The sequence below is a fragment of the Diabrotica undecimpunctata genome, chromosome 8 (assembly GCF_040954645.1).
Source record: "Diabrotica undecimpunctata isolate CICGRU chromosome 8, icDiaUnde3, whole genome shotgun sequence".
NCBI lineage: Eukaryota > Metazoa > Arthropoda > Insecta > Coleoptera > Chrysomelidae > Diabrotica > Diabrotica undecimpunctata.
Window position 1 is genome coordinate 66,259,691 of NC_092810.1, and position 1,006,581 is coordinate 67,266,271.

The following is a 1,006,581-nucleotide window of genomic DNA, read 5'->3' on the forward strand; positions in this document are numbered from 1 at the left end:
CTCAAGTATCCCCTATTTGCTTGCACTAGTTCAGTGCTAGCTTTATATCTGCTATCGCCTCGTTGACTACTCTAGTTAGTAACTCTTTCACAGAGTTAACTAGGCCGTCTTGGTGTTGTCTTGAGATAAGGATGGTGTTTTCCTTATCTTGTGCTTTTGTTGTTGCTGCCTGGGCGTATGATGGGCCGCCGGGAGTGATTTGTGGCCTTCTTTGCGCCGTTGCGTTCTGTCTTTGTTGGGGCTGCTGTTGACGTCCCCATGTAGGGCATCTTGGGCATCCCCTGAAATTTGCTGGGTGCTGTCCTTGGCAATTTGCACATTTTGCCTTTTGATCTTTGGGCAATTGGCAGCTTTTGCTGGAGTGTTCCTCTCCGCATTTTACGCAGCGGGGTGCTTTAAAGCACGCTCTCTGCGCGTGATGGTAGCCCTGGCAGTTGAAGCACTGTGTGGGCCCTGTTGCTTTGCGTAGATCCTCTATTTTAATTTTCATGTGCATCAGGTTAGTGATGCCTTTTAGCTTTTCGGCGTCCTCCCTCTCCACCGTCATGACAAACATTGGTAAGTGTCTTCTGTCGCTTTTTCTTGAAGTCATGTTCTTAATCGACACGACTTCTATATCATACTCATCTCTGATGGCCTCGAACATCTCAGTCGTGTTCGTAGTTAGAGGTAACCCTCTCAAAACCATCCTTGGTTTGATGTCTTCTTCTAATGGGAATGCAATCCATTGAATTGGATTTTCTTCATTGAATTTTTCAATGATTTTCACCATTTTGCGATAGTCCTCGGGGTTCTTTGCTTGGATGAGTGTTTCTCTTCCACTTCTCGACAGCTTGTTCGCTGTGATGATTTGTTGTTTTTGTGCAATACTTAGTATTGCACCTGTGTATCTCACACTCTGTAATTTGATTACAGGTGGTTTTGCCCAAGTTTTCTTGGGAGCAACTTCAATGTCCATCTGTGACGGAGACGGAGGACGCCGATCAGCTTTAGCTTCACCTTCCTGATGTTGTTTCGGAGGGGTGAGGGGTGGGAAATCTTCTTTTCTTCCTTTTGTTGTTTTCTCTTCTTTTTGTGTATTTTTTGGGATTGTTCCCGTAGCTTCGGCTTGAGTATTCTTTGGAATGGCTCCTGTGGTTTTTTGCTTCTTTTTGCCCTGAGTTTTAGGGTTTTCCTCCGGTTTTGCCTGATTTTTCAGGTTGTCTTCTTGTTTATTTTTCTGTGCCTGGTTTGCCAGGTTTTCCTCGGGATTTTTTGAGTTCAGTTGGTTGAACTTCTTGTCCATGTGTTCGATGATGGACTTTTGAGAGGCTACCATTGTGTCTTGGAGCTCTTGTATCTTTTTCCTTAAAGATGCAATTTCTGCATCTTTTTCTTTTAATAGTGTCCTTAATGCAAGTAGTTCGGACTTGTCGTCCTCGCTACTTCTCTGTCTGGTCCTTTTTTGCGTTAGCCTTTTTGGCGTATCGTCGTCGGTAGTTTGTGGTTCTTCGCGGTTTCCCTCCGCTCTGTCTTTTGTCCTCTTCTTCTTGTTTTTGGGACGTTTGAATTCCCCTTCGTTTTCTTGTTTTTCGTCTTCCATCGGCAGTTCCTTGAATATTTCGTAGTTTGCGCTGTCATCATCCATGGGGGGTAGTGCGTCGTAGATGTTACAGTGGAGTTTCCTCTCACTGTAACCATATGGGGTGGGACTGGGGGGTGCCTTTCTGTCAGGCGGGGATCGAGAGCGATCCATTTTGGGGGACGGATATCTTAATGTGGATGAGGGCTTTTTTGTCATCCGTCTGGCCCGTTGCCAGCACGGTTTCTGGGTGCCACCCAGTGACCTCTTTCGCGGTAGTTCACGCTTTAGACAGAACTAAAGCGGGGATCCTCTTGAGTTTCTCAATTCTCTGACCCTGGGGCCGTGTCTGCCAGATATAGAGTTCTAAACAACTATATCCCACAGTGTCATCCCAACGGAGGCACAGAGAATATCCCGACGGGCAAGCCCGTATGCTTTTTCGCTTTCCTACGCCTCAATTTTGGCCTCCGTGAAGATCTGATTTAAAAAACAAATCTCCCCGGCTAACCTAGTTGTGACGTAGGATTTTGCCTCTCTTTTTCAGGCCTAGGCGCTGTTAACGCCAAGTCTCCGCTACCGTGCTTACATACACGGCACGAACTGATAAGTTCGGCTCGGACTTGGTCGCTGCAGCTCCTCGGCGGTGTCGCTAGTCGCTCTTCGGCACGTCTGCTGTGTTCGACTGCTGGAGTCGAACTAACTACTAACTACTACTTCCAAAAAGTGTTACTTTTCTTTGAATGGTCAAGACATACAGGTATGTGAGAAATTTTTTTGTAAGACACTTTGTATATCAGCGTCGTTAATACAGGATGTTGTAAGAAAAACTGATATTCTAGGCTGTGTTATGCAGATACGGATAAAAGAGGCAAGCATACACCGCCAAATAAAACAAGCAGTAAAACCCGAAAAATCGTGAAGGCTCATATTGAGTCTTTTCCAACCATGTGCCCACATTATATTCGCCAAAGTTCAAAGCGTAGATATTTGGACAAAAATTTAAGTATAAGAAAAATGTACCAACTTTTTATAAATGACTGTGAGCAGAAGAAACTGGAAGGTTTTAGCGAAATTACATATCAAAGAATATTTTCTAACGACTATAATTTAAGCTTTTTTGTTGCTAAAAAAAATCAATGTTTAGTTTGTAATACATATGATAGGGCTAATCCAATTGACAAATCGGATTTAGAAGATAGTTAAAGAGAACATCAGAGAAGAAAAGAAGTATGTAATCTTAAAAAACAAAATGATAAGAAAAGATCTAATGAACAACGGGATTTTGTTTCAATTACTTTCGATCTACAGCCGTACTACAGATTAAAAGTGGATTGACTGGAAAACTATATTATTCTCGAAAATTATGTGTCTACAATTTGTGTGTATTTGAAGCCGCATTACCAAATGCAGCTTACTGTTTTGACTGGTCAGAAATTAACGGTAGCCAAATAAGTTCTGAAATAGGAAGCATTATACTCTACTACTTATCAAAATGTGTTCCAGAATATGTAAGTAAAATAAGTTTATTTTCTGATACCTGCAGAAGACAGAATCGTAATCAGCATATTGCAGCCTTACTATTATAGGATGTTCAAAACATAGACCATTTAAATATTATTGAACACAAATTTTTAGTCTGGACATTCCTATATGGAAGTTGACTCTATGCAGAGTAATATCGAAACCGCTAAAAAACACAGATCTATCTATGTGATGCCAGATTACTTGTCTGTTTTTCAGAATGCAAGAGGAACTAAAAATATCAAGGTTGATGATAAAAAAGTATGTATAGAACCATACAAATGTAAAGAAGTTAAATACTACGACTTTATGATTTAAAAAATTTGTCACACACTTTAATTAAAAACCGGACAAAAGACCAAAACAGCGAAAAAATAATGTGGTTGAAGATAGAAATAATGAGATGCGTAAAAGGAGGGACAAACAGAATCTATTTTAATTATAACATGTCAACAAGCTTCAATTATTTCCTTACTGATACTGCACAGCAGTCAAAAAGAAAAAAGCACGCCAAGTTATCAACTAATACAAGCAATCTTGAAGAACTTAAACGACTTTATGATGCACATTTGCCAATTAGCATAGCAAAAAAGAGAGATTTGGTAAAGCTATGGGATAAGGGAGTGATACCAGAGGAATATCACGGGTGATATCGTAATTTGAAAACGGGAAATGATGTAACAGACATCTTGCCAGAGCCTGCTTTCAGTGACGAATCGGACGAGGAAGCCTCATAATAATAATATTGTTATTATTATATTCGAAATAAATTTGATTTTTTCTATAAAACTGCCTATCATTCATATAATAATAACTATAACTACACACAGATGTTAACAAAATTTTCAGGGAAAACCAGTTAAATGTCATAAATATCGACTAATACCTTAAAACATTGCTATTACCTAGTAAAAGCCTCATATCTCGATCACAAAACTGGAAAATATTATACTTGGTTTATTATATTTGTGTTAAATATGTTATTTGTAGAGTAATTGATTTATTTAGATTTAGAGGTAAAACCAGGTAAATGATAGCATTTCCAACTTAAATTTAGGATTAGTCAGATAGGTGCCTTAACTTTTTCAAACTAATGATAGAATATCATTTCAGATTATATGCATCTTTCACTAGAATACCTAATATCAAAAACAGGCTGACTGCTTAATTCACAATAAAAAACTAAACTTTAAAAACGTTTTTTCTCGATTTCGGTATTCCGACATTTACTTTTCGCAGTATACCGACGATATATATATATATATATATATATATATATATATATATATATATATATATATATATATATATATATATATATATATATATATATATATATATGTTATATGAGAAAATATTAACCTTGAACTAGCTTAAGTTCGTCGACTTCAGATTTCATCATCCCATTCCCATAGAAACCGCTGAGCACGCATTAGAACTTTGTACGAACCGTTGGCCAACATTCATGGGAACAGCAATTCAGCACTTCATACCAAACCTATAAATTACCATTCTCAGATGCCGGAATCACTTTTAGCTGCAACTTCGACCAGTCCAGTTTTTAGTCATTTTAAATTAATTTAATTTTGTACTATTATTTAATATTTAATTTGTAACAAATAAAGTTCTTTTTTAAAAAGTCAAATAAGTGATTAGTGATCTAACAATTGGCGCAGTCAGTAGGATCCGGTTAACGTTGCTAGAACACGTGTATACTCACTGGCAGCGGCGGATTCTCATCCCTTAACGGAACAAAGAATCTACGGAAGTCCTCACTCCTGTGACCTACGGAAGGAACACCTAGTGAAGCCCCTGGTAGCCGAGCAGAGAGAACAAGACAACCCTTAAAGAAGAAAGCATCTCCGAACAACCTCACTCCTGTGATCTACGGAAGGAACACCTAGTGAAGCCCCTGGTAGCTGAGCAGAGAGAACAAGGCGTCCCGATGTTCTTCTTTATGTAAGTGGATTTTGAATCATCTCGTTAATAATTTTGTTATAATAATTTACGAAATTGACTATACTGCAAGTCAATTAATCAAGATACATAAAAGAAAATACAAGTTGATTATTTAATATTTGAAATTATTGATATTTCTTTACATACTATTTTATACTGATATTTAATTGACATATTTTTTTTACTTGCTATATTTTGGTATATTTTTCTCTTGATATATTTTTATTTGGTATATTTGATACATTTTTATTGATATATTATTTGATATTTTTATATTGATACATTTTTGCCCTCTATATACCACCACATTTTTTTCTCTCCCTTATATACTGATACATTTTATATTTCTCCATACTTCTATTTTTCATTTTCGTTTAAAAATATCTCGAAAAATGCCTGAGACACGTTCCCAGACTCAACAAGAAATCGAACCATACAAGCTTTCGGAAATATTTTCTATTATCCCAGAATTTGAAGGCGATCCGATTTCTCTTTCTACATTTTTAGATGCGTGCGACTGTGCTTTTAAAATGGCCACAGGCGATCAGCGCGTTCTATTAACGATTCACGTAAAAAATAAACTCAAAGGTAAAGCTGCACAGCTTATTAATTCTAGAAAACCAATTTCTTATACAGAAATAAAACAATTACTAAATCTACATTTCGGAGACAGTAGAGACCTGACCTCCTTAATACAAGACTTACAAAGACTAAGACAACTATCTAACGAATCTCCTCTAACTTTCTTTAACCGTTTACAAGTTCTGAATGCAAAAATGCACGCCTCCATCCAAGTAGCAAATTTATCCCCAGATCAAAAAACTGCCCAATGTGACTTAATCGATACCATGGCCCTAAACACACTTTTAACCGGTTTAGAACCTCGTCTAGGACAAATTATTAGGGCTAGTAATCCAAAAGATCTCATTGAAGCAAGCAATCGTATTAGACGCGAACTTCAATTGTCATATTTTGAAGAACAAAAATCTAATTCTAGATCAACTATTCCTAAACCCTCTCAACCAATGAGAAGACCCTCATCTCAGTTTACAAAATGTACAAATTGTGGCCGCATTGGTCATCTAAATAGTGAATGCCGCTCTTCACGTTTCGTACAGCCAAACAAAACTTTTTCTAGACCACTCGGTTACCAAAACCAATATAATAATGGACCTAACAACTATCAAAACAATCAGAACCCTAATAGGAATCAATATTCCTCCAACAATCCAAATTTCAACCAACAGAGACCTTCCTTTTCATCTCAAAATCAAAATCAAAATCGTCCATCTGTTATTCAAAGAAACCCAAACTTCCAAAGAGCACATGTTTTAAACGAATACCCTGACGAAATGACGACTAACTATTATACAGACGATTACTATACAGATAATTATTATAATACCGATAACTATGAAAACTATGAAACGGATTATTATACAGAAAATAATCCGCAAACTGATAACTTTTACGAAACCAATAACACACAAAATTATCAGGATTTTCTTGCACTTCAGAATCAAAATCATCCTCCCAATCATACGAACCCCTCAACGGATATTACGAATATCCAAGAACAAATCCAAGCACTCAACTTAGACAACTTTCATCCGGATCTCAATTTTCCCGAACAGACATTCATGTAACCCCATTTCATACAATGAGTTCCAAAAATTTATATTACATTAACGATGCTACCAACACTTTTAAACTTTTAATCGACACAGGTGCTGGAATCACTGTTTTTAAAGAAAACACAGCACGCAATTATCATAATAGATTTCCTGAAAACGTTACTATTCAAGGTATAACCGATCAAAAATTGTTAATAACAGAATCTGTCCTAATTCCCTTCACTGACAATAATCCTCACAAAGTCTTTATTTTCAATTTAGACATTGATTTCGATGGCATAATAGGCCTAGACTTTCTAGATCATTATGAATGCGTAATAGATCTTAAATCCCGACAGTTGCATACAAATTTTAAAACTGTCACCCTTCACAAAGTAGGACACGAGACAAACACACCTCCTAAAGACAAAACACCGACACACCCCACAGAAATAAGACAAAACGAACCTAAAATAAAAATTAAATCAGATTCTAAACAGGAATCAAATTTAAAATATCAAAACCCTATAAATGAAAAATATACTATCGTAAACAATCGAGATCAAGACAAAAATCTTGAAAGACCAGAGAGAAAACGAATAAAAGGAAAAAACAGAATTACCATTGACAGCCGGACCGAACAAATATGCAGACTAAAATGCAACTTATCAAATACAGATGCCATATTATCAGCTCAAGAAATAGAAAAAGTTAGATTACCTCATGCATTAGTCCATGTAGATGAAAATGGAGAATTCTTAACTTCCGTACTAAATGCTAATGCTATGCCGAAGACAATCGAATTTTCAGACATTTCAATCGAACCTTTCAAAAATTCGGAGACAATCCTATCCTACAACGGAAATGATTTTGAAGAACCCGTAGTAGATAGAACACGAATAATTAAAGAACAACTAAGAATTGATCATCTAAATTGCGAAGAACAAGAACTAATTCTAGATATATGTACTGAATACGCAGATATATTTTATGTCGAAGGCGACAAACTGACCTTCACAAACGAAATCAAGCACAAAATCGAAACAAACAACGCTAAACCTGTCTTCACTAAATCCTATAGATATCCTCAAATACATAAGGAAGAGGTAAAGACGCAAATTAATAAAATGTTAGAAGAAGGAATAATCCAGAAAAGTGTCTCGCCCTGGTCGAGTCCAGTCTGGGTCGTACCGAAGAAATTAGATGCGTCAGGAAAACAAAAATGGCGAGTTGTTATTGATTATCGAAAACTCAACGAACTCACAGTACAAGACCGTTATCCTCTACCACAAATATCAGAACTATTGGACCAACTAGGAAGATGCCAATACTTCACAACACTAGATTTAGCGTCTGGATTTCACCAGATTGAAATCGAGCCACAAGACATCCAGAAAACGGCCTTTTCCGTCGAAAATGGACATTACGAATTTGTTCGCATGCCATTCGGACTAATGAATGCTCCATCTACTTTCCAAAGAGTAATGGACAACATCCTCTTAGGAATACAAAACGAAAGATGCTTAGTGTATATGGATGACATAATTATCTACTCACCCACTATTCATGATCACATGTCACGACTAACAGAAGTTTTTAAAAGGTTACGAAAAGCAAATTTAAAAATACAGCCAGACAAGTGCGAATTTTTAAGAAAAGAAGTAGCATATTTGGGCCACCTTGTAACAGAAAATGGTGTAAAAACAAATCCAGCTAAAATATCTTGCATCAAAAACTTCCCGGAACCAAAGAACACCAAAGAAATAAAGTCATTCTTAGGCTTAGCCGGTTACTATAGAAGATTTATTCCAAATTTTGCCAAAATTTCTAAACCACTTACGAAACTACTTCAGAAAGACGTACCTTTTATTTTTAATTCTGATTGCAAAGAAGCCTTTAACGAACTCAAAAATATTTTAACTTCGGATCCAATACTTATATATCCCAATTTTGAGGAACCATTTTTACTAACAACTGACGCTAGTGCATTCGCGATTGGAGCTGTTCTATCACAAGGCCCTATTGGAAAAGATTTACCCATAGCTTATGCCTCCAGAACATTATGCGGTGCCGAAACAAAATATTCGACGATAGAGAGAGAACTATTAGCTATCGTATGGGCAGTCAAACATTTTAGACCATATCTTTTTGGCCGAAAATTCACCCTGATTACCGATCATCGACCCCTTACATGGCTTTTCTCGATAAAAGATCCCGGAAGCCGATTAGCGCGTTGGCGCCTAAAACTCGAAGAATACAATTATAAAATAGAACATCGCGCAGGAAAAATAAACAGAAATGCAGATGCCCTCTCAAGGATAAAGATTAACCATTTCAAGGATTGTGCAAACTTTCAATCAAAAATCTCATTACATGCATCGAATGAAGATGACACGGAAACTCAAGAAAACGAAGACGACGATGAAGAAAATATAGAAAAAATGTCCGAAGAACTTGACAAGTTTATCGAACTGTATAGAACTAAGTCAATAATCGATTATTCTAAAATTGAAACATCGAATACGGACTTATTAGACAAATCCAACAAAAATATTGTTACATTTTTTTGGCAAAATAAACTTGAAGAACTCCACGAGAAAATAATGAATGATATATTCGAAGAAAACATGGAATACAGTAACCGAAGAATTAATATTGTACACAGCAAAACTGTAAAAGATCGAAAATATTTTATTATACCATTACCGTTTGATCCCGAACGAGTAATATCACACTTGTTTCTTGTACTTTTTGCAAATAAAGATCAATTCGATGAATCAAAAATATATTGCGTCGAAAATAATCTCGAACTACCTATCCTAGAGATATTTTCTTATATTTTTGCTGACAAAGAATTAAAATTAAGAATCTGTCAAAATATAATTAAAACAGCCAGCGAAGACGAAATCCCTCAAATTTTAGATCATTACCATTGCGGTAAAAACAACTTACATCGAGGAATAAACGAAACTGTCAGAAGAATAAAGCAGAAATACAATTGGAAGAATTTAACAAAAGATGTAGAGAAATTTGTAAAAGCATGTGAAATTTGCCAAAAAGTTAAGATTTGCAGGAAAAACTTAAGTGGACCACTAGTCATAACAGAAACTCCAAAAACACCATTCGAAAGAATAAATATGGATATATTCGAATACCCTACTAGGAACTACGCTTTAACTATTCGTGACGAATTGACAAAATTCACGCAAGCCTATCCTTTGGAAGACAAGAAGGCAGTAACAGTAGTCAAGACACTCCTACTCTTTTTTCAACACTATGGAACACCACTAAGAATTCATTGTGACTGCGGTCGAGAATTCGAGAATGCTATAATCAAAGATCTATGCGAATTATACGACATTAAACTAACATTTTCTAGCGTTAACCATCCACAATCTAATGGATCTATAGAAAGGTTTCATGCCACACTCTCAGAAATGATTAGAGCAAATCAAGCCGAGAACCCAAACGATCATCCCTTCACTATACTTCCTTATGCAATAATATGCTATAACAACACAAAGAATAAGACCCACGGTTTCACACCATATGAACTTATATTTGGGCACACTGCAGGCCGACCACCAGAAACTCTATACAATCAAAAAACACTAATGAGTAAATATATTCGAGACCTGAACAATCGCATGGAATATTTTTATAAAGTAGCCAGAGCTAAAACAGAAAGACAGAAAGAAAAGGCGAAAGTAAGATTTGACGAGAATATTTCAGAACGAAGACCTGATTTTAAAATTGGTGACAAAGTTTACGTAAAAGAATCCCAAATTAAATCAAAATCGGATAATCTTTTTAATGGACCTTTCGAAATTCAAGAAGTTTTTACAAATTCCGCAATTATCCTTAACCCCAAAACTAACCAAACCTCTAAAGTAAATTTTGACAGACTGAAACCTTATTTTGAATAATTTTCCTTTACAGATTCTATGGACTCCTTCCTATCGTCCAATCCCAAATTCTCCTCACTCCAATTAATAACACAATTGGAATATTTTTTCATGAAAAAGGAACTATACGAATATCTAATGACAAATGGACTTTACTTGTTTACAAAGAATTATTACCTATCAAAACTACAATATCCAATAATGACAGAATTTTGGAAAACCTGTTAGAAAAATTTATTAACGTGGATACACCGAGAAAACTTGCCTTTCAAGCCGAAGTACAGACACATGTTAGTCTGCTAAAACAAATCTCAAACTCTGTTAATTTAAAATATAAAGAAATAACCTCTGACACAGTACCTTATAATAAACGCCTAAAACGCGGTTTAGTAAATGGTATTGGAACAATCTGGAAATCTATTACTGGAAATTTAGACGCCTCTGATGGCGAATACTTTAATAAATGTATAAATAAGATAAATTCCGATGAAACTCAAATTGAAAATCTCCTAAAAAATCAAATATCTGTTACCACTTCAGTTATAAGAACTTTTAACACTACAATTCAAAAATTGCAAATAGACGAAGAAACTTTTAACAAAGACTTAAAAACTATCGAGACTACACTTCTGGACATTAATAATGACATCTCCTTTTACCAAGCACAATTACAAATACTAGATTTATGTGAGTCCTTAATGGAAAGCTACGTATTTTTAGAAAATTATTTAAATGATATACTAAATTCTATCACATTCTCTCGCCTGCAAATTCTACATAGTTCTATTATTTCGCCAATAGACTTAATGGACGCATTAAAAGAAATCTCACAGTCATTACAAAATAACGTATTGCCTCTACCCACTTATATGTCAAATATAGCTCAGTATATTGACATAATAAAACTGCAAGCTTATCAGCTTGATTCAAAAATTGTTTTCGTTCTCGAAATTCCGTTAGTTGATCCCGAAATATTCACCTTGTATCAATTATATTCAATACCAATATTAGATAATCAAACTGGTTTTCATCATTTACTTTCAACTGTTCATAAATACATAGCGCGAGATGATGATTCAATTTCATATGTTTTACCCATGGACACCGAAAAATGCAAACAAATCAGTCAAAACCAAAGAATGTGTACAGACATTCTTCCGTATCCCATAGACACAGATGCTATATGTGAAGCCCAGCTTTTGAAACCTCTCAGCAACTTACCAAAAACTTGCCAGATGTCCATGCTTTTGGCACAAGGTTACAATGTACAAGAAATTGACCGAAATTTATGGTTACTAACCATTTCCGATCCATTACCAGTAACAATCAAATGTGCAAGGAAAGACGTCACTACACAAATAATAAAAACAAATTCAATCTTAAGATTAATTCCCGAATGTATTGCATTCATTGGCAGTACCAGAATTCATGCTAGAGACCAAATTGAGAAATATACAAATATCACGTATAGAAGTCACCCAGTTAACGTACCCTACAGATGCTGTGACCATTTTGAGACAAAGAGTCACCTATCAAAATTGAAACCACTAAAACTCAGTAAAATCAACGTAGATGACTTAAATATTGCACAACACAAATTGGACCAATATTCAGAAGAACTGGACCATATTATGAGCCAATCATTCATTGAGGAACATCTACCCTTATTCACTATATCAACCTTATCCCTGATTATTATCCTAGTTATCTTATACCTTTTCTGCAAATACCGAACCAAAATATTCCCAAAAATTGCAATCTCCTTGTCCCAGGATCAGCCTCCAACTCCACTACCACGCAGAAATTCCATTAGACAGAAACTTCAAAGCTTAACCTCCTTCAGAAGAAGACCCAATGTCCAACAGGAAAGCGAAGCAGAAACACCAATTACTCTGTAAAAGTCAAAGCAATGGCATTGACTTTTCACTAATAAGGGGAGCTGTTATATGAGAAAATATTAACCTTGAACTAGCTTAAGTTCGTCGACTTCAGATTTCATCATCCCATTCCCATAGAAACCGCTGAGCACGCATTAGAACTTTGTACGAACCGTTGGCCAACATTCATGGGAACAGCAATTCAGCACTTCATACCAAACCTATAAATTACCATTCTCAGATGCCGGAATCACTTTTAGCTGCAACTTCGACCAGTCCAGTTTTTAGTCATTTTAAATTAATTTAATTTTGTACTATTATTTAATATTTAATTTGTAACAAATAAAGTTCTTTTTTAAAAAGTCAAATAAGTGATTAGTGATCTAACATATATATATATATGGTTTTCTACCCACTTTAAATTTAGAATTTTGTATATATATATATATATATATATATATATATATATATATATATATACAAAATTCTAAATTTAAAGTGGGTAGAAAGTACAAAAACTTTTCAGTTATGTAATAAATTATGTTTTATTTCTAAAAAGAAATTTTCATTTGTTCGATTCTTTTCATTTGTTCGATTTAGATTATGAGCGTTCCTATAATATTGTTCGTTCACATAATATTGTGCCCGGCAGTAAATAAGAACCGATTACACGAACTAATAGGAATCTAAAATTTTATAAGCATTTTATTAACAACTATTCAGTATTATTAATCTATGGAATATAAAATGTTATTTACGCTGGTATAACCTTTCATGAATTTACCCTATAGCCAGTAAAATGTACCTATTCATTTATTTAAAAATATCTATTGTGTCTGATGCAAATATATGGATTGTTCAACATGTTTGCAACCATTTACGTAGAAACGGTAATAAATTAAAATTAAAAACATAAAGTAATGAATAATACTTTTTGGAGGTTATTTATCCTCAATAATCAAAAAATTCATTATAGCTATAGCTTTTATTGTACATACACTTCAGAATATAAAATTGGTTAAATGTTATACAGTTCACAAAATAATAAATACTGTATATAAAGACGGTTGCGTTTTGATCCAATTTGAGTTTCTTACCACTCCCTAACACGTGTTTCTGGGCCTACCCGTCATCAGAGAGAGTTTGTAAGAAGACTCAAACCAAATCAAAACGCACCGACTACTCTGGCAATTATAGAAAAAATAATTACCAGAGTATGCTACTAGAGACCTCTAGTGAGATTGCTATCGATACATAGTGGAATATGGAGCGATGCTATTAATATAAATATTCCCAGCATCGCCCTTAATGGCTGGATTAAGCGTGAGTATACAATTTACTTGAATTGCTATCGACACATTTAACTTCAATAAATACTGTATACTTTTAAATAAATATCTAAAACAAACAAACTAAACGCAAACATTTATACCTTTTATTAGTAAAAACCAGAAATCGATACATTTTAACAAATAAATTCTTAAACAGACCATTCACCTTCCGATTTTTAGTCCGACTAGTGGTCCAACTTCCGCAGTTGGATCTGAAATTGGACCGTGAGTGGGCTGGTTGGATTAGTTGGACAAAAGTGGTACGAGTCGGAACATCTAGAGGGACGACTTAAAGGTCCGACTTCCGACTGGCAACGAAGTGGGAGTGTTTATTGTGAAGTTGGAAGGCTGATGACAGGTCGGATCGAAAATTTTCTCAGTCAGTTGACCTTCGGCAGCCTTTACGTATGAGATTTTTATGAATTAGTTTACGCAAAGATCCCTAGTTCGCAAATATTTAATAGAAAATAAACTTTTTATTGCCCGAAAATTACCCCTATTAAAATACACGATTCTTCATCATCATCTACTTTTTGGTATGGCAAATCATTTTCCTTTCTGTAGATTTATTTCGGACACTCCTACACAGGTATAATTTCCAACACTCCGGATTGGCTACAGAAGAATTATCAACAAACAACGAAAATTAAATCATAGTTGTTTTGAAATTAGAAGTAACTGTTTCTTTATGTTGTTTTGAAGTTATTTTCTTGTGGCATCTTATGCAAATTTACTATTTTAATTGGAAATAAGCCTGAATATTAGTTAGAAATTAAATTTAATTGACGTTTCGACTTCAACTTCGGAATATTTTGATAACGCTTTCTGAAGTGGAACGTCAAATACATTTAATTTCTAACTCATTCTTCTTCTCATGGCGCCGACTCTTTTCGAAGGTTGGCGATCCAAATGGTAATTGTAGTGTTGGAAACTGCCGAGCGAAAGATTTCTGCGGATGAGCGGTCGAACCATCTCTTCAGGTCTTTTAGCCACGAGTTCTGGCGTCTTCCTACTGATCTTTTGCCCTGTACTTTACCTTGCCGTATAACTTGAAGTAATTGGTATCTTTCGCCTCTCAACACATGACCCAAGTATTGCATTTTCCTCTCTTTGATTATTCTTAGTAATTCTTTTTGTTTACACATGCGACGAAGTACCTCAACATTAGTAACTCTTTGTACCCCTGGAATTCTCAGCATTCGTTTGTATATATACATCTCAAAGAAATCTATTTTTTTTTCTATTTCAGAGTCCATCGTCCAACTTTTACAGCCATACAGTAAGACAGAAAAAACGTAACATCTGATCATTCGGATTCTAAGCTGCAGACTAAGGTCTGATCTTATAAAACATGTTTTCACGCTCATGAATGCTTTTCTTGCTTATTCGAATTTACCTGTTCTATTATTTGACCATTGACATACACATGTACGTTTATTGGTGTCTTTGAAAACACTTAAGTTTTAGTTTTGGAAACGTTTAGATGTAAACCAAACATTTCGCTGTGGTGAACTACCGCATTTATTATATTTTGTAGTTCTTTTGCGTTTCTTGCTATTGAGATGGTATCATCAGCATATCTGATATTGTCTATGCTGATTCCGTTAATCTTAATTCCGCCTTGGACCTCGTCTAATGCTTCTTTGAATATGGACTCCAAATATAAATTAAACAGTAGCGGTGGTAAGACGCAACCCTGTCTCACTCCTCGTCGGATTTGTATATCTTCGGATGTTCGTATTGATAATTCGCAAGTCTTGTTCGTCAACTCCAGTTGTTCTCAGAATTTCGATCATTTTTTGATGGTTAACGCAGTCAAATGCTTTTCCGATAGTCAATAAAACATGCATATACATCTACATTCATGTCTCTGCATCGTTGCGTTAACACATTTAAAGCAAAAAGAACCTCTCGTGTTCCCAATCCGTTTCGAAATCCGAATTGAGTGTGACTCATCTGGAACTCGCACTTCTTGTAAATTCGTGTATGGATAATTCTGAGAAAAGTTTTAAGGACATGAGACATCAAGCTTAATACTCGATAATCATCGCATTGTCAGGAATTCGATTTTTTTGGTAATGCTACGAATGTTGATTTTAGCCAGTCTGTTGGTATTTTACCTGTGTCATATATCTTATTGAATAGTGCTATTATTAAGTCTAGGTTTTTACTTTCGTTATCTGCAATTAGTTTTAATATTTCGACATTGATATTGTCTGGACCGGTGGCTTTTTCATCTTTCTGAGATTTCACTGCATGGATCACTTTTTCTTTGGTTATTTCTGGGCCTTTTTCATTTATTCGATTATCTGCGGATGGTGGAGAACAAGGTCTATCGTCGTCAAAAAGAGTTTGAATGTATTTTTTCCATCTCTCTAGTTTGTTTTTTGTACTCATAATTATTTCGTTATTATCATTTCTTAATATTGTTGCTTGTCCCTATTTGTGTCAACCTGTCATGTCTTTTACTTTATATGAATATTAAAGGTGTCGTATTTTTCCTGAAGTTGTTTGATTTCTAGGCATTTCGTTGACATACAGTTTTCTTTCGCCTCCCGTACTTTTTCTAATGATTTTGTTGATTCGCTTGTATTCTATTGGACTTGTTTTATGTATTTGTTTTACGTCCATGAGGTCCATGATCTTTTGCGTTATCCATTCTTGCTTTTTGTTGTGTTTTGTGAACCCGTTGTCTTCTTCTTGTATCTTTGTTATTTTTGTTTTTAGAGCAGTCCATGTTACTTATATGTCTGCCTGTGCCAAGTTTTCGATCGTTTTTATTTCTTCCTCAAGCTTGATACTTATTTCCTTTTTCTGTTCAGGTTTCTTCAGTTGTGAGATGTCTATTTTTCTTGTCACTGTTTTCTTTTTGACTTTGAGAAATGTTTTTAATCTAAAATCCATTATAACTGGATTGTGGTTGCTATGTATATCAGCTCCAATGTATGTTTTCATAGATTGTATGTACTCCTTAAAGGTGTTATTGAGCAAAATGACGTCAATTTGATTTCTTACAATTCTGTCTTTTCTGTCTGCGGGTGGTTTCCATGTGTATAGCATTATAGGATGTTGTTTGAAGAAGGTATTGGCTATTACAGATTCTTTTCTACGCAGAATTGTACAAGTCTATCTCCTCTATTATTCTTGGTACCTAGACCGTATGCTCCTATGTGGTCTCCTTCAGCACCACGACCAATTTTAGCGTTAAAGTCACCCATGGTCATCGTTATCTCACCTCTTTTTGTCAGTCGCATTATTTCATCTATGTTGTTATAACATTTTTCGATTTCTTCGTCTGACTTGTCACTTGTTGGAGCATAGACCTGAATAATATTTAGTTTTCTGTGAGCTGTTTGTAATTTCAACATTGCTACTCTATCATTTAGGGGGATAAAGTCTGTGACTGATTGAGCAATTTTGTTCGACACTAATATAGCAGTTCCATATTGATGTTCTGGGTCGGTTCCACCTGAATAGTATATGTATCCATGTTTTGTTTTTTGTACTTCTGATCCATTCCATCTTACATCACTCATCCCCAAGATGTCTATTTTCAGTCTTACCATCTCGGCTTCAGTGTTTGCCAGTTTCCCGGACATAAATAAGCTGCGTACGTTCCAGGTGGCGATGCGTACTATTTGGTCATATATTTGTATTTTCTTTCCACTTTCTTGGGTAGTTGACGGGCGGATTCTTCGCACCCTCTCCCCATTTAAGGGATGCCCCGGACTCGTATTGTGGCTTCTAACGCATATTGTGGCTTATTTCCAATTAAAATAGTAAATTAACTACAAGATCACTTTGTACCTGATATTTCCTCCCTGTATAAAATTTGCTTACAACATCGTTGCATTAAGTTATGCAAATAGAGTTATGCAAATCCAATTAATGAAAGAATGCGAATAATAGAACAAAATGATTATATCGAAAAGATGGTCAATGATATTAAAGGAACGATTCTGGCAGTAAACAGGGAAGTTAAAACACAGATCAGAAAGAGAAAACATAACGAATGGATGACGGACGAAATTATGGATCTAATGGAAAAGCGAAGACAAAATAAACAACAACGTAATCAAGACAAATACAAACAGATACACAAAGAAATTCACCAGAAGGTTAAGAAAGCAAAAGAACGTTGGATGGTGGAAAGGTGCAACGAAATAGAACAATTGCAGGAAAAAGGAGATAGTTTTGGACTACATAAGAAGATCAAAGAAATATCGAATATACACAAAAGCCACCACAGAACAAGAATACGCAACGACAGAAACGAATACATAGAGTCAGAAGATGAGATAGCAATGGCGTGGAAAGAATACGTAGAAAGACTTTTTATTGACGAAAGACCAACACAACCAACGCGCAAACTTCCTTCCGAAAACTTATCAGGGCCATCAATAATGCGAAGTGAAATAGAATATGCAGTTAGAACCACAAAGATGCATAAAGCAACAGGTCCAGATGAAATGAATATAGAAGCAATAAAACTAATAGACGAGAAGAATATCGAAATCTTGGTAAAGCTGTTCAATAGAATTTATGATACTGGTTACATTCCGCGAGAATGGCTGCAGTCATCCTTTGTGATGATCCCAAAAAGAGCTAATGCCACAAAATGCAATGAACACCGCTTAATCAGTTTAATGAGTCACTTGCTGAAACTCTTCCTTAGGATATTACACTCAAGAATGTACAGGATACTAGAAGAACTTAGCGGGTCAACACAATTCGGTTTTAAGGGAGGACTAGGAACAAGAGAGGCAATTTTATGTTTGAACACCTTAATACAAAACTGTTTAGATCAACGAAAAGATGTCTACCTCACCTTCATCGACTACGAGAAGGCATTTGACAATGTTAAACATGATATCATGATGGAACTACTACATAGGGCCAACATTGATCAGAAAGAGATCAGAATTATTCAGAATCTATACTGGAACCAAATGGCAAAGGTGAGGATTGATCAAGACCAATATACGGATGAATTTGAAATCCGGAAAGGTGTCCGCCAAGGCTGCATACTCTCTCCGATGCTTTTTAATTTATATGTTGAAAATATATTTGCGGAAGCATTAGAAGGCACTGAATTAGGCATTAAGGTGAACGGCATACCAATTAGCAACCTACGCTATGCGGACGACACAGTGATTATAACTGATAATTTGGAAAATCAGCAGTTATTACTTGATAGGGTGAATAGCATAGGTAAAAAATATGGCCTCAAAATCAACATTTTGAAAACGAAATATATGGTCATTAGCAGAAACCCTCTAGAAAACCCGATAATATGCTTAGGTAACGATCGCATAAAACGCGTGAAATCTTCTAAATACCTTGGCACCACAATCAATGACCAATCGGATCCCCAACAAGAACTAAAAACCCGAATAAAAATGGCAAGATAAGCTTTTGTGAAATTCAGACCGCTCCTATGTAATCAAAACCTAAATTTCGAAATACGCTACAGAATGGTCAAGTGCTACATATGGTCCATCTTGCTTTATGGCATGGAAACGTGGACTTTGAAAAAAACATCTATCAATAAACTTGAAGCATTTGAGATGTGGTCATTGAAAAGAATGATGTGCATACCTTGGGTGGATAGAGTTCGAAACGATAACGTCCTTAAGAGAGCCGGCGTGGAAAGAGAACTCTTTGAATTAATTAAAAAACGCAAGATTGGTTACCTTGGCACATATTGAGAGGAGCAAAATATGAAATACCACAGTTAATCCTACAAGGGAAGATCGAAGGTAGGAGAGGAGCCGGCCGCAAACAATTATCCTGGCTAAGGAATATTAAAGAATGGACAGGAATACACAATACAGGCGAGCTGTGTCACGCCGCCAAGAACAGAATTCTAGTAATAAGATAGTCGCCTACGCACTTTGGTGTATGGCATGTTAAGAAGAAGGTATCTTTTTTGGACATGAGTAGACCAGCTTTTTCCAGCAAAAGCGAAAAAGTGAATTTGTCCATTCTGTTGTAGTTTTGTAATCATCCTCATCAATGATATTGAGCAATTTCGTGTCACAATAGTTCACACTATCAACAAATAATTTCTTCATCCAACATTTTTTCTTATTTTTTGCAAATGATAAGGATAACATGCACAATGCTGTTATTTTTCTCCTCCTTATTAATTTTTGAGTAGTGTTTACTCGACACATTTTAAGCAATGTACAGCATCGTGGAAACAAACGTGACCGTGAGTGGAGACGAATATCCAACTAGTAGTCCTACTGAGTGGGACCACAAGTCGGAACGTGAATGCCCAGCTTTTCAAAGCACGTAAAAGTGTAGTAAAAAATGTATTTAATAAAAATCGATTAACATACATAAATATAAGAACACCTACTCATTTAGTGATGATAATATTTTTAAAGCCTTTTGCTCATCAGCATGCAGACCAATATGCAGGCCAAAAAGTAAGATATTTATATGCGTATGCATGTCAAATATGCATGTTATTCTTTTGGTGCCTATTCGTTTCGAATATTGGCGATCATTCTGGCTATAATTATTTTATTAACTGATGCTCGAAATCACAGCCACATAAAGTTACATAAGCCGTGAAGTAAAAAAGGCAACGTCGCAACATATGATTAACGTAGTCCTATGAAGGAGAAATATGGTGGTCCGTTTCTTAACCCGAAATATTTTAAATAATAATTCATGGATCTCTTTTTAACATTGCCCAAATAAGAGAAATTTTAATTAAATTTAATAAAAGGAAAATATGAAATAAATAAGTTAAACCTGTTAATAATAATATTTATTTTCCATACAAAGGTTAGAAATGTATAGGAATAGTAAACATTTATAAGTTTTAAAATCCAGAGTTCTAATTAATTGTAGGTAGTATCTAACAGATTAACAGAAAATACGGGTATGTACTCAGTATATAAGCCATTAAAAAACGCATACAGGAAAGTCGTAAATCAATCATTTTGAATTACAATATTCTTGTAAAGTATAAAAAACACATTTAGGGAGTAGCCATGATTAGGTCGGTCTTTCAGGAAAAATTTTTAAAATCTTGCGAATCAAACAAACAGTTTCTAAAATATAGAAAGGGGAAGCTTCACAATTCCGTGATTTTTCTAAGTAGCAATGAGTTATGTTTTTGAGACCAAATAGATAACGAATTGCTCTTTTTTGTAGTTTTGTAAAATGGTATCAAATTGGGCTGTTGTACTAGAATCCCAAAAGGAAGCTTATATCCAAGATGCGACTCGAACAATGAAAAATAAGCCATTTTTGCAGATGATTGACAGATCTTATTGCAAAGCAAGCTGAGGCTAGTTTCTTACTTCAGAAATCAGTATGCAAGGACCCTTTACAATTACTACCGATAAGAATACCTAGTAAATATTACAGAATTAACCATATTGATTTGGCGGTCATTTAAAAACGGACTGAGTCGCTCCTTAGCTACTATCTTATCCACATTAAAGCAAGGTAAGAGTTGGAGTCAGACCAAACCTTTATTGTAAGTAAATCAGCGTTTATAATTGAATGAAGAGTTGAAATATTAGAGTTGCTCCAGCTAACACTGAAGAAAAATCATTGTTAGTAGAAAGAATCAGGTTGCCACGATGAGCTGAACTTTGACAAAAAACATACCTAGCAGTTGTGGTATATAAAAAATAACTCGTCAGTCTTATTTCTAATAGATTGAATATTAATAAGAACTGAGTTAGGGTATTTTCCAGTTGAGACCATCTTTCTAATTTACCATCTGTCACAATCCATTTTAAATCGTTGTCACTTAACAAATTTTCACCTTTATACAGCAACTTTTAAATTTTTAGAAATTTTAAAACTAGTTAATATCTTTAGACCAATGTCATATGAGTCACTACACTCTCGAAAAAAAAAATAAATAAAAATATACACTGTCATTCGTCACTTTTTGATTCCAACTCATTTAAAGTAATCTTCATGCTGCATTTGTTAATAAAGTTATCAAAGGAGTCTATTAAATCTTGTTTGAGCAAGTCTTTTTCCAGTTGTTCCAATTTGTGGTTTTCTCTATCAAAGTGATATTGTCATCTTTCACATGGATCACTTCTGTCTATAGGTTTAGAAATAGACATATATGCTGGAAGATTGGGGAAAATCTTAGGAATAGCATTTAATTCCAATTTTGGATATTTTAGTTTTTCAGACACAATATGGCTCTCTTTGTCTTTCCATGTATCATGAAGTATAATATCTTCAAAATGAAAATGCTTAGCACACACTACAGAAGATTTTGTTGGGGTATAATTATCTCATTTGATAGCTTTTAACCACTTATCACATAATTGTTTATCTTTTGGGAAAGAAAATGTGCTTACAGTAGGCCCTTCCAACTTCAGAATGCTTGTGTAATTACTTTTACATCAAGGTACACAACAATGTCTTGGCATCTGCAAATAAAAAGAACAATATATTTAAGCTTTTGTGGCATTTCAACTATTACGATATTAACCGGAGAATAAATCCTCAGTTGTCGCAAAAACTGTGGTTTCATTGTCCAAAGGGTTAATATAACAAAAGAATTAAAAATTACCTATATAAATACTGAGAATAATGATATTCCACACCTAACCTAACAATGTTTATACTTACATTTGAGCTTATTTCAACCTGTAGTACAATATCAATAATTAGTCGAATAAACAACTAACTTAAATAACTGACTAGATACATAAAAGCACTTAATATTAATTTAAAAAATATAATATACAAATAGTCATCAATTCTTTGTAATCAGCTGTCTACATTCAAACAGGACTACCCTTAGATGTTGCCAAATTTCTACCTCATGGCTTGTAACTTTAGGTGGCTATGTTGAAATAGATTAGTTGTTGTTGTGGAGAACCATTTCCTTAGGTTGTATAACCATGATATTCTTCTTCTCACAATTCCTCGCTTTCTGAATACTTTCCCTTAAATCATTATTTTCAGTAATCTGTATGTAATGCTGTTTCTCATTATGTGTCCGAGATATTCTAACTCTCCCCTTTTACTCTCAGACATCACTTCTCTTTCTTTCCCCATTCTTTGTAGTACAGTCTCGTTGTTTATCTTGTCCCTCCATGATATCCTTAGGATTCTTCTGTGTAGCCACATTTGGAAGGCTTCAAGTTTCTTCGAAGGCTTAAATACGCATGTTATATGCATTTATTTAAACAAAATATGCACTTCGTTAACTGTTTGAATATATTAATTTTATAAAATATTAGTTGTTAAGCTAGTTATTATAAAATAGACCAAAACTTTAAAGCAATTACTTTAATTAGATAAATGCATATACATGGTTATTTATTTAAAAAACAATATGTAATGAAAAAGAATATATGTGATGATATTTTTCAAAATTTTCGAACAAAAAGTTATGTCGCCTATCTGTATACATATACAGTAAGCTCCACGCTAGTAGACACACGGGTACGTAATCGCTAGACTTATTTGAAGTATTGGGGTAAACCGGCCTGTTTTCACATGTGACTTTCAGTCGCCGCTCACAGATGGCGGCGGATGGCGTTTCATTTGTGACTGATTTCTGCTGAGAAGGACGTGGAAAGCGAAACTGTTCAAAATTATTTTACTATACAAAAAATTTGTTGTATTATTTATTTATATTTATTAATTATTTTATATTTTTCGAAATATATTTTTACTTTGAAAGAATTTTGTTGTTTCTGTTCCAAAAACTAAACACATCAGAAAGCTTATTTTCGTATTGTTTTGATTAATTACTTATTGTAATGTATTATAAAAAATATATCACCTTAAAAATATGTCTTGTTTATTGAAATAATATAAAGTGCACATATTTTACAATACAAACTTTTAATTGACGCCTTTTAAGAAGTTTCAATAGTATATTAGAGTAGAATTGTTTTTCTGATAAGATTTATGAGAAAAAAAATATCAAAACGAAACAAATCTGTGATGTTTTAATACAAATACTCGACCTGCAGTGCAATAAAACTAACTAAACTAGTTTTGCTAGGCTTATTATTTACTTTTATGAACTGTTTACTTCTCGGCATAAAAGTAAGCAGTGCAATAAGGGGAAGGATCTAGGACTGTATCAGCTCAATATGCCCGTGTGTCTACTAGCGTGGCTCTTACTGTATAGCCCAAGCTGCAGAAAAAACCGTGCATTAATTAGTGAATTTTTAAAACCAGCACAGCGTTATAAAGGGCAATGCCTGGAGTAACCTTCAAGTGTTTGCAAAACCAAACTGTTGGTTTTAATTTTTTTATGGCACTTTTAAGGTGCAAAAACGGTGTTTTTAAATTATTTTTATTGTAAATCAACGTTTTATGATAAAATAACTACAATAATATGAAAGTATAAAAATCTTTCATTTAAGCTACGTTACATTAAATTTGATCCAATAGTTTATGCAAAATTAACGATTGAATGTAAAAAAATTAATTTTTCGCCATTTTTTATTTTTGACATACCTTTTGTAAACATTAATTTTTTATGAAAAAAGTATTTTAAATTACAAGCTATTTTAATTACAAATTTAATTGGACTTTGTAAGAGCCGATCGGCCAATTCCTTTTCGAGGCACATTTAATTGTTTATAAAAAATTTTAATTGTTTATAAATTGTGCAGGTCTAGAATTTAAAAAAAAATAGAGATCGAATATATAAACGAATTCTCGTTTTGGTTGATTAAATTTTTATGTTGGAATAAAAATATTTGCTCAAAAAATTGTTCTACCCGTTATTTACTTTTCTTTCTTCAATATATGGGTACCTTTTGCGTTATAAATTAATTAAGCTACAGCACCGGCGCTCTCTATACATTAAACATATTTTAACTTATTAATTCTTATAGCTGAAATCAAGATTTAAATAAAAAAAAAGTTTTCTATAACAAATAGAAGTGGAATTAGCTTAATTTGTTTAAAAAAATCTCATCTGCTTTGTTTATAACAATTAAGAATTAAAATCGGCGCAATTCAATAGTTAAAGGCGTATATTTTATGAGAATATAATGTTTAATTAAAAACACCACTATATATAGTTAAAAAACAGTAAAATTGACTGTTTTTTTCGAGTAGCCGAATTGGCTCGATGGTGGAGAACTCTTCTCCAGTCAACCCGGCGAGAAAAAATTCGGAACGTCAAATCCAAGGCGCTCGGAAAATTTATCATCTTCTTCTTCTTCTAATGGCGCTACAACCCTTTGTGAGTCTTGGCCTGCTTAACAATGTTCTTCCATTCTGCCCTGTCGGATACTTTCCTTCGCCACTGCCTGATGTTCATGGTTTTAAGATCCCTTTCTACGTCGTCTATCCATCTTTTACGGGGCCTTCCTCTTGTTCTGTTTCCTTGGGGCTTCCATCGCTGGACTACTTTTACAGCTCGATTATCTGGCATTCTTTCTAGGTGACCAAGCCAGTTTAGTCTTTGTGATTTTACAAATCTGACAATATCTGCGCTCTGCATTAGTTCATCCAGCTCGTGGTTCATTTTAATTCTCCACGAACTATCGCTGCATTGGGTTGGTCCAAATATCTTCCTTAGTATTTTGCGCTCAAATATTCTCAGTTGATTTTCATCAGTGGTTGAGAGGGTCCACGTTTCACATCCATATGTGACCACTGGTCTAATTACTGCTTTGTAGATTCTCAGCTTAGACTCACGATTCAGTAACTTACTTTTCATTAAGTCTTTGTATGCATAAAAGAACTTATTACCGCTAAGAATCCGTGCTTGTATTTCTTGACTGATGTTGTTGTTGTCATTTATTATTGAGCCTAGGAGGTAAAAGTGGAGGCATATTTGTAGGTATGGTTGTCTACCTTCAGATTCTCATGTTCATTCGATTTTGTGCACTCCATATATTTTGTTTTGCTTTCATTTATATATAGACCAAACGTAGCAGCTTCTCGTTTCAGTTCTATAACTTTTTCGCTCAATACCCTTTTGTTGCGGCTTATTATGGCAACATCATCCGCATATGCGCATATTTGCATAGATCTTGTATTAATACAGCCGTTTGCATCCAGTTTTCTAACAACAGCTTCTAAAGTTAGATTAAAGTGTTGTTGATAAGGCATCCCCTTGTCCAACTCCATTTTTAATCTCAAAGGCCTGCGTCATATCTCCATCTATTCTCACCATAGCTTTGGAACCCTCCAGAGTCATTCGTATAAGTTTAACCAACTTATTGGGTATCCCTAACATAGATAGTTGCTTAAACATCTTTTGTCGATCTACTCCATCAAACGCCTGTTTGAAATCGATATACAAGTTGTAAATAGGTATGTTATATTCAACACATTTTTCATGTATACCTCTTAACATATGTATTTGGTCTATAGTTGACCTCTTTGGTTTGAAGCCACATTGGTATTCACCAATAATCTCCTCCGAAAACGATTCCAGGCGGCTATATATAATTCCTGATAATATCTTGTAGATGACATTTAAAACTGTTATGCCCCTATAATTTTTGCAGAGTCGTTTGTCTCCCCCTTTGTACATAGGAAGTATGATTCCCACTTTCCAATCTTCTGGGATGACTTCTAGTGTCCATATGCGGTCGATTAGTTTATGGATACGCCTCCATAGCGCATGTCCACCATTCTTTATCAGTTCTGCAGTTATTCCATCTGTGCCAGGTGCTTTGTTATTTTTTAGATGTTTTATGACGTTTATCGTTTCTTCCAATGTTGGTTGCTCAACTAGTTGTTCTGCTGTGTGGTGAATTATCTCTTCATCTTCGTTTTGTTCTTTTTCTGGGTTTAACAGCTCTTGAAAATGCTCCTTCCACCTTTTCATTATTTCCTCTTTCTCGCTGATAATTGCCCCATTTTTGTCCTTGCAGACTGTTGATCTTGTTATGTATCCTTGGGTGCATTGCTTGATTTCCTTGTAAAATTTTCTAACCTCTCTTCTGTTATTATAATCTGTAATTTGTTGTATTTTTCTATTTAACATTTCTCTCTTTTTCCTTCTGCATATTTTCTTTGCATCTTTTCTGAGTTCTTCATATGCCTTTCTATTCGATCGGGAATCCCTTTGTAGACATTTCTGTCTAGCTATATTTTTGCTATTTATTACTTGTTGGCAATCTTGGTCAAACCATTCCTCGTTTCTTTGGCTTGAGGTTTCACCTAATGTTTCCTTTGCCATATTTGTAATTGTCGTTTTGATGATATTCCATTCTTCTTTTTAGGATTTTTAAACATATATGTATTCCATTTTCTTTGTTTGGCGCCTTTCTCTTTTCTTACCATTGATATTTTTGTTTTATCTTCGATATAACCAAGAAATGGTCCGAATCGCAATTTGCGCCTCTATATGTTCTAACATCTGTTACGGAGGTTGCCCACCGCTTAGATATTAATATGTGATTAATTTGATTAAATTTATTAGTACCAGGTATCATCCAGGTTCCTTTATGAATATTTTTATGAGGAAAACACGTACTAACAACTCTTAGTTTGTTTGCCATTGCCAACTGTGCCACTCTCATACCGTTGTTGCTGGTAATATCATGTAAGCTATGCTTACCAAAGGATTCTGCATATATTTTCTCTTTTCCCAGCTTCGCGTTTATATAACCCAGAACTATAACTGCATCTCTCTTCTGTGCGTTTTCACATTCTACTTGTAGTTGGTCATAGAATTGGTCGGTTACTAGTTCATCTGCTGCTTCTGTTGGGGCATGGATATTAATAATTGTAACATTATGAAATTTTCCCCTTAGACGTATTTTGCATATTCTTTCATTAACTGAAGTAAAACCCAATACTGACCTGCGGCATTTATGGTTTACCATAAAACCCACTCCAAAGTATCTGGTGAAAAGGGTAAACTTTGTTGCTAAACTATTCACATTTAAGAGAGGCGTATTTGAACACCTAATTGCTTCAAAATATTTATTAAGGACCACTGAAGCAATAAAACAATTAAAATGTATTTTTCCTTCGATTTATTTATAGTGAACTTAAGGGCTAATTTAACATTGATAACTATCGCAATTCTGATAATACTACAAAGAGTTATACAAATATCATTAGCTTTACAGTGCTGGGAGGCAGTAACAGAGATACATAGAATTGAGAGAAACAAACTGATATACGTTTAACAAAAAACACCGGGTTTACAAGCGCATTTATCACTTACGCACCACGCACTTTTCGGGATCACACCCCAGCCCGTCTTTACTTGCCGAGAGGCAAATTAGCACTGTCTGTCCTAAGTTATATAACGAGGGAAGGACGGGTCCCTGATGTAGGGAATCAGTCGCACACACGTTAACACGATAGCTGACGACCTGAGCGCACAATTTGATAAAATAACTATACTATTACAATATTATACAGGTTGTTTTTACAACATACTGCCCCCCGTTGAAGCACTAGCTTTAACATTATAAAAAGCATTAAAAAGAAAAGAGTACATAAAAAAAACAATATGAGTAATAGTATACAAATTCATACAAACAACGTATGAGTAAAAGTACTAAACCTAATAACATTAACATAATCCTTCACTAGGAAGGGGACACAATTTTGTTATCGTGCGTTTGAAAATCCCATCCTTAGTTTTAACAGATGCAATTCTCACTCGGCCATCTTTACCCGGAAAGACATCCATCACTCGTGCCAATGACCAGTAGAGAGGAGGGAGATTATCTTCTTTAACTAATACAAGGTCATTGGGTTCTAAATTTTTGAATGAGAGAAACCATTTTGGACGATTTTGAAGTCGATTCAGATAATCAGTCGACCACTTTTTCCAAAAAAGTTGCTGGAGCTTAGAGAGATTTTGCCAGATGCTAAGTCTATTTTCCGGGATAGATGTATACTCCTGGTCGGGTAGCGAGGTGAGAGACCTTCCAATTAGGAAGTGACCAGGGGTAAGATATGTGAAATCGGAGGGATCATTAGAGAGGGCACAAATGGGCCGAGAATTAAGTACGGCTTCAATTTGGGTAAGCACGGTACTGAATTCCTCGAATGTAATTTTGAGATTGCCCAACAATCTATAGATATGATGTTTAGCGCTCTTTATAGCGCTCTCCCAAAGTCCTCCATGATGAGCAGATCATGGTGGTATTGTTTTCCACCGAATTTGAGAGGAGGCTAAAAATGCCTGAATAGAAGAGTTAGTTTCCTTATTTTTCAAGAAATTATAGAGTTCGAATAACTGATTTTTAGCCCCAAGAAAGCTTGTCGCATTATCAGAGAATATAGTCTGAGGGAGACCTCTTCGACTGATAAAGCGCTTGAGAGTAAGAAGAAACGCTTCTGTTGTGAGCCCACTGACTAATTCTATATGAACCGCACGTGTGGACATACAGACAAATAGAGCTATGTATGACTTTATCAAGGGACTTTTACGAAGTTTAGAGGCCTTTATTAGAAAGGGACCACCAAAATCCAAACCTACATGAGCAAAAACTTGAGCAGAGCATAAGCGTTCCTTTGGTAAATCAGACATGATTTGAGCTAAGGGTTTGGCATTAAACTTAAAACAAACATGTCATTCGTGGACTATCCTCTTAATCTCCCGTAGACCATTCAAGGGCCAATATCTAAGGCGAACTTGAGAGAGAGTATTCTGAGGACCTGCATGATGGAGCCTAAGATGTTCTTTTTTGAGAATTAGACGAACAACATGATTTTTCGAGGGGAGGAGGAGAGGATATTTTTGATCAAAGGTAACTTCGGAATACCTAAGACGTCCACCTACACGGAGCATTTCATTTTTGTCAAGAAAAGGAGCCAATTGTAAGAGAGACTTATTAGAAATAATCGTATTGCCTTTGAGATCAGCGATTTCTGAGGAGAAACTTGAGTTTTGCAGTAATTTTACAATTTTCATTTCGGCATTTTGAAGTTCAGATACTTCAAGTGCACCGGATAATTTTTGAGTGCCAGACCTTGCGTTATTAGCAAATCTGAGTACATAAGCTATAGTCCTTACATATTTCGTGAAAGTGGTGAACCTTTCAGAAAGCATGACAAAGAAATCAAATTGAGCACTTCGAGTGTGAAGAACAACTTTTCTTCCTTCAGGTAATTTATTAGAATTAAACTTCTGACTCTATTCAGACAAATTTAGATCAAATGTTTGCAAAAACTGAGGACCGTGAAACCAAAGAGTGGAGTTGAGTATGTTAGAGGGCATCATTCCTCTGGAGAGGATGTCAGCAGGGTTGTCTTTAGACTTTACGTGTCTCCAATGAGAGTGAGAAGAATTTTCTTGAATTTGAGCTACCCTGTTGGCGACAAATTGATTCCATCTGGAGTGATGTGATCTGAGCCACGCCAAAACTATCTCAGAATCGCTTCACATGTTTATAGAGGTAATAGAGGGCAATTTATCCTTTATGATATCAACCACCTTTGTGGTGAGCTTGCTAGCCAATAAAGCACCCATAAGTTCCAGCCTTGGAAGCGTTATGGTCTTTAAGGGAGCAATACGACTTTTCGAAGCAATGAGAGAGCACGAGACATTTTTTGATTTGTAGATAACCCGTATATAACAACAAGCAGCATATGCTTTCAAACTTGCGTCAGAAAAAGAGTGAATTTCAATAGAAGAAATTTCATGACATGAGAAAAGACATCTGGGTATGGTTATGTCTTTGAGAGCAGCGAGATCAGTTATAAACTTCAACCATTCATTTAAAATATTTGAATCCACGGAGTCATTCCAATTAATTTTAGAAATCCAAATTTTTTGCATAATAATTTTAGCAAGAACAGTTACGGGATTAATGAGCCCTTGTGGATCAAAAATTTGAGCGATAATAGAGAGTACTTCCTTTTTTGTGTAATTATCCTTTATTGATAATTGAGGTACAGAAATTGAAAATGTATCGATACTGGGGTTCCAACAGAGACCTAAAACCTTATTAGAAGCATTCTCTGGTGAAATAATATAGGCAGAGTTTGTAGAGAGAGTAGAAACATTTTTGAATTAGAGCACCATTTATGAAGAGAAATGCATGCCTTGTTAAGTAGGTCAGTTATCTCATTATGAGCCTTAAGAAGAGTTTGCGTGTCATTGGCCCCATATAGAATGTCATCTACATAGCAGCCTGTTAAGAGAGCATCGGAGGCCAATGGGTAGTTGTTTTGATGAGTTTTAGCTAATTCCATCAAACAACGAGTACTTTGAAAGCTTGCGCTTTTTGTTCCATAAGTTACGGTTTGAAGCTCAAGACATTCGATGTCCTATTCTGGAGAATCCCGCCAGAGGATATTCTGCAGTAATGTGTGATCAGGATGAATTTGTACCTGCCTGTACATTTTTTGTATGTCGGAAGTGAAGACATAGGTATACAATCTAAACCGAAGGAGAATGTCGAAAAGTTCAGGCTGAAGAGTTTTTCCTTACAACAGGATGTCATTAAGAGAATAGCCACTGGAACTTTTCATGGAGCCATCAAAAAGCACCCGTAATTTGGTAGTTAATGATTCTTCTTTTATGACAGAGTGATGAGGTAAAAAGTATTTATTTTCTAAGTGCACATTTGTGAGAGAAAGAGGAACCTTTTTGGCATGTCCAAGAGAAACATATTCATTGATGAATGCTTTATATTGAGAGTATACATTTTCGTGTTTTAAGAGTTTATTTTCTAAACTAATAAACCTTTTTCTAGCCATGTTGTAAGAATTGCCCAGCATTTTATGTGCTGTTTCAGAAATGAAAGGAAGCTTTACCTGAAACCGACCAGAAGATAGAATTTGAGTTGTTTCAGTGAATATTTGTTCAGCCAGATCCTCAAAGGAGGAGATTTTAACAGAGGGGGTCACTTCTTCGACTTCGAAGAATTGTCGAATTATATTATCGAGCTTATCTTCCTCAGATGTGGACTGGACAAATAAAGAGACATTTGACTGTGTGGGGGACAACTGTGAGCGATAAATTCCTTTGTAAAGTGCGTAAGGAGGTAAAGAACCAAACATAATGTACCCTAAGTGTGTGTTCTGGAGAACAGGGAGTCCTTTACCTAAACGTATTAAACCATCCGATAACAATTCGCTATATATGTTACTGGCAAGAAGATCTATATTTTTAGGGACAGAGTAGGTGGGATCTGCGAGAGTGACTGTAGAGGGGATATTCAATTTACTTCTGTTTATGGATAACTGGGGGAGCCTACAAGTTATGTTGTCTAAAATAGCACAGGAGATTTTGAAACCATTACCATTATTTTTGTATGGAAAAATTTCTAGATCGACCATTTTGTTCGAGAATGAACTATGTTCAGAGATGGTAGAGATTTGTAACCTTTTGCTGTAAGGAGAGAGATTTAATTTTTGAACCAAATCTTTAGAGACAAATGACGACTGAGATCCACTATCTAAAATACATCTAGCGTGTATGGGTACGCCATGCTTTGAATAAATAGTGACTAGAGCGGTTGCCAGCAGAACATCCTGCTTTATTGATAGAGCAGAGAGAGAAGTCATCACATTTGAGACCTGAGAGGTTTCAGATTCAGAGAGAGAGAGACAGAATTACTTGGACCGGCTTCACCATCAGACCAAGTGTTTTGTACATTGCGAGAGGTTGCGTGATTTTGTCGTTGAAAAGATCTATTAGGAAAAGAGCTATTTTCATGGTCATTGTGCAAGAGTGTATGATGCCTTTTCTTGCATATACTACATGAACGTTGAGACGAACAATTTTGAGAAAAGTGTTTAGTTCCTAAACAGTTGCGACATAGTTTGTTTTCATTAACAAATTTATACTTATCCTGTAAGAAAAGATTAGCAAATTTTGTGCATGCATAAATAGTGTGTGTAGCATTATTACAAAATACGCATGTTTTGGAGTACGAGTTATTTTTATTACTTGCCGAAGAGAAGAGAACCGTTTTAGAGTGAGTTTTAATAACTTTTTTATCGTTATTATCTGAGGAGTTTAACTTTTCCATAATGTCACACTTTTTTTCTAAAAAATCAAAGAATTGATTTAGCGTGGGAATATCTTTTGACCCTAACTCGTATTTGAAAGACCGGTGAGTGGTAAAGTCCACTTTTTGCAAAAATATTTTTATTAATAAGAGATCCCACTGCTCGATGGGTACATTCATATTTTTTAGCGCGAGTAAGATCTGTTTTGCGGTGACCAAAAATTCACGTAAGGCTTTTGCATTAGTTTTGACTAAGGATGGAACTTTCAAAAGACGCTGTATATGCAAACTAATTACGCACGATTTGTTTTCGTACCGATTTCGAAGAGTGTCTAACGCGATTTGGAAATTTTCTTCTAAAACTTGGATGTTTTCTACCAACTGGAGAGGTTCGTTGCGTAGAAAAGATTTGAGATAAACAAAACGCTGGACGTTGTTGAGTTCCGGGTTATTAATAATTAACGTCTCGAAGAGCTGATAGAATGCACTCTATTCTGAGAAGCATCCTGAGAAAGTTTGAATTTTAATTTCGGGAAGAGTCACTTTAGCACTAGCTAAACGTGGAGAAGTGGAACTGGACTGGTGTGAAAGAGGTTGGAGCATCTCCATTCTATGTTGAAGACCTGCTAGAGTTGAGAAGTATTTTTCTTCAATTTACACGATACACGAGAAATAAAAAATTTTAGAGTCTAAAACACAGCTTAGTCCACCCCGTATAATAAACAAGAGTCTCAGAAAATAATGTCTGTACGAATCCTGCGAAATATAAACTCGTCCTGTATAGTAATAATATGCGTTCGAACTTTTGAATGTCCCTGTACGCGTGATTATAAAAATATATCTTGGAACGAACTCACCAAATAGAAATGAATCGTAAAAAATCCATAGTCACATCACATGTTTCTTGTCAGCAATTCTACTTGATACCGGCGAAGAGCGATAAATCTAAGAATGTTGAGATAAACACTTCAAACACTTGCGTGGTTTTTATGCAAAGTTCTATTTTGTGAAAAGCACTTAGTAATGAGTTTTATTTTAATTTTTGTGGGAAAAGAATTAAATAAGAGAACATTAATTTGATTTATGAAGATAAATCGGAAGAGGAATTGCGATAAACAATATCCGGCTCGAAGGACCACAAATGGTGGAAAGGGTAAACTTTGTTGCCAAACTATCCACATTTAAGAGAGGCGTATTTGAACACCTAATTGCTTCAAAATATTTATTAAGGACCACTGAAGCAATAAAACAATTAAAATGTATTTTTCCTTCAATTTATTTATAGTGAACTTAAGGGATAATTCAACATTGATAATTATCGCAATTCTGATAATACTACAAAGAGTTATACAAATATCATTAGCTTTACAGTGCTGGGAGGCAGTAACAGAGATACATAGAATTGAGAGAAAGAAACTGATATACGTTTAACAAAAAACACCGGGTTTACAAGCGCATTTATCACTTACGCACCACGCACTTTTCGGGATCACACCCCAGCCCGTCTTTACTTGCCGAGAGGCAAATTAGCACTGTCTGTCCTAAGTTATATAAGGAGGGGAGGACGGGTCCCTGATGTAGGGAATCAGTCGCACACACGTTAACACGATAGCTGACGACCTGAGCGCACAATTTGATAAAATAACTATACTATTACAATATTATACAGGTTGTTTTTACAACAGTCTCCTTGTCTTTCTGCTCCACAGTAGTACATACTGTATTCTTTTTTATTTATGCAACCATGCCCTTTAAATTTGATTTCTTGGAGAGCTGCTATGTCTACTTCGTACTTCAATAGTTCCTGTGCAATACTTTGCATTTTGCCTGCCTGCAGCATGGTTTGGACATTCCAGGTTCCCAGTCGCAAATCCATCATTAAGTCCTTATTCCGTAGCTTTGGTCGTTGTCCGTTGGTCCGTCCGGTTAGTTCATTGTTCGTAGCATTCGTGATAGCTGAGTTTAAGGTGAACAGGTTATCGGCCTATTGCACCCGAGTCCAGTGCCAGGGCTGCTGGCTATAGCTTCTGAACACGCTATGCTTTCTCCCTTCCTCGTCCGCCCTGACCCTACCTTCCATTGGGGTTGGTTACCCAATCTTCAATAGGGTTGCTCAGGTTTACCGGGGTTCACCCGTGTGATCAAGATCACACTTCTTGGAGGTGAGGATAGGAATTGAGTAGGAGAGGCTAGAGATGTTATCTGGAAGCAACATCTTATATTGCGCCTCACTACTCCTTTGAACCCCGGAAAATGTATCATATCACTGTTAAATATGGAATTATAATTTTTTTCGCATGGTATCTGCAAAAGAATATTCCTTCAGTATGTTAATTAAATAATTTTTAGATCGAGGGAGATTTAAAGCATTTAAATGTGTAACAAAATAACAATGAAACATGTATATTTTATAGTTTTCTGATAATTTTAATGTAATTTAAAATATTTAGGTTTACTCGTTGGTATGATATTATAGTAATATTTTCTTACAATTTTACTGCATGCTGAGCAAAATATTTTTGACATATCTACGACCAATTCTGGATATATCTTGACCATCGCAGACACATTTGCCTTTTTCGACATTTTATACTTTTACTTTGTACATTCCAAAGTAACTGTTCGAGTTTAAAACATAAATTACAATAAAATTTTCATTACCTATATTAATAAAACCACTTAACCACTATCACATAACTCAAAACACAACAAGAGACTCCAGTAGGCTATCTCTTGGTAATTTTTACTTTCTATTTGCAGATACCTATTTGGGAACTGTATAAGGATAATATTATCTTGGAACGATTTCCGAAGTGAAAAATGAAACGTCAATAAACTTATTTTAAAATTAAATTAAAATAGTAATTGTATTATTTTGAAAATATCACGTATGAGGGTATTTGAACCATGAATTAACAAATAAATTTGTTTTTTTAACCTATTATATACACTTTTTTTTTAATGTATATGCAAAATTCAAAAGAAAATACAAAATTATGCAAATGCCTATGTATATGCAATTTTGCATATTTGACTGACTCTGCTCATCAGTAATTAAATTTTGTTTCTTCTGTTCTCTATGAAATTATACACCCTAGCCTCCACGAATGCCCCTACTAAGCTCATTTATACTCAACTTAGAAGATCGTTCTCAAAAGACAAATTAAACAAATTAGGTTTTTATTATTTGGTAGAGGAGAAGGTGGGAATATGGCCCCTTAATTGGTTTTTCGACTAGAGATTATAAACAATCAACATTTTTAAATTTTAATTTTCGTCCACATAACTATTAGTCTAATACCAATACAGTATTATTAAAAAATATAAAAAAATCAAGATCTAATATAAAAAAAATTATTCTTGTCAGTACCTAGGATACTGTGAAAAACAAAAACGTCACTCACAAAAATCTATCGGCAGAAATCGCAGATATAATGTTTAATTTGCTGCACCGGCACATTCATTGTGTGCCCACAAAAGACAGCTATGACCCTGTACTCAAGATTCCCCTCTGCTATTACTTGAATAAGACTCATCGCAAAAGATGCACACGGCGTCGTCCTTATTAGGAATTGAACCCTGTGAACTTAGTTCGTAATCTGTATCCCTCTTCAATATTGAAAAGATCACTTTCTTCGGTGTCAGAATCTTCGACGATAATACGTTTCCGAACTTTTTCCTGGGCTTTTTTGCAAATTTGACCTCGTCCTTGTCCCTTTTCGCGTCCCCTTCCGCGTCCACAACTCTGTTTACGGTCTTCAGTTTTCTTAAGAGATTGTTCTAATTCAAATTTATAAGGCAATTATGTAATTACAGTGGATTTTTTTGATTTTCTTCCTCGATTTGAGGTTTTTATTTTAGGATTGGGTATTGGTGAAATTTGATGGGGTAGTATAAGTGGGGATATCCTCAACCTCGACACGGCACGTCCCATATGGCTGATAGGGAAAGTTCCTGCAGATATGCAGGACAGGTACGAATAAGGCATTGCCAAATAAGTACCCGCGGATCAACTGAGGATATGACATTAGGCAGCAGTAATGTCATTACTGGATTAAGGCTGTGGGAAGTAAAAATCCTGTAGGCTTAATTCCAGATACTCACAGGCGACACTCACATCATGAGTTAAGCGGCTGTGATACTGCGATCTTAGGGCACTCTTTTGTCCTGGAGTTTGAGAAATCGGCTTCGAAGGCGGAGGAACTAAGACTTTTAGTGAACGGCATAAGGATGCAGAAGGCAAGGAGAAACCACTGCATTAAAGACTTCTTGTAAGTATCTCTAGTACAATTATCATGGTGATAAAAAACTTTAAGATTCCGACTACTGATCATGAAAATCGGAATTCAAGATCCGGCAGGGAAGGTAAATCTAGCTCAAACCGTGAGGCCTTCCAGGTCGTTATCAAGAGAAATCCTCACGAACCAAACTACATTCTAGATGATGGATCTCTAAGAGTATTGCGAACAGCCATAAAGATAGGTACATGGAACGTTAGAACAATGTACGAGGCGGGAAAAATCTATAATGCCATTCAAGAAATGGAAAGACTCTCGATTAATATTATGGGAATAAGCGAAATGCGCTGGACAGATACGGGATACCGAGTTATAAAAGATCACAAAATATTTTACTCAGGAAATCTTAAGAACGAACATATAAATGGAGTGGGCCTAATTATGAATAATAAAATCGCCAATTGTGTCAGTCACTTTGTACCTGTATCAGAAAGGATGCTCTTAGTTCAGCTAAACACAACTCCCATAAAAACAAACATTATTCAAGTATACGCTCCTACAGCGGACGCCCCAGAAGAAATTATAGAAGAATTTTACAATGACCTTACTAATATTGTCAAAAGGATTCGGAAAAACGAAATAATACTAATAATGGGAGACTTTAATGCCAAAGTTGGCAAAGGACAAAGTGGAAATTTAGTGGGATCCTTTGGTCTAGGGGAACGTAATGAACGCGGAGACCGTTTGATTGAATTTGCAACTGAAGAACAGCTCGTAGTGACAAACACCTTTTATGATCTTCCTCCAAGACGACTATATATGTGGAAATCTCCCCAGGATACTCCAGATCACACAGTACGAAATCAAATAGACTATATTCTTATTAACAAACGATTTAGAAACTCTATAACATCTGTTAAAGCGTACCCGGGATCCGACATAAATTCGGACCACAATCCACTTATCGTCAAAATGAAACTTAGTTTAAAGAAAGTTCAAAGACCAAAAATTATGAAGTACGATATTAACCAACTGAAAAATAAAACAGTAAAGGAAAAGGTACAAAAACGCCTAAAAGAAAAAACGTGGGCTCGTACAGAAAAACCATGGGCCCGTACAGAAACAGATAACACAGATGTAAAACTAGAAAATTTGCACAAAGTAAGTCAAGAAATAACAGAAAAATACTTAAAACCTGAAAGAACAAATAAAAGGAATGGATGACGGAGGAGATTCTATGTATGATGGAAGACAGAAGAAACGCTAAAGATAATAAGAATTACTACAACAACATAAATATCTAAATAAAAAGGGCTATTAAAATAGCAAAAGAAAATTGGTTTAGCTCGAAGTGTACAGAGATAGAGTCATTACAACAAAAACATGATTCATTTAACCTCCATAAAAAGATTAAAGAAGCGGCAGGCTTATATAAACACAAGAACACTGGATTCCTGACAGATAATCAGGGAAACATAGTACTGGAAATAGAGCATAAAAGAGATATTTGGATCAAATACGTGGAAAAAACTTTTGAAGATATACGAAGTAACACTGGTATTACAACAAACACCAATTGCGAATCTGGACCACCATTTACAGTCGAAGAAGTAAAATATGCCATCAAAAGCACCAAAGATGGTAAAGCAGTAGGCCCTGATAATTTTCACTCAGAATTCTTAAAACTTATGGACTATGATGGCATAAAATGGTTGACAAATATATTTAACAGTATATATGATACGGGCGTGGTTCCCCAAGAGTGGTTAGTGTCAACTTTTATAAATCTTCCAAAAAAACCCAATGCGAGAAAGTGCGAAGACTATAGAATTATAAGCCTTATGAGCCATTTACTTAAAACATTTCTAAAGGTCATCCACAAAAGAATATATACAAAATGTGAGGAACAACTAACAAGAACACAATTCGGATTTCGTGATGCTCTGGGAACACGGGAGGCCCTTTTTGCTGTACAGGTGCTATTTCAGAGATGCAGGGATGTGAATTGTGATATATACGTATGCTTTATATATTACCAGAAGGCATTTGACAGAGTAAAACATGACAAATTAATGACTCTAATGCAAGAAATTGGAATTGACAACAAAGATCTTAGAATTATCAGAAACATTTACTACAATCAAACGGCCAAAATCAAAATAGAAGACCAGTTAACTGATAAAATTGCAATAGAACGTGGAGTACGACAGGGCTGTATTTTGTCTCCATTGTTGTTCAATATTTATTCTGAATGGGTATTTAAGGAAGCTTTAGACGGTTGTGCGAAAGGAATACTAATAAACGGTGAATGGTTGAATAACATTAGATATGCAGATGACACTATAGTTTTTGCCGATAATCTGAATGACTTACAGATATTAACAAATCGCATAACAGAAGTCAGCAACAGATACGGACTAGCTCTTAACATAAAGAAAACCAAATTTATGACAATTAGTAAAAAACCAATACTAAACGCTCAACTTACAATCAACCAACAGAATATCGAAAGAGTCGAGCAATATACATATCTAGGCACCAATTTAAATAGCCAATGGGACCACTCAACAGAAATTAAACAGCGAATAATAAAAGCAAAAGCAGCATTCGTTAGAATGAGAACTATTTTCAACAGTCGAGACATATCATTAAAAACAAAATGCCGTCTATTGAACTGCTACATATTCACAGTTCTGCTCTACGGAATGGAAGCATGGACACTGACTGTTGCATCTATGAATCGGCTCGAAGCTTTCGAAATGTGGTGTTATAGGCGCATCTTACGTATATCCTGGGTTGACAGAGTTACTAATGTGGAGGTCCTGCGTAGAATGGGGAAAGAATGTGAAATTCTCATGACCGTCAAAACTAAAAAGTTGGAATATCTAGGTCATGTAATGAGAAACCAAGAACGTTACGGCCTTCTCCAGCTGATTCTCCAAGGGAAAGTAAATGGTAAGAGAGGACCGGGAAGAAGACGCATTTCCTGGCTTCAAAATTTGCGAAATTGGTATAACACGGACTACCACTGAACTGTTCCGCGCTGCAATAAGCAAAGTGAAGATAGCCGTGATGATCGCCAACGTCCGGAACGGATAGGCACATTAAGAAGAAGTATAAGTGAAGGGTTTACAGCTGATGATGTTTCTGGTTTTGAATAGAAGACAGAAGGCTTTATAATTAGCAGTGTTCCATTCTCGTTAGATGATTTGGGTTGAAGATATACTAAATCTGATGTTGACCTGCTTGGAGCACATGACTTCAGTTGAATTGAGGATTCAGGAACAGTGCATGAAATGGGTTGGAGAGACGATTCTACAGTTAATGTAGCAGTTTCGACAGACAGCTTAGGTGCGTTCATCATCGAAGAAGTTGTATTCGATGATATATTTTCTTCTTCCATTTGAAGCGCTTGTGACTCTGCTAGAAAATCAGCATCCTGAAAAATTTGAGGATTGAAGGGATATATTCCAGTCGTTTTTAAACCATTTACTGCGATCTCAGCTGTTGTACATTTTAAGTAAGCTTTACCCAATAACTCAGCAATATCATGAGGCTTAAGCATTCTGTCAGAATGTAACAGAAATTTTCTTATTTTCTCACTATAATGAGATTTAAGTGCACCCATAAATGTTTTATCAAGCGGTTGCAGCCTGTGCGTAGTATAAGGAGGCAAGCTGATAATGGTGACATGCTTTTCACGAACAACTTCTAGAATATCAACATTTTCAACATAGTCTAATTAATCCCTGTTCATAAATAAACGGCCTTAATATAATTAATTTACTATTTCCCTTAATAATGCGTAATTATTTCAATATTTTTAATTCAGTCTCTAGTCTCTCTTCAAGCTTCTGCTTGAACAAATTTAATCAAATGTATTGTTGCCTTATGAATTTTAACTGCTTGCAATGTCCCATTTAATTTTGTATTTGAAGACTGACAGTTCTTAATAAATCTATGACAATAAGCCCAAACCCTTTAAATCCTAGTAAAGTTAGAAAATGTATTACACCTTATAACAGAAACCGTTAAAGTACCTACATGATATTTCTTCTTCCTTTCGGGTATTTCTTGAATATTATTGACTAATGATTTTGGCTATAGATTCGATCCGAAGGATCTGAATGGCTTATTCAGGTCCTTCCCACCATAATTTACATTTCAATAATTGGTCTGGATCAATTCCCCGGGATATTACGTCAGCTAGATTGTCCTTAGAAGAAATGTGCCTCCATGATGGCACTGAAGATAATTTTTGAATCTCTCCCACTTTATGCGAAACGAATGTTTGCCATTGACTGGGCTCCCCACGTATCCAAGATAATAAAATAGTCGAATCACAGAAAAATTGAACCTTATTTATTGACATTCCCATGACTCCTTGAACTTGTTTGACCAACCTTACACCCAGTAAGCATCCACAAAATTCTAATCTAGGTAAAAACACCTTTAGTGGAGCTACCTTGCTCATTGCACAAAGCAAATTTACTTATTTATTTCCATTTGTAATTGTTGATTTTATGAATAAAACAGCCCCATAAGCCACTTCGGATGCATCTGTAAAGCAATGAAGCTCTATTCCGACGTTGTTTGTACAAGTTGCTTGCCGACTAATACTGATCTTGCTAAGCTCATCTATTTAACTTCTGAAACGTACCCAAACTGTTTGTATATCCAGCGGAACAGACTCGTTTCATGTCAGATTTAATTTCCAAAGCTGCTGCATGATTAACTTTGCTCGAATAACAACTGGCCCAAGCAATCCCATTGGATCGAATATCCGCGCAATTGTTGACAAAATAATCTTTTTTGTTACTCTTATTTGTGATTTATCAGTATTGATGCTATACTGTAAGGTATTCTCGTTTGAGTTCCATAAAACTCCTAATGTGTTTGTGACGTCCTTATCTGAAAAATAGGGTTCAGTATCTACACTTGAATCCCTCTCGTCGTTTAAAATTTCCTTTCGATTCGATACCCATTTTCTCAATTAGAATCCGCCCCCCTTGACGATATCTGTAATTTTAGCCTTTAAATTTTGAACGTTTTCAATTGTATCAGCACCTGTCAATAAATTATCGACATAAAAATCTTTTAATATTGTTTTGCTTGCTTTTCGATATATGTCCAAATTATCAAATGCGGTTTGAGAAGACATTTGTAGATTTCGATGTTCTTGTTTAACTTGCACTTGCCTAGTCATCTAGTCAATGCACCCTATGCATCTAGTCCATATCTGCACCCATTACGACGGAATGCTTTCGAAACCTTAGAAGAATATCAAACAAATTGTCTTGTATTTGCTTCCTAAAATTATTATTTGATTCTGAATGCGTTGGATACCCTTGATAACGCGATTGATTTGAAACATTAGTGTGAGTTAACTGATTGTCTAATTGTGCCCTTGAACCATATTGTATATGATGAGAATAGTTCCTGCTATTTGCTCTTGATTTGAAATGATTCTCAACTCTTGGCGGTTGAGCTTGTGCCCTAGTGTAATTTCCTGTAGCTGGTGTCCTTGCATTTGTGCGAACTGTTGAATCATGGGGGAGAGAATGATGTTTCCTCCTACATGATTTGCAACCTCCTAATTTACAGTCTGGTACCTTGTGTCCCAGCTGTAGACAATTCCAACATGATTTTGTTCTTTTGACTTTTGTTCGTTTTGCGCCTAATTGCAAATTAATAAATTTTCTACAAATATATGCATTATGTCTTCCTTCGCAAAATTGACATTTATCCTCCATGGCTACAAATGATCTACTATTGCCTACCTTTACCTTGTGATCTGTGAATGTACCTTTAAAACCTTATTTGTTTGCCTCCATCACCTCAAGCATTTGACATTTTCTTTCCAAAAAACCTTGAAAATCCACCATTGGGAAGAATTTATCGTGTAATCCTTCCGTATGCCATTATTTCCTTGTAATTGGGTCCAGCTTTTGATCCAAAATATACATCAGCAGAATATCCCATTTTCAACATCTTCCTCCAATGATATCAATGCCCGAAGATCCTTTCTTATTGTATCCAAAAAGTTCCTTAATTGAACTCCATCTTCTTTACCTAAATTTGGAAAATTGTACAGTGAATCGATATAACTCATTGCAATTAACCTTTTGTTTTCATACCTAGATTTTAATAGGCTTCATGCTTCCTCGTAGTTTCTGTCTGAAACTTCCAGGGAACGTATAGCACCTGCGGCTTCGCCTTTTAATGAATTTTTTAAATAATGGAAACGCTGGACATTTGTTAAGTTTTCAATATTATGTATCAAAACATTGAATGTATTGTGAAACTCGAGCCACCCTGTATAAGACCCCTGATAATTAGAAATATCTATTGTAGGCAATTTGACGTTTCTATCTATGCGCGGAGATTGAGGAAAGGTTATATTTTGCGACGTCTCACCAGCTGAGACAGTTTCACTAATATTTAATTCTTGTAATTTAACCTCCGCCCATGCTATTAACCTGAAATATTTTTCCTCGAAATCCTAACGTTCATTTTCAGCGTTCTCAGAGTCATCTAAAATGATTTCTATTTCGCTTTGAATGTCATTAAATTCCCTCCACAATTCCGGACACTTATCTATCCTGTCCGGTAATTGCGCACCCTGTTCTTTAATGTACTTAAATGTAAATGTTTCAAACCTAGATAATTGACCTTTGACCGTAGCCCTTTTTTTCTGTAATCTATTTAATTCATTTCGCAATTGTTTCCTACCTCCCCCATCTACCTCATGTACCCACATCGTAAAAATAGGTATAAACAAACTTAAAATGCATTATTAATAAATCAAATGTTTATGTATTCGTGTTGAAACCTGAAATGTGTGACCATTTTCTTACCCCTGTATGTTCTTACCCCAAAAACCTATAAATAACTGTTGTAATTATATTTTGATATTAATTAGCCACAGTAAAATGATCGTATTAAAACCTTAAAATGACTGTTTTACTTTTAAATAACGAAGCTGACGTGAAATAGCTTTTTTTTGTTGAAAATGCCCTAATAATATTGTTAAATAATCGTACTTTCTCTTAATTTCGCTTATAATAAATTCAACACAGCAAAAACACAGAAAGTCAAGTAAGAAAATGTATATAATTATTAGAAAATTAAGGTACTTACGATTTTTGCGATGTATTTGCTCATGTATGCATAAAATTCAACTGTATTACCTCGTGATACAATGCCGGCTTTTTCTTCCAATTAATATAACCAATATAACCACGCTCTGCTACCAAATGTTTGGGATGTTTTCCTCGATTTTTAAGCACACAATATTTTTATCGTGTTTATTCGACTATACAACTAAAATTGGATTGCACAAAATAAAAGACTAAAAAAAAACATTAAAATGTGTTGAGTGTCCGAGAAATGAATGTCATTTTGCTTTGGAGGTCTGTGTCTTACTCATACCTTTTTATGCGTAGCAATTTGGCGGTCATTTCGTCTCCTCTTCCCGGACCCTCTTCTAACTGTCACGAAGAATCCAGAGTCGGGTTCGCAGTTCCGCGGCCTACCCACGTTTAAAATAAAATAAATGAATACAGTTAGGACGGAGTCTTAACAGGACCTGTCTAGTCTAGACGATTCTACACTGTATAATACCACTTATGCTGTGTGACAGATAAAGCAGGTGTTAGAGATAACTTAGTAATGGCGCTCTAACTTTACGAGGGTGCGTAGAAACTTGTCGAACGAGTTGACGGTTTGCTGGGAGATTTTGATGGAATTCCAGAATAACGGGACAAACATATATAAGGAAAATTTTGTGTTCTTAGTGTTAGTGTTGGCAGACTAAATGAATTAAAATAAGTGTTAAATGACTGCAAATAGAAACTAAAAAAATCGTCACTTATAATACTTTGGGAATAACAAATATTGAACATATATTTTTAGAGAATTGCAACATGCTTAAAACACATATACGTATGTGTTTTGGATTATGTATTATGGCATCACAAAGAAATCAGAGAAAAATAATTGAAAGATGAATATCTACAAACAACATCATAAAAATTGTGATAAAATAAAAGAATTTTTAAATCTAGTGTTCGAATCAATTTATTCAAACACATAAAACTTGGTCTACTTCTAGTGAATAGTCGAATACGCGGTATAGAAAAAATAACAATCAGATTTAAAAAATACTTGGGTCTAATATTTATTTATAGTACTTTAGGCCATTGGGAAAAGTAAGATTGACGGTAAAATGAATCCAGTTCGTAACAGAATTTCTTGACTGAAAAACTTACGGCAATAAAACATGCGGTATGATACAATCACAAAAACACTAAGAAGAAGAAGAAGAAACGGGCTTTTGTATAGTAAAATTTAATTAGGAGATATATAGAAGTTTGTCATTTGCTGACTTTTACTGAGTTGTATACTCTTTATTATTTTATTTATTTACCTAATTTCTTTAAACCCCCACAGGTTTTATTTATATATCTTAATGTTCGCAGCTATTCCTAAATAAGACACTAGAAAATTTGATAATAATTTAGAGATATATACATTTAAAAATGAATAATACTAGCTTTATCTTAGCGATAATGACTTCTGCGAACTGTTGCGTATGCTAGACCTTTCTTATTAGTAACTGATAGTCGTAAGTCAGTCCAGTTTTTGATGTTTCTTAGTTAAATCGTCTGTTGTCTACTAGGACCTCATCTACCTTTAGTATTATCATACATTATCAGCTGTAGGAAGTTATATCTGCCCTCCCTATTGATCTGGATCTGGTGTATGATTGATTAGACGACTAAGATATCTAAATCTTTTTACTTCCTCGTTAATTAATAAATGTATTACGAGAGGGTTTTTTGTCGAAATAATCCTTGATTTTATTTTCTTTTCATGGACTGTGATACCATATGTTTCTCGTTTTAATACGATTCTATCTATCACAGTTTGTAGATCTTTCTAATATATGCCATGTGAAACTCGTTATGGATCACTGAAGCCATCAACGATACTAATCCCAAAGACAAAACAGCTAGGAAAAAACATTGGATGACTGTAGAGACTCTCAATCTTATAGAAGAAAGACGAAAACTTAGAAACGGCACCTAAAATTCAAAACAGAAAGAAATAGAGATATGCACCATAAAAAAAACACTTGTGCAGAAATGGCAAAAATAATTATATTAAAAACATATGTCTACAACTAGAGGAACATGCTGACCGCCAAGAATCTAGAGAACTTTTCTAAAAAGTCAAGTATCTAGCGAGAGAATTCAAACCGCAGACACAGATTATCAAAGATAATAGTGGAAACACCATAACAAACCCAGACGGTATGGCAGAGGTGTGGAAATAATATTGCGAAATACTATTCTCTAACAACGACCCAGACAATAATACAGGGAAAAGAAGATATGAAAAAGAACCTCAAATAATAAAATCAGAAATTAAGGCGGCGGTTAAAAAGCTAAAATTTAGGAAAGCAGAAGAATAGGATGGAATAACAGCTAAAACACTCAAAGAAATGGGAGAATTAGGGACGAAGGTAATGCTTAGAATTTGAATTAAAATCTGGAATACCGGAAAGTGTCCAAATGAGTGGGGTAAACTCACGGTTATTTCCATATATAAAAAAGGTTCACCGACAGATTGCAGTAATTACCTTACAAAAGTATTGATATTACATGCGAGCAAAGTACTTCTAACCATCATCAATGAAAGACTAAAATCAATTCTTTTACCACAAATTCCCCAAGAACAATGCGGATTCATCCCAAGTAAAGGAACAAGAGAACATATTCTTAATATTCGTCAAATTATCGAAAAATCTCGAGAGTTTAACATAGAAATTTTTATGCTTTGTTATATATTCTCTTACCACAAATACCCCAAAAACAATGCGGATTCGTCCCAGGTAGAGGAACAAGAAAACATATTCTTAATATTCGTCAAATTATCAAAAAATCTCGAGAGTTTAACATAAAAGCATATTGATGCTTTGTTGACTATTCCAAGGCCTTCGATACCGTAAAATGGGAATGGCATATACTTAGAGAAATGGGTACGCCAGAACATCTAATCTATTTATTGCAAAAACTATATTCAAATAATACTGCTAATGTAAGTTAAAAATGTGGTTTCGAAAAACTTCAAATTAAAATCTAAACATAATTATGCGTTAAGTTTTTGAGGAGTGGCAAGGTGAAGCAACGACAGAAAGAAGAAAAATCAAAAACCTACGTTATGCTGATGATACTGTTATATTCGCGTCATTACCAGAAGAACTGGAACAAATTATAAATAGGCTAAGCACGTTGTGTACGGAATATGGTTTGTAAATAAATATGCAAAAAACCAAAGTGATGATCATCGATAGAATCAGAAACCATCCAAGTAGAGATAAGAAATATGGCAGGTTACGAAGTAACTAGGCTAGATTCGTCGACGTATCACAATTGTTAGATTGGCAACAGCCATACACAAAATTTGAAAGAACACTGACGTCACAAAAAACATAAAATTACGCCTTGTTCAAGCATGGATATTTCCTATCGCCACCTATGCTTCAGAAACTTGGACAATAAAAAAAGTATTTGGTATTTGAAATGTGGATCTACCGTAGAATGTTGCACATACCATGGACCGCCCATCGCACAAATAACTCAATTCTAGCAGAACTTAACATAAAAACTAGACTCATCACAACTATCAACCAAAATATACTGCGATATTTTGGATATATAACTAGAAGAAGGGAAGGCATGGAGCGAATGATAGTTGAAGGTAACGTAGCAGGTAAAAGATCTAGAGGAAGATCTCCAGTACAATGGTCGGACAAAATAAAGGTGATGACTGGTTACTCGTTCTCCGAAGCAAAACAACACGCACAGGAAAGAGATAATTGGACAGAAATAGTCAAACAAATTACATGACGCTACTACATCCTTACGAAGGAGAAAAGATAAAAAAGAGAAGAGTTCAGTAACTGAGATAGTGGGTTCATCGCTAAACAGAACCACAGAGAACTCAACGAGTCCCCCTGGATAAGACCCCGGTTAATTGCGATATCTTCAGTTTCAATATTGTTTTCACCGGGTATTTGAAGGTGACTTTCATATCATTGACTTTATATGTTTACAATATATCTATTAGCCATGTATAACCCTTAGCGTATCCTTTCTGTTGAGGCTCTATGATATTGTTTAGAGAACAGTGTTGGTAGATACGCTGGGATACACAGGATGTGACCGATTTGACCAAGTTTTAAGACCGGAAGTAATTGGCTGGTACTTGGCTGGATCTTGGGTGTTATTTTGATCCTTCGGTATTAGATAAGTGGTTCACTGAGTAAGAAATGGTGGTATTTCCTGCGAATTAGAAATATCACGATTATTGAATACTGTTAAAAGCTCGTGGGCACTGCAAAACTTTTTTAGCTAGAAGTTTTAAACTCCTTCTGATCCAGGAGATTTCCAGTTATGAAGATCTTTGATAATGTTCGAGACTTCTTCATTGGTGAAAGGTTCATGGGAATATTCCTGTAGTGTTGACAGTTGTTCGTCGTGTCTTTAATCCATCCAGCAGTATTGTTATGAGTAGCTGGCGTCGAAAGTTGGTTTCTCCAAAAAACATGAATTTCTTCTTGGCTTGGGTAGGATTTATGGTAGGATTTATTTTCATTTTCTACAGTGAAATTCAGTGTCCTATTTCATTGCTTCCATACCTTCCATTATTACTTGTAATTTATTATTTTTTGTAAATTGTAATAAACCTTATATATTTTCATAAAACAGTCATTTCAGTGATTCCTAGGACACTATATTGAGTCCGTTTATCTTTTATAGGATTTTTCTTACTTTATTCATGTTATTTATGTTTCAAGTGTCATTTTCGTAATGAATCGATTTTTATTATTTTTTATTTTCCATTGGAAATGTGTCCTAGTGGTCTTCTCAGGTATTCCTAACAACTTTTGACTATTTAGGATCTGCTTCAGACTAGGGTCTAATATTTAGGGATAGTTATAATTTCCAAAGTTATTAATTAGGAATTTTCATTTAAATTTTATATAGACTGATTGATGGATTCAACTGTTCCTTGATGGAAATTCATTTTATGTAACAATGAAACACTGAAAACTTTGTTTTCAAAACTTCCACAAAATTTATTTTAAACTCTTATCACTACAGCTGTTTCGGCTGATTGCCTTTCTCAAGTGAAGTTTCTTCACTTGAGAAAGGCAATCGGTCAATTCCTTAGAAGAGTCAATTCCTTAGGACCTTTGGACAGAAGAGTTTTCTTACACTTACCAGTTCATTGACACCAAGCTGTTAGCTAAGTAGGAAATTTCCTATACCGACAATCACTCATGACATTTTAGCTATATCTGGTTACCCTTACATAGTTTAGCCTGCAAATTGATGAAGTGATTAGAATGTTGACCAGTTGTTTAATAGTGCAGATATTTCAAAATTAAAACATGCTACCTCTACAAAACTCCCTTCCAGCTAATAAATAAACACCAAAAATAAAGTTTAATTTTGCATATAATAAAAACACTTTCCGATCGTTAATAAAAAGCTTATAACGTTATAGAATCCTATTAAAGCATGTAACTGGTTGTTATTTAACACGTTATGGCCACGAACAGTATGTGAACGGATAATATTATGTAAACGTGTGATGACCCAAATATTTAATAGGGTAAAAAGCACATTACTGTTTAAATATAAAATAGTACCATTTCAAAATAATATCCTCATATACAGGGTGGTCCTTAAGTAATTGTACAAAAAGAAACAGTAGATTCTACACTTTAAAATATTACGATTGAAGCCAGCTTGCTTTAATAAAATGTTGATATTAACCTTTTACATGCCAACGTTCCCATTTTGGGAACATACTTATGGGAACATATATATATATATATATATATATATATATATATATATATATATATATATATATATATATATATATATGTATAATTTTAGATTGTTTACGTCAGTTTTAGTTTTAAAACCAATATTGAATAAACCAACCTATAATCTACCAGAATAACTGCAATAATGATTTTTAGTATTTTTTCATGATTTATGAAATTTACTGTTTTTATAAAATTATGATCTTCAACTTTGAATTTCATTTTAAATATAATAAAAAGATCTTTTTTCAATATTTTGAAAACCAAATTGTTGAAACAGACATACGAAAGAAAAAATGAAAAATACAGAACGTGGTAAAACATCGGTGGAATTTCAATGACTAATATCGTGTATTGCCTCTCCTTGCTCTAATAACCTCTTGCAGACGACGGGGCATATTTTCAATTTTTCTCCGGATTACATATTGTGGTATGTTATTCCACTCTCTCACTAACAGATCCTTAAGCTCCTGTGCGTTGTTAGGAAGAGGTGTATGGGTTTGAATACGTTTTTTCAAATCGTCCCAGAGATGTTTGATGGGATTTAGATCCGGAGATCTAGCTAGCCAGGGTAACCTCGTAATTCCAACCTTGTCCAAGTATTGCATAGTGATCCTGGCAACCTGCGGTCGCACGTTGTCCTGCATAAAAGCTGCGTTTTCTCTAAGCCCTGCCATGGTGGGCATAACATGTTCTTCCATAATCTCCGTAATGTACCTTCGTGCAGTTAAGGACCCATTTTCGATGAAGGGTAATTCTGTGCGGAAGTCGGAAGATACACCTCCCCTAGCCATGACCGAGCCCCCACCAAATGGTATTCTTGGAGCAATGCAAGCTTGTGATCGTTGACCAGTTCTCCTCCAAACTCTTACACGTCCATTGGATCCAGTTAGGCAGAAACGGGATTCATCTGAGAATAACACTTTGCTCCAATCATTAATTTCCCAGTGCGCGTATTGTCGAGCAAAAGCTAGTTGTGCAACTCGATGCGCACGGCCAAGTGGCGGTCCTGTAGCCATTACTCGAGAAGATAGTCCAGAAGAACGAAGTCTTCTCCAGACTGTTGCAACGCTAACATTGCAATTTCGTACTTCCTGTAGGCAATTTCGATGCATAACCGCAGTTGAGGTCCGGTTTCGTAAAACCTGAAACACAAGGAAACGGTCATCTCGTGCCGTGGTCGTTCTTCTTCGTCCAGGGCCAGGTCGTCTGGTTAGCAAACTCGTCCTCTGAAAGCGTTGAAGCACTCGTTGAACCATAGAAAGGCTTACGCAACAGTTCTTGCGACTTGTCGTTGAGTGTGACCGTCTTTCATAAACGCAACAATGCGTGCCGTTTCAACAACTGTCAAGGCATTTTTGGCAAAAAATAAACAATAATAAACACTAATAATGACACTAATAAACACTAATCGTGGCAAGAATAAACGTTTGTTTGTTGCGTTTGAACAGAAAGTCGAAGCACAAATGAGACATTTAAAACAAGCGGCAGTTACAGGTACCGTTCATTTTGGGAAGTATATAGTTTTCCGCGAAATCGGCATTATTGGAATTCTTTGTTACAAAGGAAACCGCTAAGCCGACAACAATTCTCAGAAACATACATTAGTTTGTATTTGTGTTATTATTATTTACGATAAAGCTCGTTAAAAATGAAATAACAGCGATTTTCAAGGTGACCCGGAATTTATGATCGCGAGTGTATTATACATACAATGTCATATTATCCTACTTTGTAAATCGATGTAAAGTGGATTATTCAAATTACCTTATATAAACTAAACAGTATCTTCACTTGGATAAATATGCCGCGTTATATTAACAAATATAAACAATAACAAAAGTAATATATATATATATATATATATATATATATATATATATATATATTGTTATGATTGTTTATTTTGAGTTCAAACTTAGTTTATTGAGCCAATAAAAAAGAATTAGAACTTATTGGTTATCAAAAGTAAAATAATCCTTATATTACCTGTGTCCGATGGATTCAAAAGATTTTCTAGTTGTCTTTTATCGGGATAGAGAAGAAAAGGATAAGAATACAAATATATTATATTACAAAGATTTACGTTTCTTTATTTTATATGAACGAATAAAACAATTATTAAATTCTGTCGTTATCTTATCAATCAGCATACAAGAAAATAAATCAAATTATTATGATAATAAGATTATAAAGCTACATACATTTATATTACGTGAAAAACCAATTTTACTTAAAATTTTCTTTACTTGAAAAAGAAACCACAAAACTTTAAACTTTTGATTAGCCTAACAAAAACTTCAGTTCTTAAATTTTAATGCTAATGACCATGATGTCGAAACGATCCTTCACAGATATAAAATTAAATTGTACAAACACTTACAGTTTATTTTCTTCTTGAGTTGTATGTTGGAACATACCCAGAAAAGTCCAGTCTCCTCAAAGATGTGATCTCCCCTCTTTGGCACCTCGGCTCTTTCTTTACGTCTCTGCAAACCTCCTTCAGACTACACAAAAAACACCTGATTCACTTCTCCAAACTGCGCTACTTATTTATGACACCAGGACCTCCTTTCACATATACTTTATAAAATGCCCACGGTAGATACAAGGACCTCTTTTAATCTACTTGTGATCTCCTTCTTCAAACTATTCACTTCTTTTCGTTACGCCGGTATCCAAACTCACGAACCACACCCTATCTTGAGAAAAAACGACTGTTTCCTTTCGATGACCAAAATATGACTGACTTCTCCTGTCTCATCATCGACTCCCAAATTCCCATTTAAAAACGACCGTCCATTGAACGTGACCATTTTCTTACTGTCCTGTTCTTCTTCTTTTTCCTCTGTGATTTTCATCGTGTTATTTTTGAAATCTATCACCACATGTTTTTCTGCCAATTCATCCACTCCTACGATCATATCATGCAACATGTTTGGCATCACAACACATTATAGTGCATAAAATTTCTTATCCAATCGTACTTTTATTCGTATTCCTTCATTTATCTTTGCCAAAGTCCGTTTATTGGCGCCCACTAAATTTACCTTGGGAATTTTGTAAATCAAATTCGTTAAATTAACTTCCTCTATTAGTTTTCTGTTGATCAGTGTACTTTCCGATCCAGTATCAATCATAATTTTAATCGGTGTCTCGTTGATAAAACCATCTACAAATTTCAGATTTGCTCCACTTATTTTGTCCTTATTTTCTGCCAATTTAATAAATTCCTTCGGGTGACAAAAAATTCCTGTTTGTTTCTTTGTCTTTAGTGAGCGCCTTCGTGAAAAGACGCTTGCTGTTCTTGTTCGCTTCTACTTCTGTCGCTTTGTCTCTCATCCTCATATTCCTCTATGTGTGTGTTGTTGACCGCTCTTCTATTTTCTCTTAGTCTCTCGGATCTGTATCGTTTTCCGCGATTTTCCGGTTCATTCGTTCTATTATTATTTCGGTTTTCCTGATATGTGCGATTGTTGTTTCTATTCTGGTTCTCTCGATATCTGTTTTCGTTCCATTGCCGATTTCTTTGTTCATAATTTACTCTTCCGTTGTCTCTACTTTCGTTTTCCCTCCTCGGGACAAATTCTCTTCTTGTGTACTCTCTCCTAAAGTTTTGTCCTCTATCTCTATAGTCTTGATTTTCTCGTTGTCTATAATTTTCTTGCGTTCTCCTCATTTTTCTTTCTCTTAATTTTGCTTCTCGTATTTGTAAGAATTGACATAAACTGTCAATATCTTTGTAGTTTTGTAGGGTTATGTGATCTTCTAAGGTATCTTCAAAATGTCTGGCTATTAGTTCCACTAGCTGTTCGGACGAATAGTTGTAATGTAAGTGTCTTGCATTGTTGTATAGTTGTAGGGCATATGTTTTTTCTGATATACCTATACTATCCTGGTATCTCCCATTTTGTAATTCCTTGTTTATCTCTATCTGTTGTATTTTCCCCCAGAAATAATTCAGAAATTTTTGTTCAAATGTTTGCCAATTTTGCAATTCTTCTTCTTTGCTATCAAACCATAAACTTGCCTCATCTTTAAGATGGTTCCTTATCGTTTCCTTTGCTGTTTCGAAATTACCGATATGTCGTACTTTCTTTTTTAAATTGTTAATGAAAATTACTGGGTGTAATTTTTTTACGTCCCCGCCAAACTGTATTTTTATGTCACCCGGACTTTGGATGAGTACTTCTCTCCTGTCTCCCGTCTCTCGTTGTTTTCTGATATCCTCAATTTGTTTTTCTATTTCTTTCTTGTCTTCTTTCATTACATTTTCAAATTTGCTTTCTAATTCCTCCAAATTATCTTTAATTCTCCTTTCTTGTTCTTTCATATCATTTTTAATTTCATTAATCTCTTCTATTTGTTGTATCAGTTCTTTCTTTATCCCCTCAACACATCCTTTAATTTCCTGTTCATAGTTTTCCAGACGCTGCTCTATATTGCTCATTGTTTGTTTTGTTTCATCCATTATGTGTTTTGTTTCCAGTTGATTTCTATCAATTTTCTTTGATGTTTCAATTTGGTTTTTCTCTATTGTTTGTGTCTGTATTTGCATCATTGCTAATAATTTTTCCAGCATCCCTGTTTCTTTTCTTTCCTCCATTATTGTAGCATTTCCTTCATTATCCGATCCTTCATCAATAATTGTTTCCTCTTCTATCTTATCCTCTTTCCTTTCTTGCGTTTTGCTTTGACTCCTTGTGGTCGACATGTTCGTTAGATTATTTATCCCCGCCAAATATGAAGCTTTGAAATTTGTGCAATAATATCTCCGCCAAATATGAAATTCGAGTAATGTTGCAAAGACGAAAACTTTTCCTCTTATCCCAAATGCAATAAATTCAAATAAATGCAATAAAATTTTAAAACTTTTGTCAGTTGTAAAAATCAATCAAATATCATAAATTATATCATGTAAAAATTTGTACCTAGAGAAATTTGAAATGTAATGTCATAAAAGCAAATATTATAAACTTTAACCATCGGCAAATAAATTTTCAATCAATCTGCTTTCTTTCTCTATCCGTTTAAATTTTAACTAGAAATACTTTCTACGCCTTACACGTTGGGGGCCATCTGTTATGATTGTTTATTTTGAGTTCAAACTTAGTTTATTGAGCCAATAAAAAAGAATTATAACTTATTGGTTATCAAAAGTAAAATAATCCTTATATTACCTGTGTCCGATGGATTCAAAAGATTTTCTAGTTGTCTTTTATCGGGATAGAGAAGAAAAGGATAAGAATACAAATATATTATATTACAAAGATTTACGTTTCTTTATTTTATATGAACGAATAAAACAATTATTAAATTCTGTCGTTATCTTATCAATCAGCATACAAGAAAATAAATCAAATTATTATGATAATAAGATTATAAAGCTACATACATTTATATTACGTGAAAAACCAATTTTACTTAAAATTTTCTTTACTTGAAAAAGAAACCACAAAACTTTAAACTTTTGGCTAATGACCATGATGTCGAAACGATCCTTCACTGATATAAAATTCAATTGTACAAACACTTACAGTTTATTTTCTTCTTGAGTTGTATGTTGGAACATACCCAGAAAAGTCCAGTCTCCTCAAAGATGTGATCTCCCCTCTTTGGCACCTCGGCTCTTTCTTTACGTCTCTGCAAACCTCCTTCAGACTACACAAAAAACATATGATTCACTTCTCCAAACTCCGCTACTTATTTATGACACCAGGACCTCCTTTTGTCAACTTGATGCCGTAAGAATACTTTCACATATACTTTATAAAATGCCCACGGTAGATACAAGGACCTCTTTTAATCTACTTGTGATCTCCTTCTTCAAACTATTCACTTCTTTTCGTTACGCCGGTATCCAAACTCACGAACCACACCCTATCTTGAGAAAAAACGACTGTTTCCTTTCGATGACCAAAATATGACTGACTTCTCCTGTCTCATCATCGACTCCCAAATTCCCATTTAAAAACGACCGTCCAATCAAAAAGCTTAAATTGTGTTTACTATGATATTGGAAAAGCCTAATTTCGGTTTCAGAGAAAACTAAATAGCTTACTTTAAAATTGGTTTTTTTCAATACATCATTTATACATATTTCAAAAGATTAGAATATGGTCATTTAATACTCGACTCTACAAACAATGAAGAGATTAACTTACAGGTAAAATGTCTTCTAATTCTAAACAAAGGTTTTTTGATAATTTTGTTTGCAACGGAAACAGGTCGTTTGCCAAACAAATTTCTATTCTTATCTACACTAAATCTTATCTTAAATTAATATATACATTTTTGTTTATAATGATTTCTTAAAATTTTATTTCGATGGATTTTTTTTATTTATTTTTCTTTGGTTGGAAAAGAAAAAGTATGACAATATACACACACTCAAAAATGTTTTGCATAATGTAATATTTTCAAAATTATCCACCAAATCTGGTGCCCTCTTTTTTTTAACAAAATACTTTCATAAAATTTTCAATACAATACAAAATTTCTTAAAATTTTATTTCGATGGATTTTTTTTATTTATTTTTCTTTGGTTGGAAAAGAAAAAGTATGACAATATACACACACTCAAAAATGTTTTGCATAATGTAATATTTTCAAAATTATCCACCAAATCTGGTGCCCTCTTTTTTTTAACAAAATACTTTATTATATATATAAAATTGTATGTTTTGAAAAAAACAATAAAAAAAACTTTAAAGGATTAACAATTTATTATTATTATTTATAATATGTATTATAAATATATTTTTTTAAATTTGTACAGATATAGGAACTAATACTTAATATGCTGTATTTCCACCTCTTGCATCAATGCAAGACTGAATGCGATGTCCCATGCTTCTTATAAGTGTATTCATATAGTTCTGGTCCATGGTGCCCCATTCTTCAATCGCTGCTATTCTAAGGTCTAGCAGTGTCCTTGAGGGTGGCTGCCGGCACTGAATTTTTCTTTTGAGCATATCCCATCCGTGCTCAATGGGAATGAGGTCAGGTGAGCAAGGTGGCCATTGTAATTTGACGATATCTTCTGTCTCTAAAAAATCTGCCACATGTCTCGTACGATGGGGAGGCGCATTGTCGTCCATAAAAATAAATTCTGGACCAACAGCTCCCCGCCACAAGCGTACAACAGGCCTAAGAATGGTATCAATATAAATTTGTCCATTCATGTTACCAACAATTGGAATTAAGGGAGTTTTATTATTTAGCATGATGCCGCCCCAAAACATTATGGAGCCTCCTTGATATGGGACTCTTTGGACAGCTTGGTTAAGTCTATCCTGTCGATTTGGGTGCCTCCAAATCCTAATTCGGCGATTATCCGACAAAAGGCTTATTTTGTTTTCATCAGAAAATAATACGTTTCTTCATCTGTTGTCATGCCATTGAAAATGTTCATTGGCCCATTCCAGTCGAGTCCTTTTCTGCTATAACGTAAGCTTTGGTACAAACAATGGTCTTCTTGTAAAAAAATTCACTGAATGGAACCTGTTTCTAATAGTCTGATCGCAAATTACAATATTATGAGCTTGCTGGAGCTCTCTTCTAATAGCTAGGGCAGTCATAGAGGGGTTTCTCTGGGCAGTTAACGTTAAATAGAGTTCTTGGACGTTGGTAGGAATTCTGGCTCTTTTGCTTTTTGGACGATCGCTAACAGAATTCGTCTCTCGATATTTTTTCACAATCCGAGACACATCACTCTGATTAACTCCAACCCGGACAGCAACGTCGACTTATGTGTAGCCTTCCTCAATCAAAGTAACGATTCTAGCTCTGTTGAACTCAGATATCACTTGTCTATTCATATTGTTCACTACAAAGTGAATAAAACGCAAACCAATTTTTACAAATATCGGTTTTCGAAAACTGATGAACGCAATATGAATACTGAGAATCTTTACGCCGATTAAGAAACAAAAAACAAGCAATAAAATACATTAATTTAGTAGACAACACAAAGTCAGTGCAAAAAATTTTAAATGAGAAACGTTCAGTGGCATTACAGATAATATGCAAAACATTTTTGAGTGTGTGTATATATAAATATATATATATATATATATATATATATATATATATATATATATATATATATATATATATATGTATATATATATATATAAAATCTAATGGATTATATCCTACATCATTAAAAGATGTTCTGAGAAAAAGCTCCTTATATTACAAAGGATTGTAAACATCGTAATATTGTGCTCCAAAGCTGCCGCCTGTACATGTGTGATCGAAGTCGACAAAGAATCCGAGGTAGACTTGAACAGACTGCATTGGAAATATAAGCACCGAGTTGAACGTGTTACGTAAACCTGCAAAAATGACTTACACGCCGAAAATTAAAAAAAAATCCTTGTAGATAAAAAAATAATTTTGAGGACGTAAAGCTGCACAATAAAAAATATTAGGAGAGGAAACTTTAGGGAATGGGAACTAGAAAGGAGTACACCAGTTAATCAAATTACATCCTATATTTTTTTAAGATCTGATGTGCGTAGCGAGCGGAAATTTTCACACTGGCCATAAATAGCAGTCAAGATTTAATGTAAAATATAGAACTCCTTTATAAAGTGTAACAAAAGGCCGGAATTCGATTGAAAGATTTGACGACCAAGTTCACCTGAAGAAATGAATACTACGAAAGAAGGGGCATTCATAAACCGATCTCTGAAGTTAGACGTACACTGTTTTTGCTCTGAATATGCTATTAAAGATAATCTTTTTTTTCTTCACGCATAGTCTTTAAATTAAATAGGATAACTTTCGTCTACCTAATTGTATTCTGCATCGGGTTGAAAAAATTATCTATGACATTTGTTTAGCCTTTCAGCGATCACGTGACATGATGGTACATAAAGTATAACGTCAGACCAGCAGTCCGCAAATCTAGAAAAGGTCCAAAAAACAAATATTTTCAGAAAAACGGTCTGAGAACTGGTCGATTCGCTAAATTATAATTAAAATAGACAAAAAAAAATGTTTACACACAAATTTATTATAATTTGTATTTAAACTCATACTTTGAAAATAAAAATTATCAGATATATCTTTTTCTCATTTTGAGTACTATAAAACACAAAAACACTAATTAAACAAATAAAAAACATTTATTTCTAAGAAATTAAACAAAGACTAAATAAAAAACAAATGTTTGAGCTGCGTAAAGTACGAGTAGATACATAAATGAATTTATAACTTGAAAATAAGTCAATCTTCGCTGCTGTCTTCGGAAATATCATCTTGTAGGCAGTCGGAGCAAATGCATTTTGCGTGTTCTAGGCATACAAAAAAAAATCTAGTTGGCCTATTTTTTTGTCTACTACAGTAAAAACAACGACCTCGACAATTAGGTTGTGGATTTGGGGCTGGAACAATTTCTTCTTCAATATGGCAAATTTCTTTTATTCTTGACCTAATTGATCTAGGAATACGTTTATTCAAACATCGACGTTGTAGATGATCGTTTACTAGTTTTATACCAAGAGCTTCTAGAAAATGTCTTCTATGCGTTTTATCTATCTCATTAGATTTATATTTGTTTATTACAAATGAATTGATACCAGCTACATTCATTGCAGAATAAAAAAAGACCATAGGCCATCGGCGAGTGGCTAGAGCGCAATTGTAGGCGGCACACATTTTATCAACTAAATCTACTCCTCTTTTGGATTTATTATAGTCAATGATGATTTCTGGCTTGCCCGTTAATTTGTCTAGCAAATCGTCGTGGTGCATCGTTGAGAGCAAAATAATGTTTTTGTTTTTTCTTGGGATATATGACACAATCGTGCATTTTTCTCTAAAACCAAACATACTTGTTTTTTCTGGTCTCTTAGGATCAGTAAATTGAAGTGGAAGCTCTCTTTTGTTTTTTCTTATAGTGCCTATCATATTCAGATGATGTTCGTTCAAAAGAAGATCGGCCAAGCTGAGGCTCGTAAAAAAATTGTTCATTGTTACATTTCTGTGAGAACCAGATATAGGACTGCAGAGGCGAGGAATGAGGGAAATATTGCTCGTATCAACTTTATATGGGTCAGGTGGCTGTTGTCCAACGTATACCTCTAGATTTGCGGTATAAGGAAACTTTGCGTCTACTAATGCGTATATTTCTATGCCGTATTTATTAGGTTTATTGGGCATATATACCCTAAAGCCACACCTGCCACGAAAAGCTTCCAGTTTTTCGTCTACCGTTGTATATGCTGATAATAAAAAATGTTTAGGTAAATTTGAATTAAACGAATCGAAGAATTCTCTCACAAGTGCCAATTTGTCATACTTTTGCCTCTCTAATTGTGTTCGTTTATCATCAAAACGGATGTGTCTGAGCAAAACCTTGAACCGTGCAAGGGACATTGTCAATCTAAAAATCTCTGGCGGTGAGCCGTTTGTCCTAAAGAGATCTTCAGCATTTCTGTGGTTATTTTTGGTTACTCCAGCTATATATAAAATACCCAATAGTGCCCTAAGTTCTAAAATATCTGTTTTCTTTGCAGATTTATTACTGAGATTGTAAGAACACAGTTCAATAAAGATATTCGTATTGTCTACAATGGTTTGCAAAATCTCTTCACTAAAAAAACAACTCCAAATCTTTGATGCGCTTTTCATATCTCGTACTTCCCTAGTTACTCCAGAAATTTTTACCTTAATTAAATTGTCACTGCGAGTTCGTATTCGGCGGTTTCCTACATGTTTCTTCCATTTAGTTGTTCCATCCTTACCAATGAAATGCAGCACTCTTTGTGGAACATCCAAGACTTCTGAGATTGGCTCTTCAATTTCTTCTTCCATATCGGTGTCGTGGTCCTGGATCTCTATGAAATCTCCTTCTAAACTAGCATCGTCATCGTCAGGTTCAACTTCTGATTCAGAATCAGAGAGAAATTCCGCATGAAGCTTTTCAAGATAAGCGTGTTGCTTTTCAAAACTCATTATTAGAAAAATCTGTAAAAAAATAAGTTTATATCAATCAATTATACAGAAAACACAACCAGTAGATCACTCCCAATCTTAAATTACACAAATATTTTTTATTTACGCTAGAAATAAAATAGTTTCAAATTTAATCTTACTTGAAGATTTGTGACAACTTGTATAACGTGCGGACTCACGTTCCGCAGTTCAATATAACAGCGGAACTAAATGCACTACACAACTCTTACAACTGTACTGAATAGAGTATCACCTCACTTGAAGCTAGCGAGCACGCCACGACCGAGATCCTAATTAATCGTCAGAAATCGAGAAATAATTCGACAAGCTAACTCAAAGTCCGCACGATAACTCTAAAAGGTTAAAGAAAATAAGAAATCCTTTTTTACGCTCTCTTTCATGTCCTAAAGAGTGTTTAATTTGACCCAACTAAAAAACTCGTTTTATTTGGAACTGATTTTAATTGACACTACATTAACTAATTTCGAAATTCTACTTTTCTTTGTTAATAATGTTTATTGTTTTAATTATCGCACTAGTACTTTTGTTACACAAAATAATGAAAACCTAGCATAGAGTGAACTTTAGTCAACTAAGAAACGTGTCCGAAAACAAAGTTTAAGTGCAAATTAAAACTTTGAACTTTAATATTGTTTCCTTCGATGAGGAGACTCAATTAGTTTCCGAGAATTTAAATTATGGGTAAATTTTATAGATTTAATTTGTAGAACGTGCCTTTCTCGCAATGAAATTGTCTACAATTAAGGGCGTTATGTGACTTTAAAACAAATTATTTCCGTTCATAAATATCATGAAAATATGTAGTCGTTATTTTATATCCCGTATTTTTGAAAATGCTATAGGCGAGGATTAATCCAGAAATAAAAACATCATCAATAAATTATACAAATATAGAATAGTATTTGTTGTTAAAAATTATAACATTGAAAAGAAGAAACTTTGCTCCATCTTGACCCATCAAAGAAGAGTTTCATCCCTTCTTTGAATTCATTGTCGCTCTGGAAGCATTGGATACTTAAGAATTCTTTACTTATACTAAAATAGAAGTAAATACTATATAAATTAACACTCCAACTACGACATAAACATCCAAAAATTATCACATCATTACACGATAGAGCCCGAATGACAATCTGATAACAAAGACTTTAAATCAAAATGACTACTTGTCATTTATAAACAAGAAATTTAACAAGACTGAAGAAAGGAAACAACAAAACACCACAAGCAATGTAGAAACACTCACAAGAATGACTCAAAAATGACAACAATACCATATGTAAAGAACTTATCAGAAAAATTAAAAAGGATAGGAAATAAGTACATCACAACAAAAGTCAAAACAACCAACACACTAAGATCTATTATTCAAAACCAAAACCAACAACACACAAAAAAGATCAAAGAACTGTATCTATAAAATAGACACAGAAGTTTCAGGATAAAAGAGCATAAAACATATATCAAGAACGAACAGAGACTTCGACAAATCTCAGATATGAAAACATACCTGGAACAAGGAACACAGACTACAATGGAATGCATCAATAGTAATAAAAGAAACATACATGAAAAAGCGAAAAATCAAAGAAGCAGCTCTAATCCTAGTTAATGAAGAAAAATGTGTAGCAAACCCAACAGCAGAATTTAGAGTCTTTTGTTACCAGTACTAAAAGAAGAAGTCAACAGCCAGAATATACCAATGCTAGCGGATTAAAGGAAGCCGCAGACATCATCTACAATTATACATAATACATATGCAATATAATCACAAAATATACAAACTTATAATCTACGTACGACACACAGTATGCAAACATATATAAAATAATAATACAGACAAAACAAACAGAACTTGGTATTCAGAGGGTAAAAACATCAAGTGAGTCAATGGTCAATTTTAAAAAAGATAACCTACTAAATACTTTTATGTTATATACATTTTCCCGTAATTTATTACAATAATATTTTTTAGAAACGATTTCCGGAATGGAAAACGAAACGTCAATTGTATTTGCGCTGTATTACTGCTGTAACAGAAGGTTATTAGTATTAAAAATACAAAAATAAAAATAAATAAAAATTAAATAAAAAAAATTAAATATAAGGATAGGATATTTTTTGGGTCATTTTCTGTTACTGCGTACATTCGACTATTGCATGGCTACCATTTCTTCACTGTTCTTCTGAGTTTTCTCTATATCAAACTAGCTTCTGTCTTGGCTGCCTATGTACTGGCCTTTGGTTTTCGTCATATTCTGTCAACTCTCTTAATAGTCTACTAGGATGGTTCCTGAGATTATTAAAAATCACCTGAGCTTTTTCGTTGATTGTTCTCAGGATTCTTTTTTGTTCCCTAAATACGTACCTTAATGTAACGTGCTTGGGTATATTTAGAGCCTCTCCGATTATATGGTTCTGGACTATTTGTATTTAGTTTCTGTTCGATTTGCAAGTGTGTCCCCATGCGGCCGAGGCGCATGTTAGTGTTGGTAAAATTATACAGTTTGCCATCCTAATCTTTGTTTTAAATCTCAGTTTACTCTTCCGACCTATCAGAGATGACTTCTAATTATTTTAGTTTTCTGAACCGTTTGTTTGACGTGCTCTGTAAACGTCAGCTTTTTGTCCAACGTTACGCCTACATATTTGGCTTAATTTGACCATTCGATTTGCGTGTAGAATAGAGATAGAACCCCATTTGATCCGTCTTTTATTTTTTGGTACATCACGATATGTCTTTTGTCAGGGTTGACAGCTATCTTTTACTGTACACATCAATCTTATAGTTGGTTAAGTTTCCTTTGTAAATGTCTTGTTGCTAGATTTGGGTTGGTACTGCTAGCAGCTATCGCTGTATCGTCTGCGTATAGACTTAGCAACGACCTGGGTTCGGTTGGAGTATCTGCTGTATATATGGTGACAACACCGCTGCCTGTGACACACCAGCCTCTATGGCTCTAGCTTCGAACAAAGTTGGCCCTATCCGAACTCTGTACCTCCTGTCGGCTAGGTATGAGCAGAGAAGACATATAGCCATATTGGTTCATTTTATACAGCAAGACTTCTTACTGGACTCTGTCAAATGCTTTATACTGACATCTAGAAAGACGGTTGCTGTATATTTCTTTTTATTGAACCCTTTCGTGATATATCCTGCTAGACGCAGTACCTGAAGTTTACATGAGTGTTCGGATCTAAATCCTAACTGTGCTTCAGGTATAGTTCCAATTTTTTCTAATTCTTTTTTAACCTAGCTAGTATGACCCGCTCTACAATTTTATGCAGAGAGGTTCATACTAGCAAAATGTCATAATCGTACGATGTGGTTGATTAAATTTATGTACACTATTGCTTTTGCTGGTAGATTCTCTAGAGCTCTATTTGTAGTATGGTCCGGTCCTGGAGCTTTTTTGGCGTTAGTACGCTTGATCAACTGGCTGACTTCTTTAGTGGAGGTGTGAGTAATATCTATGGTGTCCCCTTTTCTTTTTATTCGTTTATTACTTCCGCTTGACTTCTTCTGCGTACACAATTCCATTTTCTCCATGTAGGGTAGAATTGGTTTCTTATTAAATATAAAAATTTTATTTTAAATCAAATTTAATATAAAGTTTAGTGCACTAAAATTTGTTTAAAAAATCCGTTTATTTATCGATTTCCAGTCAATAATCACGCCAACTTTCAGTCAATAAGCTGCTTTTTTTGTCACTATTTACTATTCACACGTTCACTTGTATTCACAAGTAGAAATAATCCTTTAAATATTTAAATTTTCAAGAGGAAACTTGAAAATGCGTCTAAACACTTTGACGGTTTTTTGACAATGCGTTGATTAATATAAAGCTTCGCGCTAATCTACAGTACCGCCTACTGAACCTTTTTTTTTTAACGTCGCAAATAATTTTTGTGTTACTATGGTTAGTTCTATTGATTGTCACTTTGACCAAATAGAAAAATCACCGATTTTTGCGTTATTCGTTAAATTTTGTAAACGTCTGTGCTTATTGTCGCACAAAAGTACGAGTATTTCATCTATATACGTACGAGTATATGTCTGATTTCAAAGATCCCTCAGAATCGCATTTTCCTCCAGATATTTTGTGTACTGCAAAGACTATAACCGAAGGATTGTTGCCTATTAAGTCCACTGCCGTTACGAAGTTTTTGAGCTTTTGACTATTACACTTTTGTGCTTAGGTGTAAAAGTGTCCCACTTTTATGTCTATGCGCAAAAGTACCATTATTATATTGTCAATCACGTCACAGATTAATACTTTTGGGACGTTTGAAAAAAATTATTTTTGGATGATTAGGTAAGAAGTGAGAATAATTTTTTTTAATTAGCAGCTAATTTGTTTATAATAATTAAGAAACATAATTGGTCGAATTAGTTAAATCGAATGGAATGTAGAATCGATTATCAAATTGATAATAGAATCGATTACCGAATCGATTGTCGAATCGATTATCGAATCAACTATCGAATCAATTATCGAATCGATTATCGAGTCGATTACTGAACCAATCAATTATCGAATCGATTATCGAATCAAATTGAATGACTTATTGAATCAAATCAAGTCAAATCGATTACCACATAGAACCGATTATCTAATCGAATGGATTATCGAATCGACTCGATTATTAAATTGAATCGATTATTAAATCTAATGGACTATAATATCGTATCGAATCGAATCGAATCGATTATTCGGGATCATGGAAATGGAAACCAAACAGAAGGAGGAAATGAGGACGATAGAAAGAGGACGAAAATCCTAGATTACAGTTAAACATACAAATAAAATCAACACTGGATAAATATTTCACTGAAGAAAATATATATGACAATAAGATATAGCGATTGGGAAGTGGTAAACAACAAATAGAATGTGCCGTGTAAAGCCACTGATAAGAAACTAACTAAGATAAGGTAATTTTGACTTTAACTGTTTGCTTTAATTTGTATTAAGTGAATGATGACGCCTGTAAAATCACTGGGTGTGACGAGCCAATTTTCATTTGGCTGAATTTTCTGTACAATTCAGAACAAAAAATATATCTTTGAATAAAAATACCATTTTCTCTTAACGAAATATTATCTATCGCAAATAATTATTATTCCGGTTTGTCAAACCTCGAGGTAATTGTTTGTTTTTCGTTTTTATTTTAAAATCGTGTGTGTGTGTGTGTGTGTGTGTGTGTGTGTGTGTGTGTGTGTGTGTAGTTTCATTTTATGACTAGAGACATAATCTATTAGCCTATTATGTTTTGAGTTATTAATTAATTTTTTTTTAAACAATTGTTATAGAGAGACCCCGTACCTAACAACAATAAAATCTTATCTTCTATTGACTTACATATAAGTACGTACCTACGTTAAATTTTTTTTATTATCATTATATTTTTTTTATTTATTTTTTTTTTTATTTTTTTTTATTTTTTTTATTATTTTTTTTTTCTTAGTTTTTTTTAATGAAAGGAAAATATATGGTTTTGCTGATTTATTACATACGCCTAGGGGTCTATCAAGGCGATTTGCACAACACAAAATTAGACCACGGATAGAAAGGTTAACAACTGGGTTAAAACAAAGGACTTATATAACTAACTTTTTATGTTTGAAACATATACACTGTTACCATAATATATTTAGAAATTAAATTTCATTTCACGTATGTGGCGAAAAATTATTTCATATATATGCAAGTTATTGGTTTTTATTAAATCTGATAAATTAAAAGGTCTTTTAATACGAATTTTTTCCTTATTGATATACTCGTATATATTTATTATAAATTGGTTTATACATCGTGTATTTAATCAGCAATTTTAAACTAAATGCTCAATTGAGCCTTCTTCGCCACATTCGCAATATGGAGTTTCAGCTAAATTAATTCTAAATTTATGTAACGGAGACAGAGCATGGTTAAATCTTATTCTACAAAGTATTCTAACCATATCTATTAAAATTTGAGTTTTTGAACCATGTTAAGTACTCTATTTTTGGTTTTATATTTTTATAATATAATCCTTTGTTGGATAAATTGTACAATGTTTGCCATGAATTTAACATTTTTTTCCTTAGATGAGAATTTAGATCTTCAATTACATATTTATATTCTGATTCTTTAGATGGTTCATTATATTTAGCAATTTTGTCTACTATTTCATTATTTAATATTCCACAATGAGCTTTTATCCAACAAAACATTACATTAGATCCTCTTAATTTTATTGTACCCACCAGGTTTATAATTTCAGAATAATTAAATCCAATATTGTTATATTTAGAAATATTTTCAATTTTTTTTATTAAACTTTTACTATCAGAGAATATAACGTAATTAGATTTTGTTCTTGAGAAATTACTAATATATGTAAGTGCTTCTAATATTGCTATTAATTCAGCGGTATATATCGAGGTTTTAATATTTAGATCTACTACTGTACTAAATTTTCGATCTGGATCGTAAAAGGCAGATGTAACCTTTAAATCTGATTTAGATGCATCCAAAAAAATATATGAATAATTAGGGAACATAGACTTTATGTCAGCTTGGAACATGCTATTCCGGATATATTGTGGGAATTCTGAGTAGTCTCTAAGATATCCTACTTTTATGCTGTCCAAGTGTTCTAATTCTATTTTAAAACATGGTAATTCTCTTGAAGTCGAAATGTCCTTACTAAGTTGTATCCTTACGTATTTGTACGATTCAATAATAGGAATTGTAGATTTTTTTTGCCAATATTCCTTGACTAGATCGTAAATACTGAGCTCAAAGCATTTTTGGACTACCGGACTTTTCTTTGCGTACATTTTTAATAAAAACTTCTCCGTTAAGTAATCTCTTCTGAAATTTATTGGAGGTTCATTGCATTCTACATTTAAATTTGAAATGGGTGTACTCTTAAGTGCACCTATACTTATTCTTAAGACTTTATTTACTAGCCTATCTAATTTCTTCAGGTGAGTCTTCGCTGCTTGACTATAAAAAATTGACCCATAATCTATTATTGAACGAATATAAGCTTTATAAAAGGTAAGCGTAACATTTGGATCAGCTCCCCAACTTGTATGACACACTAATCTTATTGTATTTAATCCTTTTTCTGTTTTTGTTATTAAGCGGCCTATGTGTTCGTTCCACAATAACTTCCTATCTATTACCATACCCAAATAGTTAATGGATGATTGAACCTCAAAATTAACGTTATTGAATACTATAGATTGTGGTAATCTATGTTTTTTGGAGAATATACATGCCTGGGTTTTCTTTGTAGAGATGCTGAGTCCTATATTAAAATAATACTCTTCTATTGTCGAAAACATTTCACTCATTATATTGATACCTTGATCGATTCAACTTTAGGTACATATATACACACATCATCAGCAAACTGTAGAACATTTCCTCTTGTATTAATTTTTTTGTGTAAGTCTGAGGTATAAATGAGATATAGTAAAATACTAAGGATGCTTCCTTGCGGTAACCCGAGATTAGAAATTCTTGGATCCAATAGTTCATTATTGATTTGAAGTTGTAGGTTCCTATTTGAATACAATTTTATTATTCTTTTACCAGAGTCACTGGGTATTCCTATCTTCTCCATTTGATGATAGAGGATATTTAATTTGATATTATCATATGCACCTTCTACATCTATGAATAGAGATACCAGGGATTTACGTTCAGAAAAGGATATATTAATGTCTAGGGTAAGGTTAGCTATATTTTCTGATGTCGATCTTAGTTTACGAAACCCATATTGTGTATCACTAATTTTGTTATTTTTCTCTAACCATAATTCAAGTCTTCTCTTTACCATCCGTTCGAATGTTTTTAAAATACACGATCCTAACGAAATTTTTCTATATGAATCCGCTGAGTCTATATCTTTATTTGTTTTTAAAATCGGTATAGTAATACAGCATAATATAATGGACATTGTCTAAGCCAGGAGCAGTATTTAGTAAATTCATTTAACAAATAGTTTGAATTATTATTATTCACTTTTTTAGGATGGTTTACATTTAAATTTGGTGAAACCCAGGGCGGAGCTAACTTATTTAAAAATTCTTCAGTCCAATTATCTTTCTTTACTTGATTTTTGGGACATTATAAGGGTTTTTGATTTTTTAAATTTCTTTCCAAATTTCTTGGACCGGAGTATTTTTATTTAATTTATTACAAAATTCTCGCCAAGAAGCTTTTTTACTTTTTAATATTGTTTTTTTCTTAATTGCCTCTGCTTTCTGATATTTTATGTAATTTTCATATGTACTATTTCGTTTAAATTCTAAAAAAGCTTCTTGCTGAAATTTTATAGCTTGTGCACATTCTAGGTTCCACCATTTTTTATTAAACTTACTATTGATCGTCATTTTTTTCTTAGGTATTGGTAATTCACAAGCATCATTAATTATATTGATAAATGTATTATATATGTTATTAATATTTTCATCAGTATTTATATCTTTGGTGTCAATAGTTTCAAGAATCGAAGAAAATAACGACCAATCTGCTCTGTTCACGTTCCATCGGGTTCTCTCATTAACTATTGTTATATTATCAACATCGCTTTCAATTATTATTGGAAAGTGATCAGAACCTAGAGCTACATTTTTTACGTTCCAATCAAAACAGGAAGATATGTCACTGGAATATATAGTTATGTCCACAGCTGATTTATTTCTAGTGTATAATCTAGGTATTATAGTTCTGGCTCCATTATTTAAAAAACATAACTCACAGTTTTCTATTGCTGTTAATAGACTAAGTTCAGCCCTATCATTCTGATCGCAACCCCATGCATTATGGTGACAATTAAAGTCTCCTGCCACCAAAAATGGTGTACTTAAACTATTAAAAAACTTTTTCCATTTACTCTCTGATACGTTTAAATTTGGTTTTACATACACTGAATACATATTAAGTACTTTTTTTGATTTTAATTTGACTGTTATTGATATAACCTGATTGATTTTATGATGATTTGGATGACCCGTGAACTGAATATATTTTTTAGTTAAAATAGCTAATCCTCCGTAACCATCATCTCCATCTCTCCGAAATATATTATAACCACTGAAATTAACACCTAGCGTTCCACTGTACAATTTTGAACTTATTCATTATCTGCGAGAATACGACTTAAATTATTTTTAAAATAGTCAAACATTTTTATATTGTCTAAAGTTATTGAGTTATTTTTAATACATGTTTAAAAGTGCTTATAATCATATCACAGAGTTTATTTTAAAGTTTTTATTTGAATTTGAGCTCATTGTTGATTGGGAATAGTTAGGGATATTTCTATAATTTTGATATACCGGTTGACTACTAGTAGATGGAGATGAAAGAATCTCCTTATGCTCGTCAGAATATCCTGAACGGGGATAATTAGGATAACTTTCTAAATTTCGTCTGCGTTTAACTGGTACTGAGTAATGAGTGCTTCTATTTACATTCTTTGTTACCGTTGCGTAAATATGATCATATTTTTTATTAGCCTCACTATAGGATAAATTTTCTGTGACCATATATGTTTTAATTTGTTTCTGACGATGAAATTCTTCACAATTTTTCCTATGCGTTGCTTCATGATTTCCTTTGCATAAAATACATGATGTCAATTGCGAATTACAAGAATTTGTTTCATGTTCATTGCCGCATTTTCCACATCGAACTTTACCTCTACATTGTGCATTAACGTAATTGTACCTCATGCATTGTCTGCATTGAATTAAGTACTCGTGGAACATATATGTCTACATCGTAAATAATTTTTTCTATTACTACCTGTTTAGGTATCATTTGCCCCTTAAAAGTAACAATAACTGTCATTGTAGGGAGTAACTCACCATTTACCTTTCGTTTTATTCTCCTTATTTCATAAACTTTTAAATTATTTCCATATTTAGGTTTAATTATGTTTAATAAATCATCATCTTTGATATCCTTGTCAATACTTTTTATTACACCTTTTTTGTATGTAAAGAAAGTGGGTATATAAGCCTCGTAATTTTTTCCTGAAATACTTTAGATTCGACTAATTTGTTGGCACTATTGAATGAATTTAATTCGACTTTAACTTTATTTCTACCAGTTACAAAAATATTTAAAATGTTATCCCTGATCTCCGGTTCTGCGTTTAAAATTAATGTAGCAGTAGAAATTTTATGAAACTTACCTATGTTTCCTTCTTTACTTTGCACAAATACATAATATGGACCTCGGTCCGTTGAACTATATTTATTTTTTTGTTTTATTATTTTTTCAATACCACCTGTTTCGTCGCTTTTTCCATTTCCGCTAAAGTCCATATTCACTTCATCTATAATTATACTTTTTCCATCAGGAGGTTCATATCTTCCGTCCGAATCCCCGATCATAACAATCAAAAAAGAAATAAACAAACACTTAATGAAGACTCGTTCACGCACTGATAAGAACTTTACCTGACCACTGCCAAAAACGAACTGAAAATTTTGAAAATCTACCCATTGTTAATTGTACAGAAATAAGTCCAATAATTTATTTTAGATAATACAATGTTGCTTAGGATATAAAAATACAAAGGTGTACCTGAGAAACATTTAGAATTATTGATATTGAGTTTTATGGCATTATTTAAACGATCATGTTAGAGTACCTACTCCACTAACGAAGAAGGCAGCGATTACTGTAAGAGAGATTCAAAACCTATTAAAAAATACAGATTTTGGTGATATTACCAACATCCTACTCAGTATATCCTGATTGACTTTAGAAAATACATTGTTATTCAAGTTTTCATTTAACATTTTATTCGCACGCGGAAAAAAAAAATTTTCAATCTAAAGTATATTGAAAATAGCGTAGTTTACTGGTATGGGAAAAACAAAAATTTAATTATCCCGGTATGCTTGTGTGGCCCAATTTCATCAGAATAAATGTGTGCTGTGAAATCATACTAAACGTTCATCGGGCGGTTGTCCATTTGTCACTATACTACTCACCCAATAGCCGACAAATAACATTCATGACTTTATTTTCAATGCCGCAATTTGGGTTTCAACTGTTCGCGAGAGAGGTTTTTTATGGAATCGCGGCGTGTTAAAGTACGTGGATTAATGTTCGGTTTTATTAAATTGCTGATTCATCTAAATTATCATAGGGATCCCCAGATCTGCACGAAATTGTGAATTCTGACCATTGAATGGGTTTTAACGAATTTTAGTGCGGTAGACGGTCAAAAAATAAATTGAAAGGGGAGACCAGAAATAAGGTGGAGAAAAAAGGAGCAGAAAGGAGAATGGAGGTAGGTCCAACTAATTCTAAAAAACAGAGCGATAGACACAAAAACAGAATATACTCTTACTGCAACGAAAGGAAAAAAAGATCTCTCAGATGAAGAAAATACTGAGGACGTAACTGAGACAAAAGTAGAAATGGACAGAAAATAAAAAAGAAAAAAGCGAATCTAAGTATGGTAAATGAAGAAAAAGACGAAAAATAAGAACACCGAGGAAATCAAAAGAAAATGCAAAGGAATAAGAGAGTTTCAAACGTAGAAAATTTATAAAAGGATAAAAATACTTTTCAATTCCAATAAGGATAAGAAAAAGAAAGTAGCATCAAGAGGCCAAGAGACCCAAAAGACAAAAAAGAGGCCCAAAAGACGATCAAGAATAGAACTAAAAAATCAGTAAAAGACAGGAAATTTTCAGGGCAGCTTTGACAGAAACAGAAAATCATAACCAAAAACAAAATGGCCACAAATTCTATTTTCAAAAAATAAAATGGGAAGAAGCACAAAATAGAGGCGTAGGGGTTGCCTTCTATAGCGATGACGAAGAGTCTAAAAGATTGCCGGGAGACGCAGACACCAATAAAATTCAAGACACCCTGGCGAAACGGACATCGATGCAAAAAATGTTAGATCTATTTGGATTTTAAATTGCTGTATTTGATAATATATTTCGGATTGTAGATAGTTTAGTAGAATGACAGTCATTTATAAATAATAAAAAATAATGCGAAAATAAATTATGAAGATAATGTACGCCGCTGAAATCCATAGTATGACCAAAAATAAAGAGGAAGACTTTAGAGTATTAGAAAAAATAAATCTAGATAATAATTAGAATAATATTAATTAACAGAAAATAATTAGCATAAAGATCATGATATAAAACAACCGAGGGCAAAATGGCTAGAACATGGACAGCAGGATCTACTATGGTAATATTCTCAATATAGGAATGGAGACTAGATGGCAAAACAAAGAATGCGAATGCTCATTAGCGCGGAACCCAAAAATGATGAAGGACCCCAGTAATGCTGGTGTACCATAATCAACAAGAACTTTACGAAGAAAAATTATTGAAAAATCTAATTAAACTAATTTTACAAGGCAAGATAGAAGGTAAAAGATGTTAAGGGCGCAGAAGGACATCGTGGTTGAAGAACATCAGACAGTGGGCAGGAATGACTACCATACATCTATTTAGAGCAACTGTCAACAAAGTTGTATGGACTAACGTGATTGCCAACATCCATAGAGGATAGGCACCAAAAGAAAAAGATCGAAGGAGTCACAGTACACAACATCCAAGCGCTCTATGATTTCGATACGCGATTTTCCTTGCAAAAACAATAATCGAATCACCGACCGATATTGCTCTTTTCCCATTTTTCTAAAATCAGCGGACACGACTGCTTTCACACGCGTTCGAAACAAAACTACGAGTCCGATTCGGCCGAAATTTTATCATTAGTCATCTACGAGAATGTTTTACACGATAGATTTCTCTTGAGAATAGTGGCTCCATGGGGCGGAGAGGCTAAGTACTTATCGGACTGTCTACGTGGTTGTCACACTTCAGTGTATCTTCTTTTTTATGCAGCGAGCATATGTAGAACTCGCGTATTCTCGCTACATATATTATTATTTCTTTTTTTCATATTCGCACTATTAGTTGATATATCGTTCTCTGCAGTTGATCTCTTCTCAACAAAATTTATTATTTCTATGCATATGTCATTTTTCCCAGGATTTCTGTTATTTTTAATTTCTATTATTGCTGTCACAACCTTCTCCACTGTAGGCTGCCTTTTAACTATCTCATTTTCTCTCACTGCCCAGTTGACTATTGCTTCGCGCTATACCTCACCATTTAATATCTCTTTTAAGTGGTTTTTTCACTCCATCATTATTTCTACCAATTCACTAATTAAATTTCCGCCATCGCTTTTCATATACAGTAACTTTCGTAACCTTTTCCCATCTTTCTAATTTCTTTGTTTTTTGAAATTTTCTTCTATCTCTTTTTATTAAACTGATTATGACACCTACCCCTTTTTCTTTCTACACAGGGCTTTAAGTTTTCCTTGAACCATTCTTGTTTTTGACAATCTCTATTGTCTCTTAATAATTGTTGTTTGATCTTCTTCTTTTCCTTTGTTATCGCCTGATACTCATCGTCACACGAATCTTTGTTTTTACTTCAGTTGAAATTAAATTTACAATGTCCAATCTGCAAAAATTGTAGACTTTGAGATGGTCCTTTTAGATATTATGTGTTATAAATTTATTAGAAAGCGGTAAATAATTGGTAAAGTGGTATACAATAAAATTTTATAAGTTGTACCTACTTTTCATATTTAATTTGATAAAATGTATTTTACAGAAGATTATACAAATATTTTTTCTTATGATAAAATATATTCCAACTTTGGATATTACTTAAATAACATAAATTTTTGAGAATTTTATTCATTAAGTCTACTAACTCTTTTTAGCAACAAACAAAACACCACTTTGTGCACCATTTCTGAATATTCTAGGTTTTAAATTGGTTATAAATAAAAAACCAGAAATAATTATTAAATATATTTAAATATTAATTAAATACTTAGTTGGAGATGGGATTTCATTGTTCCTGTTTACTTTTTCGCCATCAAAAAAATCTGAATACTTTTTCTGTGTTGCTCGCTAAATTGCTGTGCAATATTACTAGCATTAGTAATGTACTCTCATTTTGCAGTTAACACATTGGCTGCCACAAGTATCACCGGCGATCCTCACTAACATATCAAAATTGTGCTATTAGGATCACCGGTGTTACTTGTGCGTATTTAACTTTCAGAATTATTATACCGGTCGACACTGTGAAGACGCTCAAATAGTTTTACTGTGACACACTAGCAACCCATAGCTTTATATTCTTTTGTTAGGTGCGATAATGTCGTAAATAACTTGTAACGAGAGTTGATAATAAGGACTTATAGAAACGATTAGTAGCACTCATTATCAAGTTTTTCTACGGAATTAGCAGTTTTTTTTTGGTGAATTTGAAATTATATGAGGTAAGTATATGTATTTTATTACATTATTATATTATAAAATATTACAGTATCTATTTTACAGAAACTTTAATGTTTTTGTTTACATTTAATTAATGAAAAATGGTGCTAGTAAAGTTACTTTTTTTAAAAATAAAATTAAAGACAGTCAAGATTTCCTTTCACGCAAAAATAGTCTATGTATCTGTTGATACGTATTTCGCTTTAATAAAGCTCATCAGAACAGTTATTCATAGGCTTTCTCAACGTGAAAATTAATCTTTTCCTGTCTTTGTGAAGCAACGATAAAATGGCTTCGAAACGGACGCAATAGCGACATCTGATATTAAATCCGTAAAATAGTTTCGAACCACAATTCAGATAACTGCCTTAATCTGAACCTTCTATAAATGCAAGGTATAACAGACGCTGATAAAGATGTTAATAGAGACATGGGGAATCTAAAATTTGCATTCCACGACATTTCTCCTCAGCTAAGCAGAAATCGTTAGCGAATTGGTTTCTTGTACTCATACAGAGTAGATCCGAATAAAAATAAAATTAAAGACAGTCAAGATTTCCTTTCACGCAAAAATAGTCTATGTATCTGTTGATACGTATTTCGCTTTAATAAAGCTCATCAGAACAGTTATTCATAGGCTTTCTCAACGTGAAAATTAATCTTTTCCTGTCTTTGTGAAGCAACGATAAAATGGCTTCGAAACGGACGCAATAGCGACATCTGATATTAAATCCGTAAAATAGTTTCGAAACACAGTTTTTTGTGTTTTGTTAAAAGTTTACTTTATTTTGAAATTAAACCAAACAGTTACCTGGATTTTCACTAAAATACACTGAAAAAGTTCTGGGATTACCTTCTCTGCCACGCATAAACTGCACACTTTAAACTGTGGAAAAAATATCTCGAAACGAACCTCCATGTCCTCTGCTTAGGACATGGAGGCCTGAAATGGGCGGCACTAGACACAAACTTCAGACTGGACTTCTTAAAAAAACAGGAAACTGGAACTCAGAATTGCTGCAGGCGACACAAATCTCTTAAATACTTTTTTAACCTCCTCTGTAACTACACATACTTCACAATTTACTTTACACTGCTACTACACATTTCCACGAAAATGGGCAAAAACAGAAAACTTTATACGTCACTAAAATATTCTTTGATATTTTAACAAATACGAGGGAATTTCAATACATATCCAAAGAATTTTCAAATGCTACAACCGCTATGGCTTGAAACTGTCTAAATTATGTAATCCTGCAGGTTATACTTTAAAAATGATTACATATACCGGATAACTGGCTAATAAAGGGCAGGATTTATCGGGAAAAATTGAACTAGATTTATCAAAAGACTATCTACAAAAAGGGATAGTAGTACTAACCGATAATTACAACACGTCTGCGCCTTGGGCAAAACAATTATTGGATGGTAATAGTCACTTATTAGGGACACTACTTAAAACAGAAAATATATTCCAGAAGATACACCTTCAGCAAAATTTAAAAAATGAGAGATAATTGGAAATGACCATCGTGATTGCATTGTAATAGGCAAATGACACGATAAACGTGATGTCCTCTTCCTGACGACTAGACATGGAATCGACATATAAGATACAGATAAACTTAAGAAAGATGATGCAGCTATAATTAAATCTAAAGCAATTATAGACTACAACAAATGTAAAGATGGTGTTGACTTGTCAGATTAACTCGCAAGCTATTTATCACGTCTGAGACAAACTATTCGGTGGTACTACAAAGCTTCAATTAGAGTTTTATTGAATACATCTGTCATCAATAGTTTAATAATATATGATTCATTGAACACACTAAAACAGCAAGCTATCTTATTACTACTGTAAAGCATATCCTTGTTACATTTGACACCAAAACTACAAGCAATAGGAAGAAGAGAAAACGTTGTAACTAATATTACACTAAAACAGATGCAACAAAAGGAAGTTCTTCTTCTTCATGCGTCATCTCCTCTAAGAGGGTTGGCAACTATCACGACAATTCGCACTTTCGATCCGCTGCTCTAAAGAGGTCAGGTACAGCCACAAAAGGCAGTAAAGGAGCTCAAAAGTTGTTTCTACATTTTGTAATGTTTGCGAAAAATTTTACTGTGTGACATGTTTCACTAAAAAGCATTAAATTGTTCAGATCACCGGTGTTACTAGTGGCACATCATACGTGTGTAATATGTGTGCCATTAGGATCACCGATGATCTTGCTATTTTTTTTTAATTTGTGAGAATGGAAACTTACTTTGTATTATTAACCATTTGTATAAATAAACATTGTTTTGTAAGTATTTTTCACTTTGGCACCTGGGGAACTTATCTAACACTCTTTTGGTGGCAGTTAATGCGTTAACACTGTTTTCAGTTAGTTGTTTACTTTAAAGTTTTTATATTTTTCGATATAAACTGTATTAAATAAAATTCTGCATAATATTGCCAAACACATTTGTTAAAATATAGGCGTAACCAAACTTTACTTAACAATTCCAAACATTAAATATCACGCCATTTAGTATAGTGACTAAGATACTGCCAGCCCATATAAATATGTCACTCCGTGGCCTCTCTTAATTACGATATTTTCGATGGCTACATATATTATCATTTTATTTGATGTTAAAATTTCTAAATATTCCTAAAAATACGTTCTTTTTAAACCTCAATTACACAAAGGGTTTTATCTCATATTTTAGCAAAACCCCAGAAATTTTTAAGAAACGTTGAATGCAGTCTTGTTTTAAACATCTTACAAATTCCAGTAAATTGGATCTGTGTCTGTGTCTACCCATTGTTCGATTCAATTTCCCATCCCATCAGTACAGTCTATTGATTGCTCGGTGTTTTTCCTTAAAACAAATCCAATTTTCTTCAAAGGTGTCGTTTTCCAACCACTGGCCGCCAAAACAATCGGAACATTATGTGGAATATACAGGGTGATCAGTTTATATTTTAGGTTTTGAGATTTTCGTTGTTAGAGGAGATACAAAAGGTAGTTTTGTGAGAAATTTAGGGACAGGGTATGGCTCTATATTTTAAAATTATTTTTAAATATGCGGGATGCAATATAGGTTAGATAATGGACATCTTTTTTCGTAATCAAATACTTTATTATTTTATTTTAAATTTAAATTATTTGCATTTTTCCTGTTCTGTTGTTCTGTGGTATAATAATTATTCTTTTTTGTAATAGATTTTAAAGCGCGTTGTGCGAAATAAAAGTGTTAAACATTTTTACCAGTGTTTATTCCGATTTTTGAGGTAATAGTGAGAAATAAAATCCAAACTATACGTGAAAAATTGTATGAGGACATAAACTCTCTGCAGTGCAAAGAAAATTGGCAAAAAGTGACCTGTAAGTAAGTTTTAAAACATTTTATTGTATTCAAAACAAAACGACATTTAGAAATTCCAGTTCTTTTAATAACAGATAAGAAGACAAGTCTTGATCAAATTGAATGCGACGTTGCCGGTTATCCAAAAAGTTTCAAAAATCCAAGAAAGGAAATCCGCTAATTAATAATATTAACTAAATAAACAAAATTTAGAAGAAATAAAATATTTAATAAATTTAAATTTCATACTCAATTATTGCTTGAGAAGTTCTAGAGCTTCTGACGGGTTGACCGGAGAACTAGAACTTACCGCTTGCTATAATATAGAGTAAAAAATACATAAAAAAGAAATAAAAATGGATAGCGATGATGACTACACCTCAGAAGACAATAAAAAAAGAAGTCGAAAGGAAGATGATGAAGATATTTTCAACAAGAGCAAGAAACTTACCAGAACACCAACCAAACAACAGAAAGATGAAAACAAAATAGATCAGCTTTTAAAAATGATGCAAAATTTAACAGATCAAACAAAACATCTAACAACGGAGGTAAAAGGAATAAAAGAAGAACAACGAGAATATAGAAATGACCTCAGAGAATTAAAAAAAGAAATAAATGAATTCAAACAAAGTAACCAACAACTAAAAAAGGAAAATGATGAAATGAAGCAGGAACTAAAGATAGTGAAAATGAAGGTAGAACAGCTCGAGAAAGAGAGAAAGGCTAACAATGTTATTGTCCAGGGTCTACCGATGGATACAAATAACCCAAATGTAGTCAACGAGATTATGGCAAATTTCGTGGAAAAAGAATTAGGCATTAAAGTAGAAATAGAAGATGCTTATAAAATAGGCGACAAAACATGTCTTGTAAAACTAAAAAACAGAAATGAAAAAATTAAAATCATGAAGAACAAAAACAAACTAAGGGCATCAAAGCCAGAAATGTACATCAATAACGATCTAACGCAAGAAGAGATGAAGATCCAACAAGAAATACGGAAAATTGCAAAATTTCAACAAGAAAAAGGTATGAACACCAGAGTAGGTTATCAAAAATTAAATATTGACGGGGCTATATGGAAATGGAACAAAGAGAAGAATGAACTGGAAAAGGCAAACCAAGACACGCCAAAAAACCGATAAAACAACAAATATCGTACACACAACAAAAAACGGAAACGAAAATGACAAAGGAAAAGGACATGAATAGATTAGATAAGATAAAACAGACGAGCAGGAAAAAATATAATAGAAAAATGAAAAAACGCGATGAACTAAAAATAAGTACGTGGAACATCAGAACAATGCTTGAACCAGGAAAAATGCAGGAGATTGTCTCAGAACTAGAAAGATACCAAATTGATATTGCAGTGATTCAAGAAATTAGATGGGCAGGTCAAGGAGAAATAAATAAAAAAAAACTACACACTACAGTATTCGGGACATGGAAAACAAGGTCAATATGGAGTTGCTTTCATAATTATGGGAAAAATAAAAAATAACATTATGCAATTTAAACCAATAAATGAACGTATGGCTTACCTGAGAATTAACGCCAAACCATTTAATATATCAATCATAAACGTATATGCTCCAACTGAAAGTGCTGCTGCGGAGGAAAAAGACAAAATGTATGAGGAACTTGAACGAGAAATGGAGAATTTACCTAGAGAAGACACAATACTGGTAATGGGAGATTTTAACGCCCAAGTAGGTAAGGAAGACTACATTAACCAAGTAGCAGGTAAACACACATTACACGAAAAAACAAATGACAATGGTCAAAGATTATGTAACCTAGCAGCTAGTACCAATATGATTATCATTAGTACAAATTTCGAACATCCTAAATACCATAAAGTAACATGGATTTCCCCAGACCAAAAAACATGGTCCCAAATAGACCATATTCTGATTACAAGAAGGAAACAAATATCGGTTACGGACGTGAGAACTTACAGAGGTGCGCATGCAGACACAGATCATTTTATGGTGACTGCAAAGGTAAAACAAAAAGTCAAAAGAACTCTAAAAAACACGACAATGAAAGACAAATGGTACGTAGAAAAACTGAATGCTCCAGACATAAGGATTAAGTATGCTGATGACATGAACAAAAAACTAAAGGAACAGTGTAAATATACAAAGGATATAGAAACAGAATGGAGAAATTTAAAAAAATGTATAAATGAAACAGCGGATGTACACATAGGAATAAAAAGAAACAAAAAAAAACAAGAATGGTATAATGAAGAATGCCATAACATGCTAAAAAAGAAGATAGAAATTAGACAAATGTGGATAAGAACAAATAGACAGGATTATAGGGAAGAATACAATAGAATAAGGAATGAATGTAAGAAAAAAATAAGGAAAATTAAACGTGCCTGGTTAGATGATAAGATAAAAGAAATAGAAAAAGAAAGTAAGAACAGAAACACAAAAGCATTTTATAAGAAAATTAGCGAGCAAAACAAAACTTTTAAAGGAAAGATAAAAGGCATAAAAGATAAAAATGGAAAAGTATCAGAAAATGATGAAGAGTATAAAGAAATTTGGACTCACTATTTTAAAGAATTATTAACAGAGCAAGAAGATCAAGACCTAAATGAAAACGTAGAAGAAGAGACAATGATGTTAGGAAACCAGCTAGAAAGACCAACAAAAGAGGAAGTTGAGGAAATTATAAATAGCAGCCGTAATGGTAAATCTTCAGGATCAGACGGGATCAATATGGAACTTATAAAATATGGTGGTGAAGAATTAAAAGAAAAACTGTACAATTTAATAAAAGACATATGGGACGAAGAAAAAATGCCGGAAGAATGGAACAAAGGACAAATTATCACGATTCATAAAAAAGGAGACCAACAAATGTGTAATAACTACAGAGGACTGACGCTATTAAACACAGCATATAAAATTATGTCGACCTTAATACATCGAAGACTGACCAACGCTATGACGAATATCATAGGACACTATCAATGCGGATTTATTAAGGGAAAGTCTACAACAGATGCCATACATACAGTTAAACAAATTATGGAAAAAGCTCATGGATATAAAATAGAAATTGAACTGCTTTTTATAGATTTTCAGCAAGCATTTGATACAATAAAAAGATCAAAATTAATGGTAGCTCTGAAAGAAATGGGAATACAAAACAAATTAAGACGATTAATAAAAATGACAATGAGTAGAACTGTAGTGAGTATAAAAACTCAAGTAGGAGACACAGAAGAATTTGTCATAAATAAAGGGGTTAGACAAGGAGATTCGTTATCAGCAACCCTGTTTAATCTTGCCCTGGAATACATCGTCAGGAAAATAAACAAAGGTACCCTTAGAACTAGAGAAGGACAAATAATAGCATACGCTGACGATATTGTGCTAATAACAAAAAATAGAAAAACAATGGAAAAAATGTTAAATGAAATGGTAACAGAAGGAAAAGTAATGGGATTAAAAATAAACCAAGAAAAAACAAAAATAATGAGATTTGATAAAAACTTCGAAAACAAAAAGGTTAGACTAGGCGAATACATTTTTGAAGAAGTCGAAAAATTTAAGTACTTGGGAATATTAATAACAAACAATGGAGAAAGAGAAACAGAAATCAAAGAAAGGATTATTACAGCAAATAAGACCTTCCATGCAAATAAGAAATTACTAAAAAATAAACTATTGAGTAAGAAATCGAAAATGAAGGTATACAAAACAATAATTCGACCGACGATGATGTATGCAGCCGAAACCCTCAGCATGACAAAAAAACAAGAGGAAAACCTTAGAATACAAGAAAGAAAAATACTAAGAGCAATACTGGGACCAATAAAAATAAATGAAAATGAATTTAGACAAAGAACGAACCTTGAGCTACTGGAAGAAATTAAGGAAGATATAGTGTGTAAAATAAAACAACAAAGAGCAAAATGGCTAGGACACGTATGGAGATCAGGATCAACTACGACGATATTCTCAATATTGGAATGGACACCAGCTGGCAAAAGAAGACGTGGAAGACCAAGATCTACATGGTTACAAGAAGTTGTAAATGATCTCAACAAGGCGGGCATACGACAGTGGAAAGGAAAAACCAGAGATAGGACACAATGGAGAAAAATAACTGAGAAAATTAAATAAGGAACATGAGGACTGATCTACCTCAAAACATAGATCTAGAGAGTGTAAGCGGCGTAACCCCTAAAGGGGTGTTTAGCCACATATATATATATATATATATATATATATATATATATATATATATATATATATATATATATATATATATATATATATATATATAATAGATTTTAAAGATTTTATTCTTATTTATAAAGATTTTAAATATTTAGACACGCATAATTTTTTTTTAATTTGGCACCTTGTATACTTTAACTTTGAGAGCTGTGTAAAAATTAAACTGTGAATAGTTCTAAAGCTGTTTTCTTGACATGTTTAAGTAAAATATTGTATTTATATAGAATTAAACTACAATTAATTGTATTAAAAATTTCTGATTTCCGGATTGGAGATCGAAACGAAAAAAAAATGGATATATATATATATATATATATATATATATATATATATATATATATATATATATATATATATGTTTGTTTTGAGGTTTCCGCGGGAGCTATATGTGCTGTCACTATTTTTCCGGGTTTGACTCCGCGTTGTAAAATGCTGGTTTTCTTGAAAACCATTGTTTTGGCGACGTTTCGGCAAGGTCTCACTTGCCATTCTCAAGCCTGGTGGATCTACTTCTCGTCGTTACTCGATTAGTACTTCTAATCGAGTAACGACAGTTACTCGAGTAAGTAACTTAAGTAAGTAACAGTACTAATCGAGTAACGACGAGAAGTAGATCCACCAGGCTTGAGAATGGCAAGTGAGACCTTGCCGAAACGTCGCCAAAACAATGGTTTTCAAGAAAACCAGCATTTTACAACGCGGAGTCAAACTCGGAAAAATAGTCACAGCACATATATCTATATATATATAGATATATATATATATATATATATATATATATATATATATATATATATATATATATACAGATTCGGCAAATTTTCAACTACCGTATACGTTATTCAGTATGTGGAACAAAGATAACACTTAATTGTTTGAATAGAAGTGAGAGGCAGTCATCATCTCGACGAAGTAGGTATGACTTTTAAACAGTGTTGCTATTATTTCTGTTACATCTTTCCTTCTAAAATTTTAGTCCGATACATGAGTCTAAAATAATATTTAAATCCACTACAGTTCATTGTAGAATAAAAATTAATATTGTCCCAAAAAAATTCAAATAAAGTAGCCACGTAATTGTTATTTTCTAATCGATTTTATTAATTACTTTATTAGTTAACAAAGAACAGTGATTTAAGTAGTTTATGTGTGGCAACAAAGCATTATTCCCCTGAAAAGTTTAAAATTTTAAGCAACGCCTTCTTTTACAGTGCGAAGCGGCATAAAAATACACCGATGAGTGATGACCGACAGTAATTATCAGACATTGATGGGGTGCAGTTCTTTGCATAAAATTATTTCGTCGCCAACTTTTCGTCGGTAAATCTTTAAGAAAAACTCAAACACTTTAGGTATTCGAGTTTTAAATGTAATTTTTGTAGATTTTTAGCTGTGGTAGCTAGGAAATAAAACAATAATTAACTTAACAAACATTAACTAAATATAAATATTATTTTTATAAGAAAAAAACCAATCAAAAAAATTATTCTAAATAATTAAAATTAATGGCATTTTTAAAAAATCTTTAACCAATTAAATGTTCAAACAAATCACCATTTTAAGCTAAACAAAATCCGAATCTATCAATTAAAGCAAGTCTCATTGCATTTAGCTGATTTGGTTGTACTCGACTACAAAGTTGAACAATTTTTTTTTTACAATTCTGCTAAATTGGTGGCTCGTTCGAATTCATGCCGATATAATTTTGATTTTAGCATTCCTAAGAAATAAAATACCAAAGGTGCTAAATCTGGTGATCTAGGGGGCCATTTTATTGTTCCTCGTGTAGAAATTATTCGTCCAGGAAATGTTTGTTCCAAATAATTTGTAACTTCGATTGCATTATGTGCTGGGCAACCATCCTGTTGAAACCAAACATCATCGAAGTTGACCGCAAGGTTTCGAACTGCTGGAATAATCTGATTGCGTAATAAATCTAGTTACTTTTGTCCATTCAGATTTCCCGTAATAAAAAATGTACCAATTATATTATCGTTATAAATGCCAGTCCACACATTTAATTTCTTTGGGAATTGTGTTTTCACAGCAATACTCAAATGTTTCTTTTCCCTAGACCAATAGCGGACGACAGATGGATTATGACGTTTATGGATTGTGAATGAAGATTCATCGGAAAACATTTTTTAAAAAGTTATTGTTTTTAAAAAGCAGCAATAAATAACTGTATTATTTCTACAATAGAATGGTTCCCATAATACCATTTCACCATTTGAATCTTTTCTTTTTGAAAATACAGTAGAACCTCGATAGGTCAAACCTCAATAAATTAAAAACCTCTATAACTTCAAAAAATTATATGTTCCCTTCCCATCGGAGCCCAAAGCCTCTACAACTTAAAATACACAATCTCGATAACCTAAATAAATAATATCAATATTGGCCCTCAGTAACTTAAAGAAATGTTTTCACAATCCCTATAACATAAAATTGTTTACCAATGACAGCTGAATAGCTTACTGTATCATAAGTTTTGATCACTGTTCTAGAAACATCGATTTAGGTACTGTGTGATACCTTGCTTAAAATGAGTTCAAAAAGAAAATTAACAACGCTAACATATGCTGATAAATTAAAAGCTATAGAAGCAGTGAAAAATGGATTCAAAAGAAAAGAAGTTGCGGCTCTGTTTGGAATACACGAGAGTACATTATCAATCATCATAAAAAAAGAAACCGAACTATTGAAAAAACAAGAATCAGGAGACAAAAATTGCCGAATTCCCTAATTTGGAACAGTGTTTGTTTACGTGGTTAAAACAATATCGAAACAAAAACATCAGTATCAGTGGACCCATACTGAAAGAAAAGGCTATAGAGTTCGCTAATTCACTAAAAATCGATAATTTTAAAGCCAGCAATGGCTGGTTAGAGAATTTCAATAAACGAATGATTTAGCCTTAAAAAAATGTGCGGCGAAAGTACGAGCGTAAGCAAATCAGTCTGCCAAGAATGGAAATCTGACTTGCATAATGTAGTGAATAATTATGATCCCAATGATGTTTTTAATGCTGATGAAACTGGTCTGTTTTTTAAATGTCTTCCTGAAAAAATATTAACATTCAAAAATAAAAAATGTCATGGAGAAAAACACAGCAAGGAACGACTTACGATTCTGCTTTGTGCAAATACTACGGGCACAGAAAAACTCAAACCTTTAATTATATAGGTAAGTCAAGAAAACCTCGGTGTTTTGCAGGTTTAAAATCACTACCCTTGGATTATGAAGCCAATAAAAAAGCATGGATGGCAGCAGAACTGGATGAAAAAATGGATGAATAATATAGATTAGCAAAGGGCAACTTGAAATAGAAAAATTGTTCTGTTCATCGACAACTGAACAGCACACGGAGACATACCACCATTAAAGGCATCAAAGTACAATTTCTTCCACCAAACACAACATCACAACTTCAACCTTTGGATCAGAGTATCATTAAAAATTTTAAAACATTATACAGAAAAGAAGTTGTTAGAAGAATGATAGCTGATATGGAGCAAAATACGATTTCTTCTATCAATGTTCTTCAAGTAATGAGGATAATGAACAAAACATGGCAAAACGTAACACTCCTCACAGTGAAAAACTGCTTTAGAACCTGTGGTTTTTCTTCAGAACCTCAAGAAATCATTTTGAAGAGGAAGATAATAATGATCCTGAATAATGGAATAACAACATGTACTGTATTTAAAGTTATAAAGACGATGAATTTAATGACGACCCACAAACTTCATCTAAGAGCATATCAATCAACGAAGCAAGAGTGCTATAACGACTGTACGATCATTTATAGAGCAGTGTAGAAACATAAAAGATAACGTATTTTCTTCGCTATGTTATTTAAAATCAAATCGATTTAGAATCTATGAATTGTTTAAATCAAAAGAAAATCACAGACTTTTTTTAGTAGACTATACCTTTAATTATTGCTTTAACTTTTTGTAACGAATATAATAAATGAATGTAGTGTATAATAAATGCCTATATTTTAATGAACTTCTGACCTATATTAATCCATCACAACATAGACCCTTGATAACTTAAAACCTGTATAACTTAAAATATTTGGTTTTTCCCTTGGAATTTAACTTATCGAGGTTCTACTGTATACGCTTGGCATGTTAATTATTTGTTTTCAACCTTTTACCACGACAGCTAAAAATCAAAGAAATAGACCTTACCTTATTGACCTTAAACCTGCTGTACAGATAAGGACCGCCTACTCTTTTGAGGGGAAGTCGTAGAGGGGGCAAATGATTTATACTATTTGTCTGTCTACTGAAGTGCGATATTTATTTAGCTCACGCTGTTGTCGCATCTCAATTTCTCAATTCAGTATTCTTTGTTAATTAATGAAGTAATGATATAATCGTTTAAAAAATAATACTTACATGATTACTTCATGTAAGGTTTGTTGGGGCAATATTAATTTTCATTCTACAATGAACTGTAGTGGATTTAAACATTATGTTACACTCATGTATCCGACTAATGTTTTAGAAGGAGTTATGTTACAGAAATTTCGCAACACTGTTTAAAAATTAGACTCGCTACTCCAAGTGCGTGGATTGTGTCTCACTCGTATTCAAACAATTAAGTGTTATCTTTGTTCCACATACTGAATAACGTATACGGTAGTTGAAAATTTGCCGAATCGGTATATATATATATATATATATATATATATATAGATATATATATATATATATATATATATATATATATATATATATATATATATATATATAAAATGTAATTTTCATTGCAATCAGTTGTGTTTTAATCCAATTTAAATACAATATTTAATTAATATTGTTAATATTATTGTTAATAATTGTTAATAAAAAAATAAATTAACTAACTTGATTTTAGCTATACAGGGTTTATACAGATATGTCATATATAAATAACATTTTTTTTTAAGAGTACCTTGTAAGTAATAATTAATACCATATCATCTAAACAACATTAATAAGGGATTAGAAATGAAAATAATTTGTATATTACATTAAAAAAAATCGTCATTTTTTGTCAGTTTATAGAATGGTCTGTATATTTTAATAAGAATTTTAATTATGATTTTCTTTTTTTTTTTAGCTATATGCGGGTCCGGTTTCCCTAGTCAGTTCCATGTTATTTATATGCACATAAATGTTTTGTATTAATTCTCAAACAAAGTCTTCATACATTTACAACTTTATTGTAAGTTGTGATACAAGAAAGCAAGGTAGTGGAATATTAAGTACTATAAATAACATTCAAATTAATTTAACAAACTCTTCTAATCAGGAAGATGAGAGATAAAAAGTAAATTCTTTATTATTAACTGCTGAGCATAGTAAGCATGTCTTAAATCTGAAAAACTCGCGTATCAATACTAGTTTAGAATTTGAAACAAAAATAATGACACCTACATATGTCATTTACGAACAAACTAATTTCTACTTATAGAAATAAGGTACCAAATGTTCACAGTGCATTACATACTTAAGATACATCGACAGCGGAAACTTCTACATGCACTAAAGGTATAAGTTCATCAATAAATTCGTCTGTTAAAAAAAAGAATCTTCTTCTTTAAGTTCCATCTTCTATCGAAGGTTGGAAATCATCATGGCTATGCGGACTCTGTTGACTGTCGCTCTAAAAAGTTCTACACTACTGCATTCAAACCATTCCCTTAAGTTCTTAAGCCAGGATATTCTTCGTCTTCCCACATTTCGCTTTCCTCGGATTTTGCCTTTCATAATAAGTTGTAATAATGCGTATTTTTGCCCTCTCATCACATGTCCTAAGTACTTAAGTTTTCGTCTTTTGATAGTTAATATTATTTCCGCCTTTCCTATCCTTCTAGTTACTTCTACGTTTGACATTCTTTGAATCCATGATATTCGTAGGATTCTTCTGTAACACCAATATTCAAGAACGGCCAACTTATTTAGATGGACTTATTTTAGTGTCTACGCTTCCAAGCCATAAAGAAGAGTAGAGAACACGTAACATCGAAGCATTCTCAGGCGTAGTTCTAACCTTATATCCTAACAACAAAGAAAGAAAGAAGAAAAAAAGAATACTCAAAGAAAAAATCTGGAAAGGGAGAGACAAAGGGATTCAAGTGTTTGAAAAATAAAGAAACTGTGAAACTCTAGCCAAGAATATACTAGTAAAACTGAAAAATTGACAAAAATGAGAGAATTGGGACCTGGATGTAACGATAAATGTAATAAAAAATGCATATCGAAATTATCTGAAAAAGATACGAGTCAATTTATTTAATAATTTTTGGGAAATAGCTGATCATGACAAGCAGAGCGAATATTTATGTAGATATGTTCTCAGACAAGTTTCAGAAGAACCTGGACATATGAATATAATTTGCAGTTAGCACAACACCGACTCTAAGTTGTAAAAAACATTTTTGGACACTTTTAACATAACAGATATGTGGTTAACTACGCTATTCAAAAAAATTTATAGTCAGGATGCTGTAGATGAAAATATTAAAGATTCCATTCGAGCGCATATAAACTCTATTCCAGCAAAAGAATCCCGATACTCAAGAGAAAAACAACTAAGATATATTATGATGAACGCTTTCCAAATTGTATTTACTGTATAATGAATGGATGTTTATCCATATCCAGAATCACACATGAGATAAGCCAGCCACCAAAAGTCAGTATCGACACATATTAAAAACTGAGTCTAACAGGTTGACTGCCAGACGGTCGTATACGAGCGAGAGTTTAATAAGTACTTCATGCCACGAAGGTCGTATACGACTGATTTGATACGGTCTGTGATATGGTTCCTGTTTTGCCAGAGGTCGTGTAGAGAAGTAGATTTATTGCAGTATTCGACTGCCGTGGCATCGCATATACATATCAGTTTTCATTTTGGCTGAATAGGGGAGACTGAAATAATATTGAAATTTTGACATATCTTTATTTCGAGTAAAAAATATAAAACTGTAAAAAATATTCATTACAAACTAAAAGACATACCAAAGTTAAATAAGAACATGAAAGAAATAAAAAATTATCGGTTATTTGGAGTATTTGTTGAAATAATCTAAACAAAGGTGTGGTTGACCTTCACAAGTGTCACAGTAAGTTACTACTTATTAGACCCAATTTTTTGTTATGTTGCCCCGCATCTTCTCTTTATAACAACCTTTATAGTATTTCTGCATTTTATCATATGGTCCTTCTTTTTTCACCAAAGTAAGAGTTTGCATCGATTTCCTTGTAGTTGGTATTTGTTGTTGTTCCCTTTTGGAATCATTCTGTGACTCAATGTTGTCTTCATAAGTTAAGAGCGACTTTATTACATGCTCTCTAAATTCAGTTATTTTTATCTTTTTATCCGCTAGTTGGTTGAAAATAATGTGAGAATTTAAGAGTGATGTATCAAGAAGAAATTCCACAGCGAGCTTCCTGTACCATTTCTGGTATATGGAGGTTTATGAACAACATCACTTCGTCCCTAAATTGATCGAGTTTCAGTAGTGTATTTAGTAGATAGTAACAAGACATCTCTTTTATCCTTCTACTGCAAAACGCAGATGCCTCTCTCGTTTTCCAATCCAAACGTTTCCCTTTTTTCAATTTTGTATTTATTACTTCTTTTGGGTTTCTGTGATAATTTACTCTTAGCATCCCAATATAGTGAGTTTCCTTATCAGTAAAATGTTAGTTAACTCTAGGCTTATATAGTAGTTATCCGTTACTACCGTACGTCCTAAATTAAAATGGCGTTCTGATAGGTTAATCACTACATTTGTTGGTACAGAAGCTTTACCTTTATTTTTCTCCTTACCTGCATATATTCTTATATTTCACGTGTAGCCATTGTCACTACAAAGCTTAACTCCATACTTATACAAGGCTTAACTTCGTACTCCGAATTATTTACATCTGAAAAAATAATATAAACATATTATGATATAAAAATATGAAAATTATATCTTACCTGAACGTTCATTGCTTTCCAAAACAATACCAACCATCATTTTACCGCGACTTCCCATTTTATTTTAAGAAATAATAATTGTTTTTACTATTATCTAACGCTAAACATAACACGAGCACAATCAACTTACTTATCTTACTAACAATCAAACCTCTACTGATAAAGTATTGGTCAAAACAACCAATTAGCAGAATAATGCTCAACAAGTCTCATCATGAACAGAACGACCGCCCGACCGACCGCTTGGTACCACGGGAATAAGTTTGTCGCCTACGTCCCGGCGGCGGTCGTATTCGACCGCTGACATATTTTTTCAAAAATTTGGACTAATAAATGAAATTGGTAAAATATTGGCCCTTTCCGACACGGCGTACACTGTAGTACATATGTACTATATACATATACTTCAAATGCTAGTAATGGGCTATTTCCGAATCAACTCTCTGTAAGTCATGCGGCACACTGTAGTGTCGTATGACAAATTGCATATAAAATCGACGCATCACATCAAAACGTTTACCTTCTACTGTTTTGTGTAAAGTGACCATTCTTAGTACAGTGAATATCACGTTGGTGTATAACTTCAAATTAGTTATAAGTGTTTCTGGAGTTTTTTGCGTGTTTATCAAACTGTTATATTTTTCTCGAGTCTATTGTAATTTCAGGTAAGTTATGAATTATTGGTTTCTTAGAAAACTTCTAATATTTTGATAGCATGAAGGTTTACAAATATGTACTTTACAGTGTACATGATGATTGACAGTCGGTACTGGAAAAAACCGTTAACTGAGAAGGAACTTTATGAAATCATCAATAAACCGATTTAGAGGAACTAGATATGAAAGAGGATAATTACTTTGAAGATCGTGATATGCAGTGTAGGGGTAAGTGGGACTCTTCTTAGTTTTTTATTCCTTTTTCTTTAGCAAAATTGTGTGATATTAGAGTACTGTTGTTTGTAGACGAGAATGAATTGGTGGAAGGTGATATATGTGAGGAACCAGCAGAAGCTGCGCTGATTGAAATTGTGTCCGAATTACGTGATATTCAAGACACGCCAATGCAAGAAATACACACATGTCAGACAGCACACGAATTTGCAAGTGAATACCTGAAGCCACAAAATTTAATTGAAAAAAAAACAGATCAGTTGGACAAAGGGGATCTATGAAATGTCAAAAAATATTCAGTTTTATAAAAGTAAGAAACAAGAAGTGATAAGTTTACCCAGTCCAGTAGAAATTTTTTACCAGTATTTCACGGATGAGCTCCTCAATATCTGAGTAGAAAAAACAAACTTATATGCTGTTGTTAGCTCTGTGCCAAACTTTCCCGCTACAAACATTGCAGAAGTCAAGACATTTTTTGGAATTCTGTTAATAATGGGTAATTTGAATTATCCGAGAGTCCGAATGTACTGGGAACAAAAATTTGCAGTATCTCTAATATCTGAAAATATGCAAGTAAACAGATTTTTCAAACTACGAAATACGATGCATTTCACTTCCAACGAAGATCAACAGCCGGAAGACCGACTGTGGAAAGTACGCCCCCTTTTCAATACCATAAGAAAAAGATGCAGGCAGTTGGAACCGGAGGAGGTATATAGTATCGATGAACAAATGGTTCCTTTTAAGGGTGCTGTGAATATTAAACAATACATTAAAAATAAGCCGACGAGATGGGGTATAAAATTATTCCTATTATGTGGGATAAGTGGAACAATATATGATTTCATCGTCTACCAAGGTGCAAATACAGAACTGAAGGCAAAGTATATGTTGTTTGGCCAGTCTCCGGCTGTAGTAATGCACCTATCCGAGCAAATACCTCCAGGAGCACAACTTTATTTTGACAATCATTTCAGTTCTTATTGGTTATTTCAATGGTTGTCAAAGAATCCAATATATGCCGCTGGTACAATTCGGTTGAACCGCTTTTCTAAACCACCTTTTACTATGTGCCAAGAGAATAAAAAGAAACTTACCAGGGGTTTCGTCGAGAACGTTATCTGCAGAAAATCTGGTGTTGTACTAACCAAGTGGATTGATAGCGGAGTTGTTACTCTGGGTTCCAATTTCGTTGGAGTAAGTTCTTCTGATGTATGTCAAAGATGGGATAAGAAGATAAAAGAGTATATTGAATTGACACACCCCAAAGTAGTTTCTCTTTATAACAATGGGATGGGAGGTGTTGACAAGTGCGATTTTCTTATTTCTTTGTACAGATCGTTTATCAAAACAAAGAAATGGACTGTTCGATTAATGTCACATGCTGTTGACATGGCTGTCACTAACAGCTGGTTGGGATATAGAAAGCAATCATAGGAGCTGAAAATACCTCAAAAAAATGTCATGGACCTTATACATTTTCGACAACACGTTGCTGAGGCACTTATTTTGGCAGGAAAAATACCCAGCAAAAAACGGGGGAGACCAGTTTCAAATAATCCTCTACATTCTCAAGGTAGTTCTCCTGTAGGTAACGCAGCAGGTCCTTCTGGTAAACAAGTGCGTCCGATTGAAGATATTCGTTATGATAACTTTGGCCATTTACCGACTTTCTGTGACAAAATCGCTCGTTGTAAAGAAAGCAACTGTGGATCAAGAACGTATATTCGTTGCACAAAATGTCAAGTATCATTATGTATTGCTCGAAATCAAAACTGTTTTACAGATTTTCATACCAAATAAATAGTTTTTGTCAATTACAGTCTTATAAATAAAAATGATTTCATATTGATATGTGTCTGTTAATCATTGTGTATACTGCAGTGTACATGACGTAACTTCAGAATGTCAAATTTCACAAATTTCCTGAGGAGCTTAAAAATTGTAGAAAAATATTTTTAATAATCGCTAAAACTTAAAAAAAATTATATATCGTTTTAAAAAATTCGTGTCGGAAAGGGTTAGTAATGGAAGTATTTCAGTTGGTTACCAGTTGCACTTTTTTCATCTTGGCACCACGGACTTTTCAAAACATTTTTTGTGGCAGTCAACCTGTTGATATCGGCTTTTTGCACCGAAAAAAATTCAGTGTCTCACTTGTAATCTACATAACACCAAAGCAGAGAAAGACTAAATAAAAAAGGAATATGCACTCTGCCGAAATAACTGTCGTGATAAGATATAATAAATTTTGTGGAAGTTTTGAAAACAAAGTTTTCAGTGTTTTATTGTTATATAAAATAAATTTTCATCAAATAACGGTCGAATCCATCACTTATATATTTAAATATTTTTAATCACATAATTTAAACTGGACTTTAAATAACAAAATTTGTTATTCACTTAAAAAAAGGTTAAGTAAAATTGAAAAAAAAAGAGACGCTTTCTAAGGAAACTGCAAGATAAACATAAACGTATCTTTATCTCTATACATTCTGGTTTATTTCATCGCATGTTGTATGAAAATCAATATTATACATGTACTGTACTCGTAAAAGTCTTATTACCTTATTTCAGGAACTTGTTCAGAAAATATTCTCTACTTGTGTATGATATGCTGTCATAGCTTGATTTTTCATGCTTGTATTTCTCCCGCTTCCACAGAGTTACTGCTTTAGACAGCATCCAATGTCTCATAAATACTATCTGAAATGAAATGGTGAGTACGTTGAATACGTAAATTGCAAAATAAGCTTTTAGAAGTAAAAGTTGTATCAGCTTTTGGGTGCTTTTGTGCTTATGCATTGATTACAATATTAAATAGGTCAATAATATTTACTGATACACTTATTTTTAGAGTCGTTTATCATTTGGTTTTATATTATGAGATAAAAAATAAGTTAAGCGTTTTAAAAATGTTTATTATTATTAAAAAAATAATTATTATTTAGCATATTCTTTGTTAACTTTAATATATTTTCCAAGAACTTCTCAAGTTATGTATACCATTCTTAAAAAGATTATCCAAAATACATTAGAATCACATCTAATGCGGCAATAATTTCTTTATTTGAATGAATAGATGTTCACGAAGACATTTTTTAAAGCATACGAATAGATTAAAGTCATAAGGAGATTGTTCTGGTCAGCACATTGTAACGTTTCGATCAACCAATTGAACGTGACTCCAAGCTCCGCTTGGTAATTGTAAGCAACCCCAATAAATTATAAATATTTTTAGTAGCCGTTCCAATCCTATATAAGCCGATACAAATTTTTATTCGCTTTTTTTTTCAATCATATCACTACAATCATTCTTCAATGAAACTTTAGTCACACAAATTGGTTAGTGTCTTAGCCGTATACACGGGTAAGTATCTTTTTCTAGATTTAGGCCTCTGTTTTTTACTTGTTTTCTTTTTCATAGCAGATACTTTCTTTCTAATAAAGCTGAAAACATTTTAACTTTTATTTTTTTTTATATATACCTGTATTACCTTATTTTCTTTAATATCTTATTAATAAAATCTTTTCCTATAAATTTATTTTTATTAATGCCACGCTGTTATCAGAGATTTTGCTGAGATTGTTTTTCTCTGAATACTCAGCTTTATTTCTGATCGGGTTTTTCTTTTGGGAGAAAACTGATGTTTGTATGAATATTCTAGCCACTACCTTGGGAAGCAAACAACAGCCAACCACACTACCTTGGGGAAACAAGCAACATCCACTCATACTACATTAAATCCACTGATGCATCAGAATACAATCTGAAACCCATTTACCAATATAAGGACAAAAATGATTACTATAATCTAGACCAACAACCCCCCTTAGCCCAACCAACAACCACCGACAGCATCTAACATTCACAAAGATCGGAACCCTTCCTGTAGAACTGCATGACTCCTTCAGAACGAACTAAAGCTGAATACTTTTTTATACTTAAATTATTTTATACCGGCAACCGGCAGAATCTTTGAGTCTCAGTTTAAAAATTAATTTTTGTTTCACATTCATAATAATATGAATTCTGTTTATTTTTATTTAATATATATTATTTATTATTAATTATATATATTTTTATTTAATATTTAATATATATATATATATAAATATATATTTAAATATATTTATATATATAAATATATATATATATATATATATATATATATATATATATATATTGAAATGATTTCAATATGTTAAAAAGGATACAACTTAAATGGATTTTTATATGAGTTTGTTGTTCATGAATTTCATGGAGCCATCACAATGTGGGTTCGACTCTGAAATAAAAGAGAGAAAAAGATTAGTAAATTGTTAAATAAATTAATTTTGACTTACCTGGTATAGTGTTAATAATTTCTGAATAGTATAGTTGCCTAGTGTATAGGTGAATCGTCTAAACCTTAAAAAGAACAAAAAAAGAAGAATTCTTAAAAAAAAAATTTAAACATAGAAATTTTGAAAACGTCAGAAAATAAACTGTCAAGCAAGTCTGTGGGAGCTAAATTAATAGGGGTTTTGTTAAATAAGAAATTACAATGATGTGGAGATGAAAATAATAAATTGTATTAGCATTGTAATAGAATAAGTTTTATATCTGAACATTTTTTTTTAAATTCCCAAATTAGATGTGATTAAAGTGATTATGAGAAATTAATGTGGATTGACAAATGTGTCAGAACAGGACAGTTTTATGGTTTAAAAAAAAATACAAGAAAAAAAGAAAAGAACGTTGGTTGCTGTTAGCAACGAATGATAGATTTTGGGGGAGGCCGACAAGAAATTTTGAAAGGAGAGTCCTGAAATTGTGGAATAGGTCGGGAGTGTTTTTTTTAACTCGTCTAAAGAGAATTTTAGTTTTTCCACAGTTTCCACAGCAGAGATATCCAGAATTTGTTCCAGAGAGTAAGAGAAACAATTTAACTTATAAATTATTATTGAAGTACAGAAATGTCATTTAAATTGAGAAAATTAAAATTCATAAATTAACATAATTGCGATAGGCCTTAAAAAAATTGAAAATATTAATGATCATTAAATTAAAAATAGAATAGTACGTACCTTAACTTCCGAAGAGAGGATTGATATTCCAGTTTCACCAATTATTTTGCGAGTAGGTAGTTTTCTTTAAATAAATCAGAACTGTTTTAAAGTAAGGTTGGATAATAATTTTGGGGATCATTTGAAATTTTGATTATATTTGAATGCAAGTTAAAAGTCAGCGGAATAAAGTGTTCATTTTCTTTTCTTTATAGTTCATTTAAACACTTTATAAAGTTGCAATATTTATTTAGTTTTTAGGTACTTGTATAGAGTCTCCACATTTTGTAATAAATTTTTATTGTCACGACTCTAAACCACATTAAGATTTATACGATTCCTATTTTTGTAAATTTTTAAAGGCAACCCAAGTTGCAGACGAATTTTATTGTTTATATTAAATTTGTTCAATATTAATAAATAACGTGCTTCATTTGGGTTAATTTATCAAAGGTCTAAAGTAAATTTTGGTTTAATTTCTTTTTGAACTCTACCAGGAGACTACAGAGTCGACGTCACACAGTGACAGATTGCTTAGAACACATAATTGAGCTAGCTGAGGTATATATTAAATTAAACAACGAACCACAGATTTTAAAAATTACAACATTTATTATAAATAAAAATAAAATTATAAAATACAACTTTTTCAATTGACGCTAACAACGTGGGGCCTCTCGGAAAACAGAAATAAGGGTGTTTTTAAGCAGATTTATTAATATTACACAGATTAGAGTAAAAATAAATTGGTGTGATTAGTGTTGCAGAGATTCTGGGGCAGTTAAAGTTAAATTTGAGAATAAATAGATATTAGGATAAAATGGCAGACCGAATGACTTTAAGAAATGGAAAAGAAGTCGTACCGAAAGAGAGTAAAGGAGAACAGGTATTAGAACAGGAACAGGATATACAGGTAGATGAAGAAAGCAGAGGAAGGTCAGGAGAAGTTGTAGTATATTTAGAGCAATGCATACAAGAAGCAGGACAAGGTGATAGAGAGGGAAGTCCAGCAGATAGTTTGAGAGAGGAGTTGGATGAGACAGTGAGAGATAGACGTGATGAAAGTGAGGATGAAAGTAGAGTGCAGGAGGAGAGACGCAGGGAAGGAGATGTTGGAGAGTCAGGGATGACACAGATGGATATGAGGCAAATAATGCGGATGCTACAACAGATGGATCATAATATTAGGGGGGATATGAACAAAATGGAAAATAATATTAAAGGAGAACTTAGGGGAGAGTTAATTAAAATGAGGGAAGAAATCAAAGAAGAAGTGAAGATAGTCAGGGAAGAGATGCTACACATTACCCAAGGTTTAGAAGAGAAAGTAGAACAGGTTAGAGGAGAAAGTGAGGATTTTAAGAGGAATGTACAGGAGGAGATATCCAGAGAAAAGGCCATAATTAGAGCGGAAATAGGACAGGAAATTGGGAGCAGATTTGTAGAATTGGGAACATCCATTCAAGAGAATTTACCAAGGGAAATAAACAAAGAAGTTAATAAGCAGAATAAAGAGATTGTTAGGGAGGTAGAAAGTGTTAAAAGGCAAACTCAGGATCATGAGGAAAAACTTACCATTATCAAAAACAATATAAAGATGGGATTGCAGAATTTGGAACTGGAAATTGGTAGGCATGCAAATCAGGCGGAAAAGGGAGATAGAGTATTACAGGGACAAGTTGAGGAATTGAAAGAGAAATTTAAAAATGCAAGTGAGGAGATTCAGCGTTTGGAATCAAATCTAGGACAAACAAGGGGAGTGAGTACTGTGATGCCGAGTTATAATGATGGGGGAATTAAGTTTGACGGAAACCTGAATCACTTACATCCTAGAATATTTGTAGATATCATCAAAAATAAGGTAAAGAATGTAAGGGATCCGATAGAAATGAAATTGAATATTCGAAACATGTTAGTGGGCATGCCATTATTATGGTTTTGCAATAATGAAAATTCCATAAATAATGTGCAGGAATTAAAGGCCAAGTTTATTAACTATTTTTGGGGAGAAAACTAACAGGCTAGTTTCAGGGAACGGTTGTATTTTGGGAAATTCAATTATGAAAAAAGTACCAACTACAATCTGTACGCAATGCAGTTATTCCAGACAGCACAATACTTAGAACCGGCTATGCGAGAAGAGGAGATTGTCCTATACATCGCCAGGCAATATAACCATAACATGGCGGAAACAATAGCTCTTCACAATATAAAGACGATGGAAAGTCTGACAGGATATCTTCAGAGGATTGAGAGGAGTGTAGGGACGCAGAATCGAAATGGACAAGAGCAAGGGACATATAGGAATAACACAGCAAATAGACAGGGATATGTGAATCGAGGGAATAATTATAGGGAAAGAGAATTTGAGAGACAAAATAGAAGCAGGGATTTTACAAATAGGGGAGAGAATATGAACGATGCCAGGAGAGATATCGGAAGATATAACTGGGAACGTAGACAAGGGAATCCAAACAATGATAGAGGGAATAACTAAAGACAAGGAAATGACAGAGGCAATATTTGGAGACAGAACCAGGGAAATTATCCACAGGAGACGAGAAATATAGAAGCTTACAGAGAAGGGAATCCAAGATATAATAGGGGGAAAATGAGGAGAGAAGACAGGTGAATGTAGTTAGAACAGAGGAGAATAGGGGGGAAGCAAGTGTTGATGCAGAAGGGAGAAATTTTGTTTAGACCGCTCCTATGTGCATAATATTGTCTACTTATCAAAGTATGAACATCCAAGGGAGTTTATTAGAGATACTGGGGAATTAAATAAAAATAATAACACTAATACTTTAAAGTTTATTGAAGGGTACATACAAGATTCAGTATACAAGTTATTATTAGATACAGGATCAGAAGTAACTCTAATCAACAAAAACATTGTAAATAATTTAAATAAGGACAATATTATGGTGATAAAAGCAAATAAATTATCATTAATAGGGGCGAATAATAAAAAATTATATGATACTAATAGTTCTATAATCTGTAATGTAAAATTGGGAAATAAAATGTATGAAATACAAATGTTAGTGGTAGATCACTTAAATTTTGAAATAGTATTGGGCAATGATGAAATGGAAAAACATAAAATGATTATTAACTATGTCAATCAAACTTTACAAATTGATCAAGAATCTATTAAATTTTGTAAATTAAATAAAGAAGAGATTTTGAATAAAGAAGAATTTCAGATTTGTCAAGTAAACAGTTCAGAAGAAATTATTTTAGTGCCAAAGGAACATGAAATGGAGATAAGAAGTTTGTTAAAGGAACATCAGAGGTTATTCAATCAAGAGGTGTGTGTGGCAAAACAATATGTACATAAATTGGAAATGAACAAAGAAATCAAGAATTATAAAATGAAGACATATCCCATTCCATACAAATTAAAGAATGAGGTGTACCGAGAGCTGGATAAAATGCTGAGGGATGGAATAATAGAAAGAAGTAATTCTCCTTATATTAGTGCCATCACATGTGTAAGAAAAAAAATCAGGAGAAATCAGGATATGCCTGGATGCTCGTAATATCAACAGCTATACGAGAAAACAATATGAGAGTCCAATGAATGTTGAGGGTATTTTTGGAAGAATCACTAAAGCTAAAGTTTTTTCAAAGTTGGACCTTCGGCATAGCTTTTGGCTTATTCCATTAGCCAAAGAAAGCAGATGTTATACAGCATTCATGGTGGATGGTATTGTGTACCAATTCTGTGTGGTACCATTTGGACTCCAGAGTTCATGTGCAGCACTGGTCAGAACTTTGCATTCCATTCTGAACAAATATGAAAGGTTTATTCTCCACTACATAGACGACATCTTGGTATTTTCTGAAGATGAGTTGTCACATCAGGATCATCTAAAAACATTAATGGAGGAGTTAGAAACAGCAGGTTTAAAATTAAATTTGGAAAAATGCTCTTTTTACCAAAAAGAAGTCAAATATCTAGGATATGTGCTCAATACACAAGGAGTCAGTATGGATCCAGAAAGGATACAAACGATTCAAGAATTTGCCACACCACATAATCTCAAAACACTCAGAGGTTTCTTAGGAATATTGAATTATTTTAAACGATTAATTCCAGACCTAAGTAGGATGGAAGTGCCACTAATAGAACTGTTAAAGAAGAACCAGAAATGGGAATGGACTCCAGAAAGAAATACAGCTTTTTTACAATTAAAACAAATTTTTACAACTAATTTGCAAGTGTATCATCCGCAGTATGATAAGGAGTTTATACTAAGAACGGATGCATCATGTGAGAGATTAGCTGGAGTGTTGTTACAACAACAAGAAGAAAAGGAAGTTGCTATAAGTTTCGTATCTAGGGTAACCAAAGATTTTGAAAAAAAATATTCAGCAACGGAACTAGAAATGGCAAGTGTGATCTACTGTGTTACCAAATTAAGATTTTTTTTTGTTAGGAGCACATTTTGTATTGGAAACGGATCATTCTGCTCTGACAACTTTGTTTAAAAACAGGTTTGCCAACAACAGAATTCATAGATGGAGCCTTTTGTTACAAGAATATGACTTCGAAATTAGACATATTCCAGGCAAGTCAAACATTGTAGCAGATGTACTAAGCAGAGAAGCACAACAAAGAAGTGAAGGAAGAAAATATCAAATTGGAATCAACAGAATGAAGAATGAAGAAGGGCTGTATTCGTTAGAAAAAATCTTGGAAGATCAGAGAAGATTGGAAGAAGCAGAAAAGAAGAGAGCAATCAATATCAATGGAGTATGGTGTAAGAAGTTGGAAACCATAGAAGTTTATGTCGTAACCAAAGAATTAGCAGAAGAAATCATGAGAGATCTACATGCCGAATATGGTCATATAGGGAGCAGAAAATTATGGATGTTGTTTAGGGAAAATTATTATACAAGAAAAGATATATCCATGGCTAAAAACATCACTAAAAGTTGTACCATTTGTCAGTTAGCAAAGGAGAAGAATTTCCACAATGTTAATGTAGCAAAATCCATAGTTGCAGAGAGACCTTTAAAATTAGTTGCTATCGATTTTGTCACTAATTTAGCCATAAGTGAACAGGGTTGCAAAAATATTTTTATAATAATTGACATACATACAAAATTTGTAAAGTTATATCCCAGCGAAAGGACAAATGTAAAAACCGTAAAATACTATCTAGAAAAATACATAGAGGAAGTAGGTACTCCAGAAACAATTATCTTAGATCATGCCACATATTTTGAAAGTTCAAGATTAAAAAGAGTTTGTGAAGAAAAGAAAATCCAATTAAATTTCATTAGTATCAGAAGACCCGCATCTAATCCTGCAGAAAGATACGTCAAAGAGGTGGTAAAATTCTTAAGAATTTTGTGTGCTAGACAACATTATTTATGGCAGGAAAATTTGCCACAAGTTGAAAGATTTTTAAATGAGACACCACATGGAATCACCAAACAATGCCCATATTTCCTAATGTCTGGAAAGTATCCAGAAAGACCCTGGGAAATCAGTAATACAGGGGACATTCAAGAAGTAATGAAGAAGGTGAACCAAAATTTAATAAGAAATGCTAATCGTTATGTAAATAGAATCAATAAGAAGAGAAAGAAAAGAGTTACTTTTGAAAAAGGGGAGAAGGTACTTATCAGGTCACTACAGGTGCCTAAAAGGGATGAAAATCTCTGTGGAAAATTACTTTTGCCATTTGAAGGACCTTATGTCATTAGTACTGAACATGGGGTAAACAGTTATGAACTAAGATATCCAGAAACTAATAAAATTAGAGGGATATTTAATATAGAGGGAATTTATAAGTATTATGAATAAACATACAAGGGTAGGCAATATTATGACACGAATTTGGTATTATAAGATATAAGTTTTGTAAATAGAAGGATAATTAATAAATAAGCATATCTTGAGATAAATTTGATAATTAAATAATTTATTAGGAACAGATGTACAGAATAATGATGAATTTATATAAACAAAAAAGGTTGATTTATTTTCAAGTAGATTTATAGGAGTTACAAGTATAAATAAATGAGCAAAATACTATGGACAAATCGATATTTTGTAGAAATTGGGAAATAGGGAATATTATAATGATAAATAGTATATGCGGAAATAAGATGAAAAATAAAATTATAAGAAATATTGAAATATGAAATATAGAGAGTTATATGTAGAGATGATGAAATGAATATTATATGCGGATATAAAAAGAATAAATAATAATGCGGCAATGAATAAAGATACTTAAATAGTATATGAAATAGTATATAGGGGAACAATTATAAGAATTTCTACGAAAATAGTACAAGAAATAAATAGTACAGGAAAAGAAGTAAAGAAATTGGGAAAGTACTTGGAAATTTGATTCTGAAGTTGATATAATTAGTGAAAGATTTGTCGATTTTGTTTGGAGAATTCTGTATTTGTCATAGAGTAAATTATAAAAAAAAAATATTCAAGAGATATGCTTATTAATAAAAGTCAGTTTATTGTTATGTTAATATTAATAAAATATTTAAGTTTACCGGTAAGAATTTAGATTTAGTAAGTGCTGATAGTTAGCACTGAACAAAATCCAAATTGGGGGGAAGTTGAAATGATTTCAATATGTTAAAAAGGATACAACTTAAATGGATTTTTATATAAGTTTGTTGTTCATGAATTTCATGGAGCCATCACAATGTGGGTTCGACTCTGAAATAAAAGAGAGAAAAAGATTAGTAAATTGTTAAATAAATTAATTTTGACTTACCTGGTATAGTGTTAATAATTTCTGAATAGTATAGTTGCCTAGTGTATAGGTGAATCGTCTAAACCTTAAAAAGAACAAAAAAAGAAGAATTCTTAAAAAAATATTTAAACATAGAAATTTTGAAAACGTCAGAAAATAAACTGTCAAGCAAGTCTGTGGGAGCTAAATTAATAGGGGTTTTGTTAAATAAGAAATTACAATGATGTGGAGATGAAAATAATAAATTGTATTAGCATTGTAATAGAATAAGTTTTATATCTGAACATTTTTTTTTTAAATTCCCAAATTAGATGTGATTAAAGTGATTATGAGAAATTAATGTGGATTGACAAATGTGTCAGAACAGGACAGTTTTATGGTTTAAAAAAAATACAAGAAAAAAAGAAAAGAACGTTGGTTGCTGTTAGCAACGAATGATAGATTTTGGGGGAGGCCGACAAGAAATTTTGAAAGGAGAGTCCTGAAATTGTGGAATAGGTCGGGAGTGTTTTTTTTAACTCGTCTAAAGAGAATTTTAGTTTTTCCACAGTTTCCACAGCAGAGATATCCAGAATTTGTTCCAGAGAGTAAGAGAAACAATTTAACTTATAAATTATTATTGGAGTACAGAAATGTCATTTAAATTGAGAAAATTAAAATTCATAAATTAACATAATTGCGATAGGCCTTAAAAAAATTGAAAATATTAATGATCATTAAATTAAAAATAGAATAGTACGTACCTTAACTTCCGAAGAGAGGATTGATATTCCAGTTTCACCAATTATTTTGCGAGTAGTTAGTTTTCTTTAAATAAATCAGAACTGTTTTAAAGTAAGGTTGGATAATAATTTTGGGGATCATTTGAAATTTTGATTATATTTGAATGCAAGTTAAAAGTCAGCGGAATAAAGTGTTCATTTTCTTTTCTTTATAGTTCATTTAAACACTTTATAAAGTTGCAATATTTATTTAGTTTTTAGGTACTTGTATAGAGTCTCCACATTTTGTAATAAATTTTTATTGTCACGACTCTAAACCACATTAAGATTTATACGATTCCTATTTTTGTAAATTTTTAAAGGCAACCCAAGTTGCAGACGAATTTTATTGTTTATATTAAATTTGTTCAATATTAATAAATAACGTGCTTCATTTGGGTTAATTTATCAAAGGTCTAAAGTAAATTTTGGTTTAATTTCTTTTTGAACTCTACCAGGAGACTACAGAGTCGACGTCACACAGTGACAGATTGCTTAGAACACATAATTGAGCTAGCTGAGGTATATATTAAATTAAACAACGAACCACAGATTTTAAAAATTACAACATTTATTATAAATAAAAATAAAATTATAAAATACAACTTTTTCAATATATATATATATATATATATATATATATATATATATATATATATATATATATATATATATATATATATATATATATATATATAACTATAAAAATAAAAGTTTCTGTAGGAGGGATACTAGGAAAAAGATTTTTTACGTCAAATGAAATTAATCTGGTGTTGTTAGGTAACTGAAAAAAATGTATTTTATTAACTAGTTCTATTGTATTTTTTATGGTAAATTTAGGTGAAAATTTAGTGTTCTAAAATAATCTCTAACAGTTTTTTTGAAAGTTTATATGACGGAGCTGTATAAAAAAAAACTAGAGGTCTTATTGGGTGATCCGGTTTGTGTGGTTTAATGAAAGAGTATAATTTAGGAGGCTGTGGGTTCATGATATTGAGGTATTTCTGTTCTATTGGATTTACTATTGATTTTGAATTTTCTAACGCTAGCTTAATTTGTTTTTGATACTTTTCTGTCGGATCTTTGTGTAACGTGTCAATATTTTGATTATTTAAAAATTCTATTGTTTTGTTATTATATTCTATTTTATCTATAGCAATAGTAGTGTTACCTTTGTCTGCTTTTGTAAACACTATGTTGTTTTCTATTGATTTATTTTTAATTGAAATGGCTGGTTTATTCTCTTTGTAAGAGGAATTTTTGGTTTCACTACACACATCTGTAATAGATTTTGCAATTATACTTTTTTCGATATTTTTAGCAGTTTTGTTTAATGCCACTTTACATTCTACACCTAAATATTCTAAAGTTTTCTGATTATTGTATTGGGGCAAGTTGTGTTTAAATCCTTTTTCTAAAAGTTGTATCTCGCTATTACTAAATTTAGTATCTGTTAAATTTATAAACCTATTGAAAAAATTATGGTTCGAAAAACTTCTTGTATAATGAATATTGGGTTTTTACTATTGCAAATTAGATTATTTAGTTTCTTACACTGTATTGAATTTTTTATCTATTATATTATCTATATTAATTCTCACGTTAGAATCTAGGATGTCAAATTCTAAATTATTTAATCTATAATTTAATTCTGAGTGACATACCTTAAGATAAACAGCTACGATATCTCGTTTCTTGTATTGGTATTTTCTGTCGTCTTTCAGCAATCTGGTCTGGCCGTGATGTATCCCTTTTTGTGCGGCAGGGCTGTGGTTCTTGGTTTTTAACTGAATATATTTCGGAAACACTTTATTTTGTAAACACATATTTAAAAACCAGATGTTTGTATCGCCAGTCTACGTTTCAAAAGTAATCTTGAAAACAATATGGTCAAAAGTCCTGTACTGACTTCTTTTAAATAATTGATGGATTCGACTGTTACATAATGGAAATTCATTTTATGTAACAATAAAACACTGAAAACTTTGTTTTCAAAACTTCCACAAAATTTATTTTAAACTGTTATCACTACAGCTGTTTTGGCTGATTGCCTTCCTCAAGTGATCTATTTTTGGAATGCGTTTACACTTTATAGTCTCTAATGAAATAAGGTGAGGAGGGGAGAACTGTTTGTCTCAAGTTGGTCATTCAGAATTATATCTGTGTTTTCTAATTTGTTGATTTCGTAATTATTTTGGATGTGGAAAATTTTAAATTCGTCATTAAAAGAATGATTATGATCTAGAAGGTGAAGTGCGTATGTAAAATCTGTTTTTCTATTATTGAAAGCCCTTTTATTTTCTGCTATTCGTTTATTAAAATTTCTATCAGTTTGACCGATGTAAGTTTTTGGCCAGTTGCCACGTTATTAAACTTAAAAACAAACATGACTTCTCCATATTTCATAAACCTACCCATACTGACACGACTATTCACAATTCATCATCCCATCCCACACAACATAAACTGGCATCCTATCATAGTATGTTACATAGATTAACATAAATTCCGATGTCAAAATACAATTTTGAGACAGAATTAAATACCATTAAGCAAATAGCAGTAAACAATGGATACAACGAACAAACAATTAAACAAAATGTTAAATCAAAAATTACACAGGAAAGCCCTGAAATTAGTATTTCCACCACCAGATAAAAAAACCCAGTACCTTTTGCTTGATTATTGACAATACGATTGAATGACGAATTTAAAATTCTCCACATTCAAAATAAAGGCCTTAAGCTATCTTTGTTAGAATCTGTGGAAATCAACAAATTAAAAAACACAGATATAATTCTGAATGACCAACTTGAGACAAACAGTTCTCCCCTCCTCAATCTATTCAGTTAAAGACTATAATGTGTAAACACATACCAAAAATAGATCACTTGAGAAAGGTACTCAATACTTACCAAAAATAGATAATTTAAGAAAGGAACTTTGACCGAAACAGCTGTAATGATAATAATTTAAAATAAATATTGTGGAAGTGTTAAAACGATAAAACGAAATGGAACATAGAAGCCCTACAAACACCAAATAAAGAACTGGATTATCAAGTGGCAATAAGCAACAGATTCCAAGTGCTACGAGAGGAAGAGCATAATGTAGAGTTAGAACAAGCATGGCAGCAAGTGGCATCAGTTATAGAACAAGCAGCCAAGGAAACCATTGGCAAAAAGAGGACTCGCCTAACGGAAATGGTTTGACAAAGCATGCGAGGAAATTCTGAAAATAAGAATGAAAAAAAGATTGAAAATGCTACAAGACCCCACAGATGAGAACAAAGCAGATTTTAACAGAACAAGAGCACAAACAAGGCGACTATTCAGAACTAAAAAGAGGAGCTACCTAGAACAGCCAATCCGGGAAATGGACAGAAGTCCATTGTCTCAAGTTGGTCATTAATTATATCTGTATTTTTTAATTTGCTGATTTCCATAAATTCTAAAAAAGATAGCTTTGTCTGTTTTTCTAATATTGAAAGCCCTTTTATGTTCTGCTATATGTTCTGCTATATGTTTGATAAAATTTCTACCAGTTTGACCGATGTAAGTTTTTGGGCAGTCGCCACATTTAAGTTTGTATATACCGCTATGTGATTGCTTCTTCTTTTGGCGGCTCTTGTTGTTCTTAATATACTTGTTTAAGTTGCTGTTTGCTCTAAAAGCTGGTAATCTTTTTTTCTTTTTTATGCGTTTGGCTATTTTTGTTCATATTTTTCCTGTATATGTATTCGAGTAAAACGTACTGAGTTTTTCTCTGGTTCGCTGTATCCATTGTTTACCCTTATCTCGAAGATATATTTTGACATGGGAATTTCTATTAATCTATGTAACATGCTATGGTAGGCAGCCAATTTATGTTGTATAGGGTGGGATGATGAATTGTGTGTAGTCGTGTCAGTATGGGTGGGTTTATGAAATACGAAGAACTCATGTTTGTTTTTAAGTGTGATAATTTTTAAATCTAGAAAATATATGGGATGATTCTGTTTTGTTTCTATTGTGAATTTAATATGACTAAGGAGTGAATTAATATACGATGAGAATTGGTCAAGTTGTTTGTTGGTTCCTGTAAAAAATACTAGTACATCGTCTACAACAAAAATAGCCAAACACATAACAAAGAAAGGAATAACACCAGCTTTTAGAACAAATAACAACTTAGGCAAATATATTAAGCACAACAAGAGCCAGAAGAAGAAGTAATTATACAGCGGTGTATACAAACTTAAATGTGGCGACTGTACAAAAAATTACATCGGACAAACTGGTAGAACCTTTATCAAACGTATAGCAGAACATAAAAGGGCTTTCAATAATAGAAAAACAGACTCTACGTACGCACTTCACTTTCTTTACCATAATCATTCTTTTAATGACGAATATTAAATTCTTCACAATAACAACAAATTAAAAAAATACAGACATAATTCTGAATGACCAACTTGAGACAAACAGTTCTTCTCCTTAACTTATTCAGTTAAAGACTATAAAGTGTACACACATACCAAGAATAGATCACTTGAGAAAGGCACTCTGATCGAAACAGCTGTAGTGATAATAATTTAAAATAAACTTTGTGGAAGTGTTGGAAACAAAAGTTTTCAGTGTTTTATTGATGAGTTTATGTCTATTAGAGGTTTTAAACTAGAGGTTTTATTAGAGGTTAATTATTTAAAATTTATTATGAATTTATTATTTTAAAATTTAGTTTATTTTATTTACGTTACATTAAATAAATATTCGTAATAATGTTGCAAAATTTAGTTTTAATGTAGTTTTCGATGCAACGGGAAAGATTAAAAATTGACACTAGCAATACTTTCAAGAAACACTTTTACTAAAAGTTTATACTTTTTCACAGAAATAGAGTTCATATGAAAAAAAAAAAAAAAATCATGGATGCCCGAGTTATCCAGCGAAATACCTGTCGAATGATGCCACACATGGTATATTTTCTATTTAAAATTAAAGGCTCGTGAAAGGGTGCAAAATCGAACGAATATTGCCAAATATCAGGGTATATCCTTTGGGAGACCTCTATATTAGCTATAACTGAATAAATAATTATCTGAGTAAATATTTATTTACTGTTGTCATTCTGTGCTTATTATTATTACATTTTATGTAAAGACTAGTTAATTTAATTTGGTAGGAATCGGATTCTTGGTACTTTATTATTCCTTTAATCTGATAAAAACTTATTTACTTTATTTAATGTATATTATTACTTTTTTACCATAATGAAATTATTAGTGATAATCTAATGAAATGAAAGTGAATTTGTTTGTATCCTACGATGGTTTAAGCGAGAAAATTATTACACATATTGAATTTTGATTTAATGCATAAAATTTTATTGAAATGAAAACGGAGAGCTTCAGACTGACCTCTGCAGTATAAACGAAATACGTAATAATAATAAATTTTTCCCCCACAAGGAACAATACAAATACACTTTTGAAAACACTAGAGGATAAAGATCTATGATATATTTTTATATCATGTCATTTATGTTATTTATATGATATGTATTTATTATGAATATTTTGTCGAAAAGAGAGTTACACCCCTCTCTACTCTACTCTCGAATCTTGGATGTAAGAGCACTAACATCAGCAGAAACAAAAAGCGATCATAAATTGCTATTGTGAAAAATCTGAATAAAATCACATATATGTGATAACAAAACACCACAATACACCACAAAGATAAAAGTTAGGAGGTTACAGGATAACTCCACAAGATACCCATTCCAAAAAAGAATAACCGAAAGTAATGGAGTCGAAGAAAGCTGAGCAAAAATTAAGTCTAATATCTTCCTAATCTTTCTAATCTTTCGTCTAAGCCTCGGCCAAGGAAGTTCTTGGTAAAAGAAATAAATAAATTGTTCCCAAGGCGAAGAAATCCATTGTTTTCTACAAAATTGAAGAAAAAATGTAAAAAAAGCTTACTTGAAATACAGTTTAACCAAAACACAAGAGGCATACCATAATTACAAGGCAACAAGAAACGAAACACATACACTTGTAGGAAAAATGAAAAATGATCACTGGAATGCTTTTTGAAAGCAATTAAACATGATTTTTATTGTTTACAAAAGGAAATAGAGAAGTATCTCCAAATATTATAAATAATATAAAAACCTCTAAAAAAATCTAATAAAACAACAAAATAATAGTCCGAATATATAGACAACTTACAGAACCTATAGAAATAGGCAGCGGAATAAGACAGGTGGACTCATTGAGCCATGTTCTTTTCAATTTAATCATGGATGAAATCATCAAAAGCGTTTACAAAGGAAGAGAAAAAAGAAGAAGAAACAAAGAAGTAAGAATACTCTGTTGCAGATGCAGACGACGCAATATTGGTAGCTCAAGATAAAGATACTCTGCAAAAACTGGTCCACATATTTAACATAAGAGCAAAAAAATTTAAAATGATACTCTCATCTCAGAAAAATAAAACAACAGTAATCAGCAAAGAACTAATCAGATGTAAAATAAAAATTGATGGCATCAGTATTGAACAAGTAATGGAAATAAAATACCTTGAAATTACACTGTTCAACTATGGAAACCTGGACAATGAAGTAAGAGATCTAGTACAAAAAGCAAATAGACTGACAGGATGCCCTTAAGTCACTATATGGCGAAATACTTATATAAAGTCAAGAATGTATAAAGCCAGTGTAAGATAGCCAATAATGACATATGCCTCAGAAACAAGACCCGACACAGCCACAGCACAAAGGCTACTGGAAACGGCAGAGATGAGAGTTCTGACAGGAATTACAGAAAACACGCTGAGGGTCGAAAGAGAAATGAAGATATTAGAAAAAAAGGTAACGTACAGTGTATAAACGAATAGATACTAAATAGACAAAAAGAATTGAATAATCACATAAGCAGAATGGAGGAGACCAGTGCCGTGAAAATTACAAGAGATAAATCACCAACTGCCAGAAGAAGTATCGGACGACAGTGCAAAAGATGGAGTGACAACCTTATCGTGGCATTAATCTACCAATGAATAAGCATAATTGCTTATAAGGAGGAAGAAGAAAAATAATTTTTAATGATAAGTAAAAGATACCAAAAATAACTCGCTAACGCAAGGAAAGTATAGGTTTTTATCCTAGATACCCATAAATCTTAAACAGCTGATCAATAAGCTCTCAGTAAGCCGGGTCAATCTTTCAAGCATTTTAGTTTTTTTTGCTTTTTTACTTCCATGAGGTAGAGGTTCCAAGAACACATATAAGCTAATCCAAGATAAAAAGAGCATGTACCTATTTAGCTCCTAATCCATCCTACTTAGTCTATCCTAAACAATTTTGACGATATTTAGTGCTTTTGGATTTCTAGTCATATGTTACTGACAATGTTAAATTTTGTTCACGTTTTGTTTTTGTCTCGATATTATGAGATATTCTCATAATATCGAGAATATGTTCAATTTCGGAAGACATTTTTATAATTTCTAAGATATTTGCTGATCAATATCTGCTTCAGATATTCTACTAACCTGTGTTCATTGTTACGTAATTTAAAATAAATAATAAAACCAAAATTAAATAATTAGTAGATATATTTTTGTCATAATTATTAGAGGAACCATTTTTGTACCAATAAATGTATGTTGCTAAAGCAATTTTGTTGTAAAGTACAAATTAAAATAATATTCCATATCTATAACGTAAGAAAACTAACCATTAGACTAAATATGCTCTTTCATCATGATTTTTGATCTTTTTAGCTTCTTTTCCACCACCCAATTCATCTCTGAAACCCTTGTGACTTTTCTTCTTTGCTGGATGTAGTCCCTTTTTATTTTTTAATCTTCTTTGCCCATCCATCAATAGCAGCAACTATTTATTATCCTACCTTATGGACAGGGCCTGTTTACTATCTTCTATCTATTATTGTTGTATTTCTTCAAAGTTTTGGGCGTGGCCCTTCATCCCTTGGATTTCCTCTTTAAGTTTTTCTTGTCAAGTTATTTCAACCTTCCCCACTCCCTTGATTTTCTTACATTTTCTTTAATTATCTGATATGTCTAAAAAATGTACTAATAAGTGATTATTTCTCCATCAACGACGCCGACGTCTACTTTGTCACCATTCTATTTATTGGCATCGTTGACATTGTGACGTCGATTTGTGTATAGGATTTTTTCCTGACGAATGTTGCCTTGCCGTTGTTAAGTATTAAGTAGATCTTGCCCCTTCCCCTGAGTCTTTTTCGGCTACAAGCTTCCTGAACTCAAAATAATTTTCCGAGTATATCCTGTGATCCTGTGAGCTACAGATTTGACAATGTGGTATATTTTTGAACATCCTAGACCATTTAAGCTATTAATCTCTTAAAATCTTTTGCTTACATTTGTATCGGGTATGCCTAAAGAAAAAAAAATGAAAAATATGGGTGGATGCGATTGGTTATACAAGGGAAAGTAAAAGGAAAAAGAGGATCAAGAAGACAATACACATCCTGGTTGAAAAATTTAAAGCAGTGTTGTGAAAAAACAAAGATAGAACTCATCAGAACTGCTGCAGACAGAGTACAATGGGCCGTGATAATCGCCAATGGTCTTTAAAGTATGCAGCACACGAAGACGAAGGTGCCCGAAGGCCCGAAGTGTAGATATGTTTAGCAGCATATTGATGGATGCAAGACTGTCATAACCTTGCAGTTCACCTAGTCTATCAAGACCTTTCCCTGTTCTACCAGTGTAGTAGCCGCTATTCTACTAGCTTTGACTACCACTGTATCTCAGTCAAAGTGTCCATCGTTTCTATTGCGAATTAAAATTGATTCTCCCTTTCTTGATCTTACTATGGTCACCAGCGCCTTTATGATTTCCTCGTCTTTCGATGTTTGGTCAACGTCCTATATTAGTACCACCCTTTCTTGAAATTTCTAGTCGATATCCAGTCCCGTTTTCGATGCAATCTGCATTGGTAGTTTCTGATTTTACTTCTGGCTCTTATCAGCTTCAGATGTAGATCTGATTGTGCCATCTTTTTTTATTTTCTTGAAGTTAACTCCATTGTTTTTTATGTCCACCTTCTGCCTGACCTCTTTTATTAAGTCAATGTTCGACTTCTCGCCTCCTTTGGTAATAATATTTCCACTTCCTATCCTTCTTATGGGATTTGGAACCATCAGTGTAATTTCTGCTGCAGTATCCTACAGGATGGATTTCAGAGCGTTTCTTAGTTTTACATAGTCTGCATTTTTCCAACCACATAGTAGAGATGGTAGTTTTTTGGCTCCTTCCCCTCCCACATTTTGGAGATAAATCAATTTAGGGCATAGCTTGTTTTATACCTGCTTTGTTCACCTTGTTATCTGACTAGTTGTTCCACTCCTCTGTCACTTTGTACCAATTTTGCGATGTAGCTGTCTACTAGTTCAACTTTTCCAGTTTTATCGCATATTTGTTTTCTGCTGGCAATGTCCCTTCTCTCTTCTGCTCTTATCTTTTTAAAGCTATCCTCCGGCCACTCTTCGTCCATGTACTTTGGATTTTCTTCTTCACTCATTCCTCTCTTTAAATAAGCGACAATCTGTTTCTTCATTCTTTACTATTTCCATTACGAGTATCTTGATCTGTCATGACTTTGACATGTTGTGTAGGGCCGTGACCGCAGTAACTAACATTAATACGCACTAACTACTGTAATCCTTTAACTAATATGATTTTACACTATTGTTATGTTTAATGTATGTAATGAGACTGACAATAAAATTTGTAGGTAATTATTAATTTAAATATTTAATAAGACCTTAAAATTGTTAGTATAGAATTAAATGAGAAAATATAATATTTAATATGTACCAAAATAAGATCTGTACTTAGAACAGTTGATAAAGTGCCTGTGTCACTCCATTGAAACGCCGTCAAACAGTTGTTGTCTTATGTGAAACACAATATTTTGTTGTAAAATGCGTCTGCTCAATATGGACCATACATGCTCAATTGGGTTTAAATCTGGCGATTGTGCAGGTCATGGTAAAACCTCAATTTAATTACCTTTGAGGAATGTTCGCACGACTCTGGCAGTATGCGGACGCGCATTGTCGTGCAGTAATTGAAATTGTGGACTAGTATGTTGTGCAAAGGGTACCACAATAAGTTGGAGAGTAATATTGCCGTAGCCTGTTGCATAAAAACCGTTCCAGAAAAATGAGACTGATTATTCCACTAAGGGTGATGCCACTTCATAGCATTATACTCCCGCCTTACTGCTTATGAACCTCCTGCACGGTGACCAATCGTTCAGCATTACCAGATCGTCTCCAAATACTTGTCTGTCTTGAATCTGGTGAAAATCCAAATCGGAAATCATTTGTGAACAAAGTAGAGGCTCACTCGCGTCTAACCCAATTTGCGTGTTCTTTTACCCACTAAAGTCGATGAGCGCGATTTCATCTGGATAGCACAGGCTCTCTCAGAGGTCTTCGAGAATTGTAGCCCACTTCATGCAGTCTATTTCTAATGGTTTGGCCATTTAGAAACACCATATAAGTCTCTTTTAGCCTCATTTATAATTGTAATGCAGTTACAGTGCGTTCTCGCAAAGCCTGCAACTTAATAAAACGTTTTTTAATCTGGTTATTTATCCTTGCAGGTCCTGTATGACATTTAGCAACATCACTAGTTTCTCGACACCTTAGTTAAAAAAGATTAATTAGACTTCTGTGAGAAAGTCATTAATTTCAAATCATCCATATACAACAGATAATTAAGCTTCGCCACAACAGTATTATTATTTTTGATGCTAAAACCTGAGTCAGTGGAGTTCAGTAGCTGAGATAGTGGGTTCATCGCTAAACAAAACCAAAGTGGACTCAACGAGCCCCCCGAAAAAGCTTCCGATTAATTGGGATATCTTCAGTTTTGATGTTGTTTTCACCGGGTATTTAACTTTAAGTAGTCTTTAACTCCGTCATTATATGCTTTAAAAAGGTCACTATATTATCATCGACTTTATTTATTTTTAATACAGTGTGTCAATTTTTAAACTTATAATGGGAACAATCTTACGAACAAAACCTGATATCGAAAAATGCTTGAAATCGTTTCTAGAATAGTAAGGGGGAACTAAAATGACATGAAAGAGAACTCACCCCTATCAATCCCCTAGGCCCCACCTACCACAACGAAAAAAGTTTTATTTTAAAACCCCTACTTATGATACAACATTGAAAAGACTATAAAAAATGTTATCCGATGGTATAAATAATAATTATATAAGGTGAAGCAATAATTGTGAAACTTTGACTTAATGGAAAATTTAATGAGGTTTTTGTTGATTCTATTGATGACCCTGTATAATTATTGTTTAATAATTTTACAGGGTGTTAGGGTGTTAATATCTATGACTTTTGCATGTGTACTGCTATCTCCCAGACTATTATTTTTAATGATAAGTGCCCGTCGGAATTTTTTTTGTTAAACAAAAACTTAATTTGCCGTTTTTGCAAAATAAGTTGAAAACATCTGTTTTTTGGGTTCTGTCAGATTCAATAATTTTTGGTTTATTTGAGAATTTTAAATCTCATTAGTTTTCATCATTTGTACGATCGGTACTGTCAGTCATCTGTAGTTATCACGATGTTATACAGTATACAAGAACGCGTGGAGATCATTTTCATATTTGCCTTCCAGAACCAGTGTTATTTACGAACAGATCAAATATTTCATGAAAGGCATCGGGACAAAAATGTAAGTTAAGTGTACGTCCGGGATTTAGTTGAAATTTTAGAGAAATAGTATCAATGCAAAATAAAAAAAGGTATGCCCCAAGATTACTAAATGAAGCATCCCAAATTGAGGTCCTTGGAAATTTTACAATAGAGCCTACTGCATCAATACGTCAAGTATCTGCAATGACAGGACTTTTACATGAGTCGGTTAGAAAGGTGTTTAAATTACATAAGTTTCACCCGTACAAAACACAATTTCTTTTAGGTGATGATGATCCAGACCGACGAATTGAGTTTTGTGAACTCATGACTGAAAGAATTTGCGTTGAACCGAGAATGTTAAAAATATTTGTTTTACTGATTAATGTACTTTTATGCTAAATGGTAATGTAAATAAACAAAACTGTCGGTACTGGAGTGATGTAAACCCGCATCGATTCAGAGAAGGTCGCACTCAATATCCTGAAAAACTGCATGTTTGGGCAGGAATATTATGCGATGCTATACCTCTTGTTCATACCAGGCAATTTAGATGGCGACATTTATCTTGATATGCTGGAAAATACCATCGAACCTTTAATTGTGCATGAATTAGAGAACCAAAGGAACGATCAAGGTAACCTAGCTCTAGACGGAGATTTGCTGCACTTCCAATAAGATGGAGCACCTTCTCACTATGCAGCCCAAGTTAGGCACTGGTTGGATACTAATTATCCAAACAAATGAATTGGAAGGAGAGGTCCTATTGAGTGGCCACCGAGGTCACCAAACTTACCTCTACCTGACTTTTTTCTATGGGGTTACCTTAAGTCAGTTGTTTATAAAACTCAACCTGCGTCACTTGGGGAATTGCGAGAAAGAATCCCGCAAGCATGTCGCGCAATTACTGGAACAACATTTGCCAAAGTTTGTGCAGAATTTGAAAATAGGCTGTATTATTGTTTACAAAACAACGGAACCCACTTTGAACATTTACTTAATTGACATTTTTAACAAATTTGATGGGGGTGAGTTCTCTTTCATGTCATTTTAGTTCCTCCTTACTATCATAGAAACGGTTTTAAGCATTTTTCCATATCAGCTTAGTAAAGGAGCAGCAAGAGAACGAGCGCAAAATCGGTCATTTTCCCATGTAAATCTCCATAAGAAATTCTAAGGTCGATTCTGGTCATTTTTGTCTCTTTTTGTGGTGGAGGCGCGACGGCTCGTCGGATCGTGACGTGAAGGGTATCGTTGGAAAGCGGAGGGGACGGGGAACACGTTGAGATAGAAAACAAACGCAAAGACTGTGCCAAAACGGCGCTATATCGTATCTCCGCTGTTATTGGTTCGATTGTGACTTACGAGGGCTCGTTGGAATGGGGAGAGGGTAACGAATATGTTAACACAAAAATCAAACGCAAAAGTCAATGCCAAAAGGACACTTAGCTTGTAACGTTCAAACGGCTTAACGTACAACAACGTGTGAGGTATCGCTGGAAAGGGGGGGTGATAGCGAATATGTTAAGATAAAAATCATATGCAAAGACTGTACCAAAACGGCATTACGTCATACCTCCATTGTTATTGGTCAGATCGTAACGTACGAGGGCTCGTTGGAATGGGAAGAGGGTAAAGAATATGTTAACACAAAAATCAAATGCAAAAGACAATGTCAAAAGGACAATAAGCTTGTAACGTTCAAACGGCTCAACGTACAACAACGTGTAAAGTATCACTGGAAAGGGGAGGTGGTAACGAATATGTTAAGATAAAAATAAAACGTAAAGACATTACCAAAGTGGCACTAAGCTTGTAACGTTTAAACGGCTCAACGTACAACAACGTGCAAGATATCGATGGAAAGGGTAGGTGGTAATGAATATGTTATGACAAAAAGCAAACGCAAAGACTCTGCCAAACGACGCTATGTCGTATCTCTGTTGTTATTAGTCAGATTACTACGTGTAACACGTTAAATGAAAGGGGAGGTGACGGGAAATATGTTAAGACAAAAAAACAAAGACAAAGACATTGTCAAAACGGCATTACGTCATATCTTCGTTGCTATTGGTTCAATCATGACGTACGAAGGCTCGTTGGAACGGAAAGGGAAAATACGTTAACACAAAAAAAAAACAAAAGACAAAGACATTGTCAAAACAGCATTATATCGGTTCTTTGTTGCTATTGATCGAATTTTAGCATAATAGACGTTGAAGGAAAGTGAGGCTAACAGAGAAACAAACATGACAACATTGAGAAAATGGCGCTAAATCATATCTTTGTTGCTATTGGACATATTTTGAAGGGGGTTCCACGTCCATTTCAGTTCATCATCTCGTCACACCACCTGTTGACTACATCCTTTACCTATGCCCAAACCATCTAGCACCTGTCCTCGTAAAAAGACACTTCTTCAGTCTCTCTCTCTCTCTCTCTCTCGAAACAAAACGAAAGGCGACGCTGAAAATGATATAACGTGCAACAACGTGTGGGGTGTTACTAGAAATAGAATATGGTTATTTAAAGAACGTATACCATTCTAAGAGTATGACCAAACCGACAAACGTCCTTAATATAATCTTGTTCTTGAGATATAGCCCAGTGTAAGTTTTAAAATTGACACACTGTATATCTATAAGCCATTCATGAGGTACTGAATCAAAGGCCTTCTTTTTTTGGTATACGCCTGGTTGGAAATATCCGAGTCAATTATATGTCGTTCTTTGCAGCCCATCGAACCCTTAGTTGGTAGATACTCTGGACTCAACAGGATGAGACAAATTTGCACAAATTTGGAAGACAACTAATTGGCGGTACTTGGCTGGATCTTGGGTGTTATTTTGATCCTTCGGTTTTAGGTAAGTAGTTTCCTAAGTAAGAAATGGTGGTATTTCCTGCAGATTAGAAGTAACATGATTAATTATTACTGTTAAAAGCTTATGGACACTCCAAAACTTCTTTAGCCAGAAGTTTTAAACTCCATATGGTCCAGAAGATTTCCAGTTCTGAAGATCTTTGATAATGTTCAAGACTTCGTTAGTGGTGAAAGGTTTATAGAGAATATTACTGTAGTGTTAACAGTTGTTCGTCGTGTCTTCAATCTATCCACCATTGTTGTTATGAGTAACTGGCATCGAAAGTTAATTTTCTCAAACTCATGAATTTCTTCTTGGGTTAAGTAGAATTTATTTTCATTTTCTATAGTGGAATTCAGTTTCGTATAGAAAGTTCTCTGCATGCTCAAAAAGTATATTGTCGGATTTCCGGTTGTAACTAACTTTGTATTTCCTTACGCGACCTGAATAAAAGGAGAGTTTTTGTTTTAATGTGTCCAGGCAGTGTTGAGCTGTGTTGTTTTCTGGTTCATGTTGTGGGTGTGAATAATATTTATTATATTATTATTATTATAATTTCGTAAAAGTTGTTCAAAATTGAAAACTTCGTTCAAATATGCAGTCGCATTTTTAATAACCGACACGAAGAGAAACATTTTAACCTAAGATTCTTAAGATGTAAATAACAAATTTAGCAACAAACGACGAAAACCGGGGACATGGATTTTAAAATTATGATTTCGCAGTCGAAGATTCTAAAAAATCCTTGAAAAAAAGGGCAGTTTCGATCCAAAACAAGTTACCCTCCTGTAACGTCCACAAATATGACTCCAACAGGATGGTGCCTAATGCCACGTTAGGTTAGGTTTAAGGCAATATTTATAGTAGGATTTTTTCTTGTGGGGTTCTTTAAAGGAGAAGGTGTATCTGCAAAGGCCATTTACAGACGTTGCTGTTTTGGAGAAAATCATTAAAGAATGTGTCTAGATTATTACTTCGACTATGGTTAAAAGGGTATTGAACAACTTTTGTGATAGAACAATTATTACCTGTATTAAAGGGTAGTGCGGATATGTTGAAAGTTTAGTGAATTGAGGGAACTAATAATGTTTGTTATATCATAACAAAAAAAATAAATATTAATTAAATTTATTCAAATGCATCGCAAAACTGTTACAACGTAGATATTCCTAATTGAAAGGTTATCAACTGTTTAATGGTAACTAGATTTATTATAAATTTTTAATTTGTGAAAATTTACTTAATAATTTCTAAACGGAACGGAAAGATTATCATGTTTGTACTAAATGATAAATGTTAGGTATAGGTAATTTCGAGATAAACTAAAAAAAATTCAATTAGAGGAATCTAATTGCATATTAAAACATAGTTTTTAATTCTAGACAACTTTTCATCATAACAATTTTCAATATTACGAAAAATTAAGGTACTTTACTCTTGAGCGCAATTCGTATTTTATGACATATCTCGTAAAGAATTATTGATAAAATTTGGTATATGGTGGTTGCATCTTAGGTTTTAGACCATGCGGAGCTCTTTATATAATAAAAATATAATGTATAATAAAAAACTAAACCTAATGGTTTATTTTTATTGTATTCTATGAGTATTCAAGAACCCGGTCAACGTCGGAGTGCTGTAAAAACCAGAGAAATGAATGAAATTAAACACATTTGTAGTAACCGTTATGCGTTGAAAATCCTCTTTATTATTGCTCTGATGTTATTTTATTGTAAAATAAGCAGAAAAAATTTATAAGCCGCAAAAGAAAATGTTTTCAACAATTTTTAGTTATTTTTGTTTATAACTTTTTTTATTTTTAATCTTAATAAAAAGTAATGGAAATAAAAAGTTGTAAAAGATTTAATTTGCTACAAATAATGTTTTACACATTTTTCTGTAGGGTTGCTAATTTACGAGATACAGCACAAAAACCGTTTGCCCCTCTTTTTCTAAGATAGCGACCAGGGGACAAGAGTGACGACCCCAAAAACTTAAACTTAAACTTATACTAACCACCCACACACGCCAAAAAAATAAAAATGCGTCCTCTCAAAAATGTAATCCTCATTTAACTTTTCAATGGACTAAAAAATTGATAACGTACTGTCGATGATTCATGATTTTTACCTAACATGAGATAATTCGAAGTTTGGAGACTGTTAACTGTTATGTTAGGAGAGATAACTGTTAGGAGACCTAAAGGTTGGAGTAGGTTCTCAATTAGACGATGGCGTGGTGGAACGGCACGGAGAAATAGTTAAAAACCGTTTAGGGGACCGCTTAATTGAGTTCTGACAACTTTTTGGTTTAGAAATAATGAATACCCAATTCCAACATAAAGATGTTCATAAATACACTTGGGAACGACCTTCACTCCAACAGAAGTTGATCATAGACTATATAATAATGAGACAGAATTCAAAATTTAAGTGCCAAGACTGCAGAGTAAAAAGAGGATCTAACTGTGTGACCTACTTTCTTTGAGCTAATCTTTTGTGCCCCTTTAAACAATACTACAAACAAAACAATGAAAGTGAGAGAAACAATACTACACAGTACAAAACGGAGGGATATAAATTACATTTTTTATTCCAACCAAGTATTAAACATCTTTTTTAATCTAGATTAGAAAAGGAACTAAATGAGATAGAAAAAAATATAGATGTAGAACAAGAATACAACAACCTCAAAATGATAATAAAAAAATTGCTTATGAAGTATTACGAACAGAGAACAACGACAAAAAACACCACGAACCACCATGGATGACAGAAAACGTAAAAGAAATGATACAAGAAAAAAATAAAATATATAAGAAATGGCTAACAAATAAAACATCTAGCAATAGAGTAACATATCAAAGGAAAAACGAAAAAGTACGCAATCAAATAATAAGAGAAGCAAAAATCAATTTATGGGAAAAAATGTGTTCAAGTTGAAAATTTAATTGGTGGTTCGCAGACTAAGGAAGCATAGGAAACTATCACAAACCTAAAGAAAAACACCCATAACTCCTTAAGCAACTCAAATCCGATAGAAAAGTGAAAAAATCAATAAAAAAATTTACTCCAAGAGTTCAGATTGGAATATATGGGAGAGGAATACAGTATTGAGAGACAAACAAAAAGTAATATTATTACTACTAACAACGAGGTCCGTACTGCGTTAATTAAACTGAAAAACGGGCGATCTCCAGGACCTGGCAATATAGCTGTAGAGTTACTTAAAGCAAGAGGTCTACTCCTAATAGAACAAATAACTTTTTTGTGGAATCAATGCTGCCAACAAATTAATCTGAATGGAAAACCGCTCACCAAGTGTCCATCTCTAAAAAGGGTAATCGAAAATATCCTAACTGCTACAGAGGATTAAGTGTCCTACCTACTTTCGGAAGATTGTTTGAAAGGATAAATGGAAAAATACAAGATGATGTAGGACACCTAATTAGCGAAGACCAAAGTGGATTTACGCCTGATAGATCATGCACTGATAACTTGTTTATACTTCAATAATTAATAGAAAAAAGAATAGCGGTTGGAACCGAAGTACATCGACCTAGAAAAGGCGTATGATACAGTTCCAAGACTTAAATTGTGGCAAGCTTTACAACAACTCGGCATTACTCCATACCTTTTAGGAATAATCACAGAAGTATACATGGATAACACTACTTACCTAAAAATAGGAAATAGATTATCAGAGCCAATAAAAGTAACTAAAGGACTAAGACAAGGATGCAGTATTACTGTTTAATTTATATATTGAGGCAGCCTTCCAAAACTGGAAAACCACTGCCAGGGAATGGGAATCCCCATAGGAAATGACGTACTGTTGTACCTAAAGTTTGCGGATGACCAAATCGTCCTAGCTTAAGATTCTTAAGATATAGAATTTATGATAAAGCGTCTATACAGAGAATATGTAAAATAAGACTACAAGTGAGTATGAAGAAAACAGAATATTTAGTTATCAATTCAGATGCAAGATTTAAAGTGTTGATAGACGGGGACGTGGAAATCAAACAGTGGAAAAATTTAAATATTTAGGTGCACTCATTGATAAAAACGGCTTGGGAAAACCGAAATTAAACACCGAATTAATCAGGGACGTAAAATTGTAGGATGTCTGAACTCCTTATGGTAGGATCACAACATTTCCAAAAAGAACAAAAAAAAATAGGGCAAACCATGGTTGAATCAGTTCTTTGTTATGACTCTGAAATATGGACAATTAATGCAGACCTGAAGAGAAGATTGTTGGCAGTTGAACATAAATTATTTGAGAGGAAGTATTAGATCATCATGGCTGAAAAGGAAGACCAACGAATCTACAAGATATAATATGAATGCTACAGAAACTGTCATTGACAGAATAGAAAGAAGAGGTTTAAAATGGTTTGGACACCTATTGAGAATGGCTGACAAACGTTTGCCCTCAAAAACTTCACAGACGGAAGCCTCCTGGAAGAAGAAAAAGAGGTAGACCTCGACGCTCATGGAATGAAAGAATTAAAAGTGCGATGGAATCGAGAGGTTTGGGGGATGAGCATGCCTTGGACCGGGAGGATTGGCGGAGGAGAACGGGAATACGGCGATAGCTGTCTGCAAAATGTATTGTATTTACAAGTTGAATCCTGTAATATATATATATATATATATATATATATATATATATATATATATATATATGTATATATATATATATATATATATATATATATATATATATAAACTCGAAAACAACTCCAGCGATGCACAACCGCGTCTAGCCTGATACTTTGGCCATTGCGGCCAAAATCATATTAGTTCCCCACTTATTCTGCTTCTGAAACTCATAGGCACCAACCTTAGTCAATGAATTTATACCATATTTGGGGATATATTTAGCAGGGAAGTGTGGAAATTTTGATATATGGTGTATAAAACAGTTTTGAGGTTTACTGCTAGACAGGTTTTGGTTTTCATAAAAATATATCATTCGGTATTATTCCATTGGTATAATCATTAAAAAAATTCTAAGTGTGGTTTGATACAAATATAAATGTGTAAAATCAATATGCTGTCAATATACATTAGTGTTAGAATACAAATACTAAATTATTCATTTCATAATAAAAAAATATACTTAATAAATGTAGAAAAATAACAAAACTAAAATAATCCTGTTACTGGTTGGTAGGAAGCGTTTTTATAAAATATGACCGTAAACAAGTGCACATTGTTTATTAAAACTTTGTCAAAATGGAATATTTCTTCTATTTCATTAATAAAATCAAAAGATACATTAACACTGAAAATGTTTTATTTATGAGAGTATGTTTCTAGAAACACGATTATAAGCTATTGTCTAAATTTCTACAAAAAGAAGGAAGGGGATTCGTCATTTTAGCTTAAGTAGTTATAGTATATTTGAAAAATAAGCTGGAGTAAATTCTCAGAAAAAAAAAACTAAATTGTTAAGCTTATTGTAGTACGTATGATTTTCGTACAACGTCAATATTTTAGCTTATTTTACGTTGGGTTTGAATATTTAGATAGAAATTTTTCCACGTCACATGGACTATCGTAAAATTTAGTTACCTGCTATTGTTAGAACAGTACGCTAGGGATTATACATCTGGTCATAGACGTACTTTAAGGGAATTACATTATTTGTTTCGGTTTATTAGATATTTAAACCATTCAAAACAAATTGTATTTATATAAATCTGTTTATTTTAGTAACGTTATTTATGGTTATTTTAATTTTAATTTTAATAACAAGAAATAAAGAAACTCTTAAAATAAATACGTATTTAGTTATTTTTCTTTTGATAGTTTAGATAGAAAAAGTCGATTAGCGAAAGATGGTTTCCGATAAATGTGAACGCTATTTTAAATAGTATAAATTTCGATTTTGTTTGGAAAACCAATGATTAATAAAATGGTTAACTGTCTTTAAATAGTCATTCAATAATATCAGAATATTTTTGTTTAGTCGATTATAAGCAAGTGAAGAGATCTGATACAGTTGTTTTTTGCAAGAGTGAATAGTGAGTTTATAGAATATGGAATTAACTTGTGATTATACACCAGTTAAAAAATTAAAGTTGAGTCATTTATCACTTAACAAAAAGAGTGTTATCCTCAATGTCTACAATTATTTTAAACACAATCCTTCCAATATTGTTTTTAGTATAGTTGAAATTTCGTCTAAAGTAATGGGATATTCAAAATCAACTGTATATAATATTTTAAAAGAGGAAAAATTTGCTGGTATAAATCCACCCAAACCGAGAACTGGAAGACCAAAATGGTCGAAAGTGAATGTGGATGAATTTTTCAAAAATGCAGTTCGTAGAATGGCCCTCTCATTTTTTTTTATCAAAAAAATACCAACTTTAGATAAAGTTTTACAAGCCATTACCGATGATCCCGATTTAACCACAATAAGTAGAGACAAACTTTGGAAAGTTTTGCATGAGTTAAACTTTAAGTATGAAAAAGTTGACAGACAGTCAATGCTTATCGATTCCGAAGAAATTAGGTGTTTAAGACGAGACTACCTCAGAAAAATAAAAAAAATGAGAACAGGAAATAAGAACATTTATTATTTAGACGAAACGTGGGTCAATGAAGTGCATACTGTAGGGAGAGTTTGGAAAGACAAAACTATAAAAACATGTCGACAAGCATTTCTGGAAGGATATTCAACTGGTTTCAAGGGACCAACAGGTAAAGGTCGACGATTAATTGTTACCCATATAGGTAGTATGAATGGATTTCTTAAGGAGGGTTTACTTTTGTTTGAATCAAAAGAGATTACACGTGATTACCACGAAGAGATAAACGGAGACGTGTTTGAAGAATATTTCGAACAGATGATTGAATTCATACCTGAAAATTCAGTTATTGTGATGAACAATGCAAGTTACTACTCTAGATTAGTTGAACGTTTACCTCTAGATTAGTTGAACTACTCAATGGAGAAAAGATCAAATTGCAATGTGGTTAACTTCTAAGAATTTAATCTTTGACGATACAATGACAAAAGCAAATGAGTTATTAGAGCTTGCTAAAATTAATAAACAAAATTATAAAAAATATATCATTGAGGAGATAGCCAAAAAACAAGGAATTAAAATACTTCGCCTTCCACCGTATTATTGCGAGCTAAATCCGATTAAATTATTATGGGGCAAAGTTAAAGGTAACGTTGCTAGAAATAATACAACTTTTAAATTGTCAGATATTACTAATCTTTTTCATAAATCAATATCCGAAGTCACGACTGAACATTGGCAAAAATGAATTAATCACGTTATGGATATTGAGAAAAATATGTGGGAGCTTGATCATATAATAGATAGCAGTATAGAACCTATAATAATTCTTCCCGGATCGGATAACACTTCGTCTGAAACATAATATGAGGAAGCTTAACTTTAAAGTGTAGCTCAGAAGTTTAGTTTATATTTGAACTAATTACCGTTAACTTCATTGTTTATTTTTTATTTATTTATTTTTTATTTCTAATATAATTTTCAATATTTCCAATATTATTAGTATTAGAATATTATTAATTATTAATAGGAATGCATAAAAACTTACAGTTTTTGTGTATGTATTTTACGTTTCAGTATAATTTATTGTATTTTATTATTTTATATCAAGTGTATGTTTCACAATTAATAGAATTTTTATTCTTTTTATGTGTATCTTTTTATTTTAAACCAGTATTGGATTGGATTAATTTCTTTGTTCTAAATATCCAAATAAATTTAACGCAAACTTTTCTTTTAAGATTACGTTTTAGTAAGAAGATGTGCACGCCTATGTATTTCGAGGTTCAAAGATTAAGATTCTGAGAATTTACTTTAGCTTATTTTTCAAATATACTATAACGTACATAGATGCTAAATCCAACAGAGGTTAAATAGCCCAGGGAAATAAGCTTTTTTCGTGATATTCGTCTGGCCAGGCAAAGGAAAGTTGGTTTGAGTAGTATGGACCTCTATAACAAGAACCGATATGTTTCCTGGAGTCAAATTTTTTATTAACACGAATTAGTTATTAACACATTAAGGTCAAAAAATTGTAAATTTTCGCTTTTTTCGTCTATCAGCAAAAAGTAAAGCATTTGAAACAAATTTGAGAGTAAAAAACTTATAAGTCATATAAAAACCCTCAAAATGGTGTTAAATGCTTCTATCGTTATTTGTTGATTAGAAAGTTGCAAAATAAGTAAAAAAATTCGGTTATAACTAACTAACTAAAATAACCTTTATATTGCATATAATGTTGAGTCTTGTGGTGCTTAAAGTATAACAAATCTAAAATTGATCAATCATTAAAAGTTATTTAATTTGTTTATATCAAATTAAAATTTTTTGCAATATAAGTCAGAAAATTATATAGTTATTGTAATTATACGAGTAGCTTCCGAAAGAACAAGATTTAATCTATTAATGTTATTTAAAATATGTCCATTTATCCTTAAAAACAATTAGACTAATTTTTTAACTAATGCCTGCAAGAAAATTATTTTTTTGTATTTAAAAAGCCTGCATTTTTTTTACAAATTAAAAAAAAGTTAGTCCTTTTTTTAAATTGAGAGTGGCTTTGTTAATAACAACTAAGATATATTATTAGTTCACAAAGCTTCAAAAACGTGGTCCTTAAAAACTGCCGATTTTGAAAGACAGGAGCGGGGGAGGGGAAAGGAGCTCCTTTTTTATGAACTTCGGCGTATCTTCCTTTAATTTGGATGTATTTTTTGCATATATTACAAATATGTATTATTTAAATAATTAAATTGTTAAATAAACTATATAACTTGTTTAAACAATTTTTTGTTAGTTTTTTATTTTTTTTTAGTAATATTAGAGGTCACACAAAACTCATTCACTAAACTAGACAAAATCACTAGTTCTTCTTCTTACAACTAAATTAGAGTGCTCCTAGACAAACTAAACAACACCTCCTGATCACGAGTATTGCACTTATGGTCATTCAGATAAAAGAAAGAAAACACAGTCTGCTACTGAGACTAAAATTGGTCAGATCCTCTCTACTAAGTCCGACTCACCAATTGACTATTCTCGTTTTAAATATCCAACTAATTTGTGATATACTAAACATCGTCATAGATATGCTTAGAAGGACAAACAAATTCACTCTTCAGTTCAAGCAAAAGTCACTCGAAAAATACTACACATTTACTCGAAACGACCGAACAAACAAAAGTTAAAATTCGATTATTCTGTAAAGCCTGTCAAATCTATTAAAAATAAATGCAAAAAATAACAGTAATAAATAGTGTTATACCCTTTAAATAATTGTAATATTAAACAAACACACGTTATTAAAATGTCTACACACTTAAAATTCATATGTAAAAATTCACTCTAAAAATATTTGTTTTTATCACCAATTTCTACAATAAATAAGTCAATATACTACAATATATATGAATAGACCACAATACCTATAAAATCATTCTATTTGTGTGACACTATCAAAAGGGAGTTTCATCGAACTTGAAAAAAGAAATGGCAAAAGGGAAAAGAAATCTGTCTTACGTTGGTAGGACTACTTGTAGGCAAAAGAAATAAAAAAAAATTGCCACTTTGACCATAATTTGTCAGATTTAAAAAAGTTGACACCTAGGGTACCAGTTGTAACATTAAAAATAGGCCAGCGCGGTTAGGCATCCAATGTAACAATTTAAAACACGCCCCACGTTGGTCTCTAGTTGTAATTCGCTTATTGAGGGCTGAAAGGACAATCACTGGGCTTGGAGGTAGGGTAAGCAAATAAATTGAAACGGTAATGAACGGCTACTCGTGTTTTGGTTGGATAGCTAGGTCGTGAATAATTATTCCTTTATTTGGGGAGGACTGGGAGAAATAAATACGAAAAAGAAATCAAAAAACTACCGACCGAGATGTCCTAAGCAAGACTAAACAAGAAGATTCCTAAACTATTTAAAATTAGGACGCCGTTTAAAAAAATCGCAACTGGTTTGTTTTTAGTTTTGATAAAACGGTAGATCTAATTTATATTCTTATTGCAATATTTAAGCCTTATTGACATTGTATTAAATGTTTCATCAATTACCAATAATACTGTCCAAAGAATTCACAAATACTGGCCACCACATTATTTTTTCAAGACTGTTGAAACATTGCCCATATAACGATCATATTGTGTGAAAACTTTTGGCTGCATAACTTGTATATTTTTCTCTTCCTTTCTGTTATTATTCTTCATAGAATTTAAAGGTTTTGCGCTGAAGACATTACTGCAAACAGTTACCACAGAATTATCATTCCATAGTAGGTACTAATGAATTTTTTGATTTTCTATAAAAAAACTGTATCGTATGCAACTCGTTTATTTTTACTGCTACTTTTACTACTTTCAACTTTTATGGTTGCTTCAACAGATACACCGAAATTTGTAGCCAATCCTTATTAACAATAAAGTTTTTCGTTTAAAAAAATCTTGCAGGAATCTGTTTATCAATTGATAATTTGTGGGCGAGATTCCCTAATGCAGTGCATGTTTCTTTCGTTGATTGTAGTTATAAAAGGGCATATTTATCATTTTTATTTAGATTTAAACCGTTAGAAAAATATTGCTCTTATTTGACTTTGTAAAACTTGTTCCAGGTCATACAGTTCTTTACAGTTTTTATACCCATATCTTGTTGGCTACTCCAGTACAGTTAGGCTTGTGGTAACGTATTATATCCGGAACATAAAAGAATTCTAAGAAAGTTCAAAAGTTTCTATTTAGTAATTTGAAAATCTTCACGATTACTGTCATGAGTGTATTTCCTGTAAAATTGAGCACTAAACAAATTACCTCATTTAAAAAAAATTAAGGTTTTGGATGCTGTTTTCCCAGAAGATCATGTAATGTTTTCTTATTTTCGGAATTATCCCAAATCCGCGCATAAGTGTATTCAATTGCGCGAGTTGTTTCTAGATTTAGATAATAGACGCTCTCCATTCGTTTCTAAAATCTTTTCATGTAATGAGTTTCTGCAAGTTGAGTGTAATAAGTTTCTGCAATATCATACGAAGCTCTGGTCTCGTTAAGACTGATATCCTCGTCGATGTCCGTTTCATCGGTAACTTCCTGTAGTACAGGAGAGATATATACGGCATGAACTATATCTAAAGGGTGTTTTTTTAGAGGTATAGAAATTTAAGTTGACAATACTTTTTTAACTGGCGGCCATTTTGACAGCTGTTAAGTGATTTATGTTTAGTTTGGTTTGACATTTCAGCATAAATATACTGACGCCTTAACAACACTTTTTCTTCTTCTTGATATTCAATTAGATATATGACACAGGTAAAATACCATCAGACTGGCTAAAATCAACATTCTTAACATCACCAAAAAAACCCAATATCTCACACTGCGATGTCCATCGAATATTAAGCATTCAGAATCATTCATACACGAATTTACAAGAAGTGTGAGTTTTAAATGAGTGACACTCAATTCGTATTTCGAAATGGATTGGGAACACAAGAAGCTATTTTTGCCTTAAATGTGTTAACACAACGTATTGGAACCAAACAGCAACAATTGAAATAGAGCCCACATCATCCGAAGATTCACAAATGCGACAAGGTTGCGTCTTATCACTACTATTATCTAATCTGTATTCGGAATCTATATTCAGAAAAGCATTAGACGAGTTTCAAGGTAACAACAAGATTAACGGAATTAGCATAGACAACATCAGGTACGCTGATGATACCATCCCAATAGCAAGCAACTCACAAGAACTACAAAATTAAATAAATGCGGTAGTTTGTCATAGCGAAATGTTCGGTATAGATCTAAAGGTTTCCAAAACTAAAATTCTAGTATTTTTAAAGATACCAACAAATGCACATTTGTACGCCAAGGGACAAATAATAGAACAGGTACCATAAAATATTTGGCGGCAAATACTAACAGCCAGTTTAATCCAAAAAAAGAAATCCTGTGAAGAATTAAACAAGCGAGGAAAACACTCATGAACATGAAAACATTTTTTACAAGATCATACCGTAGTCTAGAGCTCATAATTCTAATGATTAGATGTTATGTTTTATCGTATAGCTGTGAAAGTTGGACAATGGACTCTGAAAGAGAAAAAGAATTAATTTGAAATGTATATATATATATATATATATATATATATATATATATATATATATATATGTATATATATATATATATATATATATATATATAAATATATATATATATATATATATATATATATATATATATATATATATGTATATATATATATATATATATATAAATATATATATATATATATATATATGTATATATATATATATATATATATATATATATATATATATATATATATATATATATATGCTAAAAAAAGTAAAGTTCGTGTAACCTTCTGGCTAAGGTCTAGTGTTAGGGTTTTCAGGTCGCGCAAGCGCCCCTAACATGACTTAACGACTACTTTCGTAGCCGGGACCGACGGCTTTACGTGCCCTCCGAAGCACGGTGGCAGCTCAGATAAATTAGATATTGAAAATTTTGTCGGTGCCGGGATTTGAACCCGGGCCCTCTAGCTTGTTAAGCCAGTGAGCTACGGCTGCCACTGACGCATGCTGAGAATTATATGGCTACAAAAAGTTACTAATGGTGGGGTGCTTCGGCGCATGAGTAAACAAAAAGAATTACTTAGCATAATCAAAGAGAAAAAAAATACAATACTTGGGTCATCTGTTGAGAGGAAAGAGATATAAATTACTATAAAACATATTCGAAGGTAAAGTGTAGGGCAAAAGATCAGTTGGAAGATGACAGAACTCGTTGCTAAAAGACCTGAGAAGATGGTTTGACCGCTCATTCACAGAAATATTTCGTGCAGCAGTTTCCAAAGCTACAATGCCCATTTGGATCGCCAACCTTCGAAAGGAGATGGCGCAGTAAGAAGAAGAAGACGGCCGGTCTATCGAGGAGTAACCTCGTCCTTCAAAAATCAGTATAAACATAAACAGAAAGATTCTTTCTTATTTTCTGTGTAAATATCTAGGCAGAATTAGACCGATCGAAAGAGCAATTTGCTTATTATAAACAGACGACTAAAAATGTTTATATTATCAATCTCAGAGACGCAAAAAGGTTAAGAATATTTTTTGGTGTTTTATAAAATATGGGGTGAAACGAAATTGATACAATTTTGATTTTGATTTTATATGGTTATGATACTTGATAGTTATCTTGATAGTTGATAGATAATTAATATGGTAATTAACTATTGCATTTGCTATTATAGGTAATCATTCATTTCATTTGCTATACTAATTGGCGGGTGTTGGGGAAAAGTGATATAAGTCGAAAAATGTAAAAAATGAGTTAAACATAGATACCACTTTCAAATGCATGTATCTTTGATAGGGTGAAGTGATATAAGTCAATTTAATAAGCAAGCAGGTGTTATTTGTTTTGCCTCCATCTGCCAGACAGGAAAAAAAATTATATAGAAAACTGAAATAAGTCTAGTTATAATAGTCTTCCCTATATAATTTTATGATTAATATTTGTGAATAGTGATACAAGTGCAAGTATATCAAAAGTTATTGGTAAAATATGATTGTGAATAAAGGTATATGTAAAAATATATCACTATTCTCATTAAAAAATATAGGGGAAAACATTATATGTTGACATATCACAAATGTTTTAACTCCAAAATTGAAAACTGATGATATATGTTGAGATATACTAGAAGTTACGGCAATAGAAATTCAAACTGTGCAGTTTTAGATCGACTTACCTCGCTTTTCCCTATTAAAATAATGACCGCTTTGTTCCCGCTCAATCGACTTGTCTGTCATTTGTGGTTTAGTACTACACGTGTGTTACTGTTGGTTTTATCCACTTTTGTTTTGACCTTTTAAATGAGTTTTAAGTATTCAAGAGAAATGTAATAAGTAGTGTAGTGATAGTATACCTCACCTAGTTGTAATATAACATCAATTCCTGTTCGAGATTATTTAGTAATAGCCGTGAGAAATAAAAATTAGAGGTTATGGCATCTCAAAGAAGCAAATTGATTTTCAAACTGTTGGAAGAAGATAATGTAAATACTGGAGACCTCCAAGGTAATAATTGTTTATTTATCTGTAGAATAATAATTAAAACAGTAATATCATTATTTTTTATACGACATACTAGATTAACATTTATTTTTGCGTAAAAGTTTTCTAGATGCAACTCAACTATAACTTGGTGAATATGCCTATTGTTTTTGGTTAACTTTAACCAGTGGCGTTACTTTAATTTGTATCTCTAAAAATTTTTAAAATTAATGTATGTAAAAGTTGATGCTTAACTTACATACTCAATTCCAATTTCAGATTTCTTATCATTTTATACATAAAATAATATATTTTCGGTTTTCTCTACAGGGGACCGAATTTCCATAAAAAGTAAAAACCAATTTTGGCGTGACAATTTCATTTTTCTGGAAAAAAAATTGACAAAATTTATTAGTATTTCAAAAATTTGATATTAATCTGGGTTTTTAGATGAAAATTCCATGATGGGCAATGCGGGTGTTTTCCTTGAAGAACCTGTCTTAGCAGATGAAGATAATATATCAAGTCCTGTACCTTCACTGTCCTTTTGTGAACCGAATGATCGAAAGACTTTGGAAAAAGTTATTGATCAAGTATGTGGGATTGATGACGACGACAAAGGTTATCTGGAATATCCAGGTAATGAGGAGGCGTTTGATGATAGTGACGCGGACCCAGATTATATACAAGAAAGTGATACCGACTCCGATAATGACATCCCAAAGAAAAAGCTGCAAAAAATACAACAGCACTTATTGCACATGAGTCGGGAAGAGAAATCTTAAAAAATAAACCTTGACGAAAATCGCTAAAAAATGAAACTAGGCTAATTCGTGAGGAACGAAAGCAGAACAGAAACCTTGGGTTATCGTACATCACGAACAGTGGGAAGGTTATAAAAGCACGGACATGTCAGGAGCTATTAAGTTGCCGCTTAAAATGCAAAGACAGGATAACTGAAGAAAAACGACAGGAAATTTTCAAAGAATATTGGTCTTTAGCGAGCTTTAACAAACGCGTGTCTTTTATAGCTAGGCTTATAACAACAGACGGAAAGAAAACCACAAAACGTAAATTAGAAAACAAAAAAACATAAAAACAGGCTTCTGAAGAATACAAAAAATGGCTACCTCACGAGAAAACCCCAGTATCGAAATTCAAATATCAAGAAGTATTCCATTCCATGGAAATAAAAATCAAACAGCCTAAAAAGGATACCTGCGCTACATGCGATAAATATCATATGCTCCTGAAAACAACTAAAGATGCACAAAAAATGCAATAAATTCAAAATCTTCTTGATAATCACCAACAAGAAGTATCAAACGCTTATGAGGCTAAGCGTATAGATAAAAATACTGCGTTAGAAAATGAATCAAAAATCATTTATACGTTTGATTTGCAACAGTGTCTCCCCACACCTGATCTTTAGACTTTAATAGCATTCTATAAAAGGCAGTTGTGGACCTTTAATTTAACATTACATAGATTTAATGATAATCAAGCAATGTGTTTTATGTGGCATGAGGGCGTAGCTGGACGGGGTGCAAATCAGTTTGCGTCATGCTTATACAAGCAGATTTCACATATTTCACCTGAAATAAAAGAGATCACCTTATATTCTGATACGTGTGCAGGACAAAACAAGAACTCTTTTCTACCTGCAATGTTCATGATGGTTTTAAAAGAGAATCCCAATCTATCATACATTAACCACAAATTTCTCGTTCCTGGTCACACCCACATGGAGTGTGATTCAGATCACGCAATCATAGAGAAAAAAAAAAAAAGAAAAGATATCCATGTTCGATAGAACACCCAAGAGACTGGATGAATTTGGTAAGATTATGTGGAAATAAGCGAACTTTTTTAGTTACTGAAATGTGCAGATCGGATTTTCTTGAGTTTTCTTCTTTGTATAAGAATGTCCTTCAACAAAGAAAAATTTACAACTTAGGAGAAAAAGTCATGTGGAAACAAATGAAATGGTTGAGATTTTCACAGAATCCTGGTGTCCTTGAATACAAAAGTAGCTTAAATGTAGACGAACCATTTAAAAGCGTATGTTTTTTAAGAAAAGGTAATACGTGGCCTAAAAACATAAAAATTCCTTTGTCATATAAAGGTCCCAATCCAATAAACATCGATAAAAAAAAGAACTTGTTAGAGCTATTGCCTTATATTTCAGAAATATGTCATGATTTTTATAGAAATTTAACTACGAAGGAGGATATACCAAATATGTTACCCGCGGATGAAAATAGTAGTGACGAGGAGAGTGTACAGACAGAAATTGAAATTTTTAAAAATTAAATAAACTTTTACGTTGTATTTGACCATAAATGTACCCCCTTAAGTAAACATAAAACTTTTCAGTTTCACATTTTTTTTGTTAATAATTGTGAAAAGTGATATAAGTCATATTTTTTTTTTAAAAATTGTACAACTAGTTCCTTTTTACTAGTAGATCTATTTTAATCATTTTTTTTGTTTATAATTGTGAAAAGTGATATAAGTCATATTTTTTTTTAAAAATTGTACAACTAGGTCCTTTTTACTAGTAGATCTATTTTAATCCAACAAATTCAAAGCCATTTCCAAAAATTGTTTAACGAAAATACCTTATTTGTATCCGTAACAACAATATTAAATTTAAAAAAACTATAATTGCGTTTTTCTCGAAACTTAAAATTTAGACTTATACCACTCTTCTCCAACACCCGCCAATTATCTACTTAATTTGCTATGATATTTGTTTCCATTATTTGACATGATATCTGACTATTCTATCTGTTCATGTTTATGTGATTATTTGGTGTTATATTCTGCATTTAGTAAATTTGACCATTGTATTCAATTTCTTTATCTAATATGTATATGTTATTTGCTTATTCTACTATATGTGTGATATTAATTTTTTAAATATATTTTGGTTTAGTGAATATTACTTTAGTTTTATTTAATGATATTTGCTTTTTTCTTTGTTTTGTAAATATCCCTATTCTCTTTTTTGGTATCTAAACATTTAAAAACAATGGCGCCCTTTTCCTTATGAAGAGCTGTTGTTTTCCCTATTTCCAATAAAAAAAATATTCATGCTTTGTCTTAATATTTAGGTGCCAATAAAATAAACATTTTTTATCATCAATTAGGTCTGTAAGAGTAAGTACATGGAATTTTGTATTACTGATTGAATCTTTATTGTAAGTAATTAACTCATTACATAGTATTATATTGAAACACATTATTAGACAAAAAATAGACTGACAACTATCTGAATTATGCATGTATTTTAGTTTCTCAATATATTTGACGCAACTATTTCTTATGTCTATTTTACAGAGGTTTTTACTCGTTTGGATAGCCCAATTATTTGCTTTATTAGATCTGCTTATTCTAGGAGAAAATAGGCACCAGAATTTATACCGAAGTTTAAATAAAAAATAATTTAATAAACTAAATGTGTACTCACAAACTGATATGTACGGATCTGAAGCTATTATCTTGTAACATATTTGCTTGTTGGTATTGTTATTATCCCTGTACCGACATTAAGTCCTGATGTTTTAGGCTTTTTGTTAGTTATCTCATATATTATTCTTAACCCTACGCGCTCTGGTCCTAGGGACCGACATTAAAATAAAAGCATTCTCTTTAAGAGACGTTGTAAACACTTTTAGTTATAAAAATATATTTTCTAGTAGGACAATAAAAAGAGTTACTAAAAAATAATAAAGAAAAATATATTAGATATCGAGAAGACATAAATTATAATAAAATATATTTTAAAATCCAAATTTTAAATTAAAAACGTCGCTTTACTAAGAACGAAATAAGGTGAAATAATGAGAACGTATAAGTAAATATTGAGCATGATTGCATACAATTTTTGAAATAACAATCATGTACTACAAAATTTATAAATACATACATTGTTTATACTTTCGGCGAAAGTAAGAAGACAAATCATAAAATGTTACCATCTAAATACATTCTTCTGATTTATTTTTTTCTTCTTCGTGTGCCTTGCGCAATAATTATCGTGCGTTGGCTATCAAATTGGCTATACTAATTTTGTTGATGGCAGCTCGAAAAAGGGCATTCTCTCACGTTTTTAAGCCAAAACGTTCGTCCTTGACCTGACCCTCTTTTTTCATATATCTTGCCTTGTATTATTAAATGAAGTATATTATATCCCTCTGGGTAACACTTAACATGGCCAAAGTATTCCAGTTTGCGATTTTTGACTGTTCTGATTGTTTCCGTAACTTTTCTCATCTGCTGCAAAACAACCTCGTTACGAACTTTATCTACCCAAGTTATTCGCATAATTCCTTGATACACCCAGATTTTAAAGGTTCCAAATTTTCTTAGAAGTGTAGGTATCTGTTAAAGTCCAACCTTCGACACCATACAAAAGAATAGAGAACACTGTAGCGGTTATATTGCCTACCACATAGAGTATTACTTATAGGGGGTTGAAAACTGGGGATAGAAATTGCTGGGCTGGGAATAGGGTCCGCAAAACAAACCGGAACGTTTGTGAACGGCTACTCTTGGTTAGTTTGGAGAGCTGGGTCGTAGGTCGGTGAATAAAACAAGGGGACTGAAATGGGGTAACTACGAAAAGTGAATCAAAAGGGTACTTACATGGGTTTCCTGGACAAAACAACACAAGAAGGTTTCTAAGCTATTTAAAATGAACGCCGCTTACAAGAATCTTCCTGCTGGATGGAAAGATAGGCTTTTCTTACCTAAAAAAATACATCAAAAGGGTTAGAATCTTTTTAAAGGAAATAATACATATAAATGATAATAACAAAATACAAAAATGACTTACAATGGTGCTATTGGTTTACAAAAAATTTTAGACGTTGGGGACACTATAACAATTTAAATTATTCTTAGGCGATATTTTGTAGCGGAAATAAATTAGTACAAATGAAAAATATCTTTTTAAATGGAACTTTTTTAAATACAAAACAAAACAAATTCAAAATTTATGGTTAGGTATGTACTAACCAACTAACTGCCATATGTCAGGATTAAATTTTAAAACTTTAGTTAGCCACTCCCTAATATTTATAATTTTACTTATTACAATTTTTTAACTTGTCATAAAAGCAATTTATTGATAAACAATGTCTATTTTTAATTAAAAAAAAATTATTAAAAAGAGTACCTGATTTCACTGTATACTATATCTCCTTTAAAAGTTTTGTGGCTGGAACTGGTTTTCTAAACACTACAAAATAACACAAAAATGCGTCTCACGAGCTGCAAACTGGTCTGGAATGACCGGGGACACCAAAATGAGGATAGAAGCTGGGCACTGAATCATTGGACTTCGGGTTAATTAACTGCAATCTTCAAAGCTCAGCTTTTCAACACTTTATCGAAAACATGTGGACCCCTTATATCGTTGTAACACCTTACAAATCTTCCATTTAGGACATAATACAACACATATAACTTTCCACAAACAAGATCTTGCGGCTTTCTGAAGATTACACGCCGAGCTCCTTTCCCGTCAAAATTTCAAATCTAATTTCAATTTAACTTTACATAAACCTTCACACTGCTACTATAATACACATTTTCCCATGTCAAAAGAAGAAGAACGAAAAAACATTACGAATTTGAAGAAAAATTCGGATTTCAATAAAACCAAACGCTTTTAACAGCCGCTTTACCGAGAGTTATAATCTTTAAAAATGATTCGCCCAACTCGGTATAAACAAAGCATATAAACGGGAATATTTCTGCATATTTGACGCGAAAAATATCCTAAAGCGGCATCTCGATCAAAGAAATACCGAAGAAATACCCATCTATGTTATATAAAGAAACTTTAAAATGTGTTTATTATTAACTCCAGCGATGCAAAAGGATTGAAAATACAAATGGTATAACACAACATCTTATTAAACAAATTTTCTGTCTCCACATAATATTTTCTTTATCTTAAAAAATGCAGCTCTGGCTTTCTCTATACGTATTCTTATTTCTTTGCTTATATCCCAGTTCTCATTTAGATTACAAACAAGATAATTAATATTGTTAGTTCTTTTCAGTTGTTCTCCATAAGCGGTTACCACTTCCGGTTTTATTGGCGTTTTACTAACAACGATTACCTTTGTCTTTGTGGTATTTAGCTTCAGTTCATATTCATTACACGTTATGGTAATCCTATCAATGAGATGTTAAAGTTCTTCGTAACTATTTGCAATTACAACCGACTCATATGCATACCTCAAATTATCAATATTGATGCCATTAATTTTGATACCACATTCAACACCACCCAACGTTTTATTGAAAACGAATTCCAAATATATGTTAAATATTAGTGGAAACAAAATGCAGCCCTGTCTTACCCCTCTTCGTATTTGAAGCTCTTTAGAATAATCCTGACCAATCATGATGTTTGCTCGTTGATGCTAGTAAAAATTTTCAATGATTCTATTATCTCAGTATGTTTGACTTAATACAAGGGCTTCTTAAAGTCAATAAAATACATAAGAACTGAATGGCCAACATTTCTGCATCTCTGTCCGATTACCTAAATACTAAATAGTGTTTCTATGATTCCAAGGTTATTGCGGAACCTAAACTACGTCTCACCAAGTTGTTTTATTTTTGTGGACATCCTTGACTGGAACATTTATAGAAAATGTTTTAAAACATGCCTCATCAAGCTGATGGTTCAGTGATAACTACATCTTTTCGCATTTACTTTTTTAGTTATCGTCACAAAACTCCACAGCAGCCAATCCGTTGGTATATAGCCTGTTTCATAAATTTTATTAGAGATATGAGGAAGAGATCTTTTACCTAAACTTTCAAAGAGCTTTATTATTTCTCTTGATATTTTATCCAAACGAGTGATAATCAGTTTGCCGTCCCTGTCAACGATGTTATTTGTATGTTTTTTATACTAACTCGTTACTTCTTTTATTTTTTATACATAGTAAATTCATCATTATTTTTTCCTATTTTGACCTCTTTAATTTCTAAACATTTAAAAAGGAAAAGACAGTTATAATTTGATTTCACGTACAGGGCGCCTGCGCATTCGCTTATACGTATTTCGGTCTAATAGGCCTCATCAGAACGGCTTTCGCAGACGCTCAGAACGTAAAATAAATCTTTCTGTCTTAGGAAGCAACTCTAACATGGCTTCGTATAGACGCAAATAGCGACATCTGATAATAAAATCCATAAACTAATTTTCGAAACCAAATTCAGAATTTCGCTTTTATCTGTGCCTTCTAAGAATTGCAAGGCAAAACAGACGTTGATAAAGATGTTATTAGAGAAATGGGGCATTCAAGACAGAAAAGATTTATTTTCACGTTCAGAGCGACTGTGAAAGCCGTTCTGATGAGGCCTATTAGGCCGAAATACGCATAAGCGGATGCGCAGGCGCCCTGTACGTGAAATCAATTCTTAACGGTCTTTTCCTTTTTATTCCTTATTCCTATTTGTACGAGTACAAGAAACCAATTCGCTAAGAATTTTGCGTGGTTGAGGAGATATGTTGTGGAATGCAATTTTTAGATTCCCCATGTCTCTAATAACATCTTTATCAACGTCTTTTTTGTCTTGCAATTCTTAGAAGGCACAGATTAAAGCGAAATTCTGAATTTGGTTTCAAAAATTAGTTTACGGATTCTAAACATTTGTTTTGGAAGTATCTTTCTTTTGTAGTTCGAATTTTAGTTCTTATTTCCTTATTAACTCGTTTATATTATGTTTCGATGTTTTGATTCTTACATTTGTGTCTTTTACCCATTAGATTAAAAATCTCATCGTTCATTCACTGTTGCTCTTTGTCGATTGTTATATTTTAAGTTTGGAGTTGAACTGTTTATAATCGTTTTGATTTGGTTCCAATGATTCTCGATGGATTATGTTGTTCATTATTCTCAAAACTTCTCGCTTAATTGTTTGCAATCACTTGACTGTTGTGTCTAATAAAATTCATATCCAGTTTGTTAGAAGTTCGCTGTTGTTTTATCCATTTAAGCTTTAATTTTATTTCGGCCAACAACAGACTGACTGTAGGCAGATGGAACACCGGCAACAGGAAAAGTTTTTACGGATTTAACTACATTTCTGTAGCGCTCACTGATAGTTATGTAGGTAATTTGATTTCTTACGATATTACTGCTGGAGATTTTCATGTATATAATCTCCGTTTAGGTAGTTTGAAAAAGGCACTCATTATACATATATTATACATATATTATATTCTTTGCAAAAATCTGCAAAAAAAACTCTCTCTTCATTTATATTTGCATAATAATATTGCATAATGTTGCATAATATGTGTAGAACTTTTTAAGTTTGTCTAGTTTTTCTTTCTGCTGTCAGTGCATAAACTTATTACGTATTAAATCTATGTTTCTGAGTTTATTTAAGAAAGGTAAATTAAATAATAATCTTAAATACGCTAAAGACACTGATAAATTATGCGATATAGTCTTTTCAAGAGTTTTTGGATTGCATAAAGAAGGCATTAAGAGAATAGAGTGTAAAACTAATGTCTCTAAGCAACATTTTTTGATAATCAACAAACACACTTTAAACGGCTACAATACAGAACAACTAGATCCAAGTAAAGAGATCAAGTACATAATTGAAACAGCTCGCATAATTCTTGTGTGACCACAACTTAAACTCAAACTTACGCGAAAGAATGATCAAAAGTTATATTTGGTCAAGAATATCCTACAAAGCCTTCTTAGGCCGCCACTTCTCGCTTTCTGTCGTTGATTATCAATCCCAATTTATTATCACATGGATTTATAATTTCGATATACTTAAAATACATTGTATTTCGTTCTTGGGGAAATAGACAACTAAAGAACTTTGCATTTTTAGCACCACATTTTAACCTCAATTGTGCGACTCACAACAAACTTATATAAATTCAAGTATTTCTTAGTGATTTGTAGTAGCTGCACCAAACTGCTATACTTAAATTCACATTCAGATGGCAGCGTTATAAAGATAGGCCTGTGCTTTCTATATGTCAGAAATAACTGTAATGTTGTCAAAGTTTTAAATCATATGTTATGAGCCGGCTCCTATAAAAGAATTATAATTTGTATATATATAAAGAACAAATAAACTAGGAAGTAGGTATTGTGTAGATTGTCTTCAGGAATTTGGTCTTTTCGGTTTTATAACTTTTCTTCAAAATTTTTTGCAATTCGTGGAAAGAAAGTAATTAGTTGTATAATCCGTTTTTAATATAAATATCCTTTTAATGACAACAAACTTTCTCTACCTGAATTTACAATTACAGACATTAAAAAATAAATTTATTTGTTTATATACTATATATATATATATATATATATATATATATATATATATATATAGTCATTAAAAGGGAGTGATGTCAGATGTTTGTGTCGCGTTAATGCCAAAATGGCTGCAAGTGTAATAAAATTAAAAAACATTAATGTGGGTAATGGCGAATGCAAAAAAACATTGTTAAATAGTTTAACCTATTTTTAAACAGTATCAATGATACAAGCATATAAACAATAGTGTTATTGTATGATACAAGTATATAAACAAGTAGTGGATGGTTTTTTTATGGACAACATTTCTCCAACCCTTGTAGTAGAAAAACCCTACTAAAAAAAATTAATGAAATGGAGCATCTTCCGAAATTTTCTAAGGTTACATTGAGAAGACGTACGTATTGTACGACATGGGTTTTATAAATGGCAAGCAGGATATAAATTGAATATTAATATAAAAGAAAAAAATAGTCGCTTAGAGGCGTCACTTTCTCAGAAAAATAGAGAAACTGAGCAATCAAGGAGCCACTATCATTTATATGGACGAATCGTGGGTTAATACTGAAACAACCAATGGACAAGTATGGTAAGATACAACAATAAAAAATAGACGATAGGCTTTCGCAAATGGACTTACCAGCTTACCACATGTTTAAAATCACCGAGCGGAAAAGGACAAGGATTTGTTTTAGTCCATGCAGGAAACAAAGATGGATTTGTTAAAGGTTCTGACATGATTTTTCTTACCAAAAAAGTTGTTGAATATTACCATGAAGAGATGAACCGAAATATATTTGGGAAATGATTTGAAGACATGTTAAAAAACGGAATCTCCCAAAAAATTAAGAGAACGTAATTGTAATGGACAATGCATATTATCATTCTAGGAAACTAAATTTTCCTAAAATGATAAACGTCAATCCCAAACAATATTGGGTGCAACGTCAAATTAGGAATTGACTCTATAAAAAAGATATTTTATTTTCAAGAACATTACTTGAAAAAAACTTTTGAAAACTGCTCATGCATTTTGAAATATTTATGGCAAATACAAAATTGATTGTATTGTTGAAAAATATAGAAGTCACAGTGACGAACAATACCACGTAGTTGTCCACATCTTAAAACCTCCACCTTATCACTGTAAACTGAATCCAATAGAAATGGTGTGTCGTGAAATGAAATGATACGTGTCTTCTAGGAATTTGAGTTTCAAACAAAGCGCAGTTTAAACATTGACTAATGAAGTACTTGAAAAAGTACAGAATCATGGACATTGGAAAAATTACCTCAACCATGTTGTAAAATTGGAGAATAATTTTTGGACAGTAGACAACATGCAACATCACATTGAACCTATTACAGTTTCATTAAAATTTTAAATTTCTTGGAAGATGAACTGGATTATGAAAATTATAATAATTAAAAATTGTATTTCTGGAGTGTTCTCTTAAACCACTATTATTAAGTACTAATTAATAAATCTTCACTAAAGGTAAATATGTACTTTAAATTATTAATGTAGTTAAATTATTTTTATGTGTACTAACATTATGTGTAAATGTATAAAAACATTTTATGAATTAGCACCATTTATTTCATACCCGAATATTCTATTAAAAATTTTAACTTAGTCTTACCTTTGTTTGTATCCTGCTTATTTGACAAAAGTAGCAAAATTTACAACAGCAGTAGAATTGGCAACGCTGTTATCCTATATCCGTACACTGCCATCAGAATGTGATTTGCACTAAGATAAATTTGTTTTTTTTTCTGTTTTAAATAAATAGGTAACTCTACATAAGCGTATTGTTTATTCTCACACGCTCGCTCTTAAAGTAATTACCCATGGAAATACAATATATCCTTTATCCTCTCATTGCAGTTTAATAGAAGCTGTATACTATTATTACTACATTTATGGTACATGATTTTATTGGTGTAATTGGGATTGAAATGTGAGGAGTGGCAGAATGGGATAGAATTTTACTGAAGGTATTTTAAAGGCTATATAAGAAGTTTTTACATGAATTGGAAAATGTAGTGTCGTTTTATTTGTATTATACCTTTCTAAAATCGATAAGAAATAAAACTAACTTTGAAAAATATCACATTTATCTGGTTCGGAGCGAATATCCGTAGAAATTTATAGCCCGTTTTTTAACTTATTCGAATTTCTTGTTATGATTACTCTGTTGTGACGGCAAAATAGAATATAGAGTGCTTATTTTCTGTAGTTCTGTGTATTTTACTTTTCTATATATAAATTTTCACATGTATTATTAAAAGTGAAAAATAAATTTGTTTATATATACATATATACATATATATATATATATATATATATATATATATATATATATATATATATATATATATATATATATATATATATATATATATAAATACCTTCGAATTATCGGGTAAAGTGATCTGTAATGAAAATCTTTCTTTTTTCTGAGATACTCAATATTTCGCCATTTATAAATTATTTTTTGGTCGAAATAATCACTTCTAATATATATATACATACATATATATATATATATATATATATATATATATATATATATATATATATATATATATACATATATATATATACATATATATATATATACATATATACAAAAAACGCAGTTTATTAGGGCTGCAGTCAGTAGGTTTGGCCGGGATGTTATAGAAACACTCTTTTTACTTTTGGTCGAGCTTTCGGAATTCCTTTATTCCTTCTTCAAGACACTGTAATTAGAAAGAAAGTGTAAATATTTACAACATATCTCAAATTATCATTACAACTTACTAGTCGCTGAGATTATTTGTGTAAAGCTACGACATTCGACATTAAAAACACACATATAAAATATAACATTTAAAATAATGGACAAAATACATTTTAAAATTTAGTTGAAAAGTTAAAATTTTGTTCGTGACATCTTTTAATGGTGTGTTTTGACTGATCCATAGAGAACAGAAAAAAAAACAAAACAAAAATAGTGTGGTTTAAAAGGTAATTGGGAGTTCTTGCTATTATATTAATGGAAATAATATTAAACCTGTCTTGATAGTATGCAACATGTTTTGTATACAGGTATATTATGGTGTGTATATGTAAAAGTAAATCTTTATTTTATTTTTGATGTTTTGTCAGTAAGTAACAATAAATGTTGCTCAATTTATCTATGTCTGACTTTTTATTTATACAAGACGTATAAACCTGTAAACCTACTGACTGCAGCCCTAATAAACTGCGTTTTTTGTTTATATCGACAGTCAATAATATCCAGTATTTCTTGTATATATATAATGGAAAACTATAATGCGATAATTGCATTGCTCCTGTAGTGATCCTTTCCCTAGTTAATATGCTCCTTTTTTAACTTGGCTGCACCGTACTGAAGACGACCCATAGTCAAAAATACGTATATACGGTTGCCTTCCATCGATATACCATTTTTGGTTTTCTGTTTTGCGAGACATGCCATTACTTTTTACTTTATATATATATATATATATATATATATATATATATATATACATATATATATATATATATATATATATATATATATATACATATATATATATATATATATATATATATATATATATATATATATATATATATATATATATATTGTTATGATGTATTGTTTGATTGAATGATGAGCAAAGAGTATTTTTAATAATATAGGGTTTTTATCGCGGTTCTCAAAGAATTAGTTTGTAAGTACTTTTTTAAATTATCTTTATTATAACTATTATGAAACACACATATATATCTAACCTAGCCAATGTAAATTTAAAATAAACTATCTTTAAATTGATATTCTTATAAAACTAATTAAATTCTATAGACAATGTAAAATTTAAACAAACTATCTTCAAAATTGAAATTGTTATGACACTAACTAAATTATATTAACAAAATTTTGTACCTTTCTTTCACTGAATGCCTAAATGAACTGTTTTCCACTATATAGATTCTAATCACCACTGAACGTCTTCGTACTTCGGTTATCCTTGTTTTTGTGAAATCACTTTTTCCAATTATCAGCTTCTACCAATTTAAGATATATTTTTCTTCACCAGCATTTATAAACCACCAAGCAAACCAGCAAAACAGCATTTATATTTATTCTTCTTTTCAATATACCAATATCCAATTATTATAAGTTGATTTATACTAATCTCCAATCATAATATAATTTTAATTTCTTCCAATATCCATCCAATATTCTTCTAAAATATTTCTTACTAAAACTTTTCTGACTGCACTATCTTGAAAATTCTGAACAATTGACTTCACTAACTTAATGAGTCTATCTTCTACTAACTTTCATAATAAACTTGCCTTTCTCACTGACTTTCATAGTAAAAACTGCCATCTTGAATCCAAATCACGGGTATTTATATCTTTTCAATCTTCCAGAACCATCTGGTAAGAAGTCATGTTCGATTTAGTTCTATTTCTTCTATATGGATGTTCTTGAAAAAAAATATATGTTGGATCCACAGACATCACCATTATTTCCAGAATGTTCGACCGTCAACAAAGGTCAAATTCTGCATTCTGGAGAATTCGTTAATGTTCTATTGATAATTTTGTTTACATTTAGGCTTTTCAGATCAGAATAAACATTTAAATCATTAAATATATATAAATTAAACATTTTAAACTAACATTATTATTATAACCCCACTTTATATTCCTAAAATGTCACATGGAGTGGAGGGTATAGTGTGTTGCCTAGTCACATGGCTCACTTAAATATATCTACAAAATCATAACTACTAAAATACAACTTTTTACAATTATTATATGCTAATTTCTTAAAAATGCCCTCACATAAATAATTTTTATTAAATTCTCTAGTATATAACTTATTAAAATAACCAAATATCTAATATTATCTAATGTGTAACTTTTAAATTAATTTTTTAAATAATATCATTTCAATATATATATATATATATATATATATATATATATATATATAACCGTATATAAAATAGATTCATAGAATCTATATTATTCTCAGTTCCAAATGTTATGGTACCTAAATGCTGGTCGCATTTCACCGACAGCGACTGAGAAGCTTAAGAGTGATAACTTCATTATATAATTTTTTTTACTTACTTACTTACTTAATCAGTGGACCCATTTGTAACTTTCGGTGTTGGGCCGTTTACAATACAATTCATTAAATTACAATATTTGACAGTCTTCTGAGGTGTCCTAGCTCTTAACGAACTTTCTCCATTCCTTCCTATTGGATGCCATCTGTGTTGCTTCCTGTCAAGTCTTACCCTTACTCTGCAGTATCTGCGAGATGTCACTGTTCCATTTTTTAATGGGTCTTCCTCTTCTGTTCTTCCCTATTGGTTTGGTGTCCCACACTCTTTTTACTTGTCTATTATTGTACACCCGGGTTAGATGTCCGAACCATGCCAATTTTTTCTCTTTGATTGACTCGAGTATCGGTTTGATTTTGAGGCTTTCTCTTATTTCTTCATTTCTGATTCTATCAGTTCTTTTAACTCCTATCGTTCTTCTGAGGTATTTCATCTCTGCTGCCTGAATTCTGCTCTGATGTCTTTTGTTTAATATCCAATTTTCTGCCCCATATGTCACTTTAGGTCTATATATTGTTTTGTATATTGTCATCTTGGTCTTTGTTGATATTTCTTTGATATTAAGGAATCCTCTATTTAGTGCTTGGAATAGTTTTCCTGTGTTTTCCATTCTGTTGTTAAGATCATCCTCGATGTCTCCTTTGTTGTTGATTACTGTTCCTAAGTATTTGTATGAATTTGTCTGTATTATTTTTTGTTGGTCTATCATTACTTCTATTTGATCTTCCGTCCCTTGTTTCCTTGATATTTTCATTATTTGAATCTTTTCTTTGTTTACGTTTAAGTTGTATTTGCTTGCTTTTTGGTTCCATTTCTCTAAGTTGTATTTCAACTTATAATTTTTTTTAAATATCTATAATTCAATTTTAATGTTACCTAATGTTTCAATTTTAATAAAGTTAAAATCAAATTTAAATAATATACTGTTGGAAGTACATCATATGATCTTTTTGGTTCTATCTGTATATGATGTGATATGTTAAGGTTTCCGAAATAAAGTTAAATTTGTCAATATTCGACAACCATTTATTTCACGTTTAAAAATTATCTAGGCGTACTATTTCCCTGTTTTACGAATGGAATAAAAATGTAAATCTACAAAACTAACTCTTCGCATGAAATTTCCATCAGCTATCGTCATTCTCCGAACGCATAATAAACAAAAAAACAATCTACCTGCTATGCTAACAAACAATCTATCTGCTATGAAGTGGTTTATTTTGGTTTATAAACATGGTTATTGTATGCGTATGAAAGGTGCGTTTTACTGTTTTGACATCCAAATTGTGTTTGGAGTTTTTTGTGCATTACGATTTTGAACTTTTTTTGAGTGAACAACCAGACTGTGTACCTGCATAACGTGATTTATGGATTAGTTGTGATGAATTTGTTTTCGAATGCAGAGTACGCAGACATTCTGTTTCTCTTTGGCTGGAGCGGTGGAAATGTATCTGCAGCACGTCGAGAATAAGCGCCGTTACCCTAACCGGCGACTTCCCCATTTAAGTGTCTTTATTATCACATATCGACGAATTAGTGAAACTGCTAGTGTTAACAATCCTGTTTCCAGTATTAATCCTGGACGTTACGGTCCTGGTATAGACGTCCAAATTTTGCAAGCTGTTACGAATGATCCTAGCGTCACAAGCGTCAGAAAGGTTGCTCGACGGTTAAATGTCTCGCGAAGTAGTAACAAATTTTCACAACCTGCATTACTGGGCACATGGCCCCATCTACCGAAAGAAACATCTTTTCAGCAATAATTTAGTGTCAACGTTTGGGTAGGAGTTATCGGACGAGAGTTAATAGGACCTTACTTTTTGCCAGGCAGGTTAAATAGTCAAGTGTACTTAGACTTTCTAGAGAATAAATTACCACCACTCTTAGAAGATTTATCCCTTGCCCTCAGACAAAGAATGGTGTACCAACATGATGGATGCACTGCACATTGTGCACGTGCTTTTACGGCTTGGTTCAACAATCACTATCCCAGTAGGAGGATCGGACGAACTGGACCGATTTTGTGGCCTGCTAGATCGCCCGATTTAGCAACCTGTAACTACCACCACATTTAATGAAAAGAATTATCAAAGCAGCTGACATAAGAAGGGCAGAACTGAGGTTAAAAGTAACCAAATTAGAAATACGTGGTTCTCATTTTGAACAACAATGACTGTTTTCTGAAGTCTATGTACATACTTAATAAGGCATAATAAATGTTGCAAAAAGCATGATGTATCGTTGTTGTGTTTCATTAAGAAGGTTATTTTAACAATGCATTAAGATTCAACGAAGGGTTTTTGCAATCTGAGCAAGTAATAGCAAAAAAATTTTGCAAATGGCGTCCCCTATTGTCCCTTAAAAAATTTCCATCGACCTACCAAACACCCTGTATATATATCTATTTTTATATAGATATATATCTATATATATATATATATATATATATATATATATATATATATATATATATATATATATATATTGGCATAGACTGATAACTACGAAAGTAGATTATTCCTAGAGATGTATTACATTAACAAAAATAAAAACATTTTAATTTATAAAACGGACTCTGGGCAGTTAAGTAACATATATTGTAATATATTGAACAACGTTTATAAATATTCAAAATAGCCAACATTCGCCTTAATAACAACTAACCTTAATAATTCATCAAATAAATATCATTCTTCTAACGTTTCTTTTGTTGTTATTTTTATTTTTCATTTAAGTAATTTTAAATTTTTATCGTATTGCTGTAACGAACGTGCTTATGACAATTTAATCTTGACATTCAAAATTTCAAATACTTCAATTTCAGTTTTAATTTGTGAAATCTTTTAATTTCTGTAAGTGTTTTTAAATGTATTTGTACGCCATTTTTTGTAATGTTCAAATTGTTTCACAGTTTACTCCTGATGAAAACATCAAATAAATAGAGACATACTGAGTATCTTAGAAATAAGAAAGATTTTTATTAGAGACCATTTTACCCGATAATTCCAAGGTATTTATAAATTAATTTTTGGTCGAAATAATCACTATATATATATATATATATATATATATATATATATATATATATATATATATATATATTTATATACATATATATATATATATATATATATATATATATATATATTTATATATATATATATATATATATATATATATATATATATTTATATATATATATATATATATATATATATATATATATATATATGTATATATATATAAAATAAAGTTTTATTTTGGGGTTGCAGTCATTAATAGGGCAAGAAAGTGAAACTCTTTATCTAGCTTTCGCAAAATTTATTTGCTTCTTCAGGATATGCTAAAATATGGTATCAGTAAATACAATGAAATTAAAATCAAATAGCATTGTATAAAACTAGTATAAAAACTTAAAACATGAGGTTAATCCATTAAATTTTCAAATTTACAAAACATTAAAACTTTACTTATCTAGTTATGTAAGTACAATATTTTAATTTTATTTAATTTTGTACAAATTCATTATGACATCAATGTCATTTACTTTCTTGCCCTATTAATGACCGCAACCCCAAAATTAATCTTTATTTTACATAACGTGTCAGTCAATAATACCTAACTACTTTATATATATATATATATATATATATATATATATATATATATATATATAAATATATATGTATATATATATATATATATATATATATATATATATATATATATATATATATAAATCGGTACCTCGGAGGTAAAGGACACTATGTCCATTTTCTTACTTTTTCAGAATTTGTAATCAGTAAATACTCAAACGTTTCTTGTATTTAACCAAGATTAATATATTATTATTGTGGTGTGTATAATTGTTTTTATTTCCATGAAGTGTTATATACCTGAAGTTTACTTTTCATTATTTAAAATTTTTTTTAAAAATGTGTAGTTGGACATAGTGTTGTTTACCTCTAACAACTTTTTTAAATAATGTGGCATTGCATGTTAGGGTCTCTACGAAATAAACAATACAAACACATTAAACAGCCTATACTATTATTTTATTAGAGGTAAATATTATAATGCTTTAATAATTAAGTAAAATTACGACAAGTTTCCAAATTGTTAAAGATGCTCCATATCATCTTCATCTTCTTGTGGGTAATCGTTTGTGGCTACATCGCTATGTGTTAAATTTTGATAAAACGTATGACAAACTGACGGAACAAAAGGCAGTAGTGTAATTAAGTCATTGTACTTTTGTTTTGTGATTGGTAATGGGATTACTGAGACTTGATTTAATTATACCTCATGAAGTCCACTTCATACATATTTTGATTATTGAAATTGGTCTTATAAAAGAGTTTTCCAATGTGTTCTTGTTGGACTTGTAGAAAACCACATGTTGACAGTAGAACAGTGTCCTTATTAACATTCTTTTTTCTACTTACAAAAGGAGGATAAGGTGACAATTTCTTATCGAAAAGCGTTTTGAAGTTTTTGAAATCTGCAAGTTCCATATTGTGCACTGTGTATTTACCTGATGTTTGCCTAACTAGTTGTTGACAGTCCCATGCTGTTAAAATGGTCAAATTGAAGAGTTTCTTTCTTTCTCTTTCGATTAAAGCATGAACACTGTGTGCTTCTATATGTGTGTGCCCTTTCAGTAAAAACTTTTTGGTGATCGTCTTTATTTGAGGGTACGTACGCAGTATCCAAAAATAACACATTATAATACTTATATTTTTATTTTGTCCATAGCAGTTATCGGTCCAAAGAGTGATGTCCTCTAATTGACTACCTGGAATTGTATTATCAGCCCGTTTCAAAATTGACGAGGCAATTTCATTTGCACCTTGGGCCCCTTTCGATTCGTCTCACATCATACATTGTACAGACGAATCACTAGCGTCATATAATGTAAAATTTAATGTCCAATGCTTCCTTTTTTTAGAAACTAATACAATTGTTTGTTAGCGGTGAAGGCACACATTTTTGCAAATCACCAGTTAGTACTTTGTATTTTGGTGACTCTTTAGCCAATATAAAGTCCAATTGTTTTAAGTTATACCGAGTTTTAGATTCAGTTAGGTGAGCATCATGATCAGCCTGTATACTGCTTAGTTGATAGTAAGTAAGATTATTTTTCAATTGAGCGGTGAATGTACTGCATGTATCGAAAATGTCTCTTTCGGGTGGCTTAAACGACAGCTGGAAGTCTTTATTAAAAATATCTGCGTACAACCACTTTGTTGCTCTGAGCTTTGGATCTACATGTATTTCATTGCATTCATCAATGTACAGTTGATACATCTTTTCTATTGTAAGTTCTGTGCTCAGATAATCTCTCTTATTCCTTTCTCCGGAATAATGACTCTCATACATTGGGAATGTTTTAAAATATTGATGTAGGTATACTATTTATGGTTTCGGTAGGAGTTTTATTGATTGGCATGTGTCTACCTCTTTGATCAGCTTTTAAACATATTTACTACTACTAAATTAGATATACAAAGTGTGTTTAAAAACATAACCTTGCACACCTTCAATCGCTGATTGTTTACTGTAAAATGGTAGGGCAGTGTATTATTTTTAGATTTGGTAGAATGTAGGTTAGTATGCTATGCAACGAAAGCTCTTGAAAGCAGGACTGACTGTTGCAAAGAAAACGAAAAATAAAGAAGACCGAATAAGTGAAGGAACAAAACGGTTGATGGAAAAGAGACGCACATTTCTAAGCGAAGGAAAGCGAAACACCAATGTTTTCAAAGAATTGAATAAACAAATAAAGAAGGAAGTAAAGGAAGATTTAAGGATCTTGATATTTATATATTTATATATTCTCAGAAATGGTATGCATAAATAAATATCAATGCGTTAATAAAAAAACTGATATTGATAAACTAAGCAATATCTATATTACATTCTGTCTTACGAAAATTAATACTATAATTTTCTAATATTAGATTTTCTGACTATAAATACTATAATTTCAAAAAATTTAAATATTCATATTTGGCGCCACTTTGTACGTAACCATAATAACAATCAAGAGCTAGTTATTAACCACAAAAAATATAATAAACAGAAACGAGTGTCTTTCTGACATAAATTAAACATCAGTATAATAATCAATGTCATAATGAATTTATACAAAATTAAATAAAATTAAAATATTGTACTTACATAAATATATAATTTTAATAAGTTAAGTTTTAATGTTTTGTCAATTTAAAAATTTAATGGATTAACCTCATGTTGTAAGTTTTTATACTAGTTTTATACAATGTTATTTAATTCTAATTTCATTCTATTTACTGATACCATATTTTAGCATATCCTGAAGAAACAAATAAATTTTGCGAAAGCTTGATATTGGAACACAGAGTTTCACTTTCTTGCCCTATTAATGACTGCAACCTCAAAATAAAACTTTATTTTATATATATCTATATATAAATATATATATATATATATATATATATATATATATTTATTTATACATATTTATATATATATATATATATATATATATATATATATATATATATATATTAATACTGGAATAAATCCGAGAACTTCGCCATCAACTTCTGCCTTATAATATAGCCTTTCATCGCATCTCATATTATTTGAAGAGTAAACATTACATTCGTTCTTTGTACATATAAAATGAGCAATAGCGAAAAACGTGAAAACGGGAAACTGTAATCCGCCCCTAAAATGAAACAGATCGCAGATCAAACGATACGCACGTCCAACGGAGCCTTTTATTTATGGTCTATAGTAACGCTGTCGAAAATACGAATTTTATGGACGTTAGGAGTAACTTTATATTTAGGGTACAATTTTTACAGGTTCTAAAAATAATTACAATTCATGTGAATAATAAATTTAGACAAACTAAGTTTTGTTTAAATAATTTTGGAACAAATATGTATAATTTGACAACCTAAATTATTGATATGTATGTATGTATATGTATACTTATTTAAAACTAAAAAGACTTCAACAAACTTTTGTGCATGTACCAGCAGGCATAAACGTTTTATTTTATGTTTAACTAGCGCAAGACATATTAGAAGTTTCTAATTACGGACATCATTTATGTTTTTTACAAACGTGGATTGGATGTAAAAGCGAATTTGCTTTTTTATTTTTATTTTATTTATTTTTTATTATTAGTGCAACGTAAAATCACTGTTTTTGAATTAGCCACTAAATAACCGTTGTCGATGGGTTCTGTTTAAATTTTCATGAATAGACCGAATGAATCAGAAACAACTTAAAACGGGATCCTATAACATTCAAGACACAGAAAAAGAACAATACCATGCATAAAAGGATTATCGGAAAAACTAAAAGGATAGAAAATAAATTTAAAACAACAAACACATTGAAATCCGTTATATATATATATATATATATATATATATATATATATATTGTTATGATGTGTTTTTTGTTTGAATGATGAGCAATGAGTATTTTTAATAATATAGGGTTTTTATCGCGGTTCTCAAAGAATTAGTTTGTAAGTACTTTTTTAAATTATCTTTATTATAACTATTATGAAACACACATATATATCTAACCTAGCCAATGTAAATTTAAAATAAACTATCTTTAATTTGATATTCTTATAAAACTAATTAAATTCTATAGACAATGTAAAATTTAAACAAACTATCTTCAAAATTGAAATTGTTATGACACTAACTAAATTATATTAACAAAATTTTGTACCTTTCTTTCACTGAATGCCTAAATGAACTGTTTTCCACTATATAGATTCTAATCACCACTGAATGTCTTCGTACTTCGGTTATCCTTGTTTTTGTGAAATTACTTTTTCCAATTATCAGCTTCTACCAATTTAAGATATAGTTTTCTTCACCAGCATTTATACACCACCAACCAAACCAACAAACACCATTTATATTTATTCTTCTTTTCAATATACCAATATCCAATTATTATAAGTTGATTTATACTAATCTCCAATCATAATATAATTTTAATTCCTTCCAATGTCCATCCAATATTCTTCTAATATACTTTTATAATCTTCAATAATTATTTGTGTATAATTATAAATGTGCATTAAATATATGCATAATTTTTAATCTTCATTTAACTCACTATATTAAACAATTGGACTATCTCCAACTAACTTTCATATTTCTTATTAAACTGCTTGACTGACTTACTAAAACTGTGAACAATTGACTTCACTAACTAATCTACTAACTTTCATAATAAACTGCTTGACTTCTGACTAAAAACTTCTCTTGAATCCAAATCACGGGTATTTATATCCTTTTGGATATTCCAGAACCATCTGGTAAGAGATCATGTTCCAATTTGTTCTATTTACTTCTATATAGATGTTCTCGAAAAAAATATCTGTTCGATCCACCGCCATAATCATTATTCCAGAATGTTCGACCGTAAACAATAGTCACACTCTGCACTCTGGAGAATTCGTTAATGTTCCATTGATAATTTTGTTGACATTTAGGCTTTTCAGATCAGAATAAACATTCAAATTAGTAACTAACACTCTAATTTAATAAAATACACAATTCAAACAATATATTATTATAACCCCACTTTATATTCCCAATTATTTCCTAAAATGTCAACTTGGAGACAGAGTTTGTATAGTTGGTTGCCTAGTCACATGGCTCACTTAAATGTATCTACCACATTATAATTACTAAAATACAACTTTTTACAATTATTATATGCTAATTTCTTAAAATGCCCTCACATAAATATATTTTTATAAAATTCTCTAGTATATAACTTATTTAAAACAACCAAATATCTAATATTATGTAGTATATAACTTATAAATTATTTTCTATAAACCCTAATCGTATCAATATATATATATATATATATATATATATATATATATATATATATATATATATATATATTATATTATATATATATATATATATATATATATATATATATATATATATATTTATATTTGGTCAGGCTATGCAGTGGGGTATCTACATTTTAAAATGCACTTGCAGCCTATCTTCCATGCTATAACATGCTGGACGAGCCATACAGTCTGTAGCCATCACCCCGAGGTGTGTGCGGGAACACAAAGTGTATCAATATTCATACGCTTTTTTAACTTGTGGATGTCCACTCTTTTCAAGTAAAATGTGTGCAATCTTTTCTATAAGCCTCTCTTGGCTAACTCTTGTTTCTTTCGACCCCGAATGGCTATTAGGTTGTCGAGGGCAGACGGATCACTATATTTCTTTCTAATACACATTTTAAAACTCGCCAACACGCTTTGCCAGCGCAAAGTTTGAAGGCAAAATTCCCCTTCATGATGGATACATCAAGTGTACGGTCCTTAGTCCCCGGCGGTTCCAATTTCCCTGACAAAGGTGGCGGTCAGAACAGAGTTGGAGCAGACGGTGCTAAGACCGGAAAAGATCAGGCCACCATAGAGAATGACAAGTGCATTTGTGTGCCTATAATTTACAAACTTTATCAACAGAAGCATAAATGATTGAATTGAACAAAGAACAAAAACAGATCAAATAAGATATAGTCGGTATAACCAAAGTTAGGCGTTGAGGAGAAGACCAAATAATACTTTAAATCCAGAAATATGTTCCATTTCAGAAAAAAAGAAGAGACATCTATCAGCAGTTGTTTTTTTAATCCATAAAAAATGAGTACCAAACATAATTACAATAACAAGTGTATGTACCAAAGTCATGTATCTTATTATTTAATTAAATCCAAGATATAAACTTAAAATTTTACAGGCTTACGCACCAACTACAACCTAATCACATTACGAAGTTGATCAATTTTATGAAGATATCAGAGCAGCTATAGAAAACGAAATGAGAAGGGTAACAGAATACTTGATTTCTTACATCAGCACAATTTCTTTGTTATGAACTCAATCTTTAGAAAGAATAAGATATAGAATAATAACATATAAGAGTCCGAACCAAAGATCAAAAAAGGAGATTTATTTCATAATATCAAATCGGAAAAATATAGTTCAGGATGTAACAGTTTTGAATAAATTTTTTAACAGGAAACGCCAAACATTCATTAGATCAAAAACCACTTTTAACATTAAAGTCGAAAGAACAAAAAGGATCCTCAAAAAGAAGAGGGGAAAATAAATGTTCCCAGAAGATGTAACACTTTATAAAGGAAACATAAGGACTAGTTTGGCTACACATGACTTCTAAACATGTTTACCAAGCTTATGAGCTACCTTCCACTCCATGCTTCTGGGTTCTTTACCACATTTTTATAATATTCGAGGGAAGTGTCAAACAAATAAACATATTTTCGCCCGAGTCTTAAGTAGCTCGTAGGTAATGAACTAGTGGCAGATGCCTTGAAAGTAGCTGGAAAAGGATTATGGCACGTCCTTGCCAAATTATTCACTAGAAGTATCCAGGAAGCAATCCCATCAACTCAGTGGCATAACACAGAAATTATCCTACTTCATAAAAAAGGCGATGCTGCATATAGTAACATATAAAAGTAACATTTGCTATATATAGTACATATAAAATAGTTTACAATAAAAATGCGGAGACACTAAAAACTGTAATCAGAATTAATGTGCCTACAGAGTATCATTTAGAATGAAAAATAGAGTTACTTACTCATTGTACTTTTACCATTTACTAGTAAAGTAAAAATGATTAATTTTTTATTGCTGGCAAATTAATCGTATGAACCAAAACATTTACCTTTAGAAAAATATACGATTGTTGTCAATATTTCATTAATTTTTAAATTTAATACCCTTTGTTACGCAAATCATCAACATTTTATAAGATTCCTTTTTATTAAAACGTCCTATTCTCCAGCAAACTAGGTATATACATTTAAATATAGTCCGGGATCCGAGGCCTATTTTCACCATTTATTACTAACAAGCTAATTTTCGTGAATAGCTTCATTTTGACGAGACGCTCAACTTTTGTCCTTACAACAATTTTCTGTCAATATCACAAGACCATTTTTTTATTAGTAGGTAACTGTACGACAAATGCATCACGTGACATGTTTTTTTTTATTACAGTATTTTTTTTTATCCAAATAAGACAATGTCCTTTGATTCAAATAAAAAACAGGTATGTAACCTGTTTTTTAGTTCGACAAGAATGGTCGTTTTCGTTTTTCTATTTACACATAAATTGAAAACATATTTCTTGAAACTGTTTGCTTGTGTCATGCCTAAGTTAAATATTGTGTTTATATGCGACTACACTACAATATATTTTTTTTATTGACTTTGGATCGCTTGATCAGATGAATACAGATTCTGTAAACACTTATGCACATACATATATAGATATTAATAAATCAAAAACAAAAAAAATGCAAAAAGAAAGTAAAAACATTAAATTGACTAGTAGGCTAGTAGTAGTGACTCTTAATTTATTTTATAATGATAATTAAATTTTTAACTACAAAAATTTGACGTTTCGGTTTCCGTTTCGATGATTTAACGTTTTGATGTTTAAGAACCATTTTAGCAATTTAAGACCAATTTATTCCTAATAATAATGTCAATCCATTTTCATTATTTGCCAAAATATTTTAATTGACATAAATATTATTATACTGCGCAATCAATAAAATAGATCATTTAATATTTTAAAGGTAAAAATAACAAATCTATGTATATTACTAAATTGTATTTAGTACAAATAGAAAATTATAGGTATAGCACGAGATTGTTTGTAAAAAATAAAGGCTTTTTAAAGTTTATAAAATGTATTGTAGTTAAATGATTTATAGCGCGTATCACTCTTACATAGGTACTCAAAGATACATCCCTCGTACAGATATAATAATAATCGATTAAAAATAGTATAAGTGGATTAAAAATAGTATAAGTGGATATTGAGGTCTTTAAAACACGCGCGGTTTTTCGAGCACAACGGCGCAGCCGGAGTGACCAGTTATCCGCGAATACTTTACGCTATTTTTTTTATTGGTGCACTTTAAAATCATGTATTATTACTACAAAAAATATTACTGAAATAAGAGCTAATAACGAAACATGGTGGAATTTGTCATGTACATCAGTATACCTTTCGTTGTTACAGAATTAAGAAAAACAAAAATTAATCACAATGTGATAGATTAATTTTTGTTTTTCACAATGTGATAGATTAATTTTTGTTTTTCTTAATTCTGTAACAACGAAAGGTATACTGATGTACATGACAAATTCCACCATGTTTCGTTATTAGCTCTTATTTCAGTAATATTTTTTGTAGTAATAATACATGATTTTAAAGTGCACCAATAAAAAAAATAGCGTAAAGTATTCGCGGATAACTGGTCACTCCGGCTATAACATTAATTGTTATTACTGGTTGTATATTGCTTAAAAATGAGTTCTAACATTGATTACTTAAATAGTAAAGCAGAATCGAGGTCAATACCGCAAAAATATTGGCAACTGTGGCGACTAGTTACGTTGAAGGGAGTATTACCAATACCAAAAATGTTTCAAATATTATTGGGAGTGCCATTAATAGAAGTACAAACCCATTGGCTTCCGAGACTGTCGGTAGTATTATTGTGAACAGTATTTTCTCTGATTTAAAAAACAGAGGTATAAATATTTCAAACAATACCATCTGCACTTTGCACATTAATTTAAAAGATTAAGATTTTCAAATATTTGAATAAAAAAGATTTCGACACATTTGTTAGTAATATCTTATTCATCCTTTATTTATTTGACGTTACTCTTTTTATTTACGTTACATACAAGGTATGTACTCCTGTGAGGTCAGATCAATATTTAAAACTTTTAATATTGCTATGGTAACTTTAAAACACGCGCGTTTTTGGAATGTAAATTTAAACACGCTGAGGCGTACTTTAAATAAGCAAAATGGTGCACCAATAAGAGAAAATATTTATTTTCGTATTTGAAAAAAAAATTATTTTCGCATTTCTTTGTGAAGTTATACTTCTGTACGCGCGTTCAACGTTGGAAATTTGTACGGGAGTGAATCGGCAAAATCATTACATAATAGGTAAGATATAAATAAGAGAGAGACAGAAGATGTATTTTCTCTCTCTTTCTCTCTCGAGAATAAAAATGTTCATTTTGTAAATATATTTAATATTTATTAATATTATTATTACTTTTCCATTGTGTTCAGATTTGTCTTGAGCCTCGTTAGGCATGTTAAATAATAAATTAAAACTTGTAAATATCTCAAGAAAGTTCAAATGTGTGCTTATATACACAATAAATAACAATTAAATTCTGTATCTGTCAATGTCAGACAAATTGACAGTTGTATCACGAAACAATATTTTTATTTTATTAATATTATTATCATGGTAAATTAAACATATGCGTAAGTAAGTTACGTATATTGTCATTTTTAAATACTTATGAATATTGCGTTTTCATTTGTTTTGTAATATTATATTGAATTATGTTACAGTGTATTGTATTTTATTTTTATATTATTAACAAAATAAACAATGGATTTTACTGCAGAGTATGTGTAAATTTTTTTTTTGCATTTAACTCCTTTCATACATATATGAAAATAAAAATATACATTTTCAACAAAATATTTACTCAATCCTTCGTTTATTATACTCCTATTACAGGTCAAATGTTGTTTATATACAGCAAACGATGCACTATATACCTATATACCTAATTATGTTTCTCTTTCTGCTCTCTCTTACTTATAGCATTACATATGTAATGATTGTGCAGATTCACTCCCATATAAATTTGTAACGGCGAACGCGTACAACTTCTACTATACCTCTATACGCGTATTTGTAACGCTTATAGAAGTATAACTTCTACCGGCAGTCCCACTGGACTGCCACACCCATTTTTTTTAATACAGGATACATTCTTTTTTTTATCTTAATTATGTTCACTGGTAGTTTATTTTTATTTATATTCCTAACCTACTCTAATGTGCGCAAAACAAATTGTGGTGAAAAGGGCCTACTTTAGCGTCTATATTCGTTGTTAATACACACTGAGCCGTTCAGTGTGACTCAACTCCAACAGCAAAATGCAGAAAATAAATTTATTTTTAATTTCATGAATTTCAAATATGTATTTATTTGGAGGACCTGGATAACGTACCACGCAATTTGTAGGACAATGTGGGTGTTAAATTATATAAATATTTTTACTAGTGGGTACTAATTATTTTTCATGACCTCGTTATTGATACATGCTGACTCTTTGATAAAACCTTGCATTTTGTAGGACAAATATTTCGTCGTCTAATTTGGATGAGTATCTTTAGAATTAATAAAAAAAAAAACGGTTAGTAATACATTTTTAAGAGTCGTCAAATCTACATATTTCATCCCAGCTACCCCTGTTAGCTACCAAAAATGCTAATTGTTGTAATAGAAAAAGTTAGGCGTCTTGTCAAAATGAAACTACTCACGAAAAATTAGCTTCTTGTTAAAATATTAATAGAGATTGAAAATGGGCACGAGATCCCGGACTAATACACTCAGGTACAGGAAAAATAGCCACTTTAAAGTTTTATCAAATTTTGATCCGAATGAAGTCACTCCATTTAAATTGGCGTATAATGGCGTATGAAGTTAAGTTATTTGTAAAATACAACTTCTAAGTAAAACTATCCTGTATGCAAACTTAGTTTTTTTCGTATATAATATTTTTTGATTAAGTTTGATGTCTTGCTTGGCTTTTAAGTTATAAATTACTCGATAAAGCGTTGAATTTTTGTTTGCACGTAATTAATTTTGAGAATAATTACGAAACAATTAAAACCTTAATGACAATGAGCTTGAATTATGGCTTCCAATCTCCGTACTATTCCTCGAAATTTGATTCTAATATACTCTGGAGACATAATACTCTTTTATGTAGCATGTTCCATTTTGCTGTAGGATGGTCTTTTGCGACTTAATATATCTAGATAGTCCCAGACACGCTCAATAGGGTCTCCATTTGGAGATTCATGCCAATTTATTTTCTCTATTCTAAATTCAATTAATTATTCTGTAGCACACCTGTTAAAATGTGGTCTTGCAAGATAATAAAGTCATTGCATATAAGGAGTTTATATGGGATAACGTAATCAACTAAAATATCCTATTATATCTTTGTGCTGTCAGTGGTTTATTTTTATCAAATACCGAGTGGATGGAAATTGGACGCAAAATCCTAATTCATTAATAATACAATTATTGGAATTAACTATTAAACACATTAAAAATATTAAAATCAAGTTGTAAATTAGTGAGTGTCAAGATAGGAACTAAAAGTATTATAGGATATAAGTAAAACTACGTGTTTTAGCTAATATAATCTCAACTTCTTTCCCTGGTCGAGTCTGTATTTTGTATAAAATCGCCAAAAAGGCGTAAATATGTATCCCAGTGATCAATTCTTGATCACTGATCAAGAAAAAAATAAAAGAATATATAAAATAAACTAAAAATTTAATTGAAAGAATCTAAAAATCTTTGATGAAAAAATTAAACAATATTAAAAAATAAATTAAAAAAATAAAAAAAAATAATAATAAATAAAAAAAAGTAGGATAATTAGGATAAGGAATATTAATTACAGGAGATTATGATGTAAACTAAATAAGTACAATTGGTGTAGATATCGGCGAATGAGCCTTAAAGGGCCGGCAGTCATATAACTCCAAGGAAAAAAATCTTAAATGGAAAGATTTAGTGGTAGAAAGATCTCTCAGTATGAGAAATTAAAGAAAATCGTTCGTCTAATGCGTAATATTGGACAATAAATTTTGCTACCTAAGATATTTAAGATATATAACACAAAAGATATTTTTTCTGTCTTTTATTGGTAATTTTTAATATTTTTTTTGTTTCAGGTAAGTAAACAACCATCACAATCGCACGTTATCAACTATATTAGTAAGTATTTTATTCTGTTTTTATCGGTAATTGGGAGTTGTTCTAGTCATTTCAATAGTATTTACTGTCATTTTACAGAGCTATATGCAAATTATATAAATATTTGTATATAGAACTAACTTGCTTATTGATCAGAGTGAATGATCAGATAGCAATAATCATAAGATTCCTGTTGGAGTTTGATTAAATAAAAAAAATATTCAAATTAACCTGAAATTTGTAATTTTTATTGGTAAGGTTGTTGGGGTTTTTCGTCGTATTCTTCGGCTTTCTACCTTTTCTTTTATAAATATTGTTCGGAAGCTATTTTCTTGTGGTGTTTAAAGTAGATAGGTAGGTACTATTTTATTGGGCGTAAGCCACAATTATTGAAGAATAAACTAAGTTTATTGACGTTTCAATTTCCACTTCGGAAATCGTCCTCAAAATACAAACATTAGTAAATAAATAAATTTTGTTTTTTGTTACTTGGTAAAAAATTCTTGTAATAATTTATTTTTTTCTAACCTATTTATATTAAAAATTTAGACATATTGTAAGATATTTCATTCGATTACATGAAATCAACTTTAACTTGAGAATATCCGTCAGAAAAGAATCATAGCATTTAATTTAAAAAAAAAGACAACCATATGCCATGATGACAGTAAAATTCTTTTGTTAGTGATTCCATAGTAAATCATGAGGAAAAAACCAGGAAAAAAACCTAATAATACTATCCCGACATGGTAAGTATTTGGTATTACGTTTAGTTTACTCTAAGTCATACTGACTTACTAATACTGATATTTTCCTTTTATTAACTTCCTCTTTTAATATGGGTATATATTATATATAATATATATATTTTATACACAAGGAATAATACAAAGAAAATAGCAATACCATACATAAAAGGATTATCAGAAAAACTTAATAGGATAGGCAATAAATGCAACATTTCAACAACATTCAAAACAACAAATACCTTGGGATCTATTTTGTCTAAAACCCAACCTAAAAATGAATAAGAAAGAACAAAGAATTGTATTTTTAAAATACCTTGTGAATGCGATCAGTTTTATTTAGCTGAAACATCAAGCCCATTAAATATTAGAATATATGAACATCAATCGTATATTAAAAATAGAGAATTTAATACATCTCAAATATGTAAACACGCAAGGGATAATGAACATAGGGTTCAATGGAATGATTCAAATGTAGTCCTAAAAACAACGGATGGTAAAAAGAGAAAAATCAAAGGAGCGACTCCAATTATGGTAAATGAGACTAAGTGTGTCGCAAATTCCTTGGCAGAATGCAGTAGGATCTGGTTACCCATATTAAAAGAGGAAGTTAACAAAAGGAAAATACCAGTATTAGTAAGTCAGTAACATACCGAGGATACATAATTTACGTTGTTTAAATAACAAACATATAACTGTCATGTTATTAATAATAATTTACTGTCATCATGGCATGTGATTATCTTTTTAAAGACAAATTACATGCTATGATTTTTTTCTGACAGACATTCTCAAATTATAGTTGATTTCATGTAATCGAATGAACTATGTTACAATAAAGTCGTCCCAGGAAGGCAACTCTGCAATAATTAGCAATATCATTTTAAAGTCGTCTACTTTAAAATGTATAATATATGTCTGAATTGTCCATATGAATGAGTCAGATAAAATTAAAATATTAATTTGTTAATGTTTGTATTTTGAGAATGATTTCCGAAGTGGAAATTGAAACGTCAATAATCTTATTTTAATTTTCAATTGTGGCTTATTTCCAATAAAATAGTATCTTCTTTTCATAAACTATTGCATAGGAGTTTGTAAATTGTGACCTCACCATATTAATAAGAAATTTTACTAGAAAATCGTTATCCATTTTGACAACAGAACACTGCAAGTGAATATCATTAAAGAATGAGAAAGGGAAATACAAGGTTTATCAATCTTATCTTATTTTTTTTTGACATATATACCAACTTTAATACCAAAATTGGTTAAGTTGTTTAAGCAAAACACAGAAATTAGGATTGCCACGAGAAATATTAAAACGTTAAACTGTCTGTAGACCAAAATAAAGACTCCACTGCAAAGTATGTAAAGGTCTAATGTGATTTACTCCACTCCGTCTAGCACGTGTGGTAAATTTTAACAAATGGTAAAAAACGTGTGGTAGATTACCTTCTCATATAAGTGATATTAACCCTTTAATCGGCAAAATAGAAATCAGGGGTTTAACTTTCTGAAAATTTTGGTTTCGGGGTAATTTTGGTACGCGAAATACGAATGAAAAGTCAATTTCTCGATATCTTTATTGAGTTAGCCACAAAGTGAAAAAGAAGAATGCCGCCCATATCGCCGGTATATCGTTCTAAAGAGAAAAATGAACGAGTGCTTTTTTGTTGCTTATAAAAACATTTAAATTTTTATTGATATAAACTTGGTAAAAAAATTAATAGATAATAACTAATAAATGAAATACACATTACCGACGGACGTGGTAGTCTTTCCAACAATTTTTGGCACCGGAATAACATAAATGCAGTTGACATTTCGGGCAGAAAGTGTGTGTTTCCAATTTCTTGCAGTATTTGCAGGACTTTTTACGGCCTGGAATCCATTCAGGAACATGATCTACTCCATCGTACCGTACGTCTTCAACAGGATGCGCCGCCTTTGTACCAGCATTAGTACTATTAGTAGGGAGCGGTGAGTTTGAAGGTCGACCAATGGGTCTTTTCTGAACAGAAGAGCACAGACCTTGAGCAATTTTCACACGAAATTGGAATAGTCTCATATTTTTTTCTTGTGAAGCTTCTTCTTCTTCTCTGAAATCTGTTTTCTTGGCATCTTCATTATATGATCTGCGATACAAAATGAACGCATTTGTGACAGCCATATCCAGAAGATGGTAAAATATGCGTGTCATTGCATCCATTGTTTTAATGCGCAGTCCACTTTGTCCCAAATGAGAGTCCATGAGGTCAACTCCACCCATATGCGAATTATACTCACGAATTATTTGGGGGTAGTCAACATTAATGTATTCTTTCTTTTTTTTTTGTCGTAACGAGTCGTTTTTGCTATCTGTTTGTCTAAATTCAATTTCCTAAACGGTTTGACCCCAACGTAAGTTGAACAAAGTTTTACGTTCTTGGTGTCTTTCCAGAGGACAGTGGAAAGATTCACACCATATGCACAACCCATATACTCCACTGCATAACCTCGTTCCGCGTCTTTGATTTCTCTATCTGCATCAAGCGGAAGTTTACAATTGGGAATTCGATTTGCACATATTGTCCCCAGCCCAAAAATTCCACGAGCTCGTAAATAAACTAGAAGAGGCAAGGATGTGTAAAAATTGTCACAATATACAATATGGTTTTTGAAATTTGGAATTGTTTGTGACAACCGAATAACAACGTTGCTGGTAGCTCCGAGGTCTGGTGTTCCTGGCACGATGATGTTATCTCCAGCACCATTATATATCTCAAATTGGTACGAATATCGTGTGGTATCGCACAGTACAAACGACTTAATTCCCCATTTATGGGGTTTGTTCGGCATGTACTGGCGTAAATGGTGCGCCATTTTTGTCGAACACATTTGCTCGTCAACACATAACCGCGCATTCTTTGGAACGGAATTGAAGCGTGCATTTAAAATATAAACAACTTTCCTGATTCTAAAAAGCGAATCATATCAAGGTTGTCCTTTTCGGATACGTTCTACTTCATTAGCAAAAACAAACATATCTTTTTATCCGCTCAAATTTCTTTAGTGGCATACACTGAGGAATTTGCCTAAATCCGAATTCTCCCCAGTGTGACTCCATATTGGGATAACGAAAAATGAACATGTACAATAGAATTCCGACGTATCGTCGAATCTGCATTGCATCAACGTTGAATTGTGTGTTTATGTCTTTCAAACGTGCGTTCCGATTGGTTTCACAAACAACCAGGTCGATCAGTTCATCCGTAAAAAAATAACAAAAATACTCCATTGGTGTCTTCAGCTTTTTTACAGTGTAGGGCAATGTAGTGTTTCCTCGAAATGCGACTTCATTGACATGCAATTGCATTGACCTTTTTCGCCATACAATTTTCGTAAACTCAGCTGAATTTTTGTCGATCGCATCCAAGCCTGAAAACAGAAAGAGAAAAAAATAGGATTGCATTATGACTTTCCGTGTTTTATTAGCATACCTGTGCCAGTAAAGCCACCCGCTGATGGTACTATTTGCGGTCCCGTAGCTTCTACAGTTGGTAACGGGGATCTGGGTCTTTTCTTTGGTTTGAACTTAGTGGTTGTTGCTAGTTGTGTGGAAGTTGATGCAATTGGTTCTTTTGATATTAACGGTACGGGAGATACTGAAACGTCTATTTGAGTATCCGGATCAGTTGTTGAAACTTCTGGTATTGTAGTGTCTGGTGTTATGAGTTCCGGAAAAGTTAATGTTGCTATTTCAATAGTAGATATATTTACATGTGGTTCTGAAACACCCACTAAACATTCACTAACATTAGTGAGATTACTTAGTTCCAACGAAAGGTTCATGGAGAGATCCAAATCAATGATATTTTCACGTAAACAAGGAGCAATCATCTCATCGTTCTCGGCTGTGAGCACATCCGCCTTGTAGTCATAATCCGGATCGGCTATGCTATCATCATCATCTTCATAAACTGACTCGTCATCTGAAGCAAGATTAGAGTTCAAGATCTCGTCGATTTGTTCATCGGTTAATGTGGAAAGATCGTATTTTGTTCTTTTTTCCGCTTCTGTCAGCTCGTGATACCTGTTCGCACCTTACTGTCTTCGTGTTTGAGATCTATTCTTTTCCATGGTCTACGATAGAAAGAAAAAAATGTATAAATAATACAAATATGTACGTGTAAAGGCGGGTATTGGACAACTAGAACTATTTTATTTTACGGTTCGATTACACGTGTTCCAGAGCAATAATTTGTATGTACGATTCACTTGCTTGTTTCTACGTAACTGGCTATATCTCTCAAGTAACTGAACCTACAACTTTTAAACCGTTACCGTTGGTCGACTCTATTCTTGCCCAAAAGCGGTGTAGTCGATGTGATAGCAAATAAATTTTACATTTTAAAATAATTCGGTTATTTTAATGCCGGCCTTATGGCTGGATTACCGATTAAAGGGTTAAAAGAAATGTCAAATCATGTGCATTGACAGCGCATCTGATCAATAATGACCATGTTTTCATTTTTCAAGAAGCAACAATTTTGGAAAGAAAAATTAATGTACGTAAAAGAGAATTTAAAAAATGGTGAGGATAAAAAAATCAAATTGTATTAATAAGATATTTGACATTGATTATTTAAGCAATATGTATAATAACATCTTATTAATTATATAAATTTGAATAAAGAAGAAACAAAGGACAATTAAAAAAATTCTATATAGTAGTTGATTCCACTATCTATTCGTATTGGATTTTTTAATTTACTATTACTACTAATTTTACATAGAGATTTGTTTATGTCGTTTTATCATGTTGGTTTAAATTATTTTCCCATAATTATTTTCCCAGCCCACCGATTTATTGTAGCAGTCAAACGACATGTGAGTGATGTCCAATTATTCACATCGAATAATTATTTTATTAAAATGTAGTGGTAAAATGTTGGTGTAGTGTGAAAATTGTATTATGTTTAATTGTTATGCTTTTAAAATATTCATCTTCATCAAAGTGAATGGAATCAATTTGTAATCAAGTTTTTTTAAAGTTTTATCTAAATTAAACATTCTCATTAAAGACATCCATTTTATCTATATTTGACATGGACTTGTTTTATGGTGAATCAGTTCAGATCCCTGTTTTTTATTTTTTCTTTCTCGAAACCCTAATATTAAGATGTTAAGCAACTCAAATGTCGAACCCACCTGTATGAGTAATAAAAATGATAACTAGGATTTTGCTACCGCGTATAGGCGGTATAACCCTAGTACACTTACACACTGTCTCATGAGAAATAAGGAAATGTAATTACAAATAATCTTCCAACCCGTCTAGTCTGTAAGTAAGATTAAGGGCTACAAACCATTTTGACGTGATAATTATATAAATATAAACGAATCTACAATTTATACAGTTCGCATCTAAAGTTTCCTCTATCCATACCACATTCTGAACTAGAAATAATTAATACCCTCAAAATATTCATTTTAACTATAAACAATAATTGCCGTATATTACAGTCTGAACTTATAACTATTCTTGGGTATGGTTCTCTTTTCAGAGCCTTCTTTCAGTGCGTCATTAATTATGACGTCATATAATGTATTAGATGTTTCAAAAATTATTTCATGTATCAAGAATTATTAACGAATCTGACAGATGCCAGGGTCGTACTTACCCACAAGTAAAAAACTAATGGCATTAAACTGTACTTTTACAAACAAAACTTTTCCGTTAAGAGCAGAAGCCGTTCTCTCACCCAATATGTAGCTTCTTTGAATTTATAATAATTTTTAAACTGTTTGTCGTTTGTCTCGTGTTGTGTAAATGTATCAGTTAATGTTTATGATATTCACCATATTGTTGAATAGCCTAATTTTGGCGAAATGCGCCTAAAGATGCTCTAGGAGCTAAAATACTTGGGCAAGATTTAATAAAAACTGTGCTCGATATCTGCCTCTTATTTGATTAAAGTTCATTTATTTGAGCATTTACCACACGAACAGCAGAAATTGGTAATAAAGTTTGTCCAGCTTCCTTTTCGATTTGAAAATAGTTAAGTAATTTTAGTATCAGTACTTATTCCTTTTCCGTATATCTTGGCATTTATAAAATATTTTAAGAAACAAATCTTCTTTTTCTTCTTGTTCGCGTACCATATCAGAATTATCCGACGTTGGCGATCACCATTGCCAAGGCTTTTCGATCTTCTGCAATTATGGAATAATTGTCCTGCATTTCATATAGGTGTCCATTCACGAATGTTTTTTAACCAAGAAACTTGTTTTCTTCCTACACCTCTACGGCCCTCTATTTTGCCTTTAAGGATCAGTTGTAATATTTTATATCGACTTCCCCCTACTATATCCCAGATAAGACATTTTGATATGTTTAACAGTCTTTAGCAGTTCTCTATCTTCATTGACACTCCTTAGTACTTCTTCATTAGTTTTCTTTGCTGTCCAAGGTATCTTTAGCATTCGTCTATGAACCCAAATTTCTAATGCTTCAATTTTGTTTATAATCGATACTTTTAGCGTTCACACTTCTGCACTATACAAAAGTACAGACCAAACATAGCACTTAACCATTCTTTGTCTTGGTTCTAAACAATGCAATTGTTTATTATTCAAATCAATAAATTCAATTATCGATTATTGTAAAGAAATGAGTTCATTTTTATAAAAGTAGTTTTAGTCATTGCTATTCTATGTACGTTTTATTTCTATGTCTGGATCTAGTTGGTCCGTTATCATAGTATCACACTGGTCTGAGTAAACATTGAACAATGTTGGCGACAAAATGCAACCTTGTCTGACTTCTCGTTGAATGGAGATTTTATCGGTGTAGTTATCTCCAATTTTTACGATAGCAGTTTGATTCCAGTACAAATTTGTAATGACACGAATATCTTTGTCATCTATTTCGATACTTTTCAGTATTTCCATTAATTGTACATACTGTACTTTATCGAGTACCTTTTCGAAGTCCACGAAACATGCAAATACATCTTTTTTTTGGTCACGGCATTTTTGTAATCGGATTTAAGCGCAAAAAGTGCCTCCCTGGTTCTCATAGCATTTCTAAAACCAAAGTTGGTATCTTCGAGATCTTCTTCGCATTTGCGTCTAATTCTGTTGTGAAGTATTCTTAGAAAAATTTAAAGAGTGTGGCTCATTAGGCTAATTAATCGATTTTCTGAGAATTTTCTCACATTGTGTTTTTTAGGTATTGCGACAAAGATGATAGATTTGAGCCAATGTGTGGGAATCACTCCGGTGTTATATATTGAATTAAAAAGTCTTACTACTACTTTTATGTTATCATCCTCTATTAGTTTTAGCAACTCAGTTGGTGTATCATCTGGACTACAAACTTTTCTAATTTTAGCATTATTTATAGCGTGTTGTACCTCGCATTTTATAATATCTGGGCCGTCAGTACAGTTTTGGTAGAATTGGTCAATATTATTCCTGTCATCTTCAAACAACTCTGATATATACAGCTGCCATTATTTTCTTATTTCGTGCTCATTTACAATAATTTTGTTATTATTGTCAACGAGTACAGAGGGAACTAGTTTTTTAAATATGTTACTTATTTCTTTTCGTTTTTTGTGCATATTAAATAAGTCGTGTTTAGATATTACATCTTCTATTTCGTCGCACCTTTCTCTCATCCATTTTTCTTTGGCTCATCTCTTTTTTTATTCTTCTCGGTAGATATCTATATTCTGTTTCATTAGATTTTATCAGTCGACATAGTCGATAAGTTTTTTTTATAATCATTGTTTGTGGAGATTTCATTAACTTGGTTTTTAAATTCACTCCATAGTTCTTTTGGATATTCTAGTTATTCTCCGATGTTTTTTATTCTATTGTTAAATTCTTTTTTAATGTTATGTTTTATGTTTATATTGTCAAAGTTAAGTACATTGGTTTTTGTTTGTTGTCGCTGAATTCGTTTTAATCTTAGTTTAATATCTGCTACATCTGCTACAAGTGCTACAATATCTACCCCAGGAAATGTAGTGACTTTTTTGACGGCATTTCGGAAACGCTCATTTACAAGTATATAGTCTATTTGATTTTTTGAGGACTCAGGGTTATTGCCATCATCAAATGGGGCTTTCTAAGTGTATAGTCGTCGCTCGGGTAGTTTATACCAGGTATTTGCAATAATCATATCGTTTTCTTTACAAAATTCATACAATCTCTGTCCTCCTCGATCGTAAGGTTGTGTAGACCATAAGGACCTGCAGTCTGACCTCATCGACCTTCCCCAATTTTTGCATTGAAGTCGCCTATACTATATAAAATTTTGTCTTTATTAAGTTTCTGTAAGATCTCTTTGATCTGATCATATAACTTCTCGACTTCATCGTCATATTTTATATCTGCAGTCGGAGCATAGACTTGAAGAAACAAATAAATAATCCAAAACACAAAATAATGCACAGCGCTGTGAAATAATTTCAAATACTGACCTGAACGATAACGATCACTTCACTCTTTGACACTTCGAAAGGATGGCAAACTTGAATAAAGTTTTACGCCGAGTGTTCGTAATTCGCGTAATTGATTGGCTTTGGAAAGTGTGCATCTTAAATATCAACGAATCAAACGTAGGTAAGGAATAGACCGCTTATGTATGTAACGATGCAATAGTTGTCTATTTAATCACGGACCTACTGCTTTTTGCTACACTACTTTCCTTGTGATCCCATTTAAAATTATCTTAAAAAATATCGTGAAATCACTGAAATGTCTATTAAAAGGTGCCATAAAACTTATGTTTCCAAACATTATGGGCTTTAAAGTTTTATAATCGAGAAAATATATTGACCTCAGCTTTAGACGCTGACTTTATAAAAAATATAAACAAAATGCAAATAAGTCAAATTTAGTAATATGTACTTATGCACATTTTTCCTGTGAAGCGAACTCTATGAAAGAAAGTAATTAAGAACTGAAGCAATACCACAGTATTTAATAAAACATTATAATAGATTGGCGTGTATTTTCTCTTTATTTTGTGACTTTAAATCAGAGCAAAATATATTTATATTAATCTGTAAATAGCTCTGTAAATAGATAAGCTCTACATACCATTTCAATGTCACAGTGGCAACAATAACTTGGAATGCGAATGGGTTCGAAAAAGAATAAATTTCGAAGAAATTTATTTTCCAACACGACGAATTCTATATATTTTAAAGTTAGTTCTATTGCTTATCGATTTTAGAAAGACTATACAGAAAACGAGTAAAAAGGCAAGTCACATTTGAAAGTCTGCAAAAATATGCTTACACCAATGTATACAGAAATTACAAACTATTCAAAATAAAATTCTCTTCAAAAATTATTGATACTATTGGAAAGTATTTAAACAAAATGGAAAATGGTTCTATATTTTAAAGAAACGTTTAATATCAAAATTAAATTCAAACTTGACATAAAAGTGGTTATTGGAAACTTATCAGAATAGTCACGAGTAAGCTAGTTAAATTCTAATTATTCGTTTTTCTGTTTTTGCAAAAGTTAAAAACACGTTATGTAAATGTGTTGTATTTAAACGGTAAACACTGGTAAGGTGACTTTTTTTAAATACATATCGATAAAATATTTTGGCATACAAAATAATAATAAACACATCATGGCATCCTCATCTACGTCAACTCAACCTAGTTTTTCACCTGACACCAGACCCACAACCTCGACAACCTTAAAGTTACTCCTCCGTAACCAGACAACCAGACAAGGGATGATCTCAGCGGAGCTGTTTCGCAGAGCAGTCAACAAAACCATGATAGCCTTGATGATCGCCAACATCCGGACCGGATAAGGCACTGAAGAAGAAGAACCAGACAACCAACCGCTAATGTTTTTCCATAAAGAAATCAAGCAATCGAATTTGATGCAATTGAAAACACCAAAATTGAAGATTACCTTCACAGTTTAAGTCTAATAGTTCGACCAATTAATATTATTTTGTCTTAAAGGCAACAACAGAATATGCATTTACTTAGCAAATGAAAAATTAGTGGATAACTCCGTCGAATATTCACTCCAAGCCAACGACTAGTACTCTCTAATATGTCCGTCCATTCTGAATTTAATCTTAGAATCTGAATTGCAAACACTTGGTGTCACCCTTTTGTTACCCTTATCGTTTCTACGGATAGGAACTTTAAGTCCTAAATTCCAGCATATAGTAAACATCAGGCGGCAAGCCTATATATCCCCTTTAGGAGACATCATTTAAAATATATTTATATTTAGATAACCAAACTTGCCAAATATGCAAAAATCCAAGCATTTAACAGAAGACTGTCCAGCAAAGGTATCTGTATCAGGCGACACAACTTCAATACCTCACAATACAGAAGCAGGTAAGAACTTTATTGAAAATAGTGACAATCAGGTGACTAAAGAAGTAACTAGTGACATCCAACAGAAGCATATCCAACTTAACGAACAAGATGTGTAACATGAAACATTCAGTACCAAACTCCTAACTATAATCGGTTCACAATTTGTCGATAGCTCACTACAAGTTTAACCCTAATTAGAGAACTGAAATACAGAGATGGTAGGTAATACGATATAATAGTAAAAACCAACCTGAAACTGACGGTTTAAGATGTTATCGACTAACCCACCTTGTACCTAAAGGAATACAATACAGCAGCCAACCTTATAATCCGATTATGAAGGTATTTTGAATGGTTACAGATGACCGACCAGTGTCGTAGAGTATATGATTGAAACATTTATTTGAACTAAATAAATATATTTTTTAAATTGTACTTATGTAAATTGTATTTTTGTTTTAATAAAACTTCTTTATTTTATTTAAAAATAAAAAGTTTCTTGCCATTTGTAAAAGATACATTTATTTAATTAAGGGAAAAGGCGCCAAATGTCGCCTGGCAAAATTTTCAATGTGTTTTAAATGTATCCATTATTTTCGAATCCGGAGAAAACTAATAAATATTTTTGAAAAATTTAAACGCAGAATGAAAGATTACATTATTACTAAGGGCAGAAAGTCACTGAAAACTTCTACAATGTTTATTTTAATATGTTATGTAAGAGGGGTGAAAATAAAGGAGAAAATATAGTATAATTTTTTATTGAAAATATTGTATGCAAAAGAAACTTTTTATTTATTCTAATAAATATTACATTCTGCCTTTAAATTTTTCAAAAATGCTTTTTAGTTTTCTCAGGATTTGAAAAAAAATGGATACATTTAAAACACATTGAACATTTTGACAGGCGACATTTTGCGCCTTTCCCCTTTAATACCTTACGATTACAACTACTATTACTTACCTTATATAATTACGATTAGAAAACTATTCAAATTCAAAATAAATAGGATCAACTTCGGAATCCGAGTCGTCTTGAGAGTTAATAATTAGCGGTTGTGTCTCTACGCTCGCATCAATTATGTTATCAAGATCCCACTTTTTTTGTTCTTCTTCTATTACATGTCTTACTGCATCTTTCCAGTTTTGTTTTGTTATATGTTGTAAAGACTCGTATAACAATTCACGTACAGCTTGTATTTTATATGACGTATTTTTTTTAGCCACATAACTTTTCATTTGTGCCCAAATGAGTTCAATTGGATTTATTTTGCAGTGGTAGGGTGGAAGTCTAAGGACTGTGATGTTTCGCCTTTTCGCCATTTTGTCAACTACGTATTTCTTGCACTTAGATTTGTGTTGCCAGGCAATTTTTAAATGTTCTGCTTTTACCATTCCATCTTCGTAAGGTAGATACTTATTCCGCAGCCAGTCAAGAATATCCTGTTTCTTCCACGCAGTCGTTGGAAGTCTTTCTACTAGTCGTGAATGATAAGGTGCATTATCTAATACTATAATTGAATTTGGTCGTCTGTGTTCAATCATCTGCTCAAAATACTCTTCGAAAACATCAGCTGTCATCTCCCCGTGATAGTCTTTTGTGCTTTTGGACTGAAATTTCAACAAACCATGCTTAGCAAATCCTTTTTCACTACCAATGTGAAAAATTAATAATCTACTGCCTTTACCAGAAGGTGGGGAGATACCAGTAGACCAACCTTCTATAAAGGCTTGCCTGGAGCTTAATATATTTTTATCTGACCAAATTTTTTTTAGAGTATGACCTGAGTTTACCCGCGTTTTATCCTGGTAGAAGATTGACTTTCCTTTAGCCCGGAATTTTCGTATGTATCTTAGGTAATTTCTTCTCCAACAAATTATCTGCCCCCGGTCAATCAAAAGTGATTTTCGGTCTGATTTCTCCCACCGGGAATTTAATTCTTTTAAAACTTGCCATAATTTAGTTCGTCCGATATGAGGCAAATCCGGGTCGTCTCTAACTTCTTGTAAAATTTTGTTTAGGTTTGGTATTTCTTTTTAAAAAAAAATCCATGAATTTTCCTTCGAAGACCATTTTTGGCAAATTCGTCAATTTCAATAGGCTTTTTCCCTCTCTTTAAGTGTTTGTTTGTGTTTGGGTTAGCTATACCGTGTTTTTTTCTTTCTGATAGGAACCTATATATAGTTGACTCCCCTACGCCAGTCATGTTGGCACAACTTTCCACTATGTTGCGAACAGTGTTTGTGGGATTCTGAAAAACCAGAGCATCGTTAACATTCAGGACAATAGTCTTCTCTCTTGGTGAATAGACAGACTTACTGACTACGCAACAGTACCGGTGTAAAACTTGATGATGTTGGTGATAAAGCCATCACAAACAATCCAACAAAACAAGCACGAGCGAAAGGTATGTATATGTTCGTTGGTATATGGAATAAAAAATCACTCACGCACTGCATATAATTCGCAAAAGAAATATTCGGGACGCTAATTACTACCGTAGACGCGGAAACACCGACGAGCCGTAAATTATATGCGATCAAAAACGTACTAAACAAAAAATTCTTTCCGTTCGTAATAACTTCACCCTTTCAAGTTAAGTTTCGAATATAAACTGAACAGACGAGGCACGTGGCTAAAGCCGGCATCTTTATACCCATTATATTATTAAAAATCTGGGGAATTCCCTCTTAATTATCTTGCAACGAATAGTACCTTCGGATATGAATTCCATGTTTTCTATTAAAGTGATTAAACGCGAAGATTAGTATTGAAATATCCAAAGAGATAAGGTATTCTTATTTACAAAATTGGTAATGATTAAATTCTTATTTTTATTAATATAATATAATAACTGACATTAGCCGTGAAAGTTTTAATTGTTTTTTGCTAAATATATTGTTACAAAAATATTCTATTTTTATAAATTAAAGGTAGTATAATCGGACCAGCTCTTTAAGATTTGGTTTAAATCCAATATATACCCGGAGAGTGGGGTGGGTAAAATGTTATGGCCCAATTTTATCGGATAATGCCGCGTGTCAGACCATTAGCCATAACCCAGCGGAGGTGTTGTTGTCACCTATCTATGGTTGTCACCTGTCAAGAACTACACTTTATGTTTATAGTTTAAATTTTTATTAAATAGTGAAGTTAATTGTAACAATGCTTAGAGCAAATAATATGGATTGTTACAATGACTTGAATAACCCCAGCGTATATATATATACCTTAGGTGTACACTACTTTATCAACGGTAAGTTTTGTAACTTAATATTATATCACACCGTTTGTATTTTGTGGTAATTTATTCCTACTAAGTTTCTAACACTAACTTAACTAAATTAAATAAACCTTGTAATCTATACCCCTAATTAATAACTAAATATCTGCCTTTACTTATGATCTAACTTAATCTAATTATACTTTAAACTACTAATTATAATTTAAGGTTACTTTTATTTCAGATATCAATAGTTTCAATTATCTAAACGTCTGGTGGAAGAGAAGGTTATTATAAATACATCAGTTGTATGTAACCACAGATAAACTATTTGAATATGTGACGAGTATTATCCCAAATATGATAAGGTAGACAAGATGGTTGCAGGGAAGGTAAAATGGTTCATTCTCACCAAGTTTATTGTTCACTTTCCTTCTTAGGGTCTATAGCTTGGTCTTCTTTATATCCAATAACCCTACAATCAGCTTCTGGAAGTTGTAGATCCAAATGACGAACAGCTTGTATGGATGCCAATAAAAGGTAAACAGCAGATAGAAGATTTGAAGGAGGAGACGAATATAAAATAAAAGTATAAGGTCTGAAAGTAAAAGAATAGTCTTAGAAAGTGTTTAAGTTGTGATTGATGGAATAATAGGTCTTAGATAGGACTTACCGTTGATGTAAGGTGACCTTAATGTAAAATATATCTCAATCAAGAATTTAATCCGCTATAAGCGCCTATTTTACAAATAGAATTGATTCCTGATCCTGTTGAGGTGAAATTGAGTTTAAAATCCAGAAATTTCCTGTATATTCAGTACCCTTGGCACATGTGAACCCAAAAATCTCAACTTTTTTCCTCAAAAAAAAAACAACTCAAAAAAACCCACAAATCCAACTTTTAAACGAACTGATGACAAGATCTCCTGTCTCCAACCTATTAGGACCAACAATTCAAAGTAGAACTTTTAGTTCCATGAACCAATAAATTGACCTTTAGAAGTTGATGTCAAACAACCTGTAAGAAGAGGCTAAATGTCATGTCACTCAAGATAAGCATACCATGCCATTAACCTAACAGGTGACAGTTTTGATAAAGAAAACATTTGATAAGAAAACAATAACCTAAAGAAGAACAATTTGAAAAATACATGAAGATACTACCAGAAGAAAAATTAATTAATATTAAGCAATATCCTAAATTAACTATAACTAAGTAAGTTTTTATAAAATAAATTCAAAGCCAATTTATTGTCTATTTTATTTCTAGTTTCATTGACCACATAAGGAAAATAAACAAAGGAAATATTAAACCTGTAACAATATTAGTATTAAAACATTATTAATATTATATATAACAGTATTAAAACATTATATTATTATTTAATGAATAAACACCTCAGGAACGCCTATGATGATACAAATTTTACGACTGTTTTATGACTTTGAGGCACATTTTGTGCTCTCAACAATTTGTGAACGGAGAATAATCAGATAGAAACAGATCCCGTGGCAGAAAAACGAGAGTTTCTAAGCGATCTACACCGTCCCCAACTTTTTGATCAGAACATATTTTTAAATTACCAAAAAACAAAGAGAAAAAGACAAAAATAAATTAAAATAACAAACCAAAAAAGACACTAGAGAAAATGCTGAAACCAACAGAAGAATTATTTAGAGAAAAAAATTCCAATTATCCTTTAAATTTTAAACAACTAATAGATTTCTTCGAAAACTGTACATAATCTTTAGACTCTCTAAGCATTGCAATGAGGTATACCAATGAAATTTCTGAAGTCACAGATCTACCGACATAAAAATACTTAAAACCAAATGACCAAAAAATAAAAAGTAGGTGCACCCGGCTAAGAAATAAAATTCTTTGACAAATTAATCCAGACTTTCATATCGAGGTAGACAGCGACACCTCTACGGACACATATTAATATAATAATAACAACATTCATTAGTTTAATTCAATGGAATTTAAATGGGTATTATCCTCATTTAGAAATATTGCGAACACTAATCTCAACATACAGACTAATGATTCTATGTTTACAAGAAATTTATTTTAAAAACAACACTGCACATAAACTAAAAAACTTTAATTCTTTCTTTTACAATCGACAACATGCTCAAATAGTCAGCAAAGGAGTAGCGATATACATAAAGAACGATGTTAATATCACAGCAATACCACTAGAAATAAACATCGAGGCAATTGCAGTCAGAATCAAAGACGTTACTAACTAGCTTATCCGTATGCAACACATACATTTCCCCCAACCCAGAACTTAACCATAACGAAATATTGGACCTCTTAGACCAAATACCTAGTCTATGACTAATTTTTGGAGACTTCAATGCACACAATCCTTTATGGGGTTTAAAAAAATTAGCACTGCTTGGTAGAAAAATAAAATCGCTTCTGAAAAAATGCGACCTAAATAAATCTACTAAATGATGGGCAAGACACCCGTTTTTCCATAAGAATGGGCGAAGGTTCTGCTATCATCATCATCATCAACAGCTATTCCAGCTAATCGTCAGACATCGTCGGATGTAAGCCTCCCTTAGGTGTGTCCATTAATTTCTGTTTGTTGTTTTTGGTACCCATTCGTGACCAGTCATTCGCTTGATGTCATCAGTGCATCGGGTTTGAGGTCTGCCTCTACTTCTCTTGTTTTCTCTTGGTAACCATTCAATAATTCGCTTCGTAAAATGATTGTCTTCTAGTTCCATTTTAACATGGCAATCTCTTGGATTACATCTGTTACTTTTGTTCGTCTTCTTATTTCATATCATGCATTGAGACCATTCACAGGGCATGGTCTCATTTTGCCAGAAAAAAAGTAAAAGTTTATGCAGTGCTTGTAGCAGGGCATCGCCACCATTCTAGAGCTCACTACAAATTTGATAAGTTTCTAGTGATTTATTACTTTTAAGCTTTTTAATGGCTTGGGCAACATCTTTAGCGGTTGGTGGTTTTTTATTTGGGTTAAATAGATTCCAATCATTTCGATCTGCTACGGTGTTATCTGATTCTTCAACATAATGGCCGGTAAATTTTGCGTCGAAAAATTCAACCCATCGGTTCAAGATTGCGCCCGTATCACTTAGCATATTCCTTCTCCATCCTTACAGCTCCCTATCTTTGGCTTAAACTCTTTACCCATTTTGTTTACACTTTTGTAGAACTTTCGAGTGTCGTTTTGATTTCTTAGCCATTCTATGTTTTCTTACTGCTTTTCCTCAAATTGCATTTTTTCTTCTATGTAATCTTTTTTCTTCCCTTCTTAGGGTCTAGTATTCCTCCATTGCTCTTCTTGTGCATCTAGCTTGATATATCTTTAAGTATGCTGTATTTTAGTTATCTATTACTTCTTGGTACTCTTCGTCAAACCATTCGTTTTGTTTAACTGGTTTCTTTTTGCCCAATATTTCTGATGCCTTCTCAGTTATTATGTTTATATATTTGTCCATAATTTTTCCACATTTTTGTCCGCTTTCAGGCTCCCTATTTCCTCACTCATTTATCTCCTATACTCGATACACTCTATATTCTCTATAAAAAAGACATGTCAGCCTGGAGCAAATTTGTTACGATCACGCAAACAAAAATTGGAGCGTTGACTCTTCTACACTCTACACTGCTATATATCTTTATATACTACATACAAAACCCTAGTACGTTTCAAACTTGACTACGGCTCAATCGTTTACAACTCCTCCAAAAAAACGTACTTAAAACAACAGATGTGATTTAAAATACATGTCTTCGAATTTCCTTGGGAGCACACCACACAAGTCCAATACAAATCCTGTACTGAGAGACTGTATAGATCATTCTTACGTTCAGAAGACAATATCTAAGTCTTTTTTATGCCGCTGCAGTATCACATAATCAAGATAATCCAGTTATACACAACGTATTCGCTGACCGCTTTAGAAGTTGTTTTTAAACTTAAAATCGAACTCATCACCCTTTCTGTTATCGCATACAAACTTAGTTGTTAAAACTAGCTATTTTCCAGACACCTACTCCAAGATAAATTAATCAAGAATTTTTTAAAATATTATGCAAATACGGTCGATGTTTCAAAGTTTACATAGATGCATACAAAAACGAAGACGAAACCGGGGCAGCAATCTACTCATCAGAATACACAGCAGCTTACAAACTACCTTCATATACAACAACGTTCTGCACAGTAAATTAGCGGTAGAAAATTCAAAATCAATATTAAATTCAATAAAACAGAAGTAATTTAATATCATGAACCCACAGCCTCTTACATTATACTCTTTTATTAAACTACATAAACCTGATCACCCAATAAGACCTGTAGTTTTTTTTATACAGCTTCGTTATACACTAAATAAAATATACACTGTATAAATACTGTTTATACACTGTATAAACTATAAAAAAACCGTTACAATTATTTTAGAACACACTTAATTTTCACCTCAATTTACCGTAAAAAATACAATAGAACTAGTTTATAAAATAAAACACTTTGAATTAACTAAAAACTAACTAACTAACTCAAAATTAAGTTCGTTTAACGTCAAAAACCTTGTTTCTAGTCTTCCTCCTACAGAAACTTTTGTTCTAGTAAAAAACCTTTTAGACCATAATATTACAAATCCAATGATTACGTCTGAAATTTTACATCTTTTGGAAATTTGCATAAGCCAGGACTACTTTAAATTTAATAATCAAATATATACAAATAACAGTTCAGGACTTATAATGGGTAATCCCCTAAGCCCATTGCTATCACATATTTTTATGGACCATCTAGAAACAAAGATTTCAAAACATCCCATATTCAAATAGTTTTGTATTGGTGGAGATACGTAGATGATGTACTGGTATGTTTTACACGAACTAACAGACAACTTGACCAATTCTTATCGTACATTAATTCACTCCATAGTCATATTACTGACACGACTATACACAATTCATCAGACCATCCTACACAACCCAAACAAACTGCCTACCATAGCATGTTACATAAATTAATAGAAATTCCCATGTCAAAAAATAACTTCGAGATAGAACTGAATATCAATACGCAAATAGCAGTAAACAATGGGTACAACGAACACACAATAAATAAAATGTTAAATCAAAAACTACATAAGAAAGAGCTGAAATTAGTATTTTCACCACCAGGGAAAAACCCAGTACCTTCTGCTCGATTACATATACAGGCAAGATATCAACAAAAATAGCCAAACACATAAGAAAAAAGACATAACACCAGCTTTTAGAACAAACAACAACTTAGGCAAATATATTAAGATCAACAAAAGGAAAAAAGCAAATACACAGTGAATACTTAAATGTAACGACTGTCCAAAAACTTACATTGGTCAAACTGGTAGAACTTGCCTCAAAAGTATAGCAGAACATAAAAGGGCTTTCAATAATAAAAAAACAGACTCTACGTACGCACTTCACCTTCTAGGCCATCATCATTCTTTTAATGACGAATTTCAAATTTTTCATATTTAAAATAAAGGCCTTAAGCTATCTTTATTAGAATATATAGAAATCAACAAATTAAAAAATACAGACATAATTCTGAGTGAACAACTTGAAACAAACAGTTCTCCCCTCCTCAACTTATTCAGTTAAAGACTATAAAGTGTAAACACATACCAAAAATAGATTATTTGAGAAAGGCACTCTGGCCGAAACAGCTGTAGTGATAATAATTTAAAATAAATTTTGTGGAACAAAAATTTTCAGTGTTTTATTGTTAGATAAATTGAATTTCCATCAAGTAACGATCGAATTCATCGCTTATAAATATATAAAAAAGTTCATATTACTTTTGAAACACATTATATTTATTTCTTTATTTATGCTATACAACCAATTATTATTATTATGTACAAAATAAAACCTGTCTAACAACTACTTTGGTTTGCATTTGAGTCATTAAGGTACTTTAAAACCACTTTATATTTACGCTGAGTAAATAATGCAATAACTAAACAAATAAAACATATTATCGTTTTCCTTATAGAAGAGGTTTATGAAGGATATATTTAATTTACAAAACGAATTTTCGAAGTTTGACATCCATAAAAGTTTGAATTCACAAATTCACATAGCCATACAAAATTTTGAAGTTTAATTAAACTTTTAATGAAATACGGCTGGATTATTATACGAAAGGAATAATAGAAAACTGTAAAATTAAACAAATTTATGTAGCAAGATTCTAAAACTACTTCTTTTTGGCATGTTTAATTTAAATATTATGTTTGTATGGGATTAAGCCACAATTATTGGTTGTAATGAAAATCACATTTTTAATTAACAGATATTTGACGTTGCGATTTCCACTCCGAAAATCGTTTTCACAAAAGATTATTATACAAATTCTGAGAAATTTATAATCAAAGTTTCTTGTTATTGGTCATAACCAATAAGGAAAAATAAAGTAAAATCGCTCAGTGATATTAAAAAGAGCTTGGATATTGTGTATGGTGACTCTATTCCTTCGATAGCAACCGCCAAAAATTGGTTTAACGATCTTCAACGTAGTCGCACGTCGGTTTTTGATAAGCCACGCCTCGAAAGCCCCGAGAAATGGCTACCACGAAGGATAACATGACAAAAATCCACAATCTCGTATTGTCAGACTGCCGGCTGAAGGTGCGCGAGATAGCTGAGACAGTGGGTATCTCAAAAGACCGAGTATGTTATATCCTGAATGAAATTTGGGGCATAAGAAAGCTGTCAGCGCGATGGTTGCTGCGTTTGCTCACTTCGGCCAACAAGCGCAATCATAAAACCAGTTCAGAGCAGTGTTTGACGTTATTCACGCGTAATCCAAAGGAGTTTCTACCATCTCCTCGTCTAGTCACCTTCGATGAAACATGGATCTACTGGTACACACCAGAGACCAAGGAACAGTCGAAACAGTGGACGGCACCCGGCGAACGTGCTCCGAAAAAGGCGAACACTGTCCTATCGGCCAGATAGATTCTCCAGATTTGTCCCCGTGGGACTTCTTTTTGTTTCTAAACATGAAAAAGGCACTCGCTGGGCAGAAATTTAAGTCGAATGAGGAGGTCATCGTCACCTCGGAAGCCTACTTTGCAGACTTTGAGAAGAAGTATTTTTCAGATGGGTTAACGAAGTTAGATTATCGCTGGGTCAAGTGAATAGAAGCTATGTAGACTCAAAAGTAGACTATGTTGAGAAATAAATCACAACTTTTTAAAAATTTTCTTTTTTCTTTTGTAGGATAAGTACTTATCGGACCACCCTAGTATATTTACTTTCTTTATATATGCAGTCCTTGGAGAGTTTATTATACATGATGGTTAAGAATATGCTACCATTGAAATTAGATGTTCAAAATAAGATGATGCATTCTATCTGTGCAAAGTTAGTGATGGTAAAAGTAATGACTTTTTAATCACCCCGCGAACGCTAAACGTGATTTATAATCGTTATTTTAAACGGTGACCGTGATCATCGTTCTTTTAATGACAGTAACAGGTGGTCACAAACTAAACAACACGATAGTCATCATTCTGGTTTGTATCAGGTAGTGTTCTTATAACATATTGCTGACATTGAATGGGTTTAACTAAAGCTCATAATTAATTTAATTTATAATAGTAAGTTAATAATAACAATACACTTTTTTGAAATAAAACTGAAAATTAAATCTAGAATTTTATTAACATATACATATGTACATATATGCAATAATATAAAGCCACATAAAATTGTTTAGAAATATAGTAAAACGTAAAAATAAAAAAAAATTTTAACAATTATTAATATTTAAAATTGGCATTTTAAAATAATAGTAATTGTGTATTCTTGTTACCCAACCTATTTCTTGTTTCACTCACAATTTGTCCAGCTTTACAGAAAAGTCTTTCCCAAGAAATCGATGAACCTAGAACACACAATTTTGCTTCAACTATAATAGATAAATATGGATAATTAAATTTGTGATTTCGCGACCAGTTAAGTTGATCTTCAGATCTAGGCAATATTTCTTCTTCTAAATACCTTTGGATCTATTATTGTATTTTTGTATTGTATTTATATTATTATTTCTATTTATCTTCTAAAAGACTTAAGTAAGAGGGCGAGTTAAGTTTAACAGCACTTAGGCCACAATTGACCCATTGTGCATCCTCCCAGGGAGCTGTCACCCTTAGCTCATCGTCCATCTTGCCATTTCTAGAAAGGTGGACAAGTCACCAGGAGACATATCTCTCATGTGGGCAGGTGTGGGCCAGGACTAACCGAACGCGTACTCTCCTATTAACGATAACTCTGGGAATTCACATAGGACATGCTCTACAGTTTCATCTTCTCGTTCACACTTCCGACATAGAGGAGTGTCTGCTAGCCCTAGTATGTCGAGGTGTTTGCTTAGTTGACAATGACCAGTTAAAAAACCAACTGCTAAACGTAGGTTCTTCCTGGCCTTTCCCAAGTACTTCTTTGATGTTGACTCTTCAAGGTTACTTAGAGTTACCCTGGCAAGTTTACATCCTTGCCCTTCTTCCCATCTTTTTACGGTTTACGTATGGGAGTGACATTTGACAATTTCCGCGATTGTTTGTAGTTCCGCAATGCGGTTGCCTTTATTCCTATTGTGTCCTTTAACCCACCTCAGGATAATGGTATTACCATCCGAAGCTGAGAGTTAGTGACTCATGACACTCCATTACTAAACCTGTTGTGACACGTGATCTATTCAAGGTTATCAGCGCTTGTCTGCTATCTATGCAGATCATTATAGTTTTCCCTACTATACTTTTTTGGGTTATCTCTTTTGCGGCTATGGAGATGCCAGTCAGTTCTGTCTGAACTACGCTGAAATTTTTGCCCATACCCTACTTTATTCTTAGGTTCAGTGATCTGGAGTATATCCCGCATCCTGAGCCTTCTTTCATTTGGGAGTCATCGGTTATATGCAATAGGCATTTGCCACGTTTTGTCTCCAAATACTGTCTTGTTTTGATTTTCTAGGATTGCTGCCTGTAGCAGTGGTAGCGCATCCAGGTCTCCCCGCCAAAAACGAGTTCTCAATTGTCCCATTCCTACATCAAGGTTTGCACCAGCTGAGCGTAGTTGCATCATTGTCACTAGCGTCACCTCTTTGAAATATATTTCTAGAGGAGTGATGCCAATGATCAACTCCATTGCAGCAGTTAGTGTTGTTTTCACCTGTTATATTTATGCAAGCCATCCGCTAAATATGGTTTAGTTTGTTAATCGCTGTTACCTGTAGCAGCTAGCAGGTTTGCCTAGTTCCCCAGGGGGATCGTTCACGACCACATACAAACCCTGTGGTCATACAGTCATCGACACGATTACCTCACACCTTAGCTTGGGTAGGCTGCTTCTTGGTCGCTGAAGCAGTTCTTCCATTCCCAATCTCTGGAATACCTGATAAAGATTCGCAGATACCCCAGAGAACTATGTGGTGACAGGAACTGTTCTAGCATGGTCGTTTAGATTTAAAAAAATTTTAAACGAACATTTGGCTTCATTTAGATGGTTCTCCACTGAAGGCAAACAAAGCTCTGATTTATTGCAATCTATGCAAATAACGTGACGCGATACCAGCGATACCGAAAACTTTTAAAGGGCCATATGTCACCAAATTCCAAAGTTTGAGACAATTATGAACTTCTACAGGGATCATTGCATGATTAGTTGGGCGGGTGGATTTGTATGGCGGAAATATTTGATATATTATTTTTAATTTATGTTTTAATGAAATTGGAAATGGGGGCTCATTGTGTTATTATTTTAAATGGAAAATGAATCTTCGTATCTACGAATATGAACATTATTTTCTGCAGAAATTGTGTGTTTTTTATTTTGTTTTGTTTTTTTTTTTGTTAAGTTAGTTTTAAATAATGAGTAAAGTTTATAGTAGATATATAATAACATCGGTAATATACTACTACATATTGAGTTGTAAGGTATGAACTATAAACATCTGTATTTCTTATAAACTCTAGGTCATCTGTTATATTTTAAGAGAACTGATGAAGCTTTAGAAATATAAAGCGAAATGCCTGAATGACCGATTAAACCTCTGAATTCACTAGTTGTTAAATACTTTAGAATATAAATTGACGCTCGTAGTCTTTACAATATATATATATATATATATATATATATATATATATATATATATATATATATATATATATATATATATATATATATATATATATATATAAAGTAGTTAGGTATTATTGACTGACACGTTATGTAAAATAAAGTTTTATTTTGAGGTTGCAGTCATTAATAGGGCAGGAAAGTAAAACTCTTTGTTCTTTAAGCAAGCTTTCGCAAAATTTATTTGCTCCTTCAGGATATGCTAAAATATGGTATCAGTAAATACAACGAAATTAGAACTAAATAGCATTATATAAAACTAGTATAAAAACTTACAACATGAGGTTAATCCATTAAATTTTCAAATTTACAAAACATTAAAACTTAACTTATTTTAAAAATTATACAGTTATGTAAGTACAATATTCCAATTTAATTTAATTTTGTAAAAATTCATTATGACATTGATTATGTTGATGTTTGATTTATGTCAGAAAGACACTCGTTCTGTTTATTATATTTTTTGTTGTTGATAACTAGCTCTTGATTGTTATTATGGTTACGTACAAAGTGGCGCCAAATATGAATATTTAAATTTTTTGAAATTCTAATATTTATAGTCAGAAAATCTAATATTGGAAAATTATAGTATTAATTTTCGTAAGACAGAATGTAATTATAGATATTGCTTAGTTTATCAATATCAGTTTTTTTATTAACGCATTGATATTTATTTATGCATACCATTTCTAAGAATTCTCTTTTATTTAATTGGTTTTCTCGTCTTAATATATTAGTTTCATTGAAATTAAATGAATGATTTTTATTAATTGCATGATCTATTAATGCACACGTATTTTTATTATTTCTAAGGTCACTTTTATGTGATGTTAGTCTGCCTATTAGATTTCTAGATGTGTGTCCGATGTATGACTTATCACAATTTTCGCATGGTTTGATATAAACTACATTTGAGCTTTCCATAATGCTAATAGGTGATTTAGTTTTTGTATATAATGATGCTAATGTTTTAACATTTTTAGTTGCAATTTTAATATCAGAATAGTTAGCAAAGACTTTAGTTAGTTTGGGTGTTAATGTTGGTATGTAAGGTAGTGATGTGAAAGTAAATTGAGATTGCACGATTTGTTGATTTGGTTCTCTTGTTTGATTCATGTCAATCATTCTATTATTAGGATTGTTAAATAAAAATTTGTTAATTATTTTAATTAGGTACGAATTCTCTAATAAAATGTCTTTAAGTTCTAATAACCCTTTGTTGATGTTATTGATGTGTGATAATTTGACTATTCTGTTTTTTAAAGCCAATATCAAATTTATTTTCATATGAGGTGGATGTTGTGAATGATAATTAATAAATCTGTTACTAAATATAGGTTTTCTATACCATTCAGTGCTTAATACATTTTGTGCATTACGTTTGATTTTTATATCAAGATATGGGATGCTATTTTCTATCTCTTTTTCACATGTAAATTGTAAATGTTCACTATAATTATTAAAAGTTTGTAAAGTTTCATTTATTTTGTCTGCAGGTAAAGCAAGTATTAAGTGATCTACAAATCGTTTGATAAATGGGATATGAAAAGGCAACTTTTTTAAAGAATCTCTTATTAAATCGTCTAGTACATAATTACATAATATACACGATATACTTGAGCCCATAGGTGTGCCAAAAATTTGTTTATAGAATGCATTATCAAAAATCAATACATTAGAATCAAAAATGAATTCTAAAGTGCTTAAGAACGTTTTTTTGTTAATTTTACAATTTATTTTGATTTTATCCCAATGTCTGTTTATACTATCATTAATAATATGTAGTGGTAAATTAGTAAATAAAGATATTACGTCAAAGCTTACTATTATATAATTATTTGGTAGTTGATAGTTATTGATAAAATTACTTAGTTCAAAGGAATCTTGTATAGAGAAAACTATTATCTAAGTTATATGACCTTGTAAGAATATCATTCAAAAATTTTGCTAATTTACTGTTTGGTGAATTAATTGAACATACAATTGGTCTCATTGTTAAGTTAGGTTTATGTACTTTTGGTTGTGCATAAAAGCGTGGTGTGACAGAGTTATATATAGTGAGAGTTGAGGCTTCTTCTTTAGTGATCATTTTTTTATTTTACAATTCGGTAACTATTTTGTTAGCTTTCTGTTGCAAGGTACTTGTGGGATTGTTCTGTAATTTTTTATAATATTTAGGATCATTTAAAAGTTCATAACTTTTATTATAGTAATCATCTTTGCATATTAAGCATATCCTGAAGAAGCAAATAAATTTTGCGAAAGCTTGATTAAAGAACAAAGAGTTTTACTTTCCTGCCCTATTAATGACTCAACCTCAAAATAAAACTTTATATTATATATATATATATATATATATATATATATATTTATGTATAAATATATATATATATATATATATATATATATATATATATATATATATATATATATATATATATATATATATATATATATTACCAAAATGCAATTAATAAATTTAATTTCTGTGTGATTTCTAAGTGATTTTTTGTCAAATGTGTCATTAGCATGTGACAATGGATGTATAATATTTAATATCATTTTAATAGCTTTAATTAAGATTATGAACAACCCTATTTAATGCATATTTGATGGTTGTAATAAACCATTAGTAATTAAGTATGCTTTGCATTAGGTTATATTCTGAGTAGGTATATTAAAATCGGATTTCCAACCATCCATTATAGATTTGGTTTATATTTCTTACACATGGGGATTTTCGTCTACCCAACTGTGTGAATTGTAAGAGATTTTTATTTCATCCCCTGTAAATTGGGCGTCGTCAGTAAATAGGGTCATATACAATAAGCGATTATTCAAAATTTTTTCTAGCAAATGGTAATTATTGTGGGATTTCTTCTACTAGATGCAATTGTTGGACTTATTGGATGTGACAAGGATGTAAATTATTATTTCTTAATACTCTGTCAACTTTTTGAATAAGAAACACCTAATTTTCTGCTGACTTGCCTCTTACTTATTTATAACAAAAACATTAAAATAGTTTAAGAAACAAATTAATAATAACGGTAGCAAACAAAAAGTCAAATTATGTACCCAAACAACGAAAATGCCGTTATATCTTCGTGGAGAAACAAGTGCCAAGCGAGTTTGTGCTAACTATTTAATGATAAAAACAGAAGCCCTATTGACAGGTAAACATTAATATTATTTATCTATTTAAACACAATCGTCACAATCTTTGTTGGATTCTCAACTTCCACAAAACATCACCCTGTCAAACTTCCCAGCTACAAGTTAAATCCATAGAGCCATTAATTTTATTACCTCCAGAAAGTTCAAAGAAAAATATTGACAATTCACCCAAACAAAACTCTACTCTTTCTTACACAGAATCTTACTTTAAAAACACACTACTTAAAACTGTAAACGAAGATGTTTCCTCCAGCTCAAAATGTACTGAAAACGAAATGCTCTTTCCTGAAAACGATCTTAATAAAACTCTAAATATCTCTGTTATACCTAAAATTACGAAAACAAAAACAAAAACACAAAACGAAGTCACTTCTCCACTGATCAAGAATAAAACCAAGATTCCAAATTAAATCTCTGTCACTCTTGAATTAATAAAGGACTGTATTATCAGCCATTCCCCATCTTTTGCTCTAAATTTCTAACAACTTTGTCTAGATCATGACTCTATTGGAATTTTATTAAATATATAACTAACTTGTTACCCCTAACTGATATCTTAAGTCAAATCTATCCGCTCTTAAAAAAATCTCTAAAAATACAAATAACCAAACTTACAAAAAAGTCCTCAATTACATCAGCGATAAAATAATTTCAGATACCGATAGTGATATAACCCAATCCTAATTCCTTTCGTTATATTTTTAGTATTTAGTAACATTCAGCTTGATTATTTAATGGAATTTAAAAGGATTGTTTTATCGATGAGCAATGTAAGAGATAACTATCAACGAACTCTCAACGATCATTCTCCGCATATAATATGTCTACAAGAAACAAATCTTAACCCCTTTAAAGGTACGTTTTTACTGGAGCGTCTGGAGATCATCGCTGAGCGATCGTCGCTAAACCATGATATTCTTCTTCTCCCAATTCCTCGGTTTCCAAATACTTTGCCTGGAAAGATTATTTTCAGTAATCTGTATTTAGTGCCGTTTCTCATTATGTGTCCGAGATATGTCTCGATGGTTATCTTGTCCGTTCATGATAACCTTAGGATTCTTCTTTATAGACACATCTAGAAGGCTTCAAGTTTTTTCTCTATCCCTTCAGTGAGTGTCCAGGATTCAACTCCGTAGTATAATATCGAGAGGATATAACATCGTAGTAGCCTTACTTTTATCTCCAGATTAAGGTTATTTCTTTTAAAGAGTTTGGCCATGTTGCTGAATGCACTCCTAGCCTTCTTTATTTTTCATTTTACTTGTTGTGAATGATCCCATTGTTCGTTTACTATTGTTCCAAGATAGGTAAACTGTTTTACTCGGTCCACTGGAGTATTCTTGATAAGCAGTTGGACGTCTCTAATTTTATTTTAGCTGATGACCATAAATTTAGTTTTTGATATGTTTACTTGTAGTCCAAATGTTTCACTTACTTCATTTACTTTGTTTATTAGTTGCTGTTAACTGTTTAAACTGTCTGCAAAAATAACGGTGTCATCTACATAGCGGATGTTGTTTAGGCGTTCTCCATTTAAAATGATTTCATGTTCGCAATTTTCCAAGGCTTCACTAAATATTTCCTCTGAATATAGGTTGAATAATATAGGTAAAAGTATACATCCTTGTCTAATGCCTTGCAGAATTTGGATCGCTTCCATCGGTTCATCTCCAAGATTTGTTCTTATTGTGGCTGATTAGTTCCAGTATAAATTTTGTATTATACGCCGGTCTTTATTATTTATTTGGGCTTTTGTTAGATCATCCATCATTTTTCGGTGTTGAACTGTGTCAAATGCCTTTGGTAGTCCACAAAGCAGGTGTAGATATCGCAAGTCATATCTCGGCATCTTTGAAATATTACCTGTATACTAAACAGTGCATCTCTGGTACCTACGCCTTTCATAAATCCAAACTGTGTATTCTCTCTTCGCATAGCTTGTATATTCTGCGATTAGCCTATATTCTCCGCACTTTTTCGCTCCCAATTTCTTTGATAACGTAATAAATTCTGAAATTAGCCAATCTTTTGGAATATTGCCTGTGTCATAGATATTATTGAAGATTTTACATAGTATTCTTATAGATTCATCAACAAGAAGTTTAAGAAATTCAGACTGTACTCCGTCTGGTCCTGGAGCTCTTTCTTCTCTTAGTGATATTATGGCTGCTCTTATTTCTGCCACTAGTATAGGTGGTAAATAAATTTCGTATGTAATTTTTCTAGATATTATCAATACTCTCTTTGTCCACGATTACCTCTCCGTTGTCATTAACAAGTTTACTTACTCTTTTGTTTTTACATTTGCCTGTAATTTCTCTTACCTTTTTATGCACGTTGAAGTCGTCATATTTACTTTGTAAAATTTCGATTTCTTGGCATTTTTTCTCCAGTTTTTTTGTTTGCTTTTTCTGATCTTTCTTTGTATATCTCGTTGTAATGTTTTATACATAGAGTTATTGTTCTTGTTTTTCCTTTTTTGTTTTATTAGCTGCTGAATATCTCGTCATCGATGTCTTATTCTTACCTTCTTCGTTCTTCATAAAATTGATTTTAATGTCGTCTATCGTTTTATTAAAAAATTATATCTGCTCTTCTGTGCTTTCCGTTGTATTATTGATTTCTTTGGTATTATTTCCGAGTGTATAATTACCGAACTTAAATCTGACTTAAATTGACGTACATCACATGTTTGTAACATGCACTGATACAATATTTTTTCCTTAACTTTTTAAAAAGTTTTGAGACGATTTATATTCTAACTTGTGCAGAGGGATATTGCAGTTCAAACAAAAATTGCATAAATCCTTTGCAAAAGCTGGTTTTCTTCTGAATTAAAAAACAGTTCTGTAGAATTTGGTTGCGAGTTTTATTTTATTGCTTATTTTAGCGAAGTGAAGTTTTTTAATCTTTTGAATTACGTGGAATTTCTTTTGGTATGGAATTTGAAATCAATGTTTTCTTAAATAGGTACCTACCTACATTAACGAAGTTTTTAGACCTCTCGCATTTTTTTATTTCTCCCGTGTGAATTCTTTTATTCCAAGTGAAATTGGAATGACGGTTCTCTAACTAGGATTTACCTTCTCTCAGGGAATCATCAGTAATATATCCGTCTCTAAGCGATTCCCAACTAACCACTCATTTTTCTTGTGAAGTTCTACGACAATCCCATTAAAATTAATATTCTTTTACTCCCCATTCTAAAAATACGTATACACGCAAATGGAAAATCGAGTCAACAGACTATTGTCCATGTGTCAAATTTGTAAAATTTATATTAGTTTTCAAAAACCGTATTTATGATAAATTTTTTCTATGGTTACAACGAACTAATTATTTAATTTTCTAATAGTCTGGCTAGTTGGCTCTGCCAAAGCCATTTATCAGGAAAAGAAACGAACTAATTTTTTAAAACCAGAGCTGAAATTTAGTATCTGAAGTAATGACGAATAGAAATTTTAGTCAAAACTAGCGGACCAACTCGACATCGAGTTTTTTAAATGAAATTTTTATTTTGTGAGAAAAATTAAGAGATAAATACAAACAATATAAGCAAGAATATACATAACATTCATCAATAATAATGCAAGTAAAAAGTGTATTAAATATCACGAAATATTTCGTCGAAAACAATGTTTTTTGTTACAATGTTATCATTTAGCAGTTAATTTTGCATGCTGATCACGAATCCGGTATCAGATTTGCTCTATCTTGACGTTTTATGCGCGTTTCGGGTCACTTCCGGTGTCGGATCGCAACCGGAAGTACATATTTAGATTCGTCTCGACGAGACCTTTCGATCCATGTATACATTGTGGGGTCTAAAACTTAAAGTAAATTTTAACTTCCGGTCATCTCAAAACCGGAAGTGAATTTTTGTACCAAAAGTCAGTATATCTTGACAATCTCATACGTAATACTAATAATATTCCGAAAAAATATTTTAATTATCTAATATGGTTTTTGAGTTAAGTGGTGGACAAGAAAATGGCTTAGCGTTTTAGAATATAAGATTCACAACTCTCCCTTTATATTATTAAACACTGAGAGCAGACACTTTTTAATGGTCACTTGTTATTTTCATACGAGGTAGGAAAATGTACAGTTCCTTATGACTCACACTGCATATATTACGAATACGAATAAAATGATATACAATAATGTAACACGATATATTTTTTACTTTAGAAGTATATTACCTGGCGAACATGTCATTAGGAGTGTGGAAAGTAAGGTAAAACTGTCTAATATTAACCACCGATCACATGACAAAATATGTATTGATAGGGTTATTTTTATTTTCAGAACGATTTTCCGAAGCATGTTATGTTTTAGAAATTCTAGGAACTTAAAAAATATATTACATTTATTAATAGAAAATTCATTATTTGATGTTGACGAAATGAATTCATATTTAAATAAATTGTTGGTAGATTTTCATTTGTCAGTCCTCTCTATTTTCCAACTAATTTGCAAACAGCTTTTCCTTAATATCTTAGCACACAATATAATACAAAGCTTCACAAACTAACCCCAATTTAATTGTCGCCACCATTATTCGTCTCAACGATATTCTATTGTCAATATCCTAGTTTCCAGATCTATTTGCCTAGAATAATAATAGAGACTGACCTTAATGACGTAGTTGTAATACTTTGTAAAATAGCACGAAATAATTTATTTAAATACAGTCCGTTTATGCTATTGTTTTTTGATAAAATTTGAATTATTATTAAAACATTGTAAACCTATTTTTAAGATATAATATATGCATCTTCATTGGTAAATGATGGACAGTAGTCTGGATCTAAGAAAATATGTTTGTTCATATTGTGCATATGTACCAGTTAAAAATTGTTATTATACATTGTTTGTTTTATACATTATGATATTAATATATTAATAATTTATACGATCAAGCAATTCTTTCTAATATCTTTTACCTCAACCTCAAGTACTAATGTCTATTAGTTGAGGTTCTATTTGTTTTTTTAAGCTAATTTTTATCCTTTATTTATTATAATATGTTTACAAAAAAACATTTAACACTACAGTCCATCTAATTTACATACCGTTGCACGTCATCGGCGTCATAGCCCGTGACGTCACATGATAGACTTTTTTAGAATCACTTTGCTGAGTACACTGGCATTATAGCCACTAGACATATTTTATTATAACGCGTAGAAATAATATTTAAAGATTTCTATTAATGTTAACTTAAAGAAATACACAATAAAATGTTTCATTTAATTTGTATAAATGCATTATAAAGCGTTTTTATGAAGAACATTTGTTCGGAACACACTGTAACTGTAATCGAACAAAGGTGAAATTTTGGCATAAATTGGTAACACGTATTTGACAGTTGCGGTGTTGACACTTTAGTTTTGTTTTTATTATTTACTATTAATTAAACTATGTTGTTTTTTAAACAAGCGGCTTAAATTGTTTTTAACAAGATTATTTTTTAACTCTTGTTTTGTTTTTATTTATTTACATTAAATATTAATTTATTTTGATGTATACTGTTGTTGTACACTTTTGCAATAATTATGTGACCTATTTGATTTAAAATGGATTCAGGAATTTTTATACTTTGGCAACTATGTCAACTTCGATCTCTGACGTAGATAATGACGTGCAACGGTTTGTAAATTAGATGAACTGTATGTTTATCATATAGTAGGATAGGGTAAGCTCGTCCAGTGACAAAAATTCCTTTAATGTACAAATAAGTACAATTATTTGTAACACAGACTATTCCAGTCATCACAGACGAAAATGCCACTTAACCTCTAAAAATCATACGAGCAAGCTGAATTTTGCCGAGAATATTAATTTTGGGACCCAAAAAAGATGCAAAAAAAATTTATTACTTTTACCTGCAGGCTTTCCCCTAAAATCACCTCGTAGGGGGGTTAAAACGCAAACAAATCGATTTACCAAGAATCTGTACTCCGTAAAAAAAATAGTACAAATAAAAAATGTAGCTGAGATAATTTTAAATATAAATATTAATTGTCGCTTTTCATGTAGAGTGAACCGCTCTCTCAGAAACATCGCTTGAAGCGACCGTCGATTTTGAATGTCGGTTACGTACGCTAAATCAATGTTCATTAAAATTTGTATCAGCTCAACGGTAAAAATTCGATATCTTTTGATCCAATTATCCTATTGACAGAAATCACGCTGCGTTTTAAAGGTAAAGAGTTTAGCCTTTGTATTCTGCTGCAAGTAAACTTATATTTTATAAAGGTGTTAAATAAATAAACGTGGCGTGATTTTTGCAATTTTTTATGATTTTCATGAGATCAATACAATCTATTCCTTCTATTGACTGGCCACTATAAAGTTTCGATAACTAGAGCCTAACCTTCAAAACCTTTAGCATGAAATTTTAGTTTTGAGTTTTGGCAACAACTTTGACGCATTTTTTTAAACCAACCAAACTTCTGCTATAAACTACACACAAAACCATCTTCTTTGAGGCGTTTCCCGTGACGTACAATCGCTCGAAATCTAAAAAATTAAATTCTGCGTTTTTATTCATATTTCAAATGCCTCATATTTATTGCTACTACTCAAGATTGAAATTGTTTGTCATAGGTTTTAAAGAATAATCTCTAAAAATAGAAATTTTGCTACGACTGGTTAACGAAAGTAATTAATTTTATTGATCTCACGAGAATCTTAAAAATGCCAAAAATCATAATACAAAACTGCATAAGCAAGCTGCGCTCTTTACCTTTAAAACGCATCTTGATTTTTGTCGGTAGGTCACTTGGATAAAAAGATATCGATTTTTGACTTTGTATCAGTCGAGCTGATACAAATTTTATTGAACATTCATTTCACGCACTTAACTGACATTCAAACTCGACGGTCGCTTCAAGCGTTAGTTTTAAGAGAACGGTTCATTCTACACAAAAAGTACTAATAAACATTTTTGTTTAGAATTATCTCAGCTACATTTTTTATTTAAAACATTGTTTTCTGTTACGTACAGATTCTTAGTACATAGATTTTTTTGCGTTCTTACCTCCTTCAGGGTGTTTTAGGGGTAAGCCTAGGGGTAAAAGTGGTAAATTTTTTTGCATTTTTTTGGGTCTTTAAATTAGTATTCTCGGCAAAATTCAGCTTGTTCATATGATTGTTAGGGGTTAACCCTCCGACGACTGGACTATACAGATACGAAAAAAAAATTATTAGTATTACAAAATTAGCAAGATAAATAACAGAGATCTATTACATTTTTAAAAATGTTTTTACTTAATAGAAAAACATATTCGGTAATTGTATTGCGAATTCAGTAGTTAAAAATCCACTTAAGCACCCACATAATTGATTGAAGAACAGTCTGGTCTAGAAGATTTCCAGTTAGTAAACTCTTTGATAATATTTGAAACTTCTTTAGTAGTGAAGGGTTCGTACTGAGCAGTAACGTAGTGTTGGCAGTTGTGCGCCGTATTTTCGATCCATCCAGCATTGGTATTAATAGCAGTTGGTGTGGAAAGTTGATTCTACTCAAACTCATAAATTTCTTCTTGGCTTGGGTACGATTTATTGGCACTTTCTGCAGTTAGTTGGTTAGCATTATTTTTTCAGCTCTTCTGATTACTTTTCTATTTGTTGTTCCTCGAACATATTCCGTGATTTGACCATTAGCCCTACGTAATGATTCAATTTTCCTTAGCAGCCGTTTTTCCCAAGGTGCAAGTCTGTTATCTGTCCTTCCGATATTAGTACCCGTCGTGTTCTGGTCTTAATGCCCATAACATTAGCAATTGCTGTTGCTACATATTCCAATGTATGGGATTCTACGACATAATTGGGTAGGAACAATTTGTAACAGTACACCTAGTTTCTTACAAGAGTTTACTCTTGGTAGTGGTGGTCTGCTAAGTGGGTTTGTTCTATTAAACTCTTGTACGACGCATACAATTTCGTTAACCAGGCTAACGCGCAACTCGTTGTTGTTCTGCTTTATATTATCTGGTTGAGTTTCTTGTATGAAAACCTCAGGAATTAGCTCTTGTATTTCATTAGGGGCTTGATTTCCAACTACCTCTTGATTATGAATCTCCCGTTCGACTTCGTTTCTGATGGTATTGCTTCTAGTCTCTGGGATAAGATTCTGGGTACTCTGCAAAATTTGGCAAACAGGTTTTGTCAATAGCCTTTTGTTTCTTGATTTAGATTTGTCACTTTTTAATAAGAGCGCAAAATATTTTCATTCATGGACACAGTCCATTTCATGCGCTTCCTCGCTCGTCCCGTTTGAGTGAGTGCTGGCTGATGTTCCAGCTCAGCAACTTCAGCGAGTGAGCTCTTGTTGTTGTTTGGAATATAGAACCCTTTACAGGAACCTTGGAAATACATTATCAAATCCCGCTGCTTTGTACAACTTAAATGTTTCTAAAGCCCATTTGCTCATAGGTCTCAATCGAGGTTACTCATTCAACCCTAGTTGGGTTATATTTAAGTGCATAAACTTAAGTAAAAGTTTAAAGTTGAAAGGTGAAATTCGAAACGTAGTGGAAAGAAATCCACTATTCATTCTACTTGTTCATAAGTTATTCCGTCCGTTAAAATTACGTATTAATATTTATTAAACTTTTTTCAATCTTCTTAATATCTTCAAGCATTTCTGTTTACTTGGTATTGAGCATTATATTTATTGTGCTGTAAAATTTCCTAATGGTAAAGCATGTTTTATACAGCGAATTGCGGTTTACTCTATTTTCGTTCAAATAAAGGGTCGTGTTTCAACGTTTTAGGGAACAATAGGGTAATTAAATTCTACGAGTCGTTTATTTACATTTTATGTTGCCCTATATTTGTAATTAATAAGTCTATATTATTAATTCAGTAGCAATATAAGATTTTTAGTGTCTATATTAAAGTATTTATCCACTTTAGTCACTTCACTAACCAATATAAAACAAAGTTTTATATGCACTCTACCTACGCGATTGTATCGATATTTACCTATAAATATATCGGCCAGATATATATATATATATATATATATATATATATATATATATATATATATATATATATATTTCATATAAAAATGCGTGCACGTCATTCAAAATTTACGACGTCACAATCCCACAGCGTTGCCAAAACATCAGAATAGTTACTAAGTGAGGAATTTTTAAAATGTCAACTATTTGTCAAACTACTATATTAAAAGTAAATACACTTAGTTCTAAGATTACTGCAACACACTAAAATACATAAGAAAACATTTTAATACAAAATTATATATTCTAAATTTTAAACTTACATCTTTTAGAGCATTAATAGTAAAAACGTCCCGCCATTATTTCTTGTTCAAAACTATCTATGTTATATGAAAGCTTATCAGCTTTCTACAGACTATTTAGTTGTTTTGGCATAGCACAATCACAATACACAACAATAATTAGTTTTTAAAGCTATTAATCTAAATTTAATATGTATTTATCTATTATGATCAAATTGTGTAAGAAATCAAAACATAAACAAAATTCTTTATCTAAAAAAGCGACAACACTATAAACAATTTTGCCATACGCTGAAGTGTCAAAAAATTTGAAGTATTCCTATATCAGTTGCGTACAATTGTCTAATATATTTAATTAAAATTATTATTTTGTGGAATATTGGACTTATAATATTAATAATAACAAATGTTTTGGTTATTTAATCAATATAATTCTAAAATTCCCAATATAGTGATGATTATATTTTTCTGATTATTATACCATGTTGACGCCTATGAAAGATCGAGCAGTTCCGTATGGGTTTCGTATTATTAACTGTGTTAGGAAAATTTGAACTCTAAAGTTGACGTTCTAGTAATTTTAATTATAAGTGACGTCACTTTATACAAATTGTAACGTGCACGCATTTCTTATATGAAAAATACTATATATAGTATTTTTCATATAAAAATGCGTGCACGTCATTCAAGATTTACGACGTTCAGAACCACACAGCGCGCAGCGTTGCCAAAACATCAGAATAGTTAATGAGTGATAAATTTTTAAAATGTCAACTATTTGTAGCACTATTAAATAACAGTAAATATACTTAGTTTTAAGACTACTGCAACACACTAAAATACATAAGAAAACATTTTAATACAAAATTATATATTCTAAATTGTAAACTTACCTTTATTTAGAGCATTAATAGTAAAAACGTCCCGCAATTATTTCTTGTTCAAAATAATCTATCTTATATGAAAGCTTATCAGCTTTCTACAGACTATTTAGTTGTTTTGGCATAGCACAATGACAATACACAAAATATTTAGTTTTTAAAGCTATTAATCTAAATCTAATATGTATTTATAAATACAATTTATTCATATATAATATATTATGATCAAATTGTGTAAGAAATCAAAACATAAACAAAACTCTTACTCTCAAAAAGCGACAACACTTTTAAAAATTTTGCCACACGCTGAACTGTCAAAAAATTTGTAGTATTCCCATATCAGTTGAGTACAATTGTCTAATATATTTAAATAAAATTATTATTTTGTAGAATTTTAGACTTAAAGAGTTATTTCATAAAATTTATATTATTAATAATAACAAATGTTTTTGATTATTTAATCAATATAATTCTAAAATTCCCAATAAAATGATGATTACATTTTTCTGATTATTATACCATGTTGACGCCTATAAAAGATCGAGCAGTTCCGTATAGGTTTCGTATTATTAGCTGTGTTAGGAAAATTTGAACTCTAATAGGTGAGTTAAATATATTGTCTTTTTACCATTCAACAACAACATTTAACGTTGAACGAGATGAATAGAGCCGTGAGCCTCCTTCAAGCTGGTATGCGACAAACTCAAGTTGCTGACCAGCTGGGTGTCTCCCGAAGCGTCGTAAGTTGTTTATGGCGTCGGTATAGAGACACTGGGAGTCCAGCCGAGTAACATCCAGGACGTAGTCGCTCTACAACCGTCGCTCAAGACCAATATTTAATTTTAAATGCCAGAAGGCAGTACTGTGAGGAATCATCTCCATGAAGCCAATCTTCGTAGTCGCGACCACTGAGATGTCTACCTCTATCTAGAGGCAATTGCGCTGCAAGATTAACCTAGTGTCAAGAGTTTTAGAATTGAACTGACAATGACTGGGCCACAATTTTATTTAGTGACAAGTCTAGATATGGATTTTATCCAGATTCTCGTCGGACAAGAGTTTGGAGACGACCCGGAAATGGAAAACGATTACGACATCTTCAAGAAGTGTATGCGTACAGAGGTGGTACATTAATGGTATAGGGCGGAATCATAATTGACGGAAGAACTGACCTCATTTTCCTACATGGCTTTCTCACAAGTCAGCAATATTTGGAAACTATTCTTGAACCTGTTGTGCGCCCGTTTGCTGCTGCTGTTGGAGAAATTTTTTTACTTTATGCATGATAACGCTCGACCACATATTACACATATTGTAAGAAACTGGTTGGATAACGAGGGTATTGGTGTATTGCCGTGGCCAGCACAGTCACCGGACTTGAATCCCATTGAGTATGTATGGGACATGCTCCAACGAAGAATTACTCCACATATGGGCAATATCTACAATGAGTTTCAACTAAAAGAGCTTCTGAGAGAACAATGGACACAACTCAAGCAGACATTAACAATGTGATTCGGAGCATGAACAGTAAATGTAGAGCTGTGATAAACCAACGTGATGGCCATACTTTATTTTAAGTTTATATTTTTGTATTTTTGACATTTTATGGTGGTATGTGAAACATGGGTGATCTGTAATATATTTTTTTTTTGCTCCAATTTTCTGTTTTATTTTCAATTTATGGTTTTTGACATATTAAACAACAATTTAAACTACAAATTTTGTATTACTTTTTTTAAGTTGATTACAGATAAACAAAATACGTCTATTTATAAAAATATCCCTAGACTTTTGCGTTGTATATATATATATATGTATATAGATATATATGTATATATATATATATATATATATATATATAAATATATACACATACATATATATTTACATATATATTCTTTATTATTTACAATAAACTTAGTAGTTTAACATGTAGTAAGTAACATGAATACAAAAAAATGGAAAAATCACTGAAAATGATAAAATGTAAATCATAACATTAACATTAGAAATAAATAAAAATAATATAGTAATTTTGTTGTTAGAAATGTTTAACAAAGCATGGCAGGAAGAAAGGGTACAAAGAGATGGGCAATTAGATATGGTAGTGCCGATTTACAAGAAACGAAATATCAAGGACTGTAACCATACCAGTGGAATTAATCTAATTAGCACTATTAATAAATTGTATGAAGGAATATTGGTAAACAAATTCAGAATTATTATTAAACCAGAACTGACACAATTTCAGAGCGGCTTTCTAAAGAAAATCATTATGGAATAGAACTTATATTCACTACAGTGATCTAAAGATAAAATTGGAAATGTTTATATAATATTAATTAAAACGACAAACTGATAGATACAGAAACATACAAAGCATTTATAAGCAGGCAGTAAACTGTTGGTTCTGTTGGTTAAAATCTGCTGTTCCAGATGAATTACCAAGCGAGCTATTAAAGTTGGTGAATGAGAAAAACCTAGACCTAATAGTAGAACTGTTCAACGCTATCTATACCACGGAAATCATCCCTAGAGAAATGTTGACATCAGCATTTGTGTGTTTGCCAAAGAAAGTGAATGCCAAAGAGTGCAGTGACTATCGAACCATAAGCTTAATGTCACATACCTTGAAAATTCTGTTGAAAATTATCCACGCCAGAATTCACACTAAACTGGAGCTGGATATTAGTGACACACAATATGGGTTCCGCAATGTTTGACGCAGAGATGTTTGGATGTTAACCGTCCTCTTTACGTCTGTTTTATAGACTACAATAAAGCGTTTGATAAAGTAAAACATGACCGGCTCATTGAAATTCTAAAAAATAAAAACCTAGATGAAAGAGATTTAAGGCTAACAACAAATCTTTGTTACAATCAGCGAGCAATAGTACGAATTAAAAAAGAGACATCTGAAGAAATGAAAATAAAGAGAGGAGTCAGGCAAGGCTGCATACTATCACCTCTATTATTTAACGCTTATTCTGAAGAGGTAATTCGAGAAACTCTGAAAGATGAAACAGTCGGCATAAGAGTAAATGGAGTCTTAGTTAACAACATCAGATATGCAGATGATACAGTAATAATAGCCGATAGTTTACAAGACCTGGAAAGACTCATAAGTAAAATAGTAATGTGTAGTAGGAAGTACGGATTCTCGCTCAATATTAAAAAGACGAAGTTTATGGAAATTTGTAAAAACAACCATAATACTAACGAAACCTTGACAGTAGAAGGCCAGCAGATCGAAAGAGTAAAAAAGTACACTTACCTAGGAACACTTATAACAGAAAATAATCACTACACTGCAGAAATCAAAGTCAGAATCGAAAAAGCACGTTCTAATTTTATAAAAATAAAAAAGGTTCTATGTGGCAAAGATTTAATATTAGCTCTTAAAGTACGCCTAACAAAATGTTACGTATACAGTGTACTATACTATGGAGTGGAATCATGGACGTTAAATCTAGACACAACGAGACGACTTAACGCCTTTGAAATGTGGACCTATAGAAGAATTATGAGGGTTTACTGGGTAGATAGAGTTACGAATAATGAATTACTGAGAAGAATAGATAAAGAGAAGGAAGTTGAACTTACAATTAAAGAAAGAAAGCTACAGTATCTCGGACATGTGGTGCGGGGCGAGAAGTATGGCATCCTGTATTGAAAACAACAATATTTACAGGAAACGAATATAAATCTTAAAGAATTATTTCATGTCGCCAATATTCGTCCAAGTAAAAGTAATAAAGAGAAGCTCGTACATTTAAGAGCTTTTGTCTTTATATAAAATATAAATATATAAAATAAGGTATATATATATATATATATATATATATATATATATATACAATAGCACTAAAGGCCTTAGAGGCCCATGGCTTAAAAATTTTCGCTTTCCTTTATGTACTGAGATCTTCTTTGGCTCGATATGTGATTTTTCTCCATTCTTTCTTGTTATTCATTTTTCTTTTCTGGCCTTCTAGTCCAATTTCTTCCATATCTTTTTCTACCTCCTGATTCCATCTATTTTTTGGCCTTCCTTTTCTCTTTTTTAAAGTTATAGTGTAGTTCAGTACCCTTTTTGGAGTCCTCGTGTTCGACATCCTTTCTAGGTGACCTCGCCATTATAGTCTCTGTGCCTTTATGACTCCTATTATGTTAGGTTGATTATATAATTTCTTTAACTCATCATTTGATCTTCTTATCCATAAACCGTCCCTAATTATTCCTCCATATATCTTCCTCAGGATTTTCCTTTCCCATATCTCCAGTAAATTTTGTTCATTTTTTGTCATTGTCCATGTCTCACTGCAGTACGTTACTATTGGTTGTATAGTTGTTTTGTATAACTGTATTTTTGCCTTTCTTGATGAAAACTTGCTTTTCAACATTCCACTAAGAGCATGTACACTTCTATTGCCTACCATTATTCTAGCTTGTATTTCTTCTTTAATGTTAGGTTTGCGTGATATTATTGTACCTAGTTATGTAAATCTTTCTACCATTTCGAATTCGTATGATAATCTTTCTTCTACTTCTACTTTAAACTTTTGACCATCCCTGAACTGATCATCTGTCCACTGCATACATTTTGTTTTAGTTTCATTTATGTAAAGTCCCATTTTCTTTGCTGCTTTTACTATTCTCTGTACTATCTCCTGTAGCTCTTTTTTTCCTCTTGCCAGCAACACTATATCATCCGCAAATGCCAAAACTTGGTGTCTTTTATGATATAGGAGTCCTTCTCTATGATTTCGCTTCTCGCATTATTTTTTCTAGGCATAAATTGAAGAGTAATGATGACAAAGGTTCGCCCTGCCTTAATCCTTCGTTTACTATAAATTTGTCCGATACATGATTGTTTAATTTGACTCTGTTTTCTGTATTCTCTAAAGTAAGATGTATCATGTTACTCAACTTTCTGCTAACTCCCAGTTCCTCAAGGGTCTCTTTTAATTCCTTCCGTTTTATTCTATCGTATGCTTGCTGGAAGTCGATGAATAGCGCTATCGTTGGTAAGTTGTGTTCATAGCTTTCTGCTTGTAATTCTCTGATTATGAATACTTGGTCCGTTGTGCTTCTCCCTCGTCTAAATCCGCACTGATATTCGCCTATTATATTTTCAACTTCTTTTTCTAGCTTATCTTTTATGGATTTTGATAGGATTTTATATACGGTATTTAGTAACGCTACTCCTCTGTAATTACTGCATTCTGTTTTGTCTCCTTTTTTGTGTAATGGGCAAATAATGGCTTCCTTCCAATCTTCTGGTATTCGTTCTTTTATCCATATCTCCTTTATGATCTTGTATATTCAATTATTTAGCAGTTTTCCACCATATTTCATCATCTCTGCTGTTATGTTATCCCTTCCAGGGGATTTGTTGTTTTTCAGATTTTTTATGATTTCCTCGATTTGTTCTTTGCTGGGTGAATTATCTTCTATGTCTTCTAAGTGTTCGATTCTTGCTTCTGCTTCCATACATTCTCTTTGGTTTGACTTATTATTGCCATTTAGTAATTCATCAAAATACTCTTTCCATCTTTCGGCAATTTCTGTTTCCCCGCTTATATTATTTCCTGCTTTGTTTTTAATGAATATGGGTTTTTGTTGGAAACCTTTTTTTTTTCATTTCTAGTACCTTAATATAGGTTTTTTATTTTTTTATTTCTGTAATTCTCTTCTATTTCTTTTAGCTTATTTTCTATGTGTTTTCTCTTCTTTTCTCTCAGCACCCTCTTTACTTTTTGTCTTTGCTCCCTATATCTATTCTTTGTCTCTATTATTTCTTTCGTGATCATTTCCATCCTTAATTATTTTCTTATTTCTATTTCTTTTTGGCACTCTATGTCGAACCAGTCTTTCCTCTTTTTATTCTCTTGTTTATTACATTCTTTTGCTGCTTTGTTCATTATTTGCTTTATTTTTTCCCATTTGTTCTCAGTTTGCTCTTCTATTTGTATCTTTTTTAGTTCTCTTTCCATTGTTTCCTCGTATATTTCTTGCTCTTTCTTTGTTACTAATCGAATTGGGTTATGTATACATTTCTTTTTTTTATTTTGTTTTTGTTTTCTGGTATCAGTTGCTTAATTTTGATGCCCACCATGTAATGATCTGAGTCGGCGTCTGGTCCTCTGTATGTTCTTATCTTCTTTATACATTGCTGTTCTTCTTTTTCAATAAGCACGTGGTCTATTTGGTTTTTAGTCTTTCTATCTGGCGATATGATATCCATGTTTCCTTGTGTATTTCTTTTCTTTCGAAATATGTGCTCATTATGATCATATTTTTTTCTCTTGCGAAATCTATCAGGAATTGTCCGTTCTCATTAGTTTCATTGTATTTACTATATTTTCCTATTGTCGGTCTAAATACTTCTTTCTTCCCTATTTTGGCATTTGCGTCGCCTAGAATAATCTTCATATCATATCTGGGTATATTTTCGATTGTTCTGTTTAATTCATTGTAGAAACATTCTTTGACATCATTATCTTTTTCTTCTGAAGGCGCGTGAATATTTATGAGGGTGATTTTTTGGTATTTTCCCTTGAACCTGATACTACATATGCGGTCTGATACTGGTTTAAACTCTACTATTGCTTCTTTTAGCTCTTTTCTTATCATAAAACCTGTGCCTAACGTTCGATTCTTTCCGACGCTGTTAAAAAACATTGTATCTTCTATTTCTAATATATCATTTCCCAGCTGTTTCGTCTCCTGTAAAGCTACTATGTCAAAATGGAAGTTTTCGATTTCTCTCGCTAAGTGTTTAAGTTTGCCTTCTCCATATGTGCCTCTTACATTCCATGTTCCTAAAAGTAAGTGTTCTTTTCGTAATGTTTTCTTGTGTTTTGGTCCGGTTATCATTTTTTTCCTCTTTTTTCCTTTTTTTGTATTATCGCTAACCTTGTTCTGTGCTTGTTTCGTCAACTTTATTCCAGTAGTACATTTAGTTGCTATTTTTTTGATGTTTTTTTACATATTGCGCCTTCTTTGTCATTCCACTTCCATTCGCTGTCATTTACCCATATTTTTTTTACTCCAATCTTGACTTCATTTCCTTTATTTCTTTCTTCTTGAGCAATGTTCCTAATTGTTTTCTGTATTTCTCGTTCTTTTATGGTTGCATCTTCGTTGATATATATTTTGTACTCTTTAATTTCTTTTAACTTGTGCTTTTTTGTCATTATTTTTCTTTTTCCTTCTTGGTTTTCCAATTCAATTAAGCATGTTTTTTCGCCTAACTTGTGAGCATTCCTTATTTTAACCTCTACCCCTATATTTTGTTTGATGAAATTATTGATTGTTCCTTTTAACCCTGCTTGCTCATATGTGTCTATCTTTAGGCCGTACATAACTATGTTATTTATTCGTCGGTGTTTTTCCATAACTTCCATGTTTTTTGTTATTTCTCTGAGTTCCTCCTTGATCTCTATATTTTCTTGTTTTAGTTCTGAATTTTCTTTTCTCAGCTCTCTGTTTTCCATTATGAGCTTTTCTATCGTTTCCTTGCATTCTTTTTGATTTCTTTTTATTTACTTAATATCATCGGTGAGGTGGCTCGCCATTATTAGTAATTGATCAATTTTTGTTGCCTCATTTTTTTTCTCTGTAGTTTTTGTTGGTGTTCTCGAGAACTTCTTGCTCTTTCTGAAAATGTTATCTTCTTCCTCGCTGTCTTTATATCTGTCCTTCCTTTTTGCCCCTCCTTCTGAAAGTGTATCATCACTGTCTAAATGTTTCATGTATTTGTCCATTTTCCGGCGCCAAACACTGTCTTCCACCTCAACAGTTCAGAGAAGACAGCGTTTACCGTATTTATTTTATGTTTATTAACCGTTGTTATTTTTCTGTGTCTACCCCGAAAGTCTACCCACAACGGCAACGTCGCAATTTCAAAGGTCAGAGTTTCGTTTCTATGTTTTGATGTTAATTAGGCTTATCAATTACAGCGATCTTACTTTTTATAGGGCCTTGGTGTTTTCGGATGTAATCTCACCGATTTTAAAGTTTTTTCTTAGCACTCTCCTTCACTTAATGTCTTATATTGTTCACTGGATATTTTCAATAATTTATTTCCCGTTACAACTCTCAGAAATTGAGTTTATTGCAGACGGCAAATAAAATATTTGTTTACGTTTTGGTTACCGTGTTGCCAATCAAGGTTAATCAAAATAAGGTATATTATAATATTAACTCTTTCATACATAGTTCTACATATATACATATTATAATTCTTCTTGAGCATTGTTATAATATATATGCATATTTCTATATAATTAGGTTTCATAATAATGAAATACACGTGCACAATGAAAAATCATGCAGATGTTATCTAGTATCAAGTGTTACTAGACCTTGTAAAAAGTGTAGTCAAGGTCTGAAAATCTGCAGTAGAATCACGCAAAATTACAGAGAAATATTTATAAATGCATAAATACACAAGTTTATTTAGCAAACGCGTTTTAATGTAAAAACTAAGCTCATAATTAATTGCAAAAATACTAATTTTTAAAACAAATCGCTATATGAGTGATTCGCTAAAATACACGCCAATTTCGAGGTAGGGATATTTAATTTAAAACATGGTTTAGAATTACTTCATTTTTAAAAAGTTTTTATAAAATAAGCTATCCAACTTACCCGTGAACCAGCAGAGATCATTTTCAAATATTTTACGAAATACGGAAATTTTGTGACTTCGGAGTTGACTAAATGTCCACGGTATTGACGTAATTCTCCGTTAATTGAAATTATATTCGTAAAAATTAAAGAAAAATTGGTATGCAATAAAACTATACAAAACACTTCCATTTTGATATAAACTACTACAGAAAAACACGAAAAATATGCAAAATATCAATTGGGTCGGAGTTGATTTAGACCGGCCTAAGTGTAGACAAAACTTTATTTTGAAAATAAGGATTTATAGCGTGAACAAAGGAACATATTTCTAAATATTAAAATGTAAAAGCCAAATAATACGGTAGGTTGTACCTGAAATTAATAGACTTCTAAACTAAAGAAAATCTTGCAACAAATAATGATAGGTTCATAAAAATCAAAAAACAAATCTTGAAATAACTAAATTAGCTAGGTAAATATATACATATCTTTGAGGTATTTAAGATATTTTAAATTTTAACATGCATTTTATTAAATATACAGTTACATCAGCAATAATGTCATTTTAATATTCAATTTTATTTATGTGTATAATCTTTTAATTTCTTTACTCCCGATGAAGCTATTACTTAATAATTTATTGTTTTTTAGTCGAAATAATCACGTTAAATATATATATATATATATATATATATATATATATATATATATATATATATATATATCAAATTTGTCATAAATTGGTAAGTGATTCATCCTAATTACTTGTAAGATCTACTGATTTGGTCTCAGGAACTTTTTCGTCTGATTTTGACTTAGCAGTCAACCTGTTAAAAATAAAAATAAAAGCAAAAATAAGTAATGAGGACACTTCCTAATTTCACTAAATATCCATATTTCCAGGTTTATATCTTAGTACTTAAACCATCCAAAGAAATACATAAATTAAAAGGTATAAATATACATCTTATCGCTTGTTAAAATTCAGACCGGGAGTTATTGGAATTTAATTATAAATGACGGGCTCAATTTAATTTTAAAAAGTTGTACCTTTCCCCAAAGCAATGCGGTATTTAGTTAAAGCTTCGCAGCAGCAATCTTCCGTTTTGTTTTAGAATGGCAATATTTATTTATAGATTTTTCCAGGTTTTCCAGCAAATAGCTTACTTAATGGGATATTTTATTTCCTCAGAAAATTGATTTCTAAACTTAAATATTAAAACTGAATATTTTCTTGATCGAAAATTTGTGCACCGTCGAAAATTGTTGTTTGAAATTTTTTAAATTGATTTCATGAGATTTCATTGAGAATTCATGGAAATTTTTATATTGTCCACACCTATTTTTTAAATAAAATATTGCAGCTACTATAGTCTGCTAGTCTGCAGACAATATGTCTACTACTATTTATGGGAAGTTATAGAAAAAATTTATAATGAATATCTAGTTAAAAGGTAAAAGAAATAATTAATTCTTAAAAAAAAGAAATTATTTCTTTTACCTTTTGAAATGGACTCACACAAGCAACACATTCATGATTTGAATATCTAGTTGTTTAGGCTTCAGTTTAGATTTTCATATGCAAAAGTTATTATTAAATAATGCGACTTTTTGTGAAATAAATATATGTCTTGTACTCTATCCAATCTAGCCTTAGAATACGTGGTACGCTATACAAAACTCTAATTAACCCGTTCACTGATTTAGATTCACCTTCCACCCGATAAAAACTCTTATCCATTTTATTTTTGAAATGTTAATTTTGGGGGTCATTCAGCAACTTCCTTAAATGACCAAAATTTTTAGACGTCTTTTATAAGTTAACTTATTATACAATTTCCATTTATTCATAATGCATAGAAATCTACACTTGCACAATTAAGCCTAGCTGAGGTAAAAAGAACGATCAAAACTCTAAAGAACAAAAAAGCAGAAGGTCCCGGCGGAATACCAAATGAATTGATAAAAAACGGATCGGAAAAGTTATTCCGTATGATACATAAAATGTTTGAGAGACCACTGAATGGAGAAGACTTACCGGCAGAATGGACCCAAGCATATATGACATCAATATACAAGAAAGCAAATAGAAAAAACTGCGAAAACTATCGCGGAATCAGCATTATATCGTCTATAGGTAGACTGTATGAAAAGACCATAAAGGAAAAATTAGAAATAGATATACAAGATAAAATCGGAGAAGACCAGGCAGGTTTCACAGCGGGGAAAGCATGCTTAGATCACATTTACACGGTCGAACAACTAATAGAAAAAAGAATGGCCAAAAATAGATCCGTCCATCTGGCTTTTGTTGATCTTAAGAAGGCATATGACTCAATACCTAGAACCAACCATATGGGAAGCAATGGAAGACATCGAAGTTCCACGAAGATTAATAAACTCGGTAAAAGCACTCTACAAGAATAACGAAGTAGCTATCAAAACGGACAATAGAATAAGCAGTACATTTAAGACGACAAAGGAACTACTACAGGGTTGCTCCACATCCCCCACCCTATTCAAAATATTACTGGAAAAAACCCTGAAACCATGGAAAAGAAAGTGCGAAGGAATGGGTATAAAAGTAAGGAACAAATATCTATATACGCTAAGTTTTGCCGACGACCAAATAGTGATCGCACAAGACGAGGATGACCTCAGTTTTATGATGAGAAAACTAGAGCAGGAATATACAAAGAATGGGATGGAAATAAACGTAAAGAAAACTAAATACCTAACAACGGAGAATACAGAATAAAACAGTTGGAAATAGACGAAGGTAAACAAATCAAAGAAACAGACAAGTATACGTATCTAGGTTTCGTAATATCAAACAAAGGAACAACGGAGGAAGATATAAAAAATAGACTAGGACAAACAAGAGACTGCATACGAAAATTAAACCCGGTACTATGGGATAAGAACATCAGCATGAAAACAAAGAAAAAAATATATAATACCATGACAAGAAGTATCCTCACTTATGGGTGTGAAAATTGGACAATAAATAAGAAAACCAAAAACAAAATAAGAGCAACAGAGATGGAATTCCTAAGGAGAAGCTGCAGAGTAACAAGAAGAGATAGAATAAATAACATGGAGATTAAGAGGAGAATGGTAATGAACTCCGACATAATAGACTACATCGAACAAAAGAGGTTAATCTGGTACGGACATGTTAGAAGAGCAGACCAAAATCGGTGGATAAAGAGAATAACAGAGTGGAGCCCGATAGGAAGAAGAAAGAGGGGCAGACCCCGAAGATCTTTTAGAGATGAAGTGGACGAAGCAATGAGTAGAAGAAACCTACAGGAAGGGGACTGGCTGAACAGGAAAAATTGGAGAAAACGGTTGAGTAAAGGAATACAGTGAAAACTGTGGAAATCCTTGTATATATATTATAATGCATCTTCATCATCATCATCGGCTCCACAGCTCCAGATGATTCTTGACCCTGTTTATTAGTGTTCACCGTAATTTGGAATTGTTTCCCATTGTCTTATTCCGCTCAGATCGATTGTTACTGCATGGTTTCATCTTTTTCTTAAGCGACTAACTGAGCTTTTATTATTGGCCTTTCCTAAATCTTTCGCCACTCAATCTAGTATATGTCTTGTTCATTTTATTTAGTTTTGTCTTGGTATGGGGTACTATATTTTGACCTTCATAGATTGTCTGGAGTTCCTGATAATGTTTTTTTCTCCATTACCCTATTGTTTCGTCTGTGCAAGGCCCAAATACGGTCATAAACAGCATTCATGTTGTACTTCCATACGTTATTGTGAGGCGAATTATGGTTTTATAAACTTACTCTTATTTTTGCTGTTCTTAAGGGCATTCTTGATTTAAGTACCATTTAGGGTATAATGTCCTATTTCTTGAAATAATCCTAGCTTCCACGTCCTTTTCATAGCTGTGTTAGGCTGTTATTATCGCCCCCAGATATTTTAATTACAGAACGAATAAGTTATATTTATTTTTAAATACGTTTTCTCTACAGAGTCTGCAGTGGACTTTACAATTGTGGGCAAATGATTAAACACCTGTAGCCCGTATACCCTGGGCGATTTAAATTTAATGTTACCTTGTGAAAATGGTATATAAAGTTTACTACAATATCTAGTATTTAAATTATGCATATCCCCACTCGTTTTAAACTGATGTAAGTTATTAAAAAAAAAACACATAATTCAAAAATGTGTAGACACGCCAATGTTAAAATTTTATATTTTTTAAAATATTCTCTACAACTAGTTAGTCGGGAGACACAAGCGACACAACGCAATATCTTGTTTTGAATGACGAAAATACCATTTACATAACCAGAAGTACCCCAAAAACATATCCCGTATCTTAGCCTGGACTCAACGAGTGCATAATAAATCATAATTAGCTGATTTTCGGTCAGAACATATTTTAAATTTTTAATTAGATAGTTAATGGAATTTAACTTCGAAACAACCGCTCCACAATGCAACTTCCAATCCAATCTTTCGTCAATCGTTATTCCCAAAAACTTGCCTGACGACACCGTAGCTATTTGCATGCTGTGAAAAATAAGCTGAAAATTTTCCAGGTATTTTTGTTTATTGTAAAAATGTATAACGTTTTTTCTGCATTAAGATGCAACGAGTTATCGCAAAACCAAGAACATAAAGATGAAAGAAAATCATTACATTGATGTTGTACGATGTCGTTAATGTAGACTACACAAAAAAATTGGTCCTATTACAGATCCTTGGGGAACACCCATGTTTGTAGTAATAAGACTAGATCTACAACTGGTCACACAATCCGCAATCCTCGTCTGCAGGCTCACATATTGTTGTCTATTGTCTAGAAATGACATAATCCACTGTAAAGAATTTCCTGTAATACCTATCTGTTTTAGTTTTTTAAATAATATTTCATGGTTGACACAGTCAAATGCCCTACTAAGATCACAAAATATTCCAATAGGACATTCGCCTGCATTAATCAAACTGGTTAAATTATCATAAAATGCATTAACTGCCGTATTAGTAGATTTATTTTCTTGAAATCCATGTTGATTTATAGTTATGATATTATTGTTTTTGAGATAACCATTTAATCTCTTTTAATATCCATACTCAAAAACCTTTATATTAAATATACTGGGAATTGTTATAGGCCTATAATTGCTGACCAGTTTTGGATCTCCTTTTTTAAAAATGGGAACTACTTTGCCTCTCTTTAAGTAATTAGGAAAATCCCCATTGCAAAAAACAAATTGGTGAGATAAGGACTAATTATATTATAAAAGGTAAAACCTTTTTCACCAAAAATGCAGGTATCTCGTCAAAACCACTAGAGGATTTGTTTTTAAGTTTACTATGCAGGAGTTCGATCTATTCTTGTCCAAAAATGGGTACAACTGAAAGAAATTTTCATGATCTGTAATAATTGACTGATTGTCTTTGTCTACTGTATTATATGGAATTTTCGACACGATATCAATGGGTGCAATTTAAAAAAATGTGATAAAAAAGCATGCTACCTCTTGGGGATCTGTTATTACATTATTGTCATCATACATTAAACAAGTATTAGCATTGTTATTAGCACTTTTTGAAAAATCATTGACAATCTTCTATGTGATTTTATTGGGATTATCAGATGAAGTAATGATTTTCTGGTAATAATCTTTTCTTGTTTTGGTCAAAAGTTTTCTATGTTTTTTCCTTTGTTCTTGATAAAAATCTCTAATAATTGGTACTGCCCTTGATAAAGCGTGTAAATTTCTTAATTCAAAACTCGACTTTCGCACTTCATTATTAATCCATTTATTTTTAGTTGGTTTGATTTTTTTCCTTGTTGATGGAAAGCTATTATTAAAATGATACAAAAAGATATTTATAAAAGCTTGAAATGCTAGATTAGTGTCTAAGATTCCATAAACATTATTCCAGTTTTCGTTAATGAGGTTAACGATAGAGTGGTTTATCGATTCCTCACCAAATTGTCTTTTTTGTATAAAGTATGACAATTCCGTTTCAAAGTCATGTTCCACTAAAACACAGTGTTGTCAAGTACACATGACAAACTGGAGTTCGAGAAATTTACAAATACATTATCTAATGTTGTAACGCTGGTATCCCTGACTCTAGTTGGCCAATTAACAAGATTAAAATTGATATTAAAATTCAGAAAACATTGAGTAGATTAACATGGTCGTTAATCATATTTCTGGTATCTACATTAAAATCACCACATATTACAAAACTTATATTTGGTTTATATAAATAATTTAAAATACGTTCTTCTTCTTCTTCTACGGCACTACAGCCCAAAATGAGCCTTGGCCTCCTTTATTTTTTGCCTCCACCCTTGTCTGTCTGTGGCTGCTCTTCTCCATACACGGACTCCTAAAAGTGCTTGTGCGTCGCTGCTTACTGTGTCTTCCCAGCGCTTTCTTGGCTTTCCAACTGGTCTCTTTCCCTGCATTCTGGCGTTCAGTGCTCGTTTTGGTAGCCTATCCTCTCCCATTCGTATCACATGTCCGGCCCATTGCAATCTTTGTATTCTAATGAAGTCTGACAGGGGTGTTTCCTTATACAGTTGATAGAGCTCGTTGTTATATCGAATTCTGAAGATTCCGTTTTCCCTCACAGGTCCTAGTATTCTCCTCAGTACTTTTCTTTCGAATGTGTCGAGTTTGTTTTTGGATGTTTCTTTCAGGACCCATGCTTCGCTGCCATAACATGCTATTGGCCGAATTAAAGTTTTATAGATTCTCATCTTTGTATTTCGGTGGACACTTTTAGACCGAAATATATGGGAGAGGGCAAAATAAGCTTTGTTTGCCTGCGTTATCCTTTTTCGTATTTCTCCATCCTCTGCTCCATCGGCATATATTTCTACTCCCAGGTATGTAAACTTTCCAACCGTTTCAATGTCATCTTCATGCATAATGTTTTGTGGGATTATATTTCTTCTCGTCTGTACCATTACTTTTGTTTTTTCTGTGTTAATTTCCAGACCTAGCCTTTTCGTTTGTGTTTTTAACTCTGCGTATGCTTCCTGTGCTCCTCTTGATGTTCTACTCATAATACGTTCTTAGGTTATTCAAAAAAATACTGAAATCACCAGATTGTCTTTGAAAAAAGTAATACAATATTTAGAATGTTTATCAACACAATATTGCTTTATTCTAGAATTGAGTTTGTTATTAAAATTAAGACCTTTTCGAACCCAAATTCCTACGCCTCCTTCTCTTATTGAGTTACCTCGCAAATAACAACTTGCTAGGATAAAACCTTCAATATTGACGTTCCCAATGGAATCATTTGATTCCCATAATTCCGTTAAACAGATAATATTTATGCTCTTATGAGAAGTAAGTTCTAAAATAATATCAGACATTTTATCACTATTTACGCTTTGAATATTTAACAGCATTAAATTTGGATTAAAACTTACCCCTGATTTTGAGGTTGCCCCCGTAGGTATAAAAAACTATTTACACAAGCGTTCATAGGCCAAACTACAGGATTCATTGCCTTCTTGAAGTATTCTTGGTGTATCCGTACTTTGAAGGATGCATATAATTCAGGATGACGGGAATTTATCCCCTCACAAATGACCTCTGGAAAATGAGGCCTTAGATGCTGTACAATAGAAGCAGCTGTTGCAGTTGGTTCTATTATGTATACGTGGAGATCCACGAATTTAGGAGTACCTTTTATCGTGGTATTTGTACTTGTGCCTACAATAGCTGGTCTCTGTCTTCTGCTTCTCTGACATACTTCTTCCCATCTGCCGTTGTCTGAAGAGCTGCCTTCTTCTAGGGAAACGATTGACGTCATTATTTTTTTCGTTTTTCGTGGTAAGATCATTTTTCTTATTGGACGGTTGAGGAATCGATGTAGAGACGGTAGTTGACTCACATTTACCTTCTTTTTTTTCTGTAACGTTTCATGATTGTTTTCAATTTCACGATTGTCTTCTTTCTCCGTAGATTTGCAGACATTAGTATTATGAGGTTTAACTGTTTTGTCTGAAGATTTGGCAACGTTCGAACTAGAAGGTGCATTTGAAGGAATATTTGTCGATTTTAACAAATATATTATTTCATCCTGACGTTGGTTACCTTTTGTAAGTTCACTGTTTAAAGCTATCAAGTATTGACTTTCAATATTAGCACGTTTTAGATCACATATTAGCTTAATAATTTCTAACCTCAACTCGAGAATATCACTGTTGATCACACCATTTTCAGCGGACTTATCAGTCTCCCTATATTCCACCAGTTGTTTGATACTTTCACTCACTTTTAACGAGTCTGGCACCTTTTTAGGTATTAAAATTTCTATTAAATCGGACTTTTTAGACGATCTAGTTCTTTATAAACACTCTCGTGAAACGCCATGTTGCCAGTCTCAACGTACAATAACTTCAATGTACAATGACTCTCGTTCATCTTTCGTTGTTTTGTCGTGCCACGTATCCTATCCAGCTCCATTTCATTTGTGCAATTCTTTCAGTTACATCTTCAACCTTTGTTCTGCTTCGACGTCCTCATTTAGCATATGTTCTCCCAGAGGAACTCCTAACATAGCTCGTTCGATGACCATCTGTGTTGTTCTTATTGTATCGACTGATAACTCTGTACATATCATGGTCTTCATTCCATAGGTCATAACTGGTAAAATACCTTGATATTTTGATTCGACATCACTTTGTTTCATTTAAATTTATTTTTAAACCGATTTCCTCAGATTCTTGTTTAAGCTCCTTAAGCATGTAGATTTGTTCCTCTATATTGTTGCTCATGAGTACTATGTCATTAAAAAATCTTAGATGAATTAAAAATCTGCCATCGATATAAAATTCCGCTTTGTTCCCAATTTAATTTCTTGAACACATCTTTTAATGCAAGAGTAAATAATTTTTAAGAGATAGTGTCTACCTGATTAAATACTTTTTCTGTTGTTATTTTCCTCATTGCTAGACCTTCTGCTACGTCTATTTGCATAGATAAATTTACCGAGAACTTTTCTTTACAGATAATTACCCCAAGAGCAAACTGGATTTATCAAAAATAGAGATACTCGAGAACATCTAACATAAGACAAATAATAGAACAGCCTAGGGATTTCAATATCCACATTTGTTTTATAGATTCTCGCAAAGCGTTCAACAGAGTCAAATGGCAACACTTATGGTAGATACTAAAATAAGTAGGCGTACCACACCACTTAATTTCCCTTATAACTAAACTATAGGAACACACTACTGGACAGTTAAAGTGCTCGACTTACTCCCAATCGAATTCCATCCAGAAAAAGGTATTAGCCAAGGATTTATACTATCTCCACGATTATTTAGGTTATTATTACTATTTAATAAAAATGAGAAGCATTTTATGAGAAGAGTGCTTGAAGAGTGGGAAAAGGGCATCTCAATAGATGGCTGAAACCTACGTTTTGCAGACGACACAGCCCTTCTTGGAAATAGTCAAGAAGAGTTATTCGATCTTATACGACTGGTTAAAAACGAAAGTCAAATACTTGGTCTGCACTTAAACATATCCAAGACAAAGATTATGATAGTGGATAGACTACATAACAATCATCCACATAACCACTATTGACCAGTTTTAGGTTGTAAGCTCATATTTATATCTGGGATCATTGATCACAAACACAGGATCACTACAGAAAAAAATAAAACGTAGGTATGATCTAGCAAAAGTCGCTGTAAGAAAGATGGCCAAAATATGGAACAATTCTCAAATTTCACAAACTCTTAAAATGAAGTTGATCAACTGCTTAATATTTCCGATACTGACATACGAATGTAAATCTTTTATACTAGGACAAATTATACTCATTCTGATCGTTTCTTCCAAACCATTTATGCCTTTTTCTCTTAATTGATCTACTGATTTTAGGTTAGATTCAAGATGTTTCTGGTAGTTAGTACTGTATTGCACAAGTTCTTTAGTAGTTAGGGTTCTTTTTTGCAAAATTTGTTTGTTTCTTTCTAATTTTTTATTGATTACTATTTTTTTTTATTAATCTGTGGTCACTTCCCGGACTGAATCTACTGATTATCAATATTTTACTTCTGTTACTAAATGTTTCTGGTTGGCTCAATGTACTACATGTAATCAATTTCGTTTTTGGTTTTCCTGTCTGGGCTTATTCAGGTCCACCTTCTATTATCTGCTTTACTAAAACATGTGTTTATACCAAATTGGATTTGCTCCTGTGTGTATGTTAATAACCTCCATCGTAATTCCTAGACGATATGTTCCTCTATTTGGTATGTTACCGGTATTCTGCTTCCCTACTGTGGAGTTAAAATCTCCCAAGATTATTTTGAAATGAGCTCCTTCTGTCATTGCCTTGGAAATATCTTTATAGAATTTCTCTATTTCTTCATCTGTTGATTGACTAGTGGGAGCGTATACTAATTATTTGGATGCTGTACCTTTCTAATAGTTTAAAAAAGAATGTGTAAGACGGTGTATTAAATTTAAGTAAAGAAAATAGTCACATAGGTAATACTTTCCTCATCCAAATGCTCAACAAACTCAACAAGGATTTAATTTGGCTAGGTGCCTTATTATTCTTGGCTTGCTGTATTGGCATTCTGACTTTTCATTTTTAATAAATAGTATGTGGTGTATAAAGAGTTTTCTCCGGTCCTTGCATTGTTGTTCGTTCGTAGTTACAGATATTTCCCTTGGCATCTGTAAGTTTATTTTTTTTTTATTTAACATCCAATGTTTATTGCAATCTGTCTCATTATAAACAATAAGCAATATGTATAATTTATGGCAAATCTCCAGGCTAAGATTTGATTTTCGACTCATGTACCAATACATTTTCCTGTAGATTAAGCTGAGTTAAGGTAAGGGAGCATATTTTGGTTCTTCAATTACAGAGGTACATTTACGATTCTTGTGTTGATTGAAACTGCCGTGTTTTTGTTGGAGGTCTTCTATTTATTTACAGTAATTATCGAGTTAATGTTCTTTGACTTGCTTTGTTTTTCTTTGTATGAGATTTTTGACTTAACGGTATTTGTTAATATTATTATTTTTATATTTTCATTTATATCCATTCGATCCCAAACTCAAAATTGCAAACAAACTCCTTTGCCTGTTTTCACATTGAGTTTTGTATGTCATACCAACATTCATTTTGTTTTGGTTTGAAGTTTTCGTTATTTAGTGCATTTATTTTTAATTTGCCCTAATATAAATTCGTGCATTTGGGGCCTTCTAAAGTTTTTTTAATTTTGTATTCTGGAGCAGAATGCAAAGCGGGTACAAAGATTTCAGTTTATGTCAGCGCCGAGATAAGTTAGTCTATCTTGTTTCGTATTAGTTTGCCTTTATTTGGTTTAACTTAAGGAAATTTATACGTGTACAGACGTCTTTGTATGTTATATTTTTGGGATGACAAAGTCTATTTCTTTCAGGATTGGATCAGATTATTACATTTTTGAGTTCTTTCTCCAGCGGAATGGAAGGAAAGTCTCCTGCTACCGATACTTAAAAAAGGAAACTCGAGAAATCCTGAAAATTATAAAGGCATTAGTCTGATGAATAGTACATTAAAATTGTTAACGGCAGTCATAAAAGATAAAATCGAGGAAAAAGCGAACATGGCAGATGAACAACAAGGCTGCCGGAAGAACCGCAGCACAATAGACGCAATTTGTATTATCAGACAAATAATAGAGAAGTCTATTGAATATTGAAAACCAGCATACATGTGCTTTGTAGATTTAAAAAGTGCTTTTGACAGGGTGAAGCGAAATGACATCTTAAATTTATTACAATCCGAACAAATAGACCATCAGATAATAAGAACAATTAATGAAATTAACAAGAACAACAAGACCAGAGTTATAATGCTAACAGGGGAAACAGAATGCATAGAACTAAAAGGATGAATCCGCCAAGGAGACTCGCTCAGACCATTGTTATTCAATATGGTGATGAATCAAATAATTCACGAAGTAAGAAAACCATACGGATACCACATGGGAGCGCATAAAATCACGATACTATGCTATGCCGATGATGCAGTACCAATTGCTGATAACGAAGACAACCTAAAAAGGCAGCTCCACACCTTCGATATCACAGCAAACAAACTTAATATGAGAATATCAGTAGAAAAAACCAAATGTATAGTGATCAGTAAAGAGCCGCGTAGATGCAAACTAGAAATAGACGGCAAAATTGTAGAACAAGTAATGAAATTCAATTACCTAGGAGTAGAGAGGGATATAAGAACAGAGACCACAAGGCAAGCATCAAAAGCGGCAAGAGTAAGTGGTTACCTCCGAGTAACCATATGGAGAAACAAATATCTGACCACGGAAAGCAAAATGAAAGTATACAAGACAACAGTAAGACCATTCCTAACATAGGCAGCGGAGATAAGGACCGATACAAGAAACACGAAACAACAAATCAACAATATCAAAATAAAAGTATTAAGATCAATAGCGGGCATATCATTAAGAGACAGACAAACCAACATAAGTATACGCGAACAATGCAAAATTCAAAATATTAACAGGTTGATAAAAACAAGAAAAAAAATAACTGGAACGAACATGTAAACCGAATGGGACCAGATAGATTAGCGAACATCTGTAAAAACAACAAGCCGTATAGCAGAAAACCCGTTGGAAGGCCGCCAAAAAGGTGGAAAGATAATGTACAGTCAACAATGACTAAAACAGAATAAGAGGCAGACAAACAGGAGTAATCCTAGTCGCGCGAAGAAGAAGAAGAAGAGTTCTTTCTCTCAAACTAAAGTTTCCGGTTTTGTTGTGTGGCTATATGGCCAACTTTTTTATTAAAACCTACATAACTATTGTTATTTTGTGTTTATTTGTGTTTTTGTTATTACTTCTTCTATTTGGTGTAAAATTATTTAATTCTCTGTTTATCTTTGTCTACAGTGGAGGCATAAACTTGGTTAATGGTTATATTTACATGTTTTGCATTTCACTGTATTAGCACTACTCTGTCCAACAGTGGGACGTAATTAGTCACATATAATAATATGCTGTTTTATAAATATTTGTACTACATTTCTATGTATATTGTCTTGCTATCCGCAAGAATAAAATTTGGCCATCTATTCTCACTCACCATTGTGATAGTGATATCTAGTTTGTCCGTTTTAAGGCGCAGAGTTCTCAATTTGCTATGCTCTATTTTCTTTCTACAAATTTTTTACATTAACTTATTTACAGGAATTTCACTGGATAACGACCTGGGAAGTCCTGTGGTCTCATTGCGCCTTACGTCACCTGCCGGATCTTTCATTCCATAGCCCATGATAACTACAATTTTTCCATTACCATGACGACTATAATAAAAAATAAAATGGTCGGTGAATAGTTCTCGTTGCCTTTCCCTACGCATACTTTAAACCGTTGTAATCTAATGTAATGATTGATGCCTTAAAATATCTGTATTAAATTTTTCCGAAGTATACTTCTCCTATTTAACACTAGAATGGGTCAGCGCCGTCAATTTGACGGTTGCGCTCAGTAAAATGAAAATATCTTTTTTTAATGTTGTTAAAGTTCATGACATTTATTGAATTTTAATAAGTTTTGGTTTTTTATACGCCACTGAAAAATTATGTCAATTCCGCTTTTATATTTTATAATATAATGACTTATACCTAGAAAAACCGGCACCGCCATTTTGAAGGCATTATGTTTTCTCACGTTCCTTAAATAAATTCTTGGTAATTCGAATAGTTGTTTATCACTTCGGTAGGGTAGCTTTGTTTTGCACCTTTTTTTCATTCCGGATTCAGCTTTATCAGTGTGCAGACCTAAATAGTTTTGTTTTGTTTAAATTTATTTTGTATTTTAATAAGAGTTCGCGTAAATTCTTAAAAAAAATAAAATTCGTAAAAAAATATCAGGTGACGTGTCAAGTTAAGAAAGTGACAATGATGGCATGGTTTTCCTTGATGGTTCCCGTCGAGATAATGATTTTGTGCCGGTGTAGTTGGGTTCTTCGTCGAGTGAATCAGAGTCAGATAAATCTGTGCTTGAATTACCTATTCCAAATATATCCACTGCATCATCCAGTGAATACAGTTCGATTCAACAAATAATTATGCGAGGTTCCAGCATACGTGGTAGAATATTTAGAAAAGTTGGCCGTTCTACACGTAGCAGGCAATAATCTACTCCATACAATTCAGTTCCTGCTTTGAGTGATCTTCTAATATCCAGTGAGGAACAGATTGGACTTGTGTTGATTCCAGCAAAATAGGACGTCGCAATCAACAAAATGTTCTAAGAGAATGTCCGGATCCAACAGCTTCTGCAAAACGATATGCCCAAGAGAATAATGCGCTAAAGTGAAGTTGATTGCACCAACAATCAACTAATGAAACATGGAGAATTTCTTTTCCAAAACTAGAAGCATTTATTGTTTTGCTTTATGCTTGTGGTATCTAAAATATGAGTAGCTTGGATATTGATCTATTGATGTATGAGTAGGAATAATGAGTAGGAATACAAGTTTGCGTTAGCATCGGAAATTTGAAACAAATTTATTTAAAACTGACAAATGTACTATATTGCAGGTGCAAACTTGACCGACGACGAGCAGCTACTTGCTTCTAAAACTCTCTGTCTATTTCTTCAGTACATTGCAAATAAACCTGAAAATTTTGGCACAAAATTTCGGCTCTTGGTGAACGTTTACAGCAAATACCTTTGTAATAAATTTCCGTTTTTGGGAAAGAATAACGAACGCAAAACTCAGTCTTTACCAAAACACGTTATTCTAAAACTGGCTCAGCCATTTATAAAAAAAGGGAGAAATATTACTACCGACAACTTTTTTACATTTTTCTCATTGGCAAAAAAATTGAAAGACCAAAATACTAGTATCGTTGCTACGACACGGCGTTCAAGAAAAGAGATTTTTTTTCGAAAATATTCGAACCCCTCGTTATGAGTCGTTAATTTTAAGGGCGTGCAACAACACAACCCTTACTGTCTACCAAAGAAAGCCGACAAAAAATGTTATGATCTGGAGTACAATACATCCACAGGCTGAAATTGGTAAAGATGATAAAATCTCCCTGAAATAATTTCTTTTTATAACGCAACAAAATTTAGTGTTGGTATAGTTTTCGATCCTGTCAAACCATTGTCAGTGAAATCTAAAGGCAAGGAATTCCTATTCATCATTATCCAGCCTTCTGCGTCCAAATTTAAGCCTAGGCCTCCTTTAATTTTTTTTTCAGTTTTGTCGTTCTTGAGCTTCCTGCGGCCAACTCCCAGCGATTCTTTTGACGTGGTCTGTCCATCGTATAGGTGGTGTACCTCTGCTTCTTCTGTTTGCTTCCTGGTCTATACACTATAATTTGAGTTTGGTTGCTGTGGCTTGGATTAAAAAACTGTTTCTTTATTGTAATTCATTACTGGAAGCATAAATTAATCGAAATTATTTTTTTTTTCAAATAACTTAAAGATGTCTGATAAACTTTCTTATGTGGTCCCCATGCTAAAGTGATTCTTCTTTGCAGTTCAGCGATTTAATTGTCCGTGGCAATTTGGATTTCATGACCCAAGTATTTATATATGTGAACTAGTTTTATTTTGTTGCAGTCGACTTTTGGATTTTCGCTTGGTATCAGATTTATACTGTATTGTGTTTTTTCAAAATTTATATTTAAGCCAACTTCATTATAACATAACTCAGTAAACAAAGTTCCAATTTTTTTTAAATATCCGTTATCAGAACTATATTGTTCACAAATTTTAGGTGAAAGAGTATGTCGCCGTCGATAGTGATTCCTTTGGCGTCCTACTCCAATTGTTTAGATACATGTTGTTGGATGGCCTTTTTTGCGTACTAGAATGAAAATAAAAAAGTCCACTGTACCATCTTGTAGGTGTTTCACTTTGGTGCAGACGTTAAAATATTGCTTTATATTCTCTAAAAGTCGGTCTCCCCCAATCATTGCGGCTTCTATAACGATATTATGTTCTCCGTGAGCAATATTCTTATTTAGTCTATGTCTTACATACAGTAATTCCAATTGTGTTATTCAAGAAATTCCAATTAATATTAAACAAATGTGGAAAAGTATGACTATTGAAGAAAACATTATTTGTGGTAATTCTTGCTTGACACCAGTATGTGTGCAACAATATTGAAATAAAATTTGGTTTGTGTATTATTGTGTACCTATATATATATATATATATATATATATATATATATATATATATATATATATATATATATATATTTCCACAGAGTTGCTTTTAACATTAATGAACTCTCTTATGTAATAGATTTTGTGAAACTTCTGTTTTAATATATTATTAATTATACTTTCGATATAGCACTTATTTATTTATACCAGCTATTTATCTATAATTGATATTTGTTGTAACGGTTAATTTTACTAATACAGAATTTTATCCTTTTTTAAGAGTGGATCTTTTTCCCTAAGCAATAAAGAATAAGTATATAGACTATACGGCTCTTGTGAAGTGAACACATGAAGTTTATTTCAGTTTACTTTTGTAATTACTATTGAATGACAATTAAATACAATTGCTTAATCGAAATTATTACTGCTTTCGACCATCAGATCTGAAACCATTTTCAACATGATATTGTCGTTAATTCATATTCTATAGTATATATTAATCTATTTTGACAACAGCTTTTAATCTAGTGACCGATACTAATTGGGGTTCATATTCATCATAAATAAAATACACAGTATATGTAATCCATAATAATATTTCCCGATTATACTGTTCTGTTTTGGGTATGAATTATAAAATAAAATATACGTTATAACTCTTATGAAGTTGACGAGTTTATATGACATTTGTCTGAAGAAATGTATAGTTTATATTTCTATTAAAAAATCTAAAGTATGCATATATTTTTTAAATTTTATTCGACTGCAAATTTACAATCTGTCCTATTGTAACATAACTTGGCCTGGAAGGAATTTGGTAATTGAAGAAAGGAAAAAATAAATAACGCCACCTTCTAGTTTTAGAGGAACCAGGAAAAAACGACACATGACATATAAGAAAATTGGTTTAAGAAAGATACTAAAAAAATGACAAATATGCTAAAATTCTCTTTAAAACCAAAACGTATACATACTTAAAAAGAACGAGAAGCAAAAACACTGACCTTATATGGTCGCTCTACATTCCTGTCAAAATTATCTTAAAATAAAGAAGGATTATGAGATAAATTAAACAGTACAAATTTGTTAGCAACCAGCTGATTTTATTACAAACTCTAACATACATTTAACTGGACATATTCGATTTTATCTTATAAACAAATGTCCATTCCAAATTAATTTTTGTTTAGGTATTTATCTATTGTTAATTATTGTATTATCTCAAATTTTGTCTTAGTAATTATCATATCATAACATGCAGTGATGAAAATTACCGCTTCTTATAAACTACATACAAGTTGTATGTTGTACATAAAAAACAAAGGTTATTCAGAAACAGTAAAAAAATAGGAACATACCCTATATAAAAAAAAAACGAAGCGCTGCACTGCATTAAGTACATATAAAAAGAACTGAAAATAAAACCAGGTATATCTCATTCATTCAAAATTAGAAAATATTCAGTATGTCAATCAAATATTTCAACCTGTTTTGACAATTTATAAATTAAGTTAAAAAATAATAAAGAATTCTGCTCTAACACCATTTGGATCTAGTTGGCACTACTTTAAACACTTACTTAGATGCTAAATTGCATCTCTTTATAAGAAATTATTTAACTGTGTACATTTATCAGAACTCTGATAAAATTGTTCTCATCTTTTACGGGCCAAGTACTAAAATGCCGCCGATATACGAACTCCCCATTCAGTTCGAACTCTCGACCTGAAATGACGCGAATTAAAAAATTCAAACTCTACGAGAATGACTGGAAATTCTTTAAGTGCATTTTATTTATTCTCTGCGTGGATCGCCGGTCCATTTCACTTCGAGAAGTCAGCATTTATTTTAAAAACTTCTACTTGAAAGCAGCACTCAACAATTATAAAAAGACGCTTGAAGCTGTGTAGTCCAATATTTCTAAAACATAAAAAGATAGAAACTCTTTTCGATTTTTATGATTTACAGGTTGAAAAGAAAATGCTACACTATAAAAGTGCCAAGCAAATAATATCAAATTTAGGGAAATCCAGTCATAACACTCCAGGTATAAATGTAAAATTATATTATAAGATCAGTAGGCCAATGTTTCTTTGGTCTTCTTATTTCCTTCACTGGTTCCTCGAGTCGATTAATTTGTTAGTTTTGATGTTTCGGCAGTTTCCCAGAATAATTTATTGGGACGTTTTGTATTTCTTCTTACACTATAAGCATATTCAAATTATTATTATTCATTTTTTGCTGACATAACTATCGTTTTTAAATTTTTAGAAATAAATCATGAAATCAACAGTGCTTATAAAACCAAAGATGTGCCTCGGATAAACAGGAGGGATGTACTGAATTCGACCAATGCAAGTAACCGAACAAAGCATCAATAATAAGGAAAATATATGAAGTATAGCTAATTGGAACATGAAATTCCTGAACTCAAAAGAACAGGAACTGACGGATGCATAGACATATCTGCTATCCAAGAAACGAGAAAAAAGGTCAAACCATATAAGACAACTACCTGATATTATACAAAGACGTACCAAAGAAAACTAGAGTTAAGGAAAAACTCTCTAGTCTAATCAATAGAAAATTAATTTGTAACGATAAGACTCCCAAAGAGAATTAAACTACATATTATAAAATAATACCCCAATCAACTATGGGAGTTTATCGTCTAAACTTCGCCTAGCTCAGTCTCTCAAGTGTGAATCCGTCTTGTCTTAAACTATAAATTAAACAATAAAAATTCAGTTGGTAACAAATAAAACAATGAAATAACTAATCATATTTATTCAACATAAAACAAAATATTTAGTTTGCAAAAACAACCTTTACTAAATCTTTACAATAAACACATTAAAAATTTATACCTATAGCATCTATGAGTTGTTTGCTTCTATTAAGATGTTACCTCCAGATTATGTGGGTACGTCTTGTTCTTGTCTCCAGAGTATGTGGTTAGGTTTTGTTGTTGCCTCCAGTGTATGTGGGTGGGTCTTAAAGACAGCTGCAGTTATACATTATTCCATAAATTCCATAAATTATTCAAATTATTTCATAAAATATTAGATAAACTAAAATATAACACAGATTGTATTAGAGAGACGTCAAAGGGGGTTAACTTTCTTGCCAATTATTTTACAAAATTACAGTTAAACAAATAGCAGATGACAAGGATAAAATGAAATAGAATTAATATTAAAATTAGTTAAGTTTTGTAAGATTCCTACATGCATAAAATTGAAAACGTAGCTTTGAAACAACTGAAGTTATAAACATTGAAAATACAGGATAAAGTGAAATAGAATTATTATTCAAATTAGTTTTTGTAAGATTCCTACATGCATAAAATTAAAAACGTGGCTTTGCAAGAAGTGAGGAAATGAATATTGAAAATACTGTCAGAATTATAAAATACAAGTTACAATGAAAGTACTCACCCCAAGAGATTTCTGCAGACCATAAAATGAACCTTCTTCCATATTAACTTCTTTTATAAATTTCAATTACAGACAAAAAAATATATCCCACAATTGGCTGTTCTTTCTACATACAACAGAATATTTTAGTTTATCAGATAGAAAGAGAGAGGGCGAATATTTATTCTACCGGACAGAAAGAGAAAGGGCGCCAACTATTTTTTGAAGAAAAAATAGTAAAAAAGAAACTGAAGGTTAAGGAATTAATAAATTAATAAAGAAATTAAAATAAAATAATTATTTAAATATAAATTAATAAAAATGTGACGTTTATAACGTTACACACTCCTACCACTCATCAGAAAAATTTCGAACACAACTGAGAAATTTTTCTCAAAGATAACAAGAACACAATCAGGTATAAGGGTGAAAATACATCAGAATAAGGAATATACGCCTTCAAAAATAATAGTGAGAAATGCAATAGTCCTTTTATTAACGAAATAAATGTCTTTAATCTTACAATATAAAATTTGCAACATAGCGAGAGGGATTTTATTGCAAATGTTTGATTTAGTTGAAAAAGATGTCCTCATTTAAGCACATCGTACGCCAATGGAGTAAATATATTAATTTTTTTTTTAATACTGACGAAAAACAAAAGACTACAGTATTTTATTCAATAAGTAATGTATGGTATCTTACAAAACAATTTTTTTCTTTACTTATAGAGATACAAACATTGCATTTGTCGCATGTCATTCGTGATTTGCCCTTACAACTAGGCAATTTACATCTGGATGCATTAGGTTTGTCATCGTGTATGGACTAATGTTGAAATACATCTAGTCGTTCCGGAACAGTAGGCAGACGTCCTCTTTTCTTGTAGACGTTGTCATGCTTTTAAACAGAACTTCTGAAACATATGATCTGGAATTTGAAAATCTAGAATTCTTCTCTTTTCAACCTCTAAAGCAGCAGTCCTTTTTTATACTCTATCCAAGCGTTGGCACGTAATATATCAATTGCACGGGAAAACATTTTTAGAGTCCATTTCCTTGTTCTAATAGATATTCTGTACAGCGTTATAAGGTAATAATCTTATTTACGCCTCCCATTATTGTAGCTTTCCATAAACTTAGGTCATTGTACTCGAACATATTCTTTGAGAATTTGCTTCTGAAACTCATCAACTCTAGCTTTTCCAAAAACGTAAATGTGCCTTTCTCTCAAATATTGCAATATATTATAATTACTTAAGTAGTTGTCATAGTGCAGCTGAAAATTAGAAGCGGTTATTCTTTTTGATAGAGCCGTAACAACAGAGCCGCTCAACCCAAACATCAGCGATTCAGTATGTTGCATTTAATTCAGTAGTTGCCTCCTGATATAATATGAATTTATACAACAGTGCTTCCGCATAACACAAAGATTTCATGCCATATAATTTTATGTTTATCTGTCCTTGACATGGCACCATCTATTCATCTATGCAGAGTTGAATTTCTAGAGGTAAGGAAAGGCACTGTTTTCCTATACAATTATATAGGGGCCTCACTTTCCACAGTTTGTCGTTATCAGCAGGGTTGTGTTCATTAATGTTAACAAAATTTAAATTTTGGTGAAGTTTAAAGAATCTCTTGACAGGCATGCTATCAACAATCATAGGAACTTGTAGTTTAAGTTGAAGCATGTTTAAAATTTAAAGTATTCCTCTTAGAAAATTACTTTTACGCCGCCTATGTCCATATACTTTACTAGACCCATTAAAAATAGCCCTTAAGCAACAAGCGATTTGTCACGCCTGCTCGCAACAAGAAACTGTGTCACAGTATGTTGTCCTTTCTCTCATTATCTTTCGTTAGCTAAATAGAAACTCTTCCTTTTAACAAAGACGTTGGTTCCTATTGTCGAACAACACAGCATATTTTCTAAGAAAAGCTGAGATGTGACTCTTCTATGAAATAATCTTTTTAGACAGGAGAAAGTACGAAAGATAGGAAAGAAAACCGCACCGGACTTGTCAATTAAGTACTGTTTGGCACTCTCCAGCGAGTACTCCCAACTCTGTTTTATCCCTAGTTGGTCTAAATATCAAAAATCGAATTCATTTTCGTTGTGTTTCCTGTTGCATGCGGTTGTGTTCATCAAACGGTGGTAAGTCTAATTTCAATTCACCATTATCCATCTATCTTCATAAAGTGCTTCCTACAGTAAATTTTCTCTCTTGTCGTTGCAGGCACGTAGTCAACTCTGTTTGCTGATCCCTTTTGACGCACTTTTCTTTTGTTATCTGATTCACCGACGCTGCTTTAGACGTTCTTTCTCTTTGTTGCCTGTTCGACGCTCTGGCTGAATACCTCAATAATACGCCAACCTGTACTTCTTTTACAATACCTTCACTCATCTGCCACGAGCCCTCATTGTGCTACACCCTACGTTTATGGTATTAATAAAACCAGAAGTAACACTACCTGAGGACGACTCGTGCCCATTCTATTCTGTACTACATAGTAAGTAGTGCCTATTTACATCAAAGCGAAAGACCGAATTGTTTGTGTAAAAGAGTTAATTGAGAAATCTCAGATATTTAATTTACGACTGATATAATACCTTCTGTGCTGAAGAGCCGCCTGGGATAATTTATGCTACTGTATGGAGAATTATAACTTTATTTTTTATTAGTATTAAGTATATATATTTTTTTGTGACATTTATCAAAGAAAGCGTAATGATCATTATTTTTTTAGTATGTATTCTCAAGGGGCAATATTTAATTATTAGGTTCATTCACGTTAGTTTGAGAATAATCATTTCGATATTTAGACTTAAAAACTACTAAAATAATTTCTTTTAACTCTCTTAAGAATATTACAGAATATTACTAGTATCATTTATTTTCGTTAGCTGTACATAGTAAGGTTTATTAAATACATTTTTTTTTTATTTAATAAAACTCCAGCAGGAATCTTATGATTATTGCTCATGGACGTATAAACACATACGTCCATGTTATTGCTATCTAATCATTTACTATGATCAATAAGCAAGTTTGTTCTATATACAAAATATTAAATACATGATTATATTTTTTGTTTCCATAATATTTTAACTCTTATTAATATAACTTTTTTTGATCAGATATTTGCTTATTTTTTCTTTCACCACATTTTCAAATTATTCATTTCGATTGTAAGTAATATTATCTCTTTCAGGTACCTATTTTATTATTTTATCTTTATGCATGTATATGTGTTGTAATAATTGGTGATTACCGCGAGATATAAATACTCCTTTCTCTATATTATTTGTTTGGCTACAGTATACCTTATTTTTTTCGTATTATTCTCGTTGTCTTTTCTTATCTCCCTCGTGTCCGTTAACTTTCTCTATTTCCTATCCACAGATAGGGTGGCGCTCTCAATTCTCTTTTCTTTTCTTTCTCTTCCGTACCTCACTCTTGTATCTCTTGTATTTTAGCTGCAAAGAACACTGACCAATATACCTCTACCGGACTGAAATCCGAGCCCAGTGCCGTTTAGTGGGTAACCTCCACTCTGCCCATAAAGAGGCTACAAGGTTCCCAGTAGCATCTTATTCTAGGATAATGTAAGTCAGCAAATGTTTTCATTTCCTCAGCTAAAGTGGAACAAAAACTATTGTCTTTTGTGGCAGCATACAAATTAGTATACGTCGCCATTTCTTCATAAAAATCATCAGTAAAATATTAAAGAAAAATTTGAAAGGGTCCTTCAAGTTTAAAGACGTTAGAGTATTATACATATCTGGGTATGTCATGTTCTTTTTCCTCTTGATATCTCTTTTTTTATTAGATCGTTATTTTCCATAAAGTCATCTATTCTCTTTATTTTACTTTGTTTTCAAATACTAGCCTGTAGTTTTTCTTTAACTTATAATAGAACTTAAAATACAATAGAACAAGCTCTATTGCTTCATATTATTACGTTCATTAGCTTGTTCTTCCCAACCACTATCTTCGACTTCGTCACTCATATATTCAATATCAGATAGCCCTTCTTCGATTCCACCGCAAAAGCTCCTTGTCGGTTAAGGACCTTCTTGAACTCATTTGTCTAGTCCTATTCTAAAATGTTAAATTTTTTACACTGTGGAACAAAAAATCAGGTTATATTTATCTAAAAATGAATTTTTCCGTTTACTCATAATGTCCACAAACGAGTACACGCTTTTCAGAAAATCCCTGGTAGCTAATTGTAAGCAAAACCGCTAATAACAATAGTTTTTAACAAAAAATCGACTATTTATCTACACTATGTGACATATTGAATACCAGTTGTTCACATGTACAACGAAAGAAACTCAAATGAATTGAATTGAATTGAATGAAACCTATATTTCAACAAATTATATTACGCATACATATTTTACCTACATAAGGAGCAGTATTAGTATAGCTTTGAGAATACATCCCCCTAAAATCTTACACGTGCGTATATTAACCTTTGTGGAAACAGGAAGGGTTCATAAAGTAGTAGTGGGGAAAATACGAATGATTAATTTAATATTCAACAAGAACCTGCAACCAGAATACTTTTCTTTTTTTTGACTGGGTTAAGAACTCGGAGTAAGTTTTTGCCGCATCCGATATAGCTCTCTATCTTCTACGATCTTACGCTTCCATTTCTTATTGTTGTTCCTTAATCCTAGATAAATCGGCTTCAACATCATCCTTTCATCTTTTTTAGGAACCGCCTACTGATCTCCGTCTGATCTCTCAAAACACACTCTCTTTAGCACTCTGTCTTCCTCTAATCTTACCACATGACCTGTTCATCTTATCCGGTTAGCTTTTATATATCTGACCGTGTTTACAGTACCAGACAGAGTCACCAATTAGGCATTGCAGTGCCTTCCCCACTATTCTATCAATTTATCTCTTTGGCAGCCAAATATTATTCTGAGAACATTTCTTTTAAATTCCAGCAGCTTATTTATTTCTCGCTGATGTAGAGTCCATGTTTCACTTCCATGCGTAACAATTGGTAATTGGTAATTGGTTTCATACGTAACAATGAGTGAATAATTGACATGTATAGTCTTACTTTTAATTGTCTTTTTAGCAGCTCAGATCTTCATAATGACGATAGCGGGTATATTGCTCTATTCTCCGCTGCTATCCTTGCTGAGACCTCTTCTTTTATGTAATTATCATCTGTGATTACAGAATATATTATAAAAAGTTGACAACCTACAAGACGCCTTAATAAAGTACTTACACAAAAGAAGACTTATAGAAGCAATAAACAGCCACCGATCGACGGAAGATTATGTAAATACGAAATAGAAATTCTACAACAAAACACCTTCGTTTATTAAGAAAGTAAAAGAAAAATGCAAAAAAAGAAAAAACTATATCTGGAACACATGAGTAAAAGACACATGAGATTCCTATTAAAACTGTAAGGGAATTTACAATGAAAGAAATAGACGAATAACCATAAGACTATAAGACCAATACTTACATACATGGCAGAAATGAGATCTGATATATCCAAAACACAAAGCATGCTAGAGATAGCAAAATACGAATACTAAGAAAAATCACGAGAAACACATTAAGGGATAAAAGAAATGACAAAATCAGAACAGCATGCAACTGCATAAGCAGAATGATAGACGATAGGGTAGTCAAGATAGTAAGAGACAAATCGCCGTTGGGTAGAAGAAGTATGGATTCGTATCGACCACGAAAAATATAAAGAGACAATATAACATGAAGGCATAATCCAAAAAAGCAGAAAGAGGGAGCAGAATTGCCTAACAAAAAGATAAAGGAAGAAGAAGACTGATTAAATAACTTCTATGTTTCATGATTTCACAAAGCCCCAGAGTTACACTCCATAGATCCAGATTGGCATAATAATATCCTTAAGGTACGTCCAAGATGACCGCTTGTTTTCGGAGTCAGACAGCCGGCGCCGATCCTCGCCGAGTCGGTATGGAAATAATCCTTTGTAATAAGGCGGGCATGAGTGTTGATTTTTATTCGTTTTAAGCACAAATTTTTAAATAGGTCTAATTTTTTCCACTTTTTATTTTTATAAGTCAAAAAATATATAATGTAAATATAAAACTACGAAAAAATAGTATTTACTTACCTTAACGTGACAACCAATAGCTCTTCTGTCAGAATAGGGGTTTTGTGGTAGGTAATTCGCCTAGTTATTTGTAAGTCTATGTCTAATTTTTAACAAAATAAAATAAAAGTGGCAGATTACTTTCGAAATATTCGAAAAAATCGGTTTTCATTGGCAAGTAATTGCGGAAAAAGGGGTTTGTACTCCCCGTAAATATTTTAACTTATTAATTGCATGTTTCCCTTCTGATTTAATTTGTTAAAACTTTGTTAAAACATTGTCACTAAGCAGCAACAGAGCTGCAGCCTGTCCTCTTGTTAGTTTTATGCTACATTGATAAGTTAATCTTACCCACCTCTCTGAGTCAGGCAGTCTGAGTCAGAGAATCTGAATCTTACTTCCAGCTTTACCAACGTTCCTCTTGGACGTATCCTTAAATACTAAGAGTTCATTTCCCATTTTCACTTTTGATTTACGATCTAGCGACCAGTATATTTAACGCAGTTTAAGATTAATTTATTATTTTATATTATTATTTTAAGATTAAGTTATTTGTAAACGGTTTGAGCTTTAAATTGTATTAGTAATGTTCTGGAGATTACTAAATAGATGTTTACTAAATAGTTTATTACAATTCTTTGCTGTATTTCTAACATGTAGATTACTAACAGAGGAGAAATTTCAATCTCTAGACTAGAGTTTAAAATTAAGGCGATTGTTTACATTTACATTCCACTCCAAGAGTTTAACGCTGGATTCCAAGCGAAGTACTTAACTAAAGAAAACATTATGAGGGCTTATGAAAATATTTCAATATTTGTATAAATAGAGATCAACTTCGTTTAATGTCTGGTTTAATCATACCATAAAAAATTTACTATAGAAAATGTATATTTTATTAAAAATAAAAATGCTAAATCAAAGGTTATTAAAATATACCTTGATTCATCTGAGTATAAATTACAAATCACTTATTTCAAACCTATTCTCATAAAAGAGGGTAACAAATTACTAATAACTTTGTCTAGTAATTAAATAGTATCTTGTCGTTTTCGAGCAATTTATTAGAGAATACTACCAACTACAGTAAGTTAAGTAAGGTAACTGTACCTTTTACCGACCACTTAAGGTTTTCCTTATAAGCAGATTCAATAATAAGAAGAATACATTTTTATTTTTCTTTGCATAATTTTTAAAGATAAGTTTTAATTTAGTCGATTCAGCTAGTAATATAGAAACAATATTATCACAGTTTAATTATTTTTTAAATGTTTTAATAATTATGTACAATTTCAATAAAATGCTCCCTTTACCGACCGGCTTGAAAAAAACTCAATTATCACCGACCGATTTTTTTGCTATTACCAACCACAAGTACCTAATTACCGGACATTTCAGTCCTATCAGCGACCTTCTTGGGGAACTACTTATTTAAGTAATTAACAACATTACATTAACTTATTTATTTAAAAATAATCATATCTACTGGATCAATTGAAAAAACAAACGCAGTTGAAGATTTTAATACTTAAAAAAATATAAATTCATAATACAACAAATAAAAAGTTACACAATATATTGGGCATGTATAATAGATTCAACTTTGGTATGAAATCATTTTATTTTTTTATTAGTATATTTTTTATTGTATCCATCTCCGGGATTGCATTGATGCCCCTTGTATTCACGGGTTTTGGATAATAAATTTTTTTAAATATTTTATTTCCTGAATATGATAAAATATCCTCTTTCTCAGGCCATTTCGAATGTGAACCACTTCTTATCATAGTTTTCACTTCTAGTCCCGTACCGTCAAAGCCAAGACTTACTCCAGGAAAGTACTCTCCTTCATAAATAACAACAGCATATTCTTCCTCTGCAAAATCTTCCGTTTTAGTTTTTTGCTATTATTTTTAATACGACAATTATGGATCCTGTTTTTCCAGGAAAGTTTAAGAGGCCTAAAAATAGCAACATCTAGTGGTTGCAATAGATGTGTGGAGTTAGGTAGAAGAGCAATTAGTATAATACCTTTACTTTTGCAGAACTCAGTTAGACGAAGCGTTAAATGTGAAGAATGGCCATCTAGAAAAAGCACGACAGGTAAAAGAACGTTCTTTTCAACAATTCGTTTTTTATAGAATACATTCGTAATGAATTCATAAAAACATTCTCCAGTCATCCACCCAGAGTCTGAATGGCCAATACCCCAGCCCAGAGGCATTTTTAAATGAATACTGGCTGATACTCTTTTATAGGGAAAAAGAACAGTAGGTTTCACAACTTGTCCTTTTCCCGAAACTTTCAAAAGTACCGTGAGGCATTCTTTCTAGTCATTAGCGATTCTGGTATAAACTTTTTTCGAACCTTTTCTTACGATTATGCATTTTTCTTTTGGTGATAGAAAAAAAGCGGATTCATCGCAATTAAAAATTCTTTTTGGGTCTGATAGAACTTCTTCCAAATTATTTGTTTTTAAATAGTCTGAAACTCTATCAAACCAACCTCTTACACTTTTTCTGTTATATTTGCCCAAAGTTTGGTCAGATTGTGACATACTCGATGAGAGAGCTGGCGAAAAAATTTTCGTAACAATGGCGACCTGGAATTCCGTCTTTAAATTTATTTCCTCGTTCTAGACGGCGAACTAGTTCTCTGCAACATACCCCAACAGTTGATTTTTTGTTACAGGAAAACCAACAGTTTCTAAATATAGAATCCAATCTACTATGGTTTATTCTTCAGCTGCAGTCAGGACACACTGGGCCCCACTTGTAGCACCTTCTTCATATTTGTTATGAATTTTATCAACTAGGGTCCTTTTTGGAATTTTAAATTCTCTGGATGCTTTTCCAAACGACATTCCATCTCGAATCGAATCCAATGCTTGCTGAAGAATTTCATTGGTATAGTTTTTTCGTTTTTCAGACAGCTCAAAATTTTTCTTGAATATAGAAAGAAAACGTTCATAATATTCTCGGTCGGTAATAGGTCACAATATATATTTTTTATACTCTATCACCGACCGTAAAAAAGATATTATTTTAGGAGACTACTTTTAAATATTTTAAAATTCATATATTTCATTCACGTTTAAAACAATGAAGTACCATGAACATGATTTTTGTTTCCCGTTCAAAAACAGACTATTGGAAATATGACACTTAATATATTATTCTATTTGAAGTAATTCTTCCAATAAAATACAAAAAATATATTATGAATAATTGTATGCTAAAATATTTTTAAAATTTCACAATTTTCAATGACTACATTCACCTCATTCCGACCGCCCGGTCGGTAAAGGGTTGATTTTGAGTTTTAAAGCACCTTTTACCGACCGTTCTTTAATTGCAAATAAATTTTAATTGAAGAAAATAATTAACCAAAGAACACATTGAATCTTTAAAAAACGTGGTTTTGTTCAATTTCTTGTTATAAAAGTGCAATACTAACCTTGATATATTAACAAACGCTTAATAATGCCAACACACATGCACAATGATTCTTATAACCTGCCTTATGGAATCTTGCAACACCACTGCGAAATCCGTTAAAATTTGTCAAATTTGGCATTAGTCAGCGGCTGAATTATGTTTGTAATGTTGCTATATCTATGTTTTAATAAACGAAACTATTACAAGTTTCAGTAGTTATCTAGACTTTTCATAATGCGTCTAATACTAAAAAAATTCATTGCGGTCGGTAATAGGAAATGGTCGGTAAAGAGTACAGTTAAGAAAACCGTTCCGAAATGATTCTTGAGTATGGCTCAGTCGTCATTTTAATTTGCAAGGAAATTGAAACTGTGGTTAAAATCATAATCAGAGTTGCATTAACTCATAATCACCTACTTTGTATTCATCTAAATATTTAAGCAATAATAATAGTAATTGTAATTTATATTCCTTTGTATACAAAGATATTTATACAGATACAATTTATACGACCAAGTTCGATATCTCCGTTATCAGCAGAGTCCTAGACACAATATAGCTCTATGTTTTTATTTTTTTTTGATATATAACCGGGTATACTATAGAGAAAAAATGAATTAAAGTTTTGTTTTCATTTAATATTCTGTTGAATTAGAATCTTCCTTATATTTTTTATTATGCTGCTATGAGGCTTTACTATTTTAAAAAGAGGGCTTTTCAAGTTACTCATAGTCACTTTTAAGTGAAAACGATAATGAATTCCATGTCTCGGACAATTAAAAACGATACAATAAAAGTAAATTGTTAATTGGTAAAGAAATTTTGATTATAATTTGGCTTAACTACTGGTGATCAATTTTTCAATTTTATTTGTTATACAGGGGGGCACTAAAGTCACTCATAATTTTTTATATTTTTTAAATAAAATATTCCATAAGATACAATGGCACTACGCCCAAATCGAGCCTTGGTTTCCTCCAGACTCTGCCTCTTACCTTGCCGGTCCCGCGCTAATCTTCTCCAGATTCTCACGTGTAGCAAATTCTGGGCATTCAATGCCACTTCATCCTTCTACCTTTTCCATGGCCTTCTTTTGGTATTGCACCCTGCATTTTATTATCTAGGGCTCTTTTTGACATTTTTTTGGTCTTTATTCTTCTTACATAACCAGGCCATCGATGTCTCTGAAGTTTAAGGAATTCTAAGATCGATGTCGCTTTGAACTGTTGGTAAAGTTATGGTTGTACCTAGATCCCCATACTCCGTTTTTTTAATAGGTCCAATTATCTTCCATGTGACGTTTCTTTCAAAGACTTCTAGCTTTCTTTTTGTAATTTTTGGCATCACCGATATCTAGCATCCATAACATACTATTGGTATGATAATAGTTTTGTAGATCCTGATTTTCGATGTGTAGTGTGTGATTTTGGAGCGAGTGAATAATTAGGGCTTTCTTTTACCAGTCTTCTTTGAATTTCCGATTTTTCTATTCCATCCGTGCTTAATACAACTTTCAAATATGTAAAACTTATTACAGTTTCAATATCGTTCTCCAATTCAACTGTCCACTTTCCCCTAGCTCTTGTCTGTGTTTTCTATGTCATCGCCAGAGGGGCAATATGTATTGATTTATTTGTTAGGAGTTTAGATCTTCCTATATTCAATTGTTTTATTACATATTTGAGAAAGGCAGGTTGAATAGTTTTGGTGTCAGCTCATTCTCTTGATTTAATCCTTTAACTATTGAAAAGTTCTCGGTGTGCTTAGTTTATTCTGACAGTTGCTGTTGATGAGTTCATTGTTGCTTTTACTAGTGTATTGTATTTTTGGGGATGTTAAAGCTATGCTATATTTGATATAACTTGTGTCTATAAATTGTCTCGTAGGCCTGTTTAAAATCTATAAATATATTATGTCGTATTCCCACGATTTGTTTAGAATATGTTTCACTGGGAATAGCTGGTCAATTGTAGATCTTCCTTTTCAGAAACCAGTTTGATATTCCCCGGTAATATTTTTAGTTAATTGTTGAAGTTTTTTGTTCATTATGTAAGTAAAAACTTTGTACGCTTAGTATATTAAGACAGCTATGCCACGATAATTCTCGAATTTCAGGTTTTCCTCTTTTTTATAAATAGATCGTATGATTTCGGTTTTTCAGTCACTAGAGATTTATTCATTCCAAATATTGTGTATGGGTACCTATATGAATTGGTTATCCTAAGTATTTGCCACCTACTTTATAATTTTAGAGGAGATGTCAATATCTGCAGCCTTGATATTATTTTTCAGTGTCCCATTTTCCTGCGTTCCTAAAAGGGTTTGAAAATAGGTTTTCCACTGATTTTATTTTTATTTTAGATCAATGATTATCTGCTGTTCTTGATTGCTGCATGTATTTGTTTGGGGTTTGTACCTTTTTCCTAAATTGCGTAGATATTAGCGTAAGAGAAGCGTATAGCTTTTCTTATCGTTACTTTGAAGACTTTTTTTAGTTTTTTGAATATTACAGTTTTCATATTTATTCTTCTCTGTTCGGCATATTTTATCGGCATTCCGTCTTTCGTCTTCGTAAATTGGCTCTTCTTTCTCTGGTTCTTATTTCCATATATTTCTTGTGTTCTTCATTTCTTTTTTGTACGACCTGTTTACACTCGTCATTGAATCATTCTCTTTGTGCTTTTTTCTTTCTTGTGCCTGTGATCTCTAATAAAATAAGTTATAAAAAATTTGCCAAAAAGTACGTCACTTTGTCTTTATTGGTCAGGAACAAAGAAACGTTAGTCAGCCTTAGCAAATATGTTAGCAAATATTTATTCGTGTTTTAAGTGGTAAGAAGATTGTTAAAGAAATTAAAAATAATAAAAAATTGTTAAGTATAAGCCATATTTACCTTACTTAGCTTTTTCTCCACGCCATAATTGGCCAAGAAAGGTAAAAAATGTTAATTTACATTTACAGGATTTGATTAACCAATTAAAACTGAATATAATTAATGATTGACCAACAAAAAAATGTGTAAATGCAAAACTAAATTTAAACTTGAAGTAAAAAAACTTTTTCTTTTTCTTTTTCTATTTCCTTACTAGGAAATTCTGCCTGTTTCTGTTTTCTTGGATTGTGTCTTTATGTTATTATTGTCTCTCCATTTTTTCGTGGTCAGCTCACACTTCTACCCAACCGCGATTTGTCTTTTGCTATCTTAACCACTCTATCATCTATCATTCTGCTTATATGATTATTCCATTCTATCCTACCCTTTCCACCTTGCATGGATTTCGTCACTTATTTTTCGATCTCTCAGTGTGTTGTCTGTAATTCTTCTTAATCCTCGCATTTCCGTTGTATCCAGCATCCTTTCTATTTTGTTTGTATTAGATATTGTTTCTACCATTTATGCCATTAATGGTAGTCTTCATTAATTTACAAAGCGACTTGTAGTCGCTTTGTAAATTCTTGTCCTAATTTCCATTCTAATGTGTTTTCTGGGCTAAAATGACCATGTTTAGCTTCTATGGTGTTATTTTGAGCTTTTTTGGACCAATCGTTTTCTTTATCACGCCCTCTTGCTAGTATGGAATCGTCTGAGAGGATCGTAATTTCTTTATTTCCTATCTATGTGTATATTGCCTTTGTCAGTTGTTCATCTATTCCGGCCTGCATTTTGTTGCCCTTGTATATATTTTTTAATAATATCTAATGGTTTGTCTATTGTATAAAAGATAAATAACGTTCTTACCTTACTCCGTCTGCCAAAGGCTTTTTTTAAATAAATCAAGCAAAAGAACAACAGCTGATTATACATATTTTAGTGCCTTTTCTATGATTTGCCTTATAACAAATACTGCGTCTGTAGATAATCTTTCGGTTCGGAAGCCTTGCTGTTTATTCTCAAGTGATATTCTCTAGTTTATTCTTTTCTTTAAAATTGTTGTCGTTAGTTTTATCGTAGTGTTTAGTAGATTGAATTTCCTATAGTTTTCCTGTTCTTGTTGTCCCCCTTTTAAACATTAAGATTAGTACGTTTATTTTCTATTCTTTGAAACCTTATTGTGTTATTTTACTTTGTTGATGATGACGCGATAATTGATCTGTCATTGATCATTGATCTGTCTTATAATTCGTAGAAGTCATGTTTTAGATTTTTTGAGAATCATTCCCAGTGGTTATTTTTGGTTAATCTAACAAGTCTATGTGACATTGCGATTGTTTTTAGTTTTCGTATAAATATGGTGTTCTATAATTCATGTATTTTAGATATGCTTTTTTTTCTTTGCATTTTCTTTTATTTTCTTACAAAAGCAAGGCTTTTGTTGTAGTAGAATTGCTTATTCGTATTTAGAGGCTTTTTGCCAAAAGATTTCTTTGCAGCGTTTAGAATATTCGTTTTCATTTTTAACCAACTCTCCTGTATCTACCCCATCGTACAAGTGTAAGCACTCATCCATCCGAAGAGAGCTTATGTGACATGCAGTGCATGTAGCCTCAATTAGACAGTTGACTTATTTGACCTCAATATTGTAGGTGTTGTGAATAACGGAACTCACCTTGCGAGACATGACATATGGAGGATGTCGATGATAGTCGGGTGTGCATAGTTTTCGGTTAAGTAACAAGTAATTTCTTTGATATTAATTAAAGTCCATTTTATTAATAAAGCTGTATGATTCAATACATATCAGTAGGCAAATACCTATGTTTTGTAGAATCTTTATAAATTTAAATATTTTGTTAACATTTTATTTGGTTATTGATTAAGGTTGATACTTTATAAACAATTTAATAGCGAAAATTGATTTTATTTAAAGAAATAATTTACACTCAATAAACGTAAATCTAATTAAACATAAATGAAGATTGCTAATTTCAGCATTACCATTTTAACTTTTCTTAATGATTAATCTCTATTCCAGAACATTTTCAGTTCATCCTACAAAGGTCAAACGTAATTAAAAAAAGATCTAAAATAGCCCCTGACAAATTACTTCTGTCAACATATCCTAATTACGTAAAGCTCGATTCTGCTTAAAACACAAAGAGAGCGTAAGTTTCATTTTGCTTCAGTGTCGAAGATGAATTTTTTTTAACAAGGAAACCTACTAACAACTCTCTAAAATTATAAATCTATGTAATATTATTAATGTTATAATAATATTATCAATATTGCACAATTATTATTTATTAAGTGGTATCGTTCTAAAATCTTACTGTTAAATTAACAAATGATTGTCGTCAACCTTCACACCCGTAAAAAAATCCAGTTTTTGTAGATCTGTAAACAGCAATATAATAATTTTAATAGGGAAATAGTAGGGACGAACCCTACAAAAAGTTTTCTTTTATCTGTTTTTTATATTTTTATGTCAAACATGTTGAACACAAATCCAAGAGTTTTGAAACCCCTTGGTGTTAAAAGATTGAATTTCTCAAGTAATAAAAATATTAAGTTAGAAAACTTCTTTTCTTAAATTTGTTAATTAACGCACCCAAAATATACTTTTTTCAGAATTAACGAAAACAAATTCGGATTATTCGAACATAAATGAATTCTCCAAACAAATATCCAAAACGTTATACGTTTTGGAGATTATACTCTAACAATAGAAATTCCTCAAACTGGTCAAGGAAGTGATAAATTTTATTGATCTCAAGAGAATCGTAAAAAATATCAAAAATCGCGACTTTATTTGCGTTATTTCTGGGAGAATAGTGCATTTAACACAAAAAGTGTTAACAAACATTTTTGTTCAAAATTATGCCAGCTACGTTTCTTGTTTGAAACAATTTGTCTACGGCGTATAGATTTTTGGGAAATCGATGTTTTTCGTTTTCCCCTCTTACGAAGGTGAGTTTTAGGGGAAATTCTGGGGATGAGAGTGGCATATTTTTTTGAAGATCAAACATTGATATTCTCAGCATCAAAAGCTTGTTGGTATGATTTTTAGAGGTTGTGTGGCATTTTCGTCTCTGACGACTGAACTACAACAAACTCTCCTTCCAACTTGCAACAATTCAGCCGCAGGATTCGATAACATCCATCAGTCGTCTGTACCTGATTCGATCCAGAGTAACATCTGGCGTGACTTTGACGGTATTTATGTTTGTCAATGCGTCTTTCAATACGATCTACATGGCCATAACCTTAATTTATTATTCCTCATCTTGCCCATAATTGTCATAACTCGCATTATTTTCTTCATTCTTTTTTTTTTTTTTGGCTTGGACAATTGTCATTCAGCCAGTCACAATCAGCATGAGCTTTATTTTCGAATTTAAATATGCATATAAATATTTAAAGAATTAGTGAAACATGATTAATATAATAATAATAATAATATAATTATTCCGTACTTAGCTAATGTACATACTATGTTAATAAATACTATATTATACCTTAATTATAATTCAGTTATTGACAGACGTGAAATACATAGTGTATACATCTTACAAATAAAAATATCTACCTACTATGTTAATAAATCCAACTATGGTAATATATATTTTTTTTAATCACTACGTTAGGACATAAACCCGATTCAACACCTCGGAGGTTTAGATCCTCTTAGTGATTGTTTTACTATATTTTTATTTTTTTTTTATTTTTTCTTTTTTTTTAATTTTTTTTTTAATATTTTTTTTATAATCTTTTTTTTTATTTATTTTTTTTTAATTTATTTTTTTTTTAATTTATTTTTTTAATCTATTTTTTTAAGTATTTTTTTATATTCCTTTTTTTTTAATCTTTTTTTTTATTTTTTCCAAACATAGGTTACAAATCTAATTACAGGCATACTTTACTATCAGACAAAAAGTTTATCAAGCAGTCAAACATTTTCTTTTCATTAAGTGATAATAGAAAGAGAATATTAACAGGAAGTGGGATGTTCTTGTCCATCATTCTTTTAATAAGGTTGTTGGTGTGTTGTTTATACTTTTGACATTCAAAAAATATGTGGTTTAAGTCACTTTTAATCTGACATTTTTGACAAATATCGGAATCTAATATATTTATTTTAAATAAATGTCCAGGATAACATGCATGATCAAATCTAAGTCTACTGATGGTAGTTATATATTTGCGAGGGAGGATGAAATTGTTATACCAAGGTTTTTTTGGAATATTTGGTTGTATCAAACTATATTGTGTTGTTGAAGTACTACAGTACTTTTCCCAGTGTGCTTTCCAGTTGTTCATTTGTTCAGTTCTTGAACAAGCAAAAGCAAAAAAATGATGGAATTTTTAGCTAACTGGTCTACGTGTTCATTATATGTAAGTCCTGAGTGTGCTTTGATCCACATCAATTGTATTTTTTGGGTGTATTTATTAATTTCAAATAAGCATTTTTTAATTAAAAAAATGTATGGATTAGAAGTAATACATGGTAGTTGCGGTTTTTGAATAGCTGTAAGTACAGATAATGAATCAGATAAAATTACTGCTGAACTATAGGATGCAAATTTAAAATAAATTAAAGCTTCATATATGGCCGCAGCCTCGGCACTAAAAATAGAGAAATTTGTGGGCAGCTTAAACATTTTTTCTATAAATTTATCTGGAATATAAAAGGCACAACCAGTACCCTTTGAACTTTTAGATGCGTCTGTATAAATACAAACAGATTTTTGCCAATTTGTTAGATAGTTGTTTAAAACAATACGACTTATTAAAGGGTTCTCATGATAAATAGGTTGTATTATATGTACTTGATCCAGTAACTCAAAGAAATCTTTAAAATTTACCACTTTATTTGCAACTGTAAGTTCAGTATCTTTATTTGCAGTATTTCGAAATGCTTCGCATAAGGGTGGAGAATTCTTGTGAGTCCAATATTTATTTGTTAAGTCGAAATAGTTTAAACTACTAATATCTTTATATAAACAAGTGTTGTAACCACGAACTTTAAGGAGAAATTTTTGACTGAGATATTCTCTTCTAAATTTACTGGGCGGTTCCATTGTCTCAACATAAAGTGGTTCAATAGGGGTAGATCTCATAGCACCCATGCAACACCGCAAAGCTGTGTTTATAAAAACATCTATACGGCCTAAAATATTGTTACTAGCGGATCCGTAAAGTACAGAGCCATAATCTATAATGGACCTGATATAAGAACGATAAAATAGAAGACATGTTTCAACATCAGCACCCCACCAAGTTTTTGTAATTGATTTGAGAAAGTTTAGTGCTTTATTACACCTATCAAGCATAAAATCAACATGCAGTTTCCAGGTCAGTTTTGTATCCAAAATCATACCCAAATATTTTATCGACTTACAGAGGGGAAAATAATTATCATTTAATATTATTTGTTCTCTTTGAGGCAAGTTATGTCTAGTGAATATACAAATGTTAGACTTGTTGTTTGCCAACTCAAAACCATTTTTTCTAAACCACCTACAGCAATGTTCATGAACACATTCCAATGTGTTTAAGCCGTCATTGTATTTTTTAGATTCAGTATAGATACAGAAGTCATCTGCATATTGTATTGTATTAAATTAAATTTTTTCGATACTAATATTATGAAAATCGGCTGTGTAAAGATTAAATAGAAGTGGACTTAAAACTGAGCCCTGTGGAAGACCCGAACTATTAAAACGTGGTCCAATGAGTTGATTGTTTTCCATCCTAATATATATTTTCCTGTTTAAGTAGAAATTGACAATATTTTGGGCAAGCAGGAAAGGTATTTGGAACTGTTGAATCATTTTTTCTTTTAGCATATCTAAATTAACACTGTCATATGCACCTTCAATATCCAAACATAATAGTGTAACATACGTATTGCGAGAATATGCATTTTGAATGTGAGTTACTACGGTAGCGAGTGCATCCAAAGTACCACATCCTTGTCTGTAACCGAACTGAGAATTTGGAAGTAGTTTTTTCTCACTTAACCACCATTCAAGCCTTACTTTTAGTATCCTTTCTAATACTTTAAAAACACAAGACATAAGTGAAATTGGTCTGTATAATTTTGCCAGATTCGGATCCTTCATTGGCTTTAAAATTGGGATTACAATAACTTCTTTAAATTCATCCGTACCTGCACACATAAATTCGTTAAATATTTCCAATAAAAGATCTTTAGCGATTGGAGGAAGCAGATCAAGCATAGGATACTTAATGTGGTCATAACCAGGACTTGTGCTAGAACGATTATTTAAAACATAGCTTAGTTCTGTCTGTCTAATTGGTTGAAGTAAAAAGTGGTTTTTGTCGCTTACTATTTTCTTAGGTTTATTAGGCATAGATATCACTGTTGGAGGAGCAATTATATCAAAAAACTCTTCTATCCAAATATTTTCAAAAGATTTTTTTTTTGTTGGTGATTTTCTGTATAACTTTCTAGCTTGAGTCCAAAGTACTGATGATGGTATTGATTTATTAAGAGAAGAAACCCAATTGACCCAGCTTTGTTTCGCAATACTTTTTAGTTGTTTTTTTGTACTTGCCATGTTTGATTGGCATTTTATATAGTTCTCAAAATTACGTTCTTTTTTATAATTCATGAGTGAATCTTGCCGGTTTTTAATAATAGTGTCACATTCAGAATTCCACCAAGGTGGCGGGTTTCGAGTTTTTGGCTTAAAAGGTTTATATTGTGGTATTGCAATGTGAGCAGCATAATTTATACTATTAATTAAATGTTCATAAATGTTGCTTGATGTGTTATTTGGAATTTCAGTATTTTGGTTAAAAAAGTTTTGTACTAAAGAAGTATATAAAGGCCAATTAGCTTTTTTGATGTTCCATTTATTTTTTGGTAATATTTTTTTTTCTGTTTCGGCTTTAATGCAAATTTCCAACTGTATAACAAAATGATTTGATCCTAGCGTGTCTGAAGAGATAGACCATTCAGTCTTACTAACAAGATCCGGACTGCAGAAAGTTACATCAATCATTGAGTAATTTTGGTTAGGTTGAGTTAGCATTGTTGGTTGTCCATTATTTAAAACTGTAAATTCAAGATCATCTGCCATTTTAATCAGCTGTATTCCGATTCCATCATTTGTACTTGAACCCCAAATAGTGTGATGGGCATTAAAATCACCTCCTATTATAATTGGTTTTTGTAACTGGGAAAATATATTAATCCAATCATTTATCGTGCATCTTATTTTCGGGGCTCTATATAGTGACATAAAACTAATTTGACTATTTCCATATTTAATTTTTATAGCACATAACTGTATTTCGTTATTGTAATTATTATTTTCAATTTTTAGTTCAGTAAAACAAATTGATTTATTTATCAGTATAGCAACTCCACCATAACCATCCAACCTATCATTACGAACAAGATTATACCCATTAAAATCATATAATACATTTTTTTTAAACCATGTTTCACTAATAAGAGCTATGTCTATTTTGTTAGTTACTAAATATTGCATCATACTATTTTTATTTGAGACAGCAGAACGAGCATTCCACTGCATTATTTTTAACTTAGGTTGACAAGACATTTTTTTATTTAGTATTAATCAGAGTACCCTCCAATACCTGTTCAATATTATTGACTATTAATTGTTTATCTATAGATCGTATATCATCAAAAGTTTGTATACTTTGTAAAAGCTGATAAATAAAAGTAGAAAGACTTTCAGTTACATTTCTTTTAATTTCAACGTTTTCATAATTTGGTACAATTCGATTAACAGGTAAAGGTTTATCAGGTCCAAAAACAAAAGGAAACATTGGTTTCTCAGTAGACGACTGTGTAGTTGGTGAATTGACTTTTCTTTTTTTATTTGTTTGAGATTTCGTAATATTTAAATCAGTGTGAGTAAAAATAGAATTTGGCTTGTGTGAAACTTGTTTAGATACCGGAATAATTTTACTAGTTGTAGGCAAACTAGGAAAATCTTTTTCATATTCTGCTAAACATTCAAAGGAGTTGTTACTTACAAAATTTGAAAAGGATTTTTCACAGTAATTACGTGCTTCTACAAAGGATATGTTATGTTTAGCCATTATATTTTTTATTTTTTTCTGTTTTCATATTGTGGACATTTATTAGATATCGACAGATGGTTCCTACTTTTACAATGAATACAAAATACAACTTCTCTATTACAATTATGATCTTTTTCTTTAATTTCACTACATTGAATACACCGTTCTTGTGTACTTTTACACTGTTTGGATACATGTCCAAATCTAAGACATTTATAACACTGAACGACTTTTCCAATATACTGTTCAACAGGACAAAATACCTTATTAAAAGAAACATAATTTGGCAGAACGTTGCCTTCAAATGTAATAATTATTGTCTTTTTATCTATGAATTCAACTTTATTATCATTAACAACTTTACGTTTAGTTCTATATATATTAATAACTTTAGAAGATGACTCTATAGTATTTATTAAATAATCTACGTCATACTGAGTATCTACGTCCCGTACTAAACCCTTGATTTCCAACAAATGATTAGGTATGTACGCCTTAAGATTTTCCAATTTTAATGCTTGATTATTTACTAAATTATTTGCTTCCAGTAAAGACTTTAACAAAACCTTGATGCGATTTCTACCTATGCTTTTAATTTCTAAAATATTTGTAAGCTTTAATTTTTTGAATAATATGTGACCAACAGTCATCGGATGTAATCTACCTAAATTTTCAACATTTACTTTTTCAATATAAACCCAAATATTTTTAATATTATACTTATCTGAGCGTAAATTAAAGGTTTTCTTTTCCGGTTCCATGACAGCACCTACACTGTTGACATTTTTTATGATCATGCTTTGATTATTAGTTATTTTTAAATGGTCCTCACTATTATCTACTAACATTTGCGTCAACGAGGACGTCCCTGCACTAGAGTCCCCCATTGGGGGAACAAAACATAAGTTTACAACCGTAAAACACTTGTCGTTTAACTATATGGTCAAAATTAAAATCCTAATTATACATAAAAAGTAAATCACAATACTAATTAGAAAACCGACTGGTTTATTATGGTTTTTGCACTTAAATTTTAAATCAATACTGTTTAAAATTATTAAAAACTATAATTTTTCTCGGAGAACTTTTAAATTCAAATTTTCACTTTGACAGTTATTTGACGTGTACGTTCTTCATTCTTAACTTGATCAATTCGCGATATGTCTTACACACATCGCAACATTCTCATTTATATGCCTGTATAGCCTGCCATATAGCCGGTTCTTATTTTATACAAAAATATACGAAAATGGTTGCGTTTCGATTTAATTTGAGTCTCTTACCACTCCCTAACACGTGTTTCTGGGTCTGCCCGTCATCAGAGAGAGTTTGTAAGAAAACTCAAACCAAACCAAAACGCACCGACTACTCTGGCAATTATAGAAAAAATAATTACCAGAGTATGCTACTAGAGACATCTTTAACTTCATTGGTTCTTATTTTCCTATGGCAGGCCAACACTCTGTTCGATATAGGTCGACTAGGTAGATAAGATTTTTAATACTTTTGCCTTGAGTCGATCGAAAATTCGAGAGTCGCACAAGTTTTGTTAAAGTGAGATTATGTGTCAGCGGTTATACTTCCAGTGCTGCTGATCACAGAACTCAGATACTTAAATTTTTCGACTTTCTTAAGGTCCTCATCGTCGATGCTGATTGTGCCATTGGTGTCAGAACCACATTCCATGTATTCGGTCTTCTTGATGTTTAGTCACAACCCATACTTGTCGAGCTGTGTTTTCCATTGTTGAGTTTGCTGCTGTAGTTCTTGCTCGGTGGTGCTGGCGAGGAAGACATCGTTTGCAAAGAACAGGAAATGTGGATATATATATATATATATATATATATATATATATATATATATATATATATATATATAAAGAGTAGAAAAAAGAAGTACTTGTGACTCGTTTGGAAAAAATATATAAATATGTTTTGGATGGGTTGGAGTCAATAAAAGGGGATATTGGCTAACTATTTTTTATCTTGAGCTTTCAATTGTGTTTACAATTATTTTCAAGAGCTGCTAAAAAATACAAAATATCTTACAAAGTGGAACTAGAAAAAAAAATTATATTAACTCAACAAATAAAATTAGTTTTATTAATAAATTCCTGCTAAACATATTTAAAAAAAACTATTTTAAAAATTTTCTTATCTAATAAATGTTTCTTAAGTTTTGTAATATAATTTGGAAAAACTTTTTTAACACAAAAACAATTGAATTTATAAATAAGTTAGAATTTTAACAAAAAAGTCTTCTGGTTGTGTAAAGCAGTACAGTGAGCACCACTGTGTATATTTCATCGTAACACCATACCATCTGTTTCAGCTAATATGTACAATTTCATGCCGAACTTGTGTCGTTTTTTTTTTAAATTGGTGAAAATACAGTCTTTCTCGCCACAGCCTCATGGACTCATGACTCATCCAAGTATTACGATTTTCTAGGGTAATAAATTTCATCCATTCGTTTATTGAATTAATCTTAAATATTTTTAATTTTATGTAAACGATCACAACAACCAAGATCTCCCTCATGACAGGCATTTGTTAAAAAGTGAAGACACCTCATAATGATCATGAATCTATTTCTGCTTATGTATTTTTGTAAACCAGGAAGAACAAACAGTTAATTTTTTTCCAGTAGTCTTGTCACCGATTAAATTGTACATTTCCCATTTGAAACCACATGCCAAAAATAATCTTTAACTCTACTAGGGAAAGTGGTTTCCACCCAGTTATTCTGGATTTTTCGGGAGTAGAATGACTTAAAAAAATTCCTATGCATAAATATTTGTTTGATCTACAATGTAATTTAGCAATTCATCAGAATGATTACCAACAGGTGGTGGTACACGAAAGTCAGGTATTTCAGTGAAATCAATTGTTTTTAAATTAGAAGTACTATTCCAGTCTGGAAATAATATTGTTTAAGGGATATCATCAGTATCGTCGCTAAAAGCATTATCAGGATCATTTACAATATCAGCCTCAACTCTATCGTTGTCAGCATTATCTTTCGCCCCCGACCAAGAATATTCTGATGAATCTACTGGATCTTCCTCTAAACTTTCCCACAATGAATTTATTAATTCTTGAAGCTGCTTATTCATAGGATCATCACATCTCGTTCTGTACGTGCACGCTTAGAACTAGACGGTCCTTCAACGTTACGATCCATAACTATACAACAAATCACAAAATTCCGAAACCGCTAATGCACGTATTTATTTTAGAATATATCTGAATGTCCAACGAAAACAGAACTGACTCTAACGATAACGAAGGCCAGAGCCATGCTAGTTGAGGAAAGTCACCTATGCGCTCGACGCACATGGTATTCCGTTGGTCTGTGACGACAATAGCCGATGGCGCACGTTGTGTGCCGTTGGCAATTAAAGTGTTGAACTCATGTTTCTTTGTAGTTCTTCCATTTCACGACTTATTTGTTTCATCCAGGCCTCTTTTACTCGCGTAACTTCGTATTTTATTGGTCGATATATTTCTCTATATCGAGTCTCGTCTTCATTTTTCCAATTAGCTACTTCTTTGTTGAATAAGGTCCACGGTTTTATCGGTCACTCAATCCTTTTTCTGTATTGGGTATTTTTTTGGTTTCAAAATTTGGTTTGCTATGATGACCATGGCGGAATGCATTATATCTAGATTTTGGCCAATGTTTTCTTGTTCAGATCTTTCTAGTTGTTTATTAATCTCACAATTTATCTTTTTATTTTTGAACTCATCTGCTATTACGGCATTTCTTATGAGTCGATTATTAGTTTTCTTCAGAGTTGTTGGAGCTTTTTTTTAATTTTAGTTTGAATCCAGCACAGAGCTAATTATCGTTAGTTGCTGCGTCTGCACTTGAATATATTTTTGCAGATGTAATACTATTTCTAAACCTTCTACTAATGATAATCTAGTTAATTTGATTTCTGACGATCTTTCCTTCTTGATAAGCTGGATATTTCCAGGTATATAGTACAGGTCTTTTAGGTTGCTGAAACAAAGTATTTGCTAGATCATACATTTCTCTTTTTGGCAAAACTGTATTAGTCTGTACTCTCTTTCGCTCTTTTCTCAAAGTCCATACTTTTCGGCTATATCTTGTTCGGCACCAACTTTTACGTTAAAGTCTTATATAATAATAGTAGCTTCATGTTTTTTTTGCGCTCCGGAGAATTTGTTTAATTTGTCTGTAGAATTGCTCAATTTCTTCATCTGATTTGTCAGCTGTTGATACATAGACTCGTATTATATCAGTTATTTATTTTGCAGCTGTATGATCATGATGCGATCATTGAAAGCAACGAAATTTCAAATACTGTTACGAATTACTTCATTGACAATTATTGCGACTCCGTTACGTCTGGGCCCTTCTGACTTTTTCGAGTGGTATTCAATGCATCCATTACTCTCACTAAGTTTGACTCTGGCCATTTCGTTTCGCAGATACCTAGGATCTTAATTTTTAGCTAGTTTAGCTAAAGACTTCCACGACACGGCGTTTTCGTGGGACGACCAACTGGGAGGCTCAGTGGTCTAGTTGTGATCTTCCCCCCATGCCGAATCTTGGATTCCAAAGTCCATAATCATTAAATGTATGTATAGTTTCCTTATCTGCTAAGGAAAGCTGTACTAGGGATATCCACAAGGATATTAATATAGTAGTTTTTCCTGGCCTTCTACATCCAGATACTGTTGACCATTTCTTTGTTCCTACGCTTTTAACATCGATTTCGCGGTCTCAGGACAACAAAGTGCCCTACCACGGACCAAATCATCTACCCAAACCCGTTGGTCAGTAAGTGGGGGATTGCTTATAACGGCAATCATTCAGTGAGAAGTAGCTATAGAAAAAGTGATAGAAGTAAAAAATAGTGACTTGTCTGCTCTCGGAAACCTAATACACATTCGGTGTCGAAAAAAGTAAGAATTGCTAGGTGAGGCCTATAGAGAAGATTTAAGATATTTTATTTAAGTCAAGTTAAAGGAAAGTAAAATGTGAAAGCTCTCATGACACGCTAGATGTGACTTATGGGGGTGTGAATATTTTTCACCTTTTGTTTCCGCTCATACATCGAAGTGTTAAATACAGACTGTATGGCTTGTCCACTATGCCATAGTATAAGACAAGATGCATGCCCTTCCATATAATTCGAAGCCCACATACCCCGACACATAATGACCTGACTAGTTTTTTCGAGACTAAAAGATTAAAAAAGGAACACGAAAACGCATATTTCTGTTTATGCACTTAAATCAGTTTTAAACCTATTGGGAGTTTTTTATATTAGTTACAGTTTCATAAAAAGTTAAAGATAAACTTAAAAGTAAAAACAAATAATATATGTGTATATATATACCCTTAACTTCCCCCCATATCAACGGCTCTGATACCAAAAGCTACTCAAAGATGTAGGTTACATAATTCATTTGCATTGTGGTTATTTAAAAGTTTCAAGCTACGTGCGCATTTTTTGTAAGTATACCAGACGCGGAGCTTTGAAGAAAGCTTTTCTTCTGATTAAATAGTGTTCCTTGGCAAGCATTGAAATTAACTTCTTTTTTGTGAATCGCCGAGTCTATTACATTCTCTGATACTATTCCAGAATCCTGCGTTACAAATATAGATTTTATCTCATAAATAGCATAGATATTATGAATATATATTTTATTTATTTTAATTCTTTTTATATATTGCATTAAGCATTTGAGGAAACGCAGTGTAATAATATTTCACATAAATCATGACAAAAAGTTAAATATGAATATAAGAAAAAATGGGAAGGAATTAATAAATATTTTATTCTACTTTTTTTAATAAGCTGTATATATATATATATATATATATACATCTATATAAATATATATATATATATATATATATATATATATATATATATATATATATATATATATATATATATTATTATGATTGTATTCTTTTGACTTTCATCTTAGTTTATTGAGCCAATAAAAAAGAATTATAACTTATTTGTTATCAAAAGTAAAATAATCCTTATATTACCTGTGTTCGATGGATTCAAAAGATTTTCTTGTTGTCTTTTATCGGGCTAAAGAAGAAAGGATAAGAATACAAATATATTATATTACAAAGATTTACGTTTCTTTATTTTATATGAACGAATAAAACAATTATTAAATTCTGTCGTTATCTTATCAATCAGCATACAAGAAAATAAATCAAATTTTTATAATAATAAGATTATAAAGCTACATACATTTATATTACGTGAAAACCAATTTTACTTAAAATTTTCTTTACTTGAAACAAGAAACAAAAAAACTTTAAACTTTTGATTACCCTAACAAAACCTCAGTTCTTAAATTTGAAAGCTAATGACCATGATGTCAAACCGATCCTTCACAGATATAAAATTCAATTGTACAAACACTTACAGCTTATTTTCTTCTTGAGTTGTATGTTGGAACATACCCAGAAAAGTTCAGTCTCCTCAACGATGTGATCTCTTCTCTTTGGCACCTCGGCTCCTTCTTAACGTCTCTGCAAACCTCCTGCAGACCACACAAAAAACACCTAATTCACTTCTCCAAACTCAGCTACTTATTTATGACACCAGGACCTCCTTTTGTCAACTTGATGCCGTAAGAATACTTTCACATATACTTTATAAAATGCCCACGGTAGATACAAGGACCTCTTTTAATCTACTTGTTATCTCCTTCTGCAAACTCTTCACTTCGTTTCGTTACGCCGGTATCCAAACTCACGAACCACACCCTATCTTGAGACAAACGACTGTTTCCTTTCGATGACCAAAATATAACTAACTCCTCCGGTCTCCTGATCGGCTCACAAATTCCCATTTAAAAACGACCGTCCAATCAAAAGCTCAAATTGTGTTTACCATGATTTTGGAAAAGCCTAATTTCGGTTTCAGAGAAAAACTAAATAGCTTACTTTAAAATTGGTTTTGTCAATACACAATTTATACATATTTCAAAAGATTAGAATATGGTCATTTAATACTCGACTATACAAACAATGAAAAGATTAACTAAGACAGGTAAAATGTCTTCTAATTCTAAACAAAGGTTTTTTTTTGATAATTTTGTTTGAAACGGAAAAGGGTCGTTTTCTATTCTTATCTACATCAAATCTTATCTTAAATTACTATATACATTTTTGTTTATAATGATATCTTAAAATTTTATTCCGATGGATATTTTTATTTATTTTTCTTTGGTTGGGAAAGAAAAAGTATGACAATATATATATATATATATATATATATATATATATATATATATATATATATATATATATATATATATATATATATGTATATACTTACAAGAAAGTAAGTAGTTGGATCAGTTACAGGTTTGTTTCTAATTTAGTAGCTATACATTCGAAGACTACGTGGTTCATTTTTTGTCATTTGTCACATGAAGGTCTGGAGGTAGGATCCCAATGGTTTATCTTTTTGTTACAAACTCCGTGGCCGACTGGAATTCTGTTTAAATTGCACTATTGATGGCGAGGGAAAAACAATCTGTTTGGTTTGATTTTGATATTTTCTGCTAAATTCAATTTTCTAATCTCTTGAGTAATTTACTTAACTCACATATAACACAGAAGACAATTATTTCGGTGATATCCTTGCATGCTTGATAATTACATATAATTACTGGGTCAAAGACGACTGCGACCAAAATCAAGACACCGCCAACAAGGACCGCTACTAATTTACTAATTTGACCTATTTCCCATCTAAAGACTACTGGAATAAAATGACTTCTACCCAGTACTTTAAAACTGCATTACCTGTTGTTTCAAAAATAAATTAAATTTAAAGGTTCGATGACATGCATGTAATGTTTAACGTTTTTATTAATTCAAAAATGATAAGATTGTGGTCGCTGACAGTTACATGTTCTACAACCCTCCAGTTTTGAACAAGATTAGCTGCCTGCACATTTGATATCGTGACATCTATATTACTGGCAGCACCTGCTCTGTTCTGGAAGGTTGGCAGATTTCCTGGTCTATTGAAGTTGATGAATCATGTCCTCAAGTAATGTGCCCTTCTCATCCGTATGTGGTGAGTTCCACAATATAGACTTCGCATTTGCGTCTACCACGATCACAACCCTCTCATTTCTATATGCTATAGATATTGCCCTTATTTTTTTATATAAGGTTTAATGTCATCGTTGAACTGACAGTAGAGGTTCGCAATTATAATTTTACCAACCTTGGTTAGTAACTCGACGCAAATGCAGTGCTCACCACTGAACTGTTTTAGTAGGAAGAGTTTCATCTTGCTGTTGAACAATATTGTTACTGCCATGGGATTATTGCCTATGCTCGCATTTTGAGCTGTAATGGGCATAAACTGTATTTTTCCCTGTCTTGTATACGCTTCTTGTAAACAGACGATGTCGATTCGCTCTTCTTCAGCGTATTTTCTGATTTCATGAAGTACTGTTGTACTTCGCATACAGTTTATTTGCCCAATTCTAATATTCACGAATGTCGTGTATGAATCTGGCTCGGTGGCCATTTTTGAGTACAATCTGCGGCCATTCTCCCATAGGTTTTCACGAAGTTACTGTAGACTTCTTCCAGGTCAAATGTTTCTCCCCTCCTACTAAAGACCTTATTTTCGCTATTGACAGTGTGTACGTTATTTTTCTTCCTTCTAAAGGAAAGTAGTCGAAGTCAATCTCGAAATCGCTTTGATGGTGTTTTCAATTGTCCTTTAGAGTGAGATGTATTCTCACGTGTTGATTGTTGTAAAAAATCTACACGATCGAATTCACATCCCATAATCTGTTTTCTGGATCAACTAATCCATTAACATCTTTTGTGTGGGACAATATTTTGCCTCTTTATTGCAGTTTGGTTTGTTTCTGCTTTTGCAAGGTACACAAACCTTAGGCTGCCCAACTTGGTCACAATTTTTCTTGTCGTGGGCCCCCCCACAATGTCCACAAGCCGTCTCCCTTACGCAATGTTTCGATACGTGACCAAGGTCCTGGCACTTCAGGCACTTTGGTACCACGATGTAATCTCTCGCGTTGACAGCGCTAAACCCTATGTAGACCTTTGATTTGATCAAAGTTGCTCTTAGGTCTGAGGATACTTCAGCCACATAGTTACTGTAGATTTCCCCTTCGGACCAGTTTTAAACCTGATTCTAAACGAATCTTCGAAATTTTCCTTGCTCATGTGTTCAAAGTTTTGGACTCGTATATTCCCTACGACGTTCTCTTCTTTTTCATTGCTTGATATGTCGTATAGAATTACCATTGGTCTTCGTTTTCTCAGTAATTCGCATTTAAACAACTTTTTGATAATTTCATTATTTTTAATTTTCTCTAGATCTTCTTTTCTGGTGGCTTCAATGATAAGAGCCTTCCCAACCGTTTTCATTATGCTTATACGTATTTTGTATGTTCTTGGATTCAGCACTTTTGTCAGTTCTTCCTGGACTTTTCGTCCAGTTCCAGCCATTTCAGAGATGACGAAGAAGATGTTGTCCTCTTTCTTCATCTCTATCTTACGCTCTGTATCAGATCTTGTGGTCATTGCGGGCTTAGCCGCAGCTCCAGCGTACGATGTTCTTTGCACTGATTTTTCTTTTCTAAGTCTATCGGTTTCTTCCGTTAAAATCTTGCACTGACCTGCCATATTGGCTAGGTTCATTGCTATCGCCATGACTTTTGCCTTTAACCCCTCTCTTTCAGCTTTGTTTAATCTGCACGCCCTGTCCATATCGTTATCGATACAATCTATTAGTCTCTCAAGTTATCCTGATACGATGACTTTTCAGCCAGATTAGAACTCAATGTGAGATTCAAATTTGAGCAAAAGCTCTCCTCATCCTCTCCTCCCTGCGTACCAGATACACTCGGAGATACCCTACCGCTGCCACCGTCAACGTTAAAATTAAATAAATATTAATTAAACTATCCAAACTACCACCTGTCCTTAACCACAAACTATTTAGTGTGCTCTTAGCCCTACCTCAGAGCTTATTGCGGGACGAACCCGACTTATGGATGAGGAGTGGTTTCCCGCCCCTAACCACGTGGAGGTGGCACACTTGGAGTTAAAATAGCGTTTCTACCACCACAAAAAAAAAATTAAAAAAAATGATTCCCACTAGGAGAATTAAAAATTTCTATACGTACTTACCATCTCTTTAACCACTTGTTGCTTAGGCCACTCTTCTACTATGTTAACACTCTACTTGTTAACAAAGGCCCTAACGGCATGGGGAAGTCGAAAGAACAAAAAAAATTCTAAAAGGAGCTACCACAAACTATTAGTAGAACGATGTTTAATGATTTTTATTGAGTTTAAAGCCAATTGCTAGTTTTTATTGTAAATTAAGTTTAGTCATTTTAATAAACACAGTTATTTAAGTTAAATGAAGTCATGCATTAATATTGTTCAACAGTTATATTGCATGAAAATGTTTCAATGTCAATCGTCAAAAAACGTATATTTTTTCAGAATTCCCATGTGAACTCCTAACAAATGCTTCATCCCAACAATACATTTCTCTCTTGTCCTGAATGTGAATTCTGACAAAATAAATTTACCAGCAATGGAGTGACCGCACACGTATTTACAAAACGGAAAAAAATCCATTTGCTTTGAGTAAATACAGTAAAAGGTACAACCAGGGACGTGCTAAGTCTGATTTCCCTTTAGATTTAAATTTTAAATGGGTTGTTGCAGTTTTTTATCATAGACGAAGCGACCCGACGCGACGTTATACAGTGATGGATTTAGTTAATAACTAAAAAAATAAAATAAAACAAAGGACATATAAAAATATTCATGCTTTAAAATGAATAAAAATAAATTAATACTTTAATACTTATAATAATTTATGTATAGAGGATGTTACATTTGACTGATAATATCCAATTTTTAGATTATTAAAAAATATACAAAAAAAGTTGTTAACAAAAATTGTAGGCATCTTTAAGTTTAATGCACTGTCTTGCAAAATATCCTGACAAAATTAAGTTTATTTTAAGTAAAATTAAAATGTATTATGAAAACTTAAATTCTCATAATTTTTATTATGTTTTATAACAAACCATAATTATTTTTTCCTCGAGCTCAAATAATCATTTTCGTTTATCAGGCCTTTCCCTCAATCTATGTCAACCGTCAGGTGAATATCTCATAAAATAAGACTCGTCTGTAGGGTTTTTTAATAGTAATGAAACATCATATTTCATAAGAACTCAGGTTATTTTAATCAGAAATAATAATGTATATTAAAAATAAACACAAATTTGAAAACTTACAGAACTACACAGTTATTGGCCATACAAATATAGTTATTGGCATATAGAATTACAGTCATTGGCCATTTATAAAATTCCTAATTTTCTTTTTTTGTTCGTGCAGGTAAGGCACACAAAACTATTTAAGTTTTCAATTTCTTGTTGTTTCTTTGCACAAGTACCAATATGGTAGCCTCTAACACAAAATAGACATTTTATTCCAACTTTTTATTTAGATATATTATAGGAACAAGAATAACACAATCCTGTATACAAAATGTTATTTACAGGTGGGTTGGTGTCGTCTGATTGTTTCACCGTTATATCTGAGAGAATTTGTATTTTTTCATGTTCTGGATATCCCTTAGTTTCAAAAAATAACTTTCTTTTAGCCGACTCACCAGCACGTTTTTCTTGGCTGGTTTCCAAATTTGTACATTTGCTTTGGGATATAGTCCTCCAATGTGATGAATTCATATTGTTGCAGGCATCAAAAAATATGTTATCAATTGGGGCAAATTAAAGTTTTCCTTTACAGAATCAGTAAATTGGTTTCGTGACAATTCTTGTTTTTTTTTTGAGGACAACAACATCTGGTATATGTACTCTAACTCCACTTATCAAAGTAGTGCTTTTAATTGTATGATCAATAAGTGTATCTGCTTTCAAAATATTTGTATCTGCAATATCAACTGTATTTACTGTAACATTTTCCTTATTCTTCACAACAGTTTGACATTTTTTGCTCCCGGAATTGACTCCTGTGGCAATTTTTTTTATTACTTTCATCTTGATTTCCCTGTTTTTTTTACCTTTATTGTTTGCTTTTGCGTCAATTCGCTTTTGTTTTCGTTCTAATTTTATTTTCTCTTGTTCTGCCTTTTCTTCAATTTTACACCTCTCTGCATTTTGACGATCTGTTTGCTTTTTGCCCTTTATTTCTGGGGTTTTTGGCCAAAAAAAGAATTTGTTGATTGTGGTGTCAATTTCTTTAGTTAATGAGTTGTCCTGATTAACTAAAAGCAGATTATTATTGGATGTCGATTGAATATCTTTTGTCATTGTATCTTCTGTGACATCTTTTATATTATATGTAATATCAACGTTTTCTGGAAGTTGAATTCAAAAATCCGAAAGTAGATTTTCTTCTGTAATAACAGAAATATCTTGTAAGTTGCATATGATTTCATTGCCACCTACAGGGTTAAGTGTAATATCTGAAGATATATGGGTTTCTGTGATGATAGAGGTATCTTGTATATCATTTGTGATTCCACTTGTCTCTGTGGTCTGAATCGTGGGTAGATCTATGGTATTTTGAAATAAATTAAATATATTAAAGAGCAATTTTGAATCTCCACTTAGTTCTTCGCAATTATCCAAACTTTGAAATTCTAATATTTTTGCGGCTCCAACTGTGTCTACAAAATCTTCATATGTTATTGATTTTGTCATAGAAATACTGTGATTAATATCTTCATGCGGGTTTTTGATCTTCCCTAAACATTTGGAATAGTCTATTGCTTCAGGGTTCCATGGATACAATCCAGATGCTTTAAAGCCATTAATTATGGAATCTGATTTTAATTGACTAATGGCTGTGTTTAGTACCAATGCGAAATTCTCTTTGGTAACTACTGAATTCGGGTTTTCGCGTCTAAACTTTAATACTGCTCGGTTTCAATTTGCCTTTAATGGTTTAAATGCAGCAATATCTGCAGGTTGTATAATTCTGGTTGCATTGGGATATAAGGCCACTAAAATAATTTGTAACTTTGAACATAATTCACTAGTTTAAATAGTTAAGTGAGTTTTATGTCCATCAACGAACAAAATAACTGAAAAATTAGTGTTTTTCGAAACTAGGTACTTAAATAAGACGTTTCCTATGTATTCATAGAAGTTTTCATTCTTCGTCCATCCCGTATCGCTACATCCTATGCCCCATTCTCGTGAAACGGTATTTAAAATATTGCTAGGAATTCGTTTATAAGGGTAAATAATCATTGGTGCTATTATTTCTCCACATGCTGTAAAGGTAAACATAACCGTCAAATTAACTTTGGAGTGATGCTCTATTTGTTCCCTTTACAGCCAACACTCGTTTATTTTTGGGACATAAGAGGAAGCAGGTTTCATCACCATTTAAAATACGTGAAGGGTCTTGAAGAATATCAATGTAACCTTTACGATGCAAGTATTCATGAACACCGGTGAACCATTTTTTTGCTTCTGGAGTTCTCTCACTTAAATCTGGCTGTCGTTTTAAAAAGGATTTATACCAACCTCTTCCGGGCCGATTGTCAGTAAAAGGATTTGCACGTGGATTTGCGTCAAGAAAACCTTTGTCTTGGCATCTTATGATCCAATGCTTTAAACGATTCTTTTCCTCCAAACTAAGAATAGGATTGAGACCAAGGGTAGTTTTTTCATTAAATTTTTCACTTGCTCTAAACTGCAATGTTGCTCTTGGCACATTAAATTGTTCAGCGGCTTTTCGTTGGCTCATGCCATTTTCGATGGCCTGAAAAGCAGACTGAAGATCTTGTTCTGTATATTGTTTGTGATACGTTTTATCTTTCCGGATATTTGGCATTTTTGATTCTAAAAATAAAAATCATTTATTAGTAATAATGTTAGCTACAATACAGACGTTTCAAATTTGATTCAATATGCCCACATTAGCATTAATTTTATAACAACTAAAACGATTGTAATTTTATAAATACAAATTCGGACAAAAAATATATTCTTATTACACATTACAGTTATTGGCCACCCTGTGGTTTAGTGATTGGCAGTCGGCCAACCACTGGTTATTGCCTTAAAAAATAAGAAAAAATGTTTAAAGTATCTTATATTGGACCAAACTAGGCTGAAAAAGTCTAAATTATAATAAATATTTTAATTCGAAGTAGGTACAGTAATTGGCCGGCAGGCCAATCATTATAACACGGACATATTTAAGATACAGTGCTTGGCCACTCAAATTTACCGCCAAAAATGCATAACTTAAATATTAAAAAAACTGATAATGTAAGATGTACCCCACTAAATCGCCATAAAATATTAATATACCCAGATATGGTTTTAAAATTATAACATTTACATACAAGTAAAAAACAACAATTAGCAAGTGCACTTACATAAGTTTATATACATTTAGATATGTTAGTTCCATGTACTATTAATATAAATTATATATTTATATATAATTATTTTATATATTTATATAAAAAATATAAAAATTAGTTATTGTGTATAGGTAGGTAGTTAAAGAATTGTATCAAAGACATGCCGTGTTCTTTATCCTTTTTTAACTTGTTGTGGTTTCTATGGAATTGTTAATCTACATATAAAGATCCCTTTTCCAGTAATGCGAGCCCATGATAAGGGATATTATTGCTAGTGTCAAAGTCGCGGGATATTTTAAACGCTTGAAAATACCACTTTTTAGCTGTTGCAACTATCAACAATAACTAACTCAACAGGCGATTGTCAAATATAACCTCGTGAATAGCCTTCCTTAACAAATTCTTTAAAAAACTTTTAAACCTGGATGCACCTGTTAAGCTTCAAACAACACACGCCGTAACAACTAGATAATTTTAACTGAGAGAGATGATAGCTAGACCCAGAGCTGGCTAGCTGGTAGATGATAGCTAGACCAAATATACAGCAATGTTGCCAGATTTTAATGCAAGTAAATTAATTTCCTTGTATTTTCTGAAAATCTTAATATTTCGGATTTTTGTGAAAGTGGCCAATCACTAGTGACCGGCCAACAACTGTACCCGTTACCCTATTTCAATCTGCATGATCACGAGAGAATTCCAAGCGTTGTCTTTGATGAAATACGTACAATAAAGGGCCTGTAGCAGGTACATGAGATAATAAATTTTATTTGATTAATCATATGTGTACGGTACCAGGTGAAATTATGCTACGATAAATATCTGCCCGTCTTATAGCCAAAGTTGTAACAGTAGCTGTTTGCCGAACCTTGACTCTTAAACTCTAAGAAACTGGTCTTTCGTGGCATTTGTTGCCATTGGTCTTCATGTCCCGTTCTTCTTGAGTAAAAATTGGTTTCTCGAAATTTTTGCAAAGGATCGGATATTGTATTTTGCAGAACTCCATTTTTTCGATATACTGAATGGAACTCTCATAATTATCTGTTATTAAAAACACTTTTATTTCTTGAAAAACAATAACAATACACCAAAATGAATACACTAAATTTAACAAGCAATATTTTATAAGTAAATCCTCGATTTATTCAGAGCAGTTTAACAAAAATTTTTCAGCTACAAAAAATAAAAAACCTTATTACTAATAACCCCTATATAATAAACATATATTTAGTCAGATTTAGCCCCACTTTAGACCCAGCTATTTTATGTTATCTAGCAGGTTTTTGGAAATAACACCAGTAGTAGATAGAATAATAGGTACTGTATGGATATTTTCCATTCTCCATTGTCTCCTAATTTGTATTTCTAGATCTCTGTACTTTGCGATTTTTACTACTACTACTATCGGTTCACAGCGTTCTCCGATGCCTTCCGACTCGTAACCGCCATTCTTCTCTATTTAACCATAGGCCTGGAGGGATTTCTCTTTCTTCTAGTTTTTTTTCAATTCCCTTTCTCCAGCTTCTTCTCGGCCTTCCTCTTTTTCTTCTTCCTTGTGGTGTCCACGTCAAAATCTGTTTCGGAATCCTGTCATCTGGCATTCTCTGTACATGGCCGTACCATATTAACTGTTTTGTTTTTATGTCATATCAACTATTGTATGCTTGACTTCCATCATTTCTCGTATTCTCTCATTTGGTATCCGATATCTTCTTAATTTGCCTGCTGCTCTTCTCCAGAAGTCCATTTCTGTTTCTAGTAACAGTTTCTCTGTTCTTTGTTTCATTGGCCAAACTTCACTGCCATATGTGATTACACTTTTAAGTATGGTATTGTATATAAGTTGTTTATTCGCTTTAGATATTGGTTGGACCCACAGAATGCCGTTCATCATGGATATGGCTTTTCTACCCTGTATGTTTCTGTCTTTTATAGCAGCATCGTGTGTTCCATCTTGAGTTATCTTCATACCCAGGTACTTGTATTCATCACAGTGTCTAATTTTTACCCCATCGTCTAATATAATGGACTGCTTTGTCCCTCCAATACACATGGTTTCAGTTTTCTTAATGTTGACTTTGCGATTTTTTCGTTGTATTTAACATGCAAATTATTAGTGTTAGATATCGCCACATAAATAAGTGTGGTTTGACTTGTAAGTTTATTAACTAGTATGAGATCCGGTTTATTATGTGCCACTGGTTGGTCTGTGAGCACAGTGCTGCAATTGCAATTCAATTTTTAGTTGGAATAGCTTGATTCTGAATGGCAAGTAGCTATAGGAAACCCTTAGTCCGGAAAACATCTTTTCTAATTTCAATCAATAGTTCGACGCTGTATGGTCGACATATTCTTGGCTGACCTCATTGAGATGTCGCCCATGTAGAGGAATACTCGTCTAGGTGCTGGATACCAGCATTAGTAGCTTAAAATGATGTAGCTGTAGTACATTAATTTTTCTAGCTTAGTTGGGTGACTTATGCACATTTCTTGTTCGCTCAGTTAAAGCGGCGTTGCGTCATTCACTCCGTAAGTTGCTCGATGTAAAGTAGATGTCTCAGCCTGCACCAAAAAATAAGTTTTAAAATTAGCAACCTGTTTATCTAGTTGCTCACCTATGTAAATAAGTCCTCTTCCCCCTTGACATCGCGGTAATGTTGTTCTCTCTACTGCACTGAGTGGATGGTGTTTTTGCGCCTTTGTGAGTAGTGTTCTTACTTTCCGCTAAAGACTCTCTATATCGGTTTTTGACTAATTTATAATACGAAATGAGTAGCTAAGTGCGGAATAGGAATTAAAATATAACCGATTTAGTTGTCTTACTCTTCGTACAAACTCGGAAAATAGTTCAGTTTTTATTTCTTAATGGTCAATTTTTTGCGCTTGCTTTACTCTGAGATATTTGTACATATCATTTTTACCCATTGTCTTGATGTTTTGGCCATCTTGCATATCGAAACCTCCGGGCTGAACCTTTCCTCTGACTATATTAAGTATACGGCACTTGTCTATTTCAAAGTGCATACTGTTACCGTTTGAGAATGTTTCTACAGTTTTTAGCATCTGAACTACGTGGTTTCGACTAGATTATCATCGACTTTATGTATTTTCAATATATCTAAAAGTTATTCATGCGCCACTGAATCAAAGAACTTCTTGTAGTCAATGAAGGCAGTAAAGAGATTCTTTTTTTTGTGTATGCCTAGTTAGAAATGACTGAATCGATAATAAGTTGTTCTTTACAACCCATGAAGCCCTTAGCGCATCTCTTCGGTTGAGGCTCTATGATATTATTTAAAGCATAGTATTAGAAAATACCCCGGGCTACACGGGATGTGACTTATCTTGTGTGTTATTTTGATCCTTCGGTATTAGCTAAGTGTTTCCGTGTTCATGCCCTCAATCCATCCAGCATTATTGTTATGACTAGCTGGCGTCGAAAGTTGGTTTCGTTGGTTGGTTGGTTGGTAAATGTGCGATGACTTAAGTTTTAATAATGACGAAACATGAGATAAAAGTACTTTTAAATTAGAAGAAGAGTAGAGAGTCGAAAGATTAAATCAAAATTCTATTATTTGTCTTTCTGTAAATTCTTGCCTTTATCTACTTTTTGGCTTTAGCTACTGAGAAATCAACACAACTATTACTAATTTTTCAAGATTCACATTTAACTCAACGGCTGGAGTAATTTTGGAGTGGAGGAAACAGAAATATAACTGTTGGTATAATTAACCTAATGTTAAATAAGCAAATGCTTATGTAGTTAAACTTCAACGATAAATACGTTTAGTAAACACTGCAGGAATTTGTGGATTGTACGCTTAGATCGGAGACAAAATTCAAATAAAAACTTTGTTTTTATCTTTATTTTCATTTTAATACTTTTGTTTTGTTTCAGGTATGTTTATGATTATTGGACTCAACTCATCAACTACATGGTGTTTCTGAAAAAAGGATGCTCTACATCACGAAGAACTCATCGACTTACCTACTTAAAGTATAACTGATTTACATTATTGTTAAAATGTTAATGTTTTAATAAAGACAAAACTGTCACCGCCTGACAGTAGAACACCTACTCATATAGTGTAGTTATTATTATGTTATAAAGAATAGCACGTAATATAAACATTAATTACAAGTAGATACTAAGTTTGCCGAATGAGATCAGTGCTTGATTTGACTTTTTAAAAAATGATTCCAGATTATATCAGGAGTATATTATAGAGTAAGATTCCAGGGCCGCCAGACGTTACTTATTTTCTCACAAGTAAAATTATATAATAACGTTATTAGTAGTAATGGTACGTGATTTCACTACAGCTGATTTAGTTACCGTGATTTATAAATCACCGATAACTACCGTTCCTTGTTAACGTCGATAACCGTGATCAGTGACCAGATATATCAGATGTCAATTGACGGTCACCGTCGCACAAAACGTGTTTACATAATAAATATTGTAGCATGTTCCAATAAAACGAGCGGTTCTAATTTATGTAAACATATTTATTTATAAGTTTACAGTACGATTATATCTTCTCAACTAAACTTAGCTTATATCATCGCTACTTATATATATATATATATATATATATATATATATATATATATATATATATATATATATATATATATATATATATATATATATATATGACTCTGTCTGTTGAGATGGTTGTTGCTAGAAGATTGCGTATCGGTCACACCAGATTTACACATGGTCACCTAATGAATTCTACACCTAAGCCAATTTGTCACTATTGCCAATCTCCACTAAGCGTTCTACACATCCTTGTGGACTGCCCTCATTACAATAAACGACGCCAAGAACTGGGCATGAGCGACATCACAGATATATTATCGAACCAGAGCCAAGTCATCACAGCTATCCAGTTTATGAAGCTAGAAAACTTACTAAATAATATATAACTATAGTATATTATAATATGTAATTGTACCTTATATATAATTGTATCCACGGTGCCTCGTGCTAATGGCCGCAGCTGTCACAAGCACGGTAAATTAAATAAAAAAAATATACTGTTCTTGTTAACATATTGTGCCATTTTTGTGACTTTTTAATGTTTGTATAAATTTAAAAAACTCTTAATGCGTTTTTTTAACTGTAACTTTTATTTTATTTATTAAATGTATTTTGTAACACCTCAACATATGCAATTAACATGGTTTGACATCTATATATGACTTTACAATCATTAGAACTGAAGAAGTGCAGAAACACTGCACGAAACGTTTTCTATTAAAAGATTCTTCTTCTTCTCATTGCGCCGTCTCCTTTCGAAGGTTGGCGATCCAAATGGCAATTGTAGTTTTGGAAACTGCTGCGCGAAAGATCTCTGCGGATGAGCGGTCGAACCATCTCCTCAGGTCTTTCAGCCACGAGTTCTGGCGTCTTCCTACTGATCTTTTGCCCTGTACTTTTCCTTCCAGTATAACTTGAAGTAATTCATATCTTTCGCCTCTCAGCACATGACCCAAGTATTGCATTTTCCTCTCTTTGATTATTCTTAGTAATTCTTTTTGTTTACACATGCGACGAAGTACCTCAACATTAGTAACTCTTTGTACCCATGGAATCCTCAACATTCGTCTGTATATATACACCTCAAAGGCATCTATTCTTTTTTCTATTTCGGAGTCCATTGTCCAACTTTCACAGCCATACAGTAAGACAGAAAAAACGTAACATCTGATTATTAGGATTCTAAGCTGTAGACTAAGGTCTGATCTTGTAAAAAATGTTTTATTGCTCATGAATGTTTTCCTTGCTTGTTCGATTCTTGATAGGATTTCTTTTTTTGGATTACACTGACTATTGATATTTGTTCCCAAATATTTTATGGAATTTACCTGTTCTATTATTTGACCCTTGGCATACACCTGTACGTTTATTGGTGTCTTTGAAAATACTAAAGTTTTAGTTTTGGAAACGTTTAGATGCAAACTGAACATTTCGCTGTGGTGAACTACCGCATTTATTATATTTTGTAGTTCTTGTGCGTTGCTAGCTATTAAGACGGTATCATCAGCATATCTGATGTTGTCTATGCTGATTCCGTTAATCTTAATTCCTCCTTGGACCTCGTCTAATGCTTCTCTGAATATAGACTCCGAATACAAATTAAAGAGTAGCGGTGATAAGACGCAACCCTGTCTCACTCCTCGTCGGATTTGTATGTCTTCGGATGTTCTGTGCTCTATTTCAATTGTTGCCGTTTGGTGCCAGTATAGTTCTGAGATAATTCGCAAGTCTTGTTCGTGAACTCCAGTTGTTCTCAGAATTTCGATCATCTTTTGATGGTTAACGCAGTCAAATGCTTTTCGATAGTCAATAAAACATGCATATACATCTACATTCATGTCTCTGCATCGTTGCGTTAACACATTTAAAGCAAAAAGAGCCTCTCGTGTTCCCAATCCGTTTCGAAATCCGAATTGAGTGTCGCTCATCTGGAACTCGCACTTCTTGTAAATTCGTGTATGGATAATTCTGAAAAAAGTTTTAAGGACATGAGACATCAAGCTTAATATTCGATAATCATCGCATTGTGAGGAATTCTATTTTTTTTGGTAATGCTACGAATGCTGATTTTAGCCAGTCTCTTGGTATTTTACCTGTGTCATATATCTTATTGAATAGTGCTGTTATTAAATCTAGGCTTTTACTTTCGTTATCTGCAATTAGTTTAAGTATTTCGACATTGATATTGTCTGGACCAGTGGCTTTTCCATCTTTCTGAGATTTTACTGCATGAATCACTTCTTCTTTGGTTATTTCTGGGCCTTTTTCATTTATTCGATTATCTGTGGATGGTGGAGAACAAGGTCTATCGTCCTCAAAAAGAGTTTGTATGTATTCTTTCCGTCTTCTGTACTCATAATTATTTCGTTATTATCATTTTTTATTATTGTTGCTTGTCTCTTTTTGTGTATATCTGTCATTTTTTTACCTTTTTATGAATATTAAAGGTGTCATATTTTTCCTGAAGTTGTTCGATTTCTAGGCATTTTGTTGACATCCAGTTTTCGCCTCCCTTTCGCCTCCCTGCACTTTTTTCTAATGATTTTGTTGATTCGCTTGTATTCTATTGGGTTTGTTTTATGTTTTCGTCTTACGTCCATGAGGTCCATGATCTCTTGCGTTATTCATTCTTGTTTTTTGTTGTGTTTTATGAACCCGATGTCTTCTTCTTGTATCTTTGTTATTTTTGTTTTTAGAGCAGTCCATGTTACTTCAATGTCTGTCTGTACCAAGTTTTCGATCGTTTTTATTTCTTCCTCAAGCTTGATACTTATTTTTTTTTCTGTTCAGGGTTCTTCAGTTGTGAGATGTCTATTTATCTTGTCACTGTTTTCTTTTTGACTTTGAGAAATCTTTTTAATCTAAAATTAAAAGATTGAAATAGTTTTTTCATTTTTTATTTCTTCTGGACCGATATCCTCATTTCAGTGAGATTTTAATCTCACTCACATTGTGTATTAAAATTAGACGGTCGCACTCCTTTCAATATGTATATATATAATATATATAATATATATATATATATATAAATAATATATATATATATATATATATATACTTATATAATATATAAAATAAAATTTTATGCTATGAATTAGGTTTGTCTGTCCTTGCATCCGTCTGTCCAGTCTTAGATTAAATAAAATTATAATAGGCAGAAAAACTGAAGTCGAATTCTGATTCATTACTTAAAGTTATGGCAAAAATTGTCAAAATGGAAATATTCGTTACCGTTGCTAACAAAAATGAATAAAAATGATATTTATAACTCGCAAACGACGACGATAGATACACTTATTTTGACAAAAATTCAATGAGCAGCGTGCAAAAATACGTCAAAAAACATGTTTCGGTTAACTACAGTCGCGGTAAGAATTTTTGTTGACTTCCGGTTATTTCGATACACAAAGCTTTGCTTGCAAAGGAAAAATTCGCACATCAAAATAATTTTCGCACCGATATAGATTTTTGCCTTTTTTTTTAATTTCAAGATAGATTTTCGAAATAAAAATATCGTTAAATATTTAATGTTTTTATTTTCAAAGTTCAAAAGTAAATCGAAATTAGTTATAAAAGTTTTTTTTTGTGTCGCTATTACAAAAAGAAAGGATCTACAAAAGAACGAAAAACAGTAAAATTATATTCCAAAATTTCTCACTACTTTCTATCGTTAAGACATTTTACAACGAATTTTATAAAAAGTAGTAGGCAGTTTATTACCCATAAAAGTCGTGGCCCGGAAACATTTTTATGGATAATGTTTAAGACTGAACGTAAATTTATAGATACACGACAAATATTTTGTCCTTGTTAGCTGATAATGTTTGGATTTATATGAGTAGGAATAAATTTAATGTAAAGTTTAATTAAAGAAAATATATGATTGGAAAATATAATCAAAAGTATCCATCAACTAAGAATATCAACCGATGTTTTATTTAATAAATCTCTAAATTTTTTATGTAGTAAGTACCAACGACAAAACATTAACATTTTTTTCTTTAAGGTTTTCATTTCTGTAAGTTATTTTTTAATTTAATAATTATCGTTTATTATTATTATTATATATATATATATATATATATATATATATATATATATATATATATATATATATATATATATATAAATGTATATATAAGTTATAGAGCGACGCCTATGGGTTTATTCAGGCCATGGACTCAGGAGTGCTGACATTGTCAAAGACATTGAACTTAGGAGTGCTGACGCTATGTTTCGTAATATTGTGAATTGTATAATTGCAAATGTATAATGTTTTATTTTAACTAATATTTTATTCAGTTTAGAATCTGATTTTATTGTAATTAGTTGTTTTAGCTCTAATAAATTCTTTTTTTAAAAAAGAACTTTTGGCATTCCCAAATTTGAGTGGCGCAGTCAGTAGGATGGTCAAACGGGTTTAACGAATATAAATTCGGTTCGTTTCAACGATTTATTGACCTTAATTCGGAAGTGTTATATTCCTGTGGGTGGATTGAGTAGCCCTTTATAACAGGAATCGTGTTAAGTGGACTTTTCGAGTGAATATCGAAGATACCTGCCTAGACAAACCTTCTGAGTGAACCAGCTTACATGGAGTGGACAATTCTTCTCTGGTAAGTGCTTATGTCGTATAGAGAGCCTAAAATTCTAATAAATTCTGATTCATCAGACTCAGATTCTGACTCAAAACTCCCTATTAAAGATAATTTTTGTTCTTATTCCTCCTTAATAAATAATCGTACTTTTAATTTAAATTTTTACTCAAAAAATAAAAGAAAAATGGCAATCCCACAATTAAAAAAGGAATATCTTGACATGATTCCAGATTTCCACGGAGAAAATACATTACTTCCTAGATTCGTGGAAATCTGTAAAAAATTGATTAATAAATTTTATAATACAGTTGATTCAGATGATTTTTAGAATGAATACCTTATGTCTAGCATATTAGCAAAAGTAAAAGGTGAAGCTGCTATTAACATTTCAGCATGTGTAGTTAGGACCTGGCAAGATCTTAAAGATGCCTTGCTAAATACATACGCTGATAAAAGAGATATTTATACTCTTAGTATAGAAATGTCAGAATTAAAGCAAAATAATGAAACTCCCTTTGAATTCTTCAATAAAGTCCAACATCTTTTGAATTTACAAATATCTTTAATTACTACACGTTCTAATGACCAAGAATTATTAATTTTATCAAACTATTTTAGAAATTTAGCCCTACGAGTATTATTACGTGGTCTAAAAGAACCACTTGGCACCTTCATGCGAACTAAAAACCCTAAAGATTTAAATTCTGCACTAAGTATTTTAACTAACGATTTTCAAATTTATTTAAATGAAAATAATTCTTCACAATCTAGGCAAACAAAGCCAAATTTTCAAAATAATCGTAATCCAAGACCAAATCTTAACTTTCAACAAAAATTTCCTCAAACGAACAGATCCTTTACATTCAATGAACCTCGACAAAGAATTCAAGCCCCACCTATAACAAACTCCACACAATTTCAACAAACAAGACAACCATTAGCATCAACTTCTTTTTCAAATAATAACAGAGGAACTAATATTTTTACAAATAACAGAAGTAGTAATGTCTTTAAATCAAATCCAAATCAAAGATTTCAAGCCCCAACTCCAATGAGTACCACTAGTCAAAATACTTTTAGACCAACAAATTTTGGAAATCAAAGACGCTTCAATAATACATTTTCAAGTCAACCACAAAATACCATAGCTGAGGAGCTACATAATATTGGCGATACCGAGGAAGTTGAATTATCTAATGAGAATCATTTTTTAGAGAACAAAGCCTCGGAAAATCCATAATTACTCAAGTTGAACTTTTAAATCTGATAAATAACGAAAGTGAATTGCCGTACATTGTATTTCCTGAGCATAATCTTAAAGTACTAATAGACACTGGGAGCACAAAATCGTTTGTAACCCCAGAAGTCGCTGAAAAATATTTTAAAAATTCAATTTTTCGTAAACCCTTTCAAATTTCAACAGCACTTGGAGCAAAACAGGAAAATTACTGTACTGAAATTCCCTTATCGAAAATTTTTAATATTAAAAATAAATTAAATTTAAGTTATTGCGTTTTTAAATTCCATGACTATTTTCACTGCTTATTAGGCCTCGATAATTTAAAAAAATTAAATGCAAAAATTGATTTGGCCAATAACGTTTTAATTACTTCGCAGAGTAAGATAAAATTGAATTATTATAAAGCCGGGAACAGTGGCAACACGAATTGTATAGTAGTGCCGCCACGAACCGAGCAAGTTATCAGTTTAAATGTTGAAAATATAAAAAATGGCGATGTAATTATACCATATACACAAATCGGTAAATTAGAAATTCCGGAATGCCTTACGACGGTAGAAAACAATAAGGCTATTTGCACGATTTTGAATTCTTCTGAATCTTATTTTAAATTGGATGTAACTTCCCCAATCATGGTGGAAAAGTTCGCTGAATACGAACAAATTTTAAATCCAAATTTTAATTCCATAAATGCTGAAGAATTCAAATTCGATATTTCTAAAGTTCGAACAGATCATATGAATTTTGAGGAAAGAAATTCAATATTAAAGTTAATAAAAGAATATTCCGATATCTTTCATGTCGAAGGTAATCAATTAACTTTTACTAATAAAATTAAACATACAATAAAAACAACAAACGATATACCAGTATATTCAAAATCCTATAGATATCCAGAAATTTATAGGAAGGAAGTGCAAAATCAAATCCAGAACCTGCTGGATCAAGATATTATTAGACCTTCGGATTCCCCTTGGTCCTCTCCTATATGGGTGGTCCCAAAAAAAATTGACGCCTCCAAGAAACCTAAGTTTAGAGTCGTAATAGATTATCGACGTCTTAATGCTATCACACTTGGTGATAGATACCCTTTACCTAACATTAGTGACCTATTGGATAAACTTGGACGGTGTCAATACTTTACGACACTCGACCTCGCTTCAGGGTTTCATCAAATCGAGGTGGATGAACGCGACATTCAAAAAACTGCATTCAATACAGAAAATGGTCACTACGAATTTTTGCGAATGCCTTTCGGACTCCGTAACGCCCCAGCGACATTCCAACGGGTTATGGATAATATCCTGAGAGGTATACAAAATGAAAAATGTTTGGTTTATCTTGACGATATAATTATATTTAGTACAAGTCTTCAGGAGCATCTAGTTAATTTAAAAGAAGTGTTTCAAAGATTAAGAGAATCAAATTTCAAAATTCAAATAGATAAATCTGAGTTTTTAAAAAAGGAAGTAGCATATCTAGGTCATATCGTAACGCCAGAAGGTGTTAAGCCGAACCCAGACAAAATAAAAGCGATAAAAAATTTTCCAAGTCCCAAAAATACTAAACAATTAAAAGGATTTTTAGGACTTTGAGGTTATTATAGAAAATTTATTAAAGATTTTTCTAAACTTACTAAACCACTAACTACTCGCCTGAAGAAAAATGCTGAAATTAATGTAAGTGATTCAGATTACATCCAATGTTTTGAAACTTGTAAACAACTTCTCATAAATGAACCCATATTACAGTATCCTGACTTCTCCCGTCCTTTCAATCTCACTACAGATGCTAGTAATTTTGCGCTAGGAGCCGTACTTAGTCAAGGAAAGATTGGATCCGACTTGCCAATTGCTTATGCAAGCAGAACTTTGAACAACTCAGAAATCAATTACTCAACAATTGAGAAAGAGTTACTGGCAATAGTATGGGCTGTCAAATATTTTCGCCCATATTTATTTGGACGACGCTTTACTATTATTACTGATCATAAACCACTACAGTGGTTATTTTCATTGAAAGATCCCAATTCCAAACTAGCAAGATGGCGCTTGAAGCTAGAAGAATATGATTATGAAATCATTTATAAAAAAGGATCTTTAAATACAAATTGTGATACATTATCCAGAATAGAGCTAAACGTCAATGAAACAAAAAATTTGGAAAACACAAAAAATATTTTTGAATATATGGAAACACTTAATGAACAAGCTCAACAAGATCTTAATAATGAACCAGATACAGAATCGCTGATTGTTGAAATAGATGAAGATAATAGACAAGAAGAAAATCCTGATGATGGTGAGACGATACACACCAATGTAGAAAATCCTACCCCTGGAATTCCTATTTCTGAAAACCCTGTAAACACGGGAATTAATCAAATTTTTATATCTGAAGTTAATTTTAATCCTGCTAGTCCCACTATAATCAAATTATTTGATAAAAGACAAAGAATTCTTGTCCAATTCTCAAAAAACAATTTTGAGCGTGATGTTATTGATTTTATTAAAGAATATACCATACCCAAAGTAAAATATCACCTTTATTTTGAAGACCCAGTATATGAGAAATTTAGCGTTGTTATCCAAAAATATTTTAAAAATTCTCAAATATCATTTATTAATTGCACTAAGAAACTTATCGATGTTCCTATAAACGAAATTAAAGAAATAATTCAAAACTATCATGAAGGCAAGCAAAATCATAGAGGTTTAGATGAAACGGATAACCGAATTAAATCATTATATTATTGGCCCAATCAACGAGCGTCTATACAAACTTATATTAATGAATGCGAAATATGCCAAATAACAAAATATGATAGGAATCCCATAAAGCCAATATTTAGCATTACTCCTACAGCAATTAAGGCATTTCAGATTTTACATTTAGATTCCATAACTCTTGAAAATACCAAATTTCTAACGATAGTCGATTCTTTCTCTAAATATGCCCAACTTTATAAACTTAATTCTGCTCAAGGTATCGAAGTAGCAAACGCTTTGATTAGATTCTTTACACATCATAGTATTCCAGAACAAATCATTTCAGACAATGGTACAGAACTAAAAAATTCAGTCATTAAAGACTTATTAGCATTACACAAGGTAAAAATCCACTTTATCTCCTCCCAGCATCCAGAATCAAATGGTATAGCTGAAAGATTTCATTCAACTATTATAGAACATATCAGGTTACTAAACAATCAAAATGAGTATAAATCCGACCCAATAGAACAAAAAGTAAACTATGCATTATTAGCTTACAACAGTACTATCCACGCCGTAACAAAAATGAAACCCCATGAACTAGTTACAGGACATTTAGACACCAACTCCCCATTTAACATTGACCTAGAGCAACAATTAATTAATAATTATATTTCTAATCATAAGGATAAAATGAAATTACTATATTCTAATATTAACAAAAAACTTCAAGAAAATTAAGCAAAAGTTATAAATAAAGCAAATGAAACACGCGAGGAATTACCAAAAGAAATTCCTACCGAAGTATTTGTGCGAAACAGACAAATAAAAGGAAAAACTAAAAATAAATATCAAAAAGAAAATATTAAATCCATTAATAAATTTAAGAAAACAGCAAAACTCATTAAGCGGCATAAAAATACTACCGAAAACATTCACCTTTCAAATGTAAAACGACCTAAAAGGAAAACTTATATTTTTCCAGGTTCGTCACAATCGGACATACAACAGCCGAAATAAAGGATATCACCCACAACCTAGGAATTCTACCTATAAAATTAGGAACCGCAAAACTCCAAAAATCTAGTCATACATTTGTACATTTTTATAATTTAAAACCACTTGTAACTGAATATGACAACCTGAACAAGCAATTTGAGTATCTTAAAAATAACATTTCTAACAGCGAATTCTTTAGATCGGAGACGTACAACTACGTTAATATTATTCAATATATCAAAAATAGCATACAAGAAAAATTTAGCGGTCTAAATATTCATATTAATTTAACAAGAAGGAAAAGAGGCTTGATTAATGGCTTGGGTTCAATAGTAAAAGCAATCACAGGTAATTTAGACGCCGAAGATAGCGAGAAGATAAATTTAATACTAGAACATTTGAAAACTAATCAACTAAAATTAGAACATCAGATACTTAATCAATATTCTCTCAGTCAACAAATCATAGATAACTTCAATAAAACCATTCAAGATATTCAAACAAATCAAATAATCCTTAAAACAAAGATTTTTGAAATAAAAGACATTGTCGATTTTCAAACCAAATTTGAGAACGTTATTTATCTAAAAGACATGTTCAATGAACTCATTATCACATATTATTCCATACTTGATGTAATGGAAACTGTAGAAAATTCTATTACTTTTTGTAAGCTCAAAACCTTACACCCTAGTATTATCAAATCTAGTGATCTATTTCGAGAGTTACAAAGAATCTCTTTATTTTACAAAACACAATTAATTACCATTTGAATTAAAACACGAAAATATTTTAGATTTTGAATCCATTCTGGAAATCACCTGTAAAATAGAGGAAAACCAAATTCAATATTTTCTGACAATTCCTATCGATTTTGAGAACATCTTTGATCTCTACTATTTATTACCTATACCCACACAAATTGAGTCAGAATTTGCAATAATAATACCTAATACAAGATATTTGCTAAAAAATAAAAATACAATAATACCTCTCAACGACATCTGCACCCACGGTAAAATTTTCCAATGTTCAAGCCGTCTACAAAATAACCAAGAACACATATGCGAAAGGGAAATAATCTTACAAGAAAACTCCAGTAATTGTCAATATATTAAGGCAGACATCCAAGGCAATCACATCGAAATCATACCAGAGATGAACCAGTTTTTGGCAATATTTCCTATGGAGGAAAAATTAACTTTCAAATGCTCTGAAGGAATTCAAATTAAAACACTGACAGGCATCTTTCTGATCGAAAATACACAGTGTACAATCCTTTTTAGAAACCAAGAATTGTTGTTCCAAGATCGAACCTTTGGACAACCAATATTAATCACCGAGCCGAAATTAAAGTTTAAAGAATTAAACGTTTCACCCATGAAAATAACTTTGAAGAATTTAAAATTTGAAAAAAATCCCACAAACAGAATCACACCCATCATGGAACAAAGAGAAAATTACCACATTCCCAGCATTTGGACGATCATATTATATCTTGCCATCGTTGTAATAATCATCTACATTATTTATAAGAAAATAACGATAAGAACAAGAAAAGAAGACATAAGAATGTTAAACATACAGGACCCAGACGATTCCAGTTCGAAAATTCACCTCCCACAAGGAGCTTCAATCTAGGGGAAGAGGAGTTATAGAGCGACGCCTATGGGTTTATTCAGGCCATGGACTCAGGAGTGCTGACATTGTCAAAGACATTGAACTTAGGAGTGCTGACGCTATGTTTCGTAATATTGTGAATTGTATAATTGCAAATGTATAATGTTTTATTTTAACTAATATTTTATTCAGTTTAGAATCTGATTTTATTGTAATTAGTTGTTTTAGCTCTAATAAATTCTTTTTTTAAAAAAGAACTTTTGGCATTCCCAAATTTGAGTTATATATATATATATATATATATATATATATATATATATATATATATATATATATATATATATATATATATATATATAATTGCTGATAGAGAAGGCAATTTTAATTTTAATTTTGATCTATATATGTCACGTTTTTTATATATAGATAATGCCCAAGAACAAATAAAAGGTACATCATGTGCTGGCGGTGAACTATCGTATATACTCCAGTAAATGACAGTATTGGAGTGTTATTTTTCTCGCCAAGACGACTTGGCAAAAATTTGGATTTAGTTTTCTCCTACCATCTACTTCACATTTGGACTTGACCCCAGAGTTGCTTTTACTTAGGGGGTTGTAATAAAATTGATAATTTTTATTTTGATCTATATATGTCACGTTTTTTATATAAAGATAATAACCAAGAACAAATAAACGGTATATTAGGTTCTGTCGGGGAACTGCCGTATACTCCAGTTATTGAAGTGTTATTTTCCTCGCCAAGATGGATTTGCTTAAAAATTTGGATTTAGTTTTCTCCTACCATCTACTTCACATTTGGACTTGAGCCAAGGGTAGCTTTTACTTAGCTTCTCGGGGATTAAAAGAATAAACAATCAAGATAAGTCCGGAAATAGATAAACTTACTAATTCTAGGTTACTTATTCCGTAGAGTTTGTTTACTTAGTCAATACTTAAAAAAAAACCTACAATGAAGTGAAAACCTTTTGCCTTTGTAAAATACTATACAATTTTAATAAAATTTTAAAATTATCCAAAATAGATTTATAAATTTTCAGAACGTTTTCGATCTAATCAAATCATTATAAGTGAAAAACGTGTGTAAAGTAGTTGGAACTAGCCACACAATGAGGTCAGATGACCCTTAAATTACATCAGAGTAACAAATATAATTATTAAAACACTAGATTAATGATAAGGGATTACATGTTTTTAGGGAGCGTACAATTTCCCAGCTCGAAAAAGGGTCCTTACACCCTTAGTGGCAACAACCAACTTGTAACGTTATAAACACATCTTTATTAATTTATATTTAAATAAATATTTTATTTTAATTTATTTATTAATTTATTAATTCCTTTACCTACAGTTTCGTTTTTACTATTTTTTCTTCAAAAAAAAATAGTTGGCGCCCTCTGTATTTCTTTTCTTTCTCTTTATTTTATGTAGAATATATATTTGCCTTCTCTCTTTCTCTCTGTGTCCGGTAGACTAAATATTCTGTTTTATGTTGACAGAAAAGCTAATTCCACCATAGCCATACATCCTATGACATCTGTGCTTCATTTCAGTCTTCCACTTACTTTCTGTCAATCAGCTTTTCTGACATAATGGGATATGTTTTTTGTCTATAATTAAAATTTATAAAAGAAGATAAGAATTATAATAAGCTTCATTGTATGGTCTGCAAAATTCTCTTGGGGTGAGCACTTCCATTATAATCTATATTCTATAATTCTGACAGCATTTTCAACATTCGTAACCTTACTTCTTTCGAAACCACGTTTCCAGTTATATGTATGTAGGAATCTTAACAGAATTTATTAGTATTAATAATTACATTTCATTTTATCCTTGCCATCTGCTATTTGTTTCATTGTAATTTTGTAAAATGGCAAGTTTATTGGCCGTATTCAAGCTTTATTGGCTGTATTGTTGGGTTTATTAGCTGTATTAAAGATTTTATGGGATATTTCTGAAACCATCTAATTCGGAGGCCACACAATCACCCATCTATGCCATAAGTACCGCCAAATTTATTTATTATAAAGCATTTGCAGGGTTGATTGTTTTTTTTTTATTTTTTTTTTAATAAATATGATTAGTTAAATAATTGTTCTATTTGCTATCAGCTAAGGGTTCATGGTTTAATTCCTAGTTTAGGACAAGACCAATTCACACTGGAGATACTGAGCTAGGCAAAGCATAGACGATAAGCTCCCATGGTTGATTGATGTATTATTTTTATAGTAGAATTTCAATTCTCTTTGGTAGTCTTATCGTTACAAACTATTGACAGAAGGAATTAAAAATTGTTATGAAAATTTCATTTTTCAAACAATTTTTACAGTTTAATTTACATTTTATACGATTTTTACCTAATAGGGCTAGCTTTCGCCCCTTAATAATAAAAAACAACTAAAAGCACAATTTCAAATTTTTATGCAATTCGGTGGTGACACGGAAAATTACACTGTATCGTCGTATTTCATGTTCATTTACTGGCAATACTAATACAAGATTTGTCGAAGTTAAAGATGTGCAATAAACACCAATTGACTGCTGTAGAACAGACGGTTTCCAGAGAAAAAGAAAAAACTGCTATCAGGTCTATGCAACAAGGTTCCTTTTCTATTATTTGTTATCACAAGATGACAGTCGTTAATATCTTTTAACGGATCTTCTTCTATAGCGTATATTATACTGCAGCCCCAAACGTAAATACGGTTATTAAAATCAATCACCAATTGAAAAAGCTTCAACGTATTAAAGAACTTTTCTCAATAATTTGTTATAATTTTAAGATCTGGTTTGGTATATCGTCGTTGGACTGCAAAACTTTGTATTTGCACGTTGCAGTAAATTTTTGTTTTGTTTATTTACAGTCGTCATGTATCAGCAGATATACCTGTAAAACTGCGTGAAGTTATCATAGTGTTGTAAAATATTATTTCATTATTCTTAATTTATTTGGTTATACTGTACTCGTTTAAGCACTGCAGCAAAAATGGCCTACTAGTGACATATCTTGCAAAAGAGTGGTACTCCATGTATATGTCCGATTTTATTAGGAAGTGTTTTACTAGATTTTCGCAATTTATACCCTAGGTGGATTCTGCTGGATAATTTAAGTGTTTGCCATTTTGTAATTTTGAAATTTTACTTAATTGTTTTATATTTATCAACTTTTATTGTAGGAAGGGTAAGTACTTGTCATGTTTATTTATGAAGTATAAGAATCTTTTTATTATTGTGGTTTTTATGTTACAAAATAGACATGTACTTATTTGGGTACAGTGAGTTTGTATGAGATCAATTATGTTTATTTGGGCTTTCAAGTTCAATATTTTTATTGAAATGGATTTTCAAGAATTGCTGCCTATCAGTCCCATTGGATTTTATGGAAAATGGTATAAAATACTCGCTTTAGCTTAAGATGACCTAGCGAGTTCCAGTCATAAAGTTGTACCAGTGTTAGTTATTCCTGAGGTTGACTAGATGAGGATAAACTTCAGACTCTCAAATCTTTCCGAATAATGTTCCCGGAGAAATATCCCACTCATAACATGAGTGATGTCTCTGATAACGATGAAGAAGACAATAATTTACTGGATTCCGTAGATTGCCACGAGAGTGCAAGTATTGATGTTTAGATAATGATCTTCAGGTTGTTATCGTGACTAATACAATTTCAGGAACCGTTTCCAAGAAATTAGAAATACCTACACTTGGCAGATAATTTGCAAATTAATACAAGGGACAAAATATATAAAATTAGGCCTCTGATCAAATTTAAATGCCCTTAAAACATTGTAAAATTTGGCATACACCCCAAAGACAGGTCAATTGATGAAACGAGGATTTTGTAAATGATTAAGTATTTGGATTTAGGGAAAGTCAGTAAGATTTGGTAACAAGGACTGGCTGCTTAACAAAACAAGTCAACTGCTTTTTATAAATGAAAGGACAACCATGTAGTCACAATGCCATTAATTTAAAATATTATTAAACCACTTTCAAAAGTAAAACGTTGGTGTTTTATGGCAAAAGGAAAAATTGAGGTACTCCAACCGAAACTTTTCTCAGCATACAATGCTTGAATGGGTGGTGTTGATCTCTTTAACCAATCGGTTAGTAACTACCGAGTCATTATACAAAGTAAGAAATAATGGTGGTCTCATGCTCAACTCACATGCTTAACTCGACTCTTGTTAACTCGTGGAGGTTACAAATATTATCTGGAAATAAGGAAATGGATCTTTTGGCTTTTTAACAAGATGTAGTACTTCATTGTTTAAGAACTGTCGGAAAATCTATTTATTCTAGAAAACGACTAGGAGGATCTGAACCAATTAGTCTAAACATGGTCTAAGCGCTCATTTTCCAAAGAAAAGAGACACATAACTTCGATGTTGCTTATGCGATTAAAGACTACGTTGAACTTGTATAATAAAGTGTGAAGTTACTCTGTGCTTAGAACGTAATTGGTTACAGGTATAGTTTGTAATTCTCGTTAGATTATAATACATGATATACCCAAGGATTTACCTATATTGTAGAAAATAAAACATTTTCATTTATACTCAATGTTTTATATTTTGGACTCCCGATCAGCCCGTTGTACTCATATAAGTACAACTACTTGTTGCTAATAGTTCAATCTTTTTATGTCAAATAATACTTAATTTTTGCTAATCCAAGTTCAACAAGGACTTTAAAAAAATGTATTATCAAAATGTATTATGTATTATCAAAAAAAAAAAATGTGTGATCAAATGGGTTAAACTCGTATTATGACACTAGGAACAAAATCTCGTATTTCACTCAGAGACAAACGAAAACATATTAATCCAGACCAGGGACCATTTTTAAAATAAGGGACATTTTTAATTGTTAGAGTACAACGATACAAAAAAAAAAAAGAATTTAAAAATGCAATGTTGAACTCATAGTGGACTTATAAAAATATCAGGATAATAAAATCCCAGAGTATCTAAAAACTGCAAACTTCAGAAGATATGATACCCTGTTATCATTTTACATTTCTATTATAAATCCTGATGCAGTTAAAAATTTTATATTCATGATTGGCTTGGCGCGCACACGGGAAACAATCTTAATTTTTTGAAAAAAAAATGGCACGCCACTGAGATTTTTCAAATTAAAAATCACTTTTGAATCGTTGGTTTAATTTGTGAGAAAAAATCTTTTTTCTTTTGTTTTCATGTGAGGCACCGTTTTTATGCAAAAAAAATATAACATCTTAATGCGTATTTTTCATGGCCTTAATACATTCTCAAGAACTATCTATGTAATAATATTAAATTAGATTAATAATAGAAAGTACCACCAACAAAATTTTAAATCGGCGCAAAGCTACAAAAAATGTTAAAAATTACCTCACTGGCAAGTGACACAAAATTCAAATCTTAGCCTCATTGGTGGTCGCACTAGTGCGAATATTTCTTATTTACTTATGAAATTCTAAAACTTTGTAGAAAGGTAGCTTTGGTCATGGCGATCAAAAGTTTTTAGTGTGACAAGACTCGAAAATCAATTGTTTTTGAGTTAAAGAGCTTCAAAATGTCATATTTTCGTTAATTTTTTAAAATGAAGCATTTTTAAACGTAGGTATCGGCATATTCCACCGGGATATCTACGTGGATATACTACGCAGGATATTCCATGTTGTTTTTAACGGGAAAACATTAAAAAAAGTCACTCCGATACCATATTTCTGTTTGTTGAGATTCAGATGCTGTATATTGAATGTGTGGGATGGTAGATACGTTTCTAAAGGCATGATTTTGAAAAATGGACTAAAAGCCGATATTTTGAAACTCTATAGCTCAGAAACAATAGATTTCTATAAACTTTATTATAAAACAATTTTTTCTTCAAGCACCAGCAAGAAGTTTTACTACCTGACTTGACAATGGCAAGTGCGACCTTGCCGAAACGTCGCCAAAACAACGGTTTTTATCAAAACCAAAATTATTTAACGCAGAGTCAAACCCGGTTTGCCGCAGAACCGCAGATTCGGGTTGAACTGCTTCGATTTTCACTGCCCGAGCTTTCGACATCCTCTGTGGCGTATTTTACAGGGCTTTCGGGGCATGAATCACCTAAATCCCTAGACTGTTCACTAGTCACTGCACCACTGTTACTGGGTACAGCGGACTAATTATTTATATCGTCGATAACGACGTGCAAAGATTTCTGACTGCGGGATTTTAGTTGGAAGGTAGAGCGTGCGATATTTTCTTCATAGACATGTCTTCATTTTAAAGGTAACCGGGTGCAGTCGTTTCCTTTATTAAGACAGTTTGTCCGTTTCTTAGATAATTCTTGGTTTATAGAAGCGGATAGGGGCAATGGTTCTGGAGTTTCTTAATTTTACACTGATGTCGGTTGTCCGTACTCTATTCTTGCCGATTTACGAATCTACATGCGTTCATCTGTTGGTTTGTTGAATTTTTCACGTCATCTATATTTTCCTTTCTGATCCCGACGATTTATTTTATGAGTTTCTATCTCCGTCTCGTTTGAATTATTGACGTTATATTCACCATAATGTTAACTTTATAATACTTAACATTTTTTTTTCCTTTTTTAAGTTTCAGAACGCCAGATACTTATTTTGTATATTCAAACGTATTTTCTTAAAAACGGATGTTTCTTTTTTTTTCATTGCTTATATTTTGATGTCAGCATCTACTGTTTAATCTGATTAACGCTATTCTGCTTAGTGATATTCTTTCCCTGATGCTGTATTTATACATTCCTGATTTATAATAAATCATATCATATCAAAACTTGTCTTATTTACGTTATGAAGTTTCTTGTAAAATCGAAAAAACCTTTACCGAAGTTATTTTTTTACGAACGAAAAGGTACACCAAGTGTTAATACACAATATAATGTAAGAAAACTTAAACATTTATTTATTTAAACGTACAATATCATCATTTTGGTAAAAAAAAAACAAAAATGGATAACGCAAGTTTTGATCCGTCAATTTAAATTTGGCAAGTTATGCTACAAAAAATGAATAAGAATCCCACTGGGTTTATGGAGGAAGTTTTTTTATTGTTGTTTAAAGACATTATTTCAAGCAAAATATGTATAATATATTCTAAACTAAATTCTTAAGTCTTTACCGTCTAGTGTTCTCACTGGCTCACAAAAATGGTCCTCGTCAAGAACTTCTTCAGAATTAGGTTCTATCAATGGTTGCGCTATTCACTCTAAAACATCTTTAAAGAACTTTAAGTTATTTTTCTTTGTTTTCTATTCCCTTCCAAAATCCTTCTCCAATAAATTGTTTACATCCGTTAACTTGGTAGGTTTTACTGGTACACCCATTGGAATAACTTCTGGAGAAAGATGCTCCAACTTTTTGCCTTTTTTTAAAATTGACTTGGGTATTCCAGTGTCCGAGCAATAGAAAGGTTCTCCCTGAACCATAACATTTCCACTACAATTTTTTGTTAGTATAAATCTCTTGGCATCGAAAAACTTAAAATGCCAGGAGCCCACGGGTTTTAGAAAATCACCAACAGCAGATTTCCCGAACACCCTATCAGGTGGTAAATATGAATGTCCAGGAACAGGAAAAATGATTTCTATAGTTTTAATGTTAGGTGGTGCAATCTTAGAAAAAAAGTAAGACAACATAAGTATCATTGTTGAATTCCGATTTTGTCCACCGCATCCGTCAGCAGACAGTCATATGTCCGAATAAGACGACAAATCAGCTTGTCATAGTGCATGATAAACTGCTGAAGAGATTTCATTTGAACCTTTCTTATGTTGATGTTCCATCCAAGTATAAATATGAACGTTTTCTTTAGACATTTTTGCTCTGGAAGATCCTTGAACCAGAGTAAAGTTGTAGGTGTATAACTGTCTGCTGTAATAGGCAATTTGGTCAGGGACCTTGGGATTGACCAAATTCTTTTGACAGTCAAATGCATAAATTATTAAATTAGGATCTAACTTCTTACGTTTGTCAAAAAAAAGCATTGGCTTTTAGCTTATGTACCGTTTTCTCTATCAAAAGGACATTTGAAACAAGGATCTGTTACTGAACTTCCAAATCCAATACCGTACTGTCTTGAAAATATGTGATGAAAAAAAGTTTTTTTTACCTTAATAGTAGCATCTTGGTTGTAAAGCCTTCAAAGTTTGGATATATTTAAATCACTAGACAAATATTGCCGACTTGATTTTGAACGGCAGTAATGGCTTTCGACGCCTTTCAAACTTTCCAGAAATTTTCTAACGGCCACTCACTTTTCTTCATATTTTTTGCTTATGCGATCACCATCACGTTTTTCTCTGGGCATAAGTCCGTTTTCAAGATGTTGCTTTGCAATTCTTTGGACACGAGCTTTAGAAATATTAAGAATGTTTAAAAATGTTTTTTGGCAAACCTGAATATTAAACTTCTCGCAATCAGATTTTTGCATAAAGTATTTTACACATACGCCTTTCCGACTGCTATTTTATTTTTTCTATCTATCTCGCTTTGGCTGTGAACATCTACAAAATTTTAATATGTATGCATTTTGTTCAATCTTGGCTTTCTCTTGATAAAAGTTACGATGAAAATTGTAAATGTCCCGATTACTTAATTTCATACATCTATATGTTTTTCCGTTATGATTGCACTTCGGATATACTGGCAATCTTGTCGCAGAATGCCTACAAAAAATTAAAATCAATAATTTATTAATAATTTGTTAATTTTAGACAAAGCTACAACATACCGCTCACGTTTTAATATTTCTCGTCTCCACTTTGATTTGTCTCCAACAACTTTTCTACTTCTAACTCTCTCTGCCGACTTTATTTTTTGCTCCATGTTTAGACCAATGAATTTCGTATAATTTCAAAAAATAGAACTTGAATAAATTTATCAAATAAAACAAAAAACAATGAACATATTAGCACACTGCACAGATAAACGTTTGCTAATATACTGCCTCAACAACCGAATAAAAATAAAATTGTCAGTTTGGATCACGTGCTTCATGTTTCCAGCATTCTTATAGGCTGCGTGGATCAGGCGAGTTTTGACACGTAAGATGCAGTGGATAAGGCGAATTTTGCGCTGACAGCAATATTTTTCCGTTGAAAATTAATGGGATAAAGCAACATTTGTTACGGAAATATTACTGTAAGAGGAGCATATCAACCTCAAGAATATGTTACCATATTAACCTTATTTTTCGTAAAATTTCGATAAGGCGAGTTTTGCTATGAGACGCCTCTATTTATAATTACCCCAAGTTATCTATAGTTGTCATATCCTTCTCATTTTAAACTTAAGAAATCGATTTGTTAATTGATTTACGTAAAAGTTAAGGTAAAGGTAACTTTAGTTACAGAACCATCTCTTCTCAAAAATTTAAATTTATATAGATATTTTACAAAAATAGCTTTGTTCCCTCTGTCTATCCTTGTGCTCTGTTCGTAAATAACACTGGTTCTGGAAGGCAAATATGGAAATGATCTCCACAAGTTCTTGTATACTGTATACCATTGTGACAACTACAGCTGAATGACAGTACAGATCGTACAAATGATGAAAACTAATGACATTTAAAATTCTCAAATAAACCAAAAATTATTGAATCTGACAGAACCCAAAAAACAGATGTTTTCAACTTGTTTTGCAAAAACGGCAAATTAAGTTTTTGTTTAACAAAAAAAAAATTCCGACAGGAACTTATCATTAAAAATAATAGTCCGGGAGATAGCATTACAAATGCAAAAGTCATAGATATTAATACCCTGTAAAATTATTAAACAATAATTATACAGGGTCATCAACAGAATCAACAAAAACCTCATTAAATTTTCCATTAAGCCAAAGTTTCACAATTATTGCTTCACCTTATATAATTATTATTTATAACATCGGATAAAAATTTTTATATTCTTTTCAATGTATAAGTTTAAAAATTGACACACTGTATTAAAAATATATAAAGTCGATGATAATATAGTGACCTTTTTAAAGCATATAATGACGGCGTTAAAGACTAAAATTCACCTTCAAATACCCGGTGAAAACAACATCAAAACTGAAGATATCCCAATTAACCGGAAGCTTTTTCAGGCTGGAAGGCAATAGTAAACGCGGCAAAGACTCACGAAGAGTTGTAGCGCCATTGATGATGATGAAGATGATGATGATTTTTCAGGGTGACTCGTTGAGTCTACTTTGGTTTTGTTTATCATGAACCCACTATCTCAGCTACTGAACTCCGCTGACTCAGGTTTTAACATCAAAAATAATAATACTGTTGTGGCGAAGCTTAATTATCTGTTGTATATGGATGATTTGAAATTAATGACTTTCTAATAAGAAATCGCATTAATCTTTTTTAACTAAGGTGTCGAGAAACTAGTGATGTTGCTAAATGTCATACAGGACCTGCAAGGATAAATAACCAGATTAAAGACCGTTTTATTAGGTTGCAGGCTTTGCAAGAACGCACTGTAACTGCATCACAATTACAAATGAGGCTGAAAGAGACTTATATGGTGTTTCTAAATGGCCAAACCATTAGAAATAAACTGCATGAAGTGGGCTACAATTCTTGAAGACCTCTGAGAGAGCCTGTGCTATCCAGAGGAAATCGCGCTCATTGACTTTAGTGGGTAAAAGAACACGCAAATTGGGTTAGATGCGAGTGAGCCTCTACTTTGTTCACAAATGATTTCCGATTTGGATTTTCACCAGATTCAAGACGGACACGCATTTGGAGACGATCTGGTGATGCTGAACGATTGGTCACCGTGCAGGAGGTTCATAACCAGTAAGGCGGGAGTATAATGGTATAGGGTGGCATCACTCTTGGTGGAATAATCAGTCTCATTTGTCTGGAACGGTTTTTATGCAACAGGCTACAGCAATATTACTCTCGAACTTATTGTGGTACCCTTTGCACAACATACTCGTCCACAATTTCAATTAATGCACGACAATGCGCGTCCGCATACTGCCAGAGTCGTGGGAACATTCCTCAAAGGTAATGAAATTGAGGTTTTACAATGGCCTGCACAATCGCCAGATTTAAACCCAATTGACCATGTATGGTACATATTGAGCAGACGCATTTTACAACAAAATATTGTGTTTCATATAAGACAACAACTATTTGACGGCGTTTCAATGGAGTGACACAGGCACTTTATCAATTGTTTTAAGTACAGATCTTATTTTGGTAAATATTAAATATTATATTTTCTCATTTAATTCTATACTGACAATTTTAAGGTCTTATGAAATATTTAAATTATTAATTACCTACAAATTTTATTGTTAGTCTCATTACATAGAGTAAACATACCAGTAGTGTAAAATCATATTAGTTAAAGGAGTACAGTAGTTAGTGTGTATTAATGTTAGTTACTGCGGTCACGGCCCTACACAACATGTCAAAGTCATTACAGATCAAAATGGAAAACAACAAAGAAAAAACTTAGGAAGATACTCGTAACGTAAATAGTAAAGAAAAGGGACGTAAATATTCTATCAGAGAAATTAAATATAGAAAAAAATATAAGTAAAGGATGGTAAGGAGGAAAAAAGAATGAAGAAACAAATTGTCGCTTACTTAAAGAGAGGAATGAGTGAAGAAGAAAATCCGAGGTACATGGACGAAGAGTGGCCGGAGGATAGCTTTAAAAGGATAAGGGAAATTGCTAGCAGAAAACAAAGATGTGATAAAACTGGAAAAGGTGAACTAGTAGACAGCTACATCGCAAAATTGGTACAAAGTGACAGAGGAGTGGAACAACTAGTCAGATAACAAGGTGAGTAAAGCAGGTATAAATCAAGCTATGCCCTAAATTGATTTATCTCCAAAATGTGGAAAGGGTAGAAGCCAAAAAGCTACCATCTCTACTATGTGGTGGGAAAAATGCAGACCATATAAAACTAAGGAACGCTCTGAAATCCATCCTGTAGGATACTGCAGCGGAAATTACACTGATGGTTCCAAATCCCATACGAAGGATAGCAAGTAGAAATATTATTACCAAAGGAGGCGAGAAGTCGAACATTGACTTGATAAAAGGGGTCAGGCAGAAGGTGGACATAAAAAACAATGGAGTTAACTTCAAGAAGATAGAAAAGATAGCACCAACGCAGATTGCATCGAAAACGGGTTTGGATATTAACTAGAAATTTCAAGAAAGGTTGGTGCTAATATACGACGTTGACACAAACATTGAAAGACGAAGAAATCATAAAGGCGCTGGTGAAGATAGAACTGTTATATATTTACCTCCTAGCCGTTGCCTGTCTTGTGTTGTAATAAAGTCGCTATGAAAGGCACCTTAGCGTGAAAAGTATCTCTATATTATGTAATCTCTTGTTGGTTCTAAATATTCACTTTAAGTTGGTTAGGGCCTTGAATGGAACGAATGAAAATATGGTTTCTTCTCAATCTAATGATTCTTGTGATACTGATGTTTACATTATATTTTTAATTTATCTCTATGTGAAGTACTATTTTGTTACCAAATGCAATAGGTCAATACATCATTAATAAATTCAAGTAGTCAAATACATTATCGTGGCTGAATGGATCAAGTTATCCAAAGCCATTAATTAAATAAAAAAAAAATTACAAAAATTGATTAGTGAACTTCTATTAAGAATGTATATACAAATTTCTCATTTTTTCATTAAAATTTACATTAATAAATTCGAATAATAAATTCCTTTTTTGAATTTCCACATTTGGTTTAACATAATTCAACATTGTTTTTATTTTTAATATTGTTAAACTTTACTATGCATTAGGCTGACATTTATTCAATCGATAACGTTTTAATTTAATTAGAAACTCAATACTTTTTAACAAGTTCGATCTATGTTAAAGTATATGAGGTTACCTTTTAGTTCACGTAAATCTGTTGCTAGAAATAAAACCCTAATTTGGGTCTAAAGCGGATCTGAGCACTTCTAAGTATATTTATTTTTCCTTTTAGACCCTAATTTTTTTCTCCTTTGAAAATCTAGATCCGTTTAATACAATGAAATTCGAGTTTATGGAGCTACAATTTTTTCTTTTTTCGTTCATTTGATATTTTCGAAGGGCAACTTATATATTCTAGGGTGGTCAATAAATTATTTTTAAATTATTACAACTGGAATTTATGTTTGCAATATTATATTATTTTGGCTTAAAACACAGTTAGTTTCTAATGGTTGGAAATATTTTATGAAAATATTTTACCAACGTCACTTTTATCACGATTATCACTTTTTATACTTAGAGTAAATGTTTTTTGTTATTTTTTTAAATTTTAAAAGTGATGCTTGGAATGACACTAAATGCTTTTTGGATAATACTGTTAAAAATTATTACGAAAAATAAATTAAACACATCAACATTAGATGTTGCGAGCCAAATGCCCACATAGGCCTCCCGTAAATAATTCTATTGCATCCGACCTTCAGCACTTTGAATCCAGTTGAGCTGGATACGCTTGATGTCCCACTATCTTGTTGGAGGACATTCTTGATTCCGATAAGCATCGTGTTCAAGTCTCCATTCTAAAATTTTCTTGGTCCATCTTCCATCTCTAACTCTGGAAACAAGACCCACCCAATTCTATCTCAGCGTTGTTATTCTTTAAAGCGCGTCCGTAACATCAGGTGTTGTCCTAACTATTTAATTTAAAACTCTCCTGGGTTATATTCAACATTGACCTCTATATTGCTTTCTGTGCCACTTGTATTTTATTAATTACTTTTATGGTAGGGGTCAATGTTTGTTCTCCATACGATAGAACTGGAAGTGCTTACTGATTAACGACCTTCCTTTTCAAGCACATGAAAATATCTGATCTAAGGACTTCCCTCAGTTATCGTTAAGCTCCTCATGATAGTCCTATTCTTCTATTTAATTGATATTTAATTGTTTCTTCGTGATTTATTCTCGTAGTCTATATACTTATAGGTATATACTTGTTCAATTTGCATGCCATCATTTATCATGTTTATGTCAGTTCAAGATTGGTCATGTATTGTGTTTTGGAAAAGGTATTTTTAAGGCCAACTCTTGTAGGAATATTTGTAAAGAGTGAAACGATATACCTAAAAACTTAATCGAAAGTAAGATAAGGTATTGTTTAAATTTATTCTTTTTATTTCGTCGAACTTCTTAAATATAACTCTATCTTACCTTCAGACATTTTAGTAAGTTTCGATATCGTGCCATTTTTTACACACATTAATGTGCAACTAAATACTGTATCCAGTACGATTACTTATCTCGCATTAAATATTGTATTTCCAACACTTATTTCATCTTCCAAAATCAATTCTACAGACAAATAAATGGTGCCCCAATGGGCTCCCTACTATCTCCAGTAATTGCCAATATCTTTATGGAATATCTCGAGACCCGAGCACTATACACATTAATGCTCACACCCATGAGTACGGTATTTTGACGATATATTCGTTATTGCTTTGGTGTATGGTATATGCTTTGGTGTAGTTTCTAACCCATCTGAATAATATATATCCTAGTATCCAGTTCACGGTGACGATGGAAACTGATTTATCCCTACCGTTTCTCGACGTTATCATAAAGAAAAACCAATCCCAAAGTTTTCATCAGTCTGTTTATTGAAAATCCACCCACACTAATTGTTACTTACATGTCAACTCTAATCATCCACCTTCAAAAATTAATTCAGTTATTAATTAGCTTGTCTTCAGATCAATATGCCTTTGGGATGATGCAAGTAGACCCGCTAAGCTTTTTAGTTTAAAACAAGTCTTCATCCAAAAGGGTTATCGCGAAAATCACATCAATAGAATTATCCACAGACATCAATCTCCCACTCAACCTTAACCCAAAGACTCAGGCCCTCATCATACGAAAGATTTTCTTCCTACATCAAAGGTTCCACGGACAAAATCTACAAACTTCTTAAATCAAGAGGAATAAAGACAAACATTGCAAATGAATAACGGAGGTCATGAAATCCCTTGTGCAGACTGCGTCAATCTTACAATCCTATATAGGCCAAACAAATCGTAGAATCTAAAATAGGATTTATAAACATTTAAACTATATCAGCTCTGTGTCAACACCATCTTCATACAGAAAATTGATTTTTAAAACTACAGAACCATAGCTCCCTAAGCTTCGCCAAACGCTCCCTTCAGCTTAGCCTAACTTCAGTAGTGTTGTCCTATCTTTCCTCTGACAGTGATACTGATAACAGCTTGCAAACGACAATGCAAGCTTTGGATCAGATGTTGGATCACATTCTGTGGAAGATTTCTGTCACCAATATGTAGCGAAGATCTCGTAAATTTTTGGAAGCCGGTACATGACTTCGTAAATGTCTCTTCGTTTTATCGTAAACATGTTCTATGGAATTAATATCTGGACTGCAAACAAATGGTTTAATTTGAACCTCGTCAAGATACTCAGTAAAACTATCGGAGCAGTGTGGAGCCGTGGTCTTCACCACGAAAACATGGTCTTCTAGAAACTATGTCAGGTATCTATGCGCAGTGAATGTCCCATCCTAGATAAAGACTAGCTTTGTGCGAAGTCAAACGATATGCCTCCCCATGCCATAACTGGCCCTTCACCAAATGAAAGTTGCTCGGCAATACATGCTTGAGTATATTATTCTCCTGAACATCGCTACACTCTTACACGTTTGCCTAAGCCCATAAGACAAAATCTTGATTTATGAAAAAACAATACACTACTACAATCCTCTATTATCATAACCAAGTGTTCTAGTGCAAAATTCAATCTGGCAATTCGTTATTCACAAAAACGCGCCGGTCCAGTTACTTTAGCTCGAGAAGCTATATAATAATAAAAGGGCTGTAAAGGGCAAAAAATAGAAGACTATTTTTTATTAATCGAGCTTTCAAATGTGTTTATATTCTTTTTTAAGAGCTATAAAGAAAAGTAACCGATAAAGTTAAAACAAAAATAATAAGTTGAGTAAAAAATAACTCACCAGATAAATCTAGATTGGTTAATTGAAACTGCTAACTTAAATAACTATTAACATAAAGTTTTATTAAGATTAAGATTTTTATTTAAATTCTGAACTTCTGATCTTTTATTTAAACTATAAATACTTTTGCTTATAGATACCATTTCTAGAAAGGTCCTTTTAAATGTATTACATTAATTGCACAAAATTTTAATGTTGTCAAAATCCATGATGAGGTCTTTGGACATCACATGCTTTCTTCTTCTTCAAGTGCCCTCTCCGCTACGGAATTTGGCAATCATCATTGCTATTCGTATCTTTGAAGCTATTGCTCTAAATAATTGGTTAGATGTGCACTGGAACCAGTCTGTTAAATTGCGCAACCAAGATATACGTCGTCTCCCCACGCTTCGTTTGCCCTGAATCTTTCCTTGGATAATTAACTGGAGTAATCGGTACTTTTTCCCTCTCATCACATGACCAAGATATTCCAACTTTCTTCTCTTGATGGTGATCTACAGCTCCCGTTCTTTGTTCATTCTTCGAAGAACTATACTATTTGTTATTTTGTCTGTCCAAAGTATTTTCAAAATTCTTCTGTATATCCACATTTCGAAGGCCTCTAGTTTATCGGTATTGCTCTTGTTTAAAGTCCAAGTGTGTACTCCGTACAGCAGTATCGAGAAGATGTAGCATCTAACCAATCTCATTTTCAGGTTTAAGTTAATGTCATGACTTCCCAGAATGTCCTTCATATTAACAAAAGCAGCTCGAGCCTTTCCAATTCTAGTTTTTATTTCTTCTGTGATGTCATTGTTGTTATTAAGGCTTGTTCCCAAATATTTATATTTGTGCACCGGTTCGATTTGGTTATTGTGAATGTACAGGTTTGCATTAAATCTTTGTTTTTTTTTGAGATAATCATGAATTTCATCTTCTTGACGTTTATTGTTAACCCTTTATCTTCACTAGCTGTGACTACCTTATTTAAAATGGCTTGCAGGTCTTCTACTGTCTTCTTTACTGTCTTCAATCTCTTCTTCCTTCAATGCTTTCTTCATAATTTCTTCCGAATAGAGATTAAATAGCACTATTGACAGCACACATCCTTGTCTAACTTCTTTTTTAATTTGAATTTCATTTGTTGTGCTATTTTCGATGCATGCGACTGCCTTCTGATTATAGTACAGAGTAGATATTATTCTTACATCGCAAGTCTCTTACTGTTTAGCTTCCAAAATCTCTGAAAGTGGGTCATGCTTGACGTTATCAAACGTAATCAATGTAATCAATAAAACAAGCAAATACATCTTAATTCACATCCCAACACCTCTGTGTCAAGATGTTAAAGGCAAATAATGCTTCACGAGTTTCATATCCCTCCCGGAATCCAAACTGAGTTTCTCCGATATCTTCTTCCAATTTTCTGTAAATTCTATTGTGAATTATTTTGAGGAATATTTTTAAGGTATGGCTCATCAGACTGATCGTGCGATGATCACTGCACTGCTTAGCATGTGCCTTCTTGGGAAGAGGGACAAAGGTTGATCTTAGCCATTATTCAGGAATTATACTGTTTTCATAAATCTTGTTAAATAAGTCTACTAACAAGTCACATGCTTTGCCAAAGCCGAAAAATGTTTCTTGATTAAGCAATCACTTTTGTGGGAAATAATGCGACTAGACAAATTCCTCCCAGTTTCAACAATATATACAACCTCACACTGAGTACAATTAATACTGTACAATGCAATAATTTTCTCTAACTTATCTATAGCATATTTGGTATTAGAGTACAGAGATATAACGGTTTTGATGTTTTTTGTTGCTATTTTTACATTGACGATAACCTCTAATATTTTTATTAACTTTAGGTCTAAAAATGATGGTATGTAGGACACTGAATGATAATAATAGATGTTGTGAATAAAAGAAGTAGTTCTGAGATCTCACAAAAGATGGTGTCAGATTATTCACATTAACTATGTTGAAAAAAAGCATCCTGAGTAGCATATGTGGAGGGAAAGAGTTCTCAATCAAAGTATTTTTTAATAATAGAAGATCTTCCTGTAGGTAGTCTGGATGAGATAGCCTTGTGATACGTTCTGTTAATCCTGTTATGAGGTTCATTTTCATTTCGATAGTATGTTGTAAGTAATAGTTGTTAATCCTATTACTATACATGGGTTTTCTAAATCATCTGGTTTTAGCACATTGTTTGTAATTCTAACAATTCTTATATCAATGAATGGTAAAGCATTTTTTACCTCTTTCTTAACTATGAATTGTATATGTTGATTGTGGCTCTTAAAAATGTTGACAGTTTTATAAATTCTAGCTCTTAGAAGTACCAAAACCACATCATCCACATACCTCTTCATAAAAGGAATGAAAAAAGTGCAATTGTTAACGCACTTATTTATTACATCAGTCATGACATATCTACTCAGAATGGGTGAAAAATCCGCCCATAGGGTTACCAAAAATTTATTTATAGAAAACACCATTAAACCTAAAAATATTTGAATCAAGCACAGTTTTGATGTGCAGGATGATGTGGAGTGTTTTGAAATGTAAAGAATCAATATTGTTGTATGTTTTAAAATCTTATTTTAATGCTTTTCAACACTGTTTATGATTAAATCTAAGGAAAAATTGGTGATAAAAGGTGTTACATAAAAACTAACTAACAAATAGTCAGATGGTAATTGAAAATTATTGATAAAAGAACTGAATTCTAATGAATCTTTAATGTACATCTTGTTACTAAAACAACATATTCAAGCATATTTGAAGAACAATATATAACTTAATAATCTTTAATTTTAAAAAATGTTAAGAAGCTTAGTAATATTGATTATAAAAGAGGGAATAAATCAATATACTTATAATTTTAATTTTTTTGACCACTTGTTCTTTATTGTTTTAGTGAAAGAATTTTATACTGTATAATGTATAAAAAAATATATTTGAATATTATAACAACTCATAATATAAAAGCAATATATAAATTATAAATTCTTAACAGTACCAGCTAGTAACTGACGTGATAAATTACGCATCGTAAAGTATATATCGCTTATGACAACTAACCAACAATCAATACAAAACAGGTTAATGATTTAATACACGCAAAACATATATCATAAATAACATATAGAACTATACAACGCAAAAAGCATATCCATTCAATTCAATTAAGTAAAACTGACGATAAAATGGAGGGTTTTATACTGTTCATGTTGTTGTTTGTACGTGAGCTTAAAGAATTTCAATGTTTATCCTGTTCATTGCGCGATATAAAACATGTTTTATGATGGTATTTAATTTAAAAAATTAAAACGATAACAAGGTGCATTAAAAATGATGTAGTTTAGAAAAAATATATTAAATTGAAACTGTCGAGTACAGCCGATGTTTTGTGATTAATAGGGAAAAATAACATTTATTAAAGAAAATTATTAAACAAAAATATTCCCAAGAGATGTTTTTGCATAATCACTTTCATGAGCTACCCCAAAATTAGGCTTAAGAAGTCGCGCAGGCGAAAAGTTGTTCAAATTTTTTTAAATAATTTTTTTTAAACAAATTGTAAAAATAAAATTTTTTAGCCCGAACAATTTTTTTTAAACTTTGGATCGTTCTGAATAAAATAGGTATCTTTTATTTTTTCTGTAAATTATTAAATTTTCGAGTTATAAATAATTTAAAACTGGGAAAAGCGCAAAATTACGATTTTCAAGGCTTAAAAACACACGTAAAATAATTATTTTTGAAGCTATTTCACCAGGAAGCTAAATTTAAGTTCAAACCCTTTTTTTGTCATTTCCCGATAAGTATTTTGGGCCTATTTTATTTTAAAACATTGTTTTTTAATCGGTAATGAAGCGCTTATGACAGGACGGGCGATCGGGCTGCGACGTGTATAAAAGAGAGAAACAAGGCACACATTTTGGATGGTTTAAATTCTCATTTTCAAAATTAGCCCCTGCCCTGCCATACACGTGTCATTATCAATTAAAAAATCAATGGTTTAATAGTTATTTATGCACCAAGAGTGTTATTAAGAATTATGCCCCGAGAGCACTAGAGATATTGCTCGATGAAGGTTATCATTCAGTAAAACCAGTGGTTCATAGAAAATAAGCAAATATGTTTTGAAGGTGCAGTAAAATAAAAAGTAAAAACATCTCAATTTTAGTTTTTATGTTATGTGAAGTGAAAAATAAAATTTGTACGTACTGGTGTTACTGGACGAATGCGCCCATCGGATAATATCCATCCCTTGAGCCAGAGACCCTCTGGCTGAATTATGTTGCTCGCTCTCTGGGAGTTAGCATCTTATCAAGACCCTTGGTACATTAATAACTATTAAACCAGATCGCATAATTAACTACTATTAAAGCGCTCGCAGCCTACTGTCATATACGCTTTATTTACAATTAAAGCACAGTGTTTTAAAATAAAATAGGCCCAAAATGCTTATCGGTAAATGATAAAACAACATTTGAACTTATTGCAATAACATTTGGCAAAATTACTAGGAAAATTCAGCAACCAAATTAAACCCAATATGCCAAAAGATAAACAGCTCCTTGAATAATCCGACAAGTAGACGAGATCAAGTAATTATAAACCGTTTTAGAATTGGTCATACTGCTGTCACACACAAATTTTTAAGCAGTAAAGACTCACCACCAATTTGCAACAACTGCTCCACTTCATTGGCAGTTAAACACTTAATGACTGCCCACGTTTCCATAATCAAAGAAGAATTCATGGAATTTCAGACGACAGTAAAGTCATCCTGACAGATAAAAATTTAAATATATTAAATTATTGAAGGGATTTAAAATTGTATTATACTATTTAATGCACATAATCATATTAAAACTATTGTGTTTCTCATCCCGCTAATAACCCTGCGTGGTGGATGTGGAATAGGTGTTTTAATTAAAAAAAAACGTTTGAACTTAAATTTAGGTCCTTGATGAATTCAGAAATAATGTTTTACTTTAGTGCCTCGAAAATCGTAATTTTGCGTTTTTCTCAGTTTTAAATTATTTCAACTCGAAAACGATCAAGTTTACAAAAAAACTACAAGAGACCTATTTTGTTTAAAATGATTAAAAAAATACCAAAAAAAAATACTTGAAAATTGATTATTAGAATTGTTTAAAAGAAATTATTGTTTAAAAAAAATTGAACAGACTTCTTGAACCTTATTTTGGGGTATCTCATAAAAGTAACTATTCAAAAAAATCTCATGGGAATATTGTTACGAACGAACCCGAGCTTTTCGCCTTGACTGGTGTAGATTTTACATTAACTTAATAGCTCTGCCATTATAGGTAATAAAATACAAAATGTAAAAAATCTATTATTTTAATTAGCTTTGCTCTATATTTATGCTTTTTTAATTGTAGCATGTTTATTATTATCAAAATGATGTTCTTTTGTTTCTTGGTGTCTTTAACTTTTTTGCTAGCGAGTATGTTGTCCAAGTGCACCTTGTGTAGTACAATGTCAGTATTTTGTAAATAGATGTAAATAGATGTATGTATTTTTTTAAGTAAATAGATTGTGTGGTGTCTTGGCCATAGCGATAATTTCTACTCATTGGTGAGGGATGTACACTTTCTTGCCTTTTTCGCTCGTTTAATAATAGTGAAGTCTTATCTTATGAAAGGAAGCTGTGTGCAGTCGTTATGAACTTTTGTTTAACGGTAGTGAAATAATCAGTAAATAGTAGGTACTGTATAACAGCGATCAAGCCGCTAGTTGTTATTTTGGCATACGCATCTGTCAGACCAGGGATTAAGAGTTTAATTTAAGCGAAAACCAGTTTTTATTTGTTAAATAAACATTATTTTTAGTTTTCTGACAGCAGCAAAATGTATTTTGTATTAAATAAATTAGATAAAAATACATAGCTCTTATTGTGTAAATTACTTTAACTCAAAACTAAATATTTTTTTAACCAACCCGTATACATAATCTGCGTTAATTATCATTGACAAGAAAATTAAATAAACTTTTAAATTGGCTATTCCATTACGTCATCACTCATAAATGGATAATGTCATTGATATATATATATATATACACTTCATCTAATTTTGTTAACGATGTACGTCATTGGCGTCATAGCGTGTGACGTCACATGATGCCAACACGAAATATTTAGGGTGTAGGTGTGTTCTTTTTTAGAATCACTTTACCGAGTACACTGGCATTACAGCCACTAGACATATTTTATTATATACGCGTAGAACTAATATTTAAAAGTTTCTATTAATGTTAACTTAAAGAAATACACAATAATATGTTTCATTTAATTTGTATAAATGCATTATAAAGCGTTTTTATCAAGAACATTTGTTCGGAACACACTGTAACTGTAATTGAACGAAGGTAAAATTTTGGCATAAATTGGTAACACCTATTTGACAGTTGCGGTTTTGACACTTTTTGTACATTATTATTTTAAATCTTAAAGTGAATACCTCTTGTTTTATATTTTTAACTATTTAATAAAATCTGTTCTTTTTAGAACAAAATTAGTGTGTTTTATTTCAAAAATGTCATGTAAGAATTTAAATAGTCGTTGTAAAGAGTATATTAATAATTATGTGACCTATTTGATTTAAAATGGATTCAGGATTTTTTTATACTTTGGCAACTATGTCAACTTCAATCTCTGACGTATATAATGACGTAAATCGTTATCTAAATTAGATGGACTGTATATATATATATATATATATATATATATATATATATATATTGTTATGATGTATTGTTTGTGAATGATGAGCAATGAGTATTTTTTAATAATATAGGGTTTTTATCGCGGTTCTCAAAGAATTAGTTTGTAAGTACTTTTTTAAATTATCTTTATTATATCTATTATGAAACACACATATATGTCTAACCTAGCCAATGTAAATTTAAAATAAACTATCTTTAAATTGAAATTTTTATGAAACTAATTAAATTCTATAGACAATGTAAAATTTAAACAAACTATCTACAAAATTGAAATTGTTATGACACTAACTAAATTATATTAACAAAATTTTGTACCTTTCTGTCACTGAATGCCTAAATGAACTGTTTTCCACTATATAGATTATAATCACCACTCAAATGTCTTCTTCTAAGCTTCGGTTATCCTTGTTTTTGTGAAATTACTTTTTCCAATTATTAGCTTCCACCAATTTAAGATATTTTTCTTAACCAGCATTTATAAACCACCAAGCAAACCAGCAAACAGCATTTATTTTTATTCTTCTTTTCAATATATCAATATCCAATCACCAAAATATCATTTAATTTTAATATTCAATTAATACTTCTTCCATTATCATCATTTTTACATAACATAATTTTTAATCTTCAATATTATTTTCTTCATACTGTTTCTTAATATTGATTTAACTTACTATATTGAACAATTGTAACTGATTGACTGCCTCTAACTAATTTTCATACTAAAAAACTCATAACTGATTGACTAACTGAATGGACTTTCTTACTAAAACTTTCTGACTGACTCCCTGAATCCATATCACCGGGTATTTATATCTTTTTGGATGTTCCAGAATTATCTGGTAAGAAATCATGTTCGATTTATTCCATTAAACACATATCTGAATTTTCTGGGAACAGTATATGTTCGATCCACAGACATAATCATTATTCCCGAATGTTCGACCATAAACAAAGGTCAAATTCTGCATTCTGGAGAATTCGTTAATTTTCTATTGATAATTTTGTTGACATTTAGGCTTTTCAGATCAGAATATACACTTAAATCATTAACTTAACATTCTAATTTAATAAACTACACATTTTATTATTATAACCCCACTTTATATTCACAACCATTCCTTAAATGCCACTTCAGAGTATGTATATCTGGTTGCCTAGTCACATGGCTCACTTAAATATATTTACAACATTATAATTATATAAAAAAATACTTTTTATATGCTAATTTCTTAAAAATGCCCTCACATAAATAATTTTTATTAAATTCTCTAGTATATAACTTCTTAAAATAACCAAATACTTGTTATATCTAATATTATGTAGTATATAATTTATAAATTATTTTCTTTAAACACTAATCATATCAATACCCCAAAATAATATTTAAAATAAATAATTTACTTATTATTTTTTTAAATATTAATTTTCTTGTCCACTAATTTAATTTCTTATTTAAAAATTTTTCTATTAAATTCATCCCTGTTCGCTGTCTATGTCAAACTGTCATGTCAAATGGAAGTTTGTGTGTTTTATGTTTGTGTTTACATTTTAAAATGGATGTTAGGATACAAATCTAGGAATTATTTCCATTCAAAAGGCTTTCATCCATATAAATTGGTAAGTTTTACACCTTATTATATTAGAAAGACATTTTTAGCAAATCATTTATAAAATCTATTTAGTATCTAACCCCAAATTATGATTTTTAGGCCACAAATAATTTCCATATGTACAAAATTCAACAAGTATGATGTCAAATTTATTCACAACAATGAAATCTACCATCTATTTAACAAATCAAGTCTATTGAATAAAATGGATATATTAGTAAGCTGGTAGTGTTATTATTAGTGTTATACTTAGATCTGGTATCATCCTTTTATAATAATTAATTATTCCAATGAAACCTCTTAAAGTTCTTAAATTGTGTGGTGTTTTATATTCCTGAATGACCTGTGTCCGTTCTGGATTCATTTCTATTCCCTTAGTATTAAGTTTATAACCTAGATATATTACTTCTTTTTGAAAAAATGTACATTTTTCTTGATTTATTTTTAGTCCAACTTTGTCTAATCTATTGATTATAATTTTTAGGTGTTTCTCATGATCTTCAGCAGTTTTAGACAAAATTAATATATCATCAATGTAGTGAATTACAAAATGTTCATATTGATCCAGAATATCATGAAGATATCTACATAAAGCACTGCAAAATGATTGAAGTCCAAATGGTACTACTTTGAATTGATATACTACTCCATCTATCTGAAATCCTGTATACTGTCTACTTTTTCTTTCTAAAGGTATTAACCAGAAACTATGCTGTAAATCGATTTTAGTGAAAAATGACATTCCTGTAATTCTTCCTAGTATTCCATCTTCTAACATATTATTAATCATTCTGTTTACTTCTTCTCTGTATTTATATGGTATTGGGTATGATTTTGTTTTAAAATCTTTTTCTTCTTTAACTTTTATACTATGGATATAATTTTGTGCAATTCTATTTTCTTTATTGACAAGTCCCTTGTGTTGCTGCAATATGGAAACGACTATTGATTTATATTCTTCAGGGCGATTTAAAACTTTTATCATATCTTCTTCTTTACAAATAAAATTATTCTTCATTATGTACTCATTATTCCTTACTTCCAATTTTACGCACTCCACCTCGTAGGCATCCATCTGCTTAAAATTTCCATTCCTTATATATTCACTACAATAATTATTCTTTACATTCTTTAGGGACATTTCCCTATCATCAAAATATATTTCTTCTTCATAAACATCATTATTTTCTTTTAATAATATCCTATCAACTCTTATTCCTTCTTCCACCTCATCTTTCTGCATAAATTTAATTATTTGCCCTTCCAAAGTTACCATTTTTTCTTCAAAATCTATCTTTACTTTCTTCTTTTCCAATTCATCATTTCCCATTAATATATCAACACATAAATCCTTGACAATAAATCCTTGCATATTAATTTCTTTATTAAGAATATTAATTTTAAAATTGGCTAGTTTATCAATTTCACCCAACTTCTTATTATTTGCACCAACAATTTTAATTTTTGGAATTTTTTATTATATCTGATAGTTTTAATGTATTAAAAATAAAATTCTCCGAGACTAAAGTACTTTCTGAACCAGTATCTATCATAATCTTAATCATTTTATTTTTGGCCAAAGCATTTATATAAATTAAATTAATAGATTCAATAATTTTATCTTCATCAAAAGAAATAAATTCAGAAGGTTTTTCATAATAGCAATGGCCTAACTTGTAATTCAGAAAGTTTACTGAACAAAATTCTGATTATTAGAATTGTTAGATTGTATCTGACCACTTGGATCTGATGTCCTATGTCTTTCCCTACTATGACTTCTACTCACATTTTCTTGCCTTGTGCGATTTCGTTCCCTGTCTTCGCAGCTCCTATTCCTTCGAACACAATTTACCTGTCTGTTATAGTTAGGTCGCTCTGTATTTCTTCTATTGTTAAAATCTTGTCTATTATTATTAGTACTGTTATTAAAATGTTGTCTATTATAATTACTGTTATTATTATTAAAATTTTGTAAATTATTACCATATCTATTATATGATTGTCTATATTGTTGATTATCATTTTTATTATATTGAAAGTTATTATTGTTTTTTCTGTTGTTATTATTACTTGTCATATTGCCTCTTTGTATTCTTTGAATAAAATTAATAAAACTATCTATTGTTTGAATATTTTGTACAGTTACTGTTTGCACAACATCAGCATCAAAATGTCTAGATACATTTAAGACTGTTTCATCCTCTCTAAGTGCTGGTTCTAAATATTTTGCAACTGTTATCAGTTTCAATGCATAATCTACCATATTTGATTTTAAATTGTGATTATACTTTCCAAAATATAGAATTTCTCTAAACTTGGCTTGCTCCAATTCACCCCAATAATAATTTAAAAATTTATTTTCAAATGTTTGAAAATTATCTAAATCATTTTCAATACTAGCAAACCAAGTTGCTGCATTGTCATTTAATGTCATTCTAATATAATCTTTAATATCATTAATATTATTCACTAATCTTAATTTATGTTTTAAACTGTTTATGTATACTCTAGGATGCAAATTTTTTATATTACCAGTGAATTTAATCCCAGTCTCATTTGTTAAATTTAAGTAAGGTCTCCCTATGTCTCTCATTTGTGAAATATCATCTATTCTCTGTTCCACATTTCTTATTTGATTACTATTTATTTGGATATTTTGTTGTATATCGTCTAATTTTTCTTCTGTGTTTCTCCTGTCTTCGTTAATTTTTACTTCTAAGTTACATTTCTGCAACTCTATTTTCTGTTCTATATCTATCTTATTATCTTGAATAATCCTCTTTACTTCTGTCCTCTCATTGTCTATCCTTTTCTTGTAGTCATTCCGTATACTTTTTATTTCATTTGCTACTTTTTTCTCTGCAGCTTCAAGTTTTTTATCCATTTGTTTTTCCATTTGTTTTACAATTTTATTATTATTATCTTCTATTTTCTTTTCTAATTTTCTATGATTCTCTTCCAATTTCTGTTACATTTTTTTCATGTCTTCTTTGACTTCTTTTGAATTCTGTTCCATTTTTTGTTCTATTTTTTTCATGTCTTCTTTGACTTCTTTTGAATTCTCTTCCATTTTTTGTTCTATTTTTCTCATGTCTTCTTTGATTTCTTTTGAATTCTCTTCCATTGTCTTGTTCATCTGCATCATTAATGACATCAAAGCTGCCATATTGACATTTTCCTCTCTTTCTGGATTCATTTCTGCAGTATCTTGTGGAACTTGAACTAAACTCTCCTCTTGTGTAGGTTTTGTTTCTACTTCCTCATCTTCTTCATTCTTTTTGCTTCTTGTACCTTTCTTTCCTTGAGACATTTTGAGACTTTACTTGTTCAAATATAATTAAAAATAAAATCTATTTTTTTTTCTTTCTACTGATAATTAATTTAATTATATGAGAGCACTTATCTTCCCAAACTAATTCTTTTAAATAGAGAGCCCCGCGGTGGGCGCCAAATTTGTTATGATGTATTATTTGTGAATGATGAGCAATGAGTATTTTTTAATAATATAGGGTTTTTATCGCGGTTCTCAAAGAATTAGTTTGTAAGTACTTTTTTAAATTATCTTTATTATATCTATTATGAAACACACATATATGTCTAACCTAGCCAATGTAAATTTAAAATAAACTATCTTTAAATTGAAATTCTTATGAAACTAATTAAATTCTATAGACAATGTAAAATTTAAACAAACTGTCTACAAAATTGAAATTGTTATGACACTAACTAAATTATATTAACAAAATTTTGTACCTTTCTGTCACTGAATGCCTAAATGAACTGTTTTCCACTATATAGATTATAATCACCACTCAAATGTCTTCTTCTCAGCTTCGGTTATCCTTGTTTTTGTGAAATTACTTTTTCCAATTATTAGCTTCCACCAATTTAAGATATTTTTCTTAACCAGCATTTATAAACCACCAAGCAAACCAGCAAACAGCATTTATTTTTATTCTTCTTTTCAATATATCAATATCCAATCACCAAAATATCATTTAATTTTAATATTCATTTAATACTTCTTCCATTATCATCATTTATACATAACATAATTTTTAATCTTCAATATTATTTTCTTCATACTGTTTCTTAATATTGATTTAACTCACTATATTGAACAATTGTAACTGATTGACTGCCTCTAACTAATTTTCATACTAAAAAACTCATAACTGATTGACTAACTGAATGGACTTTCTTACTAAAACTTTCTGACTGACTCCCTGAATCCATATCACCGGGTATTTATATTTTTTTGGTTGTTCCAGAATTATCTGGTAAGAAATCATGTTATGTCATGTCATGTCATGTCATGTCATGTCAAAAAATACTTTTTATATGCTAATTTCTTAAAAATGCCCTCACATAAATAATTTTTATTAAATTCTCTAGTATATAACTTCTTAAAATAACCAAATACTTGTTATATCTAATATTATGTAGTATATAATTTATAAATTATTTTCTTTAAACACTAATCATATCAATATATATATACATATATATAAATATATATATATATATATATATATATATATATATATATATATATACATATATTATATATGTATATATGTATATATGCCAACAGATTATAATTTAAAAATAAAAATTGACCTGTTTCGAGTTAAGCCATATAAAAGTGTCAAAGTGTCCTATCCCCGAAAAAATTAAGTTATTCTATAATTTTTCCCCACATTGTATATATAATTATGTATAAAAGAAAGAACATATGTAGGAGAAAATGGAAACAATAAACTATAGAGCGATTCATAATGCCAATCAATATTAAAAAATACGCGTTTACTCATGTACACATCCTAAGATATGTAGATGAGAGAAACTCACAGACGTGGAAAAGATAAATTGATGGGAAGAGGGAGCTTACAACGTAAATGAGAACGACTAACAATTATTAGAAAACGTGCGTGCAGATAAAGTAATAGAGAAGGTGCCGGACTGTAAAATCAACACTAAATAGAAGGAAATATTTAACTTTTTTTCAATGTAACGACGTCATATCTCAGAAAATAATCATACAAATAAAAATTGTTTATACGTAGGCAATTAAAACGCACCTATACTAAAAAGAGAATAAAACTAAATACTTTTATATCGTATTAAAGATATGCCCATAATCTATTTTCGCTAAAAGCAAAGAGCTTCCTGATGGAGGATATTGCTTACCATAAAATGTTAATGGTGGCAATAAAAATTAAGTCAGTACATTAACATTAGTATACGGCTGTTGTATTTTGGAACAAATATTTGCCTTTACTGAATATATTTCCTTTATTGCTTTTCTTTTTTATACTATTTTGTTGTTTTACAACTTTTTTAATTCATATATTTTTTCCTATGTTTAAAACTACATTATAAAATTTAGTTTATATTTATAAAATCTAGGGTGAAAGGGAAAAACTGTGGTTTGGGGTAACTGTGGCATCCATTAATGTTTTTTTTATTTAACAAGATATTATAAAGTTTACAGTACATACTTGTTTAATCTTTATGATAGTAACTAGTGAAAAAATCTTGAAACATCAGCTACCAAAACAAAAATTCAGTTAGCAACTAAAACTCTGAACGTGATGTTTTGATCTAAGTAAATTGCGTAATAGTTAAGTTAAATTTAAAAAACTTGGTTTAGTACAGAAGCATTTCTAATTTTTAATAAATGTTTCTGAAAGTAAACTTGAGGTGCCATCTAGCGCTGAGTAACACCGAAGTATGAGAAGAATAGTTTGGTAATTAAGAAGGGGTCCACAGTTACCATGACATGACACATGATGGGTGCAACTGTGGATGGCGTTACGGGGGGAACAGTGGTTCCAAAAGTTTCTAGGTTAGTTAGTTTATAATTTATTCTTTGGGTAAAAAAATGCCAAGAAAATATATTAAAAAGACTACCAATTGTTGTGTCGGAAGTAGGTATTCAATAGAAGCATATGAACTGGCTATAAGAGATGTGAAATCGGGAAAATATTTACTAAAGAAAGCTGCAGTGGAGCATGGCGTACCAAAATCGACACTCGGATTAAAAGTGAATGGGCGGAAAGATAGACCAGCGGCAGGTCATGCACAAGGTAATAACAAAATTAGGTACCTACTAGATTTTACTTTTTAAGGCAATGAAAATCTTATTACCGGTGTTATTGGAGGTGGTAGAACCACCTTTACTAAAGAAGAGAAGACATTTTAGCTTCTCAGATAAAAACTATGAGTAAGTGGGGGTTGGACTATCTCGCAAAGAAATACTCAACACTGTAAAGTTATATGTTCAGCAAATTAATCTGCAAACGCCTCTTAGAAAGAGGAAGCCTGGTGCAGATTGGTTTTTGAATTTTTCAAAACGCAACCGACTTTCTATTAAGAAACCTAAGATAGTTGAAGCATCACGTGTAAGACAACAAAGTGACCCATTTGTTGTTCACGATTTATTTGATCAACTGGAAACTATTATGAATAATTTACTACTTCAGCAATACAGATATGGAATGCAGATAAACGGCTTTTAATTATGACCCCAGCCGTACTAAGGTTGTAACTGGAATCGGAGAAATAGCATGAAGGGAAACTGCAGGCTCAGGATGAAAAACAACAACAATTTTGGCATGTATTAATGCCAACGGATCCATATTGCCACCTATGATCCTCCACAAGGGCAAAAGGTTATAGTACAATATGTTTGGTACAGATGATTATCCATTGGATGACTGAACAAGTATTTTTTTATGGTTCAAAAATGTTTTATTGAAAAATTGCGTTGAAAGGCGTGCTCTTTTGATTTACAATGGTCATATTTATCGCACATTTTATCCGAACTAATTGCGTTGTCTATGGCAGAATATGTGACTATTCTTAAATTACCGCCACATACTTCTGCAATATTGCATCCTTTGGAGGTGTCTGTTTTCAAGAGGCTCAAGTATTCATGAGATGCTTTGCTAACAGATTGGCAGTGCAAAAATTTAGGAAAACAGGTAACAAAATGCGAATTTTCCAACCTTTTGCGAAAAGCTTGGCGCGGTATTCGAGAACCTGTTTTAGCGAATGGCTTTAGAAAAAGAAATATTTTTCCTCCAAATCGAGATTCTATTAACAAAAAAAAGTTTGATACCGAAAAGTTAAAATAATATTATGAAGAGAAAAACATTCCTGACACTATCACTGACGAGAAAAGTTCTACGGTTGAACAAACTACGATCTTATGTAGAAGCTCTTGCAGCTCTACTACAGAAAGCCAGAATTGCATTGATTCAACTTCGATTGCATCCTAGGAGAACATTCCACTAGCAACGGTGAAACCCCATATCCGAAGCTAGACTAAGGGAAGAGGAAAAGAATAGATGTTGCTGAGGTAATCACAACTAAAACCTATTTAGAACACCTACAGTTATCAAATACTAAGACAAAAGCTTCGAAGAATATATTCAAGAAACAATCAAAGTTAAGTAGAGACGACGAAAATTCCGAAGGAGTCGTTTATGCAAAGAGTGATGACTCATAATGAACCTCCATATGACAATATGAAAGAAGGTGCGGAACCTTATGTTCAAAAACCCACTGACTACAATATATTACCAAGAAAATATATCGTGGTGCGAATAAACAAACGAGCAGTTACTTATTCGAGTGATAATCAAATGTTTGAAACTATGCGTGGGAAATAACTTCAAATTTCGTGAGAAAAACGAGCTTCGCTTGTTCGCTTATGATAAGATATTAGGAATACTGAACGACCCAAAACCAGAATATGAAAACATCGTTACGTTTTGTGAGGATTTAAGGAGATTCAAAAATATTGCCTAGCTGTTTGTTGTTTTATGATTTTTAATAAAAATTTTCGTTTCTGCATTTTTAATGTTGCTTTAATTTTAAATCACAGTTACACTTTTCATTATAATAAATACAAAGTGAAGTTTACCAAGCAGACCACAGTCTCCCAGTCAGGGTCCACAGTTACCCTAAATTAACGGGTAAATGTGGACCCTTACATGTAAAAGAAGAATGTCAATTCTCTTTTTTCTCAATTTATTTTTCAACTTCTATTGAAGAGATTTTACTAACAGATTACTAAAACATATCTACAAACAAAAAAAAGTGGTTTGAAACCCAACTAACTTCATAAGTAACTTCAAAATAAAACTTTTTATATTCCGTCATACCCCACTTCACCCTATATTTAAAAAAGTGATAAAATTTTATTTCGAATATTTTATTTCACGTAGACCTTATTGATAGCAATTGAATATCTATTTGGCAGTAGTTGCCAGGATTGTATTATTAAAATTTGTAAATATGATTTAATATATATATATATATATATATATATATATATATATATATATATATATATATATATATATATATATATATATATATATATATGATTTATAAAATTAAGTGGTCTTTATTACAATTTGGATATAAAAAACACAACTTTTGTCTTTACTGCCGTATAAATTATTTTAAATTTGTTTAACAGAAAATAAACTGTCATTTAACCCTTAACTGGGGAGGTGAAATATTTATATGAAGTAAGGGACTGGGGTCACTTTGACCCCAAGAAAAGAATAATATTGTAAAAAGATGAGAAAAAAAATGGCAAATTTTGCGATGTCTTAACTAGTATATATAGATCAGTCTGGTTAAAAAAAAAGGTGGAAAAATGTTTCGCAGATATCTGAAGCTTTTAAGACATAGGTGGGGGATACTAGATGATGAATAGATAAAAAGATACTCCTAGTTTTACCTTCCTTTTTTTTTAAGCAATAATTTATGGTCACAATTTGATTTTTTGTCTATAAATTTTTTCCCTTATATTTAAAATAAATAATATTTATGTCATTTTTTTATGTCAAGAATATCTTTATTTTCCCGTTTTTTTAATTAAAATTGATAAATAATTTACAGAGATATTTACAAAAAAGCAGTTTTTTTGCACTAATTTATAAATTTTATTAATTTTTTTATTAACAAAATAAAATGGTATTTATACATTTAAGCATTAAGGAATTACCATCTTTTAGATTTGTGCAAAATTTCCCCCCGATCGGTCAAATAGTTTAAAAGTTATTCAATTTGTTTATCCCTGGGACTAATTATTTAAACCATTGAACTTGCCCTATGAATGATGCTAGACACATTTAACAAATTTCATAGGATTCTTTAAGACTTATAGCATTGTTTAAATAGGACTAGTTAGTCAATCCTTATGGAACAAACGTTTGATTTTTATTCTGCCGTCATATGGCGGCCTCTAGTCATAAATTTAAAAAACTATTAACAGAAACCTAATTCTCAGCAGGATTCTATTCGAGTATATTTTTACCTGTCTAGTAACTAATGCAAACCTGTACACGGGTACCAGATTGTAAAGAAAATATAAGACTTTAATAAAATGTTTATTGTTATTATCGTTGTATGCGTCTTGTGAGAGATAACTTGACTATTTCGAGCGAATATTTCAAATTGTTTTTCTACTTTGAGACTTGATAAATCTAAACCGGTTAGTAATCTATTTAAATGAAGCAGTTAAATGCTGCCTTTTTTTTAATTTTTATTAGTTTACCAGATATTTAATTTGGTTATATGATTTGTTAGAAAAGGATTAAATATTTAATTGAAATAGTCTCGACTGCTATCGTCTTAGAACACTCATGCGGAGGTTTATTTTTTAGTCAAGACTTGAGTTTTATCATTGTTTAAAAAAAATTCTTTTTAAACAATGGTTTTATGTATGTTTCGAGAAAATTAAATTTTCAATCTTTTAATCTTTAAAATGACGTTTGAAAATATAGTAAATTTATGGGTATGGTTTTTTGATAATGATTTTGAAACAAATAAACAGATCGATATGCCACAACAAGAGGCACCACATATTTAGGGACAAATTAATCTATGTGTTGGGATAAAAGGAATAATAATAATTAACAAAACTTTAATAAATGGTACCCTTTATTTTATTAATTTATGTATTTTATAATATACACACCATTTCTGTATTTCTGTTTACATAAATGAGAATCTTTTTTCAATCAACTCGCCCGATCTGACTGTTTATGCAAAAATTAAATTCGCGTTATTTTAATAGTTAGATAACACTTACCAAAATTCTAATATCTACACCATAGACAATATTAACAAAATAATAATTCAAGGTAAAAAAACAAAACAAAATTGTTTACATTAATAGTTATAGAAATTGATTGTAACATTGTTTTCATGAACTAAAATAAGCAATGTATGAGTTGGATCTATGTATGAACCAGCAATACTAGTTTAAAAATATTAGATCGATGTTTAACTACAATGGTATCAAGTCCAACAAACGTTATGATAGCAAAGTCTTCAAGAAAAACTGCAGCAGAAAACTGAGTTTGTGGTTTTGGTGCAGTTTGTACAGATTTTGTCCTAATCTTAACCAGTCTCTTTTTTTAGTGCTGTTATGCGAGTTTTCAGAAGATTAATCCATATTCGAGACGTATGTAATCTCCTTTAAAGTGTGTGATAATTATGAAATCTTTTTTTCTTGACCAATGGTGATAACGGCATATCTAAAAAGCTCATCAACAAAATCGTCAAGTTCAGAATTATCACTGTGCGAAACAGTATTGGCACTGGTTGATGGTTGTTTTTCTATTGAATACGTATGAAAAACGCGTGGTGTCGTTAACGAACCTTCTTCTTCTACCTCACTATATTTTTTTGGTATAGCAGTACTGGGTAAATATTTTGCATTTAGATATTTTTGGTCAAAATGCTTACTGCATAGATTTTTTTTTAAATCGGGTAGCTCCATACTTTCCAATGCAGTATTACCTACAACAATATTATTATTAACACAACTGAAAAAAGCAATTTAATTTCTGTATTCAAAATATAGATAACTTGGCAGTTATGCCAATATATGTTTATATCTATATATATATATATATATATATATATATATATATATATGTATATATATATATATATATATGTATATATATATATATATATATATATATATATATATATATATATATATATATATATAGATATATTATATAAGAGTAAGAAAAAAAATTTTTAGATAGGAAAAAAAAAAGAAATTAATTACTATTTAAATGGGAATAAGCCACAATTAAAGGTTAAAATACGTTTATTGACGTTTAAATTTCCACTTCGGAAATCGTTTTCAAACATGTTTGCTTTTTAGAACGATTTCCGAAGTGGAAATTGAAACGTCAATAAACGTATTTTAACCTTTAATTGTGGCTTATTCTCATTTAAATAGTAATTAATTTAAAATGCCACAAGAAAATAGCTTCAGAACAATATTAGGAAAAAAAAGATCCCATATCACTACCAAAAACAAATTTTTGATAGTCCTATGGGATTTAGTCATGGATGATGTTATCAGTGATTGTATCAACAATTTTACACTTTTTTCATTCCTTTTATTAAAAGATATGTAAATGATTTAGTTTTGGCACTTCCTAAACACAAAATTAATGAAATAGTCAACATTTTCAACAATAATAATCAACATATACAATTTACAGTTGAGGAAGAGGTAGATGATTCTCTAGTTCCTTAAAGAAGGTTTTAAGTCCAGTGCTTTATACAGGTTGGTGAATTGTTTGCAGTCGATAAGTTTGGTATGGTTGATTCGTAGTCTCCTAATAGTCGATGCTTCTCTTCTAGTTATGAAGTCTAGGGAGAGATGACCAATAAAAGATTGAAGTTTATGAAAAGTTGTTTTGCTCTTTTGCTATAAGTTTTGTCAAGTATCCTCTACTGACTTTTTAAAAACCAATTTCGAGATTCGTTAGTTGAATTGGGGTGACTTCAGTCACCCCATGGTTGGTAGTTTCTTTGGCAAAATTATCTGCTGTTTTATTACCAGTAGTTCCGGTGTGAGAAGGCAGCCATATGAGAGAGACTTGCATCGTAAGCAGAGAGATTTTGGTATATGTCATGAATGTTTTGAACTAATAGGTGGTCAGTGAAAATTGTATTGACTAAATGGATATATGAAAGTTAATCTGAACAAATGGCAATATGTCTGTTTTGATGGGAGATGCATTTAAAAGCCAACAGAATACTATATAGTTCACCTGTGCAAACGTTGCATATTAAGGGTAACCGAGATGATCTTACAAGTTCATGTTTAGTGGTTTCTGCGCAACCAATACCAGTGGTAGTTTTAGAAGCATCTGTATAGAGAATTAAATTCTAAAAATGCTTTCTTTATAAGAAGGTTAGAAGATTCAAGTTTGTTAAAAATGGTGAGTGAGGTATATATTCAAGGGAGATCTTTAGCCCAGAGGGAAAGTAAAGTTAGAGGAAATGAACTAGTCTGAAAAAGGTCAATATTTTAAAGTAGTGGACAAATTAATTGAGGTATAGGTTTTATGATAAGGTGTTGGTTATTGTTAGTGGACGAAGACGCCATTGTGGCAATTAGGGAATGAACAGGATTAAATGGATTTGCGGATGTTGATGCAGCATACGAAAGTAGAAGTGATTATCGTCTTAGGGTAGGAGAAAGTTCATTAGATTCACGGTATTCTCAATAGGACTAAAGCGAAAAGCGCTCAGACCTAGAAGTAGTTTTATCGGCACCCCATTTGTAGCATTTTATTTTGAAGTCCCCTCGTATATGTGTTAAATTAAATCCCCTTATATATGCATTATAATAACGAAGAATTTTTTCAATGTTTCTTAGTTCGTATCCTTCAATTTAAAACCCAAATAATCTTTTTCGTTCTTTTTAGGTCGCCACCGCCGATAATAAATTATTTTATTGTTTATTTATGTCACAGGCGCAAATTCTTCGATATTTCTTTGTTCAAACCGCCCGATATTGCGTTTTCAAATTAATTTACGTCTTAATTTCCGTTGTGTTTAGTTTATACCCTAAGTGCTTTGTTTGTTCTAAGTTTTGCGAGCAATTTTTAAGATAATTTCGTCACTTTCGTTGGAGCCGCGGTCAAGAGCGAACTAACCCCTGAGTGCCCGTTCGCACAAGTAGCGTTTATTTTGCTTGCCCTTCTCCACCCCCAGTAGTTTCTTCCCCCAATTTTCTACCCCTGGTATTAATGCCCCCTATGGCAGGCAAAACATTTCGTTACACATTGAAGATGACTGAGGGTTTTAAAAATGTTCAAACTTTTAAAACAATTGATTTTAAGTTCAGAGATTTGATTCTTTCAATTTAATCTGGAGTCAAACATAAAACCGAGAATTTTACATTAATTAACAACAGAAAGTAGAGAATTGTTAAATAAAATTTTGGTTAAGGGAGTGAAAATTCTTCTGGAAAATTTTACTAATTTGGTTTTGTTCTCAGTGAGTGATAATCCTAGTTCGTTAGATCTATCTTGAAGTAGATTTACTACTCTTTGTATAAGTTTATATGAGGTTGAGACCTCACCAGGGTTGAGTTACCAGTATATATGATAACATTTGCCATGTTATTATATCCACTGGTAGCTTTAACATCCTAATATATAAGACTAAATAATGTAAACTAAATTGTAACATATAACTTTTAACGGGTTTTTACCCAGATATTTAGCGGCTCAAAACATGTTCACCTAGACACTGATGATGGAATATAGATTCCGAAAACCTTTTGTCTTCATGACATAGCCCATTTGGGTTTTTTAATTTATATACCTTTTATAATGGATTTTAACAAAAAAATTTTTTGTAATGATTTTTCTTTTATATTAGTATAGATTAGGGCAAGACCTTTCATTAACGATTGTCAGCGGTATGTCAGTGGTAAATTTACTGGCTTCATTTAGAGGGTCGTTGGTGCCTAAGGAATTTTCGAAAAATTTTTCAAGATAATTCTAGAAAACCCTAATTTTTGTGTTTTTATAGGATTTGAGTGCAGCTTTTAGTTCGAAATAGTTTATAGAAGAGTTCGGATAATTGGTATCTTGTGAAACTAAGGATGAATAAGGAAAGGGCGAAGGAAAAAAAGGGTATATATGGTTAGGTCCAGATTTGTTCCAAAACTTTTATTTTATCAAGTATAACCTTTTGATTAAAAAAGGGATTGGATATTTTAAGGTTATTTTTTATTAACAATTTTTTTTTTCAAACTAGACTTGGGCTAGTATTTGAAGTACATAAAGTTTTCTTACTTAATTAAATATCGTGTCTAAATTTGGCAAAAGATGAAGTAAAAATATACATAGAGCAGGAAACTCATGATATATGCCTATTGATCATCTGATGTTCCGTATTTCTTAGGGACTGTTCGATTAGTGAATGCGGGATGGAAGGAGATACATTTGAAATAAGGATACTTTTGGTCGCAGAAAGAAGCCTGCAGATAAAGATGACGGTGAAATTAATTATGACGTTCGGTGTATTAGTTGATCAACGATGTCGGTAGAAGTGAGGAAAATGTAGATTCGATTATTCGAAATTTAAAAGTAATATTTTTTGGATAAACTATTTTACCAATTCTTTAATATATTCAAATAAAACAGTATTCAAAATGGAGTGCATGACAATAACTTGTCCCCTTTTAGAAAACGAACGGGAAGGAGGTCTAGAGACTGCGGCAACGACATATGATTTTGGGTTGAAACTGGAGTTGTTTTGTGTAAATGTAAATATTTAATTGCTGTTCATGATGTGTAGTTCTGGTTACCCAGACCGTAACACAATACCTAAACGTGAGTACCTAAAGGACCCTCTCCCAAACCGGAAAGAAAGAAAAAAAGGATCTCACCTATTTCTTGGGATTTTCACTGGTTTTCTTTAATTAAACCAATATAGCCACAATTAAATTCGACTATTGAAATATAAAACCAAATTTGATACTCGTTTTCTTATCACATTGTGATTAAAGAACTTCGCTTCGTATTGTTAACTCTTCGATGAATTAATTTATCTGTTTAACACTGTTTAAATCTTTAAAATCCATTAGGAACTTTAGAAAGGGTGTTTAACCTTTGACAGTTATTTGATGTTTTTTGAATCGATTATTTGAAGCTTTATTTATAAACTTCAACATTTTATTAAACTTATTATTAAAAAAACGGTTTGCAAAAGTGCTTTTTAGCTTCTAAACATTTATACTACTTTTGATATTTTTCATGTCATACGGCTGTACGTAGGCTCAATAAAAAGCTGGCGTAAAAGCACAATTAAAAAAAAAACAGAACTTTCTTTAACCACTAACAAGAAACAAGCTGAGATATTGCAGCGGACAGATCTCCCTTGCAATTTTCTGTGGCGATATTTTACGAGTACCATTATTTTATTGTTTCAAAACTAATTTACTTCTTCACTGTGTATGCTATTGATAAATCGAATTATAAAAATTAGATATTCTTTTACAATGTTCAATTTTCAGCTCTTAATGTTAATAAACAATGAAAATATTTGCAATTTCTTAAACAAGAAAAAAAAATGCTATTTGATTTCCTCTGGGCCGTAGAAGGTTTTGGTTTTTTTTTAATGTTTTTTTTATTAGCTTTATATTGAGCCTACATACAAGTGTATGACATAAAAAAGTCAAACTTATTAGAAATTTTTATATGCTAAAAATTTGTTACTCTTCAAACTGATTTTTAAAAACAAATTTATTATATTCTTGATGTTTTTTTTTTAATAATTTAAAACGAAGCCATAAAAAATCGATTGCTATTTACAAAATATCCCTACAGTGAATGTTTGGACAAGTACAGTTGTTTAAATATAATCGGTAATCAGTTTTAATAAATTTAATTCAAACAGTTTTAAGTTCTCTCTCATATAATAATGAATAGTTTGGTAATTTGTCAATGGAATTGTAGATCGGCTAACTCTAATAGAGAAAATCTTCTCCACCTACTAGAAGACCAGAAAGTTAATATCGCATTATTATCAGAAACTAGATTTAAACCAGAAAAATATATTAACTTCCACGGATATAATATTGTCAGAGACGACCGCTTTTCAGCAACTGTCGGTGGTGGCTCGGCAATTTTAATAAACTCAAATCTGTATTATGAGGAAGTCACCATGAAAGTCGAATTATTAAACGTCAATAAAGTAGCCATTAAAATTAAGTTTAAATTATTTACTGTCACATTTGTATCGATGTATGTTCCCCCAGGAGAAAAGTTATCGTTACAACAGTGGAACAATTTCATAACATCTATAGGAAGACCGTTCATAATAGGAGGCGACTTCAATGCTCATCACATTGCCTGGGGCTTGGACAATCATACAGATATAAAAGGCAAAATCTTAATGGACTGTATAGATGATAATAATTTGATATACAAAAATGATGGCTCTCCTACTTTCTTTAGGAACTTTTCGAAATCGGCAATAGATCTGACCATTTGTACTCCTGACTTAAGTCATCTGATCACTTGGAAAACACTTCAAGACCTATTCGGTTCAGACCATGCACCTATAAGGGTCGAATTAGAGGATCAACCAACTCACATATATAACCCGTATTCACAAAAGTGGAATTTAAAGAAAGCCGACTGGAAATTATATGAACAATTTTCGGAAGATATCTTCTCTCAATCTGAAGATATAAATTCATATGAAACATTTTTGCACACTATAAATACAACTGCATCCTACTGCATCCCCAAATTTAAAATAAAAAAACCAACTTCCAGAGGAAAATACTGGTGGGATTTAGAATGTGAGGAAGCAGTCAGAAGAAGACGGGAAAGTTTTTGTATATTCAAAGATCATCCAAACTAAGAAAACCTACTTAAGTATAAAAAAGATGATGCCCACGTGAAGAAGATTACTAAACAAGCTAAAAGAAATAGCTGGAGAGATTATGTCAGGTCCTTAAATAGGTCGGTCCCTATTAAAGATGTATGGTCAAAAGTTAATAGACTAAAAAATAGAAAAACTAAGAACAAAGTTCCTATAACACTATCGGAAGCTTCATGGATAGAAGATTTCCACCAAAATATCACTCCACTGTCTGCAGAATTAGTAATTCCTGACCTACAAGTGAATGCGCAATACGACTATCCAGAACAAATCCGCTTCTTAATCAAACCATTTTCTGGCACTGAACTTTACTTTTCGTTAAAGAAAAATTCAAATTCAGCACCAGGTGCTGATGAAATCCATTACTCGATGCTATCAAATCTTTCAAAAATTGGTAAGACTGTGCTTCTGAATATATACAATGAAATTTGGTCACGCCGCATAAAGATTCCTGACGATTGGCACGTTTATACTATTCTCCCGATCTTAAAACCCGGAAAATCGTTAAATAATTGTGATTCTTACCGTCCAATAGGACTGGCTTCATGTATACTTAAAACATATGAGAGATTAATTAAAAACCGTTTGGAATTTTGGTTAGAAAAGAACGACCTATTACCAAAAACTCGGTTTGGTTTTAGAAAAGGTAAATCCACACAAGAAAGCCTGAGTCACTTATTGATAGATATTTATGGTGCTTTTACTTATAAGAAAGCAGTTAGTGCTTTGTTTTTAGATATAAAAGGGGCTTATGACAATGTTAATCTCCACATTCTATATGCGAAAATGTTGGAAATAGGAATACCTGAAACTGTAACATGGAATATCATTAATTTGTATGTTAATCGATCAGTACACGTTAGATTAAATGGAGATAAGTCTAACACACGGTACACATCTTTGGGACTACCACAAGGTAGCATCTTGAGTCCTCTATTATATATTCTGTATACTGCTGATTTAGAAAATAAACTTCCTCAACATATAAAAATCTTACAGTATGCTGATGATGTTGCAATCTATGTAGAAAATAAGTCAATAGATAAATGTAATGAGCACCTTAAATCAGGATTGAATATTATAGAAAAATGGGCGACGGATAAGAATTTAACAATCTCGGAGAGTAAATCAACCATTGTTACTTTTACCAGAAAACGATATTCTCCTCCAAACCACCTACAATTTGATAATTATAAAATTCATTATAAAACTTCAATAAAATTTCTTGGCGTATTCTTAGACTCAAAATTAAATTGGAAAGAACACACAAATTATATATTGCGAAGAACGGAAAACGCAATGAATATCATCAAGACTGTAAGTGTCAGTAATTGGGGAGCTGACCCAAACATCTCAATATTACTGTACAGAAATTTAATGAGATCGATCCTAGATTACGGATCTATATTTTATGGCTCAGCATCAAACGCTGTACTCCAAAAAATCGAAAGTATAAAAAATAAAGCACTTAGGTTAAGCACTGGTTATCTTCGTAGTACTCCCATATTAGTCATGGAATGTGAGCTTAATGAACCTCCACTTTCATTACGCAGAGAATTCTTAGGTGAGAAATTTATAGTTAGAGTGGCAGTTAACAATAAACTGTTGTTAAATAAAATTGTACAACTAACCACTACATACCTAACTCATCATTACTGGGAAAAAAAGAAGCAGCTTTTAGTTGTGGAAAGTTTTCTCAACGTTTCTAGTTACATTGACGACATACACCAAATGGAACAAACCCCATCTCGAAAATTAAACTATGAAGATTATTTATCTCCATTTAACTGCCATTTAAGTAATATTCTTGCCACAGATTTTCTTACTAAAATAGATCACCTTCAGTATGTACAACATCATTGGGGGAGTTATCAAAAATTATATACAGATGGTTCAAAAATGGACGGCAAAGTTGGATATGCTATATTCTACCCCCAAAAAAGTATAAAGATAAACAACAGATTACCTGACAAAATGACAACTTTTACAGCTGAACTCGTAGCAGTCAAAGAAGCCTTCCAAATATGTATGAATAAAAAAGAACTAAACTATGTTATATTTACAGACTGCCAAAGCATTGTACATAAACTGAAATATAATTTACATAATTTTGAAGAAAATTATATCATCAGTGACATCATAGCTCTGAATAGTGAAGCTTTTAAATCGGGCAAAAATATCATATTGTGCTGGATAAAAGCACACATTGGTATAAAAAACAACGAAATAGTAGATGATCTGGCTAAAAAAGTAACAATGAAAGAATCCACTCTGCAAACCTATCAACTTCCTATGGGTGATTTAATATCTGTAATCAGATCTCTTAAACGCACAAAATGGCAGGGACACTACAACAATTCAGACAAAGGCAAATTTTATAAAAGAATCCAACCCACAATTTCCGTCAAGACATGGTTTAAACAAGTTTCCAACAGAGGCTTCATCAAAACTATTTGTAGAATAAGAAGCAATCACTGTATGACTCCAGTATACAAAAGCAAAATAGGACTGACAAATAATAATGAATGTATATGTGGGGAGCTAGCTGATCTACAACATATGCTGTTAGAATGTCCTTTACATTTTATTGAAATATCAAATTTTTTTACCAAACTAGTTCAACTTAATGTTCAATTACCTTCTAATCTAACACATCTTTTGGAGTCAAAGAATCTAGATGTATATAAAATTTTATATGGTCATATTAATTGTTTAAATTAAAGCTCTGACAAAAAAAAAAACAATAAAAAAAATAATAAAGAATAAAAAAAATGGAGAACATAATAAAAAAAAAATAAAATAAAAAAAAAAGTTACTAAGAAGATCTAAACCTCCGAGGTGTCGAATCGGGTTTATGTCTTAGCGTAGTAATAAAAAAAAATAAAAAAAAAATAAAAAAAAGTAAAAAAAAAAATAAAGAAAAATAAAAAAAAAAGATACAAAAAATAAAACAGCAAAAACAGAGTAAACTAGTAAGTAAGTTTCTAACATTACATGTCTTAACTCTCAATACAATAGTTTTAAATTTAAATACTAACAATATCTTGTGTAAAGAGAGAACTCAAAACAAATTGACTGGCCAGTTGGTTGTCAAAACCAGTGCCAATAAAACACACACACACACACACACAAATATAATCGGTCTCCTGGATAAACAAATTGAATAACTCGTAAACTGTATGGTCGTTCTGTATGACATTTAGCACACTTTAAAAACTCATTAACTGCCATAATTTTAAATAGTTGTATTACATATCGTTATGCAAAAAGAAAGTTATTAACATTTATAAATTATACTTTAAAAATAAGGGTTTTTAAATTATCTCGGTCAATTCTTTATGTATTTTATTTATAAAAATATCAATATTAGAGAACATTTTATGATCTATAACTTTTATTTTAACGTTTTATGCGCATAAACTTTTTTCACTTTTACGATTGTTAAAAAAAAGCAAAGCAAAATTAGCTGAAGTCTTCACATAATTGGTCATCAGCTACCCCTCATATACCTTTTAGAGACTTTAAATATCTGTTTATGATTTTTTCAGCTTTTTTAGAGTTGTAGATCATAAAAAGTAATGTAACTTTTGAGAGTATCCAAATTAAATACAAGAAACTATTTATCGAAATAGTTGCAAAAAACCTTATTTTTGCAGTTATTTATAAATTAAAATAACTCTTTTTTGTGCAAAAACATATACATAGCTCCTTGAAATTATGGAAATTAATAAGTATTACAGTGCGCTAAATATCAATCAGAGCAAATATAGTTTATAGGTTATTTAATCTGTTTATAAACATTTATATCTTTGATATCGTTTATGCCACAAACTTATATAGAGGCTAATGAAAAACTGATGAAAAACACACTTTCTAAAAAAAAAGAATCTTCTATGACCATTACGAGCCAAGAGAGCATTTTATATTTAAAACCAAAGCATTTTATTCTTAAAATCATACTTCCATTGTCTATTAACAGTAAGAGCTGAAAATTGAAGGGACTCTAAATGAAGATCTGAATTGTGCGATCCAGCTTACAGATGGCATATGCGGTAAAGAAGTAAAAATTTATGACCCGTTAAAATGATGGTATTCGTAAAATACCTCTTCGGGAAAAGTAGAATAGAGAACCATCTGAGCTCCGTTTTTTTTTTTTTTAGATTTGAACTTTTTTAAATAAATCGCGCTTGTAAAATTTGCAATATCTTGGCTTCTGTGGCACGTAAAACATAATTTTTTTTTAACTGGGGTAGGCTCAACAAAAAATTGTTTAAATAATCGCTTTCCATGATAAACAAATCGTCACTATTTTTACTAGGTACATTACGTACCATTATGCAAAAACAGAGTTATTAAAATTTATAAATTTCTGCAAAATCGAGGGTTTTTGCAACTATTTTGGTGAATTCTTTATATATTTTAATTAGAAACTCACAAAAGGAAGAACTTTTTGAGATCTACAATTTTTATTTTAACTATTTTCTCTAAACTGGATTAAAAAACGTTTTGTAACCAAAAGAATGACCTCTCACTTTTTAAAAATTGTTTAAACAAAAACAAACCAAAATACCTGTATGTCTTCACAGATTTATTATTAACTAACCCCTTGTATATCTTTAGAACCTTCAAATATCTTTATAAGATTTTTACGTGTAATCAATGATTTTTTTACAGATGGACTGGTGTATAAATTAGTTCTCCGATAAAGATGAACTCCTTTCTACTTTTCAATACAATAACTAAAAATAGGCAGCTAAAGAAATACATATTTAAATATCTAATACTTTGTTTATGTTTATTAACTTGATATTTATTCACTAATTTGTTTTTCCGAAGTTTATTATATCATAATTTATAATACCAACGAAAACGTAAAATTCAAATGATGAATGAAAAAAAAAACATTTTTTTAAGTTAATTACGTAACGGAAACGGTGTAAAATAAAAGAATATTAAAAAAGTTTCTATTTACTTACCAGAGTGTAATATCCATGTTTGACAAGCCGAAAGATTTTTTTGTCGGAAATCTGAACATTCTTAAACCATGAATTTGGTATGGTGATAAACCACATTTGTAATAACAACAAATATTTCCAGCCATCTGTAAAAAACCATTTATTTATTATGGAAGTAACATTATTTTAATTTAAAATCACTTTTTTCAAATATTATCGAATGTATGTATTATCCGCTAAAATTTATTTCTAAATACCTAATTTGTTCATTTCTCATACAAATGTTTTTTGTTTTAAACACAGAATTAAAATGTTTTACTTACCTCCGACCAAATTTTTGTAATACACTTCCAAATAAAATAAAATATTTAAATTCTTTAAACTTATTTAGATATAGGAAGATTTAGAAGCCACAGTACGTTTACGTATAATTTTAGTTGACACGATATTTACTAGTTGATAGTAATAACTCTATTTTAAATCAATACCTTAACTGATTCATGATCTGTTTTTTGTTAACATTTTTATTTGTAAGCACACCTGTTGCTACTATGTCAGTGAAATATTGCAACGCTGGTGAATTTAATTCAGTGGATCAAAAATGGACGTTTAGTTTAGTCCTTAACTTTTTCACATAGCACCATCTAGTATAATGTATACCAAACAAATAATGGTATATTAAAATCTATTGAGACAGAAAGAGTGGTGACATCTAGTGACTGTCTCAATTAGAATCAAACAAATTTATACATTGCGTTGACTAACTAGTTCTATTTAAACAATGCTTATAGTATCTCAGAAGTTAAATGCATATTGAGTTTTGATCGAAATTATTTACAAAATAAACGTTTAAAAAAGGGGTATGTTTTTTACTTATAAACAATTGTAATAACTTCTATATTTTTCAAGCTACAGACTTGTACGTACAACCATTGGATAGATGGTAAGACAGCTCACATTAAAAAATAAAAAACCTTCTATGACCAATAGGAACGAAGTTGGTGACTATTTTTAAAAAACTCATATCTCCATTGTTTATAAACATTAAGAAATAAAATTTGCACAAATTTTGAATGAAAATCTAAACTTTATATTGAAACTTATAGCTATAAAATTTATCTAATTTTTCGAAACGACGGTACTTTCGAAAGATCGACGTAGGAAAGTGGAGAGGATCTTTTTCAGCTCCGTTTTTTTTTTGGCATCGGAACTTCAAATTGCAACACGTAGGAAAAATTTACATTATCTCGGCTTCCTTTGCAGCTGCAAGCCTCTTTTTTATTCTGGGGTAGCTCGTCGAAATATGAATAACTACATAGTTTTCACTGGCCGGAAAATATGGGAAAACTCGGAAAAATTGAGTCCATTTGAAATTCACCCTAAATACTTACTTTTTTTTAATTTGCTCAAATAGTCTGTCGCAGTATTAATAATGATGACATAATTTTCACCCCCCCATAAATCTCGGGAAATCCCGGAAAATCAACATATGTTTTTTCATTTTATATCAATGATGTAATAATACTTATATATTTTATAAATTAAATTTCAGGTAATTTTTTACACATTATATTATTATATTCCTTATATTAATTATAATTGTTTGTATTTTTATAATTAACAATATTGATTTTTATTCTATTTTTCTTACAAATATGATATACAATATTAATCTAATCTGCCTTACTGCTTTGATAAAATAAGTCGATTTTTTCATCACTTGCCTCATTAAATTTTGCAATTTTTATTGAACTTTACTTTTTTTATTTTCTTTACATACATTGATTTAAAAGTTAAAAATTGGATCATTTATTCGACTTCACTGTCAAGTCTGAACCTTTTTGTTGCAGGTTGTTTGTCTTCACTTATTAAGTCAGTCGTTCCATACATTAACATATTAATGGGCGATCTTAATGCCAAGGTGGGTCAAGGTAAGGTAGGAGAACAAGTAGAAAAATATGGGCTTGGAAACAGAAATGACAGAGGAGATCGATTGATTCAATTTTGCCAAGTGAAGTCAAGTTTGCGAAGTGAAGACTTCGTAATAACAAATACCTTTTTCAAATTACCTCCTCGACCGTTATATACATGGACATCTCCACAACATACCAAAGAAAAAATAGTGAGAAATCAAATAGACTACATTATGATAGCAAGGAGGTATCATAATGCTGTTAAATGTACTAAGACGTACCCAGGAGCTGATATAGGCTTATATTGCTCATAACCCGGTAGTTACTGTGATAGAGGCGAGACCAAAAAAGATTAGAAGACCACACAGAAAGGCACTAGATTTAAATAAACTTAGAAACAAAAATATACGACAAGAAACAGGAGAAGAAATAAATGAAAACCTTCGTTCAGTGCAGCAACAAATTAACGATACAAACAACGTTAACCAAAAATTAAAGTACATAAATACAGCTATACAAACAGCAGGAAAGAAACATCTTACAAAAACAACAACAAAGAATAAGGGGTGGATGACACAAGATATACTAGACTTGATGGAACAAAGAAGAAAGATAAAGAATTACCCAGACAAATACAAAGAAATAAATAAACACATAAAAAAGAGAATAAAAGAAGCCAAAGAGGAGTGGATTAAAGAACAATGTGAAGAAATGGAAACCTATGAGAAAAAGTACGATGCGTTCAATATGCACAAAAAAGTAAAAGAGATAACAGGAAGCATAAGGAAATGCCAAATAGGTAAACTTAAAGGCAAAAATCTTATTGTAGATCTAGAGAATAAAATAAAAAGATGGACAGAATAAACCTGAATGAACCTGAATGAATTATTTGAAGACGATAGAAACAACTTAACTCAGATAATCAATGCAACTGGGCCAGACATATTGAAAGAAGAAGTAGAATACGCAATAGGAAACGCTAAAAATGGAAAAGCAAATGGACCTGATGAAATTCCTACAGAACTGTTGAAGCTTTTGAATGATGAATAGGTAACCATAATATTAAATTTTGCAGCGAGGAGCTAAAACAGTTTCCCCTCCACTTTCCTATGTCGATCTTTCGAAAGTAACTTCGTTTCGAAAGGCTTTAAGTTTCGAAAAATTGGATGAATTTTATAGCTATAAAATTCAATATAAAGTTTAGATTTTCATTCAAAATTTGTGTAAATTTTACTTTTTAATGTTTATAAACAATGGAGATATAATTAACAAAAAAATTGTCGCTAACTTCGTTCCTATTGTTCATAGAAGGTTTATTTTGTTTGTTAAATGTGAGTTTTTTTAGCAGGTATCTAATAGTAGTACGTACAAGTCTGTAGCTTAAAAATTAAAAAAAGTTATTACAATTGTTTATAAGTGAAAAACATACCCCTTTTTCCAACGTTTATTTTGTAAATAATTTCGATGAAAACTCAATATTCATTTAACTTCTGAGATAGTATAAGTCTTAAAGAATCCTATGAAATTTGTTAAATGTGACTAGCATCATTCTTAGGGCAAGTTCAATGGTTTAAATAATTAGTCCCAGGGATAAACAAATTGAATAACTTTTAAACTATTTGACCAATCGGGAAGAAATTTCGCACAATTTTAAAGGACGGTAATTCCTCAATGTTGAAATGTATTAATAACATTTTATTTTGTTAATAAAAAATCAATTAAATTTATAAATTAGTGCAAAAAAACTCCTTTTTTGCAAATATCTTCGTAAATAATTTATCAATTTTAATTGAAAAAACGGGAAAATAAAGATATTCTTGATATAAAAAAATGGTATAAATATTGTTTATTTAAATTATAAGGGAAAAAACTTATAAGGAAAAAAGATAAAAAATCAAATTCTGACCATAAATTATTGTTTAAAAAAGACGCAAGGTAAAAATAGGAGTATCTTTTTATCTATTTGTCATCTAGTATCCCCCACCTATGTCTTAAAAGCTTCAGATATCTGCGAAACATTTTGCCGTATAATCGATGATTTTTGTATAACCAGACTGGGCTAATAATAAATGTATTACTGTGAATATTTTTTATAATTTATATTTTGCAAAGAAAAGTAGAAAAACTATATCAAACTAAAAAAAATAACACATATATTTTAAATAACTGAAAAAGTAAGAAAATATTTAAACAAATCAAAAAAACTCGGTAATAAACAAAACCCACTACAAACAACATATTTATAATAAAAAAGTGCAATATGAACTGTTATAAAATGGCGAGTCGTTCACAAGCGCAATTAATACACGTATTTTTTGGACATTTACCACAAACTAGATTTCACATGAACTGCAGCAAATAGATGACTTCTTGGCTTTATTTCTAGGACATAAATAGTACCTTTTGCGTTTATATTGGGTGATATCAATTTGATCAAGCTGGAGAGTGAGTGTTTCTTGAACACCAGAAATTCTTCTAATTGTTGTTCTATTGTGTTCTCCAGTGTATAAAAATAGCCATCTGCCAACGATGGGTTTTTCTATTTGACAAATAGTTGGAACACTTTTGGTTCAATATATCCACTGCACTCTTGGTAGAATTGTAAAACAGTATAATATCTGGTTTATCTGTAAGTATTATCGCATATGTTATCATGGTGTTGTGAAGATACAAGAATAACTGCTTTTTCTTTTTTTGGAACATAAGACACAATTGTAACAGTAATTGTAATCCAAAAATAGAAGATTCAACATCCTTTTTTTCTTTTTTATAGAACCTGGTTAGGAATTTGTCTTTTTGAATTTTTTAAAGTTCCAACAAACATCAAACTCTTCTCTTTCATTTCGAACAGACTGTGCAGATACACTCAATTTTTTGCCAGATTCGGATAGACCTCGACCATCGCTACTTTTTCACAGTAAAAGTAAGTAATATGAATGTATGTATGTATGTATAAATGTACACTATGTTCAATTATGTACATTCTCAGATAGTTTGGATAACTTCTGTAAATATTTTATCAATAGCTGAAGCAGGATTTTATTGTTTTTTTTTTCTGTTTTTTGGAAGTTTTATCATCACATCGAATTTTCTCACTCAATATACTTTGGAAAATGTCACGTTTAAAACCATCTGTGGAAAAGAGGGACAAAAGTATTTGTGGGAAGATATGCTAATACTACTGAGAAGTAAAAGACTAAGAATACCTTAAAGTCTATTCTATCGACATTAGTTAATCCAGGTCTGTTCGAATCTTTTAATTTATTTCAGTATAAATGTAGCTGTTGGTTGGTATATGTCCTAATTTTTGCAATAAGTATATCTGAAAATAATAGTGGCCACCCCTCTAAGGTACCATTTGCTCACGATAAATGCAAAAAAGAGTAAGAGCTCGTGTTCTAACATTAGCAGCTGAAGCTTTTTTAGCCCATTTGTAACAATAGCTGCAAGCCAAGTTAGGAAACTATGCTGATCGCCAATATCCGGAACGGATAGGTACCGTAAGAAGAAGACAAATAATTTAAGACTATCGGCAAAATATGTCAAGGATATTGCCTAACCAGAAATGTAGTTTTCATTCAATTCTCCTCTTACCTTTTATTCTACCTTTTAGTAAAATAGAGAGTATTGCTTAAGTAGGAAATCTCGTGAATTTCTTATTAAGTTGCCCAAATCTGAAAGTAATCTTTGTTTTTTCTTTTCTTTGTATTTATTTTAGTTTTAGTTATCATGCTTCTGTACTGTGTAACAGTGCCTATGTGCCAGATTTAACATTAAATAACCCGTAATCGTCGAAAAGTCTAAAAGCAAACAACAGTGTTGATCCCGTCACCTACAAAATTTTCAATTTATAATTTAACTGAGCTGTCACCGTGCTTCGGAGGGCACGTAAAGCCGTCGGTCCCGGCTACGAAAGTAGTCGTTAAGTCCTGTTAGGGGCGCTTGCGCGACCTGAAAACCCTAACACTAGACCTTAGCCAGAAGGTTACACGAACTTTACTTTTTTAACAACAGTTTGTCAACTCATTTCCATTATTTTAATCTATAGTGTTGTCAACGTCATTTACCTTATTCAACAGATACTAAAAATTCAGTGTGTTCAGGCCAGTAATTGGAAAAACAATTTATTTATGTCTTTAATGTCGAAACAATTAAAATTTATTGAATTAGTTTACAAATAAGGAGATTTTGTCTCTAAAATATTCTTAAAAAAATAGATTATCTAAAATCCTTAATGGGACAAATTCATTATTAAATTCAGGTATAAGGAAGATGTCAAAGTAAAATATTCAAACGAGGTATTTTTAAAACAAACGAATTGAATTTTTTAATGAGGAAATGAAAATTAAAATATTTTAAGACGTCAATTTGCTTTAAAGTCGTTATTGCTTACTTACAGTAAGATTTTTAAAACACAAGATTCCTTTTATCCTATTCATTAAAAATTAAAATAATCACATTGATTCAGGAGGTAAAATGACTGCCGCCTGGGGAAAATTTGTAAAATATAATAACGAAGGAAAGAAATGGTTTTTCCAAAGTCTATTTTTAAAATTTTTATTTATACTTTTATATACAAATAACAAATCAAACTTCCTCCGTTATTTCTTGTTAAGTTTATTTCATTTTAAGTTTGTTCTATTTCGTTTTATGAAAATGTTGAGAACAAGAGATGCCCTATTTAGCATACACGTGGTATTCCAAAGATGAAATATGAACGGTAAAAATATGAACTATGTGCCTGCTTCTTTGATTATAAAAAGGCATTTGACAAAATTTATTACAACAAAATTATGGAAGTGGTAGTGAACTCTAACAACTCTTCGAGGTGTTCGATAGGAATGTATATGGCCACCTCTCATATTCAACATGTACTCAGGGGCAATTTTCCAAGAAGCCTTAGATGGCAAGGAAGCGGGAGTACTGCTAATGGCGAGCGAGTAAACAATTTTAGATATGTCGATGACACCGTCGTTTTTGTCGACACTGCTCAGTGATTTGAAAAATGGCCAAAAACATGGTGTGAGTGGCGGATTTTTAAAATGGGGTCTGGGATACTGGAAATCCTAGATACTTTTAACAAACATCATTTTGAAAAGTAAGAATAAAAGTTTTTTTCTGTACAGCAATAACGAGACCTTTAACCGCGTGGAAAAAGTTATGGGACAAAAAATTGCAGGTGTTCCTGTTTTTTTGCTTCGTTTTGTGAATATATTTTTGTCAAAAAAAATTAATTTTGAATTTAAAAGGTGACATTTACATAGGAAATTTAATTTTGAACAACTTTTTTGTAGATGTATATCTACGAAAACTGCATAGAATTCACCCAAATGCCCCCTAGTGTATAGGGACAAATTCACCCCTTTCTCAAAAACGCACCCCTTTAAATGCTAGAAGTTCGCGGTTTTTTTATATTTGGGAACCCACTGACTATATTAAACTATAAAACTTATTTAGCGTTGTAGTTCCTTTTACCAATATTTTTTAAAATATTATCAATAGCCTGTAGGTGGTTGCTTTATTGTTACAGGCATACTAATTTCTATTTTCCTGCTTACATTATGGTTTTATATATGCTTGTTCGCATAACTATTAACTTTTGCAATTAATATTTTGAATTTGTATAATCAACGTTTATTTAATAATAGCTTGATAATATTACTGTATGACAATAATATTACTCATATTTCAATATTTCAATTACGGTTTATACAGCGCAAATACTTCTCCTCTGGAGCATCGTTTGTTCATTTAGTGGAAATATCACGCGAAGTTGTGGTTTACAAACCGAATACTAATTAGGAAGCTTTTTGTCGCCTATTATCCAAGAACTAATTAATGAATGCAATTGTCTTTTTCAAATAAGAGGTAATTGGTTTTTCGTGTTAATTATCGATATCATTTTTTGAGTTTAACCTTGTTTATGCTGTTTTTTGTAAACGTTGTGCATTTGTAAAGATTATTTGTACATAAACAATTCTAGTTATTATCATGAATTTTTATCGCAAATAGTAAGGAAAATCGTGCTGTGATAAAAGTAAATGTTTAGTATATTTCACGAATTTGCCAATGTTTTAGATTCTCCCTAGACACTCGACACTCAAAGATTTTACTGTACAGCATAAGAGGTACGAAAGTAAATTGCTCTAATAATGAAAAGATAAAACAGATAATTTCTAAATTCAATTTAAAAAAAAATCGTTTATAACCTTTTCCTCCGGAATTAATATATTATTAATATATAATTAATAATTAAAATGCAAAGATTTAGATGTTTGAAATATATTTTTATTTCATATTTACCTGAAAAATATTAGTTATAGTATTGTTTTTTATACAACCAGATTAGTTATTACCTAGAATTTAATGTCGTTCTAGTCAGTCAGCTCTGAGAGATTAACATAAGCATAGATATTTATTGAATCTCTCTTAGCCCGTACTTGGATTTTTAACCATTTGGAGGATCTAATACCTTACTTTAGTGATATTTTCACTCCAGTTACAAATTAATGGTATTCTAATAAGTTTGTCGTAGTAGTACTGGTGATTAAAAAGAGTTTGTATTTACAGCGAAAATGACGAGTCGATTTTTAGATATAAATCAACTAATATTTAATTTGCTCGCTTATTTTACTGCTGGAAAAGGTAACGAAGGTCCTTTGCAACCAGTTCAATCCATACATACACGTGTGTGTGTCTGATGTATTCTGTATTAGTAGGACAAGTCAGTTTTAAAAAGCAGAAAATATTTAAGTGTATCTTTTAAGTGTTTACTTCCCAGAGTTCACCCAATTGACTAGTGGAAATAATCAACAAACAAACACAAGGTCAGATGGGCTATTAAATCTTTTAAACCGTATTCAACAATCTTAATGAAAACCCACTGCACCAGCGGTAATGGGCAAGAACAGCGGAAGATGCTTTGCGCAGACTGCTGTTGAAACTCGAAAGGAGTTTACACCAGAAAGAAGTCGCCCTTACTGCATTTTTAGACATCGAAGGTGCATTAATAATACCTCTATCAAGTAAACACATAGTGTGCTTATAAGAAAATAAGGGAGAAAATTAATAACACAACGTGCAACTAGATTATTAAAATGCCGTAGATCAGAGCATAATACACATATACGTATGAAGCTTCTATAAATCTGCGGGCAACTAAGAGTGGCATTAAGGAGATGTATTGTCATTAATATTATATAATACGGTTGTTGATGACCTGATTTATGGGCTTAGCACATAAGGATAGGCTTACTGCTCAGGCTTACTGGACTGAGTCAGCTAAAATTATCTAAGTATGAACTAGAAAGAACCAATGAGGTCTTGTATCTAGGGATAAACCCTTCACTGGCACACTCATATTAACTACATAGCCAACAGGGCTACGCGTCTCTTCTGATACTGCAGGCGAGTTGTAGTTTAAACGAGGGAGTTTAAAACAAAGGTAATCTTGTGCGACCTCTTTTGCCATCCTACAAAGACAAATGCTATAACAGAAGCATTGCATATTCCAGTAACAGCATAAGAGGTATTTTCCCATCTGACATTAGCTAAAAAATCTAACAATAATCAAGCTAACAATACTTGAAAGCCGAATTGTATATTAAATAGTTACAGAATTTCTACTTAAGGAATCTATCTTTCAGATGTGATGAAATCAGAACTAATCTTTATTAATAAAATTAACAGAAGTATACCATCTTTTAAAAGTCCTAAAAGGAAACGAGGAATTAATATGGTCCATTAATAGATTTTAAACTGCTCATGGCGCTGGATTAGAAATCTTTGAGCAGATATGTAAGTATAACAAATATTACAATCTAGGTCAATATACTGTGTAATTATTTCAAGAAGTTTTCTCTTTGATGGTCTGCCTACATGAAATCATGGATATAGAGCCCAAAGCAAAGATCATCAACATATATACGGATAGCCAAGTGGCCATTCTAGCTGTGAAGAACTTGCTCACCAAATGAAAACTGGTAAGAAACTGCAAAGATTTTCCCAACAACGTATTGAAAGACGATACAGTGACTTTATTATAAGCCGCGGGTCATGAAGTGGTACATGGAACTGAACGAACAGATTTGTTGGCAAAACAAGGCTCGAGAGAAATCTTTGTAGCCCATTGAATCCTTGTGTGATATCACCAAAGATTCTACAAGAAATGAGATTCAGGCGTCACTGATAGGGAATCATCAAACGAAATGGAAAGCCACTTAAGGGAAGATTTAGACTAAGAAAATAATCAAGAATGCTAATACAAAAGAAAAGAAACACCATGCACATCCTATGTGATTGCAATGTGCTAAGTGATATAAGTCAAGTATTCACTGATCAACCAGGTACTGAACCAAACGAGATCCTAAAACTACCAATAAGAAAGTGAGGCCACAAGACTTATTGCAGTTTAAAAAAAAACGGTATATAGCACAAAGGTCTTAGAGTCAAGTGCCAGAGATTAACGTGTCTCGTCTGAATTCATACGAAGAAGATAATAAATCCAAAAATTTTAGCACTGACCACAAATTGAACCATACAATCATCTTCGAAAGATGTTAAATATCTTGGATTTATTTTTGATAGGAATCTTACGCGAAATTCTCGTCTTGCAAATATCACCACTCAAGTAACAAGAGCTCTGTTGGCATGCAGTGGGGTGTGTCAAAACGTAAAGTATAAACCTAAAGAAAGACATTGGTCTTCTATAATGATTGCCAGAATTACTTAAAATTTTTATAATTCCCTTTAATTACCTAAATTAAAATGATATGAATATAATACTAAACCTTTGAAGAGGCTATATATATATATACAGGGTGGTCCTTAAGTAATTGTACAAAAAGAAACAGTAGATTCTACACTTTAAAATATTACGATTTAAGCCAAATTGCTTTAATAAAATTTTGATATTAAGAAAGATACAGGGTTTTAAAGTGGAAATTTAAAATTTTATTTTTCGATATAATAAATATGTTACTAAATATAGGTTTTCTGTGCCATTCAGTGCTTAATACATTTTGTGCATTACGTTTGATTTTTATGTCAAGGTATGGGATGCTATTCTCTATCTCTTTTTCACATGTAAATTGTAAATGTTCACTATAATTATTAAAAGTTTCATTTATTTTGTTTCATTTATTTATTCTATAAACAAATTTTTGGCACACCTATGGGCTCAAGTATATCGTGTATATTATGTAGTTCTGTAGTGTAACTGTGGCGCGCTCTTAAGCGTGTGAGAGAAAAAACGAATTTCGAGAACTCCGTGGCTCTCCATCATGTGAGCTATATGCCAGTAGTGGAGTTGCGCAAGATGGTAGAAGCGGTCTTTGCTTCCACCACAGGAACTACCGTTCAGATATTTACTACGGCTATGCATCGAGAAAGGCCAACGTACGGTTTCATCGTATCCAAAAAGAACACGACCTACTACCAACTTTTGGAGGGAGTAGAGAAGGCCGTAAGAAAAACGGAGGCAAGAAGGGCTATCCGCAACTTGCGCAGTACCAGGGACGGGAACCTCTTAATAACCATGGACAAGGACCAGGCGGCGACCTCGATATTAAAAAAGGCTTTCTCAGATAAAGAAAGTGGTTTCACGGCGAAATTGGTGGAAACCGAAAAACAGACAATCATTTACTTAAGGGGAATGACGGAGAGTACACAAGAGGAGGTAATAAAGCGGGCTATAAGACAAGAAATCGGCAGGTGGGAACCTAGTTTCGCCATTAAACAGATACTCCCGATGCGGAACAACACTAAAACAGCCACGGTCGTCCTTACCGCACAAGCAGCAAGGAAGATTTTAGACCTCGGACATCTGAAGGTAGGACTCGTACGCTGCGAGGTGGAACGCAGATACATAGTGAAGAGGTGCCAACGCTGCTGGAGCTACCAGCACGATGCTTCAAAGTGTGATGGTCCCGACCGCACCGGACACTGTCATAGGTGCGGAAAAGAGGGTCACACCTTCGAGGCATGTAAGGAACAGGAGCACTGTGTCATATGTAAAGATGGACACCGTATCGGCAGTAGTAAGTGCCCAGCCTTCCGGGAAGCTCTCCAGAGAGCTAGACAGGCCGAACACCAAGGGAACATCGAGGAACCTGCCCCCCACAGCCGTGTACCAGCCTTCCCCAAAAACGGTGGCTTTGGCGGCTTGAAGAACAAGGACACTCAAACCAGAAAACAAGGCTCACGGACCCATCCCCCTTTGCCGAGGAGCTAAGAAGAGCAAGCGATCAGGTCTTTAAGGAAGTGACCCGTTTAATAATTAATTTAAAAATTTCGCAGGATAATTTAAAAAACGGTTAAAACAACGCAATTTATAAAGATATCCACAAAAATTATGACAAATTAAGATTTAGTATTCTCATTAAACGTCCTCATAAACCAGTTTGGCCAAACAATATCACAAAAGGGGTATTTACTTATTGCACTAATGAGTAAGACATGCAGTAGATATTAGAAACAGTTTTACTAGTTTTATTACTTAACTGTTAATAGCTCTTGGAAAAAGTTCTAAAGAATGTCAAGAAGAACAACTAGCAACAGGTTTTTGTGCTTAAGATTCGATTAATAAAACGTTAATTTAGCCTACAATATAACTATTGCATCTGACGGCTAATTTTCACTAAAAAAAATTTAAGATCTATAATTTTTGTGTCATAAAGTCCCGAGTTTTTTTATAACAAACATAAGATTAGCCTTATTTCTAAATTCATCAACAAATAAATAAAAATATACACACGATATCGCTGCTTTTTATTTTTATATTATTTATGTTAAAGCAGATAATTATAGATTTTATGTTTGCTGATTTCTATTTTGATGGGAACGTTCACTAATAATGGTAAGCATTATCGAACAGAGTAGACAAGCTTATAAAAAAATGTAGCTAGCGTGTTAAACCCAAATGATTTTCCCCTAATTTACTTTTATATAAAAATAGCATATGTTACCGTTCTATTCTTTTTTGGTTCTTTTCTTATAATAAATTTATTTTTCAAATGTACTTCTAGCTTAACTGTTTCAAATATTCTCTTGTTTTCTAATTTAATTTAAGCTAATATTACGCCCTGCTAAATAAAACTTTATTATACTAGCTTAATTAATATGAATATTCTATAAGCTTAATTTGGAGTAAAAGTCCATTTATTTCGATGTTACTGAAAAAACCTATGTAATAAAAGTAAAGAGTGTAATTAGTAGTTAAATCGTTAATAGCAGCGGTAAAATGTATTCGTCAATAAACTTTTGTAAAGACCAGGGTACAATTTAGCCAATTTATGATATTAACAATTGTTTTCTCAACCCCTTTTATTTAATCACTATTGTAAACTAAAACTGTTTTTAACAGAAATTATTTATAAAACAAATATAAATAACCAATAGAGCCATGACGTAATTTGTGTACATTCTTTGCATCATAAATGGTAACGCCATAACATAATTTTCAGTTTACACACACACACACACAATCACGCTAAGCGATCAACCCAACCTCTAGGAACATGTGTATACCATACTAAGCATGGGATCCACATGTCCGAAGATCAAACCGGTCACACTTCGCTAGTCGAAGTGGTACCTATCTGACCCCCAGGTTTTTCCACCACCCCTCCTCATCGTGTGACATACGTGAGGAGGCTTATGATCTTGAAAGTTACTAGAGTTGCCTTGGGTAATGAGACAACTCCCGTTTTTAATTATTGTGGTTATGCCACCTAACTGTAGGGGTAGCCACATCTAGGCTTTTCTCCCTAATTACTTTACTGATTCTATAGATTTTACTCTAACTGCACTTCGGGACTTGAGTCCCTAAAACAAAAAGAAAAAGTAGCGTGTGTGTTCCGTCCATGTAGTCGACAGCCTGAGCTGTCGACTTCATGTTCGGAAAGAGTGTGTGCTCGATCACTCAGCCGCCGATTTGGCAAAATAAATTTTGTTCTCCTCGCCGGCTGGGTGTCCGATGTGGGTCCGCACACCTGCCTCCAGGGTCCCGACCTCGGACAGGGTTGCCCCTGTCCGAACTCTGAACCTTCTGTTGGCTAGGTATGATCCAAGGAGGCATGTCATCGCCTCGCTGTATCCCATGGTGTTCATTTTATAGATGAGTCCATCATGCCAGACCCTGTCAAATGCTTTACTGACGTCCAGAAATGCTGTTGCCGTGTACATTTTTTCGTTATATCCTTTAGTTGTGAATTCTGTGAAACGTAGAACTTGTAGTTCACATGAATGTTCGCTTCTGAATCCAAATTGTGCTTCTGGTATGGTGCCTAGTGCTTCCGATTCTTCATTGAGTCTTTTTAGTATAACTCTTTCTGCTATCTTGCTTATTGATGATAATAAGCTGATAGGTCTATAATTTTGCGGAAAAGTGCCATCTTTCCCTGGTTTTTTGATCATAATTATATGTGCCTCCTTCCATCTGTCTGGGAAATATCTTAATTTGAGCATGTTGTTTACTATGTTCGTTATATAGACAATAGCTTTGTTGGGTAGGTTTTTGAGTGCCCTGTTTGTGATGTTGTCAGGTCCTGGGGCTTTTTTGGCATTAGAGAGTTTGATTAGCTCTTTAATTTCCTCGGGAGATGTATGAGTTATTCCTATTCTGCCCTTTCTTCTCTTTAATCTTCTAGCTGTTCTTTCTACCTCTTCTTCGAAGTCTATGTCTTCGTTGGGATTTTCGTTGTTTCTGCATGCTCTTTCTAGTTCGTCCTTTAGGACTTCAGCTTTATCTCTCTCCGTATGAACAATCCCGTTTTCTCCGTGTAAGGGAGGTATGGGTTTCTTGTCCTGTCGGAGTATTCTCGATAGTTTCCAGAAGGCGGATTTGTTTGGGTCTAATTCTTGGATATAGTTGTCCCAGTTTTCGCTTCTATGTTCTCGTAGTTGTCTTTTAACTTCCCTGTCTAGCTCATTTGCAATCCTTTTATCTTCTAGAGTTCTAGTACGGTAGGCTCTTCTTCTTTTTCTATTTTTTTCCTTTATTAGGTTTTGTAGTTCGAGACTAATATCTCCGAATCTTCCTTGTTGTCTGGTAATGTTTTCGATTTTTGAGCTGGCATCGATAGCATTATTTATGGTTGTTTCTAGTTTAGTTACACTGTCTTCTAGTTCTGTGATGTTGTTTATTGTTGGGATGTTACCGATGTTTTCGCTAAAAACCCTTCTGAAGTTTGACCAGTTTGTAATCTTCTTTTGGTGGGGCTGCAAATAGTTTAGTTCTATTGCACCCAGGGTCAGGACGATTAGATTGTGCGTTGAATCGCCTTCATTTAGAGATTGTATCTCGTGTTGTTGACCCACGTTGTGTAGGATTGCAATGTCTAGATGTGTTGGGAGTTGTCCGTGAAAACAGGTCGGTCCTGTTGGTCCGATCACGTAAGTGTTAGGTCTGTTTTCGAGATGGCCGCAAAGTCGTCTCCCGTTGTTATTGGTTGCTCTGTCGAACCATAGGGGAGATCTCGCATTAAGGTCTCCTATAATCACTGTGGGCTCTTCTGTATCGAGGATTAGGCTCAAGTCTTCATCGAATATCAAATCGTTAGGTCTGACATAAGCTGACACTATTTTTAGTGTTTCGTTGTTGGCCTTTAATCTGACTAGCGTGGCTTCCATTGTCACCAGTCCATCTGGTGTTGTTATGTGTTCATGTTCTAAGCCTTTTTTAACTAGTATGGCTGTTCCTCCTGATATCGCTCTGTGGTCAAATCTGTAGATATCGTAGCCTGGAAATTTGGTTTTCTTCCTTTCCACTAATTTGGTTTCTTGAAGGGCTACGATATCGAGCTCTAATCTGTTGATCATCTCATCCAAGAGGTTGAGTTTTTTGAAAATTCCACCGGAATTCCAGGACCCTATGCGTAGATCCTCCGTACGGTTCGCTAGCATTGTCGGTGTATTTCTCCGAATGCAGTCATCATTTTAGTTGCACGGTCCATCATGGACATCATCTCCATCATCTTCTTATTGTACTCCGTATGAAACGAAGCAATAAGTGTGGCAGCATCATGCATGGTAGGAGCTGCTTCTTCTGTAGTTGTTTTGGCAGCTTGAGCATAGCTAAAGCCCGTTGTTGTTGTTGCTGGTGTGATCGGTTTGCTCGCCGGTTTTACGGGGGCAGGGATCTTCTTCTTAGGAGCTTTGGAGCATCCTCTGTAATTCGCTGTGTGTGCTTGGTCACAGTTAGCACATTTTGGGGCTGTTTCTTTGCTCTTTTCACAATCATTGCTGAGATGGTTTCCTCCACACTTTACGCATCTGGAGATGCAGTGACAAGCCTTAGAACTGTGGTAGTAGCCCTGGCAGTTGAAACATTGTAGGGTGTCTTTTGTCATTTTGAGTTCGTCTTCGAAACGAACTCTCATGAAGCACAAATTTGTGACTCCACGTATTTTTTGGATATCATCCTCTTTGAGGGTGATCAAGAAGAAAGGCAAGATCTGTTTTCCTTCTTTTTTAGAGTACATGTTGCTTACTCTTGTAACGTCGACATTTTTTTCCCTTAATTCGTTGAGAATTACATCTGTTTTTGTATTTGCAGATAGCCCTTTTAGTATGACCCTCTTCAGTTTTTCGTTGTCGATTGGGTAGGCAATATACTCTACCTTTGGTGTGTACTCTTTGAGTATTTTGACTACTCCTAGGTAGTCTTCCCTTGACTTTGTATTTATTACTATTGTTCTACCAGATCTGGCGAACTTGTTGTCAGAGATAATACCTGCTTTTGCCGCTTTTTGCAGGATTGCTTGGTGTTCTGCGACCGTCTTTAAGATGATCGCAGGAGGTTTTGGTTTTCTCACGTTAACCTCAGCAGGTTTTTGAGGGGTTACGCTGTTTTCTTTTTCTACTTGGGTTTCTTTCGGAGATTCCAAGTTTTTGTGGGCTTTTTGCTCACTTCTTTTTTGCAGATCTTTCGCGGCTCTTGTGAGCGCTTCGTCGTTTCTTTCTTGTATTTTTTGCGTTTGTTTTTCAACAACGCTTATTGGTTTTTTTGGTTTTACTGTCTCACTACTGTTTACTGATTTCTCAGTAGCGGTGCCTTTTTTGTTTTTTTCCTTCTTTTGGACTTTTGTCCATCCTGCTTCTGATTTCTCTGGTTCTTTTCCTTCTGTTTTGCGTTCTTTAGGCTTGGCTGCACCCCCAGATGTCGAGGGAGTGGCTTTCACCGTCTTGCATGGGGTTGTTTCTCGGGGCCTGTGAGTTTCCCACAAGGCCTGGTCTCTTTTCTTCTCGACTTCTATTAGCTTTTCGTTCCTCTCGGTCAGGGCCATTATGTGGCCGACCAGTTTCTTGATCTCTTGGTCCTTCTCTTGATTCTCCTTCCTTAACTCAGTCATCTGAGTTAGGAGATCCTGGATTTGGGCCTGTGCCTGTTTTTCGCGCTGCCTGCTTTCTTTCTGGAGTTGTCTTATTTGTTCGGTCAATAAGTCGACCGATTTGTAAAGACCGCTTTCGTCTTTATCCTTTGTAGATTTTTTTGGCACTTCTTCGTCGGAGTGTTCCGCTGATGGCCTTTGTCGTTTATGTTTTTTGCCTACCTCCGGCTCGGCATCGTTGCTCGTGGAGATGATGTCCACTTTGGGGGCTTTTTTCATTTCAATGAAATCTAGTGGGGGCGGGTCTTCGGCGCTTGGAGCTGCGTCAAGCTTGGCGTTCAGTTCTACGTCCGTCTGAACGTTCAGGGCTACGTCCGACTGGACGTTCAGGGCTTCGTCCGACTGGACGGTTGATTCGGTCGACTCGGTGGCCGGGCTCAGCTCCTCGTCGGGGGTGACCTCCATGGTGGTAGAGACGCTATCGTCTGTATCCACCTCGCTGTGGTTTTCTTCCTCATTTGGTACGAACGATTCATCATCGGAGGTATCTTCCATTAATTCGGAATCAGGGGATAATTTGGATGTAAAATTATTATAAAGCTTAATCGCTGAAGCGACCGTAGGGGTGAGTGACTCGGGATAGTCACCATCTTCTTTTTCTTGTGATGTCACCTGCGTGACATCACTTTTTTGGGGGGGAATTTCACTCATCTTGCCGTAAGGCAGTGAACATAAGTGTTCAAAAGAAAGTAGGATTTTATTACACAGAAGACTCTGTTTTTTTCGTTCCGCCAAGCCGCTGCCTGACGGTTTTCCTGGGTGTCGTCCCAGCAACCTCGCGGTAGTTCACTCCCTGATTTCTCAGGGAGGGATCCTCTTGAAGTTTCTCTCACCTCAGAGGCAGGGGCCGTTTCTGTCCGACTTAGAATACAAATTACTAAGCCTTACAGTGTCATCCCTGTCGACCCACTGAGGTGAACCCGTATATTTCGCAAACGCGAAGCTACTAAAAGTCTCCGCGAGGAGCCTATAAAGGCAACCCCTCGAGGTTTAACTTAATAATAGCCTCGCATCCACTCTTCACTTATTTGAAAAACAAGTGCCTGTGCCACACACGGTGTCTTACGCACCGGGAGCTGATAAGCTCCGTTGACAACAGGTCAGTCGTCCTCACCTAAGCACACTGCACGTCCTTACCGTCCGACCACTAGAGCCAGACTGACTGATACTGATTAATTTTCAGTTTCTAAAAAAACAACGGCTTTTAAGTTGCAGTCAATCCTGGCTCCCACTTACTTTTACATTTAATATTTTTGGTGTTTATTGGAGATTTATGATTTAACGCGATATTCGTAAGGTTCTTCTGTAACATCAAAATTCAAAGGCGGCCAATTTATTGACGTTAGTCTTTATTTCTAACGTTAAAAAACAATTCTGACAAATCTTTCTTCATCCTGTGCGGATCCCAATAAGGAGAGGGTAAAATTTCTTTATTGAATTTTTTTTAAATTGTAAATATGAAATTAACAACATTCTTTATCATGTAAGGAATTATTTTTGCGGCTTAACTATGTATTTTATATTAATTACTGTTTAATTAATTGTTTAATTATCTATAACTACTGACAACTAAATATTGGAACACTTTTTGCCTCACGTTTTCTAAATTTTAGCAGCCTGGCACAAAGAAGTCTTTAAAATCAAACATACGAGTAGGTAGAGCGGTGTCAACAAATTGTCACGCGTCATTTGAGTATGAATAATTAAAAATTGTCAGTTTTATTACTAGTAAAATATAATAATGGCACGTAAAAAACTTACTGACCAAAAAGTTTGAGAAATTATTATTCATCAGTACCATAAAGAGAAAACAGTGCGTGTAATTTCTAGTGAATTGACTGTAGCGATAACTACTACTGTGTTTAATATAATTAATAAATATGATAGCAATGCCATTTATGATGTTCGCAGCGAAAGCTCAGGCAGTTGTTTAATGAAGTAAAGGCATTTAATTAGAATATGTAAGTAGGGAAGAAGAACTACACTACGACAAGTAACTACTCGGTGGAATAGAGAAACTGGGATAAATGTTTTTAGAACATGCTGTCGCAAATATATCCACAAAAGTGGTCTTAGTTTTTATAAGGTATGTGTGATAGGTTTTTCTTTGCAATAAATTTTTTTTTATTTATTCGAGTAGGCCAAAGAAATACCATTGATGACGGAAACTCAAAAAAAGAATCGTTACATTTGAGCTAAATTAAAACTTTCATACACCAAACATAACAGGGACAAAGTTATCTATATTGACCACAGCAAATTTAATGTTTGTGTGGGAGATTATCGAATCCGTGTGATTCGGAAAAAACAGAAGCATTTTGCAAAGAGGGCCGCAAAAGGACTGTGAAGTTTTCAAAGGGCCTCACGGTGTGGGGTTGTATGTCGGCCAAAGAGTTGGGAACTTTGCACTTTATTGAAGGCATAGTAAATACAGCCAACTGTCAAGATATCTTTAAACATTCGTTTCTACCAGGTGCGGCAAAGTTACATTATCCATCCAGAGATTTTATCTTTCAGCAAGACTGAGCCTTATACCATACGGCTAAATCTATCAAAGAATATATGGAAGAATATGACGTTAAAGTTTTGTCACATCCTTCTAGTAGCCCGGATCTTAATCCAATAGAGACACTTTGGCACAAAATCAAACAACATCTAAGAAGTAATCCTCAGCGTACTTTGCAACAACTACGTGCTAAATTGCAAGAAATATATTATCGTTTTACCCCTAAATTCTGTGACGGCCTAGTTGATACAATGCCTAATAGAGTTCAGTCTGTTATTCAAGCTAAGGGAGACGACGTTACGCCTTATTTTAATTTATATTTGAATTTGTAAAAACCTTTTGTTTCAATACTTAGTTGTTCGCATTTTGTATATCAAACAATTAATTAAATAGTAATCAACATAAAATATATAACTAAACTGTAAAAATAATTCCATACATTATAAAAAATGTTTTTCTTGAAAATTGTTAAATTTCATATTTACAATTAAAAAAAATTTAAATAAAAGAATGTCAGTAAATTGGCATTTTATTTCCAAAATAACTGCTTGTCCCAACATATAGTTATTAGGGCTCTATGATCACAGTATTTTTAAAAATCTTCTAAATACCCACTTCTAGAAGTCATGCAACCTTCTCATAGCAACTTTCAGACCATTTACTATTATAGACCAACTTTCCTGCACATTTATATAAAATTAGAATGCTTATCAACTCTCTTTGTTCATGTGATAACAACTCTACCGCAGACTTAAATCATAAAATCTTTAATTGTGAACTTAATCATCCGGCAGCCACGTCTCGTAAAGTTATATGAGTGGACACACTGCGATAAACTCTACGATAAACTCATAAATAAAAAAACAAGAAAAAGCGTTCTTTTTAACAATGTATTGTACGACTAACATAATATAACAACTTAAGCGCAAAATAAAAAAAACAAGTAGTCAGTTTTACAAAATTATCTTAACAAAGAAAACGTTTACAATAAAAAAAATTCTCACAAAACAAACCAAAAGAAAAATACCTAAATCCAAAATAATGATTGACTGATACTGACTGATATAAACACATATTGCACTGCTTTTTTTTCTCACTGTGATTTTTGCAAACAAATTGTTGGCATCAGTTGCATAAAACGTCCACTTCGACTTGGTGGGTTTTTGGCAATTTGAAAAGGCAGGAGAAATTTAACTAATTTAACTAAGAATATGCTCCTTTTTTGTGACGATATATTTGGCTTAGTGTAATTATAAATAACTTCGGAACTTACTCCAGCTAAATCTAGTATGCGAAAAAATATTGCTAATGGTCATCTCCTGGTAAATATAGAAGAAGGCTAAATAATAAAAAAAATATTACTAATATACTGCAATTAATGAAAAATTACCAGAAACTAAACTACAATAATGTATCTCTATAAGTTCCGCACACTAAACAGTCATATTTTCTTGCTTCAGACCTTTACCGGTAAATATAAGAGCTCATGAGACATATGTCTTTACCTTATCTGGCGGATTCTTGGGTATCTCTTGCCAGATATGCAGCAACTAGTTACGATATTATATAACTTATATTAATAATAATATTATAGCTTCCACTAATTTTCCGACAAACATATACAGCTTAAACGCATACTCACGTGTACCGAGTGCCATTATTACTGATATAGATAACTTCTAATCCTTGTGAGTCGTGATATACTTGTCGAGTAAGTACATATACTACGAGATGAGACACGCGAGAATTTGTGCCGTCTGTACCACTAATTTTTAATTATCTTTCATGTCTTTCACAGAAGAAAAGATACTCCTTGTACCTTCTTTAATGACTAGATTACAACTGTCTATTAATGTTTTCTTTTTATGTGACTTGGGGTAGAAAAAGAAAGGTGGTATCTGACATCACAGATATCGGGAATACCCGTCTATTGTCCTAAGGTACCCTATTAAGGTATTTACAAAGAAAAAGAATATCGTAGTCTCCTGAAATTTAAGTAAAAATTATAAAGGTAAAATAATCTTTAATCCTTTAACTACCCTGTGCGTCATATCGACGCACACGACTTTTGTATTAAACGCCATGTGCGTCGATAAGACGCACACATAGTATCATCAATTTTTGCTTTGTGTGTCTAAAGCGCGCACATGATGTTTTCAATTGTCCTGGTGTAGTAGAACTTACACTAGAAATGGCTTGTAAAAATAAAGATCTGTTCAGTAAAAAAAATTTATTTTACATTTTTCTCACAAAAAGTTAATAACGAAAAAACAAAGGAAATAAATGTAGTCAAGCAATCTTGTGAATAGTATAAAAACAATCTTGGCAAATATGTGATTTTTCGGGACATCCAGGGCATATTATATTTATATCGAACAGTCTTGGCCATTTTTATATTACAATATATTATACAATAATTTCTACCTTGCTCTCGAGAGTACCTGGTATAGCAGCTCTTACAACAACTTCTAATGACTTTGCCCTGTTTCTCCGCTACTTCTAGCTTATGTCTGATGGCCGGTAATGTCTCTGAAATATTACGATCGTCGCCAGCATTAGAATAGTGGAGTAACTGACTGCATAACCTTTCTCTACATTTTACTACAGATAGTTTATTTTGATGGCTCTTATTATACAGAAACAATGATTTGACAACCGTTGTCCCCAGTAAACTCTTAATAGTTACTTTTCTATACCATTTTAGAACCTTTCGGACAGCCGAAGAATAGGAAGTACCCTCTTTATCCACAACATTGAAAACAGCGAAGTTCAATATTGATAGTTTAGGTTTATAATAAAGATAACAAAGAAAGTATTTTTTAAAAATTAAATGTAGCTGTAGCAAAGCACTTTCTTTCACTCGTTAGATTTTTACTATGCAGATGTGACTCATAAATCTGTGTTTCAAGCAATGTTGGTTTAGATTTGTTTTTTTTAATTGTGACATTTATCACATTGGTCCTTTTTGTGAACGGAAAAGCTCAATTTAAAATGTTTGTTAATAATATCACGATATTGCCTTTCCGTATAAGCTATAGAGGAGTATAACTGTTCGCCAAACCATACCTTGTATAAATCAAGTAATAAGCAATGGAAATTCAAATGGCTATCCAAATAAAGGTTATCACTTTTACTTCGTGTATAATGAGATTCTACGGGTTGAATGGACTTGATGTGATTACAAACACTTTTGACAACGTCTTCGGTTCATACCTTACAATGATTGTGATGGCATCTCTAATCTATTTATATCAAACCGCTAGTAACGTCTAGTTTTTACAAAGCAGTGTAGACAAACTGTTCACTTATAAAGAAAGTATTTAAAAACGTACTTTTACAAACAGATATAAATTCGTCCTTATCACCTCTCTTTACTTTCAGTCTATAAATGAGAGTAACATTGCGCCTTGATACTGTATTAGTAAAAACCCTTCGGTTTTTTTTGTTTTATTACTAAGTAAGCTTCAAAACTCCATTGCTATTTTTTCCCTCTTACCTAAATTCCAAAATTTATTGAAAGTGGAAATCCTTTCATCGGTAATAATTTTTGAAGAGCCTTTTTGTATACAATTTTCTGGACACATCGGTTTTAATGATTTCGCAAACTTGTTTAACTTAAAGGAGGAACTTTATTGAAATCATTATCAACTGTATCTGACAAAAAATCCATAATTTATTCTATTGCACTCTTGTCTACATCCGATGGCAGAGGAGATTCTGGAAAAATAAAATGAAATTAGTTAAATGTAAAGATTTTTTGACACGTATAATATTGTAACTTTAATAACTAAACGAAGTAATCTATGGCAAGTAGTAGATACGATAAAAAAACAATATAAAACGCCAACTTAAAACATCGTATTATATACACACGACATAATTTTTATTTATTTTCCGGTGTAAAATATCTTAATTAACGCACACGACATTTTTTTTAATAGCACAAACAACGTAAAGTATAGTTAATAACTTACGATATTTTTCGTCGGTAAAGATCAAAATTATTACGTTTATATTAAAATACTTATTTTACTACAAAATATCAATACAGAATAATACATACCTTCATTTTTTTTACTTTCTTCAATTAAATCTTCGCCCCGTATATTATCTGTAATAGAACATACGATTGTATACTTGGACAAAAGTAAACATACGGCATTTTACATTCTAACTTTTGGAGGACTTCTATTGAAAATATTGAAATTTTAATTATTGCAGACGTTAGTTTACATGCTTAAGCTATGGTTTGTTAGAACAGTAAGCGACGCATAACTCACAGTCAGTCGAACGCCGCACACGTTCCTAAAAATCAAAGAAATGGTTCTCTATGATAACGGTTTGTTAGGTTCTGCTGAGCTGCGCGCAATGCAGAGCGATAGCCGTGTACGTCGACGGTGTGCGCTGGAATCAACTGCGATTTGATTTGGACGCAACCGTTCAGCTGAGCTCACAGCGTACACATCCATACTGAAATTATAATTGTATTTTTATATCGTTATTATTATTGTCATAATTACGTAATTACTCAATTTTCTTCCGAGGAAGTTGAAAGACTAGTGGATCTAATACAAATTGTAAGACAGTTCCAAATAAATCCCTGGAAAGTCTAAAATATTCTCGAAATTTTTCCTCGTTTTAAAACAATCTTTCTTCCACTGTTAATTTAAAAGCACCTTCTGTATTAAGGTACGAAAAAATTTCGTTTACATTTTTATTTTTTTTATTTAGATTTGACGTTATCAACTCTTCTTCTTCCTTCTCTTCTTGGAGTAATAAAGAATTTATTTTTTAAACGTACAACCTTTGAAAGAATAAACGTGAACTTAATTTCTAAACTTATTTTGTCGAGCGCGACAGAATATATCGCACCCTCAGTGCAAGACTGCAGTAACTCAAAATTTTATGAAAATGAAGTAATCATGGAATTCGATTGTAAACATGCATATCTATCCCCTGTAAAACTTTAGTAACTTTCAAATGCTTAACCGGCTAAATATTACAACAACAACAGTTTAACTATTTTGCGTTTTTGTACATAAGTTCCGTGCAAAGCTGTTGTAATTCTAATGTAACAGAGTTACAACAGTTTTGCACGGAACATTGCAATGGTTTCGATAACAAGCAATGAAAGGCGCGAAAAAAGTAAAATATTTGTTATTTTAATATCTATATCTGTGGTGTTTAATTTTAATATACAGCGTGTCTACGTAATCCATTAACGGCCCAAACAATAAAGAAAGGTTTACGAGACCAATCTATTCATGTAAGTTTTATGTCCTTTGTGTGACATTATATTTTCCATAAAATGGGTGCGATGTCGTTTGACCATTTATTTATTAGATTGGATTAAAAACACATAAATTAAGACTAATTATTTACAGCCAAAAAGTATTTTTTCTTATGAAAGGAAAAACAGTTATCTTAAAACTTGTGCATTAACAATACTGACAGGTTAAAAATATCTATTCTCAGAAAACTTGTTCTATAAAAACTAAATCCCAAATTGTATTAAATCGTCATGTAATTTTCCGGGGCGATTGTCTTATCATATTGTCCCTCCGTAATTCCCAACTTTTACTAAGGTAGTGAATTTCAATCCTTTTGTTAATCACTCTACTCAAGTTAGCCTGATTTGCATATTTTTATTATAGTCCTTTTGTTTTGAATTTAAATAAAAATATTGAAAAATTTAAATGGCCAAAAAGAAAGATTTGGTATACTTATGCTATTCGGGTATGATACCAGAAGCCCACCATAGTTTTTATAAAAATATTTTGGCCCAAGATGATATACGAGAAGAGGACAACAACTAACAGAAAATGTGTCTACACTTTTTACAATTTTCTCCATGCAAAAGTGTTGTAACTTTAAAATTCTAATACTAAATGTATAGTGATTAACAATTTTCTCCGTGTAAAAGTGTTGTAACTTTAAAAGTCTAATAATAAATGTGTAGCGATTAACAATTTTCTGCGTGCAAAAGTGTTAATATTATTTTATTTAAATTTCTATTTTTGGTTAATGTAATATAGGCTGAAAAGCATGCAAAATCATAATTAAATGATAATTTTTCTTAAAACTTGTGTCTTATTTCACCGATATTAGAACGAAAATAAACAAAATCGTCTTTATCTCGAAACTTACTTATTCTGACTTACTGCAGTCTTGCACTGAGGGTGCGATATGTATGCGAACTACTCTAACAAACCGACTCACCCAAAACTGCCGTGAATCGCGTACAACAGATTCTGCTGTACGTGTATGCTGTGCGCTGAGCACTGTTTTAACAAACCGTAGCTTTAGAAGTATGAAAATGAAAAAAAGTGAAAAACCCAAATTTGTTGGTTACGATACTTTACGTAGGAGGTGTATATTATATGCTTATTTGGTTTGTATATTGTATATACAAACCAAATAAGCATCTGCGGTTACTAGCACTCTTTCTATTGACAGACTAAATAATTGAATATCTTTCTGAAATAAAGAGATTCAAATAATTTAAATATTTTACATCGTTAGGTATATAGTGGTTCATCCGCTGAGTCTAAACATTATTATTAAAAGCAAAAATATAATATTCTACTGTTATAATCTAAAGTAACCGCAAGAAAACATATTTTCTTACGCGCCGTAAATTGAAATAGTGTGAAATAAAATAAATAATAAAACTTTAATCAATTTAAGATATACTGGTGAGGCAGCGGTTTTATCAAAGACCACATAGGACATAGGTCATAAAATGAAAAATAGAGAGCCGCAGAGAATCTGGCTGTATGCAGTATTCCCCTTTGCAAGATGAGCCCAGTCTGGTTAAAAAAAAGGTCGAAAAATTTTTCACAGATATCTAAAGCTTTTAAGATATAGGTGGGGGTTACTAGATGACGGATAGATGAAAAAGTACTCGTATTTTTACCTTCCCTTTTTTTAAACAATATTTATGGTCACAATTTGACTTTTTGTCTATAATTTTTTTCCCTTATATTTTACATAAACAATATTTATATCATTTTTTTATATCAAGAATATCTTTATTTTCCCGTTTTTTAAATTAAAATTGATAAATAATTTACGGAGATATTTGTAAAAAAGCAGGTTTTTGCACTAATTTTTAAATTTTATTAATTTTTTCATTAACAAAATAAAATGTTATTAATATTTATTATTGTTATTATATTAATGTTATTAAATTTCACACTTTAAAAATTCTTTAATTTATTTATCCCCGAGGCTAAATATTTAAACTATTGAACTTGCTCTATTAATGATGCTAGACCCATTTAGCAAATCTCATAGGATTCTGTAAGACTTACACTATCTCAGAAGTTGATTGCACATTGCGTTTTCATCAAAATTATATACAAAATAAACTTTTGAAAGAGAGGTATGTTTTTTTACTTATAAACAATTGTAATAACTTCTATATTTTTCAACCTACAGACTTGTACGTACAACCTTTGGATAGCTGGTAAAAAAACTCACATTAAAAAAACCTATGACCAATAAGAACGAGGTTAGGGACTATTTTTTAAAATTCATATCTCCATTGTTTATAAACATTAAGAAGTAAAATTTGCACAAATTTTTAAAATTCATCCAATTTTTCGAAACTTACAGCCCTTAGAAACGAAGGTACTTTCGAAAGATCGTCATAGGAAAGTGAAGGAGATACATTTTTCAGCTGCGTTTTTTTTTTCGAGATCGGAACTTCTAATTGAAACACGTATGAAAAATCTCGGCTTCCATTGCAGCAAGAAGCTTTTTTTTAATATGGGGTAACTCGTCGAAATATGAATAACTACCATAGTTTTCATTGGTCGGAAAATATGGGAAATGTCGAAAAAATTGAGTCCATTTTAAATTCTCCGTAAAAACTTACTTTTTTTTAATCTGGTTGAAATAGTCTGTTGCAGTAATAATAATGATGATTATAACTAATATAAGAATATAATGTGAAAAAAATTACCTGAAATTTAATTTATAAAATATAGATATAAAATGAAAAAAAATATATAAATTTTGATTTTTCGGGATATTTCGAGATTTCCGGGGGGGGGGGGAGGGGTTGTGAAAATTATGTAATCAATATTATTATTGCGACAGAATATTCCAGCCAAATTAAAAAAAAAGTAAGTTTTTACGATGAATTTCAAATGGACCAAATTTTTCCGAGGTTTTCCATATTTACCGACCAGTGAAAACTATGTAGTAATTCATATCTCGACGAGCAACCCCAGATTAAAAAAAAGATGCTTCTAGCTGCAATGGATGCCGAGACAATGTAAATTTTTGCTACGTGTTTCAATTTGAAGTTCCGATCTCGAAAAAAAAAACGGAGCTGAAACAGTTATCCCCTCCTATGTCGATCTTTCGAAAGTATCTTCGTTTCGAAGGGCTCTAAGTTTCGAAAAATTGAATGAATTTTATAGCTATAAGTTTCAATATAAAGTTTAGATTTTCATTCAAAATTTTTGCAAATTTTATTTCTTAATGTTTATAAACAATGGAGATATGATTTTTTTAAAAATAGTCCCTAACTTCGTTTCTATTGATCATAGTTTTTTTTTTAATTTGAGTTTTACCTGCTTTCCAATGGTTGTACGTACAAGTCTGTAGCTTATAAAATATAGAAGTTATTACAATTGTTTATAAGTAAAAAACATACTCCTTTTTCAAACGTTTATTTTGTAAATAATTTCGATGAAAACACAATGTACATTTAACTTCTGAGATAGTTTAAGTCTTAATGAATCTTATGAAATTTGCTAAATGTGTCTAGCATCAATAATAGAGCAAGTTCAATAGTTTAAATATCTCAGGGATATCTCTATTAAATGTCTCAGGGATAAATAAATTAAATAACTTTTAAACTATTTGACTTATCGGGGAGAAATTTCGCAGAAATTTAAAAGACGGTAATTCCTCGATGTTCAAATGTATTAATAACATTTTATTTTGTTAATAAAAAAATTAATAAAATATAAAAATTAGTGCAAAAAAACTGCTTTGTTGCAAATATCTCCGTAAATTATTTATCAATTTTAATTTAAAAAACGGGAAAATAAAGATATATAAATAAATGGTATAAATATTGTTTATATAAAATATAAGGGAAAAAAATTATAGACAAAAATCTAATTGTGACCATAAAATTATTGTTTAAAAAAAACGCAATTTAAAAATACGAGTACTTTTTCTTCTATTTCTCATCTAGTAACCCCCACCTACGTCTTAAAAGCTTCAGATATGTGCGAAAAATTTTGTCGTGAAATCGATGATTTTTGCATAACCAGAATGGGCTAGATACCTTATATCTCTTAATGGAAATTAAAAGCAAAATTTTATTTAACATTATAGCTGAAAGATTAGATACTATTATTTATTCTATCTATTCACATTTTTCCTTTGATCTCCATCTATTGTTTTTTTTTTGTTTTTTTTTGCCTTTATTATCCTTTTGGTAAATTGTTTTGGTTTTTTTTTGATTAGATACCAGCCCAATCGCTTTCTTTCAATTTTTTTTAGTAGATGTTCTTGATTTAGTTTTTGTCTAATATCTTTATTTCTTTATCTCCTTCCAAGATATATATCATTGTTGCTATATATCTAAATAAATGTTATATATACTGGCGTTGTATTACTTTTTTATCCACAGTAAAATACTGAGACGAGCGTCACGGAACTAGGATCACAAGATGGTGTGGTCAGGGGTAACGATACTAGCGCCGCAAGATGGCCTCAGCACGGGTAGCGTCAAACCCGAACTGACTTTCACTATATCTGCAAATTGTATGTTTTGTTCTTTGTTTAAATTTAATTTCAGAAGATCTAGAGGATTTTACAAGATTTGTAAATCTCTTCTGCTGCTTCGTTTAACTTATTAATAGAAAGTAACTTAGTATTCTCTTATCTGTTTTCTTTAGTGTTTTTGTGAATATATTTATGTTTCTTGATAACGGAATGTTTATAACTGAGTTATTTAGATAATTAAAATTTTAAACTTTAAATATATACTATAAATTTATTTACCGCAAAAGATAACTTATGATTTTCAGTTGAAATTTGCATTCTAAATGCACCGCACTTTAAACTTTATGACTAGGTTAGTTTATTTAAGTTTCTTGATAACGAGTTTTTAATGATCGAATTATTTTACTAACTAAAGTTTGAAACTGTAAATACATACTATAAATTTATTAATCGGAAAAAACACGCAAATACTTCTGGTTTCTACTTGATATCTGGTATTCTTAATGCACAGCACTTTACTATAGGTTACTATATTTATTAGATTATTATATATATATATATATATATATATATATATATATATATATATATATATATATATATATATATATATATATATATGTATATATATATATCGAGAAAAGGAGTACGACCGTCAATATTCTGATTGAGAATTCCTATCCATTCTTCCTCATTAATAAATACCTTTATTTACAAAGCTATGGTTCCTCTTTAAATGACATACCCAATGGTGACCAGCTTAGAAGAATATCAAATAATTCCATTAATAACACTGTTCTGCCTAATACTGTACTTGAGACTTCAACCACCCATTACTCATCTCTACCTTATTTTCCTCAAGTTACTGAAAAACTTACTAAACTGTACAAATAGAATAACGTACCTGTTAAAATTGCAGTTAAGAATGCTAAGACTGTCAGAAATTTGTTTTCTAAAACAAAAACACCCTTGTCCCTTCTGGAATAAGTAAATGTCATCTATCGTATAGCTTGTGCTGAGTGTGACTCGTGCTACATCGGTCAGACTGGGAGATCACTGAGAGGGCGTCTTACGACACACCGCAGTGATATCAACTTATCTAAGCATACTTGTGCACTTGCCCAGCATGCTATTAACACTAAACACAAAGTGGACTTTAATGAAGTTAAGATTCTTGGCAATGAAGGTAATCTCGTTAAAAGATAGTTTTTGGAAATGTGTTCAATACTTAAACACCCTAACGCTCTTAATAAGAGAACGGACATTAGTAACTTGAGCCAAATTTATCATGCATTAATATTGCAGAATTAGGCTTAATATGTTGTTTACTTTAATATTGTCCCCTAAGGTGTATGCTTTATCATATTTTCATATTAAATAATTTCAAATAAAAATAAAATAAACAATATTTTTTTACTTTATTTAACTTAGATTCATTCAACTTACATTTTATTGATTATTTTGTCAATGTTACATTTACATATGTGTAATAATTGTTTCTGATCTAATAGTTAATAAAATTTTATAATTAAATTTGATTCATAGAATCTTGATTAATCTGTTCCAAATGTTATGAACCTTGGACTGTTGGAAGTTGAATCAATCTTCACCTATGGCTGGCTATCCAGCCACAACGTAGACTATTTTTAATATATGATATTTTGGATTGACCTCACGTGTTAGTTCATTGTCTCTCTTAATCAATCACTGGGGGAAAAATGGTGATCTTAACCACCTTCATCTTTCATTATTTGGTTTTACTGACAGGTTTGTCACCCAAATTTTTCATATTCTTTAAATTTACCGCTCTATTGCACTAGAGATTGGTAATTCGCCTCGCTGTTCTGTCATATTTTGACCCCAAGGCCACCGTCTGTTCTCGTTGTTTGGCTTGGGTTCTACTTGTTGCTACCATTTAACCGGCAGCAGCTAAGAAGCTGAGAGTGGTAACCTCATTATATTTTTAAATATTACTAAATTTCAATCTTAATCAATTTAATAATGTTACCTGAAGTTAAAATTTAATTTAATTAATAATACACCGTTGGAAGTGCATCTTATGATCTTGTTAGTTCTCTGTAAATTAAAGTTTTTTACTTAAGCTTTTTTACATAATTTTTATGTACATGTACAATTACCACATGGTCTTTTGCTGTGCTAAGTTAGAGTTAATTTGTAAACTGTATTTAGTTTCAATTAATTGTGTATACAACATAATCTTATAATGTCCATTGTCTTAAGCTTCTTTACATATTTAATATCATTGACTGCTATATGTATTTTTAAGGTAACACACTTATAATAACTTTTATATGGATGTTTGGTTTTTCATATTGTTCTTTTTAGATGAACTGATGATGCTTTATGATTAAAAAGCAAACGTCTTCAATAAATAGATGAAGTAGCCACCTTTTTTGTCTTTTTTCTCTCCACCTTTTGATCGAAAAACCCACCACTCTTCGAATGATCCTTAATATATGTATATAAATATATATATATATATATATATATATATATACATATATATATAATGATAAACCCTTTTACCTCAAGGTGTCAAAGGTAATGTCTTTAGTTAGTTGCATGCACAAATTTTCACCATTGATTCCTATTCTTTTCTAATTCCACTTATGTTTAGGATTAAGGTTACATTATGGTCCCATGTTTTCATTAGCCTGCCGCTTGGTCTCTTAATTTGTCTTCTCACTTTCCATACTTATTTTACTGGTCTTTCTTTATTCATTCTAATTATGTGTCCATACCGTCTTTGTTGGGACTTTTAATTTTTTTAATAATTGGTTGGACCTTAAGACATTCTCTAACTGCCTCATTTCTATTCCTATACAGCCTGGTTATGCCCATTACTCTTCTAGAATACTTTATTTTTATGCTCTGCATTTTCGATCTGAATTTATCAGTAAGCGTCAAACTTTTACTACCAAAAATTAAAATCGACACTTATTTCAGTTTCTTCAGTTCCTCTGTTCTTTATTTGTACTCCAAAGTATTTGTAGCTTTCCACTTATTTAAGTGTATTTCGTTAATTTTGTGGACGGCCATAGCTCAGCGGCAAAATACAGGCTTTATAAGCCAGAGCGTACGAGTTGGAATGTCGGCACCAACAACGACATTTTTATTTCTAAAAATGATACAAACTATTCCGGGCTTCGGAGGGCACGTTAAGCCGTCGTCACTAGCTAGTTGAAGTAGGTTAAAGATACAAATGGCTCCGGAAGGTATCTGAAAGGATTTCTTAGTTTTCTCTTAGTAATCCTGAAATTTCGTTTCATAGTGCAGGGTTTTATGCTTGTAAATTTCGATTACAGGTTGATTCAGACCAAAAGTCACTGTCAGAGATGGTACAGTTAAGATTGCTTCAGCGGTTTTACAATGGGTAATTCACACGTACGGGCACGGTGCAGTCACAGTCACGGTACAGTTAATATCACTGTCCGTTCAGTCGCTCCGCCAGAAATTAAGACTGTGACTTGATCTTGACTGGACCGGACCGCCGGGTTGGTATGAATAGGACATAATCAGTCAGCCACCAGTTTTTAGTTGTTGTATCATATTTTCGTCACTTCTTTCGTTGCTCTCATTATTCATGGAAGCCGAAAAATTAATTTAGTGAGTTTGTAAAGAAATATGATTTATCACATCCAGTATACTGTTATCCAGCAAAAAATAAAAACATGGCATAGAATATATGTATTACAGAGAGCATACAACATACTGCATCAATGATTCACACTAAATTCCACAATAATTCATGTTTTGACAGGTTCAGAAATGTTCAGTTTTTCGTAAGACAATAATATTTGTTCTTTCAATTGACAATTTTCTTCCAGTTTTGTTTTATTGAGGTTGCACTGTATTTAGTATCTAAATTAAATAATCAGCAATGAAAAATGGCAATTTAAAAAATTGTTTTATATTACAAGTGATATTTTTTTACATGCTTTACAACTTGATCGACCTGAATGTAGACTGAAGCAGAGTATATTATTATACCCCTCTAGTAAGGTAAGTGTCGGAGAAAAAGTAGGGAGAGAGTTTCTAGCGCCAAATAAGTTCGGAATCGGGAACTAAAATATTTAGCGGCAAATTCAAAATGTAGGTTCTGAATTTAAGGCGGGAAATTCAAAAAGAATATACTGAATTTTATGCGGGAAATTCTAAATGTTCCGAATTTTATATTGAAAATAAATATAATCATAAAATAATAAATAAAAACTTATTCTACGCCAAAATATATTCTCTGTCCAAAAATGTAGTATACACTTACGCAATTTTATATACCATAAATGTATAACATATCAGATAGAGACATATGTTTTGGTACAGGATAAGTTTTTATTTATTATTTTATGACTATATCTGTTCTCCATTACATTAAAATATTAACATAAAAACAGATATTCTTAAAAATTTATTTATTTCTGTAATTTATAAATTTTAAGGAATCTCAGAGGTATAATATATTATATAGATCTAAGTCATCACTGCCATCGTGGTGGTCTTCACCTGTATCCCTGTATAGGAATCTGTGTTCACGAAACTAGGTTCCTTTCTGAACTTAACCATCTATTCACTGCAACCTACAAAATGATATATGGAATTACACCCAAGCAAGCAACCAAAATAAGTAAGCCCTATCTGCGGAGACTTGCATATCCATATGGACATTCAGGCATACAATTCATTGAGGTGAAAAGGATTGGTCCTAGTAAATTAGGGACCACTCCTTCGAGCCCCAATGCTCCCCAGGCTTTCTTCCACCCCCCTCCACCCATACCACGCTGAGGTGCTATGGGAGGCTACTTTCATCTATATATTTACTGAATAGTGCAGAGCAGCATGAGGTGCTTTAGTCCTGCTTTACTACTTGTATGTGTGTGTTCATATCTGAGTGTGTGTGTGTGTGTGTGTGTGCACATTGTGTGTATATGTTAGAGCTTTATTATTTATCCAATGTATTTTATCCACAAACATATGTAATAATATGTGTAAAATAAAAGTAAAATATGTAACTATGTACAATAAAAGGAAAATATGTGACTATGTCCTTAGGCTCCCTGATCACCAAGGAGAACGTCATGACGGAAGAAATCAAGCGAAGAATAATCCTAGCAAACAAATGCTATTTTGGACTGGGTAGACATATGAGAAGCAGAAACTTAAGCCAAAAAACAAAAATAACCATATACAAAACCCTTATACAACCAGTGTTGACATATGGGTCAGAGGCATGGACCATTTCCAAGGCAGATGAAAATCTCCTGCTTATATTTGAACGAAGGATCCTGAGAAGAATATTTGGTGGCATCTGTGAAAATGGTGTTTGGAGAAGGAGGTACAACTACGAGATATATCACAGATATAAACATATATTTGGTGGTAAAGACGTAGTATCCTTTATAAAAATAGGAAGACTAAGATGGGCAGGACATCTGGCAAGATCACAGCAGAACAACCCTCCTAGAAGAATCCTTATGTCACAACCTGTGGGAAGTAGAAAAAGGGGTAGACCAAAACTCAGATGGAGGGATGGTGTAGATGAGGATGGTAGACAAATAGGCGCAGCAAACTGACAACAGTTGGCAATGGATAGAACTGACTGGCGTAATAGACTTGGGAAGGTCGAGGCTCTTTTATAGGGCTGTAGCACCAATGATGATGATGATGTAACTATGTATAATTAAAGTGAAATATGTAACTATTTAAATAAAAGTTAAATATGTAACTATGTATAATAAAAGTAAAATATGTAACTATGTACTACAATGGGGAGTGAGACAAGGACACACCATTTCTCCCAAACTGTTCACCCTTGTTCTATTTATACTTTTATATACTTATAGGTACTACTATATATTTATACTTATTAGACATTTTTAAGAAATTACAATGGAACGACAAGGGTATAAACATCATTTCTACTTAACAGCACAAGGTAGATACAGATGGAAGCAATTGTGGAGAGGAGCAGATGGAAAATGTTTAATGATGAAGATATTATACGTAAAACAATCAAAAGAAATTTAAAGATTCCATATGAGTCCAGTAAATAGAAAACACAAATTTATTTGTTTACAACAAAATGGAAATATGAGACTGTAAACAGAAAAGACCCAGAGGCAGACCTCCTATGAGATGGACAGATGATCTGAAAATGACTGCCGGGAAAAATTGGCTACAAGTAGCGTACAATAAAAAACAATGGAAAGGAAGACTTGAAGAGGCTTATGTTCAGATGTGGACGTGAATGGCTAGACGAAGAAGAAGAAGAAGAAGAAACAGAAATTATTTACAAAAAAAGCAGACACATTTTTTGTAAAACATGTATACAATATAAAAAGCATAGAATATTATTAATGAAGAAGCTTTTCAAAATAGATTGAAGAGAACTATAACATACAAATTGTACAGTTTTATACTGGAAATAATTTAATTACATTTATCACCTGTACTTACAAAATTAATTTCTCCTAGTTTCATATTTTCTATGAGCAATTAATTTCATACGATCTATCCTAGTGCATTCTAGTTTACGTTTAAGGAAGTTAATAAATTTCTGGTCTCTGTCATTTACAATTGCATTTACATTTTTACACCACATATACAAAGTCGTATAAATTTACATATTTCCGTCTTACTACACTATCATAGTACCCTTTTATTTTGTTCCATTTTAATGATCGTGGAACAATTCAAGATGATTACAACAAAGACAAAACAAAATTAAATTTGCAATGGCGTACCAACACCATTATTCATTCTTCATTATCTTCACTTCAATTTCAATTCATTCACGGCACATGCGTCTCCCGCTATGTCATACCCTCACCTAGAGTGACTGTAGCGCCGCCGCCATTACGTACGAGTGGAATCGTAAAAACAGACTTCCCCGATGTCCTATCTCTCTTGCACTACTATTTTTTTTATGTAGTATGGACTGACGGTGATCTACCCGGATAGTGTGTAAATGGGTTGACTTGACGGTGATTTGACTGTGATCTGATCTTCCCGTGACTGATGGTCTGAATCAACCTTAGGTGTTTCTTATTTATTCCAAATATAACCCGATCGTCTGCGTATGCGCATTCTGAGATCCACACCCTTTTAGATTTCTATGTCCGACATATAATTTTAGTGTTTCTGTTCTGCTATTCTTAATTATGTCATTCAAGACGATGTTAAATAGTATTGGGCCTAGAACTCTTCCTTGACGTGAACCCTTAGTTACTATAAACTCCTCGGATTTCATATTATTGGTTCTGACCCTGTTACTATTAATGCTTTTTCTAAGTCAATAAAGAATTGGTATAACACAGTGCTTGAGTTCCGTGCGTTCTGTATTAAAATATACACGATAAAAATAATCAAAAATAGACTGACCTGGAAATGGAAATGGACACGAAAATGGCAAATAGAATTATCTACCTACAATGATTAATTAAATATCGACATAAAAAACGCAGACTTGATTGGATCTTCAGAGTTTTGGCACACACATATGTAAATCACCTCTGAAAGCTGGGAGTCAATCTGTAACAATAAAACTTACAATTTTTTTTTGTAATAACTTAGTATCTCTTGTATCGTACATACATAATAACATAATAACATAATACGTTATTTTCGTATATTACCTATATGTTGCCTATATGTTAAGATGTCTGCCAATGTTTTTTGCCCATAAATCAGAGCTCTGTTCATAGCAAATGCATATTTGGCAAATACGATCCTGTTAACTGTCAAATTTGTCTCAAATTACATGCAAAAATTCTCGATTCTCAAATAAATCACGTCATAAGGATACTTTACAGTTAAAAGAAGGCTGTGAGAAGTACCTTACCATAACGACATCTAACACAAATAAGAAAGAAATAGTAAAAAAATGTTTGAAGAAAACAAAATATAAATGTTTATTTATAAACCTATTTCTAAGCTTGAAATTCTAAACAAGCAATTAAAAATAAAAAACATTTTGTGATACATTTATATAGCAAAAATGAGATATGGAAGGTTAGATTAGAATCTCTAGTGGTACATTATTATTCGCTTAGTAAACCATTTAAAGTGCCGCATTGTATTTTTAACCCTAATATGCAAATTTAGTGATAAATATCTCTTTTTATATCGTTACATTATTAAAATTTAATTCTAGGTTCTGTATCAGCGACTTCAGCTTTTATATTAACGGCCATAAATATTTTATGACATAACTTGCTGCCTCTTTATAAATTTCATGTTATATCCAAATAAAATTTAAACCAGAGAGCTTTAATAGAAATTTTCTTACTTAGTCTTTCATAAAAGCTTCCTGAAATTTATTTACAGTCTTTATTTATTAAATAATAAATATAAGGATTTTTCCAATCTTTTTAAGCTCATTTTTTACAGCCTTCGGCTATTTAATTCATATACTCTTATTGCACTTTAATATTCTTTATAACCTTTATACACTGTGTGTCAGCCAAATGGAATTAGCTAATAAATAAATGAGGGACTATTCGAAAAAACGGTCGAATACGTCGATTAGTATTTATAGTTGCGCATTTTTGAAGTTATACTTCTATACGCACGGTCGGTATTGGAAATTTGCATGAGAGTGAATCTGTGAAACCATTACATATGTAAGATAATGAGTAAGAGAGAGACAGAAGATATATTTTCTCTCTCTTCCTCTCTCGAGAATAAAAATGTTCCTTTTGTATATATTTAATATTATATATATATATATATATATATATATATATATATATATATATATATATATATATATATATATATATATATATATATATATATAATATTATATATAATATAATATGTATTAATATTATTATTTATGTGATATGTTTTGTATTATTTAAAATTAAACGTTTATAATTATTTTAGTCTTTTGTATTTCAAAATAATCACTGTTTTACCGAGAACTGTCAATTTTGAAATCTGTTGGTGTTATGTCTAATTGGCAAATCCTTTACGTGTTTGGTCCATACGCTGGTGGTTGTGAGTTCGAATCCCAATCATGAATTTCCTTTTTTATTTTTGAAATATTTAAAAACCTCACGTTAATCTTATTAAATATATGTAATATACGCAAAAAACATAAATTTTAAAATAAAATGAAAATTTACAACATAATCCGAGTTGTTGGTTTTTTATTTTTATCTTCGTAAAGTAAGTTTATGTATATTGGCAGTTTTAAATACTTATGAATATTACATTTTAATTTATATTGTATTATTATATTGAATTATGTTGCAGTGTATTTATTGTGTTGTAATTTTTATATTAATAACAAAATAAACAATGAATTTTACTGCAGAGTATGTGTACAATTTTTTTTGCATTTAACTCCTTTTATACATATATAAAAATAAAAATTTATATTTTCATTATAATATTGATACAATCCTTCATTTACTATATTCCTCTTACAGGTCAAATGTTTATATACAGCAAACCATGCACCATATACCTATATAACTAATTATTTTTCTCTTTCTGCTCTCTCTTACCTATAGCATTACATATGTAATGATTGTGCAGATTGACTCCTATATAAATTTTTAACGGCGAACGCGTGTATAGAAGTATAACTTTAACCGGCAGTCCCACTCGACTGCCACACCCGTTTTTTTTTCCATTAAAACTTTTTATAAGGCGTGTATCAGATAACGGTGGCCAATACCAACTTGCTTATTTTTAGTAAAACACCCTGTATATTAATTAATTTTTAGATTACTCAGATCATGTTAGACATTTTGTTAATACAATGTCCTGTACCTATTTTTGACTGCTTTGGAAATATTAAGTCAAATTCAAAAATTCACATTTAGAAAAGAAAATTATCCGAATTTGTCGCAAGTCGCTACAACATATTCAAAAACTTCTAAATAATACAAATTTAAAATGTCAATGTAGAAGATGTTCAAAATGCTCCGCACGAACGTCTTGGCAACACCCTAACCGTGAATAAAAATTCTTCTAACGTTACTCAACATCTCAGATGTAATCGATCTAATCGCAAGCGTTACTCGTCTTCGTAAGTCGAAGACGAATAACGCTAATAAGGGTTTAGTTTTTTATACAAGACTTTTTACATATTCCCATAAGAAAAAGTCTAATGGGGTCAAATAGGGGGATCGTAATGGTTATTTCATCGATCCTAGCCTCCCTATCCACGGATTTGGAAATATTTGGTTAGGGTACTACCTGACATGGATTTGGTAGTGGTGCTCCATCTTGTTGAAACCATATCATATTCGCTAGAACTTGTGGATTTCCTGGATCAGGATACAAGTTAGCCAATCAGGATACAAGTTAGCCAACATTGGCACTACATATTTTTAGAGCAATTTTGCCGATTAGCATTACTGTGAAGAGTAAAAGAGCACTGAGCATCAGAAAATAAAACATGTTCTAATTGGATCACATTGGTGTCTAACATTGCCATCATTTTTTCACAAAAATACGTTCTCCTGTCAAAATCATTTTCCATGAGCTCTTGAGTGAGTATAATTTTATAGATATGCATTTTGTTTTCTTGTAATCTTCGAATAACCGATGAAAAGCTTATATCGAGTACTGATGCTTCTTTTCGAACAGATGTATGTGGGTGTTCCTCAAACATAACAGCCAATTTGGTATCCTCACTTATTACATTAGCAGCTTCTTTTTTACCTTCCTAACATGGCACAGCTCGTGGAATTGCTTCTCTATTTTACTAATTGTTGCTTGAGATATGTGCGGCAAAATCATCTATATAATTGTAATCTTGTGCATTTCTGTTAAATGGACCATTTTTCTGGCTTGCGGTTAATGAAATTCAAATGACTATAGCAGTGACAGCTACTTCTGTCATGAAACAATAAAACATATCAATAAAAAGAAATGCTTAAATAGTTTTTGCTTACTTAATCCTTACCAAGACCTAAATGGGCAAGAAGTATTAAGACAGTGTAAAAGCAGAAGTATTAAAACAGTCAACGATAGGTATAGGATATTGTATTAAAAAAATGTCTAAAATGATCTGAAGAATCTAAAAATAAATAATATACACTATACAGGGTGTTCTATTTATAATAGTCAAGTCAAGTCAAGTCAAATTTATTGATCACATGCGACATTATACAAAGTACATGTATGAGACAAGTCAAAGTTACAGACATACATCTTAAAAGTATATAAATTAATAAACACGATAAAACATACTTAAAAGTTATTTTTAGAATATTGCTCTAGCTCACAAATGTATTGATGTACACACCTCCGAAAGTTTGGCTGATGTAAATTCATTCGTATATCTATTGGTAATTTGTTAAAGACTTGATAACTTATGGCTGCATAATGTGTGCTACCTTCCAACAAAACAGAACGATGTTGTGGAAGCATAAAGTCTCCGAATCTTGTTGAATAAACATGGTTAAATTGAAATTTATTAAATTCATAAATTTTGCTATGTAAATACATTATACACGAAAATATATACAGACCAGGAATTGTAAGAATATTGTTTTGTCTAAAGATGCCTCTACAAGAATCTCTAAATTTCATTTTATACATTATCCTAATAGCTCTTTTCTGAAGTACGAATATCTGCTCTAATTCAGAGGTACAACCCCAGACTTCAATCTCATATTCGGCTATTGAGTAAAAATGGGCAAAGTATACTGTTTTTAATATTGATGTATGAAAGCAAGCATGAATAATAAGCAAGTTGGTATTGGTCAACTGTTATCTGATACACCCCGTATAAAAAGTTTTTATGAAAAAAATGCGCAACTATAAATACTAATCGACGTGTTCGACCGTTTTTTCGAATACTCCCTCATTTATTTATTAGCTAATTTACTCCATTTGACTAACACACAGTGTATTTTTGCTGTAGGTTTACTAAAAATCTGAATTTAAATTTTGTGTTTCAGGAGTCACACATCTTACAAAGATTCTGGAAGATGACGGATGCGAAGCTGTTGCTGTTGAACAGGTAAACTAGAAATATCTTATTTTATGACAATGATTAAAGCAACTTTATAGTTATTGAATTTCAATATCGATAACTATTGTTTTATAAAATTTCATAGAATATATAGCATAGAAAAAAATAGAACTGTCAATTCGAAAACTATCTTCAATCCTGACTTCCCGGAGGGAGTGTAGTGGTCATCGTGATGTCATGTATTGTACGTCTCCAAAAATCTCTATCTCTGGTCTTTTTACTCATGCATAGGTCTTTTGATAACGCTGTAATTTTGTCGATCCATTCTGTTGGGGTAACACTGAAGCTATTTTGTGGCATCTTAATGCAATTACTATTTTTATTGGAAATAAGCTACAAGTTTAAAATAAGTTTACTTTTGACGTTTTGTTTTTCATTTCGAAAAACTTTCTCAAAAGACAAACATTAAAATATAAAATAGAAAATACAAAAATGTTTTGTGTTTTGAGAACCATTTACGAAGTAAAAAATAAACGTATTGTAATCTTAAATTGTGGCTTATTCCCAATAAAAATAGTAATTTTTTTGGATGTCTTCCTGGTGATCTTCGGCCTTCTACCTTTCCTTGGATAATAAGTCTTTTCATGAGTCAGCCAGAAGCAAAATGTTTATTGAATCCGCCAATGCGCTCCAAGCAGCTGAACTGGTTTCGCCCTCTATAGGTTATTATATCATCACTATAAGATTTAAAATATTAAAACCTGCAGTAATACAATCCAAAATTTGCAATTAATCGTAAATATGATCCTTATAATATTTATTTATATATAAATAACGTTCATCATCATCATCTTGGTGCTACAGCCCTTAGAGGGCCTCAACCTTCTCAAGCTTTCTACGCCATTCTATTCTGTCCCTCGCTTGCATTTTCCAATTGCCGACTTCGATCTTCTCGGCATATTGTGTTACCCCGTCCATCCACCTTAGCTTTGGTCTACCCCGTCTTCTCATTCCTACGGGTTGCGCTGTTAGAATCTTTTTTATCATGTTTGACTCAGGGGCCCGGGCTACATGTCCTGCCCACTGCAGGCGGTTTCTCTTAATTATAGTGGTAATATCTTTACCACCAAACGTATGCTTGTAGATATTCTGCAGTTCAAAGTTATATCTACGCCTCCATACTCCGTTCTCACAGACCGCTCCGAATATCTTGCGTAGCACCTTTCTTTCAAAAATGGATAGAGCGGATTCATCTGTTTTCGTTAGCGTCCATGCCTCTGATCCATATGTGAGAGCGGGGACTATCAGTGTTCTATACAGCCTTATACGAGTTTTTTGAGACAGACGTTTGTTAGCTAAGTACTTTGATAGACCATGATAACACCCGTTTGCAATTATTATTCGCCTTTTTATTTCCTCAGATGTGTTATTATTGGGGTTAACCGATGTCCCTAGATATATGAACTCTTTGACTGCTTCGAAGTTTTGGTCATTGATGATTAAATTTGTGTCAACATTTCCAGCTCTTGTGTTTGTGTTAGTCGCCATGAATTTGGTTTTATTTTGATTTATCTGTAACCCCATTCGTTCTGCTGCTGCTACTAGCTCGGTTAGGATTTCCGCAGTTCTCGCCCTAGTTCTTGTTATAATGTCCACGTCGTCTGCATATGCTAGAATTTGGACTGATCTATTAAATATTGTTCCCCTGCTATCTAAATTAGCGTCTCTTTTTCTCTAACTTTTTCTAAGGCGACATTAAAAAGTTGACACGCCAGCGCATCTCCCTGCCTTAACCCCCTATGTTTTTGAAATGGGGTTGACGAGTCGTTTTGAATTTTAACTGCTGATAGCATCTTCGCCATTGTCACTTTTATCAAACATATGAGTTTTTTTGGAATTCCCAACTCATTCATAGCGTTGTAAAGACTTGGTCTTAAGACACTGTCATATGCCGCTTTAAAATCGACAAAAATATGATACATATCTATGTTAAACTCTTGCGCTTTTTCGAGGATCTGTCGTAGTGTAAAGATCTGGTTAATGGTTGAACGTCCACGCCTGAATCCCGCCTGATATTCTCCTAGAAACATTTCAGTATAAGGCTTTAATCTCTCGTGCAAAATATTATAAATAACGTTATCGTAGTGTTTATGTATTACAAATATATTTATTGACAGTTTAAAATTAAATATTATGTAATTGATGGATTCGACCGTTACTTGATGGAAATTCATTTTATGTAACAATATAACACTGAAAACATTGTTTTCAAAACTTCCACAAAATTTATTTTAAACTCTTATCACTACAGCTGTTTCGGCTAATTGCCTTTCTCAAGTGATCTATTTTTGGCATGCGTTTAGACTTATGAAATAGACTATAGTCTCTTACGAAATAGATTGAGAAGGGGAGAACTGTTTATCTCAAGTTGGTCATTCAGAATTATGTCTGTGTTTTTTAATTTGTTAATTTCATAGATTCTAATAGAGATATCTTAATGCTTTCATTTTGAATGTGAATAGTTTAAAATTGGTTATTAAAACAATGATTATTATCAAGAAAGTGAAGTGCATACGTAGAATCTATTTTTCTATTAGTGAAAGCCCTTTTATGGCATTCAGCTTTTTATGGCTAAGAAGTCAAAAGAAAAAGAACTTACACAGTGGTGATTACAAACTTACATGTGGCGATTGCCCAATAACTTACATCGGTCAAACGGGTAAAACCGTTTTAGCAAACGTATAGTTAAAGACAAAAGTGCTTTCAACAATGGAAAAACAGATTCTATCTCACGACTTCAATCTTAGTTACAATCTACAATAATCCGATTGCGATGACACTTATATTAATTGGTTAATTTGTTCCCTGTATTCCTGAGCAAATAAACATCTTCAAAAAACACCTTCACTTTCCAATACCATTTAACATTTATTATTCACAAGCTTAATATCACTGATGATATAATTTTTTTCACATCTTTAGAAGGGGCTTTAGATAAACTAGATTTATTGTATCGACCTCCTCAAGATGCATTTTGTTAACCGCCATACCAATTTCCTCTTTCTTTTACTAATGTCTATTTTGGCTTTCTTTCTTTTTCTTAATCGTCCTATAACACCACCAGATTTAAACTATATCACTTTTTTAAATTTAAAATATCTCTCTTATATAGTAAGGTGGTGGGGGTTCAAATGAGGTAGTGATGCGGATCGTAAGGTGTTGCTTCCAGCTAGCACCTCTAGACTCTCCTACCTAATTCGTATCCTTACCTCCAAGAAGTATGATCATGGTCACACGGTTGAACCCTTGTAACCGTAGCAGTCCTATCGAAGATTGAGTAACCAACCTCAAAGGAAAGTAGGGTCGGGGCTAACGAGGAAGGGAGCTTACTGGTTAACGGTTTCTGGCAGATGAGCTGGTAAGTAGAATGGCACTTTTTTTCCTAATATTGACAAAGCGCTCATAAAAGCGGATGAACCATGATTCGTCAACGGCATAAAAATGCAGAAGACAAGCAGAAACCACTTCATTAAAGATTCCTAGGAATATCTCAAGAAAAATTACTAATAGGCGGTCAAAAATGGCTCCAAGTGCCTGGGGTCTCTTAAATGTGAGAAGGGCGTGAAGAATCTCGGGGCAAAAAAACAAAATAAATAGAAATCGTATTACAACATGGAATGTAACAACATTATATAAAACTGAAAAACTCGCAACAGTATCACTAGAAATGAGCAGATTTAAAATATAGGTTCTTGGCATTAGCGAAGTAAAATAGCCCAGTACTCGACAATTGTTTATCATGATTAAAAAAACACTACAACTGTGTTTCTCTAACTTTTATCCTATATCCTATAACAATATCAAGCACCAACAATAATGACATATATTGATTCTATTTATGTTTACATTATCTAACGAAAAACACCAAAAACATGAAGTCAACATAAAAATGGATGACTTTGACGCCAACGTCAATACAAGGAAAGTAAAAAATATTATGAGGAATTATAGTCTAGGAATAAAAAATGAAAGAGGAGATCGATTAGTACAATATTTTCAAGAGAAAGAACTAGTCATCACAAACATCTGTTTTCAATTACCACCAATAAGACTTTATACATGGAGTGCACACCAGGAGACAACGAAAATAATCTGATAAGAAACCAACTCGATTACATTCTTATTAACAAAAGATTTAGAAAAGGGATTAAAAGCATGAAAACATATCCTATTGCTGATGTAAGACTCCGACCATAATTTACTTTTTGCCAACGTAAATATATAACTAAGAAAACAACAGAAAAAAGTAAAATTAAGACTTGATTTGGCAAAGCTGAAGGTTGAAAAATGTCAACAACAAATAAATGAATTAATTGTACCAGCGTTCACAGAAGCTTCAAAAAAAGATATTAGCAGTGCCTGGAATGGAATGAAGGCGGCAGTACTTAACGCTGGTGAAACGTTTTTTGGTTGAAAAGAACCAACCAAAAAAATTACACTAGATATTTTAAAGCTCATTTAAGAAAAACAAAAATACAGAAATAAAAATAAAGAAAAATACAATCAAATGAAGAAACTAGTAGAAACGCAGATAGGGGGAGCTAAAGAACGCTAGATGGATAAAAATTGCAAAGATATAGAAGAATTTAATATGAAACCCAATACATTTAACCTACGTGAGAAATTGAAAAAAAATACGGGTAATACACGGAAGAGGATACCACAAGTTATAAGAAACTCCAATGGAGACCTCCAATGTTAAGACAAAGAAAAACAACAAACTTAGGAGAAACACATCAAGGATTTATTTACAGATAATAGGGAAGAAATAAATAAAATTTTAGCAACTAATGAAAATATTTAAATTCTAATATCAGAGGTGAAACAGGCAATTAAAAACTCAAAAAGTGGTAAAGCGTCAGGTCCTGATAAAATTCCAGTAGTAGTATTAAAAATCCTGAATGATACAAATAAAAAGTGACTAACTAAATTATTTAATACAATATACCTGAGCCCTTAACGGGCTCTGGTGGTATAACAATCTTAAAAATCAAAGAAAGAAGTCAAATGAAAAACTGAAAATTTTGTCAAAAGATCAGATGAGTGGGGCGATTATCGCATAGCTGTAAGCAAAGATAACACAGAACTGAGAAGCTAAAAAGTGAATCATGTAAAAAGGATTGCGCAAATAGAGAACAGACTGCAGAAATGTCAAATCTCCATAAAGTTATCTCCAAGAATCATCAGATAATTAAATCCTGGCTCCATAACGAGTCAGGCGAATATATTCCGAATGGTGAACACTCTGAAAGAACTTTTTGGAGTGCACTTTTCCGAGTTTAAAACTAAAGACTCTAAAAAAATATTCGATAAGCACATTAGCAATGGTGTTTTGGTTGAAAGTCCTGCACATTAGGGACAGTATACATATAAAGCAGGATCTTCTAAAAAAAGTAAACTTATGCTGGGTGCATTTATCAATATAGAAGTAGCATTTGACAACACTTTATATGAAGCAATCACAAGAACGATTTGTATAAAAGGAATAGACAAAAAAAACTGTAGATGGATAGACTACACGCTAATGGGCCGTGTGATATACGCAAAGTTACTGGCGTTTGCAGTATCAGCAGAGCCCATGGTAAATATAATGGCACTGTCAAGGATATGAGGCAACAGGATCTGACTCTAGTTACGGAATGAAATTTAAATGTCGGGCTGTAGGACTTAACAAAACGCCAGAATTCCAAAATCATAAAATTTACGGAAAGAGGGATTTGGTGTCATTGAATCCACTATGCGTATATAATACAAATTTAAATTAAATGAGTGAAGTACAGTATTTTGGGGCAATATTAGACTCGAGACATACTTGGAATCAGCCAATAGAACTAATAACTAGGAGAGCGGTCACTACGTTAATGGTAGCCAGTCATAATCATTAAAAAATTTGGGGCTTAAAATCGGATATGTTATATTGGATTTATAACATGGTGGCAAAACTAACAAATACATATGCATCAGTGACCGCGAAATGTATAGTAATCAAGTGACATCCTCCAAGAATTCAAGCTAGCAAATTTAGACTTCTTAGAAGAGTTAAAGGCATGAATCTGAAAAGTCTAATTTAGTGGTTACTGGTTCTTCCTTCCTCTGTATTAGTGAAGAGTCTGAGTCAGTGGTCGCTGACTCCCTCCTCTCTTGGTTTCTTTTTTATTGTGTCATGTATAATTAATTCCCACGAGTAGCGAGGGAATGGGTGGTCCACTCCTGCAGAGCCCCGCAAATAGGAGTAAGGCTATATGCAATGGAGTTTCGCCCTGTTCCCCAAGGGTACCATTCGTGATACTGTTACCTTAGTATCTTACATGCCCTCGCCACGGTAACTTAATGCTTAGTAGTAGGGTTGAACCGTGTCTTGGCCCAGAGTTCCACCCCCCAGCCTTTTGGCTGAAGGGTGGGAGCTTCCTTAAGCCTCCTTACCAACAAGGTCGTACACCTACCATATTAGGTCGTCTTATATAAAGGAAAACCAAAACGAACCCAAAAAAATGAAAAAAAAAAATATTAAGAAACGAAAATAAAAAATAAGAAACAAGAATCAGAGATTAAAATAGATATTAAGCCAGACTATAACAAAGAAAACGCTGTAACATTGAAAGACACAGTATCAATAATGGAAAAAGAAAACTAGTTGAGGAAAATCATAGTGCTCATAATGATGACTCTAATGACTGGATTTTGGTTTAATTTTCGGGAAAAGAGAACATAAAGCATTACGTCGGACATATTTTAGAAAAATAGTCGCAGAATCTAAAGTTCTTTAAGGTTTTTGAGAAAACCGGGCTTTTTAAAATAGAAATATATGTTTCAGTATACTCCAGTAGATGATATTACAACATGTATGACAGGTGATATAATGCTTTTATTAAGAAGCCAGCTATTGCAAAACGCGGGGAAATTACAATATCGACAGTATAAAATACTTATTACTAACCAGTTTTGGTTTAAAACTGTCAAAATTTAGTTTTTTTTTACTTTTGTAACAATCAAATATTTCTAAGTTACTAAACATAAGTTTATCTTTTAGTTAAATATATTTTCCTTTTAATAAAGACGTTCAAAAAAGAAAAAGTTTTACTTTCAATTACGTTTGAGTGGGTACCTGGGTACCTCCCAAGTAAATCAAGATAATAAATCCGAAAAAAGCGTTTTAAAGAATATAGAGGAATAAAACATAGTTTTTCGATATTATTTATAACTGTTGCCAGTAGCATTTTAAACACCTGAAGAGACATATTAAGCAAGAGCATACTCGACATCTTAAAAGAAGTTGAATATTTACTGTTAAAAAAAATACATACCTAATCATAAGGCTTAAAAGAGTCAAATAAAAATAATAACAGTATCATATTTATTAATACATTTATTTATTTTTTTATTATAATATTATTCATTATGTATTTATTGTATCAAGTTTTAATTAAAAAAGAGTTATTTTGTTGGTTTTTATAAAGCTGAGAATTTAGGGAAGAAAGAATTTAAACTTAACTGAATTGAGATTTTCGGATTTATTTTGACCTAAAAAAAAGTAATCTCTCGTTACTGGCTGTCTTTCCGCAGATATCTTTTGAAACGTTTTCCTAATTTAAAGTAGACGCCAAGCCAGATAAATCGACGGACAAAATGACTAAACGTGAGCAACCATATTTTTATTTTCGTTACTTTTTCATTTTAGCTGCTAATGAAATTTCCCATGTCGCATCAGTGTCCGCTTGATCCTATAGGTCGTCGGAAAGACAAACAGACGTGAACAAGCTTTAAACGAGAATGTTTCTTATAAATTTGATAACATATGGTGGAGATGTCTTTGGATTTAAAAATCAAAGCATTCAGAAAAAAATACAATATTTATTGGGTTAATTTATTCGCAATTTTTTTAAAAAGAAAACAAAATAATAATTTAATTTATTTTATATGACATATAAAGAAGCTTGCGCTCACAACTAATACCAATTTTATTTAACGTAAAAGAAAATTGATTGACGATTTGCTTTATTTAGGGTACAATAATTTATGAATCAAAAATAATTTGTTTTAAATAAATATTTTAATCAATAATATAGGCCCTTACTTTCACTGCTAAGGTAATAATCATTATACATTAGCACTGCTAGCTTGATAGTCCCATTACTTTTTTACTATTTCTGTCCATTCATTCGTCTTGTCACGTCTTCTTGTACTTATATTACCTTGATTTTTGTCTTCTTTGTATTTTTTTTCCTGCCAATTTATTGGTTAGGATCATTCTCGTTATTATTAATGGTCAGACTAATCGAACAAGAATGATATCAACCACAGATGACCTGATTCAAAACGAATACCAAAATGAGCTAAGCACAAGACGAAGATTAATAGAAACACTGAAACAAATGGATAAAAGCGCACTGGTCAACAAAGTAAAAACAGCCGTAACAACAATGGTTGTTACGTAAAACAAATATATGCTCAAACACGAAAAAAGTCAAAACAACTAATGTTCTACCTAAGTTAATAAGGACAAATGAGGACGAAGGTTTGGATCCTTTTACGAAAAGTAAGAAAGTTTTTAGATCTCCCATTAAAAAGGGATGTGAAAACAAGAATTAAAAGAAATGATGATGGACCTAATGCACGAAGTATAAGCAATAAGAAAAGACCAGAAATTAAACATTTTGGAAAACAATATTGAGAAAATGGATAAGCAAATCAGAAAACAGAATGGAATGAAAATTAATAACTTTCAAAAAATCAAGGTCATGAACGGAAAGCCACCAATAGCAGTAGTGAAAATGATCATTCTCAAGGATAAACAACTTATGAAAAATAAAAATAAATTAAGAGGAACGCAGTATTTTATAAAGAGTGATCTAACACAATCTAAGCCAAAATACAGAAGGAGTTGAGAGATTTAGCAAAACAGGAAAGGGAAAAAGAAAGTGACGCAAAGGTCAGATACCATAATCTATCCGTAAATAACGAATGGTGGAAATAGAACCCGGCTATCTAAAAGCTAAAAAAAAGGACAAAAAACTAATAACTAAAAAGTACAACGACAAGAAAAATCTAATGACGAAAAAGGCACGAAATGGGATTTTGATGGGACAATAGAATGTTTGAGGAACATTTCAAACAGGCAGTTCTCCAAAAAATCTGAAGTAGCTATCCATTGCAGCTATTCAAGAAACCAAACAAAAGAGAATTTTCTGCACAGAGATTAAGAACTACATATTCTTAACGAGTGGAGACAATAATTAAAGACTATTTGGAGTAGAGTTTTTTGTTAAGAAAATTGCAGAACTAGTGGTGCACTTTGTGCCAATAACAAGGAAATTATATCAGCTAAAAATAAGGAAAAAAAAACAAAATTTATAAATATACATGCCCCAACAGAAGATAAGGATGACGATATTAAAGACTACTTTTATGAACAACTCGAAAAACTGTTGCACGAAATACCATCGTATGAGTATAGAGGCTATACATTGCAGCTATCTAAATAACCAAACAAAAGGGAATTTCCTGCACAGAGATTAAGAACTACATATTCTTTAAGAGTGAAGACAATTAAAGACTATTTGAGGTGGGACTTTTGTTTAAAAGAATAATGCACAACTAGTGGTGAACTTTGATCCAATACCAAGCAGATTATGTCAGCTAAGAATGAGAAAAACAACATTTATAAATGTACATGCCCCAACACAAGATAAAGATAAGGATATTAAAAGACTACTTTTATGAACAACTCGAAAAACTGTTGTACGAAATACCATCGTATAATATGAAAATATTTGTAGGATATTTTAAGACAAAAGTTAACAGAGAGTAGCACAAAGCATAGACAGTAAGTGGGAACGACTCAGGAAATCGATTCAATAAACAGCCGAGTTAGCATTACGAAAATCCTCCCACAGAAGACAAAAAGATTGGTATAATAATGATTGTTAAAGAGCGATTGAGACGTGGAATAGAACCAGGATCGATGTAATTACTATTTAAATGGGAATAAGCCACAATTAAAGGTTAAAGTACGTTTATTGACGTTTCAATTTCCACTTTGGAAATCGTTCTCAAAATATAAACATTAGTAAATTAAACAAATTTTGTTTTTTTGTTACTTGGTGAAAAATTCTTCTAATAATTTAATTTTATCTGACTCATTTATATTGACAATTCAGACATACATTATACATTTTAAAGTAGACGATTTTAAAATAATATTGCCAATATTGTTGAGTTGCGCTCCTGGGACGACTTTAATTTATCAATGGCATAAGGAAGAATATGCTAAAAAGAGAAGGGAGGCAAAGAAAGTATGCGGAACAAAGAAAAGGTTGTACCTGGAAAAAAAATTAAACAATATTGAAGAAGACTTTGTAAATAACAAAGTCAGGAAATTGTATCAAGAAATAAAAAAGGAACGAAGTCAATATAAAACCCCACCGAAATATTATAAAGATGAGGACTTACATTTAGTAGAAGGTATAGACGAAAAACTGGGCAGATGGGTCACATATTTTAAAACTGTACTTAACACCGATTAAGAACAATATCTTCAAATATAGGAGCCACTAAAAGGACCAATAAATCGAAATAACAATCATAAAATACCGTCAAAAGGAGAAATAATAGACATAACAAAGAGTTTAAAAAACTAATAAAGCACCCAATGAAAAGGAAATCGAAAAAAGAATGACGAAATGTAGTAAAGGTGCTGGAACTCTAAATAAGATTAAATAAAATATCCAGATGAGCAAAAATAAGAATATATGCAACGGTTATCCGACCAACGGTGCTTTATGCTAGCGAGACTGAATCGTAAACAAAACCATAGAACTGAAGATAGATAGATGGGAGCTAAATATACTTCTATATAGAAGAATATATGCAGGTATAAAAGATGATCATATCTTAAGAAGAAGAACAAATAATGAAATATTGCATATGGACAAAAAAAATTTCATACATTGCGAAAATTTAAAGACTAAGGTGGTTCGGTCACGTAGATAGAGTGCAGGAAGCAAGAGTCCCCAAAGCATGAATAAATACTGAAGCTGGTAGAAAAAGGAAAAGATGACTACCACGAAGAAAATGGATGGAATCGGTAAAAGAAGACTTTGGATTATTAGAAGGACAAAACTGGAGAAACCTAGCACGAGATAGAAAGAAATGGAGGAAAGCCATGGAAGCCTTGTGCCTCTAGGGCCTGTCTGAGCTGAAGTATATACACAGACACAAATATATATAGGTATATATATATATATATATATATATATATATATATATATATATATATATATATATATATATATATATATATATATATATATATATATATATATATATATATATATATATATATATATATTAGAAGTGATTATTTCGACCAAAAAATAATTTATAAATAAGTTAAAATTAGCGGGTATAGTGGTCTATAGTAAAAATCTTTCTTTTTTCTAAATTACTCAATATTTCGCTATTTATTTAAAAGCTTCCTCAGGAGTAAACTAAAAACAATTTGAACATTACATTTTGGCACAGTCTGATAACTACAAAAGTAGATTATTTCTTGAAATGTATTACATTAATAAAAATAAAAACACTTTAAATTATAAAACGGACACTGGACAGTTAAGTAACATATATTGTAACATATTGAACAAAATTTATAAATATTAAAAATAGCCAACATTCATTTTAATAACAACTAACCTTAATAATTCATCAAATAAATATTATTTTTCTAACTTTTCTTTTATTGTTATTTTTATTTTTACATTTGAAATCATTTTAATTTTTTATCGTATAGCTGTAACGAACGTGCTTAAGACAATTTAATCTTGACATTCAATATTTCAAATACTTCAATGTCAGTTTTTATTTGCAAAATCTTTTAAATTCTGTAAGTGTTTTAAAATGTATTTGTACGCCATTTTTTGTAATGTTCAAATTGTTTTTAGTTTACTCCTGAGGAAGCTTTTAAATAAATAGCGAAATATTGAGTAATTTAGACAAAAGAAAGATTTTTACTATATACCACTATACCCGATAATTTTAACTTATTTATATATATATATATATATATATATATATATATATATATATATATATATATATATATATATATATATATATTATTGTGATATTTAAAGTCTTGGTGCGCCAAGCAATAATTAGCTAATTAATTTTTTTGATTAATTAAAATTATTTAAATGATATGATTATGACTCTATCACAATTTTTAATTCTTTTATCTCAGGGTTAAATTCGTGCTTCAATATCTATGCTATTACATGTGAAAGGTAAGGTCTAGAGAATACCGGAATAATAAAAAACACATATGATCTAACACTATATATTGAAATAAAAATAATGAAATAATTCACACTCAAAAGTTTTCAATAAACAAATCTCATATAAGGATTCTCAAAATTTTGTTCTCCGTACGTGAACAATCAAAATTAATGGTACAAACAATATTAATTGAAAACTCAAAATCCCAAACTATTCTAACTCTCCTAATCAAAATATTTATATCCTTTCTAAATTACGTGTAAAAATTGTGTTATCAATAAAAGAAAAAAAAACTGCAGAAAACAAAAATATCTCTCTCTGATGATGAGTGGTCCAGATCCTTGTTCCTTGTAGACTGTATTATCTCCTCTCAACCGCTCCCTATGTAATCAGCAATCTTACAACAGATTGTTGCAAGTATATCGTCCTTAATGATCTCCTTCAAAAGCAACAATCATTCAAATTATGATAGCCTTTCTCCTCTCGATAAACTGAATCTCTCGTTGGCCCGAGTGAAAAATGACTCTTGGAATATCTTCTCTTTACGATAAACTGAATCTCTCGTTGGCCTGAACAGTGACTCTTGGAATATAAGTAGGAAAATATGACTTACAATATTTTTCTGCTTCAGCTTCTGTCAGATACACTAACTCCACAAAAACTCACTAACATTCAACACTACTGCTTGCTACTTCTTGCGAACCACCAGAGAACAATCCCTGTTCCTCTTACAGACTTGGAAAATCAACTGATTATCTCTTTTCTCTCTCCTCAATCTCGCTAAACTTTTTCCTACATACTTATCCCACCTTTTTCAATCTCCGCCAATCAAAACTCGTCGCAATTCCCCCATTTTTTCATTTCGATAACAAACAAATTTTTACCTATAATTATAAATTTCCTAAAACTTATTTACAAATAATATTTTTCTATAATTCTTAAAAACTAACAAAAACCTCTTTCTATAATCCCTTCTATTGTCTTTAATCACTGCATTAATGTTTTTTGAAAAACCCCGTTCAATTCTTTGGCTTTCACTTAAACTTATGCGGGTCACTCAAGTATACCAAAGAAATGATTTATGTATAGCTTACATTTTGTTTAGTACAGGAAATCCAAGAATTTAATAACTTTCCTTCTTCGAAATGTTTGTTGTTTATTATCCTACTTATCTGAAATATTTTAATGTTTTTGAACTTTGAAATATTTTAATCAACCCAATATTTTTCTCGATTTTACATATCATAACAAATCCCCGCCATTTGATCTGCCGAAAACTCTTTGTTAAATTTTAAAATGACAAAAGTTTTCCAGGATCAAATTATTTCACTATGTTATTAAAATCTATTCATGATATTGATAGATGTCGTGAATGTTAAAAATACCCCGTATATTTCCTGTCTCTATGTGCGCTAATTCATAACTATTTACCCCATTTTCCGTATTGACCCTATATGGACCTTCAAATATCGGCATCAATTTAGCACAAATACCATTTTGTAAATTCGACACCCTCAGTGCCTTTACTAAGACTTTATCTCCTTTCTGGAATTTGATCGGCCTTCTTCTTCGGGTTCTCTCTTGTCTTTGGAGATATTTCTCTCCACTTCGTCTCAATCTTCTTTGAACCAACTCGATCACTTCTTCGTATTGTCTGGTGGCGGTGTCTTCCCACGGTCTTGTAGGCATTGTTCCTTTCATTATATATAAAGGCGTCTCTTTGGTAACCGTATTTGGAGCACAATTCAAATAGGTCTCGATCTCAAACACTTTTCTGTCCCAATGTCGATGATGTTCTTCCGCGGCAATTCGTAGAAATTTTGTGACTTCTTGTATAAAACGCTCCGATGGGTTGCTCTGTGGATGACGGATGCTTATAAATTTTGTATCGATGCCTCTCTCTCTTAATTCCCTTTTGAAACGTTCGTTCCTAAAATATGTCGCATTGTCCAATAAAATATTGTCTGGTCTTCCCACCGTTTCTATAAAATTGTCTATCTTCCTAAGTATTTCAATTCCTTTTGTGGTTCTGCATGCGTACAATTTAACATATTTTGAGAAAAGATCCACCATAACTAATATGTGTTTATTCCTTTGAGTTGTTGGTATCAAATCGCTCAACATATCAATAGCAACAATATCCAGTTTCTTCCGAGCTACGACGTTTTTTGTGATGTTTTCATTTTTAAAGTTCCTACTTTTACACTTTTGGCATGTCACACAATTTCGAGTCACCTCTTTGGCTATTGTATAGTCCTGTCGACAAATGTAGTTCTCCCTGAACATAAGCCACACCTTTCTACTTCCAATATGTCCGTTGTCACAATGTAACTTTAAAAAAACTTCTTTTGCCATTTGCTCCGTGATTACATAGAGTTCTTTACCATCGACCCTCTTAAAATATAGGTTATTTTCTTGTTCAGCCCTTTGCTTTTCTCTTTCATTCAATTCTTCCTGATTTTCCCTGATTTTGGCCAAAGAAAATAAGCCTGCTTCTTCTCTCATTATGTTCATGCCTACGTGGAGAGTTTTGTGATCCTCTTTGCGGAATTGTTCATCTCTCGTCAACGCATCAGCCAAAATATTGTCCGTTCCTTTGATATATTTAAATTCAAAATCATATTCTTGGAGTAAAAGAATGCCCCTATGAATTCTATTATTTACCAACCTATTTTTCATTATGTGTACCAACGCTGCATGGTCCGTTTCAATGGTGAATCTTGCCCCAAGTAGGTAAAAACGTAATTTGTTTACACAAAATAACACACTGGCAAACTCTAATTCAGTAACGCTGTATTTTCTCTCATACGTTTTGGTTACACGGGAAACAAAACATATTGGCACCTCTATATCGTCTTGTATCTGTGATAACACCCCTGCAAATTTTTTTATGGAAGCATCGGTCCTGAGAATGAAAGGTTGCTCATATCTTGGGTGGTGCACTCTTACAGCTGTGGAAAACGCTCCTTTTAAATTTTTGAAAGCGATTTCTTGTTCAGTTCCCCATTTCCATCTGACATTTTTCTTAAGTAATGCTATTAGCGGTATTTCTTTTGTACTGAGGTCTGGTATCAGCTTTTTGAAATAGTTTACCATTCCTAAAAATCCCCGCAAAGTTTTTAAATTGGTTGGCCTAGGGTAGTTGTTTATGACTTCAATTCTATCTTCTGCAAGACTAATCCCTTTTGTGTCTAATTTGAATCCTAAATACAATACCTCGTTTTGGAAAAACTGACACTTTTGAATATTTAATTTTAATCCGGCTTGATCAAGTTCTTCGAGAACAGTATGAATATGTCGTAGATGGCTTGTTATATCCGGTGAGAAAATTAATAAATCATCTATGTAATATACAACAAATTCTCCATGCCTATTTAAAATTGTGTGTAATGCGCGAACCAAAGCAGCGCATGCACTTTGTAGTCCAAATGGTACTACCCTAAATCGGTACACCACTCCGTCGATAGAAAAAGCGGTATAATTTCGACACTTTTCTGCCAAAGGTATTAACCAAAAACTGTGTTTCAAATCGATTTTGGAGAAAATGTGTGATCCTGTGATTCGTCCAAAAATGGCTTCTATGTTCAAAGGCGCTTCGTATTGCGCGATTGTGTGCGAATTAATGTTTCTTGCATCTAAACATAATCGCAAATCACCATTTGATTTTTTTACGCATACTATCGGGTTGATATATGGAGAGTCACATCTTTCGATCACCTTGTCTTTGATCATATTTTCAATTTCCTGTCCGACGCTTTGCCTGTATTTATACGGGATTGGATATGTTTTCGATTTAAAATTTTCTAAGTTTGTAACTTTAAAAGAATGTTCATAATTTTTAGCCACTCGGCTTTCTTCATTAATGAGATCTCCATAATTTTCTAAAATCTTCTCTATTTCCTTCTCCATGTTTTCTCCACATATTATTTTTCTTTCATCCTCAGTTTGTTCACATGTGTTCACTGTCCGTATTACTTCTTCACAAAATTCTGGATTCTCGTCCATAATTGCCATTTCTTCTCTGTCCTCTTCCGTTATTTCTTCTTCTATTTTTTCTTTATCTTTAACTTCTATCTGGTATTCCGAGCACCATGTTTCGGCTCCTTCCATTTTTCTGCTTATAACTTCCTTTTTTTCCTGCTTTCTTTTCGAACTCTTCTTCTTTTTTTTTATTCTCTTTTCCTCTTCGGATTGATTTTTTTCTTGAGCTTTCGATTTATCCTCTACCGTCATATTGATTTCTTTATGTTTTTCTTGTCCATTTATCCTTTCAGAAAATTTTCTCCTATCTGTTTCCTTTTCTTCTTCTATGTTGTCTGGTTCTGCTCTGATTTCCAGTTGATTTTCCGAAAAATTGATGGTGATATGTTTTTCACTCAATTCATCAATTCCCGCTATCATATCATGATTTAGATCTTCGATCACCACACATTGCATAATATAGAATTGGTCTCCCACTCTGATCCGTACTCCTAAACCTTCGTTTACTGTCGTCAATTTTTTATTATTTGCACCCACTAAAGCAACCCTCGGAATCTTATACACAAATCTGTCCATATTTAATTCTTTTACTAGTTTTTTATTGATTAACGAAATTTCCGATTCAGAATCAATCAGAATTTTAATCGCTTTATGTTTTATAAATGCATCTAAAAAAATTAGACTGGAATTAGAATTTTGTTTTTCGTTTCCCGCCAACTGTATAAACTCTCTCGGGTGACAAAATATACCGGAGAGTTTTTTACTTTTGTTTAGTGGATGCCTTATTGAAAATCCTGTCTGGATTCATTGAATACTTCTTCTTCCTCCTTTTCTATTGCCACATGATTCATCTCTCTTCTGTTTTGTCGTTGGAATCTCTGATTATTTCTATCGTCCCTTTGTTCGTTCGTATTCCTATTCGGAGGATTTTGTGCATCTCTATTCCTGTTGTGATTTTCATTTGTTCTATTTTGTGTATCATTCCGGTTATCGTAATTTTGTTGTCTATTGTAATTATTGTAATTTCTCGGCCTATATTCGTTTGTTGATCTGAGATGTCGGTTTCTCTGGTCATAATTTGATGAATACCTTCTTTCCGCTCCATTATATTGGTCATGTTGTCTTCTATTTCTCATTTCTTTTCTTTTCGCTTCTTTTAATTGAAGGAATTGGCACAAACTATCAATATCTTGATAGTTTCTCAAAATCACGTGATCTTCCAACGTTTCCTCAAAATGTCTGCTGATCATTTCTACCAGCTGTTCGGTAGAATATTTGTATTCTAGATATTTTGAATTGTTATATATCTGCAAAGCATATCTTTCTTCAGATATTCCCATTTTTTCGTGATATTTTCCATTCTGTAGCTCTTGGTTGATTTCTCTCTGTTTATTTTTCCCCCAGAAATAGTTGAGAAATTTATTTTCAAAATCTGTCCAATTTTCAAACTCATCTTCCTTGCTTTCATACCATAACGCTGCTCCTTCTTTCAAATGATTTCTAATTGTTTCTTTGCAATCGTCAAAATATCTAATATGTTGTAATTTGGTTTTCAAATTTTTAACAAACGGTACTGGGTGTGTTTTCCGAATATCCCCGCCAAATTGTATTTTCGACTCGCTTGTTCCATGGATGATAACTTCTTTTCTCTCTACCCCTCTTAGTTCAATTTCTGCCATTTGTTTTTCATTTTGCTTTAATCTTCTTTCTACTTCCTTCCTGTCTTCTTGTAGCGCATTTTCAAATTTTATTTCTAATCCCTCCAAATTATCTTTAATTCTCATTTCTTGTTCTTTCATATTATTTTTAATTTCATTAATCTCTTCTATTTGTTGTATCAGTTCTTTCTTTATCCCCTCAACACATCCTTTAATTTCCTGTTCATAGTTTTCCAGACGCTGCTCTATATTGCTCATTGTTTGTTTTGTTTCCAGTTGATTTTTATCCATTTTTTGTGACGATTCTTGTATTTGTTGTGTCTGTATTTGCATCATAGCTAATAATTTTTCTAACATCCCTGTTTCTTTTCTTTCCTCCATTATTGTAGCATTTCCTTCATTAATAATTGTTTCCTATTCTATCTTATCCTCTTTCCTTTCTTGCGTTTTGCTTTGACTCCTTGTGGTCGACATGTTCGTTTCTTTTCGTTACTGTTTTTGTCCCCACCAAATGTGAAATTTTACAACACTCTATATGTTTCAGAACACGACAATATTTCTCCCCAAATGTATTAAATTTTCACGACAAATATCAAATATGCAATCAGTAAAATTCAAATAATTCCAAATAAATATCAAATGTACGATTGGTAAAAAAAATAAAATCAAATAATTCAATAGCAGTAAATATCCACTAACTATGTGGATACTTTCAAATCCAAATTCCCTCAATGTTATATGTTTTTATCTCTGGATCACCTGTACTTATTCCAGATCTCTTTCCCTTCCTTCAAATGTAAAGCTGCGATATTTTCAAGCCCCACGTTTTGGAAGCCAGTTATTGTGATATTTAAAGTCTTGGTGCGCCAAGCAATAATTAGCTAATTAATTTTTTTGAATAATTAAAATTATTTAAATGATATGATTATGACTCTATCACAATTTTTAATTCTTTTATCTCAGGGTTAAATTCGTGCTTCAATATCTATGCTATTACATGTGAAAGGTAAGGTCTAGAGAATACCGGAATAATAAAAAACACATATGATCTAACACTATATATTGAAATAAAAATAATGAAATAATTCACACTCAAAAGTTTTCAATAAACAAATCTCATATAAGGATTCTCAAAATTTTGTTCTCCGTACGTGAACAATCAAAATTAATGGTACAAACAATATTAATTGAAAACTCAAAATCCCAAACTATTCTAACTCTCCTAATCAAAATATTTATATCCTTTCTAAATTACGTGTAAAAATTGTGTTATCAATAAAAGAAAAAAAAACTGCAGAAAACAAAAATATCTCTCTCTGATGATGAGTGGTCCAGATCCTTGTTCCTTGTAGACTGTATTATCTCCTCTCAACCGCTCCCTATGTAATCAGCAATCTTACAACAGATTGTTGCAAGTATATCGTCCTTAATGATCTCCTTCAAAAGCAACAATCATTCAAATTATGATAGCCTTTCTCCTCTCGATAAACTGAATCTCTCGTTGGCCCGAGTGAAAAATGACTCTTGGAATATCTTCTCTTTACGATAAACTGAATCTCTCGTTGGCCTGAACAGTGACTCTTGGAATATAAGTAGGAAAATATGACTTACAATATTTTTCTGCTTCAGCTTCTGTCAGATACACTAACTCCACAAAAACTCACTAACATTCAACACTACTGCTTGCTACTTCTTGCGAACCACCAGAGAACAATCCCTGTTCCTCTTACAGACTTGGAAAATCAACTGATTATCTCTTTTCTCTCTCCTCAATCTCGCTAAACTTTTTCCTACATACTTATCCCACCTTTTTCAATCTCCGCCAATCAAAACTCGTTGCAATTCCCCCATTTTTTCATTTCGATAACAAACAAATTTTTACCTATAATTATAAATTTCCTAAAACTTATTTACAAATAATATTTTTCTATAATTCTTAAAAACTAACAAAAACCTCTTTCTATAATCCCTTCTATTGTCTTTAATCACTGCATTAATGTTTTTTGAAAAACCCCGTTCAATTCTTTGGCTTTCACTTAAACTTATGCGGGTCACTCAAGTATACCAAAGAAATGATTTATGTATAGCTTACATTTTGTTTAGTACAGGAAATCCAAGAATTTAATAACTTTCCTTCTTCGAAATGTTTGTTGTTTATTATCCTACTTATCTGAAATATTTTAATGTTTTTGAACTTTGAAATATTTTAATCAACCCAATATTTTTCTCGATTTTACATATCATAACAATATATATATATATATATATATATATATATATATATATATATATATATATATATATATATATATATATATATATAAGTGCACTCGTAAGTGAATGGGATGTTTTCGGTCAATTTGGAGATAAAAAAGACAAGAGTAGTGCTACTTTATCTATTTAATGAAGACGTTTCGCCCACTGTTTAATGAGCATCATCAGTTCATCTAAAAGAGTGTTATTAGCGATACATCTAATATGAGAAACAATTAAGTAAATGATCTTACCTTTAAAAGATCTGTAGAGTTAAAATGGTATTAATCTGAAGAAACATCAAAAAGGCAAACATCAAAAATTAAACTAATAAATACATCAGCAAAAAAAAACACAGAAACACAGAACGCCGGAAAATTCCCAATTTACGTAATTTTATATTAATTTTTTTAATTTAACTTTTGACAACATTAATTGATTATAAAATCTATCAAAAAATGTACTTGTCAATTTAGAAATGTTATATTAACAACGGCACAGCTAGGGTTCTTGACTGTTATGACCACATCATGCAAAATGAAGTATTTGAAAGCTCGAATGTCAGAACTGACAATCAGCTGGTGAGATTAAAGGAAAAGTTTTGTAGATGCCAACATAAAGGTTATGATATAATAAAAGAAACTGAAGAAGAAACCAATAATTAAAAGTAGAATACGGAAGAATCAATTTTGTAGTATTAGTGCATGGTAAATTTGTCTTAAGTTGCAAAGTAAGTTTTGATAATGCTAAGACTGTCAGGAACTTGTTTTCTAAAATTAAAACACCACTTTCCTTTTTGGAACAAGTGAATGTAGTCTATCACATACCCTGTTCTGAATGTGATGCATGTTATATTGGTCAGACGGGCCGTTCCCTTAAAGGACGCCTTACTTCACATCGTAGTGACATTAAACTTTCTAAACATACCTGTGCCCTTGTACAACATGCAATCAACACCAAACATACTGTGAATTTTGATGATGTTAGAATTCTCTGTAGAGAACGTAACCTTAATAAGAGACAGTTTATGGAGATGTATCATATTTTGAAACAACCTAATGCATTAAATAAGAGAACTGATATCAGCAACTTAAGCCAAATTTACCATGCACTAATACTACAAAATTGATTCTTCTGTATTCTACTTTTAATTATTGGTTTCTTCTTCAGTTTCTTTTATTATATCATAATCTTTATGTTGGCATCTACAAAACTTTTCCTCTAATCTCACCAGCTGATTGTCTTAATGTCTCTCTTAATGTCTTAATGTCTCTCATAATCTTTATGTTGGCATCTACAAAACTTTTCCTCTAATCTCACCAGCTGATTGTCAGTTCTAACATTCGAGCTTTCAAATACTTCATTTTTCATAATATGGTCATAACAGTCAAGAACCCTAGCCGTGCCGTTGTTAATATAACATTTCAAAATTGACAAGTACATTTTTTGATAGATTTTAAAATCAATCAATGTTGTCAAAAGTTAAATTAAAAAAATTAATATTAAATTACGTAAATTGAGAATCTTCCGGCGTTCTGTGTTTCTGTGTTTTTTTTTTGCTGATGTATTTATTAGATTAATTTTTGATGTTTGCCTTTTTGATGTTTAAAAAGTGAAACTGGAACAAACCATGAAGTGGAAATATCCAGGAGTGGCTAGTATACCTGTTGAATACAAAGCACGTGGTGTTGGTGTGTATTAAGGTATAAAAAAAAATTGCTTATTACAAGCTTAAATTTTTATTTTAAGAAGATCTTTTCGGAATTAAATCATTCCATCATCAGTTAAATAAAAAGTTGTTAAAAAACATTGTATGGCCACTTAAAAAAACTTTCGAAGGACATCCGTATTAAAATATAATCCTCATGGTTTTATCAAGGTAAATGCAATAGACTTAACTTATTGATTATTAAAACTGAAGATGGGGGCATCTTACATGACCCCCTGTAGCTGGTGAAGTTTTTTCGACTTACATTACCTCTGATCTGTTCTGGAGTCTTGGGCTAACTGATATAAAGATGGTATGAAAAATCAGTTAGTACCCATCAATGTCAAGTCACTATAGAAGTGGATGGAGGCTATTGTTCTGGAGTTTTAAAGATCAATTTTGTGACCTGTATGAGGATGGTGTTGACCTAGACCTAAAATTGAGTCGAAATTGTGAACAGAAATGAAATGATCACAAATCCTATTTTGGATTCTGCTATTTGTTTGGCCTACATAGGATCGGGTGCAGTGTGTACAAGGAATTGCATAAACTCTGTGTTGTTCATTTGGAGTGTTGTCTCGGATTGATCGGACAAGGGAACAACGTTTTTGTTGGGGAGTAGATAGTGTTTTTATTCCTCTTGATTTAGAATTGTGTCGATTTTGTCCGTGATAACTTTGATGTAAGGAAAAAAGCTTTCGTATAATGAGGGTCTGAGTCTTTGGGTTCAGATTGAGTGGGAGATTGATGTCTGTGGATGCTCCTATTGATGTGATTTTCGCGGTAACCGTTTTTGATGAGGGCTTGTTTTTAACTAGAGAGCTCAGTGGGTCTACATACTGACATCTGTAAATAGTCGCTTCGATGATTCCTTTTAGGATGAAATACATATAAACAAATATACCGAGGCACTATACGTAAAATTCAATCTTAACTGTCTTTCCTTCTATTTCGATATACTCTTTATGAGTACAAGAGACTACCAAGGATTTTTGCTAAGTAGAGATATGTTACGGAATGCAATTTTAGCTTTTTACATCTTAAGCAACGTCTGTTTGGCCTTGCAATTGTTAGAAAGCATAGATTATAGCAAAAATCTGAATTTTGGTTTCGTCATTAGAAATCTTCGGATTTCTAGTTTCGTGATATATATATATATATATATATATATATATATATATATATATATATATATATATATATATATATATATAAATTAAAAAGGATAAAGCATAAAAATAATGGCATGTCTCGCAAAACAGAAAACCAAAAATGGTATATCGATGGAAGGCAACCGTACATACGTATTTCTAACTATTGATCATCTTCAATACGATGCAGCCAAGTTAGAAAAGGAGCATATTAACTTGGGAAAGGATCACTACAGGAGCGATGCAACCAATTTGTGGCATTAGAGTTAGAAGACCCTGATGGTTTCCAGGGCAACATCTAACACCAACCACGGAGGAAGATACAGCTACCTGGGAAAAGGAAGGCCAAACGTTGAAACGTTTAAAACAAATGAAAAAGGAGAATGCGAGTGAATAATAAAAGTTAAAATAATGGTATGTCTAGCAAAACAGAAAACCAAAATAGGTATATCGATGAAAGGCAACCGTATATACGTATTTCTGACTATTGGTCGTCTTTAGTACGGTGCAGCTAAGTTAGAAAAGGAGCATATTAACTTGGGAAAGGATCACTACAGGAGCAATGCAACCAATTTGTGGCATTAGAGTTAGAAGACCCTGATGGTTTCCAGGGCAACATCTAACACCTACAGATAAGTTCTACAGCAGTTAAGTGTAAAGTCGATAGCTTTTTGCACGTTTCAATAACGTTTAAAATCGTTTGGTTGGATCATTATTTCTGTATAACAGCTCAGTCGTTGTTGTTTTGTGATCCCTTAATAATAATTCATTTGGTTAACGCAGTTTTTATATCGTAAAGAATCCAGTCCGTACCAAGTTGTTTAACTTCTCCCTTCTTAGAGCAAATGTCATAATAGTGTGTAGGTGTTTTTATTGTACTGTAGGATCGTGTCACTTTTTCTATTTGCCCGAAAACGGTCCGCTAGCAAATATGAATGTCAAAGTACCTCATATTTAATATTTTATGGGACATGTATATACAGCCATAGCATGAGCATTTGCATCATGTGTGCATTTTTATTCTGCTCCGCACAACCATCTTTGAATAGTCGTAACTGTTTTATATCTTATCCAAATTTAGATTTATTAAGAAATCACGTAGAGTAGAACTTGTTTCTGCAGATCCCCATTTTGCTTGATGTTCCATTCAGGTGAAGGATACTGGCTTTTTAATATTCACGTCGGTTACACAAAAACAATAAAAAGACAACTGGTGGTCATAAAATGCATCTTGAATGGGCATTTTTTCGGAAAGACTTAAACCAGCTGAAGTGTAAAACAGTAGGAAACAGTGTGTTCCGGTTTTTCATTCTTTAGTTTAAAAAATTGTGTGTTACGTATTTTATGTACAAGTAGAGAAGTTCTTAGTTTGTTAATTTCAGTTTTGTCTTTCAAAAGGCTAATAGAAGTTTGAGTCCTAACACAAAAGGCACATACGTCAATAGCACGGCTTCCAAATGCAATATTAAAATGACTATTATAGATCCTATTAAAATACTTGTAATTTATATTTAAATTCTCAATATTACTCTGATTGTACAGATTTCATAAAATAATAATACTATTTTCAGATGATAGATAAATACGCCGAGATTTAGCACGCCCGTAATAACTTTTATGTCGTTTCAAACTGGCTATAAATTTGTTCACAGCTTTTAATTTATTAACATTCCTGAATAACCGTTTGTCCCATCCACGATTCTCAACAATACCACTGCCAGATTGCATTTTTCGAGACATAGTATTTACGCGTCTCTGACTGAAACTAAATATAGATAAGAATAATTTCTGGGAAATGTAAATTTTTTTCCCATTTTTCCAAAATCAACATAATTACACAAATAACACAAATTAAGATAATGATAAGAATGCCTTGAAAACAGAATAATATTAAAATATTAACGACCACATAAGAACTTAAGATGCTATTAGGTAAACAATACCATATTACAAACATAACCTATAAGCCATTAAAGCTTACCTAATATTGCTTTTACGTTCCTGAGAAATGAGATATTTTTCTTTTTCTGCCACTACGATCCGTATAACCAACTACATGATCTCCTGTCTCAACTACATCCATAATTTTATATTATTTTGTTGAAAAGCGGAAAATAAAACGCACATAAAACAAACTTAATAGTTCAGATACCAACTTTGCAACGACCGCCAACGACAAACAAATATCAATTAGTCCACGGCGCACGGATAAACTTCGGTTAGGTCGTCTACCGTCAATGGACAATTGGACATACAGCACAGTCCAAGGTATTTTATTCATTTAATTTGCAGACAAAAAAAAATGCATTTAGAACGTCTTTCGTAGCATAAAATGGTAGCTCTATACAAATATAGTTTCCGATGCCATCTTTGGTGGTTAATATATATATATATATATATATATATATATATATATATATATATATATATATATATATATATATATATATATATATATATATATATATATATATGCATATACATATATATATATATATATATATATATATATATATATATATGCATATACATATATATATATATATATATATATATATATATATATATATATATATATATATATATAGATATATATATATATATATATATGCATATACATATATATATATATATGCATATACATATATATATATATATGCATATACATATATATATATATATGCATATACATATATATATATATATATATATATATATATATATATATATATATATATATATATATATAGATATATATATATATATATATATATATATATATATATATATGCATATACATATATATATACATATATATATATATATATATATATATATATATATATATATATATATATATATATATATATATGAAAATTACTGAGTTCTCGGGAAGAACCGCGTTGAGAATTTAAAACTCGACGTTTCGGCACCCATTTTGGAGCCATTATCAAGAGGGATACGGTTCGGTTCGAGTTCGGGGTCTCAATCTGCCTACTCCCCTCACTCGAGACGTACCAGTATCGTGTTCTATATTGCAAGAACTGTCTCTCGGCACTGAGGTCTCAATCTGCCTACTCCCCAGTGTCGAGTGACAACCGGTCTTACCCTGTGTGGCTGCTTTTATACTCGCTGTATGCGCGGGAACGGTATGCGCTGACGTGGTCTGAACTGACGTGGCCTGAGCGGTGTAGGCGGGAGGTCGGTGAAGAAGGGGTCGCCATGTTGCCGGCAATCGTTTCGCGTCATCGCGCATATATATATATGTATATATATATATATATATATATATATATATATATATTTGCCTCTTGCAATCATCCTGATGAACCAAGTACTTAACATCAAAAAAAAGCAAAATACATATATAAAGGTAAAAAAAAGAAAATCTAATTTTAGAAGTGTATTACCAACAAATAAATCAGTTTAAAAAATACAGATATCTAGGTAAACATTACTGACAAGAAAAAGTCATTAAGTACACAGATTAGCGAAACACAGCTTTTTCCACTAACTACTTTAATTTGATTGTATGTTTTGCTGGAAAAGGTCACTAACTACAATAATCTCCCGATAACAGAGTTATTTACCTCTAAAATTCATTAAGTGATTTTTTCTTTTCTATTTACAGCAGGCAAAAATCAGTTACAACACTTAGTGAGGTTAAGCTGACAGCATTTCAGTAAAGTCAGTTGCGGCATGACAGTCAATGAGCTATTATAAAATCGATTGCAAAATCGAAACACAGTTTTTTAGAGATTTTTAATATTGTTTGTAAAATATTACTAGAGTAATATTTAAGATGTCGTCAAGGAGTCGGAGGATGTTAAAAATAATTTATCGTAGAAAAGAATCTGAAGAAAACATGCAATTCGTAGTAAGTGTTTGAGGTTATGTTGACTAGTGAGTTATTGTATTTTAAATATTTTTAGAATAACGAAAGTGCACATTAGTCCGTTGATCATGCAGTGTCAGTACTGAATACAACAGGTGATTGTCTTGAAACAAAACAGTCACATAAGGTGAGTGATATTTTATAATAATATTGTTTTCCTTTTAAATCAAGTCCAGAGCCGGCTTAAATAAATATTTTGATGCAATAGATCTGTTGTGTGTATGCTCAGGAAGGTTGCTAAAATAGTAGAATCTGTATTTTCTTTTTTCTTCTTTTATATGTTTATGCTACGCAATATGTATAACTTTGTAAAAATATTTTTCTCTAGGCATATTTGAATGTTAATCATTTAATTTTGTTGTGACTACGAAAAGTACTTACGCTTTATTTAAAAAACTAGAAAGTTAATATTACAAAAAAAAAGCAAGCTAATTGTCTCCCGTATAAAAACCAAAAAGGAATGCCTTACAAAGTTTCCTAAGCAAGTTAATTGCAGTATTTGTAGGTTTAAATGCACTTCCAATTTTACATAACAATAGAGATAAACTATTTGTATAACTTATTGGGGACTGGGTAATTTTTCGGGGTATCGGGGTAGATACAGGGTGTGTGCAAATTTTTTTAAGAGAACACTTTTCATTTCAAATGGCTCTGTTAACACCGCTATAAAAAATCAAAGTGCTGTTGGATGTTTTATGGGAATAAACAAAAGAGGCAAAAAAGGTCCTGCAAACAAACATACCAAAAATCAAATTGCTATGGTAAAAAAACACATTGAACAATTTCCAGCAATGGAGTGACACTATGTTCGTAAATTAACTAAAAAACAACTCTACTTAGATAGCAGGTTACCAATATATAAGATGTATAAACTCTACAAGAATGATTTTTATAAAAACAATAGCTTGGATAATCTAGTCAGTGAAAAAACTTATCGTAGAATATTTTACAACAGTTTTAATTACCCTTTCTTCAAACCAAAAAAAGATCTTTGTTCAACTTGCACCAAATATGAACAAGCTTCACCTACTGAAAAACGTAAACTGGAATCTCAATATACTTTTTATTCAATGAGAAAGAATCAGTGTAACGAAGCAAAGGAAAATGATAAGTTACGCTGTAAAAACTACCCTACATTTACTATCTGTTCCTTTGACCTGCAAAGTATCCTGCAATTACCTTTCTCTAGTGTTTCTGTGTTATATTACTCCAGAAAAATTTGTGTACGTGAGTTTTTACAATCACTCCCTTCCGTAGTTAATAATGTTTCTCTCTTTTGTGATACATGCAGAGGGCAAAATCAAAATGTTGCTGCGGTGATGTATGCTGTACAAATTATTCCAAACCTAATGATAATCGAAATAAAATTTTTGGAGTCAGGGCATTCTCATATGGAATGCGACTCCATGCATTCAGCAATAGAATCGAAAAAAAAATATGAGAGTGCCTTTGCCATAAACGATTGGGCGAGAATATTTAAATCTGCTTTAACCCAAAAAATAAAAAGAAAGGTAAAAATGAGGTGCATATCCTTAAATATACAGACTTTTTCAACCTACAGGAGCTATCCTCAAATCTTATTAAAAACAGAAATAAAGATGAGAATGGGGAAACAGTTTCGTGGTTTAATATAAAATGCTTGAGGTTTCAGGAGACAAATTTCGGAGCATTCTTTTGCAGATATGACCATTCACGTGATTATAAAAAAAGTAAGTATCTCTGGACGAGGTCGACCTAAACAGTTATCAGTTGAACTGAAATCTTTATATCAGCAACTTTTACCGATTTCGAGTAAGAAAAATAGAATCTCTTAAAATTATTCACATCAGGACATATACCAGAAAAAGTAGCTGCCTGGTATACAATTTACCTTCAGTTGAAACAACAGTCTCAAATCGTTTACCGGAACCCAATCATAGGGACTCTGAAGATGAATGAGTTTATTTATTCAGTTTTTGTTATAAAATCTCAATATAATTAAATTGCAATCCAGTTTATTAATTGTTTTATTTAAGGTTTTAGCAAAGTTAGTTGCAGAAAAAAATCAAAAGTACAAAAACTCCAAAAACTTTATAAATATCAACAACAGAGGTAAGTTATTACCTTAGTATTATAAGTAGGCAATGTTACGTCAAAACTTTCGAGTTTCATAATAATCAAAACAAAAATGAAATTTTAGTCAAATAAAATGTGTTTAAGTCCAATTTTCTCAGACAGTTTGGAGCAGCACTTAGTGACTTTTTCTTGTCAACAGACAATATAAGAAACAACAGAAATAGATTATTCAAGGAGAGCGTAGTAGACAGAGTTGATTTTCAATTAAATTTTTGTTCCTATGTGTCATTAAAAATATATAAAAAATATTTTTTATAAACATTTCACGCAGTTATCTTCAATTCTTTATAATTAACAATTTAATTGTTTAAATGATTGTATCTCTTAGACTATTAAAGATCTCTGTAGACTATTAAAGATATCTGATTTTACCAAAATAAAAATTGTTTCTTTTGAAAAAATGGTGTTTGGATAACTTCGATCTGATTGTTAGAACCGGAGTTATAACAAATTTCATGAAAACAATTATAAAATAAACATTCGATGGCGCTTTTCTATAACTCAGCTTTCATGAATTCATACGTGCAATTAACTTTCGAAAATCTCTCATTTGTTATAACTTCGGTTCTAACAATCAGCTCAAAGTTTCCCAAACGCCATTTTGTTCATTTTTTCAAAAGAAAAAATATCGATTTTAGTAAAAGTAAATATCTCTAACAATTTAGGAGATAAAATAATTTAAACAAATAAATTGTTAATAACAAATTTTCAGCCTGGAACCATAAAAAAAATCGATTCTTGGGACCAAAAATACATAAAAATCGGGAATGTGGGCCTCCGAGAATGACCGAGAAGTTTTCTTATCGTCTAAGCAGAAGCGATGGTTTCCAATTTAATTTATTTGATTTGAGTTGATTCGATTTAAATTTATTTGATTTATCTCGATTTCAATTCGATTCGATTTGTCCTAATTCGATTTAATTCAAATCAATTTTATTCGATTCCAATAAATTCCAGTCGACTACAATCTATTTGATTCGATCCCAATCGACTCAATTCAATGAGATTCGATTTCAATCGATAATTAATTCAATTTGAATTAATTGGATTTAAATTGATTCGATTCGATTTAATTTAATGCGTTTACAATCGATTCGATTCGATTCAAATCGATTCCATTCAATACAATTCCATTCTTATCGATAATTTGATTCGATTTCAATCGACCTGATTCCATTCGATTTGATTCTATACGATTTGATTTTAATCAAATTAATGCGATTCCAATCGATTAGGATTGATTCGATTCCAATCGATCCGATTCGATTCAATTCCAATCGATTCGATTCGTTTACAATCGATTGGATTTAATTCGAAACGATTCGATTCTGTATATTTAATAAGGCCAGTATATTTTTAGGATTTTTCTCAATGATTTTATAATAGTTTGTAATTTTTTGGTAGTTGTTTCTTCCTATCTCCAAGATTCTGCGCCGTACAATAATATATTCTTAATACAACTGTTAAATATTTTGATTTTGGTTAATTCTGATATACCGCATATGTTGCAGATTTTCTTTAAGGAGGTATATGCATGTTGTGCCTTTACTATTCTTTTGTCTAAATCAAATATACTACCATCCTTTTTTTTCCATAATTAATCCCAGATTTTCAAAGTTATTAACTCGCTTTATTTGTCTGTTTAGTTTCTTTGCTGTTATTTTATAAGAGTTTCGATTTTCTGTATTTATCTTAAGGCCCATTACATTGGAAATGGTTAGGAGATAAATGTTGTCTGCGAACTCCAAGTCCTCCAACTGGTTATACAAGTTCCACCTGATACCTGTTTTGTTACTGCTTACTTTCTCCATGCTCCAATTAGCTGTGATAAGTAATAGTGTCGCGGACAGTATGTATCCTTGTTTAACTCAGCATTGTATAGCTATATCTTCTACCAGTTCTCCGCATGTTCCAGTCTGGCTCTGTATTTATTGTAGAATAATCTGACCAGGTTAGTGTATTTCGACGGTGGTCCACCTAGTTTCAGAATCTTTCATATTTGCTCTCTGTTTATACTAAGAAAGGCCTTTTCGAAGTCAATTAACATTATCTTTATATTATTTTGACATTCGCTAGCTTGTTCCAACCTAATTCTTAAAGTACAAATGTGATCGAAAGTGGAGAGTTTCGCGCGAAAGCCTTCTTGGGTGCTTCTTGGTTTTTTATCTAGCTCTGACTTCAGTCTATTCAATTGATCTTGGACAATTATTTTGGATGTGGTGCTTCAGTAGTGTTATTGCTCGTTAATCGCCAATCCTTTGGGAGCTCTTCGTTGGTCTATATTAAAGAGTGTGTAACATTTCTACTGATTTGCATGAGTCAGCCTTTTTTTAATCTATAGGTAGATTGTCAACTCCCAACAGTTTTACCATTTTTTAGTTGTTTCAGTGTTGTAATTTCATCCGTGCTACTGGTGTTACTTCGTGTTTGGAGTATATTTTTTGTGTTTTTTTTTTATCTTTTTATTATTCCATATTCTGTTTAATTATATTTCCTTGTTTATCTTTGACTTGTTTATTACTTTTTGTGGTTTTTCTGTAAAATTTCGTATAATAGTGTATTATATATTTAGGTCGTTTCCTTGCCCAGACATTTTTTGCATATCATTTATGTAATTTATTTTATCTTTTGTGACTTGCTTTTTAACTGCTAAATGTTTTTGTTGGTATTTTCGTTCTAGCCATTTTCCCTCTTTGATTGCTTCCTTTTATAATATTGCTTCTTTGATTTTTTTTCTGTCTTCTATTAGTTCTTTTTTTTTTTTTTTTTATTCAGTTTGATGGCCTTGGCCGAGCCAATTAGCCAGACAAATTTAAAGACAAACAATTTTTACAATCATAGGAATTTTTTACAATTAGAGGAATAAACATATAATCATCCGTACAATCTAACGTGCAATTAGTAATAATTAGCAATTAACAATTAATAATTAGTAATTAGTAATAATTCTTTTTTTTTTTTCTTTTTTAATTTTTTTTTTTTTTTTTTTTTTCCTGCGCTAAGACATAACCCGATTCAACATCTCGGAGGTTTAGTTTTAAGCTACAATTTATATTTACAGTTTTTGATATGTTCGTAAATCATTTTTAATATATTGATATCTCTAGAGAAAATCAAATTGTTCAGGTAGACGGGAAGTGGAATTTTTAATATAATAAGATTATCATAAAATTTGTTTATGTTTACTGATTCGTGGGAACATTCAAGAAAAATATGTAATAAGTTACCTTCTTTTCCACACTTGCAATTAGGAGACTCCGCGAGACCCAACTTGTACATATGAAGGGGGGTAAGAGCATGATTAGATCTTAATCTGTTTATAACCCTTATGAAATGGCGATTTGATAGAGTATGAAACCATCTTTTTATGGGTATTTCAGGCTGCATTTGTTTGTAATTATTTCCAGTTCTCGTGTTTCGATAATATGTTTGCCATTTTTCTTTTTGATGCTGTTTACTAATTATATCAATGTCTGAAAAGGGGAGTAAGTTCAAGGGAGCTTCTTCGCCTATGTCTAGGGCAGATTTGGCTAGGCTATCTGCTATTTCATTGCCCTTAATGCCCGCGTGTCCCTTTATCCATGATATAATAATGCTTTTCCCTAAATTTGTAATTTTATTGTAAATAGTCATAATTTCTAGTTCTATATGATTTAGTTGTTTGGACCTATGTACGTTTGTTAGTCTGTCGACGACACTCTTACTGTCTGTAAATATTATGCAGCTGTAGGGTTCGTTACTATGTATATGCCTTAATGCAAGAAGTTCGCTGTCATTTCAGCAGTGTATATCGATGATTCAGCTGGCAATTTCAATAATTTTTTAAATCCGCTTTGAACATTAATTAATGCACATCCTACTTTGTTTTGTACTTTAGATCCGTCTGTAAAGTAAAACTGATAGTTTGGCCATTTATGCCGTGTAAATGATTGAAAAGCGACTGGATCTAAATTACTGTCCATAAAAAAGGTATTAATATGTTTTGAAAAAATCTCTTCTAATATATGGGAATACATAGGTGAAACTTGATTTTCATACGTATAGAAAGTATGTCGGTATTGAGATATCCTCAGGTAACTATTTACCAGAAGAGAACATTTTTTCTTTGTCCAATATTTATGAGTTAGATCTAAAATTGATAAAATATGAATATCCTGTAGATAGTTAGTATTTTTCCCTATGGCTCTAGTAATGAATTTATCACTTAAAAACTCCCGTCGAAATTTCAGAGGTGGTTCTATCGCCTCAACTTCCATTATATTAACAGGTGTAGAATTCAAATATCCAAGACAAAGCCGAAGGCATTTATTTTTTTGTATTTCTAATTTATTTAAATGTGTGTTTGCGGCAGTTCCATATAAATGACAACTGTAATCGAAAATGGGACGAATCATAGTACGGTAAAATAAAAGTGCTACATTTGGATCAGCGCCCCAGTTAGTTCTACAAAAGGCTCTTAGAATGTTCATTGCATTTTCAGACTTTTTTATGACATGATGAATTTGATCCTTCCATAGGAGTTTTCTGTCTAAATAAGTACCGAGATATTTTATACAATTTTTAATAGGGAACTGAATTTGACCTACTTCCAGATGCCCTTGTGGAATTTGATGTTTTCTAGAGAAAATACAAATTTCAGTTTTAGATTCTGATATATCTAAACCAATATTTTCATAGTGATTAAGAACAGCTTTAATTGAGAGATCAAAATTATTTTTACATATATCCAATGATTTGTGGGCTGTGTAAACTACTACATCATCAGCATATTGAATAATTTTTGTTGGGCTATTAATACAATTTTCTATATCCATATTATATAAAATAAATAGTATTGGGCTTAATATGCTACCCTGTGGAAGTCCTATATTCGTAAGACGTGGTGGAGAGATGGAATGGTTGATTTTTAAAAAAGTTGATCTATTAGTGTACAATGTCCTCAGAAAACTAGCTATGGTGATGGGGAAGCCGATGTCTAATAGCTTTTTATGCATAATGTCCAAGTTAACGGTATCGAATGCAGAGGAGACATCAAGAAAAGCAGCCATAGTATACATATTATCAGTAAAGTTTATTAGTATGGATGAGACTAAGGCAGTTATGGCATCTTGGGTTGATTTTGATTTTCGAAATCCATACTGAGATTTTGGGAGAATATGTTCTTGCTCTAACCAATGTTCAATTCTATTTTTTATTAACCTTTCTAACGTCTTTAGGAAGCAAGAGGCTAAGGATATTGGTCTATATGATCTACTGCAATTTTCTGGCTTACCAGGTTTTTTAATAGGTATTAGAATATATTCCTTCCAGCTGTCTGGAATTTGTGACGTATCATTCCAAATGTCATTAAAAATATTTAATAATGATATTTTATAGTGGTGAGGAATATGGTATATCATGGAATATGAAATATTGTCTTTACCTGGAGCACTGCTATTTTGTTGACTAAGTACTCGCTCTAACTCCCACATTTTAAATGGTTCTTCTAAGCCAAACCTATCTCTTGACACTGTTTCGCTGTATTCTGGAAAATGTTGTGAAGGTACCCACTGTGGAGATATTTTCTTATGAAATTCATCTAGCCAGCTGGATTCTGGATCTATTGGAATCTTGTTGGACTGTTTGCGGTTTTTAAAAGTGTTTACTTTCTTCCACACTTCACTGATTTGTGTTTTTGAATTTATGCTTTCGCAGTATTCTACCCAATTCTGTTTTTTCTTTTGTTTGAAAAGTTTTTTTGCGACAGCGTCAAGTCTCTTAAATTCAACTAAATTATTTCTTGTAGGATCTTGTTTATATTTTCCATATGCAATTTTTCGGTTATCAGCGGCGGTTTTGCAACTTTCACACCACCATTGGTTCGAAATTCGTCTCTTATGTGTTCCGTTAGATGAAAACTTTGGTATTGCTAAATTGGCTGCTTTATTAATGTTTGCTATTAGAGTTTGATAGTTTCCAGGAGGATTTACAGCTTCTAGTACAGATGTGTATAATTTCCAATCGGCCTTGTTAAGATTCCAGATCTTGTGATAGTTTTGAGCTGTAAATGAAGTTATATGATCTGTTTCCATGTTAATGATAATCGGAAGATGATTGGATCCATGAGGGTCCTGTAGGACTCTCCAAGTAAAAAATTTTGAAATATCTTGTGTACAAAAGGTTAAGTCAATAGCGGATGGACTCTTACTAGTTGCTAATGTGGGCGATCCATCATTCAAGCATATCAAATTACAATGATCAATACATTCTAAAAGTTTTTTACCATAGCTGTCTTCAATTTCGCAGCCCCATGCGATACTGTGGGAATTAAAATCCCCACCAATAATAAACGGTTTAGGTATGTCTTTAAAGAATTCCAACCATTGACTTTCAGATATCTTGGTCTTTGGTTCAATGTAAACTGACACAATATTGATGGGATTTTTACCTCGGAGAATTTTAACTGAAATACATTTGTGAGTGAAGGGATATCTATTTTTAAGATTTATTTCTTCGCATCTTAAGTTTGATTTTAATAAAATGGCAGTTCCACCATAACCGTCTGCCCGATCTGATCTAAAGCAATTGTAACCTTTAAAATTATAATAGTATTTTGATTTAAACCACGTTTCTGAAAGCAATGCTATGGAAATATTATTTTGATATAGCAGATATTCTAGATTTACTTTATTAGCTACTGCTGAACGACAGTTCCATTGCAGCAAATTTATGTTCGCGTTTGTGTCTGCGAATTTGAAGACAAGGTATGGTTTACATGTTTACTAATTAATTCCACAATTTCAGATTTTGATACATCGAAATTGTTTGTTTGTTTTATATTACTTATAATATTGAGAACTACTTCTAAAACTAAACTTATTGTTGCATTTAATTCCTCTGATTGTAATTTTACTCCGGCTGAGTTTTTTAAATAATGTTGACTGTTAAAAATTCCCCCCGAGACAAAAGAGGTTTTTGGTTGTGTAAGTATTTCTTTTCTTGAAATTTCAATGGGATCAGGGCTGGTTGGTCTGTGCCTTTTGTTTGGGTTTGAAGTTGTAGGAGAAGAAAACATATAATTAGTAAAATTGTTATTATAGGATTTGGGTTGTAAATTGTGGGACTGTGAGTACTGAGGTTGAGAGGAATGATACTGTATTGTACTAGAAGGGGTAGGTCCAGATTGAGGCCGTTGGGAATAATTTGTCGAGGATATTTGACCACTTTCCATGGCAGAAGTATTATGAGCGACTATGTTTGCGTACGTATTTTTTGGGACCTGTTTATTTGCATCAAAGAAATTAATATTGCAAGAGCTCATGGTTTCCGTTTACAATTTTTTGTCTTTTAAATTCTGGACAAGCAGACAAATTAGTAGTAAGATGATTTCCTTGACAGTTAAAGCACCGTGGTATGTAATCTGAATTTTTACAATCTTGTGTGGTATGGGACTCCTGACATTTGCTGCATCTTGGTTTACTTCGACACTGACCTCCCAGATGACCAAAACGGAGGCAGTTATAACATAATAATACTTTCTGGTTATACGGCTCTACCTCCTTGATAACTTTATTAATAGAAATATATTTTGGTAAGATTTGTGATTTGAAAATAACAATGCAAGACTTTGTGGGTATATATTCTACTATTTTACCTTCATCCGTAATTTTTTCTACTTTACGTTTTATTCTTTTGACATTAGATACTTCAAAAGTGCAATGTTGATCAAATTGTCTTATTTTATCTTTTATGTACGCCTCTGAAAAATCTTTTTCTATATCTCTAATAACACCTTGTCTATGAAGAATAAATTTTGGGATATACAATACAAAGTTATTTTTAACAAAAATATTTTCGTTTTTATTATTTATTAGAAAATTTGCTGATTTATAATCCTTTAACTTGATCCTAACCCTATTCCGACCTATAGAATCGATACTTATAATTTTATTGTCTATCTCCGGAAAGTTAGAAAGAATAATATCTCCGATTTTAAGAGCATTTAATTTACCTTTAAATCCGACCGAATTATTCTCAACATAAATATGATACGGGCCTAAATCAGTACTTACATACAAAAACTCCTGTCTTTCTTTCGATGTGTTATCGTTATCGATGGTCATTGCTGTTGTTGTTTGTATATCATTTGTATTTTTTTGACGTATATCTGGGGGCACTGGGTCGTCTGGGGGTTTCCCCCCGACTAATTGGTCCATTTAATTGTTCTTAAAACTCACAATCTAATTTTATTTTTACACCTAATCTGCAGATTTATAAAAACACAATTTTTAAACGAAAACAGTTTAATTTCGTTCCGCTTTGTCGATAGGCACGTCCGATTCGTAGGTGAACTAGAACACGACTCGTCTTCTATTAGTTCATTAGTTGTATCGTTCTTTATTTTATTGTCTGTGGTTAATTCACATTCTTTGAATTATAACATCTTTTTCTTTTTTTTGCAATTTCTTAAGTGTAACTTTTGTAATTATTTTTAACTTTAATAACTTTAATTATTTTTTTTATTTCTCCTTTTTTATTTGCTCTTTTCTGTATTCTCTGTACTCTTAAGTTTACCTGTATATGTTGCTTCTCTGTGTTCTTTTATGTTCTTTAGTTTGCTTTTATTTTAAATCACCATTTCTGTTTCGAGTCTGTTCTCCTGTTTAATCAATCAGGTTTTGTTACTTTCTTTGATTGTCTCTTCTATCTTTACCTCCATATCCTTTTTTTTTGTACAATTTTTTATGTCTTTTTTAAGCACTATTCTGTTTTCTGTGCCGATTAACATTTCTTAAATTATAACATTCTTCTTTTCTCTCTTTCCAATCTCTTCAGTCGAGTTTTTGTATCCTTCAATTATTTTCCCACTTTTTCTTTTCAGCTTATTTCCCTCATTTAATATGCTAAATTTGGTTTTTTAATTTGCTTTTCCTTCCCTTTCTTCCTTTTATTCTTTCGAACGAAACTACTTTCACTATTACAAAGAATCCATTAAAATACAATATATCGTTTTACTTTTTATCTTTGTCCAAGGAATAGTCTAAAAAGTTTATTTAAATTTGTAGAAGCTAATTGAACAAATAAAACCGAATAAAATCAATGATTAACTAACAACTTTAACAAAATGTGCAAATACCGACTACTAAATTTACTAAGAATTTAAAAAGAACTGATGTATGCAAATAAGGAATGCGAATATTGACGATTACAAAACAAAAAATAAGAAATATTAATTCACCTTAGCCACATGGATAATTACCTATAACTAAGAAAACTTAGAAAACTTTACAAAAGCCCGACTCAACTGGACTACTTCTTCTAGTGCTGACTCCACTAATGAAGGTTAGGTATGACCACTGCAAATTCATCTCTGTTTTTTTCTTTTCTTAAATATGTGTGTGTATTTAACCTGGTCCAGTCTCGAATGTCTTCAGCATATATGTTTGTCTTCTACCAGGACTTCGTATTTCTTCAATTTTACTCGTAATTAGCTGCAACAACTCGTACTTATCACTTCCAAGTATGTGCCCCAAATACGATGTTCCTCTTTTTTTAATGGTAATTAAAAAATCCTGTCTCTTGCCATTTTACGCAACACTTCTGCCTTGGTACTATGATCTGTCAATGGTATTTCTAAAAGTCTCCCGAAAAGCCATATATCAAAAGCCTTCCAGTTTTCTCGTTCAGCCAACATCAACAGTCCGAGTTTCGGCGCCATAAAGAAGAATATAGTGGTTATAACATTTTACCATCCAATATATAATTTGCAGATTGAGTCTTTGATTACTCCTAAATTTTCTTCAAATCTCCAATCAAATTTCTGTTCCCGGATTAATGTTTTCAGTAATACACACTCCTAAATATTTCATTTTGTCCACTTATCTAATATCTTTATTTTTAACTGGATCCTTTTTATAAATTTACCCATCTTACTGATAAACATGGTTTTGTTTTTTTTTATGTTTATTGTTTAACCAAACTGTTCCCCAGTATCTCAAACTGGGTAGTAGCGTCTTTTGGTTGTTCCTATTTTCAGCGATAATGATTGTATCGTCTGCATAACGAATATTATTGACAGTTTCACCATTTATCTTAATCCCTTTTTTACAGTTGTCAAGTGCTTGTGTAAATAGTGAAAGAGAAATATTTCCGATGAGATGGAGTGATAATCTTAAGAAACACATTGGGACAAAAATAAATCATTGTAGTTCTGGATAATAAACAGTGAATAGAATAAATAATATGGTTTTCTTACTATATCTAAACATTTTTATTGATATTCATATGGGATAGAAAAGGTTTCATAATTTTTCAAATATTTGTTCCTTATTGCTTTATTCCGTATACTACTGAATGAAACTCTGGTAATTCTATACAGATTATACAAATATTTAGGTAATATAATCTTAATTGAAATATTTTAATCTGAAGAGTTTTTATATCTTGTAGTCATCTAATATAAAGGATTTTTGATTGAAACTCATTTAAAAACACAAAAAAGTTGTTCTATAAAAAAATAATAAGCAATCTCATATTTTAGCCTAAAGGGATGAGTTTCGTTGTTTAACCAATCTTCAGATTTTCTGCTAATGAAATATTTTCGGCTGTGTATAAAAGCACTTTACGGTCGAATGAACAGCTGCTTTTTAATTGAGTGTTTTATTACATAAAAATTTCAGAATGAGCAGAAAGAAACTTCTAATAGAAATTTGTTCTTAAAAAAATACTAAATTTACATATACCTACAGTGCATTAGTTTCATATTAGGCATTTAATATTATAATAAAAACATTGTTGGGCATATATTGCTCCTCGTGGATGCATGTGTTCTTATTTATTTAACTCCTTGCGATCGCCGTACATTTTAATTAATTAAGGGTTCTTGTCAAGTTATTATTTTAAATATTGCGAGAGTTAAATAAATATCTTAGTAATGTTGATAATTGTCGAAGGTTTATCATTTTAAAGAACAGTATGTTTATGTTCATTATGTAAAAGCAGAAACTGATGAAATCAAATTACTTTTCAATCTAATAATAAACTATTTGTGTTTATTGCATTTTTTAGCCCTGATATTGTTCTTTTGCCAAGTTCTTTTTAATTAAGTCCCTTTAATTTTTACTTATGAACCTAACGCTAACGGACATAGACAAGGGAATACTTATAAACGGCGAACGATTGAATACCATATATTTATATATATATATATATATATATATATATATATATATATATATATATATATATATATATATATATAAGATACGCTGATGATACTGTCATTTTTGCAGACAGTTTTAAAGTTCTGCAGTTACTTGTCTCCAGGTTAGCAGAAGTAAGTAGCAGGTTTGGGCTTGATTTTAACATCAAAAAAACCAAATACATGGTTATAAGCAAAAATAGGATACCACCTGATCAATTACTAGTTAACCAACAACCTATAACACAAATCACCAACTTTTGTTATCTGGGTGCATACTTAAATGAACAGTGGGACCAATCGACGGAAATTAAGATAAGGATCGAGAAGGCAAGATCAGCTTTCGTCAAAATGAAAAAAATTTCAATTTTAAGAGTTTACTATATATATATATATATATATATATATATATATATATATATATATATATACACATATATATATAATATATATATATATATATATATATATATATATATATATATATATGTATATATATAAATATATATATATATATATATATATATATATATATATATATAAATATATATTCGTATATATATAAATATATATATATATATATATATATATATATATATATATATATATATAAATATATATATATATTTATATATATATATATATATATATATATATATATATATATATATATATATATATATATATATATATATATATATATATATATATATATACAAATATTTATATATTTCAGGAAAAGTTTACTTGGCTTTACTTTATCTTTCAAAAAAGGTTTACTTTACTTTATGGCATAGAAGAATAATTCGTCAAACTCTCGTATTTGAATCGATAATCAACAGAGTGTTATGACATAATTTCAGCATCCCTTCCTCATCAGACACCCAGGCTGAATCCAGCCAACTAAAATCAAACCAGCTAGGCGAATAAATGTCTCTTAATTATTTCCTACTCAAGTGGTTAGCGTACAAAGGTGCTATTTCCTTTGATGGCCATAAACAGAAATGATTTGATAATATCGTTTTCTGTCCTTTGCGCACGGAAAGCTTTTACTGAAAGATGTATATCGTACAGCAAACAATATTGTTAAATCGTTTTCGCCTATGGTTATAAAAGTAGATGGGACTTTTGAACGCTAACCACTTGAGTGGGAAATAATCAGGAGACATTCGTTGGTTTCGCGGTCAGTTGAAACAACGGAATGAACCAAAGTTGTGTTTTTAAATGGAACACATAAATGTTTATTGTGTGCTACATTAACTTAAAGCTGATAAGGTAACGTCTTATGTAAAAACAGGAATAAGGTATTACCAAATAAACATACGTGGATCAACTGACAACATGGCATGGGGCTGCAGATATGTCGATTACTATCGATTTATTAATTACACATAACACACACACACACAGACACACACATACACACCTACACACACAAACAAACACAAACACTAACATTCATCATGGTCAATGGGGATACCACAGACTGCTGCATCACAACTGACAGTATACGGTCAGATTCGTTCTACAACTATTGCGCTTTATAATCCCATAGTGTAACACCATCGTGCCCAGGAGATGCATGGCACAGGGTAAAAAGTGTTGCCTTAAATGATGCCCCAGAGACATGTCGAAAGTATTTCGTCCCAACTGGTGCGAACAAAATATGGACCACACGACAAAAAAACTCTCATATATATATATATATATATATATATATATATATATATATATATATATATATATATATATCATCATCATCATCATCATGTGCAGCTTTATCAACCGTTTCCAATTACGGTGCAGCCTCCCTTATTTCAAAGTTATTCTATGTTCTTATTATTATTCGACGATGTCTTAGTTATACGTTGTTGTAATAATTTGCGCTCATTTGCGCCCATATTTTTCTATCTTGTGCTATTCGAGACCACGTTGTTCCTGTTAATTTTCTAATATCGTAATCCCATCTGAGATTTGGGCGCCTCTTTGGTCTCTTAGCGTTCCTGGGGTACCACATAGTTGTTCTAGTGGTCCATCTGTTATCTGTTCTTCTTGCCATATGTCCTGCCCATTGCCATTTCAGGGATTTTATTCTTTGGATTACATCAGTCACCTGGGTTTGCCTCCGTATCCATTCAATTCTTTTACGATCCCTCTTTGTTATCCCTAGCATACATCTTTCCATTGCTCTTTGAGTTACTTGGAGTTTTGACGTTATTTCTCTCTTTAATATCCAAGTTTCACATCCATATGTCAAGACGGGTAATATGCATTGATCAAATACTCTCTTCTTAAGGTATAGTGGCATTTTGGACTTGAAGACTATGGAATTTCGTCCGAATGCTGACCACGCTTGTTTTATTCGTCTGTTGATTTCCGGAAGTAGTGATCCCGATTTATGTATGAGCTGTCCCAGGTATATGTATTCATCTACTACTTCTAGCGAGGTTTCATTAATTTTTATTTCCACGTTGGCGATCAGATCATTGCACATTATTTTAGTCTTTGCTAGGTTCATTTTTAGGCCTACCTCATTGCTGGCTGTATTAAGGTCATTAATTTGCATTTGTAATTCTTCAGGACTTCTAGCAATTAGAATGATGTCATTAGCGAATCTAAGATGGTTTAGGTATTCTCCATCTATACATAGACCGTGGTTGTTCCAGTCTAATTTCCGGAAGATATTTTCTAAGGTTGCAGTGAAGAGCTTAGGGGATATGGTGTCTCCTTGTCGGACTCCTTTCTGAGTGGGAAATTCTGGGGTATTTTCATATATGCTTACTCTAGCTGTGGCCTCTTTGTATATATTTGCTAGCGTTTCGACATATGGCTTATCTACTCCTTGGTCGACGAGAGCTTCTATGACTGCTCTTGGGTATACGGAGTCAAATGCTTTCTCGAAGTCTATGAATGCTAGCGCCAGTGGTAGATTATATTCTTTTGTTCTGCTCATTATTTCCCTTAATGTTTGAATATGATCCATTGTGCTGAAGCCACTTCTAAAGCCTGCTTGCTCTCGGGGTTGTGCAGCGTCAAGTGTGTTTTGTATTCTGTTGTTAATGATTTTGGTGAATACCTTGTATATCACAGGTAGCAAGCTGATCGGTCTATAATTTCTAATGTCTTCCTTGCTACCTTTCTTGTGAATAAGGATTATGTTGGCTGAATTCCACTTTTTTGGAATATGTCTTGATTTTAGGCAGTCTGTGTATATTTTTGCTAGGATTTTCCAAGTTGTTTTACCAGCAATCTTTAGAAGTTCGGCTGTAACACCGTCATTACCGGCTGCCTTGCCGTTCTTCATGCTCTTAAGAGCTGCTTCTACCTCATCCACGAGAACATCTGGTACATCTTCTTGAACCGCAATTTCTTCTTCGCCTATTTCTTGTGCTTCCGGAGCTTTATATAGACCCTCATAGAATTCGGTTACATGTTTTATTATTTCATCCCTATTTGTGATCCTTCCGTTGTTGTTTCCCAATGCTATTATTTGCTTTCTACCGATTGCCAACTTCCTCTTGGTTTTCCTATAGCTTTTATGGTTTTCGATTGTATTTTGTACAAGTCGTTCATTGTAGGTTTTTATATCTTCTGCGATTTTTTTCCGTATTACTTTGCACAGTTGGGTATATTCAATTCTATTAATATTGGAGTTAATTTTCATTTCTCTTCGTTGTTTCAGGAGAGCTGTTGTTTCATCTGAAAGTTTTCTATTGCTGTTGTGTGCTTGTGATCCTCCAACTTCTTTGGCGCAATTTAAGATTGTTTCCATTAAGTGTGTGCTATTCGTTGGGTCTTGTAGTTTTTCTTGAATTAAATTTTGATAGCGTTCCGAGTTGTTGCTTAGGTTAGTGATATTTACCCCTGCAGTTGGTTTCTGGAGTAATTTCATTCTTTCTAGTTTAGTGTTTAGAACGACCCGAGATCTAATTAGTCTGTGATCGCTACCTGTTCGGAATTTGTTGAGCACACTTACATCCTTTATGGTTTTCAGCTTATTAGTTAGGATGAAATCTATTTCGTTCTTGGTAGTTGCATTGGGAGCTAACCATGTCCATTTCCTATTGAGGTTCTTCTTAAAATAGGTATTGGCGATTGAGAGGTTCTGGTAATGTGCGTATTGAACCAGTCTCTCTCCCCTTTCATTTCTTTCTCCAATGCCAAAGTTGCCGACACATTGTTCTTGATTTGATTGTTTACCCACTTTGGCATTAAAGTCCCCGACTAGATACTTAAATTGGCTTTTGTTCTTGTTAAGCACCTCAGTTATTTCATTGTAGAATTCCTCTATTTCCTCATTGGAGTGGGATATGGTTGGTGCATATACTTGCACAATTTGGATGGTGTATCTTCTGGATAGTCTTAGACTTAGACTAGCTACTCTGTCTGAGGTGCTTGCTATGTCGACTATCCTATCCTTCCATTTCTTATTAATTAGGAACCCCACTCCACTTGTTCGTCCATTTTCTGTTCCTTTGTGATAGAGGATGTTGCCCGATTCAAGTTCTATTAATTCTTCGTCCTTTCGTCTTACTTCGCTTATTCCGATGACATCCCATTTAATATTGACTGCTTCATTTTCTAACTCTATGAGTCTTGCCTGGTTCGCTAACGACCTGCAGTTATAGGTCGCTACGTATAGTGTTGTTGATCTGGCTGGGTAGTGGTTTAGACTCCGCAGATTCTTAGCACCCTCTGCCCTCCTGACTGGTTCCCGAGAACTACCCATCTCGGGGTCAGTTGGGCCTACGGAGAATGAGGGCCGTGGCTTTCTTTTTCCTTTATTCATAAGGGGTCGCGAGGCATACCTTACCACGCTGCCTCAGGTCGGGTTGGTAAGGGGCAAGTGTTGTCGTACAAATATATATATATATATATATATATATATATATATATATATATATATATATATATATATATATATATATATATATTTAGGGATTCTACAGTATTCACTGCCTTCCTCGCTCAACCGTTTCCATCTCTCTCTGTTGTTCCATTCTCCATCGTTTAGTCCTCTCTTACTCATGGCGTCGTCTACTTCGTTCCTCCAGGATTTTCGGGGTCGTCTTCTTTTCCTCCTTCCTATGGTGCTCCATTCGGTTATTTTCTTTATCCATCTGCTGTCGCTAGTTCTTCTTACATGTCCATACCACTTTAGTCTTTTTTGTTCTATATAGGTTAGTATGTCTGTTTCTATTGATGTTCTTTGCTTTATTTCGTCATTACTTCTCATTACTTCTCCTATCATGTCTGTTTTAAGCTTATAATTATAAACACAACGGGAATGGTAAGAGACATGACTTCAGTCGCGGACTCTTTATCTATTTAAATACTCAGCTAGAAGGTGAACCGATAGGAAAAGATTGCACCAAGTATTAAAAAACACCTCTCTGGAGCTCAAAAAGGGAAGAGGACGAGGAAGGCAAACATGGCTACTGTGACATGGAATGCAACAAGTTTTGAAAAAATACAATCTTAAGCGATTTTGGAAAAAAACCATAACACCCTGCAACAAATAGTCGTTAAAAAACAAAGGAATCCTAACGAGTAAACTAGGTCAACAAGACATCATCTAGATACTAAACTAGAATAATTTCAAACAGACCTAATCATCAATAAACTGGAGGTAGCAGTGGCTGAGGCTCCTATTGAAAGTCAGAAGCAACTTCTACTTTCCGCAGGGGTCCTATGGGTAAACTGAGCTAATAAAAGATGTTCTTCTTCTTCCTGGACCTCGTTTTCCAAATATTTTTCCTTGCAGGATGGCTTGAAGGAGAGCATATCTGGATTCATTTCGCATAATATGTCCATGGATATAATAACTGAATATAATAAGGACATAAAAAGGCAAAAAAGTGAATCATGAAGGAGTCATTTCAAGGAAATAAAACCGTCTTCAGAAATGTTAAGGCCCAAAGTTGAATACACTCTAGTTTAACAATATAATGTAGCAGGCTTTGACTGTAGGTATAGAATGGACATCGAATGTAGGGCTAACTATCATTATCTAGCTTCAAAAGTCCACTGCTCAATAAAGGCTTCTTCCTCGTGTTTTGAACTCCGTCTATCTTGCGCCACTCTTATCCAGTTTTTATTTTGTCTTCTTAAATCGTTAGCCCATCGTGTAGATGATCGACCGAAGTTTCTCTTGCCTTACCTTAGTCTTCACTCTAATAACATGTTTGTCCATCGTCCACTCGTCATTCTAGCTATGTGCTCCGCGCATCTTCATTTTAATCGGGCTATCTTTTCGATGACGTCAGTCACCTTAGTTCTTCACCTGACCTCTTCGTTTTTCATTTCATTCTTCTTGTCTCGAAGAGTTATTTCTAACAGGGATCGCTCTATTCTTCTCTGCATGACTCTTAGTTTAGTACCAATCTAAGTCCACAGCACTTAAAAATCGTGCAATATACTAGAAGGAGGAATAGTGGAATTGGGTGCTTTAAACCTAAATAATACATACCTAAATCTGGTGAGTTTTTTATTTATCCCAATAGTTCACCTTAGAATCTAATAATTATTATTGCACAATTCACTATTGTGGCTAGATTTATTGCCCGAATTTAAACTGACATTTGCTCATTTATTATTACCACACAAGTTCGAAAGTTACGTACTAGGCCCTGATTAGTTAGCAGTTCTAACCATACTTCAAGGTTTTTATGGTTAGCGGTTTTCATGGCCCTTGACAATATTCTCTTCTTTAAAAAATGAATTATGGTTAGTGAAGTAAAGTATCTTGGAGTAATATTAGACACGAGGCTTACTACTTGGAAATAACAGATACAGCAAATAATCAAGATAGTGGTAAAAACGTTAATGGTAGATATACGCACTTATGCCAAATTGGAAAAGTTTAAACCTAGACCTGTTATACTGGATATATAACATGGTGGTAAACTAACACTATTTGTAGCACAATAATGGCAGCTAAGGAGACCCTACTGAACATCCCTCCTTCAAACATTAGAAAAGAAAAAGTTAGATAAGAACATAGTAACATTATAAATGAATTTAGGTATACAGAATGGAGGATTGTTTCTAATCATATGGTGCCCAGATACAGGCCTAAAATACTGTTCCAAGTGGATACTTACCCAGAAGAGTTGTGAATTAAGATAAAAACTTTCGAACTGAAGTGAATCAATATATGTACAGATAGCCAAGCAGCCATGGGGCTCTCGTGACCACTAAGGGGGACTCTAGGCTAGTGTAAAAATGGCGAGAGTAACTCGAGAAACTTTCGGAACACAACAGTGTTACACTGTTATGGGTTCCAGGAGACCGGGAATATACGGCAACGAAAGAGCTGATTAACTTGCCAGAAGGTCATTAGCTATAAAATAATTAGGTTTAGAGCCGGACGTGGAAGTGCCAAAAAGCTTTGTTTGCGACCAGGAAAAGCTTGAATCCGAAGGCAATATAATTCTCATTACTCACATTGTCATTGTCATATCTTCATGTAAATCTGCTCAGAGAACCTGCTAGGTTACTAGCGTTGCCTGTCAATCCTTCGTTTGTGTCCGAACTTGGGGCCAGCAGTGATAGCAATGCTTTTTCCTGAGCTACTCAGTCCACACAGTCACACCATTACTCTAGGTAAAGTTCTACTTTTCTTTCAACCACCAATCTCTCCATACCTTCCTTTCGTCTGGCTCTGTATCCAAAATAGCTCAATATATTTTGGTTAATGATTATGTTAAGCCTATTGGCGATGTTGATTTTTGTTAATATTGGGATATTTGTGCATTCTGGTCTCCAGCGTGTTCGCATCTATTAAGGAAAGACAATGCCCGTACCAGACGCATTTTGGTCTTTTATGTTATTGCCATATCTTTTCATATTATTACGTAAAAATATGAGTCATAGTTTTAACCTGTAAACATGTTTTTATTCACTAATATGTTTTAGATTATACGAGACCTTTCGACCATAAACCCCAAGTAATAAAAAACTGGTTCCATTCGAATCTTCCGGAATTAGGCCTGTCCATTCGAGGCGAAACCAGGTCAATTGAGGTCAACATCCATGCAGTTCTAGAGCAGCTGTTTTCGTATAAATATGAGGGAACTTTTATTTTGAAAACAGTTAATAAAGAAGATTCGCGCTCGCGATATTGTTGTTACGCTCGCCTACTAATAAATTATGTATATTTAGTGATAAATAAATTAATATCAGTTATTGTGCTTTTTAATAAATTTAGATAAGAACCTTTAGAACAAGACATTATAAATTAAATAGATATAAATAAATATCATAACAAATGGTGTCAGAAGTGGGATCGAACATAAATTAGACTTATAATAATAATACAAGTGAATATAAAATAAATTGTGAAAATGACGACGATTTATGAGCTCACAGTGACGAATTTAAGAAGACATCTCGAAGACAGAGAATTAGCTTCTACGGGAAAAAAGGCTGAGTTAGTCCAACGACTAAAGAACGCTTTGCTAGAAGAAGGACTAGATCCAGAGACTTATATATTTGAAGACAAACATGATGCTGTCCTCTCGTCGATTTCGAAAGTTTCTGGTGACATCGCATCATTGGAGAACAAAGTTTCTGACGATATTTCGAAAGTTTCTTCTGATGTAGCCAAAGTTTCCGGCGACATCGCTTCGTTGGAAGACAAAGTTTCTAACGAGATTTCTTCGCTGGAAAGCAAAGTCTCTGCTAACATCTCTTCGGAAATCTCTAAAGTCACTTCTGAGATGTCTGCCCTGGACGATAGAATATCTTCGTTAAAAAACCAAGTTGCTGCCGATATGTTGGCCTTCGAAGAAAAGATATGGAAAGAGATGGAAAAGAAGCTGGAGGAAACAGGGACGGCAGAGAGAGGAAACAATCCAATTACAGTGGAGACAAAAGAAGACGAGACGAATTGTAAGTTGGAAACACGACCGAAATTTGAAGGAAGTGGAGGTTCTGTCCATGTGAAAGTCCCAACTTTCGACGGAAAATCATCATGGAACAACTACATGAAACAGTTCGAATCAGCCGCAAGATCGAATGGATGGTCTGAAAAAGAAAAGGCTGTAAACCTGACTATCGCTCTTCGAGGAGATGCCTTAGATGTGCTTCAGACCATAGCCGTAGAGGAGACCGATGATTTCGAACAACTGAAGAAGAGGTTAAATATGCGATATGGCCACGAACATTTGGAGCATGTATATCAGTCACAGCTTAAAAATCGTAGACAGAAGAAAGATGAGGCTCTTCAAGAATATGAGGTAGATATTGCCAGATTAGTACGATATGCTTATCCAACAGCTCCCGAAGACATGATGGAAAAATTGGCCGTTCAAACGTTTATTGATGGTCTTCGTGATCATGAAATGCAGAGAACACTGCGATTAGCTCGTCACAAGACGCTGGTTGATGTCTTATCCGCCGCCCTCGAGTACGAGTCAGCTACGCAGGCCTCTGGCGGGTACAGTAAAGTTAGAACTGTAAAAGAGGAAGGAGATGAAGATAAACTTGACCAGCTCGTTAATATGATAAAAAGCATGACATGCAAGAAAACGAAGACAATAAAATCAAGAATCTCACCATCGGAAAAACCAGAACGAGTCGGCTTTAGGGGAGCAGCTTCGACCCAGAACTTTTCCAAAGACCCTCTCATACTAATAGCTTCTTTGAAATGTCGTGAAGATAGTGTATATGTAGATGGAGACATAAATGGTAAAAAGCATACGTTGTTGGTGGATACCGGAGCGACCAGAACCATTATACGCCCGACAGTTATAAACAGCCGAAAGAAACTGTTACCAACGAGGTTGCGCCTTCGGACCGCTACAGGTGAAAATGCCAACATTCATGGAGAAATCCAGGTACAATTGGGAATTGGGGCAGAAAAGTTTGTCCATACTGTTATAGTTGCTGACATCGAAGAGGATGTTATATTAGGAATGGACGTAATGAATATGCATGGATTCCAATTGGATTTTAAGAATAAGGTAATCAAAGTTGGCAACGAGGAGGTATTTCTTCATCCACATAATGACAACACTGTGCAAGCAGCCATTACAGAAGATACAGTAGTGCCTGCGAGAAGCGAAACGATCATAGTAGCGCGACTACAGGGAATTGTAGACGAAGGGAGACCTGTTATGATGGAGCCTTGGAACCACGACGATGAGGTTGGCCGTGGAATCATAATTGGAAAGGAATTGGTGACTTCGGCTAAGGAAATTCCTGTGAGGATCAATGTCAACGACTACCCAGTGACCATAAAGAAAGAGACAAAGGTAGGAACTTGTGTACCTGTGACATCCATAACCCGTCAGGCGACAACATCTGATAATTCCAACGACAAATTCGACCAAATGGTTACAGTTGCAGGACAGTCTCTAAATCAGATGGAGAAAAGGAAATTAAGGGAATTTCTTTGGCAGTATCGTGATATTTTCGTACCGAAAGGAGGAAAGACGGGAAGAACTACCGTTGTTAAGCATAAAATTGATACTGGTAATGCTAAGCCAATTCGTCAAACAGCTCGACGATTACCACAGGCGAAACGAGAGGAAGCTGAAACGATTGTTCAGGAAATGAAGAAAGACGGGGTGATAGAACCTTCTACGAGCCCATGGGTCTCTCCGGTGGTCCTGGTTAAGAAGAAAGATGGAACGACGAGGTTCTGTGTGGATTACCGTTTGCTGAACAACGTTACCAAGAAAGATAGTTATCCTCTGCCTCGGATCGATGACACATTGGACACATTGGCTGGAAGTAAATTGTTTTCTACTTTGGATTTGAAATCTGGATACTGGCAGGTAGAAATGGACCCAGTAGATAAAGAAAAGACAGCCTTCACCACAGGATCTGGATTGTGGCAATTCAACGTTATGCCATTTGGACTCTGTAATGCTCCTGCGACATTTGAGAGGCTTATGGAAAATGTGTTGAGAGGGTTATCTTTGAAAACATGCCTGGTTTATTTAGATGACATAATCGTCTTGGGGGAGACATTCAAAGATCATTTGAGGAATTTAGAAAACGTTTTTAATCGACTTATTAAAGCTGCCCAATTGATGCTAAACCCCAAGAAATGCCAGCTATTTCAAGGTAAAGTCAATTATCTGGGTCATATAGTCAGTAAAGAAGGAGTGGCCGTGGATAAGGGAAAAATCGATTCCATTAAGGAATGGCCAAAACCAACTGACAAACACCAAGTGAGAAGTTTTCTTGGACTATGTACATACTACCGAAGGTTTATTAAGAAGTTTGCAGATATCGCCAAGCCATTAACGCGACTTACAGAGGAAGCAAGAGAATACCGCTGGGATATAGACTGCCAAAATGCCTTTGAAACGTTGAAAAAGCATTTAATAACAGCACCAATTTTAGGGTATCCACTGCCAGAAGGAGAGTTCATCTTAGATACGGATGCAAGTAATGTGGGAATTGGAGGAGTGCTGTCTCAGATTCAAGCAGGACAGGAACGAGTTCTCGGATATTTTAGTAAAGTTCTTTCAAAACCTGAACGGAATTATTGCGTCACGAGAAGAGAACTTCTGGCAGTAGTGAAATCAGTAGAGCACTTCTATCAATACCTCTATGGAAGGAAGTTTTTAATCCGAACCGACCATGCTGCCCTTAAGTGGTTGATGCAATTTAAGAATCCAGAGGGTCAGATAGCCAGGTGGATCGAACGACTCCAAGAATACGATTTTAAGATTGAGCACCGAGCCGGAGTTAGCCACAGAAACGCTGATTCTCTTTCCAGAAGGCCATGCCCAGCAGAGTGTTCCCACTGCAACAAAACGGAATCCAAGGAAGCAGCAGTGCTAAGAACGACGATTGTCAACGACGACTGGACGCCTACTAAGATAAGGGAAGAACAAGAGAGAGATCCGGTTATACAGAAAATCCGAAAATGGAAAGAGGAAAACCGTCGACCACCTTGGCAGGAAATATCAAACCTATGCTCAGTAGTTAAGACGTATTGGGCCCAGTGGGACTCATTTATCATCGAAGATGGCTTGCTCAAACGAGTCCTGGAAAATGATGACGGTTCAGAGAAGAGAAGACAGTTGGTGATCCCAAAGAGCAGAATAGCCGACGTACTTCGTCAGTTACCGACAGTCCATCGGGAGGGCATTTTGGCGTAAGGAAAACCCTTCAGCGAATTCGGGAACGGTTTTATTGGATGAACAGTTCCGACGATGTAAAAGACTGGTGTAAGAAATGTACTATTTGTGCTACGAGTAACGGGCCTTACCGAAAAAGGAGAGCTCCTATGAGACAATATAATGTTGGAAGCCCGTTTGAAAGAATAGCTTTGGATATCGCTGGGCCATTTCCAGAAAGTGAAAATGGAGGCAAGTACATGTTGGTAGTAATGGATTACTTTACTAAGTGGGTCGAGATTTACGCACTTCCAGACCAGAAGGCCGCCACCGTTGCAGATAAGTTGATCCAAGAATATATCAGCCGATTTGGAGTGCCTTTGGAGATACATAGTGACCAAGGCAGGAACTTCGAAAGCGATCTATTCCAAGGAATATGTGATAGACTAGGCATGAAGAAAACAAGAACTACAGCATATCATCCGCAATCTGATGGTATGGTAGAACGGATGAATAGGACAGTTGGCAAATATTTGACAAAGATGGTGTCCGATCATCAGCGAGACTGGGACCAATACCTTCCGTTCTTCACAATGGCCTACAGATCTGCTGTTAACGAATCAACAGGCCAGACACCAGCCAAAGTCCTATTCGGACGCGAAATGCGACTACCTTGTGATCTAGAGTTTGGGTGTCGACCTGAAGAAGATGTAGCAGGTGAAGATTATGTGATCGAATTACGAAGAAGAATGGACGATGTACATGGGTTGGTCCGTTCCCACCTTCAGATCGCTAGCGACCGAATGAAGAAACGGTACGATACACAATCCGAAAAGGGTTGCTTTAAGAAGAACGACAAAGTATGGCTGTATAATCCCAAGAAGCGAAAAGGTTGTTCTCCCAAATTGCAGCAGTTTTGGGAAGGTCCATACCTCATTATGGAGAAGATTAACGATGTCATCTACCGAATAAGCAAGATTCCGAGGGGAAAGCCGATGATAGTACACCATAACCGGCTGGCGTCTTTCGAAGGTGACCACGACGTAGATGAAGAAGTGGAAGTAAACCAAGTCCAAGATGTGTCTGACCTCACGTTTGAGGAATTCATGGGTGCCTATGGAGGTACCGGTAAAGCGAGACATGGTGTTACTACTGAAGAAAAGCAAGATCTACTCGCGCTCCCCGATGACTACTCGCTGGCCCTTACCATCCCGGCCAGTATCAAAGACGCACCAGGGTTGGCATCCGTCTTTCGAAGGAAGTTTGGTCGAGTTGCAGAACTTCAATGCCAAGTGCCAGCTCCCGGTAAAACGTTGAAACTCCAAGATGCATCACGTTACCTTTTCTACCTGGTAACAAAAGACACTGCCTGTGACCAACCTACCTACCGAGATGTATGGGAAGCCTTACTTCAATTGAGAGAGCACGTACTGGAGTCCGACGTGCAAAAGTTAGCCATGCCAAAGTTGGAGTGCCGCCAATTAGATTGGAGGGTTATTCGGAATATGGTGGAAGAGATCTTTAAAGACACCGAAGTCCAGGTGTTAGTCTGTTGCAATCCGCATAGTTACTGGTGCGGAGAGAAAACCGTCCCTTGTCATTTTTATACAACTGGAAGTTGTAAAAGAGGGTCCAGTTGCCGATACCAGCATACCGTTCCAGTTCTAGTCCCGACAAGGTTCCAGGAGGAACCATCTTTTGAGAGGGGGGCAATATCACGTAAAAATATGAGTCATAGTTTTAACCTGTAAACATGTTTTTATTCACTAATATGTTTTAGATTATACGAGACCTTTCGACCATAAACCCCAAGTAATAAAAAACTGGTTCCATTTGAATCTTCCGGAATTAGGCCTGTCCATTCGAGGCGAAACCAGGTCAATTGAGGTCAACATCCATGCAGTTCTAGAGCAGCTGTTTTCGTATAAATATGAGGGAACTTTTATTTTGAAAACAGTTAATAAAGAAGATTCGCGCTCGCGATATTGTTGTTACGCTCGCCTACTAATAAATTATGTATATTTAGTGATAAATAAATTAATATCAGTTATTGTGCTTTTTAATAAATTTAGATAAGAACCTTTAGAACAAGACATTATAAATTAAATAGACATAAATAAATATCATAACAATATCTTAGTACGCTTGGTCGTTGCTGATTTGGCCATTGTAATGCGCCGACGTATTACTTATTCGCATGATCCATTGTTTGTGATAACAGAGCCCAAGTAACTGAAACTGCTTACCACTTCATATCCTGCTACTTTTCTTATTTTCGGTTAATTATTTCTAGTTCGATCAATTATCGTCACCTTGGTCCAATCTAGTATCTAGTCTGTTCACAATGTGTTTAAGTTTATCTTTTATGATGCTGGGATTAAAATGTGGTCAGCATAGCGGAGATTGCTAACTTTTCGACCCCCAACTGTTACTTCACTTTGCCTTGGTACCCTGGAGAAAAAAATGTGCAGTTAAGTAAAGAAAGTAAAAACTAGTTAAATGTGTCAAAAAAATATTGATATATAAAATAATTATCCTTTTTATATTTTATAAATAGGTATACTTCTTTGTATTCTAATCTTAATATTTTTCACCAAATTAAAAGAATAAACTGCTTAAAATCTATAATATATTTTTGATGTTCACTTTAAAATTTGAATCTCTTTATCTGAACTACTAAGCAACTAAACTGCTTAAAACGTTTGTTTTCCTTTATCAAAATTCAACAATCTTAGTAGTAGAGCTATATCGGTTGAATATAAAAATATCCTGTATATGTCTTCTGCTACTAATTATTAACAGTTAATGCAAAATTAGCTGTTAAATAAAAAAAAACTCAACATAACTGGTCAAATGTTTAGCCATAATACCATCCTTGTACACATTCCCAAAAAGATCTTTTAATTAACCACAAACATAATATATTCATTTTAAATTTGACTTGGGTAATGTTAAACCCAAACCCGAAGGCTTTTAGTCTCCCTATATAATGTATTACGTACAATTAGTTGAGTTGTTGCGCATAATCAGAAAATATTTATAACGTTAAGGTAAATCAGGCCTATACCGCATATCGATCGATAACTGAAAGATTCGCTTTTTTAGGTGAGTCAACAGGTATTTTGTTTTTTTACTTAGTTAATATAAATTAGTATTTTTGATAATATAAAAAATGGATTCATGTGAACCAAAATTAATTTAATTAATTGTTAATAATTGTTTATAAAATTTTGTTCTATAATAATATAATATAATAATTATTTAAAAAAAAAGGTAATATACCTATGAGTCTAGTTCTTTAAAAGATATTAAAAACATTCTTAGGAATGTAAAACCACCAAAATCCAAAAAAATAATTGATTTTAAAGAGTGATTGAAAGTTTTATAAACTCCGCTATAGTAGTTCCAAGCCTGGGGTCCATCATGCAAGAAATGAGAAAAAAGGAAACGGAAAAGTATCAACTTTGAGAAAAGCAGGGTTCAGCTGGCTCCGGATAATATCACACTGTAAGAGCTCCTGTCTAGGTTAAAGATGAAGAATAGTTAACGATCTTAAAGCAAGAGACAGCCGTATGTCATCTGGCGGATAGAGCAGAAGAAAGCAAAAAGGAAACTGACCTCTCTAGTGTGGTGTACACATTTGGAGAGTAGCATAGCCACCAATGTGCCGAATAATGTGACTCAATGTAAAGTTTGGTTTAGTCTTCATTTTGAACAAGCATTATTGAGAAAATTAAGTTAAAAAATTGTATTTAACAAAATATTACCTATTGTCGACTTATAGAATATCACATATTCTTAGTATCTATAAATACTTATACTTAGTATCTATAAATGATAAGTAAACAGCTGGATGTAAGACAGTGTGAATTGCAAAATGAGTATTACTGAAGATAGTTTAACACTTCGAAAAAAAAAAAAAAAAAGATTTAATAACTTTGATTTTTTTGATGGCAGAACAGCGGAGCACTTAAATGTCATCTACAATCTACAACTAGATATGTTTGTTAATATTTAAAGATTTGCAAAGTTTCTGTGTGAGCCTGTCTAAGTTTTATTCATTTATCACCAATACTCAATATAAAATATTTCAGAAAGTAGGTATTACAAAAGTGTTGTTTTGCTTGTGGCAGAAATGACTTATTCTCTGTTCACAAATTGTTGAGAGCACGAAATATGCCTCAAACTCATAAAACGGTCGTAAATCATAGGCGTTCCTAAGGTGTTTATTCATTAAATAATAATATAATGTTTTAATACTGGTATATATAATATTGATAATATTTTAATACTGATATATTTAGCAAAAAAACAATTAAAACTTTCACGACTAATGTTGGTTATTATATTATATTAATAAAAATTAGAATTTAACCTTTAACAATTTTGTAAATAAGAATACCTTATCTCTTTGGATATTTCAATACTAATCTTCACGTTTAATCACTTTACTAGAAAACCTGGAATTCATATCCGAATGTACTATTCGTTGCAAGATAATTAAGATGGAATTCCCCAGATTTTTAATAATATAATTATATTCGAAACTTAACTTGAAAGGGTGAAGTTGTTACGAACGAAAACAATTTTTTTGTTTAGTACGTTTTTGATCGCATGTAATTTACGGCTCGTCGATGTTTCCGCGTCTACGGCAATAATTAGCGTCTCGAATATTTCTTTTGCGAATTACATGCAGTGCGTGAGTGATTTTTTATTCCATATACCTACGAAAATATACGTACCTTTCGCTCGTTCTCGTTTTGTTGGATTGTTTGTGATGGCTTCATCATCAAGTTTTACACTGGTACTGTTGCGTACAGTCAATAAGTCTGTCTATTCACCAAGAGAGAAGACTATTGTCCTGAATGTTCACGATGCTCTGGTTTCTCAGAATCCCACAAACACTGTTCGCAATATAGTCGAAAGTTGTGCCAACATGACTGGCGTAGGAGAGTCAACTTTATATAGGTTCCTATCAGAAAGAAAAAAACACGGTATAGCTAACCCAAACACAAACGAAAATTTAAAGAGAGGGAAAAAGCCCATTGAAATGGATGAATTTGCCAAAAATGGTATTCGAAGGAAAATTCATGGATTTTTTTTCAAAAAAGAAATACCAAACAAGAAATACAAGAAGTTAAAGACGACCCGGATTTGCCTCATATCGGACGAACTAAATTGTGGCAAGTTTTAAAAGAATTAAATTTCCGGTGGGAGAAATCAGACCGAAAATCACTTTTGATTGACCGGGAGGAGAAGATGATATTGGAGAAGAAATTATCTAAAATTCATACGAAAATTCCGGGCTGAAGAAAGGCCCATCTTCTACCAGGATGAAACGTGGGTAAACTCAGGTCATACTCTAAAAAAAATTTGGTCAGATAAAAATATATTAAGCTTCAGGCAAGTTTTTATGGAAGGTCTGCTGGTATCTCCCCACCTTCTGGTAAAGGCAGTAGATTAATAATTTCTCACATTGACAGTGAAAAAGGATTTGTTAAGCATGGTTTGTTGGAATTTCATTCCAAAAGCACAAAAGACTATCACGAGGAGATGACAGCTGATGTTTTCGAAGAGTATTTTGAGCAAATAATTGAACACATACCAAAAAATTCAATTATAGTATTAGATAATGCATCTTATCATTCACGACTAGTAGAAAGACTTCTAACGAATGCGTGGAAGAAACAGGATATTCTTGACTGGCTGCGGAATAAGTATCTGCCTTACGAAGATGGAATGGTAATAGCAGAACTTTTAAAAATTGCCCGGCAACACAAAAATCATGTTTTACCTTTTATGTAATTAAAACATAAGACGCGCCATTTTAATCTACCATTCTCCTTCCCCCGCCAAAATCGTTAAAACAGTCAAAAACGTGGCTTTGTTGTGGGGTATAAAAGTGTTCCGCTAATTTTTTGAATATCGTAAAGGCCTTATTTAATTTATAATGTACATAAACTTAAAAAAAACCTCTTAAAAATTTCCCAAACCACTTATAAAAACAGTGTTTCGGATTTTTGAAGATGGCGCACCATACGGAAAAATCTGAAAAAAATTAGAGATATAATTTTTGACTAAATACACGAATGAAAAAAATTGGAGCTCCAGCTACCTTCAAAAAAAGGTATATGATTTTTTCGAAAAAAAAAAACTGCAATTTTAGGTTATATGCACTCAACTCTGTTACTCTGTTACGCAGACGACGCAATATTGATAGCCCAGGATAAAGATAGTCTGCAAAGACTGGTCCACAGATTTAACAAAAGAGCAAAAGAAGTTAATATGACAATCTCATCTCAGAAAACGAAAACAATAGTAGTCAGCCAAGAACCAACCAAATGTAAAATAGAAATTGATGGCATCAGTATTGAACAAGTCATGGAAATAAAATACCTGCGAATTACACTGTCTAGCTATGGAGACCTGGACAAAGAAGTGAGAGATCAAGTACAACAAGCAAATAGACTGGCAGGATGCCTTAATAACACTATATGGCGAAACAGACACATTAACACTGAGATAAAATCAAGAATTTAAAGCCAGTGTAAGACCAATAATGACATATGCCTCAGAAACAAGACTCGACACAGTCGAGAAGAAAAGGAGAAAACTGCTATAAACCGTAAAAAATATGGTTTTTTGAGAGATTTAAAGGTGGTTCGTCCAATTTTTTAATGTCGTAAAGGCGGTATTATGTTGGCATTTTGATGAGAATGTTTTATGCTATAAAACTTCCTACAGTTTTAAAAGATTTTTTAATATTGTTTGTATTAAATTCTTTTTTTTTAATAAATACATATCTAATATCTGTCAAAGGATATCCCCGAATCTTCTCTACGTCGTATTTTTTTTTTGTTGGCTAAATATGTAAATTATATTAGTTATACTTGATCAATAAATATTTTAGTTTCTAACTAAATTTGTCCCGTTACCTGGAGTCTTTGACATATGTAGGTTATAAAAATATTTCAAGCCGCACGTGACAGAGATGTTAGATTTCCCGATACGACAAAGACCATCTTCTCGATTGGAATAGAGCTAGATATGTTTGGCAATAAATTTGTAGGCTTATGTTTCAAGTTATAGACTTGGAAAAGACGAAAAAAAGTTACTTATTATTGTGTAATATGTAAATAATATTTGTGAAATCTTCTTATTTATGAGTTAATAAATATTTTACCATAATAATTTTGTGTGTATAAAAATGTACTTCATTTTCGCAGCAGCCATAGCTCCTTTTATTTTAAACTTTATGTTGGAGTTTGATATTATCCTTGAAATATCCAGAGTAATATTAAAATGTAAAATATACTGTGCTCTTATCTCAAATCTCTTTACACTATCTCTAAAATCGTTACCTTTAGGTTTAATCGTTTGGTTTGAAATAAACTAAAGAAAAACAAAAATGGTTCGTATATATTTATATATATATATATACTATATTTATATATATATATATATATATATATATATTTGTGTTATATTTTTTATATTTTTATATTAACTTGTTCAATAAAAGAAAATTCAATAACTATTAAACTAGTCACACATGTTTATAGAAACATAAGTCTTAAAATTAATTGACTAATCCCTGCAGACTGTATTCGTATATTTTATTTGGTATTCTTTAATATACCTCTTTAATGCTAAAAATGCATTTGCTTTAATGCAAATGCTAAAGATTGCAATGACTATCGGACAATTGCATTAATGAGCCACACATTGATAATCTTCCCTAAAATCATACATAACAGAATCCACATGAAATCCACTAACATGGAGGTGTTACAAAGAATGAAGAAAGAATGTGAAGTCATAAAAACTGTTAAAATTAGAAAGATTCAATATCTGGGTCATATAATGAGGGGCGAGAAGTACGTATTACTTAGGTTAATTATGCAAGGGAAGATACAAGGGAAGAGAAACCCAGGACGATGCAAAATATCCTGGCTAAGAAATTTGAGAGAGTGGTTCGGTGGCAGCTCATTAGAATTATTGAGAAGCGCGGCCAATAAAATTAAAATAGTGATGATGATTTCCAACCGATAGTAGAAGGAACCTGAAGAAGAATATACATGTAGAATCCATATCACACTATTTAAAATTCGTTTTCATACGAACTCATAGAACGCACTAACCGTGTTTCGTTTCGGTCGTTATAAAACATTAAACGTATTCCATTCTCAGTTCGTTTTGGTTTAATATTTCGCTTAGACAGATATATACTTTTTGTTTTGTAGTAGTTGAGTATAAATACGTAGCCTAGTTTTGTGTTTGGTGTATAGAAATTTTATTCTGATGTGAGTTACACAACAGGCACAATGGTTGTTTTAGTATTACAGTTTGGAATAATAAACTTACAAAAATAAAATTGTTTTGTTGGTTCTTGTTAGATTTTCATATAATTTTCTTATTGGCTTCGCTCGATACGATTTTGGAAACGTACGTAAACATAAGTGTATGCTAAAGAAAATGTTTTAAAACCATAGAACGTAGTCTATTACTTGTCAACTGAATAAGTCAATATTCACATTTTAATAAGCGAACTTAAACATGATATACCGTTTCTTTTTTTCTCTACACACAAGTTGTCTAAAATACTGAACTAAATAAGTTATTTTTCTTTGTTTACCACTTTTTTTCATCTGTAATTTTTTCAATCTCCAATCTCAAAATCTCAAATTATAAGTTTTTATTCTAATTCATTGTAATCTCATATAAACAATTGAACACGATCTAAAAATTGTTTAATACAATTAATTTGTACTTCAACTTGCATTCGGAGCACTGTTAAATCTACAGAAATTATTAAATTAAACAATTTTTTAGTAAACATTACACCACAAAAAACTTTTTATAACATTGGTTTAATGTCATTTTAATATAAAATGACATTAAACCAGAAAAAAACAGATATAAAGTTATAAGGCCCAAAAAACATTTTTTTAAAAACGTTTAGTTACTTTCATTTTTAACTTTTTTATTTTTAATTTTACAACTAAAAGTTATAAAAATACAGTTGTAGAAAATTTAATTGTCTAGAAATAATTTTGTATAAAATTTTCGGCATGGTTGCCTATTTACGAGATACAGCGTGAAAATCCTTTGTTCCCCTTTTTTCCAAGATGGCGACCGGGGTACAAGGGTGGCCACACCACAATGTTAAACTTAAATCTATACTAACCACTTCCATAGATCAAAAAAATGAAGTTGCGTCCTTTCAAAAACGTAATCTTAATGTAACTTTTCAATAGACTGATATACTTTACATAACTGTCAATATTGTATGTTACTGTTAACATTTTCGGTAAAAATGGGGATTATAAACCTATTATTAATGTCATCTTAATAGCACACTGGAAACTTTTATATATTTGAGAAAGAAATGCAACATTATCGCGATTAATATAAGTAAAACCCACTGGAGGGTACAGGATACTTTCGAAGCATTTCCGGAAATATCATTTATTTTCCTCCCAGTGAAAATGGAAGTGAGAATGGCATCGCAATAATACTCTCTTCAAGACTCTAAAACTATGTACTCTGATATGACGCAATTAATGATATAAGTAATCATGTTACTTAGACTTCTGTGCTTAACTTGCATCTTACATATCATACAAGTATATGTATCAACATCAACAGCAGATGATATAGGTCTGGAACATCTTTATACGGCTTTGAAAAAGATGCTTATCAAAATATCAAGCAAATACATCGTAATAATAATAGATGACTTACATACTAAAATTGGTGGAACCCATCTTGGTCATCACCAGGTTGGTCATTGGTCCTTATGGTTTAGGTAAATAAAACGGGGTGATAGATTCATTGAGTTCTTAGGCCAAAGAGTATTGTCTATAATGAAGACCTACTTCCAATGCCACCCGCATACTCTACATTTGAAAATCCTCAGGTGACAGAACGAGGAATCGGACTGACGAAGAGATGGTGTATACCTATATTATATTCTAGTGACTTTTCTTTTCGGCAGTGAATCCGCATTGGTAATGTCCAATAATATCCGTTGTAAAAAGAGAGATTTACTTAAAAAGTGCGTTGCCAAATATTTTATATGCAGATACTAACAGAAAGTCAAGTTCATTACCTTTTTCACGTAGCGGACCGATTATTCCGTTTAGCCATTCCTCTGGTATCAATTCGTTTTGCCAAATAAGCACTATTAGTTTATAAATTATATCCAAACGATGGTTACCACTTTTAAGTTTTTGAATGACACCTTCTTTTGTTAATGCTTCAATGTGTAGTTTTTAATGTATATTTAGATGACGTTTGTTTCCTTTCTTCTGAGGCGTCTATACTCTCCTTTTTTTGTATGCAATCTGCTTCAAGAGTTTTTTGATATGCTGCGTTTTTGCTGTTTGTTGCCATCTAGCACTCATTATCAAACAACTTACTACTATTTGTATGCTCTATTTGTACCCAATATTTCAACTGATTATTGCAATACAATATCTCGTATTTCTATCCGTAGCTGGTTTATATCCTTTTTTTCTTGTACGTTTTATGTTCTTATTTAATTTTGTATTTGCTCGCTCTATATATTTGCTACGTCTTGATTTTTTAGTTTGTAAACATTTGTTTTCTCCTTTTTTTGATGATATGTCTTTCTTTAAACCGTGAATTAACCAAATAGTGCTGACTATCTGTGTTTGGTCCTCTGAAAGTCCTAACATTGAAAAAGTTAGAGAAGCGTCTTGCATTAATGACTATATGATCTATTGGGTTAATCGTTTTTTATTGTCAGGATATTTTCAATTTTACTTATGTATATCTTTTCGTGGAAATTGTGTCCACCAATAATTATATTCTTAATCAAAGCAAAGTTTATGAGTCTTAGCCATTTAGTCACATAACAAAAAAACAAATAAACGATGTTTACGTTTAGATACTGTAAATTAATAAATTACAAAAAATTTAAAAGCGATTTGTGATATACTGCGACCAAAATTTATTCGTTATTACAAAAGAAAATTGAAATAATTGCATCTTATGCTCTCTTATATGACCGGCCTGTCATGTTTTTACGTCTTAAAGTTTCATCGTTATAATTATTCTTAACACATTATCCACGCAACTTATCACATTAAACTCTGAGTATCAACTGCCTCTTTGTTTATATTATTCGTACTTAAAAATTAAAAATTTTGTTTAGAAAGATACGTTTAGTTTTACGGCTTCTTTCATACAACGCGGGTTTTATTTAAGAAACTTACATAATAAGATGTAATATTTGATATCATACACAATTATTTTTATGCTTCAAAACATACACAGCCACACGAGAATATCTTTAAATGACCTTGTTTATGAGGTTTATTACATTCCTGACAATTAACTTTCGAGTATATATTACAAAATTTACCAAAAGTGCTTGAAAATTTTCTAAATTGTCTTATTTTCTCCTTCTTCTACATTATTCTATAAAGGATTAGGATAAGGATCTTAATTTATATTACAACATGTTTTATTTTTCCCCGTTTAGAATTTTTAAAAATCTTCTTCAGGGGTTTTATTTTCGCTAAATTTTCATTTTAAGAAGCTTGACAGTAAAAATTTCTTGTCAGTGATTCCATAGTAACTCTTGAGGTAAAAAAAACAGGAAAAAACCTCATAATACTATCCCGACATGGTAAGTATTTGGTCTTACATTTAGTTTACTCTTAATAAACACCAAACTCTGATTTTATATGTATGTTATTTAAAAACATAAATGATGTATGCTCGATATGTTATTGACTTACTAATAGTAATATTTTTTTTTTATTGATTTCCTCCTTAAATGTGGGTAACCAGATGCATTCTGCCGAATTTGCGTCTCGATTAGCATAATTAGAGCCGCTTCTTCGACTTTCCTTTTTTTACCATCTGTTTCTTTTTGGACTATTCTTAAATCTTTCCATTGAGCCATATGTTTATTTGCCCATGCGTGAATAAATATTTAAGATCTATCAAATTCTGTATTTTAATATAAGATTGATGTTCATTTATTCTCATATTTCTTAACATTCTAACATTTAATGGTCTCAATGTTGCACTTAAACAAAAATGATCGCATTCACAAGGTGTTTTATAAATACAATTCTTTTTTCTTGCTCTTTTATTATTAAGTTTAGTTTTAGATAAAATAAATTTCAATGTGTTTGTTGTTTTGAATGTTGTTGAATTGTTGAATTTATATCCTATCGTTTTAAGTTTTTCTAACAATCCTTTTTTTTTATGATATTGATACTTTTGTCGTATTATTTCTTGTTGATGCTGTAGAATCCCGTTCTAAGTTGTTCTGTTCCATTCGGTCGATTCTCGAAAATTTCTAATCTATAAACAACAAAGAATAATCATTTTCTAATAAAACAGATGTCAACAAATGTTTCTTCTCCAAGAATGAATTTTCGTTAGAACAAGTAATTTTTGCTTTATCGTATAAGGATTTAATGATTTCCTTTTTAATATTGATGTTGCCATTTGATTTGTAATTTAGATATATGTTGGTGTGTGTTGGTTTTCTATACATTTGAGTCTCATATCCAGTATCCTTCTTTAAGAGTAAAACATCCAGGAAAGTTAATGTGTTATGATATTACTTTTTTTTATAGTAGATGTTATTGTCTCTTCGTTATCGTGTGTATCGTTCAGGAATGTGTCCAACAACTCTGATCCATGAGGCCACATTGAGAATATATCATCTACCTATCTCCACCATACTGTGGATTTTAAACTTTGTTTAAAAATAATATTTGTACCGAAATCTTTCATAAATATATTTGCTAATAATAAAGATAAACTAGAGGTTATTGCTAGACCAACATTTTGTTTATAACATTTATTATTCAATTAAAAATAGGTATTATCAGTAAATAATGTCAATAATGTCATAATGTCAAATCACTAACAGGATATTTTTCTGTCATCATTGCATGTGGTTGTCTTTTTAAAGATGAATCATATACTAAAAGTTTTCTGACTGGCATTCTCAAGTTAAAGTTGATTTCATGTAATCGAATAAACTTTTCAAATTTTGAATATTGCCCGTGTGAGTCCATTTCAAATAGGTAAAAAGAAATAAGAATTTATTTACAATCAGTTTATTCTACCACCAACGACCGGTTTCGCATACTATAACTTGCTATGCATCTTCAGGTCAACGGTTCATGGTAAACTAAATGCTGAAAATATAATATATAATAACCTGTATTAGGGGTTACTTTATATTCCTATAACCCAGTACGGGTTATTATATTTTCAGCATTTAGTTTATTATGTATCGCTGACCGGAAGATGCGTAGCAAATTATAGTATGCGAAACCGGTCGTTGGTGGTAGAATAAATTAATTGTGAGTATGTCTTATTCTAATTTTTTCTTACCTAGTCGAATAAACTTTCTTACAATAAAATTGTCCCAGAAACGCAACTCAACAATATTGGCAATATCATTTTAAAGTCGTCTACTTTAAAATGTATATTATATGTCTGAATTGTCAACATGAATGATCGAGATAAAATTAAATTATTAGAAAAATTTTTCACATTAAACCAGAAAACAAAATTTATTTAATTTATTAATATGTTGTATTTTGAGAACGATTTCGGATGTGGAAATCGAATCGTAAAAAATAAATTTATTTTAAACTTAAATTGTGACTTATTCCCAATAAAACTAGTAATTGCATTGTAATGATACAAGGAAATACCTTTAGAACAATATTATTGGATTTATTATTAACAGAGGACTTTAAAAAATCTTAAAATATGTTAATTGTAATTTTTGAATCGCCATTAATTGCTATAGGAATATAATTGGACATCACGTAATCAGTGTTGGCGTAATGACGTAATCGACAATTATCCCAATACGGGATGCCTTATCTGAAAGGTCTCCTAATCGTCTTTACAAGGATGCAAATATTTGAGTATTTATTTTTACAGGGTTAAATAAAACTATTGGTTACTACAGTTAACATGTAATAAATGTTTAGTAACATACCATCAAATTATAAGAAATGTTAAAATTAACGACCCTCACTTATGATCAAATTAGAACGACGGACAGTAAATTCTGTTCTAACGTTTTTGATGACTCAGGAGTTATTTGTGCAATATTTGTTCTGATGCTCCTTCACCGCATCTACATTATTTGGTTAACTTTGATACACTTTGCACTTCAAATGTCCACATAAAAAAAGTTTAATGGAGTCAAATTTGGAGACCTTGGTGGCCATTCGATAATAACGGGAATAACAGGAAAACATTTTTAAGTAATTTTGTACCCTAACGCTGTAGTGTGGGGAAGCCCGCGGTGCAGGAAACGAGGAGCAGTTAAGTGTTCCTCAAAAAAACATGGCCCTATAATATGATTGTTTATAATATCCGCCCAAACATTCACCTTCTCAGGATATCGTATTCTTCCAATGTGAATTTTCACCTGCCTACTATCGATATGTCTTGTCAGTTTACGTGACCGTTAAGCAGCTTTATCTGAAAAAAGTACCTTTATATGAAACTCTAATCTCTGTTACATCGTTCCATAATGGTTTGCATAATTCGATTCTTATATCAAAGTCATCTTCTAACAGGTCGTGGATCAAATATGTTCGGTGGACATTATTATCTAGTACAACCTGCCTGGTGGGATCAGTTTAGTATGCGAATTTTCGTGAAACTTCAGTACAACGTCCATTTTCTTGGCTTCCGGTATTGTTTCCTACATTTTTTGGGGAGATCTTTAATATGACCCATTCCACAAAATGTTTCTGTAATTTGGCTAATTGTTAATTAAAAAATCGGTTCGAAATTACGGTATTTAGGATTAAATAAGTTACGAACTGCTGCCTGAGTAATCCCTCTTTCCTCACAACCAATCATAATTAAAATCTCGATTCGTTCTGTTTCTATTAGTATAGTTTAAATTTTTATGTCTATTAATTGACAAATTGGCAGTATATACATATATTATATATATATATATATATATATATATATATATATATATATATATATATATATATATATATTGTGATGATGTATTATTTGTGAATGATGTTTTAATGAGCAATGAGTGTTTTTTAATAATATATATATACAGTAAAACCTCCGTTAACCGAAATAATTGGGAGGGAGGCCGTTTCGGATAACAAGAATTTCGGTTAAAAATAACATTGTTTTTTATAATATTCTTGATCAAAGTATTGGTATTAAAAAATACTATGAGATGATTTCGTAATGTTTTCTAATAAGTAAATCCAAAATAAAGTAATAAAATTAAGGAAAATGAACAAGTTTAACATGCTTTTTTAAAGAAATCTGCTATTTTTTTTTGCGTTTTCGTTTGACAACGATGTTTTTCTCTCCCTCCATCGTTAATTTGCAGAACGTCATGAGTTTGCCTCATTCGATTGTTCAAAGAAACGTAAAGCAATCTGAAAAGGACAAAACTTTATGTAATGACAACAAAAATTAAGAATCTAGTCGTGTCCCTAAATAATTAGGCCTACTGTATAAAATTCTTTCCTCTAAAGCATTGAAAATCTCGTCGACGGTCTTGTGCTGCCTGTTGCCTCTTGGATCGTCATCTTCGTCATCTGATATGCTCATGTTGTCTTGATAAAGAACCATATCAATGATGTCCTGGTCGATGAATTCACGTTCTCAGTCATCAGCAGCTAACCAGTCACATATCTCTTCTTAGTTAATTTCGTCATGACCCGGCAAATTTTTACTGGAAGGTTTAATGTCTTCTGTCGTTTTCTTACCATTTTCTTCTTCAGGATCGTCAATCAAAATCTTATCAAAAAGTTTGTTCCAGCATTTTTCCAAAGTTGAAGATTTGATCTTGGCCCACGACTCAGCTCACCAATAAAAATGTTTTATTGTTAAAGATTTGAGAATTTCGGGAACACTTTTGGATTAATTCGTCTCAAGAATGCTTCTCTATATTGTCTCTTGAATGTCTGTTAATTCTGACTTCAATATAGATGGACTGTAGTAATAAAAAACTGGTGATTGCACTATATTTGAGATTTTATTAACACTACTGAATGTACTAATAAACTAATATAATTAAAACGAAATATGTATGTCTTATTTTAATGTAACCAAAAATTGTAATGTTCTAAAAGTCCTCTGTCTTTTTTCTTGCGCATGCGGTTGTTTTCACACTTCTTTCAATGCGCCACTGCCGTCAGTGGAGTTCAGCCACACACAGGACCGGCTTAGTTTCTTAGTGAATGAATCACAATCTTAACATACTCCCCCCTTTTGAACAGCATGTTCAAAAATTCTTATCAAAACACATCGTCATTAGGAGAAGGGAGTGGACAAATTTTCGAAACACCCCGTTTAAAAGTATTTTGCGAAGTTTTTATAGTCACTACCCGCACTACACCATCATCGCCTGGATGGACATCAACAATTCTTCCCAAAATCCATTTAATAGAAGGCAGGTTATCATGCTTTACGACGACCAGGTCACCAATATTGACATCCATTTTCCCAGTTTTCCATTTGTGTCGTTTCTGCAGTTCAGATAGATAAAAACAGGACCATCTTTTCCAAAAGCTTTGATTCATTTGCTGCAATAATTGAAATCTGGACAGCCGGTTAATTGTAATACTTTCATATAGTGGGTCAGGAGGTGATGTGAGAGCATGTCCAATCAATAGGTGAGAAGGGGTAATTGGGTTTAAATCATTGGGATCTGAGGACATAGGATATAAAGGTCTAGAGTTTAATGTTGGCTCAATTTGCGTTAATAGTGTTGAATACTCCTCAAATGTTAAAATAGATTCTCCTATTACTCTGTGGAGATGATGTTTAATGTTTTTAATATTTGACTCCCAAAGACCTCCAAAATGTGGAGTATTTGGTGGAATAAAATGCCACGAAATTTTTTGCTGTGAACAGATTGTAACAAACTCAGATTGAGAATTTTCTAAAAACTTATATAACTTTTGCAGCTCTTTATAAGCTCCAACAAAATTAGATCCATTATCGGAATATAAATGATTAGGAGTACCACGTCGAGCGGCAAACCTTCTAAATGTAGCAAGAAATGCTTCACTCGTTAACTCAGTGACCAGCTCAATGTGAACACCCTTAGTGGCAAAACATATAAATAAACAAATATATGCCTTATAAGTTTTATAAGGTCGGCCCTTTCTATCACGCAACAGTACTGGACCAGCGTAATCAATTCCAGTATTTGCAAAAGGTTTTGAAATTTGAACCCTATGTTTAGGGAGGTCAGCCATGATTGAGGCGGTTTGTCTAGGTTTATTTTTAAAGCATTGTATGCAATTTCGTACCACCTTCTTGGCAAGACACATGCCAGCAGTCGCCCAGAACTTCTCACGTACTGAAAACAATAAAAGTTGTGGACCTGCATGTTGTAATCGTAAATGTTCGGCGTGAAATATTAATTTAGTGAATAAATGTTTACCATCTAGGAGATATGGATGCTTTTCATCAAATGACAAAGAGGAATTTTTAAGTCTACCCCCTACTCTCAGAAAACTGTTTGAATCTAAGAATGGACTTAGAGAAAGTAACCTATGTTTATGAGGTAAATTTTTTTGTTGACTAATAATAGAAATTTCATTTTTAAAACTTTCCTTTTGTGCTAATTTAGTTAAACATAACATACTGTTTTCCATCTCTAGAACGCTAAGAGGACCTTTTGTCCTTGTACGTTCCTTTAGGTTTGTAATGAAGCGTAAGCAATATGCAAAAACTCGTTTTAATCTATTAAGAGAGGAGAACCGTTGAAACAATAATAATTGTTCGGTAACAACAAGCGTGTGACAAATTTTACGGATTTCTGGAAGCTCCTTGTTATCTCCAGCTTGAAATAATCGTGGCCAGAATGGTTTGTCATATAAAAATGAGGGTCCATTCCACCATACCTTGCAATTGGATAGTTCATCTGGATACATGCCACGAGATGCTACATCAGCAGGATTTTCTTTAGTATTGACATAGCTCCAATTCGATATATTGCTCAGCGTTTGAATTTCTGAGACTCTATTGCTTACAAAAACTTGTAGTTTATTGGCCTCTGTATTCAACCACCACAATACTATCTGAGAATCGCACCAATAAAAAACATTACATTGACATGTAAGTGCGTTTGACACTTGATTGACTAAGCGAGCTAGTGCTAAAGCACCACATAACTCTAATCTAGGAACCGTTAATACTTTTATAGGTGACACTCTGGTTTTGGAACATAGCAATCTGACATACACTGTTCCATTTTCATCAACCGTTCGAACATATAAAACTGCACTATAAGCATCTTTGCTAGCATCACTGAAGGCATGCAGCTCCATGTGAACTATTTTATCACACATAATATACCTGGGAATATTTATTTTATTAAGAACAGACAATTTTGATTTAAATGTTACCCATTTATTGAGCAGGTCTCGTGGTAGTTCATCATCCCAATCTAAATCAAGCAACCATAATTGTTGAATTAATATCTTAACTAGAATAATACATGGACTTATTAAACCTAAAGGGTCATATATCTTAGCAATATTACTAAGTAAACTTCTTTTAGTAATAGGTTGTTTATTACTGGATGTTGAAACATTGTATGTTAAGACATCAGTATTACTAATCCATTGAATTCCTAAAGTTTTAAGCCTATCACTCTCTCCTAGTTCTAATATACTAAACTCATCAGATGTATCTTGTAAACCCTTTAAAATATCTTGGCTATTAGAAGCCCATTTTCTTAATTTAAATGAAGCTGATTTTAATATCATCGAAATTTGATTACAAATTTCTATTCCATGTTCTTCACTGGTGAAGCCAGTTATTAAATCATCTACATACATGTCACGGTCAATCAATTCACTAGCAATTGGGTAATCATGTTTATAGTCAGAAGCTAATTGTTTTATGCATTTTATGGCCAAATAGGGAGCACTAGTCGTACCATAAGTAACTGTTTGCAACTCAAATGGTGCGAGGTCCTCATTAGGATTTTGTCGCCAAAGAATGTTTTGTAAATATCTTTCTTCAGGGTGTATCAAAATTTGACGGTACATTTTTTCCACATCAGCAATTACAACAAACTTGTGCTGTCTAAACCTCAACATAATTTTAAATATATCATTCTGAATGGCTGGCCCAGTATATTGGATATCATTTAATGATATCCCAGAATCGGTTTTAGCCGAACCATCAAATACAATCCTAACGTCAGTAGTAAGACTGTCTTCACGGAAAACAGCAAAATGGGGTAAAAAACATCGAAATTGACTGGATTCCTTTTGTGTTAATTGCCTCATATGTTGCAAGTTTAAATACTCATCCATAAATTTAGAGTATTTGCTTTTTAAAACATCATTCTTTTCCAATTTTTTCTCTTGAAACAGCAGTCTTTTAACAGCTAAGTTTTTTGATTCCCCTAATTGAGTGGCTTCTAATTTTAGTGGAAAACGAACAATAAATTTTCCAGAAGGATCTCGAGAAACTGTTTTATTGAAATAGTCCTCACAAAACAAATCTTCCTGTGACATCTGTTTCTGTTCATGATGAATCTCCTCGACAAACCAGAACTTTTGAAGATCGTCATTTATTAAAAAATTGCAATTAACCTCTTTTTTCATAGGAATATTTATCGGACCTGATACTACATAGCCAAAGACAGTATTAACTAGATGAGGTAGATTTCGACCGAGGTTTATTCTTTCATTTAGTACAATCTCCCAAAACAAATCCGCTCCAATTAATAGATCAACATTTCTAGGACAATTAAACATAGGATTAGCAAGTGCAATGCCTTCAGGAATGTGCCAATTAGAAATATCGAAGTTACAAGATGGTAAATTACTTGAGATTCTTTCAACAATGATACAGTTTAGGACAGTTTGAAAGTTATGAATAGTAGATTTTATTAGTACCTCACATTTGTACCGTAAATTAGAATTAATACCAGCGATACCAGATACTGATACATCAATGCGATTGGTTTTCAAATTTAATTTTTTACACAAATTGTCAGATATAAATGAACACTGACTACCCACATCCAAGATGGCTTGGACTTTATGAAATTTACCTGTCTTATCTTGAACATCAACAATTGCAGTAGGTAAAATAACATAATTGTCATTAAATACAGTATTACCACAAATAATGGATGACCCATTGAACTGATCACTTTGTTTAGATTCTGAGTTAACAAAATCCTCAGAATTGTTTTGATTATCAGCAGAATTGTTATTAAAGGAGTTAGATTTCTTATGATGTAATAATGAATTGTGCTTACCCTTACAAAACTTACAGTTTCCTTTCTGGCAGTGTGTATTAAAATGGCCATGACATAAACAATTAGTACACAGTTTCAATTGTTTTATTTTGTGCCATCTTTCAGCTACTGACAATTTTAAAAATTGGTCACAAGTATAAATAGAATGTTTTTGTTTGCAATAATTACATTTTAGTTCCCAAGTATTTTCTGAACTGCTAGCTAAAAATGAATGATGACGTGTTTTACTTTTATGACCACTTAGTCGCGTGTCTTTATTTTCTCTAGTGCTATTTGTTTCTATTGTTTCCAAAAAATCTGCTCTATTTTTCAAAAACTCAAAAAAACTAGCTAAACTCGGCAACATCTTATCTGTACGTGATTGCTCCCATTCCCGATTTGTATTTTTATCTAGCTTTAAAGAAATCATATGAACAATCATAGCATCCCAATGCTCAGTAGGAAGTTGCAATGTTTTTAACGCCCTAATATGCTTGTTTACATAATCAATAAGCCCTCTTAACCCTACTGCTGATTCTTTGGGTAAGGACTCAATTTCAAATAAATGTTTTAAATGATTATTAACTAACAATCTTTTATTGTCAAATCGGTCACACAATAACTGCCAGGCATCCTGGTAATTATGTGCTGCAAATTCTAAACTTTGGATAATTTTCAAGGCTTCTTCACCTAAGCATGACCTTAAATAGTGATATTTTTGAATTTCTGAAAGCGTAAGGTTGTTATGAAAAAGTGCTTCAAATGTATCTTTGAATTCTAGCCATTTATTAAATTCACAATTAAAAGAAGGGCATTTAATGGGTGGTAATTTAATTGCATTTTCGTTAAAAGATTGACTATTATTATTTACTGACCCTAAGGTTTGGGGAATTGAATTACTTTCAATCTTTTTAACAACCTCTTGTGTCCTAGCTACACAATCTATTAGAGTGTTTAAAAATATGTCTGCCTCTTCACGTTGTGCCTCAAGTTCATCGTCTGGACAAATGTCCTCAATCACGGCTTGAATCTCTTCAAATTCCGTTTCTAATGATTCTACTTTACCTAATCTGATTTTTAATTCTATTATCTCTTTATTATCAAATTCTTGATTTGTTAGAAATCGATTATATAATGGTTCAAAATAGTTTTGAAATTTAGTTAGCTTATGTTTAATACCTCCACGCTTCCGTATCTTTGCATTTAAATTAGCGGCCATCCTGTATTCTTTTATGTAGAATAATTATTTAGTATATAATAGTAATAGATCCAACTTTATTAGAGCTCAATGAATAAATCGATAACTTTTATAATTATAACCAATATATTTATTACAGCAAATAAGAAGTAGCTGTTAATGTTAATATTAAAATTGTAATTGTTTATAATCACTTTTTATTGTTGTTTTGCCTTAGGAATTTGAGATGACTATAATTGCGTTTAACTGTGTTTAATGGTTTAATTCTCGATATCATACATGAACATAATAGTGAGATACCCTTATAATAGCTATGTGTATTTAATATAGAAATATTAAACTCAAAGAATAATAAAAATGGAAATAAAACATACACATTTAAATGGAAAAAAACATTGAAAATAGCTTTACAAGTAGAATTGATATTATATTATATATTTGATTTTGTATTGATAATTGATATTGTATTATATGTATAGACAATTGTTAAATGACTGCAAATTGAAACAGCATTAACTCTACAACGACAGGAATTTAGGTAAAATGGATTTGACCTACTTGTATTACCGGCGCCATTCCATAAACCACGTGCAAAATCTCAAGCTGCAATCCAATTTTATCGGGCTGAAGGATCAAATGTTAATTCTGACTTCAATATAGATGGACTGTAGTAATAAAAAACTGGTGATTGCACTATATTTGAGATTTTATTAACACTACTGAATGTACTAATAAACTAATATAATTAAAACGAAATATGTATGTCTTATTTTAATGTAACCAAAAATTGTAATGTTCTAAAAGTCCTCTGTCTTTTTTCTTGCGCATGCGGTTGTTTTCACACTTCTTTCAATGCGCCACTGCCGTCAGTGGAGTTCAGCCACACACAGGACCGGCTTAGTTTCTTAGTGAATGAATCACAATCTTAACAATGTCTCTATGACTCCCTGGTCTAACGGCTGGATTAAGCTTGTGACATTCGGTGGCAAAAATCTGACAATTGTCACCATTTTGTAGATTTTGAGAGTGAGGGCGCATTGTCAACAAGCAACAATGCTTTGATGGGAAGGTTTTTTAATTTTAAAAAGGATTTTACACTTGAGACGAATTCATTTTCAAACCATTCTAAAAATAAGGTGGTCGACATCCATGAACTTTTTTGGCTTCTATACCTTAAAATGCCTTTTCGGAAATATCTTTTAGAGCTCTTGGTTTTTGTGATTTCCCAACACACATAGACATCAATTGGTGAGTGAAATTAACGGAATTGTTTATGTTTTGCGACAAACATTCACTTTTTATTGACGAAATTATTGAAACAGATAGCCGTTTCGGTTAAACGATGTTTCGGTTAAAAAGGTTTCGGTTAAGGGAGGTTTTACTGTATATATATATATATATATATATATATATATATATATATATATATATATACAGGGTGAGTCATGAGGAACTTTCTTTACATACTTCTACCATATGTAGAGTCCCTCAGGGAGCATATCATGTGGCCACTAAAAAATGTCAACTCCTCTTCTTTATTAATTAACAGGGTGATTTGTGTAATTGACCATTTATTTCATTTTACTGTAGTGTTTATACGGCTCATTTGATTTTTTTAATTTTTGCATTATACAGTACACTACTATCAAGCATTCGACTGGTATTAGCTAAACTAAAAAATTCCAGGACGGGCTTTGGAAAAATTAATTTAGGGATTCGTATTAAATATTACACCCTGTATAAATTTTTTTTTAAAATGCAATAAGTGATTTTCAAACTACATAAATAGCCAATGAAAATGACATATGCGACAATGTTGTCGCACTTTTATTAAATTTTTAGTGAACGATCAAATCTTCCCAAAAATAGAACAACCATAATGAAGTATCAAATTATAAAGTATTAATTTAAACAAATGTTATAAATTTCAAACATTTTAATTAAAATGAGTTCCTACAACATAATCTAATACGTAGAAAATTAACATCTTTACTGTCACTTTGTATTATCTCTACGATAGAATCAATTGTTTTTCAATTTTAAATTTTTACTCATAGATCGTATTGGGGCATTATTTTCGATAAATAATAAATTAAATTGATTAAAAAGTCAAACCTCTTGTATGTGTTAGTTTTTGTTGATTGTAAATGATTAAAATTTTATGTCAAATAAAAATACATTGCATCAACTGTACTAAATAAAAATAAATCTAAACAAGTTTAAAATGATGGTTGGTGTTGACCGTTTGACGTTTCTTAATATTTTATACCCATTCTCATTATTGCCATTATCAATTGTTATTTATGTGTACAAGAATACATATTTCTTCGGTCATATCTACGTTATGTACATTGTGTTAGTTTTGGTAGAGCTCTTGTTACTTTCGTTCAAAATGCCACATCAGTTTTTGACCACAGAATATGCAGACATAATATTTGTTTATGGATTCTGTAATGGGAATGGTAGGGCTGCTAGTAGAGAATATCGCAGGAGATTTCCTAATCGTCGAACTCCCAGTCATCCAACATTTGGGTCAGTTTTTAATTATTTACAAGAAAATGGCACTTTTCCTAGTGGAACAACAGAGCGACATGTAGATGAAGCGCAGGAAGATGACATTATGGACGCCGTTACTATGAACCCTACAATAAGCACTAGACAAGTAAGTCGAGAACTCAATGTTACTTAATCAAAAGTAAGTAGAGTCTTACAAAAAATAATCCATACCCATATCACATTCAAATGGTTCAGCGACTACATGCTGGAGATGAGATCGATAGGTTGGAATTTTGTAGATGGATTAACAATAATCGACCAACGCTATACAGGACACTATTTACAGATGAAGCCCAATTTACTAGAGACGGGATAAATAATTCACGAAATTCACATGTGTGGGCAGAAGAAAATCCCCATGCTATTCGAGAACGTCGTTCTCAGTTAAGGTTTTCGGTTAACTTGTGGATTGGTGTCATAAATAACCAATTAGTAGGTCCTCACTTTTTTGATGGTCCTTTAACAGGGCAGGTCTATTTGAACTTTCTACAAAATATTTTGCCGAATTTGCTTGCCAACGCGAACGTTGCTATCCGAGGGATGTATTTTCAGCATGATGGGGCACCCCCACACTTTTTACTGGCAGTGAGACAACATCTCAATAATGTTTATGGCAACAGGTGGATAGGACGTGCAGGTCCTATTTCGTGGCCTTCAAGATCCCCTGATTTCAATCCCGTTGATTACCATATTTGGGGACGATTGAAGCAACTAGTTTACGCAGTGAATATTAATAACCGACAACAATTAATTGATAGAATTATACATTGTTGTAATACTATTAGAAGCGATTCCCAGAGTATCCGTAATTCAATACGTCAATTAACAATTCGGCAACAAAAATGTGTACAGGCTGCAGGGTTCCATTTAGAAAATCTATTTTGAATTATTTTTATTTTGTTACCATTATTGTATCTTTTCCAGTTCTAATTAATGGGTTTATCATAACTATGTACATATTTTTAGTTTTTTTTTAAATTGTTCTTCGTTATTGTTAGTAGTTACTGTTTTCTGTTGTGCAATGACTCAGTTTATCATTTCAATTAAAATGTTTGAAATTTATAACATTTGTTTAAATTAATTACCTTATAATTTGATACTTCATTATGGTTGTTCTATTTTTGGTAAGATTTGATCGTTCACTAAAAATTTAATAAAAGTGCGACAACATTGTCGCATATGTCGTTTTCATTGGCTATTTATGTAGTTTGAAAATCTTAATATTGAAATATTTAATACGAATCCCTAAATTAATTTTTCCAAAGCCAGTCCTGGAATTTTTTAGTTTAGCTAATACCAGTCGAATGCTTGATAGTAGTGTACTGTATCATGCAAAAATTAAAAAAATCAAATGAGCCGTATAAACACTACAGTAAAATGAAATAAATGGTCAATTACACAAATCACCCTGTTAATTAATAAAGAAGAGGAGTTGACATTTTTTAGTGGCCACATGATATGCTCCCTGAGGGACTCTACATATGGTAGAAGTATGTAAAGTTCCTCATGACTCACCCTGTATATATATATATATATATATATATATATATATATATATATATATATATATATATATATATGGTTTTTATCGCGGTTCTCAAAGAATTAGTTTGTAAGCACTTTGAAATTATCTTTATTATATCTATTATGAAACTAATTAAATTATATAGACAATGTAAATTTTAAACAAACTATCTTTAAAATTGAAATTGTTATGACACTAACTAAATTATATTAACAAAATTTTGTACCTTTCTGTCACTGAATGCTTAAATGAACTGTCCTCCACTATATAGATTTTAATCACCACTCAATGTCTTCAAAAAATGTATTTTGTCCACTATTTTATATTTTATGTGCGTTATTAATGTTGAGTGTCTATGCTTTTACAAATAATCTCAACGACTAGTAAGTTGCACTGAAGATTTGTGATATTTTATAAATATTTACATTTTTTTTTCTTATTACAGTGTCTTAAAAAAGGAATAAAACCATTCCGAAAGCCAGACAAAAAGTCATAAGAGTGTTTTATTAACATCCCGGCCAATTTTCTAACTGCAACCCTAATAAAGTGTGTTGTTTGTTTATATTGACAGTCACTAATATCCAGTAATTCTTATATATATATATATATATATATATATATATATATATATATATATATATATATATATATATATATATATATATATATATATATATATATATATATATATTCACTTAAATATGGTTGTAGTTTCAATACCACTGTTATAATTTATCATCGAGATAATGGATACTTTTTTAATGTTAATTTATTACGAACTGCCATATTTTCAATTTGTTATTTATTTCAGACATTCGACTGGCCCGTTGCACGTCCTGTAGAAGAAGATGAATTGCTTGTTATTGAATTGTATTCCAGAAATCGCTTATTCCCCGACAAACTGATAGGTTTCTACAAACTTATATTACAACGAGTAATAAAAGATGGAAAATTATCTGTATCTGACAGCTTGCTCGATGGCAATAATCAAGCGCTACCCGTAAGTATAACATTTTATTAAAATGTGTTAATTGAACAAGGTTCTTAATTATTTTTGGATATGTTAAGGTCTACTTAATTTATGTTTTTATTTTAAATGTAAACGAATCTGTATTTTGTAAAGTTATATTGTAAAAATTATGCAGTATTCAATACATTCTATATGGAAAATAAACTATGAGGCACAAGTTATGGATATAGCTAAATATTAAATAAACAATTATACAACTGTATAAATTAACTCACTTATCTACATAAGTCACTGATCTACATCAACAATTAACATTATTTTTTTTATTCAAAGAAACAAATAATTAAATTATAATAAATTTATAATGTCTCTCTCTCTCTCCAATGGCGCTACAGCCCAAATCGGGCCTTGGCCTCCTCCAAACTATGACTCCAACCTTGTCGGTCCCGCGCCAATCTTCTCCAAGTTCTCACGTCTAGCAAATTTTGCGCGTCCGCTGCCACTTCATCCTCCCATCTTTTCCGTGGCCTTCCTTTTGGTCTTGCGCCCTGCATTTTACTATCAAGGGCTCTTTTCGGCAATCTTTCTATCTCCATTCTTACTACATGACCAGCCCAGCGAAGTCTCTGAAGTTTAACGAATTCTGAGATCGGTGTCTCTTTGAACAGTTGGTATAGTTCATGGTTATACCTGGATCTCCATATTCCGTTTTCGTTAATAGGTCCAAATATCTTTCTTAGGACTTTTCTTTCGAAGACTTTCAGTTTTCTTTTTGTCTTTTCTGTCATCACCCATGTCTCGCATCCATAACATACTATTGGTCTAATAATAGTTTTGTAGACCCTGATTTTCGATCTCCAGTGTGTGTTTTTGGAGCGAAACACATGATCGAGTGAAAAATAAGCTTTGTTTCCCTTTACTATTCTTCTTTGGATTTCTGGTTTTTCTGTTCCATCCGTGTTTAATGTAACTCCTAAATATGTGAAACTTTCTACCGTTTCAATATCGTCCTCTAATTTAACTGTGTGTCTGTTTTCCCTAGCTCTTACCTGTGTTAACTTTTTTGTCTTTTGAATATTTATTTCTAGTCCGGTCTCTTTTGCCTTTGATTTTAATTGTAAATATATTTCTGCCGCCTCTTCTGTTCTGCGAGGCATGATGCTGATATCATTGGCATAGGCGGCAATCTGTATTAATTTATTTGTTAGGAGATTACCTCTTCCTATATTCAGCTGTCTTATCACATATTCCAAGGTCAGGTTGAATAGTGTCGGTGCCAGCCCGTCTCCTTGCTTTAATCCTTGGGCTATCGTAAAGTTTTCAGTGAGCTCATTTTGGAATCTGACAGTTGCTATTGACGAATCCATTGTTGTTTTTATCAGTCGGATGTATTTTTGGGGGATATTAAAGCTCTGCAATATTTCATATAACTTGTTCCTATTAATTGAGTCGTAGGCTTGTTTGAAATCTATGAATATATTGTGGACGTCAATGTCGTATTCCCACTATTTGTTTAAGATTTGTTTCACTGCGAATAGCTGGTCAGTTGTAGATCTTCCTTGTCGGAAACCGGTTTGGTATTCCCCGACAATATTTTCAGTTAGTTGTTGGAGTCGTTTGTTTAATATGTAAGTAAAAATTTTGTACGCCGTGCACAAGAGGGTTATGCCGCGATAATTTTCGCATTTCAGTTTATACCCTTTTTTTATAGATTGGGCGTATAATCCCGGCTTTCCAATCATTAGGGATCTTTTCGTCATTCCAAATCTTGTTCATGAGCACATGCATTTGTCCTACTAGGTGATCGCCACCTAATTTATATAGCTCAGGGGGGACGTTGTCAATACCTGGAGCCTTATTGTTCTTTTGTGCTCGTATTGCCTGTTTTACCTCTTCCATCGTTGGGGGTTCTATATTTTCGGTGTCTCCCTCATTGTGATGCATGTCCATATGCTCTTCATTTTCTTGTGTCCCTAAAAGAGTTTAAAAATAGGTTTTCCAGACTGATTTTATTTCTTTTGGATCACTGGTTATTTGCCCTTCTTGATTTCTGCATAGATTTGTTCGGGGTTTGTATCCTTCTCTTAAATTGCGTAGATATCTGTACGCCTGTCTTATATTGATGCTTTGAAGATTTTCTTCCATTTTCTGTATATTGCCGTTTTCGTATTTTCTTTTCTCTGTTCGGCATATTTTGTCTGCCCTCTGTCTTGCATCTTGGTAACTTGCCCTTCTTTTTCTTGTTCTTTTTTCCATATATTTCTTGTGTTCTTCATTTCTTTTCTGTACGGCCTTATTACACTCGTCATTAAACCATTCCCTTTTTTTATTTTTCTTTTTCTTGCCTATGATTTTTCTTGCTGCGTCAATAACTTTTGTTTTGATTTCTTCCCAATGTTCTTCGGTGCCTAGACTACCTGTGTCTGTCAGTGTTTGTGTTATTTCTCTTTCATAGTTTTGTTTGACATCTTGTTGTTTCAATTTTTGTATATCTAGCTGTTCTGTTCTTTGTTCCTGTCTTTCCCTCCTGTTTCTCTGAATTCTGCATCTGTATTTTATCTGTACTAGGAGATGGTCAGATCCGCAGCATGCTCCTCTTCGGCTTTTCACATCTTGTATGCTTGTTGCGGCCCGTTTGTCTATCAAGACATGATCAATTTGGTTAGCGGTTGTTCCTCCAGGCATAATCCATGTCGCTTTGTGTATGTCGGGGTGTGGGAAAAAATCGAACTTATGATCATGTTAATTTATAATGTGTTTATAGTTTATTATCCCATGAAATGAAGCCGAAAAATTACTTGAAAAATCTAAAAAAAATTACTAGGCTCTATATTTTAACTGGAATATCTGGGGGATATCGATAGAAAGGGCGTATTATCTCGTGGTTATCGAAACTTTTACTGCGTCATGAGATTTCAGCAAAAAGGGACTTTTTTCATTCATTTCAATATTGTGAAAAACTACGCATTCTAGATAAAACCGTTCAACAAACGACTTTCTTGAAAATACTTTCTATTAGTATATATACTATATATATACTAATAGAAAATACATCTATATATTAGTATATAGATGCTTGTTAATAACTTTTCTCCTCCGTTTTTAATTAGCTCATTGGGAATTTTATCTGGGCCAGGTGTTCTTTTCTGTTTCATTTTTTAAATGATGTCTAAATATTCATCATATGTTGGTATCCCTATTTCATTATCTCTAATGTGTTCCATTGCGCCTACTTCCTCTTACGGGCTTTCTTTGCATCTATATAGTTATGTGAAGTTTGTTTCCCATGATCTATTGTTAATTTTAACTACTGGTCTGCCTTTTCTTTGTTGAGCTTTTAGGTATCCAAATAGTTTGGCGCTGTCTTTACTATTATTTTCTAGGTCCTTTAACAGCTCTTCCATCCACAGTTTTTTTTCTTGCAACGATTATCTGCTGCTTTCTTTTTTTCTTTATATTCGTTTCGATGATGTTCTTCTTTAGTTGATATCCATTTATCTCTTGCTTGGTTTTTCTGTTTAATTATGATTTCGCATTCTGCATCAAACCACTATTTCCTTCTTTTTGTTTCCCTCTGTCCTAGCACCTCTTCAGCTGAATTCAAAATGGATTCTTTTATATTTTTCCATATGTCCTTTGTGTTATTTGCTTCTGTTAGATTTTCTTTTAGGGTTGTCTCATATTGTTCTCTTAACTCCTGTACTTTTAACTTCTCTATAATCAATAATCAATATTTAAGTTTAGTTGTGTATTTTCTTGTGTGAAGTTCGCTGTTTAATATTACTGTAATAGTAATTAATAAAAAATATCCATAAGAAAAATATTTTTTTTAATTTCAGGCCCAAGTAGAATTCGATGTATTCTATACACCGCCAGACGATTCCATAGCTGTGTATGAAATGCTTGAGGACGATCAACAAATGCTCATGGATATAGAGCAAAATATTGCAAATATCGAAAGAAACTTGGCATCAAGTGCAAGTGCTTCTGCCAATTTACCACATAAACGAACGACCGAGAAAACGCTTCAAGAAAAACGAAAAACGACGCTGAAAGCTGTAAGAAGTCTTATAAGGTAGGAAAATAAATATTTATTTGAGCATATTAGGGTATAATTGTATATTTTCACAAAAATAAAATATATTTGCGAGGGAAATATAATTTAAAATAATCCCAAGAAAATAAAATAACAAATTTTTTGTGCGTTGTATAAAAATCTGCAGAGTTATTTTAAAAACATTGCCTTCTGAAGCTACCAAAAATTTTTTAATATTGAGCTAAATACGACCATCTCATTTTAAATATATATATAAAAAGAAAGTTAAATAAAATATATCACAGAAATGAGGTTATCGGTCAAGCCAAGGGGGAAAAAAATAAAAAACAATTTTTTAATAAAAAACGTATCGTGTAATCTCTCTACGCTTTTTTAGTTCTCGTGACTGTTCAGGTAAAACATGGATGTACAACAATGTCAAGGTACATAGTTCTTGTTAATAAACAAGTTTATATATATATATATATATATATATATATATATATATATATATATATATATATATATATATATATATATATATAGACCGTTGAGGATAACCGGGAACGACCCAATACTAAGGAAGCAATAAAAAACGGGTGCTTCTAAGTGAGTGACTTTTATTAAGAGTCAAGCTTTCGCCACATAATTTTGGGCTTCATCAGAACTTGCTTAATTTCGACACTATCTCTTAGTGTAAAATAAAATAATTGACATGGACATACACATATTTTTAAAAACAAACCAAACGCATCTCCCAACCAGAAGAAAAGTGGCAAACAAGGCCTTTATTAAATATTTAAAAATTACTTTATTATAACCATGTGGCCGGCATTTTTGAGAAGAAATTTTAGTTTTAGTTCTGCATTTGCTTTTCTCAGCTCTCTGTTTTCCATAATGAGCTTTTCTATTATTTCCTTGCTTACTTTTTGATTTCTTTTTACCGTATTTACCGTATTTATTTTATGTTTATTAACCGTTGTTATTTTTCTGTGTCTACCGCGAAAGTCTACTCATAACGACAACGTCGCAATTTTAAAGGTCAGAGTTTCAATTTTAGCGATCTCACTTTTTATACTGCCTTGGTGTTTTCCGATGTTGTTTCACTGATTTTAAAGTTTTTTTTCTTAGTAGTGTCCTTCACTTAATGTCTTGTATTATTCACTGGATATTTTCAATAATTTTTTCCCGTTACAACTCTCAGAAATTTGTTTACGTTGTGGCTACCGTGTTGCCATTTACACTACACACAATCTTCATACAGGTCACAAAATTGATTTTGAAAACTCCTGAACTATAGCCCTCATCTGCTTCTATAAACTAAGAATTATCCATAAAGCCATAGAAATTAAAAAAAGGCCAAATTGTTTCAATAAAAGAGATGATGACATACCGACGAAAATACCGTCAGCTCTACCCGTCAATCAAAATCCTACTGTTAGAAAGGTTCGCGCCAATCCCCGCGCCAATTATCTGCCAATCCCCAGGCAAACCCCCACGCCAACCTCTACCTAAATCACGTCACTATCGACGGTGTAAATGACCCGTCCTCTAAACCGAAACCTTTGCGAACGACCACTCCTGATTTGGTTGGAGAGCTGGAGAGGTGTAACTACAAAGAAAAAAAAATACTTTCATAGATTTTCTGGGCAACACACACAAGAAAATTCCTAAACTATTTGAAATGGATGCTGTTTAAAAGAATCCTCTTGCTGGATGGAAAGAAAGGCTTTTCTTTACTAAAAAATATTAAAGGGTTAAAATATTTTTAGAGGAAATAATTCTACAACTCCTGGTTTAGAGAGAAACATTACATATTTATTATTAACAAACTAATACAAAACAATATTTTAAAAGCTGTCTACTTTATATAATAATCCCTCTTTGAAATATATACGGGTTACCGGATTTTCCACCCTATAAATGGATATCTGAATAATATTTTATTGTTGTGACGCCTTACCAAACTTTCATATTTCGGCGAAAACACTTTCTTAAAACTGGCTATAATTATTTTTACAAATTTTGTCATATACAGGACATTGAAACTTTACATGATCGTGGTCTATGAAGATGCAATGGATACCATTAGAGTCTTCTAACTATAATGCCACAAATTGGTCGCATTACTCCTATAGTGATCCTTTCCCAAGTTAATATCTTTTTCTAACTTGGCTGCACCGTACTGAAGACGACCAATTGTCAGAAATACGTATATACGGTTGCCTTCCATCGATATACCTTTTTTGGTTTTCTGTTTTGCGAGATATGCCATTACTTTTTACTTATATATAAATATATATAATTATAAATGTAATGCAATTCGTAGATTTACCATATCTCTTTTAAATAATTTATTAGCGTGGATTTACATTCTCATACGGAGAATTGTCAAGAACGTGAATGTCTGAGTTGATTCGCTTAGAAACTTAGGGGTTACCTTGGGATAGACCCTTATAAATATCTTACAAGATGAGTGAAATGTTTGAGATACAAGCTAACGCAGCTAATTGTAGGGTTGGTTTAATTAACTGACAAGAAATAACAATGTCTTATTATATAATATTATACAAAGGATATTTTAAGTCCGTCTAGATTTACATCAGTGTTTGTATAACAAAAATTGTTTTTGTTATATACAGATATCTTTTTATTTTATTCTATAAATTTATAATTTACTTGAATTTGAATTTAAGATCTACATTTTTTTAATAAAAATATTTATATTTAAGAATATCACAAACAAAATCAAATTGCAAAACGTTTGTTTAGGGTTTTACAGCCTCTGATGTATCTTACATTTCAATTGCCAGCTTTTTCTATTTCTCCATTCTTCACCTTGAATAGCTCTTTCCTTCATTGTTGTTTTTATTCCAATGATTCATATTAATGCCGGTCTTGATTGCATTCTTTTTTAAATGGTTTTATTATGACTACCCTTTTTGGCCGCCTATTATTTCCCATTCTCTTTACGTGCCCTAACCATATTAATTGTCTCGTTTTTATCCTTTCTATATTGAATAAATTCTGTTTGTGTGTTCTCTAATTTTTTTATTAGCTAAATGTTCTATTCTGGTCACTCAGGAACTTCTTCTAATAAAATTAATTCAGTTTGTTTTTAACTTATATTTGCCAACATTTTGATACATAAGTTAGTATGGGGTTTTCTATTGTTCTCTATATTGATATTTTTAGGTGTAGTGTATAGTGGTGTAGGGCGCAAACATTGTAAGACAAATACAATTCAATATTAAAGTCAAACTTAATCTTATTTGCAAGGTTAACTATATTCTACTCTATATTTACATTATGTTAGTGTTACCCAAAATCGGTCTTGGTCTTGCAGTATTGGTCTTGTTCTTGCGTTTTCGCAATACCAAGACCAAGATCAAGACAGCCTAATTTTAGCAAGACCAAGACCAAGACTGACTGTGCAAGGTTTAAGCAAGAACAAGACTAAGCCTGTGAGAATTTTGCGTGTTGCAGTTAGGACTAGTAGTTCGGGTAGATTCTTAAAGACTAGGAGACGCAAAAAAATATATAATAAAAATTAGAAAAACTGGACTTATGCGCATTACGAACAATACCATAAACATACCTACCGAATCAAAATATTCATTAAAAGAACACTTGACACATATGACACATAAGGTCATAATTACAATGTAAAAATAAAATATTTGGTACATTCTTTCCAGCAGACGACTCTTCGCTCTGAAATTAATTGACCAGATTTTGAGAATAGCCGCCCTCTAATCATAAAATAATCTTCTTGCACTGCGACGCCGACAGTAACATCGTATCGAAACTTTTTAAAAATATGTCACCTTAGCTAATAAAAAATATAATACACACTGTTAAGAACACCCACTTAATAATCTAATTTTTTCCCATTATAATTTAGTTAGGAGAAATCTAAATAAACAAATCTTACCGGCCTCAGACTAAACCTCGTTTCTGCTAGTATGTGATGAGATCATTCGGTTAAACAAAATTTGTTGAAAAAGCGCGGCTAATATTCAAAAGTAAAGAGACAAATTAATAACAGATAATATCGGCTACCGTGTAAACAAAATACCAAAATATTTAGAATAACGTATTAACGATATATAATTCTCGGTGTGTTATTCGGTACTTAAGGTATTGTATAGTATAGAAACGAACATTAAGTAACTGCTATAATATATAGTATAGTACTTTTACTTTTTCATCACTAAACTTCATTCCCAATTACGCTTTTTTTCGAGTCTAATGTAATAATAAATTGTTTTTCATCTAATCGTTGTTGTTCCCGGAGTGACAAGTTTACAATTTGACATGAGGTACGATTTTTTTGTTTTTCGAAATAATTCATGCATCTCAAACTGCTTTGTGTAAATTGTGCCTACATTAAAAGTTTAAAATAAAAATGAAAAACAGAAACACGTCAGGTTTAAGGAAGCATCTAATATATTTTCACAAAAAGAAATTACAAATATTTCTTCCTAAAAAACAAAAATTCGGTGGAGATATCACAAGCTTTTTTGCTTTAATAAGTGGAATATAGTTTGTTATCTTATCACCTAAAGAATTATGTGCCCTTGATACACATATGTGGATTTTTTGTCACATACCAATCTTTTTTAAGATTTCCATTTCGTACATGGTGGGGGTCCATCAATCCCTTTCTAGACAGATAATATTCTTTAAAATACAGTCAAGTTTACGTCATTAATTTGTTTTTTTTTTGTATTTTGACCATGTTTTAGCACATATAAGCTTATTAAATGCAAACGTTTATTAAGATATAGATTGACTTCCGTGGGGCATAGTTGATGGCTGAGTTAGTTAGAGCAGAGGCACGGATCGCTTAGATCGTGGCTTCAAACCCCACCCGGTGTCAGTTGTTTAGACAGTTATTAATTTGGTTGGTCTTTATTATGGCTATGTTAATTCAAGCTTAAAATAAACTTACTCTGTTACGTTGTTCTAAGATTTAAAGTAACTTTTAATAAATAGCAATAAGCTAATGGGTAACTGCAAGACTTGCAAGACTTTTGATGCAAGACCAAGACCAACACCAAGACCGGAAGCGCAATACCAAGACCAAGACCAGGTGTATTGGCGCAAAACTAAAACCAAGACTGTTTACGTCTCTCTTGTTCTTGTATTTGACATACCGACGTATCAACGACGTATCAACACTACATTATGTACAAATTTGACCCATTCCTTCTTATTTCTGGTTAGCGTCCTTGCTTCTTCGTCCATATTTCCTTTTCCCCCTTTCTTCGATAATATGGGATAGGGTTCTATCCCATATTTGTCGTGGTCTACTTTTTCTCTTTTTTTCTTTGCGTTTTTGCCTGTCAAATTTTTTTCACCGGCTTTGTATTCATTTTCCGAAGATGACCACACCAACTAAGTTACCTTCTTTCTATAGATTCTAATATTGACTCCATTTGCAAATCTTCTCTTATTTGAGTGTTCCGTAGACTATCTCCTAACTCCTCGAACTCGTCTCACGTATTTCATTTCTACTTCGTATATTTTACTCTTTTGTCGTTATGTTAGAACCAACGACTTGCAAATAAAGGGTAATAAAGGCCTATATATTGACTTGAACACATTAATTGTTGTTTTTCTTATAATTTCAAACTTATTTATGAATTTATTGTTCATTGCATAGTATAGGTTCATCCTTTATAAAATACTATTATTATAATCTATTTCCTGTCTTCAATTGTCTTCTAATTCTATTCCTAAGTATTGGAAGGTTCGTGCTTGTTCTATATTTACTACTTCTATTTTTATATTTATCTTCTCTCTTTCTTTATTTTCTACTATCACCATTACTTTTGTTTTATTTTTATTAATTGTCATTTTATATTTTTTTCCTTGTTTCTATATTTCTTTGTAGTTTTTTCTCATTTTCGGCCATTATTCCTTCTGAAATGTCTATCCTTAACTACATTCCTTAATTATCTCATCCACGTATAAATAGCATTGGGCTTAATCCTCCTCCTTGTCTCACTTTCTCGTTTGTAGTAAAGGGTTTTGATGTTCTGTTTTGATTGTTGACATAGTTAATATTGCTGTTGTAAATGTTCTTAATTGCACCTATCATTTTGTTACTAATACCTCTCTTTTCTAATATTTCCCATAATTTTTGTCTTGGTACCGTGTCAAAAGCCTTGTCAAGGTCTATATACGCCACATGCATCTCTTGCTGTTATTTTTCTATTATTTGTTTAATGGTAAATATATGATCATAAGTGCTTCTGCCTTTTCTGAATCCGCGTTGTAATTTCTCAAGTATGGTGTACATTTTTTCGGTTATTCTTTTGTTTAATATTTTTTCGTAAATATTTTATGGTAGTACTTAAAAGTGTTATTCCTCTGTAGTTTTACAATCCGTTCTATCACCTTTTTTATAAATCGGTATTATCTGAGCCTTCTGCCAGAGGGCCTTATTCCTTAAATATCTTTAGTAATAACACTGTTACATTTTGTCCCATTTTTTCATCATGTTATTTTCGTTTCTGCGATAGCTTTTTGTAGCTCATTTATTGTTATTGGGTCTATATTATCATCTTCTATGATTTGGTTCAACAGGATGTTTTCTTCTTGATAGAAGTGTGTTTGTAGCATCTTTTGAAAATATTCTTTCCATCTGTTTATTATCGATCTCTTTCATTTTCTTCTTTGAGAAGTTCGCCAGTTTTATTCGTTATGTTTTTTATATCTTACTTGTTATTTTGTCTTACTTACTTGTCTATTTTGTCTTTTCTAATTGATTTTATAACTCCATGGAACAATTTCTGATTCTCTTTACTGTTTGTTCCCAACTTTCTACGAAATTCTGTCCACTTGTTCTTTTTTGTTTTTGTAACAAATTCTTTTACTATTTTTTTATATTTTTTATATTCTTCTTAGCTTTTTGGTGTTTTATTTTGTAAGTATATTTTCCAAGCAATTTCCTTTCTCTTAATTTGTTGTTTTATTTCTTTATTCTACCATGCAGTTTACTTTCTTTTATTGATCTTCTTACTTGTTCCATATACTTCTGTCGCTGAATTTATTATAACCTCTTTAAAGTAGTTCCATAGTTGTTCTACGATTCGACTCTTTATATTTTCCTTAGTATTTCTCAGCAAATTTTTTGCGAATATGTAATTTATTTGTAATTCTGCTTTTTATATGTTGTACTTTTATGATTAATTACATAATTTTGGTGCAAATACTATAAAATATAATGTTTGTATTAAAATATCTACATTCTCTGCAACTATATTTTTTTCTAATTCTTGTTTTTAACAAATATTTTGTAGAAAATCAATGCAAACAAATACCTATATGTATATATATATATTTTTATATATATATATATATATATATATATATATATATATATATACCACTTTACCCGATAATTCGAACTTATTTATAAATTATTTTTTGGTCGAAATAATCATTTCTAATATATATATATATATATATATATATATATATATATATATATATATATATATATATATATGTATATATATATATATATTATATATATATATATAAATATATATATATATATATAAATATATATATATATATATATATATATATATATATATATATATATATATATATATATATATATATATGAATAAATTGTTAAAAAAAAATACATTATTCAGAAAAATCTATTGTTATTTTTATTATATAAACCATAATGTATATTTTAGTAAGAATCATTGTGGTCAGTAGAATATACCTAGTAAAATATTAAATATTAATATTTAGTCCAATATCTTTTAAAGTCTTGGGACTTAAAGAACTGCGGGACCAGTTCATTAATGTCTGTGTCCCGTTTTACGTTTTGAATTTTGACAAAGGCAAGGGCTTCCTGTCGAAACGTTGATTGCAGTGGAAATTAAAATCTAGTTCCACATGTAATATATATTCTATTGAACCTAAACCCAAGAAATACTAAATTTATATTAAATATAATACGGTTCAAGAAACTCAAAACTAATATATATATATATATATATATATATATATATATATATATATATATGTGTGCGTGTGTGCGTGAATGTTATAGTACGGAGACAAGTCCATCAGCCACAGAATATTTTATTGATGTTTAAAGATATTTTTTTTTTGTTCCTGTTTGTTACTGTTTTCTAGATATATGTAGAAATCACTAAAGTCATAATAATTTATATTTCTTCTTTTACATCTTTAATAAAATTTAAATTCTAAGTTCTTCTAATTAATTCTTTAGTAATTCTAAGGTTTCTAAGCAAATATTTCATTTCAATAAGAGTTTGAATTAATTTATTATATTTTTCTAAATATTTGTTGCATCCAAAAAAATATGGTTAAGGTCTCCGTAATAACTTATATCACACTGCAAGATGGTGCCGGTAATATTCCGAACTTAAATAAATGCGACGATAATCGACCATGATTGGTTTTTAAGCGAAATACACTTGCCGAGAAGAATTTGGTAGTCGAGTAATTGAATATGTATTGGGGTGGGAGTGGTAATGTGGGGTGTATCTGGAAATATGTATTTTGCGAGTTTTTAACAATATTCTACCTTTGCTGTTCTCATTTCAGCCTTATTTTATTTTTTATTGAGTTAAATATATCCCTTACTGTATAAATATTGCAAAAGACTCCATTCTGCACTGCTTACTTGAAATTTCACCAACTCATAAACTAAAAAAAACTGGGAAATTACTCCTTTGGGAAATTGTTTCTTTATTTGTTACATCATTTTTTATTTTATTTATAAAATTTTTATTAAGAACACAAATATTAACGTAATCTTTATTGTGTATAACCCAACACATAAAATATACCTATACTATAAAGATTAGAAGTACAGCTATAAATACATAAGCATAACTTAGTATCCACCACAAAATAAAAAAACATTTTTTTCCTCGTCAAATTTAGAAACTTATACAATATTATAATACAGAATAAAATGGAAGTAACATATAAATATAATGGGTAAAAATCTACTAACTAATCAAATGGTAAATTACCAAGGACAAGAAGTAAGAGTGTAGAACGCCCCTTGAAACGATGGAGCGAAGTGCTGAAGGGCACTAGATCATGGACGGCAAGCAATTTTTAAAGACTCACAAGTAACTATTTTTTCACTTACATAGTGTCACTCTAATTTTAATTTAACACAACAATCATACTTTTACACTTGTACAAACATTTAAATTTAAAAGTCAAACAATCACATGCTATTTTGCTAATTTCCTTTACAATATTTGTATTACTAATAATTGCCCTGGTACTGTTATACTGTTATACTGTTTTATAGAAAAATACAACAAACTACAGATTATAATAACAGAAGAGAGGCTAGAAAATTTTACAAGGAAATCAAGCAATGCACCCAAGGATACATAACAAGATCAACAGTTTGCAAGGACAAAAATGGGGCAATTATCAGCGAGAAAGAGGAAATAATGAAAAGGTGGAAGGAGCATTTTCAAGAGCTGTTAAACCCAGAAAAGGAACAAAATGAAGAGAAGAGATAATTCACCACACAGCAGAACAACTAGTTGAGCAACCAACATTGGAAGAAACGATAAACGTCATAAAACATCTAAAAAATAACAAAGCACCTGGCACAGATGGAATAACTGCAGAACTGATAAAGAATGGTGGACATGCGCTATGGAGGCGTATCCATAAACTAATCGACCGCATATGGACACTAGAAGTCATCCCAGAAGATTGGAAAGTGGGAATCATACTTCCTATGTACAAAGGGGGGGACAAACGACTCTGCAAAAATTATAGGGGCATAACAGTTTTAAATGTCATCTACAAGATATTATCAGGAATTATATATAGCCGCCTGGAATCGTTTTCGGAGGAGATTATTGGTGAATACCAATGTGGCTTCAGACCAAAGAGGTCAACTATAGACCAAATACATATGTTAAGAGGTATACATGAAAAATGTGTTGAATATAACATACCTATTTACAACTTGTATATCGATTTCAAACAGGCGTTTGATGGAGTAGATCGACAAAAGATGTTAAATCGACTATCTATGTTAGGGATACCCAATAAGTTGGTTAAACTTATACGAATGACTCTGGAGGGTTCCAAAGCTATGGTGAGAATAGATGGAGATATGACGCAGGCCTTTGATATTGAAAATGGAGTTAGACAAGGGAATGCCTTATCAACAACACTTTTTAATCTAACTTTAGAAGCTGTTGTTAGAAAACTGGATGTAAACGGCTGTATTAATACAAGATCTATGCAAATATGCGCATATGCGGATGATGTTGCCATAATAAGCCGCAACAAAAGGGTATTGAGCTACGTTTGGTCTGTATATAAATGAAAACAAAACAAAATATATGGAGTGCACAAAATCGAATGAACATGAGAATCTGAAGGTAGACAACCATACCTACAAATATGCCTCCACTTTTCCCTACCTAGGCTCAATAATAAATGACAACAACAACATTAGTCAAGAAATACAAGCACGGATTCTTAGCGGTAATAAGTGCTTTTATGCATACAAAGACTTAATGAAAAGTAAGTTACTGAATCGTGAGTCTAAGCTGAGAATCTATAAAACAGTAATTAGACCAGTGGTCACATATGGATGTGAAACGTGGACCCTCTCAACCACTGATGAAAATCAACTAAGAATATTTGAGCGCAAAATACTAAGGAAGATATTTGGACCAACCCAATGCAGCGATAATTCGTGGAGAATTAAAATGAACCACGAGCTGGATGAACTAATGCAGAGCGCAGATATTGTCAGATTTGTAAAATCACAAAGACTAAACTGGCTTAGTCACCTAGAAAGAATGCCAGATAATCGAGCTGTAAAAGTAGTCCAGAGATGGAAGCCCCAAGGAAACAGAACAAGAGGAAGGCCCCGTAAAAGATGGATAGACGACGTAGAGAGGGATCTTAAAACCATGAACATCAGGCAGTGGCGAAGGAAAGTATCCGACAGGGCAGAATGGAAGAACATTGTTAAGCAGGCCAAGACTCACAAAGGGTTGTAGCGCCATTAGAAGAAGAAGAAGAACTGTTATACTGTGCCCATACTGTTCACATCAGTATCTGATTTTTCATGCATCTGATTTTAGGAACTTTGGTTGATTTATATTAGTCCAAAGCTTTTACCGATTTGTCAATTAAAATTACTACTGCAATTAGTCGATTGTTGATCAGATAAATAGAAAAATGTGTGTTTATTCCCTCTAAATTCATTATATCCAATGTCTTAATTATTTTTAGTAAATGTTTTTAGTTTGTTGTTGTAAATGCATTGCATTGTGAAGTTTAAATTCAATCTAGGTTGTATTAGAAGTTATTAAAGTAAATCCAGTCAACACAAACAACAATGGCTCACTTGAATTCTTATAAGTACAACTATTATTTTTGTGTCATACTATGTTCTTTGAGATTCTTTATAGTTCACTTTTATTGTTATTAATATTGTTAGCACATCTACAAAAGACATAAAAACGGTCCTGGCACCAAAAAAAAAATAGCAACAGTACTACCAAAAAGGCGCCAGCCAACAAAAAAAAATGAGACAAAACTAAAAAACTCGGGCACAAAGAGCCCACATTCTCAAAGGTCGAGTCGCCGAACTGGGCGTAGCCCGGAGCGGGGATTCGGGGCTCGAGCAAGCAAATCAGATTCGATGACAAGTCACTGGAGATAGCAGGAAAAGAGTGATTAACGCTAACCTGCTTTGAGTAGGATAGGACATTATTCTTGTACCCAAGAATTTTCACACGAGAAGGACCTTGCTGATAGAGGGCCCCTATCGCACACCAAAGTGCTATATAGGGAAAGGGATGGTTTGGAGCATTGGAGTGTGTTGGTGTTTTTCCTGATTACACGAAATAAATCACCTCGCCCCAATGAATGTAACACCCGAATATCAATATAAGGGGTGTGTAAGTTTCTCAGGCTGGGTTCAATTAAATTGCTTGCTTGCAAATGATAAATATGTTCATATTTGTGCGAATGTTAGGTTAAAAGTACTTTAGGCAGTGGATTTCCTTGATGTTAGACAAATTTGTTTGATCCAAATCATTCATATGATTTCTTTTTTTTTGCTGTTGTTAATACCGTTGGCTTAATAAATATGATTTTTTTTGATACTTTTACTTCTCTCGGCACCCGTAACATTTGGTTTATTTGTATTGTGTTACAAATTTATTTGAAATATATTAAAATATCCATCTTTAACATATGATTCCTAAATCCCACTTGATGTTTCGCTATTTTTTTCTCAGTTTGTTTACTTGTATTCCTTTTATAGTAACATTTTATAGCAGAGTTCTAACAATAGTATTCCTCTATCTATCTATCTATCTATCTATCTATCTATCTAATTAGCCTTCCTCGGTCCATCTTTGGACATAGGCCTCCTCAATCCTTTTCCATTCTTCTCTGTCTGTCGCTATAGTCATCCACCACGTGCTTCTTGATATTATCTGCCCATCTCATTTGGGGCCTTCCTCTACTTCGTTTATATTCCCACGGTCTTTAACTTATAAGAATTTTGTTCCATCGGTCTTCTTTTTGTCTTATATTGTGTCCGGCAAATCTCCATTTCAATTTTGCAACTTCTTGTCTAACATCACTTGAATGATTTTGGTCTTGCTGTAATTCATATTAAGGCCTATCTTTCCAGCTTCTACGTCCAGTTCTTTCATCATTTCATATAATTCTTCTTTTTTATCGGTTATCAATGCGATGCCATCAGCGTACCTTAGATGGTTCAAGCGTTATCCACAAATTTTTACACCTTTTTCTTCCCATTCTAATCTTTTAAAAATACTTTCCAGAGCCTGATTGAAAAGTTTCGGTGATATTGTGTCACCCTGTTTTACGCCTCTATTTATTTGTATTGATTTTGTTCCTTCATATACTTTAATTGTTGTTTTGGCTTCGTTATATATATTGGCTATTAGTTCCGTATATTTGTGGTCAATTCTCCTGATAATCAAAGAACTTTTCACTGCCCAATGTTCGACACTGTCGAAAGCCTTTTCGAAATCTATGAACGCTATATATAGAGGAATGTGGTATTCATTTGGTCGTTTTATAAGGATTTTCATACTTAGTAAATGGTCGCTTGTGCTGAATCCCTTCATAAAACCAACTTGTTCTTTCGACTGGTATCCGTCGAATTTTGACGCCAATCTATTGGTTAAAATTTCTGGTTAGGATTTTATACATTACATTAAGAAGTGTTATGGGAAGGTAGTTTTATATATCTGCTTTATACCCTTTCTTATGTCGGATAATGGTTACGGATTCGTTCCAGTTGTTTGAGATTCTTTTTTCTTTTAATATCTTGTTAAAAAGGAAATGTACAGTATTAATTACCACTTTTCCACCAGATTTCAGCATCTCTGCAGTTATTCCATCTTTTCCAGGCGATTTGTTGTTTTTCATTTCTTTCAATGCCTTCTTTATTTCTAATTTGCTTAATTCTGGCTGTAGCTCTAAGTTGACATTCTTGATATTAGCCCCAACTTGGTTTTTAATTTCTTCTGGTGGTTCCTTTTTTTATATAATTCTGAGTAGAAATGGTGGATTATATTTATGATGTCACCTTTAATGTTTGTTTCTAATCTGTTTACATTTTTTATTTTGTTTATTTCACACTTACCTAATTTCGGTCTTAAGCATTTCATATTTTTGTTGTTCTGTATTACTTCTTCTATTTTCATTTCTTGTTTTTTTCTCTTATTTTCTTTTATCATTCTGCTTATTGTTTAATTGATTTCAACATATTCTATAGACTTCCTTTTGCCTTCTTCGTTTAGCTTTCTTCTATTATCCATAAGCTTCTTTGTTTGTGTTGATATATAGCTGTTCTTTTTTAGATCCCTTTTTGTTACTTCTTTTCCTGATGTTATTATCGTTGCTGTAAGTATGTTGTCTATTTCATCTACATATTTATCATCACTGTCTAATTTTTGGGTAAGTTGTTCTTTTAGTAGGTCTTTGTATATCTCTTTATATTGCCCCATTGCCCTAGTTTGTTTCTATCTACTAGATCCCAGTTTCTTATTATTTTTCTTTTCATTTCATCGTTACCGTCAACACTAATTTTTGCTCTGACCATCTTGTGATCACTACCTGTTGTGAATCTGTTAAGAACTGTTACATCTTTAATGATATATAGTTCCGTGGGCAGTATGTAGTCGATCTCATTTTTTGTGGATCCATTAGGGCTCATCCATGTCCATTTTCGTTGGGGCTTCTTTTTGCAAAAGGAGTTCATTGCATATAGATGCTTTTCTTCTAGGTAGTTCATCAAAGTAGCACCTCTATTATTTCTCTGACCATACCCAAAATCTCATATTTTAGTTTCTTCTTTGTTTATTTTCCTCTATCATGCTGGCATTATTACGATTATTTTAATAAGGGATTGTTGATAACCTGTGGCGTTGAACTTGAACCACACTTACCCAAGTGGAGTTTAGATTGAAATTTTCCACAAAAAGAAAGACATACGATACTTTTTCACATTATTGCAAACTTCAACGTGCTAACAATTGAGATAGATCGTGGTTGTCTTTAAAGGCGCGTACACATATGCGAGCAGAGCTGTTCGCGAACCGTTTGTGAACGCTATATTCGTTAATTTGTACGACGGGACGAACCGCTTGCGAGCTGTTCGTTCGTTGCTCGTCAGGAACCACAGCCTGTCGGTTTTTGGGACGAACACAAAGAATGTTCGCAGAACTATAAATTGTGTCTATAAATTGTTTCTGCTAAGTGTGCGATGAGATGAACATAAACATATTTTCAACGAACTCTTCGCGAACAGCTCACGAGCAGTTCGCTAACAGTTCGGCTCGCATATGTGTACCCACCTTAACGTAACGACAATCAGCAAATGTACTCTCTAGATTGAAATATAAACGCTTGTAAATATATGCGGCTTTCAAGGCCAGTTACAATTTTATTTACATTAATATTTTTCAATTATTAGGTTATTAATTGTTTTATCAATATAACATTTCGGCATTGACCTAATTTCAATTCGGAAGCTTGTAAAACAGTTAAATGTAAAAAATTTATAAAGATTTATTAAAATATATTTAAATTATGTTTCCCCCATCTTACAAACCATTTTATCCTCTTGAAGAAATGGATACAAAATTTTTAAGGTTTTTGAGTAAGTATTCAACAAAAAGTGTGAGTTTTTTAGTTAAGGCTGTTTTAGCAGTTCAAGCCAACTGCGATTTGAAATGGGCGTATCACTTACTTTTCTACACTGCTTACGCGAGACCATCTTTACTCAGTGCCGCCGGCCGACGGGTAGTTTAATGACAACAAATACATTATTCTCCATTCAAATTAGTTTTAACACGAACTAACTGACCGTACGTTCATGAGATTTGACGTCACGAAGGCGATAACGATGAAACTAAGCCCAATGATGAGTAACACGTTTCACTATTAGATTTCAGTATTTTTAGGCAATTTTCTTTAAAGTTGGAACACGCTTTTCTCGATTATTACTGGACACAGAAAGGTGAAACAAAAATCAACGATTACAGAAAAAAAAACTCTTTCGAGTGATGGGCGTAAAAAGTTTGGTTATAATAGAACGTTAAACAGTATATTCCAATTTTTCAACAGAAGTTTCAAAAAAATAAAAAAAGTAAAACCATCAGTTTAAAGGCAACATAATTACGAATAACGTGTCCAAATTTCGAGACATTTTGTCAGTAAATAACAGAGAAAACACTGTCTCTAGGTTTTGATGCACCGATAAAACAGCCTTAATGGCACCAAATTTTTGGCACAACGCCCCAAGGTGTCTATAACTATTTTTTATTCTTTCAACGGTGTTAATAATATCGGTATCCCAAGTAAGCGTTCTCGTTTATAGGACTCTAGGCATCTCTCAGACTTTCTCGTTCTCTCAGATTATGGCATATGATTTTGTTGGAAGATTAGTTACTCTCCATTTTGAATACCAATGTTCAACTGAATTGAGTTGTAACTATGCTAATTTTTATGCTTTTTGGCCACTACCGGACAAGCGCTTCAGCGAGAAGGATAATTTTATCAACAAAAATAAATATTTTGCAGAATAGGTGGTGTAGAAAAGAGAAGTAGCTTACATAGACTGTTCATAATATTACAGAAAATGGAATATGTAAACTTGCAGGAATACATGCTTCTTGCATTAATGATTTGAATTTGACAGAGCGGTAATGCATCGAAGACACAGCTCAGAAAGATGAAGTCAGATCTGGTCACGGATGGGAATTTTTCTTAAAAAAAAAAGATAATTCTCATTTTTTTTTCGCCGATTAGAGATGCAGGGATTGTTTGTAAATTATAACCTATTCATGTTGTTGTTGATGTCATTTTATATGATCATCATACAGTACCAAAAATGATTGTTACTCTAATAACGTTATGTGGCTCATGTGATTAATAAATTAAAAATTTGATTGATACGGATGAGTAGTAGAATTAATTTTACAGGTCAAGAAAACTTTCTAAATAAACATTTTTAGTTTATTGAATGAAACATTACGAAATGAGATATTTGGATTTATTAAATCATCTTTTTAAAAGTATTATTTTTTAATAGGTTTTGATTTATAAGTTTAATAGAACTAAAACTAATTCAACAATTTCTATGAGATATAGAAGTATATTTTACAAAATATTCTTAAAATCTTTTCCATTTTCGCTAATGCATTTTTTGTAATTCATGAAATGTTGTTGAACCCTTTCTAAGAATCTGAAGTTTAATGTAGTTAAAAGCACTATTTTCTGTTGTGCATTTTAATAAACCTATTATACTTAACTAAAAACAAAAGTTAACTTATAAAATCTCATATTGCAGAAATCTTCATTTTGTTTGAGAGAGAAAAAAATAAAAATGTGGTGTCTAGAAATTTATCTGCTTGCAAAATGCAGATAGATAATCTCTCACCGTGTTTCTACATGGCCGTGAATGATGACCTGTGTGCAAAGGAATTTCACATATTTACTTTATAGATATTAATAATTAGGGTTACAATTCCTTAACAAATAGTTTGAACTGCTTTTCGATTACAAATGATAGCTTGTATTTCAAACATTTGGCTAGTCCTATCTGAAATTTATATGGGTTTAACCCAAATTTTCCAAACGTTACATTAGATATTCACATTTTTGTGTACTAGGTATATATTCGTTTTGTTAGTTGTTATCAATAAGAAAAGATTTGTTAAAACACATGAATTATGTAAAAAAAAGTTTATTATCTGCTTATAAAAAATAAATGAATAATTTTTTTTATATAATATAGAAATATTAAAAGAAAATAAATATATACGTATAATAATTCTCGTCTCAGTCTTAGTCGCCATACTCCTCCGAAAAGACTTGACCGGATAATTTTATACGTGTGAAAACGATAAAATATATTCAAATAATATTATTTTAATAATATTTATATCCAGATTGAATCATACGGCTCACACTCTCTCTAAGGGAAAAATTTACTCATCCCAGATACCTACGGTATCAAAAGGATTGAGCTCTGGTGGGACTCTTTCCATGTTATCGAGCCCTAGGTGACCCAGTACAGTTTCTGCATAGCCTTATAGTGATATTCATTTGGACCCAGCTGTTTTATATTCTCTAGGAGGTTTTTGGGAATAACACCAGTAGTAGATCGAATAATAGGTACTGTCTGGGTACTTTACATTCTCCATTGTCTCCTGATTTGTATTTCTAGATCTCTGTACTTGGCGATCTTTTTGTTTTATTTAACACGTAAATTATTGGAGTTGGGTATCGCCACATCAATAAGTGTTTTTTGCCTAGTAAGTTTATTAAATAGTATGAGATCCAGTCTATTATGCATCACTGGTTGGTCTGTAAGCACAGTGCGGTCCCAGTAAAGCTTGTAGTTGTCATTTTTAGGCATTCTGTCAGGGACGTATTCATAATAAGGAAGATGATCGGTTTGGAGAAGTCCCAGTTTGTCAGCTAGTTCTTGGTGAATAATCTTTCCTACTGAGTCATGGCGTTCTTTATAATCTTCTTCTTCTTTCAGTGCCTATTCGTTCCGAATATTGGCAATCATTCTGGCTATAATTATTTTATTGACTGATGCTTTAAATAGATTCGTTGTTGTTGTGGAGAACCATTTCCTCAGGTTCTTCAACCATGATATTCTCCTTATAATCATATAATAATCTCCTTCTCTTTATAATCAGTACCGACAAATGGCAGCCACCGGTAAGATGTTGGATGATTTCTTGGGCTTGACATCCATATCGGCATTTGTCATTTTGGACTTAAGGATCTTTAATAATATATTTCGGGTAATTTTTAGTTGGAATAACCTGATCCTGAATGGCAAATAGGAAACTCTCAGTCTCGGGAAACTGCTTTTCTGATGTCAACCAGTAGTTCGACGCTGGATTGTCGACATATTCTTGGTTGATCTCATTGAAATGTGGCCCATGCAGCGGTTTACTCATCCAGGTGTGCATTTTTTCTTGCTGTGTCTGGTAGTTTATGCGCATTTCTTGTTCCCTCAGTTTAAGCAGCGTTGTATCATCTACTGCGCAAATTGCTCGATGTAAAGTAGATGTCTCAGCCATCAACTTTAAGTATTCTTAAGCCCTGCTTGCTATCAAAATTTTAAAATACTTAAAAAAAAAGAGTTACAATACCTAACACAGATCTTCTTCTTTCTCTTTACGTGTCATATCAGAATTATCTAACTTTGGCGATCACCATTGCGAAGGCTTCTCGAGCTTATACCACATGCAATAATTGTCCTGCGTTTGATATCTCAGTCCACGATTTTTTTTAACCAAAAAAACTGTTTTCTTCCTTCTACTTCTACGGCCTTCTATTTTGCCTTTAAGGATCAGTTGTAGTATTCAATATCCATTTCCTCTCACTATATGTACCAGATAAGACAATTTCCGGTGTTTAACAGTCTCCAGCCCTTCTCTATCTTTGATGGCCCTCCTTAGTACTTTCTCATTAGTTTTTCTTGCTGTCCAAGGTGTTTTCAGCATCTTTCTATGAATCCACATTTCCAATGCTTCACAGATTACACAATCACCATTTTGAAATAAGACAGCAACGTGCCAGTACAGAAAAAATTCACTTTATTTTTATTTTTATCTATGAATGTTCTAATGAAGTATAATGTTCTCTTAGAACATTGACAATCAAATACATAATCTTCATTTTGTCTACTGCTGCTAAAAATAGTAATATGGTGCAACCATAAGTCATAACTTTTACCTTGTCCATATTTGCCTTTAATTATATATTAACTGCATTAGGTTAGGTTTAGAATTTCTCATAACATGTTCAAAATATTCTAGTTTTCTTTTTATGATAATGATAAAAATTTTGGCATTGGGTCAATACATACTCTTTCGTTTTCTTACTTTTCTTTTTTCTGTACCATGCTCGATTATCGTGCGTTAGCTGTCAAATTGGTTATACTAATTTTGTTGGCGCCAGCTCGAAAACGGTATGCAGAGGATCTGTTTCACCATTCTCACAAGTTTCAAAGCTATGACGTTCTTCTTTGTCATTACCCTTTCCTTCAGTGAACCTTGTCTTGTATTATTAAATGAAGTATATCATATCTCTCTGGGTGATGCTAAATTCTTTACCCAGTTCATCCTTAGATTTCAACCAAGATAAGTGATAATGTTGGTTCTCCACAGTTGTTCTTCATGAGCTGTTACCACTTCTTATTGTATTAGCGTTTTACTGACAACAATCACTTTTGTCTTTGTGGTGTTTACCCTCAGTCCATATTTATCACACGTTATGTCAATGATATTAATCAGATGTTAAGTTCTTCGTAACTATCTGCAATTAAAACCGTTTTATCCGCGTACCCCAAATGATTAGTATGAATGCCATTAATTTTGATACCATTTTAACTACAATCTAATGTTGTATTAAAAACGAACTCCAAATAAATGTTAAATATTAATTTTTTAAATCCAGAGAAGAAGAAAATTTTGATAAAGAGTTTATTTCTGGTATTTCTAAATGTAAGCAAGTCATAAGTGCATATTAAAAGATTCTTTCGGTCATTATTTGTGTATACAAAGAACAAATATTAGATTGTAATTAAAATATAGATTAAGACATTAGTTAGAAAGTTAATTTAAGAGGAGAATAGAAAACAATATAAAAAATGTATAAAAAACAACAAAAAAAAACAAGAAGAAAACTGAAAACAAAATAAAAAATTATGAAAGTATAGCTAACAAATCAAGAAGAAACGAGAACAACGATAAAAAAAAGAAAATTTTTTGAAATTAGAAAACATAATAGAAAAATATGAAGATGATATAAAGAGCTACTTAAAGACAACGAAAAAAGAGAGAAATCGGAGGCATACAGAAACCGATAGATATAATATAAAAAGTATATGTAAAAAAATTAAGAAAATGATAGAGGATTAATAGTAAATTGTGATTCGCAATATATATTTCCGGTTATGATTGTCAAGAAAAGTAATAAAGATTTGCGATTGGGTTTAAATGCGCGAAATTTTAATCAACATATGGTATGTTACTATGAACACACACCTTTGAACATAGAGTTAATTTAAACAGTTATCTAAAATATATTAAAACCGGACAAAAAATTTTAGAATGTTAGAGGGTTTTATTGGAATGATCAGTTATTTCAAAAAACTTATTCTGGATATCAGTGAAAAGGATTTAGTATTAAACAAACTTTATATATAAATAAACCACTCTATAAGCTAGTGCCTATTTTCTTTGATAGCATCTTTTTAATTGTTTAATGTTTAGCTTATAAAATGAAAGTTGTAAATTAACACAACATAGTCTGCATTAAGATTTTTGTGACAAAAATGAATTAAGTTAATTTATTTGAAAACTGCGAGAGATAGATATAGAGAATAATAATACAGATCGATAGTGAAAAACAAATTTCAGGATGTCCCATTTGAAAAAAAAAGGAATTAGACAAAAATTTAGGATGCTGGTTTTATGCAAATTTTGACAGCATCCTGTATGATGAAAAGGAAATTTTATACTGTAAACGATAATGCTGTGTCTGGTTAATAAGTTCATAAGGAATTTAATTTTTTATTCAAATGACAGTAGAGGATATTGAACTTTATATACATGGTAGAAAAGTGTAATGTTCATATAAAAACCATTATAAACCAAAAACAGTTCACAACAGGTATAGAGAAGTATAAACAAAAAATGTTCAGATAAACGTAAATATTTCTAAAATAAAAAATATACAGGGTGTTCCATTAAAAAACAAAGTTATGAGCAACTTTCAGAAGTAGCAAATAACTGAAAATATTTTCATTCAATAGGCCCTTATTTAAAACCCCTTCATTATAATTTTAATTATTTACTTACCTTTTGTTCTCGAGATATTTCTAGTTGGCCGATTATCTGCCGCACCCTATATATACCTAACATATTTAAGTTAACTAATAAATTACAAATTATAAATAAATGGAAAGTTAAATAAATTCGCAGTAAGTGCAAAAATTTATTATTTATAATAGTTTCAAAAGTTTATGCTTATGCAGACATATTTATATTTATATATCTATACCCTTGTTTTCTCTATTAAGTTATATGATTAAAAGAGCAGTGTGCAAATTTCCGTTAAGAAAATGCAGTTGGCTTTGTTCTGTTTAATGTACCTTTTTAAGCGTGAGAAATAGGCGGACTTTTGAAAATCTAATTATACGTTTTAAGTGTCAGTATAGATGAAGGAACTATAGTTACAGTAGAGTGATTTAATTAGAATTTCTAAAGTCTAAACTTTGCTTGCTAGCGCTTTGCATTACATTGGGAATTACGATCATTAATTTTGCGTGATTCTGAGCTATATTGCATATAACTTCATTCGCACACTACATAAATGAGCAAAAAGTCAGGATGAAATAGTAAACTAGAAGTGTATTAATTTAACTATTGTACATTTATGACAGTTCAAACTACAGTCCCTTTTACAGCACACTAATTAGCACTTAAAAAAAAAAGAAATATTATAGATTTGATTGTCGTCTTCTCATTTAGTTATGTATGAAAATTTTATTTTTATAAATTTATTTTTGGACAGTTATATTTTTCTTGTCTTCGATCGTAATTTTTAATATGCTTCAAAAATAAATACTGCCTAATGTTCTTTCTCCTTAAAATTTGATTAATATATTATTAGTTTTCGTTTTACTTCTCTCTTCACACAGATACAAAAAATCATATATCTCGTGTAATCCCTAGGTAAATTGACAAGCATACACACTGTGTTACAAACAATATTACAGAAAATATCGAAATTATAGCTTGATAAGAAACGCGGGAAATATTTTGTTTAAACTATCGAATATGAACATTTTGTCATTTTGTTTTGGTCAAAATATCGAATATACTGCAAACTGACGAAAATGAAATATTTGATACTTTTGTTTTGTATAAATATAACTAAAGACTTAAAAATTAATTCGCAAAATGACGAATGTGTTACATTTATAAAATTTCACAACTTGAAAAAAGACATTTGCAAAGTTTGTGTCACTTATGATGGTAGTCCAGATGACGAAAAGGTTTTAAACCGCGAAGCCCATCACAAATACCTCGAAAGAAAAAAAGCAGCGAGAAAAAAAAGGGATGAAGATAAACAGTCGGCTTTGGAGGATGGGAAAATATTAGCATTTCAAGTCAAGCAATCGGACTGCACGTTCACATTTTCATACATAGAACGTTTCAGTTTGGTTCGGTGAAGATATGATCTCGCGTTTTTCGACAAAAATTATGTGCAATTGCTCTTCTACTTAACGATGAAGAAAGAAAAACTGTAGTAAAAAGAAGGTTTGAAGTACATCCAATGCTAAAAGAAAGGAAAACGGAAGGTGAATGCTGGACTTTATACAAAAAATTAATTGATGACGATGAAAAATATGGACATTTCAGAATCAATAGGATTCAGTTTGAATATATTTTAAATTTAATTACACCTTTAGTTAAAAACAAAATACTACATTTAACGAAGCCATACATATCAAACTAAAGAGTATTTTTAAAAAAGAAGAGCTATCACTTCCGTGCAAAAGTCCTAATTGTTTATCACTTCCGTGTTTAATTGTCACAAAGCAATAAAAATACAATGCATAAATGACAAAATAGCCTCGAAAATTATTTTTTCAAATACTCTGTATCAAAGTCAAACAAATACCTAAATAAACAACGAGGGGAAAACGACGGACATCAGTAAAATATTGTTTTCGAATATACTGAACGTTAGGTGTCTGAAACGCTATGTTCCTGACAGTGTGAATTGTTCATATTTAAAACCATTTAAATTATATTTTTCGGAAACTAACCACTACGAGCTGGAAACGCAACGTGCATGATAATATGCCACGACCTTAAAGGAGCTGCAGGACCTTTTCTTATGTGAGAAAACTGGCCATTTATAATTTGACTAGTTATAATTTAGGAGACAGGACATCCAGTGTTTCATATGGAATGAAACCGAGGGAAAACGCGGTAGTACTGAAATTGTTACATGTATATTTAAATACATCATGTCTTACCCTGATATTCAACATGTCAAAATAATGTCCGACAATTTTTTTGTCACGTGTCAATATGTTGGTAATTGTCACCCTAATTTAAAAACAATTGACTATGTGTTTTTGTACCGGGTCCAAAGAACAAGCAAAAACAATATAAAAAAATGCAGTAAAAGATGAAGAGCAAACAAGTACTAAAAATACTAATTTTATATATAGTGATGGTATATAGTACCAGTATTGGAAAAATGAAAATAACAAACTTTTCATGAAGATTAGCATTGACGGAAACTTTTTATCTTTTGAAACCAAACAAAAAAGAAGCGAACAAAATAATAAAAACCCCGTTAAAGCATACAAAGAAAGGCTCCTGATCACGGATGCGAAGAAAAAAAACCTCTTGTCACTATGTGAATAAAACTTGATACCTAGGCCATACCACCAATATTACCAATCTTTACCAACATCTAGTACTGCCAGAGATTGTCTTCCAGAACCTGACGCAACTGAAGACAATGATAACGTTTAATTCAAAATTTAAAACTTTTAATTTACCATTATTTTACAACAATTGACAGGTCATGACTGAAAACATTAAAAGTCAAGCCATTAAAATTATTTTAATTTTCCTTCTTTTCAATTAAGAATATGAATGTGTTAAAATTAGACCAATATGAACTATCGAAAATGGTACATTCGCAATTTTGAAACATTGCACCAAATGAATGTGTTAAAATTATACCAATATAAACTGTCTAAAATGCCATATTCGCAATTTTGAAACATTGGATCAAAACAAATCGTTCATTAACACAAAAAGCAAAGTAACGAATGGGATTTTTTGGAAAGACAAAAACGGTAAGCAGTTTAATTTTTTTATCAATCTAACAAGGATTAAATATTAAGTATAAAAAACATAAAAAATTTTTGATCTGTCAAGGCGTTGATTTAGTATTCTCTAAAAAAGAGTTATCTTCCTCTCCTGAAAAGTACCACTTTTCACATTCGATAGTTGGAAATGGTAGGAACGACGTAAGGTATGGAATAAATTACTTATTTTCTAAAATATAAATATTTTTATAAATAGATGAAACAGATCGATAGCTAATTTTTTTTTTACAAATTACTAAAATACTTATTATACAACTTGATACACACTATTTGAATGACGCCATCATCATTTTTTTCATTCAGTACCCTACATTTGATAAAATTTTAAGATTATTTTTAAAGAGCAATTCTAGATAGAATTTTAAAAATATGGACCGACAAAATAAACATTTTTGATCTACTGTAGCTAGTTGGCTAGTGTGTATTATGAATGCTAGGTACGATAGCGATAATTTTAAATGACAGTAATTTAATTCACAAAGTAATTTTCATTGTTTCATGTTATTCATCTATTTATTAATCTTTCTAAAGTATATTGTGGCCCATTTTTGACTAAAATAAAACTAGTTTTTACCAACAATCAATATATTTGTTATTTGGCAACTATTTAAACAGATTATTTAAAAAATGTTGGTTTCTACGTATTTTCATTTTTTAACATGTTTCTTAAACAACTTAAAAAGTAAAGAATTTCTAATAATTTGTGATGACCAACTTTTATTTTATTAAATCGCATAGTGCATGCGTTTGTTGTTACAACTGGCTGACTGTAAAGGATCGCATATTATTAAACTGTATGAGAAGATGTTAAAATGTTGTGAACCGATATTATTTTGATTTTCTTGTTAGTAAACGATATATTCGATTTGCTCCTCGTACAATTAGTAGATTCTGTTAAAGATAGGTGTGTCTTAGGCCAATGACACACGCAGTGGTTTGTCCGAAGCGTTTACGAGGCAGTTTTCTGGACCAGTACCACACGTAATGTCCAACTTAATTTAACCAGTTTGTTTAATCAAAACGAAAGTTTTCAGTTACTTCAGAAAAAAGTAGAAAGGTTTCCCTTTCAAAATTATTGTGATTTATTGAAATGAGTAATGAAAAAAAGTAAGTAGTAATGTTGACTCTTCTGTACTGCCTCTGGAAAAAGAATGAGGAAAACTCGGATAATGTGGATACACCCAATTATTCAATAAAGAAAAGATAAAGGACACTTTAATAATTTGTTCGTTGAGTTGAGGAATGATGAGGAGCAATTTTTTAATTTTACTGCTGTCGTCATCCCTTCAGAAGCAAAAATGTCGCAAATTTCACTTCAGCATTGTTTCTGGTAATTCTATCACTTTATTCTGACGCTTTTATGTCCCACAAAGCGGCATGCTTTTTTACCTCCCCAATCAATTATTTTTGGCATTTTCATTATTATATTTTCTTCAATAATTCAAAATTATTGAAGAAAAAACAAACAAAAATCCAACAATTGTTAACAAACCGCTTTCAGAAAACCGATACGTGTGACACGGGTGATACAATAAAACGTAACTACTAAATACTAATCAGGCTGTTTTAAAAAAACGAGCCGGCGAGTGGTCCCAACCATCAACCGACTCGTTTTCAAAACCGCCAGGTGGTGCGCAGCACTCTGTCACTATCCATTCATTAAACATAGACAAGCTCCCGACTAGATGTTACTTTCGGTAAACGCCGCGGTCAAAACCGCCGTGTGTGTCATGGCACTTACACGTCAATTCCGTGTTGTATTATAATTGCTTATTGTTTTTATTTTTTCTACATTTTTTAGTAATTGTTTTGCTCGCTAGTTTGTATGAAAAAAACTATTAACAATAAAATTGTGGTGTTGATAGTAATTGATAGTAACTCATAGTTACGTATTTAAGGTAAGTCTAAAGCATGTTATTTTCTTACGCATTAGTTTCAGAAATATTTTTAAGTCGTTTAACTGAAAAAATTGTGATGTGAGTACAGTAAAACATTTCATATATGGGTATAGTGGGACATTTTATAAGTTATCTCACTATTTTCTTATAAAATTACGTTATTTTTCTTTTCGTCAAAAATTAAATTAACTAAACTAGTCATTGTTTATTTGCAGTATGGTGCATCCCATGAAAACTGCAAAAACTGTTGGTCGGTTTACAGACAAATAAATGAGAGAGGCGGTACTTCGAGTTACAAATGGTACGAAAATACGCTGTGCTGCCAGGAAACAAACTTAAGCCTCCAAATTTTAAGCAGATTTGTAAAAAAATTCAAAGAAGATCCTACTTGTAGGATGAGTCCTAACTACAAAGTTAAACAAATTTTTTCGTTTGACTTACTCAAAGGTGTTTTATGGGCAAACTTTAACCGACTGTCGCAGGTTAACCTATGATTTGGCCAAAGCTAATAGTATTAAGCTAGCTGACAATTAGAAACAGTCAGGCCAAGCATCAATAGATTGGTACAAAAGATTTCAAAAAGGGCATCCAAATTTAAGCTCACTAACCCCCGAAGGTTGTAGTTTAGCTAGGGCAGCAGGATTTAATCCCGTTTATTTTTTATTTTTTTTTTTTTGAAAAACTAGAAAATGTTTTAGGATTGTACGAAAATTTCTCAAATGGTCTGAGAATTTATAACCTGGATGAAACGGTGACTTTGACAGTCGCAAACAGTTCAGCCAAGGTTCTAGCTCAAAAGGGCGTCAATCAAGTTGGCGAACGAGGAACGTTAGTTACAACGTGCAATTTGTGCAAAGAGAATGGTGTTACAATCCTGACAGTTCCTCCTCATTGTACACACAAAATACAGCTGCTTAATGTAGATCTTCTAAAACCTTTTCATAACTTTTACAATGACGCCTATCTTTGTGGCATAAAGCTAATCCAGCAACATCAGTAACTACATAAATATCATATGGCATCATTTATAGGAGTGGCCTATCCCCAAGCAATGATCCCTGTAAACATAGCTGCAGCTTTCAAGAAGACAGGCATTTTTCCATTTGATCGGCATGTCTTTAACGAAGGAGATTTTCTAGCGAGTCATATGATGGATAGACCACCTCATCCAAAACATTTACCTTTATCAACTTGACGAACAAAGGAAAAATACACCAGAAAAAGATATAAAACTACAATTTGTGAGTCCTGTGGAAATACGAGGATATCCAAAGAAAACCAACGTACTAGCAATACGCAAAACAAGAAGAAAGGGAAAGACAATAATCGCTACAGATTTACCAGAGAAAGACGAGCTACAAAAAATTAGAATAAAGAAGACGGTGGTTAAAACTGTAGGGTAAATATATTGTCAAAGGTTAATGATTCCAAAGAGGATAAAATGATAGAATCTGATGACTCTTCTTTTTCAAAATTTTCAGTTCACGATTCAGCTAGTTCAATGGGCTTTGAAAATTCAGATGATGACGAAGAAGATTTTACAAATTTAACAGTTGACCCAGTCATAGTTTCAAGGATTCTTCAAATCAAAGATTTTATATTGGTTAGACTTGATTTTGATGCCAAAATAAAAACAGTGAAAAAGTATTTTGTGGGGCAAGTTGTAAAACACAGTATTATAACTGTCGAAGTTAAATTTATTAGAAAAAGTTCAAAAAACAAAAAATGTTTTGTTTTTTCTAATGTCACGAATATTTGTACTATTTCTGTAGGTAAAATTGTTAAAATACTAAAAGAACCGCATATTACCAGAGGGCGTCAGTTTTTTGTTAATAATTTAGTAACTGATACTATTTTTTAAAATATGTATGAGTGATCCAAAATGTGTTTTTCCTTTTTTTTTGTAACAAGTCTTAAAAAACAGTAATAAATTTCAATTTAAGAAGACTGTCTATTAGTTTGAATAATAATAAATCAAAAAGATAGTGCTGTTTTCCTGTTACCCCAAGGTAGGGTACAGTGAGATAATTGCACCTATTATTTTGTTTAAGTGAAACTTTTTTCTATACAATATTTTTGGTACTTTAAGTGTTCATATGTATTACCAATTAACCTAGTCATGTCTTTTCGCAATACTTTAGTAAATAAAAACATTTAAAAAAAAAAAAATATGAAGACCTAAATTTTTTCGTCTCAGTATACCCACTTTTTCCCTATACGTTTTAATCAAAACCGCAATCAGAAAGATTATTTTGGATTGAAAGTAGTGATCTCTTTACTTGCTAGTAATTATCTAACATTAATATTGTTACACTACTTAATGCCTTGCAGTGTTCGCTTCAGGTATATTATCGTAGTTACTTGGTTAATGTATTATTTGCTTTCTTTCATTTTAATTTTATCGGTAATATTACTCCGTGGCGTTATAACCCTTCATGAATTTTAGCCGACTTTTCAAATTGCCTCAATTCCTCTCTGTCGTGAGCAATCTCTATCCAATTAACCACGCCCATATCTTTAAGATCATCTGCTATATTATCTCTTTACCAAAGTCTAGGTCGTCCAGGTAGTCTTCTATCTTTTAGAGCTTGTTGCCATACCAGTCTTACTATTGTTTCGTTAAAATATCTTGTTATTGTCGTGTGAGTTGCTTCAATTAGTTAGTCCATTGCTTATTTCAAATGTCTCTGAGTATTGTTGTCCAACTCTCACCTTACATCGCACCCCTCCCATAAACATCCGTATTAAGCTGACTAGTTTTTTTGGAAAGCCAAGTTCTTAAATCGCTGTCCACAGTCTAATCCTGCATACTCTGTCAAATACTTGTTTAAAATCTATGAACATCATCTGATTAAGCACAAGATCAAACTCCCAGGTTTCATCCCAGGTTCCAATTTAATTAATAATAAACGCGACAGTAAACTTTTTCGTTCATCAAACGATAAAGTGAAATAAAGAACTCCAATTAATAATGAAATCTAGTAATAAAACACTGAAAATTTTGTTTTCAAAACTTTCACAAAATTTCATATAATTTATTAGTACTACAGCAGTTTCGGCAGAGTGCCTTTCTCAAGTGATCTATTTTTGGCATGCGTAATACCATTTTTTAGAACAAAGAACAACTTAGGCAAATACAAAACAGAACAATATAAAAACAATAAAAGCCAAAAAAGCACTTACACAGTAGTGTATACAAACTTAAATGTGGTGACTGCCGAAAAACTTTTATCGGTCAAACTGATAGAACTTTTAACAAAGGGATAGCAGAGCACAAAAGACTTTCAATAATAGGAAAACAGTTTCTACGTACGCAGTTCACGTTTTAGACATAATCACTTTTTAATGAAAAATTTTAAATTGTTCACCTTCAAAATAAAGGCCTTAGGCTATCTTTATTAGATTATATGAAAATTAACAAATTAAAAAATACAGATATAGTTCTGAATGACGAACTTGCGACAAACAGTTCTCCCCTCCTTAACTTATTTAGTTAAAGGCTATAAATTATTAGACACATAACAAAAATAGCTCACTTTAGAAAGGCACTCTGCTGAAGTAGCCATAGTGATAGTAAGTTATAATAAAATTTGCGGAAGTATTGAAAACAAAAATCTTCAGTATTTTGTTGTTAGATTAAATTAATTGCCATCAAATAACGATCGAATCAATCAGTTATTAATAATAAAATCCATTATATTTAACACAAAAATCTAAAACTTTTAACCACTAAATTAAAATAAAAAATACCAAACAAATATATCATCGAATAAATTTTATGGCATCATATATTTTACTTTAAACAAGAAAAATATGGTAAAAATACGAAAAACGTACAACTTACTTTATTGCTCTGTATTTCACACTTCTATTTCTATTGCCTTATAAAATAATGTTCTTTCAGACCTCACTGAATAGCTCTTTAGGGTTTAGATCTTTATTAAATTACCCTAATCTATCACAAAATGCTTGTCGCTTCTAAAATAGAAATATATTTAACATCGAATAAAACAAGGTTTGGAAACTCGTTTACTGAATGTAAAACTTTTATTGCTTAGAAAGTGCAGATATAATTATTAGATACTATGTATCCCAACCATCGAGCAAAAAGACAAAAGAGGGAATCTAATCGTTATGAAAAGGAGACCAAAAAAGTGGCCTCTGATGGCGGACATATCCGGAAATGCGAATGCGCCAAATTTAAATTTCATGACACTTCACAATAATCATACAAAGGTGTAGGGGTTCTAATTTATCTATTTATTTGTTATATTACATAATAGTAGTATTACATAATATTAATACATAATACACTTTTTTTAACACTAGAACATAATAAAGTTTTAATTAAATAGTAACAATAATAGTCTAAAATGTGAAACAATTGTTAAAAAACTTCAATAGAAAATACAAATAATCTTTCATGTGACAGTTGGGATAAACAATAACATCAGCAATAACATAACCCAACTAAATTTGATTTCTTGAACAAGGAAAGAGTCTCTCTTTCCTTGTTTAATGTGGCCTCTCAAGATGGCACTTCCTGTCTAACAATATTTTTGCCCCCACTACCTTTACATTCCCTCTTTTGTCTTTTTGCTCGATGATCCCAACACATAAAAGTGTTAGGATGAGATATAATCCAGAAAATGGCGGTAAAAATCGTAGAAAACCTCTTAATTTGTATTATATGCATCGATTTCCTTGAAATTTTGACAGTAGTTAAAAAAAGCTCAAAGATCTCAATTTACCCTATATCAATAACTTTTTTCTTCAAACGTCAAATAATGATGACATTACTTATCTAACTTGATCCTGTCAAAGTTTGATGTCTCCGCCGGCAGCAGTTTTTTTTCCCATTTCTTTACGGCGGAGGGAAAAATGTTGTCATGGCAACAATATGAAACATGTCACAAAGCAACAATACAAATGTAATTAAACATCATTTTTATTTATAGTAATATTAAAAGTACAATTAGTTAATGAGGCATTTTCAAAATTGAAACCGTGCAAAAATGTTCCCGACTCTTGATACGCATTGGTAATTGTTGATGATACTGATGGTCGAGAACAACTTTCAGCAATCATTCCCGATGTTGGCGAATCATGAGGGTTTAAAATTTTTTGAGCATTATCGTTCTTATCGGACTTGGAGGGCCCCAAACGTGCTACTGCATCATTAGCCGCGGACTCAATTTCGTTTAGGTTTTCCATTTTCGCACTAAATTTGCGCTTGCGGTTGCAACAACAATAAGCTGTCTTTAATAATTGCAAACAACTGTCAAACAACTGTAACCAGGGAGACGCAAATCCCACCGACGACTTAATTATTTTAATTTCTAACATCTAGACGACTTTGATAGTTGTCACAGTTAATTTCGAGTAAAAATAGCGTATGAATTGTACTATTTATGGTTGAAAATTTCTACGTTTGAAGAAAAAATAGTATAGTTTATTCGGCAAAGAAGCGACTTTTCTTGCGACCTCACTTCGTTCGGCGCGTAATATCGGGCGCGTCAAGAAGTCATGCTTCTCCGCCTCATAAAGTAATATACTATTCCTTTGGGGGTGGAAAAAGTTTATTATAAAAAAAACCATGGTAGCCGCTAGAATAGTAAATTTTAAGACTTTTATGTGTTTTTAAAGTTTTTCCCAAATGTCAATAGATTTAGAGTTGGTGAAATTACACGTCAAAAAAACACGTTTTCAAACGGTTTTACGGATAAATGGAACTTACAAAACAAAGAGATTTGTTTTTTATTAGTACCGCCAACCTAATATTACCAAAGTTATGGCTTTTTGAAAGTAGACCTGTATTCATGAAATACAAAAATCCAAACATATGATGTTGAATAAGCGAAAAATGGTAAGTTTTTCATGGAAAACTTATAATTTTTTTTAAATCTTAAAAATACTTTTAAAATCACCATTAGTAAAAGTGAGTTGCTTAAAAATTTAAGTAAGTTCTAACTAAAATAAAGTCTGCTTATATTTTTTGTAACGCTGACAGTAAAACCTCCCCAGTTGAAACTATTTGTTTTTCATTTACAATTTACTTAACTAATATATAAACATTAAATTCTGAAAGTTTAACTGCTTTAGAAAATTTAGTTTTAAAAAATTAGAGTTTAAAGTAAATACACAATTTTTGGAATTTCTCAAAAATCTCCTTTTTTTGAAAATAACTCAACAACTAAAAAAGATACATAAAAAAGTCTAAAATGAAAAAAAAAAAACAGTTTTTCTCTACTGAAGATTTTAATTTTTTTTGTTTATATAAACTAAAAATTAAACGGGATATGATTTTTTAAAGGTTGTATTCCTATGCAATTAGCACCATCTTCAAATTATTTCAGTGAAAACCTTTTTAAAATAAAGGGCTTGAGAAAAATTTAATTTATTTAAAAATTCCTTTATAAAAGGTATAATATTAAACATCCCTATCGAGCTACATTACAGATCGTTGTCGGAATTAATATTCCATCATTAGTGCTATCTGGATGTACCGGGTGGTCCAATAAGCCTATGTCTCGGCTATATATCAGAAACTATTCATGTTATAACTTTAAAATAAAAAAATCCTCAGTAAAAGTGGCCAAGAGAAATTCCTGGAAATAACTTTCAAGTTTCTGGGTTAACCGCTAGGGGGCGTAACCTGTGAAAAAAAAATTAAAAACCAGGTTTTTGTGAAATATGCCCAATTACACCAAGTATTAAATAAGTAAACTAGAAAGAGGCTTAAATTCCGCACAATACTTTTTTTATTTTTTCAAATAAAGGGTGGGGGAGAGTGGGAAAGTATTTGTGGTTAAATACCTATAACTTTGGTTTGGATCAAGCGATTTTAACGAAAATAGTGTCATTAGAAAGACTGTGGATGATTTAATTTACATCTACTATAAAACAATTGCATTTACTTTTAATTGTCATGGGTAGAGGGAACTTTCGAATAGAAAAAATTAAAATTTGTTTTTCTTCAAAATGTTTAATAGAAACACCTATTTATTGTAAATTATAATGGAACTGGATTAAATTCGTAACAAAATGGCGCAAACCGCATGTTTATATCTTTTGTCGAACTCGAGATATGAATAAAAACGCATAAACATAAATAAGTATAGTATTGACTCACCCTTTATTATAACTTAAAATTAAATATGTGAAAGATTATACAAATATCTCGATCATTAAAACTTAATGTCCAATTAAATGTTCAAATTGTTTTCCGTCGTTGTCCACACAAAGATGTAATCTTTCGCCCGTAGACGTAACAGCTGCTTCAATCTCAGCTGTTGATATACTATTTATTGCGTTTATAATGCGCTGTTTCATGTCGTCTCGCGTGGTTTGAGCTTGGTACACTAAGTCCTTCAATCTTCCCCACAGATAAAAGTCCAGACATGTTAAATCTGGAGATCTAGCTGGCCATGAAAAATACTTCCCCTTCCAATCCAATAATTTAAATAACTTGCATACAAATAATCTCGAACTCGTCTGGAAAACTGCGCAGGACACCCGTCATGTTGTAATATAATATCTCTTCTTATTTGTAAGGAAATATCTTCCAATAAAACAGGCAACTGATTTTCCAGAAAATTCAAATATGTTTTGCCATTTAAAGTTCTATCAAAGAAATATGGACCTACGATCTTTCCATCAACTATACCACACCAAACATTAAGGCTCCATCTACCTTGAACCTGCACCTCATGTATCCAGTGCAGATTTTCTTCGGCCCAGTAATGCATATTATGCAGATTAACACCACCCGCACTATTAAACGTAGAAATAAACGTTGTCTGTCCACAAAATCTTTGACATGATATGCGGTTGTTCTTCTAGCAGACCTAAGATCCAATTGCAGTAATCCAGCCTTGCATCAAAATCTCTCTTATGTAAAGCTTGGTGGAGAACTAATGATAAGGATGCAGTCTAAAAAACGGAATAACAAATATTGGTGAAAAAGAAACCACTATGTTTACTAAAACTCAACAAATCTTGAAAAATTTACAATTGTTTCACAAGATAAATCGTGCATAAGTATTCTTAAGAAACAAATAAAAGTATAAAAGCGCTGTGTTGCCGTTTTTATCGGAATATTAAAATAAAGTTAAATCTAAAGTTTAAAGGGAATTCCAAGTTTCTGACCTAAACGTTCACTTTATAATATGAAAAACCAACCTGTGATGTTTTGAAATCCTTCGAACAGTAATTTTGGGTATGCTTAATTCTATAGAGATTTGCCGACTACTTATATGCGGATTCTGTTGAATTAAAGCAAGAACATTGATTGAATTATCTTCCGTCATACCTCTACTACGTCGTTTAAAACAAGGACGATGAAAACTACCAGTTTCTCTTAATCTTCTTGCCTTTCTTTCAAATACTTCTTTGCCATAATGTCTCCTGTCAGGATATCTTACAGAATATATACGTGAGGCAATAGCGGCATTTTGGAATAAACTCCAATCATATCATACAATTCTGCATTTGATATACTCATCACGAATTATTAGTACTGATAATGATTTACTAATATTACCAATATTAATATTTATTGAAAAAAGTGCAATCTTCAATTCGAATTATAATATAACACTTCTTAAAAATGTTTTGACTGCTGTCAATAAATAATCAATATGAACTCTCCCCGTCAAATTCATTGTCGTAGCCTACTTAGTTTCGAAAAAACTATTTTTAATCATATGAAATAACAATGATCAAAATAGGTATCAACATTAAGATTCTTCTGCTATAAAAAAATTTGAAAGTACCTACTGACTTATTTTTTAATTAAATTTATAATACAAGGTAAGTCAATACTATACTTACCTACTTATGTTTATGCGTTTTTATTCTTATCTCGAGTTCGACAAAAGCTATTAACATCCATTTTGTTACGAATTTATCTCTATCTATCTATCAATATAAGGATTTTTACAGCTGTCGCCGCCTTCCTTCTTTCAGCCAACGTCTCCAGTCCTTTCTGTTCTGCCATTCTCCATCTCTAATGACTCGTCTTTCCATGGCCTCGTCCACTTCATCCCTCCATGATCTTCGGGGTCTACCTCTTTTCCTCCTTCCTATTGGGCTCCAATCCGAAATCTTTGCTATCCACCTTGTATTATCTGGTATTCTCACATGTCCATACCAAATTAAACGTTTTTCTTCGATGTAGCTGAGTATGTCTTGTTCTACTGCCTTTTTCGTTTTATCTCCTCATTTCTGATGCGATCCATTTTTGTCACTCTGCAGCTTCTTCTCATGAACTCCATTTCAGTTGCTGTGATTTTGGACCTGTTTCGTTTATTTATTACCCAATTCTCTGCTCCATAGGTCATTATACTGCGTACCAAGGTGTTATAAATTCTCCTCTTTGTATTTCTGGTAATCTGTCTATCCCATAGTACCTTGTTTATTTGTTTAATACATGTTCTTGTCTGTACTAATCTGCTGGTTATCTCTTGCTTGGTGGTTCCATTTTTTGAGAGTATTAATCCTAAATATTTGAATTTGTCAGTGCCGTTAATTTCCCTATTACCGTCCATTTTCAAGTTTCTCACTGGTTCTTGCTCTGTTGTTAAATATTCGGTCTTCTCTAGATTTATTTCCAGTCCATTTTTTGTGTATTCCTTTTCTACTTTTCGGAGCATATAGCACAGATCTTCTTCATCTTGAGCCGTTACCACTTGCTCATCTGCAAAGCTTAATGTCTACAAGAAGTTGTTCCGGATTGGTATTCATATCCGGGAATGTTACGAATTTAATCCAGTGTTATTATAATTTATAATAAATAGGTGTTTCCATTAAACATTTTGAAGAAAAACAAATTTAATTTTTTTTATTTGAAAGTACGCTCTACCTATGACAATTAAAACTAAATGCAATTATTTTATAGTAGATGTAAATTAATTCATCCACACCCTTTCTAATGACACTAATTTCGTTAAAATCGCTTAATCCAAACCAAAGTTATAGGTATTTATCCACAAATACTTTCTCACTCTCCCCCACCCTTTATTTGAAAAAATAAAAAAAAGTACTTGATCAACTTTGTGCAGAATTTAGGTCTCTTTCTAGTTTACTTATTTAACACTTGGTATAATTGGGCATATTTTCCAAAAAACTGGCTTACAAAGTTTTCTTCACAGGTTACGCCTCCTAGCGGTTAACCCAGAAACTTAAAAGTTATTTCCAGCGATTTCTCTTGGCCACTGTTACTAAGGAATTGTTTTTCCTAAAGTTATCACATGAATAGTTTCTGATATATACCCGAGAGATTGGCTTATTGGACCACACGGTACATGTTTTAAGCCACTAAATACATGGGTAAAAACCCTTTAAGTGTTGTGAAATTAACTTTTAGTTACATTATTTAACTTTATAAACTAAGATTTGTAAGTTAATTTCACAACATTTAAAGGGTTTTTACCCATGTATTTAGTGGCTTAAGATCTAGTGTACATCCAGATAGCACTGATGATGGAATATTAATTCCGAAAACGTTCTGTGATGTAGCTCGATAGGGTTTTTTAATATTATAACTTTTTTAAAGCAATTTTTAAATAAATTTTTTGTGATACATGGTATACAGCCAGCTACAGGAATTTAGTTTCCTTGTGGAAAAATTTATTATACACCACTTTGTAGCTTTTAGTATTGTTTATAATTGTTTTCTTGTGGAATGTTTTATTTCTAAATGAAATAATACGTTTAAATGTCAAATAACAGTTATAAAGTGTAATTTTTATCACAATCAATTGTGAACTGTCACATTTCAATGCAAAGTTCATCCCCTATTTTATCCCTTATGCCTTTTTGTGTACTGAAAATGTCATATGAGATAAGCAAAAAAAAAGAAAATTTGAAGTTGAACCGGGGTACGTTTTTCTGAAAATCGAATTACATACACATAACATTTGTTTGGTTTCACGATTTTTTCCCTTATGCCATTTTATAAATAGATAGAGGAATATTGATTCTAGTTTTAAAAATTTTGGCACGAGGATTACTGGTGCCCTAGAGGTATTAATTAAACCTAAACATGTAATGTTAATAGGTTATTGTCTGTGATTGTAACCTAAAAAAGGCATAACCGCAGGTCGGAAAAAGAAAAATTATAGCTCGGAAAAGTTGCGAATTTTTCAGCATAGGTCCATGGTCTATACCGGAGGTATAAGTCGTACATTTAAAAAAAAATTAGTGAACTTCCACGATTTTCTCCCTTATGCCCCTTTGCATGCATATAGAAAACTATATTGTAAGCTTATCTGAAAAAAGGCATAAATCCTACAAGTTGCTTTAACCATTAAAATCATTTTTATTCTTTTATTTTATTACCTTTTACCGACTCTATAAAATGGCGGGTTAAAATCACAGCCTGTAAAGACTGGAATGCAAGATTTCCCTCACAAATATTTGCGCCTGTTGAACTATACATCCGATGGTTAGAACCGGAGTTATAACATATTTCTTGTTTTGCAAAACAAGAACAAATTGTAAAATAGGCATTCGATGGGGCTTTTCCATGAATAACTTAGCTTTCATACGGGCGATTAACTTTCAAAATTCCACATATAAAGGTGAAATTTCGCAAAAAAATTATCCTTATTAATAAAAAAGTTATATTAACTAAATATTGTTATAACTTTTAACCGTTAAAAATATTATTAACATGTTGCAACTTGATTTATTTCTAAGAGATTTAACAAAGTTAAGCAATAAACTGGCTTAAAAACAACTAAAAACGAATAGTTTAAGGTTTGGTAAATGTTTTTATGTTAATTTTTGACCAAGAATGCGGGTGCGCGTAACCCGCTCGCGTTATTAAATTTTTAATATCTCAAAATTTTTAATAAAAATTTACATACAAACGTTTACCAAAGCTTAAAATGTTTGTTTTTAATTGTTTTATAACTTCTATTAACCAAACTGCCAAACGTTTATGGTTCAATTTTGTTTAAAATTTTTATAAACAAATTAATTCACCACTTTTTAATGAAAATTTTAACTATAAACTTCTATAACTTATTTTATTTATAATGATAAAGTAATATGCATCTCTAAATCTACATGGATATATTGGTTTTTATTCGCTGTGAGCTGAGCGTTCGCCTCAGAATGCTTTATTAAAAGTTCCACTTGGTCAAAAATTAGCATAGAAACAGCTTAAAATGTTTGTTTGGGCTGTTCTATAACTTTCATTAGCCACTTCATTATTAACCACGAGATTTTTAAAATTTATATTTAAATTTTATAAACAAATTACTTCGCAACTTTTTATTTTTATTAACAGTTATAACTTTTTTTATTAATAAAGTTAGATAGAGAGGTAGAAAAGAGAAAGTTATTTTGCTACGTTAATTTTAACGCTGAAACAATTAACTTAAAAATGGGGGTATTTTGGTTAATCACACATATCAAAGCTGAGTTATACTTGGAAAATCTCCATCAAATGACTATTTTGCAATTGTTTTTTACGAAATTTGTTACAACTTTGGTTCTAACAATCGAAACCAAGTTTATCAAACGCCGTTTTGTTCATTTAAAAAAAAAACAATTTTCATTTTGGTAAAATAAAATATCTTTAATAGTTTAGGAAATACAATCATTTAAAGAATTAAATTGTCAATAACAAATTATCTGACGGGTTTTCAGCCTGGTACCCTCTAAAAATCGATTCTACGCACAACAAAACATAAAAAAACGTCAAAGTACGAAAGCTGTGGCGCACCTAAGGGGGGGGTTTGAGGATTCAACCCCCCCCCCCCACCTCAGAACATATAAAGTAAAAATATATAATGTATGTGTATGTGTATGTAAAACACTGATTTTAACAACCAACTGGCCGGTCAATTAAAAAATATATAAAGAAATGAAAAAAATCGGTTGCCTGTAAAGTCGGTTTTACAAGCGAAGATTTTACGTGACAACGTCTTTTTCTCGGTAGAATATTTATTGATATGAATATTATTAAATTGCACAATAGGAACAAGGAATTGAATGAAAATAAGAATTGCACAAATTTTAACTATAGAAATATATTTTGTTTACTAAAACATTGTACATGTAAACTTAAACTTAACTAATTTCTATTTGAGTGATTTTGTTTTGACAGGTTAGAGGTTATAATTTGTTATTTTAAATGTTTGACTAGCAATACGCGCTGTTTCTTCTCAATCGACTGAATTACGATTGATTGCAGAGTGATTTAAACTAATAATTTACTTAACACTATCAACATTTGTCAATAGTATGACATAACCTATAAACTCAGTTTCTCAACTTTTGTGTCAATCTAACAATTAATCAATCAATCATAGTTTACGATAATGAAATATTAGTGTACAATTATTTACCTTTATTGTTGTAGTTGTTGTAAATGACGAATCTAAGTACTCCACATTTTCACTACAGACACAGCTGACGATACTTTAACCACACGTGTGAACTTGTATTATGACGCTTTCTCGGTTTTCCAACGCCAAGAACGCTCGAGAAAGACAGAGACACAAGCACGCACCGATTCAACGCGCCTAATTCTCTAGTGCTGCGCGCGCAGCGGACCGATCATGTTTGAGTGGGAGAGAGACGCAAGGCATTCGCCGGTCCGGCGGGCCTCTCTCTCGTTCGGTGACTCATCGTAACAGACGTGAGCGGGCGTTACACTTTTTCATGAGTGACTCCGAGCCACAACCTAATTTAAGACGTTGTCACGTCAAAAGTAGGAAAATGTAACTTATTTTTCACACACAATACAAAAAATCCAATATGCTAATTTAATAATTAAATTACCACTTTAAATATGTAGAATATAATAATTCTTGTATAAATACACAATAATTCATAGATATTATTAAGCGAAGAGAGATGAAATGATTTAGCTTTGATGTTTATCCACCAGGACATTCAAATGGATGAAGAAGAGATAAAAACCATATGGCTCTAAAGCAACGCCGTTTGGACTTTTTTTTATAAATTTAATTTGTTTACAAATTATTATTTAAAATACAATTTGGGATTTAAATTAATATTTTCATTATGTTTTGATATGGATACCTAATATTAGGCTCATGATAAGAGTACACAGAACGAGTCGGTTGCTAGTAACATACACCTACAGGACTGTATCTGCAGCGGCCTAATGGAATATCACGGGTTATGTTCCTCTGCATGTGTTAGCAGTAGTAAGGAGTCGTCTTTATATGAGAAGAGAGCATTTGACAACAGTCATAAAAAAAAGAAGGAAGGAAAAGATAAAAAGATGGTAAGAAGAGTGAAACAACACGGAAGATGTTGTCCAGTGGACCAAGATGCTGATTTCGAGCCTAAGGGACTGGGTAGATTGTAGGGCGTATTTTCATAGGTGCATAAAGACAGATTCAGATAAATGCCTATACTGCGAATATTCCAACACTCTTACTCACACAATGCTGGAGTGAAAATAGATGAACAGTGGAGAGAAACAGAATGTATAGAGAAATAGATATAAACCCTATGAATGTGAGAGAGATGTTCGTGCAGATGACGGGAAGTAAGGAGGGATAGAATAGTATTTACAATTACATCCAAACAGTAATTAAAAAAAGAAGAAGAAGAGAAATACCAACCAGACCAACGACAGAGATAAGATCTAGTTAAGAGTGTTCCAAAAATGTCGTCAGCGTGTGACAGTCAATTACGCACAAGTAGGAGAGGGTGGTTTTAGTTGGTAGGCAGGATAACAGATGCCTGAATCTTTGGCACTGCTATCTTTAGTACTTTAAATTAAACTAAAACCAAAATTTTAAGGACACAAAATGAAGGTAGCATAAAAAAAATTTCGGTGCTCAACCAAACCCTCCCAGGAAAATTCTAGATAGGCCACTGTACCGAAGGCACATAAAATTGCATACTTAGTACCTTCTGACTCCTAGAATATTGTTAGTTACTTTAATATGATAATTATTATTAAGACTTTCTTCAAGCTTCATATATATATATATATATATATATATATATATATATATATATATATATATATATATATATAAATATATATATATATATATATATATATATATATATATATATATATATATATATTAATGTTTTTTAAGTACTCTTGAACGGGCATGAGGAAGAAAAGGGTCTTTAATTTAAATAAAATTGTTCCTCAACTTAGTGATAAATTCAAACAATTAAAAATTATATTTTTAGCTTGAATATCTCTTGTGGCACTTATGCCTATTTTCATATAAGCGAAAAATTAAGTTTCCTACATATATACAAAATAATATAAGAGATAAAATCGTGGAACAACATCCAAATTTTTCAACAAATTTTCCAATAATTTTGTCTATGAAAATTTATGCCAATAAAAATGACAACTATTTTTATAATTATAAATATTCTTCTTCGATTTATACGGGATAAAATCGCAGACCAAAGCTAAAAAATTTCCGCAACTTTTCCAAGGTACAATTTTTCGTTTTCATGACCTTCAATTATACCTTTCTTTGTGCAAGTTCCTTATCATGAAAACTAAAAAACTATCAAGTGGCATAAAAAATAAAATCGCGGACACTAACTGATTTATATTACGTGCTTAGGTCATAATTAACACCCTTAGGGCACTGGTAACACTTATGCCAAAATTTTTACAAATATAATCAATACAAATATATCAATTCGTTAAATAGCATAAGAAATAAAAGTCAAAATTTGTGTCAGCATAAATGATTTTCATTACAAAAGAAAATTTAATTTTCACACATTTGCGTGAAGGTGTGTTGAACTTTTTATATATTTTACTTTCCTTTATTTCATCTTTCAGTACTCTCAGAGGCATAAGGGATAAAATCGTGGTTGAACTTCGTCGGAGATCCGACTATCTATTATGGCTTAATGACATATAAGAATAATGTTTAACTTAGGCAAATATTATTAGAATTGTAAAATAATATTTCGGGCACAAATTTTAAGCGATAAAAATACAATTTTTTGTTAGTCAATCTTGATTTAGGTTTAATTACTTTAAATAATTCATGTATTAGATGGTTAAATTTTATTTTAGATTTGGTAAACAGCGTCCACCAAAAGACAGCGATAATGAAGACGAAACAACCCATTTACTAGACGAATCTGGAAGAAACTCCAGGGCATCAGATATAGACGCTGCAACTTTATCTAGAGCCCCCAGTCAAAGTTCTATGAGTTCAATTGAAGGCGACACAACGTTAAAAGCGCCAAACGAAAAGCAGCGAAAAACTTCAAAGTAAGTTGTTTATATTACAAAAGAGACTGAGTTTATTATATTCTTAAATCAATTTAAAAATATGTCTTTATTTAAATATTTAAAATTGATGAAATTTCGTTTCGCCCGATATATTTGGACTAATTATGCGGAACGTTAAAACAACGGTTCTTTTGTAAAAACTCACTCCAATAAATAATTCTAAACGGTACTTGTATTAAAGTGATTTTAAGTAAAACTCAAAGTCACAAGACGGTAATTTTCACTGTCATCGTAGCGCACTCACAAGTTATATTTTTAGTTATCTCAAAGTTTTATGCATCACATAATTTATTTGCATACAGTGTGTAAACGCCAAATGGAATAAATTCATTATTTAGGTTACTGTACATATTTATAAAAAATCCCGAAACACGTCAAATTTAAATTATAACTTGACATTCTTTAACGTGAAATGCAACCCCTACCTTCAACCCCCTTAGAATGACAGGTACAACCCCCAATTTTTAAAATAGAAAGTATAGGCTTGTGATATATCGTTTGAAAGGTCTTATCATTCTCCATTCAAAAATATTGTCGCTTTCAAGTTTATTAAGATTAATTAAGATAAAATAAATTAAAATCATGTGGTTACCGAAATTTGCTAAAATATACTCAAAACTTATTTCCCGTTTAGATCTTGATAATGAGAAAGTGAACAAAAACCATAGCAATGTGGTTTTTAGATGGTAACCATTAAAAAACTTTAAAGAATTTCCGTGGCAACGTTATTTTAACACGCAATAGTAAATTGTTTTATTTAAGTTGTCAGTATTTTAATTTAAGTAAAAAGTTCGTTCAATTCAATTCTGAAAAATGGTTAGATTAACAGAAATGCATAAAATAACAGTTTTACAAATGATTGGTTACGGAGATAACACCCGAACACAACAGGAAGTAACTCGCCTATTTCATGAGAAATTTCCTAATTTACCGCCTATATCCCAAGAAACAATAAGTAAAATAGAGAAGCAGTTTCGCGAGTTTGGTCATGTAAGGCAGATAAAAAAAGCAGCTTCCAATGGACTGAGTGATGAACTCAAATTAGATGTGTTGCTTGAGTTTCAGGAAAATCCACATACATCGAGTAGACAGGCATCCACTACATTCAATGCTAGCCATACATCTATAGTAAACATATTAAAAGAAAATAAATTGGATCCCTATAAGATGATACCTACTTAGGAGCTCATGGAAGACGATTTTGATAGGAGAACTTTTTTTTGTGATCAAATGATGGACATGTTGGATAACAATATTATCCAATTAGAAGACGTTATGTTTTCTGATGAGTGTACTTTTTCACTAAACGGTCATGCTAATCGGCAAAATTGCCGCTACTGGGCCACGGAAAATCCTCACTGGATGAGAGAAGAACACACTAAATACCCTCAAAAGGTTAATGTTTGGGCAGGGATTGTAGGAAACAATATCATTGGTCCCTTTTTCATTGAGGGCAACTTGAATGGCAACAATTATTTGGCACTACTTCAAAATGATGTCATTCCAACGTTGGCAAATTTATATCCTGATCCAGGAAACCCTCAAGTTCCAGCGAATACGATATGGTTTCAGCAGGATGGAGCACCACCACATTACCAACTTAATGTCCGGCAGTACCTCGATACAATATTTCCCATTCGGTGGATAGGGAGGCGAGGATCGATTGAATGGCCAGCGCGATCACCTGATCATACATTATTAGATTTCTTTTTATGGGGATATGTGAAGAGCCATGTGTATAAAACTAAAAGTTCTGATTTAAATGACTTAAAAGAACGAATAACGCTTGTGATTAGGTCAATCACGCCTGTTATGTTAAATAATGTTAGAAGACAGTTTTATTTGAGATTAGGATGTTGCCAAGACGTTCGCGGTGAACATTTTGAACATCTACTTCATTAACATTCATAGTTCTTTTTCGTGTTCTACATTTTATTACGTTTTGCATTACATTTTAGTTTTTGATTGTATTGTAGCGAATTTCAGTAACCACATGATTTTATTTATTTTATCTTAATTAATCTTAATAAACTTGAAAGCGACAACATTTTTGAATGGAGAATGAAAAGACCTTTTAAACGATATATCACAAGCCTATACTTCCTATTTTAAAAATTGGGGGTTGTACCTGTCATTCTAAGGGGGTTGAAGGTAGGGGTTGCATTTTCACGTTAAAGAATGTCAGGTTATAATTTAAATTTGACGTATTTCGGGATTTTTTATAAATATGTACAGTAACCTAAATAATGAATTTATTCCATTTGGCTTTTACACACTGTATATTAGAAGCTGGTTTCCAAAACATAGCAAGTCGTGGAAAAAAATGTAAGATAATTGCTTATGCTTATGTCAATAAACATACATGACATTTTTTTTTATTTTAATCTAAATGAGTGATCTAATGAATTTTTCTACAAAAGATGTTTGTTCTTTATTAATTATTTTAAACAATTTGGCAGAAATATTTTAAAAGCAGTAGTCATTAGAGAAATATTTTGTGGCATATAAAACCGAATCTATATTCAAAAAGTTACAAAATGTACCACATATAAATCAGACGTACACCTGGAAAGAAAAGTACTATACGGTGACAGTCTGGTAATGGCTCGTTTCTAGACAAAACAGTGGAGATGGTTGTGCGGTCCACAAAACAAAAAAAAAATCCGAATTTATATCAGGGGCGCCCGGTAAATTGCCCTACAACCTTCCCTATGTTAATATTTAATAAACCATCAACTTACCAATAGGTTTACTACTAAAATATTAAGTATAGTATACAACCTGAATACATACAAAAAAATAAATGAAATTGTCTGAGATCAGGAATTAGTCAATTTTAATAAATAGATTTCCAAGATATTTGAAAACAAATACATATTACAATATTATTTAACTATGTCCCACTATGTCATGAACACATGGTCTTAGATAGAACTATTTCCGAAGTGGAAATCAAAACGGCAAATTTTTTTAGTAAAAAATGTAATTATCAGTAGTAATATCCCTAACACATTGATAACAGACGAAATAATTTCATGACAATCGAAAACTCGTTCCTTGGTAACAGCACGAAGCCGAAGGCTGAGTGCTGTTGAGAAATTTGTCATGAAATTATGAGGCATTCATCAATGTCCGAGGGATATTCGGCGGATAATTTTTCGAAAAAAAAAATCATAACTCAACATAACAAAACATTTATTTATTAAAGTACAGTTAGTGAAAGTACAATTATTAAAATTTAAGTTAACATTAGATTCGTTGCTGTTCTCAACTATAGAAGATCTATTACCACGCATAATATTTATACTTTGAACATTCTCATTGCCGAAACGTGACATTTTGAAATTTATTTGGATGAAGTTGTCAAGCTCGATCGTGTTGTCATAGGGATTGAAAATTGCACTGAATGCAATTATCAGTCTAATGTTGACATGATTGGGTGAAATTGTTCCACATGACACAAAATGACGAAATTTGAATGGTTGTTAGAACAGTCGAAAAATTATCATTTTAATCAATTGTGACCTAATTACATACAAACACAATATTTAACTTAAACATGTTACACCAGTTTAAGAAGCTTATGATATTTAAAATCGAATCTGTGAGAATAAATAAATTTTGTATGCAGACTGTATAAGACTGAATAATTGCTTATTCAGATTACTTTATATTTGTTTTTATTGCACAAAGTTGTGTAACAATTGTTGTAAAAACAACATTTTATACTAATTTCAGTTTATTTTTCGTTTCCACAAATGTTGAATTTTATCTTATGCGACAGACTGTATTTGACAGACTGTCAAAAGTGCGTTGAAAAAGTGCATTTAGTTTTCTCTATAGTCGCGCGCCCCTAAAACGCCGGTATAAAAATGAACAATTTATTAAAGCGAACTCTTTATTTAGTAATAGTGCCTTTGTAAATATTTTCTCGTTATTAAATGTGTAGTATCGATTAATTACGCTTATTTTTCTCTAAGTACAAACCCCTATAAAACCAAACACATACTGAACCATCGCCGTGAAGTCTGCTTATCTATATCGAAGGAACCTCTTGTACAGTCCATGGTCCTAAAATATTTGGTACTGTACACGCACGGGGAAAGGAATTTAATAAGCTTTCTCCCGAACAATTGTTGGAGATCAATCAAAGTTCCAACATTATTTTTGGTCCTTCGAGCCGGATTTTGTGTTTGGTGATCGCGTTGTTTGTACTTTACTCTTAGGTTTGCATATTTATATAAATGTGATTAAAAGACCCTCGAAAAGACTAATGTGTCGCGATAAACTCTAAAACAAAAGGACAGAAGTGAATTTTATCTGGTGTTTGTGCCTGTTGCTGTAAACTACTGGACAAATTGGGTGAGATTTTTCCATATTATAATTTCGCTCATGCACAAAGTGAACCGCTTTTCAAAAAGACTATCTCTTTAAAAAATTTATTAGTAGACATTTGTAGACATTTACCGCGTGTGCGAAAAATTTAATTGAAAAGTAAACTCTCAGTGTAATTTAAGACATTTATCGCGTTTTAATAAACTATAAACTCTCTCGCCGTGTGCTACACATGTTATTATATGATATAAACATTATTGACTCTATTCTCGTTGTGTGCTCTACAGGTTATTATAATATAAACATTATTGACTCTATTTTCGCCGTGTGATACAGATATTAGTATATAATATAAACATTAATTTCTCTAAAGAATTCGGTGTTTGCACGGCCTTAGGCATTTGTTTTTGGAGTAGTACCTTTTGTTAAAGTCAAAATGGAAGATCTCAAGAAGAAGAGAAAACCACTGAAGGCCAAGATTACCAGAATAGCGAACTGGTTACTAGAAAACGCAGATGCAGAAACTGACGGTCTCCAGTTTCAACTCAGACACACCGAATTGAAAACATGTTATCTGAAATATGAAGACGTGATGGATCAGATTGAAGATATCGATGAAACCGATTCTGAAACAGAAGACAGGGTACTGATGGAGGAAAAATACTTTTCTACACTAGCTGGACTGCAGCATAAGATGTAAGCTTTAAAGTTACCCTCCCACTCGCTCATCTCAAACGATACTCCACCAACTGTAGCCACTGCTAAGGTTAGGTTGCCGGAAATTACGATGCAGGTATTCTCAGGAAACTTCGCCGATTGGAACGCGTTTTATCAGCTATTTGAAACGCTAATAATCAATAATGTAGAGCTAAACAATGTGCAAAAATTTATATATCTGAAATCTTTCTTAAAAAATGAACCTTTACATTTGATAGAAAATATAGAAGTTGTAGAAGAAAATTTCCGGATCGCTTTGGACACCCTTTAGAATAGATACGAAAATAAATCGCGTGTGATTAGTTTACACATCCAAAAATTGTTAAAGGCTCAATCTTTAGCTAAAAGTAACGCAAAATCATTACGAGAATTTTTAACTCTTTGTAAACAAACTTTACTTGCTCTTAAAAATATGTCTGTACCTATCGAACATTGGGATTTACTATTGATCGAAGTATTTTTACAAAAATTAGATTTCGCGACGCATAGGTCATTTGAGTATGAAATAGATTCAAAGGCTTTACCTACTCTCTCACAGTTTTTTAGTTTTCTCGAGAAAAAATGTGATATACAAGAAAAATTAAACGTTTCTGATAATGATAAAAAATTTAATAAACCTCAATTAAAAACATCTTTGTTTTCATCAGTTAATTTACAAACAAACTCGTTTTCGGATACTAATTGTATATGTTGTAAAAGTAATTCTCATAAAATTTATCAGTGTAATGATTTTAAATGTCTCTCTTTACAGGAAAGATTTAATTTTGTAAAAGGTAAGAAACTTTGTGGGAATTGTTTGGGTAATAAACATTTTTCTCAAGATTGCAACTCTTCACGCTCATGTAGTATATGTAAGAAAAGACATCACTCGCTCTTGCATAGTACCTCTGAAAATGTCTCTTTCTCTAGGAACACGAATAGGCAATATTTCTCTATTGATCGCAACGCTCAAGCTCCCAAACATTCTCAAGGCTCTTCCAATCGTGTTGCTTACACATCTACTCCGCCCTCTTATAATGCTCATGCCCAAAACGAAGCTTCTACCAGTTCGTTCAAACCTCCTTTAGAAGTACAAAATACTGCAGATTCTCATACAGCCACTTCTCTCTCTGCTTTATCAGTTAAAACTGATGTATTGTTGGCTACCGCTTTAGTGACAGTGTATTCTAAAGATGGCAGACCTATGCATGCCAGGGTGCTCCTAGATAATGGGAGTCAACATTCGTTCATTTCTCGTGATTTGGTTGAGAAGTTAAACCTCACCCCTTATTTTAAACAGTTACAGATATCAACCATATCCGAAAACACCTCAATGTCAAATCAAATGATTAACATAGAATTTTTTCCCTATAATGTGAAGGATAGAAGTTTCAAAACTTCTTTTGCTGTACTTGATAGTATAACCTGTAGGCTTCCTAAAGCTACCCTAGATAGAAGCAAAATAAATGTTCCACCTAATCTCACTCTCGCAGATCCCTCGTACTCTGTTCCCGGTAAAATTGATTTGCTTCTAGCTGGCGACATCTATAGCGAATTATTGACTGATGGATTCATTCGTTTAGGAAAGAATCTTCCCATTCTTCAGAATACCCACTTAGGTTATGTTATTTTTGGTACTATTCCCCCTCATGTCTTTCATCGGAGTTCAAACTTGGCTATTTCTCAGTCAAATGTTTCTCTCTTTGTTCAGTCCGAATCCGAAGAGAATAATTTAGATAAATTGATACAACAATTTTTCGAAATTGAAGAAGTTCCCCACGTTAGTAAATTAACCCCCGATGAGGAATTGGCTGAACAAATATTTAATAAAACCACTCGTATTTTACCTTCGGGTCGTTTTCAAGTAAACCTACCACTTGTCTGCGAAAATGCGCATAAAAAATTAGGTGAATCTTTTAAAGTAGCTTTAAAGAGATTTATTAATTTAGAAAATAGGCTCTTAAAAAATGAAAATACATACGCTCAATATAAGTCGTTCATTAGTGAATATCTTTTTCTCGAACATGCTAGAATAGTCCCTCTCTCTCTTACTAATGAAAATTTAGAAAATAAATATTTTCTCCCGCATCACTGTGTAGTAAAGGAAGAATCCTTAACAACAAAACTTAGGGTTGTTTTCGATGGTTCGATGAAAAGCTCTAGTAGTTACTCGTTAAATGATATCCTACTCAAAGGTACCACTCTTCAACCGGAACTTTTTGATATTTTTCTACGCTTTCGATTATATTCCTTTGTTTTCACAACTGATATACAAAAGATGTACAGACAGGTTAAAATCAATCCTGATCAAACCTTTCTGTTAAACATACTTTGGCGTGACTCCCCGGAAAAAGATATTGAGTGCCTGGAATTGCAAACAGTTACATATGGAACTAAAAGCGCCAGTTTTCAGAGTACTCGCTGTTTAATGGAACTGGCAAATACTCATCAAACTGAATATCCCCTGGCCAGTGACGCTCTTCAAAATAATTGTTATATTGATGACATTCTCTACGGTGCTAATGATGAGCAAACTCTCCTCAAAGCTCACAAGGAATTAACTAGTTTACTTGGAACAGCATGTATTTCTCTACATAAATGGTGTTCTAACTCGGACTCGTTTCTAAAAAACATTTCTTCTCTCTCTTCAAACTCTTCTTATGTCATAGCTCCAGATAATTGCTCTAATAAGGTTTTAGGTTTATGCTGGAATCCTGTTCTTGACACGTTTTCAATCTCTCTTCCAGATTTCACCCTAAAGAACTCATACACTAAGAGAGAAGTACTGCCAATGATTGCCCAAATATTTGATCCTCAAGGTCTTATTAATCCCGTTACAGTTGTCGCTAAGCTTATAATGCAAAAGATTTGGATTTCCAAAATCAGTTGGAACGATACCATTGACGCAGATACGTTACATAAATGGCTAAGTTTTATTAGCAGTCTCTCTCATTTTAAGGACTTAAGTATACCTAGATGTCTCTTTTTAAGTCAAGAAATCACTGGTGTTGAGATTCACTCATTCTCAGATGCAAGTTTAAAGGCTTATGGAGCTTGTATCTACTTACGTGTGACCTATAAATCAGAACAGGTGTCTTGTTCCCTTCTAGCATCTAAGAGTCGCGTTGCTCCGTTAAAACCCTTGACCCTTCCAAGATTGGAACTCATGGGTGCTCTATTGTATAGTAAACTCACAGCAAAGATTGCTAATATTGTTAAAGAAAAGTTATCTCAATTAGACTCTATAAATATGTGGTCGGATTCAGAAATTGTTCTCGTTGGACCCAATTTGTAGCAAATAGGGTTGCACAAATTTTAGATAATTCTCCTAATGCTCACTGGAGGCACGTACGATCCAAAGAGAATCCTGCCGACATACTCTCCCGAGGAATGCTACCCTCTGAATTAATAAATTCGTCCTTATGGTTTCATGGTCCTCCATTTTTAAATCAACTTCGGTTGGATTTATTGAAATACAACCCAAAGGGGTATACTTCCAAGTTGCCTGAAGAAAGGAAAATCATTCTCCACGCTCGAAATGATCAAATAGATTTCTTCACCTCACTTTCTGATAGGTTCTCCAATTTTTCAAAGTTTGTAAGAACTTTAGCCTATATGTTTAGATTTGCTAATAATGCTAAACCGCTTTCTCGCAAGTTAACTAATACCCTTGAAGTCAGCGAACTTCAAAACGCTGAACTTAAGATTATTAAGATGCTTGAGTATTCCAACTTCTCGAGTGAGATTTCTGAGCTTAAGAAAGGTAAAACTCTATCTAATAAGTGTCTTTTACCTCTAAATCCCTTTTTGGATGAGAATGAAATGCTCCGGGTGGGAGGTCGCCTCAGAAACTCAGACGTTACCTTTGATCAAAGATACCCTCTTCTCCTCCCCTCAAAAAATGGTGTAGTTCGTCTCATCCTCCACAGAGAACATGTCAGACTCTGTCACTCAGGTCCTCAAAATACTTTGTCACAAATTCGTCTCAAATATTGGCCTTTAAATGGACTACGAGAAGTCAAGAAGGTCACTCACCAATGTATGGTTTGTTTTAAGTTTCGTGCCAAACCCGCTACCCAGATCATGGCAGATCTACCAAAAGAACGTTTAAACTCCTTTCGAGTGTTCGCTCACGTCGGATTAGATTTTGGCGGCCCCTTTCAGATAAAGTCTTCCAACCTTCGTAAGGCTCCTTTATTAAAATCGTATATTGCTCTTTTCGTTTGCTTGTCGACTCGAGCTGTTCATATTGAAGTCGTTTCCGGCCTCTCTACGGAGACGTTTCTTCTTGCTCTAAAACGCTTTATTAGCCGTAGAGGCCTCCCTCAAACAATATTCAGTGACAACGCCACGAACTTTCTTGGTGCTCGCAACCAGCTGTTTGAACTCTATAAGTTTTTCAAGGAAAAGGAAAGCTCTCGTTCTATTTAGGAATTTTTGGCCTCATCTCATATTCGCTGGAAAACTATAGTTCCTCGAGCCCCTCACTATGGTGGTATTTGGGAAAGTGCTATAAAGAGCGCAAAGCATCATATGCGTAGGCTCCTTGGCAATGTTAAGCTTACGTTCGAAGAATTCACTACAGTTCTCGGTCAAATTGAAGCTGTGCTCAACTCCCGGCCTCTTTGCTCCCTTTCAAATGACCCCTCCGATTTTACGTATCTTACTCCTGGACACTTCTTGATTGGACAATCTCTTACGTCCTTTCCTGAAAAAGATGTGATCCACATTCCTGAAAACAGATTGAATTTATGGCAACATTTGTCCAAACTCCAACAAGTGTTTTGGAAAAAATGGTCTATCGACTATTTGAATAGACTTCAAAATCGCCCTAAATGGTTTCTCCCTCATAAAAACCTAGAACCTAACGATCTCGTGTTGCTGATTGAAGACAACACTCCTCCTCTTCATTGGGTACTAGCAAGAGTTATTGAGGTCTTTCCCGGAAAAGATGGGAGAGTAAGAATTGCCTCGGTGAAAACTAAAGATGGAGTCTTCAAGCGCTCTATTAAAAAATTGTGTCCTCTACCCAATGACGATTTAATTTAAGTTAGTATAAGATGATAATTGTAATGTATTTTTTCTTCCGCATGCTCTCTTGGCATAATATAATCTGTTTATTTGTGTTAAAGCCAGCGCTTCAACGGGGGCGAGTATGTTGTAAAAACAACATTTTATATTAATTTCAGTTTATTTTTCGTTTCCACAAATGTTGAATTTTATCTTATGCGACAGACTGTATTTGACAGACTGTCAAAAGTGCGTTGAAAAAGTGCATTTAGTTTTCTCTATAGTCGCGCGCCCCTAAAACGCCGGTATAAAAATGAACAATTTATTAAAGCGAACTCTTTATTTAGTAATAGTGCCTTTGTAAATATTTTCTCGTTATTAAATGTGTAGTATCGATTAATTACGCTTATTTTTCTCTAAGTACAAACCCCTATAAAACCAAACACATACTGAACCATCGCCGTGAAGTCTGCTTATCTATATCGAAGGAAACTCTTGTACAGTCCATGGTCCTAAAATATTTGGTACTGTACACGCACGGGGAAAGGAATTTAATAAGCTTTCTCCCGAACAATTGTTGGAGATCAATCAAAGTTCCAACAATAATAATAAAACTACATTCACAGTTCTGTAAATCACAATTCCTAGATGGCATTTTTGGCCCTCTAAATTAAAGGTGTACTGACTATTTAATATAAATTAGTATTTTTTTGTTAGTTGTACTGTGGTGATGTATAAAATAGTAAAATTATTAGAAACGGAAACAGATAACAAATTATGTGTTGTAAAGAACTAAACTAATGGAAAAGATTTACGCACTGCAAAAAATTCAATATGCTTCTCACAGTGACAGACTTTGTTACAGAACACTTTGAACTTGCATTTTCATTCGAAAAAACTAAAACTAATTACTGCAGCAAGCATAGAGATTTTATAATATCCTTTTGTTAAGAAATGCCAAGGCATGCCACTCAGGAATATCTGAAGTAGAAGAGAATTTTTAAAACATAAGGAGGGATAACATCGTAGACATAAAAATTAATTAAAAAAGGCCACTCTGGTCACTGAGAATGTGTCTGGACAAAGGAATAGAAAAATTGAAGGTTTATTGTGATACTATTTTATAAATAAATTCAATGCACACAATACAGAAAATATTAATTCCGCTAACCTTATTAATTGATATCTTTAATTTAAATAAAAAATAATAATTTGATACCATTATTTTTTAAATGCTGTTAAATATATATTTTTAAACTAATCTACAATCAGATGCAAACTAAACGCAACATATTTGTCAAAAATTGAGGTGTATTTTTTATTTTGATTTTACTCCAATTTGAATAATTTTTTACGTAAACTATAGACAAAGTTATCAATTTTATCTTAAGAGCGTAGGCGCAAAATTTCGGGCCAATAATTTTTATATGCATTCATTTTTTTCAAATCCTGAGAAAATTAATAAATATTTTTGAAAAATTTAAATGTAGAATGAAAGATTGCATTATTACTGAGGGCCGAAAGTACCTTAGAATAAACAAAAAGTTTTTTTGAATGAGATATTTGAAATTAAAAATTACACTAAATTTTGTTTTCTTTTTCACCCTTGTAACTTATTAAAATAAACATTATAGAAGTTTTCAGGGACTTTCGGCCCTCAGTAATAATGTAATCTTTCATTCTGCGTTTAAATTTTTCAAAAATACTTATTAGTTATCTCAGGATTCGAAAAAAATGAATGCATTTAAAAAGCATTGGCCCGACATTTTGCGCCTACGCTCTTAAATGATTATTATAATTAGCTTCGCCAAGTAGGAAATCTTAGAATTTCTAATGTTTTTAAATGATTATATCATTTAAAAACCTATATTATAGGTTAAATGATTACATTTTAGTCAATATGCAGTATTACTGAAAATATTGTTGTATAACTGTTATTTTCAAGCACTCAACCGTTATTAAGAACTATTTTCTTTGGACATTTTGTTTTTTTTTCATGTTTTTAAGTGCATTTATAAGAGAAAAAAAACTAATGGAATTCCTGGAACAGGAAAACATGTATGCTATGAATACGTTTTACAAAAAAAAACCTAACAGAAAGTGGACATGGATCGCACTTAACGAAACTACCAAAAATATAGACTATTTTAATATATAATAAATGTCACAACAATAAACAACGTAACAACTGATAGTGATCATCGTATAGTTAATGCTATAATAAATATTAAAATGACAGAAGAGAGAAAAAGAATCTTTAAAAAAAAAACAACGCGGATAGATGCCTTCAAAGTAAGAACAATTATTCATTTGACTCTCTACCGTCCTGTAAACATCGATTCGAATTTGGGGGACGTTTAGTGGTTATAAGAAACAGGCCGCCAGCCTTGTTTTTACTGTGTTTATCGTGTACATGGGCGTGTATCAAGTGTATAAATTATTTATAAGCTATTTAAAAATTAAAACATACAGTTTTAACAGTTAAAATGAGTGCTCCACCATATTTTGCGGTAAGTGTTACATTTTATAATACTGCTTTTAATGAGCAACCTATACATCCTTAATACCAGCAACAATAAATTCAGCAAATTTTTTTCTCCCACAAAATTTCCAACCAAATACAGCATCAATTTTACAAAATACACCAAATATAATATATCCTCCTAACCAAGTAGTATCACAATCTATAACCCAAAATGAAACTTTTGATTCTCTTGTCATGACACATACATTACCAAGTGATAAATCATCATCATATAACGGGATTGTCGCTTACCGCATTTCAGCCTCCATCTTTTCCTATCTCTCCAATCTCCCTCTTCTAAGCCTCTAGATTGCATTGTTTTTGTAATTTCTTTTCTCCAGGAATTTGGTGGTCTTCCCCTTTTCCTTTTTTCTGGCGGAACATACATTAAGGCTTTCTTTGGCCACCGCTCCTCCTCCATTCTCATCACGTAACCATACCATTGTAATTGCCTTCCTTGTATTCTATCTGAAAGAGTATCTCTAATTCCTGTACGGTTTCGTATTTCCTCATTCCTGATTCTTTCCATTCTCGATACCCTGACATGACCTTCTAAGATAATCCATTTCCACAACGTCTACTTTATCTCGTTCATTCTTTTTCATCGTTCAACATTCGGCACCATATGTGGTAATTGGTTCTACAATTGCTTTGTATACGCGAAGTTTAGTATGCATCTTTATTTTATTAGACCACAGTAATGAATTCAGTATTCGGATGCATTTTTTCCCTTGGGTTATTCGGTTTTGTACATCTATCTTAACTCTGCCATCTGCTGATATGATGCTTCCTAGATATTTATACTGGTTGCAGCCTTTTATGACTGCGTTTTCAAGCCTCAGATCTGTGGTATTTCCTTCAATTTTTAAATATTCTGTTTTGCTTATGTTTACAGTAAGCCCCATTTGGCATATTCCTCAAATAATTTTCGATTCATATAATTTATATCTTCCTTATCGGTTGCAACCACCACCTGATCATCTGCAAACAACAATGTATACAGAGTTTCTTGTCCCACTTCGATGCCCATAAATCTACATTTATTTCTCCAATTCCTCAATGCTTCTTGGACGTATATTTTAAAGAGTGTCGGTAACAAACAGCATCCTTGCTTTAGGCCTTTAGTGACTTTAAATTCATTTGAGGTTCTGGTTCCAATTTTTACACAACTAACTGCATTTTCGTACAATTTATATATCGCTCGGATATACGTCGAATAGTGTGAGTGAATCCAAGTGATAAATTTTCAGTGAAAAACAGCGATACTAAGCCAACGGACATTTACGACTGGCAAACGATGAAAAAATAGCAATAAAACGTAAAAGAAATCCTACGTCTCCAACAAAAAATGAAAACACAGTAGAAACCAGCAACAAATTTCAGGTTCTACAAAATCAAAACGAAAAAGACAACAAAAGCAGTTTAGAAAATACCAACAAAACTCCAGTAATTTCTAAACCCCTACCAATTTTCATATATGATGTTACTGACTATAATAAAATAGTTAACAATCTTAGGGAAGTAACAGAAACAGAGACATACTATTGCACAGCGTTACAAAACAACACAATCAAAATAAGTTCTAAGAACCCTCAAACATATCGAAAATTGGTAAGGCATCTAAATAGCATCATACCTACCAAACGAAAGAGGATAGATTATAATAGAGTTGTTATTCGCAACCTACATCATTCAGTGCCCATTGATACAATCAAAAGCGAAATAGAAAAACATAAGCATTTAGTGCGCAATATTATGAATATAAGGCACAGAGTAAGTAAGGACCCTCTAATGATGTTCTACGTCGGTATAAAAGCTAATCAAAATAATAAAACAATATACGAAATTCAATTTATAAATAACGCGAAAATAGTTATTGAACCACTTTATAAAAAAATAGTATTATTGAGTGTACCAGATGCCAACTGTATGGATACTCTAAGACATACTGCAATAGACCTTATAACTGTGTCAAATGTGGAGGCAACCATATGTCAGCCGATTGTAGAATACCTAGGAACACACCTGCCATATGTGTACTCTGCAAAGGAGAACACACCGCAAATTACAAAGGATGAATGGTATGTAAAGTGTTAATTAGCAGTAGAAACAGGGCAAGATGAGTATCATCGCACACTCCAACGAACAATCAATTGCATCAACATAACAAAAATGAAGTACAGAATAATACGAACTCAATCAATCAAAATTACACGACTTACATCCAAATGACAAGTGAAACAAATGTAAATAATGTACAGAATAACATGAATTCAAACAACCAAAATCTCGCGACTTGCTCCCAAATATCAAGTGAAACAAATGTAAATAACCCAAAAGGTAACATTGGAGAGCTGATGATTTCCTTAACGAATTAAAAGCTATGTTATTACAACTATTAAATCAATGGAATGCCGACAGCCTATTTAACCATAAGACAGAAATTATTAACTTTATTCAACATAACAAAATTGATGTACTACTCATATCGGAAACTCACTTCACTGACAGAACGATGTTCAAAATCTCTCATTGTTTTATTTACAACAGCAACCATCCTGATGGAACAACACACGGTGGCGCTACTGTTATTATACGAAACATCATACCACACTAGGAGGAAACAATTTATCAGACGGAGAAAATATAAGCTGTAGTAATCTGTATCAGTTGTCAACCATGGTCCTTTGATATTGCGGTAATATACAGCCCTCCAAGGCATAATATCACCACAGCAGAATATAAAGACTTCTTTAGAAATCTATGAGAAAAGTTCTTAATTGGAGATGACTGGAGTTCCAGGCATACAGACTGGAGGTCGAGACTTTGTACGAGAACAGAAAAAAATCTTAGACAAGCCATAGCTAATACAAACAGCTCTTACTTATCTATAGAACAACCCACCTACCGGCCATCAGATCTAAATAAAATTTCAAATCTGCTTGATTTTTTTATCTTCCATAACATGGCCTTAAATTATTTTAATATACAAGCATCCTGAGATCTGTCCAGTGACCATACCCCCATAATTGTCACACTATCCACGCACGTTATAAAACGTCCGAATTTTCCTAAGTTGACAACACCAAAGACCAACTGGAATGTATTCAAGTCTTACTTAAATGAAAATACAAAATTTAATATTAGATTAAAGCAACCAGCGATATCGAGAATACCGTTCTTCTTCTCACCCAAACTATACACGCAGCTGCTAAAATAGCTACACCCCGTCAGAATAACAAAGAACAAAGTGACCCCAATATACCCGTATACATAAAATGTCTTGTACAAAAAAGAAGAGCCAGGCGCATATCGCAGAGAAGTCGCAATCCTATAGAAAAAAGTATTTTTAAATAGAAAAAATATTAGATAAACGTTAAAGCAACGAAATTATTTAAAAGGCCCACACAACACATATTACCTTTAAGGAAAGCCGATGGAAGCTGGGAAAAAACTGATCAAATGCTTTACCCCTAATAATGTAAAAGAACAAATTTCTAGATGCAATAACTACAAAGCACCAAGCTTCGACATGATCACCGAGCTAATATTAAAAAAATAATCAAGGAAAGCAATTGTTCTACTGACCACGATATATATATATATATATATATATATATATATATATATATATATAATAGTATCATAATATAAGCCTATTACACGATTATTTAGAAGTTACGCACAAATAATTATGATTAGTAAACCAAATAAACCAATAAATATCACCATCTCATATAGACCAATAATTAGCTTACTTTCAATAATCTTAAAACGGCTTCTGCTCCAAAGAATCTCAGAAGACATCGAAATTAATTCAGTGATCCTAGCATACCAGTTTGGTTTACGCGAAGCCCATTCAACTATACAACAGTGTCATAGTATTGTTACGATAAATATACTGGCCTAACTTTTATGACTAATTATTCTGTTTTATTGTAGAAATTTCGGTGGAAGTCTAGATTCAAATTATGGTGAATTCTCCAACTTGATGTTCTCGACTATTCCAGTATATCAGGATTTCGTATATAAATACAACATTTTTATATGGAGAGTTAGTTAATACTCAATACCCGCGCTCGCGAATTTGTTACGTACGGATATAATAAATTATTGTCAGATAAGTTAATATAAATAAAGAAATAAATTAAATCCGTAAGTGTTATAAATATTGAACCTTTTAATAAATTCACAACAAATGGTGTCAGAACAGTGGAATACTTAAGATAAATTGCGAAAATAAATTACAAGTGAATATAAAATAAATTGTGAAAATGGCTACGATTTATGAGCTGACAGTGACTAATTTAAGAAGACATCTTGAAGACAGAGAATTAGCTTCCACCGGAAAAAAGGCTGAGTTAGTCCAACGACTAAAGAACGCTTTGCTAGAAGAAGGACTAGATCCAGAGACTTATATATTTGAAGATGCTGTTCTCTCGTCGATTTCGAAAGTTTCTGGTGATGTAGCCAAAGTTTCTGGTGATGTAGCCAAAGTTTCTGGTGATGTAGCCAAAGTTTCTGGTGACATCGCATCATTAGAGAACAAAGTTTCCGGTGATATCGCATCATTAGAGAACAAAGTTTCTGGCGATATTTCGAAGGTTTCCGGCGACATCGCTTCTTTAGAAAGCAAAGTTTCTAACGAGATTTCTTCCCTGGAAAGCAAAGTTTCTGCTAACATCTCTTCAGAAATCTCTAAAGTCACTTCTGAGATGTCTGCCCTGGACGATAGAATATCTTCGTTAAAAAACCAAGTTGCTGCCGATAAGTTGGCCTTCGAAGAAAAGATTAAAGAGATGGAAAGGAAGATGGAAGAAACAGGGACAGCAGAGAGAGGTAACAATCCGATTACAGTGGAGATAAAAGAAGACGAGACGAAATGTAAGTTGGAGACACGGCCGAAATTTGAAGGAAGTGGAGGTTCTATTCATGTTAAAGTCCCAACTTTCGACGGAAAATCATCATGGAACAACTACATGAAACAGTTCGAATCAGCCGCAAGAGCAAATGGATGGTCTGAAAAAGAAAAGGCGGTAAACCTGACTATCGCTCTTCGAGGAGATGCCTTAGATGTGCTTCAGACCATAGCCGTAGAGGAGACCGATGATTTCGAACAACTGAAGAAGAGGTTAAATATGCGATATGGCCACGAACATTTGGAACATGTATATCAGTCGCAGCTTAAAAATCGTAGACAGAAGAAAGATGAGGCTCTTCAAGAATATGAGGTAGATATTGCCAGATTAGTACGATATGCTTATCCAACAGCTCCCGAAGACATGATGGAAAAATTGGCCGTTCAAACGTTTATTGATGGTCTTCGTGATCATGAAATGCAGAGAACACTACGATTAGCTCGTCACAAGACGCTGGTTGATGTTTTATCCGCCGCCCTCGAATACGAGTCAGCTACGCAGGCCTCTGGCGGTTACAGTAAAGTTAGGACTGTAAAAGAGGAAGGAGATGAAGATAAACTTGACCAGCTCTTTAATTTGATGAAAAGCATGACATGCAAGAAAAAGAAGACCATAAAATCAAGAAACTCACCATCAGGAAAACCAGAACGAGTCAACCTTAGGGGGGCAGCTTCGACCCGGAACTCTTCCAAAGACCCTCTTATACTAATAGCTTCTTTGAAATGTCGTGAAGATAGTGTATATGTAGATGGAGACATAAATGGTAAAAAGCATACGTTGTTGGTGGATACCGGAGCGACCAGAACCATTATACGCCCGACAGTTATAAACAGCCGAAAGAAACTGTTACCAACGAGGTTGCGACTTCGGACCGCTACAGGTGAAAATGCCAACATTCATGGAGAAATCCAGGTACAATTGGGGATTGGAGCAGAAAAGTTTGTCCATACTGTTATAGTTGCTGACATCGAAGAGGATGTTATATTAGGAATGGACGTAATGAATATGCATGGATTCCAATTGGATTTTAAGAATAAGGTAATCAAAGTTGGCAACGAGGAAGTATTTCTCCATCCACATAATGACAACACTGTGCAAGCAGCCATTACAGAAGATACAGTCGTGCCTGCGAGAAGCGAAACGATCATAGTAGCGCGACTACAGGGAATTGTAGACGAAGGGAGACCTGTTATGATGGAGCCTTGGAACCACGACGATGAGGTTGGCCGTGGAATCATAATTGGAAAGGAATTGGTGACTTCGGCTAAAGAAATTCCTGTGAGACTTATCAATGTCAACGACTACCCAGTGACCATAAAGAAAGAGACAAAAGTAGGAACTTGTGTACCTGTGACATCCATAATTCGTCAGGCGACAACATCTGATAATTCCAACGACAAATTCGACCAAATGGTTGCAGTTGCAGGACAGTCTCTAAACCAGATGGAGAAAAGGAAATTAAGGGAATTTCTTCGGCAGTATCGTGATATTTTCGTACCGAAAGGAGGAAAAACGGGAAGAACTACCGTTGTTAAGCATAAAATTGATACTGGTAATGCTAAGCCAATTCGTCAAACAGCTCGACGATTACCACAGGCAAAAAGAGAGGAAGCTGAAACGATTGTTCAGGAAATGAAGAAAGACGGGGTGATAGAACCTTCTACGAGCCCATGGGTCTCTCCGGTGGTCCTGGTTAAGAAGAAAGACGGAACGACGAGGTTCTGTGTGGATTACCGTTTGCTGAACAACGTTACCAAGAAAGATAGTTATCCTCTGCCTCGGATCGATGACACATTGGACACATTGGCTGGAAGTAAATTGTTTTCTACTTTAGATTTGAAGTCTGGATACTGGCAGGTAGAAATGGACCCAGTCGATAAAGAAAAGACAGCCTTCACCACAGGATCTGGATTGTGGCAATTCAACGTTATGCCATTTGGACTTTGTAATGCTCCTGCGACATTTGAGAGGCTTATGGAAAATGTGTTGAGAGGGTTATCTTGGAAAACATGCCTGGTTTATTTAGATGACATAATCGTCTTGGGGGAGACATTCGAAGATCATTTGAGGAATTTAGAAAACGTTTTTAATCGACTTAAAGCTGCCCAATTGATGCTAAACCCCAAGAAGTGCCAGCTATTTCAAGGTAAAGTCAATTATCTGGGTCATATAGTCAGTAAAGAAGGAGTGGCCGTGGATAAGGGAAAAATCGATTCCATTAAGGAATGGCCAAAACCAACTGACAAACATCAAGTGAGAAGTTTTCTTGGACTATGTACTTACTACCGGAGGTTTATTAAGAAGTTTGCAGATATCGCTAAGCCATTAACGCGACTTACAGAGGAAGCAAGAGAATACCGCTGGGATATAGACTGCCAAAATGCCTTTGAGACCTTGAAAAAGCATTTAATAACAGCACCAATTTTAGGGTATCCACTGCCAGAAGGAGAGTTCATCTTAGATACAGATGCAAGTAATGTGGGAATTGGAGGAGTGCTGTCTCAGATTCAAGGAGGACAGGAACGAGTCCTCGGATATTTTAGTAAAGTTCTTTCAAAACCTGAGCGGAATTATTGCGTCACGAGAAGAGAACTTCTGGCAGTAGTGAAATCAGTAGAGCACTTCTATCAATACCTCTATGGAAGAAAGTTTCTAATCCGAACCGACCATGCCGCCCTTAAGTGGTTGATGCAGTTTAAGAATCCAGAGGGTCAGATAGCCAGGTGGATCGAACGACTCCAAGAATACGATTTTAAGATTGAGCACCGGGCCGGAGTTAGCCACAGAAACGCTGATTCTCTTTCCAGAAGGCCATGCTCAGCAGAGTGTTCCCACTGCAACAAAACGGAATCCAAGGAAACAGCAGTGCTAAGAACGACGATTGTCAACGACGACTGGATGCCTACTAAGATCAGGGAAGAACAAGAGAGAGATCCAGTTATACAGAAAATCCGAAAATGGAAAGAGGAAAACCGTCGACCACCTTGGCAGGAAATATCAAACCTATGCTCAGTAGTTAAGACGTATTGGGCCCAGTGGGACTCATTTATCATCGAAGATGGCTTGCTCAAACGAGTCCTGGAAAATGATGACGGTTCAGAGAAAAGAAGACAGTTGGTGATTCCAAAGAGCAGAATAGCCGAAGTACTTCGTCAGTTACACGACAGTCCATCGGGAGGGCATTTTGGTGTAAGGAAAACCCTTCAGCGAATTCGGGAACGGTTTTATTGGATGAACAGTTCCGACGACGTAAAAGACTGGTGTAAGAAATGTACTATTTGTGCTACGAGTAACGGGCCTCACCGGAAAAGGAGAGCTCCTATGAGACAATATAATGTTGGAAGCCCGTTTGAAAGAATAGCTTTGGACATTGCAGGGCCATTTCCAGAAAGTGAAAATGGGGGCAAGTACATGTTGGTAGTAATGGATTACTTCACTAAGTGGGTCGAGATTTACGCACTTCCAGACCAGAAGGCCGCCACCGTTGCAGATAAGTTGATCCAAGAATATATCAGCCGATTTGGAGTGCCTTTGGAGATCCATAGTGACCAAGGCAGGAACTTCGAAAGTGATCTATTCCAAGGAATATGTGATAGACTAGGCATGAAGAAAACAAGAACTACCGCGTATCATCCGCAATCGGATGGTATGGTAGAACGAATGAATAGGACAGTTGGCAAGTATTTGACAAAGATGGTGTCCGATCATCAGCGAGACTGGGACCAATACCTTCCGTTCTTCACAATGGCCTACAGATCTGCTGTTAACGAATCAACGGGCCAGACACCAGCCAGAGTCCTATTCGGACGCGAAATGCGACTACCTTGTGATCTAGAATTTGGGTGTCGACCTGGAGAAGATGTAGCAGGTGAAGATTATGTGATCGAATTACGAAGAAGAATGGACGACGTACATGAGTTGGTCCGTTCCCACCTTCAGATCGCTAGCGACCGAATGAAGAAACGGTACGATACACAAGCCGAAAAGGGTTGCTTTAAGAAGAACGACAAAGTATGGCTGTATAATCCCAAGAAGCGAAAAGGTTGTTCTCCCAAATTGCAGCAGTTTTGGGAAGGTCCATACCTCATCATGGAGAAGATCAACGATGTCATCTACCGAATAAGCAAGATTCCGAGGGGAAAGCCGATGATAGTACACCATAACCGGTTGGCATCTTTCGAAGGTGACCACGACGTAGATGAAGAAGTGGAAGTAAACCAAGTCCAAGATGTGTCTGACCTCACGTTTGAGGAATTCATGGGTGCCTATGGAGGTACCGGTAAAGCGAGACATGGTGTTACCACTGAAGAAAAGCAAGATCTACTCGCGCTCCCCGATGACTACTCGCTGGCCCTTACCATCCCGGCCAGTATCAAAGACGCACCAGGGTTGGCATCCGTCTTTCGAAGGAAGTTTGGTCGAGTTGCAGAACTTCAACGCCAAGTGCCAGCTCCCGGTAAAACCTTGAAACTCCAAGATGCATCACGTTACCTTTTCTACCTGGTAACAAAAGACACTGCCCGTGACCAACCTACCTACCGAGATGTATGGGAAGCCTTACTTCAATTGAGAGGGCACGTACTAGAGTCCGACGTGCAAAAGTTAGCCATGCCAAAGTTGGAGTGCCGCCAATTAGATTGGAGGGTTATCCGAAATATGGTGGAGGAGATCTTTAAAGACACCGAAGTCCAGGTGTTAGTCTGTTGCAATCCGCATAGTTACTGGTGCGGAGAGAAAACCGTCCCTTGTCATTTTTATACAACTGGAAGTTGTAAAAGAGGGTCCAGTTGCCGATACCAGCATACAGTTCCGGTTCCAGTCCCGACAAGGTTCCAGGAGGAACCATCTTTTAAGAGGGGGGCAATGTTACGATAAATATACTGGCCTAACTTTTATGACTAATTATTCTGTTTTATTGTAGAAATTTCGGTGGAAGTCTAGATTCAAATTATGGTGAATTCTCCAACTTGATGTTCTCGACTATTCCAGTATATCAGGATTTCGTATATAAATACAACATTTTTATATGGAGAGTTAGTTAATACTCAATACCCGCGCTCGCGAATTTGTTACGTACGGATATAATAAATTATTGTCAGATAAGTTAATATAAATAAAGAAATAAATTAAATCCGTAAGTGTTATAAATATTGAACCTTTTAATAAATTCACAACAGTATTGTTAAAAAGATTAATGTATGCAACAATAAAACACTGAAAACTTTTGTTTTCAAACTTCCACAAAATTTATTTTAAATTATTATCACCACATTGTTTCGTGGTGCCTTTCTTAAGTGATCTATTTTTGGTATGTGTTTACCCTTTATAGTCTTTAACTGAATAAGTTGAGGAGGGGAGAACTGTTTGTCTTAAGTTGGCCATTCAGAATTATGTCCGTTTTTTTTAACTTGTTGATTTCCATAGATTCTAATAAATATAGCTTAGGGCCTTTATTTTGACTGTAAAGAATTTGAAATTCGTCAATAAAAAAATGATTATGGTCTAGAAGGTGAAGTGCGTACGTAGAGTCTGTTTTTCTATTATTGAAAGCCCTTTTATGTTCTGCTATACGTTTGATAAAAGTTCTACCAGTTTGACCGATCTAAGTTTTTGGGCAGTCATCACATTTAAGTTTGTATACACCGCTGTTTAATTTTTTTTTCTTTTTACTCTTGTTATTCTTAATATATTTGTCTAAGTTGTTTGTTTTAAAATACAGTGTTATTTCTTTATTTTTTATATGTTTGGCTATTTTTGTTTATATCTTGCCTGTATATGTACTCGAGCAGAATGTACTGGGGTTTTTTCTCTGGTGGAAGAAATACTAATTTCAGCGCTTTTTTTATGTAGTTTTTTATTTAAAATTTCATTTATTGTGTGTTCGTTGTACCCATTGTTTACTGAAATATGCTTAATGATATTCAGTTCTATCTCGAAGTTAATTTCTGCCTTCTAATTTATAAGTGTTAGTATTGGGAGTCTTATTAGTGGATAATTTCTCCTCTTATGTATCCACAATGTTCACATTAATAATAGCTTTCAATAGCACACTGTAAATTTGCAAATTTAATTAAAAACAAGTAAGACCAAATGAACAGGAATTGTGAGAGATCTTCGAATCAGATCCCCACATAATCAAAACCAAATTGACGAAATTAACAGAAACATAAATCAAAGAACTACATAAAGCCAGACTACAGATCGCAATGAAAACAAAAAGTAAAGAAGACCAAATAAGCAATGAAACTAAACCACGAATGAAGGAAAAAAGACAACTACTAGCGGAAAACAAAGGCCACGCTCAAGCATACGTAAGACTTAATAAAACAATTAGAAAAAATCTAGAATGCAGGGTAAAAAATGTAACGAGAACTTAATAGAATAAGTTATTATATATAATAAAATATGTCTCCCTAATAGCAAAATCCCTAAAGACTGGAACTAGAGTGTAATACTAATTTAACACAAAAAAGGAGACAAATGTAACCCAAAGAATTATACACCTATGTTATTGCTCAGTCAAGTATACAAACTGTTTATGAGAGTTATTACCAATCGGTTTACTGACAAAATGGATAATTACCAACCGGTAGAACAGGAAGGCTTCTGCAAAGGATATAGTACAACAGACAATCTGTTGACAATGAGAACATTAACAGAGAGGGCAAATGGATACTAACTATCGGTATTTCTTGCTATTATGGACTATAAAGAGACATTTGATAGGATCGAGTTGTGGGTCATAGAACAAACTATTATTAATTGTAGAATAGATTCAAGATATAGGCAACTAATACATAATCTAATATATTATATGACAACGCAACTATGATAGTACAACTAGACGAAAATACAAATTTTATCCCCATTGAGAGAGAAATTAGACAAGGCGACGTAATGTCGCAAAGCTTCTAGCCCTAGAAGACGTCTTTTAAAACTACAGCTTAGTTAACATATAGGATCAAAGTTAATGGCAACAAATTAAACCACCTCAGATTCACTGACAGTATCGTAATTTTAGCGATAACATTTGATAAACTACAAATTATAATAGAGGAACTCACATACAGCTCCCATACGTCGAGCTAAAAATGAATATGACAGAAACAAAAACCATGACAAACACAGACGACTCAAGATGTATAACTATAAAGGCCAGTGAAATAGTAGTCAAGAATATATCTACATAGGCCAGATTCTGAAACTTAACAAGGATTTGTAAAACTCAGTTGGATACTTAAGAACCGAAAAATACCTAAATACTTGAGCAAAGTCTTCAATCAGTGCATCCTTCCGATCATGGCATACAAGTGTCAAACCTGGACCTTAACCAAGGCAAATATAAATAAACTAGCCACAACAGAAATAATAATGTAAAGAGCAATGGTACTTATATGATTGTCAGATAAAAAGAGGTACGACTGAGTAAGATCAGAAACAAAAGTTAAGCATATCACAACAAATATTGACAAACCCAAATGGAGTTTGACACTCTCTAGCAGTAAAACACTGGTAGGCAAAGAGGCCAACATTGGAATGCCACAATACAACATTGGAAACCTTACGATAGATGAACCACATATGAGATAGATGATATAAAAAGAATAACCAAAACAAATTGGAAGTATGTTGCTTAGTATAAATATCGCATCGGTGGAACGAGTTAGGTGAGGCCTACGTCCAAAAATAGATGACAGAAAGCTAAAAAGAAGTGCATTGGTTTGTTCTTAAAAAAAATATTGACTTTGTCACAATATGTGACGTTGTATTTCTGAATGCACACCAATTCAACTGTAACTAGCTTAAAGAAATATACCTATAATATTCATTCAATGTTTTGTATTACCAGGTCTATCTCTTACAACTGTTTGTATACATTAATTAATACAACCAATATAATTACGAATATCATAGACATCAAAACGGTTTTACGACTGTATTATTAACACTGTATATTGATTGATTATGAACTGTAGTATATATGTGATGTCAATCCCCTTTACCGATATGCCCTGTCTAAACGTCTTTCCCAAGTTTTCTCTGGTTCTCCTCTTCCAGTCTCCCCAGAAAGCCACTGGTGAGCAATTCTTCATATTAAGTATTTTCTCGGCGTTGAATTTTGAACATGACCAAACTATCTTAATATATGCTCTCTCATTTTAATATCTATTGGTACCACCCCTAGACTTCCTGTAATATACTCATCCTTAATTTTATAATTTTTTGTCACTCCACTAATTCATCTAATTATTATTATTTCAGCCTCATGCATCCATTATTCCTATTTCTTTTTAACTTTACAACATTCAGTTTTGTTTATTACAGCTAGTCTTATGGCTATTTTATAGAATTTTTTCTTTAGCTTCATTGGAATTATTCTGTCACAAAACACACTTCTTGCTTTTTCCCACTTTATCTACTGCAACCCTATTTCTACTGCATGCATCTTTATCTATTTCCCTATTACTCTATTATACCTATTCTAGTTATTTAAAACTCTTACTTTTTACAATTATTTTACCATCGAAAATTATCATTTTATTTGTAATAACTCCATATTTAAATGACCATTCCAAATACTATGTTTTTGTCTTACTAAGTTTTAAAACTTTTTCTCAAAAGCTATTTCCACTTTTCCCGTTTTCCTCCTAATTTGCTTTCAGTATTTCCTACTAACACTACATCATCAGCACACATGGGGATCTGACTGTGCTCCTCAGAGCGCGTTATTAAAAGTTCCATATCGTGGTCAAAAATTTACATAGAAACATTAACCAAAGCTTAAAATGTCTGTTTTGAGTTGTTGTATAACTTCCATTAGCCACTGTAAAGTTTATAGCTTAATTTTGTTTAAATCTCGTATAAATAAATTAATTCGCAACTTTTTAGTGAAGTGGTAAATGTTTTATTGTTATAACTTTTTTATTAATAAAGACAAATTTTGCAAAGTTTTTTAAAGCTGAAACAATTACCTTTAAAATAGAATAGAAATATATTTTATTGTCACTGAAAATTGTAAAATTTTCAGTGACAATAAAACGACCGACAATAGTACGACCGTCAATCCAATATAGATTAAGGAACACTTGAAGAGTGGTGGGTTTTTCGGTCAAAGTAGAGAAATAAAAGACAAAGAAGGTGGCTACTTCATCTATTTATTGAAGACGTTTCGCTTTCTAATCAAAAAGCATCACCAGTTTATCTAAAAATGACAATATGAAAAACCAAACATCCATGGAAAAGTTATTATAAGTGTGTTACCTTAAAAAGATATTATGTAGCAGTCAAAGATATTAAATGTGTAAAGAAGCTTATAATAATGGACATTATAAGATTATGTTGTATAAACAATTAATTGGAACTGAATACAGTTTACAAATTAACTCAAACTTAGCACAGCAAAAGACATGTGGTATTTGTACATGTATATAAAAAATATGTGAAAAAACTTAGGTAAAAAACATTAATCAATAGAGGACCAAAAAGATCATACGATGCACTTCCAACAGTATATTATTAGTTAAATTTAATTTTAACTTTAGGTACCATTATTAAAATTGAATTAAGTGATATTTAAAAAAATATATATAATGAAGTTACAACTCTTAAGCTTCTCAGTCGCTGTCGGTGAAATGCGACCAGCAGGTAGGTAATACGCCAAACGAGAAAAGATAGTGGTCTTAAGGTCAAAATATGACAGAACAGCAAGGCGTATTTAAAAAGTCTACGTTATGGCAGAATAGCCAGCCAACAGGTGAAGATTGATTCAACTTCCAACAGTCCAAGGTTCATAACATTTGGAACTGAGACTAATAAAGATTCTATGAATCTATTTTAATTATAAAATTTTATTAAACTATTTGACCAGAAATAATTATTTCACATATGTAAAAGTAACATTGACAAAATAATCAATAAAATGTAAGTTGAATAAACTAAGTTAAATAAAGTAAGAAAATATTTTAATTTTATTTTAATTTAAAATTATTTAATATGAAAATATGATAGAACATACACCTAGGGGACAATTTTTAAAGTAAACAACATATTAAGCCTAATTCTGCAATATTAATGCATGATAAACTTGGCTACTAATTAGTTACTAATGTCCGTTCTCTTATTAAGAGCTTTAGGGTATTTAAGTATTAAACGCATTTCCAAAAACTGCCTTTTAACGAGATTACGTTCATTGCTAAGAATCTTAACTTCATTAAGGTCCACTTTGTGTTTAGTGTTAATAGTATGCTGGGAAAGAGCACAAGTATGCTTAGATAAGTTGATACCACTGCGGTGTGCCGTAGGACGCCCTCTCAGTGATCTCCCTGTCTGCCCGATGTAGCATGAGTCACACTCAGCACAAAGTATGTAATAGATGACATTTACTTGGTCCAGAAGGGACAAGGGTGTTTTAGTTTTAGAAAACAAATTCCTGACAGTCTTAGCATTTTTAACCGCAATTTTAACCGGTACGTTTTTCTGTTTGTACAGTTTAATAAGTTTTTCAGTAACTTGAGAAAAATAAGGTAGAGATGAGTAATGGGTGGTTGGAGTCCCAAGTACAGTATTAGGCAGAACGGTGTTATTAATGGAATTATTTGGTATTATTCTAAGTTTCTCACCATTTAAAGAGGAACCATAGCTTTGTAAATAAAGGTATTTTTTTTGTTAAGTTAGTTTTAAATAATGAGTAAACTTTACAGTACATAATATATAATAACATAACTAACGATAATATACTACATATTGAGTTGTAAGTTATAAACTTTTAACATCTGTATTTATAGAATATTATAGAACTGAGAAATATAAAGCGAAACGTCTTCGATAAACTTATGAAGTAGTTACTTCTTTTTTTATATGCCAACTTGAATGACCGATTAAACCTCTGAATTCACTAGTTGAATACTTAGAGATACTTAGAATTACTTAGAATACTAGATATATATATATATATATATATATATATATATATATATATATATATATATATATACTTGTACATAAAGGTACTGTAATTTCTTAGTTATTCGTTAAGGAACTCTTCTACTGAATAATAAATATGGTCTTTCAGATAGATAGGCTTTTGTCATTTTACGGAACTTTAGGAAAGAATTGCAGATTTAAGTTGCAAAGTTAGATGGTTGTATAATTTGTTTGCCGAATATATTTGTCAGTTACGAGCGCGAAATCAATGTTCAATAAAATTTGTATCTGCTCGACAGTAAAAACTTGATATCTTTTGATCCAAGTGTATGATCGACAAAAATCAAGATGCGTTTTAAAGGTAAGGACTTCAGCTTTTGTTCGCAGTTATTTTTTCGTAAGTAAACTTTAATTTTATAGAGGTGTAAAATAAATAATCTTGGCGCGATTTTTGCCATTTTTATGATGCTTATGAGATCAATACAATATATTCCTTTTATTGACTGACTACTATAAGGTTTCGACTACTTGAGCCTAGCCTTTAAAACCCAGCATAATATTTTAGTTTTTAGTTTTGCCAGCAAATGTGACTCATTTGAAATATGCTTAAAGTACGCTGGATTTAAACTTTCACATAACAAACAATCTAAAACGTTTAAAACTTTTTTTTGAATAAAACTAGTACATTTTTAAAAGAATCAAGAACTTCTGTTCTAAACTACACCTAAAGCCGTCTTCTTAAAGGCATTTTCCGTGACGTGCGATCATTTTAATTGTAAAACATTAAATTCTGCGTTCTTTATTCATATTTCAAATGCCTCGTATTTGTTGCCACAACTTAAAATTAAAATTTCATGTCATAGGTTTTAAAGACTGATCTCTAAAAATGAAAATTTTACTACGACTGGTCATTGAAAGTGATCAATTTTATTGATCTCACGAGAATCTTAAAAAATGACAAAAATCGTGCCGCGTTTATATATTTAAGACCTTTATAAAAACTGAATTTAGTCGTGGCAAAATACAAAACATGCATACAAAAGCTGCACTCTTTACCTTTAAATTGTCGATAGGACACTTGGATCAAAATATATAGAATTTTTACCGTCCAGCTGATACAAATTTTATTGAACATTGATTTCGCGCGCATAACTGACATTCAAAATCGACAGTCGCTTCAAGCGTTGTTTATGAGAAAACGGTTCATTCTACGCAAAAAGTGCTAATAAACATTTTTGTTTAAACTGATCTCAGCTACATTTTTTATTTGAAAAATTTTGTTTTACGGCGTACAGATTCTTGGTAAATCAATTTTATTGTGTAGTGGCCCCCTACGAGAGGGGTTTTAGGTGGAAGTCCGGAGATAAAAGTGGTAAACTTTTTTGCATCTTATTTAGAGTTTCAGTATTAATATTCTCCGCAACATTCAGCTGGTTTGTATGGTTTTTAGGTGTCAACTCTTTGACTACTGGACTATTATTTGGTTTAAAAAAATCAATTAAACAGTTTTGAGATTGTTTTCATTCGTTGTTGTTCAGTCATTTCAAAAAGTTCTGTAGAAGCTTTAATCTCTTAAAATATCGATTTTATTCAATATTCATGTATTATTTGGCGGAATATTGAAAATTTAATGTAATTACAGTTCCAAGTACTTTTTTTATATAAGAAAGTTATTACCCTTTAATATACCTATCTAATTCGGGAATAATTGGAAAAACCTTTTTGTAGCTATCTAAGGGAAAATAGTGGTTATGATAATATTTAATATATTGTGCTATTGTTAACATTGATGAAATATTCTATGTCGTCAATAATAATAATATAACAATATATTGAACAAAATACTGACCACAAAAATCCAAATCTCAAAAGAAAATCATTAAAAAGAATTGTTTGTGATAGATTATATTACAAACGCGACGTCTCCGACGGACTATAATATCGTACAGTCGTCTTAGGGATCAGTAAAAATTGATTTTATGTATATCTCTCTAAATCCTACGACGTCTAAAAGCCAATAATAGAAAAAAGAGTTATATAACGGAAGGATTTTATGTTATATTTGCCGCATTACATTAAATATAATAAATAAATAGATTTTATTAGGTAATCTTTAGTCTAAATTATTATTAATTTATTTATAAATAAATGTAGTGCATACATATTATGTAGACTATTTCACTCATCTTAAAATTTTCACATAATCTGACCAATCACAAACCAAAGACAGCTTGTGTTATCGCGAAAACACCAACTATCTTTCAATTCTGATTGGTCTATCAGCTTCGTGTTTTCAACGACGTAACCATGGATACCGATCACAAAGCAAAGTTTGACGTTTGCCAAAAAAATTATTGTAGCTGTATACGTCAAAATGAGTCGTTTCGGTGGTACTTCAAACGAAGTTATAAACCAAAACATTGAAGAAAATATACCGAGTAATACAAGAAAATCTAAATCTTATATATGGAGACAATTTATGATGTTCTGTGTGGATCGCAACTACAAATTAGATGCAGAAAATATTAACGAAAGACTAGCATTCATTCTAAAAGACTGGGCCTTCAACATGCGAAAAATTGAGGGTAGTGATTACAAGGAGAGTGTTATTAAAACCATATGGAACACTACTGCAAAATTGGTACAAGAAAAATATTTCTGTGAGTATCAGAGACATATTGATCCCTTCAAAGATATAACCTTCAAGGAAGCGAGAGCGGCTCGTGATAGTAAGAGAAAATTGTTGCAAAATGTACCCGATAAAAGGAAAATGAGTTCTGTCACTATGACTTCGGATGAATATAAAAATATGTGCTTACAATGGGACGAAGACATGCCAGAGGGACTCCAAAAGAAGTTTTTTCATATAGCTGCCGTAGAATTAGCTTGTAGGGGTAACGAAGCAAGTTTTTCCATGTTACATTTTTTCAAGGAAGAGACTAACAACAAAGGCTGTTTAACAAACAGAATTGCATATAACCCGATATTCTCCAAAACCCGCCAAGGTGGTGATAAAAACTGTGCAGATAATAAATGGCTTACTCAAAATTTGAAGAATCCTGAAATGTGTCCTGTGAGATTATACCGGAAACTTATATCGAAAAGGGAAACTATTACCAATGATAAACTTTTTCTGACTGTGAATGGCAAGTGGAATAAATATAATAATAGTAATTGGTACAAGAATTGTCCTACCGCTATTAATACAATACCCAAATGGACAAAAATGTCTGCAGAAAAGATAGGATTAGACACTAAAAAAGTGAAAATAACGAATCACTCTAATCGTGCCACTGCAGTTAGTCAGTTACTACAATCTGGCGTTAGTGAACAACAAGCTATGAAAATTACTGGAGATGGAAGTTCGAACTCGATGAAACTGTATTTACATCTTAGTGCCGAACATCATCAGAACATAGTGAATACTTGTAGGAATACTCCAAGTACATCAAGTAATAATAGCAACAATACATTGTATCCACCTAATAACGGTTATACTATTCAAAATTTTTACAATTGCACCGTTTATAATAATTATAGTCGAGAATATTGTATTTTTTTCGTGTACAAATTATTTATTGTTATAGGTAAAAAATAATTATAACAAATTATTTATAGTTATAATAAATATTTCATGATTATGACTAATTGTGAATTATTCAAAAAATGGGTAGATTTGGGATACCTAGATCAAATAATGTATTATTATTAAATTCCTTCCTCTCATTCTACTGAATTTTTGACCTATCACTTTGTTCATGAAATAGTCTAATAAAATACCACTCGTGATTTAATTTAGCTTATAAGTCTGTCTTTTATTTCTAAACTCAACTGAGTTTCTTAAAGAAAACACCACTCGTCCTACGTGGTGTTTTTTTTAAGAAGGTGGACTCGTGGTGTTTTCAAGCAACTCAGTTTCATTTAGAAGTAAATCGACAGACTTATCGCGAAAATTGAACCACTAGTGGTATTACTATTGAAAATAGTTCTGGTATCTAAAACTGATTAGGTTTAAATAGTGATCAAAAGATCTCTATTTCATCGCCTGTCCAGCACAAATTATTTTTAGAATTCCCCAGAGATCCTGGTGTACTCATATTTAACAATTTTTTTTTTTGTTACTTTTTCGAAAGAAGCATGTGGTCAGTGTAGCATTTTGGTTACGTGTCAAAGATTTCAATATTCTTTGATTTGGTTCACAATAAGTCGAAAACCAAAACCTTAAATGCCTCGAATATATGCGCCTTGTAAGAAAGATATTAAAGTACTATACGCTTAGAAAAGCCATAGATGTGAGATGCGCGTAAACCGATGCACAGTAGGGATGCAAACTTCCTTTGAGGATTACACTATAGCGTTTTTTGGCAATCGAGCTTAAGTGCCATCCACCCAGCAGCAAATGTGTAATAACGTTCACCTTTATTAACCTATTCTAACTAAACTAACTACACTACTATTCTGGAAATTAAAAAAAGAACTACGATGGCAGAGAAACTAGGATTACTTTTCGCACCTACAGGTCGATCAAGGTGACTCAAAGACAGAAAGTGTAGACCATCGAAAGTGTAAGTAAAAAGGTAAAATATTTGGCGATTCAACAGAGGTAATGAGCTTAACACCTACACTAAAGTTTTAAGTTACACATTTTAATAAACTTAAAAATAATTTTATACACCTTATACGTATTTAATGATAACAAATGAAGTAAATTGAAAGGGGAGTATAATTTATACAATAGTAAAGTAAAGTTTGACAAAGTTCGGTTCTGATTACACCGATTTTGTAAAGTGTTTAGAGCAGTTCGCATTTCCGAATGAACGTCCGATTTTCAGCCCTCAAATGGTCATAATATTATTTCTCGTAAAATCATAATCTTGTTGCCACAAAACTGTCGGAATACTTTGATGTAATAGTGTGTATCGTGTGAGGCTATTACAGCAATAGGTTTTCCAATGCAATTCCCATTTTGCCTTAAAATTACTCTTAGATATCATTAAATACTCTTAAGCTCCTAAATTGTTCTTGACACGCTGTCCAGTTGTACGCTTTCTTTAGCTAAGGGGTCTGCAACTTCATTGTCACGAAGTCCTATATTAGCTTTTACCTAAGTGAATTTTAATTCGTATCGACTTTTTTTTAGTTTATGAATTCTCTAATAAAAAGATTTACATCAGTAGACATGCATTTCAGAACAGATGAGAAATTATTCAAAAAGTGTATGTTTTTAACTTGTTTTTATCGATATAATCGCAGGCTTTCAGAATACCAATCGCTTCTGCAGAAAAATGCAAGTATTATTGTTTAATTTAAATTTTTTTTAACGTTTGTTGATGGTATATAGAATGCACATCCTGTACCATTAATTTGTTTTGATGCATGGGTATATATTTCCAGAAAATCTGACAGATTTGATATGCAGGCGCTTAATATATTTTTACTTATCAACAAAATTTGGATTGTATACAGGACTATTAATTTCTGGTGCCTTCAACATGACAGAGAATTCAGATTTTTCGACTGAAATGGATCTTTTTAAATTACTATTGTAAGTACTTGTATTTCTAAAAGCCTTATATAAGGGAGGAGCTATAACGTCTACATAGCCAGACGTTGATAAAGATGTTAATAGAGACATGGGGAATCTAAAATTTGCATTCCACGACATGTCTCCTCAACTAAGCAGAAATCTTTAGCGAACTGGTTTCTTGTACTCATACAGAGTAGATCCGAATAAAATGAAAAAGACAGTAAAGATTCCATTTCACGTACAAATCGTCTATGTATCTGTTTATACGTATTTCGCTTTAATAAAGCTCATCAGAACAGTTATTCATAGGCGTTCTCAACGTGAAAAATAGATCTTTCCTGTCTTAAGAAGCAACAATAAAATGGCTTCGAAACGGACGCAATAGCGACATCTAATATTAAATCCGTAAAATAGTTTCGAAACACAATTCAGATAACTGCCTTAATCTGAGCCTTCTATAAATTACAAGGCATAGCCATTGTTGCTTCTTAAGACAGGAAAGATCTATTTTTCACGTTGAGAACGCCTATGAATAACTGTTCTGATGAGCTTTATTAAAGCGAAATACGTATAAACAGATACATAGACGATTTGTACGTAAAATGGAATCTTTACTGTCTTTTTCATTTTATTCGGATCTACTCTGTATGAGTACAAGAAACCAATTCGCTAAAGATTTCTGCTTAGTTGAGGAGACATGTCGTGGAATGCAAATTTTAGATTCCCCATGTCTCTATTAACATCTTTATCAACGTCTGGCTATGCCTTGCAATTTATAGAAGGCTCAGATTAAGGCAGTTATCTGAATTGTGTTTCGAAACTATTTTACGGATTTAATATTAGATGTCGCTATTGCGTCCGTTTCGAAGCCATTTTATTGTTGCTTCTTAAGACAGGAAAGATCTATTTTTCACGTTGAGAACGCCTATGAATAACTGTTCTGATGAGCTTTATTAAAGCAAAATACGTATAAACAGATACATAGACGATTTGTACGTGAAATCGAATCATCTTTACTGTCTTTTTCATAGATTAATTAGTTTTTTGAGCCATGTACTTAAAGTACTCCTTACTATCATTCATTCGCGTATATACACCTAAGTGAAGTTCAATTTGGATTCAGAGCAGGACTCGGAACGAGGGAAGCGTTTTTAGTTTGCAAGTTTCAATACAGAGAGCCAGGGAAGTCAACTGCGATGTGTATGCATGTTTCATTGATTTCGAGAAGGCATTTGATAAAGTCCCACATGGGAAACTAATAAATATCCTAAGAACATCAGGACTCCACCGTAAGGATATAAGACTGATATCAAACTTATATCTCCAACAAACAGCAACAGTGCGATTAGAAAATAAACTGTCCGAGATCTTCACAGTCGAAAAAGAAGTTATACAGAGTTGCATATTGTCACCTTATTAAACATAAATATATTCTAAAACCATCTTTAGAGAGGCCTCGGACGAATCAGAAGATGGGATTGCTGTAAATGGCCAACTTATAAACTATATTAGATATGCAAAGTTGCTGGCAGATAGTGCGCAGGGGCTCCAAAGGATGGTGCATAGTTGTAGAAACATGTAACAAATATGGCCTAAAACTAAATTGCAAGGAGACAAAAATAATGATCATTAGTAAGAACACCAACATAAACGTCCATATTACAATAGGTAATACACCGTTAAAAAGAGCGAAAAAAATATACTATTTGGACTGCAATTACTTGGGATCACAGCTAGAAAATAATAACTCGTATGGAAAAAGCCAGAAGTTCTTTTAACAGCCTTAGGAAGATTCTCTTTAACTTATCTTTAAGTATCAATACACGCATAATAATTCTTAGATGTTACGTTTTTAGTGTTCTCCTCTATGGAGTAGAAAGCTGGAACCTTACAGAAGATGCCATAAAACGATTAGAGACATTTGAAATGTGGCGCTACCGATGTATGTTGAGGGTCTCATATATACACCACACAAGTAAGATAACTATTTTTTAGAAGCTAAAAAAAGACAAAGAAATTATTAAAACCGAAAAAAAAACAGAAAACTGGCTTATTTGGGCCACATCATGCGTAATAATAAATACCGACTTCTACATACAAGGCAAGATTGAGGGTAGGAGAGGCCCTGGACGTAGACGTATATCCTGGCTGGCTAATCTTAGGAAACGGACTTGTCTAACATCAACTGATCTATTTCGAGCTGCTGTGAATAGAATAAGATAGATTAATGTAATAGATAACATCTCTAGAAGATCGGCACATTTAGAAGAAGAGATTTTATCTAACAGAGTACGGTTTAAAAAAAATAATTGATAATAAATTTTTCTAACAACAATTCCCTCCGTAAAAATAATGGTGGTTTTAGTGCTTCAATCCAAAGTGGTTTCACAGGCGTTGAACACTTCCAATCGTTTTAGGGTGTAAGGACTGACTGATCCATATAACGTACATCTGTAATCCAAGATAGACCTAATAAAGGCTTTGTAAAAAGGTAAACATGATTGGGGATCTGCTTCCACCAAGTTCTTCTTAAGATTTTAAAAATTTTATACTTTTTAAATATTTTGATTCTATACATATAGATCGGTTTAAAACGTTCTCCTACGTCTTCCGATACCCAGTTGCCACTTCTCTCGATTCATCAATAAGTCTTCTTCTATGTCTCTCTTTCATTTCTCTATTGATACCTTCTCTCCAACTAAGGCGGGGTCTTCCTCTTTTTTTTTTCTACCCTGAGGGGTCCCCATTAAGACTTGTTTTGGGAGACGTTCTTCAGACATTCTCTGTACATGACCGTACCATCTGAGTTGTTCGGTACCAATATCGTCTACTATTGTATGTTTTACTTTCATAATTTCTATTATTCTGTTGTTCGTTACTCTTTCTAGTCTAGATTTTCCAGCTGAACGTCTCCAGAAATCCATTTCCGTTGCCTTAAGTTTTTTTTCTTATCTTTCCTTTATTTGCCATACTTCACTACTGTAGTTAATTATACTTTTAATGATTGTATTATAATGTATATATCTTGTGCTTGTTATTATTAGAGATTGATTGATCCCAAAGGATACTATTGAGAAGGGAAATTGCTTTTCTTGATTGGTTGTTTTTCTCCTCAATTGTGTCGTCTGCGTTGACGTCTTTTGTGATGATCATACCTAAATATTTATACGCGTTGCAATGTTTGATAACTTCTCCATCTTCGAATATGAGGTCCTGTTGTTTCCCGCCGATACACATTTACTCGGTTTTTTGGATATTGATTTCAAGTCCCCATTTTTTATATACCTCGATTAATTTTCGAGTCATATACTCAATATCTTCATAATCTTATGCTATCACTAGTTGATTATCTGCAAATGACAAAGTGTATATGCTATTGTTGTTAATCGGCATTCCCATATTTCTGCATTCCACGGTTTTAGAGCTTGTTCTAGATAAATTTTAAATAATGTCGGGGAGAGACAGCAGCCCTGCTTAAGGCCTTTTTTCATTTGGAATCCATCTGACAGATTATTTCCAATATTTACCGTTACAGTTAGTCTGACGAGTTAGCATTACCGTACAGTTATATCGTCGCATTTATTAAATTCATGCTTATGTTTGTTTTCTCTAACGCTTCCCATAAAATTTATAATGTGGTACGCTATCATAAGCCTTTCGTAGGTCTACATACAATAAATGTACTTCTTGATTAACGGCTATTTTCTTTTCAATAATTTGTGTAATGTAAAACAAATGGTCCACAGTAGATCTACCTGTCCTAAATCTTGTCTGTTCCTCAGCCTCTAAAGTCTTTATATTCGCTTTCTATTCTGTTTTTAATTACTTTTCCGTATTGTTATGTTTTTATTAATTCTAATTTATTTATTATTTTAATTTATTTATTAAAGGTTCTATTTATAACACTTACAGAATTTATTAAAGTCTTAATTACTAATTTATATTACACGAACAATTATACAATTTATAATACTGGCGTTACATTTTAATTTACGCGGCGCGATCTTCAAAATTAACTGTTCCCCTACAACAGAATTCCTTCTTTAAATATAAAACTCCGTTAGTTTCGGAATCCCCCAGAAGCAGACATGAAATGACTCGAACATTGGGGAAGACCGGTTGTTGGCGGTGTTGACAAGAATTGCCTCGAATAACGGCAACTCAGGCTGGTTTTTTATCGAAGGGACTAGAGGTTTCTCCCGGCAGGTAAACAAGTCTCGCCGAAATGACTAGAACAGAAAAGATATTAGTCATAATATATTTACAGTTTTAGACGCCATAATTATCGTAACAGTATATTCTACTGATCGAGTTTGTCACGGCAATGCCTCTGTAATTGTCACATTCATCCCTTCTGTCTTTTTTAGTATAGTGGATATGAATGATTTTGATTCTATACTTTGTATAAATGGTTTCCAGCTATGCTTCTTGTCAAGAATAATTCCAAAATAAGTTACCTTATTTGATACTGGATATAAGGTACTATTTACAATTAAATTATCAATATAAAGTAGATTATGTCTTTTTACGATGGTAACACCAGATTTGTGAGAGTTTAAGTACAAACTTAAGAATTAAAATTTCAATGTAGTTAGCTGTATATATGACGTGAGCTCAGTTATGCCTGCTGCTAATTTTTTGTTAGTGTTATAAACGACAAAATTAACAGCATACTGTATAATACTTGAATTATTTTTTTTTATTGTGTATTTCTTTTTTAAAAATATTAAACAAAAAGAGAGAGATAACGGAGCCCTATGGTAAACCTGTGGATGATCGTCGGGGACCTATTACCGAATTGTTATTTGACCTTACATAAACTTTTCTTTGTGTTAAAAGATTGCACAAGACATAACACACTCCCGCAAGAACATCAGCAATTTTTCTCTTAATATAATGATATTAATTGCATCGAAGGCACCTTTTATATCGAAAAACGCAGCACCTAAATAGTTATTTGAAAAACATAACTGAATGTCTGTTGTTAAATAAGAAACTGCGTCAATAGTACTAAACCTTTTTTAAAACCAAATTATTCCAACGAAAAAAAGGCAGTGCTAGACAAATGAAATTCTAACCGGTGCTTAATAATCCGTTTAAAAGTTTTTATGACGCAGGATAATAAAGAACTAGGCCAATAAGATTTTGCAAGGTTGTGATTTTTCTGTGATTTGGGGATTGGTAAAACTACAACATTTTTCCACTTCTCAATGACAGCGTTACATAAGCACATAACATTAAAAAATTCTACAAGAAATAATTTGGAAATCTGGCTTTTCGCTTTCTGTTAATTGTTAAAGCCTTGCGATTTCGACTTGTTTGTACAAGTAGTGGAATTACTTGACTGTGATAAAAAAATTTGTCTAGGATTTTTAATATTGGGCCTTCGTGTAGGCAAAGAGGGAAACTCTTTCTCTGATAAGTAAGATATAGCATAAAATTTGTTGTTAACTTTTAATGTATAAGCATATGCTGTTTTATTTAAAGTTCTTGATTTCGTAAAAGTTAAATTATTCTTAGCCATTTTTTTTATTTCTCGTTGTTTTATAAACGTTGGACAAGATTTATAGATAGATTTATGCGAATTTGTTTTACAATAATTAGAACAATTATCCTGTGGATCCCAACATGAATCAGTTTCATCTTTTGTTTTACCACAGTTTACCAATCTAAAGAGCCACTATGCTACGACACTGCTTCTCTACGTGACCATATTTCAGACACCGGTAACATTGTGTAACAGTGTGAATATAAGTTTAAACTGGACAAGATACTGAATTAATAAAGATGTTTGAGGGTAACATGTTACCCTAGAATGTGAACATGACTGTTTGTTGATGGACAAATATTGTTTCTCCATCAGAAATAATCTTTTGCTTGATTCTCCGAATTTCATTAATAGTTACCGCAAATAGAAAAAGACGTATAAAAATTCTTAGCAACCCCCTTCCTCGATAATATATTATTTGGAATATAAGCAATTAAACTTTCGTTTATTGATTTTTTATTAGCCACTAGTTTATTGGCGTCTTTAATTCTTTTTAATTAAACCCTAATTCTAATTTTACCTACTCTATCAATTCTTAAAATATTTTGAATATGTCATTTTTTATGTAAAATATGACCGATTGCCATATACTGGTATTTTTAATAAATACATAAAAAACATCTAAATATAGGTCTGGTTTTTGTAGATTGGAAACCCTTACTTTTTTGCTTGATATCTAAAGGTGTGTCCTTATGTTTATCGTTTGTGTTTTTACAATTTTGATTGTTGGTTACCGCGGTTGTAAACGTTACCATATCTACGCTTGCTCTTCCATTATCCACTGTTCCACCCTTGACTAGGGGACATTTTCACAGCTTAGCACCACAATAATTAATTTATTTATTGCACTTAACAAACTATTTCATCTTTTACAAAACTAAATAATTTTATCAAAATATGGAATTTAGTTCGAATATTTTTAAAAATCCGCGCTCTACAGAGGTTAAAATAAAACTGCATTTGGGGTTGCTACGGTTTCTATAAAAATTCACGGATTTATTTCTATGTACAGAATATTGTGTTTAAATTAATCATTGGTTTGCGAAATAATGACTATATTACGAGTTGCATTTAATTATTTAAAATTTGTAAATTTCAAATGGTTATTTAATAATGTTGTGATGATTTGAAACTAATTACACTTTCCTGAGTACACTAATTTTCATCGTAGTCCATTGAAAATAATACAAATTATAAATTTAATTTGCCATTAAATAAATAATCACTGCAGTCATCAGTGTCAGAATTTTCACCTAAACTAATAATACATGGTTCTATGGCAGCATAAAATAACGACACTTTTGAAATGAAATCATTTTAAATATTAATTTTTTCTTATTATGTTTCCCACTTTTCTACAACAAATGTCTCAAAGGACTTCTCAAAGGACTTCTCAAAGAACCGACAATTTATATATATATATATATATATATATATATATATATATATATATATATATAATTAAAAGTACGTGTTTCAACATAATTTTTAATGCTAGCTAAGGTGGCAGCCTTAATACGTCTATCTACATATTTTAGTCTATATAATTTTATAAAGGCATCCAGATATAGTCTGAACATGTTAGCTGGACAAGGACTATTCAAATCTATCATCTTACTATTTGTTGATGCAGATGTTTACATTTCTTGAGGGTTGTGATAAGGAGCATTGCTCACCACGATGACACTATTGGAGTTAGGTTACTTTACAATTATTTTTACACAGAATCTAGATCAAACGTCCTATTAATCCTTTATATCATCTCTTTTGGCTGCCAGTAGTCTCTTTGTCCATGATTCTTCCGATGAATAACAAATTGTTTGTACTTACAACAAATACTACCAAACTTAACAACTGCAACTTCTCGCAATAAGCATTTATAGATCAGAACTGCTACCACGTTTTTTAAACTTTTACTCACAGAAAAAATTTACTTTTATACCGTTCACAACTACCGGTACTTAATCACTCAGGATTGGATGTGCTTCCATCTAAGATCAGCAACAATTCTGCTCGGTTTTTAAAATCCATCAACCATTTAAATTTCTCTTTCCACCCTCATTTCTTCAACTGATGGCGATGGTCTTTCAGTTCTTAAAAATAAAAATCAAAATTGTGGCCTTCAAATCGCAGAAGATAATTTATTCAGATGGCGTTATATCCTAAAAAAAACTTTAAGGGGTATCAAATAATGTAGAAATTGATATAACCGAAACTATTGTTCTAAATCAAGTACAGGAAACTTATAAAGCACAAGAAAATTTGTTGCATGAAAACACTAATTACTAGTTTCGAGAATTTGACTCATACAATGATAGTAATCTTGTTGAATGAATTTGTTCCTAATGCTTCATCGAGAGGATCTTATTGCCCGTCAGAGTGAAAATGAAAATGTTGATAAAAACAAGCCAAAGCATGAGGAACTGAATAAACTAAAATTAAAATTAATAAAACTAAATGGTCAATTGCAAAAGAATTAAGGATTAGTATTAAAAAATAAATTACTCGCTCCAGAAAGGAAATTTCAGAAAAAAATCCTCTTCCAACAGATCGCATAACTTGCAGGTTCAAAAATGAAAAACTCTTTTCTGGAGAGTAACGGGCACAGCTAAATGGAAAGTACAATAGCTTAGTAGACTATACGGGACAAAAAACGCAGTTGAGTTTTTAACAAAAACAGTGGCTGCATCAAGGTGTAAACAAAAATCAAAAAGAGTCAAAGTTATATCATTTATCAGAAAATAATGGGCAAAGACATTGAGTCAGAAACAAGTTTTTTTACAGCCATGTTCGTTATATCTTGTAAAAGTGTTTTTAAGAAAAAATGAATAAAAGAATTTTTGTCGAGTTTGATAAAAGACAGACTAGCAAACCCCACAACTAACCTGCTGAGATCCACCTGCAGCAATTTAAGGATCTCAGTAACTCATGTCGAAGAATTAAGTCACGTAACTGCAAGCCTGATTCAACTAAAAGCTATCTAAATAAAGATTTGAATAATGTCCATCATGTACCTATTATATTAAGTTTTTTCCGCTTCTTGTAATGTAAGACCAATGTTACAATTTGTGTAGTAAAGTATTTTGCATGATGCGTAACCAGCTTTTACCTTTATTCAGCCAAAAAAGGATCAGTGTTCGGTGTAAACTCATTCAAAGAGGCCAAGGAAAAAAGACACTTTAAGACAACAGTATCTGAGTACTGAACTGTACTTTTAAAACAGATACAATAAGAAAAGTGTAACAGGGCCGAAAAACAGTCGATGTGCATGACAGTAAAGGAAAAAAAATCGGCATCAGTCGAGCTGGAAAAAACATTTATAACGTTTAACCTTTGAGCTATTTTACTCGAGCAGTATGCTGATTATTCTTAGATATATTAACAAGAGTCATCTAAATGTTGACAATTTAAAAATTTATGATCGATCTAGCCGAGACGGTTATTGCTATGGCTATGTTTGAGATGAAACTCATACTAGCATGCTAGTTCTAAGACTTGGTACCCGCTTCTTAAATATTTATAAAACCTATCCAAAACTGTAAACCACGTAAATTACTTTTATGACATCTGCGGTGGTCAAAAAAAGAAATAAAAACTTTGCCACAGAAATGCTCTGTGCACAATAATCATCGAATTAAAATTTATGGAATCAGGTCATTTCTACCTATATTACGTTTGACTTCGAGCTTATCTTGGGAATGAACGTAGCATAGAATTGGATAGTTCACTCTACAATCGACAGGGCCCGTTCTGGGGTACATAAATATATTTATAACACTCGGGAGTAATGTCTATGAACTTCCTAAGTCTGACGTCATAATGGGCGGAGCTTAGAAAACCTTTCCAAACAATTCTAGTTTGTGTGTATTTGTTCCATAAGAAGGTGGAAATATTGGTTTTTTAATTGTTTGAAGAGTAAATAGGACTTTTTGTTATGAACATTTATTCTGTGCACTTGGTATTATCCGTTGTTCGTGAATTTGTGAGGTAAAAATATCAAATTATTAAGATATTTACTCTTAATTTTCATGTTTTAAGGTTATGTTATTATTTGATTAAAACTTAATTATTTTTTTAATATATTTGAAGGTATTTTGTTGTTTTTATCAGGGGTATTTCAAAATAAATTATTAAATCGTGCTTTCGCTGCCAGTGATTTTATCCCGTAAAAGACTAAAGATATTCGTTTTCTCGTAGTTTAAGTTATTATATAATATTCTGTAAAAACCTTTGTATCAAATTGTCATAATGAGTGTCGAAAAAAATATTTTTGTATGTTGTAATAGTTTTTGAGTTTATTATTTTTTAGATCTGGGAATTTTTTTTCTTTCTGAATTTTTCAGTAATGACAACAAAACTACTATAAACTATTTAAACTACGAGAAAACATATATTTAGTATTTTAGTGGATAAAATCACCAGCACTTAGAAAAGAATAAAACATTAATTTAAATATTTTTTAACTTCGTAAACAAATTCAATGATTTTTTGATTACTTGTAAAATAACCCCAAAAAAAAACAACAAAATACCTTAAAATACAGTAAAAAATAATTAAAATTTTAATCAAACAATAACATAACCTTAAAACATAAACATTGAGAATAAAACTATCCTAACACCTTGATATTCTTACCTCACAAATTCACGAACAACAAATAGTACCAATCACACAGAATGAATGTCCATGACCAAAAGTCCTTATTTATTCTTCAAACACTTCAAAAAACCAAAATAACCTACTTCTTATGGGACAAATACACACCAATTAGAAATTGTTCTGAAGCTATTTTCTTGTGGCATTTTAAAGTAATTACTATTTAAATGGGAATAAGTCACAATTAAAGGTTAAAGTAAGTTTATTGACGTTTCAATTTCCACTTCGGAAATTTCGGAAATAATAAATTAGAAATGTTTGGAAACGTTTTTAAAATACCCGCCAATTGTGACTTCAGAGCTTAGATAGTCCATTGATGTCAGCTGCTAGAATGAAACCAAGTTATTTATTTAAAGAACTTAAACTTTTTTTAATTTACAGAATATTGCCGATGATGTTATGACAAACACTTCTTTAAATTGTGTTGAGTACATGGTTGAATGGCAAAAAATCAAGTAGTTGCGATGTTAAAAAAAGTATTTACAATTAAACATAATTACGATCTATTACCAGAAACTTTTTGGAAATCTCGTTTTAACCATATAAAGAACAGGACTTCTGTTCTGTAGCATAAATCTAAATATCTCAGTCGCATTCCTATTTCTGACAAAAAGAAGACAGACCTTGTTTATTTACCCAATAACAAAATAATTCTCAAAGAGTATATAGATTTTATTATTAGTTTTCCATCGACATCAGATTTAACGTAGTAAGTAGTACACAAGGAGAGCTCAGTCTGATCAGTGCCTTTACTGTTGTCTCACGGATTCTGTGACACATATGATGTTGGAGTGTGAGTGTTAAGCGGATGAAAGAGAGAAGTTTAAAAGAGAGTGTAACTGCAGAATGGTTCATTCCGTGAGAGAAATGATGGACAAAATGATGAGGGATGAGTGGTGGTAAAGAACGAGAAAGAAATAACTCGCAACAGGATTTTGAAACGAGCAAGTAGCACCTCGGTAAAGTTCGAACTGTCGCATGCCGAAATGGGAGCCAATGAGATACAGACGACGCGAGAGAGATGGCAGTCTCGCTAAGGCAGGGGGTTAAAAGTCTTTAGTGGTTCGTGTGGGTGTGGTTTTTCCGATGAATGTGTGGGAGAAAGAATGGGAATCGGATAATAGCAGGGCATTATCCGATAATGATATCTGGAGTGACAGAGGAGAGGTTTTTAGTTGGGCACCGTCGGAGTGGTAACGGGACGAAGTGTCAAAGGTCTAACTCCCTCGGGCATCTCGTCCTGGCACAACTTCGTTAGGTTATTAGGAACCCAACACTATCTTTTTTTTTGGGAGGTGGAATCTTCTAAAAGACCGTCTGGGATCGGGTATTATCCCTTTACCCAAGTGTGTCGGATTCAATCTCTCACGCTTCACCGCGTGACGAGACCGCCTACCGACTAAACCACCCCCTTTTTCTCCGACTGACGGGCCCGGAACCGCTCTTAGCGAGCATATCTGGCCCGTCAGCCTTACTTTTAACTTCCCTCTGGCACTTTTCGCGTGCATTACATGGATTTGACGGCCTCCCTCACCTGCATAAGGCCCGGGCGAGACTGGTCGGCGAAGCTACCGTCCTGCTCAATCCTTATTCCGGCGAGACAGCCTGGTTGCTACCCCTAGTTCCTTCATTGGAACTAACAAGTAGAACCAGTTGGCAGTTAACAGTAACACCATTCATTCGTACTTCCATCAATTCAGTTCCGCATTCATACCCTCATTCACTAATTTTCGGGGTATCGGGACATCCGACGGGATTGGATGTAAAAAGTCTTTTCCCGTCCCATGTCCCGCGGCCCCTACAATGAAATAAAATAAATAAAAATAGATAAAAAAAATAAGTTAAAAGTAATGTAGATAGAATAAAAATAAAAAACAGCTAAAATTGGTATAGATAAAATATAGTAAAAACGAAAGTAACTTGAATAAATAAAATAAGTACATAAATAATACACATTTTTAAAACAATAAATAAATATAGCGGTCAGTCCATCTGCAGCATCCTCTCTTTCTCTTCCTTATGCTTTATGGTTTTTGTAACAAAGGCAATGATCAGTTCAAAATCGTGCTTGCTGTCGATGGCTTTATCGATCAGCTCGTGAGGCTCGCCTAGTGGAGATCCCAGGCCCAGCTGCAGTTCGTTTCGCCCCGTGTGGTATACAGGGCAGTCGAAAACAACATGCCGTGCATCGTCCACCACTCCACACTCAGGACAGAGATCGTCTCCGGACCTACCGATTCTATGGGTGTATTTCCGAAACGATCCGTGCCCCGTCAAAAACTGCGTGAAGTAGTAGTTGACGCGCCGATGCCGACACCCGTACCACCTCACTACATCTGGGACCAGAGACCTCGTCCAGGCCGCCTTTTCGACTTCGGCTGCCCATTCCCTCTGCCACATCTCCAAGCTTCTGGCTCTTTCTTGTGGCCCTGAACCAACCGCCCCGTTGCCCCTCTGATACATTCGAGATCTTTCCCTGGCCAGGATGTGCACGGGTACAGAACCAGCCACTACCTGTAAGGCAATGGTAGATACAGTTCTGTACGCGCTGCATACCCTGATCAGAGGTTTTCTTTGAGCCCTAGAGAGCATGTCCTTATATTTCTTTATCTGGAGGACCTCGTGCCACACGGGGGCCCCGTATAAGATGATCGATAATATTGATTGTAACATAACTGATCTCTTCTGAGATCCGAGCTCCCCTATGTTTGGCAATAATTTGTTCAATGCTGAGGTTCTCCCTTCCGCCTTTCGACATGCTTCTTGTATGTGCTGCCCAAAGGTAAGTCGGTCGTCGAAAGTAATACCGAGATACTTGACTTTCCTTTGGGGTCTTATTTCGGAGCCTTGATATTTGAAAACTAAGTCATCCCTTTTCCTTGGTCCTCTCAGAATTATTATCTCTGTTTTGTCTACTGCTAATTTTAAGTCGTTCTTTTCTATCCACGCCGCAGTCGTGTTTATTGCTTTATTTACCTTTTCTGTTATGTCCCAATTCATATCATCCTCAACCAATAGGGCTAGATCGTCTGCGTATGCTATCGCTTTGACTCCTTGTCTCTGCTTGTGAATTTCTAGTACCCCATTGTATAACATGTTCCAGAGTAAGGGTCCCAGGACTGACCCCTGGGGTACTCCCAAGGTCATTTGTTTCTTTTTCTTCTTGGATATGCATACGGATCGTTCAGAAAGGTAGTCCTTTATTATATTGGAAATATATTCCGGAGCCCCGCTTTCGACTACTCGGTCTACTATGAGGCCCAGTTTGCTGAATTAAAAGCATTTTTTATGTCCAATAGAACAAGAACCATCCATCTTTTCTTGCTTGATTTGGCCGCGTTCCTTATCCAGGTCGCGGCGTCGACTGTCGATCTGCCTTTCCTAAATCCGTACTGTTGGTTGAATAAGACTCTCTCATCTTCCAACACGCCTTCCAGCCTCTTTTTAATAAGTCTTTAGTAGAACTTACCAAGGCAGTCCAGAAGGCATATTGGCCGATAAGAGGTCGGTAAATCAGGGGGTTTTCCGGGCTTTAGGAGTAGAACCAAGTTCGCCTCCTTCAAGTCCTTAGGAAACTCTTGTTTCTGCAGTAGATCATTAAATATTCTTCTGATCAAACCTGGTTTCTTAGTTGCTATTATCTTTATTGCCTCTGGTGGCAGCCCGTCAGGGCCGGGAGCTTTCCCTGTCTTCGTATCCTGACCAGCGGTTTTCACCTCCTCTTCTGTGAACTCCTCTATCATGGTTGGGAAAACCTTGGTGAAATCTGGCATGTCCTTGGTGGGAAAGAGGAGTTCAGCTGATCTCATCCGCTGGTCTTCGTCGAGTCTATATGGGGCCATTAGCTTTAAGTTCTTCATTGTGATTTTGTATGCATCACCTTATATATCCTCGTCTAGTGCTTTTATCAGGGTCTGCCACTTTTCTTTTTTCTCTGTTTTTATTGTATTATTAAATCTTTTCTTCAAATCCTTATGTGTCTTTAAGCTTGAGGTTGCCCTGGCTTCTCGTATAATTCCTTCGAGCTCTGAGGCATCTCTCCCGTAGATTTTCTATCTCATCTGTCCACCAATAGGAGGATTTTATTCCATGTTTCTTCTTCTCGGTAGCCAATTTTGCCGCATTTTGTAGAGCTGTTCGAAGTTGACTGAGGTCAGAAATCTCATCTTCATTTATTTTTCTGACCTTTACCTCAAATTGTATATATCAGTGGTATATACAATAAGCCAACCGTACGAAGGTTGGCTTATTGTTGTTTAGCACTTGGAGGCCAGTCTGGGCTATCCATTCATTCCAGAGTTCCACCTTTTTATCGTTTATGGGGGAACCTCATTGTCTGGACTTCGCATTTATGTCGCTGGCGATCAGTATTTTTTTTCGTTTATAGCGGCACCCATTATTTCATTAAAGATTGTTTCGTATCTCATCATAGGGATGTTTGGAGATACATAGCATGCCAGGAGACTGAAATCCCTCAAATTAATAAGTAAATGATTTCCTCCCCTGACAATGCTCTGCACTCCGACATCCCTATTTTAATGAGCACCGCTACATTTTTCTCGTCGTCTTGTATCCACCCACCGCCTATCGTTATCTTTTTGTTAGGTTCGGGTACAATGAGCAGATCTATATTTAGCTTGCAGGCTTTTGCGTAGATGAGGTCGTGCGCTCGGCGCGCCCTGCCTACGTTCACCTGCAAAATCCTTATACCAGGTTGATCTTTGGGGTTCATTATGGTTCAGTTCCCTGAGGTCGCTTCCGCAGTGGATTCGCGTCTTATATTAAAATTCTTATAGACTAGGATAAAAAAATAAATAAGTATAGATAAAATCAGTGTATAAATAAAAAGTTTATAAATATAATATGTATAAATAAAATAAGATAGATGAAATATATAAATAAAATAAGAAATGTTTGTATATATAAAATTTTTAAATAAATAAAGTATATGGATACGTAAATATAATAGATAGCATTTTCTTGTTACATTTACCTACCCTTTGGGGGTTCCATGTCCCCTCCTCTGCCATACACCCACCTTCTATAGGCTGGACACTGCATCTTATCCATTCTATGTCCTTCCTCATTACAGGTGAGGCAGAACCCAACACTATCTGGGTGAGTCACAGGTGTTTGTATGAAGCTTTTCCTTCTTTCCTTTAAAGATGTAAAAAAAAGTATACAAGGAGGGAGACTTATCGGCAGTGCAATTATGTTAAAAAAAATTTGTGTTTCTTATTTGAGAATTTATATTTTAATTTTAGATGATCCTCGGTCAAATGTTTTCTTATAAAGAAAATTAAATTAAGTAGTAATACAGATAAGTTAAGTGTAACTTACATTCTAAAAATTCTAAAGTTTTATTCAAATTTTTTAACTCGCATTATTAAACAATTGTGTACAATTCACCAAAAACCAATACATCACTCAAAACAAAACTTATGTTATTTATCTAAAAATAAAACACTGAAAACATTGATTTCAATACTTCCACAAAAATTTATTATAAAATCTTATTACTTTAGCTGTTGCGGCAGAGTACCTTTCTCAAGTGATCTATTTTTAGTATTTGGTTACACTTTATAGTCTTTAATGACGAAGGTTAAAGGGAGAACTATTTGTCTCAAGTTGGTCATTCAGAATTATGTCTGTGTTTTTTAATTTGTTAATTTCCATAGATTCTAATAAAGATAGCATAAGGCCTTTATTTTGGATGTGAAGAATTTAAAATTCGTCATTAAAAGAATGATTATAATCTAGAAGGTGAAGTGCGTATGTAGAATATGTTTTCCTATAACCTTTTTATGTTCTGCTATACGTTTGTTAAAAGTTCTACCAGTTTGGCCGATGTAAGTTTTTGGAAAGTCGCCACACTTAAGTTTGTATACACCACTGTGGAAGTACTTTTTATTTTGGCTCTTGTTGTTTTTAATGTATTTGCCTAAGTTGTTTGTTTTAAATGTTCTAAAAAATTGTTGTTTTAGAACAAACAACAACTTAGGCAAATGCATTAAAAACAACAATGGCCAAAATAAAAAGCACTTTCACAGTGGTGTATACAAACTTAAATGTGGCGACTGCCCAAAAACTTACATCGGCCAAACTGGTAGAGCTTTTAACAAACGTATAACAGAACATAAAAAGGTTTTCAATAATAGAAAAACAGATTCTACATACGCCCTTCACCTTCTAGATCATAATTATTCTTTTAATGACGAATTTTAAATTCCTAATATCCAAAATAAAGGCCTTAAGCTATCTTTATTACAATTTATTTAAATAATTAACAAATTAAAAAACACAGATATAGGTAATTCTGAATGACCAACTTGAGACAAACAGTTCTCCTCTCCTCAACATATTTCGTTAAAGATTATAAAGTGTAAAAACATACCAAAAATAAATCACTTGAGAAAGCCACTCTGCCGAAACAGCTATAGTGACAAGATTTTATAATAAATTTATGTAAAAGTTTTGAAAACAAAGTTTTTAGTGTTTTATTGTTATATAAAATGATTTTCCAATTCCGCTAGACCATCAAAGTGGCCAATCGAAATAGAAAGAAAAATTCAAGTTGATAACTGATACACCAAAAATAAAGTACTGCGAAGACCGAGAAAAGTGAACTAAATTCGGCAATACAACTGAACTATCTCATATCTAATGGAAATATTTTAGAAGTACCGATATTTTTAATTAACATTTATTTTTAAAGATATGTATATTTTAAAAATATATATATTTTTTCTTAAAGTAATTATTAAATTTATACCACAAAGACAGACTTGCTGTTTATTTTTAAATTTGTACGTTTCTATTTCTGCTTCCAGGGGAAAATTGTATTGTTACATTATTCATTAGGTTCTTTGTGTTTAATGGCTCTAAAATTAGATTATGACTGCAAAAATTTCAATGGATAATTAGATTTTTCTTAGAACTTGAAGTTTGGTTACTTAAAATGTGCATCTTAAACAACTTTTGTAATGAATTTTGTACTTGACACAAACGAGTAGATGTTGTTTCAAAAAGCTCCAGTGGAGTCTGAGGAGACACCTGAGAATTAAGAGCTTATATTTTGCATTTTCGAATAAATAAGCAATTTGAATACCGTAGTGCCGCTCTTAAACTATTAAGTCTAAATATAAAATTTGTTATTTGTATTTTCAAGATTAAATAGAGCTTTATTTAATGAAATTAATATTTTAAATTGCAGGTAATTCAATAAAATATCGCACAATATACGATAAAACTATAAAACCTACAGCTAATCCTACAGAAAAACTATAAAAGCTTTTAAGCTACAAAAGATTTGTTATAAATTACACGAAATATAAATGTATACAGTATGGTGCAAAGGAAAGGAATAAATTTGTTATTTCATTAGCCGACGACTTTAAAGAAAAATCCTGAACCTGATCGATTTTTATTTTTAAACAGGTTAAGTAGAGAAGTAAGACAGGGCTGTATACTTTCACCATTACTATTTAATATATATTCCGAAGAGTTATTTACTCAAGCACTTGAAAACTGTACAGAATGGATCAAGATAAATGGTGAAAATATAAATAACATCCGTTATGCTGACGATACAGTCATTATCGCTGAAAGTGAGACATACCTACAGACGTTACTAAACACAATTTGTGATACTGGAGAACATTTTGGTTTAACAATAAACACAAAGAAAACAAAAACCATGGTTATCAGTAAGAGGGACAAAGTCATTACAAGGATCCAGATAAAACATGAAGATATTGAGCAAGTGGACAAAATGAAATTCTTAGGAGTCTGGATTACGGAAGATCTGAATTCGAAATCAAAAATTCGCTCAAGAATAGAGCAATGATGAACAGCCTTTTTGAAGATGAGGAAATTTCTGAGTAACCAAAGTCTGCAAATCCGATATCGGATCGTAAAATGTTTTATCCAGTCTATTCTTCTTTATGGTGTCAAAGCCTGAAACGTTAATGTTGACTTAATGAGAAAACTGGAAGCTTTTGTGATGTGGCTTTTTAGGAGAATTTTTAAGATACCATCAACCGATCATATTACGTACGAAATGGTGTTGCAAAAAATGGGAAGAGACAGGGAACTTTTGACCACCATTAAAAGGCGAAAGACAGCATATTTAGGACACATACTTAGAAATGATAACTACGAGTTATTGCAACTGATTATGAAGGGTAAAATCGAAGGAAAAGGGGGTCCTGGTAGACGACAAATATCCTAGCTGAAAAACGTTCGCGACTGGACCGGGTTAAATACACATACGCTGTTAAGAAAAGCAGAAGATAGAGATGAATTTGCAATGGTTATAGCCAACTATCATTAGTGGAGACGGCACTAAAAGAAGAAGAAACAGGTTATTTCTAAGGATGCCTTTTGATCTATATGAGCGTGATGACGGTAATGCTAAAATTTTTGAATAAAAATCTGGGTGTTGTAATACATTATTTGAAAGGACTTTTAAATACCAATAGCCATATCAGTATATACACTAATTGATTTGCGTATTGTCACAAATATCATTGAAGAAATTTCACTAGCTGTCTTAATAAAATAGATTGTATGTATTGGTATGATGTATTTAATAACACCCAAAAATAAATTTTGTTTAAAATTCAAAAAGTCTTTGTCTATCAACATAAAGCTGATTGAAAGGCAAAGAATTGAAATATTAATAATTATTGGTTGTGTAGATTAAACATGTACACAAAAAGAAGTATGTGCGTTAATTAATAATAAATACCCTAATAGGTTCCAACAGGTCATATTCATCAATAGGTCATTCTCGTTCCAACCTTTGCTGGAGACGGTCGCATAAATTTGTTTTTCTAGTACAAAAATATCTATTATTATAGTAACCAGTTCTTATTGGAAACTATATCGTTAATTACTAATATTAATTATCAGTGTTCTAAAAACGCAAACAAAATAAAACAAGTGGTATTTCCAAACGCTAAATACCGGCAAATAAAAGCCATAGGCGTATCATAAATAATTGTTCGTGATGTATAAAATATTTAATCGCGATACAGGATGGACATAGACAATCCGTTCTTAAATTCAAACAAAGTGAGCAGATCTCCGCCGAGAAGTTCAACTTCAGAAAAACACATCGCTAATCTGCAAATAACTACCATGCAACAACCATCGAGCAAGAGAACCTTGTCTAGCGAACAACAAAGGAATGAAAATTGCTCAACCAATATAGTACTCCAAGAGACAGAGTCAACTGAGAATCAACATGAACAACCAGGTAACTCTTTTCTTTCTAATCATGCTTCTTCTTCTTCTTATCTACCGTCACAAATATACATCGCAAATCCACAAAATAGCCAAGAAAACCAAGATCAAGAATGGAAAACTGTACAAGCCCACAAAAGAGCAAGAAATGACAGCCCTGGAGGTGATAAACAACTAAAACAAACAATAATGAGCGATTACTGGCTCAAAGCACCCACAGCAACGTCTAATAGATTTGCTAGCTTAGATGAAGTACCTGATGAGACCAACCAAACCAGAACTGATGCAGTTAAAGAAAGTATTCAACCCCCACCCATATTTGTTTCAGATGTAGGTGATATACAACCTCTTCGACAATTGTTAGAAACAATATCCCCTCTGGGATATTCCATCAAATGTCTCTATAACAACCAAGTAAAGATCCAGCCATTCAACTTCTGAATATTACCGAAACATAACCAAAGTACTCAATGAGAAAAATACACATTATTACACCTATCAAACAAAGGAAGAAAGAACATTCCGAGTTGTGCTTCGTAATATGCATCAGACAGCAGATAAAGACGCTTTAGTACATGAGCTAGGATTAATGGGACACGAAGTAACCAACATAGCTAATATATATAAGAATGGATCCAAAATAGCGCTTCCGCTCTTTTATATAGAATTAAAAACTAAGCCAAATAATAAAGACATATATGATGTGAGAGCACTCCAGAACATGATTGTGTCCTTCGAACCACCATATCCCAAACGTCAGGTTCCCCAATGTACCAAATGTCAACGCTACGGTCACACACAAAAATTCTGCCATATGCCTCCAAGATGCGTAAAGTGTGCAAGTAATCATCTTACTTTACACTGTCCACGAAAAGAACGCAGCAATAACGTAAAATGTGTACTTTGTATGGAAAACCATCCGGCCAACTATAAGGGCTGCAGCGTATACAAACAAATACAAAAAGAAAAATTCCCCCAACTCAGAAAGAATCAAGAGACCCACAGAACAGACACCCATGAAACCAATAGTCAAAGAGTAACCCCTGGTGTTTCTTACGCCCAAAAAACTTCAGGAAATAGTCAAGCGGATGAAATCACAAATCAACAAACTAATGTCGGCTCAAACCATTCAACGAAAATTGCCAACCTTGAAAACCTGATGACAAAACTAGTAGAGAGAATGGACACTATGCTTAATCTTCTTATGACTATGATTTCCAAAATGCACTAATGCAACACAGACTTAAAATAGCCGTCTGGAACTCAAATGGCCTAACGAACCACATCCAAGAAATAAAAATTTTCCTCGACGAGAAGAAAATTGATGTTATGCTTGTATCAGAAGCTCATCTAACAGACAAAAACTATATCAAAATTCCAAAATACATTGTCCACTACACAAAACATCCAAATGACAAGGCACACGGTGGCACAGCTATTATTATCAAATCTAATATAAAACACCATGAGTTAAATAAGCTCAGTGAAAAGTACCTGCAATCAACTAGCATTGTCATCGAAGACTGGCTAGACAACCTTACCTTATCTGCGGTCTACTGTCCTCCTGGTCAACCAATCAACGAAAACAACTTTAGCGCCTATTTCAGTTCTCTTGGACACAAATTCATAGCAGGAGGAGACTTTAACTGTAAACATCATCACTGGGGCTCTAGGGTAATTACAACAAGGGGTAGACAACTGCTGAAGTCAATAACAGGAAACAACCTACAACACATATCTACAGGAGAACCAACTTATTGGCCTACAGATCCAAATAAAACACCAGATCTCTTAGACTTCTGTGTGATTAAAGGTATCTCTCTTAACTATTTAGCAATAGAATCATGCTGGGACCTCTCTTCAGATCATTCTCCCATTCTAATTGACCTCGACTCCAAAATCATACTCAGAAATAAGCCTCCAGTCCTAACCAATAATCAAACAAATTGGAAAATATTCCGAAGCGCACTAGCAGAACAAATACCAACGAACTTGCCACTTAAAACAGAATTACAAATTGAAAATGCGGTACAACAACTTACTACCTCCATACAAAAGGCAGGTTGGATTTCTACTCCCGAACAAACAACATGGAAGGAAAGCATAAACTGTTCGCAAAGTGCAAAAAACCTGATCGATGAGAAAAGAAAACTTAGGAAAAAGTGGCAAAACACACACGCTCCTACTGACAAACAAAATTTAAACAGAATTACCAGAAGACTTAAAAATCTATTAAAAGAAGAGAAAAACAGGGGGATCCAAACTTACTTAGAAAATTTGACTCCGTCCAAAGACACCAATTATTCTCTATGGAAGGCGACGAGAAAGGTAAAAGGACACAAGACGCCATACCTCCTCTAAAAAATGCCAAAGGTAAATTGGCAAGAACAGACACAGAAAAATCTGAGACATTCGCTGAACATCTTTCTACAGTATTTAGTCCATTTAACAGAGTAGTGCCATTAGAACAAGAAGAACCATTTAATTCTTTTCTTGAGGCTCCATATCAAATGGATCTACCTATCACCAAGTTTAATATTAAAGAAGTAAAACAGATAATAAAGAATGAGATACAACCCAATAAGGCTCCGGGATTTGACCTCATAACGGGTAAGATCCTCCAGGAACTAACCAATGACTGTTACAGAATAATCACTATGATCTTCAATGCTATGCTTAGTCTGAATTACTTCCCTCTGCAATGAAAAGTGGCACAGATTATACTCATTCAAAAACCTGGTAAAGATCCAAAAGATGTCAACTCATACCGACCGATTAGTCTACTCCCAGTCATCTCTAAGGTCTTCGAAAAACTTCTACTAGGAAAAATCAAACCAATATTGGACGAAAAGTGTCTCATACCTGACCATCAATTCGGTTTTCGTAACCAACATGGTACAATAGAACAAGTTCACAGACTATACACAACAATAAGAAGTAGCCTCGAGAACAAGCAATATTGTACTGCAGCCTTTTTAGACGCCTCTCAAGCTTTTGACAAGGTGTGGCATACAGGACTTCTGTACAAATTAAAGAAAAATTTACCTTACCCTTACTTTAAACTGCTTCAATCATACCTTACAGAAAGGAGATATCTGGTAAAATATAGTGAAGCCTATACAAAACTCTACCCCATCCTATCTGGTGTACCTCAGGGTAGTGTGCTTGGACCGATTCTGTACCTGATATATACGGCTGACTTGCCAATAAGCAATAACCTAACGCTTGCAACATTCGCAGATGATACTGCTTTCTTGGCCTCTCATAGCAACCCAATAATAGCATCAGAGAGACTGCAACTACATCTGAACAAAACAAATGAATGGCTTAAACTCTGGAGAATTAGAGTAAACCCCTCAAAATCTACACAAATTACATTCACTCTAAGAAGAGGTACATGTCCACAAGTTAACCTCAATGGACATCCTTTGCCCCAAAAGCATGAAGTAAAATACTTAGGTATTCACCTTGACAAACGTCTAACTTGGACCAAACATATATGGACGAAAAGGCTTCAATTGGGAATTTTATACAGAAAACTTTACTGGATGTTGGGAAAAAACTCTCACCTATCGATTGACAACAAGCTGCTGATATACAATACAATAATAAAACCCATTTGGACATATGGCTCACAGCTCTGGGGTTCAGCTAGCAAATCTAATATTATGATAATACAAAGATTCCAATCCAAAACTCTGAGAACAATCGCTAATGCACCTTGGTATATCCAGAATGATGCAATACATAGAGATCTTCAGGTACTAACAGTCTCTGAAGAGTGCAAAAAAACTTCTGAACAATATCAAAACAGGTTGCGGGTGCATCCTAATACCCTGGCACACAATCTTCTCAACAACCAACAAGCGAAGAGATTGAAGCGACATGACCCCTTGGACCTACCTCACCTATCCTGACAGAGCCTACAGCAGTGGGAGTTACGCCTTCAACAGCACCCAGCCATTGTGAACAGTGTCGCTTTTAGTGCTCGCGTATCAGTTTATGTGCGCATCCTACCGGTAAAAAGCCAATTTGTGTCGTGATGATTTGGTCACTGGACCTTACTTACATCTCTCTGTCATGTAAAGACAAAAAATTTTACTTATTGTTTTCACTGCAAAACAGATTGTAAAAATCTTAAATGTTAATAAAAAAAAAAATAAAAAAAAAAACCCTAATAGGGAACCAATTTCATAGTCCACTATAAGCAAAATTAGGAAGAAATTCAGAGAAACGGGTTATGTCGAAGACCTCGCTAAAGGTAGTAGTAAACCAGTATCTAAAAACAAGCAACTAGAGTTCTAAAAACTAGAGGTCCTGTTAGCCTTTTGGCATATACACCATTCAATAGTTCTTAGAAGCTAAAGAAGGAAAAGTGGCATCCCTACAAAGTAACTTTAGTACAAGAACTTGTGGAAGATGATTTTAATAGACAAATTGAATTTTGTGAAATTATAATGGAACAATCAGAGATCTGATGTTTTTTAAAAAAGGTAATTTTCACTGATAAAGCTACATTTCTATTAAATGGTCATTCTTCTTCTTCTTCAAGTTCCGCTTCTGTCGGAGATTGGAAATCATTCTGGCAATTATAATTTTGTTGGTTACGCGCCTTAATAGTTCAATTGAACTGCATCCAAACCATTCACGGAGATTGCGTAGCGGAGATTTTACGTCTACCTACGCTTCTTCTGCCTTTGATTTTACCCTGCATTATATTACTTAGTAGTTCGTATTTTTCACCTCTCATGATGTACTTCAAGTATTCCAATTTCCTGATTTTTATGGAATTTAAAACTTTGCATTGTTTTCCTAGTTGTTCGAGAACTTGTTCGTTTGTTTTGCGATCTATCCATGATATTTTCAAAATACGTCGGTAACACCACATTTCGAATGCTTCTAGGTTTTTAATGTTGGATTTTTTAAGTGTCCAAGCTTCAACCCCATACAAAAGGGTAGAGAAAATATAACATCGAAGCATTCTTATTTGGAGCGATATATTGATATCGCGATTACAAAAAAGTTTTCTCATTCTACTAAAAGTTGACCGTGCAATTTCAATGCGGCATCTTCTTTCTTTTGTCTGATCAGTATCTTCTGTGATCCGTGCTCCAAGGTATTTGTACGAAGATATTTGTTCAATTTCTGTAGTATCTAGTACTAGCTTAACTTTGATGTTTTGTGCTTTTGTAAATACCATGAACTTGGTTTTCTTCAAATTTATTTTAAGTCCATAATCGTTGCAATATATACTTAGTTGTTCAGCAAGGTGTTGCAGTTCTTCTAGTGTTCCTGTCAGAAGGACGCTGTCGTCAGCATATCTTATGTTATTAAGTGGCTCACCGTTTATTATAAGGCCCTCACTGACCTCGGCAAGCGCTAATTCTGAGATGGCTTCACTGTGTAAATTGAATAATAAGGGTGATAAAATACACCTTAGGTGGACCCCACGGCGAATCTGGATATCCTCGGTCAGTTCATTTTCAACTTTCACTTTTGCTGTTTGGTTCCAATATTCTAATGTCTCTACTGTCTATGTTTTTATTTAATAAAATTTCTTGAAGCCGATTATGCTGCACTCTGTCAAATGCCTTCTCAAAATCAATGAAACAGGCATATACTTCCTGATTTATATCTAAGCATCTCTGCGAAAGAAAACTTACTACAAACAGTGCATCTCGTGTTCCCAGCCCTTTCCTAAATCCTATTTGTGTATTACTTATGCCTTCATCTAATTTCTTATGTATTCTATTGTGAATTACTTTTAAAAACAATTTCAAGACATGACTCATGAAATGGTCATGCTAATTGTCAAACTTATCGGTACAAGGCTACACAAAACCCACACTGGATGCAATAGTACCGTACTCGACACTCAAAGAAAGTTAATATTTGGACGAAATTAATAGGTAATAGGATTATTGGACCATACTTTTTGGAAAAACCTTAACAGTCCTCGATATTTAAAATTTCTTCAAAACTTCTTGTTTTCCAAATTGAACCAGTTGTTTCCAAACAGAAATGATTTACGGCTACATCAAGATGGTGCGCCTTCACATTATGCTGTCTTGGTCCGCTACTACTTGAACAACCTCTTTTCAAATCGATGAATAGGTCGAAGAGAAGAATGGAACGGCCATCTAAGTCACCTGTTGACTTCTACTGAATTATCGCAGAATAAAAACAACAGATGCTATCAAAAAAATCACGTCGCTAAAATGAAATTGGGTAGGACACGTTGCCATATTATGGATGGAGAAAACGTACTGTCAAGTAGAGACAGAGGTAAGAAGCACTATGGAGAAGAGGCCGCATACCAACCAGATGAACTGAAGACCTGAAACGTGTTAGCAGTAACTGGATGCAAGTTGCACAATACAGGGACAGATAGAAAGGTGTTTTAAACTGACAAGGTGGACAAGATATCTAAAAAATAAGTCAGTGGAATCCTAGATTTATTGCGTCAAATAAATGCAGTTTAATATAATATTTAAACAATAAAACAATTGATATTCTGATTGTCGGTGAACGTGGTTAAAAAAGGACTCTCAATATTCTTTTATTGGTTATAATCTTATTGAAATAGATAGAGACGATAGCTATGATAGAGGCATAGCTATTCTAACTCGCAATAACGAAATAGAAGTATGTGGCATCAAAACTAATTTTGAAACAATGAAACTAAGTTTTCTATCTACATACAAATCTTCTAAATATAAAAGTATAAATATATAAATATAAAAGTAAATGATTTGCCATATTCTCACAGGTCACATCTTGTTATAATCATGCAATTGGAACACAACTTATTAAAACTGCAGGTGATCTAAATTTTATACTAATTAATAATGAAAGACCCATTATTTTAAGCCTTAGAATAAGTCAGCTATCGATGTTACATTTGGTACGGCAGATCTAGTCAATTAAATTGATTAGCCTATGTATCCACATACTCTGGGATCAAATCATTTTATGATCTATATATAGAGATTAAAAACATTTATTTACCTAAAGAAGTTATCCCGAAAATTAAATGAAATATAATAAAGACTATTACTATTTTAATGGGAATAAGCCACAATTGAAGTTTAAAAGAAGATTATTGACGTTTAAATTTCCACTTCGGAAATCGTTTTTAAAATACAAACAATAATATATTAAACAAATTAAAATTAAAAAAAAAAATAAAATTTGTTTTTTAGTAATTTATTAATGCTTGTATTTTGAAAACGATTTAAAAGCGGAAATTGAAACTTATTTTAAACTTCAATTGTGGCTTATTCCCATTAAAATGGTAATTGCTTTAAGACACCACAAGAAAATAGCTTCAAAACAATAATAAGAAAGGCCCGTGTACGAAATTTCAGCATAGCAATTTTTTTATAAATATCACCAAATGGAGAATAGGTCAGATAAATATAAGTTTTTGATTGATTGTATAAATTAGGCAGCTCAACTGTCAATTCCACAATATGAAGCTTTTTAAGGCAAAATTGAACATTCTTCGCCTTGGTGGAATACAATGTGTGACGATATTATTAAAGAGAAGAAAAGAACCACCATCAAATTATAAAAAAAAACCCTAACTTTGAAAATTACTTGGTATGTATGTCAAAATATCATGCCAAAAATTAAAAAAATTAAAAGCAATAGCCAAAGAAAGTTAAAAAAATTTTGTCTCCGACTAAACCAAGAATATCCCTTCTTCAGCATTATTGAATTGCCAGAACTATGAATAGAAAACCTATCTCTAATACATGTCGTAATGATACATTAGTCAATAGAATTATTTAATCAGATCAGATTGCTCCTTCATCAGTCCAACTACCTAAAGGTTACAGCAGAGTTTCAAATGAGTAAAACTATTTTCTGCTAGAACCCTTTAATTTTAGAGAACTAGAATATGCTACTAAAAACCAAACAACACAAGTCAAGGATTGTATAATCTTCTTGTATAATCTTCTTCTTCTACGGCACTACAGCCCAAATTGAGCCTTGGCCTTTTTTATTTTTTGCCTCCACCCTTGCTTGTCTGTGGCTAATCTTCTCCATAAACGGACTCCTAAAAGGGCTTGTGCGTCGCTGTTTACTATGTCTTTCCAGCGCTTTCTTGGCTTTCTAACCGGCCTCTTTCCCTGCATTTTAGCATTCAGTGCTCTTTTTGGTAGTCTATCCTCTCCCATTCTTATCATATGTCCGGCCCACTGCAATCTTTGTATTCTAATGAAGTCTGACAGTAGTTCTTCCTTATAAAGTTGATAAAGCTCGTTGTTGTATCGACTTCTGAATATTCCGTTTTCCCTCACAAGTTCTAGTATTCTCCTCAGTACTTTCCTTTCAAATGTATCGAGTTTGCTTTTGGCTGTTTCTTTCAGGACTCATGCTTCACTACCATAGCATGCTATTGGTCGAATTAAGGTTTTATAGATTCTCATCTTTGTATTTCGCTGTACATTTTTAGACCGAAATATATGGGAGAGGTCAAAATGAGCGGTATCGGCATAGCTCGCAGCAAAGGAAAAAAAATATAATAAAATGTATATAAGATGGAAGGCATCCGTATATACGTATTTCTGACTATCGGTCGTCTTCCGCCATTATACCATTCAGCAATACATGGTCAATAGCGTTGTTTCAATTTATAGGATGTATGCAATCTATACTGGTTTGTAATATGCGCTCAACATCGCTAATTTTAAATGTTACGTTCTCTGTGACAACATATCCCTTCATTTGAGCACAAATTAATTCAATTGGATTCGCACTGGTAAGGTGGAAGTCTTAAAACAGTAATACCATGAACTCTAGTCATTAAATCAACAGCATATTGACGATATCTACCACGATGCCCTTGATTATTGTCATTAGTTCTGCTCTGTAAATGAAATACATTTTTCTCGTAGCCAGCTCTACATGATGGATTTTCTATCAGTTATCGTTGGAATGCGTTTCATAAGATGGGTGTGGTAAGATGCATTATCCAATACTATCACAGACTTACTATCTGCACGCTAGAGAATGTTATCGAACCTCTTTTCTAATCATATGGAGTTCATGTCTTCATGATAGTCCCCAGTTTTCTTCGATATAAACACAAGAACACAATTTTGCAGAAAACCAGTATCGCTGCCAATATGAGCAACAGTTAGACGCTGACTCATTCATCCTGTAGATGAATGAGAATAGGGCGAACGAAATTCGAAAAAGTTGGGATGGGTGTAAGGGGGCTGATGAGATCATGGATCTCGTCAGTCAACAATGGCCGAAGGTGCTTTTCGAGAGGACAAGTATGTGTGAGGGTATTCTCCTTGAATCCGCTGGCGATGTGGCCGTTGCAATAACCGCTGACACGGCAGATGCTGCCATGATCGGTAAGCTTCGGGAGAGATACCTGGAACTGCCGGGAGAGGATCCTGCGGCAGTGAAGTTCCTGTTGGTATGTAAGTTGCTGGGGTAGAAAATAGAAAAATGTGGGAGAACGAGTGTTGAACTTGCCGCTCCGGCAGCTCTGGGAACTGAGGTGTCGAGTAAGCTTGCGGAGTGGACTTTTAAAGACATGAGCTTCAAGGTCGTAGTGTTTGGAAAGAGTGGTAAAGAGGCGGGAATGATCAAGCCCAAGGTGAAAAATAGAGCGGTGATTGTAGAGAAGACGAAGGACAAAACGTAAGCTGAACTTCTACAGGGGCTCAGGGCTGGCCTGTGTGACAGGAGTGATATTATTATCAAGAGAGTGCGAAAGACAAAAGAGCAAGGGGTAGTCCTTGCGCTGGAGGGTGGTAAAAAGGGTCAGAGAAGTTGTCGCCTCGATGCCCTCCGTCGTTGCGAAAGTGACGACCAGGGGTGGTACAGCGAGGAGAAAACTTCTCTTGATAGGTATGGATGCGGTAACGATAGCCAAGGACGTCGCTGACGCAATCCAGAGAGGTGATGGCAGCAATGCGTCATGCTATGTGCTAGGAATCAGTCCTTCACGGAATGGCTTAAACGCCACTGTGGAGGTCGACGAGAATGTTGCGAATGTGTTGCTGAAAAAGGAACGACTGAAGGTTGGCTTTGTAGCATGCCTTGTAAGGGAGAAAGTGCCTATCCTGCGATGCAGCGTAATAGCGAGAATAGCGTAAGGGATGCTGGGGCTGTGGCCAGGAAGGGCACATTCTCAAGGAATGCACGGCCAAGATAAAGTGTTGCATGAACTGCAATGTAATGGGTCATTTGAGTGGGTCGAGAGACTGCCCTAAGTTTAGATACCTAGTCGACGAAGCCAGACGTTGCTCCGTCTACGGCCTAAAGAGGTGCAATGGCACAAGGAACAAATTGCGGTGCTGACCTGAAGATTTTCCAGACCAATGTGGGCAGGGCGAGACTATCACACGATCTAGTCCTGGCTTCCGCAGCTGAGGAGGTATGATCTGCTCCTGGCGGCGGAACCGAACCCCACGTTGGTCAGGAATCGGCGCTGGTTTGATGTGCATATCTGTAATCGCAAATTAAGAGTGTATGGGATCTGGTCTGCTGCCATATTTCACCGAATATAGTGGTAGGTGAGTATGAGCATAGGTTAAATGCAATTATGGAAGAGGTGAGGCGACTGGGTAACGAGTGCGTGGTGCTTGGCGACTTCAACGCAAAATCTGCTGAATGGGGCTCGCCAATCACTGACACTCGGGGTCAAATGTTAATGGAATGGATCGGGGCACTAGATCTAGTATTTCTAAACACCGGTTTGGAACCAACTTTTGTGAGAGGCGATTCCAGATTGTACATCGACGTCACCCTTGCTGCGCAGCGAGGGAGACACCCGATGTGTCAAGTACTGGGCAGTACTGGCGGAGTATACCGGCACGGAGCATCAATACATCGGCTTTTCGATTGGCAAGACGGGGGACGTTGGGGGTAAACCCAAACCTTGAATGTCGAGGTGCTGGAGATATCAGGTGGATTGCGGTGTGCGTACGGGTAGAATGCATTACTGGTGGTGTGTCGAGATAGAGTAACTGAGAAGAGAGTGCTTGGTCCTTCGTCCGCACTTGACAACGGCGATAATACGTCGGAGCGCGAAAAAAGTGGAACGTGGGGATACGTCTTACCGTGCGAAAAAGAAGGAGTTGAATAGGAGGATCCAAGCCAAGAAGAAGAGGCACTGGAGGGGACTGTGTGACAAGCTGGACGAGGACATCTGGGGTGAAGGGTATAAGATCGCAATGAAGCATTTCGACGCCTGTGCTCCGTATGACATGCCATTGGATCAGAAGCTGGAGATAGTTACCGAACTGTTTCCACAAGGACGGTGGTCTGGTGTGCAGACATACGTCAAGTCTGAGCGTGGGATTTCCTTTACTTTGGATGAACTAACTGTGGCAGTGAGTTACCTTAAGTCTGGCAGGGCTCCCGGTCTAGATAGTGTCCTGCCTGAGGCGGTTGTACACCTGGGCCGTTTGGCGCCCACCTGGCTGCTGGAGCACATGAATGCTCTTTTTGCCGCGTAGTCTTTTCCGGATCTCTGGAAAATCTCGGGGCTCGTGCTTCTACCTAACTTCAAGGCAGGAAAATATCGTCCTATTTGCCTTCTTCCTTATATCGGAAAGTTTTATGAGAGAATGCTACGTGCACGTATCGAGGAGGTGATTTTGTTGTCTGAAAGCCTGTCTCCGAGACAATATGGTTTCTGCCAGGGTAAAAGTACAGTGGATGCGGTGACCGATGTGCTCCGAGCGGCACGAGGAATTGGGGCTGATCATCGATGGGTCATCCTGATTCTCTTTGACGTGTGAAATGATTTTAATACATTGCAGTGGGGTCACGTAAAGAGCACTTTGGAAGCAAGGAACTGTCCTGGGTACCTGAGGAATGTGGTCGCTCATTATCTTTCCGAGAGGAAGATTGTGGTGGAAAATGGTGTGATGGATGTAAATGGATGTAACGGCTGGGGTCCCGCAAGGCACCGTCCTGGGTCCGATGCTGTGAAACCTGGCATATGACGGGGTCTTAAACTGCGAATATAGGGAGGGTGTGACTCCCTTCGCATTCGCGGATGACCTTGCTATGCTGATGGCGGCACGGGACAGGGAGAAACTCTTGCTTCGGATTAAGCGTGCTTGTGTACTAGTTGAGGATTGGATGAGCGAGCATGATCTTCCTCTAGCGGAGTACAAGATGAAGGCTGTAGTACTCAGAGGCTACAGAAAGAGAGATAGTGTTGAATTTGAGTGTGCGAGTATCTGCGAGTTACCCTGCACCAGGGTGGGAGTTGGGGGGAATATTTGAGGGGGATCACCCGCAGAGCTATTCAGAGAATGGCTGCGCTGAGGAGGATAATGCCTAATATCGGTGGATACAAATCCGTAAGGAGAAGGGCGCTTCACGGTGTTGTACAGTCTGTTGTCCTCTACGCGGCCCCAGTCTGGAGTAAGACGGTAGAAATACCAACTTACAAGAGGCTCATGGTACGCGTGGACAGAACTAGTCTGCTGCGGGAAGTATGTGCCTACAGAACTGTGAGCTGCCGCTCTGTGAGTTATCACCGGCTGTGTTCCATTACATGTGCTGGCAGGTCAAAGGGCCAGGATTCACAGTCTTAGGGAGCGGAGCATTGGAGATCGAGAAATAAATGAGATAAGACTGGCCGAGAGGTTAGTTCCAATCGGTCAGTGGCAACAAGAGTGGGAGGCAACACGTGATGTGATGGAGTGGACGAAGTCACTAATCCCGAACCTTCGAAGCTGGGAGGACTGTGGGCATAGGCAGCTGGATTATTATCTGACGCAAATGCTCACAGGTCATGGCTGCTTCCGCAGCTACCTTTTCAGATTTAGGAGGGCTTAGTCCGATCAGTGCCTTTACTGTGGTTTCTCGGATACTGTGACACACACGATTTTGCAGTGTGAGCGTTGGGCGCATGAAAGATAGAGGTTTGTAAGAGAGTGTAACTGCAGAATGTTTGATTCTGTGAGAGAAATGGTGGAGAAAATGATAAGGGATGAGTGGTGGTGAACACAGATCCACAAATTTATCAGGGAGCTGCTCGACGACGAGAGACAGACGACGCGAGAGAGATGGTAGCCTCGCTAAGGCAGGAGGTTGAAAGTCTTTGGTGGTTCGTGTGGGTGCAGTTTCCTCGATGAATGTGCCAGAGAAAGAATGGGAATCGGGTGATAGCAGGGCATTAGGAGAGATGTTTTTCTTAACCGGAACTTCCATTCTAATGTCTGGTGTGACAGAGCAGAGGTTTTTAGTTGGACGCCGCTCGTCTCAAAATGGTGACGGGACGAAGTATCAAAGGTCTAAATCCCTTGGGCATCTCGCCCCGGCACAGCTTTGTTAGGGTATTAGGAACCCAACACTACCTGTGTAAGTCACAGGTGTCTGTATGCAGATTTTTCTTCTTCTCTTTAAAGATAAGCTAGACGCTGATCCTTTCGTGACGGCGCTCGCAATCTTGTCATTGAATCTTCAACAAATGCTTGTTATGCATCGGTAACTGTCTATCTTGCCAAACTTTGGCAACTGTATGTCCGGCGTTAGCTAAAGCATCGTCGAGATAATAGATTTTTCCAGACTTATACCACTGGTTATATATATTTTTGTTCTACGAAAAACTGATTGCAGAAACTGCTCGCATGTTTTAAATAACATTTTTGTCAATTGATTGATCATTTACCGGTTATGCAATTTCCACTAAGATATTATCCAGACTATTTAATTTTTAATAATCAACAAAAATATAATACAATAACTAGTATGAATTTCATGGTAGTACTATCTTTGCCATCGCAGCACATATTTACATGTCGTTAACAGTTTTTAGATAACATACATATTCCCATAATAGTAAATAAGATCGGGTAATTACGAAATTCACAGAACGACAAAGGCACTAACAGAGACATAATGATAAAATTAATTTATAATAAAATTTAAATTTATTTAATTTTTTAATTTTTTTATTTAATTAATTTATAATAAAATTTAAATTTAAATAATAATTTATAAAGAAATATTAAAATAATGAAATAACCACGCCTCTGAAATTGACGATTTTCCAACAGGTGGTCTTGACGACAGCAGTGGGCTTAAGAAAGCGCAAGTTGCGAAAGTTGCCACAATTACCTCAATTTATATTACCTATGTCTAGCTGAAAGATTTTATATGTACTGTATGACTATTCAATTTTAAACTTTTTGAACCTCGCTTTTTGCCGAAATCTCCAATGATATTTTAAAATAACCTGAAGATAGCATAATGTAAACTTTAAAACAATTAAATCCGTATAATTGAAAAATAAGTTTGTTTAAACAGTTCAGTTTGTTGTGTACTTAAAGCTGTTTAACTAGCAGATGTATTAAAAGTTTTCAGTTCCCGCTACACTAGTCAACTAAAAACTGAAAACATTAAGTTGGATTTAATTTAGATTATTAACAATTTATACGAACGCATTAGCCTAATTTATGGACTAGTTAAATATAGAGATATGTATACGCTTTATCATTCTGAAACTATTTTACCTATTTGACCAATGAAGTCTTAAACCCATTATTTACTATTCCAGGATAGTATTTTGAGTTCTTCTTATTTTTTCTCGTTTAAAATTAAATTACGAATAATTTTTGTTTATCAATATAGTTTGATACAGTTAAATGTAAGGTCTTGGTCTTAAAAAATGTCATGAAGTTGACCCATTCATTTGATGACTTCAATGACCACGAATGAAACTATGAAGTCGCACATTACTACTTTCTAGAGATTAATTTTCTGCAGTGCATTTTTATGGCAAGACAGAGTCAAACTAGTTTTTGCATTAGTAAAATAGTTGGAGTATTTATTGATTTTCATCTAATAGTCGTTTTTACGGCTTATTATCAAAGTTATTACAAAATTAAAATAATTATTGTCTTTAGGATTTTTTTTTGGGCATGCGTATTTCAAAAGTTCATGAAGTTTTGAAACAACCCCAATCACATGCTTTCATTATTTATCACGTTACTCTCTGATGTAATTTTTCCATATGCTCGTATGATGGTAAATATAAAATTGAGGTGTAAGAATAATTAAAAATAAAACAAATAGAATTATTTTCCTAATTTTATTGGAAGAAAGTGCTACCATAAAACCAAATAAAGTCCATTTAATTTGAAATTGATTGTCCATTGTCATTGTCCATTGACAGAGATCGAAGTTGACATACCTAGTTGCTAAAGTATAAAAAAAATCCTGAATCCATTTTAAATCGAATAGGTCACATAATTATTGCAAAATTGGATTATACAACAAAACAAATTAATATTTAATGTAAATAAATAGACACAAAACAAGAGTTAAAAAATAATCTTGTTAAAAATAATTTGAGCCGCTTGTATGCGTCGTATAAAGATATAAAATGGAATACTTCCACAAAACAACACTTTTTTCGTTACTTAATAACATTAGTCAACACCGCAACTGTCAAATAAGTGTTACCAATTTATGTCAAAATATTACCTTCGTTCGATTACAGTTACAGTCTGTTCCGAACAAATGTTCTCCATAATGACGCTTTATAATGCATTTATACAAATTAAATGAAACATAATATTATGTATTTCTTTAAGTTAATAATAATAGAAATCTTTATATATTATTTCTACGCATTTATAATAAAATATTTCTAGTGGCTGTAATGCCAGTGTACTCGGCAAAATGATTCTAAAATAAAAAAGAACACACCTACCGCCTAAATATTTCGTGTTGGTATCATATGACCTCACGGGCTATGACGCTGACGATGTGTACAGTTAACTTAAATTAAATTCCATGAAAAGTCCGAAAAATTAACATTCTAAAATTTGATAAGACTGAAAATAAAAAGCATAATAAAAAGAGAAATCAAACGATTTCTACCTAGCGAAACCGAATTCAAATTTTTACCACTGTGTTTCCTAAAATTTTGCGAAACAAACAGCTGGATAAATTACTCGGCAAGGGAATCTAAAATTGCATTCCACATGCCGTTTATCCTGGTCAAAATTCGTAGTAAATTCAGCTTTTGGTACTCCAAACGAAGTAAGTAATAAAATTGTAAAAAAAATAAATAAAATTGTATATAAAATTATAATTAAAATAAAAGCATAATATTTACATATCAAATAATTTAGGTAGCGTATTTTAAAAATCAAAATAAATTATTTTACTTGACGACTAAAGTATAGTGAAGTTGGCCCATCCCTAACATTGTTGGTTGTACTTATAACTTGAGCCAGACGAATCGGGAGGTACTTTCTCTACCAATTGAATTTGTCATACTTTTACTGATAAAAACAAAACAAATAGTCATCATATTTTTTTCACATAGTTGTATCCAATATTATGTCACACCTCTAAGTTTTTTCCAAGAGACGGCTACAAATGTTGGTGTTTAAAACTATTAAACTCATTTTCTAGATTAATTCCTAACAACGTTCGCTTTGAATAAAATATTATTTCCTTTACATTTTGTTCTAAATAATCCTACTTTATCAGATGACTTTGGTTAAATCTACAAACATAGTAATGTTGCGAAAAAGCTGACAAAAGTTGATAATAAAAAGCTTTTCGGTCACATTACTTAACGAAGACCACGTTGCTCAAGTCATGGAGCTTTATTGGGAGTTGGTAAGGATGAAGTTGGTAAAAAATTGTAGATTAAAAACAGGTAGATAAACGATAGATAATAAATAGATAACAAAGTATCACACTTTAATAAAAAAACAGGAAACACCAAATACATCTAAACTGCAAAACAAAATGGGCACCAATAAGTTTTAACCTGAAACTTATGAAGGAACTCAAAATTAAATAAACCAAACAATATTTCTCTCAAAAACATCAGAAAAATACGCTAGAAAACATATCAGCAAATTAACAACAAAATTCATGAAAATTAGCATATTTAACTATAAATTGTAAGAAAAGGTTATATATTTAATAAAATATTTTAGAAGAATTATTATATTATCTTCTACAACAAAATTCAAATAATTTATATCGTCAAATACATAGACAAAAACGATATCTTACTATCGCAATAATTAAATAATTAATTAATAACGAACAGTAAACGACTTACCATAAAATAGTGAGTTTCTCTAGATGGTAACTGAACAACAAATAAGTCTGAATGCATATTGATACAAATAATAACTGGCAACTGACAACTAAAATCGGATAGTAGCTTTTTATAAATTAAACTAAGTTAATTAATTTTTGGGAAGAAGATGTGTACTTTGGTTCAAAATATTTGTTCCCATGAGAAAATAATACGCTTTATAGAATGCTTTTAACTAAAAACTAATAAAATTTCAAGAGGTATTACGTTTAACTATTACTTGAATAGAGTGGATTAATAGAAAACGTATTCGTTTATCAAATACTATAGCCTCAAACATAATTTATTACGAAAAAGATCTTTTAAGAACAAGGGTCTTTTAAAACATTTATACGTATTCGAAGCGATAGAAATGAATAATCTCTCTAGACATAGTATTAAAAATACAGCCCAGTAATAGAAAAAATTAGCATGCCGCAATAACAGTTGTTGCTATATGCATTACAAATTATTATATATCCCTTGGTTTATTTACCTTGCTGTTTGTTTCTGTTACCCTTTTTATATTTTCACTTAATATACTAAGGATTTACTTCAAATATTCTCATTTTTAAAAAGTAAATATCATCGCCAAATTCGCTTTTTATTCGACAAATTCGAATTTTTAATATTGCACCATCGGGTTTATTAAGGAATTAGGATCAAGATCTATAAGACATGTGGATGTTAAAATTATTTAGGCATGAAACCATTACTATGGATCTTTACAAGAGAGAAGACTTCACAATTATATTAGTGTTAGTTCCATCTATTTAGGATTATCCAAGAGGTGTAAAGAGATGAAATTATAGGTGTTATAAGGAGTATATGCTTGGGTGCTTATTAGTATTTAGTGTAACTAAAACAGAGAGAACTTGAAATGTTTAGGTGCATAAACTCTGCTACTATAAAACTTTTCAAGAAGGAAAACTTCAGTTATTTTAAAAATTTAAAGTGGGTTTAATAAAGATAAATAAAATTAAATAAATGCAATTAAAACAAAAGTATTGCAAAATTAGAAAAAAAAAACCCAAATTCGTCTACTTTTCCAACAATAACTGTGCAGAATTGATACTTGAATAGTAGAAAAAAATCGTATAGAGAATTAGACAATACAAGACACTAAGTTTTCCAAACATGTCTATAAAATGATAGTTTTATGTACAAGTGTCAGTCTCTAACAAATTATAAAGAAATATTAAAGCTGACAATGAACATAACAAAAAAATTTCGTATACCCAATGGAAATATTTTAGGAATACCATTATTTTTTAATAAAAGCTATTTGTAAAGAAATATTTTAAATCTTTTTTACACTTATCATAAAATTTATACCACACAAGTAGACCATCTGTTAGTTTTTAAATTTGAAGCTTGCATATTCCTTTCCAGGGCAAATTTTAATACATTTTCCTTTTTGGTATTTTTTTTTCTAATTAATGTCTTTAAAATTATATTATAAATGTAAAATGTTTTAACGGATAATTATATTTTTCTTTCTACTGATGGTTTGTTTCCTTAAAATATGCATCACAAACAACTTCCTTAATAAATTTTACTTTTGTAATAAAAGAGTAGATGTTGATTCAAAAACTCCAGAGGATTCTGAGAGGACACCTAAGAATTAAACGCGTGTATTTTAAATTTTAGAGTAAATAAGCAATTTCAATGTAGAGCAAGTGTAAAACCACTAAGTGTAAATACAAAATTCGTTATTCGATTTTCTACGGCTAAACAGAACTTTATTAACCGACTCAATACTAGTTTAAAATGCAGGTAGTTAAATAAAATTTTGTTGCACAAATTAGTCTAAAAATAGGTTATAATGTTAAAAAACTACCTTCGATGATTTGGATGCCTGTTTTTTGTATTTTTGATAAAATGTATTTATTTAATTTACTCATTGAATATTGAATATTTACTCCAGTCGCCTGAGACGAAAATGCTACTGAACCTCTAAAAATCAAACGAACAAGCTGAATTTTGCTGATAATGTCAATTTTGGGACCACAAAAAAGAACTAAAAGAAATTAACTATTCCTAAACCCCTAAAAGGTCCCCCCGTAGGAGAAAGAACGGAAAAAATAGATTTAGTGTGAATCTATAAGCCGCAAAACAAAAATTCAAATAAAAAATTTATCTGAGATAAAATGTTTACTTAAATTTAGTATAGAATAAAGTCAGTTTTTATAAAGATTTTAAATAAATAAACGAGTTTTGCCATTTTTTATGATTCTCATGAGATCGAAAAAATTTCTTACTTTCGTTGACCGGTCGTAATGGAATTTCCATTGTTGAAGCCTAATCTTCAAAACCGATAACATGAAATTTTGATTTTGAGTTTTGACAACCAATATGAGACATTTGAAATATCCCTAAAAAATACAGAATTTAAGCTGTGACATTACAAATAATCGCACGTCACGAGAAATGACTACAATAATTGGGTGGAATTTATAGCTGAAGTTATGTTTCTTATTACGTATGTTTATTGACATTTCAATTTGATCACATTGAAAAGCAAATCTTCAATACTTACAATATCTTGTTCAACAAAAAATAAATTAGATCTATGATATTATATTTAGTATCACTAATGTTTTCAAACGTACTATAATTTTTAATTGTGGCTTATTCTCATTTAAATAGTAATTACTTTCAAGTTATGTTGTTTTGAAAACCGTACTTGAGTAACTGAAGAGATGCAATTTCAATTGTTTTTAAATCGTTCTTAATGTGAAAGTTTATATTTAAAATGCTCAACATCTGTTGCGAAAACTTGAAAATTAAATTTCATGCTATATTGTGTGAAAATTAGGCTCTCACAATGGAAATTCTATGGTAAAAGGTCAATGAAAGTAATAAATTTTATCAATCTCATGAGAATCATAAAAAATTGCAAAAATTGTGCAACGTATATTTATTTAACACTCTTTAAACTCTTTAAAATCTGACTTGCACTTGCAACAAAATACAAAAGTGCACATAAAGAAAGCTGCATTCTTCACCTTTAAAATTAATTTTAATTTTTCTTAATAGGAAAGCCTGATCAAAAGATATCCAATTTTTACCGTCCGGTAGATACGAATTTTATTTAAAATTTATTTCGAGTGCGTAATTGCTGTTCAAAATCGCCGATCACTTCAAGCATTGTTTCTGAGGAAACGGTTAATTCTACAGAAAATGTAGTTAATTAACATTTTTGTTTAAAATTATATCAGCCACATTGTTTATTTAAAATGTTTGTTCTAAGGTGTACAGATTTTTGGTAAATCTATTTTTTACGTTCCCCACTCCTACTAGAGGGTTTTTAAGCGCACACTGAGGCGAAGGTCTTAAAGTTGACATTCTTAGCAAAATTTAGCGTATTCGTATGATTTTTAGAGATTCAGTAGCATTTTCGTCTCTGATGATTGGAGTACTTCTCTGGTTCCCAATCCGTCTCTAAATTCAAATATCCGTTTTGTTTACCTACTTAAAATATTTTTCAATTTTTATTTTGCTTTATTCAATTTATCTGTTGACCTTTTTTGAGACAGTTTTTACTCAATAGAAAAATTGAGAAACACATACAGGTATCAAAAGAACAATGGCTGAACGAGAGGTGCAACGAGGTAGAATAACTTCCGCAAGAATAGAAAAACCGAGAACTACATCAAAATAAAAGGGATTTAAAAGCCTCAATATGTCGCACATATATAGCACAACTTGAAAGTTGTGCTATATATTTTGTCCATCTCTGCATTTTTTGGTTTATATCTGTGATAAGTGCACCACTTGCATCTCTTAGTTGACTAGTTTGAAGTGTTCTTCTCATTCCTGTTAATTCTCTAATTCTTTTATGCATGTTAAAAAAGTCATATTTTTTCTCAATTTCTTCTAGTTCTTGGCACTGCTCATGTAACATTCTCTCCTCAGCTTCTTTTATTCTCTTTTTAATTAATCGATCAGTTTCAGTATATTTAATTCGATTTTTTGTTTTGAATGATTTTTTTTCATTCATTAATAGTAGTATTTCTTCAGTCATCTAGTCTGTATGTTTTCTTTTCTTTGGTTTTAAGTTTTCCTTTGCTGTTTAAATTATTGCTACTTTTATATTTTCCCATTTCTGATCAATGTTATAACTACTTTTATTCAGTTCTTGGGCATTACGTAGATTTTCAGTAAGAGTTTTTACAGTTTGTTCATTTGTTTGTGGTTCCCTTAATCTCTTAATATCAATTCTACTTTCTGTGAGTTTTTTAACCAGTTTCAATTTGGTTCGTAATGTAACTTTACTAGGGGTACTCTATGAGTCTTTAATGCAGTGGTTCCCCGTTGCCTCCTGCATCCTTACGCCGTTGACCTATTTTTCGATTCATCCGCCTTTAGGACCAGTTTCCCAACCCTTGCACAAAAGAGTGCCCTTTCACTTATTAACTCATTCGCCCGCAGCCGTTAGTCATAGGTGGGAGATTGCTTATAACGGCACTCTATATGAATTCCTAAAATTTTATTTTTTGTTTTGTTATTAAAAATGTTCTTCGTTACATTCCTTGTGATATTCATATGTCCTGTTCATTGCAAAGCTTTAGTGATTGTTTTATTCTGTAGGCTTTCAATCTTGCTGCTTTTTGTACTATCAAATGCAAGAAAGGCAAGCTAAGTAAAGCTTTGATAGCTGCTGTTGGAGTAGTACGGATGTCCGGTTTTAATCCCCATTTTTTTCTATACACACGCCTTACCCTCATAAGTGTTGTAACTGTACTGCTTGTTATTTTCTCTAATTGCCAGTTTAAGGTAAGTTTCGAATCTAGGATAACCCTGAGATTCTTTACCTTTTCCATTAGCTGAATTACGTGTTTCTGCAGCTTTAGAGGACCCAATCCCACTAGTTTCCATCTGCGTGTGAAGGCGACTTTGGTGGATTTGTGGGGACTTATACTTAGCCTCTTTCTAGAAGTCCATAGTCTTACTTGTTCTAGGGCCTCGTTCATGGCAGTGAATACTGTAGAATCCCTAAATATATATGAATAGCTTCCTTGTCCTTTTCCTCAACATAGACAGTCCTTTATTTTACTATGGCGTATTCCTGGTGGAACTCCTCTCCGTTAGATGGCAGGTTTCTTAAAATGCTGAAATGACAGCGTCATTTAGATCATTCACTGAAATTTCTAGATCCGCGGCGTCATTTATCGTTTTCCTCATCCTTGACAAATGCTGGTTTAGAACTTCTTTATAAGCCTTTTAGTTGGTTGAACGTGGGTTCCGATAAGTGACTTTTGTTACTTTCTCCTCTAAGATATATGTAATGTATCTATGGTCTGAGCAGCTCTCCCCCTCAGACACATCCCATTCTAATATAAAATTGTTTAGGAAATTTGAAAGTATTATATTATATATTACCTATTTTCTACTTTTGGTTAGAAAAGTCTATTTTTTGTCTACATTTAATATTTCCAAATTGAGAGAGTTATATACTTTCATTAAATAATTATATCAAAAGCACAAAGTTTCAAGGTTTTAGATTCCTCCGAGAAATATAGGACCATAAATTCAACTTCTTATTTTCCATGTAATTTGTATGAATTTGTACGTACTAAAATAGTAATGCTTAAAAGTTGACTGGAGGCTCCATTTTAGCATCAAATAAAAAATTAAATTACTGAAACCTAAACCGTATAGAGTATTTCGGCACCTTTCAACTCATTAAGGGAATCACGATTAGGTACTACTCTTCTGAATATTAAGAAACTAAAATTTGTAACGTCATTATAGAAACAATGACGTTACACGATTAGTGGAGCGATCTTATAACAAAACCTGAGCAACATCTCAATATCTAAACGTATGTACAAACCAGACAACAAAATGTTGCCAACTGTTGGCAACATGTTGACGGGTGTTGACAACATATTTTTTGGACACAACAATTTGTGTCTGGCTACATGTTGTCAACAGTGTTGTGCGTTCAAACCAAATCAGTTGAACGTTGAAACTAAACGCAGAGTTGGCGTAAATTGACCCCTCTACGGCTGCTGGTGTTAGTGCTGATTTTATAATAATAGCTTTCCATGCCCAGAGACGAAAAAGAAGATGGTGGCAGCGACAGTTCGTACAAAATGGGACAACCTATGGTGACAACCTAATAGCGGAGTTACTTCTGAACGATGGTAGTTCGTTCCGCAATTTTGTCAGACTTACAAAAGCTGATTTCGAAGAAGTCCTCTGTTTGGTTGCCCCTAAAATTATCAAAAAGAATACGACCTACCGTGCAGCGATTCCACCATCAATAAGATTGATGGTCGCTCTACGATATTTAACCACAGGACATTCGTTTACGAGTTTAATGTACCTGTTTAAAATATCAACAAGCAATCAACAAGACAAAGGGAAAGTACCGTGGCAGGATAGATTTGCCTAAGGTTCTTTAGTGTTAATCTTAATTTTATGTTCTACTACCTTTCGAATATTAGTGATCATATACTCTGCAATATGTATTGTAAAATAAATTCTTATTTACGTGTATTTTTGGCTTTCATTTCCTTTTACATTGTAAGCAGACAATTAAAAAAAACCAACTTCAAAAACTACTAAAAAAAATAACTGGAGGATTTTCGAATCTTCTATACATACGTACATACATGCATGCATACATACAGGCATACAGGCCAAACGTAGAACCTCTTTTTTAGCCGTTTATACATAGTATGAGCTATTGACATCGACAAAAATAAATATAAAAAAAAAGAAATAAAAGTGAAAATTTATTCGTGTATAATGTATGACCTGTCTTTAGACGTCATTTTTTAAAGTGGGATAATAAAAATAAATACCTACCTCCATAGTGCTGCGACTACCTCGAGGGGTGTTGTTTTCACTTAAAAATATCATCATCTTGTATCCAAACCACATATTCTCTTCCGAAATGGTGCTTGCTCCACTTTTAGTTTTGTCCTTAATTTTCTTTCGCTCCCTGCTAAACTGAGTTTTAAGAGATTTTATTTTTCTTGATATTTTATCCACATTTGTTTGAAAGTGCGAAGCCATCTTCGACATTTCATCATATTTTAGATTTCTATCTCGATATTCTTGGCATGGAATGTCATGTAGCATTTCAATAAGTTCTAACACTTGCTCTTTGGTCTATAACATGTTGGCTGTAAAGAGATAACAAGATAAATAACAGATAAATGTAAAAAAAATAGCGAAATTGACCAGGCTATCGTCAAAAAACATGTCCACACTATCATATGAACTTAACATTATTAACGTATCTGCCGGTTGTAACAAATAACAAAATAAAGCACCGATTACCAAATAGATGATACCTCACTAGTCTTTTATTCTACGTTACTTGTTGGCCACACCGTCCAAACAGAGCGATTTTTTCCGTTTGAAATGGAAAACACGGATACATGCAACACTCAACAAAATTCTTTGATGTCTTGTCGCACAACATCGCCGCTTTGTTGCCGTGTATATGTCAACTTGTTGCGAGTTGATGGGATACATGTTGGCAACAGTGTTGACAACATGTATCCCGGAGATTCTTGGCCGGTCTGTACTTACCTTCACAACAAAATAAAAATTTTCAATTTCTAAAAGACCGTAAAATGGTATGCGCGCTGAACAGCTGAACATCAAAAAATATGCTTTTAATGAAATATAAAATAACTAAAAGTTATTTTGAAAAGGGGTGATTTTTTTTAATTAAACTGGTCACACATTTTATAAGAAATTCACAATGTCTACATGATTAAATTAAAAATACATTTCCATAAACTAACCACATAAATCTTTTGATATTATTTCAGAGTCAAGACCGATCTGAAGGGCACAGTGGATTCAGTATTAAAAGCTCAAGATTTTCAAGTGTGCTTGACAATAATAGAAGCAAGGCAACTTGCAGGGCTGAACATGGATCCGGTGGTTTGTATCCAAGTGGGTGATCAAAAGAAATACACGAGTGTAAAGGAAAGTACCAACTGTCCCTATTATAACGAAGTAAGTATTCTTAATTAGCTGCTATAATTGTTTATTTAAATTTTTTGTATGCTAAATATGGCCGAATATAATGTATAGTATAATACCAATCAATATATGTATATTGAATAATATTATTCGATATACATTATCATACATTGTCATATACATCGATACACATTCATGTTTACAACAAAAGGTACTAGGTACAATCAAAAATAAAATGTCAATTGGAGGTAAGCTGGTGGCGTCAATGATTCCACGTTTATATTTCGGTTTCCAAACCAGCGTTTTGTGGTTCTTGCCGTATTAGAAGCTGGTTCTTTCAGCTGAAAAATGTCGCAGAAAATTAATTGTCGCCTACCTTTAATTTCACAATGCTCCTAGTAGGCTGTATTGAAGTTGTAGCGGTTATAATTTGTCTAACACATTGGGTATCCCTTATAGGGTGTTAAAACTGTGGACAGAAATTACTGGGCTGGAGATAGGGTAAGCAAACAAACCGAAACGTTTGCGAACGACCACTCTTGGTTTGGTTGGAGAGCTGGGTTGTAAGTAAGTGAATAAAAGAGGGACTAAAAGGGATAACTACGAAGAAATAAATCAAAAAAATATTTAGATAGATTTCCTGGGCAACGCACACAAGAAAGGTTCCTAAACTATTTAAATTGGACGCCGTTTAAATGAAACTTCTTGTTGGATGGAAAGAAAGGCTTGTCTTTCCTAAAAAATATTAAAGGGTGAAAATCTTTTTAAAGGAAATAATTTTACACTTGATTTAGAAAGAAACATTACATATTTATTATTACTTCACCATTAACAGTTATTACAAATAATAATAACAAGGTTTAAAAACAAACTTACAATTGCGCTATTTGTAACGATTTACAACAAGCTCCAGACGTTGGGGACACTATAGGAATTTAAATTATTATTAAAATGAAAATACCTAGATTTTTCAACAGAGCTTACATTGAGGTTAAACTTTTAAACAAAACGATTCAAATTTATGGTTATGTACCAATTGTCAGAAGGATAATACTGTCTGTCATATGTCGAACTGAAACATCAAACCTTTTTAAAATATTAATTAAATTTTTAAAATTAATTGCGTTTAACTAATATGACAGCTAATTATAAAACTTATAATTTTATTTATTACAATTTTTTAACTTGTCATAAAAGCAAATTTTTTTTATTAATGAAAAATGTCTATTTTTACCTAGACAAATGTTTAACAAAAAGTATCTTATATCACTCTGACTGATGTATTTCTTTTAAGAAGTTTTGGGATTGGGACTGGATCTAAAAAACTACAAACAAACCCAACTGTGTCTCACTCAAGCTACAAATTGATCTAAAGTGACCACAGAACACAAATAGACAATTATTTGGAAGATGGACACTGGATTCGGGCTTCGGATTATCCTTGATGACAAAAAACTGCAATCTTCAAAACTTGACCTCTTAAACTCCCCCGCTTAAAACCATGTGGACCTCTCAAATTGTTGTAACGCTGCTTTACAAATCTCTCACATAGGACAAAACACAACAAATCGGTGAATAACTCATCAAAAACTGCCGCATTGCCTTTGAGCCTAATTTACCTCTCCACAAAAAAAATTGCCGGCTTTTGAAGACTACACACCCCGAAATATTTCTCCTTCAAAATCTCAATCGAAATTTCACTTAAACTACACATTTAACTGCTACTATGACTTTACACTGTATTTTCATGACAAAAACAAATAACGAACAACAATAACGAATTTAAAAAAATAAAAAAACCCGAATAAACATTAAACTTACCACTTTAACGATTCATCGTAGAGAAAATCACTTTACACTATATTTCCATGACAAAAACGAATAACAAACATACAAAATAAAAACGATAATGAATTTGAAGAAAAATTCGGACTCAAACAATAACTAACTGCTTCCGCGGCTTATCGTCGAGTGATCTCATAATATTTAAAAATCATTCGCCTCACCGCATAACTTTATCACTAATCTAAGTGGATAATTTATTTGACGCGCAATATTAAGCGGAAACGATCAAACAAATACCAAGGAAATTCGCATCTTTGTTATATAACAAACTTAAAATATTTATATTATTAATCACAACGATGCAATAGAATTAAGAAAATATTTCGGTGTTTTAATACATACAAAGTGAAATAGAAATGCTACAATACCCCCACTTAAGAGTGAAAACTGGACAAACAGGAGCAGTTTTTGTTTAGGGCAAACAGAAATTAGGTTGGAACAACAGTAACAACTAGCTATTGCAATAATGCATCACGACTCCAGTGAATTAGACAAAAAAACAAAATTCATAACCAAAAACTATATGTACTAACTACTATGTTACTAACATATTTACATTCAAAATTAAACTAGATGCTCGACTTAATGAATCGACACCAGATACAGTTCGTTGGCTCTTAGGCACAACGACACAATGGCAGATTCCTATAAAAAGGCTCTAGCCTAACCAAAAAGGTGAAACAGACCAGTGTTGAAGTTTCTGGGAGCAAAAAGAGGGGTGCTTCCAGCTTAACAAAGGCAGGTGGCCAACAAAGTAGCTTAAGCAAGCTTCGCTATAGTTATCTACTAGGTAGATAACCAAAATAGCACCAAACAATAATAAAGTTGACTATGACAGGCAACCAATGAATTTTCGAACTTTCAACTACTGGTTGAAAATTAAACTAACACAAAAAGAAAAACCGTATGGCCAATGGCCAATAGTTCCATAGGAATATCCTCCTGAATCGATCACAGCGAAAAACGTCAGGCAATTCCGAAAGGGACAAAAGAAGAAAATAAGTCCAAACTGTTAATACACAATCTTTTAAAAAAAGAAACAAAAGGGGTGTATGGCATACCAGCCATAATCGATACACAAACAGTTCAGTCTTAAACTAATATTTCCACGAGAAACAAAAAAATCGTAACAGTCTTCCAAAGAAACAAAAACGTTACGAGAAAATTACAATTATACAATTATAGCCAAGTGATTGGCTATGGAGATAAGACACTGACGCAAATGGAAGTAGCTCGTTTATTTCACGAAGCATTTCCTGATTTGCTGCACATATCTCAAGGAACAATTAGTAAAATAAAAATTAATTCCATGACCTGAGCCATCCTAGGAAAGTAAAAAAAAAGAAGCTGCCAATGCAATAAGTGAGGATACCAAATTGACTGTTATGCTTGAGTTTGAGGAACACCCACATACATCTGTTCGAAAAGCAGCCCCAGTACTCGATATTACCTATTCATCGGTTATTCGAATATTACAAGAAAACAAAATGCATCCCTATAAAATTCCTGAGCAACTCAGGAGCTCATGGAAGATAATTTTGACAGGAGAACGTATTTTTGTGAACAAATGATGGCAATGTTAGACAGCAATGTAATCCAATAAGAACATGTTTTGTTTTCTGATAAGTGCATCTTTACTTTTCATGGTCACGCCAATCGGCAAAATTGCCGCTATTGGTCCAGGGAAAATCCTCACTGGATTAGAGAAGGCAATACTCAATACTCTGAGAAGGTTAACATGTGGGCAGGAAATATTGAAGATCATATCATAGGTCCCTTTTTCCTAGATGGCAATTTGAATGGCGACAATTATTTAACATTGCTCCAAAATAATGTAGTGCCAACGTTGGCCAACTTGTATCCTGATATAGGAAACCCACAAGTTCCAGTGAAAATGATATGATTTCAACAAGATCCACCCCACTACCAAATCTATGCCCGGCAGTACCTCAACCAAATATTTCCAAATCGGTGGATAGGGAGGCGAGGATCGATCCACCATGATTCCCCGATTTGACGCCATTAGACTTTTTTATGGGGATAAGTGAAAAGTATTGTATACAAAACTAAACCCACTGACTTAGCTGACTTACGAAGACGAATAACGCTTGCGATTAGATCGATCACATCTGAGATGTTGAGTAACCTTAGAAGAAATTTCTATTTAAAGTTAGAATGTCGCCAAGACGTTCGTGGGAAGCATTTTAAACATCTCCTATATTGACAATATTGTTATCATTTGTTCACAAAAATACGTTCTTCTGTCAAAATCATCTTCCATGAGCTCCTAAGTGTGTATAATTTTATAGGGATGCATTTTGTTTTCTTGTAATAATCGAATAACCGATGAATAGCCAATATTGAGTACTGGGGCTGCTCTTCCAACAGATGTATGTGTTACATACAACCGTTATCTGATACACCCCGTATAAAAATTTTTTATGGAAAAAAATGTGCAACTATAAATACTAATCGACGTGTTCGACCGTTGTTTTCCCTCATTTATTTATTAGCTAATTTATTCCATTTGGCTGACACACTATATATATATATATATATATATATATATATATATATATATATATATATATATATATATATATATATATATATATATATATATATATATATATATATATATATATATATATATACCGTACTTACATATTATACTATGTATATATCGGTACTTCTAGCTCTGTCACATATTCTTTTATCATCAATAATTTTTAGGGGTTTTCATCGTTGTGTCTAACATCCTTTATGTCCTATCTGTGTCAGGTCGTGTTTCTGCCGCGTAAGTCATTATTGATCTAATGACTGTTTTGTAAATTCTGCATTTTATTTTTTTCCCGATATTTTTATTTCTCCATATTGTTTCATTCACGCAACCTGCGGCTCTGTTTGCTATATTCACTTGATCTTTCACTTCTGATTCGAGCTTTTCGTAGCTAGATAGTGTGATGCCTAGATATTTAAACTCCACGACTTGTTCCGCTATCTGATCTTCCAGCTCCAATTAAAATCTTAGTAGTTATTAGTTTTATCAGACCATACAATGTAGTTTTTAGCATTGGGTCGTCAAAAGGAATGTTATTTTTAGTCAGCCATTCTTTCCTATGATGTTGTTTTCGTGAACTCATTGGAACATTTATTAATTTGTACGTTGTAATACGGTGCAATGTCTATAACTAAAACTGGATTTGATCGCAACTTCGGACGTTATTTTGTAACCATTTGTTCATAAATTTTAAAGTTTAATTCACCATGATAGTTACCTCTATTAGATTTTTGTTGGAATCTTATTATTATCTTATCGGAAATAAACATTTGGAATAAAGTCATTTTCATTGCCAGCGTTAAAAATTATAAACCTTTGCAATTTGGAATTAGGATGATTGGAATAGTCACTTTAAGATTTTAAACGTCGTAAGAGTGGATATATGTTTAAAGCATAAAAACTATCAAACCGCTTTTCTACACGATAGCAATTTATACTTCGTAAAAAATCACATATTGTTTGTTGACTGACAAGTTTCTCTGTTATAAATTTCCTATTAGTTCTTGTTTTTATCCAACTCGTTTTTTCATTACCATCCACAGATTTTCCCGTTTTCCATTATATTTTGTTCCATATTTTTATTGAATTAAATTTTTTATTTTTTTTGATGAATTTTCTGTAAAGGTGGCAGTGGAGTATAATACCTAATGATATATCGACGTAAAACATTAATATCAAAATCATCCAATTGGGTTTTAGAAGCCACTTTTTTCTTTTTTGGTCAAGCGTAGGCTATTTTTTGAACAGTTCGTAATTTTATTCTGGTTGCATATGTTAGTCGCATATAAATTTTTTAATTGATTTCTGAATCTATGATTCACGATGCATAAATCGAATCACATTAGCGATAATATCTCCCCTTTGTACATTTACTTTCTTGTTTGAACGTTTAGAAAAAAATTTCATATTAAATATTGTTTTATATGGGATTAAACTACAAGATTGCAATGAGAATTACATTTTTGTTCTAGGAAATACGCAGAAGTTTAGATGTGGAATAGAATTTTCCATATAAAATATTGACTTTTTTCGATTTAGTTATAAAAGTCAGTTTCTCCGAGTAAAAGTATAATTTTGTTTAACAAGAAATCTAGTACTCCTATTTCATCGTGGACTTTTGAAAATCAATTTTAATTATTATTATTTAAAGTATAACAAAATATTGTCATTAAGTAGCTTAATAAATCTGATCAGACAATTATTAGGAATCAATTTTTTTTACATTTACGAAGCAATAATCTAATTTGTGTAATTTTTTGCTTCGGTATACTAAATACTTCTATATTTGTTCATTTGTCAATAAATTGTTATCTCTTTAGATATTTGGATTTTATTTTCAATTGGCTTTTATGAGTCTAATTGCAATACAGAAGTGAGATATGAAACACAAATAACTCTGAGAAATGAGTTCATCAAATTTAAATTTTGTTTTGTATTTTTCTGTGATAATCAAACAATAGATACACTTTTCAATAAAGTAAAATTTGGTTACTATCACAACTGTCACCCAAACAGAATGTTAGAAATAATTATAGGTTTATGCAGTTTTGTTTTCTTGTAAACTTTTGGAATCTGGCATTTTTAAATACTGACAAAACGATATTTAAAAAAATTTTAATATTTTTTACACTTAAACCGTTTATAATACTAAAATTTTATTATTGATCTGTAATACAACTTTAAGAGGGAACACTTAAAGTTATATTTTTAAACGTACAATTTGTCGTCCATTTGTACACCAAGAATGAGATAAAGATGAAAACTAAAAGCAAACAAGAATTAACCATGTTTGTACAATTGTTTTAAATGATAAAAGCACAAAAACAAAAGACTATATTATTGGCAGAACTATAAGGAAAAACAACAAATAGAAGCAATACTAAAAGCAAATAAGCAAGAAATAGAAAAGAATAGATTATTGGCACAAAAACAAAGAAGAAAATAAACAACAAAATTAAAATTTTATACATAAGTTAAAAGAAGAAAATAAACAACAAAATTAGATAATAATTAAACAACAAGAAGAAAATTTCTTAAAACTCCAAAACTGAATGGAGAAAGTGTGGTTTAAAAGCAAACAAAATGAGCTGACTGCATGGATGGAGTTTGAAACAAAATTTTTCCGGTATTTCTGGGGAATAACAACGCAAATGGATATCAATCAAGAACTGCAAAATAAGAAGTACAATAAAAGATCAGGGATATCCGAGGAAAGATATGTCAAACACATGAACAATTCGTAGAATTAATCGATCCCCATTTTGATGAAACGATGGAAGACCACCTCACATTACAAAATTATCACGACATCGATAGCCTGTGTCAGTTCCTACAAGTAAGAGGGGCTCGTCGAAAAGACAAAAAAATAGAAGAAAAACCAATATTACAGACCCCAAGAAGTGCAGCAAAACTGAGATTAAGAAATTTATAAAAGACCAATCCGTCAAACAAGAAACTTTAACAAAGAATAGCACACAACAACATTAATATTCAAAAAAATAATTACGAAGCAACGAAAAAGAAAATCGGAACAGTGTACGAGTAGACAATTAATTACAACAATCGTTTTTTCTCGAGGGCGCTCACTAAATAAAATTAAAAATCAAACCGGAATTATTTGTCACCCGAAAGAATTTAACAAATGTAAAAAGTCAAAAATCAAGTTTAATTTATGTAGATGCTTTTATTAACAACAAACCAGTAAAAATTTTAATAGATTCTGGATCGGAAATGTCATTAACTAATAAGCAATTGGTAGAAGAATTGGATTTAACTAAATTAATATAAAAGATTCCTCTTGTAACTTTGGTGGGTGATAATAAAAAAAAACTTTCAACAATTAATGAAGGAATACGAACTAAATTAAGGGTTGGAAAGAACTGTTATTCTTTGCAATGCTTAATAATGGAGAAAATGTGCCACGATATGGTGGTTGGTAAGAATGAATTAATAGAGAAACATGTATCCATAGACTTTAAAGAAAAGAATGTAAATATAAATAAAGAAATAATTCATACAGAAGACGATACAGTGCTGAACAAGGAAAATGAAAAGAAAATTAATATGGCGATTAAACAAGACCAACACCAAATAAGCAAGAAAAAAAGTACTTAAAAACAAAAGTAAGGCAGAAAGAAAATAGGAAAAATAGGAAAGACAAAAACCAAGAAAAACTGATGCTTGGAGTTCATCTGGAAATGTGAACCTAGATGAGAATAAAATGGGCATGTTGAAAGAAGTTTTAAAGGAAATAGAGGATAATGGAGAGTTAAAAAAGATGGTATGATGAAAAGAAAATTTATACAGAAGAGAGGTAGAAACAGAAACTCTAGTAATTGAAGGAAATGTGGATTTTCATGAAAAATTCTATTGTAAAGTCAACAGGTGAGAGCAATCGAAACTAGAGAAAAGAAAAATAATCTGCGGAAAAGGAATGGAAATAAATGAGGGTGATGTTGAAAAATTATGAAGATATGATAAATGAAGAAAACAGTTGCGAAAAATTATGAACACACTTTCAAAGTGAACAACTTAAAAACGTTTCGATCAAAAACTTATCCAATCCCATATAAATATAGGCAAGAGGTAAATCAGGAAATAGAGAAGATGTTAGAGATCAGATTATCAAGAAATGTAATTTCACATTTGTGAATCCAATTGTAATATTTAAAAAAAGCAGTGAGATATATTTACAGAGACAGGAAAGAAATAGAAAACGAATGCCATTGATATTTCAGTCTGGGGAAAGGTAATGGTGAAAGCTTTACGAATATCGTAAATATGTTGGAATATAGTGAAACAGGCAAGGTTTGTGAAATTTTTCTGATGACATTAGTTTTGAAGGAGTTTTAATTGTGTTGCAAATAAAGTAATTTACATCTCTAGGATAATGAGCAAATAAAATGGAATATTTAATGAACAAAATTTGTTTCATGAGAAAAATTGTTGGTTCATCAAAAGGGAGTTTTCATGCTTCAAAAATAGTGTAAGTGTTTCAATGCATTGGACATATTAATTTAAAAAAAAACCAAAATGTCCATTGTTTATGTAGATCAGTAGTTTTAACAGTAAAAATTAGAAATGTCAAAGGGATATCAGAGAACGATATAAATAAATAGGAGGGCATTTAGGAAGAAATTTTAAAAGGGTTACGTGAAAGTGTAAAAGGGTGAACGTGTGCTGAAGAAGTCTAAAAATATAGAAGGGAAGATATACTGTAAGTCATTTGCTCTAAAATTTGGACTTGTTTCCAGAAGTTTTTCATCCTGATGTTTTTTATCCGAAAGAGACCAACTATTGGAGGTTTCATTGTATTATAATTGGACAAATTTTGGAAGAAAAATTGGTTTTTTTTATCAGAGGCCAGAAAAAAATGGTTTTCATCAGTAAGGTGGTTGTTTTTTTATTGTTACGTAGAAAAGAATTTTCCATATAAAAGTATTGACTTTTTTTAAATTGGTTATAAAAGTCAGTTTCTCCGTATAAAAGTATAATTTCGTTTAACAAGAAAAGTAGTACTCCTATTTCTTTTTGGACTTTTGAAAATGAATTAAAAGTTTTATTATTTAAAGGATAGGAAAATATTGTCGTTAAATAGTTTTAAAAATCTGATTACATAATTGTTAGAATTCTATTTTTTTACTTTTACGAATTAATACCGTAATTTATGTAAATTTTGGCTTCGGTATACACCATACTTCTATATTTGTTAATGTGTTAGTAAATTGTGTTTTCTTTTTATATTTTAATTTTATTTTCAATTCGCTTTTATGAATCTAAATGCAATACAGAATTGGTCAATACAGAGGTCTCCTGGTTGTAGATCTCTCTCTAAAATTTTACTTTGGACTCCATCAAGCCATGTTGTTTTCAGTCTTTCTCGTTTTTTTGCTCAGGTCAGTACCAATCTAGTATTATCTTTGCTAGGCGATGGTCTGTCATTATCTGTACTTGTCCATAACAAATAAGCTGTTTTTGTTGTATTTCTTTTATAATAGTTGTTGTTCTCTCCATGATTTTTCTTATTCTTTTATTTGTTAAGTACATCATTCTCGATATACCCGCTGATCTGCGCCAAAAATTCATTTCCAGAGCAAGGAGTTTTTGTTACGTTCTCTTAGTGACTTGCCAGATTTCGCATCCATAAAGTACAATGTTTTTAAAAGTGCTGTTGTATAGCTGCATCTTTTTCTGTTTAGAGATAGTTTTTGACCAGAGTAGTGAGTTTAGTGTACCTAAAGTACATTCGTTTACCAAATTCCCATCTATAAACATGAGCACGTGTTGATATTCGCCGTCTCATTCGTCAAGAGGCTATTAAATATAATTTATTACCTTAAGCCAGACAGATTCTCATGTTACAGATCCAAACTTGCCACCATTTTAAATTCAAATTGTATCGTGTTGATTTTTAAGTTAATATATTGTGTTATATGTTATAGTTATTGTTATAGTGTATATATATTATTTACTGGTCGTGTTATTTTTCAGAGTTTAGTCTAATTGTGATATAATGATTAAATTTCAAGAAATTCTTACACTAACAGTTTCAAAAGTAAATATTTTTAAAAATCATATGATACACATCAGTACGAACCTGTTTGGCTTTCACGTGATTGACAATTGGGAATTTGTAAAATGAATAGGGTTTATTATTTTTTCCTTTATATCTTTAATTTCTGTTTCAGTACGTCCATCTCTTTCTATTTTTGTCCCCAGTTATGTAGGTATATTCTTATAACACATACAGGAAAAGTAAGTCACCACTTCCATCATTAATTGCTTTTATTAATGTATCATACATTTCTTTCTTTTAAGGGTTTAGTATGGGGTACCTTCTTTTGATCTTATTCTTTAGCCTTTTTGCATCCACTTCTGGACAAAGGCCTTCTCATGAGTTTTCCACTCTCTCTGTTTTGTGCTATTTGTTGCTAGTTTCTCCCTACTTTTGCTTTGATGTCATCTAGCCTCATCTATGTTATCGGAAAATCTTAGATAACTACACCTCGGTGGCAGACTCGTTTGATGGTTTAATTAATGTCGATCATACTCACGTTCCAATTATCGATTAAACCAATCTTTTATTTTACTATCTGCCGCTGGTATTTTTAACTTCATTAATAAACTATCGCACATAAGGTAACACATGTCTTTAATCAACAGTAAAACCTGGTTATGCATCTTCTTATTTACCTCATTATCGAGATTTCTTTAACTTACACGAATTCTAATCTAAGATGTCTTCTGACATGTTATCTTTGTATTTTTTTTTTATTTTACGTAGATTGGATACAAGTTTTTTAAATCAATGATAGCACATAATCTACGTATCTAACTTCAATATGCAGAAATAGTTGCTTGAGATATTGTCCTGTCCCAATTAGTATCGTTTTCAAGCAACTTAAACTCTTGATATGCAACACCAAATATAGGGCACACTATACCATTAAGAGTTCGTAGTGGTCCGAACCATGTTAATCGTCTAACATTCACCAGTAACAACCGCGAATAAAAGCATTCTTTGGATGCACTGTAGAAATCACAGATGACCAGGAATAACGTCACCTTGTTTCCGACGTTGCAATTTCTTCGATGAAGCCTTCAAAGTGTAATAACATGGGATCTCTAAGTAAAGCAACGTTCGGGCAAACAGATCGCTTGGACAAGTCGCAAAAAAAACTTGTCAATGTTGTGACTGGAGGCTGGTCTGACGAGGACAGTGGAATGACGTTCACCAATAGGAAATGAAAATAATACTCCAAATTGTCCCATTACATTACAAGGTGTCAATTTTTTTTAAAAGCATAGTAGAATATAACACAATCCAAGTGTTGCTAATTAAGATCAAGTGCTTAATTACAATTTCGTTGTGATAATACGACCGTTATCATTAGGTGATTGACGCCGTCTCCAATTAGACAAATACACAATCCTATCCCTAATACGAAATTAACTGATAAATAATAGAAGAAAATACGATAAGAAAACATACGTGGTTACTTGCTGCTTGTCTAGGGGCCAAATACACACTCCTATGCCTAATATGAAATTAACTGATAAATAATAGAAGACAGGATAAGGAAACATACGAGATCACTTTCTTTTCGTCTAGTGGTTCATCAAGGCGGATACGGATAAGGTGTTATATCATTAAGGATAAACGAAGGATGTAACTCTAAACTTACACACGATCAAAAAAAATTTCATGCTTACGTACTATTAGGATATTTTATATTTTAGTAACTAGATTTGTTGTGTACTGAATAGTTGGTACAACTGAATTTTTTGACATGACATATGGACATAATATAACCATAACCTATTCATATCCACGATCGATCCACGTAACAATACGAAAATAAATAAACATAAGCAAAATCTGTAACCATCATTAAATCCAGCACCCTATGGAAAATAAAAAACACAACGTGTACAAGTGTCTGAAAAGAAATATATAATATTGTATATTTGTTGTGAGCCTGTAGCCAGCAGAGACTGGATATTGAGTGGTGGATACATATTAAATTTAATTGAATTTTTGTAGAGAGAGTTTTAATGCTGTTGAAATTTAGGACATTAAAAAAATGTGATCAAGATCACCCAGTTTACCGCAATGTTTGCAATTATTATAGTCAATCAAATTTACTTAAAATAAATGACTTGGATAATACACGTGTCCAAAGCGTAGTCGAATTATGGTAGTTATGTATTTACGTGGAGCTCTAAAACTCTTAAACAAAGTAGTTTGTGGGATAACTGGTTGTAAAGTGATATATCTTTGATGGTTTGTGAAGTAGTAAAGATTCCATTGATCTTTTCGTATCGATATCTGTTTTTTTTTAAATCGTAAGAGCATCGGATATACATAAATAATATGACAACGTGCCTGATGTTACACTGGTTTTAGCTAAGTAATCTACGTATTCATTATCTTTGAATCGAATATGTGTCTTACCCCAAATAAATTTTATTTTGAAGCCGGAGTCTGCGTAATTCTTTAACTGATACTTCATTAAAATATATAAGGATTACTAAACGTCCTGAGAAAAAAAGTATTTTTTATGTTCTAGAACTAAATCTCAGTCGGAAAGAATTAACGTTTTGGTAATCTAAGAGTTTTTGACATATTTCAATGCTTCGAGTATAGCCAATGGTTCCGCCGAGAAAATTGTAAACTCATTGGAAAGCTTGTACTTAAATTCGGAACCTCCTGAGAATAAAAAATAAGCACAGATTTCCCTTCTATCAATTTAGATCCATCTGTGTATATAACTGTATCATCACTGTAACAGTTCAAAACAGATCTAAGAATATTGTTAATTATTTTGTTGTTTTCAAAAAGATTTATACTTGCTGTTATTGTTATGATTATCATCAACAGATTTTTGGCGAGATATAGATGAAAAACTTGGTGTATAACTTCTGCATTTTCGTACAAATACACGACTTCCGTACTCATTAAAATTTAAATAAAAGTTCTCATATCCCTAAACTTCACAACAGGCCCGGAATGGCCCGCCACGATGGCCGATGAGCTTTTGTTAGTATCTATCCATTAAAAAAATTTACGCTGAAATAATTTTTGAACCTTTACTAAAGACGATTCAGCTACCGTTCCCCTTAAAATAATTTTTAACTTGCTCCCGATTTTGTCGTCTGATTGATTCATTGGTGCAAATATCAATTTTGTTTTTGCAAATTAAAACCAGTATCAGGTATCTTGTACTCAAAGGCTAGCGCACATATTTCGAAAATGGCACCCAGAGTTTTGTGTTAATATATGAGATGCGACGTGCGGCGCCCTTGAAGACCATTTTTCGATTCGGGTGCCGTTAGTATTAATATCCACTGGAAGCAGGTCACTTAATTCGTCATTAAATAAATCCGTATAGAGCACACTCAAACGGCAAGAATAAGTCTTTTTTCAATTTAAGTCTTTTTTATTCTTTGTTAGTTTTAATATTAAACAAATTAACAAACAAACAAAGTCAAATCAACCAATGCCGCAGTGAATTGTTTAAAAGATCTATCCCTGTATTTGGAATGAGGAATATTCTATTATATACCAATGTGTTTGCTATCACATCTGTATAAATTACCAACTAAAATCATAACCAACCGCCTAATACATAAGCTCGATTCCTATCAACCTATCGAGCAGCCTGGACTCAGAAAACATTTTAGTACCATAGACCGACTTGCACACCGTAAGAACACTGATAGAAAAATGCACCGAGTATATTGTTCCAATTTATATGGCGTTCGTCGATTTCCATAAACCATTCGATTTCATCGAATTACGGGCAGTGCTTGGGTCTCTAGAAGATGCACGTATAGATTCAAGAAACACTTACATAATTAAAAACATATATGAAAATGCCACCATGCAGATAAAGCTGGACGAAAGCACAAAAACTAATCCCATAAGACTACAACGGGGAGTAAGACAAGGAGACATCATCTCTCCCAAACTATTTACCCTTGCTCTAGAAGACATTTTTAAGAAACTAAAATGGAACAACAAGGGTATCAACGCCGACAGATCATACTTAAACCAATTGAGATTCGCAGATGACATAGTTTTAATAGCCGATAATATCCAAGAACTAAATGATATGTTATATATTAATATATATTTTCCGTCGACCGTCCATTTATGATCAATTTTAACACCCTCAAAATCATTGATTAATGACCCCTATTAATGAATGATTTTCTATTAATGAACGATTTTATTATAGGCAACATAACATACATTGCTTGCATAAATTAATTAAACGCTCTGTGATTGGCAGTGACCTGTGGTGTAGGCAACCAAACATATACCTATTTATATTCCCACTAAAAAAATAATTTAAAATAAAGTAGCCGCTGTTAGTACTATCTGTCATTGTATGTCATTATTTACTTTATTGTTTAAAATTCTGTGTATTTGAAAAATTAAAGGATGGATATTGACGAAGAGTTTAATTTAACTCCACCAGAATTTAACTTCTTCTATCACAGAATTTACAGAGGTCCAAGAAGACTTAAATATAAATTTGTCAAAATGCTATACAGCAGATAATCATTTATCAATATCTTCCTTTAATTTCAGTAATTGCACCATTTCGAATATTAGTGTTTACTATAATAAAACTAAAGTCAATAAAAGCTGAAAAAATTGTTGTTTATCGTTAAATAAATAAATATTTAAACTTAAAAGATATCTTTATTTATAAAAAGTACGGTCGACGGAAAAGTTTTGTAACGAACTCGTGAATTAAAATTGCGATTAACAATCTCAAACATTAACGCGCTCGCTTCGCTCACGCGTTAAAATATCTCAATTGTTAATCGCCCTTATTATTACACTTGTTGATTAAATAACTATAAATGCAGTTTCAGGAGCGGTAGGCTTTAAAATGAACTACAGTAAAACAAAAATACTGAGCCGAGACCAGAAAAATACAAGACAACAAAAAACAATAACAATACAAGATCATACCATAGAAAATGTTGAACATTATGTATATCTAGGTCATGTCACCAAACTAGGAAAACCAAATCAAGATGCTGAAATTAAAAGAAAAACACAACTGACATGGGGCGCTTTCGGCAAACTAGCATATATCTTGAAAAACACCTCCATTACTGTAAACTTAAAGAAAAAGGTGTATAACACATTCATTCTACCAGTTTGTACCTACGCCTTGGAGACAGTAGCCCTTACCAAAAAATCTCCTAAAAAATTAGAAACAACGCAAAAAAAGCAATGAAACGAATCATGCTTGGAATATCACTGCGAGACAAGATTAGAATCACCGAGATAAGACGTAGAACGAAGATTAGGGATATTGTGGAAGAAATTACAAAAATTAAATGGCGCTTAACAGGTCTCGTAGCTCGATATAATGACAACAGGTGGACACGGAGAATTTTAGAATGGAGACCAAGGACGACAACAAGAAGCATGAGAAGACCTCAAAAAGATGGGTAGATGACATAAAAGCAGTGGCAGGCAAACAGTGAATTCGATTGGCGCAATATAAAGAAAGATGGAAGAATTTGGGAGAGACCTACATTCAGGAGTCGATGGAAAATGGTTGACAAGGAAGAAGATATTCAAATAAGTTTACTAAAAGACCATATAGGCTAAGTGTCCAATATCAAATCTTCAGAATTCATATCCGAAATTGGACAGTATAATTTTATCACCCAGTAGACCGAATGCATTTATTTGTTATTAAATACACACACGTAGTTAATTCAGTTACATACACATTTGGTCAATTATCAATAATATAATTTGGACATCAGTCAAAAGTGCTGACAAAAGTTAAACAATTTACATAAATTAGATACACATATCACGCGAGGTCCGCGAATATATTGACCCAATTAAAACTTATATAAAACTAAGATCTCTTGCCTAGAGAAGCATTCAATCAATATTCACTCAACAAACTTGATAGTCTTCAACGATCAACTTCATCAGTCTCTACTCAAAGTAATCCCGGGTCAACACCCATAGTATACGTCTCATCAATAAACTCTGCTACTATTATTTGGTGTTTCCATTACAATTGAACGAACATCTTCACTGAGCCAATGAAGGGGAATTTGTTCACTAAGTGTGATTACATCTTTTTTTGGCTATATTTTGGTTTAGAAAAAGGTTAAACTTTAACATCTAGGATCTTGTGAATATGATTTCATTGCAAAGTTATCTTTAAGTGCGGTGTTGCCAATTAATCGCCTTCAATTAAAAATTGTTTTAGTTTAGCTGCCGGTAGCATTATGGACGTCATTAAAGCTGGGTTTATTTGCTTGATTTAAATTCAGAGACAGGGCATCAACTCGGATTTTTCTGGGGTCCTTTTTACTTATTTCAGGTTTATTGTATATTACAGGCTGATATTAAAGATCCTGATAAATCAAGAGATCCTGTTTCAGGATCTATGAAATCAGAGATAACTTTAAGCTTAGAGTTTATAAAAATGTATTTTCAAAGGTAGTCTCTATTTTACCACACACCATTAGTATCACTAAAATTTTAGATTCTAAAATGTAAAATATTCTAGGAGATGTCCATCTCAATCCAAAACAGAGTTATTTTATTTTAGATTTTCGCATTTTCTTTAAGTTTCTGGTAAAGAAATTAAAAATTTATATTCACGTTAGATTAGGCATGTTTTATATCATGTAGTGTCTGGAAGTAACTAAAATCCCAGCTAAAAAAATTTTTAAAGCATAGTCTACCCTAATTAACATTTTTTTTTTTCGATGATTTTATATAAATATAAATATTTTATAAAAATATTAATTTCCTTGTTGGTCATAGCCATGTGAGACATTATATAATAAAATTAGAAGTAGGTACATATTGTTGCAATTGGGAAAAAACAGGGAATTTTGTAACTTACTTATATGTACTTTGTATTGTGTAATAGTTTTCATAAAAGGTTAAGATTACAAGTAAGGGTTTCCTTGACATTCTCAGATATGAGGAATGGCGTCCTTAGAAAGCCAGTTATTATTACCAGACGGATTAATATTCTGTTTTAATAAAGTATAGTAGTACAAAGGATCTCGAGAGCTAGAGAGGTTAACATTACATAAACGATTCAACGCTGTTTAAATTAATGCAGACATACCGTTGACAAGGTTACTGCAGACAGTTAGTCGGCCAGAGATCGTTTTTCTCAAGTGAAATATGTAAATCTACAACAAAATAAACGCAACACTGACACAAAAATCTCTAACTAGTTTTAAATTAAATTATATAAATAATTAAGTAAGGTGTAACAAAATAAATATTGCATGTTTTAATATACTTAAATTTCGTTGCATAGAAAGAAATCCGCTTAACAATACCTACAGCTAAGAAAAACGGGTAAAACTGGTAATCCTAGTAAAATATTTGTAGTTATTTTCACAATGAGATGGAACCTAAATAACTAACCTAGATAGAAGTAACTCTGGATATACATACACTCAGGTGCAAAAAAATCGATCCATGGGTATTATTTGCTGAAAAAAGAAAACGTTTGAAGATATTAGTTTTAAATCAGATATATATGTAAAAGTATATGTTAGATTAAAATAATTTTTACAGATTATCCAAAAAAATCATTTATTTATAGAGACATACTCCAAAACTCAAAAATACAAGAATATTCAAAACTTTCTGAAATTAAGAAAAACATTGATAATAAATCAATATCTAGTGTTTCCCCCTCGGGCCCTTATAATAACCTGTACACGTCTAGGCATTGAGGTAATTAACCTCTGGATATCAAATTGATCCAATTGGTCCCATATTTCTTGAAGAGCCGCTGTAAGTTCAGCCAAGTTGTTTGGACGGGGTACTCGTGCTCGAAGACGTCTTCCCATCATATCCTATAGATGTTCTATGGGATTGAGATCGGGAATGCAAGCTGGCCAGTTCATACGGACAATTCCCACCTCCTCTATATATTGGTTGACGATTCTAGCACGGTGAAGACACGCGTTGTCATCTATAAAAATAAAATTAGGTCCAATGAAAGGAGCAAAAGGTACCACATGCTCATCTAAAATACTTGTTATGTATTTTGCAGCAGTCATAGAACCTCTATCTACAATAACTAAATCAGTATGGGCTTCTGAACTGATACCAGCCCAAACCATAACGGAGCCCCCCCGATAACTTATTCTTTCCGCAATATTACATTGAAAATATCGCTCTCCGTGTCTTCTCCAAACCCTTTCTCGGCCATCTGGTGACCTTAGGCAAAATCTGGACTCATCTGAGAACAATACATTGCTCCAATCTGCATCACTCCAGTTTTCATGTTCTCTTGCAAAAGCAAGGCGAGCTCTGCGATGTTCTATGGATAGTATTGGCGATAGGGCTGGCCTTCTGGATAATAAATTACCTTCTACAAGTCGTCGACGAACTGTCCATCTGATTACATCCACATTTCTCACTTCGCTCAGACGATTTGCCAGTTCAACTGAAGTTAGATGCCGATTTCTCAAACATGATGAGACCAGAAATCGATCATCTCTTTCGGATGTTACCCTTCTACGACCTAATCCTGGTCTTCTTGTGAAGTTACCGGTGTCGATAAAACGCCGAACTGCTCTTTCAACCGAAGATCGACTAACACCCAACATTTCAGCTGCATAATATTGGCTACGACCATATTGAACTAAAGTCATGGCCCTTGCAGCATCTGTCGGAGTTAGAGACATTTAGCAAGGATAATTAAATAAAAATAATAACACGTTTTGAAAATAAAATCACTACACTAGTTTATTTAAAAACAACATTCAATAAAAAATATCTATTTGCTTCAGACCCTTTTTGACAAAAACCTGAAATACCAATTTGTTTTAAGAAATATAAAAAGCAATATTAAAAATATTATTTTATTTCTCGTATACGAGGGTACACCTAAATTTACATACGTAATTTATTGTCTCTAAAATTATACAACTTCAAATAAATAAGAAATAAATAATGGATCGATTTTTTTGCACCTGAGTGTATTTAAATGGAACGCCCATTTGGTAAGAATAACCAAAAAAAGCAAAGCTTTTCCTTTGGAAATGTCAAATTATATGTGGAAAAACATGTGGTTTGAAATTTAGACAGTTGTACTTGCTATATGTGACTGTAGTTAGACCTATAATTACGCATGGCGCCCAAATATCGTGGTCTACATAAATGCCAACAAAAGACCACCCAAGAGAAACTGAATAAGCTATTTCGACTATCCTAACCGACTACAAATGATTTGACAATCATCATAGGTCTCATAATAAGACACTATCGCCTCAAGATACACATGAATAAAGGACAAGAGAAGGCTCAATACATTTAAGCATTTAAATATAATACATTTAAATACAATATTTACTTGCTCGGTAGCTGACTAACTTATTGAAATATTTTCGATTTCATTCATCAAGGTTAGCTGTCAGTTCACAGAATTCAATTGTTAGCTGCTGAAATTTTTTTACTATTTTTTTTTGTAAGTTACGTCATTAATGCATTAAAGTATGAGTAAGTTTTACAATTTTGTGAGGTACTAGTGACGTAATAATTTAGTAATTTGGATGTATTTTATTAAAACCATGCTACAATAACTTTGGTTACAAAAATTATTCAAGTTGTGTCAAACGTTATAAATAAATCCAAGACATACTTATCATCTAATTTTTATTTAAAAACTGAGGTATACAAAATCAAAACTTAAAACCAAAAATCTCCGATAAATTCGAAATGGAAGAGAATTTTAGAACGGAATATTATTCTGTGTTATTATAATTCTTTAAGGCATTGAAGAACGGAGCATGAATAGGTGGTATATATTTATTCTGGACGAGGCTTTGCAGGTCATCATACTTTTTCTTACTAATTTTAACAGTATCCAAATATGCTGGGGACAGATCATGATTTTGTAGATGAGTTATTTTGCTCCTTATTTTATTATTTCTAATTATAACTTCTTTAAATTCTCTGCTGGTGTAAAAAATTTTGTAAAAATACCGGTCCGGGTAATTTTTGTCTACTTTGGTCATAACTATATCATTAAAATTAAACTTTTCCCCATTAGTATTTATATTAAATGACAGATTTTAAAGCTCTTTTAATGGATTTTTCAATTATGGAATGAATACGGTCACCTTTGTTTTGACCGTGTCTCACTTCAAAAATTTTATGGGTGATACTTTTTATTTTGAAATTAGTAACCGCATACAAAAAAGTGGTTACAACAAATTTATTTTTGCCTTGACCTCCACAGTTATCGGAAAAGAAGACTACTTCCTAGTTTTCAGAGTCAGCTCGATTGACCGCTTTTCTTAAATATTCAAGCAGGCAAGAACCTATTTTAATAGATCCACGATTCCCCTCTCCTTCATGCCAAATATAGCATTCCACAGGACCCTGTCCTTTATGTTGAAGGCTAGAAATTGTGAAATTGTAGCAATTTAAACGAGACCTATTAATAAAAAGCTGAAACGTCACCTTTAGGAAGAGGTAGAGCTGCTTGTAAATCAAAACAAGCTACGTGAAATAAGTTACCAATATTTCTTTCGTCTGCATTTTTTTTTCTCTGCTTAAGTTCTTTTCTTGTATATGAGATTCATAATCATTTTTAAGGGCATTTTACCTCTATATCAGAATTCTCCTAAGTTGTACATGTAAGGCACTGGTCCTTCTTTGGAGTATAAAATGACATGTTATATTCATATTTGAAGATATACCTATACATAGACAACTTTCCATGATCCTTTCCGTTATCATTACACCACTGAACATAATCACGGATCACGAATCACGGTACGGATCAGTCCAGTCCAGACTAGCGTCTGGTTAACTGGACACAAGGAAAAACTGATTTTTTCATTCGTATTTATAATATGACAGGAAGTAAAAAGAGCTATTTGAACTTGCAAAAAACTTTATTAAAGAAATAAAACAAACTGAGGATATTAACAGAGTTAAAAAAAACAAATTAAAATTAACATTCTAAATAGAGCAAAAAATATATAAAGAAGCACTAAATCAAAACGCATTTATTTTATTTATTCAGATGGTAATCTTTGAAACATGGAATGACACAAAGGCCCGGTTGCCCACTGCATACTGCACAAAAATACATTGATTTCCTTTTTTTGTACTGACGAGAAATCAATATTGGGCTTTTGTCGTTTAATGTCAGAGGATTTGCTTTAAAATAATGGAAGTTGTCCGAAATATTGAGCTGTTTTACATTATTGATCTCGGTTTTACAAATCAAAGCCATTATAACTTTTTCTGTAAACTTTAGATGTGGGATTTTTATTTGTAATTTTTTCGTTTATGTAACATCCATTCCATATGGCCAAATCCACTAAATGAAAAAATATGTTCCGATACCAACGTATTGTTTTTCGAGGGGTTGAATTATAAGCTAACATTTTATCAGACCTGTCTATGCCGGACATATGTTTGTTGTAATCATCTACACAAAATGGTTTTATTTTTTTTTTGGTGCCTCTTTTACCGCTTTTTTTCAGCTTTTTTTCCTCACCTCTTTGGGATTTCCTTTTCCATTCTCCCTAATTGTTCACACACAATTTGTTTTTTTCTTGAATAACTGTTTAGCCAAACTCACGCTGGTATAGTAGTTATTCATATATACAGTGTAACCTTTTTCTAAATAGTCGGAGAGTATTGGCATAACTACAGAATTGGTATGTGAAACCTCACTTTCTTTTATTGTACCCTCACCTGCATATACAAAAGCATTGATAATGAATCCATCACTAGTAGTTACGACATATAATTCAATATATCGTACTTATGGCTTTTGTTGGCTAAATACTGCCAGTTTTTCATAGACTCATCTATTGATAAATTTGGTCCGGAATAGAAAAGTTATTGGATATTTGCCAATATCATATCTAAAACTGTACAAACTTTAGACAAACTTTAAAAAATTTATTAGTATGATCAAGAGAATTCTGATTAGAAAATCGTAACATTTTTCAACTCATCTGTAATCTGTTTCTGGACATTGTATGTTCAAAAATCGGATAATAGTATAGCGATAATTTCTTTAACAGCTTCAAAAACTGTGGAAAAACTACGGTGATACTGAGACACCCTCTTCTTCTACTTCTTGGAGATCTTTTGATCTGTTTAATTCTGAAGCTGCCTCTGGTTAATTTCCTGGGAGGTGGATTGCCAACTATCCCTCCATCTGTTAGGTGATCTTCCAGGAGGTCTTGAACCGGTCGGGTTGTTTGCTAGGACAATTTTTGGGAGTCTATTCTCATCAATTTGTCTTACATAATTGTAGCACATCCTCTTTCGCTGCCTTCCCCATCTTACAATATCTTGAATTTTGCACTGCTCTCTGACGTTTGTATTTCTCACCCTGTCTCTTCTTGTTTTGTCCACTATTGTTCTTAGGATTTTCATTTCGGCAACCCTTAGCATCTGTTTTGTTTTGTTGATATCTTCGCGCACTTCTATGCCATATGTCATGATCGGTGGTAGACAAGTCTTGTAGATTCTAATTTTACTATCTGTGCGCATATACGGATTTGACCAGACTATCTCCCGCAGACATCTCGACAATGCGGATGCTTTGTTGATCTGACTCCTTAGGTCCTTTACTGGGTCGTGTGTGCTTAATACATCTATGCCCAGATATCTGAATTGCATCTTGTATACCTGTTCTATGGGGTTGTTCTCAATCACTAACTTATGTCTGAGCGGATCTTTTGCTATTTTCATAAATTTAGTTTTGTTGATAGAAATGGTCATATTTAGTTGACGACTTATTTGAAAAAACTAAAAGAGCTGTCTCTGAACAGCCAAGTCCATTAAACTTTTTCATTTCCTCGACAGATATGTTTTTCCATTATTTTTCTCTTAGCGACCTACTATTACGACGACACCGCATTACCTCATTACCTCTTCTATTTGTTGCATTAGTAATTAGTTAAAAAATGTTGTTGTCTAAAAATTGTTGAAAGTAGTCAACAGGTTGCGCTTCAGGCGTAAAATTGACATTGATTCAAGAATTTCCAGTAAAAGGCATATTAACAGGATTTTCTTCCGTATCGGTCCAATCTTGATTGTTATCATTATTGGATGGAGACGATACTTTTAGAGAATTATCTAATATTAAATCTTCGTTTTGGGTATCAGAGTCAGAGAACGGTAGAAATTCATTTTCCTGCTTCTACTGGATGCATTTGAGGGCAGTAGTTCCTGTCAGCTACGTTATCATCACAGGAAAAGTCTCATTTACCTTCACTAGAGTTATTCCAATACTTTTCTAAATTTGTCTGCGTCAACGGTTTCTTTCTATCATAGCTAATTTCACGCTTTCTTTTTCTTAGTGGACCGCTTGGCCTGAAAACAAATAATAATTTTGATAAAACACAGACTACATGATAGAATCTACTTGGTGGGACAAATATACTGCAAAGAAACAAACTCACAAAAAGATATTTCTCTTTTACTCCATTTCACACCAACTCACACCCAAAAGAAACATTAAAATTAAAATAATATATGCTACAAATTACTCTTATAAATAAAATGATCTCATACTCTGATAAAATCACGAAAGCACTTTTAATCTACATAATCCCGCAAACCAATTCAAAACCTAATAAACTGAATAAAAGTACTTACCCTGGCATGTTCAAACCGTCTCTTTTCCGTTCAACTTTTATTAATTTTTTATTAACAAAATAAAATGTTGTTAATACATTTGAACATCGAGGAATTACCGTCTTTTAAATTTATGCGAAATTTCCCCCCGATCGGTTAAATAGTTTAAAAGTTATTTAATTTGTTTATCCCTGAGGCTAAATATTTAAACTATTGAACTTGTTATATTAATGATGCTAGACACATTTAGCAAGTTTCATAGGATTCTTTAAGACTTAAACTATCTCAGAAGTTAAATGCATATTGCTTTTTCATCGAAATTATTTACAAAATAAACGTTTGAAAAAGGGGTATGTTTTTTACTTATAAACAATTGTAATAACTTCTTTCTTTTTTAAGCTACAGACTTGTACGTTAAACCATTGGATAGGTGGTACAAAAACTCACATTAAAATAAACCTTCTATGATTAATAGGAACGAAGTTAGGGACTATTTTTAAAAAAATCATATCTCCATTGTTTATAAACATTAAGAAATAAAATTTGCACAAATTTTGAATGAGATCTAAACTTTATATTGAAACTTACAGCTATAAAATTTATACCATTTGTCGAAACTTACAGCCCTTCGAAACGAAGGTACTTTCGAAAGATCGACATAGCAAAGTGGAGGGGATAACTGTTTCTGTTAACAGTATACTGGACGTTGGCAGCCAACCTGAAAAGATAAACCTCCAATCTTATTAAGCATGGCAAAATATCTGGAAAGAAGGGTCCCGATCGAAGAACATCATGGCGTAATATACGTTAGTGGTTTAATCAGTCGTCATCGTCCCTCTTCAGAGCTACGTTAAATAAAATTGTGATAGCGAATATGATAAATAACGTTTAGTAATAGACATAGTACGGAAAGAAAGAGAATAGAATTCTAATATGAATCAAAAGGAAGGTTATTGTACAGTGCGTATTTCCTGTGTTGACTTATGGTCCAGAAACATTAACACTCACTAAAAAATCTGTGGAAAAAATCAGGGTAACTCAGCGAGCTATGGAGCGATCGATGTTGAGGTTAACATTAAAAAATAGCATATATAAACTGAAATTGATCTAAATACTCAGTGAAAATTAACGACGGTAGGTGGACTAAACGCATGGTAAAGTGGCGTCCTAGGTATGATGAAAATAAAAGTAAGGGTAGACCTCCAACAGGACGCGACGGAGCGATAACATTAGGAAAGCCATAACAAACTTGTTTTCTACTGCACAAGATCGCTGGAACTGGAATCGAATGAGGGAGACTTATGTTTAGACACTACAGGCTACGTGATGATGGTGATGATGGATTTTCTGCCTAAGCCTATTGATGGAATAAAATTCTTAATGGCTCTGTAACGATTAATACTATTTTGAAATTACACTTCAGTCAAAAAGAATTTAACTAGTTTATTAAAATAAATGAGATATGTCGAACAAAAGCATTTTTACTGAAAATTATAAATTATAAGCAAAAAAACACAAAACAAAACGCTTATAATCCAGGCTTTAATTATAATATATACTTTCAAATGGCATTTTAACTGAATAGTTATCCAACGCATCGTTAGTAATGAAGATGGCTATAACTCCCATACATTTTTCCACAGCACCGTATTGAATGTAGCAATTTTCTATTAAGAAATGTCTGGTTTATTTTATAAATATTTGTGTCGTACGAATGTATCTGTCTACTGTAGACCTTAATCCTAGAATGTTTTTGTTCAGTTTTATCTAATTTGTATAACATAAACGTAATTATTTGAAGTAATATTGGACAATGTAAGTAGAGAAACATCTGTTTTTGACTAGTCAAGTATTTGCTACGGTTTTTAAAATTAATGCTGTTGTAATAAATTGAAAGTAGGTATTATTATTTGTTTTTGAAGGATTGGTTTTTTCCTTCTGAAATCTTGTATATATACTTATATATATTATTAACTCTAATATAAATTGTAATGTAATTTAAATCCTATGCTTGAACGTTGCGCGTCGTTAGTTTGAATGCATCCCTTATTGTTTGAAATTTAAAATACTAAAGGCAATATTTTTTTGCCCCTGTAAAATATACAAAAATCATTTTATAGAAATAGTAATAGTAATAATGTAAAGTTACAAAAACATGAAGCTCTAAATAAAAATATTCCTGCAATGCAATTTGTTACAATGATAAAGCATATTTAAGTCATAAATACGTTTGCCAATGCGTTTGAAATATGGACATTTAGAAGATTGTTAAGGATTCTATGGGTAGATAGAATCACGAATATAGAAGTGTTAAGGAGAATAGGCAGAGAGAGGGAAATGGAAAATACAATAAAAGAAAGGAAATTGCAATATCTCGGACATGTGATGAGAGGCGAAAGATACAACATTTTGAGACTCATAATTTAAGGAAAAGTAGAGGGTAGAAGGAGCGTAGGAAGAAGACGCGTTTCTTGGTTGAATAACCTGAGAGAGTGGTTTGGTTGCAGCTCAAGGCAATTGTTCAGAGCAGCTGCCTCGAAGATCAGAATAGCCATGATGATTGCCAACCTTCGTCGCAGAGATGGCACTTAAAGAAGAAGAAGTCATAAATGTGTTGAAAATATTTTAAGTATTTAAACATTTGTTGATAATTTTCCTAAATCATTTTTTACAGTGACTTTTTCGATTAGTTTTTTAAAAGCGTGTTTAACGTATTCATACCATTGTCGAATAATAGCTTTCCAGTTCTAGTACCAATATCCAAGGTAACCTCATTAGCCTTGTTGTTTTTGCAAAAGACTGACCATTACAAAAGTTTCCTCTGTATTTTTCGGACATCTTTCACTTCCACAGATGTTTGCATGTAAGGAGTAATATGGCACATCTATAGATTCCTTGTTGTTTTAGTGGTGATGTTTATGGAGTATGCACTGTTGGTAACATTTTGTTTTTAAAAATAGTAACCCCTCATTGACGAGGTCAAACTGTGAGTCCTTATGGTTTTGGACAATTAAACAATCGAGAACAGAGATTATATGAATTCTATAAAGAAAACGACATTGAAAACGTGATGTAAACTATCCAAGCGACAATTATATACTTGAAAAACCCCATTTAATTATGGCAGCAACCCCAGAGCTTCAAGAAATTAAAACGAACATATACTTCTAAGTGAGCTCTTTTAAAATGCTAACAAAAAAGTCCTTATATTTCCAGAAGCAGATGTTGGATCTAATCACCAACCTCTTGTGGTAAATTTTAAACTAAGGTTAAAATAAATCCAGCCACAAAAACCAAAAACCTTTGTATGCAACTTTGACGATATAAGCATAATAAATTTAAATACTACGATAACAAAATCTACACAAGCAATGACTAAAGAAGTAACTTAATCAAAGAAAAATTTACGACAGAACATATCTTAAAAGGATATGGCGAGATAAGATGGTAAAATCTGCACTTGGCTGGATTTTTATTTGATGTCAAGCACTTAAAAGTACAGCTGGTTCCTAAAAAAACTAATAAAACTCTTGGTAAGATTTGATCATTTTGAGCAGTGTATTTTATTGGTCTGATATTATATTATATTTATTATGACAGACAAATTACAAAATAAACTAACAAACAACAAACCATTGATTACATATGTTAATTCATAAATTTTTATAATTATTAGGGTCTAAATTATATAAATGATAGTTTTTATACAAAATACAAACGACTTAACTCAACGATAGTTTGAAGCAAGAATTGTAACCGAATTAGAAAATAACTGGGTACTATCAGAGGCAGCAAAACATTTTAACATCAGCAGAACCACAGTTTTTTTATTAATAAAAAATGGTGGGAACAAGAAACTCTCGAAAGAAAGCGATGGTCTGGAAGACCAAACCTATACTAAATTTAAGTACGTAAAAATAAAATTAAGATTTTGTAATATCTCCATCAGCATTGATGCTTGCTGATCAGCATGCTGATTGCTTTAAATGTGTTAACGCAACGATGCAGAGACATGAATGTAGACGTATATGCATGTTTTATTGACTATCGAAAAGCATTTGACTACAGTAACCATCATAAGATTATCGAAATTGTGAGAACAACTAGAGTTGACGAACAAGACTTGGGACTTATCTCAGAACTATACTGGCACCAAAAGGCAACAATTGAAATAGAGCACACAACATCCGATAAGATATACAAATCCGACGAGGACTAAGACAGGGGTGTGTCTTATCACCGTTACTGTTTAATTTATATTCGGAGTCTATATTCAGAGAAGCATTAGACGAGGTCCAAGGCGGAATTAAGATTAACGAAATCAGCATAGACAACATCAGATATGCTGATGATACCGTCTTAATAGCAAATAACGCACAAGAACTACAAAACATAATAAATGCGGTAGTTGACCACAGCGAAATGTTCGGTTTACATCTAAACGTTTCCAAAACTAAAACTTGAGTATTTTCAAAGATACCAATAAACGTACATGTGTGTATGCCAAGGGTCAAATAATAGAAAAGGTAAATTCTATAAAATATTTGGGAGCAAATATCAATAGTCAGTCTAATCCAAAAAAAAAAAAATTCTATCAAGAATCGAACAAGCAAGGAAAGCATTCATGACCATGAAAACATTTTTTACAAGATCAGACCTTAGTTTGCAGCTTAGAATCCGAATTATCAAATGTTACGTTTTTTCTGTCTTACTGTATAGCTGTAAAAGTTGGACAATGGACTCTGAAATATAAAAAAGAATAGATGCCTTTGAGATGTATATATACAGACGAATGCTGAGAATTCCATGGGTACAAAGAGTTACTAATGTTGAGGTACTTCGTCGCATGTGTAAACAAAAAGAATCACTAAGAACAATAAAAGAGAGGAAAATGCAATACTTGGGTCATGTGTTGAGAGGCGAAAGATACGAATTACGTCAAGTTATACTGGAAGGAAAAGTACAGGGCAAAAGATCAAAGACGCCAGAACTCGTGGCTGAAAGACCTGAAGAGATGGTTCGACCGCTCATCCGCAGAAATCTTTCGCGCAGCAGTTGCCAAAACTACAATTGCCATTTGGATCGCCAACCTTCGAAAGGAGACGGCGCCATGAGAAGAATATCAGCATTGATGACAGCTTGTAGTCTTTGGTCCATCTGCGTGAAAGGACCTATGGAATTGTCTTCTTTAGAGAGTTTTTCCCAAACCTGTTGTATACCGTGATATAGCTCTTCAGCATTTTGAGATATAAAATTACGCCGATACAACCGTTTTATAATAACCCCCTACACATTGTCGATTGGGTTTAAATCTGGACTGTAGCTAGGCCATGGTAAGGTTTCGATGTTGTTATTCTGGAGCCACTGGCTTATTATATTTGCAGTGTGAACAGGACAATTACTTGTTGGAGGATAAAATTATTTTCTGGATACAACTGTTCTACACTGGGAAACATGATGCTTTCTAGAATATTCAGATAAGTCTGCTTAACAAACCTGCCATCAATACGCCATATTATTCCCATTCCTGTAGATGAAATCCATCCCCATACATTGGCGCTTAAATGATCATCTGCTCGATATCTATCCACATATAGAGGAATAAATCTATTATTATCTGGTCTATACACCCCAATTTTGCCCTTTCTAGAAGATTGAAAAATTTTCTTATCTATAAATATTACCCTGTCCCAAAAACGTTGATTTTGTAGCTGATGGTTTAAAGCAAATATAAGTCTTGATTGCTTCTGCTGTAGCATAAGAGCTTGTTTTCTTGCTGCAGTTCGGTACCTAAGACGCGATGCTTTAATTCTGCGCAAAGTTGTTGTCTTTCTTCCCGGAAACTGTGACATAATTCTTGTAGTTTTCGCATCTTCAAAAGGATTCTCTTCTAATCTCTCCAAAAGCGTACGATTTTCATGAGCGGTAGATATTTGTGGTCTTACAGAACGTAGCTTTCTTTCGAGAGTTTATTGTTCTCTCCATCTTTTATTAATATTAAAAACTGTTATTCTGCTTACGTTAACATGGTTCGCTACGGCACATAGTGTCCAATCATCTTCTAATTTCGTTATAATTCTTGCTTTTAGTTATTTGCTAGCATGTGGAGCCATTTTTTTAAGTTGAACAGAATAAATTATCTGACATATTTTAAGATTGGGCAGTGACAGTGACAGTATGTAAATAATAAGTATTTATCCTTCAAAATAGACTACTTAATTTGCTACAAAACACGCTTTAAGAGTCGTATCAGTTTTTTTAGAAACCAGCAGTTTGAAACCAACACAAAAAATGTGTCTTTTCAAAAAAAAAAAAAATTACTGAGCGATCCTTTGCGTTAAGAAATCTGAAAAAATTCGTGAACATACATTTTCGTGCTGATTTTTTCACATTTTTGAATCAAAATTAAGCTCAGGAAAAATATTTAAATTTATCAAAAAATGTATCCCAAAAAATTTATTTAAAATTCTTTATAACAGGTATATAATTAAAACACCCTATCAGGCTACATCACACACCGTTTTCGGAATCAATATTCCATCATCAGTGTGTCCTAAAAGTATATAACCATTTTATTAAAGAAAACATGAAATTTAAAATGTTGACCAAGGTTAATAAAAAATGCGGTTAATACTTCCTACGTGTACATGTTTTGAGCCACTAAATATCTGGGAAAAACTCGTTAAATGTTATTAATTTAAATTTAGGTTAAATTATTCGATCTTATATGTTATGATGTTAAAGTTACCAACAGAATTAATAACATGGCAACGTAAGACTCTACATGAGGTTGCTGGTCCTGGGACAAAGTGTCTACGAGGACTTATTGATAGATGTTAGTTACAGAATATACATTCTCTTTCATAAATCCCAAAAGCAAAAGTCAATGGGGTTAAGACCTGGACTTCTGGGTGGCCAAGAAATAGGTGCGTCACGACTCCTTCAAATCCGCCGACCAGAATACTGCATGCAAAGGTATTCCTAGACTTCATTACTGTAATGCGGTGGAGCGCCATCTTATAGAAACCACATATTTTGCCTTATTGCAATATTCACTTCTTCCAAATACTCTTGTAAATCGTTTGCCAAATACTGCAAATAATTATCACCATTTACATTGTTGGGAAGAAATACTGGGCCTATTAGATTGTTATCCACAATTTCTGCCCAAACATTAACTTTGAAAGTCCTTTGGTGATGAGTCATTTTTTTGGCGTGAGGATTTTCGTCGGCCCAAATGTGCTTGTTATGATGGTTTGTTATTCCATTTCTACTGAAGGTAGCCTCTTCGTTAAACCAAATATTTCTGATAAAATTAACATTTCGAGTGTTTTCCATTAACAACTAATCGCAAAATCGAATCCTTTTATGTTAATCTTCAACCAATAACTCTTGAACCGTTGTTAACGTTTCCAAACGTGAGGAATATTTATATGAGCAGCTATTTCCCCTGGTACTTATTTCAGGGACTTCTTTAATGATTTTTAAAATGTCTTCATCAGTTGCATCCATTATTGGACAACCACTATTGCCAGCAACTTGCAGTTGGAATGTACCCGTTTCCCGTAAACGACGATCAATGTTCAGAAATAATCGTCTATCGAGTGTATTTCGATTCCGATATTCCCGATAGTTTATTGAAATCATAATTTAATCTGATCCAACTTACCCAAAGTTAAATGCATATCCGCCATTTTCTGAAATGTGCAGGCCATTGTTATATCAAAATTTTTAATATTAATCTTATTCACACAATTAATGATAGCTTTAAATTATTGAATATTTATTGATGGAACTGTTTGTAATTATTGTATCCGTAGAAACTAATTGTAATTTTATGGCCAACTAGGAAAAACCTAGTTTTTTGAAAAAGTGAAAAGAGGTCAGATCATTAGTTTAAAAAACTTTTAAACTAATGATGCCACAAAATTCATTTAATTTGAACGTACTCAAAAGTTTGGGGGGATTTAATGCTGCACACCCCCCTTAAAATTTTTCTGTGCGCTTAGATTTTGTTGTTTCTTTTGTATGAAAAATGCTTTCAGAACAATAAAGTAACGTGTCCATTTTTATTACAAAATGTCAAGTAGTTTAGGAGATAATGCAAAATACAATTTTTATTTTGTAACTTCAAAGGGGCTGTAACTTTTTTTGTGTACACTTTTGTACTAAGGTAAGTTAACAAATACTAGCCAAAGCATGGGAATATGACATGGACGTTTACAATCTCTTTGTAGATTTTAAACAAGCCTATGATTCAATCGATAGAACAATTCTACCTAATATACTGAAAGAATTTGGCATACCATCAAAATTAATACGACTAGTGCAAATGACAATGACAAAAACAGAAGCACAAATATGTATTCAGGGACAGATCACTGATGCGTTTACGATAACGCAAGGACTGAAACAAGGCGACGGACTAGCTCCAACGCTCTTTAATCTTGTTCTGGAATATGTAATTAGACGGTTGACGGTGAGCGGAAATAACATACTTACAAACAAGTCTACCCAATTAGCAGCATACGCAGATGACATAAACATAATGAGCAGAACAATGAATGCAGCGGAAGAAACCTACGTTGAGTTGAAACAGAGTGCAGAAGCAGTAGGGCTAGCAATAAATACAAATAAAACAAAACTACTCATACAAACCAGATCAAATAGACCGGTGCAACAACACTTTATTGACGATATAGAACATGTAAATAGATTCACATACCTAGGAATGGATCTGGTCGCAAGCAATGAAGAAGAACCGGAAATAAATAGAAGGCTTGTGCTGGCAAATAAAGCCTATTTCGCGATGGGCCACATATTCAAATCGCAAGACGTACACCGGAAAAAAAAACTCCGGGTCTATAAAACAATAATCAGGCCCATAGTAAGTTATGGTTGCGAAACATGGGTGGTGACACAGAAATCTGCCAATGCATTAGATGTGTTTGAAAGAAAAATATTACGTAGGATCCTGGGCCCAATAAGTGAAAACAACAACTGGCGAATTAGGTACAATAGAGAAATATACGAGCAATATAGCGAACCAACTCTAGCACAACATACTAAACTGCAGAGATTACGATGGGCAGGGCACGTGGTCCGCATGCATGAGAATAGAATCCCCAGAAAATTATTAAATGCAAGAATGCAGGGAAAAAGACCTATTGGAAGACCTAAAAAGAGATGGGAAGATGAAGTCGATGAGGATGCCAGGAACTGCCTGGGAACGCGTTCATGGAAAAGAACAGCGGTAAATAGAGATGGTTGGAGAAGCCTATTGAAGGAGGCCAAGGCCCGATTTGGGCTGTAGCGCCATTGGATGGATGGAAGTTAACATACCTTTTTGAAACACCCTGTATTTAAATAGGAATAAGCCACAATTAAGGGTTAAAGTACGTTTATTAACGTTTCAATTTCCACTTTGGAAATCGTTCTCAAAATACAAACATTAGTAAATTAAACAAATTTTGGATTTTTGTTGAAAATTTGAAATATCCCGACTACTTGGGATACAGTTGGATATACTGGCGACAATATGTTTATAAAACAATAAGCTCAAGGGAACTTGAAAATAAATATTTTTTTAGACGAGAAAAACAGTGTGTCACATAATATTAAAGCCGATACTTATGAAAACAAAAAATAAACTATTATTACAACTTGTTACTTTTACAACATACTCGCCCTCGTTGAAGCTCTGGCTTTAACATAAATAAACAGATTATATTATGACAAGAGAACCTTCCACCTTATAATATCAATAATATTGTCATAATAAATATTTACTTTAACTTATTCACTAAAAGTTGTCCAATATAAGAATTCACTCTATAAAATATAATAGATTGTGGTTACCCTAACCTGTAAATAAATTAAAATAAAACAAATGTCATTTAGATACGTTAACAAAATTTAAATTTTTACTCTTTTAGTTGTAAGTATCGAAATATTCACTTTGTTTACATTTAATTATTATTCTAATAAATTAACAGTTTTCTCTGGAACATTCGTGACAAAATCGTGACGAAATATTGAGACATAAAACAAATAAAGTTTTATTTCCTACGGACCAATTAGGTCCGACTACGACCGTCAATTTATATTACTAAAGTATTCAACTAGTGAATTCGGAGGTTTAATCGGTCATTCAAGTTGGCAAATAAAAACAGAAGTCAACTACTTCAAGTTTATCGAAGACGTTTCGCTTTATATTTCTAAAGCTTCATCAATTCTAACTCAATATGTAGTATATTATCGATGTTATTATAGATGTACTGTAAACTTTACTCATTATTTAAAACTAACTTAACAAATAAAAACAAAAAACACACAAACTCTGCAGAAAATAATGTTCATATTCGTAGATACGAAGATTTAAAAAATTTTAACTGGACATTTGGCTTCATTTAGAGATGGTTCTCCACTGAAGACAAACAAAGCACTTGTTTGTCAGTGCAGACTAGTAAAGGCAGCAAGAGATGGTTCTTTTAATAGGAAAACGATCAGTAGGAAAACCATGAAAATGTTGGGACGACAACTTAATCGAGGCACATTGAAAAACAGACAGAGTGAGGTCTACATAAAAAGAAGAAGAAGAAGTAGATGACTTTAAACTAATGTTGTCAATATTTTTGAGTTGCGTTTCTGGGACGGTTTTATTGAAAGATAGTTCATTTGATTAGGTGAAATCAACTTTAACTTAAAAATATTCATCATAAAAATCATAGCAAAAGACGACCACGGCAATGATCAAAGTAAAATTCTCCTGTTAGTGATCTCATAGTAAATTATGAGAAAAAATCAGAAAAAACCTGATAAAAACATGATACTATCCCGACATGGTAAATATTTAGTATTATATGTATTTAGTGTACTGTCAATATTAACACCAAATTCTGATTTTTTTATTTTGGGATTTTAAAACATGTCATATTGTTGTAAATTTCCATATTTTGTTTTGTTTAGTTATTGAATGCATTTACTGTAGTTAATATGTTTTGGGAAGTTTCTGAGTGTACGTTAAAAGTGGTTGGATGAGCTTTGTAATAGTAATCTGCTTTCTGGTATCCAATAGTCTTACATTTTATACAGGTAAATCCCTTTGTAGAAAGTCGGTAAGTGGTATTGTCGTTTGAGATGATAAAATAATCAGGAATAGACATATTTTCTAAAGGTGTGATCAATATTTGCCTTCTAAAACTCAAGAAACAGCTGTACCCGCCTTCAAGCAGAGACTTTTACTCTTAGGAAAGTTATTTTGGAGAAAAGGTTTATACCCATCATACGCAGTTTAATATCAACGTTTTTGGAACAGCAGGTCAAGCATTTGACATAACAAGTCTCTGACCTGAAGTAATGAGTCTTGTTATTTCTACTTGAGTTTCTTTTCTATATTGTTGGCGATTCTGGAAGCAAAGGATAAGTTACGTGGTTAGCATGGAAGAAGGATAAATTACATGGCTTGATCTTGTAGCATTTTTATTTCCCTGGCATATGTTAAAACACCATAAAATATTCTTAATCTTTTTGCGTCGCTGAGATTGATAATATAAACATTTTTAGTTTGTCTAATATAACACAGATGGGTATTTCTTTTCATGTTGATTCCGCCTATAAGAGATTTGCGCATCAAATAAACAGGAATTTTTCCGTTTATGTTTGTACCAATTTGGTGAGATGAGATTATGATGTCACTCTCAGTGAAGCCGTTGCCAAATTCAGTCAGTTTCATTGTTTTAAGTCCAGATTTTGTTAAAATTCGTTATGATGATTCGTTATTCGTTTTTTGTCATGGAAAAATAGTGAAGTGTAGTTAGAGTGGAGATTTAGATTCGAAAGAAATAGCTTTCGACGTGTAGTCTTCAAAGCCGGCAATTTGTTTTGTGGAAAGGTGAATTTGAGCTCAAAATGCTATTTGGCAAAAAATTATAAATAAATAAAATTATAAGTTTTATGGATTAGCTAATTGTCGTATTAGTCTTCTTTTAAATAAAGTTAACTTTAATATTAAATTAATATTTTAAAAAGGTTTAATATTTCATTTCGACATATGACAGTCAGTATTATCCTTTTCTGGCATTTGGTACATAACCATAATTTTAAATTCTGTTTTGTTTAAAGGTTAACCTCAATGTAAGTAATGTCATTCAAAACTTATAATATTTTGATTTAATATAATTGTTTAAATTGCTACAAATAGCGCCATTGTAAAATTTGTTGATAAATTTTGTTAATATTATTTGTAATAACTGTTAATGTGAGGTAATAATAAATATCCAATGTTTTTCTCTAAACCAGGAGTTGTAGAATTATTTCCTCTAAAAAGATTTTCACCCTTTAATATTTTTTAGGAAAGAAAAGCCTTTTTTTCTATCCAGCAAGGATCTATCCAATTTAAATAGTTTAGGAACCTTCTTGTGTTTTGTTGCCCAGGAAATCTATGTAAGTATTTTTTTGATTTTTTCTTAGTAGTTACTCTTTCCAGTCAATCAATAAAACAAGAGTGGCCGTTCGCAAACGTTTCGGTTTGTTTACTTACACTAACTCCAGCCCAGTAATTGCTCAGTCACCACTTTCAACCCCTTATAAGTGATATCCAATGTGGTAGGCAAATTAAATCGTTACAATTTTTTGTTGGATCTTTGAATGTGTTGACAACATGGCAATATGAGATGTGAGATAAAGTTAGGTATTGTATTTTATAGGTTACATTATACTTATCCCAGATTTAGCCATACGGCTCTCACTCCCTCTAAGGGGAAAATTCACTCATCCCAGATACCTACGGTATCAAAAGAATTGAGCTCTGGTGGGACACTTTCCGTGTTATCGAGCCCTAGGTGACTTGGTATGCTGGAGTATCTCCCAAAAATTTTCGTACACATCTGGATGTTGAGAGAAGTACAGCTTTCTGCATGGTCTTGTAGAGATGTTCATTCAGACCTAGCTTTCTTATGTTTTCTAGGAGGTTCTTCGGAATAACTCCAGTAGTAGAGAGAATAGTAGGTATTATCTGGGTACTTTCCATTCTCATAATGTTACATTATTATTAATATATAAATATTATTAGGTGATTTATGCTACTCACGTCACGATTGCTAGGTTTATATGGAGGTTACACTATAACTTTTGTTTATCAATTTGTTTCTTTAGTTGGGCAGACAATCGATAAACACCTTTTTACTGCCAAAGTTCGCACACTACTTAGTTTTTAACTATAAAATATAGTTAGTTATAAATATATTATAGTTTTACTTAATGAATCTGTGACAAATACTGTATTATTAATTAATATTGAGTATTTTTTTTATAGATTTCTCAATATATGTATTCTAACTTTGACAATTATTTGATAGTCTTCTATAGAGAAAGCTATTTGCTTTATAAATTGGTTATTTATTGTGGGTTTATTTTTAGTCGTATTTATCATTAACTAAATCGAAACTAATCTTTTTTAAATTTAAGTCTTAATACGATTTAAGCATTTCTCACAAACGCCATTTTCTCGAAGGGTAAAGAACTAATGTAATTTTCTCCTTTATAGATTAAGTTTACCAGTTCTCTATCGTATATACAGAATCAAATTATAACGTGAATAGAATTTATAATGAGTAACAATTTTTATAGAATCACGTTTCTTTGCAAAATGAAATATTCTGAATGATTTAACTGAATTTTATGTATTATACACACATACTCGTATTTGCGGTCCCTTTTGCATTTTAAGAGTGAATAAAGAATTTTAATGTTTTGTTATATTGTTTCATGCAATAACTTAAAATACGAATGTTTTAGGTCTCATCTGTTCGTGAGCATTCATCTTCAATTCAGTATAATGATTTCTGTAATATGGTTTCTCTTTGACAAAATAATTAAATAAAAGGGTTCTAATCTCCTAATTTTGTCCCATGCCATTAATTACAGCTTAGCACTTTAGTGTTGGAATAATTAAAATGAGTTTTGTTTTATTTAATTTTTGCATTTGTGTCAGTTGAAAAGTATATTGAGGGGAAGTTAAAGACAAAATTAAAAGTTATTCATATGATTAGACCAGCAATGGCGTTAATTTCAAGGAAGGTCAAATTAAATTAAAACTTTTAATTTAAGGCAATTTAAGGCAAGTTATTTATATATGTATTACTTATAACATCTTAAAGAACTAAGTAATTATGATAGTTATGCAAATGAAAAACGATACATTTTAAGAAGATTCTTCCATACATGCTTTAGTATAGGCCATCTACTATGGTAAAATATAATGAAATGTTCTAAGATATGGCAATATATTAATAATGATTTAAAGTGCTTTCACAAAAAAGTGAACAATTCGATTGTTAAAAATTATTCTAGTCCAAAACATAACTCGTAAACCACCGTCTAGACGAACATTATGTACATATCTGAATATTTCTTGTCATCTAAATAACAATCAGGTGAGAGACAAAACCTAGCTTCAAATATTCCTCAATAGTTTATTTCTTCATATTGTTCCCGTACAGTTATATGTATATTTCGGTGAGCTAATCCTACTACATATCTATTCTGTCGAGGTGTAAGCACGTTGACGAGATCCATATCATTTAACGGCATCACTAAATTTTTCATATCGATGGCACAACTGCAAAATCGCGCTTTGAGTGACTTTAAAATATCAGACTGCGAAAGACGCTCTAAATCATATTCACGGCACTTACCATTTGATCATGTGCTAAATACCAAAGATTTATGACGACCTTACTAATTGTATATGGTTGACGAATTGACCAAAATCGGGACTTTCGGTTCAAAGTATGATGGAAGATTCGAACTAGGATCATAACTCCTGATTTATATTAGAGTTTGAAGAAGGAACTTTCGTTTTAGGTTAGGAATTTCTGGTTCAGATAAGAGTTAAATAACGTAAAGAATAGAGAAAAACTAGGATTAAAAACAGGATATTAAAAGTCTATTTAGATAAAAAATATTCAACGAAACCTTAACTGATCCACAACAATGTCAAAATATTGGATAATAGAGGTAACCATATAGTACTAAATGAAACAGAATGGAATAAGAAAAAAGTAAAAATCCAAAGATTTCTACTTGTTCAAAACCAAAATTTAGATTCTCTCCTAAACCTGTGATATAAATGTAACTCACCTAAACTTCTCACCTAAACCTGTAATTCTCACCTAAACCTGTAAATAAAGATATAGAAAAGACAGTTCGGATTTGATTGCACGTATAGTGCTTATACGTATTTCGTTCTTTTTAGGACTCATCAGAGCGCCTCAGTAGAAAGCTCTAAACGTGAAATCAAATATTTTCCGTCAAAGGAAGTAATTATGAAATAACTTCCTATAGACGCATTGGCGACATCTAAGAATAAAGCAAAAAGGAAAAATCCGAAGATTTCTACGTATTCGAAACCAAAATTCAGATTCTCACCTATCTCACCTAAATCGTAGAAGGCACATATTAGATTAGCACATTAAATCAAAATATTTAATTTTATTTTTAGTGCTTCATACCGAGGAGCTCTGAGGAGTCATAAAAAAGACGAAATACGTATAAGCGAATTTTAGAAATACTATTTTTGAAATCAAATCTTTACACAGTCTTTTTTGTAGAACGGAATAAATTTTTGTAGTTGCTTATTAATTCACAGCATTTACCAATACTTTGATTTAAAATAATGGTTTCACTTTTTATAGTGGCAGTTTACTTTATCTACGAGCAACCTCTGAAATGGAAATCAAAACGTCAAAAATATTACCTTAAAATCATTGTGAATCAGTAAAAATAGTATTGTGTAAATTTTATTTTATCGACAGTTACTATGGGTACTTATGGGATGATATGATGTAGTAAATTATGTTTGGGGCTATAGTTTTCGATAAATGAATACGTTTTCATTTAAACCACTCCATTCAAGTACTAATTATATATAATCCCTCTTAAATTTTATTGGTTTTTCGTTAAAAGCGTTCTAAAGCGTATTATTTTCTCATTGGAATAAATATTTTTCGAACCAAAGTACACATCCCCTTTCCAAGAAATAATAAGCTTAGGCCTAATTTATAAAAAGCCAAAATCCGATTTTAGTTGTCAGTTTGTTTAACTTATTTATTTTCAGTATCAGTAAAAACATTAATTTGTAAATTTTATTTTATCGACAGTATCTACAGATACTTATGGGATATTTTTAAACTGTTGTCAGATTTGAAATTATATTTAAATAATTTACTAATCTATGAAAATCTAATGCCCCCTGATCTGCAACCAATGTTTTTTATTTATCATACACATTTTTTCATCAGGATGGGGTATGGGAATCTTGGAGGTCTAACAGATAGAGTTTGGAGTTGGTAGATGCGCTTTAAGAAAAAGAGTACAACTGATTTACATTCCGTGGTGAGATGTACCGTTCGCGTCATAAAAAACTGGTACAATTATTTTAACCAAAAATCGTGTTTTTTAAGTTGTGTACGTTGATCTTGTCACATGTGTCATTCTAATTTCTAGGACACCGTTGCCAGTTCAACGAAAATATTATATGAAACCAGCTAAAAGCAGGGCTGTGCGATAGACCGCCAGTTTTGAGTGTACTAAAAACTAAAACATCGAGCATTCTCGATCAATCAATCACATTAAATTTGTTTAAACATGCATCCTAAAAAATTCCCATATTAATTTTGTAATTTTCCATCATCTCAATTAAGTACCCATACATTGATTTGTGTCTTATTATAATTTATGAAAATATTTCGATTCAAAAATAATGATAGATAATCAATCTAGACATAACTTTAAATTATTATAATAAAACATTACAGTCGGATATTAGATTGTAACTGTCACGTTTTGAAAAGCGTTTTTTCGCCCCGGATATTTTATAGTTTATAATACGTAGGATAAAGTACTTTTCACATTTATCGTTCTTATACTAAATAATCAATTAATTTTGGTAGTTTGCATGTTATTAAACTTATTAACACAAAACACAGTTCGTGTTCGGTAGGCAATTGAAGTATAAAATTACAGTAGACGCATTCCAATGTTCCCTGTGCCAATACAGATCCTTCAAACATTTTGGATATTAACTTAACCCTATCTCTGGTTATTAAATTAATTAGATACGGTTTTTTGTTGTTAATGATAAAAATAATACCCATCTACATTACAATACAATTACAATAATACATTTTTGAACGTTTTTTTTTTATTTAGATTTAGTGCAATTCCGTTATCTGTGATGGCAACAACGAATTGATTCACGAACCATTGTGTCCAGTCTGAACACAGGTTTACATTGGGAAAAAAAAGTGTACCAGTTTTATATGACGGGAAGTGTACGTCATAAACAAGTGTTGAATGTTACGTATTGTGGCATGCTAAATTTTTCGATTACTGGCCTGTATTTTCAATACTGTGTCTAGAAAGATAATTAATTTTTATCGCTTCAAATACTTATGAGTGTTTAAGAGACTCTTGTTCTTAAAAGAACTTTTCCGTAATAAATTATGTTTGGGGCTATAGTTTTCGATAAATGAATACGTTTTCATTTAAACCACTCCATTCAAGTACTAATTATATATAATCCCTCTTAAATTTTATTGGTTTTTCGTTAAAAGCGTTCTAAAGCGTATTATTTTCTCATTGGAACAAATATTTTTCGAACCAAAGTACACATCCCCTTTCTAAGAAATAATAAGCTTAGGCCTAATTTAAAAAAGCCAAAATCCGATTTCAGTTGTCAGTTTGTTTAGCTTTGAGTTTCTTCATAATTTTCAGGTTAAAACTTATTGGCGCCCATTTTGTTCTACAGTTTAGCTGTATTGCGTGTTTCTCGTTTTTCTTTGTCAAACTGTGATAATTTGTTATCTTTTTATTATCTATCATTTATATATCTATTTTGTTCTCCAATTTTTTACCATCTATATCCTTACCCACTCCTAATAAATATCTCTGACTTGACCAACGTGGTTTTTGTTGAGTATTGTGTAAGAAAAGCTTTTTATTATCAACTTTTGTCAACTTTTTCGTTACAGTATGTATGCTTCTCAAATCGGTCTGGGTGAGAATGTAAGAAAAGCTTTCCATGATCAATTAGGAGACATATTGAGTGATATTCCATCAAAGAAAACAGTCATCATAGGAGGTGATTTTAATACACACGAGGACCAGTCAGAGAGGATATAAAGCAATACATGGAGTAGTAGGTTTTAGAACAAGAAATGAATCTGGAGATTCTCGCATTAGATATTGCGATTGCTTACACATTTCTCTAAAAGACGGAAACGTATTATATACAAAATTGAATAAAATCAACCCCAAAAATGATATTTCACGGCAAGAAAAGAAGGTCTATTTAGAGAAAAGAATAGTAAACGAAATATGCTGAGACATGCAAAGAAGTCCTAATAAAATGTTGAGGAACATGGACATTACTATTAGAGTTGAACTGTTAAAATACTTGGAAAAATTAAACAGTGGCAAGAAAATAGATCGAAGATAGATCTTTAAAATAATAAAAAGTTTATATAAATCTATTCAATCAACTCGATACCAGGGAAGGAAAAACAAAGTTATATAAAATTCCCAAATATATAGCAAAGAAAGGCAAACGATTTTAATCAGATCGGATTTATCCGAAATGAAAATAATACAATACTAATTCACGAAAAGGATATTAAAAATCGAAGAAAAACGTACTTTGATAGTTTGTTACATGAAAATTTGACAGAAAATCATTTAAGCTAACACAGACAGAAACAGCAATGATCGCCAAGATAACCAACGAAGAAGTTGTTCAAACGATTCAAAAAATAAAAAAAGGTAAAGCAATTGGACCAGATGATATTTCTAGAGAAGTGTGGACAGCTTTAGTAGAAACAGGAACAAGTTGGCCAACAGCTTTATAACGGAATTATGAAAGTAAGATAAATGCCAGATGGATGAAACGGCAGTATATTATTATAGTTTATTTTTATGAACGAGAGAGTAATTAGCATAATTTTAACTGGTAGCTCCGACCACTCCATGGGCGTGCTCAAGATTAATTGAAAAATTACTTTGAATAATTGTAAAAAATAAATGAATTATTTCAGTGTTATAAAGTGTTATGTGTATGTAAACAAAAGTGACCTCTTTTATCACACACTATATTAGAACTGACTGGCCTACATTAAAAAGGGTTTTAAAAAATTCACATTTTTTTTAATTTTTAAAAATTACAAAAGAGAAAAAGAGTTTTTAAAACCGTCTAAGGTATGTTAAATAGATGAATAAAAATATTAATATAAAACTTACAGCTACTTATTACAAATCCAAATCAGATTCAGAGGATGAACTTTCAGAACCAAGATTTATAATAACTGGCTCGATCATTTTATCAGTAATATTGTCCAGCTTCCACATTTTTTCCTCTTCTTTAATAGTGTGATTTACTACCTTTTCCCAGTTTTCAGGTTTTACATTATTTACGGCCTCCAAAAACAACTGTTTAACATCATGAATTTTAAAAGTGGTATTTTTTCTTGAAACTTCACTCTTTATCTGTGCCCATACCAGTTCAATCGGGTTTAATTCACAATGATATGGTGGGGATCTAAGTACTGTCATTCCACGATTTTTGGCAATTTCATCAATTTCGTATTTTTTAAATTTTTCTTTATAAAGGGCACACAACGAATAAAGTTCCTTTCTTATAGATCCGGGATGGTACGTAATATTTTTTGAACTCAGCCAATTCTGCAAGTCTTTTTTTAACCACTTGGTTGTGGGCAGTCCTTCTATAAGTCTGGAGTGATAACTTGCATTATCCATTACTATTACACAGTTCTTAGGAAGAAGATCTATCATTTGTTCGAACCATTCTTGAAAGACATCAGCGTTCATGTCTTCATGGTAGTCACCGGTACGAGTTGATTCAAAAGTTAATAAACCACCTTCAACAAAACCGTCTTAACTGCCAATGTGTACTATTATCAGCCTGCGTCCCTTTCCTGATGGTGGGTTTAAACCAGTAGATAAGTTATTTACAAAAGCGTGCCTTTGACTTGTAACAGTTTCATCCTGACAAAATTTATTTGGTGTATGACCCTCGTTGATCCATGTTTCATCAAGATAAAATATTTTTCTTTTTTGGTTTCTCATTTCCTTTATGGTTCTTAGAAAATGTCTTCTCCATATGACAATATCGCTTCTTTCTAATAAAATAGACTTTCTGGGATTCTTTTTCCAGCGGAAGCCTATTTCTTTTAAAAGTTTCCATAACGTACTTCGACTCATTTCTGGGTAATCCTTATCATCTCGAACTGAGACAAGAACCTTATCCAATGTTGGAAATTCTTGTCTAAAGAAGAATTCATGCACTTTCCGTCGAAGTCCTTCTTTAAAATGATATTCTATTTGAAATTTTGGTTTCCCTGGAGCATTACGTGGCATTTGAAAACTACCACATTTCTCTTCTTTAATAACTCTGTAAATCGTAGATTTCCCAACACCAAGTGTACTGCTAACTAACTCAACGGTCTCATCAACACTTTCACATAAACGTTTGTCTGTAAATGATTTAAAACAATTAAATATTAATGTTTTTTCATTAACTGTTAGAGGACCAATTTTTCGGCGTTTACACGGCACTTCCAAATTTTCCATAACACTAGTATACACAATAAACTGCACCTTGCAACTGAAGTACCTACTTTAAGTGAACTGTTAAGAATTTTGAATACGCCACTTGGACCTTCCTATATACAAAATGGAAAAACCCACTATCACATTTTCTGTGGAATAAGTTTAGAAGGTAATTATCTAGTCAATTACTGTCGTAGATTCCTGGAATTAAAGAATTAAATGTTTGATTGTTGAAACCCTTACTTCGTGGAATGCACTCATTTCAGATAAAATAAAACGTTTTATTTTATCTAAAGAATTAAACTTTATTTTGCAAATGGGCAAAGAATTAAACTTTATTTTGCAAATAGATAAAATAAAACGTTTTATTTTATCTAAAGAGTTAAACTTTATTTTGCAAATAGGTAGGTACTTATTAAACTTTTATTGGTTATATATAACCAATAAAATAAACATCTTACATTTCTTGCAAATTCATTAGTACCTGTTAACCTCCATCACTCCGACACTGGCAACCTTATTTAGGGATTAGTAACCCTCACAACTATTGTATTCTATTCTGCTCCAACCTTTATACCTGGTGGTCATACTCAATTTAAAATTGTTTTCCTATATACTTCTGTAAACTTGTTGACAAATATCTGTTTTTCATTGATTCACCCGTATCGACAGTTTAGGGATTTGCATACATAATTTATTGTTTTATTACTCTCTCATACATAAAAATACACTATAGTACTTTTTTACAAAAACAAGACAGATGTACAACAATACCCAAAATAGACGGCCATAAAACTGTGGTATTAATTGGGATAATGTGCACTTTTCGATCCTTAGTAATAAAAACTCATAATAAAATATATTTTAATTTAGTATATTACTTTATTTGTCTAACCATTATTTTTGTTTATACTCACGACTGCTAGCGAGACATATTTATAAGCATATGATGCCGACCTGGTCTATTAGTTGGGAAACTTAATTCTACTATGATTAAATAATATTAATACATATTGTTTGTGTGCTCGTATATATTGTAACCTCGGAAACCTTTTTTGGATGGTGCTAGAAAGGTCACCAATGGAGACACTGCGGACGGCAGCCAGATGGTTAATGGAGAGCGAGTCGTGGGTTCGAAACTAGCTTTTGGAACAGGAAATGGGTCCAACGAACGAAATAAGTAAAGATGGGATAAGAGATATTAGAAAAGATACATAAATAAACAAAAAGATAGATGGGTAAATTATCAAAGATAAAATAAGATAGGGAACAGGGCGCCACTTAATTTTTTGGAGTTTAAGGAAAAAATTAAGAAACCTTAGAAAAGAAAAGAAATAAAGAAAGATATTTTGGTTCTGAGACCAAATCCAAGGAAAGATCTAAACAGTTAACTATTTAATAAATTTGGTCAACACACTATATAAACAAATAATAAACATATTAGGTGGACGAAGTCCTTACTTACTTACAAAACTTAATCGGCCTGATCTTTCTACTAGTCAAAGGTATAGTAATATTTAAAGGTAAAAAGCAAATATTCAGAGTTATGGTTATCTCAGGAAACTTGTTAGGAGTCGGCAAATAAAATACATACATAAAACAAAAACAATATATTCAATAACACAATGATGTCGGTAGCTGAATGTACATACAAGTAATAAAAATACACCATGAATTATGAAATGGTGGTGTACACATAAAAATAAGCAGTAATATGAATAATAAGTACCTTTACAAATACCACAATATAATAATGCGCAGGTTCAATTATCAGCCAAGAGAGCCTGATAGTGAGTAAGAAAAAATTCAACCAAGGTTGATTAAAGAAGGTCTCTCTTTGCTGTTTAATGGCATATCTCGAGACACTGGGTTAAAAATGCATAACAATTATAGCAAATAACAAAAATTAATCAAATCTAAATTTACAAGAATACAAAAAGGTTACCGAAATAAAAATTTAACCAAACCGCACTTGGTTAAGTTGATTATCTATCTCGCACTGTTATTTAATGATTGAGAACTAAATGTTCGTAATTATGTTTATTGAAATTTCTTAGTAGCTGATGGAAAGTTCGTAAGAAAATATTGAATGTAAAAATCAGTAGTTACTCTCAACTACAGGTGAAGACATGGATGAACTTAGATTCGCCCAGATGATTAAAAAAAATATGATAGAGTACTATATTATTCGCCCAGATAAGTGGAGATACTAAGATTATGGTAACTTACAGTAATTCCTGATGACTGATGCACTATTTCACTAAAGGTAATTTAATTTACTATAATACTTTACTTGTATCAAGCACTAAAGTAAATTAAAATTAAAGGTACTCTATACCAATATTTAATCTAATATGATAATAGATCAAAAAACTCAAATATACAAGTGTATACACACTAAGAAAGAAAATGCACAGAGACGATAATGAGCAAAGCACCTTACGAGAAGTAGGTCTTTTCTCAACGAATGCCCACTGGGAAGTAGTCTCCTTTCTGCAAAAATTTACCAAACTACCCAAGAAAAAGGTGGGGAAAATGATAATCAGCCTGTATCTATTTCTAAGAAGACAAAAAGATTCTAACGAACATCGAAACTAACGGTACCCTTCTAGCTAGGAACGTGATGAAATATAAAATCCCAGGAATTACGTTCTCTTCAGAAATATTACGACAACGTGCCTTCGGCGATATTTAACAATTTTATCATAAAGGAACCCGGCCTTAGAGCCGGAAGGAATTAACCGAGGATTACCTAAACCGTCGTTTTTAAATAAGTAGGTAGATTGTTCCGTAATATTTCGATAATTTTCAATAAAACTTCCAACGGGGTAAAAGGATTAGAAATAATTTAATATATTAACTATAAAAAAATGTTACAATATATTTCTTTATATCAGACTACTCGTGACTTCCCCAATGGCAATGTAGATTTATCAACGTATAGAGGTTTAAGTTCGACTCTATACAGTTCACTTCAGTTCGTTGTTTCTTTAATTATTAAACATTTATATTAGACATTAAAACTTATGTTTTATTTGTTATTGTAAGCCATTTTTTCACTTAACGCTTAAGGGTTAAAACCTACTACACCTACCCCTTTTAGAAGAAAAACTTTAATTGAGGATTAAGAGAAGCGTCCTCTTCCCGTTTTACAAAAAAATGCATCTTAGATACGAGAATATCTCGAGTATATACGGATATTTTCTTAAAACCAAATTTACGATGCCTAACTTTTTAACAATTAATTATAGTTATTTATTGTACAAGTCGATAAAATTGTACTTTATCTTCGAGAGCGTTTTTTAGCGTCGAGACGTCAGTCGAGACGCTAATTATGCTCGAGAAGATATTGCGATTTTATCGTCGTGTGCAATACAACATTTTTTTCTATAGCAAGACTTCAAGTTCAGGTAAAAAATAGAATTTCAAAAAATTGTAATTTTTAGCACAAAAATCGCAATTGTGTTGCTCCGTTGCTAGAAATATGAATTACTCTGTCAACAAATGTCAAACAAATGTTACGTTTTGGTTTTTGCGGAGAATATTGTTGCGTTTTGTGTACAAAGTGAATAAATACGAAATGGACGGAAAAGAATTGACACAAGAAAATGAAAACCTGCCATCAGATGTAGAAAATGCGTTTTAATGTGTTTAATTTGTAAATTTTATTGAATAAAAAAAAGTTAAAACATTTTATCTACTCTTGTTGTTAAAGTGTCACTTTATCTACCCTTGCGGTTAAAGTGATACTTTATCTACTCAAAACAGTTATTATAGCAACACTTTAACATTAGCTATGGAAAAAAATTACTTATTAAACTTAATTCTATTCTATACCGTCTTTCACTAACAAATTCACTTATTGTAGGAATATATTCTATATCTACATATGTACTTTCCTTTTAATTTTCGCGCAAATCTGATTTGAATTTACAATTCAGTTTACAATTATCCTTGACACGGATCAGTTAATTAGTTACTTTGGACATCTCAATTGAAATTTACAATTTACAACTTATTTTATTGGATGACATTTATTATTTACAATTTACAATTTAAATATTTTAATTAATATTTTGTTAATTCTTATTTATACTCTTTTACTTGACATTCATGACAATTCTAATGTATCTTCTTATATTTTTCCATACTCGTCCACCTCAAATTTGCTTCTAGCGTTTATTTCCTCATCTGTCATTATCTTGTGTATAAACTCCACCAATACATATTTTTTCACTTTATTTTAAACCTCCGTACTTTCTTATACAGTGTCATTTTAAACATAATTCATTTTATTATCATTAATATTTCATATTAATATTTCATCATACATATAGCTTATTTCATTGTCATTTATTATATTCATATCACATATATATATATATATATATATATATATATATATATATATATATATATATATATATATATATCATTCATTTATTTCATTTATCTAGCCTCCGTAAGCCAACATTTGGTTAAAATCGGTGGATAGTTTTTTTCGCGGGGCATCTTAATCCTTTCAATTCTTTGATCCACTTGCACAAGCCTTAGCGTGATATGGTTAACTCAAAAGGGCAGAACGACAAATAATTTATGCATTTTTAATTTTTCTATAATTCTCATAATTCCTTATCCTGATTCTGATTCATGTGCTTGTCCTTAAACCAGATACGGTTATCTTCAAAAGACAGAATGTGTAATCTGGAAGCTTCCAAGCTTTTATAAATTACTTTTTACCCTTCTTACTGTGACAGGAATAGTGGGTTTCTGACTATGTTTTATTGTCCAAGTTTTTCTTATAATTCAGCTTTCAAATATACTTTTTGTCTAATTTATATAATTCTTCTCAAAATTCCTTTCCAAGTGTATGACATCTGCTGGTATCAATAGACTATTATAACTTTATTTCTGTAAACCCTATGTCTTCAGACATTGAAGTAATTCGTGTTCCCTCCAATGAAAACATTGACAGGACCCTGGTCTTCCTGGCCTTTCTGCATACGACCGTAAGCGAAATCACTAGCCCCTACGAGTCCGACATCATTATGAGGGTGGCGGGTTCCACGAAGCATCGCGGGGCTTCACCTCGTACTACCTGTGTTGCGAGTACGAACGCCCGTCCGTTATTATATGCCTCCTCCCCCCCCACCCATCCCCCCTCCCCCCCCCCCCGAGGCGAAAAGGTGAACGCAGGCAGAGGAATTCTACCTCGCACGTAGACAGGTCGCCGCCGAGGATATCTCGTCTACCACTCTTGTATCTTTCAAGGTGGGTACATGCCGGACTCAGCACCCCTCATGAGGAAGGAGCGCGTCAGAGTCGCAGCTCGTTCAACCCAACCTCACCTGGCTCTTGTGGAAATGAGAGTAGAGTGGTCCCACGAGAGTCTCGTCTCAAGTACTAGGATTAATAATAATGTTTGTATTTTGAGAACGATTTCCGAAGTGGAAATTGAAACGTCAATAAACGTATTTTAACCTTTAATTGTGGCTTATTCCCACTTAAATAGTAATTAAGTACTAGGAGTGTAGACTGGTGACCGTAACGCCGAAGCGCCCTGCGTGCGTTTCTACAAACCCGACACCTTAAGCAACGGCTCACTACCTCTCATTTCCTTCCTATTAGTCGCTTCTTACGACAGGTAGGGTAAATTGCCTCGGCCGTATTCTTATCTCCGCGAGCAGTACGTCTTCAGACAGTCGGAATGATACAAAATAAAATACGGAAAGCCAGCACATGTGTACTGCTATTTCCACTATTCCAGTGTAAATCTGCAAAAAGCGCCACCTATTTTGGTAGGCTTAAACGAAAACTGCTATCATTTTCTGTCTGTTTGAGCTTTACGAAATGTGTAGAAGACTTACAAATTTCAGCAAAGCTTAGCTTAATATTTTCAGTAAAAAAATGCGAATCTTTTTTTTACAGAATAATACTAATATCTATATTTTATTAAATATATACTTTTAACTGGCAGAAATATTCTCCGATTAAGTATATTATTTTATACTATAAAATCCATAATACGAAACTAATGAAATTACGATATAAATAAAGGTCCATAGTTACATTAATTAAATGATTTACATATCTATGTAAATAATATAATTTGAACGCTTTGACGGATTTTTAGTTACGTCCAGATTTTTACACTTTTCTGTTATTTCCACTCGTACACTATCTTTACTTTAAATAAGTTATTCTGTATATTCACAACATTCTTTGAATTTCCCAAAGGATTATATCAAACTTGGATGTTGACTTAAATAAGAAACCGTTATGCTGAACGTTCAATTCAAATATTTATTCAACTGCCGAGATGGAATAAAACAACAAACTACAAGCTCATTTGTCAGGGCTGTCTGATACGGATAATCTGTAAATCGTTGGGACAAGATAAGCTTTAAGAAAAACCAACCCAATTTTTTTATGGGATTTGTTTATGGGAATATTAGGGTAAACGGAGAAGTACAAGGTGGACACAAACTATTATCAGTGTATATATTTATATATATATATATATATATATATATATATATATATATATATATATATATATATAATAAATATTGGATAAAATACCGAAGAACTTTTCACATTCATTAATATGGTACAATAATCTTAACGAGAAATAATAATACCTACCATAATTTCAATAATACCTTGATGCACATGCAAAGCTATTCGTCATTTCCCCAATATCTCATTCCACAGATACCATCCTGATACTCAAGTAGATTAGGCTCAACCAGACCTAATCATCAACAGACTGAAACTCATAGTGGATGAGTCCTGTATTGGAAGTCAAAATCGATTGCTGTAGTTTCATAAAACATCGTCTAGCACAGGGACTCTTTTGGTAAACTGTGCTAACGAAGTCACAAGAAATAGACTACTGGGGTGGTAACGACTATAGAGAGCCTATAGGATTAAGTCGACTTGAATGTAGTCGATTCCAACAGGATGCCCAAACGCTCCATAGTACTCACTAGCATTTCCGAGAAAAAAGCTGAGAAAGCAACAATCAGAACTTGTTTAGCGTGGCAAAATAAAAACCTCAAGATGAAAGACTGGTTGTTGAAGAATCAGAATATCGGAGAAAACGTCCAAAGTCTAGAAGCTGATAACTTTTAAGGCGTATTAAGACTTAAAAAGATATCGTTCCAAACCATTAGAGTCCCGCAAGTGAACCTTCAGCATAGTAAGACAGCTTTGACAAAACTTACTGTTATAGCACTCTTGTTTACAAGGGCAAAATAAGAGGTCTATTGGGTATTGGTGGATAGCTTATATATAGCCAGTCTGGCAGGTCCCAAGGACGTGCATAATAGCCAAAAGAAATATCAGAACACTACGGTTAATAATTTTGTGTGCCGGGGGCTTAACCACAGTAAATATGATGATTATAGAGGGAGAAGGTATGTAAGAGATAATTCCCGGATCAGCATACCTGCCATATAATGATCCTAAACAACCACCATCAAGGGAGTTGGAACAGCTAATGAGAGAATGCAGGGAAAATGGACTGCAATTAATCATTGGCTGTGATGTGTATGCACACCATCTGACTTGGGGCAATACAAACACCTATGTAAGAGGTAAGTCATTACTACAGTTTTCTATGGAACATAATTTAGACATACTAAACATATGAAACAAACCATTCTTCGTAACTTTATAATGGAAGGAGGTAATTGATGTAACAGATTCTAATCTTTTCAGTCCATTGACACATTTGTTTTGAACCACAACCAATAAGCCTATCAAGGAAACTTATCGTAATCCTTGTATAACAAACTGGGAAGCATATTAAGCATAATTGGAATATTGTTTATGCAGAGTTAAAGAGACAATAACGCATACATTGTACGTAGGAATGGCTGCTGAAGAGTTTCAAGAGGTTGTCATGTCAGTGTTCGAAGACAACTATCTGGAGATAGTGAGGAATTCCAACAGGAAAGTACACTGGTGAAATGATAACTTTGCAAATCAACGGACATAATTTAGACGAAAATTTAATGATAAAAGATCAGGTGAGTGGGGTGATTATCGCAAAGCTCTGACTGAATATATTAAGCAACTGAGAAGGGCAAAACAGAATAGTGTAGATGGAACAGACTGCAGAAATGTCAAGGCTCCATACAGTTCTCTCAAAGGACTCTCAGATACCCTTTCCATCGCTCTATAAGGAGTCAGATTAATATACTCAAAATGGTGAAGAGACCCTGAAAGATCTTTTTAAGGTGAACTTTCCTGAGTCTGAAACCAAACTGATATCACTAGACATATGGCAGACTAGACTGTATACCATGACTTCTGGTTCTAGGTGAAACTGGCATGATGCAAAAAAAATGGTGTGAGGCAAAATACCGGGTCTGGATAACCATACAGGAAAAAGCTAAGTCCCCACGACCAATACGACTGGTGTGATTCATACTGAAGATTAGAAAAAATGCTCGATAGGCATATTAGGGATGGTTTATTGGTTAAAAGTCCGATATATCAGGGACAGTACGCATATCGAGCAGTAGTCTCCACAGAGGTGATTGGGGCATTTCTCGATATTGAGGGAGCATTCGAGATTACCTCATACGAAGCAATCACAAGGGCGATTTGTCTAAAAGGAATAGACGAAACAAGCTGCAGGTAAAGAGACTATATACTGAGGAACCGTGAATTATATGCAACTTTGCTGGGGGACACAGTATCATAGGCTGTCCACAGGGGGAGTTTTATCCCCTCTCTTGTTGAATCTGACCATGTATGGGCTGATAGCTAGACTAAGCAACCATAGACATCATATCCTGAGCTATGCGGGTGAGACATAATGGTTTGCATTATGTCTCACCCGACTCTGACTGTAGTTACAGAAAGGACTTCAAATGTATAATTTAACATCAGTCCTCTGAAGTCCAAAATCATAAAATTTATCAAAAGGAGCAATTTTAAAGAATTGAGTCATATAAGCCTAAATGATACACGTTTAAGTCTGGTGAGTGAAGTAAAGTATCGTAAGGTAATATTAGACTTAGGGCTTACTTGAAATCAGCAGATAGACTGAATAACCAAGAGAGTGGTAACTACGGTAATGGTATCCAAACGCACGTATGAAAAAATGTGGTAATTAATATGTATCGGTGGTATGGCGGCCAGAAAAGTGCCATCCTCAAATTAAACAAGGTACAAAGACTTGCTAGCTTGGGAATCACAGGGTCTATGAAGGGCACACCAATGGTAGCTATAAAGGCCCTACTGGATCTCCCTCCTTTACATACAATTATAAAAGAAAAGGCGAGGATGGGAGAAAATCTGTGGAATTTACTGGTTAGATCAGAACATATTAAAATAAACAGAACTAAAGATGCCGTATGGATGATGATTTCTGACCCTATGGCATCCAGATACCAGCCTACACAGTATCTTTACAAATGCACATTTGCCCACGAGAGGAATGGGACAGAGGAAACTCTCGAGATTATATCTGGTATACGGATGAGTCTAAAACTGCGAAGAGTCGGTTGCAGGAATGTTCGGTAGTGGTGGAAATTTTATTATTTTCATTCCACTAGGAAAATATTTCGCTATCTTGTAGTGTGCAGTGTGAATTTTTTGCTATCTTGAAGTGTGCAAGAGACCTTAACTTAAAGGGTTTTAAATCTAAAGCGGATTAATATATGTACAGATAGCCAAGCAGCTATTAGGGCTGTCATAAACCCTAAGGTGGACTAATATGGAAATGTTGAAACGAACTCGACAGACCAGCGGAATATAACAGTGTTACACTGGTATGGGTTTTAGGTCATCGGAGCATATATAGCAATGAAAGAGCTGATACTCACACTGAGAAAATATATCTGGTCAAACATATTGCGAGTAGAAATCACCTCAGAGTCATAACAGGCTCCCTTACTGGACATGCGCTAGCTAAGGGGCACTACTTGTATACAATTTAATGGGAAGTTTAGTTGCATACTCGTACCAGAAAACCTGAAACCGTCAACCATATCTGGCATGACTGCTAGGCATAGTATCGCAGGAGGCAAACACTTTTTGAAGACAATGAAGTGACTTATATATATGGTACCCATCCATCAGATCTATATAACCTGATACAGGATTTTAGAATTCTAGAATGGGTATCATGAAGGAATGGAAGATGTACAATGAGCCAATTGGCTGCAGTACGACCCGTTCTTAAGTAAGTAAATTAAAATAAGTGTAAGAAGACTGCAAATCAAATAAATATTACAGTACGTTGATCAATGACTCTTTATATTTAATTTAGTACATAGCTCATTCGACTAATTTTTCTATATTGTGAGCACTTGCCTGCTCTCCACTATTAAGTGTAGGTATGCAAGTAGACTTCAGCTATAAATGTCTAATTTCTCATTAATTTCACTCGTTATAGGTTGACATTCAAAAATGTGTTATGTTTTATGTCTTAATTTATATAATTGAACATAAATGTTAATTAGGTAATCGTCAACTCCATAAATAAATCAATTTTCATTGTTTCGTGTGAGCTCCAAATTGTCACTCTGTTTATAAATTTTATTTTTTAATATTGAAAACTAAACAAAATCAATTAATTCATGATATTTTGTTTCAGTACTTCGTTTTTGATTTCCACATGCCGCCAATAATGTTATTCGATAAAATCATAATGCTGTCGGTAAGTTTTTATTCTATATAAAATAGTAAATTGATTAAAATACACACAAATGGGTTTATTTTTATTTATTTTTTATAAACTAATATCGTTATAATAGAGGTACATATACTTTTTTGTGAAATAAAATTAAGTAAACTTTTATTTCCTAGAGAAGCAAAAACCATTGGCAATCAAACTAAAATTATCCGGTAACTACCAATAAATTTTTTATGTATTTTCTATAAAAATTGAATCGCTCGTTTCAAAAAACAACATAAGTCACTAAAACGCACTTTTACAGGAGAGGCATAAAATTTAATGAATAAATATATTGTATAAATTAATTACCTAAACTTTACTATTTTTACTGCGAGTTAACAACAATTTCAGTTTAAAATATGTTTATTTTGATGTTTCGATTTTACTTTGTAAATCATTTTCCAAAGTAAAAATAAAAACGCCAAAAAAAGTATTTTACACTAAAATTGTGGCTAATTCTAAGTAAAAATAAGAAATTGTAATAAGATGCCACAAGAAAATAGCTTCCGAACAATATTATGTACCAAGACCGCTCAAAAATTGACGTAAAAACATGCCTTTAATAAAAATAATATACAGAACAGGTTTTTCGACAAAGATGTTTTTGAAAAAGTCAAATTTGGGATCGTGACTTATGTAGCTTATGCAATGAATAACAGTAACCAGTAGCACTTTGTTACAAATTAGGTACACAAACAACGATAAATTAAACACAATGAATAGAAATTAAAACGATTTGTTAAAGTTATTGTAATAGTAATTTTACAGGTAGGCTCTGCGCTATATACCGTGCTGTGACTGTGAAACTTTTTAACATACTTACCTTCACAACAGCCCTGATCGTAACGTAACAGATTTCCTTAGCTCTCTAAACGCAATAAAACATTTTTTCCGAAACATCCTTTTGAAAAGTTACTAAAATACCAGCTGTCCCAAGCTCATCAGCATGGAGGAAGAGTTCAATTTTTGTGGGTACCCTCACACGTTAGAATAACGGGAAACGAAGAAGCTGACAGGACTGCACGACAAGCAATTTTAAGCGATTATTCGGAGCCTATAGACAAGTAGTGTGTTTCCAGTTACTTAAAAGCTTATTTTAAAAATAAAGTGTTATATTTGTGGCGAAATGAGAGGTCTCAAATTAATTCTAAGCTGAATAAGATCAAGAGTAACAAGCTTAACAGGCGTGAACAAATTGTGCTTGCGCGTCTACGTCTAGAACATACCAAGCTAACACACTTTTACCTTTTCATAAAGAATAACCCACTCATATGTGATCAGTGTAACGTTCGATTAACATTTGAACACTTTTTAATAAATTGTGGTAAATATGATTAAGAAAGACGTCATTACAATATTTCGAACTCTCTAGCAAAAGCTCTAGGTCAGGAGTGTTCCTATGATAATATAATTAAATATCTAAGATCTTTAAACATTTTCTATAATCTGTTATTTAATTTTGTTATTTATATTTTGTTTCGTCGCTAATAACCTTTTGATGGATGTGATTTTTTTTTTCTAATAAAAAAAAGTAATTTTACAATTATGAAACAATATTATACTTAGTATCATCTTCTGTATCTTCTCCCTCTTCTACCAGATATTGTACCGTTGTTGATTATTTTCTATTTTCTTGGAGTTTATTAACACACAGTTATTTGTATATGCTTGTTCTGTGGTTCTGTGGTAATGTTATGACGTGATTCGATGTTTTTCTTAATAAGCTGAATGTGTGAAGTGAAAGCTTAAACTATCAATAAACTGATGGGCTATAGCAGTCCTTTTTTTTATTGTATTTAAAGTATCTTATGTAAAATTTTTCGCTGAACGAACTATTCCCATCCTAAAGTACGGCTAAAAATACATTTAAAATGTATGTTAAAATATGTTAGATATAACAAGTTTATAGTTTTTTTTTATTTAAAATTAACGTGTCTCGACAGCTTATGGTCATTGACACGGGTACAGTTTACAACATTATACACATTTTATATAGGTACAAAAATTTGATATGAACATTTTTTTAAAGGTTAAAACAATAAAGCTTATCACTGTGCACTGTTTATATTAGCTGAATTAAACTTGTTTCTTTTAAAAATCTAAGAACACTGTCAAAACGGTTTGGAACACTGAGAATGTCTTTTAGATTTCCTTTTAGCCTGTGCTTGTTTCTGGAAGAATGATACTGGCAGCAGTCCACTATCACGTGTTTGATGGAAAGGAGGCTATTACAGTAGTGGCATACTGGAGGGTTTTCTGATGCCATAAGGTATCCATGTGTGAGACGTGTATGCCCTATTCGTAGTCGGTGAATAACTGATTTTTCTTTCCTGTTCATAGAGGAGATATTGACGCGAGATAAGTTGGGTTGAACGTCATGCAGCTTAGTTTTTGTTTTACTCCACAGGTTCGCCCATGAGTTGAGGATTTTTTGTTTTATCAATATTTTAAGATCCGTATGGATTTGGACCTCCTTGAAGGCTATGTCAGAAGAACATGCTGCTTTAGCGGCTTGGTCTGCTTTTTTGTTTCCCAATATACCAACATGAGATGGAGTCCAGATCATTATGACTTTTATGTTAGCAGAATATAGTTGGTTACAGATGGTGTGGATTTCCTGGACTAGTGAGCTTTTTAAGAAAATGCATCTTATGGAATGAATCGAGGAAAGAGAATGAGTGCAAATGGCGATTTTTATTCTTTCATTTGAAGTAGGATGGATTGAAGTCTTTAATGCTTATAGTATTCCATATAATTCTGCGGTATAGATACTACAACTTTTAGGCAATCGACACAGCGGACCCACAACAGTCTTCATTCTTGGACGCATCGACGCATCTAATAAAGGAGATAATATTTCTGGTAATGTGAGAGACTGATTGGATGCGTTTGCTGGGGGAGGTTCTATGTGATTGATTAGATTTATTACCGGGTTACTAAAAGTTAATAAAATTGTTATGTCGAGAAATCGAAAATTTAGTTAAACTTTTAGTCCTTATAACTTTTTACATAGTGCATTTTTTTTTTCAGAAGCTGTACAAACATATAAAGTTTAAACCTTTCTTGTTTAAACAATTTAAAAAAAAACTGGAAGAAACGTTCTTTTCCATTAAGTTACCAAACAATAAACAAATACCTTTTCGCACTTGCAGAATTAAAAAGACAAATCGGACGCGAGTACGTGTTATTTACGTGTATATGCGTGCTAAAAAGTTTCTTCATATTTTAAAATTTCAGTAACTCGACGCATGCGAATGTCGACAACACGTACTTGCCCGGTTTATGTTTTTGATTCTGAAAAAAGCTGTTTTTATTTATTGCTTGTTAACTTAATGAAAAACAAAGTTTCTTAAATTTGTTTAATAGTAAATGTTTGAATAGTTTCTTTAAACCTTGTATTTATTTGCAGCTTCTATAACGTTGCTGCTTGCAGCTTATTTGTTTCTTTTATAGAGACAAATGCACCATGTAAACAGGTTTGAGGACTAAAAGTTAGACTCAATCTAAAATTTTAATAACTTAACTTCTTCTTCTTGTAGTTCCTTCTCCTATCGGAGGTTGGCTATCACCACATCTATCCGTACCTTATTGGCGGCTGCTCTAAAAAGATCTACTGAGCTGCAACTATAACACTCTCTTAGGTTTCTCAGCCAGGAAAATCTTCGTCTTCTTATGGATCTTTTACCCTTGATTTTACCTTGCATTATGCCTTAAGCCTTAATATCTCATATTTCGCACCTCGGGTAATGTGGCCTAAATATTCCAGCTTTCTTGTTTTGATGTACTTTATGACCTCGCAATCCTTTTGTAGCCTTCTTAACACTTCTGCATTTGTAACTCGTTGGGTCCATGGTATTTTCAAAATCCTTCTATAGCACCACATCTCAAATGATTCCAACTTCTTTATATTCTCTACTTTTAGTGTCCAGCTTTCCATTCTATACAACAAAGCCGAGAACACGTAGCATCTTAAGGCTCTTATCCTCAGATCCAGAGGAAGGTCTCGATTGACAAACATTGTTTTCATTTTTATAAATGCTTGTCTTGCAATTTCAATGTGTGTCCTTATTTCTCTACCTTGGTCATTGTTTTCATTTACCCAGGTTCCCAGATATTTGTAGTTCTTCACTCTTTCTATAATAACTTAACTATATACTATAAACTATAAACTTTTCATATATAACATATATGTAGCATTTTTAAAGTATTTTTAGTCGTGGTTTAGAATGGGAGTGGCAAATTAAAATATACAAATTTGAAAATAAAAAAAAATTTATAGAAATTGGTATCTACCACTTTTTGAGATGGGAGTACCTACATTTTCAGTAAAAATTTTACATAAAATAAAATAGTTTTTGACTATTCTATTTTATGTATAATGCATACAGAAAGTTCCCTGTTGCCAGACTATTAGAACTTCTTCGCCCTCCTTTTTTGTACGGTTAACTCGGCTTCAGCAGCTCGACCATTGTCACCTCACTGTGGATATTCTATTTTGACAGTTGGCTCTTCGAAGGTAATGCAAGTATTAACCTGAGGTCTGCCACATCGTAAAATCGAACAATTGTTCTTAAAATGTTGGGCATAAAATTGACATTTCTCTTAAAAAAAAACGTTGACTTAGTATCTTATAGTGCATCGAAATATTGAATATTTTACTGATAATAATGAGTTTGCTTTCTTAGAAAAGACCAAATGTTGAAAGCGTTTTGTACCACATTTATCACATGACCTTGACTTAATAAATACCTTTTTCTAAATAATTTATTTTTTGGTATATATCAAAAATGTAAACAATGTGTTGGAACCGAGTCTTACTTTTGAGGTCTATGCTTTTTTAGTTTTAAATTATATTCTAAAGCTGTTTATATTTGTTAAGTTTAGTCGAAATCTTTATCCAAAAGTACTCAATAGTATTGGTTTTTGCATCTAAAAATTTTTTTTCTAAGTGAGACATAAACAACTTTTTACTGACTTACTTGCAATCGGGACATGTTCTGCGTACTAATATCATATTTTCCAGTTGGAATGTCGAGTCTTTAACTTTAGCATATTTTATAATATTTCGCTTATTAAACATCTTGTCTCTTCTTTCGTGGCTTAAAAATATTACTTTCTCTAGAATTAGACATATTTAAACTTGCAATTTTGTGAAACATCACGTACAAAATGTCATTCCATATTGACTAATGGTTCTCAGTAAACAAACACAAAGCACAATTGCTTACAAAATTGGCGTGGTGCCATGTTATCGACTGGCGATACTTCTCCATATTCTTCTTCTTATTGCGCCGTCTCCTTTCAAAGGTTGGCGATCTAAATGGCAATTGTAGCTTTGCAAACAGCTGCACGAAAGATTTTTGTGTATGAGCAGTTAAACAATCTCCTTAGGTCTTCAGCCTCGAGTCCTGGTGTCTTCCAACTGATCTTTTCCCCTGCACTTTACCTTCCAATATGATTTGGAGTAATTCATATCTTTTATCTCTCAACATATTACTCGAGTGTTGTATTGTTCTCTGTTTGATTATGCTAAGTAATTCTTTTTGTTTACTCATGCGCCGAAGTACCTCACCATATGGCAATTTTTTGTATCCATGGAATTCTCAGCATCCGTCTGTAAATATACATTTCAAAGGCATCTATTTTTTTTCTGTTTCAGAGTCCATTGTCCAACTTTCACAGCCATACAGCAAAACAGAGAAAATGTAACATCTGATCATTTGGATTCTAAGCTCTGGATTAAGATCTGATCTTGTAAAAAATGTTTTCAGTTCGTGAGTGTGGTTCTCGCTTGTTCGATTTTTGTTACGACTTCTTATTTGGGTTACACTGGCTGTTGATATTTGCTCCCATTTTATGGAAGTTACCTGTTCTATTATTTGTCCCTTAGCATTTAAATGTACGTTTATTGGTATCATTAAAAATACTAGAATTTTAATTTTGGGAACATTTAGATGTAAACCGAACATTTCACTATGTAAAACTACCGCATTTATTATAGTTTGTAGTTCTTGTGCGTTGCTTGCTATTATGATGATATCATCAGCGTACCTGATGTTGTCTGTGCTGGTTGTGTTAATCTTAATTCCACCTTAAACCTCGTCTAATGCTTTTCTGAATACAGATTCCTAATACAGATTAAATTAAAGCGGTGATAAGATGCAACCTTGTCGCACTCCTCGTTGGATTTGTATATCTTCGTATGTTGTGTACTATATTTCAAATGTTGCCGTTTGGTGCCAATATAGTTTGGAGATAGTTTGCAAGTCTTGTTTGCCAATTCCAGGTGTTCTCAGAATTTCGATCATCTTTTGATGGTTAACGCAGTCAAATGCTTTTCGATAATCAATAAAATATGCATACACATCTACATTCATGTCTCTACATCGTTGTGTTAACACATTTAAGGTTTCCCAATCTATTTCGAAATCTGAATTGAGTGTCACTCACCTGAAACTCATACTTCTTGTAAATTCGTGTAAAAATGATTCTCTTAAAGTTTTAAGGACATGAAACATCATGCTTATAATTTGATAGTCATCCCAGTGTGAGGCATTGAATTTTTTTGGTAATAGTACGAATATTGATTTTAGCCAGGTATTTTACCTGTGTCATATATCTTATTAAACAGTGCTGTTATGAAGTCCAGGCTTTTACTTTCGTTGTCTGCAATAATTAATTTAAGTATTTCGACATTGATATTGTCTGGATCGGTGACTTTCCCGTTTCTCTGAGCTTCTACTGCATAAATAACTTCTTCTTTTGTTATTTTTGGACCTTTTTAGTTTATTAGAGTATCCGTGGATGGTGGAGAACAAGGTCTAAAGTCGTCAAAAAGTGTCTGAATGTATTCTTTCTACCTCTTCAGTTTGTCTTCTGTACCTATAATTATCTCATTATTATTATTTCTTAATATTGTTTCTTGTCTCTTTCTGTGTCTACCTGTCATTTCTTGAACTTTTTTATGGACAAAAAAGGTGTCTTATCTTTCCTGAAGTTGTTCAATTTCTAGGCATTTGCTGGACATCCAGTTTTCTTTAGCCTCTTTGCACTTTTTTCCATTGATTTTATTGACTCGTTTTGTATTGTATTGGGTTTGTTTTATGTTTTTCTCTAACATACATAAGGTCCATGATCTCTTGCGTTATTCATTCTTGTTTTCTGTTATTTTTGTGAACCCGTTGTCGTCTTCTTGTATCTTTGTTATTTTCGTTTATAGAGCAGTATATGTTACTTTAACGTATGTCTGTAAGTTCTCTAGCGTTTCTACTTCTCAACCTTGATACTTATTTCATTTTTCTTTTCAGGATTCTTCAGTTGTAAAATGTCTACTTTTCTTGACACTTTTTCCCTTTTAACTTTAAGAAACCTTTTTAGAGTATAATTTATTATAACTGGATTGTAATCACTACGAATATCAACTCCAAAATATGTTTAAGTAGATTTTATGTACTTTTGACAAAATGAAGTCAATTTGATTTCTAACAATTTTATCTTTTCTGTCTGCCGGTGATTTCCAAGTGTATAGCCTTCTAGGATGTTTTTTGTGTTGGTTACTAACAGGTTGTTCTCTACAAAGAATTGAGCCGGTCTATCTCCCCTATTGTTTCTGGCACTGAGACCGTATGCTCTTATGTTGTCTCTTTCGGCACCACGACCAATTTTGGCGTTAAAGTGGCCCATAATCATCGTTATCTCGCCTTCTTCTGTTGGTCGCAATATCTCATCTATATTGTTATAAAAGTTTTTAATTTCTTTCTCTAATTTGTCACTTGTCGGAGCATAGACCTGAATAACATTTAGGTTTCTATGGGTTGTTCTTAATCTCAACATTTCTACTCTGTGATTTAGACGAATGAAGTCTATGACTGACTGTGCAATTTTGTCCCATACTAATATAATAGCCGTTCCATATTGATGTTATGGGTCGGTCCCTTCTGTCCAATAGATGTATTCATCTTTTGTATTTTCTTTTCCTAAACCACGCCATCTTACTTCACTTATCCCCAAGATGTCTATTTTTATTCTTCTCATCTCGGCTTCAGTGTTTGCAAGTTTCCAGACATGATTAAGCTGCGTACGTTCCAGGTGGCAATGCGTACTATCCTGTCTTATATTTGGATTCCTTCCTTGAACTTTAATAGTAGTTGACGGGGGGATTCTTCGCAGCCTCTCCCCATTTAAGGGGTGCCCCGGACTGAGGGCCATTTTCTTGTTTGCGTGTGCCATTTAGATTTGTGGAAAATATAATGGGGTGGTTTTTTCGTTGCCTTTCCCATCGCTGTACCACAACCATTTTAACTGCTCTAGTCATGCTTGTAGCCACTCCACTTTCAAGCTGGTCCAGAATCATTTCCTCTGCGCCTTTAGTTGGGTCTGATGATCGCTGCTGCCCTTAACCAGGGATAGATAGGAAATAGGTGACTAGATTTTGGGAGGACAAAGGCATGGGACATGATTTTCCTCAGTAAGGAATTAAGAGCAAAGCATGGCTCGCGTGGGCAGCGTCGCTTCCATGAAGTGGGCCTATTCTCTACCGGGATCGTAGAAAAGTGTCTACCCGCTACCTCGAATCTCTCCATATCCACTTGTATAAAAAAATATTCGGCGTAAAAACTACATAAGTCAACAAAGAAACAAAGGACACGATCTTGTTGGATTTTTGTAGGATTAAATGGATCTTGTGTCGTATTTATTCGGAATTTTCTAATATATGTAGATGCGTTAGTAAAAAGTTGATTTCATAAAAAAATCAATAAAGTAGTTTTTGAAACGATCGATTTAATTATGATGCTGTATCTAACAGTATGCGTATTCTAATTAGTAATCTTGAATTACATTAAAGCATCTTAATTAAATAAGAATAATTAACTTTTTTATCAAATTAACAATTAAGGAAATAATTCTGGCACTAAAATAATGACAAAAAATATGTAGGGTACCCAGAAACTCTCCTATCAAATCGCACAGATAGTGGACGTAATTCTATGTCGATTTAGCTTATAAAACCTGGTTTATAAGCGAGGAAGACTTCTTTGAAGATAGCTTCATAAAGATATTTTTTTTTCGAAATATTGCAAAAATGGTACAAAAAATCACATTAAACCAGTGCGGTGATGGCAAGCAAGCCTATGTAAACGATGAAAAGTCTATGTAAATAAGAATTCTTTATTGCCACTACAAACCGTTTGATTGATGGGAGTAAAGGAGCAATCTCATAGAACGTGCTGTGGCGTTATTTATCGGCGAAGAGTAATAGAAAAATGTTTACTATGGAGTGATCTAACGAAGTTGTGTTGAAATATTTATTATTGTATAAATTACATAACTTAATAAAATTTTTACCGCCAACACAGATGGTGTACAACAGACTTAACCCTTATAGGCATAGGCGCAAAATGTCGCCTGTCAAAATGTTCAATGCGTTTTAAAAGTATTTATTTTTTTTTTCGAAGCCAGAGAAAACTAATAAATATTTTAAAAAAATTTAAACGCAGAATAAAAGATTGCATTATTACCGAGGGCCAAAAGTCCCTTAAAATATACAAAAAGTTTCTTTTGGATGAGATATTTGAAATTAAAAGTCACACTAAATTTTCTCTTTTCTTTTCACCCCTGTAACTTGTTAAAATAAACATTATAAAAGTTTTCAGGGACTTTCGGCGCTCGGTAATGACGTAATCTTTCATTCTGCGTTTAAATTTTTCAAATATACTCATCAGTTTTCACAGGATTCGAAAAAAAATGAATATATATATAAAACACATTGAACATTTTGACAAGCGATATTTTGCGTCTGTGTCCTTAATACTCACCATCGGAATGGTCCGACTACATTTTGGGGTAGGTCGAGTGCATTTATCAAAAAGAAAATAGTTACTAACTTCACAGTAACGTGGGATGCCAACCGTTATCTCTTTTCTGATCGTTGATATCGATTTTCTCTTTCTCTTTGTCAACGTAGACTAGCGAAGAACGCTATGCCACGAGCTATCTGATTCCGGCTTAACAGGTATTTGAAAACTATTAGGTATTTTTCAACGATAATGTGTTGTTTTTTGAAAACTCTATCATGTACCGCTGTAGAGACAAAAAAAATTTAAACTTGCTTAATACGTTATGTAGGTACACACACCAACACGATGTTGGATTTCACAAATAAACAATTTCATACATTAAATTAATTATTTGTGTTAATTAAATAATAAATTTGTTCTATTAATTTTTTTATTATTTAATTTAATCTTATTTATTTATTGTTTAATTAATTTTATTAAATTATTATTTCGAATATTATAACCTCACTAAAATTGTATTTAGTTCACGCAAAACAAAACAACCGTTCTAGAAGAGGTCGCTTCTAGCGTAATAAGGCCTTCTCTATTACTTTAACGGCTTAATAGTTGATTGCATATCATTTCAGTTTAAGCTACTATAAGTTCTCTCAATGAAAGGTGAATACTTCGAATCACATGTAGAGCAATGGTGGAGGTTCAATTGAAAAGAAATGCAATCCATTACTTTCATTTTAATGCCTTTACTCTACGTAAAGTCTCCTTACTTCTTACAAAAGTTTTTTTCTTTACAAAACTAGACAAGGTCATTAACACTACAATTTAAAAATAATTTAATTAAACCGGGTGCTCAAAAAAACAGTGGTACTAATATCAAAGTTATATCTTATCTTACCGAACACCCTATATTTAATAACATTTTTAAATTGTATGTAAAAAATGAGCTATACTTTTGTACAAATACAGGGTTTTTTGATTTATTTCGATTTTTTTAACAATTTAAGGTTTTAGACAAAAATTAATGTCTACGAATCTAAGAATGGGAGAGAAATTTCGTCTGGGCTTTAATAATAGACTGTTTGTCATATTTAAACAGATATTTATTATACCAAAATTTTTTACAGGATGTTAAAAATATTAGACATGTTGAGTCTGGCTGAATGACTAAAAGTCTATGCCAAAAAAAAAAAAAATGTCCTATTACCACATTTAAGCTGTATTAATGTATTAACGTACTTATTTGTAATGAAGCACCCTATATTTTGTCAGTCTGCCGTGTGGAAAATTTACTTAGCTTTTAATCTATATTAGGGTTTCCTATACCAATCTCCTTTCATTATTGAAATATTTAAAAATGTCCTAATTTGTAAGCTTAACTATAATCAAGTATGCCGTGGTACAAATCAACAAAAATCGGCAATATACCTAGCATAGATACTTTTAACATTAACCGAAGTAGCATTTGCTAAAAATACGTACCGGGTGTCCGCGGCTGGAACGAGGGGTTTTTAATGGGTAGGCAGTTGCGTTCTCACGATTGATTCGCTTGGCATTACGGGTGTCTGAATTGGGAAAGCGGACTGAATCCCACACACCAGGGTAGAGGGCAGCACACCAGCTCCTGGGGCGCTGCGGTCTACTCTGCCGGTCTTTTGAAGATTTCCTCCTCCCAAAAAAAATACTTTTAACAATAACATTGAAATTTTATCATTTCATCCCATAATACGTTTTATTATTATAGTTGAATTTGTCGTACATGTGACATTGAAAAATATTCGTATTTTAAATGGCATACCATATTATATTCTACTAGCATACCATATTCTGGAAGACACTTATGTTTTCTATACGTAAAACCGACGATTAAGTAAATTTAAAACCACCACTTTTTTATTTGAATCTTTGTTTCTTTTGGTCGAAGGTCTTTCAAGAGGCAAAACACGGTAAACCTTAAAAAATGAGTAATATCCCAATCAAAATACTTTGTGTATAGGTGGACCAAAATACTTTATTATTTTTTTTACTTTTTAATGTTAAGTAAATGTTTTAATTGCAAAGTAAGGCTATTTTTTATTTACAAAAAATTTAATAATAAATCTGCAAATAAAAAAACCAAGAAATAAAAAAAAATCAATAATAAAGAAATAAATTAAAGAAATTGTTCAGTGACTATGTAAGTGAATTTGTTAAGTTTGGCCTACATGTGACATTGAGTAATATTCTTATTTTAAATAGCACACTCAGTATTTTATAAATTATAATGACATACATTTAAACTATGATTCATTGCGTATAAATGTTCCCTATACCCAAATTTACCGTTTATTCAGTAAATACCTATTTTTTTCAGTAAGGGCTACTATCAATTACTACGTGTATTACCGATTAGAATGCTACATTTTCAACAATTTTTTGTATCTTATCGATTTTATAGGGCAATTAAACTTTTTTTAATGTTATTATACAGCTTTTGAAGATTGCAAAAAAACGTTTGTATTTTTTCATTTTTCCTGTATTTTGGTGCCAGATGGCGCCAAAAATTTTTCGTCCAAAACTTACTGCTCCATGGCTCACAGTTAATCACTGGAACGGTACATTTGAAATATATAACTTGAGAATGATTTTAAAAAGAAGTGCCCTTGCGTGATAGTTTATCAGAAAAATTAAAAATTCTTAAAAAGAAACAAAATGGCGGACGTTTGGAAAAAGTGTTCAAAAACTGACTATTGTCGTTTTTTAGTCACAAAAATTTTAATAATTTTTTTTTTGGTCAAAATATGGTAAACTGTCATAGAGAAAACCAAAACAAACAAAATCTATCAAGGTTTATTAAAATCGACCTACCAGATCTGAAGATTACGTCAGTTTTAAAAACGTAGTTTTTCTCAAAACTTTATCTCCGGATCTAGTCGGTCGATTTTAATAAACCTTGAATAATTTTGTTTGCTTAGGTTTTTTTATAATAGTTTACCACAATTTGACCAAAAAAATAATAACAAAATTTTTGTTACTGAAAAATGTCAAAAAATGGTCAGTTTTTGAACAATCTTTTCAAATGTCCACCATTCTGTTTTTTTTTTCAAGAATTTTTAATTTTTCTGGTAAATTAGTACGTAAAGGTACTTCTTTTTTAAAACCCTATTAAAATTTTATATTTCAGATTTGCCGTTTCAGAAATTGACTGTCCACCATGTAGCAATAATGTTTTGACGAAAAATTTTTGGCACCATCTTAAAAATACAGTAACAATGGAAAAAAAGAAAAAAAATTGGATTTTTCAACATGTGCTTAATAATATTAAAAAAATTTGACTGCCATATATAATAGATAAAATACAAACAAAATTGTTAAAAACGTTCTATTTTTTAGCATTCTGGAAGGTATTAGACCCTTCATATTTTTGTTAAGACGAACGTTTCTACGAAAGTAGCCATTGAATTGAATTGTATTTACAATTGTGACTGACATTTAGTTTGACATTTCTATCTAGTCAGTTAAACATTACGTGCAAGAAAAAACAGTCTAAATGTTTTAAGAATAAGAATATTATTCAAAATCACATGTAGGCCAAATATAACTAAAATAAGAAAACATCTTATGTAATAAAATGATAAAATGATATAATGTTATTGTTAACAGTATCTTGGCTAAGTATATCGTCGCGCGCTGGTATTTGATGATGTGTTCCACGACATACCTGATTATAATTATTAAGGCTTCTAAATTAGAAAATCTTTAAATATTTCTAAAATGAAGGAAGATAGGTATAGGAAACCCTCATATAGATTAAAAGCTAAGTAAATTTTCCAAACGACAGACCAATAAAATATAGGGTGTTTTTTGAAAATAAGTAGGTTTTTACAGCTTGAATTTGCTAATTGAACAATCTAATATTTTGAACAACCTGTAAAAAATTTTAATACAATAAATATATGCTTAAATATGACAAATAACCTATTATTAAGGCCCAAAACCAAATTTGTCTGCAATCCTTAGATTCGTAGACATTTAATTTTTCCTAAAACCTTACATTTTTTGAAAAATTGAAATAAATCAAAACACCTTGATATAAACATAGCTTATTTTTTACGAAAAATTCAAAAATGTCATCAAATACGGGGTGTTGCATAAAAAAATATAACTTGATATACCACACTTTTTAGAGCACCCTGTTTAATTCAACTTATTTTGAAATTGTAGTGTTATGTCTCTTTAGTTCTATGAAAAAAAACTTTGGATATTAAAAAGTTTTCTGTACAGAGACCGAGGTATATAGGATGAGTCACCCTGTATATATATTTTTAATCCATATAAGCTATACTAAACAATGTATTATAATAAGTAATTTGTTTTTATTTTTTTATTTTCCTTTTTATAGAGACCTAAGTTTTCATATATTTTTTTTTAAATATTAAAACTATCGATATAATTGCCAATGGATATAAAAGATATGTTTTAGGTATTGCATTCACGAAAACTCTTAAGATCAGGAACATTGGTGGGAACGTTCAAGATAGATGTGAAGACAGTCTATGACGCACCGGGTACAGAACCCGTTTTTTTTTATTTTTGAAGTTCCTCTATCTGGTTTTATTAAAATCGACCTGTCTTAATTACGTTTTTGTGACAGGAAGCTTTTGCTCTTATTTAGGGTAGTTTTTCTATAAAATAATCGGAAGATAATTAGTAACTTACCTATTAGAGTTTTAAAAACTTTTTTTTATTATTTAATTTAATTTTATTACAATTGCTACTTAAATACTTTATATATATTTTGCTCTAAGCGATTTTCTCCTTATTTATTTTTTAGAACCATACAACTATTCAACGCATAATATAGCGTATATAGCATTATAAATTTTTTGATTTAATTCTATTGTATACATTTTAAAATAAATGTTGATTTTTTAATTTTTTTTTAAGATTTTATAATTAAGATTTTAGATTAAGTCAAATCTAATATTTTATGTAGAAATGGTTACTTTTACCATGATCCTAAGAATTGCACGAATTAAAAACAATATATCTATTTGTTTCTTATATCATCGTCGTTTTGTATATACGAGTACAATATTTTTACTTAGAACAAATAAAATAAAAATTTAAAAAGAAATAAAAATTTAAAAATGCAATTATACAGATGGAGTCGTGAACTCATGAGGAACTTTACATACTCCTACTTTCTATGGAGGCCGCTATGGGGAATAACAAATGATCATTAAAAAGTGTCTGCTACATGATTCATCCAAATTTTTGAACAGTAAGTTCGATATGTCTCAGATTTTAGTCAAATGTTAGACTACTAGGTACGACTTAATCACTGATTTATTCAAACAAGAAAAAAATCACATCCAATTTTAAAAGATTAGTTCGTTTTGTTCATAGAAAAAATTCACCAAGTTAAAATTGACATTCAAATTTTTCAGCGAGCTCTTCTAATTAAAGAACACATAGTGGTGTCTATTTTTTGTCATTTAAATTGAATGGCAATATTTAGCGATGTAAAACTTGTGAATTGTGAAGTTTATTTAAGTACCTGCATTATTTATCTCTCCGCTTTCTTCGGTTCTATCTCTTTATGTGTTCTTAATAAAGACAGAATATATCATTTCGTATTTTACACGAAGAACAGACTTTTGACGCAGACAAAACGTAGACCTTTAGAAAGCACATAACAACATCTTCATAACAAAATATTGGACAACATTGAGAAGATCGAACATCAATCAGATATTAACAAATGCTGTACAAGAACTGCATATTCAAAGATATTTAAAGTCAAGGATAAAAACAGGATAATATTTTAAGAAAGAATTCCCGATTACAAAATGCTTACGACATCTATGTTATATCTCACCAACATTATTCAAGATATCCACAAGGAAACAAAGTTCCTGTATTTGGCTGTATACCATATATTAAAAATTTTGAATAAAATCCTTTATAAAAGGTATATAAAAAACCCAGTTGGGCTATGTTGCATTGACAAAACGTTTTCGGAATAAATAATCCATCATCAGTGTCCTAAAATAGTATTTAACCACTTAATTAAAAAGAACATGAAAAGATTTAAGTTTTGACTAAGGTTAATGTAAAAGTGTGGTTAATACTTACAAATTAATACATGGATGTAGCCACTAAATATGTGGGTAAAAACCCTTTAAAAATTATTAAATAAGATTTGATCTACATTATGTCTAATTTACATTTAAGATGTTAAAGTTACCGTTGGATAGGTAACAGGGCGACATATGACTCTACATTAGTTGCGAGTCCTGAGACGGTATGCCTACGAGGACTTTGTCAAAGCAACTGATTGAAATGACAATTTTGGCAGGTTAAGACGGAAGTTATGACAGAGCAGTCAGTGTAACTGTATATGTCTATTTAAGACAGAAGCCAACGTTGTTTAAAAATTGTGAAAGTTGAAATAAAATGAAATTATAACAGTATCAACCATCAATGTTATTGTTTTAAATTATGTATGTGAAATGAAATTGTGGTGAGAAAATTATGTGATTATAGTTAGGCAACCAACTATACTATACATGGGTGTTTTCAACCGAACGTTGGATTAGATTTCGAATATCTCCAGAAAGACTTTCATGGTAGAAAGGGGGTGAAACATAGTTGGGTTTGGTGGTAAGGTCTCTGGGAAACGCAGTCTCCCGCAGGGTCTTAAGGCGTTTTTTGTGGTCACCTATTCATCCCCCAAGCAAGGTCTCTCATTTTGGTTTCACCATTTTCTGAAACAAGGTGTGTTTTTCTTCATTTTAGTCAACCTCCGGGATACATTTCTCAGGTGCGGGTCAATTTATATTAACATCCAGAAGACCAACCGGCCTGAGAATGGCACTATCATTCCAATAGGAGAGTTGACTCCAGGGCAAGAAAATCCACAACTAACAACATGGCTTGCTAACAACCATAGCAGAAAAGACCAGGATAAAACCTAGGATTTGGTGACAAGCATTTTTCCTTACTATAATGTAACACTGTAGCAAGAAGTCAAATAATTTTTATTTAAATTCAATATAATATTTAAACATGTATTTTTCTGCCCTTTTTGTTTAATATTTTAATAAACATGTGTTAATTTAACTGTGTATTGTTTCTTCTTTTTACTTGTTTGCGTGTGTTGCTCCAGAGTAGGCCATATTCACGTCCTGAGTGAGCTAGCCAGGGAGTGTTTCGTATAACGTCTAATGTAGCAATTTTGAAATTGATACATTAGGGGTTATGAGCCTCGAAGGATTACAAATTGGCACCCAATGAATGTTCGTTGGAACGTTACAAATTGGTGCCTAACGTTACAAATTGGTGCCTAACGTTACAAACAGTTGACTCTCTACTTGATTTCATGGGCTTTGACAATTTAAATAATTTTTTGAATGACGTTCAGGACAGATTGGACAATGTAACTTTCACCAAATTCAATAAACTTAAATCTAAATTAAATAATCTTATCAAAAATAAACCTAATTCATCAAATAGTAACAGTAACACCAACAGTAAATTCTCTAATTTTTCTTTTCACCCAAGATTGAAAAATCTCTCTTCAGTTACCTTCGACAAAAATGAACTTCATCTTCTAAACCTAGGTCTCAAATACTCCATCCCTCGTAAGGTCTCAGAAAAAGACCTTCAGAGTCTCTCCATTGAGCTAGATATTATTATCCAAAACCTTTCAGTCCCGTTAAATCAAAAAACTTCTATTAGAAACTCTTGCTTCAATACCATCAACAAATTTAAAAACAAAAATTATCCTTCTAATTCTTCAACAGTACTTAATACCAACACACCCTCATCTTCCAACTTTTCTTACAACGCACAAAATTTTCATTCAACACCCAATTTTCATTCAACATCCAATTTTCACAAGCTATCTCAAAACAAACGCAATGAACACCTTAAGACCCTCCATTCCATCAAGAAGAAAATCAAATCCAATAACTTAATCATCAGCAAAGCAGATAAAGGTAACTGTCTAGTGATTCTAGATCAAACATCATATAACAATAAAGTTTCAACTTTCCTTAATAATAATAACTTCACTTTACTTGCAACAGACCCCTCTAAAAAGTTCATAAACAAATTAAAAGATAACATTAAACTTTTCACAGACTTTTTCTCTGAACATTTTGCACCATACTATAAAATCCCAAGCAACCCTTTGACACCCAGACTGTATGGTTTACCTAAGATACACAAGGAGGGCATTCCCATTCGTCCAGTTGTTAGTTTCATAAACACTCCAGTTTCCATCCTATCAAAATTTATATTGAATCTAATTAACAATATGACGAACTTCACCCCTCGATTCTCAGTCAAAAATACTAGTCACCTAGTCAATAATTTACAACACATTAATCTTCACCCCAACACCACTATGCTTTCATTTGATGTTAGCAATCTATTTACCTCTGTCACCAAACTAGAAACAATTAATCTGGTTCACTCACTTCTAAGAGCCAACTCCATTACCTCATCTACTACTAACTACATTATCCAACTATTACAACTTTGTTTAGATCAAGATTTCTTTGTTTTTAACAACAATTACTATAGACAACCTGATGGCTTAGCCATGGGCAGCTGTCTCTCCCCTCTATTAGCTGATGTCTTTATGGATCATTTAGAATCCACTCAGATCATGAAAAACCCTGAAATACTACACTGGTTTTGCTATCTTGATGACTGTTTAGTCTTCATTTTAGGTAATTCCAATTCAGCTGAACTTTTACTTTCCAAAATCAACCAAATTCATCCCAATATCAAGTTCACCATGGAACTAGAATCTTCCATGTCAATTAATTTTCTTGATCTAACCATTACCAGATTAAATGACCACTTCGACTTCAGTATCTATAGGAAACCCACACAGACTGACCACGTAATTCCATTTTCATCCAACCATCCCATGTCACATAAATACGCAGCTTTTCATAGTTACATCCATCGTCTAGAAAGCATTCCACTGTCAGATTCAAACTACAAAAAAGAACTAAATATACTCAGACAAATAGCAGTCAACAACGGATATGATCACAACATCATCAACAAACTCATCCACAAAAAACGCCTTAAGACCCTGCGGGAGACTGCGTTCCCCAGAGACCTTACCACCAAACCCAACTATGTTTCACTCCCTTTCTACCATGAAAGTCTTTCTGGAGATATTCGAAATCTAATCCAACGTTCGGTTGAAAACACCCATGTTTCTTTCAAAGTACCCAACAACTTGGGACAACACATCTCTAATTCCAAAGATCCTATCAACTATATGAACCGGAGTGGAGTATATAGACTTAAATGTTCAGATTGCAATGCCACCTACATAGGTAGAACATGCAGATCTCTTTCTTTACGCTCTCTAGAGCACATAAAAAGAGAAAATACTTCCACTTTCTCTCAACATCTCAAAGAGCACAACCACACCCTCAATATCCCAGAAGACGTTTCACTTATCCACAATATCTCCCAAAAAAATTTCCTCAAATTAGATTTATATGAAGATCTTGAAATTCTTAAAGAAAAACAAAAAAGCCCAAATTGCGTTAATCGTCATGTTTCATTCAATCGAGATTTTCTCCCTCTCCATCGCCAACTATTCTCCTAACTTACATCCCCAATTTACTTCTACAATTTAATTCCATATTAATTATTAGTTCACCTAATACTCATCTCCCTTAGTTCACTCTAACAACCTTTCTTCCAATACATCTTACTTTCTACCTATCCCACTCTTTTCTTTTCAACCCAAACTTCATGTCTTAATCACTATAACCAATACGTTCTATGCTTCTATTTCGACACTCCCAAATTCAGATCAGATCATCCATCATCCACCACCCATTCCATATTATTAAATTCTTATGTTACTTCTCTACACAATTCCCTCAGGGTTTGGCTTCGGTTCTCTGGGGACCTCAGCCTTTCGTAGTCTATCCGTTTATCACAATTTTCTCATAACACCTTAATTTTCATTCTCTTTACTCAAATTTAACAGAGCCACATACAACAATTTCATTTTACTATTATAGTCAATATAGACCAATAGTTCATTCAACTCACCAACTTATAACTTAATCTTTTATCTTCCTATGTACCTAGTGTTGCTTTATAACAGATAGGGCTTTTTCTCAAGTTATAAGTTAAGTACTTTACGACCAATATATTACAAAACCACTTTCAACCATCAAATTTTGTCCATTTCATACTAGTCAACACACAAAATATAACTACTTCACTCAGTTTGTCAACATCCAATCAGATATTCATATTCATGAACTTACAACTCAAGAAGTTTTACATTTTCCAGGTACCAAATGTTGTTTTTTTTTTTTTTTTTTTTGACATACAGGGCCTAATATAATTGAGTTGTACGTTAATTTTTACATGAACTTTATATCATAATAGTTTTATTTCATTCATTGAACAACATCCTCACATATTAAATATATCAATTCCAATATTTTTTCAAGAATCCAACTTTCCACCAGTGTCTAGTTTCCTTTTTCCAGGTACCAAATGTTATTAAAACATAAAGGGCCTTATATAAGAATCTTTTCATCACACCACTCGACACTCTATAGTTGGTTGCCTAACTATAATCACATAATTTTCTCACCACAATTTCATTTCACATACATAATTTAAAACAATAACATTGATGGTTGATACTGTTATAATTTCATTTTATTTCAACTTTCACAATTTTTAAACAACGTTGGCTTCTGTCTTAAATAGACATATACAGTTACACTGACTGCTCTGTCATAACTTCCGTCTTAACCTGCCAAAATTGTCATTTCAATCAGTTGCTTTGACAAAGTCCTCGTAGACATACCGTCTCAGGACTCGCAACTAATGTAGAGTCATACGTCGCCCTGTTACCTATCCAACGGTAACTTTAACATCTTAAATGTAAATTAGACATAATGTAGATCAAATCTTATTTAATAATTTTTAAAGGGTTTTTACCCACATATTTAGTGGCTACATCCATGTATTAATGTGTAAGTATTAACCACACTTTTACATTAACCTTAGTCAAAACTTAAATCTTTTCATGTTCTTTTTAATTAAGTGGTTAAATACTATTTTAGGACACTGATGATGGAATATTTATTCCGAAAACGTTTTGTCAATGCAACATAGCCCAACTGGGTTTTTTATATACCTTTTATAAAGGATTTTATTCAAAATATTCAAGATATATGTTGCAGCAGTACTGAAAAGGAAAAAAAAGGTATATAGAATGGATATAGAACTTGACGATAAATGTACGAATGTACTTATTCACTCCAATTTTCTGATGACAAGATGTTAATGGCGACTGACAAAGAACAATATAAGGATTGCAAAATGAATGTTAATACATCATAATCATCATTATTCCCTTCGTGGGTCCTAGCTTTCTTAAGAATTTCTCTCCAGTCGTCCCTATCCATCGCCTTTCTCCGCCAAGCATGTATTCCAATATTTCTCATGTCTTCATCGATGTGATCCTTTAACCAATGTCTCTATCGAGGAGCCTTATTCTAGCTGAGTCATTTTGTTTCATCCGCATTGCATGCCCTATCCACCTCAGACGTCCTATCTTAATATGTTTTACGATATCAGGTTCCTGGTATATTCTATAAAGTTCGAAGTTGTCTCGTCTTCTGCACACTCCATTGTCATTCACTGCTCTACAGATTCACCTTAGTACTTTTCTTTTGAAACATCCTAACACGTTTTCATTATTTTTTGTTAGAGTCCAGGTCTCTGAACCATATGTAAGGACTGGGCGTATTATTGTTTTGTAGAGTTTTATTTTTATATTTCTCGATATAATTAAGATTTTAAGGAGAAGATTGAGCCCAAAACAGCATCTGTTGGTCGTGCAAATTCTGAGGTTTATCTCTGCGGTAGTAATATTTTTAGTGATACGGAGCGTTCCCAAGTATACAAATTCGTTCACTGCTTCGATGACGTCGTTTTCTATAACAAGTGTTTGTGGGATTCGTGGTTGCGTGCTTATTTTCATATAATTCGTTTTGTTGGTATTCATTATTAAACCCGTTTTTGTATCTGATTCTTTTAGTGCTACATACAACTCTCGTACAACGTTTTCCGTTCTCCCAACAATATTGATATCATCAGCATAGGCCAGGATTTGCACTGATTTATTATATATTAAACCAGTGGTTGTGATTTTGACATACGTATTACTTTTTCTAGAGCCAGATTAAACAGTATACAGGAGAGAGGGTCTCCCTGGGGCAGCCCCTTATTTGTTTTAAAAGGTTCGGACAGTTTCCCCTGAATTCGTACTCTACATTCAACTGTTTTAAGAGTTACTTTTGTTAAATTTACCAACTGATTTGTATTCCTAGCTCTTTCATTGCTTTGAACATTTCTCTTCTATATACAGAGTCGTAGGCTGCTTTGTAGTCTATAAATATGTGATGAGTATCAATGCCATATTCCGGTGTTTTTTTATAAAATTTGTTTCAGGATTGCAATCTGATTCAGGCTGCTTTGTAGTCTATAAGTATATGATGAGTATCAATGCCATATTCCAGTGTTTTTTTATAAAATTTGTTTCATGGTTGCAATCTGATGAATAATTGTCGATTTATCACCTCTGAAACCAGCCCGGTATAATTAATACTATTCGTTCTGCATATGGTGACATACGGGATATAGTGCTACGGAAAATATTTTATACGCTTCATTTAGAAGCTTAATTCCTCTGTGGTTAGAGCAGTCAAAGACATTTACTTTTTTGTGTATGGTGCAAAGTATTCCAATATTCCAATCCTTGGGGAGAGATTTTTGTGTTCATATTTCTTTTATAAGCTGCTGTAATGCCATTATGGTATCATGGCCACTTTCTTTATATAGTTCAGCTGGGAGATTATCTATTCCGGGTTATTTGTTTCTGGCTAGTTTTTTAACTGCATCTTTAACTTTAAGAATCGTTGGTGGTTTCTCTTAACTCTTGTCTGTTCCCGTTACCTCATCCCTTTCGTCTTCCAGGTTTTCTTCTTCTTTCTCTATATTAAGTGCCTGGTTAAAGTATTCCACCCGTCTATTCAGTACATCTTATCTTGTTGTTAATAGGTCGCTATTCTGACTTTTGCACATTGTCTTGTGGTTGACTTGAATTCTTTTTTGTTGATGTTAACTTTCTTATAGAATGCTCTGAGTTGTTTCTCTCTGTTGAGGTTTTCTATATATTTAAGTTCCTTATTCAGGTGGTTTTGTTTTTTTTGTGCATCCTTTTTTCTTCCCTTCTCTTTGTTTGGTAATTCTCTACAGTTATTCTGGTTCGTCGGGTAAGCATCTTTCTAAAGGCTTAATTTTTTTCTTGTGTTGCATTTTTGTATTTATCATCAAAACAATGATTTTTGCGGGCACAAATTTCTGTTCCTTTTTCACCTTTCTCTGCTTCTTCAATGTCTTCCTATATTCTGGTCCAGTAAGAGTCCATATCTGGCTGGCCTTACGCTGGTTCACTTACATTTTGATTCTTAGCCTGTTGGTGATGTTTTCCGAGTACCGTTCTGTAATTGTCGCATCTTTCAGCTTTTGCACATTTCATTTTTTTGTATCCATTTTATTTTCTTTACTGATGTTTAAAAATCTAGCCCTCAATGTTAAGATCACTACTCAATGATCTAAGTCTATGTTTAAGCCTCTATAACTTCTGCAGTTTATTACGTCTGTTCTATGCCTTGCATCTATTAATATGTGATCAATCTGACTCGTTGTTCTTCCATCAGGAGAGGTCCAGGTTACCTTTTGTATGGTCTTGTGTTTAAAATAGGTGCTAGCGACTAGAATGATACTCTCCTTTATGGCGCTTAAATATGGAGAATAACTGAAAAAAAAAAACAAGAAACGGGTAGAGACAGTTAAGATGGATACGAGGAGATCTTTATGTATTTTTAGACAGGGATAATTCAGAAATAAAATAATAAAGCAATGTATGGGTATATAAGGAAATATAACTCAATATATATATATATATATATATATATATATATATATATATATATATATATATATATATATATATAATATATATATATATATATATATATATATATATATAATATATATATATATATATATATATATATATATATATAATGTTTATTATTTCTTGACCGTGAATTTTTAAATAGAAACTTTTTTTCCTGGGTTTGTCGGACTGTTATAAATAAAACACTTAATTATTGCTTAAACATTTCGGCTGTTTGCCATTTCCCACAAGCACTTTAATTATTTAAATATTACATTTACATAAACAATTATATTTTGTCTGCACGTTTTCATAGTTTAATGGATGACAGTTTTAATAGTTTATGGAATTTCATGTTAAACTATCAAAATGTGCAGACATAAAATGTAATTGCGTATTATGTAATGTTCAAAATAATTAAAGTATTGAAAATGGCAAATAGTCGAAACGTTTAAGCTATAATTAAGAACAATTTTCCACCCCCTCATTTTCTGTCTTTCTATTCATCATACTATTTCCTCTTATACCATCTTATCCCATGATAGTTTCTTACCCATTCCATGACACATACCATACCAACAATTTTCCACCTCCTCATTTTTTGTCTTTCTATTCATCATACTACTTCTTCTTATACCATCTGATCCCATGACGGTTTGTTCTTTTTGTCATCCTTCTGCCAGTTCTTCTGTGACTCTTCGTCTGTCTTTTTCACATATTCTCTCCTCATGTCTCTTACTTCTTGGGGTCTCCTTACTTGTCTTTTTACTTTTTCAATAATATTCTTCATTATTAACTTCAATCATTAACTTTAAACTTAAACTCCATCACTACAATCAAAACTCCATCTTTTATCACTACACATCCCTTCAACACTTTCAGTCTGTGGACCCCACTACTACTTATAATACATATTTCACTTAACCAACTCAGATATACAGTCAATCTAATCTTCTCACAACTAACTCAACATATAGTCTCTATTATTTCATTTTTCTTTAATACATATTCACATACATATCAAACATTTTACATTTCCTCTTCCCTATATTAATATTTTCGCTCACTCATTCACAGCTTCATTTATATTCATTCAACATACTGCACAATAAGGTAATTTCATATTAACACTATCAAAACTACAATATAATAATAGTTAGAATATCATATTCTGTTATCATTTCTCATAAAACTTTTAATAGACTATTCATTTTTTAACTCCTAGAGATTTACAGTTCTTTTACCGTTGCTAGGCAACCACCATTACCCACCACCATTACCCAATCAAAAATAATTTTTCACTTCCATTTCATTGGATTTCAACTTAATCTTTTAGTATATAGCAATTTTTTCATACACTTTCTACACTTTTATGTGGATAGTATCACATCACTTCCTTTCATTTCTACCTTTATCACTTTCTCACCACTTATGATGTCATAAATTCAACCTTAAACATTAATCCCATTAATTTAATAGTTCATTTCTTTTTCAATAATAGAGATTTGCTGATTTAAGACAATAAATTTTATCATTCAAATAAATTTAATTTTAACTACAGGGTCATTAATAAGATATTAGTATTATCACAACAAAATAAATTTTATAATTTCACAATTAAAAAATTACATTAGTTTCGGAACACACCTTCACCTAGTCACGTTCAGCTGTCTTCTTAAATTATATTCCTGTCACCTCAGCCTCAGCCAGTTGGTCTGTGTCGTTTTAACTGACAAGTACCACTTGTTAAAAATCGAGCAGGGAGACATGTAGTCCCTAAAGTAATTAAAATTTATCCATTGTCATCGACCTAGAGTCACAACATAATCAAAATGTAACATTTGGAATGATGTAAACCCATATAGGAGGTCTCACATATAACTTTATTGTTAGCTACAATTACACAAGGCACTGAGGATGATCTGTTCAGATCGAAATCGTTATACTAGTACTTAAATTTTGACGACACTTTTTATAAAGTTTTAACTATGTTTTTTATACCACAACGATGTGTGTTTTTTTTAAACGATGGTATACAGCCAACTACGGGGTTTTTCCCATTAATTTTCTATAATTAAGTGTTTTATTTTTAACAGACCGACAAGTCTAGTAATTAACAAAGTGTCTATTGTGTTGATATAAAATATTTCCACTTTCCCATTTGTTATTTAAACACAACCAGAATTAACAAATAGCTTCACGGCCCAGTGTGCGAAGGTACTGTTAGCTTTTGCTGACGATGTCGAGACAATTGCAGAATCTATCAGAGTTCTTTGATATTGGTCTTATTATTGTTGCAGGATTTTTTCTTTTTAAAATGTGTCATCTTAATCATACATATTTTATTATAATTTGACTCTAGGTAAACTTTAGCTGTTTTTAGAAACACCTTAAAAGTTTTCATTTAAAAATACTAAGCTTAATACTAGAACCGTAGATCAACATTCTACTGATTTTGAACTAATAATAATTTTAATATACGAATACTAATTCATTTAGTAACCAAATTAAAATAATAAACAAATTTATATATAAATATATATATCTATATATATATATATATATATATATATATATATATATATATATATATATATATATATATATATATAAGCTATACGCTCCCGAAGAAGCTGAAGCTGTTTTCACTTGAAGATCCTTTTTGTGTGGGTGATCATCCCATTCTGGCTTTGGTTTTACAGTTTCTGGTGTGACTTTGCTGTTTCTACTACTTTTCTCTATTTTTCCCTCTGTTTGATTGTCGTTTCTACATTTCTAATTTACATACTCCTTAAGTATTTTTTACTTGTTGCCTCCATCTGAGTTAAGGTCTCCCTCTGGTTCTCTTACCTGGTGGTATCTATTCCGTTATAACTCTTAACGGATTGATCTTTTCTCTTCTCAATATATGTTTATACCATCTAATTCTTTGTGCTTTTGTTGCTCTAACTATGTTCTTTTGACCCATCCATTTTTGTATTTCGTGATTTTCATCCATTGTCTTGCATTCTCTTTATTTACCCTCTTTGGTCCCGGTATTGTTCTGATAATTTTTCTCTCAAAAACTTTCAATTGCTCTTCTCCTCTTGCTGTTAATGTAAATATTTCTGCAGCATATGCTACTATTGGTTTTATGGTCGTTTTGTAGCTTTTCATTTATGTGTTTCGGCTCATTTTCTTATCCCTAAACTTTTTTCTCTTTTTTCATATCTACACTTTCGTTTCTTCTGTTGACTAATACTCCCAAGTTATTAAATGATTCAACCTCTTCGAAACTGTCTGCATCTATTGTCAGTTCTGTCATTTGTGTCTTTTTTTTTTCTTGCTTACGTTTATAAATTTGGTTTTATTTTCATTTATTTTCAAACCTCCCAGTTTTGCTTCGTTTTCTATTTCTTGGAAGGTTTTCTTTAATGATTTTTTATCTGTTGCTACTATGGTTATATCGTCTGCATATCATATTATTTGCACTACATTCTTGTTTATAATTTCTGCGTTTGACAGGTTTTTTATTATCTTGTCTAGTGATAGAATAAATAGTACTGTTGAGAGCGCATCTCATTGTCTTACTCTATTTTGTATTTTTATTATTTCTGTTCTTTCTCTTCCGATGTCTAGTATTGCTTGGGAATCTCGCATTGTTATTTCTATCATTCTTATAATTTTAAGTCTTGGATCATTTTCCTTCTTTCTCTTTAGTTTGTCAAACGCCTGATATATATATATATATATATATATATATATATATATATATATATATATATATATATATATATATATTTATATATATACATATATATATATATATATATATATATATATATTTATATATATACATATATATATATATATATATATATATATATATATATATATATATATATATATATATATATATATATATATATATATATATATATATAAGACGGATAATTCTTTTTACTTTGCTTTATTATGAAATTTAGTCAAGCGTTTAATAAACTAAAAAATATAAATACCCAGACCGGGATAATATACCCGTTGAAATAACACTGAGCAAAGGACAAAAAGAAAAGCACAAATTTATGCAGAATATTCAATTGCATCGTGATGAGGGTGGAATGCGAACTGATTCCCAGGAGATTGGAATTTCGATCATAACCAAGAGACGAATACGTAATTTTAGGATTGCATAACAATACATGACACATTTTCACTCCCATCTGTGGGTAAGAAAGATAAAATTTTACTGTTGGAGGAAACATTTAAATTAGCACAGTTTTTATTTTAATAAAAAGGACTGTAAACAAATTGTATCTAGAAAAATCTATTTTAAGGAACCCATATATTTACAACTTAATAAAGATTGAATTAAAAACTAGAGAAGATTTTAAGTATAAGGGGTGGCTCTAATCAAAAGACGTTTTAGCCTAACTTCTTCGATTAGGTAAAACTTACCTGCATTATCAAATACTACAGGAAAAAGCAAGGCTTGTACACAGGTTTGAGCAAATCCTTAATCCGAGATAACTTTATTAACTTAAATCCAGAGAATTTTAAACACCTATGATAGTATGCTTTGTTGATTACCAAGAGGCATTTAATTTTATAAGCCGGATAAATATTTGGTTCATTTTATTGGAGATGGGTGCACCGATAAATTTGGTGGTACTTAAAAATCTGTACCAGTCAAAAACGGCAACAGTACCATTAGATCAAAAGTTCTCAAGCCAATTTAGAGCGGAAGGAGAGTAGTTAGAAAAGTTTTGTTACCTGACTTATTTAATATTTATGCTGAACATGTCATGAGGGTAGCTTTAGAAGGATGGGTCGGTGGAGCAAACACAAATAAGATTTTCTGATGATACTACACTTACAGTAGCAAATTGGCAAGAAATACTAGATCTTCTGCAAAGAGTTAAGTTGGACAGCATTAAAGTTGGTCCTAAAATTAATAAAGCCAACACGAAAATAATGGTGATGCATAGATTCAATATGTAGCTGAGTAACCACTTACATGAATACCAGATAGTAGATAGCTTTAACTGACTCGGATCTAGTATTTCTAACGATCGCCACTGCAAAGCAGAAGTTCGGACACGCATTGGTTAGGCAAAAAATGCGATGAGTCGCCTAACTTAAGTTTGGAAAGAGAGGTCTAGCTCTGAAAAAATTAAGAAAAGATTAGTGAATGCACTTGTATACTCAATATTTCTATACCGGGAAGAAACTTGAACTCTTCGCGCACAAGATCGTCAAAAAATTTATGCTTTTACGATGTGGTGTTGGAGAAGAATGCTGCACATATCTTGGACAGCTCATCGGACAAACCTTTCGATTCTTAACCGATTTGACGTTAAAAAAAGGCTGCCACAACATGTCTGCAGCGATTTCTATAGTTCTTTGGTCACGAAATTCGCAGAGGTGACCATACCTTAGAGAGATTAATTGTTTCTGGACACTTTCTGAAGAGAAGAACAATAGGGTGGTCACCAATCCGATAGTCCAGCAAAATTTAGAATTCAGCGGCCAGTCATTCTGCGAAACCCTTAGAGCAGCTGAAGATAGAGACCGATGTAGAAAATTTCTTGGGAGTATGGGAGACCGAAGCGGTAATATAATCAAATATCTCATTACCAAATATAAAAATAAGAAACATATATTATAATATACAGCTGATTAGTATTTAAGTACAAATGTAACCGTTTGAATTGTACAACATTGGTTATTGCGGTTCAGTAAAGCAAAGTCAAAAAATTATTTCAAAATTTCTCCAAAAAGTGTCCCTTGGAACCTCGATTTGAAAACCATAAAAAATATTTCAGCTATGATGTGGAAAAACAGTAACGTTTATATTTTGACAACAACTTATCAGAGGTACCAAATTAATATTTGTACAATATCATTGAGAAATAGCTGTAAAAAAACTGAACAGTGTTATAAATTACAATAATTAATATATACCGATTGTATAAAAAAATAAAAAATATATTTTTTCATGATTATAAAAACAGTTACTGATTCACTTTGACTTAGTAAGAGATATTTAGCAATTGATTAGTCAATATGGAGTAGTGACAGTAGTGCAACCGGGTGGATGAAACAGTAAAATTTCTGATCAATTAGCTACCATGAATTTTATGGACGATTTCGTTGTTATTTAACACGAACTGGTAAATAGCAGAAAGGGCAAAGGAATTGTCATATTTGTGCAGCCGCGCAACTATTTCGGATAAAATCTCACAGCTGTAATAACTTGGTATCTAGAGAGCAAGGTACCAAGTTATAGAGGAGTGCTTATTGAATTTGTATCTTCTTCTTCTTATATTCTTATACTTCTTCTTCTTTGTCTTCCTTCTAGTATGTAGCCTTTAAAGCCTGATTCTTCTTTACTGTTGGCCTCCTAAATTGTTTAAATTATCGCATCATCTTTTTCTTGGTTTGCCATTACTTCTTCGTCCATTTGGTGACTTATCTCATGTTAGTCGTACTATCCTAGACTCTACCATTCTACTAATGTGTTCGTCCCACTCCTGTTTCCGTTTTTTCGCTCATCAATTTATGTCTTCTATATTGCATGCTCTTATGTTTTCGCTTCTCTCCCTATCCAATAGACTTTTCCCTGATATTCGTCGAAGTATTTTCATCTCTGTTGTTTCTAGAAGTCGTCTCTTTTTAGATGTGTCAAGTCTTGTCTCCGCCGTGTATGTTAATATAGGTCTAATTGCTGCTTTATAGATTCTTGTTTTGGTGTCTTGTCTTAGGTGTTTGCTAAACCTTGCTTTATGCTTGATTATTTTCCGATAAATTTCGATTTTACATCGTAGCGAATATTTAGGTTTTATCATACACTTGGTTTTTTTTTTGATATTATCTTAGTATATTTCTTGGCTGTTATATTGAAGCTGTGTGTTAATCTTTGGAGCTCGTCTTTTGACTCTGCGATTAATGCGGCGGCGTCTGCATAACATAATATTTGGATTCTTTGTTCTACATTCTGTAACCATGACCTTTAATATAACTGTAATGACCTTAAATATAAATAATACTGCTTGTATTATTTCGTCCATTATTATATTAAAGAGAAGTGGGCTTAACGAGTCACTCTGTCTGACTTCGCTTTGTACTGGTATACACTGTGTTAGTTTTTATTTATCTTTGCCGGTATTCGATTATGGAAGTAAATGTTTTCGATGGTTTGTATAATATTGATTGGTAGGTTTTTTTTATATAGTAGATGTAAGACGTCTTCGACTTGGATGCGATCGAAAGCCTTTGTCAGGTCTATAAAACATAGATATGCTGGTTTATTGTATTCAATGGCATTTTCTGTGATTTGTCTTATACTACAAATACGTCGTCTATATTATATATATATATATATATATATATATATATATATATATATATGTAGACCACAGATATAATCTTATATTTTGTGTATAAGTTTTGTCATCCCTAGGGTTATACTTTCTCCTCCGTGTTTTAAAAGCTCGTTAGTTATTCTGTTTAGTCCTGGTGACTTTATATTTTTGAGTAAATTTATGGCTATATCTACTTTCTGAAAACTAATGTCTATTTTGTGTCTTAATTCAGGTAGGTTATTGTGTTGATTATTATTTTCGTTTTCTTTAAACAGTTCCGTCAGGTATATTTCCCATTAATTTACTGGTATGTTATTGTGTTCCTTCAATTCTACCATTTATTTCGTTGATTTCCTATGAATCTCCATATTTGTTTTTGTGTACCGTAGAAGTCGCTTTCCATCCTTTTTGTAAACTGTTTCCAATGTTTATTTTTTGTTCTTTTTACCAACTGCTTTGTTTCATTTCGTAATCTTCTGTAGGTGTCTCGGGATTCTGGAGTATTTAATGTTTTGTACTTCCTGTAGGCCTCACGTTTCTCTTTACATTTCTCTTTTATTTATTTTCTGAACCATGGTGTACTGTTGTTGTTTCTTTTGTTCAGTATGACTTTGCGTTTTCCTAGAGCTTCTGTTCCTGCTTCTTCAATGTTGTTTTTAATTTTCTCCCAGCTCGCGTTTATATCATCGATTTCGTCTATTTGTTTCATCTGCATCTTCTGTGCGAGCCTCCTTTTGTACATTTCTCTTGTAGAGTCGTTCCACAGTGATTGTATAAATTTTTCTCGGTGATTTCCTGTAAAAAATGTTTTGGTGTTATTTAGGTGCTATTTTAATTCTTATTTTTGCTAGTACTTTATGCTTTCTTAATTAAGGAAAAGTCTTACCGTTATGAAACTTGGTATAAACGTTTCACTTAGGGTAATTGTAGCTACAGTTTTAAAACGTGTTACGGATGTTGCTCTTGATTGAATCAATTGGGCAATATTGAGGGTCAAAAGGTCTGCTTATTTTCTTTTTAAAAGAGAGGACCAATAGACTTAAAACATGGTACGTAAGTTTATCTGGGGGTAAGAAAGAAATATATTGAATTTGTGGTCTATAAATCTTCTTCTCATATTATTGTACTTTTTTTTCTTACTTAAAGACAAATACTAGAATCTTGAAACTTGACCAGAGGTTTCTCTTCGTGTAAGAAAATACCTCGTTGAATTTTTGATACCGTTTATCTTAAAGGAGAGGTCCTATAGTATTACAAATTGGTACGTAGCTCCTCTTGTTGTCTTAAAGAACCAAATAACGTCTTAATAAAAGACTACTGATTTAACCTAATTGTAATCATTGCTTTATATCATTTAAGATACAAAACCTATGTTTTTTTGTACGAATGGCAGATAATTTGTTTCTTAACAATTGCAAAATAAAAAAAAGGTAAAAATAGGTATTTCAAACTATAATAGGTATTTTTATAGCTAAATTCGACAAAAACAAACTTTTTTGTTACTTGGTATTTTTATGTAAAAAGCATCCTCTTCGAGTTATGAGCGGCTTAAGAGAAATCAGGCCAAAAGTTGGCAATGTTGGCATATATTAGCTTTTTCTAAATCAATCGTCATGTACAGCCTCGCAAAACGTTTGTTAAGACATATAGTTTAAACTTATTTTTTTGAATGTAGCCAACTTTTCATATAATGCGAATGCATGACATAGCCTAAGATTCCACTGCAGGATCACTACGTTCATAATGTATTTAATCAAACTCACATTTATATATACATTTAAAATTAGGAAAATACATTGATAATGGGTTTCCAATCAAGACTGACCGTTCAAAATTTGAGCAAGAACAAGACTAAGCCTGCGAGACTGTTGCGTCGTGAAGTTAGGTAGTGTGTCGTTTTGGGGAGTGTAGTAGTTCCGGTAAATGCTAAGAGACTCTATGAGATGCAAAAAATATGTAACGAAAATTTGGAAAATTGGACTTATGCGCATTATGAACAATACCATAAACAAACATAGCAAATCAAAATATTCATTAAAAGAACACTTGACACATTTGACACGTACTGATAGGTCATAATTACAATGTAAAAATAAAATATTTTGTACATTCCTTCCCAGCAGACGACTTTGAGACAGATTTTGAGAATAGTCGCCCTCTAATCATACAATAATCTGGCTTTGCGAGACCGACAGTAATATCGTATTGAAACTTAATAAAAATATGTCACCTTAGTTGATAAAAAATATAATAAGGTTAGCATACCTACTGTTAAGGACACATACTTAACAATTCAATTTTTTTATTTATTAATAATTTAGTTAGGAGGAATCTATACCACAAATCTTATCGGCTAAGCCTAAACATCGTTTCTGCTGAGTGTGCGATGAGATCATTTGGTTAAACAAAATTTGATGAAAAAGCGCGGCTAGTATTTAAAAGTAACGAGACAAATTAATAACAGATAATGCCGGCTATCATGTTAACAAATTACCGAAACTTGATGGAAATTCATTTTATCTTCCTATAAAACACTGAAAACTTTTGTTTTTGAAACTTCTACAAAATTTATTAAACTCCTATAGTATATACTCTTATATGTATATATATATATATATATAGATATATTTCTATACTCTTATATACTCTTTTATTACTAACTACATAAAGCTGATCACCCAATAAGACCTGTAGTTCTTTATACAGCTCTGACTTATAAACTACCAAGAAAACTGTTAGAGATTATTTTATAACACAAAATTTTCTTCTGAATTTACCGTAAAACATACAATAAAACTAGTTATGAAAATAAAACATTTTTAATTACCTAACAAACTAATTACCTTAATTTTATTTGACTTCAAAAACCTTTTTCCTAGTATTCCTCCTACAGAACCTTTTGTTCTAGTAAAAGACCTTTTAGACCATAATATTACAAATCCAATTATTACGTCTGAAATTTTACATCTTAAAATTTGCATAAGCAAGGACTTCTTTAAATTTAATAATCAAATATATACAAATAACAGTGCAGGAACGATAATGGATAATCATCTAAGCCCATTGCTATCAGATATTTTTATGGACTATCTAGAAACAAAGATTTCAAAACATCCCATATTCAAACAGTTTTTGTATTGGTGGAGATACATAGACGATGTACTGGTATATTTTACAGGAATTAACAGATAACTTGACCAATTCTTATCGTATAATAATTTACTCCATAGTCATATTGAATTCACAATAGAAACACAACAGAATAAATTCATAAATTTTCTAGACTTAAAAATTATCCAGACTTCAAACAGACATGAGTTCTCCGTATTTCATAAACCCAGCCATACTGACACGACTATACACAATTCATCATCCCATCCTACACTTCGAGATAGAACTGAATATTGGGCAAATAGCAGTAAACCCGTTAAAGAAAATGTTTGAGGTCCTCGAAAGGTCCGGATTGGATTCGACGTATATCCGAGCGATATATAAATTGTACGAAAATGCAGTTAGTTGTGTAAAAATTGAAACCAGAACCTCAAATGAATTTAAAGTCACTAAAGGCCTAAAGCAAGGATGCTGTTTGTCACCGACACTCTTTAAAATATACGTCCAAGAAGCATTGAGGAATTGGAGAAATAAATGTAGATTTATGGGCATCGAAGTGGGACAAGAAACTCTGTATACATTGTTATTTGCAGCTGATCAGGTGGTGGTTGTAACCGATGAGGAAGATATAAATTATATAAATCGAAAATTATTTGAGGAATATGCCAAATGGGGGCTTACTGTAAACATAAGCAAAACAAAATATTTAAAAATTTTAGGAAATACCACAGATCTGAGGCTTGAAAACGCAGTCATAAAAGGCTGCAACCAGTATAAATATCTAGGAAGCATCATATCAGCAGATGGCAGAGTTAAGATAGACGTACAAAACCGAATAACCCAAGGGAAAAAATGCATCCGAATACTGAATTCATTACTGTGGTCTAATAAAATAAAGATGCATACCAAACTTTGCGTATACAGAGCAATTGTAGAACCAATTACCACATATGGTGCCGAATGTTGGACGATGACAAAGAATGAACGAGATAAAGTAGACGTTGTGGAAATGGATTATCTTAGAAGGTCATGTCGAGTATCGAGAATGGAAAGAATCAGGAATGAGGAAATACGAAACCGTACAGGAATTAGAGATACTCTTTCAGATAGAATACAAGGAAGGCAATTACAATGGTATGGTCACGTGATGAGAATGGAGGAGGAGCGGTGGCCAAAGAAAGCCTTAATGTATGTTCCGCCAGAAAGAAGGAAAAGGGGAAGACCACCAAATTCCTGGAGAAGAGAAATTACAAAAACAATGCAATCTAGAGGCTTAGAAGAGGGAGATTGGAGAGATAGGAAAAGATGGAGGCTAATATGCGGGAAGCGGCAATCGCCGTAAGACTCCCGTTATATGATGATGTTGAAATAGCAGTAAACAATGTGTACAGCGAACACATAATAAATAAAATATTAAATCAAAAACTACACAACCAAGCCCTGAAATTAGTATTTCCACCACCAGAGAAAAAACCCAGCACCTTCTGCTCGAGTGCATATACAGGCAAGGTATCAACAAAAATAGCCAAACAAATAAAAAAGAAAGGAATAACACCAGCTTTTAGAACAAACAACAACTAAGGCAAATATAGTAAGAACAACAAAAGTAAAAAGAAAAAGCAATTACACAGCGGTGTATACAAACTTAAATGTGGCGACTGCTCAAAAACTTACATCGGTCAAACTGGTAGAACTTTTTTCAAACGTATAGTAGAGCATAAAAGGGCTCTCAATAATCGAAAATAGACTCTACGTACGCACTTCACCTTCTAGATCATAATCATTCTTTTAATGACGAATTACAAGTCCTTCACTTTCAAAATAAAGGTCTTAAGCTATCTTTACTAAAATCTATGGATATCAACAAATTAAAATATACAGACATAATTCTGAATGATCTACTTGGTACAAACAGTTCTCCCCTCATCAACTTATTCAGTTAAAGACTATAAAGTGTAAACACCTACCAAAAATAGATCACTTGAGAAAGGTACTCTGCCGAAATAGCTGTAGTGATAATAATTTAAAATAAATTTTGTGGAAGTGGAAAAACAAAAGTTTCAGTGTTTTATTGTTAGATAAATGCAAAAACCATAAAATTGAGCGAGGAATAACATCTGATGACACTGAAATACTTGATGAATTAATCGATCTTATGTCTCTAATGAACTTAAAATTTATTCATTACTAATTTTTTTATATATTTACATTATTTAAAATAATAGTGATTGCACGTTAATAATAATGTTTTAAAATATTTGTTTATTAGTTTATACGTACATAATCCGCATTTTAGCCGCTAAGCAAGAAACGACAAAAATGGTGATCTTTCATTGTAAAAATGTATGGGTTAAATGAAAAGTTGGTTGTATCCAAAAAGATAAGGTGAAAGTATTTTTCACATCGTAAGATATAATGTTTTGAAATTGCTAACTTTTGACCTGATTTCGCTTTTAAATCGCTCATAACTCGAAGAGGATGCTTTTTTCAATAAAATTATGACAAACAAAAAGTGTTTATTTTTGCCAAATATATCTACAAAAAGTATGTGTAATACCCACTTTTAAATTTTTTTATTTTACAATAAATTGTTAATAACAAATTGTCTGCCATTCAGACAAAAAAATAATTATTTAGGTTTTTGGTTTCAAATGATATGAAGAATCGATTACAATTGGTCTGGATTAGCAGTTTTTTATTTTGGCGGTATTTGGTTCCTTTGTGCTTCTTTTTGGGGGTGCTTCACTCACCTATCAATATTTGGGACCAATGGAAGTTTCTCTGGTCATATTTTAACTATTTTTTCTTAACTGTAAATCCTAAAATATTGATATTTGATAAGAGGTTTCTGGTAATGAAAGAAAAAACTATGTTGAATTTGGGATCCATAGAATTTCTTCCCATTTATCCATGTATTCTTATAACTTTTCTTGTTATTGAAAGAAGAGTCAAGTAGAGAAGAGTATATCCAAAATTCTAAAATATTCTTATTAATATTGATATTATTGAGTAGTTTATAAAATGTATTGCTTTATAAAGTTTACTTAAATGTATTTTTATTTTCGGGAACCAAAACCGACACCATAAATCATAGAAAAACGAATATTTTTTGCCTCCTGCACGTGCGATATTGTGAAATATTCCCTTATCGAAACGGTTAAAAATGACCAAAATAATCCGCAATTCAGTTAAAATGTGATTACACTATTGTTATGATTTATCGTTGGAGATTAGGAGACTATAGTTGATGTCGCTATCCAGCAATTAGATATAAATAAAATATAGAGGCAAAAATGTTATTGTAAAAGAATAGAAATTAAAAATGGGTCAAAACATTTGTTTATATATATAAAGGTTTATATTAACTAAAAATTCACCACATAAAAATGCATATAATACTATGTATATTTACAGACTTTAAAAATGGTTATTATTATTATATAAAAATTATATATTTTTTTACAATATAATAATTATACATCTTCTTCTTGTTCTTCTAATATCGACTCTACTAATGAAGGTTGGCTATAACCATTACAAATTCATCTCTATCTTCTGCTTTTCTTAAAAGCGTCTGTGTGCTTAACCCGGTTCAGTCACGAATGTTTTTATGCCAGGATATTTATTGTCGTCTATCGGGACCCCTTTTTTCTATGATTTTACCCTTCATAATCAGCTGCAACACCTCGTACTTCTCATTTCTAAGTATGTGCCCCAAATATGCTGTCTCTTTCTCTTTTCATTGTGTGCAACAACATTTCGTTCCTAATATGATCGGTTCATGTTATTTGTAAAATTCTTATAACAGCCATATCTCAAAAGATTCCAGCTTTCTCATTAAGTCAGCATTAACAGTCCAAGCTTAAGCACCATAAAGAAGAATAGAGTGGATATCACATTTTACCATCCGATATCGGATTTGCAGATTGAGTATTTGGTTACTCAGAAAATTCCTCATCTTTAAAAGGGTTATATTGATTGCTTTAGTCTTGATTGGATTTCTGATTTAGGATTTAGATCTTCAGTAATCCAGACAACCAAGTACTACATTTTGTCCACTTGTTCAATATCTTTATTTTTTATCTGGATCCTTGTTATGAATTATACTGCTCTTACTGATAACCATGGTTTTGTTTTCTTTATGTTTATTGGTAAACCAAACTGTTCCCTCGTGTTACAAATTGTGTTTAGTAGCATCTGCAGGTATTTCTCACTATCAGCGATAATGACTGTATCGTCGACATAACGAATGTTATTTATATTTTCAACATTTATCTTTATTCCTTTTGTACAGTTTTCAAGTGCTTATGTAAATTACTGTTCGGAATATATATTAAATAGTATTGTAAAAGTACCCAGCCTTGTCTCACACCTCTACTTATCTATTGCAGATTAGTACTGTTTCCATTTTATTTTACCACAGCCTGTTGATTCAAATAGAGATTTATCAGTCTCTTAATCTCATTTTTGTCGAGTCCCTTTCGCCTTCGACATTCCAGGAGCATGCTGTCTTTAACTTTGTCAAAAGCTTTCTCATAGTCTATAAATGCAACGAAAAGATCTTATTGTTCTTTTGGATGGTCTCGACATTTTTGAGCAAGAGTTGTGAAACTATACAGAGCTTCTACTGTTCCATAGTCATTACAAAAGCCAAACTGTTTATTACTCTTTTCCGTTTCACACTTTCTGAATATTCTTGCAGGTATAATCTTTAAAAATGTTTTGAATAATTGTGACATTAAACTGAGTACTTTATAGTCATTACAGTGTTTGGGATTCTTGGTTTTTGGTAGCGCAACAAAGGCCGATAGTAGCCATTCTGTAGGTATTTCACCAGATTTGTACATGTTGTTAAGAAGGATAGTTATTGCGCTTAAATTGTCTTCATCTATAAGTCTAATACGCTCGATGAGAACTTTATCTGGCCTAGGCGCTCTGCTAGATTTTGAGTTGTTTATAGCCGAACTTCATCAGGTCAATTTGTGTTGGTTCAGTTCTTGTATCCGTGAAAAGATCTTCAATATATTTAGTCCATACTTGTTGGTCCATTTAGTCCATTTCGGTTTAGTTATTAATAGATTATTTTTTTTTGTCAATTAATCGATCAGATGTATCTATTCGTGGCTTCTGTAGACAGAAGTCGACAATAGACCAGATATTTGCTCTGCGATAGATCCTAGAAAAAACAAGTGAATATAACATCGACACACATCATCTCTTCATATACTTTAAAAGCGCATATGACAATATAAGCCGAGAATTCTTAATAAAAGCAATAAAAGAATTTAATATACCAACACAACTAATAGAACTAATAAAAGAATCTCTAAAAGTAGAAAGTAGAATCCGAATACAAAATGAATTAACGGAAACAATAGATGTGAAAAAGGGACTACGCCAGGGAGACGCCCTATCATGAATCTTGTTCAACATCGTACTCGAGAAAATACTGAAGGACACAACAATCAATGCACGGGGAACAATCATTAATAAAAGCGTGCAAATACTAGCATTTGCAGATGATGTTGACATAATCGCAAGATCAAAAAGAGAAATGATAGAGTCATATAACCAAATGGAACGAGCTGCACAAAATAGTGGTCTTAAAATCAATCAGACCAAAACAAAATATATGCAGGTAAGTAAAAACGCAGAAATAAGGCAGTCACAAAATATAATAATAGGAGAATACAACATAGAGGGGGTAAAAAACTTTATATACTTGGGATCCATAGTCACGTCTGATAATAACGTTACGGAGGAAGTGAAGAAGCAAATATTTATTGCAAATAAATGTTACTATGGCTTAATTAGGCAACTAAGATCAGATAACGTTGCAAGAAAAACAAAATGCCTAATATATAAAACCCTAATAAGACCGGTACTCACATATGGCTCAGAAACCTGGACACTCACTAAAAGAGAGGAAACGTTGTTAGCCACCTTCGAAAGAAAAATCTTGCGACACATATATAAGGGCACAAAAGAAAACGGAATATGGCGAAGAAGATACAACTCTGAACTATACAAAATATACCAGGATCCGGATATTATAACATTCATTAAAATAGGACGGCTGCGTTGGATAGCACATGTAGAAAGAATGGAAGAAGGCGAAATACCAAACAAAATATTTAAACAGATGCCAGTAGGAAAAAGAACAAGAAAAAGACCGAAACAGATACTTAGAACAAATAGAAAATAATAACAACCTTAAAAATAAAAAAAACTGGAGAAAAAAAGCATGAAACAGATCAGAATGTTCATCATCCACTTTTCTTTATCCTTTTTTATTTTGTACCTTATTAATTTATGCTTTTCTCTATATCTATTTGGGTTTTTGCTATATGTTCTTCTTCTTTCCATTATTTCCAGAAAAATAGTTCAAAGACGGAAAGAAATAAGATAGATAGATAGATAGATAGATAGATAGATAGATAGATAGATAGATAGATAGATAGTTTATTTGACTGTAATTTACAACAAGGTTTACAGAAAGTCAAACTAAAATTATAAATATTAATCAGGATATTTAAACGAAGACATCTTTAGATTTAGATATCTCGAAAGGAGAAATCCAAAAACAGTTGAGAAAATCGCCTGATGGAGTTCAGTGAAAGTTATACCCAGAGAAAATCCAAAATGAGATGTTGAGACGAAATAATTGACGACGATGGAAGTTTGTACTCAGAGGTTGAATAGATATATGCAGAGATAAGAAAAAATGGAGGAAGATTATAGAATTAAGTTAATAAATTATAAAGTAATTAAGTTCTGAAAAACCAATCACAATTAATTAGAACTGATTCCCCGGAACAAATGAATCGGAAAAACCCGAAAGTGGGTGGTAATCACTCCGCTTAGAGTAAATATACCATAATGGTCATGACTATTAATAATATTTTGGTTGGGTGTAGAAAACACAAAAAGTTTTTACATTAAAATTTCTTACAATACCAACTCTCTTAAGTTGCGCGAAAATGTGTGTTGTAAATAAATAAAATTTAAGCTAAACATTTATACATTTTATACATGTTTTAATGCTGTCTCACTATGCCCGTTTCACATTTTAAAAATAGTGAAAAAACTCCAAAACGTGTCAGATACTGTGCGATGTTATTTTTTTCAAGCCACTGGGATCATTTATGCATTAAATATATGACATGTAATTGTGACATGTTATTTGATCAAATGGAAAGAATTATATCTACGTGATTTTTTTTTATTTTTAAATGCATATTTACAATCTACTCATAAACAGTACATTGAGTATTTGGTAAATGTGATGACAATATTGACTTGATTTGGGTACCGTCCAGCGACAGTTCTCCAATTTCACCTATGTAACCAGGTCTTCTGGAGAAGTCTTCTTCAGTCTACGTTCCTCCACTGGTGGCTGATATAATTCAATGATAATTTGGCTGACGTGCGTTGCATTACTAATTGTGGCACTGTTGGCTTGAAGTTATATGACATCTTTTACGGTTAGTACTCCTAGGTCATTGTGGATGGTTGAATTGTTCACATACCAAGGGGCTTTAGCTATCATACGCAGTGTTTTTGATTGGAAGGTGTGCAAAATTTTTGTGTTTGAAGGCTTGCTACAGCCCCAGAGTTCTACGCCGTAAATCCATATTGGTTTTAGTATGACTTTGTAAAGCAGTATTTCGTTCTCCAATGATAGTTGTGACTTTCTGCCAAATAACCAATTCATTTGTTTTAATTTTATATTGAGCTGAGTTTTTTTGGCGTCAATGTGTTGCTTCCAGGTGAGCTTTCGGTCCAAATGCAAATCCAGAAATTTCACGTCTCTAACAGTAATGGGGGCATTGTTTAGACTAACTTGTGGACAAGTACGTCTTCTTATTGTAAATATGATTTGGGCTCATTTTTCGTTATTGACTTTAATTTTCCATTTTGTCAACCAATTCTCTAATGTATGCAAGTATTTTTGCAGGTTTTTAAATGCTATGTCTGGGTCTTTGTTTGAAACTAAGACGACTGTATCATCTGCAAAAGTCGCCACTGTGACGTCATCTGTACTAGGTATGTCAGCAGTAAAGATAAGGAACAGGAAGGGGCCGAGGACACTTCCCTAAGGAACTCTGGATTTGATTGAGTGATAGGTTGAGAAATCATTATTGATTTGTACTTGGAACGAATGTTCGTTAATATAGAACTTCAGGATAAGGTATATATCGCTAGGTAGTAAAGATTTTAATTTATATAGCAAACCGTTGTGCCAGACTTTATCAAAAGCCCGCTGAATATCGAGAAATACTTAGCCACACAAAGTCTTTTCTTCCAAACTTTTCTTGATTTTATTTACTATTCTATGATTGGATTGGACTGGACACTGTTGGATTGTTGAATATTTTTGACGGAAATCAAACTAATGTTCGTGTATTATGTTCTCGAGTGGTACAGTTTCGCTTATTCTATTTACCAGGAGTCTTTCAAATATCTTAAACATCAAGGGTAACAAGCTTATCGGACGATAGGAGGAAGGTTCTGTAAGCAATTTAACTGGCTTTCCAATTATTTTAATGTGAGCATATTTCCATTGGATTGGAAAGTGGCTTAACTGCACCATTCTATTATAGATAATATTAAGCATAAAAACTGCTTTTTTCCTGGGTAGATGTTTTAGGATTTTTTCATTGATTAAATAGTATCCTGGGGCTTTGTGAGATTGGTACTCATTAATATTCTGCGAACCTCGAATAAGGGGATTTTTTTTATTGGAGGTTATAGTTGACAGGGTGCATCTAGATATTCGCTAACTACATCATCATTTGTGTTTTGACCTAAATTTTGAGTAAATATATTTTCTAAATATTCTGCAAATACATTAGCTCTTTCATTGTCAGTCTGCGCCCAATTCTATCAGGTTTTCTTATTAGAGGAATTGGTAGTGTCGGTTTCTTGAATTTTTTAAATGCTGTCCATATAGAGGGGTCCTCTGGAAAAAGATTGTTAATATAAGAATTGAAGGTGTGATAACGAGCTTTATTTAGCGCCGACGTTAGCTGGTGTGTTAGTCTATTTATCTGTGTCTTATTGAGCGGATTTCGAGACCTTTGCCATTTTGCATGCGCTCTTCTTTTTTATGTTAGAATTTGTTTAATATGTAATGGTACATTGTTGTCTTCAGGATTATTCTTTTTACTTATTATAGGAGTAGATTCCCAAGCAGCATTTTGTATTACAGCCGTTAGCTTTTGTACTGCAAATCCAGCTCATCACATTCTTTTATTCAGTGATCTAATGTTATATTCTGGTTAATGGTGTTTTCAAACTGTCCCCAGTTTGTTTTTTTGTTATATAGTCTTAATGGCTGTTTATTGTATTATAGTTGTGCTTAATATTATTATTATGGCACTATCGAACTTAGGTCAAAACTAGGCTCTGTTTTTGAATGTGTGTTAGGTATACCTTTAAATATTACAAAATCTAAAAGATCCAGCATTTTGTTGTTATCTGCTAGCCAGTATGTTGGTTGTTCTGTGGATAAGAAGAATGGGCTGTTTTTTTGTAATGATCGATGTAGATTTCTACCTTTCGTTGTAGTTAGTCGTGATCTCCATAAAGTATTTTTGGCATTCCAATCGCCTGCTACAAGAAAATGTGAATCAAGGGTTTGGAAGAAGTTATCGTATTTTTCAACTAGGAAATTATGGCCATGAGAACGTTTCTATTTTAATTGAAGTATTCTGAATTTTAGATGTGGGATAACTTTGTAAAATATTATTTTTAACAGATGATCTGACTATGATTGACGATCCTACATGGGCTGTTCCATCGGGATGGTGGGTAAAAATGTTGTGAAAATAGAATTTTGATCAGTTGAATGACTCTCTGAAACTAGTAAAATAACATAATTTCTTAGACATGATATATTAGGCCGTTGACATTCCAGACCGCTATTCTTATTTGCTTAGCCATTAATTTGTTATTTTGCTTATGACTGTTGTGAGCATGTTGAGGATCATGATATTCTGATTAAGCAACTGATGAATAACATTTTAAATTTATTTAGAAAGTCTGACATTAGCGTAGTTATATCTTTATATTATTACTGCTTTCATTTTATCTTTGGGGATTTCCTGAAACGACTTGGGAATAACTACATTTATATGTGATTGGCTGCTGCACTGTGTTTTCTGGGTTGTACGCTGTAGTCTGGGTATTTTTTATGTTTTATTTACATTATTTCTGTTTCTGTGTTTCATTAAGTCTCTATATACAATGCAACCTTTGTCATTAGCTGAATGGCTACCATTACATAAAGTTGCAAGAGTATCTTCAGGTTTGGTACATATTTTTGTATCATCATCTTTTAAGCAATATGATTTTGGAGTGCCCACAGGACTGGCATCTGGTGCACTGGATTATACTGTTCTTTTTGTTTTGGAGCCTCTACGTTAATTTTTGAGTTTAATAGAAATTCTATTTTGTATGCTTTTTTATTATTAGTGTTGGGTTCAAGATCGATAAAGAATAACGGAAGAGGTTCTTTTGTTAGTCTATGTTTAACATTGATTATGTTTCTAACATGGTGGCCCTTATTTGCAAGTTGTTTTTATATCATCTGTATCAACTGTGTGATGAAGTCCTCTTACTACAATTCCATATGCTCTATCCTGTTGAAGGAATTCCTAGTTGTGGAATACAATTTTCTTTTCTCTAATATAGCTTACTAGTTTCCTGTGCGTGTCTGGACTTAAGGCGTTTATTTTTACTACACTATCTGGGAGTGTTTTTATAAAATAAGTTTCAACGGAGATGAACCCTGTCAGTGAGTTATTCATTGCCATATAGGTGTTCACTCCGCAGACATAGATTGGAGGTGGCCTTTGATTTTTGATTGAGTAGTTGATGTTTGGTTATCAGTGTTGTTGTTGACAGTTTAGTTTTCATCGATCTCTTGTTTTTCTAGTACTTGGAATCTGTTGTTTGTTATGGTTTGCTTATTTTGCTTAGTAGGTCCATTTATTTGTGATTTCTTTCTTTTTTTGGTTACTTTTTGCCACGAGGGAGTTTCATGTTCATTTGTATGACTTTCCATTTCTTCTTTGCTCGATGACTGCTCTGGAGAGTAATTTGGGGTTTCGACTGTATGCTGAGGGTGTTGTCTTGATTTGAATGAGTGTATAAGGGTGCTGGATTTAAATTAACCTGAGCCGTTTGAGGTGGTTGTGGCTGAAGGTTGAATTGATTAGAAGAAGTGTTAGGAAAGGGTTTAATTGGTTTTGATGATATTGTGACATATCTATCGATATTGAGATTGGCTGTTGTAGAAGTATGTATGATGTTTGCATCCCTGGCATTGGATATGATTGTTGGTCGACTGGATCAGTCTGCTGGTTAATATTTAATCTGGGTCCATTTCCGGTCGGGAACATTTTTGGTGTAAGGAATAAAATTTAATGATGATTAAATTTTTATCCTTGTGTGGTTGGTTCTCTCCCATGAGAATATTGATAACGACTGTCAACTGTTTTATTTATTTTGTTTTTAATCAGCTGTAAATTTATTTTTATGTAGCGATTTGATGAAATTCAGGTAAATTAAAATTTGCAAATACTTACCTAGAGGCTAGATATTGCACTTTTACTTCTGGCGCACTTTTACAAATTATTAAACTGATGATTTGTGAGTTATTTGGTAATTTCGATAACGTTACGAATAGCTGTTGTTATCCGGGTGATGGTTCAACTGCACTATTTACGTGATTTGAAATTATTTACAGGAAAAATCTCACACCACCTGTTTGCGTCTTTTTTAAATAATACTTGACGGAATCATAAGATTTTCAAATTTTGGGTAGGTTCCTTTTGCGAAAAGCCCTACAGTCGTTTGTACTAGAAAATTGTTTTACGTCTTTGTTCCTTTTATTTATTTCGATAGTTATTTATGATATTTAGTTGGTTTATGGTGTATAAAAATATATGCCTTGATTTTTTTATTTTCTTTTTTATATATTTATTCCATACAAAATACAAAATAGATTAAAGATTAATTATGTTACGTAGATTAATATATATTCCAAATTTAAAATTAGCTAAATAAATGTGACCAAAAGTAGAACAGGAAGCCGATATTTTATATAGTAGAATGATAAAAAAGTGGCACAGAAGTGTGATTTTACTAATTTTGAGTCATTTTGCCAAATATCCGGTCATACTTTTTTAATCGAAAGTGATATAAAAATCGTAAGTATATATTTTTCTTGTCTTGCTAAGGCGATGCAAATAATATGTCACTTGTACTATTTCGGAGACTTTAAAATAGTACGTCCGGTTTCAACTTTGAAACCGAAAGTCCGAGGTTAAATTTCTCATTTTTATTACTATCTTGAGTTATAAACTCTTATTCGACATCTCATTTGTCATTCTATCTGTTCTAATAACAGAGAAGTTATATTAAACGACAGACAGACATCGATAATTCAAGGTTTTCACTATTTTTTTTTAATGTAAAAGAATTTATAGCAGTGTCATTACAAATGTACAGTCTTCTTCTTCTTCTTCTTCGCGTGACTAGGATTACTCCTGTTTCTCTGCCTCTTATTCTGTTTCAGTCGTTGTTGACTGTACATTATCTTTCCACCTTTTTAGCGACCTTCCAACGGGTCTTCTGCTATACGGCTTGTTGTTTTTACAGATGTTCGCTAATCTATCTGGTCCTATTCGGTTTACATGTTAGTTCCAGTATTTTTTTTTTCTTGTTTTTATCCACCTGTTAATATTTTGAATTTTGCATTGTTCGCGTATATTTCTGTTGGTTTGTCTGTCTCTTAATGATATGCCCGCTATTAATCTTAATACTTTCATTTTAATATTGTTGATTTGTTATTTCGTCTTTCTTGTATCGGTCCTTGTCTCCGCTGCATATGTTAGGATTGGTCCTACTGTTGTACAGTTATTTTCCCAAATATTCTATATTTAATATTACCGACTTCGGACTATTATATTGGATATATGTCGTATAAACAAAGTTGAAAAAAATCCATTAGCCTACTTAAACATAACTAAAAAAGGCAAATTAAAATGAAATCCATCAATTTCTTGAAAATTCAATTAAAAATCAATTTTCACCAAAAAAATTATTTACAATAAAAATTAACTTCTAATATAGCAGAAACATTACTACATAAAACAATACATATCTAAACAACAGTGGATAGCTCAAAAAATACTAGACTTATTTATATGCCTAAAAAATTCAATAATAACGTTTCTACTAAGTATCTTTAAAATATTCATTAATTTAGAATAAAATCAAACAGGCTAACGAACAGGCTAAAAATCGTCTAAAGAAATCGAAAACCTCCAAAAAAGGAGGACAAATTTAATCATCATAAAAAAACTTTATGGTGCTGGTAAAGAAGAGGGTACCTAAAATTTAAAGTGGAAAATTCTTGTCAGAAATTTAAACGGAAACTTCTTGGATGACGTGAACAGTACATTTTATACATGATCTGCATCAATATGAGCCTTGCGAAATCCTTGAGCAGACAATTTCCATAAAGGATTTAAAGCAGGGATGTTTTATAGAATATATTACACAAATTCCTTTTCATTTAGCTGCCAAAAAACGAGTATGCTTCTAAATACAGTGACTCCAGACTAATAAACTTACCGGGTAACACCTTTAACATTATTTTACGAATTATGCAGAATCGTATATATTCTTGTTCTGCAATGAAGATATTATTGGTAAACAATTTGAATTTTGAAACGAATTGGTAACCCTTAAGGCTGTGTTCTGCATGCGAATCCTTTTACAGAATAGTTGTGACCTTGGTTGGAAAATTGGTTTTCATTAAATATAGGTCAATTCCATTAAGAAAATTATTTTAGTAATAAGTTTTTAGTCAAAAAATTGACAATTATATATACCATGAGAACAACATTGCGATTTGGTTAAAAATTATAACTAGTAAGAACTATGAAATTATTAAAATGTAAGGATAACTATTTATCTCTGATATTTATAGAAAAACTACCATTAAATAATATTTATCTTAAAAATCACAAGATAAACTTTTGCACATACTTAAACAGCATTTTGCAGCATCATACTTTGAATTTTACTATAATTATGTTTTTCAGTGATTCTTGCCTATTCTTTCTTCTTTTTCTCTTGCTGGCAGGTGTTGCAGTCTCGGAACATTCTCAGGGGTAACAAATTATTAGGAAGCTTTAAGTTAGACATCGCCACTGTGTGGGCACAACCAGGTACTAATTAGAACTAAAAATGAAAAATTTTACATGTTTGAGGTATTGCTAGATATAACATTATCTATATAATTCGATGTATTTCTAACGTAATATTACAATTAATTTCAACTATTAGTACTAAATAGAACTATGAGTAATAATTGGAACTGAAATTGAAAAGCTTTACTTGTTTAAGGTATTGCGATATATATCAGTATCTATACATTTCCATATATTTTTTACCAAATAGCACTGTACATAAGGGCACCATATTCTAACAAAAAACAAAATATGCTTTTAAGTATTCCGGTTATTTTCTTTACAAATCGTAAGTCGTAGACAAATAAAATACAACAAATTTAACAACTTCCCTGAGACAAAAAGAAACTCTACTAATTTTTTATTTGACAATTAATTTTCCAGTTTTAAAATACGGTACTTAAAAAAATAAGATGCTATAGAGAAATACGTTTCAATTCAGCTCTTATTTTTCCTAAAAAAAAGACATTTATTGTCCCTCTGGTTAATTTTTTTATAAACCATAATCCCTTGGCAAAATTAAACTACTTTTTTTAGGGTGATTTTTAATATTAAGTATTTTCAAGATGAATATAGGTGATGTATTTGCATATTTCTAATAATTTAGCTTTTTCATTCTTACGCTAAATCAAAAGCAAAAGAGGGGGGTATTGTAACACTGACCTATTCCTTGTCATAAGAGCCTTTGTTAGGAATTAAGAAACAAATGACGATCTACTATTAACAAGAAGCATACACATATATATTTAATTTAAGTGTAGATTTGTTGTTTGAACATGACACATTCTTCTTCTTGATGTGCCTATGCGTTACGAATGTTGGCGATCATCATGGCAATCTTTATCTTATCTGCAGCAGCGCGGAAAAGGTGCACAGATGTTGTATTGAACCAGATTCTGAGGTTCTTTAACCAAGATGTTCTTCTTCTTCCTGGACATCGTTTCCCAAATATTTTTCCTTGTAGGATGGCTTGAAAGAGAGCATATCTGGATTCATTTCGCTCAATATGCCCGAAGAACTGTAACTTTCGAGATTTGATGGTGGTCAGTACTTCTCGATTCTTATTCATTCTTCTAAGGACCTCCTCATTTGTGACTCGGTCAGTCCACGGTATCTTAAGCATTCTCCGATATAGCCACATATCAAATGCTTCCAGTTTTCTGCACATATCTTCGTTCAAGGTCCACGATTTAACACCATAAAAAAGGACAGAGAAGACGTAGCATCGCAGCATTCTTACTTTTGTATCAAAAGAGAGGTTGTGACTCTTGAAGAAGGCCCCCATCTGATTTAAGGTGGATCTAGCTTTTCCGATGCGTGCTCTAATCTTCTGGTTGTTGGTCCATTCTTCATTTATTATGGTGCCGAGGTAGTTGTATTGCATCACTCTTTCTACAGGGGATTGGTTGACGTAGATTTGACCTTCTGTTATTCTTTTCTTGCTAATTATCATAAGCTTAGAAGACAAATCTTCTTAACGTTTATATTGAGTCCATATTGTTGACTGTAATACGTGATTTTGTTCATAAGAACTTGTAGATCTTCTAAGTTGTCTGCAAATACTATGGTGTCATCTACATATCTGATGTTGTTTAGCCGGTAACCATTTAGTAGAATACCTTTCTCAGTCATGATACACATGACACATACACACACATAAATATATATATATATATATATATATATATATATATATATATATGTATATTATATACATATATATATATATATATATATATATATATATATTATATATATATATATGGAGGCCCTATATATGGAGGCTTCTACAATTCTGTACTCCTATACCATTTAAATCACTTTAAACTGCTTCCAACCACTTTTTCCGTGGTCTTTCTCTCTTCATTTTACTTCGGCCTCCTCCAAAAAGTACCATTTTTACACAACGTTTCTCTTATATTCGAGTAATGTGTCCTAACCACCTGACTCTCTGTTCTTTTTTTTTGTACAATTCGGGGTTTTCCATACATCTTCATTACCTCTTTATTTGTTCTTCTTCGCCAGTTTCTCTCCGCCGTCCTAATACCACCAAAAACCTTCCGCAATACCTTCCTTACCCAGATCTCGATTTTCATTACATCTTTCTTATTCATATTCCAGGTCTTACAGGTATACACTGCCACTAGTCGAATGAATGTGTCATGTAATCGAATTTTTGCTACCCTACATACATTTTTTGCTTTTAGAATATTGTTTAATGAGCCCAATGCTTTATTTCCTTTTAATAGTCTCTTTTCTTTTTATTCTTTCACACATAAACATATAATTTCACAATCGTACATTTACAACAGACTCAATTAGTAAATCACCAGATAGTTACACTACAATTAACTCATCATACACTGAGATTTGTTTTAAAATAAGCCCGCTTCCTTATCTCAAAGTGTAACACCAGCGTGCCTACGAAATGATTGGCCTAGGAAGAAAGATGTTATTTAACCCGTCATTGTTCGCGTGGTGATCGCAGAGCTCAGTTAGAATTATTTTTAATGATACAAAAGTATTCAGAAAACAATCGGAATTCAGACTCACTGTAATCTCTAATGTCAAAGTGGGAATTAGAGGAGTGCTATCCCAGATTCAAGGAGGACAGGAACGAGTCTTTGGATATTTTTGTAAAGTTCTTTCAAAACTTGAGCGGAATTATTGCGTCACGAGAAGAGAACTTCTAGCAGTAGTGAAATCAGTAGAGCACTTCTATCAATACCTCTATGGAAGGAAGTTATTAATCCGAACCGACCATGCCGCCCTTAAGTGGTTAATGCACTTTAAGAATCCAGAGGGTCAGATAGCCAGATGGATAGAACGACTCCAAGAATACGATTTCAAGATTGAGCACCGGGCCGGAGTTAGCCACAGAAACGCTGATTCTCTTTCCAGAAGGCCATGCCCAGCGGAGTGTTCCCACTGCAACGAAACGGAATCCAAGGAAGCAGCAGTGCTAAGGACAACGATGGTCAATGACGACTGGACGCCTACTAAGATAAGGGAAGAACAAGGGAGAGATCCAGTTATACAGAAAATTCGAAAATGGAATGAGGAAAACCGTCGGCTACCTTGGCAAGAAATATCAAACCCATGCTCAGTAGTTAAGACGCATTGGGTCCAGTGGGACTAATTTATCATGGAAGATAGCTTGCTCAAACAAGTACTGGAAAATGATGACGGTTCAGATAAGAGAAGACAGTTGGTGATCCCAAAGAGCAGAAAGCCAAAGTACTTCGTCAGTAACACGACAGTCCATCAGGAGGGCATTTCGATGTAAAGAAAACCCTTCAGTGAATTTGGGAACGGTTTTATTAGATAAACAGTTTCGACGACGTAAACGACTGGTATAAGAAATGTACTCACTGTGCTACGAGTAACGGGCCTTACCGAAACAGGAGAGCTCCTATGAGACAATATAATGTTGGAAGCCCGTTTGAAAGAATAGCTTTGGACATCGCAGGACCATTTCCAGAAAGTGAAAATGTTAGTAGTAATAGATTACTTCACTAAGTGGGTCGAGATTTACGCATTTCCAGACCAGAAGGCCGCCACCATTGCAGATAAATATGTAGGAGGCTCTTACGTGTAAAAACATTGCCGGCTAGCATAAATACCCCACCACTAAATATTTATTTCTTGTCCGGTCATAAGCTGAGCGGCCCACTCAGTACGTGAACAACCGTAGAAAGAGTTTAGTGTGTTTTAGTTGTGCTGTTTTTGGATCCAGCATAAGAGAGACAACTTTTGGCGTGTTTAGATGAAATTGAAGCAGAGGAGAATGAAAATAAATCTGGTTTACAAAATGAAGAAAACAGTGATATAGACTAGTTTGAAAATTTAGGCCATAATACAGACTTCGAATTATCAGCAGACTCTAATGACAATGACGTGGCTTCTTTTTGTCGTAAAGTTGATCCAGTTTATCTTGGAAAAGATAATATAATAAAATGGGCTGTTCATTCACAGCGAGAAACCAGTCGCACGCGTAGGCGCAACATAGTTACTCGTCTACCAGTTGTAAGATAAATATCGAAAAATATGTTAACATCTGGAAATGCTGGAAATTATTTTTCTCTGACGAAATGATAAACGAAATTGTGCAACATACCAATACGTATTTAGTAAAAAATGCGCAACCAGTATGTACCAATAGTGATGAATTAAAAGGGCACTATTTGGCTTGTTGTACTTAGCTGGTACTTTCAAAGCATCTCATATAAATATGGACGATCTTTGGGCTACAAATGAAACAGCTTCTGAATATTTTCAAACAGTTAGGTCAAAGAAGCGATATCCTTCATGTACAACGCTTTTACAATATCCAGTCCAGAGCAGAACGACGCGCGACGAAAGCATGACAAACTTGCACCCATTAGAAATGTTTTCAACGAGTTTTTGGAAAAGTGGTTTGCTATAAAGTTGGAATGTATTGCTGCATTAACGAGATGCTTAAAGGTTTTTGGAAAAAATTTAGCTTTCGTCAATATATTCCCAGTAAGCCGGCAAAATATTGGATAAAAATGTTCGCACTTGTTGATTCGCGAACTTTTTATACAGCAAAGTTGAATATGTATGCTGGAAAGCAGCCAAAATACCCCTTTGGGATAGATAATAGTCCTAGCAGTATAGTTTACCATTTAATAAAACCAATTGCCCATCCTGGACGCAACATTACTTGTGACAACTGGTTTACGTTCATTCCACTGGCTACTGACTTGCAACGTAATTACAAGATAACTCTAGTAGGAACCCTGAGAACAAATAAACCACAAATTCCTCCTTTTTTTAGCTACAAAAGAAAGACTACTGAACAGCAGTATTTTTGGTTATGGTAAAGACTTTCTTTTACTATCATACATTCCCAAGAAAAACAAAAATATTCTAATGTTATCTACGTTTCATGATGATGACACAATTCATAAGAAACGGATGAAAACTTTAAGCCGCAGGCTATAACCTTTTACAATACAACAAAGGGAGCAGTCGATGTTATGGACCAGATGAAACGTAATTACTCCGTTTCTCGAATAAGTTGCTGAAGTGTTTACCAACCGAAATATACATCCATCTAAAACAATCGACGTAAGATGCCTTAACTCAGCAGATGTAGGTAGCGACCAGAGCCTAGTATTATGTAAAATAAGAATCATCCTGAAATACATCCCATCCCCCTCCCAAGAGAGCGGCGCCAACACAAACAAAAATCAAAGTCGAAGGAATAAATACGGAATCCACGGAATATTTATACACGAAAAGAATATCAGAGAAGATCGATGGAGATAAAATATTAGAAAACGATAGCATCGAGGAAAGCTGGAAAAAACTCAAAAATAACATAATTAACGCAGCAACAAAATCACTTGGAGAGAGGAAAGTAACGAACACTAACATATCAAAAAAGAAAACACCATGATTTAGAGAGGAAGTAAAGACAAAATGCGAAGAAAAGAAGAAAGTCTTTTTACAATACAGAACACAACAAACACAGGCATACAACCACTATAAACGAATCAGAAATGAAATGAATACTTTAGTTAGATAAATAAAAAGGGAACACTTGCAGAGCTTCTCAAAACAGATGGAACACGACTTCTACGGAACACAAAAAGAAATATGGAGAATGATTGAAGGACAAAGAAAAGAGATGAACGAACTAATATAAACGAAACACATTCAAAAGGAAACATGGGTAGACTACTTTCGATCCCTATTTGCTAAAGGTGACAATAATGAACCACCAACACTAGAGATGACGACAAACGAAGAAATAAATATTAAGGAGAAAGAGGTAAAGGAAGCATTAAGAAAATTAAAAAACAGAAAATAACCAGGAGAGGACAGAATACCGAACGAATTCCTTAAGTACGGATAACCAGATCTGACCAAACAACTATTAAAACTAATCCAAAAAATAATAGAACAAAACAGAATTTCTTAAAAGCATCCTAATACCTCTCTTCAAAAAGGGAGACAAATCGGACCCCTAAAATTACAGAGGAATTAATTTGTTTAAACACAACACTAAAATTAACAAACAAAGTGATAACAAATAAACTGAATGAAATTATAACACTAGCAGAAGAACAACAAGGTTTTAGGTCGGGAAGATCATGCACCGAACTACTCGTATCTTTATAATGAGGCAAGTACAAAAGAAATTCTAGAATACAACAAACCAGCATATTTATGTTTCGTGGACCTTAAGAAGGCATTTGACCAGGTCAAATGAAAAGACGGTATACACATACTGTACACAAGAGAGATAACTCTAGGAATAATCAAAACGAGATTTTTTAGAAAAAGATCTACCAAAACAACACAATAAAAGTAAAAGTAGAAGAAGAACTAACCGATCATATTGAAGCTGGCAGGTCCTGAGATTTTCTGAATCCTCTATTGTTCAACCTGATTATGGATGAAATAATAAAAAAAGTAAGAACTGAAAAAGGATACCAAATGGGGGAAAAACAACTTAAAATAATCTGCCATGCAGACGACGCAATACTACTCTCTCAAAGTGAAGATGATTTACAACGTATGCTGCACCAACTTAATATAACCGCTAAAAAATTTAACATGTTAATTTCCCCAAAAAAAAAGCAAAATGCATGGTTACAACAGCAAATTTACTAAGACGTAAATTGGAGCTGGAAGGTCAGATAATAGGTCAAGTGATGGGGTTTAAATATCTAGGCATAACATTATCTAGCTACGGAAAGCTCGAAACGGAAGTGAATAGACCAAACAGAGCCGCAGGTTGCCTGATTATTGTTACGATAAATAATGACGCATAATATGACTCAAAACTGTAAACATGTTTTTCTAATAAGTATTTTTCTAGTAGGCAATATCCAAGGTACCCCTACGCTAAAACCAGTTCCATGGCGTTCCAAATTATATAATTATTATTAGTGTGAAATAAATTAGTTATATTGTACAAATAAAGACTTTAAATAAACTTGTAAGTGATATAAGTGTAGAACCTTTGATAATAAATGAAAACAATAAATTAGATTAATAAAAATACACCAATATGGAGAAATAAAAATACCGGCAAAGAACTGAAAGGCAGAATTAACAAAACAGTCATCAGACCTATTATGACATACGCGGCAGAAACAAGACCTGACATGGAGAGGACAAAAAGGATGTTAAAAACAGCAGAGATAAAACACAGAAAAATTGATGGTAAGACTCTATCGGACAGAGCTAGAAGTACAGATATACGGCGTAGATGCAAGGTGGAGAACATCAAGAACTGGGTAAGAAATAGAAGAGTAGAATGGAACGATCATATAAGCCGAATGACAACAAATAGAGTAGTAAAGACGGCAAGAGACGGTTTCCCAATAGAAAGACGATCAGTAGAAAGACCACAAAAACGATGAAACGACAACCTACTGGAGGTACATTGAAAAACAGAGTCATGTCTATATAAAAAGAAGAACAAGAAGAAGAAGAATTTTTTCTATATGTATTATTTCAATAATAATGTTATTTATCACTAATAAAATTTTTGAAGGACCAGCAACCGAGTGTGTTTCGTTAATTATTGAATATCCTAATAAAATATAATTAAATGAGAAGAAAATGGCGACTGAGCGCAGCGCTCATAGGCGAACAATCGCGACATTTCCTGATACGCGAACAATGACTTGAAAGAAATGCCAGAGCTGGTGATCTCGGGTATTATACTCTTGCACGGTGGGGGCGCACTGCTGGTCACACGGTATTTCATGCTGACTTAGAGGAGAGTCGTGGAAATAAAATATACCGAGGCAAAAAAAGATGGCCTGCAATTATACAATTATAGATCAGTAACCAAATACGGTACGGCCCGCGCAAGTGAGAGTTGTTCCGTACGATGCCGTACCGCAGGCATTAATCAAAAACACTTATAGCAATAGGTTTCATCGTTTTGTGTCAATGTATGATGACCGCTAGAATCCAGTATATTTGATCACGCAAATTCAATAAGAGGTTACTGCCTATCAGCACCGAATATTCTGGAATCTTGCAACACCAATTACGACGCAAAACAAACTTATTTAGTCTGAATAATATATTTTACTGTAACTGTAACTTAAAATCTTATTTTTTGAGTGTTTTTGCTATTTAAAAAAGTGTTTTTTAAAAGAATATTTATAATTAGGGGAAATTACTCGAATTTATGTCCCGATTTTTTTTTCAGAATAACACGCTAAATATGGCTTAAAAAAAATTTTTTAAAGAGAATAAGGCTCAGAACGAAGCATGGACATATTTATTTTTTTTTTACCGAGTTTAATGGAAAATATGCTATGCATGATTATTAAAAAGAATATTTTTCTAGCAAAGAAATATAACCTGAAGCGACATTACGATATTGAGCATTAAGCCAATTTTGCCTTTATCGAAGGAGAATTTCAAAATAATTAAATTTCTAGTTTATAATCCTCCCTGAAAATCAACAAAACGTCTTTAAGCTTGTGATAGATATAAATTAATCAAGTGTTCGTGCGAGCTTTAACGTAACAAAAATACTAGCAAAACATGGGCGTCCATTCTCTAACAGTGAAACATACAAGGTGCGGACGTGCCATATACAACGCATTTCCTCTTATTTGTACGTGCTATTGACGAAAACGTTAATGTTCATGAAAAGCTTATAAAAATGTGTTTGAACGGTATTTCAATTAAGCTGGGTGTTATAACTGATGCTGGAGGTAATAACATGAGCGCCCAAAACAAATGTGTTGCAAGGAGAATCATTACCAAACAAAAGGAGTCAGGACAAAATGTTCCAAAATGTAATATTTTATTACATTTTTGATCAAAAGGCGCTGTGAGTCAAGATTTTACCTTGGAAACAAATAATAGCCACGGTTATATCTACTGTCAATTTTATAAAAAAAAAATGGGCTCACACACCGTCTGTTCCAAAAGTTTCTGGAAGTTCTGAAAGCTGAGTATGATGACGTAATTTATTCCTGTAAAGTAAACTTGCTTAGTCGAGATGCCGTTCTAAAAAAGGTTTTTGAGCTGGGTAAAAAGATTTAATATTTTATAAAGACTAAAGGGAAACCAGTTGAACAGATTTCAACAACCAGTAGATTTTAGAACTTGGTTTTCTAGATGATATAACCGCCGAACTGAATCAGATCAACAAACTATTGTAGGAAAAAAACAAATTAGTATGGGAGGTATAATTAGATGTAAAGTAATTTGATATGAAACTGAAACTATTTATTAAGCTTATTTTTGAAAGAAAGCTCGGTCATTTTCGTAACTGCAAGAAAGCCGTTTAAGAATCTGGGAAAAGTTTTGGATGGCCAAACTGTTATAACCCCAAATCAATTTGCCTATTGTAAAAAAATCTCATTTAACATAAAGATTTTCCAAAGCCCTTTTGCAGTTTATATTGAACTTGTAGCATACAATTTTTAAGTAAACATAGTAGATTTGAAAAGTATTATCTCTTTCAAAACGAAATTTAAGGAAAGTGCCAACTTGGTACACTACTACAAAAGTTTGAGTTCTTACTTGAAGGAATTGAAAAAGTTTTCTTAGTAGATGATTATGTTTGTCAGTAGAAATCTGTATGACCAGCAGAAAATATACACTGTGGAAGCCACTTATGGAAAAAATTGTTTCTATCCTTGTTTTAAAAAATTTTTAAAAACGCTGAGACCCGTCAACTATTAAATATAAATGTGCGCTTTTGGAACATAAATTTAAATGTATAATATAAATAACTTATTTAAAAATTTTCGGAAATTTGTTTGGTTAATATGTTTATCTAAAGTCGCTTTATTAGATCTATATATATATATATATATATATATATATATATATATATATATATATATATATATATATATATATATTTCACACCTTATACAAATATAAGAATTTTATTTATGATTCAAATAGACATGTTTTCAGTACAAATTAGAAAATTGTTACTCTATATTTATAGAGTAAAAATACTCATTACTCTATATTTATAGATGTGTTTTTTATAATTTGAAAGTCGACAGCTATCCTGAGACACAAATTTTTAACTCATCCTATATATTATAAAAAAGCATGTATGTATATATACATATATAACATTTATGTATATGTATTACATTTTGGATATATCTGGCAATACCGCATCCAGTGTATAATAATTATCCAAAGCACTTACATTCAGTTCATTCCATTTAGTCCAAGTATTAATTACATTACATAATCCAATAGGGAGTATTACCATGATAGTTTATAATTATTTTCAGTTATGCTTACAGCATTAAACTATAAACTTTGTAACATCGTTATATCTTGAGTTAAATTGTAATTATAGTAGGTACATTGATTTTAATATTATTATCGGGATTATATAGTATTTATATTTTTTATAAGGTTAAGGTTATAGAATGGTATCCATAACTTTATAAAGAATATCTAATGATCCTGGCAACTAATTATTAGCTATTCTTTGATTATTTTGTTTTATGTCGTTTCTTGAATTTCTTAGTGTAAATAACAGCGTAGCAATGCTTAAATTAAGTTTGGAACCACAAGAGAAGAATAAAAATATAAAATATAGACTATTACAACTAACAATCGAAAAAAGAACTGAAGCTAAACGTGGTTGAACTATAATAGTAGAAAGACCTTATGGCTAAAGAATTTACGTCAGTGATATAAAGTTGGCACCTCTTGACTATTACTATGAGCAGCTTTAGATAAAATAAGGGCGATAGCTGGTTTTGGTTTTAGTCTAACTGATTTCAATTTGTCAAAGAGCGTTTGAAAGCTTGGGCCTTTCTTTATATGTACAAAAATATTTTGACTATTTACAGTGTTAATTTTGGGCCCAGCATAATATTGCAAATTTGCAATTTTTGCAGACCAATTATTATGCAAAAACAATTAAAATTATCCTAACTAAATTTAACACACGTTTCAGTCGTATTAAAGTTTTTCCAGACGGAACATGAAGGCTGTATATTAGAGCTAAATGGTCAAAAAAATCAAAAAATCTCTCAAGTCATAGCAAAAATATTGCACAAAAAACAAAACATTTTAATTATTTTCAGATTTTGATAAACAAAAAATTTAGCACAATGTTGCGACTGGCCCATATTGTGATTATTGATACAAGGTACATCCTGAAGCGATTTCAGCAAAAAAATAGACTCCTTATGGAAAATGTCCAGTTCAAAACAGATCCCCAGGACTAATATGGATATATCAAGTATGGCAAATATAATCCTTAATATTTTCGGTTTAGGTTCGAAAGACCGTGATTACACAGAATTACCATTCGGATAATAAAAAATAGAAAAATCAATAAATAATAAAAATTATCCCGTAATAAGAGATTTATGCCACCATATTGCGATGTCGTTCGCAAGGCAGAGGAGAGATTTTCGGCGTTGACAAGGATTATGTAGGAGGACCAGGGACTACCAAAAGGAGAATTTTAATGAAAGTGGTACACTCTACTGTACTCTATGGAGCACCGATATGGCAACAATTCCTTAATATCCAGAAATATAGGAAAATGCTAGAAAAAGCCCACAGAAAGCACTGCTAAGAATAGCACGTACATACAGAATAACATCAACGGTGGTCATACGCTGATAAGTTCATAAGTGTTCGCCATCCACCTCATGAAGAGAAAATAGTAGCTAGGAATAGCAGCATATCGGAGTGATAGGAAGAATGGACAAACGTATATAGAGCGCCCTGGATGAGGATATTAATTCCAAATATTGTGTGTATTACCACTAGCAGAAGAATAACAAGGTTTTAGGTTGAGAAGATGATGCACCGACGCTATATTTCGGGGCAAGTGCAACAGAAATCACTAGAATATCTATGTTTCGTGGACCTTAAGAAGGCATTTGACCGGGTGAAATTAAAAGACGTTATCCACTTATTGTACGCAAGAGAGATACCTCTAGGAATAATGAACACGATCGAAAATATCTACCAAAACAACACAATAAAAAAGGATACCAAATGAGAGAAAAACAACTTAAATTAATCTGCTATGCAGACGACGCAATACTACTCTCTCAAAGTGAACATGATTTACAACGTATGCTGCACCAATTTACATAATATAACCGCCAGAAAATTTAACATGTTAATTTTCCCAAAAAAGACAAAATGCATGGTTACAACAGCAAATTTACTAAGATGTAAATTGGAGCTGGGAGGTCAGATAATAGAACAAGTGATGGAGTTTAAATATCTAGACATCACATTATCTAGCTACGGAATGCTCGAAACTGAAGTGAAAGATCAAGTAAATAGAGCAAACATAGCCGCAGGCTGCCTAAATAAAACAATATGGAGAAATAAAAATATGGGAAACTAAACGAAAGGCAGAATTTACAAAAAACAATCATCAGAATAATAATGACATACGCGGCAGAAACAAGATCTGACACAGAGAAGACAAAAATGATGTTAGAAACAACAGAGATGAAAACACTTAGAAACATTGATGGTAAGACACTATGGGACAAAGCTAGAAGTACAGATATACGACGTAGAGGCAAGGTGGAGAACATCAAGAACTGGGTAAGAAATAGAAGAGTAGAATGAAACGAACGTATAAGCTGAATGACAAGAAATAAAGTAGTAAAGATGGCAAGAGACGGTGCTCCAATAGGAAGACGATCAGTAGAAAGACAACGAAAACGATGGAACGACAATTTACTGTTACTGAAGGCACATTGAAAAATAGACAGAGTCATGTCTATATAAAAAAAGAAAAAGAAGAATAAGAAGAAGAAGATGAAATGCAGCGACAAAGCCACTAACTACTTTTTCGCCCAATTCCTAATAAGGCACGGCTTATTCAGGGTCTACCAACATAGAAAAGATAAAGAAAGAAGCGGATGGAAACTGTGGAGAATGTGGAGTATCTGATACAGCCGAGCACTACGTGAAGAATGTTCATTGGCGATACAAGCGAATTACACAGGAAGGTAGGTAGGGCAAGCGCAAATACAATAATGTAGGTAGCAATTAGGGGAAAAGAAGCACAAGACCGTGAAGAGTGGCGAAAAATGAGAGAGTCCTATGTCCAGCAGTGGACAGAAGTGGTTGTATAATAATGAATGAGGGGAAAGACTGAGTACTAGGCAATACTCAATACAGTAACAAATTGTCAAAAAGAAGTAAACACTGGAGAGAAGTCTGTAGCAAATGTAAGAGAGAGAGAGAGAGAGAGAGGGAGAGGGGAGGGATAGGGAGAGAGAGCGGGAGAGAAAGAGAGAGAGAGAAGGAAAGGATGGGCTATTCATGTGATGCACCAGTGAGGTGTCGTATTTTTGAATTCAAACGATTTTTTTCGTTTACGAGTTCACTCGGATGAAAAATTTTGTATACGAATCTGAATGTGTATTTTTGAACGCTCTTCGCAATATTATACGTATACGAGAAGAATTTGCAACGGCAACACTGCAAATTCGAACAACCAAAACTCAAATAGAAAAAAGATTAATTGAAAATTTTACTTAACCCATTTTATGGTGATATTGGCATCTAGGACATTTATTTCTCTTAAATTAGCTTAAAGTAGTATAAAAGGACCATGAAGTATGGTGGTTTAGTGTCGGCCAAACAAAAAAAGAGCTGATCGAATTGATTCAGATGTATACAATATTTTAATCTGGAAAATTTACAAATGATTTTACTTGGGAAATGGCCCAAGCATTGTGGATCTACGTGGGCGAAAATTTAAATGCTCTTATATAAGCTAAGAAAGAGTGGAAACTGCAACGCAAATTATTATTTTTTAATTAAAAAAAGTGGTTCAGATAATTACTGATTTAATTTTAGACATGTCAAGACATAAAATCGATGGCTAAAAAGAAAATAATACACTTAAAAGGACACATAAAAAATAGTAGAATACAGACTGGAAATAGGTTGCAGAAACAGGTAACCTTCGTCACCATGACGAAGAAAATTTTTAAAGTACTTTCAGGTCTATTGCGGTTAAAGGTGACCAATAGGTTATTAAACCAACCAGCTCTTTTAATTTGTAAGCTTTGTGTTAAGACAACTCAAACGTTGTTTAAGATGAAAAAATGCCTGATATTGATACAGATAAGGAAAACCTTGAAAATAATGAAAATTTTAAGATGACTAAGATAAAGACATCACAAGTACATCAACAGATCAAAGGGGAAAGAAAAAGTGTGTTTTCAACTTTCTAGACATTCAAAATCTGTGAGGGTATGCAGATTAGATAAGGCACAGGAGGACCAATAATAAGCGTCTGCTATTAAGTGCAGGATATAACAAAAAAACAACTAATTATTATAATGAGAAATTAAGACTTTGTAGAAGAGAGATTTAGACGAAATAGTCAATTATAAAAAGATTGGTTGGTCTAGCAGAAGATTTATTACGAGAAAATATTACAAAATCTTCATAGGAAACTTATTCTTTATAAGAAGTTCTGTTATCAAAAAGAAAGTTAATCAGAATCAGTATATCAATTAAAGACTATCAGCTGAACCTTATCTGACGTACACGGGCCCAGTGACAACTGAAATGACAACAATTACTTTGATCGTATTCTAGCATCAAAATTTGAATGGTTCAGACCTAGTCGAGTCGCTGTATAATTTTTTCTAATTTCAAGTGCGAAATATGCTTGAATGAATTCGAAGTTATGAGCCCTGGAGAGGACGTACCGCATGAGTAATTCGGTTGAGGGGTGTATTTTAGTTTGTAGAGGGAAGCTATGGGTGCATCTGTGAGCATAACTCCTCATAAGATTAGTGGGACGATATTGCATAAAAATACTTAACCAAATGAAACCCTTTTATTTTGATTTATTGCGTTATTTAATATTTATAACATATGTAATCTGCTAATTATGCTTTACTGCGAATTCAAAATACCAAAAAGTATTTTTATATAAATGAAATTACATAGTTTCATTCAATAAAGAAAATTTCATAAATTTGTTTATGTTATTTAAGAAAAAAAAAACATGTACAAAAATTACAAGAATTTTGTACTCAATCACCCCTTTTCTCATGTATTCTGCTCTAACAAGGTAAGACTGAATTATTTACCAATGTTCTCAAGTTATAACCTCTTATCGAACAGCATCGGCTCTTGTAGGTTCCAAAACGGCATTAATGATTTAAAGCTCTTTAAATTTTTATGTTACAGTGAACAAAGTGGAATTAACTGAGTTATATTGGTGTAAAGCGTTACCTGGTGTTTAAACCACTTTAGTAGAGAGTTGCTACCGAGACTAAGACAAAATATTCTTAATTAGAATCTGTTTTATTTTATCACAAAAATTTATCTTTAAATATTGACTTGTATGAACATTATGAAATTACGAAATTTTTACCTAGAAAATTTTTTTATCTAGTTTTATATTAAAAATTCTTTAATACTTAAGTTTTTTAATGCAAATGGTACAATATTCTTTTGCCAATATTTAGATAATGTAATTTATTTTTCACCTGTAGTCGATCAAATAAAACACATAAATAAGCCTTACTAATGATTTTACGTCAAGTAAGATGGATTTGAATGCGGTTTTGAGTATTCGATTTTTAATAATCTGTACAAAGTTTGGAAATAAAAACTGTATTTGTTCATTAGAAAAATTTATTTTTAAAGTGCATGTTTAAGTAATCAAAGTTAAAAATTTATAACTTGAAAAATATTGATAAAAACCCAGTTTTGTTACACGGAGTGGTTTTACTTGGTAGGTTTTTAGGTTTCTGAACACGAATATGAGAGCGTTAAGAGCCTCCGAAGTATTTGGTGAGATCAACACCTTGCTACGGAGTTTTGTAAAATTGTTATAGAATAAGCCAAAACTCGTTACTGTAGGGTTTTTGAGTCACTGAATATAATAATTCGATCGGCAAGTATCTGGTCTCGGTAAGGGTGTTATCAACGTTTTCTTTCGGAGTTTCGTAAAACATAGTTATATCATCAGCCAAAACATGATTACACGGGAGTTTTCAAGGAAGCTGAACATGAATATGACACCTGTAAAAGTCTTAGGAGTACCTGGTGCTTACTGAGAATTTTATGTATATATTCCTCTTGTTTTGTATAACAAAATCGTTATATAATTAAGAAAAACTTATAACTAGGGGGGTTTTTGAGGTCGATGAATAGAAATATCGTAACAAATACAGTCACTAAGATATGTAGTATTAGAAACAGGTGGCAGCATCGTTGTTTCCTGAAATTTTACGTCTTATTTGTATATTAAGTTTAAGAAATACATTAAATAATAATAAAATATTAGTATTAAATTACAAAAAAAATTAATTCTTAACTTCAAGTCTACGATCATCATCTAAGATCATCTTCTAAGATATCATTAGTAGTATATCTATAACACGAATGTTTTGTTATAAGTTAAAAAAAAATTTAATTTTTACAAGAATAACATAGCCACCCACTACTTGAAATTTAATAAATTTAACATTTTGTAGGGGCAACACGGTAACCAAAACGTAAACAAATATTTTATTTGTCGTCTGCAATAAACTCAATTTCTGAGAGTTGTAACGGGAAATAAATTATTGAAAATATCCAGTGAACAATATAAGACATTAAGTGAAGGAGAGTGCTAAGAAAAAACTTTAAAATCGGTGAAATTACATCTGAAAACACCAAGGCCCTATAAAAAGTAAGATCGCTGTAATTGATAAGCCTAATTAACATCAAAGCATAGAAACGAAACTCTGACCTTTGAAATTGCGACGTTGCCGTTGTGAGTAGACTTTCGGGGTAGACACAGAAAAATAACAACGGTTAATAAACATAAAATAAATACGGTAAACGCTGTCTTCTCTGAACTGTTGAGGTGGAAGACAGTGTTTGGCGCCGGAAAATGGAAAAATATATGAAAAATTTAGACAGTGATGATACACTTTCAGAAGGAGGGGCAAAAAGGAAGGACAGATATAAAGACAGCGAGGAAGAAGATAACATTTTCAGAAAGAGCAAGAAGTTTTCGAGAACACCAACAAAAACTCCAGAGAAAAAAAATGAGGCAACAAAAATTGATCAATTACTAATAATGGTGAGCCACCTCACCGATGATATTAAGGAAATAAAAAGAAATCAACAAGAATGCAAGGAAACGATAGAAAAGCTCATAATGGAAAACAGAGAGCTGAGAAAAGAAAATGCAGAACTAAAACAAGAAAATATAGAGATCAAGGAGGAACTCAGAGAAATAACAAAAAACATGGAAGTTATGGAAAAACACCGACGAATAAATAACATAGTTATGTACGGCCTAAAGATAGACACATATGAGCAAGCAGGGTTAAAAGGAACAATCAATAATTTCATCAAACAACATATAGGAGTAGAGGTTAAAATAAGGAATGCTCACAAGTTAGGCGAAAAAACATGCCTAATTGAATTGGAAAACCAGGAAGAAAAAAGAAAAATAATGGAAAAAAAGCACAAGTTAAAAGAAATTAAAGAGTACAAAATATATATCAACGAAGATGCAACCACAAAAGAACGAGAAATACAGAAAACAATTAGAAACATTGCTCAAGAAGAAAGAAATAAAGGAAATGAAGTCAAGATTGGAGTAAAAAAAATATGGGTAAATAACAGCGAATGGAAGTGGAATGACAAAGAAGGCGCAATATGTAAAAAAACATCAAAAAACTAGCAACTAAATGTACTACTGGAATAAAGTTGACGAAACAAGCACAGAACAAGGTTAACGATAATACGAAAAAAGGAAAAAAGAGGAAAAAAATGATAACGGGACCAAAACACAAGAAAACATTACGAAAAGAACACTTACTTTTGGGAACATGGAATGTAAGAGGCACATATGGAGAAGGCAAACTTAAACACTTAGCGAGAGAAATCGAAAAGTTCCATTTTGACATAGTAGCTTTACAGGAGACGAAACAACTGGGAAATGATATATTAGAAATAGAAGATACAATGTTTTTTAACAGCGGTGGAAAGAATCGAACGTTAGGCACAGGTTTTATGATAAGAAAAGAGCTAAAAGAAGCACTAGTAGAGTTTAAACCAGTATCAGACCGCATATGTAGTATCAGGTTCAAGGGAAAATACCAAAAAATCACCCTCATAAATATTCACGCGCCTTCAGAAGAAAAAGATAATGATGTCAAAGAATGTTTCTACAATGAATTAAACAGAACAATCGAAAATATACCCAGATATGATATGAAAATTATTCTAGGCGACGCAAATGCTAAAATAGGGAAGGAAGAAGTATTTAGACCGACAATAGGAAAATATAGTAAACACAATGAAACTAATGAGAACGGACAATTCCTGATAGATTTCGCGAGAGAAAAAAATATGATCATAATGAGCACATATTTCGAACGAAAAGAAATACACAAGGAAACTTGGATATCGCCAGATAGAAAGACTAAAAACCAAATAGACCACGTGCTCATCGAAAAAGAAGAACAGCAATGTATAAAGAAGATAAGAACATACAGAGGACCAGACGCCGACTCAGATCATTACATGGTGGGCATCAAAATTAAGCAACTGATACCAGAAAACAAAAACAAAATAAAAAAAAAGAAATGTATACATAACCCAATTCGATTAGCAACAAAGAAAGAGCAAGAAATATACGAGGAAACAATGGAAAGAGAACTAAAAAAGATACAAATAGAAGAGCAAACTGAGAACAAATGGGAAAACATAAAGCAAATAATGAACAAAGCAGCAAAAGAATGTAACAAACAAGAGAATAAAAAGAGGAAAGACTGGTTCGACATAGAGTGCCAAAAAGAAATAGAAATAAGAAAATCATTAAGGATTGAAATGATCACGAAAGAAACAACAGAGACAAAGAATAGATATAGGGAGCAAAGACAAAAAGTAAAGAGAGTGCTGAGAGAAAAGAAGAGAAAACACATAGAAAATAAGCTAAAAGAAATAGAAGAGAATTACAGAAATAAAAAAATAAAAAACCTATATCAAGGTGCTAGAAATGAAAAAAAAGGTTTCCAACAAAAACCCATATTCGTCAAAAACAAAGCAGGAGATAATATAAGCGGGGAAACAGAAATTGCCGATAGATGGAAAGAGTATTTTGATGAATTACTAAATGGCAATAATAAGTCAAACCAAAGAGAATACGTGGAAACAGAAGCAAGAATCGAACACTTAGAAGACATAGAAGATAATTCACCCAGCAAAGAACAAATCGAGGAAATCATAAAAAATCTGAAAAACAACAAATCCCCTGGAAGCGATAACATAACAGCAGAGATGATGAAATATGGTGGAAAACTGTTAAATAATTGGATATACAAGATCATAAAGGAGATATGGATAAAAGAACGAATACCCGAAGATTGGAAGGAAGCCATTATTTGCCCATTACACAAAAAAGGAGACAAAACAGAATGCAGTAATTACAGAGGAGTAGCGTTACTAAATACCGTATATAAAATCCTATCAAAATCCATAAAAGATAAGCTAGAAAAAGAAGTTGAAAATATAATAGGCGAATACCAGTGCGGATTTAGACGAGGGAGAAGCACAACGGACCAAGTATTCATAATCAGAGAATTACAAGCAGAAAGCTATGAACACAACTTACCAACGATAGCGCTATTCATCGACTTCCAGCAAGCATACGATAGAATAAAAAGGAAGGAATTAAAAGAGACCCTTGAGGAACTGGGAGTTAGCAGAAAGTTGCGTAACATGATACATCTTACTTTAGAGAATACAGAAAACAGAGTCAAAGTAAACAATCATGTATCGGACAAATTTATAGTAAACGAAGGATTAAGGCAGGGCAATCCTTTGTCATCATTACTCTTCAATTTATGCCTAGAAAAAATAATGCGAGAAGCGAAAATCAATAGAGAAGGACTCCTATATCATAAAAGACACCAAGTTTTGGCATTTGCGGATGATATAGTGTTGCTGGCAAGAGGAAAAAAAAGAGCTACAGGAGATAGTACAGAGAATAGTAAAAGCAGCAAAGAAAATGGGACTTTACATAAATGAAACTAAAACAAAATGTATGCAGTGGACAGATGATCAGTTCAGGGATGGACAAAAGTTTAAAGTAGAAGTAGAAGAAAGATTATCATACGAATTCGAAATGGTAGAAAGATTTACATACCTAGGTACAATAATATCACGCAAACCTAACATTAAAGAAGAAATACAAGCTAGAATAATGGCAGGCAATAGAAGTGTACATGCTCTTAGTGGAATGTTGAAAAGCAAGTTTTTATCAAGAAAGGCAAAAATACAGTTATACAAAACAACTATACAACCAATAGTAACGTACTGCAGTGAGACATGGACAATGACAAAAAATGAACAAAATTTACTGGAGATATGGGAAAGGAAAATCCTGAGGAAGATATATGGAGGAATAATAAGGGACGGTTTATGGATAAGAAGATCAAATGATGAGTTAAAGAAATTATATAATCAACCTAACATAATAGGAGTCATAAAGGCACAGAGACTAAGATGGCGAGGTCACCTAGAAAGGATGCCGAACACGAGGACTTCAAAAAGGGTAATGAACTACACTATAACTTTAAAAAAGAGAAAAGGAAGACCAAAAAATAGATGGAATCAGGAGGTAGAAAAAGATATGGAAGAAATTGGACTACAAGGCCAGAAAAGAAAAATGAATAACAAGAAGGAATGGAGAAAAATCACATATCGAGCCAGAGAAGATCTCAGTACATAAAGAAAAGCGAAAATGAAGAAAGAACAAACTTTTTAAGCCATGGGCCTCTAAGGCCTTTAGTGCTATTGTATATATATATATACATTTTGTAGATCTAAGTCAGATTGTGGTAACTCATGGTTGAATCTGCAATTTAGCTTGCTAAAATTGTGGAGGCTCAGATTGCACCAATATTAAGACATATTAAACAGAACAATTACATTCATCTGAAAAAAAGCAGCAGACGATGGTGGTGCTGAAAAAGGGAGTTGATTAATCTCGATTAATTTCCTTTTTTTGTATAATTTAAACATTATTTTCTATTGATATAATTTTTAAAATTATTAAAATAATTTTAGGCATTAATATGATTTATATTCTTAATATTTTTTCATTTTAAAACAAAAATTTCCATTAAGTTTTAGAAAAACGAGCGATGATGCCACCCTTTCCCTGCACTAAGTATCTCATGGACCATATTTGTTACGATATTTGTTTTTACTCACATCAAAAACCCCCAAGTAATAAGTTTTGGTTAATTATATAGGTGTTGATAATATTTTTAGCGAGCACTAAAGACTGAAGACTCTTGCCGACCACATATTTGTGTTCATTGACCTAGAAAACCTCCGAGTAACGAGTTTTGGAAAACTATACAACAAATAAAAAAAACTCCAGCGTAAGCAACTTTCGCCAATATCATAGTCTTCAGGTACTTTGAAACCCCAGAGTACTGAGTTGTGGTGAATTATAAGTAAATTTTTATAAAACTCCAGTGGAAGCTATTGATAACATCTTTAGCGGCACAGGGACTCTAAAGAGTCTTAATGCTTAAAAACCCCTCAAGTAACAAAATTGGAATTATTTTTACATTTTTACTAGTATTCATTAAGTTACAAATTTTTTAATTTTGAATATTTAAGAATGCACTTTTAAAATGCATTTTGTATATGCAAAAATGCACTTTTTCATTTATTCATGATCAGTTACGATCACAAAGATTACTACGAATTGTATGTCCAACCCTTCATTCAAATCCATCTTACTTTACGAAAAATCGATAGTGCAGTGCTTAATTTCTACGACCAGTATATATTTTCATTATTTCAAATTTACCTACGACTTACAGTTCTAAATTCAGAATTGAAGTAGTTTGCTGGCTGTATCATTTAATAATGTACCAAGGTATGCATATGTTGGCACTATTTCTCTCTCTCTCTCCAATGGCGCTACAACCCAAATCAAGCCTTGTCTCCTCCAAAGTATGCCTCCAATCTTGCCGGTTTCGCGCCGATCTTCTTTAAGTTCTCAAGTCTAGCAAATTTTCTTCATCCTCCCTCCTTTTTCATGGCCTTCCTTTTGGTCTTGCGCCCTGCATTTTACTATCAAGGGCTCTGTTCCAGAAACGAACATATTAGTTTTTAAAATTTAAAATAATAAAAACATAATTATACTTAAAGTTATGTATTGTATAAATCTTTAGACTAAATTTATATTCGCATTTTCTTAGTGTAGAATAGTCATTTGGTCAAGTTTCCCTGCAACACCACGCTTGTTTGGTGTCTGGCTGTTTAAATAATTTTCACATCACGACAGACAGTAGTAAGTTATCAATTCATGTATCAAGCAGTAAAGTACTCAAGAGCAGGGCATCTCTTACGCTTCGCTCGCCAAAATCATGTAAAAATTCGAATTTAATGCCAACATATTTTTGTTCTCCCTGGTCCCCTCTTTCCAAATACTTTGCCCGGAAGAATGAGTTGCAACAAGCCATATCTCTGTTCATTCTAATTAAGGTATTTTAATTTGAGCTCTTTTATTGTATTAGTAATCTCGCATTCCTTATCCATTCTACGTAGGACCTCAACATTAGTCACACGATCTACTCATAAAATTAAGATGCGTTTATAAAACCTCATCTCAAATGCCTCGAACTTTCAGAAAGAGTCCAGGCCTCTACTCCATACAATAGCACAAAAAATACATAGCATCTGATGATAAAGATTTTGTTAGCAAGTCGTAAATCGTGACTTCTGGAAAAAGACTTCATCTTTTGGAACGCTGATCTCGCTTTTGATCTACTTTGTTTTTTTTATATTGACATCAAGTTCTTCTTCTTTTTCTTTATGTGCCAAGCTTGATTATAGAGCGTTGGCTATCAAATTGGTTATAGTAATTTTGTCGACGGCAGCTCGGAAAAGAGATGCAGAGGATATGTTAAACCAATCTCTCAGGTTTCTAAGCCATGACGTTCTTCTTCGACCTGGCCCTCTTCTTCAACATCAAGTTTATGTTGTCTATTACATCTGATATTTGCAAAATTTTTCTTTGCAAACCATTTAAGCTATCTTCAAAAACTACTGCGTCGTCGGTGTATCTAATGTTATTTAGATGCATTCCGTTGCAATATACGACTTCCTGGCCTTTCTGTATTTCTCCCAGTACTTGCTCAAAGATATTTTCAGAGTACATGTTAAATGACACCGTGGACAGAATGCACCCTTGTCTTACCCTAACCTAGTTACCTTAACTCTTGAAATTTTTTGGAGATAATAACCTATCTATCTATCTATCTATACAGCCCTTGCTGTCCAATTTTGGATATAGGCCTCCTCTTCCTTCTTCCACGTCTCTCTATTGTAGGCAGTTTGTATTCACTTCGGCCTGCGTGTTTCTTCAAGTCATCTGACCATCGCATTTGTGGCCTTCCTCTTTTTCGTTTGTAACTATATGGTCTCCAGTGTATAATCATCTTATTCCATGTGTCGTCTTTCTGTCTTAGGGTATGTCCAGCGAACTTCCACTTAAGTTTTGCTATCTGCGTTAATACATCGGTCACTTTTGTTTTGTTGCGGATCCAAGTATTTCTTTTCTTGTCTGATAGCCTGATGTTCAGCATTTTCCTTTCCATGGCTCTTTGAGTCTTTGCTATTTTTTCCATGTTTTCCTTTGTAAGCGTCCAAGTTTGAGAACAGTTGGTGAGAACAGGAATTATAAATTGGTTAAAAAATTTTGGTTTTAAATATTGGAGGTACTTTCTATTTTTTAGTATATAGGAAAGTTTTCCGAAGGATACCCAAGCCAACCGTATCCTTCTCTTTATTTCTTCGGTCTAATTTTCGTTATTTAATTTAATTAGTTGTCCCAAATATACATATTCTTTTACTTGTTCTATAGTTGTTTGTGCAATTGTAATTATTAATTCTTCTGGTTGGTTGGTCATAATTTTCGTTTTATTATAATTCATTTGTAGACCTATTTTTATTTATTCGCTATTTAATTCATCCATCATATTTTGCAACTCTTCCATTTTATCTGTTATTAATACAATGTCGTCTGCATATCTTAAGTGATTCAAGTATTGGCCATTTATGTTAATACCCCGTTTTTGCCATTATAATTTCCTCATAACGTCTTCCAAAGCTTGATTGAATAGTTTGGGTAATATAGTGTCACCCTGTCTGACTCCTCGCCGTATCTTAATGGGCTCTGTTTGTTTAACTATTTTGATGGATGTTATTGCTTGATCATATATATTGGAAATTATATATGAACAAGCTCGTATATATTGGAAAGTTCGTATATCTATAGTTTATTCTCCCATTTTGTAAAGACTTCTTTACTGCCCAATGTTCACCTTATCGAATGTTTTTTCAAAGTCTACAAATGCCATATACATTGGGATGTGATATTCGTTGACCTTTTCAAATAATATTTTTATCGTAAGCAGATGGTCGCTGGTACTGAATCCTTTTCTAAAACCGGCTTGCTCTGTTGACTGGTAATTATCTAAATTAGTTGTTAATCTGTTTGTTAGTAGTTTAGTTAACAGTTTGTACATTACATTCAGTAGCGTTATGGGCCTATAGTTTTTCAGATATTTGCTATCGCCTTTTTTAAACAGTAACACTGTTATTGCCTCATTCCATGTGGTGGGTATTTGTTTTGTGTTCAATATTTTATTCATTAGTACATAAAAGACTTCCACTGTAGTTTTTCCCCATTTTTTAGCATTTCCACAGTTATTCCATCTTTCCCAGGAGATTTGTTATTCTTCATTTCTTTGAGTGCCTTTTTTATTTCATTTTTACTGATATCTGGTTGTAGGTCAGTGTTAACGTTCTTTATTTTCAGTTGTAACTGATTACGGATTTCTTGGGTTGGTTTTTGTTCTGTTTTATAGAGATTTGTATAATATTCGTGCGTTATCTATAAAATTTCTTTTATATTGTTGGTCTCCACTCCTTTTTTTTTCTTTATGCTATTAATTTGTATGTTTCTTAAGTTCTGCTTAAAGCACTTCATGTTTCTATTTTTTTCAATTGTTTTCCCTATCTTTTGTTCCTGTACTCTCCGTTTACACTCTATGATATTTTTTCTAATAGTTTTGTTTATTTCTTTGTATTGCATTTTATTTCTGTCCTCTTGTTCTAGTAATGTGTTCTTGTGTTCATAAGAATCTCTGTTTCCTGGGATATGAAACTTTCTTTTTTTCTTGTTGTCTGTGGTATTTCTTTACCCACTTTCATTAGAGTTTCAGTAAATATCATGTTTATTTCATCGATATGTTTGTGTTCTATATCTTCCTTGGTCGGTAATATTTCCTTTATTCTCTCTTCGTACGTCTGTTTTTCGTGTTTTAGTTTTTCCATGTCTAATTTCTGATTATTTTCCATTTTCTTACTTGTTTCAAATCTACTATCAATGATCAGCTTGGCTCGGACTAGTCTATGGTCGCTACCAGTTGAGAAGCGATTTAGGGCTGTTACGTCTTTAACCATGGATTTTTGCGTTAAAACAATATAATCAATTTCGTTTTTAGTTTAACCACTGGGACTAATTCATGTCCATTTACTTAAAGAATGTATTCATTGCATATAGTTGCTTCTCCTCCAAGTAATTCATCAAAATGTGTCCTCTATCGTTTCTTTTGCCGTATTCATGGTGTCCTACTTTGTCTTCTTCTTTATATAGTTGTTCTCCTATTTTGGCATTGAAGTCCCCGATTATTAGCGTTAATTTTGATTACTTTTCTTCCATATCTGTTGTTATGTGTTCGTAGAAATGTTCAATATCTTCATTGCTGTAGGTACTTGTTGGAGCGTACACCTGTATGATTTTTAAGGACGTTCCTTTTAATTTAAGCGTCGTGTATGCTACTCTATCGATATGCCCTTGGTAGATTGTATGTGTTTAACTACTTTTTTATTTATTATAAATCCTACTCCATTGTTGGTGTTTTCTTCATTACCCTTATAGTATAACAAATTTCCCTGATTTTAGTTGTATTTTTTGTTCCCCTTTTCTTCTTACTTCGGATATGCCGATAATATCCCACTGTATTTTAGTCAGTTCTTCCCCTAGTTCGTGGATTTTAGTGTCTTCGTTCATGGATCTGATGTTATATGTTCCTACATTTATTTTTGTCGAATATTTGCCTCTCCCAGAATCCTTAAGGCGGACCGGTTTCCCAGTGGGGGATTCTGAGTTAGTAACTCTACCTACCTGGGGTCCTAGTCTGTTTGTTTCATAATTCGACATGTTTCCTGAAGAGGGTTTTTTGGCATTAAAATACCTCGCTTGCCAGACGGGTTGGTGAGTTCTGTATCAGCCGCCCACTCTGGGTCAGACGCTGTTCGTAGCCGTCCACTCTGGATCAGACGCTACTGTTTTCCTAGTTTTTGGTCCATACCGGGTATTTCATTTCCCAGGTACCACCCATATCTGGGAGGCATTCCCATTCCTATCCGCCACCCGGGGATGCGCCCGATGGCGGACTATACCCCACACAGGTATAATAAGTAAGGATAATACCCTATTCTTACTTATTATAACAATTTTTATTGCATATCCTGTTTGATACGTTTAACATCGTTTAATATCATTGTTTGATACTTGCACTACTGCTATGTCTAACATATCGGTAACCCAAGCCACATTTCTTTATCTTCTACTTGACTTATTTAAATATACTCATATATACTCTCATTTGATAATAAATACAAGAATATGTCTTATTTTGTCATAAATGATTATTTGCTTTTGTATTTGACTTTTTCTCAATATTACCTCTAATAAGGAAGTAAAAAATACAATTGGCAGCAAATTCTTTGTAAATTCCCCTAACCTAAATTAGAAAATCAGATGGCTGGTTAAAAACGCCAATTTTGGTTTTATTGATGCCTAAATAGTTGACTAGTACATCACTGTCTTAAATTTCCAAGACAAGAATTTTTTTTAACCCTACATTTCTATTTATCCTTTGATTATTAGTGTTGGTATTTTATAATTCATTTGATATGATAAAACTATATGTTAAAAGTACCTACCCCAGTTTTATCCTGTTCACTATCTGCATTACTTTTTGCCCTTTATTCATTTGTCACAATAATTTCTCACTTGTAATACGGTCATACATACAATACATAACATACTACACTACATTTCGAAAACCTACAATTGATGTATATATGATTTTTCAATTTTCATGCTTAAACACCACATAATATTGTGGGCAATACATCACATCGTTTTCTTTCCTCTTTATATTATTATCGATATTATCTAATATATGTGTTTCCCTATATTTCAAGTTTTCTTATTGATAAATATATCTTTTTATGGTTGAATAATTAAGTTGCACGGAGTAAATTTAGTCAAGTCAAGTCAAATTTAATTGTTGTGCATATAATTATTGTGTATCATTTTCAACAGATACATTTGATTTTAAAACGATATTGGATCGGTGTTTTTTTATTTTACTTTTAATAAATTTTATATCATTTTCTAAAAATTAAGTGAACATAGACTTTTCTATTTTGTCCATTCTGTTAAATAGATAACTTAATTATTTTAGTAAGTTGTTTGCATATTTGTTCACTATCCGCCTTTGGGATCTCTGTACTTATTCTAACAGTTTCTGGACTCCGCATGTTATTCTTCATATATTGTAGAATCTCTATTATTTCTTTTTATTTAAAAATATAACCCATATTTTTTAACTGATCTGTCGACGGTAATTTCATCTTTGATCATTATGTTTGTCACTGTCATTTCGATTAAGCCAATCATTGAAGATATCTAAATTTCTTGTCAGACGCGTTACATTTTAATCTGTGCTCATTGTCCCAGGCATGTATGCATATCTGTGATTGGTCAAAGTCTCTGTTTTTATCGTATGTATGTTTTATGCTTGTTTATCCTGACACCTAATATTCTTGTGGTTTCTCCCACATAAAAATTGTTACATTCATAAGGTATTTTATAGAAGCAGTTCTTTGATCTATTTTGTGTGCTGTTATTTTTGGTTTTGGACGGAATGGATCTTAGTCTATTGGTTGTTTTGAATGTTGTCATGTTTTAATTATTTTTTATTCTTTTTAATTTCTCTGATAAGCCCTATATATATATATATATATATATATATATATATATATATATATATATATATATATATATATATATAAAACCTTTGTTAGCAGAATATTTCTTCCTGAAATGCATTTTCATCAGAGCAGATGTTTTGGGCTTTATTGATAATTGTCTTTAAGATGTATGTTTTGGTTTAAGGGGTAATTTAAATATCGTTTGGTGTGGATTGCTTTTCTGTAGACTTTGGTTGCATATTCTGTATCCTCTTTTGTTATTAACACATCCAAAAAAGAAGTCAGTTTTTGTTTTATTTTTTCATGGTGAATTTGCTGTTAAGGTTCATTAGAAATTTTTTAATGTTGTATTGTTCGTTAGGCCAAATAAAAAACACATTATCTACATACAGTGTGTCAATTTGAAAAGGTATTACCCCCTATAATTTGGTCTTTATAGAAAATCTGAAAATATGCAGAAACACGTCAAATTTATTTGTAATGGAGCATTTGATAGACCAGTTTTCAACTACACTAGATCAACTCTGTAGCGGGGGCGAACACAATACCCACAATCTTTAATAGAAATGGGTTGACTAATACCTAGTTTTAAAGGTCGTTTAACTACTTAATCAAAAATACCAGACCCATTATATTTATTTTTAGTACTTTTGAAAAAATCAACTAAAATCGTAACGATATTGAGTATTGAGTTCAAAACCCGTGACCTGGGATTGCTATCAAAAAAAAAAGAATTGTTGTGTTTTGCATAAAGCAGCACAAATAGAAGTTTTAGGTATCTTTACTGCATAACCCTCTACATCACTTCAGAATGTAAGACGCCAAGTAGCAATATCTCACGAAACTGTAAGAAAAGTACTAAAGTTACATAAATTATACCCGTAGAAAATACAAATTCTTCAACAGCTTTTTGAGGATGATTTCGACAGAAGGATTGAATTTTGCGAAAAAATGACGGCACCTATAGTTTTCTTTCTATAGGTATATCTAAAGCCAATTGTCTATAAAACATAGTCTCGAGATTCGGAGGATTTACAGAAAATAACAACAGCTGCGTGTTGGGAACTTCAACCCAAAGTTTTTCGAAATGTTATAGAAGAGTTTGGGAGCAGCCTTTATCCCTGTTTACAAAATAATGGACAGCATTTCGAACATATACTTTAGAAAGCTTACATCTACTTTTACTTTAGGAAGTTACTTTTCATTGAATTTTATTGGCAAACCTTGTATACTTAAATATCTTTATAGTTTTACTTGATTTTTTGAAAAGTATTGTAAACAAATAATGTATGTGGTATTTTTGCAAAGGTAGTTAACCGACCTTTAAAATGAGGTATCACTTAACCCTCTTCCTGTTAAATATTTAAGGGTTTGTGTCCGCCCCCTGCTAGAGGGTTGACGTAAATTAGTTAAAAACTGATCTACAAAATGTCCCGCTCACAAATAAGTTTAACGTGTTTTTTCATATTTTTAGATTTTCTATAGGAACTAAATTATAGAGAGTGGTACCTTTTTAAATTGACACACTGTATATCTACCATAATGTGGGTGGTTATTGGCCTTGTTTATGCACAATGTTTTGTTGGAAATCCTTCATGAAAATATCTGCTAATAAGCGAGATAAGAATAAGCCCCGTAATTTTTATTACAATCATTTGTGGTTTTATTCCATATATTAAACATAATGTATATCTAACAAATGTCACAAGAAAACAGGTTCAGGTTCAAAACAGGTTGAAAAGTTTTCCAAATTTATTGTATATTTATTAGAAAATATAAAAAACCTGTATAATATGAAGGGCATGCATTTGAATAAATTCACTAAATTTTAAAACATTTCATAATGCTATCGAGAATGTAAGAGAAAACATACATATCTATTTTTCGATTAACCTAGTTTTCTCCAGAACTACCAAACGTTTCTACAAAATTCATAAAATTTGTTTTCCGGTTTCCAGCATACAGTTCCATAATTTCCGATTGAACAAATCAAGTAGAATGTTGACGTAATATGATTTCAGTTAATAACGTCGTACAAATCTGATTAAATTTAGTTTTTCTGTTTTTAAACATAATAAATATAGTTAATACATTTTACAAAAACAATTCTTTAAAACAAAAATATACTAAAATATACTAAACTATACTATACTAAGCTCGATAGCGTAGCGACCTGATGACAATCACTTCATTGTGAGTGGTATAGCAGTTATACTCCATTCGCTTAGCTCGGGCATATTTTGACAGATTCATTGTCGGAAACCTACAACACAAGAATTCCTACTTCTCAGTATTCGCAAGTATACTACTATTGCAGACTTCTTTCTTTGAAAAAAGAAGAATTATTCTAAATAGTAGAAGTGTATACTAAACCCATAACATTTTGGTAGTATATATTTAAAAGATATATTTTAGTTTAATTTAATTTAATTTAGTTTAATTATAATTTAACATAACTATTTATTATAAATGGTGCAAATAAATAAATATTGCTTGTCGGTAATTTGTAAAGTTCTATTTTATATACTATTTAGTTTGTTTACTATTAATATTGGCTATAAGTAAGTGTGTTTGGTTGTATAGTAATTTCCAGCCACTTTGAGTCTGTCAAAAGTAACTAACTTCGCAAAAAAATAATTACTAAATTCACTAGACAGTTCGGACTGGAGATAGCGAACCGAGTTTAGTAGGATCGAGCAACACTGGCCGAAAATAATTTGTGGTAGTAAAAAATTCATATGGGATCAGCTAGTTTTAGTTGAAATTCACAGAGTGAATCTATAATAGTCGGCCAATGCGATGGATAAATACTACGATGAGAGATAGAATCTCGGGAGTCGGCGATTTATTTATTGATTTTTATTAAATGGCGTATTATGCTAGAAAACTGAAACATGTACAGTCGCCACCAATATATTGTTATTGTAGAATTTATTATCTGGATGTCATTATAAAGTCGTTTCTACTTGATGGTATTACTAACAAAACCATGTAGCAGATATACCTATAAATCTATAGTCCTTTTTTTGTGGTTTATTTGTTGATGTTATGTTATGTTGATGTTATGTTATGTTATGGTAGATACCTCTCGAAACTTAACGACATCGCTTAAATACAAATGACTTTGTAATAAGCTTAAAATACGGTTTTCTGAAATAATTTGTTGGCAGCTATAATAGTATATTATATGTTTATATCTCAAATGTGTTTAGTATATGTTTGTGCTGCAAATACAACAATTGTACAAACGCGAGGATTCCTACAAAGGCATGTCCCAATACATATTTATATTCTCGATGCAAATAAACTTTGATTCCATATTAGTTCATTATTGAATTCTTTTCCAAAACATTAAAAATTTAATTTGTTATTAATATTTTGTTATACTACACATTATCTCTGTTAGAGTCAAAATGGAAAATAAATTTAAAAATTTTTACGAAATTCCAAAAAGATGAAAAATGTAACAACAAACTTGCTACCCAAGAAATAAGAGAATAAATGACGACTCCTGTTGAGACGACCAACTATAATATAGTTGGTTAGGCGACCCCTAACATTTGGCCTAAATGTTACAGGCGCATTTTATACAATCGAATATGATGATTTACCAATTTTTAACCATTTCTTTTAAAATTTAGGAGAAGTTGTTCAAATATATATATACTAAGTTAAAAGCACAGCTCTTATATCAGAGGATAAAATGGTATTACATTCAATTAAATGGCAAAATTTCCAATTTTTTTTTAAATTTTACGTCATTTTAATAGTTTTCTGCAATTTATTATTATTTTCTCAACCCAAATGCCATTTTAAATATAAATTTGGATTTATCAAAAAAATTTTCATCAAATAGCGTATTTAATAATTTAATTTTCAGCAATTAATAATTAGATGCCTTGACTAATTGAAAAAACCATTGTCGTGCAATTTTTACAATTGTAGTTTATTAGTTTAAAAATGATACCTACAAAATAATACAAAATTATATACAAAATACAAAATAAATTACTAAAACTCTATGTTTTTTTAAATATTTTCTCTGAAATTTTAATTTACATGCAAGAATTACGTGTCCTGGAAAAAAGCCAAAAATTAAAAAAAAAGGTTATTAATATTTATCTAATATAAAGGACCTTTCACAATTTTCTAAATTTCAATGTATTGTTTTCATAAATTGCTAAATAATATGGTGTGACTCATAATACTTTATATTCTTATTTTGAGCATGTATGCAAGAAACAGCGATGAAATAGGGCACTTTTTTTAATTGAATTACCCATTGAATATAATATTGGTACCCAATATTATACCCTGATATAAAGTACACTATTAAGTAATTAGTAAGTAATCAAATAAACAAAATATTCAATTAGTATGACATAAAATACATTTAAAAATTTAAACTGATAAGAATAAAAAAAAAACTGTAAAATATGGAAACAATATTTAAAGATAAATAAATTTAGCATGTTTGCATGTTTTGCACGTTATAAAAAGCATGAAGTAGTTAAAAAATTGTATTAATTTAAATATAATCTCGTACATTATTTTGTTATGTTGATTTATGACATATAAGAATAGTAACAGTTTGTCAACTGTTATTTTATACCTACACACTTGTTATATTTTTATTGACTTTGAAAGTAATTAAATTAATTGGACTGTAGCGATTCCACTACTGAAAATTTATTTTAAGATATTTATCTTAATACAGTTAATATAAACTCGGAAGACTAGCAGATAATGATTTTAATTTTTGCGTTTTAATTACGTGAACCTTCGAGGATTTTTAGAATTTCCTGTAATCGCGTTGGATTTGTGCCATGTTGTTATTTCGGGCTAATTGTTGGTATTTACAAGAGATTTAAAAAGGATAATATATGATATAACTATTTACTGGAAACAAAACGATTAATAAAGATAAAAAATGGAGACAATCTTTGTAATATTTATTATATACTCTTTTTGAAGAGATTGAACCAAAAATTTTAAAAATCGGTTAATAGAATGAAACCCATACATTTAGTCACAATTATTTTAATTGTAACTTAAATGGTTCATTTCGAGCAATATTATAATGTTTTTTCTACTTATCAAAGTCCTCGATAAGGTTACTTCACCGGTACAAGAGATTTGTCCGTGGTAAGCAATTCGGTTCAATTTTTTTATGTAATAAATCAATAATTGTAATAAAAGTTATTATGTTTAAACAATATTTTTATTATATCTGATCTTTAAATGACTATCACAAGTTTCGTGATCATCGTTAAAATAAGTCTCAAATAAACCAATCTTCATTAAAATTTCTCTCGGTTTCAGTAGATCTTGTTTATTATTTATCTATATCATCTCATGGTATTTTATTAAAAATAAAATATTGTCATATCCCAAAAGTGGTAGTTGTTTCTACATTTTTAAAATACCATCTAGCGTATTAATATTATAATTAAAGCACGTTTTGTCCTTCGTCATTTACTTGTGCTATAACTTGTGTTTTTTTACAGCATAGTACCAGTAATAATATACTTGTGCTATTTACTATAACTTTTATGTCGTCACTCTAATTCAAAACATAAGTAACTATTATTGAGGCACTTTTATAGCAGACAAAAAATCGTTTCGCTGCTTATACCAGCTGTGTACAAAGCAGGTATTTTAATTAACTTATCGATGTTAATTTAATTGCGAATACAAGGCAAAATGTTAAGTAATTACAGTAAACTTAAAATATTAATTTCGTAAAAACTGTAGTTTTATCCACTCATCCATTCTTTAAATTAGAGTAACGATATATTAATTATTATTTATTACAAAAATCTATCATTCGATTATTTTAAGGTGATTTGGATTTGAAAGTAGAATATTCTTACTGATAAATATAAAGATATGATAGGAAATACAATGAGTTCCTATTCTAGACTGGCAATTTCGTGATAAAAGTTTAAACATGTTGGCATTTTTCTTTATTTTTGTTAACGAATAGTAGTTGGTATTAGGTTTTTTAAAAAGCATATATTCCCTTTTTTACATTGTTTTTTTTTTGTTTGTCAATATTTGGGTTATTGTACAAAAAAAGTATTAAAGCAAAAACTAAAACAACACAATGTATCATCTATAATGGAATTCTTGACATTATGTATTAATAAGCTATATTTTTCAACTAAATTATAAATTACATAATCAAAATTTTGGTCTAGCAGTGAGCTCTACTTGATCTTCATTATTAGCGAATATATTATTATGGAAGACTTCAAAACAAATACACAAATATTATTTCTAAATAAAATTTAAAATACACTATAGTGAAGATATTGAGATGATATGTTCTTAATATGGTGTCATAAATCAGAGTTGTTGGACATATTCCTAAATAATATCATCGATAAAGAAGAGATAATAACACACTTCCTTTCCTCGATGTTTTAATCTTAAACAAGAATACTGGATATGAGACTCAGGTGTATGGAAAACCAACATACTAACAAATATCTAAATTACAAATCAAAATCAATAAAAATGTTCATTAAATCGTTATACGATAGTGCCAAAATTACTTGTCCTAACGAAAATTTTAAAATTGTATTTATAAAATAAGTTTATTTAGGTGAATGATTAAACCATTAAACGTTAAAATAAATGAACATCAATCTTAAATTAGAAATAAAGAATTTGATAGATCTCAAATATGTAAAAGGCATGGAAAATAAACAAAGAGTCCAGTGGAAAGTTTCGAATATAGTACTAAAAGAAATAGATGGTAAAAAAGAAAATTCAAAAAACAGCTCTAATTATGTTAAATTAATTTAATTGCGCCGCAAATTACTTGACAGAATGCAGTAGAATCTAGTTACCCATATTAGAAGAGGCAATCAATAGAAAAAGAAGTATCATCATCATTCTTTCTTTACAACCCTGAGTGGGTGCTAGTCTCCTCAAGAATTTCTCTCCAGTCGTCTCTATCAATCGCCTTCCCCCGCCAAGCACGTTTCCCATATTTTTTCATGTCTTCATCGATGTTATCAAGGAACCTTGTTCTGGGTCTTCTTCTTCTTCTCTGATCAATGACATATCATGACCTATTCACCTCAGACGTCCTATCTTAATATGTTTTACGATATCTAGTTCCTGGTAATTCTAAGCATTCAGAAAGCTGGAAGATCTAAGCGGTGAGACACAATTTAGTTTCAAGAGCAAATTGGGTACGTGAACCAGCTTTCTGCTTGAATACGCTTGTACAAAACTGCATGGATCAACGAAAAGGTATAGTCATAACATTCCTCGAATATGAAAAAGCGTTTAACACCGTAAAAAACGCTACGTAACGCTTACATTGACGAGAAAGATAAAAGAGTTATCCAGAATCTCTATTGGAATCAAAAGGCACGAGTGAGACAACAAATCAACTAGCAATCTTCAACTTGAATCAACTCTCCAATCTTTATGTGGAGAACATTTTTGCAGAGGCACTGGCAGGTTCTGAGTGTGGAATAAAGGTAAACTGGTTCCCGATAAATAACATTCGTTACGCCGACGACACCGCGATAATAACAGACAATGAACATGATATGCAGTTAATGTTAAACACCGTAGGAAAAATATATTGCCTGAAGATAAATGCTGGAAAAACTAAATGCATGGCAATAAGATAAAACGCACTTTTAAGAATACAACTGCAAGTAGATAATGCTCCATTCGATTAAGTAAAAACATTTAAATACTTGGGAATGATGATGAATGACCAATGGGATCCTCAACAAGAAATAAAATGCCGTACCGAACAAGCAAGACAAGCTTTTATCAAATTTAAACCGCTACTATGTAACCGCAATATTTCCTTCAATCTCCGCTACAGGATGGTTATATGCTATGTATGGTCCATATTGTTATACAGCATAGAAACATGGACGTTAAGAGTACCTTCCATTAATAAGTTAATAAAGGCAAAAAATGAGAGAGAACTACTCAATTTGATCAAGGTACGAAAAATTGGATACCTCGGCCATATTCTGAGAGAAAAAAAATAATCCCTCAACTAATCATCCAGGGAAAGATTGAAGGCAAGAGAGGAGTAGGTCGCAAACAAAAAATGTCGTGGCTACGGAATATAAAGAACTGGACAGGCATAAATAACACTGACGATTTTTTGCATGCCGCAAAAGACAGACGTCCGGCATTAAGATAATTCGCCAATATAATTGGGGTTTTAAGTAATATATTGAGCCCAAAATAGCATTTGTTGGCCGTGCAAATTCTGCGGTTTATCTCTAGGGTGGTATCATTTTTAGTGCCAAAGAGCACTCCCAGATATACAAATTCATTCACGGCTTCGATAACGTCATTTTATATAACAAGTGATTCTAGGATCTATGGTTGTGTGCTTATTTTCATATACTTTGATTTGTTGGTGTTTATTATTAAAACTATTTTTACAGCTGATTCATTTAATGCTACATACGCCTCTCGTACAGTGTTTTCCGTTCTCCTAACAATATCAATATCGTCAGCATAGACAAAGATTTGCACTGATTTATTATATATTGAACCAATGGTTGTGATTTGTGACATGCGTATTACTTTTTTCAGAGTCACATTGAACAGTATATAGGAGAGAAAGAGTCTTCTGTATACTGTTCCACTTTTTCAAGAATTAGTTTTGTGCAATTTACCAGCCAGTTATTCTATTTCTAGCTCTTTCATTGATTTGAACAGTTCTCTTCTATTTATAGAGTCGTATGCTGCTTTATAGTATTAAAATATGTGATAAGTACTTTGCCATATTCCAGTGTCTTTTCTAAAATTTGTCTCAGGGTTGCAATCTGACGAATTGCCGATTTACCTCCTCTGAAACCAGCCCGGTATTTTCCTACTATTTGTTCTGCATATGGTGCCATAAGAAGAAAAGACTGTGAAAAATATTTTATGCGCTGTATTTAGAAACATAATTCCTCTGTGGATAGAGCATTTAAAGATATCTTCTTTTTTGTATATGGTGCAAAATATTTCACTATTTCAATCACTGGGGAGGAATTTCTGTGTCCATATTTCTTTTATTAGCTACTGTAGTGCCATTATGGTCTTGTGGCCGCCTTCTTTATATAGTTAAGCTGGGAGATTGTCTATTCCGGGTGATTTGTTTCCAGTTAGTTTTTTAACTTCATCTTTAACTTCAAGAATGTTTGGTGGTATAAGTATTCTACTCATTCCTCTATATTAAGTGCCTGGTATAAGTATTCTACTCATCTATTTAACAGACTTTTCCTTGTTGTTAATAGGTCACCATTCTGACTTCTGCATTGACCTGTGGTTGCCTTGAATTTTTTTCTGATGACATTAACTTTCTCATAGAATGCTTTGAATTATTTCTCTGTGTTGAGGTTTTCTACATATTTAAGTTCCTTATTTAACTAATTTTTTGTGTATCCTCTTTTCTTTTCTTTTCTTTGTCTGGTAATTATCTACAGTTGTTCTAGTTCGTCGGGTAAGCATCTTTCTGTGGGCTTATTTTTTGCTTTTGTTGCATTCTTGCATTTATCGTCAAATTAATGATTTTTAGTGGCACAGTTTTCTGTTTCTATTTCATCTTTTGCTGTTGCTTCAATATCTTTCTTTATTATGATTAAGAAGGAGTCTATAACTGTCTGGCCTTTTTTATTTACATTTTGATTCCTTAGCCTGTTGGTATTTTTTTCCGAGTACCATTCGGCAATTGTCGCATCTGTCAGTTTTTGCACATTCCATTTTTTTCTATCCATTTTATTTTCTTTATTTCTTTTTCTACTTTTTCGGCTTTTTCCCATTATGAGATCGCCGTTTTTGTCCTCTACAGCATTTTATTTTTTCAATCACCTTCTCTGAGGTCTCTATCTTTCATAGCATTGACTTTGTATGTTTTCCATCTTGTGGCAGATCTTTCTCTCCGTCTTCTTCCCGTCGGGTCCCAGTTCAATATTCTTTTCGGCCACGTGTGCTCAGGCGTTCTTTGTACATGCCCGTACCACTGCAGAGTTACGTTTTTAAATTTTTTTGTAATTAAGCATTCTACGTCAATTCTGTTTCATATTTTCTCTGTTCTTATTTTATACGCTCTGATGATTTGTAGACATCTTCCCTTGACCATACTTCCCTCCATATAGGGTAATATTCATCACTATGCTCTGAAAGATCTTTTTTGTTCTCTTTGGTTAGAGTATTGTTTCATATCACTCCATGGAGTGCTTTCGTGGCTTGTTTTCCCCGTACTATTTTTATTTCCAAATACACAAAAATCTTACAACTCTTATTAATCTGTTCTTTTAAACTTAAGTGCAAATCTGCAACCTCGGATTCAATACATAAGTATTTAGTCTTAGAAATATTTATCTTAAGTCCCCTCCCCATAGCTCATGTTCTTCCTTTAATTTCCTAATCATATATTCCGTATCATTCTTGTGCAAAAATAACACACTTTTAATGAGTGATTTTGGCAGTACCACTTGTTCAACTAAACATACTCCATCTCGATTTCCTCACTTCCGATTTCATAGATCAATAGAATAATATAGAGATTATCATTGATCCCAGTATGCCTTTATAGTTTCATTGTATTCAGTTATTTCCTGCCAAGTAGATGTTACTCCATTTTTGAGCCATTATCGTGTGGCTCTTATATCATTATCTTTCTTTGAACTCTTTTTAAGGTTTTCCAAGGAAATCTGATCATTATCTTCTACCTGTGATTACCTATAACTGTGGTTTCCTAGAGACTTACTTCTTTGGTTATGTTCTCTTTATCTTTAAATCTTTTACATTACTGGCAAGGTCATTCTAAACAGGGTCGCCTAGAAAAAATATCGGCAGTGTTATGGAGACACCCTTTTCAATGTACTACGTCCAAGTTATACTGTTTAAGTCTCTCTATCCACCCAGAAACTTGTCCTTCTAGCTTTTTAAAATTCATTGGCCACTGCAAAGAGATATGGTCAGTTCTAATTATAAAATTTCTGTTATAGAGGAAAGTTTGAAAATGTTCTTGAGCTTTTATAATAGCTTTTTTCTGGTAACGCATTAATTCTTTTCAGCCTTTCCTATTGTTTTAATAAACTATGTAATAACTTTTTCTTCGCCTGTCTGTTTTTGTGTTGATAGGGCGCCAATATTATGCTGAGATGCATCAGAATCCAACAGAAATTTGCCATTTTTTTTTTTTGTTGATAGGTGCTGTTGTAATTGGTTTTTTGGCAGGCATTTTGACAATTGGTTTTAAATTGGCATTTTTTAATCTGTTAAATACCTAACCTAAGTTTTTCAGATGCTCATCCTCGATTTTGGATATAATCATTATATCATCAAGATATACTAGACAAGTTTATTAGGTAAGTTCTCTTAAAACCCTATCCATTTCACGGTCAAACGTAGCTGGAATGTTACAAAGACCAAATGGTAGGACCTGTATCCTGTAGAGACCATTGCCAGTTGAAAAGGTTGTTTTGTCTCGATCATCATGTACTTTTACTTGCCAGTAGCGGCTTTTTAAATCTAGGATCAAAAGCCATTTAGCACCTAATAAAGTGTATGGTGTATCATGTATTCGTGGCAATGGATAACTGTCTTGTTGTGTAACCTGATTTAATCTTCTGTAGTCTACACAAAAACGAGTAGACTCGTATTTCTTAGTTACTAAGACTACTAGTGAACACCATTGGCCCGAAGCTTCTTCGATAATATCGTTGTTTATTATGTCTTGTATCTTGTATTTTGTTTTCAACTTCTTTTTGTCTAGAAAATGGTAATCTTCTTGGAGCTTAATAAATTGGTCTTGCTTCTCCAATATAAATTCTACGTTGAACTAAACTAGTACGCCCTTCAAATTTCTCAGATTCAAAAATGTCGTTAGTTTTCATTAATAAATTCATTAATTTTGTCTAATTCTTCAGTCGTTAAGTGATCAATATTTTTGGTTAGTTAGTAGTAGATAACTTGAATATTTCTCGCTTTTATTTAATTATTTTTTCCATTGGCGTAAAAAATACTATTTGTTGTTCTTTATTCAATTTAAAATGCTGTTTAGACAAATAAGCAAACCTTACTGGAATCATCTTATTTACAATAACGAGGCATCAGGCTATCAAAACTTCGTCACTAACGAATTCCTTAATTTCCACAACGCCACAAGACTTTCAGGTTGTTGACTTGTCTCACCAGGACGACACTCCCAGAATTTTAAGGAATTTCTGTATCCTCGCTCACTTTGACTCCTACTGAAGGTATCTATCCTACTTACTGCTGGCCATATTAAGTCTCCAAAGCTTGAACGAGGGAAGTATAACTGGGTGCTTCCTAGGGAAGAAATTGCAAGACGGTTGTTCTCTGTCCTTGAACTGACACTTCCAAGGAAGCTGACATTTCTTTCTCAATCCAGCCATTTTTTCTAGCTGCAGCTTCGAATTGAAAACGATAAGTTTCCATGATGTTTAATTATCGAATGTGGATGGTTTTAAATTGTTGCTGGTTCACCTATGAAAGATGATGGAGCTGTTTGTTCAAATTCGAAATTAGTTACTGAATCAGTATGAAATACTGAATCTCGGGTATTAATTTTTATAATTCAAAGGTTTGTCTTTTAAAATTAAATTTAAAATCATTTTGATGTACTATTTTATTTTCTACCTTTTTTTTGTTTTGTTGTGTTATTTTATTTTCTAAATCGTTTTGTGTTTGTGTTAGTTTATTTCCTTAATCGGTTTTTAAATTATTTTGTTGATCTACTATTTTATTTTCTAAATTAGCCTGTTATTCTTCTTATTTATCTATTTTATTAGTTATTTCACTTACCTCTAACTAAGAATTTTCGTGAATTTGAGATAAACCGTTCATGAGTTTCACCTCTACTTTTATACTCCTCGCTTTCTCCTTTTGTATCCGCTTCTCCTTCATCTCTGCCTCTTCTGGTGTACGCTTCTTCTTTACCTCCCTACATTTCTCATTTTTCTCTTTTTCTTCTTGTCTACGCCATTCTTTTCCTTCTTTCTCTTTTTGCTTATGCTTCTAATCTACGTCTTTCTTTTCTTGCCTGCGTCTATCTACCTCCTCTTTTGTTTTAAAAAACCGTAAGTGTGGTCTGGACGTATCCATTTCTTTAATAAATTTAGAATATCTTGTATTTACCATTAAAATTTTTTTCATATGTCTTCTATCCCAGTGATGTTAGCAATGTTACCCTTCTTGAAAATAACTTTATTAAATACCAAGCTACAGTCTGTCCCAAACCCTTCTTTCAGTGCGTCACTAATTTTGACGTCATATAGGATTTTAAGAATGTCGAGAATTATTGTGTGGCATTTTAGTTAAATCTGACAGTTGAAGGATCGTAATCGGCTAAATGTGAAAAGGTTATTTTTTGAAAATGTGGAGTAAAAACTTGAGAATTCAATTTTTTTTTAATTTATATATTAGAGGTCCCGTCCTGTATAAAAAATTTTATTGCGCATTATATTGAAACGGCAGTTTGTCATAATTCCTGTTCTATACATTCCAAGGAAAGTGCTTAATTAGCTAAGATTTATTTATGTATTTATTATTATTTATTACAAACACTATGGCTAAAATATATAGTATTTAAACTACTAATATGAATATTTGTTAGAATAATTTAAAACTTATTTCACGAACGGCAGAAACTGATAATAAAGTTGTCCCAGCCTCTTTTTCTAATTGAAAATAACTTAATAACTTTAATATTAGTCTTTGTTCATTCTCGGTATATACCGGCATATTTAAAATGTTTTTCTGACAATAAATACAAAATTGAATTTTCACTGTAAAATGTCTGAAAATACTAACTTGGAATGACAATTATCATTTTATCAGTTGACATTGTCAAAGTACTCTATATCGAGACCATCTGCGTCAAATTAGATTTATGCGCATTATTGATTGGATATCTATTTAGCGTATTCTAAACTCCAACCAATTATATATCCGTACGTTAAATTCGCTTTAATATGCAAATACCCGTAAACGATATATAATTTTCTAAGTTCTATATATAATAATCACAGACTCACGTTTTTTTCTGTCACTTCTAGCTTAATGCGTTAGAGAGAATTCGATCAACTGTGACGCACTGAAAGAAGGGTTTGGGATGAACTATATTTACAATACTTTTACAGACTCACAACTGTACAGTCCGTCCCAAACCCTTCTTTCAGTGCGTCATAGTTGATCGAATTCTCTCTAACGCATTAAGCTAGAAGTGACAAAAAAAAACGTAAGTCTGTGATTATTATACATAGAACTTAGAAAATTATGTATCGTTCACGGGTATTTGCATATTAAAGCGAATTCTACTTACGGATGTATAATAATTGGTTGGAGTTTAGAATACGCTCAATAGATATCCAATCAATGATGCGCATAAATATAATTTGACAAAATGGTCTCGATCGTGACAGTACCTACTTTCATGCCCGGGTATCTCTTATGGGAGTGACAGTCCTCTGAAATTTGTATTTCCTAAGGACACCAGAGGGCGTAGCATTCATAGCAAAGCTTCGTGACTGTGCAATACCGCAACCAACAAAACAAGTACGCCATTTTTATTGTGGTTTCGACACAGTGTTTCGAGTTGTATTATTTGCGATTAAATAATTGTTTGCTTTTTTGCCATCATATTTAAATAATTACGGTTTTTAACTGTTGCGTTAATGGTTGTAATAATTACAATAAGGATGCTCAAATGCATATTTTCCAAAAGATAGGGCGGTAAGTAGAAAATGCTGATATAAGATTTTATTTATTTTTTAATAATTGCCTTAAAATGTCCGATGTTGTCCCAAATTTCTTTCCTTTCACGTTATGATGTGTATTAGAATTGTTGCCGATATAGAATTAGGTAAAAGTTTTTTAGGAAGTAAAATTATCGCCATTAAAAATGTGGCAATTCTTCAATGTTTTAAGAACTTTTTCTACAAAACTTTTGTTTATTTGTCCTTTTGTAAGGCACCTCTAGAAATATACTATGTAACATTATTTCACAGAAAATGTTAAAAACAAACTATTTATTTTTTAGCGTTATGATATTTGGATTAATAAAATTGACAGAGAAGACTTAAGGTGAATCCTATGGACAGGGTTCGAAAGTGTCAAAGCGTTTTTGCACAATTCATTTTGGACCAGAAGCCCGCTATGTTGGATCGAGATATAAGTCCACCTTGAAATGTGAGGCTATTCCTTCTCTGTTTCTGTGTTGTAATTTATAGAAACTACAGAATAGCCACTGTTTAACCAACTACATTTAAATACATCATGTAATTAATGTTTATAAAAAAAAATAAAGTAGAAAAAGAACCAATGTTTGTTTTATTTTTGTAATCAAACCCTCAATATTAATCTTTATATTTGAAGAATTACGAGATTTTTTAAAAAGATGTTGCTTTCCTAAGGCCGCCAGAGGGCGCATTGTCCAGAAATAACCTACACAGTTTCCCATCTATTCAGTAATAATATTCTTTATCTATGCCTACTTTCACAATGTCAACTGATGAAATGATAATTGTCATTCAAGGTTAGTATTTTGAGACATTTTACAGTAAAAATTTAATTTTGTATTTATTGTCATAAAAATATTTTAAATATGCCGAGATACATCAAGAAAGATATACCGAGATATTACTAAATTATTTTAAATTAGAAAAAGAGGCTGGGACAACTTTATTACCAGTGTTTGCCGTTCGTAAAGTAAGTTTTAAATTATTCTAAAAAATATTAATAGTATTTTAAAAATATTATACATTTTAGCGTAGAGTTGCGCTACCAACAGTAAGACGATTGGCAAATAAAGGCATTCAAACATATGCTAGCTATTCTGTGGCAATAAGTACTTCAGTATGTGATAATCTAGGACCTTCATTAACCAATAAATATGAACGTGTTAATAGAACTCGTGTATATTAGAACTATTTAAACTATTTCCACTAAATCTTCACAAAATTAAACTGTTGACTAAAACAGAAACTTATAGCAAAATTACTTATCCGAATATAACTGATTTTAATTTTTTATCTCGCAGTCAACACTTAAAAGATTCTAGGAGGAAGCGTTATTTTATATAAACAAACATTCCAATTCCATAGTGTTTGTATTAAATAATAATAAATCCATAAATAAATCTTAGCTAATTAAGCACTTTCCTTGGAATGTATAGAATAGGATATAATTTGACAAACTGCCGTTCCAATATAATGCGCAATAAAAATTTATATACAGGACGAGGCCTCTAATATGTAAATTTAAAAAAAAAATTGAATTGTTAAAGTTTTTATTCCACATTACCTTTTCACATTTAGCCGATTACGAATCTGCAACTGTCACATTTAACTAAAATGCCACACAATAATTCTCGACATTCTTATAATCCTATATGACGTCAAAATTAGTGACGCACTGAAAGAAGGGTTTGGGACAGACTATAAACTTCAAAACTCAAAATACTACCTTTCTAAGCTGTCAAATACATCTGTCATATACATATTTTCTGACGTTTCACACTTCTCTAGACATTTCATGATTTTTCGATTTCATCTTAAATGTTCTCGAACTACTTTTTCTTTAATTTCACGGAACTTTTGTAACACTGTATCATCATCTACATATGCCATAATTTGTAAAGATTTGTTAAAAATTATTCTTCTGTAATCTAAATTTGGCGTCCCTTACTGTTTTCTCTACAACTATGTTAAAAAGGCCAACACATATCTTTTTCATAGTCAGATATTTGTTTCAAATCTTTTACCCTGCATAACTTCATGCATTGTAGCTCTATCAGTAGGTTTAGGATTAAGTTTTCAGAGGCAGCTTACACACAGTTTACTTTTTACTATACTATAATAAACTGATTTATATCAATAAAAATATTAGAGGTATCGACATTTAACTCATTAGTCTTTCAGAAGTATCATTAGCATAAGCATCTGCTCTATCAACAATAAATCAGATCTGTAACTCTTTCTGAAAATTTGTCATTTTTTAAATGCTGTATCAAATGGTTTTATCGGTGTATTGCTTCTTGATCTCTAAGATGGTATTTAAGATTATAAATTTTCACATTTGGCTACGGTAAAGAGGGATCCCTAAAGTATTTAACCCATCCATTCAGTACATCTTTGTTTGTGTTTGCTTTATGTGCATCTTGTCCTTATAAATTTTAAACCTCGTTTAAAATAATTTTTTATAATATTTAAATTTTTGTAAAATATTCTCGTTTAAACTTTTCACGACTTAAGTTCTTCCACGACACCATTTTCAAACTTTCGCTTTTTTCTTGTGTGCAAAATGATTTTCCTCTCTCTTAAGGTCTTAATATGACTGCTTTTTTTCCGCGTTGGCCTTTACTACATAATTTAATATATACATGGTTAATTTTTTTTTATTATATATCTAACATTCTAAATAGACCCAGTTATTTCGTAAAGATCTTTCTGGTCATGTTACTTGTTGAATATTTCTACTACCCAAAGATATTTTAGGAATTCGGTGTGTCAAGTTATTTTCGTACCGTTTTCTTTTTGGTAGTCGATATTCTTTCTTGAATCTTTTCACCAGTTATGTAGTTATCTGAACTTATATTTGCGCCTAGGTGTTATTTGTTGCCTCTCATATCTGAAAAATCCTTCTGCATATCCCTAACATCTATTTATTTAATGTTTTGTATCTGCATTGTCACTTCCTTCATTTTTAGATGAATAATAAAGCTGTCATATATCTTCTTCAACTTTCTTTCGCTGCTTGAACAAGTAAAGCCTAATTATATAGTCATGAAAAAGAAAAAGAAATTTTATATGACTATCAGTTTTATCAATTACAATATATTAACAAATTAAATAAAATAAGTTTATGTACCAATATACATTTTAAGGAAAAAAATTTATTTATCCAATATTAGAATTTTTTCGTCTTTATTTATTGTTTTATACCTTTTAGGGTTGAAACAATCTGAGAAAAGTTTAATTTTTTATTTCTAAATTATTTTACTAATATAATTTTATACCGATGGGAAGGTCAGCGCAAAGCTTAAATATCGAATAATTCTGTTTATTTACCTTTTTGTCAACTTCCAAATGAGTGGGGTACATTAATGTCCCAATTTACCTTTTTGCATGAAACATGAGACCAATTTAAATCCTTGATAGATGCTGTAACGAGGATAACAGGGTTACTTCCCTGTGAAATGGTAATCTTGAGACAAAAACGAGATTAGAAGGGTAAAATGTACTCTGGTAAGTTTGTGAGACTTTTTGTGTATTAATTATAATCCTAAGAGGTTTTGCTTTACTTATTTGATGAAGTAAGTTTAGCTGCGGAAAGTTGGAAAAGTAAACTTAAAGAGTGCTTCGTCTTTGAGACATCCATTAAACTTATAACAGGGCATGATTTAAGAATTACAGAAGGTTTTTTTTTTAATTGTATTCTAAATAATTTAATTGTCTGCTAAAATTAAACTAATCGTTGTTTGGCAGAAATTGCTGCAGAATTTATCAAACTTTATACGTATGATATGGTAATGCACATTTTATAAAGCAATTACTGAAAACTGTTAGTTATTTGTTATGAATAAAGTTCTAAATACTGGTGGAAGTCTTTATTACACAAAAAACAAACTGTAGTGATGTTTTTTACAAGTACAAGATTGGTATCGATACATAAAATTACAGAGAATTATTTACGAATTAAAATCGAACACACTTCCCCGGAACGTCGTTAACTCTTTCGTTTTTAAATATCTATCAATCGGCAATATTTCCGGGTGTGACAAAATAAACTACATTCGGGCCAAAGCCAAAATACCGACTGACTTGACTGATAAACAAATTCACATCATCAAATCGCCAACTTTTCTCATTCTAAGTACCGACCGTAGGCCAACATGTATCTTACCTCATCCCCTTAAAGGCATTTGATGAATACTTATGCGAAAAAAAGTTAACAATTCTTGATTTGGCATTTGACATATGTTAACAAAAACCTGTCAGCTTTTCTTTAATGGATTTTGTCACTTTCTAGGTTTCACATCTGTACCTTCAGTACTGTTCATGTCTGTTCGACTTGACTTTCGACTGAAATATTCGGATCTTTGTCTTTGTGGTATACTGGTTAAGTGGTTAGACCTCCAAACGGGACTGAGCATAATGAACACTTGCTTTTCTTGTTCTTCCTGCTTTCTGTTGTTACACTTTTAAGGTATTCCAGGACGAATATCAAATCAGTCGCTGTTGATCTCATTTTGTGTAACACTGTGACACACAATAATTTCGCCTCAGTATATAGTGACTTAATAATAGAGATTATTTTTTTTGAATGTTTTTAAGCTGTAGAATTTTCTATAGAGCAGCGTGTGATAAGCTGTCACAGACATGTTTAAAATTAACAAAAGATATGAGGGTGTGTTTCAATATGCGAACTGTGTTATTACTACCCTTATAATATTAATGTTGTCTCTACAGAAGGATTCTGGTTTAAAGCCTGCTTGATTGGCTTAAAATTCAACTTTGTTTAGTGTTTAATCTGATGGTCTTAAGAATTTTATTTGTAACGGTTATTCTCCTCCAGTTTCTGTACAGTGTGAGGTTGTAATTTTAAGTAGTTTGATAATGTTAAATTTTTTCCAGCCTACTGGAATGCCATTTGTTTCCCACACTTCTCTGAGTATACAGAGCAGAAGTTCAGCAGTTAGATGTGGATAAGCTTTTAAAAATTCGGCTGTAATATTTTCGGTTCTGGGGACTTTTGATTAAGAGGAAAGATTTGATAGTAATTATCTTCATTTTAAAAGAGGTTTCGCAAGATATATGTAAATCTACAGTCTCCGTGTCATTAAGAATTTAATCTCTAAGCTTACCTAGCATGTTTTTGTCCCGCTCTGTTCTGCTGATGTTTCTGCTTGTTTTGTCAGGTCTTCAGCCCATCTTTTTTGGTCTCTTCTTGTACTCCTTTTAACTTTTATATTTATTGTATCATATTTTTATTGTCTATCCACTCAATAGCATTTACATCGTCCTGATTTATACAGATAAGGTTGATATCTTAATTTTTAAGATCCTTTAAAAGAGCGAAAAACAACTGCCTACTGTTCTACTGTTATTGTGAAAAAACCGTGCCTAACTCCAAAATGATTACTTTATATATGTAGACAAGTATATTCTTTTTCATACAAAATCATTAAAAATTTGAAGATTTGAAGTGAGTATTTCTCCTTAAGGTAAGCAGTGTAAGTACTGTAGATCTAAGGTCTCTTTAGCATCACGCCAAATTTAATTTTTCCTACATGTTTAGCTTCCTGCCTTCTCACCTTTTCAACGACCCGTCCATCATACATCACTATACGTTAGGCCTTTTAGGCGGTACATACTTAACGCCACTTCGGTTAACCCCCAACCAATCATTATTCACTTTTTGAACTACCTTCTTTCCAACAACCCGTCGTCATACACTCCTATACGTTAAACCGTTTAGTCCCAATTATTTTTGGTTCACTCCTGTATATCTGCATTTTTCTTTTTATTATCATTCAAATAAATCTATCGATCTAAGTTGCTCTTCGACGCTTAACCAGCGACAATTTAGACAAGAGCACAAGTCAATAAAATAATTTTATTTTGGTGCCTTCGCCAAAAAATTTCTGTCGCCTTCATCAAATTTTACTGGTGCCTCCACCAAAATTTAATTTCTACAGATCTGGGAAAAAACTGATTTTAGCTCTAATCCATAAAATAAAAATGACTGCATTCATAATTGCCCTAGACTGCACTTAGACCCCGTTTGATTCTCTACTAATATCTGTCCCATTTCTTTCTTTTGTTGTTTAAAAACCAATGTTACGTAATTTTAATTAAACTACTTAAAACTTTAACATTAAAGGGTAACTACAATTTGTCAAACCAGAAAAAGCTTTCTAGTTCTTATATAATATTAATCATTACAAATGACAACATACTTTTAATATTCTTAAAAAAATTCGTTACTTCCTAATTATTGACCAAACAGAAGTTAATCACATAAACTCTTAATATCAATTGCCTAAATAAAATATTTACTCACTCACTTTTGAAAGACGTTAATTTTTAGAGGCCATATGTTAAATCAGAAACACAGGGCATGAACTGTCGAACCAGTTCGATCTCCTTTTTTATCTCGTCGACCGTTAGACGACGAAGAAAGAATATTGATAACGCTTTGACAAAGGGTGGCTCCGTAAGTACCCTGGCAATAAAACAGCAAATGTGGTGACATATTGATTAGCACGGCTACCGAACGCCAGCCCCAGTAAAAGAACGCTAGGAAGACACGAAAGTATTTCTATATTTTATAATTAAAACACAAGAATAAACCAGACTTACCGCAAAAAACGCGAGTTTTTGATCACACAACCGTATTTTAGAAAACTAATTATTTAACGTCACCAGCCATCGCAACAACAAAACTAATAATGCTTTAAATCTCTGTGTCTGGGTTTTATATATACTCTATTTGCAGAATAATTTAAAACTACATGAATAATATATATGGGTACTTAAAAAGAAATACAGCTGAGTTTATAATATACAGTTGGTCTCGTGAGAAATACTACCTACTTTTAACTTAATTACAACCAGTAAAATTAATTATATGGTAAAACTTAAAAATAAGACGTAGTCATAGTCTACGAGGTATTACAAGTACAGAACAATCAAAATTTTAAAGGCTAGGAAAATGAAACGCTAAAACCATCCAGCCACTGTGCCCTCATCTCGAGGATATCTAATTTCTTAGAAAGCTATTTAAGAGATTATTCGTCGGGTCCTACAGTTTTTCTTCTTTTGTTTTATTGCATAAAATACTTCCGAATGTAAGATTTTTTGTCCATTTATTAAGCTACTAAGATATTAATACTTACTTTATGAGAGCTCAATCGTTCAGTAAGGTTGGGGAATCACCTTAATATAGTAGTTTATATTAGTGTGTTTAACAATGCAAAAATCAAATTGGGTCTGTGTGTTTGAACTGGATAGTTCAGATAAAACTAATTAAGGTGTTTACAAATATAAAAATCAATGTGGGAAATAAACATTTTAATTATTAACAAGATACACTAAAATGTATTTTTCTTTCTCTAATTTAAAAAGTTTTAGGCATGTCAATGGAGTATCTTGCAGTTCTTTATGTCTTTGGACAATTATTTTATCTCTTGATATGTTTTTCTTTCCCTCTATATCTTTGATTTACTTTATATATCTTTTCTCCGGTCTTTTTTTCTTTGTTTACCGAACTTTTGAATTTTAGCATCTGCTATTTTACGCTTTGTCTAAGATATGTGTTTAATATTCTCACTTTTATCTGATCGAATTAATTTTTTTTTGTACCTTGTGTGTTATTATCATACTTTAGTCTGTTATCTACTTTTATGTTGTTACTGTTATTCTACTCATATACGTTCATGTTGGTAGCTATACACATTCAATTTTTAATTCATTTACTTATTTACTTTTTTTCCGAAAATAATTTTAAAGTATGATAAATTTTACTATCACTTATCTATAGAAAACGTTTTCTATAGAAAGGTAGATTAGTGTTTCATGTTTTCTCTGCCCTAATCGATAATCCTATTTGACTAGGAAATTCGACATAATAATAAAAAATAACAAGTTTTTTCTGCATGATGATATTATTGCATGTATGCATGTTGTTGAGATCGAATTTGATTGCAGCAGTTACTTGCACAAGAAAATTGGTACATTATCACTCATAAAGTGTATACATGATTTCACTCTATATTTTTATATGAAAAAATTAAAACATTTATATACACTGGCTCGGTCATGCAGAGACTAAATATTTGTTCTAAAGTCTACGAATTAAAATTAAGATTTAAAAAACGCTTATTTTATATTCCAGAAGATTATTGTTTTTAATTAAAAAAATATTTGGGTTACTATCCCGATCTTAATATGGTTATGTCTATAAAAAAGTTAAATATTATGATTAAATGGGATTCAGCCACAATTTATTGTAATGAAAATACATTTTTAACTAAAGTTTGATGCTTCCGAGGCTTTATATCGGTTCTTTGAGCCTTGTTTTCTTTTACAATGGGTAGAATGCTAACCTGGCCCATCAACCCTCCTCTTTTATCCGGGCTTGGGACCGGCTGTGGGCATAAACACGTTATATGTACCGTTATATCTCCAAAAGAATAATACATATGAACATCACAATGGACAACCAAAAATTAAATTTCATATCTATCTATAGCCCGGAGGACTGCAAACCTAAGGAGGAACGAGAGGTATTCTACGAACAATTGCAAACCATCCTGGATGAAATACCTCATGAAGAACTTCTTAATGACTTTAATGCACGAATCAGAAATGAAATAGTTCCAGGAGTAAAACAAAGTTTTGATAAAAACCATGTCAACGCAAATGGAGAACTTATGGCTAATCTCTGTGCTTTTATTGAACTGAGAATCAATAATACATTTTTTAACCATAAGCTCCAGTATAAATATACATTTAAAAACTATAAAAGGCATAAATCTATGATTGATTTTATAGTACTAATAGAAAAATCTACCCAAATACTACTAGCAAAAATAAGAATGAAAATAACACCAAACCATTTTCTACAGGAAATCACCGAGGAAAAAGTCAATGTAGAATCACTGTGGAACGACTCTACAAGAGAAATGTATTCAAGGAGGTTAGCACAGAAGATAGAGTTGAAACAAATATACGACATCGAAGATATAAACGCAAGCTGGAGGAACATTTGAAACGACCTTGAGAAGCAGCAACAGAAGCTCTAAGAAAACGCAAAGTAATACTGAACAAAAGAAACAACAACAATACACCATGGTTCAGAAAAGAAATAAAAGAGAAATGTAAAGAAAAACGAAAGGCCTACACGAAGTACAAAACATCAAATACTCCAGAATCCAGAGACACCTATAAAAGAATATGAAATGAAACAAAGCAGTTGGTAAGAAGAACAAAAAATGAATACTGAGAACAGTTTACAAAAAGGATGGAAAGCGACTTCTACGGTACACAAAAACAAATATGGAGATTCATAAGAAACCAACGAAAAGAAATGGCAGAAATAAAGGAATACAATCACATACCAGTAAACGAATGGGAAAGATACCTGACGGAACTGTTTAAAGGAAAGGAAAATAATAATCAACACAATAACGTACCTGAATTAGGACACGAAATAGAAATCAGTTTTTAGGACGTAGAGATAGCCATAAACTCACTTAAAAATAGAAAGTCACCAGAACCAGATGAAATAATCAACGAGCTTCTAAAACACGGAGAGGAAAGTATAACCCTAGAGATGACAAAACTTATACAAAAACTAATATTGCACTGCAAGATACCAGACGCATTAAGAAACAGCATAATGGTACCAATGTCCAAGAAAGAAAATAAACAAGACCCCAACAATTATACAGGTATAAATTTAATGAACACCGCACTTAAGCTTACCACAAAAGTCCTAACCAACAAAATCAATAATCTAACAACTTTATCAGATGAACAACAAGGATTCAGATCCGGAAGATTCTGCATAGACATCGTATTTGTACTAAGATAAATTACAGAAAAGGCCATCGAGTACAATAATCCAGGCATATTTATGTTTTATAGAACCGACAAAGACTTTCGATTGCATCCAAGTCAAAGACCTCTTACAGCTACTGTATAAAAGAAACATACCAATCAATATTATACAAACCATCGAAAACATCTACTTACATAATCAAATACAGGCAAAGATAAATGGAAAACTAACACAGTGTATACCAGTATAAAGCAGAGTCAGACAGGATGACTCGTTAAGCCCACTTCTCATTAATATAATAATGGATAAAATAATAAAAGCAATACATAAAGGTCATGGTTACAGAATGGGGAACAAAGAAATCCAAATATTATGTTATGCCTACGACGCCGCATTAATCGCAGAGACAGAAGACGAGCTCCAAAGATTAACACATATCGTCAATATAACAGCCAAGAAATACAATATGATAATATCAGCAGAAAAAAACAAATGTATGGCAACATCTAAATACCCACTATGATGTAAAATCAAAATTAATGGGAAAATATTAAAGCAGAAAGCAAGGTTTAGCTTTTGGGAATAGATAACTAGTTACGCAGATGTTGAAGCAGTACAACAAAGCTTAAAAGCAAGTAAAGTGACGGGATCTCTTAATGACACAATATGAAAGAACAAATACCTAAGACAAGATACAAAAACAAGAATCTATAAAGCAGCAATTAGACCTATATTAACATACACGGCGGAGACAAGATCTAACACATCTACAACAAGACGACTACTAGAAACAACTAAGATGAAAATACTTCGACAAATATCAGGGAAAAGTCTGTTAGATAGGAAGAAAAGCGAAATATAAGAAGAGCTTGCAATATAGAAGACATAAATGGAGGAGTATTGGCAGACAAAGAAAAAGGTAGTGAGATAATTTAAACAATTTAGGAGGCTTATATCGAAAAAGAAATAGGCTTTAAAGTCTACATACAAAAAGGAATAAAAAGAAGAAGAAGTTTGACGTTTCGATTTCCACTCAGAAAAAATATTGAACATGCATTTCGAATAGTTATTTAAGGCTAGAGAGGACATGATAAATGTACAAACTACAAATAATAAGAATAACGAAGTCAAAAACACCTTCACACTACTTTTTAGGAATGATTAGAAATGTGAAACAAAAAAGGCAACAAGCACAGATAAAAGCCCAACGAACTAATAAAACGTAAATTAGTAGTATTATTAAATTACCGTATAATATCTTATTGTAGTTAAGTTTTCATGGTATTATAAGAATAAAAAAAAACCTACATATATATTTGCACAAATACGAAATATCGCATGTACCTTTTTTTATTAAACTGTATCAAATTCAATTTCAAAATTAAGCTTAATATTTATTGCAAGTAATTACTACAATCTCTTTTATTAATAAGTTTTCTATGACTTTAATGAGACAATTAAATGAAGATTTCATAATTTAATAATATTTTTATTAGATCACCAGTTTTATCATAAGTGGGCTCTCCTTACTGATCCAGATGATATAGCTGGGGGACCAAAAGGATATTTAAAATGTGATATTAGCGTTATTGGAAAAGGGGACACGGTCAAAGTTCCTCCGAAAAGCGAAAAAGACGAAGATGATATCGAAGCGTAAGTATTTTTAATATAAAATATAAATTGTTTGTATAAGGACACAAATTCAAGTAAATCGTGAATATGTCAACAAATTTAAAAACAAAGGTTCCCACATGTTCGTTATCGAAGTTTTAGTAGAAATTTATGGGTGTTAAAAAAAATGTTTTAATATAATCTAATTCAATAGAAAGTTACAAACAGTTATGTGTCTGTTTATTTAACATCGAGTAATTCCTCGTCACATGAGCAAAGCTGGTTATCAGTTATTATTTGTGATCCTTCCGATAGGCGCGCCCACCAAAGCAACTATAACGAAGGCGCGTATCTCCGACATATGCGTCTTTAGTTATAATATTTTAAGCAATAATTGAAACTAATATTAATATTTTACTACTAACTAACAGAGGGCTACTCTAGAAGATTGGTGCGGACAGGAAACCATTATAGAAGTAAAAATCTCGATATTTCCGTTGTCACAAGGTATTCAAAAACTCCATCTAAGTTAAATTTCAAATTTTAACATAAATTTATTTTCAGTAGCTTAAAAATAAAAATTTAAATTATATTGTTATAATGTTAATATTGTTATTGTTTTGGTAAAATTGAGTTTTATATAGAATTTCCAGGAATAAATTGCTTTAACCTTTTTTCACTGAAATGCTTCATAAAGCCAAGATTGTATGTTTTCAATGTCATCTTCGTCCACAAAAGGATGTCTCAAAACTCAAAATGTCCTTCACGGTGCTGAATAGCCTACACTGAGTTGAAGTTACTGTCTTCTATAAAATTTTCTTTATCGCTTTAATGATTATCCATAATCATAATTCAAAGTGATTTGCATCGTCTGGGTTATTGAATTTAAAAAATTTTCTGATAGGCCTATTACCAAAAAAGTAGATTTTTTGATGCATTGCAATTTGTGAAACCAAGTTAAATTTACAATACACTCGTAGGAATATCGTTTGAAATGGTAAAAGTATAAAAACTTATGCATGTGCACCCACACCCTTAAGTTTACAAATACAAGGGTGGAACTGTAGGTGTCCATATGTATCACATACGCGCGCGTATTGGATGGTTAAAACAATAACTGATCGTTTAAATAAGGGCCATAACTGAGTTTTTTAAATCAGATATTAATAATGCATAACAATAATTAGGTATGTATACTGCAAACTGAATGTTCAAGTTAATAAGTCCTGCTTAATGCGACTCTTTAATGCATAAGTCTTGAAATTATCCTAATGTAGGAGCTGTACAGGTTTTCCGCGTTGTTTCAAACAAGATGAGAACTGCCAACATTCGTTAGAGATAGGCATATCAGAAAGAAGCAGTCCAAGAAAAACCAAAGAAAAGACGAAGTCTAGGGAGATTACCAACCCGATGGAGTGGTACAGTCGGGAAGTTCTTAAACATAAACTTATGTTCATGGTTAATGAAGTACGTGCCACCGTCAATGCGGTACTTGCCACCCAAAATAGGGATAAATGGGGAGACAAAGTAAAAAAATATAATCCTTGGAAGAAGTGCAACATTCAGAATAATTCTTACGCATCTGTTAAGATGTATAGTTTGAAATAATGATAACCATTATAATTTTTTTTCCGAATCAGATTCTCTAGAAATTTTTAGAGAAAACCACCATTTAAATAGTATTTTAATACATTATTCTATCTTTTACTTGAAATATTTGAAACTATAATTAGCAAGAATAGCGAACTATATAAAAAATTTTATTTTTAATTTTCCAGTGTATCTGGTAAAGTAACAAAATATGTATCATATTTAAATTCGTCGACAAATTTTAAATAAAAAGCTTTTTTTAATATTATTTCCACTTCCTTTATTACCAATATGATAGTAGAATAATCCGAGATATTTTAATGATATAACTTTCATTTAGCATTTTCCTGGTATAATCGATTTGGAAATTTATGATAGCATGGGTTCCTGTCCTTTTTCTAAGATCTGTATAATTTTAAAATCAGAAAAATGGCCATTTTTTAGAGAATGCTTACCTAAGGCTGTAGTTGGTTTTAATTTGTTGGTTTGTACACTATATTTATGTGCAACAACCCTTCTATGTATACATTGGTATGTTTGCCCAATATACATAGTAAAGAAAATACTAAAGACAACAGTCATCTGTAAATTAAATTTTACAAACGATATTTCGATGACCACTGACTCATTTTAGGTCATGAAATCTTTTTAAAGGTTTAATAATTTCAAAATTAATTTTCTTGATTTAAGTTTAGAGTATAATAACAACAACTGACTAATAACTGCTAACTAGTTTTTAAAAGATGTTTGGTCTGGAAGATATCTAAATTTTAATACCAACGCACCAATAGCCCATGAAAAAAGTGTTGTATTCAGTCTTACTGACAGAGCAATTAAGCTATCCAGCCCACATCATTCCGAGACTCTTAAAAAAATTTAAGATATTTAAAAATATCTACCAGAATTTTACAACAAACAATAATAGTAGAAGTAGGTATTAAAGATAAACAACCTGAAGGACAAGTAGGGCCTAGAGCTGGACAATCCACCATAGATAATTTATTTACATTGAAAGTCGCCTTTCCAAAAAGATAACAGAAAAATAGAAAAACTTGTATAGCATTAATAGACTTAAAAAAAGCACATGATAGCGTGTAGATTTCACAATGTTATAAAAGTATACGAATTAACTTAGCAAAAATTTAAATATAAAGACAAATTACCTCTTCGTTTAAAACGACTAAAGGTTTGAGACAAAGATGTAGTTTATCACCCACCCTATTTAAGATTTATTTAGGCAGATCCCTACAGGAAAAACTGCAGCTTTTTATACTCTTATTTTGTTGATGACCAAATAGCGACCGTGGAAAATGCAGACAATCTTAGTTATATAATAAAGAAATTAAGAAAAAAATATAAATTGGCGAGCCTAAAAATTAATATGAATAAATGTGAATATTCAATAGTGGACAACGAGGAAACACCCGACGAAAGATGTAGAAAATGAAAAAATCAAGAATGTAAAAGTTAGCAATTATTTAAAGGTAATTCTAAATAAAAAATAAAATAAAATCGTGAAGACGAAATTACAGCTAGAATAAATAAGGGTAGAGCAATGACACGAGCGTTAAGCTCTTTTCTCTGGAAAAGTCAAGTAAAACAGAAATAAAAAAACCTATCTATAGAAATATTGTAAAAATCGTGACACTATACGGTGTCAAGGAAAATTACAAGCAAAACAATATTGGGTATACACTACAATAAGACAACGGTTATTAAAGGGTCAGTTTAATAAAATTTATTTTTCTTCTGGCGCACTCCATTACTGGAGATTTGCGATCACTACATCAAAATGTCTATTCTGCACGACCCTCAGTAATTGTTGAACGTTGATGCCAGTACAAGTTCATATATTGAGAAGCCATAACATGGCTCTTCTTCCTACTTCTCTTTGGTCCTATATCTTTCCTTTATGTATTATTTGAAGCAGGTTATATTTGTCATTTCTCATTATGAGGCCTAGGTACGAGGTTTTTCTTTTCTTAATCACTGTTATAAGTTCTAACTCTCTATTTATGGTGTTTAATACTGTTCGATTCATAATGTGTTGTGTCCATGATATTCTGAGCATTCTGCGATAAAACCACATTTCAAAGGCTTCTAGCTGTCTCATAATATTTAATTTTAATACCCAGGCTTTAACTCCTTACAAAAGGATTCACCAAACGTGACATTTATTAACTCTAGTTGGAATGTCTAAACTTAGTTTTTAGTTATAGATATAATTTGCTTGCATTTATTGTACATATTCCTAGAATATTCTATTCATATTTTTGTTTCTATATCTTACTTATCATTTAATACTAGTCTTAAGTATCTAAATTTATAAACTTGTTCTAATTGAGTGCTATTTAGGTCAATGTGACAATTTTCATTAGTTTTGCTTAATCACCGTTAAGTACATAAGTTTTTTGAAGATTTACTGTCGGTCCCATTGCTTTACCTGTATTATTAGCTCGATCTAGTATATTTTGTGATACTTCCATTTTTCTGATATCAGAACGGTATCGTCTGCATACCTGATTGATAATATATTAATTTGTCGTTAATGTTTTATTAAGTTAGGCGGCGTTTAGTGCTTTTTTGAATAATATGCATTCAGAGTATAAGTTAAAGAGCAATGGACAAATGACACAGACTTGTAGGACACCTCTTTGTATACGGAAGCTTTAAGTAGTGTTGTTTTAAGGTTGCTTCTTGGTTTCAATAAACGTTTTGAATTATGCGGAGATCTTTTCCGTCTAGCTTCTTTTTCTGTAGTTCTTAAAACAATTTTTTATACTGGAATCAATCAAAAGCCTTCTGGTAGTCGACAAAACAGAGATATACTTTTTTCTGATGGTCTGGCCAGTTTTAAATGAGTAAGTGGCAAACACGGCCTCTCTTGTTCCCAAGGCCTTTCCAAATCTAAACTAAGAGTCACTTTTGTCTATTTATTTCACATTTTTTAAAAATTCTATTCTGTATGATTTTTAAGAATATTTTTAGCAAGTGACTCATTAAACTAATAAGCCTAAATTCGTCGCATTGGCAAGAACTAGATTTTTTTGGTATAGCTATGAATTCTGAGTTAAGCCATTTGCTTTTATATTACGCCACTTTCATATATGTTGTTAAAAAGATGTGGTAATCGTTTGATATTGTTATCATCTATTAGTTTTACCACATCTCTTTCTCTTTAGGCTGGTCTACAAGCTTTCCAAATCTTTGCATATTGTATTGCATATTTTACTTCAATGTCTAGGATTGGGGGTCCTTCCATTTACCACGTCTACGTCTGTTGCAATACAGGTATACCACCCGCAAAAGATTTTTCGATAAATTTCTCCCATATCTCAAATAATCATGTCAGCTAGAGTGGGTATATTATGTTTCTTGGTTTTCAATTTTGTCACACATTTTATTTTTATACTTTTCTTTTGCTTCTTTGATTTTAAATCTATGGTTCTTTGAATTTCTTTATATAGATGTTTGTTGTTTTTGTGGTTTCTTCTCTCTTCCATGACTTCCAAAATATCTTTCCTCATCCATTTTTTCCGTTTCTTACTTTTCCTATAATTCCTTTTCTTTGTACTCCAACTATGCTATTTTTATGGTTTTCCATATTTTTTCTATTTCTTCGTCTCCTGTTAATTATTTCCAGGTCTTCGTTGGGTTCAGTTGTTACTTTTTCTTTATTAGTTTCGTTTCAAAGTATTTTAATATTGCACTTCTTTGGTGTGTTTGGGCGAACTGTTTTTAGCTTTTGTCTGAGATTGTTAACGACTGGATTGTGATCTGATCCTACCTGGGTAGATTTTGCACTCTGGATACTTGATTTAAATCTATGATTAATTAACGCAAAATCAATTTAATTCCTTACAATCTTTTGATTATTATCTTGAGGTGATTTTCATGTATAGATTCGCTTGGGAGGTAGCAAGTGCGGAGATTCTTCGCACCCCTCCTTCATTTAAAAAGCGCCAGTACTCAGGGCTATTGCTGATTTTACATGCCAGGATTTTCTTAAATATACATAACGGATCTTTAATGCAGTAGTTTTGACCTTATTGGTTGTTCCGCCTTTAGAGTTGATTTCTCCACTCAAGGGCAACAGACTGCCCCTACTTCAGACTACTCTTGTACTTTATTAAGGAAGCCGTTGGTAGATTTATAAAGAATCATTTATACCGACGGTAGTTCGGTGATTTCCCCATGTCTGGTTACCCCTACTGCAGCCAGATATGGGGAAGTCTGCAGACTTATGCAGTTATCCTGGGTGTGGCACGTGAGGCCATACGTGAGAGTTGGGTGACTTATGAGGATCAGCGATCAACAGTTATTTCCTGTCTATAACGCTTGATGTGGCCATTCTACTACCTCTATGACACAACCCTACAACCCTTAGAAAATTTATTGAGAACAAATCACTCCAATACAGTTTTTTATTACATTAGAATGACTATAAAATCATATTACTAATACTAATAACAATCCTTTCATATAATCTGCCATCGAAATATCTTTATAATACAGAACACAATAAACATAACAGGCATACAACCACTATAAACGAATCAGAAATAAAACGAATACGTTAGTTAGACAAATAAAAAGGGAACACTGGCAGAGCTTCTCAAAACAGACAGAAGAAGAAGAAATATGGAAAATGATCGGAGGACAAAGAAAAGAGATAAGTGAACTACTTTTAATCTTTCTTTGCTAAAACTGACGATAATGAATCACCAACACCAGAGGTGATGACAAACGAAGAAATAAATATTAAGGAGAAAGAGGTAAGGGAATTGTGAAGAAAATTAAACAATAGAAAATCACTACAACGAAGTAAATCCTAAAACTCCTTAAGTTCGAACTACCAGATCTGACCAACTTACTTACTTACTTAATCAGTAGACCCATTTGTACCTTTCGGTGTTGGGCCGTTTAAAATACAATTCATTACAATACACTATTTGACAGTCTTCTGAGGTGTCCTAGCTCTTAACGAACTTTCTCCATTCCTTCCTATTGGATGCCATCTGTGTTGCTTCCTGCCAAGTCTTACCCTTACTCTGTAGTATCTGCGAGATGTCACTGTTCCATTCTTTAATGGGTCTTCCTCTTCTGTTCTTTCCTATTGGTTTGGCGTCCCACACTCTTTTAACTTGTCTATTATTGTCCATCCGGGTTAGATGTCCGAACCATGCCAATTTTTTCTCTTTGATTGACTCGAGTATCGGTTTGATTTTGAGTCTTTCTCTTATTTCTTCATTTCTGATTCTATCAGTTCTTTTTACTCCTATCGTTCTTCTGAGGTATTTCATCTCTGCTGCCTGAATTCTGCTCTGATGTCTTTTGTTTAATATCCAATTTTCTGCTCCATATGTCACTGTAGGTCTATATATTGTTGTGTATATTGTCATCTTGGTCTTTGTTGATATTTCTTTGTTATTTAGGAATCCTCTATTTAGTGCTTGGAATAGTTTTCCTGTGTTTTCCATTCTGTTGTTAAGATCATCCTCGATGATCTTAACAACAGTTTGTTGTTGATTACTGTTCCTAAGTATTTGTATGAATTTGTCTGTATTATTTTTTGTTGGTCTATCATTACTTCTATTTGATCTTCCGTCCCTTGTTTCCTTGATATTTTCATTATTTGAGTCTTCTCTTTGTTTACGTTTAAGTTGTATTTGCTTGCTTCTAGGTTCCATTTCTCTAAGTTGTATTTCAGTTTTTCTGCAGTTTCCGCAATTAATACTATGTCGTCTGCAAATATACACATCTCAGCATTTATCATTTGCATTCTGTTCCAACCGATGCAGTATTTCTTGAATGTTTTCTTACATTCTTTCACTATCTCATCTATTACATTTATAAATAGTACTGGGCTGAGACTTCCCCCTTGTCTAACTCCTTGGGTTGTTTCAAATGGTTCTGACTGTATATTTAACATTCTTACTGTATTTGTTGTTTTCATGTATATACTCTTTGTTGCTTCTATCAGTTCTTCACTTACTTGTTTCTTCTTTAGGCTTTCCCATATATCTTTTCTTTTGACTGAGTCGAATGCTTTTTCCATGTCTATAAAGCTCAGATGTATTTCTTTATTTTTCTTTAAGGCTTTTTCTATTACTTGTTGCATGGTAAATATATGGTCTTGTGTGTTGTGTCCTTTCCTGAATCCACTTTGTACATCCTCTAATTTATGTTCTATTTCTTTTCTAATTTTCCTTTCTATTATGGTTTCGTATACTTTTGCTGCTACACATAGTAGTGATATACCTCTATAGTTCCTACAGTCTCTTGTGTTTCCTTTCTTGTATATAGGTATAATTACTGCATTTGTCCATTCTCTGGGTATTACTTTTCTCTTCCATATTAGGTTATATATGTATAACAATTTTTCTTTTGCTTTTACTCCTATATATTTCATCATTTCTGGTGCTACTTCATCGCTTCCTGGTGCTTTTCCAATCTTTATCTTTCTTATTGCTTCTTCCAGTTCTTCTTTTTCTATAGTTTCTGTATTTTCCGTGTTTCTCATGGATACTCTCCTGTTGTGGCTTTCCTTCTCCATTGTATTCGCTTGATTTCCATTCAGTATCAGCTGAAAATGTTCCCTCCATCTTTCCATTATTGTCTTATCGTCGTTTATTATTGTTCCTTCCTTGTTCATTATTTGTTTCAGTTTCGTTTCTTTGTTGCTTCTTAGGTTTTTCAGTGTTCTGTAAAATAATGTTACGTTTTCTGTGCTGTTTTCTTCCATTTTTTCCCCGAATTTTTCCCAACTTTTCTTTTTCTCTTTCTTAACTATCTCTTTAACTTTTGTTCTTTGTCTCTTATAATTTTCATATTTTTGTTGTGTTTTGTCTTGGATGTATTCTTTCCATAATTTCTTCTTTTCTTTTATTTCTCTTTTCACTTCATCGTTCCACCAAGATGTTCGTTTTCCTCTGTTGTTATTTCTTGTGGTTCCACATATTGATTTAGCTGTTTTTATCATCGCATTTTTAAATTTTCCCCATTCTTCTTCTATTGTTTCTGTTATTTCATGTTCATTATCCATCTCTTTCTCTAGTCCTTCTGAGTATCTTATTCTCGTTGTTTCTTCCCTTAGTTTATAAATTTTTATTATTTCTTTGAGTTTTCTGTTTATGTTCTCATTTCTTTTTATTTCTTTTCTTTTGCTTTTGAATGTGGTTTCTAGTAGATAGTGGTCACTACCAATTTCATAACTTCTTTTTACCCTTACGTCTCTTATCCAGTTCTTCTCTGTTTTTTGCACTATAGTATAGTCTATAATTGATTGTTCGTCTCTTGATTTGACTTCTCTTGTGATCTTGTGTATCCTTTTATGTTGGAAGTGTGTGTTCATAATCACCAGGTTATTGTCTAGACAGAATTTGAGTAGTAATTTTCCATTTTTGTTTAGTTTGTCCTCCCCATAAGGTCCGATGACATTGTTCCATTTTTCTGTTTCTTTCCCCACTCTACTGCTCATGTCTCCTGTGATCACAATTTTCTCTGTACAATCATTTATCACTTCTTGTAATTTGTCCCAGAATTCATTCTTTTCGTTTTTTGTTGCGTCTTCATCTGGTCCATAACATATGATTAGGTTTGTATTGGTTTCCTCTGTATCCATATCTATGTCTACTCTTAGTATACGTTCGTTGTAATATATCCAATTTTTTATTTTGTTGATACTCTCCTTCTTTATCATGCACGCTACTCCTGCCTGAGCTCTCTTCGTTTCTTCCACTCCACTGTATATTAGTAACATTCCGTTTTCTAATGTTATTGATCCTTTTCCTTTTTTCTTTGTCTCTGTTATAGCTACTATTTCAATGTTCTTATCTCTAATTTCTTCCCCCAGTTCTATTTCCTTCCCATTTATACCTCTCACATTCCATGATGCCATTTTCCAAATTGTTTTGTTCTTTTCTGTGTTTAAGTTGTACTTCAATTTGTTTTTACTCCCGTTTGTGTTATTATCTTTAGATCTGCTCATGTCCCTGTTCTGTGCCTGTTTTGTTTCTCGGTCCGTTATTGTGTTTTCTTCAGCTAGTTTTTTGAACTAGTTGGTTCTGTATTGTATGTTATTTTTTCTATCTGGCTTGTTTTTTGATTCCATTTCCACTTAATGCCTTCAATAATTATGAAACCATATCCAATTTTTGTCCTTTTTCCATTAGTCTTTTCATCTGCTGCTATCTTCCTAAAATTTCTTTGTATCTCTATCTCTTTTAATGTTAAGTCACATTCTATATATACTCTATGTTGCTTGTAGTTTATTAGTTTACCCTTGGCTTTCAGTATTTTCATTTTATCTTCGAATTTTTTACATTCGATAACACACATTGTTTCATTTATCTTTTGTACCCTATTTATTTCTGATTTTACTCCCATTTTTGTTTCTATGAAGTTCTCCAGTTGCTCTGCTTCTATTGTGTCTATTGGTAAGCCTCTCATAATTAGGTTATTTTTCTTCTTTTCTTTCTGACATGCTTCCAATGCTATTTCTATTTTATCTATTTTTTGTTTCATCGCTGTCATTTCTTTCTTTAGATTTTCATTTTCTCTTATTATTTCTTTCATTTGCAATTTGTATTCACTATTTTCCTTCCTAATTTCTTTTAGTTCCTCAATCATATTACCCATTGTATTTTTTATCTCTTCCAGGTCATTGTTTTTCTTTTTATTATCGGTTGCTATTTGTCTCATTAGTTCCATCATTTCGTTCTGGCTGCTGGTTTCATTCGTTGTTGGTTTCGACCTGTCTGGCGTTCGGCTCACTTTTCTGCTCCTGCTAAATATATCTATCTCCTCTTTGCTTTTTCTTTTACCATCTTCATCAACCTTACCATCCGCCATTTTTCTTCTTATTCAAGTAATTAAAGTATTTATAAATATAAATATTATAAATAACGGTTACGGATCTCGACAAGCGCCGCGCCTACCTCTACAGTTAAATCTTAGCAATTATTCTCGATCCTAATCAGTTTCGACTTCTACCACTTGTAAATACAAAAATACAATCAATATCAAAACAGCAAATAAATTCAGCCTTTATAATTCTGTATAGTTTTACCGAAACCTGAATATCAGACCTATTGTTTTTGTTGATAATTATTATTGTTTATCGTTCTTAATCACCCATCCAGCGTAAAAAGCTCAACTCGTTTCGACCACTCAGAAGTTTCACTTTTATCCGTAGGGCAATTAAAACTAACTATCAATTTAATGCAGTTCAAAATCAGATAACTGATTCTTTACTTACATAAAGGTCCCTTTCAAACACACTTTACACTAACTTGCATGCAGATTACACTCGAAACCACCCAAAATTGGAATTTAATTTCGGAGCGACACTACACACGTCCTACTAGTCTGACCGCCAATCAATCAATCAGATCTGACCAAACAACTATTAAAACTAATCCAAAAATAATAAACAAAGCGGAATTCCTCAAGAATGGAGATAAAGCATCCTAATACCTCTTATCAAAAAGGGAGACAAATCGGACCTGGAAAGTTTCAGAGAAGTTAATTTATTAAACACAACACTAAAATTAACCAACTAAAGTACTAACAAATAGAAGAACAACAAAGTTTTAGTTCGGGAAGATTATGCACCGACTCTATATTTATAATGAGGCAAGGGCAAAAGAAATCATTAGAATACAATAAACCGGCATACCTGTTTTGTGGACCTTAAAAATACCTCGAGAGAGATACCTCTAGGAATAATAAAAAAACATAATAAAAGTAAAAGTAGAAGAAAACTAACTGACCTTATTGAAGCTGGCAATGGCGTAAGATAAAGAAATTCCCTGAGTCCCTTATTGTTCAACCTGATTATGGATGAAATATTAAAAAAAGTAGGAACTAAAAAAGGATACCAAATGAGAGAAAAACAACTTAAAATAATCTGCTATGCAGACTACGCAATACTACTCTTTCAGAGTGAAGATGATTTACAACGTATGCTGCAACAATTTAATATATATATATATATATATATATATATATATATATATATATATATATATATATATATATATATATATATATATATATATATATTTATATATATATATATATATATATATATATATATATATATATATAAATATATATATATATATTTATATATATATATATATATATATATATATATATATATATATATATATATAATAACGGATTTATTACGGCTGTCGCCGTTTCTCCGCCCCCAATTTCCATCTTTTTCTGTCATATGCAGTTGCCTCTTCTAAGTCTCTTGCCGCCATTGCTTCATTAATATCGTTGCGCCAACTTCTCCGTGGTCGTCCTCTCTTTCTTCTTTCAGGAGGCATCTATTCCAGTACTCTTCTAGGCCATCTGTACTCTGGCATTCTTTTAACATGTCCGAACCAGATTAATTGTTTTCTTTCTATGCCATCATTGATATTTCGCTCCATTTTCATTTCGTTTCTTATTTGTTCGTTTCTAACTCTCTCCAGTTTCGATCTACCGCAGCTTCATCTCAGATAATCCATTTCTGTTGTCATAAGTTTGTTTCTATTAGCTTTGGTGACGTCCCATACTTCCGAACCGTAAAGTGTAATACTTTGGACTGTACTACCGTAAATGTGTTTTTTGGTTTCTCGTCGAATTGTTTTTTGCCAGAGAAGAGAGTTTAAGGCACGGGTCGCTGCCCTGCCCTTGTTTATTCTTTCCCTGATTTCACCTGCGCTATTTCCTTTCTTGTTAAAGTTAGTTACTTTATAGTTAATTTATTAAACACAACACTAAAATTAACCAACTAAAGTACTAACAAATAGAAGAACAACAAAGTTTTAGTTCGGGAAGATTATGCACCGACTCTATATTTATAATGAGGCAAGGGCAAAAGAAATCATTAGAATACAATAAACCGGCATACCTGTTTTGTGGACCTTAAAAATACCTCGAGAGAGATACCTCTAGGAATAATAAAAAAACATAATAAAAGTAAAAGTAGAAGAAAACTAACTGACCTTATTGAAGCTGGCAATGGCGTAAGATAAAGAAATTCCCTGAGTCCCTTATTGTTCAACCTGATTATGGATGAAATATTAAAAAAAGTAGGAACTAAAAAAGGATACCAAATGAGAGAAAAACAACTTAAAATAATCTGCTATGCAGACTACGCAATACTACTCTTTCAGAGTGAAGATGATTTACAACGTATGCTGCAACAATTTAATATATATATATATATATATATATATATATATATATATATATATATATATATATATATATATATATATATATATATTTATATATATATATATATATATATATATATATATATAAATATATATATATATATATATATATATATATATATTTATATATATATATATATATATATATATATATATATATATATATATATATATATAATAACGGATTTATTACGGCTGTCGCCGTTTCTCCGCCCCCAATTTCCATCTTTTTCTGTCATATGCAGTTGCCTCTTCTAAGTCTCTTGCCGCCATTGCTTCATTAATATCGTTGCGCCAACTTCTCCGTGGTCGTCCTCTCTTTCTTCTTTCAGGAGGCATCTATTCCAGTACTCTTCTAGGCCATCTGTACTCTGGCATTCTTTTAACATGTCCGAACCAGATTAATTGTTTTCTTTCTATGCCATCATTGATATTTCGCTCCATTTTCATTTCGTTTCTTATTTGTTCGTTTCTAACTCTCTCCAGTTTCGATCTACCGCAGCTTCATCTCAGATAATCCATTTCTGTTGTCATAAGTTTGTTTCTATTAGCTTTGGTGACGTCCCATACTTCCGAACCGTAAAGTGTAATACTTTGGACTGTACTACCGTAAATGTGTTTTTTGGTTTCTCGTCGAATTGTTTTTTGCCAGAGAAGAGAGTTTAAGGCACGGGTCGCTGCCCTGCCCTTGTTTATTCTTTCCCTGATTTCACCTGCGCTATTTCCTTTCTTGTTGAAAATGACCCCCAAATATTTGCAGGATTGCACGCCTTTGATTTTGTCGTCTTCCAAGACTAGGTCACATATTTCATCTGTTTCCACTGATAGATATTCACATTTTGTCATATTCATGTTTAGACCTGCCACCTCATATTTTTCTTGCAGTTTTCTTACCATATAGCTAAGATCGTAGCTGTCTTAGGCAATTACTACGTGGTCATCCGCAAAGAAAAATGTATATAGCTTGTTTTCTTCCACCGTTATTCCCATGTTTCTACATTTTTTTAACCCATTTCAGTAAGGATCTGTCCAAATAAATTTTAAATAAGGTGGGTGACAGACAGCAGCCTTGTTTTAGTCCCTTTGTTGTTTGAAAAGGAGAGGTGATTTCTTGTCCCATTTTAATTCTTGCAAAGTTTTGTTCGTAATATTTTTGGGTGGCGTTAATAAGAATTGGGTTTATTTTCAAGTTACCCATTTCTATCCATAGTTGGAAGATCGGTACACTGTCATGTGCTTTTTCCAAATCTATTAAAGCTATATGAGTTTCTTTATTTCTCTGCACTCGTTTTTTCATTGCAATTTTTAATGTGAAAATATTATCCATAGTGGGGCGTCCGGCCATAAATCCCGCTTGTTCTTCGGGTTGTTTGTCTTTAATATCATTTTCTATCAGGTTTCGTAGTACTTTTGAGTATAGTTGGCCTATAGTAGCAATCACTGCGATCCCTCTATAGTTTTTAGGATCCATCTTTGTGCCTTTCTTGTGTATTGGAGAGGTTTACGATTGTCTTAATTCTTCTGGAACTTCTTCTCCGTTTAAGCATATTTCGAATAATTTTCGGATCATCTCAAACAGTTTTGATGATCCATACCTAATCGACTGGGCCTGGAGATTTTTTTAATTTCATTCCCTTAACTGCTTCTTTCACTTGTTCTATTGATATTTCGATTCTTCCTTCTACTTCCACTTGTTCATTTGTCTGTTTAAACCTTTCTCTTCTCTCTGTTAATAAGTTCTCAAAATGCTCTACCCATGTGTTCTCTGGTATTCTATTTATTATGACTTGGTTTTTTGTCGTTGTTCTCATCGTTTTTATAGTTCTCCAGGCTTCAGCGCTCTTTGTCCCTCCTATATGGTTGTCTAGGAAATGGAATTTTTGTTCCCATGCACTGTTTTTCTTTTTAACCACTTCTCGTTTCACTTCTTTATTCAAGGTTTTATATTGTTGTTTAGTTTGTTCGTCTCCCTGTTGTAATAACTTTGGATATACTTCCTTCTTTCTTTTTATCTTTTCTTCCACTTCTTTATCCCACCAATATGGCTTATCTACTCGTTTTTTATATGCTCGTATTCATCCGTCGTTGATCTGTGTGATTCCTGTAGTTTTTGTGTTAGTCTCCAGGAGTAAAGTAACTGTGTGCTCCCGTTATCTAGATTATCTAAGGTGTACGTAGTTCTTTCTATTTTTTCTGTGTTCTCTGTGTGGTTCCTGTCTACGAATGGTGTATATATTTTTCCTATTATCAGGCAGTGGTCCGAGCCGCACTCTGCTCCTCTATTCACCTTTATGTCCTGTACTCTTAACTTAGTTTGTTGTCTTGTTATGAAATAATCTATTATCGATTTTAGACTTCTTGTGTGCTGATACCAGGTGTATTTATGTATGTTCTTGTGGGCGAAAAACCCATTCAAAATCTTTAACTCATATTGTTGGCATATATTTATGAGTCTTTCTCCGTTGTTGTTAACAGTTTCTTCTCCATGCATGCCTACCACTTTACTTTGAACTTGTTTTCCTACTCTGGCATTAAGGTCTTCTCCGCATATAATCTCATGGCTGTTAGGAATTTCATTTAGTTAACAATTTAATATAACCGCCAGAAAATTTAACATGTTAATTTTCCCAAAAAAGACAAAATTCATGGTTATAAGTGCAAATTTTTGCTGGAAGGTCAGATAATAGAATAAGTGATGGAGTTTAAATATCTAGACATCACATGACCTAGCTACGGAAAGCTCGGAACGGAAGTAAAAGATCCAGTGAATAGGGCAAACAGATCCGCAGGGTGCCTAAATAAAGCAATATGGGGAAATAAAAATATCGGAAAAGGAATGAAAGGCAGAATTTACAAAACAGTCATCAGACCAATAATGACATACGCGGCGGAGACACGACCTAATACAGAGAGGACAAAAAGGATGTTAGAAACAGCAGACATGAAGAATTGATAGAAAAACACTATGGGGCAGAGCTAAAAATACAGATATACGACGTAGATGCAAGATGGTGATCATCAAGGTCTGGGTTAGAAATAGAAGAGTAGAATGAAACTATCATATAAATCTAATGACATCAAGTAGGGTAGTAAACACGACAAGAGACGGTTCCCCAATAGAAGACGATCAGTAGGAAGACCACATGAACGATCAACGACAACGAACAACAGACAGAGTCATGTCTACATAAAAAGAAGAAGAACATGAATCTGCCATCGTACTAATTATAATAACTAATGAAATTCTCAAAAAAATATATTAAACAGATCTTCAAAAGTGTGGCTCGAAATTGTTTAAATACATATGTTAAATAGTTGGTTATAATCGTCGGTCGACTTTGTACATAAAGAAATATAGAGCATGTTATACACAGCGACAGTCGATGGCAGTCACCCAAGCTGCTACAAAATTATAATTTTCAATTGGAAAATTTAAAAATTTGTCGAAAATTATGTTCAGCGGCCCAACTATCGAACCACAAGAATTGCTAACCTTTTTATTTTAAAAACCCTCTCTTCTACGAAGTGTGATACATAGATAGTTAGAAAGATAAATTTCTATTTTGAAATAGTGATGGTTGCCGCACTACCTCTAGTTTAAGAAGTGACTACTCTTAACACTTTTCTGTATGAATAAACAAATTGTTAATGAATTTAATCTTTGAAGATTTTTACGGTTATTTTGCATCATTTCTGGGTTAGTGTAAACATTCAAAAATAACGTTTTGTCTTTAGTGGAAAATATATATTCCAAGCACCATAACATGATAATATATACTGTGGGAAGTAAATTAGTTTCTTTTGCAAAACCGTAGATTGTAATTTGCAAACTCATTTAAAATATCATTATGCTTCTAAATTAATTAACGACTTTTACTTTCAGCAATCTTCTTCTTCCCGACGGTGTTCCAACTGATAGACAGAAAGCTCGAGTAATTGTGAAAATTTACCGTGCAGATGGGCTCCCGAAAATGAATTCCTCCTTAATGGCCAACGTAAAAAAGGCGTTCACAGGGGAACTCAATGACCTAGTCGATCCTTACGTACAAGTATCATTTGCTGGATTAATGGTGAGTAATTGTGTTCTTAATAAAACGTTTAACGCTGATTAGATTAAATTTGAACAGGCAATTTTTAAAAAAAAGATAAAAATTCGGTTTCTGCGAAAACATATTCATTATAAAAAGATAAAAAATCGGTTTCTGCGAAAACATAATAAAAATTACATTTAATTTATTAGAAAATATACAGGTGATATAGAAAATATTACTTAAAAAAATATATCTCAGTTAGGGACTAATATTTATTTTTTATTTTTATAAAAATTATATTATATTTATAAAAAATTTTGTAAGTTTATTCAGATTAACCCACTAGCGCCGAGAAAAGAAAGTTCATTTTATATGCAATAATTTTATTTAAAACATATGTTGCCACTAGGCGTTTGGCAAGATCAAATATGGATAAAACTCATTAATTTGTCCCATTTGTATGAAATAGTTTAAAACATAAAATACAAAACCCAACATGGTTTCATTTTGTCTAAGTCCAAGAATTTTGAGGAGCTGCGTCGAGGTACCTACATGCTGACTCGATAACTAAAAAAAATTACCTTTATGTTTTTGTTTATAGAAATATTGCTCTGTATCTCTTACCAAGATATCTTACTGTCCTAAGATATCAGTTTCTCCCATGCTGTTTTTATACTGTATAGTCTAATAGTTGTAGTACTTTTATAGTCTTGCTATCTTTTGCTAGAATTTCTTTACAATTTTTACAATTGTTACAATTTTTTTGTCCCTACAACGAACGTATTGAATATGAATTTCCTTATTCAATATCGAAAAATATTCCCGTCATACTCTTTTTTTCATCGTCTTTTTGGAAACAAGTGGACAACTTCTAGGAATTTTATTACCCCTTACAGTATCCGTAATCTCGTATCCATTAGCTTTTAGAGTACTTAACAAGTTTGTATTGCTAAATAAATTCTTCTTCTTATGGTGCCTACTAAATAAATAAATTATAAACGAAAAACTTGTATCTCAGAGATCCTTTGTCCATAAATTCTTCGATCATCTGTGCCATGGGAGCTGTAGCTTTTCCAAAATATTTTTAATATTCTTTATTAGATCTAGGCTTTTTTCACTGATTACACCACACCTTATAGTCAAATCTTACAGGGTTTTCTCTGATAAACTGTGTGCGTCCATGATGGCCAAAGTAGCGTATCATCGATTCGTCGTAACCTATATTTTTTTCTGGGGCAAAATGCTCTATGAACGATTTGTTAACATATCTGCAAATCGATATCATAACTTTCTTCTAGGTTTGATTGTACATCTTGTAGACATTCAGAATCTGCAAATACACCTTCTGTACTTGAACGAAGTTGACGAGCATTTAAGTTATCCGAGTAACCACCTTCGTCTTCTCCTCATCTGTAAGGAAATTTGATTCAGACGGCTGGCTCAAAAAAAATGTCTGGTGCATCGTCTTCTTTATATGCCAAATCTAATGCTTCTTTTAGAATCAGTCCACTGAAATTATGCAAATATAACAGTCAATATAATAGTCAACAATCTCCAACAAATAAATCTTCATCCCAACATCACAATGCTTTCATTTGATGTCAGCAATTTGTTTACTTCAGTCCCCAAACAAGAAACTATTAATCTGGTCCACTCTCTTCTACGAGCAAATTCTATCACTATGTCTACCACTAACTCAATTATTCAATTATTACAAACTTGTCTAGCTCAAGACTTTTTTGTTTTCAATAGTAAATTTTACAGACAACCTGATGGCTTAGCCATGGGTAGTTGCCTTTCCCCTCTCCTAGCTGATATATTTATGGATCACTTAGAATCCACACACATTATGAAAAATCCTGAAATTCTCCATTGGTTTCGATATGTTGATGACTGTTTAGTCTTCATATCAGGTAACTCGAATTCAGCTGATCTATTACTCTCCAAAATAAATCAAATCCACCCAAACATAAAGTTCACCATGGAACTAGAGTCGTCTCAATCAATTAATTTCCTCGACCTTACTATTACCAGATTAAACGACCATTTCGATTTCAGTATCTATAGGAAACCTACACAAACCGATCATATCATACCTTTATCTTCCAACCACCCAATGTCACATAAATATGCAGCCTTCCATAGTTATATTCACCGCCTAGAAACAATCCCACTATCACAATCTAACTACCAAACAGAACTCAATATTCTAAAACAAATAGCATCCAACAATGGGTATGACCCCAACCTCATTAACAAACTTATTAATAAGAGACAACTCAAACTTTTGAGAGAGGCTGCGTTCCCCAGAGACTTGACCATTAAACCTCATTATGCTTCCTTACCTTACCTTCAAGAACGTCTTTCTGGAGATATCAGATATATCCTAAAAAGATCTGTTGAGAATACCCACATTTCTTTTAAAGTCCTGAACAATCTAGGACAATGTTTAACCAATTCAAAAGATTGCATCAACTACATGGATCGTAGTGGTGTTTACAAATTACAGTGCTCTGATTGTGATGCTACATATATAGGTAGAACCTGTAGATCACTAACTTCCCGTTCCCAAGAACACACTAAACAAGAGAACACTTCCACCTTCTCACAACATCTTGTACAACATAAACATACCCTCAACATACCAGAAGACGTCTCTTTGTTACATAATATACCCCAAAAAAATTTTCTAAAATTAGATCTATATGAAGACTTGGAAATAGTCAAGGAAAAGCAAAGAAGCCCCAACTGCGTTAATCGCCATGTATCTTTCAACCGTGACTTTCAACCCTTACACCGACAACTCTTCTCATAACCCACACTTCTCAAATTTACCCCATCTTCTTCATCTGTCCTTCCTCTATAAATGTCAACACCTTAATCCTTCTCAACAATTATGGTTTTTAAAAACAACCATTCTCTCTACACTACTGTCACAACACTCCCTCCAAAAGAATTTTTCAGCCCCCTATTGTTAACATCATATCTTTTATACCTCACTATTTCATTATTTTACAATCTTCACGTTTTCACCATATTCCTGTCCATTCTTTTTTCTTTTGCTAGTTCTCTGTCTTTTCATATATCTACCATCCACCCATTATTTCTAAACTCAGTAAACATTTAAACACAATCCAGCAATTCATCAGAATTCACTTTCTCCCACTTTACCTAAACCTTTAATCAACCATTGCTCCACCCTCTCTTAGTCAACAACTTAGTACACCATACTCACAAATAAAATTTCAGACTTTTATGTATCGGATTTTAATACAACCAAAATATATTTTGTTCAGGGTGCTAGATGCTTTAAGCATGAAGGACCTCTATCATCTCTAATTTTGTTGATTAACTCATTCATTTCCCTTTAACCCACTCCCCCTTATTCTTTAGTCATTCCATTTACTGTTATTCCTGCCAGGTCTCTGAGGATCTCAGTCTTTCCATAAAATTTTAAATTTAATCACATAAATTATAACTTTAATTCCTTCAGCCGGAAGATTTTCAATTACTTTTTCTCAAACTATTGGACTCACTTATATTAAAAAAATTTTTACGATACTAGCAGTATTAAACAATTTCATCTACTTAAAAAAGTCTTACATTAGCTACAAATATATACTAATTATTCTTCCTTGTCCTAGATGTTAGCAACATAAAAGGACATTTCCATATATTTCAGCTAATTCTTCACAAATTACACCTTTTAGACCACACTCCATACGATAAAGAGTAACATAAGCTGCCTAATGCATACGTCATCTTCTTAAACATGACCTTCAACAACACCAGTAATTTACATCTTTTACATCCAATATTAAATAATTATAGAAAAATTTTTAAATTCCAACACCTGGATTACTGTTATCATTTTAACATCATCAAAGTTTTTTTAATCTTTTGGCTGTAGTAATATAATGTTTAACTAACACTGTTTCATGGTTCATTGACATTTTGTTTTTGACACCGCTCATGAGTATTTCATCAATCAGTTGCCAACCGTAGTCCGTTTGAAGAGGTTTACTCTCCGGACACTGGAACTCACTTAAGCATGGGTGTATGTTACCTGAAGTAAAATCTAATTAAAATATTAAACATCATATAATATTATAAACATCATGTACAATCTTTGGTAACATTTTTCATTTTAAAGGGTTTTTACCCAAATATTTTGGTGGCTCAGGCATGTTAACCTGTAAGTATAACCATTTTATTGTTTTTAACCTTAGTCAAAATTTTAAACCACGTTTGCTGTAACTAAATGGTTTATACTTATTTTAGGCATTTTAACCTGATGATGGAACAGTTGTTCCGAAAACGTTCGTGCTTGTAATGTTGCCCTTTTAAGGGTTTTTATAAAATAAAATATACCCACATACAAAGACTAACCTCTTTTGTTATACGTGGTATACAGCCAGCTACAGGAATTATTTTCCTTGTGGATTTTAATATAAAAATAGTAATAGGGGATTTTAACGCTAAACTCGGTTAAAAAGACATATTTAAACCAGCTACAGAGAAATTCAGTATACAGATATCTCAGATGGTAATAGTTTTAATTACATTGCATTTTTTGCAATTGAATTTGCAAATCAAAGACAACTAAAGATAGGTGCACTACTGATCAGACATAAAAATATCCAAAAGGTCACGCGAAAATTACCAAATGGTAAAAAAGGGAACCAAATTGATCACATGCTAGTTAAAAGCAAAAGTTTAAATAGTCTGCAGGATGCAACGAGCTACATAGCAGCGGAAGCTAAAAGCGATCATCATATGCATGACATGACAAAATAAAGCTTAAAGATGAAGTAAAGAAGAAAATTCAAGAAATGTAGAGATTGAGTTGGAACTAATCCAAGAAAACAAACCAGTTTTTTTGCTTTCTGGGTTTCACTATCCAGTTTAATTTTTAAAGTGTGCTGATTATTATTAGTAATAATGAGAGTTGTATCGTCTGCGAAGCAAACACATTTTATAGGAAAAGTATAGTGAAATAAATCGTTCAGATAAATAAGAAACAAAGCAGGTCCTAATATTGAACCTTAAGGAACAATATATTTGACAGTGTTAAACTCAGAATAGCTGTCATTAAGAAAAACTGCCTGTTTTCTTATTGTTAAGTATGATCTAAATAAGAGTGTTTCCCCTAATGCCCTATTTACGCATTTTTTCAACAGTAATTTATACGAAACACAGTCAAAAAAAAAAAAATATATATATATATATATATATATATATATATATATATATATATATATATATATATATATATATATATATATATATATATATATATATTGTGACGATTGGGGTTTATAGAAAATAATTTATAAGTTATATACTACATAATATTAGATATAAAAAAGTATTTGATTATTTTAAGAAGTTATATATTAGAGAATTTAATAAAAATATATTTATGTGAGGGCATTTTTAATAAATTAGCATATAATAATTGTAAAAAGTTGTATTTTAGTAATTTTAATGTTGTAAATAGATTTAAGTGAGCCATGTGCCTAGGCAACCAACTATACAGTGAGTGATAGACAGATATTTATACTCTGAAGTGACGTTTAAGAATATTTACGAATATAAAGTGGGGTTATAATAATATATTGTTTGAAATGTGTATTTTATTAAATTAGAGTGTTAATTACTAATTTAAATGTTTATTCTGATCTGAAAAGCCTAAATGTCAACAAAATTATCAATGGAACATTAACGAATTCTCCAGAGTGCAGAATTTGACCTGTGTTTATGTTGGAACATTCTGGAATAATGATTATGGCGGTGGATCGAACAGATATTTTTTTCGAGAACATCTATATAGAAGTCAATGGAACAAATTGGAACATGATCTCTTACCAGATGGTTCTGGAATATCCAAAAGATATAAATACCCGTGATTTGGATTCAAGATGGAAGTTTTTAGTTAGAAGTCAAGCAGTTTATTATGAAGGAAGTTTTTAGTCAGAAGTCAAGCAGTTTATTATGAAAGTTAATAGATTAGTTAGTGAAGTCAATTGTTCACAGTTTTAGTACGTCAGTCAAGCAGTTTAATAAGAAATATGAAAGTTAGGTGGAGATAGTCCAATTGTTTAATATAGTGAGTTAAATGAAGATTAAAAATTATGCATATATTTAATGCACATTTTTAATTATACACAAATAATTATTGAAGATTATAAAAGTATATTAGAAGAATATTGGATGGACATTGGAAGAAATTAAAATTATATTATGATTGGAGATTAGTATAAATCAACTTATAATAATTGGATATTGGTATAGTGAAAAGAAGAATAAATATAAATGGTGTTTGCTGGTTTGCTTGGTGGTATATAAATGATGGTGAAGAAAACTATATCTTAAATTGGTAGAAGCTGATAATTGGAAAAAGTAATTTCACAAAAACAAGGATAACTGAAGTACGAAGACATTCAGTGGTGATTAGAATCTATATACTTAGTGGAAAACAGTTCATTTAGGCATTCAGTGAAAGAAAGGTACAAAATTTTGTTATATAATTTAGTTAGTGTCATAACAATTTCAATTTTGAAGATAGTTTGTTTAAATTTTACATTGTCTATAGAATTTAATTAGTTTTATAAGAATATCAATTTAAAGATAGTTTATTTTAAATTTATATTGGCTAGGTTAAATATATATGTGTGTTTCATAATAGTTATAATAAAGATAATTTAAAAAAGTACTTACAAGCTAATTCTTTGAGAACCGCGATAAAAACCCTATATATTATATTATTAAAAATACTCATTGCTCATCATTCAAACAAAAAACACATCATAACAATTTTGGCACCCAACGCGGTGGCTCTCTATTTAAAAGAATTAGTTTGGGAAGATAAGTGCTCTCATATAATTAAATTAATTATCAGTAGAAAGGAAAAATTATAGATTTTATTTTTAAATTATATTTGAACAAGTAAAGTCTCAAAATGTCTCAAGGAAAGAAAGGTACAAGAAGCAAAAAGAATGAAGAAGATGTGGAAGTAGAAACACAACCTATACAAGAGGAGAGTTTAGTTCAAGTTCCACAAGATACTGCAGAAATGAATCCAGAAAGAGAAGAAAATGTCAATATGGCAGCTTTGATGTCATTAATGATGCAGATGAACAAGACAATGGAAGAGAATTCAAAAGAAATCAAAGAAGACATGAAAAAAATGGAACAGAAAATGGAAGAGAATTCAAAAGAAATCAAAGAAGACATAAAAAAATTGGAAGAGAATTCAAAAGAAGTCAAAGAAGACATGAAAACAATGGAACAGAAATTGGAAGAGAATTATAGAAAATTAGAAAAGAAAATAGAAGATAATAATAATAAAATTGTAAAACAAATGGATAAAAAACTTGAAGCTGCAGAGAAAAAAGTAGCAAATGAAATAAAAAGTATACGGAATGACTACAAGAAACGGATAGACAATGAGAGGACAGAAGTAAAGAGGATTATTCAAGATAATAAGATAGATATAGAACAGAAAATAGAGTTACAGAAATGTAACTTAGAAGTAAAAATTAACGAAGACAGGAGAAACACAGAAGAAAAATTAGACGATATACAACAAAATATCCAAATAAATTGTAATCAAATAAGAAATGTGGAACAGAGAATAGATGATATTTCACAAATGAGAGACATAGGGAGACCTTACTTAAATTTAACAAATGAGACTGGGATTAAATTCTCTGGTAATATAATAAATTTGCATCCTAGAGTATACATAAATAGTTTAAAACATAAATTAAGATTTGTGAATAATATTAATGATATTAAAGATTATATTAGAATGACATTAAATGACAATGCAGCAACTTGGTTTGCTAGTATTGAGAATGATTTAGATAACTTTCAAACATTTGAAAATAAATTTTTAAATTATTATTGGGGTGAATTAGAGCAAGCAAAGTTTAGAGAAATTCTATATTTTGGAAAGTATAATCAAAATTTAAAATCAAATATGGTAGATTATGCATTGAAATTGATAACAGTTGCAAAATATTTAGAACCACCACTTAGAGAGGATGAAACAGTCTTAAATGTATCTAGACATTTTGATGCTGATGTTGTGCAAACCGTAACTGTACAAAATATTCAAACAATAGATAGTTTTATTAATTTTATTCAAAGAATACAAAGAGGCAATATGACAAGTAATAATAACAACAGAAAAAACAATAATAACTTTCAATATAATAAAAATGATAATCAACAATATAAACAATCATATAACAATAATACTAGGTATGGTGATAGTTTACAAAATTTTAATAATAATAACAGTAATCCAAATAGACAGAACTTTAATAATAATACTAGTTATAATAGACAAAATTTTAATAATAATACTAATTATAATAGACAACATTTTAATAACAATACTAATAATAATAGACAAGATTTTAACAATAGAAGAAATACAGAGCGACCTAACTATAACAGACAGGTAAATTGTGTTCGAAGGAATAGAAGCTGCGAAGACAGGGAACGAAGTAGTACAAGTCAGGAAAATGTGAGTAGAAGTCATAGTAGGGAAAGACATAGGACATCAGATCCAAGTGGTCAGATACAATCTGACAATTCTAATAATCAAAATTTTGTGCAGTAAACTTTCTGAATTACAAGTTAGGCCATTGCTATTATAAAAAACCTTCTGAATTTATTTCTTTAGATGAAGAGAAAATTATTGAATCTATTAATTTAATTTATATAAATGCTTTGGCCAAAAATAAAATGATTAAGATTATGATAGATACTGGTTCAGAAAGTACTTTAGTCTCGGAGAATTTTATTTTTAATACATTAAAATTATCAGATATAATAAAGATTCCAAAAATTAAAATTGTTGGTGCAAATAATAAGAAGTTGGGTGAAATTGATAAACTAGCCAATTTTAAAATTAATATTCTTAATAAAGAAATTAATATGCAAGGATTTATTGTCAAGGATTTATGTGTTGATATATTAATGGGAAATGATGAATTGGAAAAGAAGAAAGTAAAGATAGATTTTGAAGAAAAAATGGTAAGTTTGGAAGGGCAAATAATTAAATTTATGCAGAAAGATGAGGTGGAAGAAGGAATAAGAGTTGATAGGATATTATTAAAAGAAAATAGTGATGTTTATGAAGAAGAAATGTATTTTGATGATAGGGATATGTCCCAAAAGAATGTAAAGAATAATTATTGTAGTGAATATTTAAGGAATGGAAATTTTAAGCAGATGGATGCCTACGAGGCGGAGTGCGTAAAATTGGAAGCAAGGAATAATGAGTACATAATGAAGAATAATTTTATTTGTAAAGAAGAAGATATAATGAAAGTTTTAAATTGCCCTGAAGAATATAAATCAATAGTCATTTCCAGATTGCAGCAACACAAGGGACTTGTCAATAAAGAAAATAGAATTGCACAGAATTATATCCATAGTATAAGAGTTAAGGAGGAAAAAGATTTTAAAACAAAATCATACCCAATACCATATAAATACAGAGAAGAAGTAAACAAAACAATTAATAATATGTTAGAAGATGGGATCATTGAGAAGGCAGACACACGTTTTATTAACCCCATAGTAGTAGTACGAAAAAGATCAGGTGAAATCAGGTTATGTTTGGATGCAAGGAATATTAACAAGATTACTGAAAAGCAATTTGAAGCACCAATGAGTATAGATGGAATATTAGGAAGAATTACAGGAATGTCATTTTTCACTAAAATCGATTTACAGCATAGTTTCTGGTTAATACCTCTAGAAAGAAAAAGTAGACAGTATACAGGATTTCAGATAGATGGAGTAGTATATCAATTCAAAGTAGTACCATTTGGACTTCAATCATCTTGCAGTGCTCTATGTAGATGTCTTCATGATATTTTGGATCAATATGAACATTTTGTAATTCACTACATTGATGATATATTAATTTTTTCTAAAACGGCTTAAGATCATGAGAAACACCTAAAAATTATAATAAATAGATTAGACAAAGTTGGACTAAAAATAAATCAAGAAAAATGTACATTTTTTCAAAAAGAAGTCATATATCTAGGTTATAAACTTAACACTAAGGGAATCGAAATGGATCCAGAACGGACACAAGTCATTCAGAAATATAAAACACCACACAATTTAAGAACTTTAAGAGGATTTATTGGAATAATTAATTATTAAAAAAGGATGATACCAGATCTAAGTATAAATATCATGAAGAGATTGAATAATGATTTCTATACCTTTAACACAAATATAATAACACTAATAACTTACTGATATATCCATTTTATTCAATAGACTTGATTTGTTAAATAGATGGTAGATTTCATTATTTTGAATCAATTTGACATCATACTTGTTGAATTTTGTATATATGGAAATTAATTTGTACCCTAAAAATCATAATTTGGGGTTAGATACAGAATTGATTGTGTAAATGTCTTTATAAAAAGTGTAAAACTTACCAATTTATATTGATGAAAGTTATTTTGAATGGAAATAATTCCTAGATTTTGTCTATAAATAAACATAACACAATATAGATTATATTTTTAATTAAGGTTATATTTTATTCTCTGATATAGATATAGCATCCATTGCTTCATTTGACATGACAGTTTGACCATAGAATAGCCGAACTGTGATCCGTTGTTCTCTGCTTTGACATAGACAGCGAACAGGGATGTATTTAACACATTTTAAATAAAAAAAAAAAATTTTGAATTATTAAATTTAATAAGGTATGAGAAAATTAATATTTAAAAAAATAATAAGTAAATTATTTATTTTAAATATTATTTTTGGGGTATTGTGACGATTGGGGTTTATAGAAAATAATTTATAAGTTATATACTACATAATATTAGATATAAAAAAGTATTTGATTATTTTAAGAAGTTATATATTAGAGAATTTAATAAAAATATATTTATGTGAGGGCATTTTTAATAAATTAGCATATAATAATTGTAAAAAGTTGTATTTTAGTAATTTTAATGTTGTAAATAGATTTAAGTGAGCCATGTGCCTAGGCAACCAACTATATAGTGAGTGATAGACAGATATTTATACTCTGAAGTGACGTTTAAGAATATTTACGAATATAAAGTGGGGTTATAATAATATATTGTTTGAAATGTGTATTTTATTAAATTAGAGTGTTAGTTACTAATTTAAATGTTTATTCTGATCTGAAAAGCCTAAATGTCAACAAAATTATCAATGGAACATTAACGAATTCTCCAGAGTGCAGAATTTGACCTGTGTTTATGTTGGAACATTCTGGAATAATGATTATGGCGGTGGATCGAACAGATATTTTTTTCGAGAACATCTATATAGAAGTCAATGGAACAAATTGGAACATGATCTCTTACCAGATGGTTCTGGAATATCCAAAAGATATAAATACCCGTGATTTGGATTCAAGATGGAAGTTTTTAGTTAGAAGTCAAGCAGTTTATTATGAAGGAAGTTTTTAGTCAGAAGTCAAGCAGTTTATTATAAAAGTTAATAGATTAGTTAGTAAAGTCAATTGTTCACAGTTTTAGTAAGTCAGTCAAGCAGTTTAATAAGAAATATGAAAGTTAGTTGGAGATAGTCCAATTGTTTAATATAGTGAGTTAAATGAAGATTAAAAATTATGCATATATTTAATGCACATTTATAATTATACACAAATAATTATTGAAGATTATAAAAGTATATTAGAAGAATATTGGATGGACATTGGAAGAAATTAAAATTATATTATGATTGGAGATTAGTATAAATCAACTTATAATAATTGGATATTGGTATAGTGAAAAGAAGAATAAATATAAATGGTGTTTGCTGGTTTGCTTGGTGGTATATAAATGATGGTGAAGAAAACTATATCTTAAATTGGTAGAAGCTGATAATTGGAAAAAGTAATTTCACAAAAACAAGGATAACTGAAGTACGAAGACATTCAGTGGTGATTAGAATCTATATACTTAGTGGAAAACAGTTCATTTAGGCATTCAGTGAAAGAAAGGTACAAAATTTTGTTATATAATTTAGTTATTGTCATAACAATTTCAATTTTGAAGATAGTTTGTTTAAATTTTACATTGTCTATAGAATTTAATTAGTTTTATAAGAATATCAATTTAAAGATAGTTTATTTTAAATTTATATTGGCTAGGTTAGATATATATGTGTGTTTCATAATAGTTATAATAAAGATAATTTAAAAAAGTACTTACAAGCTAATTCTTTGAGAACCGCGATAAAAACCCTATATTATTAAAAATACTCATTGCTCATCATTCAAACAAAAAACACATCATAACAATATATATATATATATATATATATATATATATATATATATATATATATATTTTTGTTTAGTATCGACCGTATATTATTTAAAATAATGAAAATAGAATTGTTTTAATTCCAGACGAATAGAACCTGACATATACCCAAGGAAATTATTTTATATATATATATATATATATATATATATATATATATATATATATATATATAAATTAAGGATAACTCGGAATAGTGGTGGGTTTTTTCGGTCAGAAGGTGGAGAAAAAAGAGAAAGATGATGGCTACTTCATATATTTATTGAAGACGTTTCGCTTTCTTAATCAGAAAGCATCATCAGTTCATCTAAAAGAACAATATGAAAAAAACCACACAAGCATGGAAAAATTGTTACATGTGTTACCTTAAAAAGATATGTAGCAGTCAGTGACATTAAAATTGTAAAGACGCTTAAGTAAATGGACATTATACGATTACGATGTATAAACAATAAATTGAACTAAATACAGTTAACAATTTGTTCAAACTAAGCACAGCAAAAAGAACATGTGGTTTTTTATACATGTATAAGTAAAAAAAACATTGAAAAAGAGTATGAAGAACTAAGAAAATCATAGATGCACTTCCAACAATATAGCAATAGTTATGATTTAATTTTAACTTTAGGTAGCATTATTAAAGTAATTAATATTGAAATTGAATAATTTAATATATAATGAAATTACCACTCCTGGCTTCTTGAATGCTGCCGGTAAAATGGTGTTATATTAAAACAAACGCGCCAACAACGTGAAAAGACAGTAAACCTTGAGGTCATTAATTATGACAGAACAACAAGGTGAAATACCAACCCTAATAATAGAGCGGTTTATTTAAATGATAAGATAAGTTTGGGTGACAACCTGCTTGTAAGGAACCAATAAATGAAAGGAAAGGTGGTTACTAACACCAAATTTCCCCTCAGTGATCGGTTAAGAAAAAACAAACAAACAAGTGAGGTCACTCCAAAAACTCATATATAAATCGTCAACGTTGTGGCTGGTTAATCAGTCACAGGTGAAGATCAATTATAATTTCCAACAGTCCAAGGTTCATACACTTGGAGCTGCAAATGATAAAGGATTCTATGAATCACATCAATTATATAACTGTATTAAACTATTTGAATAAAAACAATTAATACAAATCTGTGTATATGCAACACGTGACTATGTCAAAATAATGCAAGTTGCATAAGTGTAAGCTGATATAAGTAAGAAATATTTCTTATATTCTATTTTATATCTAAAATTTATTTTATATGTTTATATGTATGTGTGTATATGCAACGAGTGACTATGTCAAACGTTGCATAAGTGTAAGTTAATATAAGTAAAAAATATTTCTTTGTTTTTTATTTTATTTAAATTTATTTTAATATGTTTATATGTATTTAAATTATTTAATAAGAAAATATGGTAAACCGATACACCTTAAAGGACAATGATAAAGTATATTTGGCTCAAGTTACTAATATCTGTTCTTTTATTAAGAGCATTAGGGTGTTTAAGTATTGAACACATTTCCAAAAACTGTTTGTTGACGAGATTGCGTTCTGTGCCAAGAATCTTAACTTCATTAAAGTCTATCTTATGCTTGGTATTGATAGCATGCTGGGCAAGAGCACAAGTATGTTTAGATAAATTGATGTCGCTACGATGTGTAGTAAGGCGCCCTTTCAATGATCTCCCAGTCTGACAGATGTAACATGAGTCACACTCAGCACAAGGTATGTGATAAATGGTATTAACTTGTTCCAAAAGGGACAAAGGTGTTTTAGTTTTTGAAAACAAATTTCTAACAGTATTAGCATTCTTAACAGCAATTTTCACAGGAATGTTATTCTGTTTATACAGTTTAATAAGTTTCTCAGTAACTTGAGGAAAATAAGGTAAAGATGAATAATAGGTAGTAGGAGTCCCAAGATCAGTATCAGGCAGAACAATGCTATTAATTGAATTATTTGATATTATTCTGTTGGTCATACTGTTGGGATGACATACCCAATGGTTGGTCACCATTGGGTATGTCATCTAAAGAGGAACCATAGCTTTGTAAGTAAAGGTATTTATTAATGAGAGAGGATGGATAGGAGTTCTCAATCAGAATACTTCTTAGTAATTGAAGTGATTCCCTTCGATTAATCGGATGTGTCAATCTATTTAGCCGACAGCTTAAAGCTTTGATTAAGTTTAGTTTATATTTGAAAGGATGACAAGAATGGTAGTTGAGAAACCTATTAGAGGCCATCGGTTTCCTATACCAACTTGTGGTTAAGGTGTTACCTCCCATTCTAATGACACGCATGTCTAAGAAGGGAATACTATTGTTGACAGGGTCCTCAAGTTCAGCAGTGAACTGTAAGTGAGGATCAAACTCAGTAAAGATAGACAAGGTGGTCAAATAGTTTGGAAGTAATTCAGTAAATATAGAATGCTGTGATTTTGACATTAACACTCCATTCGACGACGGTGGTTTGTCAGGCCAAGCCTTCGACGTAAAACATTATTTTCTTAAAAATAAATATTCTACATTATCGGGATTTTCAGTACCTATAATAAAAATAAACACATACATTTTACATTATATTTTACAAAAAAATAAAATCGTTGTATTTTTTTCAAACAAAATCATTTTCTCCTGATAGACCCCGTCGTTCGTTTATGTAAGTTTTTTCATATACAGGAACTTTATTTATTTTATTTTCCCTCTAGTTTCGGATATCTAAATTGATGAGTAGATCGTAGAAAATTATGTAAATATTATATAGATGGTATTTACTGGGCTGGGTTTCCCCGATCGAGAATATGCAGTGTAATTCTTAGATATGCGTTTTGATTAAAAACGTATTACTTACTCAAAGTAAACGTATTACTTACTTACAAAAGACTCAAAATCGATAAACTAGCTCCGATAACAGAGATTCTTAAAACATTTTTAAAAAACAGTCAATCTTGTTATACCGTTGTTGACTATGTAACTCTCGATAACATGCTTTTTGCTTTTCGTGGAAGGTATAGCTTCCGCATGTACATTTCTAACAAACCTAAAAAATTTGGTATTAAAGTATTTGACACTGTCGACGCAAAAACATTTTACACTAATAACATGAAAATATGCTAGTCAACAACCTGCTGGAGTCAGCTGGACCATAAAAAGTAGATAGTTCATGTGCAGCAGTTACTACAAGGATATGTGAAACTCTCTATGGAACAGGAAGAAATATTACGATGGATCGCTGGTTTGTTACTTGCAACCTTGTTATCCAACTAAAAACGGCTAACGGTTGTGGGTACGATTCAGTCCGAATAAAAAGGATTGCCCCTAATTATGACCAAAATTTTGGTTTTGGAGCACATATGATGGTGACATCGTGTGTACCCAAAAAGAATAAAAATGTTACTAGTTTCATTATTTTATCACACTGATACAGTAGACAAAACCAGCAAGAAGCCAGAGATGATTTAATTCTATAATGATACCAAATGTGGAGTAGATATTGTAGAAAAAATGGCGTCATCTTGTGCGTCATAAAATGTATCTAGAAATACGATGGCCACTTGTAATTTTTTTGGGGTCCTTAATATTGCCAGTATAAAGGCATTTTTAACTATCAAACATAATAATCCCAAAACGGAGTATACTAAACAACGAAGAAAATTTATTAAAAAATTAAGAGGAGACCTAGTAAAAATTTATTTGGAATCAAGGGCTACAACGTCAGGATTACATTCTAACATTCGACAAGCTGTTATGAAATACTCTGGAATGCCGACACAAAACTGATCTAATTCACCACCAGGTAAAATAGGGCATTGCAAATACTGCAAGAAAAGGAAAACCCGATATTTTTGCATATTTTGCAAATGTTTGTTATGCATAGATCATATCGTAGCCTGCTGTGAGGAGTGTATTCAGCAAAAAAAACCTAAGAATCTGTCCGCGTGATTAATTTTTCTGTATTTTCTGTTGCATAGAATTTTGCTGAACTATTTATGTTTTTTTAATAAAGTTTCAGTATTGCTTTGATAATTTTTTTTTAAATAGAAGAACAATTCGATTTTTTGTAAGTGTAGTAAGCTGTCAAAATTACTATGTCAAATATATTACTTATTTTCGATCTACTTTAATTTAATATAAGGTAGGCATAAACAAACAAAATATTTCCATCAGATGGAAGAAAATACCCTATAAGTAAAAATAAAAATATTGTGTTTCAAAAATAATAATTAAAAGGAAATAAAAATATAGCCTTATTTGTGGTCCCAATAGACCACCGTCGTGCGGCCTTGTTATTATTTAGACGTCATCGATCGGAGTGTTAAATCATAAAACTAACAATAGCTTGATGTTTATTGAAAAGTTTTGTAAAATAAACTTTATTAATAACTAAAGCTGACAGTTGTTTTATGCGTTTTGAAGGGCTTTACAATAACGTTGGTTTTAAATGAAAAAGTGCCAATTACTGTTTTAATGATGAGAGCCTACGACGATAGAAAAAGATCTTATAGTGAAGTTGTTCAACAATACTTTCTCAAACCATTCTCCTATCCATAAGGTGACGGTACAAAAAAATTTAACGCACGTTGAGGAAACTGGACGCAGAGCTGCACAAGTACAGTATGTAGGTTATTCTTCAGTCTTGCGTGTACCCTACAACCCTTGTTGCAAGATTTAAATGAAGATGACTACGACCTTAGATTATAGTTTAGTGAGATAATGATGAATAAAATTGTAACTGACAAGAACTTAACAGAGATAGTTAACAAGAGATATTTTTCCGACGAAGCAATATTTATACTGTAAAGGAACGTAAATCAACAGATTTAAGGTATAGGTTATTGATTATGGTAAAAAAAAATAGGGTTTAAATTTTCTATCGAAATGTTACCTTTTAAATTAAAAAATATATTTCTTTACAATTAATTCAAAAAACTAAGCAAAAAAAAATAGGAACACATGCGATTTGTTTTTTAGTCCCATAACATTTTTCCACGGTGGTATATGTATAGGCCATAGTACAAAGAATAACAGGTATGATATTGCGTAGGCCGCTGTCAGCAGATCCCCTACTCTTGACGTCACAATGAGAGTTACCGGCATTGTAATATATCGTTGTAATATATCTGTTTATAATGGTTTTTTAAAAGTTTTATCAATTTTTTAGCTTTTGTTTTTTTAAGTGTAAAAAAATTTTTATTAGGAATATTTTGAACTCTTTATTCAATTTTATAAGTGATAGTGGCTTTGTAGGTATACCTACTTTATATATGGACAATAATTTGGTGTTTTAGAAGTTATAAATAAGGTATGTTTAATTATTATTGAGTCAGTACTTAATACCCAACCATACTCATACTCGTCCTGCATTTTTAGGGACTTTCTTTCGGTAGGAACAATTTATAAGCTAAACATAAAATACGTTGTGTAGTAGCTGGTTGTTTGGGTCATAATCAGATAAGAGATGCCGATAAGTCTAGTAGGTTTCATGGTTTTCTCAAGAACTCGGTAGTGGAAAACTGTGGGTTATTGCTTGTTCTCGTGAAGACAAATTTAATACTAAAACCTCAAGGATTTGTTTTAAATACTTCATAAATTGCTGTAATATGCTGTAATTTTCTTCATAAATCAACTTAAAAGGCAGGAAAGACTTTCCAAAAGAGAGTCGAAGAGGATTGTGGAACAGATAATTACAAATCAAATGTATTTTAGAATTAAGAAATTAAACCTAACACTTAGGTTTAGGTAAGGAAATATAGGAAATAAAAGAAAATTAAAGAAAATTGTAACTTAAAACCTTGTGTTTTATTTGTTTTGTTGATTTTATTACAGATAATTACTTATCAATTATTTTCATCTGTTAACGTGCAAATAGACGAATGATTCATCCCCTAATTGAGACTGGCGCCAAATAAGACAAGCCTATCAAAAGAAAGCTCGTAAAATTTACGAAGATTACCTTCCTAGGTAAGAATACAAAAAAAAGTTTTAAAATTTATTTATTTTACAGATTATTTTTTGTTCACTGTATTATTTATTAATTTTTTAAATCAAAATAATAAAACACCTATATTTCAGTAAATCCAAAATAGTTCCATAAAAACTCTATTAACCTATAAAATGCCTTAATTGCTAATTAAAAATGCAAACACCGATGTTCTTAGGGGGAATATTTAAAATCACTCTCATTATGACGTAATGCGCGAACTCGTCCCAATTTCGCACTCGGGAGTATCATACCTGTTATTCTTTGTACCATGGGTATAGGCATTGCTTTAGAGTTTTTATCCTTTCTCTTCAAAATAACGTTTAGGTAAAAGTATTTATAATTTACAATATCCCAGATACCATTTTACAAAGTATGCCAGTCACACCATTTTTTTGCCATTTTTCCTATTTTTTTCGCAAACATTGTTTAATAACTTTTTTCTATTCACAGTGATACATTTAATTAAATGAAATTAATTACCTTTTTAAAATGGTCTACCGTAGAAGATTATGGAACTAATTTTAAGAAAAATACGGTTCTTCAAAGTTTTCTACTTTTATCGATTTTATCCTATATCTCTATACTTTAAAATAGTCTATTGCAAAATATTCTAGGACTAACGGTAACCAAGATAAAGTTCGTTGAATTGTGACACTTGCATCGATTTTTATATACCTAAATGTTCAAGGAAAGAATACGCCAGTCGCAGTTGACAGAGATGAAAATGCCACTGAACCTCTAAAAATCACATTAACAAGCTAAATTATTCTGAAAATGTCGATTTTGAGAGCCCAAAAAATTCAAAAAAGTTTGCCACCCCTACCTCCGGGCTCCGGGCTTCCACTAAAACCATCCCTCGTAGGGGGGGGGCGGAAAACATCGATCTACCCCAAGAATATGTACGACGTAGAAAAAAATGTTTTAAACAAGAACTGTAGCTAAGATAACGTTGAACAAAAATATGTATTACCATTTTTTCTGTAGGGTGAACCGTTTTCTCAGAAAAAACGCTTAAAGCGACCGGCGATTTTAAATGTTACGAGTGCGAAATCAATTTTTTAAATAAAATTTATATCAGCTCGACGTAAAAATTCGATAGTTTTAAATTAGAGTATCCTATCGACAAAAATTAAAATGGGTTTTAAAGATAAAGAGTGAATACATCTTACGCATTATATTTTTCCGTAAATAGCAAAAATCGTCAATAATACAAAATTTTAAAAATTGTTTCTTGCTTAAAATTAGTCCTAAAATCTTCCACGGTCGATCATGTTAAAGAATTTTTTTCTTCTTTTCATGTAATGTACTATTAAATATGCCTATTTTTTTAAAAAAACATAGGAAAAGTGGTCCAAAAATTATGTGTGGCGAACTTTGAACAATCGTATCTCGGATACTGTGAATCCCAAGACTTTTACTAAATGTTATTTTAAAGAGAAGGTATAAAAGTTTTCTTTCTTTTAAGCAATACCAACCTACACCCCTGTGGATTATGGGGCAAACAAGGAAAATCGCATGTGTTCCTCTTTTTTTTGCTCCGTTTTTGAGAATAGAATAGAAATATTCTTTATTGTCACTGAAAATTATTGAACAATTTCATGGACAAAGCTAAAAAAAATCAGTCAAAAAGTACAAAACGTATAAAACAAAAACAAATATAATAAAAAACAGAACAATACAATTTTAAATTAGTAAAATTATTGTATAACTTACATAATTTGTACAGACAACAACAAATGAGACAAATTGTAGCCACTGCTTGAGACACCCAAATGTAATTATAAACAATACTAATTTTGTTTCTTTGTTATACATTAAGAAACTCGTCAACTGAATAATATGGTCTTTCAGAGAGATAGATTTTTGTCATCTTACGAAACTTAATGAAAGATGTTGCGGATTTAATTTTTCTTGGAAGGTGATTATACAGTTTTTTTGCACTATATAGAATAGAATTCTTTACTAGCTGAGTGGACGGATCGGTAAATAAACGTTACAATCCGAATTTCTAATGGAGTAGCCATGATCAGGTCTATCGGGAAAAATGTTTAGATGCTTTCGAATCAAACAAACCGTTTCCAAAATAAATAAAGAGGGAAGCGTCAAAATTCCGTGATTTTTTAAGTAGGTCTTGCAATGAGTTGTTTGTTTGAGACCAAATAGATAACGAATTGTTCTTTTTTGCAACTTAAAAATAGAATCAAATTGGGCCGCTGTACTAAAACCCCAAAATGGAAGCCCATATCGAAGATGGGACTCGAACAATGAGAAATATGCCATTTTGACAGAAGATAAATTTAGTTCCTTCGAAACAGATCTTATTGCAAAGCAAACTGAGGCTAGTTTCTTCCTTAAGGAGTCAGTATGCAAGGACCATTTAAGATCGCTGTCGACAAGAATACCTAGAAATTTCACGGAATTAACGATACTGATTTGGCTCTCATTCAAAAGCAAGGGTTGAATGACTCCTTTATAAGATAATGCTACTGTCTTATCCACGTTAAAGCTAAGTAAGTTGGAGTCTGACCAAGCCTTGATTATAAGCAAATCAGCGGTTATAATTGAATGAAGCGTTCAAATATTAGAGCTGCTCCAAGTAATGCTGGTATCATCAGCAAATAGAAAAATTTTTCCTTTAATTTTCAAGTAAGTGATGTCATTAATGAAAAGTAAAAAAAGAATGGGATCTAATACTGAACCTTGCGGTACTCCACACTCAATGTCTTTACAACTAGAGTCGGTGTCTTTTATTCTAACCAATTGTTTCCTACCTACCAAGTAAGTTTTGAACCAATTCAAAGACACACCCCAAATTCCAGAGAAAGTTAATTTTTTTAATAGAATGTCATGATTTACGCAGTCAAAGGCTTTGGAATAATCGCAGAAAACGGTGGCGGAGGAGAGGTTACTATTTAGTGATAGATATACCTCATGTAACACAGAAAACATGGCATCACTAGTACATTTATTAGACAAAAAGCCGAACTGATTTTGCGATAAAATATTATGTTTAAGGAGAAAGGGCATAAGTCGAACTTTTATAAGCTTTTCAATAATTTTTGATAGTGCTGGTAACAAGGCAATAGGTCTATAGTTGCAGGCATCAGATTTGTCTCCACCTTAATGAAGAGGAATAACGATGGCAGTCTTTAGGCAGTTAGGGAATTGTTACGTTGTCTCTGTGGGCTTTTAATAATATTGACGACCAGTTTCTTTTTAATATCTTTTATTAAATACCAACTAAACTTAATACATGATTATATCTAACGAGCCATCTTTTTCCCCTGTCCGCTGTCCATCTCCTTTACCTGTCACTCATGTTAAGGTAGGTTTACAAATATTAAGGTAGGTTCACATAACATAACATGCCCCTTTTTTTACAAAAAAAACTAAACTATCCCAACAAAATAAATCTACCCGCAACACTACACTGCCGCATTACTCTTCTGAAAATGAAAACCTTTTTGGTCTATTTACAATTCGACCACTTCTGGTACAAAATTGATTCCTTACATTTAGTCTATGTGACCTATTTAAGCTAACATTTAAATTGTCATAACTTTTATTTGAAATTGATGTATCGTTGTTCATATTTGGAGCCTCATACAAATTGGAACTAGCTGCTGTACTATTTTCATGCTTAACTATCACCTCACTATTTTGTCTACTAATTGTACTGGCAGACTTTAATATGTGTTGTCTGTTCCTACAATAATGTACACCTTCAGGTGTTCTGACGACATATGATCTTGGAAAAGGACCTATTTCTATCACAGTAGCTGGTAACCACGGTGATGATGGAACCTTTTTATAAAATACATTTTCTCCAACAAACAGATTCGGTAAGTTTCTAGCTGACCTATCATGATATTCTTTTACTTTCCTTTCTTTTTCCTTAATAAATTTGTTATATTCGTCCCTATCAATTGTTTTTGGTATGAGTATTTTTTTCACTAACAGGTAATTTCATTCTTAAATTACGTGACATTAATAACTGAGCTGGAGAATAACCACATTCTAACGTTGTATTTCTGTATTGCAACATTCCCTGATATGGATCAGAGCCTGACTCTATACACTTATTAAAAATATTCTTTACAGTTTGAACTGTCCTCTCTACCAAACCATTACTTTTTGAATAATAAGGACTAGAACTTTAAGTAATGTCCCAATCTACTAAAAATGTCCATATTGAATTTTAAATTGAATTGTTTTGCCCTTTCTAGTACTAGTTCTAGTATTTTATTGTGACCTTCCAAAGTTTCACTATAAATTAAAATATCATCTATATATAAACAAACTTCTTCTATGTCTCCTACTATTTCATTCATTACTTTATGAAAAATCTCAGGAGCGCAGCTTATACCGTAAGGTAATCTTGTAAATCTAAACCTCCCAAAGGGTGTATTAAATGTGCATAGTTTAGAACTCTCTAAATCTAATGGTATCATCCAAAACCCTGACTGTGCATCTAGTGTTGAAAAATATTTTGCTTTTGCTAATTTTGACCTAATCTCATTAAATGTTGGTATAGGATAATGACATCTTTTTATAGCTTTGTTTAAATTACGGGGATCCAGGCAAACTCTCAAACTTTTATTACTTTTTTCAACTAAGACTATTGAGTTTACCCATTCACTTGCTTCATTGACTTTTTCTATTACTCCCGTAGACAACATTCTGTTTAATTCTTCTTTTAATTTATCATGTAAAGAAAAAGATATTCTTCTTGGCGGTTCTATTATAGGTTTAATATTTTTATCAATTTCTAAGTGACATACATTAGGTAGTCAACCTAGACCAGTAAAAACTTGTTTATTTTTCTCTATTATAGACTCATGACTTACTAGACCAACTATTTTAATTAATTTTAGTTTATGACAAGTATCTAGACCCAAAATTGTTTGACACTCCAAATTCACAATAATGAACTCAATACTTTCTAACCTATTCTCAATTTCACATAACAAATTTACTTTTCCTACTATAGGTATGACATCATTTGAAAAAGACTTTAAATTTATACATGTAGGTACCAGTTCTAACTTTTCTACATTAACCTCATTAAAATTTTTTATTGACATCACATTAGCTTGTGCACCTGTATCTAAATAACATACTACATTTATTTTATTGATTCTGACTACAATTGACCAATTCTGATTAATACTATTCTGACTAATAGTTTTAATAACAAAACATGGATCATTTCCATTATTAGATGATTGTACTGTACTTTCTCTTAAATTTATTTTATTTACTCTTTTAGTTTGACAACATTTTGCATAATGACCTTGTTTTTTACAATAATGACAAATAGCTACTAATGCTAAACATTTATTTCTATGGTTTTCACCACATCTTTGACAAACTTTTCTTACCACTTGATTATTTTCACTATTCTTACTCTGATTTGCATATCCATTATATCTTGACGTTACCTGACTTTGACTGTTTGTGTTCGTACCATCTATGTTGTACCTTTGACTATCATCATTTCTCCAACTTGGACCTGGGACTTCATTTCTATACCTTGAATCATTTGAATTGTGACTCTTGTAACTACTATTTTGGTAAAAATTCGGACCTGGACCATCTTTATTCTTCTCTACTTTGTATACCACTGCTTCTGAATTTTTATTTAACTGTTGTGCTTGCATTTGAGTTGTAATTATATTTTGAGCAGTTTGTAATACCTTTTCTGTCTTCAGATCTACTTCTTGCAATAGTTTTTGCTTAATTTAATGGTATTTAGGATTTAAACCAATAATGAACATGTCACACACCAAACTTTCTTTTAAAATTCCTAATTCACATGTTAAACTCAAATTCTTTAGACTAGTCATGAAATCTTCAATGGTTTCACCATCTTTCTGTACTCTAGTAAGAAAATAATGTCTTTCTACTGTTAAATTTTTCTTCGGGTTACAGTATTTTTCAAATTTCCCTACAACTTCTTGAAATGTTACAGTATCCATGTTAACCTCAAATGACTTGTAAATATTTCTTGCATCTGTACCAATATAGTGCAATAATAAAGCTACTTTTCTCGCATCGTTTTCTTCCTCTAAACCTGTGGCCCTCAAAAATATTTTGAAATTTATGCTCCACTCTCCCCAGTTGTGTGCCAAATTTCCTTGCATTGACAATGGTTGGATTTCATTTCCTATTACGTTACTTTTTATTTTTACAACAACGGGTTGATTCTGCTCTATAGAATCTTGTTCCGACATGGTTGAACTTTATCTTTTGACCATTTTAATTAAATTTCTTTTAAAACCAACCAGACCACCACGTGCTGTTAGACCATGTTTCGACTTTTGTATGACTATTTTAATACTCGTTGCTATAATCTGACCTGAATTTTTACTTCTGACACCATGTTACGTTGTCTCTGTGGGCTTTTAATAATATTGACGACCAGTTTCTTTTTAATATCTTTTATTAAAGACCAACTAAACTTAATACATGATTATATCTAACGAGCCATCTTTTACCCCTGTCCGCTGTCCATCTCCTTTACCTGTCACTCATGTTAAGGTAGGTTTACAAATATTAAGGTAGGTTCACATAACATAACAGGAATATACCTTTCTCAAGGGAATCATTTACTAGCGAGACCATGACCTCCAATACATTATGCGGAAGATTTGAGAAAATTTTAATAGATAATCCATCTGTACTACAGGACGATTTGCTTTTTATACTACGAATTGTTCGAATGAGTTCAGTCTTATCAACTGGTCTTAAAAAGAAGGTATCAGCAATGTTTTTCGAATTAGAGAGATAGGAAACTGGATCTTGTTGTGGCTAAATAGTTGAGGTTATATTTTTACTCACATTAACAAAGTAATCATTTAGATTTTCGGGGTTAGGAAAAGAAAATGTTTCATTCGCTGCACTGGTTTTATTTCGAAAATCGTTTATTATTGACCAAGTTTCTTTTGAAATATTTTTGGAGCTTGTTAGGCGATTATGAAAGTAGGATTTTTTGGCTACTTTGAGTAGTTTTAGATAGCATTTTCTGTACGTATTGATATAATCAGAGATGGGGATACTGTCATTAAATTTTTTTAATATATAGCAGAGAACGCATATTCTTCGCAGATATGCGAATGCCTTTGGTAATCCAAGGTTTGTAATGTTTTGGCCTGATGTTTAATAGAGGAAATGCTTTATTAAAAATAGATACAATTCTATTTAGAAAATTACTAACATTACAGTCAATGTTCCCGAAAGAAAAACTCCAGTCAGAAGTCAAGCATGAATTATAGAATTTACGAAAGTTTTGAGTGGAAAAAATCGTACCTAATCGTCGGGTTTTTGAGTGGGGTGTTTTTAAACTGCTAAACTTGGTATATACCGCTTCATGATCAGAAAGCCCCCCATTAATAACTGTGGAATAGACGTCAGCGGGTGGAAAATCAGAAACCACATAATCATTGTCGAGGATGATGTTTTTTGAGATTTTGAACATATTTTTGGTAAACAAAATTATTTTTAACTTTTATAAGGGTAACATTTCGATAGGAAATTTATTTTTAAACAACTTTTCTGTAGGTGTATATGTACAAAAACTGCATAGTATACACTCAAATGTACCCTATTGCATAGGGACAAACTCTCCCCCTTCTCAAAAGCGCACTTCTTTAAATGGTAGCACTCCGCGATTTTTTCATATTTGGGGATCCATTGACCTTATGAAATAATAAAACCCCTTTAATGTTGTAGTCCATTTTTAAAGTACATAATTACTAGCCAGTATTAGAGTGAGGTGAATCCTCACTGGACATATGAAAACCATACTCAAAGACCACAAAAAGTAAATGTATGATCTGGTATAGTAAATACTCGGGTAATTGGGCCATTTTTTGAAGAAAATTTAACAAACGGTAATGAAAGGCTACTTTAAAATTGTACGTGAGCTGAAAAACAAGTTTAAAGCCAATTTTAATCAGATATGGTTTCAGGAAGATGGAGCTCCAATTCATTTTGATGTAAATGTTTGGCTTTATTTAAATCGTTTACCTGATTTAAATCTTAAAGAATATTTTTATTAGGGATACTTGGAACGTGGAATTTATTGCAGACAAGTGTTAAAAAGAATGATTGATGAATCCGTACTAATTTTTGGAGAAACATGGAGAAATATAACAGACGCATTCTACTATCGTTCAGAATACTGTCAAATTAACAACAGAGGTTTCTAGGCTTTTGTTTTATTTTTTTAAGATGTTCCTGACTACATAAAATCAAAAGTATTGTATACCGTTAAACTGGTATTAAAGTTGAGGTTTCAATAAAGGTACAATATAGATGTAATATGTAAAAAACCAAAGTGACTAATGATATCAGAAAAATAGTAAATCTAGTAAGATTACAAATATTAAAATTTAAATTTTCATATCGCAAAATCTCGTATCTCTATTTTGTATAATTTAGTAATTTGTACCATCCATTTAAGAAATAATTAGGTGTTTTCAAACATTTGGTCAACACTGTATATATTTTTACGTTTGGTTCTACGTCCGTTTGACGTGAAACGGTAAAAACTTTTTATTGAAGGCGCTTTAGTTAAGTAAAAAATGAGGCACTGTTTTAAAAAATACGATGCAGATTTATTTATCCTCTTTTTCACTTAACTTCGTTCAAAGTTCCGGGCATTGCTTGATCATGTTTTAGAGCTGCCAGTGAAAAGACTAATTGGCTCTTTAAATTGCTATGTTCTAGGGTAAAACAAGCGTTAAAAAACACAGCTATGCACCCGTGTGGAACGAGCAGTTAATTTTCACGGAGATGTTTCCGCCTTTGTGCCAACGGATAAAAATTCAACTGAGAGACAACGATCCGGTAAAACCGACGGTCATTGGAACGCATTTCATCGATTTGAAAACGATTTCGAACGACGGGGAAAAAGGTGAGATTTAATACATACATTCTAAACTTTTTATCTTTTTAAACAGAGTTTTAAATTAAATAGGTTTTAAATAATGCTGAAATCCAATTACTGAGTGTATTTTTTGTGGTAAATTATAAATGCTTGATATCCATTCGTCTGGCATTTCACCCCTAAAAATCATACAAACAGGCTAAATTTTGCTGATAATGTCAATTTTGGGACTCCAAAAAAGATGTAAAAATGTTTACCACTTCCTATCCCCGATTTTTTCCTAAAACGCCCCCTCGCAGCATGGGGGGGATCAATTCACAATTCACCAAGAATCTGTACGCCGTAGAAAAAAATAAAAAATGAAGCTGAGATAATTTTAAACAAAAAAAATTATTAACATTTGTGTGTAGAATACGCCCGTTCTCTCAGAAATAACCGGTGATTTGAATGTCAGTTACGTGCGTAAAATGAATAATTTTAAATAAAATTTGTATTAACTCGACGGTAAAAATTCTATCTTTTAATCACAGTGTCCTATCGACAAAAATCATAATACTTTTTAAAGGCCAAGAATGAATCTTTCGTATGCAATTTTTTTATTTTGCTGCAAATGATGTCAGTTTTTATAAATCCGTTAAATAAATAATCGTTGCGCGATTTTTGCTTTTTTTTACGATTCTCATAAGATTAATAAAATTTTTCACTTCTTTTGACCAGTTACTATGTAATTTCCATTGTTAGAGCGTACTTTTCAAAAGTTGTAGATAAAATTTCGATTTTGAGTTTTAGAAACGAATATGAGACATTTGTAATATACCTAAAAACACACACTGAATTCAAACTTTCCCATTACAAACGATCTAAAACTTTTAAAACTCATTTTTTTTTTTTTCGATTGTACAAGTACGTTTTTCGATACTACACAATTTCAGCTACAACTTTTACCCAATTCTTTGTGGAAGTATTTTCCGTGACGTAAGATCGTTTCTAATGTGAAAGTTTAAATTTAGCGTTTTTAGGCATATTACAAATACATCATATTTGTTGGCAAAACTTTTAATCGAAATTTTATGAAATTTTTGTCAATGAAAGTGATAAATTTTATTGATCTCATGAGGATCGTAAAAATGGCAAAAATCGCGCAACGTTTATTTATTTAAGAACTTTAAAGAAACTGAATTCATTTGGGACAATATGCAAAAATTGATGACAAAAGATACACTCTTCACCTTTAAAATGCATTTTGATTTTAGTCGATGAGAGACTTTTATCAAAAGATGTCAAATTTTTAATATTAAGTTGATACCAATCGTATTTAAAAAATTGATTTCGCGAGCATAATTGATATTCAAAATCACCGGTTGCTTCAAGCGTTGTTTCTGGGTAAACGGTTTATTCTACATAAAAAGTGCTAAAAACCTTTTTGTTTAAAATTATCTGAGCTACATTTCTGGTTTGAAACATTTTTTTAACCTACAAAGGGGGGTTAGCCGGAAGCCCGGGATAGAAATGGCAAGTAGCAAAATTTCTTATCAAAACAGTATCATCAGCATAACTCAGATGGTGTAGTATTTCCTTGTATGCTCTCACTATACTCCATAATTGCTATAAGTAAAATAAAAGTAAAATAAGTAAAATTTGAGAAGAATTGCGATAAGATTTAGAAAAATCTATGTGGCTTGATTTTGAGTAATTGACTTTCATCTCCCATTTTTGGTTTATTGAAAATTGGTTGCGGTTGTACCCTGTTATACATATTCTGACGTAGACTATTTTTTAATTTGCATAAAAGTCTTTGATGCCACACCTTGTCGAAGGTTTAACACTTCGATGAATGCAGCAGGGCAATGTTCCTTGTTTTTAAAATAATTTTAGAATAATTACATCATTCCATGGATTTTTTATTTGTTAAAGGTTTGTCCCTAAAATCAAATGAGTATGTTGGTGTAAGTTTTGTTTCTACAATGATTTTTATTAGTCTTTTAGCTAGTAATTTTTTCATACTTTTAGTAGGTTTATTAGTCGGTTAGAGGTTGTCTCGTGTTGAGGTTTTATAGATTTGGTGCTAGGATTATTTGCGCTTTTTCCGTTGTGCTATATTTAAGTCTTATGATACTATATGTAATATAAGTTAACATAAGTTTACCTTTTTACAGTCATTTTTTCATGACTTTCTCAGTAATTAATTCATGTCCTGAGACACTTTCATGATCTAGCTTAAGTTTTTATATAGACATATAATACAAATAGACTGAGCGCTGCAATAAAGGCCCGTTTCCCCAGTGCTACAGAGAAAACTGACGCAAAGCAATTCTTGCATCTCTTTCTACTCGATCGGGTTTAACGACAACGTGACCTTCTCATTGGTCGTTTAGGTCACGTGGTCGATAAACCCAGCCCATTAAAAGAGACGCAAGGACTGCTTTGCATCAGTTTCTCTGACGCACTGGGGGAACTGGATTGCAGTGCTCAGTATATTTGTATTATATATCTATAACTTTTTAAAATGTAATGTACATTCTTTGGTTTAATATGTTTTATCGGTTTATCGGTTAGTATTTTTAAAATCAAGGAAGTTTATAAATTTCGTCATATGTATCTTCTCGTATTAGAAGAGGGTATTAAACTGGTTCTAGGTGTTCGGCATAAGGTTGCAAAAGACAAAGAAAACCACTGCATTAAAGATCCCTAAGGATATCTCAAGAAAAATCACTAATGGAAAGTCAAAACAAAACGGCCGCGAGTGCCTGGCGTCTCTTAACTGAGACAGGAGTGCCAAGAATCTCCAGGCGAAAAAACAAAATAAATATAAATTGTATTGCAATGTGGAGTGTACGAACATTATATAAAACTGGCAACATTGTCACTAGAAATAAGCAGACTTAAAATAGGCCTTAGCGAAGTAAAATGGCCCAGTGGTAAACAATGTTATCATAACGATATTGTTCTTTATTACCCGGGTAGAAGTACTGATGATCACAAAAATGGTGTAGAAATCATGATTAAAAGAGCACTACAACTGTATGTCTCTAACTTTATTCCCTATAATGAAAGAAGAATAATGTTACAGGTGAAAACCCACCCAATAAACATAATTCAAATTTATACTCTAACGTTAAGCAGCACCAATAATGACCTACGTTTATTTTATTGAGATATATATCTAACGAAAAACATAAAAACATTAAGCTAACAAAATAATGGGCGACTTTAACGCCAAAATCGGTAAAGGGAAAGTGGAAGATATTTTAGGGCATTATGGTCTAGGAATAAGAAACGAAAGAGGAGACCGATTAGTAAAATATTGTCAAGAAAAACAACTAGTCATCACAATCAACTTTCATCAATTACCACCAAGGAGACTTCATACATGGAGTGCACCAGGAGACAATAAAAATAATCTGATAAGAAACCAAATCGATTACATTCTTCTTAACAGAATATTTAAAAATGGGATTAAAAGCGTGAAAACATATCCTAGTGCTGATGCAGACTCCGACCGCAATCTACTTCTTGCCAACGTTAACATTAAACTGAGAAAACAAAAGAAAGAAAAGCAAAATTGGGACTAGATTTGTCAAAGCTTGAGGGTGAAAAATGTCAATAACAAATAAATGAAGCAATTACGCCAGCATTCACAGAAGCTTTCCAAAAATATATTAACAGTGTCCAGAAAAGAACCAAGTGTCAAAAAACACTGGATAATACAAGATATTTTAAAGCTCATAGAAGAAAAACGAAAATACTTAAATACAAATAAATAAAAAGAAAATAAAATTAATAAACTAGTAGAAACGCAGATCAAGGAAGCTAAAGGACGCTGGATGGATGAAAATTGCAAAAAATAGAAGAATTTAAAATGAAACACGACAAACATAACCTACATAAGAAACTGAAAGAAATTAGGGATAATCCATGGAACAGAACACCACAAGTTATAATAAACTCCAATGGAAATCTCCAACTATCAGAAGAAGAAAAACAACAATTGGAAGTAATACATCAAGGGTATACATTTACAGATGATAGGCAAGTCTCAAACGAAGAAGTGTTAAGACGAATTGGACATTGCAGAAAGCTTATAAACATATACTTCGAAACGATAAATACTCTTTTCTACACGTCATCATTTAAGGAAAAGTAGATATCAAAGAGGCTTGAGAAGAAAGAAGAAACCTTGGCTAAAGAATATCAGAGATAGGACTAACCTCAGTGTTGAACAGATATTTCACGTTGCAAAAGATAAGTAAGCGTTTAAAGAAGTAATCACCAATCTTCGGTAAAAAACGGCACCATAAGTAAAAGGTGTTTAGCCAAAACTTCTATTTTTTATTTTTTTGTAGCTAACCTCGTCAGATTTTCTTATAGGTGGGATATATTGTTTGGATTGTCGTAATTTTTAAGTTGCTTTGGATAAGATGTAGTACCAGATTGTAACTGGTTCTATCTTTAGAATCTTGTACAGATTTTTCTTAGATGGCTTTTTTCTCTATTTTCTCTTACAAGAGCTTCTATTTTAAACATTGATTAATGATGGTGTTGATTTCCATAAGGGCAATCAACACCATCATATAATCATCCTGTATTCATTTTGTGAATTTTTGTACTTGATTTTCCAATTCTTGTTGTGTTTATAATGAGATCTTTAGATGTCCTTCGTTCTTTATTATTTCTCTAAATAAATTCCAGTTGGTAGCATGTATTGTAATTAGATTCGATTGTTAAATATTTGTTGAAAAATCCTTTGATTACAAAGAAGTCAAGGTAATCTGATTTTTTTGATGTCTGTTGGTCAGCAAATTGAGTATAACTAACGAAATAATTAAGACTTAATTCTTGAATTACTTCATACAGATTTATACGTCTTCCTGGCGCTGTTAGATAAGATCCACAGATGGTGTGATTCGCGTTGTAGTCAACTCTTGCTAGGAATTTGTTGATATTTTTTCTAAATAATTATATAAATAATTCTTTGTTTACTCAGTAATTTTGTAGAAAATAAACCGCTCTGATTGGGTCGTCAATTCATTACTACATTGGTTGCCTGTATGTCATGTTTTTATGTTATTAGGGAAGTAGCGTTTTTTTTCTTTCGAATTATTATTGACGCCCCTGCTCCGGTTAATCTGTCTGGATGGGCTGTGTTTTACACATCAAAACTTTAAATTGTTAAACTTGTTGTTAAGGTAAGGTACTTTTCAGAAACTAACAATTTGTCAATTTTATTGGTAATTAAAAATACTGTTTTTTGTAAAAAAAATGATCTTATTATAAAGGATAAGAGTACTGCTAATTAAAAAAAAAACAAAATGTCCCAAAGAGAGCCTTTTGAAAAACACCATAATATCTACGAATATTAAAAGTTTTAAAATATATCTAATATATCTAATTAGTCAGTGATAAAAATTTTGTTAAAAATTTGGGGAACATTATGTACATATAAACCATTTTTGCTGGTTGGAGTTTTACGCGTTAAAATTTACATTAGTCGTTTTGGGAATTGCGTGCAGAATATTCATTTGTCACGTTTTCATTTGTTATCGTATTTTCGCTGTTCATATCAGTAAAATATCTCGAGTGCAACACAGGACTTTAATCAATTTTATTATGGATTAGCTGGCCGTTTTGCAAATTATACTCTCTCAGATTGTAATCTATTTTTAAAATTGGAAACAAGTTTGAAAATGAAACATTTATATCTGACGAAAAAATACACATGGTTCAGAGATAATGTATTAAACTTAATATACAGTAACCTCAGCAATAATGCTATATCAATTTTTTTTATGAAACATTTTTATCTGACGAAAAAATACACATGATTCAGAGATAATGTATTGAACTTAATATACAGTAACCTCAGCAATAATGCCATATCAATTGGTAAAGAATAAAATCCTTCGTTATCGTGATACACGAATAATGCTATTCACGGTATTTAATATTAATGTCAATATTAAATGGACCGACAGGCAGGAGGTAACAGAAGTAATAAAAGTTTTAAAAAATAATAAAAGTGCATGAAAAAGCAAATTGCAGGCAGAAATATTAAAAGAGGAGATACACTGCAGCAAAATATAGCTCGACTTATTAAAAAAATTCGGAAAAACGAAAAAATGTTAAAGCAATGGAACACAGCTCTTATCTACTTAATTCACAGGAAAGGTGATAAAACTGTCTGTAAAAATTACAGAGAAATCGCACTTTTAGAAGTAGTATATAAAGTATTAGCAAAAATGATATTAATATTGTAATGTATTGGCCATGTAATTATAAACCCCACTCGCGACGCTCATGTACTGCTAATTATCGCATTATATTTCAGAGGTTACAGGTAAAATACTCAACTATAATTATAGTTGTGTTTGATATGTAGTCAATAAAGATTTGTTTTGGGTTTATCAAAGTGTTTTTGTGTCAAATATTTCATGGCGACGAGGATAAAAACATTTTTAAATTGTGTATAAAGTGAATACAAAATGTCGAAAGAGGGAAAATTAGATTTATCGTTAAATTTTGAATTTAATCCCAGAATTTGTGAATGGAATGTGTTTATAAAAAGGTTAAAACAATATTTCATCGCTAGAGAAATTCCAGATGTTAATATTAAAAGAGCTATTTTGTTATATAGCCTTTCAGAAGAAGCTTATATCTTGTTATCCAACTTGTCCGTGCCTAAAAAACCTGAAATGTGAATTCAATGTCATTGTAAAAAGGCTAGATAGCTATGAGATAGCTACTATAACAAAACTTGTTTAGTGTGGGTAGAAAGAGCAAAGTTTTATGGTGCTTCCAAGGCTAAAAGTGAAAGTGTACAAGATTGGAGTGTACGTTTAAAAAAACTAGCCGGTACTTGTGAATTTGGAAATAATTTGGGAACGAAATTAACAGATATGTTTATTTCAAAATATAATGAGGGAAAAGTAAAGAATACGCTATTTGCACTGAAGTCAGATATCACATTTAATAAAGCTATGGAAACATCACAAATTGAAGAAGCAGCAATAACTGGCATTAACGAAGTAGAAGATAGCAGAAGTGTGGTGAAAATGGAACCAGTAGAAGAAAGAGAGGAGCGTCAAATAACTAGTGGAAGTTGCAGTAAGGAAATATTGCAAGTATCACAGTGTGGGGATGCCAGAACACATCAACAAGAACGGCGATTTAAGGAGACTAGACCTTCAACTTCAGGGATGCAGAGACATAGTTCGGATTATAATCGTGAGTTCAGTGGTAGTGTTCAAAAGTGCTTCCGGTGTGCTAAAAGACATCTGCCTTCAGTATGTCCCTATAAGGATTATATCTGCAATTTATGTAACATTCGAGGACACTTAAAACTGGTATGTAGAAAAAGATTTTTAAATTTATTGGAAGAAGGAACTGAACCATCTGTATTGTGTATATCATCAAATAATGATCCGCCAATTCATATTGATATTAATATTAAAGGTAAAATGTTTAAATTTGAATTAGATTCGGGTGCCGCTGTCTCTGTCTTACCTTTTAGTATATATAACAAATATTTTAATACACAACCATTATCTCAAGTTAATGTATCGTTAGTTAATTTTTCGGGAGGCAAGATTCATCCTAAAGGTAAAATTAACTTACCAGTAACTTTTTCAAAACAAACAAACAATTTGGATTTTTATGTTATGCATCGAGAAACTCCAGCCTTGCTAGGTAGAAATTTTATTAGGTGTTATAATATGGGTTTCAGGGAATTAAATTTTATTGAAGCAGATAAAAATAATGAAATAATGGGGAAGTTAATGAAAGATTTTCCCACTGTAGTTTCTGACAAATTGGGCACATTTAATAAATTTCAGTTAAAATTTAATATTAAACCAGATGCCAGACCTAAATTTTTTAAACCCAGAGTGGTTCCTTTTTCTTTAAGAAACAAGGTAGAGATGGAATTAGATAAAATGGTCCAGAAGGGCATTATATCTGCAGTTGAATTTTCGGAATGGGGAACACCCATAGTACCTATTTTAAAAAATGATGGAGGTGTTAGGATTTGTGGTGATTTCAAAATAACTATCAATCCTTTTATCGAAGCGGATAAATATCCGCTACCACGGATCGATGATTTATTTGCTAAGTTGCAGGGTGGTCAAGAGTTTTCTAAAATTGACCTGAGTCAAGCTTATCAGCAAGTTGTGATTCATCCAGATTTTCGTAAATATACGGTTATTAGTACGCATAAGGGATTATTTGCATTTAATCGGCTACCGTATTTAGTTGTATCAGGTCCATCCCAGTTACAACGTATTATGGAACAAATATTTCTCAATATGCCAAGTATATCTATTTTTTTAGACGATATTCTAATTACAGGAAGGAATAGGGAAGAACACACTAGGAATTTGTGTAAAGTTTTAGCGATTTTACAAGAATGTGGTCTTACAGTAAAAAAAGAAAAATGTACGTTTTTTGCGGAATCAGTATCTTATCTCGGATTTATAATTGATAAAAGGGGCTTGCATAAAAGTCAAGATAAAATTCGGGCTATTGAGGAAATCCCAGAACCTACGAATGTGACACAACTAAAATCGTTTTTGGGAAGTATAAATTATTATAATCGATTCATTCCATATCTCCCAAACATTGTTCATTGTTTATATAAGCTTTTAAAACAAAATGTAGTTTGGCACTGGGATGAAGAATGTCAATTAGCTTTTGACACTATTAAACAAATGTTAGCTTCAGATCTAGTATAAGTTCATTACGATCCAAACTTAGAATTAAATTTGACGGTTGATAGTTCAGATTATGGGATCGGAGCTGTTCTCTCGCATGGTTTTAAAGATGGTAGCGAGAAACCAATCTATTTTGCTAGTAGAACGCTCAGCGATACCGAAAAGGCTTATTCGACTCTACCAATATTTATATGGGAAGAAGTTCAATTTAATCACAGATAACAAGGCGTTAGTATCCATTTTTGGCCCTAAAAATGGGATACCGGTTACGGCGGCCAATAGATTGCAGCGATATGCAGTATTTTTAAGTGGTTTTAATTTTATTATAAAGCATGTATCGACACAAAACAATGTAGCAGACTTTTTAAGTAGATTGCCTTCAAATAAGTCGATAAGGCTAGATTCTTCTAAGTTTAATATAGAGGAAACTGTTAATTTATATTATTTAGTAGAAAGCGAAGAAATTCCTATTAATGTGAATGAGATAAGGAAAGAAACAGAATTAGATACGATTTTGTCTCGTGTAACTAAATATGTTATGACCAAATGGCCAAAAAATGTTGAATTAGAAATTAAACCCTACTTCCTTAAACGAAATGAAATATCTATTGAAGATGGCGTCTTATTGTGGGGACAAAGAGTAATTGTTCCTAGTAAACTACGAAATAAATTACTAAATGAATTGCATAAAGCTCACTTTGGTATAGTTAAGATGACATTATTAGCTAGGTCTTATATTTGGTGGCCATCATTAAATACAGAAATTGAAGTTCTCAGCAAGAATTGCATTCCTTGTCAGAGCATGCAGGCAGATCCACCTAAGGTTCCTTTGCAAGGCTGGAGCATTCCTCAAAATGTTTGGTCACGCGTGCATATAGATTTTGCCGAAACACGAAAAACTAATTTTCTTATAATTTTGGATACTTTTTCTAAATGGGTGGAAGTTTGTCCAATATCTTCAATCACCTCAATGGCTACGATTGTTAAACTTAGGGAGTGTTTTGCTCATTATGGTTTACCGGAAGTACTTGTCAGCGATAACGGCCCGCAGCTTACATCGCAGGAATTTAAACATTTTACTTTAATTAATGGTATTAAACATATAACAATACCTCCTTTTTCAGCACATTGCAACGATGCTGCTGAAAATAGTGTTAAAACACTCAAGCATTTTTTGTTAAAAGATATTGATCAAAGAAATATTAATTTATCATTGTCTAAATTTTTATTAACATATAGGAACACAGTGCACCTGTCGACAGGTACTTCTCCCGCTAAGATATTTTTTGGAAGGGCTTTGCGAACGCGTCTAGATTTAATTAAACCTGTTGATTTACAAAAACAACAATCAAACCCAGTTGATTTAACACAAATTAGACGTAACTTGATGCAAGCGCAAGAAAATAATAAGAAATATTATAGGGGGAGGAGTCAGGTAGAGTTTGTAGTGGGGGATATCGTTTTAGTTAAAGATTATAGAAACACCAAGGTATCGTGGTGCAAAGCAAATATTTTACGAATTTTAGGTAGAAGAGCATATTTGGTAAATCCGTTAGGTAGTAAACTTACGTGGAAAAGACATTGTAATCAAATTAAAATAGTTTTTAATAGTAATTTAAAAGGTATTACATTTTCTGAGACGATGCACGATAGATCAGAGGAAAATAATATTAAAAATAACGAGGAAAATGTTATCCAAGTCGCTACAAACTCAACAGGAAATCTAGGTGGGGAGCCTCAGCTAGACTCTCAAAAGGATAGTGATGTTATCCAAGAGTCAGGCATCCCACATAGACGTCCAATTAGATCTAGAAAAGAACCAAAACGTTTTGGATTCGAAATATAGTATTAAGAAGTTTAGTTTTGTTGTGTTCCTGAATTTAGTTATAAATAGAATTTTAGGGTGGGGTGATGTAATGTATTGGTCATGTAATTATAAACGCCACTCGCGACGCTCATGTACTGCTAATTATCGCATTATATTTCAGAGGTTACAGGTAAAATATTCAACTAGTTGTGTTTGATATGTAGTCAATAAAGATTTGTTTTGGGTTCATCAAAGTGTTTTTGTATCAAATATTTCAAATATAATTAATAAAATTAATAAGTAGATTAAAAACCTACGAGATAGAGCTAATATCAGAACATAAGGCTGGTTTCAGACAGATAAGAACAACAATCGGTCAAATTTTTATGCTAAAGTTATTGCAAAACAACAGTTTTGAAACCTAGGTTTGCATATGCTCTTTATTTATTTTAAACAGGCCTTTGGCTTTATCTTACAGAACGAACTTTACGAAGCGATGAGATCCCTAGGAATATCAGAGAAACTGATACGATTAGTTAACATGACACTAACTAATACAGTCGATAAATTTATGATAGAAGCAAGTCTTTCAAATCCATTTAACGTCAATAGAATATTAAAACAGGGAGATCCCCTAACAACAGACTTCAACCTAGTACTAGAAAAAATAATTAGAGTAGCCAAAATCCAGACAAGCGGCACTATTCTTAACAAAAGACAACAATGCCTAAGTTTTGCAGATGACTTGGTATTTCTGACACGTTCAAGATTAGAACTTCAAAAAGTGTTCGCCAAATTTAAAGAAAAGCTAGAAAATATGGCTTGATTATAAATCAAGAAAAAAACACGAATAGGGAAATAAAAGAAGAAAATGCAGAAGAAAATAATAAATGGATCACTTTGAGAATGAATGAGGCAGATTATAAATTTGAGAAGGTAACAGAATTTAAGTATCTTGGAGTAACAGTTACAAATAGAGGAGGCAAAGAGAGAGAAATATATAAACGGTGGTTGAGGCATCATTAAACGCACTGTTAAAGGCAAAAACCGAGTCCAGTGCAGCTAAGATTTGAACTTGTGAAACAATAGTGAGATCAACAGTATTGTATGCATGTGACACTTGGACAATGAATCAAAATGAAGAAAAAAAGTTAGAAATTTGGGAAAGAAAAATCCTGAGAAAATTTTTCACTACTTCTACGAGGAAAATTCTCTCATCCCAGATATGTATGGTATCAAAAGAAATAAACTATGGTGGGGTTCTTTGCGTGTAATTCAGCCTTAGCTAACCTGTTACGCTAGAGTAGTTCCCAAAAATGTTCTCACATATCTGAATGTTGAAAGCAGCACCGCACTCTCCACATCATTTCTCTTACTGTCACAAAATTTACACCTTTCTCTCTTTCCATTCTGCTTCTTTCTACTATTTATTTATTACACTTCATCATTGTATGTGTCACAGTGTCCGGGTGTCGCAGTATAGGCATTCGTCGGTGTCGCCCTTTCCCAACCTAGAGAGGTAGGACCTAAAATACCCTTCTCCTGTGAGCACCTGCATTAGGCAATAACTCAGTCGCCTGTAACAGTTTACACAATCTTTTAGGTTCGAGATCAGTATCTTTGTCCAATGTACTGTGTTATCCATAATATCTTTACGACCACGCTCGCGTTATGGGTTGTACCTTCTCCGTATTTACAATTATATGCCAGATTCCATAGCCTCGGGTCCAAGACAGATCCCTGAGAACCCCAGCCGTTACGTCGACGATCGTGTTCTTTTCCACCACAATTCTTCTTTCGGGTAGATACTCCGCCACCACAGGCAACCAGGATATTCTCCCTACTCCATTGTTTTCATTACCTTATAACACTGCAACATATTGAATGCATTCCCAACATCGAACAACAGCAGGATTGCCCAGTGATGTTCATACCCCTGTTGTGCAGTGCGTCGAATACATTCACGATTGCACCAGTCGTCCTTTTTCATTAGCAAAAACTAAATTGTCCTCAGCTTTGGAGAGCAGTATTAACTTTGATGTCCTCCAAGGCTTAGAAAAGGTCTGTGCTTCCAACGGTGCATTCATGTGCTCCAGAAACCTCGCAGGCTCCGTCTTTCGTAGTATTAATACAACCTATGAGTTTATAAATAAAGTAACTAAAACCAAATTTAATACTTAAAAATGTTACTTTAAAGAACAAATATTTGTTGTTGAGAGCATTCAATAAAAATGTATTCATTTCCTCCTTGAAAATGTATTAGACTTTTACCCAAGCTATTTTTGTTTAAAATAATCTAGTAGTTTAGAATATTTGCTTATGTCTACGTTAATCAGTCATTAAGTTAAGTTTGTGGCACTTTTTTTAATTTCTTTTTATTTTTTTCACTCTAACTATTAGCAGCCGTTATAAGTGCATCAAATTGGTATACTATAAGAAACTTTACACACACGGTGTGGAAAAAAGTTGATTCCCTTAATAATAATTTACCTAATTAAAGTATGTGGAAAGTTTTTTACAATAAAACAAGTATTTCAAAATTTCTTTATAAAAGATATAATATTAAAAACCCTATCAGGCTACATCACAGAACGTTTTTGAAATTAATATTCCATCATCAGTGCTCTCTGGATGTACATGTTTGAAGCCACTAAATATATAGGTAAAAACCCTTTAAATGTTGTTAAATTAACTTTGAGTTACATTTTTTAACTTTATAAACTATAATGTTTAAGTTACAACAAGAATAGATAACATGATAACGTAAGACTCCACTGGAGGTTGCTAGTCCTGAGACGAAGTCTCTGCGAGGACTTGTTGATGGTGATATTAATTCCGAAAACGTTCTGTGATGTAGCCTGATAGGATTTTTAATATTATACCTTTTATAAAGGAATTTTTAAATAAATTTTTTTGTGATACATGGTATACAGCCAGCTACAGGAATTTAGTTTCCTTGTTGAGTTTTTACAATAGGTGAAAAATATATTTGTTTTCTTTAGCACAAAATTTAGACCTAAAAGAAATTAATAATAATGGTCAAATCGTACACATCTTACAAAAATTGGAGAAGGTCGACGAGGTAAAACTGTAGGTTATTATGGTCTTGGACAACATATCGATCGAGACAAAGATCGGACAAAGATTGCATGAATTCTGTAAAGATAACGACATGATCATTGCAAACACCTGATATAAACTACTTAAGCAACAACTATATATATATATATATATATATATATATATATATATATATATATATATATATATATATGAAGTTAAATGTGTCGATAGCAATTAAAGTAAATTGTATACCCAAGCTTAATCAAGCCATTCAGAGCGATGCTGGGAATATTTATATTCCACTATGCATCAACAATTTACCCATATAAATTACCATCATTCTTGTACTCATTGCGTCGAGTAAGGACGATAAATATACGAAGACGGTTGCGTTTCGATTTAATTTAAGTCTCTTACCACTCCCTAACACGTGTTTCTGGGTCTTGATTTAATTAATATATAATTTTTTATAAAATAGTCACTTAAAAAATTATATCATTTTTTAAGTGACTAAGAAACATAATTGTTTTAATTATATATATATATATATATATATATATATATATATATATATATATATATATATATATATATATATATATATGTATATATATATATATATATATATATGTATATATATATATATATATTGGGAAATCGACAGTTATGCCTCTGTGCCAATTTTGATAGCAATTTATAAATATACAGGGAAACTATTAGCAAAAAACGAAAAACAAAAATTAACTTTAACACCCTGTATCTTTTTTCTCATCAACATTTTATTTGGGCATATTTGGCCCAATAGCCATATTTTGGTCCAAATAACCTGTCCTTAGTCTATGTCCCAATAGTTATGACTCACCCTATATATATATATATATATATATATATATATATATATATATATATATATATATATATATATATATAACATATATATATAAACATATATGTGTATATATATAATATACAAATGTATATATATATATATATATATACATAGAAAGCCCCATTGGATAATGGCAACAACCCTGGGTCTTCAAGAAACTAAATAGATTATATACTTGTAAGTGTGCGCTTCTGAAATGCAGTCAAAAAGTCACTACCTTTCCAGGAGCAAATATTGGATCTCATCACCAACCTCTTGTGGCAGATGTTAAATTAAGGTTAAAACGATCCAATGACAAAAACCAAAATCCAATGTAATTAACTTTGACAATAAGTATAAAAGACAATGCCTGGCGTTTTATAGGAAACTTAATTCCACTATAGAAAATGAAAATAAACCATACCCAAGCCAAGAAGAAATTCATGAGTTCTGGGGATATCAACTTACAACGCTAGCTACTCATAACACCAATGCTGGATGGATTGAAGACACAACGAACAACTGTCAACATTACAATAATATTCCTTACGAACCCTTCACCACCAAAGAAGTTTCAAATACGTACTATCAAAGAGCTTTATAACTGGAAATCTCCTGGACCAGACGGAGTTCAGAACTTCTGGTTAAAGAGTGTTCATGAGTGTTTGTCAGTATTGATTAATTATGTTATCTCTAATCCGCAGGAAACACCATCATTTCTTATACAGGGAATCACTTACCTAATACCAAAGGATCAAAATAACACCCAAGATCCAGCTAAGTACCGCCCAATTACTTGTCTTCCAACTTTGTACAAATTGGTCACGTCCTGTGTAGCCCGGCGTATCTACCAACACTGTGCTCTAAACAATATCATAGAGCCTCAACAGAAAGGATGCGCTAAGGGCTCCATGGGCTGTAAAGAACAACTTATTATCGACTCAGTCATTTCTAACCAGGCATACACCAAAAAAAGGAACCTTTTTACTGCCTTCATTGACTACAAGAAGGTCTTTGATTCAGTGTCGCATGAATGGCTTATAGATGTATTGAAAATATATAAAATCGATGATAATCTAGTGACTTTTTTAAAGTATATAATGGCAGAGTGGAAGACTAAAGTTCACCTTCAAATACCTGGTGAAACCAATATCGAAACTGAAGATATCCCAATTAACCGGGGCCTCTTCCAGGGGGACTCGTTGAGTCCACTTTGGTTCTGTTTAGCGATGAACCCACTATCTTAGCTACTGATTCAGGATTTAGCATCAAAAATAACAATACTGTTGTGGCGAGGCTTAATCATCTGTTGTACATGGATGATTTGAAATTAATAGCTTCCACTCGAAGCACTTTGGATGCATCTGTATATAGCATATAACAATATTTGACCAATTGTGAACTCTGTGATATAAACATTAATTTTCTTAAAGATAAAGGCAAATTGCTGTAGTCCCTTAAGAAGTATACCTGAACTTGTTCCAGAGTATTAAAGTCAATATTGTAATTTGGGTTTATGTCATATTTATATAGTTGTTTATCATATATTGTAATTTTTAAATAGAAATCTACTACATTTAGAGTTTTCTTTTTTACCCAATATTTTTATGTTAAGTCTTCTAAAAACAGCAGGTGTATTTTGGATATTAAACTTGACTTTTTCTCGTACAGTCTAACTAAAAGTCTGATGCCAAGTTTTTTTCATCCTATATCCATTGGCATTTCACAGCATTCGACTTGTAGGTTACTAATGGGTGTACTTCTTAGAGTTCCTATACACAATCTAATGCATTTATTAACGATTTTGTCTAGTTTTTTTAAATGACACTGTGATGCGTCACTGTATAATATTGATCCATAGTCGGTTATAGCTCTTATATTATTTTTAAATAATAACAAAGAAATATTTGGATCTGCTCCCCATCGTAAGTGTGACACGAATCGAAGAAGATTTATTCCCTTTTCTGTTTTTTTAACTATATTGTCTATATTTTCTTTCCAGAGAAGCTGTCTATCAAGAGTAATACCGAAATATTTAACAGAACTTTGCACTTGATAGGAGATATTGTTTATTAAGATGTAGTTGGGTATTTCTTTTCGTTTTCTTGTAAATATACATAATTTAGTTTTGGAATCAGAGATATTTAGTCCAGGTAATTCGTTCCTGTTTTAATATGTTTGGCTCCTTCTTCAATGGATTTGACTGCATTTTCTATTTTAATATGTTCTTGATAAATGACTATATCATCTGCAAGTTGTAAAATTCTTGTGGAGTTTAAATTTTTTACTAGATCAGCAGTATAAATTAAATATAACAACGGGCTTAATATTCTTCCTTTAGGTAAACCATCCATCGCTAGCCTTGGACCAATTGTGTTATTATTTACCGATATATAAATTTTTCCTAGGGCATACAGTTTTATTATTTTTTGACAGAAACATTTGGGAAGAAATATTTGTGTTATTTTGTTATATAGTATACTTAAATTAATGTTGTCGTATGCTAATTCAACATTTAATAAAAGAGCTGTTACTGAAGAATTTGACGTAAACGCTAAATTTATATCTGTTACCAAGTGGCACACTGCTTCCACAGTAGAATGATTTTTTCGAAATCCAAATTGTGTTTGTGATATTATATTATTTTTTTCTAACCATCTTTCGAGTCTAAGTTTTATCATTCTTTCCAGTGTTTTTGTTATGCAGGAGCTTAACAAAATACCTCTATAAGATTCTGCCGAATCAGAATTTCGATTTACTTTAAGTATGGGCATCACCCGATACTCTCTTCAACTATCTGGAATATCTTCTGATTGCCATATTTGATTAAAAATTTTTAATAGTGTTTCTTTTCCTTTTTGATGTAAATTTGCCAACATAATATAATGTATATTATCTATTCCCGGAGTAGTGTTTTTCTTGTTCTTAAGACTTATTTCTAATTCGTTTAAACTAAATGGCACTAAAAGTGGATGATTAGAGTTTTTCCTTGTTTTGTTTGTGTTTGTGTTTGACTTGATTTCACCTATTTTTTATTGGTGTATTTTTGTTTAAAGTTTCACAAAAATACTCTTTAATATAACTGTTTCGGTTTCTGCTACACATTTATTATAATTTATATAATTTTGTATATTGGACTGTAATTTAAACTGGCGTAAAGCAAGTTGTTGTTCTTGAATAACCTTTTTACAATTGTCATTCCACCAAGTTTTTCTAAATCGTGGATTAGTCCCTGTTCTTTTCTCCGTTATACATATTTTACAATATTCGTTTAATTTATTAAAAAATTGTTGGTAAGTTATATTATTATCGAGTTCCATGAAATTATCAGTGATAGAAGAGAAAAGAGACCAGTCCACTTTATTTATATTCGATTGGAATTTTGTATTTACACATTCAGCTTTATTAACATTAATATTTGACTTTATAACAATAGCAAAATGATTTGATTTTAAAGTATTGTACACAACGTCCCAATCAAGACAATGACTAATATTTGCTGAGCATATTGTAAGGTCTATTGCCGATTTATTAATATTACTAGGTCTACGCAGCAAAGTTTCTTTGCCGTTATTTAAAAGTACGAGATTACAGTCCTCAATAGCTTCTAACAGATTTTTTCCTATAGTTTCTACAGTACTACAACCCCAAACATAATTGTGGCTATTAAAATCACCACCAATTATAAAAGACTTCTCCATACTATTAAAAAACGTTTTTCATCCATTTACCGTAATTTTGAGATTTGGTTTTACATAAATAGAATAAATTTTAATCTTTTTACCGGTTTTAATTTTAATTGATATGCTATTACACATTACGTCATTGATTGGATGAAAAGTAGGACTATTATAAAAATTAAAAATAATTTTTTTTTTTCAAAAGTATGGACACCACCATATCCATCATCCCTATCATTCCTAACGATATTATAACCCGTAAAGTTAATGAAGTTACTTTTCTTTAACCATGTTTGTGATATTAGTCCTATATCTATTTTATTGTCTTACAATTTTTTTTCCAAATAATCCTTATTTGTTTTAATTAACCGCGCATTTCATTGAAGAAATGATATGTTAGCCAATACGATTTAATAATAATTGTGAAATATTGTTTTTTAGTAATTGCAACGTTTTTTCATCCAAATTATGATTAATCTGATTTAAAGTTGTTGAAATAAAGCTTACTATAATTTCTCCTATATTACTTTGATTATCGTTTCGATTATCGACTTTGTACTTTTGGTGTTTGCAAGATTTTTCTGTGTGGTTTCATTATTTCTTTGTCTACGTTACTAGAATAAATACTACTTGATCGTTTTCGTTTATAGATTGTATATTTATTGGAAGTACTTTCTTATTTTTTACTTACTGTTGAATAATATTTACTATATTTATTATTAGCTTCGTAATATGTTATATATTCAGTATTCATAATATTTTTAATATACTCCTGTTTTTCTCTTTCCGTACAATTTGCTCTCTTGTCAGTAAGGCTATGTTTTCCTTTGCATAATACACAAAATAAATTTGATTTATTGTGTTCTTCACCCCATCTTTCACACCTATCTTTTCCCCTACATTGAGCACGTATATGCCCAAATCTGAAGCACTTTAAACATTGTAACATTCTGGGTGTATAATTTTCAACCTCGTGTATCATTTTTCTATTACTATGTTTGTAGGTGACCTTTAAAAGTTACTATTACAGTTCCTGTTTTTATGTAGATAGTAGATCCATTTTCTTCTAGCACTTTCCGCATTATTCTTTTTACATGTAAGACTTTAAACCCCATTCCAAACCTAGGTTGAATTAATGATAACAAATCATCCTCTTATATCTCTTTATCTACAGCTTTTATAACTCCTTTTCTTTGAGTAAAAAACGTTGGAATATATGCCTCGTACTGTTTGCTTTTGAAATTTTCAGATTCAATTAATTTATTAGCACTAGCAAACTTATTGAGTTCTACCTTAATTTTATTCCTACCAACTACCTTAATTTGTGTGATATTATTTTCAATTTCAGGTACTGAACGTAAAATTAATCGGGCCGTGCCTATCCTGTGTAATTTGCCGATATTACCATTTTTATTTTCTATTATGTACTATATATGGTGCATTATCTCCTAATTTATATCTATTATTTAATCTTAAATTTATAACTTTATTTAAAGTTGGATTACCTGATCTATTTATTTTATTAAATTGGGTCAAAGTTGCATCGTTATTAAAATCAAATTGGTTACCTACCTCGTTAGTGCTAGTTGTTTGGCTTTTTTCGTTTGTTACCTTATTATTTACCATAATGTTGCTATTTTTTTTTTAATTCTTTAAATTCCATCATCCTATCTTCTAATTCTATATAAAATTTTCCTCTATCTGGAGGCTTCGGTGGAATTTCTTCCATGTCGATTTTTTAGATTTCACTCCCTACACGCGAAATATGTATACACTTTCTTACAGACCACTAGTTTAATGTGTCTTTACCACTACAAGTAAAAATGAAGAAAAAAAACCTTTAAAATTGATATTTTTCTGTAAGAGCTTCGAAATATTTTGTTTTGACGTTTATTTAACAGTTGATGAACGGATAAGTACTCATATTAGTTTTAGTTATTGCTTTAAATAAATTATTTAATAATTAAATACTCTAAATCGTCAATATTGTATTATTCCAAAATTGTCCTGAATACGTGTTATACGTCCCACTCATTTATCCTAACTAGAAATATTTGGCAGCCTTTTCGCGTCTGTTTATTGCCTGAATTTTATCTTTCGTTTTATTAAGCTAAGGTCGTAACCCACATCCAGATGCAAAGCTTCAATTAAATGGAGGCCAAGTTGAAAAAGTTTACACAATTACATATTTGGGAACTATCATAACGAACCAACCAGATTCAGACATAAAATTAAAACGCAGAATAGAAATGACTAAAACTACTTTTATGAAAGTGAATATAGTTTTTAGTGATATATTTGGTTTGTACTTTTCTATGGAGCAGAAATATAGACACTAAAAGTGTCAATCATGAACAGAATTGAAGCATTAGAAATTTAGATTCATAGGCGGATATTAAAGATCCTTGGGCAGCACAAAAAACTAATGAAGAAGTACTAAGAAGGGTCAACAAAGATAAAGAATTGCTATGGACAGTTAAACACCGCACAATGTCTTATTTCGGACATATAGTGAGGGAAAATCGATATAGAATACTACAATTGATCCTTAAAGATAAAATAGAAGGCCGTAGAGATAACTCATATATCAAATGAACGACCATTATTCCATGTGGCAGAAGATCGAGACGCCTTCGCAATGGTGATCGCCAACGTAGAACAAATTCTGATATCCCTTACGCTCCCGAATGTAAATGATTTTAAATATTGAGTTAAAATTTTAGGATAATGTTAATTTATACCTTAATAAGAAGTCAAATTTTTTGCATAATTTTCAAAGTGACATTTGACAGGATTCAAGGACTAGTACAATTGTGTCATACAGTAGCACACAGATAACTAGCACAATTGTGATAATGAAATCAATTTGAGAAAAATGAAACCAAATTTATTGAATAAAGTTATTTGCAATGAAATTGAACAAAACAGTTTTATTGTATATAATATAGTATTGGACATCGGCCCAAAAAGGGTATCATTTGTTCATCAATTGAAAATGACGTCCCACGTAGTCTCTGAATTTCTAGTCATCTTTTTCTTACTCTATCTATTATATAAATTTTCTAAAGGCGATTTTGTTGTTTTATCTCTTCAGTTACCGATAAATTATCTACAACGTGAAAGTTTGTGCGTAATTTGTAAAATCTGTCTCGATTCATTACATCAGCTATGATTGGTAATCGGTACTTTACACTCCAGTAAAGGTGTATTCTGGGAAACTTAAAACATCCCATGACCGCATGCATACCGAAAAATTGTTTGATTTCTTCTGGAGAAATATCTGGTTTTATTTCCTTGCCAGTCTCTTGTAAATAGTATTGAGAAGTTAGTTTTGCTCCCATTTCAAAAAAATCATCATCTAAATATCGACTGAAATAACCAAATGGACTCAAAACGTTGTTGATATCAGAAGTCCCATTTAATTCTTCCGAAATATTCTTGCTTGCGAATGAATCTTTGTTCCATTTTATGCCTACGGAAGGTACATTTTTGCTCGTAGAAGGTTCAGGATTTTCATCTTCGATGTTATTTTCCTCATCAGACTCTTCATCAGCGATGTTTGGCTCAAAATAATCATGATCATAGTCGCTTTCAATCTCTAAATCGGACTCACATTCATCTATCAGTTGCGTATCAGAGCGTAAGGGATATGGCACGTGAAGAAGAAGAATATTGTTTTAATTTGTTATTTTAATTTTTTTCCAGTTTGTATTTTGTTTAATAGTATGTAAATAAACTGCATTAAATTATTCAAGCCAACATTAATTTTATATTATTTCAAACCTTATTTACGATCACACTTTAATCACATTCTTTTATATGACATTACATTAGAATATAACTTTTAAATATAATAGTTTCAATAGAATATTATCAGCAGATACAAAATACACAAAAAAATATTCGCATAAAATTTATTACATGTTATAAGCAATGTTTTAATAGATGCCTTGCTTTTTTGTAGGGTTTCTACCAACGTTCGGTCCATCTTTTATTCACCTATACGGATCTACGAGAGATTACAGTCTTATTGACGAACATTCAAGTTTAAACGCAGGATTAGGGGAAGGTAAGTCGAACAAAATTAATTGCTTCGTTAAATCTATTGTGTAAGCTATTGTTTTTTACAATATCCTATAGGAACATTAGTAGTAAGTAAAGTGTTTAGTTTTACAGATCAAGTTTAATGATTTTATATGGAAGCTGTTCTTTTTATTATTTTTTTTTAATTTGTATTTAATAGAAAAATAGATAACTAAAGATTATCTAATTTATTTAATGAAAATACAAGTAAACCAAAATTTTAATTAAATATACTTATATTTAACGTTCTCAAAATACAAATTATTAATAAATAATAACATTTAGATTTACCTATGGGACATTTTAATTAAGTGCTTTATTTACCGTATGCGCTAATGTGGTAATAATTGCATTTCTTGCAATGTATTTTAATATTTTTGGGTATTTTTATTATTGAACATGAATTTCAATTATCCGCCAATTTCATAAAAATATGCATTAAGTGTCCAGTGTTATTTTTGCACCTCTCTTCCAAATATTTTTTTATAAAATTAGTTCCCCTCGATTTAAAAATCGACTGATTTTTGGATTTTTGATAAATCATTAATTTGAAGGCATAGATCTGTTGAAGCTCTATTACTTCGAAAAGAATATGCAGAGCATACGACTATATCCGGTCTGCTCGCTTCTTCCCATATAGTTATTTAAGCTACGATCATATCTTCCGTGCAGATACTTAAATGTAAGATGTGATTGGTATCTTGTCTAAGTACAATACACGCCCTGAGTTTTATTCCGTTTAAGCACTATAGTACCTTACTTAGGACGGATCCTAAACCGCCAATTCGGCCTGTTCCAATGCTCCTGGATTAGTTCTACATTTATAGCTTTATTTGCGAATTTTCTGCCAATGATATATGAAGATGCTTTGCATGCTGAAGATTCGCCTGTATGAATGTAACCGTTATATAATAAATAAAACACTGAAAACTTTTGTTTTCAAAACTTCCACAAAATTTATTATAATATCTTATCACTACAGTTTGTTTCGGCAGAGTGCCTTTCTCAGGTGATCTATTTGTGGTACGTGTTGTCACTTTATAGTTTTTAGATGAATAAATTGAGAAGGGAAGAATTGTTTGTCTCAAGTTGGTTACTCAGAATTTTGTCTGTATTTTTTAATTCGTTAATTTCCATAGATTCTAATAAAGATAGCATAAAGCTTTTATTTTGAATGTGAAGAATTTGAAATTCATCATTAAAAGAATGATTATGATCTCTAAGGTGAAGTGCGTATGTAGAATCTGTGTTTCTATTAGTGAAAGCCCTGTTATGTTCTGCTATACGTTTGTTTTTTTCTCTATTCTTGGACAATTGTCGTTCAGCCAGTCTCAATCAACATGAGCTTTATTAAAGAATTTAAATATGTCAATGTGCAGGATAACATGCATGGCCAAATCTAAGTCTACTGATGGTAGTTATGTATTTGCTAGGGAGCATGAAATTCTTATACCAAGATTTTTTTGGAATAATTGGTTTTATCTGTAACTGTAACTGTATCTGTAACTGTATTGTGTTGTTGAAATACTATAGTACTTTTCCCAGTGTGCTTTCCAGTTGTTCATTTGTTCAGTTCTTAAACAAGCAAAAGCATCTACACATTTACCTTTGTACACACTTTGTACAAATGTAATTTGCCACGTAGAAAGGTTTCCAGTCACCCCTCCTTTAGCTTTCACGGTTGCTGTCCTTGTGAAGCAGAGGATAATTCCCCGTCCTCTTTGAATGGTCCGCTTTAGATTTTCTTGGAGAGTTTGATCTTTCTCTGCTTTCTTCTGATTTCTTCGGCCTTGATTTTACAGAGGATGAAGATGACTTCTCCTTTTTCATGGCAATCTTTGATCGGAAGTTTAATTTCTCCAAAAGCTTCATAGGTGGATTGTCTACTGAGAAAGTCTGGGTACTTTCTGGACAAGTTTTCTTGCAGTAGAGTACTTTTTTATTTCTGTGTTCTAAAACCACGATTCATCTTTCTCAGCTTGCTGAAGATTTTTTCTGCACGTGTTGAGGTATCTTTTTCTTCATCAGATATGTATGAAATATATATCTGAGTTTTGGGAGATCTGCTCCTAAGATCATGTTACATGTTATCTGAATCCATCCCAGCTGATTTGAACAGCCAATAGCTTTCTGCAACATATTAAAATGATCATTATCTATTAGCTTTACTGGGTACTCAGGGTGGATTATTCCTAGAACTTGATTCCGCTGGTTGCAGATTTATAATTCATCTCCTCGGTTCGGAAACAAAAACTAAGATTAATATTTAAAAAATTAATAACAAACTTACTTAGTTTCCGGGTTAGACTGCATCGGTCTTTCCTACATCAAGCGTTCAATTGATACTAGATACTTCAATAACATACTTTTCACAATCATTTCACCATCCAAAATTATCATTTTGTTTGTAGTGGTAACTCTTCTTCTTCTTGCAGTGCCGTCTAATATCGGAGGTTGGCTACCATCACAGCAATCTTTACTTTGTTGGCTGCATCTCTGAACAACTGTATTGAACTGCACCCATACCACTACCTTAAATTTCGCAACCAGGAAATCCTCCTACGTCCCACATTTCTCTTTCCCGAGATTTTTCCTTGGATTATGAGTCTAAGCAGAGAGTACTTTTCTCCTCTCATTATGTGGCCCAGATATTCCAGTTTTTTCGTTTGTATGGTTTTTATGACTTATTTTTATGTGTACTACCTACTTTATTTACTGTGATGATTATAAAAGGTATGCTAGAATTTGGCAAATAAACAAAATTATAACTCAATAAAAGTGTGATATATTATTTTAACTAAAATATATACACGTAACTGTTAAACGTATTTTAAAAAATTATAATATATGCATTCATATACATACATAGCTGTATTTTAAAACTATATACATATACTCAAAACATGTTTATATAATATCTTTTTATATTAAAAGTATGTAAGATATCAAATTAAGAAAATATAAAATATGTAGTTAGTTTAGATTGTCGAAACAATCATTTTTGAACTCCAAGCAAATGTAAAAACTCGGTTAAGTAAAAGGTTAATTTAGGTACATTTAATAAAAATAGACAATTAGAAATTAAGAACTCTAAGACACAACTATTTGTGTCTATTAATTTTATTATAGCGCAGACGGTAGATAAACTAACATTTTTATTATGTTAAGTCGTTCTTTTAAATATCGGGAAATAACTTAACTTGTATAGCATTTTTCATATAAAAATGCGTGCACGTCAGTCAAGATTTACGACGTCAGAACCCCACAGCGTTGCCAAAACATCAGAATAGTTAGTAAGTGAGGAATTTTTAAAATATCAACTATTTGTCAAACTATTATATTAACAGTAAATACACTTAGTTTTAAGACTACTTCTTCTTCTTCTTGCAGTACCGTCTCCTATCGGAGGTTGGCTACCATCACAGCAATCTTTACTTTGTTGGCTGCAGCTCTGAACAACTGTATTGAACTGCACCCATACCACTCCCTTAAATTTCGCAACCAGGAAATCCTCCTACGTCCCACATTTCTCTTGCCCGAGATTTTTCCTTGGATTATGAGTCTAAGCAGAGAGTACTTTTCTCCTCTCATTATGTGGCCCAGATATTCCAGTTTTTTCGTTTGTATGGTTTTTATGACTTCGCATTCCTTCCCCATCTTCAGCAGAACATCTTGATTTGTTACTCTTTCTGTCCATGGTATTTTCCACATTCTCCTGTAACAACACATCTCGAATGCCTCAATGTTTTTGATGTTTATCTTTTTCAGTGTCCAGGCTTCCATGCCGTACAGCAGAACGAAGAAAACATAGCACCTTAACATTCTCGTTCTTAAGTTTATATTTATGTCCCGGCTGCATAGGAACTTTTTCATTGTGACAAGCGATTGTCTCGCTATCTCTATTCGCCTCTTGATTTCTCTTGTCTGGTCATTAGTATCAGTGAAGCAAACCCCTAAATATTTGTAGGACGTAACTCTTTCAACTGGCTGATTATTTATGGTTAAATTCACATTGGTGTATAGCTTCTTTGTTACAATCATGAATTTAGTCTTTTTGATCAGTTTTAGACCATACTTTTTGGTATGGGTGTTTATGTTTGTCATCAAAAACTGTAAATTTGCTAGGTTATCTGTTACTATTAGCGTGTCATCAGCGTATCATATATTGTTATTTAACTCTCCGTTAATGTCCATACCAATGTTTTGCTCTAGGAGCGCTTCCTGGCATATTGTTTCGCTATATATATTGAATAATAGTGGAGAAAGCACACAACCCTGACGCACACCTCGACGAATCTCAATTTCTTCGGTTAACTTATTATCAACTTTGATTTTTACTGTTTGTCCCCAGTACAACCTGGATATGATGTTAATGTCGCGACTGTCGATGTTTTTGCTTCTTAGGATTTCATACAGCTTTTGGTGTCTGACTTTATCGAAGGCCTTCTCAAAATCTATGAAACCTACGTAGAGGTCTTGGTTTACATCCAAACATCTTTGCATTAACACACTCAGACCAAACAAAGCTTCCCGTGTTCCCAGTTCACCTCTGAATCCAAACCGTGTGGCGCTTATGTCCTCTTCTAATTTATTAAATATTCTTTTGTGAATTATTTTTAAAAATACTTTTAGTGTGTGGCTCATAAATGCTATAGTTCTGTGGTCTGAACACTCTCTGGCGTTATTCGTCTTCGGGATTGTGACAAAAGTAGAGGAGAGCCATTTCTTTGGTATGATGCCTGTTCTATAAATTGTGTTAAAGAGGTTCACCATTATTTCAAGTGCGTCGTCGTCTATTAGTTTCAACAATTCTACAGGAATTTCATCTGGTCCTGCAGCTTTACCCCCGTTTTTGTTCCTTATAGCATATCCTACCTCGCTTTTTAGGATTTCAGGCCCTGTTGTGTCGTCTGTAGGTTCTGCCACTGCTATTTCTGGTCTTTCGTCTGCAAAAAGTTCTTCAATGTATTCTGTCCATCTTGCCAGTTTTTCATTTAAATCTGTAATTATTTTACCTTTTTTATCCTTTACTATGGATGCTTGTTTCACTTTTTTACCTGTTGACCTGTTTCCTTGATCTTTTTATGCATGTTAAGGCTATTGTACTTTCTATCATATTCTTCTATTTCCTTGCAGTTGTCCAGAACCCAGTTCTCTTTGGCTTCTCTAATTTTTCTCTTAATTTCACGGTTTACTTCTTTGTATTTTATCTTGTTGGTTTTATTTCTTCGCCTTTCCTCCATGAGATGCAAATTTCGTTTGTCATCCTTTTCTTTTTCTTAATTTTGCTTGGAGCTAAGGAGCCTTCACCAGCTGTCATAAGGGCCTTTTCTATCTCCATCCATTTATTCTCTACATTGCCTGTGTTTCTATTTTTTGCAGTGATGTTTCTAAGATTGTTGTTTACCTGTTCCCTTGTCCTTTCCAGTATAGTTGCGTTTTTCAGTTGCTTAACGTCTATCTTTTGTTTAGCTGCACTTTTCTGTAGTTTCTTGAATCTTATATTTACTACAGCCACCACCGGATTGTGATCCGATTCTATATCAGTGCCTGGATAGGTTTTTGTAGACGTGATGGAGTTTTTAAACCGGCTTCTGATTAGTATATATTCGATTTGATTCCTGACGATGTTGTCTGCATTATCTCTTGGTGATGTTTACGTGTACAATCTACGGTTTGGTAATCTGAACATTGTGTTCATTACTATAAATTCTTTTTCTTGGCAAAATTGTATGAGACGTTCACCTCGGTCATTTCGTTGTCCAACTCCAAATTCACCAATGCATCCATCAGTTTTCACCTTACCAACTTTAGCGTTGAAGTCGCCCATGATTACGGTGACCTCTTCTTTTTTGGTCGATTCCAGAATGTATTCAAGTTGTTTGTAGAATTCTTCTATTTCCTCATTCTCTTTCTGAGCTGTCGGTGCATAGACTTGAATAATGTTAATTTTTCCTTTGTTCGACTTTAGTTGGATTGCTATGATTCGTTCTGAATATGGGGTAAAACTTAGTACCGATTTATTGACTTCCCATTCTACTAATATTTCGACGCCATAACGGTGTTTTGTATCATCAGTTCCCGAATAGTAGAACGTGCCGTTTCTAGTTGGACATTTGCCGGAACCTTTCCACTGTACGTCGCTGATACCAAGTATTTTCACACGTAGTCTTTCCATTTCTGTTGTTACGTTGATTAATTTCCCGGCTGCATACAAGCTTCTTGCATTCCAAGTAGCTATTCTCATAACTTTATTTTTAAGTTTCACGACTTCGTTCGCCATTGTCCCCCTCCCCCCCCGAGAACCGATTGGGGAACTTTTTACTCCGGAATATTTCGTTTTGAACATTGCCATTGATGATTTTTTACAAGGGAATCCATTTGAATATTTAATGCAGTGGTTTCCCGTTGCCTTCTGCATCCTGATGTCATTGACCACTGTCTTGGTTCCTCCGCCTTCGAGACCGATTTCTCAGTCTCAGGACAACAGAGTGCCCTGCCATTTACCAGCTCCTCCGCCTGAAGCCGTTGGCCGGTAGATGGGGGATTACTTATACCGGTAATCTCTCGGTTACTAGAGGGTATTGTAGAAGGAAATATAGTGACCCTTCTGCTTTCGGAAACCTAATCACCATTCAGGGTCAGAAGAAACAAGAGTTGGCCAAGAGAGGCTGATAGGAAAGATTAAAAACATTTTACTCGAGACAAGTTGAAAAAAAGTAAAATGTGAAGGCCCTTATGATGCGCCAGGTGCGCTTCATAAGCGTAAGAGTATTGATACACTTTGTGGTAACTCTATGTATGTTCAAATAAACATTTCAGTTTTTGTCCTACTAAACTTTTAAAATTGCTGTCTTCAACAACGCTCTTCTTCTAAACTACAAACGCAATCGGAATGAAAAAAGAAAAAAATACAGGACATCGAATTAGAAATATCAATGTCTGTTTAGATTTTAAAATATCTCAATATAACGTATGTCCTTAAAGTTTTTGGAAAATTTTAGATTTAAAAGTATTATTGGTCGGAAGCATTGGATCAAGTTGCCATTGGAAAAAGTTATTAAACAACTTAAACGATGTAAGCAATGTCAGTTTTTACAAATACGGTTTGTTAAGATGTCGTGCAAACTTAATATTCGTTAAAGTATTTATCGTTTAGTTGGAGATGTAACAAAACGCGATATTGTAAGAATTTTTACTGGTCAAAATATTTCTGTGTTAATGATATACCAGACAATTAAAGATTGCGAAAATATTGTACCATACCTTAATTTACTTAGAAGTGGAAGACCAAGAGTTTTAACTCCTTCTCGGGAACAGAGATTAATTCAGAGTATGGAGAACCAATTAGGAAAGTCTTTGCGAAATGTTTATAAGTAGAACAATTTCTAGAAATAATTTAAAACGATAAAAAAGCTTCTAAGTACACACCAACCCAGTTAGAAAAAATTCCTAGATGTTGCCCTACATTGAGACGTATTCATTTTCCTGGTAAAATTCTCATTATTGATGATGGAAAGTATTTTACTTTACCCAATTCCGAAATGAAAGGCAACGACGGATTTAATACACGCAAGGTACAAGAAGCACCTGACGAAGTTAGTTTTAAGGAAAAGGTAAAATTTGCCAATAAAATTTTGGTATGGTGTGCCATCTCAAAAGCTGGTGTTTCACAGCCGTTTGTTGGGCGTGTTTGCGGTGAAGCTCTCAATGTTGACAATTACATTGATAAATGGCTTACAAAGCTTGTTCAGTTTATAAATACTCATCACCTTAATGATGAAATCATATTTTACCTAGCGACCTAGCGTCATACCATTACGCCAGAAGAACGACAGATTGGTTACCTGCTCAAAATATAAATTTTTTTTCCAAGCGGGACAACCCTTCAAATGTGCCTCAGGCGAATCCTATAGAAGAGTTTTGGGCTGTTTTGTGTCGAATCATGTATAATAACGTCTGGGAAACCAAAAATGAAGATCAGCTAAGGCGAAGAATTTTGCAACAATTTCGTGAGATCGGCTTAGAAACAGTCCAAAGGTTTATTGCACATGCAAGACCAAATTTGCAAGCCATTGAAGATCACGGACCTCTTTCTGTTTTATAAAAATATATTAAAAACCTTAAATATGTAAACTTAATTTCGTGTATTTAATTAATAAAATAAACTTAATTTACAATTGGAAAATACATATTTGTTTTTTCCTAAAACTTTAGGGACATACTTTATAATGCTGTAAATGCAGTAAAATAAATTACTAGTGATTTTTCGTTTTATTAAAAAATTATAAAATATTAACCAATTTGGCAAATGTATTTGAGTTTTTACTATATCAGTAAAAATTATATTATAATTATCTACTGTTTTTAAAATTAGCCAGTTTAATATTTTATTAAAAAAATCTATTTTATTACAGGTGTCTCTTATAGGGCGCGTCTTTTGATCTCTATACGAACAGAAATCACTGATAGCATTGATCTGTCACCTGCAGCAGTAGATTTGGAACCGGTCGTGCCTGTGAATGAAGCATCGTATGCCAAGAACGAAGAATTCTTTTTATTTGCCTGCATCCTTGAAGCTTCTATAGTAGATAAAAAATTAGGCGATAAGCCAGTCTACTTTGAAATAAGCGTAGGAAATGCTGGGAATGCTATGGATGGACATAATGAATCCACAAGGGATCATTACGATTCTGATAGTGATGAGCTAGGTGAGTAAAATAAGGATTATCTGTTTAGATTTTATTTTACTGTAATATTTATTGTAATATTTATTGTAAGTTCTCAAACGAATTAAGATATTAAAAAAATTATGTAGAAATCCACAGAAAATATTGAAGGTCTCTTGATTCTGCTTGATTTTAGTTACGAAGTAGGAGAGGAAATGGGCATTAAAATAAACTCAAACTGCAAAACTAAATTTTTAGTCATTAGTCGTAACTCACATCCAGAGTCAGAGCTTTAAATAAATTGAGTCCAAGTTTAACAAGTTCACAAAATTACATATTTAGGATAACGCAAAAACTAGATCCAGACATAGAAATAAAACGCAGAATAGCAATGACTAAAACTACTTTTATCAAAATGAAGACATTTCTTTGCAATAATCATCTCAGTTTAGAACTAAGACAAAGAATGGTTAACTTCTATAATATTTGATCTGGACTTTCGTATAGAGGAGAAGTGTGGACACTAAAAGTATTAAGCATAAATACAATGGAAGCATTGGAAATGTGGATTCATAGATGGGTACTAAAGATACCTTGGACAGCAAGAAAAACTAATGATTAAGTAATAAGAAGGGTCAACAAAGATAAAGAATTGCTAAAGACCGTTAAACATCGGAAAATGTCTTATCTGGACATATAGTGAGAGAAAATTCTATTAAGAATACTACAACTGATCCTTAGAGGCAAAATAGAAGGTGTAGAGGTATAAGAAGAAAACAGGTTTCTTAATTAAAAAATATTTGTAAATGGACAATCATTTACATATAGCATATCAAATGCAGGACAATTATTTCATATGGCAGAAGCTCGAAAATCCTACTCAATGGTGATCGCCAACTTCGGATAATTCTGATATGGCACGTGTGAAAAAGTAGAAGAAACTTGAAGTAGTAGTGAATCTCTTTTTAATGCTGAGTGAATGAATGAATCAAATTTAGAAGAAATAATACACCCCCCACCCCCTGACATATAAATTAAAAGTTCATTGAATCAGTCTCATTCTTCTAGCCCAAAACTTGGGTAATCGAAATTCCCTCTAGAAGCCAATCAGCCTTTCTGTAACCTTGCCGCGACCATCCTTTAGTGTCAAGAAAAATACGCTTAACCATCTATAAGATGGTTTCAATCCCGCTCTCATATCACCTACATCGTCCTCTATTTCTATCGTTTCACAAATAAAAAATAATCTATTAGCATACCTTATTTTGTATTTGTGAAACTCAAGATGTCTATGTCCGATAATAAGCTGCCAGAGAAGTCTCAGAGTTTCTTCTTGTGCCTTTGTCAACTTTTTCTTCGGTATCTTATTTGGCGTTGAACCGATCGTAGATTAGGTTTTCGGCAACCGCTGGTGCCGTCCCGCTAGTTCTGATTATCTTAATTGATCTATCTGTGAATGATAGTCTCACCATAGCACCTTAACTATCCAACAAATTTATTTCGGTCCTATTATGGTAAAGAACATCCCAGAAGTACTTTTCAGTGCGTCATTAATTATGACGTCATATAATGAATTAGGTATGTCGAGAATGATTTCATGTAATTATTGAAGAAGCTGACAGATGCCAGGATTGGCATCTGTCCACAAGCAAAAGGTTATGGAATTACTAGTACTTTTATTGCATCTGAGTAGATTTGATTATTATAAAATATGTTAAGATTTTGTAATGGGGGTAATCCCGTATATTAATAAAAATAAAAAGTAAACAATATTGATTATTAAATTTATAAATATGGAAACATTTAAAATTGACGACAAAATGATTCATTTATTGATTTTTTGTATCTTCTTTTTCTCAAGGGGCTATCTGCGCGTCGAAAGTTGGCAATCATCAGAGCGATTTTTAATTTTAAGACCGCGGCTCTACATAATTCTTTATTACATGAGTTACGTCTCCTTCCTATTTTCTCCGGATTTTTTTCTCCGGATTTTCCTTGCATAATGACCTGAACTATTAGATAGTTATCTCCTCTCATCACATGACCCATATATCCCACTTTTCTCCTCTTAATTGTTAGTACTTCTCTTTTCTTATGCATACGTCACATTACCCCAACGTTGATTATTCCATCTACCCATGAGATCTCTAGTACTCTTTGGTACATCCGAATCTCGAATGCCTTCAGTCTCCTCACGTCAATTTTCTTCAGTGTCCACTTCTGGCCTGTTCGATTCTGATTCGTATTTCTTGCGAGCTGTCACTGTTTTCATTAATAGTTGTATATAGGTATTTGAATTCTCTTACTATTTCAATAGGCTGATTCTGTACATATATCTCACGAATGTACTGAGTTGTCTTTGTTATTATCATATATTTCTTGCTTTGTTGAGTGATGGTCCATATTCTTCTTCGCTTACTGCGGTCACCTAATTAAGGAGTATCTGTAGGTCTTCAGGTAATTCGGCTAAAAGAACTGTAGATACTGCCAGTGGAGAGTTTCCTTAAAGATATATCCTTAGACGAATTCATGGTGAAATATTTCGACCATAACCTAGCAAAACATTAATTAGAGAAGAAACTTCTAACGCTTCAGCAACACGCTGAAATAAACAGTAAATAAAACAATTTTATTTTCAGGGTAATAAAATACTTAATTAATAATTAAATACTTCACGAACAGCAAAAATTGGTAATAATGTTTGTCCAGCTTCCTTTTCCAATTGAAAATATCTAAGTAATTTTAATATTAGTACTTGTTCTTTTTCCGTATACCTTCCCATCTTGGCCCTACACAAATACAAATAAACACCCAATACTATGTACAAATACTGATCTGAACGACAGCCGTCACTTGCTGTTCAACACTTGGAAAGAATGGCCAGCATGGACGAAGTTTTACGACAACTGTCAGTAATAGGCGTATTTGATTGGCTAGAGAAAGCGCGCATCTAAGTATCAATGAATCAAACGTAGGTTAGGAAAGAACCGCTTATGTATGTAAGCTTATTCTAACGCTGCAATATAGTTCTGTTTAATCACGGAACTACCGCTTTTTCCGTCTCACCCAACTTAATGCATTAGAAATAAATCGAAAAACTGTGACGCACTGAAAAGTACCTCTCGGATGTTCTTTATTACTGCCAGCCTATGTGTTATCTGATGCCTAGGTGATCCGATACCCAGATAAGATGATAATAAAGAAAAAGGACGATAATTAGTTGGAACATTATGATTACTTCTTTTTCTTATGGTGCTTATCCGTTGCTGATGGTGGACATTAACATGGCTATTTGTTAACTGCTACCCTAAAAAATCCAGTATTGTCAAGTTAAATTATTTTCATAGGTTATGAGGCCAGGACATTCTTCTTATTTCTGGACCTCTTCTTTCCTGTACATTATATGGTTATGACTAGTTCACGCTCTTTACTCATTATGTGCAGAACTTCTTCGTTTGCAGCTTTGTCTATCCAGGAAATCCAAGAAACCTAGATCCAAATCCATAGATATACGAGATAGACTGACTGCTATAATACTGTCGCATTCCCTCAGTACGACAGAGTAAACTGACGCAAAAAAGTCCCTGAGGATTATCGACCATATGACCTTCTAATTGGTCATTTAGTTCACTTGGTCGATAAACCTGGCAAATTAGGGAGGGACTGCTTTATGTCAGTTTTCTCTGCCGCACTTGGGGAACGGGCTTGAATTTCAACGATCAGTCTATCTTGTATTATATTTATATGTCCAAATCCCAGAAAACCAATTTATAATTAGGTTATGTCGACATAACCTTATAACAAGTTGGTTAATTATTTTCGCACAAATTTTACAATAATCTTTTTTGGAAACGATTTCCGGAGTGAATGTTAAAACGTCAAACAGATAAAAATGGAAATTTCGTTACAATCAACAATTGTGGCTTAATCCGATCAATATTATAATTTGCTTAATTACTATTTAAATGGGAATAAGCCACAATTAAAGGTTAAAATACGTTTATTGACGTTTCAATTTCCGAAGTGGAAATTGAAACGTCAATAAACGTATTTTAACCTTTAATTGTGGCTTATTCCCATTTAAATAGTAATTAATTTAAAATTCCACAAGAAAATAGCTTCAGAACAATATAATTTGCTTATTCTGTCTGTCTTTCCGTAATGAAAATCCCAAGGCCTTCTATCCACAAACATTACTACTAATTTTATTAATTATAGTATATGTCATAGATAGATATGACTGGCGTAATAGACTTGGGAAGGTCGAGGCTCTTTTATAGGGCTGTAGCACCAATGATGATGATGATAGTATATGTCATATGTCACTGGTTTATTACAAAAAAATGTTTATTAAATATATATTTTTTATTTAATAAAGAAATATACTTTCTTTGGTATTTTTTTATCTTAATTATGTGTTCACAATTCTACAAGTAAAAGTAGAAGAAAAACGAGGACCAGGAAGGCGAAGGATTTCCTAGCTGAAAAATCTACGTACGTGGTTTAACACAACAATCACAAATCTTTTCAGAGCCGAAGTTGGACAAATACAGATTGCCCTGATGGTCGCCAACATCCTTAACGGATAGGCACTATAAGAAGAAGATGTGTTCACATGCACTTTATTGTTATTTATATTACTAAACTAACATGTTTGTTTACAAAAAACTGTACCAACTAAAAAAATGGCTGACCAACGGACAAAGTTTTGCAATAAAATTGTTAGTGTTGCTATATAAAATTAAATAAATATTAAATATTTGAAATAATGAAAAAATTGTTAATCATTTGGAGATTTTTTGGAGGGTTTTAAATGTTTAGACTGAAAAATGAGAATGAGTGTTCTATGCATATATTAATCAAATATCATCAAGAGTGCTAAACACGAGACTAAAGCTTATTTGTAGTGTACCGTTTTACTTCTAACCTATTGTCAACAAAAGTCCATTATAAAGTGTAAGTAAATATCATCATCATTGGTGCTACAGCCCTATAAAAGAGCCTCGACCTTCCTAAGTCTATTACGCCAGTCAGTTCTATCCATTGCCATATATTGCCAGTTTGCTGCACCTATTTTTCTACCATCCTCATCTACACCAACACCATCCCTCCATCTGAGTTTTTGGCCTACCCCTACCACTACTTCCCACAGGTTGTGACATAAGGATTCTTCTAGGACGGTTGTTCTTCTGTGATCTTGCCAGATGTCCTGCCCATCTTAGTCTTCCTATTTTTATAAGGGATACTACGTCTGTACCACCGAATATATGTTTATATCTGTATATATGGTTATTTTTGTTTTTTGGCTTAAGGCTGTTTTATCGGTGCACCAAAACCTAGGGACAGTGTTTTCTCTGTTATTTACTGACAAAATGTCTCGAAATTTGGACACGTTATTCGAAATTATGTTGCCTTTAAACTGATGGTTTTACTTTTTTTATTTTTTTGAAACTTCTGTTAAAACATTGGAATATACTGTTTAACGTTCTATTATAACCAAACTTTTTACGCCCATCACTCGAAAGAGTTTTTTTTTCTGTAATCGTTGATTTTTGTTTCACCTTTCTGTGTCCAGTAATAGTCGAGAAAAGCGTGTTCCAATTTTAAAGAAAATTGCTAAAAAATACTGAAATCTAATAGTGAAACGTGTTACTCATCATTGGGCTTAGTTTCATCGTTATCGCTTTCGTGACGTCAAATCTCATGAACGTACGGTCAGTTAGTTCGTGTTAAAACTAATTTGAATGGAGAATAATGTATTTGTTGTCATTAAACTACCCGTCGGCCGGCGGCACTGAGTAAAGATGGTCTCGCGTAAGCAGTGTAGAAAAGTAAGTGATACGCCCATTTCAAATCGCAGTGTACTTGAACTGCTAAAACAGCCTTAAGTTTCTGCTTCTCATATGTTTACTCTGTCCAAAATAGCATTTGTTTGCTAGAATTATTCTTTGCTTGATTTTTTCCGTCATGACATTCTCCTTGGTGATCAGGGAGCCTAAGTATGTGAATTTGTCCACCACTTCAAAGGTAGATTATCAACCATGAATTGGTGGCCGATGTTTCTGGCTCTATTGTTGGGTTTTGATGCCATTATCTAAGTTTTCTCCTCATTTACTTGCAGGCCCATATTTTTTGAGGCGTTTGACAAGGTGATATACATTTATTCTAGCTTGCGTGTTGTACTGGCAACTAGGTCAACATCATCTGCATGTGCCAAAATTTGGGATGATTTAATAAAAATGTTTCCTCTGTTTTCTTTATATAGACAATATATACTTTATTAAATAATTACTGTTCTTAAGAATTATGTATAAATAGAAAAGCTATTGTCATATTTTGGTGCAACATTCAAACTTTGTGGGGGAACTTAGAAAACCGAAAGTTTTTTACTTAAAGTTTCATAATTAACTAAACAAGAATAAATACGGTTAGTTGTAAATTATTAGAGGGGCATTCCAATTCCACTACGAGAATATACGTCTGTATTTCAGGCACAGATTTACGTGATCCTACATTGTTTAATAAAAACCAACAAAAGCACATATATACACTCGCGATCATAAAATCCGGGTCACCTTAAAAATCGCCGTTATTTCATTTTTAACGAGCTTTATCGTAAATAATAATAACACAAATATAAACTAATGCATGTTTCTGAGAATTGTTGTCAGCTTAGCAGTTTCCTTTGTAACAAAGAATTCCAATAATGCCGATTTCGCGGAAAACTATACACTTCCCAAAATGAACGGTACCTGTAACTGCCGCTTGTTTTAAATGTCTTATTATGCTTCTGTGACTTTCTGTGTAAACGCAAGAAACAAACGTTTATTATTGCCACCATTAGTGTTTATTAGTGTCATTATTAGTGTTTATTATTGTTTATTTTTTGCCATTGAAACGGCACGCATTGTTGCGTTTGTGGAAGGCGGTCACACTTAACGGCAAGTCGCAAGAACTGTTGGCGTAAGCCTTTCTACGGTTCAACGAGTGCTTCAACGCTTTCAGAAGACGAGTTTGCTAACCGGACGACCTGACTCTGGACGAAGGAGAACGACCACGGCACGAGATGACCGTTTCCTTGTGTTTCAGGATTTACAAAACCGGACCTCAACTGCGGTTATGCATCGAAATTGCCTACAGGAAGTACGAAATTGTAATGTTAGCGTTGCAGCAGTCAGGAGAAGACTTCGTTCTTCTAGACTATCTTCTCGGGTTATGGCTACAGGACCGCCACTTGGCTGGGCGCATCGAGTTGCACAACTAGCTTTTGCTCGACAATACGCGCATTGGGGAATTAATGATTGGAGCAAAGTATTATTCTCAGATGAATCCCGTTTCTGCCTAACTGGATCCAATGGACGTGTAAGAATTTGGAGGAGAACCGGTGAACGATTTTCACAAGCTTGCATTGCTCCAAGAATGCCATTTGGTGGAGGCTAGGTCATGGCTTGGGGAGGTGTATCTTCTGACTTCCGCACAGAATTACCGTTCATCGAAAATGGGTCCTTAACTGCACGAAGGTACATTACGGAGATTCTGGAAGAACATGTTATGCCCACCATGGCAGGGCTTGGAGAAGACGCCGTTTTTATGCAGGAAATGCGCGACCGCACGTTGCCAGGATCAGTATGCAATACTTGGACGAGGTTAGAATTACGAGGTTACCCTGGCCAGCTAGGTCTCCGGACCTGAATCCCATTAAACATCTCTGGGACGATTTGAAAAAACGTATTCAAACCCATACACTTCCTCCTAACAACGCACAGGAGCTTAAGGATCTGTTAGTAAGAGAGTGGAGTAACACACCACAACATGTAATCCGGAGAAAAATTAAGAATATGCCCCGTCGTCTGCAAGGGGTTATTAGAACCAGGAGAGGCAATACACGATATTAGTCATTGAAATTCCACTAATGTTTTACCATGTTCTGTATTTTTCATTTTTTCTTTCGTATGTCTGTTTCAACAATTTGGTTTGTTTTCTGCTTTTTCAATAAAAGCAATAAAAAACCGTTTTTTTTTTCTTTCAAAACAAACATTGATGACAAATAAAAAATACATTAGCCTAAAAAAAAGGTTATTACTGCACCAGATGCAAAAATATTCAAGAAACTTAAAATTTTCAAGGTGACCCGGATTTTATAATCGCGAGTGTAGTTTGTTAACCGGTTATGGGAGCCCTTAGGAACTCCTAGGTAGGCTTCAGGCTAAAAGAAAACCGAGAAAAATTCGACAGACTGACAGAGATAGTAGTATCACACTGATATGGGTACCAAGTTATAGAGGATTACGTGGCAACGAAACAGCTGGAAAACTTGCTAAAGAAAAAAGAGAATGAGCTACAAAATACTTCGGTACAGAGCCGGCTTTAGGAATGCCAAAGACACTGTGCGCGACTGGATAAGAGCCTAGATCTGAACACAGTATAACTACCAGTGAAAAAATATACCTAGTCAAGCATATAGCAAAATATATCAATATTGTTTGGACATAAGGTGATGGAGTAATCATCAATATCTTTATATCATCAAGTCTTTATTTTCATACAAAACTATTTTTTATTTTGTTAATGGATTCATTATTTTTGCATAATACGCGTCTTTATAAAGTTGAAAATAGGTGACGAAAATAATTAACAGTACTTAGAGATTAGAAGCTAAGAAATAGAGTGTTACCTTTTCTAATTTATCTTTATCATTAAGTGAAATCCCATATTGAATTACTTAACCTTCAAGTTTAACGATATGGTTTTACCTTTTTGTAGAGGATTTATTTCTTTTCAATTATTAACAAACTATAAAAATCTTTACTTTTTTATTTTTTCCTTTTACTACCATTTTTATTTTGCTTCACTAACAGGAAGGTAGTTTGAAGAGTTTACTTTTCTGTGTTTTATGTAACGGAAAATAGGTATCAAATCAAGCGTGTAATTTTCTATTAAAAATATTTTCTTACTCCGGGCTTACTCCGATAATATTCTTTTAAGGTTCACGACAATAAAAAGAAATATTATGTGCTTAAATCAATAGCAATTTATTTTCTCAATATTTTATGTCAATCATACCTTCTTATTGTTTTTTATTATTTTTCACATCCATATCATTTTCCCCTGGAAGTCGTCTGTTATATACCGGTTGTATTAGAGCCAACTGACTTATTGTACAATTTTCAATTATTTATAATACCACAGATTAACAGAACACAGATACACAAAATCTACAGAGTCCTAGAGTTGGAAAACATCATCCAACAAGCACTCAGAAACAGCACTACAGAAGAGGAAGTAGAAATGCACACGGGAAGATTTAAGGATATACCACAAGCAATAAAAGACTTAATAAGGGAAAAGAACAGAGCAAAGCAGACAGCGAGAAGGACAAGGAACCAGGCAGACAAAAATAGAGCAAATAGGCTAAACAGAGAGGTCAAAACAGCACTACAACAACACCGCAGTGAAAGCTGGGAAAACCACATAAGAGACATGGAGGAGCAAGGACCAAATATGCAAAATATTTGGAGGCTCCAGAGAATACTGAGAAACGACAGAAAGCAAATCCCTCCATTACATGGAGAAAACGGAATAGTCTACACCACAGAGGAAAAAGCAGAAGTAATGAGGAGTACTCTCGAAAGAGAGTGTACATTAAATTACCACCCAGATGAGGACATCGACTTCATAGAAGAAGTCGAAAGACAAAGAGGAAGACCCGAAAACCCGAACGAAATCATCCCTCCTACATCACCGGAGGAGATAAACGAGCTAATTAAAAATAGCTCGCCGAAAAAAGCACCTGGTCCTGATCAAATAACGAACAGGGCTCTAAAATACTTACCAGCGAGAGCCATAGTATATCTAACAAATATTATCAACGCGATGCTAAGATTCAAGAAATTCCCAAACAGATGGAAAGAGGTTCATGTCATAATGTTACCAAAGCCCGGAAAAAACAGCACATTCCCGCAAAACTACAGGCCAATAAGCTTACTACCTGCAATCAGCAAGATTGTAGAGAGAATAATACTCGTCAGACTCCAAGCTGAAACAGACAGATTAGATATAATACCCGAAGCCCAATTCGGTTTTAGATCAGAACACTCCAGTGAGCTACAAGTACTCAGATTAACAGAGTACATAGCAGCTGGATTTAATGACAAACAATTCACAGGAGCTGTCTTCCTAGATGTAAGCAAAGCTTTCGATAGAGTCTGGCATAAAGGACTTATCTACAAAATGAGACGATACGGCTACAGCGGAGCAATGACAAGACTAATCTCTTCGTACTTAAGCAATCGTAGTTTCAGAGTCCGGATAGGACAAGTCCTATCCGAACTCGGGAACCCGGAGGCTGGAGTGCCACAGGGAGCGGTACTGTCACCTCTACTGTATACGATATACACAGCAGACATACCTAGAACACCAGGTACACTACTAAGCCTCTATGCCGACGACACAGCGATAGCGGCCAAACACAGAAATGTAGACATAGCGGTAAACAACTTACAAACAGCGCTAGATGACATAGAAGAATGGAGTTTAAAATGGAAAATCGCTATAAACTCCGAAAAGACACAGGCTGTACTTTTCAAAAAGAGGCACCAACAACCAGAAGAACAGGTAACTGTGCAAGACAATCCTATCGAGTGGAAAAGTGAAGCAAAATATCTCGGAGTAATCATGGACAAAGGCTTAACATTTAGCAAACATGTAGAAGCTACAGTACAAAAAGCCAACATGGCAAGAGCATCAATAAGAGGCCTAGCAGGAAGAAAAAGCAAACTTAGGTTGAAAACAAAAATAAGATTAATAAATTGTATAATTCTTCCTATACTAACATATGCATCTCTCGCATGGGGACACATATGCAATACATCAAAAAAGAAAATACAAGCGGCACATAACAACAGCCTAAGAGAAGCAGTCAACGTACCGAGATACGTAGCAGAAAGATTTCTCTTTAGAGAACTACAACAAATCAGAGTGACCGACACAATGAAAGAAAAAGCTAGGACAAAGTTCGCGGAGATAGAGAACCACCCCAACCACATATTGCGAGAGATATTGAGGTATGACGCTTTCCACAGATGGAAGCACAAAAGACCCAAACAACAAATAGTAGAATAAAATCATAATACTAGAGAGAAAATCAACAATCACACCAGAGAGAAAACAAAACACCAGAGAGAAAACACTTCAAAAAACAACAACAACGCACAATGAAGATAGTTCGTAGCTCATAACCCTTGTGGACAATCGCAACGTACAGCGTGGACCCAGTAAATTCTATGCATATAATTTATTATATAAATATGCACTAATTCTGATTTTATGTTTCAGGCATCCTACAAAAAAAATCCAAAAAACAACAAAAAAAGCGGCTTCGGCCACCAAAAAAATAAAAAAACTACTAACAAAAACCGGCGCAAGCCACAAAAAAATATTAACAAAAACCACTAAAAACTCGGGCATGTAGGGCCCAACCCCTTGAGCACCAAGTCGCCGAACTGAGCCTAGCTCAGAGCGGAGACTTGAGGCCCAAGTAAGCAATTTTAGTTCGCGGATAAGCCACATTAAGATAACAGGAATATAGCGACAATGCGCTGTCCTGAGTTTTGAATTCGGTTAGGAAACCATGTTGGGGTTCTATTACCCAGGATCTCCACATGAAGAGCATTTGGCTGATAGTTGTGCCCCTATCGCGCATCAGAGTGCTATAGGGGGGAAAGGGATGGTCTGGAGCATTCGAGCGCGGTGGAGTGACTCCTGTTTTTACTCGAGTTAATACACCTCGCTCCAATGAATTGTTACACCCGAACGTAATTCTTAGGGGTGAACATTTCTCACAGGCTGGGTTTAATTAAATTGCTTGCTTGCTTGCTTGATACACAAAATTAAGAAAATACAAAACTTAACAACCCATTGGTCATTTAATAAAATTCTGTGTTAAACGAAAAACTATAAAAAGTAGCTTTAAAGTGAACAGGAAATAAATATAATAGGTAATTTAGGAATTCTAGGTATGTCCCTAACAAAACAACAGAAAGTAAACTGGCTGTTAGAAAAATGACAGTCGTTAAAGATTTATATATAAACGGTCACTTAATAAATTTGTGTGTAAATGGAAAAAGTAAAAAGAGTAGCTTTGGAGTGAACAAGAAATAAATATAATATTTAATTTGGGAATTCTAGGTATGTCCTTAACAAAACAAGAGAAAGTAAACTGGCTCTTAGAAAAGTGACAGTCGTTAAAGATTTATATATAAACGGTCATTTAATAAATTTCTGTGTAAATAGAAAAAGTATAAAAGTAGCTTTGAAGTGAACAAGGAATAATTATAATATGTAATTTGGGAATTCCAGATATAGCCTTAACAAAACAAAAAAAGTAGTTAATATAATAATTTGGAATTTGAAAGTTCTAGGAAGAACAAAATTTGGAAAGTAGTAAAGTGGCTGTTAGAATAGTGACAATTTTTAAATATTTACAATACATAATATATAGGTGGATGGTGATTTAATTTTATAGTCAAGTTAGTCTCTTCCTAAACCAGAATTTTATTAATAACATAACATAACAGTTTTAGCTTACAATACACAACAAATTATTTTAAACAAGATTTTATTTCGTTAGCTGTAGATAAGAAAATGTCAAAATTGGTAGGTATTTAACATGAAATTTTAATTTACTTCAGTTTCTCAATGAGACACTTTTTAAGACGTCGTATTAACCCTGCACATATATCACTCGAAAAATGGCAAACAGACTTAATGGTGTTTACGTTATCCTTCATTAAAAAATATGTTAATTACTTTTTCAGTATAATATAAAGATAACAGTTATATTTTAGAATAAGCATGCTGTTTATTTTTGAAAGTAGCAAGTTCGATCACAAATAAAATAAGGGCAAAGAAGGAAATAACGATAGCTAAAGTACAATTTAAATATTGCTGCTAAGCCAACAAAATAATAGATTCTTTCTGTAAAATAAAGAATTATTGAACTTTTTAAACAAATTTACTATTTTACATATGTACATTGTATTTTGATAACGATTTCTGAAGTAGAAGTCGAAATGTCAAATAAATTTCATTTCCAATTTAAATTATGGCTTGTTTCTCAAGTAAAATAGTAAACTGCATAAGGTGCCATAAAGACATAGCTTCACAACAATATCTTTAAACAAAGTTTTACAAATTCCTAGTCTAGTGATTACTTTTGAAAGTACTAAGTTCTAACAAATAGAAAAAGGGCAAAGAAAAGAATAACGATTGCTAAAGTACAATTTAAATATTGTTGCTAAGCCAACAAAATAATACAGAAGTTTTTTTTCTGCAAAATAAAGAAATATTGAACAGTTTCCAGTTTTAACATTGACAACGTCAAATATTTGTTTGGAATTTAAATATGAGATAAAATGTCTTATTTTTTTCTTAAATCCCTTACATCCTTAGGCAATCTAAACAAATTCCAATAAGTAGACCGGCAATTAACCACTACAATATAAGCGCATGTACTGTCTGAAAAGAAGTGAAAAGAAGCTTGAGTCTACGTACTAACGCAAATCTCCTTTGGGGAACTGAGAGTGGGCGGAGTTTACCAAAAGTCGGTACCCAGAGTTGACGCGACTGTTTCGCATCTGTGTGTTCTGTTAATCTGTGGTAATACCAACTTCATAACTCTACTGCAACTCTAAATACTGCACTAGAATATAGAGATCTAATGAATGGAAACGATCCACTGTGGTTATGTTTGTGAAGTCACTTAGTAATCTCCAAAAAGTGCTTGTCGCCTGCTTTATAGTGTCCCACAGTCGTGCAAAATATGGTTAACTACTTTATATTATATGCCACGGAGACTGCAGCTTCAGTCTCCATTAAACGTGATCATCATGTGAAAATTGATTAACTTACTTGATTGCAATTGTGGTTAATTCTCAATTAATATAAGTAAATAATTAATTACTATGTTTTAATTATACATTTTAATAACACGGTCTGTGGTAACACAAGCCATACAATCATCAAAAATGGAAAAGTGACAGGTCTTAATAAAATTCCAAGTAAAATATGCAAGCTTATACATGGTAGCAATGTTGTAGAGGCTATACCTTCGGTTTGAATACCATTTATACCAGCGGACACCTACCTAATGATCCAATTCATTGTTGTGTTGATTATAGCACCTTCAGTTTGTTAAGCCATTTATTTAAAATATTTCTAACGCTAATACATGACCGTATCTATTGTAATAGACAATAATTGAAGGAATACTTAACTGACACACAGTTTGGTTTCCGTAACGGGTTTGGAACAAGAGAGGCATTGTTTTGGATAAACGTACTTGCTCAAAGATGTCGTGATATATTTGTAGACATGTACTGTTGTTTTATTGACTTTCAGAAGGCATTTGATTGTGTTAAGATCTCTATATTGATTGAAGTTCTAAGAGACATTGACTTAGATGGCAGAGACGTTCGCATAATTTGCAAATTTGTATTAGAATCAAACAACATTATTTTAAGTACACTGTTTTTAATCACAGGCTTTCATTATTAAGAGAGAAGTACGGCAGGGATGCCTCTTGTTGCTCCTGCTTTTCAACGTTTATTCTGAAAGAATTTTCAGAAATGCACTTTCTACAAAACAAGAAGAAATAATTGTGAAAGGTGAAGTTATCAATAATTTGTGATATGCGGACGACACTGTACTGTTAGCATCTACTCAAGAAGATCTGCAAACGTTACTTGACTGTGTCGTTGAAAGCTGCAATGAAGCAGGTCTGGATCTAAACATACGGAAAACCAAAATACTCGTAATAAGTAATCAACAGAATATAAAACCGCCTATATACCTAAATAGTACCAAACTTGAGGAAGTTGATCAAATTGTTTACTTTGGATAATCAGTTTACTTTGGATATCAGTGACAGAGAGTCACATTGTGACTCTCTGAACGCAGAGAGTCACAACGAAATTAGATCCAGAATTGAGCAGGTCAGCGCCGCTTTTTAAAGGATGTCCAAGGTATTATGTTACAGGGACCTAAAATTGGCATTGCGGATCTGCCTACTTCGCTGCTACGTGTTCTCGGTCTTAGTTTATGGTGTTGTACGAGTCTTGAACTCTGAATAAAAGTGATCTAAATCGCCTTGAGACTTTCGAAATGTGGTGCTATAGAAAAATTTTAAAAGTTTCTTGGGTAGAGAAGATTGAAACTCCACAATACTGGAACGTCACAATAGGACTACCGAGATTATAAAAAGCATCAAGAAGATAAAGCTGGAGAGGTCACAAATATAGATTACTACAATATATTATGCAAAGGAAAATAGCAGGCAAACGCAGTTCAGGACGAAGACAGACTTCATGGTTGACGAACCTGCGAGATTGGTATGGTATTGATACAAGCATGCTATTTAGGGTAGCAGTAAATAAAATTAAGGTAGCTGTGATGGTAACCAATGTTCTGAAGGACATGGTACATGAAGAAGGATTATAATTTGTGAAGTTTTTCGTCTTCCTTGGAGAATATTTCTTCTATCATAAGTTTTTGTTTCTTGGTGTATTCTGAATATTATTTTGATAATGCAGCCAGCAGTTGGCATTAAAATTAATTTTTTCAAAACACAATACATGACCAATCTGGCACTGGTCAAAAACAATGAATTTCAAGTAATGACCGCAAATTGAACAAGTTTATATCTATAAGTATCTCTGCCACGAGATTAAATTAGGAAGAGACAATCAAACAACAGAGTTAAACAGGAGAATAGGACTAACATGAGCAGGTTACGGAAAACTGAGGAAAGTCTGTAGATAAGATATCTCCATGTGCTTGAAAAGAAGGCCGAAAAGGTATTTCATCAATAAAAAATTTATTTAAAAATTCCTATATAAAAGGTATAATATTAACAACCCTATCGGGCTACATCACAGAACGTTTTCGGAATTAATATTTATTAGTTTTCGCAGGATTCAAAAAAAAACATTTTAAACGCATTGAACATTTCGACAGGCCACATTTTGCGCCTTTGCCCTTAAATACTTGCTTTGAAAATTGCCACAAAAATAATACATATCAAGTTCCATAATATCCAATCGTATCTACTAGCGGGTTTTTTGCATTTATTGATATGGTCGGAATTGAATTTGTCCAGAGTGCGAATATAGTACATGAACTGTTTTTGAATTTTTTTTTATAAAATTAAAATGTTTCAAAAGTTATTTATTTGATATATAATAAGAAAAATTATACATACCTTCATTTACCTAACTTTGTTTTTACATACAGTTTTATTAAAGTGAGAACAAGTATGATAAGGCCAATTAAGTTAGATTTTCACTCGACACAACTGTATACTTGTAGAGGTGTTTGACAGTTGAAATGTGTAGTATGAGATAGTACAAAAAGTCTCTTATCTAGGGATTTATTAATTTTTTAGTGGAAATATGTTTAAATAAACAATCCAATCAAAACGCCAACCTATTATTTTGCTCATAACTTAATAACTTATCTATTTAGAGATTTGACGTCAACAGACAACTTTTTCATAATAAAAAAAATATACGCAAAATGAGATATGCTAAATTAAAATCGGATTATAAACAAAAAAGTTATTGCAACATGAACAGCAAAATCACTGTTTTTGAATATTGTTAATAACTTTTTTATTATTTATTAAAATTAGTTTAAATGTACCTGAACTTAAAGTTTTTATCGTGTTTGAATAATTGTACGCAAAAGATAGACCAGATCGGTTGAACAGTTTTTGGGAAATTTAATTTTTTTATAAGATTTCTTGAAAAATGAGCTAATTTCTAAGGTTGGTCCAGATAATTTGACTGAATGTATCTTAATAATTCGTGGCTTATTTTCTTTAATAAGACGTATATTAATAAGCTGTAGAAAAAAAGTTATATTCATGTACACAAAATGATTTAATAATAAGTAGCACTTTATAAGCTTATAAACATTTACAGTAACTCCGTAGAATTTAGTTCAAATTGACTCGCAAGAAATATTCAGCGGTTACAAAAGTATTCAGGCTGTATTCAGAAAAGCTGGTTACAAAACACAATTTTGAAAAAAAAGAGGCCTAAGACCTTTAGGAGCCAAGATAGCCCCTTTTTTAAATCACTGTTACGTTAATTAACAACACTAAGGGCTGAAAAACCATTCTTTTATGAGAAAAGTTTTTAGCAAACAAAATTATTATAATTTTTTTAAACAGAAGTATTGTAAACAAAGAGTTGCTACTAGAGTAACGGGAGTGGGGCTAGCCGAATAAAGTTCCAGCCGCACTCTTCAAAAAATCCAACACAGTTTTTAAGATAGAGAACTCGAAAAATGACATATCTCTGGTTCCACTGGACTAAATGTGCTCTTTTTTTTGTTAAGCTGGGGTACAACCTTAAAATAATAACATTTATCGTATCTTCATTAAAAATTATCCAAAACAAAGTAGTTAATAACTATGGTATGTGCAAGTCTCTTTTTATTGTTATTTATTTATTTAAAATATATTTATATTAAATAAATATTATTTATAAATAGTATTAAATTGTTATTTAAAAACAATTTTGACTAATACTCTTATTAAATTTAAACAAATCAGTTTTATAGTAATAAAAAAATATTTTTAGAACAAAAAATCGTATATTTATATAATACACTCATGGACAAAAATATCGAATATTTTGGAATTTTCTAATTTTTCTTAATAAATTCTGGTCAATCAAGTCGTTTATTGTGAAACAGAGTTTATTTTAACAATGTTTAATGAACAATTTTAAGTTTTGATGCGGAGAACATTGCAAAAAAAAATTAATGCTCAATATTAGATAAACTAGGTTATTTTACTCCAAACTTATATATAACAAAAATAAATGCTAATTTAAAGTAACGAGTATTCCTCCCTCTAGCTCTTATTACTGCTTGCATCCTTCGCGGCATGCTTGCAAGTAAATTTTGGACATATCCTTGGGAAATTGCATTCCATTAATCCTGTGCAGTAAGTCGGAGCTGATCTATTGAATTTTGAATGGGATTTCTTTGTCGTATGCGGCGTTTTAGGTGATCCCACATGTGCTCTATTGGATTTAAATCCGGGCTAAACGATGGCCAATCCAATCTTTAAATTTGGACCTTATCAATATAATTACTCACTATAGCAGCGGCATGTGGTCGAGCATTATCGTGCATGAACATGAATCTTTCATATCCAATGTAACGAACATATGGCAAAACATGATCTTCTAGGATGTTTTAAACGTAAGAGTCACCAGTGATCCGTCTAATCACTTCCACAAATGCGGTGCATACCTCCCAACTAATATCTTCCCAAAGAATTATGCCAACACCTCCAAAACTAATGGTCTGTGCGAGATTGCAGCTGGCGAATCGTTCGCCAATAATTCTGTAGACGTAATTCTGACCATTTGTCTTCCATAATATAATTCTGGTCTCATCAGTGAAAAGAACATTTTTAGTTGTCGATATTTCACTGAATATGTGTTCTCGCAAATTCTAAACGACGAGATTTATGATTTTGGAGAAGACGTGGAACTTTGGCGGGGCGTCTGGACTTTAAGTTTGCTTCTTTTAATGTTCGTGTAACTGTATCTAAACTCACATTAACTTATCAAACATTTAATAGCTCATTTCTGAGGTGCATCGATGTCAATGAACGATTTCGTGTAGAATTAAAAACCAAAAATCGGTCATCAATTTATTGCAGTTTAGCCCCTTGGGCGTCCTTTACCATGCGTTCATACAAAATTTCCTTTTTCGCGGTACCTTTTTAAAATATTCGAAACCGTAGATTAACTTCTCCTGTGACATCGTGCGATATCTTTTTGAGCATATCCTTCCTCGTGCAAAATTACAATTTGTGCTACTTGGGCTTTATTACAGTGTCGAATTGGTGGCATAATTGTTTTAAACTTAACTTTTACCTTAAATTATTATTAAATTAAAACAGTTTAATAAATCAGTCTACTATATGAGTATCATCATTAATTTAAAATTATTTTGAAATAGTAGTGACTACAAAAAAATAATTGAAAAATTCCAAAATATTCGATATTTTTGTCCATGAGTGTATTATATTATGAGAAATTATAAGTTCTTAGTTTACATTCATAATCTTACTTATGTTATAGTTAATAGTCCTGTTATAAAAAATGTTTCGCAACCACTATATAATACATATACGGTGTCAAAGCCATATAATCAGATATTTAAGAAGTTATAAATTATTATAATAAATGTGATACTATATATACAATTTTTTTTCCAAAAAAAATTTTTAATACTAAAAAAACTAAATACATACTCCAAACTATACTCTTAATACTAAAAAACCGATTCTTTCAAATTTAATTAATGTACTAGGTAAAATTGTTTATAAATAATAATTTAATACTGTTAGTAAAGAATATTTATTTAACATAATTAAATTTTAAATAACAAAATGACAGTAAAAAGCGACTTAAGAAAAGGTTTGTGCATCCCGTAGTTATTAGCTGCTTTGTTTTGGATAATTTTGCAATAAAAATAAGATAAATGTTATTATTTTAACGTTGCACCCTAGTTTAAAAGAGCAAATATAGTTCAGTAGAACCCGAGATATGTCATTTTATTCCGGGCGCTCTATCTTGAAACTATGTTGGATTTTTTGAAGAGAGCGACTGGAACTTCATTCGGCCAGCCCCACTCCTTTTATTCTAGTCGAAACGAAAAGTACTCTTTGTTTATAACACTCTTGTCTTCAGTTACAAATTAGTCCATTTACTTGTAATCTTACATTAATCTTAATTTCCTGAATTTTTATAGTTTCACCGTGTATAATTGTGAAACATATTGATTAGTAGCTTAATTATAGTTTGTTCAACTTCCTGCAAACTATATATATATATATATATATATATATATATATATATATATATATATATATATATATTGCCTAATAAGTATTGAGGAAATGCTTGCAATCATTTCCTCGGTTTAACTATTAACCAATATTTGCCAACTTTCAAAAGTCAAAGGTTTTTATTTTATGCAGAGGGCAATACACTTATTTGATTAATCGTAGCATTTTAGTGAGATTATTATATAGCTTCGAAGCTAGTTTGGGACGCAGTCTTTTATAAAGTTTTACCTTTGCAACAACTATAGTGTAATAATTCAGTAGCTGTCAATAAAACTATATTTTACCCCACGACTTCAACTTTTTATTTCATCATCGTCGATCAAGAAGAATCGAAAACAGGGCATTATAAACAGCTCGAAATTATAATTACATTCGAATTGTCTACTTGTTTAAACAATTTTCAATAATGTTGTTTGCTAAAAGGTTTGTTAAAAACTTTGACTTTTCTAATAATAGATTAATTAAATTCAGCCCTTCATGTTGTTAATTGACGTCAGTGATTTAAATGACTATCTTGGCTGTTAAGATCGTAGGACTGACTTTTTTCAAGTTGTGTTTTTAAACAGCTTTCCAAATATTTATTGCCATTTAATTTTAACCAAATTCTATGGAATTATTTTAAATGTTTCTAAGCTTAAAAAGTTCTATGCATTCTTAAATCATTTTGTGTATATAAATGTAATTTTAGTAAACTTTTTTCCATATATTATTAATATACGTCTTAACAAAGAAAATAAGCCCCGGAATATTGAGGTCGATTTCGGAAATATTTCGATTTTGAGGAAAAAATTCGTAAACAAATTAAATCTGGCGCATCTTTTGCACACAATTCAAACACCATAATATCCTTAACTTCAGACACATTTAAACTAATTTTAATAAATAATAAAAAAGTAATTAACAATATTCAAAAACAGCGATTTTGTTGTTCATTTTGCAATAACTTTTTTGTTTAATATCCGATTTAAATTTAGCATATCTCATTTTGTGTATTTTTTTCTTCTGAAAATGTCTGTTCACGTCAAATCTCTATATAGACAAATGTCATAAGTTATGAGCAAAATAATGAGTTTGACATTTTGATTGTTTATTTAAACGTATTTTAAATAAAAAATTGATGAATCTGTAGATGAGGGTCTTTTTGTGTTATCTCATACTACACATTTCAACTGTCAAACGCGTATATGCAGTTATGACGAAAAAATTCTTATTTTTTTACGAACTTGATTGGTCTAGATATGAACACTAAGGGGACCCACTTTTCGTTGAAGTGAAATCTTACTTAAAGCATTGTTTATATTACAGAGGTGGTTTCTTCCGATAGCGCTTCTTGGCAGAGTACAACTTCACCGGCAAAACCTATGACGCATGACAAAACTTACTATTTCCTACCTTATTGGGATAACAAACCGTGCATGCATATAAGATCCGTTTGGCCAGATCATCGAAGGAGAATGTACAATTCAAATATGATAACAAAGATTGTTGAAAAATTTGTAAGTATTTTAGACTTATTGTTTTAATTTATTACTTTTTTTTATTTTTTTTTTTTCATTTTCAGAGATTCGATACCTTTAGAAATATATTTTTACAAGAAGTTTAAAAGTGTTTTCTTTTTGAAAATTTAATTTATAGGCATTATTATATTTATTTATTTATTATATTATTTTAATATATTTTCCGGACAAAACTATATTATCTTGGATATACATTTATTTATTTATTTAAGTAATCCAATATGTTTTCTTAAATCTAGATTACTTATTGATCAAAGAGATTTCACACATTACTCAAAATTTAGTGTATCCAAGAAAAGACATAAATTCATGTTAGGGTGGCTTTGCGTAACTGGATAATTTTATGGTCTTGCTTTCAAGTATAAAGGGACTGTACGTAGGAAAACTTTAAGTGGTAATAATCTACCACACGTATAATTTCGTTTGAGAGTTATGCTTAGTGCTTTCAGTGCCATGAAAATTGTTTGAATAGTCTATCGTAAAATGTTAACTTCAGTTTAGCTTGGAATTAAACGTTAAATCAGTATATAGATACCTACATATTATACAGAGTAAGTCACCAAAACATCTGCTTCCTTTTATGTGAAATAGTATATTGTTCTAATTTTGTGTAAACAATAATTTTATCGGTGGTGGGTTAGTATAAAATATGTTTGTAAGAACGGGACACTCGAAACAAACTCATACAACAAACACAAAAAATGACTTTTTTTCGTATGAAACACTCTCCATATCGTAACCTTTTTAGTTTGAATTTAAACATAAATTTTCATGAAAGTTTCTCATAACTTAACGTTGCGACATTAAAGTTATTTCTGGTAAATCCAGTGTATTGTAACTACCTTTTTTTTTGTTTAAATATATAATCTTTTAAATACAAATTCTAGGCTTTATTTATCATCCGAAAGCTAAAACGGGTTTCACATATTCTTTCATCTGTATCTATCTCTTGCACTTGGCACGAGATATTTTATTAATTAACAAACTTATTCTTTAAAGAAACTCCACCAGTAAATCTTATGCTTTTGATAAAAACCAGCAATTTTCTTAAGATGGGAAATTTAAGAATTTCTGCTGGCTTAATATTTTCCAGAAGTTACTTATCGGGAATTTAAAGACTTCTGGCTCAAATTTGTAGTTAGTGGTAGTGAAAGTATTTCACAATAATGTCACTAAAAATGTTTATTTACAAAAGACATAAATGACAGTTTCTTCTTTTTCAAGTTAGACATAATTTAATATCTCATGCCAGTTTACTCAGGGTCTGAACTGCTAATATTGCCGACAGTTTTCTATAAATTATTTAATAGTTCAATTCTTTAATAATCTTTTCAATAAATTTAAAAACAAAAATTTTTCATCATCTTCTACTTCTTTCGATAATTCCATTTCCAATACTCCATCGAATACATCCAATAACTCATTATCCATCACCTACCCTCTACTTCTCAAAATTACTCATTCAATGTTTCTTTTCCTCAATTATCTGACAAAAAACAGAAAGACCAACTCCAAACCCTCAAGTCTATCCAAAACAAAATTAAATCTCACAATCTAATAATCAGTAAAGCAGACAAAGGTAATTGTCTAGTCATTCTAGATCAAAGTTTATACAACGACAAAGTCACTATATTCCTTTCTGATAATAATTTCACTCTACTCCCCGAAGATCCAACAAAAAAGTTCATCAACAAAATCAGAGCCACCAATAAACTTTTCGCAGAATTTCTTTCAGAACATGATGCTCCATATTACAAAATACCTAGCAACCCATTGACACCCAGACTGTATGGTTTACCTAAGATATACAAAGAGGGCATTCCCATTTATATTGAATCTCATATATTGAATCTCATTAACAATATGACGAACTTCACCCCTAGCTTTTCAGTTAAAAATACCATTCATCTAGTCAACAATCTCCAACAAATAAATCTTCATCCCAACATCACAATGCTTTCATTCGATGTCAGCAATCTCTTTACTTCAGTTCCCAAACAAGAAACTATTAATCTGGTCCACTCTCTTCTACGAGCAAATTCTATCATGATGCTACATATATAGGTAGAACCTGTAGATCACTAGCTTTCTGTTCCCTAGAATACACTAAAAGAGAGAACACTTCACAACATCTTATACAACAGAAACATACCCTCAACATCCCAGAAGACGTCTCCTTGTTACATAATATTCCTCAAAAAAACTTTCTAAAATTAGATCTGTATGAAGACTTGGAAATAGTCAAAGAGAAGCAAAGAAGCCCCAACTGCGTCAATCGCCATGTATCTTTTAACCGTGATTTTCTAACCCTTACACCGACAACTCTTCTCGTAGCTCACATTTCCCAATTTGCCCTAGCTTCTTTGCTTCGAGCTTCCTCTATAATCGTCCACACCTTTATTCCTATTCAATAATTGTGTCTCTTTAAGCCACATCTTTCTTTACACTATTGTCACACCTCCCCCCCTTTTTTCCGACCCTATTGTTAACCTCATAACTACCCATGTCCATTATACTTTACTATTTCATATTTATCTCTACTCTTTATGTCTACATCATATTCCTGTCCATCTTACTTTCTTTTATTATTTTTCTGTCATTTCATATATCCACCATCTACTCATTAGTTTTAAACTCAGTAATCATTCAAACACAATTCACAGTCCAACAATTTATCAGAATTCACTATTTCCTTTTCTCAGACACAGGTCCATCTGGTCTCACCTTCCCAATTATTAATTTAAAAATCCTTATTCAACCATTGCTCCCCTTTCTTAGTCAACAACTTAGTACAGCACACTCATCCATCAAATTCGTGGTTTATATAAACCGAATTTAATATAACCAAAATAGATTTTGCTTAGGGTGCTAGATGCTTTAAGCATGAGGGATCTCTATTATCTCTAATTTGTTGAATAATTCACTTATTATTTCCTTAAACCCACCCCCACTCTTTAGTCAATTCCTGTACCTTTATTCTTTTCAAGTCTCTAAGGAGTTCATCCTTCTCATGCTAAATTTAATTCCATAGGTTATAATTTTAATTTCTTCAGCCGGAAGATTTTTAATCTTTAGTCAATTTGTTGAGCCCACTTATATAAACCTTTTACCATACGAGCAGTGAAAAACAATTTCATTTAAAAATGAGGTCTTATATTAGCTACAAATATGTACAATTCAATTTTACCTTGTCCTAGATGTGATCAAAATAAATGGCAATATCATATATCTAAGCTAATCAGTCACAAATACACCTTTCAGACCACACTCCATACGACAAAGAGTAACATGGGCTGCCTAATACATACGTCGTTCTCTTAAACATGATCTTTACCCACGGTTCGTAGACTTACTACGGTTGCCTTTTCCGCCTAACCAATGAACATTAAGCCCGAAACTGTACTCTCGTGACGTAATTCTTCATCTTCAACCAATCAACACTGCAATCGACCTGCACTCTACATTCAGTTTCAATCGCGAATAAATGGGTTTTGAGTACTCTGGTGACGTAACTCAAGCATCCCCACCCCAGTCGGAAGAGGCAACCGTAGTAAGTCTACGAACCGTGACCTTTACCTCCATCGGTAATTTTACATCTTTCATATCCAAAATTTAAATAATAAAAAAATTTTAAATCCAAACACTTGGATTGCTGTTATCATTTTTAACATCACTAAAGCTTTTGAATCGGTTGGCTGCAGTAATATTATGTATAACTAACACTGTTCCATGGTGCATTGACATTCTTGTTTTGACACGTGAGGCAAGGTTATATGTTGCCTGAAGTTAAATCTAATAAAATCTTAAACATTTTTCATTTTTAAGAACAATATGTACATTTCTTGGCAACTTTAACTTCTGTAAAGGGATTTACCCTAATATTTTGGTGGCTCAGGCATGTTAACCTGTAAGTATAACCATTTTGCTTTTTTAACATTAGTCAACATTTCAATCACGTTTGCTTTAATTAAATGGTTCATACTTATTTTAGGCTTTTAACCTGATGATGGAATTATTATTCCAAAAACGTTTGTTATTTTAATGTAGCCCTTTTTTTTAAATATACCTACTTACAAAGAATTAAACCTCTTTTTTGTGATACGTGGTATACAGCCAGCTGCAGGAATTTATTTTCCTTGTGGATTTTATTTATTAGTTCGTCTTATAGCTACCTCTATTTTATAGGTGCATGCTATCAGTGCAAATACTTTAGCTTAAAACGCTACAATCAATAAACAAACTATATTAGGAATAGAGAATATCCGTGATATTAGAACAAGACAAAATTGACAAAATACTTATACAATGAGGAGTTTGTCAGAAATGTGTGATGTCTCCATTGTTGTTTAATATATTTTCTGGACACCTCAATCATAATTCATAATTACAGTTACCAAAAAGAGTATAAAAATAAACGGCGTCCCAATTAAAACTCTGCCGTATGCAGATGACACTGCGATTATTGATGATAACCCAGAAGCTCTTCATTAACTTGTAAACCAGGTAATTTAGGAAAGAGATCCACTGGGCCTTAAAATAAATACCACCAAAATGAAGATAGTAATTCTGCATCTGTATCTGTAGAGTAGGGAGCGCGAGTCAACTCCCGCGGCACTTAGGCCACAATTGATCAAACATTGTTGTAGTTGACCAACCAAAAAGATCACCAAGTCCTAAGGGTCTTAGGCCTGCCACCTTCCCAGCTATTTGGTCAGTAATTCGGTTGCCTTGATTTTCATTATGTTCTTTAGAGAACCTCAGAATGATGTTATTGCTATCCGAAGCTTAAGTCAGTGACTCGTGACACTTTATTGCTAATCCTGACATGACACGTGGTCTATTCAAAGATACCTATCAACTTAAAAAGAAGAGCCTTTAATCAGTGTGTCCTGCCTGTCCTTACATATGACGCAGAGACATCCTAACAAGGACATCTACACGAAAACTACAAGTGACGCAACGTAGAATGGAAAGATCATTGTTAGGCATAACGTTGCGAGATAGGGTAAGAAACGAAGAAATCTGTAGAAAAAGTGGTGTAGAAGACATTATAAAACACATAGCCAAAATTAAATGGAGGTGGGCAGGACACGTCGCTAGAGTCAAGGATAATAAATGGACCAAAAAAATCTTGGAGTGGAGACCGAAAGCGGATAGACGAAAACCGGGAAGACCAACCACAAGATTAACTGACGACTTAAAGAGGATTTGTACCAACTGGATTGCAGCAGCGCAAGATTGATCTGAATGGATTTTTTTCGAGGAGGCCTATGTTTAGCAGTGGATGACTATGGGCTGATGATGATGTTAATGATTCAAAGTTAGTAGCACTTGTCTACTGTTCGTGCAGATTATTATGGTTTTCCCGACTATAAATTTGCGGGTTATCTGCTTTACGGCTATGGAGATACCGTAGTTCCATCTGAACTACGCTGGCAGCTATTTTTTCGTCTGAACTACGCTGGCATTTTTGCCAATACCCCACTTTATTCTTAGGTTCAGTGATCTGGAGTATATCCCGCATTTTTCTATTTTGGAGCCATCGGTGTATATGCAATACGCATTTGTCACGTTTGACATCCTGTACTGTCCTGTTTTTATTTTGTAGGTTTTAAAACAAACTTAAGTTTGAGTCGCAGCCTGTCTGTAGCAGGAGTAGTGCATTCAGCTCCTCCCTCTAGGAATAACATCTCAATCGTCCCATTCCTACATCAAGGTTTGCGTCCGCTGAGCGCAGTAGCATTATTGTCACCAGCATCACCTGTTTGACATACACATATGTCTAAAAGGGTGATGTCAATGACCAACTTCATTGCAGCAGTTCGTGTTGTTTTCATGGCACCTGTTATATTTAGAGAAGCCATCCGCTGAATATGGTTTAGATTGTTGATTGGTGTTGCCTGTAGCACGTTTGGTACCCAAACAATCATGTTTAGAATAAAGATGTTCTTCAAAGACTTAATTAAGAAAGAGGGTTTATTTCTAACATTAAAAGGAAAAAAACTGCTTACCTTGGTCTTATGGTAAGAACAATAGAACAAAGCTTTAGAAATTAATAACCGAAATGAAAATATATAAGGCAAGAGGGGACTGGGAAGATATAAACACTTCTGGTTTAAAAATATAAGATTGGACTGATTTTGACTCACATTCACTGTTTCGATCTGCACAAGATTATTCGCTAAGATTGTTACCAAACTTAAATAGAAGATGGTACCGTAAGAAAAAGAAGAAACACTGCATAGCATTATTCAGAGAATCTAGAGCTTTTTCTAAATAGTTCAAGTATACACAGTGGTGTCTATTTTCCGCCATTTAACACTAGAAGCACGGCCCTTCCAATTTTGACCCATTTTAAAATTCATCTCTGTGCAGTAAATATTTTATATTTGTTATAGCCTTAAAATATTATGATATTTTGTGAATTATCAGGTACATAATATACTTAAAACTATATGTCTACTATAATAACTAATTTTTTGTTTTTTTGTGAAAATACCTTAAAGCGCGGATAGGTTATACTAGATCCAACTATCTATATTAGTATAAATTATTTACAATTGATACATACTAATTTATATTGGAGTTTAGGGTGTTACTACTTATAACTAATGGAAATAGAATGTCGAAATACATAATACCGTCTGAATGGAGGGGATAACATACTTACGTTCGCCAGATCATCCATTGCGACTTGCGACCATCACGTCGTTCAGTCGAGTTTGAACTAAATAGTGAGGTGCTAGTACGTGTTTTTTTACTTTTATTAAGTACATCTATCAAGTGTCGTGTCTATGAATAATCGGCCCTTTACTCATTAACAACTTGTTGATGCAATGAGATTTTTCCGGGAGTATCGCTGTTGAAGGTCTGATATATGTTCTTATCTTATACAAATATACTATTTCGTACTTTTATGTATTTTGTCGTTCTGATGTAGAATGTATTTTTTTAGTGAATAACGACAGCCTATCTAAAGAAAGCAGAGGACGTGGTCGACGAAGCAGAGCTGAAAGTAGACGTGGCAGTAGTCAACCATCGGTCAGAGCAGCAGGATGTAATTACGATGTTCTTTCTCAAATTCCTATTAGCTCAGAAATTATAGCTCCTGATGGTACATTTTGGAAGATCTAAGCATTATGTAATGCATCTGCTGGTAGAAGAACACATCAAAATGTTTTCAAAGATATTTCCGGGCCTACATCATATGCCAAACGCCGTGTCGATGAAACATGTAACAGTGCTTGGCGACTTCTTATTTACGATAAAATTTTGAAACATATCACCAACTGTTCAAGAAGCACGCCGAGTTCATTCAAACACTTGGTCTCTAATAGTAGAAGCGTTAGAATTATTTATAGCTGTAATATATGTACGACGAGCCATAGGTGCTGAAGTTATAAATTTGAATTCGCTATGGTACGAGAAATGGGGCAATGCTTTTGTTAAGGCGGTATTGCCACGTGACAAATTATGAAAAATAATGAAATATCAAAGATTCGATGTCAGGTCTACACGATTGCAGAGACTAAAAAACGACAAGTTTGGATTGGTGTCAAAAATTTGGTACAATTTTATTGCAAATTCGCAAAGCAGCTACGTTCCAGAACCATATATCACTGTCGACGAGCAACTATTTTCATCAAAATGTAGGTGTAGGTTTACTCAGTTTATGGCTTCAAAACTTGATAAATATGGGCAATAATTCGGGATGGCCTTGGACAAAGGCACAAACTACATTGTCAATGCTTTTTCGTATTTAGGGAAAGACGAAGCGAAACCAAATAACGAGCATATCGGTGATTATGTGGTAAAATAGTTGATGCAACCATTTTAAAAAAGAAAAATGTTACGTGTGACAATTTGGTACTATGAATGGTACTCTTTGGTACTATGAATAAGCTTTACCGACGTGAAATCCCGGTTTGTGTGAAGTACGCGAAAGTAAATTTGGACAGTACAATACTTCTAAAGACAGTTGATATCGCATTGACTGATTATCAGGCCAAAAGCAATAAAAATGTGGTCATACTTAGTACAATGTACTCGGATACATGTACAAATTACATCCACTGAGAAAAAGAAACCAGAAACTATTGAATTTTATAATGTGATAAAATATAGTGTTGATGTAGTGGCCAAATAGCATGTAACTATTCAGTGAAGGCATCGTCTAGGCGTTGGCCACTTCACACGTTTTAGAATTTACTGGGCTTAGCTGGAATAAATATATGGATCTTATATAAATCCTTGAATAAACTGCAAATAAGTCGCAGAAATTATATTCTAAAGCTAGGAGAAGAACTCTCAGAAAAATACGCAGCGACTAGAGCTGCTGTCAAACGAGCTGCCATCCCAGGTGAAATCGATTAACCTCAAAAAAAGCGAACACGTTGTGGAATCAAATCACAGTGCTCTGGAAACAAATCATTTAAAATAATCATAAAATAAATATAAATAAATATAATATATTTTGCTTAAAGTTTTCTTTTACATTTTCGACATAGGTCATACGGGTCAAAAATGACTTGTCTGCGGTTATAGGACTGGCACTAATGTCCTCGCTTCTAGTGTTGGTAGGTGGTCATACATGATGGTTGGTCACAACCTGATTAGATCAAATATAGGTCAAAATAAACAGTAGCGTAAACTAAGAATAGACATGTATTTAGAAAGAATAGACGGGTATTCATGATTTTGGTACATTATACTCTGCCCTCTATAAAACGAGTTACAGAAATTTGTTCATATAAGATAAAGCATTTATTAAATATTTTAGAGATTGCTACATAGTTTACAGATACACGTTACTATATACTTTTGGTATGAGATGGTAACTCTTAGTACCATCCAACGTAAATGGAGCTACATAGCATGTCCACTCCATATGATTTTTTTTATAAATCCTGCGTTTATTATTATGTTCTGTCCTTTGTGCTAATCGCAATGTGTAAAATGAATTTTACTGTAGCTTAACTATAATGAATGGCAGTTTATGCTTTATAAACACAAAATTTTTTTAGTTTATGTATTTCAATTTGCCAACTACATGTTATCGCGATTTTAAGGTATATCATGAAACTTTTGCAGTTACCTATGAGCCCAAATGTAAAGACCGACAAGGAGTATGTGCATATTTTACAAATTTAGTAGCAGCTTACAGGTATTACCTATTTTTAAAACCTTAAACGACAACTATTATTTTCCTTTCCTTTTCTTCCTTTGCGCTATCCCAGTATACAAAACTAATATTCCAGAAAAGCTTTCTGTAGATGACTTTTAGCTCACATAACCACACTAGATAAATGTATAAGGTGCATTTAAAACATGATATCTCTTTTATTTGTTGTCTTTAAGTTATGTTCAAGTCATAAGTTAACGGTCCGTAACTTCAAAGAATTGGCAACACAGCTTACCTTGGTAGCACGTGTAGTTCAGCTCAGCAGGCCTTAAGAGGCCCAAGGCTTCAATGATTTTCCAATCCCCTATCCCCAAAAATTTCAGATCTTCTCTTATCTACTCTATCCATTTTCTTCGATAAAATCTTCTTTTTTTTTGTAACAGCCTCAATGTTTGTTATTAGTTTGGAATTCTTCTTTTTTTATTTTGGTTAATTTTAGCAAGTATCGTTATTTTTGGTTGTCCATAATCTGCATTAATTCGTTATTAGTTCTTCTTTGCTAGACATTCTCCTCTGTTAAACCTCCGTATATTGTTATATGTATCTTTCGCTCCAATATATCCAATTTAACTCTGTATCTTTATTAGATATTGCTTGCGTAAAAAATCATAGGTCGGATAACTATTGCATATATTTGTATTTTTGTGGCTCCGTATAGTTTTTACCGCCACAACATATTGGTTAAACTTACAATATTCTTACTATTTTAACTATTCCTTTCACGATTTCTTGGATATCTTTATTGTTATGTGCTCTATTTTTTTTTAAGCTTTATTTCTACGTAATCGAATTATTGTCCAACAATTACAAAACAGTTATCCTTAATTGGGTTACGTATTTTAAAGAATTATCCTAAATGATGTATATTTCCTCTCATCACAATATATTTTGTGATGAGAGGTGAAATAAACTGGCATAGATGCACAAGAACATTTTTCACCAGAGCTATCCAAATTTTCACAATTAATTTTTTATCGTTTACGACCGTTTATTTCACACTAGAGTTTCATTTGCATGGATAAAATTATGAAAAGTCTTGCTTGTTGAAGTATTATTAACAAATAACAAGGTTATTGACTAAATCCAGAGAAATATGCAGATATGCCTCTATGACTAAAATGTGATTACTGTTTGCATTTAAGCCACAGTGACAACAATATAAGGAACGTATTACAGGCGAGTAAAAAAATTACAATGTCATTATAAGTAAGAAATTTATTGCTTTCCCAATGTTTTAAACAACAACCCTTTAAGTTATAATAATTTATGATTTTTAGATCACCATATTCAGGTCCAAAAAAAATCTTTTGTAACTTAATCGAACACTATTTTAGAAAAAAGTGCACTACGAAATCAGAACTAAACTATCTGTCTAAAAATACATTGCAACTTATTTTATCCTTATAATGCAAACAATTTTTTCAAAACAAAATGCAATTATTTTCGCTTTCAGACAATTTAATTTATTATAGAATTTAACAAAGTCGTGATGACGTTGTTTTTGCTCCGATTTTTTTGCCAATTTTTTTGGTATTTTTCCTTGCTATTGCATACTGGGATAGCAAGTATATTGGTTCGCTACAAAGAGCTCTTTTAACCTCTTTCTCTGTAGTTAAATGACCTTTATCTACCTAGTTTTGGGTGTGACGTTTATTCAAAAATTTACGTGTAATAGATTTTATATTTGCCAATGTTGAAACCGTATATTTGTACATGGCGATCACGTAATTGATTTTTGGCTTCTCGAACACATACACACACACGCGGAGCGTTCAACCCAACCCCTAGTGACATGTGTATACCTCTGCTAGTCAGTGGGATCCACATGTCCGAAGATCAAACCGGTCACGCTCCAGAAGAGCTAATCATTCTGGATCGGTACCTATCTGACCCCCAGGTTTTTCCTCCACCCCTTAACTACGTCTGACATACGCAGTGAAGGCTTATGAACTTTACGTCGGGCGATTTGGGTAATGAACAACACCCTCCGTATCTACATGGTTGTGGTTAGGCCACCTGAAATTAAGGGGTAGCTAAAAGCTTTTCTCCCTAGTTACTTTACTGAATTTACTTGGTATGAGCATTACTTTGGACTTGATGTCCCTAGAAAGTGTGTGCCCTGCACGGAGGGGCATCAGCCTAAGCTGATGCCTCTCCGCACAGGAAAAGTGTGTGTTCGGTCACTCAGCTGCCGATTTGGCAAAAATTAATTTGTTCTCCTCGCCAGCTGAGCGCCTGACTGGTCTGGCCATCGAGCCCATGCTTGCCGCATATGGCCTCGATGCTCAGAGAGTCGCGTTCTGGTCTCCCAAATAGACCTGCCTTAAGGGCCTGAGCCAAAAAGTTGGCTGTACGAAGAGAGCATAAGGCTCTCTTTGTACTTTCCGCGTGCTTATGCATGTATGTGATAGGGGTCATTATCACTTGAATTATCCTTGAATTATGAATAGATGTTGGTCTATTCATTGTCACTATAATTAACTCGCGAAGTTAGAAGGTGTTTAACGGATTTTATTCTAATACTAAAGCTTAAAACTAAATATATTTTTTTTGGTGGTAAAATGCCAGACCCCAGTTGTTACCTTTTTTTTTCCTACTTCTAACCCGCGTTGTATTTGACTAGTCTGTGCCTATCTCAGTCTTTACGTTTACTTTTATGCTACTGGGACATATCCAGCTATTTGTTGTTTAGGCCGTCTATGTGTCGTCCTAATGTTTGCATCATAATCCGTTAGCTCTCGCAGCTTTCTGTTGGGGTGGTTTCTTATCTCATTGAATATGTCATATGCTTTTTTGTTCATTGTGTGAAGAATTCTTTTCTGCTTTGTATCTCTGTATAAGTATCGTAGAGGTACGTATTTCGGTACATTTAGTGCTTCTCTGATTAGCTGATTTTGAGCTACTTGCAATTTCTTCCTATTTGATTTGCATGTATGTCCCCATGCTGCTGATGCGTATGTTAGCGTTGGAAGGATTATGCTATTTGCTACCCTTATTTTTGTCCAGAAGTTTAATTTGCTTTTCCTGCCTATTAACGAGGCAAGTTGTATCTTTGTTAATTTCGCTTTATGTACTGATTGGTTAACATGTTCAGTGAATGTGAGCTTGTGATCAAGGGTCACTCCTGGATATTTAGCTTGATTGCTCCATTCTATGTTTTCATTTGCTAGATTTAGTTCCATGTTGGGTATTTGTCTTCGTTTTCTAAACATGACGGCCTGTGTTTTTCCGGGTTTAGTGCTATTTTCCACTTTATACACCATGCATATAGTCGATTCAGAGAGCGTTGTAAATCTCTGGTTGCAAAATTTACGTTTCTATTACTTGTTGCTAACGCTGTATCGTCTGCGTACAGGCTAAGCAGAGTTTTATGGTCGCTGGGTGTATCTGCAGTGTATATGGTATACAGATATGGAGATAACACCGCTCCCTGAGGCACACCTGCCTCCAGAGTTCCGACTTCGGACAGGGCAGGCCCTATTCGAACTCTGAATCTCCGGTTTGTCAGGTATGATGCAAGGAGACATGTCATCGCCTCACTGTATCCATTTTGACTCATTTTGTAGAGAAGGCCTTCGTGCCATACTCTGTCAAATGCCTTACTAACGTCTAGAAACGCTGTAGCGGTGTACATTTTCTCATTGTATCCTTTGGTGATAAATTCCGTTAGCCTAAGTACTTGTAGTTCGCAAGAGTGCCTGGATCTGAAGCCGAACTGTGCTTCTGGTATCATTCCGATTGTTTCAGACTCTGTTTGGAGTCATTTTAAGATTACTCTCTCAGCTATTTTACTTAGACATGAAAGTAGGCTTATTGGTCTGTAATTTTGTGGAAAGCTCCCGTCTTTTCCTGGTTTTCCAATCATTATCACTTCGGCTTCTTTCTACCTGTCTGGAAAGTATCTCAGTCGTAGTATTCCATTTATTATGTTTGCAATGTACACTATGGTCTTGTTTGGTACATTTTTAATTGCCATGTTTGTGATTTTATCAGGCCCAGCTGCTTTCTTTGGATTTAATAGTTTGATTAGTTCTTTGATTTCATCCGGGCTTGTATGTTCTAGGCCTATTATGCCTTTTCTTCTTCTTAAGCGTCTAGCGCTTCTTTCTACTTCCTCCGTGAAGTCTAGATCTTCTGCCGGGTGAAAGTTTTGCATGTTGTTGGTTTCGAGTGTCTCTCGCATTACTTCAGCTTTTTCCTGTTCGGTAAATACTCTACTGTTTGTTCCGTGTAGGGGCGGTATAGGTTTTTTGCCTTTCCTGAGTATTTTTGATACTTTCCAGAATGCGGATTGATTTGGATTTAGCTCTTGGATAAAATTGTCCCAGTGCTCGCTTCTGTGCTCATTTAGTGTTCTTTTGACTTCTCTGTCTAATTCATTAGCAATTCTTTTGCCTTCTTGATTTCTTGTTTTTTGCGCTCTTCTTCTTTTTCTATTTTTTTAATGAGATCTTTTAGCTCATTTGAAATTTCTTTAAATCTGCCTTTTTGCGTTATTTTATTTTCTGTTTTTGTGCTGACATCGATGGCATTTAGCATTGTTTGCTCTAGTTTTGTAATACTTTCTTCTAGTTCTTCTATATTGTTGATTATTGGAATTGCTCCAATATTTTCGCTTACTACTCTTCTGAAGTTAGGCCAGTTAATTTTCTTTATTTGGTGGGGCTGTAGTGGATTTAGTTCCACTGCGCCTAGGGTCATGACGATTACATTATGCGTGGAATCGCCTTCATTTACAGATTGTATTTCGTGTTGTTGCCCTATGTTGTGCAGAATTGCTATGTCGATGTGTGACGGAAGTTCTCCATGGAAGCATGTTGGGTCTGTGGGACCCGTTACTATGGTGTTATTTTTGTTTTCGAGATAGGCACAGAGTCGTCTACCGTTAACATTCGTGCGTCGGTCAAACCAGTTGGGCGATCTAGCGTTCAGATCGCCGATAATTATCGTCGGTTCGTCTGAATCTAATATTAGATCGAGATCTTCATTTAGTACCGGATCATGTGGTCTAACGTACGCCGAAACTATTTTCAGCGTCTCGTTAGCCATGACGATTCGAACTATTGTCGCTTCCATGGTGACCAGGCCAAGTGGTGTGGGCACTAGATGGTGGTCTATTTGCCCTCTTACCATAATGGCCGTGCCACCTGAGCGCGAAGTACGAACTTCTCTATAGATGACATAACCAGGAATTTTTGTTTTAATTCTCTCGACTAGTCTAGTCTCTTGTAAGGCCATGACATCTATAGCGAGTCTGTTGGTAATCTCGTCAAGAATGTTAATTTTCGAACGGATCCCGCCCGAATTCCACGATCCGATCTTTAGTTCGTCCAACTGTTCTGGCATTATTCGTTTCTACATCTGTTCATCGCATCGAGGACAAGTGTGATTTTCTCGAACATTCCCGAGAAGTGATCTGTGAATGCTCTTAGCTGGCTGTTCATGGCAGCGATAAGTTTATCGCTGTCGGTGGAAGCGCTCATTTGTGCTACAGGAGCAGCTTTTGGAGGTTCAGCTGCTTTTGTCGCTGCGGCATAACTTACGTTAGGCCGGGTGGTGGGTGCACTTGGTGCATCTCTGAATTTAGGAGTAGTTGTTGCTTTGGTTTTCCTTTTTGGTGCTTTTGAGCACCCTCTGTAGCTGGCTGTGTGCCTCTCCACAGTTGGCACATTTGGCACAGTTGGCACATTTGGTTGCTGTTTCTTTGTCCTTCTGGTAGTCTGATGATCGGTGGTGTTCTCCGCATTTCACGTAACGCGAGGCACAGTGGCAGGCACTAGATCCATGGTAAAAGTTTTGGCAGTTGTAACATTGTAGAGCGGATTTCTGTCTAGTTTCATCTTCTACTCTTATTCGGAGGTAGCAGAGGTTGTTTATTTTTCTCACTTTTTCTCTTTCCTCTTCCGGAACAGTGATTTTGTAGAGAGGTAGGAGTTTTTTCCCCTCTCTCAGTGATCTGACTGTCTCAATTTTGATAAGGTCAATGCCTTTGTCTTCAATTGCTTCCGCAATTGTTTTTAGGTCCATGTTGACTTGTAATCCTCTGATTACAAGTCTTTTCGTCTTCGGTGTGTCGATAGGGTACGCTATGAAGTCGACAGCCGGTTTGTGATTTTCCAGTATTTTCACCATCTCTAGGTACCCCTCTCTGCTTTTGGTCTGTATTACTACAGATCGTCCAGATTTTGCAAATTTGTTGTCTGATGAGATGGCTTTCTCTGCCGCTTTGCGCAGGATATTTTGGCTTTCTCCTACAGTTTTCAAGATTATTGCCGGTGGTTTTGGCAATTTGGCTTGTTTGTCAGCGGCTACCACTGGTTCGCTGTTTGTAGTACTTTTGCTTGTACTGGGCTTTGTTTGTGTGTTTTCGCTTTTCTTCTGGGCTCTTTTGGCTTGACGAGCTTTAATCTCGTCATCGGGACGAGCTTTAATCTCATTTCATTGTGCCTGCTGGCACTTGCCTCGTGCGTGCGCTTTGCGGGAACCTTAGGCTCCCCCTCCTTTTTCTCCGTTAGTTGCACTATTCGCGCAACTAACTCTTTATTTTCGCGGTTCTTGGTTTTAATTTCTTTGCGGAGTTCTGATAGTTGTTCCATCAAAGCCTCAATTTGCCTGTTATGGCTCCTCTGCATGTCATCCATTTTTTGGATGAGAAGTTGCATCTGAGTTGCGACGTCTTTTTCCTCAGGATTTTGTTCCGGGCTATAACACGGTCTTTTGATGGGAGCCTTCCCGTCCTCTCTGCGACGAACATTGTATACGTTGGTTTTTTCGAAGACTGAGCGTTTTTTATTAAAATCCGCGGTGGAATTATCGTCGGTATTAGCAATAGCTGTGTTAGAATTGATTGACTAAAGGTCAACCGCATCATTGCTGTATTCGTCATCGAACAATCGGTCTAGGGTGGCCATTTCAGATTGCTCCGAAATGGATGGAGGGATATGTGGAATTGAATCTGGAGCTGTATCGTCCGATACATACTCTGACTCTACATTGGGTGAAAGGGCGGGGTGTACAACGACTTGAGCTGGAAGCTCGGTGGTTTCAGCTGAAACCGACGACATTTGGGAGCTGTCTATTTTGACGATTGCGGTTTTTTTGTTTTTCCCCCCGATACGTATCGAGTGGATTCTGGGTACCTTCCCGGCCCTGACGCGGTTGTTCACTCCTGTTTCCAGGGGGGTGCCTCTTGCCGTTTCTCGCTCTGTAGACGCAGGGGCCGTTGCTGTCCGACCTAGATTCAAAACTAGGTCTTACAGTGTCATCCCTGTCGACACCATACAGATATCCCGTATTTTTCAACGGAATGCTATTTATTATAGCCCTCCGAGAGAGGCCTATAAAATCAGTCTCTCTGCGGTTTAAGCTAGTAACAAAATAACATCCGCTCTTCGCCTTAATAAAAAACAAGTGCCTGCGCCACTAGCTTCTCGAACAGTTGTCACTATAAAATATTACATTATTCACATTGTCCCCTTTGTCATTTATGCAATGCAAATATTTGAGCACACAGCTTGCAATTTCTATGACCCCTCTTTTTCTTTCTAATTCATCCCGGGTGTAGCATTGCATAATTTTCTCTCCTTTTAGTTCCTCAAACATACAGGTACAAACGGCTAGTTTAGATATGTAATAAACGGATGAAGTTTCCTCTGTGGACAAGAAAGCACTGTCTGAAGGTCGTAGACTGCAACGAAAGTATAATCAATTATTTGTTTGTCAGTTGTCATTCTCCTTTTCTTGTCTGGACAAGTCGTTTTCCAAAATAAAATTTTTAATATTCCACACAAGTATTTGTTGTATAATTGTAAATTAGATAAACTTCGCATTGGTACTTTTTTGGTTTATAGACACTAGCTGTATAATTGAAAAGTAGCTAAGTATTGGCAGTATTTGACTTCTGGTGCGTTTATCTCCTTCGTTTCTTTTGGGTAATCCTTGTGAAGTCAGGCGATGGATTTACCACTACCAATATACTCCCGTGAACTTTCAGACCTAAAATAATGATGTGGAATCCTTGACATTTAGTCTATGTAAACTTTTGCATTATTTACGAGTTCTTCAGCCAATTTTCGATTTTTCATGTTTGTCTCTCATTTCTACACTCAGCACAGTTATATTTATGTCTGATTTTTCGAAAGTCATACGTATTGTTCTATCGGAGAGGTCAAAGTTTTTTTTAATTTTTTTGCAGACACGAATTTTTCCCCTTCTTCCGGGCTTTTTTTGTTTATTTTTTACTATATATTGATACAGAGTATATGAAGAACTGATTAATTGTTTATGAAGAAAATCTTTGTTGAATGAAAGAACGGAAAAAAAAAATATTTTTGAAGTGTGTAACGAATTTAATTTCTAGCTGAGCCCCTTCGTCTTATAAAGCCATCCACAGAGCAATACTTTATAAACTTGACTGTAGCTCTGAGGATGACTTTGAAAACCAAAAGTGCTCAGTTAAGAATTAAATTTTTCACACACTTTAAAAAATATATTTCTTTTTTTATTTGTCCTAAGTGTGTAGAAAAAACATGTCTTTTTTAAAATCTTCATTGTCGTAATAAAACCGATTTCAAACCTTTACACCAAGGAAAAAAAAACGGTTTTTCGATACAATCATGTTGTTTATGTATATCTCTGCTCAAAGCAATAGGACGTATTAGAATATAAATAAAATTAAGTGGCGTATCAAAATGCCGCTTATGCTACTGCATTAGTTTAGAATAAACCAACATATCTTCTAAAATATCGCTTAAAAAGCTGTTTTTAAATCACTTAAACTGAATTATTGACACCTAATTCCGTTTAAGTTAGCTTTAAAATTATGTTCTGGGAGACGATTTAACAGAAAACAGGCATTTTGGTTTATATGCCAGTTTAAGCAGATGTCACCGCATTAATATTAATCAATATTAAATGTAAACCAGATTATCTGCCAATAATTCAGTTCTAGGATGATAAAAGAAGGTACTACTGTGAGATAATTTAGTTTAACTTACATGACGGGTAATCTTTCACCTTAATGTTTGGCTGGCTTGACGACTGGCGTATTGCGCAATAAATTAGAATATATCTTCTGCTACGCAAAGTCGCGAATCTATCATTATCTGACGCAACGCCATCTGGCGGATTTTTTAACCAAATTTTATAGCGATTTGATATAGAAATGGACAAAAAAAAATGTTTTGACCAAAAATCGATTGAATATGAATCACTATCAATTCGGACGATGGTTCAGGTTCTGGCCTAAAATATTAGTTTAAAAATCTAAATGAATATACTACTTATACTAGAATACGTGTATCGGATTGACCTATGGTTGAACTTTACGGTACCTGATGAGAGCTTGCAACTCGGTGTTACTCCTCCATAGATCCTTACCAGATAAGCGGGTTTGCTTAAAAACCGGAATAAAGATTACTTTATCGTAAAATAATTACTATTTAAATGGAAATAAGCCACAATTAAAGGTTAAATTAAGTTTATTGACGTTTTAATCTCCACTTCGGAAATCGTTCTCAAAATACAAACATTAGTAAATTTATAATTTAGTAAATTTATAATTTACTAATGTTTGTATTTTGAGAACGATTTTTGAAGTGGAAATTGAAACGTCAATAAACTTACTTTAACCTTTAATTGTGGCTTATTCCCATTTAAATAGTAATTACTTTAAAATGCCACAAGAAAATTTCTCGTAAAAGTTTTTCAAACGTTAAATTGAAAAATATGTTGAAAAATCCAATAAACAAATTTAATTTGGTAGCAAATAAACAAATTACAAATAGTTTTTGAAAATTAGATGTTACATTGTAAAGCCAATAATAGAATACGAAATTGTTGGTGTATTTTTTATAGGTAGTACTTTATGGATTAGACATGCATGCATACCACAACAGACGACATGTTTAAGAAATTTTAAATTTTCCAGCTATGGTGCTAAAAAAGAATATTAGTGATTAGTTGCATAGACAAATTATGTAATGTTATTATGATAATTAAGACTAAAAACTTAACGTCTCTTACATATTAAAAGAGACGTCCAGGAAGACATAATAATGAGTGATATCCACAAACAACAGATCAGCATATATTTTCCAAGCAGCAATTAATAAGCTGATGATAACCCTGAATATAATATTTAATGTCCGCTAAGAAAGTTTTTTTGTCGAACCAGTCAAAGAAAGTCATTTGGAGCTCATCCATATGCTTTCCACTTATGGAGCTGTTAAAATTACTGATACATTTACCTTGTCTATAACTAATCATAAACATATTGACACATAGAAAAATTGAAACTGCTGAAAATTATTTTTTGTCTCACATTTATTAACTAAAAACAATATTTTAAAATAATTTTATTTCTATTTATATATTTTAAATATATGTTTATTTTTTAGGAAGATGCCCTCTCTGAGGTAACATCAGCATTAGAGGCTGATGATTCGAATGTGGAAATTCAATTTAAGCAAGTTTTAGAAGATCTTTCGGTTATATGTGGAAAATATGTTACAATATGTAAGGCGTCTCTTACAGGCCCTGGAACGGGCAAAACTAAACTTGATAAAGAGCATATTAAATTATGCCAGAGGGAAATAGTAAGTTAATTTACAAACTTTACGGCCAATATATAGCTATGATACATTATACAGCTTAAAACAAATTAACATTAACTGTCAGCATCGTATTAATTGATAAATTCATACACAAAATTTAATTCTGTAATTCATACATAAAATTTGGTCCTTTTAAATATTGATTTTTTTGCATTTTAAATGACATTTTACCCCCAAAATTGATGCAAGAGATATAACAATTATAATGTACCGTTTTGATATATAACAATCTAACATTATATATTAGAGAACAATTTTGATCATAAATGTTTATTTTTACCACTACTAACGGATTAAGTATGTGTTACACACGTTACTTAAATATTCTGTTGAAATGAAAACCCAGTCAATTTAATTTAGAAAATAATATGGCTATTTTTTCAAGTGAACTACAATTGAAATATAGCATTTTTAATTAGGCGCTTCCTATCTTTAAATTTAAATTAAAACAAACTATATGTAAGATATCATCGAAATTCGTTATTCGATTGAAAGGCCTCTCTACGCTATCATTCAACTGTCCTCCGCGGCTTTTCTGGGTGGCGCGCATCCGAAACATCCAATTTTCCCTAATTCTGGCGCATAAATCCGGCTAACTCATGCCATGACCAATGTGTTATGTTGGATTTAAGGACCGCTGTGATTTATGGCTTATTAGCACAAAACTGTAACTTACGAAAACCCCACACTCCACGTATCCTCCCCACGAGATGACTATGCTCTCAAATCGCTTGTGCAGAATGCCCAAGGTGGAATGAGCTATGTAGCACGTAGCGCACGTCCTTTTAAAACTAAATTCACGCCAAAATAAGTTGGTAGTCATCAACCCATGGCGCTGGCCGTTGAACGTGATTGCCTAGTCAACATCGTTTTCAAAGAAGTATGGGCCGATGACGCCTCCAGCCCAAAATCCACACCAAACAATGACTTTTTCGGGATGCATTAATCGCTCTTGGATCTCATATGGATCGGCATCGGTTTAACTATGACAATTTTGTTTGTTAGCGCACCTATTTTTCCAAAAATTGGCTTCATCGATGAAGATGATTTTTCTATGAAAATTAGAGTCAGTTTTCAACTGCCCCAAAACCCAGCTACCGAAATCACTTCGTTGTTTATGGTCTTTTAAATTCAGCTCATGTGTGAGTTTAATTTTGTGCGCCTGTGGACCCAAGTTTCGCCAAACCAATGAACTGAAAGGGTACCCCGTTAAGATGGGCAAAATGCTCTCACTCCCAGAATTCAATTTTTTTCATTTGTTTACGTTCTATGTGATTAAAAAATAAGACTCAATTTTATAATTATTTTTATTTTGATTTTAACGCCATGTACGCCACCTTTAAAAATCCGAAAAACTGGTTTTTTAGGAGTTTTTGGGAATTTTCCCCATTTTGTAGACTTCAAAATCAGAGACGAACAAATCAAATTTTTTATGGGGTTTACATAATTTGAAGTAACTCAGTCTTGTAGAATATTCAAAAATTGGGCGAAACATCTTTAATATCCCAAAAAAAAAACATGTTTTTTCACGGTTTTTGAAGATTTTTGTGAGTTTTTGGGGAATCAATCATGATTTTTAAAATCGCTACAACCTGAATAATTTTTTTTATTTTTTACGTTTTATGTAAATAAAAAAATAAGACGCAAATTTAGCCCGCCAGCCCCACGTTGCACCCCAAAAACGTTATTTCTTCGTTTTTATTTATTTTTTCGGTGGTTTGCAATAAATTTAATTTTTTTTTTAAATCACCCGCATAGTTAAGGCTTTATTAAAACTTATTTTTTATCGATCAATACGTAAAGTGTACATAATGTAAAAATGAATAGAAATTTCACTTCCAATTTTATATAACCTATAAAAACACCTTGATTTGATCTATTTTGAAGTCTATACAATGTGTATAATTTCCAAAAACTCGTAAAACACAGTTTCAGGCTTTTTAAGGTAATACAGAATTTGGAAAAATATCAGAGATATATTTTTTGATCAAATACATAAAGCAGCCGTCTCCAAAAACAGCTATACTCTTTTTTTCGAAAAAAAATGCATTTTTAGATTATGTACACTCAACATACGGATCTATAAAAATATGCCTTACAAAAAAGTTTTGTAAAAGCCTTAACTATAAGTGTGAATTTTTTGAAGTATTAAATTGATTGCAGCTCACCGAAAAAAAAAATAAAAACGAACAATGACATTTTTGTGGGTAGGGGTGGGGGAAGGATAAGGAAATTTTACATTATCACTCAAACCATAACATAAATTAATATGAAAAAGAGAGTTATCAAATCACTGTATAATAACAACCAAACCCCTGCTCCAACAAAAATGCACTTCAGAAAGAAAAAACCTACTAACAAAGTTTTTGCACAAAAAAAGTTTATCTACAGACAAGAAATTTTACAAGATTGAAGAAAGGAAACAAAAAAAAAACACCAAAAAAACGATTCAGAAGTGCTCACAAAAAGAGATTCGAAGATAACAATAATGCCATATGTTTGTAAAAGGCTTATCAGAAAAATTAAAAAGAATAGGAAAAATAACATTATCACAATAACATTTAAAATAACCAACAAACATATTGTTTCCAAAAAAAACTCAACAACCCACAGAGGAGATCAAATTACTGTACTTACAGAATACCTTGTAAATGCAACAATTTTTATCTTGTAGAAACCTCAAGACCATTAAGTAATAGGAACAAATGTACAATAATAGGAATAAATCAGTATGAATTATACATTAAAAACAGAGTCTTTGATAGATACTGTAACCTCGGAAACCTTTTTTGGATGGTGCTAGAAAGGTCACCAATGGAGACACTGCGGACGGCAGCCAGATGGTTGGTGAAGAGCGAGTCGTGGGTTCGAAACTAGCTTTTGGAACCAGGAATGGGTCCAACGGACGAAATAAGTAAAGATACGATAAGAGATATTGGAAAAGACACAGAAATAAACAAAAAGATAGATGGGTAAAATTACCAAAGATAAGATAAGATAGGGAACAGGGTGCCACTTAATTTTTTGGGGTTTAAGGAGAAAATTAAGAAACCTTAGAAAAGAAAAGAGATAAGGAAAGATATTTAGGTTCACAGATCAAACCCAAGAAAAGATATCAACAGTTAGTTATTCAATAAATTTGGTCAACACTCTACATAAACAAAAAATAAATATATAGGGTATTACACTTACTTACCTACGAAACTTAATCAGCCTGATCTTTCTACTGGTCAAAGGTATAGTTATATTTAAAGGTAAAAATCAAATATATCAGCGAACTTTGTTAGGAGTCGACAAATAAAATACATACATAAAACAATAACAATATATTCAAAAACAAAATTATGACGCTGCTGAATGCAACACAAGTAATAAAAATACACCAACAACTATGAAATGGTGGTATACATATAAAAATAAGCAGAAATATAATTAGAAAATACCTTTACAAAGATATATAATCAATCATGCACAAATAAAGTTTTGGCGTATCTCGAGATATAACAACAAAAAAAATGAATAAAAATTATAACAACCACAAAAGATAACAAAAATTAATAAAATCTAAGTTTACAAAAATACAGAAAGGTTACAGAAATGAAACATAATAATTTAACCAAATCGCACTTGGTTTAGTCGATTTGCTATCTCGCACTATTATTTAATGATAAACTGAGTTGACGGAATTTGGTTCGTAACAAAATACTGACTGTTCTTTAAATTTAATGCAAAATTCAGTAGTTACTCTCAACTACATTTGAAGACTTGTATGAACTTTAGGTACGTCCAGATAATGGAAGATGATATGATGCCATACCATGTTACTCGCCAAGATAAGTGGAGATACTTAGATTAGAGTAACTTACGGTAATTCCTGACGACTGCTACTTTAAGTCACTGAAGTTAATACTATACTTGTATTAAACACTGAATTTAATTACCCTTAAAGGTGCTTTACAACTATACTTAATCTAATATAGTGTAAGATAAACAAAACTCTAATAAACAAGTGTATACACACTTATAAAGAAAATGCACAAAGACGGTAAGGTAGCAGATAAGATAATGTGAGCTAAGCGTCTTAACTCGACGAATGCCCACCGGTAACTAACTTGGTTCCTCTAAAATTTTACCAAACTACCCAAGAAAAGGTGAGGGTATGTCCCCCCCCCCCCCAAATGATAGGCCAGCCTGTATCTATTTCTAAGAAGATAAGGTTATAACGGCTATCGGAAAGTTCGAGGTAAGTTGGCACGTGATAAAATATGAAATCCCGAGATTGGGTCTTTACAGAAAAATTACTATACGAGCCTTCGGAATATTTACAAATCTATCATAAAAGACCCGCCTTTACCGAAAAGCATTATTTCCTTTCATACTCCGGCTTAAGACGGAAAGGATTAAAAACCTTTCGGACGCAGGGAAATCTCGGGCATTCAATAAAATTTTGAAGATGGTAAACCGAACATGAGCGTATCATCATGGGAGTAAAAGGAATAAAAATAATTAATATTTTAATTATATAAAAAAATGTTACACATCCCCCTCCCAAGAGTGGAAACTGGTGAAGAAGAAGAAAGAAAACGGTTTCCGATCAAAAGTTAAGGATACATTTTTTTTTTATATACCCTTCAAACGATTCGAAGGACGTACATCGAAAAGAAGTACAAGATATAAGAGACGTTAACATCATTAAGAAATGATGTAACCAAACGTTAAGATAATAAAATCATTTAAGGTAAACCTCGATACAAAAGAAATGCCTATTTAAGAGATATGTAACATCGAGATCAGTACTCATCAGTAATTCGTTAAGATAAATTAGAGAACGAGATATTTTTAGGGAATCTCCAATTAAAAACAAGATATCGAAATGGCTTAAATAACAACACTGGATAAAATCCTAATCACAATGGAAAGCATATGCCAAAGTGAAAGTCAAAAAGAATTAAATAAAACTCAACTAGCATTAATAAGAGTAGAAGAAGAAAAAAAGAAATTAAGTACCTGGTTGTCAGTTGATAGCTTCGCGTATTACACGCCTAAATTTAATTTAGGGTCACAATCGGTAAAGTCGCAATCGGTAAAGTCACAATCGGGTCGAAGTTGACATAACGAAAACTTCTAAGTCATATCAGGGAAAGGGGTTTGTAGACAACATGAGTACTAAAAGAATGAAAGGGTAAGAAGAATTAAGAGGAATGTGTTTGTCTTCCTTAAAAGCTCAACAGGTCCCTAGCGGACGAATCCCAGATCATCCTAGCCGTTCCTCTCGTGACAACTAGTAAGGTCAAAACAGATTCCGAAATATAGAAGAAAAAGAAAAAAAAGAGTTTGCGTCGAGAATTTCATTCTCATGATTCACCATGGTAGCTTGATTTATCACTGGCTGTATGACAGAGCAAAAGTAATTTATCGCCGTTCGGGGTCAATAAATCCATAAAGGATTGAGTATCAGTTTTTTATACAAATAAAAAAACTTATACTAGATAATGAAGGAGTTACTATAACTACTATATAGGTAATAAAAGTATAATAACGTAATTAAAGTTATTACACTTTAACGGTGCAGTAAGCAAATGATTTTTCGCGTACTGACCAGGTAATGAGCTTTCGCACAGATAATTTTAAGTGGTTTTCCACCTAAATAAGATAGCTAAGAAGATAAGATAAGATAGCGAGCAAAGATAAATTAAACTTTACTCAAAGGTAATTTAAGTGACTTTTCACTTATCGGTAAGGTAATGAGTTTTACCCAAAGATAATTTAAGTGATTTTTCACTTATCGGTAAGGTAATGAGTTTTGGCTCAAAGATAATTCAAGTGATTTTTTACTTATAGGTAAGATACTAGAGACCAGCGAGTAATTATCTCACTAGCCGATCTAATAGATAACGGTATGGTGATATTTTTCACCTAACCGTACTCAAAGATATGTGACTTCTGGTGGGCAATCAAAGAGGTTGACGAGAGAAGATAGAAGAGAAAAATATTCATATATATGAATATATAGATAGGACGGTAGATAATGTTATATGATAAAAAAACAAACTAATCCTGATCGGATTCATCATCACCTGACGAATTATCAGGATCATCGAGATATGGTTTCAAATCTTTAATATGCCAGTTCCCAGCATTTGAACCATCGGGATTTCTCAGTGTATATACAAGGGGAGACAGCTTTTTGACTACCGTACATAAGATATATTTGGGTGCTAACTTAGCCATAAACTGATCGACGGCTTTTGATAGAACCTCATTTCGTCGCCAAACTGTATCACCGACGTGAAATTGAACATCGCGTCGCCGTAAGCTATACGTTTTAGCATTGCGTTGGTACGCATTATTCAGATTAAGTTGTATTTCATCAAATACTTCACTTAACCCTCGTATTTCAGAAACATATTTGTCATGTTGCTCTGAAGTAACGGTAGATAGCAAATTATCGGCAGATAAAGAGTAATAGTTACCGGCAATAGGGACATACCTGGCAAAATTAAGGAAAGATGGGCTATATTTAGTGACTTCATGTCTAGCGATATTTATAGCTTGACGGATTTTTGGAAGTTCTTTATCCCAATCGGAATGATCTTTAATATAACACCTGATAGCAGTTCCTATGGTTTTATTGCTACGTTCAACAAAGTTGCACTGAGGCGAATAGACAGCATTAAACCACATTTTTTGGACCTTATACTTACTACATAAATTCTTTAACGAAGAATTATTAAGATTTCGGGCGTTATCACATATAAGAAATTGAGGGACACCGAACATAAGAAAAACGTCATTTTCAAGAAAATTATTGATATTTTGCGTGGTAGCTTTCCGCAAAGGATGAATCAACGTAAATTTCGAAAACCAGTCGGTAACAACAAGAAGAAAAGTGTATCCTCTTTTTGAGCGAGGAAGCGGACCAATAAGATCTACGGCAATTATTTGCCAAGGGAACCTAGCGGATTTTTCTCGTCCCATTAAACCCATGGGAGCCAAAGTCGACATCTTTTGAGCTCCACAGATTTTACAAGTCCTAACAAAACGAAGTACATCTTTCCGCATTTTGGGCCAATAATATTGGGCCAACTCTTAAATACGATTTAAAGTTTTGAAATAGCCAAGATGGGCACAGGTAGGGGGATCGTGACAAGAAGTGATAATATTATTTCTTTGGGGTTTCGGTACTAAAATTTTCCACTCTTTATTATTAGTGGAAACAGGTAATTCGGAAGGAATTAATTTAAAAACAAAATCATCCTCTACTTTCCACTGAGGATATTTATTGGGCTCTGATAAAATCTTAGAGCGAAAATCATCAAACCAAGGATCAATTCGGTCCTTGTCGACTTCCAGATAAGAAAGTTGTGGTTTTTCGGAGATAGCCTTTGGGGCGGCAATTTTAGTAACACTATTACGATAAAAATATTTGACGGTTTTTAACCACTGTTTCCATTTATTTTGAATTCTAACGTCGGATTTATTGGGACGGAAAGATAACGAGATTGCACCGACAGAACAAACTCGACGAACTAGTTTTTTGAAGGCATGCGGCATTTTTTACAGGTATGGACAGTCACATTAGCATTACCACACTTGTAACAGAACTTGTGCTGTCGTTCCTTTTTACGGACGGGATAGATATGACCTGTTTTTTGACAATTCCAACAGGTAGCTACTTTCGAAGTGTTTTTATCATTCGAATTAGATGAATTAGATACGTGATTAGAGGCAGATGGAGAAGATATGGCATTTGAGGCATTGTTGTGAGAATGACGCTTCGACTGAGGAGTATCAGTCTCGACAACAGAGATTTTAGAATTTTGGAAGAACTTGGCCGACAATGAAGGGTTAGCATCTTCCAACTTCTTAACAATTTGAGTTAGTTCACTCACGGTATTAATGTCTTTTAAAATGACATGAGAAATATTCTCAGGTAAGATATTTTTACGAATAATCCTTAACTTTGTGGATTCGGATGCTTCGCGAGATAAACGATTAAAAAGCGATAGCATTTGCGCGGCGAAAATTACGATAGACTCGCTACGTTTTTGTTTGCGACCTTTGATTTGAACCCAAAGATCTTCGTCGAAATCGGGAGATAAAAAAGTGGATTTAAGAACTTCAACAAGTCCATCCCAAGAACTTATTGATGACTTAATACTGCGAAACCACACCGCGGCATCGCCAGAGAAAAATTCAATAGCCGAATTAAATAAAATATCTTTCGGGACATTACGGGATTCAGATAACTCATTAACTCGTTCAATAAAATCAAACACAGTCCTGGGATCACCATTAAATTTAACATTCTATTTAAATATGGAATATTGGGAGATATTTGAATCGGGAGTAGAAACATGTATTATCTGCGGAGCAGCAGGAGAGACATACTCGATAGAAGAAGGACTAGAAGCTAAAGGAATGACTTTATCATTCATCTCTTGCTCCAATAACAAACAGGTAGCATTAGATTCATTTCGAAAAGAAATAGATTCCTCAGAATAAGGCTCGGGAATAGGGAGACGATCTATTCTACCTAACAAATGAATAAGTGGTGATTTGACTTGGCGAAAACAAGAATCTGTTGAAGAACCTTCAAACTCTTCAACTAACTTTGAAATCTTATCGAAAGAATTTTTAATAGCAGTCTTTTCGTTATCATAATCTAAGGTATCTAAAGATAATTGATTGCTGTTATCCCTAACTAACAATCTCTTAAGGATTTTCTTCCTTTCTTTTATTTCTCTACTCGTAACAGTTCCTCTGATTTTTAACTCATAATTAATTTTCTCTGAAGTAAAAAAATTGACTTCAAAATTATTCATTTTTTAATTATTTAAGTCTACAGGTAATAAAAAAAATATAAAAATAGTACAAATATACCAAAGAAAGATCAGGTTTAATTCCAAAATTTATACATAAATCTGGAGAACTTTTGTAGTGTGTTTGCCAGACGAAATGCAAGAAGAAAATAAAGAACTCTGAGATAGAGATAAAACAAATAGAAGAAGAAATAAATAAAAATAGAACACGGAAGCTGATCGGGGTTCTCGTAGCTTGGCGTTATATAAATGTGAAAGACAAGCAAAGGCAACGAACAAAGAAAAAAACAAAAGGATATAAGCCCCACGCTTTGGGCGGCATAAAAATATGTGTAACCTCGGAAACCTTTTTTGGATGGTGCTAGAAAGGTCACCAAGGAGACACTGCGGACGGCAGCCAGATGGTTGGTGAAGAGCGAGTCGTGGGTTCGAAACTAGCTTTTGGAACCAGGAATGGGTCCAACGGACGAAATAAGTAAAGATACGATAAGAGATATTGGAAAAGACACAGAAATAAACAAAAAGATAGATGGGTAAAATTACCAAAGATAAGATAAGATAGGAAACAGGGCGCCACTTAATTTTTTGGGGTTTAAGGAGAAAATTAAGAAACCTTAGAAAAGAAAAGAGATAAGGAAAGATATTTAGGTTCAGAGATCAAACCCAAGAAAAGATATGAACAGTTAATTATTCAATAAATTTGGTCAACACTCTACATAAACAAAAAATAAATATATAGGGTATTACACTTACTTACCTACGAAACTTAATCAGCCTGATTTTTCTACTGGTCAAAGGTATAGTTATATTTAAAGGTAAAAAGCAAATATATCAGGGAACTTTGTTAGGAGTCAACAAATAAAATACATACATAAAACAATAACAATATATTCAACAACAGAATTATGACGCTGCTAAATGCAACACAAGTAATAAAAATACACCAACAACTATGAAATGGTGGTATCTGTATCTGTATCTGTAGAGTAGGGGGGCGAGTTAAGTTTCACAGCACTTAGGCCACAATTGACCCATTGTGCATCCTCCCAGGGAGCTGTCACCCTTAGCTCATTGTCCATCCTGCCAATTCTAGGAAGGTGGACAAGTCACCAGGAGACATCTCTCTTATGTGGGCAGGTGTTGGCCAGGACTCGCCGAACGCGTACTCTCGTATTAACGATAACTCTGGGCATTCACATAGGACATGCTCTACAGTTTCGTCTTCTCGTTCACACTTCCTACATAGAGGTGTGTCTGCTAGCCCCAGTGTATGGAGGTGTTTGCTTAGTTGACAATGACCAGTTAAAAAACCAACTGCCAAACGTAGGTTTTTCCTGGTCATTCCCAAGTACTTCTTAGATGTTGACTCTTCAAGGTTACTTAGTGTTACCCTGGCAAGTTTACATCCTTTCCCTTCTTCCCATCTTTTTACGGTTTGCGCATGGGAGTGACATTTGACAATTTCCGCGATTGTTGTAGTTGACCAACCAAAAAGATCCCCAGGTCCTAAGAGTCTTAGGCCTGCCGCCTTCCTAGCTAATTGGTCAGCAATGCGGTTGCCTTTATTCCTATTGTGTCCTTTAACCCACCTCAGGATGATGGTATTACCATCCGAAGCTTGGGTTAGTGACTTGTGACACTCCATTACTAAACCTGATGTGACACGTGGTCTATTCAAGGTTAGTAGCGCTTGTCTGCTATCTGTGCAGATGATTATAGTTTTACCTGCTATACCTTTTTGGGTTATCTCTTTTGCGGCTATGGAGATACCAGTCAGTTCTGTCTGAACTACGCTGGCATTTTTGCCCATACCCCACTTTATTCTTAGGTTCAGTGATCTGGAGTATATCCCGCATCCTGAGCCTTCTTTCATTTTGGAGCCATCGGTGTATATGCAATAGGCATTTGCCACGTTTGTCTCCATATACTGTCCTGTTTCAATTTTGTAGGGTTTGTTGAAGACAAACTTTGGTTCAATTGAGTCGCAGCCTGCCTGTAGAAGTGGTAACGCATCCAACTCTTCTCGCCAGAAACGAGTTCTCAATTGTCCCATTCCTACATCAAGGTTTGCACCAGCTGAGCGCAGTCGCATCATTGTCACTAGCGCCACCTCTTTGACATATATATCTAGAGGCGTGATGCCAATGATCAACTCCATTGCAGCAGTTGGTGTTGTTTTCATGGCACTTGTTATATTTATGCAAGCGATCCGCTGAATATGGTTTAGTTTGTTAATCGCTGTTGCCTGTAGCACTTTTGGTACCCAAGCAATAGCTCCGTACGTTAGCATTGGCCTAATGACAGCGGTGTAGACCCAGGCGATCACCCTGGGCGTGAGGCCCCAGGTGCGTCCGACCGTTCGTCGACACTGCTCATAGGCAATATATGCTCTTTTAGCTCTACCATCTAAGTGTGAGTTCCATGTTAACTTCTTGTCAAGGGTAATACCAAGGTACTTCACCTCGTCAGAAAAATTTAGACTGTAGTTTAGAATCCTTGGGGGTATTAAGCCCGTGATTCTTCTTTTCCTGGTAAATAGGACCATCTCAGTTTTCTTTGGATTTATAGATAGTAAGTGTTCCTTGCACCATGTTTCTATTAGTCGGAGAGCAACTTGTGATCTCTCACATAGTGTGCTCTCAAACTTACCGCTTTGCAGGACAGCAATATCGTCTGCATAGGCTATTGTGTAGAAACCGTTGCTGCTGAGTTGGTCAACCAGGGTATCTAGAACTATGTTCCAGAGTAGTGGTGATAGCACCCCACCCTGTGGACAGCCCCTCGTAACCATGCCTCTAACAGAAACGTCTTCTACATTTATGCTTATTGCTCTATTAGAGAGCATACTGAATATCCATTCGCTTATGGCCAGGGGAACATTCCTGACGTTGAGCTGTTGGGTGATAGTTGGGAATGTGGTTTTATCAAACGCTCCCTCAATGTCTATGAATATACCTAGGGTGGATTCTTTATTATCCAGCGATCTTTCAATTCTTCCCACTACATGATGCAGTGCAGAATCGGTAGATCTTCCCGAAGTATATGCATGTTGATTTGGGTGAAGTGGGTTATGGACCAGAACTTCATCCCTTATGTACCTCTCGCATAGCCTTTCCATCGTTTTCAACAGAAAGGATGTTAGGCTAATTGGTCGGAAAGCCTTTGGTAGGGTGTAGTCCATCCTACCTGGTTTTGGTATGAAGACCACACGTACCTCTCTCCACTTCCTAGGAATATATCTCAGAACCAAAGAGGCTCTGAATATTTCCACGAGGTGCGGCAGAAGGATATCCAGTCCCCACCGTAGTAGGGCTGGATATATGCCGTCAGGCCCTGGTGATTTGAAAGGGGTGAAGCACAATATGGCCCATTTTACCTTTTCCTCATTAATCATTGTTCTGGCGAGGTGCCAGTCGTTTGTTGACGGTATGATTGCTTCTTCCATCCGGTTTGGTGCTGTTGAGACACTAGAACCGGGGAAGTGTGTTTTCATCAGGACCTCAGCACTTTCGCGAAGGTTGGAAGTTTTATTCCCATCTTCCTTCGTTAGTATGCCGACATGCCGATGTGGGTCCTTTGAGAGCGCTTTTTGTAACCTGGAAGCCTGCGGGAAATCTTCGATTTCCTCACAGAAGGTTCTCCAAGCAGCTCTTTGTCTTTGTCTGCAGACTTTTTTAAACTCTCTGAGATTTGATTGGTAAGAATCCCAATCCTCTTTGAGTTTGGTGCGTTTTGCTCCATTAAAAGCTGTTCTTGCTGTCTTCCTAAGGTGTTCCTTAGGAAACCTTAGGTACCCTTACAATGAGGTAAATGTGCAGCTCAGCCTCATTGCCCTTTTCCTAAGGACAACCATGTCATCGTCTCCGATTCCGAAGACAAACAGGTGTCCTTTAGGATCCTTTTTTACCTCATGGTGGAAGGTGCACCATCTCGCGACTGCCATATCTGGATTTTGCGCCGCTAACCTCCGCAGCACTCTTTCTGGGTCATCAGAGGTGCTAATAGCATCCTCCGGGATCCATAGAGAAGCTTTGGTAAGTTTTGGGAGCTTATCCTGACTGAAAACAGCCAGTGATGCTTCCTCCCACGGTTTGAGGTCAGATGTAGCCTTTTCCAGCCATGCAAGCGCCTCATCGTCATCACAGACTACTCTGATGATCTCACCCGAGTAAGTCCACGACTTGAACGTGGGTGCTTTTACCTGGCTGCTCGAGGGTGACAAGATTGTTCTGTCCAATTCCTCGATTAGGCTGTGTTTAATAAGGTTTGCCCGGTCGGCGGTGACCTTTCCATACGGGTTTAACTTATCTATAATAGCAACTTTAAGATGTCTTAAGGTAGCTTCGGCGAAGCTTTGGGAAGGCGCAGCGGTGTTTCCACCACCGCGTGACTTCTTATGCTTCCTCGGCGTGCCCTCCGTGGAGGTACTTGGGCGAAGGCGCTTCACACCGGGGGCTGTTGGTTCCTGTCCTCTTTTGGAGGTGGAACCGTTGTCAGCCTCCGATGTGGGCATCTTCACCTTTGTTTTGGGAGGGGCTGGAGAGGGATGAGCTGCTCCTGTGGGTGCTTTTCCCATCGCCTCTCTGGCCTTCTTCCTTCTTTTTGCCTCGGCGCCGCTGCTAATTCTGTGGCGTTTTGGCCGGTTTTCCCGAGGTGGTCCTTGTCCATCCTCCGCTTGGGCCGAAGCTTGAGGTGAACATTGCTGTTCATCCTTAGCTCCGGCTTCAGGCTGAGGTGAACGTTTTGGTCCAGCCTCCGGTTTGGCCGAGATTAGAGGTGAACATTGCTGTCCATCCTTATCTGCGGCTTTAGGATAGCCTTTATTAAGGTCACCTAGTTTTAAAGGACGCTCCATTCGCACACAGGGATTATCAAGCCCACAGGAAAATATGCTAAATACAGCATATGATCATTAGTCGCTTAAATTATTCAGTTTTTGTTAACACTATGTATTAAACGAGTTGATTTTGTATGCACATCGATCAAATTTAACCTTTCAAAAATACATACAAAACAAAAACGTTCATTACATACTACTAAAATATATTCTTCCAACGTTTCACTCATATACTTAATGAAATAAACCATAGCGTTTATGGCGCTTTATAGCGTTGAGATTTGGAGAACATAAAAGTTACTCTATCTTATTTTTAAAATTGACTACTATCTCAAATGCGCAAAAGAAAAAAACAGTTACACCGTTGCGTACTAAGACTTTGGATGCACAACAGTTTGATGGCAAAGATTCCTAATTACTATAAATTTCAATTACCATATTTCATATTAAATTTGTATAAAAACACATTTACTTGTCTTATGGACAGTTCATTCAAATTTTTTACTAACATACGAGGGGGACAATTACTACATGTAGAAATAGAAGATATACGTCGAAGATAAAAACGTTAGCTATAATTTAAATTTTGTTTCTAAACTTATTTTATTATCTCCATTCATAGTAAACTTGAGGATAATTTGACCATCTGAAAATTCATTTCAATACTTAATTTTAAATTTATTATTACTTCTTTTTCACAGGAGCAAATTGGTGTATCTGCAAGAAATCTCAAAGCACTTGTTACGAAGAGCTCATTCAAGCAAAGGTTTAAGACGGCACAGAAATTTCTTGGAAAGTTAAAATTTCTTATAGATGATGTGAGTAATAAAATTAAATATATCGTATATCGTTTAGTTATAATACGAATCATGGTTTTAAATTAAATACCGTTTGTAAAGAACAAACAACCAATAAACATTTTTTTTAAATATCTATTGATGTGAAAGATTATACATTACCCTACTTTTCTACATAATACACTCTAAAACTAAGGCACTTATGGTACCGTAGGACCCGCTTTTGTATTCCATCCACAAAGATGGTTCCTGGTTAGACAACCGCTGCAGTACGGACATTTTGACTTTTGGCGTTGCCCAATCAGATGAGTATTCAAATGCAGAAACAAATTGTAATCACTCGTCGCTAGAGTGGACTGTATGGTGGGGGTCCAATTATTTCCAGCAAAATAATGTGATAAGGTCTTTAATTTGATTGGCTGTATGTGGACTGGCATGTAGACTCTCAAAACATAGTCGTAATAGCCGCTGAATGCCGCCATTTTGTGGACTGATAATTATATTCCAGTGTACATTATACTACTACTACTATCGGTTTACAGCGTTCTCCGACGCCTTCCGACTCCTAACCGCCATTCTTCTCTATTCAGCCATAGGCCTGGAGGGATTTCTCTTTCCTCTAGTTCTTTTTCAATTCCCTCTCTCCAGCTTTTTCTCGGCCTTCCTCTTTTCCTTCTCCCTTGTGGTGTCCACGTCAAAATCTGTTTTGGAATCCTGTCATCTGGCATTCTCTGTACATGGCCGTACCATATTAACTGTTTTGTTTTTATGTCATCAACTATTGTATGCTTGACTTCCATCATTTCACGTATTCTCTCATTTGGTATCCGATCTCTTCTTGATTTTCCTGCTGCTCTTCTCCAGAAGTCCATTTCTGTTGCTAGTAACAGTTTCTCTGTTCTTTGTTTCATTTGCCAAACTTCGCTGCCATATGTGATTACACTTTTAAGTATGGTGTTGTATGTGAGTTGTTTGTTCGCTTTAGATATTGTTTGGTCCCACAGAATTCCGTTCATCATGGATATGGCTTTTCTACCCTGTATGTTTCTGTCTTTTATAGCAGCATCGAGTGTTCCATCTTGAGTTATCTTCATACCCAGGTACTTGTATTCATCACCACCTACATTATTCTACCCACATTTCATTACTTATAAAAATTTCGCTTAAAAATGATTCCCTCGGTATTGTATCGCTCACGAAAAGTCAATACACCGACTAAAGATTTGGTTTTGTGCACCTTACTCAACATTTCGGTATCACTCGTGAGCACACCGATAATTTTAACGTCCCATCAAAGTTTGGTAGAAACTTCACAGTCAACTTTTTAAATCAAATTGGTTAAGCCTAACCCATTTTCGAACCATTCTATAACTAATAATGTTTTCTCTATGCACTTTACTGATTTCTCATCGTTAGCGGAATTCTCATGTTAAAAAACCGTTTTGTGTCATTTTACGCAACCAAATTCAACCCAGTTGAATATAGCCCTGTAATCGCATCTGTGGCTTCCTGAAAGATGTAAGTACACGTTACACATGCGCTAAATGCTGACCCTAGGTAGGAACCAACTTTTATTACATTTGCAATTGAAATTATGTTTATCAATTTAAAACCCAGTATCAATATAAACATTTTTAACACATTTAATATGTTATCATGGAGAAATATATATATATATATATATATATATATATATATATATATATATATATATATACATATATATATATATATATATACATATATATATATATATATATATATATATATATATATATATACATATATATATATATACATATACGAGGCATGTTTTTTAAGTAAGTACGCTGGTTACCTACATCTCTTGTCTACGCACTGACGCCATTACAGTCTGATTCTTCATTGTATACTTGTTTACTCCAGTGTTTAAGATGCCCCCAACAATCGTGAGTCACGCTGATTGTGAAGTACGGGCTGTTATATGATTTCTTAGTGCTAAAGGCGTAAAACCAATCGATATTCATCGTGAGATCGTTGAAATTTACGGACAAAACATTATGGGTGATGGAATGGTAAGGAAATGGGTGAGAGCATTTAAAGATGGCCGCACAAATGTGCATGATGAAGAACGGAGTGGGCGTCCTTCGGTCGTTAATGAAAATTTGGTGCAGAAAGTGGACGAAAAGGTGAGAGAAAACAGACGCTTTACAATTTCATTATTGTCCGACTGCTTTCCTCAGTATTCTCGTAGTGTTTTGTATCGCATTGTTACCGAGAACTTGAATTACCGGAAATTGTGTTGACGTTGGGTTCCAAAAATGTTGACGGATTTGCACAAAACCCAACTTTTAGGCAGTGCATTGACTTTCCTTGAGGTACCACAGTGAAGGTGAAGATTTTTTAGACCAAATTGTTACTGCTGACGAAACGTGGGTGGCCTACGTCACACCAGAATCGAAACAACAATCCATGGAATGGCGAATTCATCATCACCCAAAAGAGTGAAGTTTAAGCAAACAATTTCTGCCCGGAAAATCATGTGCACAGTTTTTTGGGACAGAAAAGGAGTATTGCTAGTGGAGTTTCTGCCTCGTAATGAGACAATCAATGCAGCGTCTTATTGTGAGACATTGAAAAATCTGCGTCGTGCAATCCAGAACAAAAGACGTGGCAAGTTGAGTAAGGGTATCGTTTTGCTGCATGACAATGCCCGTCCACATGTGGCTAATCAGACCAAAGATCTCATCAAATCATTTAAATGGGAAACTCTAGATCATCCTCCATACAGCCCTGATCTGGCGCCCAGCGACTACCATTTGTTCCAGCACTTGAAGAAACACCTGGGCGGTCAGCGTCTTCAAGACGATAACGAAGTCAAAACATTTGTGATGCAGTGGTTAACAAGTCAGGCGGCAGAATTTTATCAGGAGGGTATTCAAAAACTGGTGCCACGTTATGACAAGTGCCTTAATATTCACGGAAATTATGTAGAAAAGTAGATTACGGTACAGGCTTTCATGTAAAAATAAAATTATTGCCATATCTTTGCACGTCTTTTTTTAATTCCAAAACGGTACTTACTTAAAAAACACGCCTCGTATATATATAATGTCCCTTGGAGCATCGAAAGGAAGTTGATTGTCTAAAAATAGAGTTTATTATTAATTACAAAATTATATACTAACAAATTATACAAACCTAAAAATAGAGAATCAACAATTAAATGTATATGCTTCCAAATATGAAATTATTTTATCTATCTGACAATAGTTATAAATTAAAAGTGAAAAATGTTAGTCATTCAACCAGCCTTCTGTACGTATCCGTCACCTTGAAACAAGCTGCTCCGTTCCGGAATACCAAACATTCACAAAGCTTACATCTTCCCTCCACAAGATATAATTTTCACTATGCAGTGCAAATTATGCGTTTTTATTATATATTACTATGAATAGACATAGGAATGAGCTTTGTAATATAATACAAACCAATCGACCTTGTTTACATAAACTAGATCTCCTTTGAATTCATATTGTATTCTCTTCTTATCAAATATAGATTTGTTGTACTAATTATATCTTGTTGACCTCTGTGCTGCTATTTTTCGATCTTGTTCTAAATTTTTAATTTTTTAACGCTTTTTTCTTTTAATTCAGGTGGTGAAAAGTCAGTAGATTCAAAACTTAAAAGATAATTTGGTGAAAATCCTGTAACTGTGTGATTTGTCTCGTTATATTTATTTGTACATTCTTGTGCTATTTTAGACCATGCCATTTTTTTTCTTCATTTAATTTACATCGTATTTTATTTATTAAGGTCTGGTTTAACCTTTCGTTTAAACCATTTCAGAATGGTGCATCTACTGCTGTGAAAATCAGTTAAATGTTCCTCTTTTCAAAATAATTTTTAAAAGCATTCGAATTTTGATCTGGGTATTGATCTGTAAGTATTATCTCTATTTCGTTTTCTGCAGAAACCTTTTCTATTAGCTTTATGAGTTCTTGAGCACTTTGACCTTTTGAACAGAAGATAAATGCAAATCTTGGAAAGTGATCTACTAATAGGTGTAGGTATTTCTTTATCGATTTACGGCCACCAAAACCACTAACTGTATCCAGAGACATTATTTGAAACGGTTTTTCAGCTGGACCTAGTTGTGACATTGTTTAATCTCTTTTATTTTTTTAATCAAACTTCACAGTTTTTACATATCATCTTAATATTTTCAATATCATTTGGTGCAGTATAAAAAGGTTTAAATATTGCTTTCAATTGATTTATTCCTATGTGACAATAAGTTTCGTGAATTTTCTTTAAAATAAGTTTACTGTATTGTTTACTTAATACCATCTTTTTTCTTTTCCTTTTATCAGCATTGTAGTAAATTTCGTTTTCCATAATAAAGTTGTTTTTTTTTTCTCTTATTCGTTGGTTTTGTGCTTGATCACTTTTTATAAATTCTAGACTAATAACATTTACCGTTTTTAGGATGTATTCATTATTTTCATGATCCTCAAAAACTGGATTTCTACTAAGACAATCTGCTTCAGTATTTGTTTTTCCTGGTGTATACTTTACCTTAAAATTATATTGGGATAAATAGTAAATCATCTAATTCATCATCTGTTGTTTTTAACATTGAGCTTTTCCAGTGGTTTATGATCTGTGTATACAGTAAAGAAGTTTCCAAGCAACTAATGTTGCCAAAATTTTATACTTTCTTTCTTTTATAGCCAAAGTTTTCAAAAAAAAATAGCTTTTCTTCTTCTCTAATATTGGTTTAATTTCTTTGAAAAGCATGCTATAGGCTTTTATCTCTATTTGTTTGTTTTAGAACAGCTCCTAAACCATTTATACTTGCATCAGTGTAAATAAATATGGGTAATTTTGGATTAAAAATTGCAAGAATTGGCCTTGAACATAAGAGATTCTTTATTATGTCAATTGCTATTTGGCACTTATTGGACCAATAAAATTTTGTATCTTTACGCAATAAGTTATGGAGAGGTTCAAGTAGAATTTGGGATATATTTACCATGAAAATTTACTTTTCCTAAAAATTGTCTAATATGTTTTCTGTTTTGTGGTGTGGGAAATTCACTTATTGCTTTCAAGTTATCCTTTAGGGGTGTAATTGTATTATCTTCTATTAAGTGACCCACATATTGTACTGAGTTAGATGCAAATCTACACTTTGTAAATTTCAGTCTAAGTCCTTCCTTTTGTATGACATCCAGCAATTTTCTAATGTGTGTTATATGTTCAGTAAATGTTTTTAAAAAAATCAATATGTCATCAATATAATTTATTGCATTTCCAGATAAATCATATTTCTTTATAATATTTCTTAGAATCCTTTGAAAAATTGCTGGCGAAGTCTTTAGGCCAAATGGGAGACATGTCCATTGATAATGACCTCGAGTTACGAATCCTGTTTTTGGTCTATCTTGAATTCTTAGATGTATGGACCAAAAAGCAGAGTTTATATCTAGAGTTGTAAAATATTTGCAATCTATAGTCTGAACCATTAAGTCTTCTATTAAAGGACATTGAGGAACTATTATCTTATTTAGGTCTCTAAAGTCCATACATAGTTGATTTCTTTTTCCTTCATCTCTTTTTAATGCTCCTGGTGCTGCAAAAGGACTGTATGATTCCTCAATCAAATTATGTTTTAATAATTCTGCAATTTGTTTTTCTATCTCCATTCTACCTTCTATTGAACATCTGTATGGTCTTTTAAAGCAATATTTTTCTGTTTGTAGTTTAATGAAGGCTTCATAATTCTTTCCTTTGCCTACATCAAATTTGTTTTTAGCAACTATTTGTTGATATTAATTCATTATTGCATTTATTATTTCTTTTTGATCTGATTCTAAGTGTTCTGTGTTAATTAGAAATTGGTGGGTGTCTATTTCTTTATTGAAATTTACTTCATATTCTTCAGGTGGTTTGTCTATATCTTCTTCTATTTTTGTGATAGCTTTTGTATCTTCTTTTAATTTTTGTATATTTAAATTCCCATCATGGGTCAATCTAAATTTTTTTATTGTATCTAATCCCAATATGAGATCTCTGTCAAATTCTTTACTTTCTAATATAAATGCATTAATATTTTTTTTCATCTAATATTTTTGCTTTAAATATTACTAAGCCATTAGTTTTTCCCCTCTAATCTTTGTAAATGTTTAATGTGCTTTGATTTAAATTAAACCATACATTTCGTGTTTGACCACGTTCTTTAGTGTTATTGAAACTCTTTTATACCCAGGTAGATTGGCGAGATGTGTGTGATATTTTATTGACCATCGATGATTTGGAATGTAAAATTTTTCTTTTTGTTCATTTGTTATTGATTTAACTGCTATTATATTGGATTTTGGATCTTCTGCTGCAATAACTTCAAACTCAAATCTTAATCTCTCCATAGCAATTAATAATAAATGAATAAACGGACGATTTTTTTTTTAAATTAACTTTTTATTTACTCACCTATTTCTCGTACAAACGTGACAATTGTTGATTTATAATTATGATTAATTGTTGAGCATCGAAGTAAAGTTGATTGTCTAAAAATAGAGTTTATTATTAATTACAAAATTATATGCTAACAAATCATACAAATCTAAAAATAGAGAATCAACAATTAAATGTTTATGCTTCCAAATATGAAATTATTTTATCTATCTGGCAATAGTTATAAATTAAAAGTGAAAAATGTCACAGTCATTCAACCAGCCTTCTGTATGTATCCGTCACCTTGAAACAAGCTGCTGCGTTCCGTAATAACAAGCATTTACAAAGCTTACATATATTTGGAAAATTGTGTCTTAACATAAATATAATCTACCTGTAACAGGAAATACAATTTAAGTATTTCCTGTTACAGGTAGATTATATTTGCACTAAATTTGCTAAACACTAAATGTTGTGAAAAACTGAAGTGTTGCTATTATACATTGACGGCGTTATGAATTGTTCGTTATTATTTGTGTATTTACGAACCGTCGCGTTACGAGATATCATGGAACCATAGCTTTCATATATGATTATAAATTTTATTTGTACTTGACTAAAGTAATACCTTGTCACCTCCCCTTTAAAAAAATTATAACTTTATTGATCTTTAATAACTTTACCCTTATATTTTCATAACTTCCACCTAACCTCAGCATAAAATATTTTGACTTATGTCCTTTTTATAATAGATAATTTTATAATAAAAATAAGTTCAATGTCTTATTTAGAAACTTTGAAACCACCTGTTTCATTTTCTAAAATTTACTCTATAAAATACGAATATTACTAAATCAAATACTACTACAAGAAAAATAGTTTAACAATAACATTGCCGTGGCAGGTTATATTAGCAAGTTATAAATAAAATAAGTTGTAAAGTGTCTTTTATTTTTAAATTTTTAGCCCCAACATGCAATTCCGGACGTTTTTCTTTGGATTATAAGCGGTGGTAAGCGACAAGCATATCAGCGAATTCCAGCTAGGGACATAGTATATTCTGGTGTTGAAGAGGAATGCGGTAAACATTGTGGAAAAGTACAAACAATGTTTCTAAAAGTAAGTCTGTATGATTACTAATATAATTTTAACAGTATAAACTTTGACATGGTTTGAAATATATATTGGGAAAAAATACAAATTTTTGAAACAAATTCTATGTAATAGGCGAGTCTTCTACAGCTGGTGCCGTTTCTTGCATCCTAATATATCTAGCGTTTTCTGTCAAAGCAATCTTCAATTTTTAAATTTCTGGTGTTATCCATTATATCTCCAGGACCGTCTTTCTTCAAAAGTTTACCTCGTTTTCTTCTAGTGGGCGGAGTCCATCTTATCTTTTTTGTCTATATATTTTCAGGCATTCTCTGCACGTGTCCATACCAGTTTAGTCTTTTGGTTTTAATTGTGTCTATTACATCTAGATCAATTTTCATTTCCCTCCTAATATCTTCGTTCCTTATCCTTTCGAGACTATTGAGTAAGCAACATCGTCTCTAATATTTCATTTTAATTGCCTTAATTTTTTATTTGTTTTTTTATTATTCCCCACAATAGTTCGTGTAGCTGTCTAGTGGCTGATCTGGCTTGGCCAATCCTGGAATGCATTTCTTTCTTACTCGCTGCTTTTGATGTCATCTGGACTCCCCAATTATTTGAAGCTTTCAGTTAACTTTATAGTTCCCATTACAATTTGAAGGCTTTCTGGTTTTTCTCCTGCAGCTAAGTTCTCGGTTTTTTGTATGATTATTGTGAGGCCCCACTTTCTGCACTCCTCTTCCAGTTTTCTAAGTATATAGTCTATATCACTCTCGTCTTCAGGTAGAATGGTCATCAACGAAGTGTATCGTGTACAACGTCTCATGTTTAATTAGGATGCCCATAATGCAGCACTTTATTCTCCACACTCCACACTTTCTTCTCCACGCCTCATTCAGATATATTTTGAAGAGTGTATTGAAAGAGCATTGAAAGTTGTACACTATCGTATGCCTTTGTCAGATCTATAAAGACTATTTGAGTCGAAAGGTTGTGAGTTAATCTTTTCTCAATAGCCTGCTTTAAAGAAAATAAGCTGTCCATACAGGATCTGCATGCACGAAAGCCATTTGGTTCTTTTACACCTGTCATCTGTTTTTCAATTTTATTTTTTATTATTTTTTCATAGAGTTTTGAAAGTGAATGTGTGACACTTAGCCCCCTGTAGGTTGAACAATTCTTTCTTTTTCCTTTTTTATATATGTTGTTAATATGTGTTTTTTTCATACCAGTGGTAAGTCATGACCTTTACAGAATAAGGTGAAAACATACGCTAGTAATTCCCGTAATCCCGTGGGCTGTGTTTTAACTTAAAGTTGAGTTAGCGAACTCTCGCATACTTGTTTTAATGCAAAATTTTATTTCAAGTAGGGACATACAGTTCCTGGATAGTTACCCATTTACATCGGCATTATGCCATTTAATTTAATACTTTTAAGTACCTATAATATCTACAATTTAAATCCAACCAATGTTTGATTTTCCGGTTAGTAGCACAAGTACTCCTAGTTTGAACTCCAAGTGAACTCCAAGTTCACTAAAGATGGACTAATTAGTCCTAAAACTTTTTGAGCATTATTATAATTCATTTTAATTTTTAGTTAATCTCGTAGTTTTTAGTACCTTGTTGAGTATCTTGTTTATTAAAGTAGTTCTTTTACTCTTTAGTATAAGAAATAAGATAGTATTGTGGTAGTATTGTTCTTTACTATTTCAGTTTTTACTCGTAGAATTCAATAAGTTCAATCCCGCATATTATCTTATTCTTAATTTGCAACAGTTTTTATGCAATGTCTTAATCTAATCCGTACAATTTCTTAATTTAATGATATAATTTATGTTCGTTTTATCACAATCTTTCAAATAGAGGAATACAAGACTTCATATTTCCAGACAAACTGATAAATTGGTAAATAGGATAATGTCTACTACTAATATACGAAATAACTACTCTGAAGAATTCATTACAAACAGAGAAATGACACACAGAAGATATGTCTGTCTGATCAACGAAAATAAAACTAAGCTTATGGTATCAAGGGCAAAACTTTAACATCGTTGACTATAAATTTGAAGTGATATACCAAAAAAATAGCAAATAGCAGTTATCATGGACTAATTAAACGCCTTAGGAGCCATTGTCTAACGGTACAAACAAAGATCATGATATACATAATAGGTAGAGGTAATGAAGTAGTAAAAAGCCCAATACCTACCATTTTTTGCAGCTGGAAGAATCTCAATGAAACTTATGGCATTCGATTCGTAAGAGGTTTAAGAAAATAAAGTGAACTAAAGTGGCGATGTCGAAACGAAAATTACATTATTGAACAAGGAAAATGCATTTATCAAAGTGCATTTTGTGATGAAAAAGAATAAATTTGTAATTCGAAAATAATTGACAGAAATAAGTTCAGTATCTTACTCGGGATTTTTTGGGATCGCTGAATACGAATATGATGACGGCGATAATCTCCGAGGCAACTGGTGCTCAGGATGGGTATCGGCTGGAGTTTTATGGAAATTTGATACAAAATCAGTGCAAGCTCATCACTCGGAGATTTTTGGGATCGCTGAACACAAATGTTATATCGCAGATGGTCTCCGAGGCACTTGATGCCCAGGACGAGCCTCATCCCATTGATTTTTGTGAAAATTTGATACAAAATCAACGGAAAGTCAGTACTCTGAGGTTTTTGAGGTCGATGAATATGAATATCATAACGCCGATGGTCTCCGATTAACCTGGTGCCCAAGACAAACTGATTTTGTATCGAATTTCCATAAAATTCTAGAAAACGAGTACCATTCTGGACCATTTGGGATATAATATTCGTATTTAGCAACCCCAAAAATCTCCCAGCAATGACTTTGCACTGATTTTGTATTGAATTCTCACACAACTTCCAGAGACGAGGCTCGTTGTCTTGGACACCAGGCACCTCGGAGACCATTAGTAACATGGTATGCGTATTCAGCGATTCCAAAAACCTCCGAGTAACGAGTTTGCACTGATTTTGTATCGAATTTCCACAAGAGTCCAGGAGACGTAGCTCGTTCTGGGCACTAGGTGCCTCTGAGAACAAGCCGGCCTTCATGATATTCGTGATCATCGACCCTAAAAACTTGTGAGTAATGAGTTTGCACTGATTTTGTGTCGAATTTCTGTAAAACTCCAGACTAGGCCCATCCTGGACACTAAGTGCCTCGGAGACTATCGTTGTCATAATATTCGTATTCAGCGACCTCAAAAACCCACAAGTAGTAGTTTTAAACTAATTTCCGTCAATTATTTCCAAATTACACATTTATTATGTTTTATCATTTCGAAATGCACTTTGAAAAATGTATTTTCCTTGTTACCCAGTCGTCATAGACGAACATACCACTAAACCTCTAAAAATCATACGAACAAGCTAAATTTTGTTGAGTATGCTAATTTTTCCAATGCCAAGGAGAAGATGGAATAACAGCTGAAACACTTAACGAAATTGGAGAATTAGGGACGGAAGTAATGCTTAGAATTTGCAATGAGATCTGGAATACCGGAAAGTGGCCAAATGACTGGGGCATTATTCCAAGGCCTTCGATGTCGTAAAATGGAATAAAATGTGGCATATACTTAGAGAAATGGGTACGCCAGAACATCTTATCTCTTTGTTACAGGAACTATATAAACTATATAAATAAAAATTAAAAACATAAGTTATGCTGATGACACTGTTATATTGGCGTCATCACCAGAAAAACTGGAACACATTATGAATAGGCTAGCCACGGTGAGTACGGAATATGGTTTGAAAATAAATATGCAGAAAACCAAAGTGATGATCATCGATAAAATCAGAAACAACCAGACAGAGATAAGAATCATGGCAGGCTACGAAGTGGTCAGGTAATTTAATTACTTAGGCTCCGTTATTACTAACAGTGAAGAATGCGAAGACGAGATCTGTCGACGCATTACAATGGCCAGATCTGCAACGGCCAAACTCACAAAAATTTGGAAGAACACTGACATCACAAAAAACACAACATTACGCCTTGTTCGAGCATTGATATTTCCTATCGCCATCTACGCTTCAGAAACTTGGACAATGAAAAAAGCCGATTTAAAGCGTATAATGGCATCTGAAATGTTGGTCTACCGTAGAATGTTGCGCATACCATGGACCGCCCATCGCACAAATAACTTAATTTTAGCAGAATTTAACATAAAAACTAGACTCATCACAACTATCAACCAAAATATACTGATATATTTTGGACATATAACTAGAAGAAGAGAAGGCATGGAGCGAATGATAGTTGAAGATAACGTAGCGGGTAAAAGATCCAGGGGAAGATCTCCAGTACGATGGTCGGACCAAATAAAGGAGATAACTGGTTATTCATTCTCCGAAGCAGAACAACACGCACAGGAGAGAGATAATTGGACAGAAATAGTCAAACAAATTACATGACGCCACTACATTCTTACGAAGGAGAAAAGATTAAGGAGGAGAAGGATGCCAATTTTGGGACCTAAAAAAAGATGCAGTAAAGTTTATCACTCCTACTCCAGGCTTCCCCTTAATACTCCCTCTCGTAGGAAGAAAAACTAAAAAAATTGATTTACCAAGAATGTGTACATCGAAATAACTTTGAATAGAAATGTTTATCAACACTTTTTGTCTAAAATGAGACAACGCTTGAAACGACCGGCGGTTTTAAATGTCAGTTACGCGCGCGAAATCATTTTAAATAAAATTTGTATCAACTCGACGGTAAAAATTCGATATCTTTTGGTCAGAGTGTCATATCGCCAAAAATCAAATTGCGTTTTAAAGGAAAAGATTGCAGCTTTTATACGCCGTTTTTGTATTTTGCCACAAATAAAGCCAGTTTTTATAAAGGTGTTAAATAAATAAATATTGCGCGACATTCGCGTCTAATCTTCGAAATGATTTTGATATTTGTCAATAGGATACCCTCATCAAAACATATCGGATTTTCACTGCCGAGTTAATACAAATTTTATTTAAAACTGATTTCGCGCGTGTAACTGATTCAACATCGGCGGCCGCTTCAACCGTTGTTTCTGGGAGAACGGTTCATTTTATGAAAAAGTGCTAATAAACACATTTGTTTAAAATTATGTCAGCTACATTTTTTATTTAAAACATTTTACTACTACGGCGTACAGATTCTTAATAAATCGATTTTCACCCTGCAAGGGGTGTTCTAGGGAGTAGAAGGGGGTAGGAGTGGTAAACTTTTTGCATATTTTTGAAATCCGAAAATTGACATTCTTAGCAAAATTCAGCTTGTTCGTATGATTTTTAGAGGTCAAATCTCTGACGTCTGGACTATGTTCAACAATGCAATTTTCATTTCGACACCATCAATTTAGTTCACAAAATTTCCTAACGTTCTTACAAATTAAATGCACAAGTTTTATTAGGAACCCTCCAACTGCAAAAAATTAGTTTATGCTTCATTACCTCGCCTATAACCTTAATACTTTCAGTTATAATGTAAGGATATGCAACATGGAACAAAAATATAATATTAATATTCGAGAGGAAAGTTCCCATAAAAATAATAGCCACAATAATTGAAGAGCTTATTTCCAAACTGTCTTATATTCGTGAAATGGTGAAACTCACAAATTACAGATTTTTAATTAAAAAAAAAATAATTAACATACAACTTTAGGAAGAGCTCTACAAATTATATTGTCAAACTGAATACAGACGTACAAAAATCTAAGTCTTTAGAAGTACTAAAATTAAAATCACATGACCTGGATTTAAAATGTTTTGGGAATAACAAGATACGTAACATGATTACGATTGGTTAAATTTTAATTAATAAACTCAAATATTGGATAATTAATGAAAATTGTGTATTTATTTTTAGTTTACAATAAATAATGTTAGACAAAACAGCTTTTAAAAGTTATTCAATCATCATCATTATCATTAAAAATATAGTTTTCAACAGCATTACTTGTATCAGCTGTTAAAACTTTTTGCCAAAATGACATGATTGGACGCTGCTAGCTTACTTAAAAGTAATTTAGTATCTTTCAACTTCTCGTTCTTAATTAAATGGCCTAAGGTCTCTCTGTTTGGATTACGAGATGGCCATTTCTTCCTCCTTTTTAACAATATATAAAACCATATGAAAAGATCCGAGTAGCTAGAGTTGTAACCTATGCTGCTACCTCTTATCTCTATGGATTGTATTTCTGTTATATTTTAAAGTCCATTTTGAATGTTATATGCCCCCTAACTGATAGTTTCCAGTCATGAGTAAATCAGTTCTCGCCGAGAACAAATACATATTCTTTTTATATAACTTTTCCAATATAATGTGGTAATCAATTTTTAACAAAGCTTCTTGAGTTTACAGTAATGTTATTTCTACTCTTCCAAAACACGATCTACTGGCCAATAACTGTGCCCTCGTACGGGAAAAGTATTATTAATTGTTGTCATACATTTGACCGACTTTACTGAGTATTGAGAGTATGATGTATCCATAAAAAAATGAATATCTATTATATACGATATTGTGTATGAATGTCGTACTGTTACCGAAAATGGGGAAAATATTTTCCGAAAATAAAAAATTTTCCCTCCTCGTGTTACCAATATTTTTGTACAGCATTAGAGCATAGGTCATTATTTTTCTATTACCTGCCTAAGTTATAAATGTCGTATAAAAATGTTACCCCTTGAGTAGTAAGTTTATTTTACCTGTGGCTAACATGTACCTATAAGAATTGAGGGCATAGTTTCTAAAGTTCTTCCTCTTTGGCTGGTTTTGGCTAACTGCACAACTTGCTTCCATCTTGAACGTTCGTCCATAATAGTTGGGTCAGTGGGTAGCCCCATTGTTCTTAGATCTGACCATATATTGTCTCTCCATCGCATTCGTGGACGTCCTAAGGGCCTTCTTCCTGTGGGGGCTTCCCCACATATTAACTTGGCAAGGCGATTATTAGGGAGTCTATGGAAATGGCCAGACCATCTTAGACGTTGGGATTTAATCTCTTGGACTATATCGCTCGCTTTATACATCTGCTTGACCTCAGCATTTGTTCTCATTCGGTATTGGTTGCCATTAATGTCGTGATAAGGCCCAAAGATTCTTCTGAGGATTTTCCTCTCAAAACGTCTTAAATTTCTTTCAGTTTTTTTGGTCAGGGTCCACGTCTCACACCCATACATAAGCACCGGTCTAATCACCGTTTTATATATTCTTTATTCTAATCTTTGATGTTCGTGTTAGGCTTTTAGATTTAATAGTATTGTGGAGGCTGTATATACAACTGTTCCGCGATATCGTTATCTGCAGTAATTGTTGCTCCGAGATATTTAAAACTCTCGACTCTTTCAAAGTTATATGATTCTATTGTAACATTTTGCCCTATTTTATCTCGTCCCTTTTGTCTGTTAATGTACATGTATTTGGTTTTCTCTTCGTTTACCCTTAAACCGGTTTTTTTGCCTCTACCTCCAATTTATTAAAAGTCTCCTTCACATTGGTGACTGTATTTCAAACAATGCCAATGTTATCTGCGTATGCTAGTAGCAATTTTGATCCATTTACTGTCAGTAATTCTGTTTTAAGTTGTGTTGCTCTTACTTTTTTCTCCAGGATGATATTAAAGAGGAGAGGTGACAGTGCACCTCCTTGTTTCAGGCCACTGCTTATTTCGAAAGATTCTGAGAGTTTGTTACCTATCCGTACTCTGGATCTACAGCTATTTACACATAACTTAACAAGCTGGATAAGTTTTTTTGGAACTGAAAGTTCTGCCATTGTATTCCACATCTGATCCCTTTTAATGCTGTCTTGAATTCCCATCCTTTTTCAAGCAGCTGTCTTAGAGTAAAGATCTGAGCCATGGTAGATCTATGTTTTCTGAAGCCGGCTTGGTATTCCCCCATGAAATTTTCTACAAAACGGTGTCAGCCTACTTAATAGGATGTTCGATAAGATTTTATATGCCGTATTAAGTAGGGAGATGCCTCTATAATTAGAGCACTTGGTTTTGTCTCCCTTTTTATGGATGGGGATTATTACACTTTCGTGCCATTTTGTTGGTATTTTCTCTTCGTGTCATTATTAAGTGTTATTAGTTTGGTATTTGTCTATGTAGAGTTTCTCCTCCGTACTTAAGGAATTCAGCCAGTGTATTGTCAGAGCCTGGAGCTTTTCCGTTCTTCAATTTCTTAATTTGTTAACAAAATGTTTCTAAAGTTGTTATTACATATTGTAGTATTGTTTTATATGTAATTCATGCTGGGTCAAAAGACCCAATAAAAATCTCCCATCGGCTTGTAGACTAGAACCTGTTGATATATCTTTGAGATATGTGTAAAATAGGTTTGAGAGAAACGATGTCCGCGCTAGCCTCTTGTGACGTAGCATCTATTGATATATTATTTGTTATTTTATAATAATTTTAATATTTACTAGTGTTGTATATTTTTAGCTTCCTGGCAAAAAGGGGATAGGTCCGAGCGGCTGGTCAATTCCCGCCAAACTACAAATATTTCTGTGGCTCGGATTACTTAAACACAAGAAAAACTTTCTTACTGGTCTACCAGGTGGATATGAACAAACTCATGAAATAAAAAATGTTGAAAGGCCCCGTGCTCTTCCACCAAGCACCATTCATTACGTTGAAAAGCATGTAAGTACATATTCACATAAAGTTCAGCATTTGTGTATTCAGCTTTTGTGTTCTAGCGTCGAATTGTTTTCTTAAAAAGTGTTATTTTATTTTTTTAATAAATTTCTCATTTAATTGATATTGTAGATTTTTCAACTTCGAGCTCACATTTATCAAGCACGATCGTTAATTGGAAGTGATGCGAGTGGCTTATCAGACCCATTTGCGAGGATAATAGCAGGTGAATTTAGTAAAACTACACAAGTTATAGATGAAACTTTAAGTCCAACATGGGACGAGCTTTTGATATTCGAAGAAATTTTAATTTATGGAGATGGAGATGAAATAAAAAATGATCCGCCCCCAATTGTCATTGAAATATTTGACCAAGATAAAGTTGGAAAAAGTGAGTTCATCGGCAGAACTTTAGCAAAACCGAACATTAAACTTCGAGAGGATCCATACACTAAACCAAAATTTCCACCATCTTTAGAGTGGTAAGTTGAAAATAAATAAAGCAGTAACCAGTATATTTTTTATCGCCAATCGTCATTAAAGTCATTTATTATTGTACTTATTTGCGGCAGTAAAGAAACAGTTTATTTTACTGAAAGAAGAAGAACTTTATCTGACGCATATATTAATCAAGTTGGCTGAAATTAAATGTCAGTAGTCGATGGCTGTAATCGGTTATTTATTTGAATGAACCTAAATTTTATCTTATCCTTATGATTTAAAATATTGTACAAAATAACGTTATTATTAATTAAATTTATGTCAAAAAGTGAAATTCTGTAGTATTTGGTAATTATATTCAAATAAAATAAATCAACACTTAAATTTAATTTACCTTTCACTTCAGGAATTCATTTTAATAACATTACATATTGATAACAGTCAAGTTTTTCATTCGTATTTAATATAACACAACATAAATTAAACTGTTGTATTTATAACTATATATTTTTTGTATATTCATTCAATCAAAAGATTACACAAAATATGACTATTTGTTAATGTTTTTTATGGTTGGCTATAAAATTTTGTATGCACCACGTCAGTAAACACTCTTTATCGAACTCGTGTGTTACTCGTCTCGCTCGCTCACGATATATTCGAAACATAAATTGATCTTCTTTACTGTCTTAGTAACGTCGACTTTTGGAACTTTGAAACGACATAACTACATTAAAGAATATTCTATTGAATTGCAATTTTTAATCACCTTATATATCTTAGTACAGTATACTCCCTCTATAACGAACACGGTTATTACGAGGTTTCGCTTATAACGAGATACATTAGATGTCCCGTGAAATTTCTTTTGAACTATAACCGTCTATAGCGAGGCAAATTTGGTTATAACGAGAGATAATAAGATCCAAAAACGTGTTTTTTACGTTTTTGGTCCGGTCGTGGCTATAAATAAATACTTTTTCAAACAGCCCCTCAATAAACTTAACTGCAGCCCGCAATAAACTTCTTTACAATGAATAAATACAACTGTTTCACATATTTAGAAAATATGATAGAATGATACTGGACCATTTAAAGCAGTTAAAAATGACAGAGTTCTTAAAATTGCAGAAGCAATAGTTTATGTTATCCTTGAAAATACGCTTTATATATTATGTAGTTGGAAAAAAATATAAGTACAGATTTTTTGTTTTAACGTATATCATTGATAATAAAAGCAAACAACTCTTTTATGTTTTAATATATTTCATTGACAATAAAAGTAAATAACTTTTTTTCAAAAACGCCATTCAAACAATATTGATTAGCATCTTATATTGCTCCGAATGGCTTCACTATAGGAAGTTAATGGTTTAGAAGACTACAGATTCATATGTATGCACAATATTATTATTGTCTGATATAACGAGATCGGCTTATAACGAGGTAATTAGTCTGTCATTTCAGTTCTCGTTATAGAGGGAGTCTACTGTATATCGTAATAATCATTCTTAGCTCCTTATTATTTATACTACCTACTCCTTCTTTTTCTTCTTAGTGCGCCTGATCCTTTAAGGACATTTGCGATTATCACGGCCCATTTTACTCTGTCTGCAGCAGTTCTAAAGAGTTCTATTGTTGTTTTTCCACTCAACTGCTATAAATTTTTCATTAAGGACGGGCATCATCTCTCCGGTCCTCTTTCTCCTACCACCTGCCCTTGTACAGCAATCGCATGAACTCATATTTTTCATATTTTTTATTTCTTAGGATGTGACCAAAGTAGCTCATTTTTTTCTTCATACTGCTGAGTATTTCGTTTTCTTTTTTCGATGATCTTAAGGTTTGCGTATTTGGTACGTGTCGTGTTTATCATATTTTCCACTTCTCAAAGCTTTTTTCAGTTGCAACCGTAATTGTTTACGTTTTAACTCCAGATAACAGGACACATAATATGCAGCATCTCAATACTCTAGTTCTAATTTCTATTTTCAGTTTTTCGTTGCATAATACGACGTTTATCTTTTTGATAGCACTTCTGGCCATCTCAGTCTTTTATATCAAGGCAACGCTCCCATCGTTCATTTAGCTTATATTCCTGGTACTTATATCTGCTTACTTTTTTAAAGCTTTTCCTTTAACACTCTCGCCGCCAAGTGTAACAGTAATGTGCACTCTGTATTGACAAACGTGTAACATTAATGTACACTTACAGCGTTTCACGTTAACAAAATAATATAGTTTTGGCGCACGACGAAAAAATTTAAAATATCATTGGCGGCGAGAGTGTTAACGTAGATTCTTTCGTCTTCAATGTTTTTTTGTACTGTCAATCATGATTTTTGTTTTTTTTTGAGTTCAAAGGCATTCCGTACCTCTCGAAGTACTACGTAGTGTGATGAACCAAAATCTGCAGTCCTTCTCTGCTTTCTGCAATATATTTATAAAATTCTCATGCTGTTCATAAAAATAGATTCCGTTTCCCTGATTGCTTTTTTTGCGAGTGTATTTGCGACTTCGTTACCCTATGACCTACACACAACGCAAAATCTAGGGATATTTTTATAAATAGACGTATTTTGTTTATCTGTAATCAACTTAAAAAAAGTAATACAAAATTTGTAGTTTAAATTGTTGTTTAATATGTGATAAACCATAAATTGCAAAAAAAAAAGACATTGGACAGAAAATTGGAGCAAAAAAAATATATTGCAAATCACCCATGTTTCACATACCACCATAAAATGTCAAAAATAAGAAATATAAACTTAAAATAAAGTATGATCACCACGTTGGTTTATCACAGCTCTACATCTACTGTTCATGCTCCGAATCACATTGTTAATGTCTGCTTGAGGTACTTGTGCCCATTGTTCTCTCAGAAGCTCTTTTAATTGAAACTCATTGTAGATATTGCCCATATGTGGAGTAGTTCTTCGTTGGAGCATGTCCCATACATGCTCAATGGGATTCAAGTCCGGTGATTGTGCTGGCTACGGCAATACATCAATACCCTCGTTATCCAACCAGTTTGTTACAATATGCGCAACATGTGGTCGAGCGTTATCATGCATAAAGTAAAAATTTTCTCCAACAGCAGCAGCAAACTGGCGCACAACAGGTTCAGGAATAGTGTCCAAAATTGCTGACTTGTGAGAAAGCCATATGGGAAAATGAGGTCAGTTCTTCCATCAATCATGATTCCGCCCCATACCATTAATGAACCACCTCTGTAGGCATACACTTCTTGAAGATGTCGTAATCATTCTCCATTTTCGGGTCGTCTCCAAACTCTTGTCCGACGAGAATCTGGATGAAATCCATATCTAGACTCGTCACTAAACAAAACTGTAGCCCAGTCATTGTCAGTCCAATTCTAAAACTCTTGACACTAAGTTAATATTGCAGCGCGATTGCCTCTAGATAGAGGTGGACATCTCAGTGGTCGCCAACGACGAAGATTGGCTTCATGGAGACGATTCCTCACAGTACTGCTGGTAATTGTTACATTATGTGCAAGCTGTAATTCATTAACTAGCACGGGTGCTGGTTAATGGATGATTGTTGGCTGCCTTCTGGCATTTAAAATTAAATATCGGTCTTGAGCGACGGTTGTAGAGCGACCACGTCCTGGATGTTGCTCGGCTGGCTCCCAGCAACTTGAGTTTGTCGCATACCAGCTTGAAGGAGGCCCACGGCTCTATTCATCTCGTCCAACGTTAAATGTTGTTGTATGGTAAAAAGACAATATCTTTAACTCACCTATTAAGCAAGAATGGTATAAAGTGACTAAAATTAAAAATAAACAAAACATAAAAATGTCGATTTTTTGTCCCTTATAAAAAACATTCTAAAACACGTCTTGCTATCAGTTTAACAGACGAGTGTCTGTATCAACAATTATAGTACAAGCAAATTTATATGGTCATGAAATTTCTGTCATTGGTATTGTCAAATTATTAAAATATCCTTAGACTTTTGCGTTGTGTGTATAATCTAGCACAACTTGATTTATTGAAACATAGACATAGACTTTTTACAAAAATTATTAGATGTAATATAATAAATAAAAAATAAATTGAATTTTTGAATAGCTACTATTTAAAATTTTAAACTGCGCTCGAAGCACGCGTAATGTCGACAACGTACTAGCCCGCCGTGTGCTTTTAACTTTTAAAAGTTAACTGCTTGTTAACTCAATGAAAAAGAAAGGTTTCTTCCATTTTTTTTCAATAGTAAATGCATCTCCATTATCTCTCATTTCTTCATCTTCTGCATATGCCTCTTGGCCGGTTTTGTATAGATCCGTAAAATGGTTTTCCCAATATTTTGTGTTTATTATTTTTTTGGTACTATATTGTTGTTTTATATATTCGAACAGTCTCTTGTCCTAATTATTTATTTCTAACTGTTGCATTTGTTCAGAGATCCATGTTTCTTTCTTTCTTCTATAGAGTTTCGTGGCTTCTTGCTTTTCTGTTCGGTATTGTTCTAGTTGTTCTAGTTGTTCCTGCCTTCCATTCTCTAGCCATTCATTTCTTGCGAGGTTTTTAATTTTACTTTTTTTTGTGAAATTCTTCATCAGACCATGCTTTCGATTTTTTTTGTATTGTTGGGGTCCTATTATTTGTTCTGCAGTTTCAATTATGCTGTTTTTATGTTTTTTCATTCCTTTTCCATATTTTTATTATTGTATCCACTTTGTGTCCACTTTTTCGAAATCAATACATGATCTATTTGATTGCCATCCGTTCTTACCGGTATCATCCACCTTGTTTTGTGTTCTCTTTTGTGTTTATGTTTTGTACTAACCATATATATGTTTGTTGCAGATGCTAGGCTGCACATTTTTCCCGTTATCGTTTGTGACTTCATGTATCGTTTCTTTGCCTGCGACATTTCGGTTATAATCTTCCCTTCCCACCTTTGCATTAAAGTAGCCCAATAATATTAAGATATCAGTTCTGGGGATATTTTTACAGGTTTCTTCTAGAATGTCATAAAATGCTACTTTGTCTTCTTGGATTGTTTCTGTAGGGGTGTAGCAGTTGATTATCGATATGTTTGCTTGTTTGTTCTCTATTCTGATATAGGATATCCTTCCGTTAACTGCTTTGAATTGTATTAATTTTTCTCACAGCCTTCTATTCACCATAAATGCTGTCCCATTTTTCCCCTGTTTGTTTTCTCTTAAATAATACATAGTAAAAAATTTTTCCTGATTTTTTTCTTTATTTTTACATCGTAATTCCTGCGGAGCTAAAATTTCTAATTTATATTGCCTTTCCTATTCTCTTGCCTGTTGCATGGTTTTGATATTCCATGATCCGATTTTAATGGGTTTAATCTTTTTCTCTTATTGCGTTCCTGCATTCCGTATTAGTTTTTTGAGCGTCTTCTCTCAGTGGTTTATAGTCTTTCGGTCAGTTTACATTATCTTTGTCCATTTCTATGATTTTCCGTTAATATTTAGTACCCTTCATGTACCCTATTTTTGTTGTATTTCCCTTATCTTTTTCTTCTTTTGCTATTTTCCTAATTCTTGCCTGTATCTCTCTTTCCGTTTTTATCATGTCAGACTCTATACATATGTATGAAATATATATATATATATATATATATATATATATATATATATATACAATGTGAGTGAGATTAAAATCTCACTGATATGAGAATATCGGTCAAGGAGAAATAAAAAATGAAAAAACTATTTCAATCTTTTAATAGAAAACGTTTCGTGCAGTATTTCTGCACTTCTTCAGTTCTAATGATTGTAAAGTCGTATATAGATGTCAAACAATGTCAATGTCAATGCATATGTTGAGGTGTTACAAAATACATTTAATAAAGACAATAAAAGTTACAGTTAAAAAAACACATTCAGAGTTTTTTAAATTTATACAAACATTAAAAAGTCACAAAAATGTCACAATATGTTAACAAGAACAGTATAATATAATACAATAATTCTATTCTATCGCTGATGTACAATATATCGAAACATGAAGCCAGGGGAAAAAGTAACTTGTTTTAATTGAGCTTAGTGAACCAATTTGAAAAAAAAATATATTTTTATCGAAAAAAGCATGGAACGTTATCTTTATTGTTAGAGACACCAAAGTAATTAAAAAAAGCGCCTATTTTTGACAGATAGGGATCTACTACTCCGAAGAGCAAAACAAAAAATAATATGGCTTGGGAAACAGTCTTTGTGCGAAAAATCAACTAGATGACAAATATGTGTACAGGACAGGATAGAAAAGTCAATTTATTTATAAATCTAATTAAAAAGAAGGTTGGAAATAAAAAGTACCGATGACCATTGTTGGGGAACCTAGAATTAGTGAATATTAATGAAATATAATGTGATATGAATTTGTTTAACTCACCCTGTGGTTCCTTTTGGAAAGGATTTTACATCGAATGTGATGTATTAAAATTGCTAAAGTTCTGGTTGAAATGAATATAGGGGTTTAATTTAGAAGTATCAAGGTAGAATCGATGGTAGCTACTTTTTTTCTTTAGAGGACAAAAACCGAAAAATGTAGGCCATGTCTTGATCGGATTTAGTGATAAATGATGCTGAGATTGTCGATATCAGTACGTCTGTTCATGGAGTTTTTTTCCCTTAATATGTGACACTGTCACATATTAAGGGTAATTAATTTTTTTTTTTCAAATTGGTTCACTAAGCTCAATTAAAACAAGTTACTTTTTCTCCTGGCTTCATGTTTCGATATATTGTACATCAGCGATAGAGTAGAATTATTGTATTATATTATACTCTTCTTGTTAACATATTGTGACATTTTTGTGACTTTTTGATGTTTGTATAAATTTAAAAACTCTGAATGTGTTTTTTTACCTGTAACTTTTATTGTATTTATTAAATGTATTTTGTAACACCTCAACATATGCATTTGATATTGTTTGACATCTATATATGACTTTACAATCATTAGAACTGAAGAAGTGCAGCTGCATGAAACGTCTTCTATTAAAAGATTGAAATAGTTTTTTCATTTTTTAGTTCTCCTTGGCCGATATCCTCATTTCAGTGAGATTTTAATCTCACTCACATTGTGTATTTAAATTGAGATGGTCGTACTCCTTTCAATATATATATATATATATATATATATATATATATATATATATATATATATATATATATATATATATATATATATATATATATAATTGTGATATTTAAAGTCTTGGTGCGCCAAGCAATAATTAGCTAATTAATTTTTTGATTAATTAATTAAAATTATTTAAATGATATGATTATGACTATCACAATTTTAAATTCTTTTATCTCAGGGTTAAATTCGTGCTTCAATATCTATGCTATTACATGTGAAAGGTAAGGTCCAAAGAATGCCGGAATAATAAAAAACACATATGATCTAACACTATATATTGAAATAAAAATAATGAAATAATTCACACTCAAAAGTTTTCAATAAACAAATCTCATATAATGATTCTCAAAATTTTGTTCTACGTACGTGAACAATCAAAATTAATGGTACAAACAATATTAATTGAAATCTCAAAATCCCAAACTATTTTAACTCGCCTAATCAAAATATCTATATCCTTTCTAAATTAAGTGTAAAAATTGTGTTATCAATAAAAGAAAAAACTGCAGAAAACAAAAATATCTCTCTCTGATGATGAGTGGTCCAAATCCTTGTTCTTCGTAGACTATATTATCTCCTCTCAACCGCTCCCTATGTAATCAGCAATCTTACAACAGATTGTTGCAAGTATATCGTCCTTAATGATCTCCTTCAAAAGCACAAATCATTCAAATTATGATAGCCTTTCTCCTCTCGATAAACTGAATCTCTCGTTGGCCCGAGTGAAAAATGACTCTTGGAATATCTTCTCTTTACGATAAACTGAATCTCTCGTTGGCCTGAACAGTGACTCTTGGAATATAAGTAGAGAAATATGACTTACAATATTTTGCTGCTTCAGCTTCTGTCAGATACACTAACTCCACAAAAACTCACTAACATTTAACACTACTGCTTGCTACATTTCGGGAACCGCCAGAGAACAATCACTGTTCGTCTTACAGACTTGGAAAACCAACTGATTATCTTTTCTCTCTCCTAAATCTAGCTAAACTTTCATTCCTACATACCTATCCCACCTTTTTCAATCTCCGCCAATCAAAACTCGTCACAATTCCCCCATTTTTTCATTTCGATAACAAACAAATTTTTACCTATAATTATAAAATTTCCTAAAACTTATTTACAAATAATATTTTTCTATAATTCTTAAAAACTAACAAAAACCTCTTTCTAAAATCTCTTCTATTGTCTCTAATCACTGCATTAATGTTTTTGGAAAACCCGGTTCAATTGTCTTTGGATTTCACTTAAAATTATGCGGGTCACTCAAGTATAACAAAGAAATAATTTATGCATAGCTTACATTTTGTTTAATACAGGTAATCCAAGAATTTAAAAACTTTCCTTCTTCGAAATGTTTGTTGGTTATTCTTTCTGAATTATTTTAATGTTTTTGAACTTTGAAATATTTTAATCAACCCAATATTTTTCTCGATTTTACATATCATAACAGTATATATATATATATATATATATATATATATATATATATATATATATATATATATATATACAGGGTGTCCCATAATTATTTGGACATTAGCTAATGGGTGATAGATGACATCAAAATAAAGCGTTTGAGCTCAAATTGCTTAGGAAAATTGTTGCTAGTTTTCGTTCTACAGGGAGATTCATTAATATTTTTTTATATTATTTTTATGGATATATTAAAAACTATTTAACCGATTTAAGGGAAATTTGGTTTCTTGCTATTATTTAGTATGCTTAATAAGAAAATGATATTAGTTTTACCATTGACATTAGGTGGCGCCACCTACTGTAACATTGGTTCATTAATGGGGCATAATTTTTTTGTCCGCCCTGTATAAACATTCTAGGAAAAAAAACATGAAATAACATTCAATTCTACACAAAAAAAGGTATTCTTGTTTCAAATCAAAAAAGTACACCGTTTTCGAAATAAACGTATTTTGTTAATGATGCATGTCTCTATTTAATTTTTTGCAAAACAAGTATGCTTTGAACTTAATGACAACGTCAAGACGTAACTACGAATTTATTTATTATTAGTTGTCAAAGGTAACCACGAATATATTTATTATTAGTTGTCAAAGTGCAGGGCGAGTCATTATTTGTCAAAGTGCTATTAAGTTTTTTATAAACCACTTAAGATAAAGGAAAAATGCCACGTCATAGTGAATTTTCTAATGTAGAAATGCGCGATATGATCTGTTTGTATGCCCAGGAAAATTTTTGTTCTCGTAAAGCAGCTGAACTCTATTTCGAACTTTATCCCAATAGAAGGCAATCAAACCATAAAACTATTAAATCATTGTTCGACAGATTAGGCGAAACAGGGTCATTTCATCCCAAAAACAGGAATGCTGGAAGACCGAGAGTAATTGATGCGGATATGGAGGATGAAATTGTTGTGCGTGTTGCAGAAGATCCAGAAACCAGTAAAAGGCTTGTTTCTGCGGCCACTGGTATAAGCAAATCTACGGTGTCAAGAATAGTACGGACAGAAAATCTGTATCCGTATAGTTTTACTCCAGTACAGAATCTTTTACCACAGGATTTTCCAGCAAGGCTCCGATTTAGTCAGTTTATGATGGGGCGGCATTTAGACGATCCGATGTTTTATAATAAAATTTTATTTACCGATGAAGCCACATTTACTAGAAGGGGCGTATTTAACTGGCGCAATAGTCCTACCTACGCGACAGAAAATCCTCATGCATTTCAAGAACATCATTTTCAACACGAGTTTTCCATAAATATCTGGTGTGGCATATTTGGGGATTGTATTGTAGGACCATTCGAATTACCAACTAGGCTTGACGGAGTAACGTATCTAAATTTTTTGAGAAAAGATTTACCAACTCTTTTAGAAGACATACCTCTAAATTTGAGACGGAACTCTTGGTACATGCATGATGGTGCACCACCACATTATAGCCTAGAAGTTAGAAATTATCTAGATGAAATTTATCCTCAAAGGTGGATTGGTAGAGGTAGTGTATACCCATGGCCAGCACGCAGTCCCGAACTAAATCCTCTAGACTTTCACTTGTGGGGCAACCTAAAGTCACTTGTTTATAAAAAAAAAATAACCGTCAAGAGTTATGGCAAAATATTGTAGAGGGAGTTAACGTAATTAGGGCCCAAAGAAACTCATTATTTAAAATAAGACAAAACTTACACAAAAGATTTAGATTATGTAGTTTATCTAATGGTGCACATTTTGAACACTTATTGTAATTTTTTTTCGTTTCGTTTTGAATTATTCACTTTGTTAATTGTTTTATATTCACTTCATTGTTTAATTTAATTTCCGATTTTTTTAAAATTTGTTACTGGATCAAAGGTTTAATAAAAATAATTGTTTCAATCATATGCATTTTGTTTGCAAAAATTATCTACTACTGATACATTTAATGATACTTTTATTTAACTGATACTTTTATTTAAGACCTTTTGAATAATGTTTGAATTTACATAAGTTTTTGTAAATTTTTTTTATTTTATGCACGTCTCTAAAAAATACGTTTATTTCGAAAACGGTGTACTTTTTTGATTTGAAACAAGAATACCTTTTTTGTGTAGAATTGAATGTTATTTTATGTTTTTTCCTAGAATGTTTATACAGGGCGGGAAAAAAAATTATGGCCTAATTAATGAACCAATGTTAAAGTAGGTGGCGCCACCTAGTGTCATCGATAAAACTAATATCATTTTCATATTAAGCATACTAAATAATAGAAAGATACCAAATTTTACTTAAATCGGTTGAATAGTTTTCAATATATCCCTAAAAATAATATAAAAAAATATTAATGAATCACCCTGTAGAACGAAAACTAGCAACATTTTGCCTAAGCAATTTAAGCTCAAACGCTTTATTTTGATGTCAGCTATCACCCATTAGCTAATGTCCAATTAATTATGGGACACCCTGTATATATATATATATATATATATATATATATATATATATATATATATATATATATATATATATATATATATATATATGTATATTTATATATATATATATATATATATATATATATATATATATATATATATATATATATATATCTGTCATATTTTCCATTTCTGCGAGGAATATTTTATTACCAATGTTGGTACTCTCGCTCAGTTTAACTTTTACCTAAAGATTTGTTTTAATGAATTCTTCTAGTTTGTGTTTAATACTCTTGTTATCGTTTGTCCCCATAGTTAAGCCTTTAAATTATATTCTTTTTTGTTTTGTCTATCTCAATTCGTTCTATTTTATCATTTGCTTCTTTGAGTCCTTTCTCTTCCATATTACTTTCCTTCAATTTTTTTATGTAATCCAAAGTCTCTATTTGCTCTCTTCGCACGTTTTCTGTTTCGCTTATCATATCATCGTGCTTTGTATTTGCAACATGTCCTCATGTTGGTTACCGCTTCTATTTTGTGATCTCCTTGTAGCCTTGCTCTTTCCAAATACCTCTTCTTCTTCATATCCACGTCTGCTTTTTTTCCAATTCTCTCCACCGCTACTTTTATAATATATTCTTACCGTTAACGGTTTTCTATATGCTCCTCCGCTGACTGTAATCAAATCTAATATTCTCTTTATAATAATATAATTTATTGTTCATTAAAATAAATCGAATTGTACACCTTTTTCTTTCGTTGGGTACTAATTAATATTCTTATTACATGTAGGGCGCCAAAAATTTAAAATCTTTTGACTTTTTGCCTTGAACCTTGACCTTAAAAAGTATTGTGTTTTACAACTGCTAATGGATTCTTAGTTTTATTCTCTAAACACTGCACTTTAACAATTTTAAATACAATTTTTTCTTCTTCTTTTTCTTCCTCTTTAGAAGTAATTCTGCTTATTCATTGGCGGATTAATACCTCTATGGAAGGTTGTCACCCCATCTTTTGCGCGGTCTTCAGATACTTCTTCTGCGGATTGGTGACTTATCTCTTGCTATTTTGACGACATGGGTCTCCCCTATTCTGCTTATGTAGTTATTCCATTCTTTTTTTTCTATTTTGTGTTCATTCATTTATACACTGTACGTTACATTTTCTTCTAGTGTCTTCACTTCTCTTTCGATCTCTCAGTGTATTTCCTGTAATTCTTCTCAGTACTCTCATATCTGCCGTTTTCTGTAGTCTTTGCGTTGTGGCTGAGTTAGGTCTTGTTTATGAGGCATATGTCATTATTGGTGTTACACTGACTTTATAAATTCTTGGCTTCATCTCAGTGTTAATGTGTATGTTTCACCATATAGTGTTATTAGGGCATCCTGCCAGTCTATTTGCTTTTTGTACTTGATCTCTCACTTCTTTGTCCAGGTCTCCATAGCTAGACATCTGTCAGGTGTTTATAATAATTGATCTGATTATTCTGGTGTATTATTCCAAATCCAGTTGCGGTTAACCCCTTTTTTGTATATAATTTAACAAACTTTCAATATTTACGATATGTCCTAATGGTGAACCTTATCTTTTTACAATATGAACGTTTCTAACTTTTAAGAAAGAATTATTCAAACTATAATATTAATTATATGTTTTTATTATTTAGGTTTACCATATCCAGAGGCGCTGACAGAGCAGGAGAGCTTTTAGCAGCTTTCGAGCTGCTTGAGATTTCAAATGAATATGAAGGATCACTGCCTTCATTGCCCCATCCAAAGGACATTCCAATGTATCACGAGACAGATCCCAAGCGAGTTGAGCAACTACTACCAGTACCGAGAGGAATTAGGCCAACATTAGTACGATATAGAATTGAAGTTTTATTTTGGGGACTACGAGATCTAAAAAGGATTCATTTACTGACCGTAGATAAACCGAGAGTAGATATTGAGTGCTCGGGTAATATCCTGTATTCAAGTATAATACAAAATCGAAAGAAAAATCCCAATTTTAGTACACCAGTCAAGTCTCTTGATTTAGATTTGCCAGAACAAGAGCTGTACAGGTAGAAAATATTTTATATATTTAAAACTAAAATTTAAAGTTTAATATTATTTGTAACATCCTTCTTGGGTAAATTAATTAATTACGTAAGTAGAATTTAATCATTATGTTAATATAACCCGTTGGTCAATAAGTCGCAGGTCTAACCATGAGATGGCGACTCTAATGAGTTTTTCATTTGACATTTTGGTAGTCCTAACCTTCAAAAGCATTCTATGCAAAAGCATGTCATTCTAATTATTATTTACCTAGTTACGCTACTTTTGTGATTTTTATAAACAATGGATTGAAAGTAATTTCATGAGATGATTTATTAGCGTTGTTTGATACCGTCCAAACCCAGCAAAGATTCAAAAAGTGTTAGCGGAACTCTGCTCCATCGATTATAAACATTAAATTTGTTGAATTTAAACGCGGTCGTACTAACACCAATGTTGCTGAGTGCTCCGGAAGGCTAAATAATGCAGTTATTCCCGAAAACATCATAAAAATGCTGAAAAGTATTATGGAAAACCTACAAGTGACGTTGCAAGAGATAGCTGGCACTCTAAAGTTATCAAAGGCTAACACTTTGACTATTATACATGAACATTTGAGTATAAGAAAGCTGTTTTCCTAATAGGTACCACGTTTTCTCACCCCAGATTAAAAATAACAACGAATTGATGAATCTCGGCGCTGTTTGGACATATTTAATCGGTAAGCTTTTGCATCGGTATGTAACAATAGATTAAACGCGAATCCATTACTTATCTCCGAAATCAAATCGGCAGTCATCGGAATGGACAGAAAGCCGTCCAAAGCCACCAAAGACGCAATAAACCGCAAAGGTTATGACCTCTGTATTTTTGGACCCGCAAGGAATTATTTTCATTAACTATTTGAAACATGGAGAAACAATCAACAGTCTGTATTATATTGCTTTATTAAAGTGTTTGAAGATCGAAATCGCAATGAAAAATTTTTATCAAAAAAAATTATTATTTTACCAATACAATGCACTGTGTCACTAGTCGATGAAAACGATGGCAAAAATGCATTAATTGGGCTTTGAGTTGCTTCCACGCCCACCGTGTAGTGTATATCTGGCTCCCAGCGATTACCAACTTTTGCCATATCTGAAAAGAATGCTCCATGGCAAGAGATATCGCTACAATGAAGAAGTAATGGTCGAAACTGAAGCCTATTTTAAAGGTAAAGATAAATCGTTTTCCAAGGGCTGCATAGAAAAATCAAAAAAGCGTTGGAATGATTGTACCGCCGCTAAAAGAGATTATTTTGATGAAGAATAATAATGTTTGCAAAAGAAAAAGTTGTTTCACTAGTTAGGCCCGGAACTTACTGACCGACGGGTTATTTTAACGTATTTTTATTGTATAAATGTTTAGCAAAAATTTTTTAATTCCAAATTTAAAAAGTGATATCCTCTGAAGATAAAAATAATAAGGACATTCTGATACACCAGCTTTTATATATTGGTGAATATTATAGCCCACTATTGTAGTCGTTATTTTATATGGTGACATTGAAATTGTTGTTTGTGTAATTCTTACTAATTTTTCTTTATCAATTTCACCTCTTCATTCTACAAAAATCCAAACATAGAGCAAAGTAAGCAAAATAGTTTAATCATTATATTAGAAAATTTTAGTATCCGAGACGAACATTATAAAGTCGTAAGCAGTTCACGAGAAATATGTCAACAATGGATGGAAAAATTTCTTTGACAGTTTATTAAATAAAGAATTTGACAGACAAACAGTTGAGCTAACGATGACTGCAACAGTAATGGTCACCAAAATAACAAACGAAGTTGTTCAAATACTTCAAAAAATAATCAGAGGTAAAACAGTTGGACCAGATGATATCACTGTAGAATTGTGGATACCTTTAGGATAGATATTAACAATTTTACTAACAGGTTTGTTTAATAAAACATGCTTACAAAAACAAAGGAAATGTTCAACAATTCACAAACCACAAGGCCAAATAACTATTTAGTCATATCATGAAAATATGGGAGAGTTATTAAAGGACGGATGTTAATGGACCTTTTACAGAAATTATTAGATGTAATATAGTAAATATAAAGTTTGGGACTACTCCTATAGCGATTCTATTGTTAGTTATAGCCAGTCTGTTTATCACACACAGACGGTTTTTATAGGCTATTGAATATGTACTTAAGAAAGGAACTACATATAACATTAAAGGAGTTTTATTGTTTGTTGGAAGCTAACAAACACCAAAACTGGGCCTCAGGTTATCCTAAATGATAACTATATGATTTCTTCAAAACTCGCTTATTTTTCACTCAAAACCATGTAGGTCCGCTTAGCCTTTAGAAACGCTGTTATCAGATCCCTTGACACGGAATACAGCAACAAACCTGTGATTATCTCACTTTACAAAGACTGCCACATAGCAATTCGAGATTAAATCACCTCCTTCTAACCAAAACTGATCGAATTAAGCGAAAATTTGCTGGTTTTTAAAACTCGCTGCGATCTTTCACCGTTCAGACCCAAATTTGTTCTCTTTGACTTTTACACAACCAATTTCCGATGACAAATCGACTGCTCTGGCAGCCGGTCCACCGAGTAGTGAAATCATCGTCCTAAATTCATTCTCTTGTCAGCATAAATTTTCCCACCAACCTAAGTGGAAAGATACAAGAAAAAGCTTATGAATACGACATAGACCTATATAATATGTATATAGACTTTAAACAAGCTTTTGATAGTGTGAAAAGAGACAAAATGCTGGAAGACCTTTGTAATCTAGGTATACCTAAGAAATACATCAGCCTCATAAAAATGACATTGCAGGGTTTTGCAGTCAGAGTAGATGGAGAACTGACTCCCTTGTTTAACATCAACATGGGAGTAAGACAGGGAGATGCCCTATCAACCATGCTATTCAACCTAGTTCTTGAGGCAGTCATCAGAAAAACCAATATAACCGGCCATATAAACACCAAATCAGTACAAATTACTGCATATGCAGACGATGTAGCCATCATTAGTAGGAATAAGCCACGACTAATGGAAGTGTTCAAACAAATTGATCCTGAAGCAAGAAAAAGAGGTCTCAAAATAAACGAAGCAAAAACGAAGTATATGACAGTCAAAAGAATAACTGACAATGAAAATAATATCACAATAGACAACTATACTATCGAACGAGTGGATGCCTTTACATATCTCGGCACAGAAATCAATCAGAATAACTCCGTAAGTAGCGAAATTAATGCACGTATTTCCAGCGGGAATCGTACATACTATGCTAATAAAAGATTGATGACATCGAAATTATTAGACAAAAGAACCAAAATGACTATCTACAGAACACTGATTAGACCCGTAGTAACCTATGGATGTGAAACTTGGGTAATGACAAAAAAAGATGAAGCCCAACTCAGGACATTCGAGAGAAAAATACTGAGGAAAGTATATGGCCCGTTACACGAGGAAGATGGCACATGGAGAATCAGGAGAAACGACGAGGTTAATGAGTTAAATGAAGGTTATGACATTGTAAGATTTGTGAAAAGTCAAAGACTGTCATGGCTGGGACATGTGCAGAGACAAAACGATGCAAAAACAACAAAGAAAATGTTACAATGGAAGCCCATAGGAAGGCGAAAAAAAGGAAGGCCCAGAACGAGATGGTTCGATCACGTGGAAGACGACCTGAAAACAATGAACATAAGACAATGGAGAAGAAGGGCACAAGAGAGATCTGAATGGAAGGACATAGCCAGACAGGCAAAGACCCATCCAGGGTTATGATGCCAAAAGAAGAAGAAGAAGAAGTGGAAAGATTCATATTTATTTTTTGAAGTTCTGATAGACAAACCAACCATTATAATGCCCTCCTATTCAGACTTGCCAATTTTAACTAATATGATATTCAAATCCATACTAAGCAAATTAGGGGAAGATTTAACAATAATTTATACAGATGGTTCAAAAACTGTTGAAAGTACTGGTTTCGCTTTTTTTGTTTCAAACAGCAATTATGTTGAGAAATATCGAATTCCTGAATGTTGTTCTATTTGTACAGCCGAGGCTGCTGCTATACAGAAAGCACTAACTTGGTGTGTCACTAATTATTGTGAGAACATCGTAATAGTATCGGATTCTCAGGCAGTATTACAAGCTATTCGTAGCCATCCATTGGATAGTTTTCAAAACTTCATTATACTTGATATCGAAAAATTATTACATGATCTAAAATTCACAAAAAAAAACAGTTACTTTACTCTGGGTTAAAGGACATAATAGAGTAATTGGAAACGAATTAGTGGATGGTATGGCAAAAAATACATCTGAGATATCCGAAATTACAAATGTTTACTACTTTAAAGATCTTTTTTCTATTATCAGGAGTATTGGCAGGGAAAGATGGATGTCAAAATATAAAGAGGTTCAGAAGACTTCAAGAAACCATTACTTTTCTATTCATCCACGTTTACCAAAAAATATTCCCCATTTTAATTTTAACTATAATAAAGTGCATTATTCGTTAATAACCCGGTTAAAACTTAACCATGGCCTCTTTCCAGAGCATCTGCATAGGATTGGAATCTATGAAACCCCTTTCTGTCCTTGTGATGGTAAATCTGTCGGAGATTTGAACCACTTATTTTTCGGTTGTCCTAATCATAGGAAACAGACTCGAAGCCTATATCTAGATTTAATTGATCTCAATATTAGCCTACCAGTTAACATCAGCAATCTGTTATCTTATTCTGACAAATCTATATAGATTTTGAATATTTTTCGGTGTTTTATTATATACGGGGTGAAACGAAAATGCTACAATATGATCAGTTAATATTATCTTTTATTTGTCCCTGCTTCTTCTCTTTGTTCAGATTTGCATTTAAGATAAGACGAACCTATACTTGAGAGACTAGAGCTAGTCAAAGGTTAAAACAATTTGTTCCGAACATTAGCTGTAGTTTTAAGCTAACTGCGCACTGGATCTGGACGGTACGGTACGGACAGTACGTACGCTCCGCACATTTTGAGGGGACGTACCGTCCGACCGTGCCGTCCCGACCCAATGTGTGCTAAGCTTTATTGTTACACATTGGCGCCCACCATTTCTGATGGGTAGCTATATTGTTACATGTATATTATTTGGAAAACTTTTAGATTATGATAATATCAAATTCTCTAATAAAGATTTATTTCATTGTACTTTTAGACCTCCTCTGACGATTAGGGCTGTGGATTGCCGTAGTTTTGGACGATATACCTTGGTAGGAACTCATATTATTAATTCTATTCAAAAATATATGTACAAACCAATGACAAAAAAACTAAGAGAAGCAGAGGAAAGAAAAAAATCTTTACATCAGTTAAAAACGGGAGATTCTAATGTAGTAGCTAATCAAGTTTCAGCAACAAATATGGCAGTTTCTCATAATGATAAAGAAAAAACTCCTTTGTTGCCAAAAGATATATCTATACAAATAGGTAATTATGAAGCAAATAATGACACATAAAGAAGTTTAAAACATGTAATTTGTTTACCAAAAAAAAAAAGTAAGTAGATATTGTGACCATATATTGTAGTGTATGTTTCATAGGTTATGGTACACATGACGGAACCAAAAAAATAAAGGCTGAAACAAACAAAAGACGAAAACAAAGTTTTGATGAAGAAATTGATGATGAAGACGAAAATAAAGACTGGTAAGCTAATATTTAAAAATTAATAATTCTATTGCTTAATTGGTATCAAGAAAAATGTACGTTATAGAATGACATGTATATGCAAACCTAGTAAAGTGATCGTCTAAAAAATGAAGATAACGTTTGGCTAATTTGTTTCCTGCAAACCCACCAATGGTGTCAAGCGACATAAATTCATATGGTTCTTTGGCTGCCCCTAAATGTGTTTTTTTTGCAAATATCATATTGGTTACAAAATGCTGCTATAACTGCATCCATATGTTTAAAATAATAAAAAGGTTGTATCTTTGCCATCATATGAACAATATCAATATGGCCATACTGAGAATGAATTTTTATCTATCTATATATCTATATAGCCCTTACTGTCATATGGCCAATACATATGAACAATATCAATATGGCCATACTGAGAATGAATTTTTATCTATCTATCTATCTATATAGCCCTTACTGTCCAATTTTGAACATAGGAGGTCTATGTTCTCTTCCTTCTTCCACGTCTCTCTATTGTATGCAGTTTGTATCCACTTCGGGCCTGCGTGTTTCTTCGAATTTTTTTAACCAACTGTAAACCAAAATTCTTAGATATGAAAATACGTTCTTTGTTTCTTAGTTTTTTTATAAAGAAGTTCACCCTTTTTAAATATACGTTTATCTGTAGATGGCTCAGATCAATTATTTTGTTGATCCTCTTCTAGGTCTTGGATATTTATCAAATTAACCATTTTTAGTATCCTCGGTATTCTCAAACGATTCCAAAACAAAGTTTCTTGAAAGTGATCAGCATCTTGGTTCATTTTCCTGGGGAATATGTAATAGTAAAGTCATATTGACCCACAAAAACGTTCTTTTCTGTGGGTCAAATATTGACAAAATTAGACTTTTTACTGTATATTAATAAATTACGAAAAAATGTAAAAAATTGGTCTATTCTTAAAAAGAAAATGAATTTGTAATAATTTCGTCTTAAACACTCTTATATATGGCCGGCATGTTATTTACAAGTCCAAACACAATATCTTTTGAACGCTGAATATCGACTGCCTGTATCAAATCCCACGTTTTGTTTTTATAGTTACTTAATTTCGTCTCCCTATTAGTACTTAAAAATTGTTTCACATGGCGAGGGGTTATTTTATGTGTATTCATATTGATGTCTTTATCTTTATAAGTACCCTTTTAACAGGTGGACGAAATATTTCGCTTCTGTAGAACGGATGATCGACGAATCTAAAGAAGCAAAGAAATACCTCAACCAAAACGGAAGCCTTCAAGTACACGAAGAAGATAAAAGCCCACATTCGGGAAATAGTTCAGACAAAAGTCCAGGACAAGAACATAAAAAACGATTGGGATTTAAAACTGTATCTACAGCATCCAGAATTGCAGCTAGAATAAGTCCAAAAACTACTAGAAAAAGAAGTAAATATAAACCGGCACTTTGCAAGGTAAAATATTTGAGACAAAACTTATAATATAAAATATGATAGCTCTCTCTATATTTGCTGACATTAGGTTAAATTATTTGAAAGGTTTATATACACTGTGTTCATAAAGTGTAGAAACACTATATTATATTACAAATTTGTTTTCGAGTTTATTTTCAGAAATAAAAATTAAATCAGTCGATTTTGTATTTCATTTTACTACATTGTTTGCAAAAAAAAAATTCTACCTAACTATTAATTTTTTACTTTTAAAAAGCACATGTTTTGTCAGCTATACCAATATTATTGTACCAACGCTTACTTTTTTTTAGAAACGGTGCAAACTTTTTATTTCCATATTGACTGGTAACATTTCTAGGCATTCATAATCTTGCAATCAACCCTGTTTAAATTCAAACAACCTGATGCCCTAAATACCGTTTTTGGATATATTTTGTTAGGACCTACTAGCACACCTAACCTTTCGTCGATTTCGCTTGTTTGTCTTTCAAATATTGAAGACCCACTAGATTCTTCGTTATCGAAATTTTGGGAACTGGAAACCATACCGGAAAAGTCAGTTTCAGAACCAGAAGACGCTCTGTGCGAGATCATTTATCGGGAAACGCATAATCGGGACGTCTCGGGTAAATATGTTGTGTCTTTGCCTTTTCGTGAATCACCGCCTTGTTTGCAAGATAGATATGATATTGCTTTAAATAGACTGCTACCATTAGAACGGCGCTTATCTCGTCAACCAAGTTTGAAAAAAGAATATTCTTTTCATATGCAGGAATATCTTGATTTAGGTCATATGCAGTTAGTCCCTAATGCCGAAAAGAAAATGGTAAAGTATTATATTCCACATCATTGCGTTGTGAAACCAGCTAGTGTTTCAAATAAAATTCGAGTTGTGTATAATGCGTCCCAGAAATGTCCCAGTCGTGGCAAATCTTTGAACGACTATTTACTGGTCGGTCCTAAGCTGCAACAGAACATAGTGTCGCTTTTGTTGAATTTTAGACTTAATTGTTTTGCGCTAATTATGAATGTTCTTGGGAAAAACACTTTTTTAAAAACTGAACTTCACAATTAAAACTTTTATTTCGACTTACAAAGATTTTAGTAACAACAATAATAATTTAAATCAGACTTTTTATTAATCAGACTTTTAATTAATCAGACTGAAAAATATTGATTTTAACATGGTGTTTTTATAATTTATTAATTGCTGATCTTGCTGTTCAATACGTCGCAATTTAGTCCAGAATGTTCAAGCGGTAGCCCCGTGTTGGAATCCACGTGGTGGTACTTACTGGATGGTAGCGGTCATTGTACTGTAACTACTCCATCCCCTGAAGAAGTTTTGTGAGGGACGAACAGAACTGTTGAGTTGGCCTCTTCTGGAGTTTCGTCGCTAGAGTTAGGTTTTTTTGTTATTTGTTTTATACCTGTAACATATATAGAGGCAGATTATTGTAATAAAGATATAAAGGAGTCATCCAAAAATGGTTATGGCTATGGTTCCATAATTTCGGATTAATTGTCTCTAGATGTTAATCTTCCTTAGAGAATTGATGATTCAAATCCTTAATGATTTGAATTTAATCGCTGTTTGAAGGCTGATTGGGGTTTTGAATTTGTATCTGGGCGGAAGATTGATGAGATAAGTTTGGACGGATAAGTTAAGATTAATAAGATAGGACAAGAAAATGAAGGATAAATTTTCATTTTCAATCAATTTACACGAAAAAGGTAATGGCTAAGTCCATTTTGAACTGCTGTGGTCTTTGCGTCGTACTGGTTTCAATTCTGTCAAATTCTTCTTTTATTGGTAGTAGTTTGAAAAAGTATATGAAATCGTGTGTACTAGTATGAATCTTTGCTTGTCCCAGGTTGAGGGGAATTAATCCTGGGTTGTCTTTCAGGTCCTTGATCTTCTCTTCTTCTCTCATCGTCAGGGTGATCCTGTGCGAACGGTTTAGAATTAGTTTTTGATTTAGGTTGATGTTTTATGTTTTTCTTGTGAACTGTAGTTTTTGATGTTTTTACAGTCACTTCGTTATTTCTTTTTATATGTTTTGCGGAATATCGCGGAAGTAATTTATTTCTGGTAACTGTTTTTCGTGTATAGATTTTTGTGCTTGGTTTATACGTAATAGGGTCTTGTCTCGATTTATTTCTATTTTCAATGACTTTATTTTTATTCTCTTGTATTTGCTGGTTTACTTCCTTGTATAATTCCTTTGTTATCTCTCTATGATTTTGGATATAATTGTTCAGTATTACTTTCTGTATGTCAACGTCAAAGGGATCTTTTGCGTCGATATGTCCGTTTAATATGTCGATGGGTCTTAACTTCGTTGCTGAATGTATGGAATTATTGTACCCAATTATAGCGTATAGCATTTGTTCTTTAATCGAAAGCTTTGCTTTGGTGTTCCTTAGGATTCGAAGATGTTCGATTAACGTAGAATGAAATCTCTCAATCATCCCGTTGGATTGCGGATTCTCTGGTGTTGTATAGTGGATTGAGATTTTATGAGAGTCTACAAATTCTTGTATTACTCCATTTTTAAATTCCGTACCATTATCGGCTACTATCATTGTTGGGAGACCATGATGTGTTATAAAAATCAATAGGGCGTTGAGTACATTGATTGCATTTCCTCCATTTATTGGGTAGGCTTGCCCATACTTCGAAAATGCGTCTATTATGGTTAGAAACTTCTGTCCATCAGCCTGGAATAAATCAATGTGAACTATTTCCAGTGGTTTAGTGGGAGTTGGTGTAACCATAAATTTTGGTTTGGGAGGAAGTATGTCGTATTTATTTTCTTGACATATATCGCAAAAGTTTATGATATCTTCTATGTCCTTCTTCATATTAGGCCAATAATATCGTTTCCTTATTTGACTTTCTGTTTCAGCTATTCCTCTATGGTTCGTTTTTCCTTCATGATAGTTTTTTATAATCTCTTTTTGATGTTCTTCTAGGTTAACATCTTCCAATAAAAGATTGCACTTTACTAAGTCATATGCGTTGTTTTTAAAAGTTTTCCTGATAATTTCGCAAATTTCTGCAAAAATTTCTTCTTCTGCTTCAAATAAAATTGCATATTTCTTTTTCGGGTTGAGGTGTTCCTTAAAAATTTTTATGGTATCAGCTTTTAACTGATCTTTCGACAGCTGAATATGATAACGTGTTTTATTCGGAAAGGTTTGTATAATTGCTGGAGGTCGTGGATTGTAGTTGACGATTTTGATTATAATTTGGTTATTGTAGAAGTTAAGTGGTTTTTCCGAAATAGGTATACCAAGAATTGGGTTTTCTACTGCTGTATGTATTGTTTCATTTCCGTCTTCGTCCATGTTTTGATCTTCGTTTTCAACAGTATCTTCTGGGATGTTTTCTGGAATTAATTCTATTGCTTTTTCTTCTACAATCTCGTCGATTATGCGATCTGCATCTGGATTATTAGTCGTTGACCATCCATCGTCTTCCATGTCTACTAAATCATCAAAGACTTCCTTAATTTGTGAATCGATGTCCTTAGTTTCCTTTGTGTGTATTTCGATTCGAGAGAGTGCGTCCGCATTTGTATTAGCTTTGCCTTTTTTGTAAATTACTTCGTAGTCAAATTCTTCTAATTTTAATCTCCAACGTACTAGTTTGGAGTTGGGTTCCTTTAGGGAGAATAGATATTGCAAAGGACGGTGGTCTGAAAGTATTTTAAATTTTCTTCCAAATAGGTAAGGTCGAAAATACTTAGTTGCCCACACCATTGCTAACATTTCCTTTTCTATTGTGGAGTACTTGGTTTCGGTTTCATTTAGTGTCCTGGAAGCAAAGGCAATTGGTTTATCTCTGCCAACTGGTCCTTGGGAAAGTACTGCACCGATAGCGAAGTTACTGGCATCTGTTGTGAGGTTAAACGGTTTGGAAAAATCTGGATATTGCAATAATGGCTCATTCATTAATAATTTCCTGCAATTTTCAAAGCATTCTACGAATTCGGGTGTATGTTCGATCTTTGCATCTTTTTTCAAGCATCTTGTTAGTGGTTTTGTGATTTTTGCGAAGTCTCGAATAAACTTCCTGTAATATTCCAGCAGTCCAAGAAATCCTCTTATTTCTTTCGCTGTTTTCGGTATTGGATATTTTTCTATTGCTTCAATTTTCGCTGGATTCGGTTTTATGCTTTGTTGTGTGACTACGTGTCCTAGAAAATTAACTTGCTTTTTTAAGAATTCGCATTTGTCGACTTGGATTTTTAGTCGGGCTTCTCTTAGTCGTTGAAATACTTTTGTGAGATTTACTATGTGTTCTTGTAGTGATGTTGAATATACTATTACGTCGTCCATATAGACGAGGCATATTTCTCCTTGAAGTCCCTTCAATACGTTGTCCATCATACGTTGGAACGTGGACGGAGCGTTCTTAAGTCCAAAAGGCATTCTTAAATATTCATAGTGTCCATTTTCCACATTAAATGCTGTTTTGGGAATGTCTTCTTCAGCCATCTCGATTTGGTGAAATCCGCTTGCTAAGTCGAGGGTCGTAAAATATTGACATCTTCCCAATTTGTCCAAAATATCGCTAATGTGAGGGATTCTGTATCGGTCGTCAATTGTTTTCTCGTTGACCTTTCTATAATCTACTACTATCCTCCACTTTATTTTACCGGATGAATCGGGTTTCTTTGCCACGACCCAAATGGGCGAGGACCATGGCGATTGACTTGGTCGAATGATCCCTTGCTCTAACATTGAAGAGATTTGTTTCTTTACTTCTTCCTTGTGTACATACGGATACCGGTATGATTTCGTATATACAGGCTCTTCATCCTTGGTTCTGATGTGGTGTTTAACTTCGTTAGTAAAGCTGAGAGGAGTGTCTGGTTGGTGAAATATATCGGAGAATTTTCGACATAGGTGGCGAACTTCTTCCTCTTCTTCTTCGTTAAGATGTTCGGTTTTAATTAAGTCGTCGATATCTTGTCTGTAGTCTGGTCCGGAGGTTGTTTCCATGGTATATATATGGAAATCTTGAATGTCTATTTTATTGCTTTCGATGGTTCCATAAGAGAAAGATGAATGGGGTCTGACGTGAAGTTGGCAATTTCGGTCCAGGCAAGGTGGTTCTCGGCGTTAGTAAGGGCTTCTCGTACTACAACGCCTTGTACTTTTTGGTTAGGAATAATGATGGTTCCTTTTTCTTCTTTGACAGGAATTTTCACTTGGCTAATAGAATTTGCTTCCAAATGAATGGAATAAAATTGTGTTTTATTTGTTTCGTAATATTTAATGGGGATTGTAGAATCTTTTGTAACTAGAAGCGATTTAGGGAAGTTTAATTGGGCTTCGAAGAGTTTTAGATTGTCGAGGCCAATAAGACCATCGAAAGTTTTGTGAAACTTAAAGAGGTAAAATTTCATTTTGCTGTCAGAATTGAATTCTGAAAATGATGGAATTTCGGCACAATATTTTTGGGAATAGTTTTGAAAAATTGATGTGACGACAAAGGGTTCATGTTTTATGTAATTTGGAAAATATGAAGAAGCTATTTCTGGGTTAAGAAATGACTTTGTGGATCCTGTATCGATTAAAAGTCGTAAAGAAGGCTTAGAGATTTCGATGTAGGGTAGCTCCTTCTTGTCGGGAAATGAATGAAGTTCTATTACGTTCCGATTGCTTCTGGTGGGTCCTCTCGAAAATTTACGTTTTCTTCGTACTCGGTTGGTTGATTTTCATATGTATCTTGTAGAAAATTGTCGTAATCAGGTTCGTAGTAATCATTGTAGTTGGCATTCTCTTCTTGCTCATCTCCATGGCATTGTATATTGTAAAGTTCTTCTACGGTGAATTTTGGCTGTGCTCGGTAATTTGGTGTAAAATTTTGACGGCCTCTGGTTGTGGTTTCTGATATTCCACTCATAGGTGTTGGTCTAGACTGTTTTGACTGTCCGGGTTTGGGTGCCCATACATTTGACTGGTTTTGGGTCCTGAATGCTGGAGGGTTTGAATTTTGTCTAAATTGATCGAAGTTTTGTTGCCGATGTGGTTGCTGAAACTGATTCTGCGGATAGAATTGTCTCATTGGTTGCTGCCATCGTGGAGGTGCAAAATTTGTCTGTTGGTACAATGGTTTCTGGATTTGTGCAGGCATCTGCTGTCTCTGAGGTCGGCGTTCTTGATAATTTTCGCTTCTTCCTGATGTTGAAGGTTGACTTATTTGATTTTTTTGAAGATATCGAACATTATTTTCTTCCTGTACGTACTGTATTGCCGTGGCTAAACTTCCTGGTCTCATTGCTCTGATAACAGAGCCCATTGGTTCTCGTAGGCCTGCTAAGAATGTTGTAAGAGCTTGTTGACGGAAAAATTCTTGTTTGCTCCTTTTAATATCGGCATTTATGGTATGTAATTCTAGGTAATTATTAATACAGCTTAAAAGTCCCATGATTTTTTCGTAAAAATGCATAATAGATTCTGTTGAGCCTTGTCTTAATTTTACTAGATCCCTTGTAAGCGAATTTTCGTCTCTCTGGTCTCCAAAATTTTGAATTAATGCGTTTTTTATTTCGTCCCAACTTTCGCATCCATATACGGATATAACTTCCTTGGATCTACCTGTTAATTTACTGATAATACCATGAAGCAAAAATTTGTTTTGTATATTCGCTGCATTAAGTCTGTCATAATAATGGTTTAGAAGTATTGTAGAAACTTTAATAAATTCATGTAATTCATTTGGATTTCCGTCAAAATTTGGAAGAATGCATAAATTTTTAACGTCAAATTGTGGAACTGCCATATTTTAAAAATTTTCAATATAATATATAGTCAATAGTCAAATCGGTATAGTAATTTTCAATAATCAATATATAAATATATAAATCTTAATCTACTTATTTTCTATCTATTAATCTCTATGTTTATTAATATATAGTATTTATTAAGCTATTCAATTTTGTCTAAATCTGACTCTAAAGTCAATCTAAGGACTTAGAGGAGATATTTTTAAATTACTTTAATCTTTGTTAATCTATTCAAATCTTTGTTTTATTTATCTTCTAATTTAGCTCTGATTCAATCTAAGGACTCAGAGGAGTCTGATTTATTAAAAATTCTTTCAATATCTAATCTTCTTAATTCTAAGTAATAATAAAATCGCTTACAGGATAAAGACGATGCCGATGTGCATTCCTTTGCTCCTGAAGGCTTCTTCTAAATTCTAATTCTCTAATTCCCTCGGGTGAACTCTGCAGGCGGTTTCCCTGGGGCTGGTTCTTGGAACAGTGGACAAACACTTAAAAGTGACGAGGATCTATAAAGACTCTTCCACTATCCTACTGACTGCGCCAATTATGAATGTTCTTGGGAAAAACACTTTTTTAAAAACTGAACTTCACAATTAAAACTTTTATTTCGACTTACAAAGATTTTAGTAACAACAATAATAATTTAAATCAGACTTTTTATTAATCAGACTTTTAATTAATCAGACTGAAAAATATTGATTTTAACATGGTGTTTTTATAATTTATTAATTGCTGATCTTGCTGTTCAATACGTCGCAATTTAGTCCAGAATGTTCAAGCGGTAGCCCCGTGTTGGAATCCACGTGGTGGTACTTACTGGATGGTAGCGGTCATTGTACTGTAACTCGCTGTATGCGGACATTCGTCAGATGTATCGTAATATTTTAGTCGCTCCTGAACACACATATTATCAACGCGTGTTATGGAGATTTTCTAGCGCTGAGGAAATTCAGGAATATCGTTTATTAACCGTTACTTTTGGAATAGTATCTTCGCCGTATCTCGCTTTAAGAACTTTCCAACAATTAGTATTAGACGAAGCCTCTCGTTTTCCTAAAGCCGTCTCGCTTATTCGTCATGCTTCTTATATTGATGATTTTGTTTTTGGTGCTTCGACTCTCGAAGAAGCACAAACTTTAGTTGATGGATTAGTCGCTTTGTTAAAGTTAGGAGGCTTTGAATTACGAAAATGGTGTTCGAATGAACCCAAATTGTTGTCGCAATTTCCTGAATCCTATATTAATCCTCACTCCATTAATTTTGATCCAGAAGCAAATGGTCCTTATTAAAAATCCTTGGTTTGAAGTGGATTGCACAGTCCGACGTCTTTCAATTTTCAGTCAAATTGCAAGACGCCCCTTGTACCAAAAGATCGTTTTTGTCCGAATTAGCTCGAATTTATGATCCTTGTGGTTACTTAACACCTATTACCTTTTTTATTAAACATTTAATCCAACAACTTTGGGCAACCGGTCTTAAATGGAATGATCGCCCTCGTTCGGAAATAATTCGTGTATGGGAGCAATATAAGAGCGAACTATCTCTTATTTCACAGTTCAAAATTCCTCGTTTTTTTGAATATTTCCTCATGTCCCATCTTAGAGCTTCATGGATTTGCCGATGCTAGTGAAAAGGGATATGCTTGTGTCGTTTATATTCGTAGTATTGATACTCGTAACCTAGTTCAAGTTAATTTACTGTGTGCCAAATCGAAAGTAGCCCCTATAAAACAGATTACTATACCTCGATTAGAATTGTTAGCTGCTGTTCATTTGGTAAAACTTATGTCGTTTGTGTAGAGTCGTGGAAGCATATAATATTTTAAAATGTGTATGCTTGGTTAGATTCTCAAATCGTATTGCACTCGATTAAAAGTTCCCCCTCGAGATTCAAAACTTTCGTCGCAAATCGCATTTCGTATATCCGGTCCAATAGTCAAAATTATTCTTGGCATTATATCGAATCTCGAAATAATGCAGCCGATGCTCCTTCGCGAGACATGCTACCGGCCGCTTTTCTATCAAAATTAGACTGGTTAACATGTCCTTCGTTTTTGTATAATATTCCATTAATTTTTCCAGAGGTTCCTCCCTCATTGCAGGAAAAATCCTCTTTGGAAGTGATAAAGAAAGCTTTAGTATTTGTTTCCATTCATGAGGAACATTTTTTGTCTTATTTGCTGAAAAATAAATCGTCTTCTACCTCGATCCAGAGAATTTTGGCTTTTATGTTGCGATTCGCGCACAACTCTCGTTATAAAAGGTCGAAACGGTCAGGACCCTTGACTTTCGTAGAATTAGAAGACTCGTTGATTATTCTTGTCAGATATACACAGGAAAAGTATTTTGAAGAACATCTTCAATCAAATTCTTTTCCAAAACCATTTCGTAAGTTGGGAGTATTTTTAGATGATAGTACTCAGTGTTTAAGAGTAGGTGGTCGTCTATCTCAGTCTTCGTTATCGTATGAAGCAAAACACCCGTTTTTGTTACCAAAAAAATCTCGCCTTACTACTCTTCTAGTTCGTCATTATCATGAGAAGTATTTACATGCTGGATTTAAGAGTACTCAGTTTTTGGTTAGTCAAAGGTTTTGGATAATGTATTCTAAACAAGCCGTTAATTCAGTCTTGTCCAAATGTATTAGATGTTGGAAACAATCTCCTAAAAACTTACAACCCCCTATGGGTAATTTGCCTAAATTTCGTCTAGGTGCCATTAAACCCTTTTCGATTTGTGGGTTAGATTATGGTGGACCGTTTTTGACAACCAAGTCTCGTTACAGGGGAGTTAGAACTCAAAAGGCCTATTTGTGTCTATTTGTATGTTGCGCTACAAAGGCTTTACATCTTGAATTAGCTAATGATTTGACCGCGGAAGCCTTTTTGGCCGCTTTACAATGTTTTATCGCTCGGAGAGGTCGAGTATCGCAAGTATTTTGTGATAATGGCACTAATTTTCATAGTGCTTATCGACAGCTTAGTAGCTTCATAGAGAGCGCTCTCGATAAAGAAAATATTAAGTTTTCATTTGCTCCTCCTGCTGCTCCACATTTTGGTGGTATTTATGAACGCGGAATTCATTGTGTAAAGGAACATATTGTTCGTATAGTCGGGGCTCAAATTTTGACCTACGAAAAATTTTATACCGTTTTGACTTTAATTGAATCCATCTTAAACTCACGCCCTCTCACCCCATTAACTAATGATGTTGAAGATCTCAATGCTTTGACCCCAGGACATTTCCTGACTCTTGAACCCTTGACCTCTTTATCTGTGCCTGATTTATCGGAGGTATCCTTCAATCGTTTGTCCAGATGGCAGTTGTTACAACGCATCCATAGAGATTTTTGGGCTCGATGGCGAAAGGAATATTTGCACACCTTGCAACAAAAGTCCAAATGGTTAGATTCTGGCTTTGTACCTAAAATCGGTGCCTTAGTTGTTTTAAAGGAGGATAATTTGGCTCCGTGTAAATGGCCTCTCGCGCGTCTTGTTGAATTGCATGAGGGTAAATACGGTGTAGCTCTAGTGGCTACCGTGCGTACGATCACCGAAACCTTAAAACGGCCTCTTGTCTGAATCTGTCCCTTGCCGATAGATGAAGATTAGATGGTCAGCATTTTTTACTGATTTTGTTTTGTTTGGCTTTTATCAATAGAACCACGACGAAACCACCATTTTAATTTTAATTTTTTTTATTTTAGTTTAAGATTTAGATAGGAATTGTTTGTATTAATTATTGTTTCTTGTTGTTTAAGTAGTGATAGTATTTAGAATTCGTTTTGTTTTTCAAGACCTTATGGCCTTTAAAGGGGGGAGAATGTTTAAATTCAAATATAGTTGTGTGAACTAATCAAAACATTTGTCCTCCCTGTATTCCTACGATCATTATAAGTACCGCCATCGGGCTCGTGGAATGCGTCCCGTTACCACAAGAGCACCAGTCGTTAAGAAGAACAGACGCACCCGCTAGTGCATCGATGCATTCATATTGAATTCGTTTTGTTCGTTGTTTCGTAAAGTATAAGTGCGAATCATGGTAATTAGCAGTAAGTTCTTCACCTAGTTTTACCTCAACCTTTAAATTGTTTTTTGATTGTTTATTGCAACCATGTAAATTTTGATAATTATTTGCACCTATGAGTAAAATTTCATTTATCTCGCCAGAGTTATCGAAGGAATAGTTCGTGTTAATTTAATTACTATTAATTCGTAATAGTACATTTGTTTGTTAATTCCCCACAAACCCCATGCTCTAGTGATTAGAGTTTTTCTTAATTCTTAGTTCTCACTAGTCAAGTGTTATTGACCAATTTTAGTAGATCAAAAAAAGTGGAATAAAAAGTGTAGTGAGAACCTATCATTCAATAAAGTTTATCTACTTTGTAGTAGATCAAAAAAAGTTTGAACCGAGCAAACTTTTCTTGTTTAAGTGGAGAGTCATCCTGAATTGTTTACAAATTTAAGCTTGTCTTGAAACGTGTGAACTAAGCAGTCAACTTTTGTTGACTGTGTTAAGTACATTTTTTTAAGTGACCGTGGTGCACCAGCGTTAGGTTACATTAAATAATTAGGTGTTATTGAAAGTTATTAACTATAAAAAATAGTTCAAAACAATGACTCCTGGGTAATCTGAAAGTATTATGATATAATTTTTGAAGCTGTATCAGAAGCATGATTGTCTGTGGGACCACCAGAAGGATAACTATAGAAATAGAGATGCACGAGAAGATGCTTTGGGTTGTATTGTCAAGGAAATGGATATTCCTTCTATTACAATTGCTGATATACAAAACATAATTAAGATTATTAGAACGATGTATAAAAAAGAACATTCATTAGTTTGCAAATTAATCCATATTGGAATGGTAAGAGATGAATTTTACGTGCCAAAGTTGTTTTGGTATAAAAGGGTGGATATGTTTTTAAATGGCGTTACAAATACTAGCAATACCCCATTAAATTTAGAAAGTATACTTTTATTTTTTGTTTAAATATTTTTTCATTAACTTTTAAGTATTATTTACATCGTCGTGTATCATATTCAGTTCTTAAAGCTCATCTCCATGTTTGTTGTTCATAACGCACAGTAGATGCTAATGTTGTTTAGCTGCGACTTCCTAAATTAACGTGCAAATTTATCAAACCATTCGCGTTAGTACTTTGTGTTCTCCAAGAACCTGGTATAATACACTTGGTATTTAAATCTTCAGTGCCAATAAAGCCTTTTGATGTATATTTAACTTATTTTTAACCAATTATGTAATGCTAAATCTGCTTTAACGATTAGGTCCACCTTGATAATTCTAACCGCCATAGATCGTTTAAGCACTCTGAATCTAGAAACTTAAATTTAAAATGCATTTTTAACAATGCGACGAGCTGTTTATAAGCGATAAGTAAAGATTTTCGGTTTTCTAGATAAATGAGTATTTCTTCCAAAGGATTTTAAAAACACCATAGTTTAGAGCGGAAGTAAAGACAAAATGTGAAGAAAAAAGAAAGCCTTTTTACAATACAGAACACCACAAATACAACAGGCATACAACCACTATAAACGAATCAGAAATGAAACGAATACCAACACCAACACCAGAGGTGACGACAAACGAAGAAATAAATATTGAGGAGGAAGAGGTAAAGGAAGCATTAAGGAAATTAAAAAATAGAAAATAATAAAATAAAAAATAGAATACCGAACGAACTCCTAAAGTACGGAGGACCAGATCTGACCAAACAACTATTAAAACTAATCCAAAAATTAATAAAACAAAACAGAATTCCTCATTCCCAAAGGGAGACAAATCGGACCCGGAAAATTACAGAGGAATTAATTTATTAAATACAACACTAAAATTAACAACCAAAGTGATAACAAATAAACTGAATTAAATTATAACACTAGCAGAAGAACAACAAGGTTTTAGGTCGGGAAGATTATGCACCGACGCTATATTTATGAGGCAAGTGCAAGAGAAATCATTAGAATACAACAAACCGGCATATCTATGTTTTGTGGACCTTAAGAAGGCATTTGACCGGGTCAAATTAAAAGACGTTATCCCCTTACTGTACCCAAGAGAGATACCTCTAGGAATAATCAAAACGATCGAAAAATATCTACCAAAACAACACAATAAAAGTAAAAGTAGAAGAAGAACTAACAGACCCTATTGAAGCGGGCAATGGGATAAGACAGGGAGATTCCCTGAGTCCTCTATTGTTTAACCTGATTATGGATGAAATAATAAAAAAAGTAAGAACTAAAAAAGGATACCAAATGGGAGAAAAACAACTTAAAATATTCTGCTATGCCGACGACGCAATACTACTCTCTCAAAGTGAAGATGATTTACAACGTATATTGCACCAATTTAATATAACCGCCAGAAAATTTGACATGTTAATTTCCCCAAAAAAAGACAAAATGCAAAGTTACAGCATCAAATTTACTAATATCTAAATTGGAGCTGGAAGGTCAGATAATAGAACAAGTGATGGAGTTTAAATATCTAGGCATCACATTATCTAGCTACGGAAAGCTGGAAACCGAAGTGGAAGATCAAGTTAATAGAGCAAATAGAGCCGCAGGCTGCCTGAATGAAACAATATGGAGAAATAAAAATATCGGGAAAGGAACGAAAGGCAGAATTTACAAAACAGTCATCAGACCAATAATGACATATGCGACAGAAACAGCAGAGATGAAATCACTTACAAAAATTGATGGTAAGACACTATGGGACAGAGCTAGAAGTACAGATCATATAAGCCGAATGACAACGAATAGAGTAGTGAAGATACGGTTCCCCAATAGGAAGACGATCAGTAGAAAGACCACGAAAACGATGGCACGACAACTTACTGAAGGCACATTAAAAACCAGACAGTCATGTCTATATAGAAAGCAGAAGAAGAAGAAGAAGATTTTAAAATATAGGGTCTTAGGGAAAAGCATCGTCAGATACAAACACTTGCCTTTTGGAAAATGTAACATATTTCTAACATTTGTTAATGCTGTATTCAAAGATAATTTTGCAAAAACAGCAGCATCATTTGCTCGTCCATTTGTGCCTACATCAAAATAGCCAAAGCAATAGTTTGCGTCAACGCACGCAAACAAAATTACGGTGTATATGCCTTTGTTATTAAAGTACTTTAATCCACTGTGAGGGGCATTTCGTAATACTATATGTTTTCCATCTAATGCACCATAACAGTTAGTACAATTCTATCGAAAGTAATACTCCCTTTGCATTGTCTCCCATTGTTCTTCATTTTGTGGCACCTGCCAAAAAATGTTTTTCACATTTTGCTGCAAATTTAATTCACTTTAAACTAAATGAAAAATTTAATAAATTATTTTAGAATTCACAAAATGATGAAGCTGAAAGTGAAACCATCGAAAACGCAGAGGAAACCTAAATAGAAAATGTGTTTCCTGCATCAACGTCTGCATCTATTACTACTGGCAATGATAAAGCCTAAAAAGAAGCGATACAAGTAGAAAGCTCAAAAACTGCCAATCCCTCAACTATAAAGCAATCAAAGGCAGCAAATGTCTTTCGTACTCCTCAGAATCGCAAACTGAAAATGGCAGAAAATGAAGATATTTCAAATATAAGCGCAGAAATTAATAAACTTGATGAGTTAGTGAAAAAAAATAAATGTAATGTTAATGATGAATTCGACATATTTGTCAAGCATATCGCTATCCAGCTGAGACATATGCCTCTATACGATGCAATAATCTGCTAGGAACCAATTAAAAGTATAGTACGACAAAAGCTATAGCAACTCTTATCAGTGAGACAGCCCGAGTATCGTACAATTCTATCACATGGGGGTTTATCTTCTGACTACTTTTATCGTACAACTCCATCACCGGCGTTTTCACCTTCTGACTATCATTCATCTTCATCACCAGCGCTATTAAACAACATGGAACCAGAACAATCCTTGTCTTCATTTTCAAATGAATCATGCAACAGATAAGTATAGTACAGATTCGGAGAAGATTCACAGGAGTCGTTTGATATACTTACTGCAGCTCTCAAAGGTGTCTTCGACTTAGAATAGAATAAATTTAATATTACCTACTTTTTGTCATAAAATTTTTATACTTACTTTAATAAAGTCTTGTAACTCATTGTATATTGCTGTACACACTTCTCTCAGAAACTTTGAAATAGTATTTTACGGTACTCGGTATATGGAAGCAAGGGTTGCAAATTAATCTCCTGTAGCTACATATCTTAAAGAAACTTGCAGCTTTAATCTTGGCGAGATTGCTTGTCGCATCACTGTATTCTGTCCTTAGCAGCTCCTCAAATTTTTCTTCAGACATTTTTAAATTTCTATACACTTCTTTATCCTCTAATGCTAGCTAGCTCCTTCAACAAAGTTACTAATGCTTCCGGTCTATTTCTTAGAATCCACTGCCTCCTCCAAAAACGACGTTTTTTACGACTTTTGTTCATATTATTAACAATTCTTCTAAGTTCTTCTTGTAACAAGACAGCAACACATTGTATACATTCACGCACAACCGCAGTCGACGCTATTTTACATTGAACTGCTGATTCAGTTTCAATTAATTAATGTGAACAAAAATGAATTCATTATATTCAACTTTTGTTGATCAACTAAAATTGGTTGACTAAACTTGACTTATAAGAACGTGCCTTTAATGAAAATTTTAGCAATCAACCAGTTTTAATTTAAAAAATGTCGATAATATATTACTCTACCTACTTTACCTTCGTGAGTGGTGAACTTGTAAGACAAAATAGTTTTTACATTTTATGAACGTACTCTTAATAATGTTAGATTGAATGTTGTAAAATACTGCAATCTTAATTAACTAGATTTTATAAAGTGCAACAAATCTGTAATTTTAGGGATAATTTCTTATTTTGTTTTAGATTTTTCCTACTGAATTGGAAAGCAGGCCAGAATTTAACGAATTTAAAGAATGGTTGCATACGTTTGAACTATATCGAGGAAAGAAAACTGGAGAAGATGCTGAAGATGACAGCAGAGTTGTAGGTTATTTTAAGGTAAAAAATAATTAGTAATAGGGAGAATACTGTTTTTTAACTTGAATTCACGAAAGTAAAGAATTAACACAAATAATGATATATTCCCTTTAACCAAAACATATTAAGTAAATATGTTATGTTCTACAAAATAATGCAATTGAACATAAAATTGTCACCTTTGTTTTGAGTGCTAAGTTTTAAAAAAAATATTGTATATATTTTTTAATAAACTGTTTTGTGGACAGGACATCTATTGGTAATTTTTGTTCTATTGCTTGATGTTTTCTTGTTCTACTAACTTTACCCTGTATTAAAAAAACAGGACCTCATTCTACATCTTTAATCAGTTTATATATCTTTGCATGTACGTTATGCAGCAATAGTGCATCGACGAACGGTATGTTTATGTAAAAAATATCAGTATAGCTGGTTGATTAATTGAAGTGGTAAATATAAAATAAAATATATGATTTCAAATAATAAAAAATTGATTGACATAACTCATAAATTATTATTAATTCCAGAAGAGAATTCCCGACGACCGACGGGAAGAGAAGAATTCTTCGACGCTAAACTATAGATGCGCTCAACGGAAGACGTTGGTTTCTTCGTACTTAGAAAACACGAAAACAGCATATTAATATCAGTAAAAGGTTTCTCTACAAGAGAACCTTCTTTAACCATAAAATTAAGAGAAAGATATTGTTTAAAAATCTACTAGTTTAATCAAGTATAAATGATAACAACTAAAGGATACAAAAGCACACTTTATCATAATGTGTGGTGACTCAATGGTAAAACGGGTAGAAGGCAGATGGGACAAAAATATCATTGGCAAATTTGGTCTGGAAAATGGGAACGAGCGCAGTGAAACTTTACCTACTTAGTTTCCTGTTGGAAAAAAATCTCAAATCTATTCCAAATAGACAGCTTCTTCTACAAAAAAGATCATTGGAGATGGACGTGGCAAGGCCCGAATGGAAAAACTACGAAAGAGATCGATTTTATGATCACCGACAAGAGGCAAATCTTAAAAGATGTTACAGTCCTGAACCAGTTTTCAACACGTGGCGAAAACAGAATGGTAAAAGCATCGATAGAAATAGATCTTGGGAAAGAGAGATACCGCATGATCAAAAAGAAGTCTATACCTACCCGGACATAGCCTAATAATATAAATGCATTTGAAGAACACGTCAACAGCACCCTCGAAAGCATTAGAAGACAGACCCAAATGTCATTACCTTAAATAACATTATAATAGAAGCTATAGAGGAAAGGCAGAAGATACACTTCCCAAGAAATCATGTAAACGAAAGAATAAGTCCCCAAACATAATTAATGGAATAGAGGAAAAAAATAATAAAAGCAAAGAACATCATGAAATTAGAGAGATAAGTAAAAGAACTGATTGAAAACATAAATCTCCGCAAATAAAGTGTACTGTTGGGAGATTTTAATGCTTGGACATATACCACTTAATCCAATTCTGCGAACAGCACTCTCTGAAAGTCATAAATGTACTCTACCATCATAAAAAATATACATAAGTATACCTGGGTCCATCCAACGAGAAACACCAAGTCAATTATAATTTATGTTACAACAAAACATATATATTAGGATACATTAGAAATATATGTGAAAGTGAAGAGTCTCTAAGTTCTAAGAGAAGAAAATTGACAAATGGCAAAAAAAATAATGGCGTTAAAAGATATATATATATATATATATATATATATATATATATATATATATATATATATATACGGCTTTCGCCGTATTCTCGTTTTCCTCCGCCAATCCTCCCGGTCCAAGGCATGCACCTTCTCCAAACCTCTCAATTCCATCGCTCTTCTAATTCCTTCATTTCATGAGCGTTTAGGTCTACCTCTTTTTCTTCTTCCAGGGGCTTCAATCTGTGAAGTTTTTGGGGCCAACGTTCGTCGGGCATTCTCAATAGGTGTCCAAACCATTTTAAACCTCTTCTTTCTATTCTGTCAATGATCTTTTCTGTACATTCATGCTATTTCTTATAGATTCGTTAGTCTTCCTTTTTAGCCTTGATGTTCTGGCACTTCTTCTCAAATAATACATTTCAACTGCCAACAATCTTCTCTTCAGGTCTGCATTAATTCATTAATTGTCCATACTTCAGAGCCATAGCAAACAACTGATTCAACCATGGTTTGCCCTATTCTTTTTTTGTTCCTTTTGGAAATGTTGCGATCCCACCATAAGGATTTCAGACATCCTACAATTTACGTCCCTGATTAATTCGGTGTTTATTTTCGGTTTCTCCCAAGCCTTTCTTATCAATGAGTGCACCTAAATATTTAAATTTTTCCACTTATTTGATTTCCACGTCCTCGTCTAACAACACTTCAAACCTTGCATCTGAATTGGTAACTAAATATTCCGTTTTCTTCATGCTGACTTGTAACCCCGATTTTACATATTCTTGGAATTAAAAGATACAGATGAAAATACATTACCAACAGAGATCAATTACTAAGGATAGTACAAGAATTGTATACAGACTTATACAGAAATCGACAAAACCATTATAAGCAACTAACAACTATCGGTACTCTAAATTGATCGCAAATATATACAATAATGCATCCACGACCGTAAGACTACACAAAGATACAAACTGTATAAAAATCAAAAGGGAAATCAGACAAGGATACACGTTATCTCCCAAACTCTTTACGGCAGTTCTGGAATATGCTTTCAAAAAATTGGAGTGGGTATTGAAAGAGGTACATTGGACTTAAAGAGATTGGAACTATGCTTACTGAGTTAAATGCCGTCTGTATTGAAGTTGGTTTAAACATAAATCTTGGAAAGATACATACATGACAAGTCTGGTATCAAGTGAAATCCAAAAATCGACTACAACTAAATAGGAATAATTCATAAATATAAATACTTAGGTCATGAAATCCAAATTGCCAGGTACAACCAAATATGCGGCAACCTATATTTATTTAACAGCTTTATAGAAACTGAACAGATTTCTGGCAAAATGAAAAAACTGCATACAAAAGCTATACTTCTCGACTTTAAAAAGCATTTTGATTTTTGTCGATAGGACACTCTGATTAAAAGATATCAAAATTTTACCGTCTTGATATTTTTGTTCAAAATTATTTCAGCTATAATTCTTATTTGAAACATTTTACTACCTATAGCCTCTTGGTAAATCCGTGTTTTCCATGGATTTCCAATCCATGGGGTTTTAAGGAGAAGCTCGGGGGTAGCAGTGGGAAACTTTTTGCATCTTTTTTGAGGTCTCAAAATTGACATTCCCAGCAAAAGTCAGCTTGTTCTTCTCATTTTTAGAGATAAATCTCTGACGACTGCACTACTTGTAATATCCATTATTTTTAACTGATTTATTAATATTAACTCTTTATTTTTTATTTTCTACCATTATCGAGATTAATACTCGTAATAAAGTACTCACCTTTTGAAACTTTTAAAGATGTAATAAAATTAACGAAATATTGAAATTTGTTCATAGCAACTCATTCGTTATTTTAGGGGGCTATAAAAGTCTATAAATGGCCTTTGCCCAAAGATATAGAAGACAAAACGATAATGGGATTTGATCCCCAATTTGGACTGTTCCAAGGATTGCCTTCTAACGATCCGATACGCGTATTAGTACGAGTGTATATAGTGAAAGCTAACGATCTACATCCAATGGATTTAAATGGCAAAGCAGATCCGTATGTTGTGCTACAACTAGGATCTAAGAGAATAAGTGATAAGGAAAACTATATTTCGAAGCAGTTAAATCCTGTTTTTGGAAAGTAAGTACTATCTTTCTACTTCTTCTTTTTTTTTTCATATATTAAACAATGCATGTTACAGAACTCATCGTCGTTTTTTTTGGCATTCTACGCTTCTTCTTTCTGGATATCAATGTTTAAAAACTTTTAGCGGGAGTCTTCTTTTATCCATGTTTTGAATGTGTTTATGTAGACTATTTGTGTACCGTATATATTTTTTCTTTTGTTTCTTAACCTTGTGCTGATTTTTGTTTAAAAGTGTTACTTTAATGATATGTCATAACACCCTTCTTAAGTACATAAAATTTCTTGTTTGTTTAAAACATTAAAATTTAATGCATTAAAAACTATTATTTCTATCTTGTTTGTAAGCTGGAATATTCCTTTTTATAGTTTATCTTGTTTCAGCAATTAATATCAAGTTGTCCGCATAAGAGATAATTGAAGATGATCTCTTTATCAAGATAAATTTCCGTGCTCATATTTTGTTTTCTATTCCCGCATTATGTTGCCTACATGTATATTGAAAAGATTTAATTAAGATCTATTCTTATTTTGGTGTTAAGGTAGAAGCACCTAATTGTATTTATATGATGTCTTGGGTAGCGCCTCTTTTCGATAACGATCCTCAGAGCATTTCTTTTAGTGTTATCATATGACTTTTCTTAGTCTACGAAAGAAATGTAAGTCTCCATTAAATTTTCAGAACTTTTGCGATATTTCTTATCCGATTATTTATAAATCTTATGTACATTTTGTATATGCTATCGAGAAGTTTACTTCGCTGTAATTTGTAACCTTTTTTAATCTTATCCTTTTTCTAACCTAACCTTTTTCATTTTTTTTTTCTGCTACCACATCTTTCCTCCATCACATATTATTAAGTCTAGTAGTCTTAAATATCAATTAATTTTTGGAAGCATAATTGTTCATAATATTTAACATCATATTTTTTTTCTTTTATATATAGATCTACCAAACCTAAATATAAAAAGCGACATTTTATTATGTTTAAAAGAAAGTTAATTTGAAAATATTAAATATTTACTCCTCTTTGTTCTTTTCACTCTATAGGTGTGCCGGTTTTCTGAAATTCGGTTCACAGACGTGCAGAATACAGTTTTTTGCTTTATCATAGATTTCTTTATAATTTTTACTTATTATTTTTCTGTTTATATTTTATTAAACCTACATTACCTTTATCATTAAGTTTCTTAAATCTTTGTAGGTATATACATGTATTTTTGACACATGTTATTGTGTCACATAAGTTCTTCTACTATTCATCAATAAAAGTTTCTTTTTCCCTTATTTTTTCTTTTAAATAGTATTCATATGTATTTTTTATTTGTCTCTTTATTTATTTACTGCTTTGTTAATTTTTTTAATCTTTTTATCTTAAATGATTCTTTTAAACTAAAAACCAATACATTTTTATTTGTAAAGCTTTTAAAAATGTATCCCATCCATAAAAAGCTAAAGAAATAGTATACGCTGTGGCTTTTAATTTTTACTCTAAAGCTTATTTTTTCATTAGTAAATGTTAAGATTTTTTTTAAGTTTTATAATTAGTTTTATAATTTTATAATTAGTTTTATAATTAGTTTTAAGGAAAGATTTAGTCCTTTCGTAACATTGCCCCCCTTTCGATACGAAAATATCACGATACTGCCGAAGAAATTCCCTTTTCTCCATCTGATTTAGAGACTGTCCCACAACTGCAACCATTTGGTCGAATTTGTCATTGGAGTTATATGATGTTGTCGCCTGACGGATTATGGATGTCACAGATACACAAGTGCCTACTTTTGTCTCTTTCTTGATGGTCACTGGGTAGTCATTGACATTGATAAGTCTCACAGGAATTTCTTTAGCCGAAGTCACCAATTCCTTTCCAATTATGATTCCACGGTCAACCTCATCGTCATGGTTCCAAGGCTCCATCATAACAGGTGTCCCTTCGTTCACTGTATTTTCTTTAATGGCTGCTTGCACGGTGTTGTCATCATGTGAATGAAGAAATTTCTTCTCGTTGCCTACTTTAATTACCTTATTCTTAAAATCCAATTGGAATCCATGCATATTCATTATGTCCGTTCCTAATATAACATCCTCTTCGATGTCAGCAACTATAACAGTATGAACGAACTTTTCTGCTTCAATTTCCAATTGTACCTGGATTTTTCCATGAATGTTGGCATTTTCACCTGTAGCGGTCCGAAGTCGCAACCTCGTTGGTAACAGTTTCTTACGGCTGTTTATAACTGTCGGGCGTATAATGGTTCTGGTCGCTCCGGTGTCCACCAACAACGTATGCCTTTTACCATTTATTTCTCCATCTACATATACACTATCTTCACGACATTTTAAAGAAGCTATTAGTATGAGAGGGTCTTTGGAAAAGTTCCGGGTCGAACCTGCCCCCCTAAGGCTGACTCGTTCTAGTTTTCTTGATTGTGAGTTTCTTGATTTTATGGTCTTCGTTTTCTTGTATGTCATACTTTTCATCATATTAACGAGCTGGTCAAGTTTATCTTCATCTCCTTCCTCTTTTACAGTCCTAACTTTACTGTAACCGCCAGAGGCCTGCGTAGCTGACACGTATTCGAGGGAGGCGGATAAGACATCAACCAGCGTCTTATGACGAGCTAATCGCAGTGTTCTCTGCATTTCATGATCACGAAGACCATCAATAAATGTTGGAACGGCCAATTTTTCCATCATGTCTTCGGGAGCTGTTGGATAAGCATATCGTACTAATCTGGCAATATCTACCTCATATTCTTAAAGAGCCTCATCTTTCTTCTGTCTTCGATTTTTAAGCTGTGACTGATATACATGCTCCAAATGTTCGTGGCCATATCGCATATTTAATCTCTTCTTCAGTTGTTCGAAATCATCCGTCTCCTCTACGGCTATGGTCTGAAGCACATCTAAGGCATCTCCTCGAAGAGCGATAGTCAGGTTTACAGCCTTTGCTTTTTCAGACCATCCATTCGCTCTTGCAGCTGATTCGAACTGTTTCATGTAGTTGTTCCATGACGATTTTACATCGAAAGTTGCAAGTTTCACATAAACAGAACCTCCATTTTCTTCAAATTTCGGCCGTATTTCCAACTTACATTTCGTCTCATCTTATTTGTCTCTACTGTAATCGGATTGTTTTTTTCTCTGCTGTCCCTATTTCCTCCATCTTCCTTTCCATCTCTTTCATCTTTTCTTCGAATGCCAACATATTGGCAGCAACTTGGTTTTTTAACGAAGACATTCTATCGTCGAGGGCAGACATCTCTGAAGTGACTTTAGAGATTTCCAAAGAGATGTTAGCAGAAACTTTGCTTTCTAGAGAAAAAATCTCGTTAGAAACTTTGTCTTCTAAAGAAGCGATGTCGCCGAAAACTTTGTTCTCTAATGATGCGATGTCACCAAAAACTTTGGCCACCTCACCATAAACTTTGGCCACATCATCATAAACTTTAGCTACATCAGAAGAAACTTTCGAAATATCATCAGAAACTTTGTTCTCTAATTTCGAAATCGACGAGATGACAGCATCTTCAAATATAGAAGTTTCCAGGTCTAAACCCTCTTCCTCCAAAGCTTTCTTTAGTCGTTGGACTAACTCAGCCTTTTTTCCAGTAGAAACTAATTCTCTATCCTTGAGATGTCTTCTTAAATTCGTAACTGTGAGCTCATAAATCGTAGTCTTTTTCACAATTTATTTTATATATTCACTTCTGGACACCACTGTAGTATTTTTATTCATCTAATTTATTGTCTTCATTTATTATCAAAGGTTCTACATTTATAACACTTACTTTATTAAAGTCTTTATTACGATATTCACTAATTTATTTCACAATATTTATTTATATTTATTTTCGGCTTACAATTTAAACTCGATATTCAAAACTAGAACTAGAACTAACTGTTTTCAACAAAATTTCTTCCTTAAATATAAAATACAGTTAATCGAGAATTCCTTCGAATTCGGACGGCGACCCCCTCTCGAAAATTCAGGTTGGCAAACAGGTTTTTCAGCTGAGCGGCGAAATTACTAGAATAATTATAAGAATTAGAATAAAAAACAAAAAATACAGTGTCTTAGTAGATAATAACTAGTAATATAACTTTATATTATCTTTAATGCAACATCTAGTGCCTTGATATATTTTGTTGAGTTGCCACTAAACGATAAATACAATTTCACTTGTGACATAATATTTATTTTTTGTAAATATAATTATTTAAAAAACATTTTCAACGATCAGAAATTGCTATTTATGTACACAGCCCACAGCAACGCTGCTTGGGTGCTTATACTTGCAATGCATAAATTAGTTGTAATACATACATTTATGTAATATTTTAGATGTTTCGAAATAGAAGCCACTTTTCCACAAGATTCTCTACTGATAGTTCAGATCTATGATTGGGATTTGGTTGGCTCAGATGATATGGTCGGAGAGACAAAAATTGATTTAGAAAATCGGTTTTATAGCAGATACAGAGCCAGTTGTGGATTACCAGAAGTATATGAAGAGTAAGTATTTAATGAATATTTTGAAACGCCAATTTATATTTTTTACTTAAGATCCTCATGTTATTACAATCTGCCTTTTATTCACAACATCATGTAAGTATTAATATGAAATATTATAGCCAAGCTGTAGAGAAAAAAAAACGTACATTAATTTTATTAGTAAATTTTTGAAATCAACACTGCGTTATGAAAGGCAATGCCTGGAGTAACCTTTAAGTGCGTACAATTTGGAGTTAACTCCAAATTTTTGGTTATAATTTTTGTATGGTACTTTTAAGGTGCAAAAACGGTATTTTATTATTATTTTTATTGTATCAAATAGATATTTTAGTGTAAAATGAGCACAATATAATGAAAGTGGGTAAATAAAAAAAGCTTTAAATTGAGCTGTGCTAAATTAAATTTGACTCAATAGTTTACGCGACGATTGAAGGTCCAAAGATGTCAACTTTTAGCCGTTTAAAATTTTTGAAATACCTTTCGTAAAAATTATTTTTTTATGTAAAAAGCACTATATTGTAGCTATTTTAATTGCAAATCGAATTAGACCTTGTAAGATCAGATCAGTCAATGCCTTTTCAAAATACATTTAATTGTTTATTAAGGTTTCGTAAATTTCTCTAAATTTTGCCATGACGGAACTTTTTTGTAAAAAATGATAGAGATCTAATTCTAAAAGGATTCTCCTCTTAGTTAAATATATTTTTGTGTAGGAATAAAAATATTTGCCCAAAAAATTTTTCATCCCCAATGATTTTGTGTCTAGTTTCGACAAAACTCCAGGAAACGAAGCCCAGGTGCACCAGGTGCATCGGATACCATCGCCGTCATGATATTCGTGTTCAATGACCACAAAAATCTTCGAGTAGTGATATTGAACTCATTTCCGAATTACAAATTTATCATTTTTAATCACTTCGAAATGCACTTTGGAAAATGAATGTTCCTTGTTCAATAATGCAATTTTCATTTCCACATCATCGTTTTTGTTCACAAAATTTTTCGACATTCTTACGAATCGAATGCAACAAGTTTCATTAAGATTCATCCAACTGCAAAAAAATTGTTAGGTTTTGGGATTTTTACTGCTTCATTGCCTCGTCTATTTCGTAATGTCCTGTATTGAAAATTTTGAAGTATTTTCTGATGTATGTCGCGAAAATAAAAGTTATTACGGACAAAAATTATAACAAGTCCATACACAGTCACACCTAAGGTGCCACCATACTACGAGTATAATATCAATATTATTGATTACATATTGCAAATATGTAGATAGCTGATGTGTTTGTGTATTTTTATACCTAACCATTGAGATGCGTATGATTTTTGTCCAAAAACCTTACGTTTCACAAGAATTCGGTATCTTCATTCGATAAATCAGATATAGAGTCAATATAGATCATCTATAGATTTGGATATGTAATGTGTAAACGTTTTCCTGATATTCTGTTATTTTCCAACACGACTTGTTCGTACAAACCGGTTTTTGGTCAGAGCTTTTACATTATCATAGCACTTAATTATTGAGTGCTATTTTATTAAACTTTATTACCAATCTGTTTCTGAGATATAATATGTTAAACTTTGGTCATTACTCTCAACAACTCCATACGACCAGAAATATTTCCTTATTTAACAAACATTATCCAAACCACATGATAAATGAAAAATTGCCAGAATTGGATTCCTTGGGGTTATACTCCTATCGCATAGTATAAATTAATAATTATTTAAATAAAAGCTATGCAACAAAAATATAAAGAAATATGTTTATATAATTTCAGAGAAGGTTACAATGCTTGGAGAGATGCAATGAAACCCACTCAAATTTTGGCCAAGTTGTGTAAAGATGCAAAAGTTGATGCTCCCATATATGCTGATGGCTTAGTTAAGGTTGGAAAGCAATTATTTTTTATTCAAAATGATGACATCGATTTTTATAAAACGAAAGACGCTGAGGAACACATGGCGTTGGCTATTTTGCATAGGTAAATAAATTTCTCGAATATTTTAGAAAGGACTTTCGTTACAATTCATTTTGTTCTTCTATTCGCATTTAATTTGATTTTATTAATTAGTAGAATTTATTATCCTGTCAACAAAAATATATAAGGAACATTACTACTTTTTCTTTTTTAACAAAAACTTGAAAATTATTCAATCAATAACATTGTTTAATGAAAGCAAATGGAAAAAGACTTTAATAAACTTTTAACATTGTACAAAATCAAAATTGTTAAAAACAAAAGTGGTCATAGATAGTTGGCATTTTGCACGTGTTTCCACAGAGTCATAAGCACATCGTGATCCGTGCTGTGAATATGATTAAGGCTGGTACCTGGCAAGCCGATGTTCTAAGTTATTTTGACCTCTTTTGAAGTGTCATTTCGCACATATCCGTAACATTGACATGCAGTAGAATTAGAGCGGGATGAGTGAAGTAAGAGGATTTAATTCGTATGAAAATATTATGTACTACGTACTATCCTAGTTTTTCAGAATAAAAATGAACTCCTACTAAGTAGAGTTGACTCAAGCATTATATATTTACTCTTGACACCTTTACTTTCGTACTATATACACTCTAGTTTTTAAAAGATTGTTATCAAGAACTGATTGGTTACAGACCATTTATTCGTTTAATAATTCTACTTCCGCCATTATAACATAAAGATTCTCGTTACCTGAATGGAAAAGATTTTAATTTGATTGTGTAGATACGTTATTATTATTGTCTTTATCTATTGGCCACTTGTATAATTACAATCACCAATCTATTTTATTTTTTCATAAATATTCGTTAACTTTATTATAGGTGGTACGAGTTTCCAAAAATCGGATGCCCTTTGGTACCCGAACATGTTGAAACGAGACCCTTATATAACCCAGACAAACCTGGAATAGAACAAGGAAAATTAGAAATGTGGGTAGATATGTTTCCCATGGATATGCCCCTTCCTGGACCGCCAATAGATATTTCACCAAGAAAACCCAAAAGTTATGAATTGCGTGTAATCATTTGGAACACAGACGATGTTGTTCTAGAAGACGATGCCTTTTTTACTGGAGAAAAAATGTCTGATATATATGTTAAAGGGTAAGTTCATCGAACAGTACAGAATAAGTATTTATCAATTTTTCAGAATGGTATATTTTCGTTTATCAGTTTTCTCGAATGTCCCTGCGGGATTTTTAAAAAGGCCAAGAATCTAATGCTAATAAATTATTCCATATTTATTTATTACAATAACCTCCAGTTTTTTTTTTAAATAGCAAGTGTGGTCAAGTGGCACATCATTTGAAAGGTAATTTTCTCGCTACACGACATTTTTTTTTTTTTTAATTTACATAATAACTTTAAAGGTAATTTTGGATTTAACTAATTTATTGTTTGAATATAAGTAATAATAAGAACAGCATACAATTTCACCAAATTACAGAAGGTCATTTCGAATATTTAATGGGTTAATTTGATGAAATTTTATGTTTTTTGTTATTACTGTGTTCAACCAATAAATTAGTTAAATCCAAATTAAAAAAAAAATAGAGTGTCGTATAGAGAAAAAAAATACCTTTCAAATGATGCACTCGAAAAGTGTGTCACTCGACCATACTTGCTATCTAAAAAAACGAGTGGTTGATGCGGGGCAGTAGGGGGTTACATTTGGGGACATAAATTTTGCATGAAGATTCGTGTTTTTTAAAATTTTGAAGAAACTCTTGGTTTCTGAGTTTCTGGGGGTGGTCAAATTTTCGTTGGAACACACTGCATATATATATATATATATATATATATATATATATATATATATATATATATATATATATATATATATAATTATATATATATATATATATATATATATATATATATAATTATATATATATATATATATTTATTTATATATATATACATATATATATACATATATATATATATATCTGGACCTCAGAGCCAAACAGTATTAAGTCCACTTTTTTCCTATTTTTAGGTTATTATTGTTCCTGTAGTATTTTTTTCCGCCCTATCCAATGGCAATGCGTATTAAGTCCAATTTGTTTTCCTTTTCGAGATAGCTGTAGATTATATATGTTAAGTCCTCTATTAAATAGAACCAAACAGTATTAATGGTTTTCGATACTGTTTGGCCCTAAATGATATCCAATATGTATGTATTAAGTCCAGATGTGAGGTTAGTTAACTGTACTTAATACTGTGTTGTTTTAGTGTACATCAGTTGTCATAATATTAAGTCACATTATTTTGTTCGTTCAGTTAACAGAAAAAACGTGATAAAGGCGCTGTTTTAATATTTAATAAGTGTATATGGACAATATGATGACATCGAGAGGCCAAAAAATATTACAAATTACACTAGCACAAGCCCAGTGCAACGAAATATCTGAAAAACCTGTTATAACCTCACATTTGCCCGAGGAGAACGGTAATTAAATTACATGAAATGTGTGTATCAAAACAAATTTTATTATTTTTTCAATTTTAGCTTTTGTTGCTGTTGCTGCTAACGCCGAAGAAGCTGAGATCGTTATGGAAATATATCCAACCACTAATAGCGTGAAGGACATCCCTCATGAAAATTTGAAAGTTCTTGCAACTGGATGTGGCAATGCTACAGAGGATATTATTGCTTTGAATAATGATGTGTACAATACCATATTTTTTAGTAAAAATAATGTGCCTTCTTCCAATAGCAAAGAAATTCTGAGAGAAAATATAGACGGGTGTGAACTACCAGAAAATTCACTAGAACATTTTGTTCAAAGCAGTGAAAAGATTAAAATAACGAATTCGAAACAACTTCAAAAATTATTGTTCAACATGATGACGATAGACCTTACTATAGAGCAGCTGAAGTAGGTGCAAGTGTGTTGCATAAAGAAGTCTATACTGAAGCTAAGGATCCATCTTATCTACCTAATGAAAGCAGTGATACAAATGAACTAGAAGAACAAGAGAAAGAAGTAGAAATACGAGACACTAAAGGAAAGAAAAGAAAAAGAAATACTACCAATTGGAAGAAAAACATTAGAAAGCAGAAGAAAGTTGCTGGTGAAGAGTATCTGTCAGCCACCAATAAGCTTATTGGAAAAAATGAAATGAGACCACCTTGTCGTGATGAATGTAGAAAGCAGTGCAAACAGAATATATCAGTTGAGAGTCGTGCTCTAATTCACTCACAATTTTGGAATGGTACCATCGAAATTGACCAAAAAAGACAATTTATAGCTAGCTGTATCGAAGAAGTTCCAGTTAAGCGTGTACGTGCTAGAACGGGATCTCGTGTTGGAAAAAGAATTACGTCGTTGAAGTATTTTTTTAGTGTAAATGGTAAGAGGCTAAGTGTGTGTCGTACTTATTTTTTTAACACCTTAAATATTTCACAAACTACTGTACGTAATGCATTAACGAAAAGACAATTTAGGGGAATTGTAATGCCTGATCAAAGGGGTAAACATGAACCCTCTAATAAAATATCCGCTAACATAAGAAACATTATCAGGGAGCACATACAGAAGTTCCCGTGTATAGAATCACATTACTCCAGGAATAAATCCCAGAGGATGTATTTAGGGAGCATCTCAATATTTCTATAATGTATCGGTGCTTCTATGAAGATTGTGTAGAACGTCAAATTCCTAAAGAACATATTCCCAAGCAGTGGTTATATAATGAAATTTTCAATTCTGAATTTAATTTAGCCTTCAAAGAGCCAGGAAATGATACATGTGACACATGTGATGGGTATGTTATCAAACTCAAAGATTCGGTATCCTTGGAAGAACGCCTTGAATTACAAACTAACTATGACTCTCATCTTTTTGATGCAGATCATCGGTACAAACTAAAGCGACAGGATAAAGAGACTTTTAAAACCGAAGCGAACACCAAAATACTTTCGGTGGATTTACAAAAATGTTTACCCACTCCTCTACTAACGAATGCTTAGAGCTTCTATTCTCTAAAGCTATGGATTTTCAATTATACTGTATACGATGCAATAGAGAAATTAGGATATTGTTTCACCTGGGATAAATCTATAGCCGGACGTGGTGGAAATGAAATGGCTTCATGCCTTCTGAAATACATTAATTGAAATGTAAAAGAATCAGTAGAAAGGATTGTTATCTGGAGTGACAACTGTCCATCACAAAATAGAAATATTCAGATGATTATGTGCTATCTTTCGATTCTTAAGCTGAAACCGTCAATAAAATGCATTGAACATAAGTACCTTTTAAGAGGACAAACTCACATGGAGGTGGATAGAATTCATGCACGAATAGAAAGACAGAAGAAGGCTTCCAGTCAATTTTCGTTAATAACTCCGTGGGATTGGCAACAGCTTTTCAGACTTTGTGACAATAAATTGGCGGTAGCGGAAATGGAAACCATGGACTTTAAGAACTTTACCCAGTTATCAGAAGAATCCAGATCTTATTTTCAAAATAACAAAAAAACGATAACTAATCAAAACTTTTTAATATCTAAAGTTGTTCATATGAAGTTTTTAGCAGAAACACCTGGAGTTTTACATTTTAAAACAAATTTTAATCAAGAGAATTTTGAACAAGTTGATTTCAATAGAGCAACCAAAAGACTATCACGCAAAGGAAAATGTAATGATAATTCTAAGGAAGTTGTTCTCCATGCCAATTTAATTTTGAAACCAATAAGAGACACACTTAAGCCTATTTCAACCAAAAAATATAACGACTTGCAGAACTTATTACAATGGGTGCCTAAAAGATTCCATGAATACTTTAAAAATCTTCCACATGGTAACCTCAAGGAGGACAACTAAAAATACAATGATATTTATTATGAATTTTCTGTTTTAAGTTAGTTGTAATTATTCCTTTGTAACATTTAGGTCTGATTTCATTTATTTTAAAAAATAAATATTTTTGGTGTCTTTTTGCGTCTTATTATTTAATTGGAATTTATATAATGCTGTTTGTACTTTGCATTGTTCTACTGTGAGTTTCTTAATTAATAATAGTATCTAGTCCATCGTATCTACAGATTACTACGAACTACACAGTATTAAGTCACAAAATATGGTATTAAGTCACAAGATATTAAGTCCATTGTAAGAACCAAAGAGTATTAAGTCCCAATATTAATTTAAAATTATTTAAATAAATTAAAGTAAGAGGTTAGTTATTATCAGCTTTGTTTATCTTTAAAAAACATAACTGGGAAAATAATAATCCGTGTACTCCTATTTACAATAGGAATTGGTTCGAAAAATACCATTTTTCAAAATCTTCAAATTGTTCTCCTGTAAAATTTAAAATACAGGACTTAATACCGTTTGGCTCTGAGGTCCAGATATATATATATATATATATATATATATATATATATATATATATATATATACATATATATATATATATATATATATATATATACATATACGTATATGCCAGCATATTAATTTGTGTCGATTGTATGCTTTGTTTTATTTTGTTACTCTAACACAATGTGACTCTTTTAGTAGCTAACTGTAAGAATAAACCACAGACAGTTTACAATGATTACCTACAATTTTGTCCGTTAAGTACCGAAGTTTTACTTAACAATTCAATTGATGTTACATCTAGAATTCATACATGAATGATATGTCATTAATCATTTTTAATTTAGTCTACTCATATCATCATTATTTAATGAGGTTATTATTTTTATTGAATATAAAATTATTATTACATCTGAACTAAAAGTCAGCTATCTAAGATATGTATTTATGGTGCCTAACGTTTCTATTAATATTAAACGGTTTGCCTATTGGTATTATTTATTATTTTAGTTATTTTTAATCTAGACCAGTGTTTCCCAAACTTTCTTAGATCTTAGATCGGAGGCCGCTTTTGACCATAGTTCATTCGCCATTTAATAACATTGCCGAATCAAGGAAAGATCTACTACGCCATCTACGATTTGCTACAGTTTTTTAATAGGGAAAAATGTTTTACTTGCGGCTTCTATGAGCAAGTAACACAATTTATGTCTTCTTAAGTTTTTCTTCTGTATTTAACTCAGAGAGGGCGTTAGATTAGTGCCTAGATTTTTCTGGAATTCTAAATTTGATTTTATGTAAGCCAGAAAACGTGATAAATCAACAAACATTACGTTTTCCTGTTGTAGTAAAACGGTGCATAAGTTATTTGTATTACATTCGTTTTTCTTTACCTTTACTATTTTATTAGATATGCATAAATTTTTAAAATTATCGTTAGAAGCGTCACGGTCTGGAACAGTTATTTTTACAGTTTTTTGGATAAATCACAGTGCGTTATTTACGGAAAAGTGTAAGTATGAAGCCTTCGAAACTGCTTTTGCATTTAAATAGTAAACAGCCATACAAACAAGAGAAGTCTGTAGAATTCTTTGAAAAGCTAAGGTCTCTTCAGAATCAAAAAGCGATCTTTTCATCATCAACCACTACAAATGAACAATATTAACGGCAAGCTATAGAATTGCATATTGTATTGCAAAAACCAGTAAACCACATACAATTGCTGAAGATTTGATTCTACCTACAGCTGTTAAAAGGGTGGAAATAAAAATAGGTGAAAAAGAGACTCCAAAAATTAATTAAACCCTTTCTAATAATATTATTAAAAAAAAAATTCACAAGGCAGAAGATATTTGAGAACAAAATATTGGAAACATCATAAATTGTATGTACTTCGATCTATAAATAGATGAATTTACAGTTTATAATATTTATAAGGTACAATGGAAAAATGGTATCACAGAAGATATTGTATTTTGTTCTTCTCCAGAAACCAATACGACAATACTCTCGGAAAGAGTTTGTTTGAAACTTTAATGCAAAGTACTTATAAATACCATATTGTTTGGATGAAATACAGTGCTATATGTACCAATGGGTCGAGACCCATGACAGGACATCGATCTGGTCTTATTTTAAAATTGCAAGAAGTAATGCCAGGTGCTAAATAATTATTTTTTACATCAAGAAACACTAGCCTTAAAATATTTACCTTCTGAAATGGATTTTGGTTTAAAAATGTCATTAAAGTTGTAAATTCCATCAAAGAAAAATATGAAAAAAAACAAACTCACATTTTCTAAAAAAATTGTGAAATCATCATATATTTTTATGTGTAGATCTTCTTTACCACACGAAAGTAAGATGGCTTTCAAGGGATAAAGTCATAAAATGAGTTTTTCAGTTAGGAGCAGAATGTTTTGTATTTGAAAGATGATAATTCGAAATATAAAGATCTATTTTTAAATTCCCTTTGGCTTCTCAAGCTAGCTTTCCTTGATGATTTACTCAAACACCTAAATATATTTTGAATAATGAATTGCTAGGCCGTTTTGTTAGTATATTCATTGTCACAGATTTATAGAAAAAAATTAATTATGACAGATTTTAATTGCACAAAAATAATTTTGATTCATCACAATGCCTTTAAGAATTCATGTGAAAATCAGCCAAGTATAATAATATTATGATAAATTTTGAGAAAGTTTGCATGGATACTGAATCTATTTTGAACAATTCTGTTCAACAAGCTGACATTCCACCAAAATGAAAGAAAAATTTATTGAAATATGGTTTTGAACCAGAAGGATGCAAGAATAAGTGAGCGAAGGTCTGAAATGTTTCGTTTTTCGCTTCGTTTGCTTATGTAAGTTAAGTTCCTCATCAATGACCTATTAAAACGAAAGTGAGAAATCGCTTAGAACTCGAAAATAACATCATTGTGTATAGAATACAGAGTCTAGGTTTGAAAATCTGGATTCTTGGTGGGGCAAGTGCTTCCGCTTTTATTCGTATTTGATTTTAATAATTGTATCAATGCTTCAACTGGGTTAGTTCTCCCAAATCTAATAATAATACGTGCACAAAATACTTTAACAATGAGCTTTATTTAGCAAAAATCCCAAATCTGTCGCTTTTCACGATTGTTTGCTATTTTTTTTTTCTCTTACATGTCGCAGTGGCACACTTGCTCCGTCAGTCTGGGGTAACTGTGTCTCCCGGGCATAGTTTTATATATTTTTCTAGCTTGCATTACGGGGTAAGTACACTTATTTACTAGGCTTTTCTGTACACAGTTCTGAAACTAAAAAAATTTCATAATGTTGAAAATAAAATAACCTCAGAACGGTCGAATGACTCACAACAAAATGAGAAAGTATTTTATTTAATGGCAAAATTCTACAATTTATCTTAATTTATGTTGAATATCTCAAAAAAAACTTAATATTAAAATTGTGCATTCCACTCCTAACATATAGACAAGAATATCACAAGGGATATATCATCCACCTGAGGAAACACAATGCACTTTGTTTTTTCCTCAGGAACTTTACTTTGGTATCACTTTCAGTGAGAGAAATTACGTGGTCTTTATATAAAATGTCATTTCTGTCCCGACTTTGGCTTTTGAAAGCCACCAAAACCCTGTCTCCTACAGAAAATTCAGATAAGGGATCAAGAAATAGTTCATCCTTGTCGCCTTTTTCTTTTAACAAAATGTGACCCACCAAATCGCTATCTTCAGACTTATCGTGTAGAGAATCTGATCGTTCTGGTCTTCATCACTTGAGTTTTGTAAGCTGCCTTTGCTGCACAGTGATTACTTTACTGCCTGCTGCAATTCGCTTCTTTCTTTGCTGGAATTGATGTTCCACGTTTTACGGTTTGTAGTAAGAGATTTTCAAAATATACTGGAAATCTAAAAAACAGAATCATAAGGTTACGAGAGTAGCTCAGTAAAATCCTACAAAGTCCATATTGTTGAAATACGATACTCAAGAATTTGTCTCGAAGGTGGTAAAATCTGTCACATTTAGAGAAGTCTCTTCTGATATCTGATATCTGACGTCCGCTAAAATCTGCCATCGACTTAAAGAAGAAGCCTCGTAACAATTTTCAAAAACAACTTAATCATCAAATGAAAAGATACCTCCATTCTTGAATCCATCGTTGATAATTTCTGTGTTGATTGTTGTCCATATTTTCCCAATTAGCTTAGAAAAAATGTTTTTGGGAAGTCTCCGACCAGCAAAACTTGAGAGAATAGGTATGTCTCAGATCAATACTCCAAAACCGGGTACGGAACTACCACTAGGTCAATACTCTACTAGAAGAGGCTGGCCTTCAATCAATATCCTAGAGCCAGTGGAGTTGTTGTCAGATCAATACTCAGACGGAACTCTCCTTTCTCTTGCGACGGCTACTCTTTTATATGGTCAAAGACCTTCCATCTCCTCTAGCGCACATCGATGGAGGAGGGACTTCTGGTGGGGATGCGTGTGCACGAAGCGCTGACGGCATCAAGGCGATGCAAATCGTTACACCCCGTTCTCTTTGAAAAAAAATGTAGCATACATTTTTTTTGTAGCGTATAGCCTACAAAGGCGTGATCCCATTCACCCTTCTTGACAACTTGATTTTTAGTCTTGTGCCGTTGTTGCAGGTCACCCCGAATTTCTTGGTCCCCTTTTCCACCAGTTCCTTTGGGACGATTTCCGTCAAGTCGGAATTGTTTCCTTGTTGTGGCTCCCTCGGAGTCGTCATTGCAGCGGTTTTAGGTCCACGCGGCGCTTCCTTGGTAGTGATGGGCGTACCAAATAACTAGTGAAACTTCTTGAGGATGCGTTCCGCTTCCTTCCCAGGCGTGACAGGCAGCCCAGGTCTCTCTGGTGTTCTTAATTGGCTCATCTCTTCAATAATTTCTAGTATGTCTTCCATGACTGTTTGCTGGTTGAACTTAGTTCTGTTTTCAGAATTCGCTACTTAAGTACTGTCTGTCTCAGGTGAGGATAGGATCTCTTTGGAGGTGCCTTCCCACTCCCACTGTTTTAAATCTTTGGCATGCGCAGTCACCTGTTTGCGGTTGCTACTATCCAACAATTTTAGTTTTACCGGTGATATAACTGATGCTACTGTGTATGGACCTAAATATTTTGGCGCCAATGCTTCTAATTTATTTAAGTTTTCAATGTACTCCTGTTTATCTTGGCATTTCGCTGCATCTGATGCGTCTAATTCTCTTCCGAAATTAAGAAGCGCTGGTGAAAATACTGCCGAATCATGTTTTGATGAGTTTATGGCGTAGCAGAATTCCGGTATAAATTGAACCCACTCTTTATGATGATGAGATTATCTGGTGAAGATAAGTTTGTACGAAGCGTTGACGGTATCGAGGAGATGCAAATCGTTACAAAGTTTTTTAAAATAATTCCGAAATAAAATAGCTTCAATCCAGCCATTTTTAGTACGAACATAGGAAGTATTAGGGAAGGCATCATTTTCTTTGGCCATTCATTCCTGCCTTTTAAAACGATTAAAGGAAGAATTTTTTCGCCACTAGCACTTGCTGCCATCACCATCTGGTGGTTCTTGTGCATGATGTTCCTTGCTTGCCAACAACTTTTGTTTTAGAGGGGTCACTGGAAAATCTAGTTTCATCTATATTGTAGATTCTCTCAGGTTTGTCAGTAAGCCCCAAATATTGAATGGCTTCGCCCAATAACCTACAATAATCTTTAATATCAAATGGATACATGGACTAATTCCTTACAAACTCAACTATTTCCGGTTTCTTTCTAGACAGCCGATGTCTTCTTTTAAAATTCAAGAATCAGTCTTTAACTTGAGGTTGTTTGATTAGACAAACTGTTGGGTTAATTCTAAAACTTTTTTACGGGACAAACCGAATATCCATTGCTCCATCGTGCGAAGACCTTCTGCCAGTCGCCTTTCTTCTGCCAATGAAATGTCGGTAGATCGACCTTGTCCTGATTCCTTCGCACCTCTTATTTCACTCAAGTGATCCCGTAGTGTTGTCGTATGGATATCGTATAAGAGGATGCTCTCTTGACAGTGAAATTTCTTATATCCAAAGGCCCTGTTGTATTCCAATTTTATGCCGGGGCAAGTGCGTTGACGCATTTGCCCCTACACAAAAAACGCATTTGCCCAATCTAATAAATTTTTGGGGCAGCTGCGCACCTTTTAATTACTAGCAAACTATAGCGAAAAAACATATATGGTATCAAAACAATTGAAATTTCTGCAATACTAACCGAAAATATTCAATACAAATTAAAATCTAGTAAGCGATACGAGATCTAAAAGACTTAGAAAAAATCCTTACCTGCTTTTTGTATAACCTCAAACGTAACTACCAAAAAACACGTGTGTTACTATGTCGTGAGTTTAAAGACGTTGTCACTCACATGTGTAGCTGTTTCGTTTAATACTTAACGCTAAATTTGAAAACGGTTTCATACCAAACTTCACGTTACAAAAAATTTTATTTAGTTGAAACGCACTTACCCCGGTTACGTACTTACACCACCTTACTATAAACATTATTGTAAAAATATTTTTTTTTGGAAATCGTTTCCCGACCCCCTCAGTTCTTTAACGTGACCCCTTAAGGGGTCTCTACCCACACTTTGGGAACCACTGGTCTAGGGTATGAATGTAACAATTATATCTCTAACTTATATATTTGTTATAAGATGGTTGAAGGGCCCAGAAGACTGCCAATGTACAGATATTCATTACCGTTCTTTAACTGGCGAGGGTAATTTTAACTGGAGATTTATCTATCCATTTGACTACCTAGTAGCAGAACAAAAAATTGTTATATCACGGAAGGAATCGCTTTTCTCTTGGGACGAGACGGAATGTAAAATTCCGGCAAGACTAGAGTTACAAGTTTGGGATGCAGATCATTTTTCAGCTGATGATTTTCTAGGTATGTCTTACGTTTTTTAAAAAAGTTTTATTATAAATTAGTCCTTCCCAACAAATAAACATTTATTTTTCAGGAGCAATAACAATAGATCTTAATAGGTTTCCTCGTGGCGCAAAGTCTTCTAAACTCTGTACATTGGATATGCTAAAATCCGATGGATCTGTTCCTATGGTCAACATTTTTAAACAAAAACGAGTAAAAGGTTGGTGGCCATTTTTTGTTAAAAAAGACAATGAAGAGATGGAATTGACAGGAAAAGTTGAAGCTGAATTTCATTTGTTAAGTAAAGATGAAGCAGAAAAAGCGCCAGGTGGTTATGGAAGGAATGAACCTGATCCATTAGAGAAACCTAAGTAAGTAGATATTTGGTATAAAACAGCATGAGTATTAAGTAAATAATTATTAATATTTGATATTTTTATAAATATTTTATATTTAAAAAATATATTTGTTTTATTGGTACCCCATTTTGCATATTTAAAGAATGCCTTAGCGTGTTTAAATTCAACTTTCAAAAACGCACGTGTTTTAAAGTTGCCATGGCAACATCAACAGTTTTAAATATTCATCTGACCTGACAGGAGTACATATCTTGTAACGTAAAATAAATAAAATATGAATAAAATATTACTAACAAATATTTCAAAAGCTTTATTCATATATTTGAAAATCTTAATCTGTTAAATGAATGTGAAAAGTACAGGTGGTAATGTTTGAAATATTTATACTTCAGTTTTTTAAATCAGAGGAACTGTTCAAATTAATACTACCGACATTCTCGAAAGCCAATCTGTACACTGAAAGAATATTTATCGAAGCCTTGCACGAAACTGAAAAAGGTATTCTACTAAATAGTTGCCGGCTAAACAACATCAGATATGCAGATGACACCATAGTATTTGCGGACAACTTAGAAGCCTTACAAGTTCTTATGAACAAAATCACGTATTACAGTCAACAATATGGACTCAGTATAAACGTTAAGAAGACAAAGCTTATGATAATTAGCAAGAAAAGGATAACAGAAGGTCAACTCTAGGTCAACCAAACCCCTGTAGAAAGAGTGACGCACTACAACTACCTCGGCACCATAATAACTGAAAAATGGAACAACAACCAGGAGATTAGAGCACCCATCGGAAAAGCTATATCCACCTTCAATCGGATGGGGGCCTTCTTCAAGAGTCACAACCTCTCTCTTGATACAAAAGTAAGAATGCTGCGATGCTACGTCTTTTCTGTCCTTTTTTATGGTGTTGAATCGTGGACCTTGAACGAAGATATGTGCAGAAAATTGGAAGCATTTGAGATGTGGCTATATTGGAGAATACTTAAGATCCCGTGGACTGCCAAGTCACAAATGAGGAGGTCCTCAGAAAAATGAATAAGAATCGAGAGGTACTGACCACTATCAAATCTCGAAAGTTACAGTTGTTCGGACATATTATGCGAAATTAATCCAGATGTGCCCTCCTTTAAGCCATCCTGCAAGGAAAAATATTTAGAAAACGAGGTCCAGGAATAAGAAGAACATCTTGGTTAAAGAACCTCAGAATCTGGTTCAATACAACATCTGTGCAGCATTTCCGCGCTGCTGCAGATAAGATGATAAAGATTGCCATGATGATCGCCAACATTCGTAACGGATAGGCACATCAAGAAGAAGAATGTTATGGATACGAGACATGGGTGATGACAGAAGACACAAAACGAAAGCTTGAAGTCTTCGAAAGAAAAGTCCTATGAAAGATATTTGGACCTATTAACGAAAACTGAGTATGGAGATTCAGGTACAACCATGAACTTTACCAACTGTTCAAAGAGGCACTGATTTCATAATTCGTTAAACTTCAGAGACTTGAATGGGCTGGTCATTTACTGAAAATAGAGACTGAAAGATTGACAAAAAAACCCTAGATAGTAAAATGCAGGGCGCAAAACCAAAAGGAAGACCATGAAAAAGTCGGGAGGATGAATTGGCAGCAAAATTTGCTAGACGTGAGAACCTGGAGAAGGTCGGCGCGGGACCGACAAGGTTGGAGGTATAGTTTGGAGACGGCCAGGGCTCGATTTGAGCTGTAGCGCCATTGAAGAGAGAGAGAGAGAACAATTGTAAAACGTCAAGCCATCACAATCTCAGATGGTCGGATAGTAATAAACAATACGCTTCCGTCTTCCTCGATGTCATGTAAGCGTAAATCGCACAATTCACATCTTCTGCAAGAGCCAAAGATAATGCAAATGGCTACCACCTTCAAAAATAAATACGTAATGTATACGTAATCTGTGAAAAACTTCCGCAAATACATACGCCTTCTTTGAATACATACGCCTTCTTGGCCACGTCATACTTTGCAATTTCGAGTGGATATCCCACATAGTCGACGGCATGTACTGTTCCGACATTTTTTGAAGGTAAGCAAGCACAACTCATTCATCTGTATTTGTTCCCTTTTGCTCTTCCATTCATTTAATGAGCTTGTCGTATTCTTTTTTATAGGCATCTTTCGATTTTTGCGGTATTAACCGAGATTCTACTTTACTATTTAAGCATTCAATATCAGAACTCATTTTTAAGCAATATGTAACCAGTGATAACAATTAATCTTATGTCACAGATTGCCAATTTTTGTTTTTCTCATTTTAATAACGACGAAAGGTATACTGATGTACATCACAAACTGAACCAATATGAGTTTTATTTCAATTTTTTGTAGTAATAATACATGATTTCAAAGAGCACCGTCGTGCTCGAAAAATCGCTCAGGTTTTAAAGACCTTAATATCCACTAATATACTATTCCATTACAAAAGGGGTATAAAAATCTAAATAATAAACTTAATCTATTTTTCTTGTCCAGATGCCTTACTTACTTCATTTTCTAATACATTTTCTGAGTCTACATTTTCTTCTTCTTTATTGATCTTAATATATTAAGTCTTCTTATTTACCAGTTTAAGCTTTATTTCGTATAAAATTACGTATATGTAGACCTTCTCTTAAATTAGATGGCAAACACCTCATAGGACAAATGCATGTGCTGATGAACAAAGTTTGGAATGATGAAAAGATCACTAGTGACTAGAAAACCAGGATTATATGTCCAATCTATAAAAAGGGAATAAACTTAAATGCGAAAATTATCGCGGCAGAATCCTCTTGTGTACAGTGTACAAAGTTTTTACTTACATATTAAACAAACGACTGAAATTAACTGAAAATAGTGTCGGGGAATATGAAATCGGTTTTCGAAGGAAGGAAGATTCACCACTAATCAGCTATTCCCAGGGAAACAAATTCTGAACAAATCGTGAGAATACGACATTGATGTCCATAGCATATTTATAGATTTTACACAGGCCTACGACTCGATTAATAGACACAAGTTATATCAAATATTGCATATTTTTAACATCCCTAAAAATACATCCGACAAGTAAAACCAATAATGAACTCATCAACAGCATTTGTCAGAGTACAAAATGAGCTCACTGAGAACCTTTTGTGCTAAGACAGCTGAATATAGGAACATGTAATCTACTAACAAATAAATAAATACAGATTGCCACCTATGCCGATGACATCAGCATTATATCTGGCAGAACAAAAGAGGTGGCAGAAATATATTCACAATTAACAAGAGGGTCAAAAGAGACCGTACTAGAAATAAATATTTAAATTATAAAAAAGCTAATACAGACAAGAGCTAGGGGAAACAGGCGTACAGTTGAATTAGAGGACGATATTGAAACTGTAAAAAGTTTCACATATTTGGGAGTTACATTAAACACGGATGGAACAGAAAAACCAGAAATTCAAAGAATAATAGTAAAGGAAAATAAAACCTATTTTTTACCCGCCCATGTATTCTACTATAAAAATACACACTAAAGATCGAAAATCAAGGTCCACAAAACTATTATCAGACCAATAGTATGTTACAGATGCAAGACATTTGTGATAACAGAAGGCACAAAAAGAAAGCTGGAAGTCTTCAAAAGAAAAGTTCTATGGAAGATACTTGGACCTATTAACGAAAACGATATATGAAGATCTATGTACAGCCATGAACTCTACTAACTGTTCAAAGAGGTACCGATCTCAGAATTCTTTAAACTTCAGAGACTTCAAAGGGCTATTCATTAGTGAGAATGGAGACCGAAAGAATGTCGAAAAGTATCCTAGATAGTAAAAATGATGAAGTGGCAGCGGAAGCGCAAAATTTGCAATACGTGGGAAGGATAAACAATCATAAAACTTACATCTTAAACAGGTACTTTAAGAAGTCACAGATCTGCAACATGTCTGGGACAATGAACACAGAATACAATGGAAAAATGCATCAATAATCATGAAAGAAACAGGCGAGAAAAATCAAAGAAGCAGCTCTCATCCTACTATAAAGAAAATATGTAGCAAACTCATCAGCACAATGTAGCAGACTATGACTGCAATATTGAAAGAAGAAATCAACAACAAGAATATACCAACACCAACGGTTTAAGAAAAACTCTAAGACACATCGTCTTCAATCACGCACAATACATATGCAACACACAACATACATACACAATACACAAACACTTCCACGCACAAACGCTTATAGCACATAATAATGCAGAACACTTAGAATAATCAGAATTTGAAGTTCCATAGGGTAAAAATCCACATTCATATATATTTTTAGCCAAAGCATTGATGTTGCCTATAACACCGCAGGCAAGTGGATCAACTTTCAATTTTGTGAAATGATATAACCTCGTTAACAACTTTGGCGGTTATACACCTTTTTTAACAAAATTCTTAAACAATCTTTTTTGAAAACGATCTCCGCAGTGGAAATCGAAACGTATTTTTTACACAATATTTAAGTTAGACATGCCACAAGAAAATAGTTTCAGAACCATATGGGATAGAAATTTCAAAATAGAGAGAAAAACGAAATTTCAGAAAAATTTAAAGAAAAAAGAAAATAAAGGCTGATAAAAAATGGAAATGGAAATAACCGTAGCAAAAACTAAAGTAGAAATCTATAGGAATATATACGATGGACTTATCATAGAGAACGAAAACCAGATATATATAAAAAAGACAAACATAGGGCGAAGAAAGAAGAATGGAAAATATTTTTATCAGATTAGATGTAAATAAAATGAAAATAATAAAGTACTGGTTCACGAAAAGAAAAAATTATTAGAAAATATACTTTACATTATATTAAGAAAATAATTTGACCAAAAACAGTAGAACTAATGAAGCCAATAACAGCAAGGGTGATTAAAATAATAAATGAGGAAGACTGAAGAACTACAAAAAATAAAGAAAGGTTAAAAATTGGACCAGATAATATCAATACAGAAGTGTGAATTGTGGAAAGACAGCAAGAAGTTGGTTGAAACAGGAAGAACAGGTTTGTGTAGGGACAAATCCTAGATGACTGAAGAAGCCGTATCTCGGTACCTGTAGGTAAAAACAAATTAGTTTAACAATGTTCAACAATATATAAGCTATAAGGCGTAACCTGAAAATATGGGAAAGTATTTAGAAAGTTGATATATAGATGGAGTTACTATTAAAAATAATATAACTTTGGATGGTGAGATGATTGTAAAAAATGAGGGGATAAGTATTACAGAGCAATGTGGAAATAGATAGAGGTAAATGCAGTAGAGTTAGATCTAGATTCCCATGAAGCCAAAGGGTATCAAACTTACTTAAATCCAGTTATAATTATTAGGTAGTTAAAAATAAAAAAAGATGTACGTGTCGGAAATGAGAATATTTAGATGGATGAATGAACAAAAAAAGGGAAAAATTAAGAATTAACAACGTAGTAGAAATCCAGATGTGACACCAATTGATGGCAAAATGTAAGTACATGAGTTAAGATGACTAGGACACGTTTAAAACCAAAATAATAGTCACCCATTACAAAGAACTGCTAGATTGAAAATATCTGGAAAGAGTAGTGAAACAGACCAAAGAAGACCTGGTAGGAGATGTTTAGGCAAAATATTTCTTTGAAGTAATTTCAAAGCGTTTTGTTGTTGATATTATATTTAATCATTTGTCCTTTTTTGAGGGTTATGGTTTGTACCTACTTCATTAAATATTTTTCTACTTCGTACTTCTTAGTTAGACTCCCAATTTAAATAGAAAACTAGCTACAAGCTTACCAATCTTTTAATATATGTTATAAAATATAAACCGTGTTTTTAATATAATAAATAAAAGCTTCAATATAATATGTGCATGTGTAGTCATCTTTTATTTCAATATACTTACATGTCTTTTGTTGTGCGCAGTTCTCAAAAGAGAGCATTGCTTTTTTGTATGTCTGCTTGAATGCTAGATTTTGCGAACATCCAAGTTGTACATATTTTATAATAATCATATTTTTACAATATTCATTTTAAATTAAATTTTATTTTCAGTCGTCCAGATTCATCTTTCATGTGGTTCATGAATCCGTTAAAATCGATTCGATACATTATTTGGCACAACTACAAATGGACTATTCTCAAATTGTTTATAATAATAGCAGTAGCATTAATTATATTGTTATTCTTCTATTCAATACCTGGTTACACTGTTAAGAAAATGATAGGAGCTTAAACTAGTATTAAAAATTAAAATATTATGCACATATGTATATATACTCCAGATATATACAGGGTACGCGAAGATCAATGAAATGATTATTGGGAAATCAGTTGACCATATTAGAAATACTACACTGAACGACAAAAAAAGTGGCCACCCTATAAATTTCCGAAAATAAAAATTCATTGGAAGTTTTATGCACTGTTTTATATTGCGTCTCAATTTAAATATTTATTGCGATCATATAGGCTTGTTTTTGACAGTTTTGACATTTATGTTGTTGTTTTCTGTAGTCGCTGTTTATTTTCTAAGATGAAAACATTTAATTAAACAGTAATTTAACTTTTCAAACGTGGATTTCGACTAAGTAAATAATTAAGATATGGTGTTATCTACAGTAGATGTTGCTCGAATTATTGCATTGCTACAAGACGGAAGAAGTCAAGTTTATGTATCCGAAACTGTAGGTATTTCAAAAGCTGCTAAAAACAGAATTATTTAACATCTCACCTGACAAGACGATGTACGGTGGACGCCTACGCAGAAATGCATGGCACCTTAAGAAGAAGAAGAAGAAGTACGGAGAGCTTTCCATCGTTTTATAGAGACTGATAAATACTCACGTCGTCCTGGTTCTGGTCGTAGAAGAGTTACCTCGCAAAGAGATGATCATTTTATTGTGATGGAACTTTTAACCCTACGTTAGGCGCGTGGATATTACTGACTGGGTTAGGCGCGTGGGCTACAATAGTAGACCAATTTATTTAAGAATTTTAATTGGTTGATTTATCTCAACTTAAATTAAAATTTTTAAAAATTAAAAGTTTTATATTGGAATTAGACGATAATATGAAAATAATATAGAATAAACACTGAAAACTTCTAAAAATTTAAATAATGTATTTTAATTCATTTATGAGTATAATTTTGCATCAAGGGATACAAATTGCATAATAACCTTGTTTTCTGTATTAAAAAAAAACATATATAAGAACATTAAATGTAACATGCAATAGATAGTAATCTTAGAATAAAACCAAAACATAATGATTAATTTTACGTTAAAAATTGAAAATAGCCTAAATTTGCTGAATGCACTCTACACAGATCTCCCTTAAATGTTCTTTGCAGGCATATCTTTTACACTTTTCACATTGTTTTCGAGTTAATCTATCGCGTTTTCGATCACAAAATATACAACGGCTTACTGTATTTTGACTTGTCTGTAATTCTGTAAAGAATATAATGTAACATTATACATTATAATTGTTTCAGGTTTTCTAGCGTTTCCTGTCTCATTATCGATTGCATCGTCATGGTGCATGCTTTTGAAATTAAGATTTGTTTTTTTTTGGAAATATGATACCATATTCCTTGAAAATTTTAAAACCAAAATTACTACGTTCCGGTTTTTTTGCCATTTTATTTATCCTATTTTCTGTAAAAAAAAACAACTTTTATGGTAATCGAGAAATCACCTGAACATAAAAAAATACTCACGCGATTAGGCGCACGGGCTACAATCGTAGCCTAGACGTAAAAATTCACTAATATCTTTGAAACGCACGTGCGTATCCAATAAACTCTTAGCAAGTATTCGTTATTGATGCCTTACAAGCAGCTATACAGAGCAGCCACATTGCAACCAAATATTGGCGCCAGCTGCAATAATTTAAAATGCACTGGGCTACGTATATAGCCCACGCGCCTAACGTAGGGTTAAGAAATCGCCATTCCATAGCAATTGCTGTAAGAAAACGTCTGCAGGAGGTTCGAAATGTGAATGTAAGTAAGAGAACGCTTAGAAGACGCCTCAATGAAAAAGGACTAGCAAGAAGGTCGGCTATTTTTTCCGAGTTACAACCCAGACACTGTAGGAATCGATTAATTTTTTCTTGACAACATTAACACTGGGAGAAATAAAAGATATGCTCAAGCTTGTTTGTCCCAGAGAAGAAAGTTTGGCAGTGGTGGTATCATAGTTTGGGCTGGAATCCCATTTGAAGCTCAAACTGAACTTATTTTTATCAATGGCCTCCTGAATGCTCACCGATATATGGAGGATGTTTTGGCAGAAGCATTAGTTCCATTTGGTCCATTTATTAGGGATAATTTCGTCTTTATGCATGATAACGCAATATTACTGCAAAAATAGGGACAAATTACTTGGGAAAAGTAGGAATTGATACTCTAGAATGGACAGCCTGCACCCCTGGTCTGAATATCATCGAACATATCTGCCATAAACTTCATGGTAGGGTTAGAAGTCAACCAGGCCAGCCAGAAAGTCTTGCAGAACTTCAAAACATGCTTCGTGAAGAATATGAACGTATTCCTCAAGTTTTTATTTAAAATTTGTTCCTTTCCCTTCCAAATCGTATGCAAACGGTTATAGATGTTTTAGTGAGTAATACCCGATTTTATGTCAATTTTGTCCAATTTCACTCGTAATTTTTATTGTTTGTAATTCGTTTCGATATTACACTATTTTCTTTTGTAGCCTTCTAATTAAATAAATTGTGCTAAGGAATCAAGCAGTAATGGCCATTTTTTGTTTTAAAAATGGAAGATGTTGAGTATACCATATAAAACAATGCATAAAACCTTCAATGAATTTTTATTTTCGGTAATTTATAGGGTGGCCACTTTTTTGCTGGTCAGTGTATATCTTAGATATACACTGACCGGCAGTGGATATCTAAGAAATTAAAATTAGAAACTCGTGTTATGGGATATATAAGGCATTTGTAAACAACAAAATTATATGGTGGAAAACAAAAATTTATGAGCAAAAGAGCAAGCAGTAAGCAGCTTGCAGTAATAGTACGTGCGGAACCAATATTTGTTAATTCAACTCTATTTTAAATTTGATGCTAATTTCTTTGTGAAAAAAGAGTTAACATTTTGGCCTGATATAATTTGGATTCTACGAAACTTGTTCATTAGAAATTTCATCAAAATCCCTTATGTTTAACCATTGTTTTTTCTTTTTAATTTTTTTTTCTATCTAAAAATTTAAAGCGTAGTTCTTCCTTATGTATAATATTGTGAGCCTCTCATCCCTTCATAATTCTCGGCGTATTTCGGGGTAATGGCTAAATTTATATCTATCCTAGGAATTTACAATGGTTATAGCCAACCTTCATTAATGGCGTCGGCAATAGAAGAAGAAGTGGCCGAAGTAAGCTAATTTTCTGTTCTTTACGGTATTAATAATTTATCTTTTCTTAGCCTCTGGAGAATAGTTATGTTATTTATGTGGCGTACCTATATATAAGACACTTAACATACGTCGGTAGCACTACTACTACTTGTCGGTTTATAACGTTCTCTGCCGTTTTCCGACTTCCAATCGCCACATAGTCCGGTTGTTCCATAGCTCTCTCAGTTCTTTCTCTCTCGGTCTACCTCGTTTTCTCTTTCCTTCTGGTTGCCATTTTAATATTTCTTTTGGTATTCGCTGTTCATCCATTCTTTGTATGTGTCCGCACCAGATAAGTTGTTATGTTGTTAGGTCATCTGTGATTGTTCGTTTGATTCCCATTATTTCTCTAATGCGTTCGTCGGTAATTCTTTCTCTTCTAGATCTTCCTGCGGCTCTTCTCCAAAAATCCATTTCCGTCGCTTTCAACGTTGCCAGTGTTCTTTCTTTCAGTTGCCATACCTCACAGCTGTATAAAGTGATACTTTTTACTATAGTCTCATATATCCTCTTTTTATTTTCTTTGCTGATGGATTGGTCCCATAAATTGCTATTTAACATTCTCTCTTATGGCTTTGTCTAATGTTCCATCTTGTGAAATAGTAATACCTAGATATTTGTAGTCACAGCATTGCTTTATCGTGGTGTTATCGTCTAATATGAGATATTTTTGTTCTACTCCAATGCACAGGTATTCGGTTTTCTTTTTATTTACTTCTAGACCCCATATATCATACTCTTCAATTCATTTTCGTGCTATGTAGTTTAAATCGTCATAATCTTGAGCCATTATTACTTGATCGTCTGCAAAGTTAAGCGTATATACCATAGTGTTGGTGAGGTATCCCCATTGTCCTGCATTTTTGTTTCCATCTTTTTAAAACACTTTCGAGGTATATTTTAAATAAAGTGGGGGACAGACAACACATCCTTGCATTACTCCTTTTGATGTTATAAATCCTGTTGTTATTTGTGTCCCTGCTTTTATTTTTGGTATTGGTTGTATAGAATTTTGACGGCTTTTAATAATTATTATTCTATATTAATATTCGTGCTTTCCATTGATTGCCACAGCTTCTTCAGTGGAACGCTGTCGTAGGCTTTCCGTAGGTCGACGAACAATATATTAATCTCTTGATTCCGTGCCATTTTTTTCTATTATCTGGGTTAAGGGGAAAATGTGGAAATAATGGATCGACCCGTACGAAATCCTGCTTGTTCGTCTGCTTCATAATCTAAGTATTCTCTCTCGATTCGGTTCTTTAAGACCTTTCCATATATTCGACTCATAGATCCGGTTACAGCTATTCCTCGGTAATTTTCACAATTATTTTTATCACCCTTTTTATGTATAGTACTAAAGTATGATATCTTCCATTTCGTAGGGATTTCGCTTGTGTTTATGAATTCTTGAAATAGTTGTCGAAGACATTTGTACAATTTGTTCGTTCCGTACTTAAACAATTCTCCGGGTATATCCCCTGGTCCGGGTGCTTTGTTCCTCTTCAGCTGTTTACATGCATTTTTAATTTCCTCTGTTGTTAATTTTATTGGCGAGCCGACTATTGAAATTCTATCTTGGTTTTGATTTCTATGTTCTTTAAATTCGACTCTATTCTCTACCAAAAATTCTTTGAAATACTCTTTCCAGTCTTCAGGTTTTATGCTCTTCTACTTCTTTATTCTTTTCTTTTCTCAATTTTTTTTATCAGTTTCCAGCATTCTGTGCTTCTAGTTCCTCCTAGATAGGTATTTATTCATTGGCAGTTTCTTTCCCAACACTCGTTCTTCTTCTTAGAGATTTTCCTTCGTACTTCTGCTTGTTTTTCTTTATATTTTATTTTGTCTTGTAATGATTTGGAATTAAATATTGTTGGTATAGTTGTCTTTTACATTTTATTTCTTCCTCTATTTCGTTATCCCACCAGTATGGTTTGCTTACCTTGGGTTTTATGTAGTATCCAATTGCTTCAAATGCTGCTTCGTGTAAACAGTTTTATATGTTCGTATACCTGGTCGATATTCTTAGGGGCGGAAATTTGTAGCTTCTCATGCAATCTATTTTTGAATAAGTCTTGGGTACTTTCTTCATCTAGGCTTCTGATGTTGTATCTTCGTTCCTGTATCTTTTCTGTCTTGTTTATGTCTATATGTGTTTCTCTCTGTTGTCTTCGGATTGGGAAGTGTATTTTTTAACGTAATAAATAGTGATCGCTACCGCATGTTGCGCTTCTCTGAACTCTTACATCGTGTACTCAGTCGGGTTTTTTGTTTTGTTACAATATAATCGATTATTGATTTTATGTTCCGTATTTCGTTGGTAGCACCACATTTAAAATACCTCTAACCATTTTATGTCATCTTCTGTAAGACCTGAGCTTTCTACTCCGTAGAGGAGTACACTAAAGATGTAACATCTAAGATTTCTTAAGCGTATATTGATACTTAAAGATAAGTTACAGATAATTTTCTAAGAGCGTTAAAAGAGCTTCTGGCTTTTTAGTATGAGTTTTTATTTCGTAGCTATGATTCCAGGTATCCTTAATATAGCAGCCCAGTTAGCATATTTTCTCAACTCTTTTTAACGGTGTATCGCTTATTGTAATTTGAGCGTTTATGTTTGGGTTCTTGCTCATGATCATTATTTTTTTCTTCCTACAATTTAGTTTTAGGCCGTATTTTTAACATATTTCTACAACATTATCCATCGTTCTTTGAAGCCACTGTCCACTATCTGATAGCAATACGGTATCGTCTGCATATCTAATATTGTTTATAAGTTGGCCATTTACTGTAATATCATCTTCTTATTCATCCAAGGCTTCTCTAAATTTAGAGTATAAATATGTTATATATTGCTGGTGATAGTATGCAACCCTGTCGAACTCCTTTTCCGTCTGTGAATAACTCGGAATGGAACTTTAAACTAATGATTTAAAAATAATGAAGGTTTTGTCCCCAGAACGTACTCACCCCCGTCCCTTCAGGCTTTTTAAATATTGGTTAAGAATCATTCGTATGAGATTGCGAACCATGTGAAATTAATATACGGTTCTTATCCCCGAAAATAAATGATACATTATTTTCCGGCTTCTAGAGCTTACCTCTTTCTGGCGTTTCGTCTGTAACTTTAGTAAACATTACTAAAGCTAGACGGTAAAGTTCGAGAGTGTCTTTCTGACAGAGGCCGATCATTAACTGTTTTAAGTTTTAAAATAAAATACATAAAAAAATATTTTTTGTTTTCTCAGTTGGCTCCGTTTAATTTGTAAATAACAGAAATGATATAGTCAGTTCTAGCCAGTCGTATCACAAAATCATTCTTTGTTCACAGTTGTGACTGACTTATTTTCATTTACTTGGTCGTAATGTACCCTATAAATATCTTGGAATAAAGTTCGTAACAAAGAGTGTTTTTTTTAAACGAGTTTTTATAATTTGCAATGATTTGTTGATATTTTATGTTTGCAACAGACGATGTTGTAAGTTATTACTCTTATTATATATAGCGTAGATTACGGATATATTATATAATAGCACTTTAAGTGATTTAAATAAATATGTCCTAGTTTGTAACACTTTTAATACGTTATTTATATTCTTACAACAAATTCGTAAATGTAAACAAAGATATTTGAAAGTTTAAATATATATATATACATATATATATATATATATATATATATATATATATATATATATATGTATATATATATATATATATATATATATATATATATATATATATATATATATATATATAGGGTGTCCAGAAACTCTCCTGACGAACGAAGACCAGAGATTCCTCAAATAATTTGAAGACAATTTAACTCAATTCACCTAGTCCGAAAACGCTTTCTACAGCTAGTGAGCAACAGCTCTTTGAAGATGGCGCCTTGTAATTAGTTTTTGTTAAATACCTTATATCTAGAAAAACGAAAGCTGGTTAGATTATTTCCTCTTCAGAATTGAATCGATTGCATTAATTGCGAATTTCTAATACCGATCATAGGCGTCCGTTTTGGGTAGGTCCACGGTTATTTTAACGCATAACTTTTTTGTCTTCACTTTTTAGGCATTCGTGATACTAGATTATTAAATTTTTAGGTATTCTGGTACTAAAATGTACTCCTACTCTAAGTCGATAGGATACACCATTTTCTACAAAAATCTATTTCAAAATTTTTCTGTTTTTTGTCATGAAAGTTAAATTAATATTTTTTGCACTAGTTGGCCGTAGGCCTGTCAACAGAAGTATAACGTTTTTCATTATCAAATTGTGGTCAGTTTGCGAATTTTACCTTATAGTTTTTTACTTTGTGGCATTCAAATATAACAATTTCAATTCAACAAAAATGGTTTTTACTAATGAGGAATACGCTGATATGTTTTAGTTTATGGCGAAATTAGGTATAGCGCTCGAGCAGCACAACATAGATACCCTGAATAATTTCTCAATCGTGATTTCACTCACTCAACATTTACAGTTCTTCTTCAACGATTAAGAGAAATAAGTTCAGTGGTCCCAACAAATAATGATACAGGGCGACATGATGATGTAACAGCAGCACATAAAGACGTTGTTATTTTAATGTAAGGTGAGGAAAATCCAGAAAATTTAAAATTTTCTGTAGGAAATATCTTACACAAAGAAAATGTATTTCATTTTTATGTTACAAAGCAATGATACTGTACAAGCAATGCTACAAGGAGATTTTCCTACTTGTGAAGAATTCGCTAGATAGTTACAAAATCAGAAAAATCAAAATGAAGATTTTTTTCTGATACATTTTGTTTTGCGACATTATATTCACAAAAAAATGAATTTTTATTGTGCATAATGCATTGTGCACAATATTATTCGTACTTTGTGACAATCCCCACTTTGTTCAAGAATTTAAGAATCAGCATAGGTTTAGCATAAACGTCTGGATAGGAGTAGTTAACAATAATTATCTACTTGGGTCTGTGGAATTGCCTGCTCTTTTAAATAGTCCTGATTACTTACATTTCCTGAAAAAAGTTTTACCTGATTCGTTAGATGATGTGCCTTTATATATTCGGCAAAACTTTGTTTCTACATGACGGCTGTCCGACCCACTTTATCAGGAATATACGACACTTTCTTGGTACCTAATAACTACGAAGACCACTGGATTGGAAGGGGCTGTAAAGTTTCTTGGCCAAGGAGAAGGAAAAGATGTCAAAAAGAAGATAGCCTATCATGTCTTCTATTCAACACTGCCCTGTAAAAAGCTATTAGAGAATCTGAAATAACAACAAAAGGAACCATTAATAATAGGAGTGTACAAAATACTAGCGTACGCCAATGACATCAAAAGCAAGCAAGAAGAAAGTTCAGTTGTAAAAATGCATTAGAAGTAGCAACAAAAAAAAATGGGGCTACAGGTTAATACTAGTAAAACCAAGTATATGAAAGTGACAAATCATTATGAAAGTAGCACAACCCGAATATCCAATGATTGAAATATAGATATACTTCTGAAGGCGTATATATCTAGGCTCATAAATCTTCCAAAATAATGCAGTGTGTGCAGAAATTAACAGACTAATATATCTGCCAAACAGAACATCTGTTAGCAACAAGCGTAGTCACAAAAAAACGAAAATATTACTATACAGAACTTTTATCAAGCCCGTCCTAACCTACGCGTCAGAAAAATGGACGATGAGACGATGACAAAAAGCTATAAAGAACATTTAGGCTGTTTTAATATAAAATCTTCAGACATATTTATAAGGGCGTGCAAGAAAACAGATTATGGAGCAGGCGATATACATAATTTTGAGCTTTTTCGCCTTTATAGTGAACCTGATATTACTAGGTCCATCAAAATAAACAGGCTGTGATGGCTAGGACACATAGAGAAAATGAAAAAGCTGAAACCACCGAAACATACTTATAATCAAAGAACGGATAGGGTTGGAAGGAGAGGAAATTTCAGAGCATCATTTAAGGACCAGGTGAAAGAAGACTTAAGAATGTACGAAAACTAAGGCAAAAAATAGGGAAGAATGGAAATTTATTCTGGCAGGTTAAGACAATGGGTTGTAAAGCCAACGACTGACTTATCCGTGAATCACATCCATTAAATATTACATTAAAAAGTACCTAATAATTTGGTAAATCTCTAAAATTGTATCGACCACGTAACTTTACAAGTCAATGAATAATGTGCATCATAAGATAATTCTTTGTTTGCGCTTAGGAACTGGTTGTAAAAGTATCATGTAGGACTGTACACATAATCTTTAAAATTAAACATTTCTACTTCGAAATTAATATATTTTTTACTACTTAGTTTCGTATTTTCCGCTATACTTGATTACCTACATAAATTAATATCTTCCAAAACTGTACTTACAGATCGTCAAGAAAAATTTTAGTGTTTGTTTGCTCTCTTAAAACTGACTGAACAGGCTATTCCTTAACTGAGACTCATTATAGCAGCCTTTTTTTACAGAGAGAAACCATTTCGTTTATATAAGCTATCTATATAATATACTAAGGATGCAACCTATGAATAAATACTTGCGTCCAAAGTAGCTAGTAACAATAGCCGATACTCTTTCCGGAATGTCAGTGGTGTACGAAAAAAATTCTTTTGGTACATATATATGTACAATAATTATTTATTTTCGTTTTTATTTACATTTAAATAAAATATGTAATGACGTGTAACATTATAAAATTAAAAAGTTATTAATATAAAAACATATAAAACATAAATATATTTTACAGGTACGAAGTTGCACTTTGCACGCCACTGATGTACCTGGACGCAAGATTTTAAAAATTTACCGAATTTAGTGATTTATCAAAACGAATACATTAAATTATTGCCTTAATATGTGACCTCTTACATTAAAATATTCGGGATAACTATATTCACGTTAATCACCGGTCAAATTCACGTCGGACATTATAGCTAGTACTGTGACGTCAGTTCCGTCGTTTATCAGCTTACTTACTTACTTACTTAGTTCTAAGCCTTTCTACCGTTAGGTGTAAGGCTGGTGGGGTTAAGTTTTGCACTGTTGTCTCCATGCTATCCGGTCTTGTGTTAGATTTCGTGCACTTTCCCATGTCAATCCTTTCTTCTCAACTTCTTTTCTGATTTCGTCTACCCACCTAACTCTTGGTCTTCCTCGTTTGTTTTTCCCTTGCATTCTCGTTTCAAACACTCGTTTTGTTAATCTTTCATTCGACATTCTACACACGTGCCCGAACCATCTTAGTTGCCCCTCTACTATTTTTTCGTTTATTGGTTCTAGTTTTAGGTTTTGTCTGATTGTTTCGTTTCGTATTTTGTCTGTCCTCTTTCTGTTTGCTATTTTCCTCAGGAACCTCATTTCCATAGCATTGTCTCGAGATTTTTGTCTCCCAGTCAATGTCCATGACTCGCTATTATACATGATTGTAGGTCTAACTACTGATTTAACGACTGCCGTTTTTACCTTCTCCGGTATTTCTTTTTTCCCCAAAAATGTTGTTTTCATAGTGTTAAATAAGCTTCCTGTTCGTCCCATTCTCTCATTTATTTCCATGTCTTGTTTACCGTTTGATTCAATTATTGCTCCTATGTATTTAAAATGTTTCACTTGTTCTAGTTGTTTTCCATTTAATTGTATTGCGTGTGTCTTTCTCTTATTTGAAATTTTTGTTTGTTCTCTTATTTGTTTTTGTTTTCTCTGTATTTATTTTCATATTTATGTTTGACAGTTCTTCTTCTAGGATTTCAAGGTTGTTCTGTAGGTCTTCTCTGTTTTCTGCTATCAAAACCATGTCTGAAAATAGAAGCTCTGATAGTTGAGTCTGTTTCATTTGCCAGTATCCTAATGTTAGTTTTCTCATTCTTCTCTTGGCTTTCTTTATTGCTTCATCCAGTACCACTGAGAACAGCAGTGGGCTCAACACGCATCCCTGTTTGACGCCTTGACTTGTAGTAAATTCTTCGGATTCCTCGTTGTTGGTTCTCACCGTATTTGTATTATTATTGTACATATATCCTTTATTACATCAATTGTTATCCTGTCAACTCCTCTTTCCTTTAATGTCCTCCACACGTCCTTTCTTTGTATTCTGTCAAACGCCTTTTCCAGATCAATAAAGCATATATATATATTTCTCTATTTTTATTGATTACTTTCTCACTTATTTGTCTTATTGTGAATATGTGGTCTTGCGTGCTTCTGTCCTTCCTGAATCCACATTGTGTATCTTCCATAGTTGGTTCTATTTGGGTTTTTATTCTTGTTTCTATTATTCTTGCGAATACCTTCCCAGGAATACTTGATATAGTAATACCTCGGTAATTATTACAGTTTCTCTTGTCGCCCTTTTTGTGTATTGGTAGTATAATGTCTTTCTTCCAGTCCTGTGGTATTTCTGCTCTCTTCATTAGTTCTTTCATGCTGTCCACTCCCTCTATTCCCATGAATTTTATCATTCCCGGGGTGATATCATCCTTGCCTGGTGCTTTGCCTAATTTAACTCTTTCAATTGCCTTTTCTAGTTCCTCTGTTGTTATGGGTTCTACTTTTTGTTCTTCATTAATTTCTTGTATCTCCACTATGTTGTCTACGTCTGTATGAGTTAGCTCTTTGAAATGTTCTCTCCATCTTTCCATTATTTGGTTTTCTTCTGTTATTACCTTTCTATTCTTGTCTTTTATATTCGGCATCATGTGTTCTTCTTTTGTCTGAGTTGTTTTAATGCGCCATAGAAGAGTTTTTGGTTTTCTCTATAATTATTTGTCATTTTTAGTCCAAACTTTTCCCATGACCTTTCTTTTTCTGCTTTCACAGCTATTTTAACCTCTTTTCTTTTTTCTTTATATGCCTCATAATCGTCAGGGCGCTTTGTACTTAGATATCTCTTCCATTTTTCTTTTTTGTTCTTTACTTTCCTTCGTATTTCGTCCGTCCACCATTCAGTTCTCCTCATGCTATTTTTTGCTATTTTTGTCTTCCCGCACGTTTCCTCAGCAGCTATGATTAAGCTGGTCTTGAGATTTTCCCATTTTTCTTCTATTCTTGCAGTTTTTGCCCTACCTTTCAAAATATTGTCTAATTTTTCTTATATCTTTCTTTTAATTTGTAGCTTTTTACTTTTTCATTTACTACCTTTTTCCTCTTTTCTTCCTTTTCTTTTGCTATTCTCATTCTCATTATTACTAGATGATGATCACTGCCAATCTCTGAGCCTCTTTTCACTTTCGTGTCTTGTACTCTTTTCCATTTGTTGTTACTTACCAAAAAGTAATCTATGATTGATTTTTCATTTCTACTTTCTTGTACTCTCGTGTATTTGTGTACTTTTTTATGTTTAAATTTTGTATTTGTTATAACAAGTTTATTCTCCATACATATTTCTATTATTCTTTCACCATTTTTGTTTAGTATTTCTTCTCCTTCTTTTCCCATGCATTCCTCAATTCCATTGTTATTATTTCTGACTCTACCATTTAGATCTCCTATTACAATTATATTTTCTTCCCAATTGTCAATTTGCATTTGGAGCTCCTCGAAAAATTTATCCTTCTCTTCCTTTTTTGCATCTTCATTTACTCCATAGGCTGTTATTATTGTCCATATTTCCTCGTCTATCAGTTTCATTTTCAGCGATAATATTCTCTGGTTAACATATGTTTCTTCTATAACGTATTGTAGTCTATTCGGTGCAATTATTATCCCTACGCCTTCTGTTGCTCTCTCCTTTGCGTCAGCTCCTACCCAAAATAACCAATATCCTTTGCGTATCTTCTTAAAACCTCTTCCTTTCATTTTCGTTTCCGTTATTCCTAATATTTCTATTTTTTGTCTGATCATTTCTTCTACAAGTTCTACCTCTTTTCCATTGATGCTTCTTACGTTCCATGTTCCCATTTTTATCTCTCCTTTTTTCTGCGGTATATCTTTTATCTTCTTTCTATTTTCATCCTTGCTTACCTTTGCATCGTGCTTTTTCCTATCGTTATTCCTATTCGTAGCCCTGGTCGTCATTCTCAGATCCTTTCCGTTGCTTTGGTCGTTATCAATATTCCTCTTGTGGGTGTAGTTTTCTACTTTTTTGGATGTTTTTCCAGTTCCTTTTTTATTTTGTTCCATCTCCATTCTTCTTGGTTTACTAACACCTTGTTGTAACCAATTTTGACGTCTTTGCCTTTCTCTTTTTTGTTTTTTGCAAAATTTCTTAGGTGTTTCTGCTTTTCTTTCTCTTCTCTAGTCAAGTCATCATTGATGAATACTCGTTCTCTCCTACGACGTTTTTTAGTTTATATTTTTTTGCCATAATCTCGTGTTTTTCCTCTTCATTTCTTAGTTCTATTACGCATGTATTCTCGCCTATTTTTTTTACTGTTGTAGGTGTAATATCAATTTGAAGATGTTTATTAAAAAGTCCTTTTATTCTTTCTTTTAGGCTGCTTGGTTCATTTGTATCCATTTTTAGACCATTCATTACGTTTATCAGCTACATATAAAAATATCAACATGTTCCATCCTTAGTATATTATATCGATAATATAAGCTATTATTAACTGTCAAACTAAATTACATCTTATTTTAAAGGAGACCAAGTTAATATAACATACCAACCACCTTTTGAATTCTCAGGTGCCGTAAACTAAGGCAATATTTCACTTAACACTTATTTGTTTTCAATTTAAAAATAAAGAGTCTCCTCGCCATAACCACAGTACATGGCTAAAGAATATTCGTTTAGCATTAAACTGTGTCATAACTTTTAAATTACTGGTAATAAATTATCTGAACTTACTACGACAAGTATGACAACATTAATATATGTTTCTTTTTTTGTTTAGTTCAGTTTTCTCATATTACAGTACCGCTGCTTCTTTTTAATTATTTTTTTTTTGTTAAAACGTACTTCTTAAACTTTCATGCGACTATCGAAAACCTTCGAATTAGTTACGTGATAAATTTCAATTCTTATATTATTGTAAACTTTGACCAATGTGTGTTGCCTGTACTCACTTATGGAGCGGAAACATTAACACTCACAAAGAAAGTAGTGAATAAGATTCGCGTGACTCAGAGGGCTATGGAGCGCCAGATGTGGGGTGTCTCTCTGAGAGACCCAATCCCAAATGAAGAAATACGTTGTAGAACAAAAACAACAGACGCCATCAAAAAAAGCGCGTCGCTGAAATAGAATTGGGCAGCACACGTCGCCAGACTATCAGACAACCGATGGACAATATTGTCGAGTGGAGACCAAGACAAGAAGCACTATGGAACAGAGGACACCCACCAACTAGATGAGCTGACGACCTGACGCGTGTTAACAATAACTGGATACAAGCCGCACATGACAGAGACAGATGGAAAGAGCTGAGGGAGACCTATGTCCAGCAGTGGACGCATATAGGTTGATGATGATTATTATTGTAAACAGATTTGTTTTCTTATTTTAAAGCCGTCTTTTCTAAACAGACACGGCACTAAATCTCTGAAGTAGGTCTATCCTTTATCGAGGATAGTCTACCTGCCACCGTAAATTATTGATACAGATATATTTATTTTAACAGTTTTATCGATTAACAAAAGACCTGTGATTTCCTCCATTATATATAAATTTTGGCAAATTCCTTGCTCTATTGTATAAAAAAAATATCATTGTTTCGGTTATAAATATTTTATACAAGCAAAGACAATGGTTAAGTAATATGTCTACCGCCACGAACGAGAAGCCTTTACAGTATTCGTTTATATAAATTTGGTAACAGAAGCACCAATCTCGTTATTTTGTGTTCACTTATCAGTTCTTCTTGGTCGTACGGTGCCTAGCCATTCCGAATGTTGGCGATTAGCATGGCTATCCTTACTTTGCTTGCAGTTATTCGGAATAGTCCAGTTGTAGAGGTATTGAACCACTTTCTCAGGTTTTGGACCCAAGATATTCTTCTTCTCTTTGGTCATTTCTTTCCAATTACCTTGCCCTGAAGAATGAGTTGCAACAAGCCATACATCTGTCTCTTTTTCATAACACGGCCATACCAAGATATTCTAATTTGCGCTCTTTGATTGTGTTAATAATCTCGCATTCCGTGTCTATTCTACATAGGAGCTCAACATTAGTTACACGGATCCAGCCTTAAAATTCTTAAAAGCCGTCTGTAACATCACATCTCGTAGGTCTCGAGCTTTCCTAAAGAAGCTTCAGAAAGTATCCAAGCCTCTACTCCGTATGATAACGTAGAGAAGACATAACATCTGATGATAGATTTTGGTATCAAGTGGTAAATCGTGACATCTTTACGAATGCTGATTTTGCTTTCGCGTATTTTTATTTCAGTAGAGTGGTATCATTGATTAGTGATGTCATAGTAAAGTTTCCGTCATATAAAACTGGTACCCTTTTTTCCCCAATGTAAACCTGTGTTCAGACTTGGCACAATGGTTCGTGAATCAATTCGTTGTTGCCATCACAAATAACGGAATTGCACTAAATCTAAATAAAAAAAGAACGTTCAAAAATGTTTAAAGTTTTTATATTGGTATTATTATTATCATTAACAACAAAAAACTGTATCTAACAAATTGAATGACCAGAGAGAGGGTTGAGTTAATGACCAAAATGTTTTAAGGATCTCTAAACGTTGGGTATTGGCACAGGGAACATTGGAATGCATCTACTGTAATTTTATAAGGTGTCTGTCGCACAGCCCTCCTATTAGCTGATTTGATACAATATTTTCGTTAAACTGGCAAGGTTGCCTAGAAATTAGAATGACATATGTGACAAGGCTAGTCAACCAAATAAACAAGGATTTTCACGCCAAAAGTTACTGTTCTGCTGCTTTTCTTGACATATCTCAGGCTTTTGACAAAGTATGGCACATAGGACTACAAATAAAATTAAAGAAGCTCCTACCCTATCCTCACTTCCAGCTCTTAAAATCCTACATAGAAAATAGACACTTCCTGGTGAAGCACGGTACCGAGCACACCAAGATATATCCTATTCACTCAGGCGTCCCACAAGGCAGCGTTCTCGGCCCAATTCTATATCTTTTATACACAGCGGACATTCCAACATCTAGTACAGCTACTGTTGCAACGTATGCAGATGACACTGCTATTCTGGCATCCCACACAGATCCATCAACAGCATCAAGAAATCTTCAATCAAACCTAAATAGAATTCAGCAATGGATGAAAGTATGGCGCATCAAATCTAATGGAACTAAGTCAAGACATGTTACATTCACGCTACGTAGAGAAACATGTCCCCTGTATATATTGATAATTGTCTAATTCCTCAATCTAAATATCTTGGCATGCACTTGGATCGCCGTCTAACTTGGAAAAAACATATTTTTAACAAACGAAAACAGCTTGGACTTAAATTGAGAAATATGTATTGGATCATTGGACGCAATTCAAAACTATCTTTGGATAACAAAATTTTACTCTATAAGTCCATCCTCAAGCCCATATTGACTTATGGGATTCAGCTATGGGGCACTGCTAGCGTCTCCAATACAAACATCTTACAGAGATTCCAAAACAAGGTGCAGCATGCCATAGTCAATGCGCCATGCTATGTATCCAACTAAGTGATTCAACACGACATCCCCCTAGAATCCGTGAAAGAAGCCATACAACGTTTTAGTGCTAAATACTGTGAACGAGTGCTAGTGCATCCTAATGCGTTTGCTCGACAACTAAATGTGCGGAACGTCTTTGAAGTGCGTAGACTAAAACGGCAATTGCCGTCCGACTTATCCAACTGAACATAATAAGTGTATACAAACTAATAAAATTTTAATTTTAGAATTGTAAAGAGGTTACTCTCTGGAGTAACTCTCTACATGTCTGCATTTTTTACCACACCAAATGCTTAATGCCCAATGGGCAGATTGTTGTACTCAATGGAGTTAATAAAAAAATATGTGACAAGATCAACTTACACAACTTGAAAAACACGATTTTCGGTTATAAGAGTTGTACCAGTTTTTTATGACGCGAACGGTACCATAACAGCATACTAAGGTATTTACGCGATACTTTATTACGTTATTACGTACGACATATCTAATGTTGTTTCGCCTTACGCCTTCCTGTAGTTTTCCCTGTGCTTGCTCGAAGATATATTCAAAGTACATGCTAAATAATACCGGGGACAGAATGCATTCTTGTTTCACTCCTCTCAAAATATGTTTAAACAAATCGTTTAAACTGATGTTATTACTTACCACGTACTTACGCCGAACCGACGATAAAGCAAACCACACAAATTCTTTACATTGGACACCTATACGAAACTAAGGGATATGCACCAGATCTCCATATCTGGCATTTACTGTACCGAATACTACTACAGCTTATTTTTATGTGTACTACCTACTTTATTTACTGTGATGATTATAAAAGGTATGCTAGAATTTGGCAAATAAACAAAATTATAACTCAATAAAAGTGTGATATATTATTTTAACTAAAATATATACACGTAACTGTTAAACGTATTTTAAAAAATTATAATATATGCATTCATATACATACATAGCTGTATTTTAAAACTATATACATATACTCAAAACATGTTTATATAATATCTTTTTATATTAAAAGTATGTAAGATATCAAATTAAGAAAATATAAAATATGTAGTTAGTTTAGATTGTCGAAACAATCATTTTTGAACTCTAAACAAATGTAAAAAGTCGGTTAAGTAAAATGTTAATTTAGGTACATTTAATAAAAATAGACAATTAGAAATTAGGAACTCTAAGACACAACTATTTGTGTCTATTGATTTTATTATAGCGCAGACGGTAGATGTACTAACATTTTTATTATGTTAAGTCGTTCTTTTAAATATCGGGAAATAACTAAACTTGTATAGCATTTTTCATATAAAAATGCGTGCACGTCATTCAAGATTTACGACATCAGAACCCCACAGCGTTGCCAAAACATCAGAATAGTTAGTAAGTGAGGAATTTTTAAAATGTCAACTATTTGTCAAACTATTATATTAACAGTAAATACACTTGTTTTAAGACTACTGCAATCCATTAGAAAACATTTTAATACAAAATTATATATTCTAAATTTTAAACTTACCTCCTTTAGGGCTTTAATAGTAAAAAAGTCCCGTCATTATTTCTTGTTCAAAATAATCTATCTTATATGAAAGCTTATCAGCTTTCTACGAACTATTTATTTGTTTTGGCATAGCACAATCACAATACACAACAATAATTAGTTTTTAAATCTATTAATCTAAATTTAATATGTATTTATAAATACAATTTATTAATATATATTACATTATGATCAAATTGTGCAAGAAATCAAAACATAAACAAAATTCTTACTCTAAAAAAGCGGCAAAACTTTATACACTTTTGCCACACGCTGAACTGTCAATAAAATTGGAAGTATTCCTGTATCAGTTGCGTACAATTGTCAATTGTACAATTTGTATCTTGCATATACCTATTTAGTTTTTTTTTACGTTTATTTCTAAACGAAAAACTTGCTCTCCTAATAATTATTTCTATAATTTTGCAAAGAAAAAAAGGTATTTTCTGCTCTTTGCTATTATAGCGACATCATTTGCAAACACTAAAAAGTGATGTTCGTTGCTAAATATATACTCTCTACGCCCCTTTTTTTATATTTTTTGCTTCAAGGTTCAAATTAAACATTTTTATTGATAATAGATCTTCTTTTCTGACTCCTCTGCTCACTCTTAATGTTTCCAATCCATATAATTTCATTATCTTATGTCATTTTTATTAACTCTACTAATTTATGTGGTATATATATATATAAGCTCTCGAAGAAGCTGAAGCTATTTTCACTTGAAAATCCTTTTTGTGTGGGAGATCATCCCATTCTGGGTTTGGTTTTACAATTTCTTCCTGTGACTTCCCTGTTTCCACTACTTTTCTCCATTCTTCTCGCTTTTTGATTATCCTTTCTATATTTCTAATTTCCATACTCCTTAAATGTGGTATATTAAAATATCTTATCTTATAAAAAATATTAAAACATTAGTTCTTATCTTCTTATTCTGCCATACGCTTGAACAATCTTTGAAGTATAATTTTATATTCGTCTTTATTTTATTTAGAACATGTTTAATGCCTTATAATCCTATTATATCTATAGCATAATATTATCCCAGTCTCTGGTTTTTATTAATTTTTATAGTTTAACTGAACTTAAAGGGGCTACATTATAATAATTTTTCGTGTGCGAATGTTGGAAACAAAGTTCTGGTTCGAAATTATTTGGATCCAATAAAAAATCTTTTAAATAAATAGAATTTCAACAAAAATCATTTTGATATTTCATAGAAGTCAACAAAAATTTTCACCGAAAGTAGAAAATTTTTATAACCGGAAGTGTATAATTTCCGTTTTCATAATTTTTGCTGTAATAACTAAGTGCTGAATCGGAATTCATTTGTCAGTTTTTCTCTATATATTAGAGTTTTTTCTAATATATATATATATATATATATATATATATATATATATATATATATATATATATATATATACATATATATATATATATACATATATATATATACATATATATATATATATATATATATATATATATATATATATATATATATATATATATATACATAGGATCAAATTTTATGTTCGTATTATCATTTCGATCCAATTATTTTACTGTTCACCTCTTACGACAAAGGCAACTTCCACTATTTCTCCCGTAAACAACAATTAATCCAGTTTGTTTATTTACCGGATAGAAAACATAATCTACATTTAAGAATGGTTTAAGAAAGTCTTCATGAAGGAAGGTGGGACTTGAAAAATAATCATCTACAGATATATGTTAATAATTTTATTTGATGAATTTAAAAAATAGACATATGTATTTGTAAAAAACATTTTTACAGACATATATCATTTTTACTTTACCGACTTGTTTTAAACACTTTTACATTTGTATAATTATATTGTATAAACATAAACAAATATTACTCTAAAAATTGAGCAATACTATATTTTTAAATTTTAAAAATTGCACACATTCCTAGATATAGTACTTATAACAATAATAAATAAATTTATTTTTAAACTGTTTTACTTTTCCTATCTTCTCGTCCTATAAGTTCTTTGTTTAATTGTAAATAATAGTCTACTGGGCTCATAAAAGTAAAATTGAGGTCAGATTCTCTACAAGTTGTGAGATTATATACAGTTTTCAAGAACATTCTACATGCCTCAACAGGTTCGGAGTTTCTCGCTATTATTATCGCTTCTAATTCTTGAGAGTTTATTGGGAAATCAGATTTTAGTAAGTTTCTTAAATTAATATCGTCAAATTGTTTAAAAGGACACCCACCCTCATCTCTAGGACCGAGAACACGGGTCTGAAAATAATAATGTTAGTATAAATAAATTTATCCTGTGTGGGTTTTTATTAGTTCTTGTATCAGACACGGCCTCCTGCAAATGGGGAAGGCTCTCTCGGTAGGTATTACATTAAACAATCTTATCCCAGAGACTAGACTCGATACCATCAGAAGCGTATTTGAACGAGAGATTCATAATCAAGAGATAGTTGTAGATATCAAGTCCCTAATGAAATACATAGCAGATTCCTGAGCTTGACACACAAGAAACTCAACCTGATAATACGCATCGGGACAACGATAGCTTTGTAAGCGAAATGTCACTTGCCGTACAAGAGTTCAATTCAACTCGTTTAGCAGACCACCGCTAGGTGCGCTGTTAGAAATTGTACTACCCAATTATGTCGTAGAAGCCCATACATTGCAATATTTGCATACGCTGATTTACTGTTTAGCAACAACAATTGCTGATGTTATGGGCATAAAATCAGCATACGACGGGTAACTAACATCGGAAGGACTGATGGAAGAATAGCACCCTGGCAAAAAGGGCTGCTAAGAAAGATTGAATTATTGCGTAGTGATTACTGAATACATTCGACAAATAAAAAGTAAACACAATGCTAAGCACTGCAAGACACCCACAATATGATATTGCTAAGAAGATACAAAAGTTAGTAATAACTGGAAATACACTTTTTGTGCATGCAAAGAATGCGTTTCATAGAAAACTCAATTCACTGAAGAATAAAAATAAAAAGTACACAAGCCAAGAAGAAACTCATTAATTTTGGGGAAATCAATTTTCCAGCTGCTCTTAACACCAAGCTAGTTAGTGTAGAGTGAACAACTCTCAAGACTACAGTACTACTCCCTACGAATCCTTCACTACCGAAAAAGTCTCAAATATTATCAAAGAGCTTCATAAGTGGAACTTCAGTTTCATGACTGGAAATCTCCTGTCAGTTCAGGAGTTCAAAACTTCTGGATAAAGAAGAATTTTAGTCTTCACGAGTGCTTATGAACATTAATTAATCATGTTATTTCTAATCCGCAGGAAATATCATAATCACAGGAAAGATTCAGCCCGGAAAATTACATATGCAAACTGAAAAAAATATCGAGGCCATGGGTGAAAATGATATGTATAAATATCTCGGAGTAAAGCAAGCGCAAAAAATGAATCATAAGCAAGTGAAAATCGAAACTTCAGAGTTCATACGAAGATTAAAACGGTTGACTGGGTATTGTTAAGCGGACTAAAATGGATATAGAAGATCATCAGCGAAAAGTAAGAACACTTCTCACAAATACACAAAAACATCATTCTCGTAGTATAGTAGAAAAAACATTACTGCATTATCTAGAAAGAAGAGCAACTATGGATATAGCTGAGAAATAGAAAAACAGAGAGCTAATTTAAGAACTTGTGTTTAGAAATGGGGTGAGAGACATCTACTAAATATCGCGCAATTTGCTCAGTCGATAAAACATGCTTTAACTGAGGAAACAATGTGCAGACATCATCGTTTAAATCACAATAGATCACAAATGCCGATATGAATGTCAAGCTAAAGAAGCCATCCAACATCTTACTGCCAAGCATTTACTGTAACTGAATATAAGGAACGACATGAATCAGTAAGAAATATATTCCATCAAGTGATACTTAAAAAACGAACTTCTATAAACCAATCTGCCTTATTATCGATATGTCCCTAATAGTATGTATAAGAATGACAAGCTATACTGGGACCATAATGTGCTCACAGACCAATCAGTGGAACATAATAGACCAGATCATTATATCTAGCTTTACATCTGCTTTATAAAGTAACTAGACAAACAACAGTGATATATGTGGCGATACCCAACAACAACAATTTGGATGTTACATACAATGAGAACATCGTGAGTACAAGGATTTTGAGATATAAATAAGGAGACAATGAAGAATGGAAAGTATCCAGACGATACCTATTATCCTCTCTACTACTGGTCTCATCGAAGAACCTTCTAGAATCTAGATAATATAAAACAACTAGATATTAATGAAAATCTCTAACACTATGCAAAAAGCGGTACTGCTCGCGATATCCAGATACATACGAACATTTGTGGGAGATACTAGATCACCTAGGACTCGATAGGATAAGTAAATGTTCCCTTTTCCCTTAGAGGGGTGAGAGCCGTATGGCTTGAATACGAAGAAATTTAAAATAATAACTTAGTAATGTAAGTATGTACAATATGAAAATTATTTGATAAAAATACAGAACATAACAAATGGGAAGACTGAAGAATAGAATAAGAATAAGAATCTGGTGTACTTAAAAGACAGTCTTCTAAAATAATAGAGTGCTTAGTCATCCATATAACAAATAGGCAGCTAGACAAAATCAGCATATTTGAATTGTTTAGGATTACTTGTAATTGTTAAATGAATATTGAAATGGACATATAAATAGTCATAATAATTGTAAAAAACCAAGAGGCTTCTTCCATAATTGCCGCCAATTTACACTATACTAAATTCAGGTTCAAGCTACAGACGGTGTAAACAAATGCACGCTGGAAACACGCGTTTGTTCAAGTCCGGACTAGTAAATTAAAGGTACAATATAAAACATTTTGTAACTTGTAGACGTTTGACAGATACATATTATAGTATATACCTATTTTTCAATATAAAAATGATTTACACGATTTTTATATTTTATCTTAACTTTCAGATTCTGATGTACTGCTGTCATCATTAATGTTAATAATGAGAGGCTAGATTTGTACTTCAACCAAATTGTCCAACTCAGACAAATTTTGGCTCCACTTCTTCTTTTACATGTTTTATGCAGTTTTTCCATTTTCCACGGTTACAACAGGCATAGCTTCATGGAATAAATGTTTAATGTCAGCAAATTTAAATTTTGTGTTATTAGCTGCAACATAATTCTTGACTTACGCCCATACAAGCTCGCAGTGGTGCGGTGGCAACCTTACTATTCTATTTGTACTTCCTATCAGTTCCTTCCTATGATTTCTAAAAATTGTACTCTTCACAGCGTTTCAAAATGAATATGAATATCTGACTTTTTTGTAGCCATAATGAGAATTTTTTCCAATTTTCTGGAATGGTAAGGTTTATTGTCTATAAGAATTACGGCATTTTCTTCCTGTGTTGGTAAAATCTTTTGGAGCCAATTTTCAAATGACTTTCCATCCATCTCCTCATGGTAGTCTCCACTTTTGCTCGATTTAAAAGCCCACAGTGCATCCGGAACCAAACCATTCTCACTTCCAATGTGACAGATTATTAATCTTTAACCTTTTTCTAAAAGTGATATTAAAGATTTTAAAAGTAAATGATATTAAGGTTTATTTCAATTTGAATTACTTGAGGGATTTCTTAAGCCGGTCAACAGCCCATTCAAAAATGCACGTCTTGTAGAAGTTGCAGAAGCATCCACCCCAAACTTTTTATTTTTTATGGCCTTCATTTATCCATGTCTCATCTTAGTAATAAATTGCTCTATTTTCAGCTCTATATTGACTTATCTTTTGCAAGAATCTCTTCGCCATAGCACAATTTCATTTTTGTCGAATAGCAAACTGTTTCTGTTTCTTCGACGTTTTTGAAATTTAAAATTTAATTTTCCAAAGAGTTTGCAAAACGTTGTTCTCTTAAAATTTGGTGTCATTATCATTATTTAAATCTCTTGGGACTTTGTCAATTGTAGGAATTTCGTTACGAAAAAAAGATTGATGAACCTTTCTTCTTATAGCTCTCTTATTATTAAAGTCATCTAAAGAATCTATTGATTTTGAACGATTTTGGTTTGTTTTCGGTGCAGATAATGTGTGAGTACTTTTATATTCTTTAATGACATTAAAAACACTTTTCGAACAGACTGCAACTTTATCTACAACCCTCTGTTGAATTTGCGTAAACGCTAAAGTAGGAATATCTTGTAATTCATATTTGTATGTATTTGTAACCATTATTCCTTTGGTTATTATATCTGTGATTTTTTTAAACTCTTTTCCTAGGAGGACTTAGTGCTAAAAGTTACCCGCTTTCATCCGCAGACTCCGTATCAGACATTTTTAATAAGTGTAATTATTATACTGTTTACAACTAAAATAATCAAATGTGAATTTTCAAAATTTACTCTTATAAATGCTGTATTAGACTTACAGAACTTATTTTAAAGTAGAGAAAACTTTTGTATTGAATATAAATAAATAAATTCTTAAAAAAATGCTTCCACCATATCAACACACGACCTAGCGATTAACAAATCAACAAACCAACAGTTTTGCACAACTAACTACTAGGACTCGTCATTCGACGGAGCGGAAAAATAAAGTGCGTGCCTGTTAGCCCAACCGACATGACTAAGATGATTCCATAACTTGTGGCCAATAGCAAGTTCGTCACATGCAGACTCGAATATCACGAGGTGACTTCTGTTTATTTTGTCGGTAGCTTGGGGTTGAATATAGTTTAGTGTGTCAGCATTGTGACAAAGTAAAAGAAGAAGAATATGACAATTCTCTTTTTTATAAAAAAATAAACTAAAAATATATTTGACAAACAAAAGTAAACACACTTTACCTGCAAATATGTACATGATCGACACTGATAATTATTTCTTGAGCCTTCTAATCCATATAAATGACGAATTCCATAAATATACCGTTTTTCATTTTTTTGCCAGCTGTGTGTACATTTAGAGCAAGTACTGTGTTCTTTTGAATACATATCTTCCCAGAATTTAAGTGATTCAGACATTGGCATTCCAATACCTTTCAAATATAAACTCAAGTCAAACCTGAAAGGAATTTTTAATTTATTATTGCTAATAAATACACCAGCAAATTTAAAGGAACATTTGCGTTGTATTTTTATCTTACAAAGTTTATGTAAGCCAATTAATGATCTTGCCTTGAAGGCAAGAAACACCTTCTTAAAAATGCGACAGTTACTCACTACCCGTAATCTTGATTTGTCCCTACGATACCGCATGATAAAGTGTTATGTATATAGTGTACTATTACACGGCGTGGAAGCTTGGACGTTAACAGTCAGCTCATTACGACGTTTAGAGAGCTTTGAGATGTGGGTATTTCCTCGTATGCTGAAAATTCCATGGACAGACCGCGTTAGAAATGAAGAAGTTTTAAGGCGTATGAATAGAGAACGTGAACTCACAGAAATTATCAAGAAGCGTAAAACGTCTTATCTTGGACACATATTTAGACACGACAGGTATAACTTTCTTCAGCTTATTATAGAAGGGAAAATAGAAGGCAGACGCGGCCCGGGTAGACGAAAAATGACCTGGCTGCGCAACATCAAAGATTGGAGAGGATTAGACTTTCAAAGTTTAATAAGGAAAGCCCAAAATAGGGAAAACTTTGCAGAGGTCATCGCCAACCTTCGCTAAGAAGACGGCACCTAAAGAAGAAGAATTAATGATCGGTATTTGTAGATAGCATAAGGAATAGATACCGTAATGGTCTCTCATCATATTGATTTTAATTGTATTGTTCTCGAACAATGATAAGTTGCGTTGATCTAGTAAGTGCAGTTTTAGGGCTTTTTGACAAACACAATTTCAGACAAAATGCCTTGAGTCTTGAGTCTATTTGCACGTTCACTTATTTCATTCCACGCACTTCTTGGACTTCTGTTTGACGCCTGTTTGTGTTTGTCGATATAATTCGATTTTTAGTGGCAATGATTGAACGTTATATGTATTGGCTTCATCTACTCATATATTCTCCATTTAACTTCACTGTAACATTAATCACACAATTAAATAAACTGTAACTTTCATACATGAGTCGAAATTAGTTAGAATAGTAAGTTCGACTTATCAGTCCAAAAAATCAAATATTACATATAATATAGAAAGAGGATGTATCCAAGGCAAGAATAGAAGAACAAATTATTTGGAAAATGGAAGAGACAATAAAATATTGTTTGTAAACGTACTAATCAAATCTGTAAAAAAATTACAAGTGAGGTGCTTAAAAGCAAAACGCGTTGAATCTACTTTTTGTCGAAAATGAGATATTGAGCTTAACTATTTCCTTAGTCATCATTCTATAGATATATCACTTTATTTAACGTCAAAACGAATTAACTCCAATAAATTTCCATCAACTAAAAGTTATCTTGGAAGCAAAACAGATAAAGTCCGGCCCGCTTAAATACCAAAACAGATAAAGTCCACTGTAACGTTTCCAACGAATCACTTATAGCATGCTTTAGACCCACGAAGGTGGCCTTACGTTTAGAGGTAGATATCAGTGAACGGCCACAGTCAGTGTTCTACTTTAATATAGGGAACGCAGTCGATATCTTTTTAAATGTTACCTGACCACGTGCTGAGAGGTGTTTTGCAGTTAATGTTAATAATGTTATTGATATTTGTGTCTCCATCTAAAGCAAGAAAGAGGAAATGTAATCCTTCTGTATATAATATGTAATAATGTAATATTTCTACTAAGAAAGCAGTAGTAAAAAATTAAGGTAAGTAATTTTTATTTCTTTTGTTCATTTTTTGCTCTACTCATTGTGTGATATGACTTACTCACAAAGTAAAATTAAAAAACCTGACCGTATAAATCGTTTATTTGACACACAAAACAACAATTTTGTACCTTATATCTAATACTTCTTGTTTATTTAAACGCTTTAATTTTAAATTTTGGTGCAACAAAAAATCTACAATCACAGTATTTATTAGTGACAGTCTACTGTTTATTCCGACAAAATAATGTAGAAACGTATATACACGATTGAGTGTAAAATACAAAATATTATAATTGTTAAATTATACGCATTGCTCTAGAATAAAATTTAAGAATGATAAACTGAAATCTGTTATTATTTCTAGATATTAAGAAACAGAAAAGAAAAAAAAAATCAAAGGAAGATTTTTCGTAAGGAAATTGGGTGACGGTGAAGATGTTCAAGTATGTGCCCGGGCTTTTCGACTAATTCTAGGAATTGGTAACATTAGAATACAAAATGTCCACCACAAGTATGCAATCTACGATAATGTTGCTCGGGAAAGAAGAGGTAGTGACCGCATTTCTAACAACTTCAATGAGAGACAGCAAGGTGTTATAAAATACATCAGTCCCAAAATTCCAGTTCAGGAGACTTACTATACGACTACTTACTTACTACGACGCCAACTTTACCTCTTCAATTTTTCTATTGTTGGTAGTTCTCAGTGCAAAATGTCTCCAAATATTTGCTTTAGCTATGTATGGACTGAAGGTACCTATCCAAAAGGTTCAAATGAGGTAGTGTCATTAATATTTCATTGTCTGCAAAACTTAGATACATCGCAAAATAAGAAGGTTAAACTTTTTGCAGATGACTGCGGCGGACAAAATAAAAATAATATCATGATTACTATGCTACACAGATGGCTGCTTTTCGCTCCTAAGAATGTTGAAGAGATAGAATTAATATTTCCAGTATGAGGCCATTCTTTTATATCACCAGACCGTTTAGTCGGTCTTTGCGAAAAAGAGTTCAACAAAAAAGAAATTATCAAGACTCTATCAATTCAAGCGAGCAGCAAAATCTCAGCACATGATTCGCGTCCAAGCAGAACAGTTTTATACCACTCCATTGGTAATTTCAAATCCATTACGACAGAGAAAGAGAATGTTTTAAGTATTAATTCTTCAAAAGTGGCCAAGGATAATACCTTAGTAAACAAGAAAAAGTTGTCTGGCGCCAAAAGGCTTTTTGAATTGCATATTGGGTCTGATTAGCAATCTAATCCATGCTTAAAGTTTTATGTCAGTTTTTTTGCTTCTCGTGAAGGACGAGAAGATTTATGTGGCATAACTGAAGAAGCACCAGAATTATATGTGTAAAATGTTTTTAATTATTATTATTTAGAATGTAATGAAATCGGCATACAAAATATTTTTTACTCACTTCTTACCTATTTGTTATTACTGTCAAATTAAAGCAAATTGAATAAAATCCATAAACTAAGATGTAAAACGCAAAAAATCCAACTTTTGGAAGCAAAACGGATAAAATCCATTTTCAAAATAATAATTAAGTCCCTTAGAATTTTTTTGAGAACTCAAGATTTCTGCATAATAATTTACTCAAACACTTGGATTTTATTAAAACGTGGAACACCTTGTGGATTTTACTAAAAAAATACTTTAGTATCCCTCGACGAACCTGGTTAATTTACTCTTTATTTGTATATTAAAATTGCTTATTGAAAGGAGATCTTTGTTTTAGACTTAATCGGCTAGTGCTTAGACTTAATCGATATTTAAAACCATTAGAGAATGGGATCTTTGGTTAGATAAGGTTGGATAAAACGATTAGTAATGACGGAGGTAACACGGCAGAGGTTACGAAAATGGCGTCGGGTTGTCTTAGTTGGTTGGTTTAGTATTGATCGACTACTTCCGTCAGAGCGCTCGCATAGACTGAGTATTGATCTGCCGTTCCAACGGTATTTGGGTATTGACTGGAAATCGTTCTTTGACTTGTCCCTCAAAACGCTGCTTGTTTTCCGTTTACGGGCATCGACGTCGGACCGCAGCCCATCGATTTTATTTACGAGGTTTCGTCTTTTTATTTTTATTGTACATATTGTGTATAGAAGTAAATTTTATTTTTGTTATTTATTTTAATATATTTTTATTTAAATTAAACTTGCGTTTTCTGAGTCTGGTGTCTAATAGAACGACCCGTCACAAATTGGCGCCCGAGCAAAAGTAAAATGTCGCTTAATCCAGCAACGACAGACACAGTAACTGGTGCCACGACAGGTATGTCGTAAAGTACAAGATGTTGTTTTTGGGTCGGAATATTTTTCCAATATCGTTTAATCCGGAACTGGATTTCTTATAATTATAAATAAATTAATCGATTGGACACCCTAAAGCAGCGGTGCTCAAAGGGTCGATCGCGATTCACGGAGAAAATAGGGAGATTGTCCTGACTATCGCAACGAAAGTTGCGATAATGCCGATTCGGCATAACAGCATTCACAGATAAATTATTTAAACTGGGAGTGTGCTGTATCGGCATTGTATTGCTGTTAGTCAGGCATTAATCATTCATTACTTAGTCATTACTAGTAAAACATTTTAGTAATATATTATTTACATTAATATTTGAAACTCGATATGAGTGCCGCGAAAAAGAGTAAAACATGTTATTTTAATAATGCGTGGGAAGAATTCCTGTTTACTATGGTGAAAGATAAGTGTATTTGTCTTGTTTGTCGGTCTTCCGTTGCTCTGCCCAAACGTGGAAATTTAGAACGGCATTATAAAACTTTGCATAAAAACTATAAAAATGATTTTCCGCAAAACAGTTTGTTTAGAAAACGGAAAGTGCAAGACTTGAAAAATAGTTTGAAGACGGAACAATCAATGTTCACTAGGCCTGTTCACAATTGAGTCGTTCAAAATTAAAAAACATTTGGCACAAATCATGGGCACAGATTTGGAAAGCCTAGTTAAAAGTGATATTTTGAAGTGAATGTACTTTTCTTTGCAATTTGATGAGTCAACCGATATAACTGATACAGCCCAGTTGTGTATTTTCATCATCATCATATAACGGGGGTCCTACGGCGATTGCCGCTTCCCGCATTTCAGCCTCCATCTTTTCCTATCTCTCCAATCTCTCTCTTCTAAGCCTCTAGATTGCATTGTTTTTGTAATTTCTCTTCTCCAGGAATTTGGTGGTCTTCCCCTTTTCCTTCTTTCTGGCGGAACATACAATAAGGCTTTCTTTGGCCACCACTCCTCCTCCATTCTCATCACGTGACCATACCATTGTAATTGCCTTCCTTGTATTCTATCTGAAAGAGTATCTCTAATTCCTGTACGGTTTCGTATTTCCTCATTCCTGATTTTTTCCATTCTCGATACTCGACATGACCTTCTAAGATAATCCATTTCCACAAAGTCTACTTTATCTCGTTCATTCTTTGTCATCGTCCAACATTCGGCACCATATGTGGTAATTGGTTCTACAATTGCTCTGTATACGTGTATTTTCATTCGGATGGTATTTTCTGACATGTTGGCTAAAGAAGAATTGTTAACAATGCTGCCTCTAAAAGAAAAAAACTCGTGGAGAAGATATATACAACGTTTTTATAAATTTTGTGAAACAATACGAGCTACCGACTTACAAACTCGTGTGTATTACAACAGATGGTGCACCATCCATGACTGGCGTTAACAATGGATTTGTTGCATTATGTCGAGCTAACCATGACTTTCCATCGTTTTTTTCATTTTATTGCATCATTCACCAGCAAGTTTTGTATTCCAAAATTTTAAATATGGACGACATCATGAAGATGACAACAAAAATTGTGAATTCAATCAGAGCGCGAAGCTTGCAACGACGTCTTTTTAAAGCCCAATTGGAAGCTAGCGAATTAAGCTTCCATGAAGCTTAAGCAGTGTTATGTCTTCCATTAAGCTTCCACGTATAGTGTTTTGCGGAACGCACTGATTTACTTCTGCATACAGATATGGGGTGGTTGAGCCGTGGAAAATTTTTAGATAGGTTCCAGGAGCTACTTCCCGAAATAATTTATTTTTTAGAAGAACGAGGGGACGTCGCTCATCTACTTCAAAACGAAAAATGGCTCAGTGATCTGGCTTTCCTAACAGATTTAACAAATCATTTAAACCTCCTTAATTTTGAACTACAAGGTAAAAATAAAACAATTATCGATATGATGAGCAATACATTCTTTTGTCAACAAATTGAAATTATTGATTAGGTAAATTAGCAGAAAAGATTTAAACAACTTTCCATCGTTGAAAACAGGGTAACCACTCATTTGAATTATGTTTATTACTAGACGGAGCTGCAAGCACTTCATGGCGAGTTTGAAAGACGCTTCGCTGATTTTAAAAAACTGACAGATATTGTAACATTCATGTCTAATTCATTTTCTTGTCAAGACCTGGAAAAAATAGCCACTGAAATATCCGTTACGTTCAATATGGAGAGCATACCGTGAGGTACTGAAAATAATTTCGGATATACACCTTAAATCCAGAGCGACCGATACGAAATTTTGGTCTTTCATATCGCCTGAGAAATATCCGTCTTTGAGACAAGTAGCTCTGCAGCTCACAGCATTCTTTGGATCAACATGCTTGTGTGAGTCTGCATTTTCCCAAATGAAGATAGTGAAATCAAAATATCGTAATCGGCTAACTGACGAACATCTCTCTTCAATGTTTGCGTTTGGCCCTCGGTAATTACGTACCATCACATGAAATACTTGCGGATGATATGCAATGCCATGCGTCAACATCCAAATAAAATTAATATAAAAAAATGACTTTAATTACAACTCTCTGTAGTTACAACTTTTTATCAAATAGAAATGTGCAATAAAGTTTTTTATTTTCAAAATTGTTTTTTTTTACTAATCTTTGTTTTTAAACCAGGAGGAGTAAACTGAAGAGATATATTCACACCCAAGAAAGTCACTAGAAAAGTTACCAAATACATCTTCTTTTTGGTTGATCATATCGGCCTTCGACGGTAATCCAAAAATATTATACTCGTATTATACTAATACGTCGCTAAAGAGTTCTAAAAACAACTGTTTTTTTATATAAAAGCAGACTAAACATCTAAAAATTAAAAGAATAACGCAGAAAACACAAAAAATCGCCGATATTACTTAATTAACCTATAAAATGCCATTAGTGTCAAAATTTGTGGAGTAAAAAGGAGGAGTCCCCCCATGTATCCGATTTCCGAAGCTATGTTATGGCTCCTCTACACATCGGCAGACGCGTCCGCGGCCGACATCTACGTATGCATCTGGAGATGTGTAGATGGGGTAATTTGATCATCTGTTGTTTATTTATCACGTCGGCGGATGCGTCTGCAAGATATCCGATTGTTGTCGGTTTTTTTAGCACATATCAAAGGGTTTCGGTGCGGACGTCCGACGCCTTTCCACACATCTGAGTTCTTCTTTTCCGATCATTTTTTTAATGATTTTATTCCGATATACACTCAAGTAGTAATTGAACGTTCTAAATAGGCATATAGCTGCGGCAGCTATGGTCTCAACATCAACATCCATTTTTTTAATGCTCACGTAGATATTGCATCTCCCATGAATTAACACAGACTGAACGATTTACAGATCTGTCCAGATGTGTGGTCAGCTTGTGATGATACATCTGCAGATGCGTCCGCAGACGCGTCTGCCAATGTGTAGTGGAGGCATTATGTTATCTCATAGTCATATGGTTGCGATTGTCGAATACGAAATTCCTTATTAAAGTGTCAACTGTCAATGGTCAATTTTTTGTTTATTGTTTATTATAATTGTTAGAATCTTGCTCTTGCTTTATAAATTATTAAATTTCTTATGGATAACATAGAAGAAACTATGGAGGAGATCCACGAAATCGAAAATGTAATATTTGTAGAAATTTTTTTCAAAACATTTTTTACATTATTATGGTTTTGTAGGTTGAACAGGAATATACTGTGGAAGAATTACTAATAAGTTGTGTGATGGCTAGACCTCCTTTATGGGATTCCAGACTATCAATAAAAGAAAGGTCAAAGACAACTCGTGATATGCTGTGGCAAGAGATATACACCGAATTTGGATCTAATTCCCAATTCTCTATTGAATTCCTTATAAAAAAAATGGAGAAATCTGAGGGATACTTACGTAAGATTAAAGAATGATTATATGCATAGTGGCTCTGCTGCGCCCAAAAAAAAATTGGAGTATTTTCACTCTCTGTACTTCTTAAATGAAACAGTACACTATAGAAACACAGTTTCAAATATAAAATCAAGTATTAGTGCTAGTAGCAGTAGTGCTAGTGGTAGTTCTTTGTCACCTCATGAAAACAGCAAGCCTTTAATAGAGCTGCCAAGAAGTACTAAGAATAATAAATTAGAAGGAGCAATTATTAACACACTCAATAAAATAAATCAAGAACCACCACCAGCACAGACAGTTATTTCAAATCCAATTTGTCAAAGAATATCAGAAATGTTACAATATATGCCCCAAGGGCCTGGAACCCTATTAGAAATAAAGTTATTACAACTGGCATATGATGGTGCAAAATCATTTTTAGAATAGTTGTGGTTTATATGGTTGTAGTATATTAGTATATTATTAGTGTATTAGTTGTAGTATATTAGAATAGTTGTAGTTTATAAGTTTTAGTGTAGTTAGTTTTTAGTTTATAATATATGTATTTACATTTTTAAATTAAATTAAATTTAGTTTTTAAATTTTTAATTAATTTTGTGTTAAAAATTACAATTCATTACATATATATTACTTAAACTATACTATAAATATATAAAAAATAAAATTTATTTGTTTTCTTGAAAATCGATAGCACCCTCATTTATAAAATATCTCAAGAGATTTTGTCTCATTGTTTCTGCATTTTTTGCATACATATTACTACCCATTCTACCTATGGGTGTCAAATTATTGTCATGTTCACTTCTCCAGTCATCATGAACCAATTCGCCAGTTTCATTTTCATGATCAACAGTACTGGCAGTGATATATTTGTCTTCACTTTCAAATTTCTGTCCATTATTTATCAAAAAATTATGTAGACAAACTGTAGCTTTCACTACCGCTACTACAGTTGACTCGCTCGCTATTATGGTTCTACGATATATTCGCCACCGAGAAGCCAATATACCAAAAGCATTTTCAATGACTCTACGTCCTCTGCTTAATCTGAAACAAAATATAATTCAACTAAAATTAAATTTGGAAAAGACCATGTGGTTTGCAGTCTACATCTAGACTAATGTCAGTGTTTTGAATTAAAATTTATTTCATTAGATGTTTACCTGTAATTGAAAATACACTTATCTCGAGGAAGAAAGCGACCTGAGTAAGGACGCATAATTGATGTGGTTAAAGGAAAAGCTTCATCACCTACAATATAAAAATTGAAAGGGGTATCTCCTTGACCAAGCAATAAAGGTGGAGGAAAATGTAAGTTGTTTGCATTTATTAATTTTCCCATATTGGAATTTTTAAATATACCCCCATCGCTGTGTCTTCCTTCAGCTCCAATGTCCACCAATGCGAATCGATAATATATGAAATTCATAATTGCATATGAAATGGATATCATACTGTCTCCACTAGCAAGGTATCTAAAATATATTAGTTATGTTTAGTGATTTTATTCATTATAGGCGATGAAGAAGATGTACCATTATATCTTCTACTTACCTTAAGGTTACAGCTAGTCTTTCTTCTGACGAAATTGGTTCACGAACACAATACGTTTTTGATAATGCTGATCCAACTAGACTTAATAACTTATGAAATGTACAATTAGACATTCTAAGGTAATTGAAATATTTATCAACATCATTTAGCTTCATTTCCTGAAAAAGATTATTAAAAGCCCCTTGTAACTTTCTTTGCTTAAATATTTCACGAACCCAATATCTTCTTTACCGAATTGTATGTATTGGTTTTTTTGCGAATTAAAAGAAACACACATAATAATAGCGTTTTATTAACTTTACGAACATAACTTCTTCGATTAATATCCATGTTTCAATAAATTGAATGTACAAATGTTAAACTATTGCAATACAATGAGGTTACAAAACTGTTTCGATTTTGACCAATGAGAATACTTTCGGATCATCGTGTCGTCGGAAATCGGATACATGGGACTCCGCCCTAAACTTGCCTGAGATTGGACAAATTACAAACATTGCGGCGCGGTAAATTTGAATTTTTCCTCCTGGTATAAAAACGGTATAGCAGTCGATCTCCGGACGCCTGCAGTTTATGTGGTAGATCCCATGCAGTATAAGTCTGAGCACCACTGCCCTAAAGAATATTCGCGTGCCAAATATAAAGAAAATATACAGTGTGGTTAAAAGTTATGACCCAAATAAAAAGTTAGCAAAATAGATAAAACAGCCAGTATGTATCTTTGTTATTGATAAAGTAAGGCCCATTAAGTATGAGATTTCGAGATCGATGAAGTGTCCTTTTTTTTCAGTTAGCATATGTTACTTTTCCAAAGATCTTTCGTCCGATCAGATCAGTAAGGCAAAGCGATGGCTTTTGGACTAAATAGGATAATTTTGAGTTTGCCCTCTTGGTGGTTATTTTTAATGATCATCTTTGACTATACGGATATATTATTTGGGCGCTACAGAAGAAATCTTTTGACATAAACTTTTGTACTGGCCAGAGAAGAACTACAAACACACTGCTAAGCGGCAAACGTAGTGAATAAGAATTTAGAAAAAATTTCGACATAGCTGCATTGGGAGCAACTGTAAATAATAAACATATTGGAGGCAAAGGAATAACAGTTACACAAGAACAAATTTTCGGTAGGTACAAGGCGCTTTATTATGAAATTTTAGACAGTGAATTAACCGAATTAACAAATAATCATATACAATATTCATTTTATACATTTAATGGGTAATAAAATGTATGGAAAATACACTAAAGCATTCCCTACAGATGCACTTAACAATTTAAAAATGAGCTATCCGGATTTGTGTATTGATTTGCAACCGCTGAAGAATAAATTGCAGCTGATATATATTGACGACCAGCAATGGAATGAGAAAATCTTCTAAACCTGTTGAATCAAACTAGTTCTATTTTCAAGGAAGCTTATAAATTAATGTGCTTGATTGTGGTCATTTCATCCACAAGTATCTCGGTAGAACGAAGTTTTTCTTACCTCAATAGGATAAAAACATACTTGCACAACACAACAATCGAAGATAGACTTTCGAACATCAAAAATTTTTCATAGAAAATGATGTACCAAATGAATTGATAAATACACATCTGTTTTACTAAAGTATTGTGTGTTTCAACCTAATTAGACCTTGCAACTATTGTTTCAAAAAGAAAATTGATTCAAAAAGGTGTTGTAGTTGGGTAAGTTAGAAGCGGGAATGAAAAAATGGGAAAATAAGGTACAAGTAGTTACGTTAGGATAGCTTCCGTAAGGTTAGGTTAGGTCTGGTTAGTTCTGACCCATAGAAATATAAGGTAAGATGACTGACAGCAGTAATACATTCGCGTTCCTCCGCTAAGACATACAAATCACTGCATCTCTGTCTAATGAGCCAGGTTTATCGACCATGTGACCTTCTCATTGGTCATTTAGGTCATGTGGTCGATAAACCTGGCAAATTAGAAAGAGATGCACAGACTGCTTTGCATCAGTTTTCTCTATCACACTGAAGGAAATGTGACTGTATTGCAGCAGTCAGTCTAATTGTATTATATGTCTATGGGTCTGACAAGATTTGCTTCACCTCTTTTGAGACTTGCGAGCTGTCACTGAACTGTGGTAAAATTTATGAACAATATTTTGATAGCAGATTATATATTACACTCATATAAGGATATAACTTTTCTTTCCATAAGGTATACTAATTAAAATATTAAATATATTTTACCTGTCATTGTGAGCTAGTCGATTTTTCTTTTCCAATACTTTAAATAGATTTAGCATACATAATGGAAATAACTTAGCTTGCTCAAAAATATTTAGTACATCTATTTTGTATTCATGATGCGGTTGTATTCCCATGCCATTTTTTAAATTGTAAGCTTGTATATGTTTCCAAATTTCCTTCACCCTTGGATCTTCCAAAGCATAAGCTACATTTTCATTGGAACTCATATGATTTATAACATGATTAAGATAAATTCGATATAAAGATAACAACAATTTTTTCCAAAGATAACATGGAATCTCTGCAAATCCATTTACCAAATTAACTTCTAATTTTGCAACTAATGGCAAACAAAAATAAAAGGGAACTAAAAAAATATTCAAATTACTTAAATAGTAGGGTATAATTTTTGTCTTCTAACATAGTGGCATGAGCATAATATAAATTAAGGTCAAATCCATAAGAAAAATTAATTTCCTATAGTCAGCAAAAATTTTATTTAAAAAATCCTTTATAAAAGGTATAATAATATAAAAGGATTTTTTAATCAAAATTTTTAAGGACAAATATTATCCAATGAAAGCAGAGAAGTAGAGAATTACTAGTCAAAGAGAAGACAAGATGATACACAAAAGAAAGAAATGAAAACCAATTAAATATGTAAAAAACCTTAATAGAGAGAAATAATTCAGAATATGCTATAATTAACATCAACAGAAAAAATTCAGGACAATTTAAGATGTATTGAATCAATTGATGAAATATTTTAACTGTGTAGAAAGCCTAGAAGGCAAGAGATTAGATAGGCAAAACAGACGTGAGAGAAGAGGAACCACCAACAATTTTTGAAGTTAAAGACTCAGTTAAAAAACTTGTCAGAAACAAATCACCCACGACATAGATAATCTAGCAGAACTATATAAATAAGGTGGAAACAATACAATAATGGCACTATAGTGGCTCATAAAAGAAATATGGATACAGAAATTACTACCCAGTGATTGGAAAACTGGAATACTTTGAACCATACATAAAAAAAGGATATATCTTTTAATGCTCTAACCACAGAAAAATTATTCTCCTAAACTCAGTGTATAGAATATTCTGCACCATACTATGACACTGTATGCACCTTATGCAGAACTGCAGAACAAATAATAGGAAAATATCAGAGGTGGTAAATTGATATCAGATTGCAACCCTGATATATTTGTAAATAGAAGAGGAATGTTCAGAGCAATGAAAGATCTAGGAGTGCCAAATCAGTTGGTAAGTTTAACAAAATTAACCCTTGAAAAAGTTGAATGTAGAGTATGAATCCAAGAAGCCTTACCCTTTAAAACAAATAATGGAAGAGACCCACTCTCCTATATACTGTTGAATTTGGTTCTGGAAAAAGTATTATGTATGTTACAAATCAAAACCAGCAGTTCAATATGTAGCAAATCAGTGCACATCCTTATCTATGCTGATGATACCAATATTGTTGGGAAAGTAGAAAATGCTGTATGAGAGGCATATGAAACATTAAAAGCTGTTACAAAAATGGGCTTACATACTTGTAGAAATGACATCATCTAAGCAGCTAATGAATTTGTATACCTGCTAGCACTCATCATCACTGAAATTAATGCTAAGTACCATATAGGGAAACTGCAGAATCTGCATGGCCAATAGATACTTTGTTGGGCTTAATCTAGTTTTTACATCCTCAATTATTTATTAAAAAATACAGAGGTAAGGCTCTACACAACAATAACATGTCAAGTCCTAACATATATTTTAGAGAACTGGACTTAAAAGAAAGCAATGAAAGAATGTAAGCAAATTTAAGAGAAAAGTCCTAAGGCGAATCTATGGAGTGATGAATGACAATGGAGTGTGAAGAAGACAATATAACTTGGAACTTTATAGAGTATACCTGTTTTATAGATACCAAACTTAAAACTTTCAAGGAGGAATATATTTCAGCAGACATACACAAGAAACAAAAGTAGGGATGATAAAAAACCAAGAAATAAAGAGAATATGACACCATGTGTTATGATTAAATAAAACCACAATTCTACATACACTGCCAGTATGTTTTGATATACAGATGATCATAGTGATATGATAGTGTACATACATACCTTGAATTGTAAAGAGGTTACAACCCTCACAGTCATTTAATATGTGATTTAAATAAGCATTCTTTAGCATAAATAAAAGTATTCGTGTTAAAACTGCAAGTAACTGCAATAAAGATTTATTGGTAGTTATATTTAGAGTTTCTCTTGTATGCTTAAGTAACCTTTTGAGGCAAAGTTTTAAATCTCGTATGTCATAAGAACACAGTCGTATTTCTAAAAGTTTTACCTCATTTTCTATAAAATCATACTTAAATTTCTTATTACAACAAGCAATTAATCTTAAAATAAAATGACCTGTTCGATCTAAGGAACTATCTTCTACTAAATATTGAAAATGAGTTACTTCTAAACTTTGCTTTTTTAGAAAATTGTAACATGTAAGCCTTTCTTTTATACATGCTTCCAACGTATGAAGATTAACAATTCCTCTAGGCGGTTTCAGATAAAAGCTCATGTTAATCAGAAATGCATTTTTAATAATATAATATCATCAATATTGATGATATTCAGGTAGGCATAATAAATAAATTATTATAGGTTAGACTAGTGTTTATTGTTTACTTCTTCTTCTTCCATTGATTTACTTGGCCTTAGCGACCAGGGCTATCCGGCCAGGATCTGTGTATTTATACTGAATGTTCAAGAGCCATACCTAAGGTACATCTGGGCTTAAGCTCATAGCTCCTGAACCTGCAACATTAGTTAAAGGAGAAAAAAAAAACAAGTTAAAGTTAAATGTTCAAAAGTTCTTTCACATAATTTCTAAAGTTCTATTGTTCTAGTCCTATACTACTGCACCAAACCGCACTAAGCACATGCAATCCAAGCAAGCAGATTAAATATTATAATTTACATTAACGAACTACACTTGAGACCTTGTTTACGCTAAAAACTTTTGCACTGCAAGCAGTGTCTTTAAGTTTAAGTTTTTGAACAAAACATCGATAAATGTTGGATCACCTTGAAATTCACTTCTAAGTAACTGGGACTCCCTTTGATATCTAGTAAATTCCAACAACACATGCTGTAAGGTTCCAAAACTGCCACATGAACACAGAGTTGTATTGATCACTTTCAATCTAAATAAATGCCCCTCCCCAGGTTGGGAAACCTTGTACACCAGGCCTTTTTGTATGGAACCGTAACATTTGTACAATATATAATTCCTTTTACCTGTCCTATTTGTTGGAACCGATTTTTCCAACTGATTCATAGGTTTTCCTTATATTTAGTTTGAAAATATTTAAAGGAAGCGTTTGGTTCTTCAGTAACAGGAAGCTTTCTTCCAAGTTTAGCAAGATAATCAGCTCTATCATTCCCCACTATCCCGGTGTGACTTTGAATCCATGCGAATTTAACTGCTTTATTTTGTTCATGGAGTGGACTAAGTTTTTGTTTTAATTGAAGAGTTTGTGTGTCTGCTGCAGCCTTATAACTTGGTCTTGTCATTTTCTCCAGAGCGCTTTTTGAATCACTACAAATAAGGCTTTTTTCAAAATCATTATGTTGAATTAATTCTAATGCCTTTTTTATCGCAAATAATTCTGCTGAACAAATTGAATTAGCAGATGGTAATCTTGCTGTTAATTCCGTGCTTTTATTAAGGTATATACCAATACCCACATTACCTTGTTCATCTTTCGATCCATCTGTGAAGATAAGTTTATATTCAGACCAGTTATCAAGGTACCATGACACAAACTTGGTTTGGTTACCTTCTTTCCCTAGGTTGAGAGGTTCATAAACCGTAGGGGAAATCTGAGAATCAAGCGGGAAGAAGTGACAAGGAAATAAGGGGTTATGTGCCACCTCATGAATCTCATGAAGCGTATTCTGGAAGGCAGCCAGTATTGGTGGGAAGTATTTTCTTCTCCAGAAACTTAAGTAATTCAGAAATACTATATAAAATTGCTCTATTGAAGAATATATTGGGTTGTCATATGATACCACCTTTAATATAAATTTAGATGCTAGCCAAATCCTTCTAAAATCTAACGCTGTTTTCCCACATTCCGACAAAATAATATGAACTGGAGAGGACCTCATAAATGCCCCGACCACTCTGAGAGCTCTATATTGAACTTTATCCAGTTTTGTAAGCAAGAAACGGGCACAACCTCCAAGAAAAATCGATCCATAATCAAGGTGTGGTCTAATATAGGCCTTATATAAAATGAGGAAAGTAGCAGGATCTGCTCCCCACCATGTTCGACACAGGCACCGAATTATATTGACTCCACTGGATGCCCTCAACGTCATCTTTTCAATTTGGCTTTTCAAGAAAGGGAACTATCTAAAATAACTCCAGTAATAATATTTCATTGGGTTTAATACATTTATTTAAACATACTTTTTAACAAAGTCTCCAAGAATCAACAATGTCCCAAAACCCATGTTCTAACAATGATCTTCACAAGTAGTGACAACTGACAAAGAGTCCCCATACATTGTGCCTAGAGCCCCGTGACCGTAATCATAACCTACTGATATGACATCTTTCCCCTTACATTTGATAGTCCTTAAAACGCACTGGAGGCCTTTTGATTCTAGCACTAGTTCTATTTTCAGCATTCATCTGGGAGGTTGAAGGTTCCTCTACTCCACAACTCTGATTCCCAGATGAGGAGTTTAATGATCTATCATTATGTGCGAAATCAGTATTCTTCTTAATTTCCGCTTTAACTAGGGAAGGCCTCAAGTGATAACTGTTTCGCCTGACCACTTCCCCATTTTCTTTCTGCACTAAATAAGATCTGGGTGCCTCATCTATTTTTTCCAGAATTTTACCTGGTCTCCATTCTCTACCCTCTCTGACACCTACATTCTCTCCTGGCACTATTTCTCTTCTTACCTTGGTGTTTCTATCATAATAATTTTTATATTCGTTTCTTTTTGCCTCTAGTTTCTCCCACTCTTCCTTTAGATTAACGTCTTTGTGCTTTTTATTTGATGGTAGCTTCGATCTAAGAACCCTGTTAGTCACTAATTGGGCCGGTGTTTTATCTGTTCCATTTATTGGAGTATTTCGATACTCCAGGAGCGCCATATCTAAGTCGTCACACTTTCTAAGCATGTTTTTTGCAATTTGAACGGCTCGTTCTGCCTGCCCATTAGACCGTGGATAGCGGGGACTGGACGTTACAAACCGAAAATCCCAGTCTTTAGCAAATTGCTGACAATGCCACGAATTATAAGGCATGTTATCTGAGATGACTTCATAGGGTATTCCGTGTGTTGAAAAAATTTTCTTTAACTCCTTGATGACCACCTGAGAAGTTTTTGAATTAATTTTCACTATATCGAGCCATTTAGAAAAATAATCGATCAGAACTAGATATGACTGTCCACCATAATCTAATATATCACTTGCTACCTTTTCAAAAGGTGCTTGAGGCAACTCTCTAAGTAATAGTGGTTCTTTAGCATTGTGACTTTTAAATATCTCACACTTGCTACAATTTCTTACCCAGTCTTCTATACTTTTGTTCATTTGTGGCCAATGTAATATCTGTCTTGCTCTCTGTTGGGTTTTCTGAATGCCAAAATGACTTGAATGCAATAATCTTAGCATGCTCTCTCTCAATATTTTTGGGACTATAACTCTGTCTTTGTAAAATATTAGTCCGTCAAGTAAATATAGTTCATTTCTTATATAATAATAATACCTAATTGAATCGCTTACTCTTGACAAAGTTTTGGGCCACCCTTGTATACAATATTTCTTTACTAGTTTCAGATCCTCATCAGCATCCACTTCAGTCCTAAATTGTTCTCTCTTCTCATCAGTCATGTCAATAGTATGAACTATTTCTGTAATAAATTTATCATCATCCACTTCATCTTTTATAAAATTCCTCGATAATAAATCTGCCACATGCATGAACTTGCCTGGCTTAAATTTTACCTCTATGTCATATTTAGATAATCTTACCCTAATCCTTTGTAATCTCGGCGACATTATGTCCGCAATGCCTTTATGCATTAATGCCTCCAAAGGCTTATGGTCAGAATCAATTTGCACTTTCCTTCCGTAGATAAAATTGTGAAATTTATTGCATGCATAAAGGATTGCCAAGAACTCCTTTTCAATTTGACTCATATTTGACTCTGCTTTCGTTAGCGCCCTAGATGCAAATGCTACCGGTCTGTTATTCTGTAAGAGACAGCACCCCAAGCCATTACTACTACTGTCAGTCTGTATCACAGTTGGTAACTTCTCATTGAAATTGGCAAGCACACTACTTGACATAATTACTTCTTTTATTTTATTTAGTGCATCAGAATGTCTATATGTCCATACCCATGCATTACTTTTTTTTAAGAGTTCTCTTAAGGGCGTGGAAATCTCTGACAAGTTTGGAATGAATGCCCTTAAATAATTTACCATTCCCAAAATTTGTTGTAATTCCTTTTTATTTTCTGGATCCTTCAATCTTATTATCGCTTCTACTTTTTTGTTGTCAGCTCTCATCCCATCTTTATCAAAGATATGACCCAAGTATCTAACACTTTCAACGCAATATTGTATTTTGTTTGGGTTAAATTTCACATTTAGTTCTCTAGCCCTATCTAACACCTTATTCAGTGTATTATTATGCTCTTCTATTGACTCACCACAAATTAATAGATCATCGAAGTAGACTATACAACCTGGAATATCTGCAAAATTTTCAGAATTTAATTTCTGGAAGTATTCAGGTGCTATGTTAAGACCAAATGGCAGGCGGCAAAATTTATATGTGCCAAATATAGTGCCAAAAGCACATAAATTACTGGATTGCTCATCCAGTTCTACTTGGTAAAAACCCTCCTTAAAATCTAGAACTGTAAAAAATGACTTACCCTGTAACATGAACGAATCTCATCAACAGTAGGTATTATACAAAATTCCCGTTCCAATGCCTTGTTCAGGTCACGAGGATCTAGGCAGATACGTAATGATTTATCAGTTTTCTCAACAATTACCAGGTTACTAAGCCACTGCGTAGGACCATCAACCTTTGCTATGATTCCTCGCTTTTCAAGATCAATTAGTTGATTATTAAGTTTAGGCTTGATTGTAAGTGGGACTCTACGAGGTGGCCTAGCCACTGGCACTGCATTTTCTTTAAGCTTTAAACTACATTTTTTCTGAAATTTACCTAAACCTGAAAAAACATCCTTATTCATTTCTACAAATTTTTCTTTAGAATGCAGTGTTATGTTATCAATTTTATTAATTAAATCAAGCTCTATGGTAGAACATAAACCCAAGATAGGTGTTGATCTTTCCTTTACAACAACAAAATCTAATAAATGATCAATATTTTTATATTTACAGACAAGTTTTATTATACCCAAAGGAATGATCTTAAAACCACCATATGTCTCAAGTATGACCTTAGTTTCTTTTAATTCATTAATTTTGCAAACTTTTTCAACAAAAACCTTGGGTAAAATGTTAACCTGTGCCCCTGTATCTATTTTAAAGGGTATATCAATGTTATTAATTTTTAAATTTTCCATCCAGTCTTTATTATTTTTATTCTTAATTTCATTAACAGTGATTGATGAAATCATGAAATCATATACTTCATTATTTTCACTTTCTTCCACTTGTACCTCTCTTACTAACCTACCATGATAACACACTTTATCAAAATGCCCATATTTACCACACTTTCTACACTTTTTTCCATATGCTGGACACCTCCTTGGTCCATGGACACTCCCACAGTTTCTGCAGTTAAATTCACCTCTAGAAGAACTGGCACCCCTGACTGTTTGGACTGAATTATGCCCCTGCTTGACTTTACTTCCAATTGATTCAATTTTCACCTTCTCTAAGCTGTTCTGAACTTCTTTTATTTGAGCTTGGGATACTTCATGCATTTTACATATTTCAATAGCTTTAGTCAGATCTAAATTAATTGTTTTTAACATGCTTTGTTGTGCATCCTTACTATTGGTGCCTAATACTATTCTATCTCTGACCATTGAAAATGCTTCAACACCAAACTCACAATTTCTTACTTTATTTTTTAAATCTGTTAAAAAGTGGTCAAAAGACTCTCCTTCTTCTTGAATGCGCTTATAAAACAAATATCTTTCATAAACCACGTTTTTTCTAGGGGTAACATAAGACTCAAATGCTTCCAATACATCTGCTAGCTTTCCTTGTTGGACCTCTGTTAATTCCAAACTGTTATAAATCTCAATGCCTTCTTCTCCAATTAAATTGAGTAAAATTGCTACCTTAACTTCATCACTTTTACCACTTTTTCCTGATGCCATCAGATATATTTCAAAACTTTGCTTAAATCGTTTAAAATTTTCGGCCACATTGCCATTGCCTTCAAATGATAATGGATTTGGTAACCTTGCTTCCATGATTTTTGTTTAATTTCCACTAGACTGCGCCAAGTAATAATATTTCATTGGGTTTAATACATTTATTTAAACATACTTTTTAACAAAGTCTCCAAGAAAAGAATCAACAATGTCCCAAAACCCATGTTCTAACAATGATCTTCACAAGTAGTGACAACTGACAAAGAGTCCCCATACATTGTGCCTAGAGCCCCGTGACCGTAATCATAACCTACTGATATGACAACTCCTAGATGAGAAACTTCCTGTTTCCAATCGAGCAAGATGTTATTTACTAATATTTGAGTGTTTGGAGTGTTATTTCTATTTCTATAAAAAAAAATCGCTTGACTTTTGCTAGATGACAAACACATTCCCATGCCAGTGGCAGAAATGGCAGAAATACGTTTTCCAGATATATTCTCTACTGTATCATTTAATTTTTCCACCACTTCCAACCAGCTGCAGCCGGAAAAATAGAGAGCAACATCATCTGCATATTCAGTCATTAGGACATCCTCGGACACACAAGATGAGATTATGTTAATGACGATGTTGAATAATACTTTACTTAAAGGAGAACCTTGGGGTAGACTATTAGCTGTTTTTGGCCCCAATAGATTAAAGGAAATAGGATCTCGGACGAACACCGAACGATTTGTCAATATATGTTTAATCAACTCAATAAGTAACAATGGCAAATTGAGATCTCCCAGAGCGTCTAATAATTGGGTAGTAGATACTTTATCATAGGCTGAAGAAATGTCTAACATAACAGCCGGCGCTGGCTTCCTTTTTGAAATATTAATTGAAATTTTATTAACCAGATGGATAATGTTTTCAGACACCCCCCTACCTTTACGAAAACCTGTTTGGAAAGGCGATTCTACATACCAATCTAATCTTATTTTTATCATGTTCTCTAAAAGTTTACTGACGCATGAGGATAGGGCCATTGGTCTCCAACCTGAAAGACAATTTATATTTTTGTTGGGTTTGGGGATTAAACAAATTGTTTGCGATTTTCATTGTGTTGGAGTATGTTTTTCCCTTTAAGACATAAATTGAAAATTTATTGCTGACTCTGGAAGATGTTGCAACATAGAAAATGTTATACTTTCCTGACCCGGAAGAGTATCTCTTCTTTCAGATAAAGCTAATGAAATCTCGTTAAAGAAAAGGGTTCACATTCGATAGTGTTAGATTTCACTGGGTGAGATGTAGGTAACGTTCTCAAAAACAGGTGGAGTCAATGAGATAAGCATTTTCTCCCCTAATAAAGAATTGCTGGGAGTTCTGACTGAGACTTTAGAGAAGGCCCTATGGAAATTTCTTACTTTACTCCACATTACTGATATTGGGGTATCAGGAGAGATCGTGGAGCAAAACATGGCAAATGATTTTTTTTTTTTTGGACTTAAGTTCCTTTTTACAATGTACCCTAATCTTTTTAAAATTAATAAAGTTCTCTAAAGATGGTTTCTGTTTAAACTTCCTAACTGCTTCCCTGTTTGATTTAATCGAAGCAGAACACTCTTCATCCCACCAAGGTATTTGAGGTTTAGAAAATCTAAAACGCTTTTTCTTAGGGATGAACCTATTTGCTGCATCTAATAACAGATTCTGAAAATCTGTGTATGAGTGATCAGAAATATTGTGAATATTAGACTCAATGTATAGATTAAATTGCTCGCAATTGGCTTTTTTCACATTAAAGATCTGAGACCTTGAAGAGGGTCATTTATTTGGGTGTTGGTTCTATCTTGCCCATAACACACAACAAATGGAAAATGATCGCTAGCTCCTATCTCTGGAAAGACTTCCCAAAGACAGTCCGCAGCTAAACCTGGAGAAGCTATCGCCACGTCAGGAACACTGTTAGAATCAGAAGGTGAAATTCTTGTCGCTTCTCCTGTGTTGAGAAAGCACAAGTTATCTTCCTCCAAAAGATCAGCAAGACGATTACCATTCGGATTGTTCGATGATGATCCCCATGAATAATGTTGACAATTCAAGTCACCTATGAAGAAGAAAGGTTTATCACACATTTGGACCAATTCTCTAAAGATCTCCTTGCGGAAACGTATATCTGGTGCCTTATATGAGCCTATAATGAAAAATTGTTCAAAGTTAACAACAATAGCCTGCCATTTCTCAGGCAAGTGAATGTGTGAAATATCCAACCTATCAGCTGCCAGAGACTGATGTATAAGAATAAATATTCCACCCCATCCATCAATCCTATCATCCCTAAAGCAGTAAAAATTAGGAATGTACAAATGTTGCGAAGATTTCAAATGAGTTTCATTTAAAAGAATGATATTAATATTAAATTCTTTAAGAAACCCAGTTAGATCCTGTTTAAAACAGTATTTTTTGAAGACAAGCTATCCTGAGAGTAAACTGGATAACTAGGTAATGAAAGAGTATAATTTGGACCCTGAGATCTCATAATATATGCTTTTGTGAATCGTTTAATTTATTTAGTATTGGCAATTTAGGTAATTTTCTACTTAGGTCCTCATTTAATAAGGCTTTATGAGCCTCCGTATCATAACTGGTGTCTTTTAGAATAATCTCATTTTTTTTAACTGGGACAACATGAGTTTGGTTTAAATAATGGGAAGCAGAGGACGGAGGTTTTGAGACAACTTGGGTAAATGCTCTAGAAGAACTTGCTGGAAGAGAAGGAAAATCGCTGCTTCTCCTTTGAAACATTCTAGAATTCTCTGGCTTTTCTGTTAGTGGGGGGGGGGGAACAACTTAGCGGCTTCAAAAAATGTAAAGTCTTGAAAGACCATTACCTCATTGATGTTTCTCTGCCTTTCAAATTCTTTACATACCTTATTAGTTGAGAGGTGTTCAAGACTGCAATATAGGCATTTTGGTACAGAAACCGTGAAATTTAGTAGTGTATGATCCTGAACACATGTAGGACATCTTTCTTTTCCCCTGCATTGTCTTTGAGAAAGACCAAATCTTAAGCATTTAAAACATTGTTGGATAGGAGGAATGTAGGGTTCAACTGTTATCAAGTTCGAATAAATGATAATTTATTTTGGAGGAATTCTTCCATCAAAAAGTAGTTGTACAGTACCTGTTGGAATATATATTGCAGACCCATCTGTACTTACAACCCGTCTATTTAGCCTTCTGGCAGAAGTAATTTTCCCGTTTTTATAAGCAGAGTCTTCAATTATATTTTCCATAGAAATATTCAAACTGACACCTCGAATAATGCCTCTTGATGTTAACATTTTTTGTGGAATATAGGCTAGAAATCCTTTTTTAAGTAATTCTGTATCATTTAGGATTGTATTTGCTTGTTTGGAGGTATTAAACTGAACTCCCATTCTATTTATTCCTTTTCTACTGATGTCTTTGATACCAGTTGTACCCATTATATGAACAATTTTATCAATATCCATAGGATGGATATTACCGGCTTTTCCTTTGTCACTCTCTATCATAACAAGAAAGGGACCGAAGTCAGCGTCTTTATATTCAACTTTTCTCCTGATATTTTCAATCCTAGAGGATAAATTATGCACTTCTGTTAACATAATCTGATCATGTTGAAATCTATTCAAAAAGTTCCTTTTCAATTTGACTAATATTTTGTTTATGTCTAGGAGCTAACATGTGAGTAGATTTTAAAAAGTTTTGAGAATACAATGAAAGCAATGCAAAAATCCCACCCCCTTTATCAGGGGAAACGGGAGTATTGACATCCATGCCTTACGATCTACTGCTACTTATGTAATTTAATGTAAAAAAAACTTACAATAAAGTCCGTAGGATTTTCTTACTCACTATTAACTTAACTATATTGTTCAAAAACTAAATAACTTTATTTTAATTTCAATTACTTGATTGAAAATGAAAACACTCAATATCCACCGGTTAGATTACTTAGATTCCAGGTTAGATCCCTGCTTAAATTTCCGTTTATTGTTTGCGATTTTCTAGTTGAGGTTCTTATTTGTTCGTGCCTTTGACTACTATACATTCAGTAATTAAGTGATTTTGATGACCAATGCTGAAAAATAAAATTAATTGCAATGTATCGGGCTAATTTATTAGACAAAACGTCTGGGACATGATTCGCAGGCGCTTGAATTTGCAAGACTCTCCGCAGGCTTTAGCAGCTCTTACTCGCGAAGTTACAGTAGCCTGGAATGAGATACCCCAACAGTATATCAACCACCTCATTAGAACGATGCCCAGGCTTGTCAATGAGTATATAGGAAATCGTGGATCCTTTACACATTATTGAACCAGTTCATAGATATTGAACCAGTTTTTGCAATAAGTTGACGAATCAAGCTGAAAATTTAATTATTTTATTAATAAGGGACACTGAACGTGTACCTACAACAAAAATTACTAAAATCGGATAAATATATGTAGGTGTTTGTCACTGAGTATAACAAAAAAAAACAGCTTACCTGGTTTTTATTTCCTCCCCAAAACCAAATTCTTCAAACTCATTTCATATTTTCTAATATGATTTAATAAATTATGTCCAATGTGAACACCAAAAAAGCTAGGTATACAATTCAGATGAGACTGCCTTTTTGTTTCTCTTCTAAAGGTAAAAATTATATTATTGTTGAACATATCAATAAATATCTACCAACTCTTTTAGTAGATAAACAATTTATACAAATTTGTCTTTTTTGTTACTTTTTTTTCTATTCAGCTACTGCTAAATCTAGTGATTTAGTTATAAAAGAAATATAACCCAATGTTTTTACGAATATGGCACCAATATTTTTTAAACAATGCACTTGCAGCTACCATTTCCTTAATTTTATATAGTATGGTTATAAAGCAAAAAATCACTTTAAATCTCTAATTTGGCTAATTGGCTTTATTAGTTCCAGTGCCATAAAACAAAACACACACACACACTTTAAATCTCAACCAGTTTTGTTCAGAAACAATATTATATTAATATGGTTACTTTTTTAATTCTCTATACATCCTTCAAACAATAAATCTGGGTATTTTTCACTTAATTAAATTTGAACTTCACTCATCTCCCCCTTCTTGCAGGCTGTTCTAACAGATGACTTGAAGAGTCATGGGGACTTGGAGTAGAGCAGCTAACGTGCTCCTCGTGGGGAAAAGCGTTAGTATTCTATCAGGCTCTGAAGAATATTTAATTTTTATACTCATTATATCATCAAACATATCAATCACGCTAACTTGCAGTGTCTGTAGATCTTGCGATCAAATTAGAAATTATCATCGTATGTATCTGAAAAATAAATAGCAAACAAGTAAAAAAATATCCTCGCAATTCCATGCTACTAAATCCTCATGACACAATACACTAGCATAACTACCAGATCCTCGTGCACCATTGATATACCTAAAAAAGAGCTAGAATCGCTTTCAAGGTTAGCTTGAATATTATCTAAATAGATTGTATAACATATTATTGTTTGTAATGATTTACATTATTCCCTTAAGGCTGTTTTATCGGTGCATCAAAACCTAGAGACAGTGTTTTCTCTGTTATTTACTGACAAAATGTCTCGAAATTTGGACACGTTATTCGAAATTATGTTGCCTTTAAACTGATGGTTTTACTTTTTTTATTTTTTTGAAACTTCTGTTGAAAAATTGGAATATACTGTTTAACGTTCTATTATAACCAAACTTTTTACGCCCATCACTCGAAAGAGTTTTTTTTTCTGTAATCGTTGATTTTTGTTTCACCTTTCTGTGTCCAGTAATAATCGAGAAAAGCGTGTTCCAACTTTAAAGAAAATTGCCTAAAAATACTGAAATCTAATAGTGAAACGTGTTACTCATCATTGGGCTTAGTTTTATCGTTATCGCCTTCGTGACGTCAAATCTCATGAACGTACGGTCAGTTAGTTCGTGTTAAAACTAATTTGAATGGAGAATAATGTATTTGTTGTCATTAAACTACCCGTCGGCCGGCGGCACTGAGTAAAGATGGTCTCGCGTAAGCAGTGTAGAAAAGTAAGTGATACGCCCATTTCAAATCGCAGTTGGCTTGAACTGCTAAAACAGCCTTAAAACTGCGAATTTCTTATATGAGTTGTCATCAGACATTCTAGAGTTTTTAATTGTAATCTGTATGACAAGTTCAATTAATTTACATGAAAACTAAAGAGAAAAATTAAATAATTTAAATGGCTTAATGGAAACAAACATGCGAATGACACTGCTTAAAACACTATATTAATTCCTAATGTAACAATTAATATCTGACTTATCTTATAGATAATCCCACAGAATAGAGGCTAAATATTGAAGCTAAAATATCATTAGTAATACCAATTTTACGAAGAATGCTATTTCCTCGTTTCGATAATGCTCCACCCGGACATTAGATACACTGGATTGACTTTCCGTTTCCGTTATTCCACGAGTGATAGTTTCTTGATGTATACTGTTTGTTCCTGCAACTGACTTATATATACTTGAGTTCTTTTCCCATTTCCACATTACAGTCCCCCAGAACTATCTGCATGTCATTTGTTTTGTTATGTGACGATAATATATTTTATCGTCTAGAGTACGCCTATGTGTTAAACAAAACATGTTTTTGTTCCGTCTCGAATAATATAAAAGTCGAAACTGAAAGACAGCTAACCATTCTCGACACGTTGAGTTGAGAATATCTGACCTTGGGGACAGGTGCGTTGAACGTGTCCCAAATCCTTCCGAATCCAGTCGATCTGGCGGGTTGAGCGAGATTGACAATCCTTCCTCTTCCTCTGACTGCGTCAATCTGGTGCGTTGAACGATTTTGGCGTATTCTTTCTATCTGGTGTGTTGAACTAGGTAGACATCCTTATCCCTGTCCAAGTACTCGCACTGCCTTGAGGTACGAGTACGACTTCAATTCCTCGATCGCCGTATTTTGGTATCGTCACACCCATCTATCGAAATAAATAAACAGTACGTCTTTGTATTCGAACATTGTATTTAGTAGGTACTTAACGATAATTACTTTTTTATTTGTATATGTAAATCCGAAATAAATGCCATACGATCGAATCCTGTTTTTCTCTGGCTGAATTATACTACCTGACATCATAGTTATTTTACTACTTTCATAAGATTATGCTTTTTTCCATTACTTTTTGATTACCCTCCGTGTTTTTTAATTTTGTCATGCATGCCTTTTCTCTCATTTTTCTTGCTGTTACTATTTGGATCCGTAAGCCCAATTTTTGTTAAAAATAAAGGTTACTAGCCATCATGGCCATTATGACTATTCTAATGTTAGATGCGGCTACCTTGAAAAGTTATATATGAAAAGATATATGAGCATCTTCTATACCATTCTCGCAAGTTGCGTGGCCACGAGATTCTTCTCCTTTATATACTTCTCCTTACCTGGATTTTTCCTTGCATAACTAATTATTGAAGCACGTTATATATTTTGCCACACATGCAATGGTCAATTTTCAAAGGTACTGCAGCTTTCTGGTTTGGTTGTTTTCTATTATTTACGTACTCTTATGCATTCTTCTCATGACTTCACTATTTGTTACATGATCAGTCTATGATATTAGGATTCCCCTGAATACTCACAATTCAAATGCTTCTAGTTTGTTAGTTGTCGCCACGTTTAGGGTTCACGCCTAAATTCTATATAGTAGTATCAAGAAAATATAATACCTTGCCATATCAACCCAATTCATAAATCCAGCTTCAGATCCCTTGTACAAAGTATCTTCCTGATTTTTGTTAAAATTTGTAAGTGTTTTTTCTATGCGCACTCTAATTTCTTTGGAGTAATCATTCTTGCGATTGATTCCCGTTCCAAGATAGTTGTTTCACACACTATAGCACTATACTATAGAAAAAAAAAAACCTGGATGCACAAATAATGTAGATCAAGCCATTATCGCATTTTTTTAGGTGAATCAAATACAGCTTCCACAAAAAAATTCCATAGATCACAGTAAATTGTAATAGAACAAACTCAAATATTACCTGCTTTGGCATAGATGAATGTTCTTATCAAATGTTCTAGTGGGAGCTCACTAATAGCTCAAAGGGGACCACCGCTCTAGGATAACCAACTTAAAAAGTGAGTCCTGCGCCGACAAAAATTCACAGCCTCCAGACTACATACTCCGGCAAAGTTTTTGATTGCGTAAAAAACACGCAATATCAAACAGCAATACTCGACTCTAACCTAAGGAGATTTCATCGCTTGGTGTGTACTTAATAATAATATCTTGTGCGATGGAAACGATTTCCTTAATATTAACAAAACGTAAGTTTTACAATTGCCCGGTAAGCTTTTCTGTTCAGCCGAATTATGGGAACAGATAGGTTCTAGGGTTATTTGGCTGTACAAATAAAAAACCAATATATTTTAAATTAGCAAATTTATTTTTAAATAGATACAGTCTTATTTTTTACGTATAAAGCCTGTACAAAATGCAGCGTAGATATAAATATACCATATATACAAAATTATTAAAAACAGCTAGCCAAGTACAAAAATGCTATCCTACAAACGGCGCTGACGTATGTCTTGCACCCCTATTCCACAAATAAACTAAAATTAGGTAATCTGCTAGAAAATACTTTAGAATTTTGTGTTTATGTTTGAGTTATACACCTATTATACCTTTTTAAATTGTAGTAAAAATGCATGGCACAATTTTTAATTTGAGTACAAAGTGAGCAAATCTCTATGTAAAAGAGTTTCATTCGAATTTCGTAAGAATTGATTGGTAGATTCGTTAATTGCAGATAAAACATACAGACAGTATTTTTAAATATTTTACAAAATAATCAAATGTAAGCTCTTTTTATATACTATCATTGAATTTTAATATTAATGTTACTATTTAAAATTATATTTTAATTGGTGATACCTTCTGGACAATTTATTATTACAATTTAGAGAATGGTTAAATATGCGTGGATGTGATCGATATAAGAAGATAATTCAAAGAACAAATATTCTGAAATAGATATATTCATGGAGGAATTAACAAACAAAAATATTAAAATAATACAAAGCAAAAAATATTACAGACGAACGACGTAAGATTAAATAAAAATTAAAATAAACATTTGAGTTGTGGAAGCCCGTACATTTATTACAATGAAACAAGTAGTAAATAAAAATGATATATTATGAATGAATAATAAAGGCGAATATTGAAAAAAAAAAACATTATACAGGTCATCACTGGGCTTACCGTTTGAAACAATTGTAAAGAAAATTAGACCTTTAATGAAAAGTCGTTTTCCCATGTGGTAGTCGAAACATCGAAACAAATCACTATATTTTTGGTCATAAGTAAAAAATGATAAAGCTTGTACTCCTTGTATACATATATTCAGCAGAAAATACGTAACATTAGACCCAGTGAATATTAAACTTAAATTTAACGCTAAATTTAAAAGGTTTTTTTCATTTTGTGATGTATTAAATTATGTGAAGCACAATGTTATGCGGAATGACATAAAGATGATTTTTTAAATAAAATATTCGAGGAATTAAAAGGCTTAAATTCAGTATCTCGTAGCTTAATTGAAGTATTGGTTTAAATTCGGGGAAAAAAAATTTTAAATGCCACATGTGATATCGATGTTTTTTATAGGTATTAAACGATTAGTACCTACCATACGGCAGTAAACATTTACGAAACCGAGTTTACAAATGTCTACATGGTTTTCAAGACAACACTTAATGATAACTTTATTACTAAAGCAGCATAGTTTTTATCATTGTTGAAACATCTAACGTATTTTATAACGAATATTCTTTTTTTATATATTTTATACTGGTAGGTATGTTATATCTGCTACTAACTTAGGATCAAATATTTTATAAATACTGAAATTCACCAAAATATTAATGATTATTATGATAGTTTATCTGTCTATTCTAGAGTTCTATACATATAATAGTTCGGAATAAGTAGATAAGTTACTTATGGGAAAATAGGTTATTTTTTATTTGTTCTTGTCAATTGCAATATATATTACAAAATATAATTTAAAACTTGCAAAATATGTAAGAAAATGGATAACCTTAGTTTTAAAATTCGATATTATTCGTTTTAAATTTTTAAAACTTATATTTTGGTAACTGCTTCAAACCTGGAAAATTGTGTAAGAACAAATACTGGAAACAACATTGACAGGAAAATCACTTAAATTATAGACTAGGCAGGAGTAGACAAGATTAGAATTTAACTTAAAAATGGAAAGAGACAGCTGTTCCAGAGATGGAAACTGGAAACCTGGAAACCCAAACCGTGGAAGATATCAGATATAGAAGAAACCAAGTTAAATATAGATGAAATTAAATACTTTATCTTAATCCTGCTAAAACAATAGAATAAAATACTTGAAAGATATACTTTTAGAACAGCATGGATCAATTTCGGTTAGTGCTCAATTTTTTCTACATAACCAGTGCTATCCAAATAATCATAATATTTTAGATAAAAGGTTAAAAAGCATATAGCCATTTGGCACCCAGACTGCATATCGTAGTGTTAAAAACAAATAGATTTACTTGTTAAAAAAACTGGGATTCTAAATAAATAACTATTCATTAGAACAAATAAAAGTAGTGTAGTCTCTCGCTGCCGCTGTTTTGTAATGGTATATTGTTTTCGGAATTTACAGGCCGCGGTACAAAATTATTTCTTCCTAACGTTTTGCGTCTGCCACAAAAAAGTCTGCAAAACATAATTCTAGACTAAGGATTATAAACAACGAAAACAATGTATCCAGATAAATTAAAGCCTTCTCATAAAAATGGCTAGTCATAAGGTTTTTTCGAAGTATGATTGACACAGGAAAAAAATATAGTAATTTTATTTGAAACTGAATTTTATATCAACAATACGAGCGCGAATTAAGTTTATTTTTAAATAATGCAAAATATATCTAGTAGGGAAAAGTGGGACACATCATAATTATGTCTTGTGTTTATTTTTTTGGAAATTTTATTTTATATTGTTTTTTAAAAAAATCACACTAAAATATTTTATTCTTTTTTCATAATTTTGACAATTCTTATTACAAACTTTTCTCCTGTATACTAATCAATCTGAATCTGGAACAAGTAATAGGTACGTATGTCATACATAATGTTCAATAAGGTTCAATATATAACAAATCACTGCAAATGCTTGCCTATGCTGATGATATTAATATTGTTGGGAGAAATGAAAACGCTGTACGATCGGCGTATGTGGCACTAAAAGAATTGGCTACAAAAATGAGTTTAATAATAACACGGACAAAAGGAATTACATCAAAATAAACACACAACCACAACTTCTACGGCCACTTGTTATAGAAAACCACATTATAGAAGCAGTGAACGAATTTGTATTCCTGGAAGCGCTCGTTAACACTAAAAATAATACTACCGCAGAATTTGCACGACCAACAGATGCTATTTTGGGCTCGATCTCCTTAAATCCTCAATTATATGGAGAAATACAAAGGTAAAAATATACAAAATAATAATACGCCCAGTCCTAACATATGGTTCAGAGAGCTGGACTCTAATAAAAAGTAATAACAACATGTTAGGATCTTTCGAAAGATGAGTACTAAGGTGAATCTATGAAGCGGTGAATGACAATGGAGTGTGGGGAAATCGATACAACCACGAACTTTCTAGAACATACCAGCAACCAGATATCGTAAAATATACTAAGATAGGACGTCTGAGGAGGACAGGGCATGTAATGCGGATGGAACAAAATGGCCCAGCTAGAAAACGCTCCTTAATAGACCCATTGGTCAGAGAAGAAGAGAAAGACCCAGAACAAGGTTCCTTGATAACATCGATGAAGATACGAGAAATATGGGAATACGTGCTTGGCGGAGGAAGGTGATGGATAGGGACGACTGGAGAGAAATTCTTGAGGAGGTTAGGACCCACGTAGGGTTGTAAAGCCAGAATGATGATGATGATGAAGTTTCTTATTACACCTTTATACATGCCTGTTTTCAAAACAGTTCTATGAATTGAATTTTCTATATTTTCAAGTATGTGTGTATATTTCAATTAGCGTAGGAAAGCGAAGAACTGAATATATAGGATTTAACACGCTACTGAGTGCGAGATTTTCAAATAGAACAGAAAGAGACCATATTTTGCATCGGCAATATCGTAACGGACGCCAACAGATTAACTAATAAATTCGAAGAATTTCAACTATTAGAGCAAGCAGGGTTTCAAAAAGAGTTTAGCACCATTGATTATCTAAACACTAGAAGAATATTAATAGAAAATACCACCCAATACAATGTTTCCCTTCACTTGGCATTCATTGATTTTCACAAAGCATTCGATTCAGTTAAAGCTTGGGCCTTCATACAAGCTACGAACGATGCTAGAATAGATCAGTATATGTATAATTACAGTAGGAAACTAGAGGCATAAATATTGACGGTTTCCATTTGACTTATCTCCGATTTGCCGATGATATCGTCCTAATAACTGGCAGTATTCTTGAATTGAGAGACATGTAATATTTAGGACATACAAATAAAATAGCCAAAGAAAACCAGGCAGCACCCGAGATAAGGCGAAGAATAAAACTAGCTTGGAAAGGAAGTTACTTGGAAATAATAATATTCCTACAAAACCTGAAGAGATCAATTTACGATGCCTGTATATTACTAGCAGCAATCTGTGGCTTAGAAACGATGGCTGTAAATAAGTCTGCAAATCAATTAAGAGATATGCAAACATGATACTTCATTTTATGATCATTCAGAAATTTGTGAGACTGACAAAAGAGACGTTTTTAAAATACTATTAATCGAACGAACCACATACTGAAATAAATGATATCTCTTATTAAAATTATTTTTTAGTTAATACCGAAGAAATAATTGGCAACGTAAAACGACATAACATTTAATGTTACTGCACTACAATAGCAACTAACAATAAACTCACTATGTAGCGCAGAGTTGATCTTCTCAGTGAACAGTGAACATAAGTATAATCAAATATCACAGTTGTAGGCAGTGACTCATGTTTTAATAATTTTTTGTAGACCTGTAAAATTGGACGTTTACCCTATATAAAAATATATTTTTGTTCCGACAAATGGAGAAAATTTAATTATTATCTATTAAACAAATTAGTGGATTATTGCAGAATCTGCTTAATCTCTTAAAAATTGATAAAAATTTTCTTCTTCTGACTGTTCAAAGAATATGTGTTGAGATATGTTTTGGCAAAGATTTGGGTTCTAAGAAAAATGTAAAGTTATCAGCGTATAGGATTCAACTTGAAGATATCTGCAATGTTGTAGTTAATATCTTTCTCTAACGGTAGATAATTTCTGTGATCAACAACATCATCGCAAATTACGGCGATGTAACTGACAAAAATGCCATTGTTCAAGTAGCGATTTTATTGTCTGTTATCTGTACGTCGGTTTCATAAGCGCACTGACAGGGGTTTCATAAAGCAAAGAACAGAATTGTTTGTAATATTATTATTAGAATGAGACTTTATGTTGACTTTTTGTGGATTGTGAGTAATTTAGTTAAATTCAATTTGGTGACAAATAATAAATATGACTGACAGTAGTATAGTGAACTGTATATCAAAAAGAAATGTCACAATGTAATTGAAGGACTTAGAGCCAGTCGTGTAGTACTAGAATTTTATTTCAAAAAGAAATTACCAACTATAAAACAATTGCTTCTTCTCTTCAATCTAATGAAAATATTCCAAAAATATCAAGATGTGCTTTGATACGTACTTTACGTGAAATGAACTTTAAAGGTATTTCAAGAAAAAAAGGAATAGAAAATAATTTTCCTATTGAAAAATAAGAAATTATTTTATGGCTCAGAAAGTGTCTGAAACAAATAACATAATTTTAAAGAGATAAAAAAAACATATATACAGATGAAATATGGTTGAATGAAGGACATACTGTGACAAAAATTTGACAGGATTTAAATATGAAAAGCAAACGAAAAGCTGTCCTAACTGGTTTGTCGACAGGTTTAAAAGCCCCACCAGGAAAGGGAAAACGCCTTATTAGAAGCCATATTGGTAGCGATTCAGAATTTGTTGAAGGAGGTTTAAATGCATTTGTTTCTAAAAAGACTAAAGATTATCATGAGGAAATGGATGCAGATCATTATGAAAAATGGTTCTCAAATATTCTGTTAAAAACCGAACCAGGATCTGTTATTGTTATGGATAACGCTCCTTATCACTGCCGGCGTGTAGAACAGTTATTAACCATTAAATGGAAAAAAAGAAGATATTGCGGGTTGGCTTACTAAAAAGCATTGAATATTGAATTCGATGAACCAATTTTGAAAATCAAGTTGCTAAACTTGGCACGGTGTCATAAAGATAAATATATTAAATATGTAGAAGATGAAATGGCGCGAGAACGAAGCGTAGTTGTTCGATTGCCGCCATACCATTCTAAGTTAAACCCGATAGAACGTATGTGGACTCAAATAATAATGAAGTAGCAAGGAACAATGTTACTTTCACATTCCATTCGTAAAAAATCTGCTTAATAGTGCCTTCAGCACTGTGATCTTACAGTCGTGGATAAAATGTATCGAGTATCTAGTGAAAGAAGAGCAGAATATGTGGAATCTTGATAACTTTATTGAAATTACCATGAAACCAGTAGTTGTGGATCTAGGCGAACACACCACTGACGAATCTAAAGATGACATAGATGGCTCAGATTAGATTACATATGTATAATGTTAGTTTTTATTTGAACATATTTTTATATTTTATGGAAATAAATATTCAGTTGAGGTGACCCATTTATTACTAGCACTGTTTCGTACCAAGATTTGTTTAAGTATTTAAGTTTCAGTTTTACCTGTGCTAAAAGTTACTAGAGGACCCTTTTTCTAATCCCATGTCATTAAATCTCATTTGACAATAGGAATTAAATTTAATCCTTGAATCAGTCATAAGTTTATTAATTTAAACGGATAAAGGGTTTTTCCCAAAAAATATATTTAACAAGGACTAGTTTTCTTCATCTAACGCATCTATAAAAAAAGAAAACATTTTTTATGATAATCAATTCGTACAAAAATCCTGAATATTTTTTAAATAACAACCGCACGCCTTTGACTCGTCGATTTCCTTTCCCCTCAAACCCGCGAAAGTCTACATTAAAAATATGAGTCACTTTCCACAATATTGATACTGTGATGTAGACTAAGTTTGCAGTATTGCAAGGTCTATCGATTGTATATTAACTTCTTGGAATTCCAACCTTTTATGCTTTTATTTTATTTGTTGACTATTTTATTTCTTGTCTTTAGGACATCAGAAAAAGTTATGAGTTTAAGATACGTTTTTGATTTATTCCTAAGTTGGTTTCAAAAGACTTTGGCGCTTTCCTATTTTGTTCTCCCAATACTGCCTTTATTAGTAAAAAACTCTAAATTTGTTCTCTGAGTTAAACTGTATTAGGTTACTAAGGTTAGATATAGTAAGTTAAATTTCAATTAGAAAAGTAAAAACGCAACTAGTGCTGTTTGAAATCTCTGACATTCGTACTTAATCTTGCCTTCTATAACGATTAAAACGGTTTTCTGCTTTTAAATCATTATTAAAACAATTTTTGTTCATGAAATTCCGTATATTTTGTTTTATCTTTTACTACGGACCACGTACTAGGTTTTTTTTTATATTTCTATTATATATTCTATAAAACCTTTATGACTACCAAGTTTTCGGAGAAAATTTTGATTGTTTTTGTCTGGCCTATATAAGTCGACAAGCGAAAGAGTGAACTACACAACAAATATACAAAAGAAATGACATATTCGCAAACCTCACAGTCTAATTTGTTTTTAAGTTCGTAAAATTTCAATTAAATAAACTTCTTTTATATCATATTTTAGGATTTTTCAATAGTCACAGGGACCCAAGATTTATATTACTCTTTCACCAAGCGAATCGTATATAGATTAAAAAATATATAGGGAACATGCTCTGTGTTTACATTTTGGATATAAATATTGATATGAAACACAAATCACATTTAAATATATACTATGAGTAAATACTTCTATGGCCTGGCATTTAAGTTTAAATTTAAAAATATTTCAGAAAAAAATAAGTGACACCTAGCGGCTATCTTCCGAATCGGTATTCTATTTTTGCACAATTATTGAGTATATCGGTTAAATTTGAAACACACATTCTTAAATGATATTTTACGTAATAAAAATGTTGAGTATTGTAATATATTATGCATAAGGAATATCGTACGATTCATATCCAAACTGGCTAACTCCTCACACAAATGAAGTTAATATTTGGATATTATCAGTTAGTAATAATTAAAATCAGTAATCGGGCCATATACGAACAGTATTCGTTCACAAAAGACCACTAAACAATATGATTTGTAAAACAGTTAATTCTAAATATCATAGTAAAAATATCTCCATACGACTTGTATAATTGGTGTCAAGTGAGCGAATTGATCACATAAGTTTTATCAGTTTTTACCGATTAAAGATAATTGTATTACAAAATTTGTACAATGTTTAATTAAACATATCAATTCGCCAATCAAATTTTTGTGTTCAATTCGAAGTTATAGTAAATGAAACTTAAAAGTATATAAAAATATGCCAAAATAAAAAATGGAGAGCCTTGAAAAATGAAAACCCCAATGAAAAAACTCATTAGCAACATTAACAGGAAGTTTTCATGTAGAGTCATGGATATTAATAGACCAGAGCTGAAAGTGGTCAAACAGATGGTGACTGGATACTGTTAACTGAGGAATCACCTCTAAAACACAGGTAGCGTGAATGAAGCATTGTGCAAGAAATGTCAAATGGAAGGAGAAACTGTCATATGTGAACTTTGTGAATGTGAAATGCTTAGTGAAACGATAAAACTGGAAAACAGTCAGGAGAAATTCTTGAACTCCCTGTAAGGAAGTTACTGCAGAAATTACGGAATTAGTAGGAATAGTGTTTACTGGTCCTAACACCAAACTATCAAAAGCCCTAGTAAACACTCCTAAAATATTTCAAGCCGAAATACTAGCAATAGATTTTTGTGTTCAAAACAAATGTTTAAATTTAGTCACAATATTTATTGCCTGTGACACCCAAGCGTCACTGAAGGCTCTAACGTCTACATGTAAGTCCTTAATAACATGAAATGGCAAACAGATCTTCAGAAGCAGTACTTCTTTTTTTTATTGTAGATGTTCTTCTCACTGTACGTTTCCCAATAAGATATCATCTCTGTAAAATGGACAAAGTGAAGAGAGCAACTTGCAGATTCTGCAAAAATGCGAACGAATTGGTCTAACATTATGTTTGCAAGTTCACCAACGCTATAAATCGCTGGAACAGGGTCTACGTGGCGAAACAACCTATTTCGATATCTACAATCTACAAGAAAGTTGCCTCGCCTGAATCAAGAAAATTATAGTATATATGAACCTGAAACTATTAAGGAAATTAATTCTAAAGGTCGCGGCATATTATCGTGCACGTATAGTTTCCGGCACGTAGCGTTTCCAGTCCAGCAATCGGACTGCGCGTTCACATTTTCATACATAGAACGTTTCAGTGAAGATATGATCTCGCTTTTCTCGACAAAAATTATGTGCAATTGCTTTTCTACTTAACGATGACGAAAGAAAAACTGTAGTTTAAAGAAGGTTTGAAGTACATCCAATGCTAAGAGAAAGGAAGAAGGAAGGTGAATACTGGACTTTATACAAAGAATTAATTGATGACGATGAAAAATATTATGGATATTTTAGAATGAATAGGATTCAGTTTGAATATGTTTTGAATTTAATTACACCTTCAGTTAAAAAACAAAATACTACATTTAACGAAGCCATACATATCAAACCAAAAAGTATTTTTAAAAAGAAGAGGTATCACTTTCGTACAAAAGTCCTAATTGTTTATCACTTCCGTGATTAATTGTCACAAAGCAATAAAAACACATGCATAAATGACAAAATAGCCTCGAAAATTATTTTTTTAAATACTCTGTATCAAATCAAACAAATACCTAAATAAACAACGAGGGAAAAACGACGGACATATTCACATTATCCGTACCAACCGGTTACGACTCGTTACTCAGCCGTCGCACGTCGGCAATCAGTAAAATATTGTTTTCGAATATACTGAACGGAAATGTTAGGTGTCTGATACGATACGTTCTGGACAGTGTGAGTTGTTCATATTTAAATCCATTTAAATGATATTTTTCGGAAACTAAACGCTACGTGCTGGAAACGCAACGTGCATGATAATGTGCTACGACCTTAAGAATATCAACTTGAGATGCGGTAATTTCGACGGACTCATATTTAACTGAAATTATATTATAAAATTACACAAAAGACGGAATCGTCGTAGAAAATAACTAACTTGTGTTAAAAATGCGGTTTTAAAAATTGTGCGAGAGTAATTCTTTGGTTATGAATTCGATCATTAGAAAAACACAAAAATTCATGTATTGAAAACAAGCATAAACGTAACTTGAAGAACTACCGTGAGTTTGTGAAGACAGTGCTGTAAGAATTGAATGCTCACATCATAAAACCGATTTTAATAGATTGGTCCCTTTTAAATGAGTTTGATGCCTAAAGAGCATAAGACCAAAGAAAATGTGCAAGAAAATTGTATATAAAAACTGTATATACATCGTTCCTTTGCAGATTAAATAACAAAAAGTAAAAGCAGATTCAAAAGAAAAACATGATAAAGAGCAAATTACCATAAACATATATGGCAAAACCATGCAGATTTTAAAGTATGGAGAAACATAACAAACCAAGGAATATCTTATTGAATATAATGCTTAGTAAAAAAATATACCTAATACTAAAAACGAATCAGTAACACGTTTATTATTTACAACAGGAGACAGAAAAAATTTAAGAAACTATAGGCCTCTAACCCTACTGAATGTTATGTACAAACTGCT

At 32.6% G+C, this 1,006,581-nt stretch overlaps 6 protein-coding genes and 1 pseudogene across 6 annotated transcripts; 2 read left to right on the forward strand and 5 right to left on the reverse strand.

Annotated features, from left to right (window-relative positions):
* Window positions 1–31,149: 31,149 nt before the first annotated feature.
* On the reverse strand, window positions 31,150–32,232 carry LOC140448874 (uncharacterized). The gene has a single exon (XM_072541999.1). The coding sequence runs from the start codon at window positions 32,230–32,232 to the stop codon at window positions 31,150–31,152; it is 1,083 nt and encodes a 360-aa protein (XP_072398100.1).
* Window positions 32,233–41,048: 8,816 nt separating this feature from the next.
* On the reverse strand, window positions 41,049–41,390 carry LOC140448875 (uncharacterized). The gene has a single exon (XM_072542000.1). It carries the CDS (start codon window positions 41,388–41,390, stop codon window positions 41,049–41,051), a length of 342 nt encoding a protein of 113 aa, XP_072398101.1.
* Window positions 41,391–365,935: 324,545 nt separating this feature from the next.
* LOC140448876 (otoferlin-like) lies at window positions 365,936–942,154 on the forward strand. The gene is made up of 31 exons (XM_072542001.1): window positions 365,936–366,017; window positions 367,643–367,704; window positions 446,375–446,563; window positions 450,373–450,608; window positions 493,021–493,221; window positions 571,518–571,707; window positions 626,959–627,021; window positions 675,460–675,544; window positions 729,736–729,892; window positions 746,561–746,747; window positions 773,788–773,974; window positions 796,032–796,136; window positions 804,568–804,861; window positions 826,052–826,242; window positions 845,842–846,039; window positions 860,418–860,534; window positions 867,918–868,070; window positions 876,535–876,735; window positions 876,862–877,211; window positions 889,876–890,274; window positions 895,488–895,759; window positions 895,873–895,978; window positions 897,168–897,429; window positions 913,158–913,292; window positions 916,824–917,095; window positions 921,447–921,617; window positions 923,405–923,608; window positions 924,436–924,717; window positions 935,161–935,399; window positions 935,473–935,752; window positions 941,835–942,154. The coding sequence occupies exons 1-31, from the start codon at window positions 365,936–365,938 to the stop codon at window positions 942,013–942,015; spliced, it is 6,051 nt and encodes a 2,016-aa protein (XP_072398102.1). The 3' UTR covers window positions 942,016–942,154.
* Window positions 908,991–912,312, forward strand: LOC140448219 (uncharacterized; annotated as a pseudogene).
* Window positions 942,155–962,078: 19,924 nt separating the features above from the next.
* Window positions 962,079–981,811, reverse strand: LOC140447651 (uncharacterized). Its single transcript, XM_072540427.1, has 4 exons — window positions 981,249–981,811; window positions 979,117–979,483; window positions 967,216–967,432; window positions 962,079–962,621 (listed from the first exon to the last, which is right to left on the reverse strand). Exons 1-4 carry the CDS (start codon window positions 981,700–981,702, stop codon window positions 962,322–962,324), a joined length of 1,338 nt encoding a protein of 445 aa, XP_072396528.1. The 5' UTR covers window positions 981,703–981,811; the 3' UTR covers window positions 962,079–962,321.
* On the reverse strand, window positions 976,006–977,038 carry LOC140448222 (uncharacterized). Its single transcript, XM_072541329.1, has 3 exons — window positions 976,895–977,038; window positions 976,504–976,815; window positions 976,006–976,387 (listed from the first exon to the last, which is right to left on the reverse strand). Exons 1-3 carry the CDS (start codon window positions 977,005–977,007, stop codon window positions 976,006–976,008), a joined length of 807 nt encoding a protein of 268 aa, XP_072397430.1. The 5' UTR covers window positions 977,008–977,038.
* Window positions 981,812–982,457: 646 nt separating the features above from the next.
* LOC140448878 (uncharacterized) lies at window positions 982,458–983,507 on the reverse strand. Its single transcript, XM_072542002.1, has one exon. The coding sequence runs from the start codon at window positions 983,505–983,507 to the stop codon at window positions 982,458–982,460; it is 1,050 nt and encodes a 349-aa protein (XP_072398103.1).
* Between the last annotated feature and the right edge of the window lie 23,074 nt (window positions 983,508–1,006,581).

Coding starts and splice junctions, on each gene's coding strand:
- LOC140448875 (XM_072542000.1), bottom strand. CDS start 41,390: ATGAGCAAGGTAGCTCCACTAAAGGTGTTTTTACCTAGATTAGAATTT.
- LOC140447651 (XM_072540427.1), bottom strand. CDS start 981,702: ATGAGCTTTTATCTGAAACCGCCTAGAGGAATTGTTAATCTTCATACG. Junction 967,433..979,116: donor CGACTAGCTCACAATGACAG/GTAAAATATATT, acceptor AATTCCTTTCAG/GTTTGACTTGAGTTTATATT. Junction 962,622..967,215: donor GATCATGTACATATTTGCAG/GTAAAGTGTGTT, acceptor TATTATTTTCAG/ACCCGTGTTCTCGGTCCTAG.
- LOC140448874 (XM_072541999.1), bottom strand. CDS start 32,232: ATGACTTCTCTCTCTGCTCTATCAATAAAGCAGGATGTTCTGCTGGCA.
- LOC140448876 (XM_072542001.1), top strand. CDS start 365,936: ATGGATTTGGTAGTGGTGCTCCATCTTGTTGAAACCATATCATATTCG. Junction 675,545..729,735: donor CACTGTGTGGGCACAACCAG/GTACTAATTAGA, acceptor TATTTTTATTAG/ATCACCAGTTTTATCATAAG. Junction 877,212..889,875: donor TTTCCACCATCTTTAGAGTG/GTAAGTTGAAAA, acceptor TTTATTATTTAG/GTTTACCATATCCAGAGGCG.
- LOC140448222 (XM_072541329.1), bottom strand. CDS start 977,007: ATGTCTAATTGTACATTTCATAAGTTATTAAGTCTAGTTGGATCAGCA. Junction 976,816..976,894: donor AGACTAGCTGTAACCTTAAG/GTAAGTAGAAGA, acceptor AATATATTTTAG/ATACCTTGCTAGTGGAGACA. Junction 976,388..976,503: donor AAGTGTATTTTCAATTACAG/GTAAACATCTAA, acceptor ATTTTGTTTCAG/ATTAAGCAGAGGACGTAGAG.
- LOC140448878 (XM_072542002.1), bottom strand. CDS start 983,507: ATGACGTTGAGGGCATCCAGTGGAGTCAATATAATTCGGTGCCTGTGT.